The sequence below is a fragment of the Lissotriton vulgaris genome, chromosome 1_1 (assembly GCF_964263255.1).
Source record: "Lissotriton vulgaris chromosome 1_1, aLisVul1.2, whole genome shotgun sequence".
In the NCBI taxonomy this organism is placed as follows: Eukaryota; Metazoa; Chordata; class Amphibia; order Caudata; family Salamandridae; genus Lissotriton; species Lissotriton vulgaris.
In genome coordinates, this window is record NC_141685.1 from 81,408,268 (window position 1) to 82,561,700 (window position 1,153,433).

The following is a 1,153,433-nucleotide window of genomic DNA, read 5'->3' on the forward strand; positions in this document are numbered from 1 at the left end:
AAAGTCACACACTACAACATCATTCCCTTTAAACCAAAGGTAACAGCCTACAAGAAAAAACTAAACAAAAAGCATCACAACTAGAAAATGCATTTCCAAATGCTTCAAAAGAGAAACAGTTAATACAAATGAAACATATTAAACTTTGTTGGTACCTTAGTAATGTGCTTACTTCTTGGCTTCACTCCATCTGCAGCAATAACGCTCTGAAAGGAGAAATTACCGCTGTGAGTCTCAGAGTCTTCAGTGTTACTGGTCTCAGTCACGAAGACTGCGGTGTCGGAAGATAACGTTCTCTTATTTGGCTTTATAGTTCCACCAGCCACGCCACCGCTTTTAGCAGACACGCTACTGTCAGCAGCATCATACCTTCAGGCAGATCAGCCAAGCGGATATCACCACTCACATTGGGTGAACAGACTCGTCTCTGCTACATACATCCACTCTGTTCTCAAATTTGCTTGGGGATGTCAAAATGCAAAGAGCTGCAATATATTTGCCACACTTTCCTGACTACCTTGTTTTTAAAAGTTGTGACATTCAAGTGTGATTCTTGGTTCATCTGCAAGCTGAATTTGTTTAGAGGTTCTATTGCCATACAATACTCGTCCCATATTCCAATTTGTCCACAGGGTGTTTCAGCCCTGGTAGGTTATCAACTGCCTGTTTTGCAGATAATTTCAGATAGTTTCTGTAAGAAACTGAATTATTATTTGCTTTAGATGAGGAACAATCCCAACCGTTGTCAGAGTGAACTTTCAAAGCCGTTCAATTAACCTAGGATCAACCCCCTGGTACCTAAGCACCGAACAGGCAGGCTTAACTTAAGGTAATATGTAAAATATTTATGCAGAAACCAAACAAGTAAAAGTCAAAATGCAAAACAATAAAAAACCCAAACCGAAATAGAAAAATAAAGTAAAATGTATTGCACAAAATGACACTAAAATGACAAAATCCATTAAGGGGAATTAGATATGAACTATAAAGCTGTAAGAATCACAAGGTGCCAAAGGATGAGGGGCCCGGGCATAGAGTAGTCTCTCTGGAGCTGACTGCCAAGTCAGAGGAAACTGGAGGCCACGGCCTGCAAGCACATAGTGCAGGAATTAGCCGCAGTGGTCCAAAAAGACATCTAGTGCTCCAGGATCAGATAGGCATGCTGGCCTACAGGGGGATTCACTACACGTTTGGTCGCAAATTGCTTAGAGTATTGAGAACAAGCAGCAGATGCCCAGCAGGACAATAGCAGACGGTTCAAGGCAGCAAGGCCCGGACGAGACTGAAAGGGAGTGACAACTCTGGCCTTCACCATCAAGCAACAGCGTAGTGGAGCTCAGCGGGAGGACAACCCAGGGACTGCCACCCACTGGGGCTGGGTCCCCCACAACAAGGCAGGCTGGTCTGGTGATGTGGTAAGAGATATAGCAGCCATGTCCTCAGCGAGAAGCAAGAAGGATCAGAATCTAAAAAAGATGCTGACCAAGCTCACGATGACTGGCAGCGGAGAAGGGAGGCTCTCCCCAACGACACAAATCAGCCAAGATGTAGACACCTCTGAAGCCCCAGTTACCCACGCCTTGTTAGAGTCGCTATTCGGTGCATTACGAGGCGACTTGCAGATGCTTGCAGATGCTGAAAAGGGAAATAGCGGGGGAGATGAAGGAGATAACCGATGGAGGCCACACGTTCCCAAACAGCATAAACGTCCCGCCTTATGATAAGGCGGGACGTCGATGCCGTTGGGGATCGTGTGGCCTCCTTCGAGGATCAGGAGCAAGCCTGGGAAGAGGAGGTGGAGCATCTACAGCAAGAGATATTCCGGCTCAAGGCTCAACATAGCGATCTCCAGGCACACACAGAAGAACTGGAGAATCGGTCTTGGCGAATCAACATCCGCGTTAAGGAAGTTCCACCTAAAGAAGAAGGGCCAGACATCACACAATACCTGCAGGGTCTCTTCAGGAGCATACTGGGCACCCCCACCGGATATTTTGGCTTACATTCCAGACTTTCAACTAAAAGAGTGTACACTACGTACTGCCAGGGACAAGCAACCACTAAGATATCAGGACCACTCTATAGCTTTGTACCAGGACCTGGCTCTAATACCCCTTCAAAAGTGTTGGGTGTTCCGAGTGGCAACCACGCGTCTTCAAAATCAAGGTATACCGTATTCTTTGGGTCACCCGTTCTGGCTGATTTTCATATGGCAGGGCAAACTCCTCCAGCTCAGATCCATGCAGGACACTTGCCAGGTGCTGGGCATCGAGAATCCAATCCAGGAGGAGATAGAGGGCCCACAAAATAAAACTCCTCGAGAAAGATGGCATAAGGTCTACGGGAGGCGTACAACAGAGTGAGCAATGAGACCGGACCCCAAGACCATGGCACAAGAAAGACTGGCAGTGCTGAAGACATTGTCGAAGGAGACATTCCCCCATGATGACACGTGAACGACTGAGGGACAGATAAGTGACATTTGCAAGGCTTGTTGGGCGGCGAAGAAGTCTGTGGGGAGCGTAGAGACACGGGGAGTGTAGAGACACGGGGAACAGGCCACACACATTCCCAACTATTCCGAATTCCATGGACGCGCACGTATGAATGGCGGGCCCTGGACAATTTGAGGTTAATGGGTTTCTAAGTTTGGGTTAGGGACGTGAGGGTGGAGAACTGTTATGCAGGTTAAAGGAGTTGAAGAGAGGATCACAGGGCAATGGAGGCCGGGCAGACGTTGGGAGCTCAGGGGTAAGAGGGATTACAGGGACCCAAATACAGGCAAAAGCTGGTGCACTCACTATGACACACTATTTCCCAGCCCACACTGAAAATTCTCTCTCTCAATGAGAGAGGTCTCAACAATCCCAATAAAAGGAGATCCATCCTTTCCTACCTGGATAACATGGAGGGAGATGTGTGCCTCCTCCAAAAGACACAGCTCCTCTCCAAAGACTGGCATAGAATGAGGTCACAACTCTTTCCCCAGCTGTTCTTTTCATCCACCCTGGATAAGAAGGCGGGTGGCTATTTTAGTAGCCAAACGTTTTAAGGGGACAGTGGGGGGAAAAGGTGGCCGAAATCAAAGAGGTTGATGGGAGCAGGGCCATCGATAGTGTAGGTGTTGGTATGAGTATTTTTGATGCCGAAATTGTGTTGCAAACCGCCAGAGTTACTGCTCCCGCAATCACCCTTCACCCGATATACGATCAATCCAAGGGCTGCCTCAATTGCCCATAGATAGGAAAGGGTCCCCCAACACCCCTATACCAATAACCATTTCAAATACCAAGGGATGGGTCTAATAGGTTAAACAGTCCCAGGGGCTCGAATCAGAACAGGTTGTCTAGTACCTCGTTCATTAATGTTCCTGCCGCCCCAAGTATGAATGGCTAATCAGGATGTCCTGAGTCTGCCGCCCGCTGCTTGCCCTTATGTGTTGGTACTGGCAGGAGTACCTACTTTAAAGAGGGATCAGCATGAGTCATGGGACCAGCTACGCAATAAATGTGCGGACTGGCTATCAAGGCATAGAAGCTTCCATATATCCGAAATAAAGGATATTATTATGGCACGCAGGGTTGGGTGAGTCAGTGCATCTACAAAAAATATCGAAGGGTAATAATAATAATAATAAGAAGACATTTTTAAAGCTCCTGGTTACACTAAGGCCAGTGTGTCCCCGCTCTATGATACGGCTAGCAATAGTTAAGAGTACCAAGTATCTCTATCTCTATCCCCACAGAGGAGCCCACCCCCCTCTACCCTGAAGGGAAGAGGTATGTTTTCAGTTGTTTACGAAACACCAATTCTGATGTCTCCGGCCGCAAGCTAGGTGGGAGTCTGTTCCAGTGTAAAGTATTGTAATTAACTTTCGCAGACCTTCTTTGGCGAGACACCTACTAAGGGGTTGCGAATTCATAACACCTAATAGCACTAACATAAGCGCACTACCCCTTGGTTATTTCTACAAACCAAGTCATGCTCCTTTCACCAACAATTACTCTTGAATTACTACCTCTAATAGGTTCCAGGCCTTATCTGGATTAGAGACCCAAGACTGACTATCAACTTTTGCGGAAAATACTGATCCTGATATTAGGTTACCTCATACCCTGCCAGTAACTGAGTGTACTATTCCCACAACCCACTTTTCCCCCCTATGCAAACGAAGGCCTCAGCAAGTTCAGACCTCCTCATCTTAAGCTGGAATGTTGCAAGGTTGTACTCTAAACTGGTTAGTGGAAACATGAATCTTATTAACATCTGTTTAGAGGCCCTGTTGCACACCCAGAGGCTATCAGCGCCTTTACCAAACTCAGTGGAGCCATTAAATCCTTGCTGTCTAAACCCATTTGCACAGTACTGCACGATCTAGATGGTTCAATCAGGAGTGCTCAATTGTCAACAGGAAGCTCTGCAAGGCCCTATCTCAAAGCCCTAGGTGTAATGATTTGGTCAAGTCCTTACGGTTGACATATAAGCAGGCTATTGCTAATAGGAAGGAACAGTTATTAGGTGAGCACTGGGGTGCGCTCATTAATGTTGCCAGCTTAAGTAATGGGAATATATTTGGGACTGCTATTAAAGAGTTATGATCAATGGAACAACCGTTCTCTCCCATCAGCTGCAACATAATGAGCGCTACCTGGAAAAGTCACTTTTCCACTATTTACCAAGAGCCTGCTTTTGAATCCGACCCTTTTATTAACAGGGTGCCACCTGGAGTCTCATTATCAATAAACGAGGTTGAGGAGGCTATACGTGAGAGTGCGGGCAATAAAACTCCAGGCCCTGATGGGTTGTACATCGATCTTATTAAATAAAAACCAGATTTTTGGGCCCCACTGTTTTTAATATTCTAACCAATGCCCCAATGCCTAAGACATGGTCTACTAGCACGATCGTTCCCATTTTTAACAAGCATTTAAAATGCAATGGTCTCAGCATCATTAAAGGTAGAGCTATTGGCATTGCTCATGACATTCTTTTTTTCTTTAAATCATAAATAAATGGCATTGTCATTTACATTGCCAATAGCTTAATCGTTAAATAAATGGCATTGTCATTTACAATGGGCAACTGCAAGACTTTGTTTGTAATGTAAGCCATGCTTTTGCAGTACTGTTGAATTTCATTATCCTCGCCTTGTGCTATTTTTCAACCGTATATATGGAAATACTTATAATGAAAAAATTACCACAATTAATTTAAAGTGAATAATATATGTAGTCAGTGGCATTGATCCAGCCCTTCTAGACCTTCTTTGGACATATATAAACAAATCAACTACCCAGGAGCGTGGCCATGTAGGGATTACTGAGTTAAGCATACTGTAGCGCTTTAAAATCTGAGTTCAGTTTGATGAGGATCCAGAGCCCTACGGTCCCTCGACCTAAAAAGGACGTTTTCGAGGTTTTTTACATCCATTGCTCGCTTGTTTGTTTTTTGTGGTGAAGCTGTAAGCTTTTGGTGTTAGGAACCCCACGGCCTGGTCTTGAAGATGTGGTCATAGACTGGAGTCTGTAGCAATTCTTTGTAAATCGTTACATTTTGCACAGCAGTACGTGATCTACAACTGGTGTTAAAAATTTCAGAGACTCTTTGCTTTAAGCGGATGTGAAATGCAAACCTCTCACTAGGTAGTACCTGGGGCCTTGGTAAAGGGGTGCCAGAGAAGTGGATCTGGTGGTGTTTACATGTTAACTCAGCCACTTGTCCATTTCCTAGGCCACCACCACCCCCTCTCACCTCCACACATCAGTAAATTTACTATTCTAACCAGAGCTATTAAACTTTCATGGTCCATGCGTGAGGATCCCATTCAGTCTAGGTTTTTCCTTTGCATTCTGGAACTTGGAGTAATGTTACAGAGTGCAGGGAAAAACTCTAGATTGCTTTAGGTACTTTCCCATGGGCAACGCAGGAGCTCTGTTGTAACTCCAACCCTAGACTATCTGTAGACCAAGCGCATGATTAGTTGAACTTCTAGGGAGAAATTTATGTGAGGTCAAGGCTTTGGCAGTCTGGTTTGGAAGATGTTTTCAGTGCATATTTTCACGTTCCGACGTGAGCATGATGATTTTTTTTTTAAAGGACAACCAGGACAGGGTAATATGGGTCCCACTAACATGTAGCTATATGGTAACCATTTCCTGCTTTTAGCTTTTTTGTAGAAGGCACTCACAGTGACCACTCAGTGAACGTTCACGAAAGCCTACAGAAACATAACAAAATAAAAGAAACATCATTTCGGCAGCAGCAAGCTTGTGCATTTTGCTACGTGTTGACCCCTCGTGAACCAGGGAACGGGATTTGTGACACACCACACACTATGATGTAAAATAAATTAATGAAATGATTTTTGGGCGTGCCTGGATACTCTGTTGTTAGAGACCTGATCTAACATTCCACCACCGAGCACTGTCTCTTGCGCGCAGACCCAGATCAGCATTCATTCAGCGCGAAGGCTCGCGCCCCTTCCGCGCGATCTCCATTTTGTAACCACTGCCGCCTTTGTTCCTCTGTGGGGGGGGGGGGGGGGGGGATTTGGGGGGGGGGAAGCTGGGATGCCTTTTTTTTCTCTCCCAGCACAGGTGCAAAGATGATTTGCATAAATACAAACAGATAGCGCATGAGGGATTTGGAACAAATTCCCCTTCCATCTGTTAGCTGCAGACTGCGCTCTAAAGCTGGCTGACCACCCACCCGCTCATCCACACACCCACTCGCTGACAGTAAAAAAAATATGAAAAAAAGACGAGATTACCGCAGAATTGGAAAAACTGGCAGCTGTTAAAAGAATTGCTCATTAGTATAAATTGGAAAGCGCCGAGCAAAGCAGGAAGAGGCGACAGAGCGCGAGCCTGTGTTTTCAGATGAGCAATATTTCTGCAATATATGCCTGGCATGTAGTTGTTAAACATTTATTTTGGACATAAAATATGCTTATTTAGTTGTGTTACCAGGTGGCTTTATGTCACTGGGATCCAGTATGTTTCCAGACAGAGTCTTTCATTGGTCTACCAAATGCATTCTGTGACTTGTAGTCCTGGCACTCTTTCATTTAATTTGAGCCAAGCTGACTTTTCTTGTGCACTTGCCTTGTAAAACCCTATGCGCTACCTTCTAAGATAGATTTTATGACGGTTACTTGATGACTCAATGTCACTGGGAAATTTACCTCCTCAACCTTACCTTGCTGCAGAAAGTCGCGCCGGGCATAGTAAGAGACATTGGGAGCAGGCACCTAGCGCTGAACCTGGGCGGGAAACATACACGGACAGTTCCCGGCTCCCCACAGCCCGTCTCGCTTCCCAGCAGCCCGGGCTCTCAGCCCTGGCGACCTCATCAGCGGGAGGGGGCGGGAAAAAGACACGGACAGCGGGAGGGGGGCGGGAAACATACACGGACAGCGGGGCAGAAGGCAGGGGGAAGAAGGCAAGAGGACAGCGAGGAACGGCTCACCTTCACTGCGAAGGAAACAAAATGGCGGCCTCAAACTTCTGAAATTTTTCGGATTTGGGGGCGTGTTTTGCTGTTTTGAGTGACAGACAATGTCACTGTCTAAAAAACAGCAAAACTTACGCCCCCAAATCCGAAAAAGACGAAGCTTCTTTGGAGGGACGGCTCTCTCCTCCAATGGCTGGCCTCCGTTTTGGAAGCCAGCCAATGGAGGAGAGACAGGGCAGGGAGGCGGGTTCTAAAGCCCTACTAAGTAACATTAAATCTCCGGACCGGAAGCTGCGCTTTGCGCAGCTTATAGGTCCCTCGACCTAAAAAGGACGATCGCACACAACCTTGCTGTAGACCGATCTCCCTCATAGATAACACCCTTAAAATTTTAGGCAGCGTTTTATACTCAAAACTTTTAACCTGGACAGAGGCCAATCAGATTTTAGAACAATGCCAACTAGGTTTCAGGGGTAAAGTTTGCACAAACGAGCAAAGTCTTAATCTTAATTTGATCATAGGGAAGTACACTATTGCACAGCACTCGCTACTTTACTTAGCTTTTATGGACCAGTCCTCAGCTTTCGATTCTGTCAATAGGTCCTGTCTATGGTTCATCCTTTTAGAATATGGACTGGATGAGGCCCTTGTTCATTTTTTGGCCTATCTCCATACGGACCTGAAAGCGCGCGTCAGGATTGGTGGTGGGGAGAAGTTTCTAATTACATCAGTGTAGATAGAAGGGTCAGACACTTATAAGGTCCCAAAGGCGAGACCTATTGGCTATGTTATGTTATGTTATGTTAAAAAAATGTGTTACCGCGCACGGACACCAATTGGTTTCATGGCGCTCAAAGACAAGCGGAGATAGCATAGCAGTAGGGTGTGGACAGAGGGATTAATCATAAGCTAACTGAAAAAGATAAGTTTTAAGAGATTTACGGAAAGTGATATAGTCAGGAGAGAGTCGGATTGAAAGAGGGAGGGAATTCCAGGTAAAAGGAGCAAGAAACGAGAAACAAGAACCACCATGTTTTTTACGTTTGATCCTAGGGGTGATTAAGAGGTTGTGGCAGAAGACCTAAGATGCCTCGAGGGGATGTGACGTTTAAGACTGAGGGAAGTGAAAGCAGGGGCAAGGGCAAAGGGAGACTTAAAGACAGTACAGCCCATTTTGAAAATACAGCGGGAAGCGACCGGAAGCCAATGCAATCTCTTCAACAGGGGCATGACATGTTGGTGCTTTGGCTGTTGGAAAACCAATATGGCCGGCTAATTTTGTACCAGCTGGAGCCGATGGAGGTGGCAAGCAGGAATCCCCACATACAAGCAGTTGGCATAGTCAATGCGAGAGGTGACAAGGGCCATTATAACAAGTATAAGAGCCTCTATAGATAAGAACCTTCGGATTTTACAAATTCTGCGTAGGTGGTAAAAGCAGGCCGAGGTAACGGTGTTGATTTGAGGTCTCATCGAGAGGTTACTAGAAATGATGACACCAAGGCTCCTCACGGACTTGACCGGGCAAGGTCGAGGGCCAAGAGCTTGGGGCCAAAAGCTGGAACTCCAAGGGTTTGAGGACCCTCCTGTTAAGACCAACTCTGTCTTGCTGTGGTTAAGCTTTAGCTGACTGAAATTCATCCTCTCAGAGATGGTGAGCATGCCAATGCTTGTTTACCTGATGGGCATTGGCTGACCGTTACCTGGTTACTGAGGGCCTAGTGAGGTTGAGACATATTAGGGGGAGTTTTAGCCACATCAGATGATGCTGTGCACGCCCAAGCCTAGGTAGCAATGAGGCGCAGTCGGCAGTGCTGACTGTGATTGTTTTCTTTCACTTTCAATTGACGGGGCTGCCCCCCTTTAGTCTGGTGAAAGCCAAAAACAGAATTCAAGTCGATCTTCTCATCACACAGACTTTTCAGGCGAAAAAATTGTCAATGTTTGCTGAGGCCCTTCAAAATAGTTACCCAGCTCCAAAAATGAGGGTCAATGAACATTCATTGCAAAGACAGTTTTGGTGAGATGCACACCTTATTTTGTTGTTCGCTTCTAGCTTTCTCCATATTCATTCATTTTCAACCTTTGTTCGGCGTGCAAGCTTGCTCCGCGCTCCGCCCAATTGCGCTGCAATTGTGAAGCCAAACTGAAGAGGAGCCAAATTTGACCCGGTCAAGCTTCACAGCCGTGCCTTCAAATAAGTCCAATAAATCAAACTCATGTTATACTTCCGTTAATCCATATTTACTCCATTTGTATCAATCTTTTTATCCTTTGTTTTCTTCGATTTATTTTACTCATTTCATTTCTTTGTCAACGTCTTTTCACAACAACACAGGAGAAACGTGTTTCCACAGGTCACAATTTATTCAAGAACACTCAATGCATTTCGGGATTACCCTTCGTCAGGGGTTTATCTGGGGGAAAATATATACACAACTATGAATAAAATCCAACTTCTAAGTTTCTGTACATAAGCATCAAGCCAAGTGTAAAGCGTCATTTATCAGTGCTATCTACTACAACAGTCAAACAGTGTGCAACATTTCATTGCTCATTTTTCAAACTCCACAGCTCGGTCACAATACCCGCCTCAATTTAATACATCACGTAGCTCCCTTTTTGATGTGGAAAACTAAACCGTTAATATAACTTACATGTTAGTGGATTGGCAATCGCATCCTTTGGGGAAACTTTAAAGTACATCAAGACCCCCAGTTTTCCCCTGAGCCCTCCATCTAATCTCTGTTCCAGTTTAAGCAATCGAAGAATTAAACCCCATACCCCGCTTACTGTGACTAGTGTTCGTTGGCTATTTAAAAGCATCATTATAATCCGCTTTACGCGTTTTATCAGAACTTTCCCGTACCATCTCACGTTCTATCTCCGGTTACCCCCGCACTCCTTTACAATCAGTGTCATGATTAGGGGTGTCCATAGATAGAGGGCTTACAGAGTCGTATTGGTAAAGAGCCAGGCCTTCAAGGCCTTACGGAATGAGTTTCCAGAATCGAAATTGAAAGAGGAAGGGAGTTCAACAAATTGTCCGCAGCAAGCGAAAAGGACCTCCCCCATCTAGATTTTCTGAATCTAGGCACAGTCACCGAATTACTTTAAACTCAATTCTCCGACCCAAAGGAAGCCAAGGAAGGCTCTTGATGGTAGCCGCAACAGAGTGGAATTTAGGAAGGCCCATCACCAGCCTGGCAGCAGCATTCTGCACAAGTTGGAGTCGGTGTAGGAGACCCTAACAGATCCCTACATAAAGGACATTGCAGTAATCCAATCTGGACAACACAAGGGCCACCACTGCCTGTTTCCGCGTGGAGGGGGAGAGAAATTGACATATCTTTCTGAGAGTTCTTATCATTCCGAAGCAGGTGGAGACTTCTATTTATTTGGGGGCCCAAGGAGAGGGAGGTATCAACTATGATGCCTTGATTTTCGGCACTGAGGCCAGGGTGAGGGCCAGATCCAAGCGTATCTGGCTTCCAGGCCCTGGACCAAATCTCCTGATGGTCTCCAAAAATTAAAATCTCAGTTTTATCCCCATTGAGTCTTAGATAGTTCTCTACCATCCATGCAGCTACCACCTGCATGCAGTTTTTAACATTTGCTACTGATGCTTCAACACTCTCCGTGATGCTAATCATGATTTGAGTGTCTTCAGCATGGGATAACACTTCTAGGCCAAAAGATCTTACAACCCTGGCAAGCGGGGCTACATAAAGGTTAAAAGGGCGGGATTCAATGAGGATCCCTGGGGAACTCCGCAGAAAAGCCGTTTAGGAGCAGAAAGGAATTGACCCATCGTAACTCTTTGAGCCTGTTCCGTAATGAAAGAAGTAAGCAAATTAAGGGCGTAGCACTCGATCCCTATTTCCCGGAGCCTCCCAGCCAATCTAAGGGGAGAGATGGTCTCGAAGGCTGCCGTTAGGTACAGAAGGGTCAGTAAGGTGGTGTGACCTGCGTCGAGCTGTTGCCGAATGTTGTTAAAAACAACGGTTAACACCGTCTCGGTACTGTGCTCACTTCTGACCCCATGTTGCGAGCCATCGAGCAACTGATGATCCTCCAGATAGGTGCTAAGATTGTGGTACTGTAAATTTGGACCCTGCTGTTTCACAGATATCGGGGTCCAACACCCGTGTTATAAAATATCGTCATACCGTGACGAATTTGGTATCTACGAACCGGTAATGATTAGGACATTATCCCTATGCATTTGCGTCATGATTGAGTGATGCTAACACCCTTAAATCGTGGTTTCCGTCCCGAACCCTCAGACTCCATTTTGTAAACGGCATCCATCTTATGACTTGCCCTCATATAGTCAATTGATTAAGACCGAGTTTGATCTAAAAGGACACGTCCACCGTAGCTGACTTCCCCATGACCTGGCCGAGCTGACTCCACTGCCTCCAGCCAACCCTGTTTGGGCAGCTCCTCGCCCAGTGGCCGAGCAAGATATCATCAAGGCACAACATGTCATAAACCATTCACTACATACAGACACTGTTTTCCATACACATACACCTGTCCATGATTCTTGTTTATGACCCGTTTTATGATGGGAGGGTGCTCGACCTTATTGATGTTTCATCGATATCTGATGGGAGTTCTGGATCTGGCGGGGTAATCCATCACCAACTGGACATCTAAAAATGTGCTGACCAGCATGACTTCGCTCTTTGTATTGTTGTAGAAATATGTGTATAACCATATCATAAACTCAAGAATTCTTGCCTGCAGCTGTTATTTATGCATATAAGGAGAAGGCTGGTTCTGTAAAAACGAACAGTCTCCTGAGAACTTACGGCCCGTGCTGTCGTACTTCTAGGACACATGTACTTGGTTGCAGCCAATAAAACTCGATCTCTGACTTCAACTAGAAGACTCTGTGTTTCTGTAAGTCCAGAACAGGGAGAACTCAGAGGTCTTCGGGTGTGGTCCCCTGGCACCACCGGGTCCCTAAAAACCCGGCACCTCAAGATGGAGGTTCAGGTGTTTCCCCAAGATTTTAGCTGGGACGGGCAACAGGAAATTGAACTGTAGTTCTTTAGTTCCGCCGGATCCAGAGAGGGCTTCTTTAAGAGAGGTTTAACCACAGCCATTTTCCAGGCAGTCTGATACTGGCCAGAAGTAATAATGGCATTAAGAACTACGGTCAAAGGAGGAACAATAGCTTCCATTCCTAGATTCAGGATCTTCAGGGGACAGGGCTCCATAGGGGAGCCATATCTAATTCCCCTTACCTTCCGCTCCGTGTCATCTTGAAGTATAGGGGGAAAGGCGCTCAAGCGGCAATCCTTTGGAGGAGCTACCAGAGAATCCAAAGGACGATCCGCCTTTGACCCTACGACATTGGATATCTCCAGGGAGGTATATATGTCCTTGATTTTGTCAGTATAAAAGCATGCCCTTTTATCACGTAGCTCCTGGGAGACCTCGGTGTTGGCAGAGGCCGAGGGGGCTAGGAGGGAATTAATCACAGTGAAGAGTTCCCTCTGGGATTTAATGGATTTCGTCATCTTGGAATAGTAGATAATCTTTTCCTCATTAATAGCTAGCCTATATTCCTTCAATCTGAGTTTATGCAGGTCCCTTTCGGCTGGGATAAGCTCACGGCGCCATATTTTTTCCTGCTGTCGGCATACCTGCCTAAGGTTTCTCAACCTTTCGGTGAACCAGGGCGCTGAAGGGCGTTTTCTGGCCACATAATGCTTCTTAAGAGGTGCAAGAGAGTCCAGAGCCGCCAAGAGCCAGTTGGAAAAATCATCATAGATTGAGTTAACAACTAGGTGGGGGAGACAGCAATAACTCCTGAGCTTAATTGTGAAGATCTTCCTTATTTATGCGGCTTCGGTTTCTCTTCATCGCCACCCTTTTCTTAAAATTGGATCTGGGTGGGATTCTGCAATTTGCAGAAAAAATGGAACGGGATTATGATCAGACCAAGAGAGTGGGATGGGATCATTCACCTCCATCCTCGGATCGTTAGGGAAGATCCTGTCCAGAATGTGTCCCGTTGTATGAGAGGGGCTCCTCACCAGCTGAGGAAGGCCACAGGAGTCCATAGCTTCCAGGAAAACCTGTGTTTCAGAGCACAGAGTTTTCTCCAAATGGAAGTTAAAATCACCCAAAAGAGTGACATTGGATCTAGCCAAATAAGGCTCAATCCGATTGCTGAAGTCCTGATTAAACATTCCTCTGGGTCCGGGAGGCCGGTAACTGACCACTCCCACAAAACTATCAGTGGGTAGGATCTTTAAGGAGAAATATAGGGCCTGATAGGGATCTGAGGGAGTGGTGAGGGCCTCAGTGAAGCACGAGAAGGTGTCTTTATAAAATACTCCTAACCCCCCCTATCAAGTCTGGACAGAGCATACCCTGAGGGGATGGCCTCCACCAGGTCAGGCTCTGAGCAATCTCTAGACCAGGTTTCATCAATAAATACCCAATCAAGCCTACGGGAGGAGACAAAATCATTAAATTCTGCTCTATGTTTAATCAGAGATCAGGAGATACCCTGAAAAGGACTGTTTCATGGGTGAGGGTACGGCTGACACGTTTCCCCTTGGGTTTTTTAGCTACCCCCAATAGAATGACTGTCTTACAGTTAACACACTCATATGTAAAGTGTAAATGTAAATGTAAATGTAATTTGTACTTGTAAAGCGCACTAATACCCATGGGTGTCCTGGCGCTGTAACGCATACCACTATGGAACCCTTCCTGGCTTTTCCCTGTGAAATGTCCACTCCTGAGCACCCCCAAGGTGAAGCCAGGCATCCCAGCGCTGTTGGGGCCGTTGTGGAGATTATGCCAGCTATTGCCCAGAGTTGCAGAGTGGGACCCATGATTAGAATAGGCACGAGGCGAGAATTATCAGGTCCGAGGAAATTGAGCCCAAGACCCGCCGAGGCGGGAATTGAACCCTGGTCCCGGGCCAGACCTCTACATCAGGGTCTGCTGCTCTAACCATTGAGCCACACTTCCCTACTAGGCCAATGCTCACAGTTCATCGACCTGCAGTGCACATCCTTCTATCCTTCTGTCCTTGAAGCTCCAAGAGCTGTCCTCTTGGGTAAACACGGGGCTTACCAGGGTCTACAATAAAAAGGACAGCGTCCCTGGCACAAGGCGTAAACTTGGCACAGACGGACACAGACAGGCGTGCCTGCTGCGTGCGTTCACGGAGAGTCCGGCCCGGCATTCAGATTAAATAGCTGGGCCAGTCAGGAATAACTAGAGCGCTGCCCATCGATCTGGGACAGGAAGTGGAGTAGAGCAGCAAGAGTGAAACACTCACTTCCCTCCATACAATTGGCAAACCGTGGAAAAAGCCAGGGGAAAAGGAAATATAGAGTCAGAGGAATCTTTACCTGACAATTATTTTTTTCGTTCCCCCAAGGGTGGCAGCCACGCTGTACTGCCTGTCATCCCAGAATAACTTGAAAGGAAGTAAAGAAATAATTTTGCATCAGACGACAATCACACTTTACCACATTTTACAAATAACCGTCCTGGATTTACAAAACAACCAAGCCCAGGGAGAACCAGAGTCTGACTTTAGCCTCCTTTAACAGCTATTGCTGTGAATGTTCAACAATTAACCGCCGTGTCCCGAATGCGGCTGTTAACTGTTCAAGTTTCACAGCAACAGCTTTGAAACAAAGGTTTCAGAGTACCGGAGGTGTTTCAACCCCCTCTGTCTCTGGGACACCGTTGTTTTATGGATTAACACATTCTACCCTCATGGGGCAAACAGTGTAATGGCCTTATAGTCAGCAGTCGCAGGCAAAACTGCCCATTAAAGGACCGCTCCCTTGGTAAAGGCCCTTGCCTTTGGAGCTACAACAAGCTTCAAAGCTATATTAAAAGTTTCAAATAATTACTGAAGGCATAAACATGGTTACTCAGTCAAAGAAATAATTATCATAATATTTGCAGGAGAATCACATAAAGGTAACTGCTAAAGTATATGAAAAGCCAGACTCGGAAATAACTCTAGCTGTAAAGTCAATAGACAGACCACACACAACAAATGTGTGCAAAGATATAAGAAAACATTTTTTTATAATATCAAATAGCAAACTGACATAGAATCTGCTCAGTTAGGAATCAAGGAAAAGTTCTTAAGTTTTTAGACAGAAAGAACACATTATTGACATGGTTCACGATGAGGTAAAAATGACAGCAATCAATGAATGTTCATGAAAACATGGCACAACAAAATGTAATTTAATAAACCACACCTACACAATGAATAATTAATGGTGACTCTTCCCCAAAAAGCCACGAGTCATTTTACAAGGTAATTCCCTAACATAATAAATGGATCTTAATTACAATATACGTTTCTGGCCATTCATCATTGACCCAATTTGTACGGGAATATTTGCTGACAGCTTATTAGTTGTTTATTAGAAATGCCTACAACTTGGACTCCTTTCCCAAGAGGGGTGGGTCGTGAGCTCCCGTCAGTCTGACTGTGGAACGGGAGGCACATTTATTGATTAAAAGAGATGCTGGATTCCCATTTACTTCTTCTACAAAAGAGCCACTCTGGGTGACCTCCAGGACTGCACTAAGCATGCAATCCTTCTCCCGTCTCAGGCACCGTCATTGAGTCTGATTCATTCCAGTAGAAACTCCTAGTGTAGGAGGAAGTTGTGGAAAATCCTTATTAATCACTGAAGGATTTTGTTGAAATACTGAAATTGTTGAGAATTTGGCGTTCTATTCTGCACTGGGCTGTGGGACCATCGGGCCTAAAGGCATGTTCCAATATATCTGCCTTTGACTCTGCATGCTCGGCACAGAGGACAGTTGGGCTGGGACCATTGACTGTGACATCTCATTCTGGCCATCTGATTCATGTTCCAGTTTCCCAGGTTCCTGCAAACATCGCAAGGACGGTGTCTTATTCTGCACACTATTAGTGTTTGAGGTATTTCAATTGCCACTGTCAGTAAAACCTACACCCTGAGCAGGGCCGGACTGGCCGTAACGGGCTTCGGGTGTTTCCCCGGGGGGCTGGAAGAGTGGGGCCGATTCTTCAGTGCTAGGAAACCTATTTGTTACTGGGGGCTGGTTTTGCTCTGGTGCTGCTATATCACCCCCAGCAACAAAAGAGGCAGGAGCTGGGCCGTCAAAATTGTCAGGCCTGGTTGGGTTCCCAGTCTGGCCCTGACCCAGAGGAACAACATTTCCTCCTTGCACATACTGAACATCATTACTCTGCACCCCAACGCCGTGCATATCCACATTCACACCAGCAACAAACCCGGAATCAAAACAAGAATACAATCCGTGAGAAGCGCTTACGTCACCCCTTTGGAACATTTTTGTCTGAGCCATCATTATTTTTTTTTGATATTTTTCTGCTTAGTAACAAAATTCTCACTACAGAACTTTGCGTAAAACAAAATCTCTTCCAGAATGTAGTCTGCAGCCCCTCACATTTTGCTGGATATGTGAACTAACCTCTGGATGCAACGCTAAAAGATGCGCCCTCTTTTACTGTAACTCTGCATTAATCTCTTGTACTATATAATAAAATATTTTGAGGCGCTTCACTCTGTGGCTCTTCAATTGGCCAGTTTACAAGCAACTTACACTCATTCCACAAATCTCTTGGGAGAACAATTAACAAACTTAAACTCAGCTCTCGACCACCCCGCCTGGACGAACAGGCCTCATCTCCACTGCATCCCTCCTGGAGAGGCCCCACCTCCTTTGAACCATCCAAACACAGGACAGGCCTCACCTCCTCTACACCCTCTTGAACAGGCCTCTTCCCCTCTGCACCCATAGACAGGCCTCACCTCCTCTACACCCCCCTGGACAGGCCTCACTCACCTCCTCAGAGCCCCCTGGACAGGCCTTGCTTCCTCTGCATCCCCCGACAGGTCTCGCCTCCTCTGCACCTACCTCCAAACAGGCCTCACCCCCTCTACATCCCATGGACAGTCCTCCCTCCTCTGTACCTGCTGGACAGGCCTCACCTTCTTTGTGCCTCCCCCTGGACAGGCTTCACCTCTTCTAACCCACCCCCCGGCAGGACAGGTCTCACCTCCTCTGCCCCTCCCCCCTCTCCACAGGTCTCACCTCCTTTGCCCCTCACCCCCTCTCCAGAGGTCTCGCCTTCTCTGTACCACCCGGACAGGTCTCACCTAGGCTGCACCCCCCTGGACAGAACAGGCCTTACCTCCTCTGCACCCCTGGACCGGTCTCACCTCCTCTGCACCCCTGGACAGGCCTCACTTCCTCTGCACCCCTGACCAGGCCTCACCTCCTCTGCACCCCTGGACAGACCTCCCCTCCACTGCACCCCCCTGGACAGGCCTCCCCTCCACTGCACACCCCCTGGACGTTCCTCACCTACAATGCAGCTCCATGGACAGGCCCCACCTCCTCTGCACCCCTGGACAGACCTCACCTCCTTTGCACCCCTTGGACATTCCTAACCTCCTCTGCACCCCACTAGACAGGCCTCACTTCCTGCGCACCCCCCTGGACAGCCCTCACTTATTCTGCACCCCCCAGCTCTGGACAGGCCTCACCTCCTCTGGACTACCTTGGACAGGCCTCGCCTGCAGCACCCCCTTCCCTGACAGGCCTCACCTCCTCTGCACGGCACCACACCACAGAACAGGCCTCTTCTGCAACCCCCCACCAGAAAAGCATCACCTCCTCTGCACCCATGGACAGGCCTTACCTCCTCTGCACCCCTGGACAGGCCTCTCCCCCTCTGCCCCCTGGACAGGCCTCTCCTCCACTGCACCCCTGGGAAGGCCTCACCTCCTCTGCACCCCTGGACAGGTCTCACCTCCTCCACCCAAGAGATTATAGACTGGTAAAACAAGCTGCTTTATATTCCTTCAAGACTTAGCCTGGAGGCTGCTTTCCATAGCTACCACTAGGACAGCTTTCAATAAAGGTTTTCTTTAATCTATCATCAATAAGGGTTGTTTGGACTGGTGCAGGGTTCCCACTATAACTAGTGGACAGCATATGCCAGGCCTACTTCTCACACTCACCTCCTCTGCACCCCTGAACATGCTTCACCTCCTCTGCCCCCTGGACAGGCCTCACCTCCTCTGCACCCCATGGACAAGCCTCACCTCCTCTGCCCCTGGACAGGCCTCCTCTCTTCTGCCCCATGGACAGGCCTCACCTCCTCTGCCCCCCTGGACAGGCCTCCTCTCCTCTGCCCTTGGAGAGGCCTCACCTCCTCTGCCCCCCTGGACAGGCCTCACCTCCTCTGTCCCCTGGACATGCCTCACCTCCTCTGCCCCCCTGGACAGGCCTCTCCTCCTCTGCACTCCTGGACATGCCTCATCTCCTGTGCCCCCTGGACATTCCCCACCCCCTGTGCCTCCTGGATAGGCCTCTCCTCCTCTTCCCCTGGACAGGCCTCACCTCCTCTGCCTCCAGGACAGGCCTCTCCTCCTCTGCCCCTGGACAAGCCTCTCCTCCTCTGCACCGCTGAACAGGCCTCTCCTCCTCTGCCCCTGGAGACGCCTCACCTCCTCTCCACCCCTGGACAGGCCTCTCCCCCTCTGCCCCTGGACAGGCCTCACCTTCCCTGCACCCCTGAACAGGCCACTCCTCCTCTGCACCCCTCTGAAATGCCTCTCCTCCTCTGCCCCTGGACATGCCTCACCTCCTCTGCTCCTGGACAGGCCTCACCTCCTCTGCCCCTGGACAGGCCTCACCTCCTCTGCGCCAGGGCAAGCCTCACCTCCTCTGCCCCTGGGGAAGCCTCACCTCCTCTGCTCCTGGACAGGCCTCACCTCCTCTGCCCCTGGACAGGCCTCTCCTCCTCTGCCCCTGGACAGGCCTCTCCTTCTCTTCCACCTGGACAGGCCTCTCCTCCTCTGCACCCCTGGACAAGCCTCACCTCCTCTGCACAACCTGGACAGGCCTCATCTCCCCTGCACCACCTGGACAGGCCTCATCTCCTCTGCACCACATGGACAGGCCTCACCCCCCCTGCATCCCCTGGACAGGTCTCACCATGAATGCCAGGCAAAGGGGGATCAATAAATTGCAGCCAAGTGAGTTGGCAGCTCTCCTACCTGAGCAGAAACCTGTCCAGGCTCTCTCCTCCTCCTGCGGGGCAGATCTGGGGTCTGAGGGGGGTCAGATCTGGGTTCTGTGAGGGTCTGAAGATGGAGGTAACTGCCCACCAGACAGGGCTCCTTCCTCCTCTGCAGCAGGCTGAGAACACCAGGAGAAACCGGAAGTGATGTCACCACCGCTGCTGGTGCTGTCTCTGCCACCGCTGACACGGAAAAGGAAACCCTTCATTTTATACAATGCACAGCTCATTGGATTTCTTCGGCAGGCGAGGAGCGCTCTCTGATGGCGGCAGACAGAACCGCCGCCTCCAGGCTCCAGCAGTGAATACATTTCACACAAACAAGCATTTATACCTGTAAAGAACTGGGATTTCAGATGTCACAGACGTGAATGGTTTTAAGGGTCATACAGTTCAAGTACAGGGCCTCACACTTGGCTGCTGTAAAAAAGTATTTATAGCTTCTCTTCAGATGAGCATCTTCCAACCACTGATGTAAAGGACTTGAGAGTGGTTACAGAAAGGTGACAACTGGAAGTGGCAGTCTGTATTTCAAAGAATATATCTGTATTTCAATGAACATATCTGTATTTCAAAGAACATATCTGAATTTCAATGAATATATCTGTATTTCAATGAATATATGAGTATTTCAGTCAGTTTTGCAATTAAACTGGACAGCTTATTTATTCTTTTAAATATATTATTTGCAGTTGTTCAAACCCACAACGTCCTAGAAAGCAAAGTAAACATAGGTAAATACCATGAAGTTTAAGACACCAGATCAGTGACAATGAGGCTTAGGTCATGTGTCAAAGCGACAATTGAAGGAACAGCTTATTTCTAATTTTCCTGTGTCTGTGGCTTATTCCTTATATTTGGTACAGTTTTATATCCTCGAACAAGACTGAATTGTAGGTTCTAATTAGGTTTTGAGTTTCTGGTTTAAGAGCACAACTGTCTCCTAAAATATTAAGATAGCGGCCTCTTCCAGGCTTTGTTGTTTTGTTTACAGTAACCACCATCCTCTCTCGACAAAGATTCACTCACAAACAATAAAGCAATTTATCCTTGAAACAACTAATTCCTAAGATAGAGATATCAAGTATGAACCAGTAATTTCTCACACAGTTTACATTGTATCATAAAAATGAGTGGTTATTTCTGGTCTGAGGAAAGGGGAGGGGCATTTAATTACTCGAAAATATTCCACTCCTTTACATAGGCCCCTATATCATAGTACACTTGTCACCAATACACCATTGATTAGTGAGTCCGTCAACTCTTTGTAGCATTGTCATGCAAGCAGTCTTGAATGCCTCGACAGCAACATTAGTTCGGACGTGCATACATCAGATCCCTCAAACCTCACTCATCACGAGTGACACTCACACATTTGGAGGTCGGTCGGAAGTGTCACTCAAACCTGGCTCATTCTTCCAAATTATGGGGATTAACTAGAACTTCACACGTGACTATTCGGCACAGAGCAGACCCTCTGTCCCACATTTTAGTGGCAAAACTTTTCTTATATTTCACCATGAGTATTGCACACAGTTCAGTGGAATGTTAAATTGAATGTCAATTTTAGTGACATTTGATTGTTAATTTTATCACTTTACATTTGTTCTGATCATGTCTATAAATTCAGTAATGTCTTTTCCTTTGGGATTGTCAAAGTCAAATGTTAAGTGACACCACTCCCTGTGTCTTTTTTAAATATCTAATTTTTTTATTGCCTTTTCTTACACAATGAGCATATAACAGGGATTGAAGTTTATCGATTCAGCAGAGTCCAAGATACTGTGTAAACTAGAACTGGTGAGACGACATTGATAACAGGAAAAATGATAAATAAAATAACATCTCCAGATAGAGGTGATGTGTCCTAGAAGATCCCGCAGAAGATCAGGGAAGGAGAACGAGGGGGAACAGGAGGGGAAGGAACATGGAAACATGAGAGAAAAGACAGGGTGCCAGGACCCATGGTCGCCCCCCAAAAAACCAACTCCCACTACAAAGGCCATAGCCAGCTTACTCTTACCATGGGGAGTTAAATCATGGAATATTGACATTTTGTGAAGCAAGGTCTGACGGGCCATGAATTGTGGTGCCACCGCTTGGTTGGTCACCAAGTTATCCCAAACGGTGCCCAGTAGCACAAAGTACTGTACAGACCACAGGAAATGCAAAATGTCACAGGCGAGTGCGCTACACCATCAGCACCTCCAGCACTTGGAATCGTCTGCCATATGTGCTTTATAGATCCACTCCGGCGTCCAGTGCCAGTGGTGTAGGAACTTGAAATAACTGATTTCAACCTGACCTCCTGAGGTATACTGCCATGATCTTTCCAAAGGTCATGGGAGTCCTGCTCAGAGAGTGAGAGGCCCAGCCTCTGCTCCAGCAAACAGCATAGATTGTAGGCAGCAGTGCTATAAAAAAGGCTGCCCACAGCTGTAACATACAATCCCACCTTAGGGCCTGATTCTGATGTGGTTAGGAAGGACTCCTAACAGCATTTGCTATGTCCAAATCGGATCGGGAACGTGTCTTACCAATTGAGGGCCCTATTACGATGCGATTAGGAAAGCATTCCCACCTCGGGCCCGATTAAGATGAGGTTAGGAACATAGGCTCCCATTACCGTCAATGGGAGTCCAACCAAATCATATCTGGAAGCATCCCAACGCATCATACTTAGTTGGTTGGACTCTCCTGATCCGATTTGGTTGGAAACCATTCCCAAACCCATTTGGTCCGGAAGCATTCCAAACCGCATCAGAATCGGGCCCCTAGTGTCCTTGAATCCTTTCCACATCAGAGTATAACTCAACATTGGGGCAGTCTTAAGATTATAAGGGGGAGCACCCAGCATGTGTCGCAGGCTATGCATAGGCTGTCAATACTGTCAGTGATGCGATTGTGGCAGCCCATAATCACGCATGAGAGTAGCAAAGGGGGCCAACTCAACGTCCCCTACTATATCGTCAACAGATCGTATCCCTCTGGTCCTCCACTGTGTAATCGGAGTTCAGATCATACTTGGCTCCAAGCAGCTCCTTGAGAAAAGCAGGGGTCAGCAATGCGTAATACGTATGAGCCAGGTGAAACTCAAGGTCAGTCAACCAACGCTGTTATGCCTCACAGTGGCACTTATAGGCAGCCAAATCGTTCATCGGCCTTCCTGCCCTCTCACAGCACCTGTGCAGAGGAGATGGACCCAGCGGTCTCCTCCAAGTACTGGCTCAGATATTGGAACCGTCTGTGCTTGTCTTCAGGGGCTTTATACCGTGCTGTATACATACGCCAACGGGCCTGAGGGGTTTTCAACAATCGAAGTTTATGGTCGAGTAGCAGAAGATCATGATCAGAGGTACTGTTTGGGAGGATCAAGGCGTAAACGTTTACAATGGACGCAGGAGGTGAAAGTATAGTCCGCGTCCCTCAGGTGCGTCAATCACCATGGATCCATCAAGACATGATCATCAATAATATCAGAGAGGATGAACCGGTCTCGGGCTGCCTGGTCGTATGGTTTCTGGACTTGTCAAGGTGCCATATTCCAGCACCCCCCTCATGAATACCCTGGCTGTCCAAAGGAGAGAAGGAGTTTGGTCAGCCGCCGGGGCATTGATAGAGCCCACACACAAAGACTCATTGAGAATCTGAACCTTGGCAAAAATATATCTGCCCAGGGTGCTCCCACCATGTCTGCAGTGTGCAAACCCCCAGGGATTTGTGAAAACAGATATCCAACCCACTCTCCCCATGTTCCAAAGGAGTAGATGGGCGTTTAAGGGTGGTCTGGATCCCGCTGGCATGTAGTACCTACTCATCCAATCCCTTCTGAGTTTATCATGTTCAATAGGTGCAGGTGTGTGTCCGAGGAGCAATGCTACATCAAGGAGGTGCAACTCCTTAAACGAGAGGATTTTCTGTCTCTTGATAAAATAGCTCAGGCTGTTGACATTAAGGGGCATATTTACAAGGAAGTGGTGGAGCACGGTGTTGGCCTCCTTGGTTTAACGCCACGCTCTCCACTTCTGAAATGCAGGGCTACACCGTATTTACAAGAATACGGTGCAGCCTTACATTTCACCCTATGCTAGTGCTGAATTTAGCTGTCTAGCGTAAATGCAGGCAGCCTTGTACCATAGTGCAAGGTTGCCTGAGTTGAGGGGAACAGGCCTGCCAAGTACCACGCAAAACACACAAGATGATGGATGGAATGTTGCACAAGGAGAAGTGTGGCTCACTGGTTAGAGGAGGCAGACCCGGACGCTGATGTCAGACCCGGGACCAGGGTTCAATTTCCGACGTGGCAGGGTCTTGAGCCCAAAATGTCCACGGACTCGGTAATTCTCGCTTCGGTGCCTACTCGAATCACAGGTTCACACTCTGCAACTCTGGGCAATAGCTTGCTTAATCTCCCCTACGGCCCCCGCGGTGGGATGCCTGGCTTTCACCTTGGGGATACCCAGTAGGGGCTATCTCACAGGGAAAAACCAGGACGGGATCCCAATGCAAAGCGCTTTGAGACCTGGCGGTGATATTGCGTTATATAAAAACATATCCATCCATCCATCCATCCATCCACAATGGCAAAACATTCACCCCCAGTCCCAGATCTGGGTTTAATCCATCGTTATTTTGCTCACCAAGCCACCCCAGTTCAGACATGGCCAATTTTGAGGCATATGTAGTGTCAGGGGAGAGTGCCTTAAGGTGAACGACATGACAGTAGCGTCAGGAGGTGTGAAGAGATACCCGGTTGTAGAGGCTTATCACAGAGAGCGGGGGGTTAAGATAGCCGGTGCCGCTCGTAGGTCTTGGCGCGATAGTCAGATCTTTGAGGTGAGCCGGCCCAGCGTGATTGAGGTGAATCAGGGCGGTTTGTGAGAGCTAAGATATGAGTCGAGAGTGTCCCACATGTGTCTGGTAGAAGATTTCCATGGCGAGTTCTGGAGGGATATATTGTCGGCGCTTCTTAGATTGATGACCCAGTTTAACCAGCAATTAAAGGAGTGCTTTTCGTGTCTTTCCAATTGTTGAGGATAATCTTAATCGCCGCAGTTAGAAGTAAGTCTAGGAGTGTCCTGTCCTTTTCAGTCAGTGCTTTTGCTCTAAGGAAACCAAAAACTAGTGACAAGCTATCTCTACTAGGGGAGTAAGAGAAAAGGTTAGATATGAAGTCGAAGATCTTATCCCAGAATGGTGTCACACAAACGCACTGGAGTACGAGATGATCAAGGTCACCAACTTTGTCCTTGTTTCTCAGCGTTGAGGCCCAAGTTTTGGACCAATCGAGCTCTGAGATCGGGGAGCAGGACTGCGATTCCCGAAAGGTTACCAACTTCTTATTAAGGGAAGTATGTTGAGGGTGAATTAGTTTATACATCCAGGAGACCTGATGACCTAGTCTATTTACCTTCAAGAGATAGTGCGGGAGTGAAGGAGAGAGGAGAGGTAACTTCGCTTTATTTAATGCTGATTTTATTTTTAGGAAGTTATAGAACTCGATTGATTCCAGGTTATAAGTAGCTTGTATTTCTTTGAACGAGAGGGGGTAAGCGCTGTTGAGGAGTTGGTGTGGAAAAAAGATGGCTTTGTTAACCCAGGAGTCATTGTATAGAGGGCTTCCCTTGTAGAGTATTTTATGACTGTTCCAAAGTGATTCAAGGTTGGAGCGCTAAATACTGTAGTCCAGAAATTTATCGATCTTCAGTAGGGCCCATTTTGTGTTCTTAAACAAGGACTTTCAGAATGTAACCGCCTTGAGATTCGTGGTCAGCAGGGACGCAGGGGAGAGATTCATGAGGATTGATTTCTCAATGTCCACCCAAACTGGGGTGTAGTGCTCTGATTTAATGAACCAATAGGAGCCTTGTTTTGCTAAAAAAGCCGTCTGGTAGAGTTTTAAATCGGCAAGATTGATCTCACCCAGTGAATCTATGCTAATTCTCGCTTTCCGAGGAATTTGGAGAGCAGGGCGTCTAATTTATGGTGGAAGTCCTCAGTTAAATGGAGGGGGAGCATAGTGATTATATAGTTATCTAGGAGAGAGATCATTATTTTGGTGGTCTCAATCCTATCCCTCCATGTTATGAATCTTGGGGCCCATGCATCAAGGAGACCTTTAATTGCCAAATTCAATCCCTAGATATTTTATGTAACCAGGATGCCAAGCAAGCCCAGAGTCACCTAACATATCCCGGGAACCAAGGATGTTCAGGGGTTTGACTTCGGACTTGTCGCGGTTTAATTTGTATTTAGAGAGACTAGAGTATCTTTCTATGGTGGACATAAGTGCTTTGATGGAATCACTCGGGTTCTCTGTAACCACTAGGATATCATCCACGTAAGCGGCCAGCTTCACTTTGATATCTCCGAATGACACACCCTTTATATAGCTATTACGTTTGATATCCGTGATCAGTGGTTTCAAGGCCAAAAGAAATAATGCAGGAGAGAGGGGACAGCCCTGTCTGGTTCCCTGTTCTAAGCGGAAGGGTTCTGACAAGGTGCCAATAATAGCTATTCGGGCAGTAGGGCAAGAGTACAGGGCCAGGACCACATTGATATATGCCTCACCTAGATTGAAAGATGACATGCATTGTTTTAAAAAAGACCATGATACTCTATCGAACGCTTTTTCTTCGGCTAAGGTAATGGCGATGGAAGGGGCGGGCTTTATCTTAGCTTTTTCCAGGATGTGGCACAAGAACCTCGTATTATCATTAGACAAGCGATGCTTGAGAAACACCACCTGCGAATTACTTATCAGGTTTGGCAGAATCGCCTTTAGTCTATTGGCTAGGATTTTTACAAAGAGCTTGCAATTAAGATTGATAAGCGAGATTGGCCTGTAATTTTTGTTTAAAAGGGAGTCCTTACCGTCTTTGGGAACAACGATGATGTTGGCTTCACCCATTGATTTTTTTACACAGCCATCCTTAGAAATAGAGTTGAACAGTTTTAGTAAGGTGGGTTTTAGTGACTTATCAAATTCTATGTAAAAGGAGGCCTTGATGCCGTCTGGGCCTGGGGCTTTATTGCTTTTGAGGGATTTAATGGATATAGAGAGTTCCTTTTCAGAAATGGTGTTCCCTAGCGCTGAGCTCTCAGTTTCACTTAATTTTGGTAGGTTCATTGTCTCTAGATATTTAGTGCAGATCTCTAGATCTATTGTATGTTTATTTTTGTAAAGGTCCTCATAGAAGTTTTGGAATGCCTTTAGTATCTGTTTTTGTTTAGTTTGGACAATGTTCTTGGAATCTCTAGTTGATTGGATGGTGAATTGTTTCTGTTTGTGCATGAGATAAGAAGCTAACAATTTGCCTGCCTTATTTCCCTCACATAATTTTAGTGCTTTAAATGTATTAATCCACACACCCGCGCGTTTACTCATTATCTTGCTGTATTCATATTTCTTCTTGATCAAAAGGTCAAGGATGTCTTTATTATCTATATTTGCAGAGTGTTTTACCTTGAGTGATTTGATTTCTTTCTCTAGCGACTCCAGTTCTTGATTTAGTTTTTTATTAATTTGCGTCTTAATACTGATAATGACACCTCTAATAGTCGCTTTGAGAGCATCCCATAAAGTGGATGAGCTCGTTTCAGGACGGTCATTTAGTTCAATGTATTCTTTAATTACGGATTCGATCTTTGTTTTGTTTGCTGGGTCAGAGAGGATGTCATTGTTGAACCGCAATCTCTTTGCGGGAAAAATGGAGTGTGTACCTGCGAGTTTGGCACTAATGCAAGAGTGATCGGAGACTAGTTTTGGGGCTATATCTGTTTTGTCTATGAGATGTGTGAAAGCACTTGAGAGTAGGATGTAGTCAATCCTAGGATAGGAGCTATGAGGGGCCGAGTAAAATGTATAGTCTCTTGCGTCTGGGTGTTGGAGGCGCCACAAATCCCTTAGGTTATATTTAGAGCATATTTTTTTGAGGATTTCATGTGAGCGGGAGGGCTGGTATTTGTATTTAGATTGGCGCTCTATGTGTGGGTCTGGCGGCAAATTATAGTCCCCTCCGACTATGATAAGTCATCCTGCGGAAGGCTCTCAAGATTATTGGAGACCTTCTCCCAGAACTCCGGATGGGGTCATCAACTCTCTGGAGGTGTGTTATTAAAAGTTTACCATCATCATCGTGGGAGCTTGATACAGTTGTGATGTTGGCCTTTTTAGCAATGAGGGTAATCACTCCTTTTTATGTTGAGCCTAGTGCAGCGTCTTGCCATCAGCACAGATTTCCTAAAAGCTTGTGCATGTGTGGCTTTAGAACACAATTGGTCAAAGGTGTGTGGAAGTCTTAGCTTCTTTTAAAAGGTTTACTCCCAGAGCGATTTGCTCTCGGGAGCCAGCAGAGGAGTGCAGGGCCATCTGGATTTAATTGCGAATGCTTGTGCTGCTCCCACAAGCAGGCTCACAAACTTTTCCTTCAGTCATGCACTTGTACACTTTAAAGGTAAACACTGGCATGGGATATTTTCCTACAGCTCGGGGAATTGAATCAATCCGATTTAGCTGGAAGAATTTTCATTTGTGTGGTCGCTTTTCCTCTGCATCGATCCCCTGAGAACTTCAATGGCTGTGTGGATACGCAGTTCCCAGAAAAGATCTGTTTTAACAGTTGTAAGCCCGTGGGTAGAAGTGCGTGCCAATCAGAGAACAGGCTTGTGACATTCTAACATTTAGAAAAAAGTTTTAAGCCCGGAATCTAGATCAAATCACAACTAAGAGGCCCCAGTAAATCCTTCCTGTAACTAATGGGACACTGGGAAAATGTAAAATAATGTATTTGTGCTTTTTTGTAAATAATTTTACTCACAATTTGTAGAATTTGAACTATTTAATTTTATTTCACTGGGTTTGATTACACGCTTCTTTTGTTTTCTTCCCAAGTTGCAGTAAATTGTTCACACATTTGTTGCTTGACAAGGAAGGTACTATTCGCTTTCTTACATATTTTTGATTTAGCAAGGTCAGAGAAGGAAAGTTGCAAGGCCAAGGAGGCCATGTTGGCATAAGAGTACATGAAACAAGCTTTCAGCAGGGCTTAATTTGAGCCGGTGATTTCCGGTGGCGTCCACCTATACCTATTCATAACGCATCTGATTTTTACCGAGCTGAAGAGAGTAAAACACACAGATCAGAAAGTTGAAACAACCATAACAGAGGGAGAAAGCAGGAACCTTCTAGAGTTAGAGAAAGGGGCGAGGAGGAGGGAGGGGGGTGAGGGTGTCTGGTAGGGTATTTAAGTCTACCAGCCTTGGCACTTGGCACGTCCACTTTATATTAAACTGGCCGCTGAGCTTCGGGCACCGGCATACTTTCTTTTACAAATTAGGCACTAGCTTTCAGGTTGTTGCGTTTAACCGAGGCAGTATTTTTCTTCCTTGTTTCCTGGTAGATGATCAGTTGCTTTTTGACAAATTCTCGCTGAATATCACATGAATTCACTGAAGTCAAGTCAAGTCAAGTCAGGGAATTTATATAGCGCACTACATACCCAGAGGGTCTCAAGGCGCTTAGAAAGGGGAGGAGGATTACTTGTCAAATATCCACGTTTTAAGTTGCTTTCTGAATGCTAGGTGGTTCTGGGTAAGGCGAAGGTAAGCGGGGAGTGAGTTCCATGTTTTAGCAGCCAGGTATGAGAAGGATCTGCCTCCTATGGTGGTCTTGTTGATGCGAGGTACAGTGGCGAGGGCTTGGCTGGAAGAGCGTAGTTGGCGGGAGGGGGTGTAGAAGGACAGTCGTGAGTTGAGGCATTCTGGTCCGATGTCGTAGAGTGATTTGTGTGCGTGGGTTAGCAGTCCGAAAGTGATTCTCTTATTGACGGGTAGCCAGTGGAGGTCTTTAAGGTGACCAGAGATGTGTTCGTTGCGTGGGATGTCTAATAAGATCCTGGCTGAGGCGTTTTGGATTCGTTGGAGTTTCTTCTGGAGTTTGGCGGTAGTGCCTGCGTAGAGGGTGTTTCCGTAGTCCAGTCGGCTCGTGACCAGAGCATGGGTGACTGTTTTCCTTGTTTCGGTGGGGATCCAGTGAAATGTTTTTCTGAGCATGCCAAGAATGTTGAAGCAGGAAGAGGATACGGCGCTGACTTGTCTGTTCATTGAGAGTGAAGAATCCAGGATGATGCCTAGGTTCCGTGCGTGGTCTGTCGGGATGGGTGCTTTTCCGAGGGCTTCCGGCCACCAGGAGTCGTCCCATGCAGAGGGGGAGGTACCTAAGATGAGGACTTCTGTTTTGTCTGAGTTCAGTTTCAGACGGCTTTGTTTCATCCATTCGGCAACTTCTTTCATTCCTTCGTGTAGGTTAGTCTTGGCGGTGCTGGGGTCATTGGTGAGAGAAAGGATTAGTTGAGTGTCATCCGCGTAAGAGATGATGTTGAGGTTGTGTTGGCGGGCGATGGCCGCGAGGGGGCTCATGTATACGTTGAAGAGGGTGGGGCTGAGTGAGGATCCTTGTGGTACGCCACAGATGACTTCAGTGGCCTCGGACTTGAATGGTGGGAGGCGGACTCTCTGGGTTCTTCCGGTGAGGAACGAGGTGATCCATTCAAGTGCTTTTCCTTGGATTCCGATGTTATTGAGGCGTTGTAAAAGGTGCTGTGGCAGACTGTGTCGAATGCTGAAGAGAGGTTGAGGAGGATGAGGGCGACTGTGTCTCCATTGTCCAGTAGAGTTCGAATGTCGTCTGTTGCTGCGATGAGGGCGGTCTCAGTGCTGTGTTTTGCTCGGAAGCCAGATTGTGAGGAGTCGAGGGATTTGTTGGCTTCGAGGAAGGCGGCGAGCTGGTTGTTGACAGCTTTCTCGATGACTTTGGCCGGGAATGGAAGGAGCGAGATGGGGCGGTAATTTTTGAGTTCGGTGGGGTCCGCTGTGGGTTTTTTCAGAAGGGCGGTGAGTTCAGCGTGTTTCCAGTCTTCTGGGAAGGTGGCGGAGTTGAAGGAGCAGTTGATGACGTCTCGGAGGTGCGGTGCTATGACGGAGTCTGCTTTGTTGAAGATGTGGTGAGGACATGGGTCAGTGGGGGATCCTGAGTGGATGGAATTCATCAGGCGGATTGTGTCCTCAGTGGAGATTGGGTTCCAGTCGTTAAGGGTGTTCACGGGGGGAGAATGTTCAGCAAATGGTAGGGTGGGTTGGTTTCCGGGTTGGTTGTCGAAGCTGTTGTGGATGTCTGCAATCTTGTTGTGGAAGAATGAGGCTAGGGAGTCGCAGAGGGCTTGAGAGGGGGTGATGTCGTTGGAGTTGGCCGAGGGATTGGAAAATTCCTTGACGATGTTGAAAAGTTCCTTGCTGTTGTGGGCGTTGTTGTCAAGTCGATCCTTGAATGCTGTTTTCTTGGCCTTACGGATTAGTTGGTGGTGAGTGCGGGTGGCGTTTTTGAAGGCGTCCTTGTTGCTAGTGGTTGGGTCTTTTTTCCAGGCCTTTTCAAGGGAGTGGCAGAGTTTCTTGGACTTCTTAAGATCATCGTTGAACCATGAGGCCTTTTTGCTGCAAGGTTTGCTTTGACGTTTTTTCAGTGGTGCTAAGGTGTCGGCGGTGTTGGATAACCATAGGGTGAGGTTGGCGGCGGCTTCGTTTGCGTTAGAAGATTGGGCTGGGGTGTTTAGAAGGAGCGATGCGGAGATCTGGTCCGTGGTGATTTTGTTCCAGTTTCTTTGTAGAGTTGGTTGGAGGTGGTTGGTGGGTTTCGGCTTGTTGTAGGTGAAGTGAACGCAGCTGTGGTCAGTCCAGAGGAGATCCGTAGTGTGGCTGAAGGAGACATGATTGCTGGAGGTGAAGATGGGGTCGAGTGTGTGACCTGCGATGTGGGTGGGGGAAGTGACCAGTTGTTTAAGTCCGAGGTTGGCGAGGTTGTCCAAGAGGGTGGTGGTGTTGCGGTCGTTGTTCTTTTCAAGGTGAAAGTTGAGGTCTCCCAGAAGGATGTAGTCTTTGGAGGGGAGCGCGTGTGGGGTGATGAAGTCTGTGATGTCTTCACTGAATTTTGCGCGGGGTCCTGGTGGTCTGTAGAGGAGGGTGCCTCTGAGTGTGGTCTTGGGGTCGGTGTGGATCTGGAAGTGAAGGTGTTCAGAGTTAGCGAGGTTGGCGTCAGAGCTGGTTGAGATGCGGATTGATTTCTTATGTACGATAGCGATCCCTCCTCCTGTGTGGCTGGTACGGTCCTTGCGAGTGATCTTATATTCTTCAGGGATGGCAATGGTGATGTCTGGGGCGGAGGAAGCGTTCATCCAAGTTTCTGTTAGGAAGGCGACGTCTGGAGAGATGGTGTCTAGTAGATTCCATAGGTCAATGGCGTGTCTGTGGACCGATCGAGTGTTGAGAAGGATGCACTGTAGGTGGTTGGGGTCGGGAATCTGTGTTGTGGTCGTAGCGGAGATGTTGTCGGTGCCGATGAATTTGCAGGAGTAGCAGGAGAAAGGTCCATGGGTGTGTCCAGGGGCGGCTTGTACGCAGTTGGGGGCGCGACCGGGGTTAAGGGCTAGGAGGGTGGCGGCATCGTAGGTAATGCGGGAGGGTTGGGCAGCACGAGGGGCAGGGGGTATGGCGCTGGGCGCGGTCCAGGCGCGGACGGGCGTAGACGGGCTTACCTTTGGCGCACCTTCGGCGTGTCCGTAGCGCGTGGTGCTGCGCGTGGGGACATTGGCCATAAATGGATGTTGGAGGGGGCGGAGCGTGGGAGGGGCAGCAGCTGGGAGGCGGTGGCGGGAGGAGGGGCGGACCAGGGGAAAACAAGCAACAAAATGGAGGGTCAAAGGCTAATGGAGCCAGGGGCAGCAAATACACTACAGCGCCGAGTGTGCAGGACAATTGCGAGTGAATACACAAGCCTCAAGGTAGCACAATCAATCAATTCAGCCAGCCTCAGCAAGGTCGCGCTATCAATTAATTATTTAAATAGTGAAATGCGGCGCTGCGCGAGCAAAGCGCTTCTAGGCTGCGAGGGTCAGACAAATATGTAAATACAGCTGGAAATGCTAGTTCACACAACGATACCGCCAGGAGATAGAGCGAGGCAGCTGCAGTTCAGCTGGAGCGTGGGGGAGCAACCGGTCTGGAGGAAGGTCCAGGCGATTACAATCTGCTCGGGGGAGAGGAAGGGTAGAGATCGTGGGTGGGAGGGGCAGCAGCTGGGAGGCGGTGGCGGGAGGAGGGGCGGACCAGGGGAAAACAAGCAACAAAATGGAGGGTCAAAGGCTAATGGAGCCAGGGGCAGCAAATACACTACAGCGCCGAGTGTGCAGGACAATTGCGAGTGAATACACAAGCCTCAAGGTAGCACAATCAATCAATTCAGCCAGCCTCAGCAAGGGATAAACCGAGACCAAAAGTAGGCCCGGACACCCCAAAAAAGTGTCCCACATTTGTAAATCGCAATTTTTTTGCGAACTGTGGCTTTATTAGAGCTGGGGGCTAATTTGTGGCAACATATTTGATAAAGGACAAGCGTTCTTCCCTTACCTCTGCTCGGCCCTACTAATTACTTCACCTACACTCACGCAACTCAGTTCTTCACCTACCCTCATGCAGCTCTCATTCTTCTACCTTCTGTACTGCACTCTAGCTCTTCATCCCTCTTTTTCACCGTCTCATCCCACCGGTATTCTCCATTCAGCTTGTGTGTCTTTCCTCCCACGTTGTCTGTTCTCCTTTCCTTTTCTCTACCCCCTTCCTGCCCTGTCATTCCCTTCTTGTATTTGTTCTGAGAGGGAAAAAGCTTGCCCGGTTGCTACCTGGTTTTTCATCGTCCATGTACATGACAGTACCTTTTGCCCACACCAAAGCCCCTGATGCTCTTGCCTCCTGGCTTCTAACTATTCTTTGTGGTGGGGAAGGTAATTAGACTATTGGTGAAGGCTGAAATATATATTTTCGTTCCACAAACGCCAAAATTAGTGGGATTGCCAATAATCAATGCAAGATGCCAAAGAATGAACTTTGACACAATAGGTCAACAGAGTTTACTTTGATTTTGCATATGAAACTGTTTTAGAAATTGACTGGACTGCTTTGTAAAATGAGTGACTCCATTTCATATGTGACATCTTCAGCCTTTCCTGTTGTTTTAGCCAACATCACTTTGCATGTGAGGGAATTTGATTCCATGTTTCAAAAGCCAAGACAGATTGATGATTTTACATGACATGGAGCCACTTCCCAGTAGTTTAAAAAGCAAGCTAAAATGCTTTTTTTGATTTTCTATTTTTCCTCCACCCAGTCATACTTTCTATTTATGTTTTGTATTAATATGTGGTTTGAAAAGTGACACTTTGTTCATGATAATACCCTCTACCGATCATCTCCACATTTGCAGTTTTCAGCAGGATCCTTTGCACTAATATGGCTTACATCTCTTCTCGGACTCCATTCTCAACTTGGATTGCTCTTCTTTTCAGAATCCTTAATCAGGGCGGTAGGGGAAGGGCAGAGATGACCCTGCAAAGGCGAATCCCATCCCAAAGCTAATGGACAAACGTCAACACTTTTAAAAAACAAATGAGCCTGCTGACAAAACTTTACCTAAATGTAGTTTTAGCTGCACCTACCACTCCTCGTGTGTTGACCAGCATTAGCAGCGTAACATACCTCAAGAATCACAGGAAAAGTTCTGTGCTAGGGCAAATTAACCTCCTTTGCCACACACTCTAACTTATACTCGTCTGTGGAAGTGTCTCTGCTCAGAGCCGTGCTGCAAGAGAGCAGACACAAGCCACACTTTATGTTCTGCCATCCCAGGTCAGCCCATCATACTTCTCAGTATGACACTGAGCCAGCCAGAGTGTGTGCATGTTCTGGGTGGCAGCAGGCTGTTGGACTGCGTGGAAGCTGTGATAGTTGGCCCACACACACAAAGCGGGGGGAAAAAAGCCAATGGTTAGCAGGCCTTGGGCCTCGGGCCTCCGTCGATTGGTTGACTACCCAATCAGACCCTTCAAGGAGCTTATTTCGGTGGATATACCAAGTTTCCTGGGTAACTTTTTATTGCTTTGTCAGAGGCTGATGAAAGTTAAGGGAGAAACTACCAGTAAAAAGCTGGCGATGGAAAATTGTGTGAGCCCCACTAAATGTCCTTTTTAGGTCTTGCATACGCAGCACACATGTGCTGCATTGGGAAAAGACCTTTAGCCATCGATTTCGTTTGGCTGCCAAAAACTTGCACGCATTGCAGCAAAAATATTTTTAAGACTCCCCCCGCCATTTTTACATAAAAAAGAGTAGACCCAATGGTACTGGGGCCTGGGTGAGAATTGGTACGCTATAGAGTGGCCCCAGTAGCTAAGGACAAACTGAAGTTTATAAATTTAGAAACATATCAGTGAAAAGATGATTCTGCAACAATTATGTCATAAGGGAATGTTATTTAATCACATTACATCAAACTCATAGCGAGGGGAGCATTACGTTTTTGTCTTTACATAAATAACATCTAATTTTGGGACTGTCTTTTTGAAAATAAAAATTGATTACCATTTGTTACAGGGCTCCTTTGAAACAAACAGTAAAATTCATTGAAAAGAACTGTCTGCTGGGTGGTATTTATAAATTTAGCAGGTGGAGTAGTCTTGTCTTGCCTGAAGTAAAGTCTTTTATTAGGCCAATGGTGATTGCTCTGTTGACCAATAATTATATTGGGCCCCTAACTCATCATTCTTTTTACTACAGGCACAGTTTCACCTCTGAAAATCTGGTTAAAAGGAGTTACTTTTCTCTCTCTCTGGATTTGCCTGCCCTCAGTACCATGTAATGAGTAACTGGTTGAGATTATTCTGCCCATTGAATAATTCATAATACACATGGCCAAAGATTTGAAGCCCTTTCTGCAGTGCAATATTTAAATATGGGCTGTTCCTGCTCATGAATAAAATATTTGCAGGTTACTTTAGCTTTGACAAAAGTTAAATTTCCAAATTTCTATAATTTTGCAGCCTAAGAGCCTGAAATTTAAACAAGATGAGTCGTCTAAGGGGTTGTGTAAAATGTTCAGAGAGGATTCTCCTTCTTGTTAACAGGACAGCATGTGCGCCATACCTCTCATGACTGATGAAGCCTGAGTATGTCTTGCCTGCATTATTGATCAATATGTGAATCAACAATAGTCCAGTATATCATGCACCAGCCCCAGACAGGTGAGTTGCCTTCCGGCCTCCATTTGCTGAAAGCATTGTCATCCATAGCCCTCACAAGAAGCATCAGAGTGTAAGTTGTATTTTGGTAGGAACCAGAAAACGAGAAAGCACTAACCCCACTCCCGCACCATCTTATACCATACATTTAAGCCTTGTGAAATTGCACACTTACTTTGTCTAGACTAACTTTACCTTATGACCTGCCTGGGTAGGACCTGGCATCGGAAATGCACATGTTCCTCCTGCAAAAAGTTGTCTCTTGGACCCCAAATCACCAAGCTAATTGCCTTCTTTCAAACTCTCACCTTCCCAGTGGCGCTTGCATGCTGTCCTTTGGTAACAGCTTGGCTCCATCCTCAAGTTCTCTGTCCCATGGCACAGCTGTTCAAGTCCCCAACTATGGTGCCAGCCTTTTCACCATTGTTCCTGTACAACACCGAAGTTCCTCACATCACCAACAAGCATTGGAATAGCCAACAGGTCTCGTCTTTGGGACCTTATAAGTGTTTAGCAATGCAACAGTTGAGGTTGTTGCACCAAGGATATTGTGCTGGATAACAAGCACTTATAAGGTCGCAAAGGCGAGACCTATTGGCTGTGCCAATGCTTGTTTCTTATGGTCTGCTGGGGAGCATAAGACATGAGGGATCCAGTTATGTTTTATAAAGCCTACGTCTTCTTCTGAGAGTTTGGTTTCTTGTAGGAGGATGAGGTCCTCTTTGGTTTTCGCTCTGTATTTCCTGCGCTTCACTGGATGGTTGAGGCCTTTAACATTCAGAGATACAATATTAAGGTTCTCTGCTAAGGCTCTATTCCGTGTCATGTGGGTGTTTGCTGTCGCTAATTACTGGGCGCAAGTATAGAGGCAAGCCTCTCCTGATGGTGACCCAACTCCATTGCCAGCTAAGTCTGTCTGCCTTACAATACCTATCATTCAGGAGAGACAAAATGTTATAAAGCCTTCACAGGCGGTATACGGTCAGAATCAAGGTTGCAGCTTCCTCTGACCCATTGGCTTGGATGTTAACTTTGCCAATTGGACATTAACATTATCTGCATTACTGTGTCTGCGCTGACTACTTGTCCCAATTGTTCCTACTGCTGATATCATAGGCACACTCATCATCCTACCTGTGGACCTACCTGGGCTTTAACTGTATCTATGTGCTTATATTGACAAGCGCAGTCCCTGGGATCCTTATCGACCTTGCAGCCTACGAGATATAGCTCATTGAGAGTAAGCCTGCCCTTAATCATCGCGTCACCTAGCCATCTCAACCACCTCTTGACTAGAAATGGCGGACAAAGAGAGCAGATCCTCCTACAAGAAAGTGAAACCGGAACAACCATCTCAGAATCACTGATAGAAGCCAGACCAGACCTAAATAGCACAATGGACATGATATTAAAAAAATTAGCAGAAGTCCATGACCTAGCCAAATCAACGAAACAAAACACTGATGCAATGCAACTAGAACTAACCGCAATCCATGCCGATATGAACACTATGAACACGAAAATTGATGAAGCGGAACAACGAATAAGCGATGTTGAAGACACGACCTCCCAGGCCACCAAAGAGATCAAACACCTCCTCAACATCACCAGTGAGCTTAAGAAACAGAACGCGGAATTGGAAGACCGAAATAGGAGAGGGAACATACGTATTTTCGGTATTCTGGAAGGGTCAGAGTCTGATGTAGGATCATGCGTAGCCTTCCTCGAAGCTTGAATACCAATGATAATGGGGATAAACTTCCAACAGGGCCTGGAACTGGACAGAGCCCATAGAATCCCGCTGTTCAACCCTCTAAATAGAAAAGGCTCTCGCCCCATGATCTGCAAACCGCTCCGCTACCAACACACAGAAGCCATCTTAAACTACGCCAGGAAAAATCATCATGTCACCTGGGAAGGCCAACGTATTACCTTTACACAGGATTACTCCAAAGACACAGTTGACACAAGGAAAGGATTCCTACAACTTCGGGACATTCTGAGGAAGAAGAACATTCAATTATTTTTTGCAGGACCCTTGAAATTCAGAATATTAGAGAATGGAAAACCAAGCATCTTTACAAACCCCCAAGACCTCGCACGTCACCTGGAAGACAACCCTGCCCAGGAGATAGACCTTTCTGGCGGTTCGTCAAACAAGCGAAAAACTTGATATCCATTACTTTGTATTCTTTGTCACACAACACTTACACCATTACTTTGCTTTTGCACAAATGTCATCCAAAGAAGCCCTGCATGATATACTTCTATACAGTTAGACATATTCAGAGGTGTAAGGGTGGTAAGTCCTGTTAATTTTCAAACCCCATGTTAAACCACGACTCTTGCATCTAGAGTTTAGTTTTTGCTCCTGAATTAGCGGTGCCAACACACTGTTATCATTGTCACTTATCAGTGGAATTCCAATTCCCAACGTTCAATGTTCGTAAGAAGTGCTACGGCACTTTCTGTTACTCAATTTATATGTACTTAAGGTTTATATGCTTAGGGGTTTAAGGTGTAAGCATTGAGGGCTAAGAATACTTAATGATGGTCCTGGTTAGACCTGACCAGGCCAGAATAGCCAAAACTAGTCCTCGTGGATCTCTAGGACCAAACACTCTGGTCCTGTGATCGGGGTCGATCAGCAGCCCTAGTTTTGTTGTTTTTGCCTGTAGTGCTCACCCCCATGTCTGCTAAAGGTGGGTTTATGAGAGAGAGTTTAGTGTTCTCTCTCCAGCCGCCTACAGGTGCAGCTGGAGAGGGTCTAGAATAGGTTTGGTTTGCAGGTATGATGAGGGACGGCTGACCTTTCCCATGGAGCGGCGCTGTTAGCAGATAAATGTACACACTCTTGCTGGCAGTACTAACAGTGCCACACAGGGCTTGGCATCACCATCACCGTTCCTTTGTAAATCGTACATGTTTCTATTACTTTCATGTTTTACATCTCAAACCTTGATTTCCAAACCTGTGCTGAATATACCTAGCTGGCAGCCCATATGGACGTGGGAGGAGGTGTCCTGATCTAGTCACTTATTGCAATTGTGAGGATGATTAAGTGGTGATAAACAGGTTCGACATTGAAATCCATCAGCTTTGAGTCTCTGTGCCCTCTCCTTTAAGATTTGACTAACCAACAGTGTTACATCAGGCCCCTCACACCTCTCTGATGAGGAACACCCTAGACCAGTGGTCTTAAAACCTTTTAATGTCACGCCCCCAACCCCACAGCGATCGTCGGGCGCCCCTCAGAATTTTTCTCAATTATTCTATTCAATTGACAATGTTTAAATATGTCTTGACTTATTTAAACATTGCAGTTAAGTACTGTTTTAAGAATGCAATCAAGTACATGATAGCCAAACATACTATTCTGGTCAGGCAGGCTTTAATATAGCCTTATGGCCCCCTGCAAGGGCATGCGTCTCGGGGCTGCAACGGGTTCAGGGCCTTTAACAACTGGTATATCCCGTGGCAGAAGGGCTATAAGGCAATTAGAAGATTCCACCCACTGAGGGTAGATTGTTCTAAATTAAAAAGAGAAAAAACATGAAGACAAACATTGGTATGTTGGAGCTCCGGACTTATACCCGCAATTACAAGCCATTTAAGGGCTTTAATACAGTGAAAATGTATCAATACATAACTGTTGGCAAATTGCCATTTTCTTATCATTTTATCCTCCCCTCCGGAGTCAGCAACTAGGTGTTTCAGAAATGTATGACCTTTTTATTCTGTACACTGCAATAAAAGCTAGGGACAGCTGTCTTGTTCATCAATCAGACTACCTTTTAAATTAGTTTGAGCATCCGCGAGCCCGCCACCTAGCTTGAGAAACCAGTTCTCGGTGAACACCCACCATGTCATACAGGACAGGCAGCCAAGTCGATAGGGAGCCATCTCTCTTTAGTTGAATATCATTGGTTCACAAAGCCTTCCATACCAAAAGAGCCATGGTGGATGGAACTCTGGCCCTGTGGCTGTGCTATGCTCTTTCTAGCATTTTACGGTAACTAACGGTTTCATTTCCAAGTTCTGACAGTGACCTCGTCTTATTCTACTGGACATAGAACTAGTGTGCTAGGCTGTATCTCAAACTAGCTTTATAGGCTTTTCGGCTAGCACCTGTTTTAAAGAGAACCAGGGGCAGAAAAAGGTTTACGCAATCAAAAGAACCAAATGCAATTAATTTCATATCACTATTTTTTGTGTCAAATGTTTTGGTTCTCTAAAATTTCCAAATGACTCAGCCTCACTAGCAATTATTTTCAATTGTATAAATATTTAGATATGGTGTCCTGGCTTTAGAAGTGAGGTTCCGTGAATTCTGAACCCGTTTCATAAAGGTGATGGTTTCGTTACGAATTTGATATTAGCGAACCGTAACTAGTTAGTGCGGCAAGTATGAGTGTTTTCATCACGTTAGACCGATGGATTCACTACGTATTTAGGGATTTCGTTCTGAACCCTTGGGTTCCATTTTGTGTATGGGAGCCATTTTGTGGTTGCCCTCACATAGGCCGATGACTGTGGCTGAACTAGTCTTTTTAAGGACATGTACACCTTAGCTCCAGTTCGTGCCGATTCCTGTTTGACCTGAGTGAACTGACCCTGTTGCCTGAAGCTGACCTTGTTAAACCAGTTACTGCCCTCTAGCTGATCAAGATTAAGGATCAGAGCACAGGACATCGTAAAGTTTTATTGCACACAAATATGCCTTATCCTACTCTCACCTGTTTCTGCTCCTTTCTTTATGGTCTATTTATGATTGGGTTGTGGCCTTTTTTATTATGGGTTCGTTCAACCTGTTTAAAGAAGAATGTTGGGTTTGACCGATGATTGATCATGAGCTGGGCAACTGAAAAGTGGCTTTTACTGTCATGCGATACCTTTGGTGTGAATACATGTGATTGGACAGTTTGTAAATATTAGGTATTTGTCTGGAATGTGATTTTTGGCATAAAAAGGGACGACTTGCTGTGTAAAATTGAGCAGTCTCCTGAGAACTCATACCGTGATGATTTCTAGGATTTCTGTTACTGGCTGCAGCCAATAAATTTGATCTTTGATGCCACCAAGAAGTTTCTGTGTCTCTGTATTCTAAGACAGGTGGAACCCAAAGACTTTGGGCGTACCCCTGGCGCCGCTGGGTATTAAATAACCCGGTTCATCAGTTGGCACTTCCAACGTGGGGCGACCTCAGCGGTACCGGTCCAAGCCTGAAGATCGTGAGGAGCTTCGTGAGGAAATTCTGGAGGACGGCCACCACTTCATCGACCCCGGCATGTCGAATGTGGACTGAAGGTCTTTTCTGCGAGGCTTCCCGCTTTCCTGACGGCTACGAAGGACTGCTGCCCTGACTGTCGCCCTGTCTTGGACCCACTTGTGATGCTTTGTATGGCGAGACGATAGACGGGTCTTCTGGTGGCGTGACTGATACCTCAGTTAAGTAAAAGTGGGTCGCCCCCAGTCCTTAGTTTTTGGTTCTTTGGTTCTTAGTTTGTTTGGTCCTTAGTTTTGATTTGAAAATTGCAATTTCCAAAACCGAGGGTCTTGTATATTTACGAGTGTATCAGTAGAGATAATCCCTTGAAGTTTGAAGCTCGATTTGTGAGCGAAGATGCCTAATCATAGTAAATTTTGTACTTGGTTTGGTTGTGGTTGCAACAGAGATTCCCGATTGGAGGATTCGTGTCCGATACCTCCGGTTGGAACTCCGACTTATGAGCTCTATTCTAAACACGGCGTGGGCCCCATTACGTTCAATGAAGTATGGGTCCACTACACTAGAAAAGATGGTGCCTTACAATGGCCCCAACATGGTAGCTTTAATACAGAGATTTTAGACAATTTAGAAACTAAATATTTAGGAAGAAAGCCCGGCCGGCAATGTTTGACTCCTTTCGCCTTTGGTGTAAAGAAGCCAGACAGCGAGAAATTAAACAAGCTAAAAGAGATAAAAGAGAAAAGGATGTATCAATAATGCAAGCTGCTAGGCAGTTTAAAGAAAATGAAGAAGATAAAGCAATTGAGGTGTCAGATAGGCAACGTTGCATGGCCATAGATAAATGTTATCCGGCCTTGCCGTCTACTCCTCTGAAAGTGATTGAAGATCTTGAGAAAGATCCTTTGATGTCTCATTTACTGAGATTACTACCTCCTTATGTGCAGGGTGCTACTGCGCCTCCATTACCACCGGTTGTTCCACCCTTTGTTGTTCAACCTCCTGCTGTTGTTCAGCCACCTGGTACTCCACAGATGGTTTTACCTCCTCCTGCACAACCCGCTCTATGGTTGCCAGCTTTGCTATCAGCTTTGCCTCAAACTCCTTTGCCTTCCGCTTCTGCATCTGAGACTCCTACTGTTCTTATTCCTACACCTTCTTTGCCTCAAAACACTTATTCTCCTGTTCTTATGACTGCTTCTTCTCCTTCTGTTCGAAAACGAATGACAGAAACTGTTTCTAGTTTATTGTCTCCATTGTTTGGGTCACTGAATATGACCCCTGTTTCGGAACGTAAGCAGAGTCGTAGTCAGCTTCCTGGTTCCGAGGAACGGGCTGTGTTGGATTTGTTGGCTTGTAAATGGATTATAAATGCCTCAAGGTATAGTTTGCCAGCAGTTATGGATGTTTTCTTTCAGTGGGAACCGCCTAAGCAAAGGTATGTTTTTAATGTGATGTGTATGTTTCTGCGTCAGTAATGGGAAGATAATGATTTGGGTTTGATCCCGCAAACTACTTGATGTTCAGTCGGATTTTGCTAAAGGGATGATAGTGGAATCTGATATTACAGATGCCGTAGAGACGATACTGGCTTTTAGATCTAGCCTTCCTCCTCAGACATTGTACGAACCTGATTCCTCTGTTAGACGAAAACCAGACAGTATCCCATGAGAGAAGTTCCTCCTGTATGGAAGGAAGCTGTTCAGGCTAATGTAAATCAGGGTATTGTTGCCGCACCGGCTCATTTTCAGCGAGTATGGGTACATGTGCCATGGAAGAGAGCAGAGGTCTTGGCTCTTAAGCAGACCTTACCTGATCCCCGTTAGAATCCTGCTGGCTATTACAAAGAATTGTCCCAGACAGTTGACGCATGCATCATGAATTTGGCAGACATAGATATGCTGTTGGGTAATGTAGTACCTCAACCTCTATGGGCAAAGATTCGTCATGAGAATCATGGGGTAGAATTAGGAGATACTTGGGCAAATATTATTGCTGCGGATGGTAGACAACAGGGAGGTGCTAAACCTGAACCTTTGGTTACGGAATTGCCAGGTAGAATTATTAATTTAATGAAGACGATGATGCCAGTGTTATGAGTAAATTGGGACAAGTTAGCAGCATGTAAGCAGAAGAAGGACAAAAGTGTATCTAATTTCTTCACTAGATTTAAAGAAACATTTGTAGATCATAGTGGTCAGGATATGAGTACGGAAGGTGGGCAAAGATTGTTCGTAGATAAGTTTGTCTTTAACTTACTTCCTGAACTGTGTAATAAGTTGAAAGATTCTGAGAGTTCTTGGGCTGTTTCCTCGTCGGCCCAGATATTAGCGACTGCACAGTACTACGAGAATAGGGACAAGGACGAGAAAGAAAGAGTAGAGAAAAAGACCAAAGACTTAAAGACAAAGGTTCTTTTGCAGCAGGCGTATCCGCCTCGCTTGAATCAGCAAGAGTCACAGCAACGCCCACAGTTTCAGCAACCTCCCCCATTTCAGAGACCGCCACAAAACGCTGGGTATTTTCCTCCAAGACCACCCTTCGGTTTAAATCAGTGTGCGTATTGTAGGGAGGAAGGCCATTATAAAAATGAGTGCCCTGTGTTGCGACAGCGCGCGAGTGGTATGACGGCCCGAGAGGCCGTGGTGGTTTTCAGCAAGTGTCTAGGGGTAGAGGACGTGGTGCGTTTCCTCAGAACGAACGTTCATTTCCCCCACAGAATTCTATGAATTGTTTTGATCAACAGAAAATTGCATCTGGTCAGTCGACTCAGTACTATGTTGAGGATTACTACGTTGAAGGTGAGAGTGTTGGTTATAATGATAACTAGGACAGCCATGGACAAAGTAAGGGAGTAGTCTCAGTTCCAGTAGATCAGAGTGGACCGTATGTTGAAGTGATTAAATCAGGTGTGGTAGAGCCTTTTCTTTTGGATACTGGTGCTACAAAGAGTTCTATTATGCACTCTAAACTCCCTGGCGCACCTTTGTCTGGCTTAACTAATGTTTCAGTACGATTCTCTGGCGCCCCAGTTCGTAACCCAGTTTCTAGTCCCTTGTCTCTTTCTATAGGGCCTTGTGAGTTGGAAGCACCTCTCATTTTAACGACAGGTTGTGGTGAGAATTTGTTGGGTTTGGATTTGTTGAAAAGGTTGCATACAACATTACGTTGTTCTCCTGCGGGAGTACAACTTACATTGGGTAAGAAAGTGATCTCTCCGATGTATTTGTCTAAAGATCGGCTTCCACCGGAATTGCGTTCTCTCCCTGATAATCTTTGGGCTACAGGTCCTAATGATGTTGGTCTTTTGGTGATTCCACCTTATGTTGTAATGCTTAAAGCGAATGTTAAAATGCTGCTTATTCCCCAATATTGGATTTCTAGCGATGGTGAAAGAGCGCTTTTAGCAATCATTTATGATCTGATTGAGAAAGGTGTGATTAAAGAAACGAGAGGTAATGTGTATAACAGTCCTGTTTTGCCTGTCCTGAAACGCACTGACTCTTCTCAGCCACCTGTTTACAGGTTTGTGATCGATCTTAGAGAGGTTAACAAGATTGTTGTGCCACAGTTTCCAGTTGTTCTGGATATTACTGCTTTGTTGACTTTGATTCCTACTTCAGCTGCCTGGTTTTCAGTCATAGACTTGAAAAATGCTTTCTTCAGTATTCCAATTGCTGAGGAGAGTAGAGATATTTTTGGCTTCTCTTTAGGAGGCCGAAGCTTCCGGTTTAAGAGAGCTCCCCAAGGCTATTGTGAAAGTCCTTCTATCTATAGTCAGGCTTTGAAAACTCAACTTGATACTCTTGTGTTGCCTGCTGGTGCTGCTCTTATTCAGTATGTGGATGATCTGTTAGTGGCCGCTGATGATGAGAAAACTTGTAAAGAAGCTACTCTTTCTTTGTTGCGACATCTGTCGGACTTGCATCATAAAGTATCGCCTTCAAAGTTGCAATATTGCCGCCAAGAGGTAACCTACTTAGGTTATCTCTTGTCGAAGGAGGGAAGGAAATTGACCCCAGAAAGAATTCAGGTGATTGCGCAAATGAGTGTGCCAACGACACAGAGAGAAGTTCTTGCCTTTTTGGGTATTACATCATATTGTAGACAATGGATCCCTAATTTTTCATTGTTGGCGAAGCCTCTGTTAGCATTGACTGTGAAAGATACTCCGTATCCTCTTCCTTGGTCTGATGAATGTCAGAAAAGTTTTTCAGAATTACGTGATGCATTGTGTTCGGCTCCTGTGTTGGGTACTCCAGACTATAACAAGCCTTTCACGTTGTATGTGCACGAGAGAGAGGGATGTGGGTTGTCAGTGTTGACACAATCTTTTGGGGACAAGCAGCGTCCATGCGCGTATTTTTCATCAACGTTAGATCCAGTTGCTAGAGCGTTGCCGAGTTGCTTGAGAGCTACAGCGGCAGCGGCTGTTTCTATCCGACAGTCTGCTGGACTGGTGATGGATAATACGTTGATTGTGATGGTTCCACATGCAGTGGATACTTTATTAAATCGGACAAAAACTCAACACCTTACTAGTGCAAGGTTGTCGGGTTATGAGTTGACACTTTTGGCTAGTCATGTGCATATTAAGCGATGCAATGTATTGAATCCAGCAACATTGTTGCCGATGCCTGTGGATACAGATGGTTAGGTACAGCACGATTGCTTTCTGAGGACGGAAGAGGAGACGAAGGGTAGGATCGATTTAAAAGATTCTCCTCTTCCGGATCCTGATGGTACGTTATGGGTTGATGGTTCATGCTACAAGCTTCCGAATGGTGACATGACTGCAGGATATGCCGTGACGACATTAAGTACAGTTGTTGAAACTGAACGAGTGAGCTATAATTAAGCACAAGCAGTGGAATTGATTGCATTAACGAGAGCGTGTGTTTTGTCTGAAGGAAAGAGAGTGAATGTGTATACCGATAGTCAGTATGCGTTTGGTGTTGCCCATAGTTTTGGACGTTTGTGGAAAGAAAGGGGATTCCTCACATCCCATGGGACTAAGATTCAGCATGGACAGTTGGTGAATGAGCTTCTCGAGTCACTTACTTTGCCAAAGCAAGTTGCGATTGTGAAGTGTAGTGCTCATCGGAAGGTTTCGGATGATGTTGGCCGTGGTAATGCGTTTGCGGATGAAGTTGCGAAAGACACAGAAAGAAATCTGATGAGTCGAATGTATGTGGCAGGCCCTGCGAGATGGATTGGTGATGTTGGAATGTGCGAAGATACGTTTGAGAGTGTGAAATCGATACAGGCTGAAGCTACTGAATGTGAGAAGAATGTTTGGAGAGAAACTACGGGTAGATTGGATTCGACTGGTTGTTGGGTTGAATTGTCAGAACACCAAAGATGGATGTTGCCAGATGCGCACGTGCTTGCAGTGGTTATTATGGCACATGGTTTGCCTCACATCAGTGTGAAAGGGATTTGTAAGTTGTTGGCTCCAGTATGGCAGAATGCTGGAATTCCCAAATGTGCGGAGAATGTGGTCAAGAATTGCATGGTGTGTTTAATGTATAATCCTGGCAAGGGAACCCCAACTCCAGCTGGTCACTTTGCTCCTCCGACGTATCCGTTCGAGGTTTTGCAATTGGATTTCATCCACATGGAAAGGTGCAATAATTTAAAGTATGCCCTTGTAGTTGTTTGCGCCTTTTCTAGATGGGTAGAAGCATACCCCCTAAAAGATAATACTGCCTCATCCACTGCTAAAGTCCTGGTCAAAGAATATTTCCCTAGGTTTGGGTTGCCAAGGATGGTATGGAGTGATAACGGAAGGTAATTCGTGGGGAAGGTGATGAAGAGAGTGTGTGAAGGGTTGGAAATTCACCAGAAATTCCACACTGCGAATCATCCCCAATCAGCTGGTTTAGTTGAGTGCTATAATGGCATGTTAAAGTTAAAGCTGGCTAAGATTCAAGCGAGCACTGGTCTTCAATGGCCTGATGCTTTACCATTGGCACTTTTGTCGACTAGAACTACAGTACGTTCCCGGATAGGCCTTAGTCCGTATGAGATTGTCTTTGGCCGTCCGTCAAACGTTTGGGGAGTGCCGAGGCCAACGAAGTTTAGTGACATCGAATACCCTATGCTAGTGGACTACTTGTATGACTTGACGACTAAATTGCGTGTCTTACATCAACAGGTTCATGATAAATTGCCGCCAGCTTCTGCGGACCCAGGTCACATCCTCAATCCCGGTGACTGGGTCCTGGTGAAATATTTTCAGCGGACTAAGAATGATCAGCCCCCCTGGAATGGACCGTACCAAGTCCTGCTATCTACGAGGACTTCAGTAAAGTTTTTCGGGAAGAAAAACTGGATCCACGGTGTACATTGTAAGAGGGTGCCGTTGTCTCTGTCGTACTACCAGTGGGTCCGAGAAGGTATTGCAGATTCAGAGACTGAAAGGGTGCCGAAGTTTGCACCGTTTAGCGACGCTGAGTTGGTGTGGAGAGGTTCCGACAAAGGAGATGACGATGTCCTTCAAGAAGCTGTGCCTGTGTCTCAAACATTAGACACTACTGAACCTGAACTGTAGTTTCAGCCTCAAACGAGGCCTGGAATAGAGCGTTATAATCTACGTCCTAGAAACAATGGACTAATAAAATAAATGAATTCCTTTTTTTTTGATTTTTGGAACTGAACTCTCTCAGGAACTGAACTCTCTCAGCCAAGAAACTTTTTTGGTATATTTTTGTGCACCACCATCCAGGTTCAGCTGTAGGGTCACGGTGTAAAGACTAGAGAGTGCAAGCCGAAGACGCAAGGTCGACGGTTCTGGTTGGTCTAAGGGAGTTCCCTGGGCTGACAGAAGCATTCCTTAGCAGAAGAAAACCAACCGCCGTGACCAGCATCGGTTAGAGCAGTGTTTCCCAAACTGTGGTCCGCGGACCCCCAGGGGTCCGTGACACATTCCCAGGGGGTCCGTAGGCAACAGTTTTAAAAGCACAGAAACATTTCTTGTATAATTAGCAGCCTTCCAGCAACAATAAAAGTGTCAAGAGAATGCCAGTGATTAATGTACCTGCTGGAGCTGAGGAGAGTTTTGTTCAGTGGCAGCTTTGATTGAACTAATGTAGCACAGAGGGTTAATGTGCCTACTGCAAAGAACGTGTATCATGCATCTTAAAAAGCTGTATTTTATGTGCATAGGTTCGTGGTTACTGCTTTTGTCACAGAAATTCTTTTGTTACTGTGCACTTCATAAGTGACAATCATAATCTAGCATATGGACCTATAAACTGTCATCAAAGAGCTGCTTGCAAACTGCATGGTACCAGTTATTAACATATATTTTTTCCCATTCATTATCCTGATGCTGATAAAAATATTTATTTGTGTGTAAATGCATTTTTAATGTTAAAGTCAGTGCTAGCCACTGTGTTATGCTCTGAATCCTGAGTTTGTGCTTTTCCAGATAAGCACTCTTTAAACATTTTATATACACACTGATTTACATGTATGATTCAATGTCTCTATATGTGTGTGATATAAAGTGCTCTGACATCCTACAATGGTATGAGAGATGCTATAAAACAAATGAAATACATGTGACAGAGGGGCTATTACTTCAATATAAAATACCAAGTGCCAGATGTACGATCTGTTTTGATATGCGCGAAGGGGTTCGCAAACCCGTTTATACATGCAAAAACCTATTGAGCCACGTACATAGCCTATTTTGCAAACTGAAGTACTGGGTTTTTAAGAACCCAGCGGTGCCAGGGACACACCCATCCTGTTTCAGACTACAGAAACACAGCGACTTCTTGGTGAAGTCAAAGATCGAATTTATTGGCTGCAGCCAGTAACTATCTCAGGAGGAAGTGGGCCAAATTCTCGGTGAAGGATTTCAACCAAGCTTTAAGCAAGGGTGGCCAGCCGGGTGGCGAAGACATTGAAACAGCGGTCTTAAATCTGAAGCAGCGCATTATTGAAGCGCTTGATCAGACAGCCCCTCTCTGCCGCACTTCCACAGGGGTTCGGAAAGAACGCTCTGCCCCATGGTATAGTGGTGACCTGAGGTTAACAAAGGCAGATTGTAGGCGAGCCGAAAGAGCATGGAGGGTGTCGTATGACATTAATGCCAGAGAATTGTTCTTGGAAAAAAGGCGCCTGCACCATAGGCTGATCAAAAAGTCTAAGGCGGCCTACTATGCTGGACAAATTCTGGGGTCGAAGAATTCGGCTAAAGAACTCTTCGGTATTTACAAATCCTTGACCACGGTAATTTCACCTACTGAGCCGGAGAGCTCCTCTACGGAGTCATGCGACCGTATTGCCGAATATTTTTCAACCAAAGTCGAGAAGATCTACTCGACTTTCCCCAATCCGACAACAGGGATAGACCTCGAAGCAGCATTTGATGACACTGAGTCGGCGGGGCACCTTACTAACTTCTACACCCCTCCATCTGAGGACTTAGTAGCGGTTTGTCGCTCTGTTAAATCAGGGTCCCCGTGGGACCCAGTGTCTCCCAAACGCCTGGCGGAAAGCCTTGAGGTTTTGGAACCTTATATGAGGCATGTCCTGGACATCTCCTTCAGTTCCGGGAAGCTGCCTGAAGGGTGGAAACAGGCGGTGGTGCTCCCGCTCCGGAAGAAACCCCACCTAGGCTTCGAAGTATTAGAGAATCTGAGGCCCATCTCCCTCCTGCCGTTTCTGTCCAAAGTGGCAGAAAAGGTGATTAATACTCAAATTATGAAGCACGTGGAAGAGACGGGATTGCTCCACGCGACACAGTTTGGCTTCAGGCCACGCCACTCCACCGAGTCTGCCCTCCTTATGGCGACGGAACATCTGAGGGAGGGGGTGGATGCAGGCCAAACTATGGCTCTGATCTTGTTGGACCTCAGCGCGGCGTTCGACACTGTAGCTCATAACATCCTGCTACAGTGTCTGAACAGAGGTGGCATCTCTGGCACCGCGCTGAGATGGATCCAGGACTTCCTCACGGGGAGAAGCTTTCGAGTTAGGCAGGGAGACTGCTATTCAAAGGGGGTTCCCTTGGGCCAAGGCGTACCGCAGGGTTCGTCATTGAGTCCGACCCTTTTTAATATGTATGTCGCGCCGGTTGCCTCGATTGTAGAGAGTCATGGTCTTCAATTGGTTTCGTATGCCGATGATACGCAGCTGGTCATCTCCCTATCGCACGCGCCCTGTCTTGCTGCCGATGGCTTCCGCTCGTGCATGAAAGATCTTGCCGAGTGGATGGCTATCAACTGTTTGAAGCTTAATGGCAGCAAGACAGAGGTGCTGGTGGTGGGAAGAGCCCAGTCTGCCTGGTCGTCGGCATGGTGGCCACCGTGTTTTGGACCTACCCCGACCCCCTGTCAAGAGGCACGCAATCTCGGGGTGTGGTTTGATGTGGATCTTACTTTTGGCCCCCAGATCAATCGGGTGGTAGGAGTTTGCTTCGGGATTTTGAAGAAGTTAAGAAAGGTCCTCGACCTGCTCCCGATCAGTGCCCGTCAAACCCTGGTTCATGCCCTGGTGACAGCTAGGTTGGACTATGGGAACCTGCTGTACCTGGGGGCTTCGGAGAAAAGCATGGCACGCCTGCAAGTGCTGCAGAATGCGGCAGCTCGCTTGATTCTCAGGCTGCCCAAAAGGGCGCCTTCTAAGGCGGCGCTACAGAAGCTACACTGGCTCCCCGTGAGGAGAAGAGTGGAGTATAAAGCCCTCTGCACCTGTCATCGAATTTTGAATGGCAGGGCACCCGTCCCTCTGAATAAATTGATCGAAGTGTATCAACCAACACGTGCGCTTCGATCCGCAGGGGGCGGTCTCCTCAAGATCCCCAGAGTCAAGAAAGCCCGTATGGGAGGCAGGTCCTTCAGATGCTTGGCGGCCAATAACTGGAACAAACTTCCAGTGGACCTGCGCTTGGAGCCGGAGGAAGCCAGGTTCCGAGCGAGATTGAAAACATTCCTCTACGCAAAATAATTGTCTGCTCTGTCTTTGTGATCCCTGTTCGCTGCCTCTTCCTCTTTTAGCGCGAGGACACGCCGGTGTGCGTAACGCAGCGCTCTACAAATGTCCCAATAATAATAATAATAATAACAGCTGTCCTAGAAGTACCACACGGTGTATATTCTCAGGAGACTGCTCAATCTTACAAAGCCATCCTTCTCCTTTTATACAAAATGTTATGCTTTAGGCAAACATTCCTTATTTTACAGTTAACCGTTCACATATTTCCACTACAAAAAAAAAGCAGAGTCATGATGACAAGCCCATATTTCAGTTTGTCCAGCCCACAATCAATTACCCGGCAAGGTCCAGTATTTTCATCAGATATCGACGGACCCCCAATAAAAACGGGCACCTCCTCCTCGTAAAGCAAGTCATAAAGAAAGAAACAGGGACAGGTGTGTGTAAGATTAGGCATGGTTCGTGTACGATGAAAGGTTTATGACATGTTGTGCCTTGATACTAATCTCATTCGACCACTGGGAAAGGAACTGGCCAAACAGGTTTGGCTTCAGGCAGTGGAGTCAGCTTGCCCAGGTCACAGAGGAGTCAGCAAAGGTGTATGTGTCCTTCAGACTCGTGGTTGGCCTTAGTCATTGGCCTATGTGAGGGCAATCACAAAATGGCTGGCGCTCACAAAATGGACCCCGAGGGTTCAGGACGGAAACTCTGATTTAGTGGTGATCTCATCACTCGAACACACCGAAAATGCTCGTATATAGTATACTCGTCATTCTCGGTCTGCTGATACCAAAATCGTCATGATACGATGATGTTTATAACACGGGTCCAGAATTTTAAGTACCACAAAGTCGCAATTTGTTTGCGACTCGCTAAATAGGTTTTGCAACTTGCTGTTTGGAAGGGGCATTCCCTTCCAAATAGAGAGTCTCAAAACCATGTACAAATGTTTTGCGGTCGCAAAACAGTCGCAATTACCACCTACTTCAAGTAGATGGTAATGCATTCGAAAATGGGAAGGGGTCCCCAGGGGACCCCTCCCCCTTTGCAAATGCATGCAAAATTATTTTTTAAGGGCAGGCAGAGGACCCAGGGACCTCTGCCTGCCCTTAGAAAATTAAACGAAAACGTTTCATTTTCTTTTTTATTTTAAATGCATGGTAAACAGGCTGCATTTTTTTTTAAACTGCTTTATTTAAAAGCAGTCCGAGACATGGTGGCCTGCAGAGCCCAGCAGGCCACCATCCCTGGGACGGCTGGCATTCCCAATGGGCTCGCAGATTGCGAGAGGCTCATTAATATTAATGAACCTCGCAATTTACGACCCCATTGGGAATCCCAAACAGTGTTAAACACAGTGTTGTACATTTCATTTAGCGACTCGCAATTTGCCACTCGCAATGTGTCGCCAATTGCGAGGCGCTAAATGAAATGGTCGTATATCTGGCCCCAAAATCCTTAGTACCTTGAGTATTTGTTTTGTGTGCACACGTGTGTATTTTTTTCGAATGACTGTTTTAATTTTGAAATTTAACTCATACACATTGCTTGGGGGTCCCCGGCTTCCAGTGGTGACTCAATGGGAGTCCTCAGGAGTCAAAAGTTTGGGAACCACTGAGTTAGAGGATGGAGTTTTTTGAGATTGAGAGAGCCGTTGAGAAAATGAACTTTAAGAAGAAACTGTGTAAAATTATGCACGGCAAATGTTTTCTAATCACATGTCTTTTGATGTTTTTTAGCATGACGTTAGCTTTGGTGGGTTGGTTTGTATTTTCTCTTCAACTGATTTCTGCACCCATTTTTCAACCTACGACTTTACCTGCTACTACTTCTTTGCATTCTTTCCATACTTTACCTGAACACGAACAGATTAGAAGGTCAGAATTTGTAAATAACTCATTCATACAGTTATTGCATCAACATCAGTTGGTGGTGAACATCACTAATTGCTGGGTGTGTCGTCTTATGCCGCATACTACGGATAGAGGTGTTCCCTATTTGATTTTACCGATCAGTCAGAACGGGTCTTTGTGGGCTTTTCAGACTATGTTCCTTTATGCCCTTGAGGTTTATGCTCCGCGTTTTGGAAGAGAGAACACGAGTAACCAAGCTTTGGTGAAAGGAGTTTTAAACATGAGTAGAGAGATCGATACTTATAGAACTATTCCCAGAGATGAGTTAATGGCATATGTTGGTTGGAATGCAACCAGATATAGTATTAGTCTGGGTAAGAAGCAGAGACGAAAAAGGTCACCTCCGATTTGGATATTACCCCATCGTGGTCATTTTTGTCTGCAAGGGAAAGGCAAGAATCCGAGAGCTCAGTTAGGGAAGAGTGTTTGTACTCAGACGTATGTCTTTGAGTCCCAAACTTCCCCACCATTTTTAGCAGCTAAGGGCACGTATTTTGTCTGCTATGATAGAGCATATACATGGTTGCCCCCTGATTTTTCGGGAACATGTAATGTTGCATTTTTGTTGCCTCCTACGTATACTGCTGCTGTAGATTACCACAGAACGAGAGTTGTTAGGGGTGTCTTCAGTGAGGAAGATACTACGGGACAAGAAGTGGGAGACTTTTTCAAGGGTTTCCTACCATTTTGGGGACCTATGGCAAACAGTAGAAATATACGGCAATTGACAAGAGTGGTTGAATCCACCATAAATGAAACTGCTGGTGCCCTTAGTAATCTGACCGCTGAGCTTCAAGCAGATCGCCTTATGACATTACAGAATTGAATGGTTTTAGATGTCATACTTGCAGATCGAGGTGGGGTATGTAAAGTGATCCAATCGAGTTGCTGCGTTTTCATACCAGACAATGCTCCTACAGTATACCAGGCCATTTCTAAGTTACATAAGATCTCTGAGTCTATAAATGTGGATAAAGGAGATTGGTCGTTGATTGGATGGTTTTGGGAACTGTTATCGACTTGGGGATGGAAGATTCTGATGATCATTGGGATGGCTTTAGCGATTCTTTTCCTGTTCTGTCTTTGTGTGCAGTGCGCTCCTGCTATATGTGGCCTCTGTGCTACTACGTGTGCAAGGAGACCTGTCCCAAGAGAGGTACTAAGTGATAGGATTATGCTCCAGCAACATCTTGATGATCTGATGAATATAGACCTGGACTCAGATTGACGTGAGTTTAGATTATTGCCTATGTAAGGGCAAAAGGAGGGTCTGAGGTTCCGTGAATTCTGAACCCGTTTCATAAAGGTGATGGTTTTGTTACGAATTTGATATTAGCGAACCGTAACTAGTTAGTGCGGCAAGTATGAGTGTTTTCATCACGTTAGACCGATGGATTCACTACGTATTTAGGGATTTCGTTCTGAACCCTTGGGTTCCATTTTGTGTATGGCAGCCATTTTGTGGTTGCCCTCACATAGGCCGATGACTGTGGCTGAACTAGTCTTTTTAAGGACATGTACACCTTAGCTCCAGTTCGTGCCGACTCCTGTTTGACCTGAGTGAACTGACCCTGTTGCCTGAAGCTGACCTTGTTAAACCAGTTCCTGCCCTCTAGCTGATCAAGGTTAAGGATCAGAGCACAGGACATCGTAAAGTTTTATTGCACACAAATATGCCTTATCCTACTCTCACCTGTTTCTGCTCCTTTCTTTATGGTCTATTTATGATTGGGTTGTGGCCTTTTTTATTATGGGTTCGTTCAACCTGTCTAAAGAAGAATGTTGGGTTTGACCGATGATTGATCATGGGCTGGGCAACTGAAAAGTGGGTTTTACTGTCATGCAATACCTTTGGTGTGAATACATGTGATTGGACAGTTTGTAAATATTAGGTATTTGTCTGGAATGTGATTTTTGGCATAAAAAGCGACGACTTGCTGTGTAAAATTGAGCAGTCTCCTGAGAACTCATACCGTGATGATTTCTAGGATTTCTGTTACTGGCTGCAGCCAATAAATTTGATCTTTGACGCCACCAAGAAGTTTCTGTGTCTCTGTATTCTAAGACAGGTGGAACCCGAAGACTTTGGGCATGCCCCTGGCGCCGCTGGGTATTAAATAACCCGGTTCTTCAGAAGTACTGGTGTGAATATGTGCACAAAATGAGGACATTTTAACACAATTCCATACACAGATTTGAGCTGGTTAACTGTGTAATGACAGCGATCCTTGTGCCAATCATCCACACTCGAGCTCATTAGGTAAAAAGACAATCATCAGTACAGACTACGTACTTATCCCTACCTTGGCTCAGTGCAGGAGGGCTTTCAGTTCCATTATAGAAAATTATACATTTAAATTTAAGCTTCCATAGGACTATGGAATGATTATTCCCCGGAGGAACCCACAGAAAACAACAAAAACAGATTTCAATATACACTTCAAAAATAGGAATCATTCAAGCCACCATTCATTCATCAGACGTACCACCACAAACAACAATAACAATATACTTTTAAATGAATACTGGAATAGAATTATTCACAGTAAAGCCATCTACAATTAATATTCTCTAAAAGAGATCTAATTATACAATTCTTGGAACCCTTTTTGTAATTTTTGGCTTATTGAAAGTTCTACGCGTTTCAAACTCGTGTTATTTTGGAGTTATCATCAGGACCGTTTGAATAGTGGCTTGAATGATTCCTATTTTTGAAGTGTATATTGAAATCTGTTTTTGTTGTTTTCTGTTTATGTAAATATGAATGTATTTCTTTGTGTACATAAGGTCTTAAAAATGTGAATTTGGCAAACTAAGATACCAAAATAAAGGAAATATATAAATAAAATATAAAACAAATAAAAGAAGTGATAATACACACGAAACATGGTGTTTTAGTTCATATGTTTTGAAAAAATAGTTTAGGCTAAGTCAATAGCGGCACGTGCATCTCTTTTGTTCATTTTAGACACATTCTGACAGCAATCACACTGTCAAGACAGGACCTCCTTCTAATGTCACCTGTGCCAGACTCTCTGCTGAGGACAGTCACACTTTTGAGATAGGACCTCCTTCTAATGTCAGCTCTGCCAGACCACCTGCTGACAGCAGTCACACTGTCGAGACAGGACCTCCTTCTAATGCCACCTCTGCCAGACCACCTGCCGACAGCAGTCACACTGTCGAGATAGAACCCCCATCTGTTGCCACCTCTGCTAGACTCCCTGCTGGCAGCACAAATTATCTTGAGTTTGGGGCTCAATATAATTTCTTTACAATCAGCAGTAAAATGTCAAAATCCAAATAATTTTTTATTCTATTACATATCTTAAAAACGTGCCTTTCTTTTTAATATGTAAAACTTAGTCATTATTGTGTACATTTTATAGCACCGTGATTGGTTCTACCTTAATATTATTTTTTATACAATCAATCTTTTTTTTCATTTCTTTTGTGGAACAATCATGTCAAAATTCGGCTCCATTAGCCATCAAAAAATCTTCGTCCAAGAATGTAAAATGGTGATTTTGCCTAATTATCACACAACATGCGGCTCAGTGACTTTTATAAATGATTCCTCACTCTCCTGAAGAGAAGCGCTCACCCTGTCTATCACACAGCATGCAGGTTGGAGACTTTCATTGATAATCTGTATTTGCTGAACAGACACCGTGTGCTCGGCCTGGATATAACACAGCTGCAGATCTCAGACCTTCATTATTGATCCTGCACTCTTCTGAAGTGTTCTCAGCCTGGCTATCACACGGCTGCAGCTCTGTGACCTTCATTATTGATCCTGCACTCTTCTGAAGTGTGCTCGGCCTGGCTATCACACAGCTGCAGCTCTGAGAACTTCATTATTGATCCTGCACTCTTATGAAGTGTGTTCGGCCTGGTGATCCCACAGCTGCAGCTCTGTGACCTTTATTATTGATCCTGCACTCTCCTGGAGTGTGCTGGGCCTGACTAGCTCACAGCTGCAGCTCTGTGACCTTCATTATTGTTCCTGCACTCTTCTGAAGTGTGCTCGGCCTGGCTAACACTCAGCTGCAGCTCTGTGACCTTCATTATTGATGCTGCACTCTTCTGAAGTGAAGTACTCAGCCTAGCTATCACACAGCTGCAGCTCTGCGACCTTCAGTGTTGATCCTGCACTCTTCTGGAGTGTGCTCGGCCTGACTATCACACAGCTGCAGCCCTGTGACCTTTATTATTGATCCTGCACTCTTCTGAAGTGAAGTACTCAGCCTAGCTATCACACAGCTGCAGCTCTGCGACCTTCAGTGTTGATCCTGCACTCTTCTGGAGTGTGCTCAGCCTGGCTGTCTTACAGCTGCAGCTCTGTGACCTTCGTTACTGATCCTGCACTCTTCTGAAGTGAAGTACGCGGCCTGGCTATCACATAGTTGTAGCTCTGTGACCTTTATTATTGATCCTGCACTCTTCTGAAGTGTGCTCGGCCGAGCTGTCACACAGTTGTAGCTCTGTGACCTTCATTATTGATCCTGCACTCTTCTGAAGAGAGGCTGACATCTTTGTAGCTCTGAGAGTTGACAAAAGATCTTCACACATTTACTTCAATGACATGGCTTTTCCTGTGTGTGTTCGCTGATCAGTACTTAATATTGAATATTCATAAAACCTACATCAACATTCACTGCACTTGAAGGATTCCTGTGCGTGTTTTCTGATGCTGTTTTAGACCTGATATATATATATGTATATATATCCATTGTCACATTCCTTGCACTTGAATGGTTTTCCAGTGTGTATTCGCTGATATGTTCTTAATATTGATGATTCACTAAAACTACTTCTACATACAAAAGCTCTTCAGACATTCATTACACTTGAATGGTTTTTCCCAGGTGTGCGTTTGCTGATGAATCCTTAATGTTGAACATTCACTAAAACTACTTCCAGATTCACTGAACTTGAATGATTTTCCCTTTATGCGTTCTCTGATGCTGTTTTATGTCTGATAATCGAACAAACCTCTTCATACATTCACTGCACTGGTATGGTTTTTCCCCGGTGTGTGTTTTCTGATGCTGTTTTAGGTGTGATGATTGACAAAAGCTCTTCACACATTCACTGCACTTAAATGGTTTTTCCCCTGTGTGTGTTCGCTGATGAATCCTTAATGTTGAAGATTCACTAAAACTACTTTCACATTCACTGCACTGGAATGGTTTTCCCCCTGTGTGTGTTCTCTGATGCCGTTTTAGGCTTGATAAATATATAAAGCTCTTCCCACATTCACTGCACTTGAATGGGTTTTCCCCAGTGTGTGTTCTCTGATACCTTTTTAGGTCTGATAATTGAATAAACCTCTTCTCGCATTCACTGCACTGGTATGGTTTTTCCCCGGTGTGTGTTTTCTGATGCAGTTTTAGGTGTGATGATTGACAAAAGCTCTTCACACATTCACTGCACTTAAATGGTTTTTCCTCTGTGTGTGTTCGCTGATGTTTTTTTAATGTTGACATTTCACTAAATCTACTTCCACATTCACTGCACTGGAATGGCTTTTCCCCTGTGTGTGTTCGCTGATGTTTCCTTAATGTTGAAGATTGACTAAAACTACTTCCACATTCACTGCACTGGAATTGTTTTTCCCCTGTGTGTGTTCGCTGATGTTTCCTTAATGTTGAAGATTCACTAAAACTACTTCCACATTCACTGCACTGGAATTGTTTTTCCCCTGTGTGTGTTCGCTGATGAATCCTTAATGTTGAATATCGACTAAAGCTACTTTCACATTCACTGCACTTGAATGGTTTTTCCCCTGTGTGTGTTCGCTGATGATTCCTTAATGTTGCCAAATCACTAAACCTTCTTCCACATTCACTGCACTTGAATGGTTTTTCCCCTGTGTGTGTTCTCTGATGCTGTTTTAGGCTTGATAAATATATAAAGCTCTTCCCACATTCATTGCAATTGAATGGTTTTTCCCCAGTGTGTGTTCTCTGATGCCTTTTTAGGTCTGATAATAGAATAAACCTCTTCTCACATTCACTGCACTGGTGTGGTTTTTCCCCGGTGTGTGTTTTCTGATGCTGTTTTAGGTGTGATGATTGAGAGAAGCTCTTCACACATTCACTGCACTTAAATGGTTTTTCCCCTGTATGTGTTCGCTGATGTTTTCTTAATGTTGACAAATCACTAAAACTACTTCCACATTCACTGCACTGGAATAGCTTTTCCCCTGTGTGTGACCGCTGATGTTTCCTTAATGTTGAAGATTGACTAAAACTACTTTCACATTCATTGCAATTGAATGGTTTTTCCCCTGTGTGTGTTCGCAGATGTTTCCTTAATGTTGATGAATCACTAAAACTTCTTTCACATTCACTGCACTGGAATGGTTTTTCCCCAGTGTGTATTCGCAGATGCTGTTTTAGGTGTGATAATCGATTAAACCTCTTCACACATTCAGTGCAATTATATGTTTTTTCTCCTGTGTGTATTCGCTGATGCTGTTTTAGGTGTGATAATTGACTAAAGCTCTTCAAACATTCACTGCACTTGAATGGTTTTTCCCCTGTATGTGTTCGCTGATGTTTTCTTAATGTTGACAAATCACTAAAACTACTTCCACATTCACTGCACTGGAATAGCTTTTCCCCTTTGTGTGTTCGCTGATGAATCCTTAATTTTGAAGATTGACTAAAACTACTTCCACATTCACTGCACTGGAATGGCTTTTCCCCTGCGTGTGTTCGCAGATGTTTCCTTAATGTTGATGAATCACTAAAACTTCTTTCACATTCACTGCACTGGAATGGTTTTTCCCCAGTGTGTATTCGCAGATGCTGTTTTAGGTGTGATAATCGATTAAACCTCTTCACACATTCAGTGCAATTATATGGTTTTTCCCCTGTGTGTGTTCGCTGATGATTCCTTAATGCTGAAGAGCAACTAAACCTACTGTCACATTCATTGCAATGATATGGTTTTTCCCCTGTGTGTGTTCGTTGATGTCTTTGTAGGCCTGATAACTGGATAAAGCTCTTTACACATTCAGGGCATTTGAATCGTTTTTTCCCTGTGTGTGTTTGCTGATGGTGTTTTAATATTGATGACAAACTAAAGCTCTCACTGCATGTGTCTGAGACTTCTCTCTTGGTTAGCGTCTCTGGGTCTGGTATATACTTGTTTACATCCATTGACTGTACTTCCTGAAGGGCCAACATGACTGATAAAGCACTTGTATTATTCTTGCATTCTCTGTATGTATTGTATTTTGCACGTTTGCTTTCCGATTAAAGAATAAAGTGCAATGGTCACCAACTACTTCCCAATCTCAAAACGTGTGTAAGGCTTCTTCGTGGGCGATTGTGTCTTTAGACTGGATAATGGTTCTGCACGCATGCGGGTAAAGATCCAACGTCCTTCTGGTCGGTGCACACTGGGACAGTGCTCTGTATTTTAGACAGCAGAACCCCTATTTCTTTTAACCTTCAGTTGTCTGACTCCACTCCATTGCGCTTTTCAATGGTTGCTGTGGATTGGTCTGAAACAGTTTGCAATACACCTCTAGCACAGAATGGTGGCCTGGTATTATTTTAGGAAGCACAGCACTGCTGTCACCACCTCATACTGACCTCATGATCAAAGCTGTTATTGGACATGTTTACACAAGAGGAGGTTTATCAGTATTGTCTTCATTTTCTAGAGGTTATTTCTTCGTTTTGAGGCATGGAAGTACACAGCTGAGACTCGTGGAATCACTGAATTTCTTGTGTCCCTTCTCCCTTCTTTCAGGATGTCTCAGTTTATGTTCGGGTTTGGCTGGCTCTGATGGCACTTATGTTTTCCTGAATACTGGAACTCAATATTTCAGACTTCGTCTTTGCAGATTTACAGTGTTATCTTCCTTATTTTGAAACATTTCGTACAATCAAAGATTGTTTTCTGTCGGATGTAAAAAAAATGTAATAACTTAAAGGGAAACATAACGGAATGTGCAAACACAATTTTTTATTGATTGTATAAATATCTCTTGATTACCATTTTTGAAACATATGAAGGCATATTTAACCATACACAGAAATTTACATAAAAGTTGCTTTGAATATGTCACATCTTAATTATTCATGAGTAGGTTGGTAAAAAAAAGGGCGCTCGCATAGCACTCATACACTAGTTACAGCTTTAGGTAGTGGAAAATGGTCAAGGTTTTGTAAAACAAGAACAGCTCTTTGAGTAAGAGATGGGAGATGGATCAGGAAGACTTGAGACAGAAGGTTGGACATCAGAATGTTGTGCCATGAATCAAATATTGCTGCTCGCAGAGGTGCTTTGCTTCATCCACTACACCCACAATATGCAGTAGAGCAGCAGTTTAATGATTGTATTTACTTTGTGGTTTTACTTCTCTCACATATATTTCTAAGTTTGTCGGTATTATCCACTGGGGTGGGAGTTTCCCAGCTGGACAAGGAGATTGAGCTTGGCTGGTCTGTTGTTTAGTTGTCCCACCTCTAACTTTAGAGCTTGAGATAGCATGCTAGACTGGCGGCCCACTAGTTGACAACTGTGGTGCATCAGCGTAGCAAGAGCACAGATGGTACGCCAAAGCCAAGGCTGTTAGCACCCTTTAACCCCTGGACCATGCTCAGCACCCGAAACACTCTCTTAAAAACATCTCTTAAGTCAAACTGCTCTGTCCATACATCCTACACCTCTGCTGCCCGCCACACAAGGTAGAGCCTGTTCTCAAACCTATTCACCTGCACCTCACTTGCATTGACCTGCTTTCAACATTCCATTTCCAGCACAAAACCTGCGAACAACATTTTCCAACCACGTAATTCCCATGACTTTTCATAGGTCTCTCCTCCTACTCATGCTTTTCAACATCGCCTGTACAAACCACTGTGGCCACCTTCAATGGTACAATCCTGAGGTGCGCTCATTCTTTCCACAAGATGGAGAATGCACCAGAACAGCGCACACTGCACATAAGATAAAGATAAAGTGCCTTCTGCGACTCTCACACATGCCCGGCAATGAAACAGTCCCTACACAGCTTTTACAAAGGGCCACATGTGTCAGCTTTCTGTGAGCGCCTCAGAACGTAGTCATCCGGCTGGATGTCATACGGACTAAACAACTACATGTCCCAGACTGCTTAGTGCCTATCATGGGGCGGTCCTGTTCCTCTTGTCGGATATTTTGGATTCTATCGACCTGAACTCTGAGCTCTTGGAGTGAGTTGCTTCCCGTAGCAGTTACCAAGGATTTCCTTGCCCTCCGTTGGTAAGCCTTCTTGCTTCGGCTTGTGCGGAAGACGAATTGTTACCGCAATTGCCCTCCGTTGGTGAGCCTTCTTGCTTCGGCTCGTGCGGAGGACGAATTGTGTTCCGTGTGGAGTGTTCTCTACGAGTGTGTCTCACTACCGCAGTTGCCCTCCGTTGGTGAGCCTTCTTGCTTCGGCTCGTGCGGAGGACGAATTGTGTTCCGTGTGGAGTGTTCTCCATGAGAGTGTTTCCTTCTTGCAGTTGCCCTCCGCAGGTGAGCCTTCTTGCTTCGGCTCGTGCGGAGGACGAATTCTCGTATATACTTAATCTTACCGCACGTGGTAAGTTTTGCTCTGTATGCTGTGCCTGCGTCTTGCGGCTCGTACACAGGAAATCAGGATCTCATATTGAATTGAAGCAGTGCCCTTCAGGACCATATTCAATACTGATTGGAGTAACACAGGTACTGTACTGTTTTATACTATCGGGTGACGTAACCCATTGTTGCTTAACTTTGTTTTACTCGGATACATTGAATCCAGGGGTCCCTCGGATGTTGCTCAAGACTCTCCTCTACGTCCCGTCATGTTCATATGTCGTGGGGTATGTACAATAGCATAGTGTTTCATTCTTGCAATACGGTTATACAAGGGCACAGAATAAGAAAGGTATTCATTGTGTATTACAGGGAGGACGTAGCACCGTTCATATCCTTCCAGGGCTCTGATGCTGGTGAAGAGTTGTATCTTCTATTACACCGTTCCTTTAGTTTCTTTACAGGTAGATGGGTACATCTTATGTTAATGGGTTGCTGATTGAAACAGGAGTGAGAGTATCTGGTACCAACGCATTTCTTTGTCTTGTGTTTTCCAGATCTCCCTCCCCGCTGTTCCCTTCCTTCCCCGCCTTTCTTTTTGCCCTCACCTGATCTTTCCTTAACCCACGGCTATTTCAGCAATCTGGGTTTGGTTAGATCTGGAGGTGGCCTTGTTATAACATCACGCTGATCCCGAGGATTGAGAAGTTAACAACATGCTTAGCATTGCTTTTCAAATACTCACAAAATGCCACAGGCACAGCTCAATAATGCAAAATAAAAGTATTTCACAGTGTGAAATGCACCGCCAAATGATCCATAGCGTGCAGCATGCCACCAAGGTTCTTTACTTTCGCAAATGCGTTCGCAGCTGCAAAGTTTGTTGTCACCAAAGTGTTCTTTCTTTGAAAAAGGTGCTTTTCCTCTATGAAATATAGAGCGGGGGCAGGCCCAGATCAGTCAGAAGTAAAACATTTATAGCTCAGTAGTATTCTGAGATAAAGAACTGGGTAGTAGGACGCTGGCTTCCAATAACACGGCACTGAGCACCTCACTTAAGCCAATCTTTAATGATTGCTTGAAGAACAGGGCAACAGGAAGGTGTGTTAAATGCCGACCATTAACCTTTCACCAGCTGCACACGGGGACGGCATTGGCTAGAGTGAACACCGTGCTCACGCAACCGCTCAAGTCGTGCATACGGGCGCTAAAACATGTTAGCGAAGTGTCCTGGAATCCTTGATTCAATTCACATAATTTAACTACACACATTACAGTTAACTCTCCCGCCACCGTATCAAGTGCATGTTTCCTGATTCGACACCAGAGTATTGGTGCTGTAAACTGGCTGGCGCTGGCTTCTAACCTATGGTGCGGGAGTGCCCACCACTACTGGTGTCATGGCTTGAGATTACAGCCACCAAAGCAGAACTCACAGACCATACACTGTCAACTACCCCTGAATCCTGCCTGCTAGGCCTTCTCAATAAAGCAAAGAGGGGGCAAACACTTACACTGGTTCATAGACCTTGGATACGTACTTTACAAGTGACAAAAGCAATGTTTTGGAAAGTGGCCTCTGTGCCAGACACTAAGAGGTGGCTGCATACTCCCCTGCACTGTGCACGAGCAGAGGATAACACACTACACATGCTACTCTCTAGAGGAGTGGGGAGAATGGGTGGGGTGGTGGGAAGGTAGGATATGCTTTCATGGTTTCCCCCACTCTTTGCTGGTGTCATACAGTTTTTCTGACTAGTCTGCGTCAGATCCTGCTAATCAGGACCCCACTCACTGTGCTTCCTTTCTAAATTGGCTATGGTGAGCACCTTGGTACATTCCTTATTGGCTGCTGATGTACTCTAGTAAGTCCCTAGTATATGGTACTAGGTACCTAGGGCCTAGGTACTCCAGGGGACCCCCATGGGCTGCAGCATGTGTTATGCCACCCATGAGCTGCCACTCCGTTAGCTGCCATCATTAGATCATATGGTTTTGAAACCGTGTCCTACGCCGACGACACTCAGTTACTTGTCACCTGTGACTCCGATCTCGTCGGCACCCGGCTTCGCTTTAGGAGTTGTATGACCCGAATAAATGAATGGATGAGCGCCAACAAGTAACAACTGAACAGCAACAAGTCCGAGATCATCTTGTTTGGAAGAGCTGAGGAGGTCTGGTCGTCTGACTGGTGGCCTGCGGAATTAGGATTGGGCCCCCCTCCCAAACCATCTGTCAGAAACCTCGGCATTACCATAGACGCCCCCTTGTCCATGAAGCCCCACATAGATCAGGTTCTTGGGGTCTGCTACGGCATCATGTGCATTCTCCGTAAGATTTTTAAGTGGCTCCCTATTGAGGCTAGGAAACCACTGGTACAGGGCCTTATCGTTAGCCGTTTGGACTACGGAAACGCCTTGTTCACTGCCCTAAATGCCAATCTGCTTTCCAAGCTTCAGATTCTTCAGAACCCGGCAGCTAGGCTTGTCCTCAATCTCCCCAGTAGATCCTCATCCATCTCGAACCTACCGACTCTTCCTTGTCTCCCAATCTGCCAGAGATGTCACTTTAAAATCCTAAGCCTGGTCCATAAGACAATGCATGACGCCGGCCCTAACTACCTAAAAAACAAGCTCCTTAGGTACATCCCTGGTAGATCTCTAAGGTCCAGCTCCAAATTCCTCCTTGCTCAGCCCCATTTTCGGACTCTGCGCAACGGGGGCCGTTCCTTTTCCTATCTGGCCCCAATGTGGTGGAACAAACTACCGGTCCATATCTCTTCCATAACCGATCATAAATGTTTCCGTAAAAATCTTAAAACCTGGCTTTTCCCCCCTCCCACCAACTAGCCGCAATGCACCGTCCCTGTCCTCCATTCTTTAGCTGCTAGCGCCTTGAGACCTTACGGTGAACTGTGCGCTATATAAGAATGTATGACTATGACTATGAGGGACCCTCCAAACTCTGACCACAGGCCTGCCATTGTAGCCTTTGTGAGTTGGTGCATGCACCTCTCACGAAAGATATGTTTCCTTATAGCTAACATCCCTGCCCTTGAAACCTATAAGTCACCCCTTTAGCAGGCCTTTCAGGCCCAAAGGCTGGGTGATTGGTTCCGAATGTGAGGGTGGCCCTGCATGAGCAAACAACCCATACAAACCCCGAAGTCCATTCTCCAGGCATTGTACGTAAATCAGCCATTATGAGACAGCAAGACTATCTCTAAACTGGCTGGAACGAACCTGGGCATATTTGGTATCAGACGTGTTGGAATCATACCCCAACACTGTATTTGGTGTTGGAGGTATGATTCCATCCACGGTAGGACTCCTCCGGGAAGCATACCACGCTCCTGGGACCGATCCTACAGACCTTGAAAGCAACTTAGGCCTGCTGCCTACAACAGACCCTATTTTGCCCTCCTGCTGCTGGGCCAAGCCCGAGAAGGGGAAGGTAGGACAATAGGCTTCCTGTCATAGGGAGGTGTTTCCATCTCCCAGACAAGATTTAGTGTATCAGGCAGGTCTGCTGGAAGGACAGATTTGGTGCCCTCCTTGCATACTCCAGTTCAAACCAGCTCAGGGAGCTGTTGGCTACCGCTTTGAACCACAGCTGAACTCATCACTGATCCTGGGCTCCTACAGACTCCAACAGGTTCAGTGACATACGACACAGAATTGTGAGAAAAATTTAATTTCTTAGCTAAATTTGAGATTTGCAGGGGATTCTGGGTAAGATAACATTGGGGGACCCATGCAAACCACACCTCCCTGGTCTCCACCCGGTGTTTCCATAGATGGCTGCTGAGCCCGAGACCAAAAACTCCTTTGCAAAAATAGGTTGTTTTGTGATTGATTGGGAGCACCTGCGTTTTTGGTCCTGGCTCGCATGCCATCAACGGAAACCTACAAAACATAGATATTTCTGAAAACTAGACACCGGGTGGAGTCCAGGGATGTGTGGCTTGCATGGATCTCCCAAAGTTTTCTTATCCAGAATCCCCTGCAAAGCTCAAATTTAGCTAAAAGGTCACATTTTCCTCACATTTCTGTGTGCCAAGTTTGTGAGATCACTGCGCCGGCACACATTTCTAACCATCCAGCGTTCCCCTCGATCTCCCGATAAAAATGATACCTCACTTGTGTGGGTGCCCAAAGCAGAGTCAGCCTAATACAATTGAGATATCATTTTTTTATCAGGAAACCGAGGAGTACGCTGGTTGGTGGGAAATATGTGCCGACACGATGAGGCCACAACTTTTCCACTCAGAAATGTGAGGAAAGTGTGACTTTTAGCTAAATTAAAGGTTTTCAGGAGCTTCTGGGTAGTAAAACGCTGGAGGTTTCACACAACCTACACCACCAGCCAAGCGCCATCCATGCATACCACCAGCCAAGTACCATCCATGCACACCACCAGCCAAGCGCCATCCATGCATACCACCAGCCAAGCACCATCCATGCACACCACCAGCCAAGTACCATCCATGCACACCACCAGCCAAGCACCATCCATGCACACTACCAGCCAAGCACCATCCATGCATACCACCAGCCAAGCACCATCCATGCACACCACCAGCCAAGCACCATCCAAGCACACCACCAGCCAAGCACCATCCATGCACATCACCAGCCAAGAACCATCCATACACACCCGCAGCCAAGCACCATCCATACACACCACCAGCCAAGCACCATCCATGCACACCACTGGCCAAGCGCCATCCATGCACACCATCAGCCAAGCACCATCCATGCACACCAGCAGCCAAGCGCCATCCATGCACACCACCAGCCAAGCACCATCCATGCACACCACCAGCCAAGAACCATCCATGCACACCACCAGCCAAGCGCCATCCATGCACACCACCAGCCAAGCACCATCCATGCATACCACCAGCCAAGCACCATCCATGCACACCGCCAACCAAGCGCCATCCATGCACACCACCAACCAAGCACCATCCATACACACCACCAGCCAAGAACCATCCATGCACACCACCAGCCAAGCAGCATCCATGCACACCACCAGCCAAGCGCCATCCATGCATACCACCAGCCATGCGCCATCCATGCACACCACCAACCAAGCACCATCCATACACACCACCAGCCAAGAACCATCCATGCACACCACCAGCCAAGCACCATCCATGCACACCACCAGCCAAGCGCCATCCATGCATACCACCAGTCAAGCGCCATCCATGCACACCACCAACCAGGCACCATCCATGCACATCACCACCCAAGAACCATCCATGTACCGCCAGCAACACAACATCCACCAGCAAAGTGAAAGTCCACATACAAATCGCAAGACATGGTCCAGCCATGCAGACCGATAGCCAAGCGACAGTACACGCACACTGCCAGCCAAGCACTAGTCCACACACACTGCCACCTAAGCGCAGGCCACACACTTTACCAGCAAAATGCAGGTTCACACACAGTCAGCCAAATGCCAGTAAAAACGGACCATCATCCGCACTCCAGTTCACACACACAGAAGCTACTGTCTAAAGGTTTTCAGCAGATTAGCCTACAAATATTGCTGATCTGCCCCTAAGAGGGTGGTGGGGGGGAGGGCAGAAGCAGCAAAAATGTGTTCACAAAAAAGGGACCAACCCTGCCTAAGCCCATAAACATTTCTCTGGTTCATAGTGGGCTTTCTGCTCTCCAGGGAGCAGATCAGGGGCTATTGCCCCTTTGGGGGAGGGGGTATTTGCATCGCAGCCATCTTTTATTAAAAAAAAATCCTGATGTCTAATAGGCTTACTGCCTCTGGGGAGAAATCGAGGGCAATTACCCGCATCTGCCCCCTCAAGGCAGGCAGAAAGACTGTCCGATTTTTTTGTTTGGAGGTAGGGTCATTGGCACACATATTGAAAACAAGAAATCCCTGGGGCCTAGTGGGCTTTCTGCCACTCTGGGGACAGATCGGGGGCTAGTACCCTCAATTGAACCAGAGGAGGGGCAGAAAGACTTCTATTTTTATAATTGTGAATAGGGGCATGGCTTTGCCCATTGTGGGTAGCTCCAATCCCTTTTTTTATAATCCCTGGTGTCTAGTGGACTCACCCCCCCCCCCCCCCCCACGGAGGGGCAGATCAGTGGTAATAACCCCTTTCTGCCCCGGGGAGAGACAGAAAGACTGTCCCTTTTGTTTTGGGGTGTAGAGATATTAGCATGCCCATTCTGGGAAGCCCCCACTTCTCTTTCAGAGAGGAAAAAAAATCCCTGGCATCTACTGGGCTTTCTGCTCCCCTGGGGGGCTGATCGTAGGTAATAACCCTTATCTACCTCCCAGGGGGGCTGTCCCTGTTGTGTTTGGGGTGGGGGCATAGACATGCCCATTGTGGGCAGCCCCCACCTCTCCATTATTAAAAAATAAAAAATTATAATTCCTGGTGCCTAGTGGCCTTTCTGTCCCCCAGGGTGAGGGGAGCAGAAAGACTGATCATTTTTCGACAGCTGGGGGCAGTATAATGCCCATTTAGGGCAGCCCCTACCACTAAGTTAAATAAAAAGCCATCCTGTGGCGATCCCCAAGCAGAGATCGACTAGATTCTCCCCTTTCCAATGATACCTCTCCTGCCTGCCTACGTGCTCGGTGGACTAGGATAGCCCCAGGAGCATGTAGGCAGTGAAAGTGAAATGAACCTATCAGCTTATTTCACTTTCACTGTAGTGGCGTCAGCACGCCATGCACGCTGCTCGTCAGTACACTGAAAGAAAAGTGCCTCGGCAGCTGGGTAAGCTCATCACCAGCTCCCAAGAAAAAAAGGAAATTCCTCTGCTGTTTGCAGCAGAGGGATTCCAAAATAGTGGGCCTTGGGCGTAACGGTTACATTTGGCACCGGAGCGCCACAACCATGGACGTTACCAGTACGTCCAAAGAATGGAAGGGGTTAGTAGATCTTACTCTCAAAGTGATGTAACTGGCAATGCTTCCCAACCAGGATGTGTTCTACATATGCCACATATATTATGTCATTGATGTTCCCTGCAACCTGTATCGCTCAAAGAGTTTGCTCTTGTTGATGTTTTACAAGAATAAAAAATGCAATCAAATATTTATGAGATAATGAGATGCAAACGTACCTCCATCCTGCACATCCTGGGACTAGACTGCTGGAAAGAGATCGATGGGAAGGTTTGGAGGTGAGCAAAACACTGAAACATGACCTGAAAGAGCAAATTCAAAAAAATTGTTAGGAGAAGATAGATGGAAATTAGAAATGACAAAAGGGACAAGCAAGAGAAGGAAATAAACTCACTAGCCCTGTAATTTTTTACAGAGCATAAAAATAAGTAAAAAATGTTTTAAAAGTTTGAATAACACTGAAAAAACCACAATTTAGAAACTGAAAACAGAAAAGCCAATGAATCTTGTTTTCAATGCTCCTTTTTAGAGAAGAAGACTTGTTGTATGCATGGGAGGATTAAATATGAGATCTAGTGTGTCATGACGGTGCACCAGGTGTGGTTTTCTGTAGTCTTGCATTCCAATGGGCTTTGGGAAGAGTAGTCTTTTTATAACTGCGTTTAACGTGGATGCTGATAAAGCTAGGAATGAAATGCATAATAGTTGAGACTTTCTGAATCTTTAAACTTAGGAAAATCTAAATTCTGAGCATGCATACAACACATAATGTGAAGTGTGCATTTGGATGAGAACAAACAGATGGCAGACTAGAAAAGAAGTGGAGAAGAGCTGAAAGAGGGAAAGAAGCCCAATGGTTGTGGCATTCTTTCTGTTAACCTTAGAACCCCTCACATTCAGCATATGCTCCTCAGAAGACATTTGGGAAACTGAAATCATAGCCGGAGACCTGAAAATTAGGCTGTATGCAGACAACATGCTTCTTACTTTACCCTCTCCAGAACGTTCGCTGCCAGCACCGACGTTCACCATATCAGACTGTACAGCACTTTCCAGGTACAGAATGAACAGAACCATAAGTGAAGTCTTACCCTTGATGGTCTATACAATGAGGGAAGCCCTCCATGAACATCCATTTTGGTAAATCGCCACAAAGATTAAATATTATGAGTATTCATTACCACCAAGTTTCCAATGATGATCAAAGCCAATATGACTGCACTGATTGATCAAATGCACACGGATTTCACTAAATGGATCAAACCGCAATTGTCGCTGTGGGGACGAGTCCAAACTATGAACATGGAGGTAGCCCAAGGTTTAACTACATTTTCAGCATGCTGCCTATACTGGTCCCAGCATCAGAACTAGGCCTAATAGACGCAGCCATTAAAACATACTTTTGGCAAGGTGAGACACGCGGACTTGCCATGTCCAAACTCCAAGCCGCTACTTCAGGCGAACTGAGACTTCCAAAGATGGAAATATCTCATTTGGCGCATCAGCTCTCACAGGAAGCATATCATTCTGCCACAGATCCGGAACGCACCAATTGGGTACGACTGAAACAACAACTGTGGGTGGGCACAGGGACCGCAGGTGATGTATCTACATCATCCCTCACAGATACCTCAAATTCAATTCAATTCAATTCAGTTAATTTGTATAGCGCGCTACATACCCAGAGGGTCTCAAGGCGCTTGTAGAAGGGTGGGGAGTTACTTGTCGAATATCCATGTTTTAAGTTGTTTTCTGAATGCTAGGTGGTTCTGAGTGAGGCGAAGGTGGGTGGGAAGTGAGTTCCAGGTTTTAGCCGCCAGGTAGGAGAAGGATCTTCCTCCCATGGTGGTTTTGTTGATGCGAGGTACAGCAGCAAGGGCTTGGTTGGAGGAGCGTAGCTGGCGGGGGGGGGGTGTAGAAGGAAAGTCGTGTGTTGAGGCATTCGGGTCCAAGTTCGTAGAGTGCTTTGTGTGCGTGGGTTAGGAGGCGGAATGTTATCCTCTTATTGACGGGGGCCAGTGGAGGTTTTTCAGGTGACCAGAAATGAGGTCGTTACGCGGGATGTCTAGTATGAGTCTAGCTGATGCGTTCTGGATGCGTTGGAGATTTTTCTGGAGTTTTGCGGTGGTGCCGGCGTATAGGGTGTTTCCGTAGTCCAGGCGGCTTGTAACCAGTGCGTGGGTGACCGTTTTTCTAGTTTCGGTGGGGATCCAGCGAAAAGTTTTTTTGAGCATGCGAAGAATGTTGAAGCACGATGATGAGACGGCGTTGACTTGTCTGGTCATCGAGAGTGAGGAGTCCAGGATGACGCCCAGGTTCCGTGCGTGGTCTGTCGGGATGGGGCATTTCCAAGGGACTCTGGCCACCAGGAGTCGTCCCAGGCAGAGGGGGAGGTTCCTAAGATAAGGACTTCTGTTTTGTCGGAATTCAGTTTCAAACGGCTGTGCTTCATCCAATCGGCTACTTCTTTCATTCCTTCATGTAGGTTTGTTTTGGCGGTGTTAGGGTCTTTGGTGAGTGAGAGGATCAGTTGAGTGTCATCAGCGTAGGAGATGATGTTGAGGTTGTGTTGGCGTGCGATGGCCGCAAGGGGGCTCATGTATACGTTGAAGAGGGTGGGACTGAGTGAAGATCCTTGTGGCACGCCGCAGATGACTTCAGTGGCCTCTGACTTGAATGGTGGAAGGCGGACTCTCTGAGTTCTTCCGGCAAGGAACAAGGTGATCCATTCCAGTGCTTTTCCTTGGATTCCGGTGTTTCTGAGGCGTTGTATTAAGGTGCTATGACAAACTGTGTCAAAGGCTGCGGAGAGGTCGAGGAGGATGAGGGCGACTGTGTCTCCATTGTCCAGTAGAGTTCGAATGTCGTCTGTTGCTGCGATGAGTGCGGTCTCAGTGCTGTATTTGGCTCGGAAGCCAGATTGTGAGGAGTCGAGGGATTTGTTGGTTTCGAGGAAGGCGGCGAGCTGGTTGTTGACAGCTTTCTCGATTACTTTGGCCGGGAATGGAAGGAGCGAGATGGGGCGGTAGTTTTTGAGTTCGGTGGGGTCCGCTGTGGGTTTTTTCAGAAGGGCGCTTAGTTCGGCGTGTTTCCAGCTTTCCGGGAAGGTGGCGGAGTTAAGGGTGCAGTTGATGACGTCTCGGAGGTGTGGTGCTATGATGGAGTCAGCTTTGTTGAAGATGTGGTGAGGGCATGGGTCTGTGGGGGATCCTGAGTGGATGGAGTTCATCAGGCGGATGGTGTCCTCAGTGGAGATTGGGTTCCAGTCATTAAGGATGTTCAAGGGGGGTGAAGGTACGGCGGAAGGTTGGGTGGGTTGGTCTCCGGGTTGGTTGTCGAAGCTGTTGTGGATGTCTGCGATTTTGTCGTGGAAGAACGAAGCTAGGGAGTCACAAAGGGCTTGGGAGGGAGTGATGTTGTTAGAGTTGGCAGCGGGGTTGGTAAACTCTTTGACGATGTTGAATAATTCCTTGCTGTTGTGGGCGTTGTTGTCGAGTCGGTCTTTGAAGGCGGCTTTCTTGGCAGTCCGGATCATTTGGTGGTGTATGCGAGTGGCGTTTTTGAAGGCGTCCCTGGTACTGGTGTTTGGGTCTTTTTTCCATGCCTTCTCAAGGGAGCGACAGAGTTTCTTGGATTTCTTAAGATCATTGTTGAACCAGGGGGCGTTTTTGTTGCCTAGTTTGATTTGACCTTTTCTCAGGGGTGCTAGGTTGTCGGCGCTGTTGGTTCACCATTGAGTGAGGTTAATGGCTGCTTGGTTGGGGTTCGAAGAGTGGGCAGGGGGGTTTTGAAGAAGCGATGAGGAGATCTGGTCGATGGTGATTTTGTTCCAGTTTCTTCGCATAGTAGGTTGAGGATGGTTGTGGGTTGTGGGCTTTTTGTAGAAAAAGTGAACGCAGCTGTGGTCCGTCCAATGGAGAGCTGTGGTGTGACTGAAGGAGATATGTTTGCTGGAGGTGAAGTGGGGGAGCTGCAGAAGCGATGTGGGGGAATTCTTTGCCACCATAAACTCCGCCTTTGGTGGGGGGTGCTGGTTTGTATCCTTTCTTCCCTATTTCTCTCACAGATCGAGATCATAGACTGAGAAGGTCACTATGTGATATTAGCAGGCAAACTGGATGGTAAAGACATAGACTTAGTGAACATTTATTTCCCCAATGTGGGCCAAACTATCATTCCTATTCTCCCAAACTGTCTTGTCACCCAAATACATCATTACTCTGTGTTACTTTGAGGAGATTTTAACTGCATGGCTGGTGTCACTTTAGCCCACATCCCCACTACATAAACTGCCCACGCATTTCGATGTTGGATTAACAATTGAGGATTTGTTGATACCTGGAGAACCTTAACTCTTCAATTCTTATTACTTGGGTACGCACAAGCTATCAGTATACTTTAATACTTTCTTGTGCTCGGCTAGCGTACATGCGAGAGCAAGAAGGGTCGAATGTCTGGTGAAAAATACTGTGACCACCACCCGTTATTACGGATTCTGGCCTGGGCGTTGTCCAGACCCCGCACTGCGACATGCAAGCTCAATACTGCGAAGCTGATGACCCAGTCTTCAGATCTACCCTAGGGAACGTGATCAGTAATTACTTTATGGAGAATACAGGTCTAACTTCTACACTAGCGTAGTGGGAGGCATTCAAACTAGTGCTACGTGGTTGCAGCATCTCAGCAGTAGTAGGGACTCGGTCCCAGCTTCATACTTAGATCAAACACTTGGAGCACCTCTTAATAAAACTTGATTTACCAACGGAGGGAGCACAGGTGCTGCATGACACACTGAGAGCAGAAAGGGAAAAACTCCTCAAACTAGTGGAGCGACTCCTGGCATACGATTATCAAGCATATAAAAAACTAGGGCACACATAGAATATTATAAATCCGGCAGATTACTAGTGTGGCTGGCCAATCCTGATAGACAGTGTCCCCAAATACTGCAGATGCAAAACAAGGGGAAGGTAACCTTGTTTACAGGTATGCCGCGATTAATACGGCCTTTGCTGTCTATTATTCTAACATCTATGGGTGCTCTGATGTGGACCCAACCCAGCCAGTGTAGGATTATGTTCTATCTGCAAGTACGAAGCAATGTCACCGGTAGCGGCTGCATCCCTAGGATGTGATATCCCAATCCAGGAAGATATGGGTTGATTAAAGCCCTGGGCAAGGTACCAGGCTCAGATGGCTTGACCCTGGAATTTTATTCATCTTGTGCAAACTCGCTTCCCCCAATCTTGACTACACTGTATAATGCAGCAAAAACTGTGGGGGAACTACCACCAATGAAGGGAAAGTCCCTGTTTGTTCCACTCCACAAAAAGGGTAGAGTGATAAGATACCATCCTATAGACTGCTCTCCATATTATATGTAGATTATAAACTACTTAGTAAATTGTTGGTGACTGGGCAACCATACAGGTGATCTTATTCACACGGATAAAATGGGTTTTATACCTAAACGCAGTTTGATCCCTAACATTCGCCAAATACTCCATACCTCATTGGTGGACTATCTTAGAGCACTAGTGATCAACACTGACACAGAGACAGCAGGTGACTATCGGCGCTGAGACTTTCTTGATGCTACTCTGGCCAGCATGGGGCTGGGGAATATCTTCCTCACCTGGACACGTCTGCTATATTTGCCCCTGATGTCTCCGGTCCGAAATGGGGTGCAATATCAGCACCCTGTAGGGTAGAGGCCGTTGCCACACAGGGTTGCCCGCTGTCGCCAGTGCCGTTTGCCTTGGCTCTTGAGCCCCTGGCCCTGACACTCTGCACCATACATCATTATCGAGGAATAGTCATTGACGACCACCCCATCTATATCCCTCTATATGGAGAGGATCTATAAGTGTACCGGCTTGAGGAACACGCTAATGTGGATCACGCATTTAGAGCTTTGGATGATTTTAGCCAGACGTCGAGAGTCCAGGTGAATTGGGATAAGTCAAATGCATTCTCGATACATGCTCTGACACCAGCCACCATTCTGCCAGAAATGGGGGAGGATCTCTGCTCGGAACCAGTCACATTATGCTTTCTGAGCATTCATATTTACTACAACTTGGCCGATCTTGAGCAATCTTCAACTGGCACTGATTTTTGCAGACATCCATACATTTCTGGCTAATATTTCCTCTATCAGTCGCAGGCAGGGTGATACTGTGAAGGTGGTTTTCCTTCCCAGTCTCTTTCATTACTTTGCAGCTCGCCCCAAATTGGCTCACAAAATCCATCTTTTTGGAGATTAACAGCCTATTGCTATACCTCATATAAGGCACAGGATGTCGTAGACTGGCATTAATCAAACTACGGCTCCCCACTGATGGAGGTGGGTTAGCGGTCCCTGACTTGGAGCTTTATTGCCTGGCGGCGCACCTGAAATGGGCAGCTTACGGACGACATTGTCGATGGGGGAGAGGGGCATGATAGAGACTGGCGTACACTTTCTCTACGCCAGTACCATGCTATGGGCCAGATTGATTAGCCCTAATGCTCAAACAATCAAATATCTGATCTTTTGCTGGACATCCTGCAATTTCAATGGGCCTGGGTCTTGCAGCGAACACAAATGAGGGTTCCGTGTGCGAAGTACCTTACACTGTCGGCATTACTACATCTCTCGCTTGAGGGATATTGGTCTAGGTTGTTGGAGAGAAAGGGTATGATAGTGCTATGGAGTGGGTAACAGGTGGAAAACTAAGGAACTTTGTGAAACTCGCAAACAAATATACTCTACCTTCCCACCACTATTTACTGTATGGGTCAGTGGCGGCAAACATGCGGAGGCCATGGGGAGGACAGGCAAGAACCCCCGAAACAGAGGGGAAGAAACCATGTGGAAATAATGCCAATCCACAATGTGGGGGGCGGGTGGGGGTAGAGATCTTAGAAGTTCCTGAAGAGCCAGTTGTTACACAGCTGTAGAAGGCCCAGCAAATCCTTGCATCTGTAACACTATTCAAAGCATCACATAACAAAATTCCATAACAGAACACAACATGACCAATGTCTGTACACTGCCGTATTACATCATATAACAATAAACAGTAAAGGCATCCTATCTGCAGAGGCTACACATCTTTGCCCCTTTTTAACACCACACACAGACATACACACACATACACACAGAACCACAGAGACACTATCACACACAAAACAGGACAATAAATCAACCCAGAGAACCAGAAAAAAGCAATACCCAAGGTAAATATGAAAAACGAACCAGTTGCCACTCAACAAAGAGGAGCGTATCTTTTAGGCACTTTGATAACACGAGAACTCCTTCTGAACCAAGAACTCTGCACCATTCCCTGGAACAGACACTTGTCTGTCACTTACATGGTTTTAACTTTCATTCTCACATTTTCCATTTCTAGCCACTCTTGTCATATTTCAACATTATCCATTCGAACCACGAACAGCATTGCCTCTAACCTCGATGACTCTAACAGGATCTCTAGATTTCGAAGATGCATTTCTTAGCAAAATGGTGTCTTACTGACACGTGCCAAATCAATCATTGCGATTTTCACCTCTGGACATATTTTTCCTTACACCTCACGTCCCTTTGACACCGAGCAACACTGTTTGTCACTCAATTTCCCGGCATCATCACTTGCTGTAGACATTCATCACATCCTTGATCCATCACCTCCATCTTCAAAAAGGACACAATGAGGACACCTCTTTCCTCCCCCTCATGAGTGTAAAAGGTGCTTTACCAGAGTTCGAAATAGGGACACAACGAGGACACCTCTTTTCTCCAAGTCATGAGTTTAAAAGTTGCTTTACCAGAGATCAAATGAGGGAAACACAGGGGACACCGCTTTTCTCCACGGCATGAGTTTAAAAGGTGCTTTACCAGAGATCAAATTAGGGACACAACAAGGACCCTCTCATGAGTGTAAAAGGTGCTTTACCAGAGATCGAGTGAGGTGTACAGCTATAATCCCTCTCTAAATATCTGGTAGTTACTTTACAATCAACTCTAGATGTCACCGCGCTCCGGATACACTCCACTAGAAACCTGTTGAAGCTCTCCACTTTTAGTTGGCCTGAGGGTGGTACAATGGCATGCATAAATGTTTCACTCTACACTTGCCTAAAATCTCTGTCATGGTGGAAGAAGTAAATTGAACTCCATTGTCAGTGAGCTGCTCCTCGGGAGTACCTTCTTTAGCAAACACTTCACAACCAAAAGGAATCACAGAGTTTGTGTTGGGTTCGGCTATACCACGTACTTCCACCCGCCTGGAAAGATGATCCATCATGACAATAAAGTGTCTCATGTTGGAAGGTAATACATGAAAAGGGTCGGGGGAAAAAAATCAACCACAACTCTCTGCCACACCTTACCAGGACATGATACAGGCACAGCAGTAGGAACAGAGGTCACCAAAGGTTTATCACTCAAACAGCATGGTGCACAGTTTCTCACTAATCCTTCTACCTCCACATCCACTCCAGGGCAACAGAAATCATTTCTTATCCTACGCTTAGTGGCACTCATACCCAGATGGCCTACATGAGCTGTCTCCAAAATCTTAGCTTAGCCGCGGCCTTTATTTCGCGGCAGTGCGGGGGTTCCGCGGAGTGGCCGGGGCCGCGTCGGCAGTTCCCAGCACCAGCGAGGTAGTGCTCGTGACGGCGAACAGCCGACGGCAGCAGGGAAAGGGTTATTCATGTTTTTTCACACTGTGTATCTAAAATATATCGTTGTTGTTTAATGTCTTGTGAATCAGTAATGCACATATGTATATACTTTTTGTATATAGACTTTACTCTCTGTGTTTGAGAATACACCAAAAAAAGCACATCCACAGACCCCGCCCCCACATTCACTGACTCATCCCGCACATTCACTTACCCAGCCCCAGATTCAGTGACCCCACCTCCACATTCACAGACCCCGCCCCAACATTCACTGACCCTGCCTCCATATTCACTGAACCCGCCCCCACATTCACTTACCCTGCCTCCACATGCACTGACCCTGCCTAAACATTCACTGACCCCGCCCCCATTCACTGACCCCGCCTACACATTCACTGACCCCACCCCCACATTAAGTGACCCCGCCTCTACATTCACTGACCCCACCCCCACATTCACTGACCCCACATTCACTTACCCCGCCTCCACATTCACTGACCCCTGACCCCACATTCACTGACCCCGCCTCCATTCACTTACCCCGCCTCCACATTCACTGACCCCCGCCTTCACATTCAATGACCCCCGCCCCCACATTCACTTACCCCGCATCAACATTCACTTACCCCGCCTCCACATTCACTGACCCCCGCCCCCACATTCACTGACCCCGCCTTCACATTCACTGACCCCCAGCCCCACATTCAGTGACCCCGCCTGCACATTCAGTGACCCCGCCTGCACATTCACTGACCCCACCTCCACATTCACTGACCCCTGACCCCACATTCACTGACCCCGCCTCCACATTCACTGACCCCCGCCCCCACAATCACTGACCCTGCCCCCACATTCACTGACCCCGCCCCCACACTCACTTACCCTGCCTCCACATTCACTTACCCCGCCTCCACATTCACTGACCCCTGCCCCCGCATCCAGACCCCACCCCCACATTCAATGACTCATCCCACACATTCACTTACCCCACCCCAGATTCACTGACCCCACCTCCACATTCACAGACCCCGCCCCAACATTCACTGACCCTGCCTCCACATTCATTGACCCCGCCCCCACACTCACTTACCCTGCCTCCACATTCACTTACCCCGCCTCCATATTCACTGACCCCGCCCCCACAGACCCCGCCCCCACATTCAATGACTCATCCCGCACATTCACTTACCCCACCCCAGATTCACTGACCCCACCTCCACATTCACAGACCCCTCCCCAACATTCACTGACCCAGCCTCCATATTCACTGAAACCGCCCCCACATTCACTTACCCTGCCTCCACATGCACTGACCCTGCCTAAACATTCACTGACCCCGCCCCCATTCACTGACCCCGCCTACACATTCACTGATCCCACCCCCACATTAAGTGACCCAGCCTCCACATTCACTGACCCCCCCTCCACATTCACTGACCCCGCCCCCACATTCACTGACCCCACATTCACTTACCCCGCCTCCACAATCACTGACTTCTGACCCCACATTTACTGACCCCGCCTCCACATTCACTTACCCCACCTCCACATTCACTGACCCCTGCCTTCACATTCAATGACCCCCGCCCCCACATTACTTACCCTGCATCCACAATCACTTACCCCGCCTCCACATTCACTGACCCCCGCCCTCACATTCACTGACCCCGCCTTCACATTCACTGACCCCCAGCCTCACATTCAGTGACCCCGCCTGCACATTCAATGACCCCGCCTCCACATTCACTGACCCCCGCCCCACATTCACTGACCCCGCCTCCACATTCACTGACCCCCGCCCCCACATTCACTGACCCTGCCTCCACATTCACTGACCCCACCCCCACACTCACTTACCCTGCCTCCACATTCACTTACCCCGCCTCCACATTCACTGACCCCCACCCCCACATTCACTGATCCCACCTTCACATTCACTGACCCGCACCCCCACATTCACTGACCCCGCCTCCACATTCAGTGACCCCGCATCCACATTCAGTGACCCCGCCGCCACATTCACTGACCCCGCCCCCACATTCACTGATCCCGCCTCGACATTGTGACCCTGCCTCCACATTCACTGACCCCGCCACATTTACTGACCCCGCCTCCACATGCACTGACCCCGCCTGCACATTCACTGACCCCGCCTCCACATTAACTGACCCCTGCCCCCACATTTACTGACCCCACCCCCACATTCACTGACCCTGCCTTCACATTCAGTGACCCTGCCTCCACATTCACTGACCCCACCTCCACATTCACTGACCCCGCCTCCACATTTACTGACCCCGCCTCCACATTCACTGACCCCGCCTCTACATTCAGTGACCCCGCCTCCACATTCACTGACCCCTGCCCCCACATTCACTGACCCCGCCTCCACATTCACTTACCCCACCTCCACATTCACTGACCCTGCCCCCATTCACTGACCCAGCCTCCACATTCACTTACCCCGCCACCACATTCACAGACCCCCGCCCCCACATTCACTTACCCCGCTTCCACATTCACTGACCCTGCCTCCACATTCACTGACCCCGCCTGCACATTCACTGACCCCGCCTCCACATTCACTGACCCCTGCCCCCACATTCACTGACCCCACCCCCACATTCACTGAACCTGCCTCCACATTCACTGACCCCACCCCCACACTCACTTACCCTGCCTCCACATTCACTTACCCCGCCTCCACATTCACTGACCCCCGCCCCAGATCCACAGACCCCGCCCCCACATTCACTGACTCACCCGCACATTCACTTACCCCACCCCAGAATTACTGACCCCACCTCCGCATTCACAGAACCCGCCCCAACATTCACTGACTCTGCCTCCATATTCACTGAACCCGCCCCGACATTCACTTATCCTGCCTCCACATGCACTAACCCTCCTAAACATTCACTGACCCCGCCCCCATTCACTGACCCCGCCTACACATTCAGACCACAACCCCACATTAAGTGACCCACCCTCCACATTCACTGACGCCGCCTCCACATTCACTGACCCCGCCCCCACATTCACTGACCCCACATTCACTTACCCCGCCACCACATTCACTGACCCCTGACCCCACATCCACTGACCCCGCCTCCACATTCACTTATCGTGCCTCCACATTCACCGACCCCCGCCTTCACATTCAATGAACCCCACCCCCACATTCACTTACCCCGCATCCACATTCACTTACCCCGCCTCCACATTCACTGACCCCCGCCCCCACATTCACTGACCCCGCCGTCACATTCACTGACCCCCAGCCCCACATTCAGTGACCCCGCCTGCACATTCAATGACCCCGCCTCCACATTCACTGACCCCCGCCCCACATTCACTGACCCCGCCTCCACATTCACTGACCCCGCCCCCACATTCACTGACCCTGCCTCCACATTCACTGACCCCGCCCCCACACTCACTTACCCTGCCTCCACATTCACTTACCCCGCCTCCACATTCACTGACCCCCACCCCCACATTCACTGATCCCACCTTCATATTCACTGACCCGCACCCCCACATTCACTGACCCCGCCTCCACATTCAGTGACCCCGCCTCCACATTCAGTGACCCCGCCACCACATTCACTGACCCCCGCCCCCACATTCACTGACCCCGCCTTGACATTGTGACCCTGCCTCCACATTCACTGACCCCGCCACATTTACTGACCCCGCCTCCACATGCACTGACCCCGCCTGCACATTCGCTGACCCCGCCTGCACATTCACTGACCCCTGCCCCCACATTTACTGACCCCACCCCCACATTCACTGACCCTGCCTTCACATTCAGTGACCCTGCCTCCACATTCACTGACCCCGCCTCCACATTCACTGACCCCGCCTCCACATTTACTGACCCCGCCTCCACATTCACTGACCCCGCCTCTACATTCAGTGACCCCGCCTCCACATTCACTGACCCCTGCCCCCACATTCACTGACCCCGCCTCCACATTCACTTACCCCACCTCCACATTCACTGACCCTGCCCCCATTCACTGACCCCGCCTCCACATTCACTTACCCCGCCTCCACATTCACAGACCCCCGCCCCACATTCACTTACCCTGCTTCCACATTCACTGACCCTGCCTCCACATTCACTGACCCCGCCTGCACATTCACTGACCCCGCCTCCACATTCACTGACCCCTGCCCCCACATTCACTGACCCCACCCCCACATTCACTGAACCTGCCTCCAAATTCACTGACCCCACCCCCACACTCACTTACCCTGCCTCCACATTCACTTACCCCGCCTCCACATTCACTGACCCCTGCCCCAGATCCACAGACCCCGCCCCCACATTCACTGACTCATCCCGCACATTCACTTACCCCACCCCAGAATTACTGACCCCACCTCCGCATTCACAGACCCCGCCCCAACATTCACTGACCCTGCCTCCATATTCACTGAACCCGCCCCCACATTAACTTACCCTGCCTCCACATGCACTGACCCTCCTACACAGTCACTGACCCCGCCCCCATTCACTGACCCCGCCCACACATTCAGACCCCACCCCCACATTAAGTGACCCACCCTCCACATTCACTGACGCCGCCTCCACATTCACTGACCCCGCCCCCACATTCACTGACCCCACATTCACTTACCCCGCCTCCACATTCACTGACCCCTGACCCCACATTCACTGACCCCGCCTCCACATTCACTTATCGTGCCTCCACATTCACTGACCCCCGCCTTCACATTCAATGAACCCCACCCCCACATTCACTTACCCCGCATCCACATTCACTTACCCCGCCTCCACATTCACTGACCCCCGCCCCCACATTCACTGACCCCGCCGTCACATTCACTGACCCCCAGCCCCACATTCACTGACCCCGCCTGCACATTCAGTGACCCCGCCTGCACATTCAGTGACCCCGCCTCCACATTCACTGACCCCTGCCCCCACATTCACTGACCCCGCCTCCAAATTCACTAACCCTGCCTCCATATTCACTGAACCCACCCCCACATTCACTTACCCTGCCTCCACATGCACTGACCCTCCTAAACATTCACTGACCCCGCCCTCATTCACTGACCCCGCCTATACATTCAGACCCCACCCCCACATTAAGTGACCCAGCCTCCACATTCACTGACCCCGCCTCCACATTCACTGACTCCACATTCACTTACCCTGCCTCCACATTCACTGACCCCTGACCCCACATTCACTGACCCCGCCTCCACATTCACTTACGCCTCCTCCACATTCACTGACCCCCGCCTTCACATTCAATGAACCCCACCCCCACATTCACTTACCCCACATCCACATTCACTTACCCCGCCTCCACATTCACTTACCCCGCCTCCACATTCACTGACCCCCTCCCCCACATTCAGACCCCGCCTTCACATTCAGTGACCCCGCCTGCACATTCACTGACCCCGCCTCCACATTCACTGACCCCCGCCCCCACATTCACTGACCCCGCCTCCAGATTCACTGACCCCCGCCCCCACATTCACTGACCCTGCCTCCACATTCACTGACCCCGCCCCCACACTCACTTACCCTGCCTCCACATTCACTTACCCCGCCTCCACATTCACTGACCCCCTCCCCCACATTCAGACCCCGCCTTCACATTCACTGACCCGCACCCCCACATTCACTGACCCCGCCTCCACATTCACTGACCCCGCCTCCACATTCACTGACCCCCGCCCCCACATTCACTGACCCCACCTTCACATTCACTGACCCGCAACCCCACATTCACTGACCCCGCCTCCACATTGTGACCCTGCCTCCACATTCACTGACCCCGCCACATTTACTGACCCCGCCTCCACATGCACTGACCCCGCCTGCACATTCACTGACCCCGCCTCCACATTCACTGACCCCCGACCCCACATTCACTGACCCCACCCCCACATTCACTGACCCGGCCTTCACATTCAGTGATCCTGCCTCCACATTCAGTGACCCCGCCTCCACATTCACTGACCCCGCCTCCACATTTACTGACCCCACCTCCACATTCACTTACCCTGCCTCTAAATTCAGTGACCCCGCCACCACATTCACTGACCCCTGCCCCCACATTCACTGATCCCGCCTCCACATTTACTTACCCCACCTCCACATTCAATGACGCCGCCCCCATTCACTGACCCCGCCTCCACATTCACTTACCCAGCCTCCACATTCACTGACCCCCGCCCCCACATTTACTTACCCCGCCTCCACATTCACTGACCCCCGCCCCCACATTCACTGACCCTGCCTCCACATTCACTGACCCCGCCCCCACACTCACTTACCCTGCCTCCACATTCACTTACCCCGCCTCCACATTCACTGACCCCTGCCCCCACATCCAGACCCCGCCCCCACATTCAATGACTCATCCCACACATTCACTTACCCCACCCCAGATTCACTAACCCCCACCTCCACATTCACAGACCCTGCCCCAACATTCACTGACCCTGCCTCCACATTCATTGACCCCGCCCCCACACTCACTTACCCTGCCTCCACATTCACTTACCCCGCCTCCACATTCATTGACCCCGCCCCCACATCCACAGACCCCGCCCCCACATTCAATGACTCATCCTGCACATTCACTTACCCCACCCCAGATTCACCGACCCCACCTCCACATTCACAGACCCCTCCCCAACATTCCCTGACCCAGCCTCCATATTCACTGAAACCACCCCCACATTCACTTACCCTGCCTCCACATGCACTGACCCTGCCTAAACATTCTCTAACCCCGCCCCCATTCACTGACCCCGCCTACACATTCACTGATCCCACCCCAACATTAAGTGACCCAGCCTCCACATTCACTGACCCCGCCTCCATATTCACTGACCCCGCCCCCACATTCACTGACCCCACATTCACTTACCCCGCCTCCACATTCACTGACCCCTGACCCCACATTTACTGACCCCGCCTCCACATTCACTTACCCCGCCTCCACATTCACTGACCCCTGCCTTCACATTCAATGACCCCCGCCCCCACATTACTTACCCCGCATCCACAATCACTTACCCCGCCTCCACATTCACTGACCCCCGCCCTCACATTCACTGACCCCGCCTTCACATTCACTGACCCCCAGCCCCACATTCACTGACCCCGCCTTCACATTCACTGACCCCCAGCCCCACATTCAGTGACCCCGCCTGCACATTCAATGACCCCGCCTCCACATTCACTGACCCTGCCTCCATATTCACTGACCCCGTCCCCACACTCACTTACCCTGCCTCCACATTCACTTACCCCGCCTCCACATTCACTGACCCCCACCCCCACATTCACTGACCCCACCTTCACATTCACTGACCCGCACCCCCACATTCACTGACCCCGCCTCCACATTCAGTGACCCCGCCGCCACATTCACTGACCCCTGCCCCCACATTCACTGACCCCGCCTCAACATTGTGACCCTGCCTCCACAATCACTGACCCCGCCACATTTACTGACCCCGCCTCCACATGCACTGACCCCGCCTGCACATTCACTGACCCCGCCTCCACATTAACTGACCCCTGCCCCCACATTTACTGACCCCACCCCCACATTCACTGACCCTGCCTTCACATTCAGTGACCCTGCCGCCACATTCACTGACCCCGCCTCCACATTCACTGACCCCGCCTCCACATTTACTGACCCCGCCTCCACATTCACTGACCCGCCTCTACATTCAGTGACACCGCCTCCACATTCACCGACCCCTGCCCCCACATTCACTGACCCCGCCTCCAAATTCACTTACCCCACCTCCACATTCACTGACCCTGCCCCCATTCACTGACCCCACCTCCACATTCACTTACCCCGCCTCCACATTCACAGACCCCTCCCCCACATTCACTGACCCCCGCCCCCACATTCACTGACCCCGCCTCCAGATTCCCTGACCCCCGCCCCCACATTCACTGACCCTGCCTCCACATTCACTGACCCTGCCCCCACACTCACTTACCCTGCCTCCACATTCACTTACCCCGCCTCCACATTCACTGACCCCTGACCCCACATTTACTGACCCCGCCTCCACATTCACTTACCCCGCCTCCACATTCACTGACCCCTGCCTTCACATTCAATGACCCCCGCCCCCACATTACTTACCCCGCATCCCCAATCACTTACCCCGCCTCCACATTCACTGACCCCCGCCCTCACATTCACTGACCCCGCCTTCACATTCACTGACCCCCAGCCCCACATTCCCTGACCCCGCCTTCACATTCACTGACCCCCAGCCCCACATTCAGTGACCCCGCCTGCACATTCAATGACCCCGCCTCCACATTCACTGACCCTGCCTCCATATTCACTGACCCCGTCCCCACACTCACTTACCCTGCCTCCACATTCACTTACCCCGCCTCCACATTCACTGACCCCCACCCCCACATTCACTGACCCCACCTTCACATTCACTGACCCGCACCCCCACATTCACTGACCCCGCCTCCACATTCAGTGACCCCGCCGCCACATTCACTGACCCCTGCCCCCACATTCACTGACCCCGCCTCAACATTGTGACCCTGCCTCCACAATCACTGACCCCGCCACATTTACTGACCCCGCCTCCACATGCACTGACCCCGCCTGCACATTCACTGACCCCGCCTCCACATTAACTGACCCTGCCCCCACATTTACTGACCCCACCCCCACATTCACTGACCCTGCCTTCACATTCAGTGACCCTGCCGCCACATTCACTGACCCCGCCTCCACATTTACTGACCCCGCCTCCACATTCACTGACCCGCCTCTACATTCAGTGACACCGCCTCCACATTCACCGACCCCTGCCCCCACATTCACTGACCCCGCCTCCACATTCACTTACCCCACCTCCACATTCACTGACCCTGCCCCCATTCACTGACCCCACCTCCACATTCACTTACCCCGCCTCCACATTCACAGACCCCCGCCCCCACATTCACTGACCCCGCCTCCACATTCACTGACCCCCGCCCCCACATTCACTGACCCCGCCTCCAGATTCCCTGACCCCCGCCCCCACATTCACTGACCCTGCCTCCACATTCACTGACCCTGCCCCCACACTCACTTACCCTGCCTCCACATTCACTTACCCCGCCTCCACATTCACTGACCTCCCCCATATTCACTGACCCCGCCTTCACATTCACTGACCCGCACCCCCACATTCACTGACCCCGCCTCCACATTCAGTGACCCCGCCTCCACATTCACTTACCCCGCCTCCACATTCATTGACCCCGCCCCCACATCCACAGACCCCGCCCCCACATTCAATGACTCATCCTGCACATTCACTTACCCCACCCCAGATTCACCGACCCCACCTCCACATTCACAGACCCCTCCCCAACATTCCCTGACCCAGCCTCCATATTCACTGAAACCACCCCCACATTCACTTACCCTGCCTCCACATGCACTGACCCTGCCTAAACATTCTCTAACCCCGCCCCCATTCACTGACCCCGCCTACACATTCACTGATCCCACCCCAACATTAAGTGACCCAGCCTCCACATTCACTGACCCCGCCTCCATATTCACTGACCCCGCCCCCACATTCACTGACCCCACATTCACTTACCCCGCCTCCACATTCACTGACCCCTGACCCCACATTTACTGACCCCGCCTCCACATTCACTTACCCCGCCTCCACATTCACTGACCCCTGCCTTCACATTCAATGACCCCCGCCCCCACATTACTTACCCCGCATCCACAATCACTTACCCCGCCTCCACATTCACTGACCCCCGCCCTCACATTCACTGACCCCGCCTTCACATTCACTGACCCCCAGCTCCACATTCACTGACCCCGCCTTCACATTCACTGACCCCCAGCCCCACATTCAGTGACCCCGCCTGCACATTCAATGACCCCGCCTCCACATTCACTGACCCTGCCTCCATATTCACTGACCCCGTCCCCACACTCACTTACCCTGCCTCCACATTCACTTACCCCGCCTCCACATTCACTGACCCCCACCCCCACATTCACTGACCCCACCTTCACATTCACTGACCCGCACCCCCACATTCACTGACCCCGCCTCCACATTCAGTGACCCCGCCGCCACATTCACTGACCCCTGCCCCCACATTCACTGACCCCGCCTCAACATTGTGACCCTGCCTCCACAATCACTGACCCCGCCACATTTACTGACCCCGCCTCCACATGCACTGACCCCGCCTGCACATTCACTGACCCCGCCTCCACATTAACTGACCCCTGCCCCCACATTTACTGACCCCACCCCCACATTCACTGACCCTGCCTTCACATTCAGTGACCCTGCCGCCACATTCACTGACCCCGCCTCCACATTCACTGACCCCGCCTCCACATTTACTGACCCCGCCTCCACATTCACTGACCCGCCTCTACATTCAGTGACACCGCCTCCACATTCACCGACCCCTGCCCCCACATTCACTGACCCCGCCTCCACATTCACTTACCCCACCTCCACATTCACTGACCCTGCCCCCATTCACTGACCCCACCTCCACATTCACTTACCCCGCCTCCACATTCACAGACCCCCGCCCCCACATTCACTGACCCCGCCTCCACATTCACTGACCCCCGCCCCCACATTCACTGACCCCGCCTCCAGATTCCCTGACCCCCGCCCCCTCATTCACTGACCCTGCCTCCACATTCACTGACCCTGCCCCCACACTCACTTACCCTGCCTCCACATTCACTTACCCTGCCTCCACATTCACTGACCTCCTCCCCCACATTCACTGACCCCGCCTTCACATTCACTGACCCGCACCCCCACATTCACTGACCCCGCCTCCACATTCAGTGACCCCACCTCCACATTCACTTACCCCGCCTCCACATTCACTGACCCCGCCCCCACATTCACAGACCCTGCCGCCACATTCATTTACCCCGCCTCCACATTCACTGACCCCACCCCCACATTCACTGACCCCGCCTCCACATTCATTTACCCCACCTCCACATTCACTGACCCCGCCCCCACATTAACTGACCGCAGCCCCACATTAAGTGACCCAGCCTCCACATTCACTTACCCCGCCTCCACATTCACTGACCCCGCCCCCACATTCACTGACCCCACATTCACTTACCCCGCCTCCACATTCACTGACCCCGCCCCCACATTCACTTACTCCGCCTCCACATTCACTCACCCCGCCCCCACATTCACTGACCCCCGCCGTCACATTCATTTACCCCGCCTCCACATTTATTTATTTATTTATTTTGGTATTTGTAGAGCGCGACACTCATCCCATGGGATATCACGGCGCTATAAGAAAAGAAGACTACTGAAACTGTGCTGGGGGGTTAGTTTTTGGGAAAGAGGTGAGTTTTTAATTTATGGCGGAATTGGAGGTAGTTAGTGGTGTGTCTAAGGTCCACAGGTAACTCATTCCATCTTTTAGCCGCCAAGTATGAGAAGGCGCGTCCGCCAGTCCTTGCTCTGTAAATGCGCTTGGATTTCACCAGAGCTGAGTTGTTGGATCTTAGATTCCTGTTTGGGATATAGAATTCGATTTTCCCTTGAAGGATGGTGGGGCCCGTTTTATGAAGGGCTCTGTGCGCGTGGCAAAGTAGTTTGAAGGTAGCCATCTGACGCATTGGTAGCCAGTGAAGCTTTTTTAGGCATGCAGAGGCCGAATCTCGCTTGCCTTTGTTACAGACCAATTTAGCCGCCTGGTTTTGTAGGATCTGTAGGCGGGAGAACAGTTGCTCATTCACTTACTCCGCGTCCACATTCACTGACCCCGCCCCATTCACTGACCCCACCTACACATTCACTGACCCCGCCCCCATTTACTTACCCCGCCTACACATTCACTGACCCCGCCTCCACATTCAGTGACCCCCGCATTCACTGACCCCCAGACCCACATTCAGTGACCTTACACCCCCAGGCCCCGCCCCCACATTAACTGACCTCTCTCTCACACCGACAGGCCCCGCCCCCACATTCAAAGGCCCCGCCCCCACATTCAAAGGCCCCGCCCCCACTATCCTTCTCATACTTTAGTGCTCTTGGGCCACTGCCTCGAGGCCCTGTCTTACTCACCTCTCGTGCGTTGCTCTGTGAGGAGCGGCCCTGAGGGGACCCCGAGGGCTCAGAGGACTTGCGAGAGAAAACTTCCGACCGTGTACAGCGGCGCATGCGCGCACACACGTGAGGTGCAAGTGCGCATCATTGCCGCTCCCTCACGAGCTACGACTGCGCATGCGCAGAGAATAAGACGCTCATGGAAGCGTCAGAGTGTGTCACTGAGGACTGAGCAGCCTCGCAGGGAAAACACTGTCTTCCATGCAACACCGGAAATCCCCCAGGACTGCCGTAGGAGCGCAGGTTAAAAAGGGCCCGATGTATTTAACAACTGCACATGCGCTGAGGACAGAGAGTGCTTCCCGCAGCGGAGCGCGGGTTACGGAGGGCCTGACGGATTAACTGCGCATGCGCGGAGGACACACACTGCGTCGGCGGGTTAAAGAGGGTCCTGTGGATTACCTGCGCATGTGCGGAGGACAGACACTGCCTCCCGCTTCGGAGTGAGGGTGAAAGAGGGCCTGATGGAATAACTACGCATGCGCTGAGGACACATACTGCCTCGGCGAGTTAAAGAGGGTCCTGTGGATTACCTGCGCATGTGCGGAGGACAGACACTGCCTCCCGCTTCGGAGTGAGGGTTAAAGCGGGCCTGATGGATTAACTACGCATGCGCTGAGGACACACACTGCCTTGGCGGGTTAAAGAGGGCCTTGTATTGAGAAGTACGCATGTGCGGAGGACAGACACTGCCTCCCGCTTCGGGATGAGGGCTAAAGAGGGCCTGATGGATTAGCTGCGCATGCGCTGAGGACACACGCTGTCCCGCCGGGGTCGAGGCCTGGCAGCAGAGCAGGGGTGCAGCTCCAAGGAGGGGCAGAGGCATGGAAGGCGGAGGCTGGCCGGACAGAGATACATCTGGACTTCAAAAACAAGGAGAATCGAGACACTGCATCATTCAATGCAACACACAATACTACAGCATCCCTCCAGAACAACAGCTTCATGCACAAACAACAGATTTGGTTTATTTTATTTATTTATTTTATTTATTTATGCAATTTTATATAGCGCGGACTTTACCCGAAGGTGTCAGAGCGCTTCACAATAGGAACAGAAAAGATACAAACTGAGAACGTTACACGAGCAACAGATTGCAGAGGCATTCGTTATGTTACATACGGTAAAGTGATAATTGTGAGCAACCAAGAATACATGAGGTAGTAAAAATTGTGAGAAACCAAAAATACATGAGGTAGACAAGGTAATTGTGACACTTGTGAGCAAACAAAATACATGAGGTAGTAAAAATGTGGGCTACCAAAAATACATGAGGTAGTAAAAAGTGCTCAGGAGGGAAAAGTGACAAGTGTGCAGGCTACAAGAGAAAATAGAGTATAATTTGTGGTATAATACTGCAGTATATGTTACACACTCAAGCACAAGAACAAACGATTACGTAGGCAAAAGTAGCACTTGTGCAAGTATCAAAGGTAAAAAACCTGTGAGAGGAAGCAAACCGTGTGTTACAGGGGCAAAGTGGTGAGTGCAAGTTGCAAGAGGGTACCAAACACAAGTACATGGATAATACTGCAATAAAAGGCAAACACTCTAACCGCAAGAACACACTGGGAAGGCACTTCCATGGACATGAGAAGTAGAAATTATCAGTAGTGGGAGATCTTCCTACAGACAGAAGAGAGTTACTTTTGGAGGTGTCTCTGGAGGAGGAGAGCTTTGAGGTCCCTTTTAAAGGCCTGGGAGGAGGCTGTGGTCCGGAGCTGAGGCGGCAATGAGTTCCAGATTCTCACTGCGTTGCCTGAAAATGATTGGGTCATCGTTCTTTCCTTCTTGAAAGTGGGAGGTTCAAGCAGCAGATTCTCCGCATTGCGTGAAGGTCTAGAACCTCCAGAGAGTTTCAGTTTATTCGCCAGGTAGAGAGGAGAAGAGGAGTGCAGGGCTTTGTGGGTGATACAAGCGGTCTTGTAGATAGCTCTAGCCTCCAAGGGAAGCCAGCGGAGGTGGTGCTGAAGCTGGTGGCTCTGAGCTGAATGGGACCAAAGCGGTATACACAACGACATGCAGCAAAGGGAGTAGTTATTTTAAAGTGAATATCAGGCTAATCATTGAAACTATCCCACAGCTTCTATTGTAAGGAAACAGGAGAACTTCTTGTTTTCTTTCCAAGGATTTATTCATAAACAAAGCACCCATGACCAGAGCCAACCAGTCACGAAGAATCCAACGTCTTATCTGGCGGTGCCAGGATGCTTCCTAACCGAGCAGCAACGCTCGAGAATGTACATAGCATATGACATAACCATGTCCATGAGTCACGTGGTGGCACGCGACTCATGGTCAAATATAAAGTGAAGCATTACAACAGCTACAAAAGCTGAATATAGGCTGAGCTGCGGCTGCACACCGGCATGGCTGTGCACACCTGCCTCCCCCCCAGGGGAGGTTGTTAAGGACTCGTTTTGTAAGTAGAGGGACATCATTGCTCACTCAACTGCACCGCCTTCCCCCTGACCACTGCCATTCGGACGCTCCACTGGTTTGCTAGCCATCACTGGGTTTTATAGCATTTTGGTACAGTGGAACACTTTCACCCATTAAGATAACTAACTTCCAAAGCGCGTGAAGATACACTTTTGCCCGTTTGAGATATACACATCCAGCTCAGTGCTTTAAATGGGCCGGTACTGTCCGGAGTACTATTTTGAGAGGGATAGTACCGGCACTTCTCAAGAGAAATGTAATACATTTAATTGGAGAGTACTAGCACTTCTCAGAAACATTGAAAACCAAGGCGAGGGTGCTCGTAAATACAAAGGTATGGAGCACCCAATAACTATCAAGTTAAAAAAGAAAGGTTGCCTTTGAATAGGACCCAAATTAAAACATACAGAGTACTCTCACACTGACCTTTCATTCCAACTCTAATGGCACGGGATTTGAGGCACTTCTCAGAAACAAGCAGGTACTCTGGCACAGAGTACCTGCACTTCTATTTTTCCATTGCAAGCATTGATCAAGACCATCACAGGCAAAGAACACTGACGCGCCATAAAGCCGCCAGCTTATCCGTTGAGCATAGAAAGTAGTTTACGTTTGTGCGTGGAAGTGGTAAGTCATCCACCAAAGATTCAAGCCACAGGCTTTGATTCCAGCAGTGCCCGTTCAATGACGAGGCTTCTAATCTGTTACTGTGTCAAATCCATGGGGTCTGGGAACGAAACTAGAATTTCTGCCAGAAATTTGAAATACATTGATTGCAACTGCTGTATGTATCCAGGAATCGCTGCTGCCCATCGGAGTTGAGACTCACATGTACGTCAAATAATGCGGCTGGTGATACTAATGTTCCTGCGGAGAGATTGGAGTTTTGTTGTTTAGTGGCAGTTTTGACGGACCAGCATGGCTAGCTGCTCTGAGGGTTAATTATCCTGCTCCAAAGAATGCGTACCAGGCTTTTATCACAGAAATGACTGTATTTTATGAGGATTATTGCAATGAGTTACTGGTTTTGTCATAGAGATCCTTTTGGTGCTTGTGTAACGTCTGGTGCACCACAACACCTAGCACTGATCTGGGGGAGTGGAGGGCCAGGTGCTGTGTATTCAGAAATAACATGGGTTTAAAACCACCTGCTGCCAAATTCATTGTGTGTCCAAGAGTTCTCAGGCAACAATAAAAATGTAAAGAAGCCTCCTGTGAATAATATTTCTGCTGGAGCGAGATCAGCGTTTTGTCTGGTGGCTGTTTACCTTCATCATGAAGTAGCAGAGAAGGGTAATGTGGCTGCTATAAAGAACGTGTGCCATGCAGATCACTTAGAAGGGCTGCTATAAAGAACGTGTGCCATGCAGATCACTTAACTCAGTGTTATGTGGCTGCTATAAAGAACGTGTGCCATGCAGATCACTTAACTCAGTGTTATGTGGCTGCTATAAAGAACGTGTGCCATGCAGATCACTTAACTCAGTGTTATGTGGCTGCTATAAAGAACGTGTGCCATGCAGATCACTTAACTCAGTGTTATGTGGCTGCTATAAAGAAAGTGTGCCATGCAGATCACTTAACTCAGTGTTATATGACTGCTATAAAGAAAGTGTGCCATGCAGATCACTTAACTCAGTGTTATGTGACTGCTATAAAGAGCGTGTGCCATGCAGATCACTTAACTCAGTGTTATGTGGCTGCTATAAAGAACGTGTGCCATGCAGATCACTTAGAAGGGTAATGTGACTGCTACAAAGAACGTGTGCCATGCAGATCACTTAGAAGGGTAATGTGACTGCTACAAAGAACGTGTGTCATGCAGATCACTTAACTCAGTGTTATGTGGCTGCTATAAAGAACGTGTGCCATGCAGATCACTTAACTCAGTGTTATGTGGCTGCTATAAAGAAAGTGTGCCATGCAGATCACTTAACTCAGTGTTATGTGACTGCTATAAAGAACGTGTGCCATGCAGATCACTTAGAAGGGTAATGTGACTGCTACAAAGAACGTGTGCCATGCAGATCACTTAGAAGGGTAATGTGACTGCTACAAAGAACGTGTGCCATGCAGATCACTTAACTCAGTGTTATGTGGCTGCTATAAAGAACGTGTGCCATGCAGATCACTTAACTCAGTGTTATGTGGCTGCTATAAAGAAAGTGTGCCATGCAGATCACTTAACTCAGTGTTATGTGACTGCTATAAAGAGCGTGTGCCATGCAGATCACTTAACTCAGTGTTATGTGACTGCTATAAAGAACGTGTGCCATGCAGATCACTTAGAAGGGTAATGTGACTGCTACAAAGAACGTGTGCCATGCAGATCACTTAGAAGGGTAATGTGACTGCTACAAAGAACGTGTGTCATGCAGATCACTTAGAAGGGTAATGTGACTGCTATAAAGAACGTGTGCCATGCAGATCACTTAGAAGGGTAATGTGACTGCTACAAAGAACGTGTGTCATGCAGATCACTTAGAAGGGTAATGTGACTGCTACAAAGAACGTGTGTCATGCAGATCACTTAGAAGGGTAATGTGACTGCTATAAAGAGCGTGTGCCATGCAGATCACTTAGAAGGGTAATGTGGCTGCTATAAAGAACGTGTGCCATGCAGATCACTTAGAAGGGTAATGTGACTGCTACAAAGAACGTGTGCCATGCAGATCACTTAGAAGGGTAATGTGACTGCTACAAAGAACGTGTGTCATGCAGATCACTTAGAAGGGTAATGTGACTGCTATAAAGAACGTGTGCCATGCAGATCACTTAGAAGGGTAATGTGACTGCTACAAAGAACGTGTGTCATGCAGATCACTTAGAAGGGTAATGTGACTGCTATAAAGAACGTGTGCCATGCAGATCACTTAGAAGGGTAATGTGACTGCTATAAAGAACGTGTGCCATGCAGATCACTTAGAAGGGTAATGTGACTGCTATAAAGAACGTGTGCCATGCAGATCACTTAGAAGGGTAATGTGGCTGCTATAAAGAACGTGTGCCATGCAGATCCCTTAGAAGGGTAATGTGACTGCTATAAAGAACGTGTGCCATGCAGATCACTTAGAAGGGTAATGTGACTGCTATAAAGAGCGTGTGCCATGCAGATCACTTAGAAGGGTAATGTGACTGCTATAAAGAACGTGTGCCATGCAGATAACTTAGAAGGGTAATGTCACTGCTATAAAGGACGTGTGCCATGCAGATCACTTAGAAGGGTAATGTGACTGCTATAAAGAACGTGTGCCATGCAGATCACTTAGAAGGGTAATGTGACTGCTACAAAGAACGTGTGTCATGCAGATCACTTAGAAGGGTAATGTGACTGCTATAAAGAACGTGTGCCATGCAGATCACTTAGAAGGGCTGCTATAAAGAGCGTGTGCCATGCAGATCACTTAACTCAGTGTTATGTGACTGCTATAAAGGACGTGTGCCATGCAGATCACTTAGAAGGGTAATGTGACTGCTATAAAGAACGTGTGCCATGCAGATCACTTAGAAGGGTAATGTGACTGCTACAAAGAACGTGTGTCATGCAGATCACTTAGAAGGGTAATGTGACTGCTATAAAGAACGTGTGCCATGCAGATCACTTAACTCAGTGTTATGTGACTGCTATAAAGAGCGTGTGCCATGCAGATCACTTAGAAGGGTAATGTGACTGCTATAAAGAGCGTGTGCCATGCAGATCACTTAGAAGGGTAATGTGGCTGCTATAAAGAACGTGTGCCATGCAGATCACTTAATTCAGTGTTATGTGGCTGCTATAAAGAAAGTGTGCCATGCAGATCACTTAACTCAGTGTTATGTGGCTGCTATAAAGAACGTGTGCCATGCAGATCACTTAACTCAGTGTTATGTGGCTGCTATAAAGAACGTGTGCCATGCAGATCACTTAACTCAGTGTTATGTGGCTGCTATAAAGAGTGTGTGCCATGCAGATCACTTAGAAGGGTAATGTGACTGCTATAAAGAACGTGTGCCATGCAGATCACTTAGAAGGGTAATGTGACTGCTATAAAGAGCGTGTGCCATGCAGATCACTTAACTCAGTGTTATGTGGCTGCTATAAAGAACGTGTGCCATGCAGATCACTTAACTCAGTGTTATGTGGCTGCTATAAAGAACGTGTGCCATGCAGATCACTTAACTCAGTGTTATGTGGCTGCTATAAAGAACGTGTGCCATGCAGATCACTTAACTCAGTGTTATGTGGCTGCTATAAAGAGTGTGTGCCATGCAGATCACTTAGAAGGGTAATGTGACTGCTATAAGGAACGTGTGCCATGCAGATCACTTAGAAGGGTAATGTGACTGCTATAAAGAGCGTGTGCCATGCAGATCACTTAGAAGGGTAATGTGACTGCTACAAAGAACGTGTGTCATGCAGATCACTTAGAAGGGTAATGTGACTGCTATAAAGAGCGTGTGCCATGCAGATCACTTAGAAGGGTAATGTGACTGCTATAAAGAACGTGTGCCATGCAGATCACTGAGAAGGGTAATGTGGCTGCTATAAAGAACGTGTGCCATGCAGATCACTTAACTCAGTGTTATGTGACTGCTATAAAGAGCGTGTGCCATGCAGATCACTTAACTCAGTGTTATGTGGCTGCTATAAAGAACGTGTGCCATGCAGATCACTTAGAAGGGTAATGTGACTGCTATAATGAACGTGTGCCATGCAGATCACTTAGAAGGGTAATGTGACTGCTATAAAGAACGTGTGCCATGCAGATCACTTAACTCAGTGTTATGTGGCTGCTATAAAGAACGTGTGCCGTGCAGATCACTTAGAAGGGTAATGTGGCTGCTATAAAGAACGTGTGCCGTGCAGATCACTTAGAAGGGTAATGTGGCTGCTATAAAGAACGTGTGCCATGCAGATCACTTAACTCAGTGTTATGTGGCTGCTATAAAGAAAGTGTGCCATGCAGATCACTTAACTCAGTGTTATGTGGCTGCTATAAAGAACGTGTGCCGTGCAGATCACTTAGAAGGGTAATGTGACTGCTATAAAGAACGTGTGCCATGCAGATCACTTAACTCAGTGTTATGTGGCTGCTATAAAGAACGTGTGCCATGCAGATCACTTAGAAGGGTAATGTGACTGCTATAAAGGACGTGTGCCATGCAGATCACTGAGAAGGGTAATGTGACTGCTATAAAGAACGTGTGCCATGCAGATCACTTAGAAGGGTAATGTGACTGCTATAAAGAATGTGTGCCATGCAGATCACTTAGAAGGGTAATGTGGCTGCTATAAAGAAAGTGTGCCATGCAGATCACTTAACTCAGTGTTATGTGGCTGCTATAAAGAACGTGTGCCATGCAGATCACTTAACTCAGTGTTATGTGGCTGCTATAAAGAAAGTGTGCCATGCAGATCACTTAACTCAGTGTTATGTGGCTGCTATAAAGAACGTGTGCCATGCAGATCACTTAACTCAGTGTTATGTGACTGCTATAAAGAGCGTGTGCCATGTAGATCACTTAGAAGGGTTATGTGACTGCTATAAAGAAAGTGTGCCATGCAGATCACTTAGAAGGATAATGTGACTGCTATAAAGAACGTGTGCCATGCAGATCACTTAACTCAGTGTTATGTGGCTGCTATAAAGAACGTGTGCCATGCAGATCACTTAACTCAGTGTTATGTGGCTGCTATAAAGAACGTGTGCCATGCAGATCACTTAGAAGGGTAATGTGACTGCTATAAAGAGCGTGTGCCATGCAGATCACTTAGAAGGGTAATGTGACTGCTATAAAGAATGTGTGCCATGCAGATCACTTAACTCAGTGTTATGTGGCTGCTATAAAGAGCGTGTGCCATGCAGATCACTTAGAAGGGTAATGTGACTGCTATAAAGAAAGTGTGCCATGCAGATCACTTAGAAGGGTAATGTGACTGCTATAAAGAGCGTGTGCCATGCAGATCACTTAGAAGGGTAATGTGACTGCTATAAAGAACGTGTGCCATGCAGATCACTTAGAAGGGTAATGTGACTGCTATAAAGAACGTGTGCCATGCAGATCACTTAACTCAGTGTTATGTGGCTGCTATAAAGAACGTGTGCCATGCAGATCACTTAGAAGGGTAATGTGACTGCTATAAAGAATGTGTGCCATGCAGATCACTTAACTCAGTGTTATGTGGCTGCTATAAAGAACGTGTGCCATGCAGATCACTTAACTCAGTGTTATGTGGCTGCTATAAAGAGTGTGTGCCATGCAGATCACTTAGAAGGGTAATGTGACTGCTATAAAGAACGTGTGCCATGCAGATCACTTAGAAGGGTAATGTGACTGCTATAAAGAGCGTGTGCCATGCAGATCACTTAACTCAGTGTTATGTGGCTGCTATAAAGAACGTGTGCCATGCAGATCACTTAACTCAGTGTTATGTGGCTGCTATAAAGAACGTGTGCCATGCAGATCACTTAACTCAGTGTTATGTGGCTGCTATAAAGAACGTGTGCCATGCAGATCACTTAACTCAGTGTTATGTGGCTGCTATAAAGAGTGTGTGCCATGCAGATCACTTAGAAGGGTAATGTGACTGCTATAAGGAACGTGTGCCATGCAGATCACTTAGAAGGGTAATGTGACTGCTATAAAGAGCGTGTGCCATGCAGATCACTTAGAAGGGTAATGTGACTGCTACAAAGAACGTGTGTCATGCAGATCACTTAGAAGGGTAATGTGACTGCTATAAAGAGCGTGTGCCATGCAGATCACTTAGAAGGGTAATGTGACTGCTATAAAGAACGTGTGCCATGCAGATCACTGAGAAGGGTAATGTGGCTGCTATAAAGAACGTGTGCCATGCAGATCACTTAACTCAGTGTTATGTGACTGCTATAAAGAGCGTGTGCCATGCAGATCACTTAACTCAGTGTTATGTGGCTGCTATAAAGAACGTGTGCCATGCAGATCACTTAGAAGGGTAATGTGACTGCTATAAAGAACGTGTGCCATGCAGATCACTTAGAAGGGTAATGTGACTGCTATAAAGAACGTGTGCCATGCAGATCACTTAACTCAGTGTTATGTGGCTGCTATAAAGAACGTGTGCCGTGCAGATCACTTAGAAGGGTAATGTGGCTGCTATAAAGAACGTGTGCCGTGCAGATCACTTAGAAGGGTACTGTGGCTGCTATAAAGAACGTGTGCCATGCAGATCACTTAACTCAGTGTTATGTGGCTGCTATAAAGAAAGTGTGCCATGCAGATCACTTAACTCAGTGTTATGTGGCTGCTATAAAGAACGTGTGCCGTGCAGATCACTTAGAAGGGTAATGTGACTGCTATAAAGAACGTGTGCCATGCAGATCACTTAACTCAGTGTTATGTGGCTGCTATAAAGAACGTGTGCCATGCAGATCACTTAGAAGGGTAATGTGACTGCTATAAAGGACGTGTGCCATGCAGATCACTGAGAAGGGTAATGTGACTGCTATAAAGAACGTGTGCCATGCAGATCACTTAGAAGGGTAATGTGACTGCTATAAAGAATGTGTGCCATGCAGATCACTTAGAAGGGTAATGTGGCTGCTATAAAGAAAGTGTGCCATGCAGATCACTTAACTCAGTGTTATGTGGCTGCTATAAAGAACGTGTGCCATGCAGATCACTTAACTCAGTGTTATGTGGCTGCTATAAAGAAAATGTGCCATGCAGATCACTTAACTCAGTGTTATGTGGCTGCTATAAAGAACGTGTGCCATGCAGATCACTTAACTCAGTGTTATGTGACTGCTATAAAGAGCGTGTGCCATGTAGATCACTTAGAAGGGTTATGTGACTGCTATAAAGAAAGTGTGCCATGCAGATCACTTAGAAGGATAATGTGACTGCTATAAAGAACGTGTGCCATGCAGATCACTTAACTCAGTGTTATGTGGCTGCTATAAAGAACGTGTGCCACGCAGATCACTTAGAAGGGTAATGTGGCTGCTATAAAGAGCGTGTGCCACGCAGATCACTTAGAAGGGTAATGTGACTGCTATAAAGAACGTGTGCCATGCAGATCACTTAGAAGGGTAATGTGACTGCTATAAAGAACGTGTGCCATGCAGATCACTTAGAAGGGTAATGTGACTGCTATAAAGAACGTGTGTCGTGCAGATCACTTAGAAGGGTAATGTGACTGCTATAAAGAACGTGTGCCATGCAGATCACTTAGAAGGGTAATGTGACTGCTATAAAGAACGTGTGCCATGCAGATCACTTAGAAGGGTAATGTGACTGCTATAAAGAACGTGTGCCATGCAGATCACTTAGAAGGGTAATGTGACTGCTATAAAGAATGTGTGCCATGCAGATCACTTAGAAGGGTAATGTGACTGCTATAAAGAACGTGTGCCGTGCAGATCACTTAGAAGGGTAATGTGACTGCTATAAAGAACGTGTGCCATGCAGATCACTTAGAAGGGTAATGTGACTGCTATAAAGAGCGTGTGCCATGCAGATCACTTAGAAGGGTAATGTGACTGCTATAAAGAACGTGTGCCATGCAGATCACTTAACTCAGTGTTATGTGGCTGCTATAAAGAACGTGTGCCATGCAGATCACTTAACTCAGTGTTATGTGGCTGCTATAAAGAGCGTGTGCCATGCAGATCACTTAGAAGGGTAATGTGACTGCTATAAAGAACGTGTGCCATGCAGATCACTTAGAAGGGTAATGTGACTGCTATAAAGAACGTGTGCCATGCAGATCACTTAGAAGGGTAATGTGACTGCTATAAAGAACGTGTGCCATGCAGATCACTTAGAAGGGTAATGTGACTGCTATAAAGAACGTGTGCCGTGCAGATCACTTAGAAGGGTAATGTGACTGCTATAAAGAACGTGTGCCATGCAGATCACTTAGAAGGGTAATGTGACTGCTATAAAGAACGTGTGCCATGCAGATCACTTAGAAGGGTAATGTGACTGCTATAAAGAACGTGTGCCGTGCAGATCACTTAGAAGGGTAATGTGACTGCTATAAAGAACGTGTGCCATGCAGATCACTTAAAAGGGTAATGTGACTGCTATAAAGGACGTGTGCCATGCAGATCACTTAGAAGGGTAATGTGACTGCTATAAAAGACGTGTGCCATGCAGATCACTTAGAAGGGTAATGTGACTGCTATAAAGAACGTGTGCCATGCAGATCACTTAAAAGGGTAATGTGACTGCTATAAAGGACGTGTGCCATGCAGATCACTTAGAAGGGTAATGTGACTGCTATAAAGAACGTGTGCCATGCAGATCATTTAACTCAGTGTTATGTGGCTGCTATAAAGAACGTGTGCCATGCAGATCACTTAACTCAGTGTTATGTGGCTGCTATAAAGAGCGTGTGCCATGCAGATCACTTAGAAGGGTAATGTGACTGCTATAAAGAACGTGTGCCATGCAGATCACTTAGAAGGGTAATGTGACTGCTATAAAGAACGTGTGCCATGCAGATCACTTAGAAGGGTAATGTGACTGCTATAAAGAACGTGTGCCATGCAGATCACTTAGAAGGGTAATGTGACTGCTATAAAGAACGTGTGCCGTGCAGATCACTTAGAAGGGTAATGTGACTGCTATAAAGAGCGTGTGCCATGCAGATCACTTAAAAGGGTAATGTGACTGCTATAAAGGACGTGTGCCATGCAGATCACTTAGAAGGGTAATGTGACTGCTATAAAGGACGTGTGCCATGCAGATCACTTAGAAGGGTAATGTGACTGTTATAAAGGACGTGTGCCATGCAGATCACTTAGAAGGGTAATGTGACTGTTATAAAGGACGTGTGCCATGCAGATCACTTAACTCAGTGTTATGTGGCTGCTATAAAGAGCGTGTGCCATGCAGATCACTTAGAAGGGTAATGTGACTGCTATAAAGAGCGTGTGCCATGCAGATCACTTAGAAGGGTAATGTGGCTGCTATAAAGAACGTGTGCCATGCAGATCACTTAGAAGGGTAATGTCACTGCTATAAAGAGCGTGTGTCATGCAGATCACTTAGAAGGGTAATGTGGCTGCTATAAAGGACGTGTGCCATGCAGATCACTTAGAAGGGTAATGTGACTGCTATAAAGAACGTGTGCCGTGCAGATCACTTAACTCAGTGTTATGTGGCTGCTATAAAGAACGTGTGCCATGCAGATCACTTAGAAGGGTAATGTCACTGCTATAAAGGACGTGTGCCATGCAGATCACTTAGAAGGGTAATGTGACTGCTATAAAGAACGTGTGCCGTGCAGATCACTTAACTCAGTGTTATGTGGCTGCTATAAAGAACGTGTGCCATGCAGATCACTTAGAAGGGTAATGTGACTGCTATAAAGAACGTGTGCCATGCAGATCACTTAGAAGGGTAATGTGACTGCTATAAAGAACGTGTGCCATGCAGATCACTTAGAAGGGTAATGTGACTGCTATAAAGAACGTGTGCCATGCAGATCACTTAGAAGGGTAATGTGACTGCTATAAAGAACGTGTGCCATGCAGATCACTTAGAAGGGTAATGTGACTGCTATAAAGAGCGTGTGCCATGCAGATCACTTAGAAGGGTAATGTGGCTGCTATAAAGAACGTGTGCCATGCAGATCACTTAGAAGGGTAATGTCACTGCTATAAAGAGCGTGTGTCATGCAGATCACTTAGAAGGGTAATGTGACTGCTATAAAGAACGTGTGCCGTGCAGATCACTTAACTCAGTGTTATGTGGCTGCTATAAAGAACGTGTGCCATGCAGATCACTTAGAAGGGTAATGTCACTGCTATAAAGGACGTGTGCCATGCAGATCACTTAGAAGGGTAATGTGACTGCTATAAAGAACGTGTGCCGTGCAGATCACTTAACTCAGTGTTATGTGGCTGCTATAAAGAACGTGTGCCATGCAGATCACTTAGAAGGGTAATGTGACTGCTATAAAGAACGTGTGCCGTGCAGATCACTTAACTCAGTGTTATGTGGCTGCTATAAAGAACGTGTGCCATGCAGATCACTTAACTCAGTGTTATGTGGCTGCTATAAACAACGTGTGCCATGCAGATCACTTAGAAGGGTAATGTCACTGCTATAAAGAGCGTGTGTCATGCAGATCACTTAGAAGGGTAATGTCACTGCTATAAAGGACGTGTGCCATGCAGATCACTTAGAAGGGTAATGTGACTGCTATAAAGAACGTGTGCCGTGCAGATCACTTAGAAGGGTAATGTGACTGCTATAAAGAACGTGTGCCATGCAGATCACTTAGAAGGGTAATGTGACTGCTATAAAGAACGTGTGCCATGCAGATCACTTAACTCAGTGTTATGTGGCTGCTATAAAGAACGTGTGCCATGCAGATCACTTAGAAGGGTAATGTCACTGCTATAAAGAGCGTGTGTCATGCAGATCACTTAGAAGGGTAATGTCACTGCTATAAAGGACGTGTGCCATGCAGATCACTTAACTCCGTTTTATGTGGCTGCTATAAAGAAAGTGTGCCATGCAGATCACTTAACTCAGTGTTATGTGGCTGCTATAAAGAAAGTGTGCCATGCAGATCACTTAACTCAGTGTTATGTGGCTGCTATAAAGAAAGTGTGCCGTGCAGATCACTTAACTCAGTGTTATGTGGCTGCTATAAAGAGCGTGTGCCATGCAGATCACTTAGAAGGGTAATGTGACTGCTATAAAGAACGTGTGCCATGCAGATCACTTAGAAGGGTAATGTGACTGCTATAAAGAGCGTGTGCCATGCAGATCACTTAGAAGGGTAATGTGACTGCTATAAAGAACGTGTGCCATGCAGATCACTTAGAAGGGTAATGTGACTGCAATAAAGAACGTGTGCCATGCAGATCCCTTAGAAGGGTAATGTGACTGCTATAAAGAACGTGTGCCATGCAGATCACTTAGAAGGGTAATGTGACTGCTATAAAGAACGTGTGCCATGCAGATCACTTAGAAGGGTAATGTGACTGCTATAAAGAACGTGTGCCATGCAGATCACTTAACTCAATGTTATGTGGCTGCTATAAAGAACGTGTGCCGTGCAGATCACTTAGAAGGGTAATGTGACTGCTATAAAGAACGTGTGTCATGCAGATCACTTAGAAGGGTAATGTGACTGCTATAAAGAACGTGTGCCATGCAGATCACTTAGAAGGATAATGTGACTGCTATAAAGAACGTGTGCCATGCAGATCACTTAACTCAATGTTATGTGGCTGCTATAAAGAACGTGTGCCATGCAGATCACTTAGAAGGGTAATGTGACTGCTATAAAGAACGTGTGTCATGCAGATCACTTAGAAGGGTAATGTGACTGCTATAAAGAACGTGTGCCATGCAGATCACTTAGAAGGGTAATGTGACTGCTATAAAGAACGTGTGCCATGCAGATCACTTAGAAGGGTAATGTGACTGCTATAAAGAACGTGTGCCATGCAGATCACTTAACTCAATGTTATGTGGCTGCTATAAAGAACGTGTGCCATGCAGATCACTTAGAAGGGTAATGTGACTGCTATAAAGAACGTGTGCCGTGCAGATCACTTAGAAGGGTAATGTGACTGCTATAAAGAACGTGTGCCGTGCAGATCACTTAGAAGGGTAATGTGACTGCTATAAAGAGCGTGTGCCATGCAGATCACTTAGAAGGGTAATGTGACTGCTATAAAGAACGTGTGCCATGCAGATCCCTTAGAAGGGTAATGTGACTGCTATAAAGAGCGTGTGCCATGCAGATCACTTAGAAGGGTAATGTGGCTGCTATAAAGAAAGTGTGCCATGCAGATCACTTAGAAGGGTAATGTGGCTGCTATAAAGAACGTGTGCCATGCAGATCCCTTAGAAGGGTAATGTGACTGCTATAAAGAACGTGCGCCATGCAGATCACTAAGAAGGGTAATGTGACTGCTATAAAGAGCGTGTGCCATGCAGATCACTTAGAAGGGTAATTTGACTGCTATAAAGAACGTGTGCCATGCAGATCACTTAGAAGGGTAATGTGACTGCTATAAAGAACGTGTGCCATGCAGATCACTGAGAAGGGTAATGTGGCTGCTACAAAGAACGTGTGCCATGCAGATCACTTAGAAGGGTAATGTCACTGCTATAAAGAACGTGTGCCATGCAGATCACTTAACTCAGTGTTATGTGACTGCTATAAAGAGCGTGTGCCATGCAGATCACTTAACTCAGTGTTATGTGGCTGCTATAAAGAAAGTGTGCCATGCAGATCACTTAACTCAGTGTTATGTGGCTGCTACAAAGAACGTGTGCCAAGCAGATCACTTAACTCAGTGTTATGTGGCTGCTATGAAGAGCGTGTGCCATGCAGATCACTTAGAAGGGTAATGTGACTGCTATAAAGAACGTGTGCCATGCAGATCACTTAGAAGGGTAATGTGACTGCTATAAAGAACGTGTGCCATGCAGATCACTTAGAAGGGTAATGTGACTGCTATAAAGAACGTGTGCCATGCAGATCACTTAACTCAGTGTTATGTGGCTGCTATAAAGAACGTGTGCCATGCAGATCACTTAACTCAGTGTTATGTGACTGCTATAAAGAGCGTGTGCCATGCAGATCATTTAGAAGGGTAATGTGACTGCTATAAAGAACGTGTGCCATGCAGATCACTTAACTCAGTGTTATGTGGCTGCTATAAAGAACGTGTGCCATGCAGATCACTTAACTCAGTGTTATGTGACTGCTATAAAGAGCGTGTGCCATGCAGATCACTTAGAAGGGTAATGTGACTGCTATAAAGAAAGTGTGCCATGCAGATCACTTAACTCAGTGTTATGTGGCTGCTATAAAGAGCGTGTGCCATGCAGATCACTTAACTCAGTGTTATGTGGCTGCTATAAAGAAAGTGTGCCATGCAGATCACTTAACTCAGTGTTATGTGGCTGCTATAAAGAGCGTGTGCCATGCAGATCACTTAGAAGGGTAATGTGACTGCTATAAAGAAAGTGTGCCATGCAGATCACTTAACTCAGTGTTATGTGGCTTCTATAAAGAGCGTGTGCCATGCAGATCACTTAACTCAGTGTTATGTGGCTGCTATAAAGAAAGTGTGCCATGCAGATCACTGAGAAGGGTAATGTGACTGCTATAAAGAACGTGTGCCATGCAGATCACTTAACTCAGTGTTATGTGGCTGCTATAAAGAGCGTGTGCCATGCAGATCACTTAGAAGGGTAATGTGGCTGCTATAAAGAACGTGTGCCGTGCAGATCACTTAGAAGGGTAATGTGACTGCTATAAAGAACGTGTGCCATGCAGATCACTTAACTCAGTGTTATGTGGCTGCTATAAAGAGCGTGTGCCATGCAGATCACTTAACTCAGTGTTATGTGGCTGCTATAAAGAACGTGTGCCATGCAGATCACTTAACTCAGTGTTATGTGACTGCTATAAAGAGCGTGTGCCATGCAGATCACTTAACTCAGTGTTATGTGGCTGCTATAAAGAGCGTGTGCCATGCAGATCACTTAACTCAGTGTTATGTGGCTGCTATAAAGAACGTGTGCCATGCAGATCACTTAACTCAGTGTTATGTGGCTGCTATAAAGAAAGTGTGCCATGCAGATCACTTAACTCAGTGTTATGTGGCTGCTATAAAGAACGTGTGCCATGCAGATCACTTAACTCAGTGTTATGTGACTGCTATAAAGAGCGTGTGCCATGCAGATCACTTAGAAGGGTAATGTGACTGCTATAAAGAAAGTGTGCCATGCAGATCACTTAACTCAGTGTTATGTGGCTGCTATAAAGAACGTGTGCCATGCAGATCACTTAACTCAGTGTTATGTGACTGCTATAAAGAGCGTGTGCCATGCAGATCACTTAACTCAGTGTTATGTGGCTGCTATAAAGAGCGTGTGCCATGCAGATCACTTAACTCAGTGTTATGTGGCTGCTATAAAGAACGTGTGCCATGCAGATCACTTAACTCAGTGTTATGTGGCTGCTATAAAGAAAGTGTGCCATGCAGATCACTTAACTCAGTGTTATGTGGCTGCTATAAAGAGCGTGTGCCATGCAGATCACTTAACTCAGTGTTATGTGGCTGCTATAAAGAACGTGTGCCATGCAGATCACTTAACTCAGTGTTATGTGGCTGCTATAAAGAGCGTGTGCCATGCAGATCACTTAGAAGGGTAATGTGACTGCTATAAAGAACGTGTGCCATGCAGATCACTTAGAAGGGTAATGTGACTGCTATAAAGAACGTGTGCCATGCAGATCACTTAGAAGGGTAATGTGACTGCTATAAAGAACGTGTGCCATGCAGATCACTTAGAAGGGTAATGTGACTGCTATAAAGAACGTGTGCCGTGCAGATCACTTAGAAGGGTAATGTGACTGCTATAAAGAGCGTGTGCCATGCAGATCACTTAAAAGGGTAATGTGACTGCTATAAAGGACGTGTGCCATGCAGATCACTTAGAAGGGTAATGTGACTGCTATAAAGGACGTGTGCCATGCAGATCACTTAGAAGGGTAATGTGACTGTTATAAAGGACGTGTGCCATGCAGATCACTTAGAAGGGTAATGTGACTGTTATAAAGGACGTGTGCCATGCAGATCACTTAACTCAGTGTTATGTGGCTGCTATAAAGAGCGTGTGCCATGCAGATCACTTAGAAGGGTAATGTGACTGCTATAAAGAGCGTGTGCCATGCAGATCACTTAGAAGGGTAATGTGGCTGCTATAAAGAACGTGTGCCATGCAGATCACTTAGAAGGGTAATGTCACTGCTATAAAGAGCGTGTGTCATGCAGATCACTTAGAAGGGTAATTTGGCTGCTATAAAGGACGTGTGCCATGCAGATCACTTAGAAGGGTAATGTGACTGCTATAAAGAACGTGTGCCGTGCAGATCACTTAACTCAGTGTTATGTGGCTGCTATAAAGAACGTGTGCCATGCAGATCACTTAGAAGGGTAATGTCACTGCTATAAAGGACGTGTGCCATGCAGATCACTTAGAAGGGTAATGTGACTGCTATAAAGAACGTGTGCCGTGCAGATCACTTAACTCAGTGTTATGTGGCTGCTATAAAGAACGTGTGCCATGCAGATCACTTAGAAGGGTAATGTGACTGCTATAAAGAACGTGTGCCATGCAGATCACTTAGAAGGGTAATGTGACTGCTATAAAGAACGTGTGCCATGCAGATCACTTAGAAGGGTAATGTGACTGCTATAAAGAACGTGTGCCATGCAGATCACTTAGAAGGGTAATGTGACTGCTATAAAGAACGTGTGCCATGCAGATCACTTAGAAGGGTAATGTGACTGCTATAAAGAGCGTGTGCCATGCAGATCACTTAGAAGGGTAATGTGGCTGCTATAAAGAACGTGTGCCATGCAGATCACTTAGAAGGGTAATGTCACTGCTATAAAGAGCGTGTGTCATGCAGATCACTTAGAAGGGTAATGTGACTGCTATAAAGAACGTGTGCCGTGCAGATCACTTAACTCAGTGTTATGTGGCTGCTATAAAGAACGTGTGCCATGCAGATCACTTAGAAGGGTAATGTCACTGCTATAAAGGACGTGTGCCATGCAGATCACTTAGAAGGGTAATGTGACTGCTATAAAGAACGTGTGCCGTGCAGATCACTTAACTCAGTGTTATGTGGCTGCTATAAAGAACGTGTGCCATGCAGATCACTTAGAAGGGTAATGTGACTGCTATAAAGAACGTGTGCCGTGCAGATCACTTAACTCAGTGTTATGTGGCTGCTATAAAGAACGTGTGCCATGCAGATCACTTAACTCAGTGTTATGTGGCTGCTATAAACAACGTGTGCCATGCAGATCACTTAGAAGGGTAATGTCACTGCTATAAAGAGCGTGTGTCATGCAGATCACTTAGAAGGGTAATGTCACTGCTATAAAGGACGTGTGCCATGCAGATCACTTAGAAGGGTAATGTGACTGCTATAAAGAACGTGTGCCGTGCAGATCACTTAGAAGGGTAATGTGACTGCTATAAAGAACGTGTGCCATGCAGATCACTTAGAAGGGTAATGTGACTGCTATAAAGAACGTGTGCCATGCAGATCACTTAACTCAGTGTTATGTGGCTGCTATAAAGAACGTGTGCCATGCAGATCACTTAGAAGGGTAATGTCACTGCTATAAAGAGCGTGTGTCATGCAGATCACTTAGAAGGGTAATGTCACTGCTATAAAGGACGTGTGCCATGCAGATCACTTAACTCCGTTTTATGTGGCTGCTATAAAGAAAGTGTGCCATGCAGATCACTTAACTCAGTGTTATGTGGCTGCTATAAAGAAAGTGTGCCATGCAGATCACTTAACTCAGTGTTATGTGGCTGCTATAAAGAAAGTGTGCCGTGCAGATCACTTAACTCAGTGTTATGTGGCTGCTATAAAGAGCGTGTGCCATGCAGATCACTTAGAAGGGTAATGTGACTGCTATAAAGAACGTGTGCCATGCAGATCACTTAGAAGGGTAATGTGACTGCTATAAAGAGCGTGTGCCATGCAGATCACTTAGAAGGGTAATGTGACTGCTATAAAGAACGTGTGCCATGCAGATCACTTAGAAGGGTAATGTGACTGCTATAAAGAACGTGTGCCATGCAGATCCCTTAGAAGGGTAATGTGACTGCTATAAAGAACGTGTGCCATGCAGATCACTTAGAAGGGTAATGTGACTGCTATAAAGAACGTGTGCCATGCAGATCACTTAGAAGGGTAATGTGACTGCTATAAAGAACGTGTGCCATGCAGATCACTTAACTCAATGTTATGTGGCTGCTATAAAGAACGTGTGCCGTGCAGATCACTTAGAAGGGTAATGTGACTGCTATAAAGAACGTGTGTCATGCAGATCACTTAGAAGGGTAATGTGACTGCTATAAAGAACGTGTGCCATGCAGATCACTTAGAAGGATAATGTGACTGCTATAAAGAACGTGTGCCATGCAGATCACTTAACTCAATGTTATGTGGCTGCTATAAAGAACGTGTGCCATGCAGATCACTTAGAAGGGTAATGTGACTGCTATAAAGAACGTGTGTCATGCAGATCACTTAGAAGGGTAATGTGACTGCTATAAAGAACGTGTGCCATGCAGATCACTTAGAAGGGTAATGTGACTGCTATAAAGAACGTGTGCCATGCAGATCACTTAGAAGGGTAATGTGACTGCTATAAAGAACGTGTGCCATGCAGATCACTTAACTCAATGTTATGTGGCTGCTATAAAGAACGTGTGCCATGCAGATCACTTAGAAGGGTAATGTGACTGCTATAAAGAACGTGTGCCGTGCAGATCACTTAGAAGGGTAATGTGACTGCTATAAAGAACGTGTGCCGTGCAGATCACTTAGAAGGGTAATGTGACTGCTATAAAGAGCGTGTGCCATGCAGATCACTTAGAAGGGTAATGTGACTGCTATAAAGAACGTGTGCCATGCAGATCCCTTAGAAGGGTAATGTGACTGCTATAAAGAGCGTGTGCCATGCAGATCACTTAGAAGGGTAATGTGGCTGCTATAAAGAAAGTGTGCCATGCAGATCACTTAGAAGGGTAATGTGGCTGCTATAAAGAACGTGTGCCATGCAGATCCCTTAGAAGGGTAATGTGACTGCTATAAAGAACGTGCGCCATGCAGATCACTAAGAAGGGTAATGTGACTGCTATAAAGAGCGTGTGCCATGCAGATCACTTAGAAGGGTAATTTGACTGCTATAAAGAACGTGTGCCATGCAGATCACTTAGAAGGGTAATGTGACTGCTATAAAGAACGTGTGCCATGCAGATCACTGAGAAGGGTAATGTGGCTGCTACAAAGAACGTGTGCCATGCAGATCACTTAGAAGGGTAATGTCACTGCTATAAAGAACGTGTGCCATGCAGATCACTTAACTCAGTGTTATGTGACTGCTATAAAGAGCGTGTGCCATGCAGATCACTTAACTCAGTGTTATGTGGCTGCTATAAAGAAAGTGTGCCATGCAGATCACTTAACTCAGTGTTATGTGGCTGCTACAAAGAACGTGTGCCAAGCAGATCACTTAACTCAGTGTTATGTGGCTGCTATGAAGAGCGTGTGCCATGCAGATCACTTAGAAGGGTAATGTGACTGCTATAAAGAACGTGTGCCATGCAGATCACTTAGAAGGGTAATGTGACTGCTATAAAGAACGTGTGCCATGCAGATCACTTAGAAGGGTAATGTGACTGCTATAAAGAACGTGTGCCATGCAGATCACTTAACTCAGTGTTATGTGGCTGCTATAAAGAACGTGTGCCATGCAGATCACTTAACTCAGTGTTATGTGACTGCTATAAAGAGCGTGTGCCATGCAGATCATTTAGAAGGGTAATGTGACTGCTATAAAGAACGTGTGCCATGCAGATCACTTAACTCAGTGTTATGTGGCTGCTATAAAGAACGTGTGCCATGCAGATCACTTAACTCAGTGTTATGTGACTGCTATAAAGAGCGTGTGCCATGCAGATCACTTAGAAGGGTAATGTGACTGCTATAAAGAAAGTGTGCCATGCAGATCACTTAACTCAGTGTTATGTGGCTGCTATAAAGAGCGTGTGCCATGCAGATCACTTAACTCAGTGTTATGTGGCTGCTATAAAGAAAGTGTGCCATGCAGATCACTTAACTCAGTGTTATGTGGCTGCTATAAAGAGCGTGTGCCATGCAGATCACTTAGAAGGGTAATGTGACTGCTATAAAGAAAGTGTGCCATGCAGATCACTTAACTCAGTGTTATGTGGCTTCTATAAAGAGCGTGTGCCATGCAGATCACTTAACTCAGTGTTATGTGGCTGCTATAAAGAAAGTGTGCCATGCAGATCACTGAGAAGGGTAATGTGACTGCTATAAAGAACGTGTGCCATGCAGATCACTTAACTCAGTGTTATGTGGCTGCTATAAAGAGCGTGTGCCATGCAGATCACTTAGAAGGGTAATGTGGCTGCTATAAAGAACGTGTGCCGTGCAGATCACTTAGAAGGGTAATGTGACTGCTATAAAGAACGTGTGCCATGCAGATCACTTAACTCAGTGTTATGTGGCTGCTATAAAGAGCGTGTGCCATGCAGATCACTTAACTCAGTGTTATGTGGCTGCTATAAAGAACGTGTGCCATGCAGATCACTTAACTCAGTGTTATGTGACTGCTATAAAGAGCGTGTGCCATGCAGATCACTTAACTCAGTGTTATGTGGCTGCTATAAAGAGCGTGTGCCATGCAGATCACTTAACTCAGTGTTATGTGGCTGCTATAAAGAACGTGTGCCATGCAGATCACTTAACTCAGTGTTATGTGGCTGCTATAAAGAAAGTGTGCCATGCAGATCACTTAACTCAGTGTTATGTGGCTGCTATAAAGAACGTGTGCCATGCAGATCACTTAACTCAGTGTTATGTGACTGCTATAAAGAGCGTGTGCCATGCAGATCACTTAGAAGGGTAATGTGACTGCTATAAAGAAAGTGTGCCATGCAGATCACTTAACTCAGTGTTATGTGGCTGCTATAAAGAACGTGTGCCATGCAGATCACTTAACTCAGTGTTATGTGACTGCTATAAAGAGCGTGTGCCATGCAGATCACTTAACTCAGTGTTATGTGGCTGCTATAAAGAGCGTGTGCCATGCAGATCACTTAACTCAGTGTTATGTGGCTGCTATAAAGAACGTGTGCCATGCAGATCACTTAACTCAGTGTTATGTGGCTGCTATAAAGAAAGTGTGCCATGCAGATCACTTAACTCAGTGTTATGTGGCTGCTATAAAGAGCGTGTGCCATGCAGATCACTTAACTCAGTGTTATGTGGCTGCTATAAAGAACGTGTGCCATGCAGATCACTTAACTCAGTGTTATGTGGCTGCTATAAAGAGCGTGTGCCATGCAGATCACTTAGAAGGGTAATGTGACTGCTATAAAGAACGTGTGCCATGCAGATCACTTAGAAGGGTAATGTGACTGCTATAAAGAACGTGTGCCATGCAGATCACTTAGAAGGGTAATGTGACTGCTATAAAGAACGTGTGCCATGCAGATCACTTAGAAGGGTAATGTGACTGCTATAAAGAATGTGTGCCATGCAGATCACTTAGAAGGGTAATGTGACTGCTATAAAGAACGTGTGCCGTGCAGATCACTTAGAAGGGTAATGTGACTCCTATAAAGAACCTGTGCCATGCAGATCACTTAGAAGGGTAATGTGACTGCTATAAAGAACGTGTGCCATGTAGATCACTTAGAAGGGTAATGTGACTGCTATAAAGAACGTGTGCCATGCAGATCACTTAACTCAGTGTTATGTGGCTGCTATAAAGAACGTGTGCCATGCAGATCACTTAACTCAGTGTTATGTGGCTGCTATAAAGAGCGTGTGCCATGCAGATCACTTAGAAGGGTAATGTGACTGCTATAAAGAACGTGTGCCATGCAGATCACTTAGAAGGGTAATGTGACTGCTATAAAGAACGTGTGCCATGCAGATCACTTAGAAGGGTAATGTGACTGCTATAAAGAACGTGTGCCATGCAGATCACTTAACTCAGTGTTATGTGGCTGCTATAAAGAGCGTGTGCCATGCAGATCACTTAGAAGGGTAATGTGACTGCTATAAAGAACGTGTGCCATGCAGATCACTTAGAAGGGTAATGTGACTGCCTTTAAAGAACGTGTGCCATGCAGATCACTTAGAAGGGTAATGTGACTGCTATAAAGAACGTGTGCCATGCAGATCACTTAGAAGGGTAATGTGACTGCTATAAAGAACGTGTGCCGTGCAGATCACTTAGAAGGGTAATGTGACTGCTATAAAGAACGTGTGCCATGCAGATCACTTAGAAGGGTAATGTGACTGCTATAAAGGACGTGTGCCATGCAGATCACTTAGAAGGGTAATGTGACTGCTATAAAGGACGTGTGCCATGCAGATCACTTAGAAGGGTAATGTGACTGCTATAAAGAACGTGTGCCGTGCAGATCACTTAGAAGGGTAATGTGACTGCTATAAAGAACGTGTGCCATGCAGATCACTTAACTCAGTGTTATGTGACTGCTATAAAGAACGTGTGCCGTGCAGATCACTTAACTCAGTGTTATGTGGCTGCTATAAAGAACGTGTGCCATGCAGATCACTTAGAAGGGTAATGTCACTGCTATAAAGGACGTGTGCCATGCAGATCACTTAGAAGGGTAATGTGACTGCTATAAAGAACGTGTGCCGTGCAGATCACTTAACTCAGTGTTATGTGGCTGCTATAAAGAACGTGTGCCATGCAGATCACTTAGAAGGGTAATGTGACTGCTATAAAGAACGTGTGCCGTGCAGATCACTTAACTCAGTGTTATGTGGCTGCTATAAAGAACGTGTGCCATGCAGATCACTTAACTCAGTGTTATGTGGCTGCTATAAACAACGTGTGCCATGCAGATCACTTAGAAGGGTAATGTCACTGCTATAAAGAGCGTGTGTCATGCAGATCACTTAGAAGGGTAATGTCACTGCTATAAAGGACGTGTGCCATGCAGATCACTTAGAAGGGTAATGTGACTGCTATAAAGAACGTATGCCGTGCAGATCACTTAGAAGGGTAATGTGACTGCTATAAAGAACGTGTGCCATGCAGATCACTTAGAAGGGTAATGTGACTGCTATAAAGAACGTGTGCCATGCAGATCACTTAACTCAGTGTTCTGTGGCTGCTATAAAGAACGTGTGCCATGCAGATCACTTAGAAGGGTAATGTCACTGCTATAAAGAGCGTGTGTCATGCAGATCACTTAGACGGGTAATGTCACTGCTATAAAGGACGTGTGCCATGCAGATCACTTAGAAGGATAATGTGACTGCTATAAAGAACGTGTGCCATGCAGATCACTTAACTCCGTGTTATGTGGCTACTATAAAGAAAGTGTGCCATGCAGATCACTTAACTCAGTGTTATGTGGCTGCTATAAAGACCGTGTGCCATGCAGATCACTTAGAAGGGTAATGTGGCTGCTATAAAGAACGTGTGCCATGCAGATCACTTAACTCAGTGTTATGTGGGTGCTATAAAGAACGTGTGCCATGCAGATCACTTAACTCAGTGTTATGTGGCTGCTATAAAGAAAGTGTGCCATGCAGATCACTTAACTTAGTGTTATGTGGCTGCTATAAAGAAAGTGTGCCATGCAGATCACTTAACTCAGTGTTATGTGGCTGCTATAAAGAAAGTGTGCCATGCAGATCACTTAACTCAGTGTTATGTGGCTGCTATAAAGAACGTGTGCCATGCAGATCACTTAACTCAGTGTTATGTGGCTGCTATAAAGAAAGTGTGCCATGCAGATCACTTAACTCAGTGTTATGTGGCTGCTATAAAGAAAGTGTGCCATGCAGATCACTTAGAAGGGTAATGTGACTGCTATAAAGAACGTGTGTCATGCAGATCACTTAGAAGGGAAATGTGACTGCTATAAAGAACGTGTGCCATGCAGATCACTTAGAAGGGTAATGTGACTGCTATAAAGAACGTGTGCCATGCAGATCACTTAGAAGGGTAATGTGACTGCTATAAAGAACGTGTGCCATGCAGATCACTTAACTCAGTGTTATGTGGCTGCTATAAAGAACATGTGCCGTGCAGATCACTTAGAAGGGTAATGTGACTGCTATAAAGAACGTGTGCCGTGCAGATCACTTAGAAGGGTAATGTGACTGCTATAAAGAGCGTGTGCCATGCAGATCACTTAGAAGGGTAATGTGACTGCTATAAAGAACGTGTGCCATGCAGATCCCTTAGAAGGGTAGTGTGACTGCTATAAAGAGCGTGTGCCATGCAGATCACTTAGAAGGGTAATGTGGCTGCTATAAAGAAAGTGTGCCATGCAGATCATTTAGAAGGGTAATGTGGCTGCTATAAAGAACGTGTGCCATGCAGATCCCATAGAAGGGTAATGTGACTGCTATAAAGAACGTGTGCCATGCAGATCACTAAGAAGGGTAATGTGACTGCTATAAAGAGCGTGTGCCATGCAGATCACTTAGAAGGGTAATGTGACTGCTATAAAGAACGTGTGCCATGCAGATCACTGAGAAGGGTAATGTGGCTGCTATAAAGAACGTGTGCCATGCAGATCACTTAATTCAGTGTTATGTGGCTGCTATAAAGAGCGTGTGCCATGCAGATCACTTAACTCAGTGTTATGTGACTGCTATAAAGAGCGTGTGCCATGCAGATCACTTAACTCAGTGTTATGTGGCTGCTATAAAGAAAGTGTGCCATGCAGATCACTTAACTCAGTGTTATGTGGCTGCTACAAAGAACGTGTGCCAAGCAGATCACTTAACTCAGTGTTATGTGGCTGCTATAAAGAGCGTGTGCCATGCAGATCACTTAGAAGGGTAATGTGACTGCTATAAAGAACGTGTGCCATGCAGATCACTTAGAAGGGTAATGTGACTGCTATAAAGAACGTGTGCCATGCAGATCACTTAGAAGGGTAATGTGACTGCTATAAAGAACGTGTGCCATGCAGATCACTTAGAAGGGTAATGTGGCTGCTATAAAGAACGTGTGCCATGCAGATCCCTTAGAAGGGTAATGTGACTGCTATAAAGAGCGTGTGCCATGCAGATCACTTAGAAGGGTAATGTGGCTGCTATAAAGAAAGTGTGCCATGCAGATCACTTAGAAGGGTAATGTGACTGCTATAAAGAAAGTGTGCCATGCAGATCACTTAGAAGGGTAATGTGACTGCTATAAAGAACGTGTGCCATGCAGATCACTTAACTCAGTGTTATATGGCTGCTATAAAGAACGTGTGCCATGCAGATCACTTAACTCAGTGTTATGTGACTGCTATAAAGAGCGTGTGCCATGCAGATCATTTAGAAGGGTAATGTGACTGCTATAAAGAACGTGTGCCATGCAGATCACTTAACTCAGTGTTATGTGGCTGCTATAAAGAACGTGTGCCATGCAGATCACTTAACTCAGTGTTATGTGACTGCTATAAAGAGCGTGTGCCATGCAGATCCCTTAGAAGGGTAATGTGACTGCTATAAAGAAAGTGTGCCATGCAGATCACTTAACTCAGTGTTATGTGACTGCTATAAAGAACGTGTGCCATGCAGATCACTTAGAAGGGTAATGTGACTGCTATAAAGAACGTGTGCCATGCAGATCACTTAGAAGGGTAATGTGGCTGCTATAAAGAACGTGTGCCATGCAGATCACTTAACTCAGTGTTATGTGGCTGCTATAAAAAGCGTGTGCCATGCAGATCACTTAACTCAGTGTTATGTGGCTGCTATAAAGAGCGTGTGCCATGCAGATCACTTAGAAGGGTAATGTGACTGCTATAAAGAAAGTGTGCCATGCAGATCACTTAGAAGGATAATGTGACTGCTATAAAGAACGTGTGCCATGCAGATCACTTAACTCAGTGTTATGTGGCTGCTATAAAGAACGTGTGCCATGCAGATCACTTAGAAGGGTAATGTGACTGCTATAAAGAAAGTGTGCCATGCAGATCACTTAACTCAGTGTTATGTGGCTGCTATAAAGAGCGTGTGCCATGCAGATCACTTAGAAGGGTAATGTGACTGCTATAAAGAAAGTGTGCCATGCAGATCACTTAGAAGGATAATGTGACTGCTATAAAGAACGTGTGCCATGCAGATCACTTAACTCAGTGTTATGTGGCTGCTATAAAGAACGTGTGCCATGCAGATCACTTAGAAGGGTAATGTGACTGCTATAAAGAAAGTGTGCCATGCAGATCACTTAGAAGGATAATGTGACTGCTATAAAGAACGTGTGCCATGCAGATCACTTAACTCAGTGTTATGTGGCTGCTATAAAGAACGTGTGCCATGCAGATCACTTAACTCAATGTTATGTGGCTGCTATAAAGAACGTGTGCCATGCAGATCACTTAACTCAGTGTTATGTGACTGCTATAAAGAACGTGTGCCATGCAGATCACTTAGAAGGGTAATGTGACTGCTATAAAGAACGTGTGCCATGCAGATCACTTAACTCAATGTTATGTGGCTGCTATAAAGAACGTGTGCCATGCAGATCACTTAACTCAGTGTTATGTGGCTGCTATAAAGAACGTGTGCCATGCAGATCACTTAACTCAGTGTTATGTGGCTGCTATAAAGAACGTGTGCCATGCAGATCACTTAACTCAATGTTATGTGGCTGCTATAAAGAACGTGTGCCATGCAGATCACTTAACTCAGTGTTATGTGACTGCTATAAAGAGCGTGTGCCATGCAGATCACTTAACTCAGTGTTATGTGGCTGCTATGAAGAACGTGTGCCATACAGATCACTTAACTCAATGTTATGTGGCTGCTATAAAGAACGTGTGCCATGCAGATCCCTTAGAAGGGTAATGTGACTGCTATAAAGAACGTGTGCCATGCAGATCACTTAGAAGGGTAATGTGACTGCTATAAAGAGCGTGTGCCATGCAGATCACTTAGAAGGGTAATGTGACTGCTATAAAGAACGTATGCCATGCAGATCACTTAGAAGGGTAATGTGACTGCTATAAAGAACGTGTGCCATGCAGATCACTTAGAAGGGTAATGTGACTGCTATAAAGAGCGTGTGCCATGCAGATCACTTAGAAGGGTAATGTGGCTGCTATAAAGAAAGTGTGCCATGCAGATCACTTAGAAGGGTAATGTGGCTGCTATAAAGAACGTGTGCCATGCAGATCCCTTAGAAGGGTAATGTGACTGCTATAAAGAGCGTGTGCCATGCAGATCACTTAGAAGGGTAATGTGGCTGCTATAAAGAAAGTGTGCCATGCAGATCACTTAGAAGGGTAATGTGGCTGCTATAAAGAACGTGTGCCATGCAGATCCCTTAGAAGGGTAATGTGACTGCTATAAAGAACGTGTGCCATGCAGATCACTTAGAAGGGTAATGTGACTGCTATAAAGAGCGTGTGCCATGCAGATCACTTAGAAGGGTAATGTGACTGCTATAAAGAACGTGTGCCATGCAGATCACTTAGAAGGGTAATGTGACTGCTATAAAGAACGTGTGCCGTGCAGATCACTTAGAAGGGTAATGTGACTGCTATAAAGAACGTGTGCCATGCAGATCACTTAGAAGGGTAATGTGACTGCTATAGAGAGCGTGTGCCATGCAGATCACTTAGAAGGGTAATGTGACTGCTATAAAGAACGTGTGCCATGCAGATCACTTAGAAGGGTAATGTGACTGCTATAAAGAACGTGTGCCATGCAGATCACTTAGAAGGGTAATGTGACTGCTATAAAGAACGTGTGCCATGCAGATCACTTAGAAGGGTAATGTGACTGCTATAAAGAGCGTGTGCCATGCAGATCACTTAGAAGGGTAATGTGACTGCTATAAAGAACGTGTGCCATGCAGATCACTTAACTCAGTGTTATGTGGCTGCTATAAAGAACGTGTGCCATGCAGATCACTTAACTCAGTGTTATGTGGCTGCTATAAAGAGCGTGTGCCATGCAGATCACTTAGAAGGGTAATGTGACTGCTATAAAGAACGTGTGCCATGCAGATCACTTAGAAGGGTAATGTGACTGCTATAAAGAACGTGTGCCGTGCAGATCACTTAGAAGGGTAATGTGACTGCTATAAAGAACGTGTGCCATGCAGATCACTTAGAAGGGTAATGTGACTGCTATAAAGAACGTGTGCCATGCAGATCACTTAGAAGGGTAATGTGACTGCTATAAAGAACGTGTGCCATGCAGATCACTTAACTCAGTGTTATGTGGCTGCTATAAAGAACGTGTGCCATGCAGATCACTTCACTCAGTGTTATGTGGCTGCTATAAAGAGCGTGTGCCATGCAGATCACTTAACTCAGTGTTATGTGGCTGCTATAAAGAGCGTGTGCCATGCAGATCACTTAGAAGGGTAATGTGACTGCTATAAAGAACGTGTGCCATGCAGATCACTTAACTCAGTGTTATGTGGCTGCTATAAAGAACGTGTGCCATGCAGATCACTTAGAAGGGTAATGTCACTGCTATAAAGAGCGTGTGTCATGCAGATCACTTAGAAGGGTAATGTCACTGCTATAAAGGACGTGTGCCATGCAGATCACTTAACTCCGTTTTATGTGGCTGCTATAAAGAAAGTGTGCCATGCAGATCACTTAACTCAGTGTTATGTGGCTGCTATAAAGAAAGTGTGCCATGCAGATCACTTAACTCAGTGTTATGTGGCTGCTATAAAGAAAGTGTGCCGTGCAGATCACTTAACTCAGTGTTATGTGGCTGCTATAAAGAGCGTGTGCCATGCAGATCACTTAGAAGGGTAATGTGACTGCTATAAAGAACGTGTGCCATGCAGATCACTTAGAAGGGTAATGTGACTGCTATAAAGAGCGTGTGCCATGCAGATCACTTAGAAGGGTAATGTGACTGCTATAAAGAACGTGTGCCATGCAGATCACTTAGAAGGGTAATGTGACTGCTATAAAGAACGTGTGCCATGCAGATCCCTTAGAAGGGTAATGTGACTGCTATAAAGAACGTGTGCCATGCAGATCACTTAGAAGGGTAATGTGACTGCTATAAAGAACGTGTGCCATGCAGATCACTTAGAAGGGTAATGTGACTGCTATAAAGAACGTGTGCCATGCAGATCACTTAACTCAATGTTATGTGGCTGCTATAAAGAACGTGTGCCGTGCAGATCACTTAGAAGGGTAATGTGACTGCTATAAAGAACGTGTGTCATGCAGATCACTTAGAAGGGTAATGTGACTGCTATAAAGAACGTGTGCCATGCAGATCACTTAGAAGGATAATGTGACTGCTATAAAGAACGTGTGCCATGCAGATCACTTAACTCAATGTTATGTGGCTGCTATAAAGAACGTGTGCCATGCAGATCACTTAGAAGGGTAATGTGACTGCTATAAAGAACGTGTGTCATGCAGATCACTTAGAAGGGTAATGTGACTGCTATAAAGAACGTGTGCCATGCAGATCACTTAGAAGGGTAATGTGACTGCTATAAAGAACGTGTGCCATGCAGATCACTTAGAAGGGTAATGTGACTGCTATAAAGAACGTGTGCCATGCAGATCACTTAACTCAATGTTATGTGGCTGCTATAAAGAACGTGTGCCATGCAGATCACTTAGAAGGGTAACGTGACTGCTATAAAGAACGTGTGCCGTGCAGATCACTTAGAAGGGTAATGTGACTGCTATAAAGAACGTGTGCCGTGCAGATCACTTAGAAGGGTAATGTGACTGCTATAAAGAGCGTGTGCCATGCAGATCACTTAGAAGGGTAATGTGACTGCTATAAAGAACGTGTGCCATGCAGATCCCTTAGAAGGGTAATGTGACTGCTATAAAGAGCGTGTGCCATGCAGATCACTTAGAAGGGTAATGTGGCTGCTATAAAGAAAGTGTGCCATGCAGATCACTTAGAAGGGTAATGTGGCTGCTATAAAGAACGTGTGCCATGCAGATCCCTTAGAAGGGTAATGTGACTGCTATAAAGAACGTGCGCCATGCAGATCACTAAGAAGGGTAATGTGACTGCTATAAAGAGCGTGTGCCATGCAGATCACTTAGAAGGGTAATTTGACTGCTATAAAGAACGTGTGCCATGCAGATCACTTAGAAGGGTAATGTGACTGCTATAAAGAACGTGTGCCATGCAGATCACTGAGAAGGGTAATGTGGCTGCTACAAAGAACGTGTGCCATGCAGATCACTTAGAAGGGTAATGTCACTGCTATAAAGAACGTGTGCCATGCAGATCACTTAACTCAGTGTTATGTGACTGCTATAAAGAGCGTGTGCCATGCAGATCACTTAACTCAGTGTTATGTGGCTGCTATAAAGAAAGTGTGCCATGCAGATCACTTAACTCAGTGTTATGTGGCTGCTACAAAGAACGTGTGCCAAGCAGATCACTTAACTCAGTGTTATGTGGCTGCTATGAAGAGCGTGTGCCATGCAGATCACTTAGAAGGGTAATGTGACTGCTATAAAGAACGTGTGCCATGCAGATCACTTAGAAGGGTAATGTGACTGCTATAAAGAACGTGTGCCATGCAGATCACTTAGAAGGGTAATGTGACTGCTATAAAGAACGTGTGCCATGCAGATCACTTAACTCAGTGTTATGTGGCTGCTATAAAGAACGTGTGCCATGCAGATCACTTAACTCAGTGTTATGTGACTGCTATAAAGAGCGTGTGCCATGCAGATCATTTAGAAGGGTAATGTGACTGCTATAAAGAACGTGTGCCATGCAGATCACTTAACTCAGTGTTATGTGGCTGCTATAAAGAACGTGTGCCATGCAGATCACTTAACTCAGTGTTATGTGACTGCTATAAAGAGCGTGTGCCATGCAGATCACTTAGAAGGGTAATGTGACTGCTATAAAGAAAGTGTGCCATGCAGATCACTTAACTCAGTGTTATGTGGCTGCTATAAAGAGCGTGTGCCATGCAGATCACTTAACTCAGTGTTATGTGGCTGCTATAAAGAAAGTGTGCCATGCAGATCACTTAACTCAGTGTTATGTGGCTGCTATAAAGAGCGTGTGCCATGCAGATCACTTAGAAGGGTAATGTGACTGCTATAAAGAAAGTGTGCCATGCAGATCACTTAACTCAGTGTTATGTGGCTTCTATAAAGAGCGTGTGCCATGCAGATCACTTAACTCAGTGTTATGTGGCTGCTATAAAGAAAGTGTGCCATGCAGATCACTGAGAAGGGTAATGTGACTGCTATAAAGAACGTGTGCCATGCAGATCACTTAACTCAGTGTTATGTGGCTGCTATAAAGAGCGTGTGCCATGCAGATCACTTAGAAGGGTAATGTGGCTGCTATAAAGAACGTGTGCCGTGCAGATCACTTAGAAGGGTAATGTGACTGCTATAAAGAACGTGTGCCATGCAGATCACTTAACTCAGTGTTATGTGGCTGCTATAAAGAGCGTGTGCCATGCAGATCACTTAACTCAGTGTTATGTGGCTGCTATAAAGAACGTGTGCCATGCAGATCACTTAACTCAGTGTTATGTGACTGCTATAAAGAGCGTGTGCCATGCAGATCACTTAACTCAGTGTTATGTGGCTGCTATAAAGAGCGTGTGCCATGCAGATCACTTAACTCAGTGTTATGTGGCTGCTATAAAGAACGTGTGCCATGCAGATCACTTAACTCAGTGTTATGTGGCTGCTATAAAGAAAGTGTGCCATGCAGATCACTTAACTCAGTGTTATGTGGCTGCTATAAAGAACGTGTGCCATGCAGATCACTTAACTCAGTGTTATGTGACTGCTATAAAGAGCGTGTGCCATGCAGATCACTTAGAAGGGTAATGTGACTGCTATAAAGAAAGTGTGCCATGCAGATCACTTAACTCAGTGTTATGTGGCTGCTATAAAGAACGTGTGCCATGCAGATCACTTAACTCAGTGTTATGTGACTGCTATAAAGAGCGTGTGCCATGCAGATCACTTAACTCAGTGTTATGTGGCTGCTATAAAGAGCGTGTGCCATGCAGATCACTTAACTCAGTGTTATGTGGCTGCTATAAAGAACGTGTGCCATGCAGATCACTTAACTCAGTGTTATGTGGCTGCTATAAAGAAAGTGTGCCATGCAGATCACTTAACTCAGTGTTATGTGGCTGCTATAAAGAGCGTGTGCCATGCAGATCACTTAACTCAGTGTTATGTGGCTGCTATAAAGAACGTGTGCCATGCAGATCACTTAACTCAGTGTTATGTGGCTGCTATAAAGAGCGTGTGCCATGCAGATCACTTAGAAGGGTAATGTGACTGCTATAAAGAACGTGTGCCATGCAGATCACTTAGAAGGGTAATGTGACTGCTATAAAGAACGTGTGCCATGCAGATCACTTAGAAGGGTAATGTGACTGCTATAAAGAACGTGTGCCATGCAGATCACTTAGAAGGGTAATGTGACTGCTATAAAGAATGTGTGCTATGCAGATCACTTAGAAGGGTAATGTGACTGCTATAAAGAACGTGTGCCGTGCAGATCACTTAGAAGGGTAATGTGACTCCTATAAAGAACCTGTGCCATGCAGATCACTTAGAAGGGTAATGTGACTGCTATAAAGAACGTGTGCCATGTAGATCACTTAGAAGGGTAATGTGACTGCTATAAAGAACGTGTGCCATGCAGATCACTTAACTCAGTGTTATGTGGCTGCTATAAAGAACGTGTGCCATGCAGATCACTTAACTCAGTGTTATGTGGCTGCTATAAAGAGCGTGTGCCATGCAGATCACTTAGAAGGGTAATGTGACTGCTATAAAGAACGTGTGCCATGCAGATCACTTAGAAGGGTAATGTGACTGCTATAAAGAACGTGTGCCATGCAGATCACTTAGAAGGGTAATGTGACTGCTATAAAGAACGTGTGCCATGCAGATCACTTAACTCAGTGTTATGTGGCTGCTATAAAGAGCGTGTGCCATGCAGATCACTTAGAAGGGTAATGTGACTGCTATAAAGAACGTGTGCCATGCAGATCACTTAGAAGGGTAATGTGACTGCCTTTAAAGAACGTGTGCCATGCAGATCACTTAGAAGGGTAATGTGACTGCTATAAAGAACGTGTGCCATGCAGATCACTTAGAAGGGTAATGTGACTGCTATAAAGAACGTGTGCCGTGCAGATCACTTAGAAGGGTAATGTGACTGCTATAAAGAACGTGTGCCATGCAGATCACTTAGAAGGGTAATGTGACTGCTATAAAGGACGTGTGCCATGCAGATCACTTAGAAGGGTAATGTGACTGCTATAAAGGACGTGTGCCATGCAGATCACTTAGAAGGGTAATGTGACTGCTATAAAGAACGTGTGCCGTGCAGATCACTTAGAAGGGTAATGTGACTGCTATAAAGAACGTGTGCCATGCAGATCACTTAACTCAGTGTTATGTGACTGCTATAAAGAACGTGTGCCGTGCAGATCACTTAACTCAGTGTTATGTGGCTGCTATAAAGAACGTGTGCCATGCAGATCACTTAGAAGGGTAATGTCACTGCTATAAAGGACGTGTGCCATGCAGATCACTTAGAAGGGTAATGTGACTGCTATAAAGAACGTGTGCCGTGCAGATCACTTAACTCAGTGTTATGTGGCTGCTATAAAGAACGTGTGCCATGCAGATCACTTAGAAGGGTAATGTGACTGCTATAAAGAACGTGTGCCGTGCAGATCACTTAACTCAGTGTTATGTGGCTGCTATAAAGAACGTGTGCCATGCAGATCACTTAACTCAGTGTTATGTGGCTGCTATAAACAACGTGTGCCATGCAGATCACTTAGAAGGGTAATGTCACTGCTATAAAGAGCGTGTGTCATGCAGATCACTTAGAAGGGTAATGTCACTGCTATAAAGGACGTGTGCCATGCAGATCACTTAGAAGGGTAATGTGACTGCTATAAAGAACGTATGCCGTGCAGATCACTTAGAAGGGTAATGTGACTGCTATAAAGAACGTGTGCCATGCAGATCACTTAGAAGGGTAATGTGACTGCTATAAAGAACGTGTGCCATGCAGATCACTTAACTCAGTGTTCTGTGGCTGCTATAAAGAACGTGTGCCATGCAGATCACTTAGAAGGGTAATGTCACTGCTATAAAGAGCGTGTGTCATGCAGATCACTTAGACGGGTAATGTCACTGCTATAAAGGACGTGTGCCATGCAGATCACTTAGAAGGATAATGTGACTGCTATAAAGAACGTGTGCCATGCAGATCACTTAACTCCGTGTTATGTGGCTACTATAAAGAAAGTGTGCCATGCAGATCACTTAACTCAGTGTTATGTGGCTGCTATAAAGACCGTGTGCCATGCAGATCACTTAGAAGGGTAATGTGGCTGCTATAAAGAACGTGTGCCATGCAGATCACTTAACTCAGTGTTATGTGGGTGCTATAAAGAACGTGTGCCATGCAGATCACTTAACTCAGTGTTATGTGGCTGCTATAAAGAAAGTGTGCCATGCAGATCACTTAACTTAGTGTTATGTGGCTGCTATAAAGAAAGTGTGCCATGCAGATCACTTAACTCAGTGTTATGTGGCTGCTATAAAGAAAGTGTGCCATGCAGATCACTTAACTCAGTGTTATGTGGCTGCTATAAAGAACGTGTGCCATGCAGATCACTTAACTCAGTGTTATGTGGCTGCTATAAAGAAAGTGTGCCATGCAGATCACTTAACTCAGTGTTATGTGGCTGCTATAAAGAAAGTGTGCCATGCAGATCACTTAGAAGGGTAATGTGACTGCTATAAAGAACGTGTGTCATGCAGATCACTTAGAAGGGAAATGTGACTGCTATAAAGAACGTGTGCCATGCAGATCACTTAGAAGGGTAATGTGACTGCTATAAAGAACGTGTGCCATGCAGATCACTTAGAAGGGTAATGTGACTGCTATAAAGAACGTGTGCCATGCAGATCACTTAACTCAGTGTTATGTGGCTGCTATAAAGAACATGTGCCGTGCAGATCACTTAGAAGGGTAATGTGACTGCTATAAAGAACGTGTGCCGTGCAGATCACTTAGAAGGGTAATGTGACTGCTATAAAGAGCGTGTGCCATGCAGATCACTTAGAAGGGTAATGTGACTGCTATAAAGAACGTGTGCCATGCAGATCCCTTAGAAGGGTAGTGTGACTGCTATAAAGAGCGTGTGCCATGCAGATCACTTAGAAGGGTAATGTGGCTGCTATAAAGAAAGTGTGCCATGCAGATCATTTAGAAGGGTAATGTGGCTGCTATAAAGAACGTGTGCCATGCAGATCCCATAGAAGGGTAATGTGACTGCTATAAAGAACGTGTGCCATGCAGATCACTAAGAAGGGTAATGTGACTGCTATAAAGAGCGTGTGCCATGCAGATCACTTAGAAGGGTAATGTGACTGCTATAAAGAACGTGTGCCATGCAGATCACTGAGAAGGGTAATGTGGCTGCTATAAAGAACGTGTGCCATGCAGATCACTTAATTCAGTGTTATGTGGCTGCTATAAAGAGCGTGTGCCATGCAGATCACTTAACTCAGTGTTATGTGACTGCTATAAAGAGCGTGTGCCATGCAGATCACTTAACTCAGTGTTATGTGGCTGCTATAAAGAAAGTGTGCCATGCAGATCACTTAACTCAGTGTTATGTGGCTGCTACAAAGAACGTGTGCCAAGCAGATCACTTAACTCAGTGTTATGTGGCTGCTATAAAGAGCGTGTGCCATGCAGATCACTTAGAAGGGTAATGTGACTGCTATAAAGAACGTGTGCCATGCAGATCACTTAGAAGGGTAATGTGACTGCTATAAAGAACGTGTGCCATGCAGATCACTTAGAAGGGTAATGTGACTGCTATAAAGAACGTGTGCCATGCAGATCACTTAGAAGGGTAATGTGGCTGCTATAAAGAACGTGTGCCATGCAGATCCCTTAGAAGGGTAATGTGACTGCTATAAAGAGCGTGTGCCATGCAGATCACTTAGAAGGGTAATGTGGCTGCTATAAAGAAAGTGTGCCATGCAGATCACTTAGAAGGGTAATGTGACTGCTATAAAGAAAGTGTGCCATGCAGATCACTTAGAAGGGTAATGTGACTGCTATAAAGAACGTGTGCCATGCAGATCACTTAACTCAGTGTTATATGGCTGCTATAAAGAACGTGTGCCATGCAGATCACTTAACTCAGTGTTATGTGACTGCTATAAAGAGCGTGTGCCATGCAGATCATTTAGAAGGGTAATGTGACTGCTATAAAGAACGTGTGCCATGCAGATCACTTAACTCAGTGTTATGTGGCTGCTATAAAGAACGTGTGCCATGCAGATCACTTAACTCAGTGTTATGTGACTGCTATAAAGAGCGTGTGCCATGCAGATCCCTTAGAAGGGTAATGTGACTGCTATAAAGAAAGTGTGCCATGCAGATCACTTAACTCAGTGTTATGTGACTGCTATAAAGAACGTGTGCCATGCAGATCACTTAGAAGGGTAATGTGACTGCTATAAAGAACGTGTGCCATGCAGATCACTTAGAAGGGTAATGTGGCTGCTATAAAGAACGTGTGCCATGCAGATCACTTAACTCAGTGTTATGTGGCTGCTATAAAAAGCGTGTGCCATGCAGATCACTTAACTCAGTGTTATGTGGCTGCTATAAAGAGCGTGTGCCATGCAGATCACTTAGAAGGGTAATGTGACTGCTATAAAGAAAGTGTGCCATGCAGATCACTTAGAAGGATAATGTGACTGCTATAAAGAACGTGTGCCATGCAGATCACTTAACTCAGTGTTATGTGGCTGCTATAAAGAACGTGTGCCATGCAGATCACTTAGAAGGGTAATGTGACTGCTATAAAGAAAGTGTGCCATGCAGATCACTTAACTCAGTGTTATGTGGCTGCTATAAAGAGCGTGTGCCATGCAGATCACTTAGAAGGGTAATGTGACTGCTATAAAGAAAGTGTGCCATGCAGATCACTTAGAAGGATAATGTGACTGCTATAAAGAACGTGTGCCATGCAGATCACTTAACTCAGTGTTATGTGGCTGCTATAAAGAACGTGTGCCATGCAGATCACTTAGAAGGGTAATGTGACTGCTATAAAGAAAGTGTGCCATGCAGATCACTTAGAAGGATAATGTGACTGCTATAAAGAACGTGTGCCATGCAGATCACTTAACTCAGTGTTATGTGGCTGCTATAAAGAACGTGTGCCATGCAGATCACTTAACTCAATGTTATGTGGCTGCTATAAAGAACGTGTGCCATGCAGATCACTTAACTCAGTGTTATGTGACTGCTATAAAGAACGTGTGCCATGCAGATCACTTAGAAGGGTAATGTGACTGCTATAAAGAACGTGTGCCATGCAGATCACTTAACTCAATGTTATGTGGCTGCTATAAAGAACGTGTGCCATGCAGATCACTTAACTCAGTGTTATGTGGCTGCTATAAAGAACGTGTGCCATGCAGATCACTTAACTCAGTGTTATGTGGCTGCTATAAAGAACGTGTGCCATGCAGATCACTTAACTCAATGTTATGTGGCTGCTATAAAGAACGTGTGCCATGCAGATCACTTAACTCAGTGTTATGTGACTGCTATAAAGAGCGTGTGCCATGCAGATCACTTAACTCAGTGTTATGTGGCTGCTATGAAGAACGTGTGCCATACAGATCACTTAACTCAATGTTATGTGGCTGCTATAAAGAACGTGTGCCATGCAGATCCCTTAGAAGGGTAATGTGACTGCTATAAAGAACGTGTGCCATGCAGATCACTTAGAAGGGTAATGTGACTGCTATAAAGAGCGTGTGCCATGCAGATCACTTAGAAGGGTAATGTGACTGCTATAAAGAACGTATGCCATGCAGATCACTTAGAAGGGTAATGTGACTGCTATAAAGAACGTGTGCCATGCAGATCACTTAGAAGGGTAATGTGACTGCTATAAAGAGCGTGTGCCATGCAGATCACTTAGAAGGGTAATGTGGCTGCTATAAAGAAAGTGTGCCATGCAGATCACTTAGAAGGGTAATGTGGCTGCTATAAAGAACGTGTGCCATGCAGATCCCTTAGAAGGGTAATGTGACTGCTATAAAGAGCGTGTGCCATGCAGATCACTTAGAAGGGTAATGTGGCTGCTATAAAGAAAGTGTGCCATGCAGATCACTTAGAAGGGTAATGTGGCTGCTATAAAGAACGTGTGCCATGCAGATCCCTTAGAAGGGTAATGTGACTGCTATAAAGAACGTGTGCCATGCAGATCACTTAGAAGGGTAATGTGACTGCTATAAAGAGCGTGTGCCATGCAGATCACTTAGAAGGGTAATGTGACTGCTATAAAGAACGTGTGCCGTGCAGATCACTTAGAAGGGTAATGTGACTGCTATAAAGAACGTGTGCCGTGCAGATCACTTAGAAGGGTAATGTGACTGCTATAAAGAACGTGTGCCATGCAGATCACTTAGAAGGGTAATGTGACTGCTATAGAGAGCGTGTGCCATGCAGATCACTTAGAAGGGTAATGTGACTGCTATAAAGAACGTGTGCCATGCAGATCACTTAGAAGGGTAATGTGACTGCTATAAAGAACGTGTGCCATGCAGATCACTTAGAAGGGTAATGTGACTGCTATAAAGAACGTGTGCCATGCAGATCACTTAGAAGGGTAATGTGACTGCTATAAAGAGCGTGTGCCATGCAGATCACTTAGAAGGGTAATGTGACTGCTATAAAGAACGTGTGCCATGCAGATCACTTAACTCAGTGTTATGTGGCTGCTATAAAGAACGTGTGCCATGCAGATCACTTAACTCAGTGTTATGTGGCTGCTATAAAGAGCGTGTGCCATGCAGATCACTTAGAAGGGTAATGTGACTGCTATAAAGAACGTGTGCCATGCAGATCACTTAGAAGGGTAATGTGACTGCTATAAAGAACGTGTGCCGTGCAGATCACTTAGAAGGGTAATGTGACTGCTATAAAGAACGTGTGCCATGCAGATCACTTAGAAGGGTAATGTGACTGCTATAAAGAACGTGTGCCATGCAGATCACTTAGAAGGGTAATGTGACTGCTATAAAGAACGTGTGCCATGCAGATCACTTAACTCAGTGTTATGTGGCTGCTATAAAGAACGTGTGCCATGCAGATCACTTCACTCAGTGTTATGTGGCTGCTATAAAGAGCGTGTGCCATGCAGATCACTTAACTCAGTGTTATGTGGCTGCTATAAAGAGCGTGTGCCATGCAGATCACTTAGAAGGGTAATGTGACTGCTATAAAGAACGTGTGCCATGCAGATCACTTAACTCAGTGTTATGTGACTGCTATAAAGAAAGTGTGCCATGCAGATCACTTAGAAGGGTAATGTGACTGCTATAAAGAACGTGTGCCATGCAGATCACTTAGAAGGGTAATGTGACTGCTATAAAGAGCGTGTGCCATGCAGATCACTTAGAAGGGTAATGTGACTGCTATAAAGAGCGTGTGCCATGCAGATCACTTAGAAGGGTAATGTGACTGCTATAAAGAACGTGCGCCATGCAGATCACTTAGAAGGGTAATGTGACTGCTATAAAGAACGTGTGCCATGCAGATCACTTAACTCAGTGTTATGTGGCTGCTATAAAGAACGTGTGCCATGCAGATCACTTAACTCCGTGTTATGTGGCTGCTATAAAGAAAGTTTGCCATGCAGATCACTTAACTCAGTGTTATGTGGCTGCTATAAAGAACGTGTGCCATGCAGATCACTTAACTCAGTGTTATGTGGCTGCTATAAAGAACGTGTGCCATGCAGATCACTTTACTCAGTGTTATGTGACTGCTATAAAGAACGTGTGCCATGCAGATCACTTAACTCAGTGTTATGTGGCTGCTATAAAGAGCGTGTGCCATGCAGATCACTTAGAAGGGTAATGTGACTGCTATAAAGAACGTGTGCCATGCAGATCACTTAACTCAGTGTTATGTGGCTGCTATAAAGAATGTGTGCCATGCAGATCACTTAACTCAGTGTTATGTGACTGCTATAAAGAACGTGTGCCATGCAGATCACTTAACTCAGTGTTATGTGGCTGCTATAAAGAGCGTGTGCCATGCAGATCACTTAGAAGGGTAATGTGACTGCTATAAAGAACGTGTGCCATGCAGATCACTTAGAAGGGTAATGTGGCTGCTATAAAGAACGTGTGCCATGCAGATCACTTAACTCAGTGTTATGTGGCTGCTATAAAGAACGTGTGCCATGCAGATCACTTAACTCAGTGTTATGTGGCTGCTATAAAGAACGTGTGCCATGCAGATCCCTTAACTCAGTGTTATGTGGCTGCTATAAAGAAAGTGTGCCATGCAGATCACTTAACTCAGTGTTATGTGGCTGCTATAAAGAAAGTGTGCCATGCAGATCACTTAACTCAGTGTTATGTGGCTGCTATAAAGAAAGTGTGCCATGCAGATCACTTAACTCAGTGTTATGTGACTGCTATAAAGAAAGTGTGCCATGCAGATCACTTAGAAGGGTAATGTGACTGCTATAAAGAACGTGTGCCATGCAGATCACTTAGAAGGGTAATGTGACTGCTATAAAGAACGTGTGCCATGCAGATCACTTAACTCAGTGTTATGTGGCTGCTATAAAGAACGTGTGCCATGCAGATCACTTAACTCCGTGTTATGTGGCTGCTATAAAGAAAGTGTGCCATGCAGATCACTTAACTCAGTGTTATGTGGCTGCTATAAAGAAAGTGTGCCATGCAGATCACTTAACTCAGTGTTATGTGGCTGCTATAAAGAAAGTGTGCCATGCAGATCACTTAACTCAGTGTTATGTGGCTGCTATAAAGAACGTGTGCCGTGCAGATCACTTAGAAGGGTAATGTGACTGCCTTTAAAGAACGTGTGCCCTGCAGATCACTTAGAAGGGTAATGTGACTGCTATAAAGAGCGTGTGCCATGCAGATCACTTAGAAGGGTAATGTGACTGCTATAAAGAACGTGTGCCATGCAGATCCCTTAGAAGGGTAGTGTGACTGCTATAAAGAGCGTGTGCCATGCAGATCACTTAGAAGGGTAATGTGGCTGCTATAAAGAAAGTGTGCCATGCAGATCACTTAGAAGGGTAATGTGGCTGCTATAAAGAACGTGTGCCATGCAGATCCCATAGAAGGGTAATGTGACTGCTATAAAGAACGTGTGCCATGCAGATCACTAAGAAGGGTAATGTGACTGCTATAAAGAGCGTGTGCCATGCAGATCACTTAGAAGGGTAATGTGACTGCTATAAAGAACGTGTGCCATGCAGATCACTGAGAAGGGTAATGTGGCTGCTATAAAGAACGTGTGCCATGCAGATCACTTAATTCAGTGTTATGTGGCTGCTATAAAGAGCGTGTGCCATGCAGATCACTTAACTCAGTGTTATGTGACTGCTATAAAGAGCGTGTGCCATGCAGATCACTTAACTCAGTGTTATGTGGCTGCTATAAAGAAAGTGTGCCATGCAGATCACTTAACTCAGTGTTATGTGGCTGCTATAAAGAACGTGTGCCATGCAGATCACTTAACTCAGTGTTATGTGGCTGCTATAAAGAGCGTGTGCCATGCAGATCACTTAACTCAGTGTTATGTGGCTGCTATAAAGAAAGTGTGCCATGCAGATCACTTAACTCAGTGTTATGTGGCTGCTACAAAGAACGTGTGCCAAGCAGATCACTTAACTCAGTGTTATGTGGCTGCTATAAAGAGCGTGTGCCATGCAGATCACTTAGAAGGGTAATGTGACTGCTATAAAGAACGTGTGCCATGCAGATCACTTAGAAGGTGTGAGAAGTTGGCCTGATAGGTAGTGTTTCCAATTCTGGAACCACTGGTTATCAGTCCAAACAAACCCCAGAGATGTCAGGTTGTAAGTCAACCTTGTAGACAAGCTATCCTAGTGGTAGCATGGACTAAGCAGCCTTAAAGGCTTAACTTAAGAGGTCGTGTTAAGCGAGCTTGTTTTACCACATACAATCCTGTAATCAAATGAAAGGACACCACACAAGTATATATTATAAAAATATATGTATTTATTACTAAATTACTCCCCAGTACTCTTTATGAGGAAAGGGGCACAAGCGTTAAATCAAAAGCACTGTTACACATAGAAAGTTGGCACAATTATGGCTGAGGGCGGGGGGCCACTCAGACCATATATCAAAAAAGTGGTATAAGTAACACTTTACGAACAATGGTTAGGCCTAGGGCCTAGAGATTCGCTGGGAGCAGTCCGGACAAGCAATGAAGAAGTCGGGAGTAGCCCACAGGAGACGGGTGCAGCACGGAAAGTGCAGCGCGCACCAATGCACTGTCAATGGTGCGTAAAAGTCAGTTAAAGTGAATAAAAAGATACTTCCGCTGAACCTAGGAACACAAAACTTTAGACACAGACCCTAGAGGTGTGTGCCAGTGTAAAGACACCGGCGTTGCAAAGTTACCTCACCCACAGGCCGTGGGTGCACAGGGTCGAAGTGGCGTCGGGTTTTGTCACGCAGGTTCTGGGTGCTTGGAGCTGTTGCAGCTGCAGGCGCTGTGAAGCAGAAGTGTCCGGTGCGATCCAAGGGTGGATCGATGTAGAAAAGTACCTGAAAGCAGAGGGGACAGAGTCTGGGTCACTCAGCAGTGACCAGGGTGGAACCAGGACGGAACCAGGCAATGTCGGGCGCAATCAGGCGGTTGTCGATAGGCTTCTCTCCGCTGTCACGTGGGCTCTGGGGCATCTGCGACGTCCAGGAGCAGGTCACGATCTGTCCCACGTAGGCTCTCGCCGTCAGCACCGTCGGCTTGAAGATTGTAGCAAACAGCACTTGGCAAAAGCAATCCACGCGGAACCGGGAGATTGCTTATCACTCGAACCAGGAGGGTCAGAGTGGGTGCTCCTTTTCACAGGAGCTGGTGCAGATCTGGAGCAACCAGAAAAGCAAGTCGTATTTCGAAGTTCGTCGGCACAGGGGCCACAAGCCAGCTGGCAAGTGACCGGGCCAACGCGTCGAGCGCACACAAGCAGAAGGGCCCCACGCAGCACTCAGCGAGTGTGGAGGGGTGAGCTTTGGTGCAAGTGGAGCTCGGGGCTGGGGCTTCTCAAACCCCGGTGTACAGCTTCGAGGGTCACTCGGGGGCCGCACGGTCAGCGTCTCGTGGCCTTTTCAAGATGGCGTGCCCCACGCTTCCGGTCGCCTCCACGGGTCTCAGCTCGGCAGGGACTGTGGATCGGGCAGGTAGAAGGCAGGCAAGCTTGATCTCGTCGATCTCTGTCGCTCGAGTTCCGGCGGGAACTGCAACAAAGCAAGGGTCGAGGGCTGGATGGTGCCTGTTTGCACAGGGTGGTCACTCCTTGACCACAAGGGAGATTCTTCAGTCTTCTCACGTCGTGTAGAAAGTCGAAGGGTCCAGATTTCGTTTCTTATGTTTCTTCAGGATGATCTGAGGTCCGTTGGGACTGCTCCCCCTCTTATTCGAATCTAGGGGGTTGGACATCCTGCTAGGTCCCCTCCTATGGGTGGGACCCAGGAAGGGGGTGGTTACACCCCTCTCCTTTGATCCTGGCCGCGCTGGGACAGGGGCTGGGAGGCCCCAGAACCGGTTTGGCCGGATCCTGCAAGGGGCAGCCTTGTGCTCCCCAGGCAGTGTCTGGTTTCATTGAAACCTCCCTACTCTAATCCACTATCTCCTGTCTGGGGTGGTTTGACACCGCCCTGTGACAGGAAACTCTTTGTCCAGGCCTCCTCTGCCGGGTTTCGGTCAGCAGCAGGAGGTCAGACCCGTGTCTGTGGCAGGGGCATCCATTTTGTGGATCTGAGGCTCATTTTAAATCAACCGCGTTTCAGTAAAGTAACATGTCTTCTCCCTCTAGAAGGGTGGAATGCTATCCCCGTCGCCAGAACTGGCGAGGGGATAGTATTCCAATTCGTATGACACCTTACACGACATGTTTTGATAAAGCCAAACCAAAGTTGCTATATAACCGCGAGGATTATAATGCGCTTAAGAGTATATGGTATGGCATTATCCCGGATCAGCTTAGGGAGTTGTTCCCGACAGCTGCAGACAGGCTCAGCTCACGCCAGAGCACCATCTCACATAAAACCACGCACTCTGCCTCCAGGATTGATGAGGCCTTCCATAGGAGTGGCTTACAGGCTATATATGTGTCCAGATATAGGTTTAGATATAGGTATACTATATCTAAGCAAGGGGTGATTACACCCACTTGCCCCAGCTGAGTGATCAGCCAGTTGTGTCAATTTAAGAACCAGCCAGGGGTGGCAAAAGATATGCTGCAGCCCCTGGTAGGCCTTGGATGCACCTATGCCCTGGGCACCTATAGTGCTCTGTACAGGGGCTGACAAGGTGACCCAAGCCAATCTAGTTATGCACCTAGGGTACATGGAATCCATTTTACAGAGAGAGCAGATAGCCTGGGGCCCTGATTAGCAGGGAACCAGGCCAACTAAGTCGAAAACCAGCTAAACACAGGGCAAAAAATCTGGGGTAACCATAGTCAGGTAGCCACCTTCCTACATAACCCCCCCCCAAACGAAAGGAGATAAGGCTATCCTTGGCCAGGTAAGCCTTTATTGCCTGAGTGGCCATATAAGGAAGTACCTGCACTAGCATGGGTACCCCCTGTCTCATGGTCCACTAAGCAGTCCCTCACCCTAGGGGTATTAGAGGGTCTCCACCATAGGGAATCACTACCTTGGGTGTGTTTATGCAAAGTTAAAGGCTGGTTTGGATATGGAGTATTGAAGTGAGGCTCCACTATTTTTGGGCTCAACTTCCTCCAATTATCTTCCACCATATGTGCCTTTCTTTCTTCAACTGAGTTGCACTGAGCTCTCAGGGTCAACCTCTGGCTACCTAAAGCTGGAGGCTGGGTCCCTCTGTTTGGCTTGCTGGAGGGACAGTTCAGGTTTGGGCCCTTTGGGTCCCAGGTTTGGCTGTGCCCAACAGAATCCATCTGTGGGAGGTCCCTAACTGTTTTTAAGGGGGCTCCCTCAGGAGTTTTTAAAGTTTTCACCTTACTAGGCCTACTAGTTTTGGTGCCCCTAATCTGTTGATGGGGGTGCTTTATTTGACAGGGGGCCCTCTGGGTCTCACTGTCCTTCTTGTCCTCTGCAGCCCTGGGCTGACTGAGGCAAGGTAGAGAGGGGCAGGTTACCTGCTCCAGACTGGATCCCACCTGAGAAGGGTCCACTGCCATCAGAGGCTCTGTCAGGCCAGGCCTAACAACCTCTGGGGCAGTTCCTTCACCAGGGGTAAGATCAGTTCCCTGAGGAGGCTGATCCTGTCCTACTGTCTGGTGAGGGGGAGATTTCTCTTCCTCCTCCATGCTCTCCGTTTGGGTGGAGTGATCCATCATTTCAGGCTTCACAACACACATATCTGTTTGAGTTTGGGCTGTGGCCATCACAGCCCCACCAACCTTTTCAGGAGGAGACTCAGTTTGGGTTTCTGCTGTTATCATAACAGCTTTGCTATTCTGTCTGGGAAGAGCTTCTGGTAAAGATGGGGCAGAGAGTTGCTCAGCCCTACCAACCTTTTCAGGAAGGACATCTTGAATTGGGGCCATAGCCAGTACAGCCCCACTAACCTTTCCATTGGAATTTACCATTCTAGAATGGATTTTCTGTTCAACCTCAGCCCAGGCTGAGATTTCCAAATCATTACCCAGTAGACAGTCTACAGGCAAGTTTGGTGACACTGCCACTCTCTTTGGGCCAATGACACCTCCCCAGCTGAGACTTACTACTGCCATTGGATGATTTGTTTGGATACCATCAATGTTTGTTACCTGGTATGTGGCACCTGGTAAAAGTTGCTTAGAGGGGACTATACAGTCAGCCACCATGGTGATGCTAGCCCCTGTGTCTCTAAAAGCTTCCACTTTCAAACCATTGATGATGGGTTCCTGCCTATATTTGCTCAAGGTATTTGGGCAAACAGAGAAGTTGGCAAACCCCATGCCAGTCTCATAGACAAGATCATTTGGGGATGGGGACCTGGATAGGCCAGGGTCTCCTTGGGCTCCAAAAGTAAACCCACCCAGATTCCTGGGTGTGCTCCCACTTCCTGGGGGATTACTGCTGACAGTAACAGGAGGTGTTGGAGCTGGCTTTGGAGGTATGTTTTCTTTATTGCCATTCTTGGGACAACAGCTGTCTGTTTTGTAATGCCCAACCTGTTTACAGGCATGGCAATAAGGCTTTTTCTCTGTTGAAGAAGTGTCTTGGGACCCACCCCCCTTCTTGGAGTTTTGGGGCCCTGGGGAAGTGTTTTCTTTACTTTTATCCCCACCCTTATCTTGAGGCTTGGTAGACTCCTTCTTCTGGTTATTGTCCTGATTCTTAGGCCTAATCCTGGTTCTGACCCATTTATCTGCCCTCTTTCCCAATTCTTGGGGAGAGGTCAAATCTGAGTCCACCAGGTGCTGGTGTAAGAGCTGGTTCTGACAATTACTAAGGATCTGCTCCCTCATAATCAAATTATACAATCCTGTAAAGTCATGTACTTTGCTGCCATTCAGCCAACCCTCCAGAGCCTTAGTTGCACAATCAACAAAATCAGTCCAGTCCTGAGTCTGTGTCTTCTGGGTATCTCTGAACTTTAACCTGTACTGTTCAGTGGTTAAGCCAAACCCATCTATCAGAACACTCTTCAGGACTTTGTAATTGCTGGCATCCTCATGTCTGACAGTGAGGAGCCTGTCCCTCCCTTTCTCTGAAAAGGAGTACCATAAGATTGCTGCCCACTGTTCCTCAGGAACCTGCTGTACCATGCAGGCTCTCTCCAGAGCAGTCATCCATTTGTGGATGTCATCCCCTTCCTGATAGGGGGGCACAATCTTTGTCAGGTTTCTACTATCATAGGACCTGGCTTTTTCTTTAGGAATTTTGCTGCCACCAGTGGCATCTAAGCCACACAATTTTCTTTCTCTTGCTAAAGCAAGTTTAGCTTGAGCCAAGGCTACCTCTTCCCTTTCTATTTGGAGTTGGACAGCCCTCATCCTGGCCCTATGCTCTTTTCTCTGGGAGGGAGTCATCCCTCTTTGAGATTCTCTTGAGGCACTAGAAAGGTGAGAGTCCCTTGACAGAGATCTCTCCCTTCTATTACCTGGGAGAATTTGGTTATGAGATCTGGAGTGGTGCTGGCCCCCTCCATTCCCATGTAGGTCCAAGTTGGCCTGGTTAAGCCTGGCAACCTGTACCTGGTTTCCCACCTGATCCTGATCTTCAGGCTCATCTACATCAGAGCCTTCCTCTTCTTCTTCCTCCTCCACTACATCATCTTGAAGATCCTCATTCTCAGGGGAGTTTATCCCTTCCTCTGTTTCTAAGGGAGTCTGACTCACCTTGTCTAGGTCATCCTTTTCTAGGAGAGCTATTAGGGAAGGAATGGTAGGGCCTCTGCCCTTTTTTAGCCCCCTGGCTGTGCACAAGGCACTCAGGTCTTTGTGGCTAAGGTTGTCATATCTGGATGTTGTCCCTATAGGATCAACTTCTACAGGAGCAGAGCCTGAGGCTCTACCTGTATCAGACATGACTGCTAGTGAGGTGTAAGTGGTGCACTTACCTACACTAAGTGGTTTCCTACTGTACCTTGCTAGTGAGTTGTAGTCAGGGTGTGCTAATCCCTTTAATCTACAACTACTAAGTTCAGTAGAACTTAATATGCTAAGCTTTTGATTTATATGTACCTAGAGGTACTTGATGTGATCTTTCAATTTGATAAAGATTGCAATGGTAAAACAAACAGCAAGCTCAAATCCGCACCGCTGCACACCAATGTGAGAAGTTGGCCTGATAGGTAGTGTTTCCAATTCTGGAACCACTGGTTATCAGTCCAAACAAACCCCAGAGATGTCAGGTTGTAAGTCAACCTTGTAGACAAGCTATCCTAGTGGTAGCATGGACTAAGCAGCCTTAAAGGCTTAACTTAAGAGGTCGTGTTAAGCGAGCTTGTTTTACCACATACAATCCTGTAATCAAATGAAAGGACACCACACAAGTATATATTATAAAAATATATGTATTTATTACTAAATTACTCCCCAGTACTCTTTATGAGGAAAGGGGCACAAGCGTTAAATCAAAAGCACTGTTACACATAGAAAGTTGGCACAATTATGGCTGAGGGCGGGGGGCCACTCAGACCATATATCAAAAAAGTGGTATAAGTAACACTTTACGAACAATGGTTAGGCCTAGGGCCTAGAGATTCGCTGGGAGCAGTCCGGACAAGCAATGAAGAAGTCGGGAGTAGCCCACAGGAGACGGGTGCAGCACGGAAAGTGCAGCGCGCACCAATGCACTGTCAATGGTGCGTAAAAGTCAGTTAAAGTGAATAAAAAGATACTTCCGCTGAACCTAGGAACACAAAACTTTAGACACAGACCCTAGAGGTGTGTGCCAGTGTAAAGACACCGGCGTTGCAAAGTTACCTCACCCACAGGCCGTGGGTGCACAGGGTCGAAGTGGCGTCGGGTTTTGTCACGCAGGTTCTGGGTGCTTGGAGCTGTTGCAGCTGCAGGCGCTGTGAAGCAGAAGTGTCCGGTGCGATCCAAGGGTGGATCGATGTAGAAAAGTACCTGAAAGCAGAGGGGACAGAGTCTGGGTCACTCAGCAGTGACCAGGGTGGAACCAGGACGGAACCAGGCAATGTCGGGCGCAATCAGGCGGTTGTCGATAGGCTTCTCTCCGCTGTCACGTGGGCTCTGGGGCATCTGCGACGTCCAGGAGCAGGTCACGATCTGTCCCACGTAGGCTCTCGCCGTCAGCACCGTCGGCTTGAAGATTGTAGCAAACAGCACTTGGCAAAAGCAATCCACGCGGAACCGGGAGATTGCTTATCACTCGAACCAGGAGGGTCAGAGTGGGTGCTCCTTTTCACAGGAGCTGGTGCAGATCTGGAGCAACCAGAAAAGCAAGTCGTATTTCGAAGTTCGTCGGCACAGGGGCCACAAGCCAGCTGGCAAGTGACCGGGCCAACGCGTCGAGCGCACACAAGCAGAAGGGCCCCACGCAGCACTCAGCGAGTGTGGAGGGGTGAGCTTTGGTGCAAGTGGAGCTCGGGGCTGGGGCTTCTCAAACCCCGGTGTACAGCTTCGAGGGTCACTCGGGGGCCGCACGGTCAGCGTCTCGTGGCCTTTTCAAGATGGCGTGCCCCACGCTTCCGGTCGCCTCCACGGGTCTCAGCTCGGCAGGGACTGTGGATCGGGCAGGTAGAAGGCAGGCAAGCTTGATCTCGTCGATCTCTGTCGCTCGAGTTCCGGCGGGAACTGCAACAAAGCAAGGGTCGAGGGCTGGATGGTGCCTGTTTGCACAGGGTGGTCACTCCTTGACCACAAGGGAGATTCTTCAGTCTTCTCACGTCGTGTAGAAAGTCGAAGGGTCCAGATTTCGTTTCTTATGTTTCTTCAGGATGATCTGAGGTCCGTTGGGACTGCTCCCCCTCTTATTCGAATCTAGGGGGTTGGACATCCTGCTAGGTCCCCTCCTATGGGTGGGACCCAGGAAGGGGGTGGTTACACCCCTCTCCTTTGATCCTGGCCGCGCTGGGACAGGGGCTGGGAGGCCCCAGAACCGGTTTGGCCGGATCCTGCAAGGGGCAGCCTTGTGCTCCCCAGGCAGTGTCTGGTTTCATTGAAACCTCCCTACTCTAATCCACTATCTCCTGTCTGGGGTGGTTTGACACCGCCCTGTGACAGGAAACTCTTTGTCCAGGCCTCCTCTGCCGGGTTTCGGTCAGCAGCAGGAGGTCAGACCCGTGTCTGTGGCAGGGGCATCCATTTTGTGGATCTGAGGCTCATTTTAAATCAACCGCGTTTCAGTAAAGTAACATGTCTTCTCCCTCTAGAAGGGTGGAATGCTATCCCCGTCGCCAGAACTGGCGAGGGGATAGTATTCCAATTCGTATGACACCTTACACGACATGTTTTGATAAAGCCAAACCAAAGTTGCTATATAACCGCGAGGATTATAATGCGCTTAAGAGTATATGGTATGGCATTATCCCGGATCAGCTTAGGGAGTTGTTCCCGACAGCTGCAGACAGGCTCAGCTCACGCCAGAGCACCATCTCACATAAAACCACGCACTCTGCCTCCAGGATTGATGAGGCCTTCCATAGGAGTGGCTTACAGGCTATATATGTGTCCAGATATAGGTTTAGATATAGGTATACTATATCTAAGCAAGGGGTGATTACACCCACTTGCCCCAGCTGAGTGATCAGCCAGTTGTGTCAATTTAAGAACCAGCCAGGGGTGGCAAAAGATATGCTGCAGCCCCTGGTAGGCCTTGGATGCACCTATGCCCTGGGCACCTATAGTGCTCTGTACAGGGGCTGACAAGGTGACCCAAGCCAATCTAGTTATGCACCTAGGGTACATGGAATCCATTTTACAGAGAGAGCAGATAGCCTGGGGCCCTGATTAGCAGGGAACCAGGCCAACTAAGTCGAAAACCAGCTAAACACAGGGCAAAAAATCTGGGGTAACCATAGTCAGGTAGCCACCTTCCTACAGAAGGGTAATGTGACTGCTATAAAGAACGTGTGCCATGCAGATCACTTAGAAGGGTAATGTGACTGCTATAAAGAGCGTGTGCCATGCAGATCACTTAGAAGGGTAATGTGACTGCTATAAAGAACGTGTGCCATGCAGATCACTTAACTCAGTGTTATGTGGCTGCTATAAAGAACGTGTGCCATGCAGATCACTTAACTCAGTGTTATGTGACTGCTATAAAGAGCGTGTGCCATGCAGATCATTTAGAAGGGTAATGTGACTGCTATAAAGAACGTGTGCCATGCAGATCACTTAACTCAGTGTTATGTGGCTGCTATAAAGAACGTGTGCCATGCAGATCACTTAACTCAGTGTTATGTGACTGCTATAAAGAGCGTGTGCCATGCAGATCACTTAGAAGGGTAATGTGACTGCTATAAAGAAAGTGTGCCATGCAGATCACTTAACTCAGTGTTATGTGACTGCTATAAAGAACGTGTGCCATGCAGATCACTTAGAAGGGTAATGTGACTGCTATAAAGAACGTGTGCCATGCAGATCACTTAACTCAATGTTATGTGGCTGCTATAAAGAACGTGTGCCATGCAGATCACTTAACTCAATGTTATGTGGCTGCTATAAAGAACGTGTGCCATGCAGATCACTTAACTCAGTGTTATGTGACTGCTATAAAGAGCGTGTGCCATGCAGATCACTTAGAAGGGTAATGTGACTGCTATAAAGAAAGTGTGCCATGCAGATCACTTAGAAGGGTAATGTGACTGCTATAAAGAACGTGTGCCATGCAGATCACTTAACTCAATGTTATGTGGCTGCTATAAAGAGCGTGTGCCATGCAGATCACTTAACTCAGTGTTATGTGGCTGCTATAAAGAAAGTGTGCCATGCAGATCACTTAACTCAGTGTTATGTGGCTGCTATAAAGAAAGTGTGCCATGCAGATCACTTAACTCAGTGTTATGTGGCTGCTATAAAGAACGTGTGCCATGCAGATCACTTTACTCAGTGTTATGTGGCTGCTATAAAGAACGTGTGCCATGCAGATCACTTAACTCAGTGTTATGTGGCTGCTATAAAGAACGTGTGCCATGCAGATCACTTAACTCAGTGTTATGTGACTGCTATAAAGAGCGTGTGCCATGCAGATCACTTAACTCAGTGTTATGTGGCTGCTATGAAGAGCGTGTGCCATGCAGATCACTTAACTCAGTGTTATGTGGCTGCTATAAAGAAAGTGTGCCATGCAGATCACTTAACTCAGTGTTATGTGGCTGCTATAAAGAACGTGTGCCATGCAGATCACTTAACTCAGTGTTATGTGACTGCTATAAAGAGCGTGTGCCATGCAGATCACTTAGAAGGGTAATGTGACTGCTATAAAGAGCGTGTGTCATGCAGATCACTTAGAAGGGTAATGTGACTGCTATAAAGAAAGTGTGCCATGCAGATCACTTAACTCAGTGTTATGTGGCTGCTATAAAGAAAGTGTGCCATGCAGATCACTTAGAAGGGTAATGTGACTGCTATAAAGAAAGTGTGCCATGCAGATCACTTAACTCAGTGTTATGTGGCTGCTATAAAGAAAGTGTGCCATGCAGATCACTTAACTCAGTGTTATGTGGCTGCTATAAAGAAAGTGTGCCATGCAGATCACTTAACTCAGTGTTATGTGGCTGCTATAAAGAGCGTGTGCCATGCAGATCACTTAGAAGGGTAATGTGACTGCTATAAAGAAAGTGTGCCATGCAGATCACTTAACTCAGTGTTATGTGGCTGCTATAAAGAAAGTGTGCCATGCAGATCACTTAACTCAGTGTTATGTGGCTGCTATAAAGAAAGTGTGCCATGCAGATCACTTAACTCAGTGTTATGTGGCTGCTATAAAGAACGTGTGCCATGCAGATCACTTAACTCAATGTTATGTGGCTGCTATAAAGAACGTGTGCCATGCAGATCACTTAACTCAGTGTTATGTGACTGCTATAAAGAAAGTGTGCTATGCAGATCACTTAACTCAGTGTTATGTGGCTGCTATAAAGAACGTGTGCCATGCAGATCACTTAGAAGGGTAATGTGACTGCTATAAAGAACGTGTGCCATGCAGATCACTTAACTCAATGTTATGTGGCTGCTATAAAGAACGTGTGCCATGCAGATCACTTAACTCAATGTTATGTGGCTGCTATAAAGAACGTGTGCCATGCAGATCACTTAACTCAGTGTTATGTGGCTGCTATAAAGAACGTGTGCCATGCAGATCATTTAACTCAGTGTTATGTGGCTGCTATAAAGAACGTGTGCCATGCAGATCACTTAACTCAGTGTTATGTGGCTGCTATAAAGAACGTGTGCCATGCAGATCACTTAACTCAATGTTATGTGGCTGCTATAAAGAACGTGTGCCATGCAGATCACTTAACTCAGTGTTATGTGACTGCTATAAAGAGCGTGTGCCATGCAGATCACTTAACTCAGTGTTATGTGGCTGCTATGAAGAACGTGTGCCATACAGATCACTTAACTCAATGTTATGTGGCTGCTATAAAGAATGTGTGCCATGCAGATCCCTTAGAAGGGTAATGTGCCTGCTATAAAGAACGTGTGCCATGCAGATCACTTAGAAGGGTAATGTGACTGCTATAAAGAGCGTGTGCCATGCAGATCACTTAGAAGGGTAATGTGACTGCTATAAAGAACGTGTGCCATGCAGATCACTTAGAAGGGTAATGTGACTGCTATAAAGAACGTGTGCCATGCAGATCACTTAGAAGGGTAATGTGACTGCTATAAAGAGCGTGTGCCATGCAGATCACTTAGAAGGGTAATGTGGCTGCTATAAAGAAAGTGTGCCATGCAGATCACTTAGAAGGGTAATGTGGCTGCTATAAAGAACGTGTGCCATGCAGATCCCTTAGAAGGGTAATGTGACTGCTATAAAGAGCGTGTGCCATGCAGATCACTTAGAAGGGTAATGTGGCTGCTATAAAGAAAGTGTGCCATGCAGATCACTTAGAAGGGTAATGTGGCTGCTATAAAGAACGTGTGCCATGCAGATCCCTTAGAAGGGTAATGTGACTGCTATAAAGAACGTGTGCCATGCAGATCACTTAGAAGGGTAATGTGACTGCTATAAAGAGCGTGTGCCATGCAGATCACTTAGAAGGGTAATGTGACTGCTATAAAGAACGTGTGCCATGCAGATCACTTAGAAGGGTAATGTGACTGCTATAAAGAACGTGTGCCGTGCAGATCACTTAGAAGGGTAATGTGACTGCTATAAAGAACGTGTGCCATGCAGATCACTTAGAAGGGTAATGTGACTGCTATAAAGAGTGTGTGCCATGCAGATCACTTAGAAGGGTAATGTGACTGCTATAAAGAACGTGTGCCATGCAGATCACTTAGAAGGGTAATGTGACTGCTATAAAGAACGTGTGCCATGCAGATCACTTAGAAGGGTAATGTGACTGCTATAAAGAACGTGTGCCATGCAGATCACTTAGAAGGGTAATGTGACTGCTATAAAGAGCGTGTGCCATGCAGATCACTTAGAAGGGTAATGTGACTGCTATAAAGAACGTGTGCCATGCAGATCACTTAACTCAGTGTTATGTGGCTGCTATAAAGAACGTGTGCCATGCAGATCACTTAACTCAGTGTTATGTGGCTGCTATAAAGAGCGTGTGCCATGCAGATCACTTAGAAGGGTAATGTGACTGCTATAAAGAACGTGTGCCATGCAGATCACTTAGAAGGGTAATGTGACTGCTATAAATAACGTGTGCCGTGCAGATCACTTAGAAGGGTAATGTGACTGCTATAAAGAACGTGTGCCATGCAGATCACTTAGAAGGGTAATGTGACTGCTATAAAGAACGTGTGCCATGCAGATCACTTAGAAGGGTAATGTGACTGCTATAAAGAACGTGTGCCATGCAGATCACTTAACTCAGTGTTATGTGGCTGCTATAAAGAACGTGTGCCATGCAGATCACTTCACTCAGTGTTATGTGGCTGCTATAAAGAAAGTGTGCCATGCAGATCACATAACTCAGTGTTATGTGGCTGCTATAAAGAGCGTGTGCCATGCAGATCACTTAACTCAGTGTTATGTGGCTGCTATAAAGAGCGTGTGCCATGCAGATCACTTAGAAGGGTAATGTGACTGCTATAAAGAACGTGTGCCATGCAGATCACTTAACTCAGTGTTATGTGACTGCTATAAAGAAAGTGTGCCATGCAGATCACTTAGAAGGGTAATGTGACTGCTATAAAGAACGTGTGCCATGCAGATCACTTAGAAGGGTAATGTGACTGCTATAAAGAGCGTGTGCCATGCAGATCACTTAGAAGGGTAATGTGACTGCTATAAAGAACGTGCGCCATGCAGATCACTTAGAAGGGTAATGTGACTGCTATAAAGAACGTGTGCCATGCAGATCACTTAACTCAGTGTTATGTGGCTGCTATAAAGAACGTGTGCCATGCAGATCACTTTACTCCGTGTTATGTGGCTGCTATAAAGAAAGTGTGCCATGCAGATCACTTAACTCAGTGTTATGTGGCTGCTATAAAGAACGTGTGCCATGCAGATCACTTAACTCAGTGTTATGTGGCTGCTATAAAGAACGTGTGCCATGCAGATCACTTTACTCAGTGTTATGTGACTGCTATAAAGAACGTGTGCCATGCAGATCACTTAACTCAGTGTTATGTGGCTGCTATAAAGAGCGTGTGCCATGCAGATCACTTAGAAGGGTAATGTGACTGCTATAAAGAACGTGTGCCATGCAGATCACTTAACTCAGTGTTATGTGGCTGCTATAAAGAACGTGTGCCATGCAGATCACTTAACTCAGTGTTATGTGACTGCTATAAAGAACGTGTGCCATGCAGATCACTTAACTCAGTGTTATGTGGCTGCTATAAAGAGCGTGTGCCATGCAGATCACTTAGAAGGGTAATGTGACTGCTATAAAGAACGTGTGCCATGCAGATCACTTAGAAGGGTAATGTGGCTGCTATAAAGAACGTGTGCCATGCAGATCACTTAACTCAGTCTTATGTGGCTGCTATAAAGAACGTGTGCCATGCAGATCACTTAACTCAGTGTTATGTGGCTGCTATAAAGAACGTGTGCCATGCAGATCCCTTAACTCAGTGTTATGTGGCTGCTATAAAGAAAGTGTGCCATGCAGATCACTTAACTCAGTGTTATGTGGCTGCTATAAAGAAAGTGTGCCATGCAGATCACTTAACTCAGTGTTATGTGGCTGCTATAAAGAAAGTGTGCCATGCAGATCACTTAACTCAGTGTTATGTGGCTGCTATAAAGAAAGTGTGCCATGCAGATCACTTAACTCAGTGTTATGTGACTGCTATAAAGAAAGTGTGCCATGCAGATCACTTAGAAGGGTAATGTGACTGCTATAAAGAACGTGTGCCATGCAGATCACTTAGAAGGGTAATGTGACTGCTATAAAGAACGTGTGCCATGCAGATCACTTAACTCAGTGTTATGTGGCTGCTATAAAGAACGTGTGCCATGCAGATCACTTAACTCCGTGTTATGTGGCTGCTATAAAGAAAGTGTGCCATGCAGATCACTTAACTCAGTGTTATGTGGCTGCTATAAAGAAAGTGTGCCATGCAGATCACTTAACTCAGTGTTATGTGGCTGCTATAAAGAAAGTGTGCCATGCAGATCACTTAACTCAGTGTTATGTGGCTGCTATAAAGAACGTGTGCCGTGCAGATCACTTAGAAGGGTAATGTGACTGCTATAAAGAACGTGTGCCGTGCAGATCACTTAGAAGGGTAATGTGACTGCTATAAAGAGCGTGTGCCATGCAGATCACTTAGAAGGGTAATGTGACTGCTATAAAGAACGTGTGCCATGCAGATCCCTTAGAAGGGTAGTGTGACTGCTATAAAGAGCGTGTGCCATGCAGATCACTTAGAAGGGTAATGTGGCTGCTATAAAGAAAGTGTGCCATGCAGATCACTTAGAAGGGTAATGTGGCTGCTATAAAGAGCGTGTGCCATGCAGATCACTTAACTCAGTGTTATGTGACTGCTATAAAGAGCGTGTGCCATGCAGATCACTTAACTCAGTGTTATGTGGCTGCTATAAAGAAAGTGTGCCATGCAGATCACTTAACTCAGTGTTATGTGGCTGCTATAAAGAACGTGTGCCATGCAGATCACTTAACTCAGTGTTATGTGGCTGCTATAAAGAGCGTGTGCCATGCAGATCACTTAACTCAGTGTTATGTGGCTGCTATAAAGAAAGTGTGCCATGCAGATCACTTAACTCAGTGTTATGTGGCTGCTACAAAGAACGTGTGCCAAGCAGATCACTTAACTCAGTGTTATGTGGCTGCTATAAAGAGCGTGTGCCATGCAGATCACTTAGAAGGGTAATGTGACTGCTATAAAGAACGTGTGCCATGCAGATCACTTAGAAGGGTAATGTGACTGCTATAAAGAACGTGTGCCATGCAGATCACTTAGAAGGGTAATGTGACTGCTATAAAGAGCGTGTGCCATGCAGTTCACTTAGAAGGGTAATGTGACTGCTATAAAGAACGTGTGCCATGCAGATCACTTAACTCAGTGTTATGTGGCTGCTATAAAGAACGTGTGCCATGCAGATCACTTAACTCAGTGTTATGTGACTGCTATAAAGAGCGTGTGCCATGCAGATCATTTAGAAGGGTAATGTGACTGCTATAAAGAACGTGTGCCATGCAGATCACTTAACTCAGTGTTATGTGGCTGCTATAAAGAACGTGTGCCATGCAGATCACTTAACTCAGTGTTATGTGACTGCTATAAAGAGCGTGTGCCATGCAGATCACTTAGAAGGGTAATGTGACTGCTATAAAGAAAGTGTGCCATGCAGATCACTTAACTCAGTGTTATGTGGCTGCTATAAAGAGCGGGTGCCATGCAGATCACTTAACTCAGTGTTATGTGGCTGCTATAAAGAGCGTGTGCCATGCAGATCACTTAACTCAGTGTTATGTGGCTGCTATAAAGAAAGTGTGCCATGCAGATCACTTAGAAGGATAATGTGACTGTTATAAAGAACGTGTGCCATGCAGATCACTTAGAAGGGTAATGTGACTGCTATAAAGAGCGTGTGCCATGCAGATCACTTAACTCCGTGTTATGTGGCTGCTATAAAGAAAGTGTGCCATGCAGATCACTTAACTCAGTGTTATGTGGCTGCTATAAAGAGCGTGTGCCATGCAGATCACTTAGAAGGGTAATGTGGCTGCTATAAAGAACGTGTGCCATGCAGATCACTTAACTCAGTGTTATGTGGGTGCTATAAAGAACGTGTGCCATGCAGATCACTTAACTCAGTGTTATGTGGCTGCTATAAAGAAAGTGTGCCATGCAGATCACTTAACTCAGTGTTATGTGGCTGCTATAAAGAAAGTGTGCCATGCAGATCACTTAACTCAGTGTTATGTGGCTGCTATAAAGAGCGTGTGCCATGCAGATCACTTAGAAGGGTAATGTGACTGCTATAAAGAACGTGTGTCATGCAGATCACTTAGAAGGGTAATGTGACTGCTATAAAGAGCGTGTGCCATGCAGATCACTTAGAAGGGTAATGTGACTGCTATAAAGAACGTGTGCCATGCAGATCACTTAGAAGGGTAATGTGACTGCTATAAAGAACGTGTGCCATGCAGATCCCTTAGAAGGGTAATGTGACTGCTATAAAGAACGTGTGCCATGCAGATCACTTAGAAGGGTAATGTGACTGCTATAAAGAGCGTGTGCCATGCAGATCACTTAGAAGGGTAATGTGACTGCTATAAAGAACGTGTGCCATGCAGATCACTTAGAAGGGTAATGTGACTGCTATAAAGAACGTGTGCCATGCAGATCACTTAACTCAATGTTATGTGGCTGCTATAAAGAACGTGTGCCGTGCAGATCACTTAGAAGGGTAATGTGACTGCTATAAAGAACGTGTGTCATGCAGATCACTTAGAAGGGTAATGTGACTGCTATAAAGAACGTGTGCCATGCAGATCACTTAGAAGGGTAATATGACTGCTATAAAGAACGTGTGCCATGCAGATCACTTAGAAGGTGTAGGAAGGTGGCTACCTGACTATGGTTACCCCGGATTTTTTGCCCTGTGTTTAGCTGGTTTTCGACTTAGTTGGCCTGGTTCCCTGCTAATCAGGGCCCCAGGCTATCTGCTCTCTCTGTAAAATGGATTCCATGTACCCTAGGTGCATAACTAGATTGGCTTGGGTCACCTTATCAGCCCCTGTACAGAGCACTATAGGTGCCCAGGGCATAGGTGCGTCCAAGGCCTACCAGGGGCTGCAGCATGTCTTTTTGCCACCCCTGGCTGGCTATCTAAATTGACACAACTGGCTGATCACTCAGCTGGGGCAAGTGGGTGTAATCACCCCTTGCTTAGATATAGTATACCTATATCTAAACCTATATCTGGACACATATATAGCCTGTAAGCCACTCCTATGGAAGGCCTCATCAATCCTGGAGGCAGAGTGCGTGGTTTTATGTGAGATGGTGCTCTGGCATGAGCCGAGCCTGTCTGCAGCTGTCGGGAACAACTCCCTAAGCTGATCCGGGATAATGCCATACCATATACTCTTAAGCGCATTATAATCCTCGCGGTTATATAGCAACTTTGGTTTGGCTTTATCAAAACATGTCGTGTAAGGTGTCATACGAATTGGAATACTATCCCCTCGCCAGTTCTGGCGACGGGGATAGCATTCCACCCTTCTAGAGGGAGAAGACATGTTACTTTGCTGAAACGCGGTTGATTTAAAATGAGCCTCAGATCCACAAAATGGATGCCCCTGCCACAGACACGGGTCTGACCTCCTGCTGCTGACCGAAACCCGGCAGAGGAGGCCTGGACAAAGAGTTTCCTGTCACAGGGCGGTGTCAAACCACCCCAGACAGGAGATAGTGGATTGGAGTAGGGAGGTTTCAATGAAACCAGACACTGCCTGGGGAGCACAAGGCTGCCCCTTGCAGGATCCGGCCAAACCGGTTCTGGGGCCTCCCAGCCCCTGTCCCAGCGCGGCCAGGATCAAAGGAGAGGGGTGTAACCACCCCCTTCCTGGGTCCCACCCATAGGAGGGGACCTAGCAGGATGTCCAACCCCCTAGATTCGAATAAGAGGGGGAGCAGTCCCAACGGACCTCAGATCATCCTGAAGAAACATAAGAAACGAAATCTGGACCCTTCGACTTTCTACACGACGTGAGAAGACTGAAGAATCTCCCTTGTGGTCAAGGAGTGACCACCCTGTGCAAACAGGCACCATCCAGCCCTCGACCCTTGCTTTGTTGCAGTTCCCGCCGGAACTCGAGCGACAGAGATCGACGAGATCAAGCTTGCCTGCCTTCTACCTGCCCGATCCACAGTCCCTGCAGAGCTGAGACCCGTGGAGGCGACCGGAAGCGTGGGGCACGCCATCTTGAAAAGGCCACGAGACGCTGACCGTGCGGCCCACGAGTGACCCTCGAAGCTGTACACCGGGGTTTGAGAAGCCCCAGCCCCGAGCTCCACTTGCACCAAAGCTCACCCCTCCACACTCGCTGAGTGCTGCGTGGGGCCCTTCTGCTTGTGTGCGCTCGACGCGTTGGCCCGGTCACTTGCCAGCTGGCTTGTGGCCCCTGTGCCGACGAACTTCGACATACGACTTGCTTTTCTGGTTGCTCCAGATCTGCACCAGCTCCTGTGAAAAGGAGCACCCACTCTGACCCTCCTGGTTCGAGTGATAAGCAATCTCCCGGTTCCGCGTGGATTGCTTTTGCCAAGTGCTGTTTGCTACAATCTTCAAGCCGACGGTGCTGACGGCGAGAGCCTACGTGGGACAGATCGTGACCTGCTCCTGGACGTCGCAGATGCCCCAGAGCCCACGTGACAGCGGAGAGAAGCCTATCGACAACCGCCTGATTGCGCCCGACATTGCCTGGTTCCGTCCTGGTTCCACCCTGGTCACTGCTGAGTGACCCAGACTCTGTCCCCTCTGCTTTCAGGTACTTTTCTACATCGATCCACCCTTGGATCGCACCGGACACTTCTGCTTCACAGCGCCTGCAGCTGCAACAGCTCCAAGCACCCAGAACCTGCGTGACAGAACCCGACGCCACTTCGACCCTGTGCACCCACGGCCTGTGGGTGAGGTAACTTTGCAACGCCGGTGTCTTTACACTGGTACACACCTCTAGGGTCTGTGTCTAAAGTTTTGTGTTCCTAGGTTCAGCGGAAGTATCTTTTTATTCACTTTAACTGACTTTTACGCACCATTGACAGTGCATTGGTGCGCGCTGCACTTTCCGTGCTGCATCCGTCTCCTGTGGGCTACTCCCGACTTCTTCATTGCTTGTCCTGACTGCTCCCAGCGAATCTCTAGGCCCTAGGCCTAACCATTGTTCGTAAAGTGTTACTTATACCACTTTTTTGATATATGGTCTGAGTGGCCCCCCGCCCTCAGCCATAATTGTGCCAACTTTCTATGTGTAACAGTGCTTTTGATTTAACGCTTGTGCCCCTTTCCTCATAAAGAGTACTGGGGAGTAATTTAGTAATAAATACATATATTTTTATAATATATACTTGTGTGGTGTCCTTTCATTTGATTACAGGATTGTATGTGGTAAAACAAGCTCGCTTAACACGACCTCTTAAGTTAAGCCTTTAAGGCTGCTTAGTCCATGCTACCACTAGGATAGCTTGTCTACAAGGTTGACTTACAACCTGACATCTTTGGGGTTTGTTTGGACTGATAACCAGTGGTTCCAGAATTGGAAACACTACCTATCAGGCCAACTTCTCACATTGGTGTGCAGCGGTGCGGATTTGAGCTTGCTGTTTGTTTTACCATTGCAATCTTTATCAAATTGAAAGATCACATCAAGTACCTCTAGGTACATATAAATCAAAAGCTTAGCATATTAAGTTCTACTGAACTTAGTAGTTGTAGATTAAAGGGATTAGCACACCCTGACTACAACTCACTAGCAAGGTACAGTAGGAAACCACTTAGTGTAGGTAAGTGCACCACTTACACCTCACTAGCAGTCATGTCTGATACAGAAAGAGCCTCAGGCTCTGCTCCTGTAATAGTTGATCCTATAAGGACAACATCCAGATATGACAACCTTAGCCACAAAGACCTGAGTGCCTTGTGCACAGCCAGGGGGCTAAAAAAGGGCAGAGGCCCTACCATTCCTTCCCTAGTAGCTCTCCTAGAAAAGGATGACCTAGATAAGGTGAGTCAGACTCCCTTAGAAACAGAGGAAGGGATAAACTCCCCTGAGAATGAGGATCTTCAAGATGATGTAGTGGAGGAGGAAGAAGAAGAAGAAGGCTCTGATGTAGAAGAGCCTGAAGATCAGGATCAGGAGGGAAACCAGGTACAGGTTGCCAGGCTTAACCAGGCCAACTTGGACCTACATGGGAATGGAGAGGGCCAGCACCACTCCAGATCTCATAACCAAATTCTCCCAGGTAATAGGAGGGTGAGATCTCTATCAAGGGATTCTCATCTTTCTAGTGCCTCAAGAGAATCTCAAAGAGGAATGACTTCCTCCCAGAGAAAAGAGCATAGGGCCAGGATGAGGGCTGTCCAACTCCAAATAGAAAGGGAAGAGGTAGCCTTGGCTCAAGCTAAACTTGCTTTAGCAAGAGAGAAAAAATTGTGTGGCTTAGATGCCACTGGTGGCAGCAAAATTCCTAAAGAGAAACCCAGGTCCTATGATAGTAGAAACCTGACAAAGATTGTGCCCCCCTATCAGGAAGGGGATGACATCCACAAATGGATGACTGCTCTGGAGAGAGCCTGCATGGTACAGCAGGTTCCTGAGGAACAGTGGGCAGCAATCTTATGGTACTCCTTTTCAGAGAAAGGGAGGGATAGGCTCCTCACTGTCAGACATGAGGATGCCAGCAATTACAAAGTCCTGAAGAGTGTTCTGATAGATGGGTTTGGCTTAACCACTGAACAGTACAGGTTAAAGTTCAGAGATACCCAGAAGACACAGACTCAGGACTGGACTGATTTTGTTGATTGTGCAACTAAGGCTCTGGAGGGTTGGCTGAATGGCAGCAAAGTACATGACTTCACAGGATTGTATAATTTGATTATGAGGGAGCAGATCCTTAGTAATTGTCAGAACCAGCTCTTACACCAGCACCTGGTGGACTCAGATTTGACCTCTCCCCAAGAATTGGGAAAGAGGGCAGATAAGTGGGTCAGAACCAGGATTAGGCCTAAGAATCAGGACAATAACCAGAAGAAGGAGTCTACCAAGCCTCAAGATAAGGGTGGGGATAAAAGTAAAGAAAACACTTCCCCAGGGCCCCAAAACTCCAAGAAGGGGGGTGGGTCCCAAGACACTTCTTCAACAGAGAAAAAGCCCTATTGCCATGCCTGTAAACAGGTTGGGCATTACAAAACAGACAGCTGTTGTCCCAAGAATGGCAATAAAGAAAACATACCTCCAAAGCCAGCTCCAAAACCTCCTGTTACTGTCAGCAGTAATCCCCCAGGAAGTGGGAGCACACCCAGGAATCTGGGTGGGTTTACTTTTGGAGCCCAAGGGGACCCTGGCCTATCCAGGTCTCCATCCCCAAATGATCTTGTCTATGAGACTGGCATGGGGTTTGCCAACTTCTCTGTTTGCCCAAATACCTTGAGCAAATATAGGCAGGAACCCATCATCAATGGTTTAAAAGTGGAAGCTTTTAGAGACACAGGGGCTAGCATCACCATGGTGGCTGACTGTATAGTCCCCTCTAAGCAACTTTTACCAGGTGCCACATACCAGGTAACAAACATTGATGGTATCCAAACAAATCATCCAATGGCAGTAGTAAGTCTCAGCTGGGGAGGTGTCATTGGCCCAAAGAGAGTGGCAGTGTCACCAAACTTGCCTGTAGACTGTCTACTGGGTAATGATTTGGAAATCTCAGCCTGGGCTGAGGTTGAACAGGAAATCCATTCTAGAATGGTAAATTCCAATGGAAAGGTTAGTGGGGCTGTACTGGCTATAGCCCCAATTCAAGATGTCCTTCCTGAAAAGGTTGGTAGGGCTGAACAACTCTCTGCCCCATCTTTACCAGAAGCTCTTCCCAGACAGAATAGCAAAGCTGTTATGATAACAGCAGAAACCCAAACTGAGTCTCCTCCTGAAAAGGTTGGTGGGGCTGTGATGGCCACAGCCCAAACTCAAACAGATATGTGTGTTGTGAAGCCTGAAATGATGGATCACTCCACCCAAACTGAGAGCATGGAGGAGGAAGAGAAATCTCCCCCTCACCAGACAGTAGGACAGGATCAGCCTCCTCAGGGAACTGATCTTACCCCTGGTGAAGGAACTGCCCCAGAGGTTGTTAGGCCTGGCCTGACAGAGCCTCTGATGGCAGTGGACCCTTCTCAGGTGGGATCCAGTCTGGAGCAGGTAACCTGCCCCTCTCTACCTTGCCTCAGTCAGCCCAGGGCTGCAGAGGACAAGAAGGACAGTGAGACCCAGAGGGCCCCCTGTCAAATAAAGCACCCCCATCAACAGATTAGGGGCACCAAAACTAGTAGGCCTAGTAAGGTGAAAACTTTAAAAACTCCTGAGGGAGCCCCCTTAAAAACAGTTAGGGACCTCCCACAGATGGATTCTGTTGGGCACAGCCAAACCTGGGACCAAAAGGGCCCAAACCTGAACTGTCCCTCCAGCAAGCCAAACAGAGGGACCCAGCCTCCAGCTTTAGGTAGCCAGAGGTTGACCCTGAGAGCTCAGTGCAACTCAGTTGAAGAAAGAAAGGCACACATGGTGGAAGATAATTGGAGGAAGTTGAGCCCAAAAATAGTGGAGCCTCACTTCAGTACTCCATATCCAAACCAGCCTTTAACTTTGCATAAACACACCCAAGGTAGTGATTCCCTATGGTGGAGACCCTCTAATACCCCTAGGGTGAGGGACTGCTTAGTGGACCATGAGACAGGGGGTACCCATGCTAGTGCAGGTACTTCCTTATATGGCCACTCAGGCAATAAAGGCTTACCTGGCCAAGGATAGCCTTATCTCCTTTCGTTTGGGGGGGGGGTTATGTAGGAAGGTGGCTACCTGACTATGGTTACCCCGGATTTTTTGCCCTGTGTTTAGCTGGTTTTCGACTTAGTTGGCCTGGTTCCCTGCTAATCAGGGCCCCAGGCTATCTGCTCTCTCTGTAAAATGGATTCCATGTACCCTAGGTGCATAACTAGATTGGCTTGGGTCACCTTATCAGCCCCTGTACAGAGCACTATAGGTGCCCAGGGCATAGGTGCGTCCAAGGCCTACCAGGGGCTGCAGCATGTCTTTTTGCCACCCCTGGCTGGCTATCTAAATTGACACAACTGGCTGATCACTCAGCTGGGGCAAGTGGGTGTAATCACCCCTTGCTTAGATATAGTATACCTATATCTAAACCTATATCTGGACACATATATAGCCTGTAAGCCACTCCTATGGAAGGCCTCATCAATCCTGGAGGCAGAGTGCGTGGTTTTATGTGAGATGGTGCTCTGGCATGAGCTGAGCCTGTCTGCAGCTGTCGGGAACAACTCCCTAAGCTGATCCGGGATAATGCCATACCATATACTCTTAAGCGCATTATAATCCTCGCGGTTATATAGCAACTTTGGTTTGGCTTTATCAAAACATGTTGTGTAAGGTGTCATACGAATTGGAATACTATCCCCTCGCCAGTTCTGGCGACGGGGATAGCATTCCACCCTTCTAGAGGGAGAAGACATGTTACTTTGCTGAAACGCGGTTGATTTAAAATGAGCCTCAGATCCACAAAATGGATGCCCCTGCCACAGACACGGGTCTGACCTCCTGCTGCTGACCGAAACCCGGCAGAGGAGGCCTGGACAAAGAGTTTCCTGTCACAGGGCGGTGTCAAACCACCCCAGACAGGAGATAGTGGATTGGAGTAGGGAGGTTTCAATGAAACCAGACACTGCCTGGGGAGCACAAGGCTGCCCCTTGCAGGATCCGGCCAAACCGGTTCTGGGGCCTCCCAGCCCCTGTCCCAGCGCGGCCAGGATCAAAGGAGAGGGGTGTAACCACCCCCTTCCTGGGTCCCACCCATAGGAGGGGACCTAGCAGGATGTCCAACCCCCTAGATTCGAATAAGAGGGGGAGCAGTCCCAACGGACCTCAGATCATCCTGAAGAAACATAAGAAACGAAATCTGGACCCTTCGACTTTCTACACGACGTGAGAAGACTGAAGAATCTCCCTTGTGGTCAAGGAGTGACCACCCTGTGCAAACAGGCACCATCCAGCCCTCGACCCTTGCTTTGTTGCAGTTCCCGCCGGAACTCGAGCGACAGAGATCGACGAGATCAAGCTTGCCTGCCTTCTACCTGCCCGATCCACAGTCCCTGCAGAGCTGAGACCCGTGGAGGCGACCGGAAGCGTGGGGCACGCCATCTTGAAAAGGCCACGAGACGCTGACCGTGCGGCCCACGAGTGACCCTCGAAGCTGTACACCGGGGTTTGAGAAGCCCCAGCCCCGAGCTCCACTTGCACCAAAGCTCACCCCTCCACACTCGCTGAGTGCTGCGTGGGGCCCTTCTGCTTGTGTGCGCTCGACGCGTTGGCCCGGTCACTTGCCAGCTGGCTTGTGGCCCCTGTGCCGACGAACTTCGACATACGACTTGCTTTTCTGGTTGCTCCAGATCTGCACCAGCTCCTGTGAAAAGGAGCACCCACTCTGACCCTCCTGGTTCGAGTGATAAGCAATCTCCCGGTTCCGCGTGGATTGCTTTTGCCAAGTGCTGTTTGCTACAATCTTCAAGCCGACGGTGCTGACGGCGAGAGCCTACGTGGGACAGATCGTGACCTGCTCCTGGACGTCGCAGATGCCCCAGAGCCCACGTGACAGCGGAGAGAAGCCTATCGACAACCGCCTGATTGCGCCCGACATTGCCTGGTTCCGTCCTGGTTCCACCCTGGTCACTGCTGAGTGACCCAGACTCTGTCCCCTCTGCTTTCAGGTACTTTTCTACATCGATCCACCCTTGGATCGCACCGGACACTTCTGCTTCACAGCGCCTGCAGCTGCAACAGCTCCAAGCACCCAGAACCTGCGTGACAGAACCCGACGCCACTTCGACCCTGTGCACCCACGGCCTGTGGGTGAGGTAACTTTGCAACGCCGGTGTCTTTACACTGGTACACACCTCTAGGGTCTGTGTCTAAAGTTTTGTGTTCCTAGGTTCAGCGGAAGTATCTTTTTATTCACTTTAACTGACTTTTACGCACCATTGACAGTGCATTGGTGCGCGCTGCACTTTCCGTGCTGCATCCGTCTCCTGTGGGCTACTCCCGACTTCTTCATTGCTTGTCCTGACTGCTCCCAGCGAATCTCTAGGCCCTAGGCCTAACCATTGTTCGTAAAGTGTTACTTATACCACTTTTTTGATATATGGTCTGAGTGGCCCCCCGCCCTCAGCCATAATTGTGCCAACTTTCTATGTGTAACAGTGCTTTTGATTTAACGCTTGTGCCCCTTTCCTCATAAAGAGTACTGGGGAGTAATTTAGTAATAAATACATATATTTTTATAATATATACTTGTGTGGTGTCCTTTCATTTGATTACAGGATTGTATGTGGTAAAACAAGCTCGCTTAACACGACCTCTTAAGTTAAGCCTTTAAGGCTGCTTAGTCCATGCTACCACTAGGATAGCTTGTCTACAAGGTTGACTTACAACCTGACATCTTTGGGGTTTGTTTGGACTGATAACCAGTGGTTCCAGAATTGGAAACACTACCTATCAGGCCAACTTCTCACAGAAGGGTAATGTGACTGCTATAAAGAACGTGTGCCATGCAGATCACTTAACTCAATGTTATGTGGCTGCTATAAAGAACGTGTGCCATGCAGATCACTTAGAAGGGTAATGTGACTGCTATAAAGAACGTGTGCCGTGCAGATCACTTAGAAGGGTAATGTGACTGCTATAAAGAACGTGTGCCGTGCAGATCACTTAGAAGGGTAATGTGACTGCTATAAAGAGTGTGTGCCATGCAGATCACTTAGAAGGGTAATGTGACTGCTATAAAGAACGTGTGCCATGCAGATCCCTTAGAAGGGTAATGTGACTGCTATAAAGAGCGTGTGCCATGCAGATCACTTAGAAGGGTAATGTGGCTGCTATAAAGAAAGTGTGCCATGCAGATCACTTAGAAGGGTAATGTGGCTGCTATAAAGAACGTGTGCCATGCAGATCCCTTAGAAGGGTAATGTGACTGCTATAAAGAACGTGCGCCATGCAGATCACTAAGATGGGGAATGTGACTGCTATAAAGAGCGTGTGCCATGCAGATCACTTAGAAGGGTAATGTGACTGCTATAAAGAACGTGTGCCATGCAGATCACTTAGAAGGGTAATGTGACTGCTATAAAGAACGTGTGCCATGCAGATCACTGAGAAGGGTAATGTGGCTGCTATAAAGAACGTGTGCCATGCAGATCACTTAACTCAGTGTTATGTGGCTGCTATAAAGAGCGTGTGCCATGCAGATCACTTAACTCAGTGTTATGTGACTGCTATAAAGAGCGTGTGCCATGCAGATCACTTAACTCAGTGTTATGTGGCTGCTATAAAGAAAGTGTGCCATGCAGATCACTTAACTCAGTGTTATGTGGCTGCTACAAAGAACGTGTGCCATGCAGATCACTTAACTCAGTGTTATGTGGCTGCTATAAAGAGCGTGTGCCATGCAGATCACTTAGAAGGGTAATGTGACTGCTATAAAGAACGTGTGCCATGCAGATCACTTAACTCAGTGTTATGTGGCTGCTATAAAGAACGTGTGCCATGCAGATCACTTAACTCAGTGTTATGTGACTGCTATAAAGAGCGTGTGCCATGCAGATCATTTAGAAGGGTAATGTGACTGCTATAAAGAACGTGTGCCATGCAGATCACTTAACTCAGTGTTATGTGGCTGCTATAAAGAACGTGTGCCATGCAGATCACTTAACTCAGTGTTATGTGACTGCTATAAAGAGCGTGTGCCATGCAGATCACTTAGAAGGGTAATGTGATTGCTATAAAGAAAGTGTGCCATGCAGATCACTTAACTCAGTGTTATGTGGCTGCTATAAAGAGCGTGTGCCATGCAGATCACTTAGAAGGGTAATGTGACTGCTATAAAGAAAGTGTGCCAAGCAGATCACTTAGAAGGATAATGTGACTGCTATAAAGAACGTGTGCCATGCAGATCACTTAACTCAGTGTTATGTGGCTGCTATAAAGAACGTGTGCCATGCAGATCACTTAGAAGGGTAATGTGACTGCTATAAAGAATGTGTGCCATGCAGATCACTTAACTCAGTGTTATGTGGCTGCTATAAAGAAAGTGTGCCATGCAGATCACTTAACTCAGTGTTATGTGGCTGCTATAAAGAATGTGTGCCATGCAGATCACTTAACTCAATGTTATGTGGCTGCTATAAAGAACGTGTGCCATGCAGATCACTTAACTCCGTGTTATGTGGCTGCTATAAAGAAAGTGTGCCATGCAGATCACTTAACTCAATGTTATGTGGCTGCTATAAAGAACGTGTGCCATGCAGATCACTTAACTCAGTATTATGTGACTGCTATAAAGAGCGTGTGCCATGCAGATCACTTAACTCAGTGTTATGTGGCTGCTATAAAGAACGTGTGCCATGCAGATCACTTAACTCAATGTTATGTGGCTGCTATAAAGAAGGTGTGCCATGCAGATCACTTAACTCAGTGTTATGTGGCTGCTATAAAGAACGTGTGCCATGCAGATCCCTTAGAAGGGTAATGTGACTGCTATAAAGAACGTGTGCCATGCAGATCACTTAGAAGGGTAATGTGACTGCTATAAAGAGCGTGTGCCATGCAGATCACTTAGAAGGGTAATGTGACTGCTATAAAGAACGTGTGCCATGCAGATCACTTAGAAGGGTAATGTGACTGCTATAAAGAACGTGTGCCATGCAGATCACTTAACTCAGTGTTATGTGGCTGCTATAAAGAACGTGTGCCGTGCAGATCACTTAGAAGGGTAATGTGACTGCTATAAAGAACGTGTGCCGTGCAGATCACTTAGAAGGGTAATGTGACTGCTATAAAGAGCGTGTGCCATGCAGATCACTTAGAAGGGTAATGTGACTGCTATAAAGAACGTGTGCCATGCAGATCCCTTAGAAGGGTAATGTGACTGCTATAAAGAGCGTGTGCCATGCAGATCACTTAGAAGGGTAATGTGGCTGCTATAAAGAACGTGTGCCATGCAGATCCCTTAGAAGGGTAATGTGACTGCTATAAAGAACGTGTGCCATGCAGATCACTTAGAAGGGTAATGTGACTGCTATAAAGAGCGTGTGCCATGCAGATCACTTAGAAGGGTAATGTGACTGCTATAAAGAACGTGTGCCATGCAGATCACTTAGAAGGGTAATGTGACTGCTATAAAGAACGTGTGCCGTGCAGATCACTTAGAAGGGTAATGTGACTGCTATAAAGAACGTGTGCCGTGCAGATCACTTAACTCAGTGTTATGTGGCTGCTATAAAGAACGTGTGCCATGCAGATCACTTAACTCAGTGTTATGTGGCTGCTATAAAGAACGTGTGCCATGCAGATCACTTAACTCAGTGTTATGTGGCTGCTATAAAGAGCGTGTGCCATGCAGATCACTTAACTCAGTGTTATGTGGCTGCTATAAAGAACGTGTGCCATGCAGATCACTTAACTCAGTGTTATGTGGCTGCTATAAAGAACGTGTGCCATGCAGATCACTTAACTCAGTGTTATGTGGCTGCTATAAAGAAAGTGTGCCATGCAGATCACTTAACTCAGTGTTATGTGACTGCTATAAAGAAAGTGTGCCATGCAGATCACTTAACTCAGTGTTATGTGACTGCTATAAAGAGCGTGTGCCATGCAGATCACTTAACTCAGTGTTATGTGGCTGCTATAAAGAACGTGTGCCATGCAGATCACTTAGAAGGGTAATGTGACTGCTACAAAGAACGTGTGCCATGCAGATCACTTAGAAGGGTAATGTGACTGCTACAAAGAACGTGTGTCATGCAGATCACTTAACTCAGTGTTATGTGGCTGCTATAAAGAACGTGTGCCATGCAGATCACTTAACTCAGTGTTATGTGGCTGCTATAAAGAAAGTGTGCCATGCAGATCACTTAACTCAGTGTTATGTGACTGCTATAAAGAACGTGTGCCATGCAGATCACTTAGAAGGGTAATGTGACTGCTACAAAGAACGTGTGCCATGCAGATCACTTAGAAGGGTAATGTGACTGCTACAAAGAACGTGTGCCATGCAGATCACTTAACTCAGTGTTATGTGGCTGCTATAAAGAACGTGTGCCATGCAGATCACTTACCTCAGTGTTATGTGGCTGCTATAAAGAAAGTGTGCCATGCAGATCACTTAACTCAGTGTTATGTGACTGCTATAAAGAGCGTGTGCCATGCACATCACTTAACTCAGTGTTATGTGACTGCTATAAAGAACGTGTGCCATGCAGATCACTTAGAAGGGTAATGTGACTGCTACAAAGAACGTGTGCCATGCAGATCACTTAGAAGGGTAATGTGACTGCTACAAAGAACGTGTGTCATGCAGATCACTTAGAAGGGTAATGTGACTGCTATAAAGAACGTGTGCCATGCAGATCACTTAGAAGGGTAATGTGACTGCTACAAAGAACGTGTGTCATGCAGATCACTTAGAAGGGTAATGTGACTGCTACAAAGAACGTGTGTCATGCAGATCACTTAGAAGGGTAATGTGACTGCTATAAAGAGCGTGTGCCATGCAGATCACTTAGAAGGGTAATGTGGCTGCTATAAAGAACGTGTGCCACGCAGATCACTTAGAAGGGTAATGTGACTGCTACAAAGAACGTGTGCCACGCAGATCACTTAGAAGGGTAATGTGACTGCTACAAAGAACGTGTGTCATGCAGATCACTTAGAAGGGTAATGTGACTGCTATAAAGAACGTGTGCCATGCAGATCACTTAGAAGGGTAATGTGACTGCTACAAAGAACGTGTGTCATGCAGATCACTTAGAAGGGTAATGTGACTGCTATAAAGAACGTGTGCCATGCAGATCACTTAGAAGGGTAATGTGACTGCTACAAAGAACGTGTGTCATGCAGATCACTTAGAAGGGTAATGTGACTGCTATAAAGAACGTGTGCCATGCAGATCACTTAGAAGGGTAATGTGACTGCTATAAAGAACGTGTGCCATGCAGATCACTTAGAAGGGTAATGTGGCTGCTATAAAGAACGTGTGCCATGCAGATCCCTTAGAAGGGTAATGTGACTGCTATAAAGAACGTGTGCCATGCAGATCACTTAGAAGGGAAATGTGACTGCTATAAAGAGCGTGTGCCATGCAGATCACTTAGAAGGGTAATGTGACTGCTATAAAGAACGTGTGCCGTGCAGATCACTTAGAAGGGTAATGTCACTGCTATAAAGGACGTGTGCCATGCAGATCACTTAGAAGGGTAATGTGACTGCTATAAAGAACGTGTGCCATGCAGATCACTTAGAAGGGTAATGTGGCTGCTATAAAGAACGTGTGCCATGCAGATCACTTAGAAGGGTAATGTGACTGCTACAAAGAACGTGTGTCATGCAGATCACTTAGAAGGGTAATGTGACTGCTATAAAGAACGTGTGCCATGCAGATCACTTAGAAGGGCTGCTATAAAGAGCGTGTGCCATGCAGATCACTTAACTCAGTGTTATGTGACTGCTATAAAGGACGTGTGCCATGCAGATCACTTAGAAGGGTAATGTGACTGCTATAAAGAACGTGTGCCATGCAGATCACTTAGAAGGGTAATGTGACTGCTACAAAGAACGTGTGTCATGCAGATCACTTAGAAGGGTAATGTGACTGCTATAAAGAACGTGTGCCATGCAGATCACTTAACTCAGTGTTATGTGACTGCTATAAAGAGCGTGTGCCATGCAGATCACTTAGAAGGGTAATGTGACTGCTATAAAGAACGTGTGCCATGCAGATCACTTAATTCAGTGTTATGTGGCTGCTATAAAGAAAGTGTGCCATGCAGATCACTTAACTCAGTGTTATGTGGCTGCTATAAAGAACGTGTGCCATGCAGATCACTTAACTCAGTGTTATGTGGCTGCTATAAAGAACGTGTGCCATGCAGATCACTTAACTCAGTGTTATGTGGCTGCTATAAAGAGTGTGTGCCATGCAGATCTCTTAGAAGGGTAATGTGACTGCTATAAAGAACGTGTGCCATGCAGATCACTTAGAAGGGTAATGTGACTGCTATAAAGAGCGTGTGCCATGCAGATCACTTAACTCAGTGTTATGTGGCTGCTATAAAGAACGTGTGCCATGCAGATCACTTAACTCAGTGTTATGTGGCTGCTATAAAGAACGTGTGCCATGCAGATCACTTAACTCAGTGTTATGTGGCTGCTATAAAGAACGTGCGCCATGCAGATCACTTAACTCAGTGTTATGTGGCTGCTATAAAGAGTGTGTGCCATGCAGATCACTTAGAAGGGTAATGTGACTGCTATAAGGAACGTGTGCCATGCAGATCACTTAGAAGGGTAATGTGACTGCTATAAAGAGCGTGTGCCATGCAGATCACTTAGAAGGGTAATGTGACTGCTACAAAGAACGTGTGTCATGCAGATCACTTAGAAGGGTAATGTGACTGCTATAAAGAGCGTGTGCCATGCAGATCACTTAGAAGGGTAATGTGACTGCTATAAAGAACGTGTGCCATGCAGATCACTGAGAAGGGTAATGTGGCTGCTATAAAGAACGTGTGCCATGCAGATCACTTAACTCAGTGTTATGTGACTGCTATAAAGAGCGTGTGCCATGCAGATCACTTAACTCAGTGTTATGTGGCTGCTATAAAGAACGTGTGCCATGCAGATCACTTAGAAGGGTAATGTGACTGCTATAAAGAACGTGTGCCATGCAGATCACTTAACTCAGTGTTATGTGGCTGCTATAAAGAACGTGTGCCGTGCAGATCACTTAGAAGGGTAATGTGGCTGCTATAAAGAACGTGTGCCGTGCAGATCACTTAGAAGGGTAATGTGGCTGCTATAAAGAACGTGTGCCATGCAGATCACTTAACTCAGTGTTATGTGGCTGCTATAAAGAAAGTGTGCCATGCAGATCACTTAACTCAGTGTTATGTGGCTGCTATAAAGAACGTGTGCCGTGCAGATCACTTAGAAGGGTAATGTGACTGCTATAAAGAACGTGTGCCATGCAGATCACTTAACTCAGTGTTATGTGGCTGCTATAAAGAACGTGTGCCATGCAGATCACTTAGAAGGGTAATGTGACTGCTATAAAGGACGTGTGCCATGCAGATCACTGAGAAGGGTAATGTGACTGCTATAAAGAACGTGTGCCATGCAGATCACTTAGAAGGGTAATGTGACTGCTATAAAGAATGTGTGCCATGCAGATCACTTAGAAGGGTAATGTGGCTGCTATAAAGAAAGTGTGCCATGCAGATCACTTAACTCAGTGTTATGTGGCTGCTATAAAGAACGTGTGCCATGCAGATCACTTAACTCAGTGTTATGTGGCTGCTATAAAGAAAGTGTGCCATGCAGATCACTTAACTCAGTGTTATGTGGCTGCTATAAAGAGCGTGTGCCATGCAGATCACTTAGAAGGGTAATGTGACTGCTACAAAGAACGTGTGTCATGCAGATCACTTAGAAGGGTAATGTGACTGCTATAAAGAGCGTGTGCCATGCAGATCACTTAGAAGGGTAATGTGACTGCTATAAAGAATGTGTGCCATGCAGATCACTGAGAAGGGTAATGTGGCTGCTATAAAGAACGTGTGCCATGCAGATCACTTAACTCAGTGTTATGTGACTGCTATAAAGAGCGTGTGCCATGCAGATCACTTAACTCAGTGTTATGTGGCTGCTATAAAGAACGTGTGCCATGCAGATCACTTAGAAGGGTAATGTGACTGCTATAAATAACGTGTGCCATGCAGATCACTTAGAAGGGTAATGTGACTGCTATAAAGAACGTGTGCCATGCAGATCACTTAACTCAGTGTTATGTGGCTGCTATAAAGAACGTGTGCCGTGCAGATCACTTAGAAGGGTAATGTGGCTGCTATAAAGAACGTGTGCCGTGCAGATCACTTAGAAGGGTAATGTGGCTGCTATAAAGAACGTGTGCCATGCAGATCACTTAACTCAGTGTTATGTGGCTGCTATAAAGAAAGTGTGCCATGCAGATCACTTAACTCAGTGTTATGTGGCTGCTATAAAGAACGTGTGCCGTGCAGATCACTTAGAAGGGTAATGTGACTGCTATAAAGAACGTGTGCCATGCAGATCACTTAACTCAGTGTTATGTGGCTGCTATAAAGAACGTGTGCCATGCAGATCACTTAGAAGGGTAATGTGACTGCTATAAAGGACGTGTGCCATGCAGATCACTGAGAAGGGTAATGTGACTGCTATAAAGAACGTGTGCCATGCAGATCACTTAGAAGGGTAATGTGACTGCTATAAAGAATGTGTGCCATGCAGATCACTTAGAAGGGTAATGTGGCTGCTATAAAGAAAGTGTGCCATGCAGATCACTTAACTCAGTGTTATGTGGCTGCTATAAAGAACGTGTGCAATGCAGATCACTTAACTCAGTGTTATGTGGCTGCTATAAAGAAAGTGTGCCATGCAGATCACTTAACTCAGTGTTATGTGGCTGCTATAAAGAACGTGTGCCATGCAGATCACTTAACTCAGTGTTATGTGACTGCTATAAAGAGCGTGTGCCATGTAGATCACTTAGAAGGGTTATGTGACTGCTATAAAGAAAGTGTGCCATGCAGATCACTTAGAAGGATAATGTGACTGCTATAAAGAACGTGTGCCATGCAGATCACTTAACTCAGTGTTATGTGGCTGCTATAAAGAACGTGTGCCATGCAGATCACTTAACTCAGTGTTATGTGGCTGCTATAAAGAACGTGTGCCATGCAGATCACTTAGAAGGGTAATGTGACTGCTATAAAGAGCGTGTGCCATGCAGATCACTTAGAAGGGTAATGTGACTGCTATAAAGAATGTGTGCCATGCAGATCACTTAACTCAGTGTTATGTGGCTGCTATAAAGAGCGTGTACCATGCAGATCACTTAGAAGGGTAATGTGACTGCTATAAAGAAAGTGTGCCATGCAGATCACTTAGAAGGGTAATGTGACTGCTATAAAGAGCGTGTGCCATGCAGATCACTTAGAAGGGTAATGTGACTGCTATAAAGAACGTGTGCCATGCAGATCACTTAGAAGGGTAATGTGACTGCTATAAAGAACGTGTGCCATGCAGATCACTTAACTCAGTGTTATGTGGCTGCTATAAAGAACGTGTGCCATGCAGATCACTTAGAAGGGTAATGTGACTGCTATAAAGAATGTGTGCCATGCAGATCACTTAACTCAGTGTTATGTGGCTGCTACAAAGAACGTGTGCCGTGCAGATCACTTAACTCAGTGTTATGTGGCTGCTATAAAGAACGTGTGCCATGCAGATCACTTAACTCAGTGTTATGTGGCTGCTATAAAGAAAGTGTGCCATGCAGATCACTTAACTCAGTGTTATGTGGCTGCTATAAAGAAAGTGTGCCATGCAGATCACTTAACTCAGTGTTATGTGGCTGCTATAAAGAAAGTGTGCCATGCAGATCACTTAGAAGGGTAAGGTGACTGCTATAAAGAATGTGTGCCATGCAGATCACTTAACTCAGTGTTATGTGGCTGCTATAAAGAACGTGTGCCATGCAGATCACTTAACTCAGTGTTATGTGGCTGCTATAAAGAAAGTGTGCCATGCAGATCACTTAGAAGGGTAAGGTGACTGCTATAAAGAATGTGTGCCATGCAGATCACTTAACTCAGTGTTATGTGGCTGCTATAAAGAACGTGTGCCATGCAGATCACTTAACTCAGTGTTATGTGGCTGCTATAAAGAGCGTGTGCCATGCAGATCACTTAACTCAATGTTATGTGGCTGCTATAAAGAACGTGTGCCATGCAGATCACTCAACTCAGTGTTATGTGACTGCTATAAAGAGCGTGTGCCATGCAGATCACTTAGAAGGGTAATGTGACTGCTATAAAGAACGTGTGCCATGCAGATCACTTAACTCAGTGTTATGTGGCTGCTATAAAGAGCGTGTGCGATGCAGATCACTTAGAAGGGTAATGTGACTGCTATAAAGAACGTGTGCCATGCAGATCACTTAGAAGGGTAATGTGACTGCTATAAAGAACGTGTGCCATGCAGATCACTTAACTCAGTGTTATGTGGCTGCTATAAAGAGCGTGTGCCATGCAGATCACTTAGAAGGGTAATGTGACTGCTATAAAGAACGTGTGCCATGCAGATCACTTAACTCAGTGTTATGTGGCTGCTACAAAGAACGTGTGCCATGCAGATCACTTAGAAGGGTAATGTGACTGCTATAAAGAACGTGTGCCATGCAGATCACTTAACTCAGTGTTATGTGGCTGCTATAAAGAACGTGTGCCATGCAGATCCCTTAGAAGGGTAATGTCACTGCTGTAAAGAACGTGTGCCGTGCAGATCACTTAGAAGGGTAATGTGACTGCTATAAAGAGCGTGTGCCATGCAGATCACTTAGAAGGGTAATGTGACTGCTATAAGGAACGTGTGCCATGCAGATCACTTAGAAGGGTAATGTGACTGCTATAAAGAACGTGTGCCATGCAGATCACTTAACTCAGTGTTATGTGGCTGCTATAAAGAACGTGTGCCGTGCAGATCACTTAGAAGGGTAATGTGACTGCTATAAAGAACGTGTGCCGTGCAGATCACTTAGAAGGGTAATGTGACTGCTATAAAGAGCGTGTGCCATGCAGATCACTTAGAAGGGTAATGTGACTGCTATAAAGAACGTGTGCCATGCAGATCACTTAGAAGGGTAATGTGGCTGCTATAAAGAAAGTGTGCCATGCAGATCACTTAGAAGGGTAATGTGGCTGCTATAAAAAACGTGTGCCATGCAGATCCCTTAGAAGGGTAATGTGACTGCTATAAAGAACGTGTGCCATGCAGATCACTTAGAAGGGTAATGTGACTGCTATAAAGAGCGTGTGTCATGCAGATCACTTAGAAGGGTAATGTGACTGCTATAAAGGACGTGTGCCATGCAGATCACTTAGAAGGGTAATGTGACTGCTATAAAGAACGTGTGCCGTGCAGATCACTTAGAAGGGTAATGTGACTGCTATAAAGAACGTGTGCCATGCAGATCACTTAACTCAGTGTTATGTGGCTGCTATAAAGAACGTGTGCCATGCAGATCACTTAGAAGGGTAATGTGACTGCTATAAAGAACGTGTGCCATGCAGATCACTAAGAAGGGTAATGTGACTGCTATAAAGAACGTGTGCCATGCAGATCACTTAACTCAGTGTTATGTGGCTGCTATAAAGAACGTGTGCCATGCAGATCACTTAGAAGGGTAATGTGGCTGCTATAAAGGACGTGTGCCGTGCAGATCACTTAGAAGGGTAATGTGACTGCTATAAAGAGCGTGTGCCATGCAGATCACTTAGAAGGGTAATGTGACTGCTATAAAGAACGTGTGCCATGCAGATCACTTAGAAGGGTAATGTGACTGCTATAAAGAACGTGTGCCATGCAGATCACTTAGAAGTGTAATGTGACTGCTATAAAGAGCGTGTGCCATGCAGATCACTTAGAAGGGTAATGTGACTGCTATAAAGAACGTGTGCCATGCAGATCACTTAACTCAGTGTTATGTGGCTGCTATAAAGAACGTGTGCCATGCAGATCACTTAGAAGGGTAATGTGACTGCTATAAAGAACGTGTGCCATGCAGATCACTTAGAAGGGTAATGTGACTGCTATCAAGAGCGTGTGCCATGCAGATCACTTAGAAGGGTAATGTGACTGCTATAAAGAACGTGTGCCATGCAGATCACTTTGAAGGGTAATGTGACTGCTATGAAGAACGTGTGCCATGCAGATCACTTAGAAGGGTAATGTGACTGCTATAAAGAGCGTGTGCCATGCAGATCACTTAGAAGGGTAATGTGACTGCTATAAAGAACGTGTGCCATGCAGATCACTTAACTCAGTGTTATGTGGCTGCTATAAAGAACGTGTGCCATGCAGATCACTTAACTCAGTGTTATGTGGCTGCTATAAAGAGCGTGTGCCATGCAGATCACTTAGAAGGGTAATGTGACTGCTATAAAGAACGTGTGCCATGCAGATCACTTAGAAGGGTAATGTGACTGCTATAAAGAACGTGTGCCGTGCAGATCACTTAGAAGGGTAATGTGACTGCTATAAAGAACGTGTGCCATGCAGATCACTTAGAAGGGTAATGTGACTGCTATAAAGAACGTGTGCCATGCAGATCACTTAGAAGGGTAATGTGACTGCTATAAAGAACGTGTGCCATGCAGATCACTTAGAAGGGTAATGTGACTGCTATAAAGAACGTGTGCCATGCAGATCACTTAGAAGGGTAATGTGACTGCTATAAAGAACGTGTGCCGTGCAGATCACTTAGAAGGGTAATGTGACTGCTATAAAGAACGTGTGCCATGCAGATCACTTAGAAGGGTAATGTGACTGCTATAAAGAGCGTGTGCCATGCAGATCACTTAGAAGGGTAATGTGACTGCTATAAAGAACGTGTGCCATGCAGATCACTTAACTCAGTGTTATGTGGCTGCTATAAAGAACGTGTGCCATGCAGATCACTTAACTCAGTGCTATGTGGCTGCTATAAAGAGCGTGTGCCATGCAGATCACTTAGAAGGGTAATGTGACTGCTATAAAGAACGTGTGCCATGCAGATCACTTAGAAGGGTAATGTGACTGCTATAAAGAACGTGTGCCATGCAGATCACTTAGAAGGGTAATGTGACTGCTATAAAGAACGTGTGCCATGCAGATCACTTAGAAGGGTAATGTGACTGCTATAAAGAACGTGTGCCGTGCAGATCACTTAGAAGGGTAATGTGACTGCTATAAAGAACGTGTGCCATGCAGATCACTTAGAAGGGTAATGTGACTGCTATAAAGAACGTGTGCCATGCAGATCACTTAGAAGGGTAATGTGACTGCTATAAAGAACGTGTGCCGTGCAGATCACTTAGAAGGGTAATGTGACTGCTATAAAGAACGTGTGCCATGCAGATCACTTAAAAGGGTAATGTGACTGCTATAAAGGACGTGTGCCATGCAGATCACTTAGAAGGGTAATGTGACTGCTATAAAGGACGTGTGCCATGCAGATCACTTAGAAGGGTAATGTGACTGCTATAAAGAACGTGTGCCATGCAGATCACTTAAAAGGGTAATGTGACTGCTATAAAGGACGTGTGCCATGCAGATCACTTAGAAGGGTAATGTGACTGCTATAAAGAACGTGAGCCATGCAGATCACTTAACTCAGTGTTATGTGGCTGCTATAAAGAACGTGTGCCATGCAGATCACTTAACTCAGTGTTATGTGGCTGCTATAAAGAGCGTGTGCCATGCAGATCACTTAGAAGGGTAATGTGACTGCTATAAAGAACGTGTGCCATGCAGATCACTTAGAAGGGTAATGTGACTGCTATAAAGAACGTGTGCCATGCAGATCACTTAGAAGGGTAATGTGACTGCTATAAAGAACGTGTGCCGTGCAGATCACTTAGAAGGGTAATGTGACTGCTATAAAGAACGTGTGCCATGCAGATCACTTAAAAGGGTAATGTGACTGCTATAAAGGACGTGTGCCATGCAGATCACTTAGAAGGGTAATGTGACTGCTATAAAGGACGTGTGCCATGCAGATCACTTAGAAGGGTAATGTGACTGTTATAAAGGACGTGTGCCATGCAGATCACTTAGAAGGGTAATGTGACTGTTATAAAGGACGTGTGCCATGCAGATCACTTAACTCAGTGTTATGTGGCTGCTATAAAGAGCGTGTGCCATGCAGATCACTTAGAAGGGTAATGTGACTGCTATAAAGAGCGTGTGCCATGCAGATCACTTAGAAGGGTAATGTGGCTGCTATAAAGAACGTGTGCCATGCAGATCACTTAGAAGGGTAATGTCACTGCTATAAAGAGCGTGTGTCATGCAGATCACTTAGAAGGGTAATGTGGATGCTATAAAGGACGTGTGCCATGCAGATCACTTAGAAGGGTAATGTGACTGCTATAAAGAACGTGTGCCGTGCAGATCACTTAACTCAGTGTTATGTGGCTGCTATAAAGAACGTGTGCCATGCAGATCACTTAGAAGGGTAATGTCACTGCTATAAAGGACGTGTGCCATGCAGATCACTTAGAAGGGTAATGTGACTGCTATAAAGAACGTGTGCCGTGCAGATCACTTAACTCAGTGTTATGTGGCTGCTATAAAGAACGTGTGCCATGCAGATCACTTAGAAGGGTAATGTGACTGCTATAAAGAACGTGTGCCGTGCAGATCACTTAACTCAGTGTTATGTGGCTGCTATAAAGAACGTGTGCCATGCAGATCACTTAACTCAGTGTTATGTGGCTGCTATAAACAACGTGTGCCATGCAGATCACTTAGAAGGGTAATGTCACTGCTATAAAGAGCGTGTGTCATGCAGATCACTTAGAAGGGTAATGTCACTGCTATAAAGGACGTGTGCCATGCAGATCACTTAGAAGGGTAATGTGACTGCTATAAAGAACGTGTGCCGTGCAGATCACTTAGAAGGGTAATGTGACTGCTATAAAGAACGTGTGCCATGCAGATCACTTAGAAGGGTAATGTGACTGCTATAAAGAACGTGTGCCATGCAGATCACTTAACTCAGTGTTATGTGGCTGCTATAAAGAACGTGTGCCATGCAGATCACTTAGAAGGGTAATGTCACTGCTATAAAGAGCGTGTGTCATGCAGATCACTTAGAAGGGTAATGTCACTGCTATAAAGGACGTGTGCCATGCAGATCACTTAGAAGGATAATGTGACTGTTATAAAGAACGTGTGCCATGCAGATCACTTAACTCCATGTTATGTGGCTGCTATCAAGAAAGTGTGCCATGCAGATCACTTAACTCAGTGTTATGTGGCTGCTATAAAGAAAGTGTGCCATGCAGATCACTTAACTCAGTGTTATGTGGCTGCTATAAAGAAAGTGTGCCATGCAGATCACTTAACTCAGTGTTATGTGGCTGCTATAAAGAGCGTGTGCCATGCAGATCACTTAGAAGGGTAATGTGACTGCTATAAAGAACGTGTGCCATGCAGATCACTTAGAAGGGTAATGTGACTGCTATAAAGAGCGTGTGCCATGCAGATCACTTAGAAGGGTAATGTGACTGCTATAAAGAACGTGTGCCATGCAGATCACTTAGAAGGGTAATGTGACTGCTATAAAGAACGTGTGCCATGCAGATCCCTTAGAAGGGTAATGTGACTGCTATAAAGAACGTGTGCCATGCAGATCACTTAGAAGGGTAATGTGACTGCTATAAAGAACGTGTGCCATGCAGATCACTTAGAAGGGTAATGTGACTGCTATAAAGAACGTGTGCCATGCAGATCACTTAACTCAATGTTATGTGGCTGCTATAAAGAACGTGTGCCGTGCAGATCACTTAGAAGGGTAATGTGACTGCTATAAAGAACGTGTGTCATGCAGATCACTTAGAAGGGTAATGTGACTGCTATAAAGAACGTGTGCCATGCAGATCACTTAGAAGGATAATGTGACTGCTATAAAGAACGTGTGCCATGCAGATCACTTAACTCAATGTTATGTGGCTGCTATAAAGAACGTGTGCCGTGCAGATCACTTAGAAGGGTAATGTGACTGCTATAAAGAACGTGTGTCATGCAGATCACTTAGAAGGGTAATGTGACTGCTATAAAGAACGTGTGCCATGCAGATCACTTAACTCAATGTTATGTGGCTGCTATAAAGAACGTGTGCCATGCAGATCACTTAGAAGGGTAATGTGACTGCTATAAAGAACGTGTGCCGTGCAGATCACTTAGAAGGGTAATGTGACTGCTATAAAGAACGTGTGCCGTGCAGATCACTTAGAAGGGTAATGTGACTGCTATAAAGAGCGTGTGCCATGCAGATCACTTAGAAGGGTAATGTGACTGCTATAAAGAACGTGTGCCATGCAGATCCCTTAGAAGGGTAATGTGACTGCTATAAAGAGCGTGTGCCATGCAGATCACTTAGAAGGGTAATGTGGCTGCTATAAAGAAAGTGTGCCATGCAGATCACTTAGAAGGGTAATGTGGCTGCTATAAAGAACGTGTGCCATGCAGATCCCTTAGAAGGGTAATGTGACTGCTATAAAGAACGTGCGCCATGCAGATCACTAAGAAGGGTAATGTGACTGCTATAAAGAGCGTGTGCCATGCAGATCACTTAGAAGGGTAATGTGACTGCTATAAAGAACGTGTGCCATGCAGATCACTTAGAAGGGTAATGTGACTGCTATAAAGAACGTGTGCCATGCAGATCACTGAGAAGGGTAATGTGGCTGCTACAAAGAACGTGTGCCATGCAGATCACTTAGAAGGGTAATGTCACTGCTATAAAGAACGTGTGCCATGCAGATCACTTAACTCAGTGTTATGTGACTGCTATAAAGAGCGTGTGCCATGCAGATCACTTAACTCAGTGTTATGTGGCTGCTATAAAGAAAGTGTGCCATGCAGATCACTTAACTCAGTGTTATGTGGCTGCTACAAAGAACGTGTGCCAAGCAGATCACTTAACTCAGTGTTATGTGGCTGCTATGAAGAGCGTGTGCCATGCAGATCACTTAGAAGGGTAATGTGACTGCTATAAAGAACGTGTGCCATGCAGATCACTTAGAAGGGTAATGTGACTGCTATAAAGAACGTGTGCCATGCAGATCACTTAGAAGGGTAATGTGACTGCTATAAAGAACGTGTGCCATGCAGATCACTTAACTCAGTGTTATGTGGCTGCTATAAAGAACGTGTGCCATGCAGATCACTTAACTCAGTGTTATGTGACTGCTATAAAGAGCGTGTGCCATGCAGATCATTTAGAAGGGTAATGTGACTGCTATAAAGAACGTGTGCCATGCAGATCACTTAACTCAGTGTTATGTGGCTGCTATAAAGAACGTGTGCCATGCAGATCACTTAACTCAGTGTTATGTGACTGCTATAAAGAGCGTGTGCCATGCAGATCACTTAGAAGGGTAATGTGACTGCTATAAAGAAAGTGTGCCATGCAGATCACTTAACTCAGTGTTATGTGGCTGCTATAAAGAGCGTGTGCCATGCAGATCACTTAACTCAGTGTTATGTGGCTGCTATAAAGAAAGTGTGCCATGCAGATCACTTAACTCAGTGTTATGTGGCTGCTATAAAGAGCGTGTGCCATGCAGATCACTTAGAAGGGTAATGTGACTGCTATAAAGAAAGTGTGCCATGCAGATCACTTAACTCAGTGTTATGTGGCTGCTATAAAGAGCGTGTGCCATGCAGATCACTTAACTCAGTGTTATGTGGCTGCTATAAAGAAAGTGTGCCATGCAGATCACTGAGAAGGGTAATGTGACTGCTATAAAGAACGTGTGCCATGCAGATCACTTAACTCAGTGTTATGTGGCTGCTATAAAGAGCGTGTGCCATGCAGATCACTTAGAAGGGTAATGTGGCTGCTATAAAGAACGTGTGCCGTGCAGATCACTTAGAAGGGTAATGTGACTGCTATAAAGAACGTGTGCCATGCAGATCACTTAACTCAGTGTTATGTGGCTGCTATAAAGAGCGCGTGCCATGCAGATCACTTAACTCAGTGTTATGTGGCTGCTATAAAGAACGTGTGCCATGCAGATCACTTAACTCAGTGTTATGTGACTGCTATAAAGAGCGTGTGCCATGCAGATCACTTAACTCAGTGTTATGTGGCTGCTATAAAGAGCGTGTGCCATGCAGATCACTTAACTCAGTGTTATGTGGCTGCTATAAAGAACGTGTGCCATGCAGATCACTTAACTCAGTGTTATGTGGCTGCTATAAAGAAAGTGTGCCATGCAGATCACTTAACTCAGTGTTATGTGGCTGCTATAAAGAACGTGTGCCATGCAGATCACTTAACTCAGTGTTATGTGACTGCTATAAAGAGCGTGTGCCATGCAGATCACTTAGAAGGGTAATGTGACTGCTATAAAGAAAGTGTGCCATGCAGATCACTTAACTCAGTGTTATGTGGCTGCTATAAAGAACGTGTGCCATGCAGATCACTTAACTCAGTGTTATGTGACTGCTATAAAGAGCGTGTGCCATGCAGATCACTTAACTCAGTGTTATGTGGCTGCTATAAAGAGCGTGTGCCATGCAGATCACTTAACTCAGTGTTATGTGGCTGCTATAAAGAACGTGTGCCATGCAGATCACTTAACTCAGTGTTATGTGGCTGCTATAAAGAAAGTGTGCCATGCAGATCACTTAACTCAGTGTTATGTGGCTGCTATAAAGAGCGTGTGCCATGCAGATCACTTAACTCAGTGTTATGTGGCTGCTATAAAGAACGTGTGCCATGCAGATCACTTAACTCAGTGTTATGTGGCTGCTATAAAGAGCGTGTGCCATGCAGATCACTTAGAAGGGTAATGTGACTGCTATAAAGAACGTGTGCCATGCAGATCACTTAGAAGGGTAATGTGACTGCTATAAAGAACGTGTGCCATGCAGATCACTTAGAAGGGTAATGTGACTGCTATAAAGAACGTGTGCCATGCAGATCACTTAGAAGGGTAATGTGACTGCTATAAAGAATGTGTGCCATGCAGATCACTTAGAAGGGTAATGTGACTGCTATAAAGAACGTGTGCCGTGCAGATCACTTAGAAGGGTAATGTGACTCCTATAAAGAACCTGTGCCATGCAGATCACTTAGAAGGGTAATGTGACTGCTATAAAGAACGTGTGCCATGTAGATCACTTAGAAGGGTAATGTGACTGCTATAAAGAACGTGTGCCATGCAGATCACTTAACTCAGTGTTATGTGGCTGCTATAAAGAACGTGTGCCATGCAGATCACTTAACTCAGTGTTATGTGGCTGCTATAAAGAGCGTGTGCCATGCAGATCACTTAGAAGGGTAATGTGACTGCTATAAAGAACGTGTGCCATGCAGATCACTTAGAAGGGTAATGTGACTGCTATAAAGAACGTGTGCCATGCAGATCACTTAGAAGGGTAATGTGACTGCTATAAAGAACGTGTGCCATGCAGATCACTTAACTCAGTGTTATGTGGCTGCTATAAAGAGCGTGTGCCATGCAGATCACTTAGAAGGGTAATGTGACTGCTATAAAGAACGTGTGCCATGCAGATCACTTAGAAGGGTAATGTGACTGCCTTTAAAGAACGTGTGCCATGCAGATCACTTAGAAGGGTAATGTGACTGCTATAAAGAACGTGTGCCATGCAGATCACTTAGAAGGGTAATGTGACTGCTATAAAGAACGTGTGCCGTGCAGATCACTTAGAAGGGTAATGTGACTGCTATAAAGAACGTGTGCCATGCAGATCACTTAGAAGGGTAATGTGACTGCTATAAAGGACGTGTGCCATGCAGATCACTTAGAAGGGTAATGTGACTGCTATAAAGGACGTGTGCCATGCAGATCACTTAGAAGGGTAATGTGACTGCTATAAAGAACGTGTGCCGTGCAGATCACTTAGAAGGGTAATGTGACTGCTATAAAGAACGTGTGCCATGCAGATCACTTAACTCAGTGTTATGTGACTGCTATAAAGAATGTGTGCCGTGCAGATCACTTAACTCAGTGTTATGTGGCTGCTATAAAGAACGTGTGCCATGCAGATCACTTAGAAGGGTAATGTCACTGCTATAAAGGACGTGTGCCATGCAGATCACTTAGAAGGGTAATGTGACTGCTATAAAGAACGTGTGCCGTGCAGATCACTTAACTCAGTGTTATGTGGCTGCTATAAAGAACGTGTGCCATGCAGATCACTTAGAAGGGTAATGTGACTGCTATAAAGAACGTGTGCCGTGCAGATCACTTAACTCAGTGTTATGTGGCTGCTATAAAGAACGTGTGCCATGCAGATCACTTAACTCAGTGTTATGTGGCTGCTATAAACAACGTGTGCCATGCAGATCACTTAGAAGGGTAATGTCACTGCTATAAAGAGCGTGTGTCATGCAGATCACTTAGAAGGGTAATGTCACTGCTATAAAGGACGTGTGCCATGCAGATCACTTAGAAGGGTAATGTGACTGCTATAAAGAACGTATGCCGTGCAGATCACTTAGAAGGGTAATGTGACTGCTATAAAGAACGTGTGCCATGCAGATCACTTAGAAGGGTAATGTGACTGCTATAAAGAACGTGTGCCATGCAGATCACTTAACTCAGTGTTATGTGGCTGCTATAAAGAACGTGTGCCATGCAGATCACTTAGAAGGGTAATGTCACTGCTATAAAGAGCGTGTGTCATGCAGATCACTTAGAAGGGTAATGTCACTGCTATAAAGGACGTGTGCCATGCAGATCACTTAGAAGGATAATGTGACTGCTATAAAGAACGTGTGCCATGCAGATCACTTAACTCCGTGTTATGTGGCTACTATAAAGAAAGTGTGCCATGCAGATCACTTAACTCAGTGTTATGTGGCTGCTATAAAGACCCTGTGCCATGCAGATCACTTAGAAGGGTAATGTGGCTGCTATAAAGAACGTGTGCCATGCAGATCACTTAACTCAGTGTTATGTGGGTGCTATAAAGAACGTGTGCCATGCAGATCACTTAACTCAGTGTTATGTGGCTGCTATAAAGAAAGTGTGCCATGCAGATCACTTAACTCAGTGTTATGTGGCTGCTATAAAGAAAGTGTGCCATGCAGATCACTTAACTCAGTGTTATGTGGCTGCTATAAAGAAAGTGTGCCATGCAGATCACTTAACTCAGTGTTATGTGGCTGCTATAAAGAACGTGTGCCATGCAGATCACTTAACTCAGTGTTATGTGGCTGCTATAAAGAAAGTGTGCCATGCAGATCACTTAACTCAGTGTTATGTGGCTGCTATAAAGAAAGTGTGCCATGCAGATCACTTAACTCAGTGTTATGTGGCTGCTATGAAGAACGTGTGCCATACAGATCACTTAACTCAATGTTATGTGGCTGCTATAAAGGACGTGTGCCATGCAGATCACTTAGAAGGGTAATGTGACTGCTATAAAGAACGTGTGCCGTGCAGATCACTTAACTCAGTGTTATGTGGCTGCTATAAAGAACGTGTGCCATGCAGATCACTTAGACGGGTAATGTGGCTGCTATAAAGAACGTGTGCCATGCAGATCACTTAACTCAGTGTTATGTGGCTGCTATAAAGAAAGTGTGCCATGCAGATCACTTAACTCAGTGTTATGTGGCTGCTATAAAGAAAGTGTGCCATGCAGATCACTTAGAAGGGTAATGTGACTGCTATAAAGAACGTGTGTCATGCAGATCACTTAGAAGGGTAATGTGACTGCTATAAAGAACGTGTGCCATGCAGATCACTTAGAAGGGTAATGTGACTGCTATAAAGAACGTGTGCCATGCAGATCACTTAGAAGGGTAATGTGACTGCTATAAAGAACGTGTGCCATGCAGATCACTTAACTCAGTGTTATGTGGCTGCTATAAAGAACGTGTGCCGTGCAGATCACTTAGAAGGGTAATGTGACTGCTATAAAGAATGTGTGCCGTGCAGATCACTTAGAAGGGTAATGTGACTGCTATAAAGAGCGTGTGCCATGCAGATCACTTAGAAGGGTAATGTGACTGCTATAAAGAACGTGTGCCATGTAGATCCCTTAGAAGGGTAGTGTGACTGCTATAAAGAGCGTGTGCCATGCAGATCACTTAGAAGGGTAATGTGACTGCTATAAAGAACGTGTGCCATGCAGATCACTTAGAAGGGTAATGTGACTGCTATAAAGAACGTGTGCCATGCAGATCACTTAACTCAGTGTTATGTGGCTGTGTAGGAAGGTGGCTACCTGACTATGGTTACCCCAGATTTTTTGCCCTGTGTTTAGCTGGTTTTCGACTTAGTTGGCCTGGTTCCCTGCTAATCAGGGCCCCAGGCTATCTGCTCTCTCTGTAAAATGGATTCCATGTACCCTAGGTGCATAACTAGATTGGCTTGGGTCACCTTATCAGCCCCTGTACAGAGCACTATAGGTGCCCAGGGCATAGGTGCATCCAAGGCCTACCAGGGGCTGCAGCATAACTTTTGCCACCCCTGGCTGGTTCTTAAATTGACACAACTGGCTGATCACTCAGCTGGGGCAAGTGGGTGTAATCACCCCTTGCTTAGATATAGTATACCTATATCTAAACCTATATCTGGACACATAAATAGCCTGTAAGCCACTCCTATGGAAGGCCTCATCAATCCTGGAGGCAGAGTGCGTGGCTTTATGTGAGATGGTGCTCTGGCATGAGCTGAGCCTGTCTGCAGCTGTCGGGAACAACTCCCTAAGCTGATCCGGGATAATGCCATACCATATACTCTTAAGCGCATTATAATCCTCGCGGTTATATAGCAACTTTGGTTTGGCTTTATCAAAACATGTCGTGTAAGGTGTCATACGAATTGGAATACTATCCCCTCGCCAGTTCTGGCGACGGGGATAGCATTCCACCCTTCTAGAGGGAGAAGACATGTTACTTTACTGAAACGCGGTTGATTTAAAATGAGCCTCAGATCCACAAAATGGATGCCCCTGCCACAGACACGGGTCTGACCTCCTGCTGCTGACCGAAACCCGGCAGAGGAGGCCTGGACAAAGAGTTTCCTGTCACAGGGCGGTGTCAAACCACCCCAGACAGGAGATAGTGGATTGGAGTAGGGAGGTTTCAATGAAACCAGACACTGCCTGGGGAGCACAAGGCTGCCCCTTGCAGGATCCGGCCAAACCGGTTCTGGGGCCTCCCAGCCCCTGTCCCAGCGCGGCCAGGATCAAAGGAGAGGGGTGTAACCACCCCCTTCCTGGGTCCCACCCATAGGAGGGGACCTAGCAGGATGTCCAACCCCCTAGATTCGAATAAGAGGGGGAGCAGTCCCAACGGACCTCAGATCATCCTGAAGAAACATAAGAAACGAAATCTGGACCCTTCGACTTTCTACACGACGTGAGAAGACTGAAGAATCTCCCTTGTGGTCAAGGAGTGACCACCCTGTGCAAACAGGCACCATCCAGCCCTCGACCCTTGCTTTGTTGCAGTTCCCGCTGGAACTCGAGCGACAGAGATCGACGAGATCAAGCTTGCCTGCCTTCTACCTGCCCGATCCACAGTCCCTGCAGAGCTGAGACCCGTGGAGGCGACCGGAAGCGTGGGGCACGCCATCTTGAAAAGGCCACGAGACGCTGACCGTGCGGCCCACGAGTGACCCTCGAAGCTGTACACCGGGGTTTGAGAAGCCCCAGCCCCGAGCTCCACTTGCATCAAAGCTCACCCCTCCACACTCGCTGAGTGCTGCGTGGGGCCCTTCTGCTTGTGTGCGCTCGACGCGTTGGCCCGGTCACTTGCCAGCTGGCTTGTGGCCCCTGTGCCGACGAACTTTGAAATCCGACTTGCTTTTCTGGTTGCTCCAGATCTGCACCAGCTCCTGTGAAAAGGAGCACCCACTCTGACCTTCCTGGTTCGAGTGATAAGCAATCTCCCGGTTCCGCGTGGATTGCTTTTGCCAAGTGCTGTTTGCTACAATCTTCAAGCCGACGGTGCTGACGGCGAGAGCCTACGTGGGACAGATCGTGACCTGCTCCTGGACGTCGCAGATGCCCCAGAGCCCACGTGACAGCGGAGAGAAGCCTATCGACAACCGCCTGATTGCGCCCGACATTGCCTGGTTCCGTCCTGGTTCCACCCTGGTCACTGCTGAGTGACCCAGACTCTGTCCCCTCTGCTTTCAGGTACTTTTCTACATCGATCCACCCTTGGATCGCACCGGACACTTCTGCTTCACAGCGCCTGCAGCTGCAACAGCTCCAAGCACCCAGAACCTGCGTGACAGAACCCGACGCCACTTCGACCCTGTGCACCCACGGCCTGTGGGTGAGGTAACTTTGCAACGCCGGTGTCTTTACACTGGTACACACCTCTAGGGTCTGTGTCTAAAGTTTTGTGTTCCTAGGTTCAGCGGAAGTATCTTTTAATTCACTTAAACTGACTTTTACGCACCATTGCCAGTGCATTGGTGCGCGCCGCACTTTCCGTGCTGCACCCGTCTCCTGTGGGCTACTCCCGACTTCTTCATTGCTTGTCCTGACTGCTCCCAGCGAATCTCTAGGCCCTAGGCCTAACCATTGTTCGTAAAGTGTTACTTATACCACTTTTTTGATATATGGTCTGAGTGGCCACCCGCCCTCATCCATAAACGTGCAACTTTATATGTGTAACAGTGCTTTTGATTTAACGCTTGTGCCCCTTTCCTCATAAAGAGTACTGGGGAGTAATTTAGTAATAAATACATATATTTTTATAATATATACTTGTGTGGTGTCCTTTCATTTGATTACAGGATTGTATGTGGTAAAACAGCTCGCTTAACACGACCTCTTAAGTTAAGCCTTTAAGGCTGCTTAGTCCATGCTACCACTAGGATAGCTTGTCTACAAGGTTGACTTACAACCTGACATCTTTGGGGTTTGTTTGGACTGATAACCAGTGGTTCCAGAATTGGAAACACTACCTATCAGGCCAACTTCTCACATTGGTGTGCAGCGGTGCGGATTTGAGCTTGCTGTTTGTTTTACCATTGCAATCTTTATCAAATTGAAAGATCACATCAAGTACCTCTAGGTACATATAAATCAAAAGCTTAGCATATTAAGTTCTACTGAACTTAGTAGTTGTAGATTAAAGGGATTAGCACACCCTGACTACAACTCACTAGCAAGGTACAGTAGGAAACCACTTAGTGTAGGTAAGTGCACCACTTACACCTCACTAGCAGTCATGTCTGATACAGGTAGAGCCTCAGGCTCTGCTCCTGTAGAAGTTGATCCTATAGGGACAACATCCAGATATGACAACCTTAGCCACAAAGACCTGAGTGCCTTGTGCACAGCCAGGGGGCTAAAAAAGGGCAGAGGCCCTACCATTCCTTCCCTAATAGCTCTCCTAGAAAAGGATGACCTAGACAAGGTGAGTCAGACTCCCTTAGAAACAGAGGAAGGGATAAACTCCCCTGAGAATGAGGATCTTCAAGATGATGTAGTGGAGGAGGAAGAAGAAGAGGAAGGCTCTGATGTAGATGAGCCTGAAGATCAGGATCAGGTGGGAAACCAGGTACAGGTTGCCAGGCTTAACCAGGCCAACTTGGACCTACATGGGAATGGAGGGGGCCAGCACCACTCCAGATCTCATAACCAAATTCTCCCAGGTAATAGAAGGGAGAGATCTCTGTCAAGGGACTCTCACCTTTCTAGTGCCTCAAGAGAATCTCAAAGAGGAATGACTTCCTCCCAGAGAAAAGAGCATAGGGCCAGGATGAGGGCTGTCCAACTCCAAATAGAAAGGGAAGAGGTAGCCTTGGCTCAAGCTAAACTTGCTTTAGCAAGAGAGAGAAAATTGTGTGGCTTAGATGCCACTGGTGGCAGCAAAATTCCTAAAGAGAAACCCAGGTCCTATGATAGTAGAAACCTGACAAAGATTGTGCCCCCCTATCAGGAAGGAGATGACATCCACAAATGGATGACTGCTCTGGAGAGAGCCTGCATGGTACAGCAGGTTCCTGAGGAACAGTGGGCAGCAATCTTATGGTACTCCTTTTCAGAGAAAGGGAGGGATAGGCTCCTCACTGTCAGACATGAGGATGCCAGCAATTACAAAGTCCTGAAGAGTGTTCTGATAGATGGGTTTGGCTTAACCACTGAACAGTACAGGTTAAAGTTCAGAGATACCCAGAAGACACAGACTCAGGACTGGACTGATTTTGTTGATTGTGCAACTAAGGCTCTGGAGGGTTGGCTGAATGGCAGCAAAGTACATGACTTCACAGGATTGTATAATTTGATTATGAGGGAGCAGATCCTTAGTAATTGTCAGAACCAGCTCTTACACCAGCACCTGGTGGACTCAGATTTGACCTCTCCCCAAGAATTGGGAAAGAGGGCAGATAAGTGGGTCAGAACCAGGATTAGGCCTAAGAATCAGGACAATAACCAGAAGAAGGAGTCTACCAAGCCTCAAGATAAGGGTGGGGATAAAAGTAAAGAAAACACTTCCCCAGGGCCCCAAAACTCCAAGAAGGGGGGTGGGTCCCAAGACACTTCTTCAACAGAGAAAAAGCCTTATTGCCATGCCTGTAAACAGGTTGGGCATTACAAAACAGACAGCTGTTGTCCCAAGAATGGCAATAAAGAAAACATACCTCCAAAGCCAGCTCCAACACCTCCTGTTACTGTCAGCAGTAATCCCCCAGGAAGTGGGAGCACACCCAGGAATCTGGGTGGGTTTACTTTTGGAGCCCAAGGGGACCCTGGCCTATCCAGGTCTCCATCCCCAATTGATCTTGTCTATGAGACTGGCATGGGGTTTGCCAACTTCTCTGTTTGCCCAAATACCTTGAGCAAATATAGACAGGAACCCATCATCAATGGTTTGAAAGTGGAAGCTTTTAGAGACACAGGGGCTAGCATCACCATGGTGGCTGACTGTATAGTCCCCTCTAAGCAACTTTTACCGGGTGCCACATACCAGGTAACAAACATTGATGGCATCCAAACCAATCATCCCATGGCAGTAGTAAGTCTCAGCTGGGGAGGTGTCATTGGCCCAAAGAGAGTGGCAGTGTCACCAAACTTGCCTGTAGACTGTCTACTGGGTAATGATTTGGAAATCTCAGCCTGGGCTGAGGTTGAACAGGAAATCCATTCTAGAATGGTAAATTCCAATGGAAAGGTTAGTGGGGCTGTACTGGCTATAGCCCCAATTCAAGATGTCCTTCCTGAAAAGGTTGGTAGGGCTGAGCAACTCTCTGCCCCATCTTTACCAGAAACTCTTCCAAACAAGAATAGCAAAGCTGTTATGATAACAGCAGAAACCCAAACTGAGTCTCCTCCTGAAAAGGTTGGTGGGGCTGTGATGGCCACAGCCCAAACTCAAACAGATATGTGTGTTGTGAAGCCTGAAATGATGGATCACTCCACCCAAACTGAGAGCATGGAGGAGGAAGAGAAATCTCCCCCTCACCAGACAGTAGGACAGGATCAGCCTCCTCAGGGAACTGATCTTACCCCTGATGAAGGAACTGCCCCAGAGGTTGTTAGGCCTGGCCTGACAGAGCCTCTGATGGCAGTGGACCCTTCTCAGGTGGGATCCAGTCTGGAGCAGGTAACCTGCCCCTCTCTACCTTGCCTCAGTCAGCCCAGGGCTGCAGAGGACAAGACGGACAGTGAGACCCAGAGGGCCCCCTGTCAAATAAAGCACCCCCATCAACAGATTAGGGGCACCAAAACTAGTAGGCCTAGTAAGGTGAAAACTTTAAAAACTCCTGAGGGAGCCCCCTTAAAAACAGTTAGGGACCTCCCACAGATGGATTCTGTTGGGCACAGCCAAACCTGGGACCCAAAGGGCCCAAACCTGAACTGTCCCTCCAGCAAGCCAAACAGAGGGACCCAGCCTCCAGCTTTAGGTAGCCAGAGGTTGACCCTGAGAGCTCAGTGCAACTCAGTTGAAGAAAGAAGGGCACATATGGTGGAAGATAATTGGAGGAAGTTGAGCCCAAAAATAGTGGAGCCTCACTTCAATACTCCATATCCAAACCAGCCTTTAACTTTGCATAAACACACCCAAGGTAGTGATTCCCTATGGTGGAGACCCTCTAATACCCCTAGGGTGAGGGACTGCTTAGTGGACCATGAGACAGGGGGTACCCATGCTAGTGCAGGTACTTCCTTATATGGCCACTCAGGCAATATAGGCTTACCTGGCCAAGGATAGCCTTATCTCCTTTCGTTTGGGGGGGGGTTATGTAGGAAGGTGGCTACCTGACTATGGTTACCCCAGATTTTTTGCCCTGTGTTTAGCTGGTTTTCGACTTAGTTGGCCTGGTTCCCTGCTAATCAGGGCCCCAGGCTATCTGCTCTCTCTGTAAAATGGATTCCATGTACCCTAGGTGCATAACTAGATTGGCTTGGGTCACCTTATCAGCCCCTGTACAGAGCACTATAGGTGCCCAGGGCATAGGTGCATCCAAGGCCTACCAGGGGCTGCAGCATAACTTTTGCCACCCCTGGCTGGTTCTTAAATTGACACAACTGGCTGATCACTCAGCTGGGGCAAGTGGGTGTAATCACCCCTTGCTTAGATATAGTATACCTATATCTAAACCTATATCTGGACACATAAATAGCCTGTAAGCCACTCCTATGGAAGGCCTCATCAATCCTGGAGGCAGAGTGCGTGGCTTTATGTGAGATGGTGCTCTGGCATGAGCTGAGCCTGTCTGCAGCTGTCGGGAACAACTCCCTAAGCTGATCCGGGATAATGCCATACCATATACTCTTAAGCGCATTATAATCCTCGCGGTTATATAGCAACTTTGGTTTGGCTTTATCAAAACATGTCGTGTAAGGTGTCATACGAATTGGAATACTATCCCCTCGCCAGTTCTGGCGACGGGGATAGCATTCCACCCTTCTAGAGGGAGAAGACATGTTACTTTACTGAAACGCGGTTGATTTAAAATGAGCCTCAGATCCACAAAATGGATGCCCCTGCCACAGACACGGGTCTGACCTCCTGCTGCTGACCGAAACCCGGCAGAGGAGGCCTGGACAAAGAGTTTCCTGTCACAGGGCGGTGTCAAACCACCCCAGACAGGAGATAGTGGATTGGAGTAGGGAGGTTTCAATGAAACCAGACACTGCCTGGGGAGCACAAGGCTGCCCCTTGCAGGATCCGGCCAAACCGGTTCTGGGGCCTCCCAGCCCCTGTCCCAGCGCGGCCAGGATCAAAGGAGAGGGGTGTAACCACCCCCTTCCTGGGTCCCACCCATAGGAGGGGACCTAGCAGGATGTCCAACCCCCTAGATTCGAATAAGAGGGGGAGCAGTCCCAACGGACCTCAGATCATCCTGAAGAAACATAAGAAACGAAATCTGGACCCTTCGACTTTCTACACGACGTGAGAAGACTGAAGAATCTCCCTTGTGGTCAAGGAGTGACCACCCTGTGCAAACAGGCACCATCCAGCCCTCGACCCTTGCTTTGTTGCAGTTCCCGCTGGAACTCGAGCGACAGAGATCGACGAGATCAAGCTTGCCTGCCTTCTACCTGCCCGATCCACAGTCCCTGCAGAGCTGAGACCCGTGGAGGCGACCGGAAGCGTGGGGCACGCCATCTTGAAAAGGCCACGAGACGCTGACCGTGCGGCCCACGAGTGACCCTCGAAGCTGTACACCGGGGTTTGAGAAGCCCCAGCCCCGAGCTCCACTTGCATCAAAGCTCACCCCTCCACACTCGCTGAGTGCTGCGTGGGGCCCTTCTGCTTGTGTGCGCTCGACGCGTTGGCCCGGTCACTTGCCAGCTGGCTTGTGGCCCCTGTGCCGACGAACTTTGAAATCCGACTTGCTTTTCTGGTTGCTCCAGATCTGCACCAGCTCCTGTGAAAAGGAGCACCCACTCTGACCTTCCTGGTTCGAGTGATAAGCAATCTCCCGGTTCCGCGTGGATTGCTTTTGCCAAGTGCTGTTTGCTACAATCTTCAAGCCGACGGTGCTGACGGCGAGAGCCTACGTGGGACAGATCGTGACCTGCTCCTGGACGTCGCAGATGCCCCAGAGCCCACGTGACAGCGGAGAGAAGCCTATCGACAACCGCCTGATTGCGCCCGACATTGCCTGGTTCCGTCCTGGTTCCACCCTGGTCACTGCTGAGTGACCCAGACTCTGTCCCCTCTGCTTTCAGGTACTTTTCTACATCGATCCACCCTTGGATCGCACCGGACACTTCTGCTTCACAGCGCCTGCAGCTGCAACAGCTCCAAGCACCCAGAACCTGCGTGACAGAACCCGACGCCACTTCGACCCTGTGCACCCACGGCCTGTGGGTGAGGTAACTTTGCAACGCCGGTGTCTTTACACTGGTACACACCTCTAGGGTCTGTGTCTAAAGTTTTGTGTTCCTAGGTTCAGCGGAAGTATCTTTTAATTCACTTAAACTGACTTTTACGCACCATTGCCAGTGCATTGGTGCGCGCCGCACTTTCCGTGCTGCACCCGTCTCCTGTGGGCTACTCCCGACTTCTTCATTGCTTGTCCTGACTGCTCCCAGCGAATCTCTAGGCCCTAGGCCTAACCATTGTTCGTAAAGTGTTACTTATACCACTTTTTTGATATATGGTCTGAGTGGCCACCCGCCCTCATCCATAAACGTGCAACTTTATATGTGTAACAGTGCTTTTGATTTAACGCTTGTGCCCCTTTCCTCATAAAGAGTACTGGGGAGTAATTTAGTAATAAATACATATATTTTTATAATATATACTTGTGTGGTGTCCTTTCATTTGATTACAGGATTGTATGTGGTAAAACAGCTCGCTTAACACGACCTCTTAAGTTAAGCCTTTAAGGCTGCTTAGTCCATGCTACCACTAGGATAGCTTGTCTACAAGGTTGACTTACAACCTGACATCTTTGGGGTTTGTTTGGACTGATAACCAGTGGTTCCAGAATTGGAAACACTACCTATCAGGCCAACTTCTCACAGGCTGATATAAAGAAAGTGTGCCATGCAGATCACTTAGAAGGGTAATGTGACTGCTATAAAGAACGTGTGTCATGCAGATCACTTAGAAGGGTAATGTGACTGCTATAAAGAACGTGTGCCATGCAGATCACTTAGAAGGGTAATGTGACTGCTATAAAGAACGTGTGCCATGCAGATCACTTAGAAGGGTAATGTGACTGCTATAAAGAACGTGTGCCATGCAGATCACTTAACTCAGTGTTATGTGGCTGCTATAAAGAACGTGTGCCATGCAGATCCCATAGAAGGGTAATGTGACTGCTATAAAGAACGTGTGCCATGCAGATCACTAAGAAGGGTAATGTGACTGCTATAAAGAGCGTGTGCCACGCAGATCACTTAGAAGGGTAATGTGACTGCTATAAAGAACGTGTGCCATGCAGATCACTGAGAAGGGTAATGTGGCTGCTATAAAGAACGTGTGCCATGCAGATCACTTAATTCAGTGTTATGTGGCTGCTATAAAGAGCGTGTGCCATGCAGATCACTTAACTCAGTGTTATGTGACTGCTATAAAGAGCGTGTGCCATGCAGATCACTTAACTCAGTGTTATGTGGCTGCTATAAAGAAAGTGTGCCATGCAGATCACTTAACTCAGTGTTATGTGGCTGCTACAAAGAACGTGTGCCAAGCAGATCACTTAACTCAGTGTTATGTGGCTGCTATAAAGAGCGTGTGCCATGCAGATCACTTAGAAGGGTAATGTGACTGCTATAAAGAACGTGTGCCATGCAGATCACTTAGAAGGGTAATGTGACTGCTATAAAGAACGTGTGCCATGCAGATCACTTAGAAGGGTAATGTGACTGCTATAAAGAACGTGTGCCATGCAGATCACTTAGAAGGGTAATGTGGCTGCTATAAAGAACGTGTGCCATGCAGATCCCTTAGAAGGGTAATGTGACTGCTATAAAGAGCGTGTGCCATGCAGATCACTTAGAAGGGTAATGTGGCTGCTATAAAGAAAGTGTGCCATGCAGATCACTTAGAAGGGTAATGTGGCTGCTATAAAGAACGTGTGCCATGCAGATCACTTAGAAGGGTAATGTGACTGCTATAAAGAACGTGTGCCGTGCAGATCACTTAGAAGGGTAATGTGACTGCTATAAAGAACGTGTGCCATGCAGATCACTTAGAAGGGTAATGTGACTGCTATAAAGAACGTGTGCCATGCAGATCACTTAGAAGGGTAATGTGACTGCTATAAAGAACGTGTGCCATGCAGATCACTTAACTCAGTGTTATGTGGCTGCTATAAAGAACGTGTGCCATGCAGATCACTTAACTCAGTGTTATGTGACTGCTATAAAGAGCGTGTGCCATGCAGATCATTTAGAAGGGTAATGTGACTGCTATAAAGAACGTGTGCCATGCAGATCACTTAACTCAGTGTTATGTGGCTGCTATAAAGAACGTGTGCCATGCAGATCACTTAACTCAGTGTTATGTGACTGCTATAAAGAGCGTGTGCCATGCAGATCACTTAGAAGGGTAATGTGACTGCTATAAAGAACGTGTGCCATGCAGATCACTTAGAAGGGTAATGTGACTGCTATAAAGAAAGTGTGCCATGCAGATCACTTAGAAGGGTAATGTGACTGCTATAAAGAACGTGTGCCATGCAGATCACTTAGAAGGGTAATGTGACTGCTATAAAGAGCGTGTGCCATGCAGATCCCTTAGAAGGGTAATGTGACTGCTATAAAGAAAGTGTGCCATGCAGATCACTTAACTCAGTGTTATGTGACTGCTATAAAGAACGTGTGCCATGCAGATCACTTAGAAGGGTAATGTGACTGCTATAAAGAACGTGTGCCATGCAGATCACTTAGAAGGGTAATGTGGCTGCTATAAAGAACGTGTGCCATGCAGATCACTTAACTCAGTGTTATGTGGCTGCTATAAAAAGCGTGTGCCATGCAGATCACTTAACTCAGTGTTATGTGGCTGCTATAAAGAGCGTGTGCCATGCAGATCACTTAGAAGGGTAATGTGACTGCTATAAAGAAAGTGTGCCATGCAGATCACTTAGAAGGATAATGTGACTGCTATAAAGAACGTGTGCCATGCAGATCACTTAACTCAGTGTTATGTGGCTGCTATAAAGAACGTGTGCCATGCAGATCACTTAGAAGGGTAATGTGACTGCTATAAAGAAAGTGTGCCATGCAGATCACTTAACTCAGTGTTATGTGGCTGCTATAAAGAGCGTGTGCCATGCAGATCACTTAGAAGGGTAATGTGACTGCTATAAAGAAAGTGTGCCATGCAGATCACTTAGAAGGATAATGTGACTGCTATAAAGAACGTGTGCCATGCAGATCACTTAACTCAGTGTTATGTGGCTGCTATAAAGAACGTGTGCCATGCAGATCACTTAGAAGGGTAATGTGACTGCTATAAAGAATGTGTGCCATGCAGATCACTTAACTCAGTGTTATGTGGCTGCTATAAAGAGCGTGTGCCATGCAGATCACTTAGAAGGGTAATGTGACTGCTATAAAGAAAGTGTGCCATGCAGATCACTTAGAAGGATAATGTGACTGCTATAAAGAACGTGTGCCATGCAGATCACTTAACTCAGTGTTATGTGGCTGCTATAAAGAACGTGTGCCATGCAGATTACTTAACTCAATGTTATGTGGCTGCTATAAAGAACGTGTGCCATGCAGATCACTTAACTCAGTGTTATGTGACTGCTATAAAGAACGTGTGCCATGCAGATCACTTAGAAGGGTAATGTGACTGCTATAAAGAACGTGTGCCATGCAGATCACTTAACTCAATGTTATGTGGCTGCTATAAAGAACGTGTGCCATGCAGATCACTTAACTCAGTGTTATGTGGCTGCTATAAAGAACGTGTGCCATGCAGATCACTTAACTCAGTGTTATGTGGCTGCTATAAAGAACGTGTGCCATGCAGATCACTTAACTCAGTGTTATGTGGCTGCTATAAAGAACGTGTGCCATGCAGATCACTTAACTCAATGTTATGTGGCTGCTATAAAGAACGTGTGCCATGCAGATCACTTAACTCAGTGTTATGTGACTGCTATAAAGAGCGTGTGCCATGCAGATCACTTAACTCAGTGTTATGTGGCTGCTATGAAGAACGTGTGCCATACAGATCACTTAACTCAATGTTATGTGGCTGCTATAAAGAACGTGTGCCATGCAGATCCCTTAGAAGGGTAATGTGACTGCTATAAAGAACGTGTGCCATGCAGATCACTTAGAAGGGTAATGTGACTGCTATAAAGAACGTGTGCCATGCAGATCACTTAACTCAATGTTATGTGGCTGCTATAAAGAACGTGTGCCATGCAGATCACTTAACTCAGTGTTATGTGGCTGCTATAAAGAACGTGTGCCATGCAGATCACTTAACTCAGTGTTATGTGACTGCTATAAAGAGCGTGTGCCATGCAGATCATTTAGAAGGGTAATGTGACTGCTATAAAGAACGTGTGCCATGCAGATCACTTAACTCAGTGTTATGTGGCTGCTATAAAGAACGTGTGCCATGCAGATCACTTAACTCAGTGTTATGTGACTGCTATAAAGAGCGTGTGCCATGCAGATCACTTAGAAGGGTAATGTGACTGCTATAAAGAAAGTGTGCCATGCAGATCACTTAACTCAGTGTTATGTGGCTGCTATAAAGAGCGTGTGCCATGCAGATCACTTAACTCAGTGTTATGTGGCTGCTATAAAGAAAGTGTGCCATGCAGATCACTTAACTCAGTGTTATGTGGCTGCTATAAAGAGCGTGTGCCATGCAGATCACTTAGAAGGGTAATGTGACTGCTATAAAGAAAGTGTGCCATGCAGATCACTTAACTCAGTGTTATGTGGCTGCTATAAAGAGCGTGTGCCATGCAGATCACTTAACTCAGTGTTATGTGGCTGCTATAAAGAAAGTGTGCCATGCAGATCACTGAGAAGGGTAATGTGACTGCTATAAAGAACGTGTGCCATGCAGATCACTTAACTCAGTGTTATGTGGCTGCTATAAAGAGCGTGTGCCATGCAGATCACTTAGAAGGGTAATGTGGCTGCTATAAAGAACGTGTGCCGTGCAGATCACTTAGAAGGGTAATGTGACTGCTATAAAGAACGTGTGCCATGCAGATCACTTAACTCAGTGTTATGTGGCTGCTATAAAGAGCGTGTGCCATGCAGATCACTTAACTCAGTGTTATGTGGCTGCTATAAAGAACGTGTGCCATGCAGATCACTTAACTCAGTGTTATGTGACTGCTATAAAGAGCGTGTGCCATGCAGATCACTTAACTCAGTGTTATGTGGCTGCTATAAAGAGCGTGTGCCATGCAGATCACTTAACTCAGTGTTATGTGGCTGCTATAAAGAACGTGTGCCATGCAGATCACTTAACTCAGTGTTATGTGGCTGCTATAAAGAAAGTGTGCCATGCAGATCACTTAACTCAGTGTTATGTGGCTGCTATAAAGAACGTGTGCCATGCAGATCACTTAACTCAGTGTTATGTGACTGCTATAAAGAGCGTGTGCCATGCAGATCACTTAGAAGGGTAATGTGACTGCTATAAAGAAAGTGTGCCATGCAGATCACTTAACTCAGTGTTATGTGGCTGCTATAAAGAACGTGTGCCATGCAGATCACTTAACTCAGTGTTATGTGACTGCTATAAAGAGCGTGTGCCATGCAGATCACTTAACTCAGTGTTATGTGGCTGCTATAAAGAGCGTGTGCCATGCAGATCACTTAACTCAGTGTTATGTGGCTGCTATAAAGAACGTGTGCCATGCAGATCACTTAACTCAGTGTTATGTGGCTGCTATAAAGAAAGTGTGCCATGCAGATCACTTAACTCAGTGTTATGTGGCTGCTATAAAGAGCGTGTGCCATGCAGATCACTTAACTCAGTGTTATGTGGCTGCTATAAAGAACGTGTGCCATGCAGATCACTTAACTCAGTGTTATGTGGCTGCTATAAAGAGCGTGTGCCATGCAGATCACTTAGAAGGGTAATGTGACTGCTATAAAGAACGTGTGCCATGCAGATCACTTAGAAGGGTAATGTGACTGCTATAAAGAACGTGTGCCATGCAGATCACTTAGAAGGGTAATGTGACTGCTATAAAGAACGTGTGCCATGCAGATCACTTAGAAGGGTAATGTGACTGCTATAAAGAATGTGTGCCATGCAGATCACTTAGAAGGGTAATGTGACTGCTATAAAGAACGTGTGCCGTGCAGATCACTTAGAAGGGTAATGTGACTCCTATAAAGAACCTGTGCCATGCAGATCACTTAGAAGGGTAATGTGACTGCTATAAAGAACGTGTGCCATGTAGATCACTTAGAAGGGTAATGTGACTGCTATAAAGAACGTGTGCCATGCAGATCACTTAACTCAGTGTTATGTGGCTGCTATAAAGAACGTGTGCCATGCAGATCACTTAACTCAGTGTTATGTGGCTGCTATAAAGAGCGTGTGCCATGCAGATCACTTAGAAGGGTAATGTGACTGCTATAAAGAACGTGTGCCATGCAGATCACTTAGAAGGGTAATGTGACTGCTATAAAGAACGTGTGCCATGCAGATCACTTAGAAGGGTAATGTGACTGCTATAAAGAACGTGTGCCATGCAGATCACTTAACTCAGTGTTATGTGGCTGCTATAAAGAGCGTGTGCCATGCAGATCACTTAGAAGGGTAATGTGACTGCTATAAAGAACGTGTGCCATGCAGATCACTTAGAAGGGTAATGTGACTGCCTTTAAAGAACGTGTGCCATGCAGATCACTTAGAAGGGTAATGTGACTGCTATAAAGAACGTGTGCCATGCAGATCACTTAGAAGGGTAATGTGACTGCTATAAAGAACGTGTGCCGTGCAGATCACTTAGAAGGGTAATGTGACTGCTATAAAGAACGTGTGCCATGCAGATCACTTAGAAGGGTAATGTGACTGCTATAAAGGACGTGTGCCATGCAGATCACTTAGAAGGGTAATGTGACTGCTATAAAGGACGTGTGCCATGCAGATCACTTAGAAGGGTAATGTGACTGCTATAAAGAACGTGTGCCGTGCAGATCACTTAGAAGGGTAATGTGACTGCTATAAAGAACGTGTGCCATGCAGATCACTTAACTCAGTGTTATGTGACTGCTATAAAGAACGTGTGCCGTGCAGATCACTTAACTCAGTGTTATGTGGCTGCTATAAAGAACGTGTGCCATGCAGATCACTTAGAAGGGTAATGTCACTGCTATAAAGGACGTGTGCCATGCAGATCACTTAGAAGGGTAATGTGACTGCTATAAAGAACGTGTGCCGTGCAGATCACTTAACTCAGTGTTATGTGGCTGCTATAAAGAACGTGTGCCATGCAGATCACTTAGAAGGGTAATGTGACTGCTATAAAGAACGTGTGCCGTGCAGATCACTTAACTCAGTGTTATGTGGCTGCTATAAAGAACGTGTGCCATGCAGATCACTTAACTCAGTGTTATGTGGCTGCTATAAACAACGTGTGCCATGCAGATCACTTAGAAGGGTAATGTCACTGCTATAAAGAGCGTGTGTCATGCAGATCACTTAGAAGGGTAATGTCACTGCTATAAAGGACGTGTGCCATGCAGATCACTTAGAAGGGTAATGTGACTGCTATAAAGAACGTATGCCGTGCAGATCACTTAGAAGGGTAATGTGACTGCTATAAAGAACGTGTGCCATGCAGATCACTTAGAAGGGTAATGTGACTGCTATAAAGAACGTGTGCCATGCAGATCACTTAACTCAGTGTTATGTGGCTGCTATAAAGAACGTGTGCCATGCAGATCACTTAGAAGGGTAATGTCACTGCTATAAAGAGCGTGTGTCATGCAGATCACTTAGAAGGGTAATGTCACTGCTATAAAGGACGTGTGCCATGCAGATCACTTAGAAGGATAATGTGACTGCTATAAAGAACGTGTGCCATGCAGATCACTTAACTCCGTGTTATGTGGCTACTATAAAGAAAGTATGCCATGCAGATCACTTAACTCAGTGTTATGTGGCTGCTATAAAGACCCTGTGCCATGCAGATCACTTAGAAGGGTAATGTGGCTGCAGATCACTTAACTCAGTGTTATGTGGGTGCTATAAAGAACGTGTGCCATGCAGATCACTTAACTCAGTGTTATGTGGCTGCTATAAAGAAAGTGTGCCATGCAGATCACTTAACTCAGTGTTATGTGGCTGCTATAAAGAAAGTGTGCCATGCAGATCACTTAACTCAGTGTTATGTGGCTGCTATAAAGAAAGTGTGCCATGCAGATCACTTAACTCAGTGTTATGTGGCTGCTATAAAGAACGTGTGCCATGCAGATCACTTAACTCAGTGTTATGTGGCTGCTATAAAGAAAGTGTGCCATGCAGATCACTTAACTCAGTGTTATGTGGCTGCTATAAAGAAAGTGTGCCATGCAGATCACTTAGAAGGGTAATGTGACTGCTATAAAGAACGTGTGTCATGCAGATCACTTAGAAGGGTAATGTGACTGCTATAAAGAACGTGTGCCATGCAGATCACTTAGAAGGGTAATGTGACTGCTATAAAGAACGTGTGCCATGCAGATCACTTAGAAGGGTAATGTGACTGCTATAAAGAACGTGTGCCATGCAGATCACTTAACTCAGTGTTATGTGGCTGCTATAAAGAACGTGTGCCGTGCAGATCACTTAGAAGGGTAATGTGACTGCTATAAAGAACGTGTGCCGTGCAGATCACTTAGAAGGGTAATGTGACTGCTATAAAGAGCGTGTGCCATGCAGATCACTTAGAAGGGTAATGTGACTGCTATAAAGAACGTGTGCCATGCAGATCCCTTAGAAGGGTAGTGTGACTGCTATAAAGAGCGTGTGCCATGCAGATCACTTAGAAGGGTAATGTGACTGCTATAAAGAACGTGTGCCATGCAGATCACTTAGAAGGGTAATGTGACTGCTATAAAGAATGTGTGCCATGCAGATCACTTAACTCAGTGTTATGTGGCTGATATAAAGAAAGTGTGCCATGCAGATCACTTAGAAGGGTAATGTGACTGCTATAAAGAACGTGTGTCATGCAGATCACTTAGAAGGGTAATGTGACTGCTATAAAGAACGTGTGCCATGCAGATCACTTAGAAGGGTAATGTGACTGCTATAAAGAACGTGTGCCATGCAGATCACTTAGAAGGGTAATGTGACTGCTATAAAGAACGTGTGCCATGCAGATCACTTAACTCAGTGTTATGTGGCTGCTATAAAGAACGTGTGCCATGCAGATCCCATAGAAGGGTAATGTGACTGCTATAAAGAACGTGTGCCATGCAGATCACTAAGAAGGGTAATGTGACTGCTATAAAGAGCGTGTGCCATGCAGATCACTTAGAAGGGTAATGTGACTGCTATAAAGAACGTGTGCCATGCAGATCACTGAGAAGGGTAATGTGGCTGCTATAAAGAACGTGTGCCATGCAGATCACTTAATTCAGTGTTATGTGGCTGCTATAAAGAGCGTGTGCCATGCAGATCACTTAACTCAGTGTTATGTGACTGCTATAAAGAGCGTGTGCCATGCAGATCACTTAACTCAGTGTTATGTGGCTGCTATAAAGAAAGTGTGCCATGCAGATCACTTAACTCAGTGTTATGTGGCTGCTACAAAGAACGTGTGCCAAGCAGATCACTTAACTCAGTGTTATGTGGCTGCTATAAAGAGCGTGTGCCATGCAGATCACTTAGAAGGGTAATGTGACTGCTATAAAGAACGTGTGCCATGCAGATCACTTAGAAGGGTAATGTGACTGCTATAAAGAACGTGTGCCATGCAGATCACTTAGAAGGGTAATGTGACTGCTATAAAGAACGTGTGCCATGCAGATCACTTAGAAGGGTAATGTGGCTGCTATAAAGAACGTGTGCCATGCAGATCCCTTAGAAGGGTAATGTGACTGCTATAAAGAGCGTGTGCCATGCAGATCACTTAGAAGGGTAATGTGGCTGCTATAAAGAAAGTGTGCCATGCAGATCACTTAGAAGGGTAATGTGGCTGCTATAAAGAACGTGTGCCATGCAGATCACTTAGAAGGGTAATGTGACTGCTATAAAGAACGTGTGCCGTGCAGATCACTTAGAAGGGTAATGTGACTGCTATAAAGAACGTGTGCCATGCAGATCACTTAGAAGGGTAATGTGACTGCTATAAAGAACGTGTGCCATGCAGATCACTTAGAAGGGTAATGTGACTGCTATAAAGAACGTGTGCCATGCAGATCACTTAACTCAGTGTTATGTGGCTGCTATAAAGAACGTGTGCCATGCAGATCACTTAACTCAGTGTTATGTGACTGCTATAAAGAGCGTGTGCCATGCAGATCATTTAGAAGGGTAATGTGACTGCTATAAAGAACGTGTGCCATGCAGATCACTTAACTCAGTGTTATGTGGCTGCTATAAAGAACGTGTGCCATGCAGATCACTTAACTCAGTGTTATGTGACTGCTATAAAGAGCGTGTGCCATGCAGATCCCTTAGAAGGGTAATGTGACTGCTATAAAGAACGTGTGCCATGCAGATCACTTAACTCAGTGTTATGTGGCTGCTATAAAGAAAGTGTGCCATGCAGATCACTTAACTCAGTGTTATGTGACTGCTATAAAGAACGTGTGCCATGCAGATCACTTAGAAGGGTAATGTGACTGCTATAAAGAACGTGTGCCATGCAGATCACTTAGAAGGGTAATGTGGCTGCTATAAAGAACGTGTGCCATGCAGATCACTTAACTCAGTGTTATGTGGCTGCTATAAAAAGCGTGTGCCATGCAGATCACTTAACTCAGTGTTATGTGGCTGCTATAAAGAGCGTGTGCCATGCAGATCACTTAGAAGGGTAATGTGACTGCTATAAAGAAAGTGTGCCATGCAGATCACTTAGAAGGATAATGTGACTGCTATAAAGAACGTGTGCCATGCAGATCACTTAACTCAGTGTTATGTGGCTGCTATAAAGAACGTGTGCCATGCAGATCACTTAGAAGGGTAATGTGACTGCTATAAAGAAAGTGTGCCATGCAGATCACTTAACTCAGTGTTATGTGGCTGCTATAAAGAGCGTGTGCCATGCAGATCACTTAGAAGGGTAATGTGACTGCTATAAAGAAAGTGTGCCATGCAGATCACTTAGAAGGATAATGTGACTGCTATAAAGAACGTGTGCCATGCAGATCACTTAACTCAGTGTTATGTGGCTGCTATAAAGAACGTGTGCCATGCAGATCACTTAGAAGGGTAATGTGACTGCTATAAAGAATGTGTGCCATGCAGATCACTTAGAAGGATAATGTGACTGCTATAAAGAACGTGTGCCATGCAGATCACTTAACTCAGTGTTATGTGGCTGCTATAAAGAACGTGTGCCATGCAGATCACTTAACTCAATGTTATGTGGCTGCTATAAAGAACGTGTGCCATGCAGATCACTTAACTCAGTGTTATGTGACTGCTATAAAGAACGTGTGCCATGCAGATCACTTAGAAGGGTAATGTGACTGCTATAAAGAACGTGTGCCATGCAGATCACTTAACTCAATGTTATGTGGCTGCTATAAAGAACGTGTGCCATGCAGATCACTTAACTCAGTGTTATGTGGCTGCTATAAAGAACGTGTGCCATGCAGATCACTTAACTCAGTGTTATGTGGCTGCTATAAAGAACGTGTGCCATGCAGATCACTTAACTCAGTGTTATGTGGCTGCTATAAAGAACGTGTGCCATGCAGATCACTTAACTCAATGTTATGTGGCTGCTATAAAGAACGTGTGCCATGCAGATCACTTAACTCAGTGTTATGTGACTGCTATAAAGAGCGTGTGCCATGCAGATCACTTAACTCAGTGTTATGTGGCTGCTATGAAGAACGTGTGCCATACAGATCACTTAACTCAATGTTATGTGGCTGCTATAAAGAACGTGTGCCATGCAGATCCCTTAGAAGGGTAATGTGACTGCTATAAAGAACGTGTGCCATGCAGATCACTTAGAAGGGTAATGTGACTGCTATAAAGAGCGTGTGCCATGCAGATCACTTAGAAGGGTAATGTGACTGCTATAAAGAACGTATGCCATGCAGATCACTTAGAAGGGTAATGTGACTGCTATAAAGAACGTGTGCCATGCAGATCACTTAGAAGGGTAATGTGACTGCTATAAAGAGCGTGTGCCATGCAGATCACTTAGAAGGGTAATGTGGCTGCTATAAAGAAAGTGTGCCATGCAGATCACTTAGAAGGGTAATGTGGCTGCTATAAAGAACGTGTGCCATGCAGATCCCTTAGAAGGGTAATGTGACTGCTATAAAGAGCGTGTGCCATGCAGATCACTTAGAAGGGTAATGTGGCTGCTATAAAGAAAGTGTGCCATGCAGATCACTTAGAAGGGTAATGTGGCTGCTATAAAGAACGTGTGCCATGCAGATCCCTTAGAAGGGTAATGTGACTGCTATAAAGAACGTGTGCCATGCAGATCACTTAGAAGGGTAATGTGACTGCTATGAAGAGCGTGTGCCATGCAGATCACTTAGAAGGGTAATGTGACTGCTATAAAGAACGTGTGCCGTGCAGATCACTTAGAAGGGTAATGTGACTGCTATAAAGAACGTGTGCCATGCAGATCACTTAGAAGGGTAATGTGACTGCTATAAAGAACGTGTGCCATGCAGATCACTTAGAAGGGTAATGTGACTGCTATAAAGAGCGTGTGCCATGCAGATCACTTAGAAGGGTAATGTGACTGCTATAAAGAACGTGTGCCATGCAGATCACTTAGAAGGGTAATGTGACTGCTATAAAGAACGTGTGCCATGCAGATCACTTAGAAGGGTAATGTGACTGCTATAAAGAACGTGTGCCATGCAGATCACTTAGAAGGGTAATGTGACTGCTATAAAGAGCGTGTGCCATGCAGATCACTTAGAAGGGTAATGTGACTGCTATAAAGAACGTGTGCCATGCAGATCACTTAACTCAGTGTTATGTGGCTGCTATAAAGAACGTGTGCCATGCAGATCACTTAACTCAGTGTTATGTGGCTGCTATAAAGAGCGTGTGCCATGCAGATCACTTAGAAGGGTAATGTGACTGCTATAAAGAACGTGTGCCATGCAGATTACTTAGAAGGGTAATGTGACTGCTATAAAGAACGTGTGCCGTGCAGATCACTTAGAAGGGTAATGTGACTGCTATAAAGAACGTGTGCCATGCAGATCACTTAGAAGGGTAATGTGACTGCTATAAAGAACGTGTGCCATGCAGATCACTTAGAAGGGTAATGTGACTGCTATAAAGAACGTGTGCCATGCAGATCACTTAACTCAGTGTTATGTGGCTGCTATAAAGAACGTGTGCCATGCAGATCACTTCACTCAGTGTTATGTGGCTGCTATAAAGAGCGTGTGCCATGCAGATCACTTAACTCAGTGTTATGTGGCTGCTATAAAGAGCGTGTGCCATGCAGATCACTTAGAAGGGTAATGTGACTGCTATAAAGAACGTGTGCCATGCAGATCACTTAACTCAGTGTTATGTGACTGCTATAAAGAAAGTGTGCCATGCAGATCACTTAGAAGGGTAATGTGACTGCTATAAAGAACGTGTGCCATGCAGATCACTTAGAAGGGTAATGTGACTGCTATAAAGAGCGTGTGCCATGCAGATCACTTAGAAGGGTAATGTGACTGCTATAAAGAGCGTGTGCCATGCAGATCACTTAGAAGGGTAATGTGACTGCTATAAAGAACGTGCGCCATGCAGATCACTTAGAAGGGTAATGTGACTGCTATAAAGAACGTGTGCCATGCAGATCACTTAACTCAGTGTTATGTGGCTGCTATAAAGAACGTGTGCCATGCAGATCACTTAACTCCGTGTTATGTGGCTGCTATAAAGAAAGTGTGCCATGCAGATCACTTAACTCAGTGTTATGTGGCTGCTATAAAGAACGTGTGCCATGCAGATCACTTAACTCAGTGTTATGTGGCTGCTATAAAGAACGTGTGCCATGCAGATCACTTTACTCAGTGTTATGTGACTGCTATAAAGAACGTGTGCCATGCAGATCACTTAACTCAGTGGTATGTGGCTGCTATAAAGAGCGTGTGCCATGCAGATCACTTAGAAGGGTAATGTGACTGCTATAAAGAACGTGTGCCATGCAGATCACTTAACTCAGTGTTATGTGGCTGCTATAAAGAACGTGTGCCATGCAGATCACTTAACTCAGTGTTATGTGACTGCTATAAAGAACGTGTGCCATGCAGATCACTTAACTCAGTGTTATGTGGCTGCTATAAAGAGCGTGTGCCATGCAGATCACTTAGAAGGGTAATGTGACTGCTATAAAGAACGTGTGCCATGCAGATCACTTAGAAGGGTAATGTGGCTGCTATAAAGAACGTGTGCCATGCAGATCACTTAACTCAGTGTTATGTGGCTGCTATAAAGAACGTGTGCCATGCAGATCACTTAACTCAGTGTTATGTGGCTGCTATAAAGAACGTGTGCCATGCAGATCCCTTAACTCAGTGTTATGTGGCTGCTATAAAGAAAGTGTGCCATGCAGATCACTTAACTCAGTGTTATGTGGCTGCTATAAAGAAAGTGTGCCATGCAGATCACTTAACTCAGTGTTATGTGGCTGCTATAAAGAAAGTGTGCCATGCAGATCACTTAACTCACTGTTATGTGACTGCTATAAAGAAAGTGTGCCATGCAGATCACTTAGAAGGGTAATGTGACTGCTATAAAGAACGTGTGCCATGCAGATCACTTAGAAGGGTAATGTGACTGCTATAAAGAACGTGTGCCATGCAGATCACTTAACTCAGTGTTATGTGGCTGCTATAAAGAACGTGTGCCATGCAGATCACTTAACTCCGTGTTATGTGGCTGCTATAAAGAAAGTGTGCCATGCAGATCACTTAACTCAGTGTTATGTGGCTGCTATAAAGAAAGTGTGCCATGCAGATCACTTAACTCAGTGTTATGTGGCTGCTATAAAGAAAGTGTGCCATGCAGATCACTTAACTCAGTGTTATGTGGCTGCTATAAAGAACGTGTGCCGTGCAGATCACTTAGAAGGGTAATGTGACTGCCTTTAAAGAACGTGTGCCCTGCAGATCACTTAGAAGGGTAATGTGACTGCTATAAAGAGCGTGTGCCATGCAGATCACTTAGAAGGGTAATGTGACTGCTATAAAGAACGTGTGCCATGCAGATCCCTTAGAAGGGTAGTGTGACTGCTATAAAGAGCGTGTGCCATGCAGATCACTTAGAAGGGTAATGTGGCTGCTATAAAGAAAGTGTGCCATGCAGATCACTTAGAAGGGTAATGTGGCTGCTATAAAGAACGTGTGCCATGCAGATCCCATAGAAGGGTAATGTGACTGCTATAAAGAACTTGTGCCATGCAGATCACTAAGAAGGGTAATGTGACTGCTATAAAGAGCGTGCGCCATGCAGATCACTTAGAAGGGTAATGTGACTGCTATAAAGAACGTGTGCCATGCAGATCACTGAGAAGGGTAATGTGGCTGCTATAAAGAACGTGTGCCATGCAGATCACTTAATTCAGTGTTATGTGGCTGCTATAAAGAGCGTGTGCCATGCAGATCACTTAACTCAGTGTTATGTGACTGCTATAAAGAGCGTGTGCCATGCAGATCACTTAACTCAGTGTTATGTGGCTGCTATAACGAAAGTGTGCCATGCAGATCACTTAACTCAGTGTTATGTGGCTGCTATAAAGAACGTGTGCCATGCAGATCACTTAACTCAGTGTTATGTGGCTGCTATAAAGAGCGTGTGCCATGCAGATCACTTAACTCAGTGTTATGTGGCTGCTATAAAGAAAGTGTGCCATTCAGATCACTTAACTCAGTGTTATGTGGCTGCTACAAAGAACGTGTGCCAAGCAGATCACTTAACTCAGTGTTATGTGGCTGCTATAAAGAGCGTGTGCCATGCAGATCACTTAGAAGGGTAATGTGACTGCTATAAAGAACGTGTGCCATGCAGATCACTTAGAAGGGTAATGTGACTGCTATAAAGAACGTGTGCCATGCAGATCACTTAGAAGGGTAATGTGACTGCTATAAAGAGCGTGTGCCATGCAGATCACTTAGAAGGGTAATGTGACTGCTATAAAGAACGTGTGCCATGCAGATCACTTAACTCAGTGTTATGTGGCTGCTATAAAGAACGTGTGCCATGCAGATCACTTAACTCAGTGTTATGTGACTGCTATAAAGAGCGTGTGCCATGCAGATCATTTAGAAGGGTAATGTGACTGCTATAAAGAACGTGTGCCATGCAGATCACTTAACTCAGTGTTATGTGGCTGCTATAAAGAACGTGTGCCATGCAGATCACTTAACTCAGTGTTATGTGACTGCTATAAAGAGCGTGTGCCATGCAGATCACTTAGAAGGGTAATGTGACTGCTATAAAGAAAGTGTGCCATGCAGATCACTTAACTCAGTGTTATGTGACTGCTATAAAGAACGTGTGCCATGCAGATCACTTAGAAGGGTAATGTGACTGCTATAAAGAACGTGTGCCATGCAGATCACTTAACTCAATGTTATGTGGCTGCTATAAAGAACGTGTGCCATGCAGATCACTTAACTCAATGTTATGTGGCTGCTATAAAGAACGTGTGCCATGCAGATCACTTAACTCAGTGTTATGTGACTGCTATAAAGAGCGTGTGCCATGCAGATCACTTAGAAGGGTAATGTGACTGCTATAAAGAAAGTGTGCCATGCAGATCACTTAGAAGGGTAATGTGACTGCTACAAAGAACGTGTGCCATGCAGATCACTTAACTCAATGTTATGTGGCTGCTATAAAGAGCGTGTGCCATGCAGATCACTTAACTCAGTGTTATGTGGCTGCTATAAAGAAAGTGTGCCATGCAGATCACTTAACTCAGTGTTATGTGGCTGCTATAAAGAAAGTGTGCCATGCAGATCACTTAACTCAGTGTTATGTGGCTGCTATAAAGAACGTGTGCCATGCAGATCACTTTACTCAGTGTTATGTGGCTGCTATAAAGAACGTGTGCCATGCAGATCACTTAACTCAGTGTTATGTGGCTGCTATAAAGAACGTGTGCCATGCAGATCACTTAACTCAGTGTTATGTGACTGCTATAAAGAGCGTGTGCCATGCAGATCACTTAACTCAGTGTTATGTGGCTGCTATAAAGAGCGTGTGCCATGCAGATCACTTAACTCAGTGTTATGTGGCTGCTATAAAGAAAGTGTGCCATGCAGATCACTTAACTCAGTGTTATGTGGCTGCTATAAAGAACGTGTGCCATGCAGATCACTTAACTCAGTGTTATGTGACTGCTATAAAGAGCGTGTGCCATGCAGATCACTTAGAAGGGTAATGTGACTGCTATAAAGAAAGTGTGCCATGCAGATCACTTAGAAGGGTAATGTGACTGCTATAAAGAAAGTGTGCCATGCAGATCACTTAACTCAGTGTTATGTGGCTGCTATAAAGAACGTGTGCCATGCAGATCACTTAACTCAGTGTTATGTGACTGCTATAAAGAGCGTGTGCCATGCAGATCACTTAGAAGGGTAATGTGACTGCTATAAAGAGCGTGTGTCATGCAGATCACTTAGAAGGGTAATGTGACTGCTATAAAGAAAGTGTGCCATGCAGATCACTTAACTCAGTGTTATGTGGCTGCTATAAAGAAAGTGTGCCATGCAGATCACTTAGAAGGGTAATGTGACTGCTATAAAGAAAGTGTGCCATGCAGATCACTTAACTCAGTGTTATGTGGCTGCTATAAAGAAAGTGTGCCATGCAGATCACTTAACTCAGTGTTATGTGGCTGCTATAAAGAAAGTGTGCCATGCAGATCACTTAACTCAGTGTTATGTGGCTGCTATAAAGAGCGTGTGCCATGCAGATCACTTAGAAGGGTAATGTGACTGCTATAAAGAAAGTGTGCCATGCAGATCACTTAACTCAGTGTTATGTGGCTGCTATAAAGAAAGTGTGCCATGCAGATCACTTAACTCAGTGTTATGTGGCTGCTATAAAGAAAGTGTGCCATGCAGATCACTTAACTCAGTGTTATGTGGCTGCTATAAAGAACGTGTGCCATGCAGATCACTTAACTCAATGTTATGTGGCTGCTATAAAGAACGTGTGCCATGCAGATCACTTAACTCAGTGTTATGTGACTGCTATAAAGAAAGTGTGCCATGCAGATCACTTAACTCAGTGTTATGTGGCTGCTATAAAGAACGTGTGCCATGCAGATCACTTAGAAGGGTAATGTGACTGCTATAAAGAACGTGTGCCATGCAGATCACTTAACTCAATGTTATGTGGCTGCTATAAAGAACGTGTGCCATGCAGATCACTTAACTCAATGTTATGTGGCTGCTATAAAGAACGTGTGCCATGCAGATCACTTAGAAGGGTAATGTGACTGCTATAAAGAGCGTGTGCCATGCAGATCACTTAGAAGGGTAATGTGGCTGCTATAAAGAAAGTGTGCCATGCAGATCACTTAGAAGGGTAATGTGGCTGCTATAAAGAACGTGTGCCATGCAGATCCCTTAGAAGGGTAATGTGACTGCTATAAAGAGCGTGTGCCATGCAGATCACTTAGAAGGGTAATGTGGCTGCTATAAAGAAAGTGTGCCATGCAGTCACTTAGAAGGGTAATGTGGCTGCTATAAAGAACGTGTGCCATGCAGATCCCTTAGAAGGGTAATGTGACTGCTATAAAGAACGTGTGCCATGCAGATCACTTAGAAGGGTAATGTGACTGCTATAAAGAGCGTGTGCCATGCAGATCACTTAGAAGGGTAATGTGACTGCTATAAAGAACGTGTGCCATGCAGATCACTTAGAAGGGTAATGTGACTGCTATAAAGAACGTGTGCCGTGCAGATCACTTAGAAGGGTAATGTGACTGCTATAAAGAACGTGTGCCATGCAGATCACTTAGAAGGGTAATGTGACTGCTATAAAGAGCGTGTGCCATGCAGATCACTTAGAAGGGTAATGTGACTGCTATAAAGAACGTGTGCCATGCAGATCACTTAGAAGGGTAATGTGACTGCTATAAAGAACGTGTGCCATGCAGATCACTTAGAAGGGTAATGTGACTGCTATAAAGAACGTGTGCCATGCAGATCACTTAGAAGGGTAATGTGACTGCTATAAAGAGCGTGTGCCATGCAGATCACTTAGAAGGGTAATGTGACTGCTATAAAGAATGTGTGCCATGCAGATCACTTAACTCAGTGTTATGTGGCTGCTATAAAGAACGTGTGCCATGCAGATCACTTAACTCAGTGTTATGTGGCTGCTATAAAGAGCGTGTGCCATGCAGATCACTTAGAAGGGTAATGTGACTGCTATAAAGAACGTGTGCCATGCAGATCACTTAGAAGGGTAATGTGACTGCTATAAAGAACGTGTGCCGTGCAGATCACTTAGAAGGGTAATGTGACTGCTATAAAGAACGTGTGCCATGCAGATCACTTAGAAGGGTAATGTGACTGCTATAAAGAACGTGTGCCATGCAGATCACTTAGAAGGGTAATGTGACTGCTATAAAGAACGTGTGCCATGCAGATCACTTAACTCAGTGTTATGTGGCTGCTATAAAGAACGTGTGCCATGCAGATCACTTCACTCAGTGTTATGTGGCTGCTATAAAGAAAGTGTGCCATGCAGATCACATAACTCAGTGTTATGTGGCTGCTATAAAGAGCGTGTGCCATGCAGATCACTTAACTCAGTGTTATGTGGCTGCTATAAAGAGCGTGTGCCATGCAGATCACTTAGAAGGGTAATGTGACTGCTATAAAGAACGTGTGCCATGCAGATCACTTAACTCAGTGTTATGTGACTGCTATAAAGAAAGTGTGCCATGCAGATCACTTAGAAGGGTAATGTGACTGCTATAAAGAACGTGTGCCATGCAGATCACTTAGAAGGGTAATGTGACTGCTATAAAGAGCGTGTGCCATGCAGATCACTTAGAAGGGTAATGTGACTGCTATAAAGAACGTGCGCCATGCAGATCACTTAGAAGGGTAATGTGACTGCTATAAAGAACGTGTGCCATGCAGATCACTTAACTCAGTGTTATGTGGCTGCTATAAAGAACGTGTGCCATGCAGATCACTTTACTCCGTGTTATGTGGCTGCTATAAAGAAAGTGTGCCATGCAGATCACTTAACTCAGTGTTATGTGGCTGCTATAAAGAACGTGTGCCATGCAGATCACTTAACTCAGTGTTATGTGGCTGCTATAAAGAACGTGTGCCATGCAGATCACTTTACTCAGTGTTATGTGACTGCTATAAAGAACGTGTGCCATGCAGATCACTTAACTCAGTGTTATGTGGCTGCTATAAAGAGCGTGTGCCATGCAGATCACTTAGAAGGGTAATGTGACTGCTATAAAGAACGTGTGCCATGCAGATCACTTAACTCAGTGTTATGTGGCTGCTATAAAGAACGTGTGCCATGCAGATCACTTAACTCAGTGTTATGTGACTGCTATAAAGAACGTGTGCCATGCAGATCACTTAACTCAGTGTTATGTGGCTGCTATAAAGAGCGTGTGCCATGCAGATCACTTAGAAGGGTAATGTGACTGCTATAAAGAACGTGTGCCATGCAGATCACTTAGAAGGGTAATGTGGCTGCTATAAAGAACGTGTGCCATGCAGATCACTTAACTCAGTGTTATGTGGCTGCTATAAAGAACGTGTGCCATGCAGATCACTTAACTCAGTGTTATGTGGCTGCTATAAAGAACGTGTGCCATGCAGATCCCTTAACTCAGTGTTATGTGGCTGCTATAAAGAAAGTGTGCCATGCAGATCACTTAACTCAGTGTTATGTGGCTGCTATAAAAAAAGTGTGCCATGCAGATCACTTAACTCAGTGTTATGTGGCTGCTATAAAGAAAGTGTGCCATGCAGATCACTTAACTCAGTGTTATGTGGCTGCTATAAAGAAAGTGTGCCATGCAGATCACTTAACTCAGTGTTATGTGACTGCTATAAAGAAAGTGTGCCATGCAGATCACTTAGAAGGGTAATGTGACTGCTATAAAGAACGTGTGCCATGCAGATCACTTAGAAGGGTAATGTGACTGCTATAAAGAACGTGTGCCATGCAGATCACTTAACTCAGTGTTATGTGGCTGCTATAAAGAACGTGTGCCATGCAGATCACTTAACTCCGTGTTATGTGGCTGCTATAAAGAAAGTGTGCCATGCAGATCACTTAACTCAGTGTTATGTGGCTGCTATAAAGAAAGTGTGCCATGCAGATCACTTAACTCAGTGTTATGTGGCTGCTATAAAGAAAGTGTGCCATGCAGATCACTTAACTCAGTGTTATGTGGCTGCTATAAAGAACGTGTGCCGTGCAGATCACTTAGAAGGGTAATGTGACTGCTATAAAGAACGTGTGCCGTGCAGATCACTTAGAAGGGTAATGTGACTGCTATAAAGAGCGTGTGCCATGCAGATCACTTAGAAGGGTAATGTGACTGCTATAAAGAACGTGTGCCATGCAGATCCCTTAGAAGGGTAGTGTGACTGCTATAAAGAGCGTGTGCCATGCAGATCACTTAGAAGGGTAATGTGGCTGCTATAAAGAAAGTGTGCCATGCAGATCACTTAGAAGGGTAATGTGACTGCTATAAAGAACGTGTGCCATGCAGATCCCTTAGAAGGGTAATGTGACTGCTATAAAGAGCGTGTGCCATGCAGATCACTTAGAAGGGTAATGTGGCTGCTATAAAGGAAGTGTGCCATGCAGATCACTTAGAAGGGTAATGTGGCTGCTATAAAGAACGTGTGCCATGCAGATCCCTTAGAAGGGTAATGTGACTGCTATAAAGAACGTGCGCCATGCAGATCACTAAGAAGGGTAATGTGACTGCTATAAAGAGCGTGTGCCATGCAGATCACTTAGAAGGGTAATGTGACTGCTATAAAGAACGTGTGCCATGCAGATCACTTAGAAGGGTAATGTGACTGCTATAAAGAACGTGTGCCATGCAGATCACTGAGAAGGGTAATGTGGCTGCTATAAAGAACGTGTGCCATGCAGATCACTTAACTCAGTGTTATGTGGCTGCTATAAAGAGCGTGTGCCATGCAGATCACTTAACTCAGTGTTATGTGACTGCTATAAAGAGCGTGTGCCATGCAGATCACTTAACTCAGTGTTATGTGGCTGCTATAAAGAAAGTGTGCCATGCAGATCACTTAACTCAGTGTTATGTGGCTGCTACAAAGAACGTGTGCCATGCAGATCACTTAACTCAGTGTTATGTGGCTGCTATAAAGAGCGTGTGCCATGCAGATCACTTAGAAGGGTAATGTGACTGCTATAAAGAACGTGTGCCATGCAGATCACTTAACTCAGTGTTATGTGGCTGCTATAAAGAACGTGTGCCATGCAGATCACTTAACTCAGTGTTATGTGACTGCTATAAAGAGCGTGTGCCATGCAGATCATTTAGAAGGGTAATGTGACTGCTATAAAGAACGTGTGCCATGCAGATCACTTAACTCAGTGTTATGTGGCTGCTATAAAGAACGTGTGCCATGCAGATCACTTAACTCAGTGTTATGTGACTGCTATAAAGAGCGTGTGCCATGCAGATCACTTAGAAGGGTAATGTGATTGCTATAAAGAAAGTGTGCCATGCAGATCACTTAACTCAGTGTTATGTGGCTGCTATAAAGAGCGTGTGCCATGCAGATCACTTAGAAGGGTAATGTGACTGCTATAAAGAAAGTGTGCCATGCAGATCACTTAGAAGGATAATGTGACTGCTATAAAGAACGTGTGCCATGCAGATCACTTAACTCAGTGTTATGTGGCTGCTATAAAGAACGTGTGCCATGCAGATCACTTAGAAGGGTAATGTGACTGCTATAAAGAATGTGTGCCATGCAGATCACTTAACTCAGTGTTATGTGGCTGCTATAAAGAGCGTGTGCCATGCAGATCACTTAGAAGGGTAATGTGACTGCTATAAAGAACGTGTGCCATGCAGATCACTTAGAAGGGTAATGTGACTGCTATAAAGAACGTGTGCCATGCAGATCACTTAACTCAGTGTTATGTGGCTGCTATAAAGAACGTGTGCCATGCAGATCACTTAACTCCGTGTTATGTGGCTGCTATAAAGAAAGTGTGCCATGCAGATCACTTAACTCAGTGTTATGTGGCTGCTATAAAGAAAGTGTGCCATGCAGATCACTTAACTCAGTGTTATGTGGCTGCTATAAAGAAAGTGTGCCATGCAGATCACTTAACTCAGTGTTATGTGGCTGCTATAAAGAATGTGTGCCGTGCAGATCACTTAGAAGGGTAATGTGACTGCCTTTAAAGAACGTGTGCCCTGCAGATCACTTAGAAGGGTAATGTGACTGCTATAAAGAGCGTGTGCCATGCAGATCACTTAGAAGGGTAATGTGACTGCTATAAAGAACGTGTGCCATGCAGATCCCTTAGAAGGGTAGTGTGACTGCTATAAAGAGCGTGTGCCATGCAGATCACTTAGAAGGGTAATGTGGCTGCTATAAAGAAAGTGTGCCATGCAGATCACTTAGAAGGGTAATGTGGCTGCTATAAAGCTCGTGTGCCATGCAGATCCCATAGAAGGGTAATGTGACTGCTATAAAGAACGTGTGCCATGCAGATCACTAAGAAGGGTAATGTGACTGCTATAAAGAGCGTGCGCCATGCAGATCACTTAGAAGGGTAATGTGACTGCTATAAAGAACGTGTGCCATGCAGATCACTGAGAAGGGTAATGTGGCTGCTATAAAGAACGTGTGCCATGCAGATCACTTAATTCAGTGTTATGTGGCTGCTATAAAGAGCGTGTGCCATGCAGATCACTTAACTCAGTGTTATGTGACTGCTATAAAGAGCGTGTGCCATGCAGATCACTTAACTCAGTGTTATGTGGCTGCTATAAAGAAAGTGTGCCATGCAGATCACTTAACTCAGTGTTATGTGGCTGCTATAAAGAACGTGTGCCATGCAGATCACTTAACTCAGTGTTATGTGGCTGCTATAAAGAGCGTGTGCCATGCAGATCACTTAACTCAGTGTTATGTGGCTGCTATAAAGAAAGTGTGCCATGCAGATCACTTAACTCAGTGTTATGTGGCTGCTACAAAGAACGTGTGCCAAGCAGATCACTTAACTCAGTGTTATGTGGCTGCTATAAAGAGCGTGTGCCATGCAGATCACTTAGAAGGGTAATGTGACTGCTATAAAGAACGTGTGCCATGCAGATCACTTAGAAGGGTAATGTGACTGCTATAAAGAACGTGTGCCATGCAGATCACTTAGAAGGGTAATGTGACTGCTATAAAGAGCGTGTGCCATGCAGATCACTTAGAAGGGTAATGTGACTGCTATGAAGAACGTGTGCCATGCAGATCACTTAACTCAGTGTTATGTGGCTGCTATAAAGAACGTGTGCCATGCAGATCACTTAACTCAGTGTTATGTGACTGCTATAAAGAGCGTGTGCCATGCAGATCATTTAGAAGGGTAATGTGACTGCTATAAAGAACGTGTGCCATGCAGATCACTTAACTCAGTGTTATGTGGCTGCTATAAAGAACGTGTGCCATGCAGATCACTTAACTCAGTGTTATGTGACTGCTATAAAGAGCGTGTGCCATGCAGATCACTTAGAAGGGTAATGTGACTGCTATAAAGAAAGTGTGCCATGCAGATCACTTAACTCAGTGTTATGTGACTGCTATAAAGAACGTGTGCCATGCAGATCACTTAGAAGGGTAATGTGACTGCTATAAAGAACGTGTGCCATGCAGATCACTTAACTCAATGTTATGTGGCTGCTATAAAGAACGTGTGCCATGCAGATCACTTAACTCAATGTTATGTGGCTGCTATAAAGAACGTGTGCCATGCAGATCACTTAACTCAGTGTTATGTGACTGCTATAAAGAGCGTGTGCCATGCAGATCACTTAGAAGGGTAATGTGACTGCTATAAAGAAAGTGTGCCATGCAGATCACTTAGAAGGGTAATGTGACTGCTATAAAGAACGTGTGCCATGCAGATCACTTAACTCAATGTTATGTGGCTGCTATAAAGAGCGTGTGCCATGCAGATCACTTAACTCAGTGTTATGTGGCTGCTATAAAGAAAGTGTGCCATGCAGATCACTTAACTCAGTGTTATGTGGCTGCTATAAAGAAAGTGTGCCATGCAGATCACTTAACTCAGTGTTATGTGGCTGCTATAAAGAACGTGTGCCATGCAGATCACTTTACTCAGTGTTATGTGGCTGCTATAAAGAACGTGTGCCATGCAGATCACTTAACTCAGTGTTATGTGGCTGCAATAAAGAACGTGTGCCATGCAGATCACTTAACTCAGTGTTATGTGACTGCTATAAAGAGCGTGTGCCATGCAGATCACTTAACTCAGTGTTATGTGGCTGCTATAAAGAGCGTGTGCCATGCAGATCACTTAACTCAGTGTTATGTGGCTGCTATAAAGAAAGTGTGCCATGCAGATCACTTAACTCAGTGTTATGTGGCTGCTATAAAGAACGTGTGCCATGCAGATCACTTAACTCAGTGTTATGTGACTGCTATAAAGAGCGTGTGCCATGCAGATCACTTAGAAGGGTAATGTGACTGCTATAAAGAAAGTGTGCCATGCAGATCACTTAGAAGGGTAATGTGACTGCTATAAAGAAAGTGTGCCATGCAGATCACTTAACTCAGTGTTATGTGGCTGCTATAAAGAACGTGTGCCATGCAGATCACTTAACTCAGTGTTATGTGACTGCTATAAAGAGCGTGTGCCATGCAGATCACTTAGAAGGGTAATGTGACTGCTATAAAGAGCGTGTGTCATGCAGATCACTTAGAAGGGTAATGTGACTGCTATAAAGAAAGTGTGCCATGCAGATCACTTAACTCAGTGTTATGTGGCTGCTATAAAGAAAGTGTGCCATGCAGATCACTTAGAAGGGTAATGTGACTGCTATAAAGAAAGTGTGCCATGCAGATCACTTAACTCAGTGTTATGTGGCTGCTATAAAGAAAGTGTGCCATGCAGATCACTTAACTCAGTGTTATGTGGCTGCTATAAAGAAAGTGTGCCATGCAGATCACTTAACTCAGTGTTATGTGGCTGCTATAAAGAGCGTGTGCCATGCAGATCACTTAGAAGGGTAATGTGACTGCTATAAAGAAAGTGTGCCATGCAGATCACTTAACTCAGTGTTATGTGGCTGCTATAAAGAAAGTGTGCCATGCAGATCACTTAACTCAGTGTTATGTGGCTGCTATAAAGAAAGTGTGCCATGCAGATCACTTAACTCAGTGTTATGTGGCTGCTATAAAGAACGTGTGCCATGCAGATCACTTAACTCAATGTTATGTGGCTGCTATAAAGAACGTGTGCCATGCAGATCACTTAACTCAGTGTTATGTGACTGCTATAAAGAAAGTGTGCCATGCAGATCACTTAACTCAGTGTTATGTGGCTGCTATAAAGAACGTGTGCCATGCAGATCACTTAGAAGGGTAATGTGACTGCTATAAAGAACGTGTGCCATGCAGATCACTTAACTCAATGTTATGTGGCTGCTATAAAGAACGTGTGCCATGCAGATCACTTAACTCAATGTTATGTGGCTGCTATAAAGAACGTGTGCCATGCAGATCACTTAGAAGGGTAATGTGACTGCTATAAAGAGCGTGTGCCATGCAGATCACTTAGAAGGGTAATGTGGCTGCTATAAAGAAAGTGTGCCATGCAGATCACTTAGAAGGGTAATGTGGCTGCTATAAAGAACGTGTGCCATGCAGATCCCTTAGAAGGGTAATGTGACTGCTATAAAGAGCGTGTGCCATGCAGATCACTTAGAAGGGTAATGTGGCTGCTATAAAGAAAGTGTGCCATGCAGTCACTTAGAAGGGTAATGTGGCTGCTATAAAGAACGTGTGCCATGCAGATCCCTTAGAAGGGTAATGTGACTGCTATAAAGAACGTGTGCCATGCAGATCACTTAGAAGGGTAATGTGACTGCTATAAAGAGCGTGTGCCATGCAGATCACTTAGAAGGGTAATGTGACTGCTATAAAGAACGTGTGCCATGCAGATCACTTAGAAGGGTAATGTGACTGCTATAAAGAACGTGTGCCGTGCAGATCACTTAGAAGGGTAATGTGACTGCTATAAAGAACGTGTGCCATGCAGATCACTTAGAAGGGTAATGTGACTGCTATAAAGAGCGTGTGCCATGCAGATCACTTAGAAGGGTAATGTGACTGCTATAAAGAACGTGTGCCATGCAGATCACTTAGAAGGGTAATGTGACTGCTATAAAGAACGTGTGCCATGCAGATCACTTAGAAGGGTAATGTGACTGCTATAAAGAACGTGTGCCATGCAGATCACTTAGAAGGGTAATGTGACTGCTATAAAGAGCGTGTGCCATGCAGATCACTTAGAAGGGTAATGTGACTGCTATAAAGAACGTGTGCCATGCAGATCACTTAACTCAGTGTTATGTGGCTGCTATAAAGAACGTGTGCCATGCAGATCACTTAACTCAGTGTTATGTGGCTGCTATAAAGAGCGTGTGCCATGCAGATCACTTAGAAGGGTAATGTGACTGCTATAAAGAACGTGTGCCATGCAGATCACTTAGAAGGGTAATGTGACTGCTATAAAGAACGTGTGCCGTGCAGATCACTTAGAAGGGTAATGTGACTGCTATAAAGAACGTGTGCCATGCAGATCACTTAGAAGGGTAATGTGACTGCTATAAAGAACGTGTGCCATGCAGATCACTTAGAAGGGTAATGTGACTGCTATAAAGAACGTGTGCCATGCAGATCACTTAACTCAGTGTTATGTGGCTGCTATAAAGAACGTGTGCCATGCAGATCACTTCACTCAGTGTTATGTGGCTGCTATAAAGAAAGTGTGCCATGCAGATCACATAACTCAGTGTTATGTGGCTGCTATAAAGAGCGTGTGCCATGCAGATCACTTAACTCAGTGTTATGTGGCTGCTATAAAGAGCGTGTGCCATGCAGATCACTTAGAAGGGTAATGTGAAAGCTATAAAGAACGTGTGCCATGCAGATCACTTAACTCAGTGTTATGTGACTGCTATAAAGAAAGTGTGCCATGCAGATCACTTAGAAGGGTAATGTGACTGCTATAAAGAACGTGTGCCATGCAGATCACTTAGAAGGGTAATGTGACTGCTATAAAGAGCGTGTGCCATGCAGATCACTTAGAAGGGTAATGTGACTGCTATAAAGAACGTGCGCCATGCAGATCACTTAGAAGGGTAATGTGACTGCTATAAAGAACGTGTGCCATGCAGATCACTTAACTCAGTGTTATGTGGCTGCTATAAAGAACGTGTGCCATGCAGATCACTTTACTCCGTGTTATGTGGCTGCTATAAAGAAAGTGTGCCATGCAGATACTTAACTCAGTGTTATGTGGCTGCTATAAAGAACGTGTGCCATGCAGATCACTTAACTCAGTGTTATGTGGCTGCTATAAAGAACGTGTGCCATGCAGATCACTTTACTCAGTGTTATGTGACTGCTATAAAGAACGTGTGCCATGCAGATCACTTAACTCAGTGTTATGTGGCTGCTATAAAGAGCGTGTGCCATGCAGATCACTTAGAAGGGTAATGTGACTGCTATAAAGAACGTGTGCCATGCCGATCACTTAACTCAGTGTTATGTGGCTGCTATAAAGAACGTGTGCCATGCAGATCACTTAACTCAGTGTTATGTGACTGCTATAAAGAACGTGTGCCATGCAGATCACTTAACTCAGTGTTATGTGGCTGCTATAAAGAGCGTGTGCCATGCAGATCACTTAGAAGGGTAATGTGACTGCTATAAAGAACGTGTGCCATGCAGATCACTTAGAAGGGTAATGTGGCTGCTATAAAGAACGTGTGCCATGCAGATCACTTAACTCAGTGTTATGTGGCTGCTATAAAGAACGTGTGCCATGCAGATCACTTAACTCAGTGTTATGTGGCTGCTATAAAGAACGTGTGCCATGCAGATCCCTTAACTCAGTGTTATGTGGCTGCTATAAAGAAAGTGTGCCATGCAGATCACTTAACTCAGTGTTATGTGGCTGCTATAAAGAAAGTGTGCCATGCAGATCACTTAACTCAGTGTTATGTGGCTGCTATAAAGAAAGTGTGCCATGCAGATCACTTAACTCAGTGTTATGTGGCTGCTATAAAGAAAGTGTGCCATGCAGATCACTTAACTCAGTGTTATGTGACTGCTATAAAGAAAGTGTGCCATGCAGATCACTTAGAAGGGTAATGTGACTGCTATAAAGAACGTGTGCCATGCAGATCACTTAGAAGGGTAATGTGACTGCTATAAAGAACGTGTGCCATGCAGATCACTTAACTCAGTGTTATGTGGCTGCTATAAAGAACGTGTGCCATGCAGATCACTTAACTCCGTGTTATGTGGCTGCTATAAAGAAAGTGTGCCATGCAGATCACTTAACTCAGTGTTATGTGGCTGCTATAAAGAAAGTGTGCCATGCAGATCACTTAACTCAGTGTTATGTGGCTGCTATAAAGAAAGTGTGCCATGCAGATCACTTAACTCAGTGTTATGTGGCTGCTATAAAGAACGTGTGCCGTGCAGATCACTTAGAAGGGTAATGTGACTGCTATAAAGAGCGTGTGCCATGCAGATCACTTAGAAGGGTAATGTGACTGCTATAAAGAACGTGTGCCATGCAGATCCCTTAGAAGGGTAGTGTGACTGCTATAAAGAGCGTGTGCCATGCAGATCACTTAGAAGGGTAATGTGGCTGCTATAAAGAAAGTGTGCCATGCAGATCACTTAGAAGGGTAATGTGACTGCTATAAAGAACGTGTGCCATGCAGATCCCTTAGAAGGGTAATGTGACTGCTATAAAGAGCGTGTGCCATGCAGATCACTTAGAAGGGTAATGTGGCTGCTATAAAGGAAGTGTGCCATGCAGATCACTTAGAAGGGTAATGTGGCTGCTATAAAGAACGTGTGCCATGCAGATCCCTTAGAAGGGTAATGTGACTGCTATAAAGAACGTGCGCCATGCAGATCACTAAGAAGGGTAATGTGACTGCTATAAAGAGCGTGTGCCATGCAGATCACTTAGAAGGGTAATGTGACTGCTATAAAGAACGTGTGCCATGCAGATCACTTAGAAGGGTAATGTGACTGCTATAAAGAACGTGTGCCATGCAGATCACTGAGAAGGGTAATGTGGCTGCTATAAAGAACGTGTGCCATGCAGATCACTTAACTCAGTGTTATGTGGCTGCTATAAAGAGCGTGTGCCATGCAGATCACTTAACTCAGTGTTATGTGACTGCTATAAAGAGCGTGTGCCATGCAGATCACTTAACTCAGTGTTATGTGGCTGCTATAAAGAAAGTGTGCCATGCAGATCACTTAACTCAGTGTTATGTGGCTGCTACAAAGAACGTGTGCCATGCAGATCACTTAACTCAGTGTTATGTGGCTGCTATAAAGAGCGTGTGCCATGCAGATCACTTAGAAGGGTAATGTGACTGCTATAAAGAACGTGTGCCATGCAGATCACTTAACTCAGTGTTATGTGGCTGCTATAAAGAACGTGTGCCATGCAGATCACTTAACTCAGTGTTATGTGACTGCTATAAAGAGCGTGTGCCATGCAGATCATTTAGAAGGGTAATGTGACTGCTATAAAGAACGTGTGCCATGCAGATCACTTAACTCAGTGTTATGTGGCTGCTATAAAGAACGTGTGCCATGCAGATCACTTAACTCAGTGTTATGTGACTGCTATAAAGAGCGTGTGCCATGCAGATCACTTAGAAGGGTAATGTGATTGCTATAAAGAAAGTGTGCCATGCAGATCACTTAACTCAGTGTTATGTGGCTGCTATAAAAAGCGTGTGCCATGCAGATCATTTAGAAGGGTAATGTGACTGCTATAAAGAAAGTGTGCCATGCAGATCACTTAGAAGGATAATGTGACTGCTATAAAGAACGTGTGCCATGCAGATCACTTAACTCAGTGTTATGTGGCTGCTATAAAGAACGTGTGCCATGCAGATCACTTAGAAGGGTAATGTGACTGCTATAAAGAATGTGTGCCATGCAGATCACTTAACTCAGTGTTATGTCGCTGCTATAAAGAGCGTGTGCCATGCAGATCACTTAGAAGGGTAATGTGACTGCTATAAAGAGCGTGTGCCATGCAGATCACTTAGAAGGGTAATGTGGCTGCTATAAAGAAAGTGTGCCATGCAGATCACTTAGAAGGGTAATGTGGCTGCTATAAAGAACGTGTGCCATGCAGATCCCTTAGAAGGGTAATGTGACTGCTATAAAGAGCGTGTGCCATGCAGATCACTTAGAAGGGTAATGTGGCTGCTATAAAGAAAGTGTGCCATGCAGTCACTTAGAAGGGTAATGTGGCTGCTATAAAGAACGTGTGCCATGCAGATCCCTTAGAAGGGTAATGTGACTGCTATAAAGAACGTGTGCCATGCAGATCACTTAGAAGGGTAATGTGACTGCTATAAAGAGCGTGTGCCATGCAGATCACTTAGAAGGGTAATGTGACTGCTATAAAGAACGTGTGCCGTGCAGATCACTTAGAAGGGTAATGTGACTGCTATAAAGAACGTGTGCCATGCAGATCACTTAGAAGGGTAATGTGACTGCTATAAAGAGCGTGTGCCATGCAGATCACTTAGAAGGGTAATGTGACTGCTATAAAGAACGTGTGCCATGCAGATCACTTAGAAGGGTAATGTGACTGCTATAAAGAACGTGTGCCATGCAGATCACTTAGAAGGGTAATGTGACTGCTATAAAGAACGTGTGCCATGCAGATCACTTAGAAGGGTAATGTGACTGCTATAAAGAGCGTGTGCCATGCAGATCACTTAGAAGGGTAATGTGACTGCTATAAAGAACGTGTGCCATGCAGATCACTTAACTCAGTGTTATGTGGCTGCTATAAAGAACGTGTGCCATGCAGATCACTTAACTCAGTGTTATGTGGCTGCTATAAAGAGCGTGTGCCATGCAGATCACTTAGAAGGGTAATGTGACTGCTATAAAGAACGTGTGCCATGCAGATCACTTAGAAGGGTAATGTGACTGCTATAAAGAACGTGTGCCGTGCAGATCACTTAGAAGGGTAATGTGACTGCTATAAAGAACGTGTGCCATGCAGATCACTTAGAAGGGTAATGTGACTGCTATAAAGAACGTGTGCCATGCAGATCACTTAGAAGGGTAATGTGACTGCTATAAAGAACGTGTGCCATGCAGATCACTTAACTCAGTGTTATGTGGCTGCTATAAAGAACGTGTGCCATGCAGATCACTTCACTCAGTGTTATGTGGCTGCTATAAAGAAAGTGTGCCATGCAGATCACATAACTCAGTGTTATGTGGCTGCTATAAAGAGCGTGTGCCATGCAGATCACTTAACTCAGTGTTATGTGGCTGCTATAAAGAGCGTGTGCCATGCAGATCACTTAGAAGGGTAATGTGACTGCTATAAAGAACGTGTGCCATGCAGATCACTTAACTCAGTGTTATGTGACTGCTATAAAGAAAGTGTGCCATGCAGATCACTTAGAAGGGTAATGTGACTGCTATAAAGAACGTGTGCCATGCAGATCACTTAGAAGGGTAATGTGACTGCTATAAAGAGCGTGTGCCATGCAGATCACTTAGAAGGGTAATGTGACTGCTATAAAGAACGTGCGCCATGCAGATCACTTAGAAGGGTAATGTGACTGCTATAAAGAACGTGTGCCATGCAGATCACTTAACTCAGTGTTATGTGGCTGCTATAAAGAACGTGTGCCATGCAGATCACTTTACTCCGTGTTATGTGGCTGCTATAAAGAAAGTGTGCCATGCAGATCACTTAACTCAGTGTTATGTGGCTGCTATAAAGAACGTGTGCCATGCAGATCACTTAACTCAGTGTTATGTGGCTGCTATAAAGAACGTGTGCCATGCAGATCACTTTACTCAGTGTTATGTGACTGCTATAAAGAACGTGTGCCATGCAGATCACTTAACTCAGTGTTATGTGGCTGCTATAAAGAGCGTGTGCCATGCAGATCACTTAGAAGGGTAATGTGACTGCTATAAAGAACGTGTGCCATGCAGATCACTTAACTCAGTGTTATGTGGCTGCTATAAAGAACGTGTGCCATGCAGATCACTTAACTCAGTGTTATGTGACTGCTATAAAGAACGTGTGCCATGCAGATCACTTAACTCAGTGTTATGTGGCTGCTATAAAGAGCGTGTGCCATGCAGATCACTTAGAAGGGTAATGTGACTGCTATAAAGAACGTGTGCCATGCAGATCACTTAGAAGGGTAATGTGGCTGCTATAAAGAACGTGTGCCATGCAGATCACTTAACTCAGTGTTATGTGGCTGCTATAAAGAACGTGTGCCATGCAGATCACTTAACTCAGTGTTATGTGGCTGCTATAAAGAACGTGTGCCATGCAGATCCCTTAACTCAGTGTTATGTGGCTGCTATAAAGAAAGTGTGCCATGCAGATCACTTAACTCAGTGTTATGTGGCTGCTATAAAGAAAGTGTGCCATGCAGATCACTTAACTCAGTGTTATGTGGCTGCTATAAAGAAAGTGTGCCATGCAGATCACTTAACTCAGTGTTATGTGGCTGCTATAAAGAAAGTGTGCCATGCAGATCACTTAACTCAGTTGTGAGAAGTTGGCCTGATAGGTAGTGTTTCCAATTCTGGAACCACTGGTTATCAGTCCAAACAAACCCCAAAGATGTCAGGTTGTAAGTCAACCTTGTAGACAAGCTATCCTAGTGGTAGCATGGACTAAGCAGCCTTAAAGGCTTAACTTAAGAGGTCGTGTTAAGCGAGCTGTTTTACCACATACAATCCTGTAATCAAATGAAAGGACACCACACAAGTATATATTATAAAAATATATGTATTTATTTCTAAATTACTCCCCAGTACTCTTTATGAGGAAAGGGGCACAAGCGTTAAATCAAAAGCACTGTTACACATATAAAGTTGCACGTTTATGGATGAGGGCGGGTGGCCACTCAGACCATATATCAAAAAAGTGGTATAAGTAACACTTTACGAACAATGGTTAGGCCTAGGGCCTAGAGATTCGCTGGGAGCAGTCAGGACAAGCAATGAAGAAGTCGGGAGTAGCCCACAGGAGACGGGTGCAGCACGGAAAGTGCGGCGCGCACCAATGCACTGTCAATGGTGCGTAAAAGTCAATAAAAGTGAATAAAAAGATACTTCCGCTGAACCTAGGAACACAAAACTTTAGACACAGACCCTAGAGGTGTGTACCAGTGTAAAGACACCGGCGTTGCAAAGTTACCTCACCCACAGGCCGTGGGTGCACAGGGTCGAAGTGGTGTCGGGTTCTGTCACGCAGGTTCTTGGTGCTTGGAGCTGTTGCAGCTGCAGGCGCTGTGAAGCAGAAGTGTCCGGTGGATCCAAGGGTGGATCTGAAGTGGTGAAGACCTGAAAGCAGAGGGGACAATGTTCAAAGTCACTGACCAGTGACCACCGTGGAACCAGATTGGAACCAGGCAAAGTCGGGTGCAAACAGGTGATCAGGGGTTGCTTCTCTCTGCAGCCACGTGGACACGAAGAGGTCAAGGACGTCCAGGAGTCGATCACGAGCTGTCCCTCGAAGGCTCTAGCGGATGGCGGTGTCGGCAACTCGATTGAAGCAAACAAGCCTTGGTTAACGCAAGCCACGGGGAAAGTAAAAAAGGCTTATTACTCGGACCAGCAAGGTCAGAGCGGGTATTCCTTTCTACAGGAGCGAGGGCAGGTCTGGAGCAACCAGACCCACAGTGTAAATTGTAGGTTTCGTCGCCAAGATGGCCGCTGACCACGTGACAAGCAGCTGGGATGGCGAGTCGAGTGGAAAAAAGGAAAAGGGCCCCACGCAGATCGTAGAGATGCTGGAGGGCTGGTCTTTGGTGCAAATGCTGCTCGGTTGTGGGGCTTCTGAAACCCCAAAGCACAGAGTCGAGGGTGCCTCGGGTGCTGCGCAGTCAGCGTCTCGGGGGTCTTTCAAGATGGCCGCTCCCACGTCTCTCGGTGCCTCCACGGGTCCCTTCTTTGCAGGGACTGTGGATCGGGCTGGGAGAAGTCTGGGAAGCTGGGTCTTGTCAGGCTCTGCACTCGGACTCCAGCGGGAGGCGGCGGCAAAGCAGACGTCGAGGTGCTGGGTGATGCCTGTGTTCACAGGGTGGCCCCTCCTAGGCCACAAGGGAGATTCTCTTCAGTCTTCTGTCATCAGAATGTCGAAGTCCAGTCGTCTTCTTAGTTTAAAGTTGATTTCAGGATGATCTCAGTTGCATTGGCACTGCTCCCCCTCTTATTCCAATCTGAGGGGTGGATCTCCTGCTAGGTCCCTCCCCTATGGGTGGGACCAGGAAGGGGGGTGGTTACACCCCCTTTCCTTTGTCCAGGTCTCACTGGAGCTGGGGCTGGGCTGCCCCAGAACCGGTTTGACAGGATTATGCAAGGGGAAGCCTTGTGCTCCCCAGGCACTGTCTGGTTTCATTCAAACCTCCCTGCTACAATCCACTATCTCCTGTCTGGGGTGGTGTCACACCTCCCTGTGACAGGAAATCCTTTGTCCAGGCCTCCTCTGCTGAGTTTCGGTCAGCAGCAGGAGGTCAGACATGTGTCTGTGGCAGAAGCATCCATTTTGTGGATCTGAGGCTCTTTTAAAAATCAACCGCATTTTAGCAAAAGTAACATGTCGTCCCCTCTAGAGGGGTGGAATGCTACCCCCGTCGCCAGGACTGGCGAGGGGGTAGTATTCCAATTCGTATGACACCTTACACGACATGTTTTGATAAAGCCAAACCAAAGTTAACATATAACCGCGAGGATTATAATGCACTTAATAGTATATGGTTTGGCATTATCCCGGATCAGCTTAGGGAGTTGTTCCCGACAGCTGCAGACAGGCTCAGCTCATGCCAGAGCACCATCTCACATAAAACCACGCACTCTGCCTCCAGGATTGATGAGGCCTTCCATAGGAGTGGCTTACAGGCTATATATGTGTCCAGATATAGGTTTAGATATAGGTATACTATATCTAAGCAAGGGGTGATTACACCCACTTGCCCCAGCTGAGTGATCAGCCAGTTGTGTCAATTTAGATAGATAGCCAGCCGGGGGTGGCAAAAGATATGCTGCAGCCCCTGGTGGGCCTTGGATGCACCTATGCCCTGGGCACCTATAGTGCTCTGTACAGGGGCTGATAAGGTGACCCAAGCCAATCTAGTTATGCACCTAGGGTACATGGAATCCATTTTACAGAGAGAGCAGATAGCCTGGGGCCCTGATTAGCAGGGAACCAGGCCAACTAAGTCGAAAACCAGCTAAACACAGGGCAAAAAATCTGGGGTAACCATAGTCAGGTAGCCACCTTCCTACATCAGTGTTATGTGACTGCTATAAAGAAAGTGTGCCATGCAGATCACTTAGAAGGGTAATGTGACTGCTATAAAGAACGTGTGCCATGCAGATCACTTAGAAGGGTAATGTGACTGCTATAAAGAACGTGTGCCATGCAGATCACTTAACTCAGTGTTATGTGGCTGCTATAAAGAACGTGTGCCATGCAGATCACTTAACTCCGTGTTATGTGGCTGCTATAAAGAAAGTGTGCCATGCAGATCACTTAACTCAGTGTTATGTGGCTGCTATAAAGAAAGTGTGCCATGCAGATCACTTAACTCAGTGTTATGTGGCTGCTATAAAGAAAGTGTGCCATGCAGATCACTTAACTCAGTGTTATGTGGCTGCTATAAAGAACGTGTGCCGTGCAGATCACTTAGAAGGGTAATGTGACTGCTATAAAGAACGTGTGCCGTGCAGATCACTTAGAAGGGTAATGTGACTGCTATAAAGAGCGTGTGCCATGCAGATCACTTAGAAGGGTAATGTGACTGCTATAAAGAACGTGTGCCATGCAGATCCCTTAGAAGGGTAGTGTGACTGCTATAAAGAGCGTGTGCCATGCAGATCACTTAGAAGGGTAATGTGGCTGCTATAAAGAAAGTGTGCCATGCAGATCACTTAGAAGGGTAATGTGACTGCTATAAAGAACGTGTGCCATGCAGATCCCTTAGAAGGGTAATGTGACTGCTATAAAGAGCGTGTGCCATGCAGATCACTTAGAAGGGTAATGTGGCTGCTATAAAGGAAGTGTGCCATGCAGATCACTTAGAAGGGTAATGTGGCTGCTATAAAGAACGTGTGCCATGCAGATCCCTTAGAAGGGTAATGTGACTGCTATAAAGAACGTGCGCCATGCAGATCACTAAGAAGGGTAATGTGACTGCTATAAAGAGCGTGTGCCATGCAGATCACTTAGAAGGGTAATGTGACTGCTATAAAGAACGTGTGCCATGCAGATCACTTAGAAGGGTAATGTGACTGCTATAAAGAACGTGTGCCATGCAGATCACTGAGAAGGGTAATGTGGCTGCTATAAAGAACGTGTGCCATGCAGATCACTTAACTCAGTGTTATGTGGCTGCTATAAAGAGCGTGTGCCATGCAGATCACTTAACTCAGTGTTATGTGACTGCTATAAAGAGCGTGTGCCATGCAGATCACTTAACTCAGTGTTATGTGGCTGCTATAAAGAAAGTGTGCCATGCAGATCACTTAACTCAGTGTTATGTGGCTGCTACAAAGAACGTGTGCCATGCAGATCACTTAACTCAGTGTTATGTGGCTGCTATAAAGAGCGTGTGCCATGCAGATCACTTAGAAGGGTAATGTGACTGCTATAAAGAACGTGTGCCATGCAGATCACTTAACTCAGTGTTATGTGGCTGCTATAAAGAACGTGTGCCATGCAGATCACTTAACTCAGTGTTATGTGACTGCTATAAAGAGCGTGTGCCATGCAGATCATTTAGAAGGGTAATGTGACTGCTATAAAGAACGTGTGCCATGCAGATCACTTAACTCAGTGTTATGTGGCTGCTATAAAGAACGTGTGCCATGCAGATCACTTAACTCAGTGTTATGTGACTGCTATAAAGAGCGTGTGCCATGCAGATCACTTAGAAGGGTAATGTGATTGCTATAAAGAAAGTGTGCCATGCAGATCACTTAACTCAGTGTTATGTGGCTGCTATAAAGAGCGTGTGCCATGCAGATCACTTAGAAGGGTAATGTGACTGCTATAAAGAAAGTGTGCCATGCAGATCACTTAGAAGGATAATGTGACTGCTATAAAGAACGTGTGCCATGCAGATCACTTAACTCAGTGTTATGTGGCTGCTATAAAGAACGTGTGCCATGCAGATCACTTAGAAGGGTAATGTGACTGCTATAAAGAATGTGTGCCATGCAGATCACTTAACTCAGTGTTATGTGGCTGCTATAAAGAGCGTGTGCCATGCAGATCACTTAGAAGGGTAATTCGACTGCTATAAAGAAAGTGTGCCATGCAGATCACTTAGAAGGATAATGTGACTGCTATAAAGAACGTGTGCCATGCAGATCACTTAACTCAGTGTTATGTGGCTGCTATAAAGAGCGTGTGCCATGCAGATCACTTAGAAGGGTAATTCGACTGCTATAAAGAAAGTGTGCCATGCAGATCACTTAGAAGGATAATGTGACTGCTATAAAGAACGTGTGCCATGCAGATCACTTAACTCAGTGTTATGTGGCTGCTATAAAGAACGTGTGCCATGCAGATCACTTAGAAGGGTAATGTGACTGCTATAAAGAATGTGTGCCATGCAGATCACTTAACTCAGTGTTATGTGACTGCTATAAAGAACGTGTGCCATGCAGATCACTTAACTCAGTGTTATGTGGCTGCTATAAAGAACGTGTGCCATGCAGATCACTTAACTCAGTGTTATGTGGCTGCTATAAAGAAAGTGTGCCATGCAGATCACTTAACTCAGTGTTATGTGGCTGCTATAAAGAATGTGTGCCATGCAGATCACTTAACTCAATGTTATGTGGCTGCTATAAAGAACGTGTGCCATGCAGATCACTTAACTCCGTGTTATGTGGCTGCTATAAAGAAAGTGTGCCATGCAGATCACTTAACTCAATGTTATGTGGCTGCTATAAAGAACGTGTGCCATGCAGATCACTTAACTCAGTATTATGTGACTGCTATAAAGAGCGTGTGCCATGCAGATCACTTAACTCAGTGTTATGTGGCTGCTATAAAGAACGTGTGCCATGCAGATCACTTAACTCAATGTTATGTGGCTGCTATAAAGAACGTGTGCCATGCAGATCACTTAACTCAGTGTTATGTGGCTGCTATAAAGAACGTGTGCCATGCAGATCCCTTAGAAGGGTAATGTGACTGCTATAAAGAACGTGTGCCATGCAGATCACTTAGAAGGGTAATGTGACTGCTATAAAGAGCGTGTGCCATGCAGATCACTTAGAAGGGTAATGTGACTGCTATAAAGAACGTGTGCCATGCAGATCACTTAGAAGGGTAATGTGACTGCTATAAAGAACGTGTGCCATGCAGATCACTTAACTCAGTGTTATGTGGCTGCTATAAAGAACGTGTGCCGTGCAGATCACTTAGAAGGGTAATGTGACTGCTATAAAGAACGTGTGCCGTGCAGATCACTTAGAAGGGTAATGTGACTGCTATAAAGAGCGTGTGCCATGCAGATCACTTAGAAGGGTAATGTGACTGCTATAAAGAACGTGTGCCATGCAGATCCCTTAGAAGGGTAATATGACTGCTATAAAGAGCGTGTGCCATGCAGATCACTTAGAAGGGTAATGGGGCTGCTATAAAGAAAGTGTGCCATGCAGATCACTTAGAAGGGTAATGTGGCTGCTATAAAGAACGTGTGCCATGCAGATCCCTTAGAAGGGTAATGTGACTGCTATAAAGAACGTGTGCCATGCAGATCACTTAGAAGGGTAATGTGACTGCTATAAAGAACCTGTGCCATGCAGATCACTTAGAAGGGTAATGTGACTGCTATAAAGAGCGTGTGCCATGCAGATCACTTAGAAGGGTAATGTGACTGCTATAAAGAACGTGTGCCATGCAGATCACTTAGAAGGGTAATGTGACTGCTATAAAGAACGTGTGCCGTGCAGATCACTTAGAAGGGTAATGTGACTGCTATAAAGAACGTGTGCCGTGCAGATCACTTAACTCAATGTTATGTGGCTGCTATAAAGAACGTGTGCCATGCAGATCACTTAACTCAGTGTTATGTGACTGCTATAAAGAACGTGTGCCATGCAGATCACTTAACTCAGTGTTATGTGGCTGCTATAAAGAGCGTGTGCCATGCAGATCACTTAGAAGGTTAATGTGACTGCTATAAAGAACGTGTGCCATGCAGATCACTTAGAAGGGTAATGTGACTGCTATAAAGAACGTGTGCCATGCAGATCACTTAGAAGGGTAATGTGACTGCTATAAAGAATGTGTGCCATGCAGATCACTTAGAAGGGTAATGTGACTGCTATAAAGAACGTGTGCCGTGCAGATCACTTAGAAGGGTAATGTGACTCCTATAAAGAACCTGTGCCATGCAGATCACTTAGAAGGGTAATGTGACTGCTATAAAGAACGTGTGCCATGTAGATCACTTAGACGGGTAATGTGACTGCTATAAAGAACGTGTGCCATGCAGATCACTTAACTCAGTGTTATGTGGCTGCTATAAAGAACGTGTGCCATGCAGATCACTTAACTCAGTGTTATGTGGCTGCTATAAAGAGCGTGTGCCATGCAGATCACTTAGAAGGGTAATGTGACTGCTATAAAGAACGTGTGCCATGCAGATCACTTAGAAGGGTAATGTGACTGCTATAAAGAACGTGTGCCATGCAGATCACTTAGAAGGGTAATGTGACTGCTATAAAGAACGTGTGCCATGCAGATCACTTAACTCAGTGTTATGTGGCTGCTATAAAGAGCGTGTGCCATGCAGATCACTTAGAAGGGTAATGTGACTGCTATAAAGAACGTGTGCCATGCAGATCACTTAGAAGGGTAATGTGACTGCCTTTAAAGAACGTGTGCCCTGCAGATCACTTAGAAGGGTAATGTGACTGCTATAAAGAACGTGTGCCATGCAGATCACTTAGAAGGGTAATGTGACTGCCTTTAAAGAACGTGTGCCATGCAGATCACTTAGAAGGGTAATGTGACTGCTATAAAGAACGTGTGCCATGCAGATCACTTAGAAGGGTAATGTGACTGCTATAAAGAACGTGTGCCGTGCAGATCACTTAGAAGGGTAATGTGACTGCTATAAAGAACGTGTGCCATGCAGATCACTTAGAAGGGTAATGTGACTGCTATAAAGGACGTGTGCCATGCAGATCACTTAGAAGGGTAATGTGACTGCTATAAAGGACGTGTGCCATGCAGATCACTTAGAAGGGTAATGTGACTGCTATAAAGGACGTGTGCCATGCAGATCACTTAACTCAGTGTTATGTGGCTGCTATAAAGAACGTGTGCCATGCAGATCACTTAGAAGGGTAATGTCACTGCTATAAAGAGCGTGTGTCATGCAGATCACTTAGAAGGGTAATGTCACTGCTATAAAGGACGTGTGCCATGCAGATCACTTAGAAGGGTAATGTGACTGCTATAAAGAACGTGTGCCGTGCAGATCACTTAACTCAGTGTTATGTGGCTGCTATAAAGAACGTGTGCCATGCAGATCACTTAGAAGGGTAATGTCACTGCTATAAAGGACGTGTGCCATGCAGATCACTTAGAAGGGTAATGTGACTGCTATAAAGAACGTGTGCCGTGCAGATCACTTAACTCAGTGTTATGTGGCTGCTATAAAGAACGTGTGCCATGCAGATCACTTAGAAGGGTAATGTGACTGCTATAAAGAGCGTGTGTCATGCAGATCACTTAGAAGGGTAATGTCACTGCTATAAAGGACGTGTGCCATGCAGATCACTTAGAAGGGTAATGTCACTGCTATAAAGAACGTGTGCCGTGCAGATCACTTAACTCAGTGTTATGTGGCTGCTATAAAGAACGTGTGCCATGCAGATCACTTAGAAGGGTAATGTGACTGCTATAAAGAAAGTGTGCCATGCAGATCACTTAGAAGGATAATGTGACTGCTATAAAGAACGTGTGCCATGCAGATCACTTAACTCAGTGTTATGTGGCTGCTATAAAGAACGTGTGCCATGCAGATCACTTAGAAGGGTAATGTGACTGCTATAAAGAATGTGTGCCATGCAGATCACTTAACTCAGTGTTATGTGGCTGCTATAAAGAGCGTGTGCCATGCAGATCACTTAGAAGGGTAATTCGACTGCTATAAAGAAAGTGTGCCATGCAGATCACTTAGAAGGATAATGTGACTGCTATAAAGAACGTGTGCCATGCAGATGACTTATCTCAGTGTTATGTGGCTGCTATAAAGAACGTGTGCCATGCAGATCACTTAGAAGGGTAATGTGACTGCTATAAAGAATGTGTGCCATGCAGATCACTTAACTCAGTGTTATGTGGCTGCTATAAAGAACGTGTGCCATGCAGATCACTTAACTCAGTGTTATGTGGCTGCTATAAAGAAAGTGTGCCATGCAGATCACTTAACTCAGTGTTATGTGGCTGCTATAAAGAATGTGTGCCATGCAGATCACTTAACTCAATGTTATGTGGCTGCTATAAAGAACGTGTGCCATGCAGATCACTTAACTCAATGTTATGTGGCTGCTATAAAGAACGTGTGCCATGCAGATCACTTAACTCAGTGTTATGTGGCTGCTATAAAGAACGTGTGCCATGCAGATCACTTAACTCAATGTTATGTGGCCGCTATAAAGAACGTGTGCCATGCAGATCACTTAACTCAGTGTTATGTGGCTGCTATAAAGAACGTGTGCCATGCAGATCCCTTAGAAGGGTAATGTGACTGCTATAAAGAACGTGTGCCATGCAGATCACTTAGAAGGGTAATGTGACTGCTATAAAGAGCGTGTGCCATGCAGATCACTTAGAAGGGTAATGTGACTGCTATAAAGAACGTGTGCCATGCAGATCACTTAGAAGGGTAATGTGACTGCTATAAAGAACGTGTGCCATGCAGATCACTTAACTCAGTGTTATGTGGCTGCTATAAAGAACGTGTGCCGTGCAGATCACTTAGAAGGGTAATGTGACTGCTATAAAGAACGTGTGCCGTGCAGATCACTTAGAAGGGTAATGTGACTGCTATAAAGAGCGTGTGCCATGCAGATCACTTAGAAGGGTAATGTGACTGCTATAAAGAACGTGTGCCATGCAGATCCCTTAGAAGGGTAATGTGACTGCTATAAAGAGCGTGTGCCATGCAGATCACTTAGAAGGGTAATGTGGCTGCTATAAAGAAAGTGTGCCATGCAGATCACTTAGAAGGGTAATGTGGCTGCTATAAAGAACGTGTGCCATGCAGATCCCTTAGAAGGGTAATGTGACTGCTATAAAGAACGTGTGCCATGCAGATCACTTAGAAGGGTAATGTGACTGCTATAAAGAGCGTGTGCCATGCAGATCACTTAGAAGGGTAATGTGACTGCTATAAAGAACGTGTGCCATGCAGATCACTTAGAAGGGTAATGTGACTGCTATAAAGAACGTGTGCCGTGCAGATCACTTAGAAGGGTAATGTGACTGCTATAAAGAACGTGTGCCGTGCAGATCACTTAACTCAGTGTTATGTGGCTGCTATAAAGAGCGTGTGCCATGCAGATCACTTAGAAGGGTAATGTGACTGCTATAAAGAGCGTGTGCCATGCAGATCACTTAGAAGGGTAATGTGACTGCTATAAAGAACGTGTGCCATGCAGATCACTTAGAAGGGTAATGTGACTGCTATAAAGAACGTGTGCCATGCAGATCACTTAGAAGGGTAATGTGACTGCTATAAAGAACGTGTGCCATGCAGATCACTTAGAAGGGTAATGTGACTGCTATAAAGAACGTGTGCCATGCAGATCACTTAGAAGGGTAATGTGACTGCTATAAAGAACGTGTGCCATGCAGATCACTTAACTCAGTGTTATGTGGCTGCTATAAAGAGCGTGTGCCATGCAGATCACTTAGAAGGGTAATGTGACTGCTATAAAGAACGTGTGCCATGCAGATCACTTAGAAGGGTAATGTGACTGCTATAAAGAACGTGTGCCGTGCAGATCACTTAGAAGGGTAATGTGACTGCTATAAAGAGCGTGTGCCATGCAGATCACTTAGAAGGGTAATGTGACTGCTATAAAGAACGTGTGCCATGCAGATCACTTAACTCAGTGTTATGTGGCTGCTATAAAGAACGTGTGCCATGCAGATCACTTAACTCAGTGTTATGTGACTGCTATAAAGAACGTGTGCCATGCAGATCACTTAACTCAGTGTTATGTGGCTGCTATAAAGAGCGTGTGCCATGCAGATCACTTAGAAGGGTAATGTGACTGCTATAAAGAACGTGTGCCATGCAGATCACTTAGAAGGGTAATGGTACTGCTATAAAGAACGTGTGCCATGCAGATCACTTAGAAGGGTAATGTGACTGCTATAAAGAATGTGTGCCATGCAGATCACTTAGAAGGGTAATGTGACTGCTATAAAGAACGTGTGCCGTGCAGATCACTTAGAAGGGTAATGTGACTGCTATAAAGAACCTGTGCCATGCAGATCACTTAGAAGGGTAATATGACTGCTATAAAGAACGTGTGCCATGTAGATCACTTAGACGGGTAATGTGACTGCTATAAAGAACGTGTGCCATGCAGATCACTTAACTCAGTGTTTTGTGGCTGCTATAAAGAACGTGTTCCATGCAGATCACTTAACTCAGTGTTATGTGGCTGCTATAAAGAGCGTGTGCCATGCAGATCACTTAGAAGGGTAATGTGACTGCTATAAAGAACGTGTGCCATGCAGATCACTTTGAAGGGTAATGTGACTGCTACAAAGAACGTGTGCCATGCAGATCACTTAGAAGGGTAATGTGACTGCTATAAAGAACGTGTGCCATGCAGATCACTTAACTCAGTGTTATGTGGCTGCTATAAAGAGCGTGTGCCATGCAGATCACTTAGAAGGGTAATGTGACTGCTATAAAGAACGTGTGCCATGCAGATCACTTAGAAGGGTAATGTGACTGCCTTTAAAGAACGTGTGCCATGCAGATCACTTAGAAGGGTAATGTGACTGCTATAAAGAACGTGTGCCATGCAGATCACTTAGAAGGGTAATGTGACTCCCTTTAAAGAACGTGTGCCATGCAGATCACTTAGAAGGGTAATGTGACTGCTATAAAGAACGTGTGCCATGCAGATCACTTAGAAGGGTAATGTGACTGCTATAAAGAACGTGTGCAGTGCAGATCACTTAGAAGGGTAATGTGACTGCTATAAAGAACGTGTGCCATGCAGATCACTTAGAAGGGTAATGTGACTGCTATAAAGGACGTGTGCCATGCAGATCACTTAGAAGGGTAATGTGACTGCTATAAAGGACTTGTGCCATGCAGATCACTTAGAAGGGTAATGTGACTGCTATAAAGGACGTGTGCCATGCAGATCACTTAACTCAGTGTTATGTGGCTGCTATAAAGAACGTGTGCCATGCAGATCACTTAGAAGGGTAATGTCACTGCTATAAAGAGCGTGTGTCATGCAGATCACTTAGAAGGGTAATGTCACTGCTATAAAGGACGTGTGCCATGCAGATCACTTAGAAGGGTAATGTGACTGCTATAAAGAACGTGTGCCGTGCAGATCACTTAACTCAGTGTTATGTGGCTGCTATAAAGAACGTGTGCCATGCAGATCACTTAGAAGGGTAATGTCACTGCTATAAAGGACGTGTGCCATGCAGATCACTTAGAAGGGTAATGTGACTGCTATAAAGAACGTGTGCCGTGCAGATCACTTAACTCAGTGTTATGTGGCTGCTATAAAGAACGTGTGCCATGCAGATCACTTAGAAGGGTAATGTGACTGCTATAAAGAACGTGTGCCGTGCAGATCACTTAACTCAGTGTTATGTGGCTGCTATAAAGAACGTGTGCCATGCAGATCACTTAACTCAGTGTTATGTGGCTGCTATAAACAACGTGTGCCATGCAGATCACTTAGAAGGGTAATCTCACTGCTATAAAGGACGTGTGCCATGCAGATCACTTAGAAGGGTAATGTGACTGCTATAAAGAACGTGTGCCGTGCAGATCACTTAGAAGGGTAATGTGACTGCTATAAAGAACGTGTGCCATGCAGATCACTAAGAAGGGTAATGTGACTGCTATAAAGAACGTGTGCCATGCAGATCACTTAACTCAGTGTTATGTGGCTGCTATAAAGAACGTGTGCCGTGCAGATCACTTAGAAGGGTAATGTGACTGCTATAAAGAACGTGTGCCATGCAGATCACTTAGAAGGGTAATGTCACTGCTATAAAGAGCGTGTGTCATGCAGATCACTTAGAAGGGTAATGTCACTGCTATAAAGGACGTGTGCCATGCAGATCACTTAGAAGGATAATGTGACTGCTATAAAGAACGTGTGCCATGCAGATCACTTAACTCCGTGTTATGTGGCTACTATAAAGAAAGTGTGCCATGCAGATCACTTAACTCAGTGTTATGTGGCTGCTATAAGGAGCGTGTGCCATGCAGATCACTTAGAAGGGTAATGTGGCTGCTATAAAGAACGTGTGCCATGCAGATCACTTAACTCAGTGTTATGTGGGTGCTATAAAGAACGTGTGCCATGCAGATCACTTAACTCAGTGTTATGTGGCTGCTATAAATAAAGTGTGCCATGCAGATCACTTAACTCAGTGTTATGTGGCTGCTATAAAGAAAGTGTGCCATGCAGATCACTTAACTCAGTGTTATGTGGCTGCTATAAAGAAAGTGTGCCATGCAGATCACTTAACTCAGTGTTATGTGGCTGCTATAAAGAACGTGTGCCATGCAGATCACTTAACTCAGTGTTATGTGGCTGCTATAAAGAAAGTGTGCCATGCAGATCACTTAACTCAGTGTTATGTGGCTGCTATAAAGAAAGTGTGCCATGCAGATCACTTAGAAGGGTAATGTGACTGCTATAAAGAACGTGTGTCATGCAGATCACTTAGAAGGGTAATGTGACTGCTATAAAGAACGTGTGCCATGCAGATCACTTAGAAGGGTAATGTGACTGCTATAAAGAACGTGTGCCATGCAGATCACTTAGAAGGGTAATGTGACTGCTATAAAGAACGTGTGCCATGCAGATCACTTAACTCAGTGTTATGTGGCTGCTATAAAGAACGTGTGCCGTGCAGATCACTTAGAAGGGTAATGTGACTGCTATAAAGAACGTGTGCCGTGCAGATCACTTAGAAGGGTAATGTGACTGCTATAAAGAGCGTGTGCCATGCAGATCACTTAGAAGGGTAATGTGACTGCTATAAAGAACGTGTGCCATGCAGATCCCTTAGAAGGGTAATGTGACTGCTATAAAGAGCGTGTGCCATGCAGATCACTTAGAAGGGTAATGTGGCTGCTATAAAGAAAGTGTGCCATGCAGATCACTTATTATTATTATTATTATTATTATTATAGGAGTTTATAGAGCGCCTGGTGACGCCTCCCGGCGTGTCCCCGCGCTTAGGAGAGAGTATTACTTGGGCGGAAGAGAGACAGGCAGCAATCAGAGAAATTAACTGATGAAAAGATGAGTTTTTAGAAGTTTCCTAAAGGATGTTTCGCTTTTTTCCTGTCTAATGTTCATGGGGAGGGTGTTCCACTCCTTAGCCGCAAGAGTGCGGAAGGATCTGCCTCCAAGTCTGGCTTTTTTTGGGCGTGTGGTTTTAAGTAAGCCTGTTCCCTTAGAACGTAGAGATCTGGAGGGTGCATAAAGGGAAACTAGGTCGGACAGATAGGAGGGTGCTCTCTGGTGAATGATCCTATGGCACCAGAGGAGTGCCTTGAAAGTTAGCCTCTTTCTAATGGGCAGCCAATGCAGAGCATCCAGGGAAGGTTTAGATGGAGCTCTGCGCGGGAGTCTGAGCACAAGGCGTGCCGCTGAGTTTTGCAGGACCTGCAACTTTCTAATGTTTTTTTCAGAAGTGCCCAACAAAAGCACACTCCCGTAATCAATGCGGGAAGTGATCAGAGCTTGTGTCATGGTGCGCCTGGAACTCAATGGGAGTAGGTCCATGGTGCGGCTGAGTGTCTTCATAACTCCAAAACATTTTCCAACTGTTTTTCTAACATGACTGTCATAAGAGAGTTTGTTGTCAATCCAGACACCTAAATTTTTGGCCTCCTGACTGGGGGTAGGTATTGGTCCCAGACATGTAGGCCACCAGTCCTTGGTCCAATTGGTGTTGTTTCCCCCTATAATGAGCACCTCTGTTTTCGTCCCGTTTAATTTGAGACAGTGCTCATTCATCCATATGGCCAGCTTGCACATACAGGATTTGAAGTTGTCGGCCTCCGAGGAGGGGGATTGGGACAGGGAGATCAGGAGTTGTGTATCGTCGGCGTAGGAGACAAGCTCCACGCCGAACGATTGGACCACCTCTGCCAAAGGTGTCATATATAAGTTGAACAGGGTGGGGCTCAGGGCCGAGCCCTGAGGTACCCCCTGTTCTAAGGTTAAGCTGTCCGAGAGACAGGTTCCACTTTGGACCTGAAAGCTTCTGTTGGTTAAAAAAGCTTTCAGCCATCCTAGAGCCTCCCTTGTGACTCCCGCTCTGTTTAGACACTGTAGCAGTATGGAGTGAGCTACAGTGTCAAACGCGGCACTGAGGTCTAGCATGATCAAGGCCATGGTTTTGCCTGAGTCCGCTCCCTCCCGCAGAGTTTCAGTAGCTCTTAGGAGTGCTGTCTCTGTGGAGAAGCCAGATCTAAAGCCCGATTGTGAGGGATGGAAGGTTTCTTGTGTTTCCAGATGTCTCATGAGTTGGGCATTAGCTACTTTCTCAGCTAGTTTAGCGAGGTAAGGGAGTAGAGAAATTGGACGTAGATTCTCCAATATATCCTGGCTCAGGTTGGGTTTTTTCTTAATGGGGAATACTATAGCTCTTTTCCAGTCCGCGGGGAGAGTGGCTGTAGAGAATGATATTTGCAGCATATGTCTGAAATGCGGTTCCAGGGCCGGGAGACTGGCCGTTAAAATTTTTGGAGGGGCGGGATCGCGTGGTGAACCAGACTTAATACTCTTACAGATTTTAGTTAGAGTTTCAGTTGGAGGTACAGAAAAGGTGCTCAGATGGATGGGAGTACTTTTATAAGCATCATTCTCTATGAAGTCATTGCCAGATTTTATGTTGCTAGAGAAATTAGCATAGATGTTAGTGATTTTTTCGGAGAAATATTTGGCAATTTTGTTGCAAATATCCACTGAATCATTTTGGGGAGTGGGGTTGGACTCAACTATAGAGATCTCCTTATAGATCAGAAAAAGTTCTTTAGAGGAGTTCTCAGCTTCCTGGATCCGCTTATTATAGTAGGAAGCTTTAGATGCACGTACCATTCTGTAGTAATCCTTTTGTGTTGTTTTATATCTAGTTTTTATTTCAGGGCAGAAGTTGACACGCCAATCTCTTTCGAGCTTTTTGCACGCTGTTTTCGCGATCTGGAGCTCCTGACTAAACCAAGGGGCAGTTTTTCTAGTTCTTGTGGCATTGGTGGTGGTACGAATGGGAGCGGTAGCATCCAGTGCTTTAGTGATAATTTCCTGTAAGTGAGCATAGGTTGTCTCACTATCAGATCCTTTTGGGGGGCCAGCATCCTGAATGATGTTAGAAAAGGAGTCAATGGAAAAAATGTTCCATCTTCTACGCTTGAAACGTTGTGAGCTTTGTTTGTACTGCTCAGACCTTTCTAGTTGAATGGATATTGGCACTATAAAGTGATCAGACCATGGAATTGGCTGAGGAGCAAAGGTTTGAATTCCCTTCCAATTTCCAAATACCGGGTCTAGTAGATGACCATGGTGGTGGGTAGGGTCGGTATTTTTTAGCTCTAGCTCTAAGGAGAGTAGCTCTGATTTGATATTCGCTGCCTCTTTATTGAGTGGGTTGTCAAAATGGACGTTAAAGTCACCAAGAACCAAAATGCGGGTTTTTTTGAGCGCTAGATGAGTGATGGCTTCTACCAGAGTAGGAGTGAAATCATACAGCTGTCCAGGGGGTCGGTACACCAAAATACCAGAGAGGGAATGATTGGGACCAGTGGTGATGGTGAAAGTGGCCGCTTCACAGTGGTCAATCATGGTAGAAGAGAGGGTAGATACTAATGGGGTTTTAGTGGCTATCGCAATGCCCCCCCCTCTGCCATCTTTCCTATCCAATCTGGAGAGGGCAAAGCCAGGAGGCAGGGTTTGTATGATATCAGGCTCGGAGTGTTCATCCAGCCATGTTTCTGTAAGAAACAGAATTTGGATAGCATCGTCCTCCAGTAGATGAAAAATTTCTAAGCTATGTTTTCGGAGGGATCTGCAGTTTAGCAGAGCTGACTTTATTGTATTAATATCACTGTCCGGTTTCTGACTGGTGACAGGGGTGACAGGGAAAAAAGTGCAAGAAGAGCAGTTTATTAGCGATAGGACATGCATCGGTTGTTTATCACACAAAGGGATGTTAGAGCGTATATCCAGCAGCTCTTGCCTGCCATACCTTGTGATGGTCGAAGTTGGTGAGCTTAGAAGGGTAATGTGGCTGCTATAAAGAACGTGTGCCATGCAGATCCCATAGAAGGGTAATGTGACTGCTATAAAGAACGTGTGCCATGCAGATCACTAAGAAGGGTAATGTGACTGCTATAAAGAGCGTGTGCCATGCAGATCACTTAGAAGGGTAATGTGACTGCTATAAAGAACGTGTGCCATGCAGATCACTTAGAAGGGTAATGTGGCTGCTATAAAGAACGAGTGCCATGCAGATCACTTAACTCAGTGTTATGTGGCTGCTATAAAGAGCGTGTGCCATGCAGATCACTTAACTCAGTGTTATGTGACTGCTATAAAGAGCGTGTGCCATGCAGATCACTTAACTCAGTGTTATGTGGCTGCTATAAAGAAAGTGTGCCATGCAGATCACTTAACTCAGTGTTATGTGGCTGCTACAAAGAACGTGTGCCAAGCAGATCACTTAACTCAGTGTTATGTGGCTGCTATGAAGAGCGTGTGCCATGCAGATCACTTAGAAGGATAATGTGACTGCTATAAAGAACGTGTGCCATGCAGATCACTTAGAAGGGTAATGTGACTGCTATAAAGAACGTGTGCCATGCAGATCACTTAGAAGGGTAATGTGACTGCTATAAAGAACGTGTGCCATGCAGATCACTTAACTCAGTGTTATGTGGCTGCTATAAAGAATGTGTGCCATGCAGATCACTTAACTCAGTGTTATGTGACTGCTATAAAGAAAGTGTGCCATGCAGATTAATTTAGAAGGGTAATGTGACTGCTATAAAGAACGTGTGCCATGCAGATCACTTAACTCAGTGTTATGTGGCTGCTATAAAGAATGTGTGCCATGCAGATCACTTAACTCAGTGTTATGTGGCTGCTATAAAGAACGTGTGCCATGCAGATCACTTAACTCAGTGTTATGTGACTGCTATAAAGAGCGTGTGCCATGCATATCACTTAGAAGGGTAATGTGACTGCTATAAAGAAAGTGTGCCATGCAGATCACTTAACTCAGTGTTATGTGGCTGCTATAAAGAGCGTGTGCCATGCAGATCACTTAACTCAGTGTTATGTGGCTGCTATAAAGAAAGTGTGCCATGCAGATCACTTAACTCAGTGTTATGTGGCTGCTATAAAGAGCGTGTGCCATGCAGATCACTTAGAAGGGTAATGTGACTGCTATAAAGAAAGTGTGCCATGCAGATCACTTAACTCAGTGTTATGTGGCTGCTATAAAGAGCGTGTGCCATGCAGATCACTTAACTCAGTGTTATGTGGCTGCTATAAAGAAAGTGTGCCATGCAGATTACTTAACTCAGTGTTATGTGGCTGCTATAAAGAACGTGTGCCATGCAGATCACTTAACTCAGTGTTATGTGACTGCTATAAAGAGCGTGTGCCATGCAGATCACTTAACTCAGTGTTATGTGGCTGCTATAAAGAGCGTGTGCCATGCAGATCACTTAACTCAGTGTTATGTGGCTGCTATAAAGAACGTGTGCCATGCAGATCACTTAACTCAGTGTTATGTGGCTGCTATAAAGAACGTGTGCCATGCAGATCACTTCACTCAGTGTTATGTGGCTGCTATAAAGAAAGTGTGCCATGCAGATCACATAACTCAGTGTTATGTGGCTGCTATAAAGAGCGTGTGCCATGCAGATCACTTAACTCAGTGTTATGTGGCTGCTATAAAGAGCGTGTGCCATGCAGATCACTTAGAAGGGTAATGTGAAAGCTATAAAGAACGTGTGCCATGCAGATCACTTAACTCAGTGTTATGTGACTGCTATAAAGAAAGTGTGCCATGCAGATCACTTAGAAGGGTAATGTGACTGCTATAAAGAACGTGTGCCATGCAGATCACTTAGAAGGGTAATGTGACTGCTATAAAGAGCGTGTGCCATGCAGATCACTTAGAAGGGTAATGTGACTGCTATAAAGAACGTGCGCCATGCAGATCACTTAGAAGGGTAATGTGACTGCTATAAAGAACGTGTGCCATGCAGATCACTTAACTCAGTGTTATGTGGCTGCTATAAAGAACGTGTGCCATGCAGATCACTTTACTCCGTGTTATGTGGCTGCTATAAAGAAAGTGTGCCATGCAGATACTTAACTCAGTGTTATGTGGCTGCTATAAAGAACGTGTGCCATGCAGATCACTTAACTCAGTGTTATGTGGCTGCTATAAAGAACGTGTGCCATGCAGATCACTTTACTCAGTGTTATGTGACTGCTATAAAGAACGTGTGCCATGCAGATCACTTAACTCAGTGTTATGTGGCTGCTATAAAGAGCGTGTGCCATGCAGATCACTTAGAAGGGTAATGTGACTGCTATAAAGAACGTGTGCCATGCAGATCACTTAACTCAGTGTTATGTGGCTGCTATAAAGAACGTGTGCCATGCAGATCACTTAACTCAGTGTTATGTGACTGCTATAAAGAACGTGTGCCATGCAGATCACTTAACTCAGTGTTATGTGGCTGCTATAAAGAGCGTGTGCCATGCAGATCACTTAGAAGGGTAATGTGACTGCTATAAAGAACGTGTGCCATGCAGATCACTTAGAAGGGTAATGTGGCTGCTATAAAGAACGTGTGCCATGCAGATCACTTAACTCAGTGTTATGTGGCTGCTATAAAGAACGTGTGCCATGCAGATCACTTAACTCAGTGTTATGTGGCTGCTATAAAGAACGTGTGCCATGCAGATCCCTTAACTCAGTGTTATGTGGCTGCTATAAAGAAAGTGTGCCATGCAGATCACTTAACTCAGTGTTATGTGGCTGCTATAAAGAAAGTGTGCCATGCAGATCACTTAACTCAGTGTTATGTGGCTGCTATAAAGAAAGTGTGCCATGCAGATCACTTAACTCAGTGTTATGTGGCTGCTATAAAGAAAGTGTGCCATGCAGATCACTTAACTCAGTGTTATGTGACTGCTATAAAGAAAGTGTGCCATGCAGATCACTTAGAAGGGTAATGTGACTGCTATAAAGAACGTGTGCCATGCAGATCACTTAGAAGGGTAATGTGACTGCTATAAAGAACGTGTGCCATGCAGATCACTTAACTCAGTGTTATGTGGCTGCTATAAAGAACGTGTGCCATGCAGATCACTTAACTCCGTGTTATGTGGCTGCTATAAAGAAAGTGTGCCATGCAGATCACTTAACTCAGTGTTATGTGGCTGCTATAAAGAAAGTGTGCCATGCAGATCACTTAACTCAGTGTTATGTGGCTGCTATAAAGAAAGTGTGCCATGCAGATCACTTAACTCAGTGTTATGTGGCTGCTATAAAGAACGTGTGCCGTGCAGATCACTTAGAAGGGTAATGTGACTGCTATAAAGAGCGTGTGCCATGCAGATCACTTAGAAGGGTAATGTGACTGCTATAAAGAACGTGTGCCATGCAGATCCCTTAGAAGGGTAGTGTGACTGCTATAAAGAGCGTGTGCCATGCAGATCACTTAGAAGGGTAATGTGGCTGCTATAAAGAAAGTGTGCCATGCAGATCACTTAGAAGGGTAATGTGACTGCTATAAAGAACGTGTGCCATGCAGATCCCTTAGAAGGGTAATGTGACTGCTATAAAGAGCGTGTGCCATGCAGATCACTTAGAAGGGTAATGTGGCTGCTATAAAGGAAGTGTGCCATGCAGATCACTTAGAAGGGTAATGTGGCTGCTATAAAGAACGTGTGCCATGCAGATCCCTTAGAAGGGTAATGTGACTGCTATAAAGAACGTGCGCCATGCAGATCACTAAGAAGGGTAATGTGACTGCTATAAAGAGCGTGTGCCATGCAGATCACTTAGAAGGGTAATGTGACTGCTATAAAGAACGTGTGCCATGCAGATCACTTAGAAGGGTAATGTGACTGCTATAAAGAACGTGTGCCATGCAGATCACTGAGAAGGGTAATGTGGCTGCTATAAAGAACGTGTGCCATGCAGATCACTTAACTCAGTGTTATGTGGCTGCTATAAAGAGCGTGTGCCATGCAGATCACTTAACTCAGTGTTATGTGACTGCTATAAAGAGCGTGTGCCATGCAGATCACTTAACTCAGTGTTATGTGGCTGCTATAAAGAAAGTGTGCCATGCAGATCACTTAACTCAGTGTTATGTGGCTGCTACAAAGAACGTGTGCCATGCAGATCACTTAACTCAGTGTTATGTGGCTGCTATAAAGAGCGTGTGCCATGCAGATCACTTAGAAGGGTAATGTGACTGCTATAAAGAACGTGTGCCATGCAGATCACTTAACTCAGTGTTATGTGGCTGCTATAAAGAACGTGTGCCATGCAGATCACTTAACTCAGTGTTATGTGACTGCTATAAAGAGCGTGTGCCATGCAGATCATTTAGAAGGGTAATGTGACTGCTATAAAGAACGTGTGCCATGCAGATCACTTAACTCAGTGTTATGTGGCTGCTATAAAGAACGTGTGCCATGCAGATCACTTAACTCAGTGTTATGTGACTGCTATAAAGAGCGTGTGCCATGCAGATCACTTAGAAGGGTAATGTGATTGCTATAAAGAAAGTGTGCCATGCAGATCACTTAACTCAGTGTTATGTGGCTGCTATAAAAAGCGTGTGCCATGCAGATCACTTAGAAGGGTAATGTGACTGCTATAAAGAAAGTGTGCCATGCAGATCACTTAGAAGGATAATGTGACTGCTATAAAGAACGTGTGCCATGCAGATCACTTAACTCAGTGTTATGTGGCTGCTATAAAGAACGTGTGCCATGCAGATCACTTAGAAGGGTAATGTGACTGCTATAAAGAATGTGTGCCATGCAGATCACTTAACTCAGTGTTATGTGGCTGCTATAAAGAGCGTGTGCCATGCAGATCACTTAGAAGGGTAATGTGACTGCTATAAAGAGCGTGTGCCATGCAGATCACTTAGAAGGGTAATGTGGCTGCTATAAAGAAAGTGTGCCATGCAGATCACTTAGAAGGGTAATGTGGCTGCTATAAAGAACGTGTGCCATGCAGATCCCTTAGAAGGGTAATGTGACTGCTATAAAGAGCGTGTGCCATGCAGATCACTTAGAAGGGTAATGTGGCTGCTATAAAGAAAGTGTGCCATGCAGTCACTTAGAAGGGTAATGTGGCTGCTATAAAGAACGTGTGCCATGCAGATCCCTTAGAAGGGTAATGTGACTGCTATAAAGAACGTGTGCCATGCAGATCACTTAGAAGGGTAATGTGACTGCTATAAAGAGCGTGTGCCATGCAGATCACTTAGAAGGGTAATGTGACTGCTATAAAGAACGTGTGCCGTGCAGATCACTTAGAAGGGTAATGTGACTGCTATAAAGAACGTGTGCCATGCAGATCACTTAGAAGGGTAATGTGACTGCTATAAAGAGCGTGTGCCATGCAGATCACTTAGAAGGGTAATGTGACTGCTATAAAGAACGTGTGCCATGCAGATCACTTAGAAGGGTAATGTGACTGCTATAAAGAACGTGTGCCATGCAGATCACTTAGAAGGGTAATGTGACTGCTATAAAGAACGTGTGCCATGCAGATCACTTAGAAGGGTAATGTGACTGCTATAAAGAGCGTGTGCCATGCAGATCACTTAGAAGGGTAATGTGACTGCTATAAAGAACGTGTGCCATGCAGATCACTTAACTCAGTGTTATGTGGCTGCTATAAAGAACGTGTGCCATGCAGATCACTTAACTCAGTGTTATGTGGCTGCTATAAAGAGCGTGTGCCATGCAGATCACTTAGAAGGGTAATGTGACTGCTATAAAGAACGTGTGCCATGCAGATCACTTAGAAGGGTAATGTGACTGCTATAAAGAACGTGTGCCGTGCAGATCACTTAGAAGGGTAATGTGACTGCTATAAAGAACGTGTGCCATGCAGATCACTTAGAAGGGTAATGTGACTGCTATAAAGAACGTGTGCCATGCAGATCACTTAGAAGGGTAATGTGACTGCTATAAAGAACGTGTGCCATGCAGATCACTTAACTCAGTGTTATGTGGCTGCTATAAAGAACGTGTGCCATGCAGATCACTTCACTCAGTGTTATGTGGCTGCTATAAAGAAAGTGTGCCATGCAGATCACATAACTCAGTGTTATGTGGCTGCTATAAAGAGCGTGTGCCATGCAGATCACTTAACTCAGTGTTATGTGGCTGCTATAAAGAGCGTGTGCCATGCAGATCACTTAGAAGGGTAATGTGACTGCTATAAAGAACGTGTGCCATGCAGATCACTTAACTCAGTGTTATGTGACTGCTATAAAGAAAGTGTGCCATGCAGATCACTTAGAAGGGTAATGTGACTGCTATAAAGAACGTGTGCCATGCAGATCACTTAGAAGGGTAATGTGACTGCTATAAAGAGCGTGTGCCATGCAGATCACTTAGAAGGGTAATGTGACTGCTATAAAGAACGTGCGCCATGCAGATCACTTAGAAGGGTAATGTGACTGCTATAAAGAACGTGTGCCATGCAGATCACTTAACTCAGTGTTATGTGGCTGCTATAAAGAACGTGTGCCATGCAGATCACTTTACTCCGTGTTATGTGGCTGCTATAAAGAAAGTGTGCCATGCAGATCACTTAACTCAGTGTTATGTGGCTGCTATAAAGAACGTGTGCCATGCAGATCACTTAACTCAGTGTTATGTGGCTGCTATAAAGAACGTGTGCCATGCAGATCACTTTACTCAGTGTTATGTGACTGCTATAAAGAACGTGTGCCATGCAGATCACTTAACTCAGTGTTATGTGGCTGCTATAAAGAGCGTGTGCCATGCAGATCACTTAGAAGGGTAATGTGACTGCTATAAAGAACGTGTGCCATGCAGATCACTTAACTCAGTGTTATGTGGCTGCTATAAAGAACGTGTGCCATGCAGATCACTTAACTCAGTGTTATGTGACTGCTATAAAGAACGTGTGCCATGCAGATCACTTAACTCAGTGTTATGTGGCTGCTATAAAGAGCGTGTGCCATGCAGATCACTTAGAAGGGTAATGTGACTGCTATAAAGAACGTGTGCCATGCAGATCACTTAGAAGGGTAATGTGGCTGCTATAAAGAACGTGTGCCATGCAGATCACTTAACTCAGTGTTATGTGGCTGCTATAAAGAACGTGTGCCATGCAGATCACTTAACTCAGTGTTATGTGGCTGCTATAAAGAACGTGTGCCATGCAGATCCCTTAACTCAGTGTTATGTGGCTGCTATAAAGAAAGTGTGCCATGCAGATCACTTAACTCAGTGTTATGTGGCTGCTATAAAGAAAGTGTGCCATGCAGATCACTTAACTCAGTGTTATGTGGCTGCTATAAAGAAAGTGTGCCATGCAGATCACTTAACTCAGTGTTATGTGGCTGCTATAAAGAAAGTGTGCCATGCAGATCACTTAACTCAGTTGTGAGAAGTTGGCCTGATAGGTAGTGTTTCCAATTCTGGAACCACTGGTTATCAGTCCAAACAAACCCCAAAGATGTCAGGTTGTAAGTCAACCTTGTAGACAAGCTATCCTAGTGGTAGCATGGACTAAGCAGCCTTAAAGGCTTAACTTAAGAGGTCGTGTTAAGCGAGCTGTTTTACCACATACAATCCTGTAATCAAATGAAAGGACACCACACAAGTATATATTATAAAAATATATGTATTTATTTCTAAATTACTCCCCAGTACTCTTTATGAGGAAAGGGGCACAAGCGTTAAATCAAAAGCACTGTTACACATATAAAGTTGCACGTTTATGGATGAGGGCGGGTGGCCACTCAGACCATATATCAAAAAAGTGGTATAAGTAACACTTTACGAACAATGGTTAGGCCTAGGGCCTAGAGATTCGCTGGGAGCAGTCAGGACAAGCAATGAAGAAGTCGGGAGTAGCCCACAAAAGACGGGTGCAGCACGGAAAGTGCGGCGCGCACCAATGCACTGTCAATGGTGCGTAAAAGTCAATAAAAGTGAATAAAAAGATACTTCCGCTGAACCTAGGAACACAAAACTTTAGACACAGACCCTAGAGGTGTGTACCAGTGTAAAGACACCGGCGTTGCAAAGTTACCTCACCCACAGGCCGTGGGTGCACAGGGTCGAAGTGGTGTCGGGTTCTGTCACGCAGGTTCTTGGTGCTTGGAGCTGTTGCAGCTGCAGGCGCTGTGAAGCAGAAGTGTCCGGTGGATCCAAGGGTGGATCTGAAGTGGTGAAGACCTGAAAGCAGAGGGGACAATGTTCAAAGTCACTGACCAGTGACCACCGTGGAACCAGATTGGAACCAGGCAAAGTCGGGTGCAAACAGGTGATCAGGGGTTGCTTCTCTCTGCAGCCACGTGGACACGAAGAGGTCAAGGACGTCCAGGAGTCGATCACGAGCTGTCCCTCGAAGGCTCTAGCGGATGGCGGTGTCGGCAACTCGATTGAAGCAAACAAGCCTTGGCTAACGCAAGCCACGGGGAAAGTGCAAAAGGCTTATTACTCGGACCAGCAAGGTCAGAGCGGGTATTCCTTTCTACAGGAGCGAGGGCAGGTCTGGAGCAACCAGACCCACAGTGTAAATTGTAGGTTTCGTCGCCAAGATGGCCGCTGACCACGTGACAAGCAGCTGGGATGGCGAGTCGAGTGGAAAAAAGGAAAAGGGCCCCACGCAGATCGTAGAGATGCTGGAGGGCTGGTCTTTGGTGCAAATGCTGCTCGGTTGTGGGGCTTCTGAAACCCCAAAGCACAGAGTCGAGGGTGCCTCGGGTGCTGCGCAGTCAGCGTCTCGGGGGTCTTTCAAGATGGCCGCTCCCACGTCTCTCGGTGCCTCCACGGGTCCCTTCTTTGCAGGGACTGTGGATTGGGCTGGGAGAAGTCTGGGAAGCTGGGTCTTGTCAGGCTCTGCACTCGGACTCCAGCGGGAGGCGGCGGCAAAGCAGACGTCGAGGTGCTGGGTGATGCCTGTGTTCACAGGGTGGCCCCTCCTAGGCCACAAGGGAGATTCTCTTCAGTCTTCTGTCATCAGAATGTCGAAGTCCAGTCGTCTTCTTAGTTTAAAGTTGATTTCAGGATGATCTCAGTTGCATTGGCACTGCTCCCCCTCTTATTCCAATCTGAGGGGTGGATCTCCTGCTAGGTCCCTCCCCTATGGGTGGGACCAGGAAGGGGGGTGGTTACACCCCCTTTCCTTTGTCCAGGTCTCACTGGAGCTGGGGCTGGGCTGCCCCAGAACCGGTTTGACAGGATTATGCAAGGGGAAGCCTTGTGCTCCCCAGGCACTGTCTGGTTTCATTCAAACCTCCCTGCTACAATCCACTATCTCCTGTCTGGGGTGGTGTCACACCTCCCTGTGACAGGAAATCCTTTGTCCAGGCCTCCTCTGCTGAGTTTCGGTCAGCAGCAGGAGGTCAGACATGTGTCTGTGGCAGAAGCATCCATTTTGTGGATCTGAGGCTCTTTTAAAAATCAACCGCATTTTAGCAAAAGTAACATGTCGTCCCCTCTAGAGGGGTGGAATGCTACCCCCGTCGCCAGGACTGGCGAGGGGGTAGTATTCCAATTCGTATGACACCTTACACGACATGTTTTGATAAAGCCAAACCAAAGTTAACATATAACCGCGAGGATTATAATGCACTTAATAGTATATGGTTTGGCATTATCCCGGATCAGCTTAGGGAGTTGTTCCCGACAGCTGCAGACAGGCTCAGCTCATGCCAGAGCACCATCTCACATAAAACCACGCACTCTGCCTCCAGGATTGATGAGGCCTTCCATAGGAGTGGCTTACAGGCTATATATGTGTCCAGATATAGGTTTAGATATAGGTATACTATATCTAAGCAAGGGGTGATTACACCCACTTGCCCCAGCTGAGTGATCAGCCAGTTGTGTCAATTTAGATAGATAGCCAGCCGGGGGTGGCAAAAGATATGCTGCAGCCCCTGGTGGGCCTTGGATGCACCTATGCCCTGGGCACCTATAGTGCTCTGTACAGGGGCTGATAAGGTGACCCAAGCCAATCTAGTTATGCACCTAGGGTACATGGAATCCATTTTACAGAGAGAGCAGATAGCCTGGGGCCCTGATTAGCAGGGAACCAGGCCAACTAAGTCGAAAACCAGCTAAACACAGGGCAAAAAATCTGGGGTAACCATAGTCAGGTAGCCACCTTCCTACATCAGTGTTATGTGACTGCTATAAAGAAAGTGTGCCATGCAGATCACTTAGAAGGGTAATGTGACTGCTATAAAGAACGTGTGCCATGCAGATCACTTAGAAGGGTAATGTGACTGCTATAAAGAACGTGTGCCATGCAGATCACTTAACTCAGTGTTATGTGGCTGCTATAAAGAACGTGTGCCATGCAGATCACTTAACTCCGTGTTATGTGGCTGCTATAAAGAAAGTGTGCCATGCAGATCACTTAACTCAGTGTTATGTGGCTGCTATAAAGAAAGTGTGCCATGCAGATCACTTAACTCAGTGTTATGTGGCTGCTATAAAGAAAGTGTGCCATGCAGATCACTTAACTCAGTGTTATGTGGCTGCTATAAAGAACGTGTGCCGTGCAGATCACTTAGAAGGGTAATGTGACTGCTATAAAGAACGTGTGCCGTGCAGATCACTTAGAAGGGTAATGTGACTGCTATAAAGAGCGTGTGCCATGCAGATCACTTAGAAGGGTAATGTGACTGCTATAAAGAACGTGTGCCATGCAGATCCCTTAGAAGGGTAGTGTGACTGCTATAAAGAGCGTGTGCCATGCAGATCACTTAGAAGGGTAATGTGGCTGCTATAAAGAAAGTGTGCCATGCAGATCACTTAGAAGGGTAATGTGACTGCTATAAAGAACGTGTGCCATGCAGATCCCTTAGAAGGGTAATGTGACTGCTATAAAGAGCGTGTGCCATGCAGATCACTTAGAAGGGTAATGTGGCTGCTATAAAGGAAGTGTGCCATGCAGATCACTTAGAAGGGTAATGTGGCTGCTATAAAGAACGTGTGCCATGCAGATCCCTTAGAAGGGTAATGTGACTGCTATAAAGAACGTGCGCCATGCAGATCACTAAGAAGGGTAATGTGACTGCTATAAAGAGCGTGTGCCATGCAGATCACTTAGAAGGGTAATGTGACTGCTATAAAGAACGTGTGCCATGCAGATCACTTAGAAGGGTAATGTGACTGCTATAAAGAACGTGTGCCATGCAGATCACTGAGAAGGGTAATGTGGCTGCTATAAAGAACGTGTGCCATGCAGATCACTTAACTCAGTGTTATGTGGCTGCTATAAAGAGCGTGTGCCATGCAGATCACTTAACTCAGTGTTATGTGACTGCTATAAAGAGCGTGTGCCATGCAGATCACTTAACTCAGTGTTATGTGGCTGCTATAAAGAAAGTGTGCCATGCAGATCACTTAACTCAGTGTTATGTGGCTGCTACAAAGAACGTGTGCCATGCAGATCACTTAACTCAGTGTTATGTGGCTGCTATAAAGAGCGTGTGCCATGCAGATCACTTAGAAGGGTAATGTGACTGCTATAAAGAACGTGTGCCATGCAGATCACTTAACTCAGTGTTATGTGGCTGCTATAAAGAACGTGTGCCATGCAGATCACTTAACTCAGTGTTATGTGACTGCTATAAAGAGCGTGTGCCATGCAGATCATTTAGAAGGGTAATGTGACTGCTATAAAGAACGTGTGCCATGCAGATCACTTAACTCAGTGTTATGTGGCTGCTATAAAGAACGTGTGCCATGCAGATCACTTAACTCAGTGTTATGTGACTGCTATAAAGAGCGTGTGCCATGCAGATCACTTAGAAGGGTAATGTGATTGCTATAAAGAAAGTGTGCCATGCAGATCACTTAACTCAGTGTTATGTGGCTGCTATAAAGAGCGTGTGCCATGCAGATCACTTAGAAGGGTAATGTGACTGCTATAAAGAAAGTGTGCCATGCAGATCACTTAGAAGGATAATGTGACTGCTATAAAGAACGTGTGCCATGCAGATCACTTAACTCAGTGTTATGTGGCTGCTATAAAGAACGTGTGCCATGCAGATCACTTAGAAGGGTAATGTGACTGCTATAAAGAATGTGTGCCATGCAGATCACTTAACTCAGTGTTATGTGGCTGCTATAAAGAGCGTGTGCCATGCAGATCACTTAGAAGGGTAATTCGACTGCTATAAAGAAAGTGTGCCATGCAGATCACTTAGAAGGATAATGTGACTGCTATAAAGAACGTGTGCCATGCAGATCACTTAACTCAGTGTTATGTGGCTGCTATAAAGAGCGTGTGCCATGCAGATCACTTAGAAGGGTAATTCGACTGCTATAAAGAAAGTGTGCCATGCAGATCACTTAGAAGGATAATGTGACTGCTATAAAGAACGTGTGCCATGCAGATCACTTAACTCAGTGTTATGTGGCTGCTATAAAGAACGTGTGCCATGCAGATCACTTAGAAGGGTAATGTGACTGCTATAAAGAATGTGTGCCATGCAGATCACTTAACTCAGTGTTATGTGACTGCTATAAAGAACGTGTGCCATGCAGATCACTTAACTCAGTGTTATGTGGCTGCTATAAAGAACGTGTGCCATGCAGATCACTTAACTCAGTGTTATGTGGCTGCTATAAAGAAAGTGTGCCATGCAGATCACTTAACTCAGTGTTATGTGGCTGCTATAAAGAATGTGTGCCATGCAGATCACTTAACTCAATGTTATGTGGCTGCTATAAAGAACGTGTGCCATGCAGATCACTTAACTCCGTGTTATGTGGCTGCTATAAAGAAAGTGTGCCATGCAGATCACTTAACTCAATGTTATGTGGCTGCTATAAAGAACGTGTGCCATGCAGATCACTTAACTCAGTATTATGTGACTGCTATAAAGAGCGTGTGCCATGCAGATCACTTAACTCAGTGTTATGTGGCTGCTATAAAGAACGTGTGCCATGCAGATCACTTAACTCAATGTTATGTGGCTGCTATAAAGAACGTGTGCCATGCAGATCACTTAACTCAGTGTTATGTGGCTGCTATAAAGAACGTGTGCCATGCAGATCCCTTAGAAGGGTAATGTGACTGCTATAAAGAACGTGTGCCATGCAGATCACTTAGAAGGGTAATGTGACTGCTATAAAGAGCGTGTGCCATGCAGATCACTTAGAAGGGTAATGTGACTGCTATAAAGAACGTGTGCCATGCAGATCACTTAGAAGGGTAATGTGACTGCTATAAAGAACGTGTGCCATGCAGATCACTTAACTCAGTGTTATGTGGCTGCTATAAAGAACGTGTGCTGTGCAGATCACTTAGAAGGGTAATGTGACTGCTATAAAGAACGTGTGCCGTGCAGATCACTTAGAAGGGTAATGTGACTGCTATAAAGAGCGTGTGCCATGCAGATCACTTAGAAGGGTAATGTGACTGCTATAAAGAACGTGTGCCATGCAGATCCCTTAGAAGGGTAATGTGACTGCTATAAAGAGCGTGTGCCATGCAGATCACTTAGAAGGGTAATGGGGCTGCTATAAAGAAAGTGTGCCATGCAGATCACTTAGAAGGGTAATGTGGCTGCTATAAAGAACGTGTGCCATGCAGATCCCTTAGAAGGGTAATGTGACTGCTATAAAGAACGTGTGCCATGCAGATCACTTAGAAGGGTAATGTGACTGCTATAAAGAACCTGTGCCATGCAGATCACTTAGAAGGGTAATGTGACTGCTATAAAGAGCGTGTGCCATGCAGATCACTTAGAAGGGTAATGTGACTGCTATAAAGAACGTGTGCCATGCAGATCACTTAGAAGGGTAATGTGACTGCTATAAAGAACGTGTGCCGTGCAGATCACTTAGAAGGGTAATGTGACTGCTATAAAGAACGTGTGCCGTGCAGATCACTTAACTCAGTGTTATGTGGCTGCTATAAAGAACGTGTGCCATGCAGATCACTTAACTCAGTGTTATGTGACTGCTATAAAGAACGTGTGCCATGCAGATCACTTAACTCAGTGTTATGTGGCTGCTATAAAGAGCGTGTGCCATGCAGATCACTTAGAAGGTTAATGTGACTGCTATAAAGAACGTGTGCCATGCAGATCACTTAGAAGGGTAATGTGACTGCTATAAAGAACGTGTGCCATGCAGATCACTTAGAAGGGTAATGTGACTGCTATAAAGAATGTGTGCCATGCAGATCACTTAGAAGGGTAATGTGACTGCTATAAAGAACGTGTGCCGTGCAGATCACTTAGAAGGGTAATGTGACTCCTATAAAGAACCTGTGCCATGCAGATCACTTAGAAGGGTAATGTGACTGCTATAAAGAACGTGTGCCATGTAGATCACTTAGACGGGTAATGTGACTGCTATAAAGAACGTGTGCCATGCAGATCACTTAACTCAGTGTTATGTGGCTGCTATAAAGAACGTGTGCCATGCAGATCACTTAACTCAGTGTTATGTGGCTGCTATAAAGAGCGTGTGCCATGCAGATCACTTAGAAGGGTAATGTGACTGCTATAAAGAACGTGTGCCATGCAGATCACTTAGAAGGGTAATGTGACTGCTATAAAGAACGTGTGCCATGCAGATCACTTAGAAGGGTAATGTGACTGCTATAAAGAACGTGTGCCATGCAGATCACTTAACTCAGTGTTATGTGGCTGCTATAAAGAGCGTGTGCCATGCAGATCACTTAGAAGGGTAATGTGACTGCTATAAAGAACGTGTGCCATGCAGATCACTTAGAAGGGTAATGTGACTGCCTTTAAAGAACGTGTGCCCTGCAGATCACTTAGAAGGGTAATGTGACTGCTATAAAGAACGTGTGCCATGCAGATCACTTAGAAGGGTAATGTGACTGCCTTTAAAGAACGTGTGCCATGCAGATCACTTAGAAGGGTAATGTGACTGCTATAAAGAACGTGTGCCATGCAGATCACTTAGAAGGGTAATGTGACTGCTATAAAGAACGTGTGCCGTGCAGATCACTTAGAAGGGTAATGTGACTGCTATAAAGAACGTGTGCCATGCAGATCACTTAGAAGGGTAATGTGACTGCTATAAAGGACGTGTGCCATGCAGATCACTTAGAAGGGTAATGTGACTGCTATAAAGGACGTGTGCCATGCAGATCACTTAGAAGGGTAATGTGACTGCTATAAAGGACGTGTGCCATGCAGATCACTTAACTCAGTGTTATGTGGCTGCTATAAAGAACGTGTGCCATGCAGATCACTTAGAAGGGTAATGTCACTGCTATAAAGAGCGTGTGTCATGCAGATCACTTAGAAGGGTAATGTCACTGCTATAAAGGACGTGTGCCATGCAGATCACTTAGAAGGGTAATGTGACTGCTATAAAGAACGTGTGCCGTGCAGATCACTTAACTCAGTGTTATGTGGCTGCTATAAAGAACGTGTGCCATGCAGATCACTTAGAAGGGTAATGTCACTGCTATAAAGGACGTGTGCCATGCAGATCACTTAGAAGGGTAATGTGACTGCTATAAAGAACGTGTGCCGTGCAGATCACTTAACTCAGTGTTATGTGGCTGCTATAAAGAACGTGTGCCATGCAGATCACTTAGAAGGGTAATGTGACTGCTATAAAGAGCGTGTGTCATGCAGATCACTTAGAAGGGTAATGTCACTGCTATAAAGGACGTGTGCCATGCAGATCACTTAGAAGGGTAATGTCACTGCTATAAAGAACGTGTGCCGTGCAGATCACTTAACTCAGTGTTATGTGGCTGCTATAAAGAACGTGTGCCATGCAGATCACTTAGAAGGGTAATGTGACTGCTATAAAGAAAGTGTGCCATGCAGATCACTTAGAAGGATAATGTGACTGCTATAAAGAACGTGTGCCATGCAGATCACTTAACTCAGTGTTATGTGGCTGCTATAAAGAACGTGTGCCATGCAGATCACTTAGAAGGGTAATGTGACTGCTATAAAGAATGTGTGCCATGCAGATCACTTAACTCAGTGTTATGTGGCTGCTATAAAGAGCGTGTGCCATGCAGATCACTTAGAAGGGTAATTCGACTGCTATAAAGAAAGTGTGCCATGCAGATCACTTAGAAGGATAATGTGACTGCTATAAAGAACGTGTGCCATGCAGATGACTTAACTCAGTGTTATGTGGCTGCTATAAAGAACGTGTGCCATGCAGATCACTTAGAAGGGTAATGTGACTGCTATAAAGAATGTGTGCCATGCAGATCACTTAACTCAGTGTTATGTGGCTGCTATAAAGAACGTGTGCCATGCAGATCACTTAACTCAGTGTTATGTGGCTGCTATAAAGAAAGTGTGCCATGCAGATCACTTAACTCAGTGTTATGTGGCTGCTATAAAGAATGTGTGCCATGCAGATCACTTAACTCAATGTTATGTGGCTGCTATAAAGAACGTGTGCCATGCAGATCACTTAACTCAATGTTATGTGGCTGCTATAAAGAACGTGTGCCATGCAGATCACTTAACTCAGTGTTATGTGGCTGCTATAAAGAACGTGTGCCATGCAGATCACTTAACTCAATGTTATGTGGCCGCTATAAAGAACGTGTGCCATGCAGATCACTTAACTCAGTGTTATGTGGCTGCTATAAAGAACGTGTGCCATGCAGATCCCTTAGAAGGGTAATGTGACTGCTATAAAGAACGTGTGCCATGCAGATCACTTAGAAGGGTAATGTGACTGCTATAAAGAGCGTGTGCCATGCAGATCACTTAGAAGGGTAATGTGACTGCTATAAAGAACGTGTGCCATGCAGATCACTTAGAAGGGTAATGTGACTGCTATAAAGAACGTGTGCCATGCAGATCACTTAACTCAGTGTTATGTGGCTGCTATAAAGAACGTGTGCCGTGCAGATCACTTAGAAGGGTAATGTGACTGCTATAAAGAACGTGTGCCGTGCAGATCACTTAGAAGGGTAATGTGACTGCTATAAAGAGCGTGTGCCATGCAGATCACTTAGAAGGGTAATGTGACTGCTATAAAGAACGTGTGCCATGCAGATCCCTTAGAAGGGTAATGTGACTGCTATAAAGAGCGTGTGCCATGCAGATCACTTAGAAGGGTAATGTGGCTGCTATAAAGAAAGTGTGCCATGCAGATCACTTAGAAGGGTAATGTGGCTGCTATAAAGAACGTGTGCCATGCAGATCCCTTAGAAGGGTAATGTGACTGCTATAAAGAACGTGTGCCATGCAGATCACTTAGAAGGGTAATGTGACTGCTATAAAGAGCGTGTGCCATGCAGATCACTTAGAAGGGTAATGTGACTGCTATAAAGAACGTGTGCCATGCAGATCACTTAGAAGGGTAATGTGACTGCTATAAAGAACGTGTGCCGTGCAGATCACTTAGAAGGGTAATGTGACTGCTATAAAGAACGTGTGCCGTGCAGATCACTTAACTCAGTGTTATGTGGCTGCTATAAAGAGCGTGTGCCATGCAGATCACTTAGAAGGGTAATGTGACTGCTATAAAGAGCGTGTGCCATGCAGATCACTTAGAAGGGTAATGTGACTGCTATAAAGAACGTGTGCCATGCAGATCACTTAGAAGGGTAATGTGACTGCTATAAAGAACGTGTGCCATGCAGATCACTTAGAAGGGTAATGTGACTGCTATAAAGAACGTGTGCCATGCAGATCACTTAGAAGGGTAATGTGACTGCTATAAAGAACGTGTGCCATGCAGATCACTTAGAAGGGTAATGTGACTGCTATAAAGAACGTGTGCCATGCAGATCACTTAACTCAGTGTTATGTGGCTGCTATAAAGAGCGTGTGCCATGCAGATCACTTAGAAGGGTAATGTGACTGCTATAAAGAACGTGTGCCATGCAGATCACTTAGAAGGGTAATGTGACTGCTATAAAGAACGTGTGCCGTGCAGATCACTTAGAAGGGTAATGTGACTGCTATAAAGAGCGTGTGCCATGCAGATCACTTAGAAGGGTAATGTGACTGCTATAAAGAACGTGTGCCATGCAGATCACTTAACTCAGTGTTATGTGGCTGCTATAAAGAACGTGTGCCATGCAGATCACTTAACTCAGTGTTATGTGACTGCTATAAAGAACGTGTGCCATGCAGATCACTTAACTCAGTGTTATGTGGCTGCTATAAAGAGCGTGTGCCATGCAGATCACTTAGAAGGGTAATGTGACTGCTATAAAGAACGTGTGCCATGCAGATCACTTAGAAGGGTAATGGTACTGCTATAAAGAACGTGTGCCATGCAGATCACTTAGAAGGGTAATGTGACTGCTATAAAGAATGTGTGCCATGCAGATCACTTAGAAGGGTAATGTGACTGCTATAAAGAACGTGTGCCGTGCAGATCACTTAGAAGGGTAATGTGACTGCTATAAAGAACCTGTGCCATGCAGATCACTTAGAAGGGTAATATGACTGCTATAAAGAACGTGTGCCATGTAGATCACTTAGACGGGTAATGTGACTGCTATAAAGAACGTGTGCCATGCAGATCACTTAACTCAGTGTTTTGTGGCTGCTATAAAGAACGTGTTCCATGCAGATCACTTAACTCAGTGTTATGTGGCTGCTATAAAGAGCGTGTGCCATGCAGATCACTTAGAAGGGTAATGTGACTGCTATAAAGAACGTGTGCCATGCAGATCACTTTGAAGGGTAATGTGACTGCTACAAAGAACGTGTGCCATGCAGATCACTTAGAAGGGTAATGTGACTGCTATAAAGAACGTGTGCCATGCAGATCACTTAACTCAGTGTTATGTGGCTGCTATAAAGAGCGTGTGCCATGCAGATCACTTAGAAGGGTAATGTGACTGCTATAAAGAACGTGTGCCATGCAGATCACTTAGAAGGGTAATGTGACTGCCTTTAAAGAACGTGTGCCATGCAGATCACTTAGAAGGGTAATGTGACTGCTATAAAGAACGTGTGCCATGCAGATCACTTAGAAGGGTAATGTGACTCCCTTTAAAGAACGTGTGCCATGCAGATCACTTAGAAGGGTAATGTGACTGCTATAAAGAACGTGTGCCATGCAGATCACTTAGAAGGGTAATGTGACTGCTATAAAGAACGTGTGCCGTGCAGATCACTTAGAAGGGTAATGTGACTGCTATAAAGAACGTGTGCCATGCAGATCACTTAGAAGGGTAATGTGACTGCTATAAAGGACGTGTGCCATGCAGATCACTTAGAAGGGTAATGTGACTGCTATAAAGGACTTGTGCCATGCAGATCACTTAGAAGGGTAATGTGACTGCTATAAAGGACGTGTGCCATGCAGATCACTTAACTCAGTGTTATGTGGCTGCTATAAAGAACGTGTGCCATGCAGATCACTTAGAAGGGTAATGTCACTGCTATAAAGAGCGTGTGTCATGCAGATCACTTAGAAGGGTAATGTCACTGCTATAAAGGACGTGTGCCATGCAGATCACTTAGAAGGGTAATGTGACTGCTATAAAGAACGTGTGCCGTGCAGATCACTTAACTCAGTGTTATGTGGCTGCTATAAAGAACGTGTGCCATGCAGATCACTTAGAAGGGTAATGTCACTGCTATAAAGGACGTGTGCCATGCAGATCACTTAGAAGGGTAATGTGACTGCTATAAAGAACGTGTGCCGTGCAGATCACTTAACTCAGTGTTATGTGGCTGCTATAAAGAACGTGTGCCATGCAGATCACTTAGAAGGGTAATGTGACTGCTATAAAGAACGTGTGCCGTGCAGATCACTTAACTCAGTGTTATGTGGCTGCTATAAAGAACGTGTGCCATGCAGATCACTTAACTCAGTGTTATGTGGCTGCTATAAACAACGTGTGCCATGCAGATCACTTAGAAGGGTAATCTCACTGCTATAAAGGACGTGTGCCATGCAGATCACTTAGAAGGGTAATGTGACTGCTATAAAGAACGTGTGCCGTGCAGATCACTTAGAAGGGTAATGTGACTGCTATAAAGAACGTGTGCCATGCAGATCACTTAGAAGGGTAATGTGACTGCTATAAAGAACGTGTGCCATGCAGATCACTTAACTCAGTGTTATGTGGCTGCTATAAAGAACGTGTGCCGTGCAGATCACTTAGAAGGGTAATGTGACTGCTATAAAGAACGTGTGCCATGCAGATCACTTAGAAGGGTAATGTCACTGCTATAAAGAGCGTGTGTCATGCAGATCACTTAGAAGGGTAATGTCACTGCTATAAAGGACGTGTGCCATGCAGATCACTTAGAAGGATAATGTGACTGCTATAAAGAACGTGTGCCATGCAGATCACTTAACTCCGTGTTATGTGGCTACTATAAAGAAAGTGTGCCATGCAGATCACTTAACTCAGTGTTATGTGGCTGCTATAAAGAGCGTGTGCCATGCAGATCACTTAGAAGGGTAATGTGGCTGCTATAAAGAACGTGTGCCATGCAGATCACTTAACTCAGTGTTATGTGGGTGCTATAAAGAACGTGTGCCATGCAGATCACTTAACTCAGTGTTATGTGGCTGCTATAAATAAAGTGTGCCATGCAGATCACTTAACTCAGTGTTATGTGGCTGCTATAAAGAAAGTGTGCCATGCAGATCACTTAACTCAGTGTTATGTGGCTGCTATAAAGAAAGTGTGCCATGCAGATCACTTAACTCAGTGTTATGTGGCTGCTATAAAGAACGTGTGCCATGCAGATCACTTAACTCAGTGTTATGTGGCTGCTATAAAGAAAGTGTGCCATGCAGATCACTTAACTCAGTGTTATGTGGCTGCTATAAAGAAAGTGTGCCATGCAGATCACTTAGAAGGGTAATGTGACTGCTATAAAGAACGTGTGTCATGCAGATCACTTAGAAGGGTAATGTGACTGCTATAAAGAACGTGTGCCATGCAGATCACTTAGAAGGGTAATGTGACTGCTATAAAGAACGTGTGCCATGCAGATCACTTAGAAGGGTAATGTGACTGCTATAAAGAACGTGTGCCATGCAGATCACTTAACTCAGTGTTATGTGGCTGCTATAAAGAACGTGTGCCGTGCAGATCACTTAGAAGGGTAATGTGACTGCTATAAAGAACGTGTGCCGTGCAGATCACTTAGAAGGGTAATGTGACTGCTATAAAGAGCGTGTGCCATGCAGATCACTTAGAAGGGTAATGTGACTGCTATAAAGAACGTGTGCCATGCAGATCCCTTAGAAGGGTAATGTGACTGCTATAAAGAGCGTGTGCCATGCAGATCACTTAGAAGGGTAATGTGGCTGCTATAAAGAAAGTGTGCCATGCAGATCACTTATTATTATTATTATTATTATTATTATAGGAGTTTATAGAGCGCCTGGTGACGCCTCCCGGCGTGTCCCCGCGCTTAGGAGAGAGTATTACTTGGGCGGAAGAGAGACAGGCAGCAATCAGAGAAATTAACTGATGAAAAGATGAGTTTTTAGAAGTTTCCTAAAGGATGTTTCGCTTTTTTCCTGTCTAATGTTCATGGGGAGGGTGTTCCACTCCTTAGCCGCAAGAGTGCGGAAGGATCTGCCTCCAAGTCTGGCTTTTTTTGGGCGTGTGGTTTTAAGTAAGCCTGTTCCCTTAGAACGTAGAGATCTGGAGGGTGCATAAAGGGAAACTAGGTCGGACAGATAGGAGGGTGCTCTCTGGTGAATGATCCTATGGCACCAGAGGAGTGCCTTGAAAGTTAGCCTCTTTCTAATGGGCAGCCAATGCAGAGCATCCAGGGAAGGTTTAGATGGAGCTCTGCGCGGGAGTCTGAGCACAAGGCGTGCCGCTGAGTTTTGCAGGACCTGCAACTTTCTAATGTTTTTTTCAGAAGTGCCCAACAAAAGCACACTCCCGTAATCAATGCGGGAAGTGATCAGAGCTTGTGTCATGGTGCGCCTGGAACTCAATGGGAGTAGGTCCATGGTGCGGCTGAGTGTCTTCATAACTCCAAAACATTTTCCAACTGTTTTTCTAACATGACTGTCATAAGAGAGTTTGTTGTCAATCCAGACACCTAAATTTTTGGCCTCCTGACTGGGGGTAGGTATTGGTCCCAGACATGTAGGCCACCAGTCCTTGGTCCAATTGGTGTTGTTTCCCCCTATAATGAGCACCTCTGTTTTCGTCCCGTTTAATTTGAGACAGTGCTCATTCATCCATATGGCCAGCTTGCACATACAGGATTTGAAGTTGTCGGCCTCCGAGGAGGGGGATTGGGACAGGGAGATCAGGAGTTGTGTATCGTCGGCGTAGGAGACAAGCTCCACGCCGAACGATTGGACCACCTCTGCCAAAGGTGTCATATATAAGTTGAACAGGGTGGGGCTCAGGGCCGAGCCCTGAGGTACCCCCTGTTCTAAGGTTAAGCTGTCCGAGAGACAGGTTCCACTTTGGACCTGAAAGCTTCTGTTGGTTAAAAAAGCTTTCAGCCATCCTAGAGCCTCCCTTGTGACTCCCGCTCTGTTTAGACACTGTAGCAGTATGGAGTGAGCTACAGTGTCAAACGCGGCACTGAGGTCTAGCATGATCAAGGCCATGGTTTTGCCTGAGTCCGCTCCCTCCCGCAGAGTTTCAGTAGCTCTTAGGAGTGCTGTCTCTGTGGAGAAGCCAGATCTAAAGCCCGATTGTGAGGGATGGAAGGTTTCTTGTGTTTCCAGATGTCTCATGAGTTGGGCATTAGCTACTTTCTCAGCTAGTTTAGCGAGGTAAGGGAGTAGAGAAATTGGACGTAGATTCTCCAATATATCCTGGCTCAGGTTGGGTTTTTTCTTAATGGGGAATACTATAGCTCTTTTCCAGTCCGCGGGGAGAGTGGCTGTAGAGAATGATATTTGCAGCATATGTCTGAAATGCGGTTCCAGGGCCGGGAGACTGGCCGTTAAAATTTTTGGAGGGGCGGGATCGCGTGGTGAACCAGACTTAATACTCTTACAGATTTTAGTTAGAGTTTCAGTTGGAGGTACAGAAAAGGTGCTCAGATGGATGGGAGTACTTTTATAAGCATCATTCTCTATGAAGTCATTGCCAGATTTTATGTTGCTAGAGAAATTAGCATAGATGTTAGTGATTTTTTCGGAGAAATATTTGGCAATTTTGTTGCAAATATCCACTGAATCATTTTGGGGAGTGGGGTTGGACTCAACTATAGAGATCTCCTTATAGATCAGAAAAAGTTCTTTAGAGGAGTTCTCAGCTTCCTGGATCCGCTTATTATAGTAGGAAGCTTTAGATGCACGTACCATTCTGTAGTAATCCTTTTGTGTTGTTTTATATCTAGTTTTTATTTCAGGGCAGAAGTTGACACGCCAATCTCTTTCGAGCTTTTTGCACGCTGTTTTCGCGATCTGGAGCTCCTGACTAAACCAAGGGGCAGTTTTTCTAGTTCTTGTGGCATTGGTGGTGGTACGAATGGGAGCGGTAGCATCCAGTGCTTTAGTGATAATTTCCTGTAAGTGAGCATAGGTTGTCTCACTATCAGATCCTTTTGGGGGGCCAGCATCCTGAATGATGTTAGAAAAGGAGTCAATGGAAAAAATGTTCCATCTTCTACGCTTGAAACGTTGTGAGCTTTGTTTGTACTGCTCAGACCTTTCTAGTTGAATGGATATTGGCACTATAAAGTGATCAGACCATGGAATTGGCTGAGGAGCAAAGGTTTGAATTCCCTTCCAATTTCCAAATACCGGGTCTAGTAGATGACCATGGTGGTGGGTAGGGTCGGTATTTTTTAGCTCTAGCTCTAAGGAGAGTAGCTCTGATTTGATATTCGCTGCCTCTTTATTGAGTGGGTTGTCAAAATGGACGTTAAAGTCACCAAGAACCAAAATGCGGGTTTTTTTGAGCGCTAGATGAGTGATGGCTTCTACCAGAGTAGGAGTGAAATCATACAGCTGTCCAGGGGGTCGGTACACCAAAATACCAGAGAGGGAATGATTGGGACCAGTGGTGATGGTGAAAGTGGCCGCTTCACAGTGGTCAATCATGGTAGAAGAGAGGGTACATACTAATGGGGTTTTAGTGGCTATCGCAATGCCCCCCCCTCTGCCATCTTTCCTATCCAATCTGGAGAGGGCAAAGCCAGGAGGCAGGGTTTGTATGATATCAGGCTCGGAGTGTTCATCCAGCCATGTTTCTGTAAGAAACAGAATTTGGATAGCATCGTCCTCCAGTAGATGAAAAATTTCTAAGCTATGTTTTCGGAGGGATCTGCAGTTTAGCAGAGCTGACTTTATTGTATTAATATCACTGTCCGGTTTCTGACTGGTGACAGGGGTGACAGGGAAAAAAGTGCAAGAAGAGCAGTTTATTAGCGATAGGACATGCATCGGTTGTTTATCACACAAAGGGATGTTAGAGCGTATATCCAGCAGCTCTTGCCTGCCATACCTTGTGATGGTCGAAGTTGGTGAGCTTAGAAGGGTAATGTGGCTGCTATAAAGAACGTGTGCCATGCAGATCCCATAGAAGGGTAATGTGACTGCTATAAAGAACGTGTGCCATGCAGATCACTAAGAAGGGTAATGTGACTGCTATAAAGAGCGTGTGCCATGCAGATCACTTAGAAGGGTAATGTGACTGCTATAAAGAACGTGTGCCATGCAGATCACTTAGAAGGGTAATGTGGCTGCTATAAAGAACGTGTGCCATGCAGATCACTTAACTCAGTGTTATGTGGCTGCTATAAAGAGCGTGTGCCATGCAGATCACTTAACTCAGTGTTATGTGACTGCTATAAAGAGCGTGTGCCATGCAGATCACTTAACTCAGTGTTATGTGGCTGCTATAAAGAAAGTGTGCCATGCAGATCACTTAACTCAGTGTTATGTGGCTGCTACAAAGAACGTGTGCCAAGCAGATCACTTAACTCAGTGTTATGTGGCTGCTATGAAGAGCGTGTGCCATGCAGATCACTTAGAAGGATAATGTGACTGCTATAAAGAACGTGTGCCATGCAGATCACTTAGAAGGGTAATGTGACTGCTATAAAGAACGTGTGCCATGCAGATCACTTAGAAGGGTAATGTGACTGCTATAAAGAACGTGTGCCATGCAGATCACTTAACTCAGTGTTATGTGGCTGCTATAAAGAATGTGTGCCATGCAGATCACTTAACTCAGTGTTATGTGACTGCTATAAAGAAAGTGTGCCATGCAGATTAATTTAGAAGGGTAATGTGACTGCTATAAAGAACGTGTGCCATGCAGATCACTTAACTCAGTGTTATGTGGCTGCTATAAAGAACGTGTGCCATGCAGATCACTTAACTCAGTGTTATGTGACTGCTATAAAGAGCGTGTGCCATGCAGATCACTTAGAAGGGTAATGTGACTGCTATAAAGAAAGTGTGCCATGCAGATCACTTAACTCAGTGTTATGTGGCTGCTATAAAGAGCGTGTGCCATGCAGATCACTTAACTCAGTGTTATGTGGCTGCTATAAAGAAAGTGTGCCATGCAGATCACTTAACTCAGTGTTATGTGGCTGCTATAAAGAGCGTGTGCCATGCAGATCACTTAGAAGGGTAATGTGACTGCTATAAAGAAAGTGTGCCATGCAGATCACTTAACTCAGTGTTATGTGGCTGCTATAAAGAGCGTGTGCCATGCAGATCACTTAACTCAGTGTTATGTGGCTGCTATAAAGAAAGTGTGCCATGCAGATTACTTAACTCAGTGTTATGTGGCTGCTATAAAGAACGTGTGCCATGCAGATCACTTAACTCAGTGTTATGTGACTGCTATAAAGAGAGTGTGCCATGCAGATCACTTAACTCAGTGTTATGTGGCTGCTATAAAGAGCGTGTGCCATGCAGATCACTTAACTCAGTGTTATGTGGCTGCTATAAAGAACGTGTGCCATGCAGATCACTTAACTCAGTGTTATGTGGCTGCTATAAAGAAAGTGTGCCATGCAGATCACTTAACTCAGTGTTATGTGGCTGCTATAAAGAACGTGTGCCATGCAGATCACTTAACTCAGTGTTATGTGACTGCTATAAAGAGCGTGTGCCATGCAGATCACTTAGAAGGGTAATGTGACTGCTATAAAGAAAGTGTGCCATGCAGATCACTTAACTCAGTGTTATGTGGCTGCTATAAAGAGCGTGTGCCATGCAGATCACTTAACTCAGTGTTATGTGGCTGCTATAAAGAACGTGTGCCATGCAGATCACTTAACTCAGTGTTATGTGGCTGCTATAAAGAGCGTGTGCCATGCAGATCACTTAGAAGGGTAATGTGACTGCTATAAAGAACGTGTGCCATGCAGATCACTTAGAAGGGTAATGTGACTGCTATAAAGAACGTGTGTCATGCAGATCACTTAGAAGGGTAATGTGACTGCTATAAAGAACGTGTGCCATGCAGATCACTTAGAAGGGTAATGTGACTGCTATAAAGAATGTGTGCCATGCAGATCACTTAGAAGGGTAATGTGACTGCTACAAAGAACGTGTGCCATGTAGATCACTTAGAAGGGTAATGTGACTGCTATAAAGAACGTGTGCCATGCAGATCACTTAACTCAGTGTTATGTGGCTGCTATAAAGAGCGTGTGCCATGCAGATCACTTAGAAGGGTAATGTGACTGCTATAAAGAACGTGTGCCATGCAGATCACTTAGAAGGGTAATGTGACTGCTATAAAGAACGTGTGCCATGCAGATCACTTAGAAGGGTAATGTGACTGCTATAAAGAACGTGTGCCATGCAGATCACTTAACTCAGTGTTATGTGGCTGCTATAAAGAGCGTGTGCCATGCAGATCACTTAGAAGGGTAATGTGACTGCTATAAAGAACGTGTGCCATGCAGATCACTTAGAAGGGTAATGTGACTGCCTTTAAAGAACGTGTGCCATGCAGATCACTTAGAAGGGTAATGTGACTGCTATAAAGAACGTGTGCCATGCAGATCACTTAGAAGGGTAATGTGACTGCTATAAAGAACGTGTGCCGTGCAGATCACTTAGAAGGGTAATGTGACTGCTATAAAGAACGTGTGCCATGCAGATCACTTAGAAGGGTAATGTGACTGCTATAAAGGACGTGTGCCATGCAGATCACTTAGAAGGGTAATGTGACTGCTATAAAGGACGTGTGCCATGCAGATCACTTAGAAGGGTAATGTGACTGCTATAAAGAACGTGTGCCGTGCAGATCACTTAGAAGGGTAATGTGACTGCTATAAAGAACGTGTGCCATGCAGATCACTTAACTCAGTGTTATGTGACTGCTATAAAGAACGTGTGCCGTGCAGATCACTTAACTCAGTGTTATGTGGCTGCTATAAAGAACGTGTGCCATGCAGATCACTTAGAAGGGTAATGTCACTGCTATAAAGGACGTGTGCCATGCAGATCACTTAGAAGGGTAATGTGACTGCTATAAAGAACGTGTGCCGTGCAGATCACTTAACTCAGTGTTATGTGGCTGCTATAAAGAACGTGTGCCATGCAGATCACTTAGAAGGGTAATGTGACTGCTATAAAGAACGTGTGCCGTGCAGATCACTTAACTCAGTGTTATGTGGCTGCTATAAAGAACGTGTGCCATGCAGATCACTTAACTCAGTGTTATGTGGCTGCTATAAACAACGTGTGCCATGCAGATCACTTAGAAGGGTAATGTCACTGCTATAAAGAGCGTGTGTCATGCAGATCACTTAGAAGGGTAATGTCACTGCTATAAAGGACGTGTGCCATGCAGATCACTTAGAAGGGTAATGTGACTGCTATAAAGAACGTGTGCCGTGCAGATCACTTAGAAGGGTAATGTGACTGCTATAAAGAACGTGTGCCATGCAGATCACTTAGAAGGGTAATGTGACTGCTATAAAGAACGTGTGCCATGCAGATCACTTAACTCAGTGTTATGTGGCTGCTATAAAGAACGTGTGCCATGCAGATCACTTAGAAGGGTAATGTCACTGCTATAAAGAGCGTGTGTCATGCAGATCACTTAGAAGGGTAATGTCACTGCTATAAAGGACGTGTGCCATGCAGATCACTTAGAAGGATAATGTGACTGCTATAAAGAACGTGTGCCATGCAGATCACTTAACTCCGTGTTATGTGGCTACTATAAAGAAAGTGTGCCATGCAGATCACTTAACTCAGTGTTATGTGGCTGCTATAAAGAGCGTGTGCCATGCAGATCACTTAGAAGGGTAATGTGGCTGCTATAAAGAACGTGTGCCATGCAGATCACTTAACTCAGTGTTATGTGGGTGCTATAAAGAACGTGTGCCATGCAGATCACTTAACTCAGTGTTATGTGGCTGCTATAAAGAAAGTGTGCCATGCAGATCACTTAACTCAGTGTTATGTGGCTGCTATAAAGAAAGTGTGCCATGCAGATCACTTAACTCAGTGTTATGTGGCTGCTATAAAGAACGTGTGCCATGCAGATCACTTAACTCAGTGTTATGTGGCTGCTATAAAGAAAGTGTGCCATGCAGATCACTTAACTCAGTGTTATGTGGCTGCTATAAAGAAAGTGTGCCATGCAGATCACTTAGAAGGGTAATGTGACTGCTATAAAGAACGTGTGTCATGCAGATCACTTAGAAGGGTAATGTGACTGCTATAAAGAACGTGTGCCATGCAGATCACTTAGAAGGGTAATGTGACTGCTATAAAGAACGTGTGCCATGCAGATCACTTAGAAGGGTAATGTGACTGCTATAAAGAACGTGTGCCATGCAGATCACTTAACTCAGTGTTATGTGGCTGCTATAAAGAACGTGTGCCGTGCAGATCACTTAGAAGGGTAATGTGACTGCTATAAAGAACGTGTGCCGTGCAGATCACTTAGAAGGGTAATGTGACTGCTATAAAGAGCGTGTGCCATGCAGATCACTTAGAAGGGTAATGTGACTGCTATAAAGAACGTGTGCCATGCAGATCCCTTAGAAGGGTAGTGTGACTGCTATAAAGAGCGTGTGCCATGCAGATCACTTAGAAGGGTAATGTGGCTGCTATAAAGAAAGTGTGCCATGCAGATCACTTAGAAGGGTAATGTGGCTGCTATAAAGAACGTGTGCCATGCAGATCCCATAGAAGGGTAATGTGACTGCTATAAAGAACGTGTGCCATGCAGATCACTAAGAAGGGTAATGTGACTGCTATAAAGAGCGTGTGCCATGCAGATCACTTAGAAGGGTAATGTGACTGCTATAAAGAACGTGTGCCATGCAGATCACTGAGAAGGGTAATGTGGCTGCTATAAAGAACGTGTGCCATGCAGATCACTTAATTCAGTGTTATGTGGCTGCTATAAAGAGCGTGTGCCATGCAGATCACTTAACTCAGTGTTATGTGACTGCTATAAAGAGTGTGTGCCATGCAGATCACTTAACTCAGTGTTATGTGGCTGCTATAAAGAAAGTGTGCCATGCAGATCACTTAACTCAGTGTTATGTGGCTGCTACAAAGAACGTGTGCCAAGCAGATCACTTAACTCAGTGTTATGTGGCTGCTATAAAGAGCGTGTGCCATGCAGATCACTTAGAAGGGTAATGTGACTGCTATAAAGAACGTGTGCCATGCAGATCACTTAGAAGGGTAATGTGACTGCTATAAAGAACGTGTGCCATGCAGATCACTTAGAAGGGTAATGTGACTGCTATAAAGAACGTGTGCCATGCAGATCACTTAACTCAGTGTTATGTGGCTGCTATAAAGAACGTGTGCCATGCAGATCACTTAACTCAGTGTTATGTGACTGCTATAAAGAGCGTATGCCATGCAGATCATTTAGAAGGGTAATGTGACTGCTTTAAAGAACGTGTGCCATGCAGATCACTTAACTCCGTGTTATGTGGCTACTATAAAGAAAGTGTGCCATGCAGATCACTTAACTCAGTGTTATGTGGCTGCTATAAAGAGCGTGTGCCATGCAGATCACTTAGAAGGGTAATGTGGCTGCTATAAAGAACGTGTGCCATGCAGATCACTTAACTCAGTGTTATGTGGGTGCTATAAAGAACGTGTGCCATGCAGATCACTTAACTCAGTGTTATGTGGCTGCTATAAAGAAAGTGTGCCATGCAGATCACTTAACTCAGTGTTATGTGGCTGCTATAAAGAAAGTGTGCCATGCAGATCACTTAACTCAGTGTTATGTGGCTGCTATAAAGAAAGTGTGCCATGCAGATCACTTAACTCAGTGTTATGTGGCTGCTATAAAGAACGTGTGCCATGCAGATCACTTAACTCAGTGTTATGTGGCTGCTATAAAGAAAGTGTGCCATGCAGATCACTTAACTCAGTGTTATGTGGCTGCTATAAAGAAAGTGTGCCATGCAGATCACTTAGAAGGGTAATGTGACTGCTATAAAGAACGTGTGTCATGCAGATCACTTAGAAGGGTAATGTGACTGCTATAAAGAACGTGTGCCATGCAGATCACTTAGAAGGGTAATGTGACTGCTATAAAGAACGTGTGCCATGCAGATCACTTAGAAGGGTAATGTGACTGCTATAAAGAACGTGTGCCATGCAGATCACTTAACTCAGTGTTATGTGGCTGCTATAAAGAACGTGTGCCGTGCAGATCACTTAGAAGGGTAATGTGACTGCTATAAAGAACGTGTGCCGTGCAGATCACTTAGAAGGGTAATGTGACTGCTATAAAGAGCGTGTGCCATGCAGATCACTTAGAAGGGTAATGTGACTGCTATAAAGAACGTGTGCCATGCAGATCCCTTAGAAGGGTAGTGTGACTGCTATAAAGAGCGTGTGCCATGCAGATCACTTAGAAGGGTAATGTGGCTGCTATAAAGAAAGTGTGCCATGCAGATCACTTAGAAGGGTAATGTGACTGCTATAAAGAACGTGTGCCATGCAGATCCCTTAGAAGGGTAGTGTGACTGCTATAAAGAGCGTGTGCCATGCAGATCACTTAGAAGGGTAATGTGGCTGCTATAAAGAAAGTGTGCCATGCAGATCACTTAGAAGGGTAATGTGACTGCTATAAAGAACGTGTGCCATGCAGATCACTTAGAAGGGTAATGTGACTGCTATAAAGAACGTGTGCCATGCAGATCACTTAGAAGGGTAATGTGACTGCTATAAAGAACGTGTGCCATGCAGATCACTTAACTCAGTGTTATGTGGCTGCTATAAAGAACGTGTGCCATGCAGATCACTTAACTCAGTGTTATGTGACTGCTATAAAGAGCGTATGCCATGCAGATCATTTAGAAGGGTAATGTGACTGCTATAAAGAACGTGTGCCATGCAGATCACTTAACTCAGTGTTATGTGGCTGCTATAAAGAACGTGTGCCATGCAGATCACTTAACTCAGTGTTATGTGACTGCTATAAAGAGCGTGTGCCATGCAGATCCCTTAGAAGGGTAATGTGACTGCTATAAAGAAAGTGTGCCATGCAGATCTCTTAACTCAGTGTTATGTGACTGCTATAAAGAACGTGTGCCATGCAGATCACTTAGAAGGGTAATGTGACTGCTATAAAGAACGTGTGCCATGCAGATCACTTAGAAGGGTAATGTGGCTGCTATAAAGAACGTGTGCCATGCAGATCACTTAACTCAGTGTTATGTGGCTGCTATAAAGAGCGTGTGCCATGCAGATCACTTAACTCAGTGTTATGTGGCTGCTATAAAGAGCGTGTGCCATGCAGATCACTTAGAAGGGTAATGTGACTGCTATAAAGAAAGTGTGCCATGCAGATCACTTAGAAGGATAATGTGACTGCTATAAAGAACGTGTGCCATGCAGATCACTTAACTCAGTGTTATGTGGCTGCTATAAAGAACGTGTGCCATGCAGATCACTTAGAAGGGTAATGTGACTGCTATAAAGAAAGTGTGCCATGCAGATCACTTAACTCAGTGTTATGTGGCTGCTATAAAGAGCGTGTGCCATGCAGATCACTTAGAAGGGTAATGTGACTGCTATAAAGAAAGTGTGCCATGCAGATCACTTAGAAGGATAATGTGACTGCTATAAAGAACGTGTGCCATGCAGATCACTTAACTCAGTGTTATGTGGCTGCTATAAAGAACGTGTGCCATGCAGGTCACTTAGAAGGGTAATGTGACTGCTATAAAGAATGTGTGCTATGCAGATCACTTAACTCAGTGTTATGTGGCTGCTATAAAGAGCGTGTGCCATGCAGATCACTTAGAAGGGTAATGTGACTGCTATAAAGAAAGTGTGCCATGCAGATCACTTAGAAGGATAATGTGACTGCTATAAAGAACGTGTGCCATGCAGATCACTTAACTCAGTGTTATGTGGCTGCTATAAAGAACGTGTGCCATGCAGATCACTTAACTCAATGTTATGTGGCTGCTATAAAGAATGTGTGCCATGCAGATCACTTAACTCAGTGTTATGTGACTGCTATAAAGAACGTGTGCCATGCAGATCACTTAGAAGGGTAATGTGACTGCTATAAAGAACGTGTGCCATGCAGATCACTTAACTCAATGTTATGTGGCTGCTATAAAGAACGTGTGCCATGCAGATCACTTAACTCAATGTTATGTGGCTGCTATAAAGAACGTGTGCCATGCAGATCACTTAACTCAGTGTTATGTGGCTGCTATAAAGAACGTGTGCCATGCAGATCACTTAACTCAGTGTTATGTGGCTGCTATAAAGAACGTGTGCCATGCAGATCACTTAACTCAGTGTTATGTGGCTGCTATAAAGAACGTGTGCCATGCAGATCACTTAACTCAATGTTATGTGGCTGCTATAAAGAACGTGTGCCATGCAGATCACTTAACTCAGTGTTATGTGACTGCTATAAAGAGCGTGTGCCATGCAGATCACTTAGAAGGGTAATGTGACTGCTATAAAGAACGTGTGCCATGCAGATCACTTAGAAGGGTAATGTGACTGCTATAAAGAACGTGTGCCATGCAGATCACTTAGAAGGGTAATGTGGCTGCTATAAAGAATGTGTGCCATGCAGATCACTTAACTCAGTGTTATGTGACTGCTATAAAGAACGTGTGCCATGCAGATCACTTAACTCAGTGTTATGTGGCTGCTATGAAGAACGTGTGCCATACAGATCACTTAACTCAATGTTATGTGGCTGCTATAAAGAACGTGTTCCATGCAGATCCCTTAGAAGGGTAATGTGACTGCTATAAAGAACGTGTGCCATGCAGATCACTTAGAAGGGTAATGTGACTGCTATAAAGAGCGTGTGCCATGCAGATCACTTAGAAGGGTAATGTGACTGCTATAAAGAACGTATGCCATGCAGATCACTTAGAAGGGTAATGTGACTGCTATAAAGAACGTGTGCCATGCAGATCACTTAGAAGGGTAATGTGACTGCTATAAAGAGCGTGTGCCATGCAGATCACTTAGAAGGGTAATGTGGCTGCTATAAAGAAAGTGTGCCATGCAGATCACTTAGAAGGGTAATGTGGCTGCTATAAAGAACGTGTGCCATGCAGATCCCTTAGAAGGGTAATGTGACTGCTATAAAGAGCGTGTGCCATGCAGATCACTTAGAAGGGTAATGTGACTGCTATAAAGAACGTGTGTCATGCAGATCACTTAGAAGGGTAATGTGACTGCTATAAAGAACGTGTGCCATGCAGATCCCTTAGAAGGGTAATGTGACTGCTATAAAGAACGTGTGCCATGCAGATCATTTAGAAGGGTAATGTGACTGCTATAAAGAGCGTGTGCCATGCAGATCACTTAGAAGGGTAATGTGACTGCTATAAAGAACGTGTGCCATGCAGATGACTTAGAAGGGTAATGTGACTGCTATAAAGAACGTGTGCCGTGCAGATCACTTAGAAGGGTAATGTGACTGCTATAAAGAACGTGTGCCATGCAGATCACTTAGAAGGGTAATGTGACTGCTATAAAGAGTGTGTGCCATGCAGATCACTTAGAAGGGTAATGTGACTGCTATAAAGAACGTGTGCCATGCAGATCACTTAGAAGGGTAATGTGACTGCTATAAAGAACGTGTGCCATGCAGATCACTTAGAAGGGTAATGTGACTGCTATAAAGAACGTGTGCCATGCAGATCACTTAGAAGGGTAATGTGACTGCTATAAAGAGCGTGTGCCATGCAGATCACTTAGAAGGGTAATGTGACTGCTATAAAGAACGTGTGCCATGCAGATCACTTAACTCAGTGTTATGTGGCTGCTATAAAGAACGTGTGCCATGCAGATCACTTAACTCAGTGTTATGTGGCTGCTATAAAGAGCGTGTGCCATGCAGATCACTTAGAAGGGTAATGTGACTGCTATAAAGAACGTGTGCCATGCAGATCACTTAGAAGGGTAATGTGACTGCTATAAAGAACGTGTGCCGTGCAGATCACTTAGAAGGGTAATGTGACTGCTATAAAGAACGTGTGCCATGCAGATCACTTAGAAGGGTAATGTGACTGCTATAAAGAACGTGTGCCATGCAGATCACTTAGAAGGGTAATGTGACTGCTATAAAGAACGTGTGCCATGCAGATCACTTAACTCAGTGTTATGTGGCTGCTATAAAGAACGTGTGCCATGCAGATCACTTCACTCAGTGTTATGTGGCTGCTATAAAGAAAGTGTGCCATGCAGATCACATAACTCAGTGTTATGTGGCTGCTATAAAGAGCGTGTGCCATGCAGATCACTTAACTCAGTGTTATGTGGCTGCTATAAAGAGCGTGTGCCATGCAGATCACTTAGAAGGGTAATGTGACTGCTATAAAGAACGTGTGCCATGCAGATCACTTAACTCAGTGTTATGTGACTGCTATAAAGAAAGTGTGCCATGCAGATCACTTAGAAGGGTAATGTGACTGCTATAAAGAACGTGTGCCATGCAGATCACTTAGAAGGGTAATGTGACTGCTATAAAGAGCGTGTGCCATGCAGATCACTTAGAAGGGTAATGTGACTGCTATAAAGAACGTGCGCCATGCAGATCACTTAGAAGGGTAATGTGACTGCTATAAAGAACGTGTGCCATGCAGATCACTTAACTCAGTGTTATGTGGCTGCTATAAAGAACGTGTGCCATGCAGATCACTTAACTCCGTGTTATGTGGCTGCTATAAAGAAAGTGTGCCATGCAGATCACTTAACTCAGTGTTATGTGGCTGCTATAAAGAACGTGTGCCATGCAGATCACTTAACTCAGTGTTATGTGGCTGCTATAAAGAACGTGTGCCATGCAGATCACTTTACTCAGTGTTATGTGACTGCTATAAAGAACGTGTGCCATGCAGATCACTTAACTCAGTGTTATGTGGCTGCTATAAAGAGCGTGTGCCATGCAGATCACTTAGAAGGGTAATGTGACTGCTATAAAGAACGTGTGCCATGCAGATCACTTAACTCAGTGTTATGTGGCTGCTTTAAAGAACGTGTGCCATGCAGATCACTTAACTCAGTGTTATGTGACTGCTATAAAGAACGTGTGCCATGCAGATCACTTAACTCAGTGTTATGTGGCTGCTATAAAGAGCGTGTGCCATGCAGATCACTTAGAAGGGTAATGTGACTGCTATAAAGAACGTGTGCCATGCAGATCACTTAGAAGGGTAATGTGGCTGCTATAAAGAACGTGTGCCATGCAGATCACTTAACTCAGTGTTATGTGGCTGCTATAAAGAACGTGTGCCATGCAGATCACTTAACTCAGTGTTATGTGGCTGCTATAAAGAACGTGTGCCATGCAGATCCCTTAACTCAGTGTTATGTGGCTGCTATAAAGAAAGTGTGCCATGCAGATCACTTAACTCAGTGTTATGTGGCTGCTATAAAGAAAGTGTGCCATGCAGATCACTTAACTCAGTGTTATGTGGCTGCTATAAAGAAAGTGTGCCATGCAGATCACTTAACTCAGTGTTATGTGGCTGCTATAAAGAAAGTGTGCCATGCAGATCACTTAACTCAGTGTTATGTGACTGCTATAAAGAAAGTGTGCCATGCAGATCACTTAGAAGGGTAATGTGACTGCTATAAAGAACGTGTGCCATGCAGATCACTTAGAAGGGTAATGTGACTGCTATAAAGAACGTATGCCATGCAGATCACTTAACTCAGTGTTATGTGGCTGCTATAAAGAACGTGTGCCATGCAGATCACTTAACTCCGTGTTATGTGGCTGCTATAAAGAAAGTGTGCCATGCAGATCACTTAACTCAGTGTTATGTGGCTGCTATAAAGAAAGTGTGCCATGCAGATCACTTAACTCAGTGTTATGTGGCTGCTATAAAGAACGTGTGCCGTGCAGATCACTTAGAAGGGTAATGTGACTGCTATAAAGAACGTGTGCCGTGCAGATCACTTAGAAGGGTAATGTGACTGCTATAAAGAGCGTGTGCCATGCAGATCACTTAGAAGGGTAATGTGACTGCTATAAAGAACGTGTGCCATGCAGATCCCTTAGAAGGGTAGTGTGACTGCTATAAAGAGCGTGTGCCATGCAGATCACTTAGAAGGGTAATGTGGCTGCTATAAAGAAAGTGTGCCATGCAGATCACTTAGAAGGGTAATGTGGCTGCTATAAAGAACGTGTGCCATGCAGATCCCATAGAAGGGTAATGTGACTGCTATAAAGAACGTGTGCCATGCAGATCACTAAGAAGGGTAATGTGACTGCTATAAAGAGCGTGTGCCATGCAGATCACTTAGAAGGGTAATGTGACTGCTATAAAGAACGTGTGCCATGCAGATCACTGAGAAGGGTAATGTGGCTGCTATAAAGAACGTGTGCCATGCAGATCACTTAATTCAGTGTTATGTGGCTGCTATAAAGAGCGTGTGCCATGCAGATCACTTAACTCAGTGTTATGTGACTGCTATAAAGAGCGTGTGCCATGCAGATCACTTAACTCAGTGTTATGTGGCTGCTATAAAGAAAGTGTGCCATGCAGATCACTTAACTCAGTGTTATGTGGCTGCTATAAAGAACGTGTGCCATGCAGATCACTTAACTCAGTGTTATGTGGCTGCTATAAAGAGCGTGTGCCATGCAGATCACTTAACTCAGTGTTATGTGGCTGCTATAAAGAAAGTGTGCCATGCAGATCACTTAACTCAGTGTTATGTGGCTGCTACAAAGAACGTGTGCCAAGCAGATCACTTAACTCAGTGTTATGTGGCTGCTATAAAGAGCGTGTGCCATGCAGATCACTTAGAAGGGTAATGTGACTGCTATAAAGAACGTGTGCCATGCAGATCACTTAGAAGGGTAATGTGACTGCTATAAAGAACGTGTGCCATGCAGATCACTTAGAAGGGTAATGTGACTGCTATAAAGAGCGTGTGCCATGCAGATCACTTAGAAGGGTAATGTGACTGCTATAAAGAACGTGTGCCATGCAGATCACTTAACTCAGTGTTATGTGGCTGCTATAAAGAACGTGTGCCATGCAGATCACTTAACTCAGTGTTATGTGACTGCTATAAAGAGCGTGTGCCATGCAGATCATTTAGAAGGGTAATGTGACTGCTATAAAGAACTTGTGCCATGCAGATCACTTAACTCAGTGTTATGTGGCTGCTATAAAGAACGTGTGCCATGCAGATCACTTAACTCAGTGTTATGTGACTGCTATAAAGAGCGTGTGCCATGCAGATCACTTAGAAGGGTAATGTGACTGCTATAAAGAAAGTGTGCCATGCAGATCACTTAACTCAGTGTTATGTGGCTGCTATAAAGAGCGTGTGCCATGCAGATCACTTAGAAGGGTAATGTGACTGCTATAAAGAACGTGTGCCATGCAGATCACTTAACTCAGTGTTATGTGGCTGCTATAAAGAACGTGTGCCATGCAGATCACTTTACTCCGTGTTATGTGGCTGCTATAAAGAAAGTGTGCCATGCAGATCACTTAACTCAGTGTTATGTGGCTGCTATAAAGAGCGTGTGCCATGCAGATCACTTAACTCAGTGTTATGTGGCTGCTATAAAGAAAGTGTGCCATGCAGATCACTTAACTCAGTGTTATGTGGCTGCTATAAAGAACGTGTGCCATGCAGATCACTTAACTCAGTGTTATGTGACTGCTATAAAGAGCGTGTGCCATGCAGATCACTTAGAAGGGTAATGTGACTGCTATAAAGAAAGTGTGCCATGCAGATCACTTAGAAGGGTAATGTGACTGCTATAAAGAAAGTGTGCCATGCAGATCACTTAACTCAGTGTTATGTGGCTGCTATAAAGAACGTGTGCCATGCAGATCACTTAACTCAGTGTTATGTGACTGCTATAAAGAGCGTGTGCCATGCAGATCACTTAGAAGGGTAATGTGACTGCTATAAAGAGCGTGTGTCATGCAGATCACTTAGAAGGGTAATGTGACTGCTATAAAGAAAGTGTGCCATGCAGATCACTTAACTCAGTGTTATGTGGCTGCTATAAAGAAAGTGTGCCATGCAGATCACTTAGAAGGGTAATGTGACTGCTATAAAGAAAGTGTGCCATGCAGATCACTTAACTCAGTGTTATGTGGCTGCTATAAAGAAAGTGTGCCATGCAGATCACTTAACTCAGTGTTATGTGGCTGCAATAAAGAAAGTGTGCCATGCAGATCACTTAACTCAGTGTTATGTGGCTGCTATAAAGAGCGTGTGCCATGCAGATCACTTAGAAGGGTAATGTGACTGCTATAAAGAAAGTGTGCCATGCAGATCACTTAACTCAGTGTTATGTGGCTGCTATAAAGAAAGTGTGCCATGCAGATCACTTAGAAGGGTAATGTGACTGCTATAAAGAACGTGTGCCATGCAGATCACTTAACTCAGTGTTATGTGGCTGCTATAAAGAACGTGTGCCATGCAGATCACTTAACTCAATGTTATGTGGCTGCTATAAAGAACGTGTGCCATGCAGATCACTTAACTCAGTGTTATGTGGCTGCTATAAAGAACGTGTGCCATGCAGATCACTTAACTCAGTGTTATGTGGCTGCTATAAAGAACGTGTGCCATGCAGATCACTTAACTCAGTGTTATGTGGCTGCTATAAAGAACGTGTGCCATGCAGATCACTTAACTCAATGTTATGTGGCTGCTATAAAGAACGTGTGCCATGCAGATCACTTAACTCAGTGTTATGTGACTGCTATAAAGAGCGTGTGCCATGCAGATCACTTAACTCAGTGTTATGTGGCTGCTATGAAGAACGTGTGCCATACAGATCACTTAACTCAATGTTATGTGGCTGCTATAAAGAACGTGTGCCATGCAGATCCCTTAGAAGGGTAATGTGACTGCTATAAAGAACGTGTGCCATGCAGATCACTTAGAAGGGTAATGTGACTGCTATAAAGAGCGTGTGCCATGCAGATCACTTAGAAGGGTAATGTGACTGCTATAAAGAACGTATGCCATGCAGATCACTTAGAAGGGTAATGTGACTGCTATAAAGAACGTGTGCCATGCAGATCACTTAGAAGGGTAATGTGACTGCTATAAAGAGCGTGTGCCATGCAGATCACTTAGAAGGGTAATGTGGCTGCTATAAAGAAAGTGTGCCATGCAGATCACTTAGAAGGGTAATGTGGCTGCTATAAAGAACGTGTGCCATGCAGATCCCTTAGAAGGGTAATGTGACTGCTATAAAGAGCGTGTGCCATGCAGATCACTTAGAAGGGTAATGTGGCTGCTATAAAGAAAGTGTGCCATGCAGATCACTTAGAAGGGTAATGTGGCTGCTATAAAGAACGTGTGCCATGCAGATCCCTTAGAAGGGTAATGTGACTGCTATAAAGAACGTGTGCCATGCAGATCACTTAGAAGGGTAATGTGACTGCTATAAAGAGCGTGTGCCATGCAGATCACTTAGAAGGGTAATGTGACTGCTATAAAGAACGTGTGCCATGCAGATCACTTAGAAGGGTAATGTGACTGCTATAAAGAACGTGTGCCGTGCAGATCACTTAGAAGGGTAATGTGACTGCTATAAAGAACGTGTGCCATGCAGATCCCTTAGAAGGGTAATGTGACTGCTATAAAGAGCGTGTGCCATGCAGATCACTTAGAAGGGTAATGTGGCTGCTATAAAGAAAGTGTGCCATGCAGATCACTTAGAAGGGTAATGTGGCTGCTATAAAGAACGTGTGCCATGCAGATCCCTTAGAAGGGTAATGTGACTGCTATAAAGAACGTGTGCCATGCAGATCACTTAGAAAGGTAATGTGACTGCTATAAAGAGCGTGTGCCATGCAGATCACTTAGAAGGGTAATGTGACTGCTATAAAGAACGTGTGCCGTGCAGATCACTTAGAAGGGTAATGTGACTGCTATAAAGAACGTGTGCCGTGCAGATCACTTAGAAGGGTAATGTGACTGCTATAAAGAACGTGTGCCATGCAGATCACTTAGAAGGGTAATGTGACTGCTATAAAGAGCGTGTGCCATGCAGATCACTTAGAAGGGTAATGTGACTGCTATAAAGAACGTGTGCCATGCAGATCACTTAGAAGGGTAATGTGACTGCTATAAAGAACGTGTGCCATGCAGATCACTTAGAAGGGTAATGTGACTGCTATAAAGAACGTGTGCCATGCAGATCACTTAGAAGGGTAATGTGACTGCTATAAAGAACGTGTGCCATGCAGATCCCTTAGAAGGGTAATGTGACTGCTATAAAGAGCGTGTGCCATGCAGATCACTTAGAAGGGTAATGTGGCTGCTATAAAGAAAGTGTGCCATGCAGATCACTTAGAAGGGTAATGTGGCTGCTATAAAGAACGTGTGCCATGCAGATCCCTTAGAAGGGTAATGTGACTGCTATAAAGAACGTGTGCCATGCAGATCACTTAGAAGGGTAATGTGACTGCTATAAAGAGCGTGTGCCATGCAGATCACTTAGAAGGGTAATGTGACTGCTATAAAGAACGTGTGCCATGCAGATCACTTAGAAGGGTAATGTGACTGCTATAAAGAACGTGTGCCGTGCAGATCACTTAGAAGGGTAATGTGACTGCTATAAAGAACGTGTGCCATGCAGATCACTTAGAAGGGTAATGTGACTGCTATAAAGAGCGTGTGCCATGCAGATCACTTAGAAGGGTAATGTGACTGCTATAAAGAACGTGTGCCATGCAGATCACTTAGAAGGGTAATGTGACTGCTATAAAGAACGTGTGCCATGCAGATCACTTAGAAGGGTAATGTGACTGCTATAAAGAACGTGTGCCATGCAGATCACTTAGAAGGGTAATGTGACTGCTATAAAGAGCGGGTGCCATGCAGATCACTTAGAAGGGTAATATAACTGCTATAAAGAACGTGTGCCATGAAGATCACTTAACTCAGTGTTATGTGGCTGCTATAAAGAACGTGTGCCATGCAGATCACTTAACTCAGTGTTATGTGGCTGGTATAAAGAGCGTGTGCCATGCAGATCACTTAGAAGGGTAATGTGACTGCTATAAAGAACGTGTGCCGTGCAGATCACTTAGAAGGGTAATGTGACTGCTATAAAGAACGTGTGCCATGCAGATCACTTAGAAGGGTTATGTGACTGCTATAAAGAACGTGTGCCATGCAGATCACTTAGAAGGGTAATGTGACTGCTATAAAGAACGTGTGCCATGCAGATCACTTAACTCAGTGTTATGTGGCTGCTATAAAGAACGTGTGCCATGCAGATCACTTCACTCAGTGTTATGTGGCTGCTATAAAGAAAGTGTGCCATGCAGATCACATAACTCAGTGTTATGTGGCTGCTATAAAGAGCGTGTGCCATGCAGATCACTTAACTCAGTGTTATGTGGCTGCTATAAAGAGCGTGTGCCATGCAGATCACTTAGAAGGGTAATGTGACTGCTATAAAGAACGTGTGCCATGCAGATCACTTAACTCAGTGTTATGTGACTGCTATAAAGAAAGTGTGCCATGCAGATCACTTAGAAGGGTAATGTGACTGCTATAAAGAACGTGTGCCATGCAGATCACTTAGAAGGGTAATGTGACTGCTATAAAGAGCGTGTGCCATGCAGATCACTTAGAAGGGTAATGTGACTGCTATAAAGAACGTGCGCCATGCAGATCACTTAGAAGGGTAATGTGACTGCTATAAAGAACGTGTGCCATGCAGATCACTTAACTCAGTGTTATGTGGCTGGTATAAAGAACGTGTGCCATGCAGATCACTTAACTCCGTGTTATGTGGCTGCTATAAAGAAAGTGTGCCATGCAGATCACTTAACTCAGTGTTATGTGGCTGCTATAAAGAACGTGTGCCATGCAGATCACTTAACTCAGTGTTATGTGGCTGCTATAAAGAACGTGTGCCATGCAGATCACTTTACTCAGTGTTATGTGACTGCTATAAAGAACGTGTGCCATGCAGATCACTTAACTCAGTGTTATGTGGCTGCTATAAAGAGCGTGTGCCATGCAGATCACTTAGAAGGGTAATGTGACTGCTATAAAGAACGTGTGCCATGCAGATCACTTAACTCAGTGTTATGTGGCTGCTATAAAGAACGTGTGCCATGCAGATCACTTAACTCAGTGTTATGTGACTGCTATAAAGAACGTGTGCCATGCAGATCACTTAACTCAGTGTTATGTGGCTGCTATAAAGAGCGTGTGCCATGCAGATCACTTAGAAGGGTAATGTGACTGCTATAAAGAACGTGTGCCATGCAGATCACTTAGAAGGGTAATGTGGCTGCTATAAAGAACGTGTGCCATGCAGATCACTTAACTCAGTGTTATGTGGCTGCTATAAAGAACGTGTGCCATGCAGATCACTTAACTCAGTGTTATGTGGCTGCTATAAAGAACGTGTGCCATGCAGATCCCTTAACTCAGTGTTATGTGGCTGCTATAAAGAAAGTGTGCCATGCAGATCACTTAACTCAGTGTTATGTGGCTGCTATAAAGAAAGTGTGCCATCCAGATCACTTAACTCAGTGTTATGTGGCTGCTATAAAGAAAGTGTGCCATGCAGATCACTTAACTCAGTGTTATGTGACTGCTATAAAGAACGTGTGCCATGCAGATCACTTAACTCAGTGTTATGTGGCTGCTATAAAGAAAGTGTGCCATGCAGATCACTTAACTCAGTGTTATGTGACTGCTATAAAGAAAGTGTGCCATGCAGATCACTTAGAAGGGTAATGTGACTGCTATAAAGAACGTGTGCCATGCAGATCACTTAGAAGGGTAATGTGACTGCTATAAAGAACGTGTGCCATGCAGATCACTTAACTCAGTGTTATGTGGCTGCTATAAAGAACGTGTGCCATGCAGATCACTTAACTCCGTGTTATGTGGCTGCTATAAAGAAAGTGTGCCATGCAGATCACTTAACTCAGTGTTATGTGGCTGCTATAAAGAAAGTGTGCCATGCAGATCACTTAACTCAGTGTTATGTGGCTGCTATAAAGAAAGTGTGCCATGCAGATAACTTAACTCAGTGTTAAATGGCTGCTATAAAGAACGTGTGCCGTGCAGATCACTTAGAAGGGTAATGTGACTGCTATAAAGAACGTGTGCCGTGCAGATCACTTAGAAGGGTAATGTGACTGCTATAAAGAGCGTGTGCCATGCAGATCACTTAGAAGGGTAATGTGACTGCTATAAAGAACGTGTGCCATGCAGATCCCTTAGAAGGGTAGTGTGACTGCTATAAAGAGCGTGTGCCATGCAGATCACTTAGAAGGGTAATGTGGCTGCTATAAAGAAAGTGTGCCATGCAGATCACTTAGAAGGGTAATGTGGCTGCTATAACGAACGTGTGCCATGCAGATCCCATAGAAGGGTAATGTGACTGCTATAAAGAACGTGTGCCATGCAGATCACTAAGAAGGGTAATGTGACTGCTATAAAGAGCGTGTGCCATGCAGATCACTTAGAAGGGTAATGTGACTGCTATAAAGAACGTGTGCCATGCAGATCACTGAGAAGGGTAATGTGGCTGCTATAAAGAACGTGTGCCATGCAGATCACTTAATTCAGTGTTATGTGGCTGCTATAAAGAGCGTGTGCCATGCAGATCACTTAACTCAGTGTTATGTGACTGCTATAAAGAGCGTGTGCCATGCAGATCACTTAACTCAGTGTTATGTGGCTGCTATAAAGAAAGTGTGCCATGCAGATCACTTAACTCAGTGTTATGTGGCTGCTATAAAGAACGTGTGCCATGCAGATCACTTAACTCAGTGTTATGTGGCTGCTATAAAGAGCGTGTGCCATGCAGATCACTTAACTCAGTGTTATGTGACTGCTATAAAGAAAGTGTGCCATGCAGATCACTTAGAAGGGTAATGTGACTGCTATAAAGAACGTGTGCCATGCATATCACTTAGAAGGGTAATGTGACTGCTATAAAGAATGTGTGCCATGCAGATCACTTAACTCAGTGTTATGTGGCTGCTACAAAGAACGTGTGCCAAGCAGATCACTTAACTCAGTGTTATGTGGCTGCTATAAAGAGCGTGTGCCATGCAGATCACTTAGAAGGGTAATGTGACTGCTATAAAGAACGTGTGCCATGCAGATCCCTTAGAAGGGTAATGTGACTGCTATAAAGAGCGTGTGCCATGCAGATCACTTAGAAGGGTAATGTGGCTGCTATAAAGAAAGTGTGCCATGCAGATCACTTAGAAGGGTAATGTGGCTGCTATAAAGAACGTGTGCCATGCAGATCCCTTAGAAGGGTAATGTGACTGCTATAAAGAACGTGTGCCATGCAGATCACTTAGAAAGGTAATGTGACTGCTATAAAGAGCGTGTGCCATGCAGATCACTTAGAAGGGTAATGTGACTGCTATAAAGAACGTGTGCCGTGCAGATCACTTAGAAGGGTAATGTGACTGCTATAAAGAACGTGTGCCGTGCAGATCACTTAGAAGGGTAATGTGACTGCTATAAAGAACGTGTGCCATGCAGATCACTTAGAAGGGTAATGTGACTGCTATAAAGAGCGTGTGCCATGCAGATCACTTAGAAGGGTAATGTGACTGCTATAAAGAACGTGTGCCATGCAGATCACTTAGAAGGGTAATGTGACTGCTATAAAGAACGTGTGCCATGCAGATCACTTAGAAGGGTAATGTGACTGCTATAAAGAACGTGTGCCATGCAGATCACTTAGAAGGGTAATGTGACTGCTATAAAGAACGTGTGCCATGCAGATCCCTTAGAAGGGTAATGTGACTGCTATAAAGAGCGTGTGCCATGCAGATCACTTAGAAGGGTAATGTGGCTGCTATAAAGAAAGTGTGCCATGCAGATCACTTAGAAGGGTAATGTGGCTGCTATAAAGAACGTGTGCCATGCAGATCCCTTAGAAGGGTAATGTGACTGCTATAAAGAACGTGTGCCATGCAGATCACTTAGAAGGGTAATGTGACTGCTATAAAGAGCGTGTGCCATGCAGATCACTTAGAAGGGTAATGTGACTGCTATAAAGAACGTGTGCCATGCAGATCACTTAGAAGGGTAATGTGACTGCTATAAAGAACGTGTGCCGTGCAGATCACTTAGAAGGGTAATGTGACTGCTATAAAGAACGTGTGCCATGCAGATCACTTAGAAGGGTAATGTGACTGCTATAAAGAGCGTGTGCCATGCAGATCACTTAGAAGGGTAATGTGACTGCTATAAAGAACGTGTGCCATGCAGATCACTTAGAAGGGTAATGTGACTGCTATAAAGAACGTGTGCCATGCAGATCACTTAGAAGGGTAATGTGACTGCTATAAAGAACGTGTGCCATGCAGATCACTTAGAAGGGTAATGTGACTGCTATAAAGAGCGTGTGCCATGCAGATCACTTAGAAGGGTAATATAACTGCTATAAAGAACGTGTGCCATGCAGATCACTTAACTCAGTGTTATGTGGCTGCTATAAAGAACGTGTGCCATGCAGATCACTTAACTCAGTGTTATGTGGCTGGTATAAAGAGCGTGTGCCATGCAGATCACTTAGAAGGGTAATGTGACTGCTATAAAGAACGTGTGCCGTGCAGATCACTTAGAAGGGTAATGTGACTGCTATAAAGAACGTGTGCCATGCAGATCACTTAGAAGGGTTATGTGACTGCTATAAAGAACGTGTGCCATGCAGATCACTTAGAAGGGTAATGTGACTGCTATAAAGAACGTGTGCCATGCAGATCACTTAACTCAGTGTTATGTGGCTGCTATAAAGAACGTGTGCCATGCAGATCACTTCACTCAGTGTTATGTGGCTGCTATAAAGAAAGTGTGCCATGCAGATCACATAACTCAGTGTTATGTGGCTGCTATAAAGAGCGTGTGCCATGCAGATCACTTAACTCAGTGTTATGTGGCTGCTATAAAGAGCGTGTGCCATGCAGATCACTTAGAAGGGTAATGTGACTGCTATAAAGAACGTGTGCCATGCAGATCACTTAACTCAGTGTTATGTGACTGCTATAAAGAAAGTGTGCCATGCAGATCACTTAGAAGGGTAATGTGACTGCTATAAAGAACGTGTGCCATGCAGATCACTTAGAAGGGTAATGTGACTGCTATAAAGAGCGTGTGCCATGCAGATCACTTAGAAGGGTAATGTGACTGCTATAAAGAACGTGCGCCATGCAGATCACTTAGAAGGGTAATGTGACTGCTATAAAGAACGTGTGCCATGCAGATCACTTAACTCAGTGTTATGTGGCTGGTATAAAGAACGTGTGCCATGCAGATCACTTAACTCCGTGTTATGTGGCTGCTATAAAGAAAGTGTGCCATGCAGATCACTTAACTCAGTGTTATGTGGCTGCTATAAAGAACGTGTGCCATGCAGATCACTTAACTCAGTGTTATGTGGCTGCTATAAAGAACGTGTGCCATGCAGATCACTTTACTCAGTGTTATGTGACTGCTATAAAGAACGTGTGCCATGCAGATCACTTAACTCAGTGTTATGTGGCTGCTATAAAGAGCGTGTGCCATGCAGATCACTTAGAAGGGTAATGTGACTGCTATAAAGAACGTGTGCCATGCAGATCACTTAACTCAGTGTTATGTGGCTGCTATAAAGAACGTGTGCCATGCAGATCACTTAACTCAGTGTTATGTGACTGCTATAAAGAACGTGTGCCATGCAGATCACTTAACTCAGTGTTATGTGGCTGCTATAAAGAGCGTGTGCCATGCAGATCACTTAGAAGGGTAATGTGACTGCTATAAAGAACGTGTGCCATGCAGATCACTTAGAAGGGTAATGTGGCTGCTATAAAGAACGTGTGCCATGCAGATCACTTAACTCAGTGTTATGTGGCTGCTATAAAGAACGTGTGCCATGCAGATCACTTAACTCAGTGTTATGTGGCTGCTATAAAGAACGTGTGCCATGCAGATCCCTTAACTCAGTGTTATGTGGCTGCTATAAAGAAAGTGTGCCATGCAGATCACTTAACTCAGTGTTATGTGGCTGCTATAAAGAAAGTGTGCCATCCAGATCACTTAACTCAGTGTTATGTGGCTGCTATAAAGAAAGTGTGCCATGCAGATCACTTAACTCAGTGTTATGTGACTGCTATAAAGAACGTGTGCCATGCAGATCACTTAACTCAGTGTTATGTGGCTGCTATAAAGAAAGTGTGCCATGCAGATCACTTAACTCAGTGTTATGTGACTGCTATAAAGAAAGTGTGCCATGCAGATCACTTAGAAGGGTAATGTGACTGCTATAAAGAACGTGTGCCATGCAGATCACTTAGAAGGGTAATGTGACTGCTATAAAGAACGTGTGCCATGCAGATCACTTAACTCAGTGTTATGTGGCTGCTATAAAGAACGTGTGCCATGCAGATCACTTAACTCCGTGTTATGTGGCTGCTATAAAGAAAGTGTGCCATGCAGATCACTTAACTCAGTGTTATGTGGCTGCTATAAAGAAAGTGTGCCATGCAGATCACTTAACTCAGTGTTATGTGGCTGCTATAAAGAAAGTGTGCCATGCAGATAACTTAACTCAGTGTTAAATGGCTGCTATAAAGAACGTGTGCCGTGCAGATCACTTAGAAGGGTAATGTGACTGCTATAAAGAACGTGTGCCGTGCAGATCACTTAGAAGGGTAATGTGACTGCTATAAAGAGCGTGTGCCATGCAGATCACTTAGAAGGGTAATGTGACTGCTATAAAGAACGTGTGCCATGCAGATCCCTTAGAAGGGTAGTGTGACTGCTATAAAGAGCGTGTGCCATGCAGATCACTTAGAAGGGTAATGTGGCTGCTATAAAGAAAGTGTGCCATGCAGATCACTTAGAAGGGTAATGTGGCTGCTATAAAGAACGTGTGCCATGCAGATCCCATAGAAGGGTAATGTGACTGCTATAAAGAACGTGTGCCATGCAGATCACTAAGAAGGGTAATGTGACTGCTATAAAGAGCGTGTGCCATGCAGATCACTTAGAAGGGTAATGTGACTGCTATAAAGAACGTGTGCCATGCAGATCACTGAGAAGGGTAATGTGGCTGCTATAAAGAACGTGTGCCATGCAGATCACTTAATTCAGTGTTATGTGGCTGCTATAAAGAGCGTGTGCCATGCAGATCACTTAACTCAGTGTTATGTGACTGCTATAAAGAGCGTGTGCCATGCAGATCACTTAACTCAGTGTTATGTGGCTGCTATAAAGAAAGTGTGCCATGCAGATCACTTAACTCAGTGTTATGTGGCTGCTATAAAGAACGTGTGCCATGCAGATCACTTAACTCAGTGTTATGTGGCTGCTATAAAGAGCGTGTGCCATGCAGATCACTTAACTCAGTGTTATGTGACTGCTATAAAGAAAGTGTGCCATGCAGATCACTTAGAAGGGTAATGTGACTGCTATAAAGAACGTGTGCCATGCATATCACTTAGAAGGGTAATGTGACTGCTATAAAGAATGTGTGCCATGCAGATCACTTAACTCAGTGTTATGTGGCTGCTACAAAGAACGTGTGCCAAGCAGATCACTTAACTCAGTGTTATGTGGCTGCTATAAAGAGCGTGTGCCATGCAGATCACTTAGAAGGGTAATGTGACTGCTATAAAGAACGTGTGCCATGCAGATCACTTAGAAGGGTAATGTGACTGCTATAAAGAACGTGTGCCATGCAGATCACTTAGAAGGGTAATGTGACTGCTATAAAGAGCGTGTGCCATGCAGATCACTTAGAAGGGTAATGTGACTGCTATAAAGAACGTGTGCCATGCAGATCACTTAACTCAGTGTTATGTGGCTGCTATAAAGAACGTGTGCCATGCAGATCACTTAACTCAGTGTTATGTGACTGCTATAAAGAGCGTGTGCCATGCAGATCATTTAGAAGGGTAATGTGACTGCTATAAAGAACGTGTGCCATGCAGATCACTTAACTCAGTGTTATGTGGCTGCTATAAAGAACGTGTGCCATGCAGATCACTTAACTCAGTGTTATGTGACTGCTATAAAGAGCGTGTGCCATGCAGATCACTTAGAAGGGTAATGTGACTGCTATAAAGAAAGTGTGCCATGCAGATCACTTAACTCAGTGTTATGTGGCTGCTATAAAGAGCGTGTGCCATGCAGATCACTTAACTCAGTGTTATGTGGCTGCTATAAAGAAAGTGTGCCATGCAGATCACTTAACTCAGTGTTATGTGGCTGCTATAAAGAGCGTGTGCCATGCAGATCACTTAACTCAGTGTTATGTGACTGCTATAAAGAGCGTGTGCCATGCAGATCACTTAACTCAGTGTTATGTGACTGCTATAAAGAGCGTGTGCCATGCAGATCACTTAACTCAGTGTTATGTGGCTGCTATAAAGAACGTGTGCCATGCAGATCACTTAACTCAGTGTTATGTGACTGCTATAAAGAAAGTGTGCCATGCAGATCACTTAACTCAGTGTTATGTGGCTGCTATAAAGAACGTGTGCCATGCAGATCACTTAACTCAGTGTTATGTGGCTGCTATAAAGAACGTGTGCCATGCAGATCACTTAACTCAGTGTTATGTGACTGCTATAAAGAGCGTGTGCCATGCAGATCACTTAGAAGGGTAATGTGACTGCTATAAAGAAAGTGTGCCATGCAGATCACTTAACTCAGTGTTATGTGACTGCTATAAAGAGCGTGTGCCATGCAGATCACTTAGAAGGGTAATGTGGCTGCTATAAAGAAAGTGTGCCATGCAGATCACTTAACTCAGTGTTATGTGGGTGCTATAAAGAACGTGTGCCATGCAGATCACTTAACTCAGTGTTATGTGGCTGCTATAAAGAGCGTGTGCCATGCAGATCACTTAGAAGGGTAATGTGGCTGCTATAAAGAAAGTGTGCCATGCAGATCACTTAACTCAGTGTTATGTGGCTGCTATAAAGAGCGTGTGCCATGCAGATCACTTAGAAGGGTAATGTGACTGCTATAAAGAAAGTGTGCCATGCAGATCACTTAACTCAGTGTTATGTGGCTGCTATAAAGAGCGTGTGCCATGCAGATCACTTAGAAGGGTAATGTGACTGCTATAAAGAAAGTGTGCCATGCAGATCACTTAACTCAGTGTTATGTGACTGCTATAAAGAGCGTGTGCCATGCAGATCACTTAGAAGGGTAATGTGACTGCTATAAAGAAAGTGTGCCATGCAGATCACTTAACTCAGTGTTATGTGACTGCTATAAAGAGCGTGTGCCATGCAGATCACTTAGAAGGGTAATGTGACTGCTATAAAGAAAGTGTGCCATGCAGATCACTTAACTCAGTGTTATGTGGCTGCTATAAAGAGCGTGTGCCATGCAGATCACTTAGAAGGGTAATGTGACTGCTATAAAGAAAGTGTGCCATGCAGATCACTTAGAAGGGTAATGTGACTGCTATAAAGAAAGTGTGCCATGCAGATCACTTAACTCAGTGTTATGTGGCTGCTATAAAGAAAGTGTGCCATGCAGATCACTTAACTCAGTGTTATGTGGCTGCTATAAAGAAAGTGTGCCATGCAGATCACTTAACTCAGTGTTATGTGGCCAGCTCAATGAGTTACTGCTTTCATCACAGAGTCACAGAGGTCCTTTTGTTCCTTGCAGTTCATGAGTTACAATCCTAATAGAGCACAGTTAGGCATGAACTGTCTTCAAGAACTGCATTCAAACTGTGTGTTACAGGTTAGAACCTTATTTTCTCCCCCAGTCTTTTATTATCCTAATGTTGCTAAAAAGGGTTCGATGTGCATTCTTTTTTAGTAAAGTCAATCACTGTGGTACATTTTCAATCCTGAGTTTATGCTTCTCCAGACCATATACTCTTAAAATATACTGCATACTAGTATCTATGACGTGATTCCAACAACTTGCAATCCTCACTGTCACATGTAACATTTCCTGTAGACTGATACACAAACATATGATTCTTTGTCTCCGTATAATGTGTGTGTGATGTATTGAGCTCTGACACTCTACACGGTTATGAGCAGCTCTATAAAACAAATGAAACACACATGAGAGAGGTAAGTACCCGTCCATCTTCATAACTTGATTTTGATAGAAAGTGTCACTCAAAGTGTCACACTTTCGGTTGTTGAAAGTCACTCATAAGTACACTGAAACTATGAAAATGCCACACGTAAGCAATCTGAAACCTTGGCGGCTATGGAGATTTAGCGTGCCTCACTCACATAAATGCACTTTCTGCATCAGAGAGTGATTGATACTGCCAGGATTCTGTTCCAGTGTTAGCCAGCCAGGTGTTTGCTAGGGAACATTTAAGGGATGCTACTACTATTATGATAGTAGTATACCAGGGGTGTTAGCGTTCTTCTTTGTTGCTTTATGTAGCTCATACAGTCTCAATCTCTCTGATGTACAGTACACTAAGGGAGACCAACTTGGCCCTTCAAAAGAGGTTGGAGAAGCAAAGATCATTCATTGAAATGAATTAATAGTGCAAAATGTAATTTTAGATTAGAAATCTAGGAATAGGTTATCCAATTTAAAATGTTCAATACTTTGCCTGTCAAAGTTTTTTTTGTAAAGAGAGTACCACCAATCTTTGTTCTTTTTATCTTTATTCCTTTCATAAGCACCCAAGGGCATGAGGGCACCCACATAAGCATCTGCCACCAGCGCCGCGGAAGGTGGGAAGACAACCACCACCAGCTCTGCAGCCTTGGCAGATAGTAAATCATGTTTATTATTATTTGTAACTTGTCCCACTAGTAAAAGTATGGCCTTGTATATTTATACTATTCACTTTTCTTCAATTTTACTAGCTAAGGTTTTTAATCCCTTCATTTTCCAGCGTTTTTCTATCTTGTGCGGCTGACTTTCTCCTGTCTTTAACTTTTTTCTGGTCCCCTTTTAGGTTTTGCATGGACATCAATTCACCAAAATGCCAGGAGTAGCAGAGTGTCATCACACAGCCTTTGGCCTTTATCAATCAATCAATCATAGCATTTGTAAAGCGCACTACTTACCCATGCGGGTCTCAATGTGCTGGGGGGAGGAGGTGCTGCTCGAAAAGCCAGGTCTTGAGGAGTCTTCTGAAGGTCAGCAGGACTTGGGTGTCCTGTAGGTGGGTGGGTAGGGTGTTCCAGGTCTTGGCTGCGAGGTGGGAGAACGCTCTGCCACCAGAGGTCTCTCTTCGGATGCGCGTGACTGTGGCGAGGTCGGCAGAGCGGAGCTGGCGGGTGAGGGTGTAGATGCTGAGTCGTCTATTGAGGTACACTGGTCCGGTGTTGTAGAGTGCCTTGTGTGCCTGGGTGACGAGCTTGAAGGTGATCCTCTTGTTGACAGGGAGCCAGTGCATGTCTCTCAGGAGGGGTGTGATGTGGCCGTGGCAAGGGATGTTGAGGGTCAGGCGCGCAGAGGCGTTCTGGATGCGTTGAAGCCGTTTCAGGAGTTTGGCTGAGGCTCCTGCGTAGAGGGCATTTCCGTAGTCCAGCCTACTGCTGACGAGGGCCTGGGTGACCGTTCTTCTGGTGTTGGTGGGGATCCACTTGTAGATCTTGTGGAGAATGCAGAGAGTGTTGAAGCATGGGGAAGAGACGGCGTTGAACTGCTTAGTCATGGAGAGGGTGGAGTCGAGGATGACCCCTAAGTTTCGTGCGTGGTCGGTGGGTGTTGGAGCTGTTCCCAGTGCGGTCGGTCACCAGGAGTCGTCTCAGGCCATCAGGGTGGGTCCGAGGATGAGGACCTCTGTCTTGTCTGAGTTCAGCTTCAGTCGGCTGTTCCTCCTTGATGAGGGAGAGGATCAGCTGGGTGTCATCGGCGTAAGAGATGATGCTGAGGTCGTGCAGTCAGGCGTGGTGGGCAAGCGGTGCAATGTAGATGTTGAACAGCGTTGGACTGAGGAATGAGACCTGGGTTCGCCGCAGATGATCTCGGTGGCTTCGGAGCAGAAGGGGGGAGGCGAACGCTCTGGGTTCTGCTGGAGAGGAAGGAGGAGGTCCAGTCCAGGGCCTTCTCTTGGATCCCGGAATCGTGGAGGCATGAGTGTAGTGTGCAGTGGCAGACCGTGTCGAAGGCTGCTGACAGGTCCAGGATGATGAGGGCCGCCGTTTCTCCGTTGTCTAGCAGGGTCCTGATGTTATCGGTGGCGGCAATGAGGGCAGTTTCGGTGCTGTGGTTGCTGCGGAACCCGGACTGGGACGGATCCAGGATGCTGTTCTCCTCAAGGTGGCGGGTCAGTTGTCTTTTGACGGTCTTCTCGATGACCTTCGCCGGGAACGGGAGCAGGGATGGGCCGGAAGTTCTTGAGGTCCTTGGGATCCACCTGGGGTTTCTTGAGTAAGGCGTTGATCTCGCCGTGCTTCCAGCTCTCGGGGAAGGTAACTGTCTCAAAGGAAATGTTGATGGCTTTCCGGAGATGGGGTGCGATGGTGGTGCTGGCTCTGTTGAAGATGTGGTGAGGGCATGGGTCTGACGGAGATCCGGAGTAGGTGATGTTCATGATCTTGATGGTGTCATCGTTAATGTTGGTCCAGGAGAGCAGGTGGTTGGTGCGGATAGTAGTCATGGGGGCAAAGGTCTCAGTGGTTGTCGGGGCGGTCGTGGTGTTTAAGCTGTCGTGGATGTCTGTGATCTTGCGATGGAAGAAGGTGGCCAGCTTGTAGCATAGGTCCTGCGAAGTTAGGATGTTGTTGGTGTTGGAGCTGGGGTTGAAGAGTTCGTTTACGATATTGAAGAGCTCTTTGCTGTTGTGTGCATTGTTTTCTAGGCGGTTTTTGAAGGAGTCTCTTTTGGTGGCTCTGATGAGGTGATGGTGTCTGCGGGTGGCGTTCTTGTAGGCTGCGTAGCTGTCCGGTTCCGGAGCCAGTTCTTCTCTAGCTTCCAGCAGGTTTGCTTGGAAGCCTGAAGGTCTTCAATGAACCAGCTGGCTTTCTTGCTGCTGTGGCTGCTGGAGGGTTTCTTGAGCGGGGCAAGGGTGTTTGCGCAGTGGTCGATCCACTGTCTGAGGTTAAGGGCAGCGGTGTCAGGACTTGGGGGGATCGGCGGGTGGGCTCTGGGCAAGGGTGGTGGTTAGCTGGTCTTCGGTGTCTGTGCTCCAGCAGCGGCGAGGCATCTGTTGGGTGCAGTGGTATGTGGTGGGTTTCCGGAAGGTGAAATGGATGCAGTGATGGTCGGTCCAGTGGAGTTCGGTGCTGTGGTTGAAAGAGACGGGGCTTGTGGAGAAGATGGGGTGAGCGTTTTGGCCGGCAGAGTGGGTGGGTGTTGTGACGGGTTGTCTGAGTCCGAGGTTGGCTAGGTTGTAGATCAGGATGGTGGATTTGGTGTCGTTGTTGTTCTCGAGGTGGAAGTTCAGGTCCCCGAGTAGGATGTAGTCTGTGGAGGCGAGGGCATGTATGCTGACGAAGTCAGCGATGGAGTTGCTGAACTGTGGTCGGGGTCTGGGATGGATATGAAGACGAGGGTTCCTCTGAGAGTGTTGTTGGGGTCGGTGTGGATCTGGAAGTGGAGGTGTTCGGTGGTGCTGAGGGTGTCCTCCTACTCCGTTGGTGCATCCCTGCGGGTGATCTTGTAGCCTTCCGGGATGGCTATGGCGATGTCGGGTGCCGAGGAGGGGTTCAGCCAGGTCTCCGTCAGGAAGGTGGCGTCTGGGGTGGTTGAGTCGAGTAGGTCCCAGAGTTCAACGGCGTTTTTGCGGGTAGATCGGGTGTTGAGAATCAGAGGAATTTATATCATATGACCTTTAATTCTGAGTCTTTCCAGAAGGTGACATCATGTAACCTTAATCCTTAGGACATCACAATAATTGACATCTCTAACATTCTATAATAACTGCATTATTATTATGAAAATACAACTTAAACATATGTCTGTTTTAATTTCCACCTGTATTATGGTACTGATATGATCTTCGAAAGTGGACCCACTGATCTTTACTTTCCAATCTACCAACATTGTCCAGATCTTATCCTGACTCCTTGGGTCACAGGCCATATCAGACTGGCTCGTATAGATAAGACTTTTGAGGCACTCAGAAAAAGATGGGGGACTTTCAGACTTCCAAAGCCTACATATCTTCCGCCTCGCCAGCAAAACCACATAGAAAATAAACTTGGAAACAGCAGAATTTATTCGTACATCTTCCTCTTGGTAGAGTCCAAAGAAAACAACACGAGGGCTTACCTTAATCTGTTTACCTATTACTTCCCCAAGAAAATCACACTCCGAGGTCCAGTAAGAAGTGATCTTCGGACACAACATAAACATATACAGATAATCTGCTGATGGAAGCACACACCTTGGGAAGTTGTAGATATTACCCATGACCTTTGATAGCTTCCCTGGGGACCAATAAACTCTATGGTTGGAAAACAGATGATTACGTTTAAGCGAGGCGGGTTTTACCACAGTTAGTAAAATACAAAGAGTCCAGCGACATTTGCTTCAAATCTCCATCCCCGTGCTCCTTTGCACATAAATTTGAGATTTCAGCCTCGATCTTTTCATCCGCCTCCATCAAGGTCCAATACCAGAAAGAGACTTCCTTTTCCCATCGGTCGACTCTCATCACCTGATCGAACTTCGCATCCTCTTACACTCTATCTAATCTTGTTTTTCCCACCAGGAACGAAGTTGGTAATATTAAAAATCTCGTCAATTGTCCCTGGGTGTAGTTGCTTAACTCTTCTCAACTTACTAAGGTTGAACCTGTTTTTAGATCTGCCCAATAATATAACCCCTGGATTTTAAATGCTGACTAAGTTGGTCTCTCAGACATTCTGGGGTACCGTTGAATCCCAGATCGGAGCCCGTGCTGAATAATATGGGACTCCCAACCATTTCCGCATATATAGCCAAGTTCTTAAGGCAGACCTCAAAATCCTCAGCCCCACTTAAAAAAAATCAGGTCTGCATATTTAAAAAGGAAGTGATGCTGGCCTTGACAAACATCAGCCAACATTGCCTCAAAAAGAAGGCCCATGGGTGACCTATCTGTCTTTTTTAGCAAGCATACGAACATTTTTAAAGAGGAAAGCATAGCAGTCCACAAGTAAATCAGGTAAAGCCAAACCTCCTGCCTCTAACCTCCTACTCAACTTTTTCCCAGTTATCCTGGGGCCCTTTGAAGCCCAGATGAAACTCCCAATTTTCCCCTGGAGCTTGGCAATATCCTCCTTCCGAAAAGTTAAGGGAATAGAATTAAAAAGAAACGTGATTTCAGGAAGAACAATCATTTTTATAAGGTTTACCCGACCATAGATGTTTAAATGTAAGTTGGCCCATTTGAACAACAGACTGGCAACTTCCTGAGTGACCTTCTTCCAGTTTATTTTAGGGACATCTTGAAGCTTCTGTGTTCAATAGTACTAGATAGCGCATTTGGGATTTAACCCCCTGACACTGTATCCTCTGATTCCATTCCATTATTTTGTTGTTTTCCGCATTTATCTTATATCCTGAAATTAAACCAAAGTTCTCTGCCTTCGCAATCAGGTTAGGGTTTGCCTCTTGCAGATTTGAGGTATAAAGAATCAAGTCATCTGCATATAAGGCTAATTGTGCCCCAAACCCAGAGGACTTAAAGGGAAGGATAGTGGGGTCTGCTCTAATCAAATTGGTGAAGGGCTTTATATGCAAATTAAAGAGTTTGGGGACAGGGGACAACCTTGTCTTGTACCCCTCGGGATGTTAAACCAATCCGACAATTCTCCATTCACCAACACCTTCGTCCTAGGGATATAGTATAGATTTTGCACAGCCTTCACAAGATTCTGAGGAAACCCAAAACTACTCAGGGTCTCCCAAAGATACACCCAGTGCACTTGGTCGAAGGCCTTGGCTGCATCCACAGCTACTATGGTCAAAGGTGATGAGCCTCTGCCATATCTATAACCCCGACATCAGAAATGTAAGTTCGTTCAGCTGCCTCCCTGGTATAAAACCTCTTTGGTCTGAGTGGATAACTCTCTTTATAACCTTTGCCACTCTTGATGCTACAATCCCAGAAAAGATTTTATAATCTGTATTTAAGAGGGATATTGGTCTATATGAATCCACTCTCTGCAGGTCATTGTTAGGTTTCAATAGTAGAGTTTCCGTAGCCTCTGAACAAGAACTGACTGGGAATAGTTTCTCCATCTATATATATAGCATTAAATAGATCTTTTAAGATTGGGGCCACTTTGTCTATGATGTGGGCTTAGAGCTAAAATGGAAGACCATCTGGTCCAGCTGCCTTTCCGCCTACCATTCTCCTACACTGTGCCCTGATCTCCTCTTCCGTAATCTCGTCTTCCAAAGCCATCCTCTGCTTGTGTGTTAGTTGTGGGAGCTCTAGCATCTTTAACCATGTTACAATGCATTCTCGCCTAAGATGTATATCATCACTATAGAGGCTACTCATATAACTTCGGGCTTCTCCACTTATTATTACATTTGAATACAACTCCCATGACTCTTCTAATTAGATTATGTATTATGTTTCTGGCCCTATCTGGTTTAGCCTTCCAGGCCAGCAGTGAGCTACACCTTTCTCCATACGCAAAGTATTGGAGCTTGCTGACTTTCCGTTTATCTTTTTTTTTTATAAACACATTTTTATTGATTTTACAAAGGAATACACCAGCATTGCGTCATAAACCCATGAATGTTGTGGATTACATATAAGACTCTGCGCAACCCATCGGACAGATATATTAAAATACAATTATTTGACAAATAGACAGCCCCCTCAACGATCAGCCCACCTCCCCCAATCATTTCCCCCACACTCTGCATTATTTCTTGTGGAGCCAGTCCACTCCAGCCCGCCATCTTCCGACACTCGGGGGCTCCGGGCATTTCCATGAGGCCGCAATGTCTCTCTTAGTGACCACCGATGCTGTAGTTAGAAATACTTTCTTGTTCCTAGACCCTTCTAACCCGTCAGTAATACCCAGGAGTGTGTGCTTAGGGTCATGGGGGATCTCCCACCCCAAGATTTCAGTAAGCTCTTCCTCTATTTCCTTCCAGAACCGCGCCAGATCGGGAAAGGCTCACACCATGTGAAAGAAGTCTGCCGGGTCGTGACCGTATCTGGTACAGGCTGGGGTCGAACTAAACCCAGCCCGATGGAGGCGCACCGGGGTGAGATAAGCTGCGTGTAAGTAGTAGAGAAGGGAGTATTATTAATCAGTGTATCATAGATACGCGAGATGCCACCTTCCTGAGATCCCCAAACATTATTTGAGCGTCAGGTGGGCTGTGGTCAGGGAGCCATTATAAGGTGTGAGCGGAGAGCATGTCGCAGCTGCAGGTACCTATAGAATTGTGACTGGTGTAGTGAAAATCGGTTTTGGAGGTCACCATAGGAACGCAAATGATCCCCCACCCACACATCTCCCAGCTGCGAAATACCTATGAGATCCCAAGCCCTGAAACCCTGCAGTTAGTTCACTTCTTTGAGCCAGGTCCCATTCCACAATGGAGGACACTGTGTCAACATGTGCGTCCACTTGGTGTGCCACAGTGCAGCCCTCCAGGCCTGCAACACCGAGCGCGTCACATCGGGAAGGCGAGTGGAAATAGGGGCTCCATACATCATAGACTTAATCTTAGCAAGGCCCAGCTCTCCCAGCCTATAGGCTGGGTCCGACTAACCCCCGTTGAACCAGTCATTTAAGGAGAGAAGTCGCGTAGCAAGCTAATATAAATAGAGGTGAGTCATTCCTAGGCCCCCGTCAAATGAAGGGATCCTACAAGTACTCAGTGCCAGTCAGGACCTACCTTTCCCCCACAATAACCTAGAGACTATAAAATCTAGTTCGCGAAACCAAGTTTTAGGAAAACACAAGGGGGTGTTATGAAGGACGTAAAGGAAGCAGGGGAGGACCATCATTTAAAAAAAGGCACCTTTCCCATGGGGTTCAGGGGCTGCGACTGCCACTTCTGGAGGTCCACCTTGGCACGTTTCACCAGAGGAGTAACATTGAGGACCCAGCTCAGCTCGGAGAGCAGGGTCATCCAGATCCCCAAATATTTAAAGGATTGACGGCGAAGAGGTATTACAGATTGCCAGTCAAAGCATGCTCTAGACGGATGAAGGGATACCAGACCGATATATCGGGGTTCAGCCGGAGGCCCATTCGAAGGAGTGCAAAAATGTGAAGATAATGCTGTCCCAACTGGGCAGGGTCTGCTAAGTAGATGAGGACGCCGTCCGCATATGAGGCAATTTTGTCCGGCTCGGTGTTGGGCCATTCCCGCCCCTGCACGTGCTCACACGACCACATCAGGGATGCCAAGGGCTCCATCACCAAAGCGAAGAGCAGGGGGGAAAGTGGACAGACCTGCCTCATTCGACCTGCAAATAGAGAAGGGTTCTGATAAGACCCCATTTACAAGGACTCAACCTCTCTGAAAGGCGTACAGAACCCTGACCATGGCTCAGAACCGGGGACCGAGGCCCATCCTCTCCAAGATGTCTCTGAGAAACCCCCAATCCACCGAGTCGCAGTCCTTCTCGAAGTCTACCAGGAAAATCGCCAGGTATGCCATTAGGAGGTGACGGTGGGCCAGAGAAGATTGCAATCTACGTAGACAATGTCGGGCTCCACGTGAGGGCATGAATCCGCACTGGTCGGGATGAACCAGTGTGGATAAGTGGGATTTAAACCGCTGGGAGAGTATTGTGGCGTACACTGTGATCTCGATATTAATGAGTGAAATTGGGCAGTAATTGGTGGAGCAGGACAAGGGTGGCAGGGATTTCGGCAGAACCATAATGGTGGCCATGTCCTTCTCACGAGGGAAGGAGCCCTTCTCCACCGCCTCCCAATACAGCCCCACCAGGTGGGGTACCAGCGTGTCCCGACAGTGTGCATAATATTCCTTGGCGGAGACCATCCGGACCTGGTGCTTTGCCGGAGGAAAGAAGGCCGATCGCCTCCCCGATCTCCTTGCAGGTGATAGAGCGGTCAAGGTCAGCTTGGGCGGTGGGGCCTACTTATGGGAGGCTCCCTCCGCCAGTCACCAGGGTAGGAGGTCTGGCCTCATAGAGCTGATGGTAGTAGATGGAAAAGGCCTGAGCCATATCCATAGGGGAGCGGAGCAGCGAACTGTCCCGTGCCACAATCTCAGGAATAATGCGATTCGCCCTAGGGTATGAGCAAGGTGGTAAACCGTACACCCTGGGCACAGATGAGCGCAGGAGGAGTTGGCCGCATCCAGCGACAGCTGTCTGATCGCTGCACGAAGCCGGGTTAGAAGTCTAGTATTGGAAGCGTCAAGGGATCGGGCCGGGGTGCGCTCCAGGAGCTGAGCCCACACCTCCTGCATGATAATTTGCTCCAATTGGGTTTGCCGTGGATCTTGAGCTGGCCCTTAGCGACCGCTCTGATCGTGGCTTTGCCCGCCTCCCATAGGGTACCCGGTGAGGAGACCGACCCTTCGTTAGAAAGGAAGCAATGCCTGAGTTCCCGCCCCACCACCTTCCGAAACTCTTTATCCTGAAGGAACCAGGCATCTAGCCTCCATGTTTGACAAGCAAAGGCGGAGGAGACACATGCTGAGCATCACTGGGGAATGGTCGGAGATGCCTCTTGGGAGAATTGAGACGTCTTGATTCAGGAGGCAGTCTATTGATAGAACAAAGATGGCGTTGATACGTGCCTCAGTGTGGTGCAACACCGAGGTGTGTGTAAAGTGTTTAGAGTGCAGGTGCCAAACTCGCCAGGCATCACACAGTCAGCCAGGGATGTAGCCCAAGCCGCCAGCTGTTTTGCCTGTTCAATCCTGCTGGGGGAGGGGGCCAGTTGTGTCCAGGTCAGGTGCGGAGACTGCATTGAAATCGCCCCCAAAGAAAGTGGGACCCAGAGGCAGGGATGCCAGTAGGTCGGCAGATTTGGCTAGGGTAGCTGTCAGCATTGCGGGTGAGAATAGAGTGATATGAGGTTGAGGGGATAACCATTCAGCGTGCCACTAAGGGCCACCAAGGTGCCCTGGGCATCGAGGGTCGTCCGTACTGTCACAAAGGGAAGGGAGAGCTTCACCAGAATTGCCACCCGGCGAGAGCTGCGAGTGAACCCCAAATGCCAGGCTCTATCATACCCGTATTGCGCCAAAAAGGGGCAATGGTTCCCCAAGAGGTGTGTTACCTGCAGCCTCAGAATTCTCACCCCCAAACGCTGTTCATACTGTAGGACAGCCATGTGTTTGAAACAATCCAAGAGACCATTAACATTCCAAGACATGATAAAGGGAGGTGGTTAGCGATGATGAGTCAGGCATACCGGCTGTGATAGTATGGTAATGGGTCCACAAGGGGGGAGCGTGGTAGTTGAGGCAGACATCGCCAGGCTTACCAAGGTGTCAGGAATGGAGTCTACATGTCCAAGTTTGCGAGTGTTGTGTGAGTGCTGGTGTGCCAAAACTAAAACACAAGCTAAACAAAATGAAGAAAAACATTTGGAGCACTGGCCCTGCCGCCAGTCTCCCCACCACCCCCCACCCTACACTTCAGGAATGGAAGCATCTGTTGCCCCAAAAATAAACTAGTGAATGAACACCCAAACTACAACGCTTGGAAATGGGAAAGTGTGGAGGACACCTCCTCTTGTCAGGATGTGCTTGAACGAGTCCATCAGAAAGGAAGAAATGTTTCAGATGTGTGAGGGCCATCTCCGCCGCGGACCCAGGCCCGGCAGGCAGAGACCCCCTCAGGCAGGGTCCCTCAGGATCATCAGGCTGCAGGAGAGATCTGTGTCCGGGAGATCGATCAGAGAAGGTCGTAGTGAAGCACCCCAACGGTCCAGTGTCTAGAGAAGCCAGAGCGCCTTCCAGCCGAGGAACCATCAGAGAGTAATATTGGGTGTCGTGGGGATTAGCCCGGTGAGGAAACGGACCTGGGCAGCCTCTGACCAAGACGCCTGCATGAACGGTTACGCTGAGGCTGGGGAGTGAAGGGTGCGGGCCGAATAGGCTCCCCCCCCACCCCTTTCCCCACAAGGGATGGCTGGTCAGCAATGCGCAGAAGGCGCTCCTCCTTCGCCCAGGCCCAAGCCTTTGTAGGATTGTTGAAGAACATGGTCTTATTAGCGAACACCACTCGCAGGTGTGCCCGGAAAAGGAGCCTATACTGGATGTTGAGTGCCTTCAGTTTTTGTTTAACTTCGTTAAAGGAGCGGCGTTGACCCTGGACCTCGCGGGTGTAATCCGGGAAGATCATGATTGTGTGGTTTTCGTAGTGGAGCCGCTGTTGCTTGCGAGCCTCAGACAAGATGGCGTCACGATCTCTGAAGTTAAGGACCCTCATTAGTCATGGGGCCGCGCCCGGTGGCGGTTTGGGAGCGAGAGAGCGATGGGCCCGCCCAATCGCGAACCATGGAGAGAGAGAGAGACAGAGAGCCCTCGGGGATCCACGATCTTAACCACCTCTCCAGGAAGCCTGCCGTGCAACCATGCTCCGCCCCCTCCGGGAAGCCCACCAGGCGGAGATTGTTGCGCCGGGATCTGTTTTCTGCGTCCTCCGCCCAGTGGTGCAGTCCTTGCGTATGCAACTGGAGACTGGCCACCTGCCCCTTGAGTTGTTGGACATCATCCTCAACGGTAGAGATCCGGCTCTCAGTTTCCTTGATCCGGGCCATGGCATTCCGGAGGTTCTGCCGGGTGTGGGTCATGTCCACGTGCACCTCTGCAATCTTACCTTTGACTGAAGTTCGTGAGGCCTGGATGGGCTGTAGAATAGTGGACAAGTCTATGGATCAGGGAGGCTCCTCAGCTCCCCCGGTCGCCCCACTCTCTGAGGTAGTGAAACTATCCATTTTTGTCTGGGTCACAGGGAGCTTTGCTGACCTATCCGTTCTGCCCATGATGGCACCTGGGGAGCCAGAAGCGGATTTCACAGTAGGGGACCGGCGGATGTAGTCACAAAGACCGGGATTAAGCATCTAACGCTACCAATGCACAGACAAGGCACGATCCAGTTCGCTGCCGCCCGATATGTGCAGCCGAGCCCTCCGCTCCAGACGGGGCGGCCCCACAAAAGCAGGTGATGAGAGGCGGTGGGAAGAAAGAACAGAGTCAGCGCCAGGATCATGAGTGGGGCCCTGCCCACCAAGGCCCCCACGCCCCCGACAGGGCCACGCCTCGGCAATGCAGCAGGAAGCCTTGCCCCCTCTAGGCCAAAGATGCAACAGGTAAGGACGCTGGACAGGATGGGGGGACTGTCCCAGGCCCCAGCCCAGTGGGAGAGACGGGAGAGCTCCGGCGGGAGGTCTTCAAAAACCACCAGGCGCCGATCGAGCTTTGCAGCGGACAGCCCCAGGTGGTTAGTCACTGGATGGTGGTGCAGCCGTGAGGGGAAACCAGCCCAAGCACTGAAATCAGGGGGGACTCCCAGTCGTCCCCACTCCATCACGATCTTATGCGGGCAGCTCGAAGGCGGGAGGCTGTTACGTCAGAGCTACGGCTGTGGCTTCTGTTAATTTTAAAAATAAATTGTTGTGTTTTATCTTGCGTGTGACACGCACTTTGGGGGCACTGAATCTGCTCCTATAGTATTTTTAATCAGATCGTGACACCTCCTTATTCACGTTCCTAACATCTTGTGCACTCGCTCGGTACACACCTGAGAGCAGAGGGGGTCTGGAATAGCCGCGCTTCACTCGTGCTATCTTCCTCGAGTGGGGGTCCGTCCGTGCGAGCGGACCCGCCATCTTGGAAGTAGTAGATCAGCAGAGTGGCGGTCTAGTCTATAGGACTCACGGGGGCACAAAAGCCGACGCTGGAACGAGCGTGCTGCTTATGCGGGCAGCTCGAAGGCGGGAGGCTGTTACGTCGGAGCTACGGCTGTGGCTTCTGTTCATTTAAAAAATAAATTGTTGTGTTTTATCTTGCGTGTGACACGCACTTTGGGGGCACTGAATTGGCTCCTTTAGTATTTTTAATCAGATCGTGACACCTCCTTATTCACGTTCCTAACATCTTGTGCACTCGCTCGGTACACACCTGAGAGCAGAGGGGGTCTGGAATAGCCGCGCTTCACTTGTGCTATCTTCCTTGAGTGGGGGTCCGTCCGTGCGAGCGGACCCGCCATCTTGGAAGTAGTAGATCAGCAGAATGGCGGTCTAGTCTATAGGACTCACGGGGGCACATAAGCCGACGCTGGAACGAACGCGCAGCGGACGCGCGCAGCGGGCACGCCAAAGGCAAGCCCGCCTGCGCACGTCCGCGTCAAGGACGCGCTCAGTGACAGAAATGCTCCTCCTACAGGGCCAGGATGGGGTCCTGTTGCTGAGGAAGAGACCAGACAATTACCCGTAAGGAACTTAATATTATTGGGGAGAGGGGACGTGACAAAGGGACCCTCTTGCTGTCTCACACGGCCTCTCCTGTAGCGGATTTCCTGAGGGGTGACTCCTTAGTCGGTGGGCTTCTGAACGTGAAGTCTCTCTCTAAACACTGTGTTGATATTCAACTGGTGTTGGAGACCCACGATCTAGATTTCTTATGCATGACTGAAACCTGGATGGTGCCGGGCTGTGAAGTTGATGCTGGGTACGCCTGCCCACCAGGGTTTAAAATGCGCCACAAGCCCAGAATTAGTGGGAGGGGGGGCGGTGTGGGTGTGATTTTTAGGGATAATATCGATCTGAATGTCTTCAACATGGAAGAGTGCAACAGCTGTGAGTTATTTGGTTTCTCTATTAAGATTTCACAGAGGCCTGCTTTAACATGTATTATTTGTTATAGACCTCCGGGAGTCTTTATGCTTGCCAAGTAGCAGGCGCTATTGGAATTGTTTTCAAATTTGGCCGTCAGTCATACCCATTTGGTCATTCTTGGGGACTTTACCCTCTGGCTGAATGGCACCTTGAATACAGGCTTTTTTAATTTAATCCAAATGTGTGAGGCTCTTGGTCTTTCCCGGCGTATTTTACAAGCTACACATATTGGAGGCCATCGGCTGAATTTGATCTTCTCCGAGATCAACCTCCTTACTTTTGGGGATGTGCTACCTATGGCTTGGACTGATCACTCTTTGATTAAGTTCTTTGCAAAGACAGACACACTTATAGCAGGGTCATCTGGCCAAGCAAGGGAATATGCTAGTAGGGACTGGAAGGCCCTTGCTCGGAAAAAAGATATGTCACCTACGTTCATGGTTGAGGAGTGTTTCGCCCCCGCCTTATAGGCGGAGGTGAATTACGCCGTCCTCTGCTCGAAGATCACTTCGGTGCTGGATACCTCTGCTCCTTTCAAACTTCATACGAGCAAAGGTAGACCCTCTGCACCTTGGTTTACAGATAGCCTCAAAAAATTGCGACTGGAATGCAAACAAGCAGAGAGAAAGTGGAGGCATGCATATTTGGACAGGGATAGGCTGGACTGGAAAACCAAGCGGGGGGAATACAAGAAGGAGATTCATAGAGCTAAGGTAGAACACTTCTCGAGGGTGATTTTTGACGCCCCGAATAGTTCTCGCAGCATTTTCAATATCTCTAATAATCTTACCAGTCTAGAGTGTATTAAGAACGATTTCCCCCCCTTCGCAGGAACTCTGCGAGAACCTAGCTAGGTTCTTTCAGGATAAAATCAAACTTATCATTGATGATCTGGGGGTGAAAATAAAACAACCTCTGGTAAAAACTGACTGCTGCAGCCTGTCGACTCCCGATGCTCTGTTTGAATTGGGAGGAGCTGAGCCCCTTGCACAATTTGCACAGCTGTCTGCCGAGGAGTTCAAGGAAGTGGCTTTTGGTATAACATCTGGGTCCCCGCTGGACCCGCTCCCTCTAAAAATCTGGCAGGAGTATGAGTCTGAGCTCTTCCCTACGCTTCGGCGGGTGTGTAACCAGTCACTTGCTATGGGTAGGGTTCCACCCCAATGGAAACAAGCGATGGTGACCCCTTTATTGAAAAAGCCCTCCCTTGACCCGGACTGCCTTAAGAACTTTAGGCCTCTCTCGCTCCTACCCTATCCAGCTAAAATTGTAGAGCGGGTGGTGGCAGGCACCCTCTCTAAATATCTTGAACAGCACAAGCTTCTGGAAGATGTTCAATTTGGTTTCCGTCCAGCTCATGGCACCGAGACGGCCCTTGTGACCGTACTGGATGAGCTTTGTTGGCGGGCAGACAGGGGACAGGCAGGGGTTTTTATGTCCTGCTTGACCTGTCTGCCGCCTTCGATAGGGTGAACCATGATATTCTGCTGGACAGGCTGAGAGAGGTAGGAGTCGTGGGGAGTGCCCTTGGGTGGTTTGAGTCTTTCCTCCAAGGTAGGGAACAAGCTGTGTCCCTTCCTCCCTTTCAATCTGCCTTCTCTACCATCTCGCATGGAGTCCCACAGGGCTCGGCAGTTAGCCCAATTCTTTTCAACATCTATATGAAGCCCTTAATCGCTGTCATCAAAATTTTTAAGATCGAAATCGTCAACTACGCTGATGGCACGCAGCTGATTCTGTCCTTGGACGGAAATGGTTCTACCTCCTTGGAGGAATTCCACAGCTGCATGTGAGCCACTGCGGAATGGCTGGAAGCAAACTCGCTGCAATTTAACTCAGGGAAGACCGAGGTGCTATATTGCCCTCGGCCTAGGATAAATTCTTCTCTACCTTGCAACTTCTGGCCAAGGGACCTTTCCCCATTGGTCCAGACGGTGAAGGTAGTCCGGAACCTGGGTGTTATGTTCAACAGTGACCTTTCCATGGAGGCGCAGGTCTCTAAGGTGGCAGCTAGTTGCATGACAATTATCCCCCTCTTGAGAAAAATCTTGCCCCTGTTACGGCCCACTGCTCGGATAGAGGTGGTGCGCTGCACCATGCTCAGTAGGTTAGACTACTGCAATGCTTTATTGCTGGAGTCCCCTAGCTACCTTATGGATAGGCTTCAGAGACTCCAGTCTGCAGCAGCTAAACTAGCCTTAGTCTGGCCAACGAGATCTTCTTCCGTAGCGGCTTTGGCTCAGTTGCACTGGCTCCCAGTAAGGGAGAGGGTGACCTTTAAGTCCCTATGTCCGACCTTCAAAGCCCTTCACGGGTTCAAGTTCAAGTTCGGGCATTTGTATAGCGCACTACTCACCCAGAGGGTCTCAAGGCACTAGGGGAGGGGGTTCCTTATTTCATTATGGGCCCAGTTTGTCTACAAAGGATGTTTTCGTGGTATGCACCGGCCCGTAACCTGCGCTCCTCTTCGGCCAGGGTGGTGGCCGTACCCAGGTTTAAAAGATCTAGAGCGGGAGGCAGATCATTTAGTGTGGCTGCGGCTAAGATTTGGAATTCTCTGCCCATTGAACTCAGGCAGATTAACTTTAGAAGGCAGCTAAAAACTTGGCTTTTTCCCCTCTCCTCTTACATTTTCAGCCTGCTACTAGCCTCCCTTTTTCTCGCTTTTTGATGCTGCTAGCGCCAGGATGCCTTTCGAGGTGATAGTGCGCTTTATAAGTTAAATAAATAAATAAATAAATAAATCTGCAGAAGGGAGGGGCCAGGGCCAACTAGGGGTAGCAATGGGTCCACACGATGAAGTGGCCCGGGCATCCCAGCCCAGGGAGCACCGTGCTGCCCCAGCCCCTCTCTCTGCCGCTAGTAATGTCAGTGGGGGCCCCTACCAGCAAGGTCAGAGAGGGGGGGCCGGTCAGGCCTCCCCAGTCAGGCAGGAACTCTAGCACAATACAGGGCTGGCTCCACCTCCACTATCTTCTCGCGCGCGCAGGTACAAGCCCCCAGCCACCATCTGGACCCCCACCGGCACCGCCAGGACTCACTCGTTCTGCCGCTCCTCGCTCAAGGACCCCAGGACTCCTCCAGGTCCCCCCCAGTGCCAAAGCGAGTGCAGCCTCCTCCTCCTCCGCCGCCAGATATGGCAGCCGACGTTACGGCTTCTCCTTTAGAAGACTCACAGGGGCACGATGCAGGGCCAGCCACTTAGACAGCACGCACCCGGCTCGGTTCTGTCAGCTCTGGTGGGAGGGAGGGGAAGGCCAGGAGATAGGGAGAGGAGGCACTCGGGTGTCCCAGCAGCCATCCCGGACCCCAACCGCCACCAAGACTCACCCGCTCCACAGCCTCCCAAACTGCGTCTCTCAGGTCTTCCATCGATCTCCCGGCTTCGGCGGGAGTGCAGTCTGTGGTTCTCGTCCACCCCGCCTGAAGTAGCTGCTAAGGCCACGCCTCCAGGAGAGCCTCCCGCAGTGAGTCGCAATCAGGCCGCTGAGGCTCCCCACAGTCCAAGCCTGCCTCTAGCAGCACCAACGAGGGAAGGCCGGGCAGCAAGGGGAAAAGTCCTACAGGCTGGCAGCCGCTTTCCGTCAGGACGTGTGTCCGAGGCATCCCCCCACTCACAGGAGAGCGCCTGCAGGGCCGGGAAGGGCACCGCAGCGACAGCCCACAACGCAGTCACCGACGAGGGGCCGCCATTTTGCGGGAGAGATGTGCCGCTCCAAGTCACAGCAGCAGGACTTCTCAGTGGAAGCCCAGAAGTCCCGAGGACACAGCCAGGACCGACCCGCCACACACACAGCAGGAATCACCATACGATGGCTCAGTTCAGGAAAGGATTACGGGCAGATGGCGAAGGGGTCCCGGAGCACTATTAAAGTGCGTCCACCATCTTCGCTCGACAAGCCACACCCCCTTCTCTTTATCATTTATCCTCTTATCTAACTGTGCCTGAAATTCCACCTGTAGCCCCTCCACTTTTCTACTAAGCATGCATACTCTATCCAAACCTTCCATGGAAGCTTTTTGAAGATCGCCTTCTCTAACATTAATCTCCCCGATTCGGTTCTCATCCTACTCCTTCACCTCAAGCCTTTCCCTACCATTATAGAACTTAAAATTCAACATAAGTATGTTTTAAATGCATCCCAAACTATTTGCCCCTTTACAGAACCCTTATTAAGCAGGAAAAAGTCATCAGTTCTTTCCGTTAAGTTAAGTACTACCGCCTCGTCGAGTAAAATCGCCCTATCTAACATCTATCTTCTCAACCCCACTTTCTGATTTAACTTCATAGAAAAGGCCACTGAAGAGTGGTCTGACTAAACTGCAGGAACATGAGTTACTTCTGCGTACAACTCCGGATCTATCAGAAAATAGTCAATGCGAGAATGATGTCTATACTTGTTAATGTAAAAGGTGAAATCCCTCCCCTTCCCATCTTATTGCGCCAAAAGTCAATCAAGTTGAATCCCGTCATCATACTCTTCAATCTAGCAAACGTTTTAGGGGGGCAAATATATTTAGCTCTAGATGTTCAATCTAACTCCTTATTCAGGACTAAATTAAAGTCTCCTCCAAGTACAATCGGGCCGTTGTCTCCACCAAGCAGGATTCTAGCTTCATTAGCGCTTCAGGATTATCATTATTTGGACCATAATATACTACACACACTACTGGCCTACTATGAATCAATAGGGTGGCTACTAACCATCTACCACAGAGGCCTGATTCGTATTTCACTAGCCTTATTCCCAAGTTGCTTCTAATAATTATGGCCACTCCTCTAGTGCTCCCTCTCTGGTCTGAACACACTATCTCCTGGACCCACCGTAGCTTATTAAAACATAACTGACACTCACTCCGTTCTAGAAGGGTCTCTTGCAACAATATAATTTGCACCTCACTATTCTTATGGTATTCTGTCATCCGGGCCACCTTCTTCCTAGTTCGCAAACCATTCACATTCCATGTTAGAAAGGTAACTAAATTCGACCTATCCAAAGCCATACTCGAAACCCCAAACTCTGATTCTGTTTGCCTCCTTCAACTCCTTTGACATAAATCCTAGATTGAACTTCCCAACCCGATAGAACCCATACATACCCTCATCCAATTTCTAGAGTAGCAAAAAGAGGACCATTTTTTTCTTTTTTTCCCTATGCACCCCACACCCAGTGCCGTTTTCCCACCCCCCTGTGAGACGCCCTCTCTTCCTCTCTTCTCCCTGGGCAATATAATCCGCCCTTTGTGACCCCCCTTCCCAAAGAGAGGTATATGCGTGTATATTGTAAAAAAAGAGACTGGGAAAACAGTTCAAACTAAATGTATTAATTTGCATTAAGCACCTACACTATTTCATCTGATATAGGACCCCTTACAAATATTGCAATAGACTATGGGAGCTAAAAGACTCCTTCAATCTGCGCTAGGATGGTATCAACTTCTCCCGGACTGCTGATGTTATACATCATGTTTGGCCACATAATTTTCAGCATCGCTGGAAACTTCATCTGGAACTGGGCACCTATGCTCCATAATTCATTCATCCTGGTACCCAGCTCCCATTGTCTCTGAGCAGTCCTTTTACCTAAGTCAGATCTTATTTGGTAATTAAATTCACCATGTTTCAGGGAACCTTCCTTCAAAGCACGCCCCAACACCAGCTCCTTCACGGCATAAGTAAGGAAATTAATCAGAATTTTCCTAGGCGACTTCCTCGCAGGTTTTAACTTAAATGGGTCCCTGTGGACTCTCTGAATTTCTTTCTCGAGATCAAGATCCTACCTATCATGCAATATTATTTTTCTCAGCAAGTTACAGATAAAACTCTTTATATCCCCTTTCTCAGAGCCTTTCGGAGCACTTATGACCCTTAAATTATTGCCTCTAGACTGTGTTTCCATCCTCTCTAGATCCTCCTGCAAAGATTTGTTCTGTAGTTTCAAGGTCTCTATATCTCTGGAATTCTCCTACACTACCCCAGACAGGGCCTTCACCTCTCCTTCCAAAAATTCAGGACATTGTGAAATATCGTCTGACTTTTCCTCCAGGACTCCGCACTTTTCTTGGACACTGTTCTGATCACTCTCAGATATCTAAAATTTTGTTAAGATTTCCTGCCTCAGGCTCCCAAAAATTTTTCCACCTGATTTTTAGTTCCACCTACTGCCTGAGCGAAGTTTTTTTTTTAGTTCAAAAATCTTTATTGTACATAAAGCACGATACATCAATGCAATTACTTCGGCCAACTTTTTACCACATAGCCTTACAAGATGTTGGCATCTTCTCGTGCATAGCGTCATACATTGTTCAATAGGAGCTCATATAGAGAACAAGAATATTACCCTCCCCTCCCACCCCCCTAACATTCCGCACATTGAATCAAGATAGGTGACATACCCGAAGTCAGCAGCAACCATGAAATCTGTGACAGAGTCTGCGAGGCGTGTGTAACAAGACTTACAATCGAAGGGCGCCTCCTTGCGTTACCTATGAGACCATACCCCATCCTGTGTATGAGCCAACATGTTATTACAAATCACACTTCCACTGACCCTGTGGGTGCCACTCCAGAGGCATTTGCCCATGCCAGTGTCTAACGGTAAATGATAATGCGTGAGTCCCAACCAAGATGTAGCATTAGGCGGTGGGCCGTGATTCTCCTCAGTCAACAATGTCCATCCCTTCCGGCCCAGCCTCCTCGTCTGACTGCTGCCGAAGGAGGTAGGACGTCAATGGCCTCCAAATGTCTTTCGGCCGTGACCTTAGAGGCAGTAGGTCAGCCAGGGCCGGCGCTAGGCGTGGGCAGTGTGGGCAGCCGCCCAGGGCCTCGCGCTCGGCAAAACACAGGGGGCCTCGCGCCCCCGTGAAAGGTCACACGTTCACAGCTCACTACAGGGCCCCCTGCCTCACCTGATCACATTACAGGTGGGGGAAGGTGCAAACAGAATGGGGGGCGGCACAACAGCTGGGCCAGCAATTATGTTGGCTCTCAATGTCAGTGGGGGGCAGCGCCTCGGTTAAGTACCGGCCATTCTAGGCTCTGTTTCTGCATTTTGTTTCCAGGCAACAGAGGCCCCTTAGTTTCTTTCGAGCACCAGCCAGACTCAGGTAAGAGGAGGTGGGTGAGGGGAGGAGGGAGCAGCCACATCAACTGGCTTTTGTTAAACTTCGAATCTTGGTAGGGCAGTGTCTCTTATCTCAATTGAGCAGAATGTTTGAGACCAGAGGGTGGGGCATCTTGTTGTGTTAAGCAAAGGTGGACAGGGGCTGGGCTACCTTGGCAGGGAAGCAGCAGACAGCACAGGACTGGGACAGAATATAGGCTCTGGAACTAAAATAAAAGAGACCCCCATTAGCTTATCAGATAGCTGAAAGTGTGACTCGTTGTACATCGGAGCAGTTTTGAACTTGTAAATCCAAGTTGTGATGGAGTTTTGCACTGTATGGGAGACTGCACGCATTTGTGCTTGTTGCAGGCAATGTTTGAGGTGCTGGGGAAATTAACAGTAAAATTCCTCCAGACCTTAAAACTGACCCCAAACACCAAAATAACTGGTCCGCTTACTGACATGTTACACTAGCCCTTCTGGCACTGCTAGATTGCCCTGGTGGCCAGTCCGACTCTGGCAGCAGCTGTCACATGTGCCGGCGATATTCGGGATTCTTCAGGGAAGCACAGAGCCTAGGTGCCTCGGTGAAGTAGCTGCTCATGCACACAGACTGGGGTCAGGGGCAGAAGGTAATACAAACCTATAGGGCCCCTGCAGAGTGTGTTAAGGGGCCCGAGTCTCGCATAGCCATATGCAAATCATTCTTGGCCCTGTGCCTCATGGGAACAGTCCAGACCGAACTGCCAAGCCATATCTTCCCTGGACCTGAAATCAAGCATCCTAGGACCGGTTTCTGGCTATCAGCCGCCTTCAGCCAAGATAGCTTGACTCTAGTGGCTTGGTGAGCACGGGACCCACGTCTGGGCATACTCTTCCCACAAAGGGTGAACAGCAAAACACATAAGATGATGGACGGAATGTTGCACAATGGCAAAACATTCACCCCAGTCACAGATCTGGGTATAATCCATCGTTATTTTGCTCACCAAGCCACCCCAGTTCAGACATAGCCATATGCAAATCAGTCTTGGCCCTGTGCCTCATGGGAACAGTCCAGACCGAACTGCCAAGGCCATGCCTTCCCTGGACCGGAATCAAGCATCCGAGGACCGGTTTCTGGCTATAGGAGCACACCTCTGCGAGCCGTATATCAACTCCTAAGCTTTAACTGGGCATGCATGTTTGCGTTATGCATGATACACAGATGTTTGCGATAGCACTCTCCGCACTGAACATTTTTATTGTGTATAGGTGTTTTATGGTGTTTGCACACATGCGTACCTACATGCAGCCAGTACATGAGCGCCAGGAGCACTGTTATGGGTATAGTATGTTGTGACCAGTAGGTGAGACTTTAACCCAAAGTAAACTTGCCGGGATCAAGATCGGTAAACGTCACTTAACCTCAGTTGCTCTGTAGCAGGTGCATTATCCAACCAAGACATTTTATTGGCATGAGTACGCATTGTGTGAAGTTTATACACACACATTCATGCGCATCCCTGAAGCAGGTCCAGGGTCTAATCGAGGAAGCCAACACTGTGCGCTGCGTCTACATCCTGGACCCCTAGTTTGCTGGCTCTTCCCATTATAGCATCAAATGGTTTCTCTAGTTCTATCCATTCGCTCCAGTGGTTTGTTTAGGAAGCTTTATTGAAATCAAAAGAGAAAACATGGTACAGAAATATAAAAAGGAGCATGAAGTACAAATCCAGATACATGACCTTTCCTGAATGAATCAATATCAGGGAGCCACTCAACAGGAATAATCTAGAAAGTTGGAGTTACTCTATTTATGTTTCACTGGAATTGTGGTTTTATGTGTTCATTCTCTCAACGTTGTTTGATTGCAATATTTCATTTTATCTACTTTTTATAATAAATTGATATTTGCTCACCTGTTTCCAACCCCCTCTACTTTTTGTCAATGTTACTGATATCCACATTAGTTAGCTTCCGTGATGCCAAATAAGATCAATAGTACTGCGATGTCGCTTTCTGTGATGTCACTTCTTGTGACGCAATATGCAATTAGGGGGGCCTCGCATCTTCCCTTTCGCCCAGGGCCTCAGAAGGCCTAGGACCGGCCCTGAGGTCAGCGTATTCGTGAAGTTGTTCTTGCCACGTGGACATGTTTAGAATCCAGAATTTAAACTTGGGGGCACGTCTCCGTCCCCATCGGCATGCAACCAATCTTTTTGCCAGTAGGAGACCCATCGCCAACAACTTTTTATGCACAGTTACTACAGGTTGTGTCAATCCTAACAGCGCTTTCAGCGGGCAGAGAGTTATAGCCACGCCCAGCATATCAGAAAGACCCGCAAAAACCATTGACCAATAAGGAGCAACCTGAGGGCGAGTCCAAGCTATGTGAATGAAATCAGCCCGGGCCTCTCCACAACGTAGGCAACAGTCCGTCTCACGCAAGTGAACCTTGTGTAATCTAGCAGGGGTGTGGTATATACGATGTAGGAATTTGTAGTGTATAAGACGTAGCCTCTTGTTACCTGTGAGTGCATTTGTTTGTGAACAGCTAGTCTCCCATTGCTCATCTGTCAGTGGTGTGTCAAGGTCCTTATCCCATTCTAGTCGAGCCCGCAGTGGGGCTGTTCTTGGTGTGTTCTGTACGTGTTTGTAGAGTAGTGATATGACATGACGCGGGGTGTCAGCTTGCAGTATGGCATGTAGAAGTGCGAAGATTTCAGGCTCTTCAGGAAATTAAGGGGTAATCGCCCGGACGCCCTGCCTGAGGTGAGTATGCAAGAAGGTGTCCATTATTGAGGGTGGCCGCTCCCCCAAAAATTGTTCTGTGGTGAGAAATCTGCCCTGTACATATAGGTCTCCACACAGATGAAGCCCCAGCTCTATAAGCAGTTTACGACAAATCGCTTCACAGGTGACCTGCAGCCAGGGATCATTTTCTAATGGCATTCTGAGTGAATATAAGAGCGGGCTGTCCATGGCATGAGCTATGCGGCGCCACGCCACTGCCGTGCAATCTACTGTGGATGGGTCGCGTTCTCTGGACCCTACCTGCGTATATATATATACGGTCTTTACCCGTGGAGCCATGTGACCGTCTTCCACAGCCAAATGTGCCATGTATGGTGGCAGATGGAACCAATAAACGGCGAAGTGCGCTTGGGCACAATCACAGTATCTCTAGAAGTTGGGAACCTCGAATCCACCCTGATGGAATGGCAGCATGAGTGTGTCAAGGCTAAGACGTGCCTGTTTCCCAGCCCAGATCAGCCTTGTTAGTTGAGTCTTCAGTGAACGGAAGAAGAATCTCCCTGGGTTGTATGGTATATTGACAAAAAGGTACAATAATTTTGGCAGTATCACCATCTTGGTAAGAGCAATTCGCCCGGCCATTGAGAGTGGCAGACGTATCCATTTGGTGATACTGTCCGTTATCTTATCAATTGCCGTTCCATAGTTGGCATGCATCATGGTATCTTTTTGTCTAGTGTATCGGATGCCCAGATACTTCAATTCCTCTCGTTCCCATACAAGAGGGTAGTCGAGCTGGTGTGGGTGTGTGTTATCCATTAACAGGAATATTGCGGCTTTAGACCAGTTGATGTGCACCCCAGCAATGCCTCCAAATTTTGTGATTTCACGCAGCACTGGATTCAGATTATCCTGGGGCTTCTTAATGTACAATGTCATGTCATCTGCGTAGAGCGAGACAAGCAGCTGTCGGGCAGGGTAAGTGAGAGCGCGGTGATTGTGCCTTTGACGGAGTTTCGCGGCTAAGGGCGCAATAGCTATTGCAAAAAGAATAGGGGATAATGGGCATCCCTGGCGTGTGCCTCTATGAATGGTAAAAGGGGTGGACCTAGCTCCATTGAGCAGCACCGTGGCCGTTGGCTGATGATATAGTAACCGCACCCAGTCTATGAAACTGAAGGGCATCCCCATATACTGCAATGTGCCAAGCAGGTAGTCCCATTCTAGCGAATCAAATGCTTTGGTGGCATCTAAGAATACCGCCACTGCCTCGCAATTTGGATCAATGTCCTGTAGTACCGCATGTAGGGTACGAAGATTGTGCGAGGTTGCCCGATTCGGGGCAAACCCGGCCTGATCCGACAGGACCAAGCGCTCCATAAGGACATTGAGGCGTGTTGCCAATACTTTGGCCAAAATCTTGGTGTAGGAGTTTAGTAGCGATAAGGGGCGGTAAGAGTCGCAGTGAGTGGGGGGTTTGCCGAGTTTCAGCAGTTATGAGCGCCTCGCGCATGGTGCGGGAGAGGCATGCCCTCGTCCAGTGCCACATAAAATACCTGTTTTAAAATGGGAGCTAAGAGGGGAGCAAAGGTTTTATAAAAATCTGGGGGGTTTAACCGAGTTTGCAAGTGCCTTTCCAGGCCGATCTCCCTCCTCATAAATTCGGGCAGCGTGTGGTTTCCCTAGAAATTTGCATTCCCTGTCCGCCACCGTTGTATATTCAGTTAACTTATATCGCCTCCCGTCTCAGGCACAGTCATTTTGTCTGATTCAGTCCAGTAGAAACTCCTAGTGTAGGTGCAAGTTGTAGAAAATCCTTATTAATCACTGAAGAATTTTGTTGAAATCCAGAATTTGGTAAGAATTTGACATTTTATTCTGCACTGGGCTGTGGGACCATCGGGACTGAAGGCATGCTCCAATATATCTGCCTTTGATTCTGCATGCTCGGCACAGAGGCCAGTTGGGCTGGGACCATCGGGACTGAAGGCATGCTCCAATATATCTGCCTTTGATTCTGCATGCTCGGCACAGAGGCCAGTTGGGCTGGGACCATCGGGACTGAAGGCATGCTCCAATATATCTGCCTTTGATTCTGCATGCTCGGCTCAGAGACCAGTTGGGCTGGGACCATCGGGACTGAAGGCATGCTCCAATATATCTGCCTTTGATTCTGCATGCTCGGCTCAGAGACCAGTTGGGCTGGGACCATCGGGACTGAAGGCATGTTCCAATATATCTGCCTTTGATTCTGCATGCTCGGCACAGAGGCCAGTTGGGCTGGGACCATCGGGGCTGAAGGCATGTTCCAATATATCTGCCTTTGATTCTGCATGCTCGGCGCAGAGGCCAGTTGGGCTGAGACCATCAGGACTGAAGGCATGTTCCAATATATCTGCCTTTGATTCTGCATGCTTGGCACGGAGGCCAGTTGAGCTGGGACCATCGGGACTGAAGGCATGCTCCAATATATCTGCCTTTGATTCTGCATGCTCGGCACGGAGGCCAGTTGGGCTGGGACCATCGGGACTGAAGGCTTGTTCCAATATATCTGCCTTTGATTCTGCATGCTCGGCGCAGAGGCCAGTTGGGCTGAGACCATCAGGACTGAAGGCATGTTCCAATATATCTGCCTTTGATTCTGCATGCTCGGCACAGAGGCCAGTTGGGCTGAGACCATCGGGACTGAAGGCGTGCTCCAATATATCTGCCTTTGATTCTGCATGCTCGTCACAGAGGCCAGTTGGGCTGGGACCATCGGGGCTGAAGGCGTGCTCCAATATATCTGCCTTTGATTCTGCATGCTCGTCACAGAGGCCAGTTGGGCTGAGACCATCAGGACTGAAGGCATGTTCCAATATATCTGCCTTTGATTCTGCATGCTCGGCACGGAGGCCAGTTGGGCTGGGACCATCGGGACTGAAGGCATGCTCCAATATATCTGCCTTTGATTCTGCATGCTCGGCACGGAGGCCAGTTGAGCTGGGACCATCGGGACTGAAGGCATGCTCCAATATATCTGCCTTTGATTCTGCATGCTCAGCACAGAGGCCAGTTGGGCTGGGATCATCGGGACTGAAGGCATGTTCCAATATATCTGACTTTGATTCTGCATGCTCGGCACAGAGGCCAGTTGGGCTGGGACCATCGGGACTGAAGACATGTTCCAATATATCTGCCTTTGATTCTGCATGCTCGGCACAGAGGCCAGTTGGGCTGGGACCATCGGGACTGAAGGCATGCTCCAATATATCTGCCTTTGATTCTGCATGCTCGGCACAGAGGCCAGTTGGGCTGGGACCATCGGGGCTGAAGGCATGCTCCAATATATCTGACTTTGATTCTGCATGCTCGGCACAGAGGCCAGTTGGGCTGGGACCATCGGGACTGAAGGCATGTTCCAATATATCTGCCTTTGATTCTGCATGCTCGGCACAGAGGCCAGTTGGGCTGGGACCATCGGGACTGAAGGCTTGTTCCAATATATCTGCCTTTGATTCTGCATGCTCGTCACAGAGGCCAGTTGGGCTGGGACCATCGGGGCTGAAGGCATGTTCCAATATATCTGCCTTTGATTCTGCATGCTCGGCACAGAGGCCAGTTGGGCTGGGACCATCGGGACTGAAGGCATGTTCCAATATATCTGCCTTTGATTCTGCATGCTCGTCACAGAGGCCAGTTGGGCTGGGACCATCGGGGCTGAAGGCATGTTCCAATATATCTGCCTTTGATTCTGCATGCTCGTCACAGAGGCCAGTTGGGCTGGGACCATCGGGGCTGAAGGCATGTTCCAATATATCTGCCTTTGATTCTGCATGCTCGGCACAGAGGCCAGTTGGGCTGGGACCATCGGGACTGAAGGCATGTTCCAATATATCTGCCTTTGATTCTGCATGCTCGTCACAGAGGCCAGTTGGGCTGGGACCATCGGGGCTGAAGGCATGTTCCAATATATCTGCCTTTGATTCTGCATGCTCGGCACAGAGGCCAGTTGGGCTGGGACCATTGACTGTGACATCCCATTCTGTGCCATCTGATTCATGTTCCAGTTTCACAGTTTGCTGCAAGCATGGCAAGGGGTGTGTCTTATTCTGCACATTATTACTATTTTAGGTATTTATATTGTCATGGTTAGTAATACCAATACCTTGAGAAAAAACATTTCTGGATAGAACGCTAAAAGAAAGGCAAACACTAAACCACTTTTGTCCAGTCTTCGACTTTGCTATATTCTGTAAATCTGTACTAACTCTTGTCGCTCTCATTATTTTTTAACAATTGACCTGCTTATGAGAAACCTTTGTCTTTAAATTAAATGATCAACTCTTTATACTTTTGCACAACAATCTTGGGTTATTTTGGGGGGCTTCACTCTGTGGCTCCTCAATTGGCCAGTTTACAACCAACTTTAAGTCATTCCACAAATCTCTTGGGACAATAATTTCCATCCAAAGCACCTTCAAAACAGTTACAATCTTCTCCACCTCTGAGCACCACTCTTCTGGTTCCTTCTAAGCTTGTGGACATTTGTTGTGAATGTAAAAAAATTATCTCTCGACCATGACATGTACGCTCCTCCATGCACTTCTAAAAGGAAATTGTTTTCCAACAACTGTTTCCATCTTTGAATTACATTCGTCAGCAACCCCTATTTCTATATTTTTCCTTGGTGATTTTCTCCCCTTCATTGTCCATTTGTTTGTATTATTTCTTCTCATCATCCCAATCTCTTATTGTACTTATTAGTTCTCTCAGATGTGTTCTTAATGGTACAATTGTCTCACTTCATATTGCTGAATTCACATTATGCTCTTTTGATAAATCCTCAAGTTTCTCATAAGCGTCACATGCACATTTTGATGTTTCCAAATTCAAATATTTCAATTGTTATTATACCACATTGTCATCTCTGAGACAATCGTACCATTTATTATATTTTCTAATTAAATTTTTAATCCTAAAATATCAATCTCTTTAGTTTGCTGAACTGGGGTAACTGGGCGAAGTCCTGCTTCATCTATCCTTACGTTTCTCTCTCCTGCACCTTTCTCCACCGTTTGCACTTCCATACAAGCCTCATTATGTAGTGACGGTCTCTCTCAACCAACAAATCATTTAAAAGTTCTTCTTCATAATCCCTCTGCTTCTCTCCCAACTCTATTTTTTCTCATCCTTGTTGTTGTTCATTTCTTATCAGCATTTATTTTTCCTTTTGTCTAAGTCATCAGTAATCAAAGTAAAATCACCCGCTGCTTCTGTAACCTCCTCCCTCCATGTTTTGTCTCGTAAACTCAACCTTGTATCCAGCCAATGGTTAATGGTCTTTTTAACCTGACCTTTCATCATTTTGTTATGTTGCTTCTCATTCGCGACATAACCCCACTTTTAGAAATTGGGGTTTTGGTTGACTGTGTGTGCGCCCTTTTCAAGCAGCAACCGCAATCATAGTCACAGTAAGGGGTGCTTTCCCTCGCCAATCATGTTGCAAGAGGATTCACTTTTTAGAGATTTGGAGAATGTAATGTCCTCCCCTGAAACATTGTTAGTGTTCTTGTTGTCACCCTTATGTGCATCAATACAGCGTAGTGAACCCGATTACAAAACCTCACATTGAGTAGAGTCTAGGAAGGATACATCACCGTTTGTGTCTATAAGGCACAGTGCACAGTGAGGACTCGAGGAAACTGCTTGGGTGACTCCTACAGGTCTGTAGTGCGGGGTACGGAATCACTCATAATACAGGTTTTTACACGTGTTGTGCCCAGGATCAATGAGCCTTGAGCTTTAGAAGCACGCGGTCCCTTTTAGTGTGTAATTGTAGGTGGCGGTACGCGTTAGTGGCTGTTATCCAGATCAAATTTGGATCTGGGCGAGGAAGCCTCATGGGGCCTGTGGAGGAAGGCGGTCTGTTGCGATATAATGACCAGTGGCTGGGATTAGGTCCTCAACATCCCTGGGAATGGCAGCACATCTCTTTAAGCCTAATGATGTCCATGGCATTATAGGAAATGACATCACATTACAATGGACCCAGTGTGGCTAAAGTTGAAGATGCCATCAGCAAAACTACAAGAGAAGACATAGATAAAAGACTTGCGAGGACTGCCTCAGTGATGCTTCCATTCATCAAGGTTAATAAAACAAATGGTTCTGTCGGGTGAAAACCAAGAGTGATTTATAAAACATTCTTACTGTATTGGAGGAACCCCCTCTTATGACAACACAATTCAGAACCTCACAATTAATGACTCGAGGTCTTATTCATTGCATTTTCATATTTATATGAAATAAAGTCATTCAGTTATTTCATGAGTACAAACAAAAAGACTGTCAAGGTGAATTTTTGTGCAAAAAAGTGACAATGGTGAATAGTGCTCAAGTGGTAAGAGACTTCCTATATATGTACAGTGAGAGATACAAATCTATACAATCAATATATACATATATACACAGTTATTCTTTTCAAGGCCATTCTTGAAAATTGTCTATAGATTTTCCAACGTTTCTTCAAGTGTCGATGTTTTGACCCTTCTGCGCCTGTGTCTAAGGTCGGGGCAGGTCTTTTTAAAGACAGAGGTGTGTTACACAACAGTCTGCGAACAAAGTAACAAGGTGTGTGTCAAGGGGGTGTTTATATCTAAGTCTGATGATTCAAACCAGATTGTGGAATGAGTTAACTTACCCACTCGAATAGCAGGTCGTATTGAGTCGCCTGTAAGGACTGAGGCCCATTGGCCATAAAATCTGTGAAAGAGAAGGATGGGACAGGAAAGGCTCCAACGTTGGTGCCACATTTGCTCAAGCCCAGAGAGGCTATGGGGAACATTTTACTTCTTCAGAGCCTGTGAGGGTCCACATTGGCCCACATTGTCGTCACAGCTGCCCAGCCCTTCGTGGGCAGCTGCCACGTTTAGGCTCCTGACATTGGGACACAGGGCATCCTAGCCCTAGAGAGGCCAGTTGGCCTAGGGACTGCCACAGGTGGTGGCTAATGTGATGTTTGCGCTATTGTGTTGTCCTGCACCTCTGAATGTATTGTTGATGCATCATGTGTTTTCCTCCCCTGCACCTCTGAATGTGTTTTAATGCGTCATGTGCTATGTGCTTACACCCCTACAGGTATTGTGATACTTAGATGGTTGTTCTTGCTAGTACAGGTGGTGCTTGTGAGGTCCTAGTTCCCTGTGTGACCTGTTCCTAAGGTGGTTAGGATTGCGTAGGTGGTACTTAACCTTTACCAGTAGTTACTGGTTGTGTGCTTTATGTTCTATTTTCTTGCTACAGTGATTTATTATTATATGTTCTAAGTGCTAAGTCTACCAAGTGCTAAGTTCTAAAGTGCTGATTCCTGACAGTGGTCCAGGTGGCCCTGTCTTGTACATATCCCCTGTAAATTCTGCCCGTGCCTGTTGGCACATTGTAAAGTGTGTGTTTTTATCTAATGTGTTTTGGTATAATACAAAGGCTATTTTTATATATAACCTTGTGTGGAGTTTCCTTTGTGGTGGGCCTTGGGTGTTGTTGCTGGGGTGCGTGCGCAAATACTTAACTCACATCGCCTCCAAGTTTAGCCTTGCTGCTCGCGCCACGTTACCTAGAGGGTGAGCAGGGGTTATCTTGGCGTGTAACTCCCTTGCCCTGACTTAGGAGTGGTGGTCTCTGACTGACTTTGGCGCAAGCCCTGGCCAGCCAGGGATCCCATTTCTAACATTGGACGCAGCGTGAGGATAAGGATTTGTGTTTGCGTTGTACCACAGTGGCAACTGGCCGCACTACAAAACTCTGCATTTTGGGGATTATTGTTTTTTTGAAGTTCCATTTTCTTCTCCTAAGAGTGTCATTTTCAAATAGTGTACAGTGCATTTGTTCCCCCGCCCCGCGCCCAGAGTTCGGTACCTGTGTAACGTGTGGTCAGGTTGAGGAATCAGGGGTGGTAGAAACTGCCTGACCAGTCCGAGGGCGGGGTTGTGTGTGGATGAATGGTGTGTGGCACTAGACAAGTGAAGGGTGAGTTCTCTAGGGAGCTCACTGAATCTTTGTAAATTTGGTACTCTTGCTTCAGCTCTGACAGTTAAGTCCCCTTTGTTGCACGTGTCTGTGAGCATCCTGCCAAGATGGAGTCTGCTTTTAATGTCTGGGGTCTGTTTATGCATGAGCTGAGAGAGTTTTGCAAAGAGAGAGACATTGCAGTGAATGAGTCAGACACCCAGTCCCAACTTAGGGGTAACCTAATCCAATGGCAGAAGGATGACTGGGAGCGTGAACACAGTGAGGAGAGGGCCCGGGTCTCACATCATGAGGGTGGTGGGTCTGAGGGAAGCCCTGAAAAGTCTGAGGAGGAGGAAGAAAATGAGAGTACAGGGACGGCAGCAGATAGTGAGGACCCCATAGACAGGGAGTCCCTTGCTGGGTCCAGCGTAGGAGGCAGCGCCTCATCCCTTTCCCTGTCCCCAGAGGAGCTGGAAGATAGGAGGAGAGAAAGGGAGCACCAGCTGGCTTTAGAAAAGCTCAGGTTAGAGCATGCCCAGGCTATGGCACAGCTGGGGGTTAGAAAGCAACAGCTAGAGACTCAGAGGGTCTTAGCACAGGAAAGGATAGAGGAGGCTGAGAGGGCCTCCACCAGAGGCAAAGTAGCTCTGGAGGGTAGACTATCCCCTGTGCGCAGTTTTAATTTTCTGGACTTCCCAGGGCGGGTTGGGTCCAGTGGTGGCAGCTATATAGATCTCAGTGTAGAAAGTCCCACTCCCAGTTCCCCAAGTCTGGTACCTGTTTCCCCAGAGGAGGAGTTAAGGTTGAAGTTCAGGGACAGTAAGAAACTGTCTCACCAGTCTTGGGAGGAGTTTGAGGAGGGATGTTGTGGAGCACTGTGGGCTTGGGTACAGGTTCACACGGACGATGATTTTGACAAATTGTTCGGAATGATTCTGTTGGAAGGGGGAGTCTCTAGTTGGCGCAGTGCAGCACTGGCGACAAGCAGGGACTCTCTCTTCCTCGTCAGGGCAAAGGGTTACCTTCAAGAACAACCTCTGCTTACCCTCTAGGTAGTGTGGCGCAAGCAGTCTAGGCTAATCTCTGGGGCACATAGGGTTAAACATTTGCAATACTACACCATCACCACCAACCCACCACACAATGACACCAAACTGTATTTGTAGTAAAAATATATTCTCTTTATATACTTTTAAAATCAGGCTTGTAAATACAGTTCAGTTACTCTTAAATTCAGGCCACAGTTCTTGTTAAGTTCTTCACTTGTCTTTCCCCAGAAAGGGGGTTCGAGGTTCTTCACTGTACTTTTCCTTGTCCTGCTAATCAAGCAGGGTTTCCCCGGCTGTCCGCGGGCCTCTCTACGCCCCTCGGCTCCTCCGCGATGGAAAACGGGCCCGGTCTGCCCACTCTCACGCTTCTGGCGGGAGCGGCGGCCGGGGAGTCAGCGCCTGCCTCTCCATGCGAGCTGCACGGCTGTGCGCGGCTGACAGGGGGATAGAGCGGGGGCCCTGGGAGCGCTCCACACGCAGCTCCGAGGGCTGGGCGAGGCAGAGGGTAGGAAACAGTACCTTTCTGGTGAAGTAGCTGGGCGCAGGTCAGCGCGGTAGTCCGCGTCGCGTTGTCTTCCTTCCGATGTTGGAGCGAGCGGCGGCTCGGCTCTGGCTCGGGGGTTGGCGTTGCGGCGCGGGCCAGGTTGCGCTGGGAAAGCGCCTCGAGATTTCGTGACACATTAGGGCGCACGCAGAGGGCAGCGATCCTCGGCGCAGGCCTCTATCAATCCAGGCGACGTTCCGGCACCCCACGCAGCAGCTGTTTCTCGGACAGCGGCGGCGCGTTCAGGGGCACAAGACACGAAGGGGTGCAAGCAGGCACCGGACACCACCTTTCTTCACGTTGCGAGCTGCGGCTCGGGGCCAGTCACGTGCTCGGATCAGCTGGGCTGGTCTTCACGATGCTTCTGGGCCAGGCAGGCGGCAGTCACTTTGTTCAGAGGGAGGGCAGCTCCCAGAGCGTTGCTGAAGAGCGCGATGGTCACAGCGCGCTCCGCTTTTCCTGGAGAGGCTTGCAGAAGAAAAACAGCGTCTTACAGTGGTTCCTCTGTCAGGGGGTAGGGCCCATTGTTCCTGGGGCGCTGGTCAGGGGGCAAGTTCACAGGCAAGCCCTTGGAGATCTTTCAGCAGAGTTTGGCACAAAGTTCAATAAAAGCAAAAGTCTCTTGTAGTCTCTTCTTTTCCTCTCCTTCTGCAGCAAGGCACCAGTCACAGGCCAGAGACAGCACTCCTCCTTGTAGTCCTTCCAGGTCCTTCTCTTCGGGCAGAGTTTCTTCTGTAGCGCAAACAGGATCTAATTTACAAGGAGCAGGGCTCCTACTTTTATACCCAGTTTCTTTTGTTCTTACAGGCCAGGGGGGCCTTTGCATAACTGTTCTCAGTCCCTGAGCACTTGTGGTGGGTACTTCTGCTTCTGCATTCAGTGTGAGGGCAGGCACATCAGCCGCTCCCCAGGGGGGCGGAGCCAGCATTGTGGAGGCAGAGCACAGCCTGATGCATCATTCAGGGAAACTCCCAACTCCCACTAAGGTGTCATCCTGCTATTCACCACCTGTCAACTCCCAGCCCTGTCACTCACACATCCCAGACAGTCAGATACACACAAAAGCAGAGGCGGGCTGAAATGGTTAGACAAGCAAATGCTAGCTTTCTAAAAGTAGCATTTGCAAACCCAGGATATTAAAATAAACTTTACCAAAAGAAGTATTTTATTATTCTGAGTTCAGGCATACTAAACATTAATTTCTACCATGTTCCCTGAGCCTGCTAGGATTATAGAGTGTAATAATTCCAGCAGCCCATTCTGGCCTAAAGGGAGCAGGTAGCCTTGCAATAGTGAAAAACGAATTTGGCAGTAATTCACTATTAGAACATGCCACACATATCAGGGCATGTCCTACCTTACACTTACAATGCACCCTGCCCTCAGGCCTACCATAGGGGTGACTAATATGAAGTTAAGGGAAGGTTTAGGGCTGGCAAGTGTGTGCACTTGCCCAGCCAGCATGACAGCACCAGACTGCACGCAGGTTCTGCAATGGCAGACCCTAGACACATTTTAAGGCTGCTTCTGTGGGTGGCGCAACCAGCGCTGCAGGCCCACTAGCAGTATTGGCATTTACAAGCCCTGGCACTCCTGGTGCACTTTACTGGGGACTAACAGTAAATCCAATGAACCAATCATGGACATCAATCACATGTACACTTTACAGTAGGGAGAGCATATGCACTTTAGCACTGGTCAGCAGTAGTAAAGTGCCCAGAGTCATTAAACCAAACAAAATAGGTCAGAGAGAGTATTGGAGGAAGGCAAAAAGTTTAGGGATGACCCTGCCAAGAGGCCCAGGTCCAACACAACCCCCTTCCAGCCAAAAAGCAGGGTAGACCAATCACCACTGTGATGGGCTTCCCTGCTTAGGGCGATAGAACATGGACCTGGCCCGCAACAGCAGGGGCACATTCCAGTTCTACGCCAATCAGAACCTATTTTAAATCCTCTGTACATACTCTCAGGGTCCACCCAGCTACTCCATGGGGCACCCTTCTCTTCCTCTGTGGACACCACCTGTGCAGCCTCTAACCTTAACTTGCTCACAGGTGTGTCCCAACAGACAGTCATCAAATCACAGTGGCCACTGACAGTAGTCAGGGCTGAGACCCAGGCCTCATGCCTCTCAGGGCTCCCAAACCTCTGTGGCCTCAGAGAGTGGGGGGCAGTAGCCCCAGGTGCTTGGCACCCTTTGTCCACTCTCCCTCCTGTCAGGTCAGGTATGTCATCCTGGCACTGACCCACCAGCTCCAGGCCTCTACCTGGCAGCTGGACCCAAGACTGGGGTAGCCTCCCCCACACCCGGTCCTCCTCCTTGGGGCTCTGTACCCTCCCACCCGGAGTGGTACCCCCTTCCAGAATTGTCAGCGCACCTGTGGCAGGTGATCTGCACAATTCGCCCACCAGTTCAGGGGTGCTATCCTTCAACTGGGGCACCAGGTCAGGGGGGACACCCTGCACCTTGCCCTTAAACCTAGGGTCTAGACCCTCTAGTTGAACCGGGGTCAGAGGCGAGGACTTCCTCCCTCTGCACCCCCTTCCAGAGTACTGCCCACTCCCAACTGGAGTGGTACCCCTAGAAGTGACATGGGCCAGGACACTGATTACAGTGGTCCTGCCCTCCAGGTCATACAACACCTGAACCTGGCTCTCCAACTCAGGGACCCAACCCTGCAGTTGAACTCTTGCCTGGCGCACCAGGACTTCCCGGGGAGCACGCATGCCCCCCCTGAGGGTGGCACATAGCTCATGTGCCGTGCGACAGTCTGCCTGGCGCAGATCTCCCAACCCCTGTCCATCTGACAGTGCGGGAAGATCCCCCAGGACAGAAGTGGTGTCCCCATGGTCATTCAGTGGTGACTCAGCCCTGCTGGCTGGCCCCTGACCCACTGGTTCTTCCACTGGGGACTCTTTCCCCCTCTCGCCCCTCCTTCTGGACTTCTGCACCCTCCCAACTGGAGTGGTACTGCCAGACACCAGACCTACTGGAGCTCTGTTTACAGAGCCTCCACGTTCTCTAGCCACTGGGGGATCCCTCTCAGCGGGTGACTCATCCGGACAGCCTATGCTCCCCACCTGGTGTTCCCTTAAAGAACCATCCAGGCTCTGAGACTGAGGTTGGGCACTACCGGGACAAAACCCATTCTCACTCCTTCCCCTCAAGGACAGGACGTGAGGCCCTACACCCCTCTCACAACCACAGGACCTAGCTGGGCTAGTCTGCGCCACTTCCACCACTCTGGGCTGGAAGATACCTGAGCCACTCCCCACAGGATCACACCCCAATGCCTCTCCAGACCCTCTGGAATCCACCACAAGGTCTGCCTCCAATGTGAGCTCCCTGGGGTCAGAGAACTCACTCTCAAACAGGTGTTGGCATAGCTCCGGAAAACTGGGACTTAAAGTATGCTCTCTCACAATTGGATTACACAGCCCCCTAGCAGGGTTAACCAAACTATCCTTCACCTCACCATCCAGTGCCTCACACACATACTCCACACCATCCTTCTGAGACTGGCCAGACAGTAGCGGACTGTCTCTGTCACACAACCCACACTCTTCTGGGCGGTCCTTACACTCACCCACCAGAACCTCAACCATGGGGGAATCCCTCCCACCACTAGGACCATGAACTCCTACGCCAGTCACCCTATTCCCTTCAGGGTCGCTGCGCACTACTGGAGCTACCTCATGCCCTTGAACCTCCTGGTGTAAGTTAACCCCCTCCAAGTCAGGTGCCTTATCTCTAGGTGCGCGCACTATGCTGTCAGCACTAGATACCTTAATGTTGCTGCCACCATCTGAGCTGGACTCCACCTCCAACTCAGCAAAGCTCAATCTCTGAGCTACACATATTTCTTGTTGCTGGGCTGAAGCCCTCCTGGCCTCAAGCCCCTCGAGCTCCAAGTCAAGATTCCTCATTCTTAAGTCATGCGCAAGCTCCATTTTTATTTCTTCCAGGGCTAACTTCCTAGATTCTAGCTCCAGTTGGCAATTCAATTTCAGCTCCGCCAACTTCATTTCATGATCTCGGGTTGCCTGTCTGTCCGCCAGCTCCTCTGGCGACAGACCTCGGCCAGAAACACTGCTACTCAATGGGGAGGTTGCACCCCTCCACTCTGGAGTCAGGGGTCCCTCCAGCTGCTGTTCTGCATCCTCAAATTCAATATCTTTTCCAGGGGCATTCCTTGCCTTGACCCAGGCCCTCAGCGCCTTTTGGAACTGCTCCCTTCTGGAGAGTCCGGTCATGGAAATGTTCAAATGTTTGCAGAAGCTCTTGAGCTGTTTCCCGGTATAGTTTTCTAGTTTCTCCCAATCACAGTCAATAGAAGAAATGGATGGTGCCTTTTCCATTTTCACTGACACAGGCATGACTTCAAAAACACATGGAGATCTCTTCTAGCAAAACATAAATCAAAAAAAAAGTCTGTGGCTTAGGTTACTGGACTGTCATCATCGTGCAATGGTCAGAAGTTAAGGCAAAGACACTGCAAATGTAAATCCGCGATCCTCACCGCTGCGTCCAATGTAGGAAGGGGGAGTCTCTAGTTGGCGCAGTGCAGCACTGGCGACAAGCAGGGACTCTCTCTTCCTCGTCAGGGCAAAGGGTTACCTTCAAGAACAACCTCTGCTTACCCTCTAGGTAGTGTGGCGCAAGCAGTCTAGGCTAATCTCTGGGGCACATAGGGTTAAACATTTGCAATATTACACCATCACCACCAACCCACCACACAATGACACCAAACTGTATTTGTAGTAAAAATATATTCTCTTTATATACTTTTAAAATCAGGCTTGTAAATACAGTTCAGCTACTCTTAAATTCAGGCCACAGTTCTTGTTAAGTTCTTCACTTGTCTTTCCCCAGAAAGGGGGTTCCAGGTTCTTCACTGTACTTTTCCTTGTCCTGCTAATCAGCCAGGGTTCCCCCGGCTGTCCGCGGGCCTCTCTGTGCCCCTCGGCTCCTCCGCGATGGAAAACGGGCCCGGTCTGCCCACTCTCACGCTTCTGGCGGGAGCGGCGGCCGGGGAGTCAGCGCCTGCCTCTCCGTGCGAGCTGCACGGCTGTGTGCGGCTGACAGGGGGAGAGAGCGGGGGCCCTGGGAGCGCTCCACACGCAGCTCCGAGGGCTGGGCGAGGCAGAGGGTAGGAAACAGTACCTTTCTGGTGAAGTAGCTGGGCGCAGGTCAGCGCGGTAGTCCGCGTCGCGTTGTCTTCCTTCCGATGTTGGAGCGAGCGGCGGCTCGGCTCTGGCTCGGGGGTTGGCGTTGCGGCGCGGGCCGGGTTGCGCTGGGAAAGCGCCTCGAGATTTCCTGACACAGGAGGGCGCACGCAGAGGGCAGCGATCCTCGGCGCAGGCCTCTATCAATCCAGGCGACGTTCAGGCACCCCACGCAGCAGCTGTTTCTCGGACAGCGGCGGCGCGTTCAAGGGCACAAGACACGAAGGGGTGCAAGCAGGCACCGGACACCACCTTTCCTCAGGTTGCGAGCTGCGGCTCGGGGCCAGTCACGGTGCTCGGATCAGCTGGGCTGGTCTTCACGATGCTTCTGGGCCAGGCAGGCGGCAGTCACTTTGTTCAGAGGGAGGGCAGCTCCTAGACCGTTGCTGAAGAGCGCGATGGTCCTCAGCGCGCTCTGCTTTTCCTGGAGAGGCTTGCAAAAGGAAAACAGCGTCTTACAGTGGTTCCTCTGTCAGGGGGTAGTGCCCACTGTTCCTGGGGCACTGGTCAGGGGGCAAGTTCACAGGCAAGCCCTTGGAGATCTTTCAGCAGAGTTTGGCACAAAGTTCAATAAAAGCAAAAGTCTCTTGTAGTCTCTTCTTTTCCTCTCCTTCTGCAGCAAGGCACCAGACACAGGCCAGAGACAGCACTCCTCCTTGTAGTCCTTCCAGGTCCTTCTCTTCGGGCAGAGTTTCTTCTGTAGCGCAAACAGGATCTAATTTACAAGGAGCAGGGCTCCTACTTTTATACCCAGTTTCTTTTGTTCTTACAGGCCAGGGGGGCCTTTGCATAACTGTTCTCAGTCCCTGAGCACTTGTGGTGGGTACTTCTGCTTCTGCATTCAGTGTGAGGGCAGGCACATCAGCTGCTCCCCAGGGGGGCGGAGCCAGCATTGTGAAGACAGGGGCAGCCTGAGCACTTTGTTGACAAGCTTCGGTCCTTCCTGGGCCAGGTGCAGGCTGAGTCATCAGTCGCTCCCCAGGAGGGCGGAGCCAGCATTGTGGAGGCAGAGCACAGCCTGATGCATCATTCAGGGAAACTCCCACCTCTCACTAAGGTGTCATCCTGCTATTCACCACCTGTCAACTCCCAGCCCTGTCACTCACACATCCCAGACAGTCAGATACACACAAAAGCAGAGGCGGGCTGAAATGGTTAGACAAGCAAATGCTAGCTTTCTAAAAGTAGCATTTGCAAACCCAGGATATTAAAATAAACTTTACCAAAAGAAGTATTTTATTATTCTGAGTTCAGCATACTAAACATTAATTTCTACCATGTTCCCTGAGCCTGCTAGGATTATAGAGTGTAATAATTCCAGCAGCCCATTCTAGCCTAAAGGGAGCAGGTAGCCTTGCAATAGTGAAAAACGAATTTGGCAGTAATTCACTATTAGAACATGTCACACACATCAGGGCATGTCCTACCTTACACTTACAATGCACCCTGCCCTCAGGCCTACCATAGGGGTGACTAATATGAAGTTAAGGGAAGGTTTAGGGCTGGCAAGTGTGTGCACTTGCCCAGCCAGCATGACAGCACCAGACTGCACGCAGGTTCTGCAATGGCAGACCCTAGACACATTTTAAGGCTGCTTCTGTGGGTGGCGCAACCAGCGCTGCAGGCCCACTAGCAGTATTGGCATTTACAAGCCCTGGCACTCCTGGTGCACTTTACTGGGGACTAACAGTAAATCCAATGAACCAATCATGGACATCAATCACATGTACACTTTACAGTAGGGAGAGCATATGCACTTTAGCACTGGTCAGCAGTGGTAAAGTGCCCAGAGTCATTAAACCAAACAAAATAGGTCAGAGAGAGTATTGGAGGAAGGCAAAAAGTTTAGGGATGACCCTGCCAAGAGGCCCAGGTCCAACAGATTCTCAAAGAGCAGGTGCTCAGTTGTTGTTCACCAGGGTTGGGCCAACACCTGTTGGGGTGTAGAATGTCTGAGGCATGTGAGCTTGCAGAGGAAGCAGACCGCTGGGAGAGTGCCAGAGGTTCTTTAGAGTCATTAGTGAGTGAGTCCAAAAGTAGTGGTTCAGGGATCTTCCAGCCTAGCGTGGTGGAAGAGTCTCAGTGTAGCCCAGCTAGGTCCCAGGATAGCGAGGAGGGTGTTGGCGCTTACTGCCTGGCTCAGTGGAGCAGGGGTGAGTGGGTGACTGAGGGTCCCCAGGTGCCTGATGCCCTGCCTCAGGACTTGGATGGTTTCTTTAGGGAACACTAGGTTGTCGACCTAGGCTGTCCTGTTAGACCACTTGAGGAGGATCTCCTAGTGTCTAGGGAACATGGAGCATCTGTAACTAGAGCTCCAGGGGTTCCAGTGTCCGGCAGTGCTACTCCAATTGGGAGGGCACAGGAGTCTGAAGTGAGGAGTGATTGGGGGATTTCCCCAGTTGAAGAACCAATGGGTCAGGGACTACCCAGTTGGGCTAGGATCCCGTGTAGTGACTATGGGGACACCACTTCTGTGCTGGGGGATCTCTGCGCACTGTCAGGTGGACAGGAGACGGGAGATCTGCGCCAGGCAGACAGTCACACGACACATGGGTCATGTGTCAGCCTCAGGGGGATGGTGTGTGAGTCCCCAGAAGTCCTGGAGTGCCAGGCAATTATTCCGCCAAAGGTTTTACACCGGAGGTTGGGAGGCCAGGTTCAGGATCAGCCTGACCTGAAGGGTGGGACGACTGTAATCAGTGTCCTAACTGGGTCATCTTCCAGGGGAACCCCTCCAGTTGGGAGGGTGCAGACCTCTGGAAGGGGGTGCAGAGAGTGGGAGAGCCCACCTCTGACCCCAGTGCAACCTGAGGGGTTAAACCCTGGGTTGGAGTGGCGTTGTAAGGGTACCCCTCGCAGGAGGAGGAGGAACCCTAGGAGAAGAGGTAGGGGGAGGAGAGCCTTCCCTGAGACTCCTGGTCCGCCTGAGGTTGTAGACCCTAGGCTGGGGAATCAGTGGCAGTCTAGCCCTATCTTGCAGGCAGGAAGAGTGGAGAGTGGCTACTATGTGCCAGGGGTTACTACCCCCCACTTTGTGAGTAGGCAGGAACCAGTGGCACCTGGGTGGCCTAGGGCCTGGTCCTGGCCGAGGACAGCTGGAGAGTACCAGTGGGGTAGCCCAGTTAGTCCCTACAGTAGTTTTAGAAGGAACCCCAGGAGTTCACCTTGGCGTAGAACTGGAGGGTGTCTCTGCAGTTGCGGGCCCGCCTCCGTGTTCTATCATCCCACGCAGGGAAGGCCATCACTGTGGTGATTGGTCTACCCTGCGTTTTGGCTGGAAGGGGGTTGTGTTGGACTTGGCCCTTCTGGCAGGTTCACCCCTAAACTTTTTGCTTTGTGTTTGTGACCCAGTGGTAGTGATTTTTGGGTTCTGCGCACTTTCACTGTGTCCCAGTGGAAAGTGCGTGCGCACTCTGAGTGCATGGAGTGAGGGTGGCCTGCCCTCCCGTAGGAATGCATGTGAATGTCTGTGTCACTGGTAGTTCCTGATGCATGAGGCGTGCATGCTCAAGTTTAGTATGTGCGAACTCGTGAGAGTGAATGCTGTGCATTGGTATGTGCGGCGTGTATGTGTCTAGTGGGGAAGTGCCACTTCTAGACATGACTGTACGTGTGCTGTGAGAGTGCTGGAGCGTGATTGGCTGGAGCTGGCTGGCAAGCCTGGCTCCAGGAAGTCTGGATGGGTCTGCCCAGGAGTGAGTGGAGAGATCAGCATGAGTGATGTGTGGGAGGGCTGTACCTGGTTCCTGATGGGGCTGGGCTTTTCCCACACAATGCCGGCTCCGCCCCCTGTGGTGCGTCTAATGACCCTAGCCCTGCCAGTGAATAGAGTGAGGGAATGAGCCCATCAAGGGTGCTCCAAAACCAGCTGCGACTGGTTTCTCTCCCACACTGCACCTACAGACAAAGAAATGTGGTGTATAAAAATGGGGCTGTGCCCCCACAGAAGTTGTTCTCTGTTCCAGGATCCTGAGGGGGCTGCTGCTGTTGCTGGGCCAGAGGACTGCCACTTGGAGTGTCTCCCTGCCTGGAGACCCAGTGAGCTGGCTCTAGGCCCAGCCTTGCACCCCCTCCTGCCTCCAGGAAGAACTTTGCTGGACTTGGAGCTCTCTTTAGCGCTTGGGCGCTTTACTTTTACTTAGCGCTTGAGAGCTCTTTATTTCATGCACCTAGCGCTTGGGAGCGCTTATTTGCCTGCTAGCGCTCAGAGCGTTTTATTTTTGCTTATAGCGCTGCGAGCGCTCCATTGTGCCCCTGGCGCTTGAAAGCGCTTTACTTGCTCTTCGCCGGTGCCCACCCGGCATTGCCCCCGAAAGATTGTCACTAGAGACTTCACCGCCGCAGCCCAGGAGTGTGTGTAGCCCCCGCCGGGCCGCCGCGCTGCCTGCGACGACCCAGAAGCAGCTTGAGGGCTGGCCAATCCCAGCGTGAAGGACCGGAAGTCCCGCCCTCGGCGCCGCAGCGAGACGCGAGGGAGAGCCCCGGTCTGCCAGAGAGCCCTGCTGCTGTCCCGCCGAAGGAGAGGAGCAGCGCGAGGAGAGCCGGCAGTGTTCCTGCCCCTGCAGCACGAGCGAGGTCCCGGTGAATGCGGGGACAGGGTCTGGTTACTTAGAGCGGCCCCGGTTGACAGCGGGCCGCTCCGACGCTCTTGGGGGCATTCTTGATTGAATCCACAAAGGGCTCCGGCGGCCATTTGCGGTAGAGGGGCCGTCGGGGCACATTGCCCTCCTGCCGTGATATTGTTTGGCCAGGGCCCCCGAGGCCCTAACTTCCGGGCACATTTCTTAAGAGCCGGAGCGGCTCAGAGGCATTTCGTTGTCACGAGTCCCCGGAGGGGGGATTCCAATGTAGGGGGCAGCGTGTTTTGAGCCCTGAAAGGCTCCAACGTTGGTGCCACATTTGCTCAAGCCCAGAGAGGCTATGGGGAACATTTTACTTCTTCAGAGCCTGTGAGGCTCCACATTGGCCCACATTGTCGTCACAGCTGCCCAGCCCTTCGTGGGCAGCTGCCACGTTTAGGCTCCTGACATTGGGACACAGGGCATCCTAGCCCTAGAGAGGCCAGTTGGCCTAGGGACTGCCACAGGTGGTGGCTAATGTGATGTTTGCGCTATTGTGTTGTCCTGCACCTCTGAATGTATTGTTGATGCATCATGTGTTTTCCTCCCCTGCACCTCTGAATGTGTTTTAATGCATCATGTGCTATGTGCTTACACCCCTACAGGTATTGTGATACTTAGGTGGTTGTTCTTGCTAGTACAGGTGGTGCTAGTGAGGTCCTAGTTCCCTGCGTGACCTGTTCCTAAGGTGGTTAGGATTGCGTAGGTGGTACTTAACCTTTACCAGTAGTTACTGGTTGTGTGCTTTATGTTCTATTTTCTTGCTACAGTGATTTATTATTATATGTTCTAAGTGCTAAGTCTACCAAGTGCTAAGTTCTAAAGTGCTGATTCCTGACAGTGGTCCAGGTGGCCCTGTCTTGTACATATCCCCTGTAAATTCTGTCCGTGCCTGTTGGCACATTGTAAAGTGTGTGTTTTTATCTAATGTGTTTTGGTATGATACAAAGGCTATTTTTATAGATAACCTTGTGTGGAATTTCCTTTGTGGTGGGCCTTGGGTGTTGTTGCTGGGGTGCGTGCGCAAATACTTAACTCACATCGCCTCCAAGTTTAGCCTTGCTGTTCGCGCCAAGTTACCTAGAGGGTGAGCAGGGGTTATATTGGCGTGTAACTCCCTTGCCCTGACTTAGGAGTGGTAGTCTCTGACTGACTTTGGCGCAAGCCCTGGCCAGCCAGGGATCCCATTTCTAACACCCTGTGTGGGTCCTTTCATGTACAGTGAGATTGGATTTGCTACTGAAGCTTTTACAGCATTCAGAGCACTGATAAGTTTTTTGTCCAGTGTGAGTTGTCTGATGTTTAATCAGACTACCACTAAAACTGAAGGGTTTTTGGCATGTGGAACACTCATATGGTTTTTGTCCAGTGTGGGTTCTTGCGTGTATAGCGACACTAGATTTGTGACTGAAGCTTTTCTGGCATTCTGGACACTTATAGGGTTTTGGTCCAGTGCTAGTTTTCTCATGTTTAGTGAGGTGGGATTGATGACTAAAGCTGTTCTCATAGTCATTTCTCTTATTCGAGTTGTTTGTTTCTCCAAGTTGGGTTTGTTCCTGGATACATGCCATCTTAAGACTGAATCTGATTTCGGATCGTGTACTTGTTTATGTTACAACTCAGCATTAACCTCCTACCTTTAAAGGCACCGATCTAACTTGTCTTATTAACTTTCACTGAGGAGCCCCTTGTATTGATTAAGAGACCTCTCATGGATTCATTTTCTCCAAGTTATGCCCGGGTGAATTCTCTCAAGTTTAATTAGTCTCATTTAGTGATTCTAGTTTATCACATTTGATTTAGGGGTTTTAAAACCACTGTTAAGGTCTTAGGGCTTTAGTGTTTGCCTGTTAGGTATGTTTGTTCATACAAGTAATGACAGATGATTAGGTCATGCCAGGGTGGTTTAAGAATTATCAATAGCGTAACACTGACCTCTTTTATACTTTCTGTGCCAGTATGTGCTTTTGTGTTCAGTGGTTAAGACAGGTACATGATAGACTTTGGAAGTTAAAGAACCCTTTGAAACCACTCGGATCAACCCAAGAGACAGAGTTGGTGGGGGAAAAGCTTTGTATATTGGAAATGATAATCCAGCATCTTTGCCGAAACGACATCTGAGAAAGAGTATTTACAATGACTTTCTTTTAAACAGCCTTTTCTCTCCTCTCATCTCCAGGAGACAGAGACAAAAGTTTGTGCTTTTAAACTAAGGATATTAGTATTTTTGACGGTTCATCACATCATGTCTACGGATGCTGATCTGTTGGGGAGGGTTTGGGTCTCCAAAGTATTTCTCATAAACCATCAAACAGAATTTACAGCACTGAGTTTTCTCAAGTGCACTGCCTGAGGATCAATTGTGGCCAATGTTCTCCTTAATCTCAGTTACTGACACTTGGTAAACGTTTATGGTCATTTTCCTTTAGGGATTTGACAACTTTGACATTCACCAGTTCCTTCCGCTCCAACATCCTCACCCTTTGTGGCACATACAATATGTTTCTTTTCTAGAGGGTGAGAATGTCCTTACTTTCCTTGAAGTATTCCTTTTCGTTGTATTTTACTAAATTTAAACCTTCTTGTTGGACCCGGCCTCGTGGCGTGGTCACCCCTGACCCAGGCAGCTCCCCAAGACCCTGAACCACCGACCCTTCCCGCCATGACATACATCCCCGACACTGGGCTTCCCATCCTCGTCCCCCATTTTCCTGGCAACCAAAGCCGAGGCCCATGTCCCTGCACCTAAGATGGCCGCCCCGGCCCCAGCCCGACCTCAGCCGACGGCGCCATCCCCAGCCAGGGGGTAGAGCGCTCCCTGTGAGCGAGAGAGGGAGAAGCTTGGTCACACCTTCCACCTCCCCTTGAGAGATGAGTTTCGATCACCCATCCGGCCTCCCTGAGGGCTGGCTCCAGGCCTGCTGAGTGTCTGGGATCCCTCCTGACCCAACTTGACAGGATGAAAGGATCCGCCGAGGCGGAACCCCCAACAACCAGCCCCCAGGTGCTAAGACCCCCGCCTGCGAGGACTTTCGGACATCAAAGGAAGGGAGTCCTATATCAAGGGTGGCTCTAGAACAATCAGGCAGTTGTATCCTGGACTACAAGAGCCTTGCTGACCTGGTCGCGGCTCCTTTTGCAACCGAAGAGACTACCGAGCTCTGCTGACTTTGTCGCGGCTCTCCTACAAATCTGAAGAACTATCTGAGCCCTACTGACGCTGTCGCAGCTCCTCTGCAACCGAGAAGATCACCGAGCCCTGCTGTCGCTGTCGTGGCTCCACTGCTACCGAAGAAGATCATCGAGCCCTGCTGACGCTGTCGCGGCTCCACTGCTACCGAAGAAGATCACCGAGCCCTGCTGATGCTGTCGCGGCTCCCCTGTTACCTTGAGAACTCTTGAGCCCTGCTGATCTGATCGCGGCTCCCCGAAACCATAAGACTACGACCTCCTTGCTCGAGCCCTGCTGATTCGATCACGGCTCGGAGACTATTCTGGTCCGGCTGGACCCAAGATCACTCCGTATCCCCCAGCTCGAGAATTGAGAGCTGTGCGCCGGATGCTTTTGCCTTTGAGACTGTCCCGCTACCCTACCCCTACCAAGACTCTTTGAGCCCTTGCTCGCCTGTACTTGAGAAACTGCGGATCATAAAGATCCATTTTTACTTGAAGAGATAAAGAATACGTTCTCTCAACTTCCGGTGTGGTGTCTCTTTGTTGAGTGGTGCTAGTGCAGCGCGTACGATTCTATATTCGGGATGCTCACCCTGAGGGTCTCCCGCCAGTGCTCGGCTGTGTTCTTAGGAGAGGTGGGTCCCAGGGTGGTCAGGTGCGAAATCTGCCCTCCCCTGAGATCGCCCTTCCAACATTGGTGGCAAGCGACGGGATCCGAGTCCATATTCTAGACATCGTACAGTAAGCGGCTGACGAACTACCGAACAAAGATGGCGGAAAAAAATACCAAGGGTTCCACTGAAACTGATGCAAGTACCACGTTCCTTCCCGAACGGTTAGAAGATTACACGCACAGAGAACTGAAAGAATTTTGCAAGGAACGAGGAATCGCTACCACAGGCCTGAATATGAAGGAAGATATGCAGAAAGCCCTACAAACTTGGGTCGAGTCAGAAGAGAACGCTCCCCCGTCAGGAGGAGGAAAAGAACAGCCGACCGGACCCGAACTCAATCCGAGAGGGGGCAGCAGCACTCCGGTACGGGGCAGCAACCCAGATGGGGACCTCTACCCCGGTGAAATAGCGGACAGAGAAAGAACCCGCAATCATGAACTGGAAATGGCCAAACTCAAAATTGAGTGTGAACTAAAGCTAGCAGAAAAGAGACTAGCGGTAGAACAACTACGAGTTCAAGGAGAGTTGGAGGAAAAGAAACTCCAACGAGAACATGAAGACAAGAGGCTCCAGCTGGAGCACGAGCGCAGCCTGAAGGAGATCGAGCTCAAGGCCCGGAGTGAAGAAAACCGAACCTTGGGGAGCCGAGAAGCGGTTTCCCCGATGGAACCAAAGGTGCACATCCCCAAAGATGTGGTGAAGGAATACTATAAGAACTATGATATCCAGAAATGGTTTAGGGCCTACGAAGTCACCATGACCTCCCACCGAGTTCTGCAGAAGGATTGGGGAGCTGGGTTGTGAGGCAGAATCCTGCAGACTTCCTACAGCCACATGAAGGAGGCCCTCCTGACGAGATACGGCCTCACTCCAGAAATGTACCGCCAGCGGTTCCGGGACTGCAAAAAGATTCCTGGCACTACCTGGGTAGAGTACGTAAACTTTTTTAGCAGAGCATTCAACAGGTGGGTCAAGGGCAGCAAAGTGACCACCATGGAAGAACTAACTGACCTCATGCTATAGGAACATTTGTCCATGAATTGTTTCGTGGAACTCCGCCAGCATCTGCTCGACAGCAAGCTTGCCGACCCGAGGAAGCTGGCCGTGGAGGCTGATCGCTGGGTGAACACCCGGGTCCCCCTGGGCCCCGTAGGAGACTCCCCCAGGAACAGTCAGGGATCTCCCTGCCAGAGGGGTGGGGGGAACCAAGGTAGACAGAGGGATTCCCAGTCAGGACCCCAGCGTAGTCCCCCCTGAAGCCAAACCCAGACCGTACCAGCCTCCTCGCCAGCCAACCCCGCTCCCCCGGGCAACCGTGGGCACCGGGTCACTATATCCTGTTACCGATGCCAACAAACCGGGCATTACACCAGTGACCCCCTGTGTCCCATGGCCCGCGACCCTCCCCAACAGCTCCCCCAACCCAACAGGTAGCCAACGTAGCTCTAGGGGAGGAAATAGAGGACACCGAAGAGTGGGAACCCGCCGCCATGGCCCTAGTCTCCCTAGGAGACTGAGAGATGATCCCCAGGGCCCCCCTACCAGATAATACCAAGAAATACCGACAACTGGTGATGGTGAACGGCCACCGGGTGGAAGCTCTTCGCAACAACGGGGCAAGTATCACAAGTATCCTCAGTCACCTAGTCAGGGAGGACCAGATCATTCCGAATGTCCTGTGCCCCGTATTGTCCGCTGACAACACCGAGAGTTTATGTAAGATGGCCCTAGTACCGTTCGAATGGGGGGGAGTGACAGGAGAGTTACGAGTCGCTGTCCGAGCCTTCCAACCTGTAGACTGTCTCCTGGGCAACGACCTGGAAAGTTCCCCGTGGAGACAGGTGGAACGCAAGACCCACCTGGGCATGATGGGCCTACCGGAGTGGGTGTGCGCCACCACCCGCTCCATGTCCGCCCGACTACCCCCCCTCGGGGCTGTCGATGTGGTGTCTCTTTGTTGAGTGGTGCTAGTGCAGCGTGTACGATTCTAGATTCGGGATCTCACCCTGAGGATCTCCCGCCAGTGCTCGGCTGTGTTCCTAGGAGAAGTGGGTCCCAGGGTGGTCAGGTGCGAAATCTGCCCTCCCGTGAGATCGCCCTTCTAACACGTCTTTTTTCTCTTCATGCTTCTGTCACCTGTAGAAATGGGGTCAATATTGTAAATGAACACAGAGAAAAAATAAATTTTTACCTTATACTTTGCACAAAGAATGTATTAATAAAAACAAGATAGGAAATCAGTTTGAGTTGCATTTCTGATAGTGGTGAAACAGAGACCTTGGGATCACTGGAAATCAAGGATGTGAGAGCAAAAGAAGTGAATATTTAAGAAAGAAACACAGATTCTCAGAAGCAGCCACACTATCAAATTGCAACTTCTGTGGCAACGGCTGGCATCATAGTGAGATATTTGTAATTCTTGTAATAAATTACTAGATGTTATTTACTCCCCTGCCAACCTAGACTGTTAATCTAATCCTTTTTCCAGTGATCTAGGAAGGGACATTTTATTGAACAGAACAACAGTAAAGGAAACCAAAAAGGGTCAAGAAAAGAAAAACACAAAACAGAGGAAAGAGAAAAAAGGCTATTTTCCACTTCTACCGCAGGGGTCCGGCATAGGAAACCCTGCGGCAGATGCTTGTAAACACATAAGTTACTTCTAAACACAGTGCCCCCAAGGTCAGCACCAGGTGCAGCTCCACCGGTCGCACCACCCTAAAGCAAGCCCTGTGTGCATGTTTGTCCACACACATGTACTTTGTCTTTTGCTTGTAGTACACAAGTCAGAAAAGGGTAGGATGGGAGGACGCAAAGAGATGAAAGTTAGATCCAGAGATGAAAGATGCCGATAGAACAGACAGTAGGAGCGAACTTAGCCCAGGGGCATCAAGGCGCTCCGGATAGGGATCATGATCAGGGGTGTCCATAGATACAGGGTTTACAGATTCGTATTGGTAAAGAGCCAGGTCTTCAAGGCCTTACGGAATGAGGAATGAGTTTCCAGAATCGAAATTGAAAGAGGAAGGGAGTTCAACAAATTGTTCACAGCCAGCGAAAAGGACCTCCCCCTTCTAAATTTCCTGAATCTAGGCACAGTCACCAAATTCTTGCTGGAAGATCTTAACTGCTTACCAGGGACATGTCTCCAAAACAGTTTTTTAATGCCTTCTGATCACATATTGTAAAATACCTTGTGCACCAAACACAGGGCTTTAAACTCAATTCTCCGACCCAAAGGAAGCCAATGAAGGCTCTTGATGGTAGCTGCAACAGAGTAGAATTTAGGAAGGCCCATCACCAGCCTGGCAGCAGCATTCTGCACAAGTTGGAGTCGGTGTAGGAGACTGTTCTATTTATTTGGGGGCCCAAGGAGAGGGAGGTATCAACTCTGATGTCTTGATTTTTGGCACTGAGGCCAGGGCCAGGGCAAGATCCAAGCGCATCTGGCCACCAGGCCCTGGACCAAATCTCCTGATTGTCTCCGAAAACTAAAATCTCAGTATGAGTCTTAGATAGTTCTCTACCATCCATGCTGCTACGGCCTGCATGCAGTTTTTAACATTTGCTGCTGAAGCTTCAACACTCTCAGTGATGGTAATCACGATTTGAGTGTCATCAGCATAGGATAACACTTCTAGGCCAAAAGATCTTACAACCCTGGCAAGCGGGGCTACATAAAGGTTAAAAGGGTGGGACTCAATGAGGATCCCTGGGGAACTCCGCAGAACAGCCGTTTATGAGCAGAAAGGAATTGACCCATCTTAACTCTTTGAATCTGTTCCGTAAGGTAATATGTAAGCAAATTAAGGGTGGAGCCCTCAATTCCTTTTTCCTGGAGCCTCCCATTCAATCTAAGGGGAGAGATGGTATTGAAGGCTGCCGGTAGGTCCAGAAGGATCAGTAAGGTGGGGTGACCTGCATGGACCTATTGTCGAATGTTGTTAAAAACAATGGTTAACGCCATCTCGGGACTGTGCTCACTTCTGAACCCATGTTGCGAGCCATTGAAAAAACGATAATCCTCCAGATAGGTGCAAAGATAAGATAGAGGTTCAGGTATTTCTCCAAGATTTTAGCTGGGACGGGCAACAGGGAAATAGGCCGGTAGTTCTTTAGTTCCGCTGGATCTAGAGAGGGCTTTATTAAGAGAGGTTTAACCATGGCTGTTTTGCAGGCAGTGGGATACTGGACAGAAGTAATAACTTCGGGCTGGACTGTTCCCATGAGACACAGGGCCAGACTGATTTGCATATGGCCATGTCTGAACTGGGGTGGCAGAGTGGGTTAAAGAGCGGTGATGGATCAAACCCAGATCTGTTTACTGAGTGTGAGTGCTTGATTGGTTCAGATGCTTCGTCCAGTACCACCCCCTTTTGTACCAGAAGTAATAACGGCATTAAGAAATACGGTCAAAGTAGGAACAATAGCCTCCATTCGTAGTTTCAGGATCTTCAGGGGACAGGCCTCCGTGGGGGTGCCAGATCTAATTCCCCTTAACATCCGCTCCATGTCTTCTTGAAGTATGGGGGGAAAGGCGCTCAATCGTCAATCCTTTGGAGGAGCTACCAGAGAATCCGAAGGACGATCTGGCTTTGACCCCCCGACATTGGATATCTCCAGGGAGGTATATATGTCCTTGATTTTGTCAGTATAAAAGCATGCCTTTTTATCACATAGCTCCTGGGAGACCTCGGTGTTGGCAGAAGCCGAGGGGGCTAGGAGGGAATTAATCCCAGAGAAGAGTTCCGTCTGGGATTTGATGGATTCCGTCATCTTGGAATAGTAGATAACCTTTTCCTTATTAAGAGCTAGCCTGTATTCCTTCAATCTGAGTCTATGCATGTCCCTTTCGGCTGGGATAAGCTCCCAGCGCCATATTTTTTCCTGCTGTCGGCATACCTGCCTAAGGTTTCTCAATCTTTCGGTGAACCAGGGCGCCGAAGGGCGTTTTCTGGCCACATAAAGCTCCTTAAGAGAGGCAAGAGAGTCCAAAGCCGCCAAGAGCCAGTTGGAAAAATCCTCTCATCATAGATTGAGTTAACATCCAGGTGGGGGAGACAGCAATAATTGCTAAGCTTAATTAGAAGACCTTCCTTATTTATGCGGCTACGGTTTCTCTTCATCTCCACCCTGTTCTTAAAATTAGGATCTGGGTGGGATTATGCAATTCGCAGAAAAAATGGAATGGCGTAATGATGAGACCAAGGGAGTGGGATAGGATCATTCACCTCTATCCTCGGATCGTTAGAGAAGATCCCGTCCAGAATGTGTCCCGCCATATGAGAGGGGCTCCTCACCAGCTGAGGAAGGCCACAGGAGTCCATAGCTTCCAGGAAAACCTGTGTTTCAGAGCACAGAGTTTTCTCCAAATGGAAGTTAAAATCACCCAAAAGAGTGACATTGGATCTAGCCAAATAAGGCTCATTCCGATTGCTGAAGTCCTGATTAAACATTCCTCTGGGTCCGGGAGGCCGGTAACTGACCACTCCCACAAAACTTTCAGTGGATAGGATCTTCAAGGAGAAATATAGGGCCTGATAGGGATCTGAGGGAGTGGTGACCGCCTGGACCCTCCTTCAGTCCAGTTGCTCCTCCACGCTCCTGTTTCCCACAAAACTTTCAGTGGATAGGATCTTCAAGGAGAAATATAGGGCCTGATAGGGATCTGAGGGAGTGGTGACCGCCTGGACCCTCCTTCAGTCCAGTTGCTCCTCCACGCTCCTGTTTCCCAAGACGCTGGTATCGTTTTGTTCTCCTGACCTGCATCTCTGCAGCTCTCTGCTCGCCTAGCGCTGCACGCAACTATTTATTTATTTACAGCGCGGCACTGTCGCTCCATTGATTTTCTCGCGCTGCACTGTCGATTAATTTATTTATTAATTTGAAGCGCGACCTCGCTGAGTAAATAACGGTGATTGCCGCTATACTGATACTTATTTGTGCGCTTTAGGCTCTTTCTCATTACACGCTGTGACCCTAGCCTTTGACCCTCCATTTTCTGTTGTTGTTTTCCCCTGGTCCGCCCCTCCTCCTGCCACCGCCTCCCAGCTGCTGCCCCTCCCACGCTCCGCCCCCTCCACCATCCATTTATGACCAATGTCATAACGCGCAGCGTCCACGCGCAGCGACCGCGCCCCAGTCGCGCCGAAGGTGCGCCAAAGGTAAGCCCGTCTACGCCCGTCCGCGCCGAGCCCGCGCCCAGCGCCAGACCCCCTGGCCCTCGCATTGCCCAGCCCTCCCGCATTACCTACGATGCCTCCACCCTCCTAGCCCTTAACCCCGGCCGTCCCCCCAACTGCGTCCAAGCCGCTCCTGGACACACCCATGGACCTTTCTCATGCTACTCCTGCAGATTCATCGGCACCGTCAACATCTCCGCTACGATCACACCTCAGATTCCCGACCCCAACCACCTACAATGCATCTTGCTCAACACCCGATCAGTCCACAGGCACGCCATTGACCTATGGAATCTACTAGACACCATCTCTCCGGACGTCGCCTTCCTTACAGAAACATGGATGAACGCCTCCTCCGCCCCAGACATCACCATTGCCATCCCAGAAGATTATAAGATCATACGCAAGGACCGTACCGGCCTCACAGGAGGAGGAATCGCTATCGTCCATAAGAAATCCATCCACATCTCAACCAGCTCTGACATCAATCTCGCCAACTCTGAACACCTTCACTTCCAGATCCACATCGACCCCAAGACCACACTCAGAGGCACCCTCCTTTACAGGCCACCAGGACCCCGCGCACAATTTAGTGAGGACATCACAGACTTCATCACCCCACACGCCCTCCCCTCCAAAGATTACATCCTTCTGGGAGACCTCAACTTTCACCTTGAAAAGAACAACGACCGCAACTCCACCACCCTTCTGGACAACCTCGCCAACCTCGGACTTAAACAACTGGTCACTTCCCCCACCCACATCGCAGGTCACACTCTCGACCCTATCTTCACCTCCAGCAATCATGTCTCCTTCAGCCACACTACGGCTCTCCTCTGGACTGACCACAGCTGCGTTCACTTTACCTACAACAAGCCCAAACCCAACAACCAACCCCAACCAACTCTGCAAAGAAACTGGAACAAAATCACCATCGACCAGATCTCCTCATCACTTCTTCTAAACCCCCCAGCCCACTCCTCAAACCCCGACCAAGCCGCCACCAACCTCACCCTTTGGCTTTCCAACAGCGCCGACATCCTAGCACCACTGAAAAAACGACAAAGCAAACTTGGCAGCAAGAAGGCATCATGGTTCAACGATGATCTTAAGAAATCCAAGAAACTCTGCCGCTCCCTTGAGAAGGCCTGGAAAAAAGACCCAACCACCAGCACCAAGGACGCCTTCAAAAACGCCACCCGCACACCACCAACTGATCCGAAAAGCCAATAAAACCGCCTTCAAGGAACGACTAGATAACAACGCCCACAACAGCAAGGAACTTTTCAACATCGTCAAGGAATTTACCAATCCCTCGGCCAACTCTAACGACATCACCCCCTCTCAAGCACTCTGCGACTCCCTAGCCTCATTCTTCCACAACAAAATTGCAGACATCCACAACAGCTTCGACAACCAACCCGAAGACCAACCCACCCAACCATCTACTGAACCTCCACCCCCCTCGAACATCCTTAGTGACTGGAACCCAATCTCCACTGAGGACACCATCCGCCTGATGAACTCCATCCACTCAGGATCCCCCACAGACCCATGCCCTCACCACATCTTCAACAAAGCAGACTCCATCATAGCACCGCACCTCCGAGACGTCATCAACTGCTCCTTCAAATCCGCCACCTTCCCGGAAAGCTGGAAACACGCTGAACTCAGCGCCCTTCTGAAGAAACCCACAGCAGAACCCACCGAACTCAAAAATTACCGCCTCATCTTGCTCCTTCCATTCCCGGCCAAAGCCATCGAAAAAGCTGTCAACAACCAGCTCGCCGCCTTCCTCGAAGCCAACAAATCCCTCGACTCCTCACAGTCCGGCTTCCGAGCAAAACACAGCACTGAGACCGCCCTCATCGCAGCAACAGACGACATTAGAACTCTACTGGACAATGGAGACACAGTCGCCCTCATCCTCCTCGACCTCTCAGCAGCCTTCGACACAGTCTGCCATAGCACCCTTCTACAGCGCCTCAGAAACATCGAAATCCAAGGAAAAGCTCTGGAATGCATCACCTCGTTCCTCACCGGAAGAACCCAGAGAGTCCGCCTTCCACCATTCAAGTCAGTGGCCACTGAAGTCATCTGCGGCGTACCACAAGGATCCTCACTCAGCCCTACCCTTTTCAACGTATACATGAGCCCCCTCGCGGCCATCGCCCGCCAACACAACCTCAACATCATCTCCTACGCGGATGACACTCAACTGATCCTATCACTCACCAATGACCCTAGCTCCGCCAAAACGAACCTACACGAAGGAATGAAAGAAGTAGCCGAATGGATGAAACACAGCCGTCTGAAACTGAACTCAGACAAAACAGAAGTCCTCATCTTAGGTACCTCCCCCTCCGCATGGGACGACTCTTGGTGGCCAGAAGTCCTTGGAAAAGCACCCATCCCGACAGACCATGCACGGAACCTGGGCGTCATCCTGGATTCTTCACTTTCAATGAACAGACAAGTCAACGCTGTCTCCTCATCCTGCTTCAACATTCTTCGCATGCTCAAAAAAACATTTAGTTGGATCCCCACCGAAACAAGGAAAACGGTCACCCACGCTCTGGTCACGAGCCGACTGGACTATGGAAACACCCTCTACGCCGGGACTACCGCTAAACTCCAGAAAAAACTCCAACGAATCCAAAACGCCTCAGCCAGGCTCATATTAGACATCCCGCGTAAAGAACATATCTCTGGTCACCTGAAAAACCTCCACTGGCTTCCCGTCAATAAGAGAATCACTTTCCGGCTCCTTACCCACGCACACAAAGCACTCTACGAAATCGGACCAGAATGCCTCAACACACGACTGTCCTTCTACGCCTCCTCCCGCCAGCTTCGATCTTCCAACCAAGCCCTTGCCAATGTACCTCGCATCAACAAGACCACCATGGGAGGTAGATCCTTCTCCTACCTGGCAGCTAAAACCTGGAACTCACTTCCCACCTACCTTCGCCTTACCCAGAACCACCTAGCATTCAGAAAGCAACTTAAAACGTGGATATTTGACAAGTGATTCCCTACCCCTCCTTAAGCGCCTTGAGACCCTCTGGGTATGTAGTGCGCTATATAAATTCTCTGACTTGACTTGACTTGACTCAGTGAAGCACAAGAAGGTGTCTTTATAAAGGACTCCCAAACCCCCCTATCAAGTCTGGACAGAGCATACCCTGAGGGGATGGCCTCCACCAGGTCTGGCCCTGAGCAATCTCTAGCCCAGGTTTCAGTAATAAATACCCAATCAGGCCTTCGGGAGGAGAAAAAATCAATAAATTCTGCTCTATGTTTAATCAGAGATCAAGAGATACCCTGAAAAGGACTCTTTCATGGGTAAGGGTAGGGCTGACACGTTTCCCCTTGGGTTTTTTAGCTAAGCTACCCCCAATAGAATGACTGTCTTACAGTTAACACACTCATATGTAAAATGTAAATGTAATTTGTACTTGTAAAGCGCACTAATACCCATGGGTGTCCTGGCGCTGTAACGCATACCACTATGGAACCCTTCCTGGCTTTTCCCTGTGAAATGTCCACTCCTGGGCACCCCCAAGGTGGAGGCCAGGCATCCCAGCGCTGTTGGGGCCGTTGTGGAGATTAAGCAAGCTATTGCCCAGAGTTGCAGTGTGGGACCCATGATTAGAATAGGCACGAGGCGAGAATTATCAGGTCCGAGGAAATTGAGCCCAAGACCCGCCGAGGTGGGAATTGAACCCTGGTCCCGGGCCAGACCTCTGCATCAGGTTCTGCCGCTCTAACCATTGAGCCACACTTCCCCACTAGCCCAATGCTCACAGTTCATCGACCTGCAGTGCACATCCTTCTATCCTTCTGTCCTTGAAGCTCCAACAGCTGTCCTCTCGGGTAAACAAGGAGCTTACCAGGGTCTACAATAAAAAGGACAGCGTCCCTGGCACAAGGCGTAAACTTGGCACAGACAGACACAGACAGGCGTGCTTTTGGCGTGCCTGCTGTGTGCGTTCACTGCGAGTCCGGCCCGGCATTCAGAATAAATAGCTGGGCCAGTGAGGAATAATTAGAGTGCTGCCCATCGATCTGGGACAGGAAGTGGAGTAGAGCAGCAAGAGTGAAACACTCACTTCCCTCCATACAATTGGCGAGCTGTGGTGGACCGGGGAAGGAGCAAAAGACCCCCACAAGCCCCCCACCCCCCTCCCAGAGATGAAGAAAAAAGCAGAAGAGTGCCTGGAAAGAATGCAGTAAGAGAGAGTCAAAAGGGAAGAGACAAAAAAAACAGAGATCAAGAAAGGGAAGAGAGAAAGAAGAAACAGGGGAAAAGGAAACATAGAGTTATAGGAATCCTTACCTGACAATTCTATTTTTTGTTCCCCCAAGGGTGGCAGCCACGCCGCACTGCGTGTCATCCCAGCATACCTTGAAAGGAAGTAAAGAAATAATTTAGCATCAGACGACAATCACACTACATCACATTTTACAAATAACCGTCCTGGTTTTACAAAACAACAGAGCCCAGGAAGAACCAGGGGCTGACTTCAGCCTCCTTTAACAGCTATTGCTGTGAATGTTCAACAATTAACCGCCGTGGTCCCGCATGCGGCTGTTAACTGTTCAAGTTTCACAGCAACAGCTTTGAAACAAAGGTTTCGGAGTACCGGAGGTGTTTCAAGCCCCTCGGTCTCTGGGACGCCGTTGTTTTATTGATTAACACATTCTGCGCTCATGGGGCAAACAGTGTAATGACCTTATAGTCAGCCATAGCAGGCAATACTGCCCATTAAAGGACCGCTCCCTTGGAAAAGGCCCTTGCCTTTGGAGCTACAACAAAATTCAAAGCTATATTTAATGTTTCAAATAATTACTGAAGGCATAAACATGGATACTCAGTCAGAGAAATAATTTTCATAATATTTTCAGTAGAATCACATAAAGGGAACCTCTAAAGTATATGAAAAGCCAGAATCAGAAATAACTCCACCTGTAAAGTCAATAGACAGACCACACACAACAAATGTGTGCTACGAAATAAGAAAACATTTTTTTTATAATATCAAATAGCAAACTGATATAGAATCTGCTCAGTTAGGAATCAAGGAAAAGTTCTTAACTTTTTAGACAGAGAGAACACATTATTGACATGGTTCATGATGAGGTAAAAATGACAGCAATCAATGAATGTTCATAAAAACATGGCATAACAAAATGTAATTTAATAAACCACACCTACAAAATGAATAATTAATTGTGACTCTTCCCCAAAAAGCCACAAGTCATTTTACAAGGTAATTCCCTAACATAATAACTGGATCTTAATCATAGTATAAGTTGCTGCCCATTTATCATTGACCCAATTTGTACGGGAACATTTGCTGACAGCTTATTAGTTGCTCATTAGAAATGCCTACAACTTGGACTCTTTTCCCAAGAGGGGTGGGTTGGGCGCTCCCGTCAGTCTGACTGTGGCACGGGAGGCACATTTATTGATCAAAAGAGATGCCGGATTCCCATTTACTTCTTCTACAAAAGGGCCACTTTGGGTGACCTCTAGGACTGCACCAAGCACGCAATCCTTCTCCCGTCTCAGGCACCGTCATTGTGTCTGATTCAGTCCAGTAGAAACTCCTAGTGTAGATGCAAGTTGTGGAAAATCCTTATTAATCACTGAAGGATTTTGTTGAAATCCTGAATTTGTTGAGAATTTGGCATTGTATTCTGCACTGGGCTGTGGGGCCATCTGAACTGAAGGCATGCTCCAATATATCTGCCTTTGATTCTGCATGCTCGGCACAGAGGCCAGTTGGGCTGGGACCACTGACTGTGACATCCCATCTGGCCATCTGATTCATGTTCCAGTTTCCCAGGCTCCTGCAAACATCGCAAGGATCATGTCTTATTCTGCACATTATTAGTGTTTGAAGTATTTAAATTGCCACTGTCAGTAAAACCGATACCCTGAGCGGGGCCGCACTCGCCGTAACGGGCTTCAAGAGTTTTCCCGGGAGGATGGAAGAGTGGAGGCCGAATCTTCAGTGCTGGGAAACGTATTTCTTACTTGGGGCAGGTTTTGCTCTGGTGCTGCTATATCACCCCCAGCAACAAAAGAGGCAGGGGGCTGGTCCGTCAAAATTGTCAGGCCTGTTTGGGGTTCCCAGTCCGGCCCTGACCCAGAGGAACAACATTTCCTCCTTGCACATACTGAACATCATTACTCTGCACACCAACGCCGTGCACATCCAAATTCACACCAGCAACAAACCCAGAATCAAAACGAGAATACAATCTGTGAGAACCACTTTCGTCACCCATTTGGAACCTTTTTGTCTGAGCCATCATTATTTTTTCTTTGATATTTTTCTGCTTAGTAACAAAATTCTCACTACAGAACTTTGCGTAAAACAAAATCTCATCCGAAATGTTAGTCTGAAGCCCCTCACATTTTGCTAGATATGTGCACTAACCTCTGGATGCAACGCTAAAAGATGCGCCCTCTTTTACCCGGTCTTTGCCTTTGCAATATTGTCTGTAAATCTGCATTAATCTCTTGTAATATAATAAAATATTTTGAGGCACTTCACTCTGTGGTTCTTCAATTGGCCAGTTTACAAGCGACTTACACTCATTCCACAAATCTCTTGGGACAACAATTAACAAACTTAAACTCAGCTCTCGACCACCCCGCCTGGACGAACAGGCCTCATCTCCACTCCACACAAACACAGGACAGGCCTCACCTCCTCTACACCTTCCTGGACAGGCCTCTCCCCCTCTGCATCCCTGGACAGGCCTCACCTTCTCTACACCCCTTGGACAAGTCTCACTCACCTCCTCTGAGCCCCCTGGACAGGCCTTGCTTCCTATGCATCCCCCGACAGGTCTCGCCTCCTCTGCACCTACCTCCAAGGAGGCCTTACCACCTCTACATCCCATGGACAGTCCTCCCCTCCTGTGCACCTGCTGGACAGGGCTCACCTTCTTTGTGCCTCCCTCTGGACAGGCTTTACCTTTTCTAACCTCCCTCCGACAGGACAGGTCTCACCTCCTCTGCACCTCCCCCCTCTCCACAGGTCTCACCTCCTTTGCCCCTCATCCCCTCTCCACAGGTCTCACCTTCTCTGTACCACCCGGACAGGTCTCACCTCGGCTGCACCCCCCTGGACAGAACAGGCCTTACCTCATCTGCACCCTCTGCAGACACACATTCTTACTGCTTTTCCATCATCCTTGGGTGCCAAAACTATAGGACTTAACCATTCTGAGGACTCAATTTCTTCAATCACACCTAATTTCAAAAGTTTCTCAATCTCCAATCTCAAAGGCTCAACCATCATATTAGGGACTTTCCGAACTTTATGCACACACGGTTTAGCAGATTTCTTAAGAATAATCCTGTGTTCAAATCCCTTTAAACATCCCAATGTGTCTGAGAAAACTTTAGGAAATTCGGAAAAAATGTTGTTAGAATCAGACACAGTGTTAATTTCTTGAGAAAAAGAAGAGGGAACTAAGTCCTCCATAAAGATGACTTGATTATGAGGATTCTTGGCACAGGGATTAAGGATAATACCAAAATCATGTTGATGTTTCCACCCAAGAAGATTGTCTCCTCTCACAGCCACATAAACCTTCCCAGTAATTTCTTTACCTCTATAGGAAATCTTAGCAACTGTATAACCCAAGATATCAATCTTTGAACGACCATAACTTAAAGGAGCAATATCTGGAGGCAACAGTGGAATATTTTCCAAACCAACAACTTCATCCCAAATTTTGTTACCTATTGAAGTATAAGGAGATCCTGAATCTGCCATGAGCTTGAACATATACTTGTTAACACCTATATCACAAAAAGGCATAATAATCTTTTCAGAATCAACATTTTCCTCAATTACATTTGAAACAACCACTGTGCGTACAATGTCAGATACATTTTCATTAGACTCTTTCTTTTTGTTGGACTTGCAAACACGAGCATAGTGACCTTTACCCCCACAATTGTTACAGCTACTATCCCTTGCAAAACAGTTTGGATAATTAGAAGTGTGAGAAAAACTACCACATCAAAAACAACGCAACCTTTGATTAGAAAATGGGCGTTGTTGTCGAAAATCACGTTCTTTGGATAAAGAAGTCTCTCTATTAAGCAAAGGACGAGTCTCTTGAGAACCTTTCTGAGATAAGTTCTTTTGAGGCAATTTGTTTCTCACATTAGTTGAAATTTTAGCAATGGAATCAGGAGATTCTTCTAGAAATTCATCTTCTTGTAGTCTATGCACAACATCTTGACTTTTCTTTTTAACCTCAATAGAAGTGTGATTTGTCTCTTCTTTATTTTTTCTAATTTCTTTAACCCAAGTAGAAGTATTGTCCATGCCTTCTACAATAGCCATAGCCTCTTTCAGGGTAGGGTTCTTAGATAATAATTTTTCTTGAACTCTTGTACTATTAGTACATCTTACAAGCTGATCTCTCACCAGTGATTCAGCTAAATCCCCAAAATCACACATGCGTGCAAGAGTCTTTAAAACAGCTACAAATGTGCCCAGACGTTCAACAGGACCTTGTACACGAGTGAAAAATCTGTGGCGTTCTAAGGTAACATTAATTCTAGGACCAAAATAATTTTCTAGCATGGACATAGACATTTCAAAAATGTCAGAAGGTTCACCATCAGCACCACTGACTGGTATAGTGTCCATACTATTGTACGTGTGTCTACCTTCAACCCCTAGATCATGCAATAAAATTGCCGGTTTTCTGGCAGCTGAGAACTTTTCCCCACCAATTGAAACCAGATAAGAATCAAAAAGATTCCGCCACCTCTTCAAGGGAAGAATAGGTTCTCCCTCTTCAGAAAGGAAAGGGGGAGGCTGTGACATCCTGGAAGTGGTAGCCATGTTGTGGGTTAATATCCAACACAAGAAAAAGAAAGGAAAAATAAATAAATAAATTATTCACTACTAAGTCATTACACTCCACTTTACTTTTTGTAAAACCAAAGTTAAAAGTCAATGTGCTGTCGTGCACATCGGCGATGCAAAGGTAAACAAAATGTAACTTACTACCAACGAACCATGGAAAGTAAATGTGCTGTCGTGCACATCAACGTTGAAGAAAAACGGTAAACTTAATAATGCACAACCGTGTGCATTGGTGTGAAGAATTGCTATGGTAAATTAAAATTGCGTTGCTGTGCGCATCAGCGTGGTTGCTAAGGTTACCAAAATGCGCTGCCGTGCGCATCGGCGTGAAGAATTGCACGAAGAGATCAAAATGGCCGCTGCGTGATGACGCTATACGTTTTGAGCGTCAAAGGTCAAAGTTCTATGGCATCGTGTCAGATCACGTTGCTAGGGAATCCTGAAGCCGATCCTGAAGCCGAAGCTGATTCCGAAGCCGATGGTGTGAATGCGAAGGTGAGCGCGCAGACACATGCGATGTCACCCGCTGCCCAGACACAAGCGATGCATCACTTGACTCTGTTTAAGAATAAACAGATCCAGATCGTAACGGCCAACAGGTGAACGGGCTAAAAGAAAGTTATTTGTTTAGCGAAATGTATTCTGCGCAATTAGTACAGCAATCAGAACAGCAGTATTATCCATAAACACTGCGTTAGATGATAAGAAAGCCAATTTCAAATGATGAGGCAATCCAAATTTTGATGATAAATCCAAATAAAGCAGAAATAAATCCAAATTTCGAAGTTTGTGTAGTACTGTATGATATCCAGTGTCCATGTTCAATATTAGTCCAATAACAGTAGAGGAGCAGTATTCAAAATGTAAGTTTGTTCAAACCAAGTCCAAATCCAAATCCAGATTAAGATTCCAATTGTAGGGGAGTTGATGGTTGTAGATCCTTGTCCCCAATCAAGCCTTGATCCTCGTCGCCAGTGATAAAAGCTCTTAATTCAGGTTTAGTAGGAAGAGCAGGTTTATTGATCCAACCATCAACAGCAAGCCTCAGCAACTGACACAGTATTCAGAAAGTAAACACTCCATCAATGACGTAGAACAGACAGAGTTCCATTAAAGAGACAGTAACCACAACAGCAACCAAGTATGAACCAGAAATTTCTCACACAGTTTGCATTGTATCATAAAAATGAGTGGGTATTACTAGTCTGAAGAACAGGGGAGGGACATTTCATTACTCGAAAATATTCTACTCCTTCACATAGGCCCCTATATCATAGTACCCTCGTCATCAATACACCGCTGATTAGTGAGTGCGTCAACTCTCTGTAGCATTGTCATGCAAGCCGCCTTGAATGCCTCAACAGCAACATTAATTCAGACGTGCATACATCTGAGCCCTCAAGCCTCACTCATCATGAGTGGCACTAACACATTTGGAAGTCAGTCTGAAGTCTCACTCAAACCTGGCCCATTCTTCCACACTATGGGAATAAACTAGAACTTCACACATGACTATTCATCACAGAGCAGACACTCTGTCCCACATTTTGTTGGCAAAACCTTCCTCATATTTCACCATGAGTACTGCACACAGTTCAGTACAATATTAAATTGAATGTCTATTTTTGCGAGACTTGGTTGTTAATTTTATCACTTTACATGTGCTCTCATCATGTCTATAAATTCAGTAATGTCTCTTCCTTTGGAATTGTCAAAGTCACATGTTAAGTGACAACACTCCCTGTGTCTTTGTTTAATACCTCATTTCTCTATTGATTTTTCATATACAATGAGCATATAACAGGGATGAAAGTTTATCGATTCAGCAGAGTCCAAGGTACTGTGTAAAATTGAACTTGTGAGAAGACATTGATAACCGGAAAAACAATAAATAACATAACCCGTCCAGATAGAGGTGATGTGGCCCAGAAGATCCTGCAGATTATCAGGGAAGGAGGATGAGGGGAAACACGAGGGGAAGGGACGTGGGAACAGGAGAGAAAAGTCAGGGTGCCAGGCCCCATGGTCACCCCCCAAAAAGCCAACTCCCACTACGAAGGACGTAGCCAGAAACTCTTACCATGGTGCGTTAAATCCTGTAATATTGACATTTTGTGAAGCAAGGTCTGAATTTCAACCTGACCGCCTGGAGGTAAATTCCATAGTCTTTCCAAAGGTCGCGCCTGTCCTGCTCAGAGAGTGAGAGGCCCCGCAGCACAAGGGTACATGAGTAGAGAAGACCCTGACTATTTTTTCAATAATTTCGAAAGGATGGCCATGGCAGCATCTTGGCCACTTGATAAATGGGTCCAGTACTTGGGATCTCTCCTGTCTGGTGACTTACAAGCAGCCTATCAGGCCGCTACAGTTCAAGGGATAGCTCCTTATGCTGATATAAAGAGGTGCATCATGGAGAGGTTGGGTGTAGATGACGAGACCTACCGGCTAAAACTATGACAAATGAAGGAAGGACTCCAAGCCTTGTACGGTAAAAGATATGGCGGATCGCTGGTTAAAACCAGTCACTACAGATAAAGATGGCATCTTGGCCAAAATATATTTGGAGCAGTATTTGTCCTCACTTCATCCACCCATTCAGATGTGGGCGCGTCAACAGGCTAATCTGACCCTCGAAACTGCGGTAGAGATTGCTAGTGCCTAAAACAGAGCTCAAGAGATTCAAAAAGGGTGAGAGGAGTCAACAGGGAAAACAGGAGGACCAGGAGTAAATCGTCAGCCACGTCCAACCCTAGCAAAGAAGACCATAATTCCTGGAACCCCTATTATCAGACCTCCTACTATGGGTCCTCAATGTTTCCAGTGTGGAGGGATGAGACATATTGCCCGGTTTTGTCCCCAAAAGGAAGACCCCATGGAAATAGGTATGGCCCGCGACTACTATTGCTCCCCTTCAGAAAAAAAATCACCTCCCTATCGCTGTACAGTATCAGTGAATGGACACCCCGTGACAGCACTGGCTGATATGGGATGCCTACACAGCATAGTCCGAACTCAATACCTGGGATCCCGCCTTGGCCCGATTGATGGAACTGTAGCTATACGTTGTGTTCATGGTAACACCAAACCGTACCCCACGGCACAAGTACAAATACAACACCCCCATGACCCAGGAACCACTTTAACTGTTGGACTTATACCCCGGTTACCAGAACAAGCTATACTCGGAAACGATTACCCCAAGTTATCTCAGTTGTTGCACGGCACTAAACTCAAAGATGAAGAATGGTGGGCCACAGCACCTTTTTCACAGGAATACAGACAAGGAGTGACCACCATCAAAAACTAGGAAGAGTAGAAAACAAAGGAGGGCAGATAAAGGCTGGGTTCCATTGGTTTTGCCCGTTCCACAAGATGAGAACCCCTGGGAAACCGATAGAAATTTCCTTGCGGCACAAAGGGAAGATCCGGTGTTGGAACAAGGCCCTACAGTGTGGTAAATATTTGATTTACCGTCCTAATTTCTATGCAGGTAAGTACTTAAACAAAAATAACTCAATCGGAAAGAAAGACGCAGAGTCCGTGGTGTTAGAGTTCTTAGGGGTTTTATTCCTTAAAAAGGAATGGTTCTTGAACCGGATATCATGTTCCTGACACCACTGGGGTGCAGGAAGGGATAGAGCAATACTTTATTGACAATACATAACTTTTATACTTAAATCATATAATGCAAACCAATACAGTAGGCGTAACAGCTGAGAGAAACTAGATAAGAGCACACACGTGTTAGCAATACGTAAGCAGAAGGCGTGAATGAGGCGTGTACATAGGGGTGTGTGCTAGAAACGTCACATGAAAGTGTCACAAGTGGGTGGTTACATAGCAGAATCTTGCAATGTCAGCAGAAATCTGAGATCTGGATGCGCGCGCAGCTGCATGACGTGTGATTGACGTTAAGCAAGAGGGTGCAGGGGACTTGACATTTACACTAGAGGACAGAGACAGAAGTCTGGCATGTCAGATCAACTTGTTCCTCTATCATATCTGATATCTGATGTTTGGGAACCACATTATCTAGAGGGAAAGGTTTCTTGGGCAGAGGCTATTCTATACTGACTGTGAGTGCGTGTATAAGCGTCTACGTGTCTGCATGAGATGCGAGGGGGCATGGGCCTACCATGGTAACAGGAGCTATGAATTACTTGCATGGAGACAGTAAGGCCTGACCCTTTGCTCTGCAGCTGGAAGGATGTTTACTTAAGCTAGTAGGCAGGAATGTATTTTTGAGGAGCGGAGCAGATAATTCGAAGGTTGGAAGCAGTCTTGGCAGGCAACAGGCTGAGCTAAGCACCGTTAGCCACGCAAGGAGTAAGGTAAAGGTCATGGATACAGAGGCAGCCCCAGGCTGAGGCATTCAGAGTCAGAAGGCAGGAAAAGGCTCGATGGCAGAATTCAGGGCCTACTTCGCCTGGGCTGGAAAACGTAAAAGTATACTACATAAAGACGTTGGCAAGGCATACTTAGGAACGGAATATCGGACCCATTCATGGTGGATCTGAAAGAGGACATGTTAACGTTGGACGCAAATGTATTTGCGTCTTCATAGCTGGCACAGGAGGGAAGTTACATGCACTTTAAGCTTGTACATGGAGACGGTGGGGTACACGTTAGGGAACATTTCTTGACCATAAAATTTATGTTTCCTCATTCCCTCCTTGTTCCCTACGGACCCTTCATGATATATCGATCCTCATGAATCGATCAGTCTGTTCACGTAACATCATTTGCTCTTCTTTCTTCTTTTCGCGTTTGGAGAGGAAACTTGAATGCGGAATACATGATGTGGCGCACAGCCCACAAATCGCCGGCCCACATTGTAGGCACAGGCAGCAACTGAATACTATGAGAAGGGCAATGCCTAGGAAGGATAGGATCTTCCATCCCCAAGCGGTCAACGTTGTCCAGAACCAACCGGACCAAGTCCAGGTGCCTGGATTCTGATGTATCAAACTTGCAATTTTATGAAGACGTGTGATAGCTTTATAGACCGTTGGCGAGTTTTCTGGAATGAAAACACAGCAACTCGACCCGATGACCTTACAGGCTCCGCCCCTATCTGCTAGGATGACGTCAATAACAAGACGATTTTGAAGAACAACAACCCGCATGGCAGATTGCTCCTCTGTTAAGTTACCTAGGGCGGAAGTAGTTTCATTCACTACTGCTTCGAGGGTTCTAGTTAATTTTCGTATCAGTTTACTATTGAAAACAGCACCTAAGTAGGGGAAGAAACCTTTATTGAAATCTGTATATTTCTCCCATGCCGTTTCAGTGTAGTCGACAATCGGGAGATCTCTTCGGAGTCTATTGTTCACTAGATTTGTATTTCTGTGGTAATCAGGAGGGGCTAGGAAAACAGGTGGCAGAAGGAATGCAATGTAACAGGTACCATACCATCCCAATCTGGAGGTAAGCGTATGTATGCGGTATGGCCACAAACAAAATAAGAATGACGGGTAGCTCTAAATGTAGACTTGCCTTGATCACTGAATTCGACTACAGTAGTACATTTACTATGACCTAAGTGTACTGAACCATTCTTTCTGACACATAGTTCACCTGTGACTGGTAATACTGACATAGCAGGGAGAACTGGCGCAGCTTCGGATTCAACAGTAAGAATCATGAGGTTAAGTGTATAATTACCTAATCCATATACTTCATTTTCTAGATCAGTTCCTGTCCTAATGGGAAGTCCCTTCTTGTCAGGGTAACAGGCTCTAAGCAAAACTAAGTTCAGGTTTCCCCAAACCCAATTTCCTTCGAAAACAGCAATATCAGGATCTAAAGAATTAATTAATCTAAACCATGCACCACAGGAGCCATTGTGAGTGAACGGGTATGGAAAGAGGGGCAGAACTCCCTTGTATTTCTGGTAGGGAGGGAGTCGGCCACATATCCAACAGTTCGTAGCATTATTAGTCTGATGGGAGTGATGTAACATACTAATGAATGTGTTGTTGCGCAGCGCAAGTCTGTAAGATAACTCATGTAAGGGTAATTCACTAAAAGAATGTTCGGCAGTGACATTGTAAACAGATTGGGCATGCTTGAAGATAGGGTAATACAGATGCAAGAATATACTGGCAGCAATTATCAGAAGGCTTAGAAAAAACATAACCAATAATGTCACTATACAGTGACTACGAAGTGATTTACGATATGCACGTTTCTTGAGTTGTCTCTCTCTCTCTCTATCTCGGTCTAGGGGATACATGTCAGAAACTAATTTAACCGATTCACCTAGGGGAGGACTTAAACAATTAAACTGTCTGACTTACTAGACCGTAGCTTCAGTTTATACTCCTCTTGCGGAGTTTTCTCTCTCGTGGGAATTTTAAAGTCACTAGGATCGGGACAGTCCTTTGAGGGGGTGGAAGAGTCAGTCTTTGGCAACAGTTCAGTAAACTTTTTAATGTGACTTGTATGGATCCATCCTTTGCGGCCTTCCACCTTAATTGCGGTCCTCGTGGTAAGAAGGACGAGCTTCGGCTCCTGCCAACGGGGCTCCAGCGGACTCCTCCTATCAAAATTCCGGATTAATACTGTATCCCCAGGGCGGACATCATGTGGCTTCACATCAGTGTTGTCGGGAAAGGCTGCAGCAACCTGTGAACGACATGATTGGAGTGCAGACATCAAGGAGGTAAGGTAATCTGTCAGCATATTACAGTCAACATCAGTTATTTTCTTAGGCATGGGCGTCCCCCACATATTTGGTGGTCTGCCAAAGACCACTTCATACGGGGATAGTCCTGATCTCGAATGCGGAACCATTCTCATGTAGAATAGTGCAACTGGCAGGGCGACTATCCAGTCGACCCCTTTCTCTTTACATATTTTTGCAAGCCGTGTTTTCAGTGTCTGGTTGTGTCTTTCTACAAGGCCAGCTGCCTCGGGATGTCGGACGCAATGGAATTTCCACTGATATCCTAGCAAAAGTGAAACCTGCTTCATGAGCTCGGATGAGAATGGCTGTCCGTTATCTGAGTACACGATACGAGGCAAGCCGTACCGTGGGAAGAATTCTCGAACCAGCTGCTTGGCAGTGGTCGGGGCAGTGTAATCTGGGACTGGATATGCTTCGGTCCAACGGGAAAGTGCACAAACAACTACGAGGACGTACTTGAATCCTCGACAACGTTCCATCTGGATATAATCCATCTGGAGGACTTCAAAAGGGTGATCGGGAGGATGAAATCCACCTTGCTCTACAGGGACGCTTTTACCTGGATTGAACTGACAACAGATCATGCAAGTACGCACTTTCTGTTTTGCTGCTGCTCGTAAATGTTTGTTGTACCAGAGATTCTGTAAACTGTCTAACATAGCTTTTTCTCCTAGATGTGCTGGACTATGTGCTGTATTTATTATGACTTGAACCATAGAATCGGTGAGAAACCATGTAGATTTTCCCTTCGTCATCCATCCTTGATCTGTCTGGATCCCTCCTAGTTCAGTCCATTTCTTTATTTCATCTGGAGTAGCATGTGTCTGGATATCGATTACATCTAGTGTGGGATCCCGAACTGTCATACAATGTGTTGGCACTATGATCTCTGTTACATCAGTTGTCTGAGTGTGAGTCAATGCTGTATGTTTTGCTGTTCGATCTGCCAGGTCGTTACCCTGGGAAATAGAGTCCGTAACTTTAGTATGTGCTTTACACTTCATGATAGATATGCCTGAAGGCAGATGTATTGCTTCTAACAGTGCTTGAATGAGGGGACCGTGTTGAATCTTGGCACCGTGAGAGGTCAAGAAACCTCGTTCTTGCCATAACACTCCGAAGTCGTGTACGACTCCGAAAGCATAACGTGAATCAGTGTATATGTTAACATTTCTGTTCTTTGCTAGTATACAGGCTCGGGTCAGAGCAATAAGCTCTGCTGCTTGAGCGGACAGTGTGTCTATACGATGTGTTTCTTTGACTTCAGTTCCAGTAGTCACTGCATATGCGGCTACTAATTCTCCTGTACTTGTTCTCATACATGAACCATCCACGTAAAGTGTCAGGCCTGGATTTGTCAGTGGGACATCTGTTAAGTCTCGTCGGGGCTTTGTTACTGCATTAATGATCTCTATACAATCATGCGGGGCTGAATCTGTCATAATCGAAGGTAACAATGTTGCAGGATTTAGAATGTTACAGCGTCTGATTTCTATGTGTGGCTGGAATAGCGTTAATTCATAACCTGTCAGTCGTGCTATAGTCAGGTGTTGAGTCTGTGTTCGGTTTAGAAGGACTTATACAGAATGTGGAACTTGTACTGTCAATGGATGCCCTAACACTATTGAATCGCTCTGTCTGATTGCTAGGGCTGTCGCTGCGACTGACTTTAAACACGCAGGCAGGGCTTGAGCTACTGAATCCAATGTACTTGAAAAATAAGCACAAGGCTTATGTGAACCTGCTTGATCTTGTGTGAGGACAGACAACGCTGTACCATCACGTTCTGTAACAAAAAGTGTAAAAGGTTTGCTGTAACATGGTGTCGCTAAAACTGGTGCTTGACATAAAGCTTTCTTTAATTCCTCAAAAGCCTGTGTATGTTCCTGAGTCCAAGGGAGGGCAGTCGAAGTCGCTGCCTCCTGTGTTGTTAACTGGATGAGTGGTTTAGCTAGAAATGCATACTGAGGAATCCATTGTCTGCAGTACGAGGTGAGGCCTATAAAGGCCCGTACTTCCTTTTGTGTCTGGGGTTGTAGCATATCTACAATTAACTGGATGCGATCAGGAGTGAGATGTCTCCCCACTTTGGACAGCAAGTGACCCAGGTACACAACTTGCTGAACACAGAATTGTAGCTTCAAAGGAGACACCTTGTGTCCCTTGTCGGCCAGAAAATGTAAAACTGTCAGTGATGCTTGTTCACATTCGGGTTCACTTCGTGCGGTGATCAGCAGATCATCGACGTACTGTAGTAAGGCTGTGTTAACTGGCATTTGGATACTGTCTAGTTGTCTTTTCAGTGCTTGACTATAGATGCTGGGGCTTTCTGTGAATCCTTGAGGTGCGCGTGAAAATTTGAAACTTCGACCATTTAAACTGAATCCGAAGAGATATTGGCTCTCTGGATCAATGGGTACACTGAAGAAGGCGTTCTTGAGGTCAATTACAGTGAAGAACGTCGCTTCTGAATCAATAGCAGTCAATAAGGATGAGATGTCGGGAACCACAGGATACTGTGGTACAATGCATTTATTCAGTTCTCGTAAATCAATCACCAGCCGATATACTGGCGGTGCATTGGGATCAGTACGTTTAAGAATCGGAATGATAGGAGAATTACAGACATTGGAGTCGGTTTCTACGACCACTCCTTGGGCAATCAGCTCTTCAATGATTTCCAGTAAAGCCACTACAGCATCGGGTGGTAACTTGTATTGTCTGATTCGTGGTAAAACAACTCCTGGTTTTAGTGTGACACGGTATGGTGTGATATGCATGCAACCTACATCGGTTGGGCCTTGTGCCCACAGGTGCTTCGGAACATTTTTCAATCTGACATCAAACTCTCGTAAAACATAGTGACCCTTAAAGTCACGCAGAAAAAGTCTAACTCCTTCCGGAGAACAACATATCACTGCTCCTAGAGCCTTCAATGTTTTGATACCTAACAAGTTTTCTGGACATGATTTCGTGAGTAACAAGTCTGTAACGCGTGATAATGGACCTACTGCTAGGGGAACAGGTTTCGATACTTCATTCACAATAGGCTGTCCTGAAAAACCAAGGGAAACATTCTGTGAGCCTGAGAGGGGTGCCCCTGGGACTTCGTCATGGCTTATTGTCGTGCGGCTTGCCCCTGTGTCAATTAAAAACTTTCTGTCTTTTCCCAATACTTGACTGTGTACATAAGGACCCTCTTGATCTACAGGAATCTCAATAAGAGGCAAGCCAACCTCCCTCTCTAGGCTGTTTCATGTGTATCGCTGAAAATCGGGGTAATCAGATTTGGCATACTGGCACATCTGCTGTGAAACTTGCTGGGTCGCGGCAATGGGCTGTGGCTGTGATACCGCTGTGGTCTGTACTGCATGTGGTGAAGCATGCTGCATATTCTGTGAAGTCTGTTGCTGGGCCTGGTCTTGTCTAGGCTGACGCGGTCTTTCTTTAGTTTTACCTGTTGCTATGTTGTATTTCAAGACTGAACATTCATGTACGTAGTGACCTGGCTGTTTACAATAGTTGCATGTCCCTTTAACGGGAGCTGCTGAATTACCTGTCTGGGTCGCTCCCTTTTTCTGACCGTCGGCTGGAACCGACTGGGCTACTAACATTTTCATTTTCGTGTCTTTCATACGTCTCTGTTCGTGATCCTGTTCTTCTCTCATTCTGTTCTGGTGATATTGTAACATTTGTAGCATCTGGGATGGCGTATTTGCTTGCCATGTACTTTCAACTTTATATACACGGTTCTTAACTTGTGTCAGGGAGTTCTCGACTAATTTTGTTACGAAAAGATGTGGGTATGATTCGCTACCTGGTTTCAGGCCACTATTAATAATGAAACATTTCTCGAATCTCGAATAGAAGTCACTAGTATCTTCATCGTGTTTCTGTTTGCAGGCTGAGATTGCGTCCCAGTCTTCCTTTTTAGTTGTCAATAATCTTGGCAAAACCTGTACTATTAAACCTGGTAGTGCTTTAGCTTTGTCCCCAAGGCCTAGCCCTGGAGTACGACCTTTTTCCTCGTCTTCTATTTCAGTCCAGATAATCTTTTTATCTCCCACCTCCCATTCCTTTTCCTTGAGTTTCTCGTAAATGCCGGTGGGCAGCAGTACTTTTAACAATTTCATAATATCCGAATACGTGTAATCTCCCATGAGTAACATGTCTTTTAGTTCTCGGTGAAAACCTGCAGGGTCTTTATCATGACAGGGTACTAGTTTCTTCATTTCTAACAATTCCAGTTTTGTTAAGGGTGTGTACACAAACACACGTTCCAAGGTATTATCGGCATTCATAACTGGGTGTACTTCTCGTAAAGGATTCTGCCTGTCAAAATGAAACATTTTTCTTTCTGGGGGCGGAGCTGAAACATATTGTGGGCCTAAGAAAGCGTTATATCTGCATCGTTGTTCTAGAATTATTTGAATTAACTTGGTACTTAGGCCTCTCCATCTATTCATAAGTAGCGCTTCTAATGTATCAGGTAAAGGACCTGGATCAGAATGTTGTTGTCTGTATAACGTGATGAGATGCTGAATCATGTACACACCAGCCAATTTCTGCTCGTCTGGGGAAAGGTTCAGAAATGTCTGTGCTACTGTATCATCATTATATGTGCTAGAGTTGTCAGCCCATAATACTGCTGACCGGGCTAGTTCTTGTTCATCCATAGAATTGAGTACATGGTACCCCATTTGTTCTTGAAGAATTTTATCGGTACTCTGAAACAGATATTCAGGAGAATTCGGTTTTGTTATGCCAGAGAGAAAGACTCTCTTGCTTTCCGGGCGGATGCCTTTCCTAAGGTAATTTCCCCTACCTACATATGCTATTATTTCTTTAGCCGTGTCGGGTTCTTCAGGTTCGTCCTCCTCAGAGGAGTTATTTCTACCGCTTTCTTTTTCTTGTTCTTTTTCGTGTATTTCTATTACTGCTTTTCTGATTTTCTTGTACATGCTTGCTATACTATTTATTTTATCATGGTTTCCGTCGGCTATATTTTGACCCCACCTGTTTAGTCCTTCCATTTCTTCCTGGTCTACTCCAGGCCTGTCTCGTTCTCTTATTAAGCAATTTATGAAGAAACGTAATATACAACCTTGAGTGTCAACTTTCTGGTGAGCCAGGGCCTCTTTAATACTTTCAGGATCTTCCCCGGTCTGGACAAAATGATATATTCTATCTAGGTGTTCAGTCATTCCTGGAAATAACACTAGGTAATCTGCAACTTTTCGTAAGCGTAGTGATGCTAACAACATTCTATCGTGTTTACCAGGTACTGGATCATATCTACAAAATGGAAGGGGTTTTGTAAGCATGTCTAAACGTGGTGATTGCGGTGTACGTTGTTTCAACATGTCCCTAAGGTTTAATCTGTGTGTTGCTGGCGGAGTCTGGAATCCTCCTGCCGCACCTCGTGGGCCGGAGGCTTGAGCATTGAGTGTCTGTGGAGTCGGTATCTGTATCTGAGTTTGTCTCTTACTAGAATCAGGCGAAAACGGATTTAGTGCGTCAGTCTTAGATGTGGGAAGTGGTGGAGGTGGAGGAGCAGGTGGAGCAGGCTGTCGAACGGGTGAACCTTGTTGCGGTAATGGCGGGACATTGTCTTGGGGCGGGTTGCCACCTCCGTCACCGTCAGTAGGCGGTACGTGGGCACGTCGATTAGTGTAAGCGGGAGCTACATCGTCTAGATAGGAGGCAAGAAATATGTCTTTGGTGGTCCTGTGATTTACTTTAGTTGGAACCAATGGCGGCGGCAGATTCTTCGGTATTTCTGAAGTGGCTTCAGGCGAACCCTCAGCCACTAAATACATGGCATTTACAAGATTGTTTCGCATGCGGTCTACTTGTTCTGATTTTACTCGGATTCCTTCATTAACTTATTCGTTTTCTCGGACTTTATCCGGCGCTTCTCTAAGTCTGTCTTCTCTACGGAGTGCTTTTTCGGCACGTTTATGTGATTCTTTACGCCAAAACTCTATGGCATCTTTCTGAGATTGTCTGGCTTTCTTTTTCCAGAGGGCTTCTTCTACTTTCATGATGCACTCGGCATCCCATGTTCCTGTAACGGGCCATCTATATTTCTCATCTAGGTGCTTGGTATAATCGGCCCATAAATCTAGATACAGTATGGCATCTAAGCCATGCTTATGGTACATGAAATTTCCAGGAGTGTCCCTAGGGGGGATAGGAATTTCTTCCTCTAGTATCCCTTTCCTAGTTCCTATCTGTCTTAATTTATTGAACAACGGCATCTTGTTACTTGTTACTGGATACTCGATACTTGTTGCTTACTTTGAACACAGCTAGTTACACAAAAACACAGGAATGTACAGTAAACAATCACTCATACCACGACATTAATCACATGAAAACATTTTGAACACATATGACTACCCTTGATACTAGATGTACTGCTAAACAGTACAGATACACTGCCTAAACCAGTGCAGAACTTGAATGCCTGATGTACTGCTAAACAGTACAGATACACTGTCTAAAACAGTGCAGACCGTGTTTGTGTACCCAAACCCGTCTTTACCGGATGCGTCAATACACCCGTCTAGATGCGTCCCCAGCAATGGTACTCACCGGGAAGCACGGAACAGAAGGCCTCGGAAAACTCGACTGGACTGGACCGGACTGGACTCGACTCGACTCGATACGTCAAAACTTCGGAACTTCGGAACTGGTGGGCCTCTTGACACCTCGGACCTTGCTTCTTTCGGCTAGGCTCTGGTCGGGATCCTCCGCACTCCTCACCGCCTCGTCTGGGTGCTGATCGCAGTCTCCGTCACCTCCGTAGGCCTGAGGGAGATACAGGAAATCCTGCGGGTACGCGTAATTGTCCGTCTTGACTTGTGGCAGGGGGCAAAGGCTGCAACGCACCAACCGGCGCGTGGGGTGGGGGAGGGGTCCCTATTCGGGCGCCAAAATAATGTGGTAAATATTTGATTTACCGTCCTAATTTCTATGCAGGTAAGTACTTAAACAAAAATAACTCAATCGGAAAGAAAGACGCAGAGTCCGTGGTGTTAGAGTTCTTAGGGGTTTTATTCCTTAAAAAGGAATGGTTCTTGAACCGGATATCATGTTCCTGACACCACTGGGGTGCAGGAAGGGATAGAGCAATACTTTATTGACAATACATAACTTTTATACTTAAATCATATAATGCAAACCAATACAGTAGGCGTAACAGCTGAGAGAAACTAGATAAGAGCACACACGTGTTAGCAATACGTAAGCAGAAGGCGTGAATGAGGCGTGTACATAGGGGTGTGTGCTAGAAACGTCACATGAAAGTGTCACAAGTGGGTGGTTACATAGCAGAATCTTGCAATGTCAGCAGAAATCTGAGATCTGGATGCGCGCGCAGCTGCATGACGTGTGATTGACGTTAAGCAAGAGGGTGCAGGGGACTTGACATTTACACTAGAGGAAAGAGACAGAAGTCTGGCATGTCAGATCAACTCGTTCCTCTATCATATCTGATATCTGATGTTTGGGAACCACATTATCTAGAGGGAAAGGTTTCTTGGGCAGAGGCTATTCTATACTGACTGTGAGTGCGTGTATAAGCGTCTACGTGTCTGCATGAGATGCGAGGGGGCATGGGCCTACCATGGTAACAGGAGCTATGAATTACTTGCACGGAGACAGTAAGGCCTGACCCTTTGCTCTGCAGCTGGAAGGATGTTTACTTAAGCTAGTAGGCAGGAATGTATTTTTGAGGAGCGGAGCAGATAATTCGAAGGTTGGAAGCAGTCTTGGCAGGCAACAGGCTGAGCTAAGCACCGTTAGCCGCGCAAGGAGTAAGGTAAAGGTCATGGATACAGAGGCAGCCCCAGGCTGAGGCATTCAGAGTCAGAAGGCAGGAAAAGGCTTGATGGCAGAATTCAGGGCCTACTTCGCCTGGGCTGGAAAACGTAAAAGTATACTACATAAAGACGTTGGCAAGGCATACTTAGGAACGGAATATCGGACCCATTCATGGTGGATCTGAAAGAGGACATGTTAACGTTGGACGCAAATGTATTTGCGTCTTCATAGCTGGCACAGGAGGGAAGTTACATGCACTTTAAGCTTGTACATGGAGACGGTGGGGTACACGTTAGGGAACATTTCTTGACCATAAAATGTATGTTTCCTCAACAGGACAAAGACCCACACCACGTAGGTCCATATTTCTTTAAGAAAAAGTGGCTGTTGTATAGAAAAGGGAGCCCCACTCAGAACCCCCAGCTATTGATCCCTGGTCCATTCAGGGAAAAAATGATGTATCTAGCCCACGGCCACTTATTGGGGGACATTTTGGGGCAGATAAAACTGAAAAACAGATCATGGAACGGTTTTATTGGCCTGGCATATACCAGCATGTAAAAATATACTGCCGAAAATGCCCGGTACGCCAAAAAAATAACAGATACCATCCTCCCACAGCACCCCTTCAACCACTTCCCATAATAAAACCACCCACAAGAAACCTTACGATCCTCAACTGCCAACCTCCTCATGATTTCCCGCACAAATAAGGTCTCCTGGGGCGACAAAAGTTTCACTGTTGCCCCGGCCAGACTGTGGAACACCCTACCTCAGCAAATTAAATCTTGCCCAACGCTAGCGGCCTTCAGGAAGCTTATAATAACCTGGCTTTTCAATCAATGAGTAGCACACCATTTGACTACTGCCTCTTCCGTCCATAGCGCCGAGACACCCACGGGTATTTGCACACTCTACAAATTGCTTAAATAAATAAATATAACCCTTCAGTCTAATAGGTATGGACATAATAGGTCCTTTGTTACCTTCCCGCAGTGGATATTGTTATGTTCTTGTTATGGTAGACTACACCACCCGTTTTCCAGAAGCCATACCCTTACGCAGACCGGATGCCTCTAACATAGCCAAGGCCATGATAAAGTTTTTTTCAAGGGTGTGATTCACAAAAGAGATCTTGACCGATCAAGGGACTCCCTTTGTGTCCCGATTGATGAAGAAAGTCTGTGTGCAGTTAGGGGTCAAACAAATCAGGACAGCTGCCTATCATCCCCAGACGGATGTGTTAGTTGAAAGATAGAATGCCACTATTAAAACCACCCTCAAGAAACTCCTAGCTTTGGAGTCCAGGAAATGCGAGGACATGTTGCCCCTGTCATTATTCGCCATTAGGTGCAAAGAACAAAAAAGTACAGGGTACTCTCCCTTTGAGCTGTTACATGGTCATAAACCACATACCTTTCTAGAGATGGCCCAAGAGAGATGGGAAACAGAACCAAATGATACCAAGCCACTGACAGAATGTCTCTAATTTACGTACCCATCTGGGACAAATCAGGGCTATCGTGAGGAAGCTCAGATAGCACAGAAGGGCCAATACGACAAGGGGACTAAGGAAAGGTCTTTTGAAGTTGGTGACTCATTTATTTCTGTTATTGCTGATGGATATACTCAGTGTTATTAATGATGGCTTCATCAGATCATCAGTTGTTGGAGCAGAGGCAGGGTCCCTATACTATCGTTGAGAAGGTCACTCCTGTGACCTACCGGGTTGAAACTGATCCGGCCAGACTTACCTCTCAAATCTATCATGTGAATTTGCTAAAGAAATGAGAGGGACCCTTGCCAGCAGATGTGAATACGACGGAAGCACACACTCCCTTGTTTAGCCAGTGTATAGACCCTTGCCTTCCACCTGTACTACGATGTAATCTGTCAAAAGTACTAAATCCTTTTCAAGATACTTTCTCTTCATCTCCTGGTAGGACCACGCTCTTTGAACATTCTATAAAAACTCCCACTGGGAAACGGGTACGCCTTAGGCCCTACCGTATCCCGGAGGCTCGTCGCAAGACCATTAGAGATGAAATCCAAAAGATGTTGCAGATGGACATAATCAAACCCTCTGTGAGTGAATGGAACTCACCCATTGTCCTTGTGCCGAAGCCAGATGGCTGGATACGATTTTGTATTGATTTCAGAGAAGTCAACAAGATCTCTGAATTTGATACATACCCACTTCCCAGGGTGGATGAAATGGTTGAGAGAATCATGCAGGCTAAATATATCAGTACACTGGATTTGTGTAAAGGGTATTGGCAGATACCCTTGAGGGAGCAGGGTATAGAAAAGACAGCCTTCTCTACTCCAGATGGGTTATATCAGTTTAAAGTGCTACCCTTTGGGTTGCACGGGGCTTCAGACACATTTCAGAGAGCTATGAATATAGTACTACAACCCCATGAGAGATATGCTGGGGCATATATTCATGACATAATTATTTATAGTGATACCTGGTAACAACACTTATTACATCTCTCCCAGGTGGAACAGACCTTAGGGCAATATGGTCTCAAAATTAATCCAGCTAAAAGTCATCTAGCAACCCAGACCGTCCGATACCTCTGGTATCTATTAGGGGAAGGAGTAATAAGACCACAAAACTCTAAACGGTCTGCCATTTCCCAGATACCTTTACCACAAACCAAGAAAGATCTTCGGGCTTTCCTGGGGTTGCTCGGGTACTATCGCCGGTTTATTCAAAATGCAGCTCCTTTGACTAACCTGCTCCAAAAAACTGTCAAAACAGAGGAAATGCTAAGACACCCAACTACGAAATAGTACAGGCTTTTGAGTCCCTGAAAACATCTCTTACATCTGATACTGTATTAGCTAGTCCTGACTATTCTCTTCCCTTTGTTCTTCGCAGACCCGAGAGCAGAGGACGGCCCGGGACCAGGGTTCGATTCCCGGCGTGGCAGGTTTCTGGACCAGGGTCAGCGGACTCGATAATTCTCTCGCCTCGGTGCCCACTCTGATCAGTGATCACACTCGGCAACTCTGGACATTAGCTTGCCTCATCTTCACTAACGGCTCCACCAGACCGCCGGGGATGCCTGGTCTCACCCTGGAGATACCCATTAAGGGACCATCTCTCAGGGAAGCCAGGAAGGGTTTCGCAGCGGTCGAAGCGCCTTGGGACCCTCCGGGTAAGTAGTGCGCTATATAAATGCCTATACATACATACATACAAACCTATGCCTCAGATCAGGGATTAGGGGCTTTCCTGTCACAAGAAACACCCCAGGGTGAAATCCCATACTATATATAAAACATAAGCTTTTTCCAAGAGAAAAGAATTATGCCACCATAGAAAAAGAAGCTCTAGCCATCAAGTGGGTCACATACATTCTGAGATATTATCTTGAGGGTCGGGAATTTACCTTATACACAGATCATGCCCCTCTAGAATGGCTAGCCAGGAATAAAGGCAACAATGAGAGAGTCCTGAGATGGTTTTTGTCGTTACAACCATATTGATTCCAAACAAAACAGCGGAAAGGAAGCAAACAGGGGAATGTAGATTACCTGTCTAGATTTCCCCCAAAACAGACCCCTAGTAGAAAGACAGCAAGGGAAAGGGGATGTGAGAAACAGAACGCAGGGCTCACCTTTGGCTCGCCATGGAAAGAACATTCTGACTTCCAAAATCAGCGAAGTGCATTTCGGAACCTGAAGGACAACTCGAACAGCCAACAACCATCCCCGTATACTGTGTCTTCACAGAGGGACTACGAAACGACGCCGGAAGTGGGCGAAGTCGAACCCGGAAGTTGTGTCCACGCTTCAATGAAAGGAGGGCGAGACAAGAAGGCGGTGTCTTGGACCAATTGTGGAGAGGAAGCGAGATTGTAGGTGGAGGAAGACGGAGACTGTGGAGGACCCGACGAGGACGACGCGGAGGACGAGGACGCCAGTGGAGGAGACGAACATCCTGACGAGCGGTGGAGTGAGGAGTAGTGGTGCCCACCGGAGTACGCTGGAGAGCAGCCGCAACTCAGGACTAGCGTCTCGGGGGCTAAGGGGAGGGTAAGAGGGAGGAGGGAGGCATACACAATAGAGGGCAGGGTTGTGAAATTGAGGACACAGCCTCAGAAGTACTCTGTGTGGAACGTCACTTACATTCCCTGCAGAATCAACACTTTATCGGTGTGGGCACTGAGTGTTGTTGTCACCTTCTTTTCCATTTCTCAGCATGTTTCCAACTAAGGACCGTTATGGCACGATATTCCTTATTGTTTAAAGCACTTTTCCTTAGTGAGACTGAATCTGAGGAAACCCTTGCATCGGACCCCTACGCACTCCAAGGTGTGGTGACTGGTAGAACCAGACTACCTCCCTAAACAGAGTGATTGACGGCTCTCTTTTCTCTCCTCTCCTATGAGCCTCCGGGGAGACACCATCAAGACTGAGGAGGAGCCGGGAACATCTCCCTCAGAATCCCCGTCCAGCTCAACCAAGAGCGAATTTGGAGAAGAACAGGAGGAAATACACTCTGAGCAAATTACCAAACCCATCCCTGATAAAAAAAAAAACGTACTTTTGGAAAATATATTCAGCCTCCTCACCTGTTTATCAAACCTGCCCTCCCAAATGGGGATATCTTCGACCTCTGTTGGGTGGGGAGGAGGCGAAGCAGTACTGTTTCCTAGTGCGCCATAGCCTTGTGCTCCTGCTTCGGAAACACAAAACTTGCGGCCTAGTGGTGATACCTTGCAGACTTATTGCCTGGGTACCGGACACTCACGCTGCGCGGAGAGCTTTGGATTACCCCGCAGACCAACACCGCGATGTGGAGGTAAATGTAGGTGTTGCCGCTGCGCTGGGGCACTACATGGTGGCTGGATGGTCACGCTGCAGCGGTGGCAAAGAGTAAGGCTGTGTCACTGTTGGCTGTGAGACTCAATGCGGTGAGGTGACTGTCAGAACCCCATGCAGGCCCCGCGAAGGTGATACAAAGAGGAACTGTCCCTGCATCGCCACTGCGCAACAACTAGTTGCTAATATCGCCTTCAAGATCTGACGAGGTGGCCAACAGCAAACAGTACTGGGGCCCGGGTGCACCAGTTTGTATCGGAGGAGGTCTTCTGACTGTGCTGTTGCCCTGCGAGCGCATGCCACCACACCACCACTGTACGGCAAGACTGTCTCCAACACATGGGTGTATCTACAGGGACTTGGTGCGGCTCCTGTGTGTGCAGCCATCAGTTATCTGACGCCTCCCTGGTGCGGTGTCCTAGAACATAGCTGGGATTGTGACCCCCCCGGCCTGCATACATTCCAGTGCAGTCTGGCTTGGATGGTCAGTGCTGCTGCCCGACTCTAAGCTGCAGTAAGTGGAGCTAGGGTAGGATTCCCCGCTTGTGGTTCCGGAGGGAGTTGTTGTATGGGGTCGCCGCTCCTCTACATCATGGGTCGCACCAGGGTCAGACAGGCAACCCCCCTACATCTGACACATACTACAACGAGCGGGGATCAGTCACATGGCTTCGATACTGCTGTGGTACCGCTCATGGGAGCTGAACAGCACACTGATAAGCTAGACTTAATACTATTAGAAATCAGAGATTCACGTACGGCGATTGAAATGCAAATAGGGTCGCTCTTTACTAGCCTCAATCTCGGATCACAACAAACTGACAGATGAGGTAAAATCCAACAAACTTGCTATAGATGATTTGATCCCGCAACAAACTAGGCATACTTCCCAAATGGAACAACTACAACGTCACCTACGGGGGCTTCAAGACAGGGTGGATGATGCCGAAGGGAGATCATGCAGAAATAATGTCTGCATACTGGGAATTCAGGAAAAGAGTGAGGGGTGTAATCCCACCCAATCTGTGGAAAACTGGCTGTGAGAACATGTAGCGAAGGAGGGTCTGACGGATCGCTGTAGTGTGGGAGCGCCACCCAGCCCACTAATAGCATGCATTCTAAATTATGAGGACCGGGACATGATACTACGTGCTGCAAAGGAGAATACCCCTATCCGCTTCGAGAACAAAACGATCTCCCTATACCCTGAATTTTGCACTAGTGGTTTAGAAAGCGAGAGCTACTTTTCAGGATGTTAAAAAGAAACTGAGAGCACACAATCTGAAGTACGCCTTACTTTTTCCAGCCCCATTTGAAAGTCATTTCTGGCCAGAAAACAATATTTTTTGATAACCCTGAGAAAGTGGCGGACTGGCTGGAGATCACCTTCACACCTCCTGTCTCCCAGAACTCGATCCTGCCGAGCAACTCTGCACGAACCTTGCCACAATGTGAAGATGCAGTCAACATGGAGAAGAATCTACGCCGTGGCGATGGGCCTGGTGTGAGCCCATCTCTGGAACAGATCTCGGGCAGCCAGAAGTAAGCTCTTCTGACATCAACAGCTCTGGCGGACCATGATGCCCAGTCCCGTGTGGTGTCTATCCGCTCCTCGGACGAGGTCACAGTTCGTTCAGACTCTGAAACCAGTCTAACATTATTTCAATTAGTTACTCCACAGACTGCGAATGACTATTGAGATGGTATGATAGGCCCTCCGGAAGTTGGTATAGTATGAAGTATTGATTAGTATGACTCAATGTTCACAATGACACTTGGTAACCCCGTTCTTTATGCTTATTTCACGATGATGGGGCTTATGCTGGAGCGATGAGAATAATGTAACTAAATATGGGGTAATGTGTGTTACGACTGTGGTGGTTGCCAACGCGCCCCTACGGTGACTGCATTATGGTATTGTTTATGTAGAGTTCCTGTTGAACTTTTTGTTATGGTTTGGTCCTCGGCTGTTCTCTGGGGTAACCTAGTATTGGGGAGTTTTTATAGTTCTGCAAGCTCAGCTTCAGTATATATGACACCAGATTGGCCTAGTATCCTCTTTGTTCACAATAGATCACCTTACATAGGATCTGATGACACATCCTAGCAAATATAAGTGCAGCTCTTGGAATGTAAGGGGGCTGCATTTTGCTTGATGTATGTCAGGCCTTTGATTCCATACATTAGAATTATATGTTCTACGCCCTGTCCAGATTTAACATACCAGAGGACTACATAAAGTGGGTGAGGCTGTGATACCTAAACCCCACAGAGCGGGCACGTACGGGACAGCATATTTCGCAGCAGTACAGTGTTGCACGACCACTGACTGATTGTCAGTGAAATTGCTCTTCCTCTCTCGCAGCTCCACCATTGAGGCCTTCCCCAGAGCCCCTGCACTCTCGAGTGTTGGTGTTCGAGGCCGTCCTCCACCCACAGGTTTCACCTGCGCCTCATCCCTGGTGGTCCAGTGAACCTCTGTCTCCATTCTCTTGCTCCACTTTTTCTCTTCTTTTTCACTACATTTTCTGTCCTTTTCCCCTCATTTCAAGCTCCCCCCTCCACTCTCCTTCTGTGTCTTTCCTCCGTTTTTCACTCGTTTTTTACCATCATCTTAATCTCCCCCTTTCACTCTCATGTGTCCTCTGTGTCTTTCCTCCACTCTTTCTTGCAGTTTTGCTGCCTTATTTTCACTCTTCTCTCTCTTTTTGCCTTTTTCATTTTGCCTCTTTCAGCCTGTTTTTCCCCGCTGCTGCTGCCCCCGCAGCCCCTCCCCCCCAGCATGACCAGTGTGACTGGCCCAATACAGCTCCCCTCCACATTCCCACCTCCCAGCCCTGCCCAACCCCTACTTAATGGCAGCTGCGCTGGTGGGGCGCCAAAGGCAAGACCATCTGCGCCCAACCGCGACCCGACTGCGACCAGCGCCTAGAACCCTGGAACTCTGCACCGCCAATGCTACGACCCAGCGTCACTCCATGCTCTCAGCCCAGGCCGCAACAACAAGGATCCTATGTAAAGCGCTCTGACACCTTCGGGTAAAGTTCGTTATCTCACGTACCTGCCCTCTCTGTGACCTTTAGAGTATATCCAGTCCTTCCCTTCCCTATGTATATAGAGATAGCTCTAATCACTGGTGTATGCTGTAGACCGTTGTGCTCTCCACCATTCCTATGTGACTCTTAGAGTATATCCAGTCATGTCCTTTCCCCATGTATATAGAGATAACTCTAGCGACTAGTCCTCTATGGGTTAGAGTATATCCATGTGTATCCCTTCCCTATGTATATAGAGATAACTCTAACGACTAGTCTCCTAGGTGACTTTTAGAGTATATCCATGTGTATCCCCTCCCTAGGTTGATAGAGATATTACCAGTATAGGCCTAGAGTATATCCATTTGTATCTCCTCCTCGTGTGATTCTATCTCTTGTACATTTGCAATTTTTTTCTGTTTGTACCTTTTTGTAACGCTTGTAATCCTAAATCCGTATGTTTTCAACTGGTTCTTATGTAATGCAAACATTTGCAATCATTCCACGCTTGTAACCGTCAGTCCTCATGTTTTCAAATGGATCCTATGTAAAGCGCTCTGACACCTTCGGGTAAAGTTCGCGCTATATAAAATTGCATAAATAAATAAATAAATAAAAACAACAACTGCAAACTAGCATCACCAGCCGACACCAACGGACCATTCAGCTGTCACCGCTGCCTTCCCACCTGCAGCATCGCCAAGACCACTGACCCAGCGCAATCCGCAAGCAAGAACACAACCGAACTGAAAACCCTGCAATGCATCCTCCTCAACGTCCGATCCCTCCACAAACCCGCCACCGAAATCTGGGACCTCCTCGAGAGCACTATCCCGGACGTAGCATTCTTTACTGAAACCTGGACCAACACCACTTCGGAACCGGACATCGCCATTGCCATTCCCCAAGGATACAAGATCTCCAGGAATGACCGCTCTACCCATCCGGGAGGAGGAATCGCCATTGTCCACAAATCCACCCTCCACCTGAGCACACTCCCTGACGAGCCCACAGAACTGATGGAACACCTTCACTTCAAGATACTGGCCAGCCCTACCTCCACCCTCCGAGGAACCCTCATCTACCACCCCATGGACCCTGCGGACTTTTCACCAACTCCATCACGGACATCATCTCCCCACATGCCATTGCGTCCACTTTAGGAGAGTAGGATCTGCTTCCTATGGTTACCCCCAATTTTTGCTGTGTTTCACTGGTTTATCGACTTTAGTCTGGATGTGGCCCTGCTAATCAGGACTACAGGAACAAAGGAGGGACCCTGAAAACAGATACTCAGAGAGGCTGGCAGGGAAAATGCAAATACAAGAACGGAACCTCTCTATGGAAATTTCTTACACATTGGTAATATATCCTATATGAATTAAAATAAGTACATTGCCCCACACACATAAATATTTAGAAAAATATATATAATTTCTTTATTTTATACAGATTCCTAATAAGTCAAAACAGTCCACAAATATGTATTCATCATATATAGACTAACTAAATTAAGTATGTACCCCACAAAAACAATTATTACATCCATCCACGCATCTCAATACATTCAGCTCAGTCACACCACTCAAAAACAACACAGTCTCACCATTTTGCACCAACTAAACAACATACACAATTAAAATTAAGTTAACACACTATAAAGGTATACAATAAATATGTACAAAAAGGTAAAAGGGAAGATTCTTTTTAACAACAAAAACAAACGCCGACGCGCGTTTCAGACAGGAAGCATTGGTCCTGAATTCCTTCGTCAGGGCGCATAGAATCAATATAGTCCAATTTAACAGTCTTTATCTTGACTTCATTGTATATAGACTTCAATCCAAATTAATGGTATCAAGGGGGTACACAGGGTACTCAGAGAAACACTCTGAGGCGTTGTTTTGATCAAAGAGTTGAAAATAAAGATCTATAGGGGATAGCGATTCACAAATCCTGGAGCAAAGATATTCGAGTCACTTTCAACCGGGTCGCTCAAGAACAACGTCCGTCGGTCATAGAATAAATCAACTTCCAAGTGCAGATATACTCAGACGGGGATATCACAAAGACGTCCTTGGTAGATTCAACAATATGATTAGGCCTCTTCAGATCAGGCTTTAACCAGGGGAGAGTACACTTATATCCTCCTTTACTCCATACTTACTCAGTCACGGCGGTCCGGAAGACCTGCGTACGTATAGTCCGGCAGACGTCTGCCGGATTATACGTACGCAGGTCTAAGTGTACGCAGGATATAAGTGTACTCTCTATGATACATCCATACCAAATACTCTTAAGTGTATTATAACCTTGCGGTAAATTCTAACTTTGGAATGGCTGCATCAAAACATGTTGTGTTTGGTGTCAAACACTTTGGAATCCTACCCCCCTCCCGCCAGAGCTCCGCCCTTCTAGAGGAAGAAGACATGTATACACTTACTTACCCTGTAAATATTTAAAAGAGCCCCAGCATCACAAAATGGATGCTGCTGCCACAGACACAAGTCTGACCTCCTGCTGCTGGATGCAACTCTGGCAGGAGAGGCTTGGACAATAGGTTTCATGTCCAGGGAGGTGCCAGCCCCAGACAGGCTTTAGTGTATTGGGGCAGGGTGTGTTGCATTCAGTGAATTCTTTTGAGACACTGCCTGGGGCACACAAGGTGTCCCCATGCATTTCTCAGTTCAAACCGGTTGCTGGGGCACTCAGCCCCAGCTCTGGCGTGAATCTGGACAAAGGGGAAGGGGTGTAACCACCCCCTCCCCAGGTCCTCCCATAGGCGGGACATTTAAGTTAGTCCAGCCCCTAAACTTGGTATAAGTATAGAAACCCAGTCACTAAGACTTTAGATTACCCTGGACGAAACTCTGAAACATAAATCTTGGACCTTCGACATTCCATATCGACTGGAAGACGGAAGAAATATCCCTTGGGGTCAAGGAGTGACTCCCCTGTTCAAACAGGTACCAAAGAAGCCTCCCGCAGCATCCCAAAGAATCTGCTACACAGGACACAGACTTCCAGAGGCTGACACGAGTCCCCAGCAAAGCTGAGACCTGTAGCCATCAGGAGAGACGTGGGACCGGAACTCCTCGACATCCTCCACATTTGCTAGTGCATCAACTTCTCAAGTGTTCCAGAAGTTGTGCATTGGGCTACTCGTAGTGCAAGCCCTGAGCAACTTTTGCATCAAAGATTGTGGGCCTACACTCCACGAATATCCCGTGGGCCCACTTTCAGCATTTCAGCTCGAGGCACCTTCGCTATCCCTAGACTGTCAACTGGTGGGTCCCCGCAAAGGACAGTCCTTTGTTTCTTGGGCTTTCCTGGTTGCTCCAGACATGCCCTGACTTCCGTCTAAAGGTGAGTCCCTCAGACCTTGCGAGTCTGCTCCAAAGCCAATCTTGTCATCTTGCATGGGTTGCTTTTGCCAAGGCCTGTTGGGTCCAATCCAGATACCGAAATTGCAGCACTCGACATCCGACGTGGGACAACTCGAATCCAGCTCCTGGTCATCGTTGATGCCTCCTGGTCCTCGTGGCTCAAGAGTCAAGCTTCACCTACATCACTTGAAAGCACCGGAAATCAGCTGGCATCTTCTTGTCGCCATCCTGGTCACTAGCTAGTGACCCAGACTCTGTCCCCTCTGCTTTCAGGTTCTTCAGATCTCCGATCCACCCTTGGATCCATCCGAACACTTTCCTCCTGGTTGCCTGCAGCATTTCTTTGCAGCTCTCCATTGGAAACGACAACGAAACCCGACACGAAAAGACACCTATGCACCCGGCTTCCCTGGGTGAGGTAACACGAGTACTTCGGTGCTCCCGTGAGTCTTGCTCTCAAAGTGTCCAGTACTGAAGGGGTTTTACCGTAGTCCACTCCTAAGTATTCTTTTTCTTTGAAACTGTAACTTTAACTTTCTCTATAGAAGTCAATGGTGATTTGCTGCTGTGTTTAGATACTGCACGTGCCCCCCATGGGTCTCCTGCATCCCTACCTTGGGTGGTTCCTGGTTGCCCCAGCGGTTCTACAGGCCCTAGGCCTTGTCTCTATGCTTAGAGCGGTACTTATACCACTCTCCTAGTATATGGTTTGTGAGGCCCCTAGGGCAAAACGTATACTGTGCTAATTTACTGTGTGCTGTTTAAGTTCTTGTATTGTACTTTTACTTCTAGCCTCATAAAGAGGCTAGAGGAGTCTATTTAGAATAAATACACATATTTTATTTTTATTTTATTTATATACCTGGTGTGGTGCTCTTTTCATTTGGTCATTCAAGAGATTATAGACTGGTAAAACAAGCTGCTTTACATTCCTTCAAGACTTAGCCTGAAGGCTGCTCTCCACCAGCTACCACTAGGATAGCTTTCTATAAAGGTTGTCTAAACAAACCAGGGTGGTTTGGACAGGTGCAAAGTGCTCACTAGAATAGAAGACATCATATGCCAGGCCAACTTCTCACATTCACCAACTACACCCTACTGGGAGACCTCAACTTCCATCTCGACAACCAACTGGACCCCAGCACCACATCCCTCCTGGACAACCTCCACAACATTGGACTCCACCATGCACTCAGCAGGACACACCCTTGACCCCCTCTTCACAACAGGAAACTCCATCACCTTCAGCCACACCCCCGAACTCCCATGGACTGACCATCGATGCGTCCACTTCACCTTCAGAACACCCACCATCCGCAGACACCAGCACCTGCGCCCATGAAGAAACTGGACCAGAATCACTGACGAGCAGCTAACCTCATCACTCAGCAACTCCACCCCAACCATCGTGGAAAACGACGACGCCAACACTGCAGCCCGAACCCTGCACAGATCAATCAATCAATCAATCAATCATAACACTTGTATAGCGCACTACTCACCCGGAATGGTCTCAAGGCGCTTGGGGGAAAGGGTCCGCTACTGCTCGAACAGCCAGGTCTTGAGTTGTTTCCTGAAGGCGAGGTGGTCCTGGGTCAGCCGAAGGTGGATGGGGAGGGAGTTCCATGTCTTGGCCGCCAGGTAGGAGAAGGATCTTCCCCCGGCGGTGGCTCTCTGGATGCGTGGTACGGCGGCGAGGGCGAGGTTGGTAGACCGTAGCTGGCGGGTGGGCGTGTAGAAGGTTAGGCGGTCGTTGAGGTACTTGGGGCCCAGGTCGTGGAGAGACTTGTGTGCGTGGGTGAGGAGCCGGAACGTGATCCTCTTGTTGACGGGGAGCCAGTGCAGGTCTCTCAGGTGGCCGGAGATGTGGCTGCGTCGGGGGATGTCCAGGATTGGTCGGGCGGAGGCGTTCTGGATGCGTTGGAGTCTTTTCTGTAGCTTGGCTGTGGTTCTGGCGTAGAGGGTGGATCTCCGACAGCACCAACAACATAGCCCCTCTCAAGAAAAACAACACCCAAGCCAAGAAAGCTAGATGGTTCACCACCGAACTTCGAGAGTCCAGCCGCACTTGCTTCCCGCCTCGAAAAGGCCTGGAGGAACACCAAATCCACAGAAACCCACAACAGCTTCAGAGCTGCCAACAACCCCCACCACCAACTCATCAGAAAAACAAGGAAATAAGCGATTGAAGACAGAATTTCCACACATACACACAACAGCAAAGAACTCTTCAACATCATCAAGGAGTTCGCCCAACCCACCAGCGAGTCTACCGACATCCCTCCCTCACAAGACATGTGCGACAAACTCAGCATCTTTTTCCACCACAAAATCAAGAGCATCTACGACAACTTCAACGAAGACAACCAACACACTGAACCCTCACCAACCACCCCAGATACCCGGAAGCCAGCGATCGACAACTGGACAGCCCTCACCACCGAAGACACACTGAAGACGATGAAGTCAATCCACTCCGGGGCCCCCACAGATCCCTGCCCCCACCACATTTCCAACAGAGCCACCGACACCATCGCACCCATGCTCTGCCACACCATCCACTGCTCCCTGGCAACCGCCTCGTTCCCTGATGACTGGAAACACACTGAGATCAACCCCCTCCTGAAGATACCCTCAGCGGACCCCACCGACCTCAAAAACTACAGACCCATCTCCCTGCTCCCGTTCCCAGCGAAAGTCATCGAGAAAGCCATCAACAGCCAACTCGCCACATTCATCAAAGAGCACAACATCCTCGACTTCTCCCAATACGGCTTCAGAAAAAACCACAGTGCGGAACCCGCCCTCCAAGCCCCAACAGACAACATATGTACCTTACTGCAAAAATGAGTGCTCATCCTCCTCGACCTCTCAGCGGCGTTCGACGGAGTCTCTCACCGCACCCTAATAAACAGACTCCACGACTCAGGGATCAAAGACAAGTCCTTTGAGGGGATCCGCTCCTTCTTTTTTGGCAGAACGCAGCGGGTCAAACTCCCCCTTTCCTCTCGGACCCTACACCTACCACCTGCGGAGTCATCTAGAGGTCCTCCCTCTGCCCTACGCTCTTCAATGTCTACATGGCTCCGCTCGCCCCCATTGTCAGAACCTATGGACTCAACATTGTGTCATACGCAGATGACACCCAACTCATCCTCTCCCTATCCAACGAACCCAACACCACCAGATACAACTTTCAAGAAGGCATGGGAGCTGTCGCCAAATGGATGAAAAACAGCTGCCTACAACTAAACACCAACAAAACGGAAGTACCCATCATGGGCCCAAATCCAGACAACTGAAACGACACCTGGTGGCCCCCTGCACTCAGAAGCCCGCCCACCCCCACTGACCATGCACGCAACTTGGGAATCATCCTGGACTCAGAGCTCAAAATAGACTGCCAGATGAACTCTGTCTCTTCCTCCTGCTTCCACACCCTCCACCTCCTTCAAATGGATCCCCCTCGAACACAGAAAGACCGTCACTCATGCCCTGGTCACCAGCAGGCTCGACTACGGCAACGCACTCTATGCCGGAATAAAGAAAAACCTCACCCGGGAGCTACAGAACATCTAAAACGCCGCCGCAAGACTGGTCCTCAACTTGCCAAGACACTGCCACATCTCCCAGGACCTGCGCACACTCCACTGGCTCCCCATCGAAACTAGAGTCACCTTCAAGATGCTAACCTACGCTCACAAGGCCCTCCACGACACCGGCCCAGCATACCTGAACAGCCAATTCAAATTCCACACACCCCAAAGGACCCTACAATCAGCCCAGCTCTCCTACACGCTGAGGTCCCCGGCACCATAAAGACAAGATCGGGAGGCCGCTCCCTCTCCTTCAGCGCGGCCAGAGTCTGGAACGATCTTTCGCTCCACCTCAGACAGATAACATCGCTCTCCGTCTTCACAAGAAACCTCAAATCCTGGCTCTTCGACAGACCCCCTCCTTGATGGACTGGAACCTGCGAACACCCCCCACACCCGACAGTGCCTTGAGACCCTTACGGGTGAGTGGTTGCGCTTAACATAACAAACACCTGATTTGCACGGGGTGCCAGACAGGGCTGCCCATTATCGCCCCTATTATTAATCTTGGCTTTGGATCCTCTCCTGCATTAATATATCGGGTCATAAGGGGATTGTACTGGGGCCCAACACACATAATGTCTCTGCTTATGCAGATGATTTAATTCTATATTTCAAGAACCTAGACGAGGAATATGAACCTATACCTTCCACCTTTGACACGTTCCAGCGGCTTTCCGGGCTCTCGATAAATGAGAACAAGTCCTATGTCTATTTCTTTACTGACACAACACGTGGTGGTCCTCTAGGCTTTGGGAAATGGATGTTTCAAATAGCACCTACTACCTTCAAATACCTAGGAATCCACATATACAGGGAAACGACAGATCTTCTAGATGGTAACTTACACCTCGCAATCCCTGCCCTCAAGTCACAAATAAAGTTCTGGACTTCCCTGCCTGTATCGGTAGTGGGCAAGGTGGCAATCGCCAAAATGGTGATGCATCCTAGATTGTTATATTATTTCACAAATTTGTCCATTATGGTCCCGACATAGGTGTTTAAAATATTTTCCTCCCTATTGATTGATTTAATCTGGGGAAGGGGTCGAAGGCGCATTGGAATCGCGAAGCTGCAATTAGACACTAAACAAGGAGGTCTGGGGGTTACGGACCTGAAAGCTTGCTGCTACGCAAGCCAGTTACAATGGCTAGGGTATTGGGTGGTGGGACGTCACCTGCAGGAGATTGGTATGTCTCAACTGACATGGCAAAGAGACATACATATACTCTTATTACCCAACAGCAAAATTCCTCTGACCGCGCCTCATTTGTTGAGGGTCGCGTTGTTGTATTGAAGGAGTGCTTTAAGGTACAACAAAACGGTGGCTCCATACGCCCCCACTATAACCCTTTTGGGAATCCACTCACAGTCGGGCATAGTTACAAATAGAAGAATGTTGGCCTGGGGGGATGCGGGAGTGCAAACAGTGGGAATGATTCTTCTGGACGGTGCCCTGATGCCTCACGTTGTCTTTGTCCGAGAGCATGGAGTACTGAACACACTGTTTCTCCTGCACGCTAGTGTTTTTTGCTACATACGTAACACTTGGGCCCCAGGGGGGATAGAACCAGCAACGCACAAACTACATACTTTGCAATATTTGATGGGGAATGGTCACCCTTTAACGAGGTGGCTATACAGAGGGATCTGCACGATAGCAGCTGTGCCACTCCAACCATACTATAACAGATAGGACGCAGATGTGGGCCGAGCACTCACTGACAAAGAATGGGGCACTATTTTGGAATACCCTAGGAAAGTAACAAGGAACCCTGAATTTAAGTTTAAACAGCTCATGCTCCTACATAGGGCCTACCTGACCCCACGCAGGCTGAGTTCTATGTTTCCAGACTCAGTGGATGTTTGTCAGCGCTGACACTCCTCGGCAGCGGGTCTGATACATATGTTGTGGAGCTGCGCATGACTACGACACTATTTTTTTTTATATTTCTTTTTATTAATAGAGAAAAACAAGAGGAATAATACACATAACGGGCATCATACAATAGGGTACTTTTCAATGGTGAGCAGGCGTATAAACCAATATGATAAAATCAAGCACGGGGTATGAAATGGCAGCATTAATAGGTACGTGAAAGAAGAAAACAGTACAATCAACAACCCCGTTAAGCTGAAACCTTCAAGGCCCGTCCACCCACGACTCAGGATAATTAACCCCTTGCGTGCAGCCGCTTTTCCCCCCCGGTGCTGAGCCCTAATAAAAACGGGTGTGGTCATGACGGAACGGTTCTGTCATGAGCACAGCTCAACCGTAGCTCATGACGGAACCGTTCCGTCATGAGCATCGAAGGGGTTAAGACTAGAGTAGACATCCAGAAATGTGGAAAAGGATCAAATCAGGATTCCCCCCAATCTGCACCCCTGCAATGGCTACGGCCTGCCCCCACTAGCAGCGTGCCTGTCGCCCAAAAACTAAGACCTAAAAGTAGGAAAGAGTAGCGGAGGAGATATCATACAGGCTTCCGGTCTCCCGTATTCCCCGCCAGAAGCAAACCACTCCTAAGTGTGGTCAAAACATTGTGTAAACAGCGATTACAAGCCAAACAAACCGGGGAAGTTTACAAAAACTGCCCGCCTCCCGCCTCATTATAAGCTGCAAGTCCCGTTTCAAATGAAGTCTTTATATTAAACCCAGACAATAGACCTCATCCCTGGCCCCTGCGATCTTTCGTGCGAACTCTCTCCGCTCGAACCGCCATCTTGAGAGGAGAATCAAAACGTTCAAGAGAGTCAAAACCAATAACAGTAGGATCGACACCATACACTCAACCCCGCTACGTTATTGCCCATTCCGGCAGAGACAGATGAGGTTGAAAAACATGATTGCTGCTTCAGGACAGAAGAAGAGACAAAAGGGAGAGTAGATTTGCAGGACACTCCCCTCCCTGAATGTAATGATGCTTTATGGGTTGATGGTTCATGTTTCAAGTTGCCAAATGGTGATACGACTGCAGCATATGCCGTGACGACATTACAAACGATTGTAGAGACAGCTCGCATCCCCCACAATTCCGCGCAACAGCAGAGTTAGTCGCACTCACAAGAGCGTGTGTGTTGGCGAAAGGAAAACGAGTGAATGTGTATACGGATAGCCAATACGCCTTTGGCGTAGCCCATAGATTTGGAAAATTGTGGCGTGAACGTGGGTTCCTGACGTCACATGGTGCAAAAATTCAACATGGCCAGCTAGTACACGACCTTCTCGAGTCACTGACCTTGCCCCTACAAGTTGCAATTGTGAAATGCAGTGCACATAGAAAGATTCAAGATGATGTTGGTCGAGGGAATGCATTTGCTGACGAGGTCGCGAAAGAGACTGCAAGGAACACAATGAGTCGGATGTATGTTGTAGGTCCTGCTAGATGGACCCCTGACGTGGGTATGTGTGAGGACACCATCGAAAGCGTGAAATCTATAAAAGCTGATGCGACTGAGAAAAAGGTGAATGAATGGAGAGAAAGCAAGGGTAGATTAGATGCAAATGGTTGTTGGGTCGAACTGTCAGAACATCAGCGATGGATGTTACCTGACGCTTATGTGCTCGCAGTGGTGACGATAGCCCATGGAATGGCGCACATCAGTGTGAAAGGAATATGTAAGCTGTTGGCCCCAGTATGGCAGAATAGTGGTATCCCAAAATGTGCAGAGAATTTGGTTAGAAACTGTATGGTGTGTTTGAAGCACAATCCCGGTAGGGGAACCCCAACTCCAACTGGTCATTTTGCACCTCCAACGTATCCGTTCGAGGTCTTGCAGCTCGATTTCATCCACATGGAGAGGTGTAATAATCTGAAGTATGTGCTTGTTGTCGTTTGCGCCTTCTCCAGGTGGCTAGAAGCGTACCCCCTTAAGGACAACACTGCATTGTCAACTGCCAAAGCCCTTGTCAAGGAATTCTTCCCTAGATTTGGCATGCCTAGGATTGTCTGGAGTGATAATGGAAGTGAATTCGTGGGACGAGTGGTGAAGAGCGTGTGCGAGTGTCTAGGCATCCACCAGAAATTCCACGCTGCAAACCACCCCCAATCGGCAGGATAGGTAGAGTGCTATAATGGCACGTTAAAATTGAAATTGGCCAAGATCCAAGCCAGCACAGGTCTTAAGTGGCCAGACGCCTTGCCTTTAGCACTCCTGTCAACCAGAATGACTGTCCATTCCAGGTTAGGGCTTAGCCCACACGAAATTGTGTTTGGCCGCCCAGCTAACATCTGGGGTGTGCCCAGACCAAAAAAAAACTGAAGGAAATAGAGTACCCTGCACTGCTTGACTATTTGCACGAATTGACAACTAAACTGCATGTTTTACATCAACAGGTCCACAGCTCCTCTCCACCGGCGTCTGACGGTCCAGGTCACGCCATCGAACCTGGCTCCTGGATCCTAGTTCGGAACTTCAGGCGAACAAAGAACGAGGAGCCTCGCTGGACCGGACCTTTCCAGGTCCTGCTATCTACCCGCTCTGCAGTACGTGTCCACGGGAAAAAACACTGGGTGCACGGCGCCCATTGCAAAAGGGTCCCGCTGCCCCTTCCATATGACCGGTGGGTCCAGCAAGGAGTCACTGACTCCGAGACAGAGTCCATACCTCGCTTCGTCCCCTTCAGCGATGCACGACTAAAAGGAACTGGTACCAACAAAGAGAGCGATTGTATTTTGCAAGAATCTGTGCCACCGTCAATGTAGTTGGACACTACAGAACCTGAAACATTGTTTAAAGATCACACCGTACCTGGGAAAGAACGATATAATCTGAGGTCAAGACCAAGGAACTGACATAATCAAATTAGTGCGATTTTCCCTTTTCCCCATGAACTATTTTTGATTTTACAGCTCTCTCTCCCAGGGAACTAGCTCATTTTTGATATTCGAACCGCCATCCGGTTCTGCTGCTAGGGCCGCGGTTGAAGTCTGAGGAGTGCAGCTGGGGACGCCTAGGTCAACGGTTCTGGTCGGTCTGAGGGAATTACCCCGGACTGGACAGAGCGCACTTCTTGGCAGAAGCAACCTCCCACCACGGGCAGCAACCAGAGGATGGAGTTTCCGAGGGTAGAGAGACCTGCTAGACACATGAACTTTAAAAAGAAAATATGCACTGTAATGGCAAGAAAGAGATTCTTGATAATATGTATTTTGATGATATGTAGCATAACGATGTTCTTGATTGGTTATACCTTATCCACGTTACAAGTCACCTTTGTAAACAACACTCAGCCCACACATTCTCCAACTGTTTCTTTACACTCCTTTCACCCTCTTCCTGAACACGAGTCTGCCAGAAGACTAGAGTTTGTAAATAACTCCTTCATACAGCTCCTACACCAGCACCAGTCTATAATGAACACATCGAATTGTTGGATATGTGGACTCATGCCACACACAACAGATAAGGGCATCCCATACTTCATCCTGCCATTCAGTTATTATGGTTCTCTGTGGGCTTTCCAGACCTTGTTCCTGTTCGCCCTAGAACCATACCCGCCCCGTTCTACAGAGAGCGATTCCAGCAACAAGGCAATGGTGGCAGGAATAAGAAATATGAGTAGGGATATTGACACGTATCAAACGATTCCTAAAGATGAACTGACTCCCTACAGTCGCTGGAATGTAACTAAATATGGGATCTCTTTGAATAAAAGCCAGAAAACAAAGAAGTCCTCCCCAGTCTGGATAGTGCCCCACCGAGGCCACTTATGTCTGCAAGGTATTGGCAGGGATCCCAAAGCACAGTTAGGGAAGAGCGTATGCACAGAAACATACGTGTTCGCTTCCCGTACTTCCCCTCCATTCTTGGCAGCTAAAGGCACCTATTTCGTCTGCCATGACAAAGCCTACACATGGTTGCCCCCTGACTTCTCGGGCACATGCTTTATCTCGTTTCTGCTGCCACCCACCTACACGGCCGGGGCAGATTACCATTGGACAAGGACAGTTAGGGGTGTCGTGAGTCAAGACGCCACGCGGGTCAAGAGTTCGGAGACTTCGCGAAGGGTTTTCTGCCATTTTGGGGGCCTATGGTGAACAGCAGGAACATTCGACAATTGACGAGGATAGTTGATTCCGCCGTGATCGAAACGGCCGGTGCCCTTAGCAACCTGACAGCTGAACTTCAGTCGGATCGACTTATGACACTTCAGAACAGGGTTGCCCTAGATGTCATACTTGCAGACCGTGGTGGTGTATGTAGAGTGATCCAATCTAGTTGCTGTATTTTCATCCCTAATAATGCTCCGACAGTGTACCAGGCCATCTCCAAATTACACAAAATCTCTGATTCCCTTCACGTGGAGAAAGGGGATTGGTCCCTGCTAGGGTGGTTCTGGGAACTGATCTCTGCCTGGGGATGGAAAATTCTGATCTTCATTGGGATGATCTTAGCCATTCTGTTTATGTTCTGCCTGTTTGTGCAGTGCGCTCCTGCAATATGTGGCCTCTGCGGTACATCATGTGTTAGGAAGCCTGTGTCAAGGGACGAATTGAGTAACAGGATGATGCTACAGCAGCATCTTCATGAATTCATGAATACAGATTTGGACTCAGATTAGCATGAGTTTATTGCCTTATATGAGGGCAAAAGGAGGGTCTGTGGTACTGAAATTCCGGACCCTGCTATAACCTGGTACCGAGGTCCAACACTCGTGTCATAAAATATCGTCGTACCATGACGAATTTGGTATCGACAGACCGCTAATGGTTAGGACATTATCCCTATGCATTTGCGTCATGATTGAGTGATGCTAACACCCTTAAATCGTGGTTTCCGTTCCGAACCCTCGGACTCCATTTTGTGAGCGGCATCCATCTTATGGCTTGCCCTCATATAAGTCAATTGATTAAGGCCAAGCTTGATCTGAAAGGACACGTCCACCTTAGCTGACTTCCCCATGACCTGGCCGAGCTGACTCCACTGCCTCCAGCCAAACCTGTTTGGGCAGCTCCTCGCCCAGTGGCCGAGTAAGATAGCATCAAGGCACAGCATGCCATAAACCATTCACCACCTACAGATCATGTTTTCCATACACATACACCTTTCCATGTTTCTTGTTTATGGCCAGTTTTACGATGAGGAGGCGCCCGACTTTATTGGTGTTTCATCGATATCTGATGGGAGTTCTGGGCCTGGCTGGGTAATCCATCACAAATTGGACGTCTAAAATATGTGCTGACCAGCATGACTTCGCTCTTTGTATTATTGTAGAAATATGTGTATAACCATATCATAAACACAAGAATTCTTGCCTGCAGCTGTTATTTTCGTATATAAGGTGAAGGCTGGTTCTGTAAAAACGAACAGTCTCCTGAGAATATACGACCCGTGCTTTTGTACTTCTAGGATGCTTGTTACCTGGTTGCAACCAATAAAACTCTATCTCTGACTTCAACTAGAAGACTCTGTGTTTCTGTGGTCCGGAACAGGGAGAACCCAGAGGTCTTCGGGTGTGGTCCCCTAGCACCACCGGGTCTCTAAAAACCCGGCACCTCATCGTGTGCTTATGACGAGCTGAGCTCGTCATGAACCATGGAAATCTGAAAAGTTTAGCACCAAGCGGGAATTGCTGTAGCAGTCAAGGTGTTAATGATGCATAAAATGACCAAAACCACAGCCAGCTCTGAAGAATCTTTCTTTTGTGCTTGTTAAATTGTTTTGAGTGTGTTGGGTTTATATGTTTTATTACTAATCTCTAAAATGAGCTGAAAATACCCTTGTTAGTCCAAGCATTGTTCATGGTGTTGATTTTACAGGTAGCATGGTCTGGTGTTTTTGGATTTCTTTCGTTAAAACTCTCTCACAGAACAAAAACAAACAATGTTTCTTTACTTTTAGTCCACTTTGTTCTAGTCTCCCAATGGGTTTCCTGATATTTCATGTTGTTCCTAGCTGTAGGGAAATAAACAATAGCAGAGAATAGACACTTTCATTGATGGTGATGGTGGAGTGCTCGCTGATTTTTTTTAGGTTTGAAGATTGATAAAAAGCTTTTTGCACGTTCACTGCCATGATATGGCTTTTCTCCTGTGTGACTTCGCTGATGAATCCTTAATGTTGAAGAATCACAAAAGCTACTTCCACATTCCTTGCAATGGTATGGTTTTTCTTCAGTGTGTGTTCGATGATGTCCATGTAGAACTGATAAGCAACAAAATCTCTTCCCTCATTCATTGCACTGGAATGGTTTTTTCCCCTGTGTGTGTTTGTTGATGATACATTAATCCTGAAGAGGAACTAAAACTACTTCTACATTCACTGCACTTGAATTGGTTTTGTTGTAGAGATTCTGCACATACAGAACTATGCACAAGAAAATAGGCCGTTAGTGCAAGATTAGTTGTACTGCACTTACACCTAGGAACTAAAACTACTTCTACATTCACTGCACTTGAATTGGTTTTGTTGTAGAGATTCTGCACATACAGAACTATGCACAAGAAAATAGGCCGTTAGTGCAAGATTAGTTGTACTGCACTTACACCTAAGAACCCACAATCCCTAGACCAACTAGCTATAGTGTCTCATTAGCTCTCTAGACCTTCCGAAGATACCTAATGCTTAGACAAACCCAGAACACGGAACTCCCGACGTCTCGATACCCGTTTGCTCACTCACCCTGGCTTGTCCACACCAAATAATGCAGAGTCTATGTAAAGTTTCAAATGTTTATTTTTCAACTAACAAACTCTCTGTGTTGTTCTATAATGCAGTAAACGAGCTAGCACCAGCAGAATAATACATAAGATAAAAACAATGATCAAAGTTACAATACCATAAAACAAGAAGGGGGAGATAATTCTGAATGACCAGTGGATAATATGGCTATAATGACTAGATCACCCTCCCCTGGTAGAATTATGTATATTATATAAAAGAAGATCTCTGGGACAATTCTGGGGAACCCCTCACCATTGAACGTAGGAGTAAGGTTACATCATAGGCTCAGCAAGGCTCTTGTTCGTAAAAGGAAATCTTCCGTCTGTCTTGAGGAAGGGCTGCATGTTAGTATAATGCAAGCCTTTCTCAATCGTGCCAAGAAGTGCCTAATGTTATGTCTAGGTAGGACGAACTGACCAGAACTGGAAAGCACAGTGGCTTGATTTTCAACCTTGTATGCTGTGAGCAAACTATAACAATATGAGCTCATGTGGGCACAAAGGCGTCTTGCACAAGAAGATACAGAGTGTTGTGCGCAAAAATATAAAAACACACAGCTAAAATAGTTGCTAAGGCTAACTTTAGCAAAGAATAGCGTGACCCTAGGGGCCGCACTACAGTTTTTTCCCAGTGTGTGCTCGCTGATGCCATCTTCGGTTTGATAAATCACAAAATCTCTTCCCACATACATTGCACTGGAATGGTTTTTCCCCAGTGTGTGTTTTCTGATGTTGTGTTAGGTATGATAAGAGGCAAAATCTCTTCCCACATTCACTGCAATAGTATGGTTTTTCTCCAGTGTGTGTTCGCTGATGATTCCTTAATGTTGAAGATACACTAAAACTACTTCCACATTCACTGCAATGGTATGGTTTTTCCCCAGTGTGTGTTCGGTGATGCAGTTTTAGATGTGATAAATCACAAAATCTCTTCCCACATTCATTGCACTTGAATAGTTTTTCCCCAGTGTGTGTTTTCTGATGTCGCTTTAGGTGCGATAATGTATGAAAACTCTTCAGACATTCACTGCAATTATATGATTTTTCCCCTTTGTGTGTTTGTTGATGATACTTTAATCCTGAGGAGGATCTAAAACTCCTTCCACATTCACTGCAATGGTATGCTTTTTCTCCAGTGTGTGTTCGTTGATGAACCTTTAATGTTGATGAGTCACTAAAACTACTTCCACATTCACTGCAATGATATGGTTTTTCCCCTGTGTGTGTTCTCTGATGGAGTTTTAGGTACGATAATTGACTAAAGCGCTTCCCACATTCACTGCAATGGTATGGTTTTTCCCCTGTGTGTGTTCGCTGATGTCTATGTAGGACTGATAAGCGACAAAATCTCTTCCCACATTCATTGCACTGGAACGGTTTTTCCCCAGTGTGTGTTTTCTGATGCTCCTTTAGGTGCGATAATTTAGCAAAGCTCTTCAGACATTCACTGCAATTATATATTTTTTCCACTGTGTGTGTTTGTTGATGATACCTTAATACTGAAGAGGAACTAAAACTACTTCCACATTCACTGCAATGATATGGTTTTTCTCCTGTGTGTGTTCTCTGATGCTGTTTTAGGAGTGATAATCGACTAAAGCTCTTCAGACATTCACTGCAAGGATATGGTTTTTCTCCAGTGTGTGTTCTCTGATGCCGTTTTAGGTATGATAATAGAGTAAAGCTCTTCAGACATTCACTGCAAGGATATGGTTTTTCTCCAGTGTGTATTCTCTGATGCCGTTTTAGGTATGATAATAGACTAAAGCTCTTCAGACATTCACTGCAAGGATATGGTTTTTCTCCAGTGTGTGTTCTCTGATGCTGTTTAAGGTGTGGTAAATATATAAACCTCTTCCCACATTCATTGCACTTGAATGGTTTTTCTCCAGTGGGTGTTCGCTGATGACTCATGAGTTTAGATGATTCCGTAAAACTACTTCCACCTTCACTGCAATGATATGGTTTTTCCCCTGTGTGCGTTCGCTGCTGCTTTTTTAGGCCTGATAATTGACTAAAGCTCTTCAGACATTCATTGCATTTGTATGGCTTTTCCCCTGTGTGTGTTCTCTGATGCAGTTTTAGGCTTCATAAATATACTCTGTGGTTTATACAGCAGAACCCCCTTTCTTTTAACTTTTAGTTAACTGTGCTTTTCGCTGGTTGATGTGGAATGGCCTGAAGGAGTTTAAAATACACCTCTAGCTCTGAATGGTGGTCTTATATCACTTTAGGAAGCAGAGTACTGCTGTAACCACCTCATGATCCCAGCTGGTATTGGACATGTTTACACAAGAAGTGTTTGATCAGTGTTGTCTTAATTTTTTAGAGGTCATTTCTTCATCTTGAGGCACGGAGGTGCACAGCTGAGACTCGTAGAACCACCAAATTGCCCTTGACGGTACTTCAAAGATCTGTCAGTTAATGTTCAGGTTCCGCTGCCTTTGTCGGCACTTATGTTTTCCTGAATACTGGAACTCAATTTTTCGAACTTTGCTTTGCAGATTTACAGTATTATCTTCATTATTCTTAAACATTCTGTGCAGTCAAGGATAGTTTTCTGTCGGATGTAAAGAGATTTAAATTACTTAAATGGAAAATACCAGAATGTGCATATACATTTTTTAATTGATTGTAAAAGCATCTCATTTATTACAATTGTTGAAACTTATGAAGACATATTTAAGACACATTTAACCACACAGAGATATTTGCATAAAACTTCCTTTGAACATGCCACAATCTTATTTATTTCAGCAAAGATGTTCATAGAGTAACTTAGCAAACAAGAATTTACAATGCAATGGTCTCGCCTTTGCCAAAGTTAGAGCTATTGGCATTGTAAATGACAATTTTTTTATTTATGTGTTGGTTTTAAAAACAGATAAATAAATGGCATTGTCATTTACAATGTCAATAGTTTAATCTCTCGCAAATGGGAGAGCTATTGCATTCGCACCCACCCACACACCCACAGAGAACCACACACATACACAGAGAGCCCCCCCCACACACAGAGAGCCACACACACAAACACAGAGCCCCACCCACACACAGCCCCAGACACACAGCCACACACACACAGCCACACACACACAGCCACACAGTCCCACACACACACAGCCCCACACACACACAGCCACACACACACACAGCCACATACACACACACAGAGCCCCCCCCCACACACACACACACACAGAGCACCCCACACACACACACACACACAGAGCACCCCACACACAAGAGCCCTAGACACACACACAAATCCGCAGACACACACACAGAGCGCCCCAGACACACGCACACAGCGCCCCAGACACACACACACAGAGCCACACACACACAACGAGGAACAGGGGGGCAGAAAAGCAAGCACAATGAGGCAACAGGCGGTGGGGGGCAGAAAAGCTAGCACAACGCGGAACAGGGGGTGGGGGGGCAGAAAAGCGAGCACAATGAGGCAACAGGGGGGTGGGGGGCAGAAAAGCGAGCACAACAAGAAACAGGGGGTGGGGGCAGAAAAGCGAGCACAACGAGGCAACAGGGGGGTGGAGGGGCAGAAAAGCGAGCACAACAAGGCAGCAGTGGGGTGGGGGGCAGAAAAGCGAGCACAACGAGGAACAGGGGGGTGGGGGGCAGAAAATCGAGCACAACGAGGCAACAGGGGTGGTTGGGGGGGCAGAAAAGCGAGCACAACGAGGGAACCGGGGGGTGGGGGGGCAGAAAAGTGAGCATATTTAAGACACATTTAACCATACAGAGATATTTGCATAAAACTTCCTTTGAACATGCCACATCGTATTTATTTCAGCAAAGGTGTTCATAGAGAAACTTAGCAAAAAAAGGGCACTCGCATAGCACACATATTCTAGTTACAGCCATAGGTAAATGCATACGGTCAAGATTTTGTTAAAACAAGAACAGCTGTTGGAGAAAGAGATGGATCAGAAAGACTCAAGACAGTACCGTGGATAGTAGGATGTTGTGCCATACATCAAATCTTATTGTTCACAGAGGTGCCTGGTCTCATTCACTACTAACTCTTTTTTTCGGGAGGATTTCCCTTGCTGTTGTCTCAAGGCTTGATTACGGGGGCCTTTTGTGCGCTGATTCTGTTTCGGGCCCGTGTGGCGTAAAGTGGCTCTATCTGGGCCTTATAGGCCCTGCATCATGTATCTCCCCATATAAGGTCCACGCCCAATCAAAAATGACAGTGCCTCTAAGACTCTAGGAATCTAGATATTGACATAGGATTTAGCATGTCCTTCTTATGGACATGAAAGAAGGACCATCATGTTCTATAGCTTCAAAGTATTTCCACGGTGGCGTCCATCTTAGAATGATGTTGTTTACTAATTCTGCTTAGATTTCCAGGCTCGGTCTATCAAATTTCCAAGTGCATCCTAGGCCACTGTTCATCCTATACCCACTATCCATCTAATCTGGATTTTATCTTCCTGATTGCATAATCTAGTTTGACCTAATGTATTTCAACTTCCCCTTTTTTAGGTCTCGGACCGAAGTCTGGCTTGCCTGCGCAAAGTCGTTAGGTCTCGGACCGAAGGCTGGCTTGCCAGCCGGAAGTCGGACATTTAATGATCTTCAGTAGGGCAGTTTAACCCGCCTCTCTCCTCTGCCTCTCCTCCATTGGCTGGCTTCCTAAACGGAGGCCAGCCATTGGAGGAGAGAGGCGTCACTCGAAACAAGCTCCGTCTCTTTCGGATTCGGGGCGTGTTTTTGGTGTTCTTTCGCCCTGTGACGTCACCCGTCACTCAGAACAACAAAACACACCCCCAATCCAAAAATTTTCTGAGTTGCGGCCGCCATTCTATTTTTTTGTTGTTGTCAGCTAGCCCGTCTAGGACCGTGCGTCTGCGTTACACACGGTCTGTCTTTGTTTTATTTTACCTCTCCCCTTTTGTCCTCCCCGCCCCAATGTGCCGTGTCTTTTTCCCGCCCCCCTCCCGCTGTCCGTGTGTTTGTTCCCGCCCCTCTCCCGCTGCTTGCAGTTCGCTCTCTTGGCGCCGCTGGTGCTTGTTTTCCCGGTTTCCGAGGATTGACAAACCAGAAACAAATTGTGAGGCTTTCTCCAGTGCCGCGGACAGAGAGCCCGGGCAGTGCAAGCTTGGTGAGGTTGCGTGGTCAGGACAGAGTTGGCAGGATATGTTCTGCCATTTAAATAGGTGGGAAGCCGGGCACAGATAAATGGTATTGTGAATCTGCATCAGGGCTCTTTGTTTCACTTTTAAGAGAGTTCGGGGACAAGTGCACATAGGCTAGTGTTCAGCTTAGTAAGAATCGTATGTATCCCTGCTGCACGGACAGGCTCAGATAAGCATGCACCTGCAGCCCAGTGCCCTTTCCCTAACTCGTGGGTATGCCACATTTGGTAGCGGGATCTAATGTCTCCTATTGATGCATTTACTGGCTCTATGACTGTTGCATCCGTAACCGCTCCCCGTCTGCTGCAGCCCTCCCCATTCTCCCCACCCTGGCTGCCCTTTGCCTGTCCTGCAGCAGCTCGTTCCCTAATTCATCATGCGGTGCCTGGCCCAGGATCACACTATGCGGTGGAGAGTGGAAGGCAGGATTAAAGACCGTGTGCAGCTCGACTACCGGGTCCGTCCTGGCAGCAGTTTCTCCAACCCCTTTCGGGAGAGGGGCCAGAGATACTTATTAAAATCAGTGTGCATTTAAGAAGGAAAGAGATGCGTCTTTGTGATGCGTGTCCTGGCCTCGCTGGGCATGCACCTCCCCCCCCCCGTTCTTCTCTTGGCCTGTGGAAGTGGACACTGGCACAAGCACCCTTGAATATCAGCATATCTGTGGCCTGAATGATCCCTTCCTACAAGCAGGCATTGCAGGCACTACCATTTAGATGCTCAGACTAATATCTGCCTGACTCCACCCCGGCCCTACCAGCCTGCCACAAAATATCGCTGAGTCCCTTCTACTCACTCTGTCACTGCTCGGTGATTCCAAACTCCCCTTCTTATGAGAAGCCGATGCATGTGCTGACACTGCTTCATTTTCAAGAACACAGCACCCGAAAACAAAAACTGCAGCATTTGCTTATTTTGCGTTTTGTCTTTTTCGGAATTGGACACACAAAAGTAACAACAAAGACACTAGCTTGTCGCCTATTGGTCCCTAGACAAACCACGAGGTCACCAAAGTGTAGATACAAATAAACCTTGACTGAAAAGCAAGCAGTGAAACATTCCTGCTGTCCGTGTAGCACGGTTGCCTTTTCCAGGGCTTTAAGTGGGATGAAAAAACTGGAGGTCTCTCAAAGGGGCGTGGAAAATGTAATTAGGGGTGTGGCTTAAACATGTATGCTAAAAATCTGTACTTAGCATAGTGTGCCGCTCGACTTGTATTTTGCTGCTTCTGTAATTGCATCCAGATATATGATACAACAAGTAACGTCATATCGACAAGAAGCCAAGACTATTGGCTTTGTCAGTGGTTTTTAGTTGCAAAACATAAATATTCAGCAACTATGGCTTGTATATAATATTGAAAAAGCTTCCAGAGGGAGGAGCCAGGACGGCGGCCAAGATGGCCGCGCGGACGCCCAGCTCCGCCGCTCGCCCTCATCTCCTTATGTTCCCTGCCTGAGATCCGTCACCCCAGCCATGGCTTTGTGCGGGGGAATAGTAGCGGAGCCCGACCGTCCAACTCCGGTCCGCATACTCCCCCGGATGGCTTGGAAACGCCGTCCGGGAGCCTTCGGCCCTCAGTCCGGATAAGCCGGGACCTCGGGCTGCAGTATGGCCGCCCTGCAGTGGATAAACAACGGCCTTCAACGGCCATGATGATCCGGAGCCCCGGAGGTGAAACTGGATCCTCCCTGCCGCAGACATCGATCGCGCTCGCAGCGCCGGACCCACTAATTGTATGCCACAGTTCTTTGTCTGGAGTTTCTAACATCGGGGACGGCACGCTGCGAGGCAGGCTTTCTCGCCGGATTTGACGGTAACCCGACTGTGGTAGGAAGTGCGCGCTGCGGTGGCTGACTGGGGCTCGACTCCTACCCTCGAGGTGTCTCCTGCGACCTGCACGCTCGCTGCTGCATTTTGTCCGCTGCTGCGGCGGCTCCATCCTTTGTGCATTGAGTCCTGAGGTCCCGGTTAACTGACTTGTGTGTAATGGCGCTTACAGTGAGGGATGTTTTGCTGGCTATCGACGACCTCCACACTGCCTTACAAGATTTGGGGGCTACTTTACGTCCTGTGCAACGGATTGTTCCTCCTGTTGCGACGCACCCTGTTGTGGATGAATCCATCAAAGATCATCTGCCCTCTCCATCCCCGACGACCGCAATGGTCGGCTTTCATGTGTATGTGCCGCCAGATGGGCAGTTTGAGGAACATTCTACTTATAATGAGGTGCCCACGACCCTCATCGATCTACTACCGGCTCCTTTGTATCCCGACCATGGGCGCCCTGCCCTACCACCGACTATCCTCATGCCGTGGAGAACTTTCCCTCTGCTATCACTGTGGCTTTTGCTGGGGATTTTTGTGGCCCCAACTGGTACTTTCGGTGCACTGCCTTTCACTGCGCACGGACTGGGTGGTGTACAGACTTTTCTCCGGTCCGGTCAGGGCTGACCGCTGCTTTGATATTTCCTGAGTCTTCTTGTTGCCGAAGCGGAATGTTGTTCGAATTGGAAACTTTACAATGACTGGGGTGTTATTACAATGTTGCATACGCTCCCTCTTAGTGGACTTCCGCTTTTTGGGGGTTGGGGGATTGGGGGTGAGTATGGGGCTGGAGCTGGGGCCCTCCTCCGCTTTTTTCCCGCTTGGGGGTCTCTTGGGGCGACAGGCATGCCTAATGGGGGGGGGTGGGCCGTGGCCTTCCGCTGGTATGCAGGGTGGGGGGATGGGTCGTGTTTTATGTTTCTTCTTTGTCTCTATGGCCCTCTTTCTCTTTCTTCTCTCTCTTTTTCCTTTCCTAAATACCTTTTCTTCTAATTTGGGGTCGGGGTTTGATGCTAGCGGGGAGTTTATTATATTGTAACCTAGCTTGGCATAGTTGCTTGTTCTATTACCTCGATGATGAGAAACTGCGTCTTTGATATATGCCTTTCTCCTTCATGCTTCCCTCCATGCGCTACGGGGCTGATGATGGCTCTCCTGGTCAGTGATTAGCTTTAACTCTCCTCATTGTTTCGTATAATAGCACTCGACAAAATTATAAAATTAAACCTCTCTTATCCTTTTATCTATGGTACCATGTTCAGTATGATAATGCACGCTCCTTGATTGCTTCGAAGGCGTACTGTCCTCTTGTTTTCCCTTTATCCTTGTGTCATAGCGGCCGGCCCGGATGGGTTGTAGGCAGACGCTGTGTACTGTGCGTCCTACCAATAAAGGTTTAAAAAAAAAAAAAAAAAAAAAAAAAAAAAAAAAGCTTCCACTTACAGACCTGGTGACGTCACGACAATGCTGTTGCTCCTGAGTCTTTAACTCCAGAAAATGAATCTTTACATTATGTGCAAAATAGGCATTTCAGGTTATAAAAGTATAAATACTTAAAAACTTTTTTACCCTATATACACATTAAAAGAAGCAAGATCTGTAAACATATACACTCTGTGCAAAATTGCAATATAAATACAAGAACCGTAAGACCAAAATAAGTACTGTTATCAATCCTGCAGGGACATCTTTAGATGATGGCAACCCTGTTCATCCTAATTAAATAGTAAGGGACATCAAATAACGATGGCAGCCCTATTGCTCTCCTTGATTAACACCCCGTCTGGTAGATCTCTATGTCTAGTGTTCTAAATGTGCTGATAACACCATAGTGCCATGAGTTATATATATATATTTATTTTACTGCATGTCACATCTCTTATCGGCTAACAGGCAGCTCCATCGCAACCTCGGCCGCTTGAATAATCTGAAACCAGTGTATTGTACAGAAATGCTTTAGAGGTTGAAAGTTGAGGTAGATTGTCGAACCTTCTTGCAATGGTTAGAGCTGGGTGTTTGCAGCTCCTCCCACCCCCTCTCCTCCTGAACATGGATACGGCCGGCCTGCAGCGGCCACTGTTCGCAGGAACATCTTGCCCGGCTGCTTCTCTCTGTCCAGGAGGCTGGATTTTTGTGCACGTACTTTCTGCCAGCTCCCCTTGCTGTGCTTCCTTCCCTGCCCCCTCGCTGTGCTTGCTTCCCTGCCCCCTCGCTGTGCTTGATTCCCTACCCCCCTTACTGTGCTTGCTTCCCTGCCCCCATGACTGTGCTTGCTCCCCTGCCCCCTCGCTGTGCTTGCTTCCCTGCCCCCTGGCTGTGCTTGCTTCTCTGCCCACCTGGCTGTGCTTGCTTCCCTGCCCCCCGGCTGTGCTTGCTTCCCTGCCCCCTTGGCTGTGCTTGCTCCCCTTGCTGTGCTTGCTTCCCTGCCCCCTTGTTGTGCTTGCTTCCTTGCCCCCTCGCTGTGCTTGCTTCCCTACCCCCCTGGCTGTGCTTGCTTCCCTGCCCCCTCGCTGTGCTTGCTTCCCGGCCCCCTGGCTGTGCATGCTTCCCTGTCCCCCTCGCTGTGCTTGCTTCCCTGCTCCCTGGCTGTGCTTGCTTCCCTGCCCCGTGGCTCTGCTTGCTCCCCTGCCCCCTGGCTGTGCTTGCTCCCCTGCCCCCTGGCTGTGCTTGCTCCCCTGCTCCCTGGCTGTGCTTGCTCCCCTGCCCCCTAGTTCCCCTGCCCCCTCGCTGTGCATGCTTCCCTGCACCCTCGATGTGCTTGCTTACCTGCCCCCTGGCTGTGCTTGCTTCCCTGCCCCCTCGCTGTGCTTGCTTCCCGGCCCCCTGGCTGTGCATGCTTCCCTGTCCCCCTCGCTGTGCTTGCTTCCCTGCTCCCTGGCTGTGCTTGCTTCCCTGCCCCGTGGCTCTGCTTGCTCCCCTGCCCCCTGGCTGTGCTTGCTCCCCTGCCCCCTGGCTGTGCTTGCTCCCCTGCTCCCTGGCTGTGCTTGCTCCCCTGCCCCCTGGTTCCCCTGCCCCCTCGCTGTGCATGCTTCCCTGCACCCTCGATGTGCTTGCTTACCTGCCCCCTGGCTGTGCTTGCTTCCCTGCCCCCTGGCTGTGCTTGCTCCTCTGCACCCTGGCTGTGCTTGCTCCCCTGTCCCCTGGCTGTGCTTGCTCCCCTGCCCCCTGGCTGTGCTTGCTCCCCTGCCCCCTCGCTGTGCTTGCTTCCCTGCCCCCTCACTGTGCTTCCTCTCCTGTGTGTGTATGTGGCTCTGTGTGTGTATGTGGCTCAGTGTGTGTATGTGGCTCTGAGTGTGTATGTGGCTCTGGGTGTGTGTGGGGCTCTGGGTGTGTGTGGGGCTCTGTGTGTGTGTGGCTCTGTGTGTGGGGGGCTCTGTGTGTGTGTGGCTCTGTGTGTGTGGGGCTGTGTGTGTGTGTGTCTCTGTGGCTCTGTGTGTGTGTGGCTCTGTGTGGATAGCTTTTTTTGTAGTTGGCTCTATGTGTGGGTGGCTCTGTCTGTGTGAGGGTAGCTCTGTGTACGGGGCTCTATGTAAATGACTCTGTGTGAGTGGCCCTGTGTGGGTGGCTCTGTATGTGTGTGTGGGTGGCTTTGTGTGTGTGGCTCTGTGTGGGTGTAAATGCAATAGGTCATGCATTTGCGAGCCATTAAGCTATTGGCATTGTAAATGACAATTCCATTTATTTAACGATTAAGCTATTGCCGTTGTAAATGACAATGCCATTTATATATGATTTAAAAAAAAATGTCATGAGCAATGCCAATAGCTCTACATTTAATGATGCCGAGACCATTGCATTGTAAATGCTTGTTATATTTGCAGCTGGGCCCTCTCTTCAGGATTTGCTGTTTTCCACCTAGTAATCGCATGCATATAGCGCTGGGAAGCCCACAACAGAAAGAGTACCTTCTTCTCTCTTGACATCTTCTGTCATTATGCTGCTGTTTAATGGGCTGTCTTTGTAGAACGGAGTCATGGAACTTTCCTCCAGCCACGCCATGATTTGCTTCATCCCTTCCTTCCTTCATCTGACCATACCCCCTTCTCCTCAACTCCCCTCAGCTTTCCCCCACGTGAGCATGTAGTACTCCGGTCCCTCCCCTCTTTCCACTCTGGAAATTTGGTGCCCTTAGCCATGGATTACCTTTCTCGAAGATCAGTAGACTCCAAACCTGTTCCAGATGGCTGAAATTCGTACACTATCATATACCCCATAAACTATCTAAAAGCGTGTTCAAGAACTACAAACACAGGCTTCTCAAATTTCACCCAGAACCCCTTATTTCTACCCCCTATGTCTGCATGAATAAAGGAGCTATCATAAGTGACCTTATCTTTTGGCACTAAAGGACCAGCACAATGAAGGAAAGCCCTTTGCTATCTGCTCCTGATCACTGCATCCACTAAAGCCCCCCACAGTCTCAGACTCTCTGTAACTCCCTCTATTGTTCGCCGAGCAGAGGCAACCATCTCCCTTTATAATAATGGTATTATCCTCATCCAAGCATCTGAATGCAGCCTAGAATTATTTGATGAAATTTTCCTCTCATCAAACTCTCTGTGATGAATAACTTTCCTCCTTGACCCAAGCTCATCTTAGCCCTTTAGTCATCCCACGGGTACCTCGTTCTGTATCCTCCCCTCTCCCGACTACTTGTATTGCTTCACCCCTCTCCCCTCCTCCCTATCCATCTTCATCAGATTACCCAACAGCATTCATTTACCGTTACCCTTGCAGCTTGTTTCAACCAACAGTTTTGGTCATTATAGCCTGAGCCCTCATCACACCCCTAGAGTAGCAACCACTGAAATACACTGACTCGATACTAACACCTTCACCTCATCTCTGCCCCTTACCTCTGAACATTTACATTATTTATTTATTTTTTAATAAAGTTTTATATAGCACAAACTTGACCCACGAGGGTATCAGAGCGCTTTACAATAGTAGATAGTAGTATATGTATAACATAGGTGACTAGTAGTCAACAAAGAATAATCCACAAGGGAATCAGAATGCTTCACAATACACAGTTATTAAACATTAGGTGGTTGGAGTAGTAAACATACATTCGGTATTCGCCTTCAATACAAAAGATGTAGGCAATAATATAATATATGGATCACAAAGGTGATTAGAGGTCAACATAGAATTAAAGTCTTAGGATGTGAATTTGTTCATTAAAAGCATTTTTACTTCTTTTTTGAAGGAGGTAAAGGAAGAGATTCCACGTACCACTGGAGGTAGGGAGTTCCAAATCTTCGGTGCAATCCCTGAGAATTCTTTGCAACCAGTTCTCTTTTTATGGAAGGATTGTGGTTTCAGTAGTAGAGAACTTGCACTTCGCAGTCATCTGCATCCTCCCGATCGCTCTAGCTTAAGAGCTAAGTAACTGAGGGTATTGCTATACAGGGTTTTATGGGTCATGCAAGCGATCTTTAGGTGTATTCTTGCCTCGTAGGGCAGCCAGTTCAGAAATTTCAAGGTCGGAGAGATGTGGTTATTTCTTTTAGTTGCTGATACCAGTTTGGCCGCAGAGTTAAGCAATGCCCTCAGCGGGTTCAGCCAGTATTTGGGGAGACTGCATAGAGTGGTGCTTCCATAGTCTAATCTTGGTAGCACTAGGGCTTGTATTGCCATTTTTAAGTCGGTCTGTGGGAGGAAGGGTTTACGTTTCCTTAGTATACCTATATGGTGATTAGCTCCCATGATGGCATTAGTGATTTGCGCCTGCATGTTCAGGTGTTTGTCTATGGTGACTCCCAGGGATTTCGCGGAGTCAATGATGTGCGGAGCACAGTCAAAGGAAGTTAGATGTTTCAACCATAAGTCTATCTTGGGTGTGTGATTGGGTGGGGAGATGAGGAGGAATTCAGTTTTTTGGGTTAAGCATGAGGTGGTTGCCAGTGAGCCAACTTTGAGTATTCTGTGGAATAGCGTTGAGGGAGAAAAAGTCTTCTGGTGAGGAGATTTTCATATACAGTTCAGTGTCGTCCGCATATAGGTGATATTGAATGTTCGCTGAGTCAAATGCATTTGCCTGGGGCTCCATGAGATGAGTAGATTAAAAAGCATGGGTGAAAGTGCTGAGCCCCCGCTGTCAGCTCTGATGTATTTGTGACACTCTTTCTGGAAAAACCCTGACACTTGCTTTCTAGCAACCCCCTAACATGACCAATAACATGGCTCCTATGTCCTCATCAATCTGTTTTTGTGTCCCCGACCCCCACTCCTCAATCAAGACTCCAACTCTATTCCCCCCTCCCCTGGTTCTCCCAACGCAGCTTCTCCCTAACACCATAAACCGGAGCAGTCTCACCTGGCCTCCTGGCCCACATCACGACCTCCTGTTCCCACATTACTAATAACGTTAAACTCACTGAGATCTCTCAGGAGCTTCATCAACTTACGGCTGAGATTCGAAGCCTAATATCCCTCACCTCCGAGCTCGCTAATTGTTGGTGTCCCACCAGGCCGATCGGTAAGAATAGACACTCCCTTTAGCAATCCAATAACAATCACGTTAGACGGATGTCACCCTGCACATCCAATGGGATCTCGGCAATCGCAACGTCTCCTCATTTGACCTGGAAGACAATTACCTACCCCCACGCCTCCACCCGACCCATCAGGATGAAAGATACTCAATCGGACAACAATATTTACTCCCTCCTCCTTCAGTCGAATCCACTTAGAGATCCTAGGCCCAATCCCAGAGCAGGTAACAATTCCAACTTCAAGTAAATTCCCATCACTCAGGCTGCCTCCGCTGTCGCCATACCCCCCCTGAAACGTACGCTACTCAATTGCAGAACGGCATCTAAACATGCAGTGGATATTGCTGACCTTTTCCTTACTCATGATCTTGACCTCATAGTCCTGACTGAAACTTGTCTAAATGACTCCTCCACACCAACGCTCGACATTCTAGCACCACCCAGCTAGGACATCATCAGATTAGATAGACAAAACAGACCTGGTGGAGGTAACCCCTGAACTCACTGCGATAATCTCGCTATGAAGCCAACACAAAACATTACTCTCATCTCGTGTAAATATCTAGGCATCGATATCCTGAGTACAGATAGGCCTCGGTTCAAACTGCATGCGTTTTTTTAACCCTCCAGGAGATAACCTCCCATGCATTGAACAAATGATGGAAATCATCACAACCAACTGTGGTGTATACTGCGTCCAAATCTTCCTTGGTAACTTCAACCTCTAATGGAATGACCCAAATGACCAATCAGTGATTAGCCTAAAAACCTTCCTAGCTGACCAAAACTTGATCCAAATATGCAAAAGTCCTACCCACAACCATGGAGCGACCTTGGATTTAATTATCTCTAAAGCTAATTCCATTCAACTTGAATCTATCATTCCATGTGATTGGACAGACCATCACTGCATCACTTTGCTCATAACTGTCCTAAAAAAAGGTTCAAATAAAAAAATTAGACACTGGAAAAGGAACCCTTGAAACATAAACCTGAATGAACTAACATCTATCAGCAACTCTATCCTTCCCCCTCCCGAAGTCATGTCAGATGTCCAGGACCTTACTGATCATTACACTAATTCAATAACAAACATTCTAGACTATGTCACCCCTCCAACTAAAATGAGTATCCACCAAAGACTTCGAGCCTTGGTACAATGGTAGTCTAAACACGGAAAGATGCAATCTAAGATTGGCTGAATGGTCATGGAGATTCTCCTCCTTGCTCCAACACCTCAAGTGCCTGAGATCTCCAAGAATCATTTACAACAAATGCATACATAGCTCAAAAGCAAACTTTTTTAGGAAACATCTAAACAATGCCAGGAATCGACCTAAAAACTGTTTGAACTTGTTAAATTGCAGTCAAATAGGAAACCCAACCTGCTTTCTGGGTCTAATCTGCAGCCTAACCGCTAAGAACTTGCCGCCTTCTTCCTGGGAAATACAAAAACATTGAAAGTGATTTAGAGACTACATTGTATCTCCCCCCAGTGCCTTCACATGCCAGCCCCCACCGACCCATGTGGCCTGAGCGTCCTGCACACACACCCAAAAATATTGCTATGTGGAGTTCATTCAGATCCTTTGATGAAATGACCGTATTAAAAATCCTGTCAAACCACTTCAGCGATCCGCTTCCTTCAAATCTCTTCTCTTTCTTCTCCCACTCTGGATCAAAATAGTAAATGATTCATTAATTCAAGGCAGTATACCAGACTGCCTCAAGTCTAGACAGATAATCGCCATTCTTAAAAAACCCACAGCAGACCACACTGATCTAAATAACTTCCGCTCTGTCTCTGGCATCCCAACTCTTTCAAAGCTCCACCCTCAACTCAGCTGCAAGGCTTATTACTGGATTTAAATGTAATAACCACATCCCACCTTATTTGAAATCAGTAAACAGACTCCCTTACGAGGCAAGAATTACATTTTCAATTGCCTGCATGACACATAAATCCACACACTCCAACACGCGATGTACATTGCGCAAACACGTTGTCTTTACTTTTGAAACTGCAGAAATTCAAGAAGAAAACGTACAATCGAGCCTTCTCTGGCATTGCCCCGAGAATCTGGAATTCGCTACCATCTGAAATCCAAATTAACTCTTCACCTGCATCTTCAAAAAAATAACAGAAAGTTCTACTGATGAAGAAATTCTTGCTTAAGCTCTCTTGACACTGTTGTTGCGATGGTTATTATTGTTTATTATTGCCTGTCTTACCTGTGTCTCTACGGGCGGCTCCTCCATTGGAGGGAGAGTGGGTCACCCCACTTAAATGCCCCCAGAAAAGCCCCAGAGACGAAAAATACCATCATAATGAAGATAATTAATTACCATTTAATTTTTCGTCTACCTGGCCTGACTCAGGAAGGGGCGGGGCCTGGTGAGTGGCAGCAGTGGTGGGCTTCCTATGCACTAGTTTATAGTGTGTATGTCCCATTGGCCGGCCGTCTTCCGACGGGCTGCCTGTAATGAGCACTATAAACCTCTCAACTCAGCCATCTTAGACAGATGGATTGCGAGCCTGCACATGCCTTTACTGTCCTCGGGAGCGCCCAGAGACGCTGCTCCCTTCAATCCTAGAGCTTCTCTCATGCTGAAAGAAGTGCCTGGATTGGTTAGCTGGGGCTCTGGATGTGATGTTGGAAAAGAAGAGGACTGGTGTGAGGAGGACCTGCCTGCGCAAGCAGGTGTTTTTTCCAAAATGTATTTAATGTATTAATGTTTTGTATTTATTTTAAGCCCCACCCATTTGCCCCCCCCTCTAATCGGTGAACTTGCCAGCCACCACCGGTTTCTCTCACCCTAATTGTTTATGTTGCTCTATTTTGGACTAATAGGAGTTCTCCCTGCTTGGATATTGCTACTTGCTGTATTGTTCCTGTGATTGCTACTATTGATTATGATTGTCGGCCTTGCCTCTTTCTCGCACCCTGATTATTTGTAAAGCGCTCCGATACCCTCTCAAGTCATGTTCTCCTATGTAAATCTTTAAATAAATCGATAAATGACTCCCACATTATGCTGTAGAGCAGCAGTTTATTTATTTTATTTACTTTGTGGTTTTACTTTTCTCAATTTCTTTTTAGATTTTTTAGTTTGGCAGTTTTATCCACTGGAGTGGGAGTTCACCGGCTGGACTAGGAGACTGAGCTGAGCTGGTCTGTTGTTGACTTGTCCCACTTCTAACTTTAGTGCTTTGTGCGATAGCACACCAGCATGGCTCTAATAGTTGAAAGCTGTGGTGGGTCTGTGTAGCGAGGGCACGGATGGGGCGCCAAAACCAGTTAGCATCCTTTCACTCCTGGACCATGCCCGGAACACAAAACACTCTCCTAAAAACATCTCTTAAGTGAAATGGCTCTGTCCAGAAGCCCTACACCTCGGCTGCCCTCCACTCTTTCATCCATAAAGGTAGGCCCGGTTCTTATATGTATTCACCTGCTCCTCACATGCACAGCCCTGCTGTCAACATTCCTTTTCCAGCCCAAGCCTGTGAACAAGATTTTCGATCCACGTATTTCCCATGACTTTCCATAGGTCTCTTCCCCTGTTCACGCTTTGCAACGTCACCTGTACAAACCAGCGTGGCCACATTTAATGGAACAATACTGAGGTGTGCTCATTGTTTACACAAGATGGAGAATGCACCACAACAGTGCACAAAGATAAAATGCCTTCTGCAACACTCACACATGCCCGACAAGTACACAGTCTCTACACAGCTTTTGCAAAGGCCCAGATGCTTAACACTGCTTTTGAAATACCCACAAAATCCCAAAGGCACAGCTCAACATTGTAGAATAAAATGAATTCATGGAGTGAAACGCACCGGCAAATGATCTGAAGCGGGCTGCAGGCCACCACATGTCTTTACTGTTTCAGCTGGTCCTTCCCACAGCAGCACCGCTTACGGGCGCCAAAGTGTTCTTTCTTTAAAAAGGTGCTCGAGTCAACGAGTGATAGGTGAGGTGGCTGGATAGTGGATTGATACTGCATTGTGATCGAAGAGTCTGTAATAGCCTATGTGCTAATCCCTCAGCAGCTTCTCCTCTACGACCAGGTAGAGCGCGTACAGACCGGGAACAGACAGTAATAATACAATTAATGCCCAGGGGTATTTTGAGATAAAGAACAGAGTGTAGGACACTGGATTCCAATAACACAGCACTGAACACCATTTCAGACAATCTTTAATGTTTGTTTGAAAAACAAAGCAATAGGGAAAAGTGTGTTAAATGCAGAACATTAACCTTTCACCAGCTGCAATGAAATATTTATGAGATAATGAGATGCAAACATACCTCCATCCGGCACACCCTGGGACAAGACTGCTGGAAAGAGATCGATGGGAAATGAGACAGGTTTGGAGGTGAGCAAAACACTGTAACATTACCTGAAAGAGTCAAAAAAGAGAGTTAGGAGAAGATAGATGGATATTAGAAATGGCAATAGGGACAAACAGGAGAAGGAAATAAACTCAACATTCTGTGAATTTTTACAGAGCAAAAAAAGTAACCATTTTTAAACATTTTTTAAACAACTGAAAAATACACCATCATTTAGAACTCATCAAAAATGAAAACAGAAAAGCCTCTGCACCTTGTTTTCAATGTGCATTATCAGAGAAGAGGACTAATTATGAGATCTAGTGTGCCATGACAGTGCACCAGGTGCAGTTTTCTGTACTCATGCATTCCAATGGGCTCTGGGAAGTACAGTCTTTTTGTAACTACGTTTAACGTGGATGCTGAGGGGTGTGGCCAAGATGGCGACTGAAGCAGATGTGCATTAAGCTGCTCCGTCGCGACCCACCACAAGATGCTGACATTTCAAGATGCACACGAGCGATTCGCTCCAGCAATGGCGCTATGACCATCGTTGGGGACCCTGAAATCCTGGTCAAAGCGTTTCGAGGCCGCCTGAGCTGCCGCATCTGGATCCGGCAGCGGGTTCTGGCTGGAAGGTGCCTCGAGCTAGGACCCGGGACTCAGGTGTCTGAGACTGCCTTCACCAGAGGGACCACGATCCAAATTACAGGACCACAACACAGCCGCTACTGTAGCAAAAACACCACAAACCCTAGCAAGGAGGGGTACAGCTACCGTGGGGGCGGGCCGACATTGTCACTGGCCTACCAGACATGACCTCGGATGAGGCCCACCAAAATATCGGAATAGGCCCAGGCCCCGGCCTGCAACACTGCCGAATCCCTCCCCACCACTTCCACACTGTGAGACAGCGCCCCTCACCGAGGGGGGGGGGCACTCGGACAATACCCCAAGCGAGAAACAACTGCGCCATCGAAGAGAAAGCAACAAATTCCCCCCTTATCCCCTGCACATTATATGCGTGCAATGCAGCCGAGGAGCAAGCTGGAGGCCCACAGAGGGAGACACACCACCAGTCCAACATAACCAGCGCCAGAGAACAAGAACACAACCCCCATATCTACACTGGGGCACCAATACTGGAGGCAGCTACCTGAAAATAGCTCATGAACTGCGCCAGCATGGGCAAGCACAGGCCTGAGCCACCGCATGCTGGACTGCATGTACCCTGCCAATTTTTATTGATTGGTGAAGGTGACCAGAAGAAACAAATATGCCAGCATCCCTCCAGAGCACTAGTCCTCACGACACACAGGGACACTGAATGTCCAACACCCCAGAATACTCGAAGAGTCACCACCAAGGAGGGCTGCGAGGAGGCCTGAACCGGGTGGCAAAAGGTCCCCAACACTCTGCACCGCCAGAACAGTGTGTAGGATGTGCCCTCTCCACATTCTGGAAGCGATAGAATCAGCCAGCTCAACCGGCCGGACACCACAGGGGAGGACATGTTAAAAAGGCGACTGCGCCAAGACAACCGGTATCTTAGCCCAAGCATGCACCATTACGACCACTGGTCTCTACAGACACAAAACAAACTGCCCCACCCTCAGACAATATGGGAAGAAATAAATTGGAGAGACCACAGGCGCAAACAGGGGGTATGTCCGACCTCACAGAGAGGTCATCGGACACAGCCCAAACAGCAGGACACCTGCCTAACTTATGGTAGCCATCCTGAACATCAAATTTAACAAAGGACCCAAAATTGACTCACTCAGCATAGAGATGGGCCTCCTGTGTGAAGATCACAAACGCCTAAAAGACAGGATGGAGAACTCCGAGTTAACCCTAGCCGCTCTTCACTTTACTCGACAAATTCCCTGTATAACACTATATTTACTCTGTGCTTAACCTCGCACTGTTTACCCTTTCTTATAAATATGTAGGTCAACACACACCTTCGTGGATCTCTTTTATTTTAACTCCCTGTCTATCTACGTGCCGCTTCTCACAACCCTAATAAAACATACTTCTACATAACCCCTTATACATCTCATCTCCTCCTTGTTCACACGAAGCCTCTCATATTGTTCTTACAACGTCTTCCATAGTGCGTGCATCTCGCACCCTACCACATTCATTCTATTTCTCCCCTCATTGTTTGTATGAAACAACAATCATGAGTCCCCTCGGGTTCCCCATTATTTTTTATTATTATGTTCAAAAAGAGATCCACGAAGGTGTGTGTTGACCTACATATTTATAAGGAAGGGTGAACAGTGCGAGGTTAAGCACAGAATAAATGTAGTGTTATACAGGGAATTTGTAGAGTAGAGTGAAGGGTGCATCACGTGGTGCCATTACTTACTTGAATAATGTATTTTTGTTTGCATAAAAAAAAGCATGAAATTGACGATGGATTTAATGGTTGTAGGATTTATATAAGTGGCACACTATATTTCATTAATGAAGTAACAGCATTCAGTTCTGTAACAGTGACATGTTTTTATTGTTATTTTATAGTATACCCTGGCGAAGGGCGCTTATAGCCCGAAATGGATTGGGTCTTAAATAAGCACTGCTTGGAACGAACCTTTGCATCTGTAGTGTTTAAGCAAGGGCCCGGATGGACACAGTTTTTACATGAGAAGTTTGAAAAAATGGCAGTGCATCCCGCATGTGGATTACAAAACAAGTTGAGCGACAATATAAGAGTAAAAAGTTGGAGTAAATGTGGAAAATGGACTAAATAATGGAGTAACAGTTAAATAATTAGCCATGAAGGCGCAATATAGCTGTGCAATTGGTTTGGGACGAGAGGTCGCCCCATCTCACTACATCGTCAGGATTTAGAAAGCGACATGGGTGGAGTGTTGAAGAGCGAGTCAGCTCCACCAATGGTTATTAGCTGCGGGGGCAGGATTTAGAAAGCGACATGGGTGGAGTGTTTCAGAGCAAGTCAGCACCAATCATAAGTATTAGTTGCACAGAATGTATGTGTGTTTTTAAGCAGTGGTGTACGAGCTGCGCCGTGTTAAATATTAGAAAGGTGCAGCCAGTATACTTGAAGATAAAACGTGGCGCACTGCAAAAAAAATAAAACATAATTGTTTTAAAAGTTGAGTTTGGTGAGCAGCACAGAACAATAGAAAGGCACGTGTCCTCCATTGTTAAAGATAAATTGCAGAAAGAAAAACAAGCAATAAACGGCGCAAGAACATTCAATGAACAAGGAGGCACGTCTGGTGAGTGGTGTGTTAATGAGCCATGACGAGAGAGAAAAGACAGATAACGCCTGTGCGCGTAACCGGGCGCGTAAAAACACGCTAAAGGCCACATAAAAAGCTGTGGTCTGCTTTTTAAAGCCCACTTACTAAAAGTCTCACCTGGGTAGCGCATGCGTTGGCTCAGGTGAGACCTAAAAAGTCCTCACTCCCATCCTGAATGACTCCATCAATGCAGCCCTCTTCCCAGGAGCCTTGAAACAGGCAGCTGGTACGGCCCTGCTGAATAAACACCCCATGGACTTCACCAAACTCTACAACTACTGACCGAGCTCCCTCCTACCATACACGGCCAAAGTCCTAGAGAAAACCATGAACAGGCATCTGACCAACTACCTCATCAACAACCAGCTCCTCAAGGCTACTAAGTCTGGATTCAGGCCCAACAACAGCATGGAAACAGCACCCATCGCACCCACCTATGCTACACACATGATCATAGACAAAGCCAAGAGTGGGGCCTTAATCCTACTGGACCTCTTGGCGGCGTTTGACATGGTATCACACATCAACCTCATGGACACCTTCACGAGATGGGACTCAAGGACCTGCCTATGATAGATCTGCTCCTTCCTAACAAAAAGAACTCAGTCAACCTGACGTCATAGTCCTTGGAAACTGAAAATCTCATCTCCGGAGGACCTCAAGGTTAATCTCTGAGCCGGACCCTCTTCAAAACTTGCATAACCCCACTGGCCAACGTCATCCATACCTACTACATCCCCATCCTCTTCTACACCGACGACATGCAACTAATACTGCCCTCTCTGAATAAAACCCACAACACAAGGAACAAACTTACTGCCTGCATGACATGGATGAAATCCAACAGTTTCCAACTCAACACCGACAAGACATATGTGTTGATCTTTTGAAACACCTGGGAGTCTACCTGATGGCCATCCACCCTAGGACCTACTCCCACCCCAGCTTGCACACCAGTAACCTAGTGATCATTATCAACAAAAGCCTGGACATGTCTCCCCAGGTCAACGTCGTCACTGCTTTCACACACTGAAAATGCTGAAGAACATCTTCAAATGACTCCCAAGCAACACCAGAAGCCCGTCACCCACGCACTCAACACCAGTAGTCTGGACAACCCGAACTCTCTCTATGCAGAAATCAACAAACAGCTCATCAGAAGGCTGCAAACCACCCAGAACGCAGCTGCCAGACTCATCCTCAACCTCTCACCAGAAGGCTGCAAACCACCCAGAACGCAGATGCCAGACTCATCCTCAACCTCTTACCAGAAGGCTGCAAACCCCCCAGAACGCAGCTGCCAGACTCATCCTCAACCTCTCACCAGAAGGCTGCAAACCACCCAGAACGCAGATGCCAGACTCATCCTCAACCTCTTACCAGAAGGCTGCAAACCCCCCAGAACGCAGCTGCCAGACTCATCCTCAACCTCTCACCAGAAGGCTGCAAACCACCCAGAGCGCAGCTGCCAGACTCATCCTCAACCTCTCACCAGAAGGCTGCAAACCACCCAGAACGCAGCTGCCAGACTCATCCTCAACCTCTCACCAGGAAGGCTGCAAACCACCCAGAACGCAGCTGCCAGACTCATCCTCAACCTCTCACCAGAAGGCTGCAAACCACCCAGAACGCAGCTGCCAGACTCATCCTCAACCTCTCACCAGAAGGCTGCAAACCACCCAGAACGCAGCTGCCAGACTCATCCTCAACCTCTCACCAGAAGGCTGCAAACCACCCAGAACGCAGCTGCCAGACTCATCCTCAACCTCTCACCAGGAAGGCTGCAAACCACCCAGAACGCAGCTGCCAGACTCATCCTCAACCTCTCACCAGAAGGCTGCAAACCACCCAGAGCGCAGCTGCCAGACTCATCCTCAACCTCTTACCAGAAGGCTGCAAACCCCCCAGAACGCAGCTGCCAGACTCATCCTCAACCTCTCACCAGAAGGCTGCAAACCACCCAGAGCGCAGCTGCCAGACTCATCCTCAACCTCTTACCAGAAGGCTGCAAACCCCCCAGAACGCAGCTGCCAGACTCATCCTCAACCTCTCACCAGAAGGCTGCAAACCACCCAGAGCGCAGCTGCCAGACTCATCCTCAACCTCTCACCAGAAGGCTGCAAACCACCCAGAACGCAGCTGCCAGACTCATCCTCAACCTCTCACCAGGAAGGCTGCAAACCACCCAGAACGCAGCTGCCAGACTCATCCTCAACCTCTCACCAGAAGGCTGCAAACCACCCAGAACGCAGCTGCCAGACTCATCCTCAACCTCTCACCAGAAGGCTGCAAACCACCCAGAACGCAGCTGCCAGACTCATCCTCAACCTCTCACCAGAAGGCTGCAAACCACCCAGAACGCAGCTGCCAGACTCATCCTCAACCTCTCACCAGGAAGGCTGCAAACCACCCAGAACGCAGCTGCCAGACTCATCCTCAACCTCTCACCAGAAGGCTGCAAACCACTCAGAACGCAGGTGTACACAGAGACTTCAGAGAGCAGTAAGGTGAAGTCAAGTGTACACAGAGACTTCAGAGTGCAGTAAGGTGAAGTCAAGTGTACACAGAGACTTCAGAGTGCAGTAAGGTGAAGTCAAGTGTACACAGAGACTTCTGAGTGCAGTAAGGTGAAGTCAAGTGTACACAGAGACTTCTGACTGCAGTAAGGTGAAGTCAAGTATACACAGAGACTTCAGAGTGCAGTAAGGTGAAGTCAAGTGTACACAGATTCGTAGGTGTAGTAAGATGCTCTGCTGGGTGCACTGATTCCTTATATTGCAGTAAGGTGCAGTGTGCACACACCTCTCATAGTGCAGTAAGATACAGTGCACCAGTGCATGGATGCATCTCTAACACAAATGAGGCCCACAAACACCGCCAGGGCGGAAGGAAAGCCCCCAGGGCCCCCGGATAGAAGAGCCCAGCTCAGCCCCCAGGGCCCCCGGATAGAAGAGCCCAGCTCAGCTCCAGGGCCCCGCGGATAGAAGAGCCCAGCTCAGCCCGAGGGCCCCGGATAGAAGAGCCCAGCTCAGCCCGAGGGCCCCGGATAGAAGAGCCCAGCTCAGCCCCAGGGACCACCGGATAGAAGAGCCCAGCTCAGCCCCAGGGGCCCCCGGAAAGAAGAGCCCAGCTCAGCCCGAGGGCCCCAGATAGAAGAGCACAGCTCAGCCCCAGGGGCCCACAGATAGAAGAGCCCAGCTCAGCCCCAGGGGCCCCCAGATAGAAGAGCCCAGCTCAGCCCCAGGGGTCCCCGGATAGAAGGTCCCAGATCAGCCCCAGGGGCCCCGGATAGAAGAGCCCAGCTCAGCCCCAGGGGCCCACAGATAGAAGAGCCCAGTTCAAGCCCCAGGGGCCCACAGATAGAAGAGCCCAGCTCAGCCCCAGGGGCCCACAGATAGAAGAGCCCAGCTCAGCCCCAGGGGTCCCCCAGATAGAAGAGCCCAGCTCAGCCCCAGGGGCCCCTGGATAGAAGAGCCTAGCTCAGCCCCAGGGGCCCCCGGAAAGAAGAGCCCAGCTCAGCCCCAGGGGCCCCCGGATAGAAGAGCCCAGCTCAGCCCCAGGGGTCCCGGATAGAAGAGCCCAGCTCAGCCCAGCTCCTGCAGAGATTCCCTCTAGGATTATTCAGTCTATTTCTACAAACAAAGCATGAGGTGCTGACAATCTCCTACCTGAGCAGAGACCTGTGCAGACGTGTCCAGGCTCTCTCCTCTCCCTGGGGCTGGGGGGCGGGGGGGGGAGATCTGGGGGGTGGTGAGGGGGAACAGGTGCAGATTTGGGGTCTGAGGGGGGCAGATCTGGGGTCTGAGGGGGGTCTGTAGATGAAGGTAACTGCCCACCAGACAGGGCTCCTTCCTCTGCAGCAGGCTGGACACACCAGGAGAGGCCGGAAGTGATGTCAGCACCGCTGCTGATGCTGTCTCTGCCGCTGCTGACCCGGAAGAGGAAACCCTTCTCCGTTTCATCCAATGTGCAGCTTAGTGGGTTTCATCAGCAGGAGAGGAGCGCCCTCTGGTGGCCGCTGATGGAACCGCCGCCTCCAGGAGTTAATACATTTCACACAAACAAGCACTTATACCTGTAAAGACCTGGGATTTCAGATGTCACAGACAGTTCAAGTACAGGGCCTCACACTTGGCTGCTGCTGTGTAAAAGTATGTATAGCTTCTCTTCAGATGAGCATCTTCCAATCACTGGCGTAAAGGACTGAAGAGTATTTACAGAAAGGTGACAACTGGAAGTGGCAGTCTGTATTTCAATGAATATATCTGCATTTAAATGAATATATGAGTATATCGGTCAGTTTTACAATTAAACTGGACAGCTTATTTATTTATTTAAATAATTTATTTGCAGATTTTTCAAATCCACAGCGTGGTACATAGGAAAGTAAACAGAGGAAAATACCATGGAGTTTTAAACACCAGATCAGTGACAATGCAGCATAGGCAACGCGACAATTAAAGGAACAGCTTATTTCTCATTTTCCTGTGTCTGTGGCATATTGCTGATATTTGATACGGTCTTACTCCTTATATTTGATACGGTTTTATATCCTCGAACAAGACTGGAATATAAGCCCCAATTAGGTTTTGAGTTTCTGATTTAAGAGCACAACTGTCTCCTAAAATATTCAGATAGCGGCCTCTTCCAGGCTTTGTTTCTTTACAGTAACCACCTCCATCTTTCAACAGAGATTCAATATGTCTTTGAAACAATGAACTCCTAAGATCATAGAGCAATCAATAATGATCCAAAGATTTCTCACAGCGTGCAGTGAATCATCAAAATGTGTGGGTGTTTCTGGTCTGAGGAACAGGGGAGGGGCATTTCACTAATCGAAAATATTCTACTCCTTCACATAGGCCCCTATATCATAGTACGCTCATCATCAATACACCGTTTATTAGTGAGTGCAACAACTCTTTGCAGCATTGTCATGCAAGCTACCTTGGGCGACACAACAGCAACATTAGTTCGAACGTGTATAAATCATAGCCCTCAAGCCTCACTCATCACGAGTGACACTCACACATTTAGAGGTTATGCTGAAGTCTGACTCAAACCTGGCCCATTCTTCAAAACTATGGAGATGAACTTGAACTTCACACATGACATCTGCTGTGTGCTGAGTAGCATCGCCCTAACTTTCGGCACAGAGCAGACTCCCCGTCCACATTTTGGTGGCAAAACCTTTCTCATATTTCACCTTGAGCACTGCTCATGTTACAGTTCAATAGAATGCTGATGTGAATGTCTATTTTAGTGAGACTTGGTTGTTACTTGTATCGCTTTACTCGTGTTCTCATCATATCTATAAATTCAGTAATGTCTCTTCCTTTTACATAGCTAAAGTCAAATGTTAAGTGCCATCACTCCCTGTAAGGTCATCAGTATGCCAATTCGTTTTCAAACACTTGAGAGGCCATTTTTAAATATCTCAACTCTTTATTGATTTTCCATTTACAATCAACAGGTACGAAAGATCATCTATGAAGCAGAGTCCAAGATACTGTGTAAATCGGAACTTGTGAGAATGCATGGAGAACAGGAAAAACAAATAGCATAACCCTTCGAGATAGAGGTGATACGGCCCAAGAGGTATGAAAGATCATCTATGAAGCAGAGTCCACGATACTGTGTAAATTGGAACTTGTGAGAATGCATGGAGAACAGGAAAAACAAATAGCATAACCCTTCGAGATAGAGGCGATACGGCCCAAGAGGTACGAAAGATCATCTATGAAGCAGAGTCCAAGATACTGTGTAAATTGGATCTTGTGAGAATGCATGGAGAACAGGAAAAATAAATAGCATAACCCTTCGAGATAGAGGTGATACGGCCCAACAGGTACGAAAGATCATCTATGAAGCAGAGTCCAAGATACTGTGTAAATCGGAACTTGTGAGAATGCATGGAGAACAGGAAAAACAAATAGCATAACCCTTCGAGATAGAGGTGATACGGCCAAGAAGATCCCGCAGATGATTAGGGAAGGAGGACGAGGGGGGACACGAGGGGAAGGGACATGGGAACAGGAGTGAAAAGTCAGGGAGCCAGGCCACCTGGCAGCCCCTCAAGAAGCCGACTTCTTCCCATAATAATCAAGGGGCAGGCAAAGAGGACGGAACCAGGCCGATTGGTGTCAGCGTATACTGCTACCGATGTAGGAAGGGTCCCCAAACTTCTGCAGTTAGTCTTTCAGCTTACACATAGGTCTTTTGTAAGTGGCCATGCTGTGCATGCCAAAGATCCATGTACTATGAGACGGTAGTGTGGTGGATGACCTTTGGCTCTACGAAGGCCGTGGTGGCTTAAATCTGGGAATATTGACATTTTGTGAAGCAAGGTCAGACGGGTCGTGAATTGTGGTGTCACCCCTAGGTTGGTCATCAAGGTATCCCAAACTGAGCCCCAGTAGCACAAAAGTACTATACAGTCCCACAGGAAATGCAAAATGTCACAGGCCAGTGAACCACACCTTCAGCACCTCCAGGACTTGGAATCCGCGGTCATATGTGCTTTATAGACCCACTCTGGCTTCCAGTGCCAGTGGTGTACGAACTTGAATTAACTGAATTTCAACCTTTTTGATTCAGTCCTTGGTGCAATTATATCGCACCAATCTGACTCTTACATCTAACAATAAACAACTTCTTGCAGTCCCTAGGATTAAACAGTCACAGACAGGAGGTCGACAGTTCCCCTAAAACGTGGCCAAGTTTTGGAACCAGCTTCCGGACCATATTCGTCTTGAACATAACTATCTTAAGCTCAGGAAGCAGTTGAAGATGTTTCTCTTTCCTTGAGCTGTGGTGAATGATAAGGTGTCACAAGAAGCGCTGGGATGCCCTTGGGTAGCCATGCGCTATACAAGTGCGTATTCATTCATTTATTCAACCTGGCCTCTTGGAGGGAAATGACATGGTCTTTCCAAAGTTCATGGGAGTCCTCCTCAGAGAGTGAGAGGCACAGCCTCTGCTCCAACAAACACCATAAATTGTGGATGGTGACGCTCGAAAAAAAGGCTGTCTGCAGCGGTGTAGCAAAGTAGGATCTGCTTCTATGGTTCCCTTCCCTTGTTGTTCGGTGTTATACTGTTTCTGACTAGTCTGGTTGGGATCCTGCTAACCAGGACCTTAGCCTCTGTTCTTTCTTCCCTAAATTGGCTATGGCAAGTACCTTGGTACATTCCTGTTTGGCTACTGGTGCACCCTTGTAAGTCCCTAGTATATGGTACTGAAGAACCTGGGGCATAGGTGCACCAGGGTTCCTCCCTGGGCTGAAGCATGTATTATGCCACCCATGAGTGTCCCTCTAAATCCTGACTACAGGCCAGCCATTGCAGACTGTGTGAGTTGATGCCTGCACCTTTCAGGAGAGATATAAGCTCCTTATATCTCTCTTCACTGCACTTAGACCCTATAAGTTACCCCTCTGGCAGGCCTTTTCAACCCCATAGGCAGGGTGCTCGGTTTTAAGTGCTCGGTGCCCCTGCATGAGCAGGACACCCCTACAAACTCTGGAGTCCATTCTCCAGGCTTTGTAAGTGGAACAGCCATCCTGAAATAGGGAGACCAAGAGTCATTACGCAATGGCAATCTCGAAACTGACTGGAACGAACCTGGGCATGTGTTGTATCAAACCTGTTGGAATCATACCCCAACACCATATCCGGTGTTGAAGGTATGATTCCAATCACAGGAAAGCTCTTCCGGGGAACCCTCCCTGCTCCCGGGACCAACGTTACAGAGCCTAACAGCAACCTAGGTCTGCTGCCGATGCCAGACACAATTCTGCCCTCCTGCTGCTGGGCCATGGCCGAGCAGGGGAAGGTAGGACAATAGGTTTCCTGTCACAGGGGGGGCGCTCCCCACACTGCAACAGCACCACCTGTTTGCCCGTGTCTCCCAGCTCGCTGCTGTTGCCTTGGACGCGAGTTCGGGCCCTCCTCCACCCGCAGGCTACCACCTGTGCCTCATCCCTGGTCTCAGTGGTCGGTTGCTTTGTGTAATTGTATTGCTTGTTGTATTGTTTATTTTGTGTGCTTCATTCCCCCTGTTGCCTCTTGCGCTACTTCTGTGCCCTTCTGCCTTCTCGCCGTTCCTCCTGTGGTTTCTCCGTCGCTGCGTCCCCTCCGGCCCCACCCATCCACTTGCTACAGTTCGCCTTAGTGTATTTTGTATTGCATTTTGTTGGATTGTTAGTTGTTTTCCTTCCCATTCCTCCTTTTCCTCTTGTGCCATTTCTGTGCCATTTCTGCCTTCTGTACCCTCGCCGTTCCTCCCCCGTTTTCCCGCCGCTGCGCCACCGCCCCCACCCCCCAGCTGCTCCTCCCTTCCACCTCCTCTTCTTATGGCGTCCGCGCCTGGACCGCGCCCAGAGCCAGAACACCTGGCCCCCACGAAAGCCATGACGCCCGTCTCCGCTACTACTTCAGCTCCCTCCACGCACTCAACCCTGGACGATCATGCACCTGCTGCCTGGCTGCCCCGCAACGCACCCAAGGACCCTTCTCTTGCCGGAACTGCAGCTTCACCAGCATCCGGCCCGCCAACCCTACTCCCAGGAAAGAACCCAACTACCTTAGATGCATTCATCTCAACACTCGCAACACTAGAAACCATGTTAAGACTCAGGTTTCAGGTTTTAATGTCTTTATTTCGATAATAAAATCATAAAAGACAAGTAAAAAACATTACAAAACAAGACAACCACTATACATTAAGTTATATAAAAACCAATGAACATATTATTAACTTTGCACTGAAATCATGATTAAAACTAATTATTAAATATCAAACTTTGTTAGTTTTACAAGGCATGTTTAAACCTGGGGCTAAAAAGAGCAGAATTAGCACATTTTATAAGTGAGATCTTACATGATACATTTGGCCACGCATATCACAAAAGTTTCTGAGGTATTAGTTTTCAACACCCAGATCGCCTCGGAAGACCTTCTACAAGAAAGGCGTTTGAACAGGGGTTTTAGCCATGTGGAACGAGGTTCTGAATACTGCGGACAAGCAAACAATAGATGACCTTCTGTTTCTTTTTGATCAGGGCACCAGCTACAGGAACTAGAGGAAGTTTTACCCCAGGATGAAGTAAATGAATTCAAAGGTAAGGCACCCACACGAAACTGATGATAAAGTTTCTTGTCCAGTGGTCTGGTGATGGTGTCCCAGTAAATCTCGCGGGAGGGATCTAGCTGAAAGCTTAAGAATCTTCCCGTGAGGCTGCCAGAACTGGAGGCGGTTACCAAGGAGTGGCGGGTTGAGGCCCAAAATAGTTCTTTGAATTCTTTTTTAGATGGGAAAGTGTTGGTGCCTGGGGAGACCCACAGATGTTTTAAACCCATATCATGCAGGCTCTTTTTCACCGAACGAAGCCATGGGATTCGTTCAGAGCCCCCCATGGACCTCACTTCTGCTAACTCCTTAGCAAAGAGTGTGAGATCCAGGGAGGTCCACAAGCGCCTCCAAGTAGCCACTACTCTAAATCTAGCCATGTCTGTAATTGGTGGGCAGCCCATATCATGACAGAGGGGTATCGATGGGGAGGATTGTCGCAACCCTACCAGGTTCCGAAGGAATTTACACTGGATTCTATAGAGACTAGAGAGGTCCAGACTCACTTACCAGCCGGGATATGATGAAAACTGTGGATCAATCTTTTGTCCATGGGGCAAAGTAACATAATTTGGAAAATTAGCTAAATTAGGATTGCTATATAAGATACAGTGCCAAAGTTCATAATGCCATCTTTGATGTAATCTTTCCTAATTTTTCAGTGCAGGGCAGTAGAAAAACGAATTTGCAGGAAGTCACGTTGAGTGTGGCACTTGTCCTAGCTCAAATTTACATTTTGATACAATCAGTCAGGGAACTTAGAGTCAAAGAACTTAAAGTATAAGTAAAAGATTCATATATTCATTTGAAATTCAAATGCTCCACATTCGATTTCTGAAGAACGAATAAATCATTGTGGCTTCTCTCTGCGCTTCTGGTTAACAAAACACGGCAGAGAAGACCTACAACATAAGCGGGACGCAGTTGGCAGCCGCAGAGTGTACATGCACGTTTCTGCAATGCTCAAAGTCCTCGTGTAAGATGGCCGATCAGTTGAGTGGCGGTTTAGCTGCCGCTTGCTGTATCCTACAAGTGGGATTATACGAAGTATGCATCTAAGACTACTCAAGGTTTCAGTCCTGTTTTTCTATTACAAACTTGCTTCAAATGTTTTGTTTCAGTTAAGCTATTCCTGTAACTGTTCAAAATGAAAAGATTGATCTTGAGAACACAATTTGTCACAAGGGTAGGCTGAGAATCAAGAAAAACAACAAATCTCCTGGTTTTATAGATGCCATCTTGTTTTTGTAAAGACTCTGAATGTGGTTTCCTCAGGAGTGCCAGTAGCTGACGATAGCCCCAACCCTTCCCCCCTACACCACCTCTGCCTATCAAACTCTAGGACACAAGGGTGATATGGAGGGAAAGGAGGGAACAAAACAAGGAAAGTAGGGGGAGACAAAACACTGGACTCTTCGGACACTGCTCTCTTCTGCTTCTGTCTGAAGGTGAAGCTACAAGGAATAATGGATTAAAACAACAACAGTCACCCCACAATTCCCCAATATCAATACATAAACCACTCTTTACCTGAGAGCACAAAAGTGTGTCAATCAACGCAAATAGGAACCCGCCTGGAAACTCATATGAGACCATGGAACTATGGACATCCACTATGGCCTAGATTTAAGGGATGTAAGAAATTATCTCTGGTAAAGACTTTGGTACATACCAATATAGTGGCCAGAGTATACTTCTTACCTAACTAGAAACATCTCTGGGTGAAAAATTTTGTATGTAAAAAAGGTCAGGATCACATAAGTAGTAGCCTGGAGGGTCAAAATTACATACATCAACACCTACAGACTTTATAGTAAGAACACAATGTAAATAGAGTGTGCTACAAGCGCTTTACTGGTTCTTCTTGTCTCAGTACTGTGATGAATGCCAGAATACGGGAAGTCCAGAAAACGAACAGATAATACGGATAATAAGGGGAGTAAGGGATATCGCTTGGCGGACCACTAAGCCCAGAATGCCACGCAACACTCCTCACCACTGCATTCACAAAACCGGCCGTTCGGCGGGACCATAGTCCGGCCCAATGACGAGTCCGCAAAAAACAGGGTGAAGAATACCACAGTGACACGGGGTATAGACAGCCGGCGCAGAGCGAGGGGACAAATAAGAAGTAATGCCCAAGTTAAGCAAAAGGCACTTGGTACTGCTGAAATTGCCTAGGACTCCTTCCGTGACACTTGAGGAGAGTGAGCTGCCTGACGACTCTCGGCGGGTGGATCAGGAAGGGAATGAGCAACACGAAAGAATCAAGAAAACGGAATCGACACACAGAAAATAGTCGCTTGTTAGATCGGGAGAGGTATGACTTGAAATACCGTAAACCCCGAAGGGCGCCTTTAAACCAGAGCTGATGCTCCTGGTAAGTTAGTGGAATTTCAATGTCCTCAAAAGGAACATTTTCCTCTGGAGGTTCCTCTGCTTTGTAGTAGTGGAAATCTTTTGTTACTGGATTTGCTTGTGGAAAAGTAATCCAAGAGTAGAATACCTCTGTCTGCCGATATTTGTGTGCCTCTATCACAAATATGACTTAACCACCTCTCGATGATACCCCATGTTCTATAAGTGTTATAGTTATGGTTTTTCTTTACATTTGCGGGGATGCCCCTAGCATCCGGGTCTGTTTCTGGGAAGGTTGTGTTGTCTAACACTCCTTGAGCGTCTATTCTAGCTCTCTTCCTTTCGTCGTCACTCATTTTTATTTATTTTGAGTTCAAGGAGACAAAGATTAGGTGCACAATATTTTTGTAACACTGTATCCTTCAACGTTGAATAAACCAAAAACTAAGACATAGGATTCTCGGCCTTCTAAGTTTTGGCGGATGTTATGCCCTTTTACCCACTCCAGACGTCTATTGGAGTTTTTACGGGAAAGAGGGGTCTGTGTGAAAAGCACAACTGAGTTACTCTAGTATCTAGCGTTAAATTATCGCCTTACCAAACGTTGGGCGCCATGTAGTGTAGTTCCTATATTCCCAATAGGCTCTGCGCATTGTAATAATATATCCTGTAGTTTAGATGTAGGACTGAGGTCTACTAGGTCTCTACCGGCTATATTAGACTTAATTATGAGTGCCAGCTAGCTCAGAGGTCACTAGAAACGTTCTCGAATAAACAAGAAGGGATTAGTTTCTGACAACCGCATCAAACATGACAACTTTTGTTTCCCAAGAATAAGAAATCAAATCTCTAGAGTCGCGGAAACAATAGATAACAGTTTCACTCAGTCAATCGTGCATGCTTAGTTTGACCAGAGGTGCAAGAGAAATAGAGAGACAGACATTTTCAATAAAAAGGTATTTATTGAACAGTCTTCTTTCTCAAGCAGTGAAAATGAACTGCTACAATAGCAAAGCTTACTATGAAGTACAATGCATATAATACGAACAGTATTATAAAGTAATACTGTAAAAGCATGATATGGTTTCCAAGCCATAAAGTGAATAAAATGTATAAAATGTATAAAATACATACAGTGATAAAAGGATGACTAAAATACTCAACTGTTGCTTCTAGAATACGCCTACCCCGGTGTACCTAACCTAAGTCTGGTAAGAGGGAGAGAGTATTAGAGGAGGAGTTTAAGTCTAGGAGTTCTCTGCCTGGAATCTGATTCCAATAATTCTCTAGGAGGTCTAGTCAGCTCCGTACCTTTGTTCTAGAATGAAGGAGGTCTTGCATCTCGTTCTCAGGACTCGATTTCCCAGATACCCGCAAGGGTTGCCTGGAAACACTGGAGCTGGATTTCTCGGCAAGAGAAATGACAGTCTCGCAGTGCGTCTGCTGGAGGGTCGGCTTCCTTTGGCACTTGCTGCTGCAGGGCGTCGGGCAAGTAGATAGTCGATCTGCTCCAAACCACCGTATGTTTGTTTAGGCAAATCAAGGCATATTTATACTTTGAAGATGCCGAGTTTGACGCATGTTTGGACTTAATAACGTCACTCAAAGGCTCATTTTTTGGAAAACGCCGGGAGTTCTAGGAGAACTTAATATTCAAGCAGGGGGACGTCCCGGGCTGCTGAAGGCGGGTTTTTCCAAGAAAACATTGTTAATTCTTGGAGCTTAATGGAAGTATCCATGCCGTATTTGGGCTGTATGGTTTGGGCCAAATATGGTAATGATTGCTATGCCTATATAAGGGAATGATAAAGTATACCTATATAAGGGCATGAATCGGGAAATTTATACTAGGGTCCGAGATTCATTTACAACAAAGTGAGTTCCTTTTTGCTTTAAGCATTCTCTATTTTCCACAAACTTGTTGTACCAAATACCTTTAAAAAAGCAATTATTTGCTTTTTTCAAAGTGCCATGTGGCAGACATACATGCTCGGTATTTACTGAATCGGTAATAGTGAATGGCTTCCTATTCATTCCAGGCCCATATGCTTTACATGCAAAAAGAAAATGGGCTAGTGACTCCGTGGGAGCTGCACATTCTGGGCAGGGAACAGATGTAGAATTACACTTGTTCCAGCCTGCTGTGATTTCATTAATCGGGAGGGTTCCAAACCTCAGCTTTAAATAGAGTGTCCTGTCTCTGGGATTTTGAATCAAGTCGAGAAATGGTTCGAGCTTCCTAACAGGTTTGTGCTCCAGAAACTGCTCAGTAAGGGGCCCCCATTTGGAATTATGTAACTCCTCCGCCTGCACCCATTCCCAATATACTTTCATAATTGTTTGTTTGGGTGGCGGGCACTGGCTGGCCCACGTTTCGCTCAACCCTATATTTGAGACAAGCTGCCTAAGTTTGCTTATCCACTTGATCTTATTACAGGTGTTCAATTTAATGAGTTCCTCGAAGGCTGCTGCATAATTTGGCTGTTCAGGTGTCCTTCTTAAACATGCCCAAAATAATGGAGGGCAAAGATATACTATGTCTTTAATCAAGCGTTTACCCTTTTCCTGACAGAGGGGCTTTAAAGGGGTGGAGGCTGGAAGAGAAACCAGAACTCTAAGGAACTTATTCTCAGATCTAACCAGGTCAATGGTGTTCTCAAACCCCCATAATTCAGACCTGTATACTGCCGAAGACAATGCTTTCCCTTCGTACACCATAAGGGCCGGAGCTATTGGTTTACTAGTAGACGCTCACTGCTCTCTTATAATTGCTCCTGACACTCGTGTGTGGTTGAGAAGCATTTTGGCCATGTGGGAGTTCCAATTCATCCTGTTATTAACCCGAACTCCCAAATAGTCAAACGACTCAACCACCTCTAGTGGAATACCATTAAGGGAGATTTTATTCCAAAATCTTTTTGAAGGTGACAGGGTAATTAGCTTGGTCTTGGTGGTGTTGATGGTTAGGCCCCTTTCCACGCAAAACAAGCTAAACCTATCCAGCAGTTTTTGAAGGCCTGCTGGGCTTTTAGAGATCAGGAGGGTGTCATCGGCAAAGAGCAGGGTAGGTGTTTTCTCCCCCGCCAGGACTGGGGCATCGGCTGGGTCCTCTCTCAAATGGTCTACCACGCCATTAACGAAGAGAGAGAACAAAGTTGGGGCCAACACACAGCCCTGGCGTACCGCCCTGTTCACTGCCACCCTCTCTGTCAACTGCCCCGGATCCCCCATCTGATTTTGGCACAGTTCCCCTCGTGAAGTTTCTTAATAAAATCAAGAAGAGAAATGGGGAGGCCCAGGTCTTGCAGCACCTGCCAAAGTTTATCGCGGGGCACCAAGTCGAAGGCGGTCTTTAGGTCTATAAAGGCCAGGTATAGACTGCCTTTCCCGATGGTCACGATTTTCCAGTAAACCATAAAAAATCTGAATACCTGGTCCATCGTGCCCACCTTTTGTCTGAAACCTGCCTGGAAGTGTGAGAGAATGTTCCCTTCTTCCATCCAAGACCCTATCCTGGAGACAATGACCCTGCCAACTACCTTCTGGATTACATCGATTAAGCTAATCGGCCTGTAGTTGGCAGGGTCCTCTCTAGCACCTTTTTTATATATGGTTACCACCTCATCTCCCTTCCACGAATCGGGGATGGCGTGGCCCCTTGCAATAAGATTCATTAGGAGGGAAATAAATGTGGCCCAACGCACAGGATCATATAAGAGTAGATCTCCAGGAAGACCATCGGGCCGGCAGCCTTTCCCGGGGCTATACCCTTAATGACCACATGTACCTCTTTGATTGAAAAGGGTTCTGCTGGGACAGAGTTCTCTGATCCAGATCTTACAGGAGCGCTTTGTGGGGACTGAGATTCTCGTACGCCACAGTACAGGTTGAGAAAATGGGTGTACCATTGTTGCTCTGTAATGTGGTTCGGGATAGGATCAGCTCCCCTTCTATTGGCTTTATTAATTAACTCCCAAAATAAGGTTGGGTCTTTCATCTGGGAGGCAGATTTAAGCTCCTGCCAGTGCTGTTCCTTCCAGTCACGCTTCGCTAAAACTGTGGCTCTTGAGTACTCCTTCCTGCCGCCTCTTACTAATGTCAAGTCTTTCTTGCTCAGGGCTACAGTTAAAGCCTTCCTCTGTCCTCTGCATGTGGCCGTATACCAGAGGTTACTCGATTTTACAAGGTTCAGTTTCAGCGTTCTAGGCTCCTTGATAATAACAAACGAGCCCAGCCTCTCTATTGTGTTACTATAAAATGTAGTAAGGGGGAAGACCTGAGTTTTTTTCATGGGCTACGTTAAACAATTCCAGCTCTACAATCTTCTGCTCTATGTGCTTCCTAATACTGGATAATTTGTCCTGACATGCAACCAGAAGTGCCTAACCTGGATGCAATTTCGTTAGACATGCTCAAAGCAGCCTTGCTGTCAGCATTTGGAACTAAATTGGACCCCATCCTACTCCGACTTTCTACACTGGAAAGCAGCCTGTCTGCACTGATAGCTACTTACAAAGGGACCGTGTCCTTCTCTCCACAAGTATCCCTCTTACAAGGCCTACGATCTCGACCACCATTTCCAGTCCCAGTGGTAGTGGCACAGGAGCAGGAGACAGAGCAGTGTCTATCACGAAGCAGCCTAGTCACATGGTAGGAGATACAACTGCACCTATTGCCCAGGACTGACCACCAGCACCGTTTAGCCAACCGGAGGGGGGCGGGGGCACCCAGAACCCAGTATCTTTTCAGTCTCTGCAATCTCAGGGTTTCAAAGTGGGTGGATTGTACAGTTCCGATGATAGGTGGGAAGGGCTGGAAGCCATGCCCCCGGGGACTAGAATAACTATTATCCTAGTTTGGGCTCTATTCATCTCCTACCAGAGTCCACGACGCTTGTTGTGGTGATAGCTAGAGTACCATGCCTCAACCCCGGGACCAAGGAAGACTTTTACCAGCTGAACAATAAGGTGGTGCACTGGCTCAATTAAAACATTGCCCCTGGGCTTAGGGTGGAAAACCAAATTCTCATGGTGCGCCAGACACAGTGGGTTGGTAGCGCCAAGAAATCCTGGCTTGGGGACTGCAATATCATCAATTTTACCAATCCAGTCATGGTAAACCGAATCTTAAGCACGGTTGCCCAGTCTAACTACAGGTGTTGGAACTCAGCAATCTTGACACTCCCGCTGGGATACTTCTACAGACCCAATTATTACCGCCTACAGTCCCTGCGCAAGCGGCTCCAAGAGGTGGGCCATAGGGGTCGTGCAGAGGGGATTATAGTGGTAAGCACAGCAAATAGGTTTACTCCTATGAGCTCATAGGAAGATTGCGATTGACAATGTGAGGGTCCCTCGGACCCTGTGGCACCCGCATCCCAGGGAAATGTATCGCCCCCGGAACAGGTATTGAGTGTGAATGGAGGGTGTACATTTCTTTCTTGGAATATCGCGGGCTGAAGAGTAAGATTGGGAACACCGAATGGTTGGCCCTTGTTAAGAGTTTTGATGTGATATGCCTCCAGGAAACTTGGGCTGGAGACAATAATTAGCACCTGGATGGCTATAAAACCCTCTTTGTTCCAGCTACCCCATCCAGGTCAGGGAGAGCCAAGAGGGGGCTTATCACCTTTGTTTCTCTAGCTGTCCTTGGCATCACGATGCGTAATTATTTCTCTATTGGCATCGGGAGACCCCTTGTGGGGAGCTGCACGCCCTATAAATTCAACTACAAATACAAATCTCCACTCCCTGTAGGAAGGAAAATGCTACTTACCAGTGTGCATCTGTTCTTGGCATGTAGAGCTGCAGAGATTCACACTCTGTGCATAGATGGCCATCTGGTGTGGGGCTCGGATGCTTGCACCTTGTTGTCTCGGAAGAAGTCTTTTGTAGTCACAAGATAGGGGACTTCTCCTTTGGACGATAGTGCGCATGGGCATCAACTCCATCCTCAGATTGTTTTTCGCCATGAAGGGAAATGATGGAGTTTGTAAGAAACAGAGATGTCCATGAGAAAGTATCTAAGATAACACTGGAACAGATACAGGTTACGAGGAGGTGGGGGGCGTGTGAATCTCTGCAGCTATACATGCCAAGAACAGATGCATACTGGTAAATAGCATTTTCCGTTCGAGGCATATGAGTCGCAGAATTCACACTCTGTGCATAGATTGTACAGCCGTGTCTCCCCTAGCGGTGGTTGCCTGTATCTGTTGCAGTGGTTTGAAAAAGTGTTTGCCTGTACATCTACACAATAGTGTTTGGTGAAGGTGTATGTAGTAGAACATGTTGCTGCCTTACAAATGTCTTCTAGGGGAATGTTCCCTAAGAATGCCATGGAAGTCCCTAGTGGGCGTGTTGAGTGCGCTCTAGGGGGAATTGTTAACATGCATTTTGCTTTCTGATAGCATATTTGAATGCATTTTACTATCCACCTGGCAATTCCAGCATTGAAAATTGAGTTGCCTTTATGAGGTGGTGAGAAAGACACAAACAGTTGTTTTGTTTTCCTAAAGGGTTTAGTTCTATGTAATAAAGTAAAGCTCTTTTGACATCAAGCGTATGAAGACCTCTTTCCGCTACAGAATCAGGGTTTTGGAAAAATACTGGTAACTCTACTGATTGATTAAGATGGAATGGAGAAATCACCTTGGAAGAAATGTTCTAAGAACCACTTTGTTGCGATGTATTTGTAAAAATGGTTCTTGTACGGTTAAAGCCGGAATCTCACTTACTCTCCTGAGAGAGGTGATTGCGACAAGGAAAGCTACTTTCCATGTAAGGAATTGTAATTCACATTTGTGTAAAGGCTCAAACGGGGGACCCATGAGCCTAGTAAGAACATTGTTTAGGTTCCACACTGGAGATGGTGGCAGTCTGGTTGGAATTATTGTTTTAAGGCCTTTCATGAAGGCTTTGATAGCAGGTACCCTAAACAATGACAAATGTTGCCCGTTTTGTAAGTAGGCTGCAAGAGCAGCTAGATGTAATCTGATTGATGAGTATGCAAGATTTCATCTTTGTAGTAAATAGCAAATAATGTTCTGAATTGAAGCATCTAATGGGTCAATTTTGTCGTTATTGTAGTAAATGACAAATCTTTTCCATTTAGCTGCATAGCAAGCTCTAGTAGTCAGGCGTTCGGCTTCTTTAATAATATTCATACAGTCCCTGGGAGGTTCAGGTAACCGAACTCTAAGATTTCAGGAGCCAGATTGCTAGATTCAGTTGTGCTGGATCTGGGTGCCTTATCTCTCCATGGTTCTGCGTCAGCAGTTTTGGGGACAGATGAAGTTTTTGGTGTGGAACTATTGAGAGTTCGAGGAGTGTTGTGAACCATGGTTGCCGTGCCCATGTGGGAGCAACCAGGATCATCTTGAGAGACGGCTGTTTGAGCTTGCGTACTACTAGTGGGATGAGTGGGAGTGGCGGAAAAGCGTACGCAAATCTCCCTGACCAATTCATCCATATTGCATTGCCCTTGGACAACGGGTTTGGGAACCTGGCAGCGAAGGTGGGGCATTTTGCGTTTGAGTGTGTTGCGAACAGATCTATCTCAGATTGGCCCCACATTTGGAAGAAAGGTTGAAGGACTTGTGGATGAAGTTCCCATTTGTGTATTTGTTAAGTCTGACGACTTACCAGATCCGCTATCTGATTGTTTACTCCTGGAAGATGTTCTGCCAGGAGATATATGTTTTGTGTAATGGCCCACCTCCATATGCTTTGCGCTAGGTGAGACAGCTGCAAAGAATGTGTTCCTCCTTGCTTTTGTATGTAGTCCATTGCTGTCATATTGTCCATCCGGACTAAGGCAGCCTTGTTGAGGAGATGTACTTGGAACTAGAAATATTGCCAGTGGTTCTAGGTGATTGATGTGGAGCGCTTTTTGTTGAGTGGTCCACTTGCCCTGAATTGTGTGATTTAGGAGATGGGCTCTCCAGCCGGTGAGTGGTGCATCTGTTAGCACTATTTGTAAAACTGGCTCTAGGAACCGCCGTCCTTTGGAAAGGTTTTGTGTGTTCCACCACTGCAGAGAGTGATGTGTTTGGCTGTCTACCAACATCAGATCTATAAATTGTCCCAGAGCCTGATTCCACTGACATGCCAAACATGCTTGTAAAGGGCGCATCTGAAGTCTTGCGTGAGGTTCAATGAAAATGCAAGAGGCCATCATCACTATTAGCTGCATAAACACTTGTGCTTAGAGAGAGTGTTGAGGCTGAAACTTGGTGATGAGGGTTTGCATGCTGGCTATCCTGGCTGGATTGGGGTATGCTAGAGCTTTGCAAGTGTCTATTGTAGCTCGTAGATACTTATGTACGTAGGAGGGTTGAAGGTGTGACTTGGTGTAGTTTAGTGTGATCCCTAAGTCGTGTAATAGCTGGATCATTTGATAAGTGTGATGAACAAACTGACGTATGACTTGGTTTTTAAGAGCCAGTCGTCGAGGTATTGAAATGCGTGGATTTGCTGCCTTCTTGAGTGCGCAGCTACTACTGCAAGGCACTTTGTGAACACCCTGAGTGCTGTGGTCACCCCAAATGGAAGGACCTTGAACTGATAATGCTGGCCGTCCACTGTGAATCTTAGGTATTTCCTGTGAGCAGGGTGAATGGGAATTTGAAAGTAGGAGTCCTTGAGATCTAGTGTGGCAAGGAAGTCGCCTCTTTAAAGCAGTGGAAGGATCTGCTGAAGAGTGATCATGTGAAAATTATCTGATTGGACGTAGAAATTAAGAGGTTTAGGGTCCAGTATTGGTCTTAGAGTCCCGTCTTTTTTGGGGATTAGGAAATACAGGGAGTAAACCCCTGTTCATTGATGTTGTATGGGAACTGGTTCTACTGCGTGCTTTTGAAGCAGTGAAAGAACTTCTTGTTTGAGGTGTGTTAGATGTTCCCCGGACATTGGACGCTGTTTGGGTGGTAAGTTGAGGGGAGTAGCAGAAAGTTCTAGGCAGTAGCCATACTGGATAATATGTCTTACCCACTTGTCCATAGTGATGGAATTCCAGACAGGTAGGAACTGTGATAGTCTTCCTCATACTGGAGTGGAATGGGCTGGAGGGAAGTCACTGCTTACTAGCGAGGGAGGTGCGAGTGTTGTTGTTACCTCAACCTCTCCCTTTGTTGTTACTTTCCCTGTATCCACCTCTAAAATATCCCCAACTGGTATACGTTTGTGTGGTGTTTTTGTATGAAGAGGACGTAGTGTCTCTACCAATGTTCTTGGATTATCCTCTGTAGAAGGAGCTGCGAAAGGAACCACATGTGGATGGAGACTGTAATGCTCCCATGGATTTAGCAGTCTCCGTGTCCTTTTTAATTTTTTGGTGTCTACAGCCGGTCCAAAAAGGTGTTGCTGATTGAACACCTGGTTGAGGATAGTTATTTGTACCTCCTGTTTGAAGCCAGAAATGTGCAACCAAGCATGTTGTCTGAGTAACATGCTAGTGTTAAAGGCCCTAGAGGCGGTGTCTGCTGCATTAAGGGCACACTTGATTGATGCATTGGTTATTAATTTACCCTCTTGGATGAGATCATTGGCCTTGGTCTTGTATTGATCTGGTAAATGTTGCAATAGGGTTTCTAGTTGGTCATAGTGAGCCCTATCATACCTAGCAAGTAATGCTTGTGTGTTGGCTATCCGCCAGTGATTAGCTGCTTGAGCAGCAACTCGTTTGCCGGAAGCATCTAATAATTTATACTTCTTGCCGGAGGTGGTGCCTCACCAGAGGTCTGAGAATTAGCCCGTTTTCTAGCATTAGCTACCACCAGGGAATCTTAAGGGAGTTGACTTTGATGTAGGCGGGATCATTGAGAGGAGGTTTATATTTTTTGTCAATTCTCACATTGAGAATTCTAGCCCTAACAGGGTCTTTAAATATGTCAGGAGCATGTTTAATGACACCTTTTAACATTGGCAGGGTTTGTACAGTCTTCAGTGACTGCTCAAAAGTGTCTAAATGCATTGAAACACCATGGTATGTAGCTGCCCTATTTACCAACTGACTAAAACCAATATTGTCATCTGGGGAGATGGCTTTGTTGGGTATGCCTGGGTATGCCTGTTGGGTATGCCTGGGGATCAGGGAGGTCTGGAGGGTCGACCGGGTCATCATAATCGTCCCAGTCGTCCTGTGGTACGTCTGTTGGTATCAGGGTCTGTAAAAGGGTCATTGTTGCCTCCCCATCCCCTAAATCATCATCGACCTGTGGTAATGGTGAGTTTGGTGGAAGTATAGGAGAGTGTGGAGGAGAGATAGGATTGGTAGGAAGAAAAGGAGAGGAGGGTTGTATAGGTTTAGTAGCACCGTTTTGTTCCTCAACAGACACTGCAGGAATGTGGAGTGTTTTTATTATTTGGATCGATAGGATCCGGTCGAAAAAGTTCTTCCTCTTCGGTAGACGCTTTCGGTGCCGATCTTTTCGGGTCCAAGCGAGGTTTGGATTTCTACTCCGGAGCCTTGGAAGGTATTTTTGGATTCTTCGGCTTCGATGTGGAGGCGGAAATCTTTTTCGGTTCCGAATGTGTCCGAATGTGTCCGAATCCCGCGCCAGGATACTCCCCAGTAGCAGAGCGCGCTATAAAATGGTTTATAATAATGTGTGCATTTCGGATCAAATGCATTTTCTTTCGGCGTCGGGGTGGTCGATGCTAATTTCTTTCTGGGAGTAGGATGTGCTCCCGACTTCGGTGGCAATGGATCCTGTGGGACACTAACATGCGGCTTGCTCGGTCACGAGCTGCCTGAAGACTTGTCCTTTGTCTTTGGAGCCAGCCCGGGGGCGGGGCTTCTGAATATTGTTTTCGGTCAACAGGCAAAGTCTTGACCAGGGCCTTCTTTTTTGCAGGTGGGGTTGGGGATGCGGCAGTGGTACTCACTCGTTGATCTGGAGGGATGGGGTGGTCTGAGATGGATTCGTCTGCTTCGGACACGATTTCCAGTTCCTCCGAATCTTCCTCCGGGACATCGGGCCTTCATCAAAAATGTCTACCGGTACCAGAGCTGCTTGCTGCGCAATGATGTGTCATCGGGCCCGGCAATCACAGATGGTCTTTTTGGATCGAAAGGAGGCGCAGGTATGGCAATTATTCTCGTCGTGCTCAGTCGAGAGACCCAGATTACAGACCTTGTGGTGGTCACTGTGTGGGGTCCTTTCCATGAGCCATAGGCCCGAATGGCGTCGATAGGCCCAGCGGCCCGTGTCGATGACCGGAATGGGATATTTGAGGAGCGCGTCGAAGGTCACGCGATCGAGAAACAATACCGTCGAATTTTATGATGGTTTGTGCGTCGAAAAGGTTTGGAGATATGGTGCCGAACCGGAGAGCAGAAGTTACATCCGAACCCAATGGCCGAAAAAAACAATCTGAGGATGGAGTCGATGCCCATGCACACTATCGTCCAAGGGAGGAGTCACCTATCTCGTGACTACAAAAGACTTCTTCAAAGTCAACAAGGTGCAAGCATCCAAATCAAACACCAGATGACGATCTATGCACAAAGTGTGAATTCTGCAGCTCATATGCCTCGAACAGTGGGTTTCTGTTGCAGTAACTTGGTGCAGAACAAAGTTAAGAGTCGACATGGCACACATCCTTGTGTGCCATGCCCACAAACCACTGCCCTGGCATACATCAGTCACCTTTCTAGCTGGGTGCCCTATGCCAGTGGTGAGTGTACAGGTGCATGAGCCCTATATTCCTACAGTGCCCAAGTCTATTCCTGGGTATTGTAAGTGCAGTGATGCCATTAAGAATATATGGTGCTGGGAGCTTGTCATTACGAACTCCACAGCACCATAATGGCTACACTGAAGACTGGGAAGTTTGGTATCAAACTTCTCAGCACATTAAACCCACACTGATGCCAGAGTGGTATTTAATGTAAAATGCACAACAGAGGGCATCTTAGAGATGCCCCTGAAACTCGACCAACTCCTAGTGACCTGACTGAGTGGCTGCTTAGGCTGCCACCACCAGACATGTTGCTGGACGCCTGGGTCGAGAGCTTGCTGCTCTCGGGGGCCTGAAACAATGCACATCCTGGGAAGAGGTGCCAAGCCTCCTCCCCCAGGATAGGCAGGGTTCACGAAGGGGAAGCTTCAAAGGCATGCCACCTTTGTGAGACTCTCCAGACCATTTGCCGCTTTCAGCAATGGGTCCCCAGTGGTTCTACCCCCCACTTTGGGCGGGAGAACCGGCGGAAAAAACAAATGCGGAAGAGAGGTGTGCCCACCTCTGCCAACTCCATCCCTAAGGTGGGGGAGGCGAGGTGAAGCACAACCTTGAGTCCCTACCATCTTGAGGATGGGGGGACCCAGCCAACCAGGGACAGGCTCCTGCCCTCCTCCCACTGGAGAATGACAGAATAGGGGGTGTACCCACCTCAGGGAAGGGACCCATTGGTCCCTGCCTTTTACCTACCTCTAACACCCCTAAATTTAGTATTTAGTGCCTCCCTGAACCTTCCTTCCTCAGGTCCAGCAACAACAAGAAAAGAAGAGAAGGACGAGAAGCCGTGCAGAGCTAACAAGAGGGCGAAGTCCACTGACTTGGCCCCAGCCCTGTCTCCCCTTGAACCTGCTCCTGCGAAACCCCGGCCTTTTCAACAGCCAGCACCCTCACAGACCCCAGAGGACCTGCCTGCCTTCACTTTCAAGACTGTTTCTCGTGTGAACACCTGACGTATTTAAACTGCAGCTTCTGGTGCCAGCCAGAAACCGAGAATCCAACCCACTCCACACCTGCCTGTAGCCTCAATCCAGAGGACTCCCTCTACCGTGACCGGAGCGGGTAGGAAAATGCGACGTCCAAAGCACCCCTACATCCAACGCCCCACGGCCTTGTGTGCCCAACCCAGCGGTGCCTAACCAACCTACAAGATCCCAACTTACCACTCGAAGTGGTGGTCGCTCCTGGAAGATCCTCGTCCACAAGCCTGCAGTGTTTCTTTGTCCCGGAGAATCTCCATTGAAATCAACAGGGCACCGACCTCAAAACAGCCCTAGTGCCGCTGAGGGTGCACCTTTGGTCCCCAACTTGCCCTGAGCTAAACCCTAGGAGCTTTGCTCCCACAATCCTGTGGCCTGCTTGCCAGCCGCCACCAAATGAAGCCCCCCTATCCTCCATAGGATAACATTGGGCCTCAACACTCTGCACCCGTCTGCCCTAGTGCCGCTGAGGGTGCAACAACAGTGCATCACTGACCCTGGGAGACCCCCTGAGTCTAACCCCAGAAACTTAACTCCGACAGTCAATTACTTACCTGAGAACCGTTAACCTGTTTTCCCTCCGTTGGATAACATGGACACTTTTTCTCCAAAATGTTTCGAAGTGTGGAGTTTTGAAATCTAAAAATATTTTTTTTAATTGCACAAATAACCAAAACATGTTCACTTACCTGTTTCAAGGGAATGTCCCAGTGCTGAATCTAGGTATCGAAAGCGATACAAAAGGGGATGATGGACGGAGCGTTTGAGCAAATCAAACACTCATCCCCAGTCAACTGATCTGGGTTTAATCCATCACCATTCTTTAGCTCACTCCACCACCCCAGTTCAGACATGGCCATATGCAAATCAGTCTGACTCTGTGCCTCATGGGAACAGTCCAGCCCGAACTGCCAAGCCATGTCTTTCCTGGACCGGAAACAAGCATCCTGGGACCGGTTTTGGGTTCATAACCCTCATCAACGAGGCTATCTTGAATCAAGTGGCAAAGTGAGCAAGGGACTCACGTCTGAGCATACCCTGCCAACTTAGGGCGAACAAAGCGATACAAAAGGGGATGATGGACGGAATCTAGGTATCCAGCACGGAGTTAGAAAAGTAACACGAAAAGTAACTTACCTTCATTTCAATGTACTGCTCCAAAAAGTTTCCAAGTGTGGAGTTTTGAAAACTGGAAATAATCTTTAAAAATCATGCGAATAACCAAAACGTAACTACTTAGCTGTTTCTAGGAAATGTCCCAGTGCTGAATCCAGGTATCCAGCACTGAGTTAGAAAAGTAAAGCAAAAAGTTATTAACTGCAATTTAGTGAAAACGCCCATTCATTTCAATGTACTGTATTTGCTAAGTGTTGCATACTACTTATCCCTTGTAAATCAAACAAAGTACAATTTGTGCTGCATATTTGAACTGTGTTCATGCAAGTAAATGATTACCGCAAAGTATTTTAATGCTTACCTGTGCCAGGCTTGCTTGGTTCTAGAAATAAAACAACAGTATATTTTTTTTAATACAAAAACAATTGGCCTAGAGTTCAGTTCTTGAGTGTGTGAATTCGTTTTCTGACTGAGTGTGTACATCAAATGCTGAACACTGTCCTCTGATACTGCCTTACTGCTCGACCAAGCTACCACTTTAGAGAGTAAGGTTCTATCTAACTTTAACCTCTGCCGACCTCTGGAGACCCTTGGACTCTAAACACACTATACCTCACTTTGGTGCAGTATACAGAGCCAGTTTCTTACAATACCTCACTGTATGTCTCTCTCAATTTACATGTGATGTTGTTGCCCAGTGGAAGGAGCAAGCTGCTCTGGTAACTTTTTCAACGCTGGAGTTACACACCCGGATGAGGGAAATATAACTCTGCTGGGGTCTGTACTTCAGCATAGCATCTTGAAAGGTCAGAGTTATCACTACATTTTTTTTAACAGGGGATTTTAACACATGTGTAGGGACATCATGTAAGGAGTGGAAGCTATGGGCTGTGCACGACAAGCAGGCTTACACGTGGAACATACTCCCAAGGGTGTTGAGCTTAACTCCATCTTGCTTGAATTTGATCTAACATCTGTAATAAATAAGCTGCCTCTGGGGAAAACAGATATTACTCCCACCTTATTGGGAGAGGGTGTGAGGCCGTTATTGATTTCACCTTTGTATAAACCCCCTTTTACTCTCTGGTTACCGGTTTTTCTGTGCAGGCGAGTGAATGCAGTGACCACAACCCCATTTGTGTCTCAATTGGCTGGACCCGAACACTCTGACACACCAAGGTGGGCGGGGGGCTAGTGTCCCCTTTAAAGAGGTGGAAGCGGGAAGGAGCGTAAAGTGGGGGTGTATTTTCCCAGAGCTACTCCACGAGTCCCTTTTAATTCTGTGTCGCAGCGAGTTTGCCACCTGTCTCGACGATGAGGCAAGTGTTCCGGACATCATGGGTGCATTTGGATACATGTCTACTGTCATAAGGAACTTTCTACGGGCCTGTTAGCAACCAGGTCCACGATGGTTTGACTCGGCGTGCTCCCAGGCTTCCAGGAACCTGAGACAGGCCTTGGGTGTTAAACCCCGAGACCGGGAGGCGGTCAAAAGACGAAGAAGAGCATATAAGGCTGCTCTAGCAACTCGCGAGTCTGTCCTGAAGGAGGAGGCCTGGATCAATTTAGTGGAGGCTAGTACACTGCGTAATAGCTCAAAGTTCTGGGGCATTATTAACAGCCTATTTCTATCTGGAAATAATGCTAATTTACTGGATGCCCAAATCACAGAGGACGATTGGGTACATAATTTTGAGGGTATCTTCCAGTCGGATACCCCACCAATTGAGGGGCAGGAAAGGGTGGAAGGCAAGTCGGAACTTATTTTCACCACGCAAGAGGTGAGTGCCGGTATTCTGGGTCTATCTAAAAACAAGGCCCCGCGCCAGATGGGATCCCACCAGATCTCTACATCGCCCACTTCAAAACCTGGGTGCCTGTCCTCACAGCTGTCATCAATACTGCAGTCCAGATTGGCTTTATCTATTATAGTCTCGGCATTTAAAAAGGGATAACGGGACAGTACCTATTGTTATAGGCCCATTTCTCTGCTGGACTCTGTGGTGAAGGTGGTGGGCCGCATGGTACTTGACACACTTGTATCATGGGTAGAGGAAAACAACATTTTATCCGATATCCAAAACGGCTTTCGCCCAGGTCGTTCCACTGTGGAACAGTGTTTAAACCTGTACATGGTTCTGAACAAGTACACTGTGGCTCGTTCCAGCCCCATATACCTAGCCTTCATGGACCTGTCCCCAGCATTCAACTGTGTTAATAGGTACAAGCTGTGGCAGTTGATGTCCTCCATTGGCATTGACAGTAACATCATTTTATTCACTATGTACAAAGTAGGATGATTATGTCCTGGATAGCTGTGGCGCTTCACGTTATTCAGGTGGTAGTTCTGCCGTAATATATTGGTATTGGGTGCCTAGAGTAGGGTTAATCATCCAAATTACCCCAGATATGATCATGGATCATTAGCAATTTCTACAAATCTCTATCACACCAATATAAAATATTGATATACAGTTTGCATGTACAGTTATATCGTAATAATAACAAAGTAGATGGTTTCGAAGGTCTTTAATGTGTGGTATCTTGGAATACTTCACGCCAACACTTGTTTCGTCGTACTGGGAATACCCATGACTTCTTCAGGGCTTCCAAATATCGAAGATTGTCAATAAGCCTTCTGACTGGTTATAATTCCGTCCCAGCCTTATGGTGGCTGGGTATAAGATGTAGTGTATTCGTCAGTACTGAATATCAAACGGAAGCCTCCTTATCTGTGTATGTCGCTGCTTGTTGACAATAGGTTAAGAGCAGGAAGCATCAGTAAATGCCATCCCAGATCGACAATTATGTCCGAATGAACGATGCTTATGATTTTCGCACCGTAAGAGGTCCACTCGCCATATCCGCCTTTTATTTCATTTTATTCACCGTAATTAAACTGCGGTTGTCCGCTATTCAAAGGACCTGAAAGTGACCAGTCAGCTTGACATCAAGAGAGGGGTGCATCAGGGGTGTATTTTAGCACCCTTTCTTTTTAACCTATCTATTAATTGCTTAGAGAAAGCCCTTTTGGCCACAAATGCGGATTGTCCCCAGGTAGGCAAGCATAGCCTGCCAGTCCTATACGCGGACGACGGAATCCTCTTGGCGAGGACAGCTAGGGGCCTACAACTTCTTCTGAATTCTTTTGCTCTTTTTATGGAGGACTTGGATCTGTTGTTTCATCATGCCAAGTCGTTCATTATGCAGGTGGGCACTCGTAAAGCTAAGCAGTTCACTATTAAACTCTGACTTTCATCAATACCGAAGACCAATGTTTTCTCCTATTGGGGAGTTGTGTTTGACGATTCCTTGAGTTGGTGCCCTTTGCTTACTTGGAAGAAAGGGGATCTAGTGAAAGCTTTTGCAGCTGTTTTTAACTTTACCAGCAGAGGGGGAGGGAAGCCAATAGGGGCTCTTTTGAAGACATATGAAGACAAATATATGTCAAAGGTTAGTTATGGGAGTGAGATTTTGGGCCACATTGGGGTAGGAGCAGTGCAAAGTACTGGAAACTCTTTCCTCCAAATGGCCCTTTCTGTCCCACAAAGCACTTTGTTTTATGTCGTGCACAAAGAGTTGAGAATGCCTTTCCTCTAAAATGTACTGGCTTTCCGTCCCCTGGCTTTGTGGCTTAATATTTGGGCTAAGCAAGAAAATACACTTAGCAAAAACATCCTACGGGAATGCCTTTCACTTGACCGTGTCTCACGCATCCGATGGCTCCAGTATATAAGAGTTGGCCTCTCCAGGGTAGGTAGGAACTATTCGCTAACCCTGAGTGCAGATGTAAGAGTGACTTTTCTCTGGTCAAAGAGTGTTTTTTAGGAATAAGCCACTGTGATAGAGAGGGAAATGAGCGGTGTAAGCCTAGTGTGCGTATGTACATTGTGTTAAAAACCGTACCAACCAGCGAACCTTATCTTCTAGGGCTTAAAAGCATCCATAATCATTTTCAATGACCCGGTTTTGGCTCAACCTCTTCCATTACCACATGGCACACCCTCGCGTCCTCCACAGAGGCCAGTGCCTCATGCCCTGTAGCTGCAACAGTGAGTCTAGTCAGGACATGATGCACTTTATAATGTTTTGTAGTTTTTATGCTGTCCCTAGAAAGTTATTTATTATTCCCATTCTCAAAAAAACTGGTTTTAGGAGGGTAAGACCAGCTCTTATCTTTTTATAACTGCTCTCTAATGAGACTGTTTTGCATATGCTTTACTTTTTACGGTTCGCTGTTAGACTTAGGTCAAACTGCGATTAACTTCTGTACTGTACTTCATGAATTTTTATCTTGTGTTTTGATTAACTTGTACATATTATATTTGTCAATCTGCAACTTGGAAAATGTTTTATCATTTTATGTATGACTTTTATGGTTTTCTTTCATAAAACCGAATAAAGTTTGTTGATAATAATCACTAGGGGATTCATTTACAGGGTAGCATGGTATCCCTCACAATTACTCAAGGAGTCACAGTCCACACAATGTACATGCGCTGTTCCCCCTACTCCAACCTTACATATACCCCCAATCACCTGCCCAAAACTCTGCCTGCTGATGCCAATGTGGTACTCCGTCAACCCGCAAACAATATTTTTTGGCCCCTTTGAAAGTGCCCATACAATAAAAATGCTGCAGTTGTAAACACATATCAACTACCATTTGTTGTGTTTGAAACATTTTATTGAATAATAAAACCTAATAAACATAAGCTGATTATTAAAGGAAAACAGAACATCAGTTGCCATACACATAAGAGACGAAAGTTGTACATAAAAATCAACAAACTGTAACTTAGCAAAGTTAGGAACAGCACAATTCTTAATTTCGGGCAGTCTTTAAAGTTCAACAATAGAAACGTTCCTAAAGAACAGGAAATGAAAGAAAGAAGGTGGGATACAGTGGTTTCATTATTGTAATGCTTGCTACATATAGAAAAACAAATACTAATTATTTTCCTTAAGCAATAAAGTCCTCACATTAAAATACTAAGAGAAATATATTGAACAATGAACATTTCATGTGTAATTAGAATTCAATTTGAATATTTTAACCTTCTCAGCATTATTTGACTCATGATTACAACCTGAGTACTTTCTGGAAAGAAACCACCTCATGGGGTTCAAAATTACATCTTTTCTAACAATAGGATTAAAATGATAAACTTGAATTTCAATTCGATTTTTTGATTTAAGCCTTTTTAGAGATCAACAATTTTAAATATATACAAAATCCATACACTTTTGTAAAATTGTCACCTAAAGTTGAATTCAATCCACCTTTTGATTAAACACTTCCCATTCCAGCAAGCATCACCGGACCACTTGTTGTTATCTTCCCAATTAGTGATCATGTTTCAGATGGCAACAACAATAAATATGTTTAGAATTTTACCTCCGAAATAAAAAACATGCTATTTCTGAATCATGGTGCACAATAAAATGTAGGAACAGAAGGGCATCTTTAGGTATAGCATTCATTAAGGTTTGACCAGGCTTGAAACTAGAATTCTTAAACTTTTGGACATTTAAATGTCATATTTTAAAAGAATTCACACAGACACAGCATGAGCTCCGTGAAAAATTGAAGATGAGTGAATTGTACTTAGACAACATGTGCTGATTAGTAATCTATTGATGTAAAATACAGTGGTGCGGCAATGCTTGTGGATCTAATCTATTCAGATTTTGACTCCATAGTTTGTTCAATAAATTGACTTTGAAGGTCCATCTCTCAGATCAGTTCTATTACAGTTTTAATTGCGATAACACTAAAAGAGATCAATGATAAATAGGGTTTAAAAGCCATGGGTGGAATAGATCCTTGGTCTAAATCTAGATTATTGTCTGCAATAGAAACCAGTACAAACAGATCAAATATAAAAGCATTGAAAATGTTTATTATAGTGGTTTAGAGTAAACACAGATAACACATTGTTCCTGGAACTCAAAAATGTATCGAAAGATTATGATTACAACCTATTTTATGTCCAGAGACCGGTTTAGATGCTTTCCTGTTTAAGTGACAACATTTGCAAATATATTTAAGAAAACATTAAAGCTGGATGTCACAAATTCTGTCTTTAAGTATTGTGTAAGAGTTATGCGTGATGGTTTTTATTTGATCTGAAGCAACACTAACACTAAATAGGTACGTGCACCGGTTATCATTCAACTAACATTATTAGCAAACTTAATTTGGAGGGAATTGAGAACAATTGACTCATGTACCAAGGGTTTTATTGTTCAAAAATCCACTAGTTCGGTAATTCACAGAGTTTGCAAATGCTAAACCGCTTTTTGAAATGTACTAAGCCCATTTAACAATTAAGAATTTGGAAGGGGAATATTAATAGTGTCCCTTCTAAATACGGAATACATCCTTAAGGTATGCATTAAGCTTTGAAACCATACGTGGGATGAAAAACAGTAACAGGAGGTAGTAACCCAAGGGGAAATTTGTGAATCTGAAAGTAAAAATGGGGTGCATTAAAAATGCCTTTATTTAAAAGCCATCACAGACACAGTAGTGTGCTGACTCCACAAGCAACCAGTTTTACCAAATGGATTATTAATACATGAACCTCAGTATTTCCTATATATTATTGAAATGTAGTCTCTAATGTTTTTGTCATGTGGTGTAAATATTTGTTTCTATTATTTTATTTCCCATTTCCATATTGTCATGAAATGTACCTATTCTTTTTGTCAAACATATTGAAATATCTTTATCACAATTTTTGGGGCATTCTAAAAAGTGTTTTCACTCTCTAGCCTAAAGCTTCCTAAGAAAAATACTGACGCGCAGTCCTGGTTTCTCCTAGGTCATTTAGCTTTCTCACTAAACCAAGCACAATATTGCTTTGAGAGAGGTGGTTATTGTAGTTAAAACACACTGGAGTTAGTTTAGAAAGGACAAATATAGAATTTCCTTTATCTTTAGAAATAATACTTGCAAAAGTATATGTGCAATAATTGTAGATAATTTACTGATAAAGATATCAGATAAAGATCCCCTAATTTCTTATACCGTGTGGTATTAAAAATCTGATTGAATTAACAGACTTCTCTTCTAGATAAATCCAGGTATGAGAAGGTATTAAATGCAATTATCAACTTTCCGTTATTTTAACACATTTTCTCAGTGCATAGAGTATTTTTCCTACATTGATCACAACATTTCAAGCAATGGTCTGTGCTTAAACGTACAATGAAGGGGTAAACATGTATTTCCACCACAATCAAGAAACCCTTGGGTCTATGAGGATTACTGTTGCAAATGAAAACCTAGGTAAGATGAAATATTCCTTTAAAGGGAAGATTTCCCTCACCCACCATAGTTGGCATGCTTCCTCATTCAGAACCTCCTCCCACCGTTATACCTAGTTACAGTACAGGGTCCAGCCCCCTCACTGAGAGGGAGGAGTTCAGGCATGTTTTGTTTTAGAGAATGGTATACGAAATACCACAAAAATGAGCTCAGGGTAGTGGGGGCAGCAGAGTGAAAGTTAATAAGAGGTCAACATGTTTCAGCCTATTAACCCTCCAAAGAGGTGTTTGCGGCTTTCTTCGGGATCTAATCAAAAGTGCTGCTGCTCATTGTACTCAATCAATAACAAGCATTGGCATAGCCAATAGGTCTCGCCTTTGGGACCTTATAAGTGTTTAGCCATGCAGATCCAGTAACAATGTGAAATAATTTCTCTTAAAAAGAAGACTATAAACTAACTAAGCTAGATGTGACTTTATAACTGGTTAATCAAATGTTTCTGGAGGTTTAGTATATATAAAGAACTCCTTTTTTCTATGGCGTGTCATATAATGTACACAATGTCAAAAAATTCAATACTGCTTTTATATCAATTTACTTTTGAAAGCTTGAAGTGAAAGAGAATTCTAAATGTCATTTGCTTACGAGTAGGCGCTAATGACTATTTCCAGATGACAATGTAGTTAACATTTTTTTGTAAAAGATGTGTTAGAAGTATGGGTAGGGAAAATGGCTATTTTGGCTAAAGGCTCCCCTTTCTTTATGCATGCTAGTTTTAATTTGTAAACAGAATCACCATTTTTTTAATGTGGTACACTGTAATGTTAGATGAATCTGTTTTACCCTTTTGATAAGCAAGAGGAGACGATGAACCGTTTTTTCGTCCCTGGTTTTAAATGGATTCAGGTTGGAACAGAAGAGGTTTTGGTTGACTTTGCCTCAGATAATGGTTGTTTCCCACATGCTGCTTTCATGCGACTTAAATCCCTTCAATGGAAGAGGCGGCTGCATGCCTGCATATATGGCCAGATCAGTACTTGGCTGTTTCGGTTCTCCAGTGGGGCTAGAATAGAAGATGTTAAGGGCAGGGGCTTAGCTTCCCATTGGTGCAGCAGGTGCAGTGGCACCAGGTCCCAGATGCCTTAAAGGCCCACTGAACCCTGATAACTGCTGTTTGTCACAGTACAAACAAAGGCCGGAGGGGCCCACAGAACAATGATTATTGCTGTTTTCCACAGCCCAAATAAACGGCAGAGGTCACATTTCCTTTCTTGCCTTGGGGCCCAGGACACACTGGCTAGGCCACTGGTTAAGGATGCAGTGGGGAAGAAGTGGTGAGACAGGTGGATTATCTAAACAGCTCGACGATGACTTCATGCCTGGGTATTAAAGTATTCATTACAATTAAAGACTGAAGCAGGAATAGAAATCATAATATAGGAAGGCCTATGTACAAATGCAGCTCGATTAGCGGCTGCCTTTAACTTCTCACTTATCACCTCTCCTAATTTACAGTTTTATATTAGATGCAGACATAAATCGTGACCTATGAATATGTTTATCTATCTTTAGGTTCAAATGACCCATCTTTTCCATATGCAAGTATCAGACAGGTCGGGAACGCCTAATGTCTTTATACTTGATAAAGCCACATTAATCACTGGTCTTGAAATGCAAATGGCAGCATTAGGCACGCAGAGGTGTATTCTACGTAATCTCATTATGTTCAGGGTACGGGAGAGTATTTAGGGCATAAAGCACTTTGACAAAAACATTTCTGCCACCATAGAAATTCAATCTTCCTTGTCCTACCCTAGTATACAAGTAGTACCACATTCTTTGTATACCTGAATTAAATAGGCACACAAAATAGTACTGTATTTAAAGGCTCAGTTCAGAATTACATGGAAGGTGCACTGTCCCAGACTACACAATGGTTTAGTTTTCAGTGGGTGCTATCATCCCACACAGGGGGGGAGCACACCAGATTATGCTGGAAAAAACATGTGGTGCCCCAACGTAGGCGCAGTTGTAAACCACTAGTCTGCTTACATAGTAAAGCGTCTGACAGCTATTAAGTGAGGTGGCACGTTTCCCCTGCAGGTGGTTGGGGTCTGTCACCATCCTGTCAGGTGGGGGGTATACAATCAGTGCGCCTTTTGACTGCTTGTTTGCCTTTTCGCCCGTGTCAATAATACAGTGCAGTCCTTGGAGGAGTAGTCAATTTGTATTCATGAAAGACACTTGTGTTTCTCGGATGTGTAATCCCCAGATGATGCCTGAACTGTTCCCCAATGGGCTATTTGTACATCGTATTGAATTGTATGGTCTTATGAGGACTGTTAATAATAATAAAAAAGATTTAGTGAGTGCTTATTGCCCTCTATGTCACTCTACTTCTAAGCTCCAAATTGTACGGTGCTTACTGTCATCTGCTCACTTACATTATGCTTATTATGGTTAATATAAATAGTGCACAATTTAGGCGTTTGTGTCTGCCTACAACGTGGACCTGATACAAATAGCAGTACCTACAAGGTGGATGGTACAATTCAACAAGCGTCTAAGATACTCCAGCACAGATGATTTTGCATCAACATTACGGGGCATCAGTCTTGATGGCAAGCCAACTTAAAACGTATCAGTATTGTATACATTATTATCAGAGATTATACTTGCCTCTTGGATACAACTTTACAACGGAATTTTATTAATTTGTGTACAGTTTTGTGTATACAATAAAACAACCTCCCCACCATAATTGATCTATCTATTCATCTTGTTGGGATCTGGAGTAGCATGCTACTCGCCGAAAAGCACTTCAACACTTCATCAGGGGTAGCAAGCGCCATATAAATGCAAAACCTTCCCTCTTCTATCCCCCCACAATCTTTTTTAACCCAACTAACAGAACAACATGTCCAGCTCTCATATACATTTTATACTTTCCTATACTAATTCACCACTAATCATTTTTGGGTCCTAGAGTAGTGTGCTACTCGTCGAAAAAGCGCTTCAAAGTTCGTATGGGGTAGTAAGTGTTATGTAAATCTAAATACATTACAATTACTGTTTACATCATGCTGCACTAACACAAGGATAGAAGTAGAGTGGGGATTAGAGTTTATCTGCCCAGAACGAAGCATACTACAGAAAGTGTGTGAACAGTCTATATGTTGTGCACCTGGCAGAGAAAAACACAGCAGAGGTGGGAAGAAGGTAGGTAATCTGATGGTCAGACCTATGTGGAAAGAGGCAATCACTTTGGGCAGAAAAGAGGGCTTACACGGAGAACTACTTTGTTTGGATGGACAGCAAGAAAGGGAGGTCTGGAAGATAAGCCTGAAGCTCACTCATCCTGCAAGCAGAGGTGATGGCAAGCAAAAAAGCAGTCTTCTAAGGAGGCGAAGAGCACAATTATGTAGGCGCTCAAAGGGAGCACACATAAGATAAGTGAGGTCAACTCCCACTAGGGTATTACGAAAGAAGAAGGAGGAAAGAGATGAGTAATGCACTTCAGAAATCTGTTAACAATAGGATCGAAGGCCATGCTCAAGAGCTCGGGGTACCAGACTTGAGACTGATCGCGATTGATCTTCTTCAGCAATCTTGGCAGAAGTGGTACAGGAGGCCGCAACTCCACTCGCAACGAAAAGGGTCGCAGAGCGAGAGCCTCTTTGGAAACTCTAACATGCAGAACTGCTGACATTGAGCGTTCTCTTCGGTGGCGAATAGATCTAACCAAGGCTCTCCCCACTACTGAAAGAGACCTAGCACGACCTTCGAGTAAAGATGCCATTTTGATCCATCATGCACTGGCGGCTGAGTTTGTCCGTCCTTGCGTTCAGTGAACCTGTTAAGTGTTGAACCACCAGAGATATGCCCTGATGTTCCAGCCATGTCCAAAGGCGAAGAGCCTCTTGACATCCGGTCCACGACCCCACCCTGCCCTGTTTGTTGCAGTACCACATGGCGGTGGTGTTGTCCGTGAACACGTGCACCACTCTTCCTTTGACAGAAAGAAGGAATGCCTTCAGTGCAAGACGAATCGCCCGGAGCTCCAGCGGGTTGATGTGGTGCCTGGACTCCGACAGAGACCAAAGGTCTTTGATCTCCACCATTCCCATATGGCTGCCCCAACCCAGGAGTGACGCATCCGTCACTACTGTGAACTCAGGTTAGGGGAGGTAGAGGGATCTTCTGTTGACCCAATCCTGGTTCGTGAACCACCACTGCAAATGACTTGCAGTCCCCTCTGAAATCTGAACGTCATCGGAAAGATTCCCCTGGTGCTGCGCCCACTGAAACTTCAGGTCCCACTGCAGAGCACGTATATGCCATCTGGCATGATGCACCAGCAGGATGCAGGAGGCCATGAGGCCCAGCAGCATCAGGGTCATTCTCACAGAACACCGGGATGGAGGCTGAAACATCGGTATCATAGCCCCAATATACTGGACTTGCTGCTAGGGAGGATAGACCCAAAACTGTGCTGTGTCCAGAACCGCTCCAATGAAGAGGAGCTTATCGGATAGAATCAGGTGCGACTTCAGCACGTTAACCGAGAACCCCAGCAAATGCAGGAAGTCCGTCGTAGTCTGGAGGTGGGAGCCTTCAACAGCCAGTCGTCGAGATAGGGGAAGACTGGAACCCCTGATCTGCGCAGATGAGCTGCGACTACCGCCATCACTTTCGTGAACACCCGGGGGAGGGGGTGGGCTGGTAAGGTCAAAGGGGAGCGAGGTAAACTGAAAATGCGCGTGGCCTACCGTGAACCGTAGGTAATGCCGGTGGGCAGGCAAGACGGGGATGTGAAAGTAAGTGTCCTGCAAGTCCAACACTACCATCAAATCTCCAGGGTCGAAGGCAGATAAGACCTGAGCCAAGGTTAACAACTTGAACTTCTCCTTTCGGAGAAAGCGGTTGATGTCCCTGAGGACTAAGCTAGGATGCAGGCCTTTGCCCTTCTTGAGTACCAAGAAGTAGTGGGAGTAGCAACCCCGACCTACTTCTGGCACAGGGACGCGTTTGACAAAGAGATCCATAACTTCCTGGAAGAGAAGGGCCAAATGATTCTCCGACATGGGATGAAATCACAACAAACTGCATGACCCTTACGCACTCCGCTGCTTGCGGAACTCCGCGTAGACCGCCAGAGTTTTTTTGTCACTTTGCGGAGTTCCTCACTGAGGAACTCTGCATAAGCTTAATCTTATCATGAAAAAATAGCTATCTGTCATATGTTAAGAAACAAGGGTGAGTTGAAACCTTTTGGGTGGAGTAAAATTTAAGACATTAATATTGTGATTTTTTGGGCAATTAGTTGATTTTTGCAAGCACTAACACTTCCCTGTGTAAAGTAAAGACCTTGAGAGTTTTGTAACTTTCAGATACTCAAACTGTGGATTCTGTTTCAATGAAAAATATTTCCAGGCCTGAAATTTCTTTGGAGGTTGCATGCGGGCAGCCCAAGTTATCCTGCAAGAGTTTCTTGATGAATTCTATTGCAACTACAATATGTGCTCTCTCATGTAAAGTCAGGTTGTTAGAAGCTTTTCTGCAACTCAAGATACGCCTTACTTTTCACCTGGTGTGGATGCATTTCTTATGTTTAGTGATATCTCCTTTCTGAGTATAACGTTTCTGGCTTTCCCCTCCTGTATATGGCTTTAGTCCAGTGTGAATTCTTTCATGTGAAATTACATTGTATTCAAGACTAAACCTTATCTGACATTCAGAACACACATAAGGCTTTTTTCCCCCGTGTGAGTTCGCTCATGTCAAGTGAGAAGTAATTTGTACCCAAAACATTGCTTGCATTTCGAGCACTCATAAGGTTTTTCCCCAGAGTGAGATCGCTCATAAAGCATAACACTGTCTTTCAGATTCAACCTTTTATGGCATAAGGATTTTCTCTAGTGTGGAGTTTCTCATGGTGAAATAGCATTTTTTTCTGCAGCTTTTCTGGCATTCAGAGCACTCATAAGGTTTTTCATCAGTATGGAGTCGCTTATGGCTAGTGAGGCTGTGCCTATCAAATAGGAATTTCTGGCATTCACAGAAATTGGTAATGTTTTTCCCCTATGTGCGTCTGCTCATGTTGAGTGAGATTGAGTTTAAAATGTATGCTTTTCTGGCATTCGGAGAACTGATTATTTTGATGGTGTGTTTTCTTATGGCGCTTGTAACCATCTCTACCTCTGAATCTTTTCTGATATTTAGAGCACTGATAATTTATTTTCTCCAGTGTGGATTTTCACATGTTCAGTGAGATGAGATCTTTGTCTGAAACATTTTTGGCATTCGGAGCACTGATAAGGTTTTTCCCCAGTGTGGGTTCTTATATGCCGAGTGAGACGGCTTTTTGCACTGAAACATATCTGGCATTCAGAGCACTGATAAGGTTTTTCCCCAGTGTGGATTCTTATATGCTCAGTGAGACTGCTTTTTTGACTGAAACATATCTGGCATTCAGAGCACTGATAAGGTTTTTCCCCAGTGTGGATTCTTATATGCTGAGTGAGACCGCTTTCTTGACTGAAACATATCTGGCATTCAGAGCACTGATAAGGTTTTTCCCCAGTGTGGGTTCTTATATGCACAGTGAGACTGCTTTTTTCACTGAAACATTTGTCGCATTCAGTGCACCGATAACGTTTTTCCCCAGTGTGGGTCCTTGTATGTTTAGTGAGTCTCATTTTGTCACTGAAACATCTCTGGCATTCAGAGCACTGATAAGGTTTTTCCCCAGTGTGGAATCTCACATGTGCAGTTAGAAGTGATTTATGTTTGAAATGTTTTGGGCATTCAGAGCACTGATAACGTTTTTCCACAGAGTGGGTTAATTCATGTCGATATAGACTCGGTTTGATACTAAACCTTTTCTGGCATTCAGAGCACTGAAAAGGTTTTTCCCCAGTGTGGATTCTCATATGCTCAGTGAGATAAGATTTACGCCTGAAACTTTTTTGGCATACATTGCACTGAGTGTGGTTTTCCCCTGTGTGCATTCTGTCAAATTCTGAGAGATAAGATTTATGGCTGTATCTTTTTGGGCACAGGTAACTTTTTTCTCTAACCTCGGTTATTTTGCCTCAATTTTAGAGTCAGGCTTGTTTAGATAATGTTCAGCACTATCTCTAAAACAAATTGTGTGTAATCTTCTCAACACTTGAATTGAGCAAAAAATGTCGGGAAGCAGTCCTGTAACACCTGTTGAAATTTTTCTAACAGATAATAGTCTTTAGGTAATAGCCTCTCCGGCAGCAACTTAATTTGTGACTGAAGTTTTTCTCAAATTTATTTGTATAGGTTCTTAGCAATGCAGTAATAAGGTGTTAGTCTGATATTTAATGATTAAACTGATAAGTACCTTTTTGCACTGGTGTACTGGCAGTAACTGAGGGCGTTAGAGTACTATTGTGGATCATTAGTCGCAGAACATCAGTTCCTTCTACCCTTTCTATGTTTGGGGTAAGGTTAAGGTTTGTAGTTCGGAGGATGAGGATCTATTTACATTAGCTATAGCGCAACGGTGCTCCTTTAATCCATTTATATATTTAACAGTTTTACATATCACTCCTGCACAACAGATAATGTTGAGGCGATTTACATAGAATTACAGAACAGTACACAATAAAAAGGAAACAATCTGAAATGGTCATTAACACAATAAAGTGGTGAATTTTTAAGGTTTTCGCAAGAGTGAGCAGAGTGGGTCAAGGTGTTATATCCCGAGGCAGATAGTCTCAAACTTGCGTAACTGGTTAAAAACGGTTGTTGAACAAAGGTGATTTTCCAATCTTTTGGTTGTTAATGTGTCAGCTTCGGAGTCTTCTTTCAGGATCTTTTCTTTGATGGTATCCAGAAGAAACCTTTAGTTGTAACTTTCTTTTATGTAGTGTGTGCTTCCTCTCTAGAATTACATGATGCTTTAGATGAACGTTATTCTGTCATGCTGAGGCAATTTGTCTTTCTGATAATATTTCAGATGAGGATGCTGAAGCGGTCTTTCTACATTATTTCTGATGCTGTGTGCACAGATATGGCTTTTCTCTGGGTTAATGAAATACAAAATTAGAGACTTCACTTACAGGTATAATACTTTCCTCGCCACACTTAGATTTTTGGAAATTGTTTAAACGTAGAATGCTGGATGTCCTTCAGTTTTTCAAAATAATCCTTCTTATGGCACTGACACTCAGTTGCTTAGTGCTAAATCTTGCTTTCTTCGTCAGTAATTTCAATCACCTATAGTATTAAAATTAAATAGTTAATACATGTACATTTCCAAAAATATAATTTACAAGCCAAATCAATGCAGAATTTTGAATATGCTGAGCTGTTTTTCAGACAGAGCAGAGTGTAGAATGGTAGCATGAGAGTACTTGGATGTAGGAGTGAGGTTTTGTAGAATTTTCAACATTTTATTAAGCTCACAAAGGATACATGTACCCTATGGAGTTGCAACATAGAATCCCAAAGGCAGATATGAAAGTCATATGGACTGGCACCAAACAGATATTAAAAAAATATATACTATTAATTAATTTGTAATGCAGATTTCTGGGAAGGGAATGACTCCTCCACGGACAACAGGCGTTTTCCCCTGCCCTGAGTTACCACCTACTTGTATCTGGTTTCCTGACTTTTGAGTTTTGGCCTCTGCCTCAAGCAAATCTATTGTGTGCTGCGAGGACTATGCCTAGACCTATCCCTCAACTATGGTCCAGAGTGTGAATCAAGGGCAATGAAATTAAGGCGTACTTTCATGTGTTCATTTTATTCCACCTGATCATTAGTTGTTAGGTTTTTCTGCACCTGGATTTACTGGGTGCAGAAAACCAGGATACAATCTTTTTCCAGACAGAAAACTTAGACTGAAAAGATGCATAAGACTCTGGGTGTAGCAGAAGCAGCCAAGACTTATGCTGTTTTTTTTTCACTAACTGGGGGAAACACACTATTCTTCCCTCTGTTGATGTTCACAGTTGTTGTCGGCCTGTGATTCGGTGTTGAGTGCAGAGCGTATCGATTAGAGCTGAGGGGCCGAGCCGAGGAGGAGTTGACGAGCAAGCGGAGCAGAGCCTGGGACGACTGCTAGGGTTTGTTTTGTGACCGGTTCCCGCTTCACCCGCGTCCTGTTATACGGGCGCTTTAAGTTCTACGGATCTGCGATGGAGGCAGGAACGGCCGCTGCCAGCACCGCGGTGCTAAGGCGCTGATGGTGCTGCTCGTGCGGCGGCTGCTGCAGGGCACCGAGGAGCACAGAGGAGCACAGAGGAGCCTTGGCCTGCCACCTGATTTATGTCAAAAATTTGTTTAATTTTTTTTTTCCACAGTCCACAGGCAAAATTTACATCATCACTTGGTCCCACGCAGGGGATCAGAAAGCCTCAACAGAATTATAACAGGTGGACAAAGTGCATTGATCAATATAAATCAGCTCCTCCTCTTATTAGATAAGCCAAATGAAAGATACAGCTTCTAAGTGCCCCGGAGCTTAGAGAGAGAGATAAAAAAGGAAAAAAAGAAGATCATGCAACTTTGCTAAGCCAGCAGATAGGTCTAAAGAAAACTCAACGGCCTTCTGTAACGGTAATTTCTCCAGGTTGCTCCACCGAGGTGTTGTATGCGGAATAGCCAAAAAGCGTGGACAAACTCATCCTAATATGCGATAAGTAATTATGAATCTAACAAGGAACAAAGAAAAAAAACTAATAAAAAACCACTTCCCGGCGTGGCTACCGGCCGAGAAAGATGGCTGCATTCTAGCAGAGCTCTGTGACTGCAGGGCACCTTCCCAGACAATCCGCACAATAATCCTGACTTCAGCAGGCCCTGCTACGGCTGTATACAAAACGGGAGATCTTGCGGTGACCCGGTGAAGCAATCCGCTACTCCAGACTCCTAAAACTTAAGCGGCTACGAGACAGTGCAACCGGGGCCTAACAGCACTACGGAAGCCGGGGACTAAAGTTTCACGGCGGCCCGGCATACAGATGACCCGACAAGAATTGCTCCTGGACACAGAATAAAGGCGGCGAAAACCAAAACGGAAGCGGCTGCGCGCACAGGACATCCTCGGACTACAAGGTACTGGCGACTGCTGGAGGAGGCAGCGAGGGGGCTCTGAGTGAAAACCCGACGTTACCGGGCAGGGACTGTGGACTGGGGACGCCGCAGTACGGCGGCACAAAATGGCAGCTTAATCCTGGAACCACCGGCGCCTCTGTTACCGCCGCTGAGCACACCAGCCCGCTCACCTGCCTCACACGCAGCACTAGCTGCAAATCAGTGACACCAGCAGGCATTTAAAGGGGCATACCCTAGATAGCACTGTGGGAAGACACCCGGCGTTGTCTCACAAGCTTAGCGGGGGCTATAGGGAGCAGTTCCACGGCTGAAAGACAGGAGCTGGAGGTACCACAGGCCGTACACAGCGGACCAGCCCAGCGCAACGCAGGCCCACACGCATTCCCGGAGTCACCAAGGAACACACTGTACAACACATCGAGGAACAGTTGGCAAACGGGGCTCTTCTCCTGTTCCCACAAATTTTTGGGTGCGTGTCCACTGCGATCAAGTACCATGACGGGCAGGGGGCCCAAGGTGCAACAGCCTCCGCGCTTGGAAAAATATGCCTATGTAAAAGAACCCCAGAATGGTCACCGGAAAGCAAAGCGCCACGCACATCATCCCAGACGACCAACCCGCATGGTGACGCCGAACAGGTCACCCTGAACGATGTCATGGCGGCATTGCACACAATGCAAACTTCAATGGACACATTCTCCACCGATATCTCCCTGATAAGGGCGGACTTCTCCAAGTTGTCAGACCGTTTGATTGAGGTGGAAAAAGCTACATCGGGGCTAACTGACGACACGGCGGCCTTGAAACACAAAGTACAGAAACTGGAAGATGACAATCTGCTATTAAAGGCGATACTTGACGAACAGGAAGGCCACTCACGGCGCAACAACGTACGCCTGGTTTGTGTACCGGAAACAACAAACAAAGCTGCAACCGAAGGGCCTGTCAAATTATTTCTCAGTAGAACGTGCCCACCGGGTGCCAGGGGGGAAACCGAAACCAGGGGCACCACCGCGTCTAATCTTAGCGAGGATCTTCAACTTTCGCCACCGCGATGCCATCCTGCAGACAGCTCGAATGGCTCCACCAGTCAAAATTGACAATGCAGAGGTCACCTTCTATCCAGACTACACGGCAGCGGTGGCACAATGACGACGAAATTTCACGGAAGTGAAAAGGGAACTCCGTTCTAGAGAACTCAAATACTCAATGCTCTTCCCAGCGAAGCTGCGTGTTGAAGCGGAGGGAAAAACCTGTTTTTTTGAATCGTCTAAAGATGCGCAAGATTGGTTGGAGGGCTGGCGGCAGACAGGGAAACCCAGGAACCGGGATGCAAGACATAATAACCGATAATGGAAAAGACAGAAGCCCACAACAAACTGCATCACTGAAGCGACGCTATGACTTGGCTTTTTAAGGATAAAGGACCTCACAGCCTGCCACGCTTCACAACACCGCAGTAGGAGACTATGATATGGACACAGCCCGAGATTGGGCGGTGAGCGCAGGGTGATGGGTACTGTTACATTGACCTTCCTTACAATGGGTCGATTAAGGACGTGATACACAGGCAAGTTATGAAGACTCCTACAGGTAGGACCTACCGTGATGTTGGTAGCGCTGCATGGACATTGATGGGTGGGAAGGAGGCTATAACAGTCACTGTAGTCTCACCCTCACGAACACTACATTTTGTTCTGGGAAGTAAGCACTCTGCTCAGTTGGGGGTGGTGGATGGTTCTGTATCCGCCGGGCAGGGAGGCAGGGTGGGGGGTTGGGATTTTGATAGCGATAAGTTTCGGTTTGTTTTGGTCTCTGGTGAACAATGACCACTTTCTTCAGGGACTACAATTGTTTATCGGGGGCCATAATGAGCAATTGGAGATGGGGACAGTCACAGATCCGATGGGGGGGAGGGCAGGGTTTGGGATTAGGGGCCAAGGATTCTTGAAGCAACTGTTGCAGTGTTTACGTTTAATATGTTACGTTATTTCAAGGAACAAGTTTACGTGTCAACTATACAATCTATGCGCACACAGGGCAGGTCATGTACAGCAGGTATCAACAGTAGTCACTGACCATAGGATATACATTTCAAGCACGACGTGACACCACATGAGGGGCAGGAGACCAACACTCAGTTACCACTTCAGCCGGGCCCCCCCTTGTCCATAATTTCGTGGAACGTGATTGGGTTGGGTCATAAGATTAAACGAGGGCTGGTCCTACAGTACCTGAAGCGCAAGGGGCCCTCGATTGTTCTACTCCAGGAAACACATTTGACAGGAACAACATGCAAGGCACTAGATAGATGGGGCTTTAAAATGGTAGCTCACGCGGAGTTCACATCTGGCTCTAAAGGGGTGGGAATCCTGGTCCATAAGAGCTCCACATTCATGATTAGGAACACTTGGACTGATGCACAGGGACGATTTGCGGTACTAACTGGGCAGTGGGAAGGTAGGTTGTATCACGTGCTCTCCGTTTATGTTCCCCCTACACTTCACCAGCAAGCATTTCAGGACCTCGGGAGGCTCCTGCTGGACCTTCCAGAGGGAGAAATGATCATGGGTTGAGACTTTAATACAGTAATGGATCCGACCATCGACCGCCACCCGTCCAGGGAAGCAAGCCGCTCCAATCAAGCCCTGCAAGATTTCATACACGCAATGGGAGTGACTGACATTTGGCGACTTAAGCACCCAACAGAGCGTCAATACACATTTCTCTCCATGGCACACAGGAGCCTCTCCCGAATAGATTATATATTGACACTGGGTATTACGCCTGAGAAAGTGAAACAGGTAGAGCATCTACCGAGGGGCATATCAGATCACTCTCCAGTCCAACTCATATACACCGCCTATATCCCTGGCAGACGGAGGATCTATCCGCTTTATCCTGGGTTCCTGAAAAATGCCAAGATTGTAAGAGACCTAGTTAAATCCACTACACAATACTTTGCAGAAAATGTTCAGTCAGTTCAATCCCCCAGCACACTATGGGAGGCATATAAAACCGTTATTAGAGGGCAGGCCATCTCGACGATCACGAGACACAAACGCTCGCAAAGAGAGACCATAGAAGAACTAGAGGAGGCCACCCAGCAAGCGGAGAAAGCTCACGCCGCAGACCCCACTGAGGTTACGGCACACGCTGTGGCGCTGGCTAGCCAAGAATTTAAGAATTATGCATGGGAAACAGCAAAGGCCAAAAGTACCAATACCTTCCACAGAATTTACGAATTGGGAGACAAAACAGGTAAAATGCTGGCATGGATAGAAAAACGCGAAAAAGCAAGTAGATGGATAGCACAAATTTTGGAGAAGAATGGAGGCAGCACCAAGCACGAAGTAAAACAGGACCAAAGTTGTATCAAAAAATATATTTTTATTTTTATTTTTTCATATTTTCAAAGTGCGCAGGACAGCCAACGCGTTTCGCTCCCCAACCGTGGGAGCTTCGTCAGGGCTGAAAACAACGTAAAATGATACACATATATTAATGACATATACTCAAATTAAACAATTACAACAAAGAGACATACAAAATTAAAAGCATCAGATCAAGCTTCCGAGAGAAGAGATGACAACACCTAAAAAGATCACAATAGCAATCCTATTTTCTGGAGAGCATGTTACCCAAATTTGAAATATCCATACAAAAAAGGTAGTGCAACATGGTAAATACAGTAATCACATTTGTTATGCGAAATAGTATACAACCATATATCAAGGGTTGAAAGAAAGATAAGTCAATAAAAAGAGTAAAAATCGAGCGGAGGTCAAGAAGGGGCGGGGAAAGATACTGGAATAGAAAAAAGGTAGGAAATGAAAATCCATTTAGATGGAACTATGCAAAATAGGAAATGATCACCAATGCTAAAAAACACACAAACACGCGCCATATACTGGGCCCAATTGTTCGAGGATATATACAATATATTTCTCACCAAAGATACTGGTTAGTCTTGATGTGACACAATGAAGTTGACAAGAAAGCTGGCCAATGAAGTGGTAGAGATGCTGAAATAACAGAGGACAAGATATATAAAATATGAAAAATTTAAATAAGCAGAATAGGTGTACTGAAATTCCTAATCTTCTCACCTAATACAAAGATTCCAATATTAGGAATAGAGATGTAAGCAAACGTCACGGGCCGTCAAGTTGATAACATCAGTTGCATGAAGGGTAGTATCTCAATTGAATCTAAAAAGATAATAAAATTAGAGAAGTGTCGTGAATATCGCGATTTGCAGATAGTATAGACCAAAACCTAAATATCAGCAACTAAGTTAGTACTGATCCTATTTTGTACATACAGTGACAGGGGGGGGTTTGACGTGAGTGGTAAGATGGTGGAAGGAAAAGATAGTAAGAGGGGGGGGGCAATTGTTGATATTATATCATGTCTAGATATAATGATGGACGTGAAGAGATGGCACTTAATTTGTTTGGACCCAACAATCCTAGGGTAACATCTGCCCCGGAACAACTTGGCAAAAAAAGTTTAAAGAGCCTTTTTCTAAAACTAGAGAGATTACGCGAATTGGAGTTAAGTAGATGGTGGGATGGGGTAACCCTGACACAATATCTTGAGAATGGAAAAGTCCCTAGGGGATTGAGGATCCTCATATTTCCCACCTTTGAGGACTTAAGTGAAAATCTACTTAAAGAGTGGGAGAGTAATTTAGAGGGAGCCTCATCTATTATGATGAAAATTCTGGTCAAACACTCGCTAGAAAAGGGTGAAAAGCTACAGGCGGAGATTGAACAAATAGAGAAAGAGATTGGTGAGTTGGGGGAGAAGGATTTAATTGAGAAAAATGTTGCTATCTTGAAAAAAGTAATGGATAATCACCAAGTCTACCTTAAGGACAAAAAATTACGAAAAATCAAGAGAGATGACCGTGATTACAAGGACAGTCGTATCTATACCTTTGCCAAAAAATGTGATAATCTCTCTGTGGCCGACGATAAAAAAAGAACAAAGGGATGATGGTGTGGATAACCAGTCAGTCAGTAACATCTCCATTTCCTCAACCAGCAGTGTTGCCTCTTCCATTACTATACCTGAGGTCCCTTTAGGCGAGGGCTCCTCGTCGTTCCAGAAGGAACTGGCAAAGTTGAGAATGTCAAGCCGCCTTCAACAAAAAAGGGAACAGCCAAAACTAGGAGGGGGGGTAGGAGGTGGAAAAGCAGTAGGAAAGACCGACAAGCTTGTAAAAACAAAGAAATAGCCAATACTGCTGATTTGACAAATGTTACTGATGGTATACAAGAGTTGAAAATTGTAAATTTATCTAATAAAATTCTGGATACTATTGAGATGCAAGTTTTGAGTAAAGGATTGAATTTTTGCCCTACCCAAACAGGAGATTTTGCTGATGTACACGTTGACTTGTTCAAATTCACTAGACTTTTAAAACTGAAGGATTTCTTTTCCAATAGAGCTGTGTGTAGTGCCACGCCAACAAACCGGATGAGTGAGAGTGAACATACTGTTGCCTCGATCCGTGCTGTTCACTGCCTCATGACTATCGATGAGGAGGAACAGACTGATTTACCCGCTTTAATGACGGAACTTGGTATCGGCCAAGAAATCACCGATGATAGTGGCCTCCATCCCAGACCCAAATTTATTCCAACATTTGGATATCACTCTAATATAGATGCCTTTCATAACAAGCATTGGAAATGCAATAGGGCTTGCATTAGGAAAGTTTGAACTATTGGTGTTATAAATGAATTATTTTTATTTATGTGTTTTTTTTAAAATAGCTAAATTAATAGCTTTATCATTTACAATGCCAATAGTTTTAACTTTCGCAAATGTGACACCTATAGCATTTGCAATGCAACATGTTTTGTATTTACGTGACTTAGATGTATTGATATTACAAATAACAATGGCTTTTAATTTTTTTAAATAATTAATACTTAATTATTTATTTAATTTGTAATGGCAATAGCTTAAACTTTTGTAAATAACATTTGTGAAGATTATGTTCAGTGTTTTTTATTGTGACGAAAATCCAAGAACAGAAGTGAAATATTAACATCTTTTTGTGATTTGTAATAAAGCGTGAAAGCTTGAAAAATTGAAAGAACATATTTGAACCAGTGATGCTGTGGTTGCGCTGAGTGGTGTGTGCATCGGTGTAGCTGTTTGGTGGGTGCATTGGTGGAGCTTAGTTGGAGCATCGGTGGAGCTGTATGGTGGGTGCCACGGCGGAGCTGTGTGGTGGGTGCATTGGTGGAGCTGTGTGGTGGGTGCATTGGTGGAGCTTAGTTGGAGCATCGGCAGAGCTGTGTAGTGGGTGCCTCGGCGGAGCTGTGTGGTGGGTGCCTCGGCGGAGCTGTGTGGTGGGTGCCTCGGCGGAGCTGTGTGGTGGGTGCCTCGGCGGAGCTGTGTGGTGGGTGCATCGGTGGAGCTGTGTCGGTGGAGCTGTGTGGTGGCTGCATGGCTGGAGCTGTGTGATGGGTGCATCGCTGGAGCTGTGTAGGTGGAGCTGTGTGGTGGGTGTATCGGTGGAGCTGTGTCGGTGGAGCTGTGTGGTGGGTGCATCAGTGGAGCTGTGTAGTGGGTGCATCGGTGGAGCTGTGTAGGTGGAGCTGTGTGGTGGGTGCATCGGTGGAGATGTCGGTGGAGCTGTGTGGTGGGTGCATCGGTGGAGTTGGGTGGAGGGTGCATCGGTGGAGCTGTGTAGGTGGAGCTGTGTGGTTGGTGCATCGCTGGAGCTGTGTAGGTGGAGCTGTGTGGTGGGTGCATCGCTGGAGCTGTGTGGTGGGTGCATCGGTGGAGCTGTGTAGTTGGAGCTGTATGGTGGGTGCATCGGTGGAGCTGTGTGGTGGGTGCATCGGTGGAGCTGTGTAGGTGGAGCTGTGTGGAGGGTGCATCGGTGGAGCTGTGTGGTGGGTGCATCAGTGAAGCTGTGTGGTGGGTGCATCGGTGGAGCCGTGTGGTGGGTGCATCGGTGGAGCTGTGTGGTGGGTGCATCGGTGGAGCTGTGTGGTGGGTGCATCGGTGGAGCTGTGTGGTGGGTGCATCGGTGGAGCTGTGTGGTGGGTGCATCGGTGGAGCTGTGTGGTGGGGCATCTGTGGAGCTGTGTGGTTGGGGCATGTGTGGTGGGGGCATGTGTGGTGGGTGCATCGATGGAGGTGTGTGGTGGGTGCATCGGTGGAGGTGTGTTGTGGGTGCATCGGTGGAGGTGTGTGGTGGGTGCATCGGTGGAGGTGTGTGGTGGGTGCATTGGTGTAGCTGTGTGGTGGGTGCATCGGTGGAGCTGTGTGGTGGGTGCATTGGTGGAGCTGTGTGGTGGGTGCATCTGTGGAGCTGTGTGGTGGGTGCATCGGTGGAGCTGTGTGGTGGGTGCAGCTGTGGAGCTGTGTGGTGGGTGCAGCTGTGGAGCTGTGTGGTGGGTGCATCTGTGGAGCTGTGTAGTGGGTGCCTCAGTAGAGCTGTGTGGTTGGTGCCTCGGTGGAGCTGTGTGGTGGGTGCCTCAGTGGAGCTGTGTGGTGGTTGCATCGGTGGAGCTGTGTGGTGGTTGCATCGGTGGAGCTGTGTGGTGGTTGCATCGGTGGAGCTGTGTAGTGGGTGCCTCGGTAGAGCTGTGTGGTGGGTGCCTCGGTGGAGCTGTGTGGTGGGTGCCTCAGTGGAGCTGTGCGGTGGGTGCATCGGTGGAGCTGTGTCGGTCGAGCTGTGTGGTGGCTGCATCGCTGGAGCTGTGTGATGGGTGCATTGCTGCAGCTGTGTCGGTGGAGCTGTGTGGTGGCTGCATCGCTGGAGCTGTGTGATGGGTGCATCGCTGCAGCTGTGTAGGTGGAGCTGTGTGGTGGGTGCATCGGTGGAGCTGTGTGGTGGGTGCATCGGTGGAGCTGTGTGGTGGGTGCATCGGTGGAGCTGTGTCGGTGGAGCTGTGTGGTGGGTGCATCGGTGGAGCTGTGTGGTGGGTGCATCAGTGGAGCTGTGTGGTGGGTGCATCGGTGGAGCTGTGTAGGTGGAGCTGTGCGGTGGGTGCATCGGTGGAGCTGTGTCGTTGGAGCTGTGTGGTGGCTGCATCGCTGGAGCTGTGTGATGGGTGCATCGCTGCAGCTGTGTAGGTGGAGCCGTGTGGTGGGTGCATCGGTGGAGCTGTGTGGTGGGTGCATCGGTGGAGCTTTGTCGGTGGAGCTGTGTGGTGGGTGCATCAGTGGAGCTGTGTGGTGGGTGCATCGGTGGAGCTGTGTAGGTGGAGCTGTGTCGGTGGAGCTGTGTGGTGGGTGCATCGGTGGAGCTGTGTGGTGGATGCATCGGTGGAGCTGTGTGGTGGGTGCATCGGTGGAGCTGTGTGGTGGGTGCATCGGTGGAGCTGTGTGGTGGGTGCATCGGTGGAGCTCTGTCGGTGGAGCTGTGTGGTGTCTGCATCGCTGGAGCTGTGTGATGGGTGCATCGGTGGAGCTGTGTGGTGGGTGCATCGGTGGAGCTGTGTGGTGGGTGCATCGGTGGAGCTGTGTCGGTGGAGCTGTGTGGTGGGTGCATCGGTGGAGCTGTGTTGGTGGAGCTGTGTGGTGGGTGCATCGGTGGAGTTGGGTGGTGGGTGCATCGGTGGAGGTTTCGGTGGAGCTGTGTGTTGGGTGCATCAGTGGAGCTGTGTGGTGGGTGCATCAGTGGAGCTGTGTGGTGGGTGCATCGGTGGAGCTGTGTAGGTGGAGCTGTGTGGTGGGTGCGTCGGTGGAGCTGTGTCGGTGGAGCTGTGTGGTGGGTGCATCGGTGGAGTTGGGTGGTGGGTGCATCGGTGGAGCTGTGTGGTGGATGCATCGGTAGAGCTGTGTGGTGGGTGCATCGGTGGAGCTGTGTGGTGGGTGCATCGGTGGAGCTGTGTCGGTGGAGCTGTGTGGTGGGTGCGTCAGTGGAGCTGTGTGGTGGGTGCATCGGTGGAGCTGTATAGGTGGAGCTGTGTGGTGGGTGCATCGGTGGAGCTATGTGCATCGGTGGAGCTGTGTTGTGGGTGCATCGGTGGAGCTGTGTGGTGGGTGCATCAGTGGAGCTGTGTGGTGGTTGCATCGGTGGAGCTGTGTGGTGGTTGCATCGGTGGAGCTGTGCGGTGGTTGCATCGGTGGAGCTGTGTGGTGGTTGCATCAGTGGAGCTGTGTAGGTAGATCTGTGTGGTCGGTGCATCGGTGGAGCTGTGTCGGTGGAGCTGTGTGGTGGGTGCATCGCTGGAGCTGTGTGGTGGGTGCATCGGTGGAGCTGTGTAGTTGGAGCTGTATGGTGGGTGCATCGGTGGAGCTGTGTGGTGGGTGCATCGGTGGAGCTGTGTAGGTGGAGCTGTGTGGAGGGTGCATCGGTGGAGCTGTGTGGTGGGTGCATCAGTGAAGCTGTGTGGTGGGTGCATCGGTGGAGCCGTGTGGTGGGTGCATCGGTGGAGCTGTGTGGTGGGTGCATCGGTGGAGCTGTGTGGTGGGTGCATCGGTGGAGCTGTGTGGTGGGTGCATCGGTGGAGCTGTGTGGTGGGTGCATCGGTGGAGCTGTGTGGTGGGGCATCTGTGGAGCTGTGTGGTTGGGGCATGTGTGGTGGGGGCATGTGTGGTGGGTGCATCGATGGAGGTGTGTGGTGGGTGCATCGGTGGAGGTGTGTTGTGGGTGCATCGGTGGAGGTGTGTGGTGGGTGCATCGGTGGAGGTGTGTGGTGGGTGCATTGGTGTAGCTGTGTGGTGGGTGCATCGGTGGAGCTGTGTGGTGGGTGCATTGGTGGAGCTGTGTGGTGGGTGCATCTGTGGAGCTGTGTGGTGGGTGCATCGGTGGAGCTGTGTGGTGGGTGCAGCTGTGGAGCTGTGTGGTGGGTGCAGCTGTGGAGCTGTGTGGTGGGTGCATCTGTGGAGCTGTGTAGTGGGTGCCTCAGTAGAGCTGTGTGGTTGGTGCCTCGGTGGAGCTGTGTGGTGGGTGCCTCAGTGGAGCTGTGTGGTGGTTGCATCGGTGGAGCTGTGTGGTGGTTGCATCGGTGGAGCTGTGTGGTGGTTGCATCGGTGGAGCTGTGTAGTGGGTGCCTCGGTAGAGCTGTGTGGTGGGTGCCTCGGTGGAGCTGTGTGGTGGGTGCCTCAGTGGAGCTGTGCGGTGGGTGCATCGGTGGAGCTGTGTCGGTCGAGCTGTGTGGTGGCTGCATCGCTGGAGCTGTGTGATGGGTGCATTGCTGCAGCTGTGTCGGTGGAGCTGTGTGGTGGCTGCATCGCTGGAGCTGTGTGATGGGTGCATCGCTGCAGCTGTGTAGGTGGAGCTGTGTGGTGGGTGCATCGGTGGAGCTGTGTGGTGGGTGCATCGGTGGAGCTGTGTGGTGGGTGCATCGGTGGAGCTGTGTCGGTGGAGCTGTGTGGTGGGTGCATCGGTGGAGCTGTGTGGTGGGTGCATCAGTGGAGCTGTGTGGTGGGTGCATCGGTGGAGCTGTGTAGGTGGAGCTGTGCGGTGGGTGCATCGGTGGAGCTGTGTCGTTGGAGCTGTGTGGTGGCTGCATCGCTGGAGCTGTGTGATGGGTGCATCGCTGCAGCTGTGTAGGTGGAGCCGTGTGGTGGGTGCATCGGTGGAGCTGTGTGGTGGGTGCATCGGTGGAGCTTTGTCGGTGGAGCTGTGTGGTGGGTGCATCAGTGGAGCTGTGTGGTGGGTGCATCGGTGGAGCTGTGTAGGTGGAGCTGTGTCGGTGGAGCTGTGTGGTGGGTGCATCGGTGGAGCTGTGTGGTGGATGCATCGGTGGAGCTGTGTGGTGGGTGCATCGGTGGAGCTGTGTGGTGGGTGCATCGGTGGAGCTGTGTGGTGGGTGCATCGGTGGAGCTCTGTCGGTGGAGCTGTGTGGTGTCTGCATCGCTGGAGCTGTGTGATGGGTGCATCGGTGGAGCTGTGTGGTGGGTGCATCGGTGGAGCTGTGTGGTGGGTGCATCGGTGGAGCTGTGTCGGTGGAGCTGTGTGGTGGGTGCATCGGTGGAGCTGTGTTGGTGGAGCTGTGTGGTGGGTGCATCGGTGGAGTTGGGTGGTGGGTGCATCGGTGGAGGTTTCGGTGGAGCTGTGTGTTGGGTGCATCAGTGGAGCTGTGTGGTGGGTGCATCAGTGGAGCTGTGTGGTGGGTGCATCGGTGGAGCTGTGTAGGTGGAGCTGTGTGGTGGGTGCGTCGGTGGAGCTGTGTCGGTGGAGCTGTGTGGTGGGTGCATCGGTGGAGTTGGGTGGTGGGTGCATCGGTGGAGCTGTGTGGTGGATGCATCGGTAGAGCTGTGTGGTGGGTGCATCGGTGGAGCTGTGTGGTGGGTGCATCGGTGGAGCTGTGTCGGTGGAGCTGTGTGGTGGGTGCGTCAGTGGAGCTGTGTGGTGGGTGCATCGGTGGAGCTGTATAGGTGGAGCTGTGTGGTGGGTGCATCGGTGGAGCTATGTGCATCGGTGGAGCTGTGTTGTGGGTGCATCGGTGGAGCTGTGTGGTGGGTGCATCAGTGGAGCTGTGTGGTGGTTGCATCGGTGGAGCTGTGTGGTGGTTGCATCGGTGGAGCTGTGCGGTGGTTGCATCGGTGGAGCTGTGTGGTGGTTGCATCAGTGGAGCTGTGTAGGTAGATCTGTGTGGTCGGTGCATCGGTGGAGCTGTGTCGGTGGAGCTGTGTGGTGGGTGCATCGGTGGAGCTATGTGCATCGGTGGAGCTGTGTTGTGGGTGCATCGGTGGAGCTGTGTGGTGGGTGCATCAGTGGAGCTGTGTGGTGGTTGCATCGGTGGAGCTGTGTGGTGGTTGCATCGGTGGAGCTGTGCGGTGGTTGCATCGGTGGAGCTGTGTGGTGGTTGCATCAGTGGAGCTGTGTAGGTAGATCTGTGTGGTCGGTGCATCGGTGGAGCTGTGTCGGTGGAGCTGTGTGGTAGGTGCATCGGTGGAGTTGGGTGGTGGGTGCATCGGTGGAGCTGTGTAGGTGGAGCTGTGTGGTGGGTGCATTGGTGGAGCTGTGTCGGTGGAGCTGTGTAGTGGGTGCATCAGTGGAGCTGTGTGGTGGGTGCCTCGGTAGAGCTGTGTAGGTGATGCTGTGTGGTGGGTGCATCGGTGGAGCTGTGTCGGTGGAGCTGTGTGGTGGCTGCATCGGTGGAGCTGTGTGGTGGCTGCATCGGTGGAGCTGTGTGGTGGCTGAATCGGTGGAGCTGTGTGGTGGCTGAATCGGTGGAGCTGTGTGGTGGCTGCATCGGTGGAGCTGTGTGGTGGCTGAATCGGTGGAGCTGTGTGGTGGCTGCATCGGTGGAGCTGTGTGGTGGCTGAATCGGTGAAGATGTGTGGTGGCTGCATCGGTGGAGCTGTGTGGTGGCTGCATCAGTGGAGCTGTGTGGTGGGTGCATCGGTGGAGCTGTGTCGGTGGAGCTGTGTGGTGGCTGCATCGTTGGAGCTGTGTGACGGGTGCATCGCTGCAGCTGTGTAGGTGGAGCTGTGTGGTGGGTGCATCGGTGGAGCTGTGTGGTGGGTGCATCGGTGGAGCTGTGTGGTGGGTGCATCGGTGGAGCTGTGTCGGTGGAGCTGTGTGGTGGGTGCATCGGTGGAGCTGTGTCGGTGGAGCTGTGTGGTGGGTGCATCAGTGGAGCTGTGTGGTGGGTGCATCGGTGGAGCTGTGTAGGTGGAGCTGTGTAGTGGGTGCGTCGGTGGAGCTGTGTCGGTGGAGCTGGCTGAATCGGTGGAGCTGTGTGGTGGCTGCATCGGTGGAGCTGTGTGGTGGGTGCATCGGTGGAGCTGTGTCGGTGGAGCTGTGTGGTAGCTGCATCGCTGGAGCTGTGTGATGGGTGCATCGCTGCAGCGGTGTAGGTGGAGCTGTGTGGTGGGTGCATCGGTGGAGCTGTGTGGTGGGTGCATCGGTGGAGCTGTGTCGGTGGAGCTGTGTGGTGGGTGCATCGGTGGAGCTGTGTCGGTGGAGCTGTGTGGTGGGTGCATCAGTGGAGCTGTGTGGTGGGTGCATCGGTGGAGCTGTGTAGGTGGAGCTGTGTGGTGGGTGCGTCGGTGGAGCTGTGTCGGTGGAGCTGTGTGGTGGGTGCATCAGTGGAGCTGTGTGGTGGATGCATCGGTGGAGCTGTGTGGTGGGTGCATCGGTGGAGCTGTGTGCATCGGTGGAGCTGTGTGGTGGGTGCATCGGTGGAGCTCTGTCGGTGGAGCTGTGTGGTGTCTGCATCGCTGGAGCTGTGTGATGGGTGCATCGGTGGAGCTGTGTGGTGGGTGCATCGGTGGAGCTGTGTCGGTGGAGCTGTGTGGTGGGTGCGTCGGTGGAGCTGTGTCGGTGGAGCTGTGTGGTGGGTGCATCGGTGGAGTTGGGTGGTGGGTACATCGGTGGAGCTGTGTCGGTGGAGCTGTGTGTTGGGTGCATCAGTAGAGCTGTGTGGTGGGTGCATCGGTGGAGGTGTGTGGTGGGTGCATCGGTGGTGGTGTGTGGGGGGTGCATCGGTGGTGGTGTGTGGGGGGTGCATCGGTGGAGCTGTGTGGTGGGTGCATCGGTGGAGCTGTGCGGTGGGTGCATCGGTGGAGCTGTGTGGTGGGTGCATCTGTGGAGCTGTGTGGTGGGTGCCTCGGTGGAGCTGTGTGGTGGGTGCCTCGGTGGAGCTGTGTGGTGGGTGCATCGGTGGAGCTGTGTGGTGGGTGCATCGGTGGAGCTGTGTAGGTGGAGTTGGGTGGTGGGTGCATCGGTGGAGCTGTGTCGGTGGAGTTGGGTGGTGGGTGCATCGGTGGAGCTGTGTCGGTGGAGCTTTGTGGTGGGTGCATCAGTGGAGCTGTGTGGTGGGTGCCTTGGTGGAGCTGTGTGGTGGGTGCTTTGGTGGAGCTGTGTAGGTGAAGCTGTGTGGTGGGAGCCTTAACGGAAATTACAACTCTCAAAACAAAAAAAATCTATCCTTTAACGATGCTGGATAAATTATGACAAGTGCTTGCTACTGTTCCAACAGATACATGCAGAAAAATATGTAGGACGTTATTCTGGAAGGAAAACTAAATCACAGAAAAGAAAAGAGTACGAACCGTAAATGAGAGAGGTTTGTTTGTTAACATCTGCATTGGGAGAAGGTTTTGTTAAACCTGTCGGTGTTTAATTAATACCGAAGCTACACTATATTTTAAGGAATGACGAATTTTAAAGGTCTGCTTAGAAAATGATAAGTAGCAGTGCACTCAGTACTTAAACCAAAACTCCGAAAAGCCCTCTTAAGAAGCATGGAATTCGTGGTCCTGGATACAGCATGCATTCCATGTTTCTTTTCAAGCAGAGCATAAACAGTTGTTGCAGCAAGGGGCGGGAAGATTAGGAGACGAAACTGAAAATACGGCCGGCAGGCAGTGAATAATTAGGAGGTGACAAATGACCTGGGACGGCTGCCTTTGATGTGGTAATGCGAGGCAGGCAGGCAGATGGCTGGTGGCATTGTGCATGCGCTTTTTAGGGCTTGCGCTTGCGCAATGACCTAAAAAGCACGTGCACTCAAAGGAATCGCCAGTGGTGATTAAACACTGGATAAGCCCCTATAGAGCTTCCAGCTGTGCGCATGCGCACAGCAGGCGAGCCCTAAAAAGGTCACAGAAGATTTGTGTAAACTGGACACTTCCAACCAGTTATTTACTAGAACCAGAGCTAATATAACTCACTCTGAAAGAAAAGCCCTCAAAAACCTCAGGGATGACCCTACTATAGTCATACGAGAGGCCGACAAGGGCGGAAGTGTGGTAATTATGAATCGGGTAAACTATCTTAGTGAAATCAAACGTCAATTAGCAGATCGTCACAACTATAGGAAGATAAAGAGCAACCCGATACCACTTGTAGTTAATGCCATCAATGAAAGACTCTGTGAATGGAAAGATTCATGTCTACTTACGGAGGATGAATTTAAATTTCTACATGTTTCCCACCCTTCCTACCCTTGTATATACATCCTCCCTAAAATTCACATGGGGGGGAGAGGGGTTTCCACCTGGTAGACCCATTATCTCGGGGGTGGGCTTACCCACCGAAGGTCTTTCCCATTATGTAGACCTTAAGTTGCAGAAATATGTTCTAAGTCTTCCTTCCTATATTCGAGATAGCAAGGATGTCTTGATCAAACTCAATGATTTTGAGTGGTCGGATGACCTTAGTTTCGTGACACTGGATGTCACCAGTCTCTACACGTGTATTGACAGAGTGTATGGGAAGATAGCAGTCCAATCGTTTCTAGATAGAGAGGATGCCCAGCTCTATTCACAGAACGAAATGATTTTGCAGCTGATAGACCTCATTCTGCTGAATAACTTTTTTCTCTTCGATGACCGCTGGTACCAACAGACCAGTGGTACCGCGATGGGTTCCAGGTTTGCTCCTTCCTACGCCTGCCTCTTCATGGGGTGGTACGAGAGGGAGCATGCCTGGGCCCGATGTGCCTCCCTTTGGACCAATCATATTGTGTTCTGGGGAGGTACATAGATGATGTGATTTGTTTGTGGTCGGGAACTGCTGAGGAACTAACCAACTATCTTGTCTACCTTAATGATAATCCCTATAATGTGAAGTTCACCGTGTCACATAACATGAGCAGTATTAATTTTTTGGACATCACGTTCTATGTACAGAACGGTCGGGTCCACAGTAAACTCTATCGGAAGGAAACTTCCTGTAACTCCGTACTACATGTGTCTAGTGCGCATGCTAGTTCGGTAATCAGAAACATTCCGTTTGGCGAACTCACAAGAGTGCGCAGAACTTGCAGTGAAGAAGATACATTCAAGGAAAATGTAAATGCCACCAAACTGAGATTCCTAAAACGAGGTTATGACCAACAGGTTATTGACAGAGCGGTACGTAGAATTGAGACTGTGGACAGGGAATCTACCCTTACAAATAAGAATGAAAGAGCTAAATTGGATAAAGGATCTAGCAGAGTGAGGTTTGTCACCCAGTATACATCTCATAGTGACAAAATCTTTAACATATTCAGGAAGAATTGGCACCTGTTAACTGGAATTGAGGGCTAAAAAACCATATAGGTGAAAAACCTCTGATCACTTACAGGAGGGGCATCTCTTTACGTAAAGAATTGTGCCCGAGCTATGTGACTACACCCCCCAATGAAAGAAATTGGCTAGCTCCTAAACCCGCATGCTTCTTTAGATGTGGAACCTGCAATGTTTGTAAGATGGGTAAGAATAAGACCACCACCTTCTCATATAATAACGACCGCAAGTTCAGAGTTAACCATTTCTGTAACTGCAATACCCCTTACACAGTTTATGTCCTAGGATGTCCCTGTGGTCGTATATATGTGGGCAGCAGTATACGACCATTGAAACTAAGAATCCAAGAGCATCGCAGGGCAATCATCAACAGGGACATCAGGCACCCAATAATGGAACATTACAATTTGGAACATGTTAATGATAACACCTTTTGGTTGACCAGTCAACTCCACTGATCCGGGGGTCTAACTCGTTTCTTTATTGTTTCATTATGTACTCTGGTACTCCCCTTTTTTACTTTGCACCATTCAACATATTCTATTGCCGACCAAGATTGTCTTTACAATTTAGTAGTAACCAGTCCACAAGGTTGCTTGCCCTTTTCCACCTGTTCATTTTCCTTTTGATTCAGTTATATTATGCCTTAGGTCAGTTTAAATTGTTTATATAATCAGCCTGATACAACCCTCCAGTGGACCACTGACCAGTCCATCATGGCAGCCACTTCAGTGCGTCACTTTTGCCTTCTTTTCACCCTTCACAAAGTTGTTTTTGCAATAACAATCTTATTTACTTGTTCGCCTTTACCTTAATTTTTTCGGGATTCTTCCCTGAATTTATGGCAAAACATTGCTCGGGTTTTATACCTGTTCACTTACATACTGTCTACACTACAACATTTGGGCATTCTTGACTAGTCCATCATGGCCGCCCCACTCGGATGTGCTGCTGTCCTTTTTCCAACTCTTCACTCCATGCAGGGCTGGGTTACATGTCGCTACCTCTTGCAAACACGCAGGTGTTTGTAATTATGTACCATGTGACCGGCGCGCCGGTTTTTAAAAACCGGATCCGATCTGACAGACCCTGTTCGATCGAATCCGTCACGGGCCATTGCTACAAGACGAAGCTTGGAGGTTAGTGCTGATGGAGCAAGGATTTGCCCGTAAGACGCCTTGCTCGTATGCAAAACCCTTGTCTAAACTGCATAATAATATTAACCTCGTTATTCGTCATTTATAAAGCGTTTTCCCAACACGCGGGTGTCCCCAGGATGCTTGCTTGTTTGTCTTTTCCGTACTAAAACGAAGCTTGCACTGAAAATGGCTGCTTTGCCAAAATTCAGTCTGCGCATGCGTCGGTCATACCCATGTGATGTGACGCACTCGCATTCTGGAGGGATTCTGTGCTCATGCGCATTGATGCTAAATATGGCTGCTTGTCTCTCACCACGCTCTCTGCTTACTGCAGCAGCTTTAGCCTATCTGTCTTTTCGCACTAATCCTTAATGCTATAGTCATTATAAAGAAAGGGTTGGTTATCTTTTATCTTGGTATACAGTGCGATCATTTTTATGTATGATTTTAATTTGTTTTCGCTTACTTTTCATGTACCGGGTCTTTGTGGGCTGGGGCAATCATGAGCGGAGCCATACTTGAAGCTCTGCTGGGCACCGTCACATGACCGGAGAAAGTTCCAACCGCGCAGAAGCTAAATCTAGCCAGCTGGCTCCTGAAGCACAATGCGCCTGGGAACATCGCTGGGAATACGGAGTCTTACCTTGGAAAAAGCAATACTGTTGCTACCTATTGTGAACTGTCCTGTACTGCTGTATTCTATGCATGGGAACGTGAACCCGGGGGGCGGGTGTGCAAAATTGAATATTAAACATGAGAAAACTGAATTCTAGGAGGTGGTAATGACCACACCACCTCTCCTGACCAATCACAATGTGGGAAACTGTCACTTGCAACATTAGTGGGTGGTCTAAGGGTCCACAAAATAGTATAATTGCCCTAGTTTAGCTTAGGAAAATTGTCCGACTTGTCCGAGTAGCAGACCTGTCACTGACCCTACGATCTCAATAGGTGCTCATTCTGAAAGTGCTGCGGAGCACTTTGTCCATACTTTCCACAATTCCCTAAGGGGTGGAAAATCCTAAGTGCTGGCGAAGCACTTTGCTGGGGAATTCGAAAATCCAATCGGGGTTTCTGGCGGATTACTTGCAGGAAGGGGTAACGCAGGCGTTGCTGTCCGAAGCTGTGGGTGTTGGTCGTACCCTGGGAGGCCCAGTCCTTGACCTGAACCTGAGGGGTATCCTGTCCTTACTGTCCGTGAGCTGTACCTGCTCGCATTCTGGCATTCCTTTTCTGAGGGTCCCTGTCCCCGTCTTCCCAACTGACCCGTGGCCAGGGTTGGTCTTCAATCTGAACTAGGTAAATATAGATTGTGGGTTTACGTCTCTCTCTCTCACTCTCTCTCTCTCTTTTATCTGATCTGGTAAAAGCATTCTTACCTGTGTTATTGCTCTATTGCCATTGCAATTATATGTGTCTGAATTTTAGTTGGTTCCTTCTCTCCCCCCATCCTTTAGAAACTCATTGATTTTATAAAACCATAGCATGTTCCCGTTTTTCCCCCTTTCCTTTAGTGGTTTGCAGTGAACTTAGCAAGAATAGCTTAAATACTTAGGTTAAGTACACGTTCTAGGTCTCATCCCCATTCCTACGTTCTAGTATAAAATTGCAGTGACTAGTTTTGTTTCTAAAACCTCCTACCTTTAGTCTCCCCATATATCCTAATGGTCATATTTTTGATGCAAAGTTACCTGTTGGTGTTGATTTTAATGTTTGATATATTACTCTGTGTATCGCTTATTATCTTGGCTTCTTCCCTTTGAATTCTTATATAAAGTTTAAACTTAATCAGGTGTCTGTGGTCATTTCATCGAATCGTGGAAAGTATTTTACTGATTATAAGTGTATTGGATATTAGGCCTGTCTACTATTTTCCCTGATAGCTCCAGGTCCGTCGTAAGAATTGTGCCTGTGGTAAGTCGGGTACATGGTAAGCAGAGGTAAATCCAAACTTGATTACTCTTAGCAGCGCGCAGGAGGAGAAATCCTCACCCGGATCACCCAATCAAATTAGTGTGATGATAAAAAGTATTTCCACGCCAAGGGCCCAGTGCGTGTAAAAGAATTGGTAACTCGGGCGACCGGGGGAAAACTGCGCGCTCTAGCAGTAATTTCTGGCAGCCAGAGGATGGTTTGGACTAGTTAGATTAGGTAGACAGGATAGGCATAAACAAACCTTGAATATAAAAACGTGCTGCTGATTTCTACTGTATTTTTCCCAAAATTATGAAATGTGTTTTTTTATAAATGTACATGATTTTGCATTGCTGCTATAAATATTGCATGTTGAATTAACCCAGAATTGTTTGTAAATGTTCAGTGTAGTCCGAATCCCCGGGGAAGTATTTTAGCTAACGGTGAGTAGAATCCGGTTAGCTGTTGAAGTCACTAAGTTTGAGGTATTAGTGCAGGGTTAAGGATAACTGGAAGCACTAATTAGGACCTTTGTTTCTGGAGTGAATGATAGCTACGAGTCCTTTATAAAACTTTCATTGCGATATCACCTAGTAAGGGTCGCACACGAAAGGAGTAGTAGGGTTTCCGAGGCTTGTCTGGTAAGTAAAATAGTTCGCTGGTGAAATCCTGGCTCAGTACATATCCCCGACCAAGGTGGATGAGTCAGAAGAATAACGGGTTCTATGTTACTAGTGTGGAGGGACAGGCAAAGAAGTCTATCCAGAGTGAATGAAAAGTAGACAGAAGTGGTTTACTAGTAGCGAAAGAAAAGTCTTTTCTCTCTTTAGAACACTCAGACATAGTGGCAAACGTTGTGTGTTGTTGACTAAAACTTGCACTCGCACTTTAGAGAGAGTAAAAAGTTTCCGTTACCTTGTGAAGGAGGGAGTCAGTCGGAGAGCTGCTCTGACGTCACTCCGTGCCGCGCTGGTATTGGTCAAGACAGCGGGTGGATAGTGGAGCTGAATTTGTAAAGGAGGGGTGAGTGCCGAAGCGTGAGACTCTGTCTTGCGAAAAGGCCGCGCACCCATTGGTTAACCGTGTTTGTATTCTCTGAACTGATTGGGTGGTGCGAAATAAAATTCGCGCTAGCATTGGAAGCACAAAGGTAAACAAAATTAATCAAGCCGAGCTAGAAGCGAGTCTGGAGAGTTGTATGTGGTATCCAGACTTCATACCGAATCCAAAGTACCTAGGATTTCATAAGGATCAGCTTATACGAGGTAGACCGCACATGATGTATGGAATAAAGAGGAAATTGTCATTCTCCGATAAAGTAAAGAATTTTTTCAAAACTGACAAGCCCATTAGAACGAGGGAAGGCGTACTCATTCCCCCGCCAAATACCCCTGCCTCTTTCATGTTGTTTGATAAAGGGTATCACACTTGTGTCTGGCTAGAAAATTGGGCAAAGTATACTGTAGATGACGGAGTCCTAGCATTCCCTGTTGAAGGTACATTTAATGGTCGGATCCTGTTTAACTTAAGGACCCGCATGAACGAATTACACCCTAGACCTAGGTTGACCCAGTACGAAGCTTTGGAGGAATGGGAGATTGAGGCTGCAGAGCGAGATAAACCCCGAATGGATAAAGGAGTGAGTAAGTGGTATCCCAGACTTCCAACGCCAACCAAAGAGCAGAAAATGAAACAGTGGAGGCAGTCTATGTTAACTGAAGGGCTATTCCCCATGATGGGGGTATTAGAGGAGAAAAGAGGAAAAAGTAAAGAAAAGACCCATCACCTAGCACCTATGGGGGACATAGAAGATGAACACCTGGAAGACTTGTTAATGAAGGATCCACCTCCCTATGTAGCAGAATCAGATTCGGTGCATTCTCAAAATTCTGTTACCAATTACCCCCGAAGTAGGAGGGAAAGTGATTCAGACGGGACAGCTACAGGCAGTAAATATAGTGGAAGGGATGGGTTTTGCAGACCTAAGTCCACAGTCCCGAATTATCAGCCATTCGGGGAAAGTCCCCCTCGATTGGTTGCCCCGACTGCCCCGAGTATTTATCCGTCCTTAGTACCACAGGTATTGCATGGCAATTCTGCTGAAAGGGGGTTGCAGGAAAAAGAGAGAGAAGCCCTGACTAAACAGCGAGAGGAATTAGTCAGAACCATTGCACAGATGCATCCCCATCCTGATTCCTTGACCATTCCGGTAACTATTGGTCCTGCTATCCCAATGTATAAAAATGACTTGACTAGTCCCCTTCCTCCTGTTATCACCCCAATACTGCCTACTCCTAGCTTCCAGACCCCGAGGAAGGAAGTATTCATAGAGGAGGATCAGGAAAGTGAGTGTGAATCTGGAAGTTTGATGGATCTGCCCATAAGGGAGTCAAGGGCCAGTGTAGTAGGGACAAGAAGTCAGCCCAGACAAAAGGAAGTGGTGATTGAAAGTGCAACTGGAATTAGGAACGCCTCTTTAGTTTCCCCTGAAGAATTAGACAGATGGACAAAGGAGGTAGAGAAGGAGACCACTCCCCAACCTAAAGCATTGGAAATATATAAATTAAGAATAGAAATAGAAGAAATGATGGCTGGGAATGTGGGAGTTGAGCGCCTGAGCTCGTATAATGAAGAAGAGTTACTATTCATCAGTAAAAATCTTACCCGGAGTGCTAGAGTGCTCCATGAAAAGATAATGGATGCCGCCACAGAAATGGGAGTTGATGTTAGTCGCTCCAAAATTCTTCAAAAACCTTACAGAGTAGACTTCTCAGACAAGGATTTAGAAAGCCTGAATGTGATGGGAAAACAGATCCAAGTAAGAGAATTGTTGAAAATCTTGCAGAAATGGGGCGAAGTGGGGAAATGGAGAACAAGGTGGGCAAAGAAAAAGGAAGGCAGCAGGGCTGGGTCCGTAACTTCAGAATTCGTATTAAAGGAAGTAACCCCAACAGAAAAATTGTGCCCCATGAGAGAGGTCCCGGGAGGGAAATATGTCCATGTCCCTTGGTCCAGACAAGACATTGTGTCATTTACAAACGACTTCCCGAAATTACGTGAGAAACCAGTTGACTGGTACAGACAGGTAGAACGTTTCATAAAAGTTCAGAAATGTCTGCTGAAAGACCTGGATGGGTTTTTCGACATTGTGGTCCCTGTAGATTTGTGGACCGAATGTAAGATAGAAATTGATTGGCCTAATGATGAATATCCCAGAGATGAGAAAACGGGAGCCCCGTCACCAGATGTAATGAGGAAATATGACCAGGTCATACAGTACCTTAAGAAAAAGGTGCCAGCAAAGGAGACAGATTGGACCCGTATAGATAGAACCACCCAAGAACGTGATGAAACGGTGCATTCATTTTATGAAAGGTTACTGCAGGTATTCAAAACTTACAGTGGTATCGATAATGTAGACATGAAAGACATGACGCATTTCAGTTATAGGTTTGTGCTAGGATTGAGGCCTGAAATATCACAATGGATTCGAGATAACAAAATCAGTTGGCAGGGAAAGCCCATAGATGATGTCCTGAAATATGCAAAATACTGCGAAGATGAAATCGAAAATAAAAAGAAAGCCCTCAAGGAGAAAGTGATGTGGGCACAGGTGAAATTAGCTGAACAGCAAGAAAAACAGTTAAGTAAAATGACTTCTGATAATAATGTTCCGAATACCAATTCTGGGGGGGGAGGAAAGCCCAGACCTAAAATGAGTCGTGAAGAGGCCATGAAAAAGTTTCCGTGCCATGGGTGCGGCCAGATGGGGCATTGGAGAGACGAGTGTCCACACCTACAGGCCGGTAATGCCCCTGTAAATGGTTTAAATCCACAGGTGCCGAAAGAGGGGACAAGAAAAACCCAGCAACAGGTAAAATTACCTCCAGTACCTCGCGCTCCTAGGCAGAATTTTAAGAGTCAGGATCAGCAGAATGAGAGGGCGGAAGTATGGGAGGTTGAGAGTGAAAGAAATGCAGTCATTCCACAGTACTTGCTAAATGACACCTTCCTTTGTGAAGATCACGATTGACGGGGCCTGAGAGGGGAGGATGAGGAGTGCGTACTTGGCGCCTCCTTACCGGTAGACCAGACTGGACCATACATTGAAGGAAAGGTTGAAGGCAAAGACGTCACCTTTCTGTTGGACACTGGTGCTACCCGATCTACTGTAAGAACAGTGGATGTTCCTAACCTACCCCTCTCGGGAGAAGCAATCCAAGTAGTGGGAGTCTCAAATCAGATAATAAGTACCCCTGTAACTGAACCAATGGAGATTTCCATAGGAAATTTCAAGGAGATGCACAGATTTGTGGTCTGTGATTCCAGTCCTGTAAACCTACTGGGACGTGATTTGTTGTGCAAGATGCGTTGTACCATTTTCTGCACACCAAATGGCGTCGAAATTCAGACCCCCGATGAAGATGGCCTGTACAAACTGATGTTAGTCAGACAAGATGCTGATATCAAGCCTTTGACAATTGAGGATTTACCTGAGGAACTCCAGCTAAGAGTGGTACCAGAAGTGTGGGATTTCACAGGAAAAGATGTAGGCCTGATGGCAAATGTGGACCCAGTTAAAATAGCAATAAAAACTAATGCTGTATACCCGAAAACCAGACAGTACAAAATGAGTGCAGAAGTAAAGGCAGGAGTAGCGACTGAAATCACGAGGCTGCTAGAAGCAGAAATAATAGAAGAAGTGTTGAGCAGCCCCTGTAATTCGCCTATCATTGGGATCAAAAAGCCTAGTGGGAAGTACCGAGTGGTGCAAGATTTGCGCAAGGTAAACCAAATTGTTGTGCCTTGCTGTCCTATTGTACCCAACCCTGCAGTGATACTCTACCAGATTCCCTGGAACGCAGAATGGTTCACTGTCATCGATCTGTGCCACGCATTCTTTTCCATCCCATTGCATCCAGAAAGCAAATTCCTTTTCAGTTTTGAATTTGACAGTCATATCTATGTCTGGAATCGTGTCCCCCAGGGGTACACTGAAAGTCCATCGATTTTTAACCAGATACTGAAAAAGTGCCTTGAATCCCTAGTGCTGCCGAGAGAGTCTGTTTTGGTGCAGTACATAGATGACCTGTTAGTGGCATCTAAAACCCAGTCTGACTGTGTCACTGACACAATTGCCTTGCTGAATCACCTAGGAAAAGGGGGACATAAAGTGTCGCCTGACAAATTACAATTCTGTAAAAACTCAGTAAAATATCTGGGGCACCAGATAGAAAAAGGAATCAGGAAAGTCACTACCGAAAGGATCAAAATAATTAAAGCAATGGAACTGCCCAGAACGCAGAAAGAGGTGAGAATGTTCTTGGGAGTTGTGGGTTACTGCAGGCAATGGATTGTAGGATTTGCGGCTCTAGCCCGACCCCTGATAAATATGACAAAGAAAGGAGTGGAAGACCCCGTCCACTGGGACAGTGAAAGCATGAATGCTTGGGTAACTCTGAGAAACTGTCTATGTACCGCACCTGCATTGGGTATGCCTGAGTACACTAAACCCTTTGAACTGTTCTGTGACACCAGAGAAAATTGTGCTCTTTCAGTCCTGACCCAGGAGCACGGATCAGTCAGACGACCAGTAGCCTACTTTTCGGCCACCCTAGATCCAGTGGCCGCTGGATTGCCTGGATGCTTGAAAGCCGTTGCTGCTACTTGCGTCAGTCTGGAACAGAGTGAGAGCATTGTCATGGGACATCCCGTCACTGTCTATGTTCCTCATTCTGTTGTCATCCTACTGACTAGAACTAAGACCCAGTACCTCACACCTAGTCGGCTGACTAAGTATGAGAGAATTTTGATTGGTGCTGAAAATGTAACTATTTCCCGGTGCAATGTCCTAAATCCTGCGACACTGTTACCTGTCCCTCTGGATGCAGAATCTGATGAGGACGGGGAACATAATTGCATCGATCTGACTGAATACAGCACCAAGCCCCGTCCTGACATTCGTGAAATAGCACTACGTGACGGGGATAAAACAATGTTTGTGGATGGCTCGTGTTTGAGACATGAAAGTGGGAGTCTGAGTGCTGCCTATGCTGTGGTTACACTGACAGGAGTCGTCGAGGCATCTTACATGCGCGAGGTGAAATCTGCACAAGTGGCAGAGCTCATCGCGTTAACTCGAGCATGTAAGAGGGGAAAAAACAAAAGGATTACTGTTTACACAGACAGTCAGTACTGTTTCGGGGTTGTTCATGACTTCGGCCAATTGTGGTTACAAAGAGAATTCATGACTTCCTCTGGCACACCTATCCGAAATGGGAAAATAGTGCATGACTTACTGGAAGCTATCCAATTACCCAAAGAATTGGCTGTGGTCAAGTGTGCGGCTCACAGATCTGGAAATGATGATGTGACTGCCGGTAATAGGTACGCTGACCAAATTGCACAGTTTTGTGCCCGACACCAGATGTCCCTGCAAATTGCCCTGTGGGATGGAACCAGCTGCCAACTTATGTTGTTTGATAATGTGTCAACGTGGGAAGAATTAAAGGAGATACAACAAGCCACAGACAGGCAAGAAAAGGGCAGGTGGGCCGCAAATGGATGCGAGTTGAGAGAAGATGGTGTGGTGGTAAATCCGACTGGGAGGCCTGTGCTGCCTGATAGTTTGATCGACCCCATGGTCAGAATGATACATGAGCCAACACATATGGGAAGAGATGCGATGTGTCGGGTGTTTGAACAGGTGTTCTGTAATTCAAAGTTCAAGAACCAGGCGGAAAGGCTTTGCCAGAGGTGCCTAGTGTGTCAGCAATTCAATGCAGGAAAGAAGACTGTAGTGAAACAGAGTACTATTGGAAAGGCAGTAGGTCCCTTCGTTAGAATGCAGGCAGACTTCATAACCATGCCCAGATGCAAAGGATATAGATATGTCTTAGTCATAGTATGTCTATTCTCCAGGTGGGTGGAAGCATATCCAGCTAAGAAAAATGACGCTATCACCACAGCCAAATTATTGCTCAGGGAGTTGATACCTAGGTATGGGATCCCAGAGACAATCGAAACGGACCAAGGTGGGCATTTTGCCAACGATGTCCTATTGGAACTCTGTAAAGCATTCAAAATGAAGCAAAGATTGCACTGTGCCTACCACCCAGAGGCTTCTGGGGTAGTGGAACAAATAAATGGCACTCTGAAGTCCAGACTGGGAAAAATGTGTGATTCCGCAAAAATGAACTGGATAGAAGCTTTACCCCTAGTGCTGATGAGTTTGAGAAGTATCCCGAATCGAAAGACTGGCCTAAGTCCCCATGAAGTGTTGATGGGAAGAGTGATGCGCCAGGCATGGGTACCCGGAAACAAACTGCTAAGCATTTCTGATGATATGGTGCTAGAATACTGCAAGCAGCTGGGTGACCAAGTGCGTTCTCTCTCTCAGCAGATTGGAGAGACAGAAGACGAGTGGCCAAAGACTCCAGCACACAATCTGCAGCCAGGAGACTGGGTGGTGTTAAAGAAACACACCCGGAGCAGTTGCCTGAAGCCAAGGTGGGGAAAGCGACGACAAGTGATCCTCGTCACTACCACTGCTGTGAAGTGCGCTGGTGTACCGAAGTGGATCCACGCCAGCCACACAAAGCGGGTATCTGGAGAAAACGCGACTGGAGCTGAAGGCAGCACAGCTGAAGAGACTTCCGAGGAAGAAAGTCCGGAGCTAGCTGACATCGAACTGCCGAGCACAAGTCGAGACGTTGAATGGTATCCCGCCGACGAACCAGTTCATGATCCAATACGAACCAGGAAATATTCCTACTTAGACAGTGAGTGGGATAGTCCAGGTGAGTCAGAAATAGAAGAAGCAGGTCAGGTCAACGAAAGCCACAACGAACCTGATCAGGACATAGGTCAAGCAGGGTCAGATCAAGATCTCGAGACTCCTCCTGAAACTCAGGAGCCGAGAAAGGGACAGTTAGAAATTAGAGCTGACGTTCATGCAGAAGAAAACGAAGAGATCGAAGAGCATGAACAGGAACAGATAGAACTAGATCAAAGTGCTCAGACAACGGAAACAACAGTAACCAGAAATAAAAAGAAAGTGCGATTTGAATCTGAGCAGGGACAGATTAGCGACCAGGCAGAAGAAATAGACGAAAGACCTGGAACTAGTCAGACAGGCAGGAAAACAGAGGTGCCACAACAAAAAGTGAAAAGAGTGCACGAAGAAGGCGAAGTCTCCTCAACCACTGGGAGGCACGGAGGAAGAAGTGCACCCCGATACGTCAAGAGACTAAGGCTCAGACTAAAGACAGTCGAAGAAAACGATAAAGACCGAAAAAGGGCTCAAAGTGAAAGGAATGCAGCCCAAGGCAAATCGCTGAGAAAGAGCGACAGAATAAAGAAACAGAACCAACTGTATCGGAGCCCTGAGTGGACGTACTTTGTGTTGGAGGAGATTGACGAGCCACACCACAGTGGCAACAGTGACAACGAGTCCATTGCTGATCGGAGTTCGGACGAAGACCCTCCGTGAGAGAACCCCTGAAGTGAGCCTTTGGTACAAAGGAACGAAGAGGGGTAGCAAAAGCCACCTGTAAGCTAAAAATGTCTGATCCGAGTGTCTCTGGGAGATCCAGGTGTGGGTGTCTCAAAACCTGTTGTAAGATATGCTTGTGTAGTGTAGCTATGCTAATAGTAATGTGGATAGGACTAACAGTTTTTCTACCCTTTATGATAAGTAGAGATCCAAACTTGTCCCCTACTGAACCCGAAGCAGTAGATGTAGGGGTTGTACAGACTGCAGAAACACCACGAAGACTAGAAAGACGCGACAAAAAAGTAGGACTGACACACACACGACCTAATTTAGAAGCACCAGATGAGGATGGACTACATTTTCACAAAATGAAGAACAGGACGCATTTAAATGTTTTTGCTAACTTGTTAGTGCATTATGTAGAAGCCATGGAAATAGAGGACTGTTATGTCTGCATGAAGCTACCAACCTCAGTGGCTGAAGGCGTGACATACCACCATCTACCTTTGACCTATGGAATCTCCTGTAGTATATTAGCTAGCTTGTTCTATAGAAGCACCTTGCAGTACTATTATTCAAACGATGACGTAGTATATTCTGAACTTCCTGTTAGAGGACATTTGAACCGTGTACATACTACAAGTGACGTGACCCGCTATATGGGAGAATATTTCCTGACTATAGGTAACATAGACTTAGATCAAGCAAGAGAAGACAATCTGACCTGTTCACTGCAAGAGCAGGAAAAGATGTTTATAAAGATGGCAGACAGAAGGAGAGAAAAGTTTCAGAAGAAGGCAAATGACGAGAAGGATAGAATCCCTAGGTGGGCTGAGCACATGGATAACACCTCAGAAGGCGAAGCCAGTCCTGCCTTGTTGCTGGATTTTGAAAGAAAGGGGAAACTTTGTATCCATAGGGAAAAGACAGAGTACTATAACAATGTATTCATCGGTTCCAGCGAGTGTGAACATAATTATAAAGTAATTGGAGGTTGGGGTTTCAAAAATGGGTCAGAACCTGTGTTCCCCGGAATATATTATATAAGTGGGAACAAGGCTTATTTCAAATTGCCGGATCACTGGTATGGAAGCTGCTACTTTGGCATTGTTTTCCCGAAAATATACCATGTGAATAATGCAGCTGGAAGCGATGATGAAACTAATGGCTTAGTGCGTAGTAGACGCGAAAGTGTAGGCGAAATTGTAGGTGATATTTTTAGTGCACTGATACCTGGAATGGGGGTAGTTCTGAACACCCATAGAATCTGCAAATTGTCTACAGTAGTGGACCGGTTATCAACGGACACTGCTGCTGGTTTCCTGCTGGTCAATACTGAAATGGTTGCGATCAGATCAATGGTTTTACAAAACCGTCTTGCCCTTGACACCCTATTAGCAAAAGAGGGCGGAGTCTGTAGAATGCTGAAAGCGCAACATTGTTGCACCTACATTCCTGATAAAAGTATCGAATTAAAACAATATGTGAAGAACATAACTAATTTGGAAAGGGAACTCAAACCATTGGAGGTTGACAGTGCCTGGACGAGACTGACTGGAGGTCTCTCCTCTATAGGTAGTTGGTTTACTAACTTAGGTAGGAATATTTTGTGGAAAATACTGATGCCAATAGTTATAATAGGTGTGATTGTATTGATCATTTTTATCTGCTGCAAATGTCAAAAGTGCAAAAAGAAATATACAGTCAATCCGAGGGGGGTGAAAAGAAATATTGATGATTTAGAATTAGAAGAGTTGAAGAGTGCAATTTACAAAAAGGCGAAAAATGACCACTCTCATAGAGAAGCTGCAAGAAAACTCAACGACAAATTTGTTGAAATTCGGATGAGTGATGTGGATGAATGAGAAAAGTTGGCATCTGTTTCCTTCATGTAGTGATGATAGTAAATATCATCAAAGAGGGGATTGATGGAGCAAGGATTTGCCCGTAAGACGCCTTGCTCGTATGCAAAACCCTTGTCTAAACTGCATAATAATATTAACCTCGTTATTCGTCATTTATAAAGCGTTTTCCCAACACGCGGGTGTCCCCAGGATGCTTGCTTGTTTGTCTTTTCCGTACTAAAACGAAGCTTGCACTGAAAATGGCTGCTTTGCCAAAATTCAGTCTGCGCATGCGTCGGTCATACCCATGTGATGTGACGCACTCGCATTCTGGAGGGATTCTGTGCTCATGCGCATTGATGCTAAATATGGCTGCTTGTCTCTCACCACGCTCTCTGCTTACTGCAGCAGCTTTAGCCTATCTGTCTTTTCGCACTAATCCTTAATGCTATAGTCATTATAAAGAAAGGGTTGGTTATCTTTTATCTTGGTATACAGTGCGATCATTTTTATGTATGATTTTAATTTGTTTTCGCTTACTTTTCATGTACCGGGTCTTTGTGGGCTGGGGCAATCATGAGCGGAGCCATACTTGAAGCTCTGCTGGGCACCGTCACATGACCGGAGAAAGTTCCAACCGCGCAGAAGCTAAATCTAGCCAGCTGGCTCCTGAAGCACAATGCGCCTGGGAACATCGCTGGGAATACGGAGTCTTACCTTGGAAAAAGCAATACTGTTGCTACCTATTGTGAACTGTCCTGTACTGCTGTATTCTATGCATGGGAACGTGAACCCGGGGGGCGGGTGTGCAAAATTGAATATTAAACATGAGAAAACTGAATTCTAGGAGGTGGTAATGACCACACCACCTCTCCTGACCAATCACAATGTGGGAAACTGTCACTTGCAACATTAGTGGGTGGTCTAAGGGTCCACAAAATAGTATAATTGCCCTAGTTTAGCTTAGGAAAATTGTCCGACTTGTCCGAGTAGCAGACCTGTCACTGACCCTACGATCTCAATAGGTGCTCATTCTGAAAGTGCTGCGGAGCACTTTGTCCATACTTTCCACAATTCCCTAAGGGGTGGAAAATCCTAAGTGCTGGCGAAGCACTTTGCTGGAGAATTCGAAAATCCAATCGGGGTTTCTGGCGGATTACTTGCAGGAAGGGGTAACGCAGGCGTTGCTGTCCGAAGCTGTGGGTGTTGGTCGTACCCTGGGAGGCCCAGTCCTTGACCTGAACCTGAGGGGTATCCTGTCCTTACTGTCCGTGAGCTGTACCTGCTCGCATTCTGGCATTCCTTTTCTGAGGGTCCCTGTCCCCGTCTTCCCAACTGACCCGTGGCCAGGGTTGGTCTTCAATCTGAACTAGGTAAATATAGATTGTGGGTTTACGTCTCTCTCTCTCACTCTCTCTCTCTCTTTTATCTGATCTGGTAAAAGCATTCTTACCTGTGTTATTGCTCTATTGCCATTGCAATTATATGTGTCTGAATTTTAGTTGGTTCCTTCTCTCCCCCCATCCTTTAGAAACTCATTGATTTTATAAAACCATAGCATGTTCCCGTTTTTCCCCCTTTCCTTTAGTGGTTTGCAGTGAACTTAGCAAGAATAGCTTAAATACTTAGGTTAAGTACACGTTCTAGGTCTCATTCCCATTCCTACGTTCTAGTATAAAATTGCAGTGACTAGTTTTGTTTCTAAAACCTCCTACCTTTAGTCTCCCCATATATCCTAATGGTCATATTTTTGATGCAAAGTTACCTGTTGGTGTTGATTTTAATGTTTGATATATTACTCTGTGTATCGCTTATTATCTTGGCTTCTTCCCTTTGAATTCTTATATAAAGTTTAAACTTAATCAGGTGTCTGTGGTCATTTCATCGAATCGTGGAAAGTATTTTACTGATTATAAGTGTATTGGATATTAGGCCTGTCTACTATTTTCCCTGATAGCTCCAGGTCCGTCGTAAGAATTGTGCCTGTGGTAAGTCGGGTACATGGTAAGCAGAGGTAAATCCAAACTTGATTACTCTTAGCAGCGCGCAGGAGGAGAAATCCTCACCCGGATCACCCAATCAAATTAGTGTGATGATAAAAAGTATTTCCACGCCAAGGGCCCAGTGCGTGTAAAAGAATTGGTAACTCGGGCGACCGGGGGAAAACTGCGCGCTCTAGCAGTGCCAACTTCAAAATGCTTTTGATCAACCTCTTTCTGCCAAGTCAGTTTCCTTTGGCACTTCCCGGTCGGCGGACTCTATGTGCCCGCTTTGAATGTCTTTTTAGCTTACTTTAAAATCCCCCGTTTTTTCCTTTATTGTGAATGTGCACTTTGCACTTGTAATGACTTTTCCGTTGTGCGCTAATCTTTTAAGCCGGCAGCATTCGTATTTGGAATGCGTTCGCCTCTTAAAACACTTCCGATGTGTATTTGGTACATCGGAAGTATATTTTAATTTTCTGGTGTGTGCTGCCCCGGGGGAAGCAGGGTAGTATTTACTTTGCATATATACATGTTACGCTGGGCGACTTAATAATCTCACAGATGTTACCAATGGGCACTTGTAAGACACATGTTTTTGATATTAGATTGCTAGGGATTAATATTATAGTTTGTCTACTGTCAAAGGTAGACACGCGTTTTTTTCACCATGATTGTTCATGGGTGTAATTTATATGTCTTTGATTCTTATTTTCTACTGCAGCACGTGTGGTAGCAGCTTACTAAGGACTGCACATACGTCGCCCTACGTACAGTCTACTCTAAATACTAATGTGAGTTATTTCTGATATTCTTTTTTATTGAGACCCTCCCCTGCTCCCCTCCCCCTTCACCGCCCCCCCTCTTACTATCTTTTCCTTCCACCATCTTACCACTCACGTCAACCCCCCCCCCCCCCCCCCCCCCTGTCACTGTATGTACAAAATAGGATCAGTACTAACTTAGTTGCTGATATTTCGGTTTTGGTCTATACTATCTGCAAGTCGCGATATTCACAACACTTCTCTAATTTTATTATCTTTTGAGATTCAATTGAGATACTACCCTTCATGCAACTGATGTTATCAACTTGACGGCCCGTGACGTTTGCTTACATCTCTATTCCTAATATTGGAATCTTTGTATTAGGTGAGAAGATTAGGAATTTCAGTACACCTATTAAGCTTATTTAAATTTTTCATATTTTATATATCTTGTCCTCTGTTATTTCAGCATCTCTACCACTTCATTGGCCAGCTTTCTTGTCAACTTCATTGTGTCACATCAAGACTAACCAGTATCTTTGGTGAGAAATATATTGTATATATTCTCGAACAATTGGGCCCAGTATATGGCGCTTGTTTGTGTGTTTTTTAGCATTGGTGATCATTTCCTATTTTGCGTAGTTCCATCTAAAGGGATTTTCATTTCCTACCTTTTTTCTATTCCAGTATCTTTCCCCGCCCCTTCTTGACCTCCGCTCGATTTGTACTCTTTTTATTGACTTATCTTTCTTTCAACCCTTGATATATGGTTGTATACTATTTCGCATAACAAATGAGATTACTGTATTTACCATGTTGCACTACCTTTTTTGTATGGATATTTCAAATTTGGGTAACATGCTCTCCAGAAAATAGGATTGCTATTGTGATCTTTTTAGGTGTTGTGTCATCTCTTCTCTCGGAAGCTTGATCTGATGCTTTTAATTTTGTATGTCTCTTTGTTGTAATTGTTTAATTTGAGTATATGTCATTAATATATGTGTATCATTTCACGTTGTTTTCAGCCCTGACGAAGCTCCCACGGTTGGGGAGCGAAACGCGTTGGCTGTCCTGTGCACTTTGAAAATATGAAAAAATAAAAATAAAAATATATTTTTTGATACAACTTTGGTCCGGTTTTACTTCGTGCTTGGTGCTGCCTCCATTCTTCTCCAAAGTTTCTATCTGGAATTCCAGTGGGACTGAACCGCAGCAGGTCCTGGAGGTTGTCAGCACAACAAAACGGAACACTTTGAGGGACGCTGGAAAATAGAGGTGCTGGTTGTTTGATCCGCTGTGGAATATTTCTCTTTGGATAGCACAAATTTGTCTAAAGGACGGTACTCTCACAACAGACCCCGAACGTATTGTCGAACAGTTAGCTACGCATTTTGAAACAATATACTCACCGCAGGCGGTAACCACAATAGAGGACAATACACATTTCTTGCAAGACATTAGGATGCCTACGCTTTCCCCGGAATCCAGGGAAGACCTAGATGCTGACCTCTCGTCGGAAGAATTGGGGCGGGCACTGGCGGCACTCAACACAGGGAAAGCAATGGGTCCAAACGGGCTACCAGTAGAGCTGTACAAAAAAGTGGCGGGTCTGATCACACCTCACTTACTTTACATGTACAATGACTGCCTGGAGGATGGCAGGCTGCCACGGGATCAGCGAATAGCCACAATTGTTGCAGTGCACAAACCGGGCAAACCTGTGCATTTGGCAGCCTCTTACCACCCAATATCGCTAATGAATGCGGAAGCAAAAATACTGGCCAAAGCGTTGGCACTCCGACTACAGCCACAACTCAAGGACTTGGTTCACCCGGACCAATCAGGGTTCATGCCGGGATGTAACACCTCCCTTAATCTACGGAGGGTGCATGCCGTTATAGCCCATACACCAGAGATACAGAAAGATGCAGCCACCCTTTCCTCGGACGCCACTTTGGCCTTCAATTTAGTGGAATGGCCGTTCCTCTTTGCGGTACTTCGGAAGCTGGGACTTGGCCTGAAATTCTGTGCATTGATACAACTTTTATATACGGAACCCCTTCGCGCAAGTAGCAGCAAACGGAAGATTATCAAGAGAATTCAAACTAGGAAGGGGTACCAGGCAGGGATGTCCAATGTTGCCGATGCTATTCGCCCTAGTGCTGGTACCGCTTGCTGCATGGATCAAAAATATTTACAACAAGGGGTGGTGAGGGACATGGATCAGGCAGGACGTCTCCATTCATGGAATGAGATGGGAGGAGGACTGGGAGGACCGTATCTCGCTATATGCGGATTACGTGCTCGTATATTTAACATCCCCGGCGAGATCATTAGTGTTCCTACTAGACATTTTTACTGCATACGGGAAAGTATCCGGCTACACTATTAACTGGACGAAATCGCTACTCTATGTATTGCACGGGCCTACACCCAAAATCCCGGCGGGATGCGAACTGCAGATCGTGACCAGAGGTTTCGAGTACTTAGGAATATATATGTCACCCCATCAGAGTCCATATTCATGGAAGAAAATTTAATGAGGCTCCTGGAACGACTCCAAGCGGACGTAAAACACTGGAGATCCCTCCCGGTGATGCTCCTGGGTAGAGCTGCACTATTTAAAATGCTAGCCCTTCCGAGATTCCTACATGCCCTACAAAATACCCCATTTCCTGTCCCCCCTAAGTATTTCAAATCCATTGAAGCGGAAGTAACAACCCTATTGTGGGATGGTAAACCCCCCCGGATAGCACAACACAAACTGGTCCGGAGTTGGTATGACAGTGGTATTGCTCTACCGAATGTTAAACTCTACTACTGGGCATCACAACTGGTGACAATAAATCAATGGTTGCACGTCCCACAGGACGAACCAGCATACAGGTTGAACCGGAGCCTCCTGCCGGCAGACCGACTGATGAGGGCGCTTTACACCAACGGAAAACAGGAAGGACTTACAGGACCAAGGGCACACACGACTAAAATATGGCACGCCGCACAGAGGGCCTTGGGATGGGAAGGGAGTGTTGACACAAGCCACTCCCCTCTGGGACACGAGAAAACTGGGCATACTGGCGAACACAAAGGGATTCAAAGAATGGGACCTAATTGGTATCTCTAAAATAGGCGACCTATGGGCGAAAGGAGAGATAATATCATTTGAAAACTTGCAAGCGAGGTATAAGATGGCAGACTCGGACTGATTCCGTTACATACAGATACGACACGCATTACAAAGTGCAATTCCCCCAGAGACCAAATTGGTGGAATCCTTCCCTCTGGAGGATAGGCTCCTCACGGACTACATGGAAATAAAGGCAACCTCCTACACATACAAGAAACTGATCAATAATCAACCAGACCCCCTGATAGCACTAAAGGGAAAATGGGAGACTGAATTGGGAGATATCGAGGAATCTGATTGGATGGACGCCCTAGCATCAGCCCGAGAGGCAGCAATCTCATCCCCACTTAAACTCATTCAACTGAAAATATTACACCGAACATATTATCCTCGCACCACGATATTTAAGCTGGGACACACACCAGATCACCTTTGCCTCAGAGGGTGTGGAGGTATTGGAACATTTTACCATATAATATGGGAATGCCCTATCATAAACCGCTATTGGTCAAGAGTATTAGCGATCATTTCAGAGGTGGGAGGAGCAGAAGTTCCCTGTGATCCCAGGTGTTGCCTCCTCAATATCTGGCAGCTCACCGACTTAAACCTAGCCTTACAGAACTGGGCTATATTGGGGGCGACAATCGTGAAGCGAAACATAGCAAAATACTGGGGCTCCGCGATAACACCTACACGTACACAATGGGAACGAGGCATGGATATTGCAATGGTGTCTGAGAGGGCAGTTTACACGCACAGGGGCTGTCCCAAGAAATGGACTAGAATATGGGGTAAATGGAACTTATTCCGTGGGAACATATGTGAACCTCCTTTACAGATCCCCTCCCCAGTGGTCAGTCCCTAACTACACATGTACACGAAAGGGCTCGGCATGCAATAGCACGGCATGACAGTTACACACGTACAGCTGATGTGTGATGATACCACTGGCTACCCTTTATTGTAACTGAAGTAGTCCCTAAACAATCATGACATGTACCTATGCACTGTACCCTGCTTATTGGGCTTTATGTCACCAATGCTAAAATCAATTGATTAGCTGTACGATTTTACTGCCTGTATGAAACTGTCTTGACACAATAAAGGTTTTTGAAAATGTAAAAAAAAAAAAACACTTCCCACCCCACCCATAGTGGCGGCGTGTTCATACTAACGAGAGGTTGGTCGACACTGGGATTGGGATCAAAACTGGAAGAGATGGCGGGCTCTGATGGTGGAGGGACACACCGCAGACGGACGGCCCTGGGAGAGGAAGGAGACAAGGGGACCCCATTTAAATTCGAAATTCTTATCATTATCCCTGAAAATATCAGCCATACGTTCTAGGCTAAGCAGTCTCCAAAGACGAGAGTGCCATAGGGATATAGCTGGAGCCTCCCTTCTCTTCCAGGCGGCTGCCAAGGTGACCTTAGCTGCCCCACACGCACCACTCTTAAAGTATGGGACTCAATTCCGGGCGACGACAGGTGGACTTCTTTTCCATCCCCATTCACTCCAATCCATTGCAATCCAGCTTTCCCCCCGGCCCAACATGAGGGACCCTTTGATGCCTGGAGAAGGGGAGACTGCTTAGCTCTAATACATTTGTTCCACAATTTTGATCCCCTTACTTTTGATCAATGTCAAAGGGACTTTGTATTGAAGAACACAGAAAGATATCAGTATATCCAATTAATGCACTGTGCCCTCACACCTCAGATACGGGAGGCTGCTACTCGACCTCTCACAAAATTTGAGGCCTTTCTCACCAAGACTGCTATAATGAAAGGGGTGATCTAATTTATCTATAGCTTCCTCCTTAAAACAGTGCTTTCCCCACGCCCCCGGTATATGTCTATGTGGGAAGACTTAATTCACCGTCCTATTTCCGATGAGGAATGGACGCATCTATGGTCCGACATCGCACGCTTCAATCATTCCTCAGAACTCAGGGAATTGCCGTCTTATTTTACGTATACACCAATCATTGAGGAGAGCAGAGCTGAGCAGAGGAGTGGAGGGAAGTGCCTACATCTGCCGTCTGTAGGTGGACTGGCTCTGGATCCCGCTTCTGCTCCTGAACGATTGCCAGCATTCTCCATTGTACTCTTGACAGCGATGAATAGCAACGAACAAGCAATGAACAGTGAGTGGTGAGTGGCAAGAGGTGTGTGGCATACGGCGAGTAGTTAAGGTTGATCGGTCCGTAAGTCGCTGAGCCATTTCAGTCTGTAATAAGTCTGTAATACAAAATCTGAGAAATTATGCAAAGGGGAAAGTGACAATAGAGTTTGATCCTGTTGAAGCACCCCTCGACCCCTTAATTACTCTGCATGCCTAGACTACAGCCCTACCCGGAGCTCGGATATTAATCAATTGATTAATGAATTAGTTAATTAAATAAGTAACCAGCAGCACCGGCGAATTCTGTACGGAGGTGTGCTTTGGGGGTGTTTTCCCTTGGAGGTGTTAGGAGGTGTTTTTGTCCAATCAAAGCACCATTTGGTCTTGTCACTGGCCCGTTTGATTCTCTGAAAGAAGCATGACTTCTTCACCTTAGAGGGTGTATTATGAGGTCAGGAAAAGGGCGGCCACCTTTCCCTCCTATCAAAAGGAAAAGAAAAATACAACAAACACTAATATTAGATATGTTTAAAATAAAACAGACAGGTGATGTATAGTCCTTTAAATCATCTAAGGTCCATACATTCGGGAAACTGGGAAGGTCGCCGTCAAAGTTTGATTTTATGAAAGATCCAACTGGTGCTATGCTAACATTGCTAACTAACCCATGTGATCTTCAAACTCTGATCAAACCACTGAGTAGAAAAAATATTATATCCCCTAAGGAAGGAGTAAGTGAACCAGGCCACCCTGAGTCTGAAGCTGAAGTCGAACGAATGTCAAATTCAACTAAGGACCATGTCAACCATTGGGGTCAAATAACGGACCTAGAGATGTTAACTATTCCACTTACTGGTCGTTCACAACAAGAGGACGCAAAATGCACAAATCTAACAATGGGAGATACTCAGCAATTACTACCAATTAAGGCATCCAATGCCAATAGAAGTGCAAGTAAAAATCAGAACAGCTAACGGGATAGGGGAACCATCTAATTTGGGACAACTAAATCAACGAGAGCAAGAAGCTCCAAATGAACTAAATGGTGGGGTGAAAATCATAAGGGAAGCCAATACCCCACTGAAATCGGATCTTACTCTGTCTAAAATAAATTCAGTTAAAAAACAGGACCAGTCGAAATGTAATCAAAATAACGGATCTCAAATGAATAAGGACAAATACAACAGAAACCCAGAAACTCTGCAGCGTTGGAGTACTCCGTATCAAAAAGACGTTTTGAATAGTAGTCCACAATTCATTAATTCTTGTGACGAGGGACATGATTTTCAAGGACCACAAAAAGAGGAGTATAAGGACCTATCATTCATAAATGGGCAACACCATAACCCAGGTACTCAGGTACCAGGAAGTGGGAACGCAGGAGCAATTTGGGATTTATTCTTCAAAACCTTGCAATTAACTCTGGAAGCTTTAACATATAAGTCCAACAAAAAGGAGGTCCAAATAGATCTCTTGTTGCCGGAACTGAGCAGAAGACAAAAACACAAAATAATCTAATAGTAAGGGCACAATCTCAGCCAATATCTACATATGCAGAGTGTAGTTGTGCCCCACTAATTAACAAACTGGCTACCATTCCGGATATTTTAAAAACAATAATTGACGATGTAAAAGGGAATTTTCCTAATGTGAGAATTCAACCCATCAAGACCGACTGCCCCTCTAAAGATACAATAAAATGTAAAGACAATACTGTTGTTGTTAAAGATAAAATAGATGATAAAACAAAAGATCAAGAAGTGATAAACATATGCTCGACACAATCAACAATGACTGACGCAGCTCCGGAAGTTTAACTATCAAAAAGTCAGAGGAAAAAACAATGGAAAGAAAGAAATAAAGCTTCTACAAGTATTAAAAAAATACAAATGCATCAGATATAGTGAGATTGAACACCGGAAACAACCATGACCAAATATAATATTGTGAAGGTGAGGGTAAACAAATGTCTCCAACAAAACCCTTTTACCCTTTATTTAATAAAGATCTATCGGAGGTACAAGCAGTTATGAAAAATAAATGCCTAAACAAGCAAGCTGATATTATAAAAATGATAGAGTATGGGAAAATTCAGTCCTTAGAAATGCTGCAAGTGAAGGAATGTAATAAACAGGTGGAGAATAAGCCATCACAATTGGAAACACATAGAGCAAAGAGCGAGAGTATCAGAGGGGATGAAATGAATAGAGATTTGTTAAGAATCTGGAAGGATATTAAATTACCACAAGATCTGGGAACCAAAACGAAGCAGTTACATAAACATCGACAATCATGGTCTCAAACTGTTAATAATCATAATGGAAGGTTAATTGAGCATGCTCAGGGTGAAAATAGCCTGCAACAAATTAAATTACATAACCCAGATCAAAAAGAAGGAGTGGTGCAAGTAATTTCTACGCCAGAATATAAATCTAGGGGTAATAATGATATCATGACTCGTGGGAACATATTAAAATGCAGTACCCTCATTAAAGAAAATTAAATGTACCGACATAGAATCAATTGAATTCCACACATCAAGAATAATAATCGCAAATCAACATTAGTAATTTGGACATCTTCTACTGCCGCCAGCCTTATTATGCAAGAACATAATCTCTTTCAGGACTGGGGAATAAAAGTAACAACTCCCCTGCAACTTTCCTATCCTAGCCCTTTTGTTTTAACAAAATTACAAAATCATAACCAATGAGAACCGATAATAATAAGAAATACTCAATATTAAAAAACCTACAGGTATGACCAACGGGCATCTTTTAAAATTATTAGAGGTAACAAAAGTAGACCTATTATTTGACACTGTCAAATTAGGTTGGCTAACAGCAGCCCTCCATAAAGTCAGGCAGGATTGACATCTACAATCTGAAGTTTCTTTAAGGGGGCCAACAATTATGAATAAAAGGGTCAGATTATGTTTGTGGAATATAAATGGGGTTCAAGCAAAGATTCGGAATAACCAACTCGCTACTTTGTGTTGTTTTCAAATCATTATTATTATTTATTTCAGACTCTTATATAGCGCATGGCTACTCAGGAGCATCCCAGCGCTTGTACGGAGCCCAGAGGGTACACAGCGACGGGATCAGGAGCTATTTACATCACTGTATAAATCTAGCTTTATACTCTGCTGAAAAGCCAGGTCTACAAAAATCATTTGTTTACAAGAGACTTGGGCTTTAGTTCCTTTTAGATTGGAAGGGTATAGGGTTATTTCTCATTAGCTAAGAGAACAAGTAACTATGGCAGACCATGTGGGGGTTTGGCTATTTTTATATCAACTGAGCTAAAAATGGAAAGTGAAATGGACGTCTCAAGTCAAAAGGATTATCTAATTGTCAAAATACGATACAAGGAACAAAATATAATTACATCTCTTGTAGTAATCAACGTATATAATTACGAAGAACAATGGCGACCAATTTGATAATTATGATATTGAAGCAACTGGACAATGACACCCAACCTGGGATTATTATTACCGATGATTATAACATGAATATGCTATGGTCTTACGACAGAGATGTTGAAATACAATGGCAACATTACTTATGGTCAATTCCAAGTTTTTCATCAACAATGGGTATGAGGGAACAAAAGAATGAAAACATCGGCAAGACTCTTGTATAAGAATTAGAAACCATAGGTCTAAGATGGCAAAATGGGCGATTTCCTCAAGATTCGCCAAAATCATGGACTTTTCAATCAGGGGATCATAGTGCTAGAATAGGATTATACAATAGCATCGTTGAATCTATTTCATAAAATGTTGTCTAATCGGAAAGAGGGAATATATATAAACGACCACGATCAACAAATAATTGAGTTAAACCTAAATGGCCTAAGATTTGAAAACTATAGGTCACTTCCGGGAGAAATAACGACAGTAAATTATAAGAAACTTTATTGGTCAGATAACACCAAAGATTCTATTACAAACACTGCGCAGGCAATTGTGGATTTTTACTTCGAAGGAAATTATTTGAATGCTGTCGAAAAATGGTCTCTCTTCACAAAGCAATTAATTACCAGTCAATCTCAATATTATGCTAATAAAGGTCAGTGGAGGAAAAAACCAGCATGTTCATTGGTGAAAATTTCGCTTGAAAGCCATCAATTAAAAAAAGGACGTAACAGAATCCTGAGATTGGTAAAAAAGTTTCCAGTTAATTTAATTTACAGAGTAAAACTCAAAAAGATAAATACAGGAGTAAGGAAAATGGTCTGGAAGGACAAAATGCATGAAAAGCAATAGTTGTGGGCAAAAGCTCTATATGCTTGCAAAAGGAGTAAGTCAAGAGGCTTCTGGATTCTAGTAAACAAACTGAGTAGATCTAGTAGGAAATCTACTTCATCAACAGTAACTGAATCTGAATGGGTATCGTTTATAGATATGCATTTGAATCCTACTCCTAACTTGGCTGTGAATTCTACTGATTGGGCTATAAATTGAAAAGGAGGAGAAAAGAAAGATAACAGAAAAACAAGTATGTAAATTATTAAAGAATCTGAGATCCAATGGTGCCCCCGGCCCACATGGGATTCCCGCTGTGCCGTATAAGGAGAAAGCATCATATTGGTCGAGCTATCGAACACCAGTATTTAATCATGCTCTCCAATCAAGAACAGTCCCCGAGGCATGGAACGGATCTATAATTTCTCCTATATAAAAAAGTGGGGACTGGTCCCTCCCATCCAATTACAGATTAATTACGCTCCAAGATATCGAAGCTAAATTAGTTGCATCGGTTCTACTTAAGGAGTTAATTGATTGGGCTAATGAAAACCATTTAATTCCACCGAACCAATCAGGTTTTGTACACGGTCAAGGTACAACAACAAACGTGTTAACACTAGGAATTTTAATGGAAAAATATAAAACAAGAAAACAGCCATTATATTTATGTTTCGTTGATTTTAAATCTGCCTTTGACTGCGTAAATAGGCAGATTTTATGGAGGAAACTGGATCGTTATGGCATTAGCTCCAGCCTTTTAAATGCAAAACAATTGTTATATACTGATACCTGGACAAGAGTCCGGCTAGGGAATGGTTCAAAGCTTTCGAGGAAAATTAAAAAAACTCAAGGCCTAAAGCAAGGGTGTGTTTTAGTTCCATATTTATTTAATCTATTTTTATCAGACTTTACCCTTGCAATGAACAATGAGTTAGCAGACTCACCAAAGCAGGCTGAGAAACAAATATCGAACTTATTATACGCTGATGATGTCGTCCTGCTAAGCCAAACAAGGGTAGGACTGCAGCAATTAATAAACAAAACATCAACGTATTCAATTGAGAACAAAATGACAATAAACGAAACCAAAACAAAAGTAATGGAAGTCAGTACCAAGAATCGGAATGGCAGTCAATACAAATGGTCACACCAAAAGCGAGGGCTAGAAAAAGTTCAATGTTATACATATCTTGGGATACTGTATGACGAGAAAGGATCTTTTTCATACCATAAAATGGAGATGAAGGAAAGAGCCAAAAGTCTACAAGGGTCTTTTCGCCTATTTTATAGCTTCTTGGGAGGCCCAACTTATACCCCATTAATTAAAGTAATAAAAGCAAAATTGCTCCCGAGCCGTATATGGAAGTGAAATACTCGTGGCTTGATGCCGCCCAGGCGGCGTGCCCCAGCCCTGACACGCTGGCGCTGCTTTGCCAAAAGCATACCGAATTCTCAGATGAAGCCGGCCGTGAACTGTCCTTCCTTGCTAGAGAGGGTCGAGCGCGCCGCTTTGGGGAGGGAGACCGCCCGGGGTGTACCCTTGCTAACCTCCTACATCCACCGCTTGTTGCCTCATATATAACTGCTCTCAGTGATAGAGCCTGGACAGGACCACCTCTCCGGAAGATATTAAATCCCGTTTTCTTGACTTTTACTCTCACCTCTATTGTGTCGGCACTCCCTTGCCACGGGAGGAGTTCGACCAATATTTTGAGTCCTTCGCCCTCGTCTGGCTCGAAGACTACCATCGAAAATTTCTTGTTGACCCATTCTCCGGGGAAGAAATATTGGCAGCCATCAACAGCTTACCTAGTGACAAGGCCCCTGGCCTGGATGGCCTGCCTGCCTCGTTCTACAAATAGTTCGCTGACATCCTGGAACTGCATCTGGAGGCCATGTATAATGAGTCTTTCGATACCGGGCTATTCCAGCAGTCCCTGCGCGAAGCATTGATAAATTTGCTCCTTAAACCTGACAAGCCTGCCGACCGTAATGACTCCTCCCGTCCTCTTTCCCTAATAAACATAGATAATAAAACCTTCGCCAAATCTCCCGGATCAATCTGGCTCCATACCTGGCAGGGCAACCTCACATAATCTTCGCACCATTTTCTCTGTCCGTCATCAAATTAACCCTAACTTGCCGCCCGTGGCCACACTGCTCGACGCCACCAAGGCATTCGATACGTTGGAGTGGCTGTTCCTGTTCAGCATTCTACCGCGTATGGATTTCAGCGCACACTTTCTGCGTAATATCAAACTCCTTTACACCAGTTCCTCCGCATGTCTCCGCATTAATGGTCAGGTATCCGACCCAATCAACATTGCCCGTGGCACTCGTCTGGGGTGTCCGTTATCGCCCATGCTTTTTGCAATCGCCATGGAGCCCCTGGCTGCCAGGCTACGGCAGCACCATACACACAGGGGCATTGGTTTCTCTTCCCGCTCTCTCCTGGTCTAAATGTATGCGGATGACGTCACCCTATATGTCAGCCACCCCCCAGGAAAACCTTAGCCCCCTGGTTCGGGAAATCATACGTTTTTGGCGGGCTTTCGGGCATCCATATGAACTGGAGTAAGTCGGTCCTATTTCCCCTGAATGATGCTACTGTCCCCTTCACAGCGGACTTTCCATTTGTTTGGGCATCTGGCCCCACACGCTATTTGGGCATCTGGTTAATTAGGGATTTGGATGAATTGTGGAGGTTAAACTTAGGGCAGGCGGTTGATTGGCTTGAATCCAGAATCCCTTTGTGGAGCCGACTGCCGCTATCCTTGGCTGGCCGTATCGCCATACCAAAAATGGTGGACCTGCCTAAATTCCTCTATCTCTTCTTGAACATACCTATCCACCTCACCTCTCATTTCTTTCGCAAACTTCGCTCTCTAGTCATTTCGCTTATTTGGGCAAGTGAACAACCCAGGGTGGCCTACGATATCCTCACCCTCCCTATGTCTGCCGGTGGGATGGATGCGCCTCACTTTCAGATCACCCAGATTTCCCTTCACTCCAGTCTTCAAGTCAAGTCAAGTCAAGTCAAAAAATTTATATAGCGCGCTACATACCCAGAGGGTCTCAAGGCGCTTGAGGAGGGGTGGGGAATTACTTCTCGAATATGTCTCGAGCATGTCCCGACACGCGGCGCGTTTGGGCCTGAGAATCTTTACCCGGAGAATTCCTTTTACACTCTTCCAGAGTCTCCGGGTTGCAGGACACGCTACTATTTTATCAGTTACGTGCCACTTGCCGGAACCTGCACACCACATTGTCTCAGCCCCCGCCCACTCTCCCAGCTCTGGACTTCATTCATACTTCCACGTCGCCGCACAAGTTAGTCACCAAACTGTACGCTTTGTCCTTGGGGTCTGCCCCCATCTCATCGGATCGCGCAGACTTTGGAATTGACATTTCGGAGGCCGACTGGTTGTATTGCTGTAATCAAACCAAAAAGTTGTCCCCGAATTACCGGCTCCGCCTGATCCACTTCAAGTACTTGCACAGACTGTACCGCAACCCAGTGCTGCTCCACCGGTTCGGGCTCACCCCTGGAGATACTTGTATGCGTTGCGCTGCTCCCGCCGCAGACTTTGCCCATTTAGCTTGGCTCTGCCCCAAGGTCTTTGAGTTCTGGCAGGCGGTATGCTCCACCGTCTCTGACATCACCGGTACTGCAGTGCGCCCAGACCCTCCCCTGTGACTTCTTGGCTTTGTTAGGTTTTGCCCTGATGCTTCCCGCCGCCTGATTTCGATGCTTTTGGTCCTCTCCAGACGTAGGGTGGCCATGTGTTGGGGTCGGCGGCCTGCTCCTAGGGTCGAGAGTTGGTTGGAGGTGTTGTGTTTTATCTAGGACCCCGATCAATATCATGACCTTATGCCCCTATACGGCTATAATCGATACATATCCCTATAATGGCATAATATCCGAAACCATATTTCGGCAAGTCGCCTCTGCAGTCCATGTCAGTCCATGACACAGCAGAAGTCACTTCCTTAGATTCCTAGATAGCACACCGAGTTCTTTCAACACTTCAAACCTCCAGCAACCTGGGAAAGTCCCGCTTGCTTTGTTTTGATTTGTAATAGAACTCCTAACGAGCACTGTAAGAACGACCAGTTCTTAGTGACATCTTTATTGACGTCTTATGTCCAAAACTTACGTCAAACTCGGCACCTTTCAGGTATAAATAATACCAACGTTGCCTTAAGCAAACACAGCGGTGGTGGTGAATACAGGAGCAGAACAGCTGTCCCCCTGCAGAAAGCCCAGCAGATGCGAAAAGCACACGGACGTTGCCCCTCCTCCTTGACGCGCTGAGAAAGACGCTGTCTTTTCTCCTGCCGAGAAAATCCAGCTCTGGCGTTTCCAGCCTACCCTTGCGGGTGACTGGAATATCGAGTCCTGAGAAGAGATACCAGACCTCCAACATTTTATTCCAGAGGTACAGTTCTGACTAAACCCTTAGAGAGAATTCTTGAAGCAAACCCTTGGCAAAACCAACTTAACTTAACTTGCTACTTACTTACTCCCTTCCACGTGTTAGGCTTAGGTCAGGTACACTGGGGTAGGCGTAGTTAGAAGCACCAGTTAAGGTCGTTAGCCAAATGTATATATGAATGTATATATTTTATTCATTTTAACCATCTTATGGCTAAGAAACCATATCAATGCTTTTACAGTATTATTTCGTAATACTGATCTTACTGTACGCACTTTTTATTACAACGAGTCTTGCAATTGTGGCAATTCATTTCTCTTGCATGAGAAGGAAGACTGTTCAATAAATAATACCTTTTATTGAAAACGCCCGTCTCTCTATTCTCTGCATACTGGTGAAAGTAATTCTGCACAACTGACTGAGTGAAATAGCTGTCTATTGTTTCACACGACTCTAGAGATTGACTCTTATTCTGAGGAGCAAAAGTTGTCATGTTAATGCGGTTGGTGGAAAACTGAATCCCTTCTTGTCTGAGCCAAGGAAGCTGATCACTTCCTATTTGGTCAAGAAAGTTTCCAGTGACCTCTGAGCTAGCTGGTACAAACCCAATTAAGTCTAACATAGTCAGTAGAGACCTAGAAGACCGCACTCCTACGTCTACACTGCTGTTTATGTTATTCCAATGCGCAGGGCCTATAGGGAAAATAGGAACTACACTACAGAGAATGTCTCTCGATGCCAGACTCCTCTCTGAGTTTTGGGATTTTTATTCCTGCCAGGTCCCGACCTGTCGACATTTGAGCCCCCCTGGTCGTCTATCTCCTTTCCCGCTCCCACCCCAGCGCCGCTACCTCTACTGTGCTCCCCGCCGGCCCTGGGTCCGCGGCGGCCACCTGTGTTGGTTAGTGAATGCTCCCACCTCCCCTACTTCCCATCATCACCCCTGCTGCTTTAGACTTTCATCTGTTATTGTGCTTCTAGGCGTGCTTCCCCTTGGGAGGCTGTAGCCCTGGACTCTGGTTCTGTGACTTTAACATTCCTGGTTTTACTGAATTGCTGTAAACTTAACCCAATTGCAACTCAATGTCAGTATTGTAATTTATCTTGCTACCGCGTGCGGCGGTTCTGCACGGTGTATTGTGCCTGCCATGTTGATATTCCTTAATAAAGGTTTTTGAAAATAAAAAATAAAAAAAAATGTCACTTTTAAAAGTCAAAGGACTGTTTATTACGAGATCCCACGCATGGATGTTGGTCCAGGAATATACAAGTCTTAAGGTCCAACCATATTTAGAAATACCATGGTCTCTACAAACCAAAAACACCTTTATGAAAGCACGATCCTGCAACTTACCTGGCTTAAAACATGTAGTGCCCTGGCTGAGACCATCTAAGCCGACTATGTGCAGCCCATGCAACCTATGGGACGAACGTATTTTGCATTTTGTTGTATATGTGTAGTAATGATGGCGGAAAGAAAACGATATTTGAAAAACTGCTTCATTGGCAGAGTTGTTCGTACCGCAGACATGCCATGGTAGTTTTTTTTAGACCAACGGGTATTAAAATGAACGCCAATTTTACTACATTTTTAATACTTGTTAAAAATAAGTTGGATACTTGTGAGTTGCCCACAGGAAATCTGGAAGTCTAAGATAATTAAGGACAACATTTAGGACTATTTTTATGACATCACACATAAATTACAGAAATATTAATTGACACAATTGATATTAAGTCCTGGAAAGATGACGGTCTGATGTAATGTCTATAAATTGTGTTGATGTTATTTAAGAAAACTAATTTGGATTTTTTGAAAATCGTTGGTCTGTATTTGAATTGGTGTGTTTCCTTTAAGAATGCAGTAATCGTAAGATTTTTGTTAATCATGTAAATAAAATTTACCTTACTCCCTCTGTTAGAAAATGCTTTCACCTTCCCTCCCCTGCTTCACCTATCTCCCCCAACCAACCACATGCATATATCTACCACCTGCTTAAAACAAGTGGTAAATAAAAGCAGAAAAACACTATGAAATAGTGAATGGCATGTGGTTTGTCAGGCAGAAGAATCTGTTCCTCGTGGCAACTGCCCAGTCCATGGCGTCAAACTAGTAACTGGACGTTACTGGGGTAAATCCACTACAAAGTAAAAGAACAAAACAATTACATGAGATTTTCCTGCCACTCCAGCACTGTGCAACTTCTAACAAGGGACTATGAGAGGTCTTGGACGGGTCCTGTGACCTGGAGGGTCACACCAAGTGCGCCCTCATTTAAGGCAGAGGACTGTCATGGGTTTAACAGCTAGAGCGGTGGTGGCAATGCACCCTGTTGTAAGGATCAATAGCCTGATGTGATCTTTGCATCATGGTCAGTGGAGTGGTGTCCTACTGACACACCCATGGAATGCTCCATTTCTATACATTTGCCCAAACTTTGAGCTAACATCAAGTGCGTGTTCAGACATGGCCATATGCAAATCAGTCTTGACCCTGTGCCTCATGGGAACAGTCCAGCCCGAACTGCCAAGCCATGTCTTTCCTGGACCGGAATCAAGCATCCTAGGACCGTTTTCTGGCTATCAGCCGTCTTCAGCCAGGATAGCTTGACTCCAGTGGCTTAGTGAGCAAGGGACCCACGTCTGGGCATACCCTTCCCACATAGGGTGAACATAGGATGAATTCAAGGCAGTAATTCGAGCCAAGCAACAAACCTTGATTGGGGGAATGCCGAAGGAACGTAAATTGAAGTGCGAGGCTCAGAACAGGGAATATGCTTTCCTGGAGGCACGCCTGGCAAGTGGGGAATCAGTTTCTCTCCCATTACACCATCAACTGAAGCAGCATACATTAATGGAAATAATGGAAAATAGCGGGCACTCTTGCGCTGGCTACCCAGCATTGTCTCTATGATGTGGGTGATAAAGCCTATGAGTTGCTTACATGGTTAGAGAGACAAGACAAAGGACGGAACTGGATCCTTGAGGACACTGACAACAAGGGGACGGAAATACTGGGAGAGACTTCCTGAAAGACCTGACCCTGCCAATGCTAATGAATGAGGACCGAGACGCACTAGACAAAGACCTGACAATAGACTAAATAAATAAGACAATAGGAACCTTGCAAACAGGGCAAGCAACGGGGTCCAATGAGCTTCCCTTAGAATTACATAAAAGCATGTTGGATAAAATCAGGGAGTACCTCCAGAGTAGGTTTCAGACTGCCTGAAAATAAGAGGACCAAAGAACGTCTGAGGTGGTGGTCATCCCAAAAAAGGACGAACCAGCAACTGAGTGTGGGTCTTATAGACCTACCTCCCTGCCTAATTTTGAGACTAATGTCGTTGCATAGGCCCTGGCGATCTGCCTGCAGACAGTAATTTCAACAGTGGATCATCCTGATCAAATCGGTCTTTATGCCACACCAGGGAAGGCGCTTAAATCTCCCGACACCTTAATGGAGTACCAAATGCAACAGGGAATTCCTTTGCTGAACCAGTGGTGCTGCTGTCAAGCTCTCGTATGTGGCCCCTCTAGCGTGCATGCGCGTCAATAATACAGTTTCCCGAGTCTTTGCTGTCCGACAGGGATGTTCCTTGTCTACTATACTCTTCACACGTGCGTGGGTTTGCCAGGACCTCGCATATGGGGTACTCCAGTTGATCAGGAGTGGGATGAGAGAATCTCCCTCTACACTGACGTTTTGCTACAGGACACGTAATCAGCCTTCTTGAGTGAATGAATTCTACACATTTTTCACATATCTAGAGATTATTCAGGATATAAGATCAATTGGAAGAAGTCCTTAATATTCCTGCTGGGGGCAGGGACCCTGCGGCTGCACTCTAGGTGCACAGTTCGGGTGGCACTACATGGCTTTAAATATTTGGGCGTGTTTATTACAAGAGGGCCACAGTCAGGAACATACTCCCGAAATTAGATCGGCTTCGCAGGGATGCCCCACACTAGTGGGCACTCCCGCTCTCCTTACTGGGCAGGGTCGCCCTATTTTAAGTGATAACCCTCCAGGGCCTCTAGTACATTGTGCAAAAAACGTCCTTTAAAATCCCACCAGAGATTTTCTTTCAAAAGGTAGACTGAGAACTTTGGCTGCTGTTGTGGGATGGTGGCACTTCACGCTGAGTAAGCTGCAGAGGGGAGTTCATTAAGGTGGACTGGCGGTCCGGAGCATTCTCAAGTATTACTGGGCCACGCAGCTGATGGCAGTCAACAACTGGGTTTTTGCGGACCGTGAGGAACCTGCTTGCTGGGTAGATAGATTGGCCATGGTTACCCCACCCCGGTGCTGTATCGAAGAAAGCTTGAGGGCACCCAACCTACTCATAGCCAACAGTGGTAAGTGTAAGCGTAATATTGCAGCGGTTGGGGAGCCAGCTCACCCCCCAGGGTGGAGGATTGGGAAGCAGATCTTGATTGGTGTCAACGGGTGGACACAGGGTGTATCCCAGCAGGGGCTGCCCTTGTAAATGGTAAAAGATATGGGATGGTAGAGCTACCGGGCCATGTGACGCGCCATGAAGTAGTGAAAGTTAAATATGTAGCATCTTTGCGATCTAGTTTTGTGTAGTGGGTTTTGGCCAGGGAGTATCAGGACAAGCCAAGCTATGTTACTCACTCCATATTTGCAGACTTTGCCTTTTTGGTCTTAGCACTCTCACTAATGTGCACCGCATTTTCGGTGTCAACACTATCGATTGAGCACAAGTTCAATGAAAAGAATTTTAAAAAGTACATGTGTCTTGGCAATATAAGCAGTGTGCAGGTCCTTTATTCAATTGAGTCTGTTGATCTAATGTTGAGCTCTGAGTTCAAGCAGCCGTCATTACAAAGCGGAGAATTATGTGACTGTTTGCCCTCGCTAACTTGAGAGTCAAGTACAAAAGCACAAGTTACTTACCTTCGGTAACGATCTATCTGTAAAAAACAGTAGTTAGTGTTAGATTCCTTACCTTAGAATATCCCCAGGCGTCAGGCTGGATCCGGAATTTTTTTATCAGCAGTACCCCTGCGCGTCACTAGGCATCGTCTGCGGCTCTGCATCCGTCATTGGCATCGTGATTGCCGGGATGACGTCGGAGTACTTAGACGCCGCCCTCGCGCGCTGACGTCAGTTCTGTACATAGCTTTCCGCGCCAGGAACGCAGAGGCATGATAGAAACCGACACTGGTGCCATAAAACTAGGGCCCTGAAAGGGATGTCCTTAACCCTAGATATTGGTTCGCAGAACGGGGAGGATGGGTGGGGCGGTAAGAAATCTAACACTAACTACTGTTTCTTACAGATATATCGTTACCAAAGGTAAGTAACTTGTGCATCTGAAAGAAACAGGTTAGTGTTAGATTCCTTACCTTAGAATAGATACCCCAGCAATACCAACCCCGGTGGTGGGTCTGCGAACCAATATCACACCAGAAAGTCCCGGAGAACAGAACGGCCAAAAAAGCCATCTCTCCGGACCTGGCTGTCCAGGCAGTTGTGCTTAGCAATCGTGTGCAGTGAGGCCCAAGTAGCTGCCTGACATGTCCTGTAAGGGTACTCCCAGACCAAGGCAGTAGTAGCCGCCGTGGCCCGAGTGGAATGGGCCCCCAGCCCAACAGGAGGCTCTTTTTTCGCCAAGGAGTAACAGACCTTGATGCACAACACGACTCACCGTGAGATGGTTCGCTTGTGCACCACCCGTCCCTTCTTAGCGCCCACGTAACCAACAAAGAGCTGGTCGTCCACCCAGAACTGGCGTGTGCGTTCTAGAAAGAACGAGAGAGCATGTTTTAGGTACAGATGGTGGAGCCTCTCTTCCTCTTTCGAGGGATGCAGAGGCGGAAAGAAGGTGGGCAAGCTGATAGACTGCCCGATATGAAAGGTTGCAACCACCTTGGGCAGGAAAGAAGGACGAGTCCTCAAAAAAACTTTGTCCGGATGGACAGAGAGGAAAGACGGCTTAGAAGATAGAGCCTGGAGCTCATTCACTCTCCTGGCAGAGGTGATGAGGACCAGGAATGCAGTCAGAAGATGAAGAGAGCAATTGTGAAGTGGCTCGAAAGGAGCGCACATCAAATATGTTAGAACAAGGGTCAAGTCCCACTGAGGCATCACAAAAGGAACAGGAGGGAACATGTGAGTAATGCCTTTCAAGAACCTATTTACAACGGGGGACTTGAAAAGAGAAGGCTGATCAGGAAGCCTCAAGAAGACTGAAAAGGCAGATAGATAGCCTTTGATAGTGCCCAGAGTAGAGCCCTGTTGGGCAAGAGAAAGAAGGAAGAGGAGAACCTATGAAAGGGGACAGAAAGTAGATCCACAGCCTTTGCTGTGCACCAAGCCACAAAATGGTTCCACCTGCAGGCGCATACTGATTTTGTGGAGCGATGCCTGGCTGCCAGAATCACATTACAGACTTCAGGAATCAAGTCAAATGGCCTCAACTGTCGCCGCTCAATCTCCACGCATGTAGGTGGAGACTGGACAGGTTCGGGTGGAGGACCGTCCCCTGCTGCTGCGACAGAAGGTCCTCCTGAAGAAGCAGACGAATCGGGGGATCGACTGACATGCTGAGTAGCTCGGGATAACAGTATCTTCGTGCCCAGTCCGGAGCCACAAGGATGACTTGGGCTCGGTCTCGCCTGATCTTCTTCAGCACTCTGGGCAGAAGTGGTATAGGCGGTAAGGCGTACAACAGACCGCAGAGCCACTCACGACGAAAAGCGTCTCCGAGCGAGTGCCGTCTTGGAAATTCCAACACGCAGGACGGATGACATTGCGCGTTCTCTTCGGTGGCGAATAGATCTAACCAAAGCTCTCCCCACTGCCGAAAGAGACCTTGCGCCACGTCCGAGTTCAGACGACATTCGTGGTCCATCATGCACCGACGGCTGAGTTTGTCCGCCCTGGCGTTAAGGGAACCTGCCAGGTGTTGAAGCACCAGGGTATTGTCCCTGGCATTCCAGCCAAGTCCAGAGGCGCAGAGCCTCCTGACAAAGGGTCCACGACCCCACCCTGCCCTGTTTGTTGCAGTACCACATGGCAGTGGTGTTGTCCGTGAACACCTGCACTACACTACCCCGGACATAGGAAAGGAATGCCTTCAGTGCAAGCCGGATCGCCCACAGCTCCAGAAGGTTGAATGGAGCCGGGACTCCGCCGGAGACCAGAGGCATCTGATCTCCTCCTCTCCCATGTGGCCCGCCCATCCCAGGAGGGATGCATCCATCACCACTACGTGCTACGGTTGAAGAAGGGAGAGGGATCTGCCGCTGACCCAATCGCGGTCCGTGAGCCACCACTGCAACTGTCTCGCAGTGCCCTCCGAGATCAGGACGTTGTCAGACAGGTTGCCCTGATGCTGTGCCCACTGAAACTTCAGGTCCCACTGCAGAGCCTGTATCCGCCACCTGGCGTGATGCACCAGTAGGATGCAGGAGGCTATCAGCCCCAGGAGCCGCAGCGTCGACCTGACCGAGACCCGGGATAAAGGCTGAAAGATTGGAATCAGAACCTGAATATCCCAAACCCGCTGTTGAGGGGGATAAACCCGAAACTGCGCCGAGTCCAGAACCGCTCCGATGTAGAGGAGCTTCTGAGAGGGGCACAGGTGTGACTTCGGTATGTTGATTGAGAACCCCAGCAGGTGCAGGATGTCGGCCGTAGTCTGAAGGTGGGAGACGACTGTCTGGGGCGAGCCCGCCTTCAACAACCAGTCATAGAGATAGGGAAGACTGGAACCCACGATCTGCGCAGATGAGCTGCGGCCACCACCATCACTTTCGTGAACACCCGAGGGGCGCTGCTAAGGCCGAAGGAAAGCACTGTAAACTAAAAGTGCTCGTGGCCTACCGTGAACTGCACGTAGCGCCGGTGGGCCGGCAGGACGGGGATGTGGAAACAAACATCCTGCAACTCCAACGCCACCATCCAGTCTCAAGGGACTAGGGCAGCTAAGACCTGAGCTATTGTCAGCATCTTGAACTTCTCCTTCCGGAGGAAGCTGTAGACGTTCCGGAGGTCCAAGAGAGTGCGTAGGCCTCCTTTGTCCTTCTTGGGAACCAGAAAGTAGTGGGAATAACAACCACACCCTACTTCTGGCCCAGGAATGAGCTCGACAGCCCCCTTGGCCAAAAGGACCATAACTTCCTCTTGCAGAAGTTGCAAGTGATCCCCCGACATGCGGTGGTACTGCGGTGGCATGGCTGGAGGGGTCGCCTCGAAGGAGAGAGAGTAGCCCCTTCGGACGATTTGCAGAACCCACCTGTCCGACGTGATGGTACACCAGTGGAGGAGGTGATGGCGAACCCTGCCCTCCCACTTGCGTCGAATGGGCCAGAAATGCCGGACTAGGAAGGCTTTGAGGCAGATGCTGCGAGAGTGGATGTGGACTGACCCTGCCATTGTCCCCCTGCACCGCCACAGCGGTTACCACGCCCACAAAAGCGTTGAGGTTGGTTCTGCGGCCTGTGGCTGGCTGGATGTGTATTGCGCCCCTTCCTTGGCCACAAAAGGTACTAAAAGCGGAAGTTTGCTGGTGCTGGCCTAGGCCCAAGGACTTGGCCGTAGCCCTGGAGTCCTTGAAACGCTCTAGCGCACTTTCCGCTTTGTCGCCAAAGAGGCGACGGCCATCGAAGGGCATGTCCATGAGCGTGGCCTGGACCTCTCCCGAGAAATTGGCAGACCTCAGCAAGGCGTGGCGACGAATCGCCACCGTCATGGAAATCGCCCTGCCCAGCGAGTCCGTGGTGTCAAGTCCACACCTGATGGAGTACCGTGCCGCGTCCCGCCCACCCGCCAGGGCTTGGGCGAGCCATGTCCGGGCCTCCTCCGGACTGTGGCAGCACGTCCACAACCGTATCCCACAGAGAGTGGGTGTAACGCCCCAAAAGGAAGGCGGTGTTGACAGACCGCAGCCCCAAACTCAGAGAGGAGAACAATTTCTTTCCAAACTGATCGTACCTTTTGGATTCCCGATCCGGAGGACAGAAAGCAGGGGTCGCCCGGAGCCCGGCGGTGGCGTCGGACCACGTTCCGATCCACAGGGAGGCCTGTAAAGGGCTTGAACCAGGTGCCCATCAGAACATCGGTGAGGGCTACGTTAAACGGCAGCAGAGGCTCCGGGGAGCTTGCCTGCGGTTTGAGCACCTCAGTGAGGAGGTTAGTCCTCACGGCCGCGACAGGGAGCTCATGAGCCAAGGCCTTAGCTGCCCTGTTCAATACCACGCTATAAGTAGAAGCCTCCTCCGAGGCCACGGAGGGAGGAGAGACGAATACAGTGTCAGGTGAAGTGTCTAGACCACTGGTCTCCCCTAGCCTATCTGCCCAGTCCTGGCTTAACTGGCACTGCTGTGCCAGAGGGTCCTCAGACCCCTCCCAGTCCTCCCCGTCATCCCTGTCCTGGAAACCAGGCAAAAATTATGGAGCCGGGTTGTAGGTGAATTGGTCACCCATCGGCGCCGCTCCGGCATCGCACCCGGACCGGGGCTGAAACCGTGGATGGTGTTGTCCGAAGACGGCACCGGGAGCGACACCCTCGGGTTCGGCGCCAGCGGAAGAGTCGTGAGGTCGACTGGTGACGACGCGGATTCAGGCCTGGATCATGCGGGGGCCTGCGGCGTCGAGACCGGAGTTGACAACGGCACCGGGGCCGAAGCACCTGACGGCGCCAGAGCCACCTGCCTGCTAGGTCCCCCAGTCGGATCCGCGGGACCCGAAGGCGCCTCGACAGAGTCCGACGGAGGGAAGTGTGTCCTCATGGCCACGATGAAATCACGTATCTCCTCCGACGTCGCATGCAGCCCGGGGACCGGCGGGTATGAAGCTGAACGCTGCGCCTACGGCTCCGGTGGAGCCACGCGGGGGGTGTCGCCTGAACCCCAGGCTGCGTCATGCGAGCGTCAGAGGGAGTCGGAGGAGCGATGACGTCTCTTCGACTTCTTTTTCGAATGCCTCGACTTACCGGAGGACTTGGAGCCCGACGAGTAGTGGTAACTCGACGAGCGGCGATGACTGCGGCTCCGCGACCAGTCCCACGACTTCCTCCTCGACCGGGACCTCGAGCGGCGTGGAGCCGACTACAGGAGCTCGAGCAGCTTACAGGACCGCTCCCGTTTAGCCTTCGAGGTCAAGGCCCAGCAGTCGGGGCACGACTTGTCATCGTGGTCGGGCCCGAGGCAGTAATGGCACCGACGGTGTGGGTCGGTCACCGACATCAGGCGGTGACAGGTGTCACAAGGCTTAAACCCAGGCATCCCTATTGACACTGCGAGTCGAAGTCGACTCGAAAAAGTGATTAAAACAGATCAAAAAGTTAGTCAAAAAATGACTAGAGTACTGCTCTTCCCGGATCTGCGCATGCTGGCGTGGAAAAAAGAAGAACTGACGTCAAGTCGCAAGAGCGGCGTCTAAGTACTCCGACGATGTCATCCTGGCGATCACGACGCCGAAGACAGACGCGGAGCCGCAGACGCCGCTTAGCGATGTGCAGGGGTACTACTGAGGAAAACTTTCCAGATCTAGCCTTACGCCTGGGGATATTCAAAGGAAAGGAATCTAACACTAACCTGTTTCTTTCAGATAAGGGTTTACTTGGTCAGTTTGTACAGCCTTACTAGGACAGGTCTTGTAACATCAAAGGAAAATGACCTCAATCCATTAGCCCCCGCCTAGCCCGTGGCCCCGGAACTGGATTGAACATAGAGGCGGGACTGAAACTCGCTTGCTTTGTCAAGCTGAAGTTGGGTCCTTTTAAGTTTTCTAGACAACAATTCTTTTTTTTGCTTTTTATCTTTTTCCAGTATGACATGATTTAACATAACCAGTAACTTGTTAAGCTGATATTGCAGAGATAAACCAATGCGACTTATATAACAGATTTGTTTTTAAAAAGGCAGCGTTAAGGTAAGAAACACAGTAGCGCATTGTCATTTACTTATTCACATATAAGAAATCACATATAGGCAGCATTCTAATTAACTCTCTATTTTCTCCACTCCTCTATTTGTCATTTGTCAAGGCTATGGGTTTGATTTAAAGTCCAAAGGGTCACCCGACTTGTTAGAGATGTCTGCTGGCCCTGTGGCGCTCTCTGTCCCTTCAGAGGAGCAGCAGCCATGGTGGCTCCTCTGAAGGCACCGCAGGGGTGGTGAGCGGCTGCCATGTTTCAGGCGACTATTCACCAACTTTTGTGTTTTTAAAAAACAAGCTTCCAAAGCTGGAGTTTGTTTTTAAAAACCAATAACTTATCACCCTCACACCCTTGGAACTTTCTCCCTGATTAATTTTCCCCCAGGAAGTGAGGTTCGTTTAAAAAGAAATTCTCATCACGACTGCCAAGTATTCCCTGGTGGTCCTGAATAAAAGAAAAATACTTCAGACTGCGTGATCTGAAAAGGAATGGCGTCCGATGTATTTATTCCGACGCCACCCAAGAAAGGCTGGACACATGCCAATCCACCTGACTTGCACTAGATCAGGCAGACCATCCGTTTGTTGGACAGGATACTCCACCACGCTTGTGAAGGAGTACCCTGCTCACCAAACTCTAAATCAACACCTTTATCTTGTCTGTGCTATGCATGTATCTCTAGGTCTGCTTCATTATGTCCATCAGTCTTTGTATTATCTACCTGTTACTGAGGCTTGTGTGGTTTAATCTTACGGTGTGTGTGGGTTTATTTGAACCCTGTGGTTTAATCTGCACATGTTGTGTATGCAGTGTTATGTGGTGTTGTCACACCCTTGTAATTATAAAAAGTATGTGACAGGCGAGCAGGTGTCTCCAGCCCGTGACTTCTGAGGAAGTAATGGTGCGCAGTTAACAGCAGCAACATTGCAAAGTGTCAAGATCCTGATTTAGAGTTCGCTGGCCTTGGTTACTCAGACACAAACGTGACGGATATCTTGGCCGCCATATTACAAGCACTGCTGAATATAATATATGGGAGCCTCGTTTCTTTCTTTCGTACTTTCTATTTCCCTTGTTTTTATTATCTTTATTTTACTCTTTTTTCTCTTTCTTATTTCTTTTTCTGTTTCTCTCTATTCCTGGTTTATCTTTCATTCATTTCTTAATTTAAGAGTGCTCAGCCTCCTGAAGCATTTTATTCATTCATTTCCATTTCTTCTTTCCTGTCATGGGGATGACTGCACAGATATCCTTACAAGTAGGATCTTCTGCATTCTGCATGAACCTATTTACGAATGGTCCTAGTTGAAGGTGTCATGTAGAAGCAAAACATATGTTTCTTATGTGAGGTAGGGAGGGTATGTGTGAGAATGTGTGTGTGAGAGAGAGAGAGAGAGAGAGTGTGTGTGTGTCTGTCTGTCTATGTCTGAGTGTGAGTACTTGAGCGTGGGGAGTCGGCTCTCACTATACTATGCCAAAAAGAGGTATAGTGTGCAGAGAGTCCAGTGGATCCCCAGAGGTTTTACGGAGGCTAAAGTAGATAATACTAATGCTCTTTTGTGGTAGTGTGGGGGAGCAGTTAGACGTATCCGAGGGTAGTGTTAAGCATTTGTTGTAAACACAGTGGCAATACATGACACACAGTGTTGTACACAAAGGGGCAATAAATAACACACACTCATGAATACATTTGAGACTTAGTTGTTATTACACTGATTTGCGATTCCCAATGGGCTTGTAAATTGCGAGGCTCATTAATATTAATGAGCCTCTCGCAATTTGTGAGCCCATTGGGAATGCCAGCCCTACCAGGGATGGTGGCCTGCTGGGCTCAACAGACCACCACGTCTGGGACTGCTGTTTAATTAAGCAGTTTTTTTTTTAAATGTAGCCCGTTTTTCTTAAAGGAAAACGGGATGCATTTAATTTTTAGAAAGTGAAACGTTTTCGTTTCATTCTTTAAGGGCAGGCAGTGGTTCCTGGGACCACTGCCTGTTCTTAAAAAATATTTTTAGACACAGTCACAAAGTGGAAGGGGGCCCATTCGAAATTGCGACTGCATTACCACCCTCTTCAAGAGGGTGGTAATTTGCGAATGTTTTGCGACCTCAATTGTGGTCGCAAAACATTCACACATAGCATTGCGGACGCAATTAGGAAGGGAATGCCGCTTGCTAACTGTGACTCTCAATTCCTAAATAGCGAGTCGCAAATAAACTGCGACTCGCTATTTTGGAATTGTACATGGCCTGCAGTGATTTTGCATGTGCAAACGGGTTCACAAACCCGTTTGCGCATGCAAAATCACGTCGTACATCTGGTCCCCTGTGATTGATTCCACTGACTCGCTAGACATTGAGGACGCATGTGAAGCCTTGCATGAGGTACGAGTGCAACGCAGGATGCCATCATTCCCAGCAGATGCATGAAGACTTTGGCTGGTAATGATTGGTTGGATTGAAATTGTTATAGTGTGGCCTGGATATTGTGAATCCTGGCTATATTAGGAGTGGCTAGAGCTTTGAGAGTGTTGATGGGGGTGTCCCACTTGTGGGACACCCCCGCGCCGCACGGCCACCAGCTGCTGCGTGTGTCTCCCTCTGCCTGCCTTCTGCCTCGCCGCCGGCCTCGCTGACGCCTGGCCGTTCCCCTCTGGTTTTGCCAGTGTTTTTGCCCAAAATTTGTGCTTGTTTTTTCTGTGCCGTCCGATCGCTTTTTTAGCTGTTTTTCCTCTGTTTTGCCCGTCTATTGTGCCTGTATTCCCTTGTGCTGTACCATCGTTTTCCTTCCTGTTTTTGCCTTATTTTTCCCTCCATTTGTGCCTGTTAATGTAATTATATCCTCTTTGCCGTGTCCAGTTTCCTTCTTGTTTGCCCGCCTACCTCGCCGCCCTCCGCTCTCCCTCCCCGCTTCCCGCCTCCCGCCACCGCCTGTGGCCACGCCCCTTTTCTCTTCTGTTCCCTCCCAGCTCCCGCCTCCCAGCTGCTCCGCCCACCCGCGCACTTCGCCTTAAATGGCGACCGTGCGAACGCGCAGCGGTCACGCGCAGCGGGCGCGCCGATTGTGCGCCGAAGGCGCGCCAAAGGTAAGCCCGTCTACGCCCGTCCGCGCCCAGTGCCAGGACCCCTGGCCCACGAGGACCCCGACCGACCCGCCTGACGTACTCCGCCGCCACCCTCACCGCTCTCAACACCGGCCGACTCCCAGAATGCCATCAAGCCACTCCACGACGTACCCACGGACCTTTCAGCTGCCACGCCTGCAAGTTCACCTGCATCCGGACCAGCCTCGCACCAGCACCCGCCAAGTCGAACACCAGCAGCACCCACCTCAAGTGCATCCTGCTCAACACCCGCTCCGTCCACAGACACGCCATCGAACTCTGGAACCTTCTAGACGCCACAGCCCCTGACGTTGCCTTCCTCACGGAGACCTGGATGAACGCCTCTTCAGCTCCCGACATCGCCATCGCCATCCCAGAGGGCTACAAGATCGTCCGGAGGGACCTAAACGCCAACCAGATGGGAGGAGGCATCGCCATCATCCACAGGAGCACCATCCGTCTCACGACCAGCACCGACAACACTCTGACCAGCGCCGAACACCTGCATTTCCAGATCCACACCAACCCGAACACCACCCTCAGAGGCACCCTGATCTACCGACCCCCTGGACCACGCACGCAATTCAGCGAGGACATCGCCGACTTCGTCAGCCCGCATGCCCTCCCCTCCGCTGACTACATCCTCCTGGGAGACCTCAACTTCCATCTGGAGAACAACAACGACCGCAACACCAGCACCCTGCTTGACAACCTCGCCAACCTGGGACTCAAGCAACTGGTGTCCACCCCCACCCACCTCGCCGGACACACACTCGACGCAGTCTTCTCTTCCAGCACAGACATCGACTTCAGCCACGCCACAGAGCTTCAATGGACGGACCACAGCTGCGTCCACTTCACCTTCAAGAGAACAACGACCCACCAACACCAGCAACAAGCCGCCCGCAGAAGCTGGAACAAGATCACAGCAGACCAGCTCGCCACCTCCCTGAGCCGGCACCCTCCTGCCAGCTCAGCGAACCCCAGCCAGGCCGCCGACAACCTCACGAAGTGGATCAGCAACTGCGCGGACGAACTCGCCCCACTGAGGACCCCGCCTAGCAGACCCGGCAGCAAGAAGGCCCCATGGTTCACCGACGAACTCAAGAGCTCCAAGAAGAACTGCCGAGCCCTCAAGAAAGTCTGGAGAAGGGAACCGACACCAGACAACAGGACCTCCTTCAAACTTGCCACCCGGAAACACCACCAGCTGATCCGCGCCGCCAAGAAAACAGCATTCAAGGACCGGTTGGACAACAACGCACACAACTGCAAGGAACTCTTCAACATCGTGAAAGAGCTTTCCAACCCCAGCGCAGGAAACAACGACATCACCCCATCGCAGGACCTCTGCAACTCCCTCGCTTCATACTTCCACAACAAGATCGCGGACATACACAACAGCTTCAACAACCAACCAACGCACACCATTACCGAACAACCACCCCCCACCACCACCCTCCACGCCTGGACCCCGATCAGCACCGAAGACACCATCCGCACGATGAACTCCATCCACTCCGGATCACCGACCGACCCCTGCCCTCACCACGTCTTCAACAAGGCCGACGCTGTCATCGCACCCCACCTGCGAGACATCATCAACACATCCTTCGACACCACCATCTTCCCTGAGAGCTGGAAACACGCCGAACTCAGCGCTCTACTCAAGAAACCAACAGCGGACCCCACCGACCTCAAGAATTACCGCCCCATCTCGCTCCTCCCGTTTCCAGCCAAAGTCATCGAGAAGACCGTCAACAAGCAGATGGCCGCCTTCCTCGAGACGAACGGATCCCTCGACCCCTCACAGTCCGGCTTCCGAGCCAACCACAGCACCGAGACCGCCCTCATCGCCGCCACCGATGACATCCGAGCCCTGATGGACAATGGAGAAACAGCGGCCCTCATCCTCCTAGACCTCTCCGCGGCATTCGACACGGTCTGCCACCGCACCCTAGTACGGCGCCTCAGCAACATCGGAATCCAGGACAAGGCGCTGGAATGGATCATCTCCTTCCTCGACGGAAGAACACAGAGAGTCCGCCTACCACCGTACAAGTCAGAGGCCTCCGAAGTCATCTGCGGCGTCCCCCAAGGATCATCTCTGAGCCCCACCCTCTTCAACGTCTACATGAGCCCCCTCGCGGCCATCCTACGCAAACACAACCTCAGCATAATCTCCTACGCCGACGATACCCAGCTGATCCTCTCCCTGACCAACGACCCCGCCGCCGCCAGAGCCAACCTGCACGAAGGGATGAAAGAGGTAGCCGAGTGGATGACGACCAGCCGCCTGAAACTGAACTCGGACAAGACGGAGGTCCTCATCCTGGGCTCCTCACCCTCCGCCTGGGACGACTCCTGGTGGCCTCCCGCCCTGGGCACCGCACCCAAACCGACAGACCATGCACGCAACCTGGGCTTCATCCTGGACTCCTCCCTCTCCATGACCAGGCAAGTCAACAACGTCTCCTCGGCGTGCTTCAACATCCTACGCATGCTACGGAAGATCTTCTGGTGGATCCCCACCGAGACCAGGAAGACCGTCACCCAGGCCCTCGTCACCAGCCGACTGGACTACGGCAACGCCCTCTACGCCGGGACCACCGCCAAGCTCCAGAAGAGACTCCAGCGGATCTAGAACGCCTCAGCCAGACTCATCCTCGACATCCCACGAACCAGCCACATCTCCGGACATCTGAGAGACCTTCACTGGCTCCCCGTCAACAAAAGAATCACCTTCCGCCTCCTCACCCACGCACACAGAGCCCTACACGACCAAGGCCCGAGCTACCTCAACAGCCGAGTCAACTTCTACGCTCCCAAACGCCACCTCCGATCAGCCAACCACGCCCTCGCCGCCGTCCCCCGCATCCGAAGAGCGACTACAGGAGGAAGGTCCTTCTCCTACCTGGCCGCCAAGACCTGGAACTCCCTCCCGACCGACCTGCGCCTGACCCAAGACCACCTCTCCTTCAGCAGTAGCGGCACCCCCCCTCCCCCCCCCAGCGCCTTGAGACCCTTGTAGCGCGCTTTATAAGTGTCAATGATTGATTGATTGATTGATTGCACTTGTGCCGGACACAGGTGGATTTTTGTGCAATTATTGTAAAACCCAACTGGTGAAGTAGATGTACTATTGTCTGATTGTGTAGTGTCCTTGGTGAGAGGGAGGATGACGTGGATGTCGTGGGCGTTGGATACTATACTGAGTCTGTGCTGTTTGACGATGGTGGCGAGGAAGGCCTTGTAGATTTTGAAGAGCGTGGGGCTGAGCGACGATCCTTGTGGTACTCCACAATTGATTTCTGTGGGTTCGGAGAGGAAGGGTGGCCGTCTGATTCTTTGGGTTCATCCGGTGAGGAAGGAGCGGATCCAGTCAAGGGCGGTTCCCTGTATGCCGGCGTCGTAAAGTCTGCCGGTGAGGGTGCAGTGGGAGACGGTGTTGAATGCCGCACAGAGATCGAGTAGGATCAGAGCTGCAGTGTGCCCTTGGTCGAGGAGGGTGTGGATGTTGTCTATGGCAGCGAGTACAAAAAACAAGACAGCTTGAGACAGTTATTCCCATGCGGACTCACTAGAAAAACATAGAATATTAACAATTAGCTTGCCAATGGGGATGGCTCCCTCACTAGAAGACTGTACAATTTGAGGTATAGTTTTTGCTGCAGTATATATCAGAACACATGGTACCCCTTCATTGGCTGGTTTGATAGAAGTGCTTAAACCGATCCAGAATGTACGGGGTAGTACCTGCCCTGGACTTGGGAATAAAACTGATGGGCAATTTTGCAACAGTGTCCTCCATAATGTTAATTAACATAAAGAGGGAAGCAGCAGCGTTGGCGATATGCCAGCGTTTAAGGATTTGGCTCCTGCATAGCAGGAGCGCACATTTCCTATAATTATCGAAGAAACATAAGCTACGCTGGATAGAAATAATTTGAGTGCCAGACCTGGTAAACCACAATTGAAGAGTTATTCTGCAAATGATAACTCTAAACAAGCACCTGACTTTTCAACAAAGAAGTAGAAGGAGAATAAGAAAAACAAATATAAAATAAAACTACAGGGTGGGTCTCCTACACAGGAAGCTACTGAAAAAAACTACAATCTGCTTAACTGCGATAACATTAGACCACCTAAGAGGTATCAGGATACTGATATGTGTTCATCTCGTTCCTTTCAGGAGTTATCCGAAAAGCATTTGGAGAGAGGTGGACGGTCAAAGCCCAGATCGGAGGAGAACGTGAAACCGAAGGATCCCAATGCTCATCTGACTACATCATTAAACAGGAAGTTAAACCTTCCAAACCTCAATTCAAAAAGAAGAAAGTAGCTGGACTTACGGTCAGGGATGCCCCGCATATTCAGGACACTGCTTCTGAGCAGGGAATGGGCAGTGACCATGCTAAAAAGAGGAGTAGCGCTGAGTGAGTACTTCACGGTCGAGACACCCGATATTAGGTTAAGTGTCCCCCATCTTTTATACGAAATACAACTTCTATTAGAGGGGGAGGTACCTAGAAACATTAATTTTCTCTTTTGGGAGGACTTCACGAAAGGTTAAGAATATTCTTTTGGCTAAAAAGGATTGTCAACCTGATTTCGTAATGGATTGCCTAAACGGAGAAACTGTGATTTTACCTGCCTTTTGCGACCTTGTTCAAGAATCGGTTATACACTTGTATGCCAAGGAGTGGCCACTAGCACTAGCTCCTGCGTTATACTGCAACCATGAGGGTGGTTTCCCTTACCATGAAGTACCACTGAGGACCATTCCATAACCTCAAAGATAATACCCCATTAAGCATGAAGCTAAAAAACAAGTTAGGGAAATACTCCAAGAACTTGAGTACCGAGGTGTAATAAAAAGTTGCACCTCATCAATGAATAATCCCTTGTTTCCTGTGATGAAATACGATTATTCATATAGTCTAGTGTTAAACTACAGAAACTTGAACACAGAAAGTCGCACATTTGTAGTACAAAATACACATAGTGTCGCACTAATAAACAACATTGTGCGGAAAAAATACAAAACCAAACTTGATATCTCAAATGGATTTTTCTGCCAAAATATATCGCCTGGAAGCAGGTATTTGACCACATTTTTATTTATTTATTTTATTTATGTATAAAGTTTAATATAGCGCGAACAAGATCCTGAAGGATATCAGAGCGCTTTACAATAGGCAGAAAGAAAGAACAAGGGGGTAGTATAAACATCAATTTGGAAACAGCACCCAAAAATGGAGGATAACACAGTAAATTGGAATCTTTTGGCTTCCAATTTGAACGCCCTCGTCGAGGAGAGGCTGCATACTTCATGTTCAGAATCAAAGATGGAATGAGGAACAGCGTGCTTAACTTCCTTCAGCAAAGAAGAGGAAGGACTGCGATGGTTTATGTGTTATATAGCTTTTCGGACTGTTACTGGATTGGACTATTGGTTCATGGGAGTTGTAGTATTGTTGCTGGGTTGTTTTTACTTTTACCTTCGAACTTGCTATTAATAAAGATATGCATAATCCTCGCCTCCGCATCCTTAATAGAACTGACACTTTCCTTCGTGCTAACTAGGACATTTTTCAATCCTCAGCACTGAACCCTGTTCTCAGGTTAAGGGGGAACTCGCTCGTTAACTGCGTATGGGCAGATTTCACTCATCCTCACTACGCATGCGCAGGAGATTCACCCCCCGATTGCACATGCGTAGTAGATTCTACTTGCCTCACTACGCAGGCGCATCGGATTTTGAGGAAAGACACACCCTCCCATAGCGGCGCACGCAGGGTCTTGAGCTTCATTAAATCCCCGATTCAGCCGCAGCTTGTGTGTGTGATTTGTGGCATTAATTCAGCAGTGATGAGCGGGGTCGCCCCGTGCATGGGCTCAGATGAGGGGCCCACACTCTTCTTGCGGCCCTTCCGCAGAGGCGGCTTTCCTCTTGTGTTATCGTGCTTAGGAAGGAGGAGAGATGCGTCATCTGGGTTCAAGAAAGGCTCCGGAACAAGAGACGTGCTGCTGGATCTCGGATAAATGTGAAAGCAGCAGCACTAATTTCTATCTTTTGGAGGTGGAGTTGGGGCGGGGGGGGGCAGGCACTGACTTGGAAAGAGTATAATTCTGGTGGGCACCAGGCAGTATAAGTCACTCAGTCCTGGTCTTTCAGGAACTGGCCCTTCTCGGTCTGGTCCCACAGGCTCTCCTTGTCCTCCATGGCACTGGTACTTGTACACTTGGCCGTCATGGTTCTATTTTGTTTACTGTATTTATAGAGCGCAACACTCCTCCCTAGAGGGATATCACAACACTAGTCATTCAGCTGGAACTCATTCTAGTCTCACTAATCCAGATCCTTGGTTTTCCTAGATCTGGTCCTCAAGGCCTGGTCTAAACCATTAACATCTGGATATCCAGGTCTGATCCATATGTTCTTGCTTTTTCTCCTGATCCTAGTCCTCAAGTTCCCACTGGTCCTGCTGTCGCTGCAGCTCGTTCTTGAGGTCAAAGTGCTTCTGGGCCATGTCCTAGTATTCTTTGTCCTCCTCGTCTTTGTTCTTGTAGCCGAGACTCCTGTTTCTTGTCTTCGCGGGTTATGGCTCCCTCTGTCTTCTCAGTCCTGCATACTCTTGTTGTCCTGGTCCTTTATCCTCCTGGCATAGTCGCTGGCCAACTGACTCCAGTCCTCATGGTCCAAATGCTAAATGTCATGACTCGCTCCCTGCTCTCTTTTGCCCACCACCATTGTGCTGAATTGTGAGACTCTCCAGTGTTCTAAGAAGCTTCTGGACCTTCCCATCTATGCATATCTTGACCTACAGCCATTTTGATGCTATTTGGAAATTCCCATCCATTCCCAATCCATCTCGGGTTTTGAGGAGCCAGTCTCTCTGATCATGCTTGAAACTCCATTACCTATAATGCCCTGCTCACTACTCCCTCTCCGCCCCTGCAGGCCAAGCGTGGGTAGAGGAATACAGCACACCTGTAGCTGGCACCTGTTAGGCTGCTCACACCTGCTGCATGTGAATACTGTGAGCTCTTTGAAGCCCCAGCTCCCTTCAGCCCAGTGTTGGTCACTGTAGCTGTGTTCCTGCGAGGCCGACCCTTGTTTCTTGAGCTTTTGTTATCATTGTTTCCAGAGTTCCTGAGCTATACCTATTCCTTGCTTTCTGAGATATAGTGATTCCTTGTCACTGAACTAGCACTGCTTTTAGGGCTCTCTTCACTCCTGAGCCTTAGCTACTTCTTGTTTGCTTGATTCCTGAACCAGTACTGTTTAGTGCACCCTTGCAGCCTCCCTCCTGTATTTCCCTTTTGCCAGTCCTTGCTTCCCCTCCCATTACCTTTGTTCCCGTTCCAAGTTTGCTGTCTTCCTGTGCCTACTGTCTTGCTACTGGTTTCCCCTGTATGTTTGTTACCTGCTTTCTGCCAAGTGTGCAATTTCTTTCCCCTTTTTTCCTGTACCTTGATTCCTTGATGAGATAGAGTTAATTCCTTGTTCCTTGAACTAACACTGCCTTCAGTGCTACCTTCTTTTCTTGATTCCTGAACCAGTACAATTTAGTGCACCCTTATAGTCTCTCTCCTTTTGTATTTATCTATTCCTAGTCCCTGCCTTTTTTTTAATTTACCTCTTATTCCAGTTCCTACCTTCTTGTCTTCCTGTTCCTTTAGTCTTAGCTACCTGTATCCTAGTGGTTTTCGCTTCTCACTTTCTGCCAAGTGTGCCCTTGTTTTCAATTCTTTCCTGTTAAGCACTCCTCCTTGCTAACTCTTTGTCTATTGTGGCTGTATATTTAGTTCTTCACCCTTGCTGTTACCATCTTGCCGGGTCCGGTTTGATCGCCAGGATCTGTGGGCACAGCTGACAACCCTGGTGTGTTTCTTGTTATTTTTGAATATTGTGTTTTAGTTAAATTTCTATTGTCATTATAGGTATTATAGGAGATAGGCTCCACAGACCCTGTCTTTTCATGTATATCCTATATGAAGTTTGAAGTTTATTGACTTGTATAGCGCTGAATCACCCACGAGGGTATCTCGGCGCTTAAGACAGTGGGGAATACCAGAAACTAAGGAAAGATTAAAAGAGGTGGGTTTTTGACATCTTTCTGAACTGAGCCAGAGTAAGTCCAGAGCGCAGGTGTGAGGGTAAATTATTCCAAAATGCCGGAGAAAGATGATAGAATGCTTTCCCACCACTACGTGCCTTTTTGACTCAGATGCTCAGAGCATGACCTAAGAGTTCATGCCGGGGTGTAAGCAGAGAGTTTAATTGCAAGATACGAAGGGCCTTGACCATTGAGGGCTTTGTGAATAATGCAGCCTATTTTGAATTTTACCCTTTTTCCTATAGAGAGCCAATGGAGTTGGTTCAGGAGAGGTGCAGAGGGTGTTCTAGCTGGGGCGTTGACAGTAAGTCGGGCAGCGGTATTCTGCACCACCTGAAGTCTTTTTATGGCAGATTGATAAGCTGAGAATAGGAGGGCATTGCAGTAGTCAAATCTACTAAGCACCAAGGCCTGCATCAAAGTTTTCTTTGTAGACGAGGGTGTAAGGGAAAAAATCCTTCACAGGAGGCCAAGAATGTAAAAGCAAGATCCTGCAGTAGTGTTAGCGTGAGTATCAAAGGTAAGTTTGTGATCCATCCTGACACCTAGGTTCTTAACCACTTCTTTAGGGGTAGGGTCAGTACCCAGCTCTTCCGGCCACCAGATACGCGACCAATAAGTGGCAGCTCCTCAAAACAACATAATTTCAGATTTGCCCGCATTAAGTTGTAAATAGTTGGCACGCATCCATGCAGTGATGGCTTTCATGCCTTCAGAGAACATCCATTCGATGTTAGGTGTGTTCTTAGTAGTCATGAGGTTGGTGACTCCTCCTTCGGTCGACAGTGTGCATGGGCTTCGGCTCCATCGTAACATTGTTTTGCCAGTAGGGTTAGATGGAGAAGTGAGAAATAGAAAGGTGTAAATGCGTGATGTATCTAATTCAGATAATACTGGATCAGATAAAGGTAGGAGGAGGGTGGGCGTGTACAACTCTGTACCTCTATATGCCAAGAACAGATGTATACAGGTAAGTTGCATTTTCCGTTCGAGGCATATGAGCTGCAGATTGTACACTATGCATAGACTATATAGCAGTATCCTGCTTACCGGTGGCTACCTGTATCTGTTGCAGTAGTTTGAAAAAGTGTTTTTAATACAGCCTGGCCCACACTAGCTTGTTGTTTTGCATGCATATCTACAAAATATTGTTTTGTGAAGGTGTGTGGCGTGGCCAAAGTTGCTGCTTTGCATATGTCATCTAGGGGAATGTTCCGTAAGAATGCCATAGATGCGTGTAGAATGAGCTCTAGGGGGAATGGTTAACGTGTATTTGGCTTTAAGGTAGCATATTTGTATGCATTTTACAATCCACCTTGCAATTCCTGTCTTGGCTATAGGATTGCCTTTATGAGGTGGGGAGAAAGCTACGAAAAGCTGTTTGGTTTTCCTAAAGGGTTGTGTTCTTTCGATGTAGTAAAGTAATGCTCTTTTAACATCAAGGGTGTGTAGAGTTCTCTCTGCCACTGAGTCTGGTTGGGGGAAGAATACTGGTAGTTCAACAGACTGGTTTGGATGAAAGGCAGATACTACTTTGGGTAAAAAATTAGAGTTTGTTCTAAGAACTACTTTGTTATGATAAGATTTGTAAAAATGTTCTTGTATGGTTAATGCCTGGAATTCGCTCACTCTTCTGAGAGAAGTGATGGCGACTAAAAAAGCTACTTTCCAAGTAAGGTACTGTAGTTCACATTTGTGTAAAGGTTCAAATGGAGGACCCATTTGTCTGGATGCGAAGCTTGGGCATGTTGCTTTTTGCCGTGTGGCGAACAGATCTATGTCTGGCTGTCCCCACATGTGAAAGAAAGGAAGAAGTACTTGAGGATGAAGTTACCATTTGTGGATCTGTTGTGTTTGGCGACTGACAAGATCCGCTATTTGATTGTGTACTCCTGATAGATGTTCTGCTAGGAGGTATATTTTCCGTGGAATGGCCCACTTCCAGATGCTCTGTGCTAGACGGGGTAACTGGAGAGAGTGTGTCCCCCCCTGTTTTTCTATGTAATACATTGCTGTCATGTTGTCTGTACGACTTAGGACAGCTTTGCCTAGGAGTTGCGGTTGAAATGACTCCAGCGCTAGAGAGATTGCCAACAATTCCAGGTAGTTGATGTGGAATTGCTTTTGTTGAGAGGTCCATAAACCTTGAATGGTATGGTTTTGGAGATGTGCTCCCCAGCCGGTGAGCGATGCATCTGTTGTTAGCACTATCTGTGGAACTGGCTCGAGGAACGACCGTCCTTTGGAAAGATTTTTTGTGATCCACCACTGCAGAGAGTGATGGGTGTGGTCGTCCACCAACACCAGATCTGTTAGTTGACCTTGAGCTTGGTTCCACTGACGTGCTAGACATTCTTGTAAAGGGCGCATTTGCAATCTTGCATGAGGGACGAGAAAAATGCAAGATGCCATCATACCTATTTGCTGCATGAACACTCTTGCTGATAGCGAGTGCTGTGGCTGAAATCTTTGAACTAGGTTTTATAAAGCATTTATCCTGATGGGATTGGGATATGCTAGGGCTGTGGAAGTATTCACTGTTGTCCCTAGATATTGTTGCATTGCAGATGGTTGGAGATGGGATTTGTCTAGATTTACTGTGGATCCCAGACTGTGAAGCAACTGTATTGTCCGGAGTGTGTGTTGAACACAGCTGCTGTGGGAGTTTGCTTTTATGAGCCAATCGTCTAGGTAGGGGAAGACATGAATTTGTTGTCTTCTGAGATGGGCTGCAACTACCACGAGGCATTTGGTGAAAACCCTGGGTGCTGTGGTGACTCCGAATGGGAGCACCTTGAACTGGTAGTGTTGACCATCTACCACAAATCTGAGATACTTCCTTTGAGCGAGATGTATTGCAATGTGGAAGTAGGCATCTTTTAGATCTATAGTGGAGAGAAAGTTGCCTTGCTGTAGTAGTGGAAGTACTTGTTGTAAAGTGACCATGTGGATGTGGTCTGATTGAATGTAAACGTTGAGAGGTCTGAGGTCCAGTATTGGTCTTAGAGAGCCGTCCTTTTTTAGGATTAGGAAAAAGGGAGTAGACTCCTATCCCCTGATGAATTATCGAAACTGGCTCTAATGCATCTTTTTGCAACATTGCTAAGACTTCCTGTTTGAGGAGCGTTATGTGTTCTAATTACATTTGACACGGTCTTGGAGGAATGTTGGGGGGAGTAGAAGTGAGTTCCAGGCAATAACCATACTGGATAATTTGTCTTACCTGCCTGTCTGTTGTGATGGAATTCCAGACAGGTAGGAACTGTGAAATGCATCCCCCGACAGGAGTGAGCTGATCGGGAGAAGCGCAGGGAAGTCACTCTTTATTTTTAGGGGAGATGCGGGTGTTGTTACCTCTGCCTCTACCCTTATTGTTGTTACCTCTGTAACTCCTCTATTGTATCCCCTAGAAAAGGAGCCCTGGTTGGGACATTTTTAGGATGTGGGTGTTCTGATGTATTCGTTTTGGAACCGGCTCTATAAAATGAGCGACAAAGGAGCCTCTGGCAGATGGTGACTGTAAGGCTCCCATAGACTTTGCTGTTTGTGTCTTTAATTTTTTCTAGAGATGCGTCAACTGCAGGTCCAAAGAGGTGCTGTTGATCAAATGGTTGATTTAGGATCGTATTTTGCACCTCTTGCTTAAATCCAGATACCCTGAGCCAGGCGTGTCTATGTAGCAGAACACTAGTATTTATTGCACGCAACGTGGTGTCAGCTGCGTCAAGCGCACATTTGATTGAGGTATTGGTTATAAGTTTGCCTGCTTGTATAAGGTCATTGGCTTTGTCCTTATATTCTTGGGGCAGATGTTGAATGAGCTTTTTCAGCTCTTCATAGTGAGCACTATCGTATCTTGCTACAAGGGCTTGTGTGTTTGCTATTTTCCAAGAATTAGCAGCTTGAGACGCCATACGTTTACCTGACGCGTCTAGTAACTTGGATTCTTTGTCAGGAGGTGGTGTGTCACTTGACCCTTGGGAGTTTGCCCTTTTGCGTGCATTGGCAACTACTAGTGACTCTAAGGGAAGTTTGCCCTTAATGTACATAGGGTCACTGGGAGCTGCCTTGTATGTTTTATTTACTCTGGGGTTAAGACCCCTAGCTCTAACTGGGTCTTTGAACACCTCAGGAGCATGTCTGAGGAGGCCTTGTAGCATGGGTACGGCATGAGTAGATTTTTGTGGTTGGGCAAAAGTCTCCAATAAAAAAGATCTTCTTCTACGGGGTCTAAATGAAGCTTGAGCATGTGATATGTAGCCGCTCTGTTGATTAGGTGGGCAAACCCCAGATTGTCATCCGGTGGGGATGGTTTTGAGGGGTAGAAGTCCGGATCATTTGTTAGATCGGGATCAGTACTGTAATCATGCCATGGGTCTGGTTCGTGTGGTGAATCATCAGGATCTAATGGCATTATGCTTTCATCTAATTGCCCATGCCCTTGTGAATTGTCACTATCCTCTGACTCTGGAGAGTATGGTGGCGAAATAATTAAATTAGGGTTAACAGATGGTGGGGGTGAAGTGTTAGTCGCTCTGTGAATCTTCTTTGGAGGAACTGGAATTTGTGGTAAAGGATCTGGTTTCCTCTTTGTAGGTGGCTTGGTGACTATGTGACCAGTCTTTGGGTGAACAAAGATAGTAGTCTGCTTTGGATCTGGCAAGAAAAGCTCTTTGTTTTTAACAATGGAGTCGATGCCCATGCGCACTATCACCGAAAGGAGGAGTCACCTTACCTTGTGACTTGAAAGACTTTTTCAAAGAAAAACAACTTGCAAACAACGGACCCAACACAAGATGGCAGGAGTATGCAAAGCATGTGCATCTACAGCATACATGCCTCAAACAGAGGATTAATGGCCCCAAATCCCTGCCGTGGTATCTGGTCATGTTGTGGCTGAGTGTGCCATGTGATGTGGTAGGCTATAGTGCTTGGTGTGATTTGGTCATTTTTGACAAGGTGGAGTGCTGAATGGTTAGGCAATTTTTGATTTTCTTTGCTTTTGGGATTGTGTGATATAGTGCGTTACCTACTGTATGATGTAAATAAATTATTGGGGTGGTGTTATTAGGGCCGAAGCCCTGCTGATTATATGCAGAATAACAGGTCTGGGAGGTCAATACTGACTAGGGCAGGTTAGCCGCTGCACAGGCCTTGGGCATTGATCCTATTGAGGATAATATGTGACGGGCCACTGGTGACTGGAGCTGGCTAGCAACAACGCTGGCCTCTGGTATTCATTACAAGCAGGGTAACAATACATGTCAATATGACTGGATCTGGTTGGCAGTAGCGTTGACCTCTGGTTTTGAATATTTGCAGGATTTAAAGATACAGGGTCACTACTGACTGGAGTTACTTAGCAGGATAATAGGTCTCAGGGAGCCAATACTGCCTGAAGCTGGTTAGTATGATCACTAGTCCCAAGGTGCTACTAATGACTCGAGTTGGCTAGAATGATAACAGGTCCCAGGGGCCAGTACTAACAGGAGCTGGCTAGTAGGCTTACATACAGGCCCGAGGGGCCACTACTGACTGGAGCTGGCTAAAAGAATAACAGGCCCAAGGGTGGTGGGGTGCGAGTGGCACCAGTGACCGGAGTTGGCTAGAAGCATTGACAACATTTGGTATTGATTAAATACAGGATTCCAGGTCACAGGAGGCACCGCTGAATACAGCAGGATAGCAGCAGTGGTGGCCTCTAGGAAGAAGAAATTGAGAAAGCATAACTGGATATACTGGTTTCTTTAATACCGATAATTGGTTACACATGAAAGCCACAACATGCATTGATATATTACATTACCAAATTATAATATTCTTATATTAATTTGATGTGACTGTTTGCCTTAATATGCCTGCAAAGTTACATGATTCTATTAGGGCCCAGAACCATTTCATTTAGTGATGTCCATCTGCACACTTTACTGCATCTTGTAGTAAATTGAATATTGACAAACAGAAGTGTTATTTCCAGAAACAGTGAATTCTGCAGCTTGTCTGTGTATCTTTTATCTGCACCTCACGGACTCCTCACATTCCTCTCGAGAGAAGATCCTGCCTCCTACTCATTAGTGTCGTTTTAGTAATTGTTTCTATCACGTGTTCATGTTTCATTGACTTGTACTAGGAGAAAAGTGTATAAAAATACATGGGGAGCATTAGCATTATATACTCCAACTTGCTTTAGGGTGGATGCTCTCGTCCATTGCAAAGACAATTGTCACTCGGTACTTTGTTATGTTATGTTATGTTAATATGTCAATTAATCAAAAAGAGACTAGCTAAGAATGGGGTTGGCATGATATTTATAGTAGTGGCCGCTGACAGCTCAGTGCGCCTCTGCAAGCTAGCGAAGGTTTCCTTTGAATGGGGAGGAGTCTCTGGTCTTTTGGAGGTAGTTGTCAGTGATGCCTTGCCTGTGGACTGTCTGTTAGGCAACGACCTGGAGAGATCTCCATGGAAGGACATAGAACACCGAACTCACTTGGAGATGTTGGGTCTGCCTGCGTGGATCTGCGTGACCACGCGTGCTATGGCAGCCAGTAAGGGTGAATCAGCGGAACTGGAGCCTGAAACAGTGGCCCAGAGACCTGCCAGGAGAGGAAGAGGCACAGGGCGCGGGAAACCAGCCCCAACCGTTCCCACGGTCCAGGAGGAAGCAGAACCTGAGGGGGATGCCCTGGAACCTACAGGGGAACAGGTGGCCGAACTGGGCGACCTACCTGAGCTGACCCATTGGCAGCAAGAGGGTGGTCCCTCCAGGGAGGAGTTCTGCCAGGCGCAGAAGGAATGCCCTTCCCTCGTTGGTCTGCGGCAGCAGGCTGTAGACCAGGCAGCAGGTGGAGCAGTCAAAGATCACTATGTTTACTGGGAAGGTGACCTACTCTATAGCGAGCCTAAGTTTGCTGAGCCCGGTGCAGCCCGTGTGCTGGTGGTACCCGAGCGCTTCAGAAACTTCCTAATGGGTCTGGCTCACGACGTGCCTCTCGCAGGACATCTGGGGCAAGACAAGACCCTGAACCGGCTTGTCACCCACTTCCACTGGCCCCAGATGAGGAACCACGTTGGTTCCTTTTGCAGATCTTGCCAAACCTGTCAAGCTAGTGGCAAGACTGGAATGAAATTGAAGGCCCCCCTTCAACCCTTCCCAGTGGTGAGCACCCCTTTCGAGCGGGTGGGCATAGATATCGTAGGGCCCCTGGACCCCAAGACAGCCTTAGGCAACAGGTTCATCCTGGTCTTGGTGGACCATGCCACCCGGTACCCGGAAGCAGTCCCTCTCAGGACAATCACAGCACCCGTGGTGGGCCGTGCATTGATGGGGATCTTTTCCCGTGTGGGATTCCCCAGAGAGGTGGTCTCCGACCGGGATACCAACTTCATCTCTAGGTACATGAAGTCTCTGTGGGAGGAGTGTGGGGTAACTTATAAGTTCACCACTCCTTACCACCCTCAAGGAAATGGGCTGGTTGAAAGGTTCAACCGGACCCTGAAAGGTATGATTATGGGCCTAGCGGAGCCCATGAGACGTAAGTGGGACGTCTTGTTACCATGCCTGTTGTTTGCCTACAGGGAGGTGCCTCAGAAGTCCTTAGGGTTCAGTCCCTTTGAACTCCTGTATGGCCACCCTGTCAGAGGACCTCTCTCACTGGTGAAGGAGGGTTGGGAAAAGTCCCGTGGGAAAACCCCCCAGGATGTGTTCAGCTATGTGCTGGCCATCCGCAACCAGACACAACGCTTCAGGAAGCTCGCTCAGGCGAACCTGGAAGCAAGCCAGGAAGAAATGAAAAGATGGTACGACCAGAATACCACTCTGGTCGAATTTCAACCTGGGCAGAAAGTGTGGGTGATGGCGCCAGTGGAGCCTTGCGCGCTCCAAGACAAGTGGTCTGGGCCATACGAGGTAGTGGAAAGGAAGAGCGAGGTAACCTACCTGGTTAACCTGAAGACTCCCAGGCAGCCCCTGAGAGTTTTGCACGTGAACCGCCTCAAACCACACTTTGAGAGGTCTGAAGTAACCATGCTCATGGCTACAGATGCAGGGATGGAAGAGGATAGCGATCCTCTCCCCGACCTCCTGGCAGTCAAAGAGCAAGACTGGTCAGTGGATGGTGTGGTCCTCTCGCCCACCCTGACCCCGGAACAGCAGAGTGACTGTCGCCAAGTGCTGGGTCAGTTCTCCTCTCTGTTCTCCCTGACCCCAGGAGTCACCAACTGGTGCGTCCATGATGTGGACACTGGAGACAGTCTGCCGGTGAAACAAAAGTTTTACAGGGTAGCCGACAAGGTCAGGGCCAGCATCAAGGAAGAGGTTTCCAAGATGTTGGCGCTAGGGGTGATTGAGCCCTCCAGCAGCCCCTGGGCTAGCCCAGTGGTCTTGGTCCCCAAGAAAGCTGCTACCCCCGGTGGCCCGCCGGAACTCCGGTTTTGCGTGGACTACCGTGGGCTCAATGCGGTCACGAAGACGGACGCACACCCTATCCCCAGAGCTGATGAGCTCGTGGATCGGTTGGGAGCTGCCAAGTACCTCAGTACATTCGATTTGACTTCGGGGTACTGGCAGATTGCCTTAACTGATGGGGCCAAAGAGAGGTCATCATTTTCAACGCCAGAGGGGCACTTCCAGTTCCGTGTCATGCCCTTTGGGTTGAAGAATGCCCCTGCCACATTCCAGAGACTGGTTAACCAGGTACTGTCCGGGCTGGAGGAATTCAGCGCCGCATACCTGGATGACATTGCGGTGTTCAGCTCCACGTGGGAGGAACACTTGCAACACCTCTGCGAAGTGTTGAGGGCTCTGCAAAAGGCAGGCCTCACTATCAAGGCCAGTAAGTGCCAGATAGGGCAGGGATCTGTGGTGTATTTGGGACACCAGGTGGGGAGCGGCCAGGTGGCGCCCCTACAGGCAAAGATTGATACCATTCTGGCTTGGGAGCCCCCCAAGACCCAGACAGAGGTGAGAGCCTTTTTAGGACTCACCGGGTATTACAGACGGTTTGTCAAGGGATATGGCACCATTGTCGCCCCCTTGACAGAACTCACTTCCAAGAAGTTGCCCAAAAGAGTTGACTGGACTGACGCCTGCCAAACTGCTTTTGAGGCCCTGAAGACTGCGATGTGCACAGCACCGGTGCTCAAGGCACCTGACTTTTCCAGTGAGTTCATAGTTCAGACGGACGCTTCAGAGCATGGTGTGGGAGCAGTACTCTCACAAGCCACTGAGGAGAATGGAGACCAGCCAGTAGCTTTCATTAGTCGGAGGCTACTCCCCAGGGAACAGAAGTGGAGTGCGATTGAAAGGGAGGCATTTGCTGTGGTCTGGGCTCTGAAAAAGTTAAGGCCCTACCTGTTTGGGACTCACTTTCGTGTTCAGACCGACCACAGGCCCCTCAGGTGGTTAATGCACATGAGGGGTGAAAACCCGAAACTGTTGAGGTGGTCCATCTCCCTACAGGGAATGGACTTTACGGTGGAACCCCGCCCTGGTACAGAACACGCCAACGCTGATGGTCTGTCCAGGTTTTTCCGCCTTAGTGAAGAGAACTCCCAAGAGGGTGGGTAGTTCTCCCCACTTTCAGCTGGAGGGGACACGTGTTAGACCTGACATCTTTTGGCGTGATTACCCCAATCTTTTTGCCTCTGCCTCCTGTATTTTTGACGTTGTGCTGGATTCGTTTTTGCTGGTTTAGATGCTTTGGACACTCTGCCACTGCTGATCAGTGCCAGGGTGTAAGTGCTCCCTATGTAAATTGTTATCATGATTGGATATCCATGTTTGGCATATTTGTATCACCATGAAGTCCCTAGTAAAGGGCACGGGGTGTGCCAGGGCCGGTGATGACAAATGCTACTAGTGGGCCTGCAGCACTGATTGTGCCACCCACAGGAGTAGCTCAAAAATGGTGTCTCGGGCCTGCCACTGCAGCGCCTACGGGCAGTTTAGAACTGCCATGTCCTCCTGGTCCGCGTCCCCGCTGACCAGGCCTAACCCTTCCCTTTTCGTGCACATCAGTCACCCCTATGGAAGGCCCAAGGTACCCCCCTGGGCAGGGTGCGGTGTATGTGAAAGGTAGAGCATGTACTAGTGCAGGTAACATGCTCTGGTAGTGAATTACAGCCATTTTCGTTATTCACTATTGTAAGGCTATCTTGCTCCATAGGTTAACATGGGGGATGCTGGCTACAGTGGTTAACGGCATTTCTTCCCATAGGAACAAGATAGGACATAAGTATCTAGTATCCCTGAACTCAGAATTTAATAACGCATCTTTTAGGAAAGGTGGTTTTTAGAGCCTGTGTTTGAGAACAGCACTTTTAGAAAGTTGCTGTTCTCTTGTCTGACCCTTCTGTGTGCCTGGGAAGGTTTGTGTATTGACTGTCTGGTTTGTGAGTGACAGGGGCTGGGGAATTCCCCCAGAGGCTGGATGAGTCAGCACTAGGCTGAGTGGAGCAATTGCTACCTGAGTGGTGAGAGGAGTTAGCACCTGGGCTGAATAGGGCTGTGCCTGCCTACCACAATGCTGGCTCCACCTCCTGCTGGGCGGCTGAGGACTCTGCCCCTCACTCTGAAAGGAAAGATGCAGCCAGCAAAACAAAGTGCTCAGGATCCACCCAGAACTGGTTCAGACCGGGCTCAGGGCCCACATGCACAGAGAGAACAAAGACTTTAGGGGTATAAGTACAGGACCCCTGACAACAGAAAATTAGATCATCCTGGACATCAAGAAGGAACCTCTGCCAAGGAGAAAGCTGTCGTTGAAGAAGGAAGACTGTCCTGCTGTTGCTCTGCTGGACTGACCTGCTGTCGCTTTGCTGCCAAGGAGAGGGGGAGGACTTTGCTGTGAGCTGTGTCCCCTGTCTTAAAGGAGTCTCCAAGGGCCTGAGAAGAGCTGGCTCCCTGTTTCCGAAGTCCCAGGAACAAAAGGACTTCATCCCCAGTCTCCCTGAACTCTGCTGAGAGAGTTCTGTCCTTCGTAGAGTGCTTGATCCAGTTGTGGGGCCTCTAGAAGTTGAACCTGAGCTGGGAAGCTTGAGACTAAGCTGAGAAACTTGTGAAGCTGGAAAGTGTCGCATCGCTCGCTTGCAGAGCGCATCCCCGACAGTGCGAGAAGTTTCCCGCCGCTACGAAGGTCGAGATCGGCGCAGCGCCTGACATCGCTGCCGGAGCCGTCGCACCCTTCGTTTGCGGGACGCACCAGACCGGTGCGGGAGAATCGAACATCGCTGCGAGTGTCGTCGCAGAGCCTGTCGCCTGGGTGAGATCGCCGCGCCGCTTGCTTGCGGACCGCATCACGTCGCTGCGAACATCGTCGCAGAAACATCTCATTGAGGAGCTGCGAGAGAGAGGATCACCGCTGGACCGCGCATCGTCGCCCCGGAGATCGTCGCAGCCCCTACGAGATCATCGCATCGTGCCTTTGCGAGAACAGACTTCCCACGGAACCTACGCACCGGAACCTACGCAAGCTGCCTTCCTCCACATACAGACCAGATTCGTCGCCGCACGCCCGCTGCTGCAGCGGGGCTGTCGCATCGCCTCCCCAGGGTCTCAGGAGTAACGTATCGCTTGTTTCCACCGCACCAGCTTCCTGCTTGTGGAACTTTGTTGTATCTAAAAGGTACTGTGAGTCAACGTGACGCAACTGTGAACTTTTCACGCATTTGTGGATTATTTGATCGCAACTTAAAGAACTTTGATTACAACCTGAAGAACTCATTTGAAACCGTAACCTTGCATTGTGTATGTTGGATTTTTGCCGTTTTGGTCTTGTGTAGTTTAGAATAAATATCTTTATTTTCCTAAAATGTTGTGGAATCAGTTTGTGGTGTTTTCACTGTGTTACTGTGAGTGTTGGTACAAATACTTAACGCATTGCCTCTGGTTAGCCTAGACTGCTCAGGCCAAGCTACCTTGAGGGCGAGCAGGGGTTATCTAAGAGGGTTATCCCCTTGTCCTGACTAGAAGCAAGGGTCCCTATTTGGACAGTGGTACCTACCTCTGCCAACTAGAGACCCCCAGTTCTAACACATGTTGACACTCTAAAGGACTTGGGAGGTCGTAACTCGCCTCTAACGTCCCACAGCCTTATTTTTAACCGCTGACGGAGGCCCAGATAATAAAGCGTCTTTACCCTCCGGGTACTGGGACCCCCGCCAAGCCGTTTTAAACTCACAATCTTATCACCCTTCACCGCACACACAGTGACATACCTGCTCCGCTGTAATCAGGCGTCGTAGCACACCCGGGACACGCTAGGTGTCACTGGGTGGGCCCGATGATGAAGCATGCCACCAACTAGGTTGGTGGGTGAGGGCTTTCTAAAGACACCCAGCAGGTGCCACCCTCAATTGACAAAACTAAACTGAGTCACCATGATCCTTATAATATAAATATCATGCCAACCCCATTCTTAGCTAGTCTCTTTTTGATTAATTGACATATAAACCGGGGATCTGGACTAGCTATCTGGTCCTCTCTCTCCCTCTTGATACACGTATGTTATGTTAATAACCATTTCTTGAGCGCACATACACCCTTGGGTTTCTTCGCGCTATAGAGTCAAGACAACTAACACCACTCTTAAGCATAAGCCTGTTGGAACAGCCACGTTTTTAAAGATTTTCGAAACGTCAGTAAGTCATTGCTCTGTCTGATCGAGAGGGGAAGAGCATTCCAAAAGGAGGCAGCCAGATGGTGAAAGCAGCTGCCACCCTGGCGTTTTTTCTTGAATGAGGAGACATTTGCAAGAAATAGGTGTTTAGAGCGTAGGTTGCGCGAAGGTGTATAGTTAGTGAAAGATTGCCTAATAAATCTAGGGCCATTGTCATGGAGCGCCCTAAAGGTGATACATCCTGTTTTAAAGGCAATTCGCTGGGCCACTGGCAGCCAGTGAAGTTTTTCCAACCCAGCTCTGATAGAGTGCCACTTTGGTTGTTTCCAAATCAGTCTTGCCGCCTGATTTTGGACCATCTGTAAACGTTTTAATAATCCCACCGGGAGACCCAAATAAAGGCTGTTTGAAAAATCTAACCGGGAGAGAACGAGGGCAATCACCACTTGAATTTGCTTGGCCTTTTGCTATTTTTGCATTAAATGTATGATAGATTTGTTGGCCTCCCGGTGTGTTGTGTTTTATTTTAAATATCACAAGAGATGCCGAGGAAAATGACAGTCCAGTATACACATTCTTCATATAAATCAACTCACAGTATACTGTTCCGGAGGTTCAGTCCCACAGACATTATCTATTAGTTCCTCAATTTCTCTGCCACTGTTTTTAATCTCAACATGGACCAGGAAGATCACATTAACTATATTGTGGCAACTGGTCGATAGTTGATCTTATATTCAGACTTTCACCAATCTCACATCTTATGACACAACATCCTCTGTCCTACTATGCTCATCCGGCGTACTTAATATAAGATCTGCGACAAAGTGCCCTCTTGTGGAGCCCGTCAGGCATTGTAGCGCCGGCCTGGTGAGGAGTATAGCGCAATGATGAAGCATGTCACCTTTAGGTGAGTGAACGCAACTTGTCTTAAAAGCACATGCTTCCTAGGGTGTCTGCGTTCAGTTACAGATAATGTCTCTGGGACTGAACCTCCGGAACAGTATACTGTGATTTGACTGTTTTATTTTAACAAATGTACATAGCAGATATTGGCCCTTCCTTGTTTCACAAAAATGATCGGATACCTGCCTCGGAGCGCACTTCTTACAGACGAGTATGGGTTTATCATGTTGCTGCTAAAAGCTCCTTACCTGTGCGAGTTATCGGGAACGATGAAGGGGCAGACCCAAACCAGCCACATGTGGAGATCAATGACAAATACTGAAGAATTAACAGAGCTTCCAAGCTGGTGACCATTACTTAATTGACCTTGAAAATAAAAGACACGTTTTTAGTATTCTGGTGACTCATGACCATAAAAAACAAAGGTTATAAATTCAATATTGTGTCAAATACTTAAAAAATGGAACTGGGTGTGCTGAATCGGATGTTGTCCTAGGTCATGTGTGACACCTTCCACCACTATTGCTTATGGGACTTGTAGTTTTGTTTTTCTCATTACAAGGATAGTCTCTAAAGTCCCAGTGTTCTAAGCGATGTTAGTTAAAATCAGAGGCCTGACGGAGGATGAAGCATGACACTGCTCTGCTTAGCAGTGAGATGACTGACAGTTCCCCAGCCCTTCCATTCTTTGACCTACAGAGGCTCGTTGGCCAATCATATTTTTTTGCAACGACAAAGAAACTTATATTGCAGCTTGTGTCAACTGAAGAGCTAAAACGCCTGGGCCTGTTTTATCAACTATAGACAAACATGAACAATCAAGAACATGAGTTTCTGGAAAACTATCAAGCACCCAATCAGAATCAGCTGCCCTTCACACCCAGGAATTCTTTAAGCTTTGGAGAGGGTGAATTGCACGTGGTATAAGAGGAACACTACATCGACTCAAAGCTCACTTCTCAGGGATGTACTGAAATGCCAGCCTCATGGCACACTTAGCCAGCTCTTCACCGCCTCCTCCTCAAACTGTTGACCAGCTATCAGGGCAAACGAGCCTCCAGCAAAGCATCGCTGGCTTGGTTCTACACCGGACCAGGCAAGGTGGTCAACTCCATACTCCTCCGAGTCAGCAAGCACTCTGGTCGAGCCAGTCCTAACCCCACATGAATGTTCCCCATCACAACTATTTTAATGGGTACTAAGTTATGTTTCTGCCAAATGATTGAGTCAAAAATTGAAAGGTTTTACTATGAAGTGCTGAAAGAGAAATCATTAAGTTTTTCAATATTTCTGAGTCTGCCACAGTACACAGGAGCATTATTTCTCTACAGCAAAAAATCATGTATGTGCCCTGTAGAAAGCATGTTTGAATGAAACATGGAATGCATTGCAGCCAACAATCCGTGCAACAACATAGAGTGCAAGATAACTGTTATTATTCCAGCAGAACAAAGTGCCATTCCTAATGTGTATGTCATTTAAAAGACAAACCCAGAAAAATGTATGGTCAGTGTTGTTCTTCTGCCAGTTAAAAGACAATCTCCGTTAATGTGCCAGGAAATAAAACACTCTGAGAAATCCTACTCTATGGCAGGGTGCTGCTGCCACTGTATTGCAGGTTACTTCCAACATAATCTGATTTATACATACATACTCCAGGGTGCTGCCAGCTATCGGGTCTGCACACAGCAGTCTGGAGCCACTCAGGAAGGAGGTAAGCTCTTCATTTCATCTTAAGCCCTTAGGTTACATTCACAGCCTGATGGGTCAGGAGAACTTTATCCGCGCTCTAACTACACCGAGCAGATAGACGTAGCCCTTCATAGGCTGTGTTGTGTGCTGGGTGATGCCTGGCATGTTATTATCATTGGCGGGAGGATGAAGCTCTGATAGGAGCTGCTACAAGAAGAGCAGAGAAACAGGACCACTGGTCGTCACAGAGCGACAAATGCCCAGAAGCTGAAGAAAGAACTCTGGAACAGCAAACCTCCTACACCCTGGAGATTCTCCAGGACAAGCAAATGATGGTAATGAAATGCAAACTGCAGCATTAAGGTCACGCACTACAACATCTTTCCCTTTAAAACGAAGATAACAGCCTACGATAAAAAACTAAACAAAAAGCAACAAAACTAGAAAATGCATTTCCAAATGCTGCAAAAGAGAAACAGTTAATACAAATGAACAATATTAAACTTTGTTTGTACCTTAGTAATGTGCTTACTTCTGGGCTTCACTCCATCTGCAGCAATAACGCTCTGAAAGGAGAAATTACTGGTGTGAGTCTCAGAGTCTTCAGTGTTACTGGTCTCAGTCATGAAGACTGTGGTGTCGGAAGATAACTTTTTCTTATTTGGTTTTATAGTTTCACCAGTCACGCCATCGCTTTTAGCAGACACGCTAATGTCAGCAGCATCATAACTTCAGGCAGATCAGCAAAGCGGATATCACCACTCACATTGGGTGAACAGACCCATCTCTGCTACATACATCCACTCTGTTCTCAAATTTGCTTGGGGCTGTCAAAATGCAAAGAGCTGCAATATATTCCTCACACTTTCCTGACTACCTTGTTTTAAAAGGGTGTGACATTCAAGCGTGATTCTTGGTTCATCTGCAAGCTGATTTTTTTAGAGGTTCTATTGCCACACAATACTATTCCCATATTCCAGTTTGTACACAGGGTGTTTCAACCCTGGTAGGTTAACAACTGCCTGTTTTGCAGATAATTTCAGATAGTTTCTGTTAGAAACTGAGTTATTATTTGCGGTAGACGAGGAACAATCACAACCGTTGTGAGAGTGAACTTTCAAAGCCATTCAATTAACCTAGGATCAACCCCCTGGTACCTAAGCACCAAACAGGCAGGCTTAACTTAAGGTAATATGTAAAATATGTATGCAGAAACCAAAAAAGTAAAAGTCAAAATGCAAAACAATAAAAAACCCAAACCGAAATAGAATAATTAAAGTAAAATGTATTGAACAAAATGACACTAAAATGACAAAATCCAATAAGGGGAATGAGATATGAACTGTAACGCTGTAAGAATCACAAGGTGCCAATGGATGAGGGGCCCGGGCATAGATTAGTCACTCTGGAGCTGACTGCCAAGTCAGAGGAAACCGGAGGCCATGGCCTGCAAGCACATAGTGCAGGAATTAGCCACAGTGGTCCAAGAAGACATCTAGGGCCAGATGTAGGTAATCCGATTTTACCGATTCTAAAATACCAAATTTTACCGAATCGGTATTTTAGAATCGGTAAATGGTATGTAGAAAAAAAAAATCGGTAAAAAATACCGATTCGGTAAAATTCGGTATCGGACAATCGGAAAATACCGAATTGGTATTTACTGATTTTGTATTTACTGATTCTGTATTCACCGATTCTGTATTTACCGACCGAATCGGTAAATACCGATTCGGAAAGCAAACAAAAGTGAAACTTGAGTAGGCAGCCAATCAGGTGCTACCCCCCTCCCTACCAGGAAGTGGCTACACAGGCAGCTGCAACTAATTAGAAGCTTCTGGAAAGGCAGTTGGAGCTGAGCTGAGTCACTGAGCAGCAGAAAGGGTTTGGTGCACTTTTAAAACTGCAAAATGTCAAGCAGCAAAGATAAAGAGCAGCCTGAGAGGAGGAGAAAACTCAAATTCAGCAGCATGGAGTTGATGGCCCTTGTGGAGGAGGTGGTGAAGGTGCAACACAAACTGTTTGGCAGGCAGTCCCTCACTGTGGCAGAATCTGCCAAAAAAAAAATCTGGCTGGACATTTTGGACAAAGTAAATGCAGTTGGGGTGACCACCAGAGACACAGAGGACCTGAAAAAACGATTTTATGACCTCAGGAGCCAAACAAAAAAGAAATTGGCAGAACATCACAAGCAGGCATCAAAAACCGGTAGAGACAAGAACCCAGCACCCCCCCTCACTGACCACTCACATTGGGTGAACAGACTCGTCTCTGCTACATACATCCACTCTGTTCTCAAATTTGCTTAGGGCTGTCAAAATGCAAAGAGCTGCAATATATTCCTCACACTTTCCTGGCTATCTTGTTTGAAAAAGGTGTGACATTCAAGCGTGCTTCTTGGTTCATCTGCAAGCTGAATTTTTTTAGAGGTTCTATTGCCACACAATACTAGTCTCATATTCCAGTTTGTCCACAGGGTGTTTCAACCCTGGTAGGTTATCAACTGCAGTTTTGCAGATAATTTCAGATCGTTTCTGTAAGAAACTGCGGTAGATGAGGAACAATCACAACCGTTGTCAGAGTGAACTTTAAAAGCCATTTAATTAACCTACGATGAACCCCCTGGTACCTAAGCACCGAACAGGCAGGCTTAACTTAAGGTAATATGTAAAATATTTATGCAGAAACCAAAAAGGTAAAAGTCAAAATGCAAAACAATAAAAACCCAAACCGAAATAGAAAATTAAAGTAAAATGTATTGAACAAAATGACAATAAAATGACAAAATCCAATAAGGGGAAAGAGATATGAACTGTAACGCTGTAAGAATCACAAGGTGCCATTGGATGAGGGGCCCGGGCATGGATTCGTCTCTCTGGAGCTGACTGCCAAGTCAGAGGAAAGCGGAGGCCATTGTCGAAGGAGACATTCCCCCATGATGACACCGTGAACGACTGAGGGACAGATAAGTGACATTGGCATGGCTGGGTGGGCGGCGAAGAAGTCTGCGGGGAGCGTAGAGACGGGGGGAGTGTAGAGACACAGGGAACTGGCCACACACGTTCCCAACTATTCCGACTTCCAAGGACGCGCACGCATGAATGGCGGGCCCTGGACAATTTGAGGTTAATGGGTTTCTAAGTTGGGGTTAGGGAGGAGAGGGTGGAGAACAGGTATGCAGGTTAAAGGCGTTGAAGAGAGGATCAAAGGGCAATGGAGGCTGGGCAGATGTTGGGAGCTCAGGGGGAAGAGGGATCACAGGGACCCAAATACTGGCCAATGCTGGTGCACTCACTATGACACGCTATTTCCCAGCCCATACTGAAAATTCTCTCTCTCAATGAGAGAGGTCTCAACAATCCCAATAAAAGGAGGTCCATCCTTTCCTACCTGGATAACATGGAGGCAGACGTGTGCCTCCTCCAGGAGACACAGCTCTTCTCCAAAGATTGGCATCGAATGAGGTCATGGCTCTTTCCCCAGCAGTTCATTTCATCTACCCTGGATAAGAAGGTGGGTGGCTATTTTAGTAGCCAAATATTTTAAGGGGACATTGGAGGAAAAGGTGGCCGAAATCAAAGAGGTTGATGGGAGCAGGGCCATCGATAGTGTAGGTGTTGGTATGAGTATTTTAGATGCCGAAATTGTGTCGCAAACCGCCAGAGTTACTGCTCCCGCAATCACACTTCACCCGATAGACGATAAATCCAGGGGCTGCCTCAATTTCCTATAGATAGAAATGGGTCCTCCCCTCTCCCCACCCCCCTATACCAATAACCATTTCAAATACCAACCCCGCCAGGGATGGTGCTAATAGGTTAAACAGGCCCAGGGGCTCGAATCAGATCAGGTTGTCTAGTACCCAGTGCATTAATCAGGGGTGGGGAATTCCTATCTCCCGACGCCCGAGACATCTAGATTTCCTAGGAGGGCATGAGGTTTCAATTTGTATTTTGTTCAAAGGACAAGTAGACAGTTTTATGGTAATCCGATACACAGCTGTTCAACCCTGTAGGTCACAGCCAGTTAATAAGTTGCTCTGAGCAGTTTATTGGCAGTAAAAGGGTTAATGCAAAAGCTGGGGCCTGCACTCGTGTGGCTTCTAGGCCCTTCCCTGGTCCTTTTATTTTCTTCAAGCATGAGACAAACATCGAGCTTCTAAAAACTCCAGTACACTAACAGCAATGGCATGTAAGAGGCTGCCTTAGCTGCCTCTTGGCCCCTTGCTCTGACTTGAACTGTCTGATCCCTGCCTTGTATGCTCTGCTCCACTCCTGGGCCTCATAGGGCCCCAATATCCCTGCTCATCTCAAACTCACTTTGCTTTCCCTTCTCATGCAACCCCTCCTTTGCACTTTGCCTTTCCTATAGACCTTATGTTATACCCGGTGCCTGAACCTGCTAACGCCACCCCCACCCTCTGCCGCCCTCTCAGACATCCCTGCCCTGCTCACCTTGGCCTCTCATATCTTTCATCATCGAGGGCTTACATTCAAACTCATTAGTTTCCCCATGAGGCTTTCTTGCAGGCTGAAGGCCACCCCCCAATTCTGTCCTTGCATTAGGCCTCTCATCTCACTTTGTGCCTCCACCAGAGGCATTGTGAACACACCGCTGTAGCAACTACAGCAGCTGTGGAGTTCTTGATGGGCCTCTTCAGTATGCAGGTCCGCAGACAAAGGCCCATAATGGCCCTGAAAGGGTGGGTGGGTGGGTGAGTGAGTGAGTGAAAGGGTGGATGAACAGAAGCATGGATGAATGAGTGAAAGTGTGAATGGATAGTTGCATGCATGAATAAGTGAAAGAGTGGACGAATACGTTCAAAAGTGGATGATAAATGCATAAATTAATGAGTTAAAGGGTGAATGGATAGATGCATGAATGAATGAAAGGCTGGATGGATAGATGGATGAATGAGTGGAGTCAAAGGGTGAATGGATAGATGCGTCAATGAATGAGTAAAAGGATGGATGTGTGAAAGAATAGTAGGTTAAGTGCAAGGGTAAATGAAGGGATGGGTGAGTGGATGGATGGGTTGAAAGTGGATTGATGAGTGAAAGGATGGATGGCATATTGAAAGGGCGGATTAATGGGTGAGAGATAGAGTAGATGAATGGATGGCTGAGTGGGTAGGGGGATGGGTGGGTGTAAGGGTTGATGGATAGATTGATGGATGGATCAATCAATCAATCAATCAATCAATCAAAGACATTTATAGAGCGCGCTACCTACCCGTAGGGTCTCGAGGCGCTTGGGGGGTGGAGGGGTGCCGCTACTGCTCGAACAGCCAGGTCTTGAGCTTCTTCCTGAAGGAGAGGTGGTCTTGGGTCAGGCGCAGGTCGGCCGGGAGGGAGTTCCAGGTCTTGGCGGCCAGGTAGGAGAAGGACCTTCCTCCTGTAGTGGCTCTGCGGATGCGTGGGACGGCGGCGAGGGCGTGGCTGGCGGATCGGAGGTGGCGTTTGGGAGCGTAGAAGTTGATTCGGTTGTTGAGGTAGCTCGGGCCTTGGTCGCGGAGAGCTTTGTGTGCGTGGGTAAGGAGGCGGAAGGTGATTCTCTTGTTGACCGGGAGCCAGTGCAGGTCTCTTAGGTGTCCGGAGATGTGGCTGTGTCGTGGGATGTCGAGGATGAGTCTGGCTGAGGCGTTCTGGATGCGCTGGAGCCTCTTCTGGATCTTGGCGGTGGTTCCGGCGTAGAGTGCGTTGCCGTAGTCCAGTCGGCTGGTGACGAGGGCCTGGGTGACGGTCTTCCTGGTCTCTGTGGGGATCCACCAGAAGATCTTCCGCAGCATGCGCAGGATGTTGAAGCATGACGAGGAGACGGCGTTGACTTGCCTGGTCATGGAGAGGGAGGAGTCCAGGATGAAACCCAGGTTGCGTGCGTGGTCCGTCGGTTTGGGTGCGGTGCCCAGGGCGGGGGGCCACCAGGAGTCGTCCCAGGCGGAGGGCGAGGAGCGTGTGTGTGGGTGGATAGTTGAGTGTAGAAGTGGATGGAGGGATTAGGGAAAGGGTGGATGGATATATGAGCAAAACGGAAGATGAGTGGGGTTGAAGGGTGGATGGATGAGCGAAAGCATAAATGGAGAAAGTGAAAGGGTAGGTGGAGTGATGAGTGGAAAGGAGGATGGAGGGAGTGAATAGATGGTGTGAATGGAGGGATGAGTGAAAGGGTGAATGAATATGAGTGAAAAGGAGGATGTGTGGGGTGAAAGGATGGATGGATGAGCAAAAGGATGGATGAGTGAAAGGAAGGTGGGATGGATCAGTTTGATTGATAGGTTTGGAGATGGAAGGATAGCTTTGAACAGGGGCTTCGTGAACGCCCCGCTTTAGTAGCAACAGTAGAGGTGGAGCTCTTGATGGGCCTCTTCTGTCTGCAGCTCGGCAGACAAAGACTCGTAATTAATGTGAAAGGGTGTGAGTGAAAGGATGGGTGGATGTGTGGGTGAAAGGATGAGGGAGTGTAAGTGTGGCTAGATGGATGAATGCATGGGCAACAGGGATGGTTGAGTGACGGGGATGGTGAATGGACAAAGGATGTTATAATGAAGGAAAGGGTGAATGAGTGGATGGGTTACATGGCGTAAGGATTAGAGAGCGAAAGGAAGTATGAGTGTAAAGGATAAATGGATGGATGAGAGGAAGGATGGATTGATGGATGGGTAGAAGGGTGATTGGATGGATGAGTGAAAGGAAGGATGGATGGATGGATGAGTGAAAGGAAGGATGGATGGATGGATGAGTGAAAGGGAGGGTGGATAGATGAAGTGAAAGGGTGGGTGTATGGATGAGCAGATGGATGAATGGTTGAAATGGATAGGTTTTAGATAGATGGGTAGGTTTGGTTATGGGTGAGCGGATGGACTGACGGATAAACAGATGGACGAACAGATTGGTAAAAGGCTAATGGATGAAAGGATGAATGGGTGCCAATGTAAAGGTGAAATGCTAGATATCAGTGGGTGAAAGGATGAATGGATAGATGCTTAGATGGAAGAGACAAGAGAGCTATTCTGGAAAGGATTGCAATGATTTTTTTGCTTGCTTGGTGTAATAAGAACTTTGGATCAAAGTGGGGGGTAGTTTAATCTTCTGGTTACTCACTTGGCCTACACTATGCTCCTTTCTCTACCTGGGGATTATAAGGTAGTGTTTGCCAGCGTGTTCTTACTAGACCCCAGTATTTGGTCTCATAAAGGCTACATTGCCATAGAAATTCCTGGCACTGAAAAAAGAGCAGAATGCGGTCACACGCAATGAAGCCAGCTGATAGATAGGAAGAGATAGCATTTTAATAAAAACAAAAGGTCTTGGTCAACTCCGATTTAATTAGGGGCTCAAATGTTAAAGAAAGTCACAAAGGTTCACCCATGATATATGTCTTTGTATTAATGCAGATTTACATTTTTTCCAAGTCACATGAATTTCCATAAGTAGGCCAGGAAACCGTAGTCCTAGAAAATATTTGTGAATTGCATCTTAGCATGAGCAAATATGAATGTGCCCCAGAGGAAATCTGTTGAGTGTTTACAAGTTCACTTTTTCTCCAACCCCATTCTTCCCAGCCCTGGAAGAAACTTTACTTCTGCCGTTGTCGGGGGTAAATTTCCGACCATTCTCAGTATGGGAAAGATTAGAGAAGAGCTGGTGAAAAACCCCAAAATTCAAATCCTTCTATAGTATTAGCCTGACATAACCAGAGAGGCTATTATCAGAGCTCTTCTGTAATGAGATTGCTGCCATTATTTGACGGCGCACTACGTGGCACCAAAGGGACAAGTGGATATTGTTACAAGACAAGTAGATTTATGAAGCTACTTGTCCCATGGACAAGTACATATTTCATTAAATTCCACACCCCTGATTAATGTTCCTGCCGGCCCAAGTATGAATGGCTAATTAGGATGTCCTGAGTCTGCCACCCGCTGCTTGCCCTTATGAGTTGGTACTGGCAGGAGTAACTACTTTAAAGAGGGATCAGCATGAGTCATGGGACCAGCTACGCAATAAATGTGCGGACTGGCTATCAAGGCATAGAAGCTTCCATGTGTAGGAAGGTGGATATCTGACTATGGTTACCCCCACCTTTTTGCCTGGTGTTTTGCTGGTTTTTCGACTTAGTTGACCTGGGACCCTGCTATTCAGGGCCCCAGGCCCACTGCTCTCTCTGTAAAATGGATTCCATGTACCTTAGGTATATATCTAATTGGATACTGAGTCACCTTATCAGTCCCTGTACAGTGTACCGTAGGTACCCAGGGCATAGGTGTACCCAGGGCCTATCAGGGGCGGCAGCATGTATTATGCCACCCCTGGCTGGCCATCCAAATCTGACACAACTGGCTGCACGACAGCTGGGGCAAGGTGGTGTAAACACCCTTTGCTTTAGATATAGTATCCCTATATCTAGCCCTAAAATGGACACATGTATTCCTATCAGTCACTCCTATGGCAGGCCTTAACAATCCTGAAGGCAGAGTGCTTGGGATTATGTGAGATGGTGCTCTGGCATGAGCTGAGCCCGTTTGCAGCTTGCGGAACCAAGTCCTAATAGCTGTTCCATGATAACGCGTACCATATTTATTTATTTATTTATTTATTTTTAACATTTAATATAGCGCGAACAAATGCCCGCAGGCGTCTCGGCGCTGTAGTCTGCAAACTCTCCTAACTTAGGCTTCTAGGCTTTTAGAGGTTAAACAACCATGTTTTCAGCTGTTTCCTGAATGACAACAGGTTTGGGCTAGCTCTGATTGATTGCGGAAGAGTATTCCACAATTTAGGGGCAGCAACCAGAAAGCGTCTGTCTCCCCAGTTTACTAATCTAGTACGTGGCACTACTAGATCGTTCATCTTCGCGGACCGAAGTGGTCGGGAAGGTTGGTACGGGATGAGGTGTTTTCTCAGAAATTGCGGGGCTTGTTGGTGCAAGGCTTTGTACACAATGCACAAGGTCTTAAACTTTATTCGATTCTTTACTGGAAGCCAGTGAAGCTCTCTCAGGGTATTAGTTATTGGTTTAAATCTGGGGACACCCGAGAGTAGCCGGGCCGCAGCATTCTGCACTAGCTGCATTTTTTTTATGACCCTAATTTGGGCATTGGCAAACAAGCCATTGCAGTAATCTAGTGCCGACAAGACCAGGGCACTTACCAAGGTTCTGCCGACAGAATCAGGTAGAAATGGCAAGATCTTTTTTACCAACCGTGATTTGTAAAAAGCCACTGAGGTCGTCTGATTGGCATGAGCCATAAAATTCAGATTATCATCGAAGGTGACACCTAAGTTTCTCACCTTCGTAGTTGGTTTAGGCAGAGCTCCAAAAGATAGTGGCCACCACGCCGAGGACCAGCTGGGGCTGAGGTGACCGAAAGTTACCACTTCGTTTTTTTCCGAATTCAGCTTTAAGCGACTTTCGGACATCCATCGGCCAATAGCCTGCATTCCTGCCTTAAAACTCTGCGCTACTTCTTCCCCATCATCTCTGATCGTCAGAATCAACTGGGTGTCGTCAGCATATGAGGTAAGGTTCATCCCGTGCGCTTTGATGGTTTTTGCGAGGTCCGACACATAGATATTAAAGAGTGTCGGACTCAGGGATGAACCTTGAGGTACCCCACATGGCAAGGACAACTCTGTTGACTCGAATTGTCCCACAGCGACTGCCTGAGATCTGTCCGCCAGAAATGATGTCAATAGATTCTTCGCTAGGCCCCTTATTCCCATCCCCTCGACACGGTCGACCAAGATCTTATGGTCGACCGAGTCGAACGCAGCTGACAGGTCTAGAAGCACCAATAGTGCTGATCCCCCTTGATCTCGGATCAGTCGGATGTCATCTGCTGCCTTGATGAGCGCTGTTTCTGTACCATGAAACTTACGGAAACCAAATTGAGTTTCATCGAGCAGCTGGTTTTGCTCGATGAATTCCGCAAGTTGAGTGTTCATGGCTTTTTCTGCCACTTTTGCTCAGAATGGGAGGTTAGCTATGGGCCTATAGTTGTTTAACTCCGCTTTATCTAGGCCAGATTTCTTCAAAAGTGGCTTTAAGTGCATTATAATCCTCGCGGTTATTTGCCAACTTTGGTATCGCTTTATCAAAATATGTCGAGTAAGGTGTCATACGAATTGGAATACTAACCCCTTGCCAATTCTGGCGACGGGGTTAGCATTCCACCCTTCTAGAGGGACACGACATGTATGTAACTGTGAACCCCGGTTAAAGTTAACTCGAGCCTCAGCATCACAAAATGGATGCTGCCACCACAGACACAAGTCTGACCTCCTGCTGCTGGGAGTCCTTCCAGCGAGGAGAGCTCGGACAAAGGGTTTCCTGTCAGGGGCGGTGCTAGCACCATCCCAGACAGGGTTTTGTGTATCCCAGGTAGGCAGGGCTGAGAGGAAGGTGACTGCAAGTGGCACCTTGGTGCTCACTGTGCATATGCCGGCTTAAACCAGTTCCAGGGGCACACCAGCCCCTGAGCTGGGGAAAGTCCGGACAAGGGAGAGGTGTGTAACCACCCCCCTCCTGGTCCCACCCATGGGCAGGACCTAGTCGCGTGCCAGCCCCTTTTTTTAGAATAAAGGTAGGAGCAGGCCCCCTTCCCAAATTAGATAATTCTGAATCTTGAACTACTTTCCACGAAAGGAACTCTTGACTTTTACTGAAGACTCTCCCTTGTGGCTAAGGAGTAGCCACCCTGCACCCGCAGGCACCATCTAAGCATCGCGGTTTGCTGTAAGCCCATCCTCCGGATCAAGACTGCCCAGCTCGACGAGACCCGGATTCCCTGGCATCGCTGACCTCTACCTGCATCATCAGCCCAGCTGAGATTCGTGGGTGTGACGAGACCTAAGGGACCGGCCATCTTCAAAACGGCACGACGCCTAACCAGCACGACCGCCGAGGGATCCTCGAGTGAGTGCTTTGGGGTTTGAGAAGCCCTAACCCTGAGCAGCTCCAGCACCGAAGTCCAGCCCCCCAGCATCCACGAGATCTGTGTGGGGCCCTTCTGCTCTTTGCTGCTCACCGCGTTGTCCGGTCACTTGCCTGCTGGCCAGTGGCCCTCCTGACAACGTACCACGATGATTTCACCACTGGTCTGGTTGCTCCAGACTGGCCCTTGCTCCCTTCGAAAAGAGGAGCACCCCGGACCCTCCTGGTCCACTCCAGACGCCATGTTGACTCCACCGCGTGTGCTTGCCTTTGCCAAGGCTTTTTGCTCCAATCCTGGTCACAGCATCGCCGACAGCAGACACCTTCGTGGGACAGCTCGCACCTCCAGCCTGGTCGCCGAAACGCCTCCTGGTCCGAGGGACAGCAGAGTCCAGCGTCGCCCACTCACCTGGTCGAGGTGACTTCATCCGGTGCCATCCTGGTGCCCACACAATCACTGGCTAGTGATTAAGAACTGAGTCCCCTCTGCTTTCAGGTCATCTCCATCACCGATCCAGGCTTGGATCACTCCGAACATCTTCACTGGTCGCCTGCCAGCAACTTCTTCTTTCAGGCTCCATAGACTACAACGAGGATTCCCAACGTCTTTTGAACCCTATGCAGCCGCAGCCCCCGGGCTAGGTAACCCGAGCATTTCGGTGCTCCAACGTAGGTTCACTATCTAAGTGTCCAGATCCTTTTTCGTTTTTAGTCTACCTAGTCGGATTCGTCCGATAACAGTAACTTAAGAAATACTAGCCTCCATAGACTTTGTCCCGCATCCCGCGTGAGAGTGCACACTCTGCACCCGATCTCGCTAGGCCTCCTGCTCCTAACCTTAGGGTTCAGTAGTGTAGTCCTAGCGATCCTGAAGCCTCTGGATCTTGTTACTTACCTGCTAGTATTTCGCATTCCACTTTTAGTGTATATGGTTTTTCGTGCCCCTCGGGCATTTGCGTAAATTGTGCGTCTTAAAGTATTTTCATAAGAGTTTTGTATTGTGCTTAGCTCCCTGACTCATAAAGAGTTCAGGGTAGGCTTGTTATAAATAAATATCCTTTATTTTCATAACAACTTGTGTGGTGTCCTTTCACTTGGTGTTCAAGGGGTATATGTGATGGTAGAACAGCTGGCTTAACACGCCCTCTAGAGTTCAGCCTAAAGACTGCTCTTGTCCATGCTACTAGGATAGCTGGTCTATAAGGTTGACTTACAACCAATCATCAATAAGGGTCGTTTGGTATGATACACAGTGATCACTAGAATAGTGATCACTATATATCAGGCCAACTTCTCACACCATGTACCCAAAATAAAGGATGTTATTAAGGCACGCAGGGTTGGGTGAGTCAGTGCATCTACAAAAAATATCGAAGTGGACAGTATTCTAATTAACTTTTGCAGACCTTCTTTGGTGAGACACCTACTAAGGGCTTGCTAATTCATTACACCTAATAGCACTAACACATGCGAACTACCCCTTGTTTATTTCTACAAACCAAGTCATGCTCCTTTCATGAACAATTCCTCTTGATTACTACTTCTAATGGGTTCGAGGCCTTGTCTGGATTAGAGACCCAAGACTGACTATCGACTTTTGGGGAAAATACTGCTCCTGCTATTAGGTTACCTCATGCCCTGCCAGTAACTGAGTGTACTATTCCCACACCCCACTTATGCCCCCTATGCAAATGAAGGCCTCAGCAAGTTCAGACATCCGTATCTTAAGCGGGAATGTTGCAAGGTTGTACTCTAAACTTCTAACAAAAAACAGGAGCCAAGGGGGAAACAGAGACAGGCCGCCCCCCACTCAAAAGTCTCTATCACCAAAGTGGCCTGCTCCTGAGTTGCTCAGAGGCTAAACAAGTTAAAGAGATTTATGTGATAGAGCAAACCTTTAGCTTCTATCCATAGGACTACACTCCGTTGTAATATTCAATCTGGCAATGTTGCCAGTTTGTGTGTGTGTATGTCAGTGTCACCACTACGCTTACAGGTATGCCCTCCCTTCCATGTATGTAAAAAAAGGGGAGGGGAGGTTGACAGTGTCTCACGGAAGCAACACCAAGGGGAGGATTGTATCAGACTGGTACTCGCCTGATTCCTCACTTCTCATCATTGACTACTGTCAACCTTTTAAAGAAAAATGGGAGAAAAAACCAACATAAAGAAAGTGCATATAGGTCCAACAACCCCGTGGTGTTGTGAGTGCTAGAAACCCAATGTGATATCATTGTGCCCCATTACGTGAAAAACAACAAAATACCACGCTAAAAAGAGTGCAAACTAGCTGGCAACTCACAATTTTATTCTGTGCTGCTAGTTCACTCTGATTAAAAGTCAACCGACATGTTTCATCACTATTACTTTTAGTGATTTCTTCAGGGTTTAGTTGATGGGTCAGCGTTTTGCATGCACCTTTCACACGTCTTCCCTTATTGTACCAGGTGGCCTGTCGAGATGAGCCTACCCGGCCCCCGTGGAAGACTGCGTCACGAGTGTAGTCCCTGTCTGCGTACTGGGATATTCTGAACCGCCAAGTGGTCGGTATCGCGTTGGTGTGCAGCTCACGTCTCCGACTCACCCTCGTGCACTTTCTTTATGTTGGTTTTTTCTCCCATTTTTCTTTAAAAGGTTGACAGTAGTCAATGATGAGAAGTGAGGAATCAGGCGAGTACCAGTCTGATACAATCCTCCCCATGGTGTTGCTTCCGTGAGACACTGTCAACCTCCCCTCCCCTTTTTTTACATACATGGAAGGGAGGGCATACCTGTAAGCGTAGTGGTGACACTGACATACACACACACAAACTGGCAACATTGCCAGATTGAATATTACAACGGAGTGTAGTCCTATGGATAGAAGCTAAAGGTTTGCTCTATCACATAAATCTCTTTAACTTGTTTAGCCTCTGAGCAACTCAGGAGCAGGCCACTTTGGTGATATGTACTCTAAACTTCACCAGCCAGACTGGGTACAACTTATTAAAGACCAAGATATCCTTTTATTTCAGGAAACATGGGCCACACAAGAATTGCATATTGAGGGGTTTGAATGCCATAATATCCTAGCAACAACCCCCAAGCAGGGTCGACCATTTGGGGGTTTATTAATCTGGGTCAATATTAAGACAGGGGGATGCATAAAAACTGTACATACAGATAACAATAGTTTTCTAGGCATATTATTTAATAGGGGAATTTCCTTTTGGATAATTAATTTTTATAACAATTATTTTCATTCTGTTCCAAATATGCATTTTATAAATTTGTTTAATTTTATTGCACCTATTTGAAAATCCAAAGACTCTTACAATTCAGTAGGAATCTGTCTGGGGGCGATTTTAATGCCACGCTATCTTACTCATGGTCAAGCGAATATTCACACAGCAGCAGACAAACATGCAATAGGGGTAGAGAGCTAATGGACCATTTGAACACCCATAACTTAATTAATGTTATGGAAATTGATGCAACTACAAAAGATAATGCCCCCCTGAACCGCCCTCAGTGGGAGGGGCTGTTCATCTACAATGGATAATGTTTTTTTTATCTCCCCCGCTTTAGATGCAAGCTTGCTTAAAGCCGAAATTATGGCCACAATCTTTGGGGACCATTACCCAATACAAGTAACGTTACTTATGTCTCTAGTTCCAACGCCTCAGACAGAATGTGGTGCTGGAGATCTATCACCGTCCATAGATAACCGCAGACTGGTATGGCGAGGCATTAATAACGCAGACCTATTCAGTTCTATGATTAGGGGAAACATGAATCTTATTAACATCTGCTTAGAGGCCCTGTTCCACACCCAGTGGCTATCAGCGCCTTTACAGAACTCAGTGGAGCCATTGAATCCTTGCTGTTTAAACCCATTTGTACAGTACTGAACGAACCTAGATGGTTCAATCAGGAGTGCTCAATTGTCAACAGGAATCTCCGAAAGGCCCTATCTCAAAGCCCTAGGTTTAATGATTTGGTAAATTCTACTGTACTATTGTAATAATATTAATGTGTGTTTTTTTTATGATGATGTGTTTTAAAAACTAAGATGTACTTTTTATGATTAACAAAATGTTTAATCGAATAAAAGACTTTTGACTTGACTTGACTTGATTTGGTCAAGTCCTTAAGGTTGACATATAAGCAGGCTATTGCTAATAGGAAGGAACAGTTATTAGGTGAGCCCTGGGATGCGCTCATTAATGCTGCCAGCTTAAATAATGGGAATATATTTTGGACTACCATTAAAGAGTTAAGATCAATGGGACAACCGTTAACTCCCATCAGCTGCAACATAATGAGCACTACCTGGGAAAGTCCCTTTTCCACTATTTACCAAGAGCCTGCTTTTGAATCCGACCCTTTTATGAAAAGGGTGCCCCCTGGAGTCTCATTATCAATAAACGATGTTGAGGAGGCTATACGTCAGAGTGCGGGCAATAAAACTCCAGGCCCACATGGGTTGCCCATCGATCTTATTAAATATAAACCAGATTTTTTGGCCCCACTGCTGTTAAATATTTTTAATATTCTAACCAATGCCCCACTGCTTAAGACATGGTCTACTAGCACGATCGTTCCCATTTTTAAAAAGGGCGATTGCACACAACCTTGTTGCTGTAAACCGATCTCCCTCATAGATAACACCCTTAAAATTTTAGGCAGAGTTTTATACACAAACATTTTAACCTGGACAGAGGACAATCAGATTTTAGAACAATGCCAACTAGGTTTCAGGGGTAAAATTGGCACAAACGAGCAAAGTCCTAATCTTAATTTGATCATAGGGAAGTACACAATTGCACAGCACTCGCCACTTTACTTAGCTTTTATGGACTTTTCCTCAGCTTTCGATTTTGTCAATAGGTCCAGTCTATATAGTTTAGAATATGGACTGGATGAGACCCTTGTTCATTTTTTGAGCCTATATCCATACGGACCTGAAAGCGCGGGTCAGGATTGTTGTTGGGGGAGAAGTTTCCACTTACATCAGTGTAGACAGAGTGGTCACACAGGGGTGTGCTCTGGCTCCTTTTCTAGTTATCATATATATAAACAATTTACATAAATCACTGATCACACTAACTAATGATATTCCCAGAATTCAAGGCAAACCTCTCCCATTGCTTTTATACACAGATGATGCGGTTTTAATTGGTCGCACACCAAATGCACTATGCACTTTAGTTCGAGGTTTCACAGATTTTATATCCGGCTTAGATTTATGCACAAATTTTTAAAAATCTTTTATAATGCCTCGTGGGCCAAGGAAATGTCCTTTAAATTTTATCTCTGTGGGTGACCAAAAATTAACTTGCACTGCTACTTTACCTTATCTGGAAATGGTCTTCGCTGCGAACGGCACCTGGTGTGAACACTTGGCATATTGTAAAAGTAAGTTCTCGAGGGATTATAACTCAATCCTCAGTCTCCTCCGCCCTAAAAGATCGAGAACAATTCCAGCCTTTTTAAAGATTTTTAAGATCCAGTGTGTACCAATAGCTACCTATGGAGCAGAGGTATGGAGTGTTGCCAAATGCTCTTGCGTCCAATCAGAGGAAAATAGATTTTGTAGAAAACTCTTGGCGCTCCAATCTCCACCCCTCTGTACATATGTTATGTTATGTTATGTTAATGTTATGTTAAAATGGGACTTTTATAGCGCAACGGCTACTCCAAAGGAGTGTCCCGGCGCTTTGTGCTCCAGACCTAAAGAAAGAACTGGAAAACATAACAGTAAAAAGACAGGAGCCTAAAAGAGGAAGCGGACTATCCAGAGAACAGCCAAGTTTTTAAGTCCTTCCTGAAGACATGCAAGTTCGAGGTAGTCCGCAAGGACACCGGTAGAGAATTCCATAGCTGGGGGGCAAGGAATCTAAAGGACCGGCCGCCTAGGCGAGCCCTTTTGATACGTGGTACCCGAGCCAGAGCCAATGTTTCCGACCTGAGGGATCGTGTAGGTCGGTAGAAGTCCAGCCTCTTCTGGAGATATTTTGCACCATTACCATGCAAGGCCTTATGGGCTAGGGTCATGGCCTTGAACAGTATCCTCTTCCGTACAGGAAGCCAATGGAGGGATAGGAGAAGGTTAGAGGCACTAGTGCGACGATGCAGGCCAAAGATCGCTCGTGCAGCAGCTTTCTGGGTCACCTGCAAACGCTGAAGGAGATATTCTGGCAGACCCAGATATAGGACATTTGCATAGTCCAATCTGGATCCTATAAGTGCCTGGACAGTTATCCTCCGATGTTCCTCAGAAAGAAGGGGAAAGAACTTACGCAACATTCTAAGGATCCCGAAACATGTTCCCGTAAGAGTAGAAACCTGGGATTTGAGCGAGAGCTCATTGTCAATTTTTACTCCCAGGTTCTTAGCCCACTTAGATGACTGAGTTGGAGGGAACATGTCAGCAGGCCACCACCCATGCCAATCTGGTTCCGATGGGCATCCGAAGAATAGTATTTCGGATTTATCCGAGTTGCACTTGAGGCTGTTGAGTTCGAACCAATTAAAAACAGCCCCAAGGCACTCACAGATCCTTTCTCCATCGAACTCTTCGCTCTTACGGCAGGTGAACAGAAGCTGGGTGTCGTCAGCATAAGAGACGATCCGGGCCCCATAGGACTCTGCCAATGTCGCCAGAGGGGTCATAAGGACGTTAAATAGAGTGGGGCTCAATACAGAGCCCTTAGGCACTCCGACTCCCAAAGGCGGCATTTCGGCAGACCCAGGTGGGACCCAGACCGTCTGCCGGCGGTTGGCTAGAAAGGAACGAAACCAGTTGAGCACCGTCCCCCCCAGACCGATGTCGTGTAGTCTAGTGAGGAGATCCTCATGGGGGACGGTGTAAAACGCCGCCGACAGGTCTAGCATAACTAACATCACCCTGCCTCCGGTATCCAGCACCTCCTTCACGATCTCAGAAACTTCCAGGAGCGCCGTCTCGGTGCTTAAGTTGGAGCGAAAGCCCGATTGGGATTCATGGAGTAACTCGTTTGACTCCAGGAAGTTAGAAAGCACGCTATGAACGTGTTTCTCCAGGATCTTGGTAAGTGCTGGAAGGAGCGAGATTGGCCTATAGTTGGAGGGCACTTCTGGGTCAAGATTAGGCTTTTTGATAAGAGGGATGACCATGGCCTGTTTCCAGGACTGGGGCAGAAATCCCTGACTCAGGGAAAGGTTAAGAATGGTATTAGCTAAGGGGTTAACAGCATCTGCCATTCTCGCTAAGAATTTTGCTGGGCAGGGATCTAGCGGTGAGCCCGATTTAAGGTTCCTTATCAAGGCTAAGGATGCGGCAGCCGAAAGGGGCGGGAAGTCTAGCAGAACTGGGCCTGGAGACGACAGGAGAGTTGTCTCAATCGGCAGAGTTGACAGGTCATCTATAGGTCTCAAAGGAAAGGAATCCTGAATTTGCCTAATTTTGGTGGTAAAAAAATTAGCAATGGTGTTGGCCCAGGTCTCCACCGGAGCGTCCTGAGCTGAGATAGACCGCGGGCTGGTGAATTCTCGCACAATTGAGAAAATCTCCTTACAGGAGTTTGCCGCGTCTTCAATCCTTTTGGCAAAATAGCATTTCTTGCCCTGAAGTATTAAATCATGATATGACTTCATCATGGTTTTATAAAGTTGTTTAGCCTCAGGTTCGTACTGGACTCTCCAAACCCGCTCTGCGACTTTGCATTGCGTACGTACGGTGATGGGCCAATTCCTCCGTAAACCAAGGGGCCGAGACCCGTTGGGCGGCAGACCTGGGTGCCTGTAATGGGGCGAGCTCATATGTCAAGGCGAACTGAAATTTGGATACATTGAAGACATCATGAGGGCCCGCCCCACACTATTTTGGCTATCCATAATGAAGAATCCCGAGGCTTCTCTCACAAGGGACATAATAGATTATAGTCTTCGCTGTGAGAAAGGGATGGATATTCCATGGCTTCCTTGGGTAGTCAAGAGTCTGGAAAGGGTAAACCTTGGTAGACTGTTTGCCAATTCGAAGACAGCTGTAACAATGGACAAAAAAGTTTTAAAGACAGCATTGTACGCACTTTATAGCGCAGAAAGACTAGAAAGGGAATTGAATAAACAAACTGTTGCATCATCTTTTTCTTAAAACTTTTGTGCGGCCTGATGGACATGTATTTTGTTTATGATGGGTTTATTTCCAATCCTTTTCGTTTACAGTACACCACCAACTTATTCAGAAGATTTTGCAGTCCCACTGGGGTCTGTGAGAGGAGGATGGTATCATCCGCAAATGTCAGAGCACATACATGAGAGCCACCTAACTTTGGGGAATCGTGGTTTGTGTCCAATATGAAATCTACCATATCATTAACATAGAGGAGAAACAGGGTAGGCGCCAGGACACAGCCCTGGCGGACCCTCTCCTCACTGGTATCTCCTCTGTCAACTCCCCACCCATACCCCAGCGCACTTTTGCAAAATTATCTTCATGTAATTTTATGAGACGCACCAGTAGGTTTTTTGGGACCCCTTGATTTAGGAAATGTATCCACAGCAGATCTCTTGGAATTGAATCGAAAGCGGCCTTTAGGTCAATAAAGGCCATATACAAATTGCCGGATCTTAGTTTAGTATACTTCCAGGCAATGGTTAGCAGCCTAAACACCTGATCTATGGTGCTGATTCTTTTTCTGAACCCTGCCTGGCATGGGGATAATAGGTCATGGTCAACTAGCCTGTTGTTTAGCCTGTCCAGTATCTGCTTTGAATAGACCTTTTGGGTAATGTCTATCAAGCTGATAGGTCTATAATTAGCGGGATCGTCCCTACTGCCCTTTTCGTATATAGGGACGATCTCCGCGCCCTTCCATGATATAGGGATAGCTGCCCTCTGCTAATTGCATTGCACAGTAAGTTGATATACGGTGCCCATACCTCTGGGTCATGTCTAAAGAGGTCTCCCGGGATAATATCTGGGGCTGGCGCTTTGGTCGGCTTAATGGCGGCTATAGCCTACTTAGTATCTAAGATACTAAAATATAGTGGTTCAAACTCCTTGGACATTGTCAGCTCTTTAATTATGCATAAGTTCTCGCTTGAAGGGGAACCCGGGCATGCATATAAATGTGCAAAGTGTTTGAACCATGGTTTAGGATCTAGATGGTAGTCCTGGGCTGGCTTGCTCGACTTATTGCCGTTTGCAACAATCTGCCAAAAAAGTGATTGATCTCCTGCCCTTGCAGCAGCTAGCAAGTCTTCCCAACCAGAGTCCTCCCAATTTTATGTTCTTGTTTTAGAATCTGATTGTATATTTTCCTTTCTTGCCTAATTTTAATCGATTCTTTCAACTCAAAGGCCTTGATTAGGTTCTTCTTTGCTTCTCTGCATAGTTCATTAAACCAGGGATTGACCAGCATCAGCTTATCCTTTGAAGAGGTTTTACCGATCACTGCTCTAGTAAGATGAGGTTCAATTTTTTCCACTAATGCTACGTGGGTTTGGGTAATTGGGATTGGATTTATATTCTTGTTAAAAAGAAAAGAAGATAGAAGGTCACTAAAAATATTATAAATGGAAGTAAGGGATTCAAGTTTCCCTAAAATGATTGGCCATCTAAGTGCCCTTCTATTGTTGCACAACATAGGCTGTGATACCTGCAAGCCTGATCTAGGATGATGCTGGAAATATTTTGCTGCTAGTTCTAGGCATAGGGGGAGGTGGTCACTTTCCCTCCTAGCCGCTACTCTAAAATCAGTCACGTATGCCGAGTGCGCAGCGCTTATCATGATATAATCTATAGCTGAAGACGATTGGCCCCTCAGAAAAGTGTTTGTGGGCTCAAAATCAGAGGGACATCTCCCATTCCAAGCCTGTAGCCCTTTTTCTACTGTTAAGTTAAAGATCTGCAGGGCTGAAGCGGTGCACCTCGCTGGTCTTTCAGAGCTGAGTAATGGGATGCCCAATGCAAGGTCTTCTTCTTCTTCCAGTATGGTTTCCATGCCCCTTAGTGGTTCAGAACGACAATTAAAATTGCCATCAATTACAATGAGGTTATTATTTGAAATAGAATCAATAATCCCTCCTAGTTGGATAATTAATGGTGATTCTTTAGAATGATCTCTTGGTCTTATGCATATGTTAAGAAGAGAGATCATAGATGTGTTGGAGAACTTTAAACATACACCCTGGATATCATCTGAACTGGACAACTATTTTGGCGTTTACTTGGTTTTTAGCCCATATCAAGAGCCCGTCTGAGGGTCTGCCTTTTTTTGGTTGAATTGCCTCGATACTGAATGTTCGATATCCCACCTTATATAGGGGTTCCAATGCCCAGGTCTCTTGGAAGAGGCATAGGTCATATTTATCTATATAGTCTTGCCAGTCAGATTCCAGGTGTTTTTTTGTTAAACCAGCAATGTTCCAGGACAAGAATTTAACACCATTTATATTGGGGGCACTAATCTCTTCTCTAGTTAGCCCACTATCCGGAACTAAGTTTGATCCTTGGTTTGAACCAAAGATGGGTCCGCCCTTAGCATCATCATCATCATAAGCAATTTCCCTGTTCAAACTAGTTGTCTCGTGAGTTCCCCAACAGAGACGCTGTGTCCCTAGACTTGTTGGTGTCTGGTCAGTAGATGAATTTAGTCAATCTACTGCTTCGAGGCCGCTTTGGGGAATCAGGTTGGTTCAATGGGCTCCAGGGTTAATTTTGGTCACGGTAGAGTTTAGGGGGAACCACAGCTCATTCTATCAGCTTTATTTTGCCGAATGGAAATGTTAGAATTGAATAATGAGTGAGTCCTTAGGTTCAAGGTTATTAAGTTATCAGCTATAACTTTTGAATACAATGTTACCCTAATATCATCTAAGCCCCCTCCTTCTTGCTGTAGCCGTTCGGCGCTCTTTATGTCAGATTTGATAACAGAAAGGCAGAGGCGCTGGGTCCTTATCCAATGTATAACCTTGCTAACCAGAGAGTCCCCATCCTCCCTGGTTCCTGGTTTCAATCTGGGGACGTTTGTAAGAAAAACGTTATGAGAAGGAAAACCCACCTGGCGCGTCCCACGCCACGGGATCCCTGTTCCGGTTTTGACGCGCCACCTGGCGCTAAGAGATGACGCTCGCTTCAGGCATCACTAGGGGACTCTGGGTAATGGAGTCCCCTACTCAATGGATGATCGGTGCAGCCCCCACGGGCTGTTCTGCTGCAGGAAGATGGTCGGTGCAGCCCCCACGGGCTGTGTCTGATGCAGGAGGATAGTGGGCTAGCAAGGGCAAACCAGGACTGGTATATTTTTACTTGTATGACGAACTGAAAAAGGGTTACCTCTGTCTCCTTCGTAAAAGTCTTGAATGTCTAGAGGACACAGGCCTTGCTTTTTTTTGGTTTTAAGGAAAAGACAGAGGTCACAATCAAAGCACCAAAAGCAATCAAGTCAAGTCAAGTCAAGTCAGAGAATTTATATAGCGCACTACATACCCAGAGGGTCTCAAGGCGCTAAGGGAGGGGGACTTGATGGATTTCCTTCATCACTTTCCTGTAAAGATCTTTCTGCCAGAGCTGTAAAACCTTCCACTCCTCCTCAGAGAAATGGGCAACAACGTCACAAAATGTGACAGGATCGGTGACGGTGGCTCGTTCTCAAATCGATACCCTGGGATCATAGTCAGCTCGGTGTGCCACTGATTCGGCCTGTGGAGGTCGAGGTTTCCTGCTACGACGGGGAGGGACGTCAAACAGCGAGTAGAGCACCAGGCAATGGAGCGCTATCTATTTATTTTTCTAACGTTTTTTATCCTGTACATGTGTTACTTTTATGGATACTTTGCTATCTGAATAAAGTCTTTTGGATTGGGATTGGATTGGCTACTTTCAGTCCTCTCACTCTTGAATGGGATTAGAAGTGTTTCTTTAAGTTAGCTGCTGCTTATGGCTTTCCCTGACAGTGCTCTGTGGATAACTCATGTTCCTGCAGCTAGCAGATAATTAATTTCCAAGTTTGAGGGCTCTCTGAGAGGCACAGTGACAAGAGCTGAGTCACAACGTTTTGTGTATTAAGTTTCTGTGCAGGTCAGTAGTGTAACAAAACTTGAGCCCTCCCCCCACTCCCCCCCTGCAAAAAACATGGACGCCCTCCTTCCCCAGACTGTCAGGACCTCTCGGGCCAGAATGAATTAAATGAAGGATGTCAAGAATTCATATTGTAACCTCAAACTGCATATTGTTTTGTATTATCATGCTTCACATTCTAATCATGGCAAAGTGTAATATTGTTTTGAACCTTCTTTGTCTAAACAATATAGCAATGTAACTTGCTTTTTATGTGCATACTTTCATTTACTGCTCACTGAGTCATTCTTGGTTACTGAGTGAGTCGGTTACATTTTTGCAACATTTCTTCCGTGAGTCTGTTTATTCATAAATGCATTGTGACAAGAGGCTCAGATAAGATTTTTATGTATTTGTAAAGTGCATAGCTGCCCTTAGGCTTCACAGAGCTAAGAGAAACATAACTACGGTGGACTAAGTCAAGTTGCCTCAGATCTGGAGTTTTTAGGGAAAGAGCAATGTTTTGAGTTTTTTCATGAATGCTAATTTGTTGGTTATCATGCGCATGTCCCTTGGTAGTGTGTTCCACATTTTAGGAACCAAGTGCTTGAAGGGCCTTCCTCCCCATCTTGCTCTTTTTTATTCTGCCCTGTTGCATAAGAAGATCCTCTGATGACCTTAGGGTCCTACTCGGGTTTCCCCTACCCAGACTTAACACCCCCACTGGCATCAGTGCAGCCCTCAGTCACACCATAGACCAAACTTTGCGGCCCCCGGGAAAATGTGAGTACTTGTGATCTAGATCAACAAAAGGCGGGAGTAGTTAGACAAGAAGACGAAACAGAAGCATGCATCTCTAAAAAGGCAGAAAAGGGAACCAATGAAAACAAGCATTGGCATAGCCAATAGGTCTTGCCTTTGGGACATTATAAGTGTTTAGCCATGCAACAGTTGATGTTGTTGCACCAAGGATATTGTGCTGGATAAATAAACACTTTAAGGTCCCAAAGGCGAGACGTACTGGCGATGCCAATGCTTGTTTACCTTATGGGTATTTGCTGATTGCTGCCTGGTTACTGGGGCCCTAGTGAGGTTGAGACATATTTGGGGGAGTTTTATCCTCATCAGATGATGCTGTGCCGGCCCAGGCCACATGCCCTCGTCTCCGAGAACTACATTCTATTAGGAGACCTCAACTTCCACCTTGAAAACAAACACAACAGTAACACCAACTCCCTTCTGGACAACCTGGCCAATCTCGGACTCAAACAACTTGTTGACACCCCCACCCATGTAGCCGGACACACGCTCGACCCTATCTTCACCTCCAGCAAGCACATTTCCTTCGACCGTACCACAGCTCTCCATTGGACGGACCACAGCTGTGTTCACTTTAGCTACAAAACCACCTTGACCCACAACCGCCCACAACCTATTCCTCGGATAAACTGGAACAAAATCACCTCCGACCAACTCCTCACATCACTCAACCAAAACCCTCCCACCCCCTCACTGGACCCAAACCAAGCGGCCACCAAACTCAAGCAATGGATCACCCACAGCGCTGACGAATTAGCACCCCTGAAAAAGCACCAGATCAATTCAGGCAGCAAAAAAGCTCCCTGGTTCAATGATGACCTTAAAAAGTCCAAGAAGCTTTGCCGCACCCAAGAGAAAACTTGGAGAAAAAACTCAACCACCGTAAACATGGCCACCCTCAAGGCAGCCACCCGCAAACATCACCAACTGATTCGATCCACCAAGAAATCAGCATTCAAGGATCGTCTCGACAACAACGCCCACAACAGCAAGGAACTTTTCAACATCGTCAAAGAATTCACCAACCCCGCCGCAGCATCTAACGACATCACTCCCTCCCAAGACCTCTGCGATGCGTTATCCTCCTTCTTCTACAACAAAATTGCCGACATTCACAACAGCTTCAAGAACATTCCCTGCGAACAACCCTCCCCACCCCCCTCAGACCATACAGCACCAACTAACAACCTCAGCGCCTGGAACCCAATCACCACTGAAGACACCATCCACCTAATGAATTCAATCCACTCTGGCTCGCCAACCGACCCCTGTCCCCACCACATCTTCAACAAAGCAGACTCCATCATCGCACCCCATCTCCGTGATGTCATCAACTGCTCGTTCAACTCTGCTACCTTCCCAGAAAGCTGGAAACACGCAGAGCTCAGCGCCCTCTTGAAGAAACCCACAGCAGACCCCTCTGAACTTAAAAACTACCGACCCATATCCCTCCTCCCCTTCCCCGCCAAAGTCATTGAGAAAGCCGTCAACAGACAGCTCGCCGCCTTTCTTGAATCCAACAAGTCCCTCGATCCATCTCAGTCCGGATTTCGAGCCAAACACAGCACCGAAACCGCCTCATTGCAGCGACAGACGACATCCGAACACTACTGGACAACGGAGAAACAGTGGCCCTCATTCTACTCGACCTCTCCGCCGCTTTCGACACAGTCTCTCACAGCACCCTTATACAACGCCTCAGCAACATCGGCATACAAGGAAAAGCCTTGGACTGGATCATCTCATTCCTCGCTGGGAGAACTCAAAGAGTCCGACTTCCCCCATTCAACTCAGAGGCCACGGAATTCATCTGTGGAGTACCACAAGGATCATCACTCAGTCCCACCCTCTTCAACGTTTACATGAGTCCACTCGCCTCCATCGCGCGTCAACACAACCTCAACATCATCTCTTACGCCGACGACACCCAGTTAATCCTTTCCCTCACCAAAGACCCTAACACCGCCAAAACCAATCTTCACGAAGGCATGAAAGAAGTAGCCGAATGGATGAAACATAGCCGCCTAAAACTCAACTCAGACAAAACGGAGGTGCTCATCCTAGGATCTTCTCCCTCTGCCTGGGACGACTCTTGGTGGCCTTCCGCCCTGGGCACAGCACCCACAACCACAGACCACGCTCGCAACCTGGGATTCATCCTAGACTCCTCTCTCTCGATGTCCAGACAAGTCAACGCAGTCTCATCCTCCTGCTTCAACGTACTTAGTATTCTCAAAAAGATCTTCCGCTGGATCCCCCTCGAAACAAGAAAGACTGTCACCCACGCATTGGTCACGAGTCGACTGGATTATGGTAACACACTATACGCCGGAATCACAGCAAAATTACAGAAAAAACTCCAACGCATCCAAAACGCACCAGCGAGACTCATATTGGACACCCCTCGCCAAGATCACATCACCGGACACCTAAAAAACCTCCACTGGCTACCCGTCAACAAGAGAATTACATTCCGTCTTCTCACTCACGCACACAAGGCCCTCTACAAACCAGGACCCGATTGCCTCAACACTCGACTGTCCTTCCACACACCCTCCCGCCAACTAAGATCCTCCAATCAAGCGCTCGCCGCAGTTCCGCGCATCCACAGATCCACCATGGGAGGACGATCCTTCTCCTACCTGGCGGCCAAGACCTGGAACTCACTCCCCACCCACCTCCGCCTCACTCAGAATCACATCTCCTTCAGAAAAGAACTTAAACCCTGGCTTTTCGACAAAAATGTAACCCCCCCTTCCCCAAGCGCCTTGAGACCCTCTGGGTGAGTAGTGAGCTATATAAATCCATGAACTTGAACTTGGTTCATGAGGCGCAGTCGGTGCTGACTGGGAGTGTGTTGTTTCACTTTCAGTTGACGGGGCTGCCCCCCTCTACTCTGGTGAAAGCCAAAAACGGAATTCAAGTCGATCTTCTCATCACACAGACAAAATGTCACCGTTTGCTGAGGCCTTCAAAAGAGTGACCCAACTCCACCACTGAGGGCCAACGAGCTTTTTTGATACAAAATAATCATCGATCGATGCAACAACAACAAATGAATCCCGGACGGCAGGCTCGAGACCCTCCAGCACCAGACAATCTTTGTATCTCTTCGCCTCACCTGTGGGTGCTGTGGGCTGTGGGTCGGGTTAAAAGAGGGCCTCGGATGAACAACTGCGCATGCGCTGAGGACGGACACTGCCTCCCGCCGCGGAGCGCGAGTTCAGGAAGGTCATAGATGAACAACTGCGCATGCGCTGAGGACAGACACCACTATTCACAATCGGACACCAGAAGTCTTTGCAAGACATATTCCTATATTTAGTTCACAGCACAGGCCCCGACAGCACCGAGCGCAGCAGAGGCCCGGAGCGCAGTAAAGGGCTCCATGTCAGTGCCAGTGCAGGTGGGACGGGGTCCGAGCAGGGACAGATTAAAAGAGATACAGCACGCGCTGAGATGTATTGATCGCCTCACCTGTGGGTGCTGTGGGCTGTGGGTCGGGTTAAAAGAGGGCCTCGGATGAACAACTGCGCATGCGATGAGGACGGACACTGCCTCCCGCAGCGGAGCGCGAGTTCAGGAAGGTCATAGATGAACAACTGCGCATGCGCTGAGGACAGACACCACTATTCACAATCGGACACCAGAAGTCTTTGCAAGACATATTCCTATATTTAGTTCACAGCACAGGCCCCGACAGCACCGAGCGCAGCAGAGGCCCGGAGCGCAGTAAAGGGCTCCATGTCAGTGCCAGTGCTGGTGGGACGGGGTCCGAGCAGGGACAGATTAAAAGAGATACAGCACGCGCTGAGATGTATTGAAGTGCAAAGCTCCTCGGTTCAGCTCCTCTATGAAGGGGGAAGTGTCTCTCCTCTGCGTAAGCGCAGTGTGGCTGAGCGTCCTCTGTCCAGGGCTGTTTACAGTCTGCAGTCAGTGTAAGGGCCCAACACTTTTCGATTGTTCTGCGATAGGGAGTAGTGTCTTTGCTCCGCTGTGACGCGCGGTGCTGCGCCTGCGCAACTGTGAGACGCAATGTTTTGTTGCTCGGGGGAATAACACACCGGGCCCCACTCCTCACAGGCAGCCGGGCCCTCGGCGGGCCCCCTTCCTCCCAGGCCCTGCAAACCCCACTGAGCGGTGCACAAGGAGAGGTGAGGTGTCCTCAAAGCGCCCAACCATGTGTGTGTGTTTAATAATATTTTTAGTGGATCTCATGTTTTTTGTTGTTGTTTTTGTTGTTGTTATTTATGAAGAACAAAACAGAGACAATGAACGTCATCGCCATAGTCAAACAATTCCATATAATCCCATTCACCGTGTGTGTGTTTGTGGAATACCAGGTGATGTCCCTGGTGTCTGATTACTGGTGTTTGTTTTTATTTATTTTATTTTATTTATTGAACCCCTTGGCCGTGGCTGTCATTCCACGGCGGCGCTAGGGGGGAGCCGCGCGGCGCCGCCATGCTCGTGACGGAACCACTCAGTCACAAGCCACGGGCGCACTGTGCTTGTGACGGAGTGGTTCCGTCACGGCCCCGCCCGCTCCATAGAACGCGCCGCGCAGGCGCGGAATTGATGCCGCGCAGGCGCGGCGGCCGGGTCGTGAAGGAACCATTCCGTCACCAGCACAGCGCGTCCGTAGCTCGTGATGGAGTGGTTCCGTCATGTGCACGGAAAGGGTTAATGCATTTTTATAAAGCGCAGACTTTACCCGAAAGTGTCAGAGCGCTGTACAATAGAACCAGTTACGTTACATGAGAGAACGGTTACAGGAATGGAACAAACAAAAATAGCATGCCATAGAATCAAAGCGACGCAGGAAAAAGGCATACAATCTCAAGCACAGCAAGCGCAGACTGTACAAGCAAAAATATGAATATATATGACAAATTTTACAATGACTAAAGCACTTCCTGGCGAAAAATAGCAGGCCATAGAATCAAAACAACGCAGGCAAAAAAAACACAATATCAAACGCAGCAAGCACAGGATGTACAAACAAAAATATAAATATAAGTGACAAATTTATAATGACTAAAGAACTTCCTGGCGGGGTCTGAGAAGGAGGGAATTAGTTCTGAAAGTGTCTGGAATAAAAGAGATTTGAGGTCCGCTTTGAAGATCTGGATGGAGGTGATTGCACAGAGCGGAGTTCCAGATTCTCACAGCATTACCTGAGAACGATTGTGCCATCAATTTTTCCCTTTTGAAGGAGGGGGGGCTCAAGCAGGAACTTTTCCGCACTGCAAGAAGGTCTTGAGCCTCCAGCCAATTTCAGTTTCTTCGCCAGATAGCGAGGGGAGAAAGAGTGCAAAGCTTTGTGGGTGATGCACGCTGTTTTGTAGATAGCTCTAGCCTTGATGGGAAGCCATCGGAGATAAGATAGGATAGGAGTGATGTGGTCACTTTGTTTGGACCCTGAAATGAAGCGAGCTGCTGAATGGAGGATGGATTTGAGGGGGGAGAGGTGAGATTTGGGAAGGTCAAGTCAGAAGAGAATTACAATAGTCCAGTCTAGAGAGAACTAGCGATTGGACCAAGGCTTTTAGGTCATTCTCCGGGCAGAACCGGCGAATCCCCCATAAAAGGAGCAGCTGATAACGTGCGCTCTTGACCATGGAATTGATGTGTGAGGTTAGGTTGAGTCTTTTGTCAAGTATGACACCTAAGGATTTAGCGCAGTCCACAATGATGGGTTTACTGTTGAGTAGATTTGATTGATCCATCCAGGATTGAACAGGAGGCGGAGAGAGAGAGCTAGATAAGAGGAGGAATTTCGTTTTGGAGGGATTGTGAATGACTTGGTGAGCTAACATCCAGTTGTGAATAGCGTTGAGAGTAGAGCTGAGTAGTGAGAGATCATGAGGGGAAGACACCTTGAGGTAGATTTGGGTATTATCCGCATAAAGATGGTAGAGGATTCCAGATTTGCTTAGAAGGTTCCCTAATGATTCCAGGTAGAGATTGAACAGAGTGGGAGCAAGGATAGAACCTTGAAGTACGCCTTGACCAACCACCAGTGGCGACGACAGACTGTTCGCAATCTTGATCATTTGGGATCTGTCCGAGAGGAAAGAGGCAAACCATTTGAGTACTGTGCCTTCCACGCCCATTCTCTGTCGGAGAATGTTAAGGAGGGTGTTGTGATTAACAGTGTCAAAAGCTGCAAAGAGGTCAAAAAGAATCAGAAGGCACGATTCCCCCGAATTGAGAATATGCAGCGCATCATCGATCACTAGCAGCAGTGTTGTTTCAGTGCTGCAGTTTTGAATAAAGCCCGACTGGAACATGTTGAGGAGATTAATGTCCATAATGTGTTGGGAGAGTTGTTTTGCAACGCATTTTTCTGTGATCTTTGAAAGAAAAGGGATATTGGTGATGGGGCGGAAGTTATTGAGGTCATTTGCATCTGCAGAGGGTTTTTTTTAGAAGGGGGGAAACCTGTCCAGTTTTGAGGACAATTGGGAGGGATCCTTGACTGAGGAAGAGATTGACTAGCCTGGTCCAGTAGGAGAGAGTGTCAGTATAGAAATTAATGGCGATGCCACTGGGTATGGGGTCAGAAGAATGGTTGGAGGGTTTGATTTCGCGGATGCATTTGAGGAGATCAACCTCTGAGATGGCGGCAAAGTTCTGCCAGGTGACTAAGGATTTTTGCTCCTCGATGGGTGACCTGTTCCACCAGAGATCTACTGTAAAGAACTCCGATACACACCAGATAATGGCGAAGAAGTTCTTTATTTATATATCCTTGAGGATCCCTTCTGCTAGTAAGATGCTTCTTAATTACGCTCCGGCTGTGTGGATGAGAAGTGTTTATTTTTCCTTCTTTATTTTTTTTAAAATGGCGCTGACGTACAAGGCAGGTAAACTGGACTGCTGATTTATTACTTTAAAGATGGCCGCTTGACGTTAGAGGCATCCGTCTTCGTCGCTGATGTTTACACAGATGGACTGATGACGTAGGAATAATAATTCAATGCGGCAGTTGGTGAGTGTTCGTTAAGGCAGTTGTGTACCTCAGCAAGTGTATTTTCCAGTCAGAATGTAATTCCAGCAATATTAAAAGTTGAAGAGAAAGTGTCAAATTTTTTAAAATTACCTTGAAATGTGTTGCTCGAAGCTTACTTGCTGTTTAGACTTTTAGATGAAGTTTGGCTTGTGGCTCGCTGAAAATTCTTGTTGGTTTCTTTGTTGTAGTACGTTTTTTCCCGATAATTTTTCCTTGTTACTTCTTATTTCGATCGCAAGTTCCAAGTAAGTATTTTAGCCAAAGTTCATTTCAGCATGTTCAAATTTTATCAAGTTTCTTTTTCTTCAGAATTTTTACTCGTTTGAGTTTACTGTGTTCACCTTAATTACATATTTGACTGTTCTCCGACCTTAAGTGCACTGATGTTAATAACATCAATTTATTCTTTGCAAATCTTGGAATTCACCTGACACGAAGTACTTGAAATCGCGTACCTTCTATGACTGTATCCTTGTATATTTCCTTAAGTGCTGAGTTCTCGTGTTGGTGCTCGTCGCCACTTTGTAAAGAACTCCGATACACACCAGATAATAAGCGAAGAAGTTCTTTATTTATAATCGCCAACACAGGCTCCAGGGGAGCTCTAGCATAACTTGTCAAAGCAGTGATCAGCTGTCAACTGTCAGCTGATGACCTCACGGCTGGTACGGTATCCGCACAGGGACATCAAGAAAGCAATGGCAGAACGGTGTCCACGGAGGGACACAACTACAGAGGACGTAACATCTACTTATTATTTCTATGATGAGTTTGTATTGTTCTTGTTTTGTCTCAACATTGGTTTGCTTGTTCAACCTGGTGCGTTCAAGGCACTCTATATGCTCGATACTACCGCTGACCTAATGGCCTATTTAAATGTTTTTTCATTTAAGCTGCCTACCCAGGAGGCTTTCTGACCATACCATTACTAAGTGGTTTATGCTCGCTATCATGGCGCTCTCACCAATATTGAAGTAGAAGATCGTTCTGAATATTTATGAGTAAGTGTTTCCTGTATCTGATGGCTTCTTCAGGCTTTTCGATGTTTGACGATTAGGGCAAGTGCAAGAGCACACTACCTGTTGTCCAATAGTTTGCATACCAATGTTCTGGTTTCTACTTACTTGTCGTTCCAGGACTCTTTACTTACGTATAACTACTACGAAGGTTCACTGGACACAGAGAAAATATTTCTGACCGACTACTTGGGCCACAGATACTCCTCTCTAAAGTAAGTGCTGGGAAGGGAGGTTGTTAGGGTCACTATATATCTGGCTTTTAGAGATAGGTGATTTAAGTCATCTTTTGATACTTTACATTTACTATCACCTATACTGATCTCTTTAGCTGCTGGTACTTACGCTGCGAGAGGTCTCATATTTCGGATGCTCCATCTTACTGCTGGTTATTAGACTGCGGGCCCAGTACTCTTCATTGGATTTAGTAAGTTTTGGCTTGTTACTAAGCAGCCCACATGAGGTAAACCATTCATTGTATCTTGCATTAGTTACATGTTATATATATATATATATATATATATATATATATATATATATATATATATATATTTCTTTTGTTTACTATACTACATCACATATATACCTTTCCAGTAAATATATTTTTAGCTGATATGAAAGGTCATGTGGATCTATGTTTTGACGAGATCAATCAGGACTTTGAGGAGCTAGTTGTAAAGCATATAAGAAGATTGTATAGGAATAACTCGTGGATTTTCGCCTTTATTTTATTTTTAGTATACATTCTACGTATTTGCAGAACATATTCTAGCTTGGCAGCCATACTACCTCATCAGAATACCCTTTGAAAAGCTTAGAAGCGCCTCATATGATATTTATAACATTCTCAACTTAGGTATTTACTTATATGTTTCTCTCTGGAATTTTTTCACTTCACCAATTATCCTTGGATTTGGAATTGGCTTACTATATGGAGATTGGGTCTATTTTTCATTTTAATTGACTTTTTCTTTCTTTCACTTGGAGCTTCAATTTGTGTACTTGGGTGTCTTTGTGATTCACTGGATATTTCCAACATTTTCCCTTTGTTTCCCTTTTTTAACCAACACTTTTAAGACCTTCCTTTCTATCCCTTCTTGTTTCTTCTACAGGCATGTTTTTATTAGAATCTTAATAGTTTTTTCTACATACAAAAACGTTTTTTGTGAATAACTATTAAAAAGTTATGAATGAAATGTATTTTTCTGTTAAACAGCCTTGCAAAAGTCGTCCCAAGACAAAACACGTGTCGGCTGTTCTTGTTTCTGTCTCTACGTGTCAACATTTGAGAAGACTTATGAATAAAATATTTCTGTTGCATATATAGTTGGACTTGTGCTACTATTGTTCTCAGAGCTGTGGACCCACTTGAGTCCCTTTTATAACGTGTTTGAGCTGTGCTCTGTCATTCAGATTATTGTTTTGCTATATGAAGATTTTCTACATATAGATTAGCACTGTGGATGGCACAGTGCTTGGTATTGAGCACGCTGGAGAATATCCGCTTCATCTTTTTAACTTTGTGGCAACCTTTTACGGAGGTGCTGGCTGTTGTGTACCACTGCCATCAGGTGTTTTTGTAACAAGCCAGAACTATTGGCTTTGTCTATGGTTGTTAGTTGCATAAAATAAAAAAGCAGCAACCATGGCTGCTATATTCTTTCTCGGGAGGATGAGTTAAGTCTAGTGATAGTGGCGCCTCACTTGATTATCGGTGTATCTGTACTATACTATTTAGTGTGTTATGGTGCTTAGGGGGGGGTCCTCATCCTTGACCTCATCATTCAGTACTCCACATGAGAACTGTACAAATGTTGTTACAATGTCCTAGCACACATAAACCCTTATTCCGTTTTGTTCATATATATATACAAAAAGTAGCAGTAAACAATCTCTGTATTCATATTTTCTTTTCTTTATTCCAAAAGTTGTTGCCAACACGTGTTTCGTTGCTGCCTGGGTAGTTCACCCGCGACTTCGTCAGGGCTGTACAACATATATACAATGCGATGTAACAACATCACACATATGTTTTGCATCAAGATCTATGCATATGTGTACATAGTCCCTCAGTCCCCTTTTAAGGTAGAGGATAAGCACCCCAAAAGTGTGAGTTTAGTGAGACAGAAATACGGCACAATTTTGGTTGTGTTGCATTCAAAATTGAGATAATTTATTTCTCTATTCCCTGTGTGTCCCAGTGGTGGGGATATTATGCAAATAATATTAGGGGTCATATCTCCCGTATATAGTGTCTATATTCTTCATTCTATCTGTAGTGCTTACAGTGTATACCCCAGGAGTGGCATACCTGAGATACTGGAATCGAGATCAGCTGGCCTGTAATTCATAAGACCAATATGAGTATTCGGGCAAACATCAGAAAACGTAATCACTCCTAACTAGTTGACATATAATCAAAATGTCACCAAAAGAGCCTACCTTCCGACCGATTGTAATTCCGTCCCGGCCAATTGTCGGCCTGGGTGAGGATCAATCAAACAATCAATCACGACATTTGTATAGTGCACTACTCACCCGGAAGGGTCTCAAGGCGCTGGGGGAGGGGAAAGTTACTGCTCGAACAGCCAGGTCTTGAGCTGCTTCCTGAAGGCATGATGGTCTTGTGTTCGCCGAAGGTGGGTGGGGAGGGAGTTCCACGTCTTGGCTGCCAGGTAGGAGAAGGATCTTCCTCCGGCGGTGGCTCTGCGGATGCGTGGTACGATGGGGAGGGCGTGGCTGGTCGATCGTAGCTGGTGGGTGGCCGTGTAGAAGGTCATGCGGTCGTTAAGGTACTTGGGGCCCAGGTCGTGGAGAGCCTTGTGTGCGTGGGTGAGGAGTCTGAACGTGATTCTCTTGCTGACGGGGAGCCAGTGCAGGTCTCTCAGGTGTCCGGTGATGTGGCTGTGTCGGGGGATGTCGAGGATGAGTCGGGCGGAGGCGTTCTGGATGCGTTGGAGTCTTTTTTGAAGTTTCGCTGTGGTTCCGGCGTAGAGGGTGTTCCCGTAGTCCAGTCGGCTGGTGACGAGTGCCTGGGTGACGGTCTTTCTGGTTTCCGTGGGGATCCATCTGAAGATCTTGCGGAGCATGCGCAGGGTGTTGTAGCACGAGGATGAGATGGCGTTGACTTGTTTGGTCATTAACAGGGAGGAGTCCAGGATGAAGCCCAGGTTGCGTGCGTGGTCCGTCGGTTTGGGAGCGGTGCCCAGGGCCGGGGGCCACCAGGAGTCGTCCCAGGCGGAGGGTGATGATCCCAGGATGAGGACTTCCGTCTTGTCCGAGTTCAGTTTGAGGCGTCTGTTCCTCATCCAGTTGGCGACGTTTTTCATCCCTTCGTGTAGGTTGGCTCTAGCGGTGGTGGGGTCGCTGGTGAGGGAGAGGATGAGCTGGGTGTCGTCAGCGTAGGAGATGATGTTGAGGTTGTGCTAGCGTGCGATGGCTGCGAGGGGGCTCATGTAGACGTTGAATAGGGTTGGGCTGAGTGACGATCCTTGTGGTACGCCGCAGATGACTTCGGTGGCCTCTGATCTGAATGGAGGAAGGCGGACTCTCTGGGTTCTTCCGGTGAGGAACGAGATGATCCATTCCAGCGCTTTTTCTCGAATTCCGATGTTGCTGAGGCGCTTCACTAGAGTTCGGTGGCAGACGGTGTCGAATACCGCAGAGAGGTCCAGGAGGATGAGGGCCGTTGTTTCCCCGTTGTCGATCAGGGTTCTGATGTCGTCGGTGGCTGCGATCAGGGTGGTCTCGGTGCTGTGGTTGGCCCGAAATCCGGACTGTGAGGGGTCGAGGGATCTGTTCGTCTCGAGGAAGGCGGCCAGCTGTTTGTTGACGGTCTTTTCGATGACTTTGGCCGGAAAAGGAAGGAGCGAGATGGGACGGTAGTTCTTGAGGTCGATGGGGTCCGCCGTTGGTTTCTTCAGGAGGGCGGTCAGCTCGGCGTGCTTCCAGCTCTCCGGGAAGGTGGCTGTGTGGAAGGAGGAGTTGATGGTGTCTCGGAGATGGGGTGCGATGGTGGCGTCGGCTTTGTTGAAGACGTGGTGTGGGCACGGGTCAGTTGGTGATCCGGAGTGGATGGAGTTCATCGTGCGGGTGGTGTCTTCGGTGCTGATCGGGGTCCAGTTGCAGAGGGTGGTGGTGGCGGGCGTTGGTTCGGTGGTAGGGTGCGTGGTCTGTACGTCGAAGCTGTTGTGTATGTCGGCGATCTTGCGGTGGAAGAACGAGGCAAGTGAGTTGCAGAGGTCTTGCGAGGGAGTGATGTCGTTGTTTCCGGCGCTGGGGTTGGAGAACTCTTTGACGATGCTGAAGAGTTCCTTGCTGTCATGGGTGTTGTTGTCCAGTCATTCTTTGAGTGCCATCTTCTTGGTGGCGTGGATTAGCTGATGGTGTTTGCGGGTGGCGTGCTTGAGGGCGGTCCTGTTGTCTGTGGTGTTGTCGAGTCGCCAGGCTTTCTCGAGGGTGCGGCAGTTCTTCTTGGGTTCCTTGAGTTCGTGGGTGAACCAGGGGGTTTTCTTGCTGCCGTGTCTGCTGGGAGGGTTCTTAAGTGGAGCGAGGTCATCGGCGCAGGATGTAGGTATCTTATGTCGTATGCTCAGAAATTCTGAAACAGAATCATACCTGTCCATTATTTCCAGTCTTCATAACATTTCCATCGAGCACCATATTACTCATCCATTACCGATTCCTCCAAATCAATCTCCAACCTATTGTGTGTCATCTTATCCTTAAAAACTAAAAACTGCAGTGGATTCCGTCACAACTATTAGTTATGGAATCGCTGTGCTGATCCCATTTTACAGACTAAACCTGTCTGTATTATTAAAATTATAGATATCTCATCTGTTGTACCAGACTATCATGGGAAATATCTATCAGTTCTAAACTTGGCATGCATTATTATTATACGAGCTTAAGTCTTATACTGCGTTTAGTAATATAAACCACTGTAACCCATGGTAATCCATATATTAGGTAAATCTACGCACAAAGCTGCTCGTATAGATACCTTGCGTGTGTCTCAGAAGGCTCGTAGTAAGTCGATGTGGGAGAAGGCGGAACGCTGTACGTGGCGTGGTCTTCCCCAGTAATATTAGTAACTGTGTCCCAAAGTCCTAATTCGGATTCTGCATACAAGTATATGGAGATTTAGAGTGAGAGAGGTACCCCTTGGGAATGTCAAGGGAAATAGGGTAATTAAACCAATAGAGAGCAGAGTTTCCCTGGTCCGTGATATGTAAATACACAATCAACATACAACAATATAATATAACAACGTAAATAAATAAATGCTTTCAAAATGTATTGAAAATACATCTTAACATAAAATCATTAGAAATATATGTAATTCTTAATCCCCACAATGTAAGAGCATAGATAAAAATACATAAAAACAATCATACAATTATGACCAGCATAATTTATACAAGACAGAACATGTTATATGACTTAAATTTGTCATTCCTCTTTGTACATCTCCTATATTTTACTGCCACATAATGTCATCCACTTTCAAATATTTGATGATTGACAGAAATGTTGCTTAATGGGATGGTACAGGTTAATGCGTCGACGCGTTTCGATGGCTTGAAAATTTTACAAGTATGTTTTGTCTGTCTCTGACAGGGTTATTGGTCTTTTCCCTATAAAGATATACAGAATTAAATTCTATTCTTTTTTGATAAAATCACATTTTATTCATCACGTTAATTTAAATGCTATACTTTAACATCATACATGTAACGTCCCCTACAAAACATTATATGCAATCTGAAACCTTCTTAATGCTGTTAGAACATTATCATTCTTTCTTTATTCAAAAATGTCTGAGAACCCTTATATATTTGTTGGTTCAAATATCATAGGACATACATATATTTATCGGGACTTGTTCCCCTCTTTGTGGTGTTATCAAGTATAGTCATTGCTAGTGGGATATAGTCAATACAAGGTATGGATATATTTTAGGTACTGCTATACCTTTAATAGCTTGCCATGCTTAGGGTTTCAGGTGCTATGGTGACTAGTGAGTCCCCTCGGGCTTTTCAATTGGTATCCCCCGTGGACTCGTGATTTTAGGGGAAAAAAAATATTTTTAATTTTTAAAAAATACATGAGTACAAGTCTATTGAGGCTTTACTCTCAATAGGTCAGATCATGCACCTCCTAACAGAATGGCTGCTCACCTCTAATACATGTTTCCTAGATGTTATATGGAAACGTCTTATCCTTCCGTGGTAATTTTCCCTTAGAAATGTTGTCTTTTGTTCGGAGCCAATCTGAGAATAAAGGTAAAGCATTCTAGTTGCCGCTGTAAATGGGGGCATTTTTGTGTGAACTATTCCATCTTAGTTGATTTACCTTCTCTTAGATCCTGCGGAATGCGGGGATAACTGGCTACTTCCGTTAAAATACGCGGCTATTAAGTTGTCTTCAGGAGGTACACTGAAGTACTAGCAGGTCTGCTGTCGCTTAGACTATAAGAGTAAAGATAAAGGGTTTAAATTACACATGGTCCTGACTGATATTATGGAGGTCTACCGGCTAATTCTAAAGTTCCGTCCTTACCTTTCGTTCGAAGCGTATTTCCCTGCAGATCTGTTCCATCTGTCATTGCTATTTTGTTTCCCGCCGTCTCGTCTTTTAAGCTAAAGTTGGGGATAGTGTGATTGGGTGTTTGGTTATCCGAGTATGTAAACTAGCGGTTTCCTATTTAGTCCGCCGCCTTTCTGACGTATTTCATGATGTGCGTTCCTATAGGCCCATGGGACCGGCCAATGATTGCTGGTCTAGCTCGTTTCTTTAGGTTGTACGTTCGTGGGCGGTTTGCAAATATAAGAAGTCCAATTCCATGTACACATTTAGACAAAACCATGCTAAATGTGCCCCTGTGTCAGGCCTCCCTACGGGATGCATTTGTGCACATGGGCGTGCGCAGGGGAGGGGGGGCAAGGAGAGGCGCTCCAGGGAGGGGCAAGTGCCCCTCCTTGCCCCCCGCGGATGCCCATGCAATCACTGTCCTGAATTTGCACCTATGCCAGTTGATTACGATAGGGACTGGTGACCAGAGGGCCACAGCCTCTCCTCCATTACTGGTGACCCGCAGCCCCTCCCCCATCACTGGTGATCTGGGGCCGCAGCCCCCGCAATTCCCCCCCCCATTACTGGTGACCCGGGGCCGCTGCAGCCCCTCCTCCATCACTGGGGTCCCGGGAGCCACAGCCCCTCCATCATCACTGGTGACCTGGGGCCTCAGCCCCCCCCCATCACTGGTGACCACAGCCCCTCCCCCATCACCGACTACAACCCCTCCCTCATCACTGGTGACCCGGGGCCTCAGCCCCTCCCCCATCACTGGTGACCCGCAGCCCCTCCCCCATCACTAGTGACCCGGGGCCTCAGCCCCTCAGCCCTTCCCCCATCACCCATCACTGGTGACCCGGGGCCGCAGCCCCTCCCCCATCGCATGATCCTCGGTGTGACCCCTCAGGGCTCCGTAGGTGAGGTCGCATGGCCCCCATGATTGGCCACCGTCCAATCAGAACCTTCCTCAGCGCAAGCCTCCACAGCTGCAGCCAATGAGAACAAGCTGCATGTGAACCAATCAGAACCACCCTGCTGCCACGAGGGACCAATAGCCGCGACTGAGAACAAGCCATAAAGGGAGAAGGGTTTCCTCTTCCGGGTCAGCAGCGGCAGCGACAGCATCAGCAGCAGTGCTGACGTCACTTCTGGTCAGTTTTGCCATATTGGTCTACTTCCCGTGTCGGGCGGGGTGCCAAAGTCTGTCCCCCGACCTCCAGCTTGGCCAAGTTCAAAGGTGAGTGAAGGGGGGGAGCGGGCACAGCCTTTAACGCGAGGTTGACCCCCCCAGTAATACAGCGTGTTGTACCCGAGCCGAGAGAGGTGCAGATATTTATTCACCCCCCATCACTTTACTTCCGACTCTGGTCAGTATCCTTCCGGAAGTGACGTCTCAAGCACCATCTGCGGGTCACAGGGTCAGGCCCTAAAGAATACTCTGTACAACATCCATGGAGATAGCTCGATGGGTTCATGCCATCGCTGCTCTTCTGTGGGATGAATGCCCCCCTCCCCCACAAAGCACCAGCGGGCCCTCCCGAGGAGTGCAGGGACCTTGGGGTTGGGGTGCTGGGAGGGGCACCCCCTCACCTTCCATCCGCACAGACATCAAACCCCCTGCACTGCCGGCACAGGCCGGATATATCAAGTGGCGACCCAGAAGTCCCACAGTCTCTGTCAGGGGCACAGGTTGTTTGAGTTGTACCAGAGCAGGGCTTGAAATTGAAAAATATAAGTGCAGGTACCTGCTTGTTTCTGAGAAGTGCCGGTACTCTCCAATCAAAAGTATTGCGTCACACTTGAGAAGTGCCGGTACTCTCCAATCAAAAGTATTACGTCACTCTTGAGAAATGCAGTTACTCTCCAATCAAAAGTATTGCGTCACTCTTGAGAAGTGCTGGTACTCTCCAATCAAAAGTATTGCGTCACCCTTGAGAAGTGCAGGTACTCTCCAATCAAAAGTATTGCGTCACTCTTGAGAAGTGCCGGTACTCTCCAATCAGAAGTATTACATCACTCTTGAGAAGTGCTGGTACTCTCCAATCAAAAGTATTACATCACTCTTGAGAAGTGCCCGTACTCTCCAATCAAAAGTATCACATCACTGTTGAGAAGTGCAGGGACTCTCCAATCAAAAGTATTACATCACTTGTGATAAGTGCAGGGACTCTCCCTCTCAAAATAAAGAAGTACCAGCCCTTTTAAAGCAATGTACCAGAGGAAGGTGCATGGTGCCTGTACCTCTTAGAACAGTGCCCCCAAACCCAATTTTAGAACCACAAACTTTTGCGACCCACCTACCTTTAATGGACATGAGGTGCACAATGTTTTAATGTAACTAAAGCATTTTGCGCACACATAAACCCACCTGCGCACACATACACCCACCTGCGCGTGCACACACCCAACTGTACTCACACACCCAATCATGCACACACAAACACCCACTCATGCACACACATACACCCACTCATACACACACATACACCCACTCATACACACACATACACCCACTCATACACACACATACACCCACTCACGCATACACCCACCTGTACACGCATACACCCACCTGTGGACACACATACACCCACCTGTGCACACACATACACCCACCTGCACACACATACACACATACACCCACCGGTGCACACACATACACCCACCAGTGTACACGCATACACCCACCTGTGCACACACATACACCCACCCACGGACACACATACACCCACCTGTGCACACACATACACCCACCTGTGCACACACATACACCCACCTGTGTGCACACATACACCCACTTGTGCACACATACAGACACGCACACACGCAATATGCACACAGGAGGAGATTTGCTTGGGTTGTCACGGACCAGGAGGATGACAATTTAATTGTACGCTTTACTACAACAAAAACAGGAAAGCAAGCCCGATGTTACATTCCTTTGAAGGTCACGTGGCACCAAGATGTTTTACATTCTCCGTTGCAAGAGATATGTTATGCATGAACATACATGGCCAGCCTCCTGACTCTACACCATTTAATATAATTGTGTCACCCCTTCTGTCCAAAGGAGCCTCAGAAGCAGATATGGACAACAAACATGGAATTTAAATTGGGGATAAAGATAAAGCAAACAATCTGCAGCCTATTATTTGAAGGCAAACATCCTTTGAAGGGCCTCCTGCACTGAGTTTTAGAATGGGTGGAACATGTGCAAACAACCCTGCATGCTTTAAGATAGATCAGATAGATAGATACACATGTACATAAATATGTAAATTATCAACAAATTACTGTGGTTTGTCTGAGGATGTGAATTCACAAGAAAGAAATATGACTGAGATTGCCTCCTTTATGTGGCAATTCCAGTTCTACAACTTATTTCGCAGCACTTGACCTAGTGGGACCAAAGTTGTAAAAGTATGTGTAGAGGAAATGTTGTGGCCATTGTTATTTCTCCATTTTCCCATGATATGCCCCTTCTATGCCACCGCCAGGTTTCCCAGCCACTGAGAGTTTCTTCAGCCTTTTCTGGAGTAGAATTAACCATTTCCAGCGCAGGGAAAGGTCCGATTTGAGTTTGTGAATGCTCATATCCTCACAAGCTGGTGGCCATTCACAAACTGAGAAGGCAAGCCACACGTGCGCTGCATTTACGATTGTGCAATTCTACGCATGCCTGGTTAAGAATTACACGGTGATAATACATTCACACCTGGCGGGTTTCATTTTATTTTATTGGCTAAGAGGTGTTTGAACTGGAAACACAGTAGCAGGGGACAGACCCAATGAGGTGTCCAGTTTCTATTTGACACCACTTCCCCCTTGACTAGTTTTATTTATTAACATTATAAGAAGAGCTACTGAGTCCTAAAGACTTCTTTCAAGTTAAAACTCTTTCAAGTTAAAACCTTTTTCAAGTTAAAACTCTCTGCGCTTAAATGCGATAAACGTGTTTCCCTTTGTATCTCTTCCCAAGAGAGTGGTGGTGACGCAAGTTTCTTATTTTACATACATGTATCATGACGTGCATTGATGTCGTATTTTCCAATGTTAACAGTGCGTTGTTGAACCGCCTGTTCGCTGGAGGGCCTGCTCCTGTGCTCATGCCTTTGTGATCTGGAGGTTTCTAGTCTGTATTCGGTTGAATGTAGGCACTGGCAACACCTCTTTAGTCTCCAGCCAGCCTTGGGCATCTGGTGGTTTTGTGAAAAATAGCATGGCTTCAGAGTCCACCAGGAGCAATGTAGCCATGTACATAAGAGAACATTCCAGGCCTGTTTGACCAGCAAGAATGAACCTCTCAGTCTCTGTGCTTCTGTAGTGTAGTCTGGATAGATGGTCACTCAGCCTTGGGCAATTTGCCTGGGGCCCATGGACCTGGCGACTTGCATAATGTAGTCGCGGTCCTGGTAGTTAAAGAGATGCAAAATGAATCTGTGGATTGTGGCACGCTCTGGTGGATGAAACCTAATGTATAAAGCATCCGCGCAGCACACACAGGCGACACACAAGGCACACTAGAAAAAGACTCCTCACCAGGTTAGGTGGAAAACAGGATGTGTATTGTCGAATGAACACATCAGAAGGGAATCACAGGTGCAGATAAACTGTGCCAGCTGGCACTAGGTAATAATTCACATGGGACTATTTACTAGGCAGGGCCAATCAGATAAGTTTAAGGAATAGATGTAGAGTCCATCAGCTTTAGCCTTAGGAGAAAAACATTATCAGCATAACACCACAGCATTATCATAAGTCCATTATGCCTAGCCTTAGCAACATTGCCATAAACATAAAGCATTATCAATCGGCATAGACCTGTGGGCAAAAACATGTGAACGTTAGGGGCATATTATGCACAACGACCATCAGTGCAAGGGCCTCCACACATTTGCATAAATCATGAGGCTCCTCCCTAGGCGTAAATGCACACCAGTCGCATGGGACCTACACACAAGGTCTAGAAGGAAGACATCCCTGCATCATCATATCACCACCAAAGTATGAGCATGGGAACATATGGGCAAGGAATCAGCACTGGACGCCTACATCACATTATTTAAGTGCAACGCAAATGAGGCATAACAACATTAGTAGGGATAATATTACCAATAGGCATGACCCTAGAACATCAGGGTAATACCATTAGGCATCATTACCGCAGCCTCCCATTAGGCATAAACCTATTGGCCTACTCCTATTAGCATATGTACATTATGCCTGTATCTAGTTAGCATTAGGCATACACTTCAGGCCTAGAACCAGGGGGCACAAGGTATAAAGCATAACCTTAGGTATAATATTGGGCATGACATTAGGCACAAACCCCAGCAGGGAAAATAGCCTTCACTTTAGAGGCAACATCACATTTGCACAGCTCAAAGGGGCTATCACAAAAAAGGAGCTCAGAGGGAAAGAAACGGACAGGGTTGCCCTCCACTCAAAGACTGTCAACAACAAAAAACCCTGTTCTTCGGACGTAAGTTATATCAGTGAATTTAGTAATAGACCAGTCATATAATCCTGATCACTGTTACTCTCCCCTGTATACCGTATTTGTCTTCGAGGGTATTAACTGCAATACGTCAAATGTTATTTGCAAAGTTAAAAAGGGAGTCTATTGGCCAACGTTTCTTGACAGTCGCATAAAACAACAGACAGCTGTCTGAGACGTTGATCAATACCAAGTATCCACCACATATGATTGTAAACAGACAGAGTTCTGCACAAAAAATGTGTGAAGAAACGAATGACACCTCACGGGAACATCACCCTCGGTGCAACTGGAATGATATCTCCAGACTGGGCCCCTTTCTCATCACTGGTCGTCATTCAGTTCATAAGAAAAGTGTGTCCAAAACAACAAACTAAAAAGTGCAAGAAAAAGTGGTAGCAGATAAAATCTGCAAGTGACAAACAAAAGTGCTTAAAATCAGCAGGCACGCCTCTCCACAAATTTATTCATAGAAACTGGGTGTGCACTGTTGAATTAAAAAGGCTGGTAGCTATTCTCGCATACCATTACCTATTGCCAACATGTTTCTCTGCCTCAGTGTCTTTGGCAGATTCATCAGGGCTACACACCTTGTCGCCACACCACTGTTGGCCACTCTGTTCTATGTCAACTGTCAAGAAGGAAGAACAATAGAAATATTAAAAACCCAGTTTGCCACCCTTTGGGAACATGTGTGTAATGATGTATTCTCAATATTTACCCTCAGGCAACCCACTTTACTTGTACCAGCTGCCGAGGGACCAGAGTATAAGAATGACACTCCGGAGGTAAATTTCTATAATCACACCGATTGTAATCATCAATCTAGGAACACAGACAAGGTAGACAAAAGACAAACACATAAAAAGAATGTCAGCAGCAATAATTTCTTTCTGACTCAGCTGTGTATCAATTGTCCATCACCTCATGTTGTCTAGTTTAAAAGAAGGGGGTCTATCAATTTGTGCCAACTTCAAATTGTAGCTCAAACATCTGTTGTTCTAAAAATTAGTCCAGCGAGACTATCACATATCTAAGATGTACGGAATTCGGGACATCGTTTTTGAAATTGTATCGTCGATATCCAAAACAACTCTCAGGCAGCTCTGTCCAGCGGGGCAGTTGTGGAAGATGTTATAATAATAATAATAATAAAGAGCTTATAGAGCGCCCAGTAACGCCATCTCGGCGTGTCCCCGCGCTAAGAGCCACTATCGACCACCATAACAGAGCCTCTATCCCTACACAGTGTAGAGTAATGTTTTGAGCTTAGCCCTGAACAACGCGTCACTGCTCTCCAATCTCAGGGCAGGGGGAAGTTTGTTCCAGTGTTGAGCTGCTTGGAACGCAAAATATCGTCCACCCATTCTGGCCTTCCTTACCCTAGGAACTGTCAGCAGCCCAGTACCCTCCGACCGGAGGGTTCTTGTTGGTTCGTATCGGCTGACTAAGTCTCTAAGGTAGGCGGGCGATCTGCCCCAGACGATTCGGTGACAGAAGAAGAGGCATTTGAACAGCACGCGTTTCTTCACAGGCAACCAGTGAAGCGCATCCAAAGCCTGATGTTGTCACCAAATCACTGGGCCGTCCTGAGGATGTGGGAGTCCCTTTTCTGGACTGTGCAATTGAGAGTGCCCAATAATATAGCAGCTGCCTGTAAAAGAATTCGGGCACAGGGGGTGGGTACCAGTACTGTGCCCCGACACACCCCCCAACAATGGAAAATCGGAGCCCCACTCAGGAACTCGGTTCAGGTATGCCTCAAGTTGCAGCTGGCCGCTACCGGCGGTGCAGCTGGGGTCCACAAATCAGGCAAGGAGGCGCGGGTCACGTCAGAGCCCCTCTCGGGGGCTCGAGAACTCCATCAATGCGCCTACAATGCAGCTGCCTGATCCTGTCCAGCGCAGCTGTGCCCGGTGATCAGTGTGGGCCCATCCGGTACTTTGGGGGGCCTCTAGCACTGACAGAATGCCTCATTCGGCCCCCGCCAGTCCCACAACGCGGCCTCACTCACTGGCTGTTCTGGTCTCTGCCCGTGCTGCTACCTCCTGTCATCACCCGGGCCCACTCCTGGGACTCGGGACTTCAGTAGGGCGGGCGCGAGGGTCAAGACGGCTTCCGGGGCCTCCCTCCCCTCACCTCCGGTGCTGCTTCAATTGCCGGGGCACTTACTGGCGGAGTGCGCTCCCGCTCCGGTCTCTCTCCACACACGGGGCCCCCTCATCACCACGGAAGCCCCGCCACACCTCCGCTTCCACCATTGCGCATGTATTATGGCATCTCACACTACACAGGGCCTCTACATTCCTCTACCATGGGGGAGATATCCTCTAATTGGGGGGGGTGAATAGCGAAAAGTTTCAGGGAAAAAGGGCCAAGTCTAACAGTCACGTTTCATCGTTTTGAATGATCAGACGTAAATCACTTTTTCATTGATTAAATCAATCCCAATGATTTTTGGGACACAACCCTTCTTTAGGGGTGATTTTTCCTTTAAGGTAATAGAAATGCATGTATTCAAAGATCCAAATGGAAAATTCAGGTAAAGAAACCGCAGCCCAGTACCCTCCGACCGGAGGGTTCTTGTTGGTTCGTATCGGCTGACTAAGTCCCTAAGGTAGGCGGGCGATCTGCCCCAGACGATTCGGTGACAGAAGAGGAGGCATTTGAACAGCACGCGTTTCTTCACAGGCAACCAGTGAAGCGCATCCAAAGCCTGATGTTGTCACCAAATCACTGGGCCGTCCTGAGGATGTGGGAGTCCCTTTTCTGGACTGTGCAATTGAGAGTGCCCAATAATATAGCAGCTGCCTGTAAAAGAATTCGGGCACAGGGGGTGGGTACCAGTACTGTGCCCCGACACACCCCCCAACAATGGAAAATCGGAGCCCCACTCAGGAACTCGGTTCAGGTATGCCTCAAGTTGCAGCTGGCCGCTACCGGCGGTGCAGCTGGGGTCCACAAATCAGGCAAGGAGGCGCGGGTCACGTCAGAGCCCCTCTCGGGGGCTCGAGAACTCCATCAATGCGCCTACAATGCAGCTGCCTGATCCTGTCCAGCGCAGCTGTGCCCGGTGATCAGTGTGGGCCCATCCGGTACTTTGGGGGGCCTCTAGCACTGACAGAATGCCTCATTCGGCCCCCGCCAGTCCCACAACGCGGCCTCACTCACTGGCTGTTCTGGTCTCTGCCCGTGCTGCTACCTCCTGTCATCACCCGGGCCCACTCCTGGGACTCGGGACTTCAGTAGGGCGGGCGCGAGGGTCAAGACGGCTTCCGGGGCCTCCCTCCCCTCACCTCCGGTGCTGCTTCATTTGCCGGGGCACTTACTGGCGGAGTGCGCTCCCGCTCCGGTCTCTCTCCACACACGGGGCCCCCTCATCACCACGGAAGCCCCGCCACACCTCCGCTTCCATTGCGCATGTATTATGGCATCTCACACTACACAGGGCCTCTACATTCCTCTACCATGGGGGAGATATCCTCTAATTGGGGGGGGTGAATAGCGAAAAGTTTCAGGGAAAAAGGGCCAAGTCTAACAGTCACGTTTCATCGTTTTGAATGATCAGACGTAAATCACTTTTTCATTGATTAAATCAATCCCAATGATTTTTGGGACACAACCCTTCTTCAGGGGTGATTTTTCCTTTAAGGTAATAGAAATGCATGTATTCAAAGATCCAAATGGAAAATTCAGGTAAAGAAACAAAGAAAAACATCCACCGTGGTGTTTCGAATAGTAAACCGCCTATGCAAATTGGGAGTGTCCTGTGAGTTTGAAGTAAAATGGAGTAGCACCATTATTCAAGTGTGAGTAGTACTGGATTTGTGCACATGCTCAAAACAGCCCAGATCAAAGGTGTTCATGAGAATATAAATGTGAAATTTAAGCAAAGTGTGGAACCAAAGTGCGGTAGCTTAAAGTTTTCCGTTTGTGATAAAAATGAAAATCAAACTGCCCAGAGCTGAAGTGATCCGAACTTGTCGTTATGGGGATAAAGTAAACTAAAGAAACTAACCCCTGTAGTCTCTTACAGTTCCATTACGAACCGGCTAAATCAATGTGTCTGTATGCACTGGCATGCAGGACAGTTAGTTTCACAGCTGTATTTCCAGCGTAATTAACCCCTTTGATGCTGATGACGGCCCCCAGCCGTCATGCATTATGGGGCTCGTGTGCTGATGACGGCTGGGGGCCGTCATAAACACGCCCACTTCGAAAAACACCGCACAGGCGCAGAATCGCGGCCACGCCCAAGGGGTTAAAGGAAGTAGAAAAGGGACTAACCGGAAGCCGTACCCAAATGTAGACTTCCGTGACCGCAATCTTAAAAAGGCAACGGCCGAAGCGAAGGTGCTCAAGACCGTGTAGTCGCTTATCGTTGATTTACAATGCTGCATGTTTGGAGTGACAATGCACGGTTGAAGACGAGTCAGTTAGTTTTGTGCTCTACCATATTTACTTTCTGGGGTGATTTGCGGGATCTATGTCAGTGCTGACCATATTTCCAGATGTCTTTGTAAGTCGCTTAGTGTTTCCGTTGGCTGCTGTGTCTCTGTAAGTGACCCATGTCGCTTTGTGATGGGTCTGAAGTGTTCTTTTTGCTTAGCGATGGTAGATGCAGTGTTAGCTAGATTGACTTTTTAGGTCTCACCTGTCAATGCGCATGCGCATTGAGCTTGCGAGACTATAGGGGCTTAAACAGAGTTTAACTAGACTGGCGATTTGATGCAGTGCATGTGCGCTTTTAGCTCAATGCGCAAGCGCAATGAGTTAAAATGCTCGTGCACAGCATCAAATCGCCAGCCATCTGTTGCCCAGCTTGGTGCCGCCAGCAGCTCTTCCCGCTCCACCCCCTGCTGCATCAAAGGCTTTCACGGCCGGCCGGCTGGCCGTCCGGCCGTGCTTTCAGTTTCACGGCTGCCAGGCCGTGTCTCCTTTTCTGTTGTCCAGCTTGGTGCCGCCAGCAGCTCTTCCCGCTCCGCCCCCTGCTGCATCAAAGGCTTTCACGGCCGGCCGGCCGTGCTTTCAGCTTCACTGCCGCCAGGCCGTGTCTCCTTATTTTTTAACTTGTTTTTTTTAATTGCCTACACCCAGTGACTGCAACACTTTTAATGTTGGGCCAGGCTATATATTTTCCCAAGTTTACTGACAACGTGGCCTCTGTTTACAGTAGATGCTTGGCCACAGTTACTTCCAACACTTTGCACTGGCACTTCTTGGGTTGCCTTTTCCTACAGCTAAATTCGAACTGTTCTGAACTAGAGTCTTATAATTTTCACAATTTTGCAGTAAAACGATCAAAGAGGTACTAACTTAATTTCTACATCATTATTGAAGTGCAGTTTATCTTGTCTTCCTCAGTACTTCGTACATCTCTCTAGAGATGTGGCCTAACGACCAGAGCTGCCATCTAAGTCACGTAAATACAAAACATGTTGCATTACAAATGCTATAGGTGTCACATTCGCGAAAGTTATAACTATTGGCATTATAAATGACAAAGCTATCAATTTAGCTAATTTAAAAACCAACACATAAATAAAATATTTGTCATTTACAAGACCAGTAGCTCCAACTTTTCTAATGCGAGACCTATTGCATTTCCAATGCTTGTTAAATACTGATTATCTGTTCTAGAACCGCCGGTAGGGAGCTCAGTTTGTTAATTATAGGGTCACAGGCATAGGATCCTTGTAATGATGAGTCCATGGATTGAACTCTCCTTATTAGACTGGAGTCCATGGATTGAACTCTCGTTATTAGACTGGAGTCAATGGATTGAACTCCCAATGTCTCATACCGGGATACTACGTCCTGAGGAGTGACCGGTAACAGGGGAGGGGAGGAGGCATTGCCATTATTTTAAAAGAGGGTTGTAAATGTCACATCGTCTCCAACATCCTACCGGATTGTGAAAAATGTTCTTTCTCCATCACGCTTTCCCTCACCCACACCTTTTCGAGTATTCTGATTTTCCACCTCCCTTGACCCCATGGACAATTGTTCAAAGTTTTACCACAAATTGTCTCCAACATGGCAAGCTCCCCCTCCAATTTCACTGTACTAGGGGATCTCAACTTGCATTTTGACGATCCCTCGGACCCATGAGTGACTGAACTAATCCAGAATCTCCTATGTATCCAGATGAAGCAAAGTGTTACTAGCCCCACCCATGAAAAAGGGCACGTCCTAGACCCCATTTTTTCCAATTGGAAGGAACTCTCAGTAGGAGATTCTGCAGCGAAGCTCTCGCAACCACAAGATAGTGTAACACAATGGGTATAAACAAAACAGATAACAACAATATAATAGAAGCAGATTCTTTGGTGTGTTCTAATCCCAGCAGGGCGAAGATTTATTTTGTCCAGACGTAAGGAATGTCACAATATGCCGACACGTGTTTCGTCGTGTGCCGTGGAGTCAACACGACTCTTCAGGGCTTAGGACTCAACTCCTGCGTATGGGTTGAGATTAAGTCTGGGAATGTGGTGAAGTCTCACGTAGGTAAAGCTCGAGAGAGACACTGGGATTTCTTCGTATCTAGTAATTGTTGATAGAAAGTGTTGGGTTGTCCAGTGGAGTTATAAGCCAAACGAGTGATCCGCTCTCGACAGACGGCCACCGGGCAACAACGGAGGAGGGATTCACGATCTCGGAGCGCATCGCCTTTCCGGAACACACACACGTTTTCGGACGGCTTCTCGACTATCGGATCCCCGCCCGGTAAACACCGGAAACGCACCGTTTCCAGTGTCCTAACACTGAAGGTAGTGATACGCCCTAACAGTTTTCCAAATGAGTGGAGATCACTCGTTTGGCTTATAACTCCACTGGACAACCTACCACTTTCTATCAACAATTACTAGATACGAAGAAATCCCAGTGTCTCTCTCGAGCTTTACCTACGTGAGACTTCACCACATTCCCAGACTTAATCTCAACCCATACGCAGGAGTTGAGTCCTAAGCCCTGAAGAGTCGTGTTGACTCCACGGCACACGACGAAACACGTGTCGGCATATTGTGACATTCCTTACGTCTGGACAAAATAAATCTTCGCCCTGCTGGGATTAGAACACACCAAAGAATCTGCTTCTATTATATTGTTGTTATCTGTTTTGTTTATACCCATTGTGTTACACTATCTTGTGGTTGCGAGAGCTTCGCTGCAGAATGTTCTAATAGTCCTTCGACTTCTTAGACGGTTAAGGGTGTTTTTCCGCCTGCTCTTAACGCACCACATAGCTACCTATTCTTACATTACACACAGTAACGTTAGATTTGAGGCAGTGCGCCCATATTATCTGAACTCCCAAAAAACCCTCTAGCAGTCAACTCTCAGTAGGAGACCCGGTCCCTGTGCCATGGTCTGACGACTTTTTGGTCCCTTTCTCCCGGGGTCTGCTGAAACCCGCTCTTACCACCGGCACGACCAGTAGCTGGAAATGCTCTTTGTCCAACCTTCCGTTGAACTCGTGGAATTCAGCTCTGGAAAACTCCATACCTTCTTTAGATTCCTGTCCCGAATAACAAATTTAACCATTGGATCGATTCCTCCCTGGACCTAGTCATAACTAGGAAACACATTCATAAAAAACTAGGAATAATCCCGCTCCGTGGAACTTCCCCAAGATGCATGAGTACAAACAAACCTGAAAAAGACTTGAGAGGAAATGGAGAAGAAACTACGACGCAACAGGTAAACTGAAATACAGGGACTCCATAAAAATGTATCAAACCAAAGTGAAGGATGCACAAGCATCCTACTATGAGGAAGGAATTAACTCTGTTTCAGACTCCACACACAAACTTTTAAAAATTGCTAAATTGCTAAGCATCTCCTAAAACTACCGATGAGGGATGCCCCCCTTGAGGACTCGCACGCATGGTGTGATGCACTTTCAGAGTTCTTCTCCTAAAAAATCAAGGATATCTACAATTTCTTTCCCCCTCCGGCCTCCACTGTTAATCCGCTTTCCATGGAGAACTCCGTGCCCGATGAGCATGCTCTCAAGGAAATTCCCTTTATGGTTATGGATACCCTATTGAACATCTGTGCCTTAGTAAAATCCATCTCTCCCTGTGACCGGGCAGCCCCTCAATTCCTAAGCAAGGCTGAGGAAGTAGTCCTCCCGGTGTTACTAAAGATGATTAACTCCTCCATCTCGACCGGACTAGTACCGCCACTTTGGAAACACGCCCTGGTGAAGGCGCTACTGAAGAAACCCAACGCTGACGCCGACATTCTTGGGAATTACCGCCCTACTTCCCTCCTTCCTGGGTTCAGTAAAATGCTAGAAAAGCATGTTGATTCAGCTATTTCCACCTTCTTCGAATCTCACAACATACTTCACTCCTTGCAAACCATGTTCTGCCGCCAACATGGGACTGAAACCGCGCTACTGGCTTTGTTGAAAAGCCCAAAATGATTATCGACAAAGGCGAATCGACAGCTATCATCCTTTTGGACCTCAGCGCCGCTTTTGACACTGTTAACTATGACATCCTGATCCATAGACTGAGGAATGTCGGACTATCAGGCAGTGTTATCACCTGGCTGCAATCTCTTCTCGAGAATAGAACCTTCCAAGCCTTTGAAGGGGGTAACATTTCAAACCGGATCCCACTTGACTGCAGTGTTCCTCAGGGCTAGTCTCTGAGCTCGATGCTGTTTAATATCTATATGAGCTTCCTGGCAAAGATTGTTCTCCCTTTTGGGATAGAAATTGTCACCTACGCTGATGACACCCAATTAGTGGGGGCCTTAAATCATCCGGAAAACTCCTCACCATGCCTAGGCTCCTGCCTGGAGAGAGTTCCCAAATAGATGGAACCCTCCTTCCTTAAATTGGATGGAAATAAAACGGAGCTTATGCTGCTGGGTAAGTCACCCACATTTGATATCGGTTTAGCATGGTCAAACTGTCTCGGCTCCCCACCCACGCCCAAAAATCAGATCAAAAGTCACGAAATGTGGCTAGATCGGTCACTGACCATTTATTATCAGGCGACGAAACTGGCCGCATCCTGCTATGGCATCCTACAGATGCTCCTTAAAGTCCTCCCGCTCCTCCCCCTCTCAGCAAGGAGACTCATGGTCCAGGTCTTGATCCTCTCCCGCCTCGACTACAAAAATGCTCTGTATCTAGGAGCTCCAGGGGAGACAACAAACAAACTGCAAGTTATTCAGAATGGTGCAGCACGCATACTTCTTAAGATCTGCAACAGCCACTCTGCAAGACCTGCCCTGGAAACCTTGCACTGGCTCCTGATTGTGGAAAGAATAACATTAAAGCCCCTATGTATTGCTCATAAATCTTTCTGGAAAAAAAGGCCCCCCATCCTCCGATCCATCATCTCCCCCTACTGTCCTAACAGATGCCTCTGATTATCCATTCTCTACCTAGCTTCGCTCCCCCCTCCCCCCCGGGGCCCCCCAGTTACGTCCAGAACCCAACCCCCTTTCCTTCTGTAAACGTCTGGAAACCTGGTTATTCCAAAAACCCACCGACTAAGCTGGTGTGGCCTGCCATAAATCTCTGCTAGCACAAGGACACCTTCTGGTAGCCATGCGCTCTATAAATATCCTTAACATAACATAACGTTATTTTATAGAGGTGGGCGAGCCAGTGAAGGACGCCTGGCTTTAGCTCTGCTTGGAGTTTACTCGGATCCTCGGGCCAAAGCAAGCCAAGCCACTTGTCTGCCTCAGGAGGCCTTCTTTAGGGGTGACAGACATATATTTAAAATAGTGTTTGACTTTACCACACATGGTGAAGGCAGAGTCGAGATCAAGCAATTTACACTTTTCTGCAGTCTGCATTGGCCGTCCTCCTGGGAGTAGTTTACTTGGGGTACTCAGGGTGGCATAAATAGTGCTTCAGTCCCTGGTGACCCCTTTAACACCCATGCCCTGGGTACCATTAGTACCATATACTAGGGACTTCTAAGGGTGTTAAAGTCATTGCCAATTGGGGATGCCAATTCACATATAGCAATTTCAGCCTGCTCCAGTGCACTTTGAGTCCTAACCAGCAGTATCTGGAGCAAAAAGATTGGGGGTAACCATCCAAAAAGGGTACTTTCTTCCAGGTGATGCTGACTTAGGCTGACTTGGGGCCTGCGTCCTGTGAGTCCTCTCTATATTAAAGCAGGGGGATAGCTCTCTGTCTGGAATCCATGTTTTAAACCAGTCTCCCCGGTTTGTGTTCTCGTCTCATGGTGGGAGGTAAGGTGCTGGAGAATTGGATTTGACTATGTTATGCCCTGTTGCGTCATTAATGTAACTTGTCTCTGCTTCCCAAATTTTGGTCCAGTTCATTGTGTACCTGGAAAACGCTTTAAAGTCTGATATGGTGAACATCGGTGCTGACAACAAACGTTCTGGAGAGGCTAAAGTCATGAGTATGTCGTCTGCTTACAGCATAATTTCCAGGTTACCGGCTTTGGTTTCAGTTCCCCAAATGCCTTCTGAGCAGTATAGGGTGAATGTGAGGGTCTCTGGGGCTATCAGGAAGAGTATGTGTGAAAGGGGACGGCCTTGCCTCATGCCGCGTTCAATGAGCTTCTTTCTCTTCCTTTTGCTCTTCTCCACTTCTTTTCTTGTCTGTCATCTGTTTGTTCTAATCCAAGTGTGCACTTCACATTATGTGTTGTATGCATGCTCAGAATTCCTAAGTGTAAAGATTCAGAAGGTCTCAACTATTATGCATTTCATCCCTTGCTTTATCAGCATCTAAGTGAAACACAGTTACAAAAAGACTGCATCTCCCAGAGCCCATTGGAATACATGACTACGGAAAACTGAACCTGGTGCACCGTCATGGCACACTAGGTCTCGTTGTAAATCCTCCCGTGCATGCAGCAATTCCTCTTCTCTGATAATGCACATTGAAAACAAGGTGCATAAGCTTTTCTGTTATCAGTTTATATAGGTTCTAAATTGTGGTGTTTTTTCAGTGTTTTACAAACGTTTAAAACATTTTTGCTTTGTAAAAATTCACAAGGCTAGTGTTTTTCCAAAGAAAGTTGAGTTTATTTCCTTCTCTTGCTTGTCCCTAGTGCCATTACCAATATCCATCTATCTTCTCCTTACTCTCTTTTTTGAATTTGCTCTTTCAGGTAATGTTTCATTGATTTGCTCACCTCCAAACCTGTCTCATTTCCCATTGATCGCTTTTCAGCAGTCTAGTCCCAAGATGTGCAGGATGGAGGTATGTTTGCATCTCATTATCTCATAAATCTTTGATTGCAGCTGGTGAAAGTTTTTTTATTTTTTATTCTTTTAAAACATCAACAAGAGGAAACTCAATTAGGGATACAGGTTGCAGGCAGCATCAATGACATAATATATGTGACATATGTAAACACATCATGGTTCGGCAGCATTGCCATTTACATCAGTGTCGGAGCAAGATCTACTAAGATAAAGGGTGATCACAAGGCAAGGAGGACAATAAAACATTCCAATCCTAATCGCAGACAGTGCATCACTAAAAAAATTAAATGTAAGGGGGAGACTGCATCGAACACATAAGGGTAGATCAACATGATGTCTAATCCATGCCATATGCCGGCGTGGCTCCCGTCCTCAGGGGAACGCCAATTGCATGGACAGGAGGATATACATCATACTTTGGTACAATTGTACAGAAGTTATGCATTCATAAGGTCCCGGCCATAGTTCCTGCATGGTGGGCGAAACTAGTTTTTGGCTTCTATGCTAAGGGTATCCATATTCCCCCCCATCCACTACCTACTCCTCTAGTGAGTAGCATGTGTAGTGTGTTGGCCTCTGCTCGTGCACATTGCAGGAGAGTATGCAGCGGCCTCTTAGCACAGATGTTGCTTTACAAGAAATTTCAATTTGGCGCTTCAAAAGTGCCTATGCACGGTCTGTAAACTGGTGTAAGTGTTTACCCCCCTTTGCTTTAGGGCGAAGGCCTAGCAGGCAGGATTCAGGAGTAGGTGACCGTGTATGGTCTGCGAGTTCCGATATGGTTGCTGTAACCTCAAAAATAACACTAGATACCAGAGGGTCTCAAGAGAAGACGCCCAGGAGTATAAAGAAGTTACCCAAATCACCCGCACCGCTAAATCAATGCAACACAGGAGATTCTCAAAGGATGAGGAAATAACCCATCAGTCACCATTCGGATCCGCTCTTCATCATTTGGGATTTTATCCGAACCACCCGTCTGAGAAAATCAGTGCCACACTCAGAGGTCAACCCGGTGGTGAGGGGGTCCCTCAGGGGGTATGGACACTAACAGTGTGGTCTACCACTCGATGATAATGAGTGGACAAATACATGGGACTGGGGTGTGCAGTGCAAAGAAAAGTGAGTGAGAAAAAGAAACCAAGACAAAAGAGTGTATTAAAATTGGTTTAGAAAAGGCACAAGATAATATTTATTCTATGCGTGCCTTCAGCACCAAGATTAAAAATATGTGCGACCTTAAGCAGTCTGGTTATGTAGACTGCCTGAGGTAGGGATGGTCAACATGTTTCTGCAATATGGGGACTGCTACGTCCTTGCATTCATCAGGACCAAAACTGAACAATTTGAGCTGCTGCACAACGTGAAAATGATAATAAGTGAAGTGACCTCCCCAGTCGGCCAGGACGCCGGCCCTGGAGTACCGACGGATAGAGCGGTGCTTCATCTTCCCCTGAGCCGCTGCCAGGTGGGGTGAGGCCAGTCTACCTTACAGATCAAGTGATCGACACTGACTGTAAGGGCACGCGGAATATTCAGGTGACTGTAAGCACTTGTTTTAGATTTCCTTGTGTCACTCTCATTCACTTCACTTATTATCATTTTCACGTTGTGCAGCAGCTCAAATTGTTCAGTTTTGGTCCTGATGAATGCAAGGACGTAGCAGTCCCCATATTGCAGAAACATGTTGACCATCCCTACCTCAGGCAGTCTACATAACCAGACTGCTTAAAGTCGCACATATTTTTAATCTTGGTGCTGAAGGCACGCATAGAATAAATATTATCTTGTGCCTTTTCTAAACCAATTTTAATACTCTTTTGTCTTGGTTTCTTTTTCTCACTCACTTTTCTTTGCACTGCACACCCCAGTCCCATGTATTTGTCCACTCATTATCATCGAGTGGTAGACCACACTGCTAGTGTCCATACCCCCTGAGGGACCCCCTCACCACCGGGTTGACCTCTGAGTGTGGCACTGATTTTCTCAGACGGGTGGTTCGGATAAAATCCCAAATGATGAAGGGCGGATCCGAATGGTGACTCATGGGTTATTTCCTCATCTTTTGAGAATCTCCTGTGTTGCATTCATTTAGCGGTGCGGGTGATTTGGGTAACTTCTTTATACTCCTGGGCGTCTTCTCTTGAGACCCTCTGGTATCTAGTGTTATTTATGAGTTCTCTGGGGATTGTATCCAGATTGTGGTCTATAAACTTCCCCTAGGTCCTCCCCCACCGTAGTGTTTTTGCTGTAACCTCAAGCCATGACATTGTAGCAGGGTTTCCGTTATCCCACAGAACTGTGCATAGAGATCTAGAACCTTAGTGAATTAGGGTGACCCAAAACTCACCTCAGTATCCAAAATCCCCTTACCGAACTAGCTACAGTGTCTCATTGGTCATAACAAACTCCCAATGACTTAGACAAACCAGAACATGAACTTAAGTTACCTCAGGTATCGTGGAACACATAAACACTCTTTCGTTCTATAATCATTTCAAACCAGAACATGGAGTAAAGAGGACAGGTGCATATTTGAAATATTTATTAATCAATGCAATGTTCTCAAACGCAGTATCTTATATAATACTAACAAACAGATTATAAGAATCAAAGTTATCAGCATAGTTACTAGTCCATAGTACGCAAACGGTGATAGCATATTATAATGCTAAAATGAATAGGAATTAACAACACCTATTTCTCACCTTCCTATTTAGCATATTATATTATATTATGAAGGTCTCATTTGGGTTTTAGCAGGGCGGGCCCATACCTCTAAATGTCAGGAGGAGAGGATCACATCATCAGCTAACAGCTCTCTGCATGCAAAGCATCATCAAGTGTGTTCTTGCATTTCCTGTAACTCTATCTTAAACCCGCTTAGAGCCCAATGTTGGCAGCAACTGTATTTATGTTATGTCTAATGTGGTGTGAAGATCAGATCTCCCAGCAACCTTGTATCGAGTTATTCTTAGAGGGTTCAGCACTCACTGTTCAGACAGTGTACCAAGCAAAACTGATATCAGAATAATAACATATTATTCTCAAATAAATCACATCACTCTTCTAGGTTGAAAGCTACAACAACAAGTATGTGTCGTGTGCAAACTGAAGCCGAAGGAAAAATGGCGTTTAAACATGTAAAAAGCTCATGCTAACTTAACACAGTATATATAAAGAAGTATCTATATGACACCCCCCCAATGATCCGAGCACAGTCAAAATAAAGAAAGCCAATACTAGAATAGAGGCATAACATGAAAGCAGAGTTCAACAAGATTGAGCTAAGCTAATGTAAAAAAATGTATGAATGCCTATAGTGGCCAAACAAAGTTTATCAAAACACTGCAAAGCAAGGCCTCAATAGTTCAAGGATATAGGACTAGGCCGCATAAGTCCAAATGTTTATATGAAAAAAAAAGGGACACTCTCCAAAAAATAAAAAGTCACGTGCCATAATAATGAAAGTCTCCAAGGCATCTCACGATTGGACAGAATATGCAAAATATGCAGCAACAGCTTCCAACATGAAATCACTGTCATCATCCGAAAACAGTTCAGCCATCCAATTAAGTAATGGGAATGAACATACGTGCTCCTCCAGCACCGGATCCTCTAGCAACATCAGAGGACAACTCGGTGGGTTCTCAAGAATGCTATGTGCCAGAAACTCATGCGCCGCTGCGGGTATGTCCCAAGGACCCATTAGTCCATGCATCGCTGCCAAGGCCATAATCCTTTCGCCAGAACAAACCAACTTGTGAGCAACTACGGGGCTCATCAGGTCATTAAAATCGACGTCAGGAGATATCGTCAAGCAGAGACACAAATCAATGGCCCAGTCAAAATCACAGCCCAGGCAATGAAACACAGGCTGGACACATGCGAAATAGGAAAATCGAAATGATAATCCAAAAGCCGTGCTTAAAGTCGCAAGCGGCAGGGTGCCATAGTAATCAAGCATCCGGTTATGAAACAGTGTCAGGAGCAGTTGAACGGCTTCTTGCGCAGGACGGGCATCCATGTTTTATAAAGCAAAACAATATCAAAATGCCTGCAGCTAAAGCCAGTAAAACAGGGAACCCGCCAAACAAACTCGAAAATATAGAATGGAAAAACGCGGGGATGACACCAAATATCTTTTCAAAGGTAGTCACGAGACCACTGCTAACTAATTTTAAAAAATGCGCAAGACCAGACGAGGAGGAGGCATTAAAGATTTGATGCACCAGCTCGCAGAAATGAAACGGCAAGTCAGTATTTAAAAGTGCCTGCACCTCTGTGCGTGTGTTAGCTATGTGAAGGACATAAGTTTCACGGGCCAAGCTCAGGGCCACTTCTTTTTAGTTTCAAATGTATTTTATTGAGCCAATAAGCATGGTAAAGCATCACATTACATAGCATTCGTAATAGGGAAACCACGCGATAACGGCATGCAGGCGTGATTTCAACACGCTGTACAATGTGGCGGAAATTATGGTTTCCAAATGAGAACAGTGCGATGCTCATGAGGCAAATGGTAGGCAAAGTTAGCAAACAATTTTGAATAAACAATACCCGCAACTCCCCCCCCCTTCAGAATCACCCCCCTCCCTTTCCAGTGTGCCGTATGTGGGAGAGCCCTCGGGCTCTGGTCAGGAAAGAGCAGTCGTGTTTACCCCTGAGGGTCCTGTACCCCGCTACTCACATCCGTGAGGCGAAGCAATCGGAGATATTTCGGGCAGGTTATTTCGTTGAACTCCTTAGACAGGAGAGATATAAACGGCTGCCAGATCTTTTGAAATGTATCCGCAGTTTGTGTTAGAGTGGCCTGGATGCGTTCCATGCCCAGCGTGAGCCAGAGTTTATGCAGCCATCCAGTGTGTGTGGGTTTGGTTGGCGTTCCCCAGAATGATAGGACATGTTGTGTAGCCGCTTGTACAGCAATGCCCATCTGGCGGCCCCTAGTGTATTTCAAGGGGAAGGTAAGTGCGTTTGGGAGTCCCAGGATGGTGTATGCGGGGAATCTTGGAATTTCGGTGTCAAAAGTTGAGTCTATGTCATTCAAAACAGCGTCCCAGTAGGTGCGGACTTCTCTACAGTCCCAGAGGATGTGTGTTAGAGTGCCCAGTTCCCCGCACCCTCTCCAGCACAAGTCGCTCCGGGATGGATTGCCCTTGTGAAGCCGGACTGGTGTAAGGTGCCAGTATGTCGCCAGTTTCAGGGCCGTTTCCCTGCCCGCTGTGTTACGTGTAGTGTGCGATGCCCTGTAGTACACCTGGCTCCATTCTTTAGGCGTGAGCGTTCTGCCCAATTCAGCTTCCCATCTCTTCTGACCCGCTGTTTTGCCTAGCGCTAAGGGGGGTGTAAGCATTTTATATAGATCTGATATTAGATGTCGATCATTGTTTTTGGTCAGGAGCCACTTCTCAAAGGGGGTTAGTGGGCGCCCCACCAAGGTAATGATCGCGGGGTCAGTCAGCCAGTGGCGCAATTGAAATTATTGAAAAAGATGAGGGTCTGCGATATCATAGCCGTGTTTGATGTCTGCGAGATTGAGAAAGCCCTGTGTATCGAAGAGGTCCCCAGCGCACTTGCATGCAGTGCCGCGCCATTGTGTGAAGGCGTGGGGGCCGTTGCCCGGTGGGAATTCTGGGTTATCTAAGATAGGGGTGAACGGAGAGGGAAAGGTGGTCAGCCCTCTTTTGACTGCTACCGCCTCCCAGACTGTAGTGACAGTGCGCGTTATGGGCGAATTTGAAAGGTAAGACGGTCGGTGCTGTCTAGGTAGAAAGGGGATGTCCCAGAGGGATCTCTGGGCCATGGCCCTGTCTTGAAAGAGCCACCTTTTCTCTGACTCGGGTCTATACCATTCTGCTAGGTATCTAAGTTGTTCCGCTTGGAAGTATTGTTGTAGGTTGGGGATCCCCAAGCCCCCCTCATCCATACTCCTGTGGGACAGTTGTTTATTCAGACGCGGACGTTTGCCCTCCCAGATAAAGTGATGTAGCGCTGTCTGGAGAGCCGGGATAGTTCCTCTCGGGGGGGTCACCGGTATGGTCTGGAAGATGTACAGGAGTTTGGGCAAGGTCGACATTTTCACAGCCGCAATTCTACCCAGGAGGGACAGGGGTTGCTTGGACCAGCGCGAAAGGTCCGCCCGGATCTGAGTGGTGAGAGATTTATAGTTAAGAGCAACGGTTGACGCTGTCGAGGAGGTAAGGGTAATTCCTAGGTACGGGAGTTCTGTAGCAATTTGAAGATTACAGCCATATGTGGCGGTCGGATCTCGATGGCGAGCGTTTCTCCCCAGTGGTAATATTAGGGACTTCCCTCTGTTGATCTTGAAGCCTGCGACCTCGCCAAATGTGTCCAGCTCCTCTAGAAAGGCGGGGACCGAGCGGGCAGGTTGGTCGAGAGCGACTATGATGTCGTCTTCATAAAGGCTGATTGTATGGGGTTCACAGCCGAATGTGACGCCTATGATGTCTGGGTTGTCTCGGATTTTCTTCGCCAGGGGTTCGATGTAGAGGGCAAACAGAAGGGGGGACAGGGGGCAGCCCTGTCTTGTACCGCGTTGGATCTAAAAGGGGTCAGAGCGCACAACTCCCAACCGGACACAGGCTAGGGGATGGTGGTAACAGCTGGCGATCCAGGAGCGGACGCGGTCACCAAGGCAAAAGCGTAGCAGCACCTGCTGTAGGTATGTCCAGTCAACGCGGTCAAACGCTTTTTCCGCGTCTATGGCCACAAGCACAGCGTCGGATTCCTGGAAGTGTGCTTTATCTATGAGATGCAGCATTCTTTTGGTGTTATCGCTGCATTGACGATTGGGCACGAAGCCCGATTGGTCAGGCTCCAGAATGCCGGGTAGGAGCGGGCCCCGTCGGGCTGCCAGGACTCCGGTGAAGAGCTTTAGGTCTAGATTGAGCAAGGAGATCGGGCGGAATGCTGAACAGTGCGTTGGTTTCTTACCCGGTTTGGGCCCGGTTTCACCTCGGCCGCCAGCATATCGGGGGGAATAGAGCCAGGACCCTCAAAAGAATTAAAGAGCCGGGCAAGGACAGGGGCCACAAGGTGGCCGAATAGTTTGTAAAACCCCGCTGAGAATCCATCCGGTCCGGGGGATTTCAGTGGGCGGAGCCTAGATATAGCTGCCCTGACCTCCTCCAGGCGGATAGGAGTGTCCAGCGCGGTCGCACTGGATTGGGACAGTTCCGTGATTGTCGCCGAGGACAAGTACGTTTCAATACTCCTACGGGATGGCGCTTCAGCTCCGTATAGGGAGGCGTAGTAAGTTCGGAACACGTTTGCGATCTGGGGTTCCTCGGTGAGAATGTTCCCAGAGTCGTCTGTGAGGTCAGCTATTTTTGCATGCTGTATTGTATTGTATTGTATTGTATGTTGATTTGTATAGCGCGATTGCTGCCCAATGGCCGTCCAAGCGCTGAGTATGTAGACAGAGGTGGGCAGTGCAGAAGAGGTTAGAACTCGGTGGACCTTGCAAACAGAAGGGTCTTCAGTTGTTTGCGGAATGAGAGCAGGTTCGAGTTGGACCAGAGTTGTAGAGGAAGTGAGTTCCACAACTTCGAGGCGTTCAGGGAGAACATCCTGCCTCCGGTCCTAGCTCTCCTAACTCTGGGTACCACAGCCAAGAAAGCCTCCGTAGAGCGAAGATCTCTACTTGGGTGGTAGCGGGTGACTAAGTTGTCATTGATTGCTGGGCCTGTCTTCCAGAAGGCCCGGTGGGCAATGCATAGTGCCTTAAATGCCACTCTCTGCCTCACTGGTAGCCAATGCAGACTTTTTAATCCGGATCTGGCTGACTGAGTGCGTGGAATCTGTAGCAAGGTACGGGCTGCACATTTCTGTACCACCTGCAACTTTCGTAAGGTCATCTCAGGGGCTCCCACGTATAGGGCGTTATTCAAATCCAGCCGGGACTGAATCAGGCCTTGTACTGCCACTTGTTTGGCTTCCATTGGCAAAAGGGGTAGAACTTTCCTCAGTGTTCTGAGTAGGCCGAAACATGTGGCAGATAGCTTAGTGGCCTGAGTGGTGAAAGAGAGACTTTTGTCCAGCCATACTCCTAGGCTTTTTACACTTTCCTTAAGGGTAGGAGGGGTACTCAGACAGGGAGGCCATAGGGAGATGAGTGGCACTGGTGATACTGGGCCCAGGAGCATGAGCTCAGTTTTATCTCCATTGAGTTTTAGAGAGGAGATTGTCATCCACTCCTTGACATCCTCTAGACATTTCATCAGGCCTTCCGGGGTTTGCCTGTTGCTCTCTTGCGCCAGAGAAACCACTAGCTGGGTATCGTCGGCATACGATATGATCTTAATACCGTGCGGTTCGACGACCCCAGCCAGTGGTTTCATATACCGTATTTTCCGGCGTATAAGACGACCCGGCGTATAAGACGACCCCCTACTTTGCCTGAAAAATTTTAGGTTTTGTGCTATACTCGCCGTATAAGACGACCCCCACTTCCAGCGCAGTCCAACGCAGTCCTGCATAGCCATTCCGAGAATGTACGGTACCGGTATTTTGAACTTACCGTATTAGTCTAGTCCTCCTCCCTGTGGGTGAGCAGTAAGGCTTTATCAGTGGACAGTGTTACCTAAGCGTTTATTTTACAAACTCAAAGACTGAACTCAAACAAATTGGTTGTATAAACAATCTTGCTTTACTCGCAATATTTTTATTTAGAACCATATGAAAAACTGTCACTTCTGAATATACCGGTACGGTACGGTAAACATAAATAAGTGCATGAAACAGTGCAAGTGGATTAAACTTCCCATAACTTTCCATAAATCCAAGGGATTTCTACAGGAGTTACAACGTTCCCTTTAAAAGCCTTCAAAATCCTCCTCTTCGTCATCTGATCTCATAAGTAAGTCGATGAGATCTTGTGGTACATCTGTAAGGCAGTCATCGTATGAATCTGGTACCAATTCCGTATCAGATGATGTGGTCTCTTCTTCGGCATCCTCTTCACCTTCCCACAGATAGTCGTCCTCCATACCATCTGATGAATTTGATATGCCACACTTCTTGAAAGACTTTATTACAGTTTCTGCATCAATGTCGTTCCAGGCCTTTATAACAAAGGTGCACAAAACATCCAACTGTGGAGCACGCATGTTTCCTCCTTTTGTGAATGTTTTTTCACCGCTAACCATCCACTCATTCCACTGTTCTCGGATGCGATCTTTAAATGGCTTGTTTAGGCACACATCCAGTGGCTGCACCAACGATGTCAATCCTCCAGGTATAACTGCAGCATCTGTTTTTATTCTTGCCAGCCTTTGCTTGGTGCTCGGAGTTAAATGAGCCCTGAACATATCCCACACCAGTAGACTACGTCTTTGTAGAAGTCCACCTGGTCGCCTGCTCCATACATTATCAAGCCATAGCTTTACCCCTTCTTCATCCATCCATCCTTTCTCATTCACATGCACAAAACAACCAACAGGGAACTTGAGTTTCGGCATTGTTTTTCTTTTGAAAATAACCATTGGTCTCAGCTTTGCGCCATCAGCTGTGCATGCTAGTACCACTGTGAAACTGGACTTCTCATGTCCTTTTGTTTTTATTAAAATTGTCTTTTCGCCTTTTTGATGGACAGTTTTGTTGGCAATCATATCGAAATTCATTGGAGTTTCATCCATATTTCCGATGCTACTTAGCGCATAGCCATGTTCATTGCGCAGTCTAATAACGTAGCGATGGAAGCTATGCATTTTGGCATCAAGATCCGCAGGTAATTTCTGGGCAATTTTTGTCTTTTGCCGCAATACCAGATTATGCCTTCCCATGAATCTGGTACACCAGGATACAGTGGCCTTAAATCTGTGGCTGAGATCTGGATTAGATTTGGTCCACTGAAGTGCAACCAATCGGATTTTATTTCGGGTCACGACATAACCGCTTTGCCGATGCTCGGCCACCATGTCTGCTACATGCTTTTCGAGTTCTGGCCAATGTGGGGTGCCTCTTCTTAATGCACACTTGCCCCTTGGCATACTCCGTAATGCTTTCTCATTTGCTCTCCAGGCCCGAACCATCTTTTCTGTCACTCCATATTGTCCTGCAGCAGCACAGTTATTATGTTCCGTGGCAAAATCCACAACTTTAAGTTTGTAACTGGCTTCATATTTCCTTCTTCTTGCCACTCCTGGAGCCTTGCTGGGTTCTTGACTGCCAGCCATTTGCACTGGATGCGCTGCTGGAGCCTTGCCGGGTTCTTCACTGTCTGCCATTTGCACTGGATGTGCTGCTGAAGCCTTGCCGGGTTCTTGACTGTCAGCCATTAGCACTGGATGTACTGGTGCTGTACAGTATGAACAGGTGCAGAGACTGTCTTCAACACCACACGTACGGTACGGCAAATACGGTATCTGGTCACCAGACTGCCTTTCCTCTTCGCAACAACCAGCCAATCACGGCAAGTGCTCTACTGCCTTCGGTAACATTCAGGAACATTCGACAGTCCCCTTTCTATGCCCACGCCCATGTCAAGGAGAGAGGGGCGCGTGCCAAAACGTGCCAAACGTGCCAAACGTGTCAACACACCGGGCGCTGCCATCTTCGGCGCTGGCTGCCCGTTACCATATACCGTATTTCGGACGTCCTGCTGCCTCGTCCTGCTGCATCGTCTGCCTGGGGATGTGCAAGCGGTTGGAGGCGCGTGTACAGCGGCAGCGGCAGTCGAGGTAAGACTCATGGCGCCATTTGCTCGCTTGTGAAGCGGTTTGACACCTTCGAGTGAAGTCCTTGCTATGAAAAAAACGCTCGCTTTCGATACTTCATGGCGCGGGGCCTGGTTGTGGACGTTGCCAGGGCCGGTGGCTGTATTTTTTAACATAAGGTGTGTTGTTTCTTGTTACATACGGTATTTCCTATTGTAAAGCGGTCTGACACCTTCGAGTGAAGTCCTTGCTATGAAAAAAAAACGCTCGCTTTCGATACTTGCACAATTCATGGCGTGGGGGCTGGGTGTGGACGTTGCCAGTGTCGGTGGCTGTATTTTTTAACATAAGGTGTGTTGTTTCTTGTTATTTCCTATTGTGAAGCGGTCTGACACCTTCGAGTGAAGTCCTCGCTATGAAAAAGCGCATGAAAACATACCATAACATTTTGTACCCGGCGTATAAGACGACCCCCGACTTTCCAGAAAATTTTAAGGGGTTAAAAGGTCGTCTTATACGCCGGAAAATACGGTATATGTTAAACAACGCAGGGTTTAAAGAAGAGCCCTGCGGAACCCCACAACTCAGTGATTTGCTGGCTGACACTATTTCCCCGTCAAAGATCTAAAAAGATCTGTTGGTCAGGAAGGAGTCAAGCCACCTCAGTGCATTGCCTGTTACTCCGATGTTACGTAGACGGTTCAGCAAGGTGGCATAGCTGACCGTATCAAAGGCTACACTTAGGTCAAGGAGGATCACTGCCACTGATCCTCCTTGATCTAGTATCCTGCGTGATTCTTCGGTAACCGCTAACAAGGCGGTTTCAGTACCGTGCTTAGGTCTGAAGCCTGTCTGGGTCGTGTCCAATAGCAAGTTGTTCTCAAGGAATTTAACTAACTGGGTGTTTATATACTTCTCCAGGACCTTACTTGCCCAGGGGAGAAGTGAGATAGGGCGGTAACTGGAGTGATCTTCTGGATCAAGATTGGTTTTTTTTAACAGTGCCCGTACCATGGCTCTCTTCCATACAGTGGGCACTGTACAGGAGGAAATGGAAGAGTTTAATAGATCCAGAATTACGGGCAGGATGGCTTGGCTTGCCTGGAGCAAGATCTCCGGTGGAGCTGGGTCACGAGGAGAGCCAGATTTGACTTGGCGTGCCAATTGATTAAGGGTGTCAAGGTCTAATGGGGGGAAATGTTCAAGATTTGGCTGGTCTGGGGGAGTGGGGTGTCTTGAAGATGTTTGGTCGGCTGCTCCTGGATTTGTGGCTGCTATCGGGAAGGAAGAGTAGATCTGGGTAACTTTATTATGGAAGAATTCCGCTAGCTCATTGCATTGTTCTTGTGTTTTTGCCAAGGGAGGAGCTGTGTTCACTTTAGTGCATTTTTTTACCAAGTGAAAGATTTCCTTGGGTTTGGTTTTGGCTTCCATGATTTTGTCCGCAAAGTAGGTGGCCTGGGCCGCCCTGACCCCTTGTCTGTAGGCCTTGATTGCCTCTCTATATTGGGACTTTTTTTCAGGTAGGAAATCCAGACGCCATGCTCTCTCACGTTTCCTACAGAGGCGTTTTTTTTTCTCTTAAGGTGTCTGAGAACCAGGGTGCTGATTTATGCAGCCTCTTTGATATAGATCTCCGAAAAGGGAGAATCGTATCCAGTGAGTTCGTGATCCAGCCCTCATAATTCTTGTTTGCCAAGTTGGGGTCTGTGCGGGGAGATGGGCGGGTGGAATCTAGGTTGCTTATCCAGGACTCCATAGGTAGTTTAGCCCAATTCCTCTTCGTTCTGACTTGGGGGGTAGGCAGGGGGGTTTTGCAGGTGAGCCAGGTAAGCGGGACTAAGAAATGAACCGACCAGGGAAGGCGAGTGGGTTGGCCCACCACCAGCTCGGTGCAGTTGCTAAAAATCGGATCAAGTAGGTTACCCTTTTCATGGGTAGGGGCTGTGACAAGCTGAGTTAATTGTAAGGCTGCTAGGTCATCTGTTAGTTCCATGGCAGTATGATCTGTAGGGGAATTGAAATGGAAATTAAGATCTCCTAGGACCGTGTAGTTAGCAGAGGTCATAATTCGTTTGGCTATGATGTCTGGAAGAGACCTATGGAACAACTTAGCCGGCTCTGGGGGGCGGTATATCAGAGTGCCGGAGAAGGAGCTGTTCGCATTAAAGTCTATGCTGAATGCTAAGCTCTCGCACTCAGGAATAGTTTCAGCTGTGGTGCGACAGCGATACTGGTCTTTTAGTATGATAGCCAGGCCTCCTCCTCTCCCCTCTGACCGGTCTAATCTGTAGATTTGAAAACCAGAGGGTAAGGCTGAGACTATGTCTGGCTCAGATTGAGTTGTAAGCCATGTCTCTGTCAAAAAGATGGCGTCTGGCTTGCACTCCTCTAGCAGCAGGGCAATTTGTGTGCTGTGCCTCGGTAAAGACCGGCAATTTAGCACATACATACAATATTCCTGCGACGCGGCTGGCGATGTGGTGTTGTGAAAGGGATGTTTGCATCCAAGGCAGCGAGAGGGGAGTTCAGCTGGTGAGTAAATGTATGTACAGTGTGCAGCAGCTGTAGTTCCTATGTTGTGGATGGCTGCCGAGCTGTACGTCCTGCTCTGGGTTATGTGGGAGCCAGGGATTGTGGCCCCTGGTCCCTTATGGACACGGGCGGGCGCAGACGGGCTTGCCTTTGGCGCGCCTTCGGCGCACCGCCGGCGCGCCCGCTGCGCCCGTCCACTGCGCTTCCGGGAGCAACACATTCTTATATGTCAGAGAAGGGGGGGTGTGGCCTGTGTCAGTGGGCGGTGCCCGGGGGTCATGGCGATTCTCCTGCGACCCGCTGCAGCGCCTGACTCGGCTGCGCGGGGAGGCTGCTGGGTCTTAGCTTTGGGGGCGCTGGCCAAGAGTCTTCCCGTTCTATTGCCCCCAACATAGTACGTGTGCCGAAGGCGGAGCGCAGCAAATTCAGCTCTATCTGTGTCGAGGGAGGCCAGTTGGGCCCTGGCAGCTTTCAATTGCCGCCATACCCGTGGAGCGCCCGTGCGACTATGCACCCTTTCCAGTTCAGCAACCTGGGTCGTGAGCTCAGTTCTCTTCTCCGTCCGAACCTTGGCCTCCTGGGCAGCGATTGCGATTAATTCCCCACGGACCACGGATTTTAAGGCCCCCCATAAGGCTGTCAACGGCACCTCAGGTGTGTCGTTAATGGCCAGGTAATCAACAATGTATTTGTGTTAGCGTTCTCGGGTTTCCGGCCGTTGCAACATGGTTTTGCGGAGGCGCCATGCACCGCGGGGGCGGGAGGGCGTAGGGGCAGTGATAGTCAGTTCTACTGCGTCGTGGTCCAAGAGCGCCGCAGGCACAATGTCAATCTCAGCTAAGTTAGAGATCAGCTCCGATGATCCAATGAAGTGGTCTAGCCTGGCATATGTGTGATGGACGTGAGAATAGAAGGTGTATTGCGTTGCGTTCGGGTGTGCGGCTCGCCATAAATCCACCAAACCCCTATCCCGCAGCCATTCCACCCCTGACTCAGTGAGAGCCCCAGTGTCTCCATAGTGGTGTCCCGATCTGTCTTTAGTGGAGTCCATGACTAACTTGAGGTCCCCCCCGATAAGCAGAAGTGTGTTGGATGTTTGGAGGGATTCAGAGAGTGCATCTTTCAAAAATGCTTCTTGTCCTGTGTTAGGAGCATAAACTGACCCTATTGTAAGTCCCATACTGCCTAGCTGGAAATTGTGCGCGAGAAGACGGCCCTTGACCTCACCCGCTTTGACCCCCACCTTCCCGCGAAAGTGTCTAGATATCAAGATGGCCACCCCGGCTTTCTTTGTGGGAAGGGAAGAAAAGAATTGTTGGGGGAAGGCGCGTGAGCGCATCCTGTGCCAGTCCTTGGGTAGCAGGTGAGTCTCTTGAAGGAGACAGGGGTCGGCCCCAGAGTGTTCCAAATAAGAGAGTATCGCCCTTCTTTTAATGGGGTTGTTCAGGCCTTTGACGTTTAGCGTCAATAACTTCAGTTTAGGGTTAGCCATGATCACAAGGTACGAGTCGGACAGCGTTCAGTAGCGCAGTGTCACTCAGGGCAAGCCCTGGCTCTCGTGTGGCACATAGAAAGGGTATGGGTGTAGTAGGCAGATTCGTGTATGTTGGTATGGCCACCCCCCGAGGGAGCTATAGTATTGAGGTAAGGATAAACGACGCAGCTGCACTACAAAAATCATTGTCCCCCCGGCACACTGGTTCCCACCCCAACAGCCACCCCAAAACACCCCAAACATTCACAGTCAGAGGCCATGAAGTTAAACTTTTGCAAACAGTCCCCTCCACCCCCCACCCACTACCCAGGCCCCAACACCCAAAAGTAAATAGGTATAGTCCCAGTCCTGGTACTCCACACAGGGCTGTGGTAAAGGTCCTCGTTTGGGTCATGTCCCGTGGCGGTCACATCGCCCCCCCGCCCGAATCCCGCCCCTCACTTGGAGATGAGTTAAGCTAAGGTTGATCTCCCGGATAGTACAGACTTCACCCAGAAGAAGAGGTCTCTTTGGCTTCTTCCGCCACTGCTGTCGCTCGTTCCTGCGTGATGATGGAGGCGTCCGGCTTCAGGTGGTGCGAGGGCGATCTCCTGCGTTTCACTGTCTGCCAGTCCCCTTCAGAAGGCCTTTGGGATGAGCTGGGAGCGAGTTCGTCATCATCGTGTTCGATACCTAGGAGGGTGCACGTGTCTTTAAGTGAGCGTAGCTGGTGCAACTTCCCGTTCCATTTGAAAATGAGTTGGAACGGGTGTCCCCAGGAATACGGAGTCTCATGTTGCCGTAGGAAGTCTGTTGCTTTCCTGAATTCTTTGCGCTTTTGCAGGGTGATGGCCGAGAGGTCCTGGTACAGGGCTATAGAGTTCCCCTGGAATTGCAGAGGTTGGGCTCGCCGTGCTTCTCGGAGAATCCGCTCTTTCAACGGAAAGTCGGGTAAAAAGGCCAATATGTCAGGTGGCGGAGCAGAGGAGCGTCTGGGCAACCCAACCCTATGCGCCCTGTCGATGCGTATCTCGAAGTCTTCCGGCTCGCCCAGAACGGCCCTGAATAAGGCCTGTAGGTAGCTGGTGACATCAGACGCCTCCGTTTTCTGAGGAACACCCCGGACCCGTATGTTGTTCCGACGGGAGCGGTTCTCAAGATCTTCTGTATGGGCCTGGAGGTCCATCTGTTGGTCAGTGAGTCGCACTATTTCCTGCTGGAGTTGTGTGATTTCCAGGCTCCTGGTCTGATCAGCTTCCTCCACTGCGACCACTCGCTCCCCCAGGCCCTCCACGTCTCGCCGGAGTTCCCAGACCTCTCCCGCCACCTCTTCTTTTAAGGACCTGAAGTCGTCCCTGAGTGAATTAAAGAGTGTCTCCAAAAGTTCCTAGTGATGATCGTCCGCTGGTTTCAGCGATGTTTTCGCGGTGACCGGAGAGGGCGGGTCCTTGCTCAATTTCGGTTGGTTTTTGGCCAGGAGTTCTGGAAGTGTCTGCGACCCCTTCTTTGATCGCTGTCCCGCCATGTCATAGCCGGGGCCCCAGCGGGTTGCGAGCTCGTCAGTGGGGATGTCGCGGCGCCGCTGTGTGAAGGCAAAGGCGAGACTGCGCGTCTCGGGTGGTCGGTCGTTCCATGTCCTCGGCTCACTGATGGCGTTATATGGCCTTCCTGGCGGCGGTCAGCAGGGTGGGTGCTCAGGTGCTCGCTGTGGGTGGCAGCCCGGCGTAGGGTCAATATGGGAAGCGGGCGGCGCAGGAGTGCACAGGCGGGAATGGCCGCTTGGCCCCGTGGCAATGCTGGGCAACAGAAGTCTAGCGCTGATGCAGGCACCCCCCCTACTGTCGCAATAGGGACGCAGTTTGGCAGCCCTGGGATACCCCTCGCCGGGGGCTCGGTTCTGCCCCTCGAGTGTTGTGGCTCGGCCCACTTCAGCCCCTCTCACCTGGATATAGCTGAACTGAATGCCGGTGCTGAGGTGTCCAGGTTCTGGCCTCTGTCCCGTAGTGGCTCGCGGACCCGCTAGGCCGTAGGCGATCAGCCCCCCATGTAGGCCCGGAGCTCAGCTCAGCACAGGCCGGTGGGGTGCCGTGGTGGTGCAGTCCGTTGGCCCCAGCAGCGCCTCCCAGCTGGTGGGGCCCTTACGTTCTCTGCGGCGCTGCCAGCCAAGCCGTCACAATGCTGGGCGCCCCACAGGCCCACCTCGGCCCCGCCGGACTCGTCCGTCGGGTAGCACCAGAAGGCCCAATGCCGGGGGGGTCAAGTAGCGCGGTGTCAGGTCGGCGCGCCCCTCTCCGCCGGCCAGGCCCTGGGAGCGGCGTCGTGCACCAGGCAGAGACGCTCCGCGTTACTGTCTGTTCATGTGGCGGTGCTGGGCAGCAAAGAAGTCAGTCATAGATGCGGGCACGTCCCCCCTGTCGCAATGGGGACGCAGCTCGGCAGCTCTGGGCGTCTTCACGCCGGAGGCTCGGTTTTGCCACCCGAGTGTTGCGGCGCGACCCACCGTAGCCCCTCTCACCTGGTGGTAGTTGCCCTGAGTGATGGTGCAGGGGTGGCTCTGGTTCTGGCCTCGATCCGTTAGGCCGCAGTCGACCAGCCCCTCAGGTGGGCCTGAAGCGCAGTTCTGCACCGGCTGGTAGGGTGTCGTGGCGGTGTGGTCCGTTGGCTGCAGTGGTGCTGCTCAGCTGGTGGGGGTCCCCGTGATCCCCCGGCGCCGCTGGCCAAGCCGCCACGTCGTCGGGCGCCCCACGGGCCCAGCTCGTCCCCGCTGGGCCTGTCCGCCAGGCAGCGCCAGAAGGCCCAAAGCCGGGGGGTCGAGTAGTGCGCCGCCCGGCCGGCGCGTGTCCCTCCGCCGGTCGGGTCCCGAGAGCCGCGGTGCGTACCAGGCAGGGCCGCAGAATCAGGGGGTGCAGTAAGGCCGTGCAGGTGGATATTTCAGGCCACCGCCGAGTCCCTCAAATCCGGGGGTAGTGAACACGTTGAGCACTACGGGATCGCGGCGGCCACCATTGCACTGCCGCCTTCTATGGGTCTCATCGTCCACGGACCCGCGCCCGGCTCCAGAATTTACAGTCAGGGCACCGGAGGCTCGGGCGGGCTGCAGGCTGCAGGCGCTGTTGTAGGGCTAGCCCCGGGGAGACCTGGCAGTGCAGTATGGTGCTATCCGGCGGGATCGGGCAGGGAGCCTTCGGGACCTGCGACCGATCACGCCGCCATCTTGGCCAAGCCCCCAGGGCCACTTCTTTTTGAGACAAAAGGGCTCTTATTCTACTCAAACCATTGAACTCCGCTTTCAAGGTTGGGATGCGCGGCCAGATGGAAACATCTGAATTCCCATGTGTGGGAGGATATAGCACGTTCTTGCAATACACCACACGTTCAGATACAGTTACCACATAAGCGATACCGATTATTAAACCACAACACTACTCATTATTCAAAAGCAAATAACTACCATTTGTCAATGTAAATATGGGAACTATTGCTGGAACTGGTTTGCCTTTTAAAACACAAGCCAAATTAGGCCGGTCCTGATTACAAGAACCATGTAACTGGATGTGTCTGCATATTAATGAATGGTCAGGCGAGTGCCATGTAGCAGGGTTTCCTTTCTCCCACAGAACTGTGCATAGAGATCTAGAACCTTAGTGAATTAGGGTGACCCAAAACTCACCTCAGTATCCAAAATCCCCTTACCGAACTAGCTACAGTGTCTCATTGGTCATAACAAACTCCCAATGACTTAGACAAACCAGAACATGAACTTAGGTTACCTCAGGTATCGTGAAACACATGAACACTCTTTCGTTCTATAATCATTTCAAACCAGAACATGGAGTAAAGAGGACACGTGCATATTTGAAATATTTATTAATCAATGCAATGTTCTCAAACGCAGTATCTTATATAATACTAACAAACAGATTATAAGAATCAAAGTTATCTGCATAGTTACTAGTTCATAGTACGCAAACGGTGATAGCATATTATAATTCTAAAATGAATAGGAATTAACAACACCTATTTCTCACCTCCCTATTTAGCATATTATATTATATTATGAAGGTCTCATTTGGGTTTTAGCAGGGCGGGCCCATACCTCTAAATGTCAGGAGGAGAGGATCACATCATCAGCTAACAGCTCTCTGCATGCGAAGCATCATCAAGTGTGTCTTGTATTTTTCCAGAAATGTACTGGAGCTGCCTTGTATTGGAGCTGGGAAATGTTCCCAATGTGTGTAATTCACATTAACCCTCCTGGAACTTGTTTTATGCAGAAAATGATTACCATAATGTTGAAAGCAGAACAAATCACCATAATCAATAGAATCTAAGTATAAATCCTCAGCATCAAAGGAGGCATAATATTTCAAATCAGAGAATAATGCTTCCACGGCCTGAATATCCCAATCATCAGAACGTATGTTTTGTTTCACTACATCCCCCATATTCACTCTAAGCACATTTGGAACATTAATCACTTCAGTGGGGCCATAAATTTGAAACCTAACCGCATCCCACACAATCCCTTCAAGGACAGGCCAAGCAGTGATGTTAACTGTATTCAACTCTCTTTTCAGTCTATGTGCTGAATGTGACGAGGAAAGTGGGGCCACTGTTCCATTAAGGTGTCGAATTCCTGTTCTTTCTTTGACATAATGTCCAACGATCAGACGGAAAAAATAAAACACAAAACCAATTGACATAAAAATATAAATTGAAAAAAGAACCAGCCAAATATATGCCCAAGGGGGAATCAAAAAATAATTTTTAAATAATGTGACATATGTCGCTAAACGTGAGGGTTTTTTCGAATGTGTTGAAACAGATTCAAAAGAGAATCTGGATTCTGTGGCCAAACGAGTCTGTAAATCAGGCATTTATAAAGCAGATGAATAATTATAATTCAGGTCATCATTGTCATTGATAGCAAAAGTATTTAATAAAGGAGTGGAAACAACAGGCATCTCGAGGGTCACCGCTGGCTCAGCACTAGAAGTAATGGCCAACACAGAATGTCTCACCATGGAAGGACAGGATACTGCCGGTGTCATGCTATGAAGAATCGGCCACCCTGTGTGTCTTGACATTGTCAATTGAGATAAATCTGTTTTCCTTACGACCTGGAAGTGGTGGTAATATGACTGTTCTCGTGCCCTTCACTCCAAGAACTCGAACCGGTGCACGATACGAAGGACCAAATTCTTTCTTGTTATCGATCTTCTCTTGAACCAGTTCTCCAACTTGGGGTAGCCAGCCAACTACCGGGATCTGCAACGCATCATCCGATGTGGAGGGCAAATGTTCTTTAGCTAGACTGTCTCCGGTCTTTTGTAAATCCTGTAAAATATTGCAATGTTCATCTACGTCAAAGGCCGCGGCCTGGGCCTTGCAGTCTAGACCGTCGAGGTCAGGAACAAACATCTTGATACCAAAGAGCATTTCGTATGGGGTCCGCCCACCCAGAGACCTTCTAGGGAGATTATTAAGAGCACGCTGCACGCCATTGAGTTGGGCTAGCCAGTTTCTGCCAGTGCCTATAACTCGAGCTGTCAAAGATTGCTTTAAGTCACGGTTCATTCGTTCCACTACACCGTTACCCTCAGGTCTGTACGGAGACGAAAACTTGACTTGGACCCCCAACGAAACCATAGCATCCTTATACGCCTTAGAGGCAAAAGCCGGACCCTGAACCGAATGGAAGGTACCACAGGCAAAAATCCCTACAAAGACACGCAAATCTCTGATGACAGTCCGTGAATCAGCGCTGCGATGGGGCCATACCCACACAAAGCGTGTGCATGAATCAACTGCTACTAAGATGTACTTATACACAGTATCAGAAGAAAAAGGACTGCAGTGATCTAAATAAACACATCCTAGTGGTTTATTAGAAATGTACAACTGTGTCTGTGGAGGACGCGCAGCAGTCGAAGGCTTGATCTGCTGGCAAATGTCACATTGAAGGACATAATCACGCGTCTGTTTGTACAGTCCCCGCCACCAGAACCTCTGTTGTAGCTGAGTTACAGTTGCGGAGACGCCGGCATGCGCAGACGCCACACCTTCATGAGCCGCTGTAATCAGAGTAGCTCTGCGATCCGAGTTGGGAACTAAGCGTTCACCAACATCAGGAATTTTCACATAAGGAACCTTATCGGGACTTAAATGGTATGTGTACTTTGAAGGGAACCCCGCAGGATATTTACCTCCCTTCTCAGTGGCCGCAACAGCCACCAAGATGTCATCATCTATTTTACTTGTGGACCGTGTAACAGCTGCAACTAAGTATTTTGATACTGCTGACTTCGCCGCTTCATCAGCAAGCGAATTACCGACAGCGTGTACTCCCACACGCTGGTGGCCAAGAGTATGAATCACAAACACGAGTGGTAACTTTTCCTTAAGTTCAGCCACTCGGACCCAGATCATTTTATGTTTTATTGTGCTACCTTTGGAATCACGAAATTCATTCTGAATCCAAAAGAACAAGTTCTCATTGTAAGACTGGACACAGTAGTAAGAATCACTTACGATTAAAGTCGTCACACAAGGATCAGCGTACTCCAATGCGAGCATTAAAGCACGTAGTTCTGCTAATTGTGCGGTGCAGTCCCCAAGTGTCTGCGTGTGCACGACACTGGACTTGAACTCATCGTTCACCATGGCACCGACCACAATGGCGCATGCGGAAACGTAGGCATGTTTAGAGCCATGTGCAACCTGCGCCGACCCATCAGTGTAAATGATGCAATGGAAATCCTCCAACGGCCGCATTGCTAAAGGACCCGGATGAACGAATTCATACTGTAAGTACTCCTGCGACCGTAAAGTGGCGTCAAAAATAAACGTGACATCCTGGGATGACAAGGATGCAGCCCATTGAATCCACCGAGGGTGCAAAGCTTTGGAATTTGGTACACTGGCTTTCGTAACTGCCTCCAAGGCAGGACACGGGGTAACAACCAACATGCGTTTTCCCTGTGACAGGGCACGTTCCTTGAGAATTGCCATCTGCACAGCCGTCAAAACTTTCTCCACAGTGGAAAATCGCATTTCAGTCGAAGTGTACAAGTGTGACTTGTAAGCAATAGGTACTGTATCTCCTTCATTAAAAGTTAGGTAAGTGAAACCCACTGTCCCAGGGATAATTCTTATCACCAGGTTGGTCTGGTTATCACGAGTCTGTAAGTATTCAGAAACGAGCAAATCAGCTTGCAAGGACTGCAGAATAGCTGAATGCTCTGGCAGCCAGCATGATTTGGAAAAAGATGGTTGTATCAAAGCATACAACAGCTTGATACGCTGGGCATATTCCGGAATGTAAGTTCTCCCGAAATTCAAGAAGCCCAGTAAAGATTGTAATTTTTTCAGCGTTGTCGGAGAGCGCAACTGTGCGCATTTCTCCAGGAAATGAGGAGCCAACCCCTTTCCTTCATTGTTAAGCTTGTAGCCCAGAAACAACACTGTGTACTCCGCAATGTGCAATTTTGCAAAGTTAAACTTGTAACCCATGTCTGCAAAGCTACAAATTATGCTATTAACACGACACAGATGCTCCCAAAGTTCGTCGTCAGTGAGATAAATGTCATCCACATACGAACAAGCAACTGGGTCGATTCTCTCCAAAAGAGAGACTATGCGGGAGGAAACACTCCAGGACTATTCTTATAGCCCATTGGGAGACGCCGAAACATTTTTTGCACACCACCGCATGTAAAGGAGGTCTATTGGGAACTAAGACCATCCAATCTATGGGCATAAAAACCATTGGAAATGTCAAGCGTGGTTTTGAACCGTTTACGCTCAAGACTATTCACTAGGGCAGAGCCGTGAGTATTCTGTACTGCACAGTTACGACAATGTGAGTTCAAATGCCGGTAATCCAAAACCAAACGATATGAGCCGTCCAGCTTGTTCACAGTAAAAAGGGGATTATTCATTGGTGACACACACGTTTCAATTACACTTTGATATTCCAATTGTTCAAGGATAGCCGCGACTGAAGCTTTGGCTTCACGTCGTATGGGATATTGGGGTTGAGGCTGAGACCGTAAAGGAATCTCGTGGCTCGGAGACAATTTATCCCAGCCATATTGATTGCGGTACACAGCCGGCGCAAGCGCCAGAGCCCACTCTTCTGCAAAATGCAGCGCTTCCACTCTCGAAACAGTGTGCGCGAAACTGGGGAGGATTACCTCCTCCCCTTGCGGAGCTGCGAGAACAAAAGATGGGGGCCAGTCAGCCTCCGAAAGCAAAATGTCATACATAGACGAAAGATTTTCCCAAAATACCCCTTTTACAGTTCGCTGTATGTCACCTTCTATTAACAGGACAATTTTAAAAAGTCTATCAGGGAGAGCAACTCTTGTGTCTGCTGTTTCAATGACAACATAAGTATCAGTCGCTGTCACCTTCAGTAGTGGACGGAGCGCCTCTCTCACTATGGTAATCTCCGCCGCGCTGTCCAGCAAGGTCAGAGCCCACGTCAGATTCCGAAGCAGCGTTCTCACTATCTGGGGCATATCGATGCGCTGTTAAGGCGGCGACTTTCTTCTTGGCAAACTGAGGTCTCTTGGGCGTAGTGCCTTCCTGCTGCTCTCCACCGGTTCGCGGGCGGGGCTGACCACGTCCTTGTTGTCCACCCCTGCTCCTGCCGCCCCCTCCTCCACCGGTTGTCGGGCCGATGAGTCCTGAAAGGAACGAGGAGAGCGTTGGTCAGAAGCCTGAAAACGTTCAGGTGATTTAATCATCGCGCGATCGCGCAAATCATAAACACGATCCGACTGCGCAGGCAACGGAGACGCAGGACGAGAAACCTGTGTTTGTTATTGTTGCTGTTGCTTACCCTGTTTCTGTTTTTTAGGCCAATTTTGTTTCTTGGACTTGGGCTGAACGTCCGTTTCCGAAGTTTGTCCCTGGGGCTGCTTCTTCTCCTTAGTAGAAAAAGGCTTAAGACCCTTAGAATTGCGGCCAACAGTTTTATAAGCCGCCAAAATTATCCTTGCTAACTGTCAGGGTTTCTCGGCATCGGGAATTACCGCCAAATCGTTAGCCACCTGAAAGTTCACTGCATCCCCCTTGACATTCGCAACATCAGATCGCAAACTACATCAAAGGTGCCACACAGGCGCATACCTAACTCAACCGCAGACTCCGGTCCGTTATCATCTTGAACATGTTTAAGGACCGTAGACAGATAGGACATAGACGGGGTGCCAAAGCATCTCGAATAGACCGCTGCAAAAGTCTTACCCCAGGTCTCACAGTCAACAAGCTCAGGGGCCAAATCTTTCGGCAAACTAAGCGTAAGAATCCGGTGCTTTTCACCAGGAGTCGTATTAGGAAACACAGCCTCCAGCTGGTCAAATTTCTCGGCAAGCCAGAAAGGAAAATCATCCTTATCCTGGGGCTTCTTGCCCATTACGGAATTCACCATGACAGGACTGATTTTCAAACCAGCCTGCCCTGCCGAAAGGGCTGCACCTCTAGGGGCTGCACCTTGAACATTACGACTTGTGTAATGTACAAGCGCTCTAATCACGGCAATAGCGACAACATGAAGTCGCCTAAGTTCAGCCAAGGTACAATTGTCGTGATTAGGGTGAGGAGTAAATCCAGCCAAAGCGGGCCAATTTGTGCCCGGAATGGACAAAGGACCTAATCTCGGAGCGGTTAAAGAATGGGGTAGGGCGCCACCAAACCAAACTCCATGCTGCCAAACATCTATAGGAACTTCCTGTGCCCTGTACGGAGCATACTCAGCAGGTACAGGTGAGGCAGTATACGAGTGGAACACTCCAGAATTTGCGTCCACTGCCGGAAAGGTCACCCACGAATAGAAAAGTTCGTATGGGTGAGCAGTTCATACCAGTGAAGCGGTTGCTCCTTGCTCACCTCCCGACCTACAAGCGCCATTGGGGTATCGTAGCGCTGACTTTCTGACATTTCATTCACTAGCAATATCTCCTTATTGGCATTTCCCACTCGTGCTTAAGCGCCCAGTCCCCAGCGTAGCGCTCCGCATATGCGTAGTTCTTAACAGTTCTGCAGTTTTTGTCTTAGGCGTATTGTGCTGTCACTGCAATTATTCATCTCAGGATTTCTAATATTGTTTATTACCTGTGTGCATAGCGCCGCCGTTTTCACTGATCGCATCTGCTATTGTGCATTTACTTTGGCCTCGCATTGCGTCGTGTTGTTTGTTTAGAAGCCCTCCATTTTGTTGTTCCTGCAGCCCGTCCCTCCCCCTTCGCTAACGCCTCCCAGCTCACCCTCCCACCCACGAAGCACTTGGAAGCACTCGGCTGAGGTGCCCCTGTGACCAGCTGAACTCCCAGTGAAGCGGTTGCTCCTTGCTCACCTCCCGACCTACAAGCGCCATTGGGGTATCGTAGCGCTGACTTTCTGACATTTCATTCACTAGCAATATCTCCTTATTGGCATTTCCCACTCGTGCTTAAGCGCCCAGTCCCCAGCGTAGCGCTCCGCATATGCGTAGTTCTTAACAGTTCTGCAGTTTTTGTCTTAGGGGTATTGTGCTGTCACTGCAATTATTCATCTCAGGATTTCTAATATTGTTAATTACCTGTGTGCATAGCGCGGCCGTTTTCACTGATCGCATCTGCTATTGTGCATTTACTTTGGCCTCGCATTGTGTCGTGTTGTTTGTTTGGAAGCCCTCCATTTTGTTGTTCCTGCAGCCCGTCCCTCCCCCTTCGCTAACGCCTCCCAGCTCACCCTCCCACGCTCCGCCCCCTCCACCATCCATTTATGGCCAATGCCCCCACGCGCTACGTACATGCCGAAGGTGCGCCAAAGGTAAGCCCGTCTACGCCCGTCCGCGCCTGGACCGCGCCCAGCGCCAACCCCCCTGGCCCTCGCATTGCCCAGCCCTCCCGCATTACCTACGATGCCACCACCCTCCTAGCCCTTAACCCCGGCCGTCCCCCCAACTGCGTCCAAGCCGCTCCTGGACACACCCATGGACCTTTCTCATGCTACTCCTGCAAATTCATCAGCACCGTCAACAACTCCGCTACGATCACACCTCAGATTCCCGACACCAACCACCTACAATGCATCTTGCTCAACACCCGATCGGTCCACAGGCACGCCATTGACCTATGGAATCTACTAGACACCATCTCTCCGGACGTCGCCTTCCTTACTGAAACATGGATGAACGCCTCCTCCGCCCCAGACATCACCATTGCCATCCCAGAAGATTATAAGATCATACGCAAGGACCGTACCGGCCACACAGGAGGAGGAATCGCTATCGTCCATAAGAAATCCATCCACATCTCAACCAGCTCTGACGTCAACCTCGCCAACTCCGAACACCTTCACTTCCAGATCCACATCGACCCCAAGACCACACTCAGAGGCACCCTCCTTTACAGGCCACCAGGACCCCGCGCACAATTTAGTGAGGACATCACGGACTTCATCACTCCACACGCGCTCCCCTCCAAAGATTACATCCTTCTGGGAAACCTCAACTTTCACCTTGAAAAGAACAACGACCGCAACTCCACCACCCTTTTGGACAACCTCGCCAACCTCGGACTTAAACAACTGGGAACAAAATCACCATCGACCAGATCTCCTCATCGCTTCTTCTAAACCCCCCAGCCCACTCCTCAAACCCCGACCAAGCCGCCACCAACCTCACCCTATGGCTATCCAACAGCACCGACATCCTAGCACCACTGAAAAAACGACAAAGCAAACTTGGCAGCAAGAAGGCCTCATGGTTCAACGATGATCTTAAGAAATCCAAGAAACTCTGCCGCTCCCTTGAGAAGGCCTGGAAAAAAGACCCAACCACCAGCACCAAGAACGCCTTCAAAAACGCCACCCGCATACACTACCAACTGATCCGAAAGGCCAAGAAAACCGCCTTCAAGGAACGACTAGATAACAACGCCCACAACAGCAAGGAACTTTTCAACATCGTCAAGGAATTTACCAATCCCTCGGCCAACTCTAACGACATCACCCCCTCTCAAGCCCTCTGCGACTCCCTAGCCTCATTCTTCCACAACAAAATTGCAGACATCCACAACAGCTTCGACAAACAACCCGGAGACCAACCCACCCAACCATCTGCTGGACCTTCACCCCCCTCGAACATCCTTAATGACTGGAACACAATCTCCACTGAGGACACCATCCGCCTGATGAACTCCATCCACTCAGGATCCCCCACAGACCCATGCCCTCACCACATCTTCAACAAAGCAGACTCCATCATAGCACCGCACCTCCGAGATGTCATCAACTGCTCCTTCAATTCCGCCACCTTCCCGGAAAGCTGGAAACACGCTGAACTCAGCGCCCTTCTGAAGAAACCCACAGCGGACCCCACCGAACTCAAAAATTACCGCCCCATCTCGCTCCTTCCATTCCCGGCCAAAGTCATCGAGAAAGCTGTCAACAACCAGCTCGCCGCCTTCCTCGAAACCAACAAATCCCTCGACTCCTCACAGTCCGGCTTCCGAGCAAAACACAGCACTGAGACTGCCCTCATCGCAGCAACAGACGACATTCGGACTCTACTGGACAATGGAGACACAGTCGCCCTCATCCTCCTCGACCTCTCCGCAGCCTTCGACACAGTCTGCCATAGCACCCTTCTACAGCGCCTCAGAAACATCGGAATCCAAGGAAAAGCACTGGAATAGATCACCTCGTTCCTCACCGGAAGAACCCAGAAAGTCAGCCTCCCACCATTCAAGTCAGAGGCCACTGAAGTAATCTGCGGCGTACCACAAGGATCTTCACTCAGCCCCACCCTTTTCAACGTATACATGAGCCCCCTCGCGGCCATCGCCCGCCATCACAACCTCAACATCATCTCCTACGCGGATGACACTCAACTGATCCTATCACTCACCAATGACCCTAGCACCGCCAAAACTAATCTACACGAAGGAATGAAAGAAGTAGCCGAATGGATGAAACACAGCCGTCTGAAACTGAACTCAGATAAAACAGAAGTTCTCATCTTAGGTACCTCCCCCTCCGCATGGGACGACTCTTGGTGGCCAGAAGCCCTTGGAAAAGCACCCATCCCGACAGACCACGCACGGAACCTGGGCATCATCCTGGATTCCTCACTTTCAATGAACAGACAAGTCAACGCTGTCTCCTCATCCTGCTTCAACATTCTTCGCATGCTCAAAAAAACATTTCGTTGGATCCCCACCGAAACTAGGAAAACGGTCACCCACGCTCTGGTCACGAGCCGACTGGACTATGGAAACACCCTCTACGCCGGGACTACCGCTAAACTCCAGAAAAAACTCCAACGAATCCAAAACGCCTCAGCCAGACTCATATTAGACATCCCGCGTAAAGAACACATCTCTGATCACCTGAAAAACCTCCACTGGCTTCCCGTCAATAAGAGGATCACTTTCCGGCTCCTAACCCACACACACAAAGCACTCTACGAAATCGGACCAGAATGCCTCAACACACGACTGTCTTTCTACACCCCCTCCCGCCAGCTTCGTTCTTCCAACCAAGCCCTTGCCACTGTACCTCGCATCAACAAGACCACCATGGGAGGTAGATCCTTCTCCTACCTGGCAGCTAAAACCTGGAACTCACTTCCCACTTACCTTCGCCTTACCCAGAACCACCTAGCATTCAGAAAGCAACTTAAAACGTGGATATTTGACAAGTAATTCCCCACCCCTCCTTAAGCGCCTTGAGACCCTCTGGGTATGTAGTGCGCTATATAAATTCTCTGACTTGACTTGACTTGACCATAACCACAGCCAAGCCTTCTAAGGGAAGATCATAAGCCCGCAAATGGTCACGCACCGCAATGCGACTATGTAGCGGAATGTCCACGGCTAGTGCCATGACAGCACCGGAAATAAAAAAAACAAAGCAAACTCTGTAGCACAACTGGGTAGTAATTCAAAGAAACCGTTTTAGATAGATTCAAGCTTGAAAAGACCTATTTCAAAAATAGGTAGGTTTTTCCGACACCACCGTTTACCGGAAACGACAATGAAGGGGTTAAGGTTTGTATGATATACTACTCAAGTGTCATGATATAAGATCACCAACGTATGGGCGCCATGTAGCAGGGTTTCCGTTCTCCCGCAGAACTGTGCATAGAGATCTAGAACCTTAGTGAATTAGGGTGACCCAAAACTCACCTCAGTATCCAAAATCCCCTTACCGAACTAGCTACAGTGTCTCATTGGTCATAACAAACTCCCAATGACTTAGACAAACCAGAACATGAACTTAGGTTACCTCAGGTATCGTGGAACACATAAACACTCTTTCGTTCTATAATCATTTCAAACCAGAACATGGAGTAAAGAGGACACGTGCATATTTGAAATATTTATTAATCAATGCAATGTTCTCAAACGCAGTATCTTATATAATACAAACAAACAGATGATAAGAATCAAAGTTATCAGCATAGCTACTAGTCCATAGTACGCAAACGATGATAGCATATTATAATGCTAAAATGAATAGGAATTAACAACACCTATTTCTCACCTCCCTATTTAGCATATTATATTATATTATGAAGGTCTCATTTGGGTTTTAGCAGGGCGGGCCCATACCTCTAAATGTCAGGAGGGGAGGATCACATCATCAGCTAACAGCTCTCTGCATGCGAAGCATCATCAAGTGTGTTCTTGCATTTCCTGTAACTCTATCTTATACCCGCTTAGAGCCCAATGTTGGCAGCAACTGTATTTATGTTATGTCTAATGTGGTGTGAAGATCAGATCTCCCAGCAACCTTGTATTGAGTTATTCTTAGAGGGTTCAGCACTCACTGTTCAGACAGTGTACCAAGCAAAACTGATATCAGAATAATAACACATTATTCTCAAATAAATCACATCACTCTTCTAGGTTGAAAGCTACAACAACAAGTATGTGTCGTGTGCAAACTGAAGCCGAAGGAAAAATGGCGTTTAAACATGTAAAAAGCTCATGCTAACTTAACACAGTATATATAAAGAAGTATCTATATGACCGCATCTGTAGTGATGGGCACCCCCACACCATATGTTAGAAGCCGGCGTCACCCAGTTTACCGCGCAGCACTTTGGTGTCGAGTCAGGAAACATGCGCTGGATATGGTGAGGGGAGAGATCTGTGATGTGTGTAGTTAAATTATGTGAATTGGAATCGAGGATTCAAGTAACCCTTCGCTAACATGTTGTAGCGCCAGCAGGCATGACTTGAGCGGTTGCAAGAGCACAGTGTTCATCTAGCCAATGCAGTCCCCATGTGCAGCTGAGGTGGGGTGCTCGGTGCTGTCTTATTGGAAGCCAGCGTCCTACTACCCAGTTCTTTATCTCAAAATACTACATAGCTATAAATGTATCATTTCTGTCTGATCTGGGCCTGCATCGCTCTACCTGTCATAGAGAAGAAACTGCTGAGGAATTAGCACACATGCTGCTCGTTTCAGGCCCTTTGATCACAATGCAGTAACAATTCCACTATACAGCTGCCTCACCTATCACTCATTGACTCTGTCCCTGCCTTGGACCGATAGGGAGCTCAGCTGCTTTTAGGTTAGGTTTGTGCTGTTCAAACACCACATGCATAGCACCTTTTTCCAAGGAAGAACGGTTTGGTGCCATTAAGCTGTGCTGCTGGATGAAGCAGCTGCAGCTGATATAATAAAGACCCTTGTGGCATGCAGCACACTTTGTATCATTTGCTGGTGTGTTTCACACTGAGAATTCTCTTTATTTTACATTGTGGAGCTGTGCCTTGGGCATTTTGTGTATTTGTAAAGCAGTTCTAAGCATGTGGGCCTTTGTAAAAGCTGGGTATGGGCTGTGTACTTGTCGGGCATGTGTGAGAGTCGCAGAAGGCATTAATTAGGTGTTATGTGCAGCGTGCACTGTTGGGGTGCATTCTCAATCTTGTGGAAAGAATGAGCGCACCTCAGTATTGTTCCATTAAATGTGGCCACAGTGGTTTGTACAGGTAGTGTTGAAAAGCATGAGTAGGAGGAGAGATCCATGAAAAGTCATGGGAAATACATGGTTTGAAAATCTTGTTCACAGGCCTCCGGCTGGAAAAGGAATGTTGATAGCAGGGCAATGCATGTGTGGAGCAGGTGAATAAATGTAAGAACCGGGCCTACCTTTATGGATGAAAGAGTGGAGGGCAGCCGAGGTGTAGGACTTCTGGACAGAGCCATTTGACTAAAGAGATGTTTTTAAGAGAGTGTTTCACAGACTAGATACCACTCATGTTTTCCCGGCATGTTTGGCTGTCAAGCGCATGGACTTATGGACTCCAGTTACACTTTATTTGGACTCATGCAGTAAACGTTTGTTTCATCCTCTGCCCCCACAACAAGAAGTTTCCAAACCCCCCTAAACGCTCGATACATTCCATCTATCCTTCACTGTATCAATTTCTTATATTTTCCCAATGTTTTTATGATTGCCATATTTTACGCTCATGCATTTTTCTTGTCTCTCTTCCTTATTTTTCGCTTTGTACCCAAATTTTTTTCTTATTGCAAATGCATTTGTACATTTATGCCCTTTTAAGAGTCTTTAACTTTGTATTCCATTGTATTCTGTTTTGACACCTGTCTTTATCTTTTTATTATTATCAAATAAAATTCTTTTGAACTTAAAAAAAAAAGAGAGTGTTTCACGTGCTGGGCATGGTCCAGGAGTGAAAGAATGTTAACAGGCTTTGGCGCACCATCCATGCACTCGCTACACAGATGCACCCCAGTGTTCAACTAGTAGACAGCCAAGCTGGTGTGCTATGTCACAAAGCTCTAAAGTTAGAAGTGGGACAACTCAACAACAGACAAGCTCAGCTCAGTCTCCTAGTCCAGCCGGTGATCTCCCACTCCTGTGGATAATACTGGCCAACTAAAAAAGCTAAAAAAGAAATTTCAGCAGTTTACTGACATAATGAAGGGTATCATACTGTTTTGGGGTCCGATGTTCAATTCCCACAATATCCGACGCCTGACTAGAATAGATGAGGGAGTCTTTAACACCACCGCAGGTATACTGACTAATATTACAGTTGAGCTCCAAGCTACGAGACGTGTCTCGCTTCAAAATCGGAGGGTTTTAGATTTTATCTTAGCTGACAGGGGTGGAGCCTGCCATGTCATCGTCAGCAGCAGCTGCTGCGTGTACATACATGTCAGTGCCCCGACTGTAAAATCTGCAATGCAGAAATTGTATAGACTGGCTTCAGAAATTCACGGAGACAATGGTACCTGGTCCCTCTCGGGATGGCTCTGGGGAATATTGACATTATGGGGTTGGAAAATACTCCTTTTCCTGATAGCTATTGCTGGGTTTGTTTTCACATGCTGTCTATGCATAAATTGCCACCCAGCTTGCTGCACGTATTGCATAAGTAGACTCATCCCCAGTGTCTCACTACCAAAAAGTAATAATAAGCACACTCTCATGATGATGCAAGAAATACAGTCAATAATGTTAATCGACGAGGGAGTCTTCGAATATTGATTACAATTTATGATGTTTGCATTTGCTTTCTTTTCACATTGACTATGGATAGATAACTATATCCTTTTCCCCTTATCATTGTAAAGACCCTACCGGATAGCCAAATAAAGCTAATTAGCATATAATGCTAAAAGGAGGGTCTGTTAGTCTGAAAAATCCCTTGCTATCCTCGAACTGTGCTATATTACATTAGCATTATATGGCTAAGTTAGTTGCCGCTACCACGTTTGTATGCAACCCGTTGAGCTATCCCAATGTGCAAGTCTCAGTTAGCAAGTGTGACTCCATTTTGTATTTTGTAATCCTTATTTAGACTGCATAGGCTGCACCAGCAATAGGCCCATGTATCCAGAATTGCTTGCCTCAGCTGAACACTGTATTTCACTGTTATTTTCTTTTATGTCCAAGGTTGTTTCTCAACTTGCTAATGAATAAGTTGCTCTCCCTTCACATACTAAACTGAGCGTGTAGCTCTGCTCCCACATTTAGAGACGCTGAGGCCCAGCACGATAACCGTGAGTTGCCGATAAGGTGTACCCATCTCGCAAGTAGTAGCGCATCTCTCTGTACCCCCATTGTTCGGGTCCAGCTCGAGCCAGTACATTTCCATGGTGGGCGGGGTTGGAGATGGCTGGGAAGCTTCTTTACCTACTGTAACCAGTTTGGAAGGCAGTCCACTCAGCAACCATCTTAGGGTTCAGGTCTGACCGGATCTCTCTCTGCCGAGAACTGATAATAAATCCTGTTTATATTCTCTACTGTCTGACCGACTCTTCATTCCTGGGAAGGCATAGCAGGTGGTTCTTAGTAACCCGGGTGGCCCCTAAGGGCCACTTCCTTCAGTTCTGAGGGACAAGAAGTCGTTGAACACCTTCCTGAACTCTCTGATAGTGACTCTGACACTCTTAATGAATACGTGATCTGCATCAAAAAGTTGTACTTTCACTACCTCACCAAAGTGAGTACTTTCCTTGAACGATATCACTTCGGGAGAAGGAAGCAATGGCAGGATGAGTCGGTAGAACAGTACATAACTACCTTGCGCAAATTGGCTTCCACGTGCAATTTTGGTGCAGCTTTAGATGAGCTCTTAAGAGTTCAGTTCATATTGGGATGAGTCCTCGATAAAAAGAGAGACGCCCTGTGGCAAAAAGACACGCCATTGCTTCAAGAAGTGCTGACCATAGCCAAAAGTCACAAGCATTCAAAAGCGTGTGTTAATATTATACGCAAAGACAGTTCAGGTGATAAAAAGGAAAACACTAATGTCAAGGTCGTGGTGGATAGATTTGTTAAACCCAAATCGAGCACCACTTCAAAGCCCTTTAATACAAACAATTTTCAGGGGAAGTGCTTCAGGTGTGGCAGCCAGGCCATAGGGCCAACTTTAAAGACTGCCCATGCTGGAAGGCCATGTGCAAAATGTGTGAGAGAAAAGGTCATGTCTCAAAGAACTGCAGAAAGTGCACAGGCATAAAAAAGTCAGGGAAGTTGATCTTTATGAAGAAGAATTGGAAGAAATCAATATTCTCCCAGTCACAGGGAATGCTGATGATTGCCCTCAGGAGCTAGTTTTGATCAATGATCCTCCCGTGAACATGCTCTTCGACTCTGGGGCCAAGGTAACGCTAGTCCCCAAAACATTTTATGAGCGTAATCTGCTGGGCAAAGTCACCCTGTTGAAGCCAGACATTAGACCAAAAGGTTAAGGTGGGGTGACTATTGAGTTGCTGGGTTATTTCTGGGGCACAATTGACTTCAAAAGGAGAGTCATCCCTGGTAAAATCTATGTCTTGATGAAAGGGGACTCGCTCATAATTTGGTTCCATCAATGTGATCTACATATCTGCGTTGATCCCAATGAGATCTGTCTGCCTAAAAAAATTACCACCAATTAGGGTTGTTAGTAATGCTAATCGAGACTGTGTACATCGGATAAAGGTCAAATCTAACGCTGTTCTAAAAACAGCTAACAAGCTAAGGTCAGGAATGCACGTCTGTTAGTAAGGGAGAGCATGAAAGTTGAATTAGATAATCTCTTAGCCAACGGAACCCTTCAAGAAGTTGAAGCAACGGAGTGGGCCTCTCCTGTTGTTATGGCCCGCAAAGCCAATGGGGAGGAAAGGCTCTGTGTCGGCTCGAGGGAGCTCAACGAAGCAGTTATTGTTGATCATTGACCTTTACACAACATAACTAAAATGCTGTGTTCTCTTGAGGGGGAAAGGCATTTTTCATCCTTGGACTTGACCTCTCCCTTTCACCAGGCCAGGCTTCACTCCTCTTCGGAATATTCAGAAAATTCACTCCTCTTCCCAGGACCTTACCTCCTTTGAAACACCCTTTAGTACCTTTAGATTTCTAAGAATGCCTTTTGGACTGATTTCTGCAGCCTCAGTTTTTTAGTGGGCGATGAAGGGCATTCCTGATGGCCTTCAGGGTGTCAAGGTGTACCCAGATGATGTGCTCATCTTTGGTGTGGATCTTGAGGAGCATGATGGGAGGCTGAGGTCAGTATTGAAGAAGTTACATGATGCTTACCGCACTCTTAGGGCTGACAAGTGTAAATTTGATATCTTAGGGCACTTTTTGTCCGCTGCAGGCATCGAATCCAAAGTGTCATTGGTAAATACCCTTTGTAATTTGCACACCCCTTTAAACAAGGAAGAGTTTGTAAAGTTTCCGGCCATAGCTGAATTTTATCAAAAGTTCGTTCCGAACTTTGCAGAGAAAACCTCTTGTTTGAGGTCTCTCCTCTAGAAGCGAAGCACATTTGTTGGGTCCAAGGGCTGTGAGAAAGTGTTTGAGTGCATTAAGAAACATATGAATGAAACACCTTGTCTAGCAAGTTTTGACTCCACAAAGGCATCTTATCTCATGACTGATGCCAGCTCAAAGGGGTTAGGATCACTTCTTTTGCTGATGCTTGATAGGCAGGATAAAGCCATTCTTTTCGTCTCTAGGCCCTTGAGAGGTGCTGAATGCAACTGTTCTGTTGTGGAGAAAGAAGCTCTGTGTGTTTTCTGGGCGGTACCCAAGCTAAGAAAGGTTCAGAAATCTTACTGGCCACAATCCTCTTAGGGAGGTCTTCTCCAAGAAAGACATTGACTTTGTCTCCAAAGGATACTGAAGTGGGTTGTGTCTCTACAGTTCTGGCAGACTGTCTGTCAAGACTCGGGGTGAGGAGTGTGAAACGACGGATGATGTTGAGTGGTTTGGAGGTGAATAACTGGATGAAGGAATTAATTTGTGTCTGATTAGTGAAGGGTTGATACCTGAGAGTGAGTACAGGGAACCTCAGATGAACGATTTAGACTTGCAGAAAGTTCTAACCATGGTCACAAGGTGGTTGGTGTGAAAAGAAGGACTGTGAAGAGGTCCTCGAAGGCTTTTGGCAAGTTAGGGAAGATCTGACGGTGGAGGATGGTCTCCTCATACGCGGTAGTATGTTGGTTGCACCCCTTGCACTAAGGGATAAGCTAGTAAAGAGTGCTCACACCTCGCACATGGGCATTGCCATGCCAAAGGAAAGGATCAAGTAAGCATATTGGTGGCCTGCCATGGATGTGCATGTAGAGAGGTTGGTGGGTGGTTCCCACACACACCTAGAAATGCGATGTCAAGTAAATTTATAGATTTAGGGCTTATCCTGGCCAAGCGGGAAATCACACGAAATTGGAAGTCCAGAGTGGGGCCCACGTATAAAAGATGGTATGGGGAGTGTCTGAGATGGGCCGCGTGTGATAGTACCCTACGATACCAGATGGCCTGGAGGTCGAATGACGAGAAAGCACTGGAAAGGGCGACTGCATGGGAGGTGATGGTGCAAGCGCTCAGGGATGTGGACGATGAGGGGCAGGAAGACGAGAGCGACCTAGCCGGAGCAGACCCTAACACTATACAGGAGAACACACCTTAGCGATTGTTTGCCTCATCCTGCAACACACCGGGCACTGATACATGGTTACTCAAGCGCAGCGCGACCACGGGGGAGGGCGGGTAGGAAGCTGGTTTGGAGGGATGTTGGGGTACCGAAAATTGGGGAGGGGGAGGGGCGTAAATCACAAAAGCATTCCAGGGTTATGTGCACAATGAAGCGGTCAGACAATGTAAGAAGTATGAGACCAAGACGGAGATAAAGATGTTCACGTCGCAAGTGGGGGGAGCCCCCCCGGGCGAAAAACGAATGCATTCAATTGAACTGGTCCATGTCATGCTCATTTCACTGCATATCTTGTCTGTACTTTATATTGGTGATGCAATAAAAAGGATGTTAAAAAAAAAAAAAAAAAATAGAGAGGTTGGTGGGTGAATGTGTTGAATGTGCGTGGTGTGACAGGATATTGAAGTGCAGGATGCAACCCATGGTTATTAGAGAACACGTTTCTGGTCTGTGGACGGACATTTCAATCGATATTTTGGGACCTGTGAAGTTGAAGACTCAGGATTGCTATTTGATCGTGTGTATTGATATGTTTTCCGTTTGGCCTGATATCAATATTGTTAATTCCGTTGAGTCTGGTGTAGTGATTGAGTTTCTAGAGTTTCCCGTTAACACTCTTGTCTGACAATGGTGTTCAGTTCACATCCTTAGTCGTGGAAGAGTTTCTAAGTTCCAGGGGGATCAAGCATAAGAACGCGGCCCTGTACCATCCACAAAGCAATAGTGTGGTGGAAAAGTTTGTCACGGTTCTTAAAGAGACTATGCAACAAGCGGTTGCCTGTGGTGAAAGTTGGGACTGGGCCATTGTTGGACTTGGCCCTTCTGGCAGGTTTACCCCTAAACTTTTTGCTTTTAATTGTGACCTGGTGTTTGATTTTTTTGGCTTCTGCGCACTTTCACTGTGTCCCAGTGTAATGTGCGTGCGCACTCTTGAGTGCGTGTGGTGAGATTGGCCTGCCCTCCCATAGGAATGCAAGGGGAATGTGTGTGTCCATGTTAGTTCCTGATGTGTGGGGAGTGCAGGGTCAAGTTGATATGTGCAGACTCGTGTGATCAACTAGAAGTTGGCAGGTCTGTGTAATAAAGATGAATTGACTGTCTGGCTTGTGATTGGCTGGCTCCAGGAGTCAGGATGGGTCTGCCCCGTGGTGATAGAGAGATTGACAGCCAGATGGGTGAGAGGAGTGCACCTGGGACCTGAATAGGGCTGGACCTTCCCTACACAATGCTGGCTTCGCCCCCTGTGGTGCGACTGATGTCCCTAGCCTGAATAGTGAATGGGGAGAGGGGCTGAGCACAACAAAGTGCTCCAAAACCAGCTGCGTCTGATTTTCCCTTAAACCTGCAGCCTCAGACAAAGGAGTTATGTGTATAAAAAGGGGCTGTGACCCCATGTAAAATGCCTTGGACTTTTGTGCACCTCAAGCGCCGGGGTGCGCTTTGCCTTTATTTCTTTACAGCGCTTTGTTTTCCTCCAGGGAGTGCTTCTGCTTTTTACTGCAGCACGGAGCTGAGATCGTCCTGCAGAGGGAGTCCCCGGCATGGGGACCCCCTGCCTTTGTGCCGTCTTGTGCCCCTGATGGGTGCCCACCCCGCCAGAGACTTGGCGCTTGTTTGCGGGTGCCACCCCGCTTCCTGTGTCTCAAGTGGGTGCCTACCCCGCGTGGGTGGTGACTGGCAGCTTAATTACGGCACGGGAGTCCACCCCATCTCGCCAGCCGCATCGGAGATAGACCAGGATTCCTCCGCGCATCTGTTGATTTGAAATTCCTAGCGGGTGCCCACCCCACCAGGGACTTTTGCCTCTTAACGGGAGCCTACCCCGTATCTTGCCAAGGGACTCACCGCCGTAGCCCGGGGCCTCATCGAGAGGGACGCACTGCCATTGGCTAGCGCGCCCCAGGGCCTGAAGGTTTGTCTCCCGGGCCGCGCTGCCATTGGTTCAAGTGCCCCGGAGCCTAGAGGCTCGTCTGAAGGGCCGCGCAGTGATTGGCCGCCCAGCCTGCCTGCACCTCGAGCCAGGGGGTGCTTCCCCGAGGTGAGGCTTCAACGCCTGGGACCCGCGGCGGAAGCGGAGAGACCGGAGAGCCCCCACGGAGTCCAGGAGGCTCTCCCGGACACCGCCTGCAGCCCCGCAGAACCGCCACAGGAAGGAGAAGGGAAGCCAGCGGAGACGCCACCTCCCAACAGCCGGTGAGTGCGGGCATCTCGGCGAGTCACTCCTCTGCTAAAGGAGGCATTTCGGGGCATTGTTTTAGTTAGAGCCTGAGAGGCTCCTGGGGGCATTGTGGTTTCGAGCCTGAAAGGCTCCACCGTGACTTGGGCACGCTCTTTGTTTTAGAGCCCCACGTGGCTCCAACGTGACCCGGGCACATTTTGTTTCACAGCCCAAGAGGCTCCAACGTGTTGGGGCCCCGTTCATTTCGAGCCCACGAGGCTCCAGCGAGCATTTTGTATTCAGAGGCCCCACGTTGTATTAGGGGGCATTTTGGAGCTTAGAGCCTGCGTGGCTCCCACGTCGTGTTTGGTCGCATTCCTATATTCAGAGCCCCAGAGGAGAGCCAGGCTCAGTTCACCAGCTGCCCAGCACTTAGTGGGCAGCTGCATTGTTTAGGCCTTGTACAATCTTCTTTGGCTGCCTGCGCAGCCAGCCCAGACATTCTGGACATTGGGCCTGTGAACACCTGAGAGGCCAAGCTGGCCTGGGGTCAGATATATGGTTTTCTGCGCAAATGTGTGATTACTTACCTACTGTGATTTCTGCATAATATGCAATGCTTTTTGCCTATACCCCTAAATGTATTTTTATGCCTAGGAGGTTGTTTCACCTAGTATAGTTATACTAGTGAATTCATGGTGCCCTGCGTGATATATGCCTACGGTGGTTAGGGTTGCGTAGTGTGTACTTACCTTTTACCAGTGGTTACTGGTTGTGTGCTACATGTGCTATTTGGTGCTACAATTATTTTATGTTCTAAGTGTTATTCCTACAAAGGGCTATTTCTACCAAGTGCTAGTTCTAAAAGTTCTTATTCCTGACAGTGGTCCACGTGGCCCTGTCCCGTGTATATAATCCCCTGTAAATTCTGCCCGTGCCAGTTGGCACAGTGTAAATTGTGTGTTTATTATCTAATGTGTTTGGTATAATACAAAGGCTATTTTTATATATAACCTTGTGTCGAGTTTCCTTTGTGGTGGGCCTTGGGTGTTGTTACTGGGTGCACGCGCAAACGCTTCACATTGTCTCCGGGATAAGCCTGACTGCTCGTGCCAAGCTACCAAGGGGGTGAGCAGGGGTTATCTTTGGCGGGTGACTTCCTTGACCTGCAGCCATGAGGAAGAAGGTTTGCGAGTATAGGTACACTTCTTGATCGTCCACTGTTGAAACTCCCTTTCGTTTATTTAAAGGAAGGGTCCCCAACACGGAGGTCACTCGGTTGTGGGTAACGACCAAAAGAACCTTAGTGGATAAAAAGGTGAGCAGCATGGAGGGCTGGAAAGAGAGAAAGAGGTGATGAAAACAAGAAGGATCTTGTATGATAAAAGGAGGGCTGTGAAGAGAACAGTGGTCGACGTGGGAGACTAGGGCAAGATTAAGTCTCCCAGGAAAGGCGGAGGCAGATCCAAATTCACTCTTCCATTTAATGTTATCAAGGTTTTCAAATTTGCAATAAAGACCAGGGACCATAGAATTTGGAATTTAAGTTGCGTGGCAAAGTGTCAGGCTAGTGCTAGTTTTGATACTAGCACCGCAACTGGTGGACCTGATTCGGGCTCTGAGGTGGAAGAGCCTGTTGCACGAGAAAGGGGCTCTGGGACACTTTACTTGAAAGGTATTCCTCGACGTTTGCACGATTGTGTTTCTTAAAGTGAGCGCTTTCCCATTTACCATGCACCTCAGTTTTCTCCTTGCCTATGAAATCGCTTTGTTGAGTTCTTCAAAGATCGTAACTGCATTCTCTATTATGTTCTCAGCATTCTTTGCATTCATAGTTAAGTTTCCTTTTATTTTCTTCAAGTTTAGAATGTGTAAGGGGGGAGAAGAGGTGACGTCCTGTGTCATGATACTCTGGAATGTGGGGATGGGTGCTAGGCCGTGGGCTGGAATAGAGACATTTGTCGGTCGGTCTTAGCTTGATGATGGATGGGGTCTCTGTAGCTGTGATACTTAAATAAACCTTTCTTGACTTCCACTGTATGTTCTACTTTGCTTTCTGGAGGGACACACTTCCACAGAAGTCCATGTTAAATCTAGAAGCGCACAACCCACTGAGCATTCCTGCAGGTGTGGTACTTGATGGCAAAAGTTTATTGTCAGCGGTTTATGCCATAATGCCTAAAACATTAATATTTACAGCACATAATAAAACAATCACAATTCTTATTCACTTAAAACAACTTAAGCACAGTTGATATAAATACTACACCTTGCGCATCGTCCATGATCTGACGTTAAATGCAAGTGCAAACGGATGGCGTACATCACTATTAAAACCAATCAATTAGATAGAGCGGTCATTAGATCTTACAAAGCGTATCAGCTCACAAGCGCGTACCTAGGTGCAGATACCGGCATCTCCGTCTGCTCGTTGCCTACTCAGAGCAAGTAAACCTGCTAGGAAGCCTGAATGCTGTCTTATAAACAACAGAAATAAAAGAAGAGCACAAGCTTGTGGCACAGACGTTACCTAGTATGGTAAAAAAAGCGAGATTGACCAAATAATGACAGTTTTGCTGACAGCCCAATGAAAATTAACCCTCAGATATGCGCCAATAGACGGCCAACACCTAAGCGAGCATTTTATAAAGTGCAGGTGCAAGTAGAAATGTGCAACAATACCTCTCAATGCTCTGTTCAGTCAATAAAGGGCTCCAGGTTGTCCATAGTGCCCTAGTGCCTTTAATGCCGGGGTCGAGCCACGCTCCATTTTATGAGGGCAGATATGTGTCAGTGTTCGATAACCAGATGCCCAAGAGTCCACAGGAGTGAAGAGAAATCCCCTTAACCTCTAAAAAACAACCACATGATTGATGAATAACATATACTCCTATGGGCTGTTCTCTAAAAGTATGGGGTAAAAGTCCAAGGAGTGTCCACCACTCTCCCCATACGAGGGGGGGGGGTATTGCAGGAGGGTAACAGGTCTGTCTGGTCTCAAGATGCTGAAAGGAAACAATAGGAATATACCAATACACTGTTTTATAAAATTTACCTAGCAGTACATTGACATGTGATTAGCATAGCATTACACTTACCCCAGGTAGGTCTCAAAATGTCCTTGAAGAGTAGCGTGGGTAATATATTGGACTCAAGGAGATAGGAGTCCTGAGGGACTGGGAAGGGCTACTCAATATCGCACTCACACGACATACAACCATACAGACCAAAAAGAAAGTGCCAAAGGAACAACTCAAGGGTTTTAACTTAGGGAATTGAGGAGCAATGGCCGGCTCTTCTGGGACACCGAAGAGCGGAGCATCTACTCTCTCAAGAGAGGCGAAGCCCGGCCCAGGACCAAGCGCCAGGCGGAGCAACACTCTCCCACACAGGGATAAAGAACTGAAAATGGGGAAGTCGACTCAAAGAGCCTTTCACAAGTGGTGCATACAGGCACAGCGTACCAATTGCGGGGAAAAACAAACTCGGCTTTCAAGCCTAAACGTGCACCGACCGGTGCGGAGGGTAAAGTGTGACAAAAGGCAAAGAAAACAAATTTCGGCGTCCAAGCCGAGAAGTGCACCGAGTGGTGCGGAAAGTAATAGGGACCCGGTTTCCTAGTTAACCGAGGGCTTGAAAAGGAGGTTGGCAGAGAAGTCCGCGCCGATGAAGCTGTCTCTGCAATCTCCCCTAAAGCAATCTTCGGAGAGCGTGGGATTCGGGGTGGAACCAGCAAACAGGCGTCACGATAGGAACGATGGCGATTAGCAACAAACAGGAACTGGAAAGGGGGCGTGGTCACGGCAGTAAGCCAAGCATCTGCTTCACGGTAGAGCGTCCCTTTACGTGATTAAGGGATCGTCTCTAAAGAGCAGTCTATGTTGTTCTATGAGGGAGTGAGGGAAAGAGACACGGGGTGGCCATGTAAACACATGTCAATGCCTAATTCTCGTAGCTGCTCTCAAACCCCTAACAATATGTCAAAGAAGGACCACAGCCCCCAGAGACAAACCGAAAATGGTAAAACCATCATTACAGTTGGTTTATGGTTTGAACCCACTTCCTTCGCTGCTGTGTGTGGCAGGTCTGCTTATACAAAGCAACTGCCTGGTAAATCTCCACACGATCAGTTCTATAACATAACGATAGTGCTGCACTGCAGCATCTCAGTTTACGTGCTAGCAAAAGGGGACGTAGGTAGTACCTTCGGATTTTAAGCGACATATCATACAACAGCATAACACGCATAAATGACTCGGGTCCCTCTTATGTTCGGTAGCACGTGTCAGATCCGCCTCCAGGGGCTTTACCCGTGATTTAATAAAGGTCCGGACCTAAGGAGTTCCTAATCTGAACATGAGATATAAAGCCATTTTCTCTGCAGGGAACAGCAAGTCCAAGAACGGCCCCCAGCGACGTTCACATGTTACTTTCTGGTAATTAGTCGGAAGGATGCCTCTCCCGGCTTCTTGCTTGCTCCACATGAATGACCAATATGTCTTTGTAACCAGTTCTAGGGTTGCCTTACTCATCAGTTCCAAGTTATTCTATTGCTCTACCCTGCAAGTGGATGTTGAAATATTCTTAACGTGCTTGAACCAGGGTAAACTATTATAGTCCCTGCATCATTGCAGTTCCTGCAGCTCCATTCTATATCAGGCAAGAGCTGGAGTCGACCACACTCGCCCCCGGTGTCTTACGGGGTCGAGATCCTTCAGTGTGGTGAACCTCAGGTCAGCTGTTACACCAGAAGAACAAGCCACCCTTGTGTTTGTCTTGAATGCGTCAGTGCTCCTTTTATTGGTCTCTTGCTGCTTGAGTTAGCAAAATGTAGAATTGTGGCGTCAAGTTTGTTTTCAACTTCGCCCGATGAGTTTTCCAATATAAATGGTCTGCCGGGGTATGTGGGGAGCTTCCAGGGACACGTACTTCACATAGATTATGTACAACCTCAGAGCCTGGTCGATTCTACTTTGGCCTTTTCAGAATCCGGCCTGAAGGTTAGAGAGAATATTTTTCTCCTTTGTCCCGGTCTTGAGTCGTGACTGTAAGAGTTTCCTAAAGATTGCATGATTCTAGAATCGCACCAAGAGTCATTACGGTGTTAAATAACTCTGTTAAAGGCCCTGAGGCACTGAATGTCTGAACTGGCCCTCCCTCCTCTCCTCTGAATCCATGCAATAACGCCGCGCGAAGGTGTGGAGGAGGGAAGCCCATGTCACTGCACAGTAAATCTCAGCCACAGGAACACCCCTGACAAGTGCTGATGCGGAGGACTCTGCTCTGCGGGACTGAGCGCAGATTCCCTCAGTCAGTTCCTTTGTGATGCACAAGATGATACAATGAGATAAGGTCCTCTTCTGGGCAGAGGTACCCTTCTTGCTGCCTCTACAGTCGGCACCTAGGGTCAATATAAATGTAGACTTCCTTTTGGGGCTCTTACTGATGTAATGTCGCCTCCTCTGGGGGTAGAAGGTGAGAAGAGTGACAGATCGCCTCAGATGGAAAGAGGTCACTCCTTGGGAAGGAGAGGCGATGTAGTTCTGAGGAATAATTCTTCCAGGAAGAAGAATGTGAAGGGCGGCCACACGCTCAGTGCCTGTAACTCACTGATGCGCCGCAACGAAGTGATGCTATAAAGAATACAAAGGTATAGCCAAACTGCTAGACGAGGAACCTGGGGGAACAGCAGATAACAAGCAAAAACGCTTCACTGTAGAGTGATTTCTAAAAAATACCAAGAGCGGTCCATTAACCAGAAATGTACAGTTTTAACATTTGCTGACATGACATGGACAATATGGAAAATACAGTTCAAAAGCAAAGATAGAACAATCACACTTGATTAAATCTATTCACAGAATTTAGCAAATGAAATCAGCAATAATCATGAAATAAAGTGCGCAAGAAGTGAATAGATACTCATGTGAATAAAGAAGTGAGGGGTGCATCGAGACAAAGTGAAGACGTATGACTCGACTCCTCGAGTGACTTACAGGCGCTATAGACACTCCATTTCGTTCTATGGTTTGTAAACTGTCTTAGTTCATATTAAGTCTACAGCAAACCATTGTTGTTTGTTGTATATCATCAAAATAATAACCACAAAAAACAGTGTACATTATCAGTAACCATAGCTAGTAATTATGGAGGGGCTCAGAAATGTGAAAACAAGTCCATTGACGCATAAGCAATGGAATAGGTGCAAAGATATGTGCCAGTCCCCTCAAATATCTATGATTGGAGATTGCATGAGGCATGCTGGACAGCGAATCAAAGTATCCTTCGTCTACTGCTCAACTCTGCAGGACCAGCGACAGAGCACAATGGAAACCTTCTGAAAGGAGAGCCTTCGAAGAGTCCACGTTATGATCAACACGCCAGACGATGTATGATTTTTATCTTCCTGAAGAGACTGACTAGGTGGAGGGGCAACAAGCTGATAAAATTAGATCGACCACCTCCATTGGCAGCTGGAAGGAGCTCCGATGCCCCTTTCAAACTCCAGACATGGAACACCCTTCCAATCCACATAAAAACATGCCCTTCGCTCCTTCAGTTTAGAAAAAAACTGAAAACGTGGCTATTTAACCAGTAATTTACATCTCCGTACCTCCTGATCAGGGTGAGACAACATTTGCATTTCTAGCGCCGAGACGCCTACGGGTATTTGCAAGCGCTCTATAAATATCATTAATAAGGTGGAGGCTCTGGAGACCGAGGTGCGGGTCCCGTCTCTCTCGATCTCCAGGCATGAAGGTGGAGGCTCTGGAGAACGAGGTGCCTTTCCTGCCCCCTCTCGATCTCCAGACTTTCCAATTGGGAAAGAAGGTCCACTAGAGGCAGATGTGGCAGGTGGCACATGGAGAGGCGCAGGCAGGCCATGTACCACGCCCTTCTGACCAGTGATGGGTAGTAAGAATTGCTTCAGAACAGTCATGGGGAATATTCCTGAGAGCGGGAGGGATTAAGGATATGGGAAGAAAGGTGTAGTGGAGCGGAAAACCCCACCTCAACCGAAATGTGTTCCCCAACATTTTCCACAGTGTAAACTGAAGGACACGTAATAGTGGACAATGGGCGTTATCACAAGTTGCAAATCGGGGTCCCACAGGGCTAACATGTTCTACACCAGAATCCAAAAAAAGATGCAGTTCGTGCCTGGCAAGATGAAGCCAACTCAAGCTGAGAGCTGACCAGATGGTTGGCACCTAGCCAGGTCCCATGCTGGTGCACGTAGAACCCAGAGACTGGCACTTTTGCGGCGCCGGAACTTCACTTTTTTTAAGCTCCAGTGGCGCAATGTGCCACTGCATATTTATAAGGCCACGTGAAACCACTTTACATGGCTTTTCATGGCCTTATAAATATGTGCCCCTTTCACGCAGAACACTGCATGAAACGGATGATCCATAGTTGTTACTGTGGGTGGCATTAGGGAGGCACAACCAGAAGATGTATTTTTTATTTCTCCTCGGGCTTTCCTTTTTCTATTTGTGCTGCATTCTGCTACACACCTATAGTAATAGGAAATCGCCTCTTGTGATTGACTTTGTGCAGGAGCGTCTCCCTACAATCAATCAACCCTGCATCGCAGGCACCCTTGCATTACACCTGCGCTGGGGAAAAGGACAGGAATGCGCTGAATCACATAGATATGGTGCATTCCTACCCTTTTGTTCTGACGTAGGACAGTGTAGCAAGATTCCTTGTGGTGCTGCCCTACCCAAAACCTCATAAATGAGGCCCAGAGTCTCTGGGCTTCCTGACTGAGGAGTAGAGACCTCCAGCAGGAAGACATTGGATTGACTGAATCCAGTCGAGCGTGAACTAGAAAAAGAAGAGATCACATTCTTTGGCCACATCTACACCGACACAAGATATTTGGAAGAAAGAACCAGACCACCCGTAGGATCATGAGACCACCATGAGCCAGACCACCGGTTGGATCATTAGACCACCATGAACCAGACCAGATAACCCCCTCCCGTAGGATCATGAGGCCACCATGAGCCAGACCTGATTACCCCCCACCCGTAGGATCATGAGACCAAAATGAGCCAGACCTGATTACCCCCCCCACCCGTAGGATCATCAGACCACCATAGCGTTTGAGCAAGAAGCAACAGCTAAGACGAAGACATTCGCTGTATCAGAAGTCCACAGAGATGGGTCGAGGAGATGTGGTCATGGAGTGACTCGCGTGTATTCTCTTCCTCAAGCATTCTCTTTTTCGTGTTTTCTTTTCTTTCATTCTTCTCCTTCCTGTCTGATTTTCTTCCCCTCGCCCCACCTGATGGCCCAAAATTCTTTCATTTGTCAACCAAGCGGTAAGATGTAGATTAGAGCTTAGTTTGAGCCGGTGGTCGGAGGTGGGGCCCTTCAGCACTCTCTTTTTGGGGGCTGGCACTTATTTTTCCTCATCAGACTTTTACCCATCAATCCATCCATCTATCTACCCATCCGTCCACCCACACATCCTTCCACTCACCCATCCATCCCCCAACACACATCCATCCGCCCATCCACCATCCATCCATCCATCTACCCACCCATCCACCAACCCATCGATCCACCCACCCAACCATCCAACCACCCACTGACACTTCCATTCACACATCCATCCACCCATCCATCCATCCACCCACCCATCCATCCACCCACCGACACATCCATCCACCCACCCATCCATCCATCCACCCACCCATCCATCCACCCACCCAACCATCCATTCACCCACCCACACAGCCACTGACCCATCCATCTAACCATCCATCCATCTACTCATCCATCCACCCTGACACATCCATTTCACCAATCCATCCACCCACTGACACATCTACCCACCCATCCATCCATCTCCACTTCTTTCCTCCATCTCTGACCGCCTTGGCAAAGTGGGCTCTGGCCCCGGGCCCGGCCTTTTAGGGGCCCCTGATAGACCTGGCTCTGTTCTCCACACAGCCCTGCCCTGATGACCTTGAATGGTTTTTAAACACAGTTTGTTTTCATATATTTGTATTACAGTGGGTGGCAGGGATTGTGCGCAGTGTCAGTGAGCTGCTGCTGGGTCATTGGACACACTTTAGAGTCTGGAGCAGTCTGATTGGATCAGGAACCCACAACTGGTCTGAGCAGGGGCCCCAAAATGTTTGGTCCAGGGCCCTCACAATCCTTAAGATATACCAGCCTCCCCCTCCTCTTCCTCTCTTTCCATCCATCTAATTTCTACCTCCCACCCCCAGAAGAGAAGCAGAGGCCCCCCTCCCAGAAGCAGAGGGGCCCCTCCTATAAGCAGAAGCAGAGGGGCCCCTGCCATATGGAGAAGCAGAGGGGCCCCTCCTATCCTTCTACAGGGGTCCCCAGGGGGAGGCAGCAGCAGTCGCCCAGGGAAGGGATTATTCTGTCATTATTTTAGGATCTTTATAAAGCGTGAACGAGGGGGGGGGGGAGCCAAGGCGCCTCGGATTAAACATTTATTATCACAAGTTGTGACAAGAAGAGATACACACAGTATAACACCCCCAGAGGGACAGACATCAGGAGTGGGGTACAGTGGGGTGCAGTGTCAGCTGCACAAGACACGATCATCAACACAAGTCAGAAATACCCCAGAGATCTACCCCCTCCGGAGAGGACATTTCATGGTTAAAAGTCACTTTTTGGGGACGGATCATTGAGGGGTGTTGGGGGGGGGGGGGGGGGGGCAGCAGCATCACCCGAACCAGGCCCCGGGGCTGAAAGATGGAAATGGATCAGGACATTTCCTTCATTTCCCTCATTCTGAGTGATGAACACGTGCCTCGTGTGTAGCACCTCGTGTCTGGTGTGTGGTATTAAAGCGCCTCGGTCCGAGCCACAGTCCTGCCCCGGGGGGCGCCTCTGGGCAGGTCCAGGGGAGCAGTGTCTCTCTTCGGGGCCTGTGGATAGCGCCCCAAGGCTCAGGGCGGAGTCAGACGCGCTGTATGGTGTGGAATGAACTCTGGGCTCCTCTGTCCTTAATGAGAATCCTTCACTGAGATGCCTGTCCAAGGGTGCAGAGGAGGAGAGGCCTGTCCAGAGGTGCAGGGGAGGAGAGGCTTGTCCATAGGAGGGGTAGAGGAGGAGAGGCCTGTCCAGGGCTCAGAGGAGATGAGGCCTGTCCAGGGAGGCAGAGGAGGAGAGGCCTGTCCAGAGGAGGGGCAGAGGAGTTGAGGCCTGTCCAGGGGGGCAGAGGAGGAGAGGCCTGTCCAGGGGGGCAGAGGAGGAGAGGCCTGTCCAGAGGAGGGGCAGAGGAGGTGAGGCCTGTCCAGGGGTGCAGAGGAGGTGAGGCCTGTCCAGGGGTCAGAGGAGGTGAGGCCTGTCCAGGGGTGCAGAGGAAGTGAGGCCTGTCCAGCGGTCAGAGGAGGTGAGGCCTGTCAGGGGTCAAAGGAGGTGAGACCTGTCCAGGGGTGCAGAGGAGATGAGGCCTGTCCAGGGGTCCGAGGAGGTGAGGCCTCTCCAGGGGTCAGAGGAGGTGAGGCCTGTCCAGGGGTGCAGAGGAAGTGAGGCCTGTCCAGGGGTGCAGAAGAGGTGAGGCCTGTCCAGGGGTGCAGAGGGGGTGAGGCCTGTCCAGGGGTGCAGAGGGGGTGAGGCCTGTCCAGGGGTGCAGAGGAAGTGGGGCCTCTCCAGGGGTGCAGATGAGGTGAGGCCTGTCCTGTGTTTGGGTGGTTCATAGAAGGTGGGGCCTGTCCAGGAGGGATGCAGTGGAGATGAGGCATGTTCGTCCAGGCGGGGTGGTCGAGAGCTGAGTTTAAGTTTGTTAATTGTTGTCCCAAGAGATTTGTGGAATGAGTGTAAGTTGTTTGTAAACTGGCCAATTGAGGAGCCACAGAGTGAAGCGCCTCAGAATACTTTATTATATATACAAGAGATTAATGCAGATTTACAGACAATATTGCAAAGTCGAAGACCGGGTAAAAGAGGGCGCATCTTTTAGCTATGCATCCAGATGTTAGTGCTTAATGTGAGGGGCTGCAGACTAATATTCTGGATGAGACTTTGTTGTAACCAAAGTACTCTAGTGACAATTCTATTACTAAGCAGAAGAAGATCAAAATAATAATAATGATGGCTCAGTCAAACATTATCCAGAAGGGTGACAAAAGTGGTTCTCACCGATTGTATTCTTGTTTTGATTCTGGGTTTGTTGCTGGTGTGAATTTGGATATGCACGGCGTTGGTGTGCAGAGTAATGATGTTCAGTATGTGCAAGGAGGAAATGTTGTTCCTCTGGGTCAGTGCCGGACTGAGAACCCAAACCAGGCCTGACAATTTTGACGGACCAGCCCCCTGCCTCTTTTGTTGCTGGAGGCGATATAGCAGCACCACAGCAAAACCGCCCCCAGTAAGAAATATGTTTCCCAGCATTGAAGAATCGGCCCCCACTCTTTCAGCCTCCCGGGGAACCACTGGAAGCCCGTTACGGCCAGTCCGGCCCTGCTCAGGATATAGGTTTTACTGACAGTGGCAATTTAAATACTTCAAACACTAATAGTGTGCAGAATCAGACATGATCCTTGTGATGTTTGCAGGAACCTGGGAAAATGGAACATGAATCAGATGACACAGAATGGGATGTCACAGTCAGTGGTCCCAGCCCAACTGGCCTGTGTGCCGAGCATGGAGAATCAAAGTCAGATAATTGGAACATGCCTTCAGTCCCGATGGCCCCACAGCCCAGTGCAGAATAGAACGCTAAATTCTCAACAAATGTAAGATTTCAACAAAATCCTATAGTGATTAATAAGGATTTTCCACAACTTGCATCTACACTAGGAGTTTCTACTGGACTGAATCAGACACAATGACGGTGCCTGAGATGGAAGAAGGATTGTGTGCTTGGTGCAGTCCTAGAGGTCACCCAGAGGGCCCTTTTGTAGAATAAGTAAATGGGAATCCAGCATCTCTTTTAATCAATAAATGTGCCTCCCGTTCCACAGTCAGACTGACGGGAGCTCCCAACCCACCCCTCTTGGGAAACAAATCCAACTTGTAGGCATTTCTAATAAACAACTAATAAGCTGTCAGCAAATGTTCCCATACAAATTGGGTCATTGATGAATGGCCACAAACTTAAACTGTGATTAAGATCCAGTTATTATGTTAGGGAATAACCTTGTAAAATGATTGGTGGCTTTTAGGTGAAGAGTCACAATTCATTATTCATTTTGTGGGTGTGGTTTATTAAATTACATTTTGTTGTGCCATGTTTTCATGAACATTCATTGATTGCTGTCATTTTTACCTCATCATGAACCATGTTAATAATGTGTTCTCTCTGTCTAAAAACGTAAGAACATTTCTTGATTTTTAACTAAGCAGGTTCTAGTCAGTTTGCTATTTGATATTATAAAAAAAGTTTTCTTGTTTCTTAGCACACATTTGTTGTGGTGGTTTGTCTATTGACTTTACAGCTAGAGCTATTTCTGAGTCTGTCTTTTGATATACTTTAGAGGTTACCTTTATGTGATCCTCCTGCAAATATTATGATAATTATTTCTCTGATTGAGTAACCATGTTTATGCCTTCAGTAATTATTTGAAACCTTTATTATAGCTTTGTAGCTTGTTGTAGCTCCAAAGGCAAGTGTCTTTACCAAGGGAACGGTCCTTTAATGGGCAGTATTACCTGCTACGGCTGACTATAAGGTCATTACACTTTTTGACCTATGAGGGCAGAATGTGTTACTTAATAAAACAACGGTGTCCCAGAGACCCAGGGGGTTGAAACACCTCTGGTACTCCGAACTGCTGTAAGCGTGAATGTTGAACAGTTAACAGCCGCATGCAGGATCACAGGGGTTAATTGTTGAACAATCACAGCAATCGCTGTGAAAGGAGGCTGAAGTCATCCCCTGGTTCGCCCTGGGCTTGGCTAAACTGCTTTTCATCATTCAGGTGAGTCGGGAGATACGGGAGATGAGCAGAACCCCCCCTCCTTCTGAGATGCCAGTGACACTGCGAGCTACGGGAGGAGGAAGGGGGGAGGCTCCTGTGTGCCCTGCTGCAGGCTCTATCTTCTGCCTTCTCCTGTCCAATCCATATATTTCAGAGAGGCAGAGGCTGTGTATTAGGACATTGTAATGTTGAGAGCAGCCGGCCTATATCAGGTTGTATAGGCTGCTGCTGCTTTGTTGTCTTCAATGGAGATCTAAACATTTCAATGTTCCAAGCTTTGTCTCGTGAAGGATTTATTTATGCTGACCCTCCGCATCATCCCTTCAGATAAGTTATAGATAAAAAGCGCCAACCCATTGATGCTTTGTTACTTCCATTGCTTGGCATTCAAACTCTGCATCAGTTTGACCTTGAATTGCAGTTGCTCAGAGAGCATGGTTTGTATAAATATAAGAGTCTGGTTGATTTATGAAGTGTGGACAGAATTATGTTCAAGGACTTTAACATACCTTTGCAAACCAGATTGTTTTGATTTGCAAGTTTCATGGTCTGTAAATGGAAAGATGGGGGTTATGAAGAAGTGGACTGTGTTGTTGGGGTTTGTTCTCTGAGACTGTGGGTGCACTCCATATTCACAGAGACCTTTTCTAGCAAGGGATCATGGTTCTTGGTGAACCAAAAAAGTATTTATTCATACCCATATTTGCTTCGCAATGGCCTCCTGAGAACAAGAGATTCTTTTGTGTTGTAAGTTCAGGACGGTTATTTGTAAAATGTGATGAAGTGTGATAGTCGTCTGATGCAAAACTATTTCTTTACTTCCTTTCAAGGTATTCCAGGATGACCAGGCAGTGCAGCGTGGCTGCCACCCTTGGAGGAACAAAATATAATATAACTGTCAGGTAAAGATTCCTATAACTCTTAAGTTTCCTCTTCCCCGGTTTCTTCTTTCTCTATTCTCTTTCTTGATCTCTGTTTTGTTTTTGTCTCTTCAGCTTCAACATTTGACTCCCTCTGTGCACTATTCTTGTTGTTATCAAACTTCTGATAATAATATGATGGAGCCATATTCCTCCTGGAAATGTTGGGGGTGTAGTGCAGGTCCGATTCCTTTTTAGGTTGGTTTTGCCCAGCAGTTCCTTAACTATTGGCACATTTGTCTCCTCCTCTACACCACGTGATACTCTCCCCCCTCTGACTGTTCTTTCGGCGTCTTTTCTCTCTTGATCTAACTTCCATCTCTTTATGTCCTCCTAAACTATCCTTTTCTGTCTTATCTACTACAAGCAAAAGACACAGTATATGTGTGTGAAGACACATGCACACAAGGCTTGCTTTAGGGTGATGCAACCGGTGGAGCTGCACCTAGTGCTGACCTTGGGGGCACTGTCTTTAGAAGTAACTTATGGGTTTACAAGCATCTGCTGCACAGTTTCCTGCGCAGGAACATGTGGTGAGAGTGGAAGATAGCCTTTTATCTCTTTCTTCTGTTTTGTGTTTTTCTTTTCTAGACCCTTTTTTTTTTATTTACTGTTGTGCTGTTTTTTTCTCTTTTTCAGGTGTTGCAGTGTCTGGGTCCTGTCGGAGGAGTGTGATGAGTTCTGGGCACCAAGTAAGTCCTTATCATCCGCACAATTTTAAATAGTGAATTCCACTGAGCTAACTGGACACAGCGTCAGCCTACAGTGGCATTTAAAGAAGTGATTACAACAAAGCTAATTCCTTTCTTCAATAAAATGTCCCTTCCTAGAGCACTGGAAAAAGGAATAGATTAACAGTCTAGGTGGACAGGAGATAATTCATTAAAAGTATTACAAATATCTCATTGTGATGCCAGCCTTTGCCACAGAAATTGTAACTTGATAGTGTTGGCTGCTGCTGAGAATCTGTGTCACAATATATGTGCAACTTGTGTTTCTTTCTTAAATAGTAATTACGTTTTCTCTCACATCCATGAGCTCCAGTGATCCGAAGCTCCCGATTTACAGTGTCCCGAGCTGTTTCACGACTATCAGAAATGATACTCAACTGATTTCCTGGCTTGTTTTTGTCAATATATTCTTTGTGCAAAGTATAAGGTCATAAATATTTTTTCTTTGTGTTCATTTACAATTTCTGACTCCGTTTCTACAGGTGACTGAAGCATGAACAGAAAAAAGAAGGTTTAAATTTAGAGAAACACAAGGAAAGTTAAAACATTCTTGAGCTCTTGAGAAGAAACACATTCTATGTACCAGGAATGGTGAGGATGTTGGAGCGGAAGAAACTGGTGAATGTGAAAGTTGTCAAATCCCTAAAGGAAAATGACCATAAATGTTTAGCAAGTGTCAGTAACTGAGATTGAGGAGAACATTGGCCACAATTGATGCCCACGCAGTGCGCATGGGAATACTCAGTGTTGTAAATTCTGTTTGATGGTTTATGAGAAATGCTTTGGAGACGCAAACCCTCCACAACAGATCAGCATCCGTAGACGTGTTGTGATGTGACAGAACCGTCAAAAAGACTAATATCCTCGGTTTACAAGAGCAAGCTTTTGTCTCTGTCTCCTGAAGATGAGAGGAGAGAAAAGGTTGTTTAAAAGAAAGTCATTGTAAATACGCTTTCTCAGATGTCAATTCACCAAAGATGCTGGCTTACCATTTCCAATATAGGAAGATTTTCCCCCACCAACTCTGTCTCTTGAGGTTGATCCCAGTGTTTTCAAAGGGTCCTGTAACTCCAAAGTGGATCATGTACCCGTCTTAGTCACTGAGCAAAAAAGCATATACTAACAGAAAGTATAAAAGGGACCAGTGTTACGCTATTGATAATTCATAACCCACCCTGGCATGCCCTAAGCATCTGTCATTACTTGTATGAAAAAACATACCTAACAGTCAAACACTAAAGCCCAAAGACCTTATCAGTGCTTTTAAAACTCCTAAATCAAATGTGATAAACTAAAATCACTAAATGAGAATAATTAAACTTGAGAGAATTCACCCAGGCATAACTTGGAGAAAATGAATCCATGAGAGGTCTCTTAATCAATACAAGGGGCTCCTCAGTGAAAGTTAATAAGACAAGTTAGATAGGTGCCTTTAAAGGTAGGAAAATGATCTCCAGGTAAAAACTATCATTAGTTAAAATACATATGTTAAGAAGAGCATCTGAAATGTATTTTAGAAGTTAATGCTGAGTTGTAACATAAACAAGTACACAATCTGAAATCAAATTTAGTCTTAAGATGGCATGTACACAGGAACAAACCCAACTTGGAGAAACAAACAACTCTTATAAGAGCAATCAATGTGAGAACAGCTTTAGTCATCAATCCCACCTCACTAAACATGAGAAAACTATTGTTGGACGAAAACCCTATCAGTGTCCCGAATGCCAGAAAGTCTTCAATCACAAATCCAGCCTTACGGTACATGAAAGAACCCACACTGGGCTTAAACCGTATCAGTGCTCTGAATGCTGTAAAAGCTTCAGTACCAAATCCAATCTCACTTCACATGAAAGAACCCACACTGGGCATAAACCGTATCAGTGCTCCACATGCCAAAGAAGCTTCAGTTTTAGTTGCAGTCTGATTCACCATCAGGGAACTCACACTGGCCAAAAACCTTATCAGTGCTCTGAGTGCCAGAAAAGCTTCAATCGTAAATCCAGACTTACTGCACATGAAAGAACCCACACTGGACAAAAACCTTATCAGTGCTCTGAATGCTATAAAAGCTTCAGTCATAAAGCCAGCCTTACTGTACATGAAAGGACCCACACTGGACAAAAACCTTATCAATGCTCTGAATGCTATAAAAGCTTCAGTCAAAAATACATCCTTACTGCACATGAAAGAACCCACACTGGGCAGAAACCGTATCAGTGTTCTGAATGCCAAAAAGGTTTCTATCACAAATCCGGTTTAACTCAACATGAGAGAATCCATACTGGGCTCAAACCCTATCAGTGCTCTAAATGCCAGAAAAGCTTCAGTCGGAAAATAACTCTCACTCACCATGAGAGAACTCACACTGGGCAAAAACCTTATCAGTGCTCTGAATGCTGTAAAAGCTTCAGTCATAAATCCAGCCTTACTGCACATGAAAGGACCCACACTGGACAAAAACCTTATCAGTGCTCTGAATGCTGTAAAAGCTTCAGTCAGAAATACAACCTTACTGTACATGAAACAACCCACACTGGGCATAAACGGTATCAGTGTTCTGAATGCCAAAAAGGTTTCTATCACAAATCCGGTTTAACTCTACATGAGAGAATCCATACTGGGCTCAAACAGTATCAGTGCTCTGAATGCCAAAAAAGCTTTGGTCAGAAATCCAACCTTACTGTGCATGAAAGGACCCACACTGGGCATAAACCATATCAGTGCCCTGAATGCCACAAAAGCTTCAGATTGAAAACAACTCTCACTAGACATGAGAGAACTCACACTGGGGAAAAACTTTCTTAGCTCTCTGAATGCTGGAAAAGTTTCAGTCGGAAATCTAGTCCCACTCAACCTGTGAGAACTTACCTGGAAAAATCCTTGTAATTGTTCTAAATGCCAGGGAAGGGTCTGCTGGAGATTCAGTTTCATTCAACAAGAGAGAACCCACAACGTGAAAGAAAATGACCCGTGCTCTCAATGTGACAAAAACCTCAGCTGTAAATGTAACTTTCCACATAAGAGAGACAATGTGGGAGAATAAAAGGTGCTCACTGTCAACCCTGAGGAGGAGCTTTCAGCATCGCAAAACATTTACATGAAGCAGCCACAAAGACATCAATCCATTGATTGTCCAACAAACTGTCTACTGAGAACAGCGCACAGCGAGGGATGGAAATGCTTGAATTAACCTCATTCTTTTGTAACTATTTGTGGCCTCATTCCATTCAGTGTGTTTTGTTCCCTGAGTGTTTATATGCAGTGGCTCTGACCCACAAAGGCCATTCGATCCTGAACTTTGAGGCCACGCTGCTAGGATCTGGAATGCAAGTAACTTCAAACTGTTTCCAGTGTTAACGAGCCTCACCAGGGGGCTGCAGCAGAAGTCCCTTTGTCGTAGGTCTCTATGGGACCAATATCTGTTCATGTCTGTACCACGTAGGGCTGATCATTGAGAAAAACTAAAAGTGATGGGTGGACTGGTAGTTAATCTTGGCAACATCCCGCCACATCATTTTCTATTCTCCGTGCCACTAAAGACAAGGCCAACCATATGCGAACCATTCGTGGCCCCACCCTAAATAGTCCTAATGATTTCTGTTCTAATGGGACATGGCCTCGTATTACAAAGATCCACACGAGTGGCCTCTTTCCATCTTCTTTTTGTTTCAAATGGAACCTGCTATCCCTTTAACCATGCCTCAGGCCTGCCACGTTCCATGCTTTGGCTCTTATCATCAACCTTGAACCATCTACATAACTTGGAAGCTCCAAAGACTTCGCAGCTGTTGTAATTGCTTGAAGTTTCACACATTTTGATTGCCGTGGATTCAGGTTCAACTTGATGACCCAACTCTACTCTGTGGGAATTTTGCACTTCAAGCCACTTCTGTGCAGCTCATCACCTTCTGAGACTGATTCAGCCAAAAACCTCGCATCAAATTCCAGTGTTAATCATCACCAGAGACTAAGCTTATCTTTGCCCTCTCGAGCATAGCTGCCGAAGTCAACTACGATTTTGTAGGTGACTTCCTGATTGATTCAGTGGATCTGCTTGTTTTTTATTCATTTACCTTTTTGTTTGGTTTTGACAGTTGTTTTTGCTAATTAATGAGCCTTACATCACAGCCCACCTTTAGATTTTGCTTCTGAATAATTATTAAATTTTCTTTTTGATCTAAACGTGGTTTGAATCTTAAAGTTCTTTGTCCATTTTTAATAAACTGTATTGAAATGTGTGACTTCCACTGTTTTGCTCTACCTACGCACCATGCTCCCATCTTTTCTAGTGCGGATGATAATGTGAGAACTGTAACAAGATCACAATCAAGGGCTGTATTGAGAAATAATCGTCTTCCAAGTCACACAGTGGTTTGTAGTTCTTTATTTGTCTTTTATATGTACATCCCCCCATTCCCTTCCAAGGTAGAGTATAGTTTGCGAAGCACGACTCTCTTGTGGCCCGCTCCCCAGATTAAGTCCATAAGAACAGAAACAGAGTCCAATGTCCTGCAGAAGCGCCGAGGCGGGTAAACTAGAGGTGTCGAAAATCAGTATAAATGTATTAACAGCATTTTTGCAACTTCCACTCTACCCATGGGTCGATAGTGGCAGGGAGCCCCAAAACGACAGGGAGCTGCTAACATTGGACATCACCTAAATTGCCCTGTATAAGTTCATCATCGGTGTGGTACGTTCACCCCTAAATACCTGAAAATGTCAGGGTGCCACCCCAGTGCTAATTGGGGCAGCACTTCCTGTTCTAAGTTGTGAGTTTGCACATTGAATATAAGTTGGATTTGGTCCAATTTAGCCTCAGTCCAGAAGTCCTACCAAAAACGTCTAGAACATCCATCACCTGTGGTAGATCGCCTGCACATTCCTGAGGTACACAAATGCATCATCAGCATACATTGATATGGCCTCTCAATTTGGCCCACTACGTATACTGACTGCTGTGTCCTGCGAACGAAACAGGCCAGCGAACAGGTCCATGACTAAGGGTGGTGTCTCAGCTTGAGTATGGCTCTTACTGCGGTGCCACTCAGATGTTGCTGAGGAGGATGTGGGCGGTACCACTACACTACTGGGGACAGGTCTAGAAATGCCTCCCTCTTCTTCACCTTCCACCACAATAATATCGTCCCCTGATTCTTCATGCCCAACTTCAATGGGTTGAGTTGGGGTAGTTTTACTTAACGAAAGTGCTTATGTGCGTGAAACTAGGTTCTTAAATACTGCACTGGATAAATCTCCTCTACACCAACACGCTGGCCCGCATCCGGACAGGCAGAGATCTCAGTTACTTTTGAAGCATGAGCCTAAGTGGGTTAATGAAAACAACAGCACCACAAAGGAAAGTAATCCATCCTACCATTAACAGCATGCTTAGGTTGGAGGGGCAGTTCCAACGCAACCACCCAAAGGCACGGTTGTACAATGTGAAGCTTGCTAAAAGGTTAGCAATGGACCTTCTCCCTTTTTCATTTATGGAAGGGGTGGGTTTCCTTAAATTTGTGTCAGCCATCTCCCCTAAATGGAAGGTACCCAGCCGGTCCTATTTCGCAAGAAACCTGTGGAAAAGTCCCGAACTATGAAACATCCAAGTGGGTGAATCCTGGTCAGTTCTATCCAAAATCCATCCTCACAATCTGTATTTCATACAGAAATTTTCAATATATAATCACACTTCAAACTCCACTCCTGAATTAATGCAAGCACTCTCGCAATCACGCTGTGTATACATAATACATAAATACCATCTGGGACACTCACCCAAAGCAAATATTATGCAACTCCGTGTTTAAATATTAGATTGTGCATGATTCAGGCTCCCACTCAAACCCGCTTTAAAAGAGACCAGCCAATGCAATAATAAAATACATTAACACAACCAAGATTCTCCAAGATGAATAATCCCTGAAGTTAAAACAAACTGCATATCCATCGCCCTGACAGCCTAGTAATGCTGCATCTGTGTGGCGTGCTGGATTGTAAATGCCATTTTTGTATTGTGTGTCTTAAGACCATCCATGTCTGTGACTAGTGTTGCCATCTCAGCTGGTTTTAGGTGTCAACCCTGTCTGTAACATCTAAAAATCTAAAACCCCAGGTCTTTACAGGTATAAATGCTTGCTTATGTGAAATATTCAATGCTGGAGCCTGGAGGAAGCTGTTCCATCAGCGGCCACCAGAGGGCGCTCCTCGCCTGCTGATGAAACCCACTGAACTGCATATTGGATGAAAGGAGAACGGTTTCCTCTTCCGGGTCAGCGGTGGCAAAAACAGCACCAGCAGCGATGCTGACATCACTTCTGGCCTCTCCTGGTGTGTTCAGCCTGCTTCAGAGCTGGAAAGGCACCCCTGTCTGGTGGGCAGTTACCTTCATCTTCCGACCCTCTCAGACCCCAGATCTGCCCCCCCCTCAGATCCCAAATCAGCCCCCTCCCAGACCTCATATCTGCCCCTCCCCCCAAGCCCCAGGGGGAGGGGAGAGCCTGGACAGGTTTCTGCTCAGGTCTCTGCTCAGGTAGGAGATTGTCAGCACCTTCTGCTGTGTTTGTAGAAATGGACTGAATAATCCTGGAGGGAATCTCTGCAGGAGCCGGGCTGAGCTGGGCTCTTCTATCCGGGGGCTCCTGGGGCTGAGCTGGGCTCTTCTATCCGGGGGCCTCTGGGGCTGAGCTGGTCTCTTCTGTCCGGGGGCCCTGAGGCTGAGCTGGGCCCTTCTATCTGGGGGCCCCTGGGGCTGAGCTGAGCTCTTCTATCCGGGGCCCCTGGGGCTGAGCTGGGCCCTTCTATTTGGGGGCCCTGGGGCTGAGCTGGGCTCTTCTATCCGGGGGCCTCTGGGGCTGAGCTGGGCCCTTCTATCCGGGGGCCCCTGGGGCTGTGCTGGGCTCTTCTTTGCAAGGGCCCCTGGGGCTGAGCTGGGCTCTTCTATCCGGGGGGCCCCTGGGGCTGAGCTGGGCTCTTCTATCCAAGGGCCCTGGGGCTGAGCTGGGCTCTTCTATCCGGGGCCTCTGGGACTGAACTGGGCTCTTCTATCCGGGGGCCCCTGGGGCTGAGCTGGGCTCTTCTATCTGAGGACCCCTGGGACTGAGCTGGGCTCTTCTGTCCAGGGGCCCTGAGGCTGAGCTGGGCTCTTCTATCCAGGGGCCCTGGGGCTGAGCTGGGCTCTTCTATCCGGGGGCCCCTGGGGTTGAGCTGGGCTCCTCTATCCAGGGGCCCTTGAGGCTGAGCTGGGCTCTTCTATCCAAGGGCCCCTGGGGCTGAGCTGGGCTCTTCTATCCGGGGCCCCTAGGGGGCTTTTCTTCCAGCCCTGGGGGTGTTTGTGGGCATCATGTGTGTTAAAGAGGGGATTTGTGCACTGCATCTTACTGCGCTGTGAGGAGTCTGTGCGTGCTGCACTGTATTTCACTGCACTGTAAGTTGGTATCTGTGTGCACTGCCTCCTAATGCACTCTGATGAATCTCGGCATACTGTACTGTATATTACTGCACTATGGTAAATATGTTCCACTGCACCTTCCTGTACTGTGAGGAATCTGTGCATGCTGCTCTACATACTACTGCACTGTGAGGAATCAGTACCACTGCACTGATCTGTACTGCACATGCATTCTACCCGTATCCTACTGCACTGTGAGACACCTGTGCATGCTTCACTGCTTTTTACAGCATTGAGGAATCTGTGCCCACTGCTTTTTATTACACTTTACGAAATTTGAGCACGCTGCGGTGCATTATACCGCAATATGAGGGATCTGTGCACACTGTACTGCATCTTACTACACTTTAAGAAATCTGTGCACGCTGCACTGCATCATACTACAATATGAAGAATCTGTGCACACTGTACTGCATCTTACTATAATATGAGGGATCTGTGCACACAGCACTGCATCTTACTACACTTTAAGAAATATGTGCACGCTGCACTGCATCTTACTACAATATGAAGGATTTGTGTACACTGTTCTGCATCTTACTACACTTTAAGAAATCTGTGCACGCTACACTGCGTCTTACTGCAATATGAGGAATCTGTGCACACTGTTCTGCATCTTACTACACTTTAAGAAATCTGTGCACACTGTACTGCATCATACGACAATATGAGGGATCTGTGCACACTGTACTGCTTTTACTACACTGAGTAATCTGTTCACACCACACTGTTTTTTCTGTGTTACGGCAATATATGGGCTGCACTGCTTTTTGTTGTACTGACGAATCTGTGCAGACTGCACTGCTGTTTACTGTGCTCTGTGTACACACTTCATTACTTGTAATTGGCTATGATAAAGCATTGCATGCAGCTGTTTACTGCACTATGAGATATATGTGCACACTGCACTACTGTTTGCTAAACCTTGAGAAATAATGGGACGCTGCAAAGCCTTTTACTACTCGAGGGGAAATCAGTGTACACTTCAGTGATGTTTACTGTACTCTGGAATCTCTACACAGTATGCTGCTGTATGAATAATATGTGCACAATGAATTGTGCATTCTGACCTGCTGTTTAATACAATTTGAAAAATCTTTTAACGCTACTGAGATTTGTTCTGATCAATTAGTAATGTGTGCGTACCTCACTGCTTTTCTGCTACACTGTTAGAGCACTATTAGCACTATGAGAAATCTGTTATGCCCTTTTGTTTAAAATATGCCCTTGTCACCTTCCAGTGGTTGGTGAATCAAGTCCTGACTGGGTTGGAGTCCTTTAGTGCAGCTTATCTTGATGGTATTGCTGTCTTGAGTTCCACCTGGCAGGATCACCTGATCCACCTTGGGAAGGTTTTAAAAGCCCTGCAAACTGCAGTCCTAACCATCAAGGCATCCAAATGCCAGCTAGGGCATCTGTGGTGTACTAGGGCCACCTTGTTGGTGGAGGCCAGGTACAACCCTTAGAGCCCAAGAGCCAGGTTATCCTGGACTGGGCATCTCCAACAACCCAGGCCCAAGTCAGGGCATTCCTTGGCTTGACTGGGTACTGCAGGAGGGTTGTGAAGGGTTATGGGTCCATTGTGGCTCCCCTCACAGAACCCACCTCCAAGTAAATGCCCATAAAGGTAAACTGGACAGTTATTTTTCAAAAGGCTTTAGACACCCTGAAAGAAGCAATGGGCTCCTTCTAATCAGGTACCCAGGGCCTATGTTTCTTCCCTAAAACTGTTTTGAAGCCTTACCCCAATTGGCATCTCTGGCCACATGTCAGCCCCTTGTAAATGGTACCACAGGTACCAGGGCACTGTGACCAGAAAAGGCCCCTAAGGGCTGCAGCACTTATTGTGCCACCTTTATTATTATTATTATTATTATTATTATTATATTTCTTATATAGCGCCAGAATCGACCCCCGAAGGGGTATCTCCGCGCTTGCCTTGGGAACCCGTCCTGGCTTTTCCCTGTGAGATAGCCCCTACAGGGCATCCCCAAGGTGAAAGCCAGGCATCCGGCCGCGGGGGGCCGTTGTGGAGATTAAGCAAGCTTAATGCCCAGAGTTGCAGAGTGTGAACCCATGATTAGGTCAGGCACCGAAGCGAGAATTATCGAGTCCGTGGACATTTGAGCTCAACACCCTGCCGCGTCGGGAATCGAACCCTGGTCCCGGATCTGATCTCTGCTTCAGGGTCTGCCTGCTCTAACCAGTGAGCCACACTTCTCCACAGAGGACCTTCTCCTTAGAGGACCTATACCCTGACACTCACACACTGCCCTTGCAGGCTACATGTCTTGGTGCAGAACAAAGTGAAAAGTTGACATGGCACACATCCCTGTATGCCATGCCCACAAACCACTGCCCTGGCATACATCAGTCACCCCTCTAGCTGGCTGCTCTATGCCAGCGGTGAGGATACAAGTGCATGAGCCCTGTGCCCCTACAGTACCCAATGCCATTAAGAGTATATGGTGCTGGGAGTTTGTCATCATGAAATCTACAACACCATAATGGATACACTAAAGACTGAGAGGTTTGTTACCAAACTTCTCAGCACATAAAACCCACACTGATGCCAGTGTGGGATTTAATGTAAAATGCACCAAAGAGGGAATCCTAGAGATGCCCCTGAAACTCAACCAACTCCTAGTGATCTGACTGAGTGGCTGCTTAGGCTGCCACCAACAGACATGTTTCGGGACCCCTGGGTCGAAAGCTTGCTGCTCTCGGGGACCTGAAACAATGCACATCCTGGGACGAGGTACCAAGCCTCCTCCTCCAGGATGGGCAGGGTTCACGAAGGAGAAGATTCAAAGGCATATCGCCTTTGTGAGCCTCTCCAGACAATTTGCTGCTTTCAGCAACTGGTCCCTAGTGGTTCTACCCCCCACTTTGGGCAGGAAAAACAAGTGAGGAAGAGGGGTGTTGCCAACTCCACCTCTCAGGTGGGGGAAGCGGGTTGAAGCACGGCCTCGAGTCCCCGCCATCTTGAGGATGGGGGACCCAGCCAACCAGGGACAGGCTCCTGCCCCCTACCACTGGAGAGTGGCAGAATAGGGGGTATACCCACCCCAGGGAATGGACCCATTGGTCCATGCCCTTTACCTACCTGTAATATCCCTAAATCTAGTATTTAGGGGGCACCCTGAATCTTGCTTCCTCAGATCCGGAAATGACAAGAAAAGAAGATAAGAAGAAGGACCGAAGAGCCGTGCAGAACTAACAAGAGGACAGCGCCCACTAACTTGGGCCCAGTCCTACAGGCCTGCCTCCCCTCGAACCTGCTCCTGTGAAATCCCGGTGTGTCCTGCAGCCAGCAACCTCAAAAACCACAGAGGACCTGCCTGCCTTCACTTTAAAGACTGAATCTCCTGTGAACACCGGATTTGTTCAAACAGCAACCCCTGGCAGCAGTCAGGGACCGTAAATACAGCCCACTCTGCACCCGCCGAACCAGGCCCGAACTCGAGTGGAAATATACCACAAGGAGGTCACCCCGGTAATCCTGACCCGAGATCCGGTGACCCCTGACCTGCCTCAAGCCTCCAGCTGACGAATGCAGCCTAAATCCAGAAGGCCCCCTTAAACGCGACCAGGAGCTGGTAAGAAGATCCGACCCCAGAAGTCACCCCTGCACCCGACGCCCCGTGGCCTTGTGTGCCCAAACCGACGGTGCCTAACCAATCCTTAACTTCCCAACTTACCTCTCCCAGTGGTGGACGCACCCAGAAGTCCTTCGTCTCCCTGCCTGAGGTTCTCCATAGAAAAAACAGGGCGCCCAATGTCGAATCAGCACTCTGCACCCGGCTGCCCCAATGCCGCTGAGGGTGCACCTTTTGTGCTACTTTCTTTCCCCACTTGCCCTGACCATAACCCTAGGAGCTTTCCTCTCTCAACCCAGTGACCTGCTAGCCAGCAGCCACCATCCGGAGACCCCCTGTCCCCCTTAGGATAACAGTTGGCCTCAACACTCTGCACCCCGCCGCCCCAGTGCCGCTGAGGGTGTAAGAACAGTGCAACACTGACCCTAGGGGACCCCTGCGTCTAACCCCAGAATCTTAACTCCCACAGTCAATTACTTACCTATGGACTGTTAACCTGTTTTCTCTCCATAGGATAACATTGACACTTTTTCTCCAAAAACTTTCCAAGTGTGGAGTTTGGAAACCTAAAAATGTTCTTTAAAAATCATGTGAATAACCAAAACGTATTTATGTACCTGTTTCCAGGAAATGTCCCAGTGCTGAATCTAGGTATCCATCTTTGAGTAAGGAAAGTAACGTAGAAAGTAACTTACCTTTCATTTACTGAAAAAGCATATTCATTTCAATGTACTGTATTTGCTAACTGTTGCATCATTCTGCATACCCTGTAAATCAAACAAAGTACAATTTCTATTGCATTTTCAAACTGTTCTATATCCAGTAACTTATTACTGAAAAGTATTTAATGCATACCTGTGACATGTTTGTCATTTGCTGACTGAGTGTGTACATCAAATGCTTAACACTGTCCTCTGATACTGCCTTACTGCTCGACCAAGCTACCACTTTAAAGAGTAAGGTTCTATCTAACGTTAACCTCTGCCTACCTCTAGGTTCACTTGGTCTCTATACACACTATACCTCATTTTTGTGTAGTATATATATAGCCAGTTTCCTACAATATGGCATTGAGTTTTTTTGCTACAAGTAATGGATGGGACGGAAGTCTCTGTAGGGTTTGCTTCCAGAAGCATGAAAGATTTGGAAACACAATGTTCGAGGCATATGGGCTGCAGATGGTACATTATGAATAGATCGCCATCTGGTGTTGGGCTCGGATGATTGCACTTTGTTTTTCTCTTGGAGAGTCTTTTGTCTCTTGGTGACTCCTCCCTTGGTTGGTAGTGCGCATGGGCATCGGCTCCATCCTTAGATTGTTTTTTTCCGCCATCGGGTTCGGATGAAGATCGAGACGCTCCAGATCAACTTCGCAAGAAAGTGATTTTCGGCGCGTATTCCTTTTCCAATTCGACGGTATTGTTATTCGAACGCGTTCATTTCCATTCCGACGCGTTACAAATTCAAAATAGAAGAGAAAAACTTGGAGCTACGTCGAAGAACAGGAGGCCTTTCTCGACGCAGCCAAGCCCGGAGTCCATGGAAAGGACTCCATTCAAAAAATGTCCAACGTGTGGTGCTAAGTTCCCACACAAGGACCTACACGAGGTGTGCAACCTCTGTCTATCGCCTGAACACGAATCCAGGGACTGCGAAGCCTGCGCAGCATTCTCCTCCAAGCTAACGATTAGAAATCGTCGAGCTCGAAGACACGAGGTTTCCAGAATGCAGGTGGAAGAGATCCCGGAGCTGTTCGGAGACGAACAAATCGAGGAAGAAGAGGACCAGTCGGGGTCGGAAGGGGAACAGTCGGAGGTTGAAGAACTCATCGAGCAACAAACTGTGAGTGACGACGTCCCCTTACCGAAAAACCGACCCCGTGCGGTAACGACCCCGCCCTCGGGCCCGGTCAAACCGCTGAAAAAAGTTTCCGACGCCCCGCCTTCGGGCCCGGCAACGAAACCGAAACTGAAACCGAAACACTCGGACTCCCACCATGTCGGATCCGAGAAAAGGGCGACACCGACTTCGGCACCGAGGCTACATACAAAGGACAGCTCGGGATCGAAACATTCCATGTCGAAACATAAATACGATTTATCGCCCAAGAGACACTCGATACCGAGAAAGTCGGAATCGAGCAAACATTCGGTTTCGAAAACAACAAGATCTGACGATCGAAAACAAAAGCACCTCTCGGAACCAGGACCTTCGGTACCGATTCAGGAGCAACAGACAGATCCCAAACAAAAGATCTTGTTTATTGATCCACAAACTGGGAAAGTGGTCACGAAGAAGAGAAGGAGTGAACAGTCAGAAGATAAACCTCTTCCTTCAAAAAAGAGAACAATGGGGACAAATATAACTCCTCCTGCTTCTCCTCGTCCTAGAGTGACACCCTCTTCTCCTATTCCTTATAATAAGCCAAATATACCTACACCTTCCACACCAAGACCAGCTACACCTCAGTCAGATGTAGACAGTGATCTGGGGGAGGGAGAACCTCAAGGGGATGACGAAACTATCCCAGATGAGGAGGACCCATGGGAGAATTATGATGTAGGGTCAGATGAGGACAACGACCCAGAGCTATATCCCTCAAAGCCTTCACCACCTGATGATAACACAGGTTTTGTGCAGCTCATTAATAGGGCAGCAAAATATCACAAACTAGATATGCATACAGAACCTCAAATAGAGGATTTCTTGTTAGAGACTCTACCTAATGCACAGAGAACATCAGGTACTCTTCCTATGTTGAAGGGTCTTCTTACTCACACAGAGGAGATATTCGAAAACCCAGTGAGAGCCAGGGTGTTAAACCCAAGAATTGATAAAAAATACAAAGCGGCTCCAAAGGACCCAATATTTATTAGAGGGCATGTACCGCTAGACTCGCTGGTGGTCTCAAACGCTCGTAAGAGAGCAAACTCATTATCCACAGGAGAGGCTCCTCCACCAGATAAAGAGTCAAAGCTAATAGATGCATCAGGTAAAAGAGTAGCATCACAGGCAGCAAATAGCTGGCGTATAGCCAATACACAAGCACTACTCGCACGTTACGACAGGGCACATTACGATGAGCTAGAAAAACTTCTTACACATCTCCCAAAAGAACATCAGAAGAAGGCAGACCAGTTAATACAGGAAGGTAAAATAATAACAAATACTTCCATTAAGTGTGCATTAGACGCAGCAGACACTGCAGCAAGGTCTATTAACACTAGTGTCATGCTAAGAAGGCACGCATGGCTTAGAATCTCAGGATTCAAACAAGAGGTACAAACAGCCCTACTGAACAAACCATTTGATCAGAAGACATTGTTTGGTTCAAGTATAGACGAGACATTAGAGAAAATGAAGAAAGATACGGAAACGGCTAAGTCAATGGGAGCATTGCAACAGCCAACACACAGAGGTTCCTTTCGTAGGTCCAACTATAGAGGGGGCTCAAAGAACACAGGAACGAATCAGCAATCCACATCTTTCACACCAACATCACCCAGAGGTAATTCAAGAGGCAGTTACAGAGGTAACAACAATAAGGGAAGAGGCCGCGGAAATAATAATAACCGCAACGCCTCAACACCAAAACAGTGACTTCATAGAACTCCCCCCAGACCACATAACACCGGTCGGGGGACGTCTATCACAGTTCCTACCTGTCTGGGAAAACATCACGTCAGACAAGTGGGTGAGACAAATTATCCAACATGGTTATTGCCTAGAACTCCCAGATACCCCACCAAACATCCCCCCCAAACAGCGTCCAATGAGTCAAGATCATCTGACATTGTTAAGAAAAGAAGTGCTAGCACTTCTACAAAAGCATGCAATAGAGAAGGTCCCAAAAGATCAACAGGGCACAGGAGTATATTCTCTATACTTCCTGATCCCCAAAAAGGACGGGTCCCTAAGACCAATATTAGACCTCAGACCTCTCAATGCTTACATAAATTCGGAGCACTTCCACATGGTCACGCTCCAACAAGTACTCCCTTTACTGAAGAAAGGGGACTTTCTTTCTACACTGGATCTAAAAGACGCTTACTTTCATATCCCAATTCACAAAGCCCACAGAAAATACCTAAGGTTTGTGTTAGAAGGACAACACTACCAGTTCAAAGTCCTTCCATTCGGTGTCGCAACAGCACCGAGAGTTTTCACAAAATGCCTAGCTGTGGTGGCAGCGCACTTAAGAAGACAACAAATACATGTCTTCCCATACTTGGACGATTGGCTAATAAAGGCCAAGTCAAAGGAAGAATGTCTTCACAACACACAGAAGACAATTCAATTGCTGCACCACCTAGGGTTCACGGTGAACTACAAAAAATCACACCTGCAACCAAACCAGATTCAGCAATACCTGGGGGCTACAGTAGACACAGAAATGGCAATAGCATACCCCAACCCAATCAGAGTACAGACAATGGTCGGGTTAATACAAAGATTTCAACCACAACACTCACTACCAGCACGAGTGTTTATGCAACTATTAGGCATGATGTCCTCCTGCATACTGCTAATACCACATGCCAGACTACAAATGCGCCCACTACAAGAGTGTCTAGCGACACAGTGGAATCAGGCTCAAGGGCAGATTACAGATCTGGTGTTGGTAGACGACCGGACGTATCGCTCTCTGAAGTGGTGGAACACAGAAAACATTTCCAAGGGACGGTCGTTCCTAGAGCCAATTCCACAAGTAATAATAACAGCGGACGCATCGCTCTCCGGATGGGGAGCGCATATGGACAGATACACAGTACAGGGGAAGTGGAGTGTGCAGCAAAAGAAACTGCACATAAACTACCTAGAGCTATTAGCAATATTTCTAGCACTAAAAGCTTTCCAAATGCAAATAACAAACAAAGCAGTCCTGATCAGAACAGACAACATGACTGCAATGTATTATATTCAAAAACAGGGGGGGACACACTCTCTCCAACTGTCCAGACTAGCACAGGACATATGGAGATGGGCCATTCCTCAAAAGATCTACCTGTTAGCGGAACACCTACCAGGAGTTCAAAACCAAATAGCAGACATCCTAAGCAGACAGTCAGAACAAGTACACGAATGGGAGCTGCACGACCAAATACTACAGCCATTCTTCCAAAAATGGGGGCAACCAGAGATAGATCTGTTTGCCAATCATCAGAACGCAAAATGCAAAGAATTCGCATCCAGGTACCCACACCAAAGGTCCCAGGGCAATGCACTGTGGATAAATTGGTCCAACAGATTTGCGTACGCGTTCCCTCCTCTACCACTAATTCCATTACTGGTTCGGAAACTGCAGCAACATTCAATGACAATGATACTAGTGGCACCCACGTGGGCAAGACAGCCGTGGTTCACCACTCTGCTACAACTCTCACAAGTACCACATCAAAAGCTAAGGTTATTACCCATGCATCTTACACAGAACCATGGAGAAATAATGCACCCAGATCCCAAACAACTGAACCTAGCGATCTGGCTCCTGAAGTCATAGAGTTTGGGTATTTAGATTTACCACCAGAATGCATGGAAATCATTAAACAAGCAAGACGTCCTACCACCAGAGCATGCTATGCAGCAAAATGGAAGAGGTTTGCTATACACTGTAGCAGTAAGCACATCAACCCTCTGGACGCATCTACTAAACAAATCATTTGTTATTTGTTACACTTACAGCAATGTAACCTAGCATATACCTCTATCAGAGTTCATCTAGCAGCCATAGCAGCATACCTACAAAACAGACAACATCTGTCATTGTTCAAAGTACCAGCAATTAAAGCTTTCATGGAAGGACTCAAAAGAGTCATTCCACCAAGAAGACCACCTTCCCCAGTCTGGAATCTCAACATAGTGCTTACCAGACTAATGGGGCCACCATTTGAACCTATGCATAGGTGTGAAATACAATTCCTTACATGGAAGGTAGCCTTCCTCATAGCTATCACGTCACTTAGAAGAGTAAGTGAACTGCAGGCTTTTACGATTCAAGAACCATTTATGCAGCTACACCAAAATAAAGTGGTTCTTAGAACAAACCCAAAATTCTTACTGAAGGTTATTTCAGCATTCCACATCAATCAGTCAGTGGAATTACCGGTTTTCTTTCCAAAACCACAAACAGTAGCTGAAAGAGCCCTACATACACTGGATGTTAGAAGGGCCATATTGTACTACATAGAAAGAACACAAACTTTCAGAAAGACAAAACAGCTATTTGTTGCGTTTTCTCCCACACATAAAGGCAATCCCATCTCCAAAGCGGGCATTGCCAGATGGATTGTAAAATGCATTCAAATATGCTACTTAAAGGCAAAGAGAACATTAACTGTTCCTCCTAGAGCTCACTCTACACGTAAACTAGGAGCATCTATGGCATTTCTGGGAAACATTCCACTAGATGACATATGCAAAGCGGCTACCTGGGTTACACCGCACACCTTCACAAAACACTATTGTGTAGATGTGCACACAACACAACAAGCTAGAGTGGGACAGGCAGTATTAAAAACATTGTTTCAGACAGTTGCAACAGACACGGGCGACCACCGCTAGGGAGAGAACTGCTATATAGTCTATTCATAATGTACCATCTGCAGCCCATATGCCTCGAACGGAATATGCTACTTACCAGTATGCATCTGTTCTTGGCATAGAGGGCTGCAGAGTGGTACATGCCCTCCCAGCCTCCCCGGAAACCTGTGTCTGTTCCAACATTATCTTATTTAGATACACTTACATGGGCACTCTTATCTGTATTCTACTATACTACTCCATCTAACCCTACTATGGCAAAACAATCTAAGGATGGAGCCGATGCCCATGCGCACTACCAACCAAGGGAGGAGTCACCAAGAGACAAAAGACTCTCCAAGAGAAAAACAAAGTGCAATCATCCGAGCCCAACACCAGATGGCGATCTATTCATAATGTACCACTCTGCAGCCCTCTATGCCAAGAACAGATGCATACTGGTAAGTAGCATATTCCATTCTGTAATAGAAAGTGATATGTTGGAATGCGTTTGGGGTGTCGGCAAGTGTAAGCCATATCTCTTGAAAAGAAAATTTAGCTTGAGGACCGATCACAGACCTCTCATTGCTATTTTGTCTAGGATCCAAATTAAGATCCTAAGCCAGATTATCTATCAAATTATTGGAGTTTTAGTGTGCTTCATATTACAGGAGGAAAGAACATTAGAGTGGACTTCTGTCTTGGTTACCATTAGATTTGTGTTCAGTAGATTTACAGGAATAAATTGCGGCATGTATCATTGCATAAGTTGAAGAATTGGTCATTTGTTCCAATTTAATGGAATTGTGTGATCGGTTGAGGGAGGATACTGTATTGACCAAGGTCATGAATTTTGGGAAATTTGGTGGGCAGAGGGAAAAAACTTTGGAGAATTCTTTGCAATCTTATTGCAAGGTGGCGGATGAGTTATCTTTGCAAGGAGGATTGTTGGTAAGAGGTGATAAGTTAATTCCCCCAGGATGTTTCCACCAAAAGATTTTGGAGACAGCTCATGTAGGCCATCTGGGTATGAGTGCCACTAAGCGTAGGATAAGAAATGATTTCTGGTGCCCTGGAGTGGATGTGGAGGTAGAAGGATTAGTGAGAAATTGTGCACCATGCTGTTTGAGTGATAAACATTTGGTGACCTCTGTGCCTACTGCTATGCCTGTATCATGTCCTGGTAAGGTGTGGCAGAGAGTTGTGGTTGATTTTTTTTTCCCGACCCTTTTCATGTATTACCTTCCAATATGAGACACTTCGTTGTCATGATGGATCATCTTTCCAGGCGGGTGGAAGTACGTGGTATAGCCGAACCCAACACAAACTCTGTGATTCCTTTTGGTTGTGAAGTGTTTGCTAAAGAAGGGACTCCCGAGGAGCAGCTCACTGACAATGGAGTTCAATTTACTTCTTCCACCATGACAGAGATTTTAGGCAAATGTGGAGTGAAACATTTACGCACACCATTGTACCACCCTCAGGCCAACTAGAAGTGGAGAGATTCAACATGTTTCTAGTGGAGTGTATCCGGAGCGCGGTGACATCTAGAGTTGACTGTGAAGTAACTACCAGATATTTAGGGAGGGATTATAGCTGTACACCTCACTTGATCTCTGGTAAAGCACCTTTTACACTCATGACGTGGAGAAAAGAGGTGTCCCCTGTGTATCCCTCATTTGATCTCTGGTAAAGCAACTTTTAAACTCATGACTTGGAGAAAAGAGGTGTCCTCGTTGTGTCCCTATTTCGATCTCTGGTAAAGCACCTTTTACACTCATGAGGGGGAGGAAAGAGGTGTCCTCATTGTGTCCTTTTTGAAGATGGAGGTGATGGATCAAGGATGTGATGAATGTCTACAGCAAGTGATGATGCCGGGAAATTGAGTGACAAACAGTGTTGCTCGGTGTCAAAGGGACGTGAGGTGTAAGGAAAAATATGTCCAGGAGGTCAAAATCGCAATGATTGATTTGGCACGTGTCAGGAAGACACCATTTTGCTAAGAAATGCATCTTCGAAATCTAGAGATTCTGTTAGAGTCATCGAGGTTAGAGGCAATGCTGTTCGTGGTTCGAATGGACAATGTTGAAATATGACAAGAGTGGCTAGAAATGGAAAATGTGAGAATGAAAGTGAAAGTGAAAACCATGTAAGTGACAGACAAGTGTCTGTTGCAGGGAATGGTGCAGAGTTCTTGGTTAAGAAGGAGTTCTCGTGTTATCAAAGTGCCTAAAAGATACGCTCCTCTTTCTTGAGTGGCATCTGGTTAGTTTTTCATATTTACCTTGGGTATTGCTTTTTTCTGGTTCTCCGGGTTGATTTATTGTCCTGTTTTGTGTGTTGTAGTGTCACTGTGGTTCTGTGTGTGTGTATGTCTGTGTGTGGTGTTAAAAAGGGGCAAAGATGTGTAGCCTCTGCAGATAGGATGCCTTTACTGTTTATTGTTATATGATGTAATATGGCAGTGTACAGACATTGGTCATGTTGTGTTCTGTTATGGAATTTTGTTATGTGATGCTTTGAATAGAGTTACAGATGCAAGGATCCGCTGGGCCTTCTACAGCTGTGTAACAACTGGCTCTTCTGGGACTTCTCAGATCTCTACCCCCACTCCGCCCCCCACCTTGTGGATTGGCGTTATTTCCACGTGGTTTCTACCCCTCTGTTCTGGGGGTTCTTGCCTGTCCTCCCCATGGCCTCCGCATGTTTGCCGCCACTGACCCATACAGTGAACAGTGGTGGGAAGGTAGAGTATATTTGTTTGCGAGTTCCACAAAGTTCCTTAGTTTTCCACCTGTTACCCACTCCATAGCACTATCATACCCTTTCTCTCCAACAACCTAGACCAATATCCCTCATGCGAGAGATGTAGTAATGCCGACAGTGTAAGGTACTTCGCACACGGAACCCTCATTTGTGTTCGCTGCAAGACCCAGGCCCATTGAAATTGCAGGATGTCCAGCAAAAGACCAGATATTTAACTCTTGGTTGAGCATCAGGGCTAATCAATCTGGCCCACAGCATGGTACTGGCGTAGAGAAAGTGCACGCCAGTCTCTATCACGCCCCTCTCCCCCATCGACAATGTCATCAGTAAGCTGCCCATTTCAGGTGCGCCGCCAGGCAATAAAGCTCCAAGTCAGGGACCGCTAACCCACCTCCATCAGTGGGGAGCCGTGGTTTGATTAATGCCAGTCTACGACGTCCTGTGCCTTATATGAGGTATATCAATAGGCTGTTAATCTCCCAAAAGATGGATTTTGTGAGCCAATTTGGGCGAGCTGCAAAGTAATGAAAGAGACTGGAAAGGAAAACCACCTTCACACTATCACCCTGCCTGCAACTGATAGAGGAAGTATTAGACAGAAATTTATGGATGTCTGCAAACATCAGTGCCAGTTGAAGATTGCTCAAGATCGGCCAAGTTGTAGTAAATATGAATGCCCAGGAAGCATAATGTGACTGGTTCCGAGCAGAGATCCTCCCCCATTTCTGGCAGAATAGTGGCTGGTGTCAGAGCATGTATCGGGAATGCATTTGACTTATCCCAATTCACCTGGACTCTCGACGTCTGGCTAAAATCGTCCAAAGCTCTAAATGCGTGATCCACATTTGCGTGTTCCCCACGCCGGTACACTTATAGATCCTCTCCATATAGGATTGGTGTCACTACAACGCAGGCTTTTACAACGCCTGCCGTTACAACGCGGTTTTTACATCGCATACCACTACAACGCATAGTGCTTTTAAGCGCTGGATAGTGATTTATTTAATTTACTATTCCAACTCCAGTCCCCGTGGATAGTAGGGAAGGTGTTGGATAGTAAATTAAATATATTCCCTATCCTAGAGCGCCCCCCAGCGCAATGCGTTGTAATGGTTTGCGTTGTAATGGTTGCGTTGTAATGGTAGTGCGTTGTAATAAATGCGTTGTAAGTGATGTTCCCCATATAGGGGGATATAGATGGGGTGGTCGTCAATCACTATTCCTCGATAATGATGGATGGTGCAGAGTGTCAGGGCCAGGGTCTCAACAGCCAAGGCAAACGGCACTGGCGACAGCGGGCAACCCTGTGTGGCAATGGCCTCTACCCTACAGGGTGCTGATATCACACCCCATTTCGGACCGGAGACATCAGGGGCACATATAGCAGACGTGTCCAGGTGAGGAAGCCATTCCCCAGTCCCATACTGGCCAGAGTAGCATCAAGAAAGTCTCAGCTCCGATAGTCACATGCTGTCTCTGTGTCAGTGTTGATCACTAGTGCTCTAGGATAGTCCACTAATGGGGTATGGAGCATAAGCGAATGTGAGGGATCAAACTGCGTTTAGGTATAAAACCCATTTGATCCGTGTGAATAAGATCACCTGTATGGTTGTCCAGTCACCAACAATTTACTAAGTAGTTTATAATCAACATTTTATATGGAGAGCAGTCTATAGGATGGTATCTTATCACTCTACCCTTTTTGTGGAGTGGAACAAACAGGGACTTTCCCTTCATTGGTGGTAGTTCCCCCACTGTTTTTGCTGCATTATACAGTGTAGTCAAGATTGGGGGAAGCGAGTTTGCACAAGATGAATAAAATTCCAGGGTCAAGCCATCTGAGCCTGGTACCTTGCCCAGGGCTTTAATCAACCCATATCTTCCTGGATTGGGATATCACATCCTAGGGATGCAGCCGCTACCGGTGACATTGCTTCGTACTTGCAGATAGAACATAATCCTACACTGGCTGGATTGGGCCCACATCAGAGCACCCATAGATGTTAGAATAATAGACAGCAAAGGCCGTATTAATCGCGGCATACCTGTAAACAAGGTTACCTTCCCCTTGTTTTGCATCTGCAGTATTTGGGGACACTGTCTATCAGGATTGGCCAGCCACACTAGTAATCTGCCGGATTTATAATATTCTATGTGTGCCCTAGTTTTTTATATGCTCGATAATCGTATGCCAGGAGTCGCTCCACTAGTTTGAGGAGTTTTTCCCTTTCTGCTCTCAGTGTGTCATGCAGCACCTGTGCTCCCTCCGTTGGTAGATCCGGTTTTATTAAGAGGTGCTCCAAGTGTTTGATCTAAGTATGAAGCTGGGACCGAGTCCCTACTACTGCTGAGATACTGCAACCACGTAGCACTAGTTTGAATGCCTCCCACTACGCTATTGTAGAAGTTGGACCTGTATTCTCCATAAAGTAATTACTGATCACGTTCCCTAGGGTAGATCTGAAGACTGGGTCATCAGCTTCGCAGTATTGAGCTTGCATGTCGCAGTGCGGGGTCTGGACAACGCCCAGGCCAGAATCCGTAATAACGGGTGGTGGTCACAGTATTTTTCACCAGACATTCGACCCTTCTTGCTCTCGCATGTACGCTAGCCGAGCATAAGAAAGTATTAAAGTATACTGATAGCTTGTGCGTACCCAAGTAATAAGAATTGAAGAGTTAAGGTTCTCCAGGTATCAACAAATCCTCAATTGTTAATCCAACATCGAAATGCGTGGGCAGTTTATGTAGTGGGGATGTGGGCTAAAGTGACACCAGCCATGCAGTTAAAATCTCCTCAAAGTAACACAGAGTAATGATGTATTTGGGTGACAAGACAGTTTGGGAGAATAGGAATGATAGTTTGGCCCACATTGGGGAAATAAATGTCCACTAAGTCTATGTCTTTACCATCCAGTTTGCCTGCTAATATCACATAGTGACCTTCTCAGTCTATGATCTCGATCTGTGAGAGAAATAGGGAAGGAAGGATACAAACCAGCACCCCCCACCAAAGGCGGAGTTTATGGTGGCAAAGAATTCCCCCACATCGCTTCTGCAGCTCCCCCACTTCACCTCCAGCAAACATATCTCCTTCAGTCACACCACAGCTCTCCATTGGACGGACCACAGCTGCGTTCACTTTTTCTACAAAAAGCCCACAACCCACAACCATCCTCAACCTACTATGCGAAGAAACTGGAACAAAATCACCATCGACCAGATCTCCTCATCGCTTCTTCAAAACCCCCCTGCCCACTCTTCGAACCCCAACCAAGCAGCCATTAACCTCACTCAATGGTGAACCAACAGCGCCGACAACCTAGCACCCCTGAGAAAAGGTCAAATCAAACTAGGCAACAAAAACGCCCCCTGGTTCAACAATGATCTTAAGAAATCCAAGAAACTCTGTCGCTCCCTTGAGAAGGCATGGAAAAAAGACCCAAACACCAGTACCAGGGACGCCTTCAAAAACGCCACTCGCATACACCACCAACTGATCCGGACTGCCAAGAAAGCCGCCTTCAAAGACCGACTCAACAACAACGCCCACAACAGCAAGGAATTATTCAACATCGTCAAAGAGTTTACCAACCCCGCTGCCAACTCTAACGACATCACTCCCTCCCAAGCCCTTTGTGACTCCTTAGCTTCGTTCTTCCACGACAAAATCGCAGACATCCACAACAGCTTCAACAACCAACCCGGAGACCAACCCACCCAACCTTCCGCCGTACCTTCACCCCCCTTGAACATCCTTAATGACTGGAACCCAATCTCCACTGAGGACACCATCCGCCTGATGAACTCCATCCACTCAGGATCCCCCACAGACCCATGCCCTCACCACATCTTCAACAATGCTGACTCCATCATAGCACCACACCTCCGAGACGTCATCAACTGCACCCTTAACTCCGCCACCTTCCCGGAAAGCTGGAAACACGCCGAACTAAGCGCCCTTCTGAAAAAACCCACAGCGGACCCCACCGAACTCAAAAACTACCGCCCCATCTCGCTCCTTCCATTCCCGGCCAAAGTAATCGAGAAAGCTGTCAACAACCAGCTCGCCGCCTTCCTCGAAACCAACAAATCCCTCGACTCCTCACAATCTGGCTTCCGAGCCAAACACAGCACTGAGACCGCACTCATCGCAGCAACAGACGACATTCGAACTCTACTGGACAATGGAGACACAGTCGCCCTCATCCTCCTCGACCTCTCCGCAGCCTTTGACACAGTTTGTCATAGCACCTTAATACAACGCCTTAGAAACACCGGAATCCAAGGAAAAGCACTGGAATGGATCACCTTGTTCCTTGCCGGAAGAACTCAGAGAGTCCGCCTTCCACCATTCAAGTCAGAGGCCACTGAAGTCATCTGCGGCGTGCCACAAGGATCTTCACTCAGTCCCATCCTCTTCAACGTATACATGAGCCCCCTCGCGGCCATCGCACGCCAACATAACCTCAACATCATCTCCTACGCTGATGACACTCAACTGATCCTCTCACTCACCAAAGACCCTAACACCGCCAAAACAAACCTACATGAAGGAATGAAAGAAGTAGCCGATTGGATGAAGCACAGCCGTCTGAAACTGAATTCCGACAAAACAGAAGTCCTTATCTTAGGAACCTCCCCCTCTGCCTGGGACGACTCCTGGTGGCCAGAGTCCCTTGGAAAAGCCCCCATCCCGACAGACCACGCACGGAACCTGGGCGTCATCCTGGACTCCTCACTCTCGATGACCAGACAAGTCAACGCCGTCTCATCATCGTGCTTCAACATTCTTCGCATGCTCAAAAAAACTTTTCGCTGGATCCCCACCGAAACTAGAAAAACGGTCACCCACGCACTGGTTACAAGCCGCCTGGACTACGGAAACACCCTATACGCCGGCACCACCGCAAAACTCCAGAAAAATCTCCAACGCATCCAGAACGCATCAGCTAGACTCATACTAGACATCCCGCGTAACGACCACATTTCTGGTCACCTGAAAAACCTCCACTGGCCCCCCGTCAATAAGAGGATAACATTCCGCCTCCTAACCCACGCACACAAAGCACTCTACGAACTTGGACCTGAATGCCTCAACACACGACTTTCCTTCTACACCCCCCCCCCCCGCCAGCTACGCTCCTCCAACCAAGCCCTTGCTGCTGTACCTCGCATCAACAAAACCACCATGGGAGGAAGATCCTTCTCCTACCTGGCGGCTAAAACCTGGAACTCACTTCCCACCCACCTTCGCCTCACTCAGAACCACCTAGCATTCAGAAAGCAACTTAAAACATGGATATTCGACAAGTAACTCCCCACCCTTCTACAAGCGCCTTGAGACCCTCTGGGTATGTAGCGCGCTATACAAATTAACTGAATTGAATTGAATTGAATTTGAGGTATCTGTGAGGGATGATGCAGATACATCACCTGCGGTCCCTGTGCCCACCCACAGTTGTTGTTTCAGTCGTACCCAATTGGTGCGTTCCGGATCTGTGGCAGAATGATATGCTTCCTGTGAGAGCTGATGCGCCAAATGAGATATTTCCATCTTTGGAAGTCTCAGTTCGCCTGAAGTAGCGGCTTGGAGTTTGGACATGGCAAGTCCGCGTGTCTCACCTTGCCAAAAGTATGTTTTAATGGCTGCGTCTATTAGGCCTAGTTCTGATGCTGGGACCAGTATAGGCAGCATGCTGAAAATGTAGTTAAACCTTGGGCTACCTCCATGTTCATAGTTTGGACTCGTCCCCACAGCGACAATTGCGGTTTGATCCATTTAGTGAAATCCGTGTGCATTTGATCAATCAGTGCAGTCATATTGTCTTTGATCATCATTGGAAACTTGGTGGTAATCAATACTCATAATATTTAATCTTTGTGGCGATTTACCAAAATGGATGTGCATGGAGGGCTTCCCTCATTGTATAGACCATCAAGGGTAAGACTTCACTTATGGTTCTGTTCATTCTGTACCTGGAAAGTGCTGTACAGTCTGATATGGTGAACGTCGGTGCTGGCAGCGAACGTTCTGGAGAGGGTAAAGTAAGAAACATGTTGTCTGCATACAGCCTAATTTTCAGGTCTCCGGCTATGATTTCAGTTTCCCAAATGTCTTCTGAGGAGCATATGCTGAATGTGAGGGGTTCTAAGGTTAACAGAAAGAATGCCACAACCATTGGGCTTCTTTCCCTCTTTCAGCTCTTCTCCACTTCTTTTCTAGTCTGCCATCTGTTTGTTCTCATCCAAATGCACACTTCACATTATGTGTTGTATGCATGCTCAGAATTTAGATTTTCCTAAGTTTAAAGATTCAGAAAGTCTCAACTATTATGCATTTCATTCCTAGCTTTATCAGCATCCACGTTAAACGCAGTTATAAAAAGACTGCTCTTCCCAAAGCCCATTGGAATGCAAGACTACAGAAAACCACACCTGGTGCACCGTCATGACACACTAGATCTCATATTTAATCCTCCCATGCATGCAACAAGTCCTCTTCTCTAAAAAGGAGCATTGAAAACAAGATTCATTGGCTTTTCTGTTTTCAGTTTCTAAATTGTGGTTTTTTCAGTGTTATTCAAACTTTTAAAACATTTTTTACTTATTTTTATGCTCTGTAAAAAATTACAGGGCTAGTGAGTTTATTTCCTTCTCTTGCTTGTCCCTTTTGTCATTTCTAATTTCCATCTATCTTCTCCTAACAATTTTTTTGAATTTGCTCTTTCAGGTCATGTTTCAGTGTTTTGCTCACCTCCAAACCTTCCCATCGATCTCTTTCCAGCAGTCTAGTCCCAGGATGTGCAGGAAGGAGGTACGTTTGCATCTCATTATCTCATAAATATTTGATTGCATTTTTTATTCTTGTAAAACATCAACAAGAGCAAACTCTTTGAGCGATACAGGTTGCAGGGAACATCAATGACATAATATATGTGGCATATGTAGAACACATCCTGGTTGGGAAGCATTGCCAGTTACATCACTTTGAGAGTAAGATCTACTAACCCCTTCCATTCTTTGGACGTACTGGTAACGTCCATGGTTGTGGCGCTCCGGTGCCAAATGTAACCGTTACGCCCAAGGCCCACTATTTTGGAATCCCTCTGCTGCAAACAGCAGAGGAATTTCCTTTTTTTCTTGGGAGCTGGTGATAAGCTTACCCAGCTGCCGAGGCACTTTTCTTTCAGTGTACTGACGAGCAGCGTGCATGGCGTGCTGACGCCACTACAGTGAAAGTGAAATAAGCTGATAGGTTCATTTCACTTTCACTGCCTACATGCTCCTGGGGCTATCCTAGTCCACCGAGCACGTAGGCAGGCAGGAGAGGTATCATTGGAAAGGGGAGAATCTAGTGGATCTCTGCTTGGGGATCGCCAGAGGATGGCTTTTTATTTAACTTAGGGGTAGGGGCTGCCCTAAATGGGCATTATACTGCCCCCAGCTGTCGAAAAATGATCAGTCTTTCTGCTCCCCTCACCCTGGGGGACAGAAAGGCCACTAGGCACCAGGAATTATAATTTTTTATTTTTTAATAATGGAGAGGTGGGGGCTGCCCACAATGGGCATGTCTATGCCCCCACCCCAAACACAACAGGGACAGCCCCCCTGGGAGGTAGATAAGGGTTATTACCTACGATCAGCCCCCCAGGGGAGCAGAAAGCCCACTAGATGCCAGGGATTTTTTTTCCTCTCTGAAAGAGAAGTGGGGGCTTCCCAGAATGGGCATGCTAATATCTCTATACCCCAAAACAAAAGGGACAGTCTTTCTGTCTCTCCCCGGGGCAGAAAGGGGTTATTACCACTGATCTGCCCCTCCGTGGGGTGGGGGGGGTGAGTCCACTAGACACCAGGGATTATAAAAAAAGGGATTGGAGCTACCCACAATGGGCAAAGCCATGCCCCCATTCACAATTATAAAAATAGAAGTCTTTCTGCCCCTCCTCAGGTTCAATTGAGGGTACTAGCCCCCGATCTGCCCCCAGAGTGGCAGAAAGCCCACTAGGCCCCAGGGATTTCTTGTTTTCAATATGTGTGCCAATGACCCCACCTCCAAACAAAAAAATCGGACAGTCTTTCTGCCTGCCTTGAGGGGGCAGATGCGGGTAATTGCCCTCGATTTCTCCCCAGAGGCAGTAAGCCTATTAGACATCAGGATTTTTTTTAATAAAAGATGGCTGCGATGCAAATACCCCCTCCCCCAAAGGGGCAATAGCCCCTGATCTGCTCCCTGGAGAGCAGAAAGCCCACTATGAACCAGAGAAATGTTTATGGGCTTAGGCAGGGTTGGTCCCTTTTTTGTGAACACATTTTTGCTGCTTCTGCCCTCCCCCCCACCACCCTCTTAGGGGCAGATCAGCAATATTTGTAGGCTAATCTGCTGAAAACCTTTAGACAGTAGCTTCTGTGTGTGTGAACTGGAGTGCGGATGATGGTCCGTTTTTACTGGCATTTGGCTGACTGTGTGTGAACCTGCATTTTGCTGGTAAAGTGTGTGGCCTGCGCTTAGGTGGCAGTGTGTGTGGACTAGTGCTTGGCTGGCAGTGTGCGTGTACTGTCGCTTGGCTATCGGTCTGCATGGCTGGACCATGTCTTGCGATTTGTATGTGGACTTTCACTTTGCTGGTGGATGTTGTGTTGCTGGCGGTACATGGATGGTTCTTGGGTGGTGATGTGCATGGATGGTGCTTGGTTGGTGGTGTGCATGGATGGCGCTTGACTGGTGGTATGCATGGATGGCGCTTGGCTGGTGGTGTGCATGGATGGTGCTTGGCTGGTGGTGTGCATGGATGGTTCTTGGCTGGTGGTGTGTATGGATGGTGCTTGGTTGGTGGTGTGCATGGATGGCGCTTGGCTGGTGGTATGCATGGATGGCGCTTGGCTGGTGGTGTGCATGGATGCTGCTTGGCTGGTGGTGTGCATGGATGGTTCTTGGCTGGTGGTGTGTATGGATGGTGCTTGGTTGGTGGTGTGCAGGGATGGCGCTTGGTTGGCGGTGTGCATGGATGGTGCTTGGCTGGTGGTATGCATGGATGGTGCTTGGCTGGTGGTGTGCATGGATGGCGCTTGGCTGGTGGTGTGCATGGATGGTTCTTGGCTGGTGGTGTGCATGGATGGTGCTTGGCTGGTGGTGTGCATGGATGGCGCTTGGCTGCTGGTGTGCATGGATGGTGCTTGGCTGGTGGTGTGCATGGATGGCGCTTGGCCAGTGGTGTGCATGGATGGTGCTTGGCTGGTGGTGTGTATGGATGGTGCTTGGCTGCTGGTGTGTATGGATGGTTCTTGGCTGGTGATGTGCATGGATGGTGCTTGGCTGGTGGTGTGCTTGGATGGTGCTTGGCTGGTGGTGTGCATGGATGGTGCTTGGCTGGTGGTATGCATGGATGGTACTTGGCTGGTAGTGTGCATGGATGGTGCTTGGCTGGTGGTGTGCATGGATGGTACTTGGCTGGTGGTGTGCATGGATGGTGCTTGGCTGGTGGTATGCATGGATGGCGCTTGGCTGGTGGTGTGCATGGATGGTACTTGGCTGGTGGTATGCATGGATGGTGCTTGGCTGGTGGTGTAGGTTGTGTGAAACCTCCAGCGTTTTACTACCCAGAAGCTCCTGAAAACCTTTAATTTAGCTAAAAGTCACACTTTCCTCACATTTCTGAGTGGAAAAGTTGTGGCCTCATCGTGCCGGCACATATTTCCGACCAACCAGCGTACTCCTCGGTTTCCTGATAAAAAAATGATATCTCAATTGTATTAGGCTGACTCTGCTTTGGGCACCCACACAAGTGAGGTATCATTTTTATCGGGAGATCGAGGGGAACGCTGGATGGTTAGAAATGTGTGCCGGGGCAGTGATCTCATAAACTTGGCACACAGAAATGTGAGGAAAATGTGACCTTTTAGCTAAATTTGAGCTTTGCAGGGGATTCTGGATAAGAAAACTTTGGGAGATCCATGCAAGCCACACATCCCTGGACTCCACCCGGTGTCTAGTTTTCAGAAATATCTATGTTTTGTAGGGGTCCGTTGATGGCATGCGAGCCGGGACCAAAAACGCAGGTGCTCCCAATCAATCACAAAACAACCTATTTTTGCAAAGGAGTTTTTGGTCTCGGGCTCAGCAGCCATCTATGGAAACACCGGGTGGAGACCAGGGAGGTGTGGTTTGCATGGGTCCCCCAATGTTATCTTACCCAGAATCCCCTGCAAATCTCAAATTTAGCTAAGAAATTAAATTTTTCTCACAATTCTGTGTCGTATGTCACTGAACCTGTTGGAGTCTGTAGGAGCCCAGGATCAGTGATGAGTTCAGCTGTGGTTCAAAGCGGTAGCCAACAGCTCCCTGAGCTGGTTTGAACTGGAGTATGCAAGGAGGGCACCAAATCTGTCCTTCCAGCAGACTATGAGGCGCTGGCAAGCGCCTCCACCCCTGCCTAATACACTAAATCTTGTCTGGGAGATGGAAACACCTCCCTATGACAGGAAGCCTATTGTCCTACCTTCCCCTTCTCGGGCTTGGCCCAGCAGCAGGAGGGCAAAATAGGGTCTGTTGTAGGCAGCAGGCCTAAGTTGCTTTCAAGGTCTGTAGGATCGGTCCCAGGAGCGTGGTATGCTTCCCGGAGGAGCCCTACCGTGGATGGAATCATACCTCCAACACCAAATACAGTGTTGGGGTATGATTCCAACACGTCTGATACCAAATATGCCCAGGTTCGTTCCAGCCAGTTTAGAGATAGTCTTGCTGTCTTATAATGGCTGATTTACGTACAATGCCTGGAGAATGGACTTCGGGGTTTGTATGGGTTGTTTGCTCATGCAGGGCCACCCTCACATTCGGAACCAATCACCCAGCCTTTGGGCCTGAAAGGCCTGCTAAAGGGGTGACTTATAGGTTTCAAGGGCAGGGATGTTAGATATAAGGAAACATATCTTTCGTGAGAGGTGCATGCACCAACTCACAAAGGCTACAATGGCAGGCCTGTGGTCAGAGTTTGGAGGGTCCCTCATAGTCATAGTCATACATTCTTATATAGCGCACAGTTCACCGTAAGGTCTCAAGGCGCTAGCAGCTAAAGAATGGAGGACAGGGACGGTGCATTGCGGCTAGTTGGTGGGAGGGGGGAAAAGCCAGGTTTTAAGATTTTTACGGAAACATTTATGATCGGTTATGAAAGAGATATGGACCGGTAGTTTGTTCCACCACATTGGGGCCAGATAGGAAAAGGAACGGCCCCCGTTGCGCAGAGTCCGAAAACTGGGCTGAGCAAGGAGGAATTTGGAGCTGGACCTTAGAGATCTACCAGGGATGTACCTAAGGAGCTTGTTTTTTAGGTAGTTAGGGCCGGCGTCATGCATTGTCTTATGGACCAGGCTTAGGATTTTAAAGTGACATCTCTGGCAGATTGGGAGACAAGGAAGAGTCGGTAGGTTCGAGATGGATGAGGATCTACTGGGGAGATTGAGGACAAGCCTAGCTGCCGGGTTCTGAAGAATCTGAAGCTTGGAAAGCAGATTGGCATTTAGGGCAGTGAACAGGGCGTTTCCGTAGTCCAAACGGCTAACGATAAGGCCCTGTACCAGTGGTTTCCTAGCCTCAATAGGGAGCCACTTAAAAATCTTACGGAGAATGCACATGATGCCGTAGCAGACCCCAAGAACCTGATCTATGTGGGGCTTCATGGACAAGGGGGCGTCTATGGTAATGCCGAGGTTTCTGACAGATGGTTTGGGAGGGGGGCCCAATCCTAATTCCGCAGGCCACCAGTCAGACGACCAGACCTCCTCAGCTCTTCCAAACAAGATGATCTCGGACTTGTTGCTGTTCAGTTGTAACTTGTTGGCGCTCATCCATTCATTTATTCGGGTCATACAACTCCTAAAGCGAAGCCGGGTGCCGACGAGATCGGAGTCACAGGTGACAAGTAACTGAGTGTCGTCGGCGTAGGACACGCTTTCAAAACCATATGATCTAATGATGGCAGCTAACGGAGTGGCAGCTCATGGGTGGCATAACACATGCTGCAGCCCATGGGGGTCCCCTGGAGTACCTAGGCCCTAGGTAGCTAGTACCATATACTAGGGACTTACTAGAGTACATCAGCAGCCAATAAGGAATGTACCAAGGTGCTCACCATAGCCAATTTAGAAAGGAAGCACAGTGAGTGGGGTCCTGATTAGCAGGATCTGACGCAGACTAGTCAGAAAAACTGTATGACACCAGCAAAGAGTGGGGGAAACCATGAAAGCAGATCCTACCTTCCTACCACCCCACCCATTCTCCCCACTCCTCTAGAGAGTAGCATGTGTAGTGTGTTATCCTCTGCTCGTGCACAGTGCAGGGGAGTATGCAGCCACCTCTTAGTGTCTGGCACAGAGGCCGCTTTCCAAAATATTGCTTTTGTCACTTGTAAAGTACGTATCCAAGGTCTATGAACCAGTGTAAGTGTTTGCCCCCTCTTTGCTTTATTGAGAAGGCCTAGCAGGCAGGATTCAGGGGTAGTTGACAGTGTATGGTCTGTGAGTTCTGCTTTGGTGGCTGTAATCTCAAGCCATGACACCAGTAGTGATGGGCACTCCCGCACCATATGTTAGAAGCCAGCGCCAGCCAGTTTACAGCACCAATACTCTGGTGTCGAATCAGGAAACATGCACTTGATACGGTGGGGGGAGAGTTAACTGTAATGTGTGTAGTTAAATTATGTGAATTGAATCAAGGATTCCAGGACACTTCGCTAACATGTTTTAGCGCCCGTATGCACGACTTGAGCGGTTGCGTGAGCACGGTGTTCACTCTAGCCAATGCCGTCCCCGTGTGCAGCTGGTGAAAGGTTAATGGTCGGCATTTAACACACCTTCCTGTTGCCCTGTTCTTCAAACAATCATTAAAGATTGGCTTAAGTGAGGTGCTCAGTGCCGTGTTATTGGAAGCCAGCGTCCTACTACCCAGTTCTTTATCTCTGAATACTACTGAGCTATAAATGTTTTACTTCTGACTGATCTGGGCCTGCCCCCGCTCTATATTTCATAGAGGAAAAGCACCTTTTTCAAAGAAAGAACACTTTGGTGACAACAAACTTTGCAGCTGCGAACGCATTTGCGAAAGTAAAGAACCTTGGTGGCATGCTGCACGCTATGGATCATTTGGCGGTGCATTTCACACTGTGAAATACTTTTATTTTGCATTATTGAGCTGTGCCTGTGGCATTTTGTGAGTATTTGAAAAGCAATGCTAAGCATGTTGTTAACTTCTCAATCCTCGGGATCAGCGTGATGTTATAACAAGGCCACCTCCAGATCTAACCAAACCCAGATTGCTGAAATAGCCGTGGGTTAAGGAAGGATCAGGTGAGGGCAAAAAGAAAGGCAGGGAAGGAAGGGAACAGCGGGGAGGGAGATCTGGAAAACACAAGACAAAGAAATGCGTTGGTACCAGATACTCTCACTCCTGTTTCAATCAGCAACCCATTAACATAAGATGTACCCATCTACCTGTAAAGAAACTAAAGGAACGGTGTAATAGAAGATACAACTCTTCACCAGCATCAGAGCCCTGGAAGGATATGAACGGTGCTACGTCCTCCCTGTAATACACAATGAATACCTTTCTTATTCTGTGCCCTTGTATAACCGTATTGCAAGAATGAAACACTATGCTATTGTACATACCCCACGACATATGAACATGACGGGACGTAGAGGAGAGTCTTGAGCAACATCCGAGGGACCCCTGAATTCAATGTATCCGAGTAAAACAAAGTTAAGCAACAATGGGTTACGTCACCCGATAGTATAAAACAGTACAGTACCTGTGTTACTCCAATCAGTATTGAATATGGTCCTGAAGGGCACTGCTTCAATTCAATATGAGATCCTGATTTCCTGTGTACGAGCCGCAAGACGCAGGCACAGCATACAGAGCAAAACTTACCACGTGCGGTAAGATTAAGTATATACGAGAATTCGTCCTCCGCACGAGCCGAAGCAAGAAGGCTCACCTGCGGAGGGCAACTGCAAGAAGGAAACACTCTCATGGAGAACACTCCACACGGAACACAATTCGTCCTCCGCACGAGCCGAAGCAAGAAGGCTCACCAACGGAGGGCAACTGCGGTAGTGAGACACACTCGTAGAGAACACTCCACATGGAACACAATTCGTCCTCCGCACGAGCCGAAGCAAGAAGGCTCACCAACGGAGGGCAAATTGCGGTAACAATTCGTCCTCCGCACAAGCCGAAGCAAGAAGGCTTACCAACGGAGGGCAAGGAAATCCTTGGTAACTGCTACGGGAAGCAACTCACTCCAAGAGCTCAGAGTTCAGGTCAATAGAATCCAAAATATCCGACAAGAGGAACAGGACCGCCCCTAGATAGGCGCTAAGCAGTCTGGGACATGTAGTTGTTTAGTCCGTATGACATCCAGCCGGATGACTACGTTCTGAGGCGCTCACAGAAACCTGACACATGTGGCCCTTTGTAAAAGCTGTGTAGGGACTGTTTCATTGCCGGGCATGTGTGAGAGTCGCAGAAGGCACTTTATCTTTATCTTATGTGCAGTGTGCGCTGTTCTGGTGCATTCTCCATCTTGTGGAAAGAATGAGCGCACCTCAGGATTGTACCATTGAAGGTGGCCACAGTGGTTTGTACAGGCGATGTTGAAAAGCATGAGTAGGAGGAGAGACCTATGAAAAGTCATGGGAATTACGTGGTTGGAAAATGTTGTTCGCAGGTTTTGTGCTGGAAATGGAATGTTGAAAGCAGGTCAATGCAAGTGAGGTGCAGGTGAGTAGGTTTGAGAACAGGCTCTACCTTGTGTGGCGGCAGCAGAGGTGTAGGATGTATGGACAGAGCAGTTTGACTTAAGAGATGTTTTTAAGAGAGTGTTTCGGGTGCTGAGCATGGTCCAGGGGTGAAAGGGTGCTAACAGCCTTGGCTTTGGCGTACCATCTGTGCTCTTGCTACGCTGATGCACCACAGTTGTCAACTAGTGGGCCGCCAGTCTAGCATGCTATCTCAAGCTCTAAAGTTAGAGGTGGGACAACTAAACAACAGACCAGCCAAGCTCAATCTCCTTGTCCAGCTGGGAAACTCCCACCCCAGTGGATAATACCGACAAACTTAGAAATATATGTGAGAGAAGTAAAACCACAAAGTAAATACAATCATTAAACTGCTGCTCTACTGCATATTGTGGGTGTAGTGGATGAAGCAAAGCACCTCTGCGAGCAGCAATATTTGATTCATGGCACAACATTCTGATGTCCAATTTTCTGTCTCAAGTCTTCCTGATACATCTCCCATCTCTTACTCAAAGAGCTGTTCTTGTTTTACAAAACCTTGACCATTTGCCACTACCTAAAGCTGTAACTAGTGTATGAGTGCTATGCGAGCGCCCTTTTTTTTACCAACTTACTCATGAATAATTAAGATGTGACATATTCAAAGCAACTTTTATGTAAATTTCTGTGTGTGGTTAAATATGCCTTCATATGTTTCAAAAATGGTAATCAAGAGATATTTATACAATCAATAAAAAATTGTGTTTGCACATTCCGTTATGTTTCCCTTTAAGTTATTAATTTTTTTTTACATCCGACAGAAAACAATCTTTGATTGTACGAAATGTTTCAAAATAAGGAAGATAACACTGTAAAATCTGCAAAGACGAAGTCTGAAATATTGAGTTCCAGTATTCAGGAAAACATAAGTGCCATCAGAGCCAGCCAAACCCGAACATAAACTGAGACATCCTGAAAGAAGGGAGAAGGAACACAAGAAATTCAGTGATTCCACGAGTCTCAGCTGTGTACTTTCATGCCTCAAAACGAAGAAATAACCTCTAGAAAATGAAGACAATACTGATAAACCTCCTCTTGTGTAAACATGTCCAATAACAGCTTTGATCATGAGGTTGGTATGAGGTGGTGACAGCAGTGCTGTGCTTCCTTAAATAATACCAGGAGAACATTCAGTGCTAGAGGTGTATTGCAAACTGTTTCAGACCAATCCACAGCAACCATTGAAAAGCGCAATGGAGTGGAGTCAGACAACTGAAGGTTAAAAGAAATAGGGGTTCTGCTGTCTAAAATACAGAGCACTGTCCCAGTGTGCACCGACCAGTAGGACGTTGGATCTTTACCCGCATGCGTGCCGAACCATTATCCAGTCTAAAGACACAATCGCCCACGAAGAAGCCTTACACACGTTTTGAGATTGGGAAGTAGTTGGTGACCATTGCACTTTATTCTTTAATCGGAAAGCAAACGTGCAAAATACAATACATACAGAGAATGCAAGAATAATACAAGTGCTTTATCAGTCATGTTGGCCTTTCCGGAAGTACAGTCAATGGATGTAAACAAGTATATACCAGACCCAGAGACGCTAACCAAGAGAGAAGTCTCAGACACATGCAGTGAGAGCTTTAGTTTGTCATCAATATTGAAACCCCATCAGCAAACACACACAGCGAAAAAGCAATTCAAATGCACTGAATGTGTAAAGAGCTTTATCCAGTTATCAGGCCTACAAAGACATCAACGAACACACACAGGGGAAAGACCATATCATTGTAGTGAATGTGACAGTAGGTTTAGTTGCTCTTCAGCATTAAGGAATCATCAGCGAACACACACAGGGGAAAAACCATTCAAGTGCAGTGAATGTTTGAAGAGCTTTAGTCAATTATCACACCTAAAACGGCATAAGGGAACACACACAGGAGAAAAAACATATAATTGCACTGAATGTGTGAAGAGGTTTAATCGATTATCACACCTAAAACAGCATCTGCGAATACACACTGGGGAAAAACCATTCCAGTGCAGTGAATGTGAAAGAAGTTTTAGTGATTCATCAACATTAAGGAAACATCTGCGAACACACACAGGGGAAAAACCATTCAATTGCAATGAATGTGAAAGTAGTTTTAGTCAATCTTCAACATTAAGGAAACATCAGCGGTCACACACAGGGGAAAAGCTATTCCAGTGCAGTGAATGTGGAAGTAGTTTTAGTGATTTGTCAACATTAAGAAAACATCAGCGAACACATACAGGGGAAAAACCATTTAAGTGCAGTGAATGTGTGAAGAGCTTCTCTCAATCATCACACCTAAAACAGCATCAGAAAAAACACACCGGGGAAAAACCACACCAGTGCAGTGAATGTGAGAAGAGGTTTATTCTATTATCAGACCTAAAAAGGCATCAGAGAACACACACTGGGGAAAAACCATTCGATTGCAATGAATGTGGGAAGAGCTTTATATATTTATCAAGCCTAAAACAGCATCAGAGAACACACACAGGGGAAAAACCATTCAAGTGCAGTGAATGTGGAAGAAGGTTTAGTGATTTGGCAACATTAAGGAATCATCAGCGAACACACACAGGGGAAAAACCATTCAAGTGCAGTGAATGTGAAAGTAGCTTTAGTCGATATTCAACATTAAGGATTCATCAGCGAACACACACAGGGGAAAAACAATTCCAGTGCAGTGAATGTGGAAGTAGTTTTAGTTATGTTATGTTATGTTATGTTAGTTACATTTTAATACGCACAGCTGCTCCAGCGAAGGAGCGTCCTGGCGCAGGGAAAGGCAAACACAACACAACACTAGGTCCAATAACAAAAGGCGTACAGTAAAAGCTAGAAAACAGTTAAAACAGGAAGGTTTTCAGGGCCCTACGAAAAGACATAAGGTCATTCAAAAGGCGGATTTCCAAGGGGAGCGCATTCCAGAGGGTTGCGGCTTTCACGCGGAAAGAGCGACCCCCCATCCGACTAAGTCTGAAGCGAGGGACGACCACCAAGGACTGTCCAAGGGAACGTAGTGAGCGGGTAGGGACATAGGGAGAGATCAGTGTATTCAGTATTCCAGGTGCCAACTCTCTCAGAATTTTAAAAACCAGGCAGAGAGCCTTAAATTGGATACGCTTGCATATCGGTAGCCAGTGCAAGGACCGCAGGGTGTTAGAGGTAGGGCAGGTTCGAGGCAGACCAACCACCGCCCTAGCCGCCGCGTTCTGGACTCGTTGTAAGCGGAGAATCTCGGCTTGGTTCGCTCCTAAAAGGAGAGAACTGGCATAATCCAACCGCGAGATGATCATTGCTTGAACGACCAGCTGTCTAGTAGGAGCATCGAAGAATCGCAGCAGGGGTCTTAGCCCGCGAAGTACTCCAAAACAGCAGGCCGCCACTCTCTTTGTATGAGTCACAAAGCTTAGCGTGTGGTCAAGCCATACTCCGAGATTCCTGAGTTCCAGGACGGGGGCCGGCGCTGATCCCAGCTCTGGAGGCCACCATTCGTCCCCCCAGTGGTCCGCTTCCCTTCCAACGATCATCACCTCTGTTTTTGACGCGTTCAGCTGGAGACAGTTGTTATTCATCCAGCTGGCCACCTCTCTCAGTCCACTTCGGAACCTGAGGGCATCCTGCTTAGCATCCCCGCTAATCGTAACCGCCAACTGAGTGTCGTCAGCATAGGAGACCATGGTAAGGCCCCATTGCTTGACGACCTCGGCCAGCGGCTGCACGTACAGATTAAACAGCGTGGGACTGAGCGAGGAGCCCTGAGGGACCCCCAGGTCCAAAGGATGGTACTTGGACTGAAAAGGAGGGGTGGCAACACAGAAGGAGCGATCACTGAGGAAGGAGCGGAACCACTGCAGAGCTGACCCACAGATGCCGATGTCCTGCAAGCGGTGTAGCAAGATGCGATGGGAAACAGTGTCAAAGGCAGCGCTCAGGTCTAGTAAAATAAGCGCTGCCGTTTGACCTGCATCGAGTGAATCTTCAACATTAAGGAAACATCAGCGAACACACACAGGGGAAAAACAATTCCAGTGCAGTGAATGTGGAAGTAGTTTTAGTCAATCTTCAACATTAAGGAAACATCAGCGAACACACACAGGGGAAAAGCCATTCCAGTGCAGTGAATGTGGAAGTAGATTTAGTGAAATGTCAACATTAAGAAAACATCAGCGAACACACACAGGGGAAAAACCATTTAAGTGCAGTGAATGTGTGAAGAGCTTTTGTCAATCATCACACCTAAAACTGCATCAGAAAACACACACCGGGGAAAAACCATACCAGTGCAGTGAATGCAAGAAGAGGTTTATTCAATTATCAGACCTAAAAAGGCATCAGAGAACACACACTGGGGAAAACCCATTCAAGTGCAATGGATGTGGGAAGAGCTTTATAAATTTATCAAGCCTAAAACGGCATCAGAGAACACACACAGGGGGAAAACCATTCCAGTGCAGTGAATGTGAAAGTAGTTTTAGTGAATCTTCAACATTAAGGATTCATCAGCGAACACACACATGGGAAAAAACATTCAAGTGCAGTGAATGTGAAAGTAGTTTTAGTCAATCTTCAACATTAAGGATTCATCAGCGAACACACACAGGGGAAAAACCATTTAAGTGCAGTGAATGTGTGAAGAGCTTTTGTCAATCATCACACCTAAAACAGCATCAGAAAACACACACCGGGGAAAAACCATACCAGTGCAGTGAATGTATGAAGAGGTTTGTTCGATTATCAGACATAAAACAGCATCAGAGAACGCATACAGGGGAAAATCATTCAAGTTCAGTGAATCTGGAAGTAGTTTTAGTGAATCTTCAACATTAAGGATTCATCAGCAAACGCACACCTGGGAAAAACCATTCAAGTGCAATGAATGTCTGAAGAGCTTTTGTCGATTATCAGACCGAAAGCACCATCAGAGAACACACACAGGGGAAAAACCATACCATTGCAGAGAATGTAGAAGTAGTTTTAGTGAATCATCAATATTAAGAACATATCAGCGAATACACACTGGAAAACCATTCAAGTGCAAGGAATGTGACAATGGATATATATACATATATATATATCAGGTCTAAAACAGCATCAGAAAACACGCACAGGAATCCTTCAAGTGCAGTGAATGTTGATGTAGGTTTTATGAATATTCAATATTAAGTACTGATCAGCGAACACACACAGGAAAAGCCATGTCATTGAAGTAAATGTGTGAAGATCTTTTGTCAACTCTCAGAGCTACAAAGATGTCAGCCTCTCTTCAGAAGAGTGCAGGATCAATAATGAAGGTCACAGAGCTACAACTGTGTGACAGCTCGGCCGAGCACACTTCAGAAGAGTGCAGGATCAATAATAAAGGTCACAGAGCTACAACTATGTGATAGCCAGGCCGCGTACTTCACTTCAGAAGAGTGCAGGATCAGTAACGAAGGTCACAGAGCTGCAGCTGTAAGACAGCCAGGCTGAGCACACTCCAGAAGAGTGCAGGATCAACACTGAAGGTCGCAGAGCTGCAGCTGTGTGATAGCTAGGCTGAGTACTTCACTTCAGAAGAGTGCAGGATCAATAATAAAGGTCACAGGGCTGCAGCTGTGTGATAGTCAGGCCGAGCACACTTCAGAAGAGTGCAGGATCAACACTGAAGGTCGCAGAGCTGCAGCTGTGTGATAGCTAGGCTGAGTACTTCACTTCAGAAGAGTGCAGCATCAATAATAAAGGTCACAGAGCTGCAGCTGTGTGATAGCTAGGCTGAGTACTTCACTTTAGAAGAGTGCAGGATCAATAATGAAGGTCACAGAGCTGCAGCTGTGTGATTGCCAGGCTGAGAACACTTCAGAAGAGTGCAGGATCAATAATGAAGGTCTGAGATCTGCAGCTGTGTTATATCCAGGCCGAGCACACGGTGTCTGTTCAGCAAATACAGATTATCAATGAAAGTCTCCAACCTGCATGCTGTGTGATAGACAGGGTGAGCGCTTCTCTTCAGGAGAGTGAGGAATCATTTATAAAAGTCACTGAGCCGCATGTTGTGTGATAATTAGGCAAAATCACCATTTTACATTCTTGGACGAAGATTTTTTGATGGCTAATGGAGCCGAATTTTGACATGATTGTTCCACAAAAGAAATGAAAAAAAAGATTGATTGTATAAAAAATAATATTAAGGTAGAACCAATCCCGGTGCTATAAAATGTACACAATAATGACTAAGTTTTACATATTAAAAAGAAAGGCACGTTTTTAAGATATGTAATAGAATAAAAAATTATTTGGATTTTGACATTTTACTGCTGATTGTAAAGAAATTATATGGAGCCCCAAACTCAAGATAATTTGTGCTGCCAGCAGGGAGTCTAGCAGAGGTGGCAACAGATGGGGGTTCTATCTCGACAGTGTGACTGCTGTCGGCAGGTGGTCTGGCAGAGGTGGCATTAGAAGGAGGTCCTGTCTCGACAGTGTGACTGCTGTCAGCAGGTGGTCTGGCAGAGCTGACATTAGAAGGAGGTCCTATCTCGAAAGTGTGACTGTCCTCAGCAGAGAGTCTGGCACAGGTGACATTAGAAGGAGGTCCTGTCTTGACAGTGTGATTGCTGTCAGAAGGTGTCTAAAATGAACAAAAGAGATGCACGTGCCGCTATTGACTTAGCCTAAACTATTTTTTCAAAACATATGAACTAAAACACCATGTTTCGTGTGTATTATCACTTCTTTTATTTGTTTTATATTTTATTTATATATTTCCTTTATTTTGGTATCTTAGTTTGCCAAATTCACATTTTTAAGACCTTATGTACACAAAGAAATACATTCATATTTACATAAACAGAAAACAACAAAAACAGATTTCAATATACACTTCAAAAATAGGAATCATTCAAGCCACTATTCAAACGGTCCTGATGATAACTCCAAAATAACACGAGTTTGAAACGCGTAGAACTTTCAATAAGCCAAAAATTACAAAAAGGGTTCCAAGAATTGTATAATTAGATCTCTTTTAGAGAATATTAATTGTAGATGGCTTTACTGTGAATAATTCTATTCCAGTATTCATTTAAAAGTATATTGTTATTGTTGTTTGTGGTGGTACGTCTGATGAATGAATGGTGGCTTGAATGATTCCTATTTTTGAAGTGTATATTGAAATCTGTTTTTGTTGTTTTCTGTGGGTTCCTCTGGGGAATAATCATTCCATAGTCCTATGGAAGCTTAAATTTAAATGTATAATTTTCTATAATGGAACTGAAAGCCCTCCTGCACTGAGCCAAGGTAGGGATAAGTACGTAGTCTGTACTGATGATTGTCTTTTTACCTAATGAGCTCGAGTGTGGATGATTGGCACAAGGATCGCTGTCATCACACAGTTAACCAGCTCAAATCTGTGTATGGAATTGTGTTAAAATGTCCTCATTTTGTGCACATATTCACACCAGTACTTCTGAAGAACCGGGTTATTTAATACCCAGCGGCGCCAGGGGCATGCCCAAAGTCTTCGGGTTCCACCTGTCTTAGAATACAGAGACACAGAAACTTCTTGGTGGCGTCAAAGATCAAATTTATTGGCTGGAGCCAGTAACAGAAGTCCTAGAAATCATCACGGTATGAGTTCTCAGGAGACTGCTCAATTTTACACAGCAAGTCGTCCCTTTTTATGCCAAAAATCACATTCCAGACAAATACCTAATATTTACAAACTGTCCAATCACATGTATTCACACCAAAGGTATCGCATGACAGTAAAACCCACTTTTCAGTTGCCCAGCCCATGATCAATCATCGGTCAAACCCAACATTCTTCTTTAGACAGGTTGAACGAACCCATAATAAAAAAGGCCACAACCCAATCAGAAATAGACCATAAAGAAAGGAGCAGAAACAGGTGAGAGTAGGATAAGGCATATTTGTGTGCAATAAAACTTTACGATGTCCTGTGCTCTGATCCTTAACCTTGATCAGCTAGAGGGCAGGAACTGGTTTAACAAGGTCAGCTTCAGGCAACAGGGTCAGTTCACTCAGGTCAAACAGGAGTCGGCACGAACTGGAGCTAAGGTGTACATGTCCTTAAAAAGACTAGTTCAGCCACAGTCATCGGCCTATGTGAGGGCAACCACAAAATGGCTGCCATACACAAAATGGAACCCAAGGGTTCAGAACGAAATCCCTAAATACGTAGTGAATCCATCGGTCTAACGTGATGAAAACACTCATACTTGCCGCACTAACTAGTTACGGTTCGCTAATATCAAATTCGTAACGAAACCATCACCTTTATGAAACGGGTTCAGAATTCACGGAACCTCAGACCCTCCTTTTGCCCTTACATAGGCAATAATCTAAACTCACGTCAATCTGAGTCCAGGTCTATATTCATCAGATCATCAAGATGTTGCTGGAGCATAATCCTATCACTTAGTACCTCTCTTGGGACAGGTCTCCTTGCACACGTAGTAGCACAGAGGCCACATATAGCAGGAGCGCACTGCACACAAAGACAGAACAGGAAAAGAATCGCTAAAGCCATCCCAATGATCATCAGAATCTTCCATCCCCAAGTCGATAACAGTTCCCAAAACCATCCAATCAACGACCAATCTCCTTTATCCACATTTATAGACTCAGAGATCTTATGTAACTTAGAAATGGCCTGGTATACTGTAGGAGCATTGTCTGGTATGAAAACGCAGCAACTCGATTGGATCACTTTACATACCCCACCTCGATCTGCAAGTATGACATCTAAAACCATTCAATTCTGTAATGTCATAAGGCGATCTGCCTGAAGCTCAGCGGTCAGATTACTAAGGGCACCAGCAGTTTCATTTATGGTGGATTCAACCACTCTTGTCAATTGCCGTATATTTCTACTGTTTGCCATAGGTCCCCAAAATGGTAGGAAACCCTTGAAAAATTCTCCCACTTCTTGTCCCGTAGTATCTTCCTCACTGAAGACACCCCTAACAACTCTCGTTCTGTGGTAATCTACAGCAGCAGTATACGTAGGAGGCAACAAAAATGCAACATTACATGTTCCCGAAAAATCAGGGGGCAACCATGTATATGCTCTATCATAGCAGACAAAATACGTGCCCTTAGCTGCTAAAAATGGTGGGGAAGTTTGGGACTCAAAGACATACGTCTGAGTACAAACACTCTTCCCTAACTGAGCTCTCGGATTCTTGCCTTTCCCTTGCAGACAAAAATGACCACGATGGGGTAATATCCAAATCGGAGGTGACCTTTTTCGTCTCTGTTTCTCACCCAGACTAATACTATATCTGGTTGCATTCCAACCAACATATGCCATTAACTCATCTCTGGGAATAGTTCTATAAGTATCGATCTCTCTACTCATGTTTAAAACTCCTTTCACCAAAGCTTGGTTACTCGTGTTCTCTCTTCCAAAACGCGGAGCATAAACCTCAAGGGCATAAAGGAACATAGTCTGAAAAGCCCACAAAGACCCGTTCTGACTGATCGGTAAAATCAAATAGGGAACACCTCTATCCGTAGTATGCGACATAAGACGACACACCCAGCAATTAGTGATGTTCACCGATGTTGATGCAATAACTGTATGAATGAGTTATTTACAAATTCTGACCTTCTAATCTGTTCGTGTTCAGGTAAAGTATGGAAAGAATGCAAAGAAGTAGTAGCAGGTAAAGTCGTAGGTTGAAAAATGGGTGCAGAAATCAGTTGAAGAGAAAATACAAACCAACCCACCAAAGCTAACGTCATGCTAAAAAACATCAAAAGACATGTGATCAGAAAACATTTGCCGTGCATAATTTTACACAGTTTCTTCTTAAAGTTCATTTTCTCAACGGCTCTCTCAATCTCAAAAAACTCCATCCTCTAACTCAGTGGTTCCCAAACTTTTGACTCCTGAGGACCCCCATTGAGTCACCACTGGAAGCCGGGGACCCCCAAGCAATGTGTATGAGTTAAATTTCAAAATTAAAACAGTCATTCGAAAAAAATACACACGTGTGCACACAAAACAAATACTCAAGGTACTAAGGATTCTGGGGCCAGATATACGACCATTTCATTTAGCGCCTCGCAATTGGCGACACATTGCGAGTGGCAAATTGCGAGTCGCTAAATGAAATGTACAACAGTGTGTTTAACACTGTTTGGGATTCCCAATGGGGTCGTAAATTGCGAGGTTCATTAATATTAATGAGCCTCTCGCAATCTGCGAGCCCATTGGGAATGCCAGCCCTCCCAGGGATGGTGGCCTGCTGGGCTCTGCAGGCCACCATGTCTCGGACTGCTTTTAAATAAAGCAGTTTAAAAAAAAATGCAGCCTGTTTACCATGCATTTAAAATAAAAAAGAAAATGAAACGTTTTTGTTTCATTTTCTAAGGGCAGGCAGAGGTCCCTGGGTCCTCTGCCTGCCCTTAAAAAATAATTTTGCATGCATTTGCAAAGGGGGAGGGGTCCCCTGGGGACCCCTTCCCATTTTCGAATGCATTACCATCTACTTGAAGTAGGTGGTAATTGCGACTGTTTTGCGACCGCAAAACATTTGTACATGGTTTTGAGACTCTCTATTTGGAAGGGAATGCCCCTTCCAAACAGCAAGTTGCAAAACCTGTTTAGCGAGTCGCAAACAAATTGCGACTTTGTGGTACTTAAAATTCTGGACCCGTGTTATAAACATCGTCGTATCATGACGATTTTGGTATCAGCAGACCGAGAATGACGAGTATACTATATACGAGCATTTTCGGTGTGTTCGAGTGATGAGATCACCACTAAATCAGAGTTTCCGTCCTGAACCCTCGGGGTCCATTTTGTGAGCGCCAGCCATTTTGTGATTGCCCTCACATAGGCCAATGACTAAGGCCAACCACGAGTCTGAAGGACACATACACCTTTGCTGACTCCTCTGTGACCTGGGCAAGCTGACTCCACTGCCTGAAGCCAAACCTGTTCGGCCAGTTCCTTTCCCAGTGGTCGAATGAGATTAGTATCAAGGCACAACATGTCATAAACCTTTCATCGTACACGAACCATGCCTATCTTACACACACCTGTCCCTGTTTCTTTCTTTATGACTTGCTTTACGAGGAGGAGGTGCCCGTTTTTATTGGGGGTCCGTCGATATCAGATGAAAATACTGGACCTTGCCGGGTAATTGATTGTGGGCTGGACAAACTGAAATATGGGCTTGTCATCATGACTCTGCTTTTTCTTTGTAGTGGAAATATGTGAACGGTTAACTGTAAAATAAGGAATGTTTGCCTAAAGCATAATATTTTGTATAAAAGGAGAAGGATGGCTTTGTAAGATTGAGCAGTCTCCTGAGAATATACACCGTGTGGTACTTCTAGAACAGCTGTTACTGGCTGCAGCCAATAAATTCGATCTTTGACTTCACCAAGAATTCGCTGTGTTTCTGTAGTCTGAAACAGGAAGGACTCGAAGTCATAGGGTGTGTCCCTGGCACCGCTGGGTTCTTAAAAACCCAGTACTTCAGTTTGCAAAATAGGCTATGTACGTGGCTCAATAGGTTTTTGCATGTATAAACGGGTTTGCGAACCCGTTCGCGCATATCAAAACAGATCGTACATCTGGCACTTGGTATTTTATATTGAAGTAATAGCCCCTCTGTCACATGTATTTCATTTGTTTTATAGCATCTCTCATACCATTGTAGGATGTCAGAGCACTTTACATCACACACATATAGAGACATTGAATCATACATGTAAATCAGTGTGTATATAAAATGTTTAAAGAGTGCTTATCTGGAAAAGCACAAACTCAGGATTCAGAGCATAACACAGTGACTAGCACTGACTTTAAAATTAAAAATGCATTTACACACAAATAAATATTTTTATCAGCATCAGGATAATGAATGGGAAAAAATATATGTTAATAACTGGTACCATGCAGTTTGCAAGCAGCTCTTTGATGACAGTTTATAGGTCCATATGCTAGATTATGATTGTCACTTATGAAGTGCACAGTAACAAAAGAATTTCTGTGACAAAAGCAGTAACCACGAACCTATGCACATAAAATACAGCTTTTTAAGATGCATGATACACGTTCTTTGCAGTAGGCACATTAACCCTCTGTGCTACATTAGTTCAATCAAAGCTGCCACTGAACAAAACTCTCCTCAGCTCCAGCAGGTACATTAATCACTGGCAATCTCTTGACACTTTTATTGTTGCTGGAAGGCTGCTAATTATACAAGAAATGTTTCTGTGCTTTTAAAACTGTTGCCTACGGACCCCCTGGGAATGTGTCACGGACCCCTGGGGGTCCGCGGACCACAGTTTGGGAAACACTGCTCTAACCGATGCTGTTCACGGCGGTTGGTTTTCTTCTGCTAAGGAATGCTTCTGTCAGCCCAGGGAACTCCCTTAGACCAACCAGAACCGTCGACCTTGCGTCTTCGGCTTGCACTCTCTAGTCTTTACACCGTGACCCTACAGCTGAACCCGGATGGTGGTTCACAAAAATATACCAAAAAAGTTTCTTGGCTGAGAGAGTTCAGTTCCTGAGAGAGTTCAGTTCCAAAAATCAAAAAAAAAGGAATTCATTTATTTTATTAGTCCATTGTTTCTAGGACGTAGATTATAACCCTCTTTTCCAGGCCTCGTTTGAGGCTGAAACTACAGTTCAGGTTCAGTAGTGTCTAATCTTTGAGACACAGGCACAGCTTCTTGAAGGACATCGTCATCTCCTTTGTCGGAACCTCTCCACACCAACTCAGCGTCGCTAAACGGTGCAAACTTCGGCACCCTTTCAGTCTCTGAATCTGCAATACCTTCTCGGACCCACTGGTCGTACGGCAGAGGCAACGGCACCCTCTTACAATGTACACCGTGGATCCAGTTTTTCTTCCCGAAAACCTTTACTGAAGTCCTCGTAGATAGCAGGACTTGGTACGGTCCATTCCAGGGGGGCTGATCATTCTTAGTCCGCTGAAAATATTTCACCAGGACCCAGTCACCGGGATTGAGGATGTGACCTGGGTCCGCAGAAGCTGGCGGCAATTTATCATGAACCTGTTGATGTAAGACACGCAATTTAGTCGTCAAGTCATACAAGTAGTCCACTAGCATAGGGTATTCGATGTCACTAAACTTCGTTGGCCTCGGCACTCCCCAAACGTTTGACGGACGGCCAAAGACAATCTCATACGGACTAAGGCCTATCCGGGAACGTACTGTAGTTCTAGTCGACAAAAGTGCCAATGGTAAAGCATCAGGCCATTGAAGACCAGTGCTCGCTTGAATCTTAGCCAGCTTTAACTTTAACATGCCATTATAGCACTCAACTAAACCAGCTGATTGGGGATGATTCGCAGTGTGGAATTTCTGGTGAATTTCCAACCCTTCACACACTCTCTTCATCACCTTCCCCACGAATTACCTTCCGTTATCACTCCATACCATCCTTGGCAACCCAAACCTAGGGAAATATTCTTTGACCAGGACTTTAGCAGTGGACGAGGCAGTATTATCTTTTAGGGGGTATGCTTCTACCCATCTAGAAAAGGCGCAAACAACTACAAGGACATACTTTAAATTATTGCACCTTTCCATGTGGATGAAATCCAATTGCAAAACCTCGAACGGATACGTCGGAGGAGCAAAGTGACCAGCTGGAGTTGGGGTTCCCTTGCCAGGATTATACATTAAACACACCATGCAATTCTTGACCACATTCTCCGCACATTTGGGAATTCCAGCATTCTGCCATACTGGAGCCAACAACTTACAAATCCCTTTCACACTGATGTGAGGCAAACCATGTGCCATAATAACCACTGCAAGCACGTGCGCATCTGGCAACATCCATCTTTGGTGTTCTGACAATTCAACCCAACAACCAGTCGAATCCAATCTACCCGTAGTTTCTCTCCAAACATTCTTCTCACTTTCAGTAGCTTCAGCCTGTATCGATTTCACACTCTCAAACGTATCTTCGCACATTCCAACATCACCAATCCATCTCGCAGGGCCTGCCACATACATTCGACTCATCAGATTTCTTTCTGTGTCTTTCGCAACTTCATCCGCAAACGCATTACCACGGCCAACATCATCCGAAACCTTCCGATGAGCACTACACTTCACAATCGCAACTTGCTTTGGCAAAGTAAGTGACTCGAGAAGCTCATTCACCAACTGTCCATGCTGAATCTTAGTCCCATGGGATGTGAGGAATCCCCTTTCTTTCCACAAACGTCCAAAACTATGGGCAACACCAAACGCATACTGACTATCGGTATACACATTCACTCTCTTTCCTTCAGACAAAACACACGCTCTCGTTAATGCAATCAATTCCACTGCTTGTGCTTAATTATAGCTCACTCGTTCAGTTTCAACAACTGTACTTAATGTCGTCACGGCATATCCTGCAGTCATGTCACCATTCGGAAGCTTGTAGCATGAACCATCAACCCATAACGTACCATCAGGATCCGGAAGAGGAGAATCTTTTAAATCGATCCTACCCTTCGTCTCCTCTTCCGTCCTCAGAAAGCAATCGTGCTGTACCTAACCATCTGTATCCACAGGCATCGGCAACAATGTTGCTGGATTCAATACATTGCATCGCTTAATATGCACATGACTAGCCAAAAGTGTCAACTCATAACCCGACAACCTTGCACTAGTAAGGTGTTGAGTTTTTGTCCGATTTAATAAAGTATCCACTGCATGTGGAACCATCACAATCAACGTATTATCCATCACCAGTCCAGCAGACTGTCGGATAGAAACAGCCGCTGCCGCTGTAGCTCTCAAGCAACTCGGCAACGCTCTAGCAACTGGATCTAACGTTGATGAAAAATACGCGCATGGACGCTGCTTGTCCCCAAAAGATTGTGTCAACACTGACAACCCACATCCCTCTCTCTCGTGCACATACAACGTGAAAGGCTTGTTATAGTCTGGAGTACCCAACACAGGAGCCGAACACAATGCATCACGTAATTCTGAAAAACTTTTCTGACATTCATCAGACCAAGGAAGAGGATACGGAGTATCTTTCACAGTCAATGCTAACAGAGGCTTCGCCAACAATGAAAAATTAGGGATTCATTGTCTACAATATGATGTAATACCCAAAAAGGCAAGAACTTCTCTCTGTGTCGTTGGCACACTCATTTGCGCAATCACCTGAATTCTTTCTGGGGTCAATTTCCTTCCCTCCTTCGACAAGAGATGACCTAAGTAGGTTACCTCTTGGCGGCAATATTGCAACTTTGAAGGCGATACTTTATGATGCAAGTCCGACAGATGTCGCAACAAAGAAAGAGTAGCTTCTTTACAAGTTTTCTCATCATCAGCGGCCACTAACAGATCATCCACATACTGAATAAGAGCAGCACCAGCAGGCAACACAAGAGTATCAAGTTGAGTTTTCAAAGCCTGACTATAGATAGAAGGACTTTCACAATAGCCTTGGGGAGCTCTCTTAAACCGGAAGCTTCGGCCTCCTAAAGTGAAGCCAAAAATATCTCTACTCTCCTCAGCAATTGGAATACTGAAGAAAGCATTTTTCAAGTCTATGACTGAAAACCAGGCAGCTGAAGCAGGAATCAAAGTCAACAAAGCAGTAATATCCGGAACAACTGGAAACTGTGGCACAACAATCTTGTTAACCTCTCTAAGATCGATCACAAACCTGTAAACAGGTGGCTGAGAAGAGTCAGTGCGTTTCAGGACAGGCAAAACAGGACTGTTATACACATTACCTCTCGTTTCTTTAATCACACCTTTCTCAATCAGATCATAAATGATTGCTAAAAGCGCTCTTTCACCATCGCTAGAAATCCAATATTGGGGAATAAGCAGCATTTTAACATTCGCTTTAAGCATTACAACATAAGGTGGAATCACCAAAAGACCCACATCATTAGGGCCTGTAGCCCAAAGATTATCAGGGAGAGAACGCAATTCCGGTGGAAGCCGATCTTTAGACAAATACATCGGAGAGATCACTTTCTTACCCAATGTAAGTTGTACTCCCGCAGGAGAACAACGTAATGTTGCATGCAACCTTTTCAACAAATCCAAACCCAACAAATTCTCACCACAACCTGTCGTTAAAATGAGAGGTGCTTCCAACTCACAAGGCCCTATAGAAAGAGACAAGGGACTAGAAACTGGGTTACGAACTGGGGCGCCAGAGAATCGTACTGAAACATTAGTTAAGCCAGACAAAGGTGCGCCAGGGAGTGTAGAGTGCATGATAGAACTCTTCGCTGCACCAGTATCCAAAAGAAAAGGCTCTACCACACCTGATTTAATCACTTCAACATACGGTCCACTCTGATCTACTGGAACTGAGACTACTCCCTTATTTTGTCCATGGCTGTCCTAGTTATCATTATAACCAACACTCTCACCTTCAACGTAGTAATCCTCAACATAGTACTGAGTCGACTGACCAGATGCAATTTTCTGTTGATCAAAACAATTCATAGAATTCTGTGGGGGAAAGGAACGTTCGTTCTGAGGAAACGCACCACGTCCTCTACCCCTAGACACTTGCTGAAAACCACCACGGCCTCTCGGGCCGTCATACCACTCGCGCGCTGTCGCAACACAGGGCACTCATTTTTATAATGGCCTTCCTCCCTACAATACGCACACTGATTTAAACCGAAGGGTGGTCTTGGAGGAAAATACCCAGCGTTCTGTGGCGGTCTCTGAAATGGGGGAGGTTGCTGAAACTGTGGGCGTTGCTGTGACTCTTGCTGATTCAAGCGAGGCGGATACGCCTGCTGCAAAAGAACCTTTGTCTTTAAGTCTTTGGTCTTTTTCTCTACTCTTTCTTTCTCGTCCTTGTCCCTATTCTCGTAGTACTGTGCAGTCGCTAATATCTGGGCCGACGAGGAAACAGCCCAAGAACTCTCAGAATCTTTCAACTTATTAAACAGTTCAGGAAGTAAGTTAAAGACAAACTTATCTACGAACAATCTTTGCCCACCTTCCGTACTCATATCCTGACCACTATGATCTACAAATGTTTTTTTAAATCTAGTGAAGAAATTAGATACACTTTCGTCCTTCTTCTGCTTACATGCTGCTAACTTGTCCCAATTTTCTCATAACGCTGGCATCATCGTCTTCATTAAATTAATAATTCTACCTGGCAATTCCGTAACCAAAGGTTCAGGTTTAGCACCTCCCTGTTGTCTACCATCCGCAGCAATAATATTTGCCCAAGTATCTCCTAATTCTACCCCATGATTCTCATGACGAATCTTTGCCCATAGAGGTTGAGGTACTACATTACCCAACAGCATATCTATGTCTGCCAAATTCATGATGCATGCGTCAACTGTCTGGGACAATTCTTTGTAATAGCCAGCAGGATTCTAACGGGGATCAGGTAAGGTCTGCTTAAGAGCCAAGACCTCTGCTCTCTTCCATGGCACATGTACCCATACTCGCTGAAAATGAGCCGGTGCGGCAACAATACCCTGATTTACATTAGCCTGAACAGTTTCCTTCCATACAGGAGGAACTTCTCTCATGGGATACTGTCTGGTTTTCGTCTAACAGAGGAATCAGGTTCGTACAATGTCTGAGGAGGAAGGCTAGATCTAAAAGCCAGTATCGTCTCTACGGCATCTGTAATATCAGATTCCACTATCATCCCTTTAGCAAAATCCGACTGAACATCAAGTAGTTCCTGCGGGATCAAACCCAAATCATTATCTTCCCATTACTGACGCAGAAACATACACATCACATTAAAAACATACCTTTGCTTAGGCGGTTCCCACTGAAAGAAAACATCCATAACTGCTGGCAAACTATACCTTGAGGCATTTATAATCCATTTACAAGCCAACAAATCCAACACAGCCCGTTCCTCGGAACCAGGAAGCTGACTACGACTCTGCTTACGTTCCGAAACAGGGGTCATATTCAGTGACCCAAACAATGGAGACAATAAACTAGAAACAGTTTCTGTCATTCGTTTTCGAACAGAAGGAGAAGAAGCAGTCATAAGAACAGGAGAATAAGTGTTTTGAGGCAAAGAAGGTGTCGGAATAAGAACAGTAGGAGTCTCAGATGCAGAAGCGGAAGGCAAAGGAGTTTGAGGCAAAGCTGATAGCAAAGCTGGCAACCATAGAGCGGGTTGTGCAGGAGGAGGTAAAACCATCTGTGGAGTACCAGGTGGCTGAACAACAGCAGGAGGTTGAACAACAAAGGGTGGAACAACCGGTGGTAATGGAGGCGCAGTAGCACCCCGCACATAAGGAGGTGGTAATCTCAGTAAATGAGACATCAAAGGATCTTTCTCAAGATCTTCAATCACTTTCAGAGGAGTAGACGGCAAGGCTGGATAACATTTATCTATGGCCATGCAACGTTGTCTATCTGACACCTCAATTGCTTTATCTTCTTCGTTTTCTTTAAACTGCCTAGCAGCTTGCATTATTGATACATCCTTTTCTCTTTTATCTCTTTTAGCTTGTTTAATTTCTCGCTGTCTGGCTTCTTTACACCAAAGGCGAAAGGAGTCAAACATTGCCGGCCGGGCTTTCTTCCTAAATAATTTAGTTTCTAAATTGTCTAAAATCTCTGTATTAAAGCTACCATGTTGGGGCCATTGTAAGGCACCATCTTTTCTAGTGTAGTGGACCCATACTTCATTGAACGTAATGGGGCCCACGCCGTGTTTAGAATAGAGCTCATAAGTCGGAGTTCCAACCGGAGGTATCGGACACGAATCCTCCAATCGGGAATCTCTGTTGCAACCACAACCAAACCAAGTACAAAATTTACTACGATTAGGCATCTTCGCTCACAAATCGAGCTTCAAACTTCAAGGGATTATCTCTACTGATACACTCGCAAATATACAAGACCCTCGGTTTTGGAAATTGCAATTTTCAAATCAAAACTAAGGACCAAACAAACTAAGAACCAAAGAACCAAAAACTAAGGACTGGGGGCGACCCACTTTTACTTAACTGAGGTATCAGTCACGCCACCAGAAGACCCGTCTATCGTCTCGCCATACAAAGCATCACAAGTGGGTCCAAGACAGGGCGACAGTCAGGGCAGCAGTCCTTCGTAGCCGTCAGGAAAGCGGGAAGCCTCGCAGAAAAGACCTTCAGTCCACATTCGACATGCCGGGGTCGATGAAGTGGTGGCCGTCCTCCAGAATTTCCTCACGAAGCTCCTCACGATCGTCAGGCTTGGACCGGTAGCGCTGAGGTCGCCCCACGTTGGAAGTGCCAACTGATGAACCGGGTTATTTAATACCCAGCGGCGCCAGGGGTACGCCCAAAGTCTTGGGTTCCACCTGTCTTAGAATACAGAGACACAGAAACTTCTTGGTGGCATCAAAGATCAAATTTATTGGCTGCAGCCAGTAACAGAAATCCTAGAAATCATCACGGTATGAGTTCTCAGGAGACTGCTCAATTTTACACAGCAAGTCGTCCCTTTTTATGCCAAAAATCACATTCCAGACAAATACCTAATATTTACAAACTGTCCAATCACATGTATTCACACCAAAGGTATCGCATGACAGTAAAAGCCACTTTTCAGTTGCCCAGCCCATGATCAATCATCGGTCAAACCCAACATTCATCTTTAGACAGGTCGAACAAACCCATAATAAAAGAGGCCACAACCCAATCATAAATAGACCATAAAGAAAGGAGCAGAAACAGGTGAGAGTAGGATAAGGCATATTTGTGTGCAATAAAACTTTACGATGTCCTGTGCTCTGATCCTTAATCTTGATCAGCTGGAGGGCAGGAACTGGTTTAACAAGGTCAGGTTCAGGCAACAGGGTCAGTTCACTCAGGTCAAACAGGAGTCGGCACGAACTGGAGCTAAGGTGTACATGTCCTTAAAAAGACTAGTTCAGCCACAGTCATCAGCCTATGTGAGGGCAACCACAAAATGGCTCCCATACACAAAATGGAACCCAAGGGTTCAGAACGAAATCCCTAAATACGTAGTGAATCCATCGGTCTAACGTGATGAAAACACTCATACTTGCCGCACTAACTAGTTACGGTTCGCTAATATCAAATTCGTAACGAAACCATCACCTTTATGAAACGGGTTCAGAATTCACGGAACCTCACTTCTAAAGCCAGGACACCATATCTAAATATTTATACAATTGAAAATAATTGCTAGTGAGGTTGAGTCATTTGGAAATTTTAGAGAACCAAAACATTTGACACAAAAAATAGTGATATGAAATTAATTGCATTTGGTTCTTTTGATTGCGTAAACCTTTTTCTGCCCCTGGTTCTCTTTAAAACAGGTGCTAGCCGAAAAGCCTATAAAGCTAGTTTGAGATACAGCCTAGCACACTAGTTCTATGTCCAGTAGAATAAGACGAGGTCACTGTCAGAACTTGGAAATGAAACCGTTAGTTACCGTAAAATGCTAGAAAGAGCATAGCACAGCCACAGGGCCAGAGTTCCATCCACCATGGCTCTTTTGGTATGGAAGGCTTTGTGAACCAATGATATTCAAGTAAAGAGAGATGACTCCCTATCGACTTGGCTGCCTGTCCTGTATGACATGGTGGGTGTTCACCGAGAACTGGTTTCTCAAGCTAGGTGGCGGGCTCGCGGATGCTCAAACTAATTTAAAAGGTAGTCTGATTGATGAACAAGACAGCTGTTCCTAGCTTTTATTGCAGTGTACAGAATAAAAAGGTCATACATTTCTGAAACACCTAGTTGCTGACTCCGGAGGGGAGGATAAAATGATAAGAAAATGGCAATTTGCCAACAGTTATGTATTGATACATTTTCACTGTATTAAAGCCCTTAAATGGCTTGTAATTGCTGGTATAAGTCCGGATCTCCAACATTCCAATGTTTGTCTTCATGTTTTTCTCTTTTTAATTTAGAACATTCTACCCTTAGTAGGTGGAATCTTCTAATTGCCTTTTAGCCCTTCTGCCTCTGGATATACCGGTCGTTAAAGGCCCTGAACCCGTTACAGGCCCGAGACGTAGGCCCTTGCAGGGGGCCATAAGGCTATATTAAAGCCTGCCTGACCAGAATAGTAGGTTTGGCAATCATGTGTTTGATTGCATTCTTAAAACAGTACTTAACTGCAATGTTTAAATGAATCTAGACATATTTAAACATTGTAAAAAGGATAGAATAATTGTGAAAAATTCTGAGGGGTGCCCGACGATCGCTGTGGGGTTGGGGGCGTGGCATTAAAAGGTTTTAAGACCCCTGGTCTAGGGTGTTCCTCATCGGAGAGGTGTGAGGGGCCTGAGGTAACACTGTTGGTTAGTCAAATCTTAAAGGAGAGGGCACAGAGACTCAAAGCCGATGGATTTCAATGTCAAACCTGTTTATCGCCACTTAATCATCCTTGCAATTGCAATAAGTGACTGGATCAGGTCCCTCCTCCCACGTCCAGAAGGGCTGCTGGCTGAGTATATTCAGTACAGGTTTGGAAATCAAGGTTTGAGATGTAAAACATGAAAGTAATATAAACATGTACGATTTACAAAGGAACGGTGATGGTGATGCCAAGCCCTGTGTGACACTGTTAGTACTGCCAGCAAGAGTGTGTACATATATCTGCTAACAGCGCCGCTCCATGGCAAAGGTCAGCCGTCCCTCATCATACCTGCAAACCTAACCTATTCTAGACCCTCTCCAGCAGCACCTGTAGGCGGCTGGCGAGTGAACAATAAACTCTCTCTCATAGACCCACCTGTAGCAGACAGGGGGATCAACTCCGATCACAGGCCCAGAGTGTTTGGTCCTAGAGATCCACAAGGGCTAGTTTGGTCCTGTGTGGGGCTGAAACGTAACCGGTTCCTTACAGAAATGCTGAGTGTTGACAGGGGACAGACAGTACTTGTTCTGGAAGAACATGGGCATTGAGTGCTTATGACCAGGGGTTGCTCAGACCCTTAAAATAATTTATAGAACGTGCATACACCACTAGTACAGCGGCTGGTGTCAAACTCTTGAAGGGGGAAGAGTTGTGTTTCCTAAACCGCTGCAGTTAGAGCTGACGCTAGGAAACCACCCAAACTTCAAGCAATCTTTGACCCTGTTCTCAGGCAGGTCGCCCCCAGCCGCTGCATGGTCCTCCTGTGATGACACTCCTGTGCCCTCGCCGTCGCCTTGCCGCTGCCTGGTGCGGCGTGAGCCTCCCTGATCTCGCCACCCAGCTTCAGCCCTGGTTTTGTGTCATTTTGCTTTATGCCCGTTTTTCTGATTGTATCCTACTGTGATAACGTTGTTTTTGTGCCCGTTTTTCTTCTGTTTGTGTCCCTCCATCATACGCCTTCTGTGCCCGCAGTGCCCCTGAGCCCTCTCCCCGCCCTCCCCCCTGGCTTCCCTTGCTACCACCTCCCGCCGCTGCGTCCCTGCGGCCCGCTCCCCGCTGCTCCCATTTGCTACCCCCGCTCCTTCCTCCCAGCTGCTCCGCCCTCCCTCTTCCTCACATATGGAGGCCGCGCAGCGGTGAAGGGAGAGACCTTTGACCCTGTTCTCAGGCAGGTCGCCCCCCAGTCGCCGCACGGTCCTCCTGTGACGTCGCTCCTGTGCCGTCGCCTTGCCGCTGCCTGGTGCGGCGTGAGCCTCCCTGATCTCGCCACCCGGCTTCAGCCCTGGTTTTGTGTCCTTTTGCTTTGTGCCCGTTTTTCTGATTGTATCCTCCTGGGATAACGTTTTTTTTGGGCCCGTTTTTCTTCTGTTTGTGTCCCTCCATCATACACCTTCTGTGCCTGCAGTGCCCCTGAGCCCTCTCCCCGCCCTCCCCCCTGCTTCCCTCGCTACCACCTCCAGCCGCTGCGTCCCTGCGGCCCGCCCCCTGGCGCTCCCATTCGCTAACCCCGCTACCGCCTCCCAGCTGCTCCGCCCTCCCTCTTCCCCACATATGGAGGGCGCGCAGCGGGCGTGCCGCTGGTGAGCCGAAGGCACGCCAAAGGCAAACCTGTCTGCGCCCATCCGCGCCTGGACCGCGCCCAGCACCAGAACCCTGGACCCTGCACCCCACGCACCGCCAGACTGCTCTACGACTCCAGCACCCTCCACGCCCTCAACACCGGAGAAGACCACCCCTGCTACCGGGCCACCCCAAAGCACACCCAAGGGCCCTTCACCTGCCGAAACTGCAGATACACCAGCATCCTGCCAACCAAACCACCAACCAGAGAACCCAACCACCTCCGTTGCATCCTCCTCAACACCTGCTCCGCTCGCAAGCACGCCACCGAACTCTGGGACCTCTTGGGCTCTACCAACCCCGACATCACCTTCCTTACGGAGACCTGGCTGAACGCCACCTCAGCACCAGACATCGCCATAGCCATCCCACAGGGCTACAAGATCTCCCGCAGAGACCGCACCAACGGAACTGGAGGGGGACTCGCCATCATCCACAAGGACACCCTCAGTGTCTCGACCAACACCGACATCACCCTCACGACCGCAGAGCACATGCACTTCCAGATCCACACCGACCCCAACACCACCCTCAGAGGAACACTCATCTATAGACCACCCGGACCACGAGCACAGTTCAGCGACACCATCGCCGACCTCGTCAGCATCCACGCCCTCGCCTCCATGGACTACATCCTCCTCGGAGACCTGAACTTCCACCTCGAGAACAACAACGACGCAAACTCCACCAGCCTGATCGACAACCTCGCCAACCTTGGACTCAAACAGCTCATGACGACACCCACCCACGCCGCTGGACACACGCTGGACCCCATCTTCTCCACAAGCCCCCACGTCTCCTTCAACCACACCACCGAACCCCACTGGACCACTGGACCGACCACAGAGGCGTCCACTTCTCCTTCAGGAAACCCACCACGCACACCGCACCCAACAGTTGCGACGCCGCTGCTGGGGCAAGGTCACCAAGGACCAACTGGCTACCACCCTCGCCCTGAGACCACCCGCCGACCCCACCGACCCCGATACCACCGCGACCAACCTCATCAGTGGATCAATGACTACGCCAACACCCTTGCCCCTCTCAAGACCTGCACAACCAACCACACCAACAAGAAAGCCGCCTGGTTCACCGAAGACCTCCGGATCTCCAAGAGCACCTGTCGGAAGCTGGAAAAGAAATGGCTCCACGACCAAACACCAGACATCCACACAGCCCACAAGAGCGCCACCCGCAGACACCACCAACTCATCAGGACCGTCAAAAGGACCGCCTTCAAGGACCGCCTAGACAACAACGCACACAACACCAAAGAGCTCTTCAGCATCGTGAAAGAACTCTACAACCCCAGCTCCAACACCAATGACATCCCTCCATCACAGGACCTGTGCGACTCCCTGGCCACCTTCTTTCACCGTAAGATCACCGACATCCACGACAGCTTCAACTCCGACAACCCCGCACCCACCACCGAGGCTACCACCCCTGCAACCACCATCCGCACCAGACGCCTGACCACCTGATCCAACGTCAGTAATGAAGACACCATCAAAACTATGAACTCCATCCACTCCAGATCTCCATCCGACCCCTGCCCTCACCACGTCTTCAACAAAGCCAACACAACCATCGTGCCCCACCTCCGGAAAACAATCAACAGTTCCTTCGAGACAGCAACCTTCCCGGAAAGCTGGAAGCACACCAAGATCAATGCCCTACTGAAGAATCCCAAGGCGGACCCCAAGGACCTCAAGAACTTCCGGCCCATCTCCCTGCTCCTGTTCCCGGCTAAAGTGACAGAGAAGATTGTCAACAAACAGCTAACCCGCTACCTTGAAGATAACAACATCCTGGACCCCTCCCAATCCGGCTTCCGCAACAACCACAGCACCGAGACCGCCCTCATCACCGCCACCGACGACATTAGGATCCTGATGGACAAAGGAGAAACAGCCGCCCTCATCCTCCTGGACCTATCAGCAGCCTTCGACACAGTCTGCCACCGCACCCTATCAGCATGCCTCTATGACGCCGGAATCCAAGAGAAAGCTCTGGCCTGGACCACATCATTCCTCTCTGGCAGAACCCAGAGCGTCCGCCTCCCACCGTTCCGCTCGAAGACCACAGAGATCATCTGCGGCGTCCCACAGAGATCCTCTCTCAGCCCAATGCTGTTCAACATCTACATGGCACCGCTCGCCCACGTCGCACGACAACACAACCTCAACATCATCTCCTACGCTGACGACACCCAGCTGATCATATCCCTCACCGCCAAAGCCAACCTCAACAGAGGAATGAAGGCCGTAGCCGACTGGATGAAGGACAGCAGACTGAAGCTGAATTCAGACAAGACGGAGGTCCTCATCCTCGGACCCACCCCATCAGCCTGGGACGACACTTGGTGGCCCACATCGCTAGGCACAGCTCCGGAACACACAGACCACGCTCGCAACCTGGGGGTCATCCTCGACTCCACCCTCTCCATGACCAGGCAAGTCAACGCCGTCTCTGCACCCTGCTTTAACACCCTCCGAATGCTCCGCAGGATCTTCAAATGGATCCCTCCCGACACAAGACTCGACTACGGGAACGCCCTCTACTCAGGAACAACAACCAAGCTCCTGAGACGACTACAAGGAATCCAGAACGTTTCTGCACGACTAATCCTCGATGTCCCCCGACGCAGCCACATCACACCCTACCTGAGAAGCCTGCACTGGCTCCCCGTCAACAAGAGGATCACCTTCAAGCTCCTCATTCACACACACAAGGCACTACACAACACCGGACCCACATACCTCAAAACCGACTCAGCTTCTACACCCCCACCCGAAGCCTCTGCTCAGCCAACCTCGCCCTCGCCACGGTCCCCCGTATCTGGAAGACCACCGCCGGTGGCAGATCCTTCTTCTACCTCGTCGCCAAGACCTGGAACGCTCTCCCAACCAGCCTACGACAGACTCAGGACCTGCTGGCCTTCAGGAGACTTCTCAAAACCTGGCTCTTCGATCAGTAGCGGCCCCCCCTCCCCTCCCCCTCTCCTCCCCTAGCGCCTTGGGACCCTCATTGGTATATAGCGCGCTTTAGAAATGCATTGATTGATTGATTGACTTGGTTTCCACTGGTTCTTTTGGTAGGGCACCGCCAGAACCTCCTTTAGACTTACTTCAGGAAGTAGTGGGTTTGAAACTCTGTGACTTGGATTACAGTCTGTCTTTGTGTAAGTAGCCCTAAAGTTGTAGGGTGCTTCATAGGGTTAGCATTAGAGTTGGAATAGGAATGTCCCCTGCATTGTTTTTGGAGTTTTATTAAGCTCGCACTCAACCCGAAGGTATCGGGGATCATAGTGCTTTATATGAGCACCAGTTGCGTTACAGATGAACACATTCATTTTTGTTAGGCACGGGGATATTGAATGATTTGCCCAGAATCACAGGATGTCTCACATGACGGATCAGAGTGCCATGCCTGAATGCAGCTAAACCAGAACTCCTAAATGTGATCTGCCAGGTTTGCTCAGTTTGACTTCTAATTATTATAGCCGCGCTCCAGCACTTGACAGCTCAGAAAGCCATAAAAATGTGTGACTTCGCATTTCAGTACATGATGCAGACCACCACATTGAAATGTGTTAGTCAAACCCCTGATGCATGGTACTTGTCAAGCCTGTTCCCCTCAATGCACTATGGTGCAAAGCTGGCTGCATTGACGCTAAGCAGCTAAATTTAGCACAAGCACAGGGAGAAACGTAGGGCTGCACCGTATTCTTGTAAACACGGTGTAGCCCGGCATTTCAGAAGTGGAGAGCGTGGCGTTAAGCCAAGGAGGCTAACGCTGCGCTCCTCCACTTGCTTGTAAATATGCCCCATAATATCACCAGCCTGCCCTATTTTATCAAGAGGCAGAAAATCCTCTCATTTCAGAAGATGCACCGCCTTGATGAAGCATTGCTCCAGGAAACACACCTGCACCTATTGAACATGATAAACTCAGAAGGGATTGGATGAGTACGGTACTACATGCCAGCAGGATCCAGACAACCCTTACACACCCATATACTCCTTTGGAACATAGCGAGAGTGGGTTGGACATCTTATTCCACAAATCCCTGGGGGTTTGCACACTGCAGACATGGCAGGACCCCCTGGGCAGATATATAATTTTGTCAAGGTTCAGATTCTCAATGAGTCTTTGTGTGTGGGCTTTTTCTATGCCCCGGCGACTGACCAAACTCCTTCTCTCCTTTGGGACAGCCAGGGTATTCATGAGGGGGGTGCTGGAATATGGCACCTTGACAAGTCCAGAAACCATTCGACCAGGCAGCCGCGAGACCGGTTCCTCCTCTCTGACATTATTGATGATCGTGCCTTGATGGATCCATGGTGATTGGCGCACCTGAGGGACTGAGGTACCGGGTTTTTGGGGTCCCGGTGGTGCCAGGGGAACACCCACGGACCTCTTGGTTCTTCCTGTTTTGGACCACAGAAACACAGAGTCTTCTAGGTGATGTCAAGAATCGGGTTTATTGGCTGCAACCAGTAACAGGTGTCCTAGAAGTACAACAGCGTGGAGCGCATGTATGTTCTCAGGAGACTGCTCGTTTTTACAGAACCAGCCTTCTCTTTTTATACACAAATATAAGCTTCAGGCAAGAATTCTTTCTTTTACTGTCCGACCATATACATATTTTCAATACAACGGAAAAGCAGAGTCATGATGACATTTCCACATTTCAGTGTGTCCAGTTCGTGATCAATTACCCGGCAAGGCCCAACGTTTTCATCAGATATCGATGAACCCCCAATAAAATCGGGCACCTCCTCCTCGTAAAACTAGTCATAAAGAAGAAACAGGGACAGGTGTGTGTGAGATTAGCGTAGCTTGTATGCGATGAACGGTTTATGACATGTTGTGCCTTGATGCTAATCTTGCTCGGCCATTGGGATGAGAGCTGCCCAAACAGGTTCGGCTTGAAGCAGTGGAGTCATCTCGCCCAGGTCACAGAGGAGTCAGCAAAGGTGTACGTGTCCTTTCAGATGGGATTCGGCTTTGGTCATTTTGACTATGTAAGGGCAACCACAAAATGGATGCCGCTCACAAAATGGAACCCGAGGGTCCAAGACGAAAACTGCGATTTAAAGGTGTTTGCGTCACTTGGTCATGACGCAAATGCATAGGTATAATGTCTCAATCATTACCGGTCTGCCGATACCAAACATGACATGGTACAATGATATTTTCTGACACGAGTGTAGAGCTTCGGTATCATACAACAGCAGGGTCCAGAATTTTCAGTACCACAGAACCTCCTTTTGCCCTTATATAGGCAATAACCTAGGCTCATGCTAGTCTGAGTCCAGGTCGGTGTGCATAAAGTCATTGAGATGCTGCTGTAGCATCATTCTGTTACTTAGTTCATTTCTTGATACAGGCTTCCTTACACATAATGTAGCGCAGAGGCCACATATTGCAGGAGCGCACTGTACACACAAGCAGAACATAAACAAAATGGCTAAGACCATCCTGATGAATATCAGAGCTTTCCATCCCCAGGCAGATATCAGTTTCCAGAACCACCCCGTTAAGGACCAGTCTCCTTCGTCCATGTGAATCGATTCAGAGATTTTATGCAGTTTGGAGATGGCCTGGTATACGGTCGGGGCGTTATTGGGGATGAAAATACAGCAACTGGATTGGATCACTTTACATACCCCACCCCGGTCTGCAAGTATGACATCTAGGGCAACCCTGTTCTGAAGAGTCATAAGGCATAGGTATAATGTCTCAATCATTACCGGTCTGCCGATACCAAACATGACATGGTACGATGATATTTTCTGACACGAGTGTAGAGCTTCGGTATCATACAACAGCAGGGTCCAGAATTTTCAGTACCACAGAACCTCCTTTTGCCCTTATATAGGCAATAACCTAGGCTCATGCTAGTCTGAGTCCAGGTCGGTGTGCATAAAGTCATTGAGATGCTGCTGTAGCATCATTCTGTTACTTAGTTCATTTCTTGATACAGGCTTCCTTACACATAATGTAGCGCAGAGGCCACATATTGCAGGAGCGCACTGTACACACAAGCAGAACATAAACAAAATGGCTAAGACCATCCCGATGAATATCAGAGCTTTCCATCCCCAGGCAGATATCAGTTTCCAGAACCACCCCGTTAAGGACCAGTCTCCTTCGTCCATATGAATCAATTCAGAGATTTTATGCAGTTTGGAGATGGCCTGGTATACGGTCGGGGCGTTATTGGGGATGAAAATACAGCAACTGGATTGGATCACTTTACATACCCCACCCCGGTCTGCAAGTATGACATCTAGGGCAACCCTGTTCTGAAGAGTCATAAGGCGGTCCGACTGGAGCTCCGCAGTCAAGTTACTAAGGGCGCCAGTCGTTTCGATCATGGCCAATTCAACTACCCTCATTAATTGGCGAATGTTCCTGCTGTTCACCATGGGCCCCCAAAACGGCAGAAAACCTTTTGCGAAATCTCCAAACTCCTGTTCCGCAGTGTCGTCTTGACTCACAACACCCCTAACTGCCCTTGTCCGATGATAATCTGCCTCGGCCGTGTAGGTGGGTGGCAGCAGAAACGAGATGAAACATGTGCCCGAAAAGTCGGGAGGCAACCATGTGTATGCTCTATCATGGCAGGCGAAGTACGTACCCTTAGCTGCTAAGAATGAAGGGGAGGTCTGAGATGGGAAAATGTAAGTCTCACTACAGACACTCTTTCCTAGCTGAGCTCTGGGGTTTTTTGCCATTTCCCTGCAAGCATAGGTGACCTTGGTGGGGTACTATCCAGATTGGGGAGGATTTCTTGGCTCGCTGGCTCTCACTCAAGGAAATTCCATATCTCGTGATATGCCATCTACTATAAGGCGTCAATTCATCCCTGGGAATCGTTCTATACGTGTCGATGTCCCTACTCATATTTCTGATTCCGGCCACTAATGCCTTGTTGCTCGAATTTCTTTCTGGGGAATATGGTTCGAGGGCAAACAGGAACATCGTTTGAAATGTCCACAATGAACCACAGTAGCTAAACGGCAGGATGAAATATGGGATACCCTTATCTGTCGTGTGTGGCATAAGTCCACAGACCCAACAATTTGTTGTGTTCATTACAACCTGGTGCTGGTGTAGGAGCTGGATGAACGAGTTATTTATGAATTCCAATCTTCTGGCAGACTCGTGTTCAGGCAGAGAGTGAAAAGAGTGCGAGGAAGCAGTAGGAGGAGGTGTGGGCTGTGTGGTGTGTGTAAATGAAACTCGAAAGGTTAACAAAGCATAGCCAATCAAAAACATCATTATGCTACACAACAGGAAAATGCAGATCATTAAAAATTGTGTTTTCGGCGGGGGCGTGGCCAAGGCGGCGAACATGGCGGGCGCAGCCTAGCATAGCTCCGTCCCGCCGCTCCATCTACCGATAATTTATCCTGCCTTCCCCCCTGGCTGGCGCTCATCCCGCGACAGGGAAGTGTGGCGGAGGAGGTCCGGCGGGTGTGGCGAGACTTTCAGCTGCTCCGGTGCCTCGGCGCGGGTGCAATCGACCCCGGATGCGAAGCGGCCTGTACCGCGAGGTGAAGCCGGGACCTCGATTTCGAGGGCGCCCGGGGCGGGCACCGTCGGACGACGGACTGCGGAGCGGGGCTGCGCCGGGGCCCGGCTCCTCCTGAGGGGTGGCGGCTGGAGGCTGCCTGCCGTGGATGCCCAGTGTTGGCGGGTGTACTGTGCCTGGGAGGCCCGCTTGCTGCCAGACGGCTATTACTACAGAGATATCGGCCGGCTGCCCGGAGGTTGGGGCACGGACCCTGAAGGAAGTCGGGCGCCCGGTGAGAAGGCCCCTGAGGTGGGGGTGAACTGGGGCGTGCGGCGGCGGCCCCGAGGTGCTACTGAGAGACGGGGGACCCGTGGAGACCCGGCGGTCGAACCGGGCCGCGCTGGCCCTTGATATTGGACGGTGTGGGCGCTGCCCTTGGGGCGAGTGGAGTTCCTTGGTGCCCGTTCTATGAGGCCTGAAATTTTGGCGGTGGACACGGGCGGGAGTTGGGCCCCTGAGGTGGCCACCCTACAAGACACGAGGCTGCGCAGCAACGGCCTGGGGGCCTTAGCGAATCGGTGGTGGCCTGCGCCCTCCCGCCCACGGAACCCTTGCTATACTCTTCTGGGTCCAGCCGGTCCGGGAGTGCCCTGGTGAGATCAGTGGAAGGGCGCCACAGACTGATTCAGAGACCGTGAAAGGCGGCCGTGGCTCGGACCCCCTGCTGCCTATTGTTGGGGCCGGTGGAGGGGCTACGGGAGTGACCAGAAGGCTACCCGGTCTATTGTCCATCATGACCAGAGGCGGGAGTGGTGGTGGGTCCTCGAAACAAGGAACAATCGACAAATTCACGGGCCCCAGTGGCAACACCGGAGCGTCGGGAGGACAGTCGACCGCTGGGCCGGACAACGCTACTCTCCTGGCAGCGATCACCCAGTCCCGGGATACATTGGACGCTAAAATTGGGGCCGTTGGCGCTGATGTGACCCTGCTGCGGCAGGATCTGCGCAACGCAGTGGCCCAAATCACGGAGGCAGAATCCCGGATCACTGGAGTGGAGGGTGACATGGCGGCCTTGAAGAAAAGAGTGGCCAATATGGAGGGCATACAGAAGGGCCTGGCTCTCCGAGCTGAGGATGCCGAAGGACGCGCTCGACGCAACAATCTGCGCTTTGTCGGCTTTCCGGAAGACTGTGAGAAGGGGAACATGGAGGCCTTTCTTACCAAGTGGTTGGAGGGCTGGATCCCGCCGGAGTCCCTCTCCCGCTGCTTCATTATTGAGCGGGCTCATAGGGCACTCGCTCAGAAGCCACCAGCTGGTGAACGTCCACGGCCGGTGATACAACTATCACGATCGGGACACGATCCTGAAGCAGGCCCGGCTGAAAGAGCCCCTCCTGTGGAATAATCAGTGGATCATGATCTTCCCGGACTACACGCGGTTGGTGCAGCAGCAAAGGAAGTCCTTTGTGGCCGCGAAGGCCCGCCTGCGGGGCCTCAAGATCCAATATGCTCTGCTTTATCCAGCTCGGCTACGGTGGATCTTTCAGTCCCGTACTCTCTTCTTTAGCTCCCCTGAAGAAGTCTTTGCTTGGACAGATGAAACTGTGCGGGTCAGACCTCACACGCCGCCGGCTAGAGACTCAGACATGTCCTCTTCGGCGGCGCCCCGGCGGACGCCCCGGCGCTCGCGCAGCAGAAGCGACTGGCGATTACGCTCCAAGAAACGCTCTCCAGCCAAGAAGGGAGCTACAGAAGAGGCACAGCCCCCAGATTCTCCGATGGTGGATCCGTGAGGACTGCAGTGGCGAGGGGTGCCTGTTTGACTGGCCGACTATGGTACAGGCTGCGCAGCGGAGACTGCAGGCCTGAACGGCGATGGTCCATGCTTATGGTAACTTTAACACTGGCAAATACGAGTGGATTCTAGGGTCGCAGGATGTGGGTTGGGTGGGGGGGGAGGGACTGTGAGGCGGTAACCCCTCATTTTAGAGGTGTTCTGTTGGAGGGGGGTTGAGAGGGACTGAAGTTGGGAGTTCATGGGGATCCATTGGGATAGTAGATCTCTGGCCTCCCGTTGGGGGCCGGAGTTGACCTATACCGCGATAGGTACTTCAACGTTCTTGAGGTATGGGGTGGGGGGTAGTGGGACTGTTGTGGGTGTGCCTGGGGAGGAGTTGGGGGTTGGGGGGTTCGTTGAGGGTTGGCGGAGGAGGGGTGTGGGGTGGGGGGAGGGGTTGAATTGCACAGTGTTCTTTCATGTACTATTGAGGCGTAGTGTGTGTGGGTGGTCTCGTGTGCTCAAGCTGTTCTTTTTCCTGCCCTTGGATGGCGGTTAATGCACCTGACTCTGGCCTGCAGAGGGCTTCACTGCATGTAGTGAGCTGGGATGTGAGGGGGATGTTAGACAGAATCAAAAGAGGGGCGGTCCTCAAGCAGGGGAAGAAAGTGGGGGCGGATGTATTATTGCTGCAAGAGACCCACCTCATGGGTACCAAGACCCTTAGCCTGCAGCGTTATGGTTTTCAGCAGGTGTACCATGCCGGATTTGCGAGGGGTTCTCGAGGAGTGGCCATCTGGGTGCACCGTAGGGTGTCCTACGTTCATGAAACTCAATGGCTTGATACACAGGGCAGATAAGCGTTCATTCAGGGTAGGGTGGGCACTGAATCAGTAATTTTTGGGAGTGTTTATGCCCCGCCTCCGCTGCAAGGAGCCCTTATTGAAAAACTGTTTGGTGTGTGGGCCGGGATGCCCGATGGCAGTGGTTGGTGGTGACTGGAACGATGTGATGGATACACGGATGGATAGGCACAGGCTGAGAGGCGAATTGCCCCCAGACACACCCACAAAACTCAATGGCATGGTGAAGGGAATGGGGTGGGTAGACGTGTGGCGCCACCAACACGCCCAAAGTCGTGAATACACCTATGTCTCAGCAGTACATAAGTCCTTTTCTAGGATTGACTGTCTGTTTGTTCCTCAGGCCTGGGTCAGGCGAGTTGGTTCCACATCTATCTTGCCCCGAGGTCTGTCGGACCACTCCCCGGTTGTGCTGGACCTACTCCTGGATAGGCGGAGACAGCCGTTCCGATGGCGTCTATCCACGTGGCATCTGCAGCAGGAACCCTATCAAGCACACATGAGGGAGGCGATAGCACACTACTGGAATGAAAATGATACCCCGGACATTGATGCCATGACTCTCTGGGAAGCCCTGAAGCCTACACTTCGAGGGGTAGATATTGCTTGGTGCGCGTAAGGCGCGCGGGGAGGACATGTCGAAGGCAGCTGACCAGGTTCGTGCCCAGGAGGCGCGCTGCCATGGTGGTGGGAGTGAGGAGGACGTGGGTCAACTGCTGCTATTGCAGCAGTCATATGCCTCCCTGCAGCTGGATGAAGCCAGGCAGCTGTGGTTGGCGACTCAAAGTCGGATCTACCAGTGGGGCGATAAATCCAGCTCAATGCTATATAGACTCTGCCAGAGTGCCTTCCACCCACAGTCCCTACCGTGCCTTCGGGGCGAAGAGAGTACACCTGTGACAGCCCCGGTAGCCCTGGCGGCCAGTTTTGCACGGTATTACGCGGCCCAATATTCTCCCCGGGAACTTCTTCGAGCGGAGGAAGTAGATAAGTTCCTCGCTGACCTCCCGCCGCGAGCAGTCTCAGACGAGGCCCGAGACAGACTTGACTTCCCGTTGTCGGCGGAGGAGCTGGGAACAGCCCTCGGTGAATTGAACACGGGCAAGGCCCCTGGACCCAACGGGTTTCCCAGTGAATTTTTCAAGAGGTTCCATCTCCTGTCGGGTACACATTATGGAAGGGCCCTGGAGGCGGCTAGGGAGAGCGGCGGGCTCCCGAGAGACTGGCGGCATGCGGAGATTGCGGTCTTTTGCAAGCCCGGCAGGCCCCCTGACATGCCCGAGTCCTACAGACCTATATCACTTCTAAACACTGAATCCAAGATCTTGGCGAAGGCATTGGCCAATCGTCTTCTCCCATACATAACCGACCTCGTACACCCCGATCAGGCTGGCTTTATGCCCCATAGAGCGACGCGGCATAACATCAGGCGTGCCCAGGTGGTGGTGGAGGCGGCCCGTGCGGCAGGGATCCCTGCGGCGCTCTTGCTGGCCGAAATAGATAAGGCCTTTGACTCAGTGAGCTGGGTCTATCTTCGCTCACTTCTGTCCCGCCTGAACCTCGGGCCCCGCTTCCTATCGTATCTGCACCTACTGTATACTGACCTGACTGCATCCGTGAGGGTGGCTGGAGCGGTATCCAACCCCTTCCCTATAGGACGGGGCACCAGGCAGGGCTGCCCCCTGTCGCCCTACTTATTTGCCCTCGCTATGGAGCCGTTGGCGGCATGGGTGAGAATTGACGCTCAGATGCGGGGTGTCGAGTGGCAGGCGGGTCCTTCCGATAGAATTGCACTTTATGCAGATGACGTCCTGTTCTTCCTTACGGACCTGAACAGGTCGGGGCCGCGAGTCCTAGACATAATGCGGATATGTGGTGAGGTGTCCGGCCTCCACCTAAACCAGCAAAAATCAGTGCTGTGGGTGTTGGGGGAGCGCGGTGGCCTAGGGCCCTGGGCGAAGACACTGCAGGGAGCGACGGGAGGCCTTCGATACCTGGGTGTGTTTCTAACTGATATAAGTGGCGTCTCCTGGTCGCGCAATGTTGTGCCGGTGTGGGAACGGGTCCGCTCAGACATGTCCACCTGGTCCCGCATGCCCCTCAATGTCTATGGCCTCTCAGCCATTTTCAAGATGGTGGCCCTCCCGTGCCTGTTGTACCAGCTACAAAATCATCCTCATCCCATTTCCCCGCAGTGGTTCAGGCAGGTCAACTCGGCACTTAGTCAGTTCCTTTGGTACGGGGGAGTGGCGAGAGTGGCGCTACGCACATGTTTCCTTTCCACATACTGTGGCGGCTTAGCGACGTCAGATATCCTGTCCTATAACCAGGCCTCCCATCTTTTGATCCTGAATGAGTGGTGGTATGGGGACAGAGGCGACCCGGCCTATGCCCTGGAAAGGCACCTGATGGACCCCGACACGTTACATACCATACTTTACTCAGCATCTAGGCGACGTGGCCTCCCAGTGGTCACACAGACGGTGTATCGTATATGGCGCGGCGCCCTCCGACGTATGGGGTGGTGGAACAAACTTACAAGGGAGACTCCTCTCTGGCGTAATGGGCTCTTACCCTCATTGGCGTCCCTACCAGTGTTTTGGGGCTGGGACGCAATTGGAATATCGGCCCTGGGACACGTTGTCAGAGGCACGGCCCTCAAGTCGTTCCAGGAACTGCGCGAGGAATATGATATGCCCCAGACCCAGTTTTTTAGGTACCTATAGCTTAGACACGCCATCACGCCCACCCTGAGGAGCCTAGACTCCTTACCGGAATTCAGCCCACTGGAGGCCAAAATATTCATGGGAGAGCTGGAAAGTAAAAAAATCTCCACTATCTATCAAACGCTGGTGACGCATTGCTCGACTTCCCTGGATGGTTTATGTGTTAAATGGGAGAGTGATATTGGTCCCTTTGAGGAGGAAGACTGGAGGGAAGCGCTTGAGGCCCTAAGAGGAGCTGCCATCGCGGTACGTCTGCGATTCATCCAATTCAAGTACCTTCACAGGGCCTACTACACGAGGGACAGGTTGAGGAGGGTGGGCCTGATTGGGTCCCCGGATTGCTTGAGATGTGGCAGGGAAGTAGGCACCTTTCTCCATACTGTGTGGTCGTGTGCTGGGCTGCAGAGGTTTTGGACTGGAGTGTGGGATTGCCTGTCTGAGGTTCTGGGCTGGGAGCTCCCCCGCTCACCACAATTGGGTCTTCTCCATGTTATGGAACAGGTGGGGGGGAATATTTATAAAAGACATCTGCTGTTGCTGGGCCTTGTTGTGGCCAAGAGGGACGTTGCCCGTGCCTGGAAAGACCCCAGGGCCCCTTTGGTGGGAGTGTGGAAAAGGGGATTGGACTTTTATATGGGATTGGAACGCCCGATCTTTGCAGCCAGGGGCTGCCCTCGGAAACATTATAAAATTTGGAAGCGATGGGCGGATTATCGTGGACTGTGGCTGGAGCCGCCACTGCCCGACCGGCCTGTGGAGGGGCTCTTGGATGCTGGGCCCGGGACATAAGACATACACACTGTACGCTTTTTCATGTCTCTGTATTTGAAATTTGTTTTAACGCTGTGCAAGGGGTGGGGGGAGGGGTCTGGGCTGGGGGTGTGGGAGGGTGGAGGAAGGGGGGGGCTTTAGTTGCATTTCCTTTTCTTGACTTGTTGATTGAATTGCTTTCCTGTAATTGCTACTCTGATGCTCACGGCTCCTCCGATTCCCGGGGTGCTGTGCTTGTTATGCAATTTGTCAACACCAAAATAAAATTTTGTTCTAAAAAAAAAAAAATCGTGTTTTCGCCATTACAGTGCATATTCTCGTTTTAAAGTTCGGTGATCTGGCAGGTCTCTCCATCTTGGGAAACTCCATCCTCTAAGTTGCTGCCCACGGCGGGAGATTGATTCTGCTAAGGAGTGCTTCTGTTAGTTTAGGGCAACTCCCTTGACCAACCAGAACTCTCGACCTAACCGTCTCCAGCTGCACTCCGAAGACTGTGGCAGCCACCTCCCTAGCAGCAGAACCGGATGGCGGTTCGAAAAATCAAAAAAATGAGCAAGTTTCCTGGATGAGAGAGCTGCACAATAAAAAGAAAAATATTTTTATTTGTCCATAGTCATAGGTCTTGGCCTCAAGTTATAACAGTTTCGACCAGGTGCTGTGTGGTCCAGAAACAGGAGTTCAGGTTCAGTAGTGTCCAATCGTATTGACGGAGGCACGGCTTCTTGTAAAATGTTGTCGTTTTCTTTTTCAGAGGTAGTTTCTTTCAAACGTGCATCACTGAAGGGTAAGAAGCGAGGCACAGTCTCAGCCTCAGAGTCAGCAATTCCCTCCTGGACCCATCGGTCATAAGGCAAAGGTAACGGGACCCGTTTACAATGGATGCCGTGCACCCAACTCTTCTTGCCGTGCACTCGGACTGCGGTGCGTGTTGCCAGCAGCACTTGGTGGGGTCCCGTCCAGCGAGGCTGCTCATTCTTGGTTCGCTGGAAGTTGCGCACCAGGACCCAGGTGCCAGGTTCAATAGCGTGGCCTTGATCGTCAGAAGCTGGTGGTAGGGAACTCTGAACCTGTTGGTGTAAAACACGCAATTTAGTTGTTAATTCATACAGGTAATCAAGCAGTACAGGATGCTCTATCTCGCTAAACCTCGTGGGCCTTGGCACTCCCCATATGTTGGCCGGGCGGCTGAACACAATTTCATGGGGACTAAGTCCCAATCTGGAGTGAACAGTCGTCCTTGTGGAGAGGAGTGCCAAGGGCAGAGCGTCAGGCCATTTAAGACCTGTGCTTGCTTGGATTTTGGCCAGTTTCAATTTTAACGTGCCGTTGTAGCACTCTACTAGTCCAGCTGATTGGGGGTGATTTGCAGCGTGGAACTTTGGTGAATGCCTAGCCCCTCACACACTTTCTTCATCACTCGTCCCACGAATTCACTCCCATTATCACTCCGGACCATTCTAGGCATTCCAAATCTAGGGAAGAACTCTTTCACAAGGACTTTCGCTGTGGACAAAGCGGTATTGTCCTTTAAGGGATATGCTTCTACCCATCTTGAGAAGGCACAGACAACTACGAGTACGTATTTTAAATTGTTGCACCTCTCCATGTGGATGAAATCTAGCTGCAAGACCTCAAACGGATACGTAGGAGGTGCAAAATGACCAGCTGAAATTGGGGTTCCCCTACCAGGATTGTGTTTCAGACATACCATGCAATTCTTGACCACATTCTCAGCACACTTAGGGATTCCAGCATTTTGCCACACTGGAGCCAACAACTTGCAAATTCCTTTCGCACTGATGTGAGCCATTCCATGAGCCATTGTAACCACTGCAAGCACGTACGCATCGGGTAGCAACCATCTCTGATGCTCTGACAATTCAATCCAACAACCATTCGCATCCATTCTGCCTGTACTTTCTCTCCACATGTTCAACTCTCTCTGTGTAGCCTCAGATTGAATTGATTTCACGCTTTCAATGGTGTCTTCACACATCCCTCTATCCGGAACCCATCTCGCCGGACCCGCAACATACATTCGACTCATCACATTCCTTGCAGTTTCTTTCGCGACTTCATCCGCAAATGCATTTCCACGACCAACATCATCAGTCACCTTCTTGTGAGCACTACATTTTACAATCGCAACTTGTAGAGGCAAGGTCAGTGACTCAAGAAGCTCATTTACTAACTGACCATGCTGGATCTTTGTACGGTGCGAAGTCAAGAACCCACGTTCACGCCACAATCGTCCAAAACTGTGAGCCACGCCAAAGGCGTATTGGCTGTCCGTGTACACATTCACTCGCTTTCCTTTTGCCAACACACACGCTGTTGTAAGTGCAATCAACTCTGCTGCATGCGCAGAATTGTGTGGGATACGTGCAGCTTCAACAACCGTGTGCAATGTCGTCACAGCATATGCTGCAGTTGTATCACCATTCGGCAACTTGAAACATGAACCATCAACCCATAAGGTATCATTACATTCAGGTAGGGGAGTGTTCCGTAAATCTACTCTCCCTTTTGTTTCTTCTTCTGTTCTAAAACAGCAGTCATGTTGTTCGACCTCATCTGTCTCTACTGGAATGGGCAATAACGTGGCTGGGTTGAGTGTGTCATACCTTTTAATGTGTATGTGACTCGCTAGCAGTGTCAGCTCATAACTTGACAATCGAGCACTAGTTAAATGCTGTGTCCTTGTGCTGTTTAGCAAAATGTCTACTGCATGTGGGACCATGACAATGAGTGTATTATTCATTACCAGTCCAGCAGACTGTCGAATACAGACAGCTGCTGCCGTAGTAGCCCTCAAGCTACTTGGCAATGCCTTAGCCACCGGATCTAGAGTCGCCGAAAAGTACGCGCATGGACGCTGTTTGTCCCCAAAAGGCTGTGTCAGGACTGATAATGCACAACCTTCCTTTTCGTGGGGATGTATGACGTTACAACGCAGGCTATTACAACGCCTGCCGTTACAACGCGGTTTTTACATCGCATACCATTACAACGCATAATGCTTTTAGGCGCTGGATAGTGAATTATTTAATTTACTATTCCAACTCCAGTCCCCGTGGATAGTAGGGAAGGTGTTGGATAGTAAATTAAATATATTCCCTATCCTAGAGCGCCCCCCAGCGCAATGCGTTGTAATGGTTTGCGTTGTAATGCCCGCGTTGTAATGGTAGTGCGTCGTTAAAGTTCCGTTGTAAAGGATGTTTCCCTTTTCGTGGACATATAATGTAAAAGGCTTACTGTAGTCGGGGTTACCCAACACAGGAGCCAAGCACAATGCTGTGCGCAATTCAGAAAAACTTTTCTGACACTCTTCAGACCAAGGTACTGGATTGGGTGTATCTCTACATGTTAATGCCACCAATGGTTTGGCTAGTAAAGAAAAATTTGGAATCCACTGTCTACAGTACGATGTAATACCCAAGAAAGCACGCACTTCTCTCTGTGTTCTTGGCACACTTAATTTCGCTATTTCCTGAATTCTTTCTGGGGTCAGTTTCCTTCCCTCCTTCGATAAGATATGACCTAAGTAGGTCACTTCTTGTTGACAATATTGTAACTTGGACAGGGACACTTTGTGATCCAGTTCACACAAATGACGCAACAATGACAACGTGGCTTCCTTACAAATCTCCTCAGAATCTGCAGCAATAAGTAAGTCATCAACATACTGAATGAGTGTAGCGCCTTCAGGTAAAACAATCGTATCAAGCTGTGTTTTTAGAGCTTGACTATATATTGAAGGACTTTCACAGTAGCCCTGGGGAGCGCGTTTAAAGCGGAAGCTTCGTCCTCCTAAACAGAAGCCAAAAATATCCCTACTCTCCTCAGCAATTGGGATGCTGAAGAAAGCATTCTTCAAATCAATTACTGAAAACCATGTTGCAGAAGCTGGAATCATAGTCAATAGTGCAGTATTGTCAAGAACAACTGGAAATTGCGGCACCACTATTTTTTTGACCTCTATAAGATCAATCACAAATCTGTACACAGGTGGCTGGGATGGATCAGTTCGTTTCAAAACAGGTAGAACAGGACTATTGCAAACATTGCCTCTTGTCTCTTCAATCACATCTTTTTCAATCAAATCGTAAATGATCACTAACAACGCTTTTTCACCTTCACTAGAAATTTTGTATTGGGGAATTCGTGGCAACCTAACATTGGCTTTTAATGTTATAACATATGGTGGTATTTCCAAGAGGCCCACATCGTTAGGACCAGTAGCCCAAAGTGTAGCTGGGATCGAAGACAATTCTGTTGGAATCTTTTCTCTTGACAAATACATTGGAGAAACCACTTTCTTACCTAGGGTAAGTTGTACTCCAGAAGGGGAGCAGTACAGAGTCGCATACAATCTTTTTAACAGGTCCAATCCCAACAAGTTTTCACCACAACCTGTTGTTAGAATAAGGGGTGCTTCGAATTCACAAGGACCAACAGACAGGGACATAGGACATGAAATCGGGTTCCTAATCGGGGCGCCAGAAAAACCTACAGAAACATTCATTTCGCCAGACAAAGGTGCGCCAGGGAGCTTTGAGTGCATCATAGAACTCTTCGTAGCACCAGTATCCAACAGAAAAGGCTCTGACACACCTGATGTAATCACCTCAACATATGGTCCACTCTGATCTACTGGAACTGAAACAACTCCCTCTCTTTGTCCATGGCTGTCCTAGCAATCATTACCCTCATTCTCATTTTCTGCATAGTAGTCATCAGCATAGTACTGGGCTGTCCTAGAAGACGCATTATTTTGTTGGTCAAAGCTGTTCATAGAATTCTGAGGCGGAAAGGGACGAGCGTTCTGGGAGAAATTTCCACGGCCCCTACCTCTAGGAGCTTGTTGAACACCTCGACCTCTCGCACCAGAAACACCATTCATGCGTTGTAACAAAACCGGACAATTACTCTTGAAATGACCCTGTTCTTTGCAGTATGCACATTGATTCGGACCATACAGTAAACGCTGTTGAGAAAGCTCGTTTCTTTGCGAGTTCCTCGAATACTGCTCGGGTTGCTGATAATCGTGCTGACTGGCAGTACGAGGCGGATAAGCCTGCTGGAGAAGGACTTTAGTTTTCAAATCTTTTGTCTTTTTATCTGCCTTCTCTAGCTCATCTTTTCGTCTATTTTCATAGTACTGGGCTGTAGCTAAGATCTGTGCTGACATTGAAACAGCCCAAGCACTCTCAGAATCTTTCAACTTATTACATAATTCAGGAAGTAGATTATGTACGAACTTGTCAACAAACAATATCTGGCCACCCTCTGTAGACATATCCTGACCACTATGATCGGCGAAAGTCTCCTCGAACCGCGTGAAGAAGTCAGACACAGTCTCATCCTTCTTCTGTTTGCATGCCGATAACTTGTCCCAATTCACACGCAGTTCGGGCATTAGGGTCTTCATATATGCAATAATCCTACCAGGAAGTTCTGCTACCAAAGGCTCAGGTTTAGCACCACCAACTTGTCTAGAGTCAGCAGCAGCAATATTAACCCAGGTGTCACCTAACTCTTGATCATGATCTGTATGACGAATCTTTCCCAATAAAGGCTGTGGAACAACATTCCCAAACAAAATATCTACATCAGCTAGATTCATGATACAGGAGCTTGTAGTCTGTGACAACTCCTTATAATACCCTGCAGGATTTTTGTGGGGATCAGGCAATGACTGTTTTAGCGCTAGAACTTCGGATCTTTTCCAAGGAACATCTACCCACACACGCTGAAAATGCGGCGGAATGGCTGGATTAGAGTTAGCGTCACCTTCCCTCCAAACTGGAGGAACTTCTCTCATGGGGTACTGTTGCGCCTTTTTCCTACCAGGTGCCTCATATTGAGAAGTCGACCCTCTACTCCGGTACGACAGCAATACTTCAATCGCTCTTTCAACATTGGGACCTACAATCATACCTTGTGAAAATTGGAACCGCACACGACCCAACTCAGATGGATGGCATTCTAGATCATTTCCCTCCAAATCTTCCCAGAGATAAATACCCATTTGTTCAAAAACATATCTCTGCGTCGGTGCTTCCCACTGTCGGAAGACCTCCATGACAGACTGCACATCATATTTTGCAGTGTCGAGAATCCATTTGCGCGCTAAGCGATCCAGTAATTCTCTCTCTCGACGGTCGGGCAGTTTACTTCGCAAGTGTCTTCGTTCTGTACTAGGGGTCGTGTTAGGCGACCCAAAGAAAGGTGAGAAAAGACCAGTAACAGTGTCGGTCACTCTCTGTCGAACAGAAGTGGCTGATGGAAGAACAGGAGAAGAGACAGGGTAAGGTGGTGCAGAAGTGGAGGCAGACACGGAATGTGTATCAGGGTAAACAGGTGGAGCGGTAGGCAAAGTTGTCGAGAAAACAAAAGGAGTAGGTAGCAAAGGTGGCGGCCCTTGAGATGGCTGCGCCGGAGGAGTAGGAACCAGCTGAGGAGGAGCTGGTGTTTGTGGAAGAACTGGCGTTCGTGCTGCGGGGCGTGGTATAACAAAGCGTTGCGGGGGTGCAGTAGCATTCTGTGCATAGGGCGGTGTGTCGTAATTTGACTATAGCCGAGTTAGCGCTTAGCTGTGCTACACGTTTTTCCCGCTTAAATTGGCTATACTTGGAAACGCCATCTTGTTTGTTACGGCGGCCATCTTAGATCATGAGCGGCCTCGTGGCCAACGTGCCCTTTAGTCCGTTGTCCGTACCACTAACCACTCGAGTTTGCCCAGCAACAGGCTATTTTTAGTAACGGTCAAGCCTGTACATGCGCAGTCCCAATTGACCAGTCACCCCTCAGGAATGTGCCGCCAAACTGACCAGCGGGGTTGTAACCCCTCCAATGAGCTGGCAGTGTTCCAAAAATTACCATATATGTACATAACGCTCTGTAACTCTGTACCGCCTATCTTTTTATTACCTGCATATTGTATAAAAGAACGGGTCACACCGATGTTCGGTGTGATACTTCTTGCATTACCGAAGGGTGCTGTAGGAATGTACCACCACCCCATGGGGTCTTAATAAAATTGTTCTTTGTACTTTTCAGTTTCCGTGCCAACAGTTCTTTCAATGTAAGTGGGTTATCTTCGGAACATGTAGGCCTTGGGAACCCGATACAACAAATTGCGACCACGAAGGGACTCATCGGCGACTCGGATGCCCGAAGGAGAGGTCGTGACGAAGGTTTGGAAACTCGCCAGGGACGCGTACGCTGCCACCGAGTGACCCGAGTCTTGGCACCCGCGGTGTTTCTTCCTTTCCTTCTGATCTGACCTTCCAGGTGGCGCCGGTCTCCGACTGAGTTCTTGCTCATCTGCGTTGCTGGATAAAGTGCCGTTTGGCTGATTCGATTAAAAAGACCTTGGCAGTTGGAATCTGGACCTTTGAGATTTGGGTAAGATTTGTGATCGGTAAGGTAGTCTGCGGACGCTTACTGAAGTTCTATGATTTGTGATCGGTAAGGTAGTCTTCGGACGCTTGCCGAAGTTCTATGATCTATGATTTTGATTCGAGTTAGCTAACATTTGTGAATTTGTGAATTTGTGAACTTTGAATCTATATGTGTAGTGCACTTCACATAGGCAGGCATGTAGAGATGTTTCTCTGATTTTGTTTTTTTTCCTCTGAGCGGCACATTTGTGTAAAGTACGGTAAGTGCCATTTTATACGGTATCACGCTTTCGTGTTACTCTGTGAACATGCCTGTTTTAAGCACACTCCGAGGGATGTGCTGTTTTGGAAATGGTACCTCAATTAGGTTAGCGGAATCACAGCCGGCTCCCCCAGAAGGAACTCCAAATCGTGATATATAATGTACAGTAAATTATGGCATAAGTATACTAGATCCGATCCCGAGTTACAATGGCCTCTACATGGGTCGTTCGACTTGCGAAAGGTTCAGTTTGTGGAACAATGTTTGTTTCAACGCAGGTCTAGACAAAACATGTTTGATTGTGTGCGAATGTGGGATAAAGCGGTGCGTGAACGTATGAAGCGTGAAGTTGCCTTGGCGGACAAAGAGCAGCGTAAGGCTGCTCGTGATAAGGCTTTACAGCTTGAGGAAAAGGAGGCTCAGGAAAAGAAAGAGAGGGAGGAACGGGAACGTAAATTGCAAACGACTGGTCAATTCCCTATTCGTCGACCGCTTTATCCTGTCCTTAAAAAATGAAATAGATGATTTTTCATTGCTAGATCGATCACCGCCTCCGTACGTTTCGCCTACGGCTCCAGCTGCAGATTCGGATGACGACGGACAGGATAAGCCGGGAAAGAAGGGTGCATCTGGTGTCAGGTTTTCTGCGGAGAGATCCGCACATTTACGTAGTTGGGCTTGTAAAGTGAATACGAATTTTGTTTCTCAGTCTGAAGTTGTTACTGAAAGGGGTAATTGGACAGAACAAGAATTACTGTATTTTTTGGCTACTTTGGCAGATGAAGTTGTTATCGCATATCGTCAACTTTCAGATACGCTAGAACCTAAGGTTGTGTCAGTTCACCGTGAGAATTTGGATAAAGGTATATTTGATCTTGCAGATGTCGATGCCCTTTACAAGCAACTGATCCAGCTGCGAGATGAGACTACCAGATTGCGGGACGAGCGGAAAAAGAATAAGGAGTCCGGGCCGGAGTCTAATGGGCAATCTAAGGAGTGTTCTCTCCGGGGTTCAGATAAGAGTTCTGCAATGCATGTTATGCCTATGCGTGAAGCCGCACCTTTGTATGTTCCACCAAAAGGGGAAGGTACAGATGATGATAAAATGTCAAAGGATGCGAAGGGGTATTTTATATATAACTGGGTATATACGCCCTGGAATAGAGCAGATGTTATGGCGTTGAAAAATTCCTTACCTGACCTTCGTAAAAATCCGGCGGCATTTTATGAAGGGGTTGAAGGGGCTATTTCGTCCTGTGTTATGACTTTGGTCGATATAGATTTGTTTTTTGGGTTAATTCTTCCGCCTGACATGTGGAGACAAATTCGTAAAAATAATGATGAAACAATACTTGGGGGAACATGGAAAGAAATAAATGCAGCCAATTTAGATAGGGAGCCAGCATGTAAGCCATGTCAGTTGATTTTAGACCTCCCGGCGGCTATTTTGGTTAAATTAAAAACGCTCGTCCCATCTAAAAAAATCGATTGGACCATGTTAGCTTCGTGCAAACAAAAGCCAGATGAAACGGTTTCAGATTTCTTTACACGCTTCGAAGAGGCGTTTCATGATTACAGTGGTCAATCGTTAACAGATGATACGGGCAGGCATTTGTTTGTAGATAAGTATGTGGCTAATCTCCTACCGGAGATTGCGAAGAGATTGAAGTAGAGTGAAAGTTCCTGGGCCACGGCGACCCCTGCGTCTTTGTTGACTATGGCTCAGTATTATGAGCGGCAGGAATTGAAGGCTAAGGAAAGTGTTGATAAGAAAGCGAAGGAGTTGAAAACGAAGGTGATGTTGGCACAGGTTCGCGGAACGCAATCTAGAGGGAGTGATAGAGGCAGACGAGGAGGGGGCAATGCGTCGTACGGGCGTACAGATATAGCGGAGGATCAATGTGCTTACTGTAAGGAGTTTGGGCATTGGGCTGATGATTGTCCGGTACTGCGTGAACAGCGTAGTCAGCGTGGTCGAGGAGGTGGAAGGTCGAGAGGAAGTTATTCGGGAGCGAGAGGTAGTGGAGGTGATCGTAGGTTTGAAGAGAGGGGCCGTGGCCAGGATGAACGCAATACGTTTGATAGACGGAACCAGTATCAGATATCAGAGGGCGAGAATGTGGAACATCAGGATTATGTACATGCATAGGATTGCGTAGGATGGGGTACGGAATCAGTTGAAGTGCCAGTAGATCAGAGTGGTCCATATGTATCAGCGGGCATCCTGGGTTCTACTGATCAGTTTCTAGTCGACACAGGAGCTACTCGTAGCGCTTTGTCTAAAAACTTGGTTCCGAGGGCTCCCCTGTCTGGCGATATGATAACATGTGTAGGGTTTGATGGCACACCCACTCCTAGCCCATTATCGAAGCCTCTTGCACTTTGTCTCGATAAATTCTTCAGTTTTGGCCAATTTTTGTTGTCACCTTATACCCCAGATAATATTCTGGGCATTGATTTGCTTAAATACTTTCGAGCAACGATACGCTGTGCTCCCGAAGGGGTGCGGGTTATTTTAAATGACAACTACCCAGATCCACACAGATTTTTCACGATTAAAGATATTGAAGCATTAGCCTCTCTCCCTCACACGTTATGGGCGACCTCGGATACGGATGTGGGACAGATGCTTATTCCACCTATTCGGATTACTGTAAAAGAGGGAGCTTCCTTGCCAGGTGTTCCGCAATATAAGATCTCTAAAGAGGGTGAAATTGCTCTTACACACATTGTTCAGGATTTGATCATTGCAGGGGTAGTGGAGGAAGTCCCCTATAATGTTTGCAATAGTCCTATTCTCCCGATCCTTAAGAAAGATACTGACGACAAAGTCTATCGATTTATTATTGATTTGAGAGAAATTAACAAAATTGTCATTCCCCAATACCCGGTGGTGTCTGACATCACGACCTTGCTTACACTGGTGCCACCAACGGCAACAACATTTAGTGTTATTGACTTGAAAAATGCGTTCTTTTCCATTCCCATCCATCCTGATAGCAGATATTTATTCGGTTTCACGTTAAATAATAAATCGTATAGATTTTGTCGTGTTCCCCAAGGTTACACAGAAAGTCCTAGCATTTATAGCCAGGCTTTAAAAAGACAGCTTGACTCTTTTGAACTGCAATCTGGAGTAGCCCTTATCCAGTATGTGGATGATATTTTGTTGGCTGCAGATTCTTATGTACAATGTGAGGAAAGTACACTTGTCCTACTGTCCTTTTTAGCTCACAACAACCACAAAGTGTCTAAGAAAAAGCTCCAATACTGTAGACCCAAGGTGACCTACCTCGGTCATCTTTTGTCTAAGGAGGGGCGTGCATTAACATCAGATCGAATTCAAGCAATTTTAGACACACCAGTCCCCCGCACTCAGAGAGATGTACGTGCTTTCATAGGTTTGACGTCCTTTTGCAGACAGTGGATTATGGGGTTTTCTCATATTATCAAACCTTTGTTAGCGTTACTGTCCAAAACGACACCAATGCCCCTTGAATGGACAGAAGAATGTCAGAATGCTTTTGAACAATTGAGACAGGCTCTATGCTCTGCACCCGTGTTAGGTACACCAGACTATTCAAAGATTTTCACATTGTATGTGCACGAGAAAGATGGGTGTGCGTTATCAGTGTTAGTGCAAGTACACGGGGATAAGCAGAGGCCATGCGCATATTTTTCAGCCCTTCTTGATCCTGTAGCACGAGGGTTACCTGTGTGTTTCCGAGCAGTTGCAGCAACAGCAGTAGCTATACGACAGAGTGAGGGAATAGTGTTATCGCACAAATTGTTGGTGCAAGTTCCCCATGCAGTCGATGCCCTGTTGAATCAGACGAAAACCCAGTATCTCACGAGTGCACGTTTGACAGGATATGAGCTTACACTTTTGGCGCCACATATCACACTGAAAAGATGTGCTACCCTGAACCCTGCCACTTTATTGCCCTATCCGGTCGAGGAGGGTCAGGAAGAAAAACATCACGATTGTGTTTTCCTGACTGAGGAACAGACAAAGGGTCGTGTCGATTTACAGGATATGCCACTTCCAGATGTGGATGGGGAACTGTGGGTTGATGGATCGTGTTTGAGGCTGCCAGATGGTAAGACTTCCGCAGCATACGCGATCACGACACTTAAGACAGTGGTAGAAACAGCTAGAATACCACAGAAATCGGCTCAGGCAGCAGAGCTGATAGCGCTAACACGAGCCTGCGAATTGAGTGCTGGCCTATGTGTGAACATCTACACAGACAGCCGGTACGCCTTCGGAGTAGCGCATGACTTTGGGCTACTCTGGAGAGAACGTGGGTTTTTAACTTCTCATGGAGTACACATTATGCACGGAGAACTAGTGCGTGATCTCCTAAACTCGTTGCTTTGTCCGAAGAAAGTAGCGATCATTAAATGCAGTGCCCATAAAAAGATCACTGATAAAGTGGGCCAAGGAAACGCCTTTGCAGATAGCATAGCGAGACAAACAGCTATGTCTCGAACTGACTCCCCTATGTACGTAACAAAGTCACAAGCTGAGCGATGGTATGATGCTAGAGCAGAGGTACTAGATATCCAAAAATCAGCGACTGAAGCAGAACTCGCGGCATGGGCAGCAGATGGGGTGCTAGATGATGAGGGTTGTTGGAGAAGCAAAGACATGGAGAAATGGAAATTGCCTGCAGCTTACTTGCAAGCAATGGTTCAGATGACTCATGGACTAGCACATGTGGGAGCTCTGGCGATCACTCGATTGTTATCACGAGTTTGGGAGCATCCCGAGATCGCCAATACTGCTAAGAGAGTAGTGCAGACCTGCCTGATATGCTTACAGCACAATCCTGCGAAAGGAACCCATACTCTGAAAGGAGGGTTCGTTCCACCATCTGCACCATTCGAGGTACTGCAAATGGATTATATCCAGCTTGAACGTTGCAACAACCTGAAGTATGTCTTAGTGGTGGTATGTGCTTTTAGCAAATGGGTTGAGGCCTTCCCCACGAAAGATAATACAGCTTTGACAACAGCTAAGGTGTTGCTCAAGGAGTACTTCCCTCGATTTGGAGCTTGTAAATTTTTGTGGAGCGACAATGGGCCTCATTTTGTCGGGAAAATTGTGGAGTATGTGCTGAAAGGGTTGGGAATCCAGCAGAAGTTCCACGCTGTGTTTCACCCCCAGTCAGCAGGTCTTGTTGAGCGGTACAATGCCACGTTGAAACTAAAATTGGCTAAGATTGTGGCGTCCACGTCATTGAAGTGGCCGGATGCCTTACCGCTAGCATTACTCTCTCTCAGATCAGTACCCCACTCCCTAACTGGCCTCACACCATATGAAGTGGTGTTTGGAAGGCCGATGAACATCTGAGGAGTGCCTAAGCCACGATTGATACGTGATGTGCCTTGTATAATGATGAATGACTATTTGGCACGATTAACAAATGATTTACTCTCTATTCATCAACAGGTTCGAGAAGCGCTCCCTGACAACTCTACTGGAGAGGCTCACAATCTCCGTCCTGGAGATTTCGTGATGGTCAAGTCGTTTGAGAGGGCGAACAGCTTGGAACCGAGGTGGCGTGGCCCCGAGCAGGTCCTCCTGGCGACTCGAACAGCTGTACGAGTGACCAATAGAAAGCGGTGGGTGCACTCAACCCACTGCCGTCGTGTCTCTCCTGATCTGGTGAATCCTGCTGTGCTGACCGACTACAAGGAGATTCTGGATAAAGAAAAGAGCCCAGCTGTGACATCGGCCGAAGTTGAGGGAGCCTTCCCGGACCACACTGTTTCTGGACGAGAGCGCTATAATCTGCGGCCACGATAAAGAAGATTTTTTTTTGGTTTTTCAAGACTGGTTGGTTACCGCTCTGGGGTTTGTGAAACGGAAACCGGGAATCTCAAGGGGGGGGATCAGTTCTGCCAAGAGTAGCGACACCCGTCTTGACCCCGGAGAAGAAAACAACGGCTACCTCGGAGCTCAGCACCGTATTTTTCTTTTTTAGGTATATACATATGTACATTTGAGACTTTGTGAACTTTTGAACTATCTGAGATATTAAGAACTTTTTGAACTATGGCGTCTTCAGCATCACGAGACAAAAGAATACTTGGTGCCATCCTTTTCGTCTTGACGATTGTAGTAATAGCGGTGATAGCCTGGGTAGTTGAACTCGTGGTGCCTGCACGTGAACATTTGCTGCCGACTACCCCGGCTCCTTCTGAACATTTTCACTTCACATTGCCCTACCATGAAGAACGGCACCGACAGACTTATTTGAACAATAGCTTTATTCAGATTCTGCATCATACGCATAATATGACAAATACGTCTAATTGTTGGGTGTGTGGGATGTTGCCTGGGCATCAGAAGAAAGGGGGCACACCACTCATTCCACTCCCGTTTTCACATAATGGTTCCTGTAACGCCTGGTACACTCTTCTCTTCACCTTACGATGGCCAACAAAAGGGGGGTGCTATTCCGTTTGAATAAAATTTGCTATCACGACCGGGATGGGTATCCACGGGCTGAGGGTACTCGATTTGAATGGGAAGAGTACCGCCCCGATAATGTGACTGCACCTCGTGTTTACACCAATCAAAGGAACATTAATACGTCCAGTACACATGTTATTAATGTCATCGCTACAAAAGCAGAGCTTTGCATTCGTAATAAAGGCACAATTCCGGTTGGGAAAAGTGAATGTAACACTACACTTACGTTTGACAGTCCGAATGGCATATCGTTTATAGCATCTCGCAATACTTATTTCATTTGTGGAACGAAGGGTTATCATCAGCTCCCTTTAGGATGGTTAGGCACATGTTACGTATCCTTTGTATTGCCCCCAGTATTCATTGCCCCACCAATGTATCATAATGATTATGTCCTTTACCACGATTTCGTGTTGAATCGTGTTAAACGTTCTGTTGTTTTGGATGACATCGATCAGACCGATAGTGCTTTGCAACAATATGTGGACTTTAATTTGGGACTGTTTTCCTTTGTGGGGGCTGCACTGAATAGTCGGAAAATACGACGACTGACCCGTGTTGTTGAGGCTGTAGCCAATGATACTGCTATTGCATTAGGGAATATTACTGAAGAACTCCAGATTTCTAGGATTGTCACGCTCCAGAACCGAATGGTTCTAGATGTGGTTCTAGCTGACCGTGGGGGGGCATGTAGAATCATCGGAAGTAGCTGCTGTGTATATGTACCCGATAATTCACCATCTGTTTATGATGCGATTTCAAAATTGCACAAGATAGCTGCCGAAATACACCCGGACAATGGAACTTGGACTCTTTCAGGGTGGTTCTGGTCAATGCTCACCACTTGGGGTTGGAAAATGCTAACGATTCTATGTATCATTGTTGGAATATTGTTTTCTGTATGTTTATGTATACAATGCGGCCCAGCCTTATGCTCCATGTGCTTATCAGCTTGCATACCATCAAGACGAGCTCTTGCTCAGAATAACATGATGCTTCACAAAGAAGTAGCTCAAATAATGCTAATTGATATCGAAGATGAACACCCTGATTATGTTCACTATGAGGTAGCTTCAGCTAAACGCTAAAAGGGTCGTCTGTCGTAATTTGACAATGGCCGACTTAGCGCTTAGCTGTGCTACACGTTTTCCCGCTTAAATTGGCTATACTTGGAAACGCCATCTTGTTTGTTACGGCGGCCATCTTAGATCATGAGCGGCCTCGTGGCCAACGTGCCCTTTAGTCCGTTGACCGTACCACTAACCACTCGAGTTTGCCCAGCAACAGGCTATTTTTAGTAACGGTCAAGCCTGGTCATGCGCAGTCCCAATTGACCAGTCACCCCTCAGGAATGTGCCGCCAAACTGACCACCGGGGTTGTAACCCCTCCAATGAGCTGGCAGTGTTCCAAAAATGACCATATATGTACATAACGCTCTGTAACTCTGTACCGCCTATCTTTTTATTACCTGCATATTGTATAAAAGAACGGGTCACACCGATGTTCGGTGTGATACTTCTTGCATTACCGAAGGGTGCTGTAGGAATGTACCACCACCCCATGGGGTCTTAATAAACTTGTTCTTTGTACTTTTCAGTTTCCGTGCCAACAGTTCTTTCAATGTAAGTGGGTTATCTTCTGAACATGTAGGCCTTAGGAACCCGATACAACAGGTGAACTCAATAGATGAGACATTAAAGGGTCTTGATCGACTTTCTCTTTCAACTCTTGTCCTTTACGTGGCAAGACTGGGTAACACTTATCTACCGCTAACTTCTTACTCCTAGACGCTTGTTCACTTTCTTGTTCTTCCTCATTATCCCTAAATGCGACGGCAGCTTGTACCATTGACATACCTCTTTTATTCTTCTTCGCTAATTTCATTTCTTTCTGTTTGGCTTCTTTGCACCATAGGCGAAAGGAGTCAAACATCGCCGGCCGGGCTTTCTTCTTGAAAAGTTTAACTTCGAGATTATCTAAGATTTCCGTATCAAAGCTACCATATTGGGGCCATTTTAAAACACCATCCTTTCTGGTGTATCTGACCCATACTTCATTATATGTGATAGGGCCTACGCCATGCTTCACATAGAGCTCATACGTTGGAGTTCCAATCGGAGGAACCGGACACGAGTCCTCCAATCGGGAATCCCTATTATTAAAACCAAGACAAAACAAATTTCCAAGTCTGCTAAGACCAGGCATCTTCGCTCACTAGTCTAGCTTCAAACTTCAAAGGATTATCGATTACGATATTTCTTGTGAATACACGAGTCCTTCGGCTTTGGCGCTTGCAAGTACCAAATCAAAGCTATCCCAAAGGATATTAAAACTAAGAACCAAACTAAGGACTGGGAGACGCTCCACTTATACTTAACTGAAGTATCGATGATCGATGACGTCACTAGAAGACTCGTCTATCGTTTCGCTCTACCAAGCATCGATGGGACCAAAACAGGGTGATAGTCAGGGCAGCAGTCCTTCGTAGCCGTCGGGACGCGGGGAACCTCGCAGCAAAGACCTTCGGAACCACGTCGACATACAGGGGTCGCGGGAGTGGCTGGCCGTCCTCTGGAATTTTCACACGAAGCTCCTCACGAACATCTGGCTTGGACCGACACCGCTTGATACCGCCCCGAGTAGGGCGCCAACTGAGGTACGGGGTTTTTAGGGTCCCGGTGGTGCCAGGGGAACACCCACGGACCTCTTGGTTCTTCCTGTTTTGGACCACAGAAACACAGAGTCTTCTAGGTGATGTCAAGGATCGGGTTTATTGGCTGCAACCAGTAACAGGTGTCCTAGAAGTACAACAACGTTTAGCGCATGTATGTTCTCAGGAAACTGCTCGTTTTTACAGAACCAGCCTTCTCTTTTTATACACAAATATAAGCTTCAGGCAAGAATTCTTTCTTTTACTGTCCGACCATATACATATTTTCAATACAAAGGAAAAGCAGAGTCATGATGGCATTTCCACATTTCAGTGTGTCCAGTTTGTGATCAATTACCCGGCAAGTCCCAACGTTTTCATCAGATATCGATGAACCCCCAATAAAATCGGGCACCTCCTCCTCGTAAAACTAGTCATAAAGAAGAAACAGGGACAGGTGTGTGTGAGATTAGCGTAGCTTGTATGCGATGAACGGTTTATGACATGTTGTGCCTTGATGCTAATCTTGCTCGGCCATTGGGATGAGTGATGCCCGAACAGGTTCGGCTTGAAGCAGTGGAGTCAGCTCGCCCAGGTCACAGAGGAGTCAGCAAAGGTGTACGTGTCCTTTCAGATGGGATTCGGCTTTAGTCATTTTGACTATGTAAGGGCAACCACAAAATGGATGCCGCTCACAAAATGGAACCCGAGTGTCCAAGACGAAAACTGCGATTTAAAGGTGTTCGCGTCACTTGGTCATGACGCAAATGCATAGGTATAATGTCTCAATCATTACCGGTCTGCCGATACCAAACATGACATGGTACGATGATATTTTCTGACACGAGTGTAGAGCTTCGGTATCATACAACAGCAGGGTCCAGAATTTTCAGTACCACAGGACGCGGACTATACTTTCACTTCCCTCGTCCATTGTAAACGTTTATGCCTTGATCCTCCCAAACAGTACCTCTGATCATGATCTTCTGCAACTCAACCATAATCTTCGACTGTTGCAAACCCTTCAGGCCTTTGACGTATCTATACAGCACGGTGTAAGGCTCCTGAAGACAAGCACAGATGGTGCCAATATCTGAGCCAGTACTTGGAGGAGAACGCTGGGTCCATCTCCTCTGCAAAGGTGCTGTGAGAGGGCAGGAAGGCCGATGAACAATTTGGCTGCCTATAAGTGCCACTGTGAGGCATAACAGTGTTGGTTGACTGACCTTGCGTTTCACCTGGCTCAGACGTATAACGCATTGCTGACACCTGCTCTTCTCAAGAAGCTGCTTGGAGCCAAGTATGATCTGAACTCCGATTACACACTGGAGGACCAGAGGGATACACTCTGTGGACGATATAGTAGGGGACGGTGAGATGGCCCCCTTTGCTACTCTCATGCGTGATTATGGGCTGCCACAATCGCACCACTGACAGTACCGACAGCTCATGCAGAGCCTGCGACACATGCTGGGCACTCCCCCTTATAATCTTGAGACTGTCACAATGTTGCATTATATCCTGATGTGGAAAGGATACAAGGACACTATGGTGGGATTGTATGTTACAGCTGCGGACAGCCTTTTTTGAGCTCCACTGCCCACAATTTATGCAGTTTGTTGGAGCAGAGACTGTGCCTCTCACTCTCTGAGCAGGACTGGCACAACCAGGAGGTCAGGTTGAAATTCAGTTATTTCAAGTTCCTACACTGGACACCGGAGTGCATCTATAAAGCACATATGGCAGACAATTCCAAGTGCTGGAGGTGCTGACGGTGTGGAGCACTCGCTTGTCACATTTTGCATTTCCGGTGGACTGTACAGTACGTTGTGCTATTGGGGCTCTGTTTGGAATACCTTGATGACCATCCTAGGGGTGGCACCACAATTGATGGCCCGTCTGACCTTGCTTCACAAAATGTCAATATTCCAGGATTTAACACATCATGGTAAGAGTTTTCTGGCTACGGCCTTCGTAGTGGGAGTTGGCTTTTTGGGGGTTGACCATGGTGCCTGGCACCCTGACTTTTCTCTCCTGTTCCCACGTCCCTTCCCCTCATGTTTCCCCTCGTCCTCCTTCCCTGATAATCTGCAGGATCTTCTGGGCTACATCACCTCTATCTGGACGGGTTATTTTATTTATTGTTTTTCCTGTTATCAATGTCTTCTCACAAGTTCTAGTTTACACAGTATCTTGGACTCTGCTGAATCGATAAACTTCCATCCCTGTAATATGCTCATTGTATATGAAAAATCAATAGAGAAATGAGGTATTAAAAAAATACACAGAGTGGTGTCACTTAACACTTGACTTTGACAATTCCAAAGGAAGAGACATTACTGAATTTATAGACACGATCAGAACAAATGGAAAGTGATAAAATTAACAACCAAGTCTCACTAAAATAGACATTCAATTTAACATTCTGCTAAACTGTGTGCAATACTCCTGGTGAAATATGAGAAAAGTTCTGCCAACAAAATGTGGGACAGAGGGTCTGCTCTGTGCCGAATAGTCACGTGTGAAGTTCTAGTTAAACCCCATAGTTTGGAAGAATGGGCCAGGTTTGAGTGAGACTTCAGACCTACCTCCAAATGTGTTAGTGTCACTCGTGATGAGTGAGGCTTGAGGGCTCTGATGTATGCACGTCCGAACTAATGTCGCTGTCGAGGCATTCAAGGCTGCTTGCATGACAATGCTACAAAGAGTTGACGCACTCACTAATCAACGATGTTCTGATGACGAGCGTACTATGATATAGGGGCCTCTGTGAAGGAGAACAATATTTTCGAGTAATGAAATGCCCCTCCCCTGTTCTTCAGACCAGTGTTACCCACTCATTTTTATGATACAATGCAAACTGTGTGAGAAATATCTGGTTCATACTTGATATCTCTATCTTAGGAATTAATTGTTTAAAAAATAAATTGCTTTATTTTTTGTCAGTGAATCTTTGTTGAAAGAGGATGGTGGTTACTGTAAACAAAACAACAAAGCCTGGAAGAGGCCGGTGTCTTAATATTTTAGGAGACAGTTGTGCTCTTAAATCAGACACTCCAAACCTAATTAGGGCCAAAATGTCAGTCTTGTTCTAGGATATAAAAACGTATCAAATATAAGGAGTAAGCCACAGACACAGTACAATTAGAAATAAGCTGTTCCTTTAATTGTTGCTATGACTCATGACCTATGCCGCATTGTCACTGATCTGATGTTTAGAACTCCATGGTATTTACCTCAGTTTACTTACCTATGTACCACACTGTGGATTTGAAAAACCTGCAAATAAATTATTTAAATAAATAAATAAGCTGTCCAGTTTAATTGCAAAACTGACTGAAATATTCATATATTCATTGAAATACAGATATATTAATTGAAATACAGATATATTCATTGGAATACAGATTGCCACTTCCAGTTGTCACCTTTCTGTAAATACTCTTAACCCCTTTGCAGCGGGGGTAATTCCCCCGCTGTTCTAGGGGGCTCGCACAGCGCCCCGGTGCTGATGACGCCACGGTGCTCGTGGGCTGATGACGAGCCGAGCTTGTTACGGCCACGGCTGTTCCTTAGAACGCTCAGCACAGCAGGGGAATTATCCCCGTGTGTGAGCGTTCTAATGGCCATGACGAGCTGAGCTCGTCATCAGCACACGAGCACCGTGGCTGATGACGAACTGAGCTCGTCATCAGCATGGGAGGGGCTAAGTCCTTTACATCAGTATTTGGAAGATGCCCATCTGAAGTGAAGCTATAAATACTTTTTTACAGCAGCAACCAATTGTGAGGCCCTGTACTTGAACTGTCTGACCCTTATAAACATTCACGTCTGTGACATCTGAAAGGTCTTTACAGGTATAAATGCTTGTTTATGTGAAATGTATTCACTCCTAGAGCGTGGAGGCAGCGGTTCCGTCAGTGGCCACCAGAGGGCGCTCCTCGTCTGCTGATGAAACCCACTTAGCTGCACATTGTATGAAAGGGAGAAGGGTTTCCTCTTCCGGGTCAGCGGCGGCAGAGACAGCACCAGCAGCAGCAGTGACATCACTTCCAGCCTCTACAGAGGAGGGAGAGCCCCTGTGTGTCTGTGCAGTTACCTTCATCTTCTGCCCCCCTCAGACTCCAGATCAGCCCCCCCCAGCCCCATGGGTAGGAGAGAGCCTGGACACGTCTGCACAGGTCTCTGCTCAGGTTGGAGATTGTCAGCACCTTCTGCTGTGTTTGTAGAAATAGACTGAATAATCCTGGAGGGAATCTCTGCAGGAGCCGGCCTGAGCTGGGCTCTTCTATCCGGGGGCCCCTGGGGCTGAGCTGGGCTCTTCTATCCGGGGGTCTGGGGCTGAGCTGGGCTCTTCTATCCGGGGGCTGAGCTGGGCCCTTCTATCTGGGGCCCCTGGGGCTGAGCTGGGCTCTTCTATCCGGGGGTCCCTGGGGGCTGAGCTGGGCTCTTCTATCCAAGGGCCTCTGGGGGGTTTCCTTCCGCCCTGGGGGTGTTTGTGAGCATCATTTGTGATAAAGAGGGGATCTGTGCACTGCCGCATTGTATCTTACTGCACTACGATGAATTTGTGTACACAGGATTGCTGTCTACTGCACTATGATAAATCTGCATTTATTTTATTTAATGCGATTTTATATAGCGCGAACATTACCCAAAGGTGTCAGAGCACTTTACAAAAGAACCAGTTGCGATACATAAGGACTTTGGATTGCATGAGTTACATAAGAGATACAAACAGAGAAAAAATTGCAAATGTACAAGTTGTAAAGTCACTCAAGGAGGGATACAAACAGATACACACTCTAAAATCACATAGAAATGGTGGTAAGTACAAAGGTCTACTACATATACTAGTGGGTGAAGCCATAGGGGTGTCAGGCTCTCTAACGGTAAAACTATCCCCGAGGGTCTCCCAGGCTCGGGCTGATGCTATTGTTCCTATCCCTTGTCTGGCTTATCTCAGGAGTAATCTCCCTTGACAACCCACCCACTTCTCCATCTCCTTCCTCCATGTGTGGTTGAGAGACTCCCGGTGGCTTCCAATTTCTGATAATTTCACGTTTTGCCTGGGCAAATGGCAAGTCTTGAAACTTGCTCTAAACTTTCGTCTTGGGTGTATGGGGAAACCATCCCAGGAGGCAATGCCCCGGGGAGTTACAAATTTCTCTCTCAGTGGCTACAACAATCGTAGTTATGACCCCTCCCCCCCCAAGTGAAGGGCATGACTAGAACATATGGAGAATATGACTTCCCCTTTCTGCTGCTTTCGTTCATGTGAATAGAGAGAAGCTGTGGGCCCTGCTGATTAGATTAGTAGTTGAACAGGACTTAGTCAATATATTGAAAGCACTGCACTGGAATACCTCTGCTAAAGAGCGTTTCAATTCAGAAGGGGGCACCACATCACCTTTCCCATGTAGCAGTGGGGTTAGGCAGGGTTGCATTCTAGCCCCATTTTTGTTCTCCATATATATCAATAACTTAGAGATGGAATTAAACAAACTAGGAGTAGATTCCCCCCAATTAGGTTCCCGCCCTGTCCCGGTCCTGTTATATGCGGACGACGCGGTGCTTCTAGCCCATACTCCTAAGGGACTCCAGAGTTTGATTGATGGGTCTGTCAGCTTTATGAATACGTTAGACTTATCTGCAAATCTGGATAAGTCCTACGTTATGCTGACAGGGACCAAACCGTGCAGGAAGTTTTCTTATAAGATAGGCACTCACAGACTAGGGCAGGTGCAGTCCTTTTCCTATCTAGGCCTGTTATTTGATGGGTTTTTAAACTTCAAACTTCTAGTGGAAGAACGACGCTCAAAACCGGTGGCCTCGACCGGGGCGATAATGAACTACGGACGTAGGCTGGGAAGGTGGTCGACCGAACAAGTCATGACCTATATAGATCGATTTGTTGCTCTAAAGTGGCATATGGGTCTGAAGTTTGGGGTTTTTCAAAGACCCAGCAGTTACAGGCAGAGGAAAATAAATACTTTAGAAAGGTACTCAAAACCCCGCAAGTATCCCCGCCTGTATCATTCATGAGGAACTGGGAGGGGCATACATGGAGGACCTAATAAAGGTTAGACCTCTTATAGCCTGGCTGAAGATCTGGACTAATAACGAAGCAGGCCTAAGCAGACAAATTATTACAAACTGCCTGAAAAGGGACATAGGAATGTGTATTCCATGGTTAAAATATGTGAAGGGCACATTCAAGGGAATTGTTTGCAATAACCTTTTTACTAACCCCAATGAAATTACCCCCCATGACAAACTGAGAGTCAAAAAAAATTGGGGGAATGGGCAGCTTCACGCAGGGCCGCTGTAGAAGAACGCAAACCCACAGTTGGTGCCTATTGAGTAATGAAAACAGAGGAAAGAATCGAACCTTGCCCCCATGCACAACGCACAGGACAGATTTTTAATGACTTGTTTTAGGCTCAACCTTTTACATCACATACTGGCTGATCCACCAGGTTTTACTTCAACGGTTGAGCAGAAGGGTACCTGCAGCTGCGACAATAGGTCTCCGCAGGATACCCTTCATTTTGTACTCTTATGTTCATCTTACACTTTACCGAGACGTAGTTTTTTAGTAGGAATTTTAAAACAGGCAAAGTTTAAACACGCCAAGGTTGCTTTATTGTTTTTGCAAAGGGCCAATGATCCTCACACTCTGTTTTGTATTATGACTTTTATAAAGGTTTCTATAAGGCTACGGAACTCAAGAGGGCGGTGTTGAATGTATCTCCATTGTCTATTGTTTAATTACTGGCACATGAATTGTATTTTATGGATTTTAACAGTTTATTATGTACTTTTATGGTATTTTTTAAATACCGAATAAAGATCTATTGACTTGACTTGACTTGACTTCCCCTTTCCCCACATCTAGAACAGGCCACGTTGGCTAGATGGAAATATATCTACCCACACCCTCCGGGTGAGTTATGACCTATGAAGGACGTAATAATTGATTACTTTAAAGCATGCATTTCCGCAGACTTTGGGCGTTCTCTCCAGGGTGGTGTCCCACGGCTTAGCAGCAATAGGGACTCCCAGATCCTCCTCCCACCGTTATCATAATTGTTCTAATGGTTGTTTGAGATACTTTCGCAATGCTCCATATGAGCACGACTCCATCTTGACAGGGCCCCCGATAGTGCTACATATTGGCAGCACTTTAGCGTAGGAGGATCTAAAGAGCCGGTACCCCAGTGTTTCCTAAATACCCTGATGAGCACTCTGTGTAGAAGAAAAAGTCCTTGGGTAGATTGAATTCTGCTCAGAGCTCTTCGAAGGGAAGTAACTCCGAATCTCTTAAGAGGCCCCCCACCCAAATCGCCCCAGCTTCAGCCAAGATTTCAAGACTGCCCCAGCTACCACCATCGGTCAGTGGTGTCAACTCTTAAGAATATGGTATTTTGGGATGCGGTACAGCGGCCTGTTTCCAGGCTTATAGGAAAGCGACTGTGTGGATGGAGTCGATCAGGATAGGAGTATTGACTTTGCTGATAGGGTGATCTTGTTCCAAAAGAAGTCCAAGAGATCATTGCATGAGTCTTGTGAGAGGGTGATGTTGCTGGTGGCGGCTGTGGGTGCCGTGAATTCTCTGATGATGGAGATGGATTTCTTTGCTGTTGCTGTTGCTGTTGCCGGCTTTGATGTGGTCTGTGAGAGCTGTTTGCTTGCCATTCTGAGTTTGTTGGCTGTTGTGTCTCAGGGGGGATTTGAAGACGTTGTTGTCTGAGATGTTTTAGCTCGTTCTCCGCTTACATTCCAGTTACTTGCAATGCTTCTTTGCCATCCTGAGTTCTTCTGTGTACCAGCTGGCCTGTGTTCGATATTTGATGTTTTGCTTTGCTTGAAGGGGGCCAGGGTGTTGATGCGGGTAGTGATCCATTAGTTGAAGTTCTTGATATCTCCCTTTAGGTTGCTAGTTTGCATAGGGGGGCGTGCAGAGAGGGCGCAGCCCAGTCCTTCTCTGAGATGATCTTTAGCAGCAGTGGGTCCGGTTCGAGTTGGTGGGGCTCCTATGGTCCGGGATGGTGATGTTAAGCTGATGAGGGAGTTTTCAGACCAAGTGATGAGTGTTGGTTTGTTGACCGTGATGTTGCTCACTGAGGGGAAGATCTGGTCCAGGAGGTGTCTATCGGTGTGGGTTGATCCAGTAATGTGCTGAGTAAGGTTGAGAATGCTGAGGCTTTTGAGTTCCTATGAATAGTAGGATGTGATCACTAATTCTTTTATAAAACACTCCTATTGAAACAAGCACAAATGATTAAAATAGTCAAAGTGTGTCGGCACATTTATATACAGGTTCATCTGCCCACTGCAATGGGTCATCAATGATGAAGCTCTAGTCACCTCCATAAGAGGAAACAATACTGACTTAGACCAGTTCATGGTTTTGCCGCAAGACTGCTAAAGCATATGATTTTGTGGATCACTTGTGAAGTGGTAAGCTGAGGGTCTCACGGACGAAGAGCAAAACCATCCTCATACATAGAACCTAGGACGCTTCTGTCGTATAAGGCGAGTCCTTTTTGTGAGTTTTGTTGACATAGTCGGGCCGCCAGTGGTTCCATGGCAATGGCAAAAAGAAGAGGTGACAGGACATCCCTGTCTGGTGCCTCTGGCTACAAGAAATCCGTCTTTATTTTGCCACTGATGCGCAATATGGCGCATGGAGATGTATACAAGAGTTTAATCGAGCTGACGAATCGCTGCAGTTGATACTACAAGAAGAGCCATTCTAATGAATCAAACGCCCTGTTGGCTTCAAGTAGGATTGCCACCGCCTTAGGCTGAGAATCGATGGAATGCACAAGCGCAAACATCATGCATACATTGTGAGATGCATTGCACCTAGATACAACCCTGACTGGTCCGGGTGGACTGCCAGGTAGCAGCGGTGTTAGGCGGGTGGTGAGAAGCTTGGGAAGTATTTTATTGTCAACATTGATCATTGAAAGTGGCGGTAGAAGTGACATTGATCTGGTGGGTTCCCAGGATTCATGATGGACACATGTTGGACAGGCCACGTGAAGGGCTTGCTTCCTCCCCGCATGACAGGGCCCGAGCCCCGGCTCTCCAGGTGTTACCCACAGAAGCAACCCGCTTCCCGTCTCATACGGGACTCCTACCCCCGGACATCTCTGCAGCACGAGGCCGAAGCACTACCGGCCCCCTCGCCCGGCCTGGCCGCCATCTTGGACACTGCACCACGAGGCCGCGTGGCCTCAGATCGACCCTAACCCTGGGCCTGGCCAGGCCCCGACATCCCGGCACCACCATCCACCCAGGAGGTGAACGGACCACTTGGCAGGTCAATGGGAGAAAGAAGTGTCGATGGCTCTCCCCCGCCAGGTGCCGATCGCCCCCAGCTCCCCCGGGCGCTGGCTCCACCCCCCTGCTGGGTGTCTGGACTCCCTCATCCCGGACCTCCCGACCTCCAAGTGCGAGGGTCCGGACATCAAAGGGCGCCAGACCTATAACTGGGGCAGCTCCAGAGCAGGAAGGCAGTTGTATCCTGGAGTCGAGAGACGCAGTGAAGAACTCATCCTTGACGGACTATTGACGCTGCCATAGCCCTGCCTTGCGAACGATTGTCCTGCCTGCTGGCGCTGCCGCAACCTTCTGAAACCTTCATCCTCGTCGGGACCTGCTGGCGCTGCCGCGGACCGTTGTAACCACCACCTTCACCGGGACCTGCTGGCGCCGCCGCGGACCGTCGCTACCTTCGATCATCTCGGGACCTGCTGGCTCCGCCGCGGCCCGACCCTCTAGAACGCCGAGCTCGAGGATTGTGAGCTATCCCTCTGATCATTGCTTTTGCCAGATTGGTAACAAGACTGTCCCGCTACCCCCTTTTTCCCATCCAAGAGACTAGAACCGAGGGGACCCCTGAGTCCAGACCTCCTTGTACCATTCTACCGTACTTAAAGCTTACTTATAAAGAACGTCAAACCTTATCCTTGTGTGGTGTACATCTGTGGGGGGGAAGTTACTCGTCTGTACGATCGCTGGAGACGGCTCTCCCCGGAGACCTCTCCCCTGTCCTCGGCCGACCCTCCAGGTCCCGTCTAACATTGGTGGCCAGCGGCGCGATCCGAATCAACGCGTAATCGTACAGAGAGTAGCTCACCCCACGACGAAACCACAATGACAACCAAAGAAAGCGGATCCACCGAGAAATTCCAGATGGAGAAATTGGAAGAATACAGCCATCGTGAGTTGAAACAATTCTGCATTGAACTAGGCATCGCTACCACCGGCCTGAGTACTAAAGACGATTTCAAGCACGCCATTGAGTCATGGGCAGAAACCGGGGCCATCAGACCCCGGACAAAATGTTGCAACATCAGAGAGGAACACCACGGTTCCCGAGGAGCGAAGCACGGGTCTCTCGCAGGAAGAGATCCAAGAGAGAGAAAGAAGCAGACTACATGAATTAGAGATGGCCCGGCTCAAAATGGACGGTGAACTCAAATTAGCCGAACAAAAACTGAACCTAGAACATCTGCGGCTCCGAGATGAACGGGAAGAAAAACAGAGACAAAGAGAACTCGAAGAAAAGAGACTAGCGTATGAACACGAGCGCAAGCTAGCAGAAATAGACTTACGTATGCAGAACAAAGAATTAGGGGTGCCCGAGCAACCGCGCACCCCAGGAGCGGCAGAAAAGAAAGTACACATCCCCAAGGATGTCGTTCGAGAGTGTTTCCGAGATGACGACATACAACAGTGGTTCAAGGCCTATGAGATCGCCATGCCCTCCCACCGGATCGATCGAAGCGACTGGGGAGCCGGTCTATGGGGGAGGTTCGTCAATGAGGGCCGCGATGCCCTGCTACAGCTACCAGACCACCTGATGACCTCCTATGACCACATGAAGGCTACCCTCCTCACCCGATATGGACTCACACCCAAAATGTACCGCCAGAGGTTCCGCGACTGCACCCGGATCCCGGGTACAACTTGGGTGGAGTACGTAAACTATTTCAGCCGAGCCTTCGAGGGTTGGATCAAGGGAAGCAATGTAACGACCTATGAACAACTCTTTAATCTCATGGTGTGGGAGCACCTCTCTAACAACTGCTTCGTCGAGCTCAGGCAGCACCTCCTCGACAGTAAATTGACTGATCCACGACAGCTCGCCGCCGAGGCTGACCGGTGGGAGATTACATTAGTAGGCCGGAATGGGCTGCATGAACAGAACCGGAACCACCAAGGTCAGCACCGTCCCCGAGGGGGAGGAGGCCAGGGACGAGGAAGAGACACCGCCCCAGCCGCTCCCGCTGCCAGCACACCACCCCCGGCCAACCGGGGCAACCCCCCGGCGCGCCCGGGGTACAGAGCCAATGTCACGTGTCACCGATGCCAGCGAGTCGGCCACTACGCAAATGACCCGAACTGTCCACAGAACCAGACTCCGAGACCCCGCCAGATGGCTGCCGCCGCCCTGGGGGAAGAACAAATCTCAGCAGAACAAGAGGAGTGCGAACAGGAACACCAGGAGTGGGAACCAGCCGCCATGGTTCTAGCGTGCCTAGGGGGAAGAGACATGGTCCCGCGGGCCCCCCTACCCGCCAACACCCGGAAATATAGTCAGTGGGTGAACATTAATGGGCGCAGGGCTGAAGCCCTACGTGACACCGGGGCCAGTGTGACAGCCGTCCGCTGTCACCTGGTGACCCCAGAACAGATCCTGCCGAACATTCTCTGCCCTGTCCGTTCAGCCGACAATTCGGAGAGCCTGTGCCGGATGGCCTGCGTCCCCTTCGAGTGGGGAGGAGTCTCTGGCATGTTGAAAGTGACGGTCCGAGATGATGCCCCCGTGGACTGCCTCCTGGGGAATGATCTTGAGAGTTCCCCGTGGGCCGCCGTAGAGAGAAGAGAGCACCTGGGGATGTTGGGCCTCCCGGACTGGGCGTGCGTAACCACCCGGTCCATGGCTGCCCGTACCATCCCCCAACCCGAAGAACCTGAATGGCCAGCGCCTCCTCCCTCGGTCGCTCCAGTAGAAGACACCGACCGTGCCGACCCCCCAGAGCAAACCCCCGAAGGGCTCGCTCAGCCCCAGGACCTTCCCGACCTGGCTCAGTGGCGTCAGGAAGGGGGGCCCACCCAGGAACAGTTCCGTCAAGAGCAGAAGACCTGTCCCTCCCTCGAGGGACTCCGCCAGCAAGCCCTCGCCCAGAGCGCAGGGGATACCTCCGGAGCCCATTGGATCTATTGGGACAACGACCTGTTGTACAGTGAACAGAGAATCGCGGAGTTAGGGGCTAGTCGAGTGCTAGTGGTGCCCCTCCGCTCTAGAGACTTCTTGCTAAACCTGGCCCATGATGTCCCCCTGGCTGGTCACCTGGGTCAGGACAAAACCTACAGTCGCCTGGTGACCCACTTTTTCTGGCCCAAGATGAGGAACGACGTACTCAATCACTGCCGGTCTTGCCCCACGTGCCAGGCCAGCGGGAAGAGTGGCCGCAAACTGAAAGCACCTCTGCAGCCTTTCCCAGTTGTCACAACCCCGTTCGAGAGGGTGGGAATAGACATTGTGGGGCCCCTGGACCCCCGTACAGCGCAAGGACATCGGTTCATCCTGGTACTGGTGGACCACGCCACCCGCTACCCCGAGGCTGTCCCCTTGCGCACTGTAACAGCCCCGGTGGTCGGCCGAGCCTTGATGGGGATCTTCTCCCGGGTAGGCTTTCCCCGAGAAGTCGTCAGCGACCGAGGCACACACTTTATTTCAAAGTACATGAAGTCCCTCTGGCAACAGTGCGGGGTCACCTACCGATTCAGGACCCCCTATCACCCTCAAGGAAACGGACTAGTCGAGCGGTTCAACCGCACGCTTAAAGGGATGATTGGGGGGTTGGAAGAGCTCCTCCGTCGCCAGTGGGATGTGCTACTGCCGTGCCTCCTCTTTGCATAGCGAGAGGTCCCCCAGAAGTCCCTCGGCTTCAGCCCGTTTGAACTCTTATACGGACACCCTGTGCGAGGGCCCCTCAGCCTAGTCCAAGAAGGTTGGGAGATGCCCCCCCTAAAGAACCCTCCAGATGTCTTTAAGTACCTCCTGACCCTACGCAATCAGACCAGGCGGTTCAGGGAAATGGCAAAAGCGAACCTTGAGGCCAGTCAGGAGGACATGAAAAAGTGGTACGATCAAAATGCCTCCTCCATCGAATTCGAACCCGGCCAACAAGTGTGGGTGATGTCCCCCACCGAACCATGCGCCTTGCAGGACAAATGGACAGGGCCCTTCAAAGTGGTCGAGCGCAAGAGCCCTGTCACCTATCTCATCGATATGGAATCTTCACAGAACCCCCTCCGGGTCCTCCACGCCAATAGACTCAAACCCCACTTTGTGCGCTCGGAGCTCAGCCTCCTGATGGCTACAGACAGCGGAGCCGAAGAAGACTCTGAGCCCCTCCCCGATCTCCTGAAGGCCCGGGAGAAAGATGGTTCCGTGGACGGGGTCCGACTCTCGGAGGCCCTCACCCCGGAACAGCGCCAAGGCTGCCGAGACCTCCTGCTGCAGTTCGCAACTCTGTTTTCCCTCACCCCCGGGGTCACCCCCTGGTGCTTGCACGACGTGGACACTGGGGACATTCCCCCTATCCGACATCGGGCCTACCGCGTACCAGATCCTGTACGGGCCTGCATCCAAGAGGAGGTGTCCAAGATGCTCACGCTCGGGGTCATCGAGCCCTCAGACAGCCCCTGGGCCAGCCCAGTGGTACTGGTACCCAAAGCTGCCGCCCCCGGCATCACTCCCGAGCTCCGATTCTGCGTCGACTACCGGGGCTTGAACGCTGTCACCAGAACCGACGCACATCCCATCCCCCGAGCGGATGAACTGATCGACCGCATGGGAGCTGCCCGCTACCTCAGCATCTTCGACCTGACAGCGGGCTACTGGCAGATCGGTCTCACACCCCGGGCCCAAGAACGATCCGCCTTCTCCACCCCTGATGGCCACTACCACTTCAAGGTCATGCCATTCGGCATGAAGAATGCCCCAGCTACTTTTCAGCGACTAGTGAACCACGTCCTGGCGGGACTCGAGGAATTCAGCGCCGCCTACCTGGACGATATCGCTGTGTACAGCCGCCACTGGTCCGACCACCTCCACCACCTCCGAGAGGTCCTGCAGGCCCTCCAACGAGCCGGCCTCACGATCAAGGCCAGCAAATGCCAAATTGGTCAGGAGTCCGTGACCTATCTCGGGCACCAGGTGGGAAGCGGTCTTGTGGCCCCTCTTCAACTCAAGATCGCTGCCATCCAGTCCTGGCAGCCCCCCATCACCCAGACCGAGGTCCGCGCCTTCTTGGGGCTCACTGGCTACTACCGGCGGTTCTTGAGGGACTATGGCAGCATTGTGGGGCCCCTCACGGAACTCACGTCCAAAAACTCCCCAAAGAAGGTCAACTGGACCCCAGACTGTCAAACGGCCTTCGAGAAGCTGAAGGCCGCCATGTGCTCCGCCCCTGTGCTCCAGGCCCCCGACTACAGTCGGGAATTCATCGTCCAAACGGATGCCTCTGACCATGGCATTGGGGCAGTCCTTTCCCAGTTGAACCCCGAAGGACTTGACCAACCAGTGGCCTTCATCAGCAGACGTCTCCTGGCCCGAGAGCAACGCTGGAGCACCATCGAGAGGGAGGCCTTCGCAGTGGTATGGGCCCTCAAAAAGCTCCGGCCTTATCTCTTCGGTACCCACTTCTGGGTGCAGACAGATCATCGGCCCCTGCAGTGGCTAATGCAGATGCGGGGGGAAAACCCAAAACTATTGCGTTGGTCCATCTCCCTGCAGGGGATGGACTTCACTGTGGAACATCGACCTGGGCAAGACCACGCCAACGCAGATGGCCTGTCACGCTTTTTCCGCCTCGACGAGGAGAGTCCCCAAGAGGATGGGTGACTCTCCCCGCCTTCAGCTGGGGGGGACGCATGTTGGACAGGCCACGTGAAGGGCTTGCTTCCTCCCCGCATGACAGGGCCCGAGCCCCGGCTCTCCAGGTGTTACCCACAGAAGCAACCCGCTTCCCGTCTCATACGGGACTCCTACCCCCGGACATCTCTGCAGCACGAGGCCGAAGCACTACTGGCCCCCTCGCCCGGCCTGGCCGCCATCTTGGACACTGCACCACGAGGCCGCGTGGCCTCAGATCGACCCTAACCCTGGGCCTGGCCAGGCCCCGACATCCCGGCACCACCATCCACCCAGGAGGTGAACGGACCACTTGGCAGGTCAATGGGAGAAAGAAGTGTCGATGGCTCTCCCCCGCCAGGTGCCGATCGCCCCCAGCTCCCCCGGGCGCTGGCTCCACCCCCCTGCTGGGTGTCTGGACTCCCTCATCCCGGACCTCCCGACCTCCAAGTGCGAGGGTCCGGACATCAAAGGGCGCCAGACCTATAACTGGGGCAGCTCCAGAGCAGGAAGGCAGTTGTATCCTGGAGTCGAGAGACGCAGTGAAGAACTCATCCTTGACGGACTATTGGCGCTGCCATAGCCCTGCCTTGCGAACGATTGTCCTGCCTGCTGGCGCTGCCGCAACCTTCTGAAACCTTCATCCTCGTCGGGACCTGCTGGCGCTGCCGCGGACCGTTGTAACCACCACCTTCACCGGGACCTGCTGGCGCCGCCGCGGACCGTCGCTACCTTCGATCATCTCGGGACCTGCTGGCTCCGCCGCGGCCCGACCCTCTAGAACGCCGAGCTCGAGGATTGTGAGCTATCCCTCTGATCATTGCTTCTGCCAGATTGGTAACGAGACTGTCCCGCTACCCCCTTTTCCATCCAAGAGACTAGAATCGAGGGGACCCCTGAGTCCTGACCTCCTTGTAACCATTCTACCGTACTTCAAGATTGCTTATAAAGAACGTTAAACCTTATCTTTGTGTGGTGTACATCTGTGGGGGGGAAGTTACTTGTCTGTACGATCGCTGGAGACGGCTCTCCCCGGAGGCCTCTCCTCTGTCCTCGGCCGACCCTCCAGGTCCCGTCTAACAACACTTATAGTAGGGGTGGGGGGGCTTCCAACATGGAGAGCTTCATCGTAAAGTGCTAGCAAGTTGGGGGCAGTGATCTGACCATATTCCTTATAAAAGGAAACGGTGAGTCCAACCAGCCCCGGGACTTGTCATCAGGCAGGCTCTGGATCGTCCGTACAATATCCTGAACATCGAGATACAGCTGATGGATGTTTTTGAGCCAAATCATTTGGACAGAATCGAGTTACTGTTCCAGCAGGACTGAGTCAAAGGTAATCGTTGAAATATAGAGGTTAGTGCAGAAGGAGGTCACCGTGTTTCAGAGGCCCTCGAGGTCTGTAGGCAGAGTCTGCTTGTCATCCTCAAGTTCCGAAGCCCAAGATAAGAGGAAAGAAACCAGACCTCCTGCAACCCCTGCTCCTCCCACCTCTAACTGGGAGCTGGTGTGTATTGGGAACAATCAGTGCTCTGAGACCCGCAGGATTAGTTTATAAATAATTTCCAGAGCTCTTTCCACTCATGGATGACCAGACAGGAGAAACCCACAGTGTACACTTTAGAGGGCTTTGATGGAAAGGAATGCCCCATCCAACTAGAGATACTAGGCAAACATGTTGTGAGCAATATAAACAGAAGAAGCAGGATGATATGAGCAAGAAAACGGTGATGTGATTGATGGCTTTTGATGTAATCAATGTATGATGAAAGCCCCTCCCCCCCAGTCCAGGGTCCAAGCGGAGTTAACCCTATTCAGTGGGAACCGTGGCTACATGTATCTCTCAGCAGCCCTGACATGCATTCTTTACCAGATGTTGCCTTGATCTTCTGCTGTGCCCGGCTTCAAAGACAAGGTCGCTCTGTGATTCTTTTGGCATTTCATCCTCCAAGAGTCGAGCCATCAAGTCCATGCCCTTCAGGGGTCAGATGAGTGCATCACCAGCCTCCCTCTGTCTGACAATCTGAAGATATCCTCTGATGAGATGTCTGTGCATTGAGGTTAAATACACCTTGTATTAGAAAGAGTCAGAACTCCTGACTTGTGATGTAAAACGCACACATTAGCAAATGAATTCTGTTGCACAAAAATGTATTTACAATGAGTGAATAAAATGGGGAGCACAAGAACGAGAAGAATGAAAGCACACAGCAGCATCCTGGTTTGTTGTTTGGAATCTCATGGGTAACTCTATTCACCCAAGACCTCCCACAGGTCAGGGAGGCCTTGCAAATGTGAGTGATCGGCATCGACTCTTTAAACCATGGGGACTTGCAAACATCTTCTCATGGGTCAAAAAAGTATGGTCTGTGACGTGGCAGAGAGCAGCCGTGCGGGGATGGGACTGTGCGTGAGGTTGGTGTAGGAGACGTGATGCACGTGTGTGGTGTGGCAGAGAGCTGTATCGAAGCCAGCCGTGCGGGGATGGGACTGTGCGTGAGGTTGGTGTAGGAGACGTGATGCACGTGTGTGGTGTGGCAGAGAGCTGTATCGAAGCCAGCCGTGCGGGGATGGGACTGTGCGTGAGGTTGGTGTAGGAGACGTGATGCACGTGTGTGGTGTGGCAGAGAGCTGTATCGAAGCCAGCCGTGCGGGGATGGGACTGTGCGTGAGGTTGGTGTAGGAGACGTGATGCACGTGTGTGGTGTGGCAGAGAGCTGTATCGAAGCCAGCCGTGCGGGGATGGGACTGTGCGTGAGGTTGGTGTAGGAGACGTGATGCACGTGTGTGATGCGCAGAGTGAGCCTTGGAGTTATTGTGAAGGTTGCATTCCATACTGCCCTCTAAATGAAGCCCCTAGTCTGTGCAATGGAGTTATGGATATGATAATAGGGTGGTGTGCTGCTTCTGAGGGTGCTGTCCCTCTACCCACCCTGGGGTGAGGCTTCTCTGCTCGTTACCGCTCTCTTTAGCAAGTCAAGAGCAGAAAGGAAGTAACTTGATTATTGAATTAGCATAAAAGCGAATCTATGACCTCTCAATCTGCATCTGTCTCTTATCTGATAACATTAGGAGTGATTAGAATCAGGTTCGGATAAGGCAGCGAGTGCTATAAAGAATGCTCGACAACGACCCCCAACAAGGGCGCAATTCACTGAGGTGGGCAGATACAACACGCGACAGTGGGGAGGTTTGGTCAGGTCACGATGAGACTTGGCAATTAATCTTCGCTTCACCGAAATATGCTGGTTGTGAAATCTATTTTTAGCTCTGGGCAGGTTCCACGGCACAGTGGCAGATCCCTTGGTGAGAGGAGTCCCTGAGTCTAACCAGCGGAAACATTCACATCCACGCTGTTGTGTAATGACTCAGATGGAAGCTATGAAACCAGGCAGATTTTTCTCAACTGATCTCTGCCTCCCTTTGCAACAAAGGATGTGCTGTTGTCTAATAACTAACATATTTTTACTGCTCCTTTTTCTTCTACAGTGATATGAAAAACTTATATCAAACTACATACTGGTAGTAAGTATGTGTCTCATTTTATTTAAACAATGGGGAGAGTGCCCAGTTTCATAGTCCACTTGTTAAAATATGGAATAGTGAGAAAGTTATGAATCTTGAAACAAAGTGTCCTCTGCTATAGTGTTGGTACTCCTGCTTCAAATATTTTGGTGTTAGTCAAATAACCATGAATGTGTGCCCTTCATTGCCATTGTCTTATTTAGGTTGGCGAGCCAGGGAAGGCTCAAACCAGGCTCGAGCCAGAGGCCTGGCTTTTGCTCAGTCCTGGATTCGCTTGGATCCCCAGGCCAAAACAAGCCGGGCCTTCTGTCTGCCACCCTCGCCTAAACCTCAAGCCCCAAGAATGAAAGTCAAAGCTCTAACTTGTGGTGTAAAATGAAAGAGCGAAAGAGATACCCATTAACCTGATGAATTGCACACTCTGAAATTAGAAAACGTGGGATCAGTCCCATCTTCCCTCGTTGACCAAACTGTGGGATCGTAGGAAATTGTGTTATTTCACTTTGGCTCCTTTTACTTCATTATCATCACACATGCGATGTCTTACTACCCTGCCCTCTCTGTTCTGAGGAACCTCTCTGTAGGCAGAGGATTGGCTGCAGCCCATTTGAACTTCTGTTTGGACATGCATTAGGGGTCCGTTGTGTCTGGTGAAGGAAGGCTGGGAGAAACCTCTCAAACCTCCTAAACAGGACATTGTGGACCATGTCCTTGGCCTGTGTTCACGCATGGCTGAGTACATGAAGAAGACCAGCAAAGACCTGAAGCCAGCCAAGAACTTCAAAAAGCTTGGCATGACCAAAAGGCTGTCTTGACTGTTTACCAGCCAGGCCAGAAAGTGTGGTTGCTGGAGCCTGTGGCCCCAAAAGCTCTCCAAGACAAGTGGAGTTGCCCCCACACCATCCTTGCACAAAAAGGTGAAGTCACCTACTTGATGGACCTAGCTACTCCAAAATGTCCCGAGAGGGTACTTCATGTGAACCGCCTGAAACTTATTGTACAATACAAGACAACAGTCGTTCCTGTGGAATAGTATGATCATATATAAATGCAACAATGCGTATTCACGATATAAGGATTTAAGATGATGTCAGAAAAGAAGAACCACACACACCAATGATTTGGTTGATACATATATGTATTACTCAATTAATAAACTAAAAATAAGCATTTGTGCAAAAGTGTCCCAAGGGAAACATGAACCTAAAGAGTGCGTGACACAATGTGACAATTTTTAGAAGGTTTCAAAGAATCTTTGTACAGAAAAAGACCATTTCTAAATTTACACATGAATATTCTGTCACTGTATACAATCATAAGCGCTGAATCATTGGTTCGCTTTCATCTTTACCGTCAAGATGAAAGCGAACCAATGATTCAGTGCTTATGATTTTTTTGCATAAATGCTTATTTTCAGTTTATTAATTGAGCAATACATATATGTGTCAGCCAAATCATTAGTGTGTGTGATTATTTCTTTCTGACATCATCTTAAACACTTAAATCACAATTATACATTGTTGTATTTATATATGACCATACTATTCCACAGGAACCACTGTTGTCTTGTATTGTTCAATTACCATGGTTCGGTAGTATGTAGGGTTCCCTTGTTTTCCTTTTTGACTTGAAACCTATTGTAGACAGGGCTGACATGGGCTTGCTCTTGGCAACTGATGAGGGGCAGGAGGAAGAGAGTGACCCTCTCCCTGGTCTCCTCTCTCAGAACCCTGATGATGGGTCAGTAGATGGAGTAGCCTTGGGAGGCAGCCTCACAGACCAGCAGAAAACATATTGTAGGCAAGTCCTGAGTCAGTACAGACACATGTTCTCCCTGACACCCAGTCAAACCACCTGGTGCACCCATGAAGTGGACACAGATGACAGCCTGCCTGTAAAGAGTCAGATCTACAGACAGCCTGACCATGTCAGGGATTGCATCAGGACAGAGGTCCAACAGATGCTGGAATTGTCGACATTGAGTCTTCAGCTAGCCCCTGGGCTAGTTTAGTAGTCCTTGAGCCAAAACCTCACACCAAGTGTGGAAAAAGAGAGATGAGGTTTTGTGTGGACTACAGAAGTTTCAATGCAGTCACTAGGATTGATGCCCATCCTATTCCCACGGTAGATGAACTTATAGATACTTTGGCACAGCCAAATTTCTGAGCACATTTGACCTGACTGCTGCCTACTGGCAAATCAGACTAGCTGAGGATGCCAAGCCAAAAACAGAATGTTCAACCCCTAGTGGGCATTATCAATTTATTGTGAAGCCCTTTGGACTGAAAAATGCACCTGACACATTTCAGAGGTTGGAGAAAAAAGTCCTAACAGGGCTGGAAGCATATCGTGCAGCATATCTAGATAATATTGCTGTCTTTAGCTCCACCTGGGAGGATCACCTGGTCCACCCCAGAAATGTTCTGGAGGCCCTGCAAAATGCAGGCCTCACTATCAAGGCCACCAAGTGCCAGATAGGGCAGAGCAAGGTTGCGTACTTGGGCCACCTAGTAGGTGGGGGCCAGGTTCAACCAGTATAGAGAAAAATTCAGGTCATTGCTTTCTTGGGCCTGACTGGGTACTACAGAAGATATGTCAAGGATTATGTGTCCACTGTGACCCCCCCCCTTAATGATCTTACATCAAAGAAAATGCAAAAGAAAGTTCAGTGGACAGTAAGCTATCAAAAGGCATTTGGTGAACTGAAGCAGGCCATGTGCACTGCTCCCATACTGCAAAGTCCTGATTACTCTAAAACTTTCATTGTCCAGACAGATGTATCTGAGATTGGGGTAAGGGCAGTGTTGTCACAACTAAATGCAGAGGGCCAGGATCAACCAGTAGATTTTATCAGCAGAAGGTTGAGCCCCAGGGAAAAACGTTGGTCAGCTATTGAGAGGGAGGCCTTTGCTGTGGTTTGGGCCCTGAAGAAGCCGAGGCCATACCTGTTTGGCACTCACTTCACTGATCAGACAGACCACAAGCCCCTCTAATGGCTTAAACAGATGAAGGGTGAAAACCCCAAACGTTTGAGGTGGTCCCTTTCCCTACAGGGCATGGACTATATAGTGGACAATTGACCTGGGATTGACCATGTCAATGACGATAAACCCTCCAGATATTTCCACTTCAAAAATGAAGACTCAACTGGGCAAGGTTAGTCTCATCTCCTTATGTATCGGGGAGGGGTTGTGCAGGAAAGTAGGATCTGCTGTTATGGTTATCCCCACTTTTTGCCTGGTGCCATACAGTTTCTCACTAGTCTGACTGGGATCCTGCTAATCAGGACCCCAGTCTCTGTGATTTCTCCCTTAAATTGGTTATGGTAAGTACTTAGGTACATCCCAGTTTGGATACTGGTGTACCCTGATTATTATTATTATTAAATTAAGTGTATAGGGTGCACAGCTACCCGGAGGTTTCCCAGCGCTAGAGACACAAGCATCAGAAGTCAAAATTACGGGTTAAATAGCCAGGTCTTAAGGCTTTTACGGAAACAAGAGTGTTTAGATTCATGACGAAGAGAGATAGGGTGGCTGTTCCACAGTACAGGTGCCAGATAAGAAAAGGAGCGGCCCCTAAGCGGAGAGATTTAAATCTCAGGACTGAGTATTTGGCCTGGAAAGATGATCTAAGTGGGCGTGAAGGGTGATAGGGCTGGACTAAAGAACCTAAATAGGGAGGAGCTATACCGAGTTGAATTTTATGCATGAAGCACAAGGCTTTAAATTTAGTCCGGTTCTCAATTCTCAGCCAGTGAAGGTCCCGAAGGGTGCCTGAAATGGATGATGTTTTCGGGACATGGCAGAGCAGCCTCGCCGCAGAGTTCTGTACAACCTGTAATCTCCGGATTACCTCTTTGTTGGTCCCTAGATAAAGGATGTTGCGGTAATCCAATCTAGACACTATCAGTGCTTGGATTACTGTTCTCTGAGTCGAACTTGGCAGCATCCATGATATCTTCCTGAGCCACCTCAAGATGGCAAAGCAAATAGAAGCAGTTTTAGTAGCCTGTTTGATCATCAATCATTACACCCAGATTATGGGCGGATTGAACAAGCTGGGGAACGGGACCCATTTCTGGGGGCCAATGGCGGAGGCCCCAAAGGTTTTTATCTTTTCCTATTATCAGGACTTCTGTTTTTTCACCATTTAATTTCAGCCAGTTGTTGTGCATCCAGCTGGATATTTTAAGTAGCCCAGTCTGTAAGGAGGAGACTTTGGAGTTCTTGTTAGCAGATAGAGAGAAAAGAAGTTGGGTGTCGTCAGTGTACGAAAAAACAGACAACCCAGCTTCCTGCGCTATGGTGACAAGCGGGTTGACATAAAGATTGAATAACACAGGGCTGAAAATCGAGCCCTGTGGTACACCAAAAGGAGATTCATAGATCTTGGAACTAGCTGAGGTGGAGAATACCTGGAAGGTTCTTCCAGTAAGAAAGTTCTTAATCCATTCCAGTGCAAGGCCTGCAATACCTCGTGATTGTAGAGCTTTAAGGAGAGAGCAGTGTGACACTGTATCAAAGGCGGCACTTAAGTCTAACAGAAAAAGTCCCTAGCATATGGTACTGAGGTGCCCAGTGCATAGGTACACCAGGGGTCCCCATGGGCTGAAGCATGCCACCCATAGGAGACCACTCGAACTGTAACTACAGGCCAGCCATAGCAGCCTGTGTAAGCACAAGCAAGACCAGAACTCTGGGAATTGAGTCTTTATCTCAAGTCCCCTCATTTGACGGAAATCAGTAGGCCCTTCTCCTGCAATGCCCAGTATATTTGCCCCCCCTACCACTTCATATCAGACCCACTCCCTCTCTGAAAGTGTCAAAGTCAGAGCTCAAAAAGGGCTCTAAGCTATGTTCTTCATTTGATCTTTTTTAGGGCTGACCTCTTGTATATGCTGAGTTCTTTTTCCCTTTTTCTCCCTTCCTCGTTGTATTTTCTCACTTCCTTTCCTTTCTGCGGTCTGCTTATGTTCTCGTCCTAATAAATTCTTCCCATGACATATCTTGTATTCATGCTCAGAGTTTAGAGGATTCTAAGTGCAAAGTTTTGCAGGGTCTCAATTTGTTTAAATGCAGAGAGGAGAGCATTAAGCATTACTTTCACTGCCTTATCCATACAGCAGTCAAGTTTAGTTCAGTCACAAAAAGACTACAATTCCCAGAATCCATTGGAATGCATGAAGGCAGAAGACTTGTCTCCAGGGTCTCTTGATTACAGTTACGCCACCCAAGCTTGCAGCCAGTCCTCTTCTCTGACGATGCACATTCAGCAAAGTCAAGAGCGTCCATCACTGGACATATCAGGGTGATCCAAGAGAAAACCAGACTCCGGACAGTTCAGAAGCATCGATGACAGGAGCTGGGAGAAGAAGAAACAAGAAACATGGCAAGGGTGGCATTATGACCACAACTCACAGCTGGGGTGAGATAATACTGTGTCTTTCATCAGGCGGGTTGCGTCCATTGGGGCATAGGGGCGTAGCCCCACTAAGCCCCATGGACCCACCGCGTCCTCACTAAAAACCAAATACAAATATTTTAAAAAATCGCGCTACCTGCCGGCCGGGAATCCAGGAGACACCCGACTTTTCCGGAGTGCGGGGGGTGGTGAGGGGGGGGAGAGGATGGGCCTGCTGCAGCTGCGCAAGTGGGTTTAGGGCACAAACATGCCAGCGCATGCGCAGATTGTTTCCCTGTGAATTTGCCCTTAGAGAGAGGACCAGGGGGCGGGCCGCAGCCCCCGGGGTTGCACAGGGCGACTGGGCGAGCACTCATGGTGCCCCCCCAGCCAATCCTGGCGCTGCATACAGTGCCATGATTGGCTGGTCAATACATAGCCCGGATACATAACCCCCTGTCTGGGGGGGCAGAGCTCTCTCCCTCCCTCGTACTGCGGCCTCTGTTTGTTAAGACTCCTTCATTTCCAGAGCCAATGTACAAGGGGTGCTGTTGATAAAGACGATAGGGAAAAAAGATGAAAAACGAAACTTTACATGTATTGTAGTAAAATCATCCACTTTTTAAAAGACTGTCCCATGAAACCTGAAATCCAAATTGAAAGTTATACAAGTGAAAGTCAGTACGTGGAAAAAGAGAAGACCTATTAATGATTGAGGCCACACTTTCAAGTTCTCTTTATGTAGTGTCCCGGATCTTCTTGACCCAAATAGTGCAAAAAGCACAGCGGCATTTGTTTTTGTTTATAGAGTTAGTTTGCAGAAAGGGCAAATATTAAGATTCAGCCAATGATTGAATCTGGGGCTTCTGGTAATTTTGTTAATGCTCATTTTACTAAAACTATGGGAATAGCTATTGAAAATAAAACAGTTCCAACGCTAAATTGAACCCTTGGTGGGTAAGAATTGACATGTGGAGGTGTTTGGACAACAGGACGCAGGGATTATTTGAGATCTAATTGATGCCTTAACTTTGCTGTCGGCCATTAATGCTGTCACTGTGTGGATGGGTGGGTGGATGGGTGCATGGAGGGATGCATGCATGATGGGTGGATGGATGCATGAATGATGGATGCAGGTTAGATGGGTGGGTGGATGGATGGATGGGTGGATGCATGAATGAATGATGTATGGATGCAGGATGGGTGGGTGGATGGATGGGTGGATGCATGAATGATGTATGGATGGATGCATGGATGCATGCATGATGGGTGGATTGATGGATGGATGGGTGAATGCATGAATGAATGATGTATGGATGCAGGATGGGTGGGTGGGTGGATGGATGGGTGGATGCATGAATGATGTATGGATGGATGCTTGCATGATGGGTGGATGCATGATGGATGGATGGATGGGTGAATGCATGAATGAATGATGTATGGATGCAGGATGGGTGGGTGGGTGGATGGATGGGTGGATGCATGAATGATGTATGGATGGATGCATGGATGCATGGATGCATGCATGATGGGTGGATGCATAATGGATGGATGGGTGGATGCATGATGTATGGATGCAGGATGGGTGGGTGGGTGGATGCATGAATGATGTATGGATGGATGGATGGATGCATGGATGCATGCATGATGGGTGGATGCATAATGGATGGATGGGTGGATGCATGATGTATGGATGCGGGATGGGTGGGTGGGTGGATGCATGAATGATGTATGGATGGATGCATGCATGATGGGTGGATGCATGATGGATGGATGGGTGGATGCATGAATGAATGATGTATGGATGCAGGATGGGTGGGTGGGTGGATGGATGGGCGGATGCATGAATGATGTATGGATGGATGCATGGATGCATGCATGATGGGTGGATGCATGATGGATGGATGGGTGAATGCATGAATGAATGATGTATGGATGCAGGATGGGTGGGTGGGTGGATGGATGGGTGGATGCATGAATGATGTATGGATGGATGCATGGATGCATGCATGATGGGTGGATGCATGATGGATGGATGGGTGGATGCATGAATGAATGATGTATGGATGCAGGATGGGTGGGTGGGTGGATGGATGGGTGGATGCATGAATGATGTATGGATGGATGCATGGATGCATGCATGATGGGTGGATGCATGCTGGATGGATGGGTGGATGCATGAATGAATGATGTATGGATGCAGGATGGGTGGGTGGGTGGATGGATGGGTGGATGCATGAATGATGTATGGATGGATGCATGGATGCATGCATGATGGGTGGATGCATGATGGATGGATGGGTGGATGCATGAATGAATGATGTATGGATGCAGGATGGGTGGGTGGGTGGATGGATGCATGAATGATGTATGGATGGATGCATGGATGCATGCATGATGGGTGGATGCATGATCGATGGATGGGTGGATGCATGAATGAATGATGTATGGATGCAGGATGGGTGGGTGGGTGGATGGATGGGTGGATGCAGTAATGATGTATGGATGGATGCAAGGTGGTTCGGGCTCGCTCGCTGCGGTGCAATATGCAAATTAGTTTACGGCCCACCACTTTCAAATGTCACCAGCCGCCTCTGTCTCTCATACTATTCAGAGTTTCCAACACTGGAAACACACCGGGGACAATGTCCACCAAGCACCGGCGTTGCTAGGGGGGGCGAGGGGGGCGGACCGCCCCAGGCGGCACTGTATTCGGGGCGGCGCGCGCGCGCACTGGTGGCCGGTTGCGGCGCAACCGGCCACCAGTGCGCGCGCGCGCCCACGTTTGAAGTGAAAGCAAACTCACCGGTAGGCGGGTCAGTCACTCACTGACTACAGCTACGCCTGACGTCACCGGGCCGAGGTGCGCGAGACCGTCGCAGCCAGAGCCAAATGCAAACGTGAGGTGCATGCGTGACGTACTGCAGAAAGTTCAGATTCCGGTGAGCCTGTTATCTTTCTTTTACCAATCCGATGTAATAACTCTTTGAAATAGCCAGGGCTGACACTGACTCGTGACACGCACATATCTCTAGGCGGGCCAGCCTGCTGCCCGTGGCATAGTTTAAGTGTTTTTTGGGAGTGCACCGCCCGACGTGCATTTGCCAAGCTGCTGCAGAGTGGTGGTGCAGCCTCAGCAGGCTTTGTCAGTTCTGATGCAGCTAAAGTACTAGAACTTTTGTGCGTCATTTGCCCACTATATCTTCTTGAGCAGTTCATCTTAGCGTGAATTCGAGCCAAAGATATTTATTTATTGTTTTAAAGAAGGCTTTCTTTGTTATATCAGAAAGCTCTTTAAAGTAGCGCCAAACCTGTTTTCTGTAGATGTTCCCAGGGTAGCGCCAGGTCTCACGTGGAAACACTGCTGGTTGGGGGAGGAGACGTGTCCGGTGGGCCCAAGCTGTGGCACGATGTTCAATTTACTGCACGCCAGTCGGACAGAGATCCCTTTCTTACTTGTGGTTCAGCCGCACCTGGAGCTGAGGTCGGGGTGGAGGGTGCTGACTTTTTAAAAATTAAATATTAGCTTTAAAAGCACCTGCTGCAGAGTTTGACTTTCTTGTTGAACAAATGAGTGTGATTTCCGATTTTTGTCTGTTTCCATGGACTTCATTGCATCATTTTGGTTGCAAGAAAGAATCACTTTAAGTGTCACACATTTATTCACTGAATGTATCTCATACATCCACTGAATCTATAAAAATTTCACACATAAGCAATTTGAAACATTAGCAGATGTACTTAAAAGGGTGTAATTTCTAATATTTATATGTTTTCCTTGTATTCATTGCTTGATTTGCTTGCTATAAAGTGTCACTCATATTTGTGGAAATGGCACTCATAATCACACTAAAATTATGAAAATGTCACATATAGCATTCTGAAACCTTGGCAGCTATGGTGGTAAGAGGGGAGTATTCTTGGACTAGGCCTGAGCAAGCTGGCTGCCAACCGCGGCAGAAGACTGGCGGGAAGGTGGGGGCCGGGGTGCGCCACTCCCACCTTTTTCACTCCACCATTCCCTAGTTCAGATTTGACTAAACCATGAGCTGAACATTGCAGGCATTGCCCTGCAACTACAGAAACGTAGACATGGCCGCCAGTTGTACAGTGGAGTGTCAGAGAACCTTCCATAAAGTATAGAACCCTGTGAATGCTGGTAATTTCTACATTTTTATTTCTTTATTTAAAATTTTATACCACACGCAGACGACAAAGTACTCTACGGTTTTTTTTACAAAAAAAATGTGAGAAATGATTTCAAATAATAATCATACATATTTACAAGGAAATGTTCAGGATGACGTCAGAGCATTTTCAGAGACGTAATAACCAAGAGAAATAACCAAGGATTGGGAACACCCAGTGGTGCTCGAATAATTTTCAGAGTTGTGTTGCTGCCATCAATGCTTCATCACTGAACTCACAATGTTGCAGATATATCATTAAAGCAGATAAAACTAATATATCGCACAAGCGATGTGTGGAAATCGGGTGCCAATCAATCAAACAAACAGGATTTGCATAGCGCTACTTATCACCTGTGAGGGTCTATAGGCACTGTGGGGTGGGGGCGGTGCTGCTGATGAGGGACGGTAATTGAATAACCATGTTTTTAGGCCCTTCCTGAAATCCTGCAGGGTGGCAGTCTGTGTGCTCTTCTTTGTACTGCCGGTCACCGGTGTATTAAACTGTGTAGCCTTGGACCGTGTCATGTATGTGCATGTAACTTGCATGATCGAGGTAACTATTAGCGGCGATACTATGTGTCTCTCGGTCCTTTTTCCCCAGCACCCCTCCACCCCCCTCACCCTTCTCCCCAGGGGCGGCAATCTGAGGGATAGCCCCGGGCGCCACAAGCTCTGGCTACGCTGCTGCCACCAAGCGCCTTGTAGGAAGTTGGCTCTTTATATACTACACAAAAGTAAGGTATAGTGTGCAGAGAGTCCAGTGGATCCCCAGAGTAGATAATACTAATGCTCTCTTTTGTGGTAGTGTGAAAGAGCAGTTAGGCTTATCAGCGGGCAGTGTTAAGCATTTGTTGTACACACAGTGGCGATAAATGAGACACACAGTCAATGAATAAATCTGAGACCAATTTATAATATTAGTACTTGGTTATATTTATTTTGCAGAACCACAGAACTGTGTCATAGGTAAATAAGTGTTTCAATAGAAATGCTTTTCAGTAAAAAAAATGGACACCGTGCAATTTTCAGACTTTGCAGTGTTAGCCTGTGGGAGGAAGAAAGTATTCAATATACATAGGGATAACATCGGCTTACAAGACCAGTCGTTGGAAGCTAAGGTCAGTATTGGGCAACACTCAGCTCAGCACCAACTGTGCATCACCAGCAGCAGAGGAACGGCCGGGCACAGGGTGAAAATTCAAGGTCAGGTGCCCCATACAAATCAATGAGGTTTGAGGGCAATCGGTCAGAGGCTGCTTAAAGGTGAGTAGCAGCAGCTTGGGGGAGGGGATAGTCTCCAGGGGTTTAAGCAAGCACAGGGTGAGGCCCAAGCAACACCAACACTATACAACCAGCGGCACAGGGGCGGCCGGGTGCAGGGTGCCAATGCAGCGTCAGAGGCCCAAAGCACACCAACATCAGAAACAGGCTGCAGGCTCAGGTCAAAACCCACAGCTGCAGAGGTAAGTTGGGAAGCTCGGGGATGTAGGGACACCTTTTGTCCTCTTCACCAAGGCCCAGGACGGACGAGTGCAGGGCTGCCTTTTGATGTCAGAAACGGCTTACTGGAGTAGGTCGTGGTTGTGGGAGGCTCCATGCAGAAGCTGCTCATACCAATCATCACTTATCGCTCAAACCAATCATCACTCAGACCAATCATCACTTATCGCTCAAACCAATCATCACTCAGCGCTCATGTCAATCATCACTCATCATCACTCATCACTCAGACCAATCATCACTCATCGCTCATTCCAATCCTCCCTCATCGCTTAGACCAATCATCACTCATCGCTCAGACCAATCATCACTCATCGCTCATACCAATCATCACTCATCGCTCATACCAATCATCACTCAAATTATTAAATAAAAAAATTACATTAATTTGCTGTTGCACAGTGCTGGTAAATAATGAAGCTTGTTTGCTATTTGCAGAGCTACATGTATAAGTGTAAATAGTCTCTGCTGTTCGTACAGTTGGCAGATGAATACCAGAGAAAATAAATACACACCACTTACAGACAAGCATTGAAAATGCAACAGGTCTTGCCTTAGATTTAGTTAAAGCCATCTGCTTTGCTAATGGAACAGTATAGCAAAGCAAATGGCTTTATCTTAATGAAAGGCGAGACCTATCGCATTTTCAATGCTTGTTCTTTCTATGTTTTAGGTGAGGTTATTTTACTAAGACTTGTTTTTCATTTCCGTGGGCGGTGACATGTGATGTAAGCCGCTTGTTTACCGGTGTCAGGCGCAATCGTATTGGGAGGATAGCGGAGTGCGGTGCGGGATTATTTTTCTTGAGGAAGTTAAGTTTATCCGCATGCCTCAGAAGTGCTGTCCTACAAGAGTAAACAAAACTAAAAAGAACCACGAACATGCAGAAATGAAGCCTACACCGCAGAAAATCCAAACACTTATGACAGACTAAGTTTGCCAGTCAAAAGGTGAAAGTATGACAGAGCTCAGATTAACTATTCAGAGGGTTGTGGCTCCAGAGTGCAGATGTAACGAAGACACGACACCCACCTGGGTCTCTCCTTCGTATATATGTATGTGCCTTCGAGTGCCTGTGTGTGTCTCTATGGGCGCATGTGTGTTTTTATGTGCCTGTGGCATTTGTACCTGTGTGTGCCTATGAATGCCTGTGTGTCTCTATGTGCGCATGTGTGCATGTATGTACCTTCGAGTGCCTGTGTGTGCCTCTATGTGCGCATGTGTGTTTTTATGTGCCTGTGGGATTTGTACCTGTGTGTGCCTATGAATGCCTGTGTGTCCCTGGAAACAAATGAACAGTGGCATTTGCAAGCTGCAGGAGAATTAATTCAAACTCTGGCTTCTGTATGTTAAAGATGTTCTGAGGTGGTGTGGACTGGACACAAACCAATACGTTTGCTACTGAGTGCGCATTTGTCTGCTCTGCACTGCTATGTAATTGTCCCTGGCTGGGATGTGGTTGTCCCTGTCTGGATTTTGAACCTAGCCTGGAGAATTCACAAGAATATCTCTTATAGTTAATACACATTACGCAATATGGATTTATATCAAAACATGTCAGCACTCCAACGTGCATCTTTTATACACGCCACCCTTTCAATGATCTAAATTGTATTTTACAGATTCCATTCATGAGCAGTAGATGAGTGCACAGAACACGAGCATTTGACAGATTCCCCATTCCAAGATGGCGCCCGTTTCCACGACCGTAGTCCTTCGTTTGTTGGTACGTCGGGATACCGGAAGTCACCCAAGGTCTTATGCACCGGTTGCTGTGCTGATGCCGCCCTCGCTCTGCTGCTTTGCATCCTATGCTGCGCTCTGAGACGAGAGGAAGGTAAGACTCAGATCCTCGGTTTCATGTCGTTTGATGGCTTCGGGGTCATCACGCTCCAAGGACACGGAGACATGAGGTTCAACGTTTTGATGAATGTTTCATACCAGAACGGCTCCCTGTGGGTCTCGAGGTGAGATCCACGCTGACAACAGACCCAAGCACCGTTCCTTCACATAGAGCAGGCGCGTGCCACTTTCAGCGTTTGCATGAAAGAATGATGCCTTGATAGACTTCAACAGTTTGTGGCAGTTCTTGGTTAAACACGGCTTTGAAAGTAGGTTTCTTTGAAATATCCATCACCCTGGGACTTTACAGATATGGATTTTCAGACGTTTAAAAATACCCCTTCTTTATTTACAGAAAGTTATACTGGGACAGTATAGGTATATGTATCTCAACTTCATGCTTGATCCACTTGGGGCTCTAAGGTTTGGGACTTATTTCCCCTAGACTATGTTGGAGGGAAAATTATTACAGAGCAGTGTCGCGTCGTGGGCTCTAGTCCCACATGGTAGAAATGAAAGCGACACTGACACTAGTTAGGTAGTGGGTTAGTGAGCCACGAGCACGTGCGCTCGGCTACTTTTATTGACTGATGTCACGTGCCTCGTGACATCAGTGGTGGGTGGGTGTTTAGTGTAGGCTTTACAATATTAACCCTTAACAGTGTCAGCTAGGACACTACATTCCTCCCAAACTTTAATAAAAATTAAGGAAAAGCAAGAGTCCGAACCTATGGGAGGAAATACACAAATGTACAATAATTACACATTTACATCGAGTCTCTTCAGCTGCTTGCTTGATGACGGTGATGGAAATTGCTGCTGAAACTTTATTTCTTCTTGGCTTGACGTCCTGGTTATCGGTGGGTGTGCTCTTCTTCGCTTTCGCCGTGGACATGTGTTGGTCAGTCCACTGAGATCTGGCTTTTGAGGATGACGTCAAACAGGATGACCAGATGTTAGACTAGGATGACGTTGTCTTCTGCTGGTCCGTCGGTTTCTTCACTGTCAGCAATTTGGCTTCACATTGCAAGGGTAGAGTTTGAAGGACATTCTTCTCACTAGGATGCCCCTCTCGCGGGTATTCTCCTGCCACGAGATATACCGGAGGCCCTTTGAGTCAGGTTTCCACTAGGCCGGGTATTACTCCACAGCGTTGCTCCAACTCCACAGTCTGCGTGTGAATGGAGGAGACGATGAGGGTACTACCTCACAAAGTCCGTAGCTCCACCTGAAGGGTAGTTGTTGACTCCTTCCTTTGCGCACAAGTTCCTCTTCTCCCCGGGACGTGCAGGTGAGACGGCGATGGATCTATCTCTCGTGTCGGGACCCTCTGCCACCGGTGTCCCTGAGGCCTTTGCCCCTTGGATCTCCACGGGCTGGTGGGGATCGGTCAGTACTCCTTATTCAGGCCATCTGAGCTCCCTCCGCTTCCAGACTTCCGTTCAATCCCAAAGGTGGGTGTTGCCAATGGTCCGGCCTGTGCTCTCCTACCGTCCACGGGTCGTCGGGATCTCGTGAATGGGTAGCTGTTCTGTTCTTGGTGTTCTCCTGGACGTGTGGGTCACTGTACACGGTGTTGTGGTGTGTGTCACCTTTTCTTCTTCTTGTAGGTGTGTGGACTTGTTACACCTCTCTTCACCTTTTCCAGATGTTCCTGATGGCGTCGTGCCACATGACTTCTTCCTTCAGTTCTTTTCTTCATGGCATCGTGCCACTCATTCTCTCTTCTCCTTTTCGCAACCCAGTGCGGTCACCTTTCTTCCTTTGTCTTGCTGACCAGGCTTCGTCAAGCAGCGTGCACTCCGCCTGTTTCCGTCTGGTCTTGTCCTGTCATTAGGACACGGTCTTCTCTCCACTCTTCGGTGACTGGACCGGTCATTACGATCTTCTCTCTTGCCTCCTATTACTTCTTTTCTTGTAAGTGTTGCGTCCTTCTCTCCGGGTCTTCTTTCGGACATTCTCCTGATCTCTCAGTTGACGGACGTCTTACGGTAGGACATCTTCATCCTGACTTGGCAGAATTTCTTCTCTCTTCTGTGGCGACCATTTTGGGTGATCGGCTTTTGTTTGGGGGCCCCTCTGGCTTGTCGGATCATCCTTTTCTCTTGGGCGATCTTCTTTGCTACCAGATGGGGTGGACAGCTTCCTCTTCGTGAGTCTTCTCGCTATCCGCGATCGTTGGGATCGCTATTTGCTTCTGCTGCAGTGCTTTTTCGTTGGCGCAGTCTCGCCTGCGCTCTTCGTGTGCTCTGCTTGTTCCGGAGGGTTACTTCACCGCTCCATGGACCTTCTCCAGTGGATGCACTTCTCGTGCTCGCTTCCGGTGAGGCTCTTTAGCTTCTTGAGGCATTGACCGTGCTTGGTTGCTTTGCCTCCTTTTGGCTGCGGGGTAACTGTGTGTTACTCTTCCGTTGCACGTCAGTGTGCATTGCAGTGGCAAGTTCTGGCTTCACTTGGTACCGTCGTGATACATCTTCAGTGTAGCTTTGTTCCTTGCACTTTTAGTTTCTTTGGCGTTGTTGCTCTTCCACTTGCGTGTCGCACTTTTATTCTTCACACTTGGGTACTTGCCTCGCATGTCTTCTGGTGCTTCGGGTGTGGCTTCCTCTCTGTTAGGCGCTGTCCTGTACTGTCCGCGTCCGGGGTACACTTGCGCTCTTCCATCGGTTGCCTTTGGATCTTGCTGCTTGCGGTAGACGTTTCGGACTTTCCCTCGACGTCCAGCATGAGGTTGTCTGCTGCGGTTGCGGCAAGCACCTGTGGCCACAGGCGTCACTTCAGCAGGGGTGATGGGTCTCCGTCCGCGTCGCTGTAGGCTTGTTCTCCCTGTAGGCTGTCCCTTGTGCTTACTTGTGCTTGATTTATTCTTGTGGCTTCTTTTGGTGCACTGCTCACCAAAGTCCACTAGAGGGTAGTGTAGCTTGGGCTTTTCTTCAGCAGTGGCTTTCTCCTCTTGGGGACTTTCTTTCCTGCTGTTCCTCTTGCAGCTTGTAGGACCTGCTGTTGCCATGGAGAGGGCAGGAGGGGAGGAGCTGGAGTCACTGCTGGGCAGAGGTAAGTCCCCTCTCTTTCCTTTCATGTAGGTGCGCAGTGATGCACTTTCTGTGCGCGTGTGGAGGGACAGCTTCTTTGCCCCTGCGGGGGTCCGGGCACATTCAAAAACGTACGTGGCATGGGACCCTCCAGCAGCCAGCACTGCCGCGCGCCACCTTCCTGTTCACTTCACTCGCGCTGGCCGCTTGCAGGCATTTCAGTACTTATGGTGTGAGGGAGGGGGGGGGGGGGGGCTGGGGGCCATGTCCGGTCGCTGAGGGCTCAGTTTGTTCTTTTCGCTCCCTGCCCGCGGCAGCCTCATTCCCTCCGCGCGGGCAGGGGAGCTGGGGGTCATGTTCCGACGGGCGAGGCAGTGTCTGCAGCGGGTGAGCTCCGCTTCGGTTTTGGTGTCCCGCAGCTCCTCCTTTGCAGTCTCTTCACCCCGTCGCCGCGCTTCACTCACTTTGCGCGGCGGGGGACGCTGGAAGCAGGCTGCGGGTGGGCTCCGCGAGTCGTGCTACATTACGGGCCGCAGCCTTTGGAATAGCGGGTAGACTCCGCTTTACTTTTCTCTTTTCAGTGCTTTCACCCTCGCCGCGGCCGCCTTTAATTACACGGCTGAAGCGCAGGTAAGAGTCCCGCTTCTGTTAGACATTAGGATATAGCGAATGAATCACTGTGAGTGTTTGAAACTAAGACCAGCACGGGTATTTCTTCTGCTTTGGTTACAGCTACTGTGAGCATTCTACTTTCAAACTTCTCGACTCACCATCTACGAATTTTGATGACTTGTTGGTCCATTGTCTGAGGTAGGCTGTTGTACGCACTGGATTGTTGAGTCTCACATCATAATTATTTGTGGAACCCCTCCCTAAGCACCCGTTTTTATTTTTGCAGAACCACTTGGTCCTGAGGAGAACCCCCCTAACAAGCGGGGTTCGAAACGCGTAGACCACTCTACCCCGTATTTGGTCTTTATCTGTTGTGTTAAGGACTGAGCACCTTCACTTACTTTGAGAGAAAGATTTGTCCCGGTGTAAATACACAAAAAAGACTTTAAAACTGCATCATCCAAAGGGATTCTTTCCAATTTATTTTTGACCAATACGTGGTTTTATTTGTTTCTCTTGGTTTGTTGATCATGTTAGTATGTGTATGAATGTTTGTGTATGATTGGACGGCCATGTATGACTGAATGCTTGAAATACTTATGTTTTCCTTTTTTTCATTGTAATATGTATTGTATATATGAAAACTGTTGGCTTCTCCTTGCACTAAAAATTGTGTATTATACAAAGTAAAAAATAATTGCAAGAAAATAAATCTTGATACGTTGCTAAAGAAATTAAGCAGGTGGTTTTGCTTTTTTCAAAATCCCCCCCCTTTTTGGTTCAAAAGTGTCTCTCAGCATTGGCTTTTGTGTTGTTCTAATAGTGAATTTTTGGCTCAGCCTTGCTGAGTTAGGGGCCAAGACCCGGTATTGTTTTTTGATTTAATTACACATGCGGCGCGGGGGGGGGGACAACAGACGCTGCAGGCAGGCCGCGGGTGGGCTCCGCTGGCGCTGCATTGATTAAAGTTCATTTTCGCTGCCATGTCTGTGCGGGTGGGCACCGCGTCAGTTCACCATACGGGGGTCGCTTCATGCAGGCCGCGGGTGGGCTTCGCTGGCGCTGCATTGATTAAAGTTTATTTTCGGCTGCTTCACGCCCGGCGGGGCGCCTGACCATGCGGGTGGGCTCCGCTTATGTGCAGTCATAGGGGGATCGCTCCTGGCATACGCGACCCCCGGGGCCATTCGCAGTCCCTGGGCTCACCTCCGGCCTACGGGCCTATTTTCTCCTGCGGCCGTGGCGAGTGGGCTCCGCCCGGCCAGGACTCTTCTCCGGGGCACAATCGCGGCCGGTGCAGGTGGGCTCTGTCCGGTCCGCTTTTCTATGATTCGGCCCGGGGCACGGCACACGCCTCGCGGGCCTCTCGCTCTCGGGGGGGATTGCTCATGGAAGCATTCTCCTTCTTTTCCCCCCAACGTTAATGCTGGTGCACGCATGGGCACCGGCTCCGCCTCGTCGCCATTGTCGCGTCGTGGGCTCTAGGCCCACATGGTAGAAATGAGTGCGACACTGACACCAGTTAGGTAGTGGGTTAGTGAGCCACGAGCACGTGCGCTCGGCTCCTTTTATTGACTGATGTCACGTGCCTCGTGACATCAGTGGTGGGTGGGTGTTTAGTGTAGGCTTTACAATATTAACCCTTAACAGTGTCAGCTAGGACACTACAGGCAGGAGGGGTCAGGGGGCTTGGCGCAGCAGCTCAGAAGCCTGGTAGCCACGTGGATTTAGACTTCAGTACTGAACATTGCATTTACTCAATACAAGCTTTCAAATTGCTAGAGGACAACTGCAAAGTACATTTAACAAGCATTTACAATGCAATGGTCTCGGCAATATTATAGGTAGAGCTATTGGCATTGCTTATTATTATTATTATTATTATTATTATTTTTTTTTTTTTATCCCTAAGTAAATGTTATTGTCATTTCTATTGTCAATAGCTTAAGTGTTTGCATATGTGTTGCATATTGCATTAGACATTTTGCATTAGCAGAGAGAGAGTGAGGTAGCGAGATAGAGAGGTATTGAAATAGAGAGTGAGTGATGTAGTGAGAGAGTGAGGTAGATAGAGAGTGAGGTAGTGATCGAGAGTGATGTTGTGAGGTAGTGAGATAGAGAAAGATTGATGTATTGAAAGAGAGAGTGAAGTAGTGAGTGTTAGTGATGTTGTGAGGTATTACGATAGAAACAGTGATGTAGTGAGGTAGTGAAAGTGACTTAGTGTATTTGAGAGTGAGGTAGTGAGAGAGTGAATTAGTAATTTAGAAAGAGAGAGTGAAGTTGTGAGGTAGTGAGAGAGTGATGTAGTTATTTTTTTTAGAGTGTGTGCTGATATAGTGAGGTAGTGAGAGTGAGATCGAAATAGATAGAGTGATGTAGTGATAGAGAGGTAGTGAGATAGAGAGAGAGTGAATTTTGAGTAGTGTGTTAGAGTGAGAGATAGTTACTGTTGTAGTGATTATGTGTTGCTGTGAGAGAGAGAGTTGAGTAGTGAGTTAGAGAGTTAGTGAGAGAGTGTAGTATAGTGAGAGAGTGTAGTATAGTGAGAGAGTGTAGTATAGTGAGAGAGTGTAGTATAGTGAGAGAGTGTAGTATAGTGAGAGAGTGTAGTATAGTGAGAGAGTGTAGTATAGTGAGAGAGTGTAGTATAGTGAGAGAGTGTAGTATAGTGAGAGAGTGTAGTATAGTGAGAGAGTGTAGTATAGTGAGAGAGTAGTATTGTGAGAGTGTAGTATAGTGCGTGTAGTATAGTGCGTGTAGTATAGTGCGTGTAGTATAGTGCGTGTAGTATAGTGCGTGTAGTGAGTGTAGTGTAGTGAGTGTAGTGTAGTGAGTGTAGTATAGTGAGTGTAGTATAGTGAGTGTAGTATAGTGAGTGTAGTATAGTGAGTGTAGTATAGTGAGTGTAGTATAGTGAGTGTAGTATAGTGAGTGTAGTATAGTGAGTGTAGTATAGTGAGTGTAGTATAGTGAGTGTAGTATAGTGAGTGTAGTATAGTGAGTGTAGTATAGTGAGTGTAGTATAGTGAGTGTAGTATAGTGAGAGATAGAGATGTAGTGAGTGTTAGTGAGAGAGTTAGGGAGAGAGAGAGTGACGTAGTGAGAGGTGTGGGGGGAAGAGAGTGGTGTGGGGAAGAGAGTGGTGTGGGGAAGAGAGAAAGCAACACAGAAAGCAAACACAAAAAAAGAGAATCTAAGCAAAAAAATACTAAGTGGCTTACCTGCTGGTCCACAGACTCGTTCGGAATAACTCTAGGAAACAGATTATGCTGCGGAGGAGTCGAGCGCTGCCAGCTGATGAGAAGGCAGAGAGACGTGTCTCCCTGAGGACTGCGGAGCTGACTCCCTCTCTCCCCGACCCCCCTCTCTCTCCTCCGCACATCATAATGTGCACTGGATCCAAAATGGCACACAGGCAGCCCAGAGCCCGGCGTTGATCTTTTAAAGTGCACCCAGACTCAGAAGCACACGGGGGACGGTGCCGAAGGCGTGTCGGGACCAAGTGAGTCTCCGATAAGTAGCAGAGCGGTACTGGAAAGTGAACGGCACAAAAGAAATGGCGGCCGCAAACATGCAAACATTTTCGGATTCGGGGGCGTGTTTTGGCATTCTGAGTGACGTCACAGGTGGCAAGAACGCCAAAAACAAGCCCCCGAATCCGAAAGAGACGGGGCTTGATTTGAGTGACGCCTGTCTCCTCCAATGGCTGGCTTCCGTTTAGGAAGCCGGCCAATGGAGGAGAGATGGAGGAGAGAGGCGGGTTCAAGCCCCATACTCAAAAACATTAATTCTCCGACCGGAGACTGCGCAAGCGCAGCCTTTAGGTCCTCGACCTAAAAAGCTGTATGACACAGCCAGCACTGACCGTGTCCTAGCACTTTTTCTTTTTACTTTCATCCATGCTGCATTGAAGTCAGTTCTGTTGTACAATATGTTTAAAAAAAACATTGAGAAATCCAATATATTTGCATAGGAGAGACCTGTTGACTTGCCAATGCTTGCTTATAGGTTCGATGGATATCTCTGGCCCTAGGGACACTCCACACACTTCCTGAAGACAGAGGATGCTCCTCCTACCCCTGGCACATCCCCGCGCTTTTATCAGCATATAGAGTTCGGTGCCTAACTCCTTCTGTGGCAACAAATATTTTCAGTTGGTGACCAGTCAACCAGATCATCAGTATTTGCTGCTCCTCCTTGCAGAGCTTGTAATGGACGAAGGAAAAATGTTCCTTTGCTAAATGAAGTCTGTTTATTTTTCAAAATTCGGATTTGCAAATACCCCACAGACACGAATCCGGAGAACATTTCTGACTTCACTGCAATTTAATCCTTTAAAGTCTGGCCCATACCTTTTTGTATTACAAATATCTCAAAAACTATCAAAGGGATTTACACCAAACCACAAAAGGATCTATTAGGGGTAAAGTTCCTTTTTTGCCAATAAATTCCAGTCAGCAGTGGAGAGCAAAAGTTCCTACAGCAGCTACAATGTAAAAACATTTCCTAACTCTCTTTTGCTTTTCGGGCCCTAGACAGATCTGCTCAAAACTTGGCATGCCCATGCTTAGCTAGATTGGGACAGCAAAAGAAAAGGAGAGCAGGCGAGAGAGAGAAAGAGAGAGCCAGAGGTCGAGTATTGGTTTTATACTTTTAAAATCAATTCTTTGAAATATTTAAGTCTGAAAATAGAAATAAAGCGAATCACAGAAGAATGGGTACATTTTTATAACGTGTTGACTGTCTTTTTTCTTTGTTTTTCGACGGGTGCCTATAACCTGATTTAGATTTTGTCACACAGGGTTTTCGGTCACAACAGTGACGGATATATCCCGTCCCCCGAAATCTAAATCAGGCGCTATCTCATAGGTGCTCCTTTTATCCCGTGCTCCCTCTTCTCCTTACCTTCCCAAAACATTTTGCAGGTAACACTGTATTAAAAATAAAACTCTGTCTTTCACGATTCATAGAATACAAAATTATTTTCCAGGTGGGTATCATGTCGCCGATTTGGCAAACATGAGAAAAAAGCTCTCCCCGTCAATGTGAGCATGCTGCTGTGTTAATTAAAAATATCGCCAAGCGGCCCTGGTGACTAGAGGTGAGAGGATGGAGTAAAATAGAGTGTAAAATGTATTCCGTGTGTTGTGTTTCACGAATGTGTAGCGAGTTATGCAGGAACATATATTTCAACACGTCCCTATGCTAAAACTCAAAACAGGGTTTGGCAAAAATTCTTTGTGTGGAAAAAAGTTAACCGCTCGAGCTGCATTTCTGAGGAAAAGCTCATACAATTCTGAAGTATTGAAAATAGTGTGCAGTAGCAATGTGGTGTAAAAAGAAACACGAGTTTGGAATAATGCGGTAAAACTATGACTGTATTTTGACATGAGATTTTTAAAATAATCGGGGATTGATGAATGCTCCCTTTACACGTCGGGTGGGCGCCCGACTCCAAGTGTCCAAGATTAACAATGTGCGTTTCAAAGTATATGCGGGTGCTCACGGACATGCATGCACGCGCCTGAAGTTACAGCCAACATTAAGCAGTGCTTGCGTTAACGAATGCGCAGACTGTCTGTACTAGGGCTGCTAGAATAATCTACAAAAGAGGCGCAGCTACCATTGGTGCGGCAGGTGCAGTGGCACCAGGGCACAGAACTGTTCTATGTACAAACCCTGACGTTTGGAAGCCTCAGCTGCAACAATATGTTCTGTGCAATGCTCTGTTTTGCTCCTTGGAGGTGTATTATTAATGTTGAAAAGACACCTCAGAATCTAAAACGCAGGGTTCTGGTCACATTAACTGAGCTAACGCCCCCCCTTCCTCCCCCCCATACATACACACACACTTCCACCAACTCTAAACAAAGAACAAATGTTGCAACAACACAAAACCAAACACACCCTGTCAACCAAACTTCCTGCCGTCTGATGGCTTTCCCAGACCTGAAAGTAAGGGCGCCCGAATAGAACATGTGCTCAAAGTGCCTTGATAATGGTGGTTGGCGCTTTACAAATGCGAATAAAGAAACACAAAGAGGCAGCACACGGAAGTATAGACCCCGTCTCCGATAAACTTTCCAATAAATACACAAAACCGGCAGTGCGCGCAGGGCCAGGTTATCGAAGCGGAGAGAGGCGAAGGAGCCCCCTGCCTCTGCCGCTCGCTGCATGACTGCCCCCAGCGAGACCCTTTCGCGGAAAGCCCACTGCTGGAGAGACGGCTTACTTCTAGCACTTAGTGAAACTTTAGTAGCATAGCGCTGCAGAGAGAACGGCTTCTAGGCGCTTGCTGTCTGGCGCAGCGTGGGCTCACCTGTCTGCAGCAGGCCCTGCCGGTGCTCCAGGTAGCCCACCTCGTTGCAGTAGTTCTGGGTGTAGGTGGTGCTGGAGCCGGCGCTGCGGGACTCGGTCCAGTGGACCCGGGCCAGGCCCTGGGCGTGCAGTTTGATGGACTCCACCTTGGCCTCGGCCTCCAGCTCCAGCAGCACCCGGCCCGCCACGGTGTCTCCGCCGCTGAAGACGGGCGGGGAGCCCGGCTCCGGGCAGTCCAGTGTCAGCACGAACTCACCTTGTCGAAGATCATGGCTGCGTCGGCGGCGGCGGCGCCGGGATCAGACTTGCGGTGGGAGGGTTAAAATGAGGCAAGAAGAGAGGGTAAAAGGAGTCCTGCCCTGTGTGGGGGTAAAGCCACCAAGAGATGCTCGGCTGCGCCTAGAAGTCAAGTCACACTTCTGAGCGCTCGGATAAACTTTCCAATAAATACACAAAACCGGCAGTGCGCGCAGGGCCAGGTTATCGAAGCGGAGAGAGGCAAAGGAGCCCCCTGCCTCTGCCGCTCGACTCGCTGCATGACTGCCCCCAGCGAGGCCCTCTCGCGGAAAGCCCACTGCTGGAGAGACGGCCGGCTCCCGGTGAATTAAATAAATAAAGGAAAGCTAGAACAACGGCACTAACAGAGGTGCAGGAGCACTGAAAACGGCACAAACTGGGCAGAGGCAGAGGCTCGAGGCTCACCTTCACTGCGGGGGGAAAGAAAATGGCGGCTGCAGAACGTTCCAAATTTTTCGGATTGGGGGTGTGTTTGGTGTTCTCAGAATGGGCGTGGCCTAAAAGTGGAAAAAAGAACACCGAACACACCTCTAAATCCGAAAAGAACGGAGCCTATTCGGAGGGACAGCTCTCTCCTCCAATGGCTGGCCTCCGTTTAGGAAGCCAGCCAATGGGAGAGAGGCAAAAACAGAGGCGGGACAAATAGTCCACACTAAGAAACATTAAATCTCGGTACTTCCGGTTCTGCCTTCGGCAGACCGGATATTACCTCGACCTAAAAGCAAAGTACATGTTGCATAGGAAAATACTCACATTTGCCTATAAGTGAGAAGTCCCTAAAATAGAACATAAACTCTTCAAATATAGTGAGGAAAAAGCAAGATTAACAGAATATCTAGCAAAGGCAACATTTCAAATGTAACATTACATAAGACAGAATATAACCTAAAGCATCACAATCAAAGTACATGTACTAAATACATGGGTTCTCGAATAACCCACGGGAAGAACTCACTCAGGAGGAGTAATTCAAAGAGGTCTTTGTGAACCTCCTTTTCATAGGTTTCAAGGTGGCTATAAGTGTATAGCAACGTCATCTTGCCCTCTCGTACCACATACCCTTTCCTTCGTTACTTACAGCCTGGCCCGCGCCCTTCCCATCCGTACGCTCAAAAGTAGCCCTCTTCCCGTAGATGCGACTCGTACACTTGTCTAGACTAAGGGTTGCGCCTTGTTGACTGGAAGCTTGTCATAAATTGTGCATGGACGGCAGAAAAGTGTTATTGCACAAAAGGATTTTATTTTATGCGTCTATGTGCCAGTCTGTGATTCCTGTAGCCCCATTTATCACACAAGACTATTGCAGCTGTGGCTGGCACTTCCCTTTTCCTCATTCAAAGCCTTAGGTGGTGCTCCGGGGTGTGTTGAAATAATAGAGGGGAACTTGGACGTTAGCGTTCGCGAACTCAGCACACCGTAGGGTGGGGGCCTAAATAGGAGTGCTGAGCTTTGCAGAAGTGGAGCTCGGTGAAGCCTGGGTCAGACCTGCTCTCTGCTTAAACAAAGAGAAAATGGCAGCTCTCTGGTCAATGTAACTGAGGCCTATAACTTTCTAGCAGCAGGGCCTACACAGGGGTTAATGCTGGCTAAGCGATAAGAATGTCCCAGGGTATCTACATAGTAAAATCTTCCCCTCTCTCATTCCCTCCTCTTATTCATATTATTGAATATCATTGAACATCATTTGATCCGCATTTTTAGCCTATGCCGGGGGTAGTGGCCATTGTGGGTCATGAAGAGGCGGCTCTTCAGTGTTCGGGGCAGTTGCTAAGCCCTCATGTGGCCCCCCTAGTTTGTTGCACATCGTTTCGTGAGGATGTACCAAGTCTCTCCCTAAGGGAAGTGGTGGGCCACTATGAACCTGGGCCTGGTAGTTATTATCCAGAAGAACCTGTAAAGTGCGTGAGTCAGGGATGGTAAGTTCTACTATGTTTAACATTGCTAACTCTTCCCCTTCCCCTTGTCCCGTGCGTATTCCTGTGTATTCTCCTGAGTCTTCATAGTTCATCTCAACTACCTTATATCTCAATCTCTTAACACAATACAGCATAATCTGTGTTCCGCAATACATCATTACAAGCACACATAATATAAGCTCTATAAATTTTAGTACTGCAGATAGCCATGAAGGCATCCAGTCCAAAAAACATCTGCTTTTGCACTTCCATCCTCAGGCATCTGTCTCCCCAAATTGTCAAAGTCCTCAATGGCCTTTGTAAGTGTTCCATTGTCCGCACCATTGGCCAAAATGAAGACACAGAAGGACGACTTTCCCACTTTTGCGCATCCACCACTATTCATCGCAATTAACTGGTCCAAAACATAGTGATGTTTCAGAACCATGAGTCTCAAAGGTCGTAGTTCTTCTTTCACAGCGTTGAACCCATCACGGATGTTGTTGACAAGCTGCATCAGCTCGTACCTGGTCACTTGGAGCCAGCGAGCATAGTTGAAAATTCGGAATTCTTGTGGAATGCCCTGAAATGGGCCATGTGAGAAATAGTTCTTGACTTTCTTTTTCTGGTGGTGGAGCAGAGTGACATCATCTGTCATTGGGTGGGTATGAATGTGAGAAATGTTAGCTGCTGGGTCAACCAGATGCAGTTCATGCATCGTCACGATGGAACAAAGTCCTTGCCAGTGGGGAGGCACCTGCAGATAGAGTTTTTTTCTGCAGATCCAATAGATGTCCATGAGGATGGAGGTGCCGTACTTCAGGTTCGAATTAAAACTAGTGTTGGGCCCAAACAATGAATTCATACCCAGACTGTGGTGGCCTGAGAAAGCAGAAATACCACCCAATACTGCCACCACGGCCCGCAATCTGGGAGTGACCTTTGATTGGAATTTGTCCTTTAAACAGCAGGCACTAAAAGTGGCAGGTACGTGCTTTGGTGTTATAAAGAGCTTGAGAAAGTTCTTCGACCTCGTTCCCTTGGAGGCCAGGAAAACAGTAGTGGTCGCACTGGTCACATCCCACCTTGATTATTGTAATGGACTATATGCAGGTACCAACAAGGAGGTTACCTATAGGCTCCAAATGGTGCAGAACTCGGCGGCCAAACTTGTATTAAAGTGGCCCAGGAGATCATCAGCGACGGAAGCCCTCAAGACTTTACATTGGCTACCTATCATTAAAAGAATTCTATTTAAAATCTTGCTCATCACGTTTAGGGCAATACATAAACTAGGACCGTTGTATTTGCGGGAAAAATTCATCAGATACCATCCAACTCGAACTCTCCGCTCGACTATCGCCAATCTTCTGGCAGTTCAATCATTCAGGCTCAAGACCCGCGGGGGCAAGTCCCTTGCGGTGCTAGGCACAAAAGCCTGGAACACACTCCCCCCCCCACATAAGAGCCTTGGATAGAGAAACTGAATTCAGGAAACAACTAAAAACCTGGATCTTTACTCTATCTGACACCACTGCCAGATCCCTAGTGTAAGAATTCTATCTGATCAGCCAAACAAGTGGGCGCCAAGATGCTCCTTGGAGCGATAGTTGCGCGGTATAAACAACCCCTTACATTACATTACATTACTTACAGCGTGTTGAATGTGAGCACATACAAAGCAGGATTCATTTGTGACCTTTCTTCCAACCTCCCTCATGTCTCTGTACCACATGTTGTCTAATAGAACGTTGTGAATCCCATTATCCTCTGCTCTCTCACTAGGGCGCTGGGAGTGGAAATCAGGCATAGAGTGCTGGTCGAAGGTGAAAACAACTGTCTTTTGGAGATTACTGACCCAGTCTGGAATTTGCAAAGCCTGTTCTTCCTTACGTTGGGTACACGATGTATATCTGACTGGCACTTCCTCGTGACCCATTTCATCTCTAATACTTCGTTTATATTGGCGGGCACGTTTAGGTGTACCTGTCATAGGGGGATTCAGGGTGAGATCAGGTACCACTCCAAAAACTCTATTCCGAGCTGTTAACATACCCAGCTCCAATTATAATGGGAGGGGACTTTTAATCTGATAGGAGATCCTAAGATTGATAGATCCCCACCAACAAAGCAATGGAACTTACCGAAGATGAGGGAGTGGTTAGGTCTCTATAAAAAAGACTTATTGCTTGAAGACTTGTGGAAATTAAAAGGAATAAAGAATTACCCATATACTTTCCACAATAAAAAATTAGGACACAAATCAAGAATAGATTTCTTTTTATTAAACAAAAATTTGAGAGATAAAGTTAAAAGTATCGAACATCTACCCGCTCATCTATCGGATCATTCTGCCGTTCAATTAAATATAACATTACCGCAACTACAAATGCCTAGCAGGTGGACAGTTGACCGCACAATATTAAGAGAAGACCAATGCGTGGAGGAACTAATATTAACTACCCAACAATATTTTCAAGATAATGCAAACAGCACAGCAAAAAGCATGATATGGGACGCTTATAAAGCAGTTATCAGAGGAAAATTGCTTAGTCTAGGCGCTCACAGACACAAACAAAAAAAACAGGAAATCAAAAAATTGGAAACAGAAATCAAAGAAGATGAATTACACTTGGAGTGTGATGTTCCACTAACTCAAAAGGAAAATCTGGAAGAAAAACTTCGCAACTCAAAAGAAAACCTGACAGTTTATTTAGAGAATATAATCAAAGAGAAATGGGAGAGCAGTAAATTAGCAAACCATGAGTATGGCGAAGGATGCGGAAAACTACTAGCATGGAAAATGAAAACAGATCAATCCAGAAACAACATATTAAATATATATAGCCAGGATCAATCAGTCACTCTCTCAGATGATAGTGCAATTAGAACGGAATTTTTTAATTTCTTCACCTCAATATACAAGGAAGACACAAATCCTACGGAGGAAGAAATCAAAAAATATCTTGAGAAGATTCAACTTCCGTGTCTGACAGAGGAAGAAGCGGAATTGGTGAATTCCGTAATTACAGTAGAAGAAGTAAGGAGCACCATAAGTCATCTAAAGAAGGGGAAAGCTGCAGGTCCAGATGCTTTGCCTAATGAATTTTATATCGCATTGGAAGAAACATTAATCGAACCGTTAACTGAAACAATTAATAAATCATATATAGAACATGAAAAGCTTCCAGACTCATGGCACGACGCTACGATAAGTATACTATTAAAACCAGGAAAAAACCCGATGAACTGCGCTTCATATAGACCAATATCGCTCCTTAATTGTGATTACAAGATTTTCATGAATATAATAGCGAAAAGAGTATCTAAGGTTATGGCTAAATTAATTGATACGGACCAAAAAGGTTTCATTAAGGGAAGGCAGATACAAGAAATTACACATGAGCTTATAGCAACGATCGATATAGCTACACATGAAAATCTGCCCCTTACACTTCTTACTTACGATGCCGCTAAAGCTTTCGATCGGGTTAACTGGGCTTTTCTAACTAAATGTATAGAGAAAAGTAAATTCGGGATTAATTTCAATCACATGGTAAGGGATATATACTTAAGTCCAAGAGCAAAGGTAGCCGTTAATGGCAATCTAACGGAAAGTATTGAGATCCAAAGAGGTACACGTCAGGGTTGTCCTCTATCCCCATTACTCTTTAATCTATATATTGAACCATTGGCATGTTCTATCAGAAATAATACTAACATCACACCGTTTAGATACTCACAATGGACAAGAAAAGTAGCGCTCTATGCAGACGATTTAATGGTGCTCACAGATGACTATAATAACTCTAATCAGGCAATAGAGGAAGAGATGAATAAATTTGGTAAAGTATCTGGATATCTGGTTAATATTGATAAAACGGAAATAATGAGCTGGAACTCACAATTAACTACACCACTTTTGAAGGATAAAATATTTAGGAATCATCATAACACAAGATCTTGGAAAATTAGCAGAAACGAACCTCACACGTGTCATGAATGAAACTAGAAAACTTTTGAAAACTTGGTCAGGTCTACCATTAAGCTTCTTAGGTAAATCCAATATAATCAAAATGTCAATCATTCCAAAATTCACATATCTTTTCAACAATATTCCACTGGAATTTAAAAAGGAAGCCCTAAAAAAGATACAAGGAGAACTAGCCAGCTTCGTTTGGGCATCCAAGAGCACAAGAATCTCATGGAATAAACTTAGGAGAAAGAAGAAACAAGGGGGCATTGCAAGTCCGGATATATATGAGTATTACAGATCCTTTCAATTCAAAAACATCAGGGTCTTATTAAGAACACATCAAGCATATCCAACACATCTGTTTCATTTGACAAAGGGGGAGGATCATTTCCTCTTCAAATTCGGCCATCCAAAATTTTTCAAAAAAGTCAAACTAAAAGTTCTGAATAATGCAGTTAAGATCTGGAATCAAATAAGGGCAATCACACAGATTCCATACTATAGTAGCTCGGCTCCAATATGGGACTCCCCAGGCACCCCTGATTGTTTAAAAGATTCTTTATCAAAACCAATTAGACAAGCTGGAATTGAAAAATGGGGACAACTTTTATCTGGGAACTCCTTGCTATCATGGGATCACTTGCAAAGAACTGCAGATCATAAAATTTCGAGGTTTAAATATTATCAATTAAGCAGCTGGGCAAGCACCATTCCAAAAGGAGATCTAGACCCGGAAAATTTAGAATCAGAAATGATCAGCGATACGGCAATAAAGAAAGAAGTATCAAAATGGTATTGGGCATTAATTGAGACAGGAAAAGAAGATCAAACAACTGTTGAAAAGACATGGAAGAAAGACTTACAAAACGAAATTTCAGATCTCTGCCAACTGTGGAACAAATCAGTAGAAAAATGTTGGACATGTGTAAAGGCCGCGCCATTAAAAAGAAACCAACTTTTCACCATACATAGAGCATACTGGACTCCTAAAAAGCTGTCAAAATTCAGAGGAGCAGCAGTAAAATCGTGCAGTAAATGTGGAGAGGAAAAAGCGGATGATATACATATGTTTGGTGGGTGCCCCTCGCTTATACCATATTGGCAAGAAATTGGTAAGACTCTGACTGCAATGCTGGCAACTCCAATAACTGTGAGTACTACTTTAATTATTTTTGGGATACACCTCAATACTCAATCCAACCAGACAAGGCTAGATAAACATCAAGAAAGTCTATTATTTGTTATGATTCTCTTAGCACGTAGAGAGATATGTATCAATTGGATAAAACCATCTCCCCCAACACATGAAAGCTGGTTAAACACTGCATTAAGAATTAGTAACCTAGATAGAAAAAGGAAACAAAACAAAAATATGAAATACTGGGAGATTTTGGAAAAATATATCGAATCTAGACAATAATATCTCTCTGTACAAGAGGCCCCTGTGCTGTGTCTTTTTTCTCTTTTCTTTTTTTTTTTTTTTTCTCTTTTTTTTTTTTCTTTTTCTTTTTCTTTTTGATTCCAATGATTAAGCGGACAATAATTCCTGGCATGACTTGAAGTCTGCTAAGTGCCTAATGGGTCAAAGATTTACTAAGACGATGGAATTATTGGATAAGATGGAGGTATGTAGTGGAGAACGGATCAAACCAAGAGCAAGGCTTGCCCTGTGTACCCTCCGTTAGACGATTAGGGGCAGCTCAAGTTAAACACTTGGCTCGTTGGACGTTGGTCTCCCAAATGCCTGTCATTCTTTCCCCCTAAACCGCAATATGAGGATTTGAAGAATAAAAAAAAAAAAAAAAAAAGAGATCAGGTACCAGGTCCCAATCTGTGGGGTCTGCTTGGGGTGAGGAAGGTGTCAATGTGGGTGGTGCTCGTTACCAGGAAGTGTCTTGAACACGGGGTGCCCTGTTGTGGCTGCAGGTCTAACATTGCTAGTAGCTTCTCTTTCTCTCTCTGATCGCACTGCTAACCAGTGGAATATGGCTACTGAAATAACAAACATAACAAAGAAAATAACTGCAATTGTACATATCTTTTTCATTGAAAGCTTGACATGGAGGGTGGTTCTGTTGCTGCGTCTCAGTCCGTAGGCCATCATACGATCTCCACATTCTTGATCTTGGATAGTTAGTTGGTACGTGATGCCCTTCTCTCGGTCAATGTTCAAATCTGGGATGGTGCCGGGTGGATCCTCATTTGGCTTCGATGAATGCATTCCTTTCTGATGTCAGCTGTGGGTGAAAAGTCAATTTGCAAGTGTTCGCTGAATTTGAGGTCTCTCCTCTTCTGGACTGCTCCTTTTACAAAGATGTATGTCCCAAAGCAGATAGGCGGAAGGTCATCGGAGATAGGACCCTTGGTCTTTGATATCTGAATGGAAAGGAACTTTGAAGCACGCATAAGTGCACATAAATGAACAACAATTCATCGCTCACAATATCAGAAGAAGGCTCAGTGTCTTGTTAAGTCTGGTGGAGAGAACAACCACATCTATTGATCTGTCGGTGACAAGCCGGTGAGGTGTAAGGTGATCAGAACTGGGAGCGTTTCTAAGTGTAAACAAAGCGATGGGAAGGCAATAAAGCCACTTTTTTCCCAATTGTGGCACTTATTTTGCTGATCTTGACTTTGAGCAGGCCATTGAGGTACTCACAAAGACCATTTCTTTGGGGGTGATAGGCTGAAGTCAACTTATTCTTTACTCCTAACGTTGTCGCAGTTGTCAAAACATGATGTTTGGAAAATGACTGCCACTGTCACTGTGAGTCACTGGTGTAGCTAGCCTAATAGCCTAATAGTAGCTAGGTAATTTGAATTTTATGGTAAATTATGTCCCCTAACGTAGACCCCAACGGCTCCATGTACGTGCTTCAAGTACATGTAATTTCCCTCCATGACCAGCTATGAAGACGCAAATACATTTGCGTCCAACGTTAACATGTCCTCTTTCAGATGCACAATGAATGGATCGAGAATTCAGTTCCTAAGTGTGCCTTGCCACCGTCTTTACATGGTGCACTTTCACGTATTCCTGGCTCTATTGAGTTAGGCCCTGATTTCTGCCATCAAGCCCTTTTCTGCCTTCCTGCCTTCTGCCTCTGAAAGCCGCAGCCTGGATCTGTATCCATGACCTCTGCCTTACTCCCTGCGTGGCGAGCGGTGCCCGGCTCGGCCTGCTTGCCAGCCAAGACTGTATTCAGCCTTCGAGTTATCTGCTCCGCTCCTCGAAAACACATTCCTGTCTAGTGATTCAGGTAAACATCCCCCCCAGCTGCAGAGCAAAGGGCCCGGCCTTTCTGTCTCCATGCAAGTAATTCACTGCTCCTGTTACCATGGTAGGCCCATGGCCCCTAGCACTACACGCAGACACGTAGGCGCATATGCACGCATTAGCAGTCAGTATAGAATAGCCTCTGCCCGAGAGACCTCTCCTTCTAGATAATACAGTTCCTCAAACACAAGATATCAGATATGATTAGGTTTAGATTGTCCTGACACGCCAGACTTCTGTCTCCTCTTTCGGAAGCTAAATGTCAAGTCCCCTCCACCCTCCAGTTCCACGTCAATCACACGTCATGTTACCTGCGCGCGCATCCAGCCATGTATTTCTGCTGACACTGCAGGATTCCTCTATGAATCCACCTACTTGTGACACTTTCATGTGACGTCTCTAGCACACACCTCCGTGTACGCCCTTGTGCACGCCTTCTGTTACGCCTTCTGTTACGTACATGTGTTCTTATCTCGTTTCTCTCAGCTGTTACGCCTTTTGTATCCATCACCATTATATGCATTGACTATATATATTGTACACTGTCAATAAAGTATTGTCTATCCCTTCCTGAACCTTCGTGGTGATGGAACATGATACCTGGTTCGAACCAATTCCATTTTATGGAATAAACCCTTTATAAACTCAGATGCCACGGACTCTGCCTCTCATTTTTCGATTGAGTTAATTTATTGAACTTTACTGCATAGAAATTCAGCATAGGTAAATCTTTATTTACCACACAATTTGGCGCCCGAATAGGGACCCCTCCCCCACCTTACACGCCGGCGGTGCGTTGCAGGCCTAGCCCCCTGCCACAGCCGTGACGGACAATTACGCGTACCCGCAGGATTTCCTGTATCTCCTTCAGGCCAACGGAGGTGACTGAGACTGCGATCGACACCCAGACGAGGCGGTGAGGAGTGCGGAGGATCCCGACCAGAGCCCAGCCAAGAGAGCAAGGTCCGAGGAGTCTAGAGGCCCACCAGTTCCGAAGTACCTACGTCACGAGTCTAGTCAAGTTCAGTCCGGTCCAGTCCAGTGTCGAGTTTCCGAGGCCTTCCGTTCCGTGCTTCCCGGTGAGTACCGTTGCTGGGGATGCATCAAGACGGGTGCATTAATTTGTGTCCGGTCAAGACGGGTTTGGGTACACAGACCCGGTCTGCACTGTTTTAGCAGTGTATCTGTACTGTTTAGCAGTATATCCAGTATCCAGTTATCTAGTTATTCTAGTTATTGTTGTTCATTTTCGAAATGTTAAAATGTGTTTTAATGTTGTGGTATGAGTGATTGTTTTGACCTTCATTACTGTGTTTATTGTATTAATTGTGTTCAAGTTCGAGTAAGTATCAAGTATCAGGGTTCAGAATGCCTCTGTTCTCTAAGCTGAGACAGATAGGAACTAGAAAAGGAATACTCGAGGAAGCTGTTCCCATCCCACCCAGGGACACTCCCGGATATTTTATGTACCACAAGCACGGCTTAGACGCCGTATTATACCTCGACTTGTGGGTGGATTACACCAAGGACTTAGAGGAGAATCAGAAATGGCCCGCTACTGGGACATGGGATGCCGAGTGCATCATGAGAGTAGAGGAAGCATTATGGAAAAAGAAAGCCAGACAATCACAGAAAGATGCCATTGAATTATGGCGTAAAGAATCACATAGACGGACAGAGAAAGCACTCAGAAAAGCAGAGAAAAGTAGAGAGGATTCTGAAAAAGCCAAAGAAAAAGAACTACTAGAAGAAGGAGAACGAGTCAGAATAGAACAACACGACAGAAAGAGTAATGCCATTATGACAGGACTGTACCCAGTCCTGGCCGAGGGCCTGCCCAAGGCGACCCCGGAAACACCGAAAAATCTGCCCCCTCCATTGGTTCCGACTAAATTACGTCACAAGACTGCAGCAGATATTTTTCTTTCTTCCTATTTAGACGATGTAGCTCCCGAATATACCAATGTTCCACCTGCACCTATACCACCCACTGATCGCCTTCCCCAACGACAGACCACTCCTCCACCACTTCCTGCACCCCCTACTAATCCGCTTAATCCTTTTGGAATTCCGTTACAGCCACCACTGACCCTACAGACAGATCATGCTCAAGCCTCCGCCTCAGGAGGTGCGTTAGGGGGTTACCATACCCCGCCACCAGTACGCCGATTAACTATTAGAGAACTAGCAATGGAACGTACTCCGAAACCAGTCACAATTGAAAAGCTTAAAGAGTTTCTTACAGACTGTAGATATGATCCAATACCAGGCAAAGACGGTTGCATGATATTAGCCTCAACACGTATAAGACGTGCTGCAAACTTTTTAGTTCTATTTCCAGGAATGCAAGATTATCTAGACAGGATATATCATTTTGTTCAGACTGGGGAGGGTCAGGAATGTATTCACGAGGCCATGGCACATCAGAAAGTAGACACACAAGGTGTACTATTAAGATTCCTCATAAACTGTTTCATAAGGGACCGAGACCGGCCTGGTGTAAATAAAGAAGAGATGGAGGTACTAACTACATGGGGTCAGAATATTGCAGAGGGAAAACATGATAAACAAAAATGCATAGAGGCCATGTACAGAAAAATCCGTAAAGAAATAACATTATTCCATGTAAAAGAGAAAGCGGAAAGGGAAGCAGAATCAGACGCGAATAAATCCTCAGAGGAGGATGAGCCAGAAGATAAAGGAACGATAGCATATGTAGGAAAGGGTAGACCCTTTAATAAAAACGATACGCCCAGAAAGCAAGAGACTTTTTCACTCTGCCATGTCAAACCTGAGGACTCCTGAACATCTGTTTCAGGCTACCGATAAAATACTTCAAGAACAAATGGGGTACCATGTACTCGATTCCATGGATGAACAAGAATTAGCCAGGTCAGCAGTACAATGGGCCGACAATTCCGATAAATATAATGAAGACGCAGTAGCGCAAACATTTTTGAACCTTTCCCCAGACGAACAGCGACTAGCTGGTATGTACATGATACAGCACCTTCTTATATTGTATAAAAGCCAACATTCTGATCCAGGTCCCCTACCGGATATACTAGTAGAATTACTCATGAATAAATGGAGAGGCCTAGGTACCGATTTAATTAAAGTAATCTTAGAACATAGACACAGATATAGTGCTTTCCTGAATCCACAGTTTGTTCCAGCTCCACCCCCAGAAAGAAAAATGTTTTATATAGACAGACAGAATCCCTTACGAGAAGTGCACCCAGTCAGGAATGATGATAATACCCTTAGACGTGTGTTTGTGTACACGCCCATAACTAAAATGGAATTATTGGAAATGAAGAAAATAGTGCCTAGTCCTGATAAGGACCCAGCAGGTTTCCACCGAGAGATTAAAGACATGTTACTCATGGGAGATTATACCTACCCTGACAATATGAAAATATTGAAAGTACTACTGCCTGCCGGTATTTACGAGAAACTGAAAGAAAAAGAATGGGAGGTGGGTGACAAAAAGATAGATTGGGCTGCATTAGAAAATGAAGAAGCGACTCGAACCCCAGGTTTAGGTCTTGGGGATAAAACTGAAGCATTACCAGGATTATTAGTACAGGTTTTGCCACGATTGTTAGCAACTAAAAAGGAGGACTGGGATGCAATCTCAGCCTGCAAACAGAAACCCGATGAAGACACTAGTGATTTTTATTCCCGATTTGAGAAATGTTTTATCATTAATAGTGGCCTGAAAGCAAGTAGCGAGTCATATCCGCATCTTTTTGTATCCAAATTAGTCGAGAATTCACTGCCCCAGGTTAAGAACCGTGTACTGAAAGTCGAGAGCACATGGCAAGCTAATTCGCCTTCACAAATGTTACAGATGTTACAGTATCACCAGAACAGAATTAGGGAAGAACATGATCACGAACAGAGACGTATGAAAGACACGAAAATGAAAATGCTAGTTGCTCAGTCCGTTTCATCTGACGGTAGTAAAAAGGGTATGACACAGTCCAACAATTCGGCAGCTCCTGTTAAAGGGACATGCAATTATTGTAAACAGCCAGGTCACTATGTAAACGATTGTGCAGTTCTGAAACATAATATATCCACAGGTAAAACTAAAGAGAGACCACATCAACTTAGACAAGACCAGGTCCAACAAAAAGTACCACAGAATATACAGCCTATGCATGCTCCACAACAGACAGTACAGACTGTAGCGGTACCTCAGCCACAGCCCATTGCCGCAACACAACATGCAACACAGCAGATGTACCAATATGCACAAACTGATTTTCCAGATTACCAGCGATACACATGAAACAGCCTAGAGAGGGAGGTTGGCTTGCCTCTTATTGAGGTTCCTGTAGATCAAGAGGGTCCTTATGTACATAGTCAGGTATTAGGGAAAGATAGAAAGTTTTTGATTGACACAGGGGCAAGCAGGACGACAATAAGTCACGACGAGGTTCCAGGGGCACCCCTCTCAGGCTCACAGAATGTTTCCCTTGGATTTTCAGGAAAGCCCATTGTTAATGAAGTATCGAAACCAGTTCCCCTTGCAGTTGGTCCATTGACACGTACTACAGATTTATTACTCACGAAATCATGTCCAGAAAACTTGTTAGGTATCAAGACTTTGAAAGCTCTAGGGGCTGTAATCTGTTGCTCCCCGGAAGGAGTGAGATTGTTTCTGCGTGACTTTAAGGGTCACTATGTGTTGAGAGATATTGATTCCAGATTACAAGATGTTCCTGCACATTTATGGGCACAAGGCCCCACTGATGTAGGTTGTATGCACATTGCTCCATATCGTGTCACACTCAAGCCAGGAGTAGTACTACCACGCATTCGACAATACAAGTTACCACCAGATGCTGTAGTGGCTTTACTGAAAATCATTGACGAGCTCATTGCACAGGGAGTGGTTGTAGAAACCGACTCAAATCTCTGTAACTCCCCTATCATTCCAATTCTTAAACGTACTGACCCAAATGCAACCCCAGTTTATCGATTAGTGATCGATTTACGAGAACTGAATAAATGCATTGTACCACAATATCCCGTGGTCCCAGACATTTCGTCTCTATTGACTGCCATTGATTCCGAAGCAACGTTCTTTACTGTAATTGATCTGAAGAACGCCTTCTTTAGTGTCCCTATTGATCCGGAAAGCCAATATCTCTTCGGATTCTGTTTAAATGGCCGAAGCTTCAAATTTGCACGCGCACCTCAAGGATTCACAGAAAGCCCCAGCATTTATAGCCAAGCATTGAAAAGACAACTTGACAGTATTCACATGCCTGACAACACTGCCCTACTTCAGTATGTCGATGATCTACTGATCACCGCCCGAAGCGAACCTGAATGTGAACAAGCATCACTGACGGTTTTGCATTTCCTGGCTGACAAGGGACACAAAGTGTCTCCTTCAAAATTACAATTCTGTGTTCAGCAAGTGGTGTACCTTGGGCACTTGCTGTCCAAAGGGGGGAGACAGCTAACACCTGACCGTATCCAGTTAATTGTAAACATGTCACAACCCACGACACAAAAGGAGGTGCAGGCCTTTATAGGCCTCACTTCTTACTGCAGACAATGGATCCCTCAGTACGCATTTCTAGCCAAGCCACTCATACAGTTGACAACCCAGGAGGCAGCGACATCGACTGTCCTCCCTTGGACTCAGGAACATACACAAGCTTTTGAAGACCTAAAGAAAGCCTTATGTCAAGCACCTGTTTTAGCGACACCATGTTACAGTAAGCCTTTTACACTTTTTGTCACAGAACGCGAAGGTACTGCATTGTCAGTACTCGCCCAGGATCAAGCAGGTTCACACAAACCGTGTGCTTATTTTTCTAGTACATTAGATCCAGTAGCCCAGGCTCTGCCTGCGTGCTTGAAATCTGTAGCAGCAACAGCTCTAGCGATTAGACAAAGTGATTCCATAGTATTAGGACATCAATTGACAGTACAGGTTCCACATTCCGTGGAAGTTCTTTTGAACTGAACCCAGACCCAGCACTTGACTATAGCACGACTGACAGGTTATGAATTGACATTGTTTCAGCCACACATAGAAATCAGACGCTGTAATACACTGAATCCTGCAACACTTTTGCCATTAAGTGAGACAGACCCTTTGGCACATGATTGTGTTGAAGTCATTACCATTACGACGAAACCCAGACAAGACTTGACAGATATCGCATTACCAGATCCAGACCTGACACTTTATGTGGATGGTTCATGTATGAGAACAAGTACAGGAGAGTTAGTGGCCGCATATGCAGTCACGACAGAAACTGAAGTCATAGAAACACATCGAATTGACACCCTGTCAGCTCAAGCAGCAGAGCTCATCGCTCTGACCCAAGCCTGAATTCAAGCCAAGAATAAGAAAGTTAACATATACACAGATTCCCGTTATGCCTTCGGAGTTGTACACGACTTCGGAGTTCTCTGGCAAGAGAGAGGTTTCTTAACTTCTCACGGTGCCAAAATCCAGCATGGACCCCTCATTCAAGCTCTGTTAGAAGCAATACATTTGCCTACAGCCATAGCCATCATGAAGTGTAAGGCACATACGAAAGTCACAGATACCATTTCCCAGGGTAACGACCTGGCAGATCGAACAGCCAAGCATACAGCTCAGACTCATACTCACACAACTGACATGACAAAGACAATAGTCCCGACACCGACACATTGCATGACAGTTAGGGATCCCGCCCTAGATGTAATTGACATACAGACACATGCTACACCAGATGAAATCAAGAAATGGACTGAACTAGGAGGGATCCAGACAGAACAGGGATGGATGACGAAGGGAAAAGCCACATGGTTTCTCCCCGACTCTATGGTTCAAGTTATCATTAATACAGCACATAGTCCTGCACATTTAGGAGAAAAAGCCATGTTAGACAGTATTCAAAACCTTTGGTTCAATAAGCATTTACGAGCAGCAGCAAAACAGAAAGTGCGTACTTGCATGATCTGTTGTCAGTTCAACCCAGGTAAAGGCGTTCCCGTAGAGCATGGTGGATTCTATCCTCCCGATTACCCTTTTGAAGTCCTCCAGATGGATTATATCCAGATGGAACGTTGTCGCGGATTCAAGTACGTCCTCGTAGTTGTATGTGCACTTTCCCGATGGACAGAAGCATATCCAGTCCCAGATTACACTGCTCCGACCACTGCCAAGCAGCTGGTACGTGAATTCTTCCCACTGTATGGTTTGCCCCGTGTCGTGTACTCAGATAACGGTCAGCCATTCTCGTCCGAGCTTATGAAGCAGGTATCACTCCTGCTAGGATATCAGTGGAAGTTCCATTGTGTCCGACACCCCGAAGCAGCAGGTCTCGTAGAGAGACATAACCAGACCCTGAAAACACGCCTTGCTAAGATCTGTGCCGAGAAAGGCGTAGACTGGATAGTTGCATTACCAGTAGCACTCTTTTACATGAGAATGGTAGCTCACTCAAGAACAGGGCTATCCCCGTACGAGGTGGTCTTTGGCAGACCACCGAATATGTGGGGGACGCCTCTGCCTCGTAAGATTACAGATGTTGATTGTAATATGCTGACAGATTACCTTGCCTCCTTGATGTCTGCACTACAATCTTGTCGTTCACAGGTAGCTGCAGCCTTTCCCGACAACACCGAGGTGAAGCCACACGAGATCATTCCGGGGGACCTTGTCTATATCAGGAACTTTGATCGGAAGAGTCCGCTGGAGCCCCGCTGGCAGGCGCCGAAGCTTGTTTTATTGACCACGAGGACCGCAGTGAAGGTGGAGGGCCGAAAAGGGTGGCTCCACTCCAGCCATGCAAAAATTTTTTATGGACTGCCGCCAAACATAGACTCCCAGCCCGGCCCCATTCCAGTGACTGATACTAAACTCCCCCTGGCAGAGAAAACTCCTCAGGAGGAGTATAAGCTAAAGTTGAGATCTAGCAAGTCAGACAGTTTAATTGTTTAAGTCCCCCTCGGGTGAAGCGGTTAGACAGGTTCCTGACATGTATAAGTTAGATCCCAATAGAGAGAGAGATAGACAGAAACAGATCAAGAAAAAGAAATATTGTAAATCTCTCCGCAGTTATTGCATTGTTGCATTATTGATTATGTTTTTTCTGAGTCTTTTGATTATTGCTGCAGGTTTATTGCTACACATTTATTTTCCTATTTTCACACGTGCACATTCTTCCTCAAATGACACTGTCGAGCATACTTTCAGTGAATTACCCCCTCACGAGCTATCATACCGACTTGCGCTGCGCAACAATACCTTCATTAGTATGTTACATCACTCTCATCAGACCAACAACGCTACAAATTGTTGGATATGTGGCCGACTCCCCCCCTATCAGAAATACAAGGGAGTTCTGCCCCTCTTTCCGTACCCGTTTACACACAATGGTTCCTGTGGTGCATGGTTTAGTTTAATAAATTCTTTAGATTCTGATGCCATACTTTATAAGGGAGATTGGGTCTGGGGAGATCTGAACGTAGTTATGCATAAAGCCTGTTACCCTAACAAGGAGGGTCTTCCACAAAGGACAGGGACCGATCTAGAAAATGAAGTATATGGATTAGGTAATTATACACTTAACCTCATGATTCTGAATGTCCAAACCGATACCAGACCAGACTTACCCTCTATGTCAGTGTTACCAGTTAAAGGTGAATTATGTGTCAGAAAGAATGGTTCAGTACACCTAGGTCATAGTGAATGTAATACTGTGATCGAATTCAGTGATAAAGGCAAGTCTACATTCAAAGCTACCCGCCATTCCTATTTCATTTGTGGTCAGACAGCCTATATACGTTTGCCACTAGATTGGGATGGGACGTGTTACATTGCATTCCTTCTGCCACCTGTTTTTCTAGCTCCACCTGATTATCATAAGAACTCCCGTCTAGTACCTAATAGACCCAAGAGAGAACTCCCGATTGTCGACTATACTGAAACGGCATGGGAACGATACACAGATTTCAATAAAGGTTTCTTTCCCTATTTAGGAGCTGTCTTCAATAGCAAATCAATACATCACTTGACCAGAACTCTCGAAGCCGTAGTGAATGAAACTACTTCCGCCCTAGGCAACTTAACAGAGGAACAGTCTGCGATGAGACTTGTTGTTCTTCAAAATCGTCTTGTTCTTGACGTCATCCTGGCTGATAGGGGCGGAGCTTGTAGAGTCATCGGATCGAGTTGCTGTGTTTTCATTCCAGAAAACGCACCGTCAGTATATAGAGCCATAACCCGTCTCCATAAGATTGCAAGTCAGATACACCAGAATCCAGGCACCTGGACATGGTCCGGTTGGTTCTGGAGCGTGTTATCAGCCTGGGGATGGAAAGTCCTATCCTTCCTCGGAATAGCCCTTCTCATAGTATTCAGTTGTTGCCTATGTATACAATGTGGGCCAGCGATTTGCAGCTTGTGCGCCACATCATGTCTTCCTCATCCAAGTCCACGTTCTAAATCCCGCCTGAAAAAGGAAGAGCAAATGGTGTTACATGAACAAATAGATAGATTAATGAAGATCGATATATCATGAAGGGTCCGTAGGGGACAAGGAGGGAATGAGGTAATTTGAATTTTATGGTAAATTATGTCCCCTAACGTAGACCCCAACGGCTCCATGTACGTGCTTCAAGTACATGTAATTTCCCTCCATGACCAGCTATGAAGACGCAAATACATTTGCGTCCAACATTAACATGTCCTCTTTCAGATGCACCATGAATGGATCGAGAATTCAGTTCCTAAGTGTGCCTTGCCACCGTCTTTACATGGTGCACTTTCACGTAGTCCTGGCTCTATTGAGTTAGGCCCTGATTTCTGCCATCGAGCCCTTTTCTGCCTTCCTGCCTTCTGCCTCTGAAAGCCGCAGCCTGGATCTGTATCCATGACCTCTGCCTTACTCCCTGCGTGGCGAGCGGTGCCCGGCTCGGCCTGCTTGCCTGCCAAGACTGTATTCAGCCTTCGAGTTATCTGCTCCGCTCCTCGAAAACCCATTCCTGTCTAGTGATTCAGGTAAACATCCCCCCCAGCTGCAGAGCAAAGGGCCCGGCCTTTCTGTCTCCATGCAAGTAATTCACTGCTCCTGTTACCATGGTAGGCCCATGGCCCCTAGCACTACACCCAGACACGTAGGCGCATATGCACGCATTAGCAGTCAGTATAGAATAGCCTCTGCCCGAGAGACCTCTCCTTCTAGATAATACAGTTCCTCAAACACAAGATATCAGATATGATTAGGTTTAGATTGTCCTGACACGCCAGACTTCTATCTCCTCTTTCGGAAGCTAAATGTCAAGTCCCTCCACCCTCCAGTTCCACGTCAATCACACGTCATGTTACCTGCGCGCGCATCCAGCCATGTATTTCTGCTGACACTGCAGGATTCCTCTATGAATCCACCTACTTGTGACACTTTCATGTGACGTCTCTAGCACACACCTCCGTGTACGCCCTTGTGCACGCCTTCTGTTACGCCTTCTGTTACGTACATGTGTTCTTATCTCGTTTCTCTCAGCTGTTACGCCTTTTGTATCCATCACCATTATATGCATTGACTATATATATTGCACACTGTCAATAAAGTATTGTCTATCCCTTCCTGAACCTTCGTGGTGATGGAACATGATACCTGGTTCGAACCAATTCCATTTTATGGAATAAACCCTTTATAAACTCAGATGCCACGGACTCTGCCTCTCATTTTTCGATTGAGTTAATTTATTGAACTTTACCGCATAGAAATTCAGCATAGGTAAATCTTTATTTACCACAGCATCAAGCGTCTTTGTTTTCTTTAATTTTTGCTGTTTCTCAATAGTTAATTGCCTTGTTTGTGACATTAGAGATCCGATGTCTGAGACAGAGGGAAACTTCCGGCGCAGTTCGTTCCATAGCGCTGATCTTATTTTATTGAAAGGATCACCATCTAATTCTGAATTAGAGGTGGAAAGCCTTGTGTCGATGCGTGAAAACATATCCTCCGCATCCTCTCCAATCAGGGAGGTGAAAAGGCTTTTCATATCCAAAATAGCCAATGACACACCTGTAGTGTCATTTTCAAAGGCTTGTATTCACTTTCCCGCACCCTCTGTGAGGGGTGGGAGTTCTTTCTTCATATTTTCTTTGTCCGTTAGGGACCGACATAGGGGAGTCATTGACCTCTTCGGACGGCAGGGGCAGCTGGTGTGTTACCCCTGTGGGTCTTGTGTTACCATACCTGCGTGCGTATTTCTGCCAGACCCTTAGGCCTTGGCACATGTAGGTGTAGTTCCAATCGTCATTTCCTGCCTCCTGCAAGATACATTCTTCAGCAGTGGCCATTTGCTCTGACTCAAAAGATCCATCTCGGGGCCAGACATTCTTTTGAGGTGCATTAGCCTTTGTCCAGCCTGCCAAGTTATCTGAGAATGGATCGACATAATAGTCAGACCCTTCTCCAAGTACTACTATATCAATTGGCGTCAGACCATTGGTCAATGGTGGTCTTGGCCTGTAAAGGGCAATGTTTTTCAGTTCTCTAGATTTCGCTATGCGCAGGCGTGCTGTACCTGATGCTTCATATTCCTGTGGGATGTTCTCAGGTCGCCCTTCGTTACCTAATACTGTAACTTTTATCTCTGTTCTTTTCTGTCTATTCCTCTTTTGTGCCAGTTCGAGCATTTTTGTCATGTCCAAATTATCTTGCTCTAGCTGTGGTCTCTCTAGCCTACGTGGTGTAACTACTGGAGGTGATGCCTGAAGTACAGACGTAGGGGGTGGTGTCACCTGAGTGTTATAATTAATGACTGTAGACGGAGCTTGGGGTATACTTAAGTGGGCTGTGAGAGAAGTTGCTGTGTTGCTCTGTGGTGGGGCTGCACTTTGTGTTTCCTGATGTAAGTCTATCCATGGCCCTTGCTGTGGCATGATAGTTGTTATTCCACCACTGTGTGACCCTGGTAGGCTTGCAGCACCTGCTAATTCATTGAGTATAGGTTGTTGCTTCTTACTAAATTGGCCCAAGTCGCCCATCAGTTTAGTCATTCTATCATCTACTCTGCCTACGTGCAATGACAGTCGCTGGAGTGTTACTATATTGCCAGTGGGGCTTCTTGAGTACTGTTCATGTGATATGTTCCCTGCTTATCTATCCATTCTTTGGCATAGGTCGTGCTCTGTCCTCTTCCTGCTAATGTCTCCCTCAGTTGCTACCTCAGAGGGATACTGTTCACTGTCTCTTTTTACTTCATTGAACTGTAGCAGGTCATCTTCCTTTCGCTTGGGACCAGTGTTAAGGGGCTGCCACTCATTCCAGTATGTCTGTGTATTATAATGCTGCTGGCTAGGGGATCGTAATGGGCCATAATGTCTAGTTCTTGTTCTTGAGGAATTATGGTCGTCAGTGAGGGATGTGGGTGCTGGGCGGTCAAGTCTTGGGAGTGGAGTCTGGGAGCTGTACTGTGAACCGCCAGAAGCCCCGTTGCTCTCTTGGTCCTCTTTCTGCTGGGTGACTGCAGAGTTGGAAGCATGTGTCATATTTATTGTAAATAGAGTGTCAATTTGTCCTGGCTTTCCTGATGCTGAGCCCTGCAGTACAGTGTTCTGGGAGCTCAGGGATAGCTGGCCCTGTGTACTCTCTGGTCTACTGTCTTGTGAATCATCTGAGATGTCTGGGACTGAGACATCGTCATGACCTATGGCTGCCTGGTCATTTGATAAGTGTTCTAGGTCAGTCTTTATAACCTGTCCTGGATACATGCCATCTGCGTCATAGACTGGTGAATTTGCTGTGGGTGCTGACATTCTTCTTCTTCTGTGTTGTTTGTAGAAAGGAGTAATGGTGTAACTCCACTAGGTGCTAATATTAGTCTCACCCGCTACAAGTTTGTTGTGTCAATTCCCAGGGCTGATATTAGTGTCCAGATGACTGTGTGCGTTAGGGGCGAGACCTGAACAAATGATGGTGTTGTATCCTCAGATAGGGAAACAACACGACCGTTCTCTATGTGTAACGTGATCTGTAGTCTTGGGTATTGTGTGGGTTGTCTGCTCATCCCCTAGAGCTACCTTTGGGCTGGGCAATCTGTGGCAGTGAATGTGGCAATACTAATCTCCTTTTAACATGCGGCTTTGTAAATATGCCCACATTTCTGGATAATGCGTTGTGGAAGGGTGTCTTTGTTATAGTTCTGTGAGACTTGGTGATGGCTGCTGCTGCAGCTGGTCATGCAACTCGTGGGCGTGATGCTCACAAACCAGGGGTAAGGTGGGGTCGTTCAATGCCTGTAGAAATAATGCGTGATGCTCACAGCCTAGTGGAGTGAGGGTATCCTGTGAATTTCCCTGCCCCTCCGGGCAGTTGGTGCTTGGAGGAGGCGGTGTGAGTGAATGCTGGTGAGCGATATCAGGGCTTTCGCTATTTACTACACTACCTACTGACTGAATTAATTCTGTGGGGGGGGGCCCTTCAGTAGGATATGAGGTTGATGGGGACACCAGTGGTAGGTGTAAAGGTATGTCTTGAGTGTCTTCCACAGAAGGGGATCTCTGTGAGTACTGTGGTCCCTCAAGTGTGAGTTGTGTGTTATCAGTGAGGGATATATACGTTGGCACTGGGAGGCACAGTCTCACTAGATGCAATGTAGATGCCCTTATCTCAGTACCCTGTGTGAGTGGGATTCCCAACAAGTCCCACGCTCTAGATATCAAGGAAATTTCCTTTTTGGTAAATTTTCTCAGAATTTGTTCGCTAACAATCTGCACTAATATAATTTTATTGTCTAATATGTGCAGAACCACCTCAACTGGTTGTTGTCCACTATAGCTCATCTGTATCTTGTAGTGAGATATATATATATATAATCAGAATTCTAGAGCACATGAGCGCAATTGACAAGGTGGACCAAGCCTACCCGGTCGCTAGACACTTTGCAGAAAATCATCATAGTGACCGAAATCAGTTGCTGTGCTATGGATTAGATTCAGTTCCTGACAATATCAGAGGAGGGGATAAATTGAAGAAACTTCGGAGACTCGAATCAAGGTACATCATAGACCTTCACACAAAAACACCTTGGGGTATGAATAGTGGCGAAGACCTGATGGTTCATATTGGCTCATGAATGTTAGAAACGGTTGATGAAATTGCAAAGACTTATCTGGTATATCTCGCAATATGTATATATGTATATAATTGTATATGTGTACATAGGACTGAGATTTCAGAGTTGTTGTGGATGGATTAACTCCTGCATTTTCCTTCTCTTTTCCGTTCCTTTCCTTTCTTTTGGTTTAGTCTTTGATAGACTCATGACTCCTTGAAAGATGAAATTCGATTTGAACTAGGAGTGTTGCGATATACCTAGGTGTGTCCGCTAAATGTTAAACATGATCTTGTTTAATGAAATGACAAAATGAAACAATGAAAAGATGGAATAATGTAGTTTGAACATATACATGGTAAAAAAGTATATTAATGTATAGAATGTATAGAATTAAGGAAATGTAATTGGTTGATTTACTTTCATAAACAGACTTGAATAATATCGTAGGAAGGATAATAGCCGATCCACGGCTCAATTGTGTTTGAATAACGAGTAAGGGATTTGATCCAGTATACAAAAAATTGTATATGTGAGGAGGTTATGAATTATATACATCTCACATCCCAATGTACTTGTATTAATTTTTTTATTTTTTTATTAAAGACCTTTATTTGCAAAAATCACAGCCTGCGATACACCACATATGGGGTCATATAGTCAAATGCAAAGGATCAGTGTGTTTGTGGATCTCAGAAATGTTGAACACAGCCATTTAGCCGGCATCCCGGGGGCCCGGCGGCAAACAAATTAGCAGTCTAGAAAAGCAATCATTGCGCAGTAACAACCCTGCCGCAGAGTGTAGTGGTCCATAGGTGCATGCAAGCCATTGAAGATTGTTTACATCTAAGGTCTTAGGGAAACGAAGAAAGTCCAGAAACAAGCTAACTAACCCAACTGCCTCCCACCCTCCCCCCGTGTGCCTGCAATGATGTCCCTAGTAGAAAACTCCAAGCAGATATGTCAGTGTACTAGTGCTTACTCAGTCAACCATCGGCACCCCAAGGGCCCCCTGCCCAGGCGCACAGATCCCCGGGCGGAACCCTCCTCAAACTATACCTAGTCCCCGCCTCCCCCCCCTACCGGTCCCCCATGAAGACACCATATCAGCTGTACCACCTAGTCCTCTGTGGAATCCAGGAGGTCTTGTGCCTCGGCACCATCCTGACCCTCCTCCTCCCTCCGCTGCAGGTAGTCCTGGTAAAGCCCCCAAAAGTTTTTAGGCCTGCTTCTAGGGGGGAGTAGTTCACTGTAAAGTTCTGATTGAGTGCAGAAGTGGAGTAAGTCCCCCGCCCATCTCTTCTTGGTGGGGAGTGGTCCCCTCATCCAGCACTTGGCAAGCACCCTCCTGGCTGTCAGTAAGGCCATGTCCACTATTCTGCGCTGGGACGTAGGAAGGGGCTTAGAGTAACCCAGGAGGGCCAGCTCTGGACCAACGTCCAGCTCCGTGCCAAGGATCCCGCCTATCTCTAAGGAAACCTCCGACCAAAATTTCTGGATACCTGGGCAGTACCATGCCATGTGGATAAAATCTACAATCTGGGTGTGGCAACGCTCACATTCCGCCGTCTGTCGTAACCCGTACCGGTGAAGTCGTTCCGGGGTATAGTATACCATTTGGAGCAACTTAAAGTGCACCAGCCTGTGCCTACCGTTGAGGGATAGTCTACGCGTGCTGGAGCAGCAGTACTTCCACATGTCGTCGTCAATTGGTGCGCGCAGGTCGCTTTGCCAGGCCTCCCTTGCCTTGGATTGCTGGAGCTGTTGGTGGGACGTGCCCAGCTTATATAAGTTAGAGATTAGTTTACTAGAGGATTTGTTTTTAATGACGTAGGAGAGCTCTGGGACCTCGGGGGGTTCCTCCAGTTCAGGGCCCAGCACTTCTTTACATGCTGACGGGAGTCTGTGGAACTGAAACCTCTGCAATAGGGTGGTCCCTGATGGGGTGGGGGGTAGCTGGTCCAATGTCTTCAGTACCCCTGCTGCAAACAGGTCCTCCATTTTCAAAAGACCTAGCGCATGGAGGGCCTCCGTAACTCCCTTTTCCCTGAGTGGGTCCAGCCACAACACCCAGTCGATCTGCATTTGCGGCGAATACAGAAGTTGGCAGCCCTGCGCGCGGGAGAGCATATGCCATGCGTGGTTAGTAAATCTAAGGGAGTCCAATTGGCCCACGGTGCGGTCTCCCGGGAGGCAGACGGTGGCCGGGAGGGGGAGAGGCTCCGCAAAAAGGCGCTCCAAGGTCACGTGCGGTATGCGTGGGTCCCCGTGAATCCAGGCGTGCAGGTGCGACGCCTGCGCGATGCGATAGTATCTCTCCAGGTCGGGGGCCCCCAGTCCCCCCATCTCACATGGAAGCATTAGCGTCGACCACCGGGCCCTGGGTTGTTTGCCTCCCCACGCCAACCTGATGAGCACTTGCGTGAGTTGTTTGAAAAAGGCCTTCGAGAGGACCACGGGGATGTTGTTAAAGAGGAAGAGGAACCTCGGCAGCACTATCATTTTCATAATGGCAATCCTGCTCATGAGGGAGAGGGGGAGTTTGCACCATGCATCTATGTCCTCCACCAGTTTAGTGTATGCAACTCCATAGTTGTCCCTGACTAAGACTTCCGGGTCAGTGTGTAATTGAATACCCAGGTATCTGACTGAGTCTGTAGTCCATTTCAGGGGGTATTCCATGTCAAAGGGATGGGTCACAAGGGTTAGCGGGAAGGCAATTGACTTGTCCCAGTTCACCCTCAGCCCCGACAGAGCTCCAAAGCGGACCACTTCCCGTAGAACCGCTGAAAGGTTCAACTCCGGGTCGCGGACATAGAGTAGGGTATCATCAGCATAGGTCGAGATGCCAATTTTATATATAGGGAAGCTGATACCCTCCAGGCTGTGGTAATCCCTAATAGCACAAGCTAGTGGCTCCGCAACAAGAGCATACAGCAGTGGAGAGAGAGGACATCCCTGCCTAGTGCCCCTACTGATGTTAAACGGATCCGTCACCCTATTCCCTATCTTCAGCCTCGCCATTGGCTGGTAGTACAAGGCCCCCAGCATTTGCAGGAACGGTTCTCCCAGGCCCAGTTTCCTGAGGACTCTGGTCATGAAAGGCCACTCCACTGAGTCAAAGGCTTTTTCCATATCAAGGAAAACCGCTAGGGCGGTGTTTTCCTGTCGTATGTGCTGCATCGCACCCAGTACGGTGCGGATATTGTATGTCAGGTTCCGGTTAGGGACAAAGCCGGACTGCTCAGGGGCGACCAGGTCAGGTACCAAAAGCGCCAGACGGTTGGCCAGCACTTTCGCGAAGAGTTTGGCGTCCACATTTAATAGGCTAAGTGGTCTGTACGAGCTGCAGGACTCCGGGGGTTTCCCTGGCTTTAGGATGGCGACCAGTAGGGCCTCCCTCATAGTGAGGGGCATAGCGCCCTCCTCACAAATATCGTCAAAGAGGGTGATCAGGTGTGGGACCAGCTTGTCTTTAAACGACCTGTAAAAGCCCACTGTCAGACCATCAGAGCCCGGTGCACTGCCGGATCTCATGCTCGCCAACGCCTCCAGAATCTCATCCTCCTGTATGGGGGACATCAGGAATTCTCTGTCTGAGTTCGGCAAGAATGGCATGGCAATGTGTTCCAGGTAGTCATCAATCTCATCTTCTACGTGTAGCGACCTGGACTTGTACAGCTCGGCATAGTACTTCCGAAAGGTTAGGAGGATCTCCTCCTCGTCTGTGATAACATCCCCCTCCGGCGTGTGAAGTTCATCCACCACTAGGGGTCTCCTGGTGCCACGCACCATCCTTGCCAGGAGCGCCCCGGGCCTATCGCTCTCCCCGTATGACTGCGCCATCGCATATTTGCCCATGTGTAGTATCTCCCTGTCAGCTAGCTCATGGAATTCCATCAGCAGTTGTTTATGTTGGACGTCGGCAGGAGACCCTGAGGGATCCCGTGGACCTCTCTCCAGGTCCGACAGCTGGGATTCGAGCGTTGTCAAATCTCGTCTAATGGACCGTATCACACTCGAGTGTTTGGACATCGCCATGCCTCTTATGTAGGCCTTAAACGTGTCCCAGACGGTCTGGAAGCTGTCAACCGTGCCCAGATTTGTTTCAAAGAAGGAGTCAATGTCCTCCGCCAGTTCGGCCCGGAAGGCATCGCCCAGCAGGGAGTAGGGGGGGAACCTCCATGTAAAGGGGGGGATAGTCCTCCTAGGTGTGACCAGGTGCAACAGAATGGGGGAGTGGTCTGAGAGGGTGCGAGGGAGTACTTCACACCTTCGTATGCTATCAATCAAGCTCTGAGATATCAGCCAGTAATCAATTCTAGTATGGATATCGTGGAAGGCGGAATAGTGAGTGAAGCCGCCTTTCGCAGGATGTTTATACCTCCACACGTCTACAAGGTCTAGTTTGATTAGCTCCGCCTTCATGTGAGCAGCCGAAGCAACAGGCCGTCGGACAGGGCCCGAGGATCTATCAAGGGCAGGATCAAAAACAAAGTTGAAGTCACCTCCCCACAGCGTTCTCGAAGAGTCGTGTGCTCTGCATTGCGCCAACAGCCTCGTGTAGAAGTCAGGGCAGTCATAATTCGGTCCATATACATTCACCACCAAAAGGTCCAGACCCCTACCCGTACATCTAGCAATTACAAACCTGCCCTCAGGGTCAGTCACCAGCGGGAATAGCTTCAATTGGGAGGTAGGGCTAACCCAGATAAGGACCCCCCTGGAGTGTGTTGTGAACCCTGCCGCCACTATATGTCCCGCAAATCCCCGGGCCTGCAGCATCCTACTATTAAGTGGGAGGTGCGTCTCCTGGAGGAGAGCCAGATCGACGTGGTGTCTGTGTAAATAGCTTAGGACCTTGCGGAGCTTACGATAGTCGTTAAGACCACGAACGTTCCATGTCAACATCTTTAGTTCCAGCCGTGTATGTGCAGTACTTCCTACAGTGGCACTAGTCATTCTAGCAGCAAATACCATAAATAGCAAACAGCAGTTCTGTCATTGCATGAACGTATGCTTGTCAAATCCACAGGTAACACATTGCAAGGCAAAAATTTCAATTCTCCACAAACTGAACAGTGAGCACATTTCCCATTACAGTACCCCCCTCCCCAATGGCAGGCCTCCCCCAACCCGGCCTTCCAGTCCCCAACCCACCCACAGCCGACCACCCCCAACCAGGTCAGACAGGACCCCAAACCACCCCCCTTCATCCCAACAATTACGGACTCAGGAAAGTCCTTTAACCGGCTCCCTACAGAGCCTCGCAGCCAAAAGCACTAGGGCAGAGGTTGCCAGTTAGAATCAGTTCCCCAACTGCACACCACCTCTAAGCTAGCGCATCCCCGCGCCCAGCCCCAGCCAGTAGTTCAAAGCCTTAAGCATGGCCCAGAATAGCAGGGTTGAGAAGATGGACCTGCTTGCCCTCCAAGTCTCGGGGACTCCCCCGGGTTCTCTATCGCTCCAGCCGCTCTCTCAATAAACGTGAACCTCTACACAAAGAGTCAGCTTAGGGCGAGAGGACCTCACGTACAAATCCAACACAGTAGTTAAGTCTCAGATTCTCACCCACCAATGAATCCGCAGGGTTTGTCCAGCAACACTTCTCACGGCATCCGGGACCTTAGGACTAGGAGATCACCACCCGGACAGAGGCCCGCTCGCGGAGCAACGCGCCTCACGGTCAGTCCTGCTCCTTCATTGTAGAGGCACCATTAGTGTCATCGCCGCGGTTCCTCCGTGCGTCCCTGTGCTCTCTAGACCACTCCTTCAGGGATTTCTGGAGCTCCCTAGGGTCCGTGAAGAAGTGTGAATATCCCTGTTTGTTCCGGAGTTTTGCAGGGTACATCATGGTGTAATCCAACCATAGATCACGCAGTTGCTTTTTGTAGGGGGCAAACTGCCTCCTCTCCTCCTGTACCTTGGCAGTGAAATCCGGGTAAAGGGAAATGTCCATGCCCTCGTATTGCAGCTTGCCCTTATCCCTGGCCAGTCGCAACGCAGTGTCCCTGTCGCGATAATTCAGGAGCTTCGCAATTATGGGGCGGGGGAGTGCACCCGGCTTTGGCTTAGGACCCAGGGTACGATGGGCCCTCTCCACAATGAACATGGGCGAAAAAACCTCTTTCCCCAACAGTACCTTCAACAGTTTCTCTACGAAGAGCTCCATTTTACCGGTCTGGGTGGTCTCCGCAACTCCAGTGATACGGATGTTGGATCTACGTGACCTCGCTTCCAAGTCTTCTGACTTGTCTTGAATCACCTGCAGTAGTCTGCCGAACTGTTTTCTATCTTTGTCCCATTCGGTCTGCGCCTCCTCCGCCTCCGTAAGCCGCCTTTCCGCCATGTCGAGGCGTTCCGCATGCTTGTCCACGCGCTCCGACATGCGGTCCATACGGTATGATAGGGCATCAATTTTGGTACCAAGGGACGCTATGCTATCCTGTATGCCCTTTTCCATGGAAACCAGCAGGTCTCGTAGTTCAGTGCTCGCTGACCCATCCGGGGCTGCCCCCTTCGGGGATGCCTCTGTAGCTGGTACCTCAGGACCCTTAGTTCGTCGTTGGTCAAAGGAGAGTTTCGCCTGCGTCCTGTCGTTCTTCCCCATGGCTGATCTGCCCGACATCAAAGAGGACCACTGAGTCGGCTTTCGATCTCAGGTGCGGTGTTCCACAGCCTCGTTGTGCGCCCCAGTAGACAGTGCACCCTCTGCAGCCACGACCAGACTGCCCACGAGGATATCCGTCGAGAATGGCGCCAAGTCCCAGTGTCTTGCCACGCATCTCACCAGACCCACAACTGCCAGTAATCAAACGTGGCCCTGCTCCGTCTGCCCTGCGTATCCGGCTATGCACCACCCAGCTGTTCTTCTCCGGGTCGCGGGCGGCAGAGGTCCGTCTATGGTGTAGTTAATGTAGGGCCAGGAGGCCCTCCGCTTCCTGAGGCTGCGGAGGCGAGTCGTCCCAAGCCTGGCGTGCGCACACCGTCACTACAGCAATCGCCACATCCCGGGCCAGACCGGCTCAATTCCGCTGCAAGGTCGCACTCTGGCCCCACAGCTGTCGCAGTGCGCGGGTACCCACAAGGCCCGCTGTCGGTGTGTCAGGGCCTCAAAATAGCGGCTGCCGCTAAGGTCCGCGACCCGCCACCAGCGCCGCCAATGATCCACTCCACGCACCCCCGCCAGGTCCTCGGGAAAGTCACAGAGGGGGGGGGGAGCCGCAGCTAGCTCCGATGTGTGCCAGTATCCCTCCAGGCCTCCACACCCCCACAGTGTACTCACTGTCTCAGTCGCCCTGGTCCATGCAGCAATTTTCGGGCCAGACACCTGCTCGGGACGTTGTGTCCCCCCTCCAGGGTTCCACTCCGTATGATGCAAGCCGCCCTTGGAAGACGTCCAGAGGGCGCCCCCCCCTTTCCTCTCGGCAGCGCTCCCGGGGGGGGGGGGGCAGCCAGGCACTGCACCCCCGCTCTCGTGTGGCTCCGGGGGAGGGGGAGAGGAGCGCCGAGGTCCGTTCGTCAGGAATTGCGGTTGCGCCGAAGGTGAACAGGCCTCCGACCCGCACTGCACTGTTGCTGCCGCACGTCAGAGGACGTCAGAGGACGTCGCGCGGCCTGCGTCGCAGGCTATGTCGTGGTTCCGGGCACGGTCCGCCGCTGCCTGGACTCTCTCCACTGCTCCCCGCGGACCGAGGTGTGCCGGGTTTCCAAGCGCCTCCTCGAGGGGCCGGGGGTCACCGGGGGTGAAAACAGGGCAGTTGGGGCCAGGCTTGGCTCTGTGAAGGATAGGATTACAGGATTTTAGCGGGGCTTGGACGGGGAGCCGAGCGCTCACGCGTCCGCCATTAACGCCGGCAAGCTCCGCCCTCACTTGTATTAATTAAAGAGTGGTTTACATGGTTAACGATTTTATAACATGTACAAAGATGATCACATCAACAGTAATAATGCACCACTCTAAGATGGCGCTGGTTAATGTCAGCTGGCCAGTAGTCCTTCCTTGATTGTGGGGAATCAGTTTAAGAACATGCCGATGTCTGGTGGCTACCGACATCGAGAAAGGCTGTGTGCCGAAACGCGAGGGCGTCTGTCTTTGTCTGTTGAAAAATAAAGCAAACTTTGGAGATTGAAATTCCTGTGAGTGTGGGTAATTCTTTGCAACGTGGAGAATTTGCCTGATTCTGTAGGCAGAACCTTGGTAAGTGCCCTGGTCTTGTCGGCACTAGATTATTGCAACGGCTTGTTTGCCAATGCCCAAATTTGGGTCATAAAAAAAATGCAGCTAGTGCAGAATGCTGCGGCCCGGCTACTCTCGGGTGTCCCCAGATTTAAACCAATAACTAATACCCTGAGAGAGCTTCACTGGCTTCCAGTAAAGAATCAAATAAAGTTTAAGACCTTGTGCATTGTGTACAAAGCCTTGCACCAACAAGCCCCGCAATTTCTGAGAAAACACCTCATCCCGTACCAACCTTCCCGACCACTTCGGTCCGCAAAGATGAATGATCTAGTAGTGCCACGTACTAGATTAGTAAACTGGGGAGACAGACGCTTTCTGGTTGCTGCCCCTAAATTGTGGAATACTCTTCCGCAATCAATCAGAGCTAGCCCAAACCTGTTGTCATTCAGGAAACAGCGGAAAACATGGTTGTTTAACCTCTAAAAGCCTAGAAGCCTAAGTTAGGAGAGTTTGCAGACTACAGCGCCGAGACGCCTGCGGGCATTTGTTCGCGCTATATTAAATGTTAAAAATAAATAAATAAATAAATACATTTGAGCAGAATATATATATATATATATATATATATATATATATATATATATATATATATATCCGCTCAAAGGTTCCTCCCCGCGGTCCCACAGGAAAAAGGATGCAGCACTCCAAAGTAGGTTCACAAATATTTATTCTCAAAAGAACGCGCTTTCGGCACTCGGCCTTCCTCAGTTATGAGACGAGAGCCACAACAGACGCCATACATATAGACCTATACGTGTAATAGGTGCTAAACATAGTTGTAGGACAAAAAGTAAATAACTGTCCGCCATCTTAGAACGGGTCTGTATCTCATACGATGTTGAGAACGCAATTAAACTCTGTTGCATAATTCATAAATTAGACATAATAAACATTATAAATCATCATTCACTGGTTTCAGTGTATTATAAAGCCCTGTATGGGCCATATTTATCAAATTTGCAACCTCAGACCCGTGCACATCGTTACTCAATCTTGCCCTGAATGGGCATAATCCTTTCAGTATAGCTGTCATCAAGGTCTATCCAACAAACCATAATATCAAAAAAATTCTATACATTGTGATCAATACTAAATAAAAATCTAAAGTGAAAGAATACAGAAGCAATGATGTAGTTAATCATCTACAATCAGAACATATCAGTCATCAATCATACAAGATGGACAGCTAAGTCCTCATGCATATTTAATCCCATGGGCGTTTTACTTTGCAGTTCTATAATGTAACGTGATTCCAGTCGCCTGAGCTTTTGTAGTCTATCCCCACCTCTTACATTGATCGGGACAGAATCCAAACAGAAATAAGCTAGCAAATCCCTATTGCGTGAATGCTCTTTGTCAAAGTGTCTGGCAACAGGGTAGCTCACATCTGCGTTCTGGATAGCTCTCTGGTGTTCCAAGATTCTTAGTTTCACTGGATTCGTCGTGCTTCCAACATACCTTCTGCCACAAGGACATGTCAGACAGTACACAACGTATGGCGTGGAGCATGTAGGAAATTTTTGTATTTTCTTAGGCTCTTTTACTCCTGGGATGCTATATTGTGTGATACGTTTACTCCCTTTACACGCCTTACAGCGTCCACAAGGAAAAAAGCCTTTCATGGGTTCAGATTTAGGTTTAGGTTTATGTTCTTCGTGGTGACTATGAACTAAATAGTCTCCCAGTGCTCTCGCTTTCCTGAAGGTCACTAGAGGATAAGAGGGCAGGTCCTGTTTGATGACATTATCTGTCATCAAGATGTTCCAGTGCTTACGCATAATGCGTTTTATGTCAGGGGCATTTCTTGAATAGGTAGTTATAAGACAGAACAACCCATCAGTGGTGTTCCTGCTCTGTATTTTGTCTTCAAGCAATTTTTTCCTATCCAGAGTCTCAACTTTGCTAAATGCCTGTCTGAGTACTCCTTCTTTGTACCCCCTGGCTTTGAATCTTTGTATGCTGTTGCTAGCCGCTTTCCGGAACTCATTCACCTTCGTGTTATTTCTCTTTATCCTTAATAGTTCACCATAAGGTATACTGTTGACTAGGCTCTTAGGATGTCCACTGGTGGCATATAGAGTGGAATTTCCAGCGGTTGCCTTACGAAAGAGCTTAGTATGGAGACTGCCATCCTCAACAAAAACAGTTAAATCCAGATAGTTCACTTCCTTCTGACTGATTTCTCCCGAGAACCTCAAATTATTACTGTTATTATTGAGTACCTCTAGATACTCCTCATCCAATTCGACTGACCCTTCTATAATTATAAAAAGGTCGTCGATATACCGGTACCAACATTTAACGAGATCGTTCCATTTCTGGTTTACAGGAGACCATGCCACTTGCTCCTCCCAATACCCCACAAATAAATTCGCGAAGCTAGGGGCAGAACAAGTGCCCATCGCTACTCCTGTTAGCTGTCTGTAGAGGTTCCTGCCAAAAAGAAAGATATTGTTGTTGAGGCAGAATCTTAGAAATTCCATCAACATTTTGTTGTGTTCAAAGTATTTCACTGGTCTGCTCTCCAGAAACCAGGAAATAGCTAAGAGTCCTTCATCATGCTTAATACATGTGTACAAGCTAGCAATATCGATAACCAACATGGTATACCCCTCAATCCAATTCATTTTCTCAATACAATTCAAGAAGTGTTTAGTGTCCTTCAAGTAAGATTTGAGATTAACCACATGTGGAGAGAGAAAAAAGTCAATGTATATTGATAGATGTTCTGTTAGGCTGCCCTGAGAAGCTACAATGGGCCTCCCAGGGGGATTCAAAGGGTCCTTGTGTATCTTAGGTAGATAGTAATAGGTAGGAGTCACCGGATTTAGGCATCTCAGAAACAAATGTTCATCACAACTCAGCATATTACTGTTGTACCACTTCAGGATCATATCATGATAATCCTTTATACTGTTATTATACACTAATTCATTGACCCTCATGTATGTATTAGGATCATTGAGCTGTCGTAGCGCTTCTTGCTCATACTGTGTCTTGGTCAACAGTACTATGTTTCCCCCCTTGTCCGAGGGTTTACATACCAAGGATGAATCCTCACAAAGTTTTTTCAATGCCATTTGTTGTTTATTAGTGAAGTTAGTCTTATCATTTCTAGATTTACTAGTACTTCTGAGATTTCTTAAATCCTGAATCACAGCCTCCGAGAAAGTATCTACAGCATCCGTCCCCATTATAGGCATGAAAGTCGAAGTGGGTTTGAAGTTCGTAGCTCCCCCTTTCTGCTGTACTTCCATATGTGTCACCAATTGTGTATTCCTCAGAATGGGAACTTCGTCCTCATCAACCTCCCTCCTTAATTCTTCTAGAGATCTTATGCCAGCCAGATCTCTACATAGCAATGTATCATCTTCGGTGTTGCCAACAGCCGTTGGTTTAGACAAAGGAGGTTTCAATTTAAAATATTTGTACAGTTTCAGTTTCCGGGTGAACTTAAACAGGTCAATGCGTGTCTGCGTGAACTCAAAGTTTTTTTCTGGGCAGAATGTGAGTCCAAGTTTCAGGATGTTTTGTTCTTCAGTGGTCAAGATCTTAGGTGTCAAATTGACAATAGTTAAGTTTTCTGCATTATCTAAGTTTTCTTCTTGCAGTCTTTCTTCATGCTCCTGGTTAAGGGAGGCGAGCCTACGGTGTTTCCGGCTCCAGCCCCCCCTCCTCGTCTTCCTCTTGGTGCTCTTCTTTCCGGGGGTTTGCCCCTTCCCCCCTGGTGTTGTATCGTGCGCATCACTTGATATTCCTGGTGAAAACCCGAAGTTTCAGGTGCATCATCCTGTCCATCCTCGCTTGACACTTCGTCCCCTATTACCGATGATTCTGAAGTTTCAGGGACAGTGATTTTTGCTGCCGTATGCTTCTTTTTCATTTTCAATTCCTTTCTGGGTTTGTCATATTTTTTTGAGAAGGTAAGAACTCTTCCCATGCTGCATTCCTTCTCATCTCTCTCAAATTTCTCTTCCTTCCTCAGTTTAATTTTTTCTTCATATTTTTTCAATCGTTTTTTCATTGCTTCAAATTTTTCTTCCAATTTGGGTTGGTCTTGTTCTTTGGCAAGGTCATGCTCTATATCTTTAATTTGTGCCAGGGCTTTGTCCCTGTCGCTCCAGGCAAAACGCACCAATATCATAAGGCTTCCCTTGCAAGATTGGGCAGTGTGTTCAGCCCACGCATCAAGTAGCAGGGGATCCGGGTTCTCATTTGCCGGGATCGTATAGATCCTGCGTCCTCTTGGCACACGATCGACGTCTATATAATTTTGGAGAGAGGTCGCCTCCCACCATTTTCTACACTCTTTCATATAGGCGTTCCAATGCAGTCAGTTTAGCATTCAAGTCCACTGCATTTTTGTCAGTAGATTCTGGTACATCACCCTGTGCCCCAGCAGTCTTGCTTTTGTTTTTGAACATGTCCTGCTCGGCTTTGCGTCTCTCCGTCTCACAAAACATAACAGTTCGTGGTAACAGCCGTGACCACAATATGTGAACCTCTATCGCCAGCAATTATCCAACTTATGATGATGATCGGTAAGTAACGGAAGATCCCTTACCCGGCGTAGTCAGGATCGCCTCGCTCTGTTTTTCCTTCCGGAAACGGCGTCCATTACCGGTGGGGGTTCTGTTCATATATCCGACTCGTTGGTATTGCGGTGCAACTGGATTTTAGAAATTGAAGCTCCACTCGCACCTGCCTGTTGCACTCCTTGGCGGGTGCCTGCCAGTCGGGGGTGCACCCGACAACAATATCAGCTCAAAGGTTCCTCCCGCGGTCCCACGGGAAATAGGATGCAGCACTCCAAAGTAGGTTCACAAATATTTATTCTCAAAAGAACGCGCTTTCGGCACTCGGCCTTCCTCAGTTATGAGACGAGAGCCACAACAGACGCCATACATATAGACCTATACGTGTCATGGGTGCTAAACATAGTTGTAGGACAAAAAGTAAATAACTGTCCGCCATCTTAGAACGGGTCTGTATCTCATACGATGTTGAGAACGCAATTAAACTCTGTTGCATAATTCATAAATTAGACATAATAAACATTATAAATCATCATTCACTGGTTTCAGTGTATTATAAAGATCTGTATGGGCCATATTTATCAAATTTGCAACCTCAGACCCGTGCACATCGTTACTCAATCTTGCCCTGGGGTCTGAGGTTGCAAATTTGATAAATATGGCCCATACAGGGCTTTATAATACACTGAAACCAGTGAATGATGATTTATAATGTTTATTATGTCTAATTTATGAATTATGCAACAGAGTTTAATTGCGTTCTCAACATCGTATGAGATACAGACCCGTTCTAAGATGGCGGACAGTTATTTACTTTTTGTCCTACAACTATGTTTAGCACCTATGACACGTATAGGTCTATATGTATGGCATCTGTTGTGGCTCTCGTCTCATAACTGAGGAAGGCCGAGTGCCGAAAGCGCGTTCTTTTGAGAATAAATATTTGTGAACCTACTTTGGAGTGCTGCATCCTATTTCCCGTGGGACCGCGGGGAGGAACCTTTGAGCTGATATTGTTGTCGGGTGCACCCCCGACTGGCAGGCATCCGCCAAGGAGTGCAACAGGCAGGTGCGAGTGGAGCTTCAATTTCTAAAATCCAGTTGCACCGCAATACCAACGAGTCGGATATATGAACGGAACCCCCACCGGTAATGGACGCCGTTTCCGGAAGGAAAAACAGAGCGAGGCGATCCTGACTACGCCGGGTAAGGGATCTTCCGTTACTTACCGATCATCATCATAAGTTGGATAATTGCTGGCGATAGAGGTTCACATATTGTGGTCACGGCTGTTACCACGAACTGTTATTATGTTTTGTGAGACGGAGAGACGCAAAGCCGAGCAGGACCTGTTCAAAAACAAAAGCAAGACTGCTGGGGCACAGGGTGATGTACCAGAATCTACTGACAAAAATGCAGTGGACTTGAATGCTAAACTGACTGCATTGGAACGCCTATATGAAAGAGAGTGTAGAAAATGGTGGGAGGCGACCTCTCTCCAAAATTATATAGACGTCGATCGTGTGCCAAGAGGACTCAGGATCTATACGATCCCGGCAAATGAGAACCCGGATCCCCTGCTACTTGATGCGTGGGCTGAACACACTGCCCAATCTTGCAAGGGAAGCCTTATGATATTGGTGCGTTTTGCCTGGAGCGACAGGGACAAAGCCCTGGCACAAATTAAAGATATAGAGCATGACCTTGCCAAAGAACAAGACCAACCCAAATTGGAAGAAAAATTTGAAGCAATGAAAAAACGATTGAAAAAATATGAAGAAAAAATTAAACTGAGGAAGGAAGAGAAATTTGAGAGAGATGAGAAGGAATGCAGCATGGGAAGAGTTCTTACCTTCTCAAAAAAATATGACAAACCCAGAAAGGAATTGAAAATGAAAAAGAAGCATACGGCAGCAAAAATCACTGTCCCTGAAACTTCAGAATCATCGGTAATAGGGGACGAAGTGTCAAGCGAGGATGGACAGGATGATGCACCTGAAACTTCGGGTTTTCACCAGGAATATCAAGTGATGCGCACGATACAACACCAGGGGGGAAGGGGCAAACCCCCGGAAAGAAGAGCACCAAGAGGAAGACGAGGAGGGGGGCTGGAGCCGGAAACACCGTAGGCTCGCCTCCCTTAACCAGGAGCATGAAGAAAGACTGCAAGAAGAAAACTTAGATAATGCAGAAAACTTAACTATTGTCAATTTGACACCTAAGATCTTGACCACTGAAGAACAAAACATCCTGAAACTTGGACTCACATTCTGCCCAGAAAAAAACTTTGAGTTCACGCAGACACGCATTGACCTGTTTAAGTTCACCCGGAAACTGAAACTGTACAAATATTTTAAATTGAAACCTCCTTTGTCTAAACCAACGGCTGTTGGCAACACCGAAGATGATACATTGCTATGTAGAGATCTGGCTGGCATAAGATCTCTAGAAGAATTAAGGAGGGAGGTTGATGAGGACGAAGTTCCCATTCTGAGGAATACACAATTGGTGACACATATGGAAGTACAGCAGAAAGGGGGAGCTACGAACTTCAAACCCACTTCGACTTTCATGCCTATAATGGGGACGGATGCTGTAGATACTTTCTCGGAGGCTGTGATTCAGGATTTAAGAAATCTCAGAAGTACTAGTAAATCTAGAAATGATAAGACTAACTTCACTAATAAACAACAAATGGCATTGAAAAAACTTTGTGAGGATTCATCCTTGGTATGTAAACCCTCGGACAAGGGGGGAAACATAGTACTGTTGACCAAGACACAGTATGAGCAAGAAGCGCTACGACAGCTCAATGATCCTAATACATACATGAGGGTCAATGAATTAGTGTATAATAACAGTATAAAGGATTATCATGATATGATCCTGAAGTGGTACAACAGTAATATGCTGAGTTGTGATGAACATTTGTTTCTGAGATGCCTAAATCCGGTGACTCCTACCTATTACTATCTACCTAAGATACACAAGGACCCTTTGAATCCCCCTGGGAGGCCCATTGTAGCTTCTCAGGGCAGCCTAACAGAACATCTATCAATATACATTGACTTTTTTCTCTCTCCACATGTGGTTAATCTCAAATCTTACTTGAAGGACACTAAACACTTCTTGAATTGTATTGAGAAAATGAATTGGATTGAGGGGTATACCATGTTGGTTATCGATATTGCTAGCTTGTACACATGTATTAAGCATGATGAAGGACTCTTAGCTATTTCCTGGTTTCTGGAGAGCAGACCAGTGAAATACTTTGAACACAACAAAATGTTGATGGAATTTCTAAGATTCTGCCTCAACAACAATATCTTTCTTTTTGGCAGGAACCTCTACAGACAGCTAACAGGAGTAGCGATGGGCACTTGTTCTGCCCCTAGCTTCGCGAATTTATTTGTGGGGTATTGGGAGGAGCAAGTGGCATGGTCTCCTGTAAACCAGAAATGGAACGATCTCGTTAAATGTTGGTACCGGTATATCGACGACCTTTTTATAATTATAGAAGGGTCAGTCGAATTGGATGAGGAGTATCTAGAGGTACTCAATAATAACAGTAATAATTTGAGGTTCTCGGGAGAAATCAGTCAGAAGGAAGTGAACTATCTGGATTTAACTGTTTTTGTTGAGGATGGCAGTCTCCATACTAAGCTCTTTCGTAAGGCAACCGCTGGAAATTCCACTCTATATGCCACCAGTGGACATCCTAAGAGCCTAGTCAACAGTATACCTTATGGTGAACTATTAAGGATAAAGAGAAATAACACGAAGGTGAATGAGTTCCGGAAAGCGGCTAGCAACAGCATACAAAGATTCAAAGCCAGGGGGTACAAAGAAGGAGTACTCAGACAGGCATTTAGCAAAGTTGAGACTCTGGATAGGAAAAAATTGCTTGAAGACAAAATACAGAGCAGGAACACCACTGATGGGTTGTTCTGTCTTATAACTACCTATTCAAGAAATGCCCCTGACATAAAACGCATTATGCGTAAGCACTGGAACATCTTGATGACAGATAATGTCATCAAACAGGACCTGCCCTCTTATCCTCTAGTGACCTTCAGGAAAGCGAGAGCACTGGGAGACTATTTAGTTCATAGTCACCACGAAGAACATAAACCTAAACCTAAATCTGAACCCATGAAAGGCTTTTTTCCTTGTGGACGCTGTAAGGCGTGTAAAGGGAGTAAACGTACCACACAATATAGCATCCCAGGAGTAAAAGAGCCTAAGAAAATACAAAAATTTCTTACATGCTCCACGCCGTACGTTGTGTTCTGTCTGACATGTCCTTGTGGCAGAAGGTATGTTGGAAGCACGACGAATCCAGTGAAACTAAGAATCTTGGAACACCAGAGAGCTATCCAGAACGCAGATGTGAGCTGCCCTGTTGCCAGACACTTTGACAAAGAGCATTCACGCAATAGGGATTTGCTAGCTTATTTCTGTTTGGATTCTGTCCCGATCAATGTAAGAGGTGGGGATAGACTACAAAAGCTCAGGCGACTGGAATCGCGTTACATTATAGACCTGCAAAGTAAAACGCCCATGGGATTAAATATGCATGAGGACTTAGCTGTCCATCTTGTATGATTGATGACTGATATGTTCTGATTGTAGATGATTAACTACATCATTGCTTCTGTATTCTTTCACTTTAGATTTTTATTTAGTATTGATCACAATATATAGAATTTTTTTGATATTATGGTTTGTTGGATAGACCTTGATGACAGCTATACTGAAAGGATTATGCCCATTCAGGGCGAGATTCAGTAACGATGTGCACGGGTCTGAGGTTGCAAATTTGATAAATATGGCCCATACAGGGCTTTATAATACACTGAAACCAGTGAATGATGATTTATAATGTTTATTATGTCTAATTTATTAATTATGCAACAGAGTTTAATTGCGTTCTCAACATTGTATGAGATACAGACCCGTTCTAAGATGGCGGACAGTTATTTATTTTTTGTCCTACAACTATGTTTAGCACCTATTACTCGTATAGGTCTATATGTATGGCGTCTGTTGTGGCTCTCGTCTCATAACTGAGGAAGGTCGAGTGCCGAAAGCGCGTTCTTTTGAGAATAAATATTTGTGAACCTACTTTGGAGTGCTGCATCCTATTTCCCGTGGGACCGCGGGGAGGAACCTTTGAGCTGATATTGTTGTCGGGTGCACCCCCGACTGGCAGGCACCCGCCAAGGAGTGCAACAGGCAGGTGCGAGTGGAGCTTCAATATATATATATATACATATATATATATATATATATATATACTATTGCTGCCCTTATGTGTCTATTGTTGGCACAGTGTAATTCCCTATCTTCCCCTCAGCGGAGCCTGCAGTGTTCATGGGGGGGACAATGAGCATAATCTGTAACACTTGAAGCGCTCACTATACTGTAGCCTACAGAATCCCTTCAGCCAATCAGTGGCAGATCAATACACATGGGGCTTCATAAAAATGCATTTACAATCTCCCTAGTTATTGAATCTAACTAATGAACCTGTCTCCTGCATTTGGCAGTGGCCTTCAATAATGTTAACAAAATATTTTCCAGCAGCCTTCTACAAGCAGGCCCTTACCCTTAATTGATAGTATTGGTATGGGGGCCTGGCACAAGAATATTCTTCAACAATCAATATACATGTTATTATAATCAAACACAGAATCAACAAAAAACAAACAATGCGCCCCTAAATGTTATGAAAAAGACCTCTATATATATATATCACTAAACACTAAGCAATAACATACAGTTTTGCTATTGAAATTCCAATAAAATGATAAAAGAAAAGCTAAATGCAAATACTTGCACTATTTGAATTTTATATTGCAAAGAATTGCGCACTGTGGCCACTAGAGTGCGTTAGAATGCTCCCTATACACGTGGTGTACACCAAAAAAAGTAAATAATAAAGACACGTTTAACTGGCGAAAATACAATGGCTACAATGATAAATGTTCCTGATCACACAGCAGGAATTTCCCTGATCACACAGCAGGGATAAGCGACATCTGAAAATACCGTTAGCTACGCGGATTTCAGATTAGCTTCTTCTCCATTAAGTACTGAAATGGAGGTCCTCCCTTTCCTTATAACAGAGAGGCACACTGAAACGAAATAATGCGTTGAAGGATGCCAAATGCCGTCCTTCCTTCCCTGTCCCTTTATACTAGACAGAGGCTTCCTTACTTGATAAATACTGAAAAGACGACGGCTCCAATCTTTCCCTTCTCTGTGTTCCTATATCTACAGAGGATCCCTTAAAAAACAATAATATGCACTTGGATAAATATTGAAAAGATGACGGCTCCAATCTTTCCCTTCTCTGTGTTCCTATATCTACAGAGGATCCCTTAAAAAACAAAAATATGCACTTGGAAGACGCCAGACGCACCTTCCCCTCCCTGATAATCTATTAGATTTAGTCAGAGGCCCTCCCTTCCCAGAGAGGCATGGTAATAAAACATAAGTGTTGTAAGGTTGCTGAATGCAATCCTTCCTTCCCCGTGTCTCTATTTATGTAACTGGGCCACCGTTTACAAACAAAACAAAGAATAAGCATTGAAGGACAGCAGACACAATCCTTTTTTGTAACTACACGAGGCGTAATAACATGTGTCTATCTGTAGGAAAGGAAAACACGTAAATCACAATAATGTATTAACCTTCAGGCTCAGATTCCAATCTACACACAATCTTGCCCCTCCTTTTTAAAAAAATGTATGGCGAGGCTAACAGACAGAACGAACAGATAACCCGGCAGGGGTACAGCTGCGCTACAATAATACACACCTCTCCACCGCACCAAAGAGAGAAGACAATCGCAACGGCAGTCCAGTAATATGCATACTCGTGCGTTGTGTTCCTCTTATGGCTTAGTCAGAAGGGCGTGCACGATCGCCTGGCAGCCTGCACTTGCACTTCCTCCAAATCCAGATGCGTCCTGTGTGTTTAGTGACTGCCAATCCGGGTCGCGGCACCAAGAATGTTGGAGAGAAAATTATTACAGGGCAGGAGGGGTCAGGGGGCTTGGCGCAGCAGCTCAGAAGCCTGCGCTAGGAAGACCGTGAGAGAGAACAAGGGACGATGGGACCCCTTAATTTGTACCCGGTTGTGCAGGAACCCTTGCTCTAAAAATAGAGAAAAACAGATATGTGAGCCGTGGAAACCGAAGCTGAAAGGTTAACAGTTTTATTGAGAAGCTGCAACTTCTAAGAACAACAATATAAAGGCATAAAAGTCACTTTAGTTCAATATCCAGCACTCCGCATTCACTGGTAGCCACGTGTATTTAGACTTCAGTACTGAACATTGCATTTACTCAATACAAGCTTTCAAATTGCTAGAGGACAACTGCAAAGTACATGTTGCATGGGAAAATACTCACATTTGCCTAGAAGTGTGAAGTCCCTAAAATAGAACATAAACTCTTCAAATATAGTGAGGAAAAAGCAAGATTAACAGAATATCTAGCAAAGGCAACATTTCAAATGTAACATTACACAAGACAGAATATAACCTAAAGCATCACAATCAAAGTACATGTACTAAATACATGGGTTCTCGAGTAACCCACGGGAGGAACTCACTCAGGAGGAGTAATTCAAAGAGGTCTTTGTGAACCTCCTTTTTATAGGTTTCAAGGTGGCTATAAGTGTATAGCAACGTCATCTTGCCCTCTCGTACCACATACCCTTTCCTTCGTTACTTACAGCCTGGCCAGCGCCCTTCCCATCCGTACGCTCAAAAGTAGCCCTCTTCCCGTAGATGCGACTCGTACACTTGTCTAGACTAAGGGTCGCGCCTTGTTGACTGGAAGCTTGTCATAAATTGTGCATGGACGGCAGAAAAGGATTTTATTTTATGCGTCTATGTGCCAGTCTGTGATTCCTGTAGCCCCATTTATCACACAAGACTATCGCAGCTGTGGCTGGCACTTCCCTTTTCCTCATTCAAAGCCTTAGGTGGTGCTCCGGGGTGTGTTGAAATAATAGAGGGGAACTTGTACGTTAGCGTTCGTGAACTCAGCACACCGTAGGGTGGGGGCCTAAATAGGAGTGCTGTGCTTTGCAGAAGTGGAGCTCGATGAAGCCTGGGTCAGACCTGCTCTCTGCTTAAACAAAGAGAAAATGGCAGCTCTCTGGTCAATGTAACTGAGGCCTATATTTTTCTAGCAGCAGGGCCTACACAGGGGTTAATGCTGGCTAAGCGATAAGAATGTCCCAGGGTATCTACATAGTAAAATTGTAGTGTAGTTCCTAGTTTCCCACTAGGCCCTGCGCATTGGAATAACATAAACAGTAGTATCGACGTGGAACTGCGGATATTCCAGGCCTCCACTGATTATGCTAAACTTAATTGGGTGTGTTACCAACTAGCTCAGAGGTCACTGGAAACTTTCTTCTCTGCATAGGAAGTGATCAGCTTCCCTGGCGCAGATAAGAAGGGATTCAGTTTTCCAACAACCGTGCAACATGACAACTTTGCTCCTCAGATCAAGAGTCGATCTCTAGGGTCGTGTGAAACAATAGACAGGTATTTCACTCAGTCAGGTTAGTGCAGTTTACTTTCACGATATGTAGAGAACAGAGAGACGGGCGTTTGTCAATAAAGGGTTAACATTTATTGAACAGTCTTTCTTCTCGTACAAGAGAAATGAATTGCCACAATTGCAAGACTTGTTATTATAAAAAGTATGTACAGTAAGATAAGGATTGCGAAATAATACTGTAAAAGCATTGATATGGTTTCTTAGCCATACAATGGTTTAAAAGTAATAAAACATATATACAGTCATATATACATTAGGCTAACATACTCAACTGGTGCTTCTAACTAAGCCTACCCCAGTGTGCCTGACCTAAGCCTAACACTTGGAAGGGGAGTAAGTAAGTAGCTTTAAGTTAAGTTAGTTTTGCCAAGGTTTGCTTCAAGAATTCTCAATAAGGGTTTAGTCAACACCATACCTCTGAATAGAATGATGGAGGTCTGGTATCTCCTTCAGGGGGAACTCGAAATCCCAGTCACCCGCGAGGGCAGACTAGAAACGCTGGAGCTGGATTTCTCAGCCGGAGAAATGCAGCATCTCTCTTCAGCGCGTCGAGAGGAGGAGGGGGGACAGCGTCCGCGGGCAGCTTGGCATCTGCTGGGCTCTTCGCAGAGGGACGGCTGTTCAGCTCCTAAGCTCACCACACCATCGTTCGCGCTTTAGCAGCGATAATGGTATCAGTAGCTTCACCACCGGGACAGCAGCAGCATAAGCGTACTGCATACAGCATACAACAGCAATGGGACACCAGCTCAGCAACACAGCATTTGCTTAAGGCAACGTTGGTAGTATTTATACCTGAAAGGTGCCTGGTTTGACGCAAGTTTGCTGGACATAAGACGTCAATTAAAGATGTCACTGGAAGTGATAGCTATCAGTTGCTCATTAGAGTTCCATTACTAATCAAAAAACAGCAAGCGGGGATTTCCAGGTTTGCTGAGTTTTTATCTTGTTGAAGAACTCGGAGTGTTAATCTAGGAATATCAGATAGTGACTTCTGCTCTGTCATTGCACTAATTGGTTGCAAAGGAAGTGGCAGAAAACTATTCTGGAATGTGGCTCTGTTCGTGTGAGGCCAGAGATGACTTTCTGAATATCGCACTTGAACGGTTATGCCAATATAGGGAATAAATGGATTTATAGCCGAATAGGGGCATAAGGTCACAGTATCGATCAGGAACCTAGATAAACACACAACACCCACTCCACGGGTTCATGTCCATCAAATTACTAAAACTAGAGCAATAAGATGCATGTGTAACATTGCCCACCCCAAAATACATATATGCATTCGAAATAGGCGTATTTGTCATACGTGAAAATGTAGGTACTGTACGTTTTTAAAGCATAGAAATCATTCAAAAATTATTGCATATGAAATCAATGAACGATTATGCAAAAAGAATTACACATGAAATATCTCTAAAACAGAAGAAGGGTGAGATAAATCATCACATATAAATGCATTGCAATAAATGTGCTAGAGGCTGATGTAAGTTATTATGTCTCTAGATGTGTGTAAAAAATAGAAGTTTGAACTTCTGTTCTTTAAGAATAGATTTTACCTTAAGCAAAGAATTTTTTCGTGCCAAAAAAGGGTGAATATTAAAAAATGTTCAATTCAAAAGAATTATTGCTTGAACGGGGAAAAAGAGTTCCAACGCTTTTAGCAGTTTTTGTTGTTCAAAACTGAAGGCCGAATTCAGAGTTCATGGGAACGCTGTGTGTCGGAAAGCTTCTCAAAAGTTATTGTTTCTCTTCGGGTGAGAACATCATATACGACAGGCTCTCAAAGAATTGGTCTACAAATTCAGGTGACAGTTCAACCAAATCCGATAGCGCTGTAACTTGGCAGGTGTGAGAATGATTGCTGTCATCGTAGTCAGGATCAGCAATGCTCACAGATGGTCGTACCTGGGTGATGTTGCTTTTGTCACTCGCTCCACTGTTACCACCTAGTCGTAGCACAGGAGTCTCAACGAATGCTGTCATCAGGATTAGTAGCCGCTGGGAACAACACAATGCGTGAGCCTTTATCGGACTTAGCAAAGTATCGACGTCCATTGGTACTGCTGATGGAAGTGCAAGACAGATGTCCAACACGCACTCATCTCCGCATAGCATACATCTTAGTACCGGTAAGATACAGTTCTGCCATATAGGTCTGAATGAAAGGAACCAGGTCATGTTTAGATCTCTCAGCCTGGCCAATCCAAGGACGTTCGTTATCCTGTCCCGGTAGCGCATTGCTAGGATTGTCTCTTCCATTCCCATAGGAGCTATGTCTGAGTTTCGGCTTGCCATAACGAAGCAGTAGGGTCAAAAATAAAATGCCTGCTACGAGTCCCAAAAATAATGGTATGCCGCCAAAAACAGAGTGCACTAAATTAGGAACGATTCCCAAGATTGCTTGAAAGGGTGTTAGCAGTCCCGTAAAAATCGCCTTAAATATGCCTGGGATGCCTGTGGCACTAGACATGTTAAGGAGTTGGCTTTGCATTTGTACGAAATGCACGGGGCAATTTGTTGATAAAAGGTCATGAACATCAGTAGCTGTCCTTGCAACTAGAAGATCATACGTCTCTTTTGATGACGTTATAGGCACTGTTGTCTGTAAAAGTACAGATTTCATTTTGCTTAAAGTATCAATTCGTATAGAATAGAGATTCAGACGAGGCCAGATGGGAGTCAATGTGTCTGCAGGCCCACTCGGGAACAATGCCTGCATACAGCATTTGACCATGGATGTTACGCTTACTAGATAACTTTTCCCTGGAACAAGGCCACAACATCTGTGATCCATTCTAAGAATGTAACTCCCGTTTGCAAGTTGCATAAAGAAGGCCGCTATCTGAGTTGCAGGTGTGACAAGCTGGTGGCATGAAAGGTTGTTAGAATTTCCATCACAAGCTCCGTGTAAATTAATACCCTGGCACAAAAGTGTACCGCTCAGTGAATGTTTACAGTTGTCGCCACTAAGAAATACATTTTTGTCGCTGTCACTGTAGCATGAATGAGTGTATGGTAATTTCCATTCTGATTTTACATATCCTTTACCTAATTGTTCATACTGGCCAGTAGGTATGTACTCAAGGCACTTTTGAAATCGGAAAGTTGTTATCGGAATAGTGATAATTCCTTGTATTATCCATTCAATGACAGGACTTTCTGACATTGTCAATGGTAATCTCTCAAGTTTTTCGATGCTCAGGATTGTATAGTCTGCTCCTTTCTGTGCCAAACTGATCTGTTTATCAGTAAGGTTAAAAACGGAAAACAATGACGTTGTGTTGATTACACGCCAAGGCACATAGCCTGAACGAAGATTTTGCAGCGTCCAGCCTAATTCTATAATAGAACGTAATTGAGATTGGCCATGTTGTAACATTAGCAAGTCTCTGTCTATCACATCAAAGGCAGAGGATACAATATTGTCCAACGAATATATTCTGGAGGACAGAGTCATTAACCCATTGTCCACTACAGAAAGTGATTTTTCCAAATTAATACGATCAATTTCTCGTATTTTTTCAGCTGTTTCAATTTGTGTGATTTTCCAAGCCTCGTTGTACGCAGCATAGATACTGGTCGCTATGAAACGCTTTTGACGCTGTTTGCGTGGTCCAAGAATGAAATCGCGCAAATCAGCACCATCTTTTAGTAAAGACAAGTGTTGCTTAATTTCAGCCAGTGTGGATGATGTTAGCCATTCGAGGCAGAGTTTCCCTACACTGTATGTTGTTATTATCCCTGGATGTTGTCTCTGGGAATATCTAGGGTCTTGTCTGGTCATTTTTAACCCCTGTGTTTTATTCAGGAATCTATCTTGACAGTTGTTTGTGTCAGTAGGCCAGATTAACCACTTTTTCCAATCAGAATGTGTTCTGTTAAAATGTAAAATTTGTGACACGTCTAACTCAATATCTGTAGTTGCATTTTCAGGTATTGGCTTTGGAATAGACGGTGTTTTAAGATCTTTGATCTTAGCTAGGCCAAGACAGGATGTTTGGTGTATTGTGTCATTTAAAAACAACATTTGTTCTGGTATCATGCAGGTTCTTAATAGTGCTTCAAGGCCTTGTACCTGCCAATCTTTTGTACCCCAAATAGTTTTTGTTTCAATGTTATTTTTCCAAAAATCAAAACCAAATGTCATCATTTTTTCATAAAATGCTTCTGAATATATCAATTTAGAATTTGTCAGCATTGTTTTCATTCCTGTTTTATCTAACAGTTTATAATAAAACGTTTCTGCATTACTGGTGTTAAACCCTGAGAAGTACTTGAATTTCTCAAAGAATGTCTTAGAACTGCTTTTAGGTGGTGTTGCACAATGTTCCCATTGATTATACATAAAAACATTTCTAGGCTGTGCAGATTTATGCAAGTAATGGTCGCCATAATGGGTAAAACAAAACATTTGTTCATAACTAGACGAACCTTGTAAATAATCATGATCTGTGAATCTAGCTGACATTACTAAATCAGACATCATATCATTAATACTGTTAAAGTCCCAATCATCAGAGAATGTACTCGGTTTTACAAAGTCACTTAAGGAAACCTTAAGTTGATGAGGATACTTCAGGATTTCGACCGGACCATAAATTTCATAGTCAGTTTTCTCCCATACTACCCCACCAGGTATTGGAATGGCTGTGACATTTACTGTTGACAGTTCTCTTTTCTTCACGTGGGATGATCTGTGTGGTTTGAGGACAAAGTTGATGTTCTGACTTGCTGTGTCCATTGTACTATATTTTCCCTCGATGAATTTTCCCAAACAAAGTACCATGATGAGCCAAAGCAGGAGGAAAAATACACCTAGACCGAACCAGAACTCTAACCAAGGGGAAACAAGGTAGATTTCCTTCAGTTGATGAAAGAGTTCTGTTGCTTTTTCTTTAAAAGTCTTTTTTATTTCTGGCATCACTTCGGGGTCGCTTAGATCTTCAGAGAAGTTGTCGAAGTTGATGAAATAACCAGAGGCAGTTCTGTCAATTGTTGGGATCGAATTTTCAATTTGTCTCTCACTGGCATTTTCTGATGCCACATTATTGTAGACTGGTGATGCTTGACGAACTGTTTCAATCTGTGTCTCAAGAGGCACGAGTTCCATGGCATTATTGCATAGTCCTTCATTGTGCACTGCAGGCTGATCGAATGTGATTAGTCTTTCAGTTTGAACCTCTTGGATTGTTGCAAGTTTGGGTATTCTGTTGTTTCTTGGGAGTCCACTGGGCCTACTGTTGATTATAGGCCACATGCTTGTGGTTTTACCAGATCGATAGACACGACTCTGTTCTCCTTTTTACCAGCAAGGGGCGGTAGCACAACTGATCTTGTTCCGGTGACTGCCAAGACAGGTACTGCTTTTCTGTAAGAAGGCCCGAATTCCTTCTTCACCGCGATCTTTTCTCTGACTAGATCCCCAATCTTTGGAATCCAGACAGGCCTTGCTGGGGCTGTTGCTGGTGGTGCCTCGTCAGTGGTAGATGGCTGTTGCTTTAACTTTGTGTTGCTTAAGGATTTTCTTGTTTCATTCAGTTCCTGTAAAACAGCCAAACGATCCTTTACATCAAAGTGCGTTGTTTCTTCTTGTACCACTGACATCTGACTATCGAGGTCCTGAATACGCATTCTAATTCCGAACAATAGTTCGTATGGGCTGAAACCTTTTAGAGAATTTCTTGGCATGTTATTAAGACTAGTCTGGACACTTATTAAATGTTTGACCCACCCAGCGCCTGAACCTAATACCTTCGCTGTTATAGATTGCTTTATGTCACGGTTTATTCTTACTACCACACTATACCCTTCGGGGTGCGACGGACAAGAATACCGCAACCCAATTCCCATGCTGGCCATGGCCTCCTTATAAGCTCGAGAGCTAAAAGCAGGACCCTGGTCAGAGTGGAACGTGGTAATTGCGTATGTGCCGATAAAGATTCACAAATCTTTTATAACCGTTCTAGCGTCAGCCGAGCGCTGGGGCCACATTTTTTAAGTGCGTTTAGCCTTAATGGTGTACAATGGGACGTGCTTCTCTTCTTTGATTGCGCAGATAGACCGCCTTATGCTGTCTATCAGGGTTCCTGAAACTACACTGGCCTGTTCATTACTGCGATCTCTGTTGCAGTCTACACAATTTTGAGCAAAACATTGAATATCTATGCTCATTCCTGGCCACCAGTACTCTGATTGTAATTCTTTCAGAGAATCTTTAGTTGTTTGGTGTCTCAGACCCAACCCCATGTGTGCTTCCAGTAAGAGGAAGCCCCTCCTGCTCCTGTTTGAAATTACTCTATCCCCCACTCCAGGGATTCGAGCAAAAGGAACGCAGTTAGCATCGATTATGTACGCATAATTGAGTGGATAGTTCACGGGTAGTGCTGCACAGTCGCTTTTAAGGTCGTTTTAACTGCCAGCATGGTTTCCCCGTCTATGTATTTTCTTGCACGCTTTTTTGTGGTTACGGAAGCCGGTTTAGTTGTCTCCGCTGTGGCTGTATTGGCCAATGAATTCCCTGCAACGTGAACGCCATCGCGTCGAAGACTCTGTGCGTGTATCACGTGAATCTTTTGTAGTTCTTTTTGTAAAAGAGCTACCTCGTTCCAGAGCAATTTATGCTTTATCGTGGCACCTGTGTCATCTTTGAAATCGTTATCAATCCAGCTCTGCAGTTTGTTATTGTAAGAATTGACGCAAAAATGAGAATCGCACACGATAAGTGTCGGGAATTCACGTTCTGCATTTTTGAGCGCCATCTTTAAACATCTGATTTCAGTTCTCACAACCGAACAGTTTCTTACAGATTCAGTTTTTGTTATTTTTGGTCTGAATTTACCGCACAGCCAACGACCTTTAATGATCGCACAGGCTGCATTGTAGGTTTTGCTCTCTACATTAAAATGCTGTACAAAACTATCTGTATAGATTATACAGGCGTATTGTGGGAGAGGCAGAAGCTCGATTGGCAGAGGAAATTCTTCTTCATATTCTAAATCATTCAGTTCATTTAGGAGCGGTCCGTGATAGAATTTCACGTCCTCTGCTGCAAGAGAATCTACGTACTGTATCCATTTCGGATCCAGTGACACTGTAGGCAGGTTTACTGGGCTGAATAGCGCCTCGAAGGCGGATTCCGCTGTGAGGATATTAATCCGTTTGCCGTGTGCTAATTCTCGTTCGTTTGCTAATGCAATTTGCACTGCTTTCACAGTTCTTTCTGTGTGACTGAATGTTTTTTCTGCTTGTGTGTACAAGTGAGATTTAATTGAAATTAGTACCATTTCTCCCTCATTAGAGGTCAGGTATGTGAATCCGCATCTTCCTGGGATGACTCGGATTACAAGACCGCGTGTGTTGTCACGTGTATCTAATTTAGTTTTTGCTAACATGTCTGTTTGCAGTGATCTCAAAATTTCTGTGTGTTTTTGAGTCCAATTGATTTGTTTAAAATCAGGTTTAATTAGTTCGTAGAGAGGTTTAACCCTCTCTGCGTAATTTAGAATGTAAGTTCTTCCGAAATTCAGAAAACCTAGAATTGATTGTAAATTCTTCAGCGTTTTTGGAGCTTGGAGTACGGCGCACTTCTCTAAGAAGTTGTCCGCTAGGCTTTTTCCTTCACTTGATAATTCGTATCCTAAAAATAATACTGTCAGATGGGCAATTCGAGACTTTTTAAAGTTGAATTTGTAACCCTCTGCTGCCAACCCAAGTATAATGGTGTTCACTCTTTTCAAGTGAGTATCCAAGTCGTCATCTGTGAGATAGATGTCATCGACATAAGATAATGCCTCATCATCATATATTTGTAGTAACTCTGTTACTCTAGCTGAGAATAGTCCTGGGCTGTTCTTGAACCCCTGTGGGAGTCGACAGAATTTTTTCTGCGACCCAAATGCTGAGAAAGCGGTCAAGTATCTGCTTTCTGGAGCAATGTTTTGAGAAAAGAAACCATTAGATATGTCTAATGTCGTTTTATATTTTTTCCTAACTATGTTATTCATTAGGGCTGCACTATGCGAGTTCTGTACTGCAAAAGTTTTGCAACATGAATTAAGGTGTCTGTAGTCCAAAACTAGACGATATGAATTGTCTGGCTTGGAGACAGGAAACAAAGGATTGTTAATTTGAGAGGTGCATGTTTCAATCACCCCCTGATATTCAAGTTGATCTAAAATCTCCCTGACTTGTTTTTTAGCTTCTTGCTTTATGGGATACTGCCTCTGTGCAGTAGGTTGATTTTTTTAACTGGATTTTGTGAGGAGGAGAGTCCTCATCCCATCCAACATGATTCTTATACAACGCAGGTGCTTGAGCAACTGCCCATTTCCTTGCATAAGTATATTTTTTGTGAATCGGAATGTGATTCGAGAAGGCAGGCATAATCATTTCTTCGCCACGAGGGCACTCCCTGACAAACTCTGGGGGCCAATCTTTTTCAGCTTACAGGATATCATAGCCTTTTGAGAGTTTATCCCAAAATAGACCCTTTATTTTCCTAGTCTTATCACCCTCTATACGCAATGTTATTTCGTATATTTTATGGGGCTCGCTAAGTCTGGTGTCGGCAGTTTCAACCTGAATGTATTCATTCGTGTCCACTGTCTCCAGATGACTCATCAAGATCTTGCGGGCTATACTGATTTCTGCTGCACTGTCTAACATTGTCAATGCCCACTCCCCGTTTTTCAACTGTGTCCTCAGTATTCTCGGCATGTTCGATTACTCTAATACTGGCTACCTTCTTTTTCTGAAATTGAGATTTTTTACTCTGAGCAGGTTCCTTGTCTTTGGACTTGGTGTGCTCTCCTGGGTCTGACCGTCCTCTTCTTTCCGTTTTCTGCGAAAAAGATTGAGAGGGACGTGTATCAATACTTTGATATCTATCAGGCTTCTTTAAATTATCCCAATTTCTAAGGTTATATTTTTTCTCAGAGGGCTCCCTCTGGGGAGACTGGTGTTCTCGAGTCGGAGTTCTTTCACTCCGTCGAGGAGACCTTCCTCTGGACTGGAAAACTTTTTCCTTGGGAGTGGATTGTTTATTTCCATCCCAGTTATTTTTAGGAGTGTTTGAATTATTTTTAATAAATAATTTTTCAGGATTTTCGAGCAGTTGGGGCTTTACGGGTTTCCCACCCAAGCTGTCTCTACCTAATTCTTCATAGCATTTCTCTATGATTCTGGCAAGCTCAATTGGCTGATCTGTTATATCTGTTTCCCTCAACTTCTGGCGGATCGCCACAGATGCTGCTTCTCCCTTTATGTTGGCTAGTAATATAGCCGAGACCTGCTTGAAGTCTTTCAGTAATTTCATACCCAGATATAAAGCGGGCTCTGGACCGTATTCATTCTGAATCTGTTTTAGCACTTCTGGTATTACCGCCATAGACGGAACACCATGTGTTTTTGTGTAAATGGAAGCAAAGACTGTACCCCAAGTGTCACAGTCCTCTATGTGTGGTGCGATTTCCATAGGAAGGCAGATGGTCAAGATTCTGTGTTTCTCAATAGGGGTAGTATCAGGAAATACTGCCTCTATTTGAGTGATTTTCTGTGCTAATCAGAAAGGAATTTGTTCCCGTTTTACGGGTGTTTTACCAAGACATGACTGTATGTTCTGTGGTGTAATTTTATTAGTGTTCCCCTGATGAGGGGTCAGCTGTGGTACATTTACAGCTGGTTGGACTGTTGCAGTCCGCATTACATATTGGACTAATTGCCTATGTATTTTTATAAGTGTTTTTAGCTGTACTAACAGCTCTTCCTTTGACATTTTTACAATGTCCGGATGTGGTGTGTAGCCGGCTAGAACCGGCCACGTTGCTCCTGGTCTACCTAGTGGACCGAGCCTGGTTATGTGATCATTGTGTTTTAGGGCGCCATTAAACCAGAGCAGGTGCTCTTGAAATTTAAGAGGAATTTCTATCTCCTCGAAAGGAGCGTACTCTTCCGGTGGATCCTCTACTGTATAGTAGTGGAACTCTTGTGTTGCGGCGTTTGCCGCTGGAAATTTTATCCATGAATAGAATACCTCTGTCTGCCGATATTCGTGAGCCTCTATCACGAAGACTACTGTACCACCCTGTGTTGTCAGTCCATTCTCTATAAGTTTTAACGTTATAGATCTTCTTAAATATACCGGAATGATTATTGCATTCGGTTCATTATGTAGGATACTTGCGTCGTCCATCATTAGTTGTACTGCTAATATGGTCGCATCCCATTCATCATCACTTTCTAGCATTTACTGCCTGAAAAATATTTTTGCAGAGTTGGTCTCCAAGTAGACAAAGATTAGGTGCACAATATTTTGGAACACTGTATCCTTCAACGTTGAATAAACCAGAGCTTTACATAGGAATCTCTTCCTACTAAGGTCGGGCGGATTTTAACCTTTCACCCACTCCAGACGTCTATTGGAGTATTTACGGGAGAAAGGGTCTGTGTGAAATATGCACGACTGAGTTACTCTAACGTCTTGCGTTAGTTTATCGCCTTACCAAACGTTTGGGCGCCATGTAGTGTAGTTCCTAGTTTCCCACTAGGCCCTGCGCATTGGAATAACATAAACAGTAGTATCGACGTGGAACTGCGGATATTCCAGGCCTCCACTGACTATGCTAAACTTAATTGGTTGTGTTACCAACTAGCTCAGAGGTCACTGGAAACTTTCTTCTCTGCATAGGAAGTGATCAGCTTCCCTGGCGCAGATAAGAAGGGATTCAGTTTTCCAACAACCGTGCAACATGACAACTTTGCTCCTCAGATCAAGAGTCGATCTCTAGGGTCGTGTGAAACAATAGACAGGTATTTCACTCAGTCAGGTTAGTGCAGTTTACTTTCACGATATGTAGAGAACAGAGTGACGGGCGTTTGTCAAAAAAGGGTTAACATTTATTGAACAGTCTTTCTTCTCGTACAAGAGAAATGAATTGCCACAATTGCAAGACTTGTTATTATAAAAAGTACGTACAGTAAGATAAGGATTGCGAAATAATACTGTAAAAGCATTGATATGGTTTCTTAGCCATACAATGGTTTAAAAGTAATAAAACATATATACAGTCATATATACATTAGGCTAACATACTCAACTGGTGCTTCTAACTAAGCCTACCCCAGTGTACCTGACCTAAGCCTAACACTTGGAAGGGGAGTAAGTAAGTAGCTTTAAGTTAAGTTGGTTTTGCCAAGGTTTGCTTCAAGAATTCTCAATAAGGGTTTAGTCAACACCATACCTCTGAATAGAATGATGGAGGTCTGGTATCTCCTTCAGGGGGAACTCGAAATCCCAGTCACCCGCGAGGGCAGACTAGAAACGCTGGAGCTGGATTTCTCAGCCGGAGAAAGGCAGCATCTCTCTTCAGCGCGTCGAGAGGAGGAGGGGGGACAGCGTCCGCGGGCAGCTTGGCATCTGCTGGGCTCTTCGCAGAGGGACGGCTGTTCAGCTCCTAAGCTCACCACACCATCGTTTGCGCTTTAGCAGCGATAATGGTATCAGTAGCTTCACCACCGGGACAGCAGCAGCATCAGCGTACTGCATACAGCATACAACAGCAATGGGACACCAGCTCAGCAACACAGCATTTGCTTAAGGCAACGTTGGTAGTATTTATACCTGAAAGGTGCCTGGTTTGACGCAAGTTTGCTGGACATAAGACGTCAATTAAAGATGTCACTGGAAGTGATAGCTATCAGTTGCTCATTAGAGTTCCATTACTAATCAAAACACAGCAAGCGGGGATTTCCAGGTTTGCTGAGTTTTTATCTTGTTGAAGAACTCGGAGTGTTAATCTAGGAATATCAGATAGTGACTTCTGCTCTGTCATTGCACTAATTGGTTGCAAAGGAAGTGGCAGAAAACTATTCTGGAATGTGGCTCTGTTCGTGTGAGGCCAGAGATGACTTTCTGAATATCGCACTTGAACGGTTATGCCAATATAGGGAATAAATGGATTTATAGCCGAATAGGGGCATAAGGTCACAGTATCGATCAGGAACCTAGATAAACACACAACAAAATCTTCCCCTCTCTCAACTAGAGCACACGACTTGATAGCAATCATTCGGACCAAATCACAGACACAGGTTTTCACACTTGAAATTATGAAGGGTTTTGTGCACAAGGGCTATAAGGAGGTCATTTTGCCATTGGAGTTTTATCGAGATTCGCTCTCTCCATCGTGTACTGTATCTTAGAATGCTTTTTTTACATGTATCTTCTCAACAAGGTTACGTTACTATTGTTTGTATACCTAACATAGACAACCCCCTTAGTTTATATGCGCTGTGGCCGTATTTTAATTTTATAAAAAATAATACCAATGACTGAGAAGGATGTGACTCCTTCTTCATAATCTTTTATTCGGTTACCACTTGTTTTGGAACCATAAAAAGTACATGAAAATGACAATAAATTAAAAAGAAAATTCAACAGAATATAAAATGTCCCAGTACATAACGAGTCAAACAATAATACTAACAGAATCAGAATTAATTAAAATTGATAAGAAAATAAACTAAAATATGCTGCAAAAAACAAATGTGGGACTTAAAATAACAGTTACATACATAAGAATAAAATATGTGGACTTAAAAAAGATTAACCAAGAGAATGACGGGTCATAATGCAAGCTTTTAAAAAATGTACTATGCATTTTGCAAAACATTCTGAGTCCAGGAGTTGTAGGGACATAAATGCTGGATGGCACGACCGTAGGCCAATTAAACGGAGAAGTGGTAAAATCCAGGACTTTCGTGGCAACTTTTTGAATTTACAAAACAAGATAATGTGAATTGTTGACTGGGGGGATACACCATCACAAGGGCAATTCGTGATCGCATTCGACCAGTTCTGTATTTGTGGAAAAGAGACCAAACAAAAGAAAGAGTTGAAACGGAACCTTGTCAAAAGATATTTCTCGTAGTTGGACAAATGAAACGATAAGTATGGTTGCATGCCTTTATCAACCTGGACTGCGCGGATTGGGGAATTTGAGGGTTTTAAGATCTCAGCTGAGCCACGAAGTTCTCTTAGGTGACCTAAACACAACCTCTTTAGCTCCTTTCTCGAAATATCCTCCATACTAGGTGGGTCCTCAAAGAAGGAGCTGCGGCCAAGATCTCTAAAGAAATTCCCCACATAAACTAGCCATGGAATCCTTTGCCAGTTTAAGTCCAAACAGTCCATGATCAGAGAGCGTGTTAGATGGCACTCGACTTTTGTCCATTTACAGTGCCATAGAAGAATAGGTTGGCAACGAATGGTGTCAATAATATAGTCCATACCTAGTTCATTATGGGATGCGTAAGTTGGCGCGCTTTGTGGGAGCGCCAACAGATACTTGACAAACCCGTTCTCTGTCATCTGGATTGGATCTATTGGACCATATCCCCACACTCCCGCGCCATAGGTGGCTACGCTGTGACACTTTGCGTAGTAAATCTTAAGCAGTTCCGTGGGGGCTGGTTTACCGAGTTTCCTGGAAAAGGAAACCAGGGCCGTTGTTGCTCGCTGGAAAAGAAGTTTTCTACTAGCCATGGCCTGCTTCCAACTTAGAGTGTCGTCCACCAATATACCTAGGTAAGGGTAAACAGATGTTTTTTCCAGCCTTGTTTTCTCAACAAAAATTGATTTGGGGTTCTTGACCTTGGGGCCGATGTGCATAACAAAAGTCTTTTTTATGTTGACTTTCAGGCCAAGAGAGCCCATGAAAGAACAATATTTATTAAGTTGGTCTTGAAGTTGGATCAGTGTTCTGGCAAAGATGACCGAGTCATCTGCATATAGCAGTGTTGGAATTGGGCGGTGATTAATCTGAGGTAGGTCCTGGCTCCCTTCTAGCATGGCCACCTCAAGGCCGTTGGTATAAAGATTAAACAAGAAAGGAGCCAGTACGCAGCCCTGCCTGACCCCTTTTTTGATGGAAAAAGATGGGGTCAGGTCGCCGTTAACCCCAAATCTGACACACGCCGTTGCATCGGAATAAAGTTCTCGAAGGAAAACAATGAGGGCTGGGTCCACTCCGAGGTCCCTGAGGATTGCCCAAAGTCTGGGGTGCAGAACGCAATCAAAAGCTGCGCTGAGGTCTACGTACACGAGAAAGATGTTACCCCTTTTGGCTCCCGCGTACTTCCCAATGAGGAGGGCAAGATTCAAGGGCTGCTCTACGGTCCCAAGACCCTTCTGGAAACCATATTGCAGGTCGGTCATGATGTTATTGGTTTGGGCCCAGGCTTGAAGTCGGTCCAATACCACCCGACCCGCAATTTTACCCATGGAGTCCAAGAGGGAGATAGGCCTGTAGCAGGTGGGATCGTTACGATGGCCCTTCTTGAAAATAGGGAGTAGAATGGATGTTGACCATGATTCTATCAGTCCAGTTGTTGTTGCTGCCGCCAAGACCTTGGTAAGGAGTGGAGACCATAGTTCAGGATTATGCAGAAAAAAGTCCAGCGGGACTCCGTCAGGCCCAGGTGCCTTGCCGGATTTTGACGCTTTAAGGGTTTTGGCGACCTCTGCATGGTCGAAGTAGATGTTAATCGGGTAGCTGCTACTCCCCGTCTTACTTCCTCCACGCCAGTCTTCTTCTCCAGGAGGCTCTGGTTGACAGTTCCCAAAAATTTATGAAAAGTGGGTGACCCATTCAGCTGCTGACACTGCGACATCTAAATGCTGCCCCGTTGTTGAGTCAGCCAGAAAGGGAGATCTAATAACGCGCCAAAAAAGGACGCTGTCTTTATTATGGCAGCTGTCATGCAGTTGTGACCAAAGGTTTTGCTTGATTTCCCTCCTGCGTTCCACTCTGGCTGAGTTGTAAAGTTTCCTTAAATTGGTAATTTCCAACGCGTCCCTCGTAGTTCTGCGTAGGGCTGCCTTTAGATTGGAAAGTGCCTTACGGCACTTCGTGTTAAACCATCTTTCAGTTGTACATTTTTTATTTTTTTGTTTGCTTGTGAGCTCCTCTCTGATTGCCCCCAGGATCTTCTGGAAACCAGCCAGGATTGTTTGAGGGGTGGAATCTAGTGCTAAGCAATCAAGAATCCAGAGTCTAGCTTTTGCAAGGACCCTCCCAGTGATTACAGCTGGATCTATCTTTGCCCATTTAACAGAGTATCCATTCACCTTATTCATAGTTAAGGAATTTTGAGTTAACAGACTGGTGTTGTTAGATTGTAAAGAGACATTTTTTGGTACAACTGAGACGCTAATGGGAAAATGGTCACTACTAACATCAGTCCCAGTTTGATAATTTGCCACTTGTCCCTTCAAACTCTGGGAGGACATCATGTAGTCAATGGTACTTGAGAGCCCCCTACCATGAAAAGTTGGTGAAAAGTCAATTGAAGGTTCTACAAGGTCATTGGCAAAATCAAGCTCTAGTGAAAAGAGGCATTCATTTAGTCGATTTCCACAGATAGTGTGTGCAAAGTGAGACAATGGACTGCCATGCTCATCCAGCAGGCCACAGTTTCCATTTTAATAATTGGTGCATAATGGGAGATTAAAATCACCACCCCAGACCACATATACTGGGATTGTTGAAAGCTTATTGCGCTGTGTTATTAAAAAAGTGGTAATTTCATTAAGGGTGTTTATACAATCCATTGTTTCAAGATTATTATAAAAATTAACCAAAAAATAGGTGCTATTTTTATTAAAGGTTAATTGTAAAATTTGATAACTCGCCACTTCTTTAGACATACATAACGTTGTGAGGGGCAGAGTATTGACAACATAAACTACCAGTCCACCCTTTGGTCTACCCAAGACACCCTGACTAGCTGGTGTGTGAAATGTTTTATAACCCACTAGATGATGGGGGGGTAGTTAACCACGTTTCTTGAAGGCAGACTATCTGGTGTTCATTTACCGTGTCTAACCACGGCTGCAGAGTCATTTTAGTACGTAAACCTGCACGTTCCAATACAAGATTGAAAAGCTCAGGTTAGTAGTAAGCAGAAGTTCATTTGACTGAGGAGATAGGGTTTCAGCTGTCAAGAGGTCGGGTGCACGCGTAAGCAAACACACCGAAGAGACCGCGGTCTCTAACCTGTTGACAGTGTCCTTGAACTGATGGAGGTTTGGGGCGTTTATGCAGATAGAAACCACTGGAAATCTATCCACCATTGTATTGGAATAGGCAGGAGAGGTTTCTAATGTAGTTCTGACCTTGTTGGCATTTGGTGTAGTCGGACTTATTTGTGAGATAATATGACCTTCAATCAGGTCTCGTTGTGTTCCAGGACTAAAGTGAACGCCAGAGGCTTCAGGGGCCTGATTTATGCTGACTGGATTTACTATCGGTCAATCGACCATTTCCAGACAATCATATCGATTTCTGGTTGGAAAACCCCGCCACCCCTCCATAGGGAAGTGAATTCTGCTTGGGTACCAAGACTGTGCCTGCCACTCCCTGCTTCCGTTTCTATATCTGTTACCCACATGATTCCAGGACCCTTCTTGTGCTTGTTGCCAATTTAAAGTAGGGAAATATTTGTAGCTATTCTCTGGGGGATAAAAAAAGGAGAGACGTTGAGCATCAATTCCCCCCTTTTTTTCCAGTGACGGCCATGAACAAATATAGTCAACTGTAGTTGGATCATCACAGTTTACTATAATACAGTCACCTTGTATTGTTTTACGTTCGTCTCCGATCCATGTTACTCTGCGAACTCTAGAAATTCTACCTGAGTAACGGGGCTGTAGGGGTCTGTTTAGGCTAAGCCACTGTAGAACCTTGTTATGGAGAGACCAAGAAGGTTCATCTGTATCATAAGAAAGCTCAGGAACCCCAGTAAGAATGACCGTGTAGGGGGACGCCTCCGGTGGAAGATGTATAGGGCGCCTAGGCCGCGCTCCCTTTTTTACTTCCCCCGTGGGTTTTAATCCCGGCGTTTTGGGTGTAAAGGATGTCTGATTTTTGTTAGCTACTTGGACGGGACCTTTCACCTGTCCTGAGGGGGCCTGGGACGGAACAATGGCCGTACTATGTGAAGCCGAACCCGCATCAGAGATTAACTGGGTAGAAGCAGATGGTGTATTGGGCTTAGGTTGCGTAGTAGAAGCCTTAGCAGCTTTGGTCGGCATACCTCGGGGATCTGGTTGAACCAATTGAGGAACTATATTTGGAGGTTTAGATTTCCCCCCCCTGTTTTGTTTGAACTAAGCTGGACTGAGTAGGTGGAGTGGCAGAAAGCTTCACTATCTGTTTTTCAAGGAGCCTTAAACTAGATTCCAATGGTTTTAATTGGTAGATAAGAAGTTCCCTGATGCTGGCTAATAGGTGAGGGGTGGTGTTGCAGATCCTACAGAAACCCTCCACCTGTCCCATGATGGGAGGATTATCGGGCAAGTCAACTAAATTAATAGCGGGAGGATCGATAACATTTGGATCGGTCAGGCTGAGTTGAACAGGTTTCCCCCCTCCAGACTCAGGAGGGGCACCAGATCTGGCTAAAGTAGTATTTTTCTTGCCTTTCCCCCGTTTTGGAACAGCACCCTCCCTAACCCCACGAGACTGCTTGACTGGTTCTGTCTCCTGCGATTGACATAACTCTAAGTCTGGGGTAGTTTCAAGGTCCTCTAGCACATGGGAGTCTAACAATGGTTGTGTGGCTGAAAGATCCACCGTAGAAGGGACGGTATGAATTACTGCTACAGTTTTGGATGGTATCAACAATGGAATATTGGGGCCTTGCTGGATAGGTGATATCACTGAAGCCAGAAGGCCCATGGAGGAGCGTCGTGCATTCACAAGGTCTTGAGATACTCTGCGCTCCAGCAGAGAAATACTCTGATCGATGGCCTCGTTAGTTCGAGAGATGAATTGGTCAATCGGACCTGTAATCTGGGCGACGCTCATTACAGTTTTACTCCTGGTGCCTTTAGACGTGGTGGCCTAGCCAAAGGATTACACTATTTTCCAAAGAGACCTAGAAGGCAGTTCTTAATAAAAGTTCAGCTGAAATTTATACAGTTCTTATTGGCTGGAAGGAAGATGTACCTAGGATAAGTGAACCAATTTACCTTATGATGGACTAAAGGGGGGTTGCCCGGTCCGGTCTTGCCGGTCACTAACGGGCAACAACGGGCCCGCCCTTGGCCCAGGCTTCGCCCGGCGTCCCGCGAGACGGGTCTAGTGACGTTTTTAAGCGCCTCCTGGCGCTTCCCGGTGACGCGGAACACCGCAAGGGCTGCTGGATGGTGAAGTCTGCCCCTCGCCGGTCTCCTCTCGGCGGCCCCGCTCTGGGTGTTAGGTGAGCAGTCGGGCAGCGGGAGACAGGCGGGCGGGTCCGCGGTAGGGTCTCTGAATCAGCTAAAGGTTCATGCTCAAAAAGAAATTGCTGGCAGCAACGCGGTCATGGAAAGTTCCCCCACTCGATGGCTCTAGTGACGTTTTTAAGCGCCTCCTGGCGCTTCCCGGTGACGCGGAACACCGCAAGGGCTGCTGGATGGTGAAGTCCGCCCCTCGCCGGTCTCCTCTCGGCGGCCCCGCTCTGGGTGTTAGGTGAGCAGGCGGGCGGGTCCGCGGTAGGGTCTCTGAATCAGCTAAAGGTTCGTGCTCAAAAAGAAATTGCTGGCAGCAACGCAGTCATGGAAAGTTCCCCCACTCGATGGCTCTAGTGACGTTTTTAAGCGCCTCCTGGCGCTTCCCGGTGACGCGGAACACCGCAAGGGCTGCTGGATGGTGAAGTCTGCCCCTCGCCGGTCTCCTCTCGGCGGCCCCGCTCTGGGTGTTAGGTGAGCAGTCGGGCAGCGGGAGACAGGCGGGCGGGTCCGCGGTAGGGTCTCTGAATCAGCTAAAGGTTCGTGCTCAAAAAGAAATTGCTGGCAGCAACGCGGTCATGGAAATGTGACTTCTATTTAGACCATGGTTCTGTACCTTTTATTTTTTACACAACCTTGAGAAAATCGCAGGATCACACCCCGTACCGACGAAACACGTGTTGGTTGTGGCCGAGAACACCAGAATAAAATGGGAACAAGACAAAAGAAAGGAAGAATTCTGTATATTCTGAGACTCATTTACTGTACTTGTTTTTAACCTAGAGGGAAACCACATCTTACTTAAATACGTGTGCTGGGGAGTTGATTTTCTCAGGGGTTGCAGAGGAAGTGAAGCCTGTCCAGGGGTTGCAGAGGAGGTGAGGTCTGTCCAGGGGTGCAGAGGAGGTGAGGCCTCTCCAGGGGTGCGGAGGAGGAGAGGCCTGTCCAGAGGAGGTGAGACTTGTCCGGGGGGTGCAAAGGAGGTGAAGCATGTCCTTTTCAGGGGTGGGGTGGTTGCGAAAGAGGCGAGGCCTGTCCTAGGGGTGCAGAGGAGCTGAGTCCTATCCATGGGGAGGAGAGCAGGTGAGACCTGTCCAGGGGGAGAAGAGGAGGTGAAGCGGGTCATGAGGGATGCAGAGGAGATGCCTGTTCAGGGGGAGCAGAGGAGGCGAGGCCTATCCAGGGGGTGCAGAGGAGGTGAGGCATGTCTTGTCCATGGGGGTACAGACCAGGTGATGCCTGTCCAGAGGTAAAGAGCAGGTGAGGCCTGTCCAGGGGTGCGGAGGAGATGGTGCCTGTCCTGGGCTGGGGGTGCAGAGGAGGTGCGGCATATCTGGGAGTGGTGCAGAGGAAGTGAAGCCTCTCCAGGGGGAGGAAGAAGAGGCTAGGCCTGTCGAGGGGTGCAGAGGGGGTGAGGCCTGTCCAGGGGTGCAGAGGAAGTGAGGCCTGTCCAGGGGTGCAGAGGAAGTGAGGCCTGTCCCGCGGGATACAGAGGCGGTATGGCCTGTCCAGGGGTGTAGAGGCGGTATGGCCTGTCCAGGGGTGTAGAGGAGGTATGGCCTGTCCAGGGGTGCAGAGGAGGTGAGGCCTGTCCTGAGGGGTGCAGAGGAGATGCCTGTTCAGGGGGAGCAGTGGAGGCGAGGCCTATCCAGGTGGTGCAGAGGAGGCGAGGCATGTCTTGTCCATGGGGGTACAGAGCAGGTGAGGCCTGTCTGGGGTTCAGAGGTGAGGCATGTCCTGAGGGGTGCGGAGGAGATGCCTGCTCGGGGGGAGCAGAGGAGGCAAGGCCTATCCAGGGGGTGCAGAGGAGGCGAAGCATGTCTTGTCCATGGGGGTACAGAGCAGGTGAGGCCTGTCCAGGGATGCAGAGGAGGTGAGGCCTGTCCAGGGGTGCAGAGGAGGAGAGGCCTGTCCAGGGTACAGAGGAAGTGAGGCCTGTCCAGGGGTGCAGAGCAGGTGAGGCCTGTCCAGGGTTCAGAGGAGGTGAGGCATGTCCAGACCAGGGGGTTAACAGCAGGTGATGCCTGTCGGGGGGTACAGAGGAAGTGAGGCATGTCCTGTCCAGGGGGTTAAGAGCAGGTGAGGCCTGTCCAGTGGTGCAGAGGAAGTGGTGCCTGTCCTGGGCTGGGGGTGCAGAGGAGGTGCGGCATATCTGGGAGTGGTGCAGAGGAGGTGAAGCCTCTCCAGGGGGATGCAGAGTGGTTGAGGCCTGTCCAGGGGGATGAAGAAGAGGCAAGGCCTGTCCAGGGGTACAGAGGAGGGGAGGCCTGTCCTGAGGGGTGCAGAGGAGAATGCTTTCCAGGGGGAGCAGAGGAGGCGAGGCCTGTCCAGTGGTGCATAGGATGTCATGCTTTCACAGGGGGAGCAGTGCTGGTGAGGCCTGTCCAGGGTTCAGATGAGGTGAGGCATATCCTGTCTAGGGGCTAAGAGTAGGTGAGGCCTGTCCAGGGATGAAGAGGAGCAGGTTCCTGGGCTGGGATTGCAGAGGAGGTGAGGCCTGTGCAGGGGGTGTAGAGGAGGTGAGGCCTGCCCCAGGGTGCAGAGGAGCTGAGGCCCGTCTTGAGGGGTGCAGAGGAAGCAAGGCCTGTCCTGGGGTGCTGAGGAGGTCAGGCGTGCACAGGGGTTGCAGAGGAGGTGGTGCCTGTCCTGGGCTGGGGGTGCAGAGGAGGTGAGGCTGATCCGGGAGGGGTGCAGAGGAGGTGAAGCCTGTCCAGGGGGATGCAGAGTGGTTGAGGGCTATCCAGGGAGATGCAGAGAAGTGGAGACCTGTCCCCTGCTGGGATGAAACCTGCTCTGTAGGGATTGGAGTTGAGGCCTATCGTGTCCTCTGTGTATGAGGAGTGTGGACCGCCTCAGCCGCTTCTCTCACCACCCAGAGATGCTCCTTTCCTGGCAATGTATTTTATTGTAAGAGTTTGTAATCCGAGTTTTTGAAAAGTATCCGGAGTTACCATTGAGCCCCAGATGGCTCATTACAAAGGCATCAATGAGAACTACTCTGTCAAGACGTGATATGAGACACAAAACTGTATGTTAGTGATAAAAAGAAAAGGCTTCTTTCTTTTTATGAAGCCCCCATCCACCAACCTAGTTGGTGGCATGCTTAATCATCGGGCCCACCTGGTGACACCAAGTGTGTCCCTGCTGTGCTACTAGGCCTGTATTACAGCGGAGCAGGTATATTTACTGAGTGTGCAGTGACACTGAAGTTTAAAAACTGTCCAGTGTTCCCATTATCCAAAGGGATTATCTTTAATGTTTGGGCCTCTGGCAGTAGTAAAAGCAAGGCAATGGATGTAGGTGGAGTAGTAAGCGACCCCAGCCGGGGGAAAGGGTGGAGAAGTGTGGTTCAATGGTTAGAGCGGCATACCCTGATGCAAAGGTCTGGCCCGGGACCAGGGTTCAATTCCCCGCCTCGGCGGGTCTTGGGCTAAAAAATTCCACAGACCTGATAATTCTCGCCTCAGTGCCTATTCTTTCACTCTACTTCTTTCTTTCTGCCGTACTCCGTTTTATGCCGTACTCCGTTTTATGCCTTACTTATTCCCTCTCTATCTTTAAGCATGAGTGGAAATCGCTGTAACAGAAAAGCACACCATTACTAATTTCCTTCTCCACTTTCTTACTCTCTCTCTATTTCCTTACCCAAAGTGCCTATGGATACAATATAAGTATTCTATTCTTTGGTAACCTGCATTATAAACAACTTTTTAGCACCCTTTAACTCTTGTGAGTTCATTTATTCTTTTTCACTCATTTGTTCGTTCACTCTCTGCTTACTTTCTTATCTTCTGAATTCTTCTTACTTCTCCCTTAGGAACCTTCTGGACTTCCGCCGTCAGCCAAGCGACGAAGAAATCCGGACCTGAAGTATTCAATGGGTAAGTATTAATTCTTCTCTTTATATATTTTTTTCCTGTTTACTTTAAATTGGTATTTCTCTCTAGCCTACGCCTGGCACAAAACTTCACTTTTTCTATCTAACTAGACTACAGAGAGAACGTGACTAATCTCTGAAAATCCGTTGGTGAAGTGCGTGGTTCTAAAATCAACCAGCGCTCTTCACAGCTTGTCTAGACCTCGCACCCGTGTCCAGGAGCGCAGGACTAGACCGACAACTTCTACCGCGGTCCTCCCTGTTGGTAGTACAGGGGAGAATGCCCAGTTCCTCAGTATAATCACCCAATACCATTTGCGAGCGGGTAATCTTTGCAATGCCCATTTAATGGCAGGTACTGCGGGACAAAGAAGAGCTTTGATTTCTTTTTCCTGCACCTTGACAGTACCCCTTCGCAAGGTTAAGCCTCCGGGCTGAGGTTTGTGAGGATTTTGCAAGTGAAAAATGTTGGTTAATCGGGGAGCATGAACATCTGATTGCTCCACCCACTACCTATCCTCTGGGCAAAAACCCTTCCAGTCTACAAGATAGAAGATTTTCCCTTGAATGGACTTTGAAACTAGGATTCTTTTAACTTCAAATTCTTCTCGTCCTTTCACTAAAATAAGTTCTGTTTCTTAATTCTTTCAAATGGGGTGAAACCTTTTTAAGAAGAGAAACATGAAACACTGGGTGTATTTTTAGCTGTGGTGGTAGTTTTAGTTTGAAAGTCACTGGATTCCCTACTTGCTCCACAGGAAATGGACCTATAAATCGGGGTTGAAACTTTCTATTTCCTTTAAGCTTTAGGTTTCTTGTGCTTAACCATACCCTGTCCCCTGTACTCAAATCTGGTTCAGGTCTTCTTTTTCATCTGCACTTTGCTTGTAGCGTTCCTTAGCTTTCATTAAGTTCTTGGTGGCAGACTCGTGTACCTTGCTAAGATGCTGTACAAAGTTTTGTGCTGCAGGTACTAACACTTCTTGAGAGGAAATCTCAGAATTCGGATGCCTTCCATAATTCAAGTAGAAAGGGGGAAAACCAGTAGAGGCATTCTTAGCATCATTATGTGCAAACTCTGCAGTCCAAAGAAGATCAAGCCACTCTCCCTCTTGATCCAAAAGAAACAGTCTGAGATACTATTCTAACTCTTGATTGGCCCTTTCAGTTTGACCATCTTTTGTGGATGAAAACTCGTTGGGTAACGTGTCTCAATTCCCAAACTCCTTGTGTAAACCTTCCAATAATGGGATAGAAATTGAGATCCACGATCTGTGATCAAAACCTTTGGAATACCATGTATTTTACAACCCGTTAATTGAATTGTGTGGCTATATGTTTTGCAGATGACTTCCCTTTCAGGGCAACAAAATGCGCCATTTTTGAGAAGGAGTCTTCCATGAGTAATACTGAACTGAATCCCTGACTAGGAGGCAATTTAACAATCAAATCCATAGTCACAGTGTGCCAGGAAAATGGAGGGGTAGGCAAAGGTCTCAATAAACCCAGAGGAGCCAGCTTATTTGTCTTCCCCATTGTACAAATCTCACAGCCTTCCACATAAACTCTAACATCTTTGGACAACCCTGGCCACCAAAACTGTCTCCTTAACAACTCCTCCGTTCAATGGATTCAAGGGTGACCAGCTAATGGACTGTCATGACAGTCGATCAACGCTTGTTGTTGCAGTTATTTGATTGGTAAGTGCAAGGCCTTGGAATGAAACGGTAATCCATCGACAATTTCTTGAGTTGACTCCTTCTCTGCGCAGCTTCGCATTTCTTCAGAAGGTAAGGCTTCTTTGACCTTGTCTACGAGAGTTTTCTCACTAGTGGCTCCAACGATCTTAGTTTCAGGAATTATCTTTTGATCACTAATGGGACTCTTTCTTCCATCTGTGTCAATGCGAGACATGGCATCTACCTTTCCATTATTTCTTCCTGGCCGATAAGTTATTACAAAGTCATAATTGGCGAAATACAGGGACCACCTAAGTTGGCATGGTGTGAGCGTTCTTGCAGACTTCAGAAACTGAAGATTCCGGTGATCGGTGAATACCGTCACCACATGTTTTGCTCTGACTAGGTAATGTCGCCATTCTTGGAAGGCATCTTTTATAGCGAGGAGTTCTTTATCTGAAATAGTATAAGTTATTTCCACTGGTTGCAATTTTCTATAGTAATATGCCACCGGATGCAACTGTTCGGTCTCTTTGTGTCTCTCCGAAAGTACCTCTCCGATGGCCTGTTTAGAAGCATCAGTCGCCAGGTAAAACGGTTGAATAGGATGCGCATGCAGCAGATTTGGTGCAGTGGTAAAACTCTTCTTCAAGAACTGGAAAGCATCTTCTGCCTCAGCAGACGATTGAAAAGGTACTTCTTTCCGTAGCAATTTAGTAATTGGAGGTACCTTCAGGGAAAAATCTTGAATGAATCTGCGATAGAAATTTGCAAACCCAATGAAGCTCTGTATTTCTTTCACAGAGGTTGGAGGAGGCCAATTTAAGACCGCCTCAATGTTTTTAACATCCATGGTAGGACCTTCTGGAGCAATTACAAATCCCAAGAAATCCACAGGTTTCACTCCAAAAGCACATTTTTCAAGTTTTATGTAAAGCTTGCTTTCCTTCAGGCAATGCAAAACTCTTTTGACCTGTTGCTGATCTTCTGATGAGGAATAAATCAAAATGTTGTCGATGTAAACAATCGTGCATTGATCAATGAACTCCTTCAAGACATCATTAATGAAGTACTGGAAGGCTGCAGGAGCGTTGCTCAAACTGTAGGGCTTCACTTGGTACTCATATAATCGTAGATCTTAGTCATTCAACCTCACGCTGACCATAGGATTGCAGGGAAGCTGGGTCTGGACATTGTCATTTGGAAAAAACAGCAAATTTTATAATTGTGAAATTCGTTTTTATTAATGTTTATGTGGCACTAGAATTGTGTTTTTCAGCCCACTTACTTGCACATAAAAAAATTCTTCACCTCTTCCGCTGTTTTACAGAATTTTAGCCCCCTCGAAGCTCCCGATCTGCTACCAGCGCCATCTTGGGTGTGGGATCGGAGCTCAGCTGTCCCCCAGTGAGCGCCATCTCTCCGATCGCGCTCTAGTGGTTGGCTGATTGCATTTGCCCGCCTATTTAGGACAGGCAATGCAAGCGCGCACCGGGCGGGCTGATGGCGCACCGGGCGGGCTGATGGCGCACCGGAGGCGCGCCAGAGACAAGCCTGTCTGCGCCTGTCCGCGCCTCGGATGTGCCTAGCGCCAGCCACGCTGCATGTGCCGTTAGAGAACACGGTCGGACAGCATATACAAGGGAACAGCTGCTCAAATTAGGTAAGAGGGAAGGTAGGGGACACTATCGCTGTCCATCCGCAGTCAGCCACGATAAAGAGCTTTTGAACTGTGGGATGATTAACAGCAGATCTTTAGTAAACCATCATGTGGAGGTATTCTGCATGATAGAGGATCTGGATTTGGAAGCCCTCTTCCTAACTGAGACCTGGACTAATCCTGATTCCTCTGTAATAATGGGATTTGCCTGCCCTGAGGGATACAAAATCTTTCATAAACCAAGATCTGTAGGGAGGGGAGGAGGGGTTGCTCTGATCTTTAAGGAGAAATGGAACTTAGCCCCGTTGGAGATAGACAATGTAAAAGGAATTGACATTCTGGGTTTCTCATTGGAGAAGGTCAAGGGTAGGCTACTTACAGGAATGATCTGTTATAGACATCCAGGGCAAGATACCAACTTCCAAGTACTTTTGGACACTATTACTAATCTGACCCAAACCCATTCTAGAATGATTATAATGGGAGATTTTAACCTATGGGATAATGGAAGTCTGGGCAGTCATCTGAGAGATTTGAGGAACACTTGCTTGAACCTTAACCTACATCAAATGGTTCAGCAACCCACTCATCTAGGAGGGCATATCCTTGACTTACTGTTTGCCACACAGACTGAGACAGAGGTGATAGACATATTGTCACAAACCTGGACTGATCATTATCTAGTCCACTTTAACATCAAGGTTCTCAAGTCAGTGGACAATAATGATTTTCCGGTGGCATTCAGAAGGGGAGGAGAGTGGGCTAAATTAGGTAAAAATAAGACGTCACAGATCTTTATGAATCCTAACCTTTTCTCTCCCACTATCTCTGTAAGGGAGAGCTATCCATTTTTTTTATAATTATATAACCAATACCCTGGACCCGATCATACCAGTAAAAAGCCTTAAAAATAGGAAGAAAACCTCAGCCCCCTGGTACAACATGTAAGAAAGCCGAGAGAAAATGGAGGAAGACATACTCGGTCCCTGACAAGAAAGAACTGAAAATTGTTCAGGCTAGATACAAGGAGGCTATCGCTAAGTCCAAATCTGACTTCTATGCTAAATCTATCTTACAAGCTCCCAATAGCACTAAAGCTCTCTTTAAAATCTGTAAGGACCTCTCTAGCCCTACTTGCATGAGCAACAAGGTTGCTGCTTCGCAAGAACTGTGTGAGGAGATAGCTGCCCATTTCGAGGATAAAATCACTAAAATTGTCGGAGATCTTCATCCTAATGATATTAGCCACCTGGACAATATTATCCAGAGGCCGGAGGAAGTAGCAAAGGTGAATACCTCCTTGGACAGATTTCTAGTCCTCACGGACGATTCTTTTAACAACCTGGCCAATAGTATGTCCTCTGGCTCTCCACTTGACCCTCTTCCAAACAAAATTTGGAAAACCATTGGCCGAGGCACCTTTCCCTGGCTGCGACAAATTTGCAGCCAATCCCTGGAAGCAGGAATAGTTTCTGAGGCGTGGAAGCGGGCAGTAGTGACACCTCTGCTGAAAAAACCCTCGTTAGACCCTAAGACACCAGGAAATTTTAGACCTATTTCCCTTCTGCCATACCCATACAAAATCCTGGAAAAAGCAGTCAGCAAAAGTCTTTCATGTTATCTGGAAGACAACCATCTGCTGGATAGGGACCAATTTGGGTTTCGTCCAGGTCACGGCACCGAGAATGCTCTGGCCACCGTATTAGACAATCTACGAATGCGTGCTGACAATGGGCATGATACCATTCTAGTATTACTGGATATGTCAGCTGCATTCGATACGGTGAGCCATGCAGTACTGGTGGAAAGACTGGAGAGGATAGGGGTGTCAGGACGGGCCCTTCAATGGCTGCAATCCTACTTATCGGGAAGACAGCAGATGGTGACTATGACACCTTTCACCTCCAGAAAGTCCCCAGTACATCATGGGGTACCCCATGGCTCTGCGATTAGTCCCATATTGTTTAATATCTATTTACAGCTCCTGTTCCCCATTATTAAATCCTTTGGCGTTGACCTGGTCAATTACGCAGACGACACTCAATTGGTGTTTTCCCTGGAAGGAAAACAAGCAGTATCCATGGATACGCTCCAGGAATACATGCACCAGACTGAGGTATAGCTTAGGAGAAATTCTTTGCAATTTAATGGGAAAACGGAGGTGGTATACTGCCCCATGGCCAGAATGTTCATTACATCTACCTCTGGAATTCAGACTCACTCCTGATGAGGAGCCTCTGGTTCCAGCCAAAGCAGTACGTAACCTGGGAGTCTTGGTGGACGATAACCTCCAAATGGAATCCCAGGCTAACAAGACTGTCAGCGCGTGCCTTTCATTGATGCGCATGCTACGACAGATTCTTCCACTACTTCCCAAAGACTCTCGCTCACTTGTAATGAGGAATATTGTGCTGAGTAGGCTGGACTACTGCAACTCCCTGTATCTAGGAGCACCGCAATATATTCTTCAGGGGCTGCAGAGAGTCCAGTCTATGGCAGCGAAGATGGTGCTAAACAGGCAACGTGGGTCCTCCACAACGTTGGCTTTGAAAGACCTTCACTGGCTGCCCATCAAAGAAAGGATTCACTTTAAATCACTTTGTAGTGCCTACAGAGCAGCACATGACTTGGGTCCTGTCCCATTGCAGGAGAAGTTTGCCTGGTACAATCCCAAGAGGCAGCTCCGTTCCTCCAGCGCAAATCTATTGATGACTACCAGGTTTAAACGCTCTAGGATGGGGGGAGGACTCTCAGTGTTGTAGCCGCTCATCTATGGAATGAGCTGCCTCAGAACATTAGACAAGCCAACCCTTTGGCTGAGTTTAGAAAGAGCCTGAAAACTTGGCTCTTTCCCAGGCACGATTTCTAGCCCTCCTCTATTCCCCTTTCCCTGTCGGTTGATGTTTAGGTTGGCTTCTCAGGTCTGAGTGCCAGGATACCCGTAGGGTGGCAGCTGCGCTATATAAGAACTCAATTCAATTCACTCAATTCAATTCATATAATCCATACTTTGTTCTGAATGCTGTTTTCCATTCCTCTCCACTTCTCACTCAAATTAAATGGCACTCCCCATGTAAATCTAACTTCATGAAGATTTTGGCATCTTTTAGTTGATCTAGAAGAACTGAAATAAGGGGAAGAGGATAACTATTCTTTATTGTAATCTTGTTCAAGGTATGATAATCTATACACATTCTCAGATCTCCGTCACATTTCGGAATGAAAAATAACGGTGAAGAAACGGGGGACTGTGATGGTCGTATGAACCCGTTTTCTAAGTATTTCTCAATGTAATCTTTAGGATGACGGTTTTCAGCTTCAGTAAGCGCATACATTTGGCTACAAGGAAGGTTAGATCCTGGTTCCAAATCAAATTTTGCAGTCATACCAATGATGTGGGGGCAACTTCTTTGATTCCAATTCACTGAATACTTTAGCAAACTATTGCTATTCTACGGGAAGACTCAGTTTGCACCTCACACACCATCTTTTGCTTGCATAATAAAGCTGCTAGATTTCCATCTTGCTCTTTCTGCTTTTCTCCGAAGCAATTCTCCAACCAATAACTTGGCTGTGTTCAGTTAACCAAGGCAAACCCAGGATGATTCCAAACTGCGGAGCATCAATCAAGTTAAATTGAATCTCTTCCTTCTGACCTTCAACAGAGACAAGTTCCACAACTTCTGTGTGACTGGTTATTGGGCCGGAAGATACATTTGTACCCTCAACAGCCCTAACTGCCTCACTTCTCTCTTTAGGTAATGCCTCAGACCAATTTTCAAGGCATATTTGAGGTCACAAAAGTTCCCAGTAGTCTTGTGGAACAGGAGCCCATATTACCATCGATGCCCAGGCTGCTGGCGCAAGACGCCTCTTAGTTCCCATTCTGAATAATTACCAAAATAAAGAGACGGGCGCTGGAAGCAGGAATCAAGAACAGAGTTTAATTCTCATGAGGAGAGCCTGTCATGTCAGACACGAAACAAGGTGCCATCGGGAGGTGCTCTAACAAGTGAGCTGAGGCTCTGTCTTTTATACTTTACAAAACACTTGGCATTACAGTCACAGCATTGTGAAACAAAGAAAAGACCACCCCATAATCCTCGTGTCAATCCTACCCCACATGTGTTCACAATAGGGACCCTTGACCTGCTGATAAGAGAGGGGGCAATGACGCAGCTGAATGTTCCGCTGATTATTAGGATGTGTGCGCCTGATCGTAGCTCAGGGGGTGGGGAGGCCAGGATCAATAGTGGGTCCTTTGAAGAGGAGTGACTCCATACAATAAAGGGCAGTAAACAGTGTCTCCCGGCTTAGGCGATGGCCTCGGACATGTGTGGACAGTCCATCGCGGAGGGAGGGTTCGCTAACAGAGGGGTTATTCATGAAAGGAAAGGAGGTGTTGGTCAGGCGCGGCCGTGACTCCCAAGGACAGGGTCTTGCAGAGGAGGAAGGTTTATGACTTGTCCATGTGAGGGAGAAGGAGGGGGTCAGGGTGCGCGCAGGGTCAGAGTCGCACAGAGAGAGAGAGAGAGGTCTTATGACCCGTACATGAGAGAACAGGGGCAGTCAGATACAGCTGGGGGCTATGTCAGCTGAGGCGAAGGATGCTTCTTCAAGAGGGAAATGGGGGGGGGGGTGCCTGGGTCAAGCAGGAGGGTTGCCTTTCATAGCAGGGTCGCGCAGAGTGCTGGGTTTCAAGGTCTATGCATGTGAGAGTGGGAGGGGGGTGCTCAAATGCGCGCAGGAGGGAAGCCGGGGATTTTATAAAAACGGACAGAGAGGCCATGGCCTAAAATGGCTGTCATGTACATATGGGCACGGGCTTTCATTGGCAGAATGATGCGGTCAACATTTCAGGGTATACGTGGTGCCTACAGGGAGGGGGACGGGAGAGGGCAAATGAACGCCGCTTAGGTACATTAATTTTGCTAATTTCCACAGTCGCCGCTTTTAACATAAGCGAGTTCATTTTCCTATTCTTCCTAGTTGATGGGCGTACATATAAACAACAAAGTTCATTTTCCTATCCTTCCTAGTTAAGGGGCGTACATATAAACATGTGGTTGATGAAATAGCATTTGTCAATACTAACATATTGCACAAAAATCATGAACAGTTGATGCGATGGGCAGAATGCAGCACATAGGAAATTGCATTTGTCGAGCTCCTATCATTTCAAAAGCACTACATAGCATAAATGTTTCTGACTTAAAAATGTGACCAATGAACATTTTGACCAAGCAGTTGAGGGCGGAATCAGTTCAATATACAAAGTCTCTTCGTCACAGTGTCTTTTAGCAGTGAGCCATCACTGGTAGGCTCTAGTCCGTGTCCTTTCGTTGGCGCTGTTGAGCACCGGCCGTGGAGCTATAGGTCCAGCTCGGTTCTATCCTTACGCGTTGCAGGGTGCGGTCAGTCCTCTGCTGTTAGACCACAGTCCTGTTCCCTAAACAATCCGTTTAGCGGCGCCTTATGCTCGGCACCTATATTTCCGTGGCAACACCCTATTCCCACCTGAATGCCGTTCTTCCTTTTGGCGTGACGTCACATGGAAAAGAGGGTGTGTGTTGTTCAAACAGTCGATAGGAGAGAGGAGGAGTTGGGTCAGAGTTCCTGGGACACACAAAAGAGACCAAGGGAGCAAAGGATAACAAGCAGGCAGGCCCATCAATCGGGCCCAAAGAAGGGGGACGGAGACTCCAGGCACACGTGGGTTAGCAGACGGAGGGCTTCAGGGCAGCCCGTCAAGTTTCATTTTCCACGTTTGAAATTGCTGTCTCGTCCCGCATCTTGTTGCTCTGCAGCTCCACCTTTGGTCGAGGTCACACGTGTCTCAAGATCTGCAGCCAGGCTGTACGTCACATCCGACCCTTCTCCTTCGGTGGTCGCGAATCTTTGAATAGGTACAAAACAAGCTTTTAGAGAACTGGCAGACGAAGACATTTATGCATGTGAGTTCCTCCCTTAATCCTACGCATTTGGGAGATACGCTCATCGGTCACAGTCAGAGGTCTATTACCAAGCAGTGCATATGTCGGCATTCCTACTGAGTTCATGCCAAGTTTACTCATCGTCCTATTTATAACTCAAGTGAGGAAAAACAAGATTCCCATCAACTGTGCATTTCATCATATTCAACATTTCGGAACATTTCCCTTCAAGGCTGGCTAACCTTTTCAAACAGGGCGGGGGCGCTATCATCGAGAGTCAGGTAAAACAGGGGTTTCTCGAGGGACGACAGTTACTCATGGTCATCATGTTTATATCCGGGACAGCAGCTGGGGTCTATCAAATGGGGCGGGGATGCTTCGGGCGCTCGCGCTTGGGTGCAAAAAGGGGGTGGGGCAATCTGGGCATTGGGGGTCAATCTAGACGTTGGTGTTCGTCTCTGATGAACAGAAAAATAAGGTGCCATTGACATACAGTTCCCCTATAAAAGGCCAAATTGGGGGACCTTAGTCGTCTTACCTGTCCTTTCCTTCTCAGCCAATTCGAGTTCATTCATTTTTGCAGAAAGGAGAGGTAGTAATATGGCGAGATACAATCATTTTAGTTTCGGTCAATTTCGCTGAACACCTTCGCGTTCAATAAGTATCCAATCAGGCTGGTGCCAGTGAGGCACGGTTTTACCATAAAAAGGAAGAGGAAATAGGGAGACTCTCAGAGAGTGAGAGTCGTCCGCAATCTAAACGAGCCATTTGGTACACGTATGACATGTAGAGAGAGAGAGAGAGAGAGAGAGAGAGAAAGGGAGAGAGATATAGAGAGGAAAAAGGTGGGATAGAGATAGAGAAAGACAGAGAGATGTGTACAAAAATAGGTCATTTAGTGCGTTCACAACACAGAACAGCAGGGGGTCAGGTAACGGAGAGACGCAAACAAAGGGAGAACATAAACCCCTACAGCACATACACACGAACTCAGACAGAGGAAGACAGTACATGTATTACATATATATAAGACATTCACGACAAAACACAAAACAACAGTTGGCCAACAAAATCTATTTTTTTTAATTTTTTTTTTTATATCCTTCATGTCTTTACTATCCTATTTATCTTCGTGCTTAGTTCTTTTTACCTTCCCTCCTTTTCCCTCTCGCTTGTTATTTCTGCGAGCGTTCTCAATTGCCAATACTTACACCTCGGTCAGTCGATCTGAAATTAACCTGGTCGCGCTATTTACCCATGGTTGGATCTTAAACCATTTTTCAGTTCCTTCCTTTGGTGGGAAGTTCTCCAGGCTGAGGCAACGGCAAGTATTGATCGGGAGAACAGTCAGACAGCTTGGCTAGATCTATAAGAGTGTGAGAAGGGGGGCAGTACATTTTGAACATCAGCATCATTTCTAACTTCCCAGACGGGTGGTGCCGTGGTAACCCTTACCCACACACTTTCCTTTGTCCTTTCCCTACCTAGTCAAACGTCTAGTTACATTATCTAACGTATTATTTCGAGTCAATTTTCGTTCTACAGTACCCGTCAAGCCTCTATGTCAGTCCATCCTCCCAGTTGCTATGTCCTAAGGAGGAACAGTCATGTTTAAATCTACGTCTTTTTAAAAACTTATCGTCATAAGGACTATGCTCCTATTCCCTCCTTCCCTTTTTCGTCGGTGGTTTGATCATCGTCCTCCCATACTTCAGTCAATGTTCCAACGCGACCTGCAGAAGGGAGGAGAAAGAAGGGGTGGGGGGGGGGGCAGCATTCAAAGCACATCAGCATGCAGTAGTCCGAAAATGTTTTTACCTACCACATACTCGACCTATCTCCACGTACTGCATTTCTTTACCATCTCGGCGTATACGCCCAGAGGGACCAGTAATGTCAGATAGATAATCATTGACGATCTGCGTATCTACATGAGTTACTTGGTCGCGACCCCTTTTGGTTGTGTGCGAGGGTGGCGGTCAGGTGGCATTTCTGTGGTGTCGTTTTAAAGCGTCTAAAACCCTTTTCCGGCTGCCTGTGACACATAATGTAGCTGCTAAATATCGGGTCCTTTTTAACCTTCAGCCTTCATCATACTTTCTCGTTGCTCACAGTAGGAATACATTCAAAAATCATTAATGCAACCGCTACAACTATGCGTTCCTTTTCAAAATACTTTTAATAAAAAGTGCTGGTGTATAAATACAGGCCTACAACCCAGTGAACCGGCCACGGAGCAGATTGGAACTGTACATAGGAAGAACAAAGTTGGTGGCAGTTCATTGCATAAAGTGCAGCAGTGCAATAAAATCGTATCAAACTTCCCTACAAAGCAAGCATGATGCATGTCAAGAATTCAGTTTTTCAATTGATTCATTAATTCATTATCCAAATGCTCATTTATTATCTGAATTACACCAATTCATTTTCCATATCATAATTGGTACCCACCCTAAGTCAGTTCATTGTCCAAACATATGATCAATATCTATATTGCTTTCTTCTCTAAGCACATAATCATTATCCATTTTATCGACTTTCATTGTCCAAAAATGCACACGTATCTCAGAGCATCAAAATTTGAGCAATCCGGGTGAACAGGGAGTTTGAAAGTTTTGTTTCGTGTATCGGCGCCATTTTGGGCGAGGTCAGGCAGGTTCCAACATAGTCAGAATGTCTCCAATGACTCGTGGTTGGACCAGAACCTTCCGTTGGTAGTTCAAAAAGTTTTGCGTAATGTGGTAACAGTCTAACAATATGGACCATCAGTCAAAGAGTGGGGAGGGCGGCAACAATTTTCCTACCGGGTCACTCTGGTGTTCCACCGGAACTGAACAAGTCTGTACCTTGGCGGTGTTTTAGCCATTTCCAAACTGAGGCTGGCGCTGGCAGGAGTGCGCCGATGCCGCGGTTCCCAGTGAGGGGGATGGGGGCGCCCATGCGGAGGGATCGGGGTGCCCCCCGGCTCTCATAGAATCTTCAAAGTTGAGGAGAGAAGGCATGGGGCGTGTGCCCGTCCCGGGCAAAAGACCGCTTTTCGATGTGGACCCTCTTTAAGCAAGAGCGTTGGGGTGTCGCTGGAAGCCTCCACCTGGAGGGAGGTGGGGGAGGCTCGTTCGCGCCGCCTCCCCCTTCCAGCGACCCCGCGCCGTTCCTCAGCTCCGCCGCTTCGGTATTGGCCATGCCGGCTATTGAAGATGGGGGGGGTGGTCGGGGGCTGAGGCAAGACAGCCCCCCCCCCCTTTGACATGTGGCGGGACTACCTGTAACTATCCAGGCATTGACATGTGGCGGGACTACCTGTAATCTTCGGGCGTGGTCATGTGGCGGGACTATCTGCAATTGTCCAGGCGTCGACATGTGGCTGGACTACCTTCAATTGTCCAGGCATTGAAATGTGGCGGGACTACCTGTAAGCGCCGCTGTCCTTGCTTCGGCTTCGGCCTTCTTTGCGGGCCGGGTCAGGCGAGAGAAAGAGAGAGGGGGGGGGGGTGGTCGGTGGCTGAGGCAAGACAGCCCCCCCCCCCGTGGCCTGCAGGGCAGCAGAAGAGGAGAGAAGGAGAGGCCATCACGGTTTTCTGGGCCGTCCGCCCCACAGCCTCCCCGTCCGACTGCGGCCAGCCGAGCCCTGCAAGCATCGAGGCCTCGCGTTCCGGATGGGCGTAACCGCAGACCTGTTGCACTTCGGGAGCTTCCGGAATGGGGGTAGGTACCTATTGATTTGTATCTATTTCATGTGACCGTTATTTGGGCGTGGTGGGCAATGAGGCAGACATGTTTGGGGCAGGAATAGGCAACGGAACCTAGCTACCTCGTGGCTGTCTTGGTGTCAAGCTTGTCTTCCCTCGCCATTTTTATGTTTCTTATTGCGGGTTATTTCTAACGTTTCTTATTTTATTTTTAGCGAAGTTGATAACTCATCAGTGGCCTACTGATTTCGCTCAACTCTTTTTCTTGTATTTTTATGCCATAACCTATTATAAGCTATAGCGACTAGTCCACACTTAATGAACATGTCCTTATTCGGTGTGCCCTCCAGTGGAGCTGGATGGTTCATCTCTAATAAGCGGTGCGGGCTAAACAGGCTACCAACCAGTGGGGAGAAGATAGGCATGACGGATTACAACGGGGACAAAGGTCTGCATTACCTATCTTATCACAGCGGGCAAAGACTAGGCAGAATATTTCTATTCTCCGTTGTTTGGCGGCGGTGAATACCTCAAACGAACCAATACCAAACAATCAATGTTCGGTCAATCAAACAATCAGTGGGGAGAATAAGTGGGCACGAAAAGTTATCGTTACCTACTCTTTCTCTACCTGCAAAGAGAGACCTTGTTCTTCCCTGTTTGCAGACAAAGAATCTCCAGACAATAATCCACGAACGACAGTTCGGGAAACAGTGGGGGAGGAAGATAGGCACGACGGATTACAATGGGGACAAAAGTCTGCGTTACCTATCCTTCACTGCTTGCAAAGGGAGAGCCTGTTGTTTTCTCCGTTTGCAGACGGTGAATCTCCAGAGGTTTCAACAAAGCGTAATACTAGTATTATCCAACAAACAATCATTTCACAATTTGTCGCATTTATGCGACCTTACCCGGACCGGACCGTGTGGGCAGTTCTTCGCCTTCCTCCTTCCAGCGCCCGATCGTTCTCTTACTCCATGATTTTACCGCAGCAGTCCTGTGGGATTCCAGTCAGGACAGTAGGTCACTCAAGAGAGGTCCGTTCAGAATAGGTGAAGTTCATTCAATCGGCAGCCGGACGAGGGCCCTCTCAAGGCAGGTATACTCCGATCATTTAGATGTTCACCTCATCGTCTGGATCTCTCTTACTGGACCTTATGTCACTGATGGACCCCGCGTTGGGACGCCAATTGTGGAACAGGAGCCCATATTACCATCAATGCCCAGGCTGCTGGCGCAAGACGCCTCTTAGTTCCCATTCTGAATAATTACCAAAATAAAGAGACGGGCGCTGGAAGCAGGAATCAAGAACAGAGTTTAATTCTCATGAGGAGAGCCTGTCATGTCAGACACGAAACAAGGTGCCATCGGGAGGTGCTCTAACAAGTGAGCTGAGGCTCTGTCTTTTATACTTTACAAAACACTTGGCATTACAGTCACAGCATTGTGAAACAAAGAAAAGACCACCCCATAATCCTCGTGTCAATCCTACCCCACATGTGTTCACAATAGGGACCCTTGACCTGCTGATAAGAGAGGGGGCAATGACGCAGCTGAATGTTCCGCTGATTATTAGGATGTGTGCGCCTGATCGTAGCCCAGGGGGTGGGGAGGCCAGGATCAATAGTGGGTCCTTTGAAGAGGAGTGACTCCATACAATAAAGGGCAGTAAACAGTGTCTCCCGGCTTAGGCGATGTCCTCGGACATGTGTGGACAGTCCATCGCGGAGGGAGGGTTCGCTAACAGAGGGGTTATTCATGAAAGGAAAGGAGGTGTTGGTCAGGCGCGGCCGTGACTCCCAAGGACAGGGTCTTGCAGAGGAGGGAGGTTTATGACTTGTCCATGTGAGGGAGAAGGAGGGGGTCAGGGTGCGCGCAGGGTCAGAGTCGCACAGAGAGAGAGAGAGAGGTCTTATGACCCGTACATGAGAGAACAGGGGCAGTCAGATACAGCTGGGGGCTATGTCAGCTGAGGCGAAGGATGCTTCTTCAAGAGGGAAATGGGGGGGGGGGTGCCTGGGTCAAGCAGGAGGGTTGCCTTTCATAGCAGGGTCGCGCAGAGTGCTGGGTTTCAAGGTCTATGCATGTGAGAGTGGGAGGGGGGTGCTCAAATGCGCGCAGGAGGGAAGCCGGGGATTTTATAAAAACGGACAGAGAGGCCATGGCCTAAAATGGCTGTCATGTACATATGGGCACGGGCTTTCATTGGCAGAATGATGCGGTCAACATTTCAGGGTATACGTGGTGCCTACAGGGAGGGGGACGGGAGAGGGCAAATGAACGCCGCTTAGGTACATTAATTTTGCTAATTTCCACAGTCTCGGAGTCCAGCATCACGGCCACTTCTGAAAGAACTCAGTCTTGAAATCTTAGGGTCCTCGTCAGAATAAGGTGTGGAGCGGAAGTTTGTAGAATATTGGCCACCTGATGAGAAATTGGAGTTGTATCCTTGTTAGCAACCACCAGCCCAACTCCTTCTACTAGTGGTGCAGAGAGTTTTCCTTCTTGAAGGTCTTTGGCTTCTTGGGACATTTCTTCACAAAATGTTCACTGATATCACAATAAAGCCATAGATTATTCTGTCAACGCTTTGCTTTCTCTTCTTTGGAAAGGGGGCCTCTAATAGTTCCAATTTGCATAGGTTCGACTCAATGTTCTTTATCACCAGATTTAACAACCTCTGCGCCGAAATTTGCGTTGTCTTCACCCCTTCTTTCTGTTCGTCTATAGTCTATCTCAAAAACGAGATCAATCAAAGCTGAAACTTCTGTAGGGCGATTTGGGATCTGTGACACAGCATCCTTTAAGTCATCTTTCAAACCCCGATAGAACAAGGCTGCCCTTTTGGCCTCCGGCTATTCAGTTTCTACAACAAGTTTGTTAAATTGGGCCAGGTAAGTGACAAGCTCTCGATTCCCTTGCCTCAACTCCAGTAATTCATTATCAGACTATCAAAAATTCACAAAAACTCTTTCTTGAATTCCTCAAAGTTTATATAAAATTGGGGAGTCTTGGGTGACATTCCTATCTGGAACTAATTACTAACAGCTGCAGACTCTACTGGGCATGCGCTAAAACAGGAGATACTTAATATAGCCTGTTGCTGGGCAGATTTCGAGTGCAGTTAACAAGGAAGTAGGACAAAACACACGGTGAGCACATGTCAGCATATAACAGACAAAATGGCTGCCGCAAATACAAAATGGAATCGACTGAATTGTTACGATAGTTGCCAAATACAGCATGTCTTCTGCTAATGCTTAATCTAATCGCTGTCAAATTACAACAGACGACCCTTTCAGCATTAGCTGAAGACGTACGACTTCCTGGGATAGTCTAAATATTCATCCTGCATATCAATTTTAATCATTTCAGCTACTTCTTTGTCTAAAATACTTTGTACTTTCATATCTGCAGTGTTTCTCCTAGCTGGTATACAAGCAGTAATGCACATAGAGCATAATATTGGACCACATTGCACACATATACAACATGTTAAGATTATCGCAAATATGATACACAGGACAGTCCATATTTTCCAGCCCCAAGCAGAAACTAGAGTCCAAAACCATCCCGCAAAAGTCCAAGTACCATTTTCTGTATGAATTTCTACAGCAATCTTATGGAGTTTATTTATCGCATTATACACTAACGGTGTGTGATCAGGGATGAACACACAACAACTACTACCAATGATGCGACATGCACCACCTCGGTCAGCAAGCATAACATCTAGCACCATCCTGTTCTGGAGTGCAACAACTCTAGCAATTTTCAGTTCTTCAGTAATATTTCCAAGTGCTATAGTTGCCTGATTTGTAATAGCTTCCACAACCCTAGTCAATCGTCGCACTTTCCTACTATTTAATGCAGCACCTACAAAAAAGAACAGTCCTAGATTAAACTCCACATATTGCTGTAAACTAGTATCTGTTTGATCTACATCATCTGTACTTAATGTCCTTTTATACCGATTCATAGTAATATTACTAAACAATTTAAGATCTCGATTATGTGATGCAGGTGCTAAAAATACAGGGGGCAATAAAAACGATACATAACATACACCCGACCACCCAGCTGGTAGTCGGTAATACCCATAACTGCCACATACAAAGTATGTGTTATGTGAAGCTAGGAAAGAACTATCATTTATTCCATCTATATTCAAAACGGTAATGCAGTCACTTATTACAACAGGAATCTGTCCAACACTTTGTACACATAAGTTTGCTTTAGTCTTTGTAACAGAAATCACAAAGCGTTCACTTTCGGCAGAGTCTCTTGTGTTGGTGAAGACATATGGCGTTGAAATATTGTCCGGCCGGTATTCCTCCCATTCCCGTTTAGTTCCATTAGCTTGAGGATACCCATCTTTGTCTTGATAACACTCTTTATTTAAATGGAAAATAAGTCCACCTACTGTAGGCTTTCTGGTTGCAAACGAGAGAGTGAACCAGGCTCGACAAGAGCTATTATGTGAGAAAGGAAGAGGTATAAAAGGTGTTCTTTCTTTTGATGAGCAGGCATCATCCCACATACCCAACAATTGATTGTGTTTGTGGCATTATGAGTATGATGCAGCATCTGAATAAAAGTGTTGTTGAGATAAGATTGACGATGCTTCTGCTCCTGATACGGGAGCGTAAAGAAGAAGGGCTCCTCCGGTATTGGCGTAGTAGTAACAAACCACTCACGAGCAGGAGATGTCTTCTCAACAGACCAAGTGATTGTTGCCATAATCACCAAAGCAGCAATAAACCCTATAGCACAAAAAATCTTCTTTCTCTCCATTTCAATAACAGCACTAGACAATTCTTCCAGAAACTAAAGTAGTCGTCAGAGCTCTTACCCCTGGGTAGCCGTTGATTTCTTCACCACGGGCCAAGACGGTTGTCACTACTCTAATGCATGGTTGACCCCGCCCCTTTCCCCATCGGCTCTCCGTTTCACTGACCCAGGGAATGATCAGACCACTTTCACAGGTACTGCAAACTCCTTCTTCGGCCTCAAATTATATCTCGATGCTCCAGGGATTGTCTGGCCCGGGAAGAACTCCTCAGATCCGTCAGGTGTCACGGCGTGGCCTTTCTCCGCAGTCAAAACCTCTCGATGGTCGGTCAACACAGCAGGCTCCACCAAGGCAGGAAGTATTCTCCGGCAGTGAGTACTGTGGACCCAGTTCTTCCGATTCGTGACTCGAACCGCTGTCCTCGTAGCAAGTAATTCTTGCTCTGGTTCGCGCCACCTCTGCTCCAGACTGCTCGACCTCTCAAATGACTTCACCATGACGAAGTCACCCGGTCGGAGTTCATGGCCTTCACCTGTAGATCTATCAGGTAGTGCTTCTCGAACCGTATGATGAATAGAAACCAAGCTATCAGTTAATTGTGCCAAATAGTCATTCATTAAGACACAAGGTACATCATATACAGAACATGGTTTAGGAACTCCCCAGATATTCATTGGCTTCCCGAACACAATCTTGTAGGGAGTGAGACCTGTCGGGGAATGCAGCCCTGATCTAATAGACAACAATGCCAGTGGCAACGCATCTGGCCAAGTGAAAGAAGTAGAAGCCTGTATTTTCGCTAATTTCAACTTCAGAGTAGCATTGTATCTTTCCACCCGCAATCAGCAGGATTAGTGGAACGCCGCATGGAACTTCTATTTGATCCCTAATCCTTTCAGGACATACTTGATAACATTTCCTATAAAGTGAGGTCCGTTATCACTCCACAAAAGTCTACAAACACCATATCTAGGAAAGAATTCCTTCAAAAGCACCTTTGCCATAGTAATAGCAGTGTTGTCCTTTGTGGGGTACGCCTCAATCCACTTACTAAAGGCACATACCACCACCAAGACATACTTCAGATTAATGCAGCGTTCAAGCTGAATGTAATCTATTTGCAAAACTTCAAAAGGTGCAGTTGGTGTAGCAAAACCTCCTGCAGAAGTTCGTGTCCCTTTTCCAGGATTAAATTGCAAACAAATCATACATGATTCTACTACTCTCTTGGCTGTGCTTACGCAATTTCTGAATGCTCCCAAACTTGCGTAAGCAATTTCACTATTGCTGAAGCTCCAACATGTGCCATCTGAACCATAGGTTGTACAAAAGCTATGGGCAACTTCCATTTATCCATTTGCTTATTTCTCCAACAACCTTCATCATTCAACTCTCCATGTTTAGACCATTGCTCCCGTTCTTTCTCAGAAGCGGCTCTCTGTATCTATAATACTTCTTGCCTAGCATCGTGCCACCGCTCAGCTTGCGACTCCACTACATACATGGAAGTAGTGCTGGGCTGCATCGCTGTCTCACGTGCCACTCGATCTGCAGGCATTTCCTTGTACCACCTTATCTGTAACATTTCACAATAGCTATTCTTTTTGGTTATGTCAACGCAGTCAAAAGGTTATGCACTAATTCTCCGTGCATTATCTGCATCCCATGTGATGTCAGAAAGCCTCTTTCCTTCCATAGCAGGCCAAAATCATGCGCCACTCCAAAAGCATAGCGGCTATCTGTATAAATGTTCACACACAACGAAGAGAAAGCGTGCGCCGTCGCCCCCCTCACAACTCCGAAGGAGGGTGTCGCCGCTGTAGTTGTCGCACCGCATCAGGAGAAGAATCTCGCAACAAGGTCGGAGCATGTCGCCGTCAGAGTGCCTGCCGTCGCAACTCCGAAGGGTCGCCAAGAGCACCTCGCATCCCCGAGAAGCGTGCCGCCGTCGGAGCTGCTGCCGTCGCATCTTGTATGTCACCGCTGTAGTTGTCGCATCAAGCGGAAGCTTCACACATTCTGGGAAAAGAGCGTCGCCGCTGGAGCTGTTGCCGTCGTATCGTAAGGGTGTTGCCGCTACAGTGCACGCATCGAACCGAGGACTTCTCGCATCCCTGAGAAGTGTGCCGCATCTGGGAGATCTTCACGTCTTTATTTCTTTTTATCTGAACTTTGCCGCATTTCCCATCGCTGCGACATTGCTTGTTGTGGAAGCGCAACGCAACCTAAGGTACATTGACGCAGAGTGTCGCATCTAAGAACTGAACTGAACTAAGCTTAAATCTACTGTTAGATTTGGGGGTCTCTGGTTGGCACAGGTAAGTACTTGTGACAGTCAGGGACCCTCTCCTCTAGTCAGGATAAGGGGATTACCCTCTTAAAATAACCCCTGCTCACCCTCTAGGTAGCTTGGCGCGAGCAGACAAGACTTATTTCAGAGGCGTTGCAAGTTAAGCATTTTTGACCACATACAGTAACCCAGTGACAACACCACAGATGGACACCACACTAGTATTATATCAGAAATAGTTATCTTTATATAGAGACTTAGCACAAGACCAAATAACGACAAAATGAGCCACAATACTATTAGCAATATAGAGTTCTTGTTGAAATGCGTATTTTAGAGTTCTGTGCGCTTCGTACGCTTCGTACCCTTCGTCCGGCTATCACGGTGATGAAAATACTGAGAGAGTCTAACAAACGCAGCAGACACTCCTGTCCCATGCGTACCAAAATGCGGTGCAAGTCGTACACAGTACCTTTGCTTTGATGAGTTCGTCACAGACGATGCGTTGAAAAAGAAAGCGTTGTACGCGGCGATGTCCTCCTGTCGCGGTGCGAGCTATGGCTCATTGACAGCACCTGTGCGGGTCGGTAAACGCGAAGTCGCGTTTCTTGAGGGGACGGTGCCTTGTGCGGTGCGAACTATTCCGTTGCGATGTATGAGCCGTACTTTGGGAGCTGGAGTCGTACAGTCCTTGAAAGCGGTGCGAGTCGGGCCATGCGATGCGCACCCAACTCCGTGCGATTCTCGGACTCTACCTCCGCAGTAGTGTGCGCGTCGTCCTGACCTGTTGCGAGTCGATGCATGGAGCGTTGTACGCAGCGGTGCTTCCCAGTCATGGTGCGAGCGGCGGCTTGTTGACGGTGCTTGTGTGGGTCGGTGAACACAGAGTCGCTTTCCTTGTGGTTGGCGATGCTCTGTACGTTGCGGTCAGGCTTCGACTCGATCGTACAAGGTGTACACAGGTCCCGGCCTCTGCGGCGACTGAAAACAGCGTTTCCAGCGGTGGTTTGCGAGGAGGATGAAGTCCAATGGTCCTGGGATTTCGTTCAGGGGGCAAGCTCACTCACAAGCCCTTGGAGATATTTTGCACAAGTTGGAAACCTCTCCCAGGAGCGCTGCCGAGCACAGGCGTGAAACCCTCGCAGGAGGGGACTTCACCTTCGAGATCCTAAGCGCAGGACTTCTACTGCGTTATAAATGGACACCACACAATTGAGTACTGATAACGAGTTCTTTATCAAGCAGCAGTTATAACGTTCGTTGCAGGTTAAACGGTCATATATTTACATTCAGGTAAAAATGTTCGTAAGTCTTTGATCATAGAGGGGGTGACAAGCGGGACAGTCTCCGTACGGAGGACCAGCACCAGCGTATCCGGCGCCCAGCTCTCAATCCTCGAGCCGGGGGATACGGGTCTGCTGTCGATGTTGATGGTACTGGGTGTTCCACTCACCCTCCTCAAGCCACGATGCTTCGGTAGTGCTGTTGGTCCAGCCGGACCAGAGTACCCTCGAGCTGAGACCAGGTCAGCAGGGCTCGAGCAGTAATGAGCGGAGTGTTTTGTAGTTCTTGGGGAGCCGCGACCTCGTCAGCAGGGCTCAAGCAAAGATGGTTACAGGGAGCCGTGACCTTGTCCGCAGGGCTCAAGCAAAGATGGTTTAAGGAGCCGGGACCTCGTCAGCAGGGCTCAAGCAAAGATGGTTCAAGGAGCCGCGACCTCGTCAGCAGGGCTCAAGCAAAGATGGTTCAAGGAGCCGCGACCTCGTCAGCAGGGCACAGGCAAAGATGGTTCAAGGAGCCGCGACCTCGTCAGCAGGGCTCAAGCACAGGTTCCAAAGTTCGGGTAGCGTTCTTCTTCGAGCTGGTTGAGCCGCGACCAGGTCAGCAGGGCTCTAGTAGTCCAGGATTCAACTGCCCGCTAGTTCTCGGGCCGCCCTTGTTATAGCCCTTTCTCCCTTTGAAGTCTGGGCCCTCGCAGGCAGGTATCTGATGCCTCGGGGCTGATTGTTGGGGTTTCCTGCTGGCCGGCTGGCCCTTTGATCCTTTGAAGATGAGTCCGGGGTTTTCCAGACACCCAGCAGTGCCTGGAGCCATCGCTCGAAGGAGGCCGAAGGTGCCATCTAAACCAGTCCTCAAGGGAAGGCCAGAGATGTGAGGGAAACCAGTCTCCCGGGGGAGGCCGGAGGTGTGATCGAAAGTACCTGCCCGATCTCACTCAGAGGAGGCCCTGTACCCCCCAGCCGGGCATGGCGCGCCTGGAGCTTAGGTTTCGCTGGGGCCGGGATCATGCAGAGGCCCATGGAGTCAGGGATCTGTAGGGAAGGGTAATGGCTACCGTAGGCCCTCTAGGGTGATGTGGGTTCTGGGCGTCCGGTACCGGGAGGATAGATGGCGGGATGTGGGGGTGGTCGTCCGTTTGGTAGGGTCATGTAGGGAGTGGGGTGGACCGGGGACGGGACGACCGGGGGTGTTCGCTGCGCAGGGTTAACTGTCGGGTCGCTACGGGTTGGGGGAAACCACGCCACAAGGCCGGGTCCAACACATTGGATAATGCATACATCTTTTGAGTATCAAAGCAAACCATCAACAGATAACACCCATTGCATAAACTCAGTAAGAGTGTAGACCATCATGGCATGGCAATGAAAGACCCATAGAGGTGAGAGCATCTCGGTCGTTGGAACCTACCCGGGGCCTGCACAGTCAATCCTCAAGTATGCAGCCTGTCCACATGGCGTATGGAGCGCTTGGTGTAGTTCCTCCTCGAAAGGCTCGAAAGGCTCGAAAGGAATTATGTGTCCCCAGTTGAAACCTCCACCTGTGTATATGTGTCTGCACCCTCCTCATCTGAAGTGTCCTGTGTGGGCTTCTTGTCTAGAAACAGTGACCAAAAGTTCTTATGTCTGTTGCGTTGGGGCAACAGTTCGCTGTATAGTTCGGTTTGCGTGCTGCAATATATCATTTCATTAATCCATTGCGACAGTGTCAGTACAGGGCCTCGCATCCAAGAGAGCGCTACACACCTTCTGGCTAGGAGGAAGGCCATATCAACAAGCCTTCTACGATCCTTCTGGAGAGGTTTAGAGTAACGCAGAATAGCCAACAGGAGATCCGGAGACAGAGTTAAAACATTGACCCTATTCACTTCCTCATATACCTTGCACCAAAAGGATGAGATTCCCGGGCAAGACCATGCCACATGTAGGACATCCGCCACCACATCTATCACAGTGAGGGCTCTCTCGTAGACCGTATCTGTGAAGTCTTTCCGGGGTATAGTAAACCATTTTTAGGAATTTAAAATGTATCAACCTGTGACAGCCGTTGAGTGATATTCTCTTTGTGCTTGAGCAGCAGTATTGCCATTTCTCGTCTGTCAGGTATATACCCAAGTCGCTCTGCCATGCCAAGCGAGGTTTAGCATATTCCGCCGTCCTTTCTGAGAGGGCAATGCGATACAGATTGGTTACCAATTTATCGGGGGACTTAGCGTTAATAATGTAAGCTAATGCCGTAACCACCCGGGGCTCAATCATATCCTCCCCTAGAAGGTCCTTAAGCACATGCCTCACCCTGTAGAACTGAAAACACGGCAACAGCGGATGGGGAACGTCCCCCATCTCAAACTCTTCCCATGAGCGTGCGGTGCCTTACGAGAAAAGATCCCCCATATTGTGTATATTCAATGAACGCATCGCAGCCAGCACCCCCTTGTCCCTACATGGGGCCAACCAAGAGCACCAGGCGAGGGGAGCCTTCGGGGCATACAACAGGCTGCAAGCCTGTGCGTCCATCATATGGTGCCAAGCGTGTGTGACCGTATTCAGCGAGTCTAGAATACCAGTACGGCGATCCCGAGGTCAGGATCGCAATGCAGGGAGGGGGACAGGGGCCGCAACAATAGATTCTATGCGTATATGCGTGATGTCCGCTGGGCCATGGATCCAGTGATAGGCGTGCGTGCTTTGTGCAGCCCGATAATACAGTTCCAGGTCCGGGGCATTCAGGCCGCCATCCGCATACGACCGAGTGAGAATTTTCCATGCCACCCTTGGCTGTGTACCCGGCCCAAGCCAGACGAATCATTAACGAGTGTAGTTGCTGGAAAAATGAATTGGACAGCACCATAGGAATATTGCTAAACAGGAACAGGAAGCGAGGTAATACCATAATTTTCATGAGAGTCCCATCCCATCAGTGACAATGGCAGAGCGATCCACTTTTCAATATCATCCTCCAGTTTGGAGATGACCACGCCGTAGTTCTCCCTCAGTACTACCCCCGAGTCCGTATGCAGACGAATCCCTAGGTATCGCACTGCTTCAGTAGTCCACTGAAGTGGGTATTCCGGAACCACCCTCCTCGTAGCCGGTGTTAGTGGGAACATAATAGATTTGTTCCAATTCATATGGATACCCGAAAGAGATCTGAACAAGACCATCTCGCGTAGCACCGCAGAAAGGTGCGTCTCCTGGTCCTGAACATATAAGAAGGTATTGTCCGCATATGTGGACACAATCAGATTGTATGTGGGGAATCATATGCCCCTGTGCCTGTGGTATTCCCGTAGGGCGCATGCAAGAGGCTCGGCCGTGATTACATAAAGTATAGGGGATATGGGGCATCCTTGTCTCGTGCCCTGGCTAATTTGTATAGGGTCTGTGGTCAACGTTCCAATCTGGATGCGGGCCGTGGGTGAAGTGTACAGTGTCGCTAAAAGCTGAAGGAACAGCGCACCCACACCCATTCGGCTTAAGACCTGTCTCATGAAAGGCTACTCGACCGAGTCGAAGGCCTTTTCGCCATCTAAAAATACTGCTACTGCAGGGACCTCTGGACGCGTATGTTGGAGAGCTGCGAACACCGTCCTGAGATTATAAGTGATGTTGCTACTGGGCACGAAGCCTGCCTGTTTAAGGGCAACCACCAGGTTAACCATGGGACTGAGACGGTTTGCTATCAACTTGGCGAATATCGTCACATCGACGTTCAGTAACGACAGTGGTCGGCCGAGGCGCAATCTCCCGGGGGTTTCCACGCTTTAAGAATGGCAACTAGTATTGCCTCGCTCAAAGTGGGCGGCATTGCTCCGGAGTCCGCTATGTCCTTAAACAGCGTGAGCAACGAGGTATCAAAAGATCCGCAAATGCCTTATAGAAGGAGACAGAGCCCATACGACTTCCTCCCGCTCGATCAGATGCACCAAAAATTCCCAGTGTAGGTTAGACAGCCAAGGCAGTTTAATGTGGGAAAGATAATCTAGTATGCATTCCTCCGGGGCGGGTCCTTGGGAGGCATACAGAGCTGCGTAATACTCACAGAGCTTTTCTGCTACCTGATCCTCAGAGAGCGGGTCGTCTGTCGGTGAGGACCTCATGTCCGGTATCACTACTCTGTTCCTGCTTTGTTTGGTTAACTGTGCTGGAACCGACCCGGGTTGCTCCCCCCACCATAGGTTCTTGCAATGGCGTACTTTCCCAGGTGTTTTACTTCAGAGTCCACCTCTTCGTGATATTCGCGCAGTGTTTAGGCAAGTTCCTGCGTGAGGGCATCACTAAAGTCTGTTAAGCGCTGAGGCACCAGCTCTTTAAGATTTTTGTCCAGGGTCTCCAGCCGACCCCGGATCAATTTGAGCACCCCTGCATGTTTGGAAAAGGCGATCCCCTGATATATGCCTTAAAGGCCTCCCAGACTGTCTGGAATGAGTCGACTGTACCAATGTTGGTGTCAAAAAACAACTCGATGGATGCGGCCAGCTCCTCCTTAAAGGAGTCGTCCAGCAGGGAATAAGGAGGGAAGCGCCAAGCAAATGGTGTGAGGCGCTTCTTAGGTGTGGAAATTGTCAACAGAGGTGAATGGTCCGAATATATGCGTGGCAATATCGTGCAACCCTGCACATTGTGAGTTAAGTGAGTAGTGGCTAGCCAATAGTCAATCCTAGTGTGTATATTATGTGGTGCTGAGCAGTGAGTATAGCCTCCCTGAGTTGGGTGTCAGTATCTCCACATGTCTCTCAGGTCCAGTCGTGTCTTTGATGCCTCTAGCGCCCTAGCAGAAGCCGAGGGGCGCCTATCAGGGCCGTCCGATCTGTTTATATTGGGTTGTCTTGTCATATTAAAATCGCCCCCCAAAGGACGTAGCCCCCCCGAGCGCTCCAGAACCTTATCTGTCAGATCTGAATAAAAGGCAGGGTGGTCGTAGTTAGGGCAGTAGGTATTAACTATACAGATCAACATGCCTTTCCCACATCTGTCCGTCTCCAGTGGTGTCAACATCAGTGGTCCTTTAGGGTTAATCAATGTCAGAACCTCCCTAGCATGTGATGTGAATCCCCCCGTGTGTACATTACCCATTAAACCCCTGAAACACAATACAGGACTGTCTGGGTGGAGGTGCGTCTCCTGTAAGAGCGCAACGTCAACTCTGTCTGGAGTGATATTGTAGGACCTTCCTGACCTTACGATGGTCATTGAGACATTCCAGGTCATCAGCGTCCGTGTATCTGGGGGCTCCCCGATTGGTGTCATCTGTATGTAAGCGGCCAGTGTATGTAGTTTGGTTTGCCCTGTTCCCATCATGCACTGGGACAGGAACAGACTAATTTGCATACAGCCAGGTTCTGAAACTGGGATGGTGCAGTGAGCTAAAAAACGGTGTTGGGTCTAGCCCTGATCTCTTGACTGGGTGAGAGCTTTCTGCTTAATTCAGAGACTCTGTCCCTCACCACCCCTTGTTGTAAATATGGAGTGATATTGTAGGACCTTCCTGACCTTACGATGGTCATTGAGACATTCCAGGTCATCAGCGTCCGTGTATCTGGGGGCTCCCCGATTGGTGTCATCTGTATGTAAGCGGCCAGTGTATGGGCCCCAGCGATGTGTCCTGGACGTATACGATCCCGCCATGCCTTGCCACATCTGTGCCAAAAAAATCAAAACCACAAAAAACAGCAGTGGCCCACCCCTGTTCAAGTGGCACTCGAAAGTGCCGCAACTCCCCCATCCATCGCCCTCTCACGCCTGCCCTACCACAACTAGCCCGCTGAAATCCCCCACCCCTGAAAAACCGCACACTCTCCCCTCCATATCCCCCAATAACAGCAAACAAAAACTGTAGAAAAGTGTAATTCACGCGGGGACGTAGGTAGCCAGCAGAAAAATCACAGTACAGTACTATGCCTAGTGACCACCCATCCCCCGTCTCATATCAAGTATAGTTCGCGTGTAACAGCATCTTGCATATGTGTGCCCCTGAACCAAGTCTGTGCCATGCACATTCCTACGGGACCATACATTCTGCTGTAGCTCTAACTCCTTCATCCGCAGGGCCCCTCCTCCTCCATTGACTCATAATTAATATACTTGCACCTAGACCCACCTCATTGTGCGACTGTTTATCATAACTTTGTGACCCAATGTACTTCAGGACCGTAACCCATTGAGAATCAGATCAGGCTGAACTTTACCCCTCCCATCCCCTCAACCCCCCCCCCCCCCCCACCCCCCATTCCGCAACACAAAGCCATTTAAGGGCAACCTCAGGAAAAGGGCACACAAGGGCCAGATCATTCCACCTACTCTTTGGCACCACCGCCCCAGGACGCCCAACAGTCAGAACACATACTCAGCCACCCGCAGCTGTGCATTTTAGTTAGTCCTGTTCATCTAGGGTGCCTCCCGCTGCTTCGTCCTGTAGCTCTCTGTTCAGGGAGGACGGCGTGTCCTTGTACCATTCTCTGAGGGCCTTCTGGAGCGCCTTAGGGTCAGTGAAAATCATAGACTTCCCCGGTCTGTTGACCCGCAGCTTCGCGGAGTACAGCATCGCAGAGTCAGTTCCCAACTCACGCAGCTGTCGTTTCATCGGTACAAACTGCCTCCTTGCTTCCTGAACTTTTGCCGTAAAATCCGGGAATAATGAGATCACCGACCCCTCGTAATGTAGCGGCTGGCGAGCTTCAGCGCCATGTCACGGTCCCTGTAATTTAGCAACTTCGCAATTATAGGTCTATGAGGCACCCCAGGTTTCGGCCTCGAGCCAAGAGATCGGTGGGCCCTCTCAACCACAAACATTCCAGAGAAGGCTGTGTCCCCTAGTATCTTCTTCAGTAGGCTTTCCACAAACACCTCCATATTCCCGGTTTGTGTGGTTTCCGGGAGACCCGTACTACAGAGATTGCATCTCCGAGAGTGGGCCTCTAAATCCTCCGTCTTGTCCTGTAAAATCTGGATCACTCTGCCCAGCTGTTTGTGTTCCGAGTCCAGGGTCGTTTGTGCCTCTTCTTCTTCTGTCAGGCGATGTTTGGACATGTCTATTCGTTCCGCATGTTTGTCGAGCCTCAACGCCATGCGGTCCATTCGATAGGTGAGCACGTCCATCTTGGATCCCATAGATGCAATCCCCCCCCCTGCAGGCTCTTCTGCATTGCGAGCAAAAGGCTGTGGATATCCTGCTGCGGGGGCTCTTCGATAGGTTCCAACTCTCCGGGCCCTCCTCCTGGTGTGGTCTCGCCAGTCTTGGGCCTCTTCGGTTCAAACGTCAGCTTAGGCTGGTTCCGGTCCGTCCGTCCCATCTTGTTGTTGCTGTGCCCCCCCCCCCCCCTCTCAGTCTCTGTGTTGGCTCTCACGGCCCGGGCCCGGGCCCAGTCCCCGCCGGGGGCCGCTCTTTAGGCCCCACTGGGCCGCCCTCACCTCCCCGCCTGGTTCCGCCGTCTCCCGCGCCGCTCCTCTGGACCACGCTCTACCCGGGCAGACTTGCGGTCTCCAGCGGCAAAGGGGGCACTTGCTCCTCACTTTTCCTGCCGACAGCGGAATCGACCTCTGCCACTACACAGCACTCTCTGCCCTCCGCAGTCACGGTGTTGGCGCTCGTGGCCCCGGGCTCAGCCTGCGCGCCAGAGGCTGCTCTGAAGGCCTCACTGGTGCGTACTCACCTCCCCGCCTGGTAGCACCGCCTCCTGCACTGCTCCTCAGTCCACACACCACCCGGGCTGACTCATGATCTCAAGAGGCGGGGGGGTATCGCTCCTCGCCTTTCCAGCCAAACGCGGGATCGACCGCCGGCCCTGTACAGCCACCAGGACAGCGGCCTAGTCAGAGCATACGCCCTTTGAAGTTAATTCCGCCCTGCAGCTACCGCTGCAGCCAGCGTGCCAGGCCCACGCGGCTCGCTCAGCGTGAAGGGGGGGCGGGATCCGGACCCACGCCGTTCGTGGACCACAGCAGTCCTGGGGCTCGGTCCATCTAGTCAGGGCAGCTGATAGTGGAATAGCACGCAGAATTGATGTAGGATAGTTACACGAGACGGGGGAGCTAACGGCTCAAGCAGCCATCTTGGTTGCGAGCTAGCTCTGTCCTGCCTGGCCTTTGTAATTGCATTGTTTACATCAGATTCTCCTCGTGCCCAGCCTGTGTTATTGCATTGTGTGCATCAGATTCTCCTAGTGTCTGGCCCGTGTTATTGCATTGTTTGCGTCAGATTCTCCCATCGCCTGACCTGTGTTATTGCATTGTTTACATCAGATTCTCCTTGTGCCTGGCCTGTGTTATTGCAGTGTTTACATCAGATTCTCCTCGTGCCTGACCTGTGTTATTGCATTGTTTGCACCAGATTCTCCTAATGCCTGGCCTGTGTTATTGCATTGTTTGCGTCATGTTTTCCTAGTGCCTAGCCTGTGTAATTGCATTGTTTGCGTCGTGTTTTTCTAGTACCTGGTCTGTTATTGCATTATATGTGCTGCTTTTGGTATGTTATTATTCTAATAGTTGCATCTTTTCTAACAAACATGGTACCCTTTATCCCAATCACGTGCATCTGACTGAAAGGACACTGCTCCTCCCTGCAGTAGCAATCTACTTTCTATTTATGTAGCAACAGACAGCACAGCATGTCAACCAGAGCTGTCGTAGGGTCAGAAACAGTACATAGGTAAGTAGGTATGATGCAAAACAAACTGAGTTAAGATTTTAAAGGAAGAAGCTGCTGTGATAGACGGCAAAACATCCATGTCATAACAACAGCATTAGGACAACGGTACATGGAACGATAATAGTAGATTTATTTACACTTCTGTGCAGAGCGTGTCACTTAATGTTCTTTTCTTCCACTCTCATGAGATGGTTTTACAAGGCAACTCTGAGCTCAGAGTGTGGAGCTTCCATGAATCCCAGAGACAGGCCGTTCCAAAGACTGTAACAGAGAAGGTTGAAAGATCTGAGTCTTGATCCTGGCAGATGGACTGGTGAACCCTGAAGGGGTGTAGTTAGTCTGTGTGTTGCCACGGCTGTCCAGAGGGTGTAAGAAATGTCAGCAATTTGTGCGAGGGCCTTCTTTTGGGTGAGAACCACCCAGCTTCATGCAATACGGACTAGAGGATTTGTGTCTGCGCAGGATGAGTTACATTCTGATAGCAAAATGGAGGACCTTGTCCAAAGGGGATTGATGTTACAAAGGTTTAACATCTTCAGTTACGACAGACAGAGAAAGTCAAGGTACCTCGATATTCTTGAAAAGCTTCCTGCACTCTGCTGGTGCAGGCAGGATGTTTATTCGCTAGTTGGCATTTGCCAAGGCATGTTCAGATACAGTGGTTGAATTAAACCTTGGAGCAGCACTTGTAGCGTTGACTCTTGGAGTCTTGTAGTATGTGCTGAATGCGGTAGAACTGTATTCCTGTTCCACGGAGCTCAGAAAATCCAGACACTCCGTCCTCTCAGAGCACGAGGTCTGTGGCTTGACCAGTAGAACTGTAATAAAGAAGATGACCTAGACCAGTTCTACCTCTCCTAACCTTTGAACTGATCATTGAGGAAAGCAGATCTACACATGGTGCAGCTGACAGAAGCCCTACCTGGAAGGAAGATCTGCACGAGGCGCAGCTGACAGAGGTCCTGACTGAAATGAAGATCTGCACAAAACTCAGCTGACAGAAGTCCTGCCTCGAAGGAAGATCTGCACAGGGCACCTCTGACAGACGTCCAGCCTGGAAGGAAGATCTGCACGAGGCACGACTGACAGAATTCCGGCCTGGAAGGAAGATCTGCACACGGCACAGCTGAGAGAAGCCCATCCTGGAAAGAAGATCAGCACAAGGCACAGCTGACTGAAGTACTGCCCGGAAGGAAGATCTGCACAGGGCACAGCTGAAAGGAGCCCCTGCCTGGAAGTAAGATCTGCACAATGCACGGCGGCCAGAAGCCGCAGCCTGAAAGGAAGATCTGCACAAGGTGCAGGTAACTGAAGCCCCTGCCTGGAAGGAAGATCTGCACAAGGTGCAGCTGACAAAGGTCCTGCCTGAAGGAAGATCTGCACAGGGCACAGCTAACTGAAACCCCTGCCTGGAAGGAAGATCTGCACAAGGTGCAGCTGACAGAGGTCCTGCCTGGAAGGAAGACCTGCACAAGGCACAGCTGATGGAGGTCCTGCCTGGAAGGAAGATTCGCACAAGGCGCAGCTGAAGGAGGTCCTGCCTGGAAGGAAGGTCTGCACAGGGCACAGCTGACAGAAGGTCTGCCGGGCGGTGGCCTCAAAGCAGTGAGAGCTTGCAGGAGACTCATCTCATTGGCAATACTTGTCAGGCTCTTAACAGAAAGGGGTTCAAGATGGTGGCCCATTCCGGGTTCTCTTCGGGGTCCCGGGGGGTTGGGATCATGGTGCGCATGTCTCTACCCCTGGAGGTGAAGTCCAAAGTGATTGATGATAGGGGCCGATATGCTGCTGTGGTGGGCAGATGGGAGGGACGCACCTTGGTTTTGGTTTCAGTTTACGTCCCCCCGGGTTTGCAGACGACTACCTTTCAGGATCTCGGGGGCGCCATTTTGGGCCTCCCGGAGGGATTGCTAATACTGGGTGGGGATTTTAATTCTGTGGTTTCGGCACCCTAGACCGTTTTCCGTCCAGAGATCTTCGCTGTGCGCAATCATGGCTCCCGAACTTCATGAGTACTATGGGCCTTATCGACTGTTGGCGGCTTTTACACACTGCCCAGTGGCAGTACACTTTTCACTCGGGCGCACACGGTAGCCTTTCCAGGGTTGATTATGTCTTGACTCCGGCGGTCCAGGCATCGACCGTCTCTGAAGCTCGCCTTATGGCCAGAGGCATATCGGATCATTCCCCTGTTTGGGTATCCTTTGACTTTGGTATTACGGCGACGAATAGGGTGGCGCCGGTCAATCCCTGGTACTTCCGCAACCCCAAGACTCAAGACCTCCTTGCTAAAGCCATTGACCTGTATTTCGCTGAGAATACAGGTACGGTAACGTCGGCCCTTTCCCTCTGGGAGGCCTTTAAGACTGTCCTGAGAGGGGAAGCTTTCTCTCTGATAGCCGAGGTGCGCAGGCGAAGGGATGAGGACATGGTGCGGTTGGAGTCGGATATTGCAGGTCTGGATTCCCAGTTGGCGTTAGGTCCGACACCCGAACTGTTGCACACTCTCTCCCTGAAGCAGTCGGAATATCGAGCCACTGCCACTGACGCTGCCAAGGCGATGGGCAGGGAACAGCAAGGGAGGATTTACGATGCAGGGGACAAGGCGGGCAAGCTCCTTGCCTGGTTGGATAGGAGGGAGTTGGCTTCCCGTGTAGTGCCTGAGATTTTGGGCGAGGACGGGGTGGTTGTTACTGACCCCAATGCTATCGCCTCGGCCTTTGCCGACTACTTTGAGACGGTCTACACCTCAGTCTCTGCCCTGACTGAATCGGACTCGGCCTCTTTTCTGGACAGGGTTGAGCTCCCTTGCCTGTCGGACACCGAGCGTGACGACATGGACCGGGGTATTACGGCAGATGAGGTGGCGCTTGCGATACGGTCCCTGCGCTCCGGCAAGGCTCCCGGTCCCAATGGTCTCCCGGTGGAGCTTTACAAGATTAGAGCAGATACCGTCGCAGTGCACCTGCGGCGTATGTTTTTGGAAGCCCGGGAGGTTGGTGAACTCCCACTAGATCAGCGCCTGGCCACCATTGTGGTCATTCATAAGGAGGGGAAGCCCAGAGACCTTTGTAGATCATATCGCCCGATCTCTTTGCTGAATGCCGAACCCAAAATCCTGGCTAAGTTGCTTGCCAATCGACTCGTGGGTGTGATTGCTGACTTGGTCCATCTAGACCAGTCGGGCTTCATACCCCACCGCAATACTGCCCTTAATCTTCGGAGGCGTCACGCTGTCATGGCGCGGGTGCACGTGCTCTGCGAGCCGACTGTCCTGGCTTCACTGGACGCAACGATGGCGTTTGATTCCCTCGAATGGAACTACCTCTGGGCGGTACTGTCCAAGTTTGGGTTTGGCCCCGACTTTATAAGATGGGTACGGCTTCTCTATTCCTCCCCGCTGGCCAATGTAACGGTCAATGGCCGGATGTCTGCTTCCTTTGCCTTGCGCAGGGGTACTAGACAGGGTTGTCCACTATCTCCGCTCCTTTTTGCCCTTGCGCTTGAGCCGCTTGCTGCCTTGATCCGCACCCACCCTGACATCAGTGGGATCAAGTGGTCGCCGGGATTTGAGGATCGAGTCTCGCTGTACGCAGACGATATTCTGCTTTACCTTACCTCCCCCTGTCGGTCTTTGATAGTGATGTTTGATGTACTGAGTACTTTTGGTGGGTACTCGGGACTGGTTATCAACTGGTCCAAGCCCTACCTATATGTGCTTCGCGGAGACACTCCACGTCTTCCTAGGGGCTGTGCGATACAGGTCTCGCAGCAGGGATTCAAGTACCTGGGTATCTATATCTCAACGGATGCCCGGGCACGCTACGCTAACAACTTGCTTCCCCCTCTAGGGCGCCTCAGGCGCGACGTGGTGGGTTGGAAAAGATTGCCGCTGTCCCTGTTGGGCCGAGCGGCATTGTTTAAGATGATGTCCCTGCCGAGATTCTTATACGCGCTTCAAAACACACAGGACCCGGTCCCTTCCAAATACTTCAGGGAGATTGAGGGCTTACAGCGTACCCTTTTGTGGGAAGGTAGGCCGCGTATAGCCGTAGTTAAGCTGACCATTCCGTGGTACGACGGCGGTATTGCCTTGCCTGATGTCCGACGGTATTACTGGGCCTCTCAACTGGCTGCTCTTAATCATGGCTTCTATGGACCGGCGGTAAGCCCGGGGTATGCCATGGATCGCTGGCTTATGAATGACGGGATGTACTACAGAGCGTTGTACTCTAGATCTCTGGACGGAAAATTGACTGGTCCCACCAGGACCGCTGTACGTATATGGAGGGCCATTACGAAGGCACAGGGGTGGAGGGATAGACTCACTATGGCCACTCCCCTTTATGATTCCGACTTGCTGGGTAGGTTGTGGCACTCAAAAGAGTTTGACCGGTGGGATCTCATCGGCATTTCCAAGGTGGCTGATGTGATGGCCAGAGGGGAAATTAAATCTTTTGAGGCTCTACGGGCTGAATTCCAACTGGGTGCCACGGAATATTTTAGGTATGCACAGTTGAGACATGCCCTTACGTCTACCCTGCCTGTTGGTGAGAAGGTCTCTGAGTCATCCCCGCTGGAGGATAGGGTGCTGGACGGCCATATGCCGGACAGCGCCATTTCCCTGACTTATAAAAAGCTAATAAATGTTCGGACGGACCTGTTGTTGAAAGTGCGTGATCAGTGGGTGAGTGATGGGATTGAATTGGATGATGAGGATTGGCAGTGTGCTGTATCTTCCCCCAAGGAAGTAGCAATTTCAGCCAGGCTGCGTTTAGTTCAGCTGAAAATACTCCATAGGGTTTACGTCACTGGCCCCAGGTTGATTCATATGGGGCTTTCCCAGGATGGCCTTTGTAGGCGAGGATGTGGTACACTGGCCACCTTTATGCATACCATTTGGGAATGCCAGGCCATTGCCTCCTATTGGGAACGGGTGCATGCGGTTATGCGTGACGTGACTGGGGTTGATCTGTCTGCGGAAGCTCGACGCTGCTTGTTGAACGTGTGGGGTCCGACTGACTACAATAATGCACAAGCCCGCTGGGTCACGCTAGGGAACATGGTGGCCAAGAGAGATATTGCTCAGAAATGGGGCGCCCCGACCCCCCCCTCCGTGGGTCTCTGGAAAACTAATATAGATTGGTGCATGCTCCGTGAGAAAACTGTTTACCTAGCTCGGGGTAAGCCCAAGATGTGGGGGATGGTCTGGGGGGCATGGAATGCATACAGAGGCGATATTTGTGTACCCCCTGACGTAGGTCCGCTGGAGGTCCGTCTCTCACCCTAGCCATTCCCTCCACCCAAGTTTCACGTGAAATAATCCTGTTTCTTCTTCCCCCCACAATTGTATGCTCTTTTTGATATGGCAGTTCCCACCCATCCCCTGGATTTGTGCTCTACCACTTCTCCTTTTTGCCTTGCCACCCTTTTCTTTTCCCCTCCCCCCCATAATTCTCTTTTTCTTGTTCCTTTTAGGTTCCTAATTTGTTCTTAGGTTCGTATTTCTATTATAAAATTAAACCTGATTACTCCTTGACCTGTTTTGTGCACACCTTTTCTTCGCTTTTATAATGCTGCCTAGCCTCCGGGATGTAAGGCTGAATAGCTATGTACTTTAAATCACCAATAAAGGTTTTCCCAAAAAAAAAAAAGCAGTGAGAGACCCACAAACCACAAGATCCGTCAAGCCCAGCTAGCCACACTGGATGCAGTGTACACCAAAGGCCTGATTTAGATTTCAGCAGATGGTTTATTCCATCACAAATGTGACAGGTATCATGCCCGCCCCATTAAAAATGCATTGCATCCTATAGCAATTATAATAAGGTAGACAGGATATCTGCACGTTTTGATAATTCCTTGGTGCAGTTTGCAGAGTTTTACTCCGCTGAACTTCACAAAGCACCAGGGAAACTCCGCCGCACTCTGCAGACTTCCACAAGTGGCAGAGTTTGTTAAGTTGCACTGCACTCACTGATTTTTAGTGCCAGGAGTTTAACCCCCACTGTAAAATCAGCGCGAACAGCACTACGCGTCGTGTCCGAGGGCGATGCTGCTTTCTGCCGCTCTAATTGATATTCTAATCGAATGGTAGCTTCATCAACGAGAATGGCAGATTTTAACACTCGAGTGGTCGCGACCTGCTGTGACCTCCTGCAATGAGAAATCTCGCCAGTATGAGGTCTAGCGCATTATATTTTCTCACAAGTGCTCGCCACTTTACCGTTGGCGAACCGCTGCAGAAAAAAACTCCGTTCTGCATGGAGTTTTTTGGAGCAGAGTGGGTAAAACTTCACAAGCTCTGCTGGCAGAGCGGAATTCTTCACCCACCCCTAGTTTTGAGGCAATAATCTGTTGGACACACTCCTAACTAGGCCCTATGTCTGCAATAAGTGTTGTAGAAGAAGTGAGATCCATGGCCTTGTGAGTATGAGGCAGTTATCTGACTTCTGATGAACCCCACAGAGTGTGCAGCCAGAGGGCAGTAGGGGGGCCGAAGGCCATGAAATTAGGTAAACTTGAATATGAGAAATATGGAAAGGTATAAATGCTGCATCACCTTTGGATAACTGACACCTCCTCCCACTCTTCCAAATGCCCATCCAGTCACAAATGGCATCCTGGGCCCTAAAAGGACAACATCATGCCAGATGCCATGTAATGTTGGAAAAGGGGGGGGGGGAGTAATAGGCGCACATCTGCTGCGGGGATATGTCAGGTAAATTATTGGTTGTGATGGATTCTCTATAAGTACTAAATGACTGATATCGTTTGAATATTAAATTATATGAATCAATATTTGTTTACCTTATCTGCGCTTATAATGTAAAGGACGGGCCTTACAGTGAACCCCTTGCTCTGTTTTACACAAAAGCTCTGGAAGGAGGTGCATCTTACAGAACTTTATCCACCTTAGGAAGAAGTAAAGACTTGCTTTTTAAAGTTATCTTTTAGGGCCAGAACTGGGTGCTGTAAGCTGCACTAGTTTCAGGACGATGGACAGATGTTATGGCAATAGGAAACCCCACTCAACCCACAATAATGTTCCAATCTTCCAGGTTAGAATAAACCAGAAATGCTTGAACCAAGGGAGCTGTTGAAAGTGTCAAAGGTGACTCATGAACAGCGAGGTAAAGACAGGAGTTGGTATTTGAGATGATCTTAAGTGAATAGGGAAGAACGAGAAGTGTGTGAATGGAGTTACTTTTGTTGGATACTTCGTGAATAGTTACTGGAAATTTTGCAGCCCAGCCTGATCCATCTCTTTTTCTAAACTCTATTGTTGTTTAAATGAAATCTTCACCATATGCCTTACTCTGTAAATGTAATAAGATGTCACCTGATCAACCGAACTTTTAGTTAAATATCTATGTATGATGAAATATTCCTTGCTAAGTTTCAAAAGCGATAAAGAAGAAGGGGGAGATTTACTAAGAATTTCCGCTGTATTTGCAGCACAAAATGCTGCAAAATCTTTTTTTCCTAATCTACTTTCCAGCGCTAAACTTGTTTAGCGCTGGAAATAACGTTAAAGTAATGTGACACTGCGCATAGCATTGTTTCGCATTACTTTGTGCCATGGGTGCCTGCCATGGGTGCCTGCCAAGGGCGGTGCAAGGGCTCTCCCGTGCAACCACAAAACTAGGTGCAAGGAGACTTTGCATGCGTGCTGCACTGTGCAACACGTATACAATATGGTAAAAGCTTTCCCTCGTGTCTAGGCATAGTAATTTGTACAGGAAGGGTGTCCTTCCTGTACAAAATCTATGCTGGACTCACACACACTCACCCTAGCGCTCTGGTGCTAAGGTGTGTGCATGGCACAGGGCTGCTGTAATCAGTGCCGGCGCAAGGGAAAGGGAAGGAGAGATCCATATCTTTGAAAACATGGTGCTCTCCTGTTCCCTCTTTGTTGCGCAGTGCAGCCTCGCAGGGGGAGGGCTGCGCTGCAGTGTGTGGAGATTTGGTAAATCTCCCCAGAAATGTCTTTTACAACCAGTTAAACATTCTGAATTCTCATTCCATTATGTTTCAATTTAGTTATTTTCAATATCTTTACATCCAACAGAAAACAAGCCTTGAATGTATGAAATGACCATCAGTAACAAAGCTCATGCTGTAAATCTTCAATAATAGCAGAAATATTAGAGCTACAGTATTCAGGAAAACATCAGCTCAGTCGGCGACAGAGGAACCTGCACACAAACTGACAGATCCCGGATGAAGCAGCAAGGGCAGTTCAGTGATTGCAAGAGGCTGAGCTGTGCACCTCCACGCCACAAGATGAAGAAATGACCTTCGGAAAATTAAGGCAACAACAATAACAAACTGCATCCTGTATAAACAAGTGTCCAACACCAGATTTGATCATGGGATCGGTATAGTGTGATTACAGCAGTGTTCTGTTTTGTTTTCTAAAATGACGACAAGCCATCAGTCAGTGCTCTAGGTGAATTTCAAACTATTTCTGGCCAAACCACAGCAACCAGAGAAAAGCTCAACAGAGCGGAGCCAGACAATTGACAGGTAAATGAAAGAGGAGTTCTTCTATCTAAAATACAACAGACTGTCCCTATTTGCACCGGCCAGAAGGAAGATACATCTTTACCCACAAGTGTGCATTGCCATAATCCAATCTAAAGGCACAATCGCCTACATAGACACCTTCTACATATTAGGAGTGTTGCAAATATTTGGTGGCTATCGCAGAAATCAAACGTGCAAAATACTGCACACATATAAAGTGTGTGAGAAAAAACACAAGCGCTTTATCATGGCCCATCAGGAAATGCAGTCATGGGATGTAGGAAAATATATACCCGACCCACAGACACTAACCAAGAAAGAAGAATCATACACATGCAGCAAGAGCTTTAGTTTATTATCACTACTCAAGCTTCATCAGCACACGTACACAGGACAAAAACCATTCAAGTGCAGTGAATGTGTAAAGAGCTTTAGTCACTTATCAAGCCTTCAAAGTCATCAGCGAACACACACAGGGGAAAAGCTATATCATTGCATTGAATGTGCAAAGTGCTTTAGTCACTTATCAAACTTCCAAAAACATAAGCGAATACACACAGGGGAAAAACCATTCAAGTGCAGTGAATGTGAAAAGAGCTTTAATTGGTTATCAAACCTCCAAAGACATCAGCGAATACACACAGGGCAAAAACCATTCAAGTGCAGTGAATGTAGGAAGAGCTTTAGTTTCTTATCAAACCTCCAAATACATCAGCGAATACACACAGGGGAAAAACCATTCAAGTGCAGTGAATGTGAAAAGAGCTTTAATCAGTTATCAAGCCTTCAAAGTCATCAGCGAACACACACAGGGGAAAAACCATTCAAATGCAGTGAATGTGAAAAGAGCTTTAGTGAGTTATCAAGCCTAAGACGTCATCAGCGAATACACACAGGGCAAATTCCATTCAAGTGCAGTGAATGTAGGAAGAGCTTTAGTCGCTTATCAAACCTCCAAATACATCAGCGGATACACACAGGGGAAAAACCATTCAAGTGCAGTGAATGTGCAAAGTGCTTTAGTCACTTATCAACCCTCCAAAAGCATCAACGAATACACACAGGGGAAAAACCATTCAAGTGCAGTGAATGTGCAAAGTGCTTTAGTCGGTTATCACACCTTCAAAGACATAATCGAACACACACAGGGGAAAAACCATTCAAGTGCAGTGAATGTGCAAAGTGCTTTAGTCTGTTATCACACCTTCAAAGACATAATCGAACACACACGGGGGAAAAACCATTCAAGTGCAGTGAATGTGCAAAGTGCTTTAGTCTGTTATCACACCTTCAAAGTCATAATCGAACACACACGGGGGAAAAACCATTCAAGTGCAGTGAATGTGCAAAGTGCTTTAGTCGGTTATCACACCTTCAAAGACATAATCGAACACACACGGGGGGAAAAACCATTCAAATGCAGTGAATGTGCAAAGTGCTTTAGTCTGTTATCACACCTTCAAAGTCATAATCGAACACACACGGGGGGAAAAACCATTCAAGTGCAGTGAATGTGCAAAGTGCTTTAGGCAGTTATCACACCTTCAAAGACATCAGCGAACACACACAGGAGAAAAACCATTCAAGTGCAATGAATGTGTAAAGAGCTTTAGTTGGTTATCAGACCTAAAAAGTCATAAGCAAACTCGCACAGGAGAAAAAACATTCAAGTGCACTGAATGTGTCAAGAGCTTTAGTAGGTTATCAGAACTACAAAAACAGCAGCGAACACACACAGGAGAAAAGCCATTCAAGTGCAGTGAATGTGCAAAGTGCTTCAGTCACTTATCAAATCTCCAAAAACATCAACAAACACACACAGGGAAACCATTCAAGTGCAGTTATTATTATTATTAAATTAGATTTGTAAGGCGCACAGCTACCCGTAGGTTTCCCGGCGCCAAGGACATCAACAGTACCGATTAATTAGCCAGGTCTTAAGGGTTTTACGGAAGCTAACATGATTAGTTTCATGACGAAGAGAGATTGGGAGAGAGTTCCACAGTACGGGTGCCAGATCAGAGAAAGAGTGGCCCCCCATGCGGACAGATTTAAATCTTGGAACTGAGTATTCGAACTGGAAAGATAATCTAAGCGGGCCTGCAGGGAGGTATGGCCGGACTAAGGAACCTAGGTAGTGAGGAGCTGTACCGAGTTTAATTTTATGCATAAAGCACATGGCTTTAAATTTGGTTCAGTTTTCAATTCTCAGCCAGTGAAGGTCCCGAAGCTTGCCTGCGATGGAAGATGTTTTCGGAACATGACACAGCAACCTCGCAGCAGCGTTCTTTACCATCTGTAAACTTCGGATTACCTCTTTATTGGCTCCCAGATATATGATGTTGCCATAGTCCAATCTAGAGACTATCAGTGCTTGAATTACTGTCCTCTGAGTCGAACTTGGCAGCATCCATAATATCTTCCTAAGCCACCTCAGGATGGTAAAACATGTGGAAGCGGTTTTTGTAGCTTGTTGCCTCATGGAAAGTTGGTCATAAATCATTATCCCCAAATTACGGGCGGATTGAACAGTCTGAGGAACTGTACCCATTTCTGGGGGCCAATGGCAGGGGCCCCACAGATCTTTATTTTTTCCGATTATCAGGAATTCTGTTTTCTCACTATTTAATTTTAGCCTATTGTTATTCATCCAACTGGCTATTTTGGATAGTCCAGTCTGTAGGGAGGAGGTTTTAGAAGTCTTATTGGCAGAGAGAGAAAAGAAGCTGGGTGTCGTCAGCATACGGAAAAATAGACAACCCAGCTCTTCCGCTGTATTGGCTAGTGGGCCAACATAGAGATTGAATAAAATGCGGCTCAGAACGGATCCCTGTGGTACACCAAAAGGAGATTCATAAATCTTAGAGCAAGCTGAAGTGGAGAAAACCTGGAAGGTTCTTAATCCATTCCCGCGCAAGGCCCACAATACCTCGTGATTGTAGAACTTTAAGGAGAGTATGGTGTGACACTGTATCAAAGGCGGCACTTGGGTCTAATAAAATAAGTGCAGCTGTTTCTCCTTTATCCAGTAATTGACTAATAGTTTCTGTCACCCCCAAAAGAGTTGTTTCTTTCGAGTACTTGGCTCTGAAACCTGATTGAGATCTATGTAAGATCTCATTTGTTTCCACAAATTGAACTAACTGTCGATTCACATGTTTTTCTAATATTTTAGAAAAAACAGGGGGAAGAGAGATTGGTAGGAAATTAGATGGTTCGGCTGGATCTGCATTGGATTTTTTCAGTAGGGGAACTACCATCGCATGTTTCCACTCTGCTCGCAGAACAGCTTCTTTCAATGAGGCATTAAGTAGTTCCATCATGGGCTGTAGGGAACTATGCTTTATTTTTTTGAAGAATCTGAACTGGTAGTGGGTCTTTCGGCGAGCCCGATTTGAGGCCGTGCAGAATTTCATTAAAAGACATCAAGTCAAGTGGTAGCCAGTTCATAATTTTATGGCAGGGCGCAAGATCAGATGTCTCCTCTGCTTTCTTATCTTCAAAGTTAGAGACTACGGTGTTCATTTAGAGTTCCCGCTTATTAATTGATAGTTCTGTATACATTTTTTCAACCTTCTCAATAAAAAATTTGTCCACAGTGTCACACTGAGTTTCATTACAGTGAATGTGCAAAGTGCTTTAGTCGGTTATCACACCTTCAATGTCATAATCGAACACACACGGGGGAAAAACCAATCAAGTGCAGTGAATGTGCAAAGTGCTTTAGTCACTTATCAACCCTCCAAAAGCATCAACGAACACACACAGTGGAAAAACCATTCAAGTGCAGTGAATGTGCAAAGTGTTTTAGTCGGTTATCACACCTTCAAAGACATAAGCGAACACACACAGGGGAAAAACCATTCAAGTGCAATTAATGTGTAAAGAGCTTTAGTCAGTTATCAGACCTAAAAAATAATCAGCAAACACACACGGGGGGAAAACCCTATCATTGTAGTGAACGTGACAGTAGTTTTTGCAGCTCCTCAGCATTAAGTTATCATCCACGAACACACAGTGTAGAAAAACCATTCAAGTGCAATGAATGTGGGAAGAGCATTAGTCAATTATCAGACCTACAAAGACATGAGCGAACACACACGGGAGAAAAACCATTCAAGTGCAGTAAATGTGGGAAGAGCTTTAGTCGATTTATCAAACCTCCAAACACATAGCGAACACACACTGGGCAAAAACCCTATCATTGTAGTGAATGTGACAGTAGTTTTTGCTTCACTTCAGTATTAAGGTATCATAGCAAACTCCCACAGGAGAAAAACCATTCAAGTGCAATGAACGTGGGAAGTGCTTTAGTCAATTATCAGACCTACAAAGACATCAGCGAATACACACGGGAAAAAACATACGATTGCTGTGAATGTTTGAAGAGCTTTAGTCCGTTATCAGCCCTACGAAAACATCAACAAACACACAGGGGGAAAGTCACTCAAGTGCAATGAATGTGGGAAGAGCTTTAGTCGACGATTAGAGCTACAAAGTCATCAGCGAACACACGGGGAAAACCTAGAAGGGCACTGAAAGTGAGAAGGGATTTTGTCAATTTTCGATCCCACACAGCCCTCAGTGAATACACTCCTTCATTTAACTCACATGGAAATAATCCTAGAGATGCAGAGATTCCGGAAAGAACTTAAGAGCAGCAAAAATATTGACCCATCTGAGGACACAGACAAGAGCTAAGCAGTGCAGTTATTGTGAGAGGAATGAATTGCGGAAAAAGATAACATTCAAACTATGTGGGACATTGAAATGCCAGATGATAGAGAAGACCCTAATAGCAGTAAAGAAGAAAAACAGATAACAGTATTTGCAGAATTATAAAAGTGTTTGTTTCCAGTGATTGTTCACTTCCGTACACATAGCAAAGTGACATTCTGTACCAGGATACACAGTGGGAGACAAGCACAATGTGGATTCAAAGAAAAGAAACATTGTTGATTTTTATTTGTTGAAGAAGAGGTACAAAGATAAACATTCAATCGCACCTGACCACACTACCTGTAAAAGCAACACCGAACAATACTGGGACTAACAACGGTATTTTCAGCTAACCTGTCGGATTAGTGATAAAACCTATAAACGCAACACACCCAGAGTGGACATGTCGTCAGGGCTCTGGCGATGGGAAGCTTCATTGGTAAAATGCATGTATTACTATTAACAAATGCCACAGCAGCATATATAATGAACTAAAGTGAAGCACAAGTGTTCAATAAATAACCTATTTTTAGACATAAAAGAGCATATACCTTGTTTTTAAGTAACGATTGCTGCATCTTTTACACACTTATCGGTTGTTGGATAAGCTCGGGCCTTATAGCTAAGTGTAACCCGTGGCTCCTCCCCGACTTGGCTATCCCTATTCATTTTGTGACTTGCCAAACTCTACTTTTTACCAGAATTGAGCCATTGTAAGCAGTAGACTCTGCTTGAAGAATGTGGTGAAATAGTGAAATCCCACATCAAAAGCATATATGTGCCAGGACAATCAGTTGCACTCCCAGCAACTCGTCTTCCACACTGATTGTCCCTTGTTCTCAAATGTTCTGAAGGATTTGTCATATGAATGCCAGAAGTGGCAGTGAGATTCATGAGATAGACAAAGAAGGGGGGAGAAAAAGAGAAAAATGGAAGGAGGGGGGACGGCACGTTATTTGTACTTACCTAAAAATAGAAGAAGCAGCCGAATACATGTCAATGTGTGACATCTTACTAAAGAAATACTAAAGAAATAAGGATAGAGATGAGGGTCTCCGGGTATATGTTTAACGACCTGGATACCTCGTACCCCAAAATATATGACAACAACAAATCAGGGAGGTGTCCGGTCAAGAGAAAGAGTGTGTGTGTCCAATGTTAGAAACTGAAGAACGCAGACCATCAAACAGCAACAGCAAGGGCAACACCTGGTTGAGAAATTCCCATCAGCCCACCCTTACGGCGTAGCATCAGGGGCGTAACAAACGCCCCTGCAGCCCCCGCAGTGCGGGGGGGCCTCACTATCTACAGTTAATGAGGGGGGCCCCCAGGGGGCCCGGCCCCCTCAGCTCTTCTGAGGGCTGTGAGAGAGGCCTGCGCTGAAGCAAGCCTCTCTCCCTCTGTGTCTGAAGCAGGTGCAGCCTGCTCCGTTCCCCTCACCCCCTCCCTCTGACTAAAGAGAAACAAAGTATCAACATTGTTTCTCTTCAGTCAGAGCAGAAGCAGGCCCGGGACGGGCCCCAGAGACAGCAGTCCACTGCTCCTCTGAGGCAGCACAGAGCCCGGCCCCCCACTCTCTCCTCTTGATAAGCAAAGCCCACCCCACAAGAGAAGAGACAGGGACACGGAGGGGGTGGGGGCCCCACCCCACAAGAGAAGAGAAGAGACAAGGACAAGGATTGGGTGGGGGCCCGGCCCACCCCACAAGAGAAGAGAAGAGACAGGGACAAGATGGGGTGGGTGCCCCATCCCACAAGAGAAGAGACAGGGACAGGCCCCCACCGAGAAGAGACAGGGACAAGGATTGGGTGGGGGCCCCACCCCACAAGAGAAGAGAAGAGACAGGGACAAGGATGGGGTGGGGGCCCCATCCCACAAGAGAAGAGACAGGGACAGGCCCCCACCGAGAAGAGACAGGGACAAGGATTGGGCGGGGGCCCCACCCCACAAGAGAAGAGAAGAGACAGGGACAAGGATGGGGTGGGTGCCCCATCCCACAAGAGAAGAGACAGGGACAGGCCCCACCCGAGAAGAGACAGGGACAAGGATGGGCTGGGGGCCCCATCCCACAAGAGAAGAGAAGAGACAGGGACAAGGATGGGGTGGGGTGGGGGCCCCAGAGACAGCACTCTCCACTTCCCCTCTGAGGCAGCTCGGAGCCCGGCGCTCTCCTCTCCATAAGCAAAGCCCACCCCACAAGAGAAGAGAAGAGACAGGGACAAGGATGGGGTGGGGGCCTCAGAGAGCAAGAGCAGGAGACAGCACAGAGCAGTGCTCGGGACCCTGACAAGGGTGGGAGTGGGGGCCTCCAGAGAGAGCATTCTCCAGGGCAAAGCTCACATGAGAAGGGACAAGGCAGCAAAATGGTGCCCTCAGGTAAGCCCTCTTGTTAGAACACACCATGGGCATCCGCAGGAGGGGAGGAGGGGGGCCGAGAAGGGTGCAAGGCAGAGGGGAAAAGGGTGCAAGGTAGAGGGGGAGAAGGACGCAAGGTAGAGAAGGGTGCAAGGCGGAGGGGAGAAGGGTGTAAGGCAGAGGGGAGAAGGGTGCAAGGCAGAGGGGAGAAGGGTGCAAGGTGGAGGGGAGAAGGGTGCAAGGCAGAGGGGTGAAGTGTGCAAGGCAGAGAAGAGAAGGGTGCAAGGCAATGAGGAGAAGGGTGCAAGGAAGAGAGGAGAAGGGTGCAAGGTAGAGAAGGGTGCAAGGCGGAGGGGGAGAAGGGTGCAGGGTAGAGGGGAGAAGGGCGCAAGGCAGAGAAGAGAAGGGTGCAAGGCAGAGAAGAGAAGGGTGCAAGGCGGAGGGGAGAAGGGTGCAAGGCGGAGGGGAGAAGGGTGCAAGGCGGAGGGGAGAAGGGTGCAAGGCAGAGGGGAGAAGGGTGCAAGGAAGAGAGGAGAAGGGGGTGCAAGGAAGAGAGGAGAAGGGTGCAAGGTAGAGAAGGGTGCAAGGCGGAGGGGGAGAAGGGTGCAAGGTGGAGGGGGAGAAGGGTGCAAGTCATTGGGGAGAAGGGTGCAAGGCAGAGGGGAGAAGGGTGCAAGGAAGAGAGGAGAAGGGTGCAAGGAAGAGAGGAGAAGGGTGCAAGGCGGAGGGGGAGAAGAGTGCATGGCAGAGGGGAGAAGGGTGCAAGGCAGAGGGGAGAAGGGTGCAAGGAAGAGAGGAGAAGGGTGCAAGGTAGAGAAGGGTGCAAGGCGGAGGGGGAGACGGGTGCAAGGCAGAGGGGAGACGGGTGCAAGGCAGAGGGGAGAAGGGTGCAAGGCAAAGGGGAGAAGGGTGCAAGGCAAAGGGGAGAAGGGTGCAAGGCGGAGGGGAGAAGGGTGCAAGGCGGAGGGGAGAAGGGTGCAAGGCGGAGGGGAGAATGGTGCAAGGCAGAGGGGAGAAGGGTGCCAGGCAGAGGGGAGAAGGGTGCAAGGCAGAGAGGAGAAGGGTGCAAGGAAGAGAAGGGTGCAAGGTAGAGGGGGAGAAGGGTGCATGGCAGAGGGGAGAAGGGTGCAAGGAAGAGAGGAGAAGGGTGCAAGGAAGAGAGGAGAAGGGTGCAAGGCGGAGGGGGAGAAGGGTGCAAGGCAGAGGGGAGAAGGGTGCAAGGCAGAGGGGAGAAGGGTGCAAGGCAAAGGGGAGAAGGGTGCAAGGCAAAGGGGAGAAGGGTGCAAGGCAAAGGGGAGAAGGGTGCAAGGCAAAGGGGAGAAGGGTGCAAGGCAAAGGGGAGAAGGGTGCAAGGCAGAGAGGAGAAGGGTGCAAGGCGGAGGGGGAGAAGGGTGCAAGGCAGAGAGGAAAAGGATGCAAGGTAGAGAAGGGTGCAAGGCGGAGGGGGAGAAGGGTGCAAGGCAGAGGGGAGAAGGGTGCAAGGCAGAGGGAGAAGGGTGCAAGGTAGAAACGGGTTCAAGGTGGAGGTGGACTAGGGTACAAGGGGAGGGGGAGAAGGATACAAGGGGGAGGGGGGAAAGGTGCAAGAGGGAGGGCAAGAAGGGTGCAAGGCAGAGGAGAGAAGGGTGCAAGGGGGATGGTGATGAAGTTAAAAATGTGCCCCCCCTGGAAACATTTCTGCGGACACCCATGGAACGCACACTACTTTGTGAGGGAGAGTGGGAGAGAGTGGAGAGAGAGAGAGTGGAGAGAAACAGTGGAGAGAAACAGTGGAGAGAGAGAGTGGCTAGAGAGAGAGACAGTGGAGAGAGAGTAGACAGTGGAGAGAGAGTGGAGATAGACAGTGGAGAGAAAGAGAGTGGAGAGAGAGTGGAGAGAGCATGGAGAGACACTGGAGAGAGTGGAGAAAGAGAGAGTGGAGAGAGAGAGTTGAGAGAGAGAGTGGAGAGAGAGAGAGAGAGTGGAGAGAGAGAGAGTGGAGAGAGAGAGTGGAGAGAGAGAGAGTGGAGAGAAAGATAGAGTGGAGAGAAAGATAGAGTGGAGAGAGAGAGTGGAGAGAGAGAGAGTGGAGAGAGCGAGTGGAGAGAGCGAGTGGAGAGAGCGAGTGGAGAGAGCGAGTGGAGAGAGCGAGTGGAGAGAGAGAGAGAGGGGAGCGAGAGAGTGGAGAGAGAGTGTGGAGAGAGAGAGAGAGAGTGGAGAGAGAGAGTAGAGAGAGAGAGAGAGGAGAGAGAGAGAGAGAGTGGAGAGAGAGTGTGGAGAGAGAGAGAGAGAGTGGAGAGAGAGAGAGAGAGTAGAGAGAGAGAGAGAGAGTAGAGAGAGAGAGAGAGGAGAGAGAGAGAGAGAGTGGAGAGACAGAGAGAGAGTGGAGAGAGAGTGGAGAGTAGAGAGAGACAGTGGAGAGAGAGAGACAGTGGAGAGAGAGACAGTGGAGAGAGAGACAGTGGAGGGAGAGACAGTGGAGGGAGACAGCAGAGAGAGAGTGGAGACAGCAGAGAGAGTGGGTGGAGAGTGAGTGAGTGGAGAGAGAGTGAGTGGAGAGAGTGAGTGGGGAGAGAGTGAGTGGGGAGAGAGTGAGTGGAGAGAGTGAGTGGAGAGAGTGAGTGGAGAGAGTGAGTGGAGAGAGAGAGTGGAGAGAGAGAGTGGAGAGAGAGAGTGGAGAGAGAGAGTGGAGAGAGAGAGTGGAGAGAGAGAGTGGGGAGAGAGAGTGGGGAGAGAGAGAAGGGGGAGAGGGTGGAGAGAGAGGGAGTAGAGGGAGACAGTGGAAGGAGACAGTGGAGGGAGACAGTGGAGGGAGACAGTGGAGGGAGACAGTGGAGAGAGAGATAGTGAGAGAGTGGAGAGAGAAAGTGGAGAGAGAGACAGAGGAGAGACCGTGGAGAGAGAGACAGTAGAGATAGAGTGGACAGAGTTGAGAGAGAGAATGGAGAGAGAGTAGAGACTGACTGACTGAGAAACTGACTGAGAGAGAGAGTGACTGACTGACAGAGAGACTGATTGAGAGTGAGACTGACTGACTGACAGAGACTGACTAAGGTAGAGAGAAACTGACTGAGAAAGAGAGACTGAGAGAGAGAGGAAGAGACTGACTGACAGAGAGATAGACTGATTGACTGTGAGAGAGACTGACTGAGAGGGAGACTGACTGAGTGAGAGAGTCTGACTGACAGAGACTGATTGACAGAGAGAGAGAGAGACTGACTGACTGGGGTAAAGAGAGAATGACTGACTGAGAGAGTCTGACTGACTGGGAGAGAGAGAGACTGACTGGGAGAGAGAGAGACTGGCTGACTGAGAGAGAGATTGACTGACAGAGAGGGAGACTGACTGACAAAGACTGACAGAGAGAGAAAGAGACTGAGAGACTGACAGAGAAAGAGAGACTGACTAACAGAGAGAGAGAGAGAGACTGACTGACAGAGAGAGAGACTGACTGACAGAGAGAGAGACTGACTAAGAGAGAGAAACTGACAGACTGAGAGAGACTGATTGAGAGAGACTGACTGAGAGAGAGAGACTGACTGACAGAGAGAGAGACTGAGACTGACAGAGAGAGAGACTGAGACTGACAGAGAGAGAGAGACTGACTGACTGACAGAGAGAGAGAGACTGACTGACAGAGAGAGAGACTGACTATAAGAGACTGACTGAGAGAGACTGACTGAGAGAGACTGACAGAGAGAGACTGACTGACAGACAGATAGAGAGCGAGAGACTAACTGACTGACTGAGAGAGACTGACTGAGAGAGACTGAATGACAGAGAGTGATAGACTGACTGACAGAGAGAGAGACTGACTGACAGAGAGGGACTGACTGACTGACAGAGACAGAGAGAGAGAGAGAGAGAGAGAGAGATAGACTGACTGACTGAAAGAGAGATACTGACTGACAGAGAGAGAGAGAGACTGTGATGGAATTGGGGTCAAAGTGTGTATGAAGCTATGCAATGCCTCTTAAGATTGCTATTGTCTAATAAAAATAAAAATGTATTATCAAAATGTGCTCTTTGTAGTTATATCTGCTTTTGAAATACTGCATTGTCGCTTTGTCCAATGTTTTAAAACGGGAAGGAGCAGTGAATGCACTTTTGTCAAAACTAAACGATGAGTGGGCCCGATGTTGTATATCATGACAGGAGTCTGCATCAGGAAACCCACCTAAAATTGGGCAAACTTCCCCAGCCTACTGATGGCAGGGACCCTGTAATGAATGGACCACCACCTATGACAGCCTGCTGGCAGACTAAGCCCAACCTTTAACTCCACCATCCAGTGTTACTATTAATGGCTGCATTGGTGACAGTGGCGTAACAATCGCCCGCATCCCCTGCAGTATGGCGGGTCGCTGGCCTGAGAGCTCTAGACAGGCATGGAGGATGGGAGGGGGGCCCCCTCCATGTAGTTTGCAGGGGGGCCCCCTCATGTTTCGTTACACCACTGCGTAGCATCATCATGTGGGATTTATATGGTACATCCAAAGATCGCCCAACTCATCCAATTGATGGTGCGAAACTGGATACCAAAGATGAACTCTAACCAAGGTGTGTCTTGATGTTACTGATGGGGTGCAGTGCTATATTGTGAACAAGTGAGTGAGATAGAAAATGGCTACCAAGACAAAAAATATGTTTAATCCGTATTGTCTGGGTGCCAACATTAAAAAAGCGCCTGATAGTCTGAGAGTATGACTAAGCAATGGCGATGTGCAGAGGGGTCGACATGTTTCAGTCGGCTGGAAGACAGTGTCCGGCTTTCTTCAGGACCGATTAAATGTAAGCTACTGCATTTATACGTGAAAAGTAGTGTAACAAAAATTGTGGTAAATAAAATTCATACCATACCACCAGGAACTTGGGTCCCCAATGTATTCTGGTGGAGATGAAGTACGTGTTACTCTTCCTATTGAGATAGTTAAACAGGAGAAGATGTAAGTATATCCCATAGAAACGTTGCATGTAAAAATTACCTGCACTCAACAAGGAAAAACACAGAACACACACCTGCGGAGAGCGTTTCCACTCCGCTAAACAGAACTGTACTCAATTACTGTTCTACTCCATCCATTCATATTATTAAGCGTTACTATTTTTGACTGCTCTAGAAGTATCCATAGACATATAGAGGAAGACTTAGAGGGAGGACTGTTTTCTATATTTTCAGTCTTTTAGACACCCCTTAACAAGACCCATAGATCGCAAAAATTGTTTATCTGTAAAATACAGGGTTTAGGGTCCTTTGGTTGTATCTTCTTCCTTAATATATCAGCAAGTTTTACATCAATAATTCTTGACATCACGTTTGGACATTTCGGGAGACATACACGTTATACATATATAATGTAATTACGATACCGATGCATTTTTCCTACACATTGACATACTAAAAAGCGCTCGTGCAGTGTGATATACGAGCTAGCTCCTCCAAGAGCGCGCATGCGCAAGTAATTAGCATCGCTGGGCAAGTCGCAACACGCGTAATAGGGCATGCGCGGCTTATCAGCGTTCCGCGGCGCATGCACTGTTTTCAACATTTTTCCGGCCCTTGGGTGCGGTGATCAGTGCTCGGAGGTAGTCAGGCACCATATGTTACCAATCAACCAATCAAGACAACTATAAATAGCGCGATAGTTGGCGCTTCCATTACCTCCACTGCCTCTCGGTCGACGGACTGAGGCACCGACGGATAGTTAGGTCTGGGAAAACTTTTTGGTCTCTACCTTACTAGAACTTGAGCCCCCCCCCTTTTTTAAGAAACTCCTTGTAAAACTCTGTAGAGGCTCACTAGATTTCTGCTTTGACCTTCTTTTGGCATATTTCCTTTGGCATATTTCTTGATCATATTTTTAATATGGCTTACTCAGCCAACTTTATAATATGTCATTTTTCATATAATTACATCACTCGTTTTTGCATGTCAGTTCAGCCTATGGTTAAGTGATAAGTTTCCACTAGTTTATCACTAGGTTTTACTTGTTATAAAAACTATTGAATGCTAATGAGCCGGACACGATAATATTACTGTATTGATCTTGTCCATTTCTTCTTATATAACTAGATAGGGGCCTCGTATTCCCGAGCGGTTGCTAGGTGAGGTGAGGCTATTCACCACATAAAGCTGGGTGAGTACACTATGACATCCCAAAAAAAAATTCTTTCACTGAACGGATGGAGTAGAACAGTAATTGAGTACAGTTCTGTTTAGCGGAGTGGATACGCTCTCTGCATGTGTGTGTTCTGTGTTGTTCCTTGTTGAGTGCAGGTAGTTTTTACATGCAACGTTTCTATGGGATATACTTACATCTTCTCCTGTTTAACTACCTCAATAGGAAGAGTAACACGTACTTCATCTCCACCAGAATACATTGGGGACACAAGTTCCTGGTGGTATGGTATGAATTTTATTTACCACAATTTTTGTTACACTACTTTTCACGTATAAATGCAGTAGCTTACATCTAATCGGTCCTGAAGAAAGCCGGACACGGTCTTCCAACCGGCTGAAACATGTCGACCCCTCTGCACATCACCATTGCTTAGTCATACTCTCAGACTATCAGGCGCTTTTTTAATGTTATAGTGATGTCAGGCCCTTATAATAATTTTCACGTGAAAGATTGAGGGCCTGTTTTAAAAACAAGAAACATAAAATAATGTAAAAATAAGTTTTTGGTTTCAGTTTTCTCACTATTAGTTTGTAACTAAACTCGGAAATGACTGAAAGTCTCAATATTTTTAAATAGATATGTGGAACTAATAAATTAAATTTTTAAACAGTTTTCAGCGAATAAATAAAATATGCTTTTAATTTGCGTTTGTTTCCTGATGTTATTCTTTATCCAGCCCCTAAGCCCCAAAGTGTTTCACATTTACAATGTATTAAGCAATAGAAGGGCTAATTTTGTCATGTTCTCTGTTCCTCTCTTGCACCACTCACACAAACAAACACTGAGATGCATGTGTCTGCAGTGCTGTGGCAACAAAGTAACAATTATCAGTCGCAGGCTAAGAAGCTAGGCTAAGAAGCTAGGTGGAACTGAGTCCTGTTTCTAGATAATAGTGGGGGGACCCCTTCAAACTGTGGCTACCCCCGACTTGTGCCGTGCTGATAAAGCAATAGTGAATTTGAGTAATTTATGATGAATTGAAATGAGAGAAAGAGAAGAAGAGAGCGAGGTGCAGGATATATTAAAGAAAATGAAAAAAAGAGACACAAGACTTTACCCTGTTCTGTGTACTAGCACTTTACGTAAACAAGTTGTGCTGTGCGTTGTGAACAGGCTGTCACCCCCCTTTGTATGTAAATGAGCTTCTGTGACCAGACATACCAGGCTCCCATCTCTTCCAGCGCGGATGATAATGTGAGCACTGTATTGAGAAATAATCGGCTTCCATGTCACGCAGCGGTGGATATGTAGTTCTTTATTAGTTTTTTTTATTTACTTTAATTTGCAGCAATTCTGCAGGTTACTTTTTCTCAGTATTACACTTCAGTTCGCTCATAGCTCTCCATCAGTTAACCCCTTCCATGCTGCCGCGATTCTGCTCCTGTGCTGAAGATTTCAGCACGGGTGCGGTCATGACGGCCCCCAGCCGTCATCAGCACACGAGCACTGTAGTGCATGACGGCTGGGGGCCGTCATCAGCATGCAAGGGGTGTAATGTGAGGTTTGATGTAGGATTTGTTGTTAGTGTCCCTAGATCATATCCCAATCCCTTTGTCCTTGATTTGTCGGCATGGGTTTTGTCCACACACTGGTCTTGGATGGGCCTTCTCAATGTAGAAGGCGCTGTAATAGGAATAATAAATCAGACATATGATATTGTATGTAAACAAATATGGGGACGTGTTTTTCACTTGTTGGCCATAATACTGTTGGGTCTTGACTTACTTGGCACTCACCCTTGGATCCCGTACTGCTGCCTGTATCACCAGGACCTGACGGCCGTACCGCTGGCCCTGCTGGCCCAGACGCGGACGGCCGAGAATTACATCTCCCAGCATCCCTCAGTGCCGCACGCCACCAGTGTCACTTCAAAGCGCCAGGAGGCATTTAAAAGACCTTCGTGCCTCCCGCTGCACGGGCGTGTTTTTCACTTGTTGGCCAAATTACTATTGGGTCTTGACTTACTTGGTACTCACCCTGGATCCCGTACTGCTACCTGTATCACCTGGACCTGACGGCCGTACCGCTGGCCCTGCTGGCCCAGACGCGGATGGCGAGAACTACATCTCCCGGCATCCCTCAGTGGCGCACGCCACCAGCGTCACTACAAAGTGCCAGGAGGCGTTTAAAAGACCTTCGTGCCTCCTGCAGCATGGGACGCGCGCGGGCGTGGCCGGGCCAAGGGTGGGTCCATCCGCGCCCGCCAGCGACCGGATGAGGCTGGGCTGGGCCACCCCTCCAACATTTACTCCGGGACTTTAAGTAAGCATTTCTTAAGGATTGTTTACACTTAAGTGGGAGTGATAACTTGTCAAAGAACATCAATATTTGCAAACAAACAGACTTTTTTAATATAATTGGCACTACATATTTAGTTTGGAAATGAGTAAGATCACACTCAAAGAGGGGGTGGGAGTGGCAGGGACTTTGGATGCCTTCCTTACTCGGTCCGAATCCGTGCTCTGCTTGGAGCATGGATTAAGGGCGGTCCATGGGAGGGCGAAATCTGACAAGCATGGCTCCCCCACTGCCCAACAGCGGGTTGAGGTGTAGTCCCATAGACTACATCCTCACTAACAAGGATTTTGCAGCGTGAATCTTTCTGGATTCACTATGCTGTGCATTATTCCGCGGTCTAGTGGTTGGGTCTGGAATCGTAGTCTTTTTTTTTTTTTTTTTTTTTTTTTCGTAGCCCAGGTGGACGTTGACGTCCCACCTTTTGGTGTCCTTCCGTGACGTCGGCATGCTTCCTGCAGAAGCTCCCACCGTTGGGCGCCATCTTCAGATTCTTTTTTCCACCATTGGGTCTGGATCGTTCCCGAGAGGCTTCAGAGTTTTGGACGGGAAAAGACGAGAGAAGAGTCGAACTTGCAGGAAAAGACTGAGAAGACGACGAGGAAAGAACAAACTTAAGCCGGGACGACGAACAGGAAGGAGAACTTCGAAAACTTGGACGTCCAACGGAGAATGCGCACTCAGGGGGCCCCCTGAATGCAAGAAATGGACAACACACCTTTTAAATTCTGCTGTAACTGCCACCACAAATACGTGCAGAAGGACCAGCACCCGGTTTGCAACCTCTGCCTACCGGTCGACTACAAGAGCAAGGATTGCAACGCTTGCTCTGCCTTCACACCGAAGACCTTCCGAGTCAGAGAACGACAGAGAAGGGCCAACTACACCATGCAGGGGAAGGGCCAACATCTGTCCCTTCGAGACCTGGGACTATCAACCGACGAAGAAGATAACATCGCCGTAGAAGACGACGACTACACGGTCGTAGAGACCGATAAGAAAACTTCTAAAGAGGTAGGAGAGTCGTCGACCCCTAAACCCCCAACAGACCATCGAAGGTCTGAATCAGACTCTCAAAAAAATGAGTCAAAGTCCTCGAAAGGTACACTGGCGCCGAAAACCTCCACGGCCGCAGCTGCATCCAATGAAAAAGCCCAGCGGATCCTTCGAGAAGGACTCCCAGTCGGCGAAGACTGGCGAAAAACCAAGGTTGTCGAAGACGTCCCCGAGAAGGAACGTTCAACTTCGAAAGAAAGGGCCCCGAAGACCGCCTCGGCGTCGACACAGGTCCCGAAGCCCATTTCAACGTCGACGTCGAAATTTTCGACGAAAAGACCAGCCGAACAGTCCGACGCAGAACAGGCCACCGAACTGGAAAGAGAGAAGAGAAGGCTCGAGGCCGAAATGGATAACATCCTACAAAGGAAACGGGAGTTCGACGAAAGGCTCAAACAATTCACGATTCCGTCAAAAACAACGACCGTAATCGTCGAAGAGGAGGAGGATTTCGAGGCCGAAGAGCTGCAGAAAAGCCCCGAAGCTCAAGAACACCGGAGGGTGAGGAGTTCTACTATGAGGAGGAGGGTGACGACGACCAATGGACAATCCTTGCGTCGGCATCCTCGGGGACACAGGACCTGGAATGGCAGGACCTCGACACCGAAAGTCTAGAAGAGGGCCTAGACACGTACACTTCGAGGCCTTTGCCGCCAGATGACATTGGGGCATACAATATAGTCGTGAAGAACGCGGCAACGGCATTTGGGGTCAAGCTGGACGAGGAAAAGCAGAAATCTGACTTTTTATTAGAGACCCTACTCCCCACATAGACCAGGAGCCAGTATCTCCCAATGCTAGAGAGTGTCATGGCTCAGGGGAAGGAGGCGTTCAAGGAGCCAGCAACATGCAGGTCCGTTACGCCAAGAACCGAGAAAAAATACAAACACTCCACAAAAGATCCCCCCTACATCTAGGGGACTGTCCTAGCAGACTCCATTATCACTGCGACTGCAAGGAAACGGCCAAATGGGCCGTCAACATCGGCCACCACCAGACAAGGAATGCAGGAGGATGGACCTGACTGGGAGGAAAATTAAAAGGAACGCAGCAATGCATTGGCGCATGGCAAATTCAAACGCCCTACTAAATAGGCACCAGTACCAAATGCTGGACCAAATTTTGGCAGCTGGTGAAGAACCTCCCAGAGGAGTACCAGCAGAGGGCAACGCACCTCGTGGAAGAGGGGAAGAATGTGGCAAACGCATGCCTTAAGACTGCCTTAGATGGAGCAGACACATCCAGCAGGCTGATGATGATGGGAATCACTGAAAGAAGGCAAGCCTGGCTCAGAATCTCAAGATTCTAGCCTGAAGTTCAGCATAACATCCTTAGCACCCCTTTTAATGGAGAGACACTTTTTGGAGCACCGGTAGATGACAAGCTCACCCAGCTTAAAAAAGAGAACGACACTGCAAGGTCCATGGGAGCCCTGCAATTCAGAGGGATGAAAAGAGGAACCCCGTCACGGAGATAGAGCGGCAGAGGGGGAAACCAGCCGGGAACCTCGCACCAGACCTTCCAGCAGTCCGGCTAGGGTGACATCCAGACGCAGCAGGGACACCAAAAACAAAACTGGCACAACCAGCAAAGAGGCCACTCCTTTCGCGGGAGAGGAAACGGACGTGGTCAGAACAAAAGAGGGGGCCACCAAGCCACCTCAAAGTGACGCGGTCACACAGCAGGTGCCCACCCGCACGGGACCTCCTGGGGTGGAGCACAAGAAAACAAAAGATAGGTTACACAGACAAAAGATCACAGAACATGTAGGCAGGCTAAGTCTCTTCTTCAGAGAGTGGAAGAAGATAACCACAGACAAGTGGATCCTGAACATCATACAGTTCGGATACTGTAATAGAACTAGAAAGGACTCCACCAAGCAGAAGACCAAAAAAGAGGACGCAGTCAGGAAAAGAAATCGAACTGCTTCAAAAGGAAGCGGAGGAACTGCTCCAAAAGGAGGCCATCGAACCGGTACCATACCAGGAAAAGAACAAGGGGGTGTACTCCACTTACTTCCTAGTACCAAAAGTGGACGAAACACTAAGGCCCATCCTGGACCTCAGATTCCTAAACAAATATATAAAGAAACAAAAGTTCAAAATGACATCTCTAAAGGAGGTCATTCCACAAATAGGATTCGGAGACTTCATAGCCACCATAGACCTAAAGGACGCCTACTTGCACATACCAATGAACAGGAGAAACAAACACCTGCTCAGATTTACCATCAACAAGCATCACTACCAATTCACAGCCTTAGCGTTCGGCCTAAAATCCGCACCAAGGGTGTTCACAAAGTGCCTCGCAGCAGTGGCAGCGCACCTAAGAAGGGAAGGGATCCATGTATACCCTTACCTAGACGACTGGCTAATAAAAGCAAGTTCCCACAAGACATGCAAGGAACATGCCCAGCGCGGGACAAACACTCTGATGGACCTGGGATTCTCCATTCACTGGGGGAAATCCTCTATGGAACCAGAGCAAGTAAAAATCTAACTGGGAGCACAGATCAACACCATACAGTGCAAGGTGTTCCCCAGCGACAAAAGGACACAGGCGCTAATCAAGGAGACGCACCTCTCCCAGAAGCGGCGAGCTCTGACAGTGATGACTGCGAGCAAAGTCATGGGCATGATGGCCTCATGCATAAATTTGGTACCAAACGTACACCTCCACATGAGACCATTCCAAGAATGGCTGCAAGAACAATGGTCACAAGCTACAGGGAGTTGGGAAGATCTAGTGGTAGTAACGCACGCAGTGCAGGAAGAAATGTCGTGGTGGAACTTGGAAACATAACAAAAGGGAAGTCTCTAACACCACCGACCCCAACAGTGACCATCACTACAGACGCATCCCAGAAAGGATGGGGGGCACACATGAGCAAGCTCAGAGTGAGGGGTCTGTGGACTCCAGCGGACATGGTCAAACACATCCACTACCTAGAACTAAAGACCGTGTTCCTCGCCCTGAAAGCCTTCCAGACGAAACTGTACAACCGGAGAGTGTTGATCCAGACGGACAATACAACGACGATGTTCTACATCAACAAACAGGGAGGAACGCAATCTCCGCCACTGTCGAACCTAGCGCAGAGATATGGAAATGGGCCATCCCACTAAATATAGACCTGCTAGCCATACACCTACCAGGGAAAGACAATGTGGAAGCAGACTGGCTCAGCAGACAGACATCTGCATCCCACGGGTGGGAGCTGAATGCACAGGAATCGCTAAAGCTATTCAAAAGTTGGGGGACACCAACAATAGACCTATTTGCAACACACCAGAATGCAAAATGCCAAAGCTTCACATCCAGGCGACCAGGGTAGGGTTCCCTGGGGAATGCCCTATGGATAGACTGGTCGAGGATATTAGCTTACGCTTTTCCCCTGATACCTTTGATAGAGAGTACCCAACAAGTGCAGGACCAGCACCATGACTCTGATCCTGGTGGCACCGCAATGGGCCAGGCAGACGTGGTACTCTCAGATAATGGAGAAGTTCGGGAAAAGAAAAGACCTACTGTCCATGCAAAACGGAGAGGTACTTCACCCAGAACCAGAGAGCCTCAGCCTAGCAGCATGCCTCCTGAAGACATAGTTTGCACACCTAAGTTTACCAGAAAGCACCCTGCGGGTACTGCGAGAGGCAAGGAGGCCTAGCACACGAAAGTGCTATTTGGATAAATGGAAGAGGTTCACGCAATGGTGCAGCAAGAAGAAACTGCACAGTAAAATGACAAGAGTCAACAGTACTGAGGTACCTCACGCACCTGCTGAAGGCAAAGCTAAGCTCATCCTCGCTGAGAGTACACCTAGCAAGGATTGTGACCTACACAAGAGGAGAGACTGGGACAAGCTTCTTTACGTCACAGATAGGAAAGAGATTCATGGAAGGGGCAAAAAGGATCGCACCTCCTAAGAGGATGCCACCGCCAGCATGGAACCGTAACCTAGTCCTAACGGAACTCATGAAGGCGCCCTTTGAACCAATTCATAAGGCTTCAAAGGCTTCACTACAAATGTTAACAATAAAAACAGCCTTCTTGGTGGCTATCACCTCACTGCGAAGGGTGAGCGAACTACAGGCGTTAACGCTACAAGAACCCTACATACAGAAGCCCTTGAGAGCCCACTCGAGGTCACTGAGCTTCAACGCGCTATTGTCGACCTCCGCCCGGGCAAAGCCTTAGGACCCAACGGCCTCCCAATAGAGCTCTACAAGCTAAAGCCGGATGCCCTCAGTAACCACCTAAAACACATGTTCGAAAAAAGTAAAGAGGAGGGACTGTTGCCACGAGACCAACGCCTAGCAACTATAGTGGCAATACCTAAAGAGGGGAGACCTAGAGAGTCCTGTGCCTCATATAGACCAATCTCGCTGCTCAACGCGGAGCCCAAAATTTTGGCCAAGACACTGGCAAATCGACTTCAATCGGTCCTGCCTACCCTGGTCCATCCGGATCAATCAGGGTTCATGCCCCACCGCAACACCGCACTTAACATTCAACGCCTTAACGGGGTACTCGGGCAACGACATAGGTTGCAAGAAGATGCGGTGGTGGTCTCTCTTGACGCCACCATGGCATTCGACACCTAAGAGTGGCCCTACATGATCGCGGTACTTCGTAAATTGGGCTTTGGGCCGAATTTTATATCCTGGATCCGTCTCCTTTACACTGAACCGCTGGCCCAGGTGGTGGTAAATGGTAAGGCATCCGAGGGCTTCACCCTTGAGAGAGAGACTAGACAGGGCTGCCCTCTCTCTCCCCTCCTATTCGCGCTTTTCCTTGAACCGCTCGCGGCCTGGATAAGGCAGGATGTCTACCTTAAAGGGATAGCATGGACGGAAGGATGGGAGGACAAGATCTCCCTATACGCCAACGATATCCTTCTGTACCTCTCCAAACCGCGTAGATCTATCATGGCGGCACTTGATATCTTCACGAGCTTCGGACGAAACTCCGGATTTCGGATAAACTGGAGCAAATCCCACCTTTACGTACTCCGCGGGGACCCCCCGAGGCTCCCTGCCACTTGTCCCATAACAATGGCGGAGGACGGCTTCAAATATCTAGGAGTCTTTGTCTCTACAGACAAGACTCTGCTGTACGAAAGAAATCTATTGCCGCCTCTACAACGGCTCCAACGCGACGCTAAATCCTGGCAGCAACTTCCAATTTCATTGCTTGGCCGAGCGGCCTTTAAGATGATGGCGCTGCCAAGATTTCTCTACGCTTTACAGAACTACCCAGACCTAGTACCCAACTCATATTTTGCAAAAGTTGAAACGGCGCAGCGTGACCTCCTGTGGGCAGGGGCGCCTAGAATCGTATTGCGCAAACTCACATTGGGGTGGTACGACGGTGGAATCGCCCTCCCTGACATCCGCAAATATTACTGGGCCGCCCACCTCTCAGCGATCAATCAAGGGACATACAGTGACGGGAACGACCCCGGGTACGGGATGGACAGATGGCTACTTCCTGGGGGGAATTATGAGGTTGCACTCTACTCCAAGCCGGGTAAACACCAACTCACGGGACCAACTCAACACTCAGTACAGATATGGCATATTGCTCAGCGGAACCTAGGGTGGTCAGATGTCCTTACTATGTCAACTCCACACTGGGCCTCCGAAAAACTTGGCAACTTGGGCACACCAAGGGGTTCCGTAACTGGGACCTGATAGGAATCTCACAAATCAGAGACATCTGGGGCCCTAAAGGAATCCACACGTTTGCCCACTTGCAAGAAACATACGACCTAGCTCATACCGAACACTTCAGGTACATGCAAGTGCGTCATTCCCTGCAGGCGAACATTCCACCAGAGACGACACTGCCTCAGACCTCCCCACTCGAAGACAGATTATTGGACGGACACATTACAGAACACGCCATCTCTCTCTCGTACAAAAAGTTAATCAACAACCCCCCCGACACGCTCCTTCCCCTAAAAGAGAAATGGGTCGCTGACGGGCTAGAGATAGATGAGGAAGAATGGATGTATGCTCTTGCCTCCCCTAGGGAGGTGGCGATTTCGGCCCGATTACGATTAATTCAACTGAAAACTCTTCACACAGTGTATATCTCATGTACTAGGCTACAAGCGATGGGGAGGGGAGGAGAAGGGCTATGCAGAAGGGGATGTGGAGGGACAGGCACCTTCTTCCATACACTATGGGACTGTCCGAAGGTGCAAAGATACTGGAGACGAGTGGTGCAGTGTATGCGGGAGGTGTGGGAAGTAGATATCCGCCTGGAGGCTAAGAGATGTCTTCTGAATATTTGGGATCCCACGGACCTGTCTCCAAAGGGGAAAATCTGGGTGACACTTGGGCAGATGGTGGCAAAGAGAAACATTGCTAGACTGTGGGGAGCCCCCAATCCACCAAAACTGATAGATTGGCAAAGCGACATGGATTGGTGCATGCTGCAAGAAAAGACTGTATATACAGCGAGAGGGTGCCCCCGCAAATGGGGAGAGGTATGGTCAAGCTGCAATGACTTTAGGGGAAACATATGTGAGCCTTCTCATGTCCCACAGACTGGCTCGGAAGACATGGACTAAACTGTTTTTCTTGTTGCTATAAATGTGAGTAATGTATAAATTTCGGATGTATTCCTGGTGATGTAACGGATTCAAGCTGAACGTAACTTACTGACCGTGTTTGTTTCATTACTTAATAAAAAATAAATTAAAAAAAAAAAAAAAAGTGATGCTGGATTCCCATTTACTTCTTCTACAAAAGGGCCACTCTGGGTGACCTCTAGGACTGCCCCAAGCATGCAATCCTTCTCCCGTCTCAGGCGCTGTCATTGTGTCTGATTCAGTCCAGTAGAAACTCCTAGTGTAGATGCAAGTTATGGAAAATCCTTATTAATCTCTAAAGGATTTTGTTGAAATCCTGAATTCTATGTCAGGAAGCGGAGGCGAGGATTATGCATGTTCTTTCTTCATTTTATTAACAACAAGTTAGAAGAAACAGAAAAAACACAGGCTGCCAACTACATATCCCATGAAGCACAACAGTAACCATGGGAGCCAGTCCACCAATCATAGTCCAGCCGAATACATAAAGCAGCTCCCTCGACGAAGTCCGTCCTCTTTCTTCATTACTGCCCTCAGTTAAGTCCCTTTGCATATTCTTAACTGCGTATTTGGGACTTGCGGGGGCAGTTTCCTTGTGTGACAGCTTTTATTTATATTGTATTGCTTGCGGGTTTCTCCCGCTGTGTAGCTGACGCGGTAGGCTTGGCTTGAGCGTCTCTGTTTAGCCAGTGCGCGTGCGGTGCTGTCTTTCCATAGACGCGCGGCCGGTGCTTCAGCTTCACCACAGCGTTCTTCACGCACGTGTGGTGAAACACTCCGAGGCTTCTGGTGCTTCATCTGTTGTGTTGCTCTGCCTCCCGCCCAGCACTGACACCGCATGGCGGTCTATTTTACGGGCTTTGCCCTTTAATAATAAGGGTGGCCTGGTTGTATTAAAAAAAAAAAAAGTTTGAATATATGTGAAAGTCTTCACAGCCACTTCTGTAGTACATTGAAGTCTAACATTTTGGTTACTCACCTGTTTCTAGAGGCACTCGTGTTGGGGGGAGCCTTTTATAATTTAGTAGGGTGTATCTGTTAATGGGTGCCCGGCCTTCATTAAATATGCAGTCACCTTCTGACCATGACTATGTATCAGCTCACTCTGCTGAGGTGTAGCCCCCCCAGGCACGCACTCCTGCAGAGGTTGACAAGCTCCTTTCTTCGGCCATTGCCCAGGCGCTTGCCCCTCTGCAGGACAGTGTTAACAAACTGTCTGCGCATGTGTTCAAGACTGGTTCTGATGTTGTGAATCGATCTAGGACCCTAATTAAATATTCCTGATTCATGCCCTTATGTGGTTATAACAAAACATATCCTTATAAAGGCATAAGAATCATGTCCATATTTAGTCATAGACAATGCAGTACTTATACGGCAAGGCTACTCCCATGGATTCCTAGAAAGTACAACGTGTTCTTTAAACAAATCCAAGCCTCCGGCAGCACGGCAATTCCCCGTGCTTTTGTCTTGATTTGCGCAAGAACTCCTGGAGTCCAGAACATACTGTTAGTTATTAGTGACGTCTTATGTCAAACCTTACATCAAACACGCCACCTTCCAGGTATAAATATACCAACGTTGCCTTAAGCAAATACACGGTGGTGGTTTGGAGCAGAGAGGCTATCTACTTGCCCGAAGCCGAGCTGATGCGAGAGCCGAAGGAAGCCGACCCTCCCATTGACGCACTGAGAGAGACGCTGTCTTTTCTCCTGCCGAGAAATCCAGCTCCGGTGTTTTCAGTCACCCTTGCGGGTTACTGGGAGATCGAGTCCTGAGAGAGAGATACAAGACCTCCTTCATTCTAAAAACCAAGGTACGGAGCTGACTAAAACCTTAAGAGAATTCTTGATTCAGATTCTTGGCAAAACAACCAACTTAACTTAATCTGCTACTCACTTATTCCTTCCCACGTATTAGGCTTAGGTCAGGTACACCGGGGTAGGCGTATATTAGAAGCACCAGTTGAGTACGTTAGTCAATGTTTTTATGTATGTATATATTTTAACCATTTTAAAGTATCATATGGCTAAGAAACCATATCAATGCTTTTACAGTATTATTTCATAATACTCCTTTTACTGAACGCAATTTACTTTATGATAAGTATTGCAACTGTGGCAATTCATTTCTCTTGCATGAGAAAGAAGACTACTCAATAAATAACAACTTTTATTGAAAACGCCCGTCTCTCTATTTCTCTGCACTCTGGTGAAACTAAAGCATGCACGATTGACTGAGTGAAATAGTTGTCTATTGTTTTCACACAACTCTGGAGATACACTCTTATTCTGAGGGAGCAAAGTTGTCATGTTTATACGGTTGTCAGAAACTAATCCCTTCTTGTCTATTCAGGGAAGTTAACACCTTCTTGTTCACTCAAGAAAGTTTCTAGTGACCTCTGAGCTAGCTGGCCAAATTAATTAAGTTTAATATAGTCAGTAGAGACCTAGATAACCTCAGTCCTACGTCTAAACTGCTGTCTATATTATTCCAATGCGCAGAGCCTATTGGGAAAATAGGAACTACACTACATGGCGCCCACGTGGGGCGCCATGTAGTGTAGTTTCTAGTGACCTCTGAGCTAGCTGGCAAAATTAATTAACTTTAATATAGTCACTAGAGACCTAGATAACCTCAGTCCTACGTCTAAACTGCTGTCTATATTATTCCAATGCGCAGAGCCTATTGGGAAAATAGGAACTACACTACATGGTGCCCAACGTTTGGTAAGGCGATAATCTAACGCAAGACGCAAGACGCTAGTGTAACTCAGTCGTGCTTTTCACACAGACCCCTTTTTCCCATAAAAAACTCCAATAGACGTCTGGAGTGGGTAAAAGGTTAATATCCGCCGAAACATAGTAGGATGAGAATCCTATGTATTCGTTTTTGGTTTAGTCAACGTTGAAGGATACAGTGTTCAAAAATATTGTGCACCTAATCTTGGTTTCCCTTGAAACTTGTTCTGCATAAAAGAAAAAAATAAACGTCACAAAAAATGACAGAAAGTGATAAGAAAGAGAAGCTGCTTTACTCAACTATTAACTGAGGACACAAGTCTTCAAGATGAAGACCCGAATGCTATAATCATTCCGGTCAATGTAAGAAGAACCATAACTAATAAATTAATAGAAAATGGACAATCATCGAGAGGTGTTACAGTCATATTCGTGGTAGAGGCCCATGAATATCGGCAGACAGAGGTATTCTATTCATGGATACACTTTCCAGCAGCACACGCTGTAACACAAGTCTTCCACTATTACAAAATAGAGGAACCTCCAGATGAATACGCTCCTTTCGAGGACGTTGAAATCCCACTAACTTACCCAGAGCACCTGCTCTGGTTTAATTGCGCCCTAAAACATCAACATCACATCACCAGGCTCGGTCCACTAGGTAGACCAGGAGCCACGTGGCCGGTTCTAGCCAGCTACACACCACATCCTGACATTGAAAAGATGTCAGACCAAGAGCTTTTAGCTCAGCTAAAACTGCTAATTAAAATACATAGACAATTGGTCCAATATGTAATGCGGACTTTAACAGTCCAACCAGCAATAAAAATTCCACAGACCACCCCTCAGCAGGGGAACATAAATAAGATAACTCCACAAAATATACAATCAGCGATTGGCAAAATTCCTGCAAAACGGGACAGATTCCATTCTGGTTAGCTCAGAAAATTACTCAAATAGAGGCAGTATTTCCTGATACTACACGTTATGAGAAACACAGAATTCTGACTATCTGCCTTCCAATGGGGATTGCACCACATGTGGAGGACTGTGACACTTGGGGCACAATCTTTGCTTCAATTTACACAAAGACACATGGTGTTCCGTCTATGGCGGTTATACCAGACGTACTAAGCCAAATTCAAAATGAATACTGTCCAGAGCCTGCTTTAAATCTAGGTATGAAATTACTGAAAGACTTTAAGCAAGTCTCGGCTATACTACTAGCCAACATAAAAGGAGAAGCAGCATCTGTGGCGATCCGCCAGAAACTGAAAGAAACAGATATAGCAGAACAACCATTTGAACTAGCCAGAATCATAGAAAAATCCTATGAAGAATTAGGTAGAGATAGTTTGGGTGGGAAACCAGTAAAACCCCAACTAACTGACAATCCTGAAAAAAGATTTATTAAAAATAATCTCAACACTCCAAAAAAGAGTTGGGAGGGTAATAAACAATCCACTCCCAGAGAAAAACGATTCCAGTCCAGAGGAAAGTCTCCTCAACGAAGAGATAGATCTATAGAACGAGGAGGCAAGTCTCCCCAGAGGGAGCCCTCTGAGAAAAGATACAACCTTAGGAATAGGGATAATTTGAAAAAAACGGACAGATATCAAGACACTGATACACGTCCCTCTCGATCTTTTCAGACTTCCTCACAGAAATCTGAAAGAAGAGGACGGTCAGAACAGAAAGAAGAGCACGTCAAGTCCAAAGACAAGGAACCTGCTCATCAAAGTATAAAATTACAATTTCCAAAGAAGAAGGTAGCTAGTGTTAAAATAAAACATGCCGAGGATTCTGAGGACACAACTGAAAAACGGAGAGTGGACCCAGACAAAGCTATACAGCGCAGCAGAAGTGGCCATAGCTCGCAAGATCCTGATGAATCTTCTGGAGACAGTGAACACGAATGAATACATTCAAGTGGAAACTGCAGACACCAGAGTTAGCAAACCCCATAAGTTATACGAAATAACATTACGTATAGAGGGGGACACAACTAGGAAAGTAAGGGGTCTCTTTTGGGATAACCCTTCGAAAGGCTATGACATCCTGTTAGCTGAGAAAGACTGGCCACCAGAGTCTGTCAGGGAGTGCCCTCATGGCGAAGAAATAATTATGCCTGCCTTCTCAAATAACATTCCAATTCATAAAAATACACATTGGCAAGAAAATGGGCAGTGGCACAAGCTCCTACATTATATAAAAATCATGTAGGATGGGGTGAGGATTCTCCTCACTATAAAATCCAGTTAAAAAATCAACCTACTGCACAAAGGCAGTATCCTGTTAAGCAAGAAGCTAAAAAACAAGTCAGGGATATCTTAGATCAACTTGAATATCAGGGAGTGATTGAAACATGCACCTCGCAAATGAACAATCCTTTGTTTCCTGTCTCCAAGCCAGACGATTCATATCGTCTAGTTTTGGACTACAGACACCTTAATTCATAGTGCAAAACATTTGCAGTACAAAACTCACACAGTGCAGCACAAATGAATAATATTGTGCGCAAAAAATATAAAACGACATTAGACATCTCTAATGGATTCTTCTGTCAAAACATTGCACCAGAAAGCAGGTATTTGACCGCTTTCTCAACAATGGGGTCTCAAAAACAATTCTGTCGACTCCCACAGGGATTCAAGAATAGCCCAGGATTATTCTCAGCCAGGGTAACAGAGTTACTACAAATATATGATGATGAAGCATTGTCATATGTCGATGACATCTATCTTACAGACGACGACCTGGAGACTCACTTGAAAAGAGTGAACACCATTATACTTGGGTTCGCAGCTGAAGGGTACAAATTCAACTTTAAGAAGTCTCGAATTGCCCATCTAACTGTCCTGTTTTTAGGATAAGAATTATCAAGTGAAGGCAAAAGCCTAGCAGACAACTTCTTAGAGAAGTGTGCTGTACTCCAAGCTCCAAAAACGCTGAAGAACTTACAATCAATACTAGGTTTTCTGAATTTCGGAAGAACATACATTCTAAATTATGCAGAGAGGGTTAAACCTCTCTACGAATTAATAAAACCTGATGTCAAACAAAGTAATTGGACTAAAAAACGCACAGAAATTTTAAGATCATTACAAACAAACATGTTAACAAAAACAAAACTGCAAACACGCGAAAACATACGCAACCTTGTAATCCGAGTCATCCCAGGAAGATGCGGATTCACGTACCTGACCTCTAATGAGGGAGAAACGGTACCAATAGCTTACAAATCACATTTGTACACACAAGCGGAAATGAAATTCAGTTCTACTGAAAAAATTCTAACTGCGGTTCAAACTGCTGTAGCAAAAGAAAGAGCCCTAGTCCAAGGGAGAAACATATCTTTTTTAACAGCAGAATCAGCCCTTGAGGCATTAACAAGCCCACATATACTATCGCAAGGGATCCTTCCAGAATGCCTGAAAGCAGGCCAAGTTACACCGATCATCAAGAAACCAACAGCGGACCCAGCGGATCCTAATAACTTTCGCCAAGTTAACAATATTCCATTACTGGCCAAACTAATCGAGAAATGCGTATAAAATCAACTAAGCCAACACATCACAAACTTCAGACTATTGGACAACTGCCAATCAGGATTCAGAACAGGACACAGTACGGAAACAGCGATCCTACATCCTAATTGAATTGTAATACTTTGTTGTGATCACCCCCCCACCTACTTGCACTCTCTGGCATCCTAGAACAGCGCTTCTCGCTGCAACGAGTCTCTTCCTGGGCAGCCATTCTCGAGGGCGCGGCGCGTTAATCAGACACGCCCCCTCGGTTGGCCACGCCCCCCCACCAGACCATAAATAGTGCGCGCCGTCGCTAGGCGTCGCACTAACGACAGGACTCCTGAGGCGGAAAGCCGGGAGTGAGGAAAAAACGCTGATTTTTTAAAACTTTTAAAATTGAATTGTAATACTTTGTTGTGATCACCCCCCCACCTACTTGCACTTTCTGGCATCCTAGAACAGCGCTTCTCGCTGCAACGAGTCTCTTCCTGGGCAGCCATTCTCGAGGGCGCGGCGCGTTAATCAGACACGCCCCCTCGGTTGGCCACGCCCCCCCCACCAGACCATAAATAGTGCGCGCCGTCGCTAGGCGTCGCACTAACGACAGGACTCCTGAGGCGGAAAGCCGGGAGTGAGGAAAAAACGCTGATTTTTTAAAACTTTTAAAATTGAATTGTAATACTTTGTTGTGATCACCCCCCCACCTACTTGCACTTTCTGGCATCCTAGAACAGCGCTTCTCGCTGCAACGAGTCTCTTCCTGGGCAGCCATTCTCGAGGGCGCGGCGCGTTAATCAGACACGCCCCCTCGGTTGGCCACGCCCCCCCACCAGACCATAAATAGTGCGCGCCGTCGCTAGGCGTCGCACTAACGACAGGACTCCTGAGGCGGAAAGCCGGGAGTGAGGAAAAACGCTGATTTTTTAAAACTTTTAAAATTGAATTGTAATACTTTGTTGTGATCACCCCCCCACCTACTTGCACTTTCTGGCATCCTAGAACAGCGCTTCTCGCTGCAACGAGTCTCTTCCTGGGCAGCCATTCTCGAGGGCGCGGCGCGTTAATCAGACACGCCCCCTCGGTTGGCCACGCCCCCCCACCAGACCATAAATAGTGCGCGCCGTCGCTAGGCGTCGCACTAACGACAGGACTCCTGAGGCGGAAAGCCGGGAGTGAGGAAAAAACGCTGATTTTTTAAAACTTTTAAAATTGAATTGTAATACTTTGTTGTGATCACCCCCCCACCTACTTGCACTTTCTGGCATCCTAGAACAGCGCCTCTCGCTGCAACGAGTCTCTTCCTGGGCAGCCATTCTCGAGGGCGCGGCGCGTTAATCAGACACGCCCCCTCGGTTGGCCACGCCCCCCCCACCAGACCATAAATAGTGCGCGCCATCGCTAGGCGTCGCACTAACGACAGGACTCCTGAGGCGGAAAGCCGGGAGTGAGGAAAAAACGCTGATTTTTTAAAACTTTTAAAATTGAATTGTAATACTTTGTTGTGATCACCCCCCCCCCCCACCTACTTGCACTTTCTGGCATCCTAGAACAGCGCTTCTCGCTGCAACGAGTCTCTTCCTGGGCAGCCATTCTCGAGGGCGCGGCGCGTTAATCAGACACGCCCCCTCGGTTGGCCACGCCCCCTCCAACATCCTTTCTTCTGCTATAAAGCATGTGTTTGGGTAGGAAGCGCAGCGGACGAGCGCAGCGGGCGCGTCGATTGCGCGCCGAAGGCGCGCCTAAGGCAAGCCCGTCTGCGCTCGTCCGCGACAGGCCGGGACTAGGGGCGCTCCACTCATCATCTACACCCCGGACCTACTACGTAGCTACCAGGGTCCCTGGCCCATCTCGGCCACAACCAGCTCACTTATCACCACTCTTGGCATAGCTCCCCCTACCCCCCTTTCTCACCCTCCTCCCACAGTCACTTCTTCTCCCACTATCTGTGGAACTGTTACTCCCCCAATCCCTAAAAACCTCACAGCTATCAACCTCAACACCCGATCTGCCGTCGCCCATGCGCACGAACTTTCGGTCCTGCTGGACCTTCACACCCCCGATCTCCTCTTCTTGACTGAGACCTGGTTCTGCGACGACTCCCTCCCCGCACTCCTTTCCACCTTACCGGCCTCCTACTATGCCCTCAGGGCAGATCGTCCATCAGGCAGAGCCGGGGGCGGCGTGGCGGTCGTCGCACGTACCGATCTCCCCTTTCAAATCCTATCCCTACCTACCATTGCCACCACTGAATTTTTAGTGATCCGCACAGTCTCCACTTCTCCCCCCCTAACCTGCTTCCTCACTTACCGTCCCCCCCAGTCCCCCCTACAGTTCCTCCCCGACTTTCTGGAGGTCCTGGCCACTATTACTGTCAACAATTCTTCTATCTTACTCCTTGGCGACTTTAATTTCTGGCCTTCTGATCCCGCCGAATGTCCTTCTTCAAAGGAATTCTCCGAAACCCTCCACTCCCTCAACTTTACATCCCATGTCCACTCCCCCACCCACACCAAAGGTCATCGGCTTGACCAGATCTGGTCCTTGAACTGCCCTGTGGAATCACTCTCTATCTCCCCTTGCCCTTGGTCTGACCATCACTTGATCTCCTTTCTCCTGCCCATTCTTCCCCCAGCTAAGCCCCTCCGACCCAAAAACACCTGGGTCCGATCATGGAGTCGTGTCAATCTTGAAAATTTCTCCTCCCTCCTAACTAATTCTCTTCCCTCTCTTCAGGGCCTCACCACTGCTTCCCAGGTTGATTCCATAAATCAATGGCTCACTCACAGCTGCGACTCTGTTGCCCCGCTCAAACGCATCACCTCTAAACGCGACAAAGACGCCAATCGGTGGTTTAATAATGAGCTTAAAACCACCAAATTAACAGTCCGTCGCGTTGAGCGGGCTTGGAGAAGAAACTATTGCCCCACTTTGAAACTGGAATACACCAACATCCTGAGCCAGTACAAAAAAGCCATCTTGGAGGCTAAAACATCTTACTTCTCTTCCAAAATCCTAGCAGCAGAGAACCAGTCCAAAGAGATTTTTTCCATCGTCCACAACCTGGCGTTCTCGGACAGAACTACTCTCAAACCAGCCCCATCCGAAGATCTTTGTCTCTCTCTTAATGATTATTTTATTCACAAAATTACCACCATTAAGGCCAACATCCCCCCTCCCTCCCCATCTTTTGTTGATCCTCAATGTCCTCCCCCAAAAGGCGCACTGACCTCCTTTCCCCCTATCACCCGGGAAAGTCTGACCTCTGTGGTGCCACTGATCAAATCTGGCTCTCCGCTCGATCCCTGTCCTGCCCACATCCTCCGTCACGTCTTTGTCTCTTGTCCAGACCCTCCCCTCCACCTTCTCAACAGTTCCCTTTCTCAAGGCATAGTTCCCAACTCCATGAAATCCGCGGTCATTGTGCCCATTCTGAAGAAACCGGGGGCAGATCCTTCTGTCCCGGCCAATTTCCGCCCCATTTCCCTCCTACCATTCCTGGCCAAGGTGCTCGAGCGCCATGTCACCTGCGCTCTGAGTTCCTTTGTAGAGAAGCACGGTGCTCTTGCCCCCCGTCAAGCCGGTTTCCGCCCCGCACACTCTACGGAGTCCGTTGTTATGTCGGTCCTTGACACCCTCAGGGAGGGTATGGACACCAATCAGCACCAGGCGCTTGTGCTCCTAGATCTCTCAGCCGCTTTCGATACGGTGGACCACAACACCTTACTTTCCCGTATCGAAGCGGCGGGGATCGGGGGGAGTACCCTGGTCTGGTTGTCCTCCTTCCTGAGAGACCGCACCCAGGCTGTCCGCCTGGGTGACTACACAGCGGACACCCGAAGAGTTCAGTGCGGGGTTCCCCAGGGTTCCTCTCTCTCTCCCCTCCTGTTTAACCTGTATATTGCCCCTCTTATTTTCTCTCTTCAACAGATGGAGGTCACCGTATTTAATTATGCGGATGACCTCCAGCTGGTCTTCAATCTCTCTTCTCCCTCTGCTGCACTTAACTTTCAAACTGTCATGCTTCATATCAGGGACTGGATGAACCACAACCATCTTAAACTCAACCCTGATAAAACCGAACTGGTGTTGACGGGTGGTTCATCCAGCCCCTGGTCCCCTCTCTTCTGGCCCCCCTCTCTTGGTCCTTCTCCTGTTCCCTCTCCCTCAGTCAAAACTTTAGGCATAAAACTTAACTCTCAACTCACCCTTCACTCCCAGGTTAGCTCTGTGGTATCTTCTTCCTTTCTCTCACTGCGTACTATTCGCAGGGTGTCCCGCTTCTTCACTTTCTCTGCACTTAAGCTCATCATTTTGGCCATGGTGGTGTCCCGCCTGGACTACGGGAACGCCCTGTATGCCGGCATTCCTGCATACAGCCTGCGTTGCCTACAGCAAATACAGAACCAGGCGGCCCGCCTGGCCTTCAATCTCCCTAAATTCCACCACTCTACCCCTCTTTTGAAATCTCTGCACTGGCTCCCCGTGCGAGCTAGAATTCAATTCAAGCTCGCATGCATTACTTTCCTGGCCCGATCCAGTTCGGCGCCAGCCTTCATCTCCTCTGAGATTGTCCCTTATGTCCCCACTAGGGCTCTACGATCCTCCACTCAGTCCCTCCTTACCATCCCACGCTTTCGGAGAAAGAAGTGTGGTGGATCTAAATTTTCTTTCCTTGCCCCTACCCTCTGGAATTCCCTTCCCCTTGAACTCCGCTCCCTCCCCCTCTATTCACAATTCCGTAAGAGCCTTAAAACCCACCTTTTTACAAAATCCTTTGACTAAATGTCCTGTCTGACCTCCCCACCTCCACCCTCAGTCCCCGTTAGCAATAGCGCCAAGAAGCCGCTGGTAAACGTGCGCTCTACAAGAACTTTCAAACTCAAACTACATATTGCGGATGACGCCTTACAGGCCCTTGATCTTAATAGAACATGCCTACTGGTCCTTCTAGACCTATCGTCTGCTTTTGACACAGTAAATCATGATAAACTACTGGACAGGCTCCACAAGAGGATGGGAATGTCAGGACTGGTACTGAAATGGTTTGAATCCTTCCTTCAGAACAGATCGCAAAGATTCTTGATCAACCAATCTTTATCCCCCTCCTGTCCAAACTTGATCGGGGTCCCTCAAGGATCTACCTTATCTCCTTCACTCTTTAACCTATACGTGGAACCTCTGACAGAAATCCTCCATGACGCAAACATATCCTATCACATGTACGCGGACGACACGCAGATTTACATCAAAGTAGCATCTCTAGAGGACATCAAGATAATCAATGAGGCCTTAAAAAAGACAATGTATTGGTTAACCAGTAATGACCTGAAGCTGAATGCTCAAAAAACTGAATTCCTATTAATCTCACCACCAAAGAACAACTCAGAGACGATAGAGTGGACCAAAATTATCACAGCACTAAACTGCACCCCTACGCTGGTGGACTCAGCCAAATCGTTAGGAGTCACCTTGGATAAGAATCTAGACATGAAAGCACACATCAGACTAATGGCAAAAAGTGCACGCTTTCATTTGAACCACTTAAGGAAAGTGAAACCGTTCATCTCGTCGGCAGACCTCAAACTGGCTACTCAATCCTTAGTTATCTCAAGGATTGAATACGGATGTACAACCTTAGCAGGCCTACCAAAAATGTCCAGTGCACCACTAAAAGCATGCCTCAATGCAGCTGCAAGGCTCATCACCGGTTCGAGGAAATTCGACCATATTTCACCTCACCTAAAAGCGTTAAACTGGCTTCCATATGAAGCCAGAATCCAATTTAAAATGGCATGTATCACCCACAAAGCGCTCCCCTACAAAACACGAGTTACTTGGCCCAGAAGATTGAGATATTGGGAGGTTGCAGACCTGCCAGAAGTGCCAAGGAGCTGCTGCTGAGGCCACCCATCTTCAGGAAGAAGAAAACCTATGACAGAGCGTTCTCTGGGGCAGCCCCCAGAGTCTGGAACTCACTCCCTCCAAATATCAGGAAAATTACTAACACGGCAACATTCAAAAAGGAAGCGAAGTGCTTCCTAATGGGTAAATACCTTGGATAGTCAAGTACGGACTTCAACGCCACCACTGCTGAAAGGGCCTACACGGAGCATCGAATGGAAACTAGAAACAATGTCCAGTAGGCAGTAACGATCTAGAGGCTAGATCACAGAGAGAACTAGAAGTAGATCGTACAATCAAAGCCAAGGCAGTACGGTCTACACAGGATCTTAGCATTCAAGTTAAGAGGATATCGAAGAACAGTTATAACATGTATGCCAAATTGGGGAGAGACGCAGGTTGAAAACTTAGTACTATGTAATCACGGTGTTGTACTAACCGAATCTACATCATACCAGTGTGATACGACTATTATTTAAAGCATAATTAACCTACCTCAGTCCAGTAGGGCAATGCTATGTTGAATTGTAGCCGTAGGTCACACCTAATATAGGGAACTTTAACTACCTACCTCATTCCCTTTATGATAACGATATGTAACTGTATGTCTAATCTACCTCATGTATATGTACTCTGTATTGCTAATCTACCTCTTGTATATGCTGTGAAGCGCTCTGATACCCAAGGGTCACGTTCGCGCTATATAAAAACTTTCTAAATAAAATAAAATAAAATAATCTAAATGCTGTGGCATTAGATCCAAAATGGATACAATGGGAAAATTCTCTTGCTGCAGAAGACGTGAAACACTATTTTGATCCGAAAATGAAAAAACTAGAATATCTAGAATATGAACAGGAATATCCTCTGCCAATCGAAATTCTGCCTCGAGAACAGTATTCCTGTGTAATCTACATGGACAGATTTGCACAACACTACGTTGTGGACAAACAACTTTACTATCACGCGTGCACGATTGTTAAAGGTCTCTGGCGCTTAGGTAAATTTAGACCAATGATCACCAAAACTGAATCACTCAGAAACTGTACAGCTCAGCGAGCTGAAATAAAATCTTTAAAGATGGCGCTTGAAAATGCCGATCGCGAATTCCCAACACTAATATAGTGTGATTCTCATTTCTGCGTCAGGTCTTACAATAATGACATGCAGACATGGATCAAGAACGGTTACAAAGATGACACAGGTGCCACAATAAAACATAAAAAGCTTTGGGAACAAGTAGTTATTTTACAGAAAGAACTACAAAAGACTCATGTGATACATACACTGAGTCATCAAAGTGATGGCGTTCACGTTGCAGGGAATTCATTGGCTGATCGAGCCTCAGCGGCAGCAGTTCTACCGGCTTCCGTAGCCACAAAAAAACGTTCTGAAAACGACATAGATGGAGAAACCAGGCTGGCAGTAAAAGCCTCATTAAAAGGCGACTATGCAGCATTACCTCTAGGCTATCCACTCAATAATACATACATAATTGATGCAAACTCCGTTCCTTATGCTCAAATCCCTGGAGTGAGGGATAGAGTAATTCCAAACACGAACCGGAGGGCTTACTTGATTCAAGAAGCACACATGGGACAGGGTCTGAGGCGCCAAGAGATCTTAAAATCCCTAAATGAATTAGGATCAGAATACTGGTGGCCGGGGATGAGCCTGCATGTTTTTAACTTTGCAATGGCTTGTCACAACTGCAATAGAGATCGCAGTTGTGAACCGGACCAGAAACCAGCCCAGATACCACCATTAGAAAGCATAAGGCTATCTATACGCAAACGTCCAGAAAACTATCAGCGATGCCATAATTATTAAGACTAGATTCCCTTAAGATGTAGACACTAGCACTCGGCTGACGCCAGAACTGTTATAAAAGATTTGCGAGTCTTTATCGGCATATACGCAATCGGCATGCTACATTCTGACCAGTGTCCTGCGTTTAGCTCTCGAGCTTACAAAGAGGCCAGGGCCAGCATGGGCATTGCATTGCGGTACTCTAGTCCCTTCCATCCTAAGGGAAATGCGGTATTGGAAAGAAAAAAAACGTGACATAAGGCAATCTATAACAGCGAGGGTATTAGGTTCGGGTGATGGGTGGGTCAAACATCTAATAAGTGTCCAACTTAGTCTTAACAATCTGCCAAGAAATTCTCTACAAGGTATCACTCCTTACGAACTATTGTTCGGCACTAGAATGAAAGTCCAGGACTTAGATTGTTAGACTTCAGTGGTGAAAGAAAAAGCCTTTGATATCAAAGATCGTTTGGCTGTTTTACAGGACTTAAATGAAACAAGAAGAAGTCTTAGTAACATCAAGATAAAGCCAACAGCCACTGAAGAGAAACCACCTCTCCCAGCAAGACCTGTCTGAATTCCAAAGATTGGGGATTTAGTCAGAAAAAAGATCGCGTTGAAGAAGGTATTTGGGCCTTCTTACAGAAAAGCAGTACCTGTCTTAGCAATCAGCGGAACAAGATCAGTAGTACTACCGCCCCTTGCTGGTAAAAAGGAGAACAGAGTTGTATCCATCGACCTGGTAAAACCACAATCATGTGGCCAATAATAAGTATTAGGCCCAGTGGACTCCCAAGAAATAGTAGAAGACCAAATATTGCTACAATCCAAGAGGTTCAAACTGAGAGACTAATCACCTTTGATAAACCTACAGTGAACAAAAATGGACTATGCAACAACGCCATGGAACTTGTGCCTCTTGAAACCCAAACTGCAACAGTTCGTCAAGAAACACCAGTCTACAATGATGTAGCCTCAGACTATGCTAATGAAACAAAAAACAAATGTAAAGACAAACGAAAATCCGGACACAATTCCAACAATTGACAGAACTGCATCTGGCTACTTCGTCAACTTCGATGACTTTTCATATAATCCAAGGGAGCATGAAGAAATGCCAGCAACAAAAACTTTCAAAGAAAAAATAACTAAACTTTTTCACCAACTAAAAGAAACATATCTGGTTTCACCATGGATTGAATTTTGGATTGTGTTAGGTGTACGTTTCCTCCTCCTTTGGCTCATCATGGTTTTATGTTTGGGTAGATTTATTGATGGAAAATGTAGTGCAATGGACACAGCAAGTCAGAACATCAACTTGGTCCTAAAGCCTCACAGATCCTCTCACATCGAGAAAAGAGAACTGTCACCAGTAAACATCACAGCCGATCCAATACCCGGTGGGGTAGCATGGGACAAAATGGAGTATGACATCTATGGCCCGATTGAGCTCTTGAAATATCCTCATCAATTTAAGGTTTCCTTAAGTGACTTTGTGACACCAAGTACTTTCTTTGATGATTGGGAAGATATTAATAATATGATGTCAGATTTAGTAATGTCAGCAAAATTTACAGAACATGATTATTTACAGGGTTCACCGAACTATGAAGAAATGTACTGTTTTAACCACTATGGGCATCACTATTTGCATAAATCTGCTCAACCTAGAAATGTTTTAACTTATAATCAATGGGAACATTGTCCAACACCGCCGAAGGGCAGCTCGAAAACATTTTTTGAGAAATTCACATTCTTCTCAGGGTTTAACAACAGTGATCCAGAAACGTTTTATTTTATAAATGACAAATAAGACAGGAATGAAAACAATGTTGACAAATACTAAAATTATTTATTCTGAAACATTTTATGATAAAATGTCTACAATTGGTTTTGAATTTTGGAAAAATAACATTGAAACAAAAACTACCTGGGGGACAAAAGACTGGCAGGTACAAGGTCTAGAAGCATTATTTAGATCCTGTGTGATCCCAGAACAAATGATATTCCTGAATTACACAATTCAACAGACAACCTGTCTTGGTTTAGCCAAGATTAAAGATTTAAACAAACCGTCTATTCCAACAACCATACCTGATGATAGTAGTACTACAGATATGGAGGTAGACGTATCCCATATTTTACACCAAAACAGAACAAATCCTGATTGGAAAAAATGGTTGATCTGGCCCACAGACACTAATAACTGTCAAGATAGATTCCTGAACAAAACACAGGGGTTCAAACAGAACAGGTCAGACCCAAGATATTCCCAGAGACAACATCCAGGGATAATTACAACATATAGTGTAGGAAAACTCTGCCTTGAATGGCTACAGAAATCCACACTACCAGAAATTAAGCAACACTTGACTTTACTTAAAGACGGTGCTGACTTGCGAGATTTCATAATGGGACCTCGCAAACAGCTTCAAAAACGTTTCATATACGCCGGTATATACGCTGCTTACAACGAAGCTTGGAAAGTAATGCAAATTGAAACTGCAGAAAAAATACAAGAAATTGATCGTATAAATTTGGAAAAATCACTTTCTGTAGTGGATAATGGGTTAACGACTCTGTCCTCCAGGATTTATTGTATTGTATCATTTGCTATTGATATAACAGAGCAGGATTTGCTAATGTTACTATATGGTCAGTCCCAATTACGTTCTATTGTACAGCTAGGCTGCGTTCAGGCTACGTGCCATGGCGTCTAATCAACACAACGTCATTATTCTCTATCTTTAACCTTACTGATAAACAATTCAGTTTGGCACAAAAAGGAACAGACTATACGATTCTGAGCATTGAAAAACTTGAGAGATTACCATTGACAATGTCAGAGAGACCTGTCATTGAATGGATAATACACGGAATTATTACAATTCCGATAACAACTTTCCAGTTTAAGTATTGCCAAAAATATATACCAGCAGGCCTGTATGAAAGGTTGGGTAAAGGATACATCAAATCAACCTGGAAATTACCTTACACTCATTGATGTTGGAGTGGGAGAAATAAAGAGGTATTCCTTAGTGGTAACAATTGTAAACAATCACTAAGCAGTACACTTATGTGTCAAGGTAATAACTTGCATGGAACCTGCGAAGGTTCATCGAATAACCTTTCATGTCATCTGCACAGCACTCCTGCGACACAGAGCCTTTTTTCAGACAGCTTTCCAACTGCAGTTACGTTCTAATAAGTGACCACAGATGTTGTGGCATGGTGCTCGGAAAAGCCTATATCGTAACCGTCACATCCAGGGTCATTTGCTGTATGCAAGTATTGTATCCTATCAGCAATCCAGACATGGAGGCAACACTTTGGCCTTCTCTGAATATCTCTTCTATTCGAATTGATACTTTAAGCAGAATGAAGTCTATTCTTTTACAGACAACTGTGCCTTTAACCTCGTCCAAGGAGACGTATGATCTGCAGGTTGCAAGGACAGCGGCAGAGATACACTCCCTATTATCAACAAATTGCCACGTACATTTCGTAGAAGTGTTAGGTCAGATTTTTAACATGTCAGATACCAGTGGCATCGCACATGTATTTAAGACAATTTTTCAGGGCTATTAGCACCATTTGAAGCAGTCCTGAACATCTTCCCGAATTTTGTGCATTCATTATTTGGCGGCCTGCCTCTTCTTTTGGGACTCGTAGCAGGAATTTTATTTTTGCTCCTTCTGATCCGATATGGCAAGCCAAGCCACAGACAAAACCCTAGCTACAATGGAAGAAACGATCCTAGCAATACGCTACCGGGACCAAATCACTAAAGTGCTCGGATTAGCCCGGCTAAGAGATCTAAGTGCAACCTGCTTTCTTTCATTCAGACCAATCTGGCAAGATTGCATCTTACCTGTGCTTCGAAGAATGCGTGTTGGACATCTGTCTTACACTACCATCAGCAGTACCAATGGATATCGATACTTTGCTCGGTCCAGTAATGACTCATGCAACGTATTGTCCCCAGCGGCTACCTATTCTGATGACGACATTCGTTGAGACTTTACCATTACGAGTAGGTGGCGGTGAAGTACGAGATGAACGCAGCACCACACAGGTACAACCTTCTGAGAGCATTACTGATCCAGACATCGATGATAGCAATCACTCTCACATATGTACAATTTCAGCTTTTTCGGACTTTCACCAACTGTTGTAGACCAATTTTTCACAAGCTCTCTCCTAGCAACGAGAATAACTTTTAAAACAACGAGCACACAGCGTTCCCTGAACTCTGAGTTCGGCCTTCAGTTTTGATAAACAACACTACTGAAAATAATTGGAACTATTTTTCCCCTGAAAACAAAATTATTATTTTTACATTTCCAAAATATTTACCTTTTTTTGGCACATGATACTCTGCTTAAAGTAGAAATATTCTTAGAGAACAGAGCTTCTATTTTTAGGAACTCTAGAGACAATATTTTACCTCAGCCTCTAGCATATGTACAGTATTGTATAAAAATGTGATGAAATGGTCTCGACCTTCTTTTCTGTATTCTGAGCCATTTCATAAATGTAATTCTCGCAAATCATTCAGCCGATATTTATACATGCATTATCTGAATGATACAACTGCTTAAGAAACGTACAGTATAATACTCATTTTTCGTGTATATACCATATACCATTTTAAATGCAATCAATGTATTTTGGGGTGGGTTGGAAAACACATGCATCGTTATATGTTTACTATTGCTTAGTATTTTTAGTAATGATTGACATAATACGTGGAGTGGGTGTTGTGAATCAATCTAGGGCCCGAATTAAATATTCCTGATTCATGCCCTTATGTGGTTATAACAAAACATATCCTTATAAAGGCATTAGAATCATGTCCATATTTAGTCATAGCCAATGCAGTACTAATACGGCAAGGCTACTCCCATGGATTCCTAGAAAGTACAATGTGTTCTTTAAACAAATCCAAGCCTCTAGCAGCCCGGGAATTCCCCCTGCTTTTGTCTTGATTTGCGCAAGAACTCCTGGAGTCCAGAACATACTGTTAGTTCTTAGTGACGTCTTATGTCAAACCTTACTTCAAACACGGCACCTTCCAACTGTTAGTCTTTTGCTTTGGTCCTATGTAAAGTTTTGTTTATCTGTCTATATTTGTTTTTATGAAAAGTAGTGAATGCAGAGGTATGTAAGGTATGCATGAGAGAATGAATGGTAATAGGATATGATAAGTTGTTAGGGTTGTTTCGCTTCAACTGCACTTTATGAAATTTACAAATATTCTTTTGAAAGCTTGTTATTTATGATTATGTTTCTATGTGACAAAATAAATTGTATTTATGTATAATCAGTCAAATTGAAAAAACAAAAAAGATAAAAAGAAAATAATAAAATTATGTCTTCAAAGTAACTAAAAGCCTTTTTCTCTTTCTATAGCATCCATCTTTATAAAAATATTTTTTGATAAATTCTTGTGATAAAGTAATATAGGTCTAATCAGAGGTACTTCCTATGCTTAGTTTATCTTCTTCTCCCCCCTCTGTACCTAAAAATATACTGGGAGAACTCTTCTTTCTGGGTGAGTCCACCCCAGACTTGGACCCTGATGAAGGGTTTCCCAAAGACGGAGAGGGTGAAGATGATGACAATTCCTCTGACGATATGTTCGATACGGGCAGGTCTTGGTGTCCACGTTCTTCTTGTTCTGATGTTGGTGATGGAGCTCAGGTTCATGCGGATATGTTTGACCCTTCCTGTATCTTTCGACCTCGGAGTTCTGATTGGGTACCTGATAAGAAGACGGCGGATTATGTTGCCGCAAAGATTAGGCAGCCTCTTTCTCAATAGGTGAGATCCCGCCTTAGGTCAGAATGCCCTAGACCGTCTTTTCCCAATGGCGTTGCTATTACCCCAGAGTTGGACCCTAAGCTCTGCACATTTTTTGCTAAATATATGAAGGATCCAAAAAAGGGGATAGATCGTTCCTGGAGGGCTTGTCAGGACAAGCTTCTTGATGTTGTGGGACCCCTAACTAAAATCATTGAGTTAGCGGAACGGTCCAGAGAGTCAGGCCTTCCTCTCCCGACGGACGATATTGCGGGATGGGTGCAAAGGGCAATGTGTCTCTTGGGCAATGCCAATTGTGCCCTCTCCGCCGAGCGTCGCCGTTCCCTACTTTTGAAAATTGATTTCAAATTAGGAGAACTGTCTTCCTCCAAGGCAGGTTCAGTAGCTCACGGTATGCTCTTTGGTGATCCCTTCGTTAAGGAGCTAGGAAAGTTTGTAGCCACCTTTTCTGCCCTGGATAAGGTTTTTGGGGGGGCCGGGCGAGGCAGGGGTCGCTCTTCCGGTCGACAATTAAACCACGGTCCCAATAGAGCACAGGCAAAAAGAAATAATGGATGGAACGATGGCAGACAAGGAACCTTCTATCCTTCCCGTGGAGGCAAGGGACAAGGCAGATGCCGTGGTGGCAACAAGAAGGCACGAGGATTCAATGGTAAGCTTGAAAATCCGCTCTCCTGTTCGCCTGGGGGCAGGATTTCTCTGTTTCTAGCAAACTGGGCGGATTTAACGTCAGTTCCCTGGGTGTTAGAGACAGTTCAAGGGTTTCACATAGAGTTCTACGGGTTCCCCATCCAAACATCTCATCCTCGCCCTTTGGTTTTTTCAGACTCAGAGACCGATCTGATAGATCACGAGGTTCTAGATCTTCTTTCAAAAGGTGCTATCACTCTCTCCCATCTTCATCCGTGCGGATTCTTAAGCAATATTATGGTGGTAGTAAAGAAAGAAAAAGGCTTCAGACCGGTTATCAATCTCAGGTCCTTCTACGAGTGGTTAGTTTACCGGCACTTCAAGATGGAGGGAATTCATCTGCTCAGGGACCTTCTTCTCCAGAACGATTGGTTGGTCCGGTTAGACCTCAAAGATGCGTATCTGTCAGTTCCAATTCCCCCCCTACCCCATTGCAGGTTCCTGTAATTCCAGTGGAAGGGTCAAACCTACGAATTCAAAACCATTCCCTTTGGTCTCTCATCAGCTCCTTGGTGTTTTACCAAACTTCTTCATCCTGTGGTGGAACATCTCCGCATCAAGGGTATTTGACTAATAATTTACCTGGACGATATGCTGCTCATGGATCAATCCAGGGATCATCTTCTTCTTCACTTACAGATTACAATATCCTTATTACAGAATCTGGGGTTCACCATCAATGTCCAGAAATCGGGCCTGGTTCCCCAACAGAGCATGATCTTTCTAGGCTTTCGCATCGACACGAGGGATGCCTCCTTGAATCTTCCTTCTCAGAAGATTTCAAAGATTAAGAAGGAGATTCAACAGGTTCTCCGCAGAGACAGGATATGCCTGCGACAGCTGACCAGGATTGTTGGTTTGTTACGTCCTCGATTCAAGCCATCTTTCCGAGTCCTCTACATTACAGGACCCTGCAGAGGTTGAAGGCCTCCCACCTGCGCAGGGGTCTCACTTACTCGGAGCTGATCTCCCTTTCCTCGGAGGCCAGGGCGGAACTTCTTTGGTGGATGGATCATATGGAGGCCTGGAATGGGGGAGCGATCTTCGGATCCCATCCGGATCTAGTGATAGAATCGGATGCCAGTCGCCTGGGCTGGGGTGCCAGATGCGGCTCTCTATCGGTGGGAGGTCGGTGGACGTAGGAGGAACTCCTTCTCCATATCAATTGCCTAGAACTCCTAGCGGGCTCCTTTGCCATTCGATCTTTCACGACCAACAGAGTGTCCTGTTGTGTCCTTCTGAGGATGGACAACACGACGGCGGTGAGGTACATCAATCCCCTTGGAGGTACTCATTCCAAGATTCTGGCGGATCTCGTCAAGGATTTTTGGCATTACTGCCTCCAACGTCAGATTTCGGTGACGGCGGAGTATCTCCCAGGAGATCAGAATTGTGTGGCAGACTGGAATTCCAGGAATTTCAGGGATGCCAGCGATTGGAGACTGGATCCTGGAGTGTTCTCTCAGATTGTGTCCCTTTGGGGCCTTCCCCTAGTTGATCTTTTTGCATCTAGATGGAACGCTCAGGTTCCCCGTTTCGTAGCGGAGGCAGTGGACGTTTTCCTTCAGGATTGGTCGGGGATACCAGCTTACGCGTTTCCACCCTTCCTTTTCATCCAAAGGGTTGCAGCCCAGGTCCGCAGACAGAGGGCCTCTCTGATCCTGATCACTCCAATTTGGAGAGCCCAGATTTGGTTTCCGTCCCTTCTAGAATTATCTTGGGACAGACCTCTTTGGTTGCCGTCTTTCAACAACATCCCCTCAGACCCTCTGGGACTTCCTCACCCCCTGGTTCTCCAAGGCCATCTACATCTTATGGCATGGAGGATTTCAGGAGATGTTGGACTGACGTCTCGCTTTCAAGAGAAGCTGAACTCCTTATCCAGCAGGCTTGGGCCCCGGGCACTACCAAGCGATACAGATCAGCTTGGAGAAGATGGGTATGTTGGTGTGTGGCGAAACACCTGGATCCCGTGGGCGCCTGCGTTGCAGAAGTTGTGAACTTCCTATCGGAACTTTTTCATCAGAAATTAGCCTATGGCACTATCAACTCTTTTAGGCCGGTCATTTCTGCTGGTCACTCTCTCGTGGATGGGGCTCCGATTGGGGAGCACCCATTGCTTTGTAAGCTTTTGAAAGGCATACGTCTTTCACGTCCGTCGGAGCCTCGTTACCTGTGCCTTTGGGACGTTAATGTGGTACTTCGTCTACTTTTATCCTGGCAAGATAATGATTTCCTTTCCCAAAAAGAGATTTCAGCTAAACTTGCTATCCTCCTGTGTCTTATTTCTTGTAAGAGAGTGTCGGATGTCAGGGCCCTTGATATTTCTGCCTGTGTTTTTTCCCCGGAAGGTGTTACCTTTACCATCTCCAGGAGAACTAAATCGAGTACGAGGTCAGTAATCTATCCTGCTTTTCCAAATTCTCCGAAATTGTGTGTTGTTTGATGTTTAAAATCTTATGAAGATATGACTTTGGAGGTTCGTCCTCCGGGTGAACGGCAACTTCTGATTGCCATTAAAAAACGTTTCAGGCGGTATCTTCTCCTACCATTGCTAGATGGGTCAAATGGATTATGACTGTATCTGGTATTGACGTCAGACATTTTGGGGCTCATTCTACTAGGGGAGCAATGGCCTCCAAGGATGTCCAGGTAGGTTGCAGGTTGGGGACATTATGAATGCAGCTGATTGGTCTTCAGAATCTACTTTTAAGAAATTCTATTAAACCAATTCATGAAGCCGTTGCGCTGGTGGAGAGTAAGCTTTGAACTTTCATAATCCTTGCCCCTGCTTCCTGACATAGAATGAGACATTTGCTAGTTATCACAAAGGAAAGTTTCAATTCTATTAAGGACACGGAGTCGAGGATTATCCCACCCTGGCTTTTCAAGCCTCCCTCCCTAATGCTTGGAGGTCTTGCTGGATTTAGTATTTTTACATATAAGGAGAGTAATGTTTTCTTATATTTATGGTATTTTGTGCATTGATCTTGTTCTGTACATTTGCACGTTCTATTTCTCTTTTGGTTATGCTACTGATAGTACTTTTGCATTTGCATTTTATCTTGCTCTGTGGTTCTTCTCTTCGTTTTCTGTTGCCCTAGGATCTGATCAGAAGACTGATTAATCTGGGGACGACTTATCTTCCTGCAGCGACGAAAGAGGACGGACTTCGTCGAGGGAGCTGCTTTATGTATTCGGCTGGACTATGATTGGTGGACTGGCTCCCATGGTTACTGTTGTGCCTCATGGGATATGTAGTTGGCACCCTGTGTTTTTTCTGTTTCTTCTAACTTGCTGTTAATAAAATGAAGAAAGGTCATGCATAACCCTCGCCTCCGCGTCCTTAATAGAATTGAAACTTTCCTTTGTGATAACTAGGAAATTTCTCATTTGTTGAGAATTTGGTGTTCTATTCTGCACTGGGCTGTGGGACTATCTGGACTGAATGTGTGTTCCAATATATCTGCCTTTGATTCTGCATGCTCGGCACAGAGGCCAGTTGGGCTGGGACCATTGACTGAGACATTCCATTTGGTGCCATCTAATTCATGTTCCAGTTTCCCAGGTTCCTGCAAACATCGCACAGATCATGTCTTATTCTGCACATTATTAGTGTTTGAGGTATTTAAATTGCCACTGTTAGTAAAACCTATACCCTGAGCAGGGCCGCACTGGCCGTAACGGGCTTCCGGTGTTTCCCCGGGAGGCTGGAACAGTGGGGACCGATTGTTCAGTGCCGGGAAACATATTGGATACTGGGGCTGGTTTTGCTGTGATGTTGCTATATCACCCCCAGCAACAAAAGAGGCAGGGAGCTGGTCCGTCATAATTGTCAGGCCTGGTTTGGGTTCCCAGTCCGGCCCTGACCCAGAGGAACAACATTTCCTCCTTGCACATACTGAACATCATTACTCTGCACCCCAACGCCGTGCATATCCAAATTCACACCAGCAACAAACCCAGAATCAAAACAAGAATACAATCTGTGAGAACCACTTTCGTCACCCGTTTGGAAAAATTTTGTCTGAGCCATCATTATTTTTATTTTGATCTTCTTCTGCTTAGTAATAAAATTGTCACTAGAGTACTTTGGTTACAACAAAATCTCATCCAGAATGTTGGTCTGCAGCCCCTCACATTTTGCTGGATATGTGCACTGTTTAACAACAAGGAGTGGTGATGGACAGAGTTTCTGAATTAAGCAGAATACTCTCACCCAGTCAAGAGATCAGAGCTAGATCCAACACCGGTTTTTAGCTCACTGCACCATCCCAGCTCAGAACCTGGCTATATGCAAATTAGTCTGTTCCTGTCCCAGTGCATGATGGGAACAGGGCAAACCAAACTACCAAGCCAATTCTTACACTGGGAAGGAAACAAGCTCCCGGGGACCGGTTTCTGGCATTTCAGCCGTCGTCGGCCCGGTTTGCTTGAATCCTGATGGTGCAATGAGCAAGGGACTCACATCTGAGTATACCCTTCCACGCTTAGGGTGGACAAAATGTTTAACAACAAGGGGTGGTGATGGACAGAGTTTCTGAATTAAGCAGAATACTCTCACCCAGTCAAGAGATCAGGGCTAGATCCAACACCGTTTTTTAGCTCACTGCACCATCCCAGCTCAGAACCTGGCTATATGCAAATTAGTCTGTTCCTGTCCCAGTGCATGATGGGAACAGGGCAAACCAAACTACCAAGCCAATTCTTCTACTGGGAAGGAAACAAGCTCCCGGGGACCGGTTTCTGGCATTTCAGCCGTCATCGGCCCGGTTTGCTTGAATCCTGATGGTGCAATGAGCAAGGGACTCACATCTGAGTATACCCTTCCACGCTTAGGGTGGACAAAACGTTTAACAACAAGGGGTGGTGATGGACAGAGTTTCTGAATTAAGCAGAATACTCTCACCCAGTCAAGAGATCAGGGCTAGATCCAACACCGTTTTTTAGCTCACTGCATCATCCCAGCTCAGAACCTGGCTATATGCAAATTAGTCTGTTCCTGTCCCAGTGCATGATGGGAACAGGGCAAACCAAACTACCAAGCCAATTCTTACACTGGGAAGGAAACAAGCTCCCGGTGTGAGCTAAATAATGGTGATGGATCAAGCCCTGATCTTTGGACTGGGTAAGAGTGGTCTGCTTAATTCAGACACTCTGTTCATCACCACCCCCATTTCTGAATCGTTTTTGGCCACTATATGTGTGGCAGGGTATACTCAGACATGAGTCCCTTGCTCACTGCACCATCAGGATTCAAGCAAGCCGGGGCGACGATGGCTGAAATGCCAGAAACCGGTCCCCGGTAGCTTGTCTCCTTTCTGGTGAAGAATTGGCTTGGTAGTTTAGTCTGCCCTGTTCCCATGATGCACTGGGCCAGGGACAGACTGATTTGCATATAGCCAGGTTCTGAGCTGGGAGGGTGCAGTGAGCTAAATAACGGTGATGGATCAAACCCTGATCTTTGGACTGGGTAAGAGTGGTCTGCTTAATTCAGACACTCTGTTCATCACCACCCCCTTTTTTGAATCGGATATGTGCACTAACATCTGGATGCAATGCTAAATGATGCGTCCTCTTTTACCCGGTCTTCGACTTTGCAATATTGTCTGCAAATTTGCAATAATCTCTTGTAATATATAATAACATATATGGAGGCGCTTCACTCTGTGGCTCTTCAATTAGCCAGTTTACAAACAACTTACACTCATTCCACAAATCTCTTGGAACAACAATTAACAAACTTAAACTCAGCTCTCGACCACCCTGCCTGGACAAACATGTCTCATCTCCACTGCATCCCTCCTGGACAGGCCCCACCTTCTATGAACCACCCAAACACAGGACCACCTCACCTCATCTGCACCCCTGGACAGGCCTCTCCCTTTCTGCACCCCTGGACAGGCCTCATCTCCTATGCACCCCTGGACAGGCCTCATCTCCTCTGACCCCTGGACAGGCCTCATCTCCTCTGCACCCCTGGACAGGCCTCACCTCCTTTGCACCCCTTGACAGGCCTCACCTCCTCTGCACCCCTGGACAGGCCTCTCCTCCTCTGCACCGCTAGAGAGACCACACCTCCTCTGCACCCCTGGACATGCCTCACCTCCTCTGCCCACCTGGACAGGCCTTACCTCCTCTGCACACATGGACAGGCCTCACCTCATCTGCACCCCTGGACAGGCCTCACCTCATCTGCACCCCTGGCCTCACCTCCTCGGCTCCCCTGGACAGGCCTCGCCTCCTCTGCACTCCTGGACAGGCCTCACAGGCCTCTCCTCCTCTGCACCCCTGGACAGGCCTCTCCTCCTCTGCACTACAGGACAGGCCTCACCTCCTCTGCTCCCCTGGACAGGCCTCTCCTCTTCTGCACCCCTGGACAGGCCTCACCTCCTCTGCACCCCTGGAAAGGCCTCTCCTCCTCTGCCCGCTGGACAGGCCTCACCTCCTCTGCACCCCTGGCCAGGCCTGACCTCCTCTTCACCCCTACTGGACAGGCTCCAACTCCTCTGAACCCCAGCTCAAGGCCTCTCCTCCTCTGCCCCTCCTCTGGACAGGCCTCTCCTCCTCTGCACCTCTGGACAGACGTCTCCTCCTCTGACCCTGGGCAGGCCTCACCTCCTCCGCTCCCCACTCAGCCTCACCAGCAGGAAGAGCTGAGCTCTCCTGATGTCAACATGAATGCCAGGGGGGAGGGAGTGGGGGGGGGGGATCTGATCCATGGATTCATAAATTGCAGCTAAGTGAGTTGGCAGCTCTCCTACCTGATCAGAAACCTGTCTGGGCTCTCTCCTCCTCCTGGGGGCCTGCGGGGGAACAGATCTGGGGTCTGAGGGGGGCAGGGGCAGATCTGGGGTCTGAGGGTCTGAAGATGGAGGTAGCTGCAAACACAGACAGACAGGGGCCCTTCCTCCTCTGCAACAGGCTGGACACAGAGCACAGGGAGAAAGTGATGTCACCCCCCCGCTGCTGGTGTTAATGTTAATGTTAAGCCGTACTTTTTGAGCGCACGGCTACCCCACAAGGGTGTCCCGGCGCTTTAGCAAAGAGGCCCAGAGAAACAAGAAACCAAAGGCATACACACTACAGTCACAGTGGATTACTTGGTGAAGAGCAGCGTCTTCAACTCCTTCCTAAAAGCCAGGAGGTTGTTCGCTTTCCGAAGAGAAAGTGGGAGCTCGTTCCACAAACAAGCTGTCACGTGTTGGAAGGATCGGCCTCCCATCCGGACACGTTTGACCACAGGCACCTCCATTTTGGCCAAGTCCGCTGACCGCAGCGACCTCCGTGGCACATAGAAAGCAATACGCTTCCTCAGATAGTTGGGACCAATCGCGTGGAGGGCTTTAAACGCCAGAGTGAGGAGTTTAAATCTGATTCTACCAGAGATTGGCAGCCAGTGCAACCTAGCTAGTAGCGCAGAGGCGCTGGCTCTCCTGGGCAGGCCATAGATGGCTCTGGCCGCCGAATTCTGGACAATCTGCAGTCTGGATAACAGATACTTAGGTAGGCCTGCAAAAAGCGCATTTGCATAGTCCAGGCGGGATCCCACAAGCGCCTGGACTACATTCCTACGATACTGCAATGAAAGCAGAGGGAGGAATTTCCTAAGCATCTTAAGGATGCCGAAGCATTTCCCTGATAATCCCAGAATGTGTGGACGGAAAGAAAGATCATCGTCAAACACCACTCCAAGATTTTTTACCTGAGAAGATGGTTTCTCTGGGGGGAACATGTCCTGGGGCCACCATGTCTTCCAACCCGGATCAGGGGCACAGCCGAAAAAGAGCAACTCAGACTTGTCTGAGTTGCATTTCAGGCTGTGCCGCTGAAACCACGCAAAGACTGCACTCAGACAGTCCTTGATTCTGCCGCCGTTGAAGACCTCTCCTTTCCTGCAGGTGAACAGGAGCTGGGTGTCATCAGCGTATGAGATGACCCGGGCCCCAAACGCCTCCGCTACCTCCGCTAGAGGGGCCATATATATGTTGAAGATGGTGGGGCTCAAGATAGAACCTTGAGGCACCCCCACCTCCAGCGAAGGCATTACGGCGGAGCCCTGATCACCTGTCGGCGGTCGGCAAGAAAGGATTGAAACCAGTCCAGCACCGTCCCTCGCAGACCAATCTCCCTGAGTCTTGAAAGGAGACCTGCGTGTGGGACGGTGTCGAACGCTGCCGATAGGTCCAACATGACTAACATAGCCTTTCCCCCGTGATCGAGCGTCTCCCTGATGGCGTCGGTAACCTCTACCAGAGCTGTCTCCGTGCTGTAGTTCGCACGAAAGCCAGACTGGGAGTCATGCAGCAGTTTGTTGTTCTCAATAAAGGTGGTCAGAGTATGCTGAACATGCCACCGCTGACCCGGAAGAGGAAACCCTTCTCTTTTTCCTCCAATGTGCAGCTTAGTGGGTTTCATCAGCAGGCGAGGAGCGCCCTCTGGTGGCCGCTGACGGAACCGCCGCCTCCAGGCTCCAGCAGTGAATACATTTCACATAAACAAGTTTTTATACCTGTAAAGACCTGGGATTTCAGATGTCTCAGACGGGAATGTTTTTAAGGGTCAGACAGTTCAAGTACAGGGCTTCACACTTGGCTGCTGCTGTAAGAAAGCATTTATAGCTTCACTTTGGATGAGCATCTTCCAAACATTGTTGTATAGGACTTAAGAGTATTTACAGAAAGGTGACAACTGGAAGCGACAGTCCGTATTTCAATGAATATATCTTTATTTCATTGAATATATCTGTATTTCAATGAATATATCTGTATTTGAATGAATATATCAGAATATCAGTCAGTTTTCCAATTAAACTGGGCAGCTTATTTATTCTTTTAAATAATTTATTTGCAGTTGTTCAAATCCACAACATCCTAGATGGCAAAGTAAACAGAGGTAAATACCATGGAGTTTTAAACACCAGATCAGTGACAATGAGGCATAGGTCATGTGTCAAAGCGACAATTGAAGGAGCTTATTTCTAATTTTCCTGTGTCTGTGGCTTATTCCTTATATTTGATTCGGCTTTATATCCTTGAACAAGACTGAATTGTAGGTTCTAACTAGGTTTTGAGTTTCTGGTTTAAGAGCACAACTGTCTCCTAAAATATTAAGATAGCGGTATCTTCCTGGCTTTGTTTTTTTGTTTCCAGTAACCACCATCCTCTCTCAACAAAGATTTACTGACAAAAAATAAAGCAATATATCTTTGAAACAATTAATTCCTAAGATAGGGCAACCAAGTATGAACCAGATGTTTCACAAAGTTTATATTGTATCATAAAAATGAATGGGTATTACTGGCCTGAAGAACAGGGCAGGGGCATTTCACTACTCGAAAATATTCTACTCCTTCACATAGGCCCCTATATCACAGTACACTCGTCATCAATACACCATTGATTAGTGAGTGTGTCAACTCTTTGTAGCATTGTCATGCAAGAAGCCTTGAGTGCCTCGACAGTGACATTATTTTGGACGTGCCTTCATCAGAGCCCTCAAGCCTCACTCATCACGAGTGACACTAACACATTTGGAGGTCGTGCTGAAGTCTCACTCAAACCTGGCTCATTCTTCAAAACTATGGGGATTAACTAGAACTTCACAAGTGACTATTTGGCACAGAGCAGACCCTCTGTCCCACATTTTGGTGGCAAACGTTTCTCATATTTCACCATGAGTACTGCACACAGTTCAGTAGAATGTTAAATTGAATGTTTATTTTAGTGAGACTTGGTTGCAATTTCATCACTTTACATGTGGGCTGATCATGTCTATAAATTCAGTAATGTCTCTTCCTTTGGAATTGTCAAAGTCAAATGTTAAGTGACACCACTCCCTGTGTCTTTTTTTTAAATACCTCAATTCTTTATTGATTTTTCATATACAATGAGCATATAATAGGTATGAAAGTTTATCGATTCTGCAGAGTCCAAGATACTGTGTAAACTAGAACTTGTGAGAAGATATTGAAAACAGGGAAAACAGTACATGAAATAAACCCTCTAGATAGAGGTGATGTGGCTCAGAAGATCTCGCAGATGATCAGGGAAGGAGGATGAGGGAGAACACGAGGGGAAGGGACATGGGAACAGGAAAAAAAATATGTTAGGGTGCCGAGGCCAGGGCCGGTTTCGGTTTCCAGTCGGGTCGTGGCTTGCTCTATCAGAATAGTACCTGCCACAACCGGTATTTATGTCCTATAGCCCCAATCCTGGAGAGGGGGGCGTTTGCATTATGTTGTCGATTTTACTCTGGGGTTCTGGGGAAGGCAAAAAGAATCCAAAATTATTATTAGAAGCTGAGTCAGCCTGTGTCTTATCGGCGTGCGTAGCTGGCCCTCTAATGTTGATAACATAACTGCCATCACGTGCAGACAGCGCCAGGCACACGTGGATCCATGAGGCTGCACTTTGCCTGCTGATATGTTCTGGCAAGGCTTGCCACGCTTATTCATAATTGCAGCGAGGCAGACATTCCAGCATATCCCAAAAGGGCCACTAGCTTTGCAGCAGGCAGCAGCAGTGAATGTACTCTTTCCTGGTGTGCTTGAGCCTGCCATAGTCAGGTCAAGTGTCTGCTGCATCCTAGCGCCAGATATCAGAGTGACAACTCGGACGACTTTATGTCTGCAGCCAGCAGACTCTCATGCAGGTGGACTTACAGCAGCCCTGAGATGGGGCCTCAGCACAAGCACCACTGCCACGTCACCATTGAAGCGCTCCAATGGGCAGACACATTCCCCAAGGCACTTGTGAACTGGCAGCCTGGGGGAGGCCCGCACTTAGGGCCCGATTCACAAATGTAAACTGAGACGAAAGTCTAACTTTGCAACTTTTGGTATTCACAAAAGGTATTTACGTGTAGTAAAGTTAGACTTTTGTCTCACTTTAATTTAAGTTTTGGGCTTAAGTCTAACTGAGTTATTCAAGAATAATTGCCCGATATTATTGCAGCGTGCTGGTGGTACACCTGGGCCGCGAGGCCGAGGTGGCTTCCAGTCAACACCTAGGGGGAGGGGGCGAAGTACCATGTACCAGGATCAACGTTCCTTTCCGCCTCAAAATTCCATGAATTATTTTGATCAGCAAAATACTCAGTCTGCCCAATATTATAATGACGATTATTATATGGAAGATGAGAATCAGGGTTTCTCTAGCTAGGACAGCCGTAGACAAAGTGAGGGAGTCATTTCAGTTCCAGTGGACCAAAATGGGCCTTATGTTGATGTTGTTGCGCTTGGTGTGTCAGAACCATTTCTCTTGGATACTGGTGCAACGAAGAGTTCTATCATCCACTCTAAACTCCCGGGGGCACCTTTGTCTGGCTTAACATATGTTTCTGTAGGATTTTCTGGCGCCCCAGTTCGTAACCCAGTTTCTTGTCCTTTACCTATCTCCATTGGTCCTTATGATTTGGAGGCTCCTCTTATTTTGACAACTGATTGTGGTGAGAATTTGTTGGGTTTGGATTTGTTAAAAAGACTGTATGCGACCCTGCATTGTTCTCCTTCTGGTGTACATCTTACTTTAGGCAAGAGATTAATGTCCCCGACATATTTGTCTAGAGACCAACTCACTCTTGAATTACGCTCCCTGCCTGCCACTCTTTGGGCTACGGGCCCCAATGATGTTGGTCTCTTGCAGATTCCACCCTATGTTGTCACCCTCAAGTCCAATGTTAGGTTACCTCGCATTCCTCAGTATAGAATTTCGAGTGATGGTGAGAGAGCGCTGATGGCTATCATTTATGATTTGATTGAGAAAGGTGTGGTTGAAGAGACTAGAGGAAATGTGTGCAATAGACCTGTTCTTCCTGTCCTTAAATATACTGACTCTTCCCAGCCACCTGTTTATCGTTTTGTGATCGATCTCCGGGAGGTCAACAAGCTCGTTGTACCCCAGTTTCCTGTCATCCCAGATATCACTGCTTTATTGACACTGATACCTGCCTCAGCTGCCTGCTTTTCGGTCATTGACCTTAATAATGCTTTCTTTAGCATTCCCATTGCTGAGGAAAGTAGGGATATTTTTGGCTTCTCTTTGGGAGGCTGAAGCTTCCGGTTCAAGCGCGCACCTCAAGGCTATTGTGAAAGTCCCTCCATTTATAGTCAGGCTTTGAAAACTCAGCTCGATGCTTTCATTTTGCCTCCAGGTGCCACCCTTATTCAGTAGGTAGATGTTCTGCTGGTTGCTGCTGATTCGGAGGAAATTTGTAAACGAGTTAATGTTTCATTGTTGCATCACTTGTCTGACCTTCATCATAAGGTTTCGCCCTCTAAATTACAATATTGTCACCAAGAGGTTACCTACTTAGGTGATCTCTTGTCGAAGGAGGGACGGCAATTGACCCCAGAAAGAATCCAAGCGATTGCACAAATGTCTGTACCATGCACACAGAGAGAGGTGCGTGCCTTTTTAGGAATTACCTCTTACTGCAGACAAAGGATTCCGAATTTTTATTTGTTAGCGAAACTTTTGTTACACCCCAACCTCACCCTTGGACAGAGGAATGCCAGAAAAGTTTTACTGATTTGCATAGTTCCTTGTGTTCTGCTCCTGTGTTGGGTACTCCGGATTACAGCAAATCTTTTACACTTTATGTGCACGAGAGAGAAGGTTGCGCGTTGTCAGGTTTGACACAACAATTTGGTGACAAACAACGCCTGTGTGCTTATTTTTCGGCTACGTTAGACCCTGTAGCTAAAGCATTACCTAGTTGTCTGAAAGGTAGAGCAGCAGTTTCTATTCGCTAATCTGCTGGATTGGTGCTAGACAATACGCTTATTGTCATGGTGCCACATGCAGTGGATACACTTCTAAACAGTACAAAAACTCAGCATCTTACGAGCGCCCGTTTATCGGTATATGAGCTGACACTCTTGGCTAGTCACGTGCACATCAAGCGATGTAATACCCTAAACCCAGCTACATTGTTGCCAATTCCAGTGGAGAAAGACATTCAAGAGCAACATGGTTGTTTTCTCCGTACAGAAGAGGAGACAAAAGGTAGGATCGATTTAAAAGATACACCGCTCCTGAACCCGGATGGGATCCTGTGGGTAGATGGTTCGTGTTTTAAGCTCCCCAATGGTGAAACGACTGCAGCCTATGCTGTTACCACTTTGCATACGATTGTGGAGACAGCACACATTAGGCAGAATTCAGCCCAAGCAGCTGAATTGATAGCTGTGACTAGAGCTTGTGTATTGGCTGAAGGGAAGAGAGTGAATGTGTTCACCGACAGCCAATATGCATTTGGGGTGGCCCACAGTTTTGGCCGCCTTTGGAGGGAAAGAGGATTCTTTACCTCACATGGTACTAAAATAGAGCATGGTCAGTTAGTGAATGACCTTTTGGAATCACTTGCTTTACCCGCTCAGATAGCAATTGTGAAGTGTAGTGCACATAAGAGGATCACTGATGATGTGGGTGAAGGAAACGCTTTTGCAGATCAGGTAGCGAAAGAGACAGCAAGAGATGTAACGAGTCATATGTATGTTGCTGGACCTGCTAGATGGGTCAGTCAAGGAGGAATGTGTGAGGACACAATAGAAAGTGTGAAAATGATTCAGGAAGAGGCTACAGAGAAAGAATTGAGTAAGTGGAGAGATAGTATGGGAATGTTGGATGCTACAGGATGTTGGAAAGAATTGTCTGAACACCAACGTTGGCTGTTACCAGACGCCTATGTACTTCCAGTAGTGACTATGGCGCATGGTCCAGCCCACATCAGTGCGAAAGGAATATGCAAGCTTTCTGCTCCGGTATGGCAGAATGCAAGAATTCCTAAATGTGCAGACAATCTTGTTAAACATTGCATTGTTTGTTTGATGCACAACCCAGGAAGAGGGACACCAACCCCAGCAGGCCATTTTGCTCCCCCAACGTATCCTTTTGAGATATTGCAGATAGACTACATTCATATGGAGGGATGCAAAAACCTAAAGTATGTCCTTGTGGTGGTGTGTGCCTTTTCTAGATGGATAGAGGCCTACCCTCAAAAGGATAATACTGCCTTGTCTACAGCCAAGGTCCTTCTGAAAGAATACTTCCCGATGTTTGGTTTACATTGAATTGTCTGGAGTGACAATGGAAGTGAATTAGTGGGTCAAATTATGCAGAAAGTATGTGCAGGTCTTGGTATTAAGCAGAAATTCCATGCGGCAAACCACCCTCAGTCAGCGGGTTTGGTAAAATGCTATAATGGCACTCTCAAGCTTAAACTTGGAAAGATACAAGCCAGCACAGTTCTTGCCTGGCCCGACGCCTTACCTCTAGCCCTCTTGTCAACTCAAACAACTGGGTTGTCTGTGGTCTGTGGTTCTAGGGCAGAGGTCTTCAAACTTTTGTAGGTTGAGCCCCCCCCCAGCTCACTTTTTTCAGCTGTTGGCCCCCCCCCCCCCCCAAAACCTGACAGAAATTTCTGGAATCTGGTACACTACATAATTTACCGCCGCGCCAAACCCGGGGCCATATCCAGCATATAATGTCCAACATAATAAGAGTGTTTAGTTAAGTGCAGGTTTGTGAGTGGGGGTGCTGAAATGACAGATTATTACATAGCTCAAACCACCATTTTCCTAGATAAAATGTGAGCAAATTGTTTTTACTAGGATGCTTTGTTTTACACATGACATTGATTGATAACACCACCAACATAAATGTTACGGGTGGGCCCATTTTTCGTCACAGACGCTCAATCTGTAGATGGATTTTTGAGAATGAGAAGCGAGTTGTCTGAATGCAAGGTGCATTCCAAGACACTTGAAGTAACTTAGAATGTTATTGAGGGCAGAGTAAGGTTTCAAACGTGTTAAACCATGGGCAGTCACAAACTTTCTCTCGGGGGCCAAATTTACAGTGTGGTTTGTGTCCGAGGGCCGCACCGGTGGGGGCAGGGTAAGTGGGGGAGGGGGCGGGGCTAGAGAAAACAAAAAAAACTGAGGTTGAACAGAGGTCCCTGCAGCAGACACCTTTGTCCACTGAGCCACCAGACCAGGCATACACACATCTCTCTCTCTCTCTCTCCATCTCTCTCCCTCTGTCTCACTCTGTCTCACTCAGACTGTCTCACTCCCTCTCACTCCCTCCCTGTCTCACTCACTCCGACTGTCTCACTCCCTCTCTCTCTCTGTCTCTCTCTCTCTGTCTGTGTCTCCCTCTCTCTCTGTCTCCCTCTTTCTCTGTCTCCCTATCTCTCTGTCTCCCTATCTCTCTGTCTCCCTCTTTCTCTTTCTCTGTCTCCCTCTTTCTCTGTCTCCCTATCTCTCTGTCTCCCTATCTCTCTGTCTCCCTCTCTCTCTCTGTCTCCCTCTCTCTTTGTCTCCCTCTCTCTCTGTCTCCCTCTCTCTCTGTCTCCCTCTCTCTCTGTCTCCCTCCCTCTCTGTCTCCCTCCCTCTCTGTCTCCCTCTCTCTCTGTCTCCCTCTCTCTGTCTCCCTCTCTCTCTGTCTCCCTCTCTCTCTGTCTCCCTCTCTCTCCTTCCCTATCCCTCTCTGTCTCCCTCTCTCGCCTACCCTCCTCACTCTTTCGCCCTCCTCACTCTGTCGCCCCCCCCCTCCCTCTGTCACCCTCTGTCTCCCTTTCTGTGTCCCTCTCCCTTTCTCTGTCTCCCTCCCTCTCCTTGTCTCCCTCTGTCTGTCTCCCTTTCTCTGTCTCCCTCCCTCTCCCTCTCTTTGTCTCCCTCTATCTGTTTCCCTGTTTCCCTCCCTCTCCCTCTGTTTCCCTCCCTCTCTCTCTTTGTCTCCCTCTGTCTCCCTCCCTCTCCCTCTCTTTGTCTCCCTCTTTCTGTCTCCCTTTCTCTCTCTCCCTATCTGTCTCTCTTTCCCTCCCTCCCTCGCTCTCCCTGTCTGCCTCCCTCTCCCTTCCCCCTTCACACTTCCCTCGCTCTCACTCTGTCTGCCTCCCATTCCCTCCCTCCTTTCCTTCCCCCCCTCGCTCTCCCTCTGTCTGCCTTCCTTTCCCTCCTTCCTTTCCCTCCCTCCCTCACTCTCTGTCTGCCTCCCTTTCGCTCCCTTTCTCTCCTCCCTCTCCCTCCCTCCCTCGCTCTCCCTCTGTTGCCTCCATTTCCCTCCAACCCTCCCTCCCTCTCCCTCCCTTTCCCTCCCTCCCTATCTCTCCCTCTGTCTGCCTCCCTTTCCCGCTCCTCTACTTAAGCACACACAAGCAAGCATTTGCAAACATTTGTTCCAACGGAGACACTTCGGTGAATTGGAAAGCTGAAAGCCTTGCTATATTTAGTACTTAAATATAAGGTAAGGTACTTTTAATATTATAATTTAAGAACGCATTCTTGTTAGCTTCCTTAACGTTTTAAAAAATATATTTGTATATTTATCAAAAGTACACAAAAAAGTATATCTATCATTGAGATGTGGGAATTGTTACAGTACTTAGCTGCAACCCTCTAAATAGAGGTGTCCTCAAGGCAGTTAAATACAGCTTTGTTATTGTGCCCATTCAAATGGTGGCCTCTCAGCTGATGCTCCTATTGTGCGGGAGTCAAGCAGCACGGAATGTGTAAATTCGCCCCTAATGCATCTGGACTAGCTTGCCTCAACAGTCAGATGTACACCTTGTAGCACTATCATGGACCCTTGACTTGCTTTAGCATTTCTCACTCTTTTAAGATGGGACTTTGCCTGAAAGCGCCTCAAGGTCATCATGATTCGTGTGCTCTATAGCCCAGCTGACCCCTCATAACTTCTGCCAGAGTGCATGATGGTGGTAGGAGGTAACTGAACGGGTTCACGCATCTGCTGGAGAAACGTCCTCGCAGGCTGCAGAGTGTGAGTTTGAACCCTAGCAGGGCCAGCTGTGCACCGTCCTCCCACTGTCAGGAAAATGACTATCATGGAGATGCGGGAATTGTTACAGTACTTAGCCGCAACCCTCCAAATAGAGGTGTCCTCAAGGCAGTTAAATACAGCTTTGTTATTGTGCCCATTCAAATAGTGGCCTCTCAGCTGATGCTCCTATTGTGCGGGAGTCAAGCAGCACGGAATGTGTTAATTCGCCCCTAATGCAACGTTAGAACATAGTGCTACATAAAACTATAATAAAAAATGCACCACGGACGCTTTTAAAAACAAATAGATAAAAAACAATGCCATTTAAAATACCAACAACTTCAAACTTTGCTAATGCGAGACCTATTGCATTGCAAATGCTTGTTCCTTCTTCCCTCTGTCTCCCTCCCTCTACCTCCCTCTATCACCCTCTTCATCTCATCCTGCCTGTCTGTGCCCGGGCTGATACAGCTTCAGGACACACACACACACCCGCACCCAAGCACTTCACAGGTCTTTAAAAGACCATTTGTATGTTAATGAGGCTTCTGTATTGCACCTCTGGGGACAGACAATCAGGAATGTGGGTTAAGGGACCATTGGCAAGTGCCACAAATCAATTGCTATAAATGTGTCAAAACGAGGCTGCAACAATATGTCCTGTTTCATGGTCTGAATGTTTTGACTTTGCCCAATTTCTGGATGATTTTGTTCTTTACGATTTTGTGCTCTTGGTATGGATTCACTTCATTTCAAAGGGGGGCCGGGCTCCATGTCAACTTTAAATGCTTCCTGTTTGCAATTGGCGCTGTTCCCATTTTTTCACGAACCATAATTTGCATTGGGGCTCAGTCACCTAAAGCAGCGCCTCCCACGTCACCATGGCTTCTGTGAATATTATCAGAAACCATCACAGACCTCTTTTCCTAAATTAAATGTCCTTGAAAGGCAGTTTTCGGTTTAGTAGAGGAGACTTCCTGCCTCCTTGCTGAAGCTGAATGAATTAACCCCCTCCTGGGAGGGTAAACATAATAAAAGAATGGGCACTTCGTGCCTCGTCGATTTCCCCTCCCTCCTCCCTCGACTTGCCACAGAGAACAAAGGTGAAATTAGAGAGGAGTTCGTGCCGCCCCAAGGATGGTGTCGCGCCCCCCTAGGGGGGCGCGCCCCACAGTTTGAAGAACTCTGTTCTAGGGATATCTAGGACGCCTGGACGCACACTTGAGTGAGAAGGAAAATTGCCGCAAGCAGCACGTTAGAGGATGGAGTCTGTTGTAACTGAAAGAGATGTTAAGAGAATAGACCTTAAGACAAGATTTTGTACATTAATATATAGCAAATGTTTTATAATATTGTGCTTCTTGATGTTTTTAAGTATCACATTAGCTTGTGTGGGTTGGATTGTTTATGTTACACAACAGACATCTACACCCACCTCCCAACATATGCTTTCTTTCACTACTGTTTCTTTGCACCAGTTTTATCTGTTGCCTGAACATGAACAAACAAGGAGATCAGAATTTGTCAACAACTCGTTCATACAGTTGTTGCATCAGCATCAGTTAGTAGTAAATACCACTAATTGTTGGGTTTGTGGTCTTATGCCTCATACGACGGATAAAGGTATACCATATTTGGTTTTGCCTTTTTCTTTTAATGGGTCTGTGTGGGCTTTACAGACCATGTTTATCTATGCAAATGAGGTACACCCCTTATGTTCCCTTAAAAATAACTCCAGGAATGGTGCCTTGATAAGGGGAATAGTAGCTATGATCCGAGATATTGATGCATATAATGCTATCCCTAAGGATGAGGTGCAGGCTTATGTTGGTTGGAATGTGACTGGATATAGTACCAGCTTGACAGAGAAGGAGAGACGAAAAAGGTCTCCTCCTATTTGGATTGTACCCCATCGAGGCCATTTTTGTTTGCAAGGTACTGGTCGGAATCCGAAAACTCAGCTAGGTAAGAGTGTGTGTGCTCAAACCTATGTCTATTCATCCCGGACTTCTCCATCGTTTGTGCCAGCTAAAGGCACATATTTTGCTTGTCATGACAGAGCCTACACATGGTGGCCACCTGATTTTTCAGGAACATGTTATGTGGTGTTTTTGCTTCCCCCTACATACACTACTGCTTCAGACTATCATAGAATGAGATATGGTAGAGGTGTCTTAGATAAGGAAGATACTGCAGCACACGAAGTAGGAGATTTTTTTAAGGGCTTCCTGCCCTTTTGGGGTCCAATGATCAACAGTAGGCATATTCGACAGCTTGTCCGCATTGTTGAAACCACTATTAATGAGATAGCAGATGCTCTTAGTAATGTCACAGCTGAGCTTCAAGCGGACCGCCTTATGACTTTGCAGAATCGTATGGTATTAGACATCATACTTGCAGATCGAGGAGTATGTAAATTAATTGGATCCAATTGCTGTGTTTACATACCAGATAATGCCCCTACATTGTACCAAGCCATCTCTAGGTTGCATAAGATCTCTGAGTCTATCCATGTAGACGAAGGAGACTGGTCATTGACGGGATGGTTTTGGGGACTGGGGTCTGAATGGGGATGGAAGGTTTTGACATTTCTTGGTATGGTTTTAGCCATCCTTTTCTCTTGTTGTCTTTGCATCCAGTGTGGTCCCGTCATTTGTAGTCTTTGTGCTACTATGTGTGTTCGGAGATCTGTCCCGAGAGAAGTAGAGAATAATAAAATGATGCTACAGCAACATCTTGATGATCTAATGAATATCGATATAGACCTAGATTCAGATTAACATGAGTCTTAGGTTATTGCCTACGTAATGGCAAAAGGAGGGGCTGAGGTTCTGTAATTCTCGAGTCTGACTCCATTTTGTATTGCCCTCACGTAGGCCTGTAAAGGTAGCCTGGCGAACAAAGTGGCCTGGCCTTTTCAGTTCATGTATACATTAACTAGGTTTCTTTCGACTCTGAAATGAACTGTAAGAAACTGACCTCTTCACCTGAAACTGACCTCGCAAAGCCAATCTACCTGATCGATCTTTGTCTGAGATTGCCAATCAATGTTCAGGACATCGTTAACCTTTTTAGTTTCCTTGCACTTGTCTTATCTTGTTCAGCATCTGTTACTGTTTCTTTTTTATGTTTCTTCATTACATGGGTTATGCTTTCAATTATAGGTTTGTCAAGCTTGTGGAGATTGAATTTGGGACATTCCAAATAATTAACTTTTGGGTTGGGATACTGTAAATTGAGTTTTTGCTATGTGATACTTTGTTTGAAAATGTATCTTATTGGTTAGAATTTTGTGCAGTGGGTGTACATTTTTAATGTGAATATTGGGTATAAAATGAGACGTCTCGCCTTAATAAAATGGGCAGTCTCCTGAGAACCTACTTGATGTACTTCTTGGACAACTGTGCTTAGCTCCAGCTAATAAACTTGGTTTTCTACGACAACAGAGTATTCCGTGTCTCTGTGCAACAAGGCAGGTGAACTCGAAGATTTCAGGCGTGCCCTGCGCCGCCAGGCCCAAAGGCCCGGTTCTTCAGATGACAACTGGAAGTGACAGATTGTATTTCATGGAATAAAAGAGAATATTGGTCAGTGGTGCAATTTTTAAGATCTTTATTGGGTTTTTTCAAATGCACAGCGCAGTTCATAGCAAAGCAAACAGAGAAAAATACCACACAGTTTTATACACTAGATCATATAAAGTGTGTGGCATAGTTCATGTGTCAAAGCAAACATTTTAAGGAAAGATTGCGCATTTTCCTATGTATGTGGGAAATTCCTTATATTTAATATGGTTTTACATCTTCGAACAAGATTGACATTGTGGCCCAAATTAGGTGTAGAGTTTCTGGTTTAAGAGCACAATTGCCTCTTAAAATATTACGTTTGCGGACTCTGTCAGGCATTGATACTTGGGACTGTCTCTTTGTTTGTTGCTTTATTGACCACCTCCCTCTCTCTATCAATTCAATACTTTGTTTCGCATACAAGTGCATAAAAGTGCATAAAACATTTACAATAATTGAATTAAAAGACATTAAATATGAAATAGTGCCAGTATAGGGATAAAAATATATATCAACACTACCAAGCTTGTTTTAGATCAGCCACCCGGCAACAAATTGACTTAAAAAATTCCTAAAAGGCAATCCGTCATAAGAAAACTGAATAATCTATTGTGTTTCTCTCCAGATGGTCAATAATCCTATATTTCCACCATAACCACTTCACCTATCACTGGACACTCATCAACACCAATAATAGTCGACCGTAAAAAAAAACCTCCCTCTCTCAAGTATGATTCACTTAAAAAAAATAAACAAGCAATGGCATAGCCAATAGGTCTCGCCGATGGGACCTAATAAGTGTTTAGCCATGCAGGAGAATAGGGTTTGAGCGCAGGGGTGGGTTTGCTTAGACTAGCACTAATCTTTGAAGCTACTGTATGTGGGGTCATGCTGCTGCAACATAAATCAACCACCAACAGAACCAAGCAGATCCAGGCACATGTATAAGCATACACACTCGTGCAAGCAGGCAATGAAGAGGGAGCATGCGGGCACCTGATCTGCCAGCCAGAGTCTGTGCCCAGCTCCTCGTGCTGCCCAAGCAGAGCCACCCGCACACTGCCCCAGATGCCTTAGGCACGTCTCTTTTATTACCCGGAGTGACTAAATCGATGATATCATGGATAATGAGACAGCAAGCACTGTGGCACTGTTAATTGTTAATTGGCAGCTCGCCTTTTTTTTTTTAAATGATTGTCGCCATTGCTAAACTGGCAGCCAGTGCCCATGCCGGGGAGAGGTCGCCATGCCAGGCACACCATGGGAAGGCTTTTACAGCAAAGGTGACAAATCTCCCTTAAGGGAAGAAAGAGAGAGATGGGTCCTGCAGAAGAGGCAGCGATTTCGGACATCCCTTTTCCCAGTCCTTCCCCTCCCCCTCCTTCTCCTCACCGGATCCGTTACCCCAACACTGACGCCCCTTGTGTACCGGCTTGGCACACAAGCATTGGCAAAGCCAATAGGTCACGCCTTTTGGCTTTGCCAATGGTTTTTGCTGACTCTGTTCAGCCTTTTAATAAAGTGTTGTGCCGCGGGTGGGCAAGGGCGGGGGAGCACCTCGCGGGCCGCCGCAAGTGAAGAGGCAGGCGGAAACAAAAAAGAAATGCAGACAACGGGAGGAGGGCAGGAGCATGTTCAACACGGACAAAGGAGGGGGGCGGGAGCAAAGGGTATCCGGACAGCGGGGGACGATAGCCTGGTGAACACGGACAAAGGGTGGGGGGTGGGAGCAAAGTAACAGGAAATTAAACAAGTGCGCCGCTAAAGTGAAAGTGACTGCACTGTGTTTAATTAGTAACCTGATCCAAAATGAGGAATGCAGCTGCCACCCTGCGCGCCGCTGCTCGCTCCCGAGAGCAAAACGAGGTGGGAGTGAAGCTTTGAGAAGAGGTGGGACATGCACCCCCCCTTTGTCCGTTTGTGCGCTTCCATTATTGGAAGTATAAGAATGACAGGAGCGAACCCATAGACCACGTTGGGATGGGTGTGTAATATAAATAGTAACAATTCCCAACAGGTATCATGTAGGATCAATTTAAGTAATGTATGCAGTCTGCATTACAAATTAATAAACAAGGAATGCTCCTGCATTCATTGCTTGCAGTTCGTCCCCTGTAGAGCCCCAGTTGCCGACCGCCGTCCTGATTAACACAGGCGCCACATACCCTGCCCTCTGATCGGAATTATCTACACGATCAGTTCACGAGCCACCGTTGACTGCTTGGACCCCAGACGCCCACGCCTCCCAGCCTGGGTGCACTCACTGTATCCATCTACAACCCTGTCCTGATGACGATCCCGACTAACTAGGATCGAAACGCCGTCGACTCTACAGCATAAATAATACGACGCATATCACTCTCTGTGCTCCTGTTTAAATTTATGCAAACATGTTTTAAGTGATTACAACTTGTTGTTCACGGGGCCTTTGATTGATGTATGAACTTGGTTTTATGCGCCGATCACGCTGTTCACTAGAGCACTTGCACCTTCACTATTATCACTGTATATAGCACCACGCACCAAGTGCCACTAGGGTTGTCACATGATCTGTTCTGTACAGTGCTGTTTAAACTGTATTACCATGTGAAAGACCTCTCCCTGTGCCTATTTGGTGAATAATACCACCTTTGTCTAAAAATCCAGTGAGTCCTTGTTTATTAATTTCCATTATTGGAAGACACACGCAAAGACCAATCCAAGGTGTGGGAGGAGTCAGACCCATACGGAGAAGTTTAGAGTGCTGACAAGAAGCCTCCCATAGAGCTAGGCTCGACCTAAAAAAGATATTGTTGAAACAAGAATTCCTAAGAGAGAGCAAAAGTAAGAGACACCGCTTGCCTCCCCCGCACTGCGTTTTTAAGCTCTTTCAAACACTTTACATTGTACCTTTCTCATTTTAAAAATACCTTACTCATTTGTACATTGCTTATTTGTACTTACATGCCACGGGGCGATGTTGTCATACAAGTTTGGGGTAGCTTTTAGTTTTTAAATTTACTGGGGGGTATACAGTTCGAATTTGCTTGAATACGATCTGGATTTGCTCGAATTTGAATCTGCTTGAATCACTTTTACCTGCATTCAAATGGCGGTGGTGTAACTCCACTGCGAAGCTTTCGCTTCCCCGCTCCAGTGTTTAGCAGTGGGCGGGGCAGCTTACTCTTTTCTCTTCTAACCCTTCTTAAGATGTTCAAAGTGCAGATGTGCCACTGGTGTACTGAAGGCGAGCCTAAGGCAAGCCCATCTGCAACCGTTCGGGCTCCGTAAGCAACCAGATTCTAGCACATCAGACGACGTCAATGGGAATAGCAATTGCTCCTGCTGCAGATAATGTCTTACCAATGCCCAGTGCTTCAGGGGCAAAGAAATGCATGTGACAAGAGAGATCACTTATGAAAGGTCTGCAGGTTAAACCTTTCAGCACAATCTAAAGCACCTGAAAGAGAAAAGAATCTAGACTCTTCATGAAATACACATCAACAAGAGAAATACCGACTGAGAAGGGCTCCTCCACCAGCCCCATGCATGGTCAGGACCGCATATTTTCTATTCACTACAGATTTGTTACTAAAGATGACTGCATCAAAGAGCTGGTACTGGACGTCATTACTGATATAATTGTTTTTCTAGGTTGATACAGTCCCCATGTTTTGTCTGCAGCCCACCTTGGTCCAGTTTGATATCGCTGTTTGACGATTACCTGGTCTTCTGAAGTACTTCCTTTGCCCGTTGTTGCTGCCGCCTAGAGCCTCCTGAGATTTGTGGGCTCAATCCTTACATCAAGCCATCCACGCGCTTTCCTCGCGGACCGCGGACTGCCGGGGAACTACACCCCCCAGAAGGCAGTGCGGTCTTGCGGGAAGAGGAGCGAGAGGACCCGCGTCACCACCACATAAATCTGCCAGGGAGACCCCGCGGCGGGGGACGCTGTTTGCCGATTACCTGGTCTTCTCAAGTACTTCCTTTGCCCGTTGTTGCTGCCGCCTAGAGCCTCCTGAGATTTGCGGGCTCAATCCTTACATCAAGCCATCCACGTGCTTTCCTCGCGGACCGCGGACTGCCGGGGAACTACATACCCCAGAAGGCAGTGCGAGAGGACCCGCGTCACCACCACATAAATCTGCCAGGGAGACCCCGTGGCGCGAGACGGGCTCGCCCAGGCAAAGCCCGGGCCAAGGGCGGGCCTGTCTAGGCCCGTCCTGGACCGTTCGAGGCCGGGCTGGGCCACCCCCATGCCATTCCAAGGACAGCTGGACCCTGCAACGGTGAGTGGAGTGTATTTTTTAAAGTACCTATTGAATTTCTGGGGTAAAACACACCCTGGGCAAAAGAAATCCAACCACCACAGCTCGTAATGCTACGTCTATAGATACTATGTTGGAAAGGGCGATGGACATAGTCAGTTCCGAGATCGAACTGACAGAGAGACCTTTATCCCTGGGTTTCACGAAACCCCAACCTGCAGTACAAGTTGAGAACACTGATATAAGTGACCCTCAAATAATGGTATACAATGAGGCTGACCACTGTCAACACCCATTAATTGGAGATAACTTACTGAACGTGGAAGGCTCTGACCATATAGGTGCAATAGTGGACTCTTTATCTAGGAGCTGCCCAATTGACATTACAGTTTTGGTTAATTCGGACATATCCCCTAACCCTGAGGTATGTGGAGTGAAAAGGAAGAGGAAGGCGGTGAAACCAGTTTGCTCCAAACGGAAAAAACATCCACGCTTGAACTCAAAATGCACAACATTGAATACATGGATTAAGGGGCTGAAGGCCATAGTAGACCCAATCCCTAGCAGTGACTCAATTAATTTAGTTTCATTGGATGTTTTAAGTATACACACAGATGGAGTCCACACAGGCTGCTTTTTCTAATTTTACACTTGGGGACACTGCCATAGATAATATTATAGACACACTGTATGAACGTGATAAAGGGATTGTGGATAAAAGCTTTGCAAAACTATGGAAGCGTCTAGATTGCCTGCAATCCTTAACCACTAAGGCAAAATCTCCCTGTAGGGAACCTAATCAGCAGCCTGAAAAGGCCAGTCCCCAGGGAAATTTAGCCCAGAGTGGGCAATATGTACCTCAAACTGCAAAGTCGTTATCTGCCCCCTGTGACATTAACAGTAAAACTAATGATTCTGCAGCTTTAAAAACACGCATTGGACCTGCTAATATTCAAAACATGAGTGTCATTTGTGCTCATGGCGGTCCGACAGTCCACTCGAATACTTTCGATATTAATATTGGCAAACATGTTGAGCCAAACAAGGATGTTTTAAATCTTTTTTAATCTACCTCCAGCATCTTGCCCGTATGCTTTGGTTCTTGCAGGGGTACCTCCATTAGAGAAAAACAAATTAGAGTCCTGGGAACAACTTCGGAACAAAAGTGTGGATTTGCTGGCTAAATACAAAGGGTACAGGAGGGGGGATATACATTATATTCTAATGGTACGAAGGGTAGGCTGGGTGGGACCAGCAGGAAAAACTATTAGGGGTGATTGTATTGTCATCAACTTTCGCCGACCAGGTATTGTTAGATCTATACTAGTTGTTAGAGAGACTAATTGCCCCCTACCCACAAACATATGTACACGACCCCTCGGCTTCTTTTATAGACCACCACCGACACAGTGCTCATTCATTAGCCCATTTTCCACATCGGTAAATAGGTTCTCTCCCATCTCTGACCTAGACACTCATGATTGACCTTTTTCTAAATCTCAACCGACTGTTTCTGTATTCGCGGCACCCTTTGAGACTCCTAAAATTAATATTGACACTGAGGTGGAAACTTTCTCCAAATGATCATTCTGACTCATTACTACTGGTGCTGAGCTGGAATGTGGCTGGTCTGGCTCCTAAACTAGACATTGTTATGTTATGTTATGTTAAAATTATTTATACTGCGCTCGGTCACCGGACGGTTTCATGGCGCTCATAACAAATGCGGAGGGCAGGAACGGGTATTACTTAAAGGCTGATTGGAAGAGAAACGTTTTCAGCATCCTACTAAAGCAGTCGTAGGTGGGGCAATGTCGGAAAGCAGACGGAAGGGAATTCCAGATTTTGGGGGCCAAAAAAGAAAAACATAAACCACCATGTTTTTTGCGTTTGATTTTAGCTAACTAAAAGGATGTGAGAGGAGGAGCGAAGATCTCTCGAGGGAACATATCGCTTCAGACTAGAAGAAAAGAAAACAGGAGCCAAATCAGACAGAGCTTTGAATATCGTGCAGCCCAGTTTGAAAATGCAACGCTTAGCCACCGGGAGCCAATGCAGGCTCCGCAGCAACAGCGAAACATGCTGATGCTTAGGCTGATGGTAAACCAAGCGTGCTGCCTGATTTTGCACCAGCTGCAACCTGTGGAGGTGGTATGCAGGAATTCCCACATACAGAGTGTTGGCGTAGTCAATTCTCGACATAACAAGGGCCATGATGACAAATATAAGTGCATCTCTAGTGAGAAATCTGCTGGTTTTACGTATCCTGCGCAGATGGAAAAAGCAGGATGACGTGACAGCACTAATCTGGGGCCTCATAGATAGGTCACTGGAGATGACTATGCCAGGACTCTTCACAAAGTTGACGGGGCAAGGAGGAGGCCCTAATGAGGGAGGCCAAAAGCTGTCATTCCATGGGTTGGCTGCTCCGCCCACCAGCACAAGCTCGGTCTTGGTAGGATTTATTTTGAGCTGGCTGTGGTACATCCATTCCGATATCTCAAGCATGGTAAATTGGAAGCTGGTGCAGGAGGAAAGGGAGGTGTCAATAGGAAAAATTAACTGCAAGTCGTCCGCGTAATTAAAGATAGTGGCTGCGGATTTGCGAAGAGAAGCAATTAGGGGCTGCATGTACAAATTAAATAACAAAGGGGATAAAGCGGAGCCCTGTGGGACTCCACAGGATAGGGGGGAATAGGAGGCGGAGAAGGTAGACAGGTGCACTGCCTGAGAGCGTTTATCCAGAAAGGATCTAACCCAGTTGAGAGCTACGCCCTGAATGCCGGCATTTCCGACACGGTCGATCAATATTGCATGATCGACCGTGTCAAAGGCCGCCGATAAGTCCAGCAAGACAAGTGCTTGGGAGATGTTATTGTCGGCGCCCCTTCTCAGGGTATCCATCAAAGCCACAATGACCGCCTCGATGGAATGAAGTGGGCGGAAACCGGCTTGCTGGGCCTCCAGAAAAGGCGCGCTCTCAATAAAAGCACTCAGGCAGCGAGTGGCATATGTCTCCAAAATTTTCTCCAGATAGGGGAGAAGGGAGATGGGCCTATAATTGCTCAAGACCGTAGGGTCGGCATTGGTCTTTTTTAGGATCGGTATCACAACTGCCTGTTTAAAGGAGTCCGGGACCACCCCCGTCGCCAGTGAGTTGTTCAGTAATGCCAGTGGAGGGTCGGGGAAGGCCAAGAAGATTTCCTTAAGGACTTGGGGAGGGCAGCAATCATTGGGGGAGCGAGAGCTCACTTTATGCAGTAACAAATTAAACTCCGAGAGGGAGATCGGGGGAAAGACATCCAGGCAGCAAGGATTTCTGGGAGGTAAAGGAGGAGGAGAACAGGATGAGGGCGGGGGGATATTGTTCTTGATAGTGATGATTTTATCAATGAAAAAAGCATTGAGTGAGTCGCACAAGGACTGTGTAGGTTGAGGTTGAGGAGTGACACGGTCTGGCAAAGAGAGCTCATTCACTATGGAGAAAATATCCTTTGCCTTGGAAGCAGACTCCATAATTTTTTGGGAAAAATAAATTGTTTTAGACGATAAGATGGATTTTTTATAGGCTTTCAGACGGTCCACAAACTCAGCTTTAAGTTGTTGGTCATAATTACACCTCCAGCGGCGCTCAGCCTGGCGTAGGGCTAATTTGTCTAGCTTTAGTTGATCCGTAAACCACCGCTGGGGTCATGAGGGCGCTTCGTTTTTATAGTTTTCAGGGGGGCGACAGTATTACAGGCGGACAGCAGCCATTGTTCAAGAAGGAAGGCCTGGCGAGTCACCAAGGCGGAGGTCGGAGGGACTATAGAGGCTAGCATAGAATGAAGTTCCACCAGGTTGGCTCTCTTCCAGTTCCGAGTAGTGAAATTGGTCGTAGGGGAGGGGCGACTGGGGGTAGTCAAGTTAAAAGAAAAAGAAATAAAGCAATGATCTGACCAAGAACAAGGGGTCACTATAGGGGACGAAATTTCGAAATTGGCCGTCCACACTTGATCTAAGATGTGGCCTTTGCAGTGAGTGGGTATTTTAATGTGTTGATGACAGTTCAGGCCTGATAAGAGATCAGAGAATTCCTCTGAGAGACGGCTTTCCCGGGGGTCAGAGGGCCAATAATTGAAGTCACCGATAATGATAACCTTAGCATGGTTGATGATGAGTTGGGAAATAAGATCACCAAACTGTTGAGGGAAGGAGGGCATAGGGTCAGGGGGTCTATACACAAGAACAACGATAAAAGAGGACCTCGGAGAAGTGAATTTGATAGTGAGACTTTCCGTTTTGGAGATCCTAGCACAAGCTAAGGTTGTAAAAATATACTGGGAGCGTGTGATGGCTACCAACCCGCCACCGGCTTGCCCAGCTGGTCGATTAGATTGCAGGATGTAATAGCCGGCGGGGATAGCAGCAAGGATGTCAGGGGCGGAGTCCTCAGTCAGCCAAGTCTCTGATAAAAGGAGGATATCCACAGCTCTATCGTCTAGCAGCTGGAAAATTTCGAGTTGATGTTTCACCATTGACCGGGTATTGAGATATATCACGGTCAATGGAGTGGCCCCCAGAGTTGACGATTTGAGGCGAGAAGATATCGGCTTAGAGCAGGGAGAAGGAGTCTCCAAAATAGGAGTATCCAGGGAAACAAGAATGCCACAATCCAGAGCAGCCCTTGCGGCGCGGGCCTGTAAGGGTACCGTGCGGCAAAACATTAAAAGGTCAGCGGAGGAATAGGTGATGAGTTGGGCATTGTGACTGGCCCCAGGGCCCGGTCGGCCGCGGACGGGCGCAGACGGGCTTAACTTAGGCGCAACTTCGGCGCGAAGTCGGCGCTCCCGCTGCGCGTCCGCCATGCCACCATTTATACTACCCAGGAAGTAAGCCACTAGACCGCTAACCTGCGAGGTGGAGGGGCAGGGCGGAAGTGGTGTTAGGAGCAGAAAATGGCGCTCAACTAGACGACCCGCCGCACAAACGGCACAATGCCGGGGCAGAACGGGGCCAAGAGCGTTAGGAACAGGTAAGTGAGCTCTAGTACCCTTAAGCATACAACACCGAATAAATTGTACAGTCAAGTTAAAATTGCAACACAGCTATTAGATCAGCTTTTAAATTAAAGTTCAGCGAGACAAGCACACACCCGCAGCCTAAATCGCTGCGTTTATCTGAGGAAATGTGCAACTACCGTGCCTAAAATAGAAAAATGTCTGCAGCCACTAGACCGCTAACCTGCGAGGTGGAGGGGCAGGGCGGAAGTGGTGTTAGGAGCAGAAAATGGCGCTCAACTAGACGACCCTCAAGGAGACGCTAGGGGGTGCACAGCGGAATGGCTGCCTGAACTGCAGCTCCGCCGGGCGATCACCAACAATGTGATCTATTGCCGCTCCAACCCCGCTAACCCACTCTCCGAGACCATCCACGTGTGGGGGAAGATGTGGTGCATCGATCGACGTGGAGAAACTCGACCACCACTCCTGTTTTTTTTACTTTTGCCGTGTACATTGTAGTGCGCAGCGACCCGCCTGACAACATGGCCGACATCGGCTTGCGGACCTCCGACTTGCGCGGCGGCCTCGGCGTGGGATCGGCATACTAAACCAGCATCCGCAATCCGGGGGTGAGGAACTGCTTCCCGGGCCCAAGTGAACATTGTGATTTGCCTTCACCCCCGTGTACGACCAGTTGATTCTGCCGTCTCCCTGAACCACACGCCTGACAAAATGGCGGCGCGTAGTGCCGGAGTGGAGCTATCATCGCCTTCGTGCCAGTGAATACAGACTCGGCCAGGTTGGGCTCGCCGCCTGGCGGATCAACAGGGATCACCACTGGATGGTTCGCTGCTGGATGTAAGCGCTTACCGACTGCTCTCTACCGGCGTGCCGTCGCCGCCTGCCCTAACGAATCGGCGGGAGGCTTGCCGGACTCACGAGCAACTTCTGCTACAGAGGGTCTCACAAGGTGGGCCGTGTTCCCACATCCTGCTGACTGCGGTGGGGACCCGACCGGAGGTACAGGCGCTCCCTGGCCGCATTAGATCGCGTTGCTTTTGGAGTCGCCCGACCACGTCCCCCCCCTAGCCCACACGACCTGGAGAGGGGCACCTGAAGGCCATTTTCCCAGTCGCAGGATTGATACCACGTGCAGCTAATCGCTACCCTTGCCGGTGCATCACGGCGACGGCGGTCAGAGTCACGAGGGCGTCTGGGCCCGCATTCAGAAAATCGACTTCTCCGACCGCCATAATGGGGAAACCTGATAAACAACAACCAAAGATATCATTTGACAACAGAAAGGCGACAAAACCTGCAGACGAGGTGGTGGAGTCTGTCGACTCTACCGAACCAATGCCAAACAGCAACATGGAGAAGATCCTTTTGGCAATACAATCGAATCTGCAGGACATAAACGGTAAGCTGGACAACCTGACGTGCAGGATGGATAGCATGGCCGCTCGGCAGGAGAAGCATGGTGAACGTTTGGATGAAGCGGAGACGAGAATATCGGCCGTTGAAGATGAAGCGCGAACCTCCACCACCAAGTGCGCGGGAATGGAACGAATCCTGGAGGTGATTAAAGCGAAGGAGGAGGATTTGGAAGCGCGTTCGAGGCGCAATAACGTGAGAATCACTGGCCTGCCGGAGTCGACCAACACTGGGCGGATGGAGCAATACGTCGAAAATCTGTGTAAAGATCTCTTTGGAGCGGAGGCCTTATCGCCAATTTTCCTAGTGGAGCGGGCCCATAGATCGTTAGCCCCCAGATCACCGCCCGGTGCCACGCCTAGGCCAATTGTGGCGAGGATACTCAATTACCGGGACAGAGTCACAATCCTCCGGCTCGCACGGGAAAAAGGCAAAATCAACCATCAAGGCAGCTCCCTGGAGTTCTACCCGGATCACACGGTAGCGGTTCAACAGGCACGTAAGGAATACACCTCAGTGAAGGCTAAGCTGCGTGATCTGAACATTGTCTACTCGATGTTATATCCAGCCCGACTTCGAGTGGTATGGAAGGAGAAGGCAATCGTGCTGGCAACACCCAAAGCGGCCCAGGACTTTATTAAGAAGGTACAGCGTGAGTCGAGATCAGAATCGCAAAATGATCAACACAGAGACTCGGACTGAAGCCACCGGCGATATCCCTCATCGGACAGCGGTGAGTTTTGTTGTTCTGTTGGCTAACAAGGATTGCTACATGGCCGCTATAAGCTGCACTGGGCAGTTCCGCCTGATACCAGACTCCTGAGTGTAGATTATGAACTCACTGTATATCAGAGGGGCTGTTATCCATTGGGGCAACGAGGGCTGAGGTTCCCTTCTGACTTTTGACTTTAACCGTTGCCTATGGCTGACCCATGCTTACATGCCCTCCCCGCGGTGTATTGGTTCATATAACCAAGTCAAAATGATGCATTTTCTGGTGCGCAAGGCAACTGTCCAGGTCCTTCCCCATGAGTAGGCTTGTAAACCATCCTGTTGAGAGCACTGGGTCGATGGGGGCGGGAGTGCCTTCAACGCTACGTTGCACACGACCTTGCAGTATGGAACCTTGCAGATATGCGCCCGCTCCTGCACACCTCCATTGTACTGTCTACTTGCAGCCACGCACTTGATATATGGGGGCGATATGTACACTGGGCGGTGTGGGGATTGAAACTGCCACTGCCGTCGGATGGAGTCAGGGTGTCGCTGTGCTGCCCCTATAACAACGCTACTACTTGAGTAATGTTGCTGAGTCATTGGAGAGTGGAGGGGACAGCGGGTCAATGGACACATGTATTACGAATATGTACAGTTTTTATAGTATCGCCTGCACCTGTCCACCGGGTGAAGGGTTGTGCTCCTGGCGGTCCTCCATGAGGGTAATACCCACCACGAGTTCTCAGTATGGGCACTGAGTTGTTGGTTATGTGTTTGTGGGATTTGTGCTCTGAGGGGCTATGGCTTCGGCAGGTTGGGGTTGCTGGAGTGGGTGGGGTAAGGGGTGGGGGGATGTTTGACTGTTTACGAAGACCGACAGCATTGCATATGTAAAACTTCATAGGTTCTCCGCTGAGATGGACAGCCATTGGTACGTTTGTTCTCTATACTGAGAATGGGCGGGCACCACATGCAGCATTGGAATGTGCAGGGATGAAATGTTTTGCATTATCTGATGTTAATGGGTTCTAGGAATGAGGGCAGATTGTGCTTAAACGTTCTTACTTGGAACATACGGGGGTTCTCTAGGCCTCAGAAAATCAGACAGGTTTTTGCTAGTCTTACCAGATGGAACATTGATATAGCGTTCATACAGGAATCACACCTCGCACCAAACACACACGCACACTTGGGGTCGAGATGGGCGGAGTCCACATACAGGGCCTCCTATTCTTCCTACTCCCGTGGGGTGCTTATTTTGATTAAGAAAGGGGTCAACTTTGAGGCACAGCACGTTACGCATGATCCCTCTGGCAGGTACGTGCTGGTGACAGGTACATTGAGGGGCCAGCGCGTGACACTCCTTAACGTATATGGACCGAACACTGACGCTCTGGAATTCTTTCGGGAAGTCTGGGGTCACTTGCAAAAACATACTAGCACACACATATTATGCGGGGGGACTGGAATGTGACATTGCAGGACGGGCTGGACCGCTCCTCACATTCGCTAGAGCAGCACAAGCAATCGCGGCTGATGGTGGGTCACATGATGGAAGACCTGGCCTTAGCTGATCTTTGGAGGCTGCAACACACTGACGCACCAGGCGCCACACACATAACAGCGTCTCACAATAGCTGGTCCAGGTTGGATTACTGGCTGGGTTCTAGGGACATGGCTCGGTGGGTTCGTGAATTACAGGTACTACCCCGCACATTATCAGACCACAACCCTGTCCTGTTGCAAATAGAACTTCCACGTTACACACCCCCCCCCCATTCCAGTGGCGGTTTAATTCCCAGGCCCTCTCAGACGCAGTCTATGTTGACACCTTAAAAAAAGCAATAAAGGACTACTTTGACATTAATGCACAGACGACGGAAGACCCGTGCCTTCTCTGGGAGGCAATCAAAGCCACGATTAGAGGTGTCTGCATTGGCACCACCATAGGGGTACTCAAGGACATCAGGAGCCAGATTCGCCGCTGCGAGCAGCAAATGAGGGACTTAGAATTGCAATATGAGACGACACAGGATGTTTCACTACTACCTGGGTTACGCGACTTGCATACTGAGCACGCTGACTTTCTGGAGTCCGAAATAAAGTACTTAGACCGTAAACGTGTAGCTAGAACCTTTGGGGAGGGGGGTAGGCCAGGGGGTATGCTGGCACGGAAAATTTGTGAGGGGCGGGGACAATCGGTGATACTCAGAGTCAAATCTAAGGAGGGTATGTTACAAACACACTCCGCAGATATCCTGAAATGCTTTGTGGACTCCTTTAGCTCGCTATATTAATCGCAACCCACAGCGCCAGCAGAAGAAACATATGACTATTTACATGATGTGGCGATTGGCTGGCTATCGGATGCACACAGGGAGTACTTGGCTAGGCCCATCACGGTGGAGGAGGTAACTGAGGTGATCAATTCACTACCAAATGGCAAGGCACCGGGCCCTGACGGGTACACCTCTGAATTTTATAAACAGTTTACGGACATTATCGCTCCCTATTTAGTGGACATGTATGGCACCTCCTTTGAGAAATCATTACTTCCCCCCACTCTGCGAGAAGCACTGGTCATTGCTCTCCTAAAGCCGTCCAAGGATCCGGAGGAATGCGATTCCTACAGACCCTTGTCCTTGATTAACGTGGACTCGAAAATCCTCGCGAAACTTATAGCGGTTCGGCTGTCCCCTTTGATGACCCGCCTGGTCCTTCCGGATCAGTCGGGGTTTGTACCCACCAGATCCACCTCGCATAACACCAGATCCCTGTTTGCACTCTCGCATTACCTGCGACCCTCGGTTAAAGCGGTGGCTGTCATGCTTGACGCCGCAAAAGCATTCGATTCCATTGAATGGCGTTATATGCTTACCGTCCTAAACAGAATGGGGTTCCCTAAACGGTTTGTTCAATGGATCTCATTGCTCTATACAAAACCATGCGCCAGGGTCCGGATCAATGGCTATGTCTCGGCTCCGTTTGGCATTGAGCGTGGCACGCGACAGGGCTGCCCACTATCACCCCTGTTATTTGCGCTGGCGCTGGAGCCCCTAGCATGCATAGTGCAACAGGACTACAAAGAATCGGCACTGCAATTCATAGCCAGGCCGCTTCACATATCGCTCTACGCGGACGATATGTTACTATACATCCGTGACCCTGAAACCCATCTAAACCCGCTGCTCAGAGAATACATCCGATTTGGCGGACACTCGGGATTGGCGATTAATTGGTCCAAATCCTCCATAATACCTCTAACTGACACTACATCGCCCTCTGAAGTCGATTTCCCATTGGAGTGGCAGCAGGACCCGATTCGCTACCTAGGGGTCATGTTTCACAGGGATCCAGAGGAGGTCCTGCGAGCAAACTATGGGGTGGTACTCTCTAAGCTTGAAGATAAAGTCCAACGATGGATCCATTTGCCTCTATCACTAGCTGATAGAATCGCAATCGTTAAAATGAACGTGTTACCCAAATTGTTATACCTGTTTAATAACATACCGATCACGCCGACACGAGAAGTCTTCCGCCGCATTAAATCCCTGGTGCGGACTTTGATATGGGCAGGCAAACAAGCTCGTATTGATTTGCAGACACTAACACTCCCATTTGCGCAGGGCGGCTTCAGTGTGCCTGATTTTCTCCTCTACTACCTCTGTGCCCAGGCGCAATATGCGGCATATTGGTACCATAAGGTCCCCTATCTCACACACGCGGCCATAGAAGAGGGTGATGCTCATCCTGTCCCCCTATCTGCGATCATATCGCACACAAGGCCACCACTACATGCAAAGGACATAAACACTGTAGACACCATGGTCAAAGCATGGCACAGACTTGGACAGTTGGCTCACAAAACCCCGCTGTATGCACCGGACATGCCACTACAACATCATCAGGCGTTGTCCGTCACTAGTGAAAAGGTTGGAATGTCCTTGCTGAGTAGAGCTGGTATTGACAAGCTGGGTGATGTGTTTAAAGCAGGCACGTTCATAGGCCTCGACCAATTGACTTATATCCAAAACCAGACTCCCATGTTTCGCTTCACGTACTATAGGTTGACCAGAGCGTTGAGGGAACATTACCCGACATTCCCCACAGAACCGGAATGCCTTGCACCTCTGCAACTACTGATTACTACTAGTGACCTCTCCCATCTGGTGTCCAGACTATATACAGCTGCACAATCCGAAATATCGGGACACACACTTAAGGCTAAGGGGCGGTGGGATGCACTACTAGACACTCCGTTAACGGATGAGGAATGGCATAGCACCTGCGCGTTAACACAGATACTGACGCCAAACGGCAACTTGAGAATTATACATTTTAAATTTATTCACCAAACCTACTACACGCCAACAAAACTGCTTAAGTTTGGCTTACAGGAGGAAGACAGGTGCAAGAGGTGTAACAGGGAGGGTGCAGACTTTGTACATCTGGCCTGGGATTGCGCGAAGGTGGCGGGGTATTGGGGGGAGGTCACTGCCACACTAGCTGTCATGTTGGAGGAAGAGGTGCGGTGCACGCCTAAGATCTGTTTACTGGGTATAGTGCCCCAATTCAGGGCGTTAAAACGCAAGTTCTGTGCACTTTACTGTTAGCGAAAAGGCAGGTGGCGCAACGTTGGCACAGCCGTAAGGTGCCGACGAAGAAAACGTTGCTTCATGATATGTCCACCTGCCGGGACAAACTGCAAACCTATGAGGAGCAACTGCCAGCGAAATCCAGGCCAAAGGACATATGGTGTTTCTTAACAGACCACCTTAACTTACTGCAGGACAGTGAGGAAGACTAGCTCATCTTCTGTCTCATTCTGACATGTGTAATGTTTGGTGCACGAATACATAGCTGATGGCGGCTGACCCTTGTGGGGAACCGGAACTATTGTCGAATTTGATGTCTAGGTTGTGAGTGATAGCACTGTAAGGTCTTAAGTTGGGGTATGTTGCATTTTTCTCTCTATAAAATGATAAAATGTAAGACTCACATCATCTGTCAGGTCAGAGTCCTACGGAAGGTGTGTAGGGTGGCTCTACCTAAAGATTGTACGCTCTTCTTCATAGCGCATTTGTTATATGTTGGATGATTATAATAACGTGGCGAGCCGGCCCCAGGGTTGTAGGCTCATGCTGTGTACTTTGCTTTGTGTTAATAAAGGTCTTACACAAAAAAAAAAACTAGACGACCCTCCGCACAAACGGCACAATGCCGGGGTGGAATGGGGCCAAGAGCGTTAGGTAAGTGAGCTCTAGTACCCTTAAGCATACAACACCGAATAAATTGTACAGTCAAGTTAAAATTGCAATACAGCTATAAGATCAGCTTTTAAAATAAAGTTTTAGCAAGACAAGCACACACCCGCAGCCTAAATCGCCGCGTTTATCTGAGGAAAGGTGCAACTACCGTGCCTAAAATAGAAAAATGTCTGCAGCCACTAGACCGCTAACCTGCGAGGTGGAGGGGCAGGGCGGAAGTGGTCTTAGGGGCAGAAAATGGAGCTCAACTAGACGACCCTTCGCACAAACGGCACAATGCCGGGGCGGAACGGGGCCAAGAGCGTTAGGAATAGGTAAGTGAGCTCTAGCACCCTTAAGCATACAACACCGAATAAATTGTACAGTCAAGTTAAAATTGCAACACAGCTATTAGATCAGCTTTTAAAATAAAGTTCAGCGAGACAAGCACACACCCGCAGCCTAAATTGCCGCGTTTATTGAAGAATGGGTTAATATGGTAAATACATTTTATATCCTTATGTTCCAGGAGACGTGGGCAACTAAAGAATTATACCTAGAAGGATATGAGTTCTATAATATTATACCCCCTCACCCCAAACACGGTAGACCCTCTTGTGGTTTATCAATATGGGTCAGTATCGCATCAGGTGGCAGACAGAAATTAATTCCCATTAGAAACGCTAACTTTCAAGTACTGATTAATACATGGGGGTTTCTATTTGTTTGATTCATTTTTATAGTAGACTTCTTAATCACACCTAACGTTAATTTTGTTAATCTTTTTAACTTTATTTCGGACATGGATAATCTACTGGGAAAGCATAAACCGGTAGGGATATGTTTGGGAGGTGACTTTAATGCGAAGATAGTAGGGGGAAATACTGCGAGTCCCACCCATCATATCTCAGTTAATCCATGTAAGAGAGGACACAAATTAATAAACCACCTATCAAATAACAGCCTTTTAAATGTTATGGATATTGTTTCTGTAAATATTGGGGAAGGTTCAACACTGTCTTATAGAGGTTTTGGTTGAGCCTCAACTATAGACTATGTTTTTATATCTGCACAATTAGAAGATCATCTGGTTTTGGCAGAGGTTAGGGCATCGAGTTTTGGGGATCGCAATCCCATCTTAGCCTCTTTCTGGGCAGCCCCGAGACCCAAAACTAGAAAGGAGGCAGGGGCTGGCAATTTAGACATTTCCACTTATAACCTAAGAGTTAAATGGAAAGCATTGGACTGCACGAAGGTGTTCCAAAAGATGGTATAAAACTATCCATCGCTCTGTGAGACTTGCCTAACACTGGCTAACCCTAACCCAGAGGCAGTCTCTGCTTTTATCTTACTATGCGCAGGTATTGAAGAACTAATCTCCAGACCCGCAGCTACACCTATACCCAACCCTAGGTGGTTTGATAACATTTGCTCCAGGGCTAACAGAGAACTCAGAGCTGCCCTATCAGCTTCCCCTAGAGATCCTAACCTCATTAGAGTACTAAGGCACACTTATAAAAGTGCAGTAAAGCACAGGGGAGATGTGGTTTTAAAAGAGCTCAGCCCAGGGGCCCCCGGATAGAAGAGCCCAGCTCAGCTCCCCAGGGGCCCCTGGATAGAAGTGCCCAGCTGAGCCCCAGGGGCCCTGGATAGAAGAGCCCAGCTCAGCCCAGGGGCCCCGGATAGAAGAGCCCAGCTCAGCCCAGGGGCCCCGGATAGAAGAGCTCAGCTCAGCCCCAGGGGCCCCCGGATAGAAGAGCCCAGCTCAGCCCCAGGGGCCCCAGATAGAAGAGCCCAGCTCAGCCCCAGGGGCCCCGGATAGAAGAGCCCAGCTGCAGAGATTCCCTCCAGGATTATTCAGTCTATTTCTACAAACAAAGCATGAGGTGCTGACAATCTCCTACCTGAGCAGAGACCCGTGCAGACATGTCCAGGCTCTCTCCTCCTTCTGGAATGCCGGGGGGGGGGGGGTTGCGGGAAGATCTGGGGTCTGAAGGGGGAGCAGGGACAGATCTGGGGTCTGAGGGGGGCGCCGGGGCAGATCTGGGGTCTGGGAGGGAGGGACAGATCTGGGGTCTGGGGGGAGGGGCAGATCTGGGGTCTGAGGGAGGGGTCTGTGAGGGTCTGTAGATGGCGGTAACTGCCCACCAGACAGGGCTCCTTCCTCCTCTGCAGCAGGCTGAACACCAGTAGAGGCCGGAAGTGATGTCAGCATCTGCTGCTGGTGCTGTTTCTGCCGCCACTGACCCGGAAGAGGAAACCCTTCTCCCTTTCATCCAATATGCAGTTCAGTGGGTTTCATCCGCAGGTGAGGAGCGCCCTCTGGTGGCTGCTGACGGAACCGCCACCTCCAGGCTCCAGCGGTGAATTCATTCCACACAAACAAGCATTTATACCTGTAAAGACCTGGGATTTCAGATGTCACAGACGTGAATGTTTTTAAGGGTCAGACAGTTCAAGTGCAGGCCTCACACTTGGCTGCTGCTGTATAAAAGTATTTATAGCTTCTCTTCAGATGAGCATCTTCCAAACACTGATGTAAAGGACTGAAGAGTATTTACAGAAAGGTGACAACTGGAAGTGATAGTCCGTATTTCAATTAATATATCTGTATTTCAATGAATTATATGTATTTCAATGAACATATCTGTATTTCAATGAATATATGAGCATATCGGTCAGTTTTGCAACTAAACTGCGCAGCTTATTTATTTATTTAACTCATGTATTCGCAGTTTTTCAAATCCACAGCGTGGTACATAGGAAAGTAAACAGAGGAAAATACCATGGTGTTTTAAACACCAGGTCAGTGACAATGAGGCATAGGTCATGTGTCAAAGCTGAAGGGTCATAACTTGATTCAAATGGGATGAATGCACTGCCTAGTTTGTAGTGTTTTTTTATCTCTCTTGGTTGTTAAATTTCGTTGGTGCACTAGAAGGTAGCGCCGAGGGTCCAACGGCGTTCAATGTATAACTCAAGTAGTGGGTCTAAAGATACTCTAGAACCATCCCTTCTTAGGCACTCAGAAAAGTGCGGTTAACCGAACACAGATCTAACATACGCTTAAAGAACACAAAGTCAGCCCTATCGTTACATTTCACAGAAGAAAGTCACAATGTGTCGCAAATTAAATTCATAATCCTGGAAACAGTCCAAAAAATTGAGGGAAGAAACAATAACAAACACTTACTGATGAGAGAGAACTATTGGATTCAAAAACTGTCTACCCAGAAGCCAATGGGACTTAATGAAAGAATAGAATTTGCATGTTACCTATAAAGTTGTATAAATTGCTCGTATTTGACTGCATCCTGTGAATACTGTGTGTTGTTCACATACTCATTAGACATTTATATTCACATATAATTTAATTTTTCCATGGCCGACACTAATGGCAGACAACATTAGTCCTCATAGCTTTCACCGTGAACCTAGTTGGTTCGAATCCCGTTTTTTCCATCATATTTTTTAACATAACCAGTTTATGTAATGCTCGTGTTTTTTACATAATAGATCGTTAACCTAGGTATATGTATCATTGCGTTCTGGCCAGAACATTAGAATAACGTGCACATTGAGTTTGCACGCGAACCTAGGCGAAACTTTTGTGCGGTAGTCTTTTTTCTACCCAAGTGACGCATCATCGGTCACATGACCGGAACACTCGTTTAAAAACACACAAACACGGCTGATCTACGTACCAGCTCGTATCTTCGAGAGGACCCGTGTGGAATCGGTATTTCCCCCGAATTTAAGGTTAGTAAGAGAGACGAGTGTCTCTATCAGCGCGAAGTTAAGACTGAATGCGGACATGTTTTTTAGACGCTAGAACTTTGGTCTTTTATTTTTTATCTTTATAGGTTTTCCGCAACACTGAAAACCCAGACATGTGAGTGAAGACGTATATCTTTCACCCATACCTTGGTTAACCACTTAAGCACATTGCATGCACATTAGGTTATTCACTTACCTCACCTAAACCTTTTTTATCAAATCATGGTTCACCACATTTTTTGTTTATGCACAGTATATATGTTTACCTTATTGCTGATAAAACGTTATTATTTTTGACAGTGCCGTTGCTCCCTGATGAAGGGCATATTACTGCATGCCCGAAATGCATTGGATATATACCAAAATGGCAATGTTTTGAGACTATAAAAATACCAGCGAACTTGTAAATGATAAAAGAAATTGATTGAAAGTATATCAAATGATTACAAAATAAATATGATCAATGAATTCAATTGAACTTCAGAGTGGAAGTCTTCTTCATGTTATGGAGACAAATATCTGAGTGCCTAAGAAGGGATGGTTCTAGAGTATCTTTAGACCCACTACTTGAGTTATACATTGAACGCCGTTGGATCCTCGGCGCTACCTTCTAGTGCACCAACGAAATTTAACAACCAAGAGAGATAAAAAAACACTACAAACTAGGCAGTGCATTCATCCCATTTGAATCAAGTTATGTATCTACAGTGTCCTGTGGATGAATAGCACGCAACCAACATAAATAATATCAACCTTCACGATGAGCAATTATGAAGAAATTTCAAAGAGTACAGAGGCCAGAGCCTCAACCTTCGCATTTGAATCTAAAGATGCAGACCAAATTTACTCTTTAATCAGGGAAGAACTCACCCAGGAAACCACAGGACGGTCGAAAGAGCAAAATATTAAACAACTATTATACTTATCCAAAAGGAGAACTAATCAACAACTACATGCCAGTACCCTCATCAGATACCATCGGAACTTACGCATACCACGTGGACTCAGAATTGCACTCAAACCATCCCTATGCAAACATTCTAAAAAGTTTCAGGAGCGCTGGTACGAGATCCTTAATAAATGTTCTTTGGACCTAATTCTTTTAATAATACAAGAATTATCTACCATTCTAGAGGAACTGACCATAGAAATTGAGGAAACTAAAACTGAGCTATCCAAGATGATGTCGGAGGACGAACTAACAACCACTTTAAACGATATCAAGAATCAAATTGACCGACACCACAAAGAAATAAATGAGCGAAAAATACGCAAATTCAGAAGAGATACTCTAGATTATCGTCTAGGTGAAGTATATACGTGGGCAGAAGTATATGCGCAAAAACGTAGAAATCGCCCATATAATTCCAATACTGAAACATCCTCATCAGACAGTGAAACTAGCCAAAGACCACGTAAGACACAACCCGCAGCGACTACCCAAGATAAACCAACCGCGGAAGAGCCGACTACCAGCAAAGTCACTGAAACGAGTCCTTTTTTAGACCAGGGCCAAGCTCAAAAAGGAGACCCAGGAGAGGGTCAGGCAAAGGACAAAGAAAGGGATCCACCGAACACAAGAAGTACAACCATGACCTCCAAAGAGAAGGAGAAGGAGAAGAAAACCAAAAAGAATTAACTGCTAAACACTTAGTTATTAACATCAGTGACCATCACTTCAGCCCTTATGAATTGGGACTATTACAAAAAGGAACATCGTTCATACCGACCACTACAACTGACAATTTGGAACTTGAAGTTAGTTTTTTTAAACTAATGCGAAAACTCAAGTTGCGGCATTTCTTTGATAACACATTACCGGAAAGACCACCACAAGAAAAAGACCAACTAGCAGGGTTAAGACCACACAGCACCTTTCAAGCTCCAACTAGTCACAAGACTTTAGATCTGTTTGAAAATTTAGTAAAACAGGATATAAAGAAAATCAAACATGTAAAACCAAAAAACAGAAACGTCACACAGAAGGATCTTGATACCTTGCATAAATTGGCCAATAATGACAAAGTAACATATACTAAAGCAGACAAAGGTGGCGCCATCGTCATCATGAATACAGAAATGTATAATCAAAAAGTTAAAGAAAATATCTCAGATGATAAGATATATTGCAAATTGGATAGAAACCCTACATTGGAATACGCAAAAACACTAAAGAACATCATTGAAGGCGCATTACAACAAGGTATTATTCTAGAAAGAACAAAGAACTTCTTACTGACTTCTGATCCGAAAAGCCCTACACTACGAATGCAACCCAAGATACATAAGAACATTAATGACCCGCCAATGCGACCAATCGTATCTACAAGAGGAAGCATGCATGAACCAGTCGGCCAACTAATCGACCGATATCTTCAACCCATAGTCCAGTCAATGCGTACATATGTCAAAGATACATCTCAATTCTTACAAATTCTACAACAACTCCAGATGGATCCAGCAGAAAAAGTAATTCTATGTACAGCTGATGTTTGCAGCTTATACACAAGCATCCCGCATGACATGGGCATAGAAGCGATGGAAGCAGCCCTTTTGAACTCAGAAATAGATCATGATTTTCAAACCTTCCTGATGGAATTAATGTACTTCATTTTATACCATAGCTATTTCAAAGTGGAAGAAACATGGTACCAACAACTGTCAGGCATGGCTATGGGCAATTCAGCAGCCCCTGTGTATGCTAATATTTTTATGCAGTGGTATGAAAACCAGCATATATTTTCCAATAATGAATGGACCAAAAACTTGAAATTATTGATCAGATACATTGACGACTACTTCATCGTATGGACAAACACACAAGAGAAATTACAGATGGAACTTACGAAATTCAATGAACATGATCAAAGAATACAACTAACATGGGTCATGTCAGATACGTCTGTTAATTTTCTAGATGTGAAAGTAACTATAACAACTGAGGGATTTGAAACAGATCTATATGTTAAACCAACAGACCGAAATAATATGTTGTTATTTTCAAGTTTTCATCAACCCAACCTGATCAAAAACTTACCATTCTCACAGATGGCGAGAGTAAAACGGATCACTTCGGATAAAAACACACTCAACATCAGACTTGACAAAATGGCAAATAAATTCAGGTCTAGAGGTTACCCACAACCTTTAGTAGATGAATCTAAAAAGAGGATTGATCAAATTGCAAGAAGTCATTTACTAACCAGCAAAAACAAACCTGAACAGACAAGAACAGTTGTAGTATCCAAATACTCCACTGTGAGTAAGAAATACAAACAGGCAATAATGAAACACTGGACAATCCTCAATATGGAACCGGACTTTAAAGAATCTTTTAAAGAACCTCCAATATTTGCATTTACTAGAGCTAAGAACCTAGGAGAAATCCTACAACAGAAACCTTTGGATAACGCAATATTTGCTGGAACAAAACCATGTTTAAACTGCGGTAATTGTAATAGTGTGATTCGAGGTAATACAATCAGCCATCCCTCTAAAGGTTACCCAATAAAACTGAGAGTGAATGCCACCTGCGAATCAAGTAACTTGATCTATGGAATCAGATGCCCATGTGGCAAGATGTACGTGGGGAAAACCGAGAGACGCATAAAAGTGCGGTTAACCGAACACAGATCTAACATACGCTTAAAGAACACAAAGTCAGCCCTATCGTTACATTTCACAGAAGAAAGTCACAATGTCTCGCAAATTAAATTCATAATCCTGGAAACAGTCCAGAAAATTGAGGGAAGAAACAATAACAAACACTTACTGATGAGAGAGAACTATTGGATTCAAAAACTGTCTACCCAGAAGCCAATGGGACTTAATGAAAGAATAGAATTTGCATGTTACCTATAAAGTTGTATAAATTGCTCGTATTTGACTGCATCCTGTGAATACTGTGTGTTGTTCACATACTCATTAGACATTTATATTCACATATAATTTAATTTTTCCATGGCCGACACTAATGGCAGACAACATTAGTCCTCATAGCTTTCACCGTGAACCTAGTTGGTTCGAATCCCGTTTTTTCCATCATATTTTTTAACATAACCAGTTTATGTAATGCTCGTGTTTTTTACATAATAGATCGTTAACCTAGGTATATGTATCATTGCGTTCTGGCCAGAACATTAGAATAACGTGCACATTGAGTTTGCACGCGAACCTAGGCGAAACTTTTGTGCGGTAGTCTTTTTTCTACCCAAGTGACGCATCATCGGTCACATGACCGGAACACTCGTTTAAAAACACACAAACACGGCTGATCTACGTACCAGCTCGTATCTTCGAGAGGACCCGTGTGGAATCGGTATTTCCCCCGAATTTAAGGTTAGTAAGAGAGACGAGTGTCTCTATCAGCGCGAAGTTAAGACTGAATGCGGACATGTTTTTTAGACGCTAGAACTTTGGTCTTTTATTTTTTATCTTTATAGGTTTTCCGCAACACTGAAAACCCAGACATGTGAGTGAAGACGTATATCTTTCACCCATACCTTGGTTAACCACTTAAGCACATTGCATGCACATTAGGTTATTCACTTACCTCACCTAAACCTTTTTTATCAAATCATGGTTCACCACATTTTTTGTTTATGCACAGTATATATGTTTACCTTATTGCTGATAAAACGTTATTATTTTTGACAGTGCCGTTGCTCCCTGATGAAGGGCATATTACTGCATGCCCGAAATGCATTGGATATATACCAAGATGGCAATGTTTTGAGACTATAAAAATACCAGCGAACTTGTAAATGATAAAAGAAATTGATTGAAAGTATATCAAATGATTACAAAATAAATATGATCAATGAATTCAATTGAACTTCAGAGTGGAAGTCTTCTTCATGTTATGGAGACAAATATCTGAGTGCCTAAGAAGGGATGGTTCTAGAGTATCTTTAGACCCACTACTTGAGTCAAAGCTGAAGGGGACAGACCTGTATCCTCAGCACTTCTTGAGTGGGGTGCAGGGGAGAGTCATCTAGACAGTCACCTTGAGGTTTGTCTTAAGCTTTCTAGAGTGTTCATAGGACTTTGCTCTTTCTGGTCCCTACACGCCGGGAAAGAACGTGCATGTGAGTGATCCAAAGGATCAGAATCAGCTTCTGCCTGGCCATTGTAATGTCAGCCAAGAGCATTACTCGCATTCTGGTTGTCTCTTTGTACCATATGTTATCTTAGCAGCATCTATCTAACATTTTCTAGCTTTGCAATTGCACCAAAATACGTTCTTATTAATGTCATTCTTTTTTTAAGGCCCTTGGATTTCTATCCATGGGCTGTGTTTGGATGCGTATCATTGGAAGAGATTTCTTAAGTATCAGGTTTTAAATTAGTTATGCCACTGATGGCCGTACGAACCACATATTCCTAAACATAATGGGGTGCATTGCAGTGGCGGCTTGTGACTTTTGAAAGTAGTAAGGCGTAGAAGTTGGGGCTGAGTGTTACATCGGAACCAAGCAAAGCAAGCAAGCCTGATCAACAAAAGGGGTTTGGGGGGTTGTCCCCTCTGTGAAAATGTTTAAAAAGAGTGCACTTTAATACAAAATTATTTTACATACAATTAGACATGGGGTCACAAATTTAAAAAAATTCTAGCAACTGCCTCCTCAAACTGACCGACTCGCGTGCACAACTGTACCTTTTATAATGTGTATATGTAATTGTGATTGTGTGTACATGTAGTGTGTATGAAGCATGAGCTGCTGTACTGTACCTGCTATGTGTGTTTAAAGCTTGTGCTGTTGTTGCCTGACTGTACATGTCATATGTAAGTGAGCGAGTGAAGCTTTTTCTGATACTGATGTGTGTGTGTGTTTCTGTATGCTTGTGAAAGCACATGTATGTGCAGCACTGCTTCTGACAGAGGGTGCCTGCCAGTGTGTGTGTGTGTGTGTGTGTGTGAGAAGCTTGTGCTACTTTTGCCTGACCGGCTGCTGTTCTGTGCGGGAGAGCAGAATGAAATGGTGAAGCTTCTGCTTGTTAGCGTAATAATCGAATCTCGAGATGAATGTTTACACTACACAAACACTAAAACTGCTGGCCACGGACACTGCTTGCTGCTTTACTCACCAAAACACGGGGTGTGCAGCAGCGCCTACTAGTGCCTAGAAAACCTGCTCTCCGGCGCCTCGGTGACGCTGTCGAGTGGTGAACCGCCCTCCTCATACCTGACTCTCTCAGGGCTGACTCTACCTGATTATCTGCTCTGAGGGGTTGGAGAAAGTGGGTTTCCAAAGGCCACAATTAAGAGGTAGCCCCATCACTCCTCTCAGCGAGCCCTATGTCATTGCTGCGCAGTTTGGCTTTTTAAACCTTTCTTCGGGAGAGAGAAGCCCTTCATTACCAGGTCTTAAATACTTGTGTCAACTGATAAGGGGGAGGCGTGAAGGAGCCGGGATAATGCCAAGCCCAGGAGCTATGTGCTCTGCCCATCGAGGCCTCTGCTACTGCCTGGCACCGCGGAACAGCTTTGGGGACGGATCTAGGAACCTACAGCCTACCAAACAAGCATTAAAAATGCAATAGGTCCCGCCTTTAATTAACTTAAAGCTACTTGCTTTGCTATACAATACCATTAGAAAGGCAAATGGCTTTAACTTAATAAAAGGCGAAACCTGTTGCATTTTCAATGCTTGTTATCGTATTGCCTCAAGGAATGGACTGCCACCAAGCGCCTTGGCATTAGTTAAGAACCTTGGAGTTGTAAGTCTAGCTCAGCTAAGATGACAGTAGCCTTCCTGAGTGACCTTTGATTTGGGATTCAGTGCCTACCTGCCCTGCCCGGCGTAAGGTCCATCTATCAGTGCAGCTTTTCAACGCAGAGGGCTTTACTCTGGATTTTCTTTTAGCCCTTTAGGTTCCCGAGTATAACAAGTCAGCATCTAAAATGGTGGAACCCAGCTAGAAGCTGTGGCCACGCCTTGCCCTGCAGAGCCATTGGAAGCACTCGGGGGGAGGGGGCTTCACCAGGCCAGGTGTGGCATACAGCTGCATAGCATAGTAAGTGGAAACTTCAGAAAAACTTCAATCAAACCACCTGTAGCACATTATACAAAGGGCATTTTCAACGGACACAAAACACCCAGAGATTCATTTTCTACAAACCGCTGAAGACCGCCCCATCTCGTTGCTTCCTGCACCAGCAAAGATGCTGGAGATCCATCTTAACCAGCATTTGGCGGCATTTTTGGACTCCTCGGGTCTCTTAGATCAATCCCAAGATGGTTTTAGGAGAGGCCACAGCACGGAATCGGCCCTTACGATAGTGCTTAACAACATCCGCACTGAGGTCAATCAGGGACACACTGCCCTTCTGATCCTATTAGATCTGACAGCCGCCTTCGATACCCTATCTCCCTCGGTTCTTACATCTCGTCTGAGGGAGATGGGGGTAGATGGCGCGGCCTTGAGTTTATTGGCCTCTTTATTGGATCAGAGGAAGCAGAGGGTCAAGCGGGGAAAATTTCTATCTCCACCCACTCCTGTGCAATGTGGGGTCCCACAAGGGTCGGCATTAAGTCCGACCCTGTTCAACATCTATGTGGCCCCACTTGCCAGGCTTGTGAGATCGTTTGGGATGGAGGTAGTCTCCTACGCTGATGATACTCAGATCCTGGTGTCCCTCTCTCATTCTGGGAATGCCCCCATTCATAATTTTAGAAGTTGCATGGATGCAGTTTCTAAGTGGATGATTCACAATTCACTAAAACTGAATGGGGAGAAGGCCGAGATTGTGGTCTTTGGTGGAAACTCTAACATCTGGACAGCCGAATGGTGGCCTCCCTCGCTTAGAGTCTGTCCCACACCAACAGACTCTGCGAGGAACCTGAAATGAAATGAAATGAAATTAAATGAAATTTGACTTGTAGAGCGCATGGCTGCCCGAAAGCGTCCCAGCGCTTGCTTAGGGAACCCGTCCTGGTATTCCCCTGCGAGATAACCCATTACTGGGCCTCCCCAAGGTGAAAGCCAGGCATCCCGCTGCGAGGGGTCGTTGTGGAGATTAAGCAAGCTATTGCCCAGAGTTACAGAGTGGGACTCCATGATTGGAATAGGCACCGAGGCGAGAATTGTCAGGTCCGGGGAAATTTGAGCCCAAGACCCGCCGAGGCGGGGAATTGAACCCTGGTCCGGGCCAGACCTCTGCATCAGGGTCTGCCGCTCCAACCACTTGAGCCACACTTCTCCAACCTGGGAGTGATGATTGACCCAGCTTTTTCAATGACACAGCAGGTAAACAGGACTGTTGCTACCTGCTGGGGCATCATTAAGATTCTGCGGAAAATGAAACACTACCTATCTCCTCGGGCTCGCAAGCAGGTTGTTGTTGCACTTGTCGCTTCGCGACTCAATTATTGCAACGCTCTGTATGTTGGCGTTAATAAAGGGCTGGTGCAGCGCCTTCAGACTGCCCAAAATGCTGCGGCCAAATTTGTACTGGATGCTCCCAGACGCTCCTGTGCCACTGCCGCGAGGAAAAGCTTGTACTGGCTCCCCATCGAATCCAGGATTGCCTTCAAGACTTTGTGCTTGACATATGGGGCACTTGCTGGTAAGGGGGCGGGTGGTATAAGGAATTTGTTGTTTCCTTATGCACCGGGTAGAGACCTCCGTTCATCAACTAAGAGCTTGTTGGAGGTGCCCCGTGTCCTAAGAAGTAAATGGGGTGGTAGGGCGTTCTCAACGGTAGCACCTAAGCTGTGGAACAGCCTTCCCCTTGAAATCAAATCCCAACTGTCGGTCCTGGAGTTTCGGAAAGCTTTGAAAACATGGCTTTTTTCAAAGGCCTATCCGTAGTATTGTTAGCTGGTTAATTTTGATTTTGTTTGGTAGGCGCCTTGATGCCTTCGGGCTTAGTAGCGCGTTACAAGACTTATTTCATTTCATTTTCATTTCATTTCAGAAGCCTGCAAACAATCACACACAGTACCCGCCTTAGCACGAAACACCATCACGCCCGCTCTTACGTTTGAACAACTTAGATGGACTGAGTATTTCATCCCAAGCCTTTCCAGCTGTTGTGGCCTCAATCAATGCACTCTATGCATATGGAACAGCCTCAATGTACACTGATCGCACACTATATCAATAGCCCAGTGTTCCCCAGAAACATCAGCTTTACAATGGTGGCAATAAACAACAACTGCACATTGATTTCCAAAGACAGCATCAAATACTGCTTACCCAAAAAAAACCTTTGCTTAAACAAGGCCATTATGGATTGCGCCACAAAATAGATATAACACATCGGTTTAAAAATATTTTTCTATCACAAGTTATATTTAAAACAAGCATTTGCAATGCAATAGGTCTCGCATTAGGAAAGTTTGAGTTATTGGTATTGTAAATGACAATCTTTTTAATTTATGTGTTGGTTTTGAAAATAGCGAAATTAATAGCTTTGTCATTTACAATGCCAATAGTTTTAACTTTCGCAAACGTGACACCTATAGCATTTGTAATGCAATATGTGTTGTATTTACATGACTTAGATGTATTAATATTACAAATAACAATGGCTTTTACTTTTTTTTAAAATTAATACTTAAATAAAAGTTATTGTAATTTATAATGGCTATAGCTTAAACTTTTGTAAATAACTTTTGGGAAGATTATGTTCAGTGTATTTTATTGTGATGAAAATCCAAGAACAGAAGTGAAATATTAGCATCTTTTTGTGACATTTGTAATAAAGCTTGAAACATTGAGAGAACATATTAGAACCATTTGTTGTTAAATGGTTGCACAGAGTGATGATGTGGCGTTCCGTGGTGCTGAGTTATGCTATGGCCTTCAGTGGTGCTGAGTGATGCTGTGGCGTTGAGTGGTGCTGAGTGATGCTGTGGCGTTGAGTGGTGCTGAGTGATGCTGTGGCGTTGAGTGGTGCTGTGGCGTTGAGTGGTGCTGAGTGATGCTGTGGTGCTGAGTGATGCTGTGGTGCTGAGTGATGCTGTGGCATTGAGTGATGCTGTGGCATTGAGTAATGCTGTGGCATTGAGTGATGCTCTGGCGTTGAGGGATGCTGTGGCGTTGAGGGATGCTGTGCGCTGAGTGGTGCTGTGGCATTGGGTGGTGCTGTGGCGTTGAGTGGTGCTGTGGTATTGAGTGGTGCTGTGGCATTGAGTGGTGCTGTGGCATTGAGGGGTGCTGTGGCCTTCAGTGGTGCTGAGTGATGCTGTGGCGTTGAGTGGTGCTGAGTGATGCTGTGGCGTTGAGTGGTGCTGAGTGATGCTGTGGCGTTCAGTGGTGCTGTGGCGTTGAGTGGTGCTGAGTGATGCTGTGGTGCTGAGTGATGCTGTGGTGCTGAGTGATGCTGTGGCATTGAGTGATGCTGTGGCATTGAGTAATGCTGTGGCATTGAGTGATGCTCTGGCGTTGAGGGATGCTGTGGCGTTGAGGGATGCTGTGCGCTGAGTGATGCTGTGGCATTGAGTGATGCTGTGGCATTGAGTGATGCTGTGGCATTGAGTGATGCTGTGGCATTGAGTGATGCTGTGGCATTGAGTAATGCTGTGGCATTGAGTGATGCTGTGGCGTTGAGGGATGCTGTGGCATTGAGGGATGCTGTGCGCTGACGTTTAGAGAAAAATGAGGATGAGAGAGGATGAGAGGGACAAAGGGAGGTAGAAAAAAAATGAAAGGAACCGAAGGGAGGAGGGGCCAATCGAGAAAGATGGTGGGGAAACAGGGCCTGAGGAAGTAGGAGAGAGGGAGAGAAATAGAGGCTAGAGAGCGAGCAGGAACAGAGAGGGGAAGGGGGCAGAGAAAAACGTGTGTTACTTAAGTAAATAAAGCTGATTAAACATAATTTCACAGCGTCTAAATCACGAACCTTTAACCCGGATTAGCATTTGCCAGCAGGTCAGCACTAAAAGAAAAGGGTGAAAAGTAGCCGGCAGAGGAAAGGCAGTGCTGGGAGGGGGGCTGGGCAACCATGCCAGCATCCCGAATAACGAGCAGATGGTCCTGTTTATGACCTGCGGAGCGAGTGAAGTGGATGGTGTCAAATGGATTTAAAGCGGCTGGTCGCTTTGATGTTCTTGGCTTGAGGCATGTGAACTCGCATACTTGTATGCGAGTTCACTTCACATGCCTCTTGTGTGTAAAAAAGGTCAGAGACCGATAAGAGAAGCAGATGAGGAGAAAGAAGCTCCTGGTCACAGGAACAGCATGGGATTGCACTCGTGTAAGTCAAGGCTGGAGAGGCCTCTATCCAGCATTACAGCTAATTTTCGTTGGTAGGTATGGGGAGAAAGCACACCTGCCCAGCCTCGACAAAGCTCACAATTGTTTTTGGGCTGATGAATGTGTTACTGAATTTGAGCTTCAACTCGGGCACCTGCTTACTTGTAACTATTCTCTGACCCTGCCTGACCTGTTTATGGTCAGGACAGGGTCAGAGAATAGTTGCAAGTAAGCAACTTAAACTTTTGCAGCTTGCCGCGCCATCTGTAATTATTCTCTGACCCTGCCTGACCTGTTTAGGGTCAGGACAGGGTCAGAGAATAGTTGCAACTAGCAACTCTGGCACCAGCTTTATTTATCTGTAAGCGCTTCCTGTTGAGGTTTAATTTTTACTGTAGCATCATGCCACAGTGAACTCTGCCCTTCATATTTATCCAAGAAGACGCCATCGTTTTGTGCGATACCTCAACTCACCTAAATGTATAGTGCTTTTCCTACACTACAACGGCGTAAAGTGCCAGAACAGTTGTCTCCAGTGACCATGTGTGTGTTACTGCCATCACGCCAAAGGGCGCAGGGGTCCCTTCAGTGAGCTGGCCATTCCCCCCTGTAATGGCCGGATTTTCTGCTTAGATGGAATCAGCCCCTAGGGGCCCCTCTAACCCAGCCAAAACGTAATCACCTCCCTCCTTAGAACGTATTTACAATGGGTATGGATACATATATGTACAGGTCGTACCTAAGGATGGGGAAATAGCAATAAACATGCATAGGTTTTCTACCATATTCTATTCACATCAGCTAGTCTCGCGGCCACCCAGACCCAGACTAATCTACCCTAGGGCAGATATGACACACAATCCGGCGTGTCTACACACGGGCCTGCAGAACCCAATGCTCTCATTTACACACGGTCTACAATCCGGCAGACCTCCACGCTGGTATCCCCCCCAGCGCTCTCACTTACACACGGCCCGCAATCCAGCAGACCTCCACGCTGGTATCCTCCCCAGCGCTCTCATTAACGCCGCATATCAACGACGACCACTTTCCTATGGACACCTTCAGTTATATGTTGGGAAGTCTCTCTCCCTATTCACTAAGGGCTTGCTACTACAATATTAGGAGTTAGCCAATTAATAATATGTGCCTTCTGCTCCTGGCATCAAAGGTCCCCTCGCTTCCTATTTGTTTGGTCACTCTTTACCTGATCGGGATTTCACATCCGTTCATGCAAACAATGCTCAACTAGAAACTTTATTTACCATGATTGAACAAGAATACAAGGCACATGTCAGTTCACTAAGAACTGGGGTTATATTTATTTTAACAATATAGACACATACACAGATCTGTATTATAATGGACACATCCACATGTAACTGACAAAGACTATAGATAGAACACACCGCTGCAAAGAAAAGGATTAGCAATACAATAGCCTAGGGAATAAAGACAAGATTAAGATGTAAGTGTAAAGTAAACTAATATGACAGGACCGATATCACCTGATTAGTGTGAAGTCTTGTTCTAGCTGTCATCTGGGTTCCTCTCTCGTCTGTGCCTTGGTTCATCTCAGACTCTCTCTCTCTCCTGCACTCTTGGATACACCTCTGCGCTGATCACTTTGCACTGGATTTCTCTCCCCCACAGACTCTCTCCACCTTCCAGCTTCAGTCTAATGGTTTCTGCCGCTCTGATACTCGTTCATTCCACTAGCTTGTTCCTTCTGGATACGATCTCTGTGCCAATGTCCAATTAACTCCAGCTGCTCCCACAGGTTAATCCACGATAACTTCAGTCTCTTCTAAAAGGCATTACTTCAGACTCCAGCTATTCACACCTCCTCCTGATAAGTAACTGCTTCTGACTGCTTCCTTCAGTTCCAGCTCACTGACTGTCTGTTTGTCTTCTCTCTGTTCCAAGCATTTTCTGTCTCTTCTCCTCTTGCAATTCCACTCCTCCAACTCTACCAACACTCTCTGCTCCTCCAATTCATCTCAGCTCTCTCTAGCTTGAACCCTCTCTCTCTCCTACTCCAACAGCTCCTCACTCTTCTACCACTCCAGCTTGACTCTTCACCGCTCCTCCAACTCAACTCGACTGATTGACTCCGCCTCTGCACTTCACTAATATAGAATGCTGTTTCCTCATGGAAAGTTCCAGCCATCAGCCTGCCGCCCATCAGATCCCTGCACCACTCCGCGTCAAGGACACACACCCAGCCGGCCGGCCTTTTGTTGTGTCTTCCACACAGAGAATAATACAGCCTACCGATAAGGGCTGGCCCAGACCGGTTCTCTCCAAGTGAACAACAGCTTTAACTATAAACTTCACCTTTACTCTGCAAGCCTCTCAGCTCCATCAAGATGGAGTCCCTCTAGTTCTAGGCCTGTAGGCCTGAAAATGATGAAATACCCCTTAGCTCTGTCAGAATACCTACATAAACCATACCAATGTGTAAGAAAAAGTCAGGACCACAGGATCCAACCTCTACTATAAGCAAAAATAACAGGCCAAAGCCAATAGGCAATAGATGGCCTCTTCTAGATCTGGAAGAAAGGGCTTAAAAGGGCCAACACAAGCTAAGAATACCTATCCTAGATGTGAGCAAGATTAAAGTCTATATCACTGCTAAATAGAGCCAAAAACCCTGCCATGACACCCCCCCACCCCCCCCAAAAAAATCAGCCGCTCGCGAATTTGCGAATTTTTGGCAATTTCGCGAGATTTGCGGATCGTGAAATTGCCGAAAATCCGCAAATTTCGCGGGCGCTGCGGATTTTTGGCCCATACTTACTGGTGAGCTGAAGTGGCAGCAGAGGCGGAGCACGGCGCGCGCGCACGAAATGTGTGTGGTTGTGCTCACATGGTGAAAAAGCACCAAAACTCAGGTAAAAAAAAATACAAACAAGAAAGAATCCTTCATCCAGGGAGAATGAGGAATTGGACAGGGCAATTTATTTTACAAAACCAGAGTGTGTGGATAAAGGGATACAAGAAGGAATGGAGCATGACTGTCATGTCAAAGTCAGTGAGGCAAGCACTACTTTACTTAAAGAACAGGCCTTATACACAATGAATGCTTCAGTTCGAGTCTGGGCAGTGACGTTCAACATCATGTGATTTTACGCAAACCACTTAATCTCCCCGTGCCTAAACAAATGAATATGTCCGTCTGTAATGCAACAGGTGCTCAATGTACAGCGAGCTGATACCTTCAGGTCGAGTTCACGCTAAATAAAACTGCCAGCAAAAAACAAATTTGATCTCTGTAAGTAAATAGTTTAATTGCTCAAGTTTTGTGATTCAGTTAAGTTAATGTTACGCAAACAGCCATGGAGGCTTCAGCACGCTATTGCAATATCGCTAAACTACGTGCTTGGGCGCTGAGCAATTGAATCTTTGTAAGTCCTGTGAGAAGCAGAATTGTTTTTACTTGTTTTTACTTGGCAGTGCTTTGGTTACTAAACTGTGTGTGTTAGAAATACAGCATGCCATTTGCAGGACAGCTAGGAGTATGACAGCGGAGGGAAGGCAACAAGTTAAATGTAAACATTGTCTGCATTGCTGGGGGAGGGGGCGGGGGAGCTGGAGTGCTTTTCTTTGAAGTCTGATGGCGGGGGCGGGAGAGGCTTGAGAGCGGATTCCTCTGAAGTCGGATACGAGCCAGATGGTGTTTGGTGCGAGGCTGATGAGGCGGGGGGCGGGAGAGGCTTGAGAGCGGATTCCTCTGAAGTCGGATACGAGCCAGATGGTGTTTGGTGCGAGGCTGATAGGCTTGACGTACACGCGCGTCTCACACGACTGGTTCACATGAACTGCACGTAATCCGCTCTTGGTCAAGAGTTTGTTTCACCTACTATATACTCGCCTATTAATCCCTGCGGGATATAATAGTCTAGACCTAAAAAAAAAAAGCACGAAGGCTAGACCTTTCTAGTGAAGTGAATGGGGGAGGGGGTTTATTTTTGACATGTGCCTCAGATGGACCCATTGTTCTGCCCCTTTGTTTTTCTTCACAAGGAGAGAGGGGCAGCCCGTCCCTCCTGGGGTGCCCCCTTTTAATAGGACTAATGATTGAACCGGGAGGCTTGAGGTCTGGAGGGGTGATAGGGACGAGCATTATCTGCCTTCTGAAGTGTTACTTGTCCGCCCCCTGAGCCCCCGCTGGGGGACACACATGCATCAAAGGGAACCATGTGGGGGTACAGTTGTCTTTTGACTCCACTGGAGAGCACCTCCCCCCACCTCTGCCATCTGAGTGCTGGGAGCACAGAGAGCCGGGCATCTTTCAGCCCTTCACCAGGCGCACAATGGCCGCTATAGCCCAAAGCGCTTAGGACCCGCACCGTGATTTAAAGCGCTACAGTGAAACGACGCTGAAGGATACTCCCGCCCCCTCCCAAAATGCAAACACTGCGGCAGGGCACCCTTATGGCGTTAAGTACCACTCCACCCCTCTCTTGGGCGAAGCCACTGACCATTTCCAAAAATCCTCACCACTTTTTACCGCTTCAAGCTTCAGGCAGAGGGGGGGCGCATCCATACTGGAGGGGGCTAGGGAAGCTTGTCCTAGAGGCATTGTTGACAGTATATAGGGTAGGCTGGAGGACTTTCACGGGCCCAGCTGTGAAATAAACAATACATACACTGTGTATTGTGGCCCAGTAATGTATTCTCGGGGTTCTGATGCCAATCACAACTCCAGCCCTCATTGGCTCGAGGGCCGATTGTCGTGTGATCACGCCAGCCCACGGCATCCACACTGCTTCATGGTATGTACAATCCTCCCTTGATGCACGTGCACGCACGTGTACATACCACACATATATATCGCATGCGGAACTCGTCAGTTCACTGCTGGTTGCAGGCTGTCGGTGCTCAGCATCCAGGGCCCCCTGAAGGACATGGAGCCCCCGCCCCCCATAGCTCTCGCCAGCGCTGCCACAGGGCCCCTCCAGGCCTGAGGAGCCGTCGAGAGGAAGTGGGCAATAAAAGCAGCTCGGCGAGTCCATGGGACACACAGTGAGGCGACCCAGGACAGGGCATTAATTGCACCCCAGCGATGTTTGTTGTTTGCTCTCAACCCCCAGTAAAGGGCACTTAATTACCTACATCCGTCAATAAGCGCTGTTTAAAGTGTAAAAACACACGCACTTCTCCGTCTCCACAAAAGAGGCCAGTCACTTCAGCCGTCGAACACACGCCATCCGCTTCTGAGGGATGAATGGCTCAGTCGTCCCCTCCAGCCCTCCAACATTTTGCTTGCAGTGTGTACGCAGGTTTCAATGAATCCCTGGTGTTCCATGTTTTATTGTGGTGTATTCATTAATTATGCATGATAAAAACTGAAATTTTGATATCGGTGCTCCTGTGGTCACGGCGGGATGACCTGCACCGCCGCCTTATAATTATCGATCATCAGTAATGGATCTAGACTGCCGTGCCCGCCGGCTCTCCTCTTCTGACCTTCCATGGCCCAATGAAACGAAAACAGGCAGAGTCGGCCCGGCTGCGGCTAGAGTGGGGCATGGGGGAACTGATCTCCCAAAATGTCCCCAGGTGGGGCACGTGGCTGCCCCGGCGGCGGGACTTGTTTCTGCCCCGGAGGGACCTAATGACCCTGCTGCTGCCCCGGCGTTGACTGACTCTGGAAAGTGCTGAACTTTGTGTGACTGGACGGCGGGTACGAGAGGTGAAGGACGCGGTCACCCAGGGTGCACCTAGGGGTCCTGTCAGCTCTCCCACTGAGCGGGATGGGGTGGGACCCGGCCGAGCGCTAGAGGGTCACCCTCTCACTCACCAAGCGCTTCTTCAACCTTTGCGCAGCTCATACATACATGAAGCACAAAGAAGAGCAGCGCTGAAAGACAAGCGTGGCCTCGTAGCCGCGAAAGTTAAAGTTGTGCCTGTACAGCGTTTCCTTTACGGGAGCCAGCAGCGCAGGCCCGATAATTGCTAACAGATGGAGCTGCTGCTGGCTCCCACGTGGGAATCACCATGCATGCACGAGCACTCATAGGAAGCTGTGCAAACATGCACGAGTTTCAAGTAAAGTGCTGTCTGATTCGAAGAGGTCCCTCTAAGCACTGCTTACGCACTGCGTAGCGAGACCTAAAAAGGAGGTCACCGGTATGCTCAGACTGAGCACTTAAGCGGTAACTATGGGGGGGTGCGGTCGAAAGGCTAATGGCTCAGTGAAGTAACTGTTCCACGGGAGATTTGCCTCTGTGTTGCTAAATTATGTGTTGTCTGTATTTTTAATTGTTCCCTAGGAATACATTCATTTGTGAAAGGAAAGCAGAGTGGTGGTACTGACCCGTGCTCCAAAACGATAGAGGAAGTATAGAGGAATTGATATAATCACCCTCCTTGTAGATCCACTTAAACAAAAAGATTCTATCAAAAATCTGGGGTGCAAGTGTTAGGTTTTTGGGTTTTTTTATAAAATTTTGAGAAGTGGTGGAATAAGGCTCTTCCTCAGGTTGGTGAGATGAAGGCACTATGTGCTTTTAAAATACCCCTCACACACTAAGAATCCCTTAGTGTCATGCTTCATCATGGGGGTCTTCCCGTCCCTCTACGGGGCGGGGCGTGCTGCGACCTACGAGCTACGCGGGAGCACTATTTTTGTGATTAAAGACTATGTGTTAGTGCATTGTGAATGGGATTTGTGAAGTGTAGGGACCTTGTGATGTGAAATTAAAAATTAAAAATTCCCTGGCTAGTGGAAAAAATAATTTTATTCGCTTCCCTGGCTGGGAATGTTAAAAAGGGGTTGTGAGGTAAGGCTGTTGGCACCTACCAGGTCGACATGTTTCACAGACAGTCCCCTACTGTCTGCTCATCAGGACCTCTGATGGTCCCTACTATAAGGTACTCAGTTCTAATGTTTGCCTAGAGTCCTACAAATTGGTAGCAAAGACAAGCTATCAATTTGTGCTTCGGGCATGAGTTGGCCCAGGGTGAAGCAGAATTTCTTTTTCAAAATACTGTCAAAAAAGACACATTGGTCTCTGTAAAGAAAGAGAGAAAAATAAAGAAAAAAATAAACACACAGTTGATGTATACGTTTTTTTGCACTTAGTTCTCAGTTATTTGCCTGTTTTTTTCTTTTTCTTTTGGCATACAATCATGCATATATGTCCATGCTATATTAGCAATACCGTCTGAGTTGTGCCCAAGGTAATGTGCTCCATCTTGTTGAGCCTGTTCGTTTCATGTAAACACACATATAATCTTGACAAGAACACACACATGTAACTCTTACATAAAGACAGACACCCATATGCAAATCTCCATGTAGAGCGGTCGTTTTTTTACAATCGGTTTACTCGTTGTACGAGTTTCGAATGCAAGCGTTAATAGATAGATAAATTGGGGATGGGAAAATATACATATCTACATATCTATAGAGAAAGACAGCGTAGGATTCACTGCTCAAGCAGGACACAATATTGTGGCATCTATTGACAGATATTAGGTCCACGTGCATCTGTTCTAGCATTGAGGCCAGGTCTCTATTGTGTTTTACTTCAGTGAGTGGGGGGCTGACCTGGCTTATATAGTACCCCTCAGGCTCCTTGGGGAATTTAGAAATAAAACAATTTGCCAGAATCGCCTCATGTGCTCAAGTGGGTAAGCCGGGACTGATCCCAGGTTTTCTTGTTTCTCATTGTGATAGTCATTGTTTGCTCAAGTGGGTATGCCGGGACTGATCCCAGGTTTTCTTGTTTCTCATTGTGATAGTCATTGTTTGCTCAAGTGGGTACGCCAGGACTGATCCTAGGTTTTCTTGTTTCTCATTGTGATAGTCATTGTTTGCTCAAGTGGGTACGCCAGGACTGATCCCAGGTTTTCTTGTTTCTCATTGTGATAGTCATTGTTTGCTCAAGTGGGTACGCCAGGACTGATCCCAGGTTTTCTTCTTTCTCATTGTGATAATCATTGTTTGCTCAAGTGGGTACGCTGGGACTGATCCCAGGTTTTCTTGTTTCTCATTGTGATAGTCATTGTTTGCTCACGTGGGTACACCGGGACTGATCCCAGGTTTTCTTGTTTCTCATTGTGATAGTCATTGTTTGCTCAAGTGGGTACGCCGGGACTGATCCCAGGTTTTCTTGTTTCTCATTGTGATAGTCATTGTTTGCTCAAGTGGGTACGCCAGGACTGATCCCAGGTTTTCTTGTTTCTCATTGTGATAGTCATTGTTTGCTCAAGTGGGTACGCCAGGACTGATCCCAGGTTTTCTTGTTTCTCATTGTGATAGTCATTGTTTGCTCACGTGGGTACGCCGGAACTGATCCCAGGTTTTCTTGTTTCTCATTGTGATAGTCATTGTTTGCTCAAGTGGGTACGCCGGAACTGATCCCAGGTTTTCTTGTTTCTCATTGTGATAGTCATTGTTTGCTCAAGTGGGTAAGCCGGGACTGATCCCAGGTTTTCTTGTTTCTCATTGTGATAGTCATTGTTTGCTCAAGTGGGTAAGCCAGGACTGATCTCAGGTTTTCTTGTTTCTCATTGTGATAGTCATTGTTTGCTCAAGTGGGTACGCCAGGACTGATCCCAGGTTTTCTTGTTTCTCATTGTGATAGTCATTGTTTGCTCACGTGGGTACGCCGGAACTGATCCCAGGTTTTCTTGTTTCTCATTGTGATAGTCATTGTTTGCTCAAGTGGGTACGCCGGAACTGATCCCAGGTTTTCTTGTTTCTCATTGTGATAAAGGAATACTTCACCAATCTTATAATGGAAGCACATCAAAATCAAAAAACTATCTTCACCATAGTTAAGTCTTTCACTCATCCGAAAGCTCTCACCACCGATATACCTCCCTCAGAGAGCCTTTGCAATCAAATTGCTGATTACTTCATTGACAAAATTGTCAACATTCAGAAAGATTTTCCCCCACCCTCGACAACCCCCTTAGAGGTAACAGTTAACTACCCTCTTCTCTCCAGTTTCAAACCAGTCTCCTTGCAACAGACAAGCAAGGCAATCCGGGCCTGTAAATCAGGAGCACCCACTGATTCCTGTCCCCCCATCATTCTTCATCACCTGATTGACACAGTCAACCCCTACATTAATGTTATTATTAATGAATCCCTTGAATCCGGAACTGTACCTGCCGAATGGAAGAAGGCCACTGTAAAACCTCTGTTGAAAAAACAGAACAAATCACCTACAGATTTGACTAACATGCGCCCCATCTCCTTACTTCCTATTCTGGGCAAAGTCACGGAGCATTTAGTGCATGAGGAGCTTAAAACTTTCACAGAAGCCCATAACATCCTGCACCCTCAGCAATCTGGCTTCCGCTCCGGTCACTCCACCGAAACAGCTTTGATCGAACTTGCTGACTCCATCAAATTCCTGCAGGATGAGGGCAAGCAAGCCGTCCTCATCCTGCTGGATCTCACAGCAGCATTCGACACTATCTCGCATGCCATCCTAATCAATCGAATGCGAGAGATCGGCGTGACAGACACAGCCCTGGCCTGGATTTCATCATTTCTATCAAATAGGTCTCAGACTGTGTCCCTAGGACCCCACCTATCCTGCGAAAAACTCATTACATCTGGAGTGCCCCAGGGGTCCATATTAAGCCCTTTATTTTTTAACATCTATATGGCACCCCTTTTAGCTGTGATAGAATCACATGGGATCCTGGTCACGTCTTACGCTGACGACACTCAATTGGTCGTCACCATTGACAAACAGCTGACTGACGCAGATCTCCGGTTCAAAAACTGCCTCTCTGATGTTTTTGAGTGGTTAAATACTAATCATCTTAGATGTAACAGTGCAAAGACGGAAATTATTCCATTAGGTAAGAATCTTTCTTTTTGCCCGAAAGATTGGTGGCCCACAGGATCAGAGGCCCCTCCTAGTGCAGTCACATCAGCCAGAAACCTGGGCGTGCAATTCGATTCTTCCCTTTCTTTCGATGACCACGTTAAGATCACCGCCGGTCGCTGTTTCGGATTAATAAAATCTCTGAAGAAATTTTTTGATTTCCTCCCAATTGCAGCCAGAAAGTCAGTCGCGGTAGCCCTCATACTCTCCCGACTTGACTACTGCAACGGCCTTATGGCCGGAGTGAAAAAATCTACTCTCAGAAAGCTGCAGAGCATCCAACATGCTGCAGCTCGACTGGTTTTACAACTCCCCAGAAGGTCATCTGCGTCTGCAGCCCTGAATTCGCTTCACTGGATGCCACTGCATAAAAGAATCCTTTTTAAACTGCTCCTCACAGTCTTCAAAACCATGCAAAACACAGGGCCCCGCTACTTTGTAAACCGTTTTACGCGCTATAACCCCTCGCGTTGCTTGAGATCCTCTGGGACAAATCTGGTTCAAATTCCCAGATTCAAATACAAGACCAAGGGCGGAAAATCCTTTAATGTTCTGGCAGCTAAAGCCTGGAACACCCTACCCGCCAACCTTAGAGCCATAGACAATGAGAACAACTTCAGAAAACTCCTCAAGACATGGGTCTACAAATTACCAGACTCCTCTGTCCTGGCTGCCATTTAGTTCTCTCCTCCATTATACTCCACTTTCTCAGTTATTCCTCTGCAGCTCGCCCAGCGCCATGATGCTCCCCTGGGAGCGAACGTTAGCGCTTTACAAATGCTCATAAATATCAAATATCAAATAGTCATTGTTTGCTCAAGCGGGTAAGCCGGGACTGATCCCAGGTTTTCTTGTTTCTCATTGTGATAGTCATTGTTTGCTCAAGTGGGTACGCCAGGACTGATCCCAGGTTTTCTTGTTTCTCATTGTGATAGTCATTGTTTGCTCAAGTGGGTAAGCCGGGACTGATCCCAGGTTTTCTTGTTTCTCATTGTGATAGTCATTGTTTGCTCAAGTGGGTACGCCGGAACTGATCCCAGGTTTTCTTGTTTCTCATTGTGATAGTCATTGTTTGCTCAAGTGGGTACGCCGGGACTGATCCCAGGTTTTCTTGTTTCTCATTGTGATAGTCATTGTTTGCTCAAGTGGGTACGCCGGAACTGATCCCAAGTTTTCTTGTTTCTCATTGTGATAGTCATTGTTTGCTCAAGTGGGTACGCCGGGACTGATCCCAGGTTTTCTTGTTTCTCATTGTGATAGTCATTGTTTGCTCACGTGGGTAAGCCGGGACTGATCCCAGGTTTTCTTGTTTCTCATTGTGATAGTCATTGTTTGGTCAAGTGGGTAAGCCGGGACTGATCCCAGGTTTTCTTGTTTCTCGTTGTGATAGTCATTGTTTGGTCAAGTGGGTAAGCCGGGACTGATCCCAGGTTTTCTTGTTTCTCGTTGTGATAGTCATTGTTTGCTCAAGTGGGTAAGCCGGGACTGATCCCAGGTTTTCTGGTTTCTCATTGTGATAGTCATTGTTTGCTCAAGTGGGTAAGCCGGGACTGATCCCAGGTTTTCTTATTTCTCGTTGTGATAGTCATTGTTTGGTCAAGTGGGTAAGCCGGGACGGATCCCAGGTTTTCTTGTTTTTCATTGTGATAGTCATTGTTTGCTCAAGTGGGTACGCCGGGACTGATCCCAGGTTTTCTTGTTTCTCATTGTGATAGTCGGCATCTATTTCTCTCTCTCATTTGACATAAACGGTAATTATTTGTCTTTACCTCTTGGTGCATGAGGGGTGAGTCTGGGTGGCAGGAAGAAGCCACACTCTGCTTGTTTTGGGCTCAAGGATAGAAGAAATCCTTGTGCTGAGCCAGAGCCAGGCATATGGCTTGAGCCGTCAGTGGTTTGTCCACCTCTATCACATAATGGCAATCGAAGGGACAAAGACATAGGAACCACTCGATGTGACTGTGGTCAAATAATGTGGTCAAGTAGGAGTAATAACACCACAGCACAAGTTCCCTTGCTACGCAGTCAATAAGATTCTCACTACTTCCTATTTCAGTGAGTGGGCTCTGAGAATAGGTGTCCTACCCTTATGTGTAACATAAAATGGATAGTTGGGTTACAGTCCTGTTTTATTAACACATACTTATTACAAGTGTTTAGTTTGAATCCAGTTATTCCTGTTACTGATAAAACCGAATACAAAGATCTTGAGAACACAATTGGTCACAAGGGGAGGCTGATAATTATGACAAACAAGACTCCTGGTTTTATAGACTTCATCTGGTTTGTTACATAATTTGGGTATCAGTGGCTTTGATGGTGAGACTCGGGGACTGTTCTTATCAATGAAATGCAGATGATGGAGGCTGCCCAGACTTTTAATAGAGTTCACAACCAGAATATTTTGGCCAAGATGTCAAGCCAGGAGTAAATGACAGTGAGGATTGTGGCTGCCCAACTCAGTGAACTACGCACCTTGTTGGGGAGTTTCCCAAGGATTTCTAAAAGCACTTGCTACTTTAAATGACCCTGTTTCTAAGCTCTCCAAATGTTTACAGATAAGAGATTAAAAACATAAGCAGATTGTGAGGCCTAAGAGTGTATTTCATCCCAATTAAATAATCTAGTTACCTCCTGTGTAAACTTGATTGACCAAACGTGGCAATAGCAGGCAGAGAAGGTTTGCTTCAGGGTCCAGTACACGGATAGCAACTGAAATAGAGCACGACACAGAACTGTCAAATCCATATCTCTTGTAAACACTAGGGGATTCATTTAGAGGGCAGTTTGATATGCCCTCAATAACCCCATGAGTCACAGTCCACACAATATACAGGCTTTGTTTCCCTATTTACAACCTTACGTCCCCCCGAATCCCCTGCCAGACCCTATCCCTGCTGATGCCAATGCGGCCCTCTGTCACCCAGCAGACCATATGTTTGAGGCATGTGAGCTGTGGATCACATGCTTTGCATACTCCTGCCATCTAGTGTTGGTTCTGGATGTTTGCAAGTTGTTCTTCGAAGAAGTCTTTCCAGTCACGAGGTAGGTGATTCCTCCTTTCGGTGATAGTTCGGATGGGCATCGACTCCATTGTTAGATGTTTTTTTTCGCCATCGGGTTCGGACGTCTATTGCTGCACTCCGCTTCCAAACCGTTGCTTCGGGTTCCCCCCGATGCGCAATCCACATTACCCACATCGGTACTGTTTTCAAACACGTATTCCACTTCTCCACGCATCGTGTCCGTCGAAGAGAAAAATCTACTTCGATCAGAGGTCTTGGAAAGGCCGTCCAGCCTACCCTCTTCGGCCCACTTCGCAGTCGGTGGAATGGACCCCATTTAAATTCTGCCCTTGGTGCAGCACTAAGTATACGTGCACTGATCTGCACGAAGTTTGCAACTTGTGCTTGTCTCTGGAGCACAACGAAGAGAACTATGATAGTCGGGCTTGACGTCACGAGATGCAAACTCAAAACGTCGACTACATGCCGGAAATCTTTGGCAAATATTTTGAATAGGAATTCAACGCACAAGGGGCAGATTCGGTTTGAGTCAAGTTCGAGCTATATAAAATTCTGCACAAAAAAAAATCCCTGAATCGGACTCAGACGCGGAAGAAGACTTGCCGCAAGGTCAACGTACCGTGAGCAACGAAAGCCCCTTAACCCAAAACCCAAGTCAACCACAACAAAAGGCTTCAGTCCCACCCCGCCTTCAGGCCACGGTCAGCACCAACAACATGTTTCCGATGCCCTACCCTCCGGCTCGGCACAAAACACATCGCTAAACCTTCTGGCTCGGGATCGAGTCAGCCAAAGACTGGCACCGAGCCGAAGCATTCAGGCTCGAAGCTGAAATCCGCTTCGGAGCTGAAATCCTTGACGCCAAAGACAAAGCCTCCTTCGGCACCAAAACCTTTGCCGTGAAAAGGAGATTCCACCCCAGCACCAAAATCTTCGGCACCGAAACCCAAAACTGTGCCTCCGAAGCAGCAGGGTCCAGATTTCGATGTTCCAACATCCAAATTGGACCTAAAACTAAATGAACTATACATAAATCCTGATACAAGATGTGTTCTTACTAAGTCACCTCATAAACAATAACCTGAGTCACAAGAAAGACCCTTACTTTATTCCTTTCAAGAAGAAGAATGTGGATACTAACCCTACTCCCTTCCCACATTCTTCAACACCAACCTCTCCACCTTTACGTCATTTGTTAATCACACCCACTAACTCTCCAGGATGATGATAAGAATGGGGGGGGAGACTCTTCTAAAGATAGATCCCTGGAGAGACTATCACACAGATTCACCAAGATCTTTACCCTGCAAAGCCTTCTCCTCCTGATGACAATGTAGGACACCTAGCGTTGCTCACTAGAGTTGCAGAATATCATGGGGTGCAGTTACACAAGGAATCTCTAGAGGAAGATTTCCTAACCCTCACCACCACACATAGGGCTAGCCACACTCTGCCTATTCTTAGAGGCATGATGAGACATGCGGACAACATTTTCAAAGATCCAGAGCGGGCCCGCATTCTAACCCCCAGAATTGAAAATTATAAGGCTGCTCCTTCAGATCCAGTCTTTATTAAAGGTCAGCTACCACTAGACTCTCTGGTATCCTCTAATGCCCGTAAAAGGACCAATTCACAGACCACAGGGATGCACCCCCTCCAGTTAAGGAGTCAAAACTATTAGACGCCTCTGGTAAGAGAGTAGCTGCTTAAGCAGCAAACCACTGGCGCGCTGCCAACACCCAGGCCCTGCTAGCCAGTTTGACATCGCACACTGGGTTGAAATGGAGCAGTTGCTGCAACATCTCCCAGATGAATGTAAAGCAAAGGCCCAAGATTTCATTCAGGAGGGAAATCTCATATCCAATTCCTCAATAAGATGTGCTTTAGATGCTGCAGACACGGCAGCTGAGGGTTTAATACAAGTTTGTTACTTAGAAGACATGATTGGCTAAAGATTTCTGGGTTCAAACTTGAAGTCCAGCAGTCTACTTTAAATATCCTTTTGACAAGGAGCATCTCTTTGACCCCGAAGTAGATAAGTCCTTGGAGAAGATGAAAAAGACACAGCGGTAGCCAAATCTATCGGAGCTCTACAGTCTCCTTCTAACCGTGGCTCCTTTCGTCGGTCTTTCTACCAGGGGGTCTAAGACCATTTCTTCGGACAACACTACCACCTCTTACAAAGGTAACAATTAATCTTCCTCTACGAGAGGTTTCTTTAGAGGAGGATAACAAAGGTCGAGGCAAGGGTTCAGTACCGCGTAATTCCCTCTCTCCCAACAGTGACTTGCTCACACTTCCCCGGCCATTTTACACCTATTGGGGGACTTCTTCTACAATTCCTCCACATTTGGCAATCTATCACTATGGACAAATGGGTGTTAGGAATTATCAAATATGGTCATTGCCTGGAACTTACCAACATTCCTCCAAACATACCACCATGTTCTCACAAAATGTCGCCAGAACATTACACTTACATTTACACTTCAACAAGAAGTACAGTCTCTCCTCTCCAAAGGAGCCATAGAACCTGAGCCGTTATAACATCAAGTAACAGGGGGTATACTCCTTGTATTTTCTATTCCCAATAAAGACGGCTCATTGAAACCGTTTCTAGGCCTCAGAGAATTAAACCCTTTACATACTTTCAGAGCATTTCCACATGGTGATACACCAATAATTGCTCCCTCGTCTAAAGCAGGGCGCTTTATTGTCTACCCTAGATTTCAAAGACGCATATTTCCACAATCCATTCAGGATTACAGCCTTCCAACATACAAACTTATCTGGGGGGGCCACAATAGACGCTCACAACGCTCTAGCCTCTCCCAATACAGCCAGGATTCACAACACTCAGGTCCTTCTCGCTCAATTTCAGCCCAACCAAGCATTGCCAGCAAGAGTATTCATGCAACTACTAGGGATGATGGCGTCTTGCATTATAATATTTTTCCCCATGCAAGGCTTCACATGCGTCACCTTCAAGAATGCTTAGCAAGTCCGTGGAACCAGTCACAGGGTCAGTTGACCGTTCTAGTGTTGATAGATGGCCGCACTAATCGCACTCTGCAGTGGTGGAACCCACAAAATGTATCCAAAGGGCGGCCCTTTATCGACCCTGTTCCACAGAGAGGGCTAACAGCAGACGCATCGCTCACTGATTTGGGCGCTTACCTACAGACTCTCCCAGTCCAAGGGTTGTGGACTCTGAAATACAAGAGCCTCCATGTCAATCACCTGGAGCTACTAGCAGTATTTCAAGTGCTCAAAGCCTTCCTACCTTACCCTACAGGCAAAACTGTCCTAGTATGCACAGAAAACATGCTAGCTATATATTACATACAAAAACAGGGGGGGGAACACACTGTCTGCAACTGTCACGCCTAGCACAAGCCATTTCAAAATGGGCCATACATCAAAAAATGTATCTCCTAGCAGAATATCTTCCAGAAGTGAACAATCAGATTGCAGACAGAGGCAGCAAATCCACGAGTGGGAACTTCATCCCTAGGTTCTCCTTCCCTACTTTCAGGAATGGGGATTTCTACACATAGACCTGTTCGCCACAGCTCCAAACGCAAAATGCCAAAGCTTCGCCTCCCGGTTCCCACACCTGCTCTCCAAAGGCAATGCCCTATTGATGAACTGGTCAGGGATATTTGCTTACGCTTTTCCATCTCTCCCACTCATTCCGCTGGTAGTTCGGAAGCTCAGACAAATATCCCTCAAACTGATTCTCATAGTTCCCACATGGGCACATCAACCTTGGTTCACCACCCTGCTAGAGCTCTCAGTAGTTCCACATCAAAAGCTGCATCTCAACTCCAGTCTACTCACTCAGAGCCATGGAAAAATCAGGCATTCAAATCCCAACAAACTCAACCTAGCGATTTGGCTACTGATATCATAGAGTTTTGTTATTTACAATTACCACCCAACTTTATGAATATCCTAAAGGAGGCTAGGAGACCTACTACTAGGGCATGTTATGCAGCAAAATGTAAACAATTTGTTATCTATTGTACAAATAATAATATCAATCCCCTTGATGCCTCAGTGCAAAACATCATCTGTTGCCTCTTACACTTATAGCAATCTGGACTAGCCTACACATCCATTTGCTTGCATTTAGCAGAAGTAGCTGCATACTTACAAAACAGACAACACTTTTCTCTATTTAGAGTACCAGTCAATACGGCCTTTATGGAAGGATTAAAAAGAGTAATAGCACCAAGAGTCCCACCTGCACCATAGTGGAACTTGAACATAGTCCTTACAAGGCTGATGAGTCCACCTTTTGAACCAATGCACAGGTGTCCATTACAATTTCTCTCCGGGAAGGTTGCTTTTCACAATCATTTCCTTAAGGAGATTTGGTGAACTCCAGGCGCTAACTATACAAGAACCTTACTTTCAACTTCATAAAGATAAAGTGGTTCTATGAACCAATCCCAAATTTCTACCTAAAGTGGTTTCTGCTTTTCACATCAATCTATCAGTCGAGTTACCCGTGTTTTTTCATCAACCTGTTTCTGTAGCAGAACGAGTTCTACACACATTAGATGTTAGAAGAACTCCACTTCATTATGTAGAAAGAACAAAAGATTTTCGCAAGACAAAACAGTTCTCTGTTGTTTTTTTGCCACCACACACAGGCAATATTATATCTAAATCAGGCATTGCACGATGGATTGTCAAATGTTCAAAACATGTTATGTGAAAGCGAAAATAACCTTGACAATACCGCCTAGGGCGCATTCCACCTGCAAAATAGGGGCGACTATGGCCTTCTTAGGGAATATTCTCTTAGCTGACATTTGTAAGGCAGCAATATGGTCTACACCGCACACATTCACCAAACCTTACTGTGTAGATGTGTTAGCGAGGCAATAGGCTAATGTAGGCAAGGCAGTAAATATAACACTTTTTCAAACAACGGCAACAGCTACAGGTTAGCCACCGCTTTGGGAGTTATTGCTGTATAGTCTATGCAAAGCATGTGAACTACAGCTCACATGCTTCGAACGGATAATGGTACTTACCCAGTAACCATCTGTTCTTGGCATGTTGAGCTGTAGATTCACATTCGCCCACCCGCCTCCCCAGGTACCTATACCTGTTGCAGTTCTTCTTACTTACATACAAACGCATGGACATCGCTATTCTACCTTTACTAACTCCATTCTAACACTCTGCTCAAAAACAATCTAACAATGGAGTCGCTGCCCATGAACACTATCACCGAAAGGAGGAGTCCCCTAGCTCGTGACTGGAAATACTTCTTCAAAGAAAAACAACTTGCAAACATCCGGACCCAACTCTAGATGGCAGGAGTATGCAAAGCATGTGAATCTACAGTTCTACATGCCAAGAACAGATGCTTACTGGGCAAGTAACATGATCCTTTTGGCCCCTGGGAACATGTTTGAGATTACCCGTACAATAAAATGGTGCAGTTGTAAACACACAGCATTTCTCATTTTTTATGCTTGAAACATTTTATTGAATAATAAAACCTAATAAACATAATCTAATTAATAAAGCATAACTAAACATGAGCTGGCATACATATAATAGACAAAAGTGGTACATAAAACTCAACATACTGTAACATAGCATTCTGTAACACAGCATAGTTATGTAGAGCAAAATTCTTCATATCAGGCAACCTAAAAAGTTAAACAATGGAAATGTTCATGAAGAAAGGAAAGGAAAAGAAAGATGGTGGGATACAGAGATTTCATTAATGTAATGCTTCCAACATATAGAAAAACAAATACAAATATTTTTTTTACACAAATAAGTACAAAAAGGAAAGTACTAAGAGAAATATTGTGAACAATAATCATATTGTGAACAATGATCATTTTATATTGTAATTCAAATTCAATTTGAATGATCAAGGAGGCGTTTTGACTTCATCAGTGTTACTTGACTTATGACTTATGATACGGACATGAATACTTTCTGGAAAAGAACCGCCTCATAGGGTTCAAAATCATATCTTTTTCTACACTAGCAATTAAGTTATAAACTTGAATTCGATCCACTTTGTGGTTAAACACTTCTCTTTCCAACAAGCATTACAGGACCACTTATTGTTATTTTCCCAATTACTGATAATGTTTTGGGTGGCAACAACAATAAATATTTGTTCAATTTTACATTCAAAAGGAAAAACATACCATGTCTAAATCATGCTGCACAACAGGGCATTTTTAGGTGTAGCATTCATTAAGGTTTGACCAGCCCTGAAACCATAATTCCTTATCTTTTGGGAATTTAAATGTCATATGGAAATAGTTCCAGCAGACCCAGCACAAGACCAGTATCAATTAGAAGATGAGTTAATTGTAATTAGAGAATATGTGCTGATAAATAATCTATTGATGTAAAATACAGTGGTCAGGCCATGTTTGTGTATCTAATCTATTTAGGTTTTAACTCCATACTTTGTTCCATAAATTGACTGAGCATAATACTTGAAGGTCCATCTCTCAGATCAGGTCATTTACAGTTTTATTTCTGATAATAGTAATTGAGATCAATGATAAACAGCTTTTAGAAACCATGGGTGGAATTGATCCTTGGTCTAAATCTAGATTATTATCTGCAACATACGCCAGAACAAACAGATAAAATCTAAAAGGGTTGAATATGTTTATTATAGTGGTTTTGAGAAAACCAAGAAACACACATTGTTCCTGATACTCAGAAAATGTATCTCAAATTATGATTACATCATATCTTATGTTGAAGGCCCAGAGACAGCTTTAGCTACTTTTCTTATGTGAGAACATTTAGAAACATATTTAACAAAACATTAAAGCTTGATGTCAGAAATTCTGTCCTTAAATAAGTATTGTGTCAGAGTTAAGCGAGATGGTTTTCATTTGATCTCAAGCAATACTAACATTAAATAGGTAGGTGTACAGGTTACTAACTCAACAAATGGTATTAGCAAACTTAATTTGGAGACAATTTAGAAACATAGGGTTTTACCGTTCACGAACGCCCGATTCGGTAAATCCCATGGATTGCAATGCTAAAACCCTTTTTGAGATATACTAAGCCCATTTAAGGATTCAGAATTTGGAAGGGGGATACCCTTCTGAAACTTTAATACATCCTTGTGGTATGCATTAAGTTTTGCGACCAAACGTAGGTTGCAAAACATTATTAGGAGTTGGTAATCCAGTAGCAAATGGGAAGGAGTCCCCAAGGGGACCTTTGTGAATGTGATAGGAAAATGGGCTGCATTTAAAAAAAATGAAAGATTCCTTTATCTAAAAGCTTTCACAGAAACGGTAGTCTGCTGACCCCAAAAGGAACCACTTTTACCAAATGTATTATTTTTGATGGAGGTTTAATATATTTTATATTACTGAGATTCAGGGTCTGATTTAGGTCTTGGCAGATAGTTTACTCCATCACACTGGTGACGGATATCCCTTCAGACAAAATATAATTCCCATCGGACAAAAAGGAATTTATATTTTGGGTGCCAGGATATACGTCGCCGTTGTGACACAGTAACCCGTCCGAGATCCAAATCAGGCCCTTAGTCTCCAATATGTTTGTCCTGTGGTGTAAATATGTGTTCCTGTTATTTTTGTTCCCATTTCAATATTGTCATGAAATATACCTATTGAAATAACTTTATCACAAATTTAGGGAACTCTAAAAAAGTGTTTTCACTCTTTAACTTGAAGCTTCCTAATAAAAATACTGATCTGCTAGATCATTTAGCTTTCTCCCTAAAACAAGCGCAGTTTTGATTTAAGAGAGATGTTATTGTAGAGTGGGCAGTGGCAGTGTCCACAGCCATTGTGCTCGGCGCTGAGTATTTTAATAGCGTGTTAGCGTGTTAGCGCTTTTTACTTGTATTTGCTCTTGGCAACTAATATTTCATTTTTGGGGTCTTTGCAGGCTTACCTGCCTTAGTGGACGCCGGGGCTGTTCTCTTCCCTCCTTCCCGCCCTGGTCCGACGCGGTGACTAGCACCGTTGCGCGGAGGGCGTGGAAGGTCGAGACTGCCACTTCCGGTGAGCGGGGGAGACCGGTTAGCGGTCTAGTCATCCTGAGGCACTCGCTCTGGGGGATATAAGGCGGATGTTAACAAGGCAGCGCAGCGGACGAGCGCAGCGGGCGCGACGAAGGCGCGCCGAAGTGTCGCCAAAGTCGAGCCCGTCTGCGCCCGTCCGCGGCCGACTGCGGGCTAGGGCGATAACCCCTGGTCGAAAGATCTTCTGGTCTAAGGAACAACTCCTTAGTTTCCGTCCCCGCACTGCCTCCATATGTATGCATGGTATGACGAGTAGGGACAGGGCGTGTCCTCACTGTGGTTTCCGTATGACTATTATGCCGCGGGATACCACGGAGCAGGCACTGTCCTGCGGTCTCCTGAATGTTAGGTCGCTACGCAAACATAGGCTCGATGTGTACGAGCTGATCACTGATAAAAAACTCGACCTATTGTTTCTAACAGAAACGTGGTTAGATCAGTTCTCCGACTCTGACATCATTGAGGCTACACCGGAGAATTACTCCTGGGTCAGGCAGGATAGGCCAGAGGGGGTGGGAGGGGGGATTGCGATTATTTTTAGGGACACTTTGGGCTGTTGCTTAGAGCGCACACCGATCGTGGAGAGTGAGGCAGGCCTCTTCTCGATTAAAATCAATGGGGGCATGACGCTCAACGGATGCCTAGTATATCGGCCGCCAGGGGCCTGCACTAAGTTTAGGGAGAGCCTGTTAGAAAGCCTCATGGAGGCTACCCTGCGCAGGGATAAATTTCTCCTATTAGGAGACCTTAACCTGCACCTTAACTGCCCAGAGGCCACAGGGGTGGAGGATTTTGGTCGGGACATGCTTGCCCTGCAACTGGATCTGAAACTTGAGGCCCCCACGCATCGACAGGGACACCTCCTGGACCCGGTCTATGCTAATTGGGAAGGTGTGGAGGTGTCAGGTGTTGAGCCCATTCCCTGGACTGATCACTTCCTGGTAGCATTCTCCATACAGAGTAGAAATACCAACAAAGCTAGCCAGGCACCCTCTAACTATCTTAGGAGGAAGTGGGCCAAATTCTCGGTGGAGGATTTTAATCAAGCCTTAACTAGGGATGGTCTGCCTGGGGGTGAGGACATAGAAACAGCGGTCTTCAACTTGAATCAGCGCATTACGGAAGCGCTTGACCAGACAGCCCCACTTTGCCGCACCACCACAGGTGCTCGGAAAGAGCGCTCAGCTCCTTGGTTCAGTGCTGAGCTGAGACTGACAAAGGCGGACTGTAGGCGGGCAGAAAAAGTCTGGAGGGTGTCCTATGACAACAAGGCCAGGGACTTGTTCCTGGAAAAAAGGCGCCTTCACCATAGGCTGATAAAAAAGTCTAAGGCAGCCTACTTTGCTGGACAAATTCAGGGGGCGGAAAACTCCGCCAAGGAACTTTTCGGCATCTATAAATCCCTGACTTCGGTAAATGCACCCACAGAGCCGGAGAGCTGCTCTACGGAGTCATGTGACCGGATTGCCGATTACTTCTCCGCGAAAGTAGAGAAAATCTATTCGACCTTTCCTTCTCGGTCGACAGGGTCTGACCTGGAGGTTGCAATGGGGGACACAGAGACGGCAGTGCATATTACACACTTTTGCACCCCTCCTCGTGAGGATTTATTAGCGGTGTGCCGCTCTGTTACATCAGGGTCCCCGTGGGATCCGGTGTCGCCAAAACGCCTGGCAGACAGTTTGGAAGTCTTGGAGCCTTATATAAGGCACATCCTTGACGTATCTTTCGGATCGGGAAAGCTGCCGGATGGGTGGAAACAGGCGGTGGTGCTCCCGCTCCGGAAGAAACCCCACTTAGGCTTCGAGGTCTTAGAAAACCTTAGGCCCATCTCTCTCCTGCCTTTCCTGTCAAAAGTGGCGGAGAAGGTGGTTAATATCCAAATCATGAAGCACGTGGATGAAAGGGGACTGCTCCATGCGACGCAGTTTGGCTTTAGGCCACGACATTCCACCGAGTCCGCCCTTCTCATGGCTACGGAACATCTGAGAGAGGGCGTGGATGCAGGCCAAACTATGACTTTGATCCTGCTGGACCTCAGCGCGGCATTCGACACTGTAGCACACAACATCTTGCTACAGTGTCTGAACAGAGGTGGTATCTCAGGCACCGCGCTGAGATGGATCCAAGACTTTCTCAAGGGGAGAAGTTTTCGAGTCAGGCAGGGAGACTGCTATTCGAAGGGGGTGCCTTTGGGCCAAGGCGTGCCGCAGGGCTCGTCATTGAGCCCAACCCTCTTTAATATGTATGTCGCGCCTGTTGCCTCGATTGTGGAGAGCCATGGCCTCCAACTGGTCTCCTACGCCGACGACACGCAGCTGGTGATCTCCCTATCGCATGCGCCCTGTCTTGCTGCCGATGGCTTCCGTTCGTGCATGAAAGATCTAGCCGAATGGATGTCCAATAACTGCTTGAAGCTGAACGGCAGCAAGACAGAGGTGCTGGTGGTGGGGAGAGCCCAGTCTGCCTGGTCGCCGGCATGGTGGCCTTCCTGCCTTGGACCTACCCCAACCCCCTGCCTAGAGGCACGCAATTTGGGGGTGTGGTTTGACGCGGGCCTTACATTTGGCCCTCAGATCAATCGGGTGGTGGGAGTCTGTTTCGGGATCCTGAAGAAGCTGAGAAAGGTCCTGGACTTACTCCCGCTTGAAGCCCGTCAAACCCTGGTCCATGCCCTGGTGACAGCTAGGTCGGACTATGGGAACCTGCTGTACCTGGGTGCTCCAGAAAAAAGCATGGCCCGCCTGCAAGTGCTGCAGAATGCGGCAGCGCGTCTGATTCTCAGACTGCCTAAAAGGGCGTCTTCCAAGGCGGCCCTCCAGCAGCTACACTGGGTCCCTGTGAGGAGAAGAGTGGAGTATAAAGCCCTCTGTACCTATCATCGCATCATGAATGGCAGGGCACCCGACCCTCTGACGAATTTGATCGAAGCGTACATACCAACACGTGCGCTCAGATCCACAGGGGGCGGCCTACTGCGGATTCCAAGAATTAAGAAGGCCCGCATGGGTGGCAGGTCTTTCAGATACCTGGCGGCAACCAATTGGAACAAGCTGCCAACGGACCTGCGTCTGGAACCAGAGGAGGCTAGTTTCCGAGCAAAACTCAAAACTTATCTTTACACTAAATAATTGGCCCGCGCAGTTTTCTGTGTCCCCTGTCAGTAGCCCATTCCCACTTCCAGCGCGTGGACACGCCGGTGTGCATAATCGCAGCGCTCTACAAATGTCCCAATAATAATAATAATAATAATAGAGATACACATTGGGGTTCATTTACAAAAAACTATTATAGCGCTTCTTTCATCTTTAAAAAAGTTTTAATTATGTCCACGAAACCCAACATTTTCATTTCTCTCCTATAAGTGATACATGCAACATTTTATATCCAATAATTTAACGTAATTTACTGATAAACTTATCTGGTAAAGATACATTACTTTCTTATTTCTAATGGTGTCACACATTTGGTATAGTTAACACACTTCTCTTTTGGAAAAAAAAGCTGCAATGAGAAGGTATTAAATAGGATAATTAACATTCCGTTATTCTTAATGCATTTTCTTAGCACACAGAGGTATTTCCCTAAATTGATCACAATATTTCAAGGAATGTTCTGTGCTCAAATGTACAATTAAGGGGTAAGAATACATATCCTCGGCCACATGCCACTCACAGCTCAGCTGTACAGATGCATGTTTGATTACAAATGATTATGGTTTGAGCTTAGCTTAAACCTTGTACACAGTTAAATAAAGTAGCATAAGCTCAAGAGTGTGAATTTTGCAGCCATAAATAATGTCTTTTAAGGTTTCCCAACATGCAGTATGGTGTCAGCGATTCATTGCAATGTGTAATTTGGCGGATGAGTGAAAGGAGCATCGCCTGCTTAGCTTCGAGTTGCAAGGACACATCAAAGGTATTTCACCACAAAGGCAGTTGCAAATAATTTATCATATCCAGATACCCGAGTTAGGGTAGTATCTGTTTTGGGAGTTGCTACATTTTTATTACCTAAGGATAAAAGTGAATTGACTGTTTTAAATAATTCCTTAGGTGAGTTTTCAGCTGCTCTGATTTTATCTGTAAAGAAGGCAGTTTTAGTCACCTGAACCATAGTTTTATAATCTTTTATTATAGTTTTATATTTTATATTTTCCTCTAGGCTGTAGCTCTTCCTCCAAAGTTGTTCTTGGTGCCTACATTTCCTTTTATATTCTCTGAGCTCATAGGAGCACCATGATGCGGACCGATAGTTCGTCTTTGATTTAAAAGGCGCTACTTGAGAGACTGCTGCATCAACCCTGCCTCATACCTGGCAGCAGCTTGCTCCACATCATGATCAATTGAGGGCTTGGATTCACGTAGAAGATTGTTGGGTTTGTTTTTATCAACTTTCTTCCTTGCACAATATTTTATTACTGTTAGTGTCTTGGTGGAAACGGACTGCATAGCTGGACCACAAAGATTAAACGAAATGCCTCTGTAATCAGTTCACACAAAACGCAGAGCTTTTCCGACCGATGAATTGATGTTATTGGTAAATATACCATCGACGGTGTGGTGAGCACTGCTCAGTCTGATTTATGACCCAGGTTGCGTCACAGAGGTGAACCACTGACGCACTGAGATATTTTTTTCTTAGATAAAAGTCCCTGACAACTTAATATTGGAGCTGTGAACAAAATGATGTTTCTGAATGCTTTTAAAAGGGAGAAAATTAATATGTTAACTTAATGATTAAGTTACTCTTCCTTTAAATGTTCTCCTATTTCGAAGGGTCATGTGAGAAGGTGGCCTGATATGCAGTGCTCACTATTCTAGTGAACACTATGTATCAGTCCAGCAACCCTTATTGATGATTGGTTGTAAGTCAACCTTATAGACCAGCTATCCTAGTAGCGTGGATACGGGCAGTCTAAGGCTAAAGACTCGAGAGGGCGTGTTAAGCCAGCTGTTTACCACACATATACCCCTTGAATACCAAGTGAAAGGACACCACACAAGTGTTATGAAAATAAACAGTTATTTATTTAAAGATCACAACAGCCCTGTACTCTTTATGAGGACAGGGTACTAAGCACAAACCAAAACTCTTACAAAAATACTTAAGTTAGCACAGTATATACAAATGCCCGAGGGGCACGGAAAACCATATACTCTGAAAGTGGAATGCGAAATTACTAGCAGGTAAGTACAGTACTAATAGCTTTTGGAATCGCTAGGACTTGACTAGGGAATCGTTAGATTACTTCTAGGAGGCCTAGGGGACTCGGGTGCAGTGTGTGCACTCTCACGCGAGATGCGGGACAAAAGTCTATGGTAGCTAGGAATTAGAAAGTTAGTGTTCTCGGGCGAACCCGACCTGGTAGGGAGAAAACGAAAGTAGATTCTGACCCTTGGATAGTGAGGCTATGCTGGGGCACCGAAATGCCGAAGTTACCTAGCCCAGGGGCTGCAGCTGCATAGGTCTGAAAAGACGTCGGGAATCCTCGTAGACGGACCAGGAGCCGGAAGAAAAGATGCTGGCCGGTGACCAGTGAAGAAAGTTCAGTTGGATCCAAGCCTGGATCTCGAAGATAGATGACACCTGAAAGCAGAGGGGACCAAGTTCGAGACTACTAGCCAGTAGTCAGTGGGCACCAGGAGGGCACCGGATGGTAGCCACCTCGACTAGGTGAGTGGGTGACGCTTGACTCGAAGATCTCACGGACCAGGAGGCGTTGTCGGCGACCAGGATGGAGGATCGAGCTGTCCCACGAAGATGGAAGCTGTCGGCGTCGCTGGACCCAGGATTGGGCAACAAAGCCTTGGCAAATTCAAGCCCACGCGGTGGACCTAAAATGGCGTCTGGAGTGGACCAGGAGGGTCCGGGGTGCCTCTCTTGAACAAGGAAGCAAGGGCCAGCCTGGAGCAACCAGACCAGCAGTCGTGAAGTCGTTGGGCGTCGTTCAGAAGGCCACAAGCCAGCCGGCTAGTAGCCAAACAACGCGGTGCACAGCAAACAGCAGAAGGGCCTCACGCCGATCGTGGAGATGCAGGGGGGCTGATCTTGGGTGCTGGAGCTGCGCAGGGTCGGGGCTTCTCGGACCCCAAAGCACTCACCAGTGGAGGACACGGTGGGCTTGCAGTAAAGATGTCGTGCAGTCTTGGCGATCGTCGGTCCCTTGAGGTCTCGTCGCACTCACGGTTCTCAGCTTGGCTGTAGAGGTGAGTAGAGGTCAGAGGTGCCAGGGAAGCCGGGTCTCGTCGAGCTGGGTCGTCGGATTCGTGATGAAGGACTTGCAGCAGACCGCAGTGTTCTTTAGGATGGTGCCCGCTTGATGCAGGGTGACTACTCCTTAGCCACAAGGGAGAATCTTGAAGAAGAAATCGTGAAGTCCTTTCGAAGAAAGTGGTATCTTGATTCCAAAGATGATCTAATTTTAACAGGGGGCCCGCTCCCATCTTTATACTAAAAAAGGGGGCTGACCCGGTGACTAGGTCCTGCCTATGGGTGGGACTAGGTGGGGGGTGGTTACACCCCTCAGCCATGCTGGACTTCCCCAGGCCAGGGGCTGGTGTGCCCCTGGAACTGGTTCTGACCGGCCTATGCGTAGTGAGCACCGGGGTGCCACTCAGCAGTCACCTTCCTGTAAAGCCCTGCCTACCCAGGATACACAAAACCATGTCTGGGACGGTGCTAGCACCGCCCCTGACAGGAAACCCCTTGTCCAGGTAAGCCTCTATTACCTAAGTGGCCAGATAAGGAAGGACCAGCTCTGGCTTGGTTCCCCCCTGTGTCATGGTCCACTAGGCAACCCCTCACCCTAAGGGTATCTGAGGGTCTCCACCATAGGGAATCTCTGTCTCTGGTGTGTCTTGGGAAAGAAGAAGGCTGATGCTGGGATGGAGTGCTGAAGTGAGGCTCCTCTACCTTTGGGCTCAACTTCCTCCAATCACCATTCATCATGTGTGCCTTTCTTTCTTTAGCTGAGATGCACTGAGCTCTCAGGGTCAGCCTCTGGCTACCTAAAGCTGGAGGCTGAGTCCCTCTGTTTGGCTTACTGGAGGGACAGGTCAGGTCTGGGGTTTTTAGGCCCCATGTTTGGCTGTGCCCAACAGTGTCCAGCTGTGGGAGTTCCCTAACTACTTTTAAGGGGGATCCCTCAGGAGTCTGACTTATTTTCACTTGGCTAGGTTTACTAGCTTCAGTGATCCTAATCTGTTGATTAAGGGGTTCTTTTGGACAGGGGGCCCTTTGGGGTCCACCACTGGCCTCCCTGATCTCTTCAGCCCTGGGCTGACTGAGGCAGGGTAGAGAGGTGCAGGTTACCTGCTCCAGACTGGGTCCCACCTGGGAAGGGTCCCCTGCCATCAGGGGCTCTGCCAGGCTAGGCCTGACTACCTCTGGGGCAGTTCCTTCAACAGGGGTAGAGTCAGTTCCCTGAGGAGGCTGGCTCTCACCTAGTGTCTGGGAGGGGGAAGACTCTTCTTCCTCCTCAATGCTCTCTGTTTGAGTGGAGTGATCCATTGTTTCAGGCTTCACAACCTCACTATCTGTCTGAGTAGAGGCTGAGACCATTTCAACCTTGCCAACCTTTTCAGGAGGGCACTCAGTCTGTGTTTGGGCTGTGACTGTCACAGCCCTCCTATCCTGTTCTGAAAAGTCTGTCTGAGCCTGGGCAGTGGCTACCACTGCCCTTCCAACCTTTTCAGGGAGGAATGGTGCTGGGACTGGGGCTGTAGCTATTACTGCCCCACTAACCTGTCTGGATAGGCCTATCATTCTGGAATGTGTTTCTTGTTCCACCTCAGCCCATGCTGAGAGTTCCAGGTCATTCCCCAGTAAGCAATCTACAGGTAGGTTATCTGTCACTGCCACTCTCATGGGCCCTGTGACATTACCCCAGCTGAGCTTGACTACTGCCATGGGATGCCTTCTTTTCATTCCATGAATGTCTGTCACCTGATAAGTAAAACCAGGGGTCAGTTGAGCAGAGGGGACCAGATGGTCACTCACCATGGTGAGGCTGGCCCCTGTGTCTCTGAATGCCTCAACTTTCTGACCATTCACTAAAACTTCTTGTCTATACTTGCCCAAAATGTGGGGTCCAGTAGTGAAGTTGGCAAACCCCATGCCAGTCTCACAGACAAGAGTGTGGTCAGGGAACCTGGCTAAGCCATAGTCCTCCTGATTGCCCAAAGTAATGCCCACCACATTCTTGGGGGCACTCCCACCACCTGGGGGATTACCACTAGTGGTAACAGGAGGTTTAGGAGTATTACCTGGGGGTATATTTCCCTTATTACCATTTTTAGGGCAACTGGCATCACTTTTGTAATGACCCACCTGTTTACAGGTATGGCAATAAGGTTTCTTCTGTTCTGAAGGAGTGTTCTGGGACCCACCACCCTTGTTGGAATTTTGGGGCCCTTGGGAAGTCTTCTCTGTGGATTTATCCCCACCCTTCTCTTGAGGCTTGGTTGATTCCTTTTTCTGGTCACCACCCTGGTTTTTAGGCCTAACCCTGGTTCTGACCCATTTGTCTGCCCTCTTACCCAATTCCTGTGGAGAGGTCAACTCAGAGTCTACCAGGTGCTGATGTAATAGCTGGTTCTGACAATTATTTAAGATTTGCTCCCTCATAATTAGATTATACAATCCTTTAAAATCAGTAACCTTACTACCCAGTAGCCAGCCTTCAAAAGCCTTAGTGGCACAATCAACAAAGTCAGTCCAATCTTGAGACTGAGTTTTCTGGGTGTCTCTGAACAGCATCCTGTATTGTTCAGTGGTTAAACCAAACCCATCAACCAGTACATTCTTCAAGACTTGGTAATTGTTAGCATCCTCCACCCTTGTGGTGAGGAGCTTATCTCTACCTTTACCATCAAAGGAGAGCCACAAGATAGCTGCCCACTGACTTTGGGGAACACCCTGCACAGTGCAGGCTCTCTCCAAAGCAGTAATCCATTTGTGGATGTCATCCCCTTCCCTAAAGGGGGGCACTATCTTATTCAGGTGCTTTTTATCAAAACTCCTTTCCCTATTGCTAGGTTTATTGCTACCACCAGTGGGAACTAGCCCACATAATTCTTGCTCTCTAGCAAGGGCAAGTCTCTCTTTGGCCAGGGCAAGTTCTTCCCTTTCAATCCTCAGTTTGACTGCCCTTTCTTCAGCTTCATACACTCTCCTCTTAGGGGAAGACATTCCTCTGTGAGAAGAGTTGAGAGAGCCATTGGTTCGAAAGGATCTGCTAGAGCCTCTTGATAGAGACCTAACTCGTCCATTCCCAATGTTAAGCTGACCTGAGAGTGGGCCCAGGAGTCCCCCAGTACCAAGCTCATGTCTGCTTAAGTTGGACCTGGTTAGTCTATTGACTTCTACCTGTCCCTTATCTGCCTCATCCCCTGATAACTCATCCTCATCCTCAGCAACATCTGCCTCAAGGAGGGGATGGATATCAAAGGGACCCTGTAAGGAGGGCAAACTTCCATCTGGATTAGAAGGGTCTGGGTTACCAGCCCTACTGGCATCATAAGCCTCTAGGAGACCAATCAGAAAGGAAGTGGTGGGGTTAGACCCCTGTTTTAGTTTCCTGAGAGTACACACTTGTCTCATCTCATGGAAGCTAAGAGCAGTATATTTTGAAGGGATGACCTGTGGAGGGTCAACTGACACAAGGGGAGACTCAGTGTTTCCTCCTGTGACCGACATACTGCTTCTAGTGTGGTGTAAGTGATGCACCTACCTACACTATGTGTTACCTACTGGTCCCTTGCTAGAGTTGTAGCCAAGGTGTGCTAAGCCTTGAGGAGCTACAACAGCTGGTTCAGTAGAACTCAGAGTATTCTAAGCTTTAGTTATATGTACCTAACAGTACTTATGTGATCTTTCAGCAAGATATTCTTAGGATACGTGTGGTAAAACAACAGCAAGCTCAAATCCCACCGCTGCCACCAATGTGAGAAGGTGGCCTGATATGCAGTGCTCACTATTCTAGTGAACACTATGTATCAGTCCAGCAACCCTTATTGATGATTGGTTGTAAGTCAACCTTATAGACCAGCTATCCTAGTAGCGTGGATACGAGCAGTCTAAGGCTAAAGACTCGAGAGGGCGTGTTAAGCCAGCTGTTTACCACACATATACCCCTTGAATACCAAGTGAAAGGACACCACACAAGTGTTATGAAAATAAACAGTTATTTATTTAAAGATCACAACAGCCCTGTACTCTTTATGAGGACAGGGTACTAAGCACAAACCAAAACTCTTACAAAAATACTTAAGTTAGCACAGTATATACAAATGCCCGAGGGGCACGGAAAACCATATACTCTGAAAGTGGAATGCGAAATTACTAGCAGGTAAGTACAGTACTAATAGCTTTTGGAATCGCTAGGACTTGACTAGGGAATCGTTAGATTACTTCTAGGAGGCCTAGGGGACTCGGGTGCAGTGTGTGCACTCTCACGCGAGATGCGGGACAAAAGTCTATGGTAGCTAGGAATTAGAAAGTTAGTGTTCTCGGGCGAACCCGACCTGGTAGGGAGAAAACGAAAGTAGATTCTGACCCTTGGATAGTGAGGCTATGCTGGGGCACCGAAATGCCGAAGTTACCTAGCCCAGGGGCTGCAGCTGCATAGGTCTGAAAAGACGTCGGGAATCCTCGTAGACGGACCAGGAGCCGGAAGAAAAGATGCTGGCCGGTGACCAGTGAAGAAAGTTCAGTTGGATCCAAGCCTGGATCTCGAAGATAGATGACACCTGAAAGCAGAGGGGACCAAGTTCGAGACTACTAGCCAGTAGTCAGTGGGCACCAGGAGGGCACCGGATGGTAGCCACCTCGACTAGGTGAGTGGGTGACGCTTGACTCGAAGATCTCACGGACCAGGAGGCGTTGTCGGCGACCAGGATGGAGGATCGAGCTGTCCCACGAAGATGGAAGCTGTCGGCGTCGCTGGACCCAGGATTGGGCAACAAAGCCTTGGCAAATTCAAGCCCACGCGGTGGACCTAAAATGGCGTCTGGAGTGGACCAGGAGGGTCCGGGGTGCCTCTCTTGAACAAGGAAGCAAGGGCCAGCCTGGAGCAACCAGACCAGCAGTCGTGAAGTCGTTGGGCGTCGTTCAGAAGGCCACAAGCCAGCCGGCTAGTAGCCAAACAACGCGGTGCACAGCAAACAGCAGAAGGGCCTCACGCCGATCGTGGAGATGCAGGGGGGCTGATCTTGGGTGCTGGAGCTGCGCAGGGTCGGGGCTTCTCGGACCCCAAAGCACTCACCAGTGGAGGACACGGTGGGCTTGCAGTAAAGATGTCGTGCAGTCTTGGCGATCGTCGGTCCCTTGAGGTCTCGTCGCACTCACGGTTCTCAGCTTGGCTGTAGAGGTGAGTAGAGGTCAGAGGTGCCAGGGAAGCCGGGTCTCGTCGAGCTGGGTCGTCGGATTCGTGATGAAGGACTTGCAGCAGACCGCAGTGTTCTTTAGGATGGTGCCCGCTTGATGCAGGGTGACTACTCCTTAGCCACAAGGGAGAATCTTGAAGAAGAAATCGTGAAGTCCTTTCGAAGAAAGTGGTATCTTGATTCCAAAGATGATCTAATTTTAACAGGGGGCCCGCTCCCATCTTTATACTAAAAAAGGGGGCTGACCCGGTGACTAGGTCCTGCCTATGGGTGGGACTAGGTGGGGGGTGGTTACACCCCTCAGCCATGCTGGACTTCCCCAGGCCAGGGGCTGGTGTGCCCCTGGAACTGGTTCAGACCGGCCTATGCGTAGTGAGCACCGGGGTGCCACTCAGCAGTCACCTTCCTGTAAAGCCCTGCCTACCCAGGATACACAAAACCATGTCTGGGACGGTGCTAGCACCGCCCCTGACAGGAAACCCTTTGTCCAGGCTCCCCTCACTGGGAGGACTCCCAGCTGCAGGGGGTCAGACTCGTGTCTGTGGTGGCAGCATCCATTTTGTGGAGCTGAGGCTTCAGTTAACTTTAACCGGGGTTCACAGTTACATACATGTCGTGTCCCTCTAGAAGGGGGGAATGCTAACCCCGTCGCCAGAATTGGCGAGGGGTTAGTATTCCAATTCGTATGACACCTTACTCGACATGTTTTGATAAAGCAATACCAAAGTTAGCATTTAACCGCGAGGATTATAATGCACTTAAGAGTATATGGTATGCGTTATCATGGAACAGCTATTAGGACTTGATTCCGCAAGCTGCAGACAGGCTCAGCTCATGCCAGAGCACCATCTCACACGATTCCAAGCACTCTGCCTTCAGGATTGTCAAGGCCTGCCATAGGAGTGACTGATAGGAATCTGTGTGTCCATTTTAGGTTAGGTATAGGTATACTACACCTACAGCAAAGGGTGATTACACGACTTTGCCCCAGCTGTCATGCAGCCAGTTGTGTCAAATTTAAGAGGCCAGCCAGGGGTGGCATAATACATGCTGCAGCCCCTGGCAGCCCTGGGTACACCCATGCCCTGAGTTACAGGGTCTGATAGGGTGGCCCAGTACCAATTGGAAATGTACCTAGGGTACATGGAATCCATTTTAAAGAGAGAGCAGTAGGCCTGGGGTCCTGATTGGCAGGGTCCCAGGTCGACTATGTCCAAAACCAGCTAAAACACAGGGCAAAAAGTTGGGGGCAACCATAGTCAGGATGTACCTTCCTACAGGTCACATTTACAAACAGCAGTGCCCTGACTCCCAGTGGCCAGTAGACATCGTGTCGTAAGTATAACTGAAAAAACAGCCATTTATTTCTAAAATGAGACAAATTTAAAGTGCAGATTTTTTTTCCATATTATAAGCATTTTTAGAGAACATTTGTTAGCACTTTAAATTTCTCCTATTTAAAAAAAAGATTGTATGATAGTGTCTACATGTAACAGTGCGAAATATGGCAAAAGGTATGTCCTATGCAGCAAGTACACACAACACGGGCTCTCAGTCACCCATACAAATATATCCCATTCATACATACACATGTTCATACATCTCCAATGTCCTCGCTCTGACACACATGGCAGCCCAGCCATAGTACCCTTAGTCAAGTATTTTGCTCAAACCATAGTGTCTGGCTCTACGGACATTAGGCCTAAAGCAATGAAGATGGGCGTGGAGGTGGTAACTGCGTGGGATGTTTAGCCTCCAGTAGCTAACAATTTACACTGATCAGAAGTAGGTTTCACTAAAAAATACCTGCAAAATTAAATAATTTGAAAAACACAAAAAAATACAGAACTCCACCGCAGAACGACAGGTTTCCATTGTGCTGCTCCTGTGAAAGGGGACTCGTTTTTACACTTGCAAGGACTGCCTAAGATAGATAGGATAGGCATGATCCAAACTGGGAGGGGGAGGCGCACCCTGTTACCTCCGCTCATTGCAAGTGGGACTTCAAATATATGGATCCAGCACACAAGGTTCTGAGTTGTCCTGTGAAACAGAAGATTCCTTACTAAGGTGTACAGGATACAGCGTGATAAGTATAAGGGAGAAGCAGCAATGTACCGTCCTGATTAGACCATGATAATTAACTAAAACAGTCGAAGACTGTTTCACATGAACTATGTCTCCTGAGAATCAGCTATGCTTAACTTGTATTGTACAAAAGTAATTCACAGTCCTGTTTCTGTGTACAATATGTGGATCTGATTGTTTTATCATCATATCACTTTCAGCTTGAGCACTGCGCTGACATCTCTCAGAAATGTATATATACACTTGTTACTGAGAATACAATTAGAATTTTTAGAAATGAAAAGGACTCATCTGAATGTTATTCATTTAAAAAGGTGAATTAACCTCTATACAGGGCCTGCATATGTGATACATTCCTGTGAGATAATGAACCCACGAACCCCTGAGTTTGTTCTCAATGAGAATGGTTAGCGCGATGTCTCATACCGGCGTGCAGCAGGACTGTTTTAAAGTTTCAGGATCCAGTCTGGCGCCTGGGGAATATTCCCAAGGTGAAGAATTAGCAGGTAAAGGAGTATCCACCAGAAACAGCGTGACCAAAGGTAAGTAACTTGTTTATTGAGTTTTACTTCTGCTGTATCTTATCAAGAAAATTCTGTTTTCAATAATGTTAACAAAGTGTAAAAATCACTGCACCCAAAATATATATTTCAGTCTTATATAAACAAACAAGGGTGAGTAGAAGCCTTTTGGGTCTAGTACATTTTTGACAGAAATAATGTGAACTTTGTGGCAATTAGTTGATTTTGCAAGCACTAACATTTCTCTGAGTCGAGGAGTGACCTTGAGAGTTTTGTAACTTTCAGGTACTCACACTGCTGATTTTTGGCAATTTGTTGACTATTTTCAATCCCACAAATTTCTTTTGAGGTTGCAAGTCAACCTATTGCAACTACAATGTTTGCTCTTACATGTACAGTCAGGTTGCATTAGAAGCTTTTCTGCAACTCAGGATTTGGGTTCCTATTCACCTGGTGTGGATGCATTTCTCATGTTTAGTGAGACTGACTTTCTTTTCTGACTAAAACCTTTTCTTGCATTCAGAGCACGTGTAAGGCTTTAATCCAGTGTGGGTCTCTCATGTCGAATTAGATTGTATTTGTCAACAAACCTTTTCTGACATTTAGAACACCCTAAGGCTTTTCCCCCCCATGTGAGTACACTCATGCCGAATGAAAAGCAGTTTGTAGCCAAAGATTTGCTTGCATTACAAGCACTCATAAAGTGTTTCCCCACTATGGGATCTCTCATGACGTGTAACACTGTCTTTCAGATAAAAGCGTTTCTAGCATAAGGATTTTCTCCAGTGTGGAGTTTCTCATGTTGAGTGAGAAAGCGTTTTTCTCTGAAGGTATTTCTGGCATTCAGAGCACTCATATGTTTTTTTCCCAGTGTAGAGTCTCTCATGGTTAGTGAGGCTATGCCGATCAAAGAGGCATTTCTGGCATTCAGAGCACTGGTGACGCTTTTTTCCTGTGTGTGTTTGCTCATATAGTGTGAGACTGCATTTAAAATGTAATCTTTTCTGGCAATCAGAGCACAGAAAATAATTTTGGACTGTGTGTGTTTGCTTATGGTGCTTGTAACAGCTTCTACCTTTGAAACGTTTCTAGCAGTTAGAGCTCTGATAATTTTTTTCCCCAGTGTGGATTCTTACATGTTCAGTGAGATAAGATTTACGTCTGAAACTTTTTGGGCATTCAGAGCACCGATAACGGTTTTGCCCAGTGTGGGTTCTTGTATGTCTAGTAAGTCCTCTTTTTTCACTGAAACATTTCTGGCATTCAGAGCACAGATAAGGTTTTTCCAAAGAATGGGTTACTGCATGTCGAGTAAGACTCGGTTTGTTACAAAACCTTTGCTGGCATTTAGAGCACTGATAAGGTTTTTCCCCAGTGTGGGTTCTTGTATGATCAGTGAGACTGCTTTTTTCACTGAAACATTTCTGGCATTCAGAGCACTGATAAGGTTTTTCCCCAGTGTGGATTCTTATGTGCCGAGTGAGACTGCTTTTGACAGTAAAACATATCTGGCATTCAGAGCACTGATTAGGTTTTTCCAAAGAGTGGGTTATTGCATGCCGAGAAAGACTCGGTTTGTTACAAAACCTTTGCTGGCATTTAGAACACTGATGAGGTTTTTCCCCAGTGTGGGTTCTTGTATGTTCAGTGAGTCTTCTTTTTTCACGGAAACATTTCTGGCATTCGGAGCACGGATAAGGTTTTTCCAAAGAGTGGGTTATTGCATGTCGAGTAAGACTCGGTTTGTTACGAAACCTTTGCTGGCATTTAGAGCACTGATAAGGTTTTTCCCCAGTGTGGGTTCTTGTATGATCAGTGAGACTGCTTTTTTCACTGAAACATTTCTGGCATTCAGAGCACTGATAAGGTTTTTCCCCAGTGTGGATTCTTATGTGCCGAGTGAGACTGCTTTTGACAGTAAAACATATCTGGCATTCAGAGCACTGATTAGGTTTTTCCAAAGAGTGGGTTATTGCATGCCGAGAAAGACTCGGTTTGTTACAAAACCTTTGCTGGCATTTAGAACACTGATAAGGTTTTTCCCCAGTGTGGGTTCTTGTATGTTCAGTGAGTTTGCTGTTGTAACTGAAACATTTCTGGCATTCAGGGCACTGATAAGGTTTCTCTCCAGTGTGGGTTATTGTATGCCGAGTGAGAGTGTTTTTGTCAATGAAACATTTCTGGCATTCCGTGCACTGATAAGGTTTTTCCCCAGTGTGGGTTCTTGTATGCCGAGTGAGAGTGCTTTGGCCACTGAAACATTTCGGGCATTCAGAGCACTGATAAGGTTTTTCCCCAGAGTGGGTTCTTGCATGTCGAGAAAGACTCAATTTGCTACAAAATCTTTGCTGGCATTCAGAACACTGATAAGGTTTTTCCTCTGTGTGGATTCTCACATGTTCAGTTAGATATGATTTATCGCGGAAACATTTTTGGCATTCAGAACACTGATAAGGTTTTTCCCCAGAGTGGGTTCTTGCATGTCGAGAAAGATTCATTTTGCTACAGAATCTTTGCTGGCATTCAGAACACTGAAAAGGTTTTTCCCCTGTGTGGATTCTCACATGTTCAATTAGATGCGATTTATTGCGGAAACATTTTTGGCATTCAGAACACTGATAGCGTTTATCCCCAGTGAGCAAACTCACATGTTCAGTGACATGAGATTTATGGCTAAATCTTTCTTCCCCAGCTTGTGTTATTTTGTGTTGAGTGAGGCTGGGTTGAACACTGAATTTGTTCTCATAGTCTGTGTTTTTACAAGATTTATTTCTAGTGCTAATGTCACCAAGTTTGTTTTTCTTTTGCTCATATGCCATGCTTGGAGTGAACCAGATCCTTCCTGGAGTCCGGCTTGTTTAGAAAATGGTCAGCATTAATCTCTGAAACAAATCATGGGCAATCTCCTTAACGCTTGAATTGAGCAAAATTTGTCTGGAAGTTGCCCTATAAGCACCTGTTGAAAGCTTTCTTGTAGATAATGGTCTTCAGGTTATGACCTCTCCGGCAGCAACTTATTTTGTGACTGATGTTTTTTTCACACTCATTTGTATAGGTTCTTAGCAAAGCAGTGATAAAGGTGTTAGTTGGATATTTAATGATTAAATGTTAAGTTCCATTTTGCACTGACGTAATGGCAGTAACCGAGGGCGTTAGAAAGTGCACAGTACTATTGTGGATCACCAGTCGCAGAACATCAGTTCCTTTTAACCTTCTTATACATTGAGCAAAGTTTGTAGTTCTGATGACAGGGATTCACATTAGATATAGCTCCCCAGTGTTCACTTAATCAGTTTTTATATTTAACAGTTCTACATATACTCCTGCACAACAGATAATGCTAAGCCAATTTACATAGAATCCATCACAGAACAGTACACAATAAAAAGGAAACATTTATTTGAGATGGTCATGGACACAATGAAGTGGTGTATCTTTAAGGGAATTGCAAAAGAGAGGCGAGTGGTTTGAGGTGTTATATCCAGAGGCAGATAGTCTCGAGTTTTTACTGGTTAAAAACGGTTGTTGAGCAAGAGTGATTTTTAATCTCAGTGCTTTTTTCTGTCGGATGTGTCGGCTTCAAAGTCTTCTTCCAGCGTCTTTTCCATGACCGCATGTAGAAGAAACCTTTTGCAATAACTTTCTGTTATGCACCGTGTGCTTCCTCTCTGGAATTAGATGAGGCTTTAGATTAACATTTATTCTGTCATGCTGAGGCAATTCGTCTTTCTGATAATATTTCAGATGAGCATGCTGAAGTGGTCTTTCAACATTATTTCTGATGCTGTGTGCACAAATATGGCTTTGCTCTGGGTTAATGAAATGCAAAATTAGAGACTTCACTTACAGGTATAGCACTTTTCTCAGCTCCCAGGTCAGCGCAACACCTAGATTTTAGAAATTCTTCAAACTTAAAATGCTGGATGTCCTTCCGTTTTTCAAAATAATCCTCCTTATGGCACTGACATTCAGTTGCCTAGCGCTAAACCTTGCGTTCTTGGCACATAATTTCAATCACCTGTAGATTTAAAATTAAACAGTTAATAGAAGTAAATTTCCAAAAATATAAGTTACAAGTCAAATGAAATGCGTTTACTTACCTGTAACAGCAGTTATCCAGTATTGGTGTCTTTCATAGATTCACATGCCTGAATCATTCCCCGTCGTCGAGACGGGAGCCCCGGTAATAGAAAAGTAATGTCCTATAGACATACATAGAGAAAAATAGGCCTAAGGGCCTTGCCTTAGTAGCCTATCTATGTCCTTTTGTAAAAAGGACCAAACTCCTAAAGGTAGCCAATCAGCTACCACCTCCCTCTAGAACCTTCCTGCCAGGAGCCTCAGTCTCTCAGATTTTCGTACGCACCAAGCTAGGTAGACGTAACATATGCTCTGTAGTGAGAGATGAGACCTTCCTGGGGAGGTGGGAGGGTTGCATGTGAATCTATGAAAGACACCAATACTGGATAACTGCTGTTACAGGTAAGGAACGCATTTCTTATCCAGTATTATGGGTGTCTTTCATAGATTCACATGCCTGAATCAGAATAGCAAGCAATACATTATGCACATATGCGATGGAATATAACAGTCTGAGATAATACATATCATGTGACTAGATACCATCAGTAATATAAAGAGTAAAGTAAAGAAATGTGCATACCCTTGCAGGACGGTGGGAAGTAGGAAGGATCATCTTACTGGAATAGATGGCGAAGTACAGCTTGGCCCACAGCTGCATCCTGCATCAGTTCCGTGTCCAGGCAGTAGTGTCTGGTAAAGGTGTGCGGCGATTTCCAGGTGGCCGCCCTGCAGATGTCCAGAATCGGTACTCCAGCGAATAGTGCTGCCGATGTGGACACAGCTCTTGTGGAATGTGCTCGGACTGTGGAATGTAATGGACGTCCGGCTTTGTCATGACAAAATGCAATTGCCGCCGAAATCCATCTGGAAATGGTTTGTTTGGAGAGTGGCATGCCTTTTCTTGGCCTGCTGAAGGCAACGAAAAGTTGTTTTGTCTTTCTGAAATCTTTCGTTTTGTCCAGGTAAAATTTGAGACATCTCTTAATGTCCAAAGAGTGAAGAGATCTTTCAGCTACCGTGCTTGGGTTCGGGAAGAATGAGCGAAGCACAAGCGATTCATTTAGATGGAAGTCCGAGGGGACTTTGGGAATGAAATGGGGGTTGGTTCTTAAAATGACTCTGTCCTCTCTAAATTGCAAGAAAGGATCCTGTATCGAAAGAGCTTGCAACTCACTGACTCTTCTGGCTGATGTTAAAGCTAAAAGAAGTGCAGTTTTCCATGAAATGTATTTGATATCAGCCCTATGGATAGGTTCAAATGGATGCTTCATTAATTGATTGAGGACGATATTCAGATGCCACGTTGGTGGTATTCGTCTTGGTCTAGGGAAAGATCTGTAAAGCCCCTTAAGAAACTGTTTTATCAGTCTGTTGGACCATAGTGAAGGACCTTTTGAAGTCCTTGTGAAGCGTGAGATTGCTGCCAGGTGTACCCTGATGGAAGCATGCGCAAGACCTGCTTGAGCCAGATGTAGTAGATAAGGCAGTATCTGCTCTGGAGTGATCCTGAAGGGATGTATATTGTTGTCTTTACACCAAATACAAAAGCGTTTCCATTTCAAGGAATAAGTTTTGTTCGTGCTAACTGCTCTTGCTTTAGCTAGGACTTCTTTGCACTCCTGCGGGATGCGTAGGTGACAGAATTCTCGGTACTCAGGAGCCAAGCCGATAATCTGAGAGATTTCAGATTCGGGTGGAGTATCTGGCCTTTGGACATCGAGAGTAGAGAAGGATGTTGATGCAGTTGGATTGATGGTCGGACTGAGAGGCGACGGAGGTCCGCGAACCAATGTTGTCTCGGCCAGTGTGGGGCAATGAGAATCAATGTGCAATGTTCCATTTTCATTTTCCGGATGACTCTGCTTATCAGGGGAAATGGCGGAAATGCGTACGCAAACACGTTGCGCCATGCGATGGAAAATGCATTTCCTAATGACCTTTTTTGGGGATGCCAACTTGCGAAGCTGTGGCATTTCTTGTTCTCCCTGGTGGCGAAAAGGTCTATTTGCGGTTTTCCCCATGCCGAGAAGATGTTGTCTAGAACTTGTTGGTCCAGTTCCCATTCGTGGGACAGTGACCTCTGTCTGCTGAGAGCGTCTGCTATGACGTTGTCTTTTCCTGGGACATACTCCGATGTTAAAGTGATGTTGTTGAGTAGTAGCCAGTTCCAAATTTTTTGTGATTCGCGAGACAGTGTCAGCGAGCGTGTCCCTCCCTGCTTGTTTAAGTAGTGCATTGTGGTCGTGTTGTCCGTCCTCACGAGCACTGCTGAGTTTTTGATGCGAGGGAGGAATGCCTGTAAAGAGTGAAGGACTGCTCGTAGTTCTAGGAGGTTGATATGCAGAGCCTTCTCTTGCTCTGACCATCTGCCGCTGATTTGTAAGTCTTGAAGGACTGCACCCCATCCTTCGAGAGATGCGTCCGTCGTTATGACGTGTGGAGTTTCTGGTAACAAGAACGTGAGACCTTTGGATAGGTTCTTGTTCTTCATCCACCAATCCAGCGTCTCGGATATTTGTCGAGTGATGACTATGTGATCCTCGAAGGAATCTGTACATTGGGTCCACTGTTTGGTCAGGGCCTCCTGAAGGGGGCGCATTCTGAGCCGACAGTGAGGGATGAGTAGTATGCAGGAAGACATCATCCCTAGAAGAGATTTGAAAATCCGTACTTTGATGGTTTGTTTTGAAGATATTGCGGTAGCTAGAGTCATCAGTTTGTGTTTTCTTTCTTGAGACGGGAAAGCTTTGGAGGAAATGGTGTTTATAGTGGCCCCCAGGAATGTTATAATTCTGGTGGGTTGTAAAGTAGATTTCTCGAAGTTGAGAGTCAAACCCAGGTTCCGGAAAATATCGAGACAGGCGTTGGAAGACTGTTGCGCGTCTGCGAGAGACGGTGCTTTCATCAGCCAGTCGTCCAGGTAGGGGAAGACTTGGTGATTTTGTTGTCTCAGGAAAGCTGCCACAGGAGCCAGGCATTTTGTAAAAATGCGTGGCGCTGATTTGAGGCCGAATGGGAGGACACAAAATTGGAAGTGGAGACCTGCTACTTCGAATCGTAGGAATTTTTTGTGTCGTTTGTGTATTGGGACATGTTAATATGCATCTTGCAGGTCCAAAGACGTCATAAAGTCTCCTTCCTCCAGGGAACCTAAGATTTCCTGGATAGTCACCATTCAAAACGATTGGCTTTTCAGGAAGGCATTGAGCGCCCTGAGATCCAGAATGGGTCTCCATTTCTTCTTTTTCTGCTGGATTAAAAAGAAGCGGGAATAAAATCCCTTTCCCTTTTGAGCTGATGGGACTCGCTCTATTGCTCCCTTTTTTATCATGGAAGAGATTTCCTTTAGTAACATACGAAGGTGTTTGTGATGATGTTTGTGAGGAGGAGTTAACGGTGGGATGGAGTTGAATTCCAAGGTGTGACCGTGTTGGATTAATTGTAGTACCCACCGATCTGTCGTAATCGATTTCCAATTGTGGAGGAAGTGTGTCAATTTGCCTCCAATTTTGAGCGGACAGGACGGTGAGGGGACTGGCTGCGGGAAATGGTCATTGTCTTCCGCCAGCCGTTTTCTTTTGGGATTTGCCCCTGAAGTTCGATCTCCCGTAGGAGGTCTGGCGACCTTGTTGTTGCTGTCGCTGCTGATATTGTGGGCGATTTTGATTGTATGAGTATGTGGATTTTCCTTGATAGGATCCTCTGTATGTGGATTGTCCTCTTCCTCTGTGCCCTCGAAAGGACTGGTTTTTGAATTGTAAAGTCCCGAGAGCCCTTGCAGTGTCGGTGTCTTTCTTTATCGTCTGCAAGGCTTCATCTATTTTTGCTCCAAATAGTTATTGACCGTCATAGGGCATATCTACAACTTTGGTTTGGACCTCTTGTCTGAAGGATGTCGCCTTGAGCCATCCTTGTCTGCGCAGAACTGCGGCGCCTGCCAGCTGTCTGAAGCCTGTCATGGCGACATCGACCGCTGAATCTATGATTTCCGATGCTGACATTTGACCTTCATGAAGGAGTGCTTGGACCTCATCTTTCAAGTTGTCAGGTACATGCGTGAGATACGGAGCAATATCTTCCCATAGTTGCCTATTGTATCTGCCTAGCAGAGCAATGGCGTTGGCCACTTTGACCGTCATGGCTGACGTTGTGGAGAAGCGTTTGCCTATGCCATCTAATTTCCTGCCCTCCTTGTCTGGTGGTGCTGACAGTGGCGAGGATGGGTTTCTGGAGTTTTTCTGGGCGGCTTGAGTGACGACTGAATCTGGTTTAGGATGTGAATTAAAGCAAGTGGGTGCCGTTGACGGAGCCCTATATTTTTTATCCAGTCTAGGGACCACTATTGAAACAGATGCAGGTGTTTGCATGAGTTGTAGCCCCTGATCCCAGATGTGATCTATTATGGGAATGGACCTTGCCTCTTTCTTTATAGGATCTTTAAAGTCATATAAGAAACAGTCCGTTACTTTTGTTTCCATTGTCATGTGAAATCTAGTGGCCGCTCTTTCTATTAAATTGTGGAATCCACCGATATCCACTGGTGGAGAATCTGACGTGCTGGGTTCTGGTGTGGCCGGAGAATGAGCAACGTAATCCTCGTCATCCCTGTTTTGAGAGAGGTCATCTCTAACTTCACCTTCCTCAGGAGGTTCGTCGTCCTCATCAGAGGATTGGATGTTGTGAATCTGTTCACTATCTTGAGGAATGACCATAGGCGCTGGTCTTGACCTTGGTGATTTTTGCTGCTTGGAAGGTTCCTGAGAATTGTCTTTTGAAGGGGTCGTTGAGGATTCTGGGAATCGTTTTTTGTAGTCTGTGATCAGGAATTGAAGATCAGTGACTATCTCAGCCGGTAATACGATCATTGGAGTGACTCGAGTATGTACTTGAGCCTGAACAGTTTCCTCCGTAAAAATAACATCATCCCCGTCATCGTCAGTACTCTGGCATTTGACATTGAGATCTGACGGACTGGTAGCTTGTTCGAATTGTTCATCGTCCGATTCGTCATCTTGTAGTATGCGAGAAGGGAGCAGTGTTTGAACCCTACTGGGTGATGTTAAATCGGGCGTAATAGGGAGTTTGGTGACCTTTTTTGATGGAACTAACTCCGATTTTTTCCATGGCGTCGACGATGTCGTCGTCGACGAGGTCGTCGTTGGAGCCGTCGACGGCATCGACGTCGACCGTTTTTCAAGCGTCGACTGCCCCTTCGCCGATGAAGCTGTCGTCGACGGTGCGGGCGTCGACGGTGCGGGCGTCGACGATGTCTTCGTCGACGTGGTCGTCGACGGTGCCTTCGCCGTCGTCGAGGTGGTCGTCGACGGTGCTTTCGCCGTCGTCGATGCTGTCGTCGACGGCACTTTCGTCGTCGGCGGCGTAGTAGCCGTCGACGGTGCATTTGTAGTCGGCGGTGCTCCTACCGTCGTCGGTGTCTTCGTCGACGATGCGGTTGGCGTCGACTGAAGTCTCGTCGACGATGAAGGTGTTTTTGTCGACGTCGGCAGTGATGACGACGGAGTTTTGACAAATGACTGCTGCTTTTTAATAAGTATAATCGACGATATTGGCTTACCCGTCGTCGACGAGTGGGTGGTCGTCGTCGTTGAAATCAAGGCTGACGATGCCACCGTCGTCGAGACTGTCGTCGTCGATGTGGAGACATATTTCGTTTTTCTTGAAGAGAACGTCATAGAAGTAGACGACGAGGACTGCGATGGCTTTCTGAAGGTTGCAGCATCCTTCACAGACGTGTCAGATCTTGCCTCAGAAGACTTTGAAGCAGTCTTTTTGTGAGGGACGTCTGAATGGCCAGGGGAAGCCTCCCTTGGCCTTTTCAAGGACAGTTTCGAAGAAACTGAAGCCATTTCACTGCCCTCCGAGGAGAGCGCCTCATCATCTCTGGTTTTGAGTCTGTTTAACCAGAGGAGCAGTCTTCCTTCTCTATCCTTAAGTGTTTTGGTAGAGAATGTTCTAGTCAAGTCAAGTCAAAAAATTTATATAGCGCACTACATACCCAGAGGGTCTCAAGGCGCTTAGGAGGGGGAGGAGGATTATTTGTCAAATATCCACGTTTTAAGTTGCTTTCTGAATGCTAGGTGGTTCTGGGTAAGGCGAAGGTAAGTAGGGAGTGAGTTCCATGTTTTAGCAGCTAGGTATGAGAAGGATCTGCCTCCCATGGTGGTCTTGCTGATGCGAGGTACAGTGGCGAGGGCTTGGCTGGAAGAACGTAGTTGGCGGGAGGGGGTGTAGAAGGACAGTCGTGAGTTGAGGCATTCTGGTCCGATGTCGTAGAGTGATTTGTGTGCGTGGGTTAGCAGTCGGAAAGTGATTCTCTTATTGACGGGTAGCCAGTGGAGGTCTTTCAGGTGACCAGAGATGTGTTCGTTGCGCGGGATATCTAATATGATTCTGGCTGAGGCGTTTTGGATTCGTTGGAGTTTCTTCTGGAGTTTAGCGGTAGTGCCAGCGTAGAGGGTGTTTCCGTAGTCCAGTCGGCTCGTTACCAGAGCATGGGTGACTGTTTTCCTGGTTTCGGTGGGGATCCAGCGAAATGTTTTTTTGAGCATGCGAAGAATGTTGAAGCAGGATGAGGATACGGCGCTGACTTGTCTGTTCATTGAAAGTGAAGAATCCAGGATGACGCCTAGGTTCCGTGCGTGGTCTGTCGGGATGGGTGCTTTTCCAAGGGCTTCCGGCCACCAAGAGTCGTCCCATGCAGAGGGGGATGTACCTAATATGAGGACTTCTGTTTTATCTGAGTTCAGTTTCAGACGGCTGTGTTTCATCCATTCGGCAACTTCTTTCATTCCTTCGTGTAGGTTAGTTTTGGCGGTGCTGGGGTCATTGGTGAGAGAAAGGATTAGTTGAGTGTCATCCGCGTAAGAGATGATGTTGAGGTTGTGTTGGCGGGCGATGGTCGCGAGGGGGCTCATGTATACGTTGAAGAGGGTGGGGCTGAGTGAGGATCCTTGTGGTACGCCACAGATGACTTTAGTGGCCTCGGACTTGAATGGTGGAAGGCGGACTCTCTGGGTTCTTCCGGTGAGGAACGAGGTGATCCATTCAAGTGCTTTTCCTTGTATTCCGATGTTACTGAGGCGTTGTAAAAGGGTGCTGTGGCAGACTGTGTCGAAGGCAGCAGAGAGGTCGAGGAGGATGAGGGCGACTGTGTCTCCATTGTCCAGTAGAGTTCGAATGTCGTCTGTTGCGGCGATGAGGGCGGTCTCAGTGCTGTGTTTAGCTCGGAAGCCAGATTGTGAGGAGTCGAGGGATTTGTTGGCTTCGAGGAACGCGGCGAGCTGGTTGTTGACAGCTTTCTCGATGACTTTGGCCGGGAATGGAAGGAGCGAGATGGGGCGGTAATTTTTGAGTTCGGTGGGGTCCGCTGTGGAATTTTTCAGAAGGGCGGTGAGTTCAGCGTGTTTCCAGCTCTCCGGGAAGGTTGCGGAGTTGAAGGAGCAGTTGATGACGTCTCGGAGGTGCGGTGCTATGACGGAGTCTGCTTTGTTGAAGATGTGGTGAGGACATGGGTCTGTGGGGGATCCTGAGTGAATGGAGTTCATCAGGCGGATGGTGTCCTCAGTGGAGATTGGGTTCCAGTCATTAAGGGTGTTCACGGGGGGAGAATGTTCAGCATATGGTTGGGCGGGTTGGTCTCCGGGTTGGTTGTCGAAGCTGTTGTGGATGTCTGCAATTTTGTTGTGGAAGAATGAGGCTAGGGAGTCGCAGAGGGCTTGAGAGGGGGTGATGTTGTTGGAGTTGGCCGAGGGATTGGAAAATTCCTTGACGATGTTGAAAAGTTCCTTGCTGTTGTGGGCGTTGTTGTCAAGTCGATCCTTGAATGCTGATTTCTTGGCCTTTCGGATTAGTTGGTGGTGTGTGCGGGTGGCGTTTTTGAAGGCGTCCTTGGTGCTAGTGGTTGGGTCTTTTTTCCAGGCCTTTTCAAGGGAGCAGCAGAGTTTCTTGGACTTCTTAAGATCATCGTTGAACCATGAGGCCTTCTTGTTGCCAGGTTTGCTTTGACGTTTTTTCAGTGGTGCTAAGGTGTCGGCGGTGTTGGATAACCATAGGGTGAAGTTAGCGGCGGCTTGGTCTGGGTTAGAGGAGTGGGCTGGGGTGTTTAGAAGGAGCGGTGAGGAGATCTGGTCGATGGTGATTTTGTTCCAGTTTCTTTGCAGAGTTGGTTGGTGGTGGTTGATGGGTTTTGGCTTGTTGTAGGTGAAGTGAACGCAGCTGTGGTCAGTCCAGAGGAGCTCCGTAGTGTGGCTGAAGGAGACATGATTGCTGGAGGTGAAGATGGGGTTGAGTGTGTGACCTGCGATGTGGGTGGGGGAAGTGACCAGTTGTTTAAGTCCGAGGTTGGCGAGGTTGTCCAAGAGGGTGGTGGTGTTGCGGTCGTTGATCTTTTCAAGGTGAAAGTTGAGGTCTCCCAGGAGGATGTAGTCTTTGGAGGGGAGCGCGTGTGGAGTGATGAAGTCCGTGATGTCTTCACTGAATTTTGCGCGGGGTCCTGGTGGTCTGTAGAGGAGGGTGCCTCTGAGTGTGGTCTTGGGGTCGATGTGGATCTGGAAGTGAAGGTGTTCGGAGTTGGCGAGGTTGGCGTCAGAGCTGGTTGAGATGCAGATTGATTTCTTATGGACGATAGCGATTCCTCCTCCTGTGTGGCCGGTACGGTCCTTGCGAGTGATCTTATAGTCTTCAGGGATGGCAATGGTGATGTCAGGGGCGGAGGAGGCGTTCATCCAAGTTTCCGTTAGGAAGGCGACGTCTGGAGCGATGGTGTCTAGTAGATTCCATAGGTCAATGGCGTGTCTGTGGACCGAGCGGGTGTTGAGCAGGATGCATTGTAGGTGGTTGGGGTCGGGAGTCTGTGGTGTGGTCGTAGCGGAGATGTTGTCGGTGCCGCTGAATTTGCAGGAGTAGCAGGAGAAAGGTCCATGGGTGCGTCCGGGAGCGGCTTGGACGCAGTTGGGGGCGCGCCCGGGGTTAAGGGCTAGGAGGGTGGCGGCATCGTAGGTAATGCGGGCGGGGTGGGAGGGACGGGGGCACCCTGCAGTCCTTTACTTTATGGTCAGGGTAGAGGCAGTAGAGGCAAGTCTTATGCTTGTCGTCGACGTGCAGTCTCTTCTTGCCGCAAGAAGAACAGGCTCTGAATAGTCCTTTTTTCTGTTGTTCAGTCATAGTTGAAGTATAATCCAAGTGTTTTGAAGAAAAGGAGAGAAATTGAAGAAACCTGAGGAGAGCTCAGGTGGGGACTCCCTAGCACAACGTGCGGTAGAAAATCTGAGAGACTGAGGCTCCTGGCAGGAAGGTTCTAGAGGGAGGTGGTAGCTGATTGGCTACCTTTAGGAGTTTGGTCCTTTTTACAAAAGGACATAGATAGGCTACTAAGGCAAGGCCCTTAGGCCTATTTTTCTCTATGTATGTCTATAGGACATTACATTTCTATTACCGGGGCTCCCGTCTCGACGACGGGGAATGATTCAGGCATGTGAATCTATGAAAGACACCCATAATACTGGATAAGAATGCAGAATTGGAGAATTTTGATAAATTTTAGCTCTTTTTCTGACACAGAAGAGCGAAGAATTGTAAACTGAGAGCACTCGGTTGTAAGAGTGAGAATTTGTAAAATTTCCAAAATTTTAATAGACTCGCATAACTTACATGTACCCTGTGGAGTTGTAACGCAGTATCCCAGAGTCATATGGACTGGCACAAATCATCTATTTATAAAAAAAAATACTATTCATTCATTTGTAATGTAGATTTCTGGGTTGGGAATGTCCCCTCCATTGACAACGGGCGTTTTCCCCTGTCGAAGTTGCCAACTGCATGTATCTGTTATCCTGACTTTTGATTTTTGGCCTCGGCTTCACGATAATCTATTGTGTGATGCGAGCCCTATGCCTAGATCTATCCCTCAACTAACTGAAGCGCAAAGAAATTAAAGTGTACTTTCATGTGTTAATTTTATTCCAGCTGATTATCAATTGTTAGGTTTTTCTGACACGATTTTTCCAGATGGAAACATTTGACGGAAAAGCTGCAAAAGACTTTGTCTGCAGCAGTAACAACCAAGACTTGTGCTATCTTTTTTTCTAACTGGGGGAACACACAATGCTTTGCCCTGTTAGACCAGATTCCCCTTCCCTCCCCTACTCTTGACACCCCCAAAACCAACTACATGAATATATCTACCACCTGCTGGAAACAGGTGGTAAATATTAGTGAGAAGATATTTTTGAAGACCCCCTGAGTGCTGTCACTGTACCAAAAAAGGAGCTTAAAAATGTTTTTCTAGGGACCCAATCTAACCTGCGTAGTGTCCAATGTAGCCTCATGTCTACTCACGTATTTTACCACTCTAACATGTTGGACGATTGGGGCATGCCTATGTACTTAAAAGCCATTACCAAACAATCTCACCAGTTTGTTCTCACTAGGTTGAGATTAGGCATTGCCCATAACCTGGTGGCTTTCCCACAGATGAAAATGTATAGCCCAACCCCTTGCCCCTGTGATGGCAAAGCAAAGCAAAGCACATTGCACTTTATGCTTATCTGCCCTTTTTACTTGCACCTTCGTCTCTACTACCTCAAACCTGTTTTTAAGAAATATTCTGTGTTTACTACTGCCCAAGCGATGAAATTGTTATTTGCACTTGATACGTTGGACATTTGTTTCTTTACCGCTACCTTTTTACTAAAAGCTGTCTCTCATAGGAAAAGCCTGGTGTTTTAACCTTGGTCTTTATAAATATCTGATTGTCTGGCCGACATACCTGATACCATTTGAGCGGTTTAGCTTATTGAAATATGTGTTGCACGTTTTGTATTTTATTCTGTATTTTTAATACTGTATGCTTTTATGATTGTTTTGAATAATCGAATAAAGCTTTGAAATTTGAATTTGATTGCTGGTACCGGTTCTGAAGAGCCTAGAAGCCTGCCTGCCTGTCTGTCAGGTTAGAGAAGGGATTTTGACTATGCAACAGGAGGACGAGGCTGTCCTGGAAGAAGCAAGGTCCAGCGCATCCCTAGCAGCTGTATGGGGCCGGAGGAAGCCAACTACTGGAAATCCATCCAGCAGGACAGGGAGTCAGACGGTCCCCCCGAGACTCTCCCAACAGCTCAATGCAGAAAATAATACTCTATGACAACGCCCTTGACGACGCCCAGTCCGGTGATGAATGTGTGCTGCCAACCAGCCCATGCAGGGCTGCACATGCCACATTCTTAACAAACCCAAGAGCGGCTGAATCTATGGACTTCCTGGAGAGACTGTGTGGGGCTGTATCTGCCAAATTCCTGAGCGGTCCATGCCAGAAGCCCATGAGGGACTACAACTACCCAAGTGTCGAACACCCTGCCTGAAGATACGCCTGGGGTTCAGCCGGCCATAGGTTGTGGGCTCAATTGCAGATGGTGGGGCCCCCAGAGGGCCTTCACTCACCAACAGGCCAGGTGTGACAGCAAAACTTTAGGACTGCTGATCTTCACAGTAAACTGTAAAGAAAAGGCAAAGAGGGTGCCCTACTGAGCGCTGCCTTGCACCCAGGACGTAAGAGCTCCACAAAAGCCTGCTAGTGGGCCAGAGCTCTCTCAAGCGCGCAGGCGTGCCCTGCGAATGCTGGACAGCTGGAAAGGGACCCAGACAGGACTGACTCATGTTGTGAAGGGGTAAGACACTTAAGACTGAGAGCACTTGTGTATGAGGGTGAATGAACTGCACTTTTCTCCCGCTCTGACCCTGGTCAGAAGCAAGAGTCTCCTTTTTAATTTGTGATTGTTTTTAAAAATTGTGTGAAAATACTTCCTACCTGCATTTAATTCTGTGGTGTGAAATACTTCCTTCTTACACTTTACTCTGTTGGGGGCACTCTGAGCTGGTTGATAGGCTCTGCGGAACTTCCGCTCTGTGTTTTGGGAATTGGAGTTAGCGCTCTAGTTTTGCGTGCTAACGCGCACTCACGCACGCATTATCGGCTTTAAATCTTGCCGATTACGCCTTCGCACAGCGGACGTGCGCAGTGGGTGCGCCAGTGGCAAGCCCATCTGCACCCGTCCGCGCCAGGACGTGGCCAGGGGCCAGAACCTCTGCTCGACCCTCTTCAGACAAGTATGGCTATGATAGGGATCAGCTGTTTAGAGTTAAAGGTGAGAGCAGGAGTGAGTGCGTGCATAGTCTGTCTTTAGAGGAGAAGAATATATGTTGCCCTCTATGTAACTATAATTTTAAGCCCCTCCAGGCTGCTACCCCATTGACTAATGGTAAGGGTAAAGTTAAACCTATTTCCATTATTTTACTTAGCTTTCGCTCCCTCCAAAAACATTCTATTCAAATTCACCTTCTTCTTGAGGAGAGGAGTTCTGATGTACTCTTTCTCACGGAAACATGGACGAATAAGAATTCTTATGCGGATATAGTGTAAGCTCTCCCCCCAAACTACGCAATTTTTAGGCAAGATCGTGCCATTGGTGGGGGGGGGGGACTGCTATTATTTGTAAAGACATCTATAGATGTAGAGCCACCAACTGCCACATATCTGATTGTAAAAGCCTTTCGTTTGGCATAAGTTGACCTCCAACCTGTACTTTTTCCGGGATTCTTATATATTGCCCACCAGGAGCACTGGGTAATTTCTGTGAATACCTCCCAGAGGTAGCTGCCAGTGAGGCGAGTCTGTCGTCCAATTTTTCTATCTTGGGTGATTTGAATTCACACTTTGAGGATCTCGATTACTCCCTCATGAATGACCTTATTGAATGCCTAGAAACATTTCAATTCAAGCAAATAGTGACTGGCCCTACTCATAATCTGGGACATTTGCTTGATCCCTTATTGACAAATCTCACAGACATCGCTTGGGTTGAGTCATTGAGATTCCTTGGTCTGATCACTTCCTTTTAGCTTTTATCTGGACCCCCCAAGAGTCCTTACAACCGTCGGTTAGAACTAAAAAATTCGGCCGTATATGGTCTAAACTTCCAGTGGAAAGATGGGCAAACAGTCTTATAGAGTCCACTCCCATTCCTCATTCTGACCCAACTTAGACGAATGAGAATTTTAACAATTGGCTGGAGTCTTCGCGTGACATAATTCTCCCACAGAAAGAGCTTTGTCACTGTGTAGGCCCAAATAAGAAAGCTTGGTATACTCATACTCTGGGACAGCTTAAGAAATCTTGTAAACAACTCAAAAGGACATGGAGGAAGGACTTTACAGCAATACGTAAGGGCAAATATAGAGAGGCAATTAAGGTCTATAAAAAGGAAATAAAAGCTGCCCAAGCCAGCTATTATCATGGAAAAATCTTCTCAGCATCTAATTTCCCTCGGGAAATGTTTAAAATTATAAAATCTCTTCTCCCCCACCCCTAGTTTCCCTGTTGATGGTGATAATGCTTTAAAGCGTTGTGAGGAGTTAGCTAACTTTTTTTCCATCAAAGTTCACAACATCTATTCTAGTTTTCACCAAAGGATCCTAGATACAAATATTTAACTGCTGCCACAACAGGCTATGCTGTATGAGTCCCCTCTACTTTCCCTGCCTGTACTGCAGGATCTTTTGAAGTGTCTGAAATCAGGATCGCCTGCAGGCCCTGCCCCACCGGCCACTCTGAATTTGGTCTCAGAGATAGTGTGCCCAGTTTTGCAGGATGTAATAAATGCCTCGCTTTGAACGGGCTAGGTGCCCTGTCTTTGGAAACAGGCTAGAGTCAGGGCCCTCTTAAAAAAAAGAAATTTGGATCCGAAGGACTGGGCCAACTATCGCCCCATTTCTTTACTGCCAGGAATTAGCAAACTAACAGAAAAATATGTGAATTCCGTATTGGCAGCTCATCTTGAGGAAAATGACTACCTCCACCCGACTCAGACCGGATTCAGGCATCATCAGGGCATGGAGACGGCCCTCCTTGCTGTGGTGGAAGAATCCAGAAAGGTCATGGATGATGGAGGGTGCGCTGCTATTATTTTATTAGATCTCAGCGCAGCCTTCGACACCGTGAACCATCATATCTTGATCCAAAGGTGGGAGTCACAGGCACTGCCTTAAATGGCTACATTCCTTCTTGACAGATAGATCTTTTGCCGTCTTTAAAGAAGGAGCCCTCTTGCAGCAAAGACCTTTGCCGTATGGAGTTACCCAGGGGTCGTCACTGAGCCCTACCATGTTGAACATGTATATGAGGCCTTTGGCGGCGGTGGTACTCCCTTGGGGAATACACATTGTGACCTATGCTGATGACACCCAATTGGTGGTGTCTCTTAGTCAGCAAGATAAATCTGAGCCGGGCTTAGCTGCCTGCCTTGCTAAGGTATCTGAATGGATGGACCTGTCCTTTCTCAAGTTAAATGGGGCCAAGACAGAAATCATGATCCTGGGCTATGCATCCCCCAACAATTTAGATCTTATGTGGCCCAGTTGTCTTGGTTCTCCGCCGGCTCCGAAGAAACAAATGAAGAGTTTGGGTGTCTGGTTGTATTGCAACTTGAACCTCTCTTCGCCCGCATTTAAAGTGGCGGGGACCTGTTATGGTCTTCTTACGTGGATACGTAAGATCCTTTCCTTGCGCCCATTTGATGCCAGACGGTTGTTGGTTCAGACCCTCATCATGTCTCAGCTGGACTCCGCGGATGCAGTCTATTTTGGTGGGCCACAGGGAATTATTAAGAGATTACAGATTGCCCAGAATTGCGCGGCCCGTCTTTTGTTGAACATCCCTAAACGTAATTCTGTTAAGTGGGCGCTTGGTTGGCTGCACTGGCTCCCTGTTCAAGAAAGAATCAGGTTTAAGGTCATGTGCATTGTCCACAAGTCCATCTCTGGTAATGGTCCCTCCTTGATTCAGTCCATGGTACAACCTTATTGCACCAAGAGGACCTTAAGGTCTAGTAATAAGCAACTGCTTGCAGTCCCTAGGATCAAACGGGTGGGTCTGGAGGCCGGCTGTTCTCTTATAATGCAGCCAATTCTTGGAATCAGCTCCCAGATTTCATCCGCCTTAAATCTGCCCATCTTAGATTCAGGAAGCAGCTGAAGACCTTCCTCGTTCCGTGATCAGTGGTGATTGAATGGTGTCACAGGAAGTGTTGGGATGCCCTGGGGTAGCCATGCGCTATACAAGTGTGTATTCATTCATTCATTCATTCATTCACATGTACTATATCCATGCCAATCCTAAATGCCGCTGGATGGGATGAGGGATCAGAACCAGAAGAAAAATAAATCATACCAGGGAGGGCAGGGATAGACATGAGTGAGCGCAGCACCCGACAACTTAGAAGGCAGAGGTATTGACCTGCTTTGGATTAATGTAGTATTGGGTGCAACTGAGTGAGTGAAGTACATTTTCTTGACAGTATAAGCAGTGTGCTGGTCATTCATTCTTTTGAGTCTGTAGGTTTACTGCTGAGCTCTGAGTTCAAGCAGCCAACATTACCAAGCTGAGAATTCTGGGACTACTCGCTCTCGCTACCTTGAGAGTCAAGTAAAAAAAGGGTTTACTCTGCCCAGTTTGCCCAGCTATTCTAGGACAGGTTTCGGACATTAAAGGAAAATGATGTCAACCCAGTGGGCTCTGTCTACACCGTGGACCCTTACCTGGATTGCACACAAAGGTGAATCAACACAGCCCGCTGCAGCATGTACAGCAGCTACTATTAAGGAGCCAAGTTTGAGTAGTATTACGCTTTCACGTAAAACACTATTCAGATTGAGCACATATTAACAGTGCTGTGCGCAGAATTAGCTGACCCTGCTGTCACTTGCACGACTTGAGACATTTACAGTGTCTGATTACAGTTTCAGAGTGCTGGTGTGAACATTGAGAAAACCGCTTCCCACTGTGATATATATTTAAATCAATATGCATACCTGCAGTTTCCATTGTACCATCCTGGCAGGTGGTGCGCACAGCACTTAACAGGGCGGTGGGAGCAGCTCTGGCGTTTGAAAGCGGCAGTGGGGAGGCGCCCTCGGTCCTTAAATGCACAGAAAATGTAACGAGATAAGAATATGATTTGCATCCCTTTTTACTGAAACGGAACTCCGAGCGACTGAAAACATCAAGCACCCGTAAGAGTGCTCATAGACAAAGGAAAAAGCAGTCCCTATTGAAGTTGCCAAAATGGGACAAGTGGAAGACTACAAGCAAATGGGGCGGTGCCCCATGGGAGGATACAATACATGAAAAAGAGGGACAAATAGAACAGATTAACCACTTGCAGCAAGGATGTGTAGAGAACAATGAAAGAAACAAATGAAAAGCAATGGGTGGGCTGGAAGCCCACAAAGTATACACAACATGTCTCAAAAGACAGCACAAGCGCTGCCTAGCCTCGATCTTAAAATAGAGTGGAGCTAATAAAGAAACTGCCCAAGCAGGAAGCAGGACTGGTTAGGATGTTACTGACCAAATTAACAGGGGAAAAGAGAGGATAAAAAGATGTGACCTACCATATGGGATTGACCAATCAAAAAGTGATTTAGATCTGCAGTTGACATTTTCAGTAAACAAAAACAGCTGGGCTGATAACCTGCACATGCTAGGGTGAAAACAGAAACATCTGTAGGTTCCTGCACTTGCAGCAAATTAAGATGGCCTACCCCAGACCACGATAATAGTCTATATTTATTCTATTGACCTCCCTACAAATGAAACAAAAAAATCTTGCTACCAACATAAATGCACTAAGCACACACTTTCCAGCTGTTGCCAATGCCAAGCACCCATACTTTCAAAATATCATCTGATCACTACAGTCTCATCCACATCCTTCATCCAACTTAATCTACCCACTCATCAAGCACACCACCCAATCTGCCACTGCCATTCCGTCATACTTTCCTCTAAGATCACCACTATTGGGAACACTCTGATACCTCACTTACTGCCTCTCTTCTCCTTTTTATCTATGTACTGCTCTCTCTCCCTTCCCTGCTTTTTTCACCTGGTGAACTCCGCATTTCTCAAATCAGTTAATCCATCAAGCACACCATCTGACCCCTTCATGGTCACGAATATTATACACCTTTGGATATATTTCTCTGCTGAAACTCTATTAAATCTCTCTTGCCTTCTGTATCTGCTTGCAGCACTCAACACTTTAGTTCACCAACACTTAGACTGGACAGTGAACCAACTAGCCTACCATAGGCTCCAACCTCAGAACGTATACCAGATGTTTTAAACATAAGTAAAATAATATTGTGTGCAAACTTCAAAAATGCCCTCTGTCCAAGGGCACCACCCTTATCCCTCAGGGTCAATCATATATGTAAACTTATATTAAAGTTGCACCACATTCCAATTTATGTTCAATCAACTCAATTTGTATCCAGTCCGTTTTAACAAGGTGATTGAAATGTCTTCTTTATGGCTTTATTTTCCTTCTTTTTAAATAGGCCACAGCCAACGCGTTTCGTTCTGCAAACAAGAACTTCTTCAGGGTATTTGTAAATTCCAAAATGTCATTAGATAGATGATGATTTAAGTGCCACTCCTTGGTTTATCTTGTAGCAATATGCTCCTTGCATGTTGACCTTATCGTCTTCATGCACAAGTCAAGGTTGATTGCCGGGTATGATGACGTGATATAATAGTCACTCAAAATTCTCCAAGGCATATATGAGTTAAACCCAGCACATGTCGTACCTTGCGAGGGGGTCTATACGCCCAACTCGACTTCTCAGCGTTTTGCAATTCCCGCCCGTGATTCGGCAGGTCAACAAGTGGAAGAGATGCAAGGTGACAAATGTCTTCCCCCGTTGGGGTGAAGGCAAGAATTAATCGGTTCTGATGACTGAAAAAATGAAAACAGAACAATTGATATTTGGAACCAATGCACGTTTCCCAACCGCAACTTTTCCATAGCAGCTAAAACATAAAAGAGGAGGCGTGGCGTTATAAGTGGAGAATTCAAACAATGCGCTGCGACAATCATGGATTTCCACTCTTTAAGCTGAAAAATGAACTCAAACATTAGGGCTCATCATAAAAGTGTGCGTTTTTCATGTTGGCACAGGGGGCTAAGTAGAGCAGGGTATTCTGCTAGCAGGCAAATAATCCCATATAATGTGGGTCTTAGAAACCAAATGAGGCAGGGATTTCATAGAATTCCATGTAGGGCGCCACAGTTCAATGTAGAGCGTCACGGTTGGAAATGGGTTCACTGCCTAGGGCTCGTCAGTAAAGTGCACGTCCCGCATATTGGCACAGCAGGCTAAAGTAAGCTGACCATTCTGCTAGCAAGCAGCTAAAACAAGAACGTCATGAAGTTCGACATGACGCGTAATCAATAGGAATGAGGCAGTAATACAGCCAGGCCAAAAATGATCAATAAAAAATAAAAATTAAAATATTAAACACAGTGAAGGGGCAAGGAATGTATTTGGAAAATCTAAAGGGGCACAAAGCGGAAAAATGGGAGGCAGGATTACAGGAACATGGCCCCTACATAAAAAACAGACTAGTAATAGCACATATCTATGCCTGTGTGGGTGGAGCCCCACTCCACAGGCACTAAGTCATTCAGGTAATGGCATTCTCCGAGGGGAGATTTTTATTGAGTTCATTCCAAAACTTTGTAGGTTTGCTTAATGATCTGCACATCCATTTATAATAATTTGTCTAAATTATTCGATTCAACAAAGTTTCTTTGGGGTGCTTCTATGGTGTTACACTACCCACCCACCAGGGTATGTGTTTACTAGGACTCGAGGGCCTAGAACAATATTGAACCAAAATACACCAGATCATTAATTTTTTCAATGTTCATGGGGGCGCACCAAAATAGAAGTCCAAGAGAATATATAAGTAGAAAAATGTTCTTTATTTATCTTTGTCCGTTTAAAATACACATCAGTAAAATATGCAACGAGTTCAGCCAACGCGTTTCACTCCCAACCAAGGAGTTTCTTCAGGGCACTGCAATTCTTTATGGTGTGTTACGTTCAGGTATTTCCCCTGTTTTCACGCTCGTTTTTTATGCCATTCATTTATTCACTCCTATATAGTTCTTAAGTTCACGCAGTTTATGTCTTCCCTTATTTTTTCGTTTTCAAAGACTCGATATATCTTGCCCATAAATAGATTCAGGTGGTACACTGTTTTTCATATCGGCATGGCTGGTTCCACTGGTGACATCGAACGTCTGATAACACAGTACCACAGCAACCTTGCACGAATACGGCCAGGTGAAGGTCTGATAGGACAGCGCGGTGAATCCGTCCGGGCCTGGCGCTTTATGCGGTTTCAGCGTCTTTATGGCCTCTCTAACCTCTTCCTCCGCAATGGGGGCCGCCAGAAGGTTGTTCCACTCCACGGAAACCTGGGGGAGCGGGTGCTCCCGCAGATAATCCTCCTGAGCGTCCGCGGGTAGAGCCTCCCCCGAGTAGAGGGCGGCATAGTAGCCCCCAAAAAGGTTCGCCTTATCCCCGTCTCGGTGTATTAGGGCGCCCGTCGGGTCCCGGATACCTCCTATGTATTCCCTCTCCCTCTTATCCCTGAGTTGTCGGGCCAGATGTATCCCGACTTTATTACCCTGGGAGTAGGAGAGGCGCCTTAGCTTCAGCATGGTAAATTCCGCCCGGTTATTATAGTGAGCTCTAAGTTTATTCCGAATGGTTGTCAGGGGTCAGAGTGTTACTCTAGAGGGATTCTGTTTGTGCGCCTGTTCAAGTGGCGTCAATTCCCGTTCTAGGTCCTCTCTTTCGGTTCGCCGTAGTTTATTAAGCGCGGAGTAAAGTGCGATGCACTTAGCCCGTATGGTGGCCTTGAAGGCGTCCCATACAGTGAAGATGGAAGAGTCGCCTACCAGATTACGGTCAAAGAAGTCGCGAATGCTCTTCCGCCGTTCCTTACAATATGTATCGTCCCGGGTTAAGGACGGTGGGAAGTACCACTTGCGGTGGAACGACGTCCTGGGGGACCATGTCAGGCATAGCGCCAGAAGGCTGTGGTCAGATACCGATAGAGGAAATATGCTGGCCTCTCGGAGATCGCCGCGCAGGGATTGACTCACAAAGATGTGGTCCAATCAAGAGAAGGAGTGGTGGACATGGGAAAAAGAAGTGTAGTCTCTAGCCTGAGGGTGAAGGGCACGCCACCCGTCCAAAAGGCCCAGTTCCCTCACCAAGTCCTGGGTATCAGCGGCAAATAGGCCTGCATCGGACCGTAGGCGATGGGAACAGTCCAGTTCTCTGTCCCAGACCAAATTAAAATCCCCCACAACCATGAGCTCACCCTCCACAAAGTCCCCCACCTCTCGCAGAAGATCTTGTAGGAACCCGTTTTGTCCCACATTTGGGGCGTAGAGGACAAGGAACGAGCACGCCTTGCCTAGGAGCACTCCCTTGATCATCAGCCATCGTCCCTCCTTGTCATTTCGGACCCCCATAGGTTGAAAATAAAGGGTGGAGCGGAACATCAGGGCCACCCCTCTATGTTTCGAAGCGGCAGAGGATCGATAAATTAGGGGAAATTGCTTGTGCTTCAGCCTAGTTTCATCTTTGCGGGTAAGGTGTGTCTCCTGGAGGCCCACCACATCTAAGTGATGGTCTACTATGTACCTCCAGACCTTCTGACGCTTCGGTGGGGAATTCAGGCCCTTCACGTTCCACGTGCCTATGATCAGGGGCATTACAGATCACTGTTTCAGCTTTTACCCCGGTTGGGGTGGGAACTGTTTACACTCCGCGACAGATACTTCATTGTTCTTTGAGGTATTGGGGTAGGACTTGGATTTTGAGATTCAAAAGTGCCCGCAATGTATTATCTTCTCTTGGTGTACGTGTCACACACCTCGTAATCTTACTTGCTGCACACCATAACAATACATCTAAACAATTCAAATCCAATGGGGGAAATTAAAGTGGTCACTTGGAATGTTAAAGACCTTCTTGACAAGATTTAACACAGAGCTGTCCTTAGACATGCGTAAAGCTTAGGGGTGGACGTCTTGCTATTACAGGAAACACACTTGATGGGGAACAAGGTCCCATGCCTGGCCCGCTTTGACTTCATACACGTCTTTCACTCTGGCTTTTTGAAGGGCTTCAGAGGTTTGGCTATCTTGATTCACCACAGACTATCATTTACACATACTCGTACATGGGCTTGATCAGCGGAGAGTCTATAGTACTGGGTATTGTGTAAGCTCCCCTCTCTCAGTCACGTATTTACTGAACGCATTATTGATACCTGGGGATCATTACCCGACGTCCTTACATTGATAGGAGGAGACTGGAAAGATGTCATTCACCCTGATCAGGATAGATGCCGTCCCACAGCTACACCACATACACAGAGAGTCTCGTTTGGGGCCAATGGCAGAGGCTCTGGCATGGTCCAAAACGTGGAGGACTCTACATTCAGCAGTTAGGAGTTACAATTAGGGATTATACGTATTTCTCTACCATCCATGGGTCGTTTTCTAGGCTGGATCACATTTTTATCCCTAGGGAACACACGCATCGCTTGGTCTTGTCGGATATCCCACCCGGAGGCCTATCAGATCCCTCCCCCGTACAGCTGCAGTTAGGGATAGGTCCCAGACGGGTACTGTTTCATTGGCGATTGTTGCCCTGGCACCTACACGACCCTTTGCTGTAGGACGAAGAGCTAATGTGGCACTGATGCTAGCTGGTTGGGGTTCTCTAGGTACTGCAGTGAGTTTCTGGTACACCACAATTCACTAATGTCCTGGGTCTCTGTGCACAGTTCTGAGTAGGAACAGAATCCTTGCAACAATCAATCACTCTATACATGAAATCCTACCCGAATCTCAGATAGAGGACTTCTTTCGAGATATACCTCCCAGGGCACTAATCGCCGTTGCGCGAGACTCCCTAGAAACTCTTATATCACTAGAGGAAATAACCTCAGCTGCCTCAGAAATAGCATTGGGTAAATCACCAGGACCCAGCCCATCACTGCTGACCTTTGATCAGCAACTAACCATGCCGCACCGCCTGCCTTTCCACAATGGGATTCTCTCATAGGCGCAATCACAGCCACATTCACTGGGCGCCCTCCAACGATCTTCAACCCGGTCACATTAATTGCTATCAATAATCTATGTGATACATCGGCTTCTAACCCAATACAAGATGGCGCCCACGATCCCCAGACCTTCACTGTCGATCTTTGATCAGCAATTTACTATTTCATACGAACCACCTGTCACCAATTAGCGCCGGATGGAGGATTTATAAACCAAAAAACCACCTCCAAGTCCTCACTCCCGAGCCACATGAGAAGGGGTAGGTCGTTGGTGAAGTTCTCCAATAGATGATGTGAGTACCGGATCTTTGGCTTTCCACCATGTGAACGGAGGATATTATTCCTCCCCCTGGGCTCAATTACAAAATTTAAAGCTTTCTTCCGAACACCACACAAAAATGCTAGCGTTGATCTCAGTGTTTCTCTCGAGGAGGTGATGACATCACCCTCGTTGGGCGAGTGTTTTCCCGCTTTTGACCACAGTGTATTAAACTACCACCTATATGTTTTTATGTATGCATCACGGGTATTCTGTTTTTGGAAGAAAGGGGCCCCTGCCTAATGGGATGAACCCTGGCAAGGAAACAACACTTGGGGTAAAGAGGGAGCAAATTTGCACCGGGTTTTGTGCCTGTTATATTAGAGAAAGAAAACTGGCAAACTAATGACTAAAATCACACTATAATTGTGTTGATATGTTCTAATATTTTATTATTTTATAACATCTTTTTTTTATAGAAGGTATTTTTTTTAAGTCTTGTTATAATTTACTACATACAAAATTACAATACATATAGCAGAATATGAAAAAACACAGTTGAATAAATTTTTTATAACGTGTGCTGTCTTTGTGCCTCAGCTTCTCTTTTGTAAATCGTTAGTAAGCAGCAGAGATGACCTCTGGTTTTTAATCTTAGTAGGATTTAAGTTACAGGGGCCACTATTGTCTGGAGTTGCCTAGCAGGATAATAAGTCCCAGGGGGCCAATACTGACTGAAGCTGGATAGCATGATTACAAGTCCCAAGGGGCCCCTAATGACCCGAATTGGCTAGGATGATAACAGGTTGTAAGGGCCACTACTGACTCGAGCAGGCTCAAAGAATAACAGGTGAAGGGGGGTCGGGGTGTGAGTGGCACTTGTGACAAGAGCTGGCTAGAAGCATTGACGACCTTTGGTACTGATTAAATGCAGGATTTCAGGTCACAGGAGGCACTGCTGAATGCATCTGGCTAGCAGCAGTGGTGGCCACTGGGAAGAAGGAATTGAGACTGTGTAACTGCAAATACTTGTTGCCTTGATTCCGATAATTGTTAACAAATGAATGCCATAACATGCACTGATATACTGCATAACCAAATTACAATGATCTTATATCAATTTGATGTGTTTGTTCGCCTTAATATGGCTGCAAGGTTACATGATTCTGTTAGGGCCCAGAAACATTGTATTTAGTACTGTCCATCTGCACACTTTCCTGCATCTTGTAGGAAACTGAATATTGGCAATCAGAAGTAAATAATGAATTCTACAGCTTGTCTGTGTATTGTTTATCTGTTTCTCAAGGACTTCTCACATTCTTCTTGAGAAACAACCCTGCCTCATACTCATTAGTTTAGTTTCAGGAACTATTTCTATCACACGTTCATGTTTCATTGTCTGGTTTTAGGAGAAAAGTGTATAAAAATACATATTGTAGCATTAGTATTCTATACTACTTCAACTTGCTTTTGGGTGGATGCTCTCGTCCATTGCAAAGACAATTGTCACTTGTTAGTTTGCTTGGCCTTTTGCTATTTTTGCATTAAATGCATGATAGATTAGTTGGCCTTCCGATGTGTTTTGTTTTATTTGAACAAATGTACATAGCAGATAGTGGCAGGCTTTTAACAAAATTTACAATTTGATTTTTATTCTTGGAATCACTCAATTTTCTCACAGACTTGGGAAGATTCTGGGTTCTTGCACTTTGAGAGAGAACAGAAAAATGTTGTATCAGGATACCTGCCTCAGAGCACACTTCTTAAAGACAACTGTCGGGATATCATGTTCCTACTACAAGGTCCTTACCTGTGTGAGTTATCAGGATCGATGCAGGGGCGGACCCACACTAGCCACACGCTGGAGATCAATGACAAACACTGAAGAATGAACAGAGCTTCCAAGCTGGTGACCATTACATAATCCACCTTGAAAATAAAAGAAACAACATGTTTTAGTATTCTAGTGACTCATGACCATAAAAACAAAGGTTACAAATTCAATATTGTGTCAAATACTGAAAAAATTAAACTGGATATACTGAATCGGCTGTCGCCCCAGGGCATGCAAGACACCTTCCATCACTATTGCTTATGGGACTTGTAGTTTTGCTTTTCTTATTAAAAGGGTGGTCTGTAAAGTCCGAGTGTTCTATTTCATTCCAGGAAACTTGGTGCGAATCGCCACCAGCATTAAACGGATTTAATCTGCTCTCCCTACCTGCTATAAAAGCTCCAAATTCGGCCACAGCAAGGGAGGCCGTGCTACATACAGCTCTATAAAGAGCATTTATGCTATGGAGCCAATGATGCACAGCTTAGCACCTCCAAACGCCATGCAAGTGCTCAGAATCACTTTACAGGGGAAGGATAAAAATGACCAGATAATCCTTATAAATCTCTATTTACACCAGTGTGACAGAACTAAAGGCACCCAGCAACTGAAGGAGGAGCTCGACAAAATTATAACGGAAGAGCATGCCAACAGCCTGATCATTACCAGGGACTTCAATTCAAATATGTTCAGGAGTTCATCTGAAGATATTGATACGGAGGAGGACCAATTTGTACTGGACACAGTAATACAAGATAATAAATCAGGCGGAATACAATACAATACCATTTGTAAAGCGCGCTACGTACCCGTGGGGGTCTCAAGGTGCTGAGGGGGGGGGGGGATGCTACTGATAGAAGAGCCAGGTCTTGAGGAGTCTCCTGAAGGCCGGCAGATCCTGGGTCTGTCGCAGGTGGGTAGGGAGAGTGTTCCAGGTCTTGGCAGCGAGGTAGGAGAAGAATCAGCCACCGGCTGTGGATTTTCGGGTGCGAGGTACTGTGGCGAGGGCAAGGTAGGCAGAGTGGAGGTTACGGGTGGGGGTGTTGAAGTTGAGTCGGTGGTTGAGGTATGCTGGTCCGGCGTTGTGGAGGGCCTTGTGTGCGTGGATGAGGAGTTTGAAGGTGATCCTCTTGAAGACAAACGAAAACAGCTCAGAGGCTTCTAGCGATTCGGGAGCAGGTGGGTTTCCGAGCATTAAACAGAAGTGTAGTAAGGCTTGTAGGTCCATTGTCGACAATTTCTAAATTAGCATGAGCTTCGCTGCCATGAACCTGCTTTTGCGCACGACAATGCAAAAATCGATTTCACAATACTTATTTGTGCCCCTTTTACACATGAGAACTGTCTGCTTTGCAAGTTCTATGCTGTGCTCTGAGGTTTAGTCTGCACATGATGTTCAAGGTTAAACAACAATGCCCCTTGTTATTCTTTTCTGATCTGTCTCTCGCACCTAGGCATAACAAGCTTCACACAGCTGCACCTCTGGAAATCGTGTACTTTAATATTGCAAACACAAGATGTTTTCACACACACGGAGCGACACCTTTCCAGAGAGAAGACCCGTGTTTGTCCTGCGATGTGAACATTGAATCTAGGCCTTGAGGTATGGGGTCTGCTGAAAAAGCCCAGAGGTCTTCTGTTTTATAATAAACTATCTCTTGTCACGGGGAAGGTGGTTAAGTTGTTCACTCCTTTTCCATTGTTTTTTATAACATGACATCCTGTTTGTATTCTATGCACCAGTCAAGCTCTGCACGGTGCAGTGCGCCAGTCACACTCTGCACGGTGCAATGCACCAGTCACACTCTGCATGGTGCAGTGCCCCAGTCACACTCTGCACAGTGCACCAGCATCACTGCACGGTGCAGTGCACCAGTCACACTATGCACGGTGCAGTGCACCTGTCACCCTCTGTACGGTGCAGTGCACCAGTCAAACTCTGCACGGTGCAGTGCACCAGTCAAACTCTGCACGGTGCACCAGCCACACTGGACGGCGCAGTGCACCAGTCACACTCTGCACGGTGCAGTGCACCAGTCACCCTCTGCACGTTGCAGTGCACCAGTCAAACTCTGCGCGGTGCACCAGCCACACTGGACGGCGCAGTGCACCAGTCACACTTTGCACGGTGCAGTGCACCTGTCACCCTCTGTACGGTGCAGTGCACCAGTCACACTCTGCACGGTGCAATGCACCAGACACCCTCTGCACGGTGCAGTGCACCAGTCAAACTCTGCACGGTGCACCAGCCACACTGGACGGCGCAGTGCACCAGTCACATTCTGCACGGTGCAGTGCACCTGTCACCCTCTGTACGGTGCAGTGCACCAGTCACACTCTGCACGGTGCAGTGCACCAGTCACACTCTGCACGGTGCAGTGCACCTGTCACCCTCTGTACGGTGCAGTGCACCAGTCACACTCTGCACGGTGCAGTGCACCAGTCACACTCTGCACGGTGTACCAGCCACACTGTACAGTGCAGCGCACCTGTCACCCTCTGCAAGGTGCAGTGCACCAGTCACATTCTGCACACTGCAGTGCACCAGTCACACTCTGCACGGTGTACCTGTCACACTGCATGGTGCAGTGCACCAGTCACCCTCTGCACGGTGCACCAGTCACACTGCACATTGCAGTGCACCAGTCACACTTTGCAAGGTGCATTGCACTGGTCACCATCCATGCCTGTCAAGTATCACGCATCAGGTGTGACACTCATGCATTTCAGTGCGGTGTTCCGCATCACCGCACTGAAATGCATTGTCACGCATTTAATGCCACTTGCCAGCGCGTGCCACCTGCGGTGCCTGTGAACCTGTGCGCCGGCTCTGCTGCTCCTAGATATGGTGTCAGCAGCTGCTTGCTGGACTCAGTAGTTCCTAAATAGTTTAAAAGGGTCTGCTCGCAGCTCTGGAGTGGCTGAGAGTCTTACAATGCATCAATTAATCTGCCCGCCCTTTCGCACCTTGCTCCAGGCTACATGATTTATTGCGGCGGCGCCGCACAGCTTTTACACACTGCTCTCGCAATTACCGATGGGGGGCCTGCTCTCTGCAGTGAGTGGTTGCTGCTACTGGCTCAGGTGGCACACCCTGGGGGATTATAATCCGGATGTGACCTTTAGTGAGCTCGGACTTCGACGGGGGACAAGGCATCCGAAGTTGCTTCGTTTATGAGGCAGGCTGACGTCCCGGCCGTGGAGGACGGGTCCACAGACTGAGGAAGAGATGTTTCTGGATAACCGAGACACGGGGAGTCAGTCAGTGGAACCACCACGGGGCAATACTGGCTTCTGCCTTCGTATGAACAGGTGGCAGGGTGGGGTGCTCCAGACACCTCTGGGACCTTGTAGAGCGTGCGGAGAGGTGCAGAGGACAACGATGCCAAGACCGTGCAGCAGTATGAGCCGAGGGTGATAGCCGAATACCCTTGGGGCCTCGGAGACGGACAGGGCTGAGAGCACAGGTGAAACAACCACGACTGACCAGAAGTGCCCGCAAGTCTAGAACCCACTCTACCCCATGATGGAGAACTGGTATAGCGCCTATGCTGTGATGCTGCTCTCATTGATCGTCTTCGCCGTGGGCATCATCGGCAACTTGTCCATCATGTGCATCGTGTAGCATAACTAGTCCGGGTACACTGCTGAGCGGACGGTCACGGACCGGGAAGAGACAGCAGTCTGAACTCGTCTAGTCCAAGTAAGTGTTACTTAAGTTACATCATTCCAACAGGCAAAATGCTGCGCGTCAGGAAGAGCCATGACTGACTTAGTACTGTACAGTCAGTTTATTATTGTACTTTTGTGTCAGTACAGCCGCGGAGCGGCACGAGTCTGCCTGATCATCAACAGAAAAAATTATTTCACAAACAATAGCATCTGGAGGCAGTTACCTAATTGCTGTTTAAACGCTGCCGCCCGGCCCTCCGCACCGAGCACGCTCCCTCCTCACTTACTCTACATAGACACTTACACACAGTCACGCAGCGGAGGTGCTTCAGACTCCCCCCCCTCCCTTGGCCTCCCACTCGTAAATAACAATCGCATAAACTAACTTTGCCCGCCTGTGACTTAAAGCGTCAGGAAATCCCTCAGCCCACCTGGCCTATGTGCAAAAATCCCTTACTTAGCATATGCTCCATGGCAATGGCATTTTGGGTAAAGCCTCATGTTAGCCACAATTTTGTACCTTGACAATTGACGGGCAATTAATTATTATGTAGTTTTCAGAGGAAATAAGAGTCTGTGTTTTAGAATAGCGCGGTTGAAATGAAGCATCATTCTTTTCTGCACCAATAATAACACTCTCTGTGCAGCCGAGATTGAGATTTGTATAATTGTACAGAGCGCACATTTGCAAAAGTGATTCAGAGTAACTGGCCCGTCTATGTTTCTTGACGCACTGGCCTTTGCTGCACAGTGTTGATCCACGAGTGAGGTCCTGTCAAGCTAAGCAAGTGTCTCTCAGCCCCATCAGACTTCCTTCTCAAGTGTCTCCCAGCCCCATCAGACTTCCTTCTCAAGTGTCTCTCAGTCCCATCAAACTTCCTTCTCATGTGTCTTTGCCGCAATTAGTTTAAATATGTAGTTATATTAGAAAGGGGTTGTAGGTTAGTGACCTTTCATTTCAATAGTTTCCCATTATTTTCATAATATGTTTAGAGCTTCTCATTGTTCAAAATTGGATGCTTTTTGAAATGCAGAAAGTGCCACCCTAAGTGTCACACATTTGGCAGCTGAATGGGACTCATATTCATAAGTACATTGAAATGTCATGCACCGGCGCTTTGCAGCAGTTTCAAGTTCCTTGCTGCTCAAATGGGTGTCATTTCTGATATTTATAGGTTTTCCTCGTCTTCATTGCTGGATTGTGCTCGGGAGAGAGTGTCACTCATAGCCGTTAAATGTCACTCATAGATGTTAAATGTCATTCATAGCTATTGTATGTCACTCATAGCTGTTAAATGTCACTCTTAGCCGTTAAATGTCACTCTTAGCCGTTAAATGTCACTCAGTCGTTAAATGTCACTCATAGCTATTAAATGTCACTCAAAGCCGTTAAATGTCACTCATAGCTGTTAAATGTCATTCATAGTCGTTAAACGTCACTCATAGTCGTTAAACGTCACTCATAATTTCACTGAAATTATAAAAATGTCACACATGGCGATCTGGAACCTTGGCAGCTGTGGCTCTCTGCAGGGTGCAGTGCACCAACCCCTCTTCAGGGTCCCTTGGGAGGTTGTGGCCCTCCAGGCCTCGTCTCACCTGGTGCACCGGTCAGTGGAGGCAGAGAAGGCACCGCTCGGATGTCCTTGAGACTGACGCGCGCGCTCACGCCGCTGCACGAGCCACATTCCATCTCATAACTGCGCATGCGCAGGACCGCGTGTCACAGCTGCGCATGTGCGGAGCGAAGATACTACTTCCTATCGCAGAGCAATCAAAAAGTGTTGGGACCTTGCACGGAGTACAGACCATGAACAGCCTTAGACAGAGGGTGCGGAGTCTCACTGCGCCTGCGCAGAGAAAAAACACTCCCTCCTTCCATAGAGGAGCCAAACCGAGGAGCTTTGCACTTGCATACATCTCAGCATGTGCTGTGGCGCAAGGCGGTTCTTGTACCTTATTAATTGTGTCCCCGCGTGGAGCGAACACAAAACTTCATATCGCAGATTAATGAAAGAGTGATGCGATCTTCCACGGAGTGCAGACTGTGAACAGCCTTGGATAGAGGCCGCAACCTGGAAAGAGTCAGATCCAGCGAGGATACAACCTGGGCCGGAAACACCGGGGAGAGGATGGAAACCAGGGTTTGGGCCTCGGGGTCGCGTCCACATCCTATGATTCTGGGCAAATCACTCAATCTCCCTGCGCCTGAATGTGTAATGTAAATACGGTTGTTGTATATTCTTGTGGTTATCTTGTAGTCATTAGCATGTCACTTGTGATTGGTTGAATGACTCTTACGTCATTTGGAACCTTGACATACGACTTGGCCCGCGTCACCGCGAGTGTCACCATTCTTCTTCACCAGCTGATTTTCACAGTCACGCTGCTCCCAGCTGGCCGTGGGCTTTCTTGATGAGAATAAATACTTACTTAAACGATTTCCGGCATCCTGATGTTCTTCTTCATTAACTGTGTTACTTCAACGGTGCTCATGGAAAGCGCTCCAATACCTTCAGGTCGAGTTCGCGCTGTATAAAATATGTCCAAAAAAACCCCTGTTTTTTCCAGACACACGGAATCCTCCTGTTGAGTTGCAGTAATCGTACTCTCCTACTATGTCCCCTGTAGGCTCCCATTGTCCCCTCGCGCTCACCCTGCGTCATAAGCTGGCATTCTAGAATGCCAGCTGACATCCAATTGACAGTTGACAGTTATTGACTAGAAACCTGACCGGCAGCCTTGCCTTCCGCTCTGTCCGGTATGTTATACTTTATTACTAAATGAATAAAGGACAGTAAACTTACTCAGCTCCGGGTCATCTTTACAATGGCGACGAGGTGAAGCAACACACCGGAACATCCACGCATGTGATATGAAAAAAAGGAAGAAATGCTTAATCTACGAAGCAAAAAAAAAAATTTGAAGTGAAGTACAAGTTGGAGGAATAACTGGTTGCCGGAAAGATAGCGAATTGATGACAGCGCAAAATATCAAAAGTGTGTGCACTAATTAAAGCATTGAAGAGAAATCAAGCATCTGACTATATCGGCGCCTGTTTCGATGTTACAGTGAGGTGAGCACAAGAACCTGTGTAAACTTAGCGCGATCGGCTATGAGACTGGCAGCAAATGCGCATTGTAAAAAGAAACAGGACTAAATAAATGACAGATTGGCACGATGTAAAAGAGAGTGCGAAGTGAAGAACGAGCTTCGGTGCACTCTAGAATATTGAATGCAAGTGAGAGCAAAAAGGCATAGTGAAGGGATATCTGCTTATAAAAACAGAACAATGGAGAAGTAAAAGCTGAAGAGAACGTAGATGTTTAGTGAGGAAAGATGGACAGCGCGATGTGTTGACGTAAGCACGTTGCGTGGGAGACATCTTGGGTGAGGTACAGTTTTCGGACAGTTTATATCTTACGAAGAACTATCACATGACTAAAAAAAAATGTGTTGTAAGGAGAACAGAGATAAAGTACACGGAAGCGAATAAAAACGAAGAGGTATAACGAGCCATACCAGGCTAAACAAGTAAGTCTTTGGGGACAACTGAATATGTATTATACAAAGCTTAACAAAGTATGAAAAGACTTAAAAATATGAACATATTAATAAAAGAATACTTTGAAGTGTAAAAGACAGAGGGCTCAGCATATTAGAACATTGGAGATTTTGGTTGTAAAATATTAAGCAATTTGGAATAATAAAGTTGCCCTAGAGGAAAATAACACAGTATGGCTAGCGTAAATAAATACAACCTATCACCACCACAAGCATTTCTGGCAGCAAAAGGCGAGCCACCATTGAAATGGGAAGAATGGAAGGAATTTTTCATTAATTACACATCCGCCTGTGAAGATGAGGAGGAGCCACTGAAACCAGAGGAAAAGAAAAAAATATTATTGCATTGTTTATGGGCAGGAGGTCTAAAAGTATACAATAAGATTAACAAAAAGGTTTGGGTTGGAGAAGATGGTGAAGTATACACACATGCACTGGAAGACCTAGACAATTACTATAAACCCATGGTACATGTAGCAGTGAACAGATATAAATTTTATCACCGGAAACAAGGGAAAGACGAAAGTGTAGGGGATTATGTGGCTATTCAAAAAAAAATTGGCGTTAACATGTAAATGTGGGAGCTGCATGATGATTTAATCAGAGACCAAATTGTAATGTGTGCGGCCAACCCCAATATTCAGGATGCTCTATGGGCTTAGGGAGAAAAACCTCTAAACAACGTTATCGAGATTGTAAAACGTGCAGAATTAACAGGAAGATGTGCAAAAGCAGTGATAAATTAAAGTAAAACCAAGGAGGAAGAAACGAGTGTGGTGGCGAAAATAAGTAGCAGTAAAAATAAATTGGGAGGAAAATATAGAAGAAAAAGTCAAGAAAGGGATAGATATTAAGTCAAAAAAAGTGAGAGAGAAGGGGAACAGCGCAAGTGTTACAGATGTGGAAGCATTAGACATTTGGCTAATGATTGGAAGTGTCCGGCAAAGAATGTAAAGTGCGGTAATTGTGGCTTAATAGGACCTTTTCAAAAAGTGAGTTACAGAAAAGTGAGCGGAAGGGTCAAAGTAGTTGAAAGGAACAGAGAATATGAAGATGATTCCTCTGATGAATCTGAATATAATCTATGCATACTCAATATTAATTATGACAGTGAGGAGCAAGGTATGGAGAAGGAAAAGAAAAAGAAGCCCATATGCAAAGTGGCTATAGGAGGGGTAAAAATAGAAATTGTTGCAGATTCAGGATCTCCATGTACCATTGTAAATAGAAAAGTTTGGAAAGAGAAGTTTCAAAATGCACTTGGGCACAGGATGGAATCTCCAGACATAATGTTGAAAACATTCACAGGAGAACCTATCGAACTAGTGAGGTACAGAGAACTAAAATTTGAGTTCAAAGACAGAAAAACTACCAGCAAACTATATGGGGCTGCAAAAGGACCTTCGGTATTAGGTTGGAAGGACTGAGGAAGATTAGGCATTACGCTAAACCCTAACAGTGATGAGCCTGTGTGTTGTATCTTACATCGTTTGCATTTCCCTTGCTTCATGTTTCCCCCCTCTCATACAGCAGTACTTGGTACAGCCCAAGTGACAGCCGGCGCTCGCTATGGAATGTTGACATAGCAGCGCGGCTCCTGTGTTGACAGCTGACGGCATTCTGTGTGTTAACTTATCAAATAAAGAACCTACCTACAAACCACGGCGTTCCTTATTTACTACAATTCTTGGCGACGAGGAGAAGGAAAACTGTGCCAGGGACAGTGGATGTCGTCTCCCTGGTGTGAATTCATTGCTGTCGACGAAGAAAGAAGTTAAAGTAATTTTAACGGAGCCAGTGAAGTAAAGAAACAGAAGAAGTGAAAGACTGATCATATGGACATGCGGAATAACAAGAAGCTCAAGTAAGAGTGATTCAGACGTAACGTGATACTGACTCTATCCTAGCGCATTGGCATAAGGGAAGATTGTCAGGGTGGTTTGGAATTGAATTCGGGTGTCGGGTCGGGCACCTCGACCTCCGATTAGTCCATGGCTGTGAGCTTTGAGGGGAGCTGCGTCCTGGCTCTAGGGATCAGCGTGTTTCAGATCTAGTTTGTGTGTCTTACCGGGCACAGGGGGCGCAGAGTTGAAGAGCGCGAAGGCGAGGACAACGTTTGTGAGGCGATCTGTAACACTTTCCGATCGCAATAAGGGCAGGCGGCGGAATTGGCGACAGATTTGGAGACGCGCTGCGCACCTCTCATCTACCGAACTCTGAGCTTGCGGCGCGTGTGTTTGAGAAGGAAATCAACACCCTGTCGGTACCTTGGTGCGAGGCGGCGCGTTTTCCGTCAAGTCTCCTCATATCAAGAATCACGAGCCTCTGACTTATCTCCCGCTCGTTTCAGCTTTAGACTTCAAGAAACAGTACACTAACATTGTGGAGAAGCTCAACAGCCAACGAGGATTCACCGTATCCTTCCCTCTAGTTATTCCGACTTGACTGGAAGTAATTTTGTGAGGGGAAGATGTTTTCACAGGAAGGTCCCGCCAGTGGGTGGAGGCTAGCCGTCTCATTGGTCTTGAGACAAGATCTGTGGAAGTAAAAAGGAGACTTGCTAAACCTCCTGTTTTGCTGTTTTCCCTTGATATTCAGAACTTTATTAATGGTGGGCTGAAGTTGTGGTTTTACTAGTTGGCACATTTGAAGTATCTTTAAATAAGAATATTTGCCTGCAGATTATTTAACAATTTCGTCATTAAGTAGAGGAAAGGTCATTTTGGAAAGTAAAGTAACTGTATGGCAATGGCTGGTGCTGGTATGAGTCTGCCTCCACCCTTCCTTAATGAGTTAGGAGAACCTGTCATTCCCTGGAGGAGGTGGGAAGGTATTTTCAAATCATATTTAATTGCCATTGGAGGTAGCAATTACACCAATATACGTAAACAGCATATACTTCTCCACAATTTAGGTACACATGGGAGGAAGATCTATGAAGATATAACTGGGAGGTTAGTGGAGGATGACCAAGAGGAAGTGGAGGAAGGTGTTAATGTCTATGAAAGCACACTGAGAGAATTAGGAGCTCACTTCAAGGAGAAAATAAATGTGGTGATGGAAAGGCATAAGTTTTTTAAGAGGGTGCAGAAGAGGGAAGAGAAAGTGAGCAATTACATAGCAGTATTGAGAGGTTTGTCAGCCACATGTGAATTTGGGCAACTCACGGACTCATTGATCAGAGACCAACTGGTGAGGTGCACCAATGACACCAAGACTCAAGAGGAATTACTCACCAAGAACCCCAACTTAGAGGAAGCCATTAACATAGCCAAGGGACTAGAGCATACTGCGAGGTGTATTAGAGAAATGAAATCACCTGAGGGGACAAACAAAGGAGAGGGCAGAAAACAAGTCTAGCACAGAGGGAGAAACTGTCTGCAAAGTAGGGGACAAGAACAAAGAGGTGATTCGCAGTAAGTCTGGCCCTATGGTGTGTTTTAAATGTGGCAGTCCCAATCATTTGGCAAGTAACTGGAAGTGCCCCGCTAGGAACGTGCAGTGTAGAAAGTGCAACAGGTGGGGACACTATTCTAAAGTGTGTAAAACTCCTGGTAAAGCAGTGCATGTTATTGAGGAATCCACACAAGGTGAGGAAGGGGAGAGATCCTATATTTTCCAAGTAGGTGAAGAGGAAGAAGAGGATGTGGACATGTATCCTAAATGTGATGTTTTACTGGATGGTGTGAAGTGTAGTATGTACGCTGACTCATGCTCCCCCTACACCCTGGTGGACAAAAATGTTTTTGAGGAAAAATTTGCAAACCATCCTGTGAAATTGATGCAACCTGACATCAGCCCCAAGGGGTACAACAAAGGAAAAATCCCACTAGAGGGCATGCTGACTATGAGAATCTCCTTTAAGGATAGACATACAGTAGGAAAGGTGTATGTATCCTCTAGTGGCTCAACTCTGTTGGGCTGGAAACACCAGAAGCAGTTAGGTATTACACTAGACCCGAATAACAAAGAACAGGTGTTGTTAATTGACCCCATGGGCATAGCAGGAAATCACACGGAAGAGTTTAAAGAGGTGTTCAGTGACAGTTTGGGAGTTTTCAAGAATTATATGCACAAGATCATTCTTAAGGAGGGGGCTGAACCTGTAGTGCACAAGACTAGATCCATACCATTGCGCATGAGAGAACCCCTCCAGCAGGAACTTCAGAGACTGGTCAGTCAGGGAGTCATCATGGAGATTGAAAGTTCTGCCTGGTTGGCCCCGATTGTGATCACGGCAAAAGATGGAGGGAACAGTATAAGACTCTGTGTGGACCTGAGAGGCCTCAACGCGAACATCCTGGTGGACAGATTTCCCCTTCCCAGGATAGGCGAAATGCTGAGCACGATCAAGGGGGCAAAGTATTTCAGTGTGCTGGACCTGTCCTCAGCCTATTACCAAATCAAACTTCACCCGGATTCTCAGATACTCACTGCATTCACAACCCCGTTTGGCAATTTTAAGTTCCTGCGTATGCCATTTGGTTTGGCGTCAGCGGCCGCGGCCTTCCAAAGAGTCATGCAACATGTATTAAAGGACTGTAAGAACACCCTCTGTTTCCAAGATGACATACTGATCTACGGAGGTTGTGAAGTGGAACACAATGAGATGGCAAAGGAGGTGTTGAAAAAATTGAGAGAGGTAGGATTCACCACCAAACCTTCAAAATGCAAGCTAGGAGTATGTTCTGTAGACTACCTAGGACACACCTTATCTGAAGAGGGCATCAAGCCTAAGCATGACCTAGTCAGAGCAGTGAGAGACGCCCCTACTCCCAAGTGCAAAGAGGACATACTATCGTTTCTGGGTCTTGCTGAATACATGGCCAAGTTCATTAAGGATTTTGCTATGGTGTCACAGCCATTAAGAGACTTAATCAAGAAAGACAGTGTCTTCAATTGGGGTAAAGAGCAAGAGATGGCAATGATGGGCATAAAGAAGGCCATCATCGAGGCCCCGTTTATAGGAAAGTTTGACCCAAATGGCGTGACCATCATCTCGACGGATGCCAGCAACAGAGGTATTGGGGCCACCCTGGCACAAAGAGAGGGGAGCAAAATCAACGTGGTGGCCTTTGCAACTAGAACCCTCACTTCATCAGAGAAAAATTACTCTACCGTAGAGAAAGAAGCTCTAGCGGTCTATTGGGCAGTCTGCCACTACAAATTTTTCATCTGGGGAATATCTTTTGAAGTGCAGACCGATCATAAACCATTGGTCTCACTGTTCACAAAGAAAGACATGGAAAGCATGACGCCCCGTATAGCTAAATGGGCGGTGGGTCTGCAAGCCTACAACTTCAAAGTATCCTACATTCCCGGACAACAAAACAGGATAGCTGATTTCCTGTCGAGAGCGCCAGCAGAAGAAGAGGTGGAAGAAGAGTTGAGAGGTGACTCAATTCTGGAGTTGCGCTTAGCAGCCGTAGAAAAGAATACTTGGGAAACTCAGATGGAACGAGATGAAACACTGAAGAAGGTGAAGAGACATATACTCACGGGATGGCCGAAGAAGTGCAAGGACATGGAAACGGAGATCCAGCCGTATTGGAATGCGAGGGAAGATCTATCAGTAGAAGGAGATTTTATACTGAAATTCGGGAAACTAGTCCCTCCAGAAGCATTAAGGAACCAAATAGTGGATCTGGCACACGAAGGACACTTAGGCAGAAGTCTGAGCAAAGCTAGACTTCATACAGACTACTGGTTCCCAACGATGGACAGTGAAATGGAGGACAAAGTGCGTGATTGCTACGCGTGCAGTTTAAGTGACAAGTCTAAGACCACGAGAAGAGCACCCTTGTCACCAGTGGAAGTACCCGAAGCTCCGTGGAACAAGTTAGGCTTTGACATAGCCGGGCCAATCCATGGCAAAGGGCCCCAAGACTGGTACCTACTAGTCATGGTGGACTACTTCTCTAGCTGGATAACATGCAAGATTGTCCACAACGTGAACACCAGAGCGATCATTGAGTTCATGAAAGAGGTGTTCTCAAGAGAGGGGGTGCCTGCGACACTGGTGACAGATAATGGCGTACAGCTAATCTCAGAAGAAATGAAGGAATTTCTCAAGGACTGTTCTATAGTACATGTTCGCAAGCCTCTGTACTGCCCCAAAGCAAACGGCAAGGTGGAGAGAGTAAACCGAATGGTGAAAGAGTGCATACAGTTAGCCAAGCAAGCGGGACAGAACATCGAAGAAGCGATAAGAGACATGTTGTGGGCATACCATACCACGCCAAAGTCTACCACCGGTTGCACGCCTTTCGAGTTACTGAGGGGGAGGAAAGCTGGCACCAAACTCACACCCAGTTGGATGGGAAGAAGACAAATAGAGGAGGCCAACCCCCAGGAGATCAAGAGGAGGATTGAAGCCAATCAACGCAAATACAAGGAATGGTACGACAAGAAGTGGGGAGTTAAGGAGAGAGGATTCCAGCAAGGACAAAGAGTCTATGTAAAGAAACCTGAGAGACTGAGTATAGGAGGTGACAAGTTTTATGCCCCCAGTACAATCAAGATACGAAACAAGAATTCGGTAGTCATGGAGGATGGTAGACTGTGGAGTCATGACAGGGTGGTGCCGGCTGGAGGGGAAGAATCCAGGTCTCACACGACAAGGTCAGAGGGTGGAGACATCAGTAGGGATACTAGACCAGACAGGAGGAGTGACAGACCTAGGAACGCCCCCCAGTGGCATAAACATTTCCAAATGAGATAGCTTCTTGTAGGAGAGCCCTGTTAGCCTAGCAGGTCCCCCGAGGTAGTCCCATAGCCTGGACAGGGAGGTGACAGCCCTATCATCTATCCCCTTGGGAGGGCCGTATATCTTCCCCATCTGCATCTTTTCCCTTTCTGTTATCTGTACCCATAGGGAGGATGATGTGTTGTATCTTACATCGTTTGCATTTCCCTTGCTTCATGTTTCCCCCCTCTCATACAGCAGTACTTGGTACAGCCCAAGTGACAGCCGGCGCTCGCTATGGAATGTTGACATAGCAGCGCGGCTCCTGTGTTGACAGCTGACGGCATTCTGTGTGTTAACTTATCAAATAAAGAACCTACCTACAAACCACGGCGTTCCTTATTTACTACACTGTGTCATTAACTCAACAAGAAAAAAACTGGATAAGGATATGGTAAACAGGTTTGCCAAAGTGTTCAATGGTACCATCGGAAAACTTAAGGGATTTCAGCATAAAATAAAATGGAAAGAGGATGCAATACCATGTGTCAATTAGGTAAGAAACATACCTTCCAATTTAAGGGAGGAGGTCAAGACACAGTTGCAGATGTTACTCAAGGCAAACATCATTGAGCCAACGGAGTCATCAGAATGGGTCGTGCCACTGGTGATCACGTGCAAGCCTAATGGCAAGATAAGATTATGCATTGACTTGCGTGACCTAAACAAAAACATCTTGGTAGACCAGTACCCACTACCAAAAATAAATGAAATGCTGTCTTTGACAAAACAGGGGAGGGGAATTCCTATCGCCCGACGCTCAAGACATCTAGATTTCTTGCAAGGTTTTAATGTCTGTTTTGTCCGAAGGACAAGAAGACTGTTCACTGTAGTAATCAAGACACCTGACGGAAACAAAGTGCTTTATATGAGATGCAGTTACTTTACACAGGGATTCATATTTTATTTTAAGGCACGGGGAGATTAAAAGATTTGCCCAGACTCACAGGATGTTGAACAGACACGGAGAACCAAACCTGGTTCTCCAGCTCCAAAGTCGGACGCTCCGGCTGTTAGGCAGCATCGTCTCCATTGAATTTGAATATGAGTATGAATATGTTCAAATTGGCAGGTTCAAACACAATTTGCACAGCGCTGTCAGCTGAGAGGTATTTGTCGGTCTCCACGCAGCTTTTATGCCGCTTCCAGGCGCCTCTTCTGGCTCTTTCAATCCTTAGAGCAAGAGGGAAAAATGATGCAGCTTCTGCAGTCCGAGAACAGCCACAGCATTGGCGGGTAAGAGCCTGGCAGACCCTGCTCTCACCTGGGCTCTCTGTTCACCCTTTTGATGCGCTGCCCTTGGGCCTCTCAGATGCAGCCCCCAGCCCTCAGGTCACAACCCACTCACTCGCATTTGAGTCCAGGAGTGAAGTAACTATTCGCACATTGCTTTCCCTCTGCACTTATCTGGTGCCTGTGCCCCCCACCGGGCTCACCTGCAGCCCCTGCTCCTGCCCCTGGACATCTCATGGTTCAACCAGGGTGGACATTAAAGCTCCGGCCAGTACTTCCATTTCCATGAGCCTCTCACATTTCACTCGGTCCCTGCACTATGCCTTTATCTCTCCTCGTGGCCCTTTGACCCTTAATTTCAATTAAGTAATGTTACCAAAACCTTGCATTTAAAATGGTCAGGGACTTCACATGCTTTTCTGTGCAGCAGTAAGCGTGACTTTAGGGATGCACTGGGCGCTAAACTAAGGGCGATCTCTTTAATTTAACACATGCCCAGGATCACACAAAGTGGTTAAGTGGTTGTGATTGGAGGCTCAGCGCCCTCATGTGGCAGCTGATAATAAAGCCACATTTCCATAAGAGCCTGGCGCATTGTGTGCCTACATAAGGCAGAAATGTACTTCAAATGTACTGGGAGGGGTAAATAAAGCAGCATGTACGGCAGGACAGTGTGTTTATGCAGTGTACAGAAACGTGTTTCTTAAAAATAGATAGGAAAGTAAACTGCGTTGAGAAGGTAATGTAAGTGTTTCCAAAGAAAATGTGCCTATAGAACCCCGGATTCTCTTTCACAGCTACATCTTGCAATGAAGCTGAACATGAAATTACACCACAGATCCAATACTTTTACTCCCAGGCAGTCAGGAAGGACGTTTTTTCTGCTGGAAAGTAATCCTATGCAAAACAAATAAATACAACACATGGAAAAGTTCCAGTTAGAAGCTGCTTAAAGCAGAAACAGCTAACTTTGCAAAGCTCTCAGGAGAGGCAGCAGAAGCACTCAAATGTGTACTTATGCTGTGTGCCAGCCGGCATAAATTACAAACTTACCAACTATAGAACATCCTCTACTTGCTACGTAACACCCTAACCCCCTCAAGCTATGTCTACCACCCTTACCTTCTCCTGTTTGCAGTCTCAGAACTTGTCTTTTTTCTAATTCCCTGCTCACCCCATCTCCTTTCTCTTGCTGTGTCTAAAGTCTCTGCCATTGGTACAGTTTACCATTGTGGCCTAGTCTAACCCCCATGCTGTATTTCTCACCCAATAAAAGCCCCCTTTTTTTTGCTTTTTATATATATCCTTATACATCTCTCACCAACTTTGGCTCCCTTCCTTTGCTCTTAAACTACCAGGGTAAAACCACTATTCCTCCACTTCCCTGCTGCCCTCCCTTCTTTCTGCCCTCTACCAACCTTCTAGTTCCCTGTGTTTCTCATCTCCCTTTACTGTTAAATGCCAAACCATCTCTCTTCTTTAAAAATCAGCATAACCCCAGCTTTGTTGTATTCCCTACCCTGAAGCCAGAAGTGGTTCCTTCTTTAGGACCTCTCCTATATTTAGATGTTAACTAATGGGCCATCCGTGGTTCCCACTTTAACCCCACCTAAGGGCATCGCTGCCTTCCTCTGCAACTCCTCCTTCCTCCTGCCCACCCTGTTACATCGCTGCCACCCTGTGTACCTCCTCCCTCAGGACATCACTGCATCCCTCCGTAACCCACCCTGCACCCCTCCCCCCCGATACGTCACTGGCTCTCCATGTAACCTCTTGATCGTCACTGACTCCCACTGTAATGCTGATGTGAATGTTTGTAAATGTTGTTACCTCTGTCATACATGTGATGGAGGGTTTTCCATGTTCTGGTGTCAGGGAGTGCTTAGCACATGTTACACCTGGAGGACTCTGACAGGTGCTTCATTTTAAAAATCTTGTGTACAGCGCACAGGTGCAACACTTGCCTCAGTGGTCTCTATTGACTTGTTCTCTGGCTGCTGTCCAGAGGGAGACACCTACGGCTTTGCGAAGTATTAATCACATACTGGGGATGGTATCAATTTTTGGAGGCTGAATACTGGGGCAGCCACCTCCATATTAACCGCATGACCAAGGTGACTGTCACATTTACTGTGAGTTCATTCTTGTTATCCTATTTTTCCATTCCTCCTTCTTCTTTTGCAAATGTCTGACTTTTTATGTTGTCTTTCTAACACCCAACTATGTAACCCTTTCTTTAAGTTGCCATTGATTTTCGACCCTATTCCATAACCTATCATTCCTTTCTGTCTATCTGCAGACTTGTGAGTTGGCTTTCCGGGACAAAATGAGGGTTGAGCACATCCGGATAGCACAAAGTAAAAACTATTCATAAGTTGTTGTTTCTGGTCAAAATCCTCTGTGTCTGCGCCTATGTCCTTTCAAAATGCCCCTACAATTTGCTAGAGTACTCTCAAGCCTCCATCTGAAAAAATTGAGAACGTTTTGAAAACAAACAAGTTAATTCTTGTGGCTTTCGTCATCAGGCCCCGCAGATCTTTTTTTGCTAGATTTGTCCTGCCAGTCATATTATTCATGGTTCTCCCTGGATGTCTGCTTATACCACTGTGTACTTTATTAAAACATGCCAGTCTTGGTTCTAGCTGATTTGTGACAATCTTTTATATTCATTGTAAATATATTGTACAAAAATATATGTCATGTAAGTATGCAATATTGATTTACCAGTATAGCATACACCGGGTAAAGTGTAATTTCTGATTCCTGTATGCTCCCTCTTTGTGGACATTGTTCTCCCAATGCTTCAGCACTAGGATGCCTAAAATGCACTCTCTAAGATCAAACATACAATTTTGGCGGTCGGTTTAACTGATTTAGGAAATAGGTAAGACAAGTAGATTTCTTTGCAGGACAAGTAGTTTTCTGCACAATTTTGTCCACTGGACAAGTACATTTTTAAAAATATTCCACACCCCTGGACAAAAGGTATGAAGGTATTTTCAACAATAGTATTAACTGCCGCATACCACCAGGTTTCTCTACACCCAGATAGTAGGTGCCTAACCAGCTTCATTTCACCGTTCGGATGTTATAGGTTCAAAAGAGTACCTTTTGGATTAGCATCGGCAGCGGCACTATTTCAGAGACTCATGCATGAGGTATTTAAGGATGTCAAAAACATGCTCATCTTTCAAGATGACATCCTGGTAATGGGAAAAACCTAAACAGATAATGATCAAAAATTAATAAAAGTTCTCAAGACACTGGAAGAACGTGGATTGACAGCAGAATGCACCAAATGCAAATTTGCAGAGAGAACGGTGACGTACTTAGGTCATGAAATAACACAAGAAGGAATAAAACCAAAGAGAGAGTTGGTTAGGGCTATTGAGGATGCTCCTGAACCACAAACAAAAGAAGAATTAAGAGCCTTCTTAGGGCTAGTGGAATTGTATTCAAAATTTGTAAGGAATTTCTCAACAAACACATATGAATTTAGAAAATTACTAAAAAGTAAAAACAAATTTGTATGGTCTAGAGATTGCAACGAGGCATTTATAAACCTTAAGAAGGAAAGTTGTGATGCTCCACCCCTACAAGGGTTCGACCCAGAGCTAGAGAGTGTAGTCACAACAGACACGAGTGGAAAAGGTATAGGCGCTATACTTTCGCAAGTTGGACCAGAAGAAAAGGAAGTGACAGTTGCCTTCGCATCATGGTCACTCACCCCCACCGAGGAGAAGTACTCGGTGATTGAACGGGAGGCACTTGCATGTGTGTGGGGTTTGGAGCATTTCTGCCAATATGTGTGGGGAAAAAGGGTGACCCTAAGGTGTGATCACAAACCTTTGACAAAGGTGTTGACTGTTAAGGGACTATATAACGCATCTCCCAGATTGGCAAGATTTTCTGTAAGATTATTGGACTACAAGTACTAATTAAAGTATCTTCCAGGTGCAAGAAACATAGAGGCAGGCTTTCTCAGCCGCTTACCCCTACCAGGAAGGGAAGAGGAAGAGGATAAAGAAGATGAGTTCTGCATGGCTAACATTAGCGAAGAATTTCCGAGCATTCAAAAAAAAGAATGGGAAAAGGAATATGAACAGGATGAAGTGATACAGGAAGTAAACAAATATATCATCAATGGATGGCCAGACAAAAACCACATCAAAAACAAGATGAAACCGTACTGGGAACTCAGAAACGAATTATCTGTGGAAGGAGGATTAATATTAAGACAGGGGAGGGTAATACAACCCGAGAATCTAAGAAAGAAAATTCTGGAAATATGCCACGAAGGACATATGGGTATCAATAACACTAAACAGAGAATAACATTTTGGTACTGGTGGCCAGGGTGTGATTTGGAAATTGAGAGAAGAGTCAGGACCTGTGCTAAATGTGAAAACTCGGACAAGCCCAAAATCACACTCAAACCACCTTTGCATCCATTGCCTTGCCCTGAGATGCCTTGGGGGAGTGTGGGAATAGATGTCATGGGCCCAATACGATATCAGGAAGATCTGTTTTATATCGTAGTTTTGGTCGACCATTTTTCAAAATGCTCGGAGATCAAAATACTCCATAAAGTAGAAGCAAATTACATTGTCGAGTTCCTTGATGGAGTATTTACAAGAGAAGGTATCCCAAAAATGGAAAGGGGCGACCACTCGGTCCCCCCGAACGTATGGCTGGGTGCCCCGATCCCCCCGGGAAGCCATTTTGGGCGGGGGGCGTGGCTCAGCTGGTATGCCCGAAGCGGCGTAGCTGGGGCGCGCCTTTTCCCGCCCAAGAGGGGTTGTCCTAGACACCTACACCGAAGACCACGCCCAGTAGGCGTACCGGAGGAGGGTACACGCCCTCCCGCAGAAGAATAAACGGAGCGGGAATCCGAAGAAGCGTCCTCTTGTTCCTGTGCTCTGAAGGCTGCACCCACTCGTTGCTCGTGAGCCCTCGACGGAACAAGCAGCAATTTTGAGAACTTGTAATCTTGTTGTTTCTCTTTCAGTTATTCGGAGTTCGAAGAGTCCAGGACCTCGTTGATCGACTAAGAGCGGAATACTCGAAATGGCTGGTAAGAAAGCGGGAAAGGGTTCCGAGACGGATAAGGTGTTACGCCTATTGTCGAACCGGATGGCGTGCATGGACCGGAAACTCGGACAAGTCCAATCGATCGGTAGAGGTTTGACGGAGGTCAAAAAACAGCTGGCTGCACTGAGCAACCCGGGTCATCCTAAGAAGGTAATAGGCCCGGCCTTGCCGGGAGTCATCCCCGGGGGTAGAGGGAAACGGGTCAAGAAGAGGGCGGTTTCGGGGGAGGTCCCGGTTCCAGAGATACCCCCAGTCGCCCCCCTCATGCCGGCAGACAACCCGGTACCAAACCCAGATATAGGTCAGCCGATCCCGGTTGTGGTTACTAGCCCTAATGATGAGGAAATGCCTCCCGAATTAGCCATCCAGTTGGCAGCATGGCTCAAGAAAAAGGCAGGGGGCACAGTGGCCCCTGGAGACCCGGCCGAAGAGGCCAGAATACTAATCGAGCAATTGCGGCAGTCGAGAGATGTCGCAAAGGCGAATGTTCCTCTTGTTCCCCCACAGGTGGCACCGGTAGGACCTGCAGTTGGTCACGAGAAGACGGCGGGAACAACGGCCGAACCGGGTAAGCTCGCATTGCCAATGGCGGGGGAGGGTTCAATATCCTTGAGGCGGGAGAAGTGGCACAGCACATCCCTATGGCCACGAAAGAGTTAATATGGGGAGACAAATATGTTAACATGTTTTCATTATTAACTGACCATCGCGAGATGGAATATGCTAAAACCCAGAAGGATTTGTGGCACCCGAGCGTCTGGCGCGCCAAGATGGCGGAATTTAGGGTGGATGAGACAGTAACGAACTGGGTTAAGGCCTTTTCTATATTTACTGCAGTTATGGGGGAACGTAAACCCGAGGTGCTGACTGAGTTGACTTGTTATCAAAATCGTATTATGGATTTTTATTCAATGTATGAGGGGGAGGAATGGAAAGGTTATGACATGAAATTCCGGAAAGCGAAAGAATATGATGCTACTTTGACTTGGGATTGCCTGGACTCGGTGTCATGGCACAAGCAGCTCCTGCCAGGGGCGGCAGGTACGTCCTCGCCAGGCGGGAGTGGGTCAGGAGTCGTCCGCCAAAAGCCCGCGGTGCCCTTTCGAGCGGGCGCCGGTGGGGATTACCAGCCTAAGACCGGCAACTGTAACAGACCGCAGGGAACATGTAGGTTCAAGCATGTGTGTGCGGGCTGTGGGAATTCCTCACACCCGGAAAGTTCATGTAGATTTAAAAATAGCGGGACGGGAGGAAAAGGAGGGTCTAAGCAGGAGTGAGGTAGAACGTTGTGACCGATTGCCTACACCCGTTGATCTCATGGCTATGACTCCTTGGTTGAACAAATACCCTGATCATGTACCCGCTGGGGTGTTGAGGAAGGGATTCTTACATGGCTTCCACATCCCGGCGGGGGATTTTCGGGGGGACTCCTTTTGTAGAAACCAGTTATCGGTACAGCACAACCCAAGCGTGGTAGAGAAGAAAATAGCAAAAGAAGTCAGCTTAGGGCGAGTGGCTGGGCCGTTTCATCGCCCGCCGGTGGCGGAGTTCATCTGTTCCCCGTTGGGGGTTGTCCCGAAGAAAGACCCAGGGAGTTTAGACTTATTCATAACCTATCTGCTCCAAGGGGTTCCTCGGTGAACGAGGCCATTGACCCAGAAGTTTGTTCAGTGCGGTACGCATCGTTCGACGATGCCGTGGCCATGTTAAATCGCCTGGGCCCCGGGGCGCTGATGGCGAAATTAGATATCGAATCGGCGTTCCGGTTGCTCCCGGTACACCCACAGGATCAGCGCTTGCTAGGTTTTGCATTTCAAGGGAGTTATTACATGGATAAATGCATGCCTATGGGTTGCTCCATTTCTTGTGCTTATTTTGAAATGTTCAGCTGTTTTTTAGAGTGGGCATTCACCGAGGCCACAGGGCATAAGCATGTTATGCACTATCTTGATGACTTCCTGTTCTTAGGAGTAGCCGGCGATACGAAATGTGCGCAGGCACTGCACGACTTCTGCATCCTCATGAGGGAGTTTGGAGTCCCATTGGCACCAGGTAAGATGGTTGGACCATCTACTTCACTGGAGTTTCTGGGAATTGAGCTCGATTCTGTGGAGGGATGTTTCCGTTTACCGATGGAAAAAGTGGCCAAGTTTAGGGCTGCCTTGACGCAATGCCTGGGCAAGGAGAAAGTGACCCTGCACCAGTTACAACAAACAGTGGGTCAGCTTAACTTTGCTTTGAGGGTGATACCAATGGCCTGCCCCTTCTCACGCTCTATTGCATAAGCTATGGTTGGTCTCAAAGAGGGGCACCACCGTACGAGACTGTCGGCAGAGGTTCGCCAGGATATGCGCATTTAGTTGGCATTTCTAGCGGACTTCAACGGTCGAGTCGTGTGGAACAAGCCACCAGCGTCTTCAGAGGAACTAGGTCTGTGGACTGACTCAGCCGGGAGCGTGGGATTCGGCGCCATCTTAGGTAATCGATGGTCGGCGCAAACATGGCCGACGTGGTGGCATTCCAGCGGCCTCACAGGTAACATTGGGTTCTTGGAGTTATTCCCCATTTGGGTTGCTCTGATGGCATGGCCTGACGATTTCAGGGACCGCTCAGTGGTGTTTTGGTCTGATAATATGACTGTTGTCGAATGCATTAACCAACAGGCAGCACGCTGCAAATGGATCTTGAGATTGTTAAAAGAAGTTGTGCTGCTTTGCATGAGATTGAATGTACAGTTCAGGGCGAAACATGTGCCAGGCGTACTGAATCATGCAGCTGATGCCCTCTCTCGTTCACATATGCAGGCGTTCAGGGGTTATCTACCTACAGCGGACCTGGTGGCGGCACCATTCCCCGAAGCACTATGGCTAATCGGTGCCCCGAATTACAAGACCTCGTGGCAGCGAGCTTAGCCCCCAGGACAAGGAAGGCATATGAAGGAGCGTTTCGTTCCTATTGCACATTTTTGGGCCCCACAGGGAGTCAGAGCTGGGGTCAGGAGGAATCCTTCCTGGGGTTCCTGGTAGCGCTGCACAGAGAAGGCCGATCAGCGGCAACGGCCAGTAGGCATAGGGCGGCCATTTCATTCATGGCGCAAGTGCATGGCATAAAAGACCCAACGGGTTCCTTTTTAGTGAAAAAGGCCCTTCGCGGCTGGCAGCGCCTCGAGGGTCGCAAGCAGGATGCGAGGCGCCCGATTGGCTTACACAGGTTGTCTCTACTCGTAGCGAAACTAGACGAGACGTGCTCCTCCCATTTCGAAGCAGTTCTGTTCCGGGCAGGGTTCGCATTAGCATTCCAAGGGGCTATGCGGGTGAGCGAACTGGTCGCAAGAAATAAGACAGACGTTGAGGGAGGCTTGTGCAGGGATCACGTCCAAATTAGGGGTGATTCGATGGTGGTCTCGATAGCCAGGTCCAAGACCGACCAGGGGGCTATGGGAAATTGTGTTGTCGTGCAGCGCGCGCGAGGGTCCCCAACGTGCCCGATAAAGTGTATAGAGGAATACTTGGCACTAAGGGCGGCTACATGGGGGGGGGAGTTTGCTAAGGCACAAGGATGGCACCCCACTGACGAGGTTTCAGTTCCAGAGGGTGCTAGCACTGACAATCGCTGCTGCGGGCATGGACCCGTGCGATTTTGGGACCCACTCCTTTAGGATAGGGGCTGCTACTGAGGCTACAGCCAGGTGTCAGAGTGCGGAGGAAGTGAAAAAGTTGGGAAGATGGTCCTCGAATTGCTTCAAAAGGTATGTGCGATTGCACATGTTGTAAAGATCAATTGACATGCACTCACGCTTCTTGTCTTTTGTTTGAATTACAGTTTTGCGAGCCTGTCACGCGGGGCGGAATTTGCAGTCGACCCAGCACCAGGAGACCAGCGGTCAAGGATCACCGTCTGGAGGGAGAGTGGTATGGGTCGTGGGCCACTCATATGTGAGGCGCGCCGGGGACGTATTCAAAGCAGGTGACGCGACTCCCGCAGCTGGGGAATACGGGTACAGAGTGGCTTTCCATGGGAAGGGCGGGCTCTGTTTTGACCAATTCGAATCATTTTTTGAGGGTCTCTTAGGGCGGCAAAGGTCACCGCCATCTGTAGTCATAGTACACCTGGGGGGCAATGACTTGGTGACACTGGGTAGACGACTGTTGTTTGAACAAATTTTGTCTGCTGTTAGCTGGTTGGCTAAAAGAATCCCAGGGTGCACGATTGCCTGGTCCCACATGATCCCCAGGAAGGTATGGCAGGGGGGCCTTTCGGTGTCAGCACTGAACCATTCGGTGAAAAGGGTTAACAATAAAATTGGTAAGTTGCTTCGCTCTTCGCAGTTGCATAGCATTCCTCACGGGTGTATTCGGGGTGATCTCATGTATCTGAATGATGGGGTTCACCTGTCCAGGGAGGGGAATGATTTACTCATAGGAGACTTCATAGCATGGCTAAGGGGTTTGAGGAAGCATGACCTTTAGGAGGAGTAGGGGGGGCCGGATAGTCGGTCAACTATCCGGCCTGTGGCGGTAAGGTCATGATCGGTGAGCAGTAATTTCAAGGTCCCTAGTGGGGGGCGCCACCCAGACTGGATGGGAGCGCCCGGGGGGAGGTGGCCATTGGCCCCTCCCACGGGGAGGCGGCACCCACTAAGGATGGGTCGCCTAGGGGGAGACGGCCCTAGGCCCCTCCCAGGGGGGGAGGCGGCTAGATGCCCCTCCTACTAATTTCCCGGGGGCCGGATATCCGCGACGGCGGATAGAGAGTGTGGGGATGGGGGGGAGTCCACGCTGTCCTTCCTACAGATACCTCACACGGGAACTCAGACGACCTTTAAGATGGCGTCGAGTGGAAAGGGGGCCCCCACCACGACAAGGGAAGTTACAGTTGGCAACGAGGGTAGAGTCCTCTGCGCATGCGCCACTCACACCGTGAGGGCGAGAGTTTTGGTAGTAGGGATCTGACACCGGTTAAGACCTTGCCGTTGGCCCGTAATGCTAGGATGTACAATTTTAATTTAGAATGTATGCATTTGCAGGATGTTAGACTCGGCTAGGAAACCTTTGTATTAGAGATCTGTTAAGGTTAGCAAAAGAACATGTCTTCATCGAAATGTATGAATGTAAAATTGTACATAATTATGAAAATGAAACTTTTATTTATGTTTTAAATTTTGTTTCATATTTTAATAAATACGGCCGGGAGGGTGACTCCCTCCCGCCTTCCAAAAGTTCAAACCTGTGTCCGACTTCTCCCATCCTTGGGGATTGTGTTGGGAGGGGGTGACGGGCATCCCGGCCATATGGAAAGGGGCGACCACTCGGTCCCCCCGAACGTATGGCTGGGTGCCCCGATCCCCCCGGGAAGCCATTTTGGGCGGGGGGCGTGGCTCAGCTGGTATGCCCGAAGCGGCGTAGCTGGGGCGCGCCTTTTCCCGCCCAAGAGGGGTTGTCCTAGACACCTACACCGAAGACCACGCCCAGTAGGCGTACCGGAGGAGGGTACACGCCCTCCCGCAGAAGAATAAATGGAGCGGGAATCCGAAGAAGCGTCCTCTTGTTCCTGTGCTCTGAAGGCTGCACCCACTCGTTGCTCGTGAGCCCTCGACGGAACAAGCAGCAATTTTGACCCACCCACCAGCCCCTTATGGCAATGTTTGTTTTAAAATAAAGTTTTGCTGAGATAGGCCTTTTTTCCTTTTGTAGACAAGTAAAGGAATGTTTAAGATAAGGATGAGACTTCTGCCTGTAGGATAATGTTTTTTCTTGATAGGAGCGAGCAGTCGATGACACATCGAGACGATGTCAGAACTTTTCTTCCTTAGTAGGTGAACAACTGTCGTATTTATTTTGGTCGGGCGGTAAGGTCATGATCGGTGAGCAGTAATTTCAAGGTCCCTAGAGGGGGGCGCCACCCACTATGGATGGGAGCGCCCGGGGGCAGGCGGCCATTGGCCCCTCCCACGGGGAGGCGGCACCCACTAAGGATGGGTCGCCTAGGGGGAGACGGCCATAGGCCCCTCCGAGGGGGGGAGGCGGCTAGATGCCCCTCCTACTAATTTCCCGGGGGCCGGATATCCGCGACGGCGGATAGAGAGTGTGGGGATGGGGGGGAGTCCTCGCTGTCCTTCCTACAGATACCTCACACGGGAACTCGGACGACCTTTAAGATGGCATCGAGTGGAAAGGGGGCCCCCACCACGACAAGGGAAGTTACAGTTGGCAACAAGGGTAGAGTCCTCTGCGCATGCGCCACTCACACCGTGAGGGCGAGAGTTTTGGTAGTAGGGATCTGACACCGGTTAAGACCTTGCCGTTGGCCCGTAATGCTAGGGTGTACAATTTTAATTTAGAATGTATGCATTTGCAGGATGTTAGACTCGGCTAGGAAACCTTTGTATTAGAGATCTGTTAAGGTTAGCCAAAGAACATGTCTTCATCGAAATGTATAAATGTAAAATTGTACATAATTATGAAAATGAAACTTTTATTTATGTTTTAAATTTTGTTTCATATTTTAATAAATATGGCCGGGAGGGTGACTCCCTCCCGTCTTCCAAAAGTTCAAACCTGTGTCCGACTTCTCCCATCCTTGGGGATTGTGTTGGGAGGGGGTGACGGGCATCCCGGCCATATTATGGTGAGTGACAATGGCAAGCAATTCACGTCTGTCGCCTTCAAGACGTTTATCGAAAGAAACGGAGTAACACATAAAACTACTTCAGTATACCACCCATCTGGTAATGGAGCTGTAGAGAGGTTTAACAGAGTGGTAAAAGAAACCATACAACTAGCAAATAACAACGGGTTTGTTGGAAAATGGAAACAAAAAAAATGATTTGGGCACACAGAATAACTCCTAGGGAGAGCACAGGAATCAGCCCGTTTGAAATGATGAGTGGTTTGCATTTGTGTTTATTGTCAACTTGCCTTTTGTATGTCATCTGTGCCTTCTGTACATTCTTTCTGGCCTCCTCTGTAGACCAATTGGCTTTACTACTTGTCTTGAGCCATCCTACATTGGAAGAACAGCACTATCCAAGGACAATGTAGGATGGCTCAAGACATGTAGGAAAGACAATTGGTCTACAGAGGAGGTCAGGAAGAATGTACAGAAGGCACAGATGGCATACAAAAGGCAATTTGACAATAAACTCAAATGCAAACCACTAGCCATCCAGGTAGGTGTTTGGGTGAGAGTAAAGAGAAGTGGACACATTGAGAAAGGACAGAACAGATTCACCCAACCCTTGGTGGTGGAAAAGGTGTTTTGCAATTCGGCTCTCCTGAGCGATGGAAAAGTGTGGCATGCATCTGCATTATCCAAATGCGAGATGGAGAACAATATTGGAAAGGCAAAAGATGTGGAATTGGACACCAACAAACCTGCTGATGAGGGAGATCAGAAGGACTTTGACTGACGGTATGTTGTTGCTCCTTCACATCAAGAACAAATAGAGTCCATTGGGGAAAAGAGAGATGTCAGTAGCAGCGAAACCACTGATGCATCAGGAGAAGAAAGTAGTGAGTCTTATGAGGAAGAACTGGAATCTGGAAGCGGTATTAACAATGCGGAAATTATCACCAGCAGAAGCGGGAGCACTGTGGCTATGCCAAGCAAGTTCAAAGACTTTGTGTGTGACTAAGTATGGGTGGATGTTTCCTTCCACCTTCGTTCCATTGTTTACATCCTTTGGGAAGGAGATGTGTTGAGTTGCAGTAATCGTACTCCAGACATTCCAACCCTCCCGATTCAAGCGTGAGACTACCGATTTCAGGGCTAGTCTCCTGCTTCCCGTTTCCTGCAAGCAAAAACCCGATTCCTCAGGGGTTTCAGCTGACAGGGTTTGGTACTGTGTAACGTGCTAATTCTTCCAGCAAAAGTCAGAGTGGCGATTCAGAGGATAGATGGGATGAAAAATCTACTGGTGTGGCAGTTCGGGCTGGACTGTTCCCATGAGGCACAGGGTCAGACTGATTTGCATATAGCCATGTCTGAACTGGGGTGGCAGAGTGGGCTAAAGAACGGTGATGGATTAAACCCAGATCTTTTGACTGGGTGTGAGTGTTTGTTTGGTTCAGATGCTCCGTCCATTATCACCCCCTTTTGTACCGCTTTTGGCCGCCATAAGTGTGGCAGGGTATGCTCAGACGTGAGTCCCTTGCTCACTTTGCCACTGGATTCAAGCAAGCCGGGCTGAAGACGGCTGGAATGCCAGAAACCGGTCCTCGGAAGCTTGTTTCCGGTCCAGGGAAGGCATGGCGTGGCAGTTCGGCCTGGACTGTTCCCATGAGGCACAGGGTCAGACTGATTTGCATATAGCCATGTCTGAACTGGGGTGGCAGAGTGGGCTAAAGAACGGTGATGGATTAAACCCAGATCTTTTGACTGGGTGTGAGTGTTTGATTGGTTCAGATGCTCCGTCCATTAACACCCCCTCAATTGCCGTATATTGGCTAGACGAAACACGTGTTGGCTGTGCTTGGCAATGCTTGTTTATTAAACTGAGCTGGATCACTGTTTCTTTGGAGGAATAAACTTGGACAACTCAACTGATAAATAACGTTTGGAGGACTTATTACTATTATAAACGTTTGAGTGCTTGGAAGATCTCTTTATATTGGTTAACTCACCTCTGTGGGTTAAGTTCGGGGTTGTGGTAACCGACCCCTACCTTCTTGGAGCACCTCTTTTTACTTTCGCAAAATTGCCTACCTGTGTGCTGTGTGCTCTTTGTTTATCAACTGTTACCATTTTGTTAAAGTCTGTGTAGAGGTTGTGTCTCACTTGCCAGCGTCAACTGCTAAATAAAAAAAGCTGATTCGGAGACCGCAGAGGGGAAGATGCATACAACCACTGCTGACTCTACCGTTGTTGCACTTCTGCGATAACACCAGCACCTCAGACCCAAGAAGGAGATCCTTCCACCGCGACTACTCAACCTTCCACCATGACTTCTGGGGCAGACATCTCAAAGTGTCTTCATGAAGACACTGTCACACCAGCGAGCTGCCCATGGAGAGGAAATCAAAGGGACAGCAATGGTCTGCCCCTTTGCCCCAGAGCTGGCCGTGTTATTCATGGCCAAGTTTTAGGAGAAAATTTCCTATGATAGCAATCCATTTGTGCATCATATCCACAAATGGTTTCGGTTTATTGATGACATTTTTTGCATTTGGGATGGACAAGATGATATCTTAAATGTGTTTATTGAATGGTTGAATGCCAGATCAGTAGATATACAATTCTGTGTGTCCAGTAGCCAGTCATCCATCTCATTTTTGGATGTAGCAGTCTTTGGCCACAATGGCAGATGATGAACTACCATCAACGAGCCTTCTCTGGCGCTGCACCAGAAATGTGGAACTCTCTTCCACCGGAAATTCATAGAATCTCCTCCAAGGATGCTTTCAAATTGGAAGCAAAAAGATTCCTCATGAATAATTCTTACCTTAACACGACGGACCCTAATCGCTCTGTAAATACTACATCCTTGGTTAATAATTCTGTTTGTTACAATTGTATTTTCCCCGCTTACATCATTATGTATCATCACTCCCTTGATGTCATTTTATCTTTGATGAGCCTACTCTACGTTAACCCTAAATTAGATAGGATCTGTTATGTTTGCACTATATGATTTTATGCATATTAGTTTCACCATTTTAGTCTTGTTGTGATCTTTTTCCTTCCTCTCCCTCTAACTGTAAAGCGCTCTGATATCCTTCGGGATCAAGTTCGCGCTATATAAAACTTTATGAATAAATACATTGTTTACCAAATAAAGGGCTAGGAACAATGTAAATGTAAAGCCCATTTATACCGCGCTAACAATCGCTCCAAAGAGCATCTCGGCGCCAATGAAAGGTCAACCTGGTGTTAAAGTTGCCTTACTGCTTAAGGAGACCAGGACCGGAGTCACACTAGTGCTCTGGCGGTTATATCTGGAAGATTGTAAATCCAGGTTTTTAATTGTTTGCGGAATTCAGATTCCTTGTCCAGTGCTCTTAAGGGTGGGGGCAGGGCATTCCATGCTTTTGCACCTAGTACCGCTAGGGATTTACCCCCACGAGTTTTAAGTCTGAATCCTGGTACGGTCAGTAGATTGGCATTTGAGGACCGTAGTGCTCGAGTAGGGTAGTATCTTACAAAGTTTTTCCTTAGGTATAGAGGGCTTGAGTTGTGTACAGCATGAAAGGTGATTGTCAGTACTTTGTACAGGACCCTTTTTGTTATGGGCAGCCAGTGTAGTACATTGAGGGCTTTGGTTGCTGAGGATTTCCTTGGCCATTTTAAAACTAGCCTTGCTGCCGCATGCTGTACCATCTGGAGTTTATGGGTAACCGCCTTATTAGTACCGGCATACAAGCTGTTGCAATAGTCAATGCGAGATGTAACTAATGCAATAGTGACTGTTTTCCTTGCTTCGAGGGGCAGCAAGTCAAAGAACTTCCTGAGCAGTTTTATCACCCCAAAGCAAGTGCCTGCCACTTTGATGCCTGATGTTTAAAAGATAAATCGGCATCGAATTGTACCCCAAGGTTAAGGGCCGAGGAGGTAGTGTGGGCTGGAATTTCTGCCTTCTCAGGCCACCACAGTCTGGGGATAAATTTGTTTTTTGGGCCTATAGGCATGATCTCGGTTTTGCCTGTGTTGCATTTTAGGTGGTTTTTCCGCATCCACTCAAAGGTGGCCGTTAAGCAACATTTGAGTTTTTCCTCCCAGACCTGGTTATCTTTGTCCATTACCAGGATCAGTTGAGTATCGTCGGCATATGCTATTACATCTATGCCGTAGGACGATATCAGCTGTATCAGGGGTGCGGTATAGACAATGAATAATGTCGGACTCAGGCTGGAACCTTGAGGTACTCCCGTCGACAGTGACTTCTCACTGGAACGGAATTCCCCCAAGGTCACCACTTGTCGCCTGTCACTAAGAAAATTCTTTATCCACTCCAGGGCAATGCCTTTAATGCCAGATGTTATTAGCCGGTCTATTAAGATAGCATGTGAGACCGTGTCGAAGGCCGCCGACAGGTCTAATAATATCAGGACGGCCTTCTTGCCTTGATCTAGAGCTGAGCGGATAGTTTCAGTAGTGAACAGGAGAGCCGATTCGGTGGAGTGTTGAGTCCTAAAGCCAGCTTGGTTGGGGTGCCATGCTTCACTATCTTCCAGAAAGCGTGTCAGCTGTTTATTAACTGTCGACTCAGTGATTTTGCACAGTGCCGGGAGCAGTGAGATTGGACGTAGATTTGAAAGTGTGGTGGGGTCGGGAAGTTGTTTTTTTTGTAGAGGTTTTACTGCTGCCAGTTTTCACTCTGGGGGGACGTAGGCAGTAGACAGTGAGTTGTTAACGATGTCATTTATGTCTGGGCTAACAATATCAGCAATGAGATGCAGGAGTCCTATAGGACATGGATCAAATGGTGATCCTGACTTGGTTGCCAGAATGGCACGTTTTGTCTACTCCAGACTAATTGTACGAAAGGCTGTGAGCTGGGTGGCTTCCTGCCTTGTGTTTTCGTCCTCATGCTTTGGACCGAAAAAAGGAGCCTCAAAATCTTTCGTCAGACCCAGAACTTTTTCTTCAAAAAAGTCTGCGATAGAATCACAAAGCATTTGTGAGGGTGGAATGTCCTGCATTAAACATTTGGGTTTACAAAAATCCTTCACGATTTTAAAAATCGCTTTCTGTTTACTGTTGGCTGTTACTATGGCTGACGTGAAATACTTTGTTTTAGCCTGTTTAATTTGTGCGTGATACGCTCTCTTGATCGTTTTATATTTGCTACGTTCTGTGCTAAGGTAATTTTTCCGCCAGCTACGTTCAGCCCGTCTTAGCTCCCCCTGTTTGTTTTTGAGCTCTCGGTCAAACCAAGGGGCCGATCTCTTCTTTTTCCCGGGTCTGGGCTTGCGTCTTCCCTGCATTATACAAGTCATCATCCACACAGTTTACATGACAATTTGCCTTCGGGCCAATTTCTCCGAATAAGACGGAATTGCTCAGGTAAAAGTGATTATTTCATGAATGCAGAAATTCTTGTGAACAAATTAAAGGAACGCGGATACCCAAACAAGTTGCTGAAAATACAATGAAACGTGCTTGGTGGACTCCAAGAGAGACCCTTCTGGAAAATAGACCAGCAAATGACAAGTTAGAACGCATGGTATGCATCTCCACATTTTGTTCAAAGACTACCTGTAAGAAAGTGGGTTTCTGTTATAGTAACCCCAAACTTTTTGCCAGACCACTGATGCACTTTGACTTGATGTGCCCTGGCACCCTGCCAATCAGGTTCCCGGAGCCTGTGTTCTTTCCCCAAAACGAACCCAATTTTCCTATTTATTTATTCAAGAGTTTTATATAGCGCTGGCTAGACCCGGAGGTATCAGAGCGCTTTACATGAGGTTCCACAAAAATTACATTACAAGATTACGTCAGTTCAATTTACATCAGTTGCTAGACAAATAAATGCAAGAGCATAGAAGACGGGATGATTGAAGTGTAGAGGGGAAGGGGGTAAGGGTAAAGGGATAGTAGGGAGATAACGGCAGAGAGACGAAAGGAAAGTCTGTCCAAAGTCCGACTGGGTAGGTGACGGTCGAGGGGAAGTCCCAAAACCCATCTCCTCTACAGCTATCAGGTGGCTCCACCAGGCGTTGGTCAAATAGCTTGGTCTCGATGTGAGAAAAAAACCAAGCCTGCCCCTTCTCATAGAGCGTGAGAAGGGGCAGGCCATTGGTATCACCCTCAAAGCAAAGTTAAGCTGACCCACTGTTTGTTGTAACTGGTGCAGGGTCACTTTCTCCTTGCCCAGGCATTGCGTCAAGGCAGCCCTAAACTTGGCCACTTTTTCCATCGGTAAACGGAAACATCCCTCCACAGAATCGAGCTCAATTCCCAGAAACTCCAGTGAAGTAGATGGTCCAACCATCTTACCTGGTGCCAATGGGACTCCAAACTCCCTCATGAGGATGCAGAAGTCGTGCAGTGCCTGCGCACATTTCGTATCGCCGGCTACTCCTAAGAACAGGAAGTCATCAAGATAGTGCATAACATGCTTATGCCCTGTGGCCTCGGTGAATGCCCACTCTAAAAAACAGCTGAACATTTCAAAATAAGCACAAGAAATGGAGCAACCCATAGGCATGCATTTATCCATGTAATAACTCCCTTGAAATGCAAAACCTAGCAAGCGCTGATCCTGTGGGTGTACCGGGAGCAACCGGAACGCCGATTCGATATCTAATTTCGCCATCAGCGCCCCGGGGCCCAGGCGATTTAACATGGCCACGGCATCGTCGAACGATGCGTACCGCACTGAACAAACTTCTGGGTCAATGGCCTCGTTCACCGAGGAACCCCTTGGAGCAGATAGGTTATGAATAAGTCTAAACTCCCTGGGTCTTTCTTCGGGACAACCCCCAACGGGGAACAGATGAACTCCGCCACCGGCGGGCGATGAAACGAAGCAGTTCTGTTCCGGGCAGGGTTCGCATTAGCATTCCAAGGGGCTATGCGGGTGAGCGAACTGGTCGCAAGAAATAAGACAGACGTTGAGGGAGGCTTGTGCAGGGATCACGTCCAAATTAGGGGTGATTCGATGGTGGTCTCGATAGCCAGGTCCAAGACCGACCAGGGGGCTATGGGAAATTGTGTTGTCGTGCAGCGCGCGCGAGGGTCCCCAACGTGCCCGATAAAGTGTATAGAGGAATACTTGGCACTAAGGGCGGCTACATGGGGGGGGGAGTTTGCTAAGGCACAAGGATGGCACCCCACTGACGAGGTTTCAGTTCCAGAGGGTGCTAGCACTGACAATCGCTGCTGCGGGCATGGACCCGTGCGATTTTGGGACCCACTCCTTTAGGATAGGGGCTGCTACTGAGGCTACAGCCAGGTGTCAGAGTGCGGAGGAAGTGAAAAAGTTGGGAAGATGGTCCTCGAATTGCTTCAAAAGGTATGTGCGATTGCACATGTTGTAAAGATCAATTGACATGCACTCACGCTTCTTGTCTTTTGTTTGAATTACAGTTTTGCGAGCCTGTCACGCGGGGCGGAATTTGCAGTCGACCCAGCACCAGGAGACCAGCGGTCAAGGATCACCGTCTGGAGGGAGAGTGGTATGGGTCGTGGGCCACTCATATGTGAGGCGCGCCGGGGACGTATTCAAAGCAGGTGACGCGACTCCCGCAGCTGGGGAATACGGGTACAGAGTGGCTTTCCATGGGAAGGGCGGGCTCTGTTTTGACCAATTCGAATCATTTTTTGAGGGTCTCTTAGGGCGGCAAAGGTCACCGCCATCTGTAGTCATAGTACACCTGGGGGGCAATGACTTGGTGACACTGGGTAGACGACTGTTGTTTGAACAAATTTTGTCTGCTGTTAGCTGGTTGGCTAAAAGAATCCCAGGGTGCACGATTGCCTGGTCCCACATGATCCCCAGGAAGGTATGGCAGGGGGGCCTTTCGGTGTCAGCACTGAACCATTCGGTGAAAAGGGTTAACAATAAAATTGGTAAGTTGCTTCGCTCTTCGCAGTTGCATAGCATTCCTCACGGGTGTATTCGGGGTGATCTCATGTATCTGAATGATGGGGTTCACCTGTCCAGGGAGGGGAATGATTTACTCATAGGAGACTTCATAGCATGGCTAAGGGGTTTGAGGAAGCATGACCTTTAGGAGGAGTAGGGGGGGCCGGATAGTCGGTCAACTATCCGGCCTGTGGCGGTAAGGTCATGATCGGTGAGCAGTAATTTCAAGGTCCCTAGTGGGGGGCGCCACCCAGACTGGATGGGAGCGCCCGGGGGGAGGTGGCCATTGGCCCCTCCCACGGGGAGGCGGCACCCACTAAGGATGGGTCGCCTAGGGGGAGACGGCCCTAGGCCCCTCCCAGGGGGGGAGGCGGCTAGATGCCCCTCCTACTAATTTCCCGGGGGCCGGATATCCGCGACGGCGGATAGAGAGTGTGGGGATGGGGGGGAGTCCACGCTGTCCTTCCTACAGATACCTCACACGGGAACTCAGACGACCTTTAAGATGGCGTCGAGTGGAAAGGGGGCCCCCACCACGACAAGGGAAGTTACAGTTGGCAACGAGGGTAGAGTCCTCTGCGCATGCGCCACTCACACCGTGAGGGCGAGAGTTTTGGTAGTAGGGATCTGACACCGGTTAAGACCTTGCCGTTGGCCCGTAATGCTAGGATGTACAATTTTAATTTAGAATGTATGCATTTGCAGGATGTTAGACTCGGCTAGGAAACCTTTGTATTAGAGATCTGTTAAGGTTAGCAAAAGAACATGTCTTCATCGAAATGTATGAATGTAAAATTGTACATAATTATGAAAATGAAACTTTTATTTATGTTTTAAATTTTGTTTCATATTTTAATAAATACGGCCGGGAGGGTGACTCCCTCCCGCCTTCCAAAAGTTCAAACCTGTGTCCGACTTCTCCCATCCTTGGGGATTGTGTTGGGAGGGGGTGACGGGCATCCCGGCCATATGGAAAGGGGCGACCACTCGGTCCCCCCGAACGTATGGCTGGGTGCCCCGATCCCCCCGGGAAGCCATTTTGGGCGGGGGGCGTGGCTCAGCTGGTATGCCCGAAGCGGCGTAGCTGGGGCGCGCCTTTTCCCGCCCAAGAGGGGTTGTCCTAGACACCTACACCGAAGACCACGCCCAGTAGGCGTACCGGAGGAGGGTACACGCCCTCCCGCAGAAGAATAAATGGAGCGGGAATCCGAAGAAGCGTCCTCTTGTTCCTGTGCTCTGAAGGCTGCACCCACTCGTTGCTCGTGAGCCCTCGACGGAACAAGCAGCAATTTTGACCCACCCACCAGCCCCTTATGGCAATGTTTGTTTTAAAATAAAGTTTTGCTGAGATAGGCCTTTTTTCCTTTTGTAGACAAGTAAAGGAATGTTTAAGATAAGGATGAGACTTCTGCCTGTAGGATAATGTTTTTTCTTGATAGGAGCGAGCAGTCGATGACACATCGAGACGATGTCAGAACTTTTCTTCCTTAGTAGGTGAACAACTGTCGTATTTATTTTGGTCGGGCGGTAAGGTCATGATCGGTGAGCAGTAATTTCAAGGTCCCTAGAGGGGGGCGCCACCCACTATGGATGGGAGCGCCCGGGGGCAGGCGGCCATTGGCCCCTCCCACGGGGAGGCGGCACCCACTAAGGATGGGTCGCCTAGGGGGAGACGGCCATAGGCCCCTCCGAGGGGGGGAGGCGGCTAGATGCCCCTCCTACTAATTTCCCGGGGGCCGGATATCCGCGACGGCGGATAGAGAGTGTGGGGATGGGGGGGAGTCCTCGCTGTCCTTCCTACAGATACCTCACACGGGAACTCGGACGACCTTTAAGATGGCATCGAGTGGAAAGGGGGCCCCCACCACGACAAGGGAAGTTACAGTTGGCAACAAGGGTAGAGTCCTCTGCGCATGCGCCACTCACACCGTGAGGGCGAGAGTTTTGGTAGTAGGGATCTGACACCGGTTAAGACCTTGCCGTTGGCCCGTAATGCTAGGGTGTACAATTTTAATTTAGAATGTATGCATTTGCAGGATGTTAGACTCGGCTAGGAAACCTTTGTATTAGAGATCTGTTAAGGTTAGCCAAAGAACATGTCTTCATCGAAATGTATAAATGTAAAATTGTACATAATTATGAAAATGAAACTTTTATTTATGTTTTAAATTTTGTTTCATATTTTAATAAATATGGCCGGGAGGGTGACTCCCTCCCGTCTTCCAAAAGTTCAAACCTGTGTCCGACTTCTCCCATCCTTGGGGATTGTGTTGGGAGGGGGTGACGGGCATCCCGGCCATATTATGGTGAGTGACAATGGCAAGCAATTCACGTCTGTCGCCTTCAAGACGTTTATCGAAAGAAACGGAGTAACACATAAAACTACTTCAGTATACCACCCATCTGGTAATGGAGCTGTAGAGAGGTTTAACAGAGTGGTAAAAGAAACCATACAACTAGCAAATAACAACGGGTTTGTTGGAAAATGGAAACAAAAAAAATGATTTGGGCACACAGAATAACTCCTAGGGAGAGCACAGGAATCAGCCCGTTTGAAATGATGAGTGGTTTGCATTTGTGTTTATTGTCAACTTGCCTTTTGTATGTCATCTGTGCCTTCTGTACATTCTTTCTGGCCTCCTCTGTAGACCAATTGGCTTTACTACTTGTCTTGAGCCATCCTACATTGGAAGAACAGCACTATCCAAGGACAATGTAGGATGGCTCAAGACATGTAGGAAAGACAATTGGTCTACAGAGGAGGTCAGGAAGAATGTACAGAAGGCACAGATGGCATACAAAAGGCAATTTGACAATAAACTCAAATGCAAACCACTAGCCATCCAGGTAGGTGTTTGGGTGAGAGTAAAGAGAAGTGGACACATTGAGAAAGGACAGAACAGATTCACCCAACCCTTGGTGGTGGAAAAGGTGTTTTGCAATTCGGCTCTCCTGAGCGATGGAAAAGTGTGGCATGCATCTGCATTATCCAAATGCGAGATGGAGAACAATATTGGAAAGGCAAAAGATGTGGAATTGGACACCAACAAACCTGCTGATGAGGGAGATCAGAAGGACTTTGACTGACGGTATGTTGTTGCTCCTTCACATCAAGAACAAATAGAGTCCATTGGGGAAAAGAGAGATGTCAGTAGCAGCGAAACCACTGATGCATCAGGAGAAGAAAGTAGTGAGTCTTATGAGGAAGAACTGGAATCTGGAAGCGGTATTAACAATGCGGAAATTATCACCAGCAGAAGCGGGAGCACTGTGGCTATGCCAAGCAAGTTCAAAGACTTTGTGTGTGACTAAGTATGGGTGGATGTTTCCTTCCACCTTCGTTCCATTGTTTACATCCTTTGGGAAGGAGATGTGTTGAGTTGCAGTAATCGTACTCCAGACATTCCAACCCTCCCGATTCAAGCGTGAGACTACCGATTTCAGGGCTAGTCTCCTGCTTCCCGTTTCCTGCAAGCAAAAACCCGATTCCTCAGGGGTTTCAGCTGACAGGGTTTGGTACTGTGTAACGTGCTAATTCTTCCAGCAAAAGTCAGAGTGGCGATTCAGAGGATAGATGGGATGAAAAATCTACTGGTGTGGCAGTTCGGGCTGGACTGTTCCCATGAGGCACAGGGTCAGACTGATTTGCATATAGCCATGTCTGAACTGGGGTGGCAGAGTGGGCTAAAGAACGGTGATGGATTAAACCCAGATCTTTTGACTGGGTGTGAGTGTTTGTTTGGTTCAGATGCTCCGTCCATTATCACCCCCTTTTGTACCGCTTTTGGCCGCCATAAGTGTGGCAGGGTATGCTCAGACGTGAGTCCCTTGCTCACTTTGCCACTGGATTCAAGCAAGCCGGGCTGAAGACGGCTGGAATGCCAGAAACCGGTCCTCGGAAGCTTGTTTCCGGTCCAGGGAAGGCATGGCGTGGCAGTTCGGCCTGGACTGTTCCCATGAGGCACAGGGTCAGACTGATTTGCATATAGCCATGTCTGAACTGGGGTGGCAGAGTGGGCTAAAGAACGGTGATGGATTAAACCCAGATCTTTTGACTGGGTGTGAGTGTTTGATTGGTTCAGATGCTCCGTCCATTAACACCCCCTCAATTGCCGTATATTGGCTAGACGAAACACGTGTTGGCTGTGCTTGGCAATGCTTGTTTATTAAACTGAGCTGGATCACTGTTTCTTTGGAGGAATAAACTTGGACAACTCAACTGATAAATAACGTTTGGAGGACTTATTACTATTATAAACGTTTGAGTGCTTGGAAGATCTCTTTATATTGGTTAACTCACCTCTGTGGGTTAAGTTCGGGGTTGTGGTAACCGACCCCTACCTTCTTGGAGCACCTCTTTTTACTTTCGCAAAATTGCCTACCTGTGTGCTGTGTGCTCTTTGTTTATCAACTGTTACCATTTTGTTAAAGTCTGTGTAGAGGTTGTGTCTCACTTGCCAGCGTCAACTGCTAAATAAAAAAAGCTGATTCGGAGACCGCAGAGGGGAAGATGCATACAACCACTGCTGACTCTACCGTTGTTGCACTTCTGCGATAACACCAGCACCTCAGACCCAAGAAGGAGATCCTTCCACCGCGACTACTCAACCTTCCACCATGACTTCTGGGGCAGACATCTCAAAGTGTCTTCATGAAGACACTGTCACACCAGCGAGCTGCCCATGGAGAGGAAATCAAAGGGACAGCAATGGTCTGCCCCTTTGCCCCAGAGCTGGCCGTGTTATTCATGGCCAAGTTTTAGGAGAAAATTTCCTATGATAGCAATCCATTTGTGCATCATATCCACAAATGGTTTCGGTTTATTGATGACATTTTTTGCATTTGGGATGGACAAGATGATATCTTAAATGTGTTTATTGAATGGTTGAATGCCAGATCAGTAGATATACAATTCTGTGTGTCCAGTAGCCAGTCATCCATCTCATTTTTGGATGTAGCAGTCTTTGGCCACAATGGCAGATGATGAACTACCATCAACGAGCCTTCTCTGGCGCTGCACCAGAAATGTGGAACTCTCTTCCACCGGAAATTCATAGAATCTCCTCCAAGGATGCTTTCAAATTGGAAGCAAAAAGATTCCTCATGAATAATTCTTACCTTAACACGACGGACCCTAATCGCTCTGTAAATACTACATCCTTGGTTAATAATTCTGTTTGTTACAATTGTATTTTCCCCGCTTACATCATTATGTATCATCACTCCCTTGATGTCATTTTATCTTTGATGAGCCTACTCTACGTTAACCCTAAATTAGATAGGATCTGTTATGTTTGCACTATATGATTTTATGCATATTAGTTTCACCATTTTAGTCTTGTTGTGATCTTTTTCCTTCCTCTCCCTCTAACTGTAAAGCGCTCTGATATCCTTCGGGATCAAGTTCGCGCTATATAAAACTTTATGAATAAATACATTGTTTACCAAATAAAGGGCTAGGAACAATGTAAATGTAAAGCCCATTTATACCGCGCTAACAATCGCTCCAAAGAGCATCTCGGCGCCAATGAAAGGTCAACCTGGTGTTAAAGTTGCCTTACTGCTTAAGGAGACCAGGACCGGAGTCACACTAGTGCTCTGGCGGTTATATCTGGAAGATTGTAAATCCAGGTTTTTAATTGTTTGCGGAATTCAGATTCCTTGTCCAGTGCTCTTAAGGGTGGGGGCAGGGCATTCCATGCTTTTGCACCTAGTACCGCTAGGGATTTACCCCCACGAGTTTTAAGTCTGAATCCTGGTACGGTCAGTAGATTGGCATTTGAGGACCGTAGTGCTCGAGTAGGGTAGTATCTTACAAAGTTTTTCCTTAGGTATAGAGGGCTTGAGTTGTGTACAGCATGAAAGGTGATTGTCAGTACTTTGTACAGGACCCTTTTTGTTATGGGCAGCCAGTGTAGTACATTGAGGGCTTTGGTTGCTGAGGATTTCCTTGGCCATTTTAAAACTAGCCTTGCTGCCGCATGCTGTACCATCTGGAGTTTATGGGTAACCGCCTTATTAGTACCGGCATACAAGCTGTTGCAATAGTCAATGCGAGATGTAACTAATGCAATAGTGACTGTTTTCCTTGCTTCGAGGGGCAGCAAGTCAAAGAACTTCCTGAGCAGTTTTATCACCCCAAAGCAAGTGCCTGCCACTTTGATGCCTGATGTTTAAAAGATAAATCGGCATCGAATTGTACCCCAAGGTTAAGGGCCGAGGAGGTAGTGTGGGCTGGTATTTCTGCCTTCTCAGGCCACCACAGTCTGGGGATAAATTTGTTTTTTGGGCCTATAGGCATGATCTCGGTTTTGCCTGTGTTGCATTTTAGGTGGTTTTTCCGCATCCACTCAAAGGTGGCCGTTAAGCAACATTTGAGTTTTTCCTCCCAGACCTGGTTATCTTTGTCCATTACCAGGATCAGTTGAGTATCGTCGGCATATGCTATTACATCTATGCCGTAGGACGATATCAGCTGTATCAGGGGTGCGGTATAGACAATGAATAATGTCGGACTCAGGCTGGAACCTTGAGGTACTCCCGTCGACAGTGACTTCTCACTGGAACGGAATTCCCCCAAGGTCACCACTTGTCGCCTGTCACTAAGAAAATTCTTTATCCACTCCAGGGCAATGCCTTTAATGCCAGATGTTATTAGCCGGTCTATTAAGATAGCATGTGAGACCGTGTCGAAGGCCGCCGACAGGTCTAATAATATCAGGACGGCCTTCTTGCCTTGATCTAGAGCTGAGCGGATAGTTTCAGTAGTGAACAGGAGAGCCGATTCGGTGGAGTGTTGAGTCCTAAAGCCAGCTTGGTTGGGGTGCCATGCTTCACTATCTTCCAGAAAGCGTGTCAGCTGTTTATTAACTGTCGACTCAGTGATTTTGCACAGTGCCGGGAGCAGTGAGATTGGACGTAGATTTGAAAGTGTGGTGGGGTCGGGAAGTTGTTTTTTTTGTAGAGGTTTTACTGCTGCCAGTTTTCACTCTGGGGGGACGTAGGCAGTAGACAGTGAGTTGTTAACGATGTCATTTATGTCTGGGCTAACAATATCAGCAATGAGATGCAGGAGTCCTATAGGACATGGATCAAATGGTGATCCTGACTTGGTTGCCAGAATGGCACGTTTTGTCTACTCCAGACTAATTGTACGAAAGGCTGTGAGCTGGGTGGCTTCCTGCCTTGTGTTTTCGTCCTCATGCTTTGGACCGAAAAAAGGAGCCTCAAAATCTTTCGTCAGACCCAGAACTTTTTCTTCAAAAAAGTCTGCGATAGAATCACAAAGCATTTGTGAGGGTGGAATGTCCTGCATTAAACATTTGGGTTTACAAAAATCCTTCACGATTTTAAAAATCGCTTTCTGTTTACTGTTGGCTGTTACTATGGCTGACGTGAAATACTTTGTTTTAGCCTGTTTAATTTGTGCGTGATACGCTCTCTTGATCGTTTTATATTTGCTACGTTCTGTGCTAAGGTAATTTTTCCGCCAGCTACGTTCAGCCCGTCTTAGCTCCCCCTGTTTGTTTTTGAGCTCTCGGTCAAACCAAGGGGCCGATCTCTTCTTTTTCCCGGGTCTGGGCTTGCGTCTTCCCTGCATTATACAAGTCATCATCCACACAGTTTACATGACAATTTGCCTTCGGGCCAATTTCTCCGAATAAGACGGAATTGCTCAGGTAAAAGTGATTATTTCATGAATGCAGAAATTCTTGTGAACAAATTAAAGGAACGCGGATACCCAAACAAGTTGCTGAAAATACAATGAAACGTGCTTGGTGGACTCCAAGAGAGACCCTTCTGGAAAATAGACCAGCAAATGACAAGTTAGAACGCATGGTATGCATCTCCACATTTTGTTCAAAGACTACCTGTAAGAAAGTGGGTTTCTGTTATAGTAACCCCAAACTTTTTGCCAGACCACTGATGCACTTTGACTTGATGTGCCCTGGCACCCTGCCAATCAGGTTCCCGGAGCCTGTGTTCTTTCCCCAAAACGAACCCAATTTTCCTATTTATTTATTCAAGAGTTTTATATAGCGCTGGCTAGACCCGGAGGTATCAGAGCGCTTTACATGAGGTTCCACAAAAATTACATTACAAGATTACGTCAGTTCAATTTACATCAGTTGCTAGACAAATAAATGCAAGAGCATAGAAGACGGGATGATTGAAGTGTAGAGGGGAAGGGGGTAAGGGTAAAGGGATAGTAGGGAGATAACGGCAGAGAGACGAAAGGAAAGTCTGTCCAAAGTCCGACTGGGTAGGTGACGGTCGAGGGGAAGTCCCAAAACCCATCTCCTCTACAGCTATCAGGTGGCTCCACCAGGCGTTGGTCAAATAGCTTGGTCTCGATGTGAGAAAAAAACCAAAAAAAAAGCATGGATGGCAAGATAAATGGAGCGCAGAGGGTAAGGGGCATGGAAGGAGAGAAAGGGGGGGATAGGGGAAGAGACAACAGGGAGAGACGAAATGAAGTCTGTCTAACGGCCGACTGGGTAGGTGACGACCAAGGAGGGAGTCTACGGCCCATCTCCCCTATAGCTAAACCAGGTAGCTCCATTGGGCATTCAACAAAATAGTTCAGTCTCAATACATTGAGAGAGTAGAGAGGGAGAGACAAAGATAGAGGGAGTACGTGGGAAGAGACGACAGGAGAGACGAAAGGAAGTCTGGCTGACGACTGATTGGGTAGGTGATTTTCAAGGAGGGAATCACTGACCTGTCTCCCCTATAGCTAAACCAGGTAGCTCCATCGGGCATCAGACAAAATAGCTAGATCTCACATGACCACAGGTCAGCCCCTGGTAAATGGTACCACAGGTATCCAGGGCACTGTGACCAGAGAAGGCCCCTAAGGGCTGCAGCACTTATTGTGCCACCCTTAGAGGCCCTGTACCTCTACACACACATACTGCCTTTGCAGGCTGCGTGTTTTGATGCAGAACAAAGTGAAGAGTCAACATGGCACACATCCTTGTGAGCCATGCCTACAACCCACTGCCCTGGCCTAGATCAGCCACCCCTCCAGCTAGGTGTACTATACCAGTGGTGAGGGTACAGGTGAATGAGCCCTGTACCCCTACAGTGCCCAAGTCCATTCTTGGGCATTGTAAGTACAGTCCTGCCATTAAGAGTATATGGTGCTGGGAGTTTGTCATTACGAACTCCACAACACCATAAGGGCTACACTGAAACCTGGGAAGTTTGGTATCAAACTTCTCAGCACATTAAACCCACACTGATGCCAGTACCTCATGTATTTTTATCTGAAGGGTTTTAGTGCGCCAAATTATATTTTGTACTGGGGGATTAAAATTAGAACTGTTTATAGAAAGTCACATACATAATCTCCTTTTTACGTACAAAGGAAATAACATGAGTTGTATTTTTCTATATTAAAGCTACTATGTGGAATTTCTTTCTTGGTGGTATATATATGTATAATTAACGGATCTTGTGTAGATGTGATTGAGTAGAGTGGATTGAATGGTGGCTATACCTATTTGGTGATACTTTTGATTCCAAGAGGATATTTTATTTTCTGCTCTTCAATAAAGACCAGATCCCCACAGGACAGCGGACCTGTCCAGAAAACCTCTAACTTCAAGGATTTCAAACAATTGAACTCTGAAGTTCCGTTGTCTGCCCTTCTCAACTCTCAATGCACCTCCCGGCCTGGCCACTGTGACTATAAACCTGTCAATTTACAAAGATGTGTTTTCTTCTTGGTTTCGGTGTCTAAAAGGTGTCAGCCCAGTATGGTTGTGGTATGCCACTCCTGGAGTTCACAGGCCTAAGGGTTCGTTCCTGGTATATAGAATGGATGACAGAGGGCGTCCCCGCCCAGTGCCCCGGGTGATCTGAATAGCGTCTGAGTTGAGCCCATTTACGTAAACTCAGGCCATAGGCTGTGTGTCCAGCAGCTTCCTACGTGATCTCAAACTCCCTGACATACCAAAGCGCCTAAACGTCGCGATCATAAAAGACTGTTCCAGGGAGTCAAACGCCTTATCGGCATTATCATCCTTCATGTGTGTGTTTTCCCGATGCAGCACTGCGAATACCGTCCGTAGATGAACCGCTGTGGGTTTATGTGGGACAAATCCCAACTGTAACGGGGAGACAATTCTCTTTCGTAGGAGGGATAGCCGAGTCGCATCACCTCAGGCAGGAATTTATTTCTAAGCTTTGTAAAACTCTACACCTGACCTTCAGATCCCGGAGACTTTCCTCCTCCTAGGGCGTGTTTGACTTGGCCTTTCTGGCAGGTTCACCCCTAAACTTTTTGCTTTTACTTGTGACATGGTGTTAGTGATTTTTGGCTTCTGCGCACTTTACCACGGTGTCCCAGGGTAAAGTGCATGCGTGTAGTAAGGTTTGCCTGCCCTCCCGTAGAAATGCATGGGGAATGTTGTGTCCCTGGTAGTTCCTGATGCGTGAGGAGTGCAGGTGCGAGTTTGGTATGGTGGGGACTCGTGTGATTAAATGCTGCGCAATGATGTGTGCGGCGTTATTGTGTCTAGTGTGGAAGTGCCACTTCTAGAAGTTGGCCTGTCTGTGTAATTTATGTGAATTGGCTGTCTGGCTTGTGATTGGCTGGAGCTGGCTGGTGAACCTGGCTCCATGAGTCATGATGGGTCTGCCCCGGTGGTGAGTGGAGAGATCTGCATGAGTGATGTGAGGGAGGAGTGCACCTGGGACCTGAATAGGGCTAAGCTTTCCCCACACAATGCTGGCTCCGCCCCCTGTGGTGCGTCTAATGTCCCTAGCCTGGCCAATGAATGAGAAGAGGGGCTGAGCACATCAGCGTGCTCCAAAACCAGCTGCGACTGGTTTTTCCCCCACCCTTCAGCCTAGACAAAGGATTTCTGGGTATAAGAAGGGGCTGTGACCCCATACCAATGTTCTCTGTTCCTGATCCTAATCTGAGGGGGGCCTGCTGCTGCTGGGCGCCAGGAGGACCGCCACTGGGACTGCCTTCCTGCCTGGAGGGCCCTGTGAGCTGGCCTCTGAACCCAGCCTTTGCCCCCCCTACCTTTCTCTTCTTCCTGGGAACTTTGCTGGACTTTGGCTAGGACTCTGCCTGTGGAGGCGCCAGGGGAGCGCTGTTTCCTGAGTGCTGGGAGCACTCCTACTTTTGTCTGCAGGCCGAAGCGGCTTTCACCTCTAACGAGGGATTCCCCAGCGTGGGGATCTCCCTGCCTTTGTTTGTCGGCACAGGTGCCCACCCTGCATTTCGCCTGCATTTTGCCCTAATCTGCGGCGCGGGTGCCTACCCCACTCATTGCCATATTTCTGCTGATTTTTGGGAGCCTACCCCGTTGTTGCCACGGCCCGCAAAGAATTACCTCCGGGCCGCTGCCTAGCGCGACCCAGAAGTACTGTTCCGAAACCAGAAGCCGCCGGGAGCCCACCCCCGCTCCGGCATCCTAGGGCGAGGTGTGCAGTTTGGGACACCAGCAGAGCTGTGCTGGTGTCCCGGGAAGTGTGGCCCTAAGCGACCCCAGGCGGGAGCCTACCCCGCGCTGGGAGTGTGCAAGACCCGGGGTGCGGGTCGAGGAGCAGCCGGAAGACAACGGAGACTCCGCTCCGGGGATTAGAGGAGCATCCGCCGCCGTAAAGAAGTCCCGCGGAGATGCCTCCTCCAAGCAGCTGGTGAGTGCGGGCGTCTCGGTGGGAGTTCCCAATTTAATGAGGAACGGCCCCAGTTGGCAGCGGGTCGCTCCCCTGCTAAAATACTGCATTTTTCAGGTGTTTCCCGAGTCCCCAGAAGGGGGACTCCAAAGTAGGGGCCATTATTGTTCGAGGGGGCGGCGGGGCAAATTGCCGGTGCCCGCCCCCGTACTGCTAAAGTGCTTGCTTCATTTTATTTTAGAGCCTGCGAGGCTCCACGGACTTCAGGGGCCATTATTTCCCGAGTCCCTAGAGGAGGGACTCCAACGAAGGGGCCATCGTTGTTTAGAGCCCGAGAGGATCCCACACCCGCATTGTTAGGGGCGTTTTGGAGGGGAGAGCGGCCCCGGTTGGCAACGGGCCGCTCCCCCCTGTGAGGTGGCATTTGTTTCTTGAGCCCACAAGGCTCCAACGTGTCCTTGGGCCCCATTGTTGTTCAGAGCCCCACAGGAGAGCCAGGAGGCACGCTGGTGCCAGGCTCCCTGCTACAGCTGAGAGAAAGAAGAACAGGACAACCTGACCAAGGTTAAGCACAACCAAAACAATAGTAAAAAAGTGGATGTTGGTGCCTCACACTCCAAGTGCCTGTTGTCCTAGGGCACAGGTCCCAAATGAGTGAAGTTATAAACGAAAGTAGGAGGTGCACTCAAATGGATTAAGGAGACGATGTTAATGTTCCAAATAACTCTTCTTTATTTCGGTCAATTAAACCAGGTAAAAACAGCCAACGCGTTTCGTTACAATATGTAACTTCGTCAGGGCAAATGTTTAGGCGCGACGTATAGTAAGCCAATGTGTGGATTTCAGTATGCAGTTAGGCGTGTGATATGACGATGGGTCAAGAACAAAGTACTTATCTCTTCAAATTCAAAATTCAGGAGGCATCAATTTCACAGAATATCTCTGAGGTAATTGGCACAGCGAGAGCCGCCTTAAGAAGAACAGGGATCCGATGAAAGATAGAGTGTACTCATGAAAATATATATCAAATCCAGAGTGGGACGCGTATTTCAAGACGCTCTTTTCTATAAACTATTATGAGCCTGGTGCCCCAAGGTATTATAGAGCACCTCCTAGGTGTGACTGGTAGCGAAATCGGTCGACAGCATCTGCGTCCCAGCCTGATAACGGGGATGAACCTGCTACAGCTGCCCAGCACTTAGTGGGCAGCGGCTACGTTTAGGCCCTGGTGCATCTCCTTTGGCTGCCCACGCAGCTTGCCCTGACATTTTGGACACAGGGCGTTTCAGCCCCTGAGAGGCCAGTTGGCCTCGGGACAGTTTATGTGTTGTGCCCTTGTGTGGGGTACATGTTTTTGGCCCTATGTGATCTTTGCGCAATGTGTAATGACCTGCCTAGTGTGATTTCTGCATCATGTATAATGTCTTTGTGCCTATTCCTCTGAATGTGTTTTATCATGCTTAGGTGGTTGTTTTTCCTAGTATTGTTATACTAGTGAGTTCATGATTCCCTGCGTGATACATGCCTAAGGTGGTTAGGGTTGCGTAGGTGGTACTTACCTGTTACTAGTGGCTACTGGTTGTGTGCTACATTTGCTATTTGGTGCTACAGTTATTATCAGGCACATGCATCAAGCGATTTTGGAATCGCAAACGGTGCAATTCGCAAAAATCGGCCGTTTGCGATTCCAAAATCACTTATTGGGATGCATCATTTATTTTTCATGTATCGCAATTTAAGAATTTGCAATTTTTTGCGATTTCTCAAATTGCGATAGCATTTAAGAAATCGCAAAAATTGCGATTTCTTAAATGCTATGCAAGATTAATTTTATTTTGCGAATTCGCAATTTTGTAAGGAAAAATTACCATGAAGTACACCTTCATGGTAATTTTGCAAAAAGTGTAAAAAATTCAAATAAATGCATATTTGACACTTACACGTTACACACACACATGCCCTTGGGACATGTGTGTGAGTAAAATGTACTTACGTGACATTCCAGGGGTGCAGGGGGGGGGGTCCTTTGGACCCCCCCCTGCACCCGTGAAATTGCAATCTCATTTTGTGATTCCTTAATTGCAAATTCGCAAAATGAAAATGCCTTCCCATTGATTCCTATGGGCCTCATAGGCCTCTAGGCCCATAGGAATCAATGTTAAGCGATTCCTTATTTGCGATTCGCAATTAAGGAATCGCAAATAAGGAATATTAAGAAATCGCTAAAACTTTTGCGATTTCTTGATGCATTGCCGTTTGCGATTCCTTAATTACGATTCCTTAATTTTCGCAATTAAGGAATCGCAAACGGCACCAATGATGCATGTACCTGTATATGTTCTAAGTGCTATTCCTAAAAGTATTCTATGTTCTACAAAGTGCTAATTCTACCAAGTGCTAGTTGTAAAAGTGCTCAGTCCTGACAGTGGCCCACGTGGCCCTGTCCCCTGTACATAATCCCCTGTAAATTCTGCCCGTGCCTATGGCACATTGTAAAGTGTGTGTTTATCATCTAATGTGTTTGGTATACTACAAAGGCTATTTTTATATATAACCTTGTGTGGTGTTTCCTTTGTGGTGGGCTTTGGGTGTTGTTGCTGGGTACGTGCGCAAATACTTAACCCACATTGCCTCCGGGATAAGCCTTACTGCTCGCGTCACGTTACCTAGAGGGTGAGATGGGGTTATCTTTGGCGTGTAGCTCCCTTGCCCTGACTAGAGTGGTGGTTTGTGCCTGACTTTGGCGCAAGCCTTAGCCAACCGGAAATCTCATTTCTAACAGGCGTCTATAGCTGCAACGATCTGTTGCCCCGAGATCGATGGCTTATGACTGGATGTGAAAGCAAATTAATATAGCACTGAAAACTAGTTCGGGAAAGAAGTGTCCTGGCACTAGTATAAGCACATACGTATCAAAATCCCACAGCCGCTGAACATGAACAGAAAGGTTTTGATTTGTTTCCTGAAAGAACTCATGTTTTCTTGGGCGCACAGGGCAGGTGGGAGGGCATTCCATTCCAGGTACCTGCAGTCACCGCAGGCAGAGAGAAGCCATCTATTCAGATTTTTATAAACTTAGAGACTTTACGCCGCAAAGCATGATGGGTTCTTCTTACCACTTGGCCAGCTGATACCAGGCAAAATGCGAGGACATATAAGAATGAACCCCCTGATTGTAGAGCATTTATGACATGAAGTGCTTTATATTGACATCTTTTCAGGACAGGAAGCGGTTGCAATTTGACCAGTTTGTTGGAGATCGACCTTGATTTTATTAACCTCAGAACAAGCCCAACTGCTGTCTTTTTAGCAGCAACAATCTATGTAGGCGATATTCAGATATGCCTACGTATAAGGTGATGCAGGAAACCATTCTCGATAGAATCAGAACCTGTATCAGGTCCCTCCTAGATAAAGCAGGGATTAATGGAAGTATTTTTCTGATAACTTTCAGCAGTCAGAAGCCTATAGAGCAGGTGATTTTAATGTATCCTTTTAGGAACAGATGCAAGTCCACCCAAATTTCCAGTTTGCTGACCTGAGGGAATGGGGTGAGCAGAGCTCCCAAAGACACCGGCCGCCACCCTTGTGCCATGAGGCTCCGGTCCCAAATACCACTATTTCCGTTTTCCACTGTTTAGCGCCAGGGAGTTTGAGCTCATCCAATCAGCTACTTCCTGGCAGCAGCTCCTGAAATTAGTGAGCATTTTATCTGTATTTAATTCTAAACCAATGATTTGTGTATATTCGAGAAGAGGTGATATTGAATGGCTCCATCAGGCGTATTTTCTTCGAATCTAATGATTTTTGTATCATCGAGTAGATGTGATATCGATTATCAAATGACTCGATCAGGTGTATTTTCTTCTATCTAATGATCTGTGTATCATCGAGTAGAGGTGATATCGAATGACTCGATCAGGCTAGACAAATGGGCCATGTAAATATTGAAAAGATTGTGGCTCAAAATCAGCCGGGTGAGGGAGAATTGTCTTAGGGGTTGATCTGAAGTAAGCTGAGGCCACCGCTTGGGTCGGATCTTTCAAAAAGGATAAAAACCAAGCAGGCACTTTCCCCAAAGACCCAACATCTGCAATCTCTGTAGTAATGTGGAGTGGGAGATGGTGTCAAGGGCTGCAGAAAGATCTAATCAGATCAGAGCCCCACCTTTCCACCCCCATACATAATTTCTCTAATATCCCACGTGGCTTTAGCTCTGTTGGAGCCCTGGATGGACTTTGTGCAGAAGCTGGTGGGACTCAGGGTATTTGGTGAGCTGCTTGTTCACCGTGGCCTCAGTTAGTTTGGTGAACATCAGGAACAGAGAGACAGGCCGATCCTTAGAGTTAGAACTGCTGTGACTACTGGAGCAGACCTCTGGAAGTAATGTTGTCTAAAACTCTCTGATTGGCTGCAGGCTGGGGTGCAACAGAGGGCAAGAACAAGAAGGTTGGGCTTGGATGTGTCCCAGAGTAATTACCAGAGTCTGGGATGAACTCAAACATCCCACCCATCATTTTGCTTATTCATAAATACGCCAGGTGTGCTCAGATGTGGGACCCGTGCTCGCTGCACCACTGGAATCAAGTCGCACCCTAGAGTCAGAGCTCAGATGTGGGTTCCGTGCTCGCTGCACCACTGGAATGAAGCCGCACCCTACAGTCAAGGCCCAGATAGGGTGAAACCGGTCTTGGGTTGATTGTGTTCTGGTTTAGAAAGGATCTGGATTGGCTCTTCAGGCTGGACTGCCCTATTGGAAGAAGTCTAAAGCTGATTTGCCTATGTCTGCTTCCTGTTTGAGGTGGCATTGTGGGCCAACAACCAATTGATCTCCCTCTCCGGCTTGGCCCGGTGAGGACCTGGACGTGAGCCGGAGTCTAGTGAGGAATAGGATGTGATCAGGGCCTGTTGAGGACCAGGACGTGAGCCAAGGCCTTGTGAGGACCTGGACGCGAGCCGGGGCCTGGTATGGACCAGGACGTGAGCCGGAGCCTGGAGAGGACCAGAACATGAGCCGGAGCCTGGTGAGGACCAGGACACAAGCCAGGGCCTTGTGAGGACCAGGACGTGAGCCCGAGCCTGGTAGGGACCTGGATGTGAGCCAGAGTCTAGTGAGGATGAGGATATGATCAGGGCCTGGTGAAGACTGAGATGTGAGCCGGGCCTTGTGAGGAACAGGACGTGGGCTGGGGCCTAGTAAGGACCAGAAAATGAGCCTGGGCCTTGTGAGGATAAGGATATGTGCCAGGGCCTGGTGGATCAGGACGTGAGCCTTGGCCTGGTATGGACCAGCACATGAGCAGGGGCTTGGTGGACCAGGACGTGAGGCGGGGCCTTGTGAGGACCAGGACGTGAGCCAAGGCCTTGTGAGGACCAGGATGTGAGCCGTGCCATGGGAGGACCAGGACATGAGCCGGGGCCTTGTGAGGATGAGGATGTGTGCCAGGGCCTGCTATGGACCAGCATGTGTGCAGGGGTCATGTGGACCAGGACGTGAGCCAGGGCCTTGTGAGGAACATGATGTGAGCCAGGGCATTGTGAGGACAAGGACGTGAGCCAGGGCCTTGTGAGGACCAGGACGTGAGCCATTGCCTTGTGAAGACCAGGACTAGAGCCAGGGCCTTGTGAGGACCAGGATGTGAGCTGGGGCCTGGAAGACCAGGATGTGAGCCGGGCCTTGTGAGGACCAGGACGTGAGCTGGTGCATTGTGAGGACCAGGATATGAGCTGGGACCTTGTGAGGACCAGGACGTGAGCTGGTGCATTGTGAGGACCAGGACGTGAGCCAGGGCCTTGTGAGGACCAGGATGTGAGACGGGGCCTTGTGAGGACCAGGTCATGAGCCAGGGCCTTGTGTGGACCAGGATGTAAGCATGGGCCTGGTAGACCGGAACGTGAGCCAGGGTCTGGTGGACCACGACATGACCCAGGGCCTTGTAGGGACCAGGGTGCGAGCCAGGGCCTTGTGAGGACCAGCACGTGAGCCGAGGCCTGGTGGACCAGGACATGAGCCGGGGCCTTGTGAGGACCAGGACGTGAGCGTGGGCCTTGTGGTCCTTGTGAGGACCAGGACGTGAGCGTGGGCCTGGTAGACCAGGACCTGAGCTGGGGTCTGGTGGACCAGGACGTGACCCGGGACCTTGTGAGGACCAGGACGTGAGCCAGGGCCTTGTGAGGACCAGGACATGAGCTGGGGCCTTGTGAGGACCAGGTCGTGAGCCAGGGCTTTGTGAGGACCAGAACGTGAGCCGGGCCTTGTGAGGATCAGGACATGAGCCAGGGCCTTGTGAGGACCAGGACGTGAGCCATGGTATTTGTCAGGACCAGGACGTGAGCCATTGCCTTGTGAAGACCAGGACTAGAGAGCCAGGGCCTTGTGATGACCAGGATGTGTCCCGAGGCCTGGCAGACCAGGATGTGAGCCAGCGCCTTGTGAAGATCAGGACGTGAGCTGGGGCCTTGTGAGGACCAGGAAGTGAGCTGGGGCCTTGTGAGGACTAGGATGCGAGCAAGGACCTTGTGAGGACCAGGACGTGAGCTGGTGCATTGTGAGGATCAGGACATGAGCCAGGGCCTTGTGAGGACCAGGACATGAGCCATGGCCTTGTGAGGACCAGGACGTGAGCCATTGCCTTGTGAAGACCAGGACTAGAGCCAGGGCCTTGTGAGGACCAGGATGTGAGCCGGGGCCTGGAGGACCAGGATGTGAGCCGGCACCTTGTGAAGACCAGGACGTGAGCTGCGCCCTTGTGAGGATCTAGGACATGAGCTGGGGCCTTGTGAGGACCAGGACGTGAGCTGGTGCGTTGTGAGGACCAGGACGGGAGCCAGTGCCTTGTGAGGACCAGGATGTGAGACAGGGCCTTGTGAGGACCAGGTCATGAGCCAGGGCCTTGTGTGGACCAGGATGTGAGCTGGAGCCTGGTGGACCAGGACATGAGCCGGGGCCTTGTGAGGACCAGGACGTGAGCGTGGGCCTTGTGGACCTTGTGAGGACCAGGACGTGAGCGTGGGCCTGGTAGACCAGGACCTGAGCTGGGGTCTGGTGGACCAGGACGTGACCCGGGACCTTGTGAGGACCAGGACGTGAGCCAGGGCCTTGTGAGGACCAGGACATGAGCTGGGGCCTTGTGAGGACCAGAACGTGAGCCGGGGCCTTGTGGGGATCAGGACATGAGCCAGGGCCTTGTGAGGACCAGGACATGAGCCATGGCCTTGTGAGGACCAGGACGTGAGCCATTGCCTTGTGAAGACCAGGACTAGAGCCAGGGCCTTGTGAGGACCAGGATGTGAGCCGGGGCCTGGAGGACCAGGATGTGAGCCGGCACCTTGTGAAGACCAGGACGTGAGCTGCGCCCTTGTGAGGATCTAGGACATGAGCTGGGGCCTTGTGAGGACCAGGAAGTGAGCTGGGGCCTTGTGAGGACCAGGATGCGAGCAGGGACCTTGTGAGGACCAGGACGTGAGCTGGTGCGTTGTGAGGACCAGGACGTGAGCCAGTGCCTTGTGAGGACCAGGATGTGAGACAGGGCCTTGTGAGGACCAGGTCATGAGCCAGGGCCTTGTGTGGACCAGGACATGAGCCGGGGCCTGTTGGAACAGGATGTGAGCTGGAGCCTGGTGGACCAGGACGCGTGCCGGGCCTTGTGAGGACCAGGACGCAAGCATGGGCCTGGTAGACCGGGATGTGAGCCAGGGTCTGGTGGACCACGACATGACCCAGGGCCTTGTGGGGACCAGGACGCGAGCCAGGGCCTTGTGATGACCAGGACGTGAGCTGGAGATTGGTAAACCAGGACGTGAGCTGGGGCCTGGTGGACCGGGATGTGAGCCAGGGCCTTGTGAGGACCAGGATGTGAGCCAAGGCCTGGTGGACCAGGACATGAGCCGGGGCCTTGTGAGGACCAGGACGTGAGCGTGGGCCTTGTGGTCCTTGTGAGGACCAGGACGTGAGCATGGGCCTGGTAGACCATGAACTGAGCTTGGGTCTGGTGGACCAGGACGTGACCCAGGACCTTGTGAGGACCAGGATGTGAGCCAGGGCCTTGTGAGGACCAGGACATGAGCTGGGGCCTTGTGAGGACCAGGACGTGAGCCGGGGCCTTGTGAGGACCAGGACGTGAGCCGGGGCCTTATGAGGATCAGGACATGAGCCAGGGCCTTATGAGGACCAGGACGTGAGCCAGGGCCTTGTGAGGACCAGGATGTGAGCCAGGGCCTTGTGAGGACCAGGACATGAGCTGGGGCCTTGTGAGGACCAGGACGTGAGCTGGGGACTTGTGAGGACCAGGACGTGAGCCAGGGCCTTATGAGGATCAGGACATGAGCCAGGGCCTTGTGAGGACCAGGACGTGAGCCAGGTCCTTGTGAGGACCAGGACGTGAGCTGGGGCCTTGTTAGGACCAGGATGGGAGACGGGACCTGGTAGACCAGGATCCTGAGCCAGCTCTCACTCCCTTGGAGAGGCCAGACTAAACACATGGTTTGTCCTCTCTTGCAGGACCAGGGAAGGGTCAGTCCAGAGATCCAAGGATACCAGAGACTGGGGCGCCCCCTGTTTTTCCTTGTATTTCTCCCTGAAATAGATAAAACTGTGTGAAATCTCCTTGAGAGAGATTCATATTATCACAGATCTCACTGGACTCACAATCAGCAGAAAGAGGCTGAGAATGAACGTCCTTGCATGTGAACTGTTCTACTCTTATCTGCCACGATGCCCTGGGAAGTACCAATTATTTCCGAAGAGTGATCCCCCGAATATTCATGCCTGTACTTTCATGTGATACGTAAGTGCATTCTGGGGGTTGTAGTCTTGGTTACTTCACTAAAGACAGTGGTTTAAAAAATAAATTCCATGCTTGGAGGAGATGTGTGCCTTTGTCAGGAGCCATCTAAGGCTCTGTGATAACTCCGGATACTTTTCAAAAACGCTGATTATGAGCTCTTAAAATAAAATGATATGTCTGGAAAGGAGCATCTCTGGGCGGTGAGAGCAGCGGCTGAGGCGGTCCACATTCTTCATACCAAGAGAACAGGACAGGCCTCACCTCCTACCCCTACAGGGCAGGTTTCATCCCAGCAGACAACACGCCTCCACTCCTCTGCATCTCCCTGGACAGGCCTCAACCACTCTGCACCCCTCCCAGATACGCCTCAACTCCTCTGCACCCCCAGCCCAGGACAGGTACCACCTCTTCTGCACCCCTGGACAGGCATCACCTGCGCTTCACCCCCTGAACAGGACATGCTTCACCTCCTCTGCACCGCGGACAGGACTCGCCTCCTCTGCTCCCCCTGGACAGGCATCTCCCCTGCAACCCTCAGGACAGGCCTCACCTCCTCTTCACCCCGGAACAGGCCTCACCTCCTCTGCAGGCACCGGGACAGGCCTCACCTCCTCTGCACCCCTGGACAGGCATCTCCTCTGCACCCCAGAGGACAGGCATCACCTCCTCTGCACCCCTGGACAGGCCACACCTCCTCTGCATCCCATGGAACAGGCCTCAACTCTTCTGCATCAGCTTATCAGGCCTCATCACCTCTGCACCCCTGGACAGGCCTCACCTCCTCTACACCCCCTGGACAGGCCACTTCCTCTCCTTCCCTGGGGAGGCTTCACCTCCTCTGCCCCTCTTGGACAGGCATCACCTTCTTTGCAACCCCCTGAAAAGGACATACCTCCCCTCCTTTGCACCCTTTGGACAAGCCTCTCCTCCGCTGTACCCCCCAGACAGGCCTCACCTCCTCTGCACCCCGAACAGGTCTCACCTCCTCTGCACCCATGGACAGGCCTCACATCCTCTGCACCCCTGGACAGGCCTCACCTCCTCTACACCCCCGGACTGGCCTTGCCTCCTCTGCTCCCCCTGGACAGGCATCTCCCCTGCACCACTCAGGACTGGCCTCACCTCCTCTTCACGCCGGAACAGGCCTCACCTCCTCTGCACACCCCGGGACAGGCCACACCTCCTCTGCACACCCAGGACAGGCCTCACCTCTTCTGCTCCCCCTGGACAGGCATCTCCTCTGCAACCCTCAGGACAGGCATCACCTCCTCTGCACCCCTGGACAGGCCACACTTCCTCTGCAACCCCGTGGAACAGGCCTCAACTCTTCTGCATCAGCTTCGCAGGCCTCAACTCCTCTACATCCCCTGGACAGGCCACTTCCTCTCCTCCCCCTGGGGAGGCTTCACCTCCTCTGCTCCCCCTGGACAGGCCTCACCTCCTCTACACCCCTGGACAGGCCTCGCCTCCTCTGCACTCCTCAGGACAGGCCTCTCCTCCTCTGCACCCCCTGGACAGGCCTCACCTCTGCACCCCTGGACAGGCCTTTCCTCCTCTGCCCCCTGGACAGGCCTCACCTCCTCTGCACCCCTGGACAGGCCTCTCGGTGCTTCTCCCAGGAGCTCTCGGTGAAGGATTCTCATTAAGGACAGAGGAGCCCAGACTTCATTCCACCCCATACAGCACCTATCACTCCGCCCTGAGCCTCGCGGCGCTATGCACAGTCCCCCGAAGAGAGACACTGCTCCCCTGGATAGGCCTCACTTCCTCTGCACCACTGGACAGGCCTCACCTCCTCTGCACCCCGAACAGGCATCTCCTCCTCTACCCCTTGGACAGGCCTTTCCTCCTCTGCACCCCTGGACAGGCTTCTCCTCCTATGTATCCCTGGACAGGCCTCGCCTCCTCTGCACCCCTGGACAGGTCTCACATCCTCTGCAACCCTGGACAGGCCTCACATCCTCTGCAACCCTGGACAGGCCTCACCTCCTCTGCACTCCTCTGGACAGGCCTCTCCCGCTCTGCACCCCCTGGACAGGCCTCACCTCCTCTGCACCCCTGGACAGGCCTCACCTTCTCTGTACCCCGCGTCAGGCCTCACTTCCTCTGCACCCCTGGACTGGCATTGCCTCCTCTGCACTCCCCTGGACAGGCCTCTCCTGCTCTGCACCCCCTGAACAGGCCTCACCTCCTCTGCACCCCTGGACAGGCCTCACCTTCTCTGTACCCCGGGACAGGCCTCACCTCCTCTGCACGCACCGGGACAAACCTCAACTCTACTGCACGTCCGGGACAAGCATCTCCTCTGCACCCCTCAGGACAGGCATCACCTCCTCTGCACCCCTGGACAGGCCACACCTCCTCTGCACCCCCGTGGAACAGGCCTCAACTCTTCTGCATCAGCTTCGCAGGCCTCATCACCGCTGCACCCCTGGACAGGCCACTTCCTCTCCTCCCCCTGGGGAGGCTTCACCTCCTCGGCACCTCTTGGACAGGTGTCACCTTCTTTGCAACCCTGAAAAGGACATACCTCACCTTCTTTGCACCCTTTGGCCAAGCCTCACCTCCGCTGTACCCCCCAGGACAGGCCTCACCTCCTCTGCACCCCGGACAGGCCTCTACTCCTCTGCACCCTTGGACAGGCCTCACATCCTCTGCACCCCTGGACAGGCCTCACCTCCTCTGCACCCCCGGACTGGCCTCGCCTCCTCTGCACTCCTCTGCACTCCTCTGGACAGGCCTCTATTCCTCTGCATCCCCTGGACAGGCCTCACCTCCTCTGTACCCCCAGGACAGGCCTCATCTCTTCTGCACCCCTGGACAGGCCTCAACTCCTCTGCACCCATGGACAGGCCTCGCCTCCTCTGCACTCCTCTGGACAGGCCGTTCCTGCTCTGCACCCCTGGACAGGCCTTTCCTCCTCTGCCCCCTGGACAGGCCTCACCTCCTCTCCACCCCTGGACAGGCCTCTTGGTGCTTCTCCCAGGAGCTCTCGGTGAAGGATTCTCATTAAGGACAGAGGAGCCCAGACTACATTCCACCCCATACAGCGCTTCTCACTCCGCCCTGAGCCTCGCGGCGCTATGCACAGTCCCCCGAAGAGAGATACTGCTCCCCTGGATAGGCCTCACCTCTTCTGCACCACTGGACAGGCCTCACCTCCTCTGTACCCCGGACAGGCCTCTCCTCCTCTGCCCCTTGGACAGGCCTTTCCTTCTCTGCACCCCTGGACAGGCCTCTCCTCCTCTGCACCCCTGGACAGGCCTCACCTCCTCTGTACCCCTGGACAGGCCTCATGTCCTCTGCACCCCTGGACAGGCCTTACCTCCTCTGCACCCCTGGACTGGCCTCCCCTTCTCTGCACTCCTCTGGACAGGCCTCTCCTTCTCTGCACCCCCTGGACAGGCCTCACCTCCTCTACACCCCCTGTAGAGGTCTCACCTCCTCTGCACCCCTGGACAGCCCTCCCCTCCTCTGTACCCCTGGACAGGCCTTTCCTCCTCTTCACTCCTGGACAGGCCTCTCCTCCTCTGTACCCCTGGATAGGCCTCGCCTTCTCTGCACCCCTGGACAGGCCTCTCCTCCTCTGCACCCCCTGGACAGGCCCCACCTCCTCTGCACCCCTGGAGAGGCCTAAGCTCCTCTGCACCCCTGGACAGGCCTCAACTCCTCTGCACCCCTGAACAGGCCTCACCTCCTCCGCTCCCCTGGACAGGCCTCACCTCCTCTGCACCCCTGGACAGGCCTCACCTCTTCTATACCTCTGAACAGGCCTCTCCTCCTCCACACTCCTGGACAGGCCTCTCCTCCTCTGCAACCCTGGACAGGCCTCATCGCCTCTGCTCCTCTGGACAGGCCTCTCCTCCTCTGCTCCCCTGGACAGGCCTCACCTCCTCCGCTCTCCTGAACAGGCCTCTCCTCCTCTGCACCCCATGGACAGGCCTCTCCTCCTCTGCTCCCCTGGACAGGCCTCAACTCCTCTGCACCCCTGGACAGGCCTCTCCTCCTCTGCCCCTGGACAGGTATCTCCTCCTCTGCACACCTGGACAGGCCTCATCTCTTCTATACCTGTGAACAGGCCTCTCCTCCTCCGCTCTCCTGAACAGGCCTCTCCTCCTCTGCACCCCATGGACAGGCCTCTCCTCCTCTGCTCCCCTGGACAGGCCTCTCCTCCTCTGCACCCCTGGACAGGCCTCTCCTCCTCTGCCCCTGGACAGGTATCTCCTCCTCTGCACACCTGGACAGGCCTCATCTCTTCTATACCTGTGAACAGGCCTCTCCTCCTCCACACTCCTGGACAGGCCTCACCTCCTCTGCACCCCTGACCAGCCCTCACCTCTTCTATACCTCTGAACAGGCCTCTCCTCCTCCGCACTCCTGGACAGGCCTCATCGCCTCTGCTCCTCTAGACAGGCCTCACCTCCTCTGTACCCCTGGTCAGGCCTCACCTCCTCTGCACCCCTGAACAGGCCTTACCTCCTCTGCACCCCTGGACAGGCCTCTCCTCCCCTGCCCCTGGACAGACATCTCCTTCACTGCACCCCTGGACAGGCCTCACCTCTTCTATACCTCTGAACAGGCCTCTCCTCCTCTGCACCCCTGGACAGGCCTCTCCTCCTCTGCACCCCTGGACAGGCCTCGCCTCCTCTGCACCCCTGGACAGGTCTCACATCCTCTGCAACCCTGGACAGGCCTCACATCCTCTGCAACCCTGGACAGGCCTCACCTCCTCTGCACTCCTCTGGACAGGCCTCTCCCGCTCTGCACCCCCTGGACAGGCCTCACCTCCTCTGCACCCCTGGACAGGCCTCACCTTCTCTGTACCCCGGGTCAGGCCTCACTTCCTCTGCACCCCTGGACTGGCATTGCCTCCTCTGCACTCCCCTGGACAGGCCTCTCCTGCTCTGCACCCCCTGGACAGGCCTCACCTCCTCTGCACCCCTGGACAGGCCTCACCTTCTCTGTACCCCGGGACAGGCCTCACCTCCTCTGCACGCACCGGGACAAACCTCAACTCTTCTGCACGTCCGGGACAAGCATCTCCTCTGCACCCCTCAGGACAGGCATCACCTCCTCTGCACCCCTGGACAGGCCACACCTCCTCTGCACCCCCGTGGAACAGGCCTCAACTCTTCTGCATCAGCTTCGCAGGCCTCATCACCGCTGCACCCCTGGACAGGCCACTTCCTCTCCTCCCCCTGGGGAGGCTTCACCTCCTCGGCACCTCTTGGACAGGTGTCACCTTCTTTGCAACCCTGAAAAGGACATACCTCACCTTCTTTGCACCCTTTGGCCAAGCCTCACCTCCGCTGTACCCCCCAGGACAGGCCTCACCTCCTCTGCACCCCGGACAGGCCTCTACTCCTCTGCACCCTTGGACAGGCCTCACATCCTCTGCACCCCTGGACAGGCCTCACCTCCTCTGCACCCCCGGACTGGCCTCTCCTCCTCTGCACTCCTCTGCACTCCTCTGGACAGGCCTCTATTCCTCTGCATCCCCTGGACAGGCCTCACCTCCTCTGTACCCCCAGGACAGGCCTCATCTCTTCTGCACCCCTGGACAGGCCTCACCTCCTCTGCACCCATGGACAGGCCTCGCCTCCTCTGCACTCCTCTGGACAGGCCGTTCCTGCTCTGCACCCCTGGACAGGCCTTTCCTCCTCTGCCCCCTGGACAGGCCTCACCTCCTCTCCACCCCTGGACAGGCCTCTTGGTGCTTCTCCCAGGAGCTCTCGGTGAAGGATTCTCATTAAGGACAGAGGAGCCCAGACTACATTCCACCCCATACAGCGCTTCTCACTCCGCCCTGAGCCTCGCGGCGCTATGCACAGTCCCCCGAAGAGAGATACTGCTCCCCTGGATAGGCCTCACCTCTTCTGCACCACTGGACAGGCCTCACCTCCTCTGTACCCCGGACAGGCCTCTCCTCCTCTGCCCCTTGGACAGGCCTTTCCTTCTCTGCACCCCTGGACAGGCCTCTCCTCCTCTGCACCCCTGGACAGGCCTCACCTCCTCTGTACCCCTGGACAGGCCTCATGTCCTCTGCACCCCTGGACAGGCCTTACCTCCTCTGCACCCCTGGACTGGCCTCCCCTTCTCTGCACTCCTCTGGACAGGCCTCTCCTTCTCTGCACCCCCTGGACAGGCCTCACCTCCTCTACACCCCCTGTAGAGGTCTCACCTCCTCTGCACCCCTGGACAGCCCTCCCCTCCTCTGTACCCCTGGACAGGCCTTTCCTCCTCTTCACTCCTGGACAGGCCTCTCCTCCTCTGTACCCCTGGATAGGCCTCGCCTTCTCTGCACCCCTGGACAGGCCTCTCCTCCTCTGCACCCCCTGGACAGGCCCCACCTCCTCTGCACCCCTGGAGAGGCCTAAGCTCCTCTGCACCCCTGGACAGGCCTCAACTCCTCTGCACCCCTGGACAGGCCTCACCTCTTCTATATCTCTGAACAGGCCTCTCCTCCTCCACACTCCTGGACAGGCCTCTCCTCCTCTGCAACCCTGGACAGGCCTCATCGCCTCTGCTCCTCTGGACAGGCCTCTCCTCCTCTGCTCCCCTGGACAGGCCTCACCTCCTCCGCTCTCCTGAACAGGCCTCTCCTCCTCTGCACCCCATGGACAGGCCTCTCCTACTCTGCTCCCCTGGACAGGCCTCAACTCCTCCGCTCCCCTGGACAGGCCTCACCTCCTCTGCACCCCTGGACAGGCCTCACCTCTTCTATATCTCTGAACAGGCCTCTCCTCCTCCACACTCCTGGACAGGCCTCTCCTCCTCTGCAACCCTGGACAGGCCTCATCGCCTCTGCTCCTCTGGACAGGCCTCTCCTCCTCTGCTCCCCTGGACAGGCCTCACCTCCTCCGCTCTCCTGAACAGGCCTCTCCTCCTCTGCACCCCATGGACAGGCCTCTCCTACTCTGCTCCCCTGGACAGGCCTCAACTCCTCTGTACCCCTGGTCAGGCCTCTCCTCCTCTGCACCCCTGGACAGGCCTCTCCTCCTCTGCACCCCTGGACAGGCCTCTCCTCCTCTGCCCCTGGACAGGTATCTCCTCCTCTGCACACCTGGACAGGCCTCATCTCTTCTATACCTGTGAACAGGCCTCTCCTCCTCCACACTCCTGGACAGGCCTCACCTCCTCTGCACCCCTGACCAGGCCTCACCTCTTCTATACCTCTGAACAGGCCTCTCCTCCTCCGCACTCCTGGACAGGCCTCATCGCCTCTGCTCCTCTAGACAGGCCTCACCTCCTCTGTACCCCTGGTCAGGCCTCACCTCCTCTGCACCCCTGAACAGGCCTTACCTCCTCTGCACCCCTGGACAGGCCTCTCCTCCCCTGCCCCTGGACAGACATCTCCTCCTCTGCACCCCTGGACAGGCCTCACCTCTTCTATACCTCTGAACAGGCCTCTCCTCCTCTGCACCCCTGGACAGGCCTCTCCTCCTCTGCACCCCTGGACAGGCCTCACCTCCTCGGCACCCCTGGACATGCTTCTCCTCCTCTGCACCCCTGGAGAGGCCACGCTTCCTCTGCACCCCTGGACAGGCCTCTCCTCCTCTGCACCCCTGGACAGCCCTCATCTCCTCTGCACCCCTGGCCAGGCCTCACCTCCTCTGACCCCTGGCCAGGCCTCACCTCCTCTGCACCCCTGGACAGGCCTCTCCTCCTCTGCCCCTCCTCTGGACAGACCTCACCTCCTCTGCACCCCTGGCCAGGCCTCACCTCCTCTGACCCCTGGACAGGCATCACCTCCTCTGCACCCCTGGACAGACCTCACCTCCTCTGCACCCCTGGTCAGGCCTCACCTCCTCTGCGCCTCTGGACAGGCCTCTCCTCCTCTGCACCCCCTGGACAGGCCTCTCCTCCTCCGCTCCCCTGGACAGGCCTCACCTCCTCCGCTCTCTTGGACAGGCCTCTCCTCCTCTGCACCCCCTGGACAGGCTTCTCCTCCTCTGCTCCCCTGGACAGGCCTCAACTCCTCTGCACCCCTGGACCGGCCTCTCCTCCTCCGCTCCCCTGGACAGGCCTCAACTCCTCTGCAACCCTGGACAGGCCTCGCCTCCTCTGCACCCCTGGAGAGGCCTCAACTCCTCTGCACCCCTGGACAGGCCTCTCCTCCTCTGCACCCCTGGACAGGCCTCACCTCCTCTGCACCCCTGGACAGGCCTCAGCTCCTCTGCACTCCTGGACAGGCCTCACCTCCTCTGACCCTCCTCTGGACAGGCCTCACCTCCTTTGCTCCCCTGGACAGGTCTCCCCTCCTCTGCACCCTTGGAAAGGCCTAACATCCTCTGCACCCCTGGACAGGCCTCACCTCCTCCGATCCCCTGGACAGGCCTCACCTCCTCTGCGCCTCTGGACAGGTCTCCCCTCCTCTGCACCCCTGGACAGGCCTCACCTCCTCCGTTCTCCTGGACAGGCCTCACCTCCTCTGCACCCCTGGACAGGCCTCTCGTCGTCTGCACCCCCTGGACAGGCCTCTCCTCCTCCGCTCCCCTGGACAGGCCTGAACTCCTCTGCACCCCTGGACAGGCCTCTCCTCCTCTGCACCCCTGGACAGGCCTCACCTCCTCTGCACCCCTGGACAGGCCTCGCCTCCTCTGCATCCCTGCACAGGCCTCTCTTCTTCTGCACCCCTGGACAGGCCTCGCCTCCTCTGCATCCCTGCACAGGCCTCTCCTCCTCTGCACCCCTGGACAGGCCTCCCCTCCTCTGCACCCCTGGACAGGCCTCACCTCCTCTGCACCCCTGGACAGGCCTCAGCTCCTCTGCACTCCTGGACAGGCCTCACCTCCTCTGACCCTCCTCTGGACAGGCCTCACCTCCTTTGCTCCCCTGGACAGGTCTCCCCTCCTCTGCACCCTTGGACAGGCCTAACATCCTCTGCACCCCTGGACAGGCGCACCCCTGGACAGGCCTCACCTCCTCTGCACCCCTGGACAGGCCTCGCCTCCTCTGCATCCCTGCACAGGCCTCTCTTCTTCTGCACCCCTGGACAGGCCTCGCCTCCTCTGCATCCCTGCACAGGCCTCTCCTCCTCTGCACCCCTGGACAGGCCTCCCCTCCTCTGCACCCCTGGACAGGCCTCACCTCCTCTGCACCCCTGGACAGGCCTCAGCTCCTCTGCACTCCTGGACAGGCCTCACCTCCTCTGACCCTCCTCTGGACAGGCCTCACCTCCTTTGCTCCCCTGGACAGGTCTCCCCTCCTCTGCACCCTTGGACAGGCCTAACATCCTCTGCACCCCTGGACAGGCCTCACCTCCTCTGCACCCCTGGACAGCCCTCACCTCCTCTGCACCCCTGGACAGGCCTCTCCTCGTCTGCACCCCCTGGACAGGCCTCTCCTCCTCCGCTCCCCTGGACAGGCCTCAACTCCTCTGCACCCCTGGACAGGCCTCTCCTCCTCTGCACCCCTGGACAGGCCTCGCCTCCTCTGCATCCCTGCACAGGCCTCTCTTCCTCTGCACCCCTGGACAGGCCTCGCCTCCTCTGCATCCCTGCACAGGCCTCTCCTCCTCTGCACCCCTGGACAGGCCTCCCCTCCTCTGCACCCCTGGACAGGCCTCACCTCCTCTGCACCCCTGGACAGGCCTCAGCTCCTCTGCACTCCTGGACAGGCCTCACCTCCTCTGACCCTCCTCTGGACAGGCCTCACCTCCTTTGCTCCCCTGGACAGGTCTCCCCTCCTCTGCACCCTTGGACAGGCCTAACATCCTCTGCACCCCTGGACAGGCCTCACCTCCTCCGATCCCCTGGACAGGCCTCACCTCCTCTGCGCCTCTGGACAGGTCTCCCCTCCTCTGCACCCCTGGACAGGCCTCACCTCCTCTGCACCCCTGGACAGGCCTCTCCTCGTCTGCACCCCCTGGACAGGCCTCTCCTCCTCCGCTCCCCTGGACAGGCCTCAACTCCTCTGCACCCCTGGACAGGCCTCTCCTCCCCTGCCCCACTGGACAGGCCTCTCCTCCTCTGCACCCCTGGACAGGCCTCATCTCTTCTGCACCCCTGGACAGGCCTCACCTCCTCTGCACCCCTGGACAGGTCTCACCTCCTCTGCACCCCTGGACAGGCCTCTCCTCCTCTGCACCCCTGGACAGGCCTCACCTCCTCCGCTCCCCACTCAGCATCAGCAGCAGGAATAGCTGAGCTCTCATGACAACACCATTAATGGGGGGGCGGGGGGATTAAAGATCCAGTGATTAATAAATTGCAGCCAAGTGAGTTAGCAGCTGTCCTACCTGAGCAGAAACCTGTCCAGGCTCTCTCCTCCTCCTGGCGGCAGATCTGGAGTCTGAGGGGGGGTCTGTAAGGGCCTGAAGATGGAGGTAACTGCAGTGCAAACATAGACAGACAGGGCTCCTTCCTCCTCTGCTGCAGGCTGAACACACCAGGAGAGACAGGAAAAGATGTCATCACCGCTGCTGGTGCTGTCTCTGCCACCGCTGACCCGGAAGAGGAAACCCTTCTCACTTTCATCCAAAGTGCAGCTCAGTGGGTTTCATCAGTAGACGAGGAGCGCCCTCTGGTGGCCGCTGACGAAACCGCCGCCTCCAGGCTCCAGCAGTGAATACATTTCACACAAACAAGTGCAGGGCCTCACACTTGGCTGCTGTGAAAAAGTATTTATAGCTTCACTTCAAACAAGCATCTTCCAATCAATGATGTAGGGGACTAAAAAGTATTTACAGAAAGGTGACAACTGGAAGAGGCAGTCTGTATTTCAATGAATAAATCTGTATTTCAATGAATATATGAGTATTTCGGTCAGTTTTGCAATTAAACTGGACAACTTATTTTTTTTTTTTAAATAATTTATTTGCAGGTTTTTCAAATCCACAGCGTGGTACATAGGAAAGTAAACAGAGAAAAATGCCAGGGAGTTTTAAACACCAGATCAATTAAAATTTGACATAGGTCATGTGTCAAAGCGACAATTAAAGGAACAGTTTATTTCCAATTTTTCCGTGTCTGTCGCTTATTCCTTATATTTGATACAGTTTTATATCCTCGAACAAGATTGAAATGTAGGCCCTAATTAGATCTTGAGTTTCTAGTTTAAGAGCACAACTGTCTTCTAAATTATTAAGATACCAGCCTCTTCCAGGCTTTGTTGTTTTCTTTACAGTAACCACCTCCCTCTCTCAACAAAGATTCACTGAAAAAAAAAGCAATTTATCTTTGAAACAATAAATTTCTAAGATATAGATATTAAGTATGAACCCGAAATTTCTCACACAGTTTGCATTGTATCATGAAAATGAGTGGGTATTACTGGTCTGACGAACAGGGGAGGGGCATTTCCTTACTCGAAAATATTGTTCTCCTTCACAGAGGCCCCTATATCATAGCACGCTCGTCATCAGAACATCGTTGATTAGTGAGTGCGTCAACTATTTGTAGCATTGTCATGCAAGCAGTCTTGAATGCCTCGACAGCGAAATTAGTTTGGATGTGCATACATCAGAGCCCTCAAGCGTCACCCATCACGAGTGACACTAACACATTTGGGGGTCGTGCTGAGGTCTCACTCAAACCTGGCCCATTCTTCCAAACTATGGGGATAAACTAGAACTTCACACGTGACTATTCGGCACAGAGCAGACCCTCTGTCCCACATTTTGTTGGCAAAACCTTTCTCATATTTTACCATGAGTAGTGCACACAGTTCAGTAGAATGTTAAATTGAATGTCTATTTTAGTGAGACTTGGTTGTTAATTTTTTCACTTTACATTTGTTCTGATCATGTCTATAAATTCAGGAATGTCTCTTCCTTTGGAATTGTCAAAGTCAAATGTTAAGTGACACCGCTCCCTGTGTCTTTTTAATACCTCAATTCTTTATTGATTTTTCATATACAATGAGCATATAACAGGGATGGAAGTTTATCGACTCAGCAGAGTCTAAGATACTGCGTTAACTAGAACTGGTGAGATGACATTGATAACAGGAAAAACAATAAATAAGATAACCCGTCCAGATAGAGGTGATGTGGCCCAGAAGATCCAGCAGATTATCAGGGAAGGAGGACGAAGGGGAACACGAGGGGAAGGGACGTGGGAACAGGAGAGAATAGTCAGTGTGCCAGGCCCATCGTCACCACCATATGTGCTTTATAGACCCACTCCGTCATCCAGTGCCAGTGGTGTAGGAACTTGAAATAACTGAATTTCAACCTGACCACCTTGAGGAAACTGCCTTGGTCTTTCCAAAGGTCGTGCCAGTCCTGCTCCGAGAGTGAGAGGCCCAGTCTCTACTCCACAAACAGCATAAAGTGTGGGCAGTGGTGCTCGAAAAAAGGCTGTTCATAGCTGTAACATACAATCCCACCATAGTGTCCTTGTATCCTTTCCGCATCAGGATATAATGCAACATTGGGTCAGTGTTAGACCTGGCACCTTTGACGTGGGTCGTCCTTCCATTTTTCTCTTTTGTCTCCTCTGTGTTTGCTGGTGTTAGATGCTCTAGGCGCTGTGCCACTGCCATAAAGTGCCACAGCGCGAATGCTCCCTATTGTAAATTGACTGTATGAATTAGTATAATCCTAATTGACCCAAGGAACATGACAGGAAATTAGAATTTAGTATGCCTGAGCTCCGAATATTAAAGTGCATGTTTTATTGATGATTATTTTTATATTCTGTCAATCAATCAATCATTTCCATTTATAGAGCGCGCTACTCACCCGTGAGGGTCTCAAGGCGCTGGGGGGTGGGTGGGGGGGTGCTGCTACTGCTCGAAAAGCCAGGTCTTAATGTGCTTCCCTTCCTGAAGCTGAGATGGTCTTGAGTCAGTCGTAGGTAAATGGGGAGGAAGTTCCAGGTCTTCGCTGCCAGGTAGGAGAATGATCTTCCCCCGGTGGTGGTTCTGCGAATCCGTGGGACGAGGGCGAGGCTGGTGGAGCGAAGCTGGCGGGTGGGGGTGTAGAACGAGAGGCGGCCGTTGAGGTTTTTGGGGCCCATGTTGTGGAGCTCTTTGTGTGCATGGGTGAGCAGTCTGAACGTTAATCTTTTGTTGACGGGGAGCCAGTGGAGGTTCCTCAGGTGGGTGGATATTTGGCTGTGGCGAGGGATGTTGAGGATGAGTTGTGCGGAGGCGTTCTGTATGCGCTGGAGGCGATTCTGAAGTTTGGCAGTGGTTCCTGCGTATAGGGCGTTCCCGTAGTCCAGCTGGCTGGTGACGAGGGCCTCGGTGACTGTTCTTCTGGTTTCTGTGGGGATCCATCGGAAGATCTTTCGAAGCATGCGCAGGGTGTTGAAGCATGAGGATGAGACGGCGTTGACTTGTTTGGTCATTGTGAGGGAAGAGTCCAGGATGAATCCCAGGTTGCGTGCGTGGTCCGTGGGTGTCGGTGCGGGGCCCAGCGCCGAGGGCCACCAGGAGTCGTCCCAGGCAGATGGGGATTGTCCGAGGATGAGGACCTCTGTCTTGTCCGAGTTGAGCTTAAGACGGCTGAGCTTCATCCATTCTGCTACCTCTTTCATACCTTCCTGAAGGTTGGTTTTGGCGATCGCAGGGTCCTTGGTGAGGGAGAGTATCAGCTGGGTGTCGTCGGCGTAGGAAATGATGTTGATGTTGTGTTTTCGTTCGATGGTGGCGAGGGGGGCCCTGTAGATGTTGAAGAGTGTTGGACTGAGTGAGGATCCTTGAGGCATGCCGCAGATGATCTCGGTGGCCGCGGAACAGAAGGGGGGAGGCGGACTCTCTGGGTTCTGAGGAACAAAGTGACCCATTCCAGGGCCTTTCCTTGGATTCCAGTGTCGTCGAGGCGGTGTATTAGGGTGCGGTGGCAGACGGTGTCAAAGGCCGCTGAGAGGTCTAGGAGGATGAGGGCAGCTGTTTCTCCGTTGTCCATCAGGGTTCTGATGTCGTCAGTGACTGCGATTAGGGCGGTCTCGGTGCTGTGGTTGGGTCGAAATCAAGACTGGGAGGGGTCGAGCGAGTTGTTTGCCTTGAGGAAAGCAGTCAGCTGTTTAATGACGGTCTTCTCAAGGACTTTAGCCAGGAAGGGGAGAAGAGAGATGGGGCAGAAGTTCTTGAGGTCCTTGGGGTCCGCTGTGGGTTTCTTCAGGAGGGCGTTGATCTCTGCATGTTTCCAGCTCTCAGGGAAGGTTGCTGACTTGAAGGAGCTGTTTATGACGTTCCGCAGGTGGGGTGCGATGGTGGTGTCGGCTTTGTTGAAGATTTGATGGGGGCATGGTTCAGAGGGGGAGCCTGAGTGGATGGTATTCATGACGTGGATGGTGTCTTCACTGCTGATGGGGGTTCCGAGAGCTGATGGTGGTGGTGGGGGTCGCTGGTTTGGTTTCCGGAGGTGGAGTTTGGGGTCCAAAGCTGTTGTGTATATCTGCGATCTTGCGGTAGAAGAACGTGGCGAGGGAGTTGCAGAGGTCTTGCGAAGGGGTGATGTCGTTGTTGCTAGTGTTGGGGTTGGAGAGCTCTTTGACGATGCTGAAGAGTTCCGTGCTGTTATGGGTGTTGTTGTCCAGTCGCTCTTTGAACGATGTCCTCTTGGTGGCCCGGATCTGCTGATGGTATTCGCGGGTCGGGTTTTTGAGAGCTGTCATGTTTTCTGTTGTTCGTTTGCTGCGCCAGGTCTTTTCGAGTGTACGGCAGGAACTCTTTGCGGTTTTGAGGGTGTCTGTGAACCATGAGGGTTTTCTGGTGGCGGTCTTGCTGTGGGGGTTCTTCAGTGGGGCGAGGTCGTTGGTGCAGCTGGTGATCCACTGTGAGAGGTTGTGGGCTGTGTCGTTGCTGTCGGGTATGTTGGTGTCGGCTGGTGGATTCTGGCTCAGTGATGTGGTAAGCTGGTCTGTGGTAATTTTGCTCCAGCATCTGCGGGGAATCTGATGTGTGAGGTGGTGAGATGTAGTCTTCTTGAATGTGAAGTGTATGCAGCTGTGGTCGGTCCAGTGTAGTCCAGTTGAGTGGCTGAAGGTGACGTGGTTACTGGCGGAGAAGATGGCGTCGAGAGTGTGGCCAGCGAGGTGGGTGGGGGTGTCCACCAGTTGCTTGAGTCCGAGGTTGGCGAGGTTGTCGCGCAGGGTGGTGGTGGTGCTGTTGTTGTTTTTCTCCAGGTGAATGTTCAGGTCTCCTAGGAGGATGTATTCTGGTGTGGCTAGGGCATGCGGGCTGATGAGGTTGACGATGGTTTCGCTGACTTGTGTACGCGGGCCGGGGGGTCTGTAGATGAGCGTTCCTCTGAGGGTGGTCTGGGGGTCGGTGTGGATCTGGAAGTGTAGGTGTTCGGCGGTGGAGAGGGTGTCTTCGGTGTTGGTCGTGACGCTGATGGGGTTTCTGTAGATGATGGCGATCCCTCCTCCTGTTTTGTTGACGCGGTCCTTCCGGGTGATTTTGTAGATGTCCGGGATGGCTATAGCAATGTCGGGGGCTGAGGAGGCATTCATCCAGGTTTCCGTGAGGAAGGCGACGTCAGGTGCTGTTGTGTCGAGGAGGTCCCAGAGTTCGATGGCGTGCTTGTGAACGGAGCGGATGTTGAGGAGAATGCACTTGAGGTGGTTGTTGTTGTGGTTTGGTTTGGAGGGTGGGGTGCAAGGTCGGGGTCGGAGGCAGGTGAATTTGCAGGCTTGACAGGTGAAGGGTCCGTGGGGGGTGGTCGTCGGGTGTTGAGTGTGTTGAGGGCGGCGGTGTCGTACTTCAGTCGGATGTCCAGGTTCCTGCGGGGGCCAGGGGTTCTGGCGCTGGGCGCAGTCCAGGCACGGACGGGATCAGACGGGCTTGCCTTTGGCACGCCAGCGGCGTGTCCACGCGGTCTCCTCCATAAATGGCGAAGTGGGAGGGAGGAGCAGCAGGGAGGCGGGAGCGGGGTGGCGAATGGGCGTCGTGGAGCGGGTTCAGGAGAGAAAAAGGGGCGGGCCGCCGGGGAGCAGCGGCGTGAGCGGGGGGGCACAGAGCAGGAGAAATACAGAAATACAGTCACGGGGAGTGCAGAAACCAGAAAAGAGCTAAACACGGGGCACAAAGCAAATACAATAATGGGCACAGTAAAAACACAAAATACAGACGGAGCACAGGAGCAGCTGCGAACTCGCGGCAGCAGCGGTGAAGGTCCTGGTCACACATTGGGAGCCGTGCGGTGCGTGGAGTGACCGGCCCTGCGAGCAGGGTCAAGGGTCACAGCTCACCACCGTGCGGTCTCCTCCATAAATGGCCAAGTGGGAGGGAGGAGCAGCTGGGAGGTGGGAGCGGGGTGGTGGATGGACGTCGGGGAGCAGGTACAGAAGAGAAAAAGGGGAGCCGGGGAGCAGTGGCGGGAGCGGGGAGTGGTGGGGCACAGAGCGGGAGAAATACAGTCATGGGGAGTGCAGAAAACAGAAAAGAGCTAAACACAGGGACAGAAAAGACCTAAACACAGGGATGTGATTGAAAATACCACTTTTAGGAAGAAGGTAATTTCTTGCCTAAACCTTCCAGTGTACTCTGCTGTTATGTGTATTGGCTGTCTGGTTTTGGAGGGTCAGTGCAGGCTGATCCAGACCTGGATTGAATAGAGATACATGCAGTTGGAGTATGGGGAGGGGTGACCCTTTGATCTGAGCAGGGCTGTGCCTGGCAAGGTGAATGATGGCTCCACCTCCCACTGTGTGTCTGATAGCAGACCCCCTCTTCCTAAAAGGCATGATGTTATGTTATTTTATATGTAATAGAAAGCTTGTATCGCGCACTAATACTAATAATGTCCTGGCACGGAAGAGAACTGGGGCGGAACAGATGGAAACCAATTAAGGGAGCTGACTAAACAGATGTGTCTTTAGGGTTTTTTAAAAAGTTGGAAGTCTTGAGTAAGCTGAAGATCGGCAGGGAGCAAATTCCAAGCCACTGCTGTTTTAACAGAAAGAGACTGGCCTCCCAAGCGAGCTCTGCGGAAACGCGGCATTACCATCCGGCGTAAAGAGGCAGACCGCAGAGATCGATTGGGTACATACAGGGCAAAGCGCCTCCTTAGATACAAAGGACCAAGACCATGAAGGGCCCTGTGCGCGAGAGTGAGAGCTTTGAATTGTACTCGCTGGGCCACAGGCAGCAAGTGCAGATCCCACAAATGCTGTCGAACACTAGATTTCCTGGAGATGTTAAAAAGGAGTCTAGCTATGGCATTCTGTATAGTCTGCAGTTTTTTCAGCCAATGAACAAGGCAGTTGGCATAATCAAGACGAGAAAGAATCAAAGCACGGGCTACTGTCTCTTTGGCCTCTCTAGGGAGCAGGGGAAATAACTTTCTAAGTGCCTTGAGGGTGCCAAAGAAGACAACAGTCAGTTTTTTTAGCTCGAGGACCGAAGGCTGCGCTTGTGCAGTCTCCGGGAGGAGATTTAATGATTTTGAGTCATTTTCAGTATGGGGGCTTGAACCCGCCTCTCTCCTCCATTGGCTGGCTTCCTAAACGGAGCCCAGCCATTGGAGGAGACAGGCTTCACTCCAATAAAGCCCCGTCTCTTTCGGATTTGGGGGCGTGTTTTTATGCGTTCTTTCGACTGTGACGTCACCCGTCACTCAGAACGTCAAAACACGCCCCTGAATCCAAAATTTGTGGACGTTTGCGGCCGCCATTTCTATCTGCTCTCTTGCAGCGTGCTCCTCTTTCTGCAGGAATAGCTGGTGGCAGGAGCACTTTATCAAGCGTGGAACGACCTGCACTGCTTCCCAGAGCCACTCTTATCACCCGGGAGAGGATGGGCGACTAAACTGGTTCTTCCTCGGGTCCATCCTGACGTCATTAGGCACCAAGGGTGCGCGTGGAGGCAGCTGAGGTGCCGCTCACACAAAGCCACTTCAGTGCTGCTCGCCACACCTCAATCCGCTCTCATATTGTGCTCTCTAAGCATTTTACCCTCGTCTCCAGTGAGAGCTCCTCTTTCAGCATCTGTGACGTGTGCGCCTGGAGATATCTCACGTCCCTTATCGCGGCCATCTCCAGCCCCGCGCATTTCTCAGGGGGTTTATCAGCCTGGACAAGGCCCGGGGTGCTGATGTGTTGCGCAGATTGCCATCGCGGGCCCTGCAAGAGGCGCACGGATCCACTGTCTGGCAGTATCCCCTCACAGGATAGCTGGGGGCGATGCTATCGCGGCCTCCATTTGCGGCAGTCGATTTCAGAGTCTGGGATATCCTTTCTGATGGCAGGCGCAGGCCTCGCAGGCCTTCTGCTGTCCGCCCAATCGCAGCCAAAGGTAGCCGTGCAGCGCCCCCTAGGCGTGGATGTGCTCGTGTTCGGACCCCTTGGTGTGTGTTTAAGCCCATAAACCGGGTCCCTAGCATTGGCAGCATGTATGACTGAAGCGCATGAAACAGGGAATGTCTATGTCGCGATACTCTTGCAGGTGGGTGCCCTGTCGTGGCCGCTGTATGATGAATGCATGTCGTGACTTGCCGGGAAGTAATACTTGAGTGCTTTAACCTTTGACTGGAATTCCATTTCCACGTCTTGGTTGTTGTTCGCCTCTTGGATTGTGGCATCGTCTGTGCACTGGGTGCAACAAGTACCTTACCGTTGGAGTGGGTTCGATGTTCTCTTCGGAAGTGTTCTGTGGAAAAGTGTAATTGCCTAATTCTAATAACTGAAATGGCGACGTTCGTATTACCCCGGAGTTAGCATGCCCCTGGTTGTCTGTGTTCGCGTCCCACCCCCCTTCCTATGTCGTCTTGTTGTGTTTTATTTCACACTGTGCTCGGGAGTCTGTCATTGGTGCTATGGGGGGAGACTGAGTCTGGAGCACAAGTAGGCGCGTAGCTGCCATTGGTGCAGCTGGTGCAGTAGCACCGGGCCCCAAAGGCTCCCCTGAAACGTGATAATATATGTAAATTATCATTGAAACAGCAGCCAGGGAGTCCATTTCCCTCCTTGCACCAGGGCCGACACTGGCTACGCCACTGGGCCTGTGTGGGAATTATCTCAAAAGACCCACTTTCAATGCAATTCACTCTCCTGCAACAATCTGGTGCGAAGAGGACTCCTCAGTGGAGGCAGGAAGAGGGCAGCCTTGCTGAGGAGGGTGGACGTTCACTTGTGTTTGCCAATCTCCGTCCTTTCCACGTCCTCACGCATTTTTCAGGTTTTCACCTCTGTATCTATGATAAATTAAACACGTACTGTGAGTGCCGATTGCCACGAGGTTAGCCACCATGCCCTTGCCAATTAGTTCGTATTTATTCTAGTCTGTGTCTGTACCGTACGCGATGACGTCATCTAACTCTTTAAGGGCAGCGTTCCTGGAGCAGTCCTGTTCCATTGGCATCGGCTAGATTTGTTTTCACCTGGATGTAGCTGCCAAACGTGTATCCTTGTGACGGTGTCGTGTTTGTTATAACTCTCCTCATCCTTTTGCCAATCAGTGCTGTTGTTTACTCTAATTTCATGGGTATGTTTCAGTTTTGTATCTTATGTGACATCAAGGCACAGATGCCAGCTCGCAGGTCTTTCATGCAGCAGCCGAACTAGTCCTTCAGCAATCATGATTAATATCCGTGCAGTTCGCTAGTCCCCATAATACTCAGGGGAATCAAGATGCTAGTTAGTTGCTAGCTAGGGGTGGGAGAAATTCGCGTTACTTGATTTTGCATACTTGCACGAAATTACACGTAATTACATAAAATGCAAAAGTGGAATTTGGCGATGTATTTTAGTACGAAATGCATTTGGACGTGAGGATACATTTCACTCTACCAAACCGTGCAAAAAACAGAACCCACCACAAACAACAGCAGCTTCTGTTCCGTTGTTCGCGTAGTTCCTGTGTGTTGACAGAATACAGAGCATAATTTTGCCGTGTGGCATAATGGTATAATTTCAGGAATTTTGTGAAACAAGAGTAACTCAAAATTATGCTAATGGAGGTTTTGTCTGGCTGATTGGGTCACTGTGCCACAGGTCAGCTGCAACTTGTATCTGAGTGTGGCCTTCCTTAGAAGAAATACTAGTAGATGGCAGGGCATTAGTACAGTGCCCTACAGTAGAAGAGTTATTATAGGAAGCCGGGTCCACCATGGTATCAGAAACAACACTGGTGCTTTAATGCACACAGCATCATATCAGTAGGAAAACAGCAACACTATGTGCATGGGAAAGTATTCTGACACAAGTGAACTAGGCTGGCACAGCTCTGTGCCTGCTTAGATATAAACCATTAGGGCAGTATGCATTAAGGACTTCAATCATGAGCCCCTGCTTCAGAAAAAAGTGCATAAGTAAGTCTCATCTGTGGGTTGGGGAAGACGCCCCGCCTCCAGAAGAGTTTACCCTTCATTAAACTGAAACTGGAATCAATGTACATGGGCTAGTTTCAAACCTCCTTGGCAGAGTCTGCCTTTTGAATGATCTCGGGCGCAATAGTCCGGCTAACCTCAAGTAAGAAAACATAGCACTTAGGATAAGTGTTAGGAGTTTTAGAATCACTTGTTCTATAGTAGAATGGGAGCGAGGGATTTTTCTTCCCTCTGCTCCCCTGATTGTGCCATTTTTCTTGCCTCTGCTCCCCTGATTGTGCCATTTTTCTTGCCCCTGCTCCCCTGATTGTGCCATTTTTCCTGCCTCTGCTCCCCTGATTGTGCCATTTTTCTTGCCTCTGCTCCCCTGATTGTGCCATTTTTCTTGCCCCTGCTCCCCTGATTGTGCCATTTTTCTTGCCTCTGCTCCCCTAATTGTGCCATTTTTCTTGCCTCTGCCCCCTGACTGTGCTCGTTTTTCTTGCCTTCTGCCCCCTGATTGTGCCATTTTTCTTGCCTTCTGCCCCCTGATTGTGCCATTTTTCTTGCCTATGCCCTCCTGATTGTGCCATTTTTCTTGCCTCTGCCCTCCTGACTGCGCTCGTTTTCTTGCCTTCTGCCCCCTGATTGCACTCGTTTTTCTTGCCTTCTGCCCCCTGATTGCACTCGTTTTTCTTGCCTTTGCCCCCCTGATTGTGCCATTTTTCTTGCCTCTTCCCCCTGGATTGTGCCATTTTTCTTGCCTCTGCCCCCCTGATTGTGCCATACCTGCCCCATGACATGCAAGTATTGAATAGTTTTTTTTTTTTTGTTTTTTTTTTGTCGTAAGACATTTATTTGCACAAAAGAAATAAAAGTTACACTGCGTCACGCCAACAACCCGGAGGCAGGCCGCTATCAAAGCAAACAACACATAAAAAGTGTTGAACCACAAGGAGTGACATAAACAGTTGGGTGGCATGACTCACAGTATAAGCACGTGGTGCAGGAAGGATACTTATAACAGCAGTGTGACATTAGCACGGTAAATGGTCTTACATTTTTTCAGCGCCGTAGACATCCAGACGGAACTCAAAGTGATAGTGTTGCCTCGCAACCCTGTAGAGAACGACAGGCCATAGCCTGCCGAAACGGCAATTTGGAAAAATATCTCTACGGCCACTGTTTTCGTCCACCTCACCCCAACCAACAACGAAAAAAGAAAAAACAACGAACATTGGTGCAAGTCTGTAACATTATTTACACATCACGCATACATAGGGTCGAGTGCGCCCATGCTGGGCAATCATAAAGCGACATCAGTCAGTGGCAGGGGCAGTGGCAAGTCGGCCTCCAGGTTCCGACCGTAAGGAGAAGGGGGGGGAGGGGGATGGAGGAATAGGGCGAAATATCGGCACGCGTGGCCCCAGGGGGGGTGGAAAGGACCAGACAGTGTAGTGTCAGAGTGTCCAGGGGGCAGGAGTCGGGAAGCGCATCGCAGCCCCAGAGCAGACTCGCACAGGTAGAAACCACCAGATCCTCAACAGCACTCACACATCTACAAATCCCTACCCCATATCATCTGAGATGCCCACGCCAGGCGACATTCCCGAAGCATCTGAGTCAGCGCGCTCCCTAGTCCATTGCAGGAAGGGCTCCCAGATGTCGTTAGGTCTGGAAGCGGTAGGCATCATCTCCCAGTAATGTGTGAGCTGTGCATGACTATACGTCACATCCCTAACCCACGCAGTAAATGACGGCAGAGCTTTCGGGCCCCAGTGCAGCGACACCTGTCGCTTAGCGTAAAGGAGCAGCAGTGCATGTAATTTTCTATCACAGGGTTCCGTGTCTTTGACATAGCCTATCAAGCCCAGCAGTGGAGAGGGTGTATCAGTCCTGTGCAGTATTTGGTTAATGGCAGTGAATATGTCCGACTAGTACTCCCCTAATCTGGGGCAGCTCCATGTTACATGAAGGAAGGACGCATCCTCCCCGCCACATTTCCAACAGGATGCGTCAGTTCGGATGCCCATGCGGTGCAGCAGGATCGGCGTGCGATAGTAGCGATGCAAGAATTTAAAATGGACTAGCCGCAATCGATAATTCGGAGACAACGCCGTCAGTTGCTTACAGCAATATTCCCATACCTCATCTGTCAAAGGGTCCACCAGCTCAGCAGACCAAGCCTGTCTGGCTGTAGGTACTGTTATCGGGGCCTGCTCCTGCATGCAGTTATAGAGTCTAGACACTAGCTTCTTGGGTGAGGGCCTCGAAAGCAGATTCTGGAGGGCATCAAGTGTTGGCGGCGCTTCTGGGAATTGGGGCCACAGTTTCTTGCAAGATTCCCTAAGAGAGTGGTATAGGAGCGCATCAGCAAAGGAGTCAGGCTGGTCAGCTTCACAAGCGCCCAACTCCCCGAATGTACCGTCAGGATATACATCAGCAAAGGTGTGTAAGCGCTTCCCACGAATTGTGAGGGAGTCACCTCTGGCACACAAGCAAGGTAACATCGGGTTGCCCCGCAGGGGGATAGCTGGCGCGTAAAGTAGGGTGAGTCCCGCTCTATTTTGAAGTTTGCGCCAGGATCATCGAATCATTTCTACGGTGTCCACGTCTTTTGAGGGCCGCGAGACTTTACATAGAGCGCCACGCGTAGCGGCGATGGGGCTACAGCGGCCAGCTCCACCGCCACATGTGGCTGGTAAGGAGTGGGGAAGACCCAGAAATGTAAAAATTGCGCCTGTGCGCATAGGGAATACAGCTTCAAATCCGGTGCACCAAGACCACCTTGCCGTAGTGGGAGTGTGAGCAGGTCCCAGGAAGCCCTCGCCTGTCCCCCAGACCACACCAGGTTCAGAAGCAGAGACCGGACGCGCGCGTGGAAGTGCGCTGTCATTGGCAGCGGGATGTTGACAAAAAGGTATAAAAATTTTGGGAGAACCACCATTTTGGCCAGCGCTATCCTCGCAACCAGGGAGAGGGGAAGCTTGTTCCAGACTTCTATTTCCCTTTCCAACCAGTCCACCGCCCTGCCAAAGTTAAGAGACCATAATTCCTGTACATCTCTACTGACCCAGATTCCCAGATATTTAACAGCGTCAGTTTCCCAACGCAGGGGGTAATCAGGTGGTGGTCGACCAGTCACGTCAGTCAGAGGGAACGCCACAGATTTCGACCAGTTTATGGAAACTCCCGCCAGGCCCTCAAATCTCACGAATTCGCGGAGCAGTGGGTTCATGTTTTCCATGGGGTTGATGACATACAGGGTGACATCGTCTGCATACAGCGAGATCAGCAGACTACGGGAACTAAATCCAATTCCCCTCGCTGTATGGTGCTGCCGAATCCTGGCCGCTAGTGGCTCCATTGCTATAGCAAAAAGAAGAGGAGACAGTGGACACCCCTGTCTGGTCCCTCTAGTGATGGCAAAGGGTTCCGACACGAGGCCATTCACACTCACTCTGGCTCTGGGTGTATCATACAGTAGTTTGATAAGGGTTATGAAGTTACGGCTGAACCCCATCCTACTCAGAATCCTGAACAAGTAAGGCCACTCCAAGGAGTCGAACGCCTTGGTGGCGTCAAGGAACACCACCGCAGCCTGAACCGAGAGGTGTAAATAATGTAGGATAGAGAAGATGGTCCTGAGGTTGTGCGACGTGGCGCGGCCAGGGATAAACCCAGACTGGTCAGGGAGTGCTATGATCGGCAACATTGGCTGCAGTTTGTCTGCGATAACTTTGGCATAAATTTTTGCGTCCACATTGATCAGGGAGAGGGGTCGATAGGAGTCCAGGAATAGTTCATCTTTGTCAGGTTTCAACAGTGTGATGATTAAGGCTTCGCGCATGGAGTCTGGGAGGGAGTTTAGCTCGAGGGCCTCCACAAACACAGAGTGCAGCTTCGGCGCTAGTTCCTCTGCGAATGTTTTGTAAAAGGTCGTTGTCAAGCCATCAGGGCCAGGGGCTTTGTTTGCCGGCATGCTCTTTATTACCTGAACAATGTCCTGTACGGTAACTGGGAGGTCCATGTACTGCCTGTGGTGATCATTAAACCAGACTAGGGCAATAGAGTCCAGGAAACTTTCCAAGGATGCAGGGACACTGGGTTGTCTGGAAGTGTATAGGGATGTGTAGAATTCAGTGAAAGCGTGTAGTACGGCTTCTTGGCCCATGACCAGGGAACCCTCGCTATTGTGAATAGAATGTATAGAATGCGTCTGTGCACGTGGTGCTATCAATCTAGCCATGGTTCTGCTGGGTCTGTCCCCCTCCCCATATCTGCGGGCCTCAGCCTGTCTCCCCAGGAACTTAACCTCCCATTGTGCCTCCTCATTAAAGGCTAGTATTTTGGATTTTAAGCTGCCCGCAAGCTCCAAAGTCGTTTCCCGGCAGAAGGCCAGATCTAGATCTTTCAACTCCCTTTCCATCTGGGCTAGCGTCTGACGGAGAGTTCGCAGCACCCCCGCCTGCCTCGCTATGCACTGGCCCCTGATAACTGCTTTGAAGGCGTCCCACACAATGGCCTCCGAGGAAGCTTAGCCCTCATTCTCCGCAAAATATTTGACAATATCCGCTCGGATCTCCTCAGTGAACACCTGATCTGTGAGTGCGTGAGGGGGCAGGCGCCACGTAAACGCCCTGTGTATAGTGTCTGGTATGCGCAACTCCAGCATGCAGGGGGCGTGATCTGAGAGCGATCTAGCCCGGATGTCTGCTCCCGTCACCCACGTCGCCACCTCAGGCGACACCAGCCAGAAATCTAAGCGGGGCCAGGCAGATTGATGGCGCGTGTAGCAAGTCCCCACTCTCTCCCCCGGATGTCTAACCCTCCACACATCCGACAGCAATCCTTCCTCCATTACATCCAGGACAGCCTGACGCGCTCTGGCATGCGTGGGCCTACTCGCACCTCTCCGGTCCATGTCATCATCCAACACAACATTAAAATCACCTCCCATAACAATCGAGTGACAGTCCAGCAATGCAATTTGTGCCCAGACGCTTCTAAAGAAGTCTGGATCATCCACGTTCGGACCATAAATGGCAGATAGTAGTATTGGTCTTCCCTGCAAAGAACCATGCAATATAACATACCTCCCCTCCTTGTCTAGCACACAAGTGCGTTCCCGCCAATCCAATCCCCTGCGTATAAGTATAGCCACCCCTCTTGCATAGTTAGAATAAATGGCAGAATATACATTTGACCACCTCGAATGTTTCAGTCTGGGCAAAGGGGTTGCATTAAGGTGAGTTTCTTGCAGAAAACAAATGTCCACATTATGTCTAGCCAGTGTACTATGCAACAATTGGGCTTTCTTATAGTCCCCAAGGCCTCGAATGTTCCAAGTCCACAGTTTAACCCCCCCCATGCCTGAATTGTCGTAAAAGCTGCAGGGTTCCCTCCAGGCTTTCCCCCCCCAGCCCCTTGAGTATCGCACACGACCCACACATTGATCCCCTGCGCAAAAAGGAAAATGTAGAGCAGTTCACAGTGCACCATGTCTTAACTGGAAACAACAACTCTTCGAACACCCCCCACCCTCCCCAACCTCACCAACCCCCCAATCAGGTTGTGACATATCCCATATAAAGACACGCAAAGCGTGATGAAAAACCAACGTCAAAAACAGTGGGAGACACCCCATGGGGGCGTGGTGCTCCTGGCTTACACCCCTGTGGTAACAGGGTGGCTGCACGTGGGTTTACAGCTCCTGAACCCGGAGGTTACCCTCTCCCCGGGGACGACCAACAGCCCCCCAGCAATGTCAATACAGGCAGCAAAGCCTCATCCGCAGCCGAAGTTCGGGGGGGGAAGCACGCCAAGTCCCCTCCCCCGCCACAGTCAATGTCCGCACTATAATAGAGGGTGCTGGGGATATCTGAGCACCGAAGTAAGGCGTGAGCAAAACGCATTTACAGCACAGTACTTACAGTCATAGCACTATCAATCATTATCACTGAGTCGTGCAGAGTCTTCCTCCAATCTAGGCGATTTCCGTCGTGCCCCCGGACCGTTTATGTGTTTAGCAAATTTGAGGGCGGATTGTGCATCCGTAAAGAAGTGCGTGGTGTTATCATGAATCACCTTCAGTTTCGCTGGGTATAGCAGGGAATATTGCACACCAGCTTGCACCAACAGTCTCTTAGCAGGAATGAACTCCTTACGGGCCGCTTGCACCAGGGGGGTAAAGTCTGGAAAAAAGGAGATGTTGTTCCCTTTGTGTGTGATCTTACCCTTTTCCCTAGCCAGACGCAGGATGAGGTCCCTATCCTGGAAGTTAAGCAGTTTAGCAAGGATGGGACGAGGCGGTGCACCCACCGGTGGTTTCTTGCCAAGTGATCTGTGTGCTCTCTCGACTGTAAAGACCGATGAGAGGGCCGGGTCGAACAGTTCGTGTAGGAGGTCCATCACAAACACCTCCATCTTGCCGGTGTTCGTCGTCTCCGAAATTCCAGTAATGCGGACGTTAGACCTATGGGAACGTGCTTCCAAATCATCCGATTTAGCGCGAAGGGATTCCAGTTCCCTCTCCAGATTTGTGATATGTTGCTTGGTCTGCTGCTGAAATTCGCAGCATTCGGTCTGTCTATTTTCCAAGCAATCCAGTCTGGTTTCATGGGCGTCCACCTTGGTCTTCACCGACTCTAGCTGGGAGGACATTGCATCCAATTTGGTGTCGATGCTTTTTAAGCTTGACCTCACCTCCATTATTAGCGCCCCAAAGTCAATGTCCGCTGGAGCAGACTGCGACGACGACTCGCCCCCATCTGTCTCAGGCGCAGGCTGCCTAGGCGGGCGCTTGTTCTCGAAGCTTATCTTGGGCAGCCTAGCTTCATTTTTCCCCATTACAGCAGCAGTAGTGCGGCGCCCGGCAGGCCGCCCAAACCGTACCTTCTCGAGGGTTCTGTGCGCAGTGTTCGGTGGGGAGCAGTATCCGTAGCAACAGATCTCTGAGGCGTATACGTTCAGGCCAAAACCTATCCGTTTATAGTTCCTCAGGGGCGTCCTTCGTCTGCAGTATGTAGTCCAGAGTGCCCCCAGATGACAAAATGGCGGGATCACCAATCACACAGCAGCCAGTGCGGCCCACTCAACTGGCCCGATCCAGACTGTAGGGCGTCACAGGCGAAAGGAGTGCTAATGCCAGCTTAGGTTCGGGTCATAAGGCCAGAACGGCCGTCCGGCTACAGATCAGTCGGGCCGCGGCCCGGTAGCAGATCACCGGTATCCTCGAGCAGCCCCCGCAAGATGGCCGATCTGAGTCAGGAGTTCCAGCAAAGGTTACCGCCCCAGGGGGGATCGTTAGGTCTCCCTCGCCCGCTGGCCCAGCCGCTCCCTAGACCGTGTCTTCAAGGTAGCGGGGACTCACCGATTTGTGTCGGGGCGGCGACCCTCCCGAAGTCAGGCTTCCGTGTCTTGTCTCGTCGGATCGTTAGCGGCCTCACAAGCCGCGTGCTGTAGTAGGCTGCGGCGCCCAGCGTCCGGCTCCGCAGCCGCGGGAACCAAAAGGCGCGCAACCCGGCCAATCTTCCCTCAGCGATATCTCCGCAACTCGGCAAGTTATGCGTTTCAAACCTCGGCGGCAGGATCCAACGGGTGTGCGTCGTCGACTCCCGGTCAGAGCAGGGTTCTCCAAGGACTTGGAGCAGGATTAATGCAGGATCAGGTGATGCAGCCGGCGGAGCTCACTCACAGAGTGGCCATTTCGCTGCCCGGCTAGCCACGCCCCCAAGTATTGAATAGTTAAGTGTGTTGGGGGCTCTCTTGACAGAAATAATGCAGGAGAGAGGGGACAGCCCTGTCTGGTTCCCTGTTCTAAGCGGAAGGGTTCTGACAAGGTGCCATTAATAGCTATTCGGGCAGTAGGGCAAGAGTACAGGGCCAGGACCATATTGATATATGCCTCACCTAGTTTAAAAGATGACATGCATTGTTTTAAAAGAGACCATGATACTCTATCGAATGCTTTTTCTTCGGGTAAGGTAATGGTGATGGAAGGGACGGGCGTTATCTTAGCTTTTTCAGGATGTGGCACAAGAATCTCTTATTATCATTAGACAAGCGATGCTTGAGAAACCCCACCTGCGAATTACTTATCAGCTTTGGCAGAATTGCCTTTAGTCTATTGGCTAGGATTTTTGCATAGAGCTTGCAATTAAGATTGATAAGCGAGATTGGCCTGTAATTTTTGTTTAAAAGGGAGTCCTTACCGTCTTTGGGAAGAACGGTGATGTTGGCTTTACCCATTGTTTTGGTTACACAGCAATCCTTAGAAATAGAGTTGAACAGTTTTAGTAAGGTGGGTTTTAGTGACTTATCAAATTCTTTGTAAAAGGAGGCCGTGAAGCAGTCTGGGCCTGGGGCTTTATTGCTTTTGAGGGATTTAATGGATATAGAGAGTTCCTTTTCAGAAATGGTGTTCCCTAGCGCTGAGCTCTCAGTTTCACTTAATTTTGGTAGGCTCAATGTCTCTAGATATTTAGTGCAGATCTCTAGATCTATTGTTTGTTTATTTTTGTAAAGGTCCTCATAGAAGTTTTGTAATGCCTTTAGTATCTTGTTTTCTTTAGTTTGGACAATGTTCTTGGAATCTCTAGTCGATTGGATGGTGAATTGTTTCTGTTTGTGCATGAGATACGAAGCTAACAATTTGCCTGCCTTATTTCCCTCACATAATTTTAGTGCTTTAAATGTATTAATCCTGGGTAACATTTTATTGGTTTGTCAGAGGCTGATGAAAGTTAAGGGAGAAACTACCAGTAAAAAGCTGGCGATAGAAAATTGTGTGAGCCTCACTAAATGTCCTTTTTAGGTCTCGCATACGCAGCACACATGTGCTGCATTGGGAAAAGACCTTTAGCCATCGATTTAGTTTGGCTGCCAAAAACGTACACGCATTGCAACAAAAATATTCTTAAGACTCCCCTCGCCATTTTTACATAAAAAAGGGTAGACCCAATGGTACTGGGGCCTGGGTGAGAATTGCTACGCTATAGAGTGGCCCCAGTAGCTAAGGACAAACGAAAGTTTATACATTTAGAAACATGTAAGTGAAAAGATAAATCTGCAACAATTATGTCATAAGGGAATGTTATTTAAACACATTACCACATCAAACTCATAGCGAGGGGAGCATTACGTTTTTTTCTTTACATAAATAACATCTAATTTTGGGATTTTCTTTTTGAAAATAAAAATTGATTACTATTTGTTACAGGGCTCCTTTGAAACAAACAGTAAAATGCATTGAAAAGAACTGCCTGCTGGGTGGTATTTATAAATTTAGCGGTGGAGTAGCCTTGTCTTGCCTGAAGTAAAGTCCTTTATTAGGCCAATGGTGATTGCTCTGTTGGCCAATAATTAAATTGGGCCCTAACTCATCATTCTTTGTACTACAGGCACAGTTTCACCTCTGAAAATCTGGTTAAAAGGAGTTACTTTTCTCTCTCTCTGGATTTGCCTGCCCTCAGTACTGAATAATTCATAATACACATGGCCAAATATTTGAAGCCCTTTCTGCAGTGCAATATTTAAATTTGGGCTGTTCCTGCTCATGAATATAATAATTGCAGGTTACTTTAGCTTTGACAAAAGTTAAAGCTCCAAATTTCTATAAATTTTGCAGCCTAAGAGCCTGAAATATGAGTCATCTAAGGGGTTGTATAAAACATCCAGAGAGGATTCTCCTTCTTTTTCACAGGGCAGCATGTGCGCCATACCTCTCATGACTGATAAAGCCTGAGTATGTCTTGCCTGCATTATTGATCAATATGTGAATCAACAATAGTCCAGTATATCATGCACCAGCCCCAGACAGGTAACCTGCCTTCCGGCCTCAATTTGCTGAAAGCATTGTCATCCATAGCCCTCACAAGAAGCATCAGAGTGTAAGTTGTATTTTGGTAGGAACCAGAAAATGAGAAAGCGCTAACCCCACTCCCGCACCATCTTATAACATACATTTTAGGCAGTCACCTTGCCTTGTGAAATTGCACACTTACTTTGTCTAGACTAACTTTACCTTATGACCTGCCTGGGTAGGACCTGGCATCGGAAATGCACATGTTCCTCCTGCCAAAAGTTGCCTCTTGGACCCCAAATCATCAAGCTAATTGCCTTCTTTCAAACTCTCACCTTCCCAGTGGCGCTTACATGCTGTCCTTTGGTAACAGCTTGGCTCCATCCTCAAGTTCTCTGTCCCATGGCACAGCTGTTCAAGTCCCCAACTATGGTGCCAGCCTTTTCACCATTGTTCCTGTACAACACCGAAGTTCCTCACATCACCAACAAGCATTGGAATAGCCAACAGGTCTCGTCTTTGGGACCTTATAAGTGTTTAGCCATGCAATAGTTCATGTTGTTGCACCAAGGATATTGTGCTGGATAACAAACACTTATAAGGTCGCAAAGGCGAGACCTATTGGCTGTGCCAATGCTTGTTTCTTATGGTCTGCTGGGGAGCATAAGACATGAGGGATCCAGTTATGTTTTATGAAGCCCAAGTCTTCTTCTGAGAGTTTGGTTTCTTGTAGGAGGATGATGTCCCCTTTGGTTTTCGCTATGTATTTCCTGCGCTTCACTGGATGGTTGAGGCCTTTAACGTTCAGCGATGCAATATTAAGGTTCTCTGCTACGGCTCTATTCCGTGTCATGTAGGTGTTTGCTGTCGCTAGTTACTGGGCGCAAGTAATGGGGCAAGCCTCTCCTGATGGTGACCCAACTCCATTGCCAGCTAAGTCTGTCTGCCTTACAATACCTATCATTCAGGAAAGACAACATTTTATAAAGCCTTCACAGGCGGTATACTGTCAGAATCAAGGTTGCAGCTTCCTCTGACCCATTGGCTTGGATGTTAACTTTGCCAATCGGACATTAGCATTATCTGCATTACTGTGTCTGTGCTGACTACTTGTCCCAATTGTTCCTACTGCTGATATCATAGGCACACTCATCATCCTACCTGCGCTCCTACCTGGGCTTTAACTGTATCTATGTGCTAATATTAACAAGCGCAGTCCCTGGGATCTTTGTCGACCTTGCAGCCTTAGAGATATAGCTCATTGAGAGTAAGCCTGCCCTTAATCATCGCGTCACCTAGCCATCTCAACCACCTCTTGACTAGAAATGGCGGACAAAGAGAGCAGATCCTCCTACAAGAAAGTGAAACTGGAACAACCATCTCAGAATCACTGATAAAAGCCAGACTGGACCTAAATAGCACAATGGACATGATATTAAAATAATTAGCAGAAGTCCATGACCTGGCAAAATCAACGAAACAAAACACTGATGCAATGCAACTATAACTAACCGCAATCTGTGCCGATATGAACACTATGAACACGAAAATTGATGAAGCGGAACAACGAATAAGCGATGTTGAAGACACGACCTCCCAGGCCACCAAAGAGATCAAACACCTCCTCAACATCACCAGGGAGCTTAAGAAACAGAACGCGGAATTGGAAGACCGAAATAGGAGAGGGAACAAACGTATTTTCGGTATTCCGGAAGGGTCAGAGTCTGATGCAGGATCATGCGTAGCCTTCCTCGAAGCTTGGATACCAATGATAACGGGGATAAACTTCCAACAGGGCCTGGAACTGGACAGAGCCCATAGAATCCCGTTGTTCAACCGTCTAAATAGAAAAGGCTCTCGCCCCATGATCTGCAAACCGCTCTGCTACCAACACACAGAAGCCATCTTAAACTACGCCAGGAAAAATCATCATGTCACCTGCGAAGGCCAATGGATTACCCTTACACAGGATTAAGCCAAAAACACAGTTGACACAAGGAAAGGATTCCTACAACTTCGGGACATTCTGAGGAAGAAGAACATTCAATTCTTTTTTGCAGGACCCTTGAAATTCAGAATATTAGAGAATGGAAAACCAAGCATCTTTACAAACCCCCAAGACCTCGCACGTGACCTGGAAGACAACCCTGCCCAGGAGATGGACCTTTCTGGCGGATCCTCAAACAAGCGAAAAACTTGATATCCTTTACTTTGTATTCTTTGTCACACAACACTTACACCATTACTTTGCTTTTGCACAAATGTCATCCAAAGAAGCCCTGCATGATGTACTTCTATACAGTTAGACATATTCAGAGGTGTAAGGGTGGTAAGTCCTGTTAATTTTCAAACCCCATGTTAAACCGCGACTCTTGCATCTAGAGTTTAGTTTTTGCTCCTGAATTAGCGGTGCCAACACACTGTTATCATTGTCACTTATCACTGGAATTCCAATTCCCAACGTTCAATGTTCGTAAGAAGTGCTACGGCACTTTCTGTTACTCAATTTATATGTACTTAAGGTTTATATGCTTGGGGTTTAAGGTTTAAGCATTGAGGACTAAGAATACTTAATGATGGTCCTGGTTAGACCTGACCAGGCCAGAATAGCCAAAACTAGTCCTCGTGGATCTCTAGGACCAAACACTCTGGTCCTGTGATCGGGGTCGATCAGCAGCCCTAGTTTTTGTTGTTTTTGCCTGAAGTGCTCACCCCCATGTCTGCTAAAGTTGGGTTTATGAGAGAGAGTTTACTGTTCACTCGCCAGCCGCCTACAGGTGCTGCTGGAGAGGGTCTATAATAGGTTTGGTTTGCAGTTATGATGAGGGACGGCTGACCTTTCCCATGGAGCGGCGCTGTTAGCAGATAAATGTACACACTCTCGCTAGCAGTACTAACAGTGGCACATAGGGCTTGGCATCACCACCATCGTTCCTTTGTAAATCGTACATGTTTCGATTACTTTCATCACAAACCTTGATTTCCAAACCTGTACTGAATATACTCAGCCAGCTGCCCATCTGGACATGGGAGGAGGAGGCCTGATCCAGTCACAGGACAGGTAGCCAAGTTGATAGTCTTTCTTTAGTTGAATATCATTGGTTCACAAAGCCTTCCATACCAAAAGTGCCATGGTGGATGGAACTCTGGCTCTGAAGATGTGCTATGCTCTTTCTAGCATTTTATAGTAACTAAAGGTTTTATTTCCAAGTTCTGAAAGTGACCTCGTCCTGGTCTACCGGACATTAACCTAGTGTGCTAGGCTGTATCTCAAACTAGGTTTATAGGCTTATCGGCAAGCACCTGTTTTAAAGAGAACCAGGGGCAGAAAAAGGTTTACGCAATCAAAAGAACAAAATACAATCAATTTCATATCACCATTTTTTGTGTCAAATTTTTTGGTTCTCTCAAATTTCCAAATGACTCTGCCTCACTAGTAATTATATTCAATTTATGAATATTTCAATATGGTGTCCTGGCTTTAGAAATACTGGAGTGAATATGTGCACAAAATGAGGACATTTTAACACAATTCCATACACAGATTTGGGCTGAATAAACTGGGTGATGGCATCGATCCTTGTGCCAATCATCCACACTCAAGCTCATTAGGTAAAAAAGACAATCATCAGTACAGACTACCTACTTATCCCTATCATGGCTCAGTCCAGGAGGGCTTTCAGTTCCATTATAGTCAATTATACATTTAAAGTTAAGCTTTCATAGGACTATGGAATGATTATTCCCCAGAGGAAACCACAGAATTCTCTTTTACAAGTTACAAACGACAACAGCTCAAGCAGGTGCTGCTCAGTAACACCAGCGGAGGGCTCCATAGATTGCTTTTGCTCAAACTATAGCACTGTATGTTCTTACAGGGGCTTTAAGGAACAGCCTTCCTTCCATACTAAGAAAAAGCTTAAAACACTCGGTTAGTCCTGGACACAGGAAGACCGACATCCTGGATATGATTGTGGCATAAACATGTCGACAAAAAGCCAACACTTAAATAAGCTTAGCTTTATAACTGTTCACCCTTCGAAGGTGCTCACAGCTTTCTGAGAAACTCTTTGTACTCAACTCCTTTATTCCACATCCATCACAGATACGGTGGTCTAGATATAACACAATCTAACACCCAGTATATAAAGTTGCACTAAATAAGACCCTTAAAAAAAAAGTCTCTTTTGAATATGACAAATCCTTGTCTACATCCCTCTTGTAGCTGAATACTTACAAGTACTGAACATTTTATGGAATTTTTATGAATTATTAACAAGGGGTGTGTCAAGCCACAGACATATTTTTTACTTTCCTAAGAAATGATAAATTGGTTGAAGCCCAGGTCTTTGTATCACAAGTAGCACTTCTCTTTCCATCAACACAGGAGAGCTAGTCCCATCCCAAAGAAACCTTGTCAGTCACGTGAACGCCGAAAGCAGAGCCATTCTGAGAGCAGTCACACTGCTGAGACAGGACCCCCTCTAATACCACCTGCGCCAGACTCCCTGCTGACAGCAGTCAAGCTGTCGAGACAGGACCCCCTTTCTAATGCCACCTGTGCCAGACACCTTCTGACAGCAATCACACTGTCGAGACAGGACCTCCTTCTAATGCCACCTCTGCCATACCACCTGCTGACAGCAGTCACACTGTTGAGACAGGACCCCCTTGTAATGCCACCTGTGCCAGACTCCCTGCTGACAGCAGTCACACTGTCAAGACAGGACCCCCTTCTAATGCCTCCTGTGCCTGACACCTGCTGAGGGCAGTCACACTGTCGATACAGGAACCCCTTCTAACGCCACCTCTGCCAGACTCCTTGCTGACAGCAGTCACACTGATGAGACAGGACCCCCTTCTAATGCCTCCTGTGCCAGACTCTCTGCTGAGGGCAGTCACACTGTCGAGGCAGGACCCCCTTCTAATCCCACCTGTGCCAGACTACCTGCTGACAGCAGTCACACTGTTGAGACAGGACCGCCCCTCTAATGCCACCCCTGCCAGACTCCCTGCTGACAGTAGTCACACTGTTGAGACAGGACCCCCTTCTAATGCCTCCTGTGCCTGACACCTGCTGAGGGCAGTCACACTGTCGAGACAGGACCCCCTTCTAATGCTACCTGTGCCTGACACCTGCTGAGGGCAGTCACACTGTCGATACAGGAACCCCTTCTAACGCCACCTCTGCCAGACCACCTGCTGACAGCAGTCACACTGTCGAGACAGAACCCCCATCTGTTGCAACCTCTGCTAGACTCCCTGCTGGCAGCACAAATTATTTTGAATTTAGGGGCTCAATATAATTTGTGTACAATCAGCAGTAAAATACCAAAATCCAAAGAATTTTTTTATTCCATTACATATCTTAAAAACGTGCCTTTCTTTTTAATATATAAAACTTAGTCATTATTGTGTACATTTTATAACATCGTGATTGGTTCTACCTTTATGTTATTTTTGTGCAATCAATCTTTTAATTTCTTTTGTGGAACAATCATGTCAAAATTTGGCTTCATTAGCCACCAAAAAATCATCGTCCAAGAATGTAAAATGGTGATTTTGCCTAACTATCACACAACATGCGGCTCAGTGACTTTTATAAATGATTCCTCACTCTCCTGAAGAGAAGCCGCCTGCTCACCCTGTCCATCACACAGCATGCAGGTTGGAGACTTTCATTGATAATCTGTATTTGCTGAAGAGACAATGTGTGCTCGGCCTGGATATCACACAGCTGCAGATCTCAGACCTTCATTATTGATCCTGCACTCTTCTGAAGTGTTCTCAGCCTGGCTATCACCCAACTGCAGCTCTGTGAGCTTCATTATTGATCCTGCACTCTTCTGAAGTGTGCTCGACCTAGCTATCACACAGCTGCAGCTCTGATACCTTCATTATTGATCCTGCACTCTTATGAAGTGTGCACGGCCTGGTGATCACACAGCTGCAGCTCTGTGACCTTTATTATTGATCCTGCACTTTTCTGAAGTGTGGTCGGCCTGCCTATCAAACAGCTGCAGCTCTGCGACCTTCATTATTGATCCTGCACTCTTCTGAAGTGAAGTACTCAGCCTAGCTATCAAACAGCTGCAGCTCTGTGACCTTCGTTACTGATCCTGCACTCTTCTGAAGTGTGCTCGGCCTGGCTGTCACACAGTTGTAGCTGTGACCCTCATTATTGATCCTGGACTCTTCTGAAGAGAGGCTGACATCTTTGTAGCTCTGCAAGTTAACAAAAGATCTTCACACATTTACTGCAATGACATGGCTTTTCCCGTGTGTGTTCGCTGATCAGTACTTAATATTGAATATTCATAAAACCTACTTCAACATTCACTGCACTTGAATGATTCCTGTGCGTGATTTCTGATGCCGTTTTAGACCTGATATATATATATATATATATATATATATATATATATATATATATATATATATATATATGTAATGTAATGTAATGTAATGTATGTGTCTTGTAAAGCGCACTGCTGCCCTGAGGCGTCGTGGCGCTGTAGACCGCTGGGGAACCCGTCCTGGCCTATCCCTGTGAGATGGTCCCTACTGGGTATCTCCAAGGTGAAACCAGGCATCCCCAGCGAATGTAGGGGGCCGTTGTAGAGATGAGGCAAGCTAATGCCCAGAGTTGCGGAGTGTGATCCCTGGTTAGAGTAGGCACCGAGGCAAGAATTATCGAGTCCGCTGACCCTGGTCCACGATATATATATATATATATATATATATATATATATATATATATATATATATATATATATATATCAATTGTCACATTCCTTGCCCTTGATGGTTTTCCAGTGTGTATTCGCTGATATTTTATTAATATTGATGATTCACTAAAACTACTTCTACATTCTCTGCAATGGTATGGTTTTTCCCCTGTGTGTGTTCTCTGATGGTACTTTCGGTCTGATAATCGACTAAAGCTCTTCAGGCATTCATTGCACTTTAATGTTTTTTCCCCGGTGCGCGTTTGCTGATGAATCCTTAATGTTGAAGATTCACTAAAACTACTTCAAGATTCACTGAACTTGAATGATTTTCCCCTGTATGCGTTCTCTGATGCTGTTTTATGTCTGATAATCGAACAAACCTCTTCATACATTCAATGCACTGGTATGGTTTTTCCCCGGTGTGTGTTTTCAGATGCTGTTTTAGGTATGATGATTGACAAAAGCTCTTCACACATTCACTGCACTTGAATGGTTTTTCCCCTCAGTGTGTTCGCTGATGAATCCTTAATGTTGAAGATTCACTAAAACTACTTTCACATTCACTGCACTGGAATGTTTTCCCCCCTGTGTGTATTCGCTGATGCCTTTTTAGGCTTGATAAATATATAAAGCTCTTCCCACATTCATTGCAATTGAATGGGTTTTCCCCTGTGTGTGTTCGCCGATGTTGCCTTAATGTTGATGAATCACTAAAACTTCTTCCACATTCACTGCACTGGAATGGTTTTTCTCCAGTGTGTGTTCTCTGATGACGTTTTAGGTTTGATAAATATATAAAGCTCTTCCCACATCCATTGCACTTGAATGGGTTTTCCCCAGTGTGTGTTCTCTGATGCTGTTTTAGGTGTGATAATCGAATAAACCTCTTCTCACATTCGCTGCACTGGTATGGTTTTTCCCCGGTGTGTGTTTTCTGATGCTGTTTTAGGTGTGATGATCGAGAAAAACTCTTCACACATTCACTGCACTTAAATGGTTTTTCCCCTGTGTGTGTTCGCTGATGATTCCTTAATGTTGCAGAATACCTAAAACTACTTCCACATTCACTGCACTGGAATGGTTTTTCCCCTGTGTGTGTTCGCTGATGAATCCTTAATGTTGTAGATCGACTAAAGCTACTTTCACATTCACTGCACTTGAATGGTTTTTCCCCTGTGTGTGTTCGCTGATGAATCTTTAATGTTGAAGATGCACTAAAACTACTTTCACATTCACTGCACTGGAATGGTTTTCCCCCTGTGTGTGTTCTCTGATGCTGTTTTAGGCTTGATAAATATATAAAGCTCTTCCCACATTCATTGCAGTTGAATGGTTTTTCCCCTGTGTGTGTTCGCAGATGTTTCCTTACTGTTGATGAATCACTAAACCTTCTTCCACATTCACTGCACTTGAATGGTTTTTCCCCAGTGTGAGTTCTTTGGTGACATTTTAGGCTTGATAAATATATAAAACTCTTCCCACATCCATTGCACTTGAATGAGTTTTCCCCAGTGTGTGTTCTCTGATGTTTTTTTAGGTCTGATAATCCAATAAACCTCTTCTCACATTCACTGCACTGGTATGGTTTTTCGCCGGTGTGTGTTTTCTGATGCTGTTTTAGGTGTGATGATTGACAAAAGCTCTTCACACATTCACTGCACTTAAATGGTTTTTCCCCTGTGTGTGTTCGCTGATGATTTCTTAATGTTGACACATCACTAAAACTACTTCCACATTCACTGCACTGGAATGGCTTTTCCCCTGTGTGTGTTCGCTGATGATTCCTTAATGTTGAACATTGACTAAAACTACTTTCACATTCACTGCACTGGAATGGTTTTCCCCCGGTGTGTGTTCTCTGATGCAGTTTTAGTCCTGATAAATATATAAAGCTCTTCCCACATTCATTGCAATTGAATGGTTTTTCCCCTGTGTGTGTTCGCTGATGTTTCCTTAATGTTGATGAATCACTAAAACTTTTTTCACATTCACTGCACTGGAATGGTTTTTCCCCAGTGTGTGTTCGCTGATGCTGTTTTAGGTGTGATAATCGATTAAACCTCTTCACACATTCAGTGCAATTATATGATTTTTCTCCTGTGTGTGTTCTCAGATGGTATTTTAGGTCTGATAATCGACTAAAGTTCTTCAAACATTCACTGCACTTGAATGGTTTTTCTCCTGTGTGTGTTCGCTGATGATTCCGTAATGTTGACGAATCACTAAAACTACTTCCACATTCACTGCAATGATATGGTTTTTCGCCAGTGTGTGTTCCCTGATGACGTTTTAGGTTTGCTGATTGACTAAAGCTCTTCCCACATTCATTGCACTTGAATGGTTTTTCCCCTGTGTGTGTTCGCTGATGATTCCTTAATGTTGAAGAGTAATTAAAACAACTTCCACATTCACTGCAATGGTATGGTTTTTCCCCTGTGTGTGTTTGCTGATGTGTCTGGAGGCCTGATAGCTGGCTAAAGCTCTTCATACATTCAGTGCAATGATATGGTTTTTCCCCTGTGTGTGTTCGTTGATGTCTTTGTAGGCCTGATAACTGAATAAAGCTCTTTACACATTCAGTGCATTTGAATAGTTTTTTCCCTGTGTGTGTTTGCTGATGGGGTTTTAATATTGAAGACAAACTAAAGCCCTCACTGCATGTGTCTGAGACTTCTCTCTTGGTTAGCGTCTCTGGGTCTGGTATATATTTGTTTTACATCCATAGACTGTACTTCCTGAAGGGCCAACATGACTGATAAAGCACTTGTGTTATTCTTGCAGTCTCTGTATGTATCGTATTTTGCACATTTGCTTTCTGATTAAAGAATAAAGTGCAATGGTCACCAATTACTTCCCAATCTCATAACGTGTGTAAGGCTTCTTTGTGGGCGATTGTGTCTTCAGACTGGATAATGGTTCTGCACGCATGCGGTAAAGATCCATCGTCCTTCTGGTCGGGGCACACTGGGACAGTGCTCTGTATTTTAGACAGCAAAACCCCTATTTCTTTTAACCCTCAGTTGTCTTACTCCACTCCGTTGCGCTTTTCAATGATTGCTGTGGATTGGTTTGAAACAGTTTGCAATACACCTCTAGGATTGAATGGTGGCCTGGTATTATTTAAGGAAGCGGATCACTGCTGTAACCACCTCATACCAACCTCATGATCAAAGCTGTTATTGGACATGCTTACAAAAGAGGAGGTTTATCAGTGTTGTCTTAATTGTCTAGAGGTTATTTCTTCGTTTTGAGGCATGGAGGTGCACAGCTGAGACTCGTGGAATCACTGAATTTCTCGTGTACCTTGTCCCTTCTTTCAGGATGTCTCAGTTTATGTTCGGCTCCGGCTGGCTCTGACGGCACTTATGTTTTCCTGAATACTGGAACTCAATATTTCGGACTTCGTCTTTGCAGATTTACAGTGTTATCTTCCTTATTTTGAAACATTTCATACAATCAAAGATTGTTTTCTGTCGGATGTAAAAAGATTTAAAATAACTTAAAGTGAAACATAACGGAATGTGCATACACAATTTTTAATTGATTGTATAAATATTTCTTGATTACCATTTTTGAAACTTATGAAGGCATATTTAACCATACACAGAAATTTACATAAAAGTTGCTTTGAATATGTCACAACTAACTTATTTCAGCAAAGGTGTTCATGAGTAAGTTAGTAAAAAAAAGGGCGCTCGCATAGCACTCATACACTAGTTACAGCTTTAGCTAGTGGCATATGGTCTAGGTTTTGTAAAACAAGAACAGCTCTTTGAATAAGAGATAGGAGATGGATCAGGAAGACTTGAGACAGAAGGGTGGACATCAGAGTGTTGTGCCATGAATCAAATATTGCTGCTCGCAGAGGTGCCTGGCTTCATCACCAACACCCACAATATGCAGTAGAGCAGTAGTTTAATGATTGTATTTACTTTGTGGTTTTACTTCTCTCACATATATTTTGAAGTTTGTCAGTATTATCCAACGGGGTGGGAGTTTCCCAGCTGGACGAGGAGATTGAGCTGGGCTGGTCTGTTGTTTAGTTGTCCCACCTCTAACTTTAGAGCTTGAGATAGCACACTAGCCTGGCGGCCCACTAGTTGACAGCTGTGGTGCATCAGCGTAGCAAGAGCACAAATGGTGTGCCACAGCCAAGCCTGTTAGCACCCCTTCACCCCTGGACCATGCCAAGCACCCTAAGCACTCTCTTAAAAACATCTCTTAAGTCAAACTGCTCTGTCCATATATCCTACACCTCTGCTGCCCTCCATACAAGGTAGGGCCTGTTCTCAAATGTATTCACCTGCACCTCTCATGCATAGACCTGCTTTCAACATTCCATTTCCAGCACAAAACCTGCGAACAACATTTTCCAATCACATAATTCCCATGACTTTTCATAGGTCTCTCCTCCTACTCATGCTTTTCAACATTACCTGTACAAACCACCGTGGCCACATTTAATGGAACAATACTGAGGTGCGCTCATTCTTTCCACAAGATGGAGAATGCACCAGAACAGCGCACACTGCACATAAGATAAAGATAAAGGGCCTTCTGTGACTCTCACACATGCCCGGCAAGTACACTGTCCCTACACAGCTTTTACAAAGGGCCAGATGCTTAGCACTGCTTTTCAAATACACACAAAATGCCATAGGCACAGCTCAACAATGTAAAATAAAAGTATTTCACAGTGTGAAATGCACCGCCAAATGATCCAAAGCGTGCTGCATGCCACCAAGGTTCTTTACTATCTCAACTGCATTCTACAGCAGCAAAGTTTGTTGTCACCAAAGTTTTCTTCATTTGAAAAAGGTGCTATGCATGTGGTATTTGTGCAGCACAAACCTCAACAAAAAGCAGCTGAGCTCCCTATCAGTCCAAGGCAGGCACAGAGTCAACGAGTGATAGGTGAGGCGGCTGGATAGTGGATTGCTACTGCATTTTGATCTAAGAGCCTGAAACTAGCAGCATGTGTGCTAATTCCTCAGCAGCTTTCCCTCTATGACATGTAGAGCGGGTGCAGGCCAAGATCAGACAGAAATAAAACATTTATAGCTCAGTAATATTCAGAGATATAGAAGCGGAAAGTAGGATGCTGGCTTCCAATAACACAGCACTGAGCACTCCACCTCAGCCAATCTTTAACGATTGTTTGAAGAACAGAGAAACAGGAAGGTGTTTTAAATGCCGACCATCGACCTTTCACCAGCTGCACACGGGGACTGCATTGTCTAGATGAACGCTATGCTCCCGCAACCGCTCAAGTCATGCAGACAGGCGCTACAACATGTTAGCCAAGTGCCCTGGAACCCTCAATTCCAATTCACTCAATTTAACTGCACACATTACAGTTAACTCTCCCCCAACGTATCAAGAGCGTGTTTCCTGATTCGACACCAGAGTGTCTGTGCTGTAAACTGGCTGACGCTGGTTTCTAACATATGGTGTGGGAGTGCCCACCACTACAGGTGTCATGGCTCGAGGTTACAGCCACCATAGCAGAACTTGCAGATTATACACTGTCAACTACCCCTGAATCCTGCCTGCTATGCCTTCACCCTAAAGCAAAGGGGGGCAAACACTTACACAGGTTCATAGACCTTGCATACATACTTTTCAAGTGATGAATAGGAATGTCTTGGAAAGCGGCCTCTGTGCCGGACACTAAGAGGTGGCTGCATACTCCCTTGCACTGTGCACGAGCAGAGGATAACACACTACACATGCTACTCTCTAGAGGAGAGGGGAGAAGGGGTAGGGGGGTGGGAATGTAGGATCTGCTTTCATGGTTACCCCCACTTTTTGCTGGTGTCATACAGTTTTTTCTGACTAGTCTGATTGTGATCCTGCTAATCAGGGCCCCAGTCACTGTGCTTCCTCCCTAAATTGGCTATGGTGAGTACCTTGGTACATTCCTAATTGGCTGCTGGTGTACCCTTGTACGTCCCTAGTATGTGGTGCTAGGTACCTAGGGCCTAGGTACTCCAGGGGACCCTTATGGGCTGCACCATGTGTTATGCCACCCATGAGGGACCCTCCAAACTCTGACTACAGGCCTGTCACTGCAGCCTGTGTGAGTTGGTGCATGTAGAATTGTACCCAAGTATGATGTATATCCTCCTGTTCACGGGGTCTCTGTTCCCCTGTGGACAGTGGGGCCGGAACAAACGCTGGCAGATTGCCTGGATTAGACATTATGTTGATCTACACTTAAGTGTTCCCGGCAGCCTCCTCCTTACATACTACTTCCTTATAATGTATTGTTTTATTGATGCACTGTCTGCCATTAGGATTGGCATGTGTCATAGTCCTCACCATCCTCCTTGTCCTGTGATCACCCATTACCTTAGCCCCCTCGCTGCCAGGCCTTTTGTCCCCCTGTGCCACTCCCTTTTTTGTTAAAATCACCATCTTCCCAGCTTTCAGGAACAGGGAGACATTTGTCAGAAAACCAACATTTTCTACAAGGTTTTGGCATTTTACTAGGAAATAGCCTATGTTCCTATTTTTTGTGCTTTCAATCGCCTTCCAGGTAGTGGTAGAAATGGATCCCGGAAAGCTATAGATTTATGAACAAAGACATCATTCTGAATTTAGCAAGGGGTCAATTGTGTAGATCCTTCAAGCTTTTCCTATAGAAAGTAACAGTTGAAATAAAAAAAATATTGAAAATGAGTTCAAAACAACAGTCATTTGTGCCTGCATTTAACTTCTTCCAACAATGCTAGATTTTTTAAAGCAATATACAGGTTGCGGGGATATATCGGGCTTGTAGGTCCACCAAGAACCCGAGATACCCAGAGCCAATAACTGAGCTGCACCTTGCAATGGTTATTCATTGTGTACCGGGGAGACAGCAATTCATTTGGTAAAATATAAAGAATGAAAAATAGGTATCAAGGAAACCTACATATTTCTCATATTGGGAACAAGATAAGGAGTTTTGAAGCAGCGGTTATTTGCACATCTCGGAATTTGTGGATAGCCATACCAGCATGTGTTTTCAAAATGTCTTCTTTTGTATACACTGTATTACATTTGGGAGACAGAAATGCTTAGAAAAACAACCAGCAATAACACTTGTTCTAGTATTCTGGGTTCTCCTAAGTCTACTGATAAAAAGGGTACCTCACTTGTGTGGGTAGGTTTAGTGCCCGTGACAAGTAATGGGTTAAAACGCAACATGGGCATTTTTTGAAAACTAGACACCCAAGGGAATCCAGGATGGGGGCACTTGTGTGGCTCTCACCAGGTTCTGTTACCCAGAAACCCTTGCAAACCTCAAACTTTGTAAAACAAAAAACATTTTCCTCACATTTCTGCGATCTGTGGGGAGTCACAACATTCCAACCACCCAGCATTCTGCCAAGTCTGTCGATAAAATTGGTACCCACTTCTGTGGGTAGGTTTAGTGCCCGCAACAGGAATCTGTCCCAAATAAAAGAAATGTGGTCACATAATTTTTTGCAAGGAAATGGACCCTTCTTTTGCAATGTGCCTACCTGTGGATTTTGGACCCTAGTTCAGCCGGCACATAGGGAAACATAGCAACAGGAAATTGTCCAAAACGTACAGTGGACACTTCAAAATTATTGATCACAAAAAGACATGGTTTTGCGAGGGAGTCATCTGTGCTTTTGGTCACAGGCTTGCCAGCCATCTAGGGAAACCTACCAAACCCAGACATTTCTAAAAAATAGACACCTGGGAGAGTCCAGGGAGGTGTGGCTTGTGTGGATTTCACAATGTTTTCTTACCAAGAATCCCCTACAAACCTCAAATTTTGCTAATCAAAATTATATTATCTTCACATTTCTGTTATGAGATCACCATGCCAGCACAAATTTCCTACCACCAGGAGGACGCCTCACTTGTTTGGGTGTCCAATGCAGAATTGCCTAAAAAAATGTAAAAAAAAAATAGGGTGTTTAGAGCTTGGTGTGCTATTTCCTCAGTCTCTACGTTTTTGGCCTTTCCCAGTCACAGACCCTTGGCCACCCAAACAAGTGAGGCATCATTTTTATTGGGAGACCGAGAGGAATGCCGGGTGATAGGAAATTTGTGCAGCATGGTGTACCCACACAGAATTGTGAGAAAATGTTATTGTTTAGCTAAATTTGAGATTTGCAGGGGATTCTGGGTAAGACAACATTGTGGAACCCATGCAAACCACACATCCTTGGACTCCCCAGGTGTCTAGTTTTCATAAATGTCTGAATTTGGTAGGTTTCCCTAGATGGCCACCGAGCCAGGGACCAGAAATGCACTTGCCCACCTTGCAAAACAAGGTCATTTTGTGATAAATAATGTTGATGTCTTCACAATGTGTTTTGGGACCCTCCCTGTTGCAGGCCCTTCGCATTCCCACACAAGTGAGGTAGCATTTTTATCGGGAGAGCTGGGAGAACTTTCGGTGGTAGGAAATGTGTGAGGGCTAGGTAAAAAACTCCCTTCGCATAAATAGGTTGTTTTGAGATAGATTGAGAGCACCTGCATTTTTTGGCCCTGGCTTGCATGCCATCAATGGAAACCTACTAAACATAGACATTTCTGAAAACTAGACACCTGGTGGATCCAGGGATGTGTGGCTTGCATGGATCTCCCAAAGTTTTCTTATCCAGAATCCGCCGCACAGCTCAAATTTAGCTAAAAGGTCACATTTTTCCTCACATTTCTGTGTGCCAAGTTTGTGAGATCACTGTGCGGCACACATTTCCCACCACCCAGAATTCTCCTCAGTCTCCCGATAAAAATTATACCTCACTTGTGTGAGTGCCCAAAGCAGAGTCTGCCTAATAACTTATATAAAAAACTGCCCTTTTGGACCCTCTTTGGCCCCCCTCAGTGTTTCATTTTATAAGTTTTTAGGTTCTCTGTTTTGGGCGCCCACACAATTGAAGTATCATTTTTATCAGGAAACTGAGTAGAAGAAAGCTCTTGGGTTTGGATTCACCACTGACCTTGTTGTGGGCGCATCGTCTGCTTTCTTGTCTACCTTTCCGGCCACTTTGCCACGCCTCGCGGCCCCCGCTTCGCGGGAGCCGCTCGTAGGCAAGAGACTTTGTCAAGAGCCACCATCTGGGTCTCTACTCGTGCACCAGGGCACCAACGCGCTACGAGGGACTTTCCAGCTGACCCCAGGAACAGAGGCGGGACTGCGAGGACCAGCGTGCTCAGCGGCGCTGATCGGCCGCAGCTGGTCCTCTTCCCGCCCCCTCCTCCAGTAAATACCATCGCGGACAGAGACTTCCCTGGGATTCACCACTGACCTTGTTGTGGGCGCATCGTCTGCTTTCTTGTCCGCCTTTCCGGCCACTTTGCCACGCCTCGCGGCCCCCGCTTCGCGGGCGCCGCTCGTAGGCAAGAGACTTTGTCAAGAGCCACCATCTGGGTCTCTACTCGTGCACCAGGGCACCAACGCGCTACGAGGGACTTTCCAGCTGACCCCAGGAACAGAGGCGGGACTGCGAGGACCAGCGTGCTCAGCGGCGCTGATCGGCCGCAGCTGGTCCTCTTCCCGCCCCCTCCTCCAGTAAATACCATCGCGGAGAGAGACTTCCCTGGGATTCACCACTGACCTTGTTGTGGGCGCATCGTCTGCTTTCTTGTCCGCCTTTCCGGCCACTTTGCCACGCCTCGCGGCCCCCGCTTCGCGGGAGCCGCTCGTAGGCAAGAGACTTTGTCAAGAGCCACCATCTGGGTCTCTACTCGTGCACCAGGGCATCAACGCGCTACGAGGGACTTTCCAGCTGACCCCAGGAACAGAGGCGGGACTGCGAGGACCAGCGTGCTCAGCGGCGCTGATCGGCCGCAGCTGGTCCTCTTCCCGCCCCCTCCTCCAGTAAATACCATCGCGGAGAGAGACTTCCCTGGGATTCACCACTGACCTTGTTGTGGGCGCATCGTCTACTTTCTTGTCCGCCTTTCCGGCCACTTTGCCACGCCTCGCGGCCCCCGCTTCGCGGGCGCCGCTCGTAGGCAAGAGACTTTGTCAAGAGCCACCATCTGGGTCTCTACTCGTGCACCAGGGCACCAACGCGCTACGAGGGACTTTCCAGCTGACCCCAGGAACAGAGGCGGGACTGCGAGGACCAGCGTGCTCAGCGGCGCTGATCGGCCGCAGCTGGTCCTCTTCCCGCCCCCTCCTCCAGTAAATACCATCGCGGAGAGAGACTTCCCTGGGATTCACCACTGACCTTGTTGTGGGCGCATCGTCTGCTTTCTTGTCCGCCTTTCCGGCCACTTTGCCACGCCTCGCGGCCCCCGCTTCGCGGGAGCCGCTCGTAGGCAAGAGACTTTGTCAAGAGCCACCATCTGGGTCTCTACTCGTGCACCAGGGCACCAACGCGCTACGAGGGACTTTCCAGCTGACCCCAGGAACAGAGGCGGGACTGCGAGGACCAGCGTGCTCAGCGGCGCTGATCGGCCGCAGCTGGTCCTCTTCCCGCCCCCTCCTCCAGTAAATACCATCGCGGAGAGAGACTTCCCTGGGATTCACCACTGACCTTGTTGTGGGCGCATCGTCTGCTTTCTTGTCCGCCTTTCCGGCCACTTTGCCACGCCTCGCGGCCCCCGCTTCGCGGGAGCCGCTCGTAGGCAAGAGACTTTGTCAAGAGCTACCATCTGGGTCTCTACTCGTGCACCAGGGCACCAACGCGCTACGAGGGACTTTCCAGCTGACCCCAGGAACAGAGGCGGGACTGCGAGGACCAGCGTGCTCAGCGGCGCTGATCGGCCGCAGCTGGTCCTCTTCCCGCCCCCTCCTCCAGTAAATACCATCGCGGAGAGAGACTTCCCTGGGATTCACCACTGACCTTGTTGTGGGCGCATCGTCTGCTTTCTTGTCCGCCTTTCGGCCACTTTGCCACGCCTCGCGGCCCCCGCTTCGCGGGAGCCGCTCGTAGGCAAGAGACTTTGTCAAGAGCCACCATCTGGGTCTCTACTCGTGCACCAGGGCACCAACGCGCTACGAGGGACTTTCCAGCTGACCCCAGGAACAGAGGCGGGACTGCGAGGACCAGCGTGCTCAGCGGCGCTGATCGGCCGCAGCTGGTCCTCTTCCCGCCCCCTCCTCCAGTAAATACCATCGCGGAGAGAGACTTCCCTGGGATTCACCACTGACCTTGTTGTGGGCGCATCGTCTGCTTTCTTGTCCACCTTTCCGGCCACTTTGCCACGCCTCGCGGCCCCCGCTTCGCGGGAGCCGCTCGTAGGCAAGAGACTTTGTCAAGAGCCACCATCTGGGTCTCTACTCGTGCACCAGGGCACCAACGCGCTACGAGGGACTTTCCAGCTGACCCCAGGAACAGAGGCGGGACTGCGAGGACCAGCGTGCTCAGCGGCGCTGATCGGCCGCAGCTGGTCCTCTTCCCGCCCCCTCCTCCTCTTCCACTCCTTGATAAGCAGCAACAGCAACGCGCACGCGGGACGCGCGCGGGGCAACGACCGGGGCGAAGACCGGGCAAAGAGCGGGCCGTTTGAGGCCGTTCGAGTACGGCAGAGTCCGGCCTAGGCCCACCCCCCCTGGACGTTTAGAAGACCACCCAAAATGCCATTAAGATCAGGGAAGGAACGTACTGTTCAAATCAATACATCTAATGGCGTCGTCTCTGGCCCCTTGGACGCTTTTATTGCACGGGCCACTGGCATCTTAGAAAAGGAAATTGCCATGGTTGAGAAAAGGCTCTCAATAGACCTGATTAGTGGAAAACGGTCCTCACTGGGGGCTTTAGCTACATCCATCTCCCCTGCACCCTCTGTACCCCATGCTGCCTTCAATTGTGTCCATACCACCTCTACTGACGCAATAGTCCACATGGAAAATATTGGGGGTAGCCCGACTACAAGGGATAAAACAATGGAAGATAGGATTAGTATTAACGACTCTAAAGATATGCAGGAGAATGGGATGGAGGATAATGACTCTGTGATTAGTGAGGAGCAGGATTTTAGCCAGCTATCCAGAACCCCTCTTCTTAACCAATCCAATACCTCTAATCCTGTTGAAAAGGCTAATCCACCTATATCCAACTCTGCCCCCAATACCAAAAAGAGAAAACGGGATCCCAGAATGTCAGGGGAAAGAAATATGAAACCCAATAAAGTAAATACAGTTCAAGGGGAATGGCGCCAGGGGTCCGAGACCCAACCAAACCTGCCTAATAATATGCTATGCCCCTCACTCTTGGCTTTGGGCTCCTCAACTACATGTCCCATGTGCCTCAATAGCGATGAGGTTTTGCTGGCTAAAATGGAGGCCATGTTTAAAACACTACTCTTACCAGTTCTGGAGCGGACTAGGCTCATGACCACAAAGATCGATAGTATGGAGGGTCTGATTCAATCAAACCATGCAATGTTACAAGCATTGTGTGGCTTAAATAATAAGGGTACTGTTAATATAGCGGCACCAAGTAAGGCACCCAGAAAGGATACTAGTAAGAATATGGATAATGGCAAAAATTCCCTTAATAAAACGATAGGAACAAATAACATCATAGTTAAAGGGGGCCAAAAAACTAATATTTCTCTTACCACCTCTTCTAAACTAGGAGCTAATTCTCAGACTCAGGTACTAAAGCCCCAAAAGAAAACAGAGGCTAAACAAAATATGGTTGGGCGTCAACACATGGGTCTTCCAACACAACCTAACTTAAATCGTCCTTCACCAAGTACTTCAAGATCTCAAAATACTGCTTCTACCAGTCGCAGGGAGGGGGGGCGTAAAAGGTCGAATATCCCCAGTGTTGATCTTCCACCCGAAGCGGCCTTACACACCATCGTTCTGACAGGCGTAGCACCATTAAAACCAGGATCACGGGAATCTTATGGTGACCTTCGCAACAAAGTCACCTTTTGGCTGAACAAAAATCGCCCGCTACCCCCCTCCACTCCTACGGAGATATTGTATGTGAGGAGAGTAGATTGGGTGGGCCCTGAGGCAAAAGATTTAGAAGGAGACTGTATCCTTATATCGTTCAAAGACTCATGGGTAGTAGATGCTATTAAACGAGTGCCCAGATTTGCAAGGCAGGGGGATGTGCAAACATTAGATCTATCCTATTTTTACCCGCACAGGCATATACCCTTTCAATCCTACCCTCTGTTCCGTAAAGGTCCTGTTGCGAGACATCCCATGGTATTGACCCCGATTGACTGCCAGCGCCCTTTTCTCTTCAATCATTTTGGCCCCCTTTCTGGCTTGGAAGCCATAGATTGACTTAACGATCCCTTTAGTGAGTCTCCAACTGGTGGTGCGACCCAAGCCCCCAGTGTTTATAATATGGTATGCCCAATACAATTGACCAATCTAGTCGACGGGGAAGGGGGCCGAACATATCTGCCAAACAGCCCTAGCTCATACGTAGTTGCCCAGGGGTCCCTGATTGAGGAGAAAACCATTGACCCGGTAGATTGTGCTAAGCATCAAGTGGTTAATGATGATATAGGGACTGCTCATGGATCTGTACAGCCCTTACACTCTCTGTCGCCAGGCAATTTGAATAACCATCTGAAAATTTTGTCCTGGAACATAGCGGGTATTAAGGCACGCCTTGTGTCTGCGGATTGGTCAAATTTTATGGACAACTACGATATCATCCTGTTGCAGGAAACATGGGCAACGGAACCTGTCCATAAGCTGGGCTATATCAACTTCTTCAAACCCGCAATCAAAGGAGGAAAAGGGCGGGCCGCAGGTGGCTTGTTGATCTGGGTGAAACAATCCCTGGGCTTCCACCCAACGGAGTTCCCGGTGGACAATCAGGATCTGCTAACCATTATATTAAGCAAAGGGAACAAGCAAGTTATGAACATTATTAATATCTATGCTAGAGGCCTTCCTGGCGGTCGATGCCCACCCCTGTTGAATCTTGTTGATAACATGATAATGAAAATGGATGGAGGTATCATTACCATCATCGCCGGGGATCTAAATTGTACTATAGAACCCGTGCTAGATATGGGAGACACATGGACTATGGCAGATGATTCCGTATGGGGCATTCCAGACCTACAAGTGGAGAAGATGGCTAAAGCTACTGAGGCTGCAGTGTCCTGGACGGCCTTTTGTTTACAAAATGGGTTCCGGGCATGTAATGGCCGCTCTGCCTCTGATATGAAGGGAAAAAGTACTTTTGATAATGGTCAGAGGCAAAGCCGCATTGATTATATTTTACTAGACATGGAGCATTGGGCTCTTTTAATTGATATGGCAGTTTTAGAGCGCCCGGAAAGTGATCACAACCCACTGTTCCTATCGTTGAAGACACCGGATCTAAATATAAGGGAGGAACCATCTGTAACCTGTACAGGGGATGTCCTACTTACCAATGATAGGAGGAGACTGAAGTGGTCACAGGTTATGGAAGATGAGTGTTTATTAAATAATATCAATGTTGTAGTGGGAAATGCATTTAATGAAATGTTGCAAATAGATATGTCGGGGGTGGAGACTGGAGCTGTAAATAGTGTGATGGGTGTTCATATTAAGTGCTTTGACAGCTTAAAATCAATGCTATCCAAACCATGTGAAAAGGCTGTTACCAAAACTAATTCTTTGCCCCAAAAATGGTATAACAAGGACTGTAGAGAGGCACATACAGCTCTCATCTTTGCCATTAAATCCCGGGACATGGCTAAAGTGAGAGCTGCTAGACTCCATTACAAAAAAACCCTTAGTAAAGCCAAACGGGAGTGGGAGGATGAGTTCTGGACAGATCTTTTAGAGGCATCATCCTCTAATAACCAGAAAAGGTTTTGGGATTTGGTTAAATGGGGTAAAAATATTGATTCTTCTACACCCGGAAATAATGTGCCACTCGAGGATTGGGTATCATTTTACTCGGCCCAATTTAGAGCTGGGGACGATGATACTTTAAATCCCTTAGGCAATCCACTCATGCAGACCCCAGAAAGCGGAAAACTCACCTTTACGGTTGCTGAGGCCGAGCTGGCATTGGCACTTACTCTCCGAGGCAAAGCCCCCGGCATGGACCTAATCCCGGCGGACCTTTTTAAATCTAATCCCACTTTGTGGCTCCCGTATATCACTAGAATAGCTAATACTTTGGCACTTGGAGCTACTGTCCGGAAATCCTGGAAAGGGGCAGAAATAGTTCCAGTCTAAAAAAAGGGTGATAAATCCATTCCAGCAAACTACCGCCCTATCAGTTTAATCGATTCGATTCAAAAGATAGTGGCGCGTATGGTTTTGGGAAGGGTCCAGGGCTGGATAGAGATGGAGAACATCCTGTCCCCCATGCAGATGGGCTTCAGATCGGAAATGAGCACCATAGATCAGGTTTTTAGATTCTGCCTGATCTATTGGAAGGAGGTTTGGTTAGGTGGTGGTAACATCTATGCTGCATTCATCGATCTGAAGTCCACCTTCGATCTGGTGCCCAGGGACAGGTTGTGGGGTGTGCTGGTAACCTTGGGATGCCCACCCGAATTATTGGATCTTATTATAAGACTCCACGAGGACAACTTTGCGAGGGTGAGGTGGGGGGGTCAGGGACAAGTCACAGAAACTTTCCCCGTAACCCGAGGCGTCCGCCAGGGGTGTGTCCTGGCCCCTACCCTGTTCCTCCTTTTTATCAACCAAGTTGTTAAATTTTTCTTGGATACTCCCACTGATGCCCCAATGTTGGCAGGGATGAGGTTTCCGCTACTCATCTTTGCAGATGACACTCTAATCCTCTCTAAAACACGCAGCGGACTACATCGGGCCTTGGACCGCTGTGAGGAGTTTTGTGCCATCAACAACCTGGTAGTCAACGTGGGGAAAACAAAATTTATGGTCTTCACAAAAAATCACCCAGTCCGAAGCTCAGTGAAGATGAATGGAGTAAACCTTGAACAGGTTGATACCATGACCTATCTAGGGGTCACTTTTGATAGCCGTCTGAGATGGAAGGATCAGATCAATATGCAACAACTCAAACTTGCCAGGCTGACTGGTTGTCTCGTTAAAGAGCAGAAGGAATCAATCACTAAACGGGTCCTGCCGGCCCTTAAGATCTATGATGTTAAAATCTCTACAGCCATATTATATGGCGCAGATCTATGGGGTCATATGGACTTGTCTAATCTGTACAAAACCCAATGTAGATTCCTCCGAAACCTAGTGGGCCTTCCACAGTCTACACCCTCGCTCCCTCTCTGCTTGGATCTTGGTTCCCCCCCTATAAATGAAATGGCAAGATTTAGGTTAGTGGCATTGTGGAGACGAATATGGACATCCCCAGACTTATTCCTTTTTGCAAAGGAATTGTCGGAAGTTAGGTCTATCAGGGGTTCAGGGAAAATACCATGGCTCATTACTGTAAAAACAATTCTGATAGATATGGGCTTGGAACATCTCTGGTCATCCCCACAATCTAATCACTTCCCACCTAAAGATGAATTTAAATCTCTATATTGGGCCACCACCCGCCTAGAAAGAGTGATGCTGTCCAATAAAAATGACCTCACAGGCAGGTTTTTAACATTTAAAATTGACCTATTGAGAGAGCCATACTGGGATGTTATTTCCCGACCGCTAGATAAGAAATTGTACCATCAGTTTAGAGTGGGCGCTTTGCCACTAAACATCTTTCTGAACAAATGGTCCAAAGGGATATCACCTTATTGTACGTGCTGCTCAGGTCATATTGAGTCAGAAGGTCACTTCCTTTTTGCCTGTCCTAGGTACGGAGCACCTCGGAAAAAATGGCTAAAACCTCTGTTCCAAAATCTACCATATAAAACAGCAATGGAAGCCATACAGGTGCTCAGGACTAACACCTCAGAGGTCTTTGTGGTGGCCTTGGCAAAGTACTTGGGCTGGGCTTGGCTCCTTAGGTTAAAAAAGCGCTCGCCTTAGCTCCAAGTGCAAAAGTTGTTTTGCTATTTGCCATAATCTGTTTAGTTTAGTCTAGTTTAAGTATACAACTGTTAAACCACTCTATGACTATGTTCTATTAATCTGCACTCATCGTTCGCAATCTAGAACTGTAATCCCAACCTTTTAAGGCAATATTTTTGTCTTTCTCTATTTTCTTTAATTTTATATAAAATATTCAGATCTCTTTATTCACAAATTGAAATTTAATCCTGTTTTATTCACTTGTTAAGAAATGTTCTTCTGTTTGCGCACTTATGTATTTTTGTGAGTGTCTAAATAATACCTATGTGTATTGATTTTCTTTGGATATTTTAAATGAACCAGTTATATTCTTCTTTTGTATGTCTTTTATGATTGCTAATAATCGAAATAAAGACTTTAAAACCTGAAACCTGAGTAGAACGCTGGGTGGTGGGAAATTTGTGCCAGCACGATGATCCCACAACTTTTCCACACAGAAATGTGAGGAAAGTGTGACTTTTTAGCTAAATTGACGTTTTGCAGGAGCTTCTGGGTAGTAAAACGCTGGAGGTTTCACGCAACCCACACCACCAGCCAAGCGCCATCCATGCACACCACCAGCCAAGCACCATCCATGCACACCACCAGCCAAGCACCATCCATGTACATCGCCAGCGACACAACATCCACATACATGCCAGCCGAGCAACACCCACACATACCGCCAGCAAATCGAAAGTCCACACCCACACCGCAAGACAGGGTCCATCCTTGCAGACCCATAGCCAAGCGGCTGTCCACTCACACTGCCAGCCAAGTGCAAGTCCACACACATCACCAGCAAAATGCAGGTTCACACACGGTCCGCCAAACGCCAGTAAACACCGACCATCAGCCGCACTCCAGTTCCCACACACAAGCTAGTGTCTAGAGGCTTTCTGCAGATTAGCCTGAAAATATCGCTGACCTGGCCTAAGAGGGTGGGGGAGCAGAAGCAGCAAAAAGTTGTTCACAAAAAAAGGAGAGCAACCCTGCCTAACCCCATAAATATATCTCTGATTCCTAGTGGGCTTTCTGCCCCCCGGAGCAGATCAGGGTCTATTGCTCTCTTGGGGGAGGGGGCATTGGCATCGCACCCGTCTTTTATTTAAAGAAATCCTGGTGTCTATTAGGATTTCTGCCCCTGGGAGCAAATCGAGGGTAACTACCCCCATCTGCCCCCTCGAGGCGGGCAGAAAGACTGCCCCATTTTTTGTTTGGAGGTGGGGACATTGGCATACATATTGAAAACAAGAAATGAAATCCCCGGGGCCTAGTGGGCATTCTGCCCCCCGGGGGATGACCAGGGCTAGTACCCTCAATTGCACGTGAAGGGGGGAGCAGAAAGACTTATTTTTATAATTCTGAATGGGGGCACGGCTTTGCCCACTGTGGGTCTGTGGGTAGCCCCACCCCTCTTTTATAATAACAATGAAATCCCTAGTGTCTAGTGGGCTCACCCCCCCCAGGGGGCATATCGGGGGTAATAACCCCTATCTGCTCCTGGCAGGGACAGATAGATTGTCCCTTTCGTTTTGGGGAGTAGAGACATTAGCATGCCCATTCTGGGAAGCCCCCACTCCTCTTTCAGAGAGGAAAAAAATCCCTGGCGTCTAGTGGGCTTTCTGCCCCCGGGGAGACTGATCGGGTTTAATAACCCCCATCTACCTCCCAGAGGGGCAGGCAGACTTTCCCTGCTGTGTTTAGGGTGTGTGTGTGAGAACAAAGGAGTTAGGTGCTGGCGGGACTGAAGGAAGGGCTGGACCATTTAAACTAACAGAAACAAAGAAGATGCCCGAACCCTCATATCTTAGTATGGAACTTATTAGATAAAGACCAAGTACAACTTTATGAAACCTGGTAAGGTACTTTTATTTATACCTATTACTCTTGTTTTTTAAATTATTTTTTGAAGGAATTTTGTTTTTTGGCACTGCCATGGGGTGTCCTTATGCCCCAGAAATGGCAGTGCTCTACATGGCACAGTATGAAATGAGATTTGTGGACAACAATAATCCCTACATCAGGAACATCGCACAGTGGTGGCACTATATAGATGACGTCTGGCTCCTGTGGCAGGGGAGCCAGACCGATCTATTAGCGTTCCATGAGTGGATTAACACAAGACATAATGACATCAAGTTTTCCATTGAACGAAGTACTACCAAAATGACCTTTCTGGATGTAGAGGTAACTTGTAGTGATGGTGTCCTGAAAACTTCATTATACAAGAAACTGACTGACAAAAACACCATTTTGCACCACAAGAGTCACCATCCCAGGAATCTAAAAGCCAATTTGCCCTATGGGCAATTACTGCGGATATGCAGAAATTGCACGGAGATTAGCGATTATGACCATCACGCACAGACATTCTGCCAAGAGATGATCCATAGAGGGCATCCAAAGAAACTCCTAAAACACTCTTACAAAAGAGCCCGATTCACACCACAGGAGTGTTTGTTACAAACAAAGGAAAAGAAAGAACTTGATCGCTTGGTGTGTGTGACCACTTTTGGCCCCGACACACACAAAATGAGACAAACGATTCTGAAAAATTGGCATGTGCTAGAAGGATTGGATTGTCCGTTTCCTCGCCCGATCTTTGCATACAAAAAGAACAAAAGCATAGGTCAGCAAATCGTGAGAGCGAACCTGGCGCAGCCTAAATCCAAACATGACATTCTGTCCTGTTGGAACATGAAGCCGATCGAGGGTCATCACAGATGCGGCAATTGTGTTGCGTGCTCCAGCACAATTGAGGGAAAAGAATTTGAACATCAGGGGGTCAAGTGGAAACACTCTGGTTTTTCTAATTGTAAGACTAAGAATGTCGTATACGCAATAACATGCCCGTGCCAAAGAATCTATATTGGCAAAACAAATCAGCAAGTGAACCTACGCATCAGTCAACATAGGTCCCGGATTAAAAAGAAGGTCCAAACTGCCCCTATCGTAGAGCACTTCATGGACAAGTCCCATACTGAGCACGATTTCAAATGGACAGGTCTCTTCACAATAAGTATAGTGCAGCGCCCATCGGAGGTCGACAGGGTGTTGCTTCAAAAGGAAGCTCACCTCATTTTGAAATTTAATAGTACATTGACAGGCCTCAACAGCATGTCTGAATTAGCAAGGCTTTGATGGTTTAGTCATTCACAATGGCAATATGAAACGCATAAAATACATGAAATATACTCCCTGCCCCCCCCACTCCTTGTGTCTGTTCCTACATAAATAAAGGCGCTCGATTTTTCATTCATTATTGAAGTGAGATAAACACATGTCAGCCTTCAAGTTTGAGACCGCCCGTGTGACATGCAGTGAGATGAATTCTTCGCCTCCACTTCGAAGTAATTATAAATCACCTCTCTCCTCTGGCAACAACAATATGGGACTACATGTCCCACAATGCCTACAGACAAGGAACTCGTGACCTTTATAATAACTAAGATGGCCTCCGCATTTTTCTAATCGCGCGAGTGAGAGCCTGACGGTGAAGACAGCAAGTGAACTCCAGATGCGTGCACATTCAGGTTTGGACGCGTTGTCTTTTGCGTTAATCTGCTATTGACACAACAGTTACCGCACACATAATTTATCGCCCCTTACTGGCTTCTAATTTAACTTTTAGTGTGCTACGAGCAAAGAGGAACACACGGACACCCTGTGGGCTGCACAAAATTAATACCTGAATCCAGTTGGTGTTCCAGGTACGTTTGAGCCCAGTACAAGACTTGGGGGTGTACACCAATAGACGCGCGCTGGTCTTTCACTCTGTTTCCCGAGTATTGATTAGTTCTCATTCTTCTAAACAGGTCGGCCCACTAAAACAGAGTGCCAGTAAGAGATCGGAAATATATTTTTGAATTTGGATACAGACACAAGGTATGGGGCTTATGTAATGATGATATATAGTTCTGGTCCAACATCTAAATGGCCGCACAACAACTGTATTCTCTTCTTGATTAGGTTAATTGTCTTAGTGACCGCAACCTCCTCCCTTCACGAGGCGCCGGACGGTGCACAGTGAGGTAGGTAGAACTAAGGGATGTTCCCTAAAGTACTTTAAGTATTTTAATAAACTCTGCCAAAATCTTTGACACAACCCATGCTTCATCCACTTTAGAATTAAAGCCTGAAGCATCGTCCCCCAGGTTTACAAATGAAAATACGTTCTGCCTGAAAGACACAGGTATTTTCTCTATTATTTTCCCAAATAAGAGAGGTAATTGATTGAGGCAAACAGGTTCTCAACAAAACTTTATTGTTTTTGTGTCCCACACAGACAAATACCAAAACCCTGATGAGGGTTCGAAAACTTGCTATTCGAA

The 1,153,433-nt window shown here is 47.1% G+C and overlaps 5 protein-coding genes, 2 long non-coding RNA genes and 2 pseudogenes across 9 annotated transcripts; 5 read left to right on the forward strand and 4 right to left on the reverse strand.

Moving 5' to 3' along the window:
• Nucleotides 1-56,104: 56,104 nt before the first annotated feature.
• On the reverse strand, nt 56,105-964,343 carry LOC147737434 (uncharacterized). Of its 2 annotated transcripts, XR_015297373.1 has the most exons (6): nt 964,254-964,343; nt 415,596-415,667; nt 69,447-69,530; nt 60,406-60,690; nt 56,646-60,359; nt 56,105-56,579 (listed from the first exon to the last, which is right to left on the reverse strand). XR_015297373.1 is itself a non-coding variant. In XM_086929429.1 (2 exons), the coding sequence occupies exon 2, from the start codon at nt 59,967-59,969 to the stop codon at nt 57,699-57,701; it is 2,271 nt and encodes a 756-aa protein (XP_086785555.1). In that variant the 5' UTR covers nt 59,970-60,690; nt 69,447-69,534; the 3' UTR covers nt 56,105-57,698. The 2 variants fall into 2 exon arrangements, 1 of the variants encoding a protein (XP_086785555.1); XM_086929429.1 differs by lacking the exons at nt 415,596-415,667; nt 964,254-964,343 and having other exon boundaries at nt 56,105-60,690; nt 69,447-69,534.
• On the reverse strand, nt 390,819-393,380 carry LOC147737435 (uncharacterized). Its single transcript, XM_086929487.1, has one exon. It carries the CDS (start codon nt 392,735-392,737, stop codon nt 391,439-391,441), a length of 1,299 nt encoding a protein of 432 aa, XP_086785613.1. The 5' UTR covers nt 392,738-393,380; the 3' UTR covers nt 390,819-391,438.
• On the forward strand, nt 486,659-487,211 carry LOC147737436 (uncharacterized). Its single transcript, XR_015297387.1, has 3 exons — nt 486,659-486,731; nt 486,985-487,086; nt 487,171-487,211. It is a non-coding gene; the product is annotated as an uncharacterized LOC147737436 (long non-coding RNA).
• On the forward strand, nt 565,800-650,154 carry LOC147737437 (uncharacterized). Of its 2 annotated transcripts, XM_086929530.1 has the most exons (5): nt 565,800-565,924; nt 593,001-593,092; nt 645,149-645,220; nt 645,878-645,930; nt 646,452-650,154. In XM_086929530.1, the coding sequence occupies exon 5, from the start codon at nt 647,548-647,550 to the stop codon at nt 648,775-648,777; it is 1,230 nt and encodes a 409-aa protein (XP_086785656.1). In that variant the 5' UTR covers nt 565,800-565,924; nt 593,001-593,092; nt 645,149-645,220; nt 645,878-645,930; nt 646,452-647,547; the 3' UTR covers nt 648,778-650,154. The 2 variants fall into 2 exon arrangements, with proteins under 2 accessions (XP_086785656.1, XP_086785679.1); XM_086929553.1 differs by lacking the exon at nt 645,878-645,930 and having other exon boundaries at nt 565,828-565,924.
• LOC147737438 (uncharacterized) lies at nt 682,622-886,751 on the forward strand. The gene is made up of 6 exons (XM_086929397.1): nt 682,622-682,731; nt 683,233-683,646; nt 685,168-685,419; nt 685,504-685,839; nt 882,053-882,817; nt 882,985-886,751. The coding sequence occupies exons 1-6, from the start codon at nt 682,622-682,624 to the stop codon at nt 883,310-883,312; spliced, it is 2,205 nt and encodes a 734-aa protein (XP_086785523.1). The 3' UTR covers nt 883,313-886,751.
• Nucleotides 765,752-881,280, forward strand: LOC147737439 (uncharacterized). Its single transcript, XR_015297363.1, has 3 exons — nt 765,752-765,944; nt 842,900-842,963; nt 880,998-881,280. It is a non-coding gene; the product is annotated as an uncharacterized LOC147737439 (long non-coding RNA).
• LOC147737440 (uncharacterized) lies at nt 924,108-925,924 on the forward strand (annotated as a pseudogene).
• A 48,783-nt stretch (nt 964,344-1,013,126) lies between the features above and the next one.
• Nucleotides 1,013,127-1,014,924, reverse strand: LOC147737441 (uncharacterized). Its single transcript, XM_086934839.1, has 2 exons — nt 1,013,626-1,014,924; nt 1,013,127-1,013,373 (listed from the first exon to the last, which is right to left on the reverse strand). Exons 1-2 carry the CDS (start codon nt 1,014,855-1,014,857, stop codon nt 1,013,127-1,013,129), a joined length of 1,479 nt encoding a protein of 492 aa, XP_086790965.1. The 5' UTR covers nt 1,014,858-1,014,924.
• A 113,823-nt stretch (nt 1,014,925-1,128,747) lies between these two features.
• Nucleotides 1,128,748-1,134,958, reverse strand: LOC147737442 (uncharacterized; annotated as a pseudogene).
• Between the last annotated feature and the right edge of the window lie 18,475 nt (nt 1,134,959-1,153,433).

Excerpts from the sequence above, each read along its gene's own strand:
- LOC147737438 (XM_086929397.1), top strand. The coding sequence starts at position 682,622 with ATGTTGGCCTTTCCGGAAGTACAGTCAATGGATGTAAACAAGTATATA. Across the intron at positions 682,732-683,232 it reads TGCAGTGAGAGCTTTAGTTT|TCAATCTTCAACATTAAGGA; the intron begins GTCATCAATATT and ends AAGTAGTTTTAG. Across the intron at positions 882,818-882,984 it reads TGTGCAAAGTGCTTTAGTCG|GCAGTTATCACACCTTCAAA; the intron begins GTTATCACACCT and ends AAAGTGCTTTAG.
- LOC147737437 (XM_086929530.1), top strand. The coding sequence starts at position 647,548 with ATGGCATGTACACAGGAACAAACCCAACTTGGAGAAACAAACAACTCT.
- LOC147737434 (XM_086929429.1), bottom strand. The coding sequence starts at position 59,969 with ATGTTGGCCCTTCAGGAAGTACAGTCAATGGATGTAAACAAGTATATA.
- LOC147737441 (XM_086934839.1), bottom strand. The coding sequence starts at position 1,014,857 with ATGGCATATGAGCAAAAGAAAAACAAACTTGGTGACATTAGCACTAGA. Across the intron at positions 1,013,374-1,013,625 it reads TGTTCTAAATGCCAGCAAAG|GTTTTGTAACAAACCGAGTC; the intron begins GTTTTGTAACAA and ends ATGCCAGCAAAG.
- LOC147737435 (XM_086929487.1), bottom strand. The coding sequence starts at position 392,737 with ATGAGTCATCAGCGAACACCCACTGGAGAAAAACCATTCAAGTGCAAT.